At 36.6% G+C, this 1,153,433-nt stretch overlaps 1 protein-coding gene and 1 long non-coding RNA gene across 4 annotated transcripts; one reads left to right on the top strand and one right to left on the bottom strand.

The window, feature by feature from the left end:
* The first annotated feature begins 402,114 nt into the window (after positions 1-402,114).
* Positions 402,115-1,016,771, top strand: LOC116996510 (CUB and sushi domain-containing protein 3-like). 3 transcript variants are annotated; one of them, XM_033060252.2, is made up of 71 exons: positions 402,115-402,487; positions 484,977-485,199; positions 515,379-515,491; positions 562,270-562,464; positions 600,042-600,249; positions 623,056-623,168; positions 649,174-649,482; positions 660,446-660,523; positions 664,982-665,069; positions 674,051-674,175; positions 676,325-676,446; positions 694,070-694,173; positions 700,076-700,188; positions 742,023-742,205; positions 743,362-743,688; positions 750,862-751,056; positions 755,194-755,332; positions 760,248-760,435; positions 762,794-762,982; positions 773,005-773,121; positions 779,984-780,199; positions 780,817-781,005; positions 789,981-790,150; positions 799,531-799,687; positions 804,472-804,663; positions 805,411-805,537; positions 806,168-806,370; positions 825,530-825,721; positions 832,698-832,836; positions 834,909-835,096; positions 847,571-847,765; positions 870,294-870,410; positions 895,797-895,910; positions 896,680-896,775; positions 897,636-897,839; positions 900,719-900,843; positions 902,941-903,037; positions 903,951-904,055; positions 908,918-909,036; positions 911,074-911,143; positions 913,294-913,410; positions 917,688-917,897; positions 919,332-919,520; positions 923,690-923,867; positions 926,723-926,868; positions 929,770-929,850; positions 931,023-931,136; positions 935,381-935,569; positions 935,963-936,109; positions 938,627-938,815; positions 942,512-942,697; positions 943,976-944,170; positions 946,443-946,616; positions 957,644-957,817; positions 959,200-959,373; positions 962,701-962,886; positions 966,501-966,674; positions 972,539-972,721; positions 974,269-974,445; positions 977,759-977,938; positions 982,273-982,446; positions 988,810-988,983; positions 989,237-989,310; positions 997,291-997,402; positions 999,974-1,000,153; positions 1,003,061-1,003,126; positions 1,005,214-1,005,372; positions 1,008,473-1,008,585; positions 1,010,532-1,010,619; positions 1,013,075-1,013,210; positions 1,014,599-1,016,771. In XM_033060252.2, the coding sequence occupies exons 1-71, from the start codon at positions 402,310-402,312 to the stop codon at positions 1,014,756-1,014,758; spliced, it is 11,121 nt and encodes a 3,706-aa protein (XP_032916143.1). In that variant the 5' UTR covers positions 402,115-402,309; the 3' UTR covers positions 1,014,759-1,016,771. The 3 variants fall into 3 exon arrangements, with proteins under 3 accessions (XP_032916143.1, XP_032916153.1, XP_032916162.1); XM_033060262.2 differs by lacking the exon at positions 649,174-649,482; XM_033060271.2 differs by lacking the exons at positions 649,174-649,482; positions 660,446-660,523; positions 895,797-895,910; positions 896,680-896,775.
* A 57,118-nt stretch (positions 1,016,772-1,073,889) lies between these two features.
* On the bottom strand, positions 1,073,890-1,083,147 carry LOC116992406. Its single transcript, XR_004417040.1, has 3 exons — positions 1,083,110-1,083,147; positions 1,074,653-1,074,705; positions 1,073,890-1,073,970 (listed from the first exon to the last, which is right to left on the bottom strand). It is a non-coding gene; the product is annotated as an uncharacterized LOC116992406 (long non-coding RNA).
* Positions 1,083,148-1,153,433: the final 70,286 nt, after the last annotated feature.

Genomic DNA, 1,153,433 nt, shown 5'->3' with positions numbered 1-1,153,433 from the left:
CCAAAGTTGTTTCACAGCCTTAATTTGGAAATACTTTAGCAACCATACAAATTTCTGCCAATTTTTAAAATGTCATACATTGCTAGGAGAGAGGTTTTTTATGTAAAAGAAAATAATTTTCTGAAAAAACCCATCAGAGCTCTTGTGAAGGTGTTGAAAAGCCAGTGTTACCCCTGCTTATATTTGAGACTAGCTCCACAGTTTCTTCAGCCTGATTACATTGATTTATCTGAAGAAAAAAAACCTTTAAAAAAAGAATGGATTTTCTAGGAGCCTTTTCTATTAAAAAAAAAATGTTATTGATTTTAAACACAGACTGGAATAAATTGTATAAATTTATGTGGACAAAGATTTAATAGCAAATCTTACAGAGAATTTGTTAAGGAGTCACTAGTACCTCTGTTGTGTGGTTGCTCCTCAGTATTGGTTCAGGTCTGCATCTTTTGGTGTCTTCAGATATGTGTCCAATAAATATTTATCAATTCTGAAATGCCATCTGATGAAGAAAAATTTTTTTGGGATTTACTTCTGTGATAACTTGCTGCCATAATACTTTTCTGGTTAATATCGCTGGACAAGATGTCTTTGTATCTGTCCAGTTTTAAGATTTATTTGGATTAAAATATATTTTGAAAATAGACTGTCAATATATTTTAATGAATTATTTAAATTCTGAACCATGCCTTCAGAAAATACTACCTTTGAAAGATTAAATTTAAAGAATATCTGGTTTGCTAAAGCTCAGGAAAATGTGTGAGACAGTCTTAAGAAAATGTAAGCAAAGAGGAAAGAATAGCAAAAAAAAAGAAATGAAAATTATAAGAAAAGGACAGTAAATAAAACCAAGATTATATTTTTCTGTTTATCTAGAAACATTTATATTTGTATACACATACACATATGTATAGGTATGTAAATAAAAAATGTTATATATATATAGATATCTCAACAAAGAGTTTGCTTTAAGGTGATAAAAGCAGAAGGCGGAAATGGATTAAAAAAAAACCACACACAACAAATTAAAGGGGAGGAAGAAAATTATTAAAAAGGAGAAAAGATAATGAAAATGAAGTAGCCATCAGAAGGCAATAAAAGACAGACAAAATGTGACTTTACTAGATTCAGTAGGATAGGTAGGGTTTGGAAGCACAGCTGAGTGTCAGGAGAAGTAAGAAATAATGGAAATTTATGCTGTAAGACGCAAAAAGAATAAGCAAGTTTTTATAATAAATCTTGAACTTCTTGGCAATATCTATACTTGGCTAAGGCATCAGAGAAACATTACTTACAAATAACTACAAAGATTTTGAAAGGCTAGCAAATCTTAGCAAAAATTGTTACTGAAACTCAACTAATATATAAATCTATATTATGAATAGAGGCCTTTTTTATTAAAATGGTGTATGTGGTGGTTTCAGTTGTAGCTCTTTGCTTTTGCTGTTCTGCACATGTTCACACTGCTAAAATAGTTTCACTAAATTTTTTGTTTTTAGAAATTGTCCCCTTTGTCTCAAGATTTTCTGTCTTTGCAAAGAAAGCAAGTACCTTTTTAATATATATTTCCTAAAGCTCCTTCTAACCTAACAGAGAAAATGAAGATTCTTCATTTTCCCTTCCCTTTCAAAAGTAATACCAGGCTTCCTCAATATGTTTTCAAAAACTCATTTTAAATGTTTTGCAAATGGCAGTAGAACACAGAAAAAAAATTCTCCTTGGATTTTAACATGTACTGATTATAACCATATTTTATACTGTGAAGCATTTCTTTCCCTTTCCTTGGATGGAAAAGGAAAAGCTAATTTAATGCCTATTTCTAAATTATTCTGTGTGTTTCACTTTCTAAGTGGTTCCTTGAATTTTGTTCAAGCCACTGAGAAATCAAAATACAACTCTAGCTAATCTTTGAAACTCACGTGGAATGGCTGGTAATGACATCTGGATTTATTCTTTTGAATAGTGAGATATTTTAACAAATTACCTTCAAGTTACGTACTTCACAAAGAGACAAACATTTAGAGTCCTATCTCTTTGACAAGCAGAGTGGCTCACTGACAAGATTGTATAAACCCCTCTAAATTAATATCTGCTGTTTCTGAGGCTACTTGGAAGTGCTTAGGAAAGCAAAGCCCACAACCTCGTGCTGTGTGAAACAGCAATTTAATGAAAAAAGTTAGGTGTTTTGAAGGCAGATGAGAGATGTACCACTTAGTTAAGTTTCTTATTAAGTAATTATAGAGAGCTTGAATAAAATAGAAAAATTTTAACTTATTCAAGTTCTATATCTGCAGGATTTCTACAGGGAAGAAGAAAAGGAAAATAAGTTTTGGGGTTTTTAGGAAGGGTTTTTTTGTGCCTTTATATTTTTTATGTTTTCCAATGTGGTTTAAATTAAATATAAGGAAATGGAATATTGCAGAAATTGAATATATTACAGGCTTCTAATGATTTACATTACACAATCATGTGGTCCATATTAGGTTTTCCAAAGGTTTGAATTTACTAGGAAAATATATGTAGGACTATTTTATTTTTTCTTAAATGGAGAATAAATAGAATGATAAATGGATGCTTTGATAATGATGAAGCCATGCATTTAATTTATTTTCAGCTTGGAGATTTCTTTCAACATAAGTGCTTAGGCTTCAAATTCACAAGAATCTTATTGAAGTAATTTGTGCTGGTCCCTGCTTACAGTTATCCACATTGTCAAGTACTTTGGTGAGATCCAAAAGTTTGGGAAAGTCTTGGATCATGACTATAGTTGGTTGTGTAGCTCCATAATGGATGGATCTTCATAGAAACTGAGCTGCTACCCAGCAAATCCCTACCCCACCACCACAGATCTGCACCACAGAATTATATACTGCAAATTGCCAGAGCCAGGTTTCCTGTGTACTACAGGCACAGAAGGAGAGAATCGTGGCTTTTAATTTCTCACATTCCTTTCTCATTTTTTCTTCTAGAACTATGGAAAATGAATAAAATTTTCTATATATTAAAAGCTCTGTCTTCAATCTAGCCTCATTTCCAGCATACCAGTAAGGAACATAATTGCCAAAGGCAGCTTTTATAATATTTGAGGAAGTTTTAATTTATGCAGGGTGGCACAGCTTGCACACTAAGGCTGATCATATTTCTGAAATGGATCCTTGTCTGCAATGGACCATATGATCTAATTTTCAGTCTGAGTGAATTTAAGCTCATTTATAACTTTTAGTTTGATTTTCTGTCTGTCCACAGACCAAGTGTAATTTGATACATTGTTACACAAAACATGATACCAAATTATACTATGTATTATATACTCCATTTAACAGTTTGGTTAATAAATGCTCAGCCTCTCCTACAGTGGTGTGCAGGTGCCTTGTGGTTTTCATTTTAAAAATTTACAAATAAGAGTAAGAGAAAAAATAAAATTGCTACAAAAACCTCAATATACTACTGAATTGTCAAATCCTCCTCTAAAAAAACCCATAAAAAGTAGTCTTGGTATTGTGAGATTTATATAATTTAGAAAAAAAAAGAAACCTAAACCGTATACTATAATGCTCCTATTAAAAAGTTACAAAAGTGTCAATGTTACATTTTGGGGTCAAGATCTATTGGGATCAGATGTCTGGCAGATTGTGGAGTTATAAATTTCCTGTGAACTACCACATAGCTCATGTCTACCCTCCTGATACAAGGGTAAATCCCACAACATACCTCTAGAGTCCATTGAAGAGAGATAAATGTTGCAGAGAATCTTGACACCTAAAATGCAGTCAATAACTAAAAAGGTAATTTAAGAAAATATAAACTAAGTTTGCACCACTTAGTGCTTTATCTGATTACAGTAATTTCACGACGATAAGGTGCACCGGATTATAAGACGCACTTTTTTTTTGCAGCAAGGATCCACCGCCAGCTCCCCCCGCGCAGTTGCTGGCCGAGGCCCCGCTTCCACTTGGCAGCCGCAGCTCTGCGGGCCCCCCTGCACCTGGCAGCCACGGCCCTGCCAGCTCCTGCTGCGGTTTGCGGCTCACACTTCCAGGTTGCCAAATTTCCAAACTTTGTCCATATATAAGGCGCACCGGACTGTAAGGCGCACTTCCAGGTTTCCATCAAAATTTTAGTCAAAAGGGTGCTCCTTATAGTTGTGAAATTACTGTAATTACTACTGATTAATTAACACTGTACTACGGTACAAGACAATAATCAAAATACTGCAGAAAATAACAGTGATTTGTAATTTTATAAATAGTTCTTTTTGAGATTGCTCTAAAATTAGTACACAGTCTATCTCAAAAGTAGTTCAAATGTAGTCCCTTCTACTACAGAAAAAATGTTGTTTAATATGAGCAGAGTTTCAACTGATTACATTTCCAAGAACTTAGAGCAAAATGGAGTAAATTTTGGGCCTTCTCTTTAATGGGTAAAACAAAATGTTGGTTACTTCAGAACAGGCCATGAAAATACCTATAATTTAGTTTACCAATATGCAACATATACCTGTAACAGAAACTTCATTTTGCAGGTGGTTCATAACTTCCAGCCACCATATAGAAAAATCTGATTTGGCATACTTCTCAAAATTGTAATCAAACTTTAAAAAAAAAAAAGAAAAAAAATTTTTTTTTTTCTGGTTAAATTCTAGATATTTTCTGAATGTAGAGACTTAAATTACAGTAGTTTCACGAATACAAGTCGCACGGATTATAAGCCGCACTTCCGGTGCCTCGACAATGTTGCTGTCTTTGTCAATAGATAAGCCGCACCCCGAATATTAGTCGCACTTTCGTTCATCGCGAGAATCCGTGCGCAGCTTTCACAAATTGGCCAATTAGTAACAGGATCGCGGCATAGCGGGCTTTACTGGCTTGGGGCGGGGCCAGGAAGGCTCGGCCCGCTCATGGTTGCCGACGGGGCCGGGTAGCCCAGCTCAGTGCCACGGCTCGGCGGGGCTGGCCGGGTGGTGCTGCCGCCGCCGCCGGGCTCGCTGGCCCCCCTCTCCCGTCAGCACCGCCACGCTGCCGCGTTCCCTAGCCCTGCCGGCGGGCTGCCGCCGCCGCTGCCCGGCTCGCCGGCCGCGCCGCGCCGCGTTCCCTAGCCCTGCCCGCCGCCGCCCGGCTCGCCAGCCACGCCGCGCCGTGTTCCCTAGCCCTGCCGGCGGGCTGCCGCCGCCCGGCTCGCCGGCCGCGCCGCGTTCCCTAGCCCTGCCCGCCGCCGCCCGGCTCGCCGGCCGCGCCGCGTTCCCTAGCCCTGCCCGCCGCCGCCCGGCTCGCCGGCTGCGCCGCGTTCCCTAGCCCTGCCGGCGGGCTGCCGCCGCCGCCGCCCGGCTCGCCGGCCGCGCCGCGTTCCCTAGCCCTGCCAGCGGGCTGCCGCCGCCGCCGCCGGGCTCACCGGCCGCCCCCTCCCGTCTGCACCGCCGCCGCGTTTCCTCGCCCTGGCCGGCACTGCAGGCCCCCGCACCGCCGGGCTCCCCCATGCTGCTGGCCCCGATTCTGCTGGGCTTCCCCCGCTGCCAGGCAGCCCCACCCGCCGGCCTTCCTGCTTCTGCCATGCTCCCCTGCACTGCTAGCCCCAGTTCTCCCGGGCTCCCCCGCCATGCTGGCTCAGGCTCTGCCGCCCTCCCTGCCCCGCCCTGCTGGCTCAGGCTCTGCCGCCCGCCCCCCACACTGCTGGCCCCGCCTCTGCCAGGCTTTCCCACCTCTGCCGGGGCCGGCCGGGCTCCAGCTTGGCTTGGGGCTGCCGCGGGCTCTCACTTCGTGTTGGCAGCTTTTAGAATTTTGTTAATGTATTAGCCGCCCCGGAATATTAGCCGCACTTCCAGGTTTCCACCAAAATTTTGGTCAAATTGGTGCGGCTTGTATTCGTGAAATTTCTGTAGCTCAGTATAGCTATACTCTTAGCAAATAACCCTTATTCTTCTTTGGACAGCTGACTACTACACTAAAAATCCTTCTTTTTTTTCCTCAGAAAGAATTGGTGGCTGAAATGAGATTTAGAAGAATAGAACAACATTTGTGTATAGTCAAAGCATACATTCAGAGTATATACAGAGGACAAGGACCACATTAAAATCAAGACTTCTTGGCTCCTTTGTACTGTGAATTTACAAATTTCTTTTATGCCTTAGGCAATATACATACTTATGTGCCACTGTTCATTCATATTGCATTTCCTTCCTATGAAGTCTTACTTTGTCACTACTTTAGCTATTCATGCTACAAATTCTGCCTCTTAGGTAGTTTTTTGAATATTTATCTGTTTGATATGTTTCTTTATTTTGTTTACAGTGACAGAACAAATTCTTCTCTACCCATTAATTATTAAGAGTAAAGAAACTATAAAAAATGGGGAACTAAATTTTAAAAAGAGTCTGAGCTTTATAGCTTTTCCACTCAGTTTCAGCACTTACTGACATCACTAAAGGGAATGAAGGAATGAACCTAATCTTAGACTAAAACCTAAACAACATAAAAATGTCAAATAATAATAAGGCAGAATAATAATCAAGCTCAATACTACTGAAAACAGTTTCACTTAGCTGAATATAGAAATATTTGTTGCTTTTAAATATGACTTGGTCATCAAAGTATTCCATGGTTGATCAACTGCAAACTGTGCACTGGAACACTGAGTCAGACAAGAAGTTTTTATCCTACATGGGCATAAGTTTTTGTCACTCTTTATTTCTTTATCCTGTTTTTATTCTTCTTGCCTATCTGCTTGATTCAAATTCATGCTGATAACAAACATATAAAACATTGTGGACTTCAAAGGCGCAGAAGTTTAACAGAGGAAATCTATATATAATCAAATGGAAAACAATATGAAAAGCTTTTTTTCACAAATAATTACATTGTGGATTCATTGTATACAGTAAGAGAGGGAATAAAATGTATAAATAGCCTTTATGCAGCGTGCACATACTTCAGTAACAATTGTTATGATTGTTGAATTTTTGGCTTAGGGTGTTCCTAAAACACCAGTCTGTGAGGATTTCACCTGGATCTTCAAATCTATAGTTATTCTGGTGCTCTTTCCTTACATGCCCTTTTCTTCCCTTATGCTGCAGTAAGTTACCTAAGCTTTTTAGTTAAAGTATTGAAAAGATACTCCTGAAGCTTTGGAGTAATTGCTTTTTTTAGCTGAATGGCAACTTATTTTTCTGCCAAATCAAGTTGGCACCTCTGTGACTGTATACATCTCATCTTCTTTGTATCTAGTCTCTGCCTCTTACCCCTAAATCACTGTAATTATTCAGATCTGATTCTTCTGTTCCTAAGCACACAATGTTGACTGTAGTTGGAAATTAAAAATGGGGCCAGGGGACCTTGTTCTGATTTGTTTAGTGTGGCAGTTCTTACATAATCAGAGAAGCAAATTTAAATGAACTTTTGCTAACAATATTTGCATAAAACTAATGTAAGATTGTCCATATTCACTTCCTCTTGAGAAAAGTCTAAGAGTTGTTCTGCTGTATGCAAAATAGGTTCCTTCAAGTAGATTCTCTTCCCTACATGTGCTTCAGATGTGGTTCAGCCATTCTTGTCAAAGGTAAAGATCTGGCCTTTCAGTTAGCTTCAGGTTACGGGCACTGGGGGAATGTATTTTAAAGGAAACCAGAAAAAAAAATCTAGCCTTAAATAAACAAACTGACCTGCACATGCCATTTATGGAGGTGGCTTGCACAAGTACTTTTTGTCTACTTGTATCACAGAATCACAGAATTTGATTTTGTGTATCTCCAGAGGAGACTCAACACCCTCTCTCAGCAATGTTTCAGCCTGACTCCCACCCAGTAAAACAATTCTACTTATGCTTAGGTAAAACTTCCTGTGTTCCAGTCAAACTGTGTATCAAGTCCTACTATTTGGTAATGTATTTCTCGCTGTGAAAGGAGCAGAATATGGGAGAATCCCTCACACCTGAAGGATCCACCTGGCTTCTGGTCGTTGGACGTTAAGGGAATTACAATCTGCATCACTGAGTTCTGCCACTGGGAGTTGCACAGTCAAGCCCCCTATTTCTCATCTATGTTGCTTATAGCTCTTACATTAACCAGACACGTCATGGTGTAACCAATCAAAATATTAAAAGTGGCTTAAATGCCTAAACTATGTGAATTAAAAATTCCAAGAAGGATTTCTCTCATACAAACTCTTCTTGAAATAAGTTGAGGATGATATTTAAAATTGAAAGGTCTCAAGATTTTTTATATTTTAGATTCAGTAGCAAAATATCTTTCTTATTTAAGTTTATAACTTTTTTTTTTTTTTAATTTAAATGAAATACATAATCTTTTCAAACATAAAACACCTTTCTAGGCTGCAGGCATCACATGTGAGCTACTGTGTAAATACTATGAATGGATAAACAGATAGAAGATCTCTCTGGAAAAACATACGGTGAAATCTAAAATGCATATCCTTTCAATTCAGTTTGACATTTAAAATATGAACAGATTTCAAATTACTTGAAAATTATGCTGTGTGTGGCAATTGCTTTAATTTTTTTGATTAATTTGGTGTTTGGTGGTTGTTCACAGGACTACTCATTAGAGACTTTAGCTCCTAGTTAATGCAGCATAGATATTCTAAGTCCATGAGAGTTAGATTTGTGATGTGGGGAGATGAGCTAACCAGGGTTTACAGCTGCAAAGCCAAACACGTATTCATGTCTGTCCCTCAGCTTTAACTAACATACTTTTGCCTCTGGCACTAGAAGTTTTCCTCACGAAGCCAAAATACTTTGGCAGTCAGAAAAGTTCTGAGTGATAGCTGAAGAAAGGTTTGAGCACTTCTTAAATTAGTTTTTTTTTAACTCACAGCCAAAACAGAATTCAGTAACTTTTAAAATAAAACAAAGTGTATTTGATGTCCTCATAGGATGTTATTTTGTAATTTTACTATTCAATTATTTGTCGCCATGACTACCATTATGAAATAGTTTATCACCAAACATATTTGCAATCAAATGGATTTGGCTCTTGTTCTCATTTCAATTCTCTTAAGTGACTAGATTTCTTGTTTCAATTTGTGTTGACTTTTCTATATATTAGAAATACTTTTCTCTTTCATATATTGGGAAAGCTAGAGTTACCTACAGATTCACTTCAGATTTTAAAATAAATTACTTATATTAAAAATTATTGCTCATAGATATAATACTTTTGAGATGAACATGTTAATTTTCTGTTCTTGGGACAGAAAACACATGCCTTTTAAAATTCAAAGCAGCTTGTCAAAGTAATATGAATTACTGAGTGGGATTTAAAGAAAAAAAAGGAATAAACTCAGTGTATGGTTTCAATTTCCAGAGAAAATTAATGGCAATCAGGTGCTTGATTCTTATATGTCATCAAAAAACCCCAACTCATTGACTAAATTTTCATAGAAACGGAGAGAAAAAACCTCCACCCACAAACCAGAGCAAAACTTCATATGAAACACCTGCAAAAAGGTTAATAAAATCAACATTTTAAGAAAACAAAATACATTAGTCTTGCCTTAATTAAATTCCTTTATGTCCACTTAGGTGCAAAGTTGCATTTTCTATCTCTGCCTGAATGTGACTGCCTTCTTTCAGAGGCTAGCCAGTACTGAGGGTCTGAAATTCAGCCCACAGCCAGCTCTCCTACCCACACAAACCCTCACTACTGCAATGGTCTAATGACACTTTCATTCAGTAGCCTTGTTAACATAATAAGCAGTAATTAAGAGCACCTGTGTCTAAACAGATTTTAGCTTGTATTTGCTGCTTCTTGTCAGATTTTGTTCATTTATTTTAAGCTCACAGTTTAGCCTAATAAAAGCTACTACCTCTTCCTACAAAATGTTTGTATGACCTCTACTAGCTTTCTGTTCCACAGGTCAAAGAATCCAGTAGTTCATTTTCCCTTTATGGAATATATTTTCAAAACTTCCAAGGACTCATACTATACTGCTTAAAAAAAAAAAAAAAAAAAAAAAAAAAAAGAAAAAAAAGCTGTCTTTTCTCACATGTCTAAATTTTTTATCCATGTTTTAGAATTTACATGCTGGGAAAACAGGCATGTATTGTCATTATAGTCTATGGTATGTCTATTTTTGTTGGGATAATTTCCAGCATAGCTACAGCAATCAATTTAGCTATGCTTATATAACTTCTCAACACAGACAGTCAATCATTGAGTAAATCCAGCTGCCTTCCAGATTAATTACTTTACTTCTAAATAATAAAAGGACTTTTTTGAAATAATTTTGACAGTGGGGAGTCATATTAGGATGGTTTAAAGTGGACTAATTATTCTGCCAGTTTTATGTCTGAAAATGTCTCCATGTAGACAAACCCTTCAGTTGATGCAAGCTCTTTTGCATATACAGTCCCACAATGGGAGCACAGTTTCTCTCCTTCCACTAGGGAGATCTCTTTCCCATGTGATGGGTGTCTGTGGAGAGCATCTGTAGGAAGAAATACCAGAAAGAATAACTGCAGCATGATTATGAAACCTTGTGTTTTGATTTTTTGGTGCTTATTTTTTACTCTCACTCACAACAGTTTCCCTGACTGATTTTCTTTCCCTTCTTGGTTTTGGGATTTTTTTTTTTTTTTTCCTATTTAATTTCCCAATTTACTTCAATTAATCTCTCTCCAGGATCACACACTTGCAAACTTATTTCTTTATTTTAAAGTGAGCTGATTAACTAGCTAGAAATTTTCCATATCTCTAAGCTCTCATTAAAGTCTTCTGTTCAAAGCCTTTCACTTTATTTTTAGTGGGACCAAGCTAGGCATAAATTGAAGCAAAAGAAGTAGGGGGAGAACAATTTACTCTGTATAAATAGAATAAACCTAATATTACTAAGAAATAGAAATTATAGAATCAGTTGAAAGGTACATACACATTGTTATTTAGATTACAGAAATCAGGAAGTCCCATTCTTCACTAATTACAACTATCAAATCCTTCTTTCTGTTTTCACTTTATCTTCCATAGTCCAGAATTTACACAGATATCTAGTCTCAGTTTTTGCGTAATTTCATAGAATCCTTCTTAACTTATTGAGGTATTGAATATAAATACTGCATTTATCATTTTACTTGGTATGTAGGGAAATCATATGACTTTCTTATTGCAGTAAAAACATTTGAGTGAGTATAAGGTTTAAAGCACAATCTATCTTAGTAAAAAATATTACTCCAATTCAAACCAATAAGAACATTGTTAGAGAAATTTTCTAAGCTCTTCTTCTCTCAACTTTAAATTTTCTTGGAAAAAAGCAGAAAAGTATTCACAGATTCTATCTTCACATTCTCAACCTAACCTCAAGAAAAAGGTACGTACCTAAGAATTTTCATGGAATCACAAAATCAGAATAGTTTGTTTTGGAGGCGTCCTTTAGAGGTCTTCTGGTCCAGTCCCCATGCAATGAGGTGGAACATATTCAAATAAATCGGGTTGCTCAGAACCATATCCAACCTGGCACTGAACGTTTCCAGGGAGGGGGCACCTACCCTCTTTGGGCAACACATTCCAATGCTGCACTGCCCTCACTGGAAAAAAATGTCTTCTATCTAGTCCAAATATACCCTCTTTTTGTTTAAACCATTAGCCCTTGTTCTACCGTAACAGGCCCTGGTAAATCACTGCAAAAAGTTGTTCCAGAGCTTTCTCTTCTCCAGGCTGAACAGCCTTCTCCTCTAGGCTTTCTCTTCTCCCAGCCTGTCCTCACAGGAGAGGTGTTCCATCCTTCCAAATAATGTTTGTGTCTCCTCTGAACTTGCTGCAGCAGGTCCATGTCTTTCCTGTGCTGAGGACCTCAAAACAAGATGCAGGGCTCCAGATGAGGCCTGGAGCCTCACCTGAGTGGGGTACAGGGGCAGAATCCCCTTGCTTGACCTGCTGGTTACACCTCTTTTCAGGCAGCCCAGGATGTGGTTGGCTTTCACCAAAGAAAGTCTGGAGAAAACTTTAACTCTAGAGAAAAGGAGGCTGAAAGGAGGGCCTTATTCCTATCTACAGCTACCTGAAGGAGGATATGGTGAGGTGGGTGTCAATCTCTTCTCACACGTTTCAGGTGATGAAGGGAAATGGCCTTAAGTAGCACCAACAGAGGTTTGCATCAGATATTATGGCAACTTCTTTCACAGAAATGGTTGTCAAGCATTGGAAAGGAGTGCTCAGAGAGTGTTGAGTCACCAGCCCTGAAAGTGTTCAAAAATTGTTATGAATTTGGCACTGAAGATATGGTTTAGTGGCGAACATGGTCACGGTGCTCTCAATCCCTTTACCCCCTGTTAGCCAGTAATTACCATGACCCAGGTGTATTTGGACTTGTTGGACATGACGGGCCTTATGGGCTTCTCAATCTTGTCCAAGTCTGTCTGGATGTTATTTATTCGCTCAACTATGTAAAAAAATTTAAGCATATGTTATTTGTATCATCATGCAATAGGATAAAAGACATGAAAGAAAGAGGGAACTGATCACATCTACCTCAGAAACCTCTCCACAGCAAAACTGAAATTATCATTATGCTTCTTTGTTTATCATTCTACAATGATTTTTGTCAGTCTCTGTGGTAGAGTTCTTATAGGAGACAACTAATTTTTTTTTGGTTTCATAACACAGCACATCAAAAGCTTCAGTAAAATCAAAATATATTGCATCTGCTGTCTTCTCTGAAACTACTAATCCTGTAATTTTGTCAAAAGCAACAGACTGGAATAAAAAGATTTAAACATCTTAATTTGATGCTCCTCATTGCTTGTATTACGGTTGTTTCTGTCTGCAGATACATATTTACAGTTACTTAAGAATATTTTGATGCATTGTAATTTTGTGTGATAGTTCTAGGGTCATTTCTTATCATCACAGGTAATGAAAAGCTAAATCAAGAGTAGTCATAGCTTACATGTAATAATAATAATAATAATAATAGTAATAATAATAGCAGTAGTAGCAGTAGTAGTTTGGTTCAGCTATTTTTTTTTCCATAAAGGATACATCATGCCACTATATTTATCATTTATTTTAGGAGTATAAAGGTAAGCCTTTATGGATTAATTGATAAGGAAAGTATGGAATTCCTTATTACTGAAAACCATGTGTTTGGACAATACTGTGTTCTAATGTCCTAACAAGACCTATCTGTAGACAAAGAACATGTACTAAGTGAAGTGTCTCACCTTTTTTTTTTTTTAATCTAAAATGTCCTACATAGGAAGAAATATATTAAAAATAATAAAATCATGCACATTTTAAAAATAAAATTTATAATGTCAGTTTTTCATGAGACAATCTTAATTAATTGATCATTATTTTTGACTACTTTTTCTGTACCTGGAATTTTCAGATTGAAAAAAAGCTTAAAATGTTTTTGACAAAGTCATCAGGCGATTGATTTTTACATAATGTGAAAGAGCTTAGTTCTGAAATTCTTTCCAGACATATAATAAGAAAAATTGCAAGCAGGAAGTGACATTAGTGATATTTTTAATGACAAGTTTGTTTGTTCCCTGCTCAGAAGTCATGCCTTTTCGTCTGGTTTTTGGCCATTATACATTAGCAGTGCAAAGTGGCAAACCTTGCTATCATTCCATTCCATTGACATATTTCCTTCTTTTTTTTCCAACAGCAAAATGTGGCAATATCAACATGACTGTAAAGGTGTTTAATTCATAACAAGAGAATACCTAGAAATCAGTAGGAATCACTTTGGATGTCCAGAATCATGCCACTGAAACAGATATACAGAGAAAAGGTTAGAAAACATTTGGTTAAGAAAGATAAAAAAGACATTTGAGTGAAATACACTGAAATGTACAGAAACTTTAGGACAAGAATCATGGGAAACATCAGAAAAAATTCCAGGATGATATGAAAGAGTCTCATGGTAATAAAGTAAAAGGAAATGTAGCTGCTGTAAAAGCTACAGAAGGTGCTCTCTCTCAAATCTAATGTCAGGAAATTACAGAGAAAGCCAGCAACCTGAGGCGATCAGAATTTTATCAACAGCTCAGAGAAGAGAACCAGCATGACAAGAATGACCTCTTCTTTCCTTTCATATAATGACATTTTTTGCTAAGATAGTGAAGAATTCTCTCTACTGCCAGTGTATTTCAACAGAGATAACAGAAAGAGTTTTCCTTAGATCTTCTTAAACTCCACCACCTCCATGTTGCAGTAATGAACTCTTGAAACATATGAACAAATACCAACCACTGAAAAACAGACAGTGTGCATCTACGAAAAAATTGCTGACAAAGTGCTGAGCAGCCAAGAGCCTGTTCACCTTCGGAGAATAAATCTCTTAATTTTTATATAAATAGCAACTCCTGAGTCCAAAAATGAAAAATATGAAAAAATTCTCAGTAGATGAAAGAGCAATGCTCAGGGTGCCTGTGTAATACAATGTAGGTATTATTCCCAGCATCACAGCCTTTCTCTGATTTTCCCCTAAGTAGTCTGTTAGAGACATCATGAGGGAAATACAACTTTATCTAAGAAAAGCGCTGGGATTACCTGTAAGTAATGCTATATGTTGAAGATTGAAGATGATGGAATTTTTCAGCATAAGTTTTCTGAGACATTATGAGAAAAAAAAAAGAAAAAAAATAAATAAATTGGAGAGTTAAAGATCCTTGAATATATCTCCATGTACGTGTCTTTGTTCTAAAATAAATATAGCTTATGTTTGTATGATTAATCTTGTGTAATATGTTCATAAGTCTGTCAGAAACTATTAGCAGATTAAGTAGGGTTCCATACACAAGATGAAAATACTTGTATAAGAAACCTTTTGAGTGAGGAACAGAGGACAAAAAATTCCTGAAGAGAAAGATCTGAAGTCAAGAATTATGATAAAGTTCAGGACCCAGACATGGATGGAATATTAAACAAATACATTTTAGAAATGGTACAGATAACTGTTATCGATGTTAATTTGCATTAGAACAACGTTAACAGTGATAATTTGCATGTATTTATAAAAGAGAAGATTGTTATCTTCTAAATGTACTCTGCAACAAAAGCTTTGCTTTTTAAGGTCTTCATACTGTTAATGCTTAGTATGCATTTTAATGTGTCATAGATTTCTGAGTGCATGCAGATTTTCTAGCAAAACAAAAAGTGGGCCTCTGAGTATCTCACACTCCATCCAAACAAAAGTCATACCTTAAAAAAAAATCATTAAGTGATAAGTGTAGCAAATTGAAATACTTTTGTATAATATTTTATCAATATCGTCTGATGTTTTAGGAATTAGGGGGATAAATGTCTACAAGCATATTATGACCTATGGAGATTGATTATTTTGACAATAATTTTAAAGTCTTTAAAATAGTGCCTTAAATTCTTCAGTAGTGATAATTTGTTATTGCTTTAGAAATCTGGCTGCAGGGTATTAGCTGGCTGCAGGGTATTAACTGACTGCAGGGTATTATTTTTTATCTGTTCTGTCTCTGGTCGTGGCCTCTAGCTCCTCCAGGATGAAGTCCCATCAGATTATGCAGAAAGTGCATTTCTACCTACAGAAATTACATACAGGTTCACTAAGTATTCACTAAGGATTCAAGCTAAATTTTAGCATTTCAAAAAGGAAGAGACCAACATCAAATTCTTGAGTCACAGATTAGTGTTGCCACTCTGTAAATGATATTTCATATATAAGGCAGAACTGATGGAATTTGACTTCTGAATTAAGAATCAACTGGCAAAAGAAGGAAGAAACTAATTTCCACATAAATTACTTATGTTTTCATTTCCATAATAAGCAATTTTGTTGGGTTTTTCCCCTCTGTAGTGCATGGTATTTGGAAGTGCTCTGCACAGTTAAAGTTGTCTTCTGGAAGAGCGACAGTGTAAGCAAATTGTGGTTGTTCAAGCAACCGATCAAGCACCTTGATAAGTGCTTATGGCACCTTTTTGGCCTGAATAATGAGTCTAAAATATACCCCGTGCTTTGTCTGACATGATGTGCATGAAAAAGACAGAAAAAATAGATAAGGATATTACACCACTAGTCAGGCAAATTATCCAGACTGTAACTCATCAGTACACATGGTGCTTTTAGAAATAGTGTAAAAAATCCTCTCATAACCCATACAACTTCTGAGTAACTCTACATTGGTGGAATAAGGAAACATAATATTATAATTTAAGGTGTTAAATGCTTTCTTGAAATCAATTATAGTTAAACAGAAAGAAAAATTGTTTATTTAAAATTCCCAAACCATAGCAGAAGACAGAGGCTTGGCAAGTACAGCAAGAGAAAAAAAAATTGTCATTATTAAGCTAATGATAATACATAAGCTATGACAATCTTTTGAAATAGATCTGTACTGGAGAATGAAAATTCCTCTAGTTATTAATATGAAGATGATATTGCTTTTTTTGCATACAGATGAACTAAATTTAGATTAGGAAAAAAAACACTGTATGTAGTCTTGCACTTTTAAATAATGAAATAATACGTTTTATGTGTCTCCATGGTGCCTAATATTGTGCCAAGAATATATTAACTAGCATTAATTAGTGCCAAAATATCATTAGCATCACAGCTCAGATATTGAGAGCCTTTTCACAGCAATTTTATATACTGCATGTATCAATGTATGTAAGCATGAATGCCTGAGAAGTATGTGCAACTCCTGAAAATAAATAAAAGGACTGTACAAAATGCTTTACTTTCAATTAGCTCTGTGAAGATCAGCAACTTTCCTCTCTTCCTCAATAGAATAATGTTACTCTTCCAATTATATATAGAGCTTATCATATCTCTCTTTATTTGCAGGAATAATATTTAGAGAGAAAAGCTGATGTTAGTTTCATCCAGACCTCAGGGAGGTTAAATGAATCACTGTGCATGTTTATCTAACTCTATATGAAATACCTTATCCCTTACTGTAGAAAGATCTAACGCTTAGACTTGATTTTATAGCTTTTGAGGGGATAAAGTTAAAAAAAAAAAAAATTAATCCTACTATAAGTGTATTTTCATTTTAAATAATCTGAGTCTCTAATAATCAACATATCCTTCATTAGGCATTTCTGTTTACTAAATTAAAACTCATTACCCAGTATTAAATTAATTATATAGAAATTTTGCCTACTAAGACCAGATTACAATGCAATATTTTTCACAAATTTCACAAAGCCTTAAAAAATCACAATTGTATTTTGCATACACAGGTAATGTGAATAATGAAGATTATAGTTTTTAAATAGTGGACACAAAAGCAAAAATCAGTAACAGACAATTTGACATCTTTAAATACTGGAAGCACTATTTTGTAATGCTTTCAGAGGAGGTAGTATTTCATAATGCTTTCAAAGAGGACATATTTAGAATCATCTGAAATTATTTTACAAAGTCAATAGAAATTAACATTGCAGAATCAGAGAACCTATCAGAGCAGCACAATGTCAGCAAAATGCCTCAACTGTCCAACACCTCTTAATATCAATTATTTACATGGTTTGAGGTTTTTTTATATGGAGGTGTAAGGTCATGTAAGCATTTGACTTCTTTAAGTACTTACGCTTGTTGTCTTGACTCTAATATCTACTGGTTTTTGTCAGTTTACTTTAGAAAGTGTTTTTACAAAGGACATGTAGAAAAACAGACAGTGCCCAAAGTTACTTTTCTGTGTTGTCTAAAGTTGCAGAATTTACTTTTAAATGTGCACCTTTTCTCAAAGGATTAACAGTTCCCACCAAATGTATCAGGTGAAGGACAGCTGTTCTAGACTATACACATCTGTAACTTCTCCCTTTACCATAACATTGCCTGGGAATAAAAGAATAAATCAGACATTCAGCATTTACAATAAGATTGTCATATTTACCTTTAGGCTTATAAATACACCTAAATACAACTTTAGGTGACTGACTGAATCAAATGTGTTATGGCAACAAAATGTTATCGATCTATCTATCTATCTATCTATCTATCTATCTATCTATCTTTCTATGTATTTTCCTAGGTTACTTCTACCTTTCTTTTTCCAATGTACAATTAAGAAACAAGTACATTTATTGATAATAAAATATAGTAAGAAATTGAGAAAGCTTAGGAAAACATATTAAACTAAATTTTAGCAATGAAATTCATATCTCTGAAATGTAATTGCAGTGTCACATTCTATATTACTGAGATATTTTGAAGTCAACAAAGATATGCCAGCAGAAAATTTGCCACAAATTGGAAATTTGTATCACCTCAAGTCCAACAGTCAAACTGCCTTTGGGTGGACTGCAGGCTCTCTGTATATTAAACTTAACAGGAGGTGTTTTCTGGCCCTGAAATCACCTACCATTGGCCGGGTATAACTGGTAAATTACATTTCAGACTCTAAAACAGACTTTTACCTGCATAGACAATTTCCTAGGCCATGTTGATTCCCCACCTGTTGTAACCCAATACCCTACTGTTTTAAGAATGGTATGTCCCTTTAACCCTGTAACCCCTGCAAGACCAATGGACTGACCCCTCCGATGGGATTGGCAGGAAGCCAAGACTATCCCCTCCCCCTTTCCTGACCCATAGAAAAACCTGTGCCCGGGTTTGGACTCTCTCTTTATCCTCCTCTCCCGCTTTGCCCACATGGAAGCCTAAGAATAAAACAGAATATCAACCCTGGGATAAAGAGCCTCTAATATCTCGTTTGTTCTACATGATACAGCACCCCAGGCCAGCTCTGCAGGATATTTGAGGTACAGGGCCAGGCCCCAAGAGTGCTTTTTCACCCACCCATGCCTGAGTTGTGGTCAACATTTATGTCAATGTATCAATTAACTTTTTTCCTAAGAATTTAATAATAGAGACTATGACTTTCAGGAATGTTCTGAGGTCCTAACCCTACAGAGCTGTTTTATAATCACAGGTTGATCACTTAAGCCTCTTTCCCCCAAGCCTTTGCTTGTGTATCATAATTTTGGTTTCCATTTATTTTGTAATGAAAATTATAACAAAAATAACCTCATATAATTTGATTCTTCTTTTCAGAATATTGTGTTTTTATTCTGTCATCATTTAAGACCTATGCAACAGGAATTCCATCAATTAATGATTGTGTTTTATGTTTTGAGGTTTTTTCCTTTCTTGTTTATTTCTTTGTATTACAATATTAATAGATATTTGAGTAACAACAAAATTAAGATGTATAAGGAAAATTAGGGTTTTAACCCCAAGTGGCAACTGTTAGGGTTTTAACCCCATGCAGCCACTTGTTCACATATTGTCCAAATGGGATGGGGAAAGAATTGAAAGGGTAAAAGTGAAATAAACTCATGGGTTGAGATAAAAACAATTTAATCAGTAAATCAAAAGCCACACATACAAGCAAAGCAAAACAAGGAATTCATTCCCTACTTCCCATGGGCAGGCAGGTGTTCAGCCATCCCAGGAAAGCGGGGCTCCAGCATATAGGACAGTGACTTGTGAATACGAATGCAATCACGCTGAACATCTCCAGCTTCTTCCTCCACATATATATATGCTGAGCATGGCACCATTTTTTCTGGGATATCCCTTGGATAAGTTGGGATCAGCTGTCCTGTCTGTGTCCCCTCCCAATATCTGTATATATATGTGCATCTGTATATAAGCCCTCCTCAGCAATAATGAATATATCCCAATATTGTCAACACTGTGTTTAGCACAAATCCAAAACACAGCCCCACAATAGCTACTATGAAGAAAATTCATGTCAGCCCATCCCAAACCAGCACAGACCTTAATCTTGTAAACTCACCTTAGAATGATGATAGTCAGTAATTATACAGTTTCAGCTACTTTTTTTTGTGCAGTATTTTAAATTTTTTCTCACCTTCTTCTCCCATCACATCAAGTAAATTAGGACTGCAGGTTCATATAGTCTGCAGCATAATTCAGTTTTCATTTGTATGACTTTCTAAGTGACAGCCCTTTAAAAAATGATCTTGACAGCTAAGGAGTGAACAAAGTAACTGATGCATAATATTGTGTGTTATTGATGGACAGATTCTCTTGACAGGTTGCAAGTATTTGGGAATAGCCATCAGAAAAAATAGCAAGTAAGAAGTAGTCAGTGTCTATTCTAAAGAGCATTAAACATTCCTTACAATAATGTTATAGGTGGTATATCTAAGCTCAAAGGTGACACTAAAAATAATGAGATTCTGGGTTCAGGCTCTCAAACTCCAAGAGATTTTACAGACAAATAATTCTCAAAAAGATCTTCTCAGCAGCTGTGTAAGTAGTTGTTGTACATTATTCATCAGAACACTTAATGCTCTTTTAGAACTTTGATTCAAAAAATGTTTAAACTTCTATCATTTTATTCTCAACAGCCAGAAAAGAAATTGTTATGGAGAGCCCTGAATGCTTATAGAAGTTAATGGAAATATCCTGCTGATTTCAGTGTCCTTTGGATCAACCCCTAAGTGTTTTCCAGTCCCCTTACAATTATTTTCAATGACTCTGAGGTAAGCAAAGGTACTACTGAGTTTGTCACCAAAAAATTGAAGCAAACATATTGAGTACAAACTGCTTAAAATACTGTTTTGATGCTAATCTGAGTGTCCAGATGGCAAACAATGTGAACTTTGTGCATCTCCCATTTAAAAAAAAAAAAAAAAATGTACAAAGTGCAGAATTTCAGAAAGGTCACTTCAGCCTGATATGGCAGGTTACATATCCCTGAACAATAACTCAAACTGAATCCTATTAGTTTTAATGACAGCACCACTGACATGTCATATAGAACACATCTGACAGGAACAGCTTCAGAGTGGCTGGCCCATTGATCCGGTGACTTGAAAATACTTTATAACTTCTTCATTTTCTGACTTTTGAAACTTTTGAAAAATAGAAAAAATGTAACTGCAGTTTTAAAAGTATTTACACATTCTTGTAGTTATCAAAAATGCAACCCGGACTACATAATGCCATTCTAAAAAGCCAGGTCCAAACAAGAGAAAGATATCTAATCTTGGCATTTCTCTCCCCCTCACTAAAATATCTAAACAACACAAATTCACTTTCATTAACTATCTGATAAAATGCTCAGAGTCTTGAGGTAACTTTTTGCTTTATTTTTTAAAGATTATGAAGGATTTCTATGATTCAGTTTGATCCTTTCACCGTTTCTGACCTGTGTTAGCAGGTAAACCAGCAGCCTGAGGTTTGAGGCAGCTGAAATCGCCTCCTGCTCCTTCTGTAGAAAGAATTCTACCCATTCACACAAAATATACTTTTCTATCTCAGCAGGAAAAGCCCTGGGCAACAGAAGGGAAGCTGAGAAAAGATAAAATAAACCGTTAAAAACAGTACTTTAGTTTAAATATGCCAAATTCAGCTATTAGTCAATGACAAAAATGAGCAATAACAGAGTGCAGAATTTTTCCCCTTATTGTTTCGTATGTGGGTGGTCTGTTCACCTTCACACACAGCTGCTTTGTAAATAAGTTGGATTTTGGGCTGTGCTGCAGCTGCTGAAACAAACATTTGGTTTTGGAGAAAAAAAAATTGGTAGTTCCAACAGCAGCTTTCAAACAACTTTCTCTGCCATGTGTTCACCAACTCAGTCCTCTTAAATAAGAGGCAGTGAAGCAAGGATAAAACCCAACAAACTGTATTGATACAGGTTATAATTCTGATAAGCTGTTTTAAAAAAAGAGTGAAATATCACACTGCATATTATATAGATGGCACACTGTTTTAACACTCTTGGATCTTCAGATAAGTTTGTATCCAGGAAACACATTTGTTTAGTCATCATTAGATCCAAATTATGTAAATAATTTCAAATAATTATGTCTGCTAACTCTACCTCAAATAGATTTTAAAGCATTATTTGCTGCAAGTCTCACATTTTCTTCCCCCCACCTTTTTGTGATAAGTGGATAATATTCATCTATATGCACTGTAATTTTGTGAGGATATTTGGCTTTCTAATATATGATACACTTTAGCCACTGAGGAAAATACCTTTGCCTCTAAAGAACTGATTTCCCTCAGTTTACATTTTTTTGTTTTCTGATGGTAAAAGCAAAACAACAGATGGTATCTAAAAGCCCTTATAACAAATATCAATATTCTAAGATGAATCTGAAGATAATTTTAAACTATGTAGTCCTGTTGTCAAAGCAAAATCAGTAGTCATCTATTCACACTATCATATATATATATGTATATATATATATATATATGTATATATATACACACACACACAAAAGATACACATACAAAAGATACTCAGAGCTTCAGAAAGTTCATTTCTGTGCCTTTATATGCAAGGAAAAAAAGAAAAAAAAATCCATTACTTCCCATGCACCCTCCCCAAGAAAGGAGATCCAGAAAGTCTATATGAAATGTTTCTGCTCCAGGGAAAGCAATCTGGCTTCATCATGCCTAGTTGGAACAATTTCCTTTTCTTTGAGGCAATTTCCATAATCCAGCTATCAGTTATTCAAAGAAAGAAACAGACATTATGCTACCATTTAAATCACTGCATGTTTACTAATCAAATTGCATTCTTTTAAATGAGCCCTTGCCTATATTTACATTTCCCTGTAGTGTCACAGTACAGTAACACCGGAATCCCTGCAATTGCAGAAAACCACTTGATTTCAGCTTCTTTTTCTCAAACAGAATAAAAGTATGTAATTCACTATAAGTTTTGTTATGATTAAATGCATTTCAGAAGCTAGAGCTCTCCATATGATCCTGCTAGATTAAATAATTTCCCTTTGAGTACCCAAATTTTCACATTAATTACATTACTGAGGTATAACCCTTATCGTCACAGATCTTGGAAATCCCATTAGCTGATTTAGTTGACATGTCAGTAGTATCTCAAAGCAGTTCAATGACTCTATGAATGTCAGTGTTTCTTAAGATAAGTACTGTCTGGATTTCTGTGATAGTAGAGAATCAAAGCCATAATGTCATTTGGGATAAAGCATGTCAATGTGTCTTTACTAAGGTTAATGAATACAAAGATGTGTAGTAAACCCCATAGTTCACTATAGATCAGTATAAGATTTGTTAGAACTGAATGGCTTTCTGTTTAGTTGGATGTTTTACGTGGATGGCAAAAGCAGAAGCACATTCAGATTTAGCTATGCTGTGATTTAAAAAAACCCTTTGCTTTTTTGCACAAAATAGTCAAGAATTTGTAACCAATATATTTCACAAATTGTCCTGAAGATTCCTTGACAATAAACACACGTTCCAGAGTTTTAAAACCTGTCTTTTCTTGTTTTCTAATGTCCTACTTCTTATGGCCATACCTCAGTGTGCTAAGCTGTGTACATACTAACAGTAAAATAATTTTTTCCCACTCCAGAGAATTTCAGATTTAAGTTCATACACTGGACCAGTTTAAAAAAGTGTAGGAAATAATCTGCATTTTGAAATAAAATAGATTTGTTGTTATTAGAATCAAGTCATTTGCTAGGCTAGATGTGACAAATCTGTGCTCAAACATCCTACAATATTCAAAATTTTATAAAATTGAATTAATATCAAAGAAAATATGTACCTTATCTATATGTTAAAAACAAAGGGAATTCATTACAGACAGACAATGTTCTGTTAACCCCTCTCTTTCAAGAGCACTGGTGATACAAATCCTTGCGCTCTTGTGAAGAGATAAATAGAATATTTGTGAGCTCAGGAAGGTAACCATTTTTGATACTTTCTGTGCAATATAAGGAGCTATGTTACTCTCATTCATCACTCTCAAACAAGTAGGCCGTCACAACTTAAAAAAAAAGAAAGATGTGAACAACCTGCCTGCAGACTGTATTTAGTATGATTCTTGGTAATGTGTAAACTTCTGGTAGAACCTCCATTGAAGCCTATGCACTTAACAGTTGTTTGCATGGGCAGTTATTAAGGTAGTTCATTAGTGACTTGCCTCATACCACCAAGTTGGAACTGATTCTCTACAGTGAAAATCCACGTCAAAAATATTAACTTTTTCTTATTACTGCTAGTTTTAATTATATGCTTCTTGCAAGGTCAAATCCTTCTTGTCTGGAAATCAAAATCAGCTACAAACTCTGTCAAAGCCATTTCTACTGCATTGTACAAGCATGCAGCAATTTACAGGATTCAGAGGCCTTTTAGTGAAGAGTAACTCTCAAATTATCAATTAAGCCAGGCTTCTATTTTTTTTTCGTATTACAAACCCTGTGAGATCAATCCTAAGTTAAGTTTCAGATGCCCGAAGTACTAGAACACATTTGGGCTCAAGTCACCTCTTCAGTTAAGTGGGGAAATAACTAATGGATGTAAATATAAGGTCAGACTGTATCTCACCTCAGACTATGGAATAAGATGCTTTAAAGAATTATCACAGTATTGAGGTCTTCTGCTTTAAAGATAATTATCTTGACTACAGTCCTACCTCATCATTCATGTTTGAAAAAGGTCTTCTCCTTAATAATTAGTACGTAATTTCACGATTATAAGCCGCACTGAATATAAGCCGCACTTCTGAGTGTCAGCAACTTTTTGTTCTTTCTCCATATATAAGCCGCAGCTGATTATAAGCTGCACGTTACAATACAGAGTGTGATAAAAGGTATCTATTCTATCACCATCTGTTGAGGGTGGGGGCAGTGATCCTTATCTCAACGGCAGATATTCTGCTAATGGGCCATCCATTGAAACCAGGCGGGGCATTGTTCTTTACCTTTGCACACCCCATCCTTCCTCCAGCGAGTCATTTTCTGCTAATGGTCCATTGAGTCCCACTGTGTGACTGATAAAATTACTTCACCCCATTAGAAATTGCTCCAGCCAGGGGGAAGAGTCCAACATTTCTTACCAAGATAAAAACAGAGGTTTTGGGACACTAAGGGAGCCCCTTTCTCCACTGGACTCCAGAGGAAAACCGGATTTCTCCACATCACCACTGGACCTCCGGAGGGAAACTGCACCTTCTACAGGAGCACTGCTTCAACTGAATCACATCTGTCACTGCAAGAGGACTGCAGCCACCATTTAATGGGACTGCTACCAACACCCTGCCTGACAGGGTGTACTCTGACTTTGTCAGAGTTTGGAGTTTGTTTCTTTATAGTACTGTAATTTTATTTTAATTTCCCTAGAAAAGAATGTTATTCCTATTTCCAATATTTTTACCTGAGAGCTGCTTGATTTCAAAATTATAATAATTTGGAGGGAGGAGGTTTACATTCTCCATTTCAAAGAGAAGCTCCTGCTTTTCTCAGCAGACATATGTCCTCCAAACTAAAACAGCAACATTTCATTCTTTGTCCATATATAAGCCGCACCTGATTATAAGCTGCAACTTGGGGTTCGGACCTAAATTTTAGTCAAAATGGTGTGGCTTATAATCGTGAAATTATCAATCTGATCTTCTCTATTTCCTACATAAAGTCTTTTCTCATTGTTGTTTGGGGATTTTTGGGGGTTTTTTTGTTTGGGTCTTTTTCTTGGTGGTGGTTTTATGTGCGGAATGTTTTGGGGTTTTTTTTGTGGGTTTTTTGTTGCTTTTGTTTTGTTTTGTTTTTGTTTGGTTTTTTTTTTTGTAACAGTGAAAATAATTAAGGACATCTGTCCTTTTTTTTTTAGTGTTTATGACCAAATATGTACCAATTGTTTCAGTCACTTATACTCACAACATGGTTAATGAACATTTTCATTATTGCCTTCACATGCAAAATTCTACCCTGTGGGGTTATTTTACTACCTTTCCTTCCATAATAAGGATGTATTATAGCTTGGGCCAAATTGCCTTCAGATCTGAAGAATCAAAACAAATTATGTCATCATTTTATTCAAACCACAGTATTTTGGAATTCTATATAGTCTTAAAAAAGATACATCATCCGTCAAAAAGAATGATCAAATTATGATTTCATTGAGGTGCTAGGTTTTATGCCCATTATTCTGCACAAAATTCTGTATAGAGATGGCCCTGCTTAAAGAAAAAACAATTTTCTCACCCCCATTCAATTTGTTGTGTAAATGTTTTTGAGTTGATATAGAGGATGTTCTCAGAGTTTTGGCACAGTAGCTGTGTAGCAATTCAGAATAATCTTTTCTGGATTTCAGTAAGTGTTCATGTAAGTAACAATGAACATAATTAACATTCCTTGTAATATTGAGATATTGCCAGAACTTCTCTTTTCTGGATTAGACAACTAATTATTGTTCTTATAGAAAAGAAAACTAAAACAAAAAAGAAAAGTATTACTCAAGAGTGATTTCAAGTGTCTTGTTTAAAATATTAGAAACTGGAAGTTCCAGAAAAGCATTCTTTTTATTTTAAAAAAAATTGAAAGGACAGCTAGTAAAGCATTTAGCCTACATTTGGACAGCAAAGAAGTAAACTTATTTTCTGAAAGTTGAAGTGTTTGCTGAAAAACTTAACAGGTGTGTATTCACACCAGCATCCATTATCTGATTGCTGTGGAAGATTATATATGTTTTCCTTTTTGATTCAAAAGCCAGAGGGTGGTTGAATTATTGCAGGAAGTTTTCTGTATAACATTTCAAAAACTCCATAGCAACAGTATTCAAGTCATGGCACCTGCACAACATGAAACTCTTCAGAGCTTTACTTTGGGTTCAAGGAAGGCATCATATAGAGTCATGATGACATGCAGAGATTGTCAAAGGAAAATGTGTCTATTATTAAAAAAAAAAAGAGAAAGAAAGCGTATATAGAAGTATCTTGCAAACCTACCCATGTGGAAATGGTAAAACCATTCTTCATCTGGAAATAACAATGAGCAGTGGCAATTCCTTTCATTATTTTCCCTGAACTGAAAGCAGCAAAAAAATCTTATTCAGTAGTATGTTATTAGAAAAGAGGTGACATTTATTCTTGTACCCAACAGCATTTCAAAGAGATTTTGTGAAAACTTAAGTCTGTTACTGTTTGCCTCTAAGAAACAACAAAAATAATACTGCTGACATGTTTCTGCAAAACTTTGACATTGTAGTTACATTAACTATAATTTTCCTGACTAACATTGGCTGCAACTACTAATTATTACAAGTGTAGTAAGCATTACTATTTACAATGTTTTACAGCAGCATATGTATTTAAGAGGATCTTCGAAATAATTCTGCACAAATTACTTCAGCCTTCTACTTCTTTCTCATTTTAAAAAGGGGACTAAAATTTTCTTTGCTCATTAAGATTATTTTTCTTGTTTTTAAATTTTACTTTATCTGGAATTAGAAATTTTCCCACATACTCATTAAATCAAAAAGCAAGCAATTATTTTAAAATGCATTGAATAATCTGAATAAATGACATTCTTTCATAACTATTTAAATTTCTCACGTGCAGTGGCATCATACTTTCATTAGTTCTCCAGTTTTTGGCTTTTAAATTATGTAAAATATACAAATTACACAGGAATAATAACAAAAACGGCACAGTTCAGGTCACCATTTTTCTTAACAAAGAAGTCAGCAAATTAAAATCGCTATTACGAGACTTGAAAAAGGGCATAACAATTTTTAAACATACCACTCTTTTCATTACTTTTAGATTTCTGTTATCCAGGGTCCCAACCATGCACAAATCCAATGGCAGCATTCTGAACTGTTATATTTACATAAATCAATCTTCTATATGACCCACTAAGAAGGGGTGTAGAGCATCAAATTTATATGGCACACCTAAAGTGTAGGCAATTTGTAAATACTAGCCAGATAAAAACAAAACCTCACCTTCTCCACGCTGTGCTTTGACTAGGCTGGGTGAACAGGAAAACACAGCAATGCTGGTTTCTGCATTTCTCATTTACTCCCTTGGTCAGTAGCCATGCAAGTGACACCCCATGGAGGCACTGAGCCTCCTTATTCACTGTCCATGACATAGCCCCCAGTACAGCACCCACACTTAAGCAAACTCCATGTAGCTCATGAGGTCTGTCTTGGTTATGTCAGTGTTAAGGTCCATGAAAATATTGGAAAAAAATATCAGAGAAATTGCAGGTATTTATTTATTCAATGTCTATTTTTGGCCATGCCCTAATAATTGAAGACACTTCTTGAAAAAACATGAATTAAATTTAGGGGCCAATGAGTATTACTATTACTAGTATTAACACAAATAATTTTAATATTAATACAAAGAATTTTGTTTCTTGAGTTCTCTGTGATGCTGTGGCACCTTTTTCTTCTCTTAAAATTTGAATGATAAATTTCTTTAGTAAAAGCAGGTTTCAGATTAGCTTCAATGACAATGTACTAATATAAACTGTAAAAACTCAAAACCATTACTTAAAAAATAAGTAAACATGCTATTATTAAGGTGATTTGTATGATTTCCTCTTCTTGATCTTCTTACTACTTAGTTATTGTCAGTGTATGTATGGGAAACAAAATCATTTCATTAACTAGTTAGTCACCACACTTTTACTAATAACCTGGGTTGAAAACATCTACCATTTCAGACTTGGATCTTAATGCCTGAAAGAATCAGACCAACTCTACATGAAAAAATAAGTGATATTTTATTACCACTCATTTGGAGCTGAACAGCACTCCACTCGGTGTACAAGTAGCATTCCTAAAACCTGCTTTTCAGAGAATTTTAACCTTTACAAACTGATGTTGTGTCAAATTCTGTTGCTGCCAAAATTTTCTTTTCTTGCTCTGACAGATCTTACCTGTTTATCCAGAGTACAACTGAATTATAATCAGGAGATATGAGAAAAGAAACTGCAGAAATCATGCTTTCATAGAAAAGGTGATGCTAGGAACTTTGAGGTTTAATTTAATTGCTCAGAGTTAGAGCTTTTACTAAACACTGTTACAGACAATCTAGTATACCACCAAGTAGTGATTCTTTTAGAAAATGAGAAAGTTTGTCATTACAGCACAGTTTAACACTCAGAAATGAAAATACTTTCTTAGGAAAAGGCCCAATAATTCTATTACTTGTTTAGCTTGTTCCAGACACAGAAGTGAGTGTTCTGCTGAATTTCAGTAATTTCTCTTCTCTATCATCTCTCCTTCAGTACAATTCGGGTACTTTTCAGTTCTGATGTTTTAAAGTGCTGAAAGGCCCCTCAAAATCAATCTGTTATAAGGATTAAGCCATATATCTTTGCATCAAGGTTCACATGTGAAAGAACATCAACCAGATAGCAGAAGTATAGAGTCTGTAATACCTGAAGGTAAAGAGTAAGTCCTAGCTTGTTTTGAAGTTCAGTCTGGGGCTAAATAATGGAAACATTTTTTTCTTTCACTGATTATAGGAGGACATCTATTCACTGGATTCCCAAAAAGAAGCCAACATGAAGACTGCCACAGTAACATTAATATTGTCACATAAAAAAGTCTTGTCTGGAGATTTATCTTGTATGTACTTCATAAATAATGCATAATCCATGGATCAGAATTATTCTCACATTCTTATACATTTTCCAAAGGAAGATATTGTCAAGTACTTCCACAAGAGACATAAATCTTTTTAATATTTTAAAACCAAAAATATAGCTTCCTCAATCATTAGTTACCTTTTTTTTAGTCCCTTGATGTCTTAACTCTGTAGTTATCTGAATTTCATAATTGTGTTTTTTAAAATTGCTTTGTTTCACATCCAAAACTGCCTCAGACTTGGCTAGGCTGGGCCTAACTCATACCAAGTCTTTTTAGGTATCTGAAATGTGCAGTTGCTTCACCTCACAACACCAAGAGGAGACAACAACTCCTAAAGTTGCATAGCAGAAATTATTCTGTCTTTTCAGACGTAGTGGTGGCTGAAATGCCTATACTTCCCCATGCAGAGTAAACCTAAGGAGAGGTAGGCTCCCCAGGCAATTAGACATCAAAATGTCACCCAGAGATTAATGCTTACAGAATTTGTTTACTTTGTATTCTGAACAAAGGTGTTAATTTTAAGATTGACCCTCTTTTATGTAAATTGAATTTTTCTTAGAACCCAAGACGCTGCATTTTCTTGGCTCGTTTCCTACACTATGCCAATCTTTGAAAAATAACATTTGTACAAAGAAGGTTTGCTTGAAACTTTTTTTCTTTGACTTGAAATTAATTCAGATAACCTATTGAGTTTTATCTCATGTTGCATTTCTCATAATTTAAGAAATTGTACCAAATGAGGAAAAGTAACTAAATTTTTGGTGTTTCTCTAAGAGAGAATAAAAGTTTCATGTAGGCTTTTCACTCCTTTTTGCCTTCTAAGCATTAAAATGTCACTCATCATAATTTATTTCATATATTTTTCCAATTAAAATGAAAATTGAATTTAAATAATATGAAATTAAAGTTTATTCAAAAATGAAAACATGCTTTTTATTGATATTAGACTTTCATTAAAATTAAGATTCTGACAATGATTCACACATCCTTTTACATTTGGATGTCATTTGGGCGTCTTTGGGAAGATGACACTATAGTGTGAAAAATTAATGTGATGAATTTTTAGCTCAGTTAAATGCAGATAAGCTTTGTGTTTCCTCATGATTTACCACCTTTTTATATAAAGAAAGGCAGTAGAAAAAAATCACCATGGAAATTAAAGAATAATCAAGGGAAGCATAATTTTTGTAATTACAATAGAGAGACTCAAGGCAAAAATTATAATTTTCAGGTATTAAATAGATGGCAGACATGACTTTGGTAACAAACTATATACAATCTTAAATTTAAATGTATACATCAATTGAAAAGGATAAAGAAATACTAAAGAGAGTAAAAACTGATCTAAGTACTTAGGATGTGGTAGAAAATGAACAAAACTTAAATACAGGAGGTGAAGACTGAGAGATGAAAACCAAGAGTTCTTCAGAAGAATAACTTTTGTCCTTGAGGTTTAAAAGAGGTTCTTAGCCCTGCAGGCTGCAGTGATGCTGAAGGCTTCTCCAGATACACTGCACTGGTAGGTAAAACCTATGAACTTCTTGTGCAGATCATCAAACCCAGCTGGTCCCTGTGTGTGTGGGGAGGCTGGAGGGAAGAAAAGGAGAGAGAGAAGGAAATAGTTTATATTACATGTAAAAGCAAAAGGCAAAATGTTAATATACTAATGTTGAAGGCAAATTACTGTGCAAGGGGAACAAATATAAAAAATTAATTATAGAAAAGGGGAAGGATTTGAGGTTCTTATGGTTTTTGCAGGTTTCTACAAAGCTTGTTTAGATCTGGAGCTGAAATTGCATTTTAGTTTATGTTAGCCATATGTCAACTCATAAATTCATTTCAACTTTTAACTGCGAAGATCATTTCCATTTCTTTAGAAAAATAACATGTTTATTAATTGTAATCTAGATCTTTCTGAGGTTAGTTTTTATTTATTGAAAACCATCCTTAAAAAGATTTTGCAACCTACATGTTGGAAGAATATATGTATAAATTAACAGACTTTGTTTCTAGAGACATGAAAAAGACATCACACATAATTGCAAGATTAACTGGATCATTGCATTCAATAATTAGAAGTTACATAGTATTTGACCTACTCTTAAGCAGTAATTTTGATTAAATTTTATGATGAGTTAGTTAGCAAAAAATCAACACAAGCTAAGTAGCAAATAGCAAACATACTCTGTGAGTTTTCAATGAAAAATGATGAGGTGCTCTATGCATGTATTATGATAGTTCAAAGGAATATATCATGCATGTTGTAATACTTCTGACATCCATCGAGCATCATATTCATAACGAAAGCTGAATCAGAGGAGACGAAATCTATATATATATTGCATTTCTTTAGCAGCGTAATAAATTGAAGATTTGACTGTATGACTTGAAGCTTTCATATTCAAATAGAGAAGTATTTCCTATCTCTCCCACTAATTCATGTGAAAAATGTTAAGAGAATAATAAAGTAAAAAATTGAGAACACCAGAAAAAGGAATTTAAATAATTAAGCTACTTCTAGAAATATGGCATATGTTGCATTATTTGTACCAACCTTTTTATGAACACAGCAATCAACTTGAGACCACAGACTGCTGAATGTCTTCAACAAAATCAATCAAGGGATTTGTTAGTCTTCCAGCTTTATGTCTTAAGTACAAGTGACAGTGCACCAGAAGAGCAAGATGGATAAAATAAGTACATAATTAAACCATGTAAATTGTGTCAGTGTGTAAATGCTGTCACAAAAAAGGAATAAATTAAGAGTGTACATGTTTTTCAGAGCAGACAATGAAAGAGATGAAATAGGATAGGAAAATAACCCAGCTCTTTTTCAGAGGTTTTAGAAGCAAGATAATTTTATTAATTTCTGAAATGTTGGAGCTTGGGAAAATCAAAGAAAATATGCAAATTACATTCTTATACTAATTCAACTCTTATTTAACCTGTTTACTTTTTCAATATTTTTGGAAATAAACACTAAAATAAACACTTAAACTCCATAAAAAGCTGTAGAAGTAACTTCTAAAAAAATCTGTCCAGAAAGTTTTAGAAAATTATTGAGATGCCTTGAAAATAATTTGAATTTAGGAAAAAACAAAAAACAAACACAAAAAAATCACAGAAAATGTCTTTTTTTCATTTTTAAAATTTGTTAACGTGATTAACAGTTGCCATGAAAAATATGGACTTTTAACAAAGAATCTTCCAAAAACTGATGGGAATTACCATATTTTCATTTGATATAAAAATCAAATGAAGTTTGCAGTGTTGAACTTGTCTGAAGTAAGTAACTGCAAAGAAAATTGAACTTTAGGTACTTTTTGTCTAGATTTCAGTTCACACTTTACTGACTGTTTCCTCAATCCAAATACATCAAATTATACGGCAAAGTTTCTTAAAGCTATATAAGAATGTGTCTATTGCAAGTACAGGAATAACATAAACACCTCTTGTGGTGCTACTCAGAACACTTTTTGAAGCTTTGACCAGTATTTCAGAAGATGTTTATGACATTTATATATAATACACGTCATTTAATAATATATATAATTTAATAATATATGTAATTTATCTATAATTTCATGATTATAAGCCGCACCTGATTGTAAGCCGCACTTCCAGGTGTCAGCAACGTTTCGTTCTTTGTCCATATATAAGCCACACTTTTGTTCACAGCAAGGTAACCAATTTGTAACAATCACGCGATCGTGGGTTTTATTGGCAGGTGCTCAGTTCGTGAGCTCCACTCCCCCTGCGGTGCTGGAGGGAGCCCCAACTTTTGCCCACGCTGTGCCACCGAGCTTTCCTCTGCACTGCCAGGCTTTTGCCTGAGCCGCACTGCTGGGCTTTCCTCCACGCCAGCGGGCTTTCCTCCACGCCACGCAGCCAGCGGGAGCCCGCCTCCCCCTGTTGTGCAACAGAGTAACCAATTTGTAACTATCACGCGATTCTGGGTTTTACTGGCAGGTGCTCAATTCGTGAGCTCAGCTCAGCCCACAGCTCGCACTTTGAGGTTGGGAAATTTCCGAACTTTGTTCATATATTGGCCGCTCCTGAGTGTAAGCTGCACATCTGGGTTGGGACCAAAATTTTAGTCAAAATGGTGCTGCTTATAATCGTGAAATTACTGTAATTTATGTACTCTAGATCGGTAAGAAGACTGACTGGTTCCCAAAGCTGTTCTTAATGAACAACAGCAATGAAGTCTCTGAAATCTAACCCAGGGGTCTGACAATGATCAGTCCTTTTACACAAAATAATTTGTGCACTTATGTCATTAATCCTTTCAAACTATTTTCCTTCAAAGAACAAACACAACTTTATGAAAACAAACATTGAATTGTTAAATGTCTTGTGTCCTCATTGACTTCTTGCACCTTCTACATATCTACCCAAAATCATCCTAACTTCTTCATCTGGGAAGTTCTATGATGGTCCTGAGATATCATTGTTGTTTCAAAGTGCATAACTTCCATTGTTGGGATTGTTTTGGGTTTAGGTCTCCAAAAGAGTAGAGCAGTTGTTAGTTGCTGTAAAGTTGTTTATTGTAAAGGCACACCAGTCTCAAAAGAGAAAGAGTCCCAAGTGTTAAAGTCCGTGTGAAAAGCTTATAGCATAGAGTCCTGATTAGAAGTAGAGTCCTGATTGTAGAAATCGAAGCAGTTTTCCAGTGCAAGAGGGCCTGAGAGGGCTGAATTTGCAGCTGCAGCTCCTGTCTTCTTCTGGGCTATGACAATGGCAGTGAGGAGACAGGAGAGAGAACAGTGTCTCCCCAGTGCATGGATTCTTATTTACAAATTACCCAATGAGCTAAAAACACACATGTGAAACATTTCTTCCAAATCTATTAGAATTCTGGTTCTATAATATGAAAGATTACATATAATTTGCACATATAGCCTATCTGTTCTATCTGAAGAATGTAGGCAATATTCTTACTATATTTTTATCACGTCTAGAACAATGTTTTTGAGCTCCAACTGAAGCTTGTTTTTGAAACTTGCTTTCTGACGGCGGTGGAAAAGAAGGGACAGGGTCTTCATGATTTGCAAGGAGCTATGAAGCTGTTTATTGATCCACAAAGCAAAGTTTATATACTTTTTCTATTGTTACTAAAAATAGTGCACCAATAATATTCATGTAACTAAGGTATATTGCTTAATTGTAACTAGATAACACTGATCAATCTAGGCCTTGTTTAAGTTAACCAGTTACATACAATATTTCCCGCAAATCCCTATAGAAACTACAGGCTAAGCACTCTGTATCAAGCACTTTCTTATCTCTTACATTCTTTCTCCAAAATCCCGCTTTCTTCTGCCAAGGCTTGGGCTACTCACTCCTGCCAAGGCTTGCAGCCTACTGCGGCCCACAGATCCACATCGGTAGTGACAAGCTGAGCAGTACTGGCAGTTCTGCTCTCCAGTTGTATTCCCACAGTTTTCTACAACAGATTCTAAAGCTTTTACTTTTTAAGGCACTTGAAACATATTCTTACTTACTTAAACTTACTTAGTTACTTAAAACTTAAACTTACACCTCTATTTCATGTATGAATGGCTTAATACACTTTAATCTATCCAAAGGTTTTACTCATGCACTCCTATCTCTCTCTGAGGAACTCAGAGAGGCCTCTATTGCACACACTCCAACATTCCATGATCTTTTATTTGTCCAAATTAGAACTAGAGTAGTGTGAATCTGAAAATCTTGCTTATCTGTCCATATAGTCACTTGTGATGTATCATGAAAATTCAGGGATATAATAAGAATTTAGTTACTTTATTGCAATTTTCCATAATCATACTGGGATGACTTTTGATAAAATTAGTGTAAAAGTGATTTGTTTTTCTTTTAATGCAGTTCATACAATACTATTTTGTTTTATTTTTATTTTTCTCACTTCTGAGGACTTCTAAGAACGAGCTTTGACCTTTTCACAGCTATGTTGATAATAAATGGGTTTTGTAATTTGTAATTCTGCAGAATTTCTTGCTTGGAAGTAGAAGCAGTAAATATTGAATCTTTAGAACTTAGTTGCATGCTTTGAAGTTAAAGGCATCAGTAAATATTTGTGAAAGTAGTCAGGACTTCAGGTTTTCACTTTATCAAGAATTGTCTAGCCAACAAGCTAGGCAGCTCCAAAGGCATTTGACTCTTAGAAATCTATTTCTAATTTTGGAAAGTTAAAGTGAGACTTACTGCTAAGTCAATAATTTTCAGTTGTCTGTAAACCACAAGTGACTCAATTCTCTGTTTCACTCAGAACAGATCACATAATCTAACACCAGACACTTCTCTCATTGCAGGACTGTGGCACACCTTCATAAAATACAGTTTGAACTCTTCTGAGCTTTCCTTTAGATCTTCAAATAAGTCTCAGGGGTTGCAAGAACAATGTGCTGAGTTTTAAGCTTTTAACAGGGTGAGTGTATATGGAATGCCCAGATTACACCACAAGTGGTGGTTTTATGAAGCTATTAGGATTACTGGGGAGTTGCCATCTTGTATAAGCAGGAATGCAGTACACACTGTGAAAAAGAGAAAACAATTGGGCAAGGGCAGAGATACTTTGAAATTACTGGAGGGGAGAAAAAGAAACAAATTTTGTGAAATGCTTCAGAAATCCTCAAGCTCTGATGATCAGAGTACATACTCAAACAGCAGCTTCTTGACAAACTGTGATAAGCACAAAACCTCTATTTACTGTGTATTGAACCTACTCATTTGAGATACTCACCTGTCAGTGTACAATGTGCAAGAAGGCAGAACAGAAAGGAGTTCCAACAAAGAAGATCTAATTTTAATTTTCTGTCAGGGGGATTCTGTAGCCTATTTCTTTTCATGCTTTAGCCTAGCAATAGAATCTTGTACTGCCAGGAGATTCCAGAGAATTTACTTTGATTAATGCAGAATCAAGAAAAAGAACAGAGAAAAGTGCACATTTCTCTCATTTGATAGGATTATAAAAGCAGGTCTACTTGCTTGTTTTCAGTTTTCAAGATCACATTTTCAAGATGGTTTTAATTTTGTCACCTTAAGCTGGGCAAAGTACATGATAAATAACAACAGAAAAGGCCAATTTTGCACTTAGAGGCAAAAATGAAAAGTAAAAATTGATTATCTAAATTAATGAAAGAATAGATGCAACCAATGAAATCCCATTGATTAAAAATGGATTGCACTCAGTCTTCATGTAGCATGACCAGCTCGTAACATATCTAAGTACCTATATATATATATATATATTTATTTGTTAAATAAGATAAGAGAAAAGTTGCAAGAGGACTGAAGAAGAGATGTGGTGAGAAAGAAAAGGTCTTTGGCGATAGATATTTATTGAACAAAATCATTAAAATACTTTTTCATGCCTTCAGTACCAGTGACCTTAGAAGAGACAACTAAAAATAAGAGTGAAATCAGCAAATTTGATATACATCTGCTGAGCAGGTTTGATCTTCCAGAATAAGCTAGATACCTGATACTTTTAACAGCAACACCTTTAAATGATCCTAGAAAACTCAAGATGACTCACCATCTCCTTGGTAACAGCTTGAACAATTTCCAGTCTGTTTGCCTAAAGTATAACTCCTAAATGACCTGAAGTATAGACCTAAATTAGCAATTTATTCCTATTTGCAAACTTGAAGGTCAAGGAAAGATATGTATTTTTTATTATACATTTTTCTGTCTCATGTAATTTGACAACAGCTTACCATTAAAACTGTGTGGAAGTTTTCAAATCAAGTCCAAAGGAGAGGGGAGAGGTGAATCTATCCTCTTCCACTGAGTGTGAAATTTGCTCAGAACTGTTGAAAAAATTAGGATCCTTAAAGACACAGCACTCTGAAGCAGCAATCATCTCATTTCCATTAGGAGGAAAACAAAATCAAAGTCACATCCTTGTTCTGAACCCTAAGAAACTTATGTTTGGCATAACTCAACATTTTCAGGGATAAACTACCAGGGAATATTTTAATAATGAGTTTTAATATTATATCTGGATTTTCTTGACTACCCATTGTAAAATTGCAATATAATTCCAAATGTTATGACAATAAATTACGAGTGAAGAAATATGGTTATTTGCCTAATAAAAAATTGAAATGAAAACAAATCTGTCAAGATAATGTAACTTATATATAATGACAATTAAAAATAAGAAAAAAAATCCCTATTGAGTTCTAATGTCTACTATTAAAATATTCAGCTGAGCTACTTCATTAATTTACCAGATTTTTAAAATATTAGATAAATTGTGTATTTTTTCCTGCAAACTACTATTTAAATGACAACTGAAATTGTAGGTCATTTTCCCAAATGTTAAAAAGTTTTACATATAATTGTAACACCCTCTTTTGAAATAATAAAGTTACTTTAAAAATTATTCTTTTAAAAAAACCTTTCAAAATCATGGAATTAATGTTAAATCTGTTTCCAGTATTGCAATATAAGTTATTATAGGAGTGCTATGTAACATAAGGTACTTTTGCATTCTCAAAATCTTGAATCTGTTTTTCTTTTTCTAAATTACATATTTGGTGAACTTGAGCAGAGTCCCAGTAATTAGGGCATTTATCTGTCAGGTAGGATGCTGAGAGTAAAGACCATGTTCCAATTAGCATACAATTATTTATGCAAAGTAAAACAGGTCTAGCAGGACTAATACTTTAGCAAAAATAGCAAATACACTGGTGGTGACCTGGACACTGAAGAATGATAGAACAAGAAACTAAATAATTTTCTTCTCATCCTAAAATTGTGAAAAAATTGTTTACAGATTTTCAATTCCATAAAAATCTTGAGATTTTTCCCATGCTTTTTTTTTTTTTTTTAAAACTCAAATTCTACCTGTGAGCTTACTAAATACAGTAAGGTATGTTGTTATGAGAAGTTTTAATTCCTAATGTAACATATAATATTATCCTTTGGAAAAAAAACCCCATATAACAGTTCCCAGGATCCAGGAAGTGCTATTTTCCATGACCACCCCTACAGAATTGAGAAAATACGTCTCTCAAATGTAGAACTGTCCTAGACTGGAATTATGGTACTTTGAGGTTTCCCTTCTTTTCAAAAATGTCATGTGGATAGCCTTTCAGGATTCCATGAAACTTATCTAGGATTTGCTAATTTTTGGTTCCTCTTCAGGCTGGTATTAATCTGCTGCAGGTCATTCAATGGCCACAACTTTTCAAATCCCAGAAATTTTCCTAACTTCTTGTCAGGAAGTGGCAATTCTAACATTTCCTGGAAATATCTTTAAACTTAAACTGGATGCATACTCTGTGCACAGCCACCTTTCTACAACTCAATCGCAGTGACTGTGATTGTGTGTACAGTAACTGTGTACATCTGTATGTAACTTATGTACAGCAAATCTTGCCACAGCTCTGACAGAAGTCAAAAAATTAGAATTTCATTCTGACCAAGGTTTATAAGCCAAAGTAACTATCATATGAATTTTTGTCACTGCAACATTGAACATTGCTTTCATTCTTTTAATTATGGTGTAAGAAAATGTTCCTTTTAAGTTGACTTCTTCTGATGACTGAAACATTTTAAGGTGTAGAGCATTCCTGAGTTTTTTAAGAGTATGGAAAATATTTAAATATTAATAAGAGATCTGAAATAGTTAATTTTGGTTGAAAACTGCTGAACCATATTTTATTTTTTAATTGTGGGGAAAAAATATTCCTTTCAAGATTATATTAAGACTGACTTTGAGGTAAGACTTTTTTTTCTGCTTATACCAGATGCCTATTTCCCACACAAAGGAATAAACTTTTTTTTGATAATTATTTTTTATCATGTTTATTGTTTTGCTTTGTTATTCTCATAGCATCCAACTGTGCTCTTCACATACAGAATATTTTTTCTCAAAGCACTCTGCAGGTATAGAGCACAAAGAAATCTGTAGACTAAGGTCTTCCTTTTTCAAACTTTTTATAACTTGTTTTATGGAAAAAATATTCAATGATACAAAGGAGTGCAAGGAAAACTGAGACAACAGTAGTTAATAGAATATGCTGCGGCAAAGGAAAAATTCATAGAAGATTTTGGAACAGAAATATCGATTACTTTGATGGATGACTATCCAAGCCATGACAGAGACCACAAAAATACTGGTTTGAAAATATAATTCTTGAAAAGAATGATTACAGTTTGTATTATAGGTGGCCAGTTAATTAAGATCAGGAAATACCAATGGGTTAGATCAACCTTTCTTCTCAGATTCAAATCTTCTTTGGAGTAAAAGTTACTAGTTTACAGATTATCAGTGCTGAAATACTTATTACAATATGGTGTATGCAATTATTTTGATGGTGTCAGAAACTGAAAGGAATCCCTTTGAATACAACATTTCCTTAATAAAATGTAAATTCCTACCCGTTATTTGATGTAGACTTTCATCAACAGTGTATAGAGTGAGGAATACCTTTCCAAAGGGTTAAGTCAGAAAATATGAGTTAGGAGACAATTTATTTCATTTATTTACATAGAGACCCTAAAATAGGATGTCATATTCATGATGGACATCAGAATGAGTGAAATTTTAAGGGAGATTGAACTTATGCTATGTGAAGAATAAGAAAACTCCTAAATCATTGACCTAGAAGCCATATTTCCTGACATTTTGTCTGGAACTATAAATTCAACTATACCTGATTAAAAAGAAGGAAAGCCCAAATTTACCTCTGGTCAAGGTATTTGCTTTGAGCGGTGGTTTGAAAAGAAAATAATATAAAAAGGAACAAACTGACTTATTTAAGGACTACGTTATTTCATAGTATCTATTTTAATGTTTGGGTATCATTGATTTATTTTTATTCCAAACTTCATGATAATCTTTGAAATTATAAAATACCTGCAATGCACTTTAGAAGTATTCATTATATTTAGACTGCTTCTGTACAAAGGGGTTTGCTAATACAATGGAAAAACAATTAATACAGAGAAGAATTAATAGATCAGTGATTGAGTTTTGTATACATTTGCAGGAGAAATGCAAATCAATGCTTAACAAAGCATTAAGATTCTGATTTAAATAAGCACATGCTGGGCTTCTTTGAGTATCACAAGTTATCGTCCTTAATTCATAAATACATATTTAAATTTTCCTAATCTATATTATAAATTCTGTGTAGGATAATAGATGCTACAGGAAGATGTGGTCTGTCAAATAATTGTAAAATGGAATTAATGAAGTTGGATATTATAGTTGCCATTTGATCTATTTTTATCAAAATGTATATGTGAATAATTTTTAATTTCAGATCCAGACAGTTGTATGAGTTACTGGCAGAATCAGGACGTGAAATGATACAGTTTTTCCTTTGAGGGAGGAATTTTCAGTAGATTTAAGGAAAACAGCCTCTAACTGCATAGAAGGCATCTTTGGTGGAGGAATACAAGCTTAAGCATCCCTGTAAAATGTTGATTGGTTTCAAGAAGGTAAGTGAAGCAAAGTAGTTTCAGTCTAATGAGTAGAAGATAAAAGTATGAACAGCTGTAGAGTCTAAACCAGCATAGGTTATCTTAAAGGGGTAAAGTAACCCATTCTGAAGTCTTATCTATTGAACAAGGCAGCAAAAACGTGTGAAATAACAATTTTTATCACCTTTACACTGGAGAAAGTAAGGAATAATTAGTAATTGCCTGTCCATTACATATGAGGAAGTGCATGACAGAGGATGGAACTAAAGCCAAATTGATTATGTCCCAGTTTTCTGCATTAACCAGAGTAATTTCTACAGCAACCCTTCAAAATAATTTTCTTCCTGAAAGTCTCCCTCATTTTATAAATAGAAATCATAATTTAGGCCAATAAATACTTTCTTATACCACTGAATGCAGTTGAGCAGAGACACAGCAAAGCCATTGAGGAAATAAATGTCGGTACAAAGCAAAATACATAACAGTTCTCAACTCCTAGTGTACTGTTCAGAAAAATTCAAAACTCCAACAGTTGCTGCTAAAAGATCAATTAATGCTTTTCCAACTCAATCATCTGTTCAAAATATCCTTTAAAAATGGATTTCTGTTTGTGTAGTATGAGAATCCACATCTTCTGGAGGGACAGCATAGCAGGGCATAAGCCATCCAAGAGGAAGTGTAAAGTCATGCTCCTGGGCCAGAACATCCCCATTCACCCCATTCATACCAGGGGTGGACCAGGACAAGCAGCTTTTCAGAAAATGTCCTGAGGTCCTGTTGGACACCAAGTTAGCTGTTAGCTGCGAGCAATTTGTCCTTGTAGCAAAGAAGACTAAAACTACCCCAGGATGCACGAGGAGGAGTGTTGTCTGTAGAATAAGGGGTGATCCTTTCCCTTCATTCAGCATTGGTGAGATCTGGAGTACCATGCCCAGTGCTAGGCTCCTCAGAACACAACAGATGAGTACAAACTGAAAAGAGTCCAGCCATGAAGGTCCACAAAGACTGACAAAAATGATAAAGAGTTTGGGACATCCATCATAGAAGAAAAGGCTGAGAACATTAAGCCTGGAGAAAAGAAGGCTCAAAGGGGTAACTCATACCAGTATAAAAATATCTGAACAGAAAATGAAAGGAGACTCTGTCCAGAAATAGGACAACAAGCAATGTGAACAAACTGAAACACAGGACATTCCATCTGAACATCAGGAAACATGTTTTCAGTGAGGGTGACTGAGAATCAGTACAAGTTGTCCTGGTATATCCTTTGTGGGATGTCCTTTGTTAGAGATATTTAGAAGCGATCTGGACATGGTCCTGGGCAGCTTGCTGTATGTAGCCCTGTTGGAGCAGGCATGCTGGCTCAAATAACTTCCAGAAGACTGTTTCAGCCTGACCCAGTCTGTCATTCTTTGTTTCAGATAAACTTATTACTCTTATTGTGACTAAGGTGAAAAAAGCTAAAAACATATCAAAGCCCTATATTTTATTAACATGGTAAAACACAGTTTACAGCAATAAATAGGAATAGGAACATTAATAATCAAATCTACTCCTCAGAACCAGACTAGGCTGGAGCCACATCCTCACAATTTATTTGTGGTTGTGAAGAATGCTGGAACACAAACTGATTTTTTGTATTTTCCAAGATGTTATGGAGCTAAAATTTTATATAAACCCAAGAGAGTGATACAGCAAGGTTATGCTGACACTCCTACCAGCAAGTAGTAGTAAACTACTGTAACCAGCACTCATCAGAAACAGTCTGTGGAAGAGTCTTGTTATGATAGTCTCCATTTTTCCAGGTGCAGGTCTCTGTTATCTGGGAAGAGTTCTGTGCTCAGTTAGGATCATATTTACTTCAGAAATCTAGGTACTAAGTTGGCTTCAGACTCCTGCATATATACAAATTGCATCCCAAATACTCTTTAAAATGAATTAATAACTATTTCCTAGTTTCCTCTACTCTTTTGCCAGAAATTACATGGCAGAAATTCACTGACTGTTCTGAGGAACCATTTTCATCCTTCTTCATTTATGTAAGGTATCCTGTAGTATCCTGTTCCATTTATTTTCAGGAATTACTAACCTTGCCTGAGACTTTAGATGGATTTTTTTTTGCCTATCAGGAAATATCTTTGTTCATTTAATCTGGAATCAGATTTTATCACAATAACTAGAGGAGCAACATCTAAAATAAGCCCTGAACATTGCACTCAATCTGATATTCTCTTATAGCTACTTTCATCTGTGTGTAAGGTTTTTTTGTGTGGAAGAAGGCCAATGCAAAAAGATATGAATGTTAATATGTTTTGAATGAATATATGTGTGCAACTAACTGTAATCTTGAAAATGGTTTTAATCAATCTGAAAAAAAGAAAGGACGTATGCCAAAATCTGGTGGTTCATAATGCTCTATGTACAATTGCTACAGAGAAGTGAAAGGACAATGGAAGATATTCTACCTCCAATCAAACTATGTCTTGTACAGATAGAACATAGCCCTTTATGAAAATCTCATAATTTGAAGAAGCAAGACTGTCACAAGAGGAATAGATTGCTTGACTACCACAAGAGGAACAGATTGCTTTACTGCATATCAGTTCATTTTTAAAGAGAATGCCTCATTAGAAAAATAAGTAAAATTTAAACTTTTTGTTTCTCATTCTGGTATTCATGGTCATAGCTCTTAAGAGACATGGAACACTTTTGCAATTTTTCATTCTTCCCGGTGCTTCAGATCGTAGTTGCATATGAAAAACTGTTTTGTAATCCACCATGGTCATTGAAAACACAAGTTCTAAATAAGGAGTTTAATGTACTGCAAAGAAAAAAGCCTGTATTCAGATACAGTTGGAACTCTCTATACCTCTTTTAGAGGATATTTTTCAGGTTTCCAGTCACATAGGAAGGACATCTCTTTAGGTTAAGCAACTTTTTATTGTGCTCTGTGGACTAACATAGAAGTAAATCTGGCATACAAGCAAATAGGAAAGAAAAGCAGGAAATCCTCTGATGTTATTATCCCTCCATGTACAAAACCCACTATGAAAACCACAAATCACTTAAAATTCATTGCTCACTGAGTGCCTCAGAGAGATTTGATCCTGGCCTTACAAATGCTGTCCTTACAGCTTTGTGCTCCTAATTCCTAAGCTGTCCATATAATGAATGTGAGAGGAAAGGATAGTGTCACACTAAAAGCAGCTTTTCTCTGTTAGACAAGAACAATTTTCTCCTCGCTATACCACACAGGTGATTTTCTTAATGCAATCCATAAGAAATATTTGAACTTTCCAATGAATGTCTGAACTACTGCATTGCTGAAACCTTGGCTTTGTTTGTCAGCTGCTGTTTGGAGTTATAGGGCAGATATTTGTTCATGGACATGCAATGGTAGCAGCTGCCACATATTTTTTCATTGTTGTGAATTATATACAATAATTTACACAGAAATAAAATCACTGCTTATTACTGCCAAACATATGTTCCCATTTCAAGGTCCCTTATCACAGCATAAAAGACAACAAAGCAGTGGAGTAGTAGCAGGATCACTATTCTTTGCATAAAAAGTACATGAGTTTTCAGTTGAGTTCTTTTAAAATTCATGCATATTTTGACCCTGAACCATGGAGTCATTAAAAATGAAAATCTTAAAAGCATGTCAGCTTATCCTAAAAATGAACTTTTTTTTTTTAATTTTATTGGAAGCAGCACTAAGAGAAGACTAAACTCTATGTCTCTCTGATCCCCGCTGACTTACGATTTTTAGAGCTTTACTAATGCAGAAAAATTTCAGACAATTATTCTAATTGTGTGACTGGTAACCACCGTGCAGCTCCTTTGGAAAAAACCTCCTCATTGAATTCTAGTCAGTATTTAACAAAAGCATCTCTTTGTTTTAAAGGGATTCTCCCTGAATATAAACAATGTTTAATTTTCACCTCTAGATAAAATTTAAAATCTCTCTCTTAGACCTTTCAAACTAAGGTATTTTGGTAGTTTACAAAACTAATTAGAATAATAATCCTCTGTATTTATGCAGCATTCTTAATCTCAGAGTGCCCAAGTGTTAAAGAATATTCCTTATATTTTATAAAACACTTGTATGAATGTGATTTCTGGGTCAGCTACACAGCTCCTGTGTATTTCCCAGCAGCTACACAGCTCTTGGGAGTTCATTCATCTTCACAAGCTGTGCAATCACAGAAGCTGCCTGTAACTGGGGAGGCTGTGTCCAACTCACAGAAACAGAAGCCATTTCTAGGCAGCCTCTGTATTTGATAATAATGAAGAAAAATAAGAAATAAAACCAAAAGCCACAAAGCAGTGCATAATTTTAAATTCCCCTGATTCTTAGAGATGGCCCAAGTCTCCCTATATTCCTGTGTCTTGGGTTGCAATACAGGATGTGACCAAAAGTATGTATTCTATCACACTCTGTTAAAACCAGGTGGGGCAGTGTTCTTTACCTTTTCCACAACCCATCCTTCCTTCAGAGAGTTATTTTCTGCTAACGGCCCATAGAGTCCCACTGTGTGATAAAATTACATCATGCCATTGGGAGATGCTCCAACCAAGGGGAGAAGCCAAGCCTTTCCTACCTAGATAAAAACTGAGACTTGGAACAGAGCAGCCTTTTCCCATTGGATTCCAGAGGAAAACCAGACCATTCTACATCATCACTGGACCTTCAGAGGAAAACTCCACCCTTTCTACAGGATCACTGCTTCAACTGAACCACATCTGTCACTGCAAGAGGAACTGCAGCCACCATTTAATCAAACTACTAGCAACACCCTGCCTGATGGGGTGTCAGGTTGTGTTCTGACTCTGTCAGGGTTTGGAGTTTGTTTCTTTGTAAGTACTGTATTTCTATTTTAATTTTCCTAGTAAAGAACTGTCATTCCTATTCCCATATCTTTGCCTGAAAGCTTTTAGTTTCAAAATTATAATAATTTGGAGGGAGGGGGGTTACATTTTCCATTTCAGGAGAGGCTCCTGCCTTCCTTAGCAGGAAAAACCTGTCTTTAAAACCAAGAAATCCTGTTAAAAATTGGGGGGAAAATTCTAGAAAGCATTAGCAGAGTATTCAGTTCAGAAATTACTTGTTTAAGCTACTTTTCCCACCTTAAGCTTACTGAAATGTGCTTAATACAAACAGCTTAAGAAGATGAGGTTTGTGTACAAGGAAAACAGAAAAAAAACCCATTAGGCTTCCTTTTTATCTCATGTCACCTGTTTTCAGCATCCTTCTAGTACTTTTTTTTTCTGTTCATGCAGTATTGATTTTCATTGCTTATTGGCTTATTCAACAAGTGAATCCTGAATCTGCAAAAATATCTGAATATGTAATTACTTTTCTTATGTATTAAATCAGACTTATACTCAAATAATTGCTAGACTGGGAATTAATCTTAGATGAAATATAAGAAGAATGAAAAGTAAAGGTTTTGGAAAATTTTAAGTTCACCAAGTGAACAGATGACATGGAAATAATTTATTTCTATTAGCAGGGAAAAAAAATCCCTCTGTCATATTTAGCAGTTTCAATTTTCCAGATCAGACTGATAAAGCAAATAAGCTGTGCACTCTCAGTGTAAATCTTTATGCTTCTTCAGGTTGTGTTAATATCATGTGCATAGGATGGGTGCAAAGAGTTTAGGAAAAAGGCCTATGCTTGATAATGACTTTTGAAGAGGAATGAAAAGGAATCTTTCAATATATTCTGTAATATGTAACATATTACACATTACATATTTTTATATATACATCTTGTAGAGTCATAAAATACTAGAATCCTTTAGGTTGAAAAATACCTGTATGATCAAGTCCAGCTGCAAATTTAGTTCTGCCAAGTCTACCATCAGACCACATCTACATGTCTTTTAAATTTCTCCAGGGATTGTGACCACCACTTCCCTGGGCAGACTGTTCCAGTGCCTGACAATCCTTTCAAGGAAAAACCTTTTTCCTAATATCCGATTTAATCCTCCCCACAGGCCATTTCATCTTGTCCTATTACTTGTTACTTGGGAGGAGAGAGTAACCCTCACCTGACTACAGCCTCCTTTCAGTTAGCTGTGGAGAGTGGAAAGGTCTCACCTCAGCATCCTTTTCTCCAGACTGCACCACCCCAGCTCCCTCAGCCACTTTGCATAAGCCAGGTACCTGAGCACATGTTGGCTCATGTTCAGCCAGTGGTTGACCAGCATTCCCAGGTCCTTTTCTGCTTGGCAGCTTTCCAGCTACTCTGCTCAAGTCTCAAGATATCTTGGTTTTCCAAATCTTAAATTTGCTTCAGCCCAGTGGAAATTGGAAATAGGCTATACCTAACTCCATAAGCAACTTCCAGTCCTACAGAGCATATTCAGTCACGGAGCAGTTGGAAAGCATTTATTCTGGCAATGTAGACTAAAGACTCAGAGTGGCAAGTGTCAAGTGCCAATGAACAAAAGTAAAAGCAGCAGTACAACAGCCCAGAGCAGTGATTCTGCTTCTGGATGAACTCCAAGTGCCTTACTGTGTGGAGCATCAGAAATGTTTTTCAAAGCTGACTTGCCTTCATGCTGTGGGGAATGCTTTACATTTGCATTCCTTGAAATTAGAGCCTTTAACTTCTCAAAAGTTTTAATACTTTCTCTACCCTCTCTGTTAATTATCAGAGTTTTGTTCTTCCTCACACACCCACATGATCTTCAGCTGTGATTCTACAATGAATTCATCATGTTGACATTTTGACAGTTCACTTATTTCCAAGCAGTAGACTACTATGTCATAAACACAGTGTTTTGATTTTGCTGAAGAATAAAGAATAACATTAAAGTGGAAAGAGAAAGAACATTTTTATTCAAAAGCAAATGTCAACAACTGTGACAGAGGGAAAATAAAACATTTCTGGCACAGAAAATTACTCAAAGAACCACTATCTTTCTTCTTCCTAACTTTTGATATATTTCTCCACAGATACAGATGTACAAACTGAAATTCTTTTATCACCATGTTCTATTTTTCTTGTTATTTTGCTGATTTTACTCAAAAGAAAACAATTTTTCAACAAGTACTTCTTTAAATTCAAAATATTATCAAATTTTATCATTTTTTGACCATTTAGTATAAACTCTAAGACCAAACAGTAAAAAACAATATTCCTTTGCCATCATGACACAGTTTCCAAGTTACTTCCGTGACTATGATGAACTCCATAGGCCTTCATCATTGCAGCCCTAGAAAATTTGTTAATTTTCAAAGCAATTTTGCAGATAACAAGAAAACTAAATTCATATTTCCTGCACAAAATATTTATGAAAAGAATTGTTGACACAATTTGTAACCTTAAAAATTTATATTAGTCAGTTTACTTTTTAAAGAGAAAGAAATGTATGTTGCATCTTTGAATCGTAGAATGGTTTGGGTTGGAAGGGACCTTAAAGATCTTCTAGTTCCAACTCCCTTGACATGGGAAAGGATACTCCACTAAAGCAGGCTCCTCAGAGCCCTACCCAGTCTGGCTGTGAATATTACAGGGATGGAACAAAGACAACCTTTTTGGGAAATATGTGTCTATATGTCACCACAGTAAAGAAGTTCTTCCGAAAATATAATCTAAAACTATCCTTTTCTCAGTTTGGAGCCATTCCCTTCTGTCCCATCACTCCATGTCTTTGTCAAAAGTTCCTCTCTAGCTCTTTCTTGCAGGCCCCCTTTAGGCTCTGAAATGTGATATAAAGTCTCCCCAGAACCTCCTTTTCTCCAGGCTGAAGAACCCAACTGTAAGCTTGTCCTCATAGGAGAGGTGTTCCAGCCCTCTGATCATCTTCATGTCCTTCCTCTGAACTCACTCCAGAAGACTGATGTCCTTCCTAAGTTATGTTTCCCCTTTTCTAATCAGAGGGAACTTCAGTGAACTGCCATGATTTCCAAAAAATGATTGATTGTGGTACAGCCACTTTCTACATCAGTTGCCTCAGGATGCACGGATGCATCTCGTAAGATCCCATGGACCTGTGCACCTTCAGATTCCTTAGATGGCCTGATTGTCTTCTACAGCTGGAGTAGTTTTTTCTTCCCTTCATTACCTTGCCTTCTGTGACTGAGGAAGTATGGCTGGAGTATTTGGAGGTTAAGACAAAGGCAGAAAAGTTGATGAGTACCTCAGAATGCTTGATGTCCCATCCATTCTTTACAGTAATCCAAAAAGAAATTAATTTTTTAGGCCACTGTTACAGGTTATCATTTTCAATAGAAGTGAAAAAAAAATCTTTTTTTTCCCCCTCACTATGTTCATGGGGTTTTTTTATATTTTTATAATGAATATATTTAATCATAATATTATTAATTAATGTCATATAATAGAAATAATTAAAATAATTTACTTCTAGATTCATCAATATTTATATTTAATAATATTAAGTATTTTGTATTTAATATTTTAGAATGTTTTCTTTACTGTTTTGATACTTAGCAGAACCATTTCTTCTTCTAGGTACTTAATGTAAGATATGTGATATCAATATTCATAGATGATTGTAGTGGAATAGGAAATTCACTAGCTGCCAGGGTGCTTTAATCCATCTGGAATATTAACTTTGTAGTTCAACACATATCCTGGACCTCAACTCGAGTCCAGTGTGCGTTTTTGGGCACAGCAATATAAGAAGGTTCTAAAGTTATTACAGGACATTCCAAAGGCGGGCAACAAAGACAGTCAAGGGTCTGGAGAGGAATTGGCTGAGGTTACTCGGTCTGTTCACCCTAGAGAAGAGGAGCCTGAGGGGAGACCTCATTGCAGTTTGGAAGTTTCTCATGAGGGCAAGCAGAGGGACAGACACTGTTCTGTTCAGTGACAGGACCTGAGAGGATGGCTTGAAGTTGTATCAGGAGAGAATAAGTTGGTTATTAGAAAAAGGTACTTCCCCCAGATGGTGGTTGGGCACTGGAACAGGCTCCCCAGGGAACCTGACAGAGCTCAAGAAGTGTTTGGATAACATTGCAGGTACATGGTGTAACTCTTGAGGTGTCCTGCGCAGGACCAGGAGTTGTACCTAGATGATCCTCATGGGTCCCTTCCAACTCAGGATATTCTATGAGTCTTGGACTTTGAATCAGTTTCCCAGAGGGGTGGTGTGTAGAACTCAGTTTAGTATAAACTGTAATTTTAAATAAAGTTTTGTGCATCTTTGGGAATTTTAATGACTTAAAAAAAAAAAAAAATTAAAAAGGATTAGACCCAGACTCATACCAGTTGCTAAAGTTACTGATACAACACTTATAAAATAAAACAACACAAAATTTAAGTCCATTTTTATATTGGAAATAAAAAGGAAGCTGCTTTCCCACTTCAAATCTCTCTTCTGCTTATTTTCAAAGGGTATCTTTCCTGTGTCTAATCAACACTTTTACTTTTGCAGTAGACTGCTCATGCAAGAACTTCTGCCTCTAAACCTATATTTATGACAAAAAAAGGTCATAAAGTATCAAATGTAGATATTCTTTTTAGAACTATAAATGAGATTCTGACTAAAGTATAAATATTTAAAGACAGTTCTACAGAATTTTCAGAGATCAGAATATCTGAGATACTTGGAAAATATTTATCCTCTCATACCTATAAATCCTCACCAGTTTTGCATTCTGACTATCCCATTCTGGGTATTTTAATCATAGGTAAGTATAAAGGAGCGCAGTTGGTTCTGTAAAGCTTATTTCATGTTAAATGACAAGGCTGATTTTATATTTGAGACATCTGACTTGTTGCATTTAAATCAAAGGTTCAGTTTGTTTTGTTCACAGCAAGTCAATCCTAAATTTGAAATGATATGACAATGCATTGTTTTCTTTTATTGTATTTCCTTCAACAAGTAATGTTTTTAGACTCCAAGTCTTTGGATTTAATATGTCATATAAATTTTTTTTTACTTTACTAGAATGTAAGGCACTACCATCATGGTAACTGCAATGCTTAGCTAACGTGTAAAGCATGTTGTATTTTTCTGTTGTAATCCGTACTTCAAAAAAAATCTTACTTATTCAGAGTACCAGATTAAATTGCCAGAGTTTAGTAGACTCTTAATCTGTGTAAACCTGAGAAGATTGCTTACTCTTGCCATTCAAAAAATTATATTTTGGAGGAACTCAATGCATACAAATATTAGGTCCTTAAGGTCTTATGCGTATTATATTTCAGTATTCAGATCAACAAGAATTTTGTCCCCAACTGAGAATGTAGCAGAAAACCATAAAAATGTGCAAAGCCCTCCCTGTATGACAATAATTCAGATCCTTATCAAGAACAGATATATTTTCAACAACCCATTTCCCGAAGCAATGACACACCTCCAAAGTCTTGTGAACTTCCTCTGGAATTAAAAAAAGACAAAAAACCCAATAAGCCAAAACCAGAAATAGCAACAACAGAAATCCCACAACCTTGATCCAATAAACCTTAATTTAAAAGGGGTTTCAGGCTATAATCAGCAGCATGATTCCAGTGAAGAATGTGTGTATCATGTTTGAAGGAAGTATGAGTAGGAATGTCTAGTAGCTTTCTTATGATTGAGCAGCTTAACATGATTATCTCCCTGGCAAGTGCCTTTACAAAAATACACGTAGACTTCACAGTGAAATCAACACAGATACTATATTCAATATCTTTTTAATTTCATGAGACAATTTGGGTTTTGTTTTTGTCAACTAGTCCTCTTAATTTTTTTGGCTTAAATCCCAGTATGTTTCTAGCTTTTAGACCTTCAAAAACCAAACAAAATAAACAAAACCATACAAAATACCCAATTCCAATCCTCTAAGCTACTCTCTCTCAGCTGTTTCTGCCATATGATGCAGCACGGGTCAATAATACAACCCATTCTGAAAAGATTCTTGGAAATAATTGAAACATAAGTTGGAATACCCTATTTTTTTATAGCTTCATACACTACATCAAAAATATTCTATCAATTTTAAAAACAGGACTTTGGGTGAAAATTTATAACTTCTATGATGTCCTGCTGATAACAATCAGTCCCCAAGAATTGTAAAACAAGCTAGGAATCAATGCTGAATGTTCCACTTATATTTCTATATAAGTGTTTTTTGAGTGGCAAGTGTCTTTGAAAAAAGAGAAATATTTTAGAAACTTAACTCACCAAAATCAACAGTTCAGTAAATGGCTTTGGAATTGGATTTATAGTAGCATTCATAGTAAGGTTTTAATCTGTGAATGATGTTCATTGCAATGCCAATAATCCTGTAAAATAACCACTACTTTCCCTTTCAAAATATTAAGGAGGAATACTTTTTCCTTCAGAATTTTCCCCCCAGTTATTAATAGGTTTAATAGTTCATGAAGAACTATAGATTCTCCAAATACCATCAAAATAAATTTCATATGCCTGCAAGTTTTGCAGTATTTTGCATCAAAGCTTTTTTGCTGAACAAATGTACCTATGATAGTTTTAGACTTTAAAAAAAAGAGAAATACATTCTAGTGAAAGTTTGTAAATACAGAGTAGTTGTCTTATCAGCTCATAGGAGAAGTTAAGTTTAAACTATATGAAAAAAATTACTTGAAGTGTTTGCCTAACACCATTAAAAATTGTCACCGTCCTCATATGTCAGTTGCATTTTTCTATTCAGTCTCTTCCAAGATATTAATAAATATCCCAAATAATGTTTTTTCCATTCTTCAGAAAAAGGCTTTGTTAATTCAAAAATAGAAATCATTGAGAAACATGGGATAATGCAATCCGTTTTCTTTATTAAGCCTGATGTGTATGTAAAGCCCTTGCTTCTATCATAGGCAAGCAAATGAAGGAACTGTTCTTGGAGACATAAGACATGGTATAGCGACAAGTAAAGGATTTATTCTCCATTTACCTCAAGAATAAAAATACTGTTGAACAAGGTTAGCCAGGAATTTCACCCATAATGAGGAGTGAAATTCAAATTCAGGGAGAGTTTAATTCAGACATGTCACTGCTTGTCTTGAATACCTTACTAGGGATCAATTACTTTTCCCAGCCTGAAAAGATTTTCTTCAGAAAATTTTTTTATTCCATAAAATGGATTTAGTGGTTATGGCACAGGTGGATTGTTCAGATTTAGACTCTGGTTGTTCACAAGCTCTGTCTCCATACTGTCAATATTTCTCAGGCTGTTAATCAGCAAAAAATTCTCCATCTGCCAGTAAGGCAATTTACATTTTTACTCCAGTTTGGACTTTGTGAGCTAATTCTGGGGTAAGAGACACAGGCCTAAGGATTATGAATCATGGCTGAGTTCTTCTGTTAAATGGGGAACACAAGGAGCTTGAACCACATAACTTTGCTGCCCCGGGCTTTGCAACCCTGTGAACCCTTAGCATTTCCACCTAAAGCCCAGCTACCAGATCATGCACGGATCTGAGGTGAAACAGCTTCTTTGTGTTTCAATTCCCTGTGCTACAGTGCAGAACAACAGCACTTCTGCACTTTACAGGAGTGATGCTAGAATCCCACAGTATCAGAAGTCTTTCTATGCTAAAATATTGTGCTAGAGAGAACCATGCATAAAAATCCCTCAGCAAGAATAAGAACCACAGGAGTCATAGATACTGCTGTGAGAGTGGATATTGGAGACTAGAAATGAGTAATCTCCACTTCTCTGGTTATCCTCAGGGACAGGAATTATTTATGTATTGTGGCGAGGAGCTTTCTCTCACTCAGTAAGTCTGCTTCTTGAGATACAAAAAAAGGCAAAACTGAAAAAGAGACAAATAAGCAAAAATAGCATGTTCAGCCTTCAAAATGTTTGGTTGGTTGCTTTGGTTTTTTTGTTTTTTTTCTTGATTTTGTTCATTATAACTGTCATGTCTGCTCTGCTGGTAAAAGACAAAAGAATGTGGAACAAGTTCAATCCAGAGGTACACAATGTTTTTCTAACAGATCAGCAGTGAACAAAGTGTAATAAAGATGCTTAGCAAAGAAGTATGCATATTCCAATACCATTTTTGAATACCTTGTATTCTTTCATGACCAATACAATTTTGTTTTTAAACTTTCTTACCATCATTACTCCAAATACTTCCCAATAACTAGAACTGAGGTTAAGCGTGTTAATATTTAGCAAATTGATTGTTACTGTTGTCATTTATTTGAAAGCTATGAACTTATTAAACTAATAAAGTTTGCGTGAATCTCTAAGCAAATATATAGGTATATATAGACATAAATATGTATCTATATATCTATCTATATATCTATCTATATCTTTGTCTATATCTTTATCTATATCTTTATCTATATCTATATCTATATCTATATCTATATCATCTATCTATATATATCATCTATATCTATATCTATATCTATCTATATCTATCTATATCTAATCTATATCTGTATCTAATATATATCTATATATCTATATATATATATAGATATATTTAAAATATCCTGTTTGCAAATAACTAATAAAAATTCTAACATCAAATCTTGAATTATTCAAATGCCCCTGAATAAAGAATATATCTGAAATGTGTGTGAACTGTTCTCAGAAAATCAAGGAATATACCATGTTGAGACTTGTTTGCTCAGGTCCACTAAAAAGCTACACGTAATATTTACCTTTTGGACACCTATTCTTCGTTTTTCTGGTTCCCCAGAAAAGTAATAGATAAATCTCCAGAGGAACCAGAGAAAACATTAAAGATTTTATTCTTGAAAAATAGGTCTTAAAGAAGCAAAGTCACAATTTGGCCCCACCCCCTAAAATGCATAAACCAGATAATTTCAAGCATTTCATTTTTTAATTTAAGGGATTTATGACACAAATCACCTGTACTTGGCATTATAACACAATTATCTGTCTTTTTCTTAAACTAAGGGGCAAAGTCCATTGATACCAAAGGCACTGAACATTTATTCACAGATTCTTACATGTGACAGTTGTCTTAATATATCCCAGGAAAAGTTTTTTCCGTAATTAATTCAATTTTAAAGCATATTTAATACCTTTCCCCACTATAGTATAAGTTATTTTTTTCTGAACAGTATCATTATACATTAATTCAATCTGCTTTTCATATTTAATTTTTTTCCACAAAATCTACTCTGAAAGGAAAAAGTCTGGGAGACCACACACTGTTATGTTTTGCAATTTCAGAGAAGTCTGTTACTCATTTTTGAGTAAGTTGTATGAACTGACTTGATGAAATATATCTTTGAAGGTTTTATTTTACTCCACCTTTCAAAATTTTATCTAACAGAAGTGTAATAAAATTAAGATATTTCACTATGGTTTTCTTTCTATCCAGTAAGACATGTAGTTGTCAGTGAAGAAAATTCTATTCAATTAATTTAAATTATCCTCATTGACTAAGAATCTATATAAAAATATAACATTTGAATACATTATAGAACTCTGCTTTTGTTTGTGTATAATCTATTTAATGCAGACCTATAGTCCTTTATCAACTGATATTTTGGAAGTGGGACTCAAAAATATTGTTATAAAACTTGGGTTAATATTAAAAAATTGTTCATAGAAACTTAGTTTTGGCTGAGTTTCTCAGCTAATGCTCAACCTATGCTGTTGCAGCTATTCTTCAAAAAAGTCTTTGTTTTACTACTAATAAAGGTAATGAGTCCATAGAAGTCAACATCATGATAGGGTCGTTATCTTCAGTCTCCTCATTGATTTCTCTACAAAGAGGAAATGAAGCGATCATACAATTTAACTAGTATATATTTTATTTGATCTAATCAGTAGATTCACAACAAATTCCGCCCAGTGGATTGTTAGTTTACATGATTAAATGCTAATTTTGCCCAGAGAAATCTCTTACCCTGAGTCAGAGACTCAAGCCCCTGCTTCCTTGTCCTCTGGGCTATCTCAGGAAAGCATTATGAGCCCCATGGGCTTGGTGAGTCCCAGCATTATGAGTCCACAGGGGTAGCCCCCTGGTCTAGGAGATGGTACTCACTGTGCCAAGAAAGTGTGTTGTGGGACTACACAAGATAATGAAATGTTTAGGAAAGGAGCCAAATGTTTAGGAAAGGAGGAAGGGATCAAGGTGGTTAAAAAAGTAGGAAAATAAAAGGATAAGGAGATAAAATGGGCTGGTCTTTCGTAAGAAGGGGATCTATGCTTGTATAGACCTGGCCTATTTCTGGTCAATAGTCTATTCCAAATAAACTGCCTTTCTATCCACTTTCCTGAGTGAGGACTCTATTGGGTGTGCACAAGCACAAGTGGAAGTCTGAGTGCAGCAGCTGGAGTGGTCAGAGGGTCCTTGTGTCCATGGTGCCAGAAGCAGAAGAGACAGAAACATAAGCACACTGTAATGTGTGGGCATGTTGGTGCCTGCAATTTCCTTGAGAACTTCAGGGTGGACTAGAAAATGTGTGGAATAAAAAGGATGGGAATCAGGTATCAGAGGTGCTGTAAGTTTACTCAAATACAGGAGAGTTCAGAGGCTTTGAGACTGGCTACTGGAGAGACAGTTGGGTGTCAAGAGCTGGAGTGGGGCTGTGAACATTAGGGGTTGATGTATGATGTGCTGGCTGTACACTATCCTAGGATCCAGAGGCAGCTGCCATTTATATATGTGCATAATTTACACTGATGTTTTTTCCTTGATTGCCCAGGAGGGGAACAGGATCAGGCCATTTGTGCTTGTTGTTTTTGAGTTGGTATGCTGTGGTTTGTACCTCTATTGGTCTATATGTATCAAACCATGCAAATATATATAATACAGAGGGAGAGAGAGAGAGAGAGAGTATACCTATTTAAAATACAGGCTCAGCCTCACTGCTGACTGGACATAAGATTATCAAGTTGCAACAGCCTTGTCTCTCTTGGGCTGCAAAATGTGGCAGTTTCTAAAAAAATCACCTTTGGAGACTGAGATAAACAGGTGTTGAAACCTGCATGGACAAAATAGAGCTGATTACTCAGCAGCACAAAATACACTTCAATGGTACAAAAAGCCATCCTCAGCTTGTTTCAGATTTATACCAAAGAGTATGAATAATTTAAAAAAAAGTCTATTTAAGATTTGTAGTCTTGATTGTGTGAGATTCTGAGCTGGACATTTGCCGTAGCAAATGCTGAATGCAGTAAGTCTGAGCTGCACTGAATATAAAGTTTTGGGATATTTTGTCTTTTCTGCTGGGTAGTTGTCTACGTGAACATTGGACAGATATTTTCTGGAATATCTCAGCTTTAAACTGTATAACAGGTTCAATATGAAATGCAAAAAGTAGGAAAGGCTATGTAGAAAATATCATACAAAGATTACTCTAGATGCTCCACAGGAGTAGAAACTAAAACGAAAGAAGGTTGCAAAATACGCGGGTCATAAGTATTAAACCACCCACTCAAAAAATGAAGTATTTAACTCTACCAATATAGAACCAAAACTCAGTCCAGATTTTTTAAAAAGGTCATGAACCATTGAAGTGGACTTTTGACTCAAACTAAGCTTTTGAAAACTCCATTTCTTCCCGGAGGAGTAGTGAATGAGGATTGCATTAGCTTTTGATGTACTTTACTTGCTATCAGCGGGGATTCAGTAATGTCTAAGGAGTTTTTCTTTGAATTTTCTCATTTGTTTACATGCTTCCAAAGGAATTTTTAAAAGCCCATTTTTTCTATTCATAAAAATTTATCATGTTCTCTGGTAAAGCTTGGATAATTGATATCAAAAGGTTTAATCTTCTCTGACAGTTTACCACAGATAAAACTTTGGCACCACAAGCTCCAACATTTGGCTACTTCTTTCTGAAACATCACAATGACAAAGCCAGTGTAATAAAAAATAAAGAAGCAAAAGTCCATATTCTTTAGAAATGCTCCTACCACCACTCTCCATTATGTTATTTAAAAAGAAGCCGGACTGACATGTACCTAAAAAGAATTTTGGAAATCATAGTGAATCTCAAGATATCCCCTTTGCTCAGAATATTAAAACATTCTTATATAGGCAAGGTTGTCTGTCTTCTAGCTTGGGTAAAAGAGTTCTATGTATAACAGGCAATGTGTGCAAATTTTGGCAAGATGGAGACATTATAACAACAAAATTATATAAAAAAATGGCAATTATCTTCAGCTCATATATTTCAACAAAAGCTACAACTGGAGCAACTTTTGAAAGAGTTGTTAACAATGTAATATCAAAGCTGGGAAAAGAGCAAATGGAAGTAGGAAGAGGCAGTTTCAGTAGCCTGTAACAGTGGAGGAAAAAAAATTTAAAGTTCATTAATTATAGAATGCTACAAATAATGTAATATCATTAATACCTTCACATTTCAAATCAAAACTGGAAACTTATTTCAAGTCTGGGAAAAAAATACCAAATATAACAATAATTTAAATTTGAGTTGTGTTTCAGGTATATGTCTGGGAGTCACCTGTGATGAATCAGCCGTCATATAATGGAAAGATCACTTGAAGTAAAGCCAAGAATATACCAATTCCCTCAGTCAAGCATCAGCTGTTTTCCTAAGTGGGAAACATGATAAAATCACTTCAGTACTGCTAGTAACAAATGCTGTGAGTGAGCATATTTGTAGTCCTTGGTGACATTTTATGACTTGCGTTTAATCCACAATGGAGAAATTAAAATCCATTTAGTTATGGTCTTTTTTCACTTAAAACTTAGAGGGCTCAGAAAGTTCCATTCTGACATATCCCAGACATACATGATTATTTGGAAAGTTCCCAGATTTATGTAATAATTTCTTAATTTTGCTTTTTAAAATAATCAAATTAAATATAATTATTTTTGCTGTTTCTATGTTCATAGAGTAGTGGAAAATGAGGAAAAAAGGTAATGACATGAAATGCAAGAAAAAATAAAGGATTCTGTGCAGCCTAGGCCACCAAATGATGAAAACCCAGTCACTACAACACTAAAAAGTGCCACTCCAGCAAATCAAGTCACACCTGTACATGTGAACCAGTGCCCACCTTACACACATGTCATTTTTGGATTGCTGTGATCACTGTACTGAATTCACATACCACAGGAGTCTCTATAAACTTTATGTTGAGAGAGGATTCTTCAGGAAAGCTGCTGAGCTCTCAGACAAGCTAGATATGCTCAGAGCAAATTAATTATGTGAGCAACACCTCTAAACCTGCTTTAGATCCCTTAAGATCTATAAAAGTAAAATTTTACTGCCCTTTAGAATGTAGGGCAAGAAACTGAGCAAAGAAGCCTTCTCATACAGTGAATAACATAGATGTTGATTAAAGGATATCATATGAATCATGTTGGATGTGACTAGACTGAGGTAGTTAAGTCTAGAAAATTTAAAATGTTTTTGTTATTATTTTCTATCTCAAAAATCATTACTTTCAGATATTGGCTTTCAAGGTCACTGTATTTATGTCAACACTGGAGTTAAAACTGCTGGAGTATAAAATAGTCTCACTAATTTGAACACTTACGATCTTCTGGAAAGTTTCAGGCTGGTTCTTTATGGATATTCTGGAATATTCCTTAGAATGAAGTTGAGATTTTTAGTTAGTGGCCTTCTGCATCATATCAAAGGTTGTCAGTGGTGTTTAAACCATTTGTCCATTCACATACACAGTGGGCATGCACACAGTACAAGGCAGGAAACTAATTCCCATTTTTGCTTTTGAAAAAGTCCTGAAAATGTATTAAGTGACAGCTATGTTACCTCATTTCTTATTCAGGAGCATATGTTTTCTCACTTTCCTTCTTCTGTGTCCAGGTTTCTGATTCCACTCCTCAAGGTTTCCTTCACTTATCATGACTTCATATATCACAGAAGTTTCAGCTGTCAAATTGGTCAGGTTTAACTAGTTTAAGACTGAAACTGTTGATATTTGGAACCTTTCATTTTCTCCTGTACACATAGAAAGTACAGAAACAATTTTTTGAGTCAATAACCGACAATACTGCCCAATCCCAAGTTATTAGAGCACTATGTTTGGTTTAGTTTTTAATCTATGTGCTAAATAGCAACACAATTTCAATATTTTAAACAACTTTTGGAGCATACCTTACTTCTTCTCCTGCCTCCTGTAAGTGAACTTCTGATCTTACTGAACTGAATTATTCTTTTTTCTCCTCTTAGAACTTATTATTTTCTAGGTTATTTTACATCTTGTGAATGGGACAAAAGGCAAGACAGTAAGGTCGTATGCTAAAAGTGCATCACAAAATGCAATGGGCCAATTTAAGTGAAATTACCTAATTGGAACATGGAGAATAAAAATAATCAAAATTTGGAAATATAATTTTAAGTTTAATTACAGAATTAAGCATTTTGTTGTTGACTATGAATTTAAACAAAGAAGAGGATTTGCCATAGGAATGAAAGATATTTTGTTCAGCAATCAAGTTCCATAAACCCCAAGTACTTTGTGATAATATTTTAACCTTTAATATGTTTCATTCAAATTTTGAATATGCTTGTACTGAAAATTAATTTCAGACATGTATTTTCTCTGCTATCGCTATTTACTATCTATCTCCAAAAATTCAACAAAAGTAATATTATAATTATTTTTTAATTTTCTACTTATGATTAAACAAAATAGTGCCAGATATGATGCCTAAAAATAGCTTACTTATATAATCAGTATTAATAGCTATTTGCAATCATTTTATACCATTTTATGCAAACTTTCTATTTATTAATTGCTTACAGAATTTTAATAAGTAGACAATAATCTGACGGACATGAGATGGATGTGTTGACAATAATAATTTGACAAATAGGTCTTGGGAAGGAAGCACTTCCTCATGCAATTTTATTGTCAGAATGCTCAAAAATAAAGTGCATCTGAAGAAAACAATTTCTCAGAAAAGACCAGTCACAAAATTGATTTGACAGGCTTGTTTTTGGCTTGTTGCCTTCAGTCTTTTTAACATCTTGAATCAGCCTCCAGTTTTTCCTGACTAAAAGCTTCAGATTGTTCCTCTTTATTTCTTCTTTTTTCTCTCTTTTTTTTCCCCATGTTGGAAATCTTTTGTTTATTTTTTGAGGTTTAATTAAAACATAGGTAGGTATTCTCTTTCTTCACCCTAATTAAGATTAAAAGGTTTGCAATTAATCTCAATTGTAATCTCAATTCCATCAGAAACCTAGAGCTCAATCTGACAGAGGACTTCAGTAACAAAAATAGAATGTAGGTGGAACTGAGTTGCCTATATTTAAACTTGCTATGTTAAAAGCTTTACAACCTGCACCTTAGCCTACTAAAGGTGAAGGAATGAGGTGCACTCTTGTTTAACACCACTGTGGGGGTTGAGCTGCTCCTCGGCTTTTCAGTACTGTGACAGACTCCACATGGAATGACAGCCTATTTTAGCAATATCGTGATGGTGTTATACTCCTCCTTTTGAATAATTGTCTCAGGTCTAAAGCAAGTTTTCAAATCGGGCATTGAGGATCAGCATCTTTCTCAGTTCAATAAATTCTATGAAAATCTCTATAGATTAATTTTATTTTCAGGAAGACTGATCTCTTACGAAGCATATTTTAAATATGTGCAGCACCCAACTCCTGACAAAATTGTACAGGAAAGAAAACATATGAAGTAAAATTGATCATGCCCTCTACATTGTCAGAAGTGTAAATCCTGGGATATTTAACTCTGGAGATAGTGATCCCTGATAAAATCCTGTTTTTATATCTCATCAAATGGATGCATATCACAGAAGAAATTCTAAGGAAGTGCAGGAGCTCAAAATATTTTCCTTCTACTTAAGTGCAGAAGACACTAAGTTAAAAAATCACATACTGTCTGGTCTAGAGAAGAAAATACAAATTATCTAATTTTTTTTTATTCTTTGTTGTATGGGAGCAAAGCTACAAGAAAAGGAATGAAGATTTGTCCGTACTTCTGACACTTAGTGAATTATTGTGATTTTAGTAATTGGTGAGAGTAGATTCGGGTTTCAGTGTTCATTTTAGACATCTCAGTTGCTATTGCCTTCAGTCTAGCTCCATTCTTAGTCTAATTCTTAATCATGCACCTAACTGGATGCAGAAAAGTAATACCATTCAGTCTCAATATGATGCTATCTAGGAAGTACAGTGGAATGAATTACAAGCTATTAACTGGCTTTGGACTTATTGCTTCATGCCCCTGCTCTTTTCTTTTTTCCTCTCCCCAGGTCTTGCAGAATATAGCAGAGGGGTCAAATGAGAAGTAAAAATGTGGCAGAGTTTTCCCACAAGTAAAAGCTATGTATTTATTAAAAAGAATAAAATAATAACAATCAAAAAAGTCTACTAATTTATGGTGTTAAGCTTGGCCATTTGAAATGAGCATACATGAGTAGAATTTTCATCACTATTAACGCAAAAATTTGATAACATTTTATCACTATATACTTCTATCTTTACTAGGAGCACTGTAAGAGTTATTTTATTATAGATTCTTATTTCTTACAGTAATTTCCCTGGCTTACAAAGACACAAAATGGGAATAGCCAACTAATTGTATTTTTTTAGTGAATATCTATTGAAAATGAAATGTTTATTATATGTACTCTTTTTCTCAAAGTGCATGTTTGTACTTGCCGTCATCCATCTTATTTTAAAGAGACATCAATACGTAGGTCATAGATACAAATTTTTTACTAACAAATTTTAAATTACTTAATATAGGATTTGTTTTGTAACAAATAAATTATTTCTGAATGCATTACTGATCATGCTGAAGCACATACAACTTCAGTTATCTTAAGATCTGTCTGTTTACCTTGAGATAGTTCTGAGGAGCTAGAGTTATTCTCTGTGATCTAGTACTGAGAACAAATGAAATTGTAATCTAACAGGAAAGCTCCTCCATTGAGCAGTAAAATGGGGTTGAAAGCTATATTTATTCTCTTGACAGAGAAAGTTAACTTATTAAAAATATCGCCACATTTACTATAAGGTTCATTTAGAAGTGTTTTTCTCTGTGCATATCTCAGTGCACAGAGGTAGGAGCTCTCTATGTGATGGTGTCCTTTGTATTGTTATAACTGCAGTGCACAGCTCTGCTAAGAGAAATGATGCTTTGCTATTTTTTCCTTCTCTGAGTACTACACTCCTAGTTTCACTATTCATTTTTGTTGAAATAGAACTATGGCAGTAGCAATAGTAAGAGAACAAGTGTCCAAGAAGTAAAAGGCTAATAACTAATGCTGTATCACTACCATGATTGCAATTATGAAATCCAAAGCAGTGATCAAAGGACAAGTACTAGGAAAGCAGCACACACAACCTGATATATGTTTAATTTATATGAGACATATTTTGATTATTTTTTCATGACATTCTACTTTCACTTAGTAAATATAGCTATTCTACCTTTACTTAGTAAATACAGTTGTGAAAGAAAAAGGCTTTTCTATCAAAATTCTACTATGCATTTGCAAAATAGTAAATGGTGTGCATGCACTCATGCATGAGAGACAAAGAAGGAGGTGGGTGAGGATATGAACAGTTATCAGCTCTATTGTTTATCAAATGCAATACATGAGATGAGAGAGAAAAATAGTTACCACATTTATTGTTACTGTTTTTTGGTTGGAATTTTAAAAAATTTGACTACAGTAATTCCATTGATTTGAAATTCAACTCTGAGCAGTGAGCTGAGTTTATATTGTTTTATCATAAAGCGAGTTTATATTTCATGGGAGGAAAGACTAATGTTTCTGTTATCAAAACCTGTTCTGACACTCACTGTAATGACCACACCAATGGGATGTTTTACTCTGAAGAAACCTTTTTTTCTCTGTAAATGGAGACAGTGCTCTTAACAATGAACTTCGACCACCAAATAGAGTACTGATAGATATCACAGTGTACTTTAAGACCGCTTTTGGGTTGATTTTTGTGGTTTGTGGTTGTTTTTTTTTCCTCTTGTGCTAAAGAAGCAGGATGTTTTTAAACTACAGCATTTTTTATTGAGAGTTCACTTTTAATACCTGTGTTTCTGTCTGTGTTGGTTGGAGAGATAAGTTACTCTTTGACTATTTCTTTCCTCTCTAGTGATGTTCGTTAAGTTCTCCTGAGTTTGAGCTCTTCTGAAGTTTTCAGTCAGCAATATTTAAGAGTTTCCAGATAAGATTTAAGAATATATTTAATATGATTACATACGAACATATAGCTCTTCATCTTTATTTCCTCAAATAAGTGAAGTATGAATGATAATAATTGAAAATATGCATTTCTGTGTTTTGCATGTAATAACTTTACTTTTAATGTGAAAACTTTGAGACACAGTTAAGTAAAAATCAATTTGCTTGAAATATGCCCTCTAGCTACAGCACTTTCTCATATCAGGTATAGTGCTATTTTATTGTCATTGAAATAAAAGTTCACTTTTCATTGCCCAGACAGCTGAAAAATCTATTGCAACCTCAAGTAGCCAGAGTTACACAAGCTGACATTTACATTTGCCATATCTTGGTTAATAAATTTCAGATTCTGACTTTCCTGACATTTTCTCAAAGTTACTTTCCTTACCTAGAAGTTTAGCAGGTGTGCATTCAAGTCTAAGAAACAGTGGTACCAAGTTTGGGGGGTGAAGTGTAGACAAGAAAGAGTGAAAGACAAGACAAAGAGAAAAAACTTATCTAACATAAATTAATAAATGAGAAGTGGATTGTCAAGGAGTTTATCTTTGAAGAAACATAGTTATACTTTGGGGTTATTTTAAAAAATGGGAAAAAAAGGCAGAAAAAATTTTTTGCAATTGTATTAGTTTTACTAAAATTATAAATCTGCTGATGAGATTTAAAGCTCTTGTGTTGTTTGTATTGATGTAATGAAGAGCAGCCTAAGTCAAATGATGTGCTTTATGGTCTAACAAAGAAAGTTCAAAGACACTTCTGAAGCTGTTGTTAGTAAAGGGTCTAACTTGGGTTGTCATATTGATTATGTCTTTACTATAAAATATACCCACAAGCAATTCTATGTGTTTTAGCTGATGATTCACTTTTCAAACATGTGCTTTGCTGCATAAATATTCACTTTACTGCTTTGATCTCACTTGCCTCATTTTAGGTCTTGTTGAAAACAATCATGCATTTCAAATTCTGAAAACCATCTCTTTTGAGGGTCTTAGAGCAATAAGAAACTCTGTGACCAGATTTAGTTTACCAGCATGAATTTTAAGATGCATAAAACAAATGCAGACAGAATATTTCCAAAATCATTCGAATTCCCATATTAAATAAGTACAGTAGTTTCACGAATACAAGCCGCACGGAGTATAAGCCGCACTTCCGGTGCCTCGACAATGTTGCTGTCTTTGTCAATAGATAAGCCACACCCCGAATATTAGCCGCACTTTCGTTCGTTGCGAGAATCCGTGCGCAGCTTTCACAAATTGGCCAATTAGTAACAGGATCGCGGCATAGCGGGGTTTACTGGCTCGGGGCGGGGCCAGGCAGGCTCGGCCCGCTCATGGTTGCCGACGGGGCCGGGTGGCCCAGCTCAGCGCCACGGCTCGGTGGGGCTGGCCGGGTGGTGCTGCCGCCGCCGCCGGGCTCGCTGACCCCCCTCTCCCGTCAGCACCGCCCCGCTGCCACGTTCGCTCGCCCGGCCGGCAGGGCTGCCGCCGCCAGGCTCACCGGCCGCCCCGCGCCGTGTTCGCTCGCCATGCCGGCAGGGCTGCCGCCGCCGCTGCCAGGCACGCCGGCCGCCCCCTCCCGTCTGCACCGCCGCCGCGTTTCCTCGCCCTGGCCGGCACTGCAGGCCCCCACACCGCCGGGCTCTCCCACGCTGCTGGCCCCGATTCTGCTGGGCTTCCCCCGCTGCCAGGCAGCCCCACCCGTCGGCCTTCCTGCTTCTGCCATGCTCCCCTGCACTGCTAGCCCCAGTTCTCCCGGGCTCCCCCGCCCTGCTGGCCCGGGCTCTGCCGCCCCCCCTGCCCCGCCCTGCTGGCTCAGGCTCTGCCGCCCGCCCCCCACACTGCTGGCCCCGCCTCTGCCAGGCTTTCCCACCTCTGCCGGGGCCGGCCGGGCTCCAGCTTGGCTTGGGGCTGCCGCGGGCTCTCACTTCCGTGTTGGCAGCTTTTAGAATTTTGTTAATGTATTAGCCGCCCCGGAATATTGGCCGCACTTCCGGGTTTCCACCAAAATTTTGGTCAAATTGGTGCGGCTTGTATTCGTGAAATTACTGTACCTGCCAAACTTGTAAGTTCAAAATGTGTCTTTGCTTCTATGTACAAGAGTTTTCTCAATTCCAATTACAATTTCAGGATCCCTTTGTATCTGAATGCTAAAAAGATAAGATCTGATTCTGCTCTGACTTCCATCTCCATGGTTCTTTAACTTAAACATACCTAAGTGTTTATGTCTACAGGTAGCTATGAAAATAAAACCAAGTCTGATATACTGGACTATTTTTCTGATAACATTAGTTACTGTAAAACCAAAGATTTTATTTTTAGCACATTCTTTTATCTCCTTGAAAACATTTTCTAAGTACAATTCTGTAGGCATGCTACTGCTAACAGGCACTTCTAAATCTCATGGTTTCAACATAAGATTTCACTCATCATATTACAAAAATGTATGGTTTACATATTGTGCCACAAACTTTAATTGCTCTTTAAACACCCTCTGGGTGACTTTGGAAACGTCTGTGCAATGTCTGCTTCTCCTGAAGACACTGTCTGCTTTTCATAACAGATTCCCTGCCATCATCATCACCAGTTACCTTTATCTACCTGAGCTTTTTTGACATTTCTATTGTGGCCTGCAATCAATTTTCAAGGTCATGTGGCTCTGTAATGGAATATTAACACCCTGAGAGCAGGCTTGCCAGCAGGAGGTGTGTCAGAGCAATTTGACAGACAGTGCTTTGAAGGACTATGACCTTGGAAGCCTCTAGCAGGACAATCTATGAATTTGGACTAGCTGTCAGATTGAATTGTAAAATGGTGTATATTAACACACAGGATTACAATGAAGACTCATTCATAAAAATTGACATCCTGCCAAAGAATGGATCACACAAAAGTTAAATGGAATATTTATTCCCTAACTATGAACATATAACCCCTGGAATTATCTATCTGCATTCTTGGAACACCACAGTTGTACCATAGTTTTCAAGTCTTCATTTTTTTTATTTAAACATTTTCCTTATAGCATGCCAAATCCCTCCCCAGCTGGGCACTGGGACGGGTCCTGCTGATTTAACAGAAGTAGACCTGCTTTCAAAAGACAGTTGTAATGATGGTTAATACTGAGAGCAGCAACACATTTTTTAGGCCACAGCTAGGCATCTGAAATTAAATTTTTAAATCTGTATCATTACTTCTAGATAAATTTTGCTGGCTTTTCAAAGACTTTCAGTGGTCATGAATGAACGGAAAGACCTAGGGGAATGAAAATTAGGTCACGTTTATCTACGAGCCTTAATAAGGATTTAAAGCTTTAACTGCAGACATCCAGGTTTGGAAATCTTGGCCTATGGTTGCAGTCCAAACATCTCCAGTATTTTCTGAAATTATCAGACAATTATACAGTAAAGACCATGTACAGCACTGTTGACTATGGCATAATTAAAGAGATTGCACTGATTGCTCAACTTAAAAAATATTGTAAAATTATATTTAACCACTGAGCAGATTGTTTTTAGATTCTGTTGGAAAAAAACCTTCTCTGAGAAGTAAAACTACAGAAATAAAATATAAATTATAATTACTCAGCCTAAGTATACATTTGTGGGGAATTATTTTCAGTAATTTTGCATTTATGAACATGGTTTAAAAGGCAGATTCACACAGCAGCAAATTCTCACTTGCAAAAAGAATCTTTCTTTCGCAAATAGAAATGTGCTGCTGTCAGAAATACTTATGTTCTTCATGCTCAACATTAGAGTTTATCTCCCTATTAAATGTACAGAAAATGTGAAAATGGTGATCCTACCAGCTTGCACTACTCCTCAGTGCAGCATAATAGGAACTGAGTTACTCTTTTCCTGTATTGTCACACTCACATCTTGACGTAACTTCATTACTCTAAACCTGCTATTTGAGTTATTGAAAAGTTATTGAAATCTCTCTCTGCTCTAAGTGATATAAAATAGGCACACATTCTTCTTTGATCATGAGTCTATTCGTATGTCTACAGGGGCAGACTAACCTTACGACATATGCTTATTATTAACACCCCTTGAGAAACAACATGTATTATACATTGTCTCCACTTGAAGCCAAAAACATCTGGCAAATGCAATCAGACTTCTTTTCTTTTTCCCTCATTTCTGTCCTTTCTTCAGTATATTTTTGCAATAAGTCACACGTTCCTTAAACAAATCAGGGTGCAGACTTTCTATTTAAACACATCTCCTGTGATCCAGTCAAGGTCAGCCTCACTTTTGTTAGGTACAGCTTATTAGAGATACTGGAGAAGCTCAAGTCCTAGTAATACAAATAATAAACTACCTTCCAGTTATCTAAAATGCAATGATTAATTTGTTGCAAAATGCCAAATACTTATGCGAAGAAACATTCACTTCTGTTATTTAGTACCATGCCACATGTACAGTCCCATGCTTTAAGTAATTCACTGCAACAATTTCCAAGTTCCAGGGTTGTGCCATGGTAGCTTTCACTGATAACTTGTATAAAACAATAAGGTCATGCAGGAACGCTACTGCCACTTTACCATAACTTGTTTGTCATAGGAAATATGCACAAGGCATCAGAACCATAAAACTCTCAGAATGTGCTTATTTGTATGCCCCATGAAGACAAGAAAAGCTTATTTTCTGAACCACAGAAGTGAATTATGAAAATCAGAACATATAAAGAACAAAAAAGCAATTATTTATTTTTAACTAATAACATTAGGTTCTTAAATGAAGCTTATACTGAAAAATCTGTTAAGAAAAATAATTTCTTCATGTATATCAGTGTATTACCTGGTTAATGTTTAGAATTGCTGAAGCACGTCCTATTTCAAAAGCGATTGCAGCAGCACAGCTGTAATAGCAGACATTATAAATTTACTATAACAATTCTATATTCAGCATTTGTAATTGCACACATTACCACAGAAGTATTTATGAGAATCATAGCACTACAAGTTTCCAAAATAATTTTATTTTACAGGTATGAAGACTCAATGTACTTTCATGTTAGATGAAGAGAACTAAACATGTTTTCTCTCTTATTCCTGGTGCACATACAGACACTATTGCAAGTAAGCTGAAGTTGTGTGGAGATTTAGGAAAACATGTCTAGGTGAGTCTCCTTCCCAGTCCTGAGTTTGGGCTAGTTTCTTTTTCTTGTTCAGCATTTTTGCTTCTTTAGTAAAGTGCTCAGCAGTATCACAGGGTTTGGGTTTTTTTATTATCTTATTTCCCATTTGGGGCCACATTGTTCCACAAAACTTGCAGTGGCAAAATGGAAAAGTTTATGTTTAAGCAAACATCCTTTTCCCTTCCGCTACATACTGGAAGATTTCTACATACTTAGGGTTTCTAAAGTGCAGACTGGCCTTTATGAGTAGAACAGAATATATAGTCATTCTTTTAGCTTTTGCCCTTCCTCCTCATCTCTCATGAATCCCTTCTCATGCTTCTGTCTTAGTCCAGCAGGAAGAGATCTTGGGTGTCAATTCTCACAAAAAATTACATATGATCCTGGTGAAGCCAGTAAGAGGAATGAATTCCCTGGTCTCAGCACGTCAATTAATGTCTTGAAGTCATTAAAAAAAACCCCAACCAAACAAAAACCTCCTTGGCTTTTTTCCTTCAGTTTAAGTGGGATAGCCCAGCTCAAAAGGGCATGAAAGAGTAACTAATATTAGAGTTTTCCCCAGTACCCTTGTGGTTGGATGGAAGTATACCATGTATCCGGCAGTTAGGGAAATACACACTCATAAATTTGTACAAGAAATTGATTTTCTGGGAAAGACATCGTGATTGAACCAAAGGCTGGTACATTTTCTGAAATCCTGCATGATAGTGTTTTTCCCTCAGTTTCATTGCTAACATTTCACATTCACTCTTTGGGCTCAGCATATAAACAGTCACTAATTTTGCTGTCAGTCGTCCATCTTTCAAGACCATTTGTGTCAAATGACTGTAGCACCAAGGTACATCATACAAATTCTCTTCCCTTATCTTCGCATTACCATTGACTAGGAGCAAAATAAAAATATTGTGGAACCAGCTCATGTGGTCTCACAGCATGCTACTGAGCTCTCACTGCTCCAAAATTAATGATCGTAAGTTGTCTCTGGTAATTCTCCTTTGCTTTACTCTGAATGATGTCTTTGGCAACAAAAAGCAAACTCAAACTAGATATAAGTGCTTTCTCAGTCCAGTGATAATGCTTTTTGCTTTTGTTAGTTTGTTTTAGAAAGAAACAGGAGAGCTGAACATGGCAGGAGGAAATTTTAATAAGGACCTACAAATAATCTATTCTCTTTTCAGTAAATACCTGGTGATCAGTTTGGAAGCAAAAAGCAGCACAGAATCCAGAAGAATCAAACCTGTTTTCCACTCTTCTAAATTTTATAAAATCTAATATCCAACAGATCATATGTAAGCAAGCTGAAGTCATAGCTCAGATGGCAAAATGGCAATGAGATAACACATTGCAGGCCTCATAATCACCATTAAGTGATGAAATGATGCAAGCTTGGCATGAAGTTTCAAACTCCATAGTGCTTACGGTTGCCTTAGGCTTACAGCATGCTGCCCATTGTCTGAGTTGGATATGAGCAAAGGGACTTTATGGTTACATATTTGAAAGGTTTGATTAACATCCATTTCGCTATTAGAAAAGCAACTAAAAAAGACAAGGAATACTGTGTCTATACAAGTAGATAACACTGTATTAAGCAAAGTGGAGCACTTCATCCTAAATTTCGCCTAAGAAAAATGTACAGTAATTTCACGATTATAAGCCGCACTTCCGGGTGCCAACAACTTTTCCTTCTTTGTCCATATAAAAGCCGCACCTGATTATAAGCCACACGTTACAATGCAGAGTGTGATAAAAGGTATCTATTCTATCACCATCTGTTGAGGGTGGGGGCAGTGATCCTTACCTCAACGACAGATATTTTGCTAATGGGCCATCCATTGAAACCAGGCAGGGCATTGTTCTTTATCTTTTCACACCCCATCCTTCCCCCAGCCAGTCATTTTCTGCTAATGGCCCATTGAGTCCCACTGTGTGACTGATAAAATTACTTCATCCCATTGGAAGTTGCTCCAGCCAGAGGGAAGAGCCCAGCATTTCTTACCAAGATAAAAACAGGTTTTGGGACACTAAGGAAGCCCCTTTCTCCACTGGACTCCAGAGGAAAACTGGATTTCTCCACATCACCACTGGATCTCCGGAGGGAAACTGCACCTTCTGCAGAGCACTGCTCCAACTGAATCACATCTGTCACTGCTGGAGGATGCAGCCACCATTTAATGGGACTGCTACCAACACCCTGCCTGACGGGTGTCAGGTTGTACTCTGACTTTGTCAGGGTTTGGAGTTTGTTTCTTTGTAGTACTGTATTTCTATTTTAATTTCCCTAGTAAAGAACTATTATTCCTAATTCCCATATTTTTGCCTGAAAGCCCCTTAATTTCAAAATTATAATAATTTGGATGGAGGGGGTTTACATTCTCCATTTCAAAGAGAAGCTCCTGCCTTTCTCAGCAGACACCTGTCCTCCAAACTAAAACAACAACTTTTTGTTCTTTGTCCATATATAAGCCGCACCTGATACTAAGCTGCACTTCGGGTTCGGACCAAAATTTTAGTCAAAATGGTGTGGCTTATAATCGTGAAATTACTGTAATTTAATTGTTAGCAGTGCCGCAGTTTGACATAGTTTGTTTTTTAGTTAAGGGAATAATTCATCAGCCACAAAGTGATTTTTCCCTGTAAGAAATGTTTCAGCTTCCTTCGTGCCTGACAGAACCAATAGGTAGCTAGTTCTGAATATTGATACTCCATTAAACCAATTAGAGAAGCTGGACACGCCTCAATAAATCATATTTAAGAGAGGAGAAAACCACAAAAACTTATTTTTTACTTCCTACTTTCTGCAAAAGAGTGGAAGCCTTTCTCTGCTCTTTCCTGGTAAGGCCAGCCTGCATGGCCTGGCTGCCAGGGTGGGGCAGGAGGAAGGGAAGCCCAAGCTGGGCTGCTGAGATCTGGTCAGTGCTGAGCCTTGCTCTGCAGTCAGCAGGCTGGGCCAGGCTGATTCTGCTACACTGCAGGCTGGGCCAGGCCAGCCGGTTCTGCTACCCTCCAGGCTGGGTTGGTTCTGCTACGCTGCAGGCTGGGCCAGGCCCTGTTCCAGCTGCAAGCTGCTGAGCCATCCCACCCAGGGACTATTCCAGTGCTACAAGACACTGGAGGTGGCTGAGACCAAAGGTGGCTCTGCAGTCTGTGCAGGAGGCAGCCATGTGGCTGGAGATGAAGGCAGCCAGGGCCAAAACACAGCCATGCAGTTGGAGTGACCATCACCATACTAGTCCAGTTAGTGGGAGACTGTGTGTGCCTGTCTGTTAAACCTTTCAGCACAGAAACATTCTACTTGAGAACAAAATAAATCTGTAACCAGCAGCCTTCTCCTGAGTCAGAAAAGACAAGGTGAAGGCACATGAGGAGAACATGGAGACACCATGGTCAGTGTAAAAGGAGGAGCCAAAGCCCAGAGGAAAGAGAATGAGGAGATGTCTCTATCTCAGGCTGAAAGTCCTATGTAAGACCATGGTGAGGACATGATGCACCAAACTATTTCCCCATAGTTCATGAAACGCATGGAGGGGATGGAGCATTCAAATCGAGTCTATGAGCAAAGGCAGCCATGCTGAAGCAGCTGTGATCTGATTAGAAGCTTGGAGAGAGAAGAAAACCCCTTCCCCAAGGATAGAAGATAATTTTTACCCCTAGAGATAGGAGAAAAGGCCCTTTGCTTCAATACTAGAACAGCTCATCCTTAAAATTGCATCACATTAAGCTGAGATAGCCCTCACAAAACAGTTGTGGGAAAAACAGTAACTCAATGGGAGGGAATTCCACATAGTAAACTATTTCCCAGGAGAACTGATCTGCTGTGAAATAAAGTCACAAGAGAACAGTTTCTTGCAGAAAAGTCTCCATGACACAGCAGGAGAGACTCCTTTCCTTAAATGAACTGATAAAAATTTTTATGTTGAAGTCATAAATTGACTGAAAATCCCAGGTTTTGTCTCTTTGTGTTGCTAGTGGGAAAGGAAAAAGGAGCTGGGTGGAGGAAAGGTATTCTAAGAAGTTTATTCTGATTCTTATTATTCTTCTTTTATTTCTGTAGATAAAGCTATCTTTGTACACCATAAAGTTCTGAGCCTGCTTTGCTCTTCTCCTAATCCTTAACTCACAGAAGAAAATGAGTACAATAATTTCACAATTATAAGCCACACCATTTTGACTAAAATTTTGGTCCGAACCCAAAGTGCGGCTTCTAATCAGGTGCAGCTTATATATGGACAAAGAACGATAAGTTGCTGTTTTAGTTTGGAGGACAGTTGTCTGCTGAGAAAGGCAAGAATTTCTCTTTGAAATGGAGAATGTAAACCCCCTCCATCCAATTATTAGAATTTTGAAATCATGGGGTTTTCAGGCAAAGATATGGGAATTAAGAATAACAGTTCTTTACTAAGGAAATTAAAATAGAAATACAGTACTACAAAGAAACAAACTCCAAACCCTGACAAAGTCAGAGTACAACCTGACACCCTGTCAGGCAGGGTGTTGGTAGCAGTCCCATTAAATGGTGGCTGCAGTCCTCTTGCAGTGACAGATGTGATTCAGTTGGAGCAGTGCTCCTGCAGAAGGTGCAGTTTCCCTCCAGAGATCCAGTGGTGATGTGGAGAAATCCAGTTTTCCTCTGGAGTCCAGTGGAGAAAGGTGCTCCCTTAGTGTCCCAAAACCTGTTTTTATCTTGGTAAGAAATGTTGGGCTCTTCCCCCTGGCTGGAGCAACTTCCAATGGGATGAAGTAATTTTATCAGTCACACAGTGGGACTCAATGGGCCATTAGCAGAAAATGACTGGCTGGAGGAAGGATGGGTTGTGCAAAGATAAAGAACAATGCCCTGCCTGGTTTCAATGGATGGCCCATTAGCAGAATATCTACTGTTGAGATAAGGATCACTGCCCCCACCCTCAACAGATGGTGATAGAATAGATACCTTTTATCACATTCTGTATTGTAACATACAGCTTACAATCAGGTGCAGCTTATATATGGACAAAGAAGGAAAAGTTGTTGACACCTGGAAGTGTGGCTTATAATTGTGAAATTACTGTAGATAATTTTAGTGGGTGCACTGGCATTTGACCAGCTCTCAACCCACTACACTAATTGGTGCTGAGACTTGGATAGTGAACCAAACCCAGTGTATTAATTGGTCTTTCAGTCCAGTGTTTGAACTGAAACAACTACAGTCAGGAACATTTTATCAGGAGCGAGTAGAGACAGAATACAGCCCACTCACAGCTTGACAATTGAAATATTGCTGGGTAGAAGTCAACAATTAGAAAGTATAATTTTAAGTACAATTGAGAAAATAGTTTGAAGATATGCTTTTGTATTTTGATGAACATAATATCTTCCATCTAAGTAAGTTATGAGTACATTTATGCCAGTTTGTTATTAATCAGTATCTTCTTCTGGTTAGACTAATTAAGCTAAATCCATCTTGTAGACAGCACATGCAAGTGACAGGTGAGTGAAATCAAGCTTTAGTTAACTTTAGCTGTTTCTGGAACTGACATTACCATTCCAAGTGAGAGGAGAGAGACTTACAAGAGTGCAGGATTGAAATATTTTAAATAACTGAATTTTTTGTCATATGAAAATCTTGGAGGAAAGTTGTACTTTAGGCTATTTTCAATTACTCATGATCTTATTATTCCAAAATATAAGAAATGTCCATGTCTAAAACCAAATTTAAAATACAGTGAATGGGTCATCATGTTTCTAGTCGCCTCCAAGTTCCTCATCTCTCTCCACTGCTTGACTGTAAAAAAAAAAAAAAAGCTATCCTTATATTTTCCGATGGCTGCACATGAAAGCCTGAAACCAAATCCATGATTTTTACCTTAGTTCTCAGGGAAAAAAGAATCCACAAGTTCCTGTTGTTTATTTCTTTTTATTTCCCACAAATATTTGGGCCATCAACTTGCAGAAAATCAGAACTCAAAATGGAATTTAAGTCATGGGGGACAGAGGGAAGGAATTATGTAAATATTTCCTTTATTTCCACAATGATGCCTTCTTCTCTAGATCAAACTTGATAACTTCAAAATAGACTTTTAACGAGACTAAGTTGAATACCTATATAAAAGATACATAAAATTAAAAAGGAATTTTTGCTTTGTTTTCAGAAACTGGTCAAAAATCACCAAACAACATCTACCAAATATTAATGTTAAACACAAATCTTTCACTTTATGATTTGATTTTAAAGATGCCTTGCAGAGCTATGTCAAAGAACTATTGACTAGGCTGAGTTGAAAGGGACCCACAAGGATCATTGAGTCCAGCTCCTAGCCCAGTCCAGCACATCCCCTCACCTACCTCATGTGTCTCAGAGTATTGCCCAAACACACCTTGAGCTCTCTCAAACTGGTGCTGTGACCACTTCCCAGGGGACCCTGTTCCAGTGCCAGATCACTCTGTGTGTGAAGAACCTTTATGTTACATCCAGTTTATCCTCCCCAACACAACTTCAGGCCATTCCCTCGGGTCCTGCCACAGACCAGATCAGTGCCCGCCCTTCCCCTCATAAGGAAGTTGTAACAAAAATGAGGGCTGGAAGTACTACAAAACAGGTTCCTTGGCAACAGGTAACACCTCTTTTTAAAAGTCCAGGTATTTCCACAGAAGGTTTAGCTTAGTTTATGATTTTGGGCAACAACAAAGTTTTGCTTATGCTCTCTTTTGAAATATTATCTACAATGCAAAACTATTTAGTCAAGATGCTTACTCATATATGTATATACATACACCCTTATATGCATCCATAAATGCACATGCGCATGGGGGTCTGCTCCACTCCCCACAGAAGGGCATCTATATTGACAGTGGCAGCACAACTGAGGCAGCCCCTTCCTCAATCGCTTCAAAGACTTTTCATAAAAACTCCCCTGATTAAGGGCACACTCAAGAGACCTTCCCAGAAGGCAGGTAAATGTATCAGCAGGTTATTATTTTATGCCAAAGCTCTCCTACCTTCTCTCTGCTGGATCCCGTAGGCAGCACTGCCAGCCAACACTGACTCCTCTCAGCAGCACCCATGACTGACCAATGCACTCTTTTATAACACATCTTTTGTTGGACACAGCTGCGACTCATCAAGGGCAAGGCGGTTTCTACTTTGCTGTGATTAGACACAACTACAGCCATCCAGAGTGAGGCTGCCCACGGCAGCATCTGACACACAGAGGCAGTTTCTTTTATTTCTGTTAGTTTATACTGAAATTTGACACAAAAATAAAATTGTAAAAATTCTGTCAATATGAACAATACTTTTTCTTCCATAAAATCTCAAAGGAAATTTGTATATATATTTATTTTTTTCTTTTTGTTGCGCTTAAACATTGTCTACCAACCAGTACAGAACTCTAGTATCTGTGGCATTCTGGTCCTCTAATAATTTGTTGTGCATTCAGAAACAATTGAAGCTCTTATTTATAACCTTTCTAAAGCATAACCACAGTCCTATTTTCAAGCTGTGTTTTGACTTCCAAGGCTTCCTGCTCACAGATATAATACTTTTCCAGCCCTCTGCTTCTCACTTTGATTTTAGATATTTTTTCTAATGCCTAACACACAAAACAGAAATTTTGGATCCAAACTTTTGGTCAACTTTTTTTTAATGTCCACCTTTAAATAAATAGTAATAATAAATAAGTGCAGCCTAGATCATACAGGTAAGCTCAGATCTGAATGAGTTTAGAATTTTCGATAGGCTATTGTTCCAACAGGCATTAAAGACTATTTTTCTCCAAGAGTATACGGAAAATTTAGCATAATTTCGTATAATAACCTTAGTGGATAAATCATAGTATCTGTTTCTCAAACAAGAGAATCTCATGAAAATCATTGGAAAATGAGAAGAGACTAAGCTTTGAAACAAGTTAAGTTGATTAATGATCTTATCTTCTTCCTGAGGAAGTCACTGTAATCAAATGGTGTTAACCATGGTCAATTTGAAGTACAGTCAAACATTGAAACATTTTAGAGTGGAAAAGCTTAATTCAACCAAAGCTGGTGAATAATATAAAAAAGATTTAGACTTCTTTCTTTAATACTACATTAATTTATTATTTTAAATTATATGGATGGAAATATTCAGTAAACACACTGACTGGATTGTGTGTATATCTTTTAATTCTGTGAAAAATTAGATGATCGGCCTGATGCAGATTGTCACTGAGCTTTGATTTTAGACCTTGTTATTATATTTTTAGAGAATTTATTCAGTAGAATCTTCAGTATCTTTGTTATTACTATATAAGGAGTGATTAGTTTTACAAATGACTGTTTCAACATTATAAATAGCCCCACTGTATTACAGTTTTCCCCCGAGTATCCTGACTATTGAGTAAATTGACCTTATACAGGACAGTAAGTCATTCATGACTGGGAACCTTAAACTACAGAATAAATTTAGAATCACTCAGTTCCCAGCTAGACACTCTGTATTTAGCTTCAACATAACCATAAAAATGCTATATAAAGTATCCAGCTGAGATCCTAATACAATTAGTTTCCTAGTCAAATCTGTATTTCATATATTCTGCTAAACTGCACTTAGATAAAAGAACTCTCAGTGTGGGAAAAAAGTACCGGCAGAAGACATGCTTTGAAGTGTAACCTTTGTTGTGTAGAATCAAGTGTAATTATAAAGGCTTCTTCACAATTTTAATAATGAACCTAAAGTGCACAGAAAGATCTTGTACTTACAGTTTAGTTAACAAATATCTAAAAATGAGCATTATTTACTTCCAAATTCCTTCAGTCATTTGTCTGGTGATATTTCTAGTATGAACAGTAGCTAGAGAACATCTTTATGATATGAGCTTGGCTTTAAAGTCCTGGCCTTGACAAGGAATTAAGTTGCTAACATGCTTTGGATTAGTACCATCCTGAGAAAGGATAACTGTCGTGATGGAAAAGGGTCATTGAACTGTTCCTAGACCTTAGAATATAAAAAAAATCTTGCTGAGTGGTACTTCCTGATAATTCAGATTTAGAATTGATGTTGCCAAATGAGAAAGATGAAAAGATGTGCAAATATTTTCAGTACTATCTTATGCATACTAAGTTCTCACCTCCTCTGTTCCTCTCAGTATAACAACTAAATCACAAGTAAATGACGTTACTGCATATAATCCTGAACACATAATTAATCCTTTGGGCTCTTCTAGGTGATCATCTTTTTTATATATCATCTATATAAAAGCCCTTTTTATAATGTAAAGAAGAGTATAGTCACTGCAGCAAAAGAATTGTAGTCTTTCCCATACTTTAACTTCTCTAATCCCAGGTCTTGTTATGTGTGTGGCCACAGATTGTTCCAAATTCTCTTGCTAACCACGAGAGATCTCTTTCTTTATGAAGCACCAGCTGCAGTGGAGACTAGAAGCAAAAAACAAGAGAGTCTTCAGAAATACACTGGCTCCTACAGAGATCTGACACTGTTACAGGGCTCTGGATTCCTAAACTGGTGATGCTAGTGTTTAGACTTAACAGATTCACCTCATCTCATTTGGGAAAAGCTATTAAATGGAAGCTTCTCCAAACCCGGCTTGTGCAACAGAGTTTCAGATGAATTCTAAGCCTTGGGTCAAGTACATCTCTTTCTGTGGAGGCTGTTAAAACGCTCAAAGCAGGTCCCACTCTCTCCTCCAGTTCACTGAACATCGCCTTAGCAAACAACCCATGCAAACTTAAATTACCACATTTCTAGAAGAGGAAATTAGGAGTAGAAAATAAGAGAAAGAAGAAAAGAAAAGAAAAGAAAAGAAAAGAAAAGAAAAGAAAAGAAAAGAAAAGAAAAGAAAAGAAAAAAAGAAAAGAAAAGAAAAGAAAAGAAAAGAAAAGAAAAGAAAAGAAAAGAAAAGAAAAAGAAAAGAAAGAAAAGAAAAGAAAAGAAAAGAAAAGAAAAGAAAAGAAAAGAAAAAAAGAAAATAAAAGAAAGAAAAGAGAAAAGAAAAGAAAATAAGAAAAGGAGAGAAGCAAGTTATAGCTACTTCCTCTTCAATTGTAATATGATCTCAGCTGCCATACAATCCAAGGGTAATAGCGGTACAGCATGTCCTTGCCTCATGCTTTGGCTTAAGGACCCTTTGGCTTTCCTAAGCCCTTCCTCTAGGTGGAGCTTCCAGTCTGGTAGCCATTGGAGGATTGGGTTAGGGGCTCCAGGGACAGGTATGGAGCATTGCCTGCAGTGTGCCAGGGCTTGGAGGCCACTGAGGGGCTGGGTTCTAGGATGGGATGGGATGGGATGGGATGGGATGGGATTGGGATGGGGCATGTAGAGCAGGGCCCTGCCTTGCTAGGCAAGACTTGACCTGTCCCTTCACCCAAACATGCACCTGAAATATTTTGAGCCAGTAATCTTTCCAGTCTCTTACACTGCCTTCAAAAAAAGGAAAAGAGAGCTAGGATTGCCTGTATACTTCTCATCCCCAAAGGTTCCCATTGTAAAAGGGACCAGAATTTTAACCCTAATACCTGAAATTAACATCCTACTAATGGCTCCAGAGAGAGTATAGTACCTGCATCAGATGAAGTACAAAGTCACTCTGTAAGAAGTAATTTAAATCAATACAAAATACCTCAGAATTCTCAGAGAGACTTTGCCATCCTACTTACTCTCTATTGATGTACTACTAAATGAAACTAAGTAGTACATCAATACACAGTTTTAATTAGGATGCTTGGGCCTGAGGAGATGTCTGAAATTTTTTTGATGGGAGAAGAATGTGTCAAGTCTAGCAAAGGAAAAAACAGACCTAAAGGAAAATTCAGTGTCAAGAGAATAATAAAAAAGTTAACAAAATCACCAGAGCTTGAAAAAAGAAATAGAAGATAGTACAGGTGAAGATCAATGTCTCAAGGCAAACAGAAAGGAGGAAATGGACTGGTGATTTTGACAACAATAAAACTTTGTGCCTCTAGTTATTTTCTAGGGTGGTTATAATTTCTTATAATAAAAATGCAAATATAGATTTAAGAAGAAAATATTGTTAGCTGAAAGTTTTTTCTCTTAAGTCTGTGGAACAAGTTTTCCTTAGGAAATTGTATTTGAAGTGGTTAGATATTTTTGGACTGTAGCTTCTTCTGCACTGGTGAAGATGTCTGAGGTAAAATGATGACAGAAAAAATACCTCAAAGTAGGCAGTTAGCTAACTGTTTAAGCCAAGCTAGTTACTAAACTATCATTAAGACTTCCAAACTACATTTACTGATGATAAGAGTGCCCAAGGTTTATTTGTGTGGGACCAGATAAATGCTATGGATATTATCATTGCGGTGTTGTATTTTGAAACAATATTCCAAGAGAAATAAATATATTTAATTTTTATGAATAAATAGCAGAGAGTTTTAATACACCAATAACCACTGTAAAATTTGTGCATGTATAGATTTCAAAAGAAAGTTTCTTTTCAATAAGAAAATATTGAACATTTTCTGAAATTTGTTTTTAGGTTAGCAGAAACTACTATAGAATAGTGTGCTGGATTTGTATTAATTGAGTTTTTGTGTGGAGGGAATGAAGCAAAACATTAAGTCAAGAGATAGACGGATAAGAATTTACCAATAATGCAGTTTCAGTGACATAAAAGCAATTTTACTTCAATCAGACTGATTGCTACAATTAAGTAGAATTAGAAAAGATTTTCAGTTTTCAGTCTTATGAAATAAAAACTATGGGAGAAGTCCTTTTATGCTGTTTTCTTTTACAACAATTCTGTAACAAAAATAATAATTTCCTTGTGTTCTTTTCTGAGACTGCTAAAGTTCTGGTGACTTCTGCCCTATTATTCATGACTTATTTCACATGACCAAATTCAAAGGAATTTAATTCCTGGAACTAGTATGTAATTAAATATTTTAAAGAAAATGAATTTTCTAGGACTTTTACTTCACGAAAACAATGATAGCAGCAAGAAACAAACAAACAAACAAAATATTGAAATTTAAAAATAATTCATATTTATCAAGATATTAAGTTTTTTTTTAAAGTTGCTTCATAAATCCATTACTTTTAAGATATGCATCTGATGTTTAAATTAGGATTTCAGAATATTTCAGAGAAAATGTGAAATTATTAGACATTTCAGATTCCTGAGCATAGAGAAAAAGGAAAACAAGAAGAAACTATTTTAATTGTGAATCGAATGGAGAAAATTGAGGTTGTGACAGACTGTCAGGCATGAAAGAATTCTACAGTATTCCCCACCACACCCTAGGATAAATAATTTTGCTGAATGATCATCTTGGAATTATAATTTTTCATTCCTTGTTGAACATTAAAGCAAGATATCCCTCAAGGACCATTTCACTTGGAATGGGTGTCTTTCCAAATATTGACAATTTCATTATGTGCAGTGGAACAGTTCTGTAAAATTAATGGTTAATTTATATTATGAAGATCTTGAGATTATGCTCTTTTGGTACTTCTGGGTATTTTGGCAGTGATGCTAGTGTTTATTTTTTGGTTTTTTTTAATCAGCTTTGCTATTTTTCCCACAAGGGTCACTTAATGTATGCACCAGGGTACATTTAATAAAGGATGTGATTGAAAATTTAAAAAGTATTAATCATCTGCCTAGTGATTAATAGCTTTGGCTTTAGGAGGTGCACTGGGATAAGTGTTTATCTATTCTTTTAAAAGAGTTCCTTTTGGTATCTACATTTTCTTTGCCAACAGAAGAAGTAGTAGAAAATACAGTAGGAGTAAAAAAAACAGAATTAGAAACATGAGTAGACTGCAATGTTTTTTTTTAAATCTTGCTCATATTCTTTAATAAATCTACAGTAATTGAAAAGATGAGCAGATTTATTGTTAGACAATGAATCACATATGAAGAATTCTATGCCATCAAGCTTGGGTGGGTTTTCTATGTACAGTAATTTCACAATTATAAGCCGCACCATTTTGACTAAAATTTTGGTCCGAACCCAAAATGCGGCTTATAATCAGGTGCGGCTTATACATGGACAGAGAACGAAAAGTTGCTGTTTTAGTTTCGAGGACAGGTGTCTGCTGAGAAAGGCAGGAACTTCTCTTTGAAATGGAGAATGTAAACCCCCTCCCTCCAAATTATTATAATTTTGAAATCAAGGGGCCTTCAGGCAAAGATATGGGAATTAGGAATAATAGTTCTTTTCTAGGGAAATTAAAATAGAAATACAGTACTACAAAGAAACAAACTCCAAACCCTGACAAAGTCAGAGTACAACCTGACACCCTGTCAGGCAGGGTGTTGGTAGCAGTCCTATTAAATGGTGGTTGCAGTCCTCTTGCAGTGACAGATGTGATTCAGTTGGAGCAGTGCTCCTGTACAAGGTGCAGTTTCCCTCTGGAGGTCCAGTGGTGATGTGGAGAAATCCGGTTTTCCTCTGGAGTCCAATATAGAAAGGGGCTCCCTTAGTGTCCCAAAACCTCTGTTTATATCTTGGTAAGAAATGTTGGGCTCTTCCCCTGGCTGGAGCAACTTCCAATGGGATGAAGTAATTTTATCAGTCACACAGTGGGACTCAATGGGCCATTAGCAGAAAATGACTGGCTGGAGGAAGGATGGGGTGTGAAAAGATAAAGAACAATGCCCTGCCTGGTTTCAATGGATGGCCCATTAGCAGAATATCTGTCGTTGAGGTAAGGATCACTGCCCCCACCCTCAACAGATGGTGATAGAATAGATACAGTAATTTCACGAATACAAGCCGCACCAATTTGACCAAAATTTTGGTGGAAACCCGGACGTGCGGCCAATATTCCGGGGCGGCTAATACATTAACAAAATTCTAAAAGCTGCCAACACGGAAGTGAGAGCCCGCGGCAGCCCCAAGCCAAGCTGGAGCCCGGCCGGCCCCGGCTGAGGTGGGAAAGCCGGGCAGAGGCGGGGCCAGCAGTGTGGGGGGCGGGCGGCAGAGCCTGAGCCAGCAGGGCGGGGCAGGGAGGGCGGCAGAGCCCGGGCCAGCAGGGCGGGGAAGCCCGGGAGAACTGGGGCTAGCAGTGCAGGGGAGCCCGACTGCATAGGGGAAGATAGCAGAAGCAGGAAGCCCGGCGGCGGGGAAAAGCCCCCTAGAAGCAGGGCTGGCAGTGCACGGGAGCCACATTGCATAGGATAGGATAGTAGAAGCAGGAAGCCCGGCGGCGCGGGGCTGCCCGGCGGCAGGGAAAAGCCCCCTAGAAGCAGGGCTGGCAGTGCACGGGAGCCACATTGCATAGGATAGGATAGTAGAAGCAGGAAGCCCGGCGGCGCGGGGCTGCCCGGCGGCAGGGAAAAGCCCCCTAGAAGCAGGGCTGGCAGTGCACGGGAGCCACATTGCATAGGATAGGATAGTAGAAGCAGGAAGCCCGGCGGCGCGGGGCTGCCCGGCGGCAGGGAAAAGCCCCCTAGAAGCAGGGCTGGCAGTGCACGGGAGCCACATTGCATAGGATAGGATAGTAGAAGCAGGAAGCCCGGCGGCGTGGGGCTGCCCGGCGGCAGGGAAAAGCCCCCTAGAAGCAGGGCTGGCAGTGCACGGGAGCCACATTGCATAGGATAGGATAGTAGAAGCAGGAAGCCCGGCGGCGCGGGGCTGCCCGGCGGCAGGGAAAAGCCCCCTAGAAGCAGGGCTGGCAGTGCACGGGAGCCACATTGCATAGGATAGGATAGTAGAAGCAGGAAGCCCGGCGAGCAGGGCTGCCCGGCGGCGGGGAGAAGCCCCTAGAAGCAGGGCTGGCAGTGCACGGGAGCCCAGGGGAACCAGGGCTAGCAGCGTGGGGGAGCCCGGCGGTGCGGCGGCCAGCAGTGCCGGCCAGGGCGAGCCAACATGGCAGCGGCGGTGCAGACGGGAGCGGGGAGCCAGGGAGTCTGGCAGCGGCGGCGGCAGCAGCACCGCCCGCAGGGCAAGCAAACGCAGCAGTGGCAGTGCAGACGGGAGCAGGGAGCCTGGCGGCGGCGGCGGCAGCAACACCGCCCGGCCGGCCCAGCCAAGCCGTAGCGCCGAGCTGGGCCATCCACCCCTATCGGCAACCATGAGCGGGCCGAGCCTGCCTGGCCCCGCCCCGAGCCAGTAAAGCCCGCTATGCCGCGATCCTGTTGCTAATTGGCCAATTTGTGAAAGCTGCGCACGGATTCTCGCTACGAACGAAAGTGCGGCTAATATTCGGGGTGCGGCTTATCTATTGACAAAGACAGCAACATTGTCGAGGCACCGGGGGTGCGGCTTATAATCCGTGCGGCTTGTATTCGTGAAACTACTGTACCTTTTATCACACTCTGTATTGTAATGTGCGGCTTATAATCAGGTGCGGCTTATATATGGACAAAGAAGGAAAGTTCCTGGCACCTGGAAATGCAGCTTATAATCGTGTAATTACTGTAATTTTGAAACGTTTGTTAAACCTTTCTGCCAATATCTCTTAGAAGAGAAAACAAAAATATTTACCTTGCAGACAAGACTATATCCTATATTGCTATGAGACTTCTACTTAGAATAAGATGGAGCAGATGCACAAGCTTGGAGGATAAGAAATGCAGTAGGAAAGCTAGAATAGGGCAAAAAAAGCTCCCAAATAAAGTAAAAAATCTATAGAAGAATAATAGCAATAGCTATGGTTTTACCTTAAGCCGTACATAATAAATATATTGGTTTAGTTGCAATTTGACTAAGGAAAAAATAGCATTAAGTCTTTACTCCCATTGAGTAAAACCTAAAAGCAATTAATCCTCCACTGCACTTACCTAAACTTTAAAGGAATTAATATACAGAAATGTCAAGCAAAATATCAGAAATTTACATTTTCCTTTACATTCACATTTACAGAAATCTGTCTCAAAACCATTCAACAAAGAAAAGCCTAACTTGGCTGTAATCAGATTTTACATACATCTCTCCATGTTTTCCTACATTTTGTTAATTTCCTACATTTTATATATTTGATTCTTACTCCAGGTTTGGGATGGAGAAGCAGAAAATCCTTAGCTTAGTGAAAGAGTTCTTTTTCCTTTACTTTGTGGTCCTTCCTCTTCTGTCTTGTATTACTGAGTGTTCTTTAAGGATGCTTTTTGGATTTTACTTTTAAAAAGCCCCCCTCTCCTTTCAAAACAATAATGATTTCTGCAGAATTACTGTTTGACAGGCTGACTATCCGAGAGAATTAGTTGCAGGTAACTTCAAATGCTTTTCCTGATAGCATGTTTTCCTTCTTAGAATATGAAAAATCAATTATAAATTAATTGGCTGCAATAACACAAGGTCTTCTTAGCTTTGACTTTTGAGGAGATTGGGAGACATCACCCAGTAGCATCTTTCTTAGCACCAAGTTGCCCTTTCTTTTTTGTCATTCTTACTGCAATCCATCATATTTTTTAGGTTTTTGAAACAGGAAAACTCTGTTATTTGCAGCGTGGCTATTACAGGTGGCTATTATACTGACTTGGATTACTAGAATTTTGGTAGCTTGCATACCTACATGCAAGGTTGGAAGGTTGGATAAAATAACAGAGTTGTATTTAATCAAATGATTTTTCAACTATCTAATGTTTTCCTCTTTTGTATGTCTTCTCCAGGTCCATCAGAAACACCAGCAGGTATTTATCACATATATAATAACAATATTTTCATTTTCATCAGTGCTGAAAGTATAGACGTGGAATTTTAACCAAGGAAACACAGTAATTAATTTGAGTTTCCTAAGTAGTAATTTTGACAGATTTTTTTATTTTAAAATACGGGCATATTTATGAAGTGACAAAACTCAAATAATTGCAAAAATTACTTATAAAATTGAGCTATTTTAGCTGGAAAAGATGCTGTTTCTGTGACAAACAAGGTTTACAGTTGTGAATTCTGTTGCTGTGAACAATGAGCAACAGCTGAAACCTGACACAAAATTCATCATAATAGCAACACATAGTTAAGTGGACCGTTGCTGTTTTGGCTGGTTTTCCTTTCAAAAAGTGTCAGAAACAAAGCTTTTTTTTTTTAAATTAAAAATGTGATTTTTGTGGCAAACACAGTGTCGTTTGAAAGATTCAAAGGAGTATTTATGCCCAATGTGAAGGAGTGTGCCTCTGTATTTCAGACAGACCTCAATCATACGAGTGTGATGGAGAACTGACAATGAGTGGGTCAAGCTAAGGGTGACCCCACTCAGCCTTGTGTTCTCACCAGTGATGCTCAGTGTTGTGGGGGATGAGCATGGGGAGGCAGACATTTGGGCTGGTGGCAGCTGGGATCCCTCTGGGAGCCAAGCTGGGGACAAAAGAAGAGCACTGGAGAGGAGCCTACAGTCGATGTTCAAGATGTCCATCCAGGGAATAGGAACAGCCAGAGTGTGGATGGGGCAGTGGGAGGGAAGGCCACAGGTGGGGCTAGGCAGGCCCAGGAAGAGTTGTTAGTATCCTCAGGACGCTGAAAAATTTGAATGTGCATCTGTCGTCACCACATTGCGGGATCAATCTTTTCAGCCTTTCAGGTATAACTTTGAGAAAGATGGTGTTTATGTAGTAGGTCTCTTTTCCTCAAACCCAGACAATTTTTCATTGGAAAATTATAAAACAATGCCTAAGAGATGTTTAAAGTCAGGGCACATTGACTATATTTTGTGTTCTCTATTCCCTTGCTAGCTAATGGATTTGTATTCAATTAAAGATAAACCAGAAAAAAAAAAAAAGAAAAAAAAGAAAAATAAAAAATAAAAAAAAGGCCACAGAACCACAGTATTTCAGTTTTCAATTAACTCTTTACAAATACTGTAACAAAAATCTCAGGTACTTAAGATCATGTGCTTGTTAAAAGAATTAATGATGAGAATTGCTCAGTGTAGTGGCTTGATTGCTCTTCCTCTGAAAACATAGAGCCTCTATGCCTCTATCAGTTGCCTTACTTTTTCATAAATATAAAAGGCTGGCTCCAGTTTGCTGCTCCATGGCATTTAAGGACCAGTTTTCAGGCTTGACTGCATGAGATGCCAGTAAGCAAATAATTAAATTATTGCTTAAAATGGTATTTAGGTGACTAAATAATGGTCTATTTCCAAAATTTTTATACTTGACTGCTTAAAATTAGGAAAGCTAAATAAATCTCTAGTTAAAAGGCAGTTATTTATGCAGAAGTGCATTGATATTCAAAACTGGAAAAAAAACCTAGTGGATATCTGTGGAAGGGTTCAGATATGCACGCACTTTGCAGGATTAGACCTTCAGAAGATCAAAAATGTTTCCTGAATTGTTCATATAATCTTATCTTCATTCAGACATTTTTTGAAAACAGTAATACAAAAGATATAAACGCTGAAATACAGAAGTAATATGAGGTCTCTATAATGCAATTTTTAAAATTACAATAATTTCACGAGTATAAGCCGCACCTAATTATAGGCTGCACTTCCGGGTGTCGGCATCTTTTTGTTCCTTGTCCATATATAAGCTGCACCAGATTATAAACCGCATTTTTGTTCAGAGCGAGGATCCGGGGGCAACAAAGTAATCAATTTGCAACAATCTCACGATTGCGGGTTTTACTGACAGGTGCTCAATTTGCAAACATTTTTCACGGATCGGGGTAGCCTTTAAACACAGCCTGAAAACTAAGAAAAAATACAGAGAAAAAACACTCACTTTTATTAAATCTGCAGGCTCCACTCTCGCCCAGGTGAGGGGACGGTGTGGCCCAGGGGGGCGAGGGCAGCGGGGGCGAGGGCAGCGGGGCCGGGTGGGCTGGGGACCTTCTACCCCGGGCTGTCAGAGGCGGTGGGGGCCACAGGCAGGAAAGTTTCCTGGTGAGTGGTGGAGCCTCCCCGAGAGCCATGCTGACCTGCCCCAGTGCTAGGGTTGGCCCCAGCGCTAGGCAGGTGCTGCTGCTCACGGGCTGGGCCGGTGCCCTGCCCTGAGTGCTGCGCAGCAGCACACGGGAGTGCGGAGCCTGGGCCTGCTGGTGTCGGGGACTGCAAGCCCGGCGGAGCCACCTGGAGGGGCGCTACGGGTGGAGGTGCCGCTGCCTGGCCACTGCCCCAAGTGCTGCACAGCAGTGGGCGAGAGCGTGGAGCTCGGACCCGCCAGTGTCTGGGGCCACGCTGTGTGTGTGGGGTGAGCGCAGCGCCGCAACAGGGGCTGTGAGCCTGGCGGAGCTGCAGTGGACAGGGCTGCAGGGCCTCAGTGTGTCCACAGCACTGCACAGCCCCGGGTGTGGGCTGGGCAGGGATGCGGCGGGTGGTGCGAGGGATGGCGGGGTCGGTGGGGCTCCGCTGTTGCCGCGGCACTGCAGCTCTCATGGCTCGCACTTCCGGGTTGGCAAATTTCTGAACTTCATCCATATATTGGCCACTCCAGAGTATAAGCCTCACTTCTGGGTTGGGACCAAAATTTTAGTCAAAAGGGTGTGGTTTATACTCGTGAACTTACTGTAATCATATGGGAAGATATGCATTTAGATTCACTTGTGTGTAAGGTTCATTTCACTCAAACCTAGGTATCCTAATGTAGGTCCCTCCATTTGGAATTATTTGCTTAGTTCTCCATTATAGATAGTGGAGGTCTAGTCAGCATATTCACTGGAGTTTAGTCTTAAGTTTATTATCCAGATGCAGAAGTTTAATTTAGAAAGAGGTGAATTATACCTTAGCCTCCACACCAATCAATTATTTCCCAACAGTCAGGGACCTTAGGTGATTTTAACATTGCAGTCACCAACATTTAACCAGATTAACCCAATGAAATTATAATACTTATAATTTAATGGAGTTATTCCTCAGTGACAATGACATGAGGAAAGAAATTACAGTTCTTTGTAAGTGTGTAATGTAATACTAGATCTTTTCTCCATTATTTTATAACAGCTTCTTCAAAATTAGATGAAATAAAGTCCTAAAATAATCAACTTAGGTTTTTTTTTTTTTCATTTTTTTTTTTTTTTTACCCAAGTGTACCCTCAACAGCTGCTGAGCATATTTGATTTTAAGAGGAACATGAAAAAAAATCAATATTAATTTGTTCAGATGTTTTTCCGATTTTTAACAGCTTTGTGATGTGGTCAGCATATGAGACAGAGATCATTTTCTGTTAATCAATACACAGTTGTTTGAATGTTTGACCTTGCCATAGCAGGAATTAACTGCTAGATTCAGCCTTGAAAATTGCATTTATTTGTCCTGTATCCAATTATGTAATGGGAAAATGGTGTGATGTAGGGCAGTGATGACTGATATGTCTGAGGACAGAAAAGTTTGTAGTAATTTTTGTCTTGTTTTTTGATATGCAGAGACAAGAACAGGTGACCTCTGGAAAGCATTTATTACATGGGCATTTTTTAACAGGTTAAATAACATAATCTTGTGCAAATTAATGGTTTTCTATGGTCCAGTCTTCATTCTCCTTTGGCTGTTCATGTTGGCACACTTTTTATTTTTATTTTTTTATATATATTTTAAATAAATGTCATTATTTCTTTTTATATCTCAAGGCATGGGATATGGACATACTTCTTATCCCTAGTCTCCATAATACCTCAGAGCTTCCTTTTCTGCTGGCTACAGTGGCAATATTCCAACAGGAAAAATGCTGGTGATTAGGATTTTCTGGTTCAAGAAACATATTTTATTCACCAATTGTCAAAGAACTTTCTGAAGGCAAATACCAGAACAAAGGCACTGTGAAGAGCCTTGATAACAAACCTAGGTCTTTCCAGATCTGTAAAAATGTTTATGATGTCCTATGCAGACAACACTTGCTAGAAGGTTATGTTTTCTCACAATCAGACTTCCAGCCTGCTTACAACAATACATGGAATATTTAGTTGTCAGACAAAGCATTCTCAAGGTTACCAGCCCATGTCATGAGCTGTTAAACACTGAGAGAGAAAAACATACTGAGCATTATTATCTGTCAACAGCAGTGAGTAGCTTGTAAGACCTTAAAATCTCAGTGTAAGAGTAAACAATGACTGTTCATATAGTATTTTAATTTTAGATTAGGACAAATAAAAGATGACACAGGAAAAAAGCTCATTGGATTTGTGGGTGTAAATATTGTACACTTTCCACCTCATTCTTTTGTTACAAGCTGTCTGTAGAAGGTATCCTTTTGGTACTCAGAGGATTAAGTTGCATCCGTACATTACAAAGACTTTTACGTGGAAGAAACAAATACACTTTTGTCCACATCTGTGAGATAAACCAGATGACTGGGCTTATACTTATCTGCAATGATCTTATCATGCCAGGATGAGTTAAATTAGAGTTGCTCATAAGAAACAGGGTGTTTCTGCATTGCACTGCATTCTGCCTCAATTCAGACATCAGCAGCAAGATGAAAAGTATCTGCCTGTAAATAGGCATTTTTCTCTTCATGGGCTAAGAAAAGAGTCTTGAAGACTGATTCAGCTCTAGGTATCTACAATGTAGAGATTGATCATAAAAAATTTCCTAGCAGAAGGTAGTCCAGGCCACAGATCATCTGACATGATGTACCACAAGTCTATTTCCCACAGATGTCCATGTGTGACTATTTTACTCATTTCATGACCATTTTGTTTGCTACTGCCTGTCTTGAATGCAATAATAATATAACAGTAGAAGCAAAAAGATATTTGAAGCAGAGGTCCAGGTTTCATTGTAGCACTATTTGTGTGATTAACCTCTGTAAATGGTGCTACATTTATGTTTATGTTATAAAAACCAGATTTTCACAATTCAAAAATGCATCAAGAAATAGTGCATGACAGTTTTTAGCTCCTCCATTACTATATATATATATATATATATATATATGTTTCTTTTTGAATTTTGACCAAGAACTATCCTGTTAAAGTTATACATTTTTTGAAAAGCCTTATCTTGCTTATAGTTACCTACTATAAGTTACTATTTTTAATCACTTATTTTCTTTTTAAATGTCTAAAAGCTGAGAGCCGGCCAGCATTAATAACCTAGATGAATCTGGATATGTGGAACTGAAACTCAGAGCCCACAAGAGATGGGCCCAGTGACTGCTCTTTGTGTGGATAAAAGTTTACAAAGAATTAGAGTACCCTCTAGGCTTCAAAGTTATGCATTGAATTTTACTTAACTGAAGGCTGGCACAGGTTTGAGGGGAACATGGGAAATGTCTGTGTTCCACCTTTGTAAAACACCATGGTTACAGCAGATGTTCTCTGAAGTGAATGCTTTAGCTCTGTAGTTCAAGGTGGCCATCTGTGGCATCCTCTAAGCTACTGTTCAAGAGGTAGGCAGCAACCCCTCCTCCAGGGTTTTTAATAAAAATAATTATGATTATTTAGGCTTCCAGAGAGTACTGAATACACAAAAATTGTTCATATCAGTTTAGCTCCTTTGGGACCTAAAGCCAGTGACATTGCTTCTGTAAATCCTGAGCAGCTGGAGGCTGGATGAGGCCCTGAGCTGCTTGGTTCAGCCAGGATGACAGATCCTCTGAGTGTATTGTCAAACTTTGGGCATCAGCATTTTTCTGGTACAATTTGTTTGCCTGCAGGATGTTTGGCACCTAAGTAGTTAAGTGGGAATTTCTGGCCAGCTTTTTGGACTTTCACATGGAGATAAACATTTACATTTTGTCATATAATTTCACTTTTTAAAATTTCTCCTGAGCTGTTCAGAAGACAAGAGAATTGGTTCAGTATAACCATTCAATAAAGTGACTTACTGCAAAGAAAAAAAATTGTTAAAAAAGACCCCGTGAGTGAATTGAGTTGCATTTTCTGTGCATTGCAGACATCTGTTTCATATAATTTTCTTTGAATATGTATTAATTATTGCTATCAAATTAAAACCTTCATCCTTTTTTTCCTTTTAATATACAAATATATGCATGTGAACAATATGTACATTTGTGATTTTCAATTTGTGAAACCTGCATTGGAAACTGTTCTCAAACACAAAAGTAATTAATAGAAATCGGCATGCAAACATATTTTTAAATTTTTCATCCCAAGGGAAATCAGACACCTTCTTGAATTTCAAAAGCTTGACAGTGCTAGTGATGGTTAGACAGCTTCAAGGTATCTGACACTCTAAACCAGTTCAATTATTCCATTTCTTTTGGATTATGCATTAAGAATTGCTGTGTAAGTGTTATTGGAAGAACAGCTCTTAGAATTAATAAGATTTAATTCACTGATTCATACCCTCTGCTGTTTTGTGCTGATCATTAACAGGATAACTTATCTTGGCTGAACTGTCTGTCCCAAAAGAAAATTGTGTGATCCTACTGTGCTTTTTAGGGTAAAGAAAAAAGAATGGCTTCATAGAACTGGTTATCATAGAACTGGTTAGATTTTTCAAGAACAAGCAGTGTTGTTTTTAAATTTATAGACTTACAGGAACACTTGATTGCTAATTTTATCTAATAGCCCAAGATTTCCCAAATAAGACACATCATTTCAATATAAAAAAATAACTAAACCGAGATATTGCAAGACGATTTTCTCTTTGCAGATGATACACTAAATTATATCATAGGCATTAAATATGTGCAAACCCATATGAATCGAATTTCCCACAACAGAGGAGCTTGGATTTTCAAATAAATTCATGGGCAGAGAATCTCCCATAAAATTTTTGAGCTGGATGTCTTTTCATGTACAGTATGTACAACTTTCCAATGAACAGAAATGATGAATGCTGAAAAAAAAGCAAGATGGCAACTCGGACAGAAGTATCTGTCTATCTATGTATTTTTAGCATCAGAACCAATTTCCCCATAGAGTCTTAAAAACATGCTGTTGCAGATTGTAGCCTGATGATGAAAGCTTGAGAAAAACAAAAAATAATTGTTTAAGATAACATTGCAATGCTCGTTGGAGGTTTTTGTTTTAAAGCTGAGAGCCCTTTGATGAGCTACTCACTCATTTTTCTGCAATCACTGCTAGAATATCTACCAACATGGTAGATAATACTGTTTTTAAAATCAATATATCCTTGCTAAATATTTATTTATTTATTGACGGTTTATTTCTCTTTATGTGAATCACATTTGAGAAAGTTAAATGATTTCTTTAATTGTTCCACCCCACACACTAATTCAACAATAATGATTGGCTCAATAAACTTTTTGATTCTATAGATTTCTATAATGATTATATTAATTATGTACTATATATTCTGATTTCAGAAATTGCCAATCCATGAATTTCTGTTAGAGACCCATAACAATAGGGTTTTTCATGTTGAAATGTGAAAACTTTGAAACCATTCTGAGTCTAATGGATATTTATTAAACTTGACAGGAAATTATTTTCCCTTTACATGGCAAACTTTGAGACTCTTCATTTAGTCACATTTTTAAATTGAACAAAAAATAAACCAAAAAAGTCTCTTGCATAAATTAAAAAAAGAACAAAAATATATTTATATATTTCATTGTGAATAATGCATAACACATTGGTTAAAATGTTTTGTACAATTATAATCCAAGATAATACTATAATATGTAATAAGTATTACTATAATAAGTAAAAATATAGGTACATTTAGAAATAGAGAAAAATGCTCCAGTTTCCCCACTGCATACCAGGGATAATGGAAACTTGATTTCTCATTTTATCTCTGATATAGACTTATTGCACAGAATTATATGAGCTACATAATCTCTTAGACAACATTTCATTTGCAAGAAATGCAGTGAGGGTAATGAGCTGCTCTTTGCTAGGGCTAGGAGGATGAAAGGCATTTAAAAGCAGGGCCATATTTAGGTTTGGATAAAATCCTAATATATCCTAATTTGTCTACAAAAGCAATTGCCCTAAAGATGTTTTTTGATTTTGTTTACAAGAAGTATATTCTGAGCTCAGCCTGGGAGATTGTAAAATAATCAGAGGTTTATGAAAAGTTCTTGAGAACCAGAGCTGAATTCTGCTCAACTCTCCCCTGTGGACCATTCAAGCCTAAATTAATTCCTTCCTCTGACAAAGCATCACAATTTAATCTGTGTGTTTTTCAGTTCAAGACCTGCTAGGTATTCCTTCCTTCCTTCCTTCCTTCCTTCCTTCCTTCCTTCCTTCCTTCCTTCCTTCCTTCCTTCCTTCCTTCCTTCCTTCCTTCCTTCCTTCCTTCCTTCCTTCCTTCCTTCCTTCCTTCCTTCCTTCCTTCCTTCCTTCCTTCCTTCCTTCCTTCCTTCCTTCCTTCCCTCCTTCCTTCCCTCCTTCCTTCCTTCCTTCCTTCCCTTTCTCAGATTTTCTGAATTATTAGGAGACCATGCGCTTTCAGCATATTAATAATGAGCAAATATTAAATAACTATCAACAAAACATTCAAAGTGTTTGGATTCCTACTGGTGTAAATGAGAACTTTCATCAGTTTTCTGTGATCAGATCTTTGGATACCAAAGGTTTTAATACATGGTACTTTGGTGGAATACTGATAAACTTGGTCAACGGTGAGCTCTCCTCTTATCAAAACTAGATTCAGAGCCAGGATCTAATCTGTTTTCATTTTAGAGTGTATCAATTTTCTTTTTTAAAATATGTTTTATGTCAGAAACTTAAACCTTTTTTCATGACCTGATTTATATGATCTACACCCATTAAAAGCAAATCAAGCCCAGTTTTGAACATAGACATCTTCTGCAGCAAGCTATTTGGATGGAATGTTGGAGCCAATTTGCACAATTTACAATTCAAAACACTCAAAGGAAATTTTGGCAATTGTTAACGGATTTTCATATTGCCTGATTACTTTGTTTTTAAAACTATAATAACTGCATAAATCAAACAATGGAGAAAATATATGCCAAAGATGGTAAGCTGGATTTAACATTTCAGGTATTTGTTAACATTTCAGCATTATTTCTTAATATACAATATGATTTATAGACAAATACAAGAGCAGTGAGGAGAAAAAAAAAAAAGCGAACTGAAGCAGTATACAAAGATAATATTAAGTGAATATAAGCCAGTGTAAAAGTTATCCATCTCTAATGAAAAACATGAGTCTAAACAAGAATTATTGAAGTTAATGTGAGTGGTTTTGTTAGCTACAGAGGTATTTTTAACATACATATATTATGTTATATGTCCTGGCATTGCCTTAGAGCAGTTAGGATCACTGATCTTCATTTTGTTAGATATTTTATGGATAATTGAGAAAACACAGCTCCTCTCTTAAAAACCTGACAAGTCACTTTTTATATTCAGCTAAAATTCTGCACAATTTGCAACGACATTGAATACAACAGGAAACAAATTTAATTTTAAACCTTGGGTTGGATATTCAATCCTACTCTGACAGTAATTAATGGAACTTCTGCAAATTTATCCAGGGTGAAGTATAATGAAAAATGGTTATATAAAGAAAAAGCCACATCTGTTTCTAAGAAAAATAAGACAGGAATAAACACTGACTGCAAAAGATATCCAAAATGCTGCACAGTACTACCCAAATTTAAGCAGTACTAGTCAAAGTCTATTGTGCTCTGGTTTTGCTGGGAGTATGACTCATTCTAAAAGGAAGTTAAGCTGGGAAGTGTCCCAGAGGGAATAAGGAAGGAGAGTCTTTGCAAAGCTGTATTGTTTCATGTACTGGTGGCCACAGTTTCCTCCTGGACACATAAATATAGGGAAAATGCATTGTTGGACTTCAGCTGGAAGGAAATAAATACTTTGTCTGTGGCAAAGAGCAATATCTTTCCTGCTCTGAAAATTCTCATGCCTATGTAGCTCATCAGCTTGTCAAGCTTCTGCATCTCACACTTGGTGCTGAAGAGCTAGAGAAAAATACAGCTTTGTAATGGGAATGTAGGAGCTAGCTGGCACAGCAAAGAGAAAACAGGTTAATGCTTACAGGACACCTTGGCATAACACGGCATCCAAGAACGCTTTCTGCCCTCATACTTCTGTCAATCTCCTAACCATGGAAGTCTGAGAAATCTTGAGGCCAGCAGCCTCTCGGATCACAATTGTTGTGAATGACACTTTCATCATCACAGAACATGCTGGAACCAAAGTTATTCATACTATGATATATTCTTGCCTGTTACATGCAAATTTCTCATGGTAGAAGGCATGCTGTGAAAACATTCCTCAATTTTACCAGGACATCTACTTCTCTCCTGTTTCATTGAACACTGTCCACTTGGTAAGCTTGCCTTTATAAATAAGGAGCAAAAGTGAAAAATACCCGTAGAGCCCATGACAACAGTAATGTCTAACTTCAATTTATTTATTTTTGGAATTTTACTCTCTTCCAACTGAGCAAAAGTGCATAAGTATTTTTTACTTGTTACACAAGATGTAGAAGAAAATTACAAACACCATGGACAAGCACATTAAACCAAAACACCTAAAACATTAGCTTGAGCCCAAGAATCAGTCTCAGAACTACTATGAACTAGAAATACATTTTTGATGTTGGCATGTCAAAGGGCATATGACTGGATTGTAGTGATGCTTAAGAATTATTTTGGATGTTTCAGTCCCCAGAAATTATACTGTTAATACTGCAGCAGGTTTTCCCAGGTCAAATCTGTACTCACACATATGTTTCACTATTTTACAGAAAATTAGCTTAATCTAGGTAAAGCTAGTATTTCAAATCAAGAAAACCAGATAGAACAGAATAGGGAAAAGTTTTCTGTACCTTGGACTAGGAAAGATATAATTTTTCTTTTTAACTAGTTTTTAGTCTTAAGACTTGAATAACACAATGAGCGCAAATTCTCATTTATAATATATATAGCTACAGTCTCTTTCCCCTATCTGACAGAACCTGTCCTTGATTTTCCATTTCCTGAGAAGTAGCACTGTGAATATTTTCATGTCCACTTAGAATTTATGGTTCATGTGAGAGAACATCCGAAGAACTGTTATGCTCTTCCCCTTTAAATCTCTTTGTAAGACACCTGTGGTACAGCCACAAATCAAATGTCCATTGCTATTGATTCAGCAAAACTGAGCATAAAACTTATATTGAAGATCTAATTGTATTATACTGGTTATCCGTCTTAGCGATCCATTCCTTGTTGTCTAAAGACTAGGGAATAAGTTGTGTTCTACAAGGGATGTTTTTCTTTTGGTTTTAGGCAATGTTTTGTCCAAGAGAAAAGCACCAATTTTCCTAGTAAAACAGGATGTTTCACAGTCAGACTTGTATTGTTCCATTCCCAATGATAACCATTATGTCAATGACAATAAGTTCTAATTTTAATCAAAAATCTACATGCATAAAGACAAAAATATATTTGAAATTATTTTTGTTTCACTAGTTCACACAGGCTTTAGCTGCAGACTTCTCAGAAAGACTGGCAAATTAAATCCTGCCATAGCAAAGATGAGAAGGGGAAAAAAAAGATTTTATTCTTCTGGATGGATAGCTCTTGCTTTTGCTGCTCCTGTTACTCTGAATTCGCTTTCCCCATCTGGTCCTAGCTTTCCCTTCAAAATCTATATTCTCTTCACTCCTACAGAATACAGTAATTTCACGATTATAAGCCGCACCTGATTATAAGCCGCACTTCTGGGTTTCAGCAACTTTTTGGTTTTTTGTCCATATATAAGCCGCACCTGATTATAAGCCTCATGTTACAATACAGAATGTGATAAAAGGTATCTGTTCTATCACCGTCTGTTGAGGGTGGGGACAGTGATCCTTATCTCAATGGCAGATAATCTGCTAATGGGCCATCCATTGAAACCAGGTGGGGCATTGTTCTTTATCTTTTCACAACCCATTCTTCCTCCAGCCAGTCATTGTCTGCTAATGGCCCATTGAGTCCCACTGTGGGACTGATAAAATTACTGCATCCCATTGGAAGTTACTCCAGCCAGGGGGAAGAGCCCAACATTTCTTACCAAGATACAAACAGAGGCTTTGGGACACTAAGGGAGCCCCTTTCTCCACTGGACTCCAGTGGAAAACTGGATTTCTCCACATCACCACTGGAACTCCAGAGGGAAACTGCACCTTGTACAGGAGCACTGCTCCAACTGAGTCACATCTGTCACTGCAGGAGGATGCAGCCACCATTTAACGGGACTACTGCCAACACCCTGCCTGACGGGGTGTCAGGTTGTACTCTGACTTTGTCAGGGTTTGTAGTTTGTTTCTTTGTAGTACTGTATTTCTATTCTGATTTTCCTAGAAAAGAACTGTTATTCCTAATTTCCATATTTTTACGTGAAAGCCCCTTGATTTCCAAATTATACTAATTTGGAGGGAGGGGGTTTACATTCACCATTTCAAAGAGAAGCTCCTGCCTTTCTCAGCACACACCTGTCCTCCAAACTAAAACAGCAACTTTTTGTTCTTTGTCCATATATAAGCCGCACCTGATTATAAACCGCACTTTGGTTTCGGACCAAAATTTTAGTCAAAATGGTGCGGCTTATAATCGTGAAATTACTGTAAGACTTCCTTTGCTGTACCATGCTAAAGGGGTTGGAGACTACAACTCTGTAGCCCTGGCTTGGAGGAGAAATACCAGTACTTATACCTGCTTTATAATGAGTGGTGCTGGGACCTTAGCTAATATAAAAAAACTCCAAACCACAGAGCACTAAAATTTATGTCAATTACAAAGGCATCAATCTGGATAGACAAGGATTGTACTCTATACTTTCTTATGTTGAAGTAAATCAACTTTATACTATACGTAAGGTTTAAACTGTAATGGAATAATTACTATGTGCATACATACATGCATATATATATATACACACGTACATGAATATATGTTTATATATATATATGTCAAAATGCAAAGAGCTGTGAGAAAATGCTTTATGTCTACTGTTCCAAGTAAAAGAAGCCAGATTCAATCTTTTTCTTACCTGTTATGGACATTGTAGAATTACATCCCTGGAAAAATAATTTTTCCTAGGTTTATAGAAAGATGAAAGTTTCAGTGATGGTGTAGTACAGAAATTCTACACACAAAACATACATACATACATATAAATATTCACTGTCTCAGGATGGTTGCTTCTACTAAATAATTCTGAAAAAAAAAAAGACATTTTGTCCAAGTGTTTGATCTTATGGTTAAAAGAATATATTAAACATTGGTTTTAGCAAGACTATTTTATGGTAATTGCAGTCAATGTTCAGCAACAGATAGCATCAGACACATATTTCAACTTATGCCTATAGTAAAAAGTTATCAGCTACTTTATACATAAGTAAATTATTCATGTTTCTCTGTTTATAGGAAGCCATTGTACCAAAGTGGATGACCTCAGTAAATACCTGTATCTCAGCATCAGTTCTGCACTAGACTTCTGCATCAATGTGCCCTTGAAGCCTTCATGTTTCAACTCTGTTTTCCAAGTGAGAAGCTTTGGTCTTACATTGGCACAGCCTTTATGTATGTCAGGTGAAAAGTGCAGAAAGGGGAATAATTTTCACAGTACGTAAATAATTATCACAATTTTTTATAAAAGATACTGAGAAAAACTTTAATAGAAAATTGTGTCGAATGTATTACTTTCTCTTCCTTTCTTCTTTAGGTAAATAATAATGAAATTTATTCTGACTGCAGCATCTGGATTATTGGCACAATAAATTGGGAAATTTTGCGTTTTCCACAGGTTATTCATATATTTGTAACCATTCCCGTTTCTATTTGAATTCATTGTGCCAGATCCTTTTCCAGCAAAGAATGTTCCATCAAAAGCCTGTTGAGTTCAGTGAAAAGTGCACCTCTGACTCCTGTGTTGGGATCAAGGCCCATATACCTTTACAAATTGCTCTTGCAGGCACCAGAACAAGCTTCTAATCGAGTATAACCATCAGCTGGTGAGCAGACATCCATTTGCAGATGGAATACACCAGCTGCACCTCACTATAGGGAGCAAGCAGGTAAGACAGGACAGTTTTAGAAAGTTCGGATGGCTGTAGACTGTCTCTACATATGGTATCGATCATCCAAAACTGGTAGAGCAATTCCTTGTTCAGTGTGAGAATATAGCAGTGTGTAAATGTTTTATAAATTCAGAGATATATTTTCAGTGGATTTTACAGCATAAGGTGTTATTTTTTGGATTTGACAGTTTGGGAAGTGCTGGCTGTATGTCTTCCATATTAAATACAGCTGGCTAGACAACAGGACGGCTTACATCATGTAAAAATAATAAACTCAACCCCAAATGTCAGGTGTCACAGAAAATTGTTTATTTGTTTGTTTCAGTCACATCCCCAAAAGCGAGCAATCAAATGAGGCTACTTCCTCCATTCCTTTTCTTCTCAGTCAACAGTTCTATGGTCAATCCATTTTTTTGGCATAGGACAGAGCAAGTTGAAAGTTCCTTCAAAAGGAATACTTCCACTAGAGTTGTCCGCACCTGCAGTGTGGAGGGTTGCACAGCGGTGTGTTCTGGAGTAAGACCCAGGGTGTGAGGAGTAAATTGGCCCTGCATCCCCATCTGGACAATGGGAGAGGGGTGGGAACTCAGTGCTGCAGCTGGAGGACTGAACATGACTCCCATGGCCAGTGGGATGGGAAATTGCTGGGCTGCTGTGAGCTGCCATTGTTAACCAGGGCAGGAGTCCAACACCCACACCCACATGAATTACTCCAGTTTAGCACCAGTCATTAGTGTGCTTCTCGAGTAATGAGTCTTGTCTCCTGTTTCAGACTCCAGACCTGGAAACTAGTGAATTTTTCATGAAAACAGACTTATTACCACTGAAAGTTACAGTTGATATATCATTGCTATTTAATGGGAAAACATTTTTTAAAAATTTCCTTTCTGTTTTCACATCAGAGTATTTAACTGGTAGAGGAAGTGGTGGGTGTATGGGGACAGCGAACTCAGCAAATGCTCAGAGGAAAATCAGAGAAATTAGCTGGGAGCTCAAGAAAATTCATGAGCAAATAAGGGAGGTTTTTCAAAAATAAGCAATAGGAAGTCAGTGTGACTTCTCCTCCTAAATCTTTCACTGTGCTTGATACTGCTATCTTAAATCTTTCTTGTGATCAGCTTTCAGTCATTTGAATGTTTCCACTATTGATGATGATGATTTCACTTCACTGGGAAATATTATTCTGTTGCTAGGAAGTAAATGTGGTAACCAGGATGCTATAAAACAACAAGAAGTTTATAATGGTTTTCTTAAAGTGTGATATTCACATAAGTTAATAGTGTTTGCTCACATGGGAAGTCTGTGATCATTAGGTATATGAACAGCCTGAGACATTTGTCTCCAGAAATGAGAAACTGTAATTCTTGCAAAGCAATTACAAAAGAAGAAACATCTGAGATATTGGCAGGCACATTAATGTGCTGGCTCATACAGTAGGTGAGTCTGAGAATGAAGTGGTAGAGATACATGAGAAACCTTTGGAGATTAAAAAAGAAAACTATGGATATAAACCCTGTTATAGGAATAAGGATTCTAGTTAAGGTACTCCCTTAAAAGTCTCAAAAAGTGATCTGATTAGAAAGTTAGAAAACTTCATGGCAGACACAATCAATCTTTTCACAATTCTCTTTCTTACCCTTTGTCTAGTAGTTATATGAATCAATAATAAAATATCCTTGACTTTGAATGGTAACTTTTTCACAACCACTCTGCAGAAATGTCAGTACCTTCACAGGTACAAGGCAAGAAAACCATCACATGCAATTTCTAAATCTAACTTCTGTGGGAAAATTGCAATTGTTTCTGGCTAGTATCTTGCACAGTCCTAGGGGAGTCCCAAAGCTATTTATGTTTTAGGCTTTATTAGTATAAGATGCAGGATCATTTTTTTCCTGGAAGAATCTTAGGATAGGACTTTGTGGTTGTTTGCTGTTAAGTGGAATGTCTAAATAAAAATATAGTGGTTGGACAGATATAATGGAATATATATCTTGCCATATAAGGATTTCTTCTTTCTCTCTCTTTTTCAATTGTATTGTAGCTAAATTTACAATTCAGTGTTTTCATTTTCAAATCTGCAATTAATTGAGGACTCATTTTATTGTACATTTGAGTCTAATTATTTCTTTGGTGGGCCCAATTTGGTATTTAGACATCTAAGTACTTGAGAAAAAACATCAATTATTTGCAAGTATAATTACTTGCAATTAAAAAGACAAGTGGAAAGGTGACATTTTCTTTGGAAATTACCCCTTCTACAATATCTATTTATTTATATAATACACAAAAGAGACCAATTCACTTTTGGAAAACAAAGTGGAATTCTTGGGAAATCCTAAGTCACTCTTTCTCTTTCCTCATTGATGCTGTAAGAGGTAGTCAAAAGATAATATTAGAGTAGGCAAGCCTTCAAAATATTTATGCATTGCAAAAAAATCACTATACACATCAGTATTGAAGATATTTAAGTAGCTGATTCTTTTTCTGAATGTTTGGCAAATATAAAATTCTCTTAGAGAAATTAATGTGGAGTAAAATCTTACTACAGGGCTTTCCAGAATTAGCTACAAGGAAAAAAAATATGTTTAAGGGTATTCCTTTAACTATGTTATAGGTATAATATATGTATATTTAAATAAAGTGTTTTTTTTCAGATTTCAGCAATTGCCTCTGAAAGTATTTTGTCATGTATTGAATTTTATCTATTTCTTATTGTATTATGGAGCAGATTTCCTATTTTAAATATAATGACCTTCATTTTATCCAATTGTTGGCAATGTCAAGAATTTCAAGAACTATTTTTATCTGTTTTGCTTTAAGCAAATGTATCTAGAAAATTTAAGAAGCAGAAAATGGTTTTAAATCATGATCACCTTTCACTTCTGAAATGCGTTCAATTTGAGTTATATTATTTTTGGCTACTTTGGTTGAATCAGGATATTGACCAAAGCTGGTGTAAAGCTGAGCTTAAAAAGATTTTGGATCACTTCTGTCAGAGAAGAAAAGAAAAACAGGAACTGGATTAGACCACACCAGATTCTGCTTTTAGGTACTAGCATTGTCTAGTTTTGAAACCTTTAACATCTCCCAAAGAATTTTCATGTATAGTCAGGTTTTTTTCCTGTGTGAATCTAAAGTGACAGTATGATGCTGGAGGCTTTGAACTATTTCCTTGACAGTGTTATGCTTCTCACAGGTCAAGAAATGTATTCTTGATGCATCTGATTACCAAGTAAGCATACTACGGGAGATAAAATTTAATATGAAATAATCAAGAATTATCTCTAAGCATGTTAAAAGAAATTATTTTGACAAAAATAGCAATTTTTCAGTCCAACATTTCTCTAATAAATATTTAATGGAAGTTGAAATTAGACTGGGAACATAAAAAAAAATAGTAACATAAATATGTCATTGCCACAATTTTCTTGGGTATGAAAATACTTTTCCCAAACCATTACTGGCCCAAGAGATGTTATCAGCTAGTAAGTATTTGCTCCCTAGAGCTGTGGTAAATAGTGCTGCATGATTTTAAAGGAGCAGAGATATCCAAAACAATCATTAAGAGTTCCTTTTAAGTAAAAAATTAGATACTTGTTTTAAAATAGGTACTCTGGGAATACTTTTGCTTCACTGAAAAATAGGACCAAATGAACTGACAGATATAAGAAGAAATAGTCTTTGTGACTGACTCACAGAGTATTCAGGTTTCATTTGAAATTCATTTTGAGAACACAAAACATTTCAATTTCATCTTCTCTGCCTCCAGACCACACATTATTGTATGATATGAGACATCACCTTCAGATTTACATATTTTTAAAGTATGGGTGGAAATTCTTTAGTATGCCATAACATATAGTTTTAAATTTAATCTGGATAGCAGCAGAAGTGTTAAGATTAGGCACAGCTGTTGTAAGCTTATTTGATAGATTTCCTAGGTTTGAGTGCCTAGCAGTTAACAATACATACTTTCCAATTTCACTGTTCTAGTATGCCGATTTTTTTCTTCCTTCTTCCTTCTTTTCTTCTTAACTTGTTTATTTCCTCTCTGCATCTTTGAGCAGCTCATAATTTAAAATTTCTAAAATAAAAAGGAATGGCTTCATGTCTTGAACAGCTGCTGATATTGATTGTTTTTTCCAGCCCAGGCTTTCTCCTTTGGTGGCCTGACTGCTTTAGTATGGACTTCCTTGAATAATTAGCTAAAGACTGCATTCTTCACACAAATGCACTGGCACACTGGGTGCAATTTGATTGGGTTCAATCAAATCACCTATTAGAATGGTATTGCTTCAAAAAAAAAAAAAAAAAGCATGCTGAACTTCTGAGCTCAGTTCTGCAGCCTTCCTGCAAGCTTAATACACTTTGTAGCCATCCCTCACTGTCACTAACTTCCTACATCTTTTTGGTAATACATCATGTGGGAAAGATGCCTTAAGTGGCAGCCTTATAGGACACAGCCTTTTATGACACAGAAAGGAGGAAGAAAGGAATTCCACAAGTTCTTTTACCTCCAGGAACTCTGCAGCTGGTTCCTTCTCTTCTCCTCTAAGTATGTGGAAAACTATTATTACATCCAATTTTCCTTCTGGTGTTGTGTTAAAAATATATATCACAATTAGGCATTGGTGAGTAAAACACTGATCTAAATGGAATGAAGTCAGTATCAAGTCTTACACAGTTTGCGCAGGGATGCTGGGATGATCTGCTGTCTTTGCCTAGGGTACCTACTGAATTTGGCATGAACAATTTTGTACATGTCTTTGGATGTCTATGTTTTTGTGTTTTTTTTAATTTATGTTGCACCAGTGCACACAATCCCTGGAAGATGGTTGCTATCTTAGAGCCAAGGAGAATGACTGAACGAGGCAGTTAAGACACGTTAGTGGTGGACGTTTTACTAATTTCCCCTAAAAGGGACTGTCCCAAAATTCTCCAACCAGTGGCTGTAATCTATTCAGTATGTAAAGGTGTCTGTGGCTATTTCTCCTCATGAGCAGAACTTTTCATTTCCCCTTGCTGAACTTTATGTGCATTCATCTCTGTGAAACCTAATGAGCAGGTTGCTGCTCTATATGGCAGCACAACAACCTGGTGTACCAGCCAGTTCCCTCAGGTCTGTATTGTTGAAACTGCTGAGGAGAAACTCCATCTCCTCCTCCAGGTATTAACGAAAGGTTGCACTAGTACTGGTCCCAGTATTGACCTCTGGGGTATACCACCAGTGACAGGACTCCAACTGAACCCTTCACTGCTCAGCAAAACTCTCCAGATTTAGCTTTCAGCAGGTTTTCTATTCACCTCACTGTCTCCTTATCTTTGTTAGCTTCTCTATGAGAAGTTTATTAGAAATCATGATGAAAATTTTGCTAAGTTGAGGTTAAATAGTACGAACTGCTCTCCCCTATCAAACCATCACCTTACTAAGGTTGTTTAAGTATGATTTTTCCTTCATATATCTATACTGCCTACTCTTGACCATCTTCTTGTCCTTCATGGTTTGGAATTAGATTCCAGGTAGATTTTTCTCCATCACCTTCCCAAGGGCTAAGCTTAAAATATATCCTTTTAGGATTTAGAACACCATTTCCTGGCTACTGTAGCCAAGGGCTACCCTGAATTTCACATCCCTGAGCAGCTATTTCTTGTTCATAAGTGTCAGATCCAGCAGAGCACCTTCAGTTACCAGACCAGAAAGTTGCCTTCAGCACATCATAAAAGTATTTCAAATTACCTGAGTCCTGCTGTATATCTGTCTAGCATATGTTAGGGTGTTTGAAATCCCCCATAAGAAGCAGAACTTGTGAATGTGAGGCCATATCTACTGCCTGATCAGGCGGTCTATATTGTATTCTGACTACAAAAGCACCTGTACTGGGGTGCCTGCTAATTTTACCCATAAGTTCTTGACCAATTCCTGGACAAATCATAGAGGCAGACCTTCATGTAATTCAGTTGTTTCACATAAAGGACAAATCCCTCTTCTTACCCTCCCAAGCCTTTCCTCCTAGAGAGCCTGTATCCCCCCACTGAAGCACTAAGCAGTGTGTGCTTTTCCACACGTTCATGTAGTCTCAATGTATTGCAATGACAGAGCTGTGAAGAAGAGGAAGATTGGAGGGAAATGGTTGCTTCTATGACATGCAAGAAAATCTGGCTTAAGGCAATCTTTCGCTTTACTTCTTTATGTGATCAAAATAAGATTTAAAAAATGGAAACAGCCAGTGCCTGTTTTGTGTTAGTATGACAGGTTTAAGGTGTAGGCAGTGCAAGACTTTGGCTAAAAACTGACTAGCTGATTAAATTTGATAGCCTTGTAATATAATTTTATAAGACTTTGCAGACGTGTATAGTATAGAAATGTGACTGCATGCTGAATAGACTTTTAGTCTTCATATTTTTATTAATACCAATACTGTCCAACTGTTTTAACTAGAAGATTTGCTATATTTAATTTAGACACAGGGACAAGCCCCTGGGAAATATAATTTTTTTCAGTTATTTAAGCCAAATTAACTATTAAAATGTGCACTTTACAGATTATACTGGTTCTTGCACCTTATCTTAAAAAAAAAAAAAATACTGAACTGCTTTCTGTTTACTTCTTTTTTATCAGCACTACTGTCTTATTCCTGTATTACCAAAACTTAAACCAAGTTAACTTTCATCATTTAAAGTTCATTTAAAGGATATTTCATCTCCAGAACAAAAAGACCAAACTAAGTCTAATCCAATCATTTCTGAAAGTGATACATGACATTTACGTACAAAATTATTTTCCGTATGTATAAGACAACTCTCTCATTTTTTTTTCTGTTTTAAATCTATTATTTCTCCTCCATTTAAAACAGACCACTGTACTAAAAAGAACTCGATATTTTATAATGCTTTTTTTTTGTAGCAACATAGTGTGTTATTATATGAGTTAATTAATTAATATTAGTGTGAAAATTAGAGACAATGAAAAAGATAGTTTGATTGACTTGGGAATATATTAAAATAAAAAAAAATACAAAATACTGTAAAACAGAAACTCTTTGTCTGATCAATATATGCTGTTGTGTGTTTTGCAATAATAAAAAATTTAAGAATAGTAATAGTAATAGTAATAAGTAATATTAATAACAGTAATAGTAAGGAAAAACTAAATACTTTCTATTTAGATAGCTATTCCAACAAGGAAAATATTTTTGAAAAAAACTTGCAAATGAAATTAATCTATCAAAATTACTTATAGGACATATTACTAATATTTCAAACATAATAGAACAGTTCATATTGAAAAATAGACAGAACCCTGACTGTTATGACATTTTTCTTTACATACACATTTGTATAAATGTATTACATGAAGGCACACGTGTGAAGTTTTCTTAATGGACTAGCTAATTAAAACCAGGATATAATTATATAAAATAATATTTAATTAATTACTTTAATAATTTAATTATATTTAATTATTGTTTAATTATTTAATAACTATAATTAAAATAAATAATAATTATGTATATATAGTAACCAAAAACTAATTTTTTCACTTGAGGATTTTGTAACTGCCCACTGTACTATATATATATTTAGCCAAATTTGATGACAATGACAAAACCCCATTAACAAAAATGATGGAATCAAGTGGAAGTAACCTAAATTTACAGAGTATTTAGAGAAGATAGGATGTATATGCACCATGAAGAACCAAAATGCTGTTCCACAGCAGATGTTGTTCTCATGTGTGAAGTAATTTGTAGCTGTACAGGAGCCACAGGTTTCCATTGTCTGTTTTCAGATTCATTGCATAGGAAAAACTGCTGGGGACTGGAAATTGAAGCCATTACTTAGAAATATCATATTGGTAGGAGCTCAGGGATATTACTGTAACTCTGAAAATCAGTACTTTTTGGTAAAAAACAGAGAGAAAGGCATTATGGAAAGGGTTGAATAAACTCAAATGACATTGAAAGCAATTTCTATTATTGAGTTTTCACTATTCGTTGTTTAGATACTTGTATTGCTTGCTCTTGCTAGTGTAGAGGGATACGAGTTTTGCAATGAAAATCCATTTTTAAAGACACTATATGTTTCATGGCCCTCACTAATGTGATGCGTCCCATGCTTATGGAAAAGTTTATCACAAAACTAAGAACGAAATTCTTCTAGATACCCAATCACTAATCTGGAAAGAGTCAAAGTCACAATCAAAAACACGGAATTATAGAGCTGGGATAAAAAATCTGAATCCCCATCAAAATAAAAATCCTGCTGCCTCTTCTTGGCCATCTACAAACAATTAATAATTGAAGTCCAACAGGATACAGAAAATTTCTTGTAAAAATGTGTTTCCACTCCTTCCCGGAGTTTTTGAAATGTGGAACATTTAATGTGAAGCCTGTAAATTTTGTGATGAGTATTTAGCTTTGTATTATATATATATATAAGTCATATTTGTCAGAACTTTTTATAAGTCTTGCTTACAAGGTGCATCAGCTACAAAATCCCCACTCAGCTGCTCTCTCAAGAGGACAAGGGGAGAAAATAAGAATTAAAAGATCATGAGTTTCAAGATAAAGACAGGTAGATCAGTAAGAAAATACTATCCTTGGCAAAACAGACTTGGTGTAAGGGAGTTGGGTAATTAATTGTCAATTAAAATAGATACGTATGGGGAAAATTAGACCCAAATTGAAAGAACATCTTATCCCTGCCTCCACTTTTTTATTACTCTTCACATCACTTTTTCATTCACAACTCATCTATCTTTCTTGTAGCTCAAGCATTACAGGGAGTATGAGGATATAGTTAGTTCAAAACTGTTCCTCTATGCTGCTCCTTCTTCTTCAGACTTTTTCCTGTTGCAATGTGAGTCCTTCCCAGGTCCTTCAGGATAAAGTTGCTCTGGAGTGGGCTTTTCACCAGAGGCAGTTTCTATTGTATCAACATGCTTCCACAGGGCCACCTCTGCTCTGGTGCCTGGACACCTTCTTCCCCTTTTTCCCTGACCTTGGTGTTTCCTCTGCTCTCTCTAACACTTCATTTCCGCTGTACCCTCTGGTGTTTTGGGCATTTCTTAACTGTATTATCATCAGATGAGCCGCTAGCATGGCTTTGGGGCTCAGCCTTGTGCCTGTGTCTGGCATAGGGCAGCTCCTGGGCCACCTCTGCTCTGGTGCCTGGACACCTTCTTCCCCTTTTTCCCTGACCTTGGTGTTTCCTCTGCTCTCTCTAACACTTCATTTCCGCTGTACCCTCTGGTGTTTTGGGCATTTCTTAACTGTATTATCATCAGATGAGGCCGCTAGCATGGCTTTGGGGCTCAGCCTTGTGCCTGTGTCTGGCATAGGGCAGCTCCTGGGCCACCTCTGCTCTGGTGCCTGGACACCTTCTTCCCCTTTTTCCCTGACCTTGGTGTTTCCTCTGCTCTCTCTAACACTTCATTTCCGCTGTACCCTCTGGTGTTTTGGGCATTTCTTAACTGTATTATCATCAGATGAGCCGCTAGCATGGCTTTGGGGCTCAGCCTTGTGCCTGTGTCTGGCATAGGGCAGCTCCTGGGCCACCTCTGCTCTGGTGCCTGGACACCTTCTTCCCCTTTTTCCCTGACCTTGGTGTTTCCTCTGCTCTCTCTAACACTTCATTTCCGCTGTACCCTCTGGTGTTTTGGGCATTTCTTAACTGTATTATCATCAGATGAGCCGCTAGCATGGCTTTGGGGCTCAGCCTTGTGCCTGTGTCTGGCATAGGGCAGCTCCTGGGCCACCTCTGCTCTGGTGCCTGGACACCTTCTTCCCCTTTTTCCCTGACCTTGGTGTTTCCTCTGCTCTCTCTAACACTTCATTTCCGCTGTACCCTCTGGTGTTTTGGGCATTTCTTAACTGTATTATCATCAGATGAGCCGCTAGCATGGCTTTGGGGCTCAGCCTTGTGCCTGTGTCTGGCATAGGGCAGCTCCTGGCCTCTCAGAGAGAGAGCTGCACTCTCCACACAGTCAAAACCTGGACACAAATATCCAACACACACAGCATAAATGTTTGCTAAAAGGACTTTAATCTATAACTTTACACTTGCACTAGACTGGCTTCAATAATATCTTGAACACTGAACAATTGGCAATAAGACTGAAGCCATCTGAGTGGTGTAACCACGTTGTTTAAGACGCTGTGATGGCAGAACATCAACGCACGGAGGTGAGCCAGAATCTCCTGGTGTTATTGCCCCCAGCCTGTGATTGCTGAGCTGTTGGGGTAAGGAAACAAAGACCCCAGAACATCTGAAAACATCTGCCAATAACTCAAAAATGTTGCTCCTGTATACCCACAGATACAACATCTATTACAAAGGGTTGTGTGCATGGCAGAAGATATTTAAACAGTGGCTTTGATTGTTATTTGCTTTTATTTTTTTTTATTTCCTCCCCTGGAACACCAGTTTTTCTGAAACCTTAAGCTAAATTTCATGGGCTTCATAAAACAATTCACTACCCTAACCTGTATCACATTACTGGTTTTCTCTGTGCTGTGGAAGAACTCAGTTTTTCCATGAGGGTCACAGCTAAATAGAAATTAAAGGTAAAACTTGTCAGGCATATTCCATTGATTTCTGGTACATGTGATTAATATCAAAGCAGTTTTTTTTCTAGGTTTTCACAGAGATTTGATTAGGAGACATGGGGCAGTTCCTGAATCATAAGAAGAGAAAAACATGAAAAAAAAATCTAAAAAATTACTAATTTTTTATTGCTAATATCTTCAGGAGAGGAGATGTTTGTTTTTTTCAAGGAAGCAAGCAAAGACACAACAAACAGGTCCAGGACAAATCAAAATATTTTGTGCTTTATGCTCCATCATCAACCTGAAAACTTCAGAACATGACTTGAGACCAGACTTCCAGCTTTCTGACCAATGTCAGATAAAACAAAGTAGTACTTCAGAAATTAAAGCTACAGTAGAGCATTGTTTAACATGGCTTTATAGCATGTAACAAACCCAATAATTGTTTTCACAGTAAATGTTGTAGATGTTCTGCCAAACAGCAGCACTATTAAATATACTCTCCTTCTTTCTGTCTTTCCATTCCTTTTCCATATTTTTTCTTATTTCTACATTTCTTTCTTCCATCCTTCTTTTAAAAGTTTTGGATGGGAATCCTACAAAAAATATCCTGAGTTTATCAAGGAAAATTTCTACATAAGCCCCAACATAATCAAAAAAAAAAAAGAAAACGTGGAATTAATATCTTATAAAACAAAACTTGGAACCTTCCAGTCAAGCTGGTTTATTTTGATTCATTTCTGATTGCTGGGCTAATTTTTCCTTGGGAACAGTAAAATCCATCCCTAGCATGACATTACAACCCTCTATGAAATCTTTCTTAATCTCATTTCCTTCCTGCACTAAGCAGAGAAAACTCAAATGCCAGCATCAATCTTGGCAACACACACCCAAAGAGAAAGTACACACTGAACCAGGAAGGATATTGCCAGCTGAGATTTCCACCAGCTGGAAAGCAGGGAAGCTGCCACAGCACAGTCAGTACTGGAGGTTTAAACAAGTTTATTGATCATTAGAGTAATTTTACTGTTATAGCTCACATAATTTATGAGCAAAATATTGCATGAAAATCTACAAGCCTGAAAATGTGTTGTGTGGATATATACGAATTTATTATGCAAATACCATAAATATTGTTGAAAAATAATATAATAATATATGCAATGTATTATATATAGTATGTGTCATATAGTAATATACCTTATAAAAATATTCACTATATTTTTATACATTTATATTTATGATTTTTATGGATATTATGTATTCATATATTCACTTCTAGAGAAAAATAGAAATCTTCTGAAAGATATGGACTCCATAACAGCTCACCAGAGGTTGGAATGGGTTAGATTTGCAGCAGCTGTAGGTCAGTTCTATTCAACTAGCTCATTTTAGTCTTCATGAACCTCATGGAGAAAGTAAATGCCTGCATTTTCTTTTCTTTGTGCATTCGGGTCAGTGACTGTTACTTTGTTTATTAAATAGATTCTGCTTGTGAGTAAAAAGACCAGACTGTTTTTTGCATTTCCTATTAACTTCCTGGCCTCAGCTCTATTTCACAAGAAATTCTGTTTTTAAAATCCCAAGATCTAATAAAAACTAGGCAAGAACTAACTCTTATAGTTACCATGTATTTAATTTCCTCTTTTTTATTCTGACATAAAGAGATAATGTTGTGGAAATTGGGTCCACTATGCAGCACTCTATGTGCACTGGGGAAAAAAACACTTTCTTTTCCTCTATAAGCCCATAATGTAACAACATGCTAAATAAAAAATGTAATTCTGATTATTCCATCTCCCAAAGTCACCCAAGGACAGAGAGACAATGGAACTGCAAAAGGCCAAGAAGGTAAAGTAGATAACTGGAAGCATAGGATAAGTAAAGATTAAGTTAAGATTAAACAGGGTAGCCTGAAAATCAAAGTGATGAGTAAAAAGGAAATGTCATGCTGGTCTGCCAAATCAAGAACATTTAAAAAAAATTGAATAAACAACGATCAGTATTTTGTCAAATGCAAGAATCAGTACACACACAACAAAATATTTATAGGAAGCCAAATAAAGTAAAAAGTATTTTTTTCACACTGCATGTATTTAATGTGTTTATAGTGTCTTAAGTCTAAAACATATGAATTCAATTAAAAGGGAACTAATTAAGAAAAGGTATCCAGATTTTTAGGCATGGTGATTGTTTCTTTAAAATGATTATAGGATACAGTGGGGTAGATATCTCTCTATATTTTTTTCTTTTAATATCTGCTGGTGATCTTGAAGAAAGAGACAAGGTTAAATCCTTAGCCTGACTTGGTGGTGCTATCCTTTCACATTTTTATGCACAGTCATCACAGATAATTTTCATTAAAGTGTTGATTAATGATGATGTAATTAGATGGCCTGAAAAGCTCTGTAAGTATATTTTTTTAAATGGGGGAATGTAAGCAAAAGATCAGACTGAACTTGTATAATCCTGAATTGTTTGTTTCTTTGTTTGTTTGTTTGTTTGTTTGTTTTATGTGCACATGTTATTCTGTAATGTTATAAGTATGCACAGGTTTAAAATACCAATGGTATTTAGGAAAATGAAAGGAAACTGAGGGAAAAACCCAAACAAACAACCAATTTTTAATGGGATACTGTTGTCAAGCTTGCTTTTCTGGAATACACAGAGTACAAATAGCCACTAACTACTGGTGAATCACTGGGAGAGCTAGACTTTCTAGTCAGAGTTTACTCTCTTCCGGGACTTTCCTGGGTGGTGAACTAGTTCTTGATGCTCCTGTGTCCAAGAGTTACATGCTTTTAAAATGCTTTTATCATTTCCCTGAGGCATGCAAGCAAAAGGAGAAAAGTGTTTTTTAAACAGTTTGTATCTCAGCAAAAGCCATACAATTGGGTGGCAGTACAAGTAATGATATTTATTTTCTTTAAAAGGTTTTAGAATAGGACTGGATTCAGGACTCCGGTGCTTGTGGCAGCTCACTCTGTATTACCTGCCATGTATTTTTTCTGATAAATGGCAGAATCAAGATAATTGGTCTGGTAGACATTAGGTCTGATACCATAGCTCCCAAATCTTTATTTATGTTAGGCTGAGCACATGGGAATTCCAGGCAGTAACAGTGGTGTTATTCATCACTTTCAGTTAAGAAAGGCAGCATGTCTGAGCTTTACGAGGCTCTTCCTGCATTCTCAGCAGAAATCCTGAGATGGAGAAAGAGCTGAGACAGGCCCTGGTCTAAAATAAATTCTTTATGCTTCCCACTAGGCCTATGTGTTCAAGCACATATCTGTTTCCCTTCTAATTAAAATGTAAATAGATTACTAAAAGTACCTGTGATTAAAATTTGATGTTAATCTCTAAGAGGGGATCAATGAAGCTTCGTATGGCTAGTAGCAGTTCTGTGCCTGCCAACCCTTCTTTAAGAAAATGCCCAACTGCCCAAATGCTAATTTAAACACTGCTCTGGTCAAGGCCTAAACCTCATTCATGAGTGACTGTGAATTCACACAAATTACTTTCCCTTTGTCATATCTCATCCTACCAGATCTCTCACTCCTTATTCTGAGTCCTAAATGGTAGATCAGGTTTTTATCACATCCAGGGATGCCTGTTCCTTGGTTAAGCAATTTCTCCTCCATAGCTCAGCATGTTGAGCAAATAGAGTATCTCTGCTCATGCAGAGATATGCAGATCTGTCTTAGGGGAAAGGACAAAGTCACTGGAGAAGTGGTTTTGACCTTAAATCAGAGCAGTATAAGGGCTGATGGAGATGTATTTCTAGGACTTCAAATGATAGAGTCAGATTACTGCATGTGAATTTGCAGTTAAATGTTTGAGGCTGACCTACAGACAGGATGTCTGCTTAAATGAAATTCAGACACCTCATGGAAGAAAAGCTGCTATCAGGATTATACCTATGCACATTACATCATCCTCTGCTCAGAAGTCTTCTTGCAATTATTGAGCACATTTTGAACAATGAGTTTTAGAAACATTCCTGAAATACTCCTGCAACATTTCAAGTATCAGTTCATTCTTCTGGAGATCTAAAAAAGTGAAGTATGACAATTAAGGTGGCATTTATTATCATCCCAACCCTTGTATTGTGTTCACCTATTGAGAGGAAGATCCTGACCTTAAGGAAGTACATTTATGTTTTGCCATTGAATAAAATTTACATAGGGAGGTACTCAGTCTGTGTTCTGAAAAAAATTACAATTGCAGAAGACAAGGAAGATACTCTTCAGAGGGAAGGTGATATTGAAAACACAAGTAACATTTTAAAAGGGATGAGGAGGTCAGCTGCCTCACTCAGGCTAAGCGAAGGGAACTATGAGTGGCTTTGTACATTGTCATATTTTGAAAGAAGGAATTTCATCTTGAAAAAGGAAACAGTAGTTCAAAGCTTAAGCCAAAGAAGAAAGGAATTTTCCCTAAGTGGAATTACTAACACAAGAATATTCCTCACAGTTATTTGCTTTGAAAGAAATAAAATAAAAAAAAGAAAGAGGTAGGAAAGAAAAGTGGTTCCAGAAACAGAGCTCTGCAGGATAACAGGAAAGCTACAAAGCAGATGGGAAGTTGTGAGCCAGGAAACTCTTTTCAACACTACATTATTGCCACTTACAATTATCTCCTTTCACCAGGAAGGACAGTGAAATTCCTAGGTACTGATTACATAAAGCTGAATGTTTATATTTTGATTTTTATACTTAGAGTAACTTTCTGGTACCTCCACCAAACATTCTCTGTATTTGCCTTTTAATGTGTCTGTCTGTGCTTTTACTTTTCTCTTTTATGTAATAGTTGCCAAATACTGAGAAGCAGAGTTCATACTCAAGGTATGACCTTTGCCACCATTACTATGTATTGGGCCACATTCATTCAAGGGCTAGTTGATTCTTTAGTTGCTTGTTCACTCCTTTTCCTAATTATTTGCTTTATAATTAATAACAATCTGCTGGCATCTATCTTGTAGTTTCCTTTTTATTGACTGGACTTAGTCCTCTTATTGTACGCATATATGCTTATATGTTTATACATTACTCACAGTTTTATCTCAGATCAATCATTTACTGAGACAATTTCTAAGGCCAGATTTTGCTTACAGTTCCATTTGATTGCCTCTCTAGTCTCTTTTTTATCTTGATTCTCTAAAACCTTTATACAACTTGTGCTCTACGTGGTTTAGACTTTTCTCATGTGCATAGCTAAACCAATCTTAGGAATACTTTCCTACCCACCCCTCCTTGCTTCTTGAGCTCAGCTTCATTCCTGATTTCTGTATCTCCTCCCACCCAAGTGGTGCACAGAATGGGGATCTTGGTCAGTTTATCAGATGTCTTTGTTATTCCTTCCTCCTCACTCTGTTCTCCAGCTCCAGTGTGGAGTCTCTTCCAGAGGAGACAGTCCTTCCTTAACTTCTCCAGTGTGAGTCTTTCCCATGGGCTCCAGCACAGGTCCCTTCCATGGGTTGCAGTCCCTCAGGAACCAGGTACTCCACAACTGATTCTCCACAAGTCCTTCCAGCAAACCTACTCCATCTCTCCATGAGTCTGCAGGTCCTGCCAGGAGCCTGCTCCAGCACAGGTTTTCCATGGGATCACAGCCTCCTTTGGGCCCCGTTACACCTGTTTTGGTGGAAGTTCCTCCAGGGTCTGCAGGTGTTTCTCTGCTCCCCCATGGATCTCCACAGGCTACAGAGTCACAGGTGCCTCACCATGTTCTATACCACAGGCTGCAGGGAAAGCCTTGTGACAGACCTGGAGCAGCTGCCCCTTCTTAACCCCTGACCTTGGGGGCTGCATTCTCACCCCTGTATTCTGGGTGCACATTGTGAAGAAACTTTTCCCCCTTCTTAAACATATTTTCCTAGAGATGCTACCATAATCTCTGATAAGCTTGTCCTTGGCCAGCATGAGTCTGTCCTGTAGACAGCAGGTATCGACTCTTAGGCACTGGGGAAGCTTCCAGCAACTGCTCACAACAGATAGTCCTGTAGGTACCCCTTTACCAAAACCTTGCCATGAAAACGAATACAGATACAGAGAGATCTTTGTCTCTTAAATTTTGTTCTATGCCACCACTGTGGCACAGTAAACTACATCATTTACAGGTAGTATTATTATGTTGCATGGCTCAGTACGACAGCATCTATAGTAGATCAAAAATATTAAATTTGCAGGAAACAAATGGTATGTTCCTGCTCATAGCTAATGGAGAGCTAAACTATGGTTTCTTTTCAACAGTTTTATTTTAGTAGATCCTCTATAATAATCTTTGTAGGAATTCTTTCCGAATTAATACATCTCTGCATTTTAATAGCTTTACTGACTACAAGGAAGCTTCTATTTCAATTTTTTTTTAAATGTCTTGTTCTCTTTGTAGTTTGCATGCTCTGTGTAGTTCTCCTTCTATTGTGCTGGAGTGGTGTGTAGGTCCAATGTGACTGCATTCTCTCTTTCAAATAATTCCCTTCTCTAACTTGTATGCATCTAATCTTTATTTTTTTTCTTCAAGAAAACAAACAAACAAACAAAATGAAGACATAAGTGTGGACACCCTAAGCTAAACTTTTCAGCTACTGTACAAATACTGGATTCCAACAGTAGTTTTGCTCCAGAATTTTTCTGCTGCAAGATTGATACCAGGGTCTGGCACACATGCAGTGCTTGGCATTAGTTATTCATTCAAACCTTGAATGTTTTTAAATGTCTCTTGACTGAGTGATTAATGACATCAAGTCTGTTCCAGTATGAAGCTTAAACAGTTTATGATTTATTTTCTTTATACTCATCTTTAAGCCTGTCTGCTTTGACATCATATTCTCAACACCTTAGAGTGCACAGCCTGACCTTGGAAACCCAAATTCTCCATTTTCCCACTAGGAGGGTTTTGTGGACAAGAAGAAACTTTAGCAGGCAGAATTATCAGCAAATGAGGGGCAGTCCTCAGTGGGAGCCTTGATATAACACAGTGAATAAATTTCCTATTTATTTCCTATTTCACAATGGATCAAGATGAAAGAGTGATTTCTTCTTTTAAAACTACCAAAATGCATATATTTCTAGGTTACTGGAAGAGCAATACATCAGTCTTGAGACTGAGTTGGAAAACAATGGACTGTTGTGAAATTTGAGTCTTTATTCTGATCTGCAAAGCCCTCTTATTCCAAATCTGCCTATGTGTTACAAACACGCTGATCCTTATCCATTGTAATTACTCCATCAGAGTGAGCATATCAGATTATAAAGTACAAACATTCTAAGACAAAACAAGCACGCAGTCACAAAAATAATTAAAATTTTGGCATAGTTTCCTACACAAGTAGAATATGTTCACCAATCAGTCCTCAAAGTACATTTTTATGAGGTTCAATTTTACACATTAAATTGTGTAAAATTTTATGGAATAAAAGGTTAAGTCTTTTGTGGGAAACAAAAGGCTTGATATGACCAATTTACAGACAAAAAAGGTTAAAGTAACTGAGTGTAATGTGAGGAGAGGAGAGGGAGAGGAGAGGAGAGGAGAGGAGAGGAGAGGAGAGGAGAGGAGAGGAGAGGAGAGGAGAGGAGAGGAGAGGAGAGGAGAGGAGAGGAGAGGAGAGGAGAGGAGAGGAGAGGGAGAGGAGAGGAGAGGAGAGGAGAGGAGAGGAGAGGAGAGGAGAGGAGAGGAGAGGAGAGGAGAGGAGAGGAGAGGAGAGGAGAGGAGAGGAGAGGAGAGGAGAGGAGAGGAGAGGAGAGGAGAGGAGAGGAGAGGAGAGGAGAGGAGAGGAGAGGAGAGGAGAGGAGAGGAGAGGAGAGGAGAGGAGAGGAGAGGAGAGGAGAGGAGAGGAGAGGAGAGGAGGATGAGGCCAAAAATAGGATAAAATAGCAAGGATAAGGTAATTTGGGAAAGAGAAGAAACTTACAGGGATGCTATCTTTTGATTTATTGCCATACACAGTAAAGAACATGTAAGGTTAACTAAGGTTACGTAGCGTTTGAAACCACAATACATCACACTACACCATTGCAAGCATATTTTTCAAACATTAAAAGGCCACAAATCTAAAACACATTGTGTGTGTAAAACTGAAACTGCTTTACAGTTTGCAATACATGAAAAAGTGCATCATTTCAAATGACATTTGGACCAGCTGTCAACCAAAAGACTCCTTATATCAGTTGCAGCATATTGGATCATCCTTTATTGCCTGCATCCAGGATGATAAAGTGTTACAGGCGACAGCATTTAGAATATCTTACTGTATTTCCTGACCAATTTGGTATCAGACAATATCCTGAAGGAGGTGACTAGAAACTACTGGTTTGTATCATGAAATATTTTTCAGAATTCAGCAGCTGCAGCCAAATCTATGCATATATGTAATATAATCAGGTGCTTTAGCTTGCTTAAGCATCTTGGGAGTAAGGAAGCATTTCATGCTCTTTTTTGAGTGCATAGCAACATTACCTATTTAGTCACCCACACAAGTTAAAAATTACACTCAGATGGAAAAGAAATAAACTTAAGTGTCAATATTGCCATAACCACTGCAATCTAGTCTCTAAACATAGAACATTATACAAAACTCAGGTTTGTAGAGTTGTAAATGAAAAATGCTGCTATCATAGAACTTTTCGCAGAAATTTCATCATAAGGTCCCTTTTTACACAACTTAAATTAGTAAAGTTTACAGAACTTAAATTTACTGTTAACTTTTTTTTGACCTGAATTCTGGAAGACCAAAAAGTCAGCTCTTTATCTAAAAGGTGTATCAGATATACTTTAGAAGAGATCACTCTAAAATTCTACATGTAGAAATCTGACTTACATAGAAATATTTAAATAAGTGTTTTTCTTCTACTAAATGCATTCTGTCATCATCATATTTTAAGAAATATTTTCCCTAGCATTCGAATAAGAATCTCTTTTCTATCTATATGTTTTCTGATTTATTTCAGATGTCTCTGCTACACTCAGAACCTGAAGTAGGTCTTGAAGTTTCTTAATATAAATTTTTTAGTATTTTCTGTTCTCTGTTCACCAATGCGTATTCATTAACTTATTAATTTTGTATCTAGCTCTGTAAATGAAATTTCGTTCTGTTCTTACCGTTACTCCTTTGTAACTCAAGCTTTGTAAGATTGAGCTACTAGTGTACATAACTTTTATTAAAGTTCTTTATCCAGCTACTACTTGCCCCAATCCACTTTTATAAAGATAGCTGGTGTTATTATAGTCATGCTGCAATTGTGTGTGTCGTATAATTGATTGATGTATGCTTACCACTTATTGGAAGGAGTGAAGAGTACTTGTAAACAGATGTAAGGAGAAAAAGTAAGGAAGTATACTCCTGTGTGATTAATAGTTGTTCTTCAGTTGCATATAGATTCTCCAAATGTGACCTCTGGGTTGTCCTAAATTTTTTGTTGGTAGTACTGCATGTCAGACAGAATAAATGCTTTATCTCTGTGCCTCATTATTTGTCTTGAACATTTCTGTACCAATAATTTTCTACGGCGTTGAAAAGCTTTTCTTATTTTCAGTAAAATCAATGAACAAACAAAAAAACTTTGATAATTTTTCCTTTATTCATTCTCAGGCAGTATACATATAGGAATTATAAAGTGACTTAAGGTTTATTTAATACATTTTTTTTTTAATAAATAAATCCAAAATGTTGTTTCTTAGTGTGTGGATGATTAAACTGAGTATCTGAACTTTTGAGACAATTTGGATTTAGGATAAAGCACATGAAGTTTATTCAAGCTGGCTGTTACTACAGCCTGGCTGATACTAACACCTAGGGAAAAGAAATGCTCAGAAAATTTGGAAGTGGTGATAGGTTTATGGTCTGTGTCTGAAAGGTTGTCGTGGGAAGAAGCTTTGAGGATCCCTTTGTCATTCCTTTCCTTTCAAGCCAGTTCAGTGTTTAAGCAAGGTCTTACTCAGAGAGATCTTCAGGATTTGATCTTCAATAATAAGAGAATAGTAGTGGCATTTTTTTGTGAGAGGATAGTTTGTAAGGTAAGTGCAGAAGGCAATTTTCCTCAATGAATTACAGCCGTATTGATTACTGAGAAATGGAGGCAGCCTTGCCTGCCCAATGAAGAGGGGTGTTATAAAAGAGTGGACTAGTTGGTTATCAATCAGTTAGAGTTGGAGCTTGAGAACCAGAGTTTGCTGGCTGTGCTGAGAGGAGCAAGGGACATGTGCTTGTGCAAGGGACAGAAGAGGTTGTGTGAGGGTCAGACAGGGTTAGGTGGCTGGGAAAGGGAAAGGTTGGGATTTAGCCACTCATGCAGAGAGAAGGAGGGAAGGAGTCAGTGCTGTGTGGAGCTACCTGAGAGGAGCCTGCAGAAAGAAGGCATGAGAAGTTCTTAATAAAGGACCGGTGATGGTACCTGTTGTATCTGTCTTGACAACTGCAACACTTTTTTTCATGTTTCTTTGGCTGTACCTTAAAATGAATCCCTAGTTGACTTTGAATGTAACTGAATCTTTAAGGTTTCAGTTTCTTTTCTGAGACTGCAAGGTGGATGAAAGCAATTTCTCAGATGTAATGCGAGTCACTGCTGTAGGATTCTTCCACTGACCACCTTTGGCCTGGCAGTTCAGACAGGTTTGTGAATAGTGGCTAAATTTCCTGAGAGCCCAAAGTGATCAGCTCAAAGGTGAAGATAACTATCAGATAGTTTAGACTACTCTGGGTATTATATTGAGACCAGAATTTAAGAGTGTTTGAATTGGAAAAGATATATAGAAGTGGCATGAGATTGTGCAAAATCTGAAGTTGTAAAATTTGTGAGGAAGAGACCTAGAAGCGCAAAGACCAGTTTTCAAAATCCCTTTATGCACTGCTAGAAGTTTCCTAATGACATCAGGACCTGTGCCTTGGCCAGTCAGAGCCAGTGGATGCTGTGGCAGGTGAATCCTGTCACCCGTGGGTAAATAATGCCCTCATTGGGGAACAGCACAGCTACGGAGATAGAGCACCCACATCTCCCGCTGGTGCTGCCAGAGGGATAACCTGTGTGATCAGGAAAGGGGGTGTTTGTGGCTGAAGATCACACTGAGAGAAGCTGCATGCGGTTCTGTATGCGGATGGGTATGAGGCATCATTTTAGAATTGCCTATAAGGAGTGTTTCTTAGCCTCTTTTTAAGATCCTAACATGGAGACTTCTGTAGTGCACTGCTGATATTAATCCTAAACGAATCATTGGTTGACTACTAATTATGAATCATTAATAAATCAATAAATCACTTTGATCTTGATTTAGTTTAAACAGAAATGAACCAAGTGGGCTTCCTTTATGAAAATTTTCATTATGCTGGTTACATCAATATTTCAATAATTTCATTGACTCTTGTAATAATAAAGAAAATGCATATATATTTTTATATATAACATTTTATCAGTTATTTGGATGATCCTTTATGGAAGGATCAGAAGCTGAACAACAGTTACCTCTTTGCTTTGCATCTGCTTTACAAAAGGAATAAATTTCTTAAAAGGAAAAAAGAGGCAAGGTGACAGTTACTTGTGTCCTAGTTTAACTGTTAGAGCTAATGTTGCTCTAAGACCTGCAGGAAATACATTTCCTTATTTAAATTTTCAAACTCCAAGACAGGAGTGTGGTCTTTTTGTTTGACGGATGGCCTTGTTCATTTGGGGTTTTTTTGTTTGTTTTTGAACACTGCCCAATATTCTTAGGGAGATGTTCCATTTTAGTAATTCCTGCATTAAAAATAAGCAGCAATAAAAATATTAATTCTAAAATATATACAGAGTGTGATAAGTTTTAATTCCAGATTTGATAACTTTCAAGTCAAAAGGTTAATTGAAGTCCAAATCTAATCAACATAGGCACTACTGATTTTCATGATCCAAGTGAAAATAAATGCTGATAAGGTTCACTGAGGTCTTAAAATATTCTGAAGGTAGTTCTAAATATGAAGATAGAGCACTTAACACTTTCTCTCAGATCACCAATTACTAGAGTAAGTGTATATATGTTCTGTAGGACCTCTCAGAGTATCTGTTTTATATCTGTGCCAGGAGGGGTAAAATGTGTCCCATCCTTGCCATGGGGAATCACAAAATCATAAAATATCCTGAATTAATAGGCCCTTACAAGGACCAACTGAAGACAGCTCCTGGCCCTGCACAGGACACCTAAAGATTAGCTCCATGTGCCTGAGAACATTCTCAAAGTGCAACCATCAGGCTGGTGATGTGGCCACTTTCTAGGGGAGGCTGTTCCAGTGCTCAACCTCCCCTTGGGATGTAGAACCTTTACCTAACATCATCATATTCTGGACTTATATTATGAAATATGGATATATATTAATATAATATGTAATATAGCATGCAATATGGAAAACTTTCAGAGAACTTTTTTTTTTTTAATAAGGAACTTCAGGTCCACTGCAGTACTCTTTCACACCACACTTGTTTTCTGCATATTGAACACCATACTGGGTAATTCTTCTGGGTCGATGAATGAATTCTGGTGAATACACCAGCATTTAATTCTAAATTTCCTGACAATTACAGGATAGGAAAAACTTTGAAAAAAATAAACCCTAGGAATAATATGTGGGAGGACTGATACACAATAATGAGACCCTAAAATCATGGCTAATAGGGAGAGGTAAGTACTGTATTGTTGTAACCCAATACCCTACTGTTTTGGGGATGGTATGTCCCTTTAGCCCTGTGACCCCTGCAGGACCGGTGGACTGGCCCCTGCGGTGGGATTGGCCAGAGGCCAAGGCTGACCCCTCCCCTTTCCTGACCCATAGAAAAACCCTGAGCCCACGTGTGGACTCTCTCTTTATCCCCATCTCTCGCTCTGATCAGATGGAAGCCTAAGAATAAAGCAGAATACCAACCCTGGGAGAAAGAGCCTCTAATGTCTTACTGTTCTACATGAAACAGCATCCCAGGCCAGCTCTGCAGGTATTTAGGGAGCAGGGCCAGGCCCTAGGGTGCGGTTTCACTGTATTAGCATTAAGTGATTAACTTCCAGAAGATTGAAATGACTAATATGACATTAGCAAAGAAAACATTGTTCTGTCATTTATATTGAGTCAAAATGTGCTTGATTCCTCATAGGTGGTTCTTATAAAGGAGACTTAGTGACCTATGCCAGATATGCTCTTATATATCATTAGGATAGGTAATTATCATAAGTTTCTCTCTAATTCTTTTTGATTGACAAACTGTGGAAAATGTGGAAGATGGTATCTTTCTAACAAGTTAGCTGAATTAAAGTTTTTAATCTTCCATTTTTGGTAGAGTTGTGAAAAGATCAGCTGTAATATTAAGAGATTTTGTAGAATCACTTGATATTTAAGAAAGGTTATGGGATAAAGTTTTGATAACATTAATTCATTGGGAACTTGAGGTGTAATTCAGTGAGATAATGAGGATGACAAGAGGGGAAAGCTGAAGAGATTGCTAATTTTTTTCTAAGGAATGACCTACATTGCCCTTATATTCATTTTGCATCACTGATCTGAAAAGGAGAAAAACCAAATTTCTTGAAGTAAAGTAGAAACCATCTTTTAATCATAAAACTTACTGAATAAGGTTTAGTTTTTATTTCTTGCGGTGAGTTTCATACTGTCTTCTAGTACTGTATTTGAAATTGATATGAAAATATTCTATCAATGAAATGGTGATGCTTTTGAGGGAGAAGACACTAGTCAATACTTACTGTTCTTTCTTCTCATACTTCTTTCATTTAAGTTTCATGTAGCAGTTTCTCATTCATCAGCTCCTCTCTGATTCATCTTTTTAGCAGGACAGGAAATGAAGATAAGATGAAAAAGCTTGTGGGTCCAGATAAAGAGATTCTCTTACCAATTGATGTAGTGGGCAAAAGTGATTCAACTGAAAAAATTATTGTAATTTATTGCAAAATGGAATAGTATGGTGAGAAATAAGAACAAAAAAGTAAAACACCTTTTCCCCACTTCCCTCTTAACTTCATTCTTCTATTTGGACTCCCACCCTGACTGGCACTGAGGAGGTCTGAGGAATGAGCAGTGCAGTTATAAGAAATTGGAAGACCCTGACACACTACCTGTCCCACGATTATTTTTGTGCAGAGAACAATGAGAAGCTGTGGTGTAGTTGTGTTCTGTATTCCATCATGTTAGTGAAGCAGGTTTTCAAGTTGAAATGCAGGTTCAGGAAATATTTTAAAAGTTCCTAAGTATTCATCTATCTGTGAAGATTTTGAAGGCTATCCTTAGACTTACCTGGATAAGCTGTGAAATCTTGTATGGGGCATAAAAAGATTCACATGAGCATGTTACAAGGTATTTTGGAATTATTTTACGGGTTTTTTTTTTCCTTTTCCAGTACATAACTGCAAAATATTCTAAATAAATTCTTAATATAATAACTGTTAGTATTGTCCTGATGCTGAAAAAGTGATAATGATCTTTAAATAGACACTATTAGTCTTTGAAACCTTTGAAACCATCAAACATACCTGTGTGCACTTGCAAGTTCACTGCATGTCATGCTTTGATCCTCCCCAGCTAAACATTCTTAGAGGCACCATCAGAAGCATTAGCAATAGTATTGCCTTTACCTGCTGAGGAAACAAATTTGCATGATACATAAAATTTGATGTTTCATAAATGATGCATAAATACTGTGGTTCACACCAAATGATGACTTTATATTAAAACTAACAAAGGATTGTCAGTACCTTGTATAACCAAAGGAGAAGAAATATAATTTATCATACTTCAGTCTACCATTGTGAAATTCTGCCAAAAGATAAATAATATTTTGTGAGTAGCTGCAGAAACATTCAATATATGTGATAGTAATTAAGAGAATGATTGTGTGACCTGAATTGTCTCTAATACCATTCCACACCTAGTGCTGATATGCATTTGAGAAAGCCTAGGATCAGTGATTAATAATATGAGAGAATTTATTTTAATTTCCTGCTAAGTTCAGGCTCTATAATTTTAACAAGTGATTCTAACAATATTTCTGTGACTCTGGTAGAAAAACACACAGACCTTAAATCTGGATTCAGTAAATACATATTAAGAAAATTCTAGTATATCCCTAGCAAAACTCTTTCATTAGTTAACAGCACTTATGTGAAGAACCCAAATGTCATGGTATCAATTCTCATAAGCGATATGTTTCTGAGTTTTGTTTTGTTTTTTTTTCCCTTTTTTTTCCACCCTAAGCTTCACCTTCCAGCTATTTTTATTTATTTATTTTTTTAAATCAGAATGTTAAAGACTAATTTTTCCTAGTCATCTGTGCTGTATTGACTCCAGCTGGCAGCTAAGCCTTCATCCAGTCTCTTGCTCACTCACTCCCCTGTGAGATAAAGTTGAGATAAGGATAGTGTAATAACTGTAGGGAAAGAAAAAAATGAAAAAAACCCCAGAAGTTATGCAAAGAGAATCATTCACCACCTTTCATGAGAAATTTGATGCCCAGTCAGTCCCAAAGCAACAGCTAATTTGGGAAAAACCCCATCAACCTAAACTTGACACAGTTTTGTTCCTCATCATAGTTATATGTCATGGAATATCTCTGGTTAGTTTGGGTCATCTTCCCTCTCTGTGTCCCCTCCCAGCATCTTGCACATCCCCAGCCTACTCACTGTGGGGGCAGAGTGAGAAGCAGGTCAGAAATCTAAAATACACAGCCCCATATGGGCTGCTATGAAAAAGTAGCTCCATCTGAGCCAGATATAATGCACCCCTCTCAAAATATGTCTTTGCTAAACTGATTGAACTGACCATGAGACTATGAAACACGGCAAGTTGGGCTGCTGAAGCAGGGGTATTGGGGTTCATTCTCCTGTTCCCATCCAGTTTCAGTTTTCCTGAGTAGCCCCACTGGATTAACCATAAAAACCAATCTTTGATGCTTTTTGTAATATCACTAGGAAGAACAATACTTTAAGTTTTCTTGCAGCAGGCTACACTCATTTTCCTGAGTATGAAGAAGCCCATGTATGACTCATTGATTTGGTTTGTTGCTAGAGAAATAAAAACCTCCCCACACTCAAACTGCTTCTTTTTCTATGCTGCTCTAACTTCCCACTGAAGTTGCTCTGTAAGTTGCCTAAATATAACTTATGAATATAACATTTAATAAATTATGCTTATATTTGTACATGTTCTACCTGAAAAATGGTTCATTAAATGAGCATATTGTTCTACATATGCATGAACTTCTAAATTTATGTATACACAAATATATATATAAAATATCATTACAAGATCATTACATGTGCACAGGTATTTTTATGCTTTCCACATCATGTAGTTGACAAATGTTTGCAAATTAAGAGCAGAAAAATCAAAACAATAAAATGAAAGAAATGTAAAAAACAATTTACTAATCAAATCATAAAAGTTAAAATATTTTGTCAGTATATGTGAACAGAAAAATAGTCATTTAAAAATTTCTCTATTAGCGTTCAATGTTTGCAGTGAGTTACTTAGTCTTTAATATTTTTTCTGACTGTGTTCAGATTTATTTCAGTTGTTTCCTGCCTAAGCTCTTCCATGGTTGATAGGTGGTCCTCTGATGAGCAATTTGAGAGTCTGCCAAATAAAGACTTGACTTAGCCAATGTTATCTTTCATAAAATTATTTACCATATCATTGCTTTAATAAGATTAAGAAATTCAATGTAGCTGATTTGCATCTCCATGTCCAGGTTTTATTTTTTTGAGTGCTGTTTGAGAAAGAAGAAACAGATAAGAGAGAAAAAAGAAAATGGAGATTTATCAGTCTGACATTTACCACAGAAACTGGAAAGTCCTTTCAGAAATCAATATTAATGATTATACCTGCATGCCATTGTAGAAAATGGTTTATACAATAAATTAACAATATTTATGCCTTTTAATTATGTGAAAGACCCAAATTCTGGTATGCAGAAAATGTACTCGAGGCTTTCCAGTACTAAGCGGATTTTTAAAAATACTAAGAAAGAAGAAGATTAAACAAGTGGTAATTTATGTTTGTAGTTTTAAGTGCAGTCAAAAACTAAAAAATGTGAACGTATTTGACATTGATGAGGAGTTCTGGTAAACTGAAGTGGCTGATATCCACAATAAACATTTTAACAGATTTTATTTTTGTTTTTGTCAGATAGATATGGTGCATTTTTGTTTGCATGAATACAGTAATTTCATGAATACAAGCCACAGCAATTTGACAAAAATTTTGGTGGAAACCTGGAAGTGCGGCTAATAGTCGGGGCGGCTAATATGTGAATAATTTTCTGACATTTACAACCACAGACGTACCAGCCAGGGCGCCGAGCCAAGCACCTGCCAGTAAAAGCTGGCATTTCGTGATTGGTACAAAGTGTTACTCTGTTGCCCTGGCTCCCTGCAGGCAGAACGGGGGGCGGGGAGAGAGGCGGGAGAGGTCACTCCTTCCCTCCTCTGCCGCAGCCCGGGGGAGAGACGGGGGGGGCCCCGCGCCGCCATTGCCTCGGCTCGGGGAGGAGGGGGGGGGCTCTGCCCCCGCCCTCCGCCGCCGCGGCGTGAGCGGGGCGCGCTCTCTGTACCCGGCCGGCACCGCGGCGGGAGCGGGGATGGGGCGAGCAAACCCAGAGGCGGCGGCCAGCCCCAAGCAGCACCACCGAGCTGGGCCACCTGGCCCCGTCAGCAGCCCCTAGCGGGCCGAGCCTGCACAGCCTTAGTTGAGCCAGTAAACCCCCCGCCATGCCGTGGTTCTGTTAGTATTTGGCAACTTTGTTGCACACGGGTCCTCTCTGCGAACGGCAGAGCGGCTTATATTCAGGTGCGGCTTATTTATGGACAAAGAACGAAATATTTGCCAACACCCAGAGATGTGGCTTATACTCAGTGCGGCTTGTATTCGTGAATTTACTGTAGTTTAAAATAGTACTTTACCTGAGTCAAAACAAGATCCTACACACAGCTCTGTGAGGAAGGTAGAAGGTACTTTTTGTGTAGCCATTAAAAAAATAAAGGCACTCAGGTGGTTGACTAGCATTTAAATATGCCAGCACCTCAGGGAGTTCACAAAAGTCTTATGATGGAGAGATCACACAGAGGAACAGAAACAGGATCACCTCTAATCTCTCTCACAGGCTTCTTTACAATCTTGAATGAGTTGCTCAAGGTACCTGTGCACTAAGCAGTACCAAGTCATAGCAGAACTACCTGGAAAGCAAAATTGAGACAGCTCTTAGGCTCAGGCTGGTAATTATCTGTAATAAATGTTTTGCTGTAAGGTTATCTCTGTACAAAAATACTTTTTTATGGGATTGCATCCACCAATGGATTTACCATGACTAAGGCCATTCTCTGTACGTGTGCTTCTGTGGCACACTTAGAGATGTAGTCACACCACTATATATCTTTCTTGACTTCATTTGTCCTATATTACTCATTTCAGTTTAAATATCTTTTCTCATAAGCTAATTTATCTATATGTTTAGATAACTCATCCCTGACATAGGACTGTGCTGCAAGATGTAGGCAGGATTAGTCACATTGTTCCTTAACATTGGGAGGAGACATTCTTATTCTTCTTTTTTTTTTTTCTGCTTTCTATCCTAATTGTAAATTGATTGAACTGTAATTTCTACAAATTACTTTTTATTATAGAGACATATTTGGATCTAACCTGCAGTGTAGCTTGTCTATTGCATGACAGTGAAGACTAGAAAAGATATGAACAGAAGTGGATGTAAAATGCCTAGTGTGGAAAAAAAAATGACGAGTGTTTTCTAGATGGGAATAGCACTGGCATATTTTTTTCTTGAAAGATTTGGTATTGGATATGTACTCAAATAAAGAATTCAATATTTTTTTTTTTCCCAGAAGGTTTTTGTATTTTTTACAAAACAATTAAATCACCTCAGCATTACAGGTATGACATCATAAAATCTAGATTTTGTCTTAGAATAGGAAAAAATATTTGTTTGTCAGATTTACTCTGAGAGTTATGAAGTATGTCTGAAATCTCTGTGTAAGAAATGGGAGCAATCTTAGCAAAGATTAGCTGAACAAAAGCCTGTTAGATTACTCTTCAACATTTCCCGCACCATCATATAGATAGCACTTGCTTAAACTAGATGTCTACATTTTAGGCAGATAAGATTGGATGAGATTGATTTCATCTTGTGGTACTCTATGTCAGACTATGAATTACTAAGAGCTAAAGGTTAAAGAAAAATTAATCCCTTATTAGTTAAACAGGATGACAAAAAATTTCTTTCATACTCCATCTCCGGAAAACCCATTTCTGTATGGGCATTTTCTATTAATCTCTTTATCTCCTACTTATTCTGTTTCACATGAATTTTCCTTTCAGTCAATTTTTACTGTAATAATTTTTCAAGATTTCTTTTTTTTTTTTTTAAAAAGAGGATTTTTCCACTAGATCATGGTGCACTCACTCCAATTTTGAGTGTACCACTGCCTGATTTTCTCTCTGCATTCTCACTTCAGACAGTAAACACTGGAGGATTCCTTAGACCCCTTCTTATTCTCCCCCTCACCTCCTCTTTTTTCTCTAGCTTCCCTCATTTCTTCTAAATGATTCTTTCATTCTTTCTTTTCTTTTTTCCTGACCATATTCTAGCTTTTCTACAGGGAAAATTCATATCCCTAAACTTTAAGAACTATGGTTGAATTCAACAACTTACCTAAAGCTGTAAGAGTAGTTAAGTTAATAGGTTGCCTAGATAGTTAAAAAAGATAAATAAAATTCTTCAGAAGGCAATTTTTTGCAATATTAATTTTCTCAGTCTATAGCAAACGGGTCAGTTTTATTCAGATTCATTTGTCTGTTAGTAAAAGTCACCTGGGTCCTTAACTTTAAATAGATGCCTTGATTTTAGGCATCTTCTCACATGACTCCCTGTCAGGTCACCCACTATAAGAACTCATAATTTCTTTTGATGTATGCTCAGCTCTTGTTTGGGTTTTCCTGGCTCTGAGAATCCCCATCCACTTGAATCTAGTCCTCAGACAAAGACACTGTTGCCACTGCTTACATTGCAGTACTGAATTTGTGTGTTCAAATAATATTTTAGGTGTGCATGTGTAAACACCTACATTGAAATCCTCAGCCAATAGTATTTAAATTTGATGCAAACTTGCCATATTTACATTTCCAAGTACATTTATCAATATATATAAATACATAAATGTTTGAATTAGCTACAATCAAACTAGCCCAAATTTCAGTTCTTTACAACCTGAATGATATTTCAAATTCCTTGAATATATGGAAATTAATCTTTATAATAATTACTGATAGGAGCATCAACTTAGCAATTCAGAATATCCGTGCCAATTATCTTATTACTATATTATTGTATTACTTTATTGTATTATTGTCAATTACTGAAATTATATTACTGAGTAGAGCTGATATTGTTCAGAGGAATTTAAAATAATTTAGTTTAACATAGCAACAATTATCATTAGCACCTTATCAGGAAGTTTTATTTCATAATTAAAATACACAGCTTTATATATAAGTGTCTGAAGAAAATAAATTTAAAGCACTCTTTTTTGTATGTGTGACATTGTTTTCAGAAATGGTAGGATAGAATGTTGATGGAGGATTTATTGGATTTATTTGTTATTTGTTCTAAACAGTGTCTAGTGTTTATAATTCCTACTAATTTCTGGTAAAATTTAGAGGTTTTGAGGGCTGATTTGTAGATATGCTTGGCACCCACATTCTAATTTTAGTTAACAGTGAAAGTATGTGGGTTTTTTCGGCTCCTGTGAGCTCAGAGTGGATATTTGCCCCTGAATTTAGTATCATCACTTTTGCTGTTCTTGAATGTTTCAGCTTTGCAATGTTTTTGGTCACTGGAACCAAAGGAGGTAAGAGAGACTGGTGTGTCCTCATTCTTTTGTACCAATCAAAGATTAATTCAGGCTGCAGTACAGTAAAAGGAAGGCTACTAGAATGGTCAGTTTGAAGAACACTAAAAGAAATAGATATATCTTAGTTAGGAAAAGAAGATAAAGAGTAAATACAGCTGAATTCTTCATGAGTTCTCCAGGATGATAAACACAAAGACCAAAAAAATCTGAAGAGATAACTATGCATAAAATCATCAGGTCAAAATTAAAGATGGAAAATAACTTACCACCAAGGCGGCAGTCTAGGACAGCATCCTAAAAGGAACAGAAGGAATAAAATTACTCTAGGATCAAGTCTGTTCTGCAAAAGAGATGATAGGTTGGCTGTCACAGCAGACAAATGAGCTTGGTATATACTTCCATCTCTTGAATTAGTTTTCTTCAATTAAACTATTGAGATATTTTCAATTTCAGTGAATTTGCTTCTTACTCATAGCAGTAAAAGTAAATTCATACACAGTATTCTTTAAAGCCTAGAGATATGACATGAAACAGAATCTGTTGGCCTGGTCCAGCATATCATTTAACCAGCTTTATCTGAATTCCTACTGAACTATAAACACCAACCTTTCAAGCAATGCAAATCAAATCAGGTAAATTTATTATAGCCATATTTATTCACAGACCCATCGACTGAATAAATATATCATTTATTTGGTTTAGCTAAATGTAGAATTGGCTCGCAGTTAATGAAGATATATTAGATTCATAATAATTTTCTAAATTTTTATTTTCTTTTTCCTCAAGTTGCAGATTGTCTTGACAAGCTTCTCTAAAACTTCACAAGAAACAAACACCTCCTATTTGAAGTCATCTTATTCTTTTTTCCATTGTCAGTGTTTGGCCTTCTTGCAAAAATCACAGAATCTTAGAATCATTTATGTTGTGAAAGACCCTTAAGAACATTACTCACTCCTGGCAGGATTTCTCTGAGAAGGATAATTCATGACTTATATTTAAGATCAGTAGTTCTCTGGCAATAAGCACAGATTGCTCAGTACTTCTCTACTTCCAGATTCAGGTCTTGAAATCTCTGAGGTCTCCAAGATGTAATGTACCATGTCTCGAGAGTCGAGTAGTGAGGTACTAATATACTACAATACTGAAAAACAGGCTGTAGCACAAAACAAATTAAGCAACTGCAATTTTCAAGGAGATATTGATTTTCCCCTGAACAGTTGATTCACCTCTACATTTTGTTGTATGCTTTCCACTAGTTAGTACATGTGAGTTATAGTCGCTGCTGGGTGAAAGTTCAGAGCAGATTATATTTTTTCCAAATTGTTAATACATCTTTCTCTACTAATAATTTTCAGAAAGGGTGCTGTAAATCCCAATATCCAATAATAGAAATATTTAGTAGAAATTTTGGATTTAGAGACCTCTTAACACATACATTTAAGAACAAAATAATAATATTTTCCTTTAAAACTCAAATTTTAAAACTAAAATTATTTTTTAAAGTATTTGAACACATATCAATCAGGAGGTTAATAAATAGAAACCTTTAAATCCAGCAGAATTTAAGTAATCTTTTGAGGCACATTTTAGACTTAGTAAAGTCTGTGTCCTTCCATTTGGGTTATTTTAGCCATTTGGAAATATTTTACAGGAACAATCAATTTTTCTGTTAGGAAAATCAAAATATAAACTGCTACTCTTTACTATCTTTGCTGAATGAGGACATACTGGCTATAGAATAGTAACACAAGACTGTGCCATAAAGTATATTCTGCCTTATGAATATGAATTGCATGTTACTGAGCTTTTATTCTTTATAACTGTAATGACACAACTTAAGGAAGCCTGTAAAAATCTGGTTTTCTTCTTGATGACTACACAGAGCAAGAAAAACAAAACTCAGCTGGGCATGGCTGATCATAGGCCACAGATACAGCAACAACCTCTAATCACCAAATTCCAATTCATGAAACAAGGACATTTGGAAAGTATTTATTTTTGACATACAAGCAACATTGCTGCTAAATCACAAACAACATTAACTGTGTGGTATTTTCCCATAATTATTTACTTTTTATTTTAAAGTAGGTCTTTGCTCCAGCCACATCAATATTAAAGCAAATACAACATGTCCTTATTCCCGGCTCTGAACTAATTTGGGTGTACAACTCCTGCAGCAGAAGAAACTTTAATTTTCTTTTTGATGAAGAAGCTGTCCATCGAGAAGAGCTGTTTTATCTAAAACTTCCTTTTTTGAGAGAATATGTCAAACTTTGACAACATAGTTTACAGGAGAAAGATTTAATGATATATGGCTCATAGATTAAACAAACAAAATCAAAATATTTTACTCCAATGTTATTAGAACTTTTCACTGCAATTTATTTTCCAATTCTGATGATTTATACTACACTGTAACAAAATAAAGGCATTTGAGATTTCAAAACAACTTTAAAATGTATAATCTCTTCAGAAATAGCTAAAGTTTTATTTCTGTGCTGCTCGTGTAAGCAAAAGATAGAGCATAAAATAATTTTCTGAGATTAAATTTAATGAGAAACTTCTTTCCGAACAAGAATGTTTTCCTCTATTAATCTCCTCTTTCCTAGATTTAACTTTCAGTTGCTCAGCTATGGACCTTCTTTTCATTTGATGGCCCAAAATCAGACAACCATGCAATCCTAGATTCAAAGAATGATTTGTATTGGAGTGTACCTGAAACATCATTTAATTTCAAGCCCCTTGTCATGGGCAGGGATATCTTCCACTAGACAAAGTTTCTCAGAACCCCATCCAACCTGGCCTTGAGCACTTCGAGGGACATGGTCTCCACAATTTCTCTGAAATTGAAGACACTCAGCCTGTCTTCATAGGAAAAATATTCCAGCTCACTGATCATCTTCATGTCCCTCCTCTGAATTCACTCCCGCTGGCTTATGGCATTCTTGTATTGGAGTTCCCAGAGCTGGATGAAGTACCTCAGGTCTCAGGAGAGGAGAATAGAGGGGCACAACCCTTCCTGTACATGCTGCCCATGTTTCTTTAGATTAGCAGCTCAGGACACAGTTGGCTGTCTGGACTGCAAGTGCACAGAGTTGAGTGACACTGAGTTTCTCATCCACCAACAGCTTCAAGTCCCTCTCTTCCCATCTGCTCTCAATCCATTCTTCTCCCAGCCTGTGTTTTGGTTTTGGATTGTCCCAACCAGGCATAGGACCTTACACTTGGCCCTGTTGAACTTCATGAGTTTGCACAGGCCCATCTCTCAAACCTGGAAGATAACATTGTAAGACAAAATATTCCAGATATTCTAGATCTTGAACATAAATTACAGTAATTTCATGATTATAAGCTGCACCATTTTGAATAAAATTTTGCTCCGAACCTGGAAGTGCAGCTTATAATCGGGTGCGGCCAATATATGAATGAAGTTCAGAAATTTGCCAACCCGGAAATGTGAGCCCGCAGCAGCCCCAAGCCGAGCCCGTCCGGTCCTGGCGGCGGGGCAGCGCTGAGCTGGCCCAGTAAACCCTGCGATTCCACGATTCTGTTACGAATTGGCAACTTTGTGAAAGTTGCACACGGATCCTCGCTGCGAACGAAAGTGCGGCTAATAATCAGGTGCAACTTATATATGGACAAAGAACGAAAAGTTACTGACACCCAGAAGTGCGGCTTATAATCAGGTGTGCCTTATAATCGTGACATTACTGTACTCTTCTTTTGCCTTTCGTATTTTGTTTATTCCCCACCTTCCCCACCATTTTCGCACACATGTTGCTTTTTCACTATTTGGTAACCTTCCTCCAGCCCTCTTGTTATAGAAATTGTTAATTTAGACACTAATCTAACCCTGATTCTCACACTTCATCTGGGACATTTTAGTATTTAGTCTTGATTACCGTATGACTCACATATCTTTGATATGAGCTATACTACTGGTTTTGCTATAGGAAACATCAGCATTAAGATAGCTTTCTGAAAGACAGCAGTGTAGATATAAGCAATGTAAGAGTTTATCAGAACCCATGTGATTAGGCTGAAACTAATTGGTTATTTTAAAAATGTTTATGTCTCATAGATGCTGGATGATGGAACTGAAAGGATTTCAGTTTCAGGAATGCAGTCAACAGAGCTTTATATACCTAAAATCATCAGGAAACAAACAAACAAACACAAACAAAAACACAAACCCCACAAAAGTGGGGGGAAAATTATTGAAATAATGATCATTTTAATTTCCATATTTTTTCTTTTTTTCTAAAGTGAATAAGTTCAGTGGAACAATATACAGCAATATAAAACTTATATGAACATTTTAGCTATTCAAGACTAAAAGAATAATTCTATCCATCTTAGAGCTGGGAATATGTATGATAGAAAAAAAATACTAACTCTCTTATCAAAATTCAACTTATTCAGTGACAAAAACTCTATGAATCACAGTAGGATAACAAATAGGCAAGCGCAGTCACAGGTTATGGTGACCTTTGTTCCTCTGCCTTTAAGAGCCAAAACTGATACCACATTTGGGGATTAATTTCTAATAATTCTCCTCATTTTTAATAATGTCTCACTGAAGTGTCTGTGCTCTCCAGGCTCTCTCAGAACACTTATTGTGAAGCAAGGATATGAGAGGGCTGAGCTGCCTTTTGTATTTTATTCATGAAAGTAAAGTTAGGTGGAGATATGCAGAACATGCAGACATAACACTCTGTCAGTATGGACTGTTCTCTACAAGGATGTGGCCAGAGGTAGGAAGGAGTATGGATGTACTGTCAGTCTCTCTGCAGAATGCTGAGAACTGCACACTCCTTGAGAACTCCCTACTGAAGGTACAGTCTGAAGGAGAATGTCTCAGGCAACCCTTGGATTTAATAAATCAAAATGCTGTCATGGTCCTTAGAGAATATAATGCAAGATTACTTTTTTTTACCATGCAGTAACAAACAACCTGACTACCAAATAAAGTAAGAAGGATGTAGTAATCTTCCAGACGTCTCTGCTTCAACCAGACCTTCCCAACTGAGCCTGTGGTTTCTGCAGTCATTCCCCTGTGTTGGTACCTTATTTATGCATCATGTGACTTAACTTTTTATTTAAACTTTGAATTTTAATGGATTTTTTTTCCTTCCTTTACTGTGTTTCCTGAAAGAATATTTTCATATATCTTCTTTGTGATAAACGGATTACAGAAATAAATGTTATATAAATATGACCATGGGTGCTTCTTGTGTCTTGAATTTTAATATATCCTGTTTCTGCAGTTGTTAAAAACTAAGTATCCGTTATTTTGCATATTGCAATATGTCTTCAGTAAGCCTAAGTGAAAATCCTTATTTATAATAGATTATCCTAAGTATTTACAATGGCTGCAAATATAATTAAACTGGAACACCAATATGCATATTATTGAATCCTTGATAGTTTGCAAAATATGTTCACAGTTTCTATAAATATGCAGGCTTAGGACTGCTTTATGGCAGACCCTTGCTACTTTGCTCAAAATATCACAGATTCACAGTTACATGTCTTTATATGAAAGGTATTAAATAAAGTCAAGATATTATCAGTCATAGCGTTATTTTTAGTCTTATTGGTCTCACAGTTTCACAGAGAACAGAATACGCCCAGTGATAGCTGCAGAATACACAAATTAATTATTAGACCTCTACCCCAGACCTATCCTGATGCCTTTACTTAAGAAAGATTTTAATATTTTGGAAATTTCAGGCTTATATTTTGATGTCTGTACAATTAATTTGATCAAGACAGTGTTGTGTTGTTTCTCTGCATGAAATTGGTATATATAACATAATAAATATTGATACTTTCTTGCATGGTGCATTTTTTATAATTTCAAAGCCCAAAATATATGTTTAGGTCAGTTAAGATTAGTAAGTGGTATCTCAAACCTTTCACCTGCAAGAAATGTTGCAGATTATGAGGATAAGTAGATTGAAGAAATAGAAGTAATTTAGACAGGAAGGATTTTTTGTATCTGTGTAAACTAAACTAAGGGGATGTCTGTGGGGCCTTTATACTCACTAATATCACCCTCCAAACTTCTGCAGGGTACATTGGGCTTGAAATGTCTGGATATACGCCAGGTTCAGTCTGGAAGAAATATAGCTTCATTCACACAATTCTGCACCAAAATAATAAATCTTTTCTCTCCAGACTGCAGTGGTTATGCAGCTATACTGGCTCTCATCTTTGCAAGCCTTGGAAACTACATTTCGTTCCATTGTATGGTCTAAATTCACCCTCAGCATTTGACTGCAGGGCCATTGGAGGCATCTTCCTTTTCAGCATACCTCAAAGACAGAAGCTGTCTACACTGCTTATTGAGTCAGGGGCATATACTGCAAATTATAAAATTAGACACCAATACTTTACATATTTCATTGTGTTTGTTTTCAGAAACCCACATTTTAATGAACTGAACTTTTGTGGCACAAACATCATCTAGAAACTGTAATTCTGTGCTAATTCTGTGGTATTTTTCACTTCCAGTTAATTTCTTCAGGGATTTTTGCTTGATTTGGCTTTTATTGAATTGAGACATTTTTCTTGTAGGAGATGTTAGCTGTTTACATAGTTAATGTTATCAACCAGGTTGAAGTTGAGATACAGGTATAACTAGATTGAGCATACAAATGAATCAGTATTTTCCCCTAACCTGAACACATGGGTATAAAAGGCTGTGTTACACTTATGGTAGAAATGAACCAGCAATACACCCTTGCTGCAAAGACAAATGGTTACACCAGACTCAGTGTTGGCAGATGGTTGAGGGAAGGATCACCTCCCCTTCTACTCAGCACTGGTGAGGCCACACTAAAAGGACTTTATCCAGATCTGAGATCCTCGGCACAAGAGACACAAGGCCATGCTGGAGACAGCCCAGAAAAGGGCCACAGGAATGGCCCAGGCAATAACTAACTGTATGAAGTTTAACAAAGAGCTGGATCCTGCACCTGGAAAGGGACAACTCTGGATGTATGTTCAGACTGGGGAATGAGAGTCCGGAAAGCAGAGTTGTGGAAAGGGTCCTGGGGGTCCTGGTCAATGGCAAGTTGAACATGAGCCAGCAGTGCCCTGGCAGCCAGGATGGCCAACCCTGTCCTGGGGCATCAGGAACAGCATCACCAGATGGGCAAGGAAGGGAATTGTCCTGCTCTGCTCTGCTCTGCTCTGCTCTGCTCTGCTCTGCTCTGCTCTGGGGCAGCCTCACCTCGAAAACTATGTGCAGTGCTGGCTACCACAGTGTAAATGACGCATTAAGCTGTTAGAGAGTATCCAAAAGAGGGCAGCAAAGATAGTCTTGAGGGTAAGTGATTGAGGTCACCCAGCCTATTCAGCCTGGAGAAGACGGGACTGAAGGAAGACCTCATGGTGGTGTACTGGTTCCTTGGTCCAGCCACAGATCTCTTCTCTGTGGTGACCAGAGATAGGACCTGAGGGAATGGCCTGAAGTTGTGTCTAGGGAAACTTAGGTTTGATATTATAAAAAGTTCCTCACTCAGGGGGTGGTTTGACATCAGAACAGACTCCTCAGGGAAATGGTCACAGCACCAAGCCTGACATTTTAAGAAGTGCTTAGAGAATGCTCTGAGGTAGATGGTATGAATCTTGGTGTGCTCCTGTGGATGGCCAGGAGTTGGCCTTACATGATCCTTGAGTCCCTCCCAGCTCAGGGTATTCTATGATCAAGGATCTGAAGCATCTCTCTGTTGAGGAAAGGCTGAAAGAGTGGGCACTGTTGAGCATGGGGGAGAGAAGGCTGAGGGGCAAATCTTATTAATGTGTGCAAATACTTGAGGGACGATGCAAAGAGGACAGAGCTTTTCAGTGGTGCCCAGTGACAGGACAAGAGCCAACAGGAACAAGCAGCAACACAGGATGTTACCTCTGAACATGAAACACTTCATCGTCAGGGTGAGTGAACACCAGCACAAGTTGCCCAGGGAGATTGTGGATCTTCCTCTCTGGACATACCCAAAAGTTGTCAGGGCTTGGTCCAGGTTAGCTGGCTCAATGTATTGAGCAGATAACCCTAGAGGTTCTACCCTATCTCAACCATTCTGTGATTGTATGAAATCACTCTTTCTATTTCTATTACCTATTGATAGAGTGCAAAGAGGAAATGATGATGATTATATTTGCTGTGATTCATTATCTCTCCAAGACTTTATTTCCACATTGTGTGTTTAGAAGGAATGGGTCTTGTACCAGGTGGTGATTCTGGGCATGCACAATTTATGCAGGGAACCAATTGCTGTAACTCTTTGGGTCTGCTTTGGCTGGAGGTGCTTTGGAGCTGCACAAATTAGTGACTTTTGTACAGGAAATCAAATGCCTCGCAAGCACTCCTGAGTGTGTACCACAAAGCACTCAAACACACAAATTCACATTCAAAAAATGCATTACACTAATCTGTTTATGTGGAGCACACAGAGAGCCTAATCTGTATCCAAAATCAACAACAAGTGTTACAATAAATTATGAATATGAGTTAAGACAGATCTGTTTATTTCTCTTTCCGTTTGCCTCTTCCTGAAAATCAAACCATATTTGTCAATATTTCCAGTTTATTCTAGTTGAATTGATTCTGATCACCCAGAAAGTCAACATATTAAAAAATCATAGTAGTGTATGAATAGTGTTCTTTGCTGGATGACACCCTTTTTGCTCAATAATTTTGTTAGAAACAGGAGTATGCCACAAGTTAGTATAAGTTTTAGACTCAGTATACCTCAACACTTTCTTTTCTGATCTTAACGTGGCTGGACTTCCTGCTTTTTGTTGCAGCTGGACCTTTCCAGCAAGGCCTAAGTGTTATTCCCTGTGTTGCTCATCTATCTATAACCAGTTCCTCTACTCCTTGTATGAATCATGTCTCAGCTTTGTATTTGAACATTTAGACCTTTCGGATTTCAAATTACTTTGGACCTAGTTACTGCCTTTTCAGAGACAGCCCACTCCAAATGGCAGCCTTTTACAACCCTTGTGTGACTTCAAGAGTTTGGGAAAAGAACGAAAGGCCCATGTCCCTAGAACCCATGAGGATATCCTGCTTGTGTGACACAAGGGAAAAGCAGTTCAGCTGCAGCCAGGAAGCCGATTTTCTCTCACAAACATGGTGGTGCTTATTTATGCATTCTAAATCTTTTCTTCAGTGACATTTTAAAAATTCACCAATGGAAAATTTAATAACCAGAACACACTGAGATAACTGTGTTGTGACAAGGATTTGTGGTCCAGTCAGTGACATGGTCAGAATGTACAACATCAGTCACTGCTGACCTTCAAAAGCACTGTGTATCCCGAGTCCTGTGTCAAATGATCTGTTTGGGATACTTAGTTTTGTCTTACTTATTAAATGCATCAAATTTCAGTGAAATCCAAATAAAACTGGAGATGCACAGTGGAGAACTCAGTAATATTTTCAGCTCAAAATTAAACCTTTCCAGATAGATGAAGACACTCTGAAATCACAGATCTGAAAAATGTGACATAATCTGTACAAGTTCGTACACTCCCTGCGTATTTGAGCACGTGCATCCACTTATCACACAGAAGCACAGGGCTTACAAGGTAGATATAGAAAAAAGATCAAAAACCCACAACACTGAAAAAAATACAGGAAAAAACCCCAAAACTTTGCAGAGGGCATATATACCTTCCAGTCTCCCTTGTCCTGCTTCATTCTTCTCCCACATCTGAAGGAAGAAGCCTGTTCTGGAAGGAAATTGAATTGCAGGAAAAAGGCATTCCTTGAATTCTTGAACAGGGACAGGTTTTATTTACACCGCGCACAGAAAAAGTTACTTCACACCTCCTTGAGATACCTAATATTTTTAAATGCTAGGAGTTTTGGTAGTTAAAATGTATCCCTGCAAATCAATCCCTCCTTGCACAGTGTAATCCATCTGATTTTTAAGACTACATGTGCATGCAGCAAGAGGTGTGCCTTGCTTGTTTAAGGCTGTAATTTTAAATTCCACTTTTTTTTAGAAAAATAGTGCAACCCAAAAGCTACTGGGGTCTGATCTCAAAAAGTGTCAGGCTAAGGTTTGAGGAAGAATCTACTCACCTCTTAAAAAGCTGTTTATTTTTCTCTTTCCAAATGCTTGTATTTCGAGAAACTTTTACCTAGACTTAGCATATTGAATATATGCTCTTAACTTCCAAAAAAATCCAAATTAACATCTGGAATTTTGAGCATAAGACAACCTTCACAATGAAAGTACTGAGCCCTCACTGTGGGAGACTGATAGGCCAGAGAGAGACAGAGAGATGTGGAACTAAGAAAAGCAGCCCTTACATCACAGGTGCGGGGGGCTCTGCTCCTGCTCACCACAGGTGTCCAGGAGTTTTTTCTTTATGAATCCCTGTCAAGCACAGCAAGGCAGCTTCTTGGCAAACCCAGCTCTGTTGCCAGCCTGGGACTTTTTCAGAAGTTTAGGCTCTGGTCAGAAAGTTTAATGATTTTTGGTGGAGCAGAAAAACCTACCTCATTTACTTATAAAAGACACAGATGTAATCTGTATAAAATAGCAAAAGTAACATTTATTTTATGGGAAAACAAAGAAGAATTTCTAGAGAAAGTTTCCAGGAAAACTGTACCTAAAAACTGATGGAGCTGAGTATCACTTACTATGTCTGTAGTCGATGTTGTATTGTCCATCACAAATGTTTTAGACTATAGATGTATTTGCTTAGATTGGGAATTTACTCTACAAGCACAGTGTAAGCAGGAACTGGTCATTGAGTAGAATTAATATACTTCGGATTTTTTTTTTTTTTTCAGCTCAGAAAGCATCAGAAAATTCTAATAGAGTGACATATTTAAGGAACACAGCAGGGTTGTAACTAAGAAATATTGTTGGCATGGGACACATCACATCTGAAAACCCAATGGTATTTTTGTATCATCTACTGATTGTGCTGCTACTTCGGAAAGCAATGCATGATGGCTGGCTAAATTGTTTTTGAAATATCATCTTGAAGACAGTTTTCTTCTCTTAAGACCCCAAGTGACAAAAGCAATTGAAGGGAATATAACACAATCAAATAGATGTAATATAAAGGCAAATAGGCAGGAGAACTGATAGTTTTCTCTCCAAAACAGCAGGAGACAGGAAAAGATTGCAGGAAAGGAAGAAAAGTAGATGAAACAGAGGTGTAATAAAAAGTCCTGGATCCAGTAACATGACTTTTAATTGCAAATCATAGAGCAGTAGGACAAAATCAAAGACCAAGAGATGAAACTGGCTTTTTTTCATAAATATTTTGTAATTTTGCAATATTCTTTTAAATAAGTAAAACATGACAAAAATTAAATGCAGTTATATTTTTTGCAGTTTAAAACGCTTAGGGCCACAGTTTCTGCTGCAAATTACTATGATGCATGCTACTAAACTGGTAAAAGATGTTAGAAATTTAAGTGTTTTTAATACTGAAGCATATGGGACATTTCTTATATATTGTTAATTTCTCCTCATATCTTATTTTCCTTTAACTCTTATAAATTTCTTTTTTCCCCCTTCTATCAGTCTTCTTTTGAAGGTTTTTATTGTTTTTTCTTCATAGAATTTATTTAAAAATATTTAGCAAAATAAATAAGAATATTTCTTTTTTCTTTTGTGAGTTCTTTTTAAGTGTCTGCTGTTCTTTCAGGATAAAATTTTTAATGTACCATGCAGATTTGGACATTCTTTGTGTCATTTTCTTATGAAAGCATTGACTATTATGACTAATAGGCAGTGAGTGGAGGCTACACCCTTTGGAAAAAATACAGGTTTTATACGTAACATGTGGATCATAATTTAAAAAAAATTAAACAAGCTGGATAAAACTCCTACTCTAAAATAAGAATGAGTAGTAAATTTAACAGCCAGAATGGTACAATATTCTGTCCAACTCTTATTTGTGAAACATCATCATAAAGTTGTGAAATTTTATCATAAAAAGCAGTATTTTTCTAAATAAACTTCAACTTCCAACCACACTCATTCTAGCTATTGCATTAAAGAACTAGACCCCTGTTCTCTTTTCTCTGAAATCGGTGGAAAATTGATTTTAATAGGTAATAGAAAACCTCTCAGAATTCAGATGCTGTTCCAGTACTTAAATGAAAACTTTAACTGGTAAACATCTGTTAGAGATAACAAAAATTAAATCAGAAGAAAACTCACACATTACCTTAAATGAATACAAAAAAATAAAATCTTTTATGTTGTAGGTAACAGCTGCTCTTACTCATTTATCTCAGGGCAAAATAGAATATACTTGTATTATCAAGTGGTTTGTATCATACTGATTATTCTTTCCATTTGTAGAGGAAGTGATTATTTGGGAGTTAACTTATTCCACTTTCACCCTAACTTCTTTAGCGTAACAGATATCAGCTCATAAGCAATGAGCATGTTTCCAAATTACATTCCAGATTTCTTTTTTCTGACTGTTCAAAGCACATTCTGGATTTTTAGGGATGGTGCAACCACAAAGCAATAGCATTCTCTGCTTGCAGCGACAAAACTGCAAAGGGTTTGAGGGTAGAATGTTTAAAAATAGTAACATGAAAATCAGCCATTTTCTATTTCTGCCTGCAATGTGAATTCTTAATGACAAAAAGTATGCAGTTACTGTCAATTTTGCTATAAAAAATCAAAAAGAAAATCAGAAAATCAAAAGAAATCAGAGAAGAAGGCAGGCTGTGAATTTAAGAATGCTAGAGACAAATGGTTCAGCTCTGGAGAGCAATGTGACAAACACAAGGTCTGTGGAAAAATGACTTTGCCAGACACTTTGCCAGATCACAACTCCTGCCCAGAGAAGCTTGAAAGTTACATTGCTAACTAGGCAAGAAATTGTACTGACCTTTTCACTGTATTACAAGCATACTGTTATAATGTAATTGCTATTGAAATTGATTTTGGTAGCAGCACAGATGATTCATTTCAGTGTTCATTGTGTATTTGTTTTTTAACACTTTAAACTCATCTTGGTGCTGTGTAACAATATACCTTCACGCAGACTGAATAAATTGCATTGATTAATCATGACCTTAAACCCATGTACAGAAAACAAAAACCAATTCCCTCCTGATAATATTATATAAGGTACATGCCTCAGTCTAAAATTTATAACGTGATTCTTTTAATATGACTATGGAGCAATTAAAAAAAGAAAAAAAACCACAAAAACAAATAAATAGGAAGTATTATGCTCTTAAAGCCTTTTCAAATAGCTCTAAGAATAATGTTAACTGCAAATTATGCAGAAGTAACTTAACATACAAGTAACTATTGAAAGAAGGCAATCTCCCTGTCCTGATGGGAGTTTGGATTATATGAAATGTAATTGTTGTATGTAATTCTCCTGTAGTAAGTGATGTGGTACCCTGGTGTCATACTACTATACTCTATATTTGTTTATTGTAAAGATAGCTAAGAAGAAGAACTTTATCATGTGAGGTGTTTGTAGTTCTACTATGGCAATAAAGTAGGAATAGTGATGGAATTTAATTCAGCATCTGACTACATCCATGTTTTCATATTATGTGTGCAACAGGAAGAATAAAATATATAGTGGTATGACAACTCCTCAAAAGTTTCACATTTTAAAGGCTTCCCATAAGAAAATTCACATCTCCCAGTGTAAAAGACCTCCCAGTCTCATTCATCCAGCCACCCCTACCCTGGTGGACCCTCAAGAATAGAAAAAGGATTTGGTTTTTTTATCCTAAGAGTGCCTACAGAAGCCTGGAGATGAAAACAAAGTAAGTGTTATCCATTTTTTGCATTAGTAAGAGATAAGGTGCAATATGGTTTTGAATGAATATTTCTAAAACTCTTGCTATTCATCTTAAGTTGTGTAATTAACTATACCAGATTATGACGTATTCACTGTGGAGTCATCTGTTATCATATATTTAATTTGTGGTATGACATTCAGGATGAAAAATAATTCAGATTACAAACTTAAATACTGAATCATAACAGTAGCTCAAGATAAAACCTACATATAGATTTTTCCATTAGCACAAGAGATAAATTCTTATGTTATGAGGCTGATGGGTTTGGTTCTAAATTAATAGCAGTACATGATGGCTAATAAGTTTTACAAAGCATTAAACTGTCCTAGGTGTTGCTAAGATATTCACATATCAGGAGATACCTGAAGTACTTCCACAAAGAGAAATGTATCTGCCCATCTAATCACAACGATGTGGAAAAACAAAAGAGGGTATTAGTAGGGAAGAAGAAAGTAAATATTTTGTGATCTTGCAAAAATTACACAATAATATTAGTCTTTATCCTTGGTTTTCACTCAGATCTTGCTTGTTGATGTTCCTATCATTATTTGATTTGACAAAGAAAGTCATCATCCTCCCGAACTGCAATAACAGAATGGGCATATTAGGCATTAGTGACAGAATAATTTATGAATCAAGTAAGAGCTTATAAGCAAGTGCTGCCAACACTATTTAATTTGCAGTGATGGAAACCAAGAGCTGGCAACAGTTGCTATCTCAGCTATAGGGTGAAATTCCCTACAGCCTTGTTTTAGGAAGCATCAGGGGAAAAAATGTATGAAAATGGAAAATAACAAAGAGATTGATCCTCCTCTCCACTGGGGAAAAAAAAAATAAAAAAAAGAAGATCTTCTAATTACTTACAAAAGAAATCATAAATGTGGTCTTCTTATGTTAAAGTTTATTTTATAGTTTTTTAACTTTTTAAAATTATTTGACAAATAGAACATTTTTTTAAGGAAATGAGTAAAAGTACCCAAATCATTCTAATTAATCTGTAATAGACTAAAAGACTCAAATTCTGACAGTTAAATTTCATGCAGCAAAAGCACATGTGATTTAGATTCTGTAAGAAGGTTTGGTATATTATTACCCTTTCAGTTCTGATTTGATTTATATGCATTTCCTGATTACCAGGCTTACTAGAAATTTCTCTATTTCAGTTGTTCTTATAAACTTACTTTTGCTTTATTAAATTGTATGATGGAGTGTAAAGGTGTAAAAAACTCCACCAACATCAACCATATCCACAAATAGTACTGAAAAATTAATTCCATTAATGCATGACTTATGAGATATGTAGGGCTTATTCCACACCTAATGTTAGTCAATCCTCACTAGATTAGAAATTCATGTGACATTTTCTTAACTTCTAATTAATTTGATTCAGTTTAGGAACACTTTTTTTTTTTTTTAATGGATAAATATAATTAGCTATTCCCCCCACCCAAAAAACCCCAAGAAAAACCAGTAGAAAAGTAACTTTCTCAGACTCTTATATTCTCCTATAAATCAAAGCAAAACATATCCACAAAATATGATCATTATAAACCACAATACAAGACAGGAAGCGACAAAAGAAAAAATCTATCTGACGATGCTGAGACTGTTAGCCAAATGTGGCTATTCAAGCTGTTCTTTAACCATTACCCTACAGTAGCGATTAATGATATGCTCTGTTTTGTTTCCAAATTCATGAAGGTCTCAGGTCTACATAAGTAAACTTTCATCTCCAAAAGTTTAGCAGTAGATAGTAAAAGATTAAGTTGTTTCAAATTCTTTTGTTCTTCAGATGTTTATAATTGTGGCTGCTAGGAAAAAAAAATTAAAAAAAAAAAATCTCAACTCTAGATGATTTCTTTTACCTTGTATAAGTTCAGATAAAAATTTTTTTCTTTCTAGGAAAATGGTGGTAGCAGGAAAGTAGTTTCATTAAAAAGCATAGTCAAGAACACCAAGGTTTCCTCTTGATTCGCCAGCTCAATGGTTTGCATCCACATCTAGGTTGCTGAAAACTTTTACTTTTCTCTCGTGTCTGAAGGGATTAGCAGTAATTCATGCCACTTCTTTGAAGAGTGTTGTGCATCTGCATATCACTCTTTTGAGAAGTGATTCTTACAATCCCTCTTGACAAAGAGTTTAATTTAGTCTGCAAAATTTAAATATTCCTGTAGTGAGCAAAAGTAAAGAAACTAAAGACTGCAGTTTGGGGCAGTTACTTGGTGTCAGAGACTGAAATGTTATGGTCAAAGGCTTAAAGATTATTAAGAAGGAGTTTTGCCCATTATAGCAGAACTGTATAAAGCATCTGCGACCACCAAACCCTACCTGCATATGCTTGATTAGAACTTTGGACTGTGAGTTAAGCCACCTATGGGAACTTGAGATAAGATGAAGGCGACACTATTGTCCAATTATCTCAGTTCTATGGAGAAATATAAGAAGCTGAGGGAGAAAAATGAATTCACAGGACAATTATCTCAGATCTAGGGAGAAATATACAAAGCTGAGGGAGAAAAATGCATTCACAGGAAAGCCAAACCCAGTTCTGAAAATCACCTCCAACTGGATTTGGGGTGGGGGAGGCCATAGTCCTCAGATTCATCTGCTGAGGTATGCACACGCTCCCCACCATCCAAGGAGGAAGAAGAAAAGTTTTAGATTGTGTGTCATAACCTCTGGTCAGAGGGAGTGAACACCCATTCTATTTACACAGACTGCCTCAGCTATAAAATCCCCCGCCCCAGGAAGGCCACATGTATGGGACATTCACGTGAGAGGTAGCTTAGGGAGTGTCATAAACCATCAAAGTCCCTCAAATTACTCCCCTGGACTCATTCCTGAGGCTTTGAAGCAGAGCACTGCATATGATATAAAGTGATGCAAAGATCTTGAGTGTGTTAAACACTGCCTGCAGGAGACTGTGTCAAACTTCCCCCACAGTCCCAGGGGAGGTACCTGGGCATTCCCACCTGGCCCAGGAAGACCAGATGGAAATGATCAAAGGGACACCCTTGGCATCCACAGCGTGGTGATATTTTCTACTTAATCTGTCACACTCTCTCTCTCTCATTTCCTGATAGATTGCACCCATGCTATTGACTTTGGTATATGGTATCATTTGCACCTTAATTCAGGCAGAGGCATGTCTCTAAATATTTTAATAGCTGGCTCTTAACACTTGGTCCAGTGGTAAAACTCAAATTGAAACCTTCTAAAATCAGTGATGGAAACATACGATTTCTATAGCTAGGTTAAGACAAACCCTGTGAAACAGATTTAATTTTTAGTAAAATAGAATATTCAGTTCTTTCCTTTTCTTCTTCTTCTTCTTCATCTTCTTCATCTTCTTCTTCTTTTCTTTTCTTTTTTTTTTTTTTTTTTTGAGAAAAAAGTTTTGTTAGATACATAGATACATTAAAAAAGAAAAATGCCTCTGAATAAGTGCCTCTGAATATGGATTAGGACTTCTAACATAGGAAGACACAGAAGACAGTTGGCTGCTAGTTTCCTCTTTTCTTTGGTCTTTTTGAACCAGTAGAAGACATTATATAACTTTCAGTTGAAAAAACACAAGGAGACTAATTATAATTATTAATAGAAAATTATAATTATTAATAACAATACAAAATACAATAATTGATTAAAAGAGCTCTCTGCCTGAGATATATTTACAACATTTATTGATTATGATAATTTCATTATAAGAAGATAATTTCATATTAGAATGTTGTTTGTGAATCCCAGGTCAGCATAAAATTTACATTAACTACTAGCTCAAAATAAACAGTGGTGGAAGTACACAAGCACTTATCCACAAGAACTTTTCCTTCATAAGTACCAAGGGCAGTATTTCGTAAACAAGATCTAGGATCATCTTAGTGGTTAATATAAGGCAACTGTAAGAAAAAGAAAAGGCAAAAGAGATTTTGCTCGAAGACACATGTGGATAGAATGCAGTAGTGGTAGAACCTTGGGAAGAATTAACATACTGGAAAATGAAGTATGCTTGTATCAGTACTTTCTTCTGAAGCTCTGACACAGCATAATACATTTCTTGCTCCTGCTTTGCAAGTACCTGTTGTGTGCAAGATAAATCACATTTCATGATATGGGCCCAAAATACATTCCTAGTATATATTCCCCAGAACATGCTCCAATTACTTACTGACATTTGTCAGCATGGGAGTGTAACATAAAAGTGGTGCAGTAATGAAACAGGAATTTTATTAAACTCACTCAAATATGCATCTTCACTCATTGATGTAAATGAGATTAATAAACCCAGGCAGAAATAATCAGGCTCAGTGTAATGTTAAATATGAACATTAAAATTTTGTCTTTGTTGACATCCATAATTTTCAAACTAATGATGTTTTTTTTAGTCTTTTCCCCATCCTGGTCAGAAAGTCTTCTTTAAACTAGAATTCATTGTAAATACATTTAAATTAATTCAAGGCAGAATTTGAAAGTTAAAAGTATGCAAAAAGTGCCTGAAACTTAGGACATTTGGAAATTCCCATCACTTTTGTTTCTGGTAGACTGCTACAGATGATTAGAAGTAGTCTTACATTTGCAGGCTGTAGTCCTCATAAAACTGGGAAAAAAAACATATGAAAAAGAGATTTATTTTACAAATTAGTTAAACCAGATAAATCAAGGAGATCAGTTAAAGCTCTGCCAATATTTGAATACAGATTTGTGATCTCAGATAAAGTTGATAGTACCCAACTGACTTACAAATTATACAGGTTTTAGGTTCTCCAGGATCCACTCACCCAACAAGACAAGGTTTTTAATCCTCAAGGAATTGCTTTAGGCAATGCCTTGGGTTACCTGAGCCATAGGGAGAGTTCTCAACTGCAGTTCCAGTGCTCCAAGGAGGAACTGACTCAACTGATCCTTCTGCAAGACTTCATTTATAGCCCATTCAAACCTCATCTTTGGTCAAATATGGGCTGGACTATGAGGTCTCCAGAGCTCCCTGCCATATTCAGCTGTTCAATGTTAGGTGACCCATCCTCTGTTGTCCAACTAAACAACCTCTTCTATATTATTAGTAGTTAAAAGTGGACATTGCCATTGACAGAACGTTGATGCCGATAGAATAGTGAAAGATATCCTGTCTCTCCTGAGGAAAAGAAAATTTCTGGTTCACTAGTGTGAGAGACTGGAGAGATTGATGTCTTGAAACATTTTGGGAGGCAGCGATAGGTCTGGCCTTGCCCTTGCAAGGCCATGCCCTGCCCGACATCCCTGCCCCTAGAGCCTGTATCCCAACCTGGCAGTGGACAGTGCTTCACACTCTCCTAATCCAGCTCCTGAGTGGCCAAGTGACCAGAAGTCCCACCAGGGAGAAGGGCCCAGGAAAGCCAAGAGGTGTTTAAGGCCAAACACAAGACCATCACTGTCTGGACCCTATCTCTTCTTGGATTTATTGCTGTTCCCAATCCTGTAAGACCTTGCTTTTCTTTCACTGAGGAAAATATCTATTTTTTCAGCTGAAGAAGAGGATTTAGAGGACAATGTCCAGCCATGGATTATTCACCATTATCTCCATACCCTTTGAAAATCTTCACATTCTGAAATGTGCCATAGAATTCATACTTAAATAAGTGAATTATATGTGCCCACAGTAAAATATGTATCATTTGTTGATTTATAAATCTATGTCTGGCACCATGTTGGTGTCATGTTTACTATTTATCAGTCCCCAGACATTGGACCATCTGTATACTTTACTAGTGATTCTAACATTTATATAAAGAAATAGCTAGAATCAAAGGAAATTCTGGTATTCCATGTTAGGAATAACATTCAGTAAGTGATAATTCCCTATTTAGAAATATTTTAGAGAATCTAAAAGATCTCTCATATTATTTTTGTATTGCTTTAGGGCTTTCTTAAGATAGGAACATACATATTTAATTTGGACATAATCCCATCTCTGCATCAGTGTTGAAATATAAAATCATCTACATCCATTGGACAAACCATTGTTTAGTCAAAGCAACGTGAAGACTTTCTTGTCTACTTTATGACATATGATAAATATTGAAATAAATGGAAATAAATGTGTAACTAGTTTTCTCTATCTCAGCAATGAATAGGCAGAAGAGAATCAGTTTTACCTCTATCCTTGCATCCTTTCTTGTGTAAGCATAACTTGGCTTTCACCCATGTTTATAATATAGGTTGCAGGACCTTGGCACCAATTCTTTCTTCTCATATATGCAGCTTGACTGCACCACAACCTTCAGAAAAAAAAAAAAATCCATTTCTTAATTAAACCAGCAAACAAACAAATATTTCTCCTTTTTCTTCCTAACCTTGTAGTGCCTTCAAGTCTCACTTCCTTCCCTCAATCTGGCAAGTAAAAAGTACTCTCATATAACTATTTAAGAGAGAGAAAGTAACATAATTAGAGTTTGAGGTCATTCATCAGTGTTGGTTTTGAACTTCACAGTGCTTCTCCATCTCTTTTAAAAGGTTCATGAGCTGCTATGTGTTAATCAGTTTATGTGTGGAAGTTTATTAGCAGGCATATTTCAGGTTTCTATACAAGATGCAGTCTGCAGAGCAGATGCTGTGGGCAACCCCTGAGATCTGAAAAGTACAAAGGTAGATTAAACAAAAGCAGAAGACAACATATCCACAGAAGTTAAGTTGCAGTCATTTCATTGTCAGTCCATTTCATCATGAGTCAACATATGTTCTGAAGTACAAGCAATGACCTCAGTTCAGCACAAAACTTAACCATCTGCTTAACTTTCAGCATTAGAATTTAAAGGAAACAGAAACATGCTTAAGCTTAAATAGAGACTTGAATATTTATGTTACAAAGTTAAACATATCTATATGTTTTTATTGGATGCATTTAATAACAGAGGATAAACATACCTTTTTTTTTTTCTCAGATTTCAGAAAATTGAGTTACTAACATTCAGTAGAAAAAATAAGATATGCAGCAAAATTGTAATTCAGGTGCAAATTAAGATACTTGAAACGGGTGAGTACTTGTGCAGTGAAGGTCTAAAACTTGGCTGTTGTCAGTAGGGATATGGACAGTTCAGTCAAAATAGTCAGGAAAACAACTTTGCTCAACCTCTTGTCCATCTAGTGAAAAAGATCTCCAAGGGCTATTGAATTAATTGCCTAAAACAAGGAGTTTTTGGAAATCTGTCTCACTAACAAACTCTGACATATTCACACATAAATTGGAAGTTCTTCACCGACAACTGAGTACCACTGTTAAAATCTCTTTAGATGAATTCCAGTCTAAATCTCTCACTATAAACATAAACTCAGTAATACGCTCTGCCCACAGAAGTTAAAGAATTTACAGTGTCTAAAAACAGCACCAAAGCACTTTCAGGTCAATAATAGGGCTTTTAAATTTAAATTATGAGAAAATTAGCTACCAGACTAGCTTATAGAGGGGTCTAATTGTGCACCAGAGAAAATATTAAAAATTAGATGGGTTGTTTTACTAGTTGACATTATCACTTGAGAATGCTAATCCTAGCTTTTACTGTGGGTCACATTTAGTATCCCTTTTGGCATTATAATCTATGATATTTGATTTATCACAGGACTCACAGATTTACTTCAGCAGAATTTAGAGCCCAGCACTATTTTTTAATACACAATCACAACCTAGTTTGCAAAACAGTGCTGATTGTTTTGATTTGGTTTTATTTTAAAAAAAAATGTTTAAATTTACACTTTAAAATGCAGACTTCTTGTCTTATAAAGAACAACCACAAATGTCTATTTCAAAGCATGCACCAGCTTCTCACTCACAGCATTTGCGACAACAGGATTTTAATTTTAAGCATAGATCAGAGTCAGTGCAGTTCTGAGACAAGACTTAATGCCATTGATTGAGCAATCAGTTTCTAGCATGGAGGGAATTATTATATTAATAAATCTGGGCAACCAAAACCAACTCTTTCCCTACATTTTTTTTGTTTATCTGGGTAGTAGCCTCTCTTTGCTTTATTTTTTTCATTTCTGTTTTTTCAGGGGTGATTGATGCTTTGAAGAAGAATTGAGAAAGGCTATCAGACTGGCTGTCAGTTTTGTCACCTTTACTCTTCTGATTCTTTCCGCGATCCCACTGGGGAGAGTGGGAGAGCAGCTGTGTGGGACTGGGGTTAAACCACAACAGTTGAAAACAACACCTTCCCCAGACACTCAGAATTTATATTTGCAGTGGTGCAGGCTTTGCTCATAATGTGGAGAAGGAGTTACATACCAGAAAATTTAGTTTGCTTTGTATCTCCTTTTTACACCTGAAAACTCTTAGAAGAATATATTTTCTAATACTGACTACTGTTTTTATATTTAATGAACATAATACTTCCCCTTTTCAAGGTGTCTTGAAAACCAAATGTATGGCTTCTGTAATTTGGGTATGTTTAATAACTTTTCTAAAGCAAAGGGGAAGGAAGGGAATTAATTAGACAGAAATGTTTAAGAAATATTAAATTTCAGTAAAAAGTACTCTGTGTTGCCAGTTCTTTGCCTATGCATTATCAATAATCTTTCTATCGTAAACATTGAAAATTTTATTTGTAACGGAATAAAATAAATTTAAAAATTAGCACAATGAAAATAGATTTTAAAATTTGCACATCATTAGAATTTGTCTGTTTAGTTAAAATGTTATCACTTTGTTCATCAAAGTACTAGACTTGGTCCCAGTCTTGGTCTGAATTTTCAAATCTCTTTAACAAAACTTTATAGTCATTTAATTGAATTTGTTCCAAAAGTAAAATTAGGCCAAATGTTGTGTTATTCTCTTATTTAATGTTTTTTTAATCCATTTGAAATTATTATTCAATGTTACCAATGGTTCGGAGGCCATAAATTTGGGAGAGAGGAGTGCCGTGGGGATGGCAGCATGGAGCCCCCCACCTTGCCCCTGGGCTGGGCTGCCTGAAGGAGGGAGCTTCCCTGCCTCTCCCCACCCCGCGCTGCCTGCAGGGAGCCAGCTCCACCGGCGGTGCAACAGAGTAAGCAATTTGTAACAATCGCGAAATGCCGGGTTTTACTGTCAGGTGCTCGACTTGGCACCTCAGTTTCCACTTCCGGGGTTGGAAATGTCAGAAAATTATTCACATATTAGCTGCTCCTGAGTGTAAGCCGCATTTCTGGTGTGGGAGCAAAATTTTAGTCAAAACGGTGCGGCTTATAATCGTGAAATTACTGTAAATTATTAGGGAAAGAAAGCCCAGATTGTACAATTAGCATGCATACTACAGGAAGCAGAACAGATTTTCTTGACAGTTATCAAAAGTTTCAAATATAGCCAAAACTGTGACTCCCATTACTGTACTACCTGTGGAATTAAAAAAAAATGAATTCACTTGCCACCACAGTACTAGTAAAAGCTAACAAAACCATTGCATTTCCACCAAACTGATTTCCACACAAATACATGAAATTTCCAGAAAATAAAATGTAAAGTTGGCCTAGTTCTCCTAATCTTTTCATACAACTTTAGAGGTTATGTGTGTTTCCCTATGTCTATTATGGCATTCACTGACTTGGATGGATAGAGGGACAATTCTGTTCTGGTTCATAGATTTGGTACATTTTTGCTTACATGCGGGTATTTCTAAAATATACTCACAATGCAGTGAGACACCAGATGACGAATAATGTTATGGAAAGTATTTCTCTGGGACAGATTACAATAACAAAAGTAATAAATAAATAAATTTTTTAAAAGTCTCAATATTACTGCTACTTCCTGTTGAAAACATATTTTCTGATACTGGGCACCTACTCTGAAGAACTACTTTCTGGAAAGAAAGTAGTGATATTTAACCCTTCAGGTTTCATAGTCCCTGCTTGTAAACATCTTATTTTTTCCTGTTTTGCCACTCCTTATTTCTTTCTTTCTTTCCATCTATTTTTTCCCTTTATTTTGTTTTTTACTATTATTGTCATATTTTAAGCCTAGATGATCTGCTTCAGCTAAGTAATTTTTTTACTATACAGAAGTTGGCTGCATGAAAAGACAAACAAAACCTCTAAAATTTTTCTGTTATTTCCACTTATCTGAGATGAGGAGGAGAAGCTGGAGACAAATTGTTCCATAACACAATCATAAACACGTGATCCAAAAGAAATTAAAAGCAACTTATCCATTCCTTTATGTAACCATTTTCAGTTGGGAAATAAGGTAATGAATCACTCTTGAGTTAAAATGTCAAGCTGTGGTACTATTTGTGTGTGATGATTGAGGCACAAACTACAGTTTGTTTGGGAAAAGTCCCAAACAGTAAAATAGCAAGGGACTTAAAAATTAATTTCAATGTGGGCCGCTGAGGCCAGAAATGACAACTTTCCTGACATGTTACTTTGCCCCTCATCCTGCGTGGAAGGGGCTTTGAGATTTGATTTCACCCTGCCATGAAGTGGTAGCTAGAACATCCACTTTGAATTTTTCAGAACAAACAGTAAATAACAGGAGGAAACTGTCTGGAGCAATTTACTTAACATTTTAATCTGTTAATTTTCTCACACAATTCATTTCATATTCTAATTCTGAGACAGAATTACTATGTTCTAACTCAGACCTGCCCAGAGAGTTCTGATCTAAGAAATTTTATTTGAATTTTCTAACCAGAAGAAACCCATATATTGAAAATCACAGTATAATGAGAAGGGGTCAGGTGTTCTTGGGTTTTATTTGTTTGTTTTTTCTTTATCCTTTTACCCTCATAAACACTGTGGTCGCAATGCCTGATCCATTCTGTGCTTTTTCCTGCTCTTTTACAGTCTTGGTCAGTGAAATGAAACATCAGATAATTGTAATACCCAGTATAATCTCTGAAAGACAGTAATATACTGTGTAACTCTGACCTTTTCTGTGTTGTGTAATTCAATTGGCAGGAAGCCATTCTATTTCTCTTTTACATTTTTGGCAATCTAAATCTCAAAAGAGAGGCTGCATGACCAACCAGTCAAAATGCAAAATATGTCAGATGCGGTGAGTAAGGTTCAGTAATATAATTTACAGATTGCATTAGAGACCCCTGAGAAATTAGATTCTTGTCACTGGTCAATTATTGTACGATAATAGTATTGATAAACAGTCAAAAATAATTTTAAAAATCGTAAAATGGGGGTCAAAAATCCTTTTTTTTCCTTTGGATACTGGTGAGAAGGGTGGCAGCAAGGAGAGTAGAGAAATGCCAATACAGACAAATGACATATATTCCTTAATATTTTATAAATATTTTCCATAAATCTCTGAGTGCCATTTTGATCCTTCTTGTTCTGGCATAAAAGAAAAATAAGAGCGGGGGCAGGGTGGGAAGGAAAGAGAAAAAAAAAGAAAAAAAGTGTGTGAAAATTAAATGCCCAAGAAAGAAGAGCAACTATTCTCTTGCTAATGATTATTACAGGAAACAAAGCCAGTAAAGTCTAAAATCTAACGACTTTGTATTCTCTGACAGCACATCAGAGCTGCTATCCAGAACTTAAAAGACTGAAGTATAGATAGAAAATAAGATGTCTAAAATCTTGGCATCTAAGCCTGAACTAGTCACTCCCGGGTTTCTTTCTAATCAAGGTAACATCAAGGTAATGTTTGCTTTGGCTCACATTTAGACAGGTCAGATGTGTTTCCTTCTAAAGGTGCCTACTTCCATCCACTGTTTACAGAGTGAAGCGCAGTGAGAGGAGCAAGAGCTCAGAAACTTAACTTTCAGCAAGGTGAGTTGACCTTGTCTTGATGCCAGATGCCCATCCAGCTTCTTTTCTCAGAGGCACATGGGGGGAAAAGGAAAGATCTTGTTGGTCTAGATAAAGATAAGATCATTTGTCAATTACCATCATAAGAAAACCAGACTCGTCTTGGGGAAAATTAATTTCATTCATTGTAAAGTAAAACAAATTTGGATATTGAGAAAAAAAGACAAAAATCAAACTACCTCTGACCCCACTTTTTTTCCCAGTCTCGATGCAATTCCCTCGTGCCTGACTCATCCATCTCCCTGAGCAGTACATTGGGAAGTAGGAGATTGCAATGAGTCCATTAAAACATCCTGAGATTCCTTCCTCCTCAAACTTTTCCCTGCTCCAACATGATTCTTTCCCATGGGCTACATTTAAGAGCTGCTCTGGCCTTAGTCCTCTCCACAGGCTGCAGTCCTCCAGGATAGACCCAATCCAGAGTGTGCTTTCTGCCAGCAGCAGGTCCTCTCATGAGAGTCTGCTCCAGCATAGGCTCTTCCTGACATGCAGATATTTTCAGAACTAGCCACCTACTCTGGCATGGTTGTCTCCACTGTCTGCAGGCAGATACCTGCTCTACTCTGGTCTCCTCCACAAGCTGCAGGGGAATCTGTGCTCTGGCACCTGGACCACCACTGCCTCTCCTTGTACTCTCATCTTGGTGTCTGCAGGGCTGTTTCTCATCCTTTTTCCTCTCCCTCTCACAGTGCTGAACACTGTTTTGGCCTGTATTTATTCGCTGATGTGTTCAGCTTTGTCCTGTGATGGGTCTGCTGCAGAGATGGCTGGAATTGGCTGGAACCAACTGCATGCAACATGTTCAGCCTTGGTCCCACCTCACAGAGGACACCTTTGGAGTGACCCACTGCCAAAATATTAACGTGGATACCCAATGCAAAGCAGAATAGATACACTACCTCAGACTCCAGAAAGAAACAACCCTGAGCTCTGGATACAGAATTTGTATCCCTCCCTGTGATTTAAAGCATATGTTGTGGTTTGTCCATTTACCTGCAGGGTAAATTCAGACTGTGAACATACTATGATACATTATCAAATTAAAATATTGCTTTTCAAGTAAGATTTATTCCTCCACCTTCTAGAATATGTGATTTAAATGTTATTTATCAATACTAATTGTACTTTTCAGGCGTAGAAGAATCACATTAATCTTTTATGCAAATACTTGTAGCTACAGTAAAGACAAAGACCCTTCCAAAATTCTTAGATACAAAAAGCTGGAAGGCAGATTTGCTTTGCTCATGAAGAAATGTTAGAGAACAGCAAATATTCCCTTCCTACTTCTCTTCTTTTCCCATTTCAATTACATTTGTACCATGTTTCACTGGGGAGGGATAGTTCCTGTGTACAGCTACAAGTCACTTGCTCCAAAAGGCAGTGATGAGTAAGGAGCCCAAGGCTCTATCCTTTTGTCTGACAAGCACAGATGCTGTACTTCCTTGAGCAGTATTAACGAGCATAGCCCCAGTGCCTACATGTCAACGTTTTATAGTAGTAGAAACCGACTCTGGTAATAGTGGAGAAAGCTGAAAGCTGCAGGTCCCCTTGCCTTGGTTAAATGAGCAATGACTTATCTCACTGGTATCAGTGAATCTGCTTGTCAGCCTGCTTAAATGGAGGAAGCATTTAGAGTAACATACAAGTGGATAGCAACTGAAAAAAAATTGAAGTCACTATCCTAAACCAGAGTGCAGTAAAACACCTGAGAAATTCAGGATAAATTCCTTGGAGCTGTATAAAATATGTAGAGGCTCTAGCACTTGTACTTTACCTGTGTAATGGTGTGTGCTTGTATGTGAAAGGATGCCAAAGGCAACAGGGAGTGAGAAGAAATGAAAGATTTATGGGAACCAAAACAACTGTGGACTAGTGCTTGTACTAACAGAAAAGGCTGGTTAAAAAAGAGAAAATGTGCAAATTATTTTTCTGGCTTGATAAGGCCATTTGACTTACCTATAAAAATCAACAGAACTGAACTAAGTATCATTAACAATTTTTCTTAACAATGGAAACATCTCAAACTATTGGCTACCTGCCCAAGGGAAAAAATAAAAATTAATTGAACCCTTCCAGAAAAACTGACAAACCAAAACCCCAAATTTTTTTTACGTTATTAAAAGAAGAAAAATTAATATACTATATCCTTCCTCAAAGTTATTTTGAATATGTGTTATACAAATAAACTGTGTACTTCCCTCTAAATGTTGTTTTGTCCGCTGATAAGAATTTCTTGCTTCTGCAGTCACGACTACATATTCCCTATTCTCTCCTCCAGATCCCAAATCTGTCTGTTATAGGCTATGAAAAAACACTTGCAAATATATCTTCAAAGAAAATTTTCCTTGGTGATAGTCTGGTAGGGGAAGAGACTGTTTCTAAACAAAAATAGCTCAAAAATCTAAAATATTATAATTTATCTGACTTCAAAATTAACATTTTAATGAGACTGACATAATCCTGATTTGCATAAATTCCTTTTAACATTTCAGTCAACTAGAAAACACTTCTTGTTTTTTCCAATATTTTAAATAAAAACCAAAAATATTTTTGAGGCATTGTGATTTGCTAGAGAGTCTGATAAAAGTCTCCTGTTGAGTCATAACAACAGCATACCAGTCATAGTCCTTATACAAAAGAAATTTTCTACACCTCTTATATTTGTAAAATATTGTTAAATTGTGCATAATGGGATCTGGATGAAAGACCACATTTCTGCAACTGTGTTTCCTTTACTACATTTTGTAAGCAACAAATGCTTAATGGCTTAAACATTTCTAAAATCGTCAGAGGTCTTTTTACCCACAACAGCAAACTAGAAAGAAGAAGCTGTTCATCTGTGACCACTAAAGTTCACCCCTCCCCAAACAGGCCAATCAACTGGAATTTGGTCTGTGACAAGAATTTGAGATAAGATAAAGAGGATTCTATTGTCCAGTCATTCTAAATCTGGGGAGAAGAATGTATCCAGGTGATCCTGGAAGAGACTTGGAATATGGATAGTTCAAACATTCAGGGGTCAAGCTGCTGATGTGCAAAGCACCCACCTCAGATAACAGCTGGTGTTGACTGAGATAAGAAAAAGGGAAACTCTGTGAGGCCAGTGCTGTCTCTTTGTCCTTACACAGGTGAACTCAGCCTGTTAACTCCCCTGGCAGGGAAGTTCACACATAGCCTGAAGGTTGATACCCCATAGGGCTGTGAACCCTGCAGAAAGACCTTGACAGGTTGGAGAAACAGGCAGAGAAGAATTGTCTGAAATTCAACAAACGCAAATGCAGCATCCTGCACCTGCTGAGGAACAGCCCCAAGGACCAGCACAGGCTGGCAGCTGACCTGCTGGAAAGCAGCTCTATGGAGAAGAACTGGGGGGTTCTGGTGGAAAACAAACTGTGCATGAGCCAGCACTGCCCCTGTAGCCATGAAGATCAGTGTTACCCTGGAGTGCATTAGGAAGAACATCAACAGTAGGTCGAGGGAGGTGATCCTGCCCCTTTACTCAGCCATGGGGAAGCACATCTGGAGTGCTGTACCCAGTTCTGGGCTCCACAGGAAGAGGGTGATATGCAGCTCCTGGAGCAGGCCCAGTGGAGGCTACAATTACAGCACTGGAGAATCTCTCTTACGAGGACAGGCTAAGGGAGCTGGGCCTGTTCAGCCCTGAGAAAGGACAGTTGAGAGGATCTTTCACCAATGTCTGTAAGTACAGTAATTTCACGAATACAAGCCGCACGGACTATAAACCGCATCTCTGGGTGTTGGCAAACATTTCATTCTTTGTCCATAAATAAGCCGCACCTGAGTATAAGCCGCTCTGTCGTTCGCAGTGAGGACCCACGTGCAACAAAGTTGCCAAACAGTAACAGAACCGCGGTATGGTGGGGTTTACTGGCTCGGCTCGGGCTGTGCAGGCTCAGCCCGCTCGGGGCTGCTGACGGGGCCAGGTGACCCAGCTCGGTGGGGCCTCTCGGTGGGGCCACTCGGGGCCAGCCACCGCTGCCACTGGACTCGCTTACCCCGGCCCGGCGCTGCCCCGTGGTGGCAGGCAGGGACGGAGCCCACGGGCCGTGGGGATGGCAGCATGGAGTCCCCCGCCTTCCCCCCAGACCGCAGGGATGGCAGCATGGGGCCCCCCCGCCTTGGCCCCGGGCTGTGAGAGAGGAGGGAAGGAGAGAGCTCTCCCGCCTCTCCCCGCCCCGTGCTGCCTGCAGGGAGCCAGCTCCACCCACGGCGCAACAGAGTAACCAATGTGTAACAATCGCGAAATGCCGGCTTTTACTGTCAGGTTGCTTGACTCGACACCTCGGTTTCCATTTCTGGGGTTGGAAATGTCAGAAAACTATTCACATATTAGCCGCTCCTGAGTGTAAGCCGCATTTCCAGTGTGGGAGCAAAATTTTAGTCAAAATGGTGCGGCTTGTATTCGTGAAATTACTGTATCTGAAGGGAGGATGACAAGAGGATGGATCCAGGCTCTTCTTGGTGGTGCCAAGCTGGCAATGTGCAGAAACTGATGTACAGGAAGTTCCACACAAACATGAGAAATAAATTCTTCACTGTGTGCCCTCACACAGTCACTGCACAGTAGAACAGATTGCCCAGGGAGACTGTAGAGCCTCCTTCCCTGGATATATTCAAAAGCCATCTGGATACATCTGAGTAGTGTACTTTAAGAAGAGTGGGGTTGGACTAGACAGACTCCAGTGGTCCCTTCCAATCTTACCCATTCTGTGACTGTGTTTCTGCAAGTCAGAAAATCAGAGGAGGGGAAAAAAAAATCTCTTTTTTTTAATTCCTTAATAAAGAACAAGGTTTTTGAAACTGAAGCATGGGAAATGTCATATGAGGTTGTTAGATAACACCTTGCATTTATCTGTTGTTATTTAATTAATAATTTCAGACTATTTTCTCTTTTTGTCTTCTATTCCAATTACAGAGAACATTCTTATTAGATTATCACTTAAATAAACTTGTTAACTTTCACCTACAACTGATATAGTTACATTTATGTAAAAGTCCACTACATTTCTTATGTGTTATCTATGTTTCTATTCTGAGAGCAAGAAAATATATCAGAAAACATATCGTGTCAGTTTTTAGAGGGAAAAAGCTGGAAGAACACACTGCTGTAGAATGTAATACATGAACCTGAAAAATCTTTAATAATGGAGGTGTGGTGATATGAATTGAGTTATTGCACATCTTCATGTTAGAACATCTGCACTTTTCACTGACACAAAGACCTTACCATTAGCTGAGGGCCCTTTACCTACCTAATCCATCTGAATTAATTTTTGTATCCTTGAAAAAACTTTGTTTGACATATTAATGCTATTAAGGCTCTAAAAAAAATCACAAACAAAACCTTTTCAAAAAAAATAAAGAACTTATGACACTGAGTCTATGGTGAAAAGTAAACTTACCTATCTTCTTCAATTCTCTACAGATATAATTAAATAGTGAATATATATATTTAAGAGAAAGAGCCATTTGCAAAATTATAAAGGTTTAAGAAAATATCTGTAGTACAGCTACAACTTCTTCTAAGGGGTTCAAATATAACAGTATTTTGTAGGATGATAAATCCCTTAATATGTGCAAATTCCTAATATATATCAAGGGGTGCCAATCAGTAGTTGGTTTGAAAAAGAAAAAGAGGATTGCGAATGTTTCTGGGCTATGTTTCTGGGTCAATTACATTATTTTGGAAAATTTATATCATGGACTTCGTCTCATACCTCATCTTTGAGTATTTTAAGTTTATAAATCTCATCAGTTCATTTAGGAATAAGAAAGTCCATAAAAGTTAGACTTTTATATCTTATCAAGGGTTTTAAAACATATAATGTTAGTAGTGAAATTTAATGTCAATGTAAAGCCAATCAATGTACATCTAAGTGAAGAAACCTAAAAAAAGTCAGAGAGAAAACAAATTTAAAAAACATGCCAAGCAGAGAACATTTTAAACAATTTGCACCTGTGAGGGAGTGCCTCTTCTTCAGACACTTTGACAAATACAGAAAATATTCTAGGAAGTCAGGCTTTTACCTGTAATCACACAGCCCAACATGACTCAAGGGTGTTTGCTTTTGAAGTTATCTTATGATTTCTCAAGGAACTTTATTGTCCCTTTCTATACTTCTCTTTGTCAATTTTGCAATACAAGTTACAACTCAACTATATGGAGAAATCAGTGTAATCAAAAAATAAGTGAGGCACCAAACAAGACTCAGCATGAAAAATTATGGGTGCTCCCTGTGATTCTTATCCTCCACAAAAAAGACTGTGTTGGGCTTGGAGGTCCTGCCAAATAGAATGAAAAAGTCATAATAGTGTGTAGCCAAATACTCTAGCGTTTTACAGTTGTCAGGCTAACATATCCAGTTTTAAAATATGAGGCTTGTTTTATACAGTTTTCCACGTGTTTTGATAAGATTAAATTACCTTTAGTTGTATAACTGGATGGGAGACAGAAAGAATATTTTTAAAAAGCAATAGAAAAAAGAAAGAAAGGGAGAGAGTTAAAAATGGACCAAAAAGCAGGATATAAAATATCAAGGGTAAAAAAATCAGAAAGAGCAATGATTAAAACTTTTTTGGGACTGATATTTATTTTCTTTAAGTCACTCATAAACATGAGAATGAATATGACAGGAAGCAAGTCAGACCCTTAATCTATAATTGACTGGTTCTGAATTCACTGGGATTTTTTACTTCTCTGTAGGCACTAACAGGCTGCCAGTCTTGTGCTGCAGAATTGCTGTAACTCTGCATGTTTCAAGAAAATCCTTTAAAACTATTTGCTACCCTCGGAGGATTTGACCTATTGTTTAGAAATTCCACAGTTACAGAATTAAAGATGATGAAAAAACAAACAGAAAAACCTGAGCCACTCTGAGTTTCCACTATGTCAGTGAACTGTCTCTTTGAAAATCCCAGGCAGAGTGAGACAAACAAGCTCAGTGAGGGATCCCAGCGGTGCACTCTCCCTAGCAACAATAGTCATGTAAAATGAGTCTCTGCATCCTCTTCTTCTTCATGTAGCTATCCCTGGCTCAGAAACATTCAAAAGCTACAGTCAGAGCAACTTTTTGAGTCAACTGGCATCTGTAAAGACATAAATGAGAAAAAAGAATTATACAGTACTGTGTTTTCTGATAGAGCATACTTTAAGAAAAGTGTTCGTGTTACTATGCACACAGGAATTTTCTCTATTTTTAATATTGCCATCATAGTAATTTATATGTTTTATATTCTGGTACAAGTATTAAGGACTAGAAGACAGAAGTATTTTGATATGTTTACCTAGGGCTAGTTTTCAGATCAAGTTTCTGACCAGTTCAAGTCCCACCCATTCTTCTTACACATAGTTTACTTTTTTCATTATCATAAGTTCCTATGGCATTTGTTTCTTTCGTTTTAGCCAACCCTAAGAGAGAAATAAATCTTTCTGATGTACTAAATTCTGGTTATTCTGAAATTCTTAAATCTTGCAGTCAATGCATGTATGGTAAGGAGAAACAGTTGCATCCAAAATGGATGAATATGATTAATGGCAACAGCTGAAAGGAAAAAAAAATCAGAGATGGAAAAAGTATGAAAATGAATCAATCCTGGACTAAAAGCTCCAGAATGTAACTTGGAATTCACTTTCAGTAAAGGCTATTTTTCTTATTCAATTTCTTGATCTATTTGTTATCCAAAACATCCAGGAATATATTCTACAAAATTACATTGCACCACATGTGAAAAAAAAAACCAAAACTTTTTTTTTTTTAATCTATTATTAGATAATTACTTTTTTTAAAGGAAAAAGGATAATTCCCTACATCTGTATATAATTCATTATTTTATATGGAGCACATTTTCCCAAGTGTCTGGGGTTACAATACAGGGTGTGATAAAAGGTCTATTTTATCACCATCTCTTGAGGGTGGGGGCAGTGATCCTTATCTCCATGGCAGATATTCTGCTAATGGGCCATCCATTGAAACCAGGTGGAGCATTGTTCTTTAACTTTTCACAACTCACCCATCCTCCAGGGAGGTATCTTCTGCTAATGGCCCATTGAGTCCCACTGGGTGACTGATAAAATTACTGCATCCCATTGGAAGTTGCTCCAGCCCAACATTTCTTACCAAGATAAAACAGAGGTGTGGGGGACACCAAGGGGGCCCCCTTCTCCACTGGACTCCGGAGGAAACCGGATTTCTCCACATCATCACTGGACCTCCGGAAGGAAACTGCACCTTCTACAGGAGCACTGCTCCAACTGAATCACATCTGTCACTGCAGGAAGATGCAGCCACCATTTAATGGATCTGCTACCAACACCCTGCCTGATGGGGTGTCAGGTTGTATTCTGACTTTGTCAGGGTTTGGGGTCTGTTTCTTTGCAGTATTGTATTTTTATTTTAATTTCCCTAATAAAGAACTGTTATTCCTAATTCCTGTATCTTTGCCTGAGAGCTGTTTGATTTCAAAATTCTAATAATTTGGAGGGAGAGGGTTTTCATCCTCCATTTTCAAAGAGAGGCTCCTGCCTTTCTCAGCAGACACCTGTCCTCCAAACTAGGACACCAAGTTCAAATCTTATTTTGTTTTCTATGCTTTTGATCTCTTGCAGCCTACCCTAGAATATTTTCTACTTCCACTATTGCTTCATCTTCTTGAGAAAGTTCAATCAATAATGTTCAAGGAACACTATGGATTCATGTATCGGCCTAATTACATTTTCTGGAGTGTTTTCATTTCCATTCCTAACATTTCTGAACTTATCTTTTTTTTTGGTTTTTCACATATTGACAGACTTTATCCCCTTTTTGACAGAGCCATGTCATTTCTGGTATATGCAGGAAAGCCTGTATAATATACAGAATAGCTTCCCAGAGTAACACCTTGTTCTCACACCCAAGCACTCAAATCCCAGTAACATCTGTACACACCTGGGTGCACTTTGCTGTGAATGCTTCCTGATGCTTTTTAATGACCTGGAATCTGCCTGCACAAATATTCTGTGTCCAAAGCTGAGGAAAGTAGAATTATTCCATTTTGAAGAACGCAACAAGAATCTACTTTCCTGAATGTTATCTGTACTTGTTCTTATCTTTAAAATGCTATCATATTTATTTTTCTAAATGATTTTCCTCTAAGTTTTTAAAGACCAGCCAAGTCTCATTATATTGACAGCTACTGTACTGAATTATAGTACTTCTGGATCAGTGACCCACATATACATTTCATTACTTCATTAAATACTGATTCCTGATTTCCAGTTATTTCTGTGTTTTACTCTTTTTCTGCTGCTTGAATATTCTCAGGCTTTTGATCAATTTTTGTATAGCAAATTGCTGGCCTCCTCTTTTCTCTCATGGCCTGGATATATTTCTAATGGCCCTGAGCACCTTAAGGGAGTTTTTCAGAATCAAATTATAGCTGAAGAAGGCAGCAGTAGTTCTTTCCAGCTTCAGTTTGACCTAAAATGCTTTCAGAAAAGTTGCTTAATGCAGTTATATTCCCACAACACTGTAAAGGCTTGCCTATTCTTTAACTTTTTTTAGTAAGAATATAATTTGTTATATCTATCTGTATCATCCTTGCACTTCTTTTCAAAGCCTAGTTTACTTTATGCCACTATTGACTTTCAGACTCTGTCCATGCCCAAAGCCCTTTGTTCTCAACAATACTTGTCAAGAGGCATGTGAAACACTGCCAAGCTGTTCCAATGACACTGATACTTTGCATGTAAAAATACACGCAGTCAGCAGTTTAATCTGGTAAATCATCTAGAGTGTCCTCAATAGCTGGCAAAAATTAGTCATTCTTTTTCCTTGCTTTGTTGGGAGGTCTTGTACAAATTAATCTGAATATTTTCTCATGGTACTGAATTTATGGTTTTTCTATGCCAGTTAGGGTTGGGAGAGTTGGCATATTGAAGAGGTTGTGTGAGGTTTTATTTATTTGGTTGTTTTTTTAGAGATTTTTAAGTTCATTCCTTTTACACAACAAAATCTTAATTTTGCATTTTACCATATGTGTGTTGATATTTTATTTTTTGCTATAATTTTATCTATAATCTCTAATGAGCATTTTCCTTCTTTTCCATTCTTAGGATAACTTCAGATTATCTTCTGGTCATATCTATATATGGCATTGTTTTGTTGCCCAGCAACAACGTTCTTGTGTGTGTTTCTTAATGGACATTTTACATTTCAAAGATTTGTCCTCACTATTAGACTCATTATGAGATATCACAAACATTTTGTCCACCATTTGGTTCAAGCTAATATTGCTGGTTTTCAGCATTGATTGGATTAGAAGTATAACTGAATTAGCCACCAATAAAACAGTCTAGTTACAGAAGTGATATTTGAGTGGTTTTTGCAATATGTGTTCACTAAGAATCTCAGGACATGCTCTTTACAGAGCTCCAACAGAGCTCTGAAGCTATTCAACCTGGACTGCAGATGTGACTAAGTGACAGTGGACACAGATGAGACTCAGGTCATTAAATACCTTCTTTGCCCCAGTCTTCACCACTGGGGGTTCTCAGGCCCCTGTGGCCAGTGAAAATGTTCAAGGTTGAGATCTATCAGCTGTGAAAAAGAGCTGAGTCAGGGATTACTGAGAGGTTTGAACCTCTAAAAGTATGTAGAAATAGAAGGCTGTATCCAGTGATGCTGGGAGATCTGGCTGCTTTCACCTTTAGCAGGTCACGAAGAGAGAGGGAGTATTCCCAAAAACAGGAGAAATGCACATATTGTACCCGTCTTCCAAAAAGTCCAAAAGAACAGCCTGGGGAATTACAAATCAGTCATAGTTTGCTCCCTGTGAAAATCATAGAGTAAGGCATGTTGGAACTGCTTTTCCTCAGACTGTTTTATGTACTTTTACACTGTGCAAGAAAGCTCAAGGTCATTGTAATTTCTCTGGTTTTCTTTTGCCTAAAGCTGCACAGAATGCTGCAGTAGTATAAATTGTTTGAGTTAAAGTAACAATTTTCAACACATTAAAGTAATTTAAAAATTTTTACAAATATATTTTAATATTAAAATAATAAAATAATACACAATTCTGCAGTCTTTATAAGGTGAATGACTTTCTATGTCGCCTCATCACATAACCTTTAGAGACTCTATTCTACTTCGTTTATTGCCCACAATCACACCTTCATGTTTAATTCACAGCTGTACCTCTGTGTTCCATTAGCAGGTTTTCCTTTTTTTCCAACTACCTTCTAAAATTATTCTTTTCCTTTCTGTGGATCCTGGTAGTCCCGGTGCTATCACTACTTCACTGCTTCTCATTATTCATAAGAGATTCCATGATACATCTACAAGACATAAGTCAGCTCCAAATATTCAGTTATGTCTGCATGAAGTAACATAGCAGCTGTGGAAGAGCTATTTCAGATTATCACTTATCCCAGCCTGGTTTCTCAGCAAGATTATTGATTACTCAGTTGATCTAAAGCACGGCACTGACTCAGCTGCAGCATATATAGCTATAGGACTAACTCATATACAACAAATTTAAATGTATCTGAAGAGTTTCTATGCTACTTGGAGCAAATACTACCTACATTTCTGAAACAAAATAGGTTTTATATAAAAACAAACTAAACAGGAAAAAACCTAAGGAGAGTGTAAACCATGCAAATAACATCCAAACCAAACATCTATCCAAGTAGATAGTATAGATTGTTTTAGAAAAGTGAGGAAAGAAATAAAATAACTTTACATTTTCACTCATTGTAAAGAAATATCAGCATTTCACTTGGGGCCAATAAAAAGAAATCTGTTTGTCTTTCATTAGAAGTATGATTGGAATTTTAAAAAATAATATTCTTTAAATCACATTAATTAAGATATATTAAAATATACCACTACTAAGTTAGACAAACATTTAAAAATATACTCCATTCTGTTTACTATTCCATACATTCATTCCTATGTTACACCCATTTTACTGTTTCCAGTGAATTCACAAATCTTGAATTGAAACAATAAGCAGAGTCACATATAAAAAATACAGAAATTTTGTAGAGAGTAGCTCAAAATATCAAGCTCACAGTATGGGGCATCTGGTTTTTGTTTCTTCATGGCTACCACCAGTTTTCCCCAATGGAAATTTAAGTAGAATGTAACCAAATAGCAAAAGAGTTTCCAAAATTTGCAGTAATTAACTGAAAGCAGGCAAGTCCTGCAGCATTTTGGGTGGGAGACAAGATGATTCCATGTTCCAGATTCAGCTATGGCAGTGACAAACTCTGGACAACTTTGCTGACTTTTTCTCCTTGTTCCTTATTCAGCTCAGCTGCACAGCTGAGTAAAAAGCAAGTCACAGTGACAACCAGCTGCTGTGCCTAACCCATGCTCTCTGGGGAAATAAATTGGAAAGAAATAGGGAGGGAAGAGAACACACAAAACCACCTAACATCTCAAACCAGATAATTGCAGGAACCAAAAAACTGTCTAAATAATGTCCACGGTCTGAAAGTCATTACTAAGCATCACCAAAACTCTTCTCATTAAATAGGTTTTCAATCTCATGAAAAAATACTTTTGCTGACATTTTATTGTGAAGTGACTAAGCACTGTTTAATATCTGACACTTTCATTCTACCTTCTGTAAGCCCTGGTTTCTGCTTATGATAATAAACACATTTCATTTAAAATTCTATCATGGCACATTCAAAACTGCTAGTGCTTAGTAGCCCACGTGTAGTCGATGAGCTATGAGCAGTAAAAGTTTGTAACAATGTGTAACCTTGCTAAAATCCCGCTGTCCCTAATAAGAATTGATTAAAAAACTGTGAGAGCAGTTTCAGTGCTCCATCACTGAGAAGTCAGGATTGAGACATTGGCACAGCAGTGCGGAAAGCACTGATATCCCTTTTATAGCAGAGACCATTTCAGCTTCAATAACATACTCATCATCAGATTGGCCTTATGAACTGTGGCAGCTTGTGTGTTTACCAATGGGTTAACACCACCTATTTTGGGTTTTGTACAGAATGAGAAGGAAATGCAGTCTGCTGTTCAGAACTTTATAAATATATATATATATTTGATTTCAAACAAATAAATAAATTTAGAAGTAATGGCTAAAGTTTGGTATCAGAATTACTAATTAATAAATGCCTACAGAGTGTGATATAGTTCCCCAGGATAAGGTAAAACTCCTAAATATGTTACACAAAACAAGAATTTTTTTGTTGTTTGCGTTTTTTACTTGGTATAGTGTATTTCTAAGTCCGTGATGAATCTGTTCAGAGAGAGCAACCATAAGGTGCCTGTGAATGAAGGGCAGTAGGCAGCCTCTCTCATAGTGTGCCCTGCAAATGTTCACTGATTTCATGCTCCTCTTAGTCTTTAGCTTAGTTCCCAGTGACAGGTCACAACCATAAGGACATCTGTACTTCAGCTTGGTCCCTACATCAAACCTCATTTTTTTAAATTTTTTTTTTTTGCTACCACACGTGCTAGCAATGCAATTCTGGGGTTATGCCCAACCACAACATATTTATTTACAAAGTAGATTTTGGAGTAACCAAGGTAACACACTTGCCCTTTATCTCAACCTGTGTTGCAACACTATGCATAATAGTGAGCAGTTTATCGCAGAATTATTAGTGCTACTTAAGACAGCAGAAGACAACATACTGCTGTGAGGCATCTTGCCAGAGACTGGTGATTTAAATGCTGTGATGTCAAACCATTTTAAAGTGCACACTTTAAGTGCCATTGTTGTCTAACCTTTATTTATATCTTGTAACTGGCAATTACCAAGGTACAGAACAGAACTCTGCATGATACAGATACAGCTGAAAATATAAGACAGCCCAAGTATTGTCATTTCTGAATGAGCTATAAACCTGATTTATTAAATGTACTCTATCAATGCAACACCAGGAATGGAGTGGTTGCAGAACATTTTACATTGCAAGAATGTATAATTATGATTCTTCCTTAAGAAGAAAGAGGATTTTTTTTACAACATACTTAGTATTTTTCAACATGCTGGGCTGTGTAAAACTGATAATGAGTTGAAAATTAAGACTGTCAGCAGTACATTTTACAAAAGAGTACATAAGCCAGTTAAATCCAGAAGCTGTAATGAACTTTTTGTTTGGGTTCTTCTGGGAGGGAGAAGGGCTGAACTGGGCAATTTGGGTTTGGAGTTTTGTTCCTTTGTTTGGGAGGAGGACCGAAAAAAGGGAAGCTCTTGGGGAAGGGACATTGACCACCTCATTACAGCTTTACAGAGCAACCCTAGAATTTCTATGACAGAAATAAAAATTTGTTTTGTCATTAATTTCCAATTTAAACTACTATAATAAACATCAATATTCAATAAACAATGCTCTAAAGCCCTTCATCACCTCATATTCCCAATTAACTCAGTGGTAATTTTGCATTTGAGGACAGATTATGGCATACACCTCTCTGAAGGAGGCCAACACAAACTTCATATTGAACTAAAATCCATCATATGTTTTGTTTTGAAGGTTTATGTCTGATTTAGATGGTGTGATTATTTTTTTTAATCTCAACCTGAAACCTGCAAGATTTTCTCAGAAGTTATACTTACCTCACTCACTGTAGTACTCATCACCTTTTCATAGGATTTTAGTTAGTATTGAAGTATGGCACGACATTTGTCTCCTTTACTGGGCTAGCAGTCTCCTTAGACATAACTCGCTAATTTAATATTAAATCACCTGGGACTATGTTAATGTAATACAGATACTAATTTTGATAGGATAATTATGTGAATGAACAGCGAAAGTTTTCACCCATTCATTAATTAGTAATAGTAAAATGAAAATCAGTTTTACAGAGATAACTGCAACAAGATAGAGGTAATTGGCATTAAGCACAGATATCCAACTACATTTTAAGAAAAAGACCTTAAGATTTGTTTTTGGATCCATCTGCAAATATAAACTATGTTAACAATCACTTTCATGATTTTCAGTTATTATCTACTCAAATATTTATCAAATATTTTCTTTAGTAATTGACAGCTTGTTCTACTGAAGTTATATTCTGTATCACTTATTCGCAGTTACTGGATACATTCTCTATGCGCATTTTATTTGCACTGAGCTGTACTTCTTGTGGTGTTAGATGCTATTCAATGACATGAATTAGATTTTAGAACATATCTAAAAATACTCAGGTAAATTGGCATTTGGTCACGGTTTAGCAGAAAACATTTTCAGAGAGATTATAAATAAGCATGCAACTTGCATTTTACAATTTTATTTATCTCAGATGCAGAGCATTATTCTGAGTGAGACTGGAGGAATAGTAAGTAAAGAGAACTAAGTATCTGAGGTAAGGAAAAAAATTAGTCCCCTACAAAGGATAAGAGTATTATACCTGGACTTTCGAGTTAGTTACTCGAAATTATTAGTTACTATTATTAGTTACTATCAGGGAGCTAAGTAGAAGCAATGTGGTAACATGAAGAGGAAATCTGAACTGCTCTGAACTGGACAGATGAGTAAACTAAAAGCTTTTGATAGAAGTTGCATGTTAAGATTTTCTGTTTTCAGTGATATGGAAAGAATCATGCAGATTGCTGTGTAAGGGGGACAATTAAAAAAAGAATGTACAAAAGAAGATCGTGGAAACAATTAAAAATTTGGGAATTCAATCAATATGGGAGAGTCACTGTGAAGAGAAATACATGGGAAAACATTGTCAACAAGAAAAATATTTGCACCAAAAAGTCGGGCAAAGTATGTAGCAAGATCTTAACTGATGTATCACCCTAGAATCAGGATATTCATATTTGGGTGGGGAAAAAAGCAAAATTAAGTGAAAAATTTATCTGCGTGAGCACCTGAAAGAAAAAATGCTCACTCATACCTACTTAGTAATTCTAAATGCCCGAACTAGAAAGATCTCCAACTTGAGTACATAACAGAAGTATGAGTGCATGTGGGATTCAACACATTATGTACATGGAATCATTATTTTCCATCTCACAATAACTTTTAAAATCTGTTCTTATTTAGTGCTTCAGCTGCTGTCGTATGTGTCGTAATCATAGTGTGAGAGAGACTCATGTAATAACCAGCAATAAATAAGTTTGTTAAAATACCCAGGTGAGTTTCTTTTATATTTATAGAAAATATGCATATTTATAGAAATGACAAATAAAAAGTTACATTAGAAACAAAGATATTAGGACAAAGAAATCATCCACAGGACAGAAAGAACAAACTGGAGAGAAGTCTAGCGCTTTCAAAATTAAATACTGAAATCCATAAAAGTGATAGTTGAATGTTAGATACTCGTGAGGTTCATATTATTTTCATGAAAATATTATCCCCCTGTCCCTTGCAGCTCTAGCACTGTACAGCTGAGAATGATGTTCATATTTTGGTTTCTAGTCAGCTATAACTGGTTAATCTATGAAAAGTTCTATGACAAGTTGTAAAATAATGAACCAAATTTGAAATAATACTGAACTGATTACTAGGTAAGCACATAAGACAAAGCATATGGTTGGTGCGATATTGGTGTATCACACCAAATTATTACTCCACTGAAATATTAAGACCCATTACATTCAATAACCAAAATAATTTATGGTGTAACTTTCTGGTTTTCATTCAGTCAGAAGAGCATATTCAAATTTTTCTTAGTTAACACATTCTTGAATTTACATTGTAAAAGTATAGAGAATTCATAGAATGGAAATACTTGACAAAATTTGTTACCAACTTCCAAGTGGAGCCTGTAGAAATAAGAGCCATAATGGTATTTGCAAACAATTTGTACATTTATTCTGAGGCAATCCCCACAACAGAGTTAACAGCTGCACAGTGATCACAATTTTCACCTTGGACCTTGCTGCCACTGCTCAAAGTTGTGAGCACTTCATATGACTCTCTTTCTGAAGTCAAAAGGAATTTGTGAACCTGGTACATTTCCAGCTTTTATTTCAATTTACTTAAGATGAGTTCTTTTGAGACTTTGCTTCTGAGTCCCTTAAATATGCATTTACAACATACCATGATTTAGAGGAGCTACAAATATGAAATAAAGCTGCTTATGACATCAGTGTAAGTCAAGCTGTGTGCAGACAAGATACTGGAACTTATATTCTTTGAATCCTTTTTCTATTCAGTAGTTTATATATTTCTTCTGTGTACACTTATTTTTATAACCTTGGATTGAATAAATACATGTGTATACTAGTATGTCTGAAGCTTATTTGAAGATTTTTGGAGCTTATTAATGGGATTTGTAGACAAGCATCTCTGTTGCTTGCTGTTAAAGGACAGATTGTTCAAATTACATATCTTCCAAGAAGAGGATCCACATATAAATCCTTCCTTTTTGCTCATGTGCAGATGTTAGTAGTGGAAGATATTTTCTAGATATGCATCTCATCACTATTAATCTTCTCTGTTACAGTGTAAAATTATAAATAGTTCTATTTATGTTATACAGATAAGAGTGATTTTTTTTTTTTGGAAACCAAGACAGCTGTTGACTCAAGTTTCAAGCCACTTACGCTGAAGAAGAGACTTCTCTTAGGATAGGCTTGTGGCAAAACTTACAGACTTTAAGTCATGGCTGTGGAATAGCATCAGGCTATTGAGATGCCTGTGTATGCATCCACTGCCCTTGGTTATATATTTCCTGTAGGATGAACTAGGAGTTCCCCACTTTGTCTGTGTGGGAGAGCCAACAAAGTGGCCTGAGACAAAGGACTCATCTGCAACAACCTCAGATTTAGGCAGTCATGAAGATTTCCTCAGCAGCTTCTGCTGCATTTGCACTCTGACAGGTATTCTTTGTGTGCTTGATTAACCTCCCAGACGGAGAATGTGGCCAGAGACAGCCATGGGCCATTTGTAACATATAACTGACGGAAATTGTACACAAAAAAGATTTTTACAAATAGCCAGTAGGAACTGTGCTTGCAGATGAAAAATGTTCACATACAACAAACCTCAAATATATGAAACAGTTCAGAGGTTTTTTGCACAAAGCTTAACACAAGTAATAGAAAGGAATTGTGTGTGCTGAAGGGTTGTGTGGGACCACAGCCCAACTGCACATGAGAAAGTGCACATGAGGAGCCCTGCTCAATCCAGCTGGATGTCATTGCAAGGACTCTTGCAACAAAGACTCCCATCACCCTCTGGACTGTGACCAACCATCCTGTCACAGAAATTCAATTCCCATTACAGTATTCAAAAGATCCCAATAAATTAGCTTTTGTTTGTTTGCTGGTTTTTTTGTTTGTTTGTTTAATAGGCATTCTGACCATGACTGTAATTCAATTCAAGTCTGCGAAAAGTATGAAAAAGAGAATTCTGATGTAATGCACATACAAACAGCATAGACATGGAAATTCTTGCACAACCTTTCCTTATGCCAACACATTTTCCACTTTGCTTCCTACCTGTGCTGAAAGGAGTGACTAGTTTTAAAGTAAATGGCACACAGTAGACAACAGATTAAGAAGGGTGTGAAATAAGGACCCACTATCCTTAAAGTAGAAGATTTAACATCATCTTTAGAAAAAGAACTGCACTTCTCTTTTATTTCTTTTATGAGGAAAAGGTAATTATCATCTCTGCATCTGAATTAGCAGATTTTTTGCAGGAAACTATACAAATAGCTAGTACTGCTAGTACTATCACAGGTCTTTGTGATTATTGTTTTAGAAAGATAATTCAGGTGAAAAATTCAGCAGGTGTGAAGGTGAGGTAATTGTGTGTCCTCTCTAGGAGCTATTTCAAACTGAAGATTGGGAAAATAACAAGCAGTAGTCCACAAAAGTAATACATACATTTCTGGAATAAGTTATGATTGTTCTTCAAGATTTAGTCACCCTTCAAGGTAAAGTTGAAAAATCATACCACAGTATTATGCAGGAATAATACCAATCAGACTATAAGAAACTGTATGATAAAATCACTATATCATATAATTACCCACTTGTAAATTCATTGCTTCTATTTCTTACTCTGTTTCTTCTTTTTAAAGCCATAATGGTATATGAAAATGAATGACAAGTACTATTTGAGACTACATATTTTTAATTTAATATTGTGCAATAGATTTTATTTTCTTGTGCTGAAAAACTCCCAGTGAAACCAATGGATTTGAATGGATCCAGTAATCTTATATCATGGCCTTGTCTATTATAAGTTGTAGTTTTAGATATACAGTCTGAACTGAAAAATTTCTCTGCTCTTGTAGAAAATATTCCTTCTGAAGAACAATCCAAAAGAAAGCTTAAACTATTTTACTCTTGTGAAATACCTGGATTTTTTTTTTCCTGGTGCAGCATATCTTGCTGCTGTCAATTTTATCCTAAAATTTCTGAATTTTTAAATTCAGAATTTTAAAACACTTGCCATTTTGTGAGTGCAAATGTGTGCAAAGAGGACCTAAAGCTCTTGTATTTTTTATGGATTTTGTCTTTATACCAAGAAGAGCGAGAGAAATAATGAAATTTATTAAGACTCAGACTGAATTAATGATTTTAAAAAAAGGTGTGGACAGTGAGGGTGTTCCAGTTCAATATACTCATCTTAAAATAAATATAATCTATTTTGCTTTCTAAGCACCTGTGAAAGGTACAAAGTGCTAGTCAAAGGAGTTCATGGTTCCACATATACATAATTTATTGTTCAGATCCTGTTGGCACCTAGGAGGTCATCTACAGGACATCTTTGTATGCAACAGCTTGGTATATTTTTTCATTACTCCATCAATGCAGTATCTTCTAAATTTTTTTTTTCTATATTCTATCTTGTCAATAAATTGATTTATTTTACTGATTGGGTGTAAGGGTTTGGTACAATTTTTGGATTATGTCATTTCTTTGCCATAATTTTTTTGCCTTTTCTGTTGTTTAGCCCAGTTATGCTTTATTTACGTTTTTTATTAAACTTTTCAGTTGTACTAGTGTCAGTGTGTTCCTTTCTTTCAGAATCTTATTTCCTAGTCTACAGGGTCTTTACTTGGACTTCTATTTTCTAAAGCATACAGGCAAATCGTCCTTTGTAATTCAGACTTGCAGACCTGGATCATTTTGTTTGCCTCCTTTCAATCTCAACAATGTATTTCTTATATTGAGAAGAATAAAACTGAATGTGATATAAAAAAAAAATCAATTCCATTTTAAACTATTATCTGGGGAGCAATATAAAGAACATTATTAGCAGTGTATTTTTTCTTTGAATTCAGAATCTGTTGTGAGATGAACTTAGGTCTCCCTTGCTACAATAAAATAAATGGAATATAATGGGCCAAAGTGTTATACAATACAAGCCTTTTCAAGATAAATTTTGTCTCACTGTCAAGTGAGACTGATATGTTGCCACAGACCTTATTACATCTAAATTTATAGTAAATGCAAACTCTAATGGGAATAAGGCGCCAAAAGAAAAGAATCTGTGCAAAACTGGAGTTCATTTTAGGTATCTACTGTAGTCAGCAGCTGGAGCTTTGTGTCATCATTAACAGTAAGTTTTAAAGGTATCACATATGTAAGGTGTTTCACAGAACAAATTAGGTTAGGAAAATCTAAATTTCATGATTATTCTCTGGCTTCAATTATATGGATCCTTGGAGCTAAAATTTATGTTGTGCATTAGAGTAGCAAAGTGACATTCAGAGATGTAGAGAAAGATGCAATGTAAAATAGAAGAAAAAAGGATGATGAAGGAAAAGACAATGAGAGTATCCTACCACTGTTCTCATTTAATTTTCATGTTGTAGCCTTATTGTTTCACTAAAACAGCAGAATTTAAGTTGATGATTAATTCATCCAACGAGAAAACAATATAAAGATTGGATCACTTCATCTCTACCCTGCTCTACTTGTTGAACAAATTGATGGCTGCATTCCAACATGATGATGTAATTAATTTGTATCTCAAATTGAAATCTTCAATATGACCCACACATGGGTTTTTTTCATCTGAGGCAACAGTACCATTAGATGGCACTCTGGGTAAAGTTGAAAAATTACTTTGTAAGGCTTTGTAACTCAAATGTTTAATGAAAGTCCAATAAAAGAGAAAATAGAAAAAATTTCATCAAATGAAAATATATTCATATCCATTATACTTTCAACAGTCTATAATGAATTTCAAATAATTATTTAGATATTATATTTTAAAACAACATCTTTAGCCCCTTTTTCTACTTTTAAATGAGAAGTAGTGCGTGCTTTCTGTAAGGAAGATATACTAACTTGTTCTTTTAAATCTTGTTTTCAGCTTTCTATAGGAGATGTTAAAGGCAAAGGAAAGAATATCAATATCTAATTATGTAAGACAAGTATCTCACAACATGAACATTTCACAGTATTATCACAGTGATTGAAAAAGTAAGTTACCTCTCAGAAATGTGTTACTACCTCATACATATTTATCTGAAAGCCTGAATTTTTTTATTAATATCAAGTTTGGCTTTCCCTTACTTTATATGTATGAGTATCAGAGTACAATAAAAACATGCTTTTGAAGGATGTTCCAAGATTATTTTTTTTTTCTTGACAGAAGTCTCCATGTGAAAAAGGAGCAAGCGAAAACTCTGAAACTCAAAGCAGTCAATTATTTAAGGGAAAAATTATCCTAGAACTTCTAGACTAATCTTTTTTACCTGTGTCTACATGTACAGACATCTTACATCCTGGTAGAAACAAACCCAATAGAATATTCAAGTGATGATACACTAAATTAATATTTTAAATATTATCCATTAACTCCAAAATTGCTGTTACTTAAGCAACCATGAATCCAGTGGAATCCCATGCAATTCCAAAAGTACACTGATGCAGAACTGTGTGAAGGCATTATTAATTAAATTACAGTAATTTCACGATTATAAGTCGCACTGAGTATAAGCCGCACTTCCGGGTGCCAGCAACTTTACGTTCTTTGTCCATCTATAAACCACACCTGATTATAAGCCGCACGTTACAATACAGAGTGTGATAAAAGGTATCTATTCTATCACCATCTGTTGAGGGTGGCGGCAGTGATCCTTATCTCAACAGGAGATATTCTGCTAATGGGCCATCCATTGAAACCAGGCAGGGCATTGTTCTTTATCTTTTCACACCCCATCCTTCCTCCAGCGAGTCATTTTCTGCTAATGGCCCATTGAGTCCCACTGTGTGACTGATAAAATTACTGCATCCCATTGGAAGTTGCTCCAGCCAGGGGGAAGAGCCCAACATTTCTTACCAAGATAAAAACAGAGGTTTTGGGACACTAAGGGAGCCCCTTTCTCCACTGGACTCCAGAGGAAAACCGGATTTCTCCACATCACCACTGGACCTCCGGAGGGAAACTGCACCTTCTACAGGAGCACTGCTTCAACTGAGCCACATCTGTCACTGCAAGAGGACTGCAACCACCATTTAATGGGACTGCTACCAACACCCTGCCTGACGGGGTGTCAGCTTGTACTCTGACTTTGACAGGGTTTGGAGTGTGTTTCCTTGTAGTACTGTATTTCTCTTTTAATTTCCCTAGTAAAGAACTGTTATTCCTAATTCCCATATTTTTACCTGAAAGCTCCTTGATTTCAAAATTCTAATAATTTGGAGGGAGGGGGTTTACATTCTCCATTTCAAAGAGAAGCTTCTGCCTTTCTCAGTAGACACCTGTTCTCCAAACTAAAACAGCAACTTTTCATTCTTTGTCCATATATAAGCCGCAACTGATTTTAAGCCGCACTTCGGGTTTGGACCAAAATTTTAATCAAAATGGTGCGGCTTATAATTGTGAAATTACTGTACTACCTAGGATGTTTCTTATGGAAAGTTGGATTGCCACAGTTGGAAAAACTTAAACTTCAGAGGTTCAATTCTACTTTCAATCTTTTCTTAATAACTTGTTTTCACCCAATATACAAAAAATATTTCAGCAGCTATAGATTTAATCTGAAGACACTACTGTCCCCTAATAAAGCATCACACATGTTTCAAGAAAATGTTGTGAATTCCAAACTAAACTTTTTATCATGAACACTAGCTAATATGCTTCAGTCTGCTCTATATCATGGAAAAGAACAAATGAATGTTAGAGGGCTGGAAATGTCCTTCAACATGCTTTTGGGGAGCAAAACATCCTCAGTAGTCTTCTAGTAATTTAGCCATGCGATTTTACTAGAAAATCACATTCTGGAGACTCTCCAAATTTTTAGGGTCAAATAATTTATGCCATGGGGACTTCTTGGTGATGAGAAGTTCCTTAAGATAATTTGAATAATTGATTATGAGAGAGGGACACTGTCTCCTTAACATAGGATAAGAAAAAATTTAGAGTGTATTAGTATCCACTAATAGCATGTATTTGGTATAAGTATCCACTCACAATATGACATGTAACAACACCATCTAGTAGTACAGGAAAATTGACTGATATTACAAAACTGATCCCTGCATTTTATACCTTCTTTCTATCCCCAGTTTTTCTCAACAATAATTTCCTCTCCTTCCCATCCACTAGTTCATTTCCACAAGAAGTCCCATTCTCCAGGGATGATGGTCTTACTTGATATTCAGACACAGGTGTGAAGCTGCGTTTCTTTCTGTGTGCAGCCTTCACGAATTAAGTTCTGCTCAGTTACCTCTTCATGGGGAAATTCCACAATTCTTACACCAGTAGGGTACTGTAGGCTGACCTAAGTCTTCAGTCATTCCCAGATGAGCTCTGATAGCATTGTTATTCACTTTGCAAGTCTGTATTAAGAAAGTTAGGTAGTATGGAATTTAAAATAAAAAAATAAACTAAGGGAAAAAATATTTCAAGAGGAAAGCTTTTAAAATTGGGGATTTTTTATTCACCACACAGAATTGTTTTCTACACTTTGTGGTCTAGTAAAATATAACTTCTCAGAGACTTATTCTTTCTTCTTCCTTTGCAATAGTCTGTTTGATGTATTTTCTGTAGAACACTTCTTTCCTTGCCCTTGACTATTCTCGGCACTGAAATGGTTGCTTATAGGTAGTGTTTCTCCAGCTATATGTTTCTTTTTCATTTTTTTTATTCAACCAGTCAATTAAGCTAAACAAATTTAGTCAATTCAGTAGATATTTCAGCAACTGGATGCATAAAGATATTTTGATTACAGTAATTTCACGAATACAAGCCGCACCAATTTGACCAAAATTCTGGTGGAAACCCGGAAGTGCGGCTAATATTCCGGGGCGGCTAATCTATTAACAAAATTCTAAAAGCTGCCAACACGGAAGTGAGAGCCCGCGGCAGCCCCAAGCCAAGCTGGAGCCCGGCCGGCCCCGGCAGAGGTGGGAAAGCCTGGCAGAGGCGGGGCCAGCAGTGTGGGGGCGGGCGGCAGAGCCTGAGCCAGCAGGGCGGGGCAGGGGGGGCGGCAGAGCCTGAGCCAGCATGGCGGGGGAGCCCGGGAGAACTGGGGCTAGCAGTGCAGGGGAGCATGGCAGAAGCAGGAAGGCCGGCGGGTGGGGCTGCCTGGCAGCGGGGGAAGCCCAGCAGAATCGGGGCCAGCAGCGTGGGGGAGCCCAGCGGTGCGGGGGCCTGCAGTGCCGGCCAGGGCGAGGAAACGCGGCGGCGGTGCAGACGGGAGGGGGCGGCCGGCGAGCCTGGTGGCGGCGGCGGCAGCCCTGCCGGCGGGGCGAGCGAAAGCGGCGCTCGCGAAGCGCCGCCGCCGCTCGCGGAAGCGCCGCCGCCGCGAGCGAACCGCCGCCGCCGCTCGCGGAAGCGCCGCCGCCGCGAGCGAACCGCCGCCGCCGCGAGCGAACCGCCGCCGCCGCTCGCGGAAGCGCCGCCGCCGCGAGCGAAGCGCCGCCGCCGCGAGCGAACCGCCGCCGCCGCGAGCGGAACCGCCGCCGCCGCGAGCGAAGCGCCGCCGCCGCGAGCGAACCGCCGCCGCCGCTCGCGGAAGCGCCGCCGCCGCGAGCGAACCGCCGCCGCCGCGAGCGAAGCGAACCGCCGCCGCCGCGAGCGGAAGCGCCGCCGCCGCGAGCGAACCGCCGCCGCCGCGAGCGGAACCGCCGCCGCCGCGAGCGAACCGCCGCCGCCGCGAGCGAAAGCGCCGCCGCCGCGAGCGAAAGCGCCGCCGCGAGCGAAAGCGCGGCGCTCGCGAGGCGCGGCGCAGGGCGAGCGAGAGCGGCAGCGGGGCGGGCGGCGAGCCCGGCGGCGGCAGCCCTGCCAGCCGGGCGAGCGAACGCGGCAGCGGGGCGGTGCTGACGGGAGAGGGGGGCCAGCGAGCCCGGCGGCGGCGGCAGCACCACCCGGCCAGCCCCGCCGAGCCGTGGCGCTGAGCTGGGCCACCCGGCCCCGTCGGCAACCATGAGCGGGCCGAGCCTTCCTGGCCCCGCCCCGAGCCAGTAAAGCCCGCTATGCCGCGATCCTGTTACTAATTGGCCAATTTGTGAAAGCTGCGCACGGATTCTCGTGACGAACGAAAGTGCGGCTAATATTCGGGGTGCGGCTTATCTATTGACAAAGACAGCAACATTGTCGAGGCACCGGGGGTGCGGCTTATAATCCGTGCGGCTTGTATTCGTGAAACTACTGTAAAATTTCAGAGCTCCCTTTACAATGAAAACTCTAGTCTCCAAATACATAGTTATTTTCTTGATGCCTCATGATTCCATCAATTCATGAATGAGCTAATAGAGCCATTATCAGTATAAATCCGTCTGTGCTATTTGGATGAAAAACTTCAACCTTGTGGAATATCAGCATTTTTGGAAGACAAAATAAAAAATAGCAGCACAACAGATTTCTCTTGTTTGGTTAACTGGTTTATTTCCAAGCCCTCTTTTTTTTAGTGCAGGAGAAATGTGAATACAAACGGCTATAGAGAAAATGGTGCAAAGAGTTTTTGATCTATGTATTAGGACACAAAATATCATGTATGCCTAGTTTGAGATAGAAAATGTACAGTTATTTTCTGCTGCAGTTCACCTAGAGGGATAAACACTGCTACTCTGCAGACTAAAGAGGAAAGACCCACCACATCAGGAATAATGCTGGAGCTAGGGCAGCCTCATCTGCTCCCTGTATAGCAGCCATGGTAACTTAGTAGAGCCAAGGTGATAGCAGAGGGGACTTTTGTGAGAAGGATGGAGGCACCCAAGTGCTGGCCTGCTGCACTCTTCTCTGGAGGTGAGCTCCTGCCCAGGGCTTTCTACCAGGGCTGCTGCCTCATACAGCCCACTGCTGTTTCATGTCAGGGTCGGTGATACAGACAGGAGCAGCATCAAGAATTACAGAGTCCTGGGAGCAGTGATATGGGACTCAGAAACACAGGTAAGTTTTTTCATCAGTACTCCTGCTCTAAAGGAAGAGGTTGAAAGGGACAGTCGTGTTTGGAGAATAAACAATGGTTATAGGACTGATGGTGCAGCCAGGGGTTAAGTACTTATACCATGGGGCTTGCTTTGAAAAACTTGCTCTGCTGAGGCTAGATGGGACCCATCTGTCACAGAAGGGGTAAAACATCTTTGGTAACAGACTTGACAAACTGGTCAAGAGGGCTTTATGAAATAATTGGTTGATAAAGGGAATTTTAATCCATCCCACTCCCATCAGTTTTATGCCAGTGACAGAATGAGATGCCCAGAGGCTAGAGCAGGGTGTTAGATCATCAGAAGAGCACCCAAAGAGAATCACAAAGGAATTCCAGACACTTCAGACAATAAGGCAGTTTATGGGGGTCCAATTTAAATGTCTCTATGTAAATAAACACAGCATAAAGAATAAACAAGAGGAGCTTGTGACATACACACATCTGCAGCACTTCCATCTTACTGGAATAATGGAGATGTGGTGGTATGACTCCAATGCCTGGAGTGTCAGAATGGAAGGATACAGGCTCTTTAGGAAGGACAGCTAGGAAGGAGTGCTACCTGGCATTATGGAGACCATGGCAGGAAGGTTGGAATTAGATGATTTTTAATGTGTTTTCCAACCCAAATTATTGTATGGTAACACAGAAAGCTAGAACTATGACCCAAATGTCTGCTAATGATTCTAGAAGAAAGTTATCAGTAGGAAGACAGATACACCACACATTTGCATGAAAATATAACAGACAGTGACACTAACACAGAGAAAAACCTCCACAACTATGAAATTCTCCAAAAGTCTTTTATCTGGCCTACTTCTTCTATCGATCTTGTACAACTGCAGATCCCTCTGTCAACCAAATAATACTGTGATGTCTTTATGCTCATCTCTTTGCCCTATCCTTGTCCTTTCACTCATAGCAGATCAACAAGGCTATGCAGGAAGATCTGAGACACATGTAACAAAAAATCTCCTTGTACCCTCAGCCATCTGCATCATCTCCAGCAACCCACTGAGCAGAGCAGCAACCAAATCAGGAATGCTTTTTTACGAAACCACAAAACCCTTCACACATATTCATCAGAAGGTCAATTAGAAGCTTTTATTACTTTGCATAAACAAAAATGCAGAGATACTAGCTAACCCCGGATTAAGTAGAGTTTAAAATGGCCAGCAGGAACCTGATGGCATCCTGTCTTTTTGTTCTGGATGGAATTTGTTTATATTTTACAATGTACAGCAGTGTAGTTTGTATTATATACATTTCTAATTCCCAAGCAATGCTTAAAAAAACCAAAATTCTGTCTTTTTTCCTCTGTCTTTAGTTCAAACATCTTTACCCCTTTTTATTTTTATTTTCCTGTGGCTCATAGATATATTAAAGGAAGTAATCAATATGCTAAATAATACCTTCTGGTATCTTCAAAGAAAAGGGACAACATTTCATTGTGTCTAATCATATGGAATGAATGGCAAACTGACAAATTGTCTGGGGTTGTCACAAATCTTTACACCTACACTGCACAGGAATTCAAATACTGTAACTTCTTTAGAGTGAATTGCTAAAGTAAATGTATTTAATTGACTTTCCCATAATCTTCAATGAAACTATAAGTCAATTGTCAAGTTTTGATGGACATTTACTGTCCACCACCATTTACCACCACTTAGGTAGGTGGCAAAATCATAAACATTATTATTAAATACTGAGGAGTAGTAGTAGTAGTAGAAGTAGTAGTAGTAGTAGTGTATGGACATTGGTATTTTTATTTAGCATTTCTGTAGTACCTATGACTAGACTTCCTCAAAAGCAAGAACTTTATTTCCTACAAAAAGTTAAGGATTGAAATTAATTTTCGTTTTTCATCAGGAGGGAAAAAAGCCCATATGCAAACAACAGCAACAAAACCACATAAATTAAAAACAGCCAAACAAAAATACCTGTAGAGAAAAAAAAAAAAAAAAAAGACAGAAATGCGAAAAGAGTCCAAAATAACAAAAAGACTAAGGAATTATTACATAGCCAAACAAGCAGCTGGACTACTACTGGTGTTGCTTACTGTGTGAGACAGCTTCCCACCTAATTCCTGCAATGCACATTGTCCCTTTCTTTTTCTACATTGCCACAAATGGAAAAAGCTGTTGAGACAGCAATGATTATAAAATCATGGTAATAGTGCCATGATTTCATACTTGGGAAAAAGTACAGATGCTGCTTTCTACGGCTGCTACCTCTTCTCAAAATAGTTTCAATATGTTGATTAACCAACCAGCTGGGAAGGATATTGATGATGTTTGGTTAGTCAAAGACTTATGTAATCCCTGGTTGAAGGACCAGCAGGAATACATGGGTGGATGGACTAGCTTAGAGGTCTGAGCTGCATCCAAGCTGCTAAACAGCTGAACAGCACATACAATCTCCGAGCCACTGGTGGGCCCAGAAATAACTAACAAGCTGTATCCATGCATACTCTGTTATGTAACAAAAGAGACTGCTCCTCTATCTAATATATAAAATGATGGAGAGATGACAAAAGTAAAAAGAGAGGGAGAAGAAAACAAAAACCTTATGATATGTCTACATCAGAATTTAGTCTGGCTCTTGAGTAAAAGATCTGTACACCAAAACAGATGATGCTGAAGAACCAATATTCAACATACGCTTTTCAGTGCTGTTGTCTGGTCTTAAAACACTCATTCATTAATGCCAAGAATGTGTTAAGTGTTCTCCTGGGATGCATTATCTTGTTTAGTTTCATCTAGAGGAATCTAGTTGGTGAGCTCCAAGCCTGCACTGTGATGCAATCAGAAATCCAATGGCTGAGAACAGTAAATATATTTATTTCTCACTCTTAATCTAAAAAAATTGTATACACACCCCTAGGCACTACGAATTACTTAATTTCTCTGGGTTTTGTCCAGTGTTTGTAGACTGTATATAAACAGTGCTTTGATTGTCAGTGAGTATTTAGGATATTAGCAGTGACTAATAGAAATATTTTAATTAAAGGTAAATCCATTAAGAATTAGCTTAGTAATTGATTTTTCATCCTATGACTAAGAACCCTGTAAGTGATAACACCCTATTTCTTGCTTCAAAGATCCAGGTTGTAAAAAAGTGACTGAAACGCTCCTTGAGCATCATCACCATTTGTTTCTTCATGAGGCAAAGAGAAATGTGAAGAATGTGTCCATGTTCTCTAAACTTGCTGCATTTTTTTAGTGTGCTCATTCCCACTCAGACAGAGTAACTATTGCTGGCTAGGTCTAAAATTCACAAAACGTGGTCAGCTTGTTGACATTGTCTGAAATGATCTGAGGAGTGTTCAACCACAAATTTCTTGAAATATTATAACAATTCAGAACTAAGCAAGTGACTGTGGTGACAATTTGCAATCAACTTTATTCTGTAGCTACAGAAACATGATTTTATTTTATCTAATTAACAGAAAACAAGTTTATGTCAGCATGTTTGAAACTTTCACTGAATTGCCCCTGACATGACTGTCAGAGGCCATTGCTGTGGGACTGCAACTCCTTGCAATATTTTACAAGAGTGATAGAAAGCTCCAAGAGGATCTTTAAGTTCTCAAGCACAGGATTCGCTACCAACCCCAGAGATTTAGAAGATGAGCAGTGAATTCTTCTCAAGTGTTTGTGAAAAAAAATTTCACTTAACAACATGAGAGTATGCAGCTTCAGAAATTTTAACCAAACAATATCGAAAGCTGTTTAAAGTTGATTGGCAAAGAGATTTTAAAATAAGCAATGTGATATTTTTCAATGTTCAAAAAATCTTTTCGATTTAATAAGATGCAGATCACCACTAATAGAGAATATACTCCCCTGAGCATTTTACTGCACAATAAAAAGGGAGCATCATTCACATGTTAATAGGGCAGGAATATGTGCAAAGTAGTGACTTCTCTGTGAGCAGAATGACAAGATAGAAGCAGATAGATCATATTTAAGTGTATTCTTACTCTGATAGTTACATTATAACTTTTGGAATTAGAAGGCTGAATTGTACAAAATTAACAGTCACCAAAGCACCACCTAAGATTTGAAGCTTAACAAATGCAACATATGAAGAGTTTGAATTAGCTCTATGTTGGAAAATTATCTTTTCCTCAACATAAAAAAAAAAAAAAAAAAAAAAAAACCATTAAAAGAGAATACAAGTTGACCAAATTGCAATCTGATGTTTCCTACATTTATTCATTTTTGGTTTTAAAATTATCTTGGAGGTTTAATTGAAAAATATGTTTTCAAAATACCATGTAAATCATTCTGATTAATCTATCCCATCCAATGTTTAGAAAAGTCTTCTCCTGCAAAGATAGTGAAATAACTAAGTGAGGAATTTTTCTCAGGAACTTGACAAAGTTCCTGAGAAGGGAACGGAAACAATCTAAAAGGGTGTAGAAAAAATGAGTCAATGAGAGTGTTATATCTCCAACCTGAAAATATTTGCATTCTCTATTCAATATTTCAGTTTAAAAAATACAGTTCTCTACTCAAGACACATATAAGCAAAATGTGTCACAGACAATAGCTTACAGCTATTTGCAGTGCAGAATATTATATTCAAATAAGAAAGATAACTCTTTTAATGCAACCACAGTGATCTGCTTTTCTACCACATCAGAATGGAAGCTGGAATTTTGCCAAAAGAAACATATTTAGCTAATAATATTTTCAGGAGTGAATGGAGCAGAATAGAGAATAAAAAGTATCAAAGGTAAACAGAGGATACTATGCTGAGGTTGCAAATCGATTGCACCTGAAGATCTTTGAAAGCTGTACCTCATATTTCCTCTTCTCCAAATTTTTTCAGGCAGATGTGAGCTCCTAAATTTCCTTATGAGTTTCAGTCTCCAGCACCGGCTCTACACACTCATTAAGGATGTTAACTTAATGAGATTAGTATAAGCAAAATTATGCATGTAAAGTTAAATACACTTGAAATAACTGTAAACAAATTAACTTGGTATAAGAATTACCCTGGATGTATCAGTGAAATAGGTGGAAATGGAGAAGAGTAGCACAACCAAATTGGACTATTTTTGTTTTGTTTTATTTTGTTTTGCTTTGTTTTGCTTTGTTTTTAACTCTAGGTTGACTGTTTTTTCTGTAACCGTGGGATTTCTATATTACACTGCAGATTCCAAATGAATGCAACACTGAGGTCCTGGACCCAGAGACACAACCCCTTTTTTCTTCCAAAGATATCCAAGATCACTCACAGGCAAGATCTAACTATTGATATATATCTGGTAGTATCTGGTAGTACACACCTTCAATTCTGGTTATACAAAATTAGCAATCCACACATATATTGTAGACAAGACGTGTTTTAAGTTTCAGTTTTAAAAATAACTTAAAATTCCAGTGAAACAATAAGGAGGAATCTTTTCTAGGTAGTCACACAGAGATAAGTGGTGCTAAAACTCACCTGAATAGTTTAATTTTCCCTAATAATTTTCGTGAACAGTACAATACTCACATACACAGTTATGACAGTTTCCCTCTTCACACATGGTATTAAAATCAACTTTCATTCAATATTCAGAGTAACTTGAATAAACATTGAAAGATACAAAAAAATTGTTTTGACTTTTGTGTATTACATTATATTTGGGAAATAAAAGATCCAGAGAGTGGAGATACGCTGGATTCTGCACTTGGAATGAGGAAACCCTGATTGTGTGTATAGCCTGGGGAATGAAAGTTTGGAAGGCAGCACCACAGAAAGGAACCTGTGGGTTGATGTCAAGTTGAACGGCAGGAGGCAGCCAGGAGGGCCAACCCTGTCCTGGGGGCATCAGACACAGCATGGCCAGATGGGTAAGGGAGGGGATTGTCCTGTTCTGCTCTGCACTGGGGCAGCCTCACCTCGAGTGCTGGGGCAGTTTTGGGTGACACAATATAGAAGGCATTAAACTATTAGAGACTTCCAAAGGAGGGCAACAAGGACGGTGAAGGAGGGGAAACCCAATGAGGAACAGCTGACATCACTTGGTCTATTCAGCTTAGAGAAGAGGAGACTGCGGGAAGACCTCATTGTAGACTTCAACATCCTCACGAGGAGGGGCAGGTACAGATCTCGTCACTCGTGACCAGTGACAGGACTTGAGGAAATGGCATGATGCTGAATCAGGGAAGGTTTGGGCCGGATATCAGGAAAATGTTTTTAACCCAGAGGGTGGCTGAGCACTGGAATAAGCTCAGCAGGGAAGTGGTCACAGCATCAAGACTGTCTGAGTACAGAAGTGTTTGGACAATAATCTCTGTCACATTATGTGATTCTTGGGGCATCCTGTTCAGGGCCTGGAGATGGAATCGATGATCCTGAAGAGTCCCTTCCAACTCAGCATATTCTATGTTTTTGCATGGACTATTTCCTAAGCTCATATTTTTAGATTTAAGCAATCAAAGGTCATGAGTCAGCTCTTTTAGATCATTTCAGAATTTCCAATACATTCATCAAGGAAAACCTTGTATGTACAGTAAGATCTTCACTACCACAAGGCTGTATTATCTCATTTATAATTGTTAGGTAACAATATCTAAGACTGATATAATATGTCTGCTTCTATCTGGTAGATAACTAAGCAAAGTAATGTTTAATTAATTTTTTTTTTTATCAATAAGTTTACTATTTATATTGTTAATTATTTCTTCAGTACTATTCGGCAAAGATTTTCATTTAGGATACAATGCCTATATTATTAATAATACTAGAAATCTCTATATTAAATAATTTATTTACTGTTAGTCAGGCTATTTTATATTGTATTGTTTTTAAATTTAAATTTTTTAATTTATATTTGTGCGCTAATTTTAATTAGCAAAAAATAATTTAGTAGAAATACATGAGGGTCCTTTTCCAAGGTCATTTGTGTTCAACGTATATAGATTTAGTGTGAACAAAACTACCTTGAACTTGAGTGGGAGTTTAGAAAGCAGAAATCTTGTTTTAGAAGGCTTATTTGTCTGTTGTTTATATTTTGTTATTTAATAGCAGTAGTCGCTGCAAAGGTTGCTGTCATGAGCAAAGTGAATTTGATTCAGCTGCTGCTAATCTTGTACAAACACAAACCTGCTAATTGAAAAGCTAATTATGATGATGGAGTGATGAGAAGCACATTGGGCAGGATGACATAAAACCCATGAAACATCTATTATAAACCAGCTGGTATCCTTTGAAGCTGGAAGCATTATAGATTGCCTTCTTGTGTTAAAGCAAGGATATTAATGTTATTCCTTGCACAGTTAGCCATTTTTTAAAAATCTGGAACCCTCAATAACCACAGACTTTAAGCAGTCAGAATAGTACATAATAATAAGATGTGAATCAGTTCTATCACTGCTTTCCATTTTAATGGAAATATTTAATAAACAGGAAAATGGGGTGTATATGAAGTGTTGATAAATAGTCCATAATAATAATAACAATAATAACGTATAGGTCACTTCTATCAGTGTTGACTTCAATGGAAATGTTGACTAGACAGGAAAATGGGAGTCGTATGAAGAGCTGATAAATATGAAAAATGAGAGGTCATCAAGCAAGAACTCTATTTTTGTTTCAGTCATTGAATTTTTGGCAAGATACTCATCTGTATTTGAACATTATTGAAGAGGAAGGTCAGATGAACAAGGATTTGAATCCTTTTCCATTCAGACATTTGAGAAAGTTTTTTATTAGGTTACAGCGGAAGTTTGTGCCAAAGAATCATCTAGCTGCAAATTCTCTTATTTGGTGCGGTAATTATTGGACCAGCCTTTTCCCCACAACGTGCCACCAAGCTGTCTAACTCCACAGCACTATAAATCAGGAAAGCAGAAATGGAGATCAGATTCTTTTCCTTTAAATATTTTACAGACAATAAAAGAGATGTTATAAATAAACCACTGTAAAAATGTATTTCATTATGGTTCAATTGATTAAAAAATCTTTTAACTCCAAAATTAGATTTAAAAAAAATAAAGAGTTAAAAAAATAAAGCTGCAAGAAGTAGCCATGTCAGAGATTGACTTTCAGACGCTGGAGAGTAATACTTCTTGTCCCATCTCTGTTGAATTTTCACCTGAAAGATCTTTGTACTGTCACATCAGGGGAAAAAAAATCTTGTTAAATCTTTTAACAATATCAAATAAGTCTTTCTTTTTGAAGGGTCAGGAAGGTTACTTACACATACTCCACCACAAGGAGAAACATATGACTATTGTGGATATTCTCATAAAGCCACAAATATTCTCCTTTTTCAATATATTCTAAGCATTTTTTTATTGAAAAAAATTGCCTTATGAATTGGACGTGAAAATATTGACCAGAAATTATTGTAATGTCACACAAAAAAGTTGTGACTAATTAACATCTGGACAGAAGTGATAAAATGCAATCAAACCAGGTGGGGGAGAATTTTAGACTGGATACCAAAGCATATCTCATTTTCCTATGCAGACATAGATCCCACTTAAATCAGTATAACCTGGTTGTGATTGAGTAGCTAGTAATAGGAACAAGCTTAATGGAAATAAGAAATATGTAATAGAAAGCATAAGCTAAACCATAATCAAGCCTGAAATTCAGTGTCTTCTTTAGCTTCATACAATTTTCTAATGCTTTATTTGTAATAATATCAATTAGTCTATCAGAACTGTGAATTATGGAGTTAGAGAACATATATCTGAGTGCACTGCAAATTTCTTCAATCCCTTCCTTCATCTCTGTGATTTTATATTTAAAACATAAATATATTTTATTATTTAAATTTGTATTTCCTGTATTTTTAAATCACTGTGCAAACAATCCTGTACAATACTACCCATTAAATATAATTTATAAAAACTTGTGTGAATATACCCTTGCTTCTGTCCACAGATTTTTGTGAGAAGGAACTCAAATTCAGATTTACAACTTGAATTCTTCCAATCTTCTTCATGTAGCTTTCCCTTGTTATCCTGGTTTGAAGGAGTTAGCTCAGATTAAGGAGGTCAGAATCACCAAGAGTTGTCTCCCTCACCCAGCTTCCATGAAGAGGGAAGGCTTCCAAGCACGAAAGAAAACTCCAGGGATGATAGATAATTTCCTACATCTGTTCTGTACACATACAGAAAATATTTTTAAGAGAATACAAGTAAAACTGATCAGACCTACAAGCTAACTTCAGGACCTGAAACCAACTCTCAAGAAAATAGAAAGTTAGATGGACAGCTTTTGCTGGGAATAGTTCACTTAGTCCTTTTGAAAGAACCAATCTCCTTAATTTACACACCAAAAATTTTTAACAGTTTTAATTGCATGTATCATATTTTGTTTCTCTGAATTTTCTTTGATTGACCGAGAAGAGACAGAGGTACAGAGTTAAGAAAGTAAATTGTGGATGTACATTTGTAACAGAAATCAATTATTTCCTTACTGATAAGACTATCTCATTTTTAAAGAAAGATTTGTTCTAGCATATCAGATTTCATGAAATTGAGTGGGGCATACTGATATATTTAAAGTTAGACCTCTTGATCAGACTTTTTCTGAGTATATCTGTTGCTCCGTCCTTGATGCAGGAACAAGAGTGTCAGAGTCTAATGAAATTTGATTGAACTTTGATTAAGGTAATTGCACAGGGCTTTGAAATGCTAGCCTGATAGAACTACTGGATCTATTATCTTCAGCAGTGTCTAGACTAATAAATATTTGTTCAAAGTAGTCCAAATAAGAAAGCAGAAAAGCAAAACTGTAGTCTCATCCTCTGGGAAAACAAAAAAAAAGAAAAAAAAAAAAAAGAAAAAGTTCAGTTCATGAATTAAATACAATTAAATGAAATTTCTTTGAAAGCATTAATTTGGTAAGAGATCTGCCAAACTCTGCCCAGTGACACCGTAAATCAAGAAGACTGGTGAGAAAATGGGTTTATGGAATTTATACCTTATATTTAAAAATATTCTGCTATTTCTACAGACATCACTGAATTATTAGTGCTATGCTAATAAAGTCAGTTGGGTCACCTGACAAGTCTCCTTGATATGTAATAAATCTTGTAATAAATAAGTGAATTCCATAGCAGGTTTGTGATATCTAGGAAGGTAATAAAGACTGTGTTGCACAGACAAAAATGCATGCAAACCAGCAAATGTATCTTTAGGCAGAAAATAAGGACAAGAGATTTCTAATCAGAGAATTTTGAAATAACCTTTCAAAATAAAAAGACTGAAAAAAGCCTGACTACTTTTACTATAGATTTTACTATATAGATTTACCAACCTGCATGAGGAAATACTGGACTATCCAAAGTCCCCCTCGTTCTAGGTTTTATGGTTTTGTTCAATATATTCTTAAAAATCAAAGAAGTCAACATATTCCTGGTAGTTACTGAATAAAATTGGACTGTCCTCTGTTAGAGGCTGTTACGAAATAGAAGAAAATTCTTTTTTAATAGTGGCACCTCTACAAACAGACATTTTCCCTGAAATTGCAAAGACATAAACTACAGGTAAAATAAAAGGTGACCCATGATACTATGTTAGTCAAAAGAATTGTCACTTTTCCAGTGCTTTTGTACAAAACATCCAGATTTTTACAGTTACCTGAACCATCTCCCCTCCTACCTTAAATTAGTATTTAAATTCTGTTATTAGCCAAGTGCTAATAACAAATACAAATATAATACAATACTGTAACTTCCAAGTTAAAACTGGGTGGTGGATGCCACATTAAATTTCCTTTGGAGGTTTTCTTTTATAGAATGATTTATTTCGTGTATGTAGCATTCTCCAACCCTGCTTAGGCTTCATTGCAGGGACTGGAGAACTGCAATATATTACTATAGCAAAGGAGGTCTTCTTCAACTCCAAAGTAGGTCAATAATTGAGTAAGGCAGCACTTACACTGGAGGTTTCAAGCTGCCCTGCCACTTCTGAGGATGTATTTGCTGTAAGCAATTACAGTCATCACAGATTACAATTTTCACTTTGCTTTTCACAGGTAGGTACAATATTGGTGTTTTGAGAGGGTGGTTTCTGAATATTGAATGAATATTGAATATTCTTTCACTGAGCCAGAAGTAAGCTGAAAGAAATACATATCCAATATCCAAGGCTTTGTTTTTACAACTTGACAGGAGTATATAATCCTTACAACAATTCCTCCAATGAACAAAAAACAGAAAATGATGTATAATACAGCCTATGATATGAGTTTTGCTACTCTCAGTGCACGTTCTTCTGTTTCTGTGGCAGTGACAATAATATTATTGACAAAGCAAAAGTGGAAATTCAATTATAAATAAGATTACAAAATATTCACAGAATTTAAAAAATCACTAGGTTGGAAGAGACCTTCAAGATCATCAAGTCCAACCCATGCCCCAACACCTCAACTAGACCATGGCACCAAGTGCCACATCCAGTCTTTTCTTAAACACATCCAGGGATGGGGAATCCACCACCTCCCTGGGTAGACCATTCCAGTACTTTATCACTCTTTCCATGAAAAACTTTTTCCTAATATCCAACCTGTATCTCCCCTGGCTCAGCTTGAGACTGTGTCCTCTGGTTCCATCAGTTGCTGCCTGGAGAAAGAGACCAACCCCCACCTGACCACAGCCAACTTTCAGGGAGTTGGAGAGAGTGATAAGGTCACTCCTGAGTCTCCTTTTCTCCAGGCTGAACAAGCCCAGCTCCCTCAGCCGTTCCTCACAGGGTTTGTGTTCCCAGCCCCTCCCCAGCCTCGTTGCCTCCTCTGGATGCGCTCGAGCATCTCCACATCCTCCCTGAACTGAGGGGCCAGAACTGGACACAGCACTCAAGGTGTGGCCTCACCAGTGCTGAGTACAGGGGAAGAATGACCTCCCTGCTCCTGCTGGCCACACTATTCCTGACACAGACCAGGGGTCATTGGCCTTCTTGGCCACCAGGGCACACTGCTGGCTCATGTTCAGTCAGCTGTTTACCAGCACCCCCACGTCTCTTTCTGCCTGGGCACTCTCCAGCCACACTGTCCCCAGCCCATAACACTGCAGGCGGTTATTGTGGCCAAAATGTAGGACTTGGCACTTGGACTTGTTAAACTTCATCTTATTGGACTCTGCCCATCCATCCAAATTTTCCAGGTATCTCTGCAGAGCCCTCCTACCTTCCAACAGATCGACACATGCTCCAAGCTTGGTGTCTTCTGCAAATTTACTAATGAAAGCCTCAAGACCCTCATCCATGCCATCAATGAAAATATTGAACAGAACTGGCCCCAGCACAGACCCCTGAGGAACACCACTGGTGACTGATCCCCAGCTGGATGCAGCTCCATTCACCACCACTCTCTGGACCCGGCCATCCAGTCAGTTCTTAACCCAGCACAGAGTGCTCCTCTCCAAACCATGGGCTGCCAGCTTTTCCAGGAATGTACTCTGGGAGACAGTGTCAAAGGCCTTGCTGGTGTCCAGGTACAACAACATCCACAGCCTTTCCCACATCCACCAGGTGGATCACTTGGTCATAAAAGGAGATCAGGTCGGTCAAACATGACCTACCCCTCCTAAACCCGTGCTGGCTGGGTCTGATATCCTGACCATCCTCTAAGTGCTGCATGATGACACTCAATATAAAATGCTCCATTATCTTACTAGGTACTGATATATCTCACTTTTTTTCCCTTTCATTTCTATTTTTCAGGATGAGTATTTTTTAGTTGTCATTATATTTGCACATTCCTATATGTATCATTTTATAAGCCTTAAAAACATATAGTAACATCATTATATGTTGCTATATTTTGTAAGAGTAACTGAATTTGGGAAAAAAAAACCCAAACAAGTTCTTTAAGAGATAAAGAGGCAATTCCAGTGTGTAACAAATGGGAGATAATCAGTATTACAGGCAAAGGTTTATTATGTAATTAGTCCAAAATAGAAATGTGTTCCACAAGAAAAATTTTCCTGATATATTTGTGGCAAGAAACTTGAGCAAGAATCAGCTGAAGTCACACAATCCATACAGCTTCCATTCCCCTTATGCTGAAGCTCAATTTTTACTTTTTTTTTTAGACTTGAAAGCCCCCTGATACATCATACCTTCCAGGAAAAAAAAAACCAACAAAACACATTATTTCAAGTTCAGGTGGAACCTGTGGAATAATGCTGTGCTCATCTCAAGGCCCTACCAGGAGTAATGTCTAGAGGAAATAGTCTTTTTGTAACATATATATAATATTTTTGAATCTGCCTTGCACTTCATAGGTCACCTAGAAAGGGCTGTGTGAATTAGCAGGGGGTTTCGGAAGACTTCAACCTGTGTCATAGAATAAAACTAGAATCTGGAGGGCACAAGAGTAAAGGAACCCTTACAAATGATCCTTTAGAAATTATTTATTTTTAAATTTTTCTTTTAAATATTGCAGAATTTTAAACCTCTTCATATTTTTTAATCTTTTTTTTAAACTTCCTAGTAATGATTTCTCTCTGTAGATTTTTCTCACTGACACTTTCTATTTTGGTATAATAAAAGACTTGCAGTACATCAGTCTTTAGGAGAAAGTGCATATATGTTCAAATTCTCTTGGTTTCCTTAACAACTGCAAGTGGTCTGTGCAAAAAGGGGATTTCTAGTCTATTGCTGCAACATCATGTTCCACTGCAAGAAAGTCTGGAAAAGGTGATTTGCAAAGTTTAATATTTTTTGTCTGCATTTTCATTTCTGTGATGTTTTCAATGTTCATGATGATTCAGTTTGCAAAGTGCACTTGAGAAGCATTCAGTTCCAGTTAGATTTGCATGTATCAACTACACAATACTATCTCAACCCACAAAGACAAATGAGAGAATTCTGTTGCTGCCTTCTTCTTTTGTCTGCTGAAAGCTGCCAAGGTGAGGTCCCACACCCACACTGAGATTCATTAGACATGTTGCCTTTGCTAACTATGGCACCAGCAACTAATTATCCTTTGTTTTGCCCCCGACTTCACCCTTCTGAATCTTAAATTTGCATCTAGGCCAGCTTGAACACATCTTTTCACTAAAAATGCAGAGTGAGCAGTTGCTGCCTGTTGATGTTAACAGGTTATTGCCCTCAAATCTGCAACAAGTACTGCCCTGTTTCCCTTCTTTTCTTTCTTATCTTTCCAAGTGGTTAATATCCACTCAGACAATTTATTCAAAGTGCAAAAGGGTATAAATTTCCATTGTGCTCAATATGAAAGTCTATAAGTGAGTGCAACGCATTAAAGCTAAATTTCAAGGACTGTAAAATGGCATAAATCAAATACTAGGAAGATTGCAAATTTTCAAATGTGTCATGTGATGTGCAACATTTTTAGCATTTTCAAAGGTGAATGATTACATTAGTTGAATTTATAATGGAAAGTACTATTGGATCAGATGTTACTAATTAGGAAGAAGTCAAGATGAACCAGACTGAAAACAAGCTTTAAGATCAGATAATTAGTATACAGCTATGATTATTATGATAAAAGATGACAGAATCTGCTCTCTCATGCTATGTAAATCTAGAATCATTGTATTTTTGATAATGCAGACCTTTATTTTCTCATCAAATGGCTGAAAGGAGGAAACTGGCAGAGAAAAAATAACAAAGAAGGAAATAAATATGCCTCAAAGTGGGAATACACAGTGAAATAGTAACTGAGCAAGGAAACAGAAAAAATGATTCTTCAGATTCAATATCCAGAAAATAAAATAGACTATGGGGACCAACAAAATGAAAAGGCACAATTTAATAATCAGATGTTTTAAATATTCACCAGAACAAAATGATACAAGGTGGAAACACTTAAAATCTTTCACATAATAAATAAAAACAATATAGATAATACAGGATGAAAATTATCAAAACTATTATACTGTCCAAGTGGTGCTTCAAATGATGATGAAGTGCATCAGAACATGCCCTAAAAAGTTCTAATCATTTCTTCTCAAAGGGATATCACAGAAATAGGGAAACCACAAGAAGGAAGAGTGTGAAATACACTGGAAACTCAAAATATTTAAGAATACTGGGAAAAACAGGTTTGGCTCTTAACTTTAAGAAAGCAGCTAAGGTGGAATATTACTGCAGACAGTACCTAATACTGGCTGTACTGGGCATATTATAGAGTCATGGAATGGTTTGAACCTTTAAATATCACCTTATTCAATTCCCCATGTTGTGGGCAGGGGTAACGTCCCTTTGTTGCTCAAGTCCTCATCTGAATTTACTTTGAATGCTTCCAATGATTAAGGGGTATCCATAACTTCTCCAGGCAACCTGTTTCAGTGTCTCACCAGTCTTATCATAAAAGATTTCTTCCTTATATCCAACTAAAAGCCTTTTTAAATCTAAATCCACTTGCTCCTTGTCTTGTCACTATGGGCCCTGATAGATGTGATAGATGTCTTACTCCATATTTCTCTAAGTCCCTCTCAGTTACTGAAAGGCCACATTGAAGTCTCCCTGGAGCCTTCTCCTCTCCAGTCTGAGCAATCTCAGGTCTCTGAACGTTCTCTCATAGAATAGGTGTCCCTCTGATCATTCTCATGGCCCACTTCCGAGCCCACTGTAACAGTACCTTCATGGATCTATACTATGAAAGGACAAAACCCAAAACAAAAGCTACTAAAACACATATTCAGTTGGGGAAAAATTTTCACTGTGAAGTTTGTCAAAGTCTGTAGCAGGTTGTGCAGTGAGACTGTGGAACCCCTTTATCTGAAGATACTCAAAATTGACTTCCCAAGGCCATGTGCAACCTCCTCTGATTGGACCCTGATGTGGGCAGAGGTGTGGATTAGATAATTTTCAGAGATCTGATTCAACCTGCCTTTTTCTAAAGTAGAAAATACAACTGAGAAAAGGGTTTTTTAAAAGAAAGGTTCAGTATCTTCTACAACAGCATTTCCTCATTTAATGGCCACCCAAAAGTGAGAAGAAACTTGGTAGCATTCAAAGTTTTCCAGTGCTAAACTCTGAAATCCTTAATTGCTTTTGAAACTAGAAATCAGAATCAAAGACCTTACTGCATATGTTTCTCATGATGACTTAAAAATATCTGTATTAATCTTTTGAATCTGAGTGCTATTTTCTTAAAGATATTCACAAAATTAGCCAAGTTCAAGTTTCTTACTTCAATAATATTTAGTTATTTGAATGTAATTTCCTAAAGTAAAAGAAAAGTATCAGAGTAACTTAAGAATTATTATTGTTTTGCTGAAACTTTACAAAAAGAAATTCCATGGTTTCCATCACTAGTTTCAAGATAATAGAAGTTTGTAATAGCATACTTAATATCAATAGTACTTGACTTGTAAACAAAAACAGTAAATGAGATGGAGTATGTTCTGGTGGATAGAGCTTTATTCGTGGCTTTCACATTACCCTGATGTGTAAATTGTCTTGCTTGCGTTTTTCTGTATGTGCTTGATTTTTCACCTTTTGTTCATCTTATCTTAGACAACTATGCACTGCTCTGAGCAGTAACACTGCATTTTTGCTTGTTTGTTCAGTTGCCAGTATAATAGAGCTTCTGTGGTCAGAACATCTAAATAATTGAAAATTAACAAATAATGGTAATGTCACAGACTCAGATGTTTTACAAGACTTACACAGACTCAGGCCATCAGGTAGATGTAGCACAACAAAATCATGTCCTGTGACAAGAGCTGCTGATTTATGTCATTGAACTGAACTTCTGAACTTCTGATTTATTAATGTCACTATCACCTGAGCCCTTCAGCCAGACAAAGTAACTTTTTAAAATTTTCTCTTGCAACAGTTGTTAGACATCTCAATTTGTTGTTTTGGATACTATACAGACAGAGAACAAGACTATATGTCTTACTAACAAGATCTCTATACAGTTAGATGTCTAAGTGAATAAGGCAGATATTTTTTGAAAGAAGGTAAATACAAAATTACTAGATAATAAGTGGAAAAACAACAACAAAAAAGGTCAGATCTAAAGGACACTCAATTCAGTGATCCAATATCCAATGCAAAATAGATCTTGGATTAGATTTTTAATCAACAGAGAAGAAAATCTGTCTCTCCCACATCCGATTTTTTAACAAGTCTGTCTCCCTTGGAAACAAAAATAACCTGATAGGATGCAACAGTAGTGAAATAATACTGTTTGATTAAGAAATAGAAAATACAAGGAAAAATGCATATTTCTTAGAAGATTAAATAATGCATGAATTTATGAGCAGGCATTCCTAAGTAAGCAGGAGACCAAGTTGCTGGGGGGAGAGTGTTAAAAGTGGAAGAAAGGCCAGAAGGATGGTAGGTTCACATAAGTGTCCTTGTAGATGGGATTGCTGAGATCTGAAAAATAGTAGTGTGAGAAACCTCATTATATTATGCCTACAGCTATTTATCCTCCCTCAGTTTTGAGATGTAAAATCTCTGTTTAGAGATAACATAGGTGATTACAGAGACTTGGAGGTATCCTCATGGACATGCTTAAACTCCCTGTCTTGGGAGAGAGATCAAAGCTCAGAGATCACAAAGAGCACTGAGGAGATCATATTATAGGAGGAAACACTGCATGCTATGGCCCTTGCTAAATTGGTGCAAACAGCAACCTTGACTTGCTCTGACTGAGCTGAACACTGCCAGAGTTCCCACTTGTGTGTCTCTGCCCGGGTGTTGCTTCAAGATCCTCCAGTTAGCAAGGTAAAGAAATAAATTTACTCTGCATTTCAGACATGGTTTTGTGGTTGTGCTGATCACATGACTGTGTTGACACACACAAGTCCTCTGCAATGTCCCCTTCCACATCCCCAGTTTCCTCTATCCAGTCCTGAAAAAAGCTGTCAGTCAAAGACTTTCATGTTTCTGTGGTTTGGTCACCAGTTTGTCAGTATATAATATTTCTGCAATGATCTATATCTGCCAGCCAATGCAAGAAACAACAATTGCTCTAGAAGTCTGCATCTAAATGTTTTGAAATATTTACATGTCAGCATCAGTCTCTTTTTTTTAGCTTGACTGAATTTTATAAAAGGATTTCTACAGCTTACAAGTTCTTTTGAAATCTCTCTTTACTGTGCATGGCATTATTTCCCCCCAGTGTTTAGGTGAATTTATGTCGTCACTTTGAAAAGCAGTATATTGGCTTAAGATGTAACCTCATTCTCACTGTTTGTTACCACACCCACAACTCTGTTGTGGTAACCGATTTTAATGTCACACTTAATCCCTTGGTACAAAGCATGTTTTTGCAGCTCTAGGATACAGTTCTTGTACATTTTCTTTGATGGATAAGTTCATGTTTGAATTTCTAGATCCCTCTTCTCCCAGCTTTCCTTTCTAGTTTCATTCTGTACTTCCTTATTTCTTCAGATAGCCAGACTAAATTTGTGAAGTGCTTCTGAAAACCTCATTGGTGATATATTTTGGGAAAATTTTTCATAATGTTTGTGTGATTCACATTTGGAATATTGTAATCTTTATGTCATTATTTTTTTTCATTTATAGCTAAAATTGCTTTGTAGCTTTTCTAAGCACTACCTTATATTGTACTTTTGCTCTGAAAGTATATCTGCAAAAAGATGTATTGGGAATTGAAAAGAGGAAATATGAACAGATAGCTTAAAATGTTCAGTAAAACTATTAAAATACCAATTTTTGCTAATAATATGGCCAACTAATTTAGTTGATCGCTCTAAAAGGACATCTGAATGGGTAGAAGTGGTTTTCTGAAAAGTGTTGCTTTAGAGAAGCTCTCCTGTCACTCTCAACATGCTCTAAGAGGTGGCTCTTAGAGTATGTAGTAAATAAAGGGTGTCACTAATTCATGTGTCTCTGTAGAAACAGTCATATTTTTCTACCTCATAGGCTTACCCAATTAGAAATTTTTATTTGAATGATTGTGATTGTGTGTTAAGACTTTAATTTTATTTTATAATTTTATTATTTTATCCTTATTATATAAAACAATTATGTGGTTTGCAGGGAACACATGTAAGATTGAGGTATGGGACCAGATATGGCAAAGGAGGAAAGCAGATAGCAGGAGGCTAAGAGCTGATGGTGTGAAAGGAGCAAAGATGACAAGACCTGCAGCAAGTGGTGGAAGGACTGAGGTGTTAAGGGCCCAAGAGTCTTAAGGAGACTGAAGGCCTGAAAGAGTGTGAGGAATTTTATGAAGTAGTTGTGAGGTATTTGCAAACCTGGACTAAAACGGACTCAAAAAATTCTGGGGTATGAAGGAGCAACATGCCACCATGATCCTCTACCTTTCCCTTCCCTGGGCATTTCTAACAGCTTAGTTTGGGACACATATGTAAGTCACTGTTGCCATCATTCTCTGTCACTCTGATCCTCATTCAGGTATAAATATGATAAATAAAAAGACATAGCTGTTGTAATTTTTTACAAATTTATCTTCTATGGTGCCTAGAGATCTGCTATATATTTCAAAGGAGAGGCTAAGAACATAGGTTTTTAAAACTAAACTTTATATGAAATTATAGTGGATTGTCTTACGCCACTACAAATTTACAAACACACCGTATACATGGCAGGTCTCTACATGCTAAAGTGGAGCTCATTCTTTGCTCCTTCTTCAGGAAGGGGAACCCAGCCCTGAAAAAGGAGTAACCATAATTTTATGTACAGATGAAAATGAATACATGCTTCATCCTATAATTTTTATGCTATGCAAGAGATTAGTAATTTGTTTGCCACCTTGGTCAGTTTTGTTGTAGTATTATACAAAGAACTCTTCCCATTTAGCATGTACCAGAACGATAGTAAAACATGTTCACTTATCTACCAGGTAATTGAAATCTTCTGTATACTGTAGTGGTCTCACTGACATAACTCCATCTTAAAATGTGTTGGAACTTTGCACATATTCAGATTCTTATCTTGCAAAGATCCTTATCTTTTACACAGAAAGGTATTAAAGATTCAATATGATTTTCAATATAAATGCTCTAAATCCACTTAAAACATTTTCATCTAAATGCATGTACACATTTATCCATGCAATTGAACACTTAGAATAAGTTCATAATGCTGTAAACAGTTTCCTTTTCCTAAAAAAGAGTTCCATATTTCAATTTTTTAAAAAAGAAAGTTAAAAATTGAATTAACTTCGCTTCCTATAGGCCTAAACATTTCAAGCTTTGATGATTTTTAAAATATTTTTTCTCTTTTTTTCTGTAAAATGAAAGAAGAGGTTATTGAGGTTGTCAAGTTTTGCATAAATTTTGTTGTTCTGTACATATTGTATCCAGAAGTATCCCAGTATTTTTAATTTCCATAGTCACGCTTTGATACTGTTTCCCAGAAACTGTCACAGATTTTAAACCTAAACCAAAAACCTTAAGAAACACAAAATACTAGAGGAAAAATCTAGAATGCATGTTTACAGCTCCAGTGTCCTTGCAGTAGCTGAGCATATTTCAGGTAAGAAGACCAACAGACCTGGAAGAAATACGCTTTGGAGGAAGAGAATAAATTTACCAATAAATTTACCTTGGAACCCAGGAAAAGGTAGAGAAACTTTATATTCTTATTCCAAATTAGATCATGTGAGCAACACGCAATTAATCATAGGAATGATTTCTCAATAGTGTTCATGGTGCATGACAAGTTTTTCTACTTCATCTCTTACCTGCAACTATCGAACATAAAATGTATGTGGCCTTGAAAAATAATTTAATATATTTTCAACTCAGTTTTCTATTAGGAATTAATTAGGAATCAAAATACTTCAGCAAAATCTCTCATGTTCCCAAGACAGATTAAATGAAATCCCCAAGGCTTTTTTCCTCTTTCCAATAAAAACATCCTCCTGGGGACTGCACATAATTGGAACAAGTAGGGAAGCACTGACTCAGAAACTGAACTATATGTTGACATATAATTCCAAAATGTCATTCATAAACTTTATAGATATAATATCTATGATTTTATTTATTTATTCTAATTAACCATTGTTAAATATAAGTTTGTTTATATTGGCTTGTTAAATCTGCTAACTTACTGTGCATTTCACAGCATTTCTGACATGAGCAAAAAGACAATTCATCATTCAGTTAAAATAAATAAATATTCATTCAACAAAGGATATTCAGCAATCTGGCTATCTAAATCCACTACCTATGTGGGTGATTAAATTAAGTAAACAGTATGAATGATAAACTTGATTTCACACGTGTGGTTAACTCTAGTAATATACAATTGAACTCAGATCACAGAATCACCAAATAGGTAAGGTTGGAAGGCACCACAGTGGGTCATCTCATCCAAATTCCCTGCATGGGATTGCCTCCAGGCAGTTCCTGACTGTCTCCAGTGAGGGAGACTCCACACCCTCTCTGGGCCATCTGTTCCAATTCCCAGCCACCCGCACAGTAAAGACGTTCTTCTTCAGGTTCTCCATCAGTTTTGGCCTCTTGTTCTGTTGCTTGATGCACCCAGAAGAGTTTGGCTCCATCCTCTGGCACCCTTCCTTCAGATTGTGATACACATGCATGAGATCCTCTCTCATTCAACTCTTCTCAAGACAGGCCCAGCTCCCTCAACCTGTCCTTGTAAGAGAAGCTCCTTCCAGTCCCTTAACCATCTTCCTCTCTCTCTCCACTGGATTCACTCCAGGAACTCAGATACTGAAGATTTTCACTATTTGCTTTAATTCATCATAATTTAATCCAATAAATAATTGCAATCGAGTAAGTCAATAAAATATTTATTTGCTTTATAATGCCTTCATGAAGTAATCAACTGAATCTTGATTCAGAACAGAAGGATATGTATGTTAATTTGAGAAAACAATTAATGAAAATGTAAGGAAATAAACCCCCTTCTGATGGCAAGATATTTAAATAGCAGGATATTTAGATAGCAAGACTGATACATACATGAGTTTCTTTCCTTGTTGCAATCTGACATATTGCCTATTAGCATAATACCTAATTCTAATGATTTTAGTAGGAGGTAGCGTATTTTTAAAGATGTCAGGAGGTGCTAATCTATTATTATGCACAATTAAAAACCTTAAGTTAAATCTGTAAGCATATTTTAAAAGGTAGTATTAAAAATTATCTTCTTTTTTAGTTCTTTGGCTTAGGAATTAAGTACGATGTATTTTGGATTCTGACCAAAGAAATTCAGAGACCAGCTTTTTGGTGAGCTCTCCATCCTCAGTCACTTTCAACCTACCAAGAGAATGTTGGCAGTAGCTAGTTTCTGAAAAGTGACTTTTTTTAGCTTGCTCATCAGTCTACATAAACAAGTTTCTGTAACTAACTTATTTTAGTGAGAGACAATTGCCATTTTAATTAGTAAGCCTCTGTAACACTTAAATTAAAAAAAAAAAACAAAAAACAACAGAAAACCATTTTTTTCACTTTGCGTATGCATGTACCTCAAAGGGATAAGGCTGCTATAAAAGTCTATCATAAACACAACATTTGGGAAATAAAAGCAATTTTATTGTTAATCTTTCCTTCTTCTCTCTTTTCCATTATGAAATATACACACAGAAAACAAGTTTTCTTCTACATATTGGATACACATGCAACTACCTGCTAATGACAGCAGAAAGAGTTGCACTCTAGAGCATATGATAGAAGTCTGACAGTCAACACTTTTATTTGAATCACAAAAATAAAATATAATTCGAGTTGCACTTAATTTGCTTCATTCTTTCTTGCATTTGAGAAGATTTAGGAAAAAATGATTTAGAAATATTTTGGGAAATGGGAATAAAACAAAAAGAATGTGATAATTATTCACATATATTCACATGCTCTGCAATAAAAATAAATATCAAGCAATATATAAACAGCCACAGTAATTTTTTCCCTCAACTATCACTCAAGAAATCTCCACCAATTTGCAGTTTCTGTTTCAAATACATAGACACAGCAAGAGTTTCTGCACAGCTCTCTGCAGTCTCTTTGAACCCATCTGGTGATGTCTGAGCAGCCAGAAGACATGGCTCTACAGGAGTATCAGACAAGGCCAGCTCTACAACTACATATGCTATATATTTACTAATGGTGTTAGATAAGCTGGAAATAACCTTTTATTTTTTTCTGAGAAACATTTTTCTTACATACTGGCTCATGGCAGAAACTATGAAAGAAGTATGCTTTTTTATGAATAGTTGATGACTGAAATATTTGGTGTACATGCTATTCTTTGTTTAAATGTATATAAGTAAATTATGAGGCTTCAATTAAAAAGTGAAATATAGCTATCAAGATAAGAAAGTGAAGAGGAGGAGAAAGAGGAAAAGAGGAGAGAAAGAAAGAGGAGAGGGAGAGGGAGAGGGAGAGGGAGAGGGAGAGGGAGAGGGAGAGGGAGAGGGAGAGGGAGAGGGAGAGGGAGAGGGAGAGGGAGAGGGAGAGGGAGAGGGAGAGGGAGAGGGAGAGGAGAGGAGAGGAGCTTTCCTGAGCTTTCTCTTCCCTAGACTGAACAATCCCAGTGCTCTTGGCCTTTCCTTACAGGACACAAGCTCCAGTTCCTCAATCATTTTAGTAGACCTTCACTCCATGCACTCCTGTATGTCCATGTCTCTCATGTTGGGCAGCTCAGCCCTGGTTGCACACATCTGTATGACAAACCTTGACACAGCATCCAGTTTGTGTGTGACAAGGGCTGAGCAGAGAGGAGGCATCTCCTCAGCCAACCTGCTGGCCGTGCTCTGCCTGATGCAGCCCAGAAGGTTGCTGGCTGATTAGCGGGGAACTTTTTGTCCACCCATACCCCAACTTCAAGTTACATTCCAGATGATTAGACACAATGTGTATGACAGCACAGGGTTATACTTCCCAATTTCATGAGGTTCTTGTTGGCTCCCTATGCCAGCCCTTCTAGGGTTTAGGCTTGTGCTGCCATTTAGAGGAACCTAGACGAGTAACTTTAGCTCATTTAGGGATCAAGGCAGAAAAACGTCTTTAAATTTAGCAGCACAAATCAAAACAAATAATATTGAGTTTAAAATAAATTTCTTTATTAATTTTAGTGTGTTCATTATATGATAGCTTCTATTAGTGCCAAAATATTAAAATTTTCATAGAAGCAAATACTTATTTTTCCTTTAAAGACAGAAAATGGTGGTTTTGAAGCATTCTTACTTCCTTTCTTACTGGTATCTATCTTATAATAAAGATTTATAAAGAGAGATGATTTAGGAACTGAGATAATCTTCCTCTATAAAGTTTATCTTTTAAAATAATAATATACTGGCCTTACAGTGACACATGCAGTTCTTGTTAAAACTTGGAACTGAAAACAAGCACTCTGCAGAATGAGACCTTTTTAAAGTAAACAACTGAAACCAGGGAGCTTCATTACATTTAAATCCTGTTTTCTCATTAGGACTACGACTCCTTGCCAGCTGGAAGTGACAAGTGTTTAAGAAGGGAATTTGCTCTGCTACTACTTTAATTTTTATTTGTCAGTTTGCCAAGGCTTACCTCTTGGTTAGAGCATGGTGCTAATAGTGCCAAGGTTGTGGGTTTGATCCCTGTACAGGCCAGTCACTTAAGAGTTGGACTCGATGATCCTTGTGGGTCTTTTCCAACTCAGAATATTCTGTGATCAGCATCAGCATCTTGTTGCAGCCACAGACCTGAGAATAGATAGGACTTGGCACTGTTTACTGTGGTAAAGAAGGCCTCTTGTCAAGACTTCTTGAAAAAATGTAGTGCCAGAACAATTTGCCAGAGAGAAATCCATGCCCTATTCTTGATTTTCTTTGTTTAAATTTCCTATTATTTTCCTCCTAAGAAAATAATGAAGAAAATAAACCTTTCCAAAATATGATGAGAGACCAAGATCAAACACAACAACCAACTTGAGAAACCTATCCAGTTGATCTGAGGATAAGAATCCTATTTCATAAACAATCCTGAAGCATTGCAATGTGTTTTTGCAATGGAATAAAGCATAGACTTTTTTTCTTTTTTTTTTAATTTTCTTTTTTTTACCGGGAAGGAAGAAACAAAAATAAGGACCAAAGAGCACACAACAGAAGAGCAAACCTCAAACTGATATGCCAAGAAGTCCAGTTGTTTCTGCAAATACATTTTGATGTATGAATTGAAGTGTGATAGAGATTGGAATTTCTATCTCTCACCTCTTAGAGAAGTGCTTTTTGTTGGCCTTTTGTGAGAAGGAATATTGAGGAATCGAAACACTGCTATAAGCTACCTATGTCTCTCCCTGTAGAAGGGGAATTAAGCCACAATCTCTGTGCTAGATTCAGTTTCCTAATATAATTGATCTGTCTCTTTCAGCTATATAAAAAGAGACACTGGCTCTGCTTTAGTTTTAGCTGCTTTAACAGTTCCTTCTGCCAAGACACAGGATGCATGAAAACAGATAAAAATGCATGGCAAACACTCTGTCAAATGAGGTCACACCCTACTGCCAGAATAGCCATTTGGTTTGGGAACACTTAGACACAGGACAGTACACCAGGAACCCAGTACCCATCTCTAAGCCAGGCAGTTCAGAAGCATGAAAAAACTAAACCTATTTTTGTAAACTGTTTGTCTGGCACATAGATTAGCCAGCACTGAGAAACTAGCTTTTTTCTCCATGGGAAATTTATTTGTCCCAGCTTTGCTGGCAGTTTTTTTTCTATTCCCTTGGCATGAACTTGCTGCTCACAATTTTATTCAGATCTTAAGGAACACATTATATGGAACACATTATTGTTCTTGTTGGTTAACATGCTATGACACATAATATCTGTGGAGTCCTAGCAGCTGTAGTGAATAACAGCCTGAAATTTTACAATCTTTTAGGATACTGCTACACGTAAGTGATTGACCTCTCACATTCTTTCCACTTTCCACTTCTTAGGATTTGCTGGTACTGTGACTGTGTTCATTGCTGGTCCAGAAAAATGTGCACTGCAGAAGTGTGAGTTAACCAAAATGGCGTTAGCATGAAGTGGATACATGATTTTTACTCATACATATCACCTAATTAATGATAAATGAATAATAATGACAATATTTTCAATAATGATAATAATGATAATGATAATAATGATAATAATGATAATAATGATAATAATGATGACAATGATGATGATGATGATGATGATGATGATGATAATAATAATAATAATAATAATAATAATAATAATTTAAAACACTCTCTCTAACCAGGTCATATATATATAAATTAATGTTCTTTGTAAGATCAGCTGACATAGGTAAAACATACAAAATTTAAAGCAGAAAAGACCTTTCGTTTTTAAAACATTTGTGAAATTGTGTCATTAGCACTTACAAAAGTGATTATACTAGAGTAAGACCAAAGACAAGCTATCCCAAAATACAAAACTTCTCAGTTTTCCTGCGTGACTGTCTCATCATTTCAATCTTTAGTTGGCATGCCCTGTGTATTACAGATCCATACATCTCAGAGATGAGCTCTGACAACTTTGATGGAAATATAACGTACATCTTATTCCAGACATCTAGTATGTCATATATCAAATCCCTGTAAACAGGCAGTCAGCCAAACTGCTGTACAAAGTCCAGCTCCGTGAGTTCTAAACTTCAAGGCAGAAGTCATTGGAGGCAGAGGGTGATGAAAAGAGAAAGAAATTTGCCTAAGTATGTGCTGAGAACAGAATAGATTGTCCAGCCAGTTTTGAAAATTAACTTTTTAAAAACTTTCAGTCTTCACTGTGGTTAAGGCAACTAGGTGACATTTTCTACAAAGTAGATGTACCAACTGGGAGGACACACTTGAGAATTTCAGAGTGAAGGTTTACTTGGATAAGGGTGACAAAATGTGCCCTTACATGGGATTTAATAAATATAGAATTACATTAAAACAATAATTTTTAAAAGTCAGGTTATATACTTCAATAAACTTATTGCATTTATTTGAAAATTTTTATAATGGAACAGTCTAAGAAACAAATCTGGAATAAATTGTGAAAGTATAATAAAAGAGCATTCAAACAAAAGATGCATTCAGTATACAACTCACAAAAATTAAAAATATGATTGCAAATGTTTATTAAAAGCTTGAGAGAAAAAATCAAATGAGGCACAAAGATGCAACAGTAACCAGAAGCCAGTTGCAGGAGGGAAAGCTAGAAGTGGGCTCATGTGCCACTCAGTGGAGAAGGAAAGCTATTGATAGTTAATACTAAATATATGAATTATTTTTTCCCATTATTTTTTATTCAAAAGCTAACTGAACTCAGTTAGTAAGATAAATTCCGTTTATGCAAGTTGACTAGCCATTTCATTGCAGGACATTTAGGCATCTGGCTGATGAAATCTAGAGAAAGGCATGGCTAGACTAAAGGATGTCCAAAGAAGGACCACAAAGATAGTTGAACATCTGGACAACATGCTCAGTGAGGAATAACTAAAACTGTCAGGTCTTTTTTTTCCTGAAAAAGGGAAGCCTCAGGACAGGCCTACTTAGAGCATTCCAGTTCTCAAAGAGCAGCTCCCTCTTCCCCGGGAGGCACATGGAGACAACTGAGGACAATAGTTGACATTTGCCATGGGAGCAGCTGCATCCCTACATGAAGAAAACTTATTTTCTACAATAGAAACAATGATTTGATGAAAGGGTGGAGAGTACTTGTCACTGGAGGGTTCCAAGATGTGATTGAATAGGATGTTGGATAATCTCATTTGGGCTTCCATTCCCATGAAAGGTTTTACCAGATAATATTTTGAGGTTTCTTCCAACCTGGTCTGTTCTGTAATGCTAAAATTCTATGATTCTATGATGTTGTGATCTCAGTTTTCCAGAGATTTTCTTTACAAACTTTTGAAGGAGAGGTGAATTTCCAGAGGACTTGGGAAAAAGCCATAAATTATGTCTTTAAAAAAAGAATATATGAGATATTTAAAGGACTCCTGATATTAATTTAAATTTTGAAAGAAACACTAGGTAGCATTTTAGATTAGAAACAAACAGATAACCAACAACAAAAAAATTCACCCCACATTTAAATATTTCAAATGTGACTAGGAACTAAGAAAAAGAAAATAGAGAACAAGAACAATTAAGAACAAGGCTGGACAAATCCTAATTTTTTACATGAGAAAGTAACAGCATTAGATGGGAGGAGGCATGCAGAAGGGAAGAAAAAAATAAAACCAAGACCAAACACAAGGATGCATGTATTAGATTATGTTATCCAATAGAAAGAATAATGAAACATACCACATGTAGGAAGGAAGACTCTGAACAAACACAAGATGGTGAAAAATTAGCTAAGTAGAATCCAATGCTTAGAGCAGATCAAATCTGTAAACAAGCTGACAAATGAAATGATGCTGTTGAAAAGCTATGCTGGGCTTTGTAAACAACAGTACAGTATGCAGTAACAAAAATTAATCTTTCTGCTTTGTTCAACATTGGTAAGACACAAATAAAATAATATAGAAAGATGAGGATTTACTAAGAAAATTGCACAAGAGATTGATAAAAATGATCAAAACATTCTATCTGAAAACTGTTATCCTAAAGAAGATTGAGGAGAGATATGATAACTGCTCCAAATCATGCAAGAGTCTCCTGTGAATCATTCATTTTTTTTCATATTTATAGAGGAAAACACAAAAAACATAGATTTAAATTACAGAAAAGATACCTATAAATAAAACATCAGGGGAAAAAAGCCTTCTATTGCTAATGCTGGGATTGCCTGAGAAGTTGTAGAGTACTCATTATGGGAGATCTTTAAGAAATCATTAAACAAACATTAGTCAGAAACAGCAGAGCCATATTTGATCCTTTTCTGTGCTGGAGGCAAAGACTTTTTTGATGTCTTGAGTGACACTGAAACTCAAGAAGTTATCCTAATCCTTCAGTTTAAGTACACCTATAAATGGTGCTGAAATTGGAAAAGAACTGCACATTAATGTAATATTCTGATAACTTCAAAGGATGATGTTCTTTGCTATACTGCATGTACATACTTTGTTGCTAGTTTGATAGATCTTTATAGGGACAGAAAAATACTAACATAAAAGTGTAGTGTAAGACTGAACTGTTCATTTGGGATTGAAAAAGTTCCTTCTTTAATTCATTGGAGTATACTGCATTTAGCTTTCACAGAGCTACTGGAAATTATGGTCATGTGTTATGCTAATACGAGTGTCTGGCTTCACTTCCTAAATTTGTAAAGGTAGAAAGAGTAAGGGAACTTCATTAGGTGACCAAGTGTTCAGGGAATGGGTATAACTCCCAGCTCCAGAGAAAACCCAGTTACTTATGCACATTCAACAGACGTGAAGGAACTCTTCCTATCAGCAAAAGAGCTAGTCATTGTGGTAAGATTGATTCTCTTCTGAGAAAGGGGAAAAAAACATTTGAAAGGACTTAGGTGTGACCCTTTGGGGAATATTCTTTCATCTGGGTGCCTTAGTATTTTTTTTTGTTCTTAATTGTACTCAATTTATTTTCTACTTTTATTTTATTTTCTTCTCCCCACTCCCCAGAATGATAAGTCTTAGCTTCATGTGTATGAAGGGCAGGAAAGAGTTCAAAATCTCAAAAGGTTTTGAAGTACTCCTCACATTAACTTCTCCACATGTCAAAAGTTTCTTTAGTACTGTAAATGGGTTTACCTCAATGTGGTTTTCCATTATGTGACAACATATATAGGCTTCTCTGCTTTATTTTTTAAATATACCTTCCTCCACTTGCTAACATTAATAGTTGTTCACACATATATAATATGTAAACAAATAATTTTGTGTACGGAATGGAATATTTTGTGCACAGGAAAAACTTTCGGATGGAGTTTCAGAAAGGATTAACTGCCAAGGTTCAGCCTTCTGTAATTGAAGCCAATGGAAAAAAATAATCTTATTTACTTCACTCAACACAGTAAGAATGGTATGAAGCTTGAAACAGGAAGAACTAAAAACCTACATTCCTCAAAGATCACACATCCTAATTGCAGGAATGAAGATAAAGTGACACACATTAACTCTAATATTAATCTCTAGAAGAATATCAGGGCAATGACTCCACATATTAATAAACTACTGATTAAAAATTTTCATCACATCAAAACATAGAACAAGTCAAGCAGTTTAAAGTTCTACGTTAAACTTCTCTCAGCGCTCTAACTAAATAGCTTCCCTGCTGCCAAGGTAATTATGTGGAAAAAAAAATACTTCTGAACATTGTTTTCGCTATTGAGTAATTTGAAGTCTGAACTATTCAGAAACACTGTACTTTATTAGATGAGTTGGATGGTTGGGATTTGAGTCTGTGTGGGTTTTAGTTGCGTACTTTATCTTTTTGGTACTGCTTTCCAAGGCCTTCTACAAGTACTGCTCCTCCCACTACCCAAGCTTCAATTTTACCTTCTCTTTCCTTTTCTATCTGAAATACTGTTAAAAATACTGAAAACAAAAAAAATCAAAGAAACGAAAACAAAACACACCCTAAAAGCAACCGCCCTTACACATTAGTTTTTGAACAAATAATCTTATTCTGTCTGTTTTCAGTAGAATCTCAGGAAAGCTGGAAGATCCTTGAATTGGATTTTTTTAATGTCATTGTTTAGGAATGACATTCTCTAATTTAATACTCCAACTAAAAAGACCACATTACATTCCCCTCCCTGCTCCAATGGGAGCCAGAAAAGCTGAAGATGACTGGTAGAGATACAGACAATTTACAGAAACACCAATGAGATGAGAAAATGAACAGTAATGACAACAATATTAAAACAAAATGTATAAACAAACCTACTGAACTTTCCACCTTCTCCACTGGAAGGGAAGGTCCGATCCATGTGCCCAGCCTGTGGCACTGACCTGAGGTCAGATACAGTCCTGGCCACACGCTCTCAGCCACCCCCCTTCCCAAAACCAGGACAATGAGGTATCGGTTGCAGCTGCACTGAACGTGCATTTTATGAAAATGTACAATAAAATTATATTCAGTAAAATCTCATCTACCATAAGGTTTTTAATAAGATGCTCTCAATCTGCGTGTGATTAAATTGCTACTGTAGATCTGAAGCTACGGTCACTGATCTCTGCCTTCAGATATTTACAAAGGATAACGTGAACAATTTGATAATAAAGCCATGCACATAAATAAGTCTTCCCCCCAGTTAAAAAATTGTTATCTAGCCAAAGTATATAATATCAAGACTTGTCTTTCTGAAGCTGGATTAAAAGTGATGATCACAAACACGCACATTATTTCAAACACTTGTGTCACATCGCTAGGTTTTTTGGTATGTCAACTGGATAATATTGCTATAAAATGTGAAATTGTACTTGCTTCTTACATTTATAAATTGAAAATTCATAAAAAATTTCAAAGCTTTATTGAATAATATGAAAATTCAGTCCAAAACTGAATTCCTTGCTGCAAAAATATATTTCTCAAGTAAACATTTAAATATGCATATTCCTCTGATATCATTTTGTTACTTTTTTCTAGGAAGTTGAAAATGCTTTCCCCTTTAATCCAAGAAAGTGTGTGATGCAAAATTCAATATTGTGCTAATCCTTACATATAGGTAATACTGACTGAAGGCTATAAAATAAGGTTTATATCTATGTGATTTTCTGCACTAAGCTAAACCTCTGGTGCTTCAAAAGGAATGTTTTCAGTAAATTATTTCTCCGAGTGTCAAAGGTTGGAAGATGAGTATTGGAATATACTGATGATGATGGAAGTTTAATCAATAATTCATACTTTTGTTGATATTAAGAACATTCTCAACATCAAGAAATCACAAACTGAATTTGTTTTAAGGGAATAAGTCTTCCAAGGCTTTCTATACTCCTTAGAGAGAGATTCCCTCAGAGAAAAACTCAAAGCCCCCACATCAGTTTTGCATTATGAATCACTCTTTTAAATAAGAGATTATTTCTATCTGTATTGTCTAGCACCTCAGCTCTTAGACTGAAAACATTTTCTGGGAACACCATGATCCCAGATCTAGAAGAAAATTACTAAATTTTGCATTTGCTGCCATAATTTTGCAAGGATTTTTTTTCCTGCTGAGTTTTTATGAGATTTTAGATCAAAAGCAATAAAATAATTTCATATTTTTCTCCTTATCATCTACAGCTTCACAAAGTGCTTAGGAGGGAAAAACTGGTGCTTCTGTAAACTAATCTCTTCTTTCACATCTTTATTCTCCCCATGTCATGTGGCTTAAGCTTGGACTCTAAGAGTCCAGACTGCATTATGTGAACAGTTTACAGTGCATTAAAATATTGCTGAATAGAAATGGCAATGGTAAAGCTCTCCACGCAGTGTGACTAAATATGCACTTTGAACGTTAATTTACCATCTAGTTTGCATTATACTTTTTCTACTTTTAGTGTACTTTTTGTCTTGACCTCCTTTTACTTTTTATTCTATGTGTTAAACTGTTGATTTCCCCACATAATCCTAAGACTTCTTTTTCTCACTTGTTCTTTTCACACTAAAATTAATTCTAACTCTTTTAAACTAGCATCCTGAGAATTTATTAGCAAATTTAAAGGCTCCGATTTGAAGCTCTGAAGCTTTCTCTTGACCTTCAGAGAAAGATTGCTCAGCAATTCCTGAAAAATAAGATAGCAAAAAAAATTTTAAAAAACAAAAACAGGGTATGCGCGGTTTTACCATGGGTTCATCCAAGATAATTAATCACTTTTAAAGAGCTTTATATAAGAATCTTATCTGAGTTACCCAGATGATTGAGTCTACTCCTATGTGAGAGATGCTAAGCAAGATAAACATCTTCCATTCTAAATACCTTGGCTATCAGCAGAATCACCAGTAGTTGCAAATCTGTTCTCAGAATGTATAAAACCTCTATTGAATGAATGTTTAGCTGCCAGGCAATGACTATAGATATAAAAATTCTGTGTTCATGAAATAATTGATGAACACAAGGAAATTATATATCGTTATATTTTAATTTGCTACACCAGATAAATGGCCAGATGCATTACAGCCAATTTCAACTCAAAATACTTGTCTTCAGAAGGCTTGCCCTTGAAAAGACAACAGTTCAAGATCACAGTACTATTTGATAATTGTAGTGTGCAAATCATTTGGTTCCTGCCGTTAGCTTTCAGAAGCCATTTAGAATCATGAAGTTTTTGATATGGAAATTTCTCCATTTTCTACCAACTTAGTAACACAGTCAGAAACAAAACAAAAAATCCTCTGAGAAATGTTGAGGTCAACTGTCGTGAGCAACAGTTCCAGTTCAGTTAATTCAAGCTGTTATCAAAAACACTTAAGACTGACCCCTGAGTAAATAAGGCATAAAAATAACATAGGTTCTTTTATGAAATATGAGAAACTTCATCTGGAATTTTAGTAGGAAATCATTATTTTGTGGAACAATATTTTGAAATTAGAAAAATAACTGTAAATTTTCACAAAATTCAACAAGAAGGGAAGATCAGAAGGACATCATATAACAAAGCAAAGTACTAGCAACCCTGGTTTTGATATTAGTATGGTCAGAAATTAAATTTTAAAAAGATATGGTCACCTAAGTAAAATAATAATGAAATGCAGAGAGGAAATTACTATTTCTTATCATTTCTAATATGCATATAAAAGCATATGAATGAGCTCACATTTACATAGCTCTTTTCATTCAAAAGATTCCTGAGGCTTTTATCCAATATAGCTAAAAACTGAGATTCTTGACTGAATGCAGGTTGAAAGCTCAAAACATCTCACTCATAGTAACAACAATTCATGGATAAAGAAGAAATCAGCAACATATAAAATGTCATCATACAAGAATAAAGGTCTATTTGCACAGTAAATGTATAATAAGATTTGAAGGGGAGCAACTCCCTGAGAGTCTTTTTTTTCAATCTACTGAAAAACCTAAGGGTTTTCTGAGCCATCTTATCAGTAAACAAAAGCTTTTCCTGTAATTATGGTGTCGTTCAGTGTTACAGCATCGTGCATATCAGACTGCGTGCACACAGTGCATTGCATTCCCTAGGTGGTTTAGACACTTCTCATCCTGTTTCTGAACAGACGAGACATTGAACTGATTTGGGACAAGGGTCTCACCTGGGGCAGGTAAAGACCTGAACTCCCAGCTACCCTCTCAGCAAAGCATTTGGCTACGTAATGGGCACTGTATGTACATTTGAAGAGTTGATTAATCTTCTGCGTGAAGAATTTATCACTGCAAGGAATTTACTGCTTGTGTAGACTCTTGCTGATGAAAATTTTCTTTGTTTCTTCTTTTGATATTTCTCTTTTTTTCCAAACTTTGACTAAAAGACTTACGAGACCTATATCTCACAAATTTCAGAGGCTTCTTAAAATACCTGTAAATATCTCTCAGTATCAAAACCAGTTTATAGTAATATTCATATTAATAAACCGAAACACTTGTACTCTAATACTAATAAAATAATATTACAAAAGTTAAAATTCAATAGCAATTATATTTATAATATGTAGCAGTATAATATTTATAATGACTAATACTGAAAAGTAATATTAATCCACAAAAACATTGAGATATAGAGAATGGGATATAGAGTATCTAAATTTACAATCCATTCTCTGTGTGGTATGACTATAATTAATTAGCATTTTAGGTGATACTTAAGTTTGAAATATGAACTAAGAAAAATTCTCTTTTGCTAGCATTCTAAAATGTACAGACACATGAGGATTAAGAATCTTTTATTTCAATTGAATATGCAAAATGCTATTTTTATGTTCCTTTCAGGTCATAGATATGCTTTTTAAATTATGCTGAGGGGTTCCATAAAATGTTTTTGGTAAAGTACTTTTAAACTTTTTTGCATGGAGTGGATTTTTTTTTTTTTAATCAAGTACCTTATACAGTAATTTCATTACTATAAAGTGCATCCTTTTGACTAAAATTTTGGCCCAAAGTGCGCTTTATAGTCTGGTGCACCTTATATAATGTACAAAGTTCGGAAATTTGCCAACACGGAAGTGTGAGCCGCAAGCCGTGGGGTGAGCCAGCATGACCATGGCAGCCAGGTGAAGGCAAGCCCGCAGGGCCGTGGTTCCATGGCAACCAGGTGGAGGTGGACCCGGGGGCCCACGGTGTCCCAGCTTCTGGGTACATGTGGGCCCAGGGCCCCATGGCAGCCGGGTGGAGGGGGGCCCGGGGGCCCATGGCTGCCGGGTTGAGGCGGGGCCTCGGCCAGTAGCTGCACGGGGAGAGCTGGGCGCTGATCCTCGCTGCAAAAAGAAAGTGCGCCTTATAGTCCAGTGCACCTTATATAATGTACAAAGTTGCCAAATTTACCGGCTCCTAGAAGTGCGCCTTATAGTCCAGTGCACCTTATGGTCATGAAATTACTGTACTGTCTTGAATTCACATTTTCTAGGCAAGGAAATTTCCCTGTACGAGATTACTGACTATAATAGAGATTATAAAGGAATATGAGAAGAGTATTTTCTGGTTATTCAATGGAAACTACTGTAATGTGTAATTGGGGTTGATATACGTAATGTGCATCAATTTTTCTGCCCTTCTAGCAAATTATGTCCCCAGGACTGATCAAGTGGTTTTGATTCTCTGATGAGACAACTGCCTGAATGGAAGAGGAAGATACTGTGGGTATTATTTATCCTGATGTCAGAAAGACTTTCCATTTAGTATCAGGGTATCCTTGCAATCAATGTGTAGAGCTGTGATTTTGATAGTAAAACAAAGAATGGTGTGTGGGAGACTCACGGTACATCTTAACCAATAAGATTGTGACCAGCAGCAGGAAGATGAGCTGATGTCCCGTTACCACTGGCACTGCTCAGGGTGCTGGTGTTGTTAAACACCTTCAGTAGTGACCAGAGTGATGTGACAGAAGGGACCTTTTAAAAGCTCATAGATGATACCAAACTGGGAAACATTTGATTTGCTGGAGGGTAAGGCTGTGATCTTAACAGGTTGGAGAAGTTTCTGGCAAACTATTAATGAATTCCTGCGAAGACAAATGCTAAGAACTGGGACAAAACAATCCCATGTGACAACACCTGCTGAGAAACAACTGGTTAGGAAGAACTTTTGCATAAAGCAGGTCTGAGGGTCCTGGTATACAACATATTAAGCATGAGTAGACAGTAACCCTTGTGGCAAAGGGAGAGTGCGAGTATTTTTCTTAGATGTGCCATACAGGACAAATATATAATCAGAAATATTGTTCCTCAAATATTTGTTGTGTTTCATGTATTTAATTATAGGTAAAGGTTCCTGAAAAATAGATTCTATTCTCAGATATAGATATCCAAGTATGCATTTTGTCCTGGAAGAAATGCTGACAAAACTTCAATAATTCTATTCTTTCCAAATTATTTAACTAAACAGGGAAGGGAAGGGAAGGGAAGGGAAGGGAAGGGAAGGGAAGGGAAGGGAAGGGAAGGGAAGGGAAGGGAAGGGAAGGGAAGGGAAGGGAAGGGAAGGGAAGGGAAGGGAAGGGAAGGGAAGGGAAGGGAAGGGAAGGGAAGGGAAGGTTAGATTAGGTTAGGTTTTTTGGAGTTTACTGGTTTTTATGAAGTGATTATATCACTTTGCATCATCAATCTGTTTCCTTGGTATTTCATTTAAAAAAAACCAACTAAGTAAAATAGTGTTTCATAACTGTGGATGGAATTATCTGAATTGTTGATATTTCTAATCCAGAAATGAGAGACAAGTAACCAGAACTTTCTCTTATGAATATGTATGGGCAAAGCAAAATAAGTTTTGCTAGCCCTTACTGGAAACAGCTGAGCTATTTTATCTGAAATATCTTTAGAAATAATTAGCCTGAGGGAAGCACACTCCATGTAAATCATCAGCCAAATGGTTAGAGATTGGCAAAGCTACAAGCAGATGTATGAATGGTCATGGTTTTAAAATAGACTATTAAATATAATAGAATGGAAAAAATTATCTGTTTTTTAGAAGGGCTTGATATATGTGCTATTATTGAGTTATGATACAGTTTCTTGGAAAAGCAAAGCCCTGGTTCGGAAAAGCATTAAGGTTTGGTCAGCTATTAAGTCACATTTCACAGCACAGTTATAGAAAATATTTGAAATCAATAGACACATATAATAAACACAAGTAGCAGTTTATATTAGCAGTATAGAATATCTGTTTTCTTCTTTGAATATATAGAGCTCTCAGGGGTACTTAGAGGAAATTTGGAGAAAACCCCAAGCAAATCAAAACACACACACACACACACACACACAAAACCAAAACAAAATCAAGTTATGTCTTGTGACTTAGAAATTAGGAGGTTGTCACAACTAGGGTTCTGGCCTTCCACTTGATTATGGAAACATCAACCAGTAGCTAGAACTTTGTGTATTTTCCATTGTTTTATAGATTTTGAAAAGTGATCAGTCTGTGGGCCAGGTAAAAAAAAAACACTAAACACTTCAAGCATCATAGCAACTGTTTGGGTTTTTTTTTTTTTTATTAGAAAAGTCAAGATTCTTAAAGTTTTATCTAGAATGGCAATAAAAGTTTTTTCTAAATCCTTCTGCACCACGACAAAGTGTCTAGGGGATTCATTGAAAATGCGAGAATTTTGTTCATTTTTTCATCTCTCTACCTTTAGCCTGGTTCTGAAGGAAATAAATACAAAATATATAATATAAATTCTGACATATTTCTACCCATGAAATAAAAGCAAGATTTAAAAATACAGTAATTTCACGATTATAAGCCGCACTGAATATAAGCCGCACTTCTGGGTTTCAGTAACTTTTTGGTTTTTTGTCCATATATAAGCCGCACCTGATTATAAGCCGCATGTTACAATACAGAGTGTGATAAAAGGTATCTGTTCTATCACCATCTGTTGAGGGTGGGGACAGTGATCCTTATCTCAATGGCAGATAATCTGCTAATGGGCCATCCATTGAAACCAGGCAGGGCATTGTTCTTTATCTTTTCACAACCCATCCTTCTTCCAGGGAGTCATTGTCTGCTAATGGCCCATTGAGTCCCACTGTGTGACTGATAAAATTACTTCATCCCATTGGAAGTTGCTCCAGCCCGGGGGAAGAGCCCAGTATTTCTTACCAAGATAAAAACAGAGGTTTTGGGACACTAAGGGAGCCCCTTTCTCCACTGGACTCCAGAGGAAAACCGGATTTCTCCACATCACCACTGGACCTCCAGAGGGAAACTGCACCTTGTACAGGAGCACTGCTTCAACTGAATCACATCTGTCACTGCAGGAGGATGCAGCCACCATTTAATGGGACTGCTACCAACACCCTGCCTGACAGGGTGTCAGGTTGTACTCTGACTTTGTCAGGGTTTGGAGTTTGTTTCTTTGTAGTACTGTATTTCTATTTTGATTTCCCTAGAAAAGAACTGTTATTCCTAATTTCCATATTTTTGCCTGAAAGCCGCTTGATTTCAAAATTATAATAATTTGGAGGGAGGGGGTTTACATTCTCCATTTCAAAGAGAAGTTCCTGCCTTTCTCAGTAGACACCTGTCCTCCAAACTAAAACAGCAACTTTTTGTTCTTTGTCCATATATAAGCCGCACCTGATTATAAGCCGCACTGCCGGGTTTGGACCAAAATTTTAGTCAAAATGGTGCGGCTTATAATCGTGAAATTACTGTAAATGCAAATTGAGTATATATTCAGACTAGATTCTAAACCAAAAGTTATGAAAATATTACTTTTTCTTTCCCCAAAGGAAAAAAAAATAAATCCTTTAGCTAAATGCTTAGGAATTGTAAGTAAATAATATTGTCTAATTTTTATTATTTCTTTTGGTTTATTAACCTGAGACATAATTAAAAAGAGTAGATGAAAAGTTGGCACCATTGATCTTGTAAGGAACACATTAGCAATATTACTTCCCTCATACAATTAGCCCAATTGCCATTGTATGTTGTCACAACACTTTTAAGATATTTCCTTCCATTCTCCAAAAATACTTAGGAAGAATTTATTTTTTGTTGCATAATAGCTTTTCCTTTTTGTCTTTGTCAACAGATGGTGTTCTTTTAAGACTAGGCCTAAGAATAAACTACAAGTGTTTCAGAGAGCACCAACTAATCGAGAACAAGATGGTTTTACCTGATAACACTGCAATTATTAACCTGTAACAGTCCCGGCCAGCATATAAGCACCATCAATGTACAAGTCACTAAACTAGTCTTTAGAATCCAGTGCTAATTATAATTTGCTACTATACACATAATAAATAAATAAATAACAAAAATAAAATATTCCCTTGTCCTTTTCAGCTAATAAGATCACACATATAATCTTATTACAAATTATTTATCTGTTTTCTGTTTTATCTGGTTTTTTTATCATTTGCTTAATAAGGCATTTGAAATGTGATGGTTTTTTATGGGCTCTAGGACAACTTATTTGCAAAAATTAACAAGTAAATAAATTATTACACTAGCAGAAGCTGGGTGCAGCTTTACAATGAAGATAATGTTTAAAGCACGCTAGTTTTCATCCCTTACCCTTTTCCTCCCCATAAAAAAAAATTAAAGCTGCCAAAAGTACTTGTCTAACATCTAGTAGAATCATTTCTCCTAAGGCACTTTGAAAAGGATCTAATATTTCTATACTGATATTTTCCATTATAATTCTTCTTGTGCTTTGCTACTATTGGTCCTTGTAATATATCATTCTTGCAATTAGCATTGTCCAGTAGTTCTGATTGAAATTCCTTCCTTCCTTCCTATTTAATAATATTTAGTTTTATATAACCAGATATTAAATCAAGTATTCCCTTGACAAAGGCAAATGCATCTTTGTAATTTATGGATTGATCAGCCTTTTGAAAAGTAAAATTAAATTTGGCGTTTGGAATTTCTCTTCTATTTTAGAGAAAACTAATGAATCAAAGATGATATTCTGGAAAAGGATCTTAGGCAATGGTGAAAAACTAGCTACTCCAAGGTTTGGTTTTCAAACTACTTAGCAGAAGCTGATGGTCTCCTACATGTTCTTTTTGTGTATGCAGTGTTTTCAATGTAGTAGCCAAAGCCCTGAAGAGCTCTTAAGGCTTAAAAAAGCCACAGAAGAAAATCTCGGCTTTGAATCAAGGGCTGTTTTACCAACAAAGTAAAAATCCTAGACAAATATGTTATGCATTGAAAGACTGACAGTTTTCCAAGACTGAGTTTACACCAAAATTTAGATATACTTCATTAAAAGAATATTATATACAAAGCCAAACTGAAACCATGAGATATTTGATGCTACAGGATAGTGACAACTTTCTATAGAACTTGAATATTTCAAATACAAGTGAAAAATCTTCAAAGAGAGTTCAGAAAAGTGGAATTGCAGATACTTACAAAAAATCATCAGCTACTTTAATGTTTAGTCAGAATCAGGTGGAAGTATGTTTTGTATGCTGATCTACAGCCTAAAACAGACAAAATATTAACATTCATTAATTCTTGCACTGTGACCCTGATTTCTGATACAGATATAGTATGTTACTTAAGAACATAACTAATCTTCAAGCAATTTCACTTTTAAAATTTCACTTGATGTAAAGCCCTCTAGCTCTCAAGATATACTTCCCAAAGGTTAATTATACTCCTTGTTAAAGTATACACTGTGTTTCTCAACTAAATTAGTTTTTCTTCCATTTCTACTCACTCATCCTATTGTGGTTGTACTTACTCAAAAATACATTAATATTCAGTTTACTTTAAAAAAAAATGTTTTTTTAAAATTATACATAGGTACTCATGACTATATTCATGGAATCATCTGAAATACCAGGTGAAGAACATCTGGTTGGTTACAGTAGTCAAGATAGCATATTTTAAATTAAGAACTAGTCTACAAACCTGGAGTAAAAAGAATCATATTTTCTTATCCTAACAATCACAAAGTTAGAATGTAAGAAGATGAAATTATTCCCTCATTCATCCTTTTATGCACTTCTGAAATAGGATGTATTTATGACAACAAATATTTCCGCCCTAGTCTCTTCATTAGCATATTTGCATATTAGCTGGCCAGTGTGACGCCCATTCACAAAAAGGGTAGAGAGGAGGATCCTGGTAATTACAGGTCAGTCAGCCTGTCCTCAGCACCTGATAAGGTAATGGAACATTTTATATTGAGTGTCATCATGCAGCACTTAGAGGACGGCCAGGATATCAGACCCAGCCCGCACGGGTTTAGGAGGGGTAGGTCATGTTTGATCGACCTGATCTGCTTTTATGACCAGGTGACTCACCTGGCAGATGTGGGAAAGGCTGTGGATGTTGTGTACCTGGACACCAGCAAGGCCTTTGACACTGTCTCCCAGAGTACACTCCTGGAAAAGCTGGCAGCCCATGGCTTGGAGAGGAGTACTCTGTGCTGGGTTAAGAACTGACTGGATGGCCGGGCCCAGAGAGTGGTGGTGAATGGAGCTGCATCCAGCTGGGGATCAGTCACCAGTGGTGTTCCTCAGGGGTCTGTGCTGGGGCCAGTTCTGTTCAATATTTTCATTGATGGCATGGATGAGGGTCTTGAGGCTTTCATTAGTAAATTTGCAGATGACACCAAACTTGGAGCATGTGTCGATCTGTTGGAAGGTAGGAGGGCTCTGCAGAGATACCTGGAAAATTTGGATGGATGGGCAGAGTCCAATAAGATGAAGTTTAACAAGTCCAAGTGCCAAGTCCTGCATTTTGGCCACAATAACCGCCTGCAGTGTTATGGGCTGGGGACAGTGTGGCTGGACAGTGTCCAGGCAGAAAGGGACCTGGGGGTGCTGGTAAACAGCTGATTGAACATGAGCCAGCAGTGTGCCCTGGTGGCCAAGAAGGGCAATGACCCCTGGTCTGTGTCAGGAATAGTGCGACCAGCAGGAGCAGGGAGGTCATTCTTCCCCTGTACTCAGCACTGGTGAGGCCACACCTCGAGTGCTGTGTCCAGTTCTGGCCCCTCAGTTCAGGGAGGATGTGGAGATGCTTGAGCGCGTCCAGAGCAGGCAACGAGGCTGGGGAGGGGCTGGGAACACAAACCCTGTGAGGAACAGCTGAGGGAGCTGGGGTTGCTTAGCCTAGAGAAAAGGAGACTCAGGGGTGACCTTATCACCCTCTACCTCTCGCTGAAAGGTGTCTGTGGTCAGGTGGGGGTTGGTCTCTTTCTCCAGGCAGCACTGACAGAACCAGAGGACACAGTCTCAAACTGTGCCAAGGGAAATATAGGTTGGATATTAGGAGAAGGTTTTTAACAGAAAGAGTGATAAAATACTGGAATGGTCCGCCCAGGGAGGTGGTGGAGCCACCATCCCTGGATTTGTTTAAAAAAAGACTGGATGTAGAAATCACTGCCATGGTCCAGTTGAGGTGTTAGGGCATGGGTTGGACTCGATGATCTTGAAGGTCGCTTCCAACCTTTTCTTTAAAAGATTTTTTGTCCTTTGTTTTTTTATTGAAATGTCTAAAAATAAATATTTCAAAATAAATTTGACTCCATCTCAATCTGAGACAAAACCAAGTATTATGCAGCCTGTCAAATTCACATCAGAAAAAATATTCAGATGCGTGTAACTCCTTGCTCTATAAACAGAAGTCTCATTTTAAAAGTAAGTTCTACACTTGTATTCCTAGAACACAGATAATACAAAAAATTAGACATTTTAGTCAGCAGTATTTCTTCTGAGTTTGAACTGTTTAAATGAAAAAAAGGAAAATTAAATTTTTATAAATTATCCATACTTAATTTCTTTTTAAATGCTACGATTTCAATTTAAATTTAGCTGAGATAATCTTATTTTTGCAATCTACACATCAATCACATAACATTTGTAACAGTGATGCTCTGAAGCATACATTTCTAAAGTAATAAATGGAAGCCACAACAACTGAAAACACCACAGAACTTCCAGTTCTATTCATATAATAAAGGCAATTTAAACCCACAGCTTTCACACATCTTAAATTAATTTCCACTTTCATGGTAATGAGGCTTGACATAAACAATTACTAAAGATGTAATTATTACCTACTACACAATGAATTATTTCTATATATTAACTGTGGGTTGGGAGTTTTCAGAGAACCTCTCAAAATCTCAGTTTTTAATTTAAACAGTTTTAGGTCTTTCCCCTGGAGTACAATTCAGTAAGAGCACCTAAACCCTTTCCCCTGCACACCACTGGCTGGGGCTCTGGGAGGTTCTGCCTTTATGTCTCTATGGCAGAAAGGAAGGGTACACCATAACATATAGCATAACATACTCATTCTGGATTCTACTGCAAAATTGCATCATCTTTCCACAGTTTACTTCCTGCTAACATCTAAATTGCAAACAGTAAACACCTTATATCTTCCCAGTTTCAAGAGAGAAACCAGACAACTTTCAAAGGAGGTAGGCTGGATACCATTACAATAAAGTTATTTTTAAAAATATATAATAAGGATTTGTCCCAATGTATGCACCTTCCTCATATTTCTTTTTTTCTTCCTTTTCCAGGAATTTATTTTGTTCTGTTTTTTAGGTTACTGAAACTGAAATTCTAAATTTAGTGCAAAGGTTGTATTTGGTTTAATTTTTATGAAAATAAATGAGACTGAAACTATTTTTGGGAACAAAATAAAGGAAACTTTAATTAAAATTAATGATCTTAATCATAATCGAGATGTTTAAAATATTTTAAAAATAGTATATTTAAATGACACTTCATAGAACAAAACGAAATTCTAGACTGCCATGTGACGACATTGTTCTATATAGAAGTCTCACACTTAGCTAAACTCAAATTTCAGTTAAAATCATTAGAGCTAGAAAAATTATCCTCAAAGAATGATAAGTCTCACATACTCCCACTCAGAATTATAACCAGAGCAACAAAATAAAGGTAAATATTCTGGTGGGAAATTGAAGGTAGAAGTCTTCAGTTTATTCTCTCTTCACTAATATTTTCTTCAGTCTTAGACCAAAAGAAGCTGTCTTCAGATTTTATACACAGAAGTAAAATATGGAGGACAAGGATTGATTGCATTGAAGTGAAAAAAATAGCCTGTTTTGTTTCCCTCGACCTTATAGAGGCACATTCAAAGCCATGCTAAAAACTGAGTCCAGTCTGGCAGGCAGACCTTGCAGCACCATCCAGTACCTAAAAGAGAGCTAGAAGAGAGCTGGAGAGGGAGTGTTTACAAGGGTATGTAGTGGTAAGACAATGGGTAATGGTTTAGATCAGATATTAGGAAGAAATTTTTCACTGTGAGGGTGGTGAGGCACTGGCACAGGTTACCTGGGGAAATTGTGGATGCCCCATCCCTGGATGTGCTCAAGGCCAAATTGGATGGCACCCTGAGCAACCTGGTATAGTGGAAATTGTCCTTGCCCATTGCAGGGAGGTTGGAACTAGAAGATCTTTGAGGTTATCCAAGCTAAGCCATTATTTGAGTCTATGTACAGTAATTTCACGAATACAAGCCGCACTGTTTTGACCAAAATTTTGCTCCCATACCGGGAATGCGGCTAATATTCAGGTGCGGCCAATATGTGAATAATTTTCTGACATTTTCAACCCTTGGAGTGCAAACCAAGTCAGTGCAAACTGCAAAGTCAAGCTCCTGCCAGTAAAACCGTGCATTTACGTGGTTGTTACAAGTTGGTTACTCTGTTGCGCGGCGGGTGGAGCTGCTCTGTGCAGGCAGCACAGGGGGTGTGGAAGGCGGGGCAGCTCTCTCCTGCTGGCCCCGCAGCTCGGGGGAAGCAGGGGCTCTCTCCTGCTGGCCCCATGGCTCGGAGGAGGCAGGGGCAACTCTCTCCTGCTGGCCCCGTGGCTCAGGGGAAGGCAGGGCAGCTCTCTCCTGTTTGGCCCTGCGGCTCGGTGGGCTCCCGTCCCAGCATGCCGCTGCCGCAGGAGCAGGCAGGCTACATCCCCGCCTCCCATCGCCACCGCAGGTGCCGGTGGGCTCTGTGCCCCCCCCGCCACCATGGGGCAGTGCCGGGCCGGGGTGACTGAGCCCAGAGGTGGCGGCAGCCGGCCCTGAGCGGTCCTGCCGAGTGGCAGTGCCAAACTGGGCCACCCAGCCCTGTCAGCAGCCCCGAGCCCTCATGGCCCGAGCCGAGCCAGTAAACCCCCTCCCTGCTGTGGTTCTGTTACTATTTGGCAACTTTGTTGCAAGTGGATCCTCGCTGTGAACGACAGAGCAGCTGATACTCAGGTGCGGCTTATTTATGGACAAAAACCAAAATGTTTGCCAACGCCCAGCGATGCGGTTTATGCTCAGTGCAGCTTGTATTCGTGAATTTACTGTACTCTTAGGTACCTTACCAACTACAATGAGTATCTTATTGCCTTGAATTCACAGTACTGGCCACTGTTGGACCAGAAGCCTTGGCTGATGTGAGTTTTCTCTCTACAGTGAGCATGACTGTGTGACACATGTATGGACCAGAAGTCAAAACCCACTTACTATATCTGTACCATTCAGAAAGAAAATTTTGAGGAATTTTTTTGCTAATGGTTACCGTGTTTCTGTTTTTGAGATTTCCTGACTCCTAAACTGGAAACACAAAGTATGAGTTATTTGCACCATTCAGTCAACAAATCAAAACAAAGTTTCTGAAGCAATTGCAGAAAGGGGAATCTACATGCACACATTTTGGAACCTCTTGAGAATGTACAAGAGAATATACACAGTTTTCTTTAGCAAAACTGTCCCAATGACTGCTCCATTCAGGCTTGTGATAAGTTATAAGCTAATATGCTACTTTAAACTTATAATGATTACTTTAGGATTGTTATCTACATAATTTTAAGAAATGTACCAGTTGAATTAGAATTTATTGGCTGTGTCAAATGTAGAGTAGCAGGAACACAGCAGGACGCTTCAAGAACACAGGAAAAAGAATTAAATTGAAATACCTGAGACACAATCAAATGATAAAATCTCCTCATCTAGTGGCAATGAAAGAGAGAGATTACTTCTCATTTTAAAGGTCAGCCTATTTTTTAGGGAAATAAAAAACATTACTTTTCATTGGGATGTTTGTCTAAACTATTGTCAAAACTATTAAATACTTGGTTAAATTGGAAAAAAATGTGTTTACTCTCAAATTAAAACAGTATTCCTATAAATAGTTCTTACTTTGACACATAGCAATGTGACTCTTCTAAGGATGCCCTAGCACTTGAATGATTAATGTGCCTTTTGCATATTAAAAATGTAGTTATCCTTTGTGTAAATTATAAGCTCCCATTCAAGTGCAAGTATGCCAAGGAAATTTTTCATAGTTTCAAATTATTTATTTTCAATATACAGCTCACAGGGTTCAAATATCTCTTCAGAATTATACAAATATCTGTTCTGAACTAGCAAAGTTGTTTGTGTCCTAAACTAAACAAACTTTTTGTAGTGTTACATATTTCCTACCATAATTCTCTTCACACATTATTCATTTGAATTTTAAAGTTCTCATTACCTTCTAAATGATAAATCACATTGTGTTCTTGGCCTTTCAAACAGATCTGCATTGGCATATATTGTTTCTCTTCTTCTCTTTATTTAGATTTGATTAAAGACAGTTTTGCATGAATAAGTTCATAGAGAAAGTGAGTACTCTCATGTGTATTTATGACTTTGAGGTATTGATCCCTCATATTAAAACTGATGAAAAGAAGTGCAGAATTATGACTTACTATTTTCCCATGTCAGTAGAAATCACACCAATATCAAGACAAGATTTAAGGTTCTTTAGAAATATAAATACCTTAAGAGCACAAGCAAATAAGTCAAAAGAAAAACAAACCAAAACCACCAAGTCCACTAAAATCCCCCCCAAAACCCCCAGACCAAATATTTATTTAAAGGAGGATGATTTTAAGGGAGTCAATGATTATTGCTTTGAAAGTTAATTTAGTCAGTAATTTACTTATTTTCCATCTTTTTTTTAGCAGTGTCTTGATAACTTTCCTACTTCTTTACCAGATAAATGAATACTTGAAGAAAAGTTACATTTTATCACCTAATTGCCTTAATACAACAGGCTAGGCACATTCTGCAAGTAACATTCTACTTTGGGTATCTCTCATATTGGCATAAATCACCATAAAGATTATCATTACCTCAGCACAGAGTTAATTTAGGCTCAATCAGTTCCTTCTGTGTTCAAGACATATGTACTCAGATGTTTCTGAGTGCTGTTGAATAATAGGAGTAAAAAAAAGAAACAAGATCCAAAAGAAATTCTGCTATTTCTTGTCCTTTGTGTTACAAAAATATTATCAAATTGTAGGGAATATTAATATCAAAACACATGTTCTGCTACATGCATTATTAAGCAAAAAATTCTACTGCACAAATGTTTATTATATAATACTGAAGAAAAACTACTTAAAACCATAAAAAACGATCTTATATTTCTAATATAATATTTAGAAATTTTATTCACAAGGTATACTAGAGATGTTAATAGAAATGTTTTATTTGAGGCTTCAGAGGGAAAAGACTGCAAAAGACAAATTTAAAATGTATTTCTTCACCACTGAAAGAATATTAAAAATATTTAATGCATGACTGAGTACTCTAATAGTAAAAAATATTCATGCATGTGAAAGTATATGTACATGTGCTTCACTGTATCAGCATTTACCACTTGAAGTAGGAGTTTTAATAGTGTGGAATATAAAAGTATGAATCAGAAAGATATGCAATAAAAATAATTTGTTCAGCCCATTAGTCATCAAAACTGCTTCAGGACAAGTGAAATCTCATAGCTAAAATATTAAGAGCAAAAAGTGGCATAAATTGGCTTAGCTGAATGATTGAATTCAGCAAATATTTACTGATGAAATACTGATGAAATATTTACTGATTTCCTTTACTGACATGTTCTGTCAGTGAAGGAAAGTCTTGTGAAGTCCAGTAGAATGTTTCAAAGAGGTAATTTCTATAACAGAAGTAAATAGAGCCATCTTAAATATTTTGTTCTTTCCAATCACTAGTCAGAAAATACTTGTACAGATAGTTTTGAAAATGGCAAAGAGTAGGATTTAATACAATGAAATGCTTTCCCTCTATTGTTCTAAAGAAAAACTTTTCTACAGGAATGCTTTCTGTAAGCAATTGAGGCACAGAGGAGGGAAAGACACTTCACAGGATTTTGCAGCAACACAAAGGCAAACAAAGATAATAATTCACATTTTCTGGATTCCAGACTAACATTTATAAAAGTAGAAACTCATACTGCAACTAGAGTACACATAATTAAAAAAACTTTGTCCATTTCAAAAACATCTTCCTGTAAAAGTATTTCTTTAAACCAGAATAAATTAGCCTATGTGATATTTCATAGACTGAGGCATTTCCTTTGCCTCAGTCTTCACTCTCAAGACTATCCCCAGGATATCCAGCCCTCAGAGCTGGAATTTAGGGACAAGGAGCTTAGTGAAGCCCCTGTAATCCCAGAGGAGATGGTCAGTGACCTACTATGCCAATCAGACACCCATAAGTTATGGGTCCTCACAGAAGCCACCCCAGAGTAATGAGGGAAGTGCCAAAAGAACTTGTCAAACCACTCTCAATCAACTACCAGCAGTCCTGGTTAACTGGAGAAGTTTCTAAGTGACTGGAAATTAGCAAGTGTAACACTCATCTATAAGAAGGATTGGAAGGGTGATCCAGGGAAATACAAGCCTGTCAGCCTGACCTCAGTTCTGGGCAAGGCTATGGAAAAGATCATCCTGAGTGCGATTAAACAGCATGTGCAGAACAATCAGGGAATCAAGTCTAGCCAACATGGATTTATGAAAGGCAAGTCCTGCTTGACTAATCTGGTCTTCTGTGACAAAGCAACCTGTTTAGTAGATGAGGGAAAGGCTGTGGATATGGCCCATCTAGACTCCAGTAAAGCATTTGACATCATCTCCCACAGCATCTTCCTAGAAAAACTGGTTGCTCACAATCTGGATAGATGGACTCTTTGCTGGGTGAGAAACTGGATGGCTGGCCAGGCCCAGAGAGTTGTTAATGGAGCCAAATCCAGTTGGTCAGGTCACTAGAGGTGCTCCCCAGGGCTGGTTTTGGGGCCAGTATAACATCTTTATTGATGATCTGGACGTGGGGATTGGGACCACCCTCAGTAAATTTGCACATGACACCAAGTTGGGTGGGAGTGTTGATCTGTTGGAGGGGAGGAAGGATCTACAGAGACCTGGAAAGACTTGAGCAGTGGACTGAGGACAGTGGCAGGAAGTTCAATAAGGTGAAGTGCTGAGTTCTGCACTTGGGTTACAGCAACCCATGAAACGCCACCAGCTGGGGAGGAGTGGCTTGAGAGCTGTTTGGCAGAAAGTGATTTGGGGGAGCTGTTTGGCAGCTAGCTCAAAAAGAGCCAGCAGTGCTCAGGTGGTCAAGCAGGCCAATGGCACCTTGGGCTCTATCAGGAATAGTGCACCCTGCAGCACCAGGGAAGTGACTGTGCCCTGTACTCACCACTGGCAAGGACACACCTGGAGTGCTGCCTTCAGTTCTGGGCCCCTCAACTTAAAAGGGACATTGAGGTGCTGGAGTATTCCAGAGAAGGGTGACTCACAAATGGATTAGAAAACATGTCACATGAGAATGACTGAGGGAGCTGGGTTTGATTAGTCTCAAGATGAGGAGGCTCAGGAAGGACCTCATTGCTCTCTAAAAGTACCTGAAAAGAGGTAGTAGTGAGGTGGGGGCCAGTCTCTTCTGCCATGTCTGCAGTGACAGACCAGAGGAACTAGTCTTAAAGTGAGACAGGGAAGATTCAGATTAGATATCAGATGAAAATGAAAAAGATACTGTTAATGTGGTCAGGCACTGGTATAGATTGCCCAGAGAGGTGCTGGAGCCACTATCCTTGGAGGTGTAAATGAGGTGCCTGGATCTGATGTTGGATGATTTTAAAGGTCTCTTCAAACCTTGATGATTCTGTGATTCTATATCTACAGACTAGTGTAAGGTCTCAAGTGTAAATTACATGCTCATACTTTGTTTCCCAGACAAATAAACTTCATTTTTAAATTTTTTTTTTCTTTACTACATTCTGATTTTCCCTCTTTGCCCCCTTATTCCTGCATACTTTAGGTAAACTTATAAAGAATAACATTAAGGATAGGGTCCTGAAGTTGAATTTGCTCTGCAGCTGATGGAAACCCATAACATTCTGTATTGGAGTGGGACATACAAAAGAAACAACTAAACAGAAGAGTTTCAAACATAAAGCATCAAGTTCTGCTTTGAGAAACATGTCCTTTGCCATAGGGATGTCAGTACTTGTATTGATAGATTTCATTGCCATCTCTTCTTTTTCCCACTTTCTCCTTCTTTTTCAGGTTGTTGTGATCCTTCTACACTAGTTTGGGGAGTTACAGTAATTTCACAAATACAAGCCGCACCAATTTGACTAAGATTTTGCTCCTAAACAGGAAATGCGGCTAATAATCAGGAGTGGCTAATATGTGAGTAATTTTCTGACATTTACAACCTCAGAAGTGCCGGCCCCAGTGCTGAGCCGAGCAGCTGCAAAGTCGGCATTTTGCTATTGTTACAAATCGCTACTCTGTTGCACCGCGGGTGGAGCCTGGCTGCCTGCAGGCAGCACGGGGGGTGGGGAGAGAGGAGGGAGAGGTCTTCCCTTCCCTTCTCTGCCACAGCCCGGGGAAGAGACGGGGAGGGCCCTGTGCCGCCATTACCGCGGCTCGGGGAGGAGGGGAGGGACCTGGGCCGCCACTGCAGCAGCTCTGGGAGGCGGTGGGGGACCCGGGTTGCCCCTGCTGCGGCTCGAGGAGGCGGCAGGGGGCTCCGTCCCTGCCTGCCACCATGGGGCAGCGCCGGGCCGTGGTGACCGAGCCCAGTGGCAGCGGTGGCTGGCCCCCAGTGGCCCCGCCGAGCGGCAGCGCCGGGCTGGGCTACCTGGCCCTGTCAGCAGCCCCTAGCGGGCCGAGCCTGCACAGCCTTAGCTGAGCCAGTAAACCGCGCCCTGCCGCCGTTCTGTTACTATTTGGCAACTTTGTTGCACGCGGTTCCTCGCTGCGAACGACAGAGCGGTTTATACTCGGGTGCGGCTTATTTATGGACAAAAAATGAAATATTTACCAGCACCCAGAGATGCGGCTTATACTCAATGCGGCTTGTATTCGTGAATTTACTGTAGATTTCTTGTGAAACCTAATTTAATTATTTACTTATTTTCCATTTTTTTCTTATTAATTTCTTCTTAATTTTTATACTTCCCTGCCAAATAAATGAGACATGAAGAAGGACTCTTATCATATAATTGACTTAATATAAAAGGTTAGGCACATTCTGCAAGTAACTTTCTACTTTGGGCATCTCTCATATTGACATATTCTTCACTGTGGACTAATGAAAAACAAAAAGGATAAGCAGCGAGTAGTACTGTGTTTACAGATATATTTTTTTCTCTCTTATCTCAAAAATGTTCTTTGATATCTTTGTACAAATAGCCACAAGAAGTAAAAATACTATCTTATAGCCTTCAAAAACTGAAAACATTTTTTTTTCTATTGTCCAGTGAAGAATTTTTTGCCCAGAACAATGATTTTTATTTTTCTTTGTCCTAACATTTAACTGTTTCATTGGTTGTAACAGTCCAAGAAGGTATTTCTTATATGTAGATGGAATGAGCAGCTACAGGAAACAAAACCCATAATAAAATGCAATTCCTTCACATTTCTGTAGTAGTTGCAGAATATTCATAATTATTGTATAGTTGCAAGTTATGCCATTATTTTACCAAGATGTTTGTTGCTAGGCTTGGTCTTTATGGTCTGAAGCTTACTTTCAGCTGATGCTGTAAGTACTTCTAAGCTTCTTGATGTGCCATGATTCACCCCAAGACACAAAGAGATGTGTTCACTTGAATATTGGTGAGAAGACTTTAATTTGACAGCAGACCCTATGGCAGAAACCTCACAATCTGCACTTCCATGTAGATGCAGCTGCTAAAGTTTCCTCTTTTTATTTTTTTTTCTTCTTATAAGTTTAACACCTTCTATAAAATACAAAAGGTATAAAAATGCTTTCTTAGGAAGGGTTTTTAGAGAGCACATAAAAATTAGCTATCCCTGTAGATGGAATGCCACTATGGCAAAGCACTATGTCAAAGACTTTTATTTGCCCAATTCAGACTGATCTGGGATGAGAAGAGCCCGTGGCAGCCCCAAGCCAAGCTGGAGCCCGGCCGGCCCCGGCAGAGGTGGGAAAGCCTGGCAGAGGGGGGGCCAGCAGTGTGGGGGGCGGGTGGCAGAGCCTGAGCCAGCAGGGCGGGGCAGGGGGGGGCGGCAGAGCCGGGTCAGTAGGGCGGGGGAGCCTGGGAGAACTGGGGCTAGCAGTGCAGGGGAGCATGGCAGAAGTAGGAAGGCCGGCGGGTGGGGCTGCCTGGCAGCGGGGGAAGCCCAGCAGAATCGGGGCCAGCAGCGTGGGGGAGCCCGGCAGTGCGGGGGCCTGCAGTGCCGGCCAGGGCGAGGAAACGCCGCGGTGGTGCAGACGGGAGGGGGCGGCCGGCGAGCCCGGCGGCGGCGGCGGCAGCCCGGCGGCGGGGCTAGGGAACGCGGCGTGGCGCGGCCGGCGAGCCCGGCGGCGGGGCTAGGGAATGCGGCGCGGCGCGGCCGGCGAGCCCGGCGGCGGGGCTAGGGAACGCGGCGCAATGAGAGTCTGCCCTAGATAAGTCAGGAAAGATACTGAAATTGGAGTATACAGTTTACAATTCTGGACCAGGAAGAGTGTCCCCTGGCCTGAAGCTAAACACCAGACCACTTAAAATTTTCAAATACAACAGCTTATGGTTCAGTCAATATTTTTCACAAAATTTCATTTTTCTGAGAACACTGTTTTCAGGAAGGTTTTCTCATTGTTCTACTGTGTAAAAAAAAAATAAAATCAGTGTATTTCAAAGCCTAAAAACTTTTTTCAGAATGACATTGATTTTTCAGTCAATTCTGGCATCACTAGACCTTCAGTAGCAGAAGATTTGAGGGAACTTATAACTATTGCAATGCCAAATATAAGACTTCAAAAATTGTAAATCAAGTCTCTAGAACCCACTGAATGTTTACATGTCATATATTATTTCCTTAGCTGTGATTTTTCTGTTTTCTGGTTATTTTGTATATTGCATCATGTTGTTGAATCATAATTACTATAAACTGATGGGAAGATTTTAGTCTTTAAAGGGAGATTTCTTAAAGAGATGATATTATAATTTGGAAATGGTGCCTTACAGATTTACAGATATTTTGGTAAAATCCTAAGTCCCATTTAGCTGCAAAAAGGCATCTCCAGAACAAGGAATGACCAAAAGTAAATTACTTACTCTTTTAAATTGTGTATTAAAATTTTGCCACAAAAGTTTGTCACATACTGTGGCCTATTTCGATTCACTGAAGTTGAAGTTCAAGGCACAGTTGTTCATGTCTAACTCTGATCATGTAAGGTTGTATTTGATTTTAGATCCCAAGAAAAGGAATTGATAAGAAATCTTAAAACTCCTCCCCCATTTAGAAGTGTCAATAAACATAACACAGAGTAGAAGTTATTTTGCACATAAGTAACCTCATAATTTTCTTTGGAGAAGTTTAATAGGGTTTGCTGTAGAAACATAAATCAAAGCAATGAATGCGAAACAAGGCAACCAAATTTTAAAAACTGCAAATGCTGATGAAAAAAGCTGGTTATGAAAACTTCATCTTTCATTTTTTAATTGACTATATCTTACTATGTTTTCATGATAAAATGATGTAATGACTGGCATGTGAACCAGTTTCAATACAGTGTTGCATTTTTAAGAGTCATCTCTATGATGTGATTTGTTTAAAAAGTAAGGCTTATTTTTCAATGATTAAGCAGGTAGCCACATTAAGCCACATTTTGAGTTATCATGACATTTTTATTTAATTTATAAGAACATAGAGATGCACTCTTTAGTTAGATTGAATTTTAAAAAAAAAAGGAAAATAAGAAATGTAGATAATCAATTTCACAGATAGTGACAGGCAGTAGAGATTAGATCATTTGGCTCAACTGATAATACACAACTACAATAATTCTATAAAGTGTTCTTTTTCCTAGCTGACAGCCATGTAAATTAAAATAAACACATGGAACATAATTATAGATATAAACCAGCTGAGAGACTGTGGTTTGATTCATGAGTCTTGTCACACACATAATCAAGGCAAGGCCAGATGCAGTTGCAGTAACCACATAGAGACTATACAAGGACAATATCATTGATCCAAGCAAGTGGAAGCACTGGGAGCTGGTGCTAATTGGAAGACCTCCTGACAATCCAGGTAAATCACTTCCTGTTGTACAAAAATTGAATGTCCCACGAGCATATTTAAACTATCACAACCTCCTGAGGATCAGTCAGGCAAATGGTCATTCTACAATACACCTTCAAGTATGAGAAAGGGCATAATCCCTGATATCCATAGTGCCACCCCCAGAACTAGCTCTGCTGCACACATGGAGGAAGCAAAAAACATTCATTGCCTCCTCATCTGTGATGATAGACATAAACCCAACACATTTCCTAAATTTGTCACCCATCTGTACACTGGGGTCCCATGCATGTATTCTTGTTCTATGAAAAGTAACTTATCTCTCTTTGCCCACCTACCTCTACATAGTGTACCAAAGCTCCTGTTTATCTTTGCTCACTAAGAGCATATCTGTTAACTTAATTTGCCTTAGATGTATTGGTGCATTCTTACTGGGGGAAGCAACATGTACAACATCAAATCAGTGGATCTGCATGGGGAGACAGAAGGAAAATTATGTCCAGAGCCTACTCCAGCAAGATGAATCAGATCCTTTCCTACAGCAATCATATGCATGTTCTTAATTCTTAAAACTCTGGATTTAAATTTACTGATGCCTCTGCAATTGCCTTAGATCTCTTAGATCTCTCTGTCCTTACAACTACAGATATGAGATTCAGTCAGCTAAATTCACAGACTGGCTCACAAAAGATTTGAAAAAGTCTGGATTCCTGCAGTTGAAGCACCAGGGAATGTGAGTGAGATTAAATTTGTGGCATGTCCATATGAGTGTGAGAATGAGTTATGAAAGAGTTTGAAAGGTCCTTTGCATTTCTCTATCCTCTTGTACAGAGCAGAAAAACATTCTTTCCTTGGCACATGTTTTGTAATGCAAAATTCAAACTTGTCAAATACAAGCTTCTGTGGAGTCACAAGCAATCCCCTTGAAATATTAAGCGCTAAATAACTATTTTTATTTCCAGAGCAAGAGTTTTTGTTATTTTCTTATCTTTTATTTCCATGCGGTGGACAATGTAGAGTTCCCTTTAGAAGAGATAGTGAGAATGGAGATAAATACAATGAATACAGATATTAATTTTAGAACAGGGAAGATATTGTACGTGTGAGTCCTAGGGTATTTTTCCATTCTAAAAGGGGGGGTTGGAGAAAGTGAAGAAAAGTGATTTAGTGTACTATAAATCATATTAAACAACAATAATTTAAAAAGAACAGCTTTCATCTCTGCTTTAGATAACTGCAAAAATAAAAATTAGAAAATATTAATAAAAATCATATTTCTACTGTTAGAGGAGAAACTTATCACATAATTGTTTCACATACAAACTGTAAAAGATACTACCAGCACAAAACAGAGGAGCTCAGAAAGTCAAGACAGATAACACTTGCACATATTCTATGTTACCATGTGTGAGAGAAAAGTCCAGTCTTTCCATTTCAAGGACTATGTCAGAAAGATGTTACCTTAATGTGTTGGCTTTTGTCAACACACCTATCTATCCTGTCTTTAAACTAGGAATTTGATTACCAAGAACAATGTAACCAAGCTATGAGCTGACAAAGCTTGTATGGGAAACTGAACAAATAGCTGTGACTATACCTACTGCTGTTACTGCTGTATTCTTCAGTTCTCCGGGTTAACACTGACTTCATACACTCCCTAACAGTCTGTCACTTCTATGTAATCCAGTGGTTATTTCACATCCAACTACAATCACAGCTCATGTTAGAACCCTGAAGCCTGGGAGTTTCAAACTTTCTGCTCTTTCTGACACTGATCCTCAGAAGAACACTGCTTTTTGACTTGAGACCTTGGAGAAGGCTTCCAAATTTGAGTTATCGAGTTAGAATCACTGGTGTGTAGTTTGAATAGAAATGTGTAATTTCACATGGTAAAGGGTTTTGAATTTGGGGTTGTAGAATATAGTAGTAAGTAAGGGACAAGATGGAGGTTCTTGGGAGTTGTCTCTTCCTTCTTCCTCCTTCTTCATGATTTCAGCTAGTAGCTTCTGTTTGGACAGTTAGTGCTGCACTGCAGGTCACAGGTGTTTGGTTATTGGGTCAAACGTATAAATAATATAGATATTAGCTCTTAATTGGATAGTTAGGCTCTAAAAAAACCTTGTAACTAGCTAGGTTCATCTCCACTTTCTCTCTTTTGTCTTGATAGCTAGAAGTGCTGAAGAACTCTCTGTACTCGAGATAAGATTTAATAAATAACCAGGTCCAAATGAGAAAACTTGTCTCTTGAGCGTTCTATCCTGAGTGAAGGCAAAAGAAAAAGAAGACAAGCCACTAATAAAGTGGTGCAAGAGCAAACAGGTGCAGCTAACCACTGACAAGTTCATGAGTTCATTGTGTTTCTTTTCCTTTTATGTACCCTTGATCCTAACTTGGTGAATATATCACTGCAAGGCTTCAATGGATTTCCAGTGACTACATTCTGATCAAGTGACTTAAACCCATCCAAAGAGCTATGGTAAACCAATCAGTTGAACATGGGGTTGCCACAACCTGCACCACACAAAGCCTAGGAGAATTCCTTACTGAAAGCCTCTTAAAAGAGCAACCTACCAAGGTGAGACCTGTACATATTTGCGCTTCAGGGGGAAAAGAAAATGTAAGGAGAAAGAGGTGATGAGAAAAAGGGGAAGAGAAAAGGAGCAGAAAGAAACCAAGGGAAGGTGAGAAGGGAAAAAAAAAAGCAAAAAGCAGAGATGGAAAGAGGGATGAAAAATAATGGAGTGGGGCTTTTACATAAAATTACAGACAAGAAAAAGGAAATAGGTACCAACATGATACAGGGTATTGTTTAATGTGGGGATTTGAGATGAGTGATATAACATCTAGCAAGTCTGTTTATGTCTAATTTATGATCAGGATGGTACTTTAACTAATCAGTTAGCCATGCTCACAGGCATTAAATTCTATCTACATAGGACTGATTTTAACCTATGGAAACTTTAAAACATGAAGCATTTTCCAAAAAGACGGAAAGAAGACAGCAGCAGAGAAAGAATCTGGAGACAAAATGTGAGAGATCTTAAGCCTCAGTCTCAAAGCAAGAGCAGATTTAGCCCAATAGACATCAGAGAAAAGAGATTTGAGCATTTCAGAATTGTGGTTTCTGGAGGAAAGAATGTCCTTTTGATCAACAGTGTCTTATAGAAGGTTTTCCGATTCTCTCTTTAAAGTCACTAGCAAAGGAACTTTCCTATTTTAAACAGGTGGATATGAATGGTATTTCTTTTTCATATTTTCGTTTCCTGGTATGGTTCTTGATCAGGAGCTACAGTGATGAAGGCAAAAAATCCAGGCATGCTTTTGAAGAAACTGCCATCAAGGGAAACTCCATAAGGATTCCTGCTCACAGCAAATGTGAAGGTTACTTGGAAATATTTCACTATAGCACCACAGAATCATTGTTTGGGAGGACCTTAAAGACCACCTAATACCAACCCCTCCTTCCATGGACAGAGAAAAATGTCATGAAGTTGGATCCCCACAAGGACCATGTAGGCACAAGAGCTGCAGGAATCTTCAGATTATTTTCTTCTGTTTTTGGAAAAAAAATCATAGAATCACCAAATCACTTCGGTTGGAAAAGACCTTCAAGATCATTGAGTCTAACTGTTGATGCAAAACTGCCAAGTCCATCACTAAACCATGCCCATAAGTGACACATCCACACAACTTTTAAATTCCCCCAGGGATGCTGACTCCAAAACTTCCCTGGACCGTCTGTTACAATGCTTGACAACCCTTTCAAGGAGGATTTTTTCCCCCAATATACAATTTAAGCCTCTCCTGGCACAGCCTGAGACCATTTCCTCTCATCCTGTCACTAGCTACATGGGAGAAAAGACTGACCCCCCCACCAGGCTCCAGCCTCCTTTCAGGGAGCTGTAGAGAGTGACAAGGTCTCCCCTGAGCCTCCTTTTCTCCAGCTCCCTCCGCTGCTCCTCATCAGACTTGTGCTCCAGACCCTTCCCCAGCTCTGCTGCCCTTCTCCAGACTCGTTCCAGCCCCTCCAACCCCTTGTAGAGAGGGGCCCAAAACTGAGCATAAAGTTTAAGTTGCAGCCTCAGCAGTGCTGAGTACAGGGGAGTGATCACTACCTTAGTCCTGCTGGACACACTAATAACTATTGATGAACAAATAATAGCTTCCTGGCTGTACTTATCACCCACTTGAGAGCAAATTTTAAACAAAATCTGTGATTTTTTTCATCCTTACTCATATAAAAAATGGACTGGGGGGATACTAAATTTTCCAATAAGAGAAGGAAAAAGTAATTTTTCAGAGTAGTATTCAAAAGAACATATTCTTTTAGCAAAATAAAGTTGAGGTAGTTTCCCATTTGAGAGAAAATTATATACCAGTCTTCTCCCAAATGTGTAATTGGTGGAAAAAAGAAAGAAAGAAAGTGATACTTGCCATCTCTCTTCTTTTTACCCCTTTAATAAATTACTTTTCTCTCTGTACTTTTCCTCATGCCAGGTAGGCAAACATAATTTTTGCAAAATTAAGTTTCAAAACCAGTAGAATAATAACTAGACGCATCATTTTGCAAACTTCCTCTAAAACTTTGCATTGAAAGATAAAGGAAGATGACACAATGGAATTTTAAAAGCAAACCTATTAGGCTACCTGTAGTGCAGGATTTCTGGGCTTGTGACCTCTATTTAAATATAATTCCAACTTGTTTTGCCACTCTGTGAACATATGCTATTGTTTATGCTGCTCGCAGACAGATGGACTGTACATTTGGCTACAGAAACGGATATGTAATAAGAAATCAGCTCCTGAAACTTGTACAGATTCACAATTTCTTTTCAGAACTTTTTCTTACAAGACCATCCAGAACTACTAATGAGGGCTGAATTATGTCCATATGACAAAATGTGGACAGAATATATTCTATGAACTGATCTATCTCTTAATTTACACTACATTATGATGGGGTTTTTAATATATATATTTGCAAATCTATCTATATAAATTTAGGAGCTGAAGAGAGTTCATAATATGTATGATGTAGCTAACTTCCTACATTGTGAACATAAGAGCTCACATTTTCATGAAAATAATGGACATGAAATTCAAACTTTCAGAATCTAATCCAAAATTCTCTAATATTCTGCAATACTCGATTTATATGGCTATCACCACAAAGTAATCAAATAAAACAGTCCAGCAGACCAATTAACATTAAACAACTAAAGTATGCAAATCTGTTTTGAATGAAACAGTACAAACAGGATATGAAGTTCTGTTTAAGTGTCTTTTGTTTCCTGACTATGGATAACCACATCTCTGGCAATGCGTCCTCCAGATCCAAGTGCTGACAAGGCAGGAACCTGTCACTGTGTCCAGCCAATTCAGCAAGCCAGAATCACTAATGGTGGATGAATGCTTATGTTACACTCTTCTTAAAGCCAAGATTTCCAAAGCTGGCTGTCTAAGGTTTTAGTTATAGATCTGTTTTCACCTTCTATTGGACTCCATTCACAGTAGGCAATTAGAAACTTAATTTTATGTATACTGTTTTTAAAATTTGAGTCTCTTTTTTTTGTTCCTTTGGTTGGGTGTTAATAAAGGAAAAATGTATAGTTTTCTTATAAAGAAATTGAAAGTTTACTTCTTGTGTAAAATGAGAATATTTTGGAAGTTTACAGCTGTGTTTTCTTCTACTCATTTAGATAATTTACCTTCACAGCTATGTAAAAATTATTGTATTTTATTCAACTAAAAGTAATAAAGCACATAAAAGACAACAACAATGCATACATATGAAATAGCTGTAAAGACAAGATTAGTTAGGAAAATTGGGTGAACTGCAATTCTGTTTGCTGTTCTGTATCCAGACTGGACTTGACAAATTCCCTGCTTTTGGCTGGAGGGTCCAGATTTCCATCCCCACCTTCAGGCTTGCCAAGCCTCATTCATCTGCATCCTTGTGCCCAGCCGAGGTTCAGGTCCTGCTGACAAAACAGCCATTGCAACCCTTGCTTGCCAAGGGCCTCGGTGACACCTGCTCAGCCTGTAGCCATCTGACCTCCTTTCCCTCCATCCCCCAATCCCCTCCTGCAACCCCACGCAGCCGCAGAGTGGGTTTAAATTGTCCAAGCATCTGATCCCACTGATGCCACCCTGTTCCCAGGCAGCAGGTTATATATCAGCTAACCAGCCTCCCAGCAGCCCTGTCAACCCCTTTTTTGTCTCACCAGCCCTGTGTTTTGCCCACAGCTTCCAGTTCACCTGATCCAAAGAGTGTGCCTGCTGAAATAGCACTGCATGCAGAAGTTGCTCAGCCCTGTTGTCAGGTTCACATTGGTCACAAGTTTAATTCTTTGAAATCAGCTATACAACAGCTTCAGTTCCTAGTGTGTTGTCATTAGCAATTTGCCAGTCTGTTATTTTCCATTTGGATTGTAATACTTCCAAACACAGAGTTTTTGCATTTACTTGACTTCTGATTTCTAGACCTCTAACCATGATTTCTTTGTTCTTATTTTAATTGGGATTTTTATTCAAATCCAAGCTACTTCATATTTAATATCAGGAGAAATATTTTTTTCAAAGGGAATTACATTTAAACTGTTTTCCATCATTTCTCCATGATGATAGAGAATTAAGAAGAAAAACTTATTCCTGGTGAAAAAAATATCACGTAACCGACCCAGAGCTTCAAGTTTTCTATTCCTGTGAAAGAGGAGATTGATTAGAGACACACAGACAACAACCACTTGCCTGCAGCTGTGTCATATGATGCAGAAAGACATGTATTATCCTGGTTGAAGGATGGGGAATCCCTCTTGATAAATCTGAGTTTGATTGATGGTACCTTGAAGCATTCTGCATGCAATCTGATGCTAGTGTACTGATCACTGCTACAAGGAGCTGTTATTATCAACCAGAGGAAGCGCTAAAATCCTTGATTCAGCAACAGCTTCATTTACAGGTTTTCATTTGGTTTACAGTAAATGAAAAACAGGAGAGGGTTAAGGACTATTTTGAACTACTTTAATATTTCATGTGTAAATCACTGTTAATTAACTAAAACTCCATTAGGAAGCTAACAGTGGACAATTATTTTTAATGAAAATGTTCTTACTACTTTGCAGTTTTGTCAAGGCATTCAATACAGGCAACATGTTAAATCACCACATTTTTCCAACAAGCTGTTTGTAATCTGTGGCAGCCAGATTTGATTGATGCAGTGTACCAGAGAGCATAAGTATTGCAGAAAATGCCATTTCAGAGTTCAAAGCAGTAGAAAATTTGCTGCTTAATAATTCAGCAGTGAAATGAAAATAATGTAAAGAAGATTAGCCATGGGTGGTAATTTATTGGGTGGTATTCATAGGAATGTTCTAATTTCTAGGCCTGTTTTATCCAAGTTATATTTTTAATCAAATGCTATGAAGGAAAGCTTTGTTCTTCTTATTTGAGTGAGGCCACTGTGGCGGGTATCTTCTAAAAGAACAAACTACCTTTTATTCAGCAATATGGCAGAAATAAAATTTAATCTATGCATTATACATTTCTTTTGTTTCTGTCATAATGATACACAATAAATTCAGTCAAAGTCTATGTCCCTCTAGAAGCTATTGTTTTCATTGTGTGAACTCTTCCTAGGCACTTGTAAACATTCAGGGTGTAAGCACCCTGTTTTAATGTAGCCTAGATCAGAAATAGAGCACTAGGATAAATGCTCCATTTCAGTGTGTGTCCTGTGTCCAGGGCTTCCTTTACTCTCAAGATGAGCTTCTTGGCCAGCAAACACAGTGTCTCCTACACATGCCCATTTCTACCAGTCACACTTCTCCCAGAAATCCTGAAAAGCAGGAATCCCTGATCAATGTACTAAATTCATGTTCTGCAGACTATTTTTCTTTTTTTTTTTTTTTGACACCTAAAGTAATAGGTTCCTGTGTCAATAACACTTCGCACATTTCCAGGAATATCTAAAAATTATGTAAATGTATTCACTTGAGAAAGCAAAACAAAGTATTATCTCTTTGCAGATATTTTCTCTACAACTCCATCCAGCAAAATAAATATTCAAAGTCAATTGAGCTTGCTTATCAGGAAGTTGGACATTCTGGTGAATTCTCAATTCTAAGAACTGAATTTCCACAATTGTTCTGCAAATTGTTCAGCTTCAAATATTCATAGATCTGGTTGAATATTCTGGCTGTTGGAAATCCAGTTTTCAGTTGAATTTATTTGCTAAATCCTCTCTATGTTTGAGAATAAAAACACAGGGTGCAAATATATTTTGGGGAATTGTCTCATCCTATACGTTTTCCAGCATATCTTACCTGAGTCTTTTCCTATCAAAAATACATAAGAACAATTTCCATAAGAGTAATAATTCATTTCAGTGTGTTTCTAAATTTCAACTGGTAAAAGCATCCAGTAAATTAATTCAGCAATTATTTTACTTGACAACAGGTTTATTAATGGAACTGATATGAACTGGAATTCCAAACACAGCTGTAACAATGGAGATTTTTCACTGCACTGTATATCCCCTACTGCGCAAAACCATCCCTGAAGATATTATATGATTAAGCCAGCCTAGAAATGTTGTTTAAAGAAAACTGTCAGCAGTCACTGCTCTATTTACCAGACTGGACCAGCAGTATCTAGAAACTTCTATTCTAGTACTTTGGTGATGCTCAGAGATTGAAAGGCACCATTCATTACATCAGTCACCCTGGATACATCTTTTGGCTCATTGTGATCTCTGATTACAAGATCATCCAATTTCTAAAAATCTTCCAATTTATAAATACATTTTCAGTAGGTTTTCAATAAAGCTGGAAAAAGTAAGAAAAAAAAGAACCATCCCCAAACATAAACTAGCAATGTCTGTAATTTACTCTCTTTAAAGTATTTGGAAGAATGCAGATTTAGAGCTTTTTCCCCCTGACTTTCCATTCCTTTATCTTTCTACATTCTGCACACTTACGTAAGAAAAAAATTAGGAATACAATTTTACATGTATTGTTTACAGATTGAAGGGTATAATTGAGGAAGACTATTTTGTTTTCTGTTTTGTAAGGAAATGAAAGAATAAATATTCCTTCCAGTCAAAATTCAAGACATTTAACATATAAATTATAAAGCTATTTTCTCAGTTCTACAGGCAGCCGTGTATACAGGTAAAGCAATGTATGTGCAACAGTCTGAAAACATCTAGCAGCAGGGTACCTCATAGGTTACAGTAATTTCATGACTATAAGCCACACCATTTTAACTAAAATTTTGGTCCAAACCCAAAGTGCAGCTTATAATCAGATGCAGCTTATATATGGACAAAGAACAAAAAGTTACTGTTTTAGTTTGGAGGACAGGTGTCTGCTGAGAAAGGCAGGAGCTTCTCTTTGAAATGGAGAATGTAAACCCCCTCCCTCCAAATTATTATAATTTTGAAATCAAGGGGCTTTCAGCCAAAGATATGGGAATTAGGAATAACAGTTCTTGGGAAATTAAAACAGAAATACAGTACTACAAAGAAACAAACTCCAAACCCTGACAAAGTCAGAGTACAACCTGACACCCCGTCAGGCAGGGTGTTGGTAGCAGTTCCATTAAATGGTGGTTGCATCCTCCTGCAGTGGCAGATGTGATTCAGTTGGAGCAGTGCTCCTGCAGAAGGTGCAGTTTCCCTCTAAAGGTCCAGTGGTGATGTGGAAAAATCCAGTTTTCCTCTAGAGTCCAGTGGAAAAAGGGGGTCCCTTACTGTCCCAAAACCTCTGTTTTTTTCTTGATAAGAAATGTTGGGCTCTTCCCCCTGGCTGGAGCAACTTCCAATGGGATGAAGTAATTTTATCAGTCACCCAGTGGGACTCAATGGCCATTAGCAGAAAATGACTCTCTGGAGCAAGGATGGGTTGTGAAAAGATAAAGAACACTGCCCTGCCTGGTTTCAATGGATGGCCCATTAGCAGAATATCTCCCATTGAGATAAGGATCACTGCCCCCACCCTCAACAGATGGTGATAGAATAGATACCTTTTATCACACTCTGTATTGTAATGTGCGGCTTATAATCAGATGCGGCTTATGTATGGACAAAGAATGAAAAGTTGCCGACACCCAGAAGTGCAGCTTATAATTGGTGCGGCTTATAATCGTGAAATTACTGTAATCCGACATAAAGAGAAGTGAAGCAGCACATAGCAAATACTTGTTCATAACACAGATGCTATACCATAACTTGCAGTTTGCAACAAATAACTTACATTTTGTTTAAAAGAAATCAGTAGAAAACATGCTGATGTTTTTTAAATAGATAATATAATCACTTTCTGCTGGGAATATTCACACATTTAAATTTACCCAGGTGCTTAGTTGTTGTCCTGAAACCATGCCAGCATGTCCAGCTTCTTTCATTATCAGGTACATTGGAAACACTGCCACAGCAATTATTTAAGTTTTCAACAGAGATGGAAAACCAACTCAAGGAATACTAAATAGCTCTTGTCAAAGAACATGTTTCTTAGTCATGTATGACAAAACACTGAGAAACAAGAAGCAGGGATCAGAAATTACTTTGAAAGAATCATTGATTCAAATTAACAATACTCTCCACAGTATTAGCCACCTGTTATGATCCAGTTTTTAAAATTACTAGTGATGCCTCTGTCCAAATTAAGGTGTAAACAAAACCATATGCCAAAGTCAATAGTATGGATTTTATTTAGCAATAAATGGGAGGTAGAGAACAACAGGAAAAAAATAATGGAACAAGAGGTGAGGGGGGATAGAAAGACAGTGGCAAAGACAGACTAAGTAGAAAATATCACCAGTCTGTGGATCCAAACAGCATCCTGTTGATTTTCTTTTTCTGGTCATCCTGGTGGTGAGGGTCCCGCAAAACACAGAATTCAATGGATTAACTCATCTGGGCCAGGGGGAATGCCCAGGTGCCTCCCCTGGCAGGAGGGAAGTTTGACACTGCCTATCACAACAGGCTCTGCATCTGATGCATCTCTGCTTCGCTGCAGTGTGCTGGTGCAAGGCTTTGGGAATCAGTCTGGAGAGCACTTTGGGGGATCTTTGGGGAGTTATGGATGGATTGTGACACCTCCTCAGCTGCTTCCCACATGAATGTCATGTGTGCCTGCCTTCCTGGGGTTGGGATGGGTTACAGGTGAGCCAGTTTGTGTAAGGGAGGATGGGTGCTCAGTGTCTCACACCCCAGAACTCTTCTCCTTCGCCCTTGATTGCAGGAAAGTGTGTGCAAGCCTGGCCTCTGCAGATGAGTCTCTGGCTTCCCTGCCCTGAGGCCAACTGGGGATGATTTTTAGGACAGCTGCTGGATTTCGCTTCCTTGTAGATACATTTTTCTCCCTCAGCCTTGCTTACTTCTCCCTAGACCTGAGATAATTGGACAATAGTGTCACTTTTCAAGTCACTTTTCCTCAAGTTCCCTGGAGCAGCTTAATTCACAGTCCAGAGTTCTGGTGAGGTGGCATATTCAGGGAGAGGTGGGTTTTGGTGCTTATAAATTCTTTAAACGCTTTTGCCATAGTGGGCAAACTGTCCTTCATAACAATGTTTAGGCAATTAACCATAACATTTCAGTTTCTTACACCACCAAACAAAATTTTTCAAGATTTTATTAAGAGTAAATCTTACAAGAAATTAATCAGAGATCATAAAACCAGCTGTGCATAGATCATAATTTTTTTCATTTAATTTGTTAAAGAACTACATATTGAATTTTTAACACCAATTCTTGGAATCCCAAAGTAGTAATAAAGTTCATTTTTGAAGAATTCCATTAATCATTTTCCTTATGTAAACTTTATAAAATATTCCCATAATGTGAACTGCTTCCTATTTAATGAATGTCTGTTTAAATCAAAAGGAATTGCTGCTTTGGGATTTCAGAAGAAATAGAAGAAAATATTTATCTAGACAAATATTCAGAAAGCAGATGCAAAGGTTTTTATTCTGTTTTTTATTAAGATAATGCATCAAGATTTTGTAAACCTGTGTTTACTGAATGGACATTCTGCAGCTAAGACTAGGTAATGCAGCTGTACTGTGAATCAGCATGTGAATTTCATCTGTGCTGTGGTATACATGGGTGCACATTCTTCAGAAAGCTATATGAAATGCTCGGCTTTTACATCTACAGAAATAAGTGCTGATTTACTAAATTACTGATAGTTATGAAATACTCAGTTAATGGAAAAGGCAATAGAATTATAAAATAATTTTGAGATTACAGTGTCATTTTTGTTGAAAGTGAGAGCAGCTAAACAGCCAGCCTGCTCAGGAGGGGTCAGCTATAATAGGTTCCCTCAGACCATGTTTCAACAGGCTTTGAATGTATCCATAACAGAGTCTCCTCAATTCTAGTCAACCTGCACCAGTATTTTACCAATCTCGCAGTAATAAAAAAAAAAAAATTAAAAAAAGAGCTTTCTCAGATGAAGATTGAATCTGCCTATTTTTAAATTTGTGGCCATTGCCTCTCCTATCACTATCTACTACTGAGAGCAGTTTACCTATCCCATCCCCAGTTCTCCCCTCAGGTGGCTATACAGCTGGTGATGATAACCATTCAGAGCCCATCCTCTCTCAATCTGCTCACTCCAGTGCCTCAGTCATGTCTGTAGCACTCCACTGCAAGAGCTCCATAAAAGTCCCTATCTTTCTTGTGCTGGGAAGTCCAGAAATGGCACAGCACTCCAGATGTGTTTCATCAGAGCTGAACAGAGAAGAAGGATGGCTATCCTCAATTGCTGGCAGCAATGCCCCTCATGGGGCACTTCTGGATCAAGGTCACCTTGTTGTCCACCAGGACCCCAAGTCTTATCTCTACAGATCTGCTTTATGGGTAATCCAATGCGTCTATTGGTGCACAGGGATATTGCTTCACAGGTGCAAGATTCTTCTTTTCCTTTTGTTGAATTTCATTAAATTCCTGTTGGTCCATTTCAAGCCTGTCTAGGCTTCTGTGAATAGCAGCACAACTCTGATGTCACCATTCAAACAACTTATCTCACTTTTTAGATCTCTGGAATTTAAAGGAAACATCTCTAACTTGGCAAGTTTTTTGGACACTGAATCCAAGGCAATAATCCACATTACAGTGGTTAAACTTATATTGCTTTCACCTTATTTAGTGCCCTTGTCTGTGTGCAGAAATGAGTTGCCCCTAATTTAAACCAACCAAACTGAACCTGCCGTGAGGGTGTGTTCAACAACATAATGGGGGGCAAGAACAAGCTTGACAAAAAAGAGCTGACTTCGGTATTAGTCTGGGAATTAGAGTCATCACCTAGAAAATGGGGAGCTCTTGTCTCTTGACCTTTTCAAACCAAAGTGATTTATACCAGCATTTCTCCTTCTTCTTACAATCTCTTTTTTTTCAAAAAAAACCCTGACCAAATAAAAAACTAAAAATCAAGAAAGAAACTTGGAAACAGAACTTAGGTTTGTCCTTTCTTGTTTTTTTTTAAACAGATTTCAGCCTCTGCCTGGATATTTCTCTTCTGTTTCCATGATAAATGAACTCTCAATGGTTACTTGATAACCTATTATTTAGGGAACCTTCTAGAAAAATGGTTTGGTTCCTTTTAAAAGGAGACAGGCCTATAACTAGTCTTCATTAAATGACATTTGAGTACTACAGAAGTGATACCTCCTGGAAACCTTAAAATCCTACTCAATATATGCACTTACAGGGAATTACTTCAGCAGTATGTTCCAAGAGGATGAGCATATTCATCCTGAAAGTGGCATAAACTTTCAAAGAAGCCAGCCTTTAAGTTCCAAAATTGCATTCAACAGTATTGATATAGATAGCCCTGCACTTGGCCTTTCCTATTGATTAATGCTAGGTCAGCCCTTTCACAGTATATTCATCTTTTTGGATTGCACTTCGGAAGCGACAGATGCTTCTAAATGATTGTGTGGGGAGCACAGAGGTCTAACCCTGCCTTTCTTGGAGCATTACTCAATGAGAATGTTGAATTAGTCTCTATGGATCTCACCTGAAGGTTGCATTTATCAGATGCTGCTCTTTACTTTCCTGCCTTTGGATATAGTCCATTGTCAATATTTAACATCACTTTTAAAAGGAAAGGAGAAAATAACGTAATCATTATATATATAAGAAGCCAAGCAGGTGAGAAATGATCACAATGCTAAAGTATTTTTTTCTGATTCAGAACAACCCTGTAATATTTACATGATAGTTATAATCTTTCTTATGTTACTATCATCACTCCTATTTTTATAACCAGAACTTTCACAGTGCAAATTTCATAATGTTTTTTCCCATGACGGATTTATTTTAAGTTCACTATTCGGTCAAAGCAACCAAAATGGAAAGGCATACCAATGAACATTGAGGGAAATAATAGAAAGGTTATATGATAGGCAGTAAAATCTATAGATCTGTGACACGAATATGCCTAAGAAGCCAGATTTTCTCTTCATAAACCTGCACACTTAGGATTAAGTCCTGCAGCAGTAACAATGAAGTATATTAAAAATTAAATTCAATCTGAGCTGTTCAGAAATGTTTTGTATCTCTGGTTTGTCCTCATGATAAGGCTTTGAGTATTTATACTCAAATGTATTTATACTTTGAGGTATTTATATGCATTCATACTTCTTGAAGAGGTACATGAAAATTGGGGGAAGACATATTCTTGCCTTGGAAAGCTACCAAGGACTGAGAAAGCTCTGGGGAATGTGGTTAGGTGAAGGAGCATCCTAGCATAGTCCTGAAGCCAGCCTCTGAGATAATAGAAGATCTTCTTACCAGCCTGTGGGGCCTGAACAGAACGTGCTGCTGCTCAGAAAGATTATTAAAGCTGAAATTATTTGGGGATAGCATACCCACCTGTAATGGTATAGGCAGGGAGGAGACATTGTGTGTTAACCCTTTGTTAAGTTACAGCAGGAAAGTTGATAATTTATAAGTGCAAGCTTTAGCTATCAATTGTATTTCAGTCAATGTTCTTTGTTATCATCCATTTCTGATGGTTTGCATTTTTTTTCCCCCAAAGACACCCTTGTTGTAACCAGTCCCAGAAGATTAGGATAACTTAACATCTTCTTAATACATCCCTTGGGGCAGGTTAAAGTGAAGCAACACCAAATTATCAAATGTTTGCAAATATATATATATGTACATATATATAGGGTTTGTTTTAGAATTGGTCGCAATGGAGATACGTAACCATTTTGTGGTTTATTTTCTATAGTAATATAGGAAAACATATAAGGGAAAGACAGAGAAAAAATAAACATTCAAAGTCATACAGTCACCACCCCTAGCATCCAGTGGCAAGTCTTGGTTGTAGCAATTTCAATTTTCGCCGGCCGAAGTGACAATCTTGATCCGTCAGTAGTAGAAAAATTCAACAATTTCATGAATTATGTACACTCAGGTTCAGGTGGAAACACCCAGTATTCCCCCTGAGGCAGGGAGTTTTACTCTGGGTGATGTAATGCTGTGAGGCACAGGATACTTTTAGGAGTCCTTGATGGTCTAAGTCCATACAGCTGCCTATTAGGTCCGTGCAGTTGAGTTTATTATGGTCTGTCAGCAGACATTAATATCGCCAGCTACCTGTGAATGTCCCAGTATGTCCCAGCAGGAGAGTTACCACAGCTGAGTGTAAAGATAAAAAGACAGTACCAGCCTCACAGGATTTGCCTCTCTTTTTATCTCAGTCAACACCAGCTGTAGCCTGAGGTGGGGCTGTGCTCACCCTCTGCACCTGTGCAGTTTCTTTGCACATCAGCAGCTTGACCCCTGAATATTTAGGCCATCAGCATTCCAAGCTCTCTTCCAGGATCACCCATGGATACGTTCTTCTCCCCAGACCTGCGATGACTGGACAATAGTGCCTGTTTTATCTCAAGTTCCTGTCAGAGTCCAAATTCCAGTTAGTTGGCCTGTTTCAGGAGGGGTGGACTTCAGTGGTCATAGGTGAACAGCTGCTTCTTCGCAGTTTGCTATAGTGGGCAAAAGTCCATGATTTTACCAATATTTAAGCAGCTCACCATTTCAGTTTCTCACAACCCAGATACATGAAATGACTTACCACAACTAGGTTTGCCTGTGCCAAGAATCCTCACATCTTTACCTGTGCTCCTTCCACTGCAATGCTCACATAAAAGCTATCAACTTTTAATAATAAAACCAGCTGTGTTGGGCTTATGATTTTAATTATTTATAAATTATTTTTTTAAACTAAATTTTGCACGTAACTAATCAGTATAACTAAATACTAGTGCTATAGCCACTATCATCTACTCTTTTTCCTTCTTGTGTTCAAAGAGCACATTTAAAATAAGATGTCAATTCCTAATGGAAGCTTTCCTTTATATGCAAAGGACTACACTCTAAAAAAGGGATTTTATAATGCGCTTATTAAATACATTTATTTGAGGTCACAGATTTGCCAGTGAAGTAAATAGCTAAATGACATTAATATCCTAGTGCTTCATGAGTTCACAGTTTCTAGTTCTATACAATTTCCCTCTATTTCCCCAGGACTGGGAAGGCAAAAAAAGAACTGATGTAGGATAAATCAGGAGATTTTATAAGGAAATTAGCATTAAAACAGCTTAGAGTTCCAAATTTCAGCAGAGGTAAACAAAGAACAAGAGAAATAGCTCATTATAATGAAAATATTTTGCAGCTTACACTGCATCATAATACTCACTTCCACCTACATGGCTGCAAGAGAAGTCTTCATCTTCAAAAGGTGCTGTATAAACATAAGCTATATTTTTTAAAATGCAGAAGCAAGTCTCTCAGAATCAAAGAGTAAAAAAAGATTTATGAACATATTTTTTGTGTAATGCTCATTCATTTCTAATTCCAGAAAAAATATTCTAGATGTATTTACAGATAGTCTCCACACTGCCTATTAGCAAGGTTTTGCTTTGGCTTTAAAATTTAAAATTTTCATAAATATTTTTGTACTATATTTATTCATGTTTTGTCAGTGCTAAAACTATTCATATAGTAAAGATAATTTTCATGACAGGGACTTATGACTCACTTTGGTTAAAGTCTCAAAAGTACATCTATAAACCCTCAACTTATAGGAGCCTCGCTTTCTGTTCCTTTTATCCTTCACAGGATGACACCACTTAAGACAATTTCCTAATAACTTTGTATGTATTCTCCTCGAAGAGGCCAACCACTCTTGCCAAAAATTCTGCTCACCTTTATCTATTTTCAAGTAGTCCTTCCCGTGAGATGAAAGTATTGTTTACTTCCATGGTAAAACAATGTATTTACAGCACTTTGTACACTACATTTCTAGTAATTTAGTTGACCTATAAACTCTTTTTTCTAAACCTTCCTGGATTTTTATGACTATATAAATATATTCATGCCCTAGCATCTATATAAAGAAGCACTGCAGACAGGGATAAATCTTAAATTCTGATTCTGTCTGTGTTTTGGTGTCTAACTCAGCAGCTCTTGAAGGCAGTTTCCTGAGTGAGAGATCAGGCTTTTCCCTGAAAGTGGCTACTCTTGCTCAAGTCTAACTCGTGTAGGATGCATTACATTCACTGTTGATATGAAAATCAATTGCTGCTTGGACCCACTGCTCTTGTGCATAGCTCTTGTGCATGCATAGGACAGCCATTTACTCATCAGTTCCAGAAATCAATGGTTGTTACCTGAAAATAATAATTTAAAAACACATCAGATTGCCAGTACAAGGAGAAAGGTTCTCAAATCTGTTTTTGAAAATGGGGAAGATGCTTTCATCTTTACCCCCCTCTCACTCCTTCTCTAATCTAGCGGGTCCAAACACAGAGCAGGCAATTAGTTTGAACATAGTTGGATCAACATTTTCTGCGCCTAACAGCAATCAAAATAAATTCTTCTCTACAGAAATGTTCAAATCATGTTGTTCTAACTGACCAACAGAAAACTTCAATGATAATAAAAAGTTTGCCACATACACTGATGTAATTATAAGATATAAACAAGTACATTTACTAAATAACAATGAAATGAGAGAAAACCTGATTTTCTTCCATTTTAAGGACATAATTGAAAGAAATAAGTATCTTATATGCCACATAGGGGCAGCTGTCTTTGATATGACCATATCCTGTTAAATCTTTGAATCTTCATATTTAATGGTGTCATTCAGACACAAGACATGCTACCGAAAGGCTGAATGCTCACAAGGAATCTTGGAAACAATTAGGTCTTGATTCATTAAGGTAGAAATTAAGTAAAGTGACAGTAAGAATCATATTTTATGCTAAAATCTTTGGCTAGACTTTTCAGTACATGTTACAGAGAAAAGAAGTGTCTTGAAAATAAGTGTAGTAAAGCTTTACATGGCTTGTAATGTTCATCATAGCTGGAAGCCAAATACAGTAAATTCATGAATACAAGCCGCACTGAGTATAAGCCGCATCGCCAGGTGTTGGCAAACATTTTGTTCTTTGTCCATAAATAAGCCGCGCCTGAGTATAAGCCACTCTGTCGTTCGCAGCAAGGACTTGCGTGCAACAAAATTGCCAAATAGTAACAGAACCGTGGCAGGGCAGGGTTTACTGGCTTGGCTAAGGCTGTGCAGGCTCGGCCCGCTCAGGGCTGCTGACGAGACCAGGAGGCCCAGCTCGGCACTGCCGCTCGGCGGGGCCGCTCGGGGCCAGCCACCACCTCTGGGCTCACTCGCCCTGGCCTGGCGCTGCCCCGTGGTGGCAGGCAGGGACGGAGCCCCCCAGCTCCCGCGGCGGCGGAGGCGGGCGGGGACGGAGCCCCCCGCCTCCTCCCCGAGCCATGGGGCCATGGCGGCATGGGGGCCCCACCGTGAAACTACTGTAACTTCTTGTGTCTTATCTACAGTAATTTCACGAATACAAGCCGCACCATTTTGACTAAAATTTTGCCCCCACACAGGAAATGCAGCTTATACTCAGGAGCGGTTAATACGTGAATAATTTTCTGACATTTACAACCTCAGAAGTGCCAGCCAGGGTGCCGAGCCGAGCACCTGCCAGTAAAAGCCAACATTTCACGATTGTTACAAATTGTTACTCTGTTACGCCTCGGGTGGAGCCTGGCTCACTGCAGGTAGCACTGGGGCGGGGAGAGAGGCAGGAGAGCTCTCTCCTTCCCTCCTCTGCCGCAGCCCGGGGGAGAGACGGGGGGGCCCCGTGCCGCCATGGCCGCGGCTCGGGGAGGAGGTGGGGTGCTCCGTCGCCGCCCGCCTCCGCGGGACCTGGAGGGGGCTCCGTCCCTGCCTGCCACCACGGGGCAGCACTGGGCCAGGGCGAGCGAGCCCAGAGGTGGCGGCCGGCCCCAAGCAGCCCCACCGAGCGGCAGCGCTGGGCTGGGCCACCTGGCCCCATCAGCAGCCCTGAGCGGGCCGAGCCTGCACAGCCCGAGCCGAGCCAGTAAACCCCGCCCTGCCGTGGTTCTGTTACTAATTGGCAACTTTGTTGCATGTGGGTCCTCGCTGCGAACGACAGAGCGGCTTATACTCAGGTGCGGCTTATTTATGGACAAAGAACAAAATGTTTGTCAACACCCGGTGATGCGGTTTATACTCAGTGCAGCTCGTATTCGTGAATTTACTGTACTTCCTAGTATATGCATTTATTTATACACTTGTACATGGACACATTTATGCATACAGATGTTTTTGTGTTTTTCTAAGGTCTAAACACAGACAACACCTTTTTAGAGGTCTGCTTTCCACCAAATAAAGTTACAGAAATGTGTCAACAGAACAGATTTTAGTCTTATGGTCAAATTCTTTGATGACTACCAAACTGGTGCCTAATTAATTTGGGAGCATAGATCCCTTTTGTTTAACCCAAAATTTATAGAATTTCACAAAGAAACCACTGTCAGAAAGAAAGGATGTGACTCAAGCTTAACTATCAACAGGAAAAATAATTAGTGAAAAGGATGGCTGTCTGGGGGGGAAAAAAAAAGATTTAGAAAAGTTCAAAAAAAGTCAAATGAACAGGAAACTTGTAGACAAATGCTTCAAAAGGTCATTGAAGAGAAAAAAAACAAACCTTCCCAAAATACTTGTAAGACTTCTTGTAATAACATCAATTGAAAATTTCAGAAAGGACAAATTTGAACATTTGAATAGTTTGATTCTCTGAGTTGGCATGTATCTATTAATGATTCCTTTCCTCCTCACGCCCCCCCCAAAAAAATCTCTTGAGGTACCTCAAAAAATATAAAAAATTCAAATTAGTCTAGGTACTCATGAAGGTCTTTGTCATACTTTTGCATTTTCTAGGTGAGTTACAGTATCAGACCTCTAAATACCATGTTTTAAATTGATTACTGTTACTGTAAGTTCAATATTGACAGATAACAGATAAAAGAAACGTCACCTATATCTCCAGTATAAAGGATGGAATATTTTTACATAGTGTGCCTAATATTCCAAATTTATGTATCTTCTGATGCATGGACTGGCCAAATGTTGCAGTGAGCATCAAAGTTATTTTCTAAAGTTTTATCTGATATTACAGTAAAGTCTTAGAAATACACGCAAATAGAGAGATGAAAATAATTCATTGCAAACACAAAAATTGTCCCTCTCTTTAAAGAAATATTGCTGAAATCAATATCTCTTTTGTTCCTGTACTTCTCCATAGGTGAGCTCATTATAATACATGACTTTGGTTCAGATAAAGGGCAGATTGAGGTGTGTGATGGGTAACAATGTGTGACATAAGAGCACAGTGAACAGAGGTCAATAATTCATCTGTGGAACACTTACATTTGCAAATCAAAATATCTCATGGACTTCTTTTAAAAGTGGAAAATAGAAGTAAGATAGAAAAGTGTTTCAAATCAGACTTCCTGATGAATTCTTATTCAAAAAAGCTTATTTTTAAAACTCCTCCTAGTAATACATGAGAAGGATTGATGTTCTGAGCTTGAGATGCACTGCTTGTAAATATCTCCACCAATTCTATAAATTTGGTCTGGAAACTCTCTGTTCACCCTTAGTTTGAGAAGAGTGGGATTTTGCATACTGACAATACAATCTTAATGCTTTTCATGTGCTTGTGAAAAATTTTCAGTTTATTCACAATTTTGTGTACTACTATTGTTTATTTTTTCAATTAAAAAAATCATAAAGTTGTAGAATACATATTTGGACAATTTTTTTTTAATTTCCCTAAACCTACATAGAAGACAGAGATTTCTCTAAAATAAAAACCATAGACTAAACTTTTTTCACTGTTCTTTTGAAATATTTGGGAGAAGTATTATCTCTAGTAACAACTGTATTGATCAAAAATATAAGGAAGTTCTTAGATGTCCATTTCTAGTTTTTGGTCCTAGTTGCCTTTATAAACTTTGAGGTATTCAGTCTTTCTCAGCTTCAAAGTAGAAAGAAAAACTACAGTCAAAGACACTATCTGGAAAGCCATTCCATTTCCTGCTAACACAGATAAAAGAAGTACTTCTGAAATATATTGGAATAAAAGATAAAGTCTCCAGTAGTCACTCTACTGCTAAGGGTCAAGTCATGGCAGTTGGAATGCATGTATAGACCAACATAATTATCATAATGAAAAACATGTGGATACATGCATGTATATATATATGCACATTTTTGGTCTCTATTTCAAACTTAATAAAATGACATGTTGCAAAATGACAATAATTAGGTTAGGGAGAAATGGCATAAACCCACCAACCATTAAGAAGAAAGACAGAGAATACAATGCTGCTTCAGTTCTGATTTTTCTTATCAGAGACTTGACACACACGACCACCTTGACTGGAGACTCAGACCCAACAAGGACTGCAGTCAAAAATGCTCAATAAATGGCATCAGCTGTGGGGTGTTTTGTTATTACATCTAGACTAGCATGTGATTCCTGAAGTGTAAATTTTTTTTTTCCTACCGGTAGTGAGGTTGTTCAATAGAAGCATGAACTACGAAAGTAAAAGTGTGTTGCTTAGGAATTAATTCAATCAAGTTTAGATATCAAATGGTCTGATTTTTCAGTCTTCTAAACATTCCCATTCAAATTACCTCTATTTTCTTAACTGGCATATTAATAAATATGTATGGATGAAAACATGCATTTACTTGCAATAATAGGGAGGTAAATATTAATACAAAGGAGCTTGATTAGTGAAAAACAGACAGACTCAATGTGTAAATTTTTTTTTTTCTTTTTATCATTTTTCTGTGGTTGTTTATATTCTTGGAACAGGTTCCTAAACTAATACATACCTAACTCCCTTCCTGCATCCTGTCAAAAATTATTAAATAACACAAGCCTAATTCACCTGAATTAACCTCTGTGACATTTAATTTCTGTGGTCAAAAATCAACGAAAGTTATACATGAAGGAAAAACAAAGAAACAATCTGAAATCAGATTATTTTGTGTAGATTCTCATTCACTGTAATTGATGAGTTCATAAACCTTCATGTCTTGCTTTCTCACATTCTACACTAAATGTCTTGCTTGCAAATCCTCTACAATTTTGTGTAAATGACTGTTGATTCTGCCGCAGTATCTACTCCACTGGGAAAAAATATAAATCCATTCTGATTTATTTTCTGGTCCTTTTCACCTGAGTTAGCTTTATGTGTTCTATTACAGATAGCTGTGATCTTTTCTTATACCTATGTGCTGCAAAACTAAAAAATTCCTGAATCTAAGTGATTGCCCATCATTTTCTAGATTGATACAGATATTAGATTAGCATAAAAATATTAATTCTATAAAATGGTGAGGCTGAAAACTAAATTACTATATGCAAAGAGTTTGTTTTTACAGATCCTTTAGATTTACAATCTATTGTACAGAAATTCAGAAAGTGTTTTTTTACTGTAGATTAAAATGTTCTGTTATCACTTTATCCTGAGTTCCCATTTTCTGTTCTTCTGATAAATTTTTATTTCTTCCTTGATTAAATTGGTATTTTTAGTAGAAATATTCTCATCCAAAGCCAAAATCTGCAGTATCACATGGCCTTTGCAACCTTATTAAATATGACCTCAGTAAAACTAAATCAAGGCCAGCTCAAAAATATTCTTTACTTTTTGATTAAATTATCAGTTCATCCCTCTTACTGAAGAAATAAAATAAAAAAAAAAAAAGAGATAAAAAGAAAAACCTGAACCATTTCACTATTTCATTGAAGGATGATGTCAAAAGCTGAACAAATAATTATAACACATTACTAACTTAGGAAAAAATGTTATATATATTGTCTGTGCGTGGCAAGGTTTAGGTAGCAGGGGCACTAAAAGGGTGAATTCTGTGAGAAGTTGCTAGAAGCCTGCCCTGTTTCCAGTAGAGCCAATACCAGCCAGCTCCAAGCAGCACTGACCACTGGCCTAGGCTGAGTCCATCAGCCACTGTGGTAGTAGAACTTCTGAGAACTTCCTAAGAAGGAGCGGGGAAACACCACAACAAAAACAAGCTTGCACAAAAGCTCTTGCAGCCCCATAGAGGAGTGAGGATATGTGAGGGAGACAATTCTGCAGACATCAATACCAGGGAAGAAGGAAGGGGCTCCAGGTCTCCAAGCAGACAATCCCCTGCAGGCCATCATGAAGACTATGGGCTTGGAGCTTAACAATGGAGCAGATACCCATAGAGGAGGCCACAGTGGAGTAGATGGATATGTCCAAAAGAGACTGTGACCCTCAGAGGTTCCTGACAAGGTCTGTAGGCCCATGGAGAGAGCAGCTCACACTGCAGTAAGCTCCTGGCAGGACTTGTCGGGGAACCACATCGGATCAGCATGTTCCTGAAGAACTGCACCCCATAGAGGGAACCCATGCTGAAGCAGCTTGTGAAGAACTGCAGCCTGTGGCAAGGACTCATGCTGGACAAGTTTGTAGAAGACTCTCTCCCATGGGAAGGACCCCATGCTGGAGGAATAGTGAGAAGAATCCTCCTGCTAAGGACACAAAATGTGATGAACTGACTGCAGCCCCAGTTGCTTTTCTCATGTGCTGCTGGGACAGTGTTGTAGGGAATTTGAAAGTAAAGCCCAAAAAGAAGGGAGAGGTCAGAGGAACGTGTTTGATAACAAATGAAATTAATTTTCCCAAACAGAGTCTGGTGGATACTTGGCATTCAGCCAGTGTCAATTCTCCACACCAAAATTTCTGATTGCAAGCACAGTAAACTAGTGAGGAGCTGATCTCTCATATTTTAGCTTCTCTGTCATTTCCAGTATAGAGTTAAAATTTAAAGCTAACTGTGAAAAGGTATTTTGGATTCTGGAAAGAGATAAAAATACACCTTGCATTTAGATACTTGCCTCCTAAATGTAATTCACATTCAAATGTAATACGTCTATTATACATGCTAAATCCACATTTAAAGCCCAGAAGCATGTAAATGCATTAGGAAAATTTAATTACCAGAAAGGCCATATTGAATGGAAGATGCCTGAAGTAGCCAGAAAAATTTCTGAGGACCAAAGCAGAGTTTATGCTACAGAAATACATCTTTTCTTGTTTTATTTTGTGGCTTTTTGGAACCACGCGCAGAGGACTTTATTTTACAACAGGCAGATGGCAAAATTGGCACTATTTCCATTGCTGTGCCCTTTTATTCAGTATCTGAACATTCACTCAAGACCTGGTTTCAGGTGCTAACAACACCCTGATGAAAGAAAAGTCATATCCACTATTCAACAGAAGTCTGACTTAACTTCAGGGTGTAGAGAACCCCAGACTGCTTAAGAAGATGATTCATCTTCTGTAATATTACTAAATAGCTACAAGAAAGTGGAGATACTCGCTACTCAATGAGTAATTGGTGGAGTTACCATCCCTAGAGATCTTTAAGGAAATTTACTGCCGTGAGTTGTGGTGTAAATTAATTTAGTGCATTTAGTTGACATGGAGGTACTTGGTTGGTCACAAGTTGGACTCGATGATCTTGGGGTTTTTTCCACCTTGATTCTGTGATTCAGTGGCTTGGCCCCCAAATGGGCCATGGAATCACTAACGATCTTTACGTCAATTTTTTATGATGAGAGTGAAAATAAATGTTAAACATCCTTTGAAAGAAGAGATAGTTTGTTTGTCAAATAAGGAGTTCAAATAGACCCTGGGCAGTGATTGACAGGTAGATTTTGTAAATGGTAGAACATATATAAAACTATAGATAAGTTAAACTTGAGGAGGTATTATGAATATGAATGCAATGAGAAAGGTGGATAAGATCCATCTCTTTAATGAAGAAAGTCTGAGGGAGCTAGGCCTGTTTACCCTGCAGAAGATATTAGTTTGAAGGGATCTTATCAATGCATACAAATATTTTAAGGTAAGATGTAAAAAGGATGGGGCCTGTTTTCATTGATGCATAGCAACAGGGCAAGAGTTATCATGCTCAAATTGAACACAGGAAATTCTGTCTGAATGAGATGGAAAACTTGTTTGTTTTGAGGGTGACTGAACATCAGAAAAGGCTGTCTAGAGAGATGATAATGTCTCCTTCTCTGCCAATACCCAAACCTGGACACAATCCTGTGCAACCTGCTCTTGTGGACCCTGCTCTAACAGCAGGGTTGGTCTAGATGATCAGGTCCCTGCCAAACCCAACCATTCTGTAATTCTGTGACTAGCAGAAAGGAAAGAAAGTAAAATATTTACTGTCCAGTAACTAATTACTTGGGTGAGGGAGGCAAGCATGTAGCAGATCCATACTTCATGCTACCTAGGTTATTTATGACAAATGAAAAATTCTTTCTTTAAATCTTTAGAGGAGTAAGATGGACGTATTTCCTCTAGTTTCAGTAGAAAGCTTCCAGCACTGTGCTTTTTTTTTCTATTAGATAAAGTGCATTGTATGCTTAGAAGAATTCCACAGAACTTTGTTCTTGATGTTATAAATTACACCCAGAATTACCCCTCAAAAGCTGATGATAATTGGCATCTCTGACTTACCAGACAAGTGGAGCAAGCCACAGTTTTATGAATATAAGTAGTTAGTGGAACTTGGTATCAATATCATAGGAAGAAAGTGCAGTGCAAATCTTTTCACAAAACTGTCTTCAGTTGTAGAAAGAAAATTGCTGACTAATTTTAACCACATTTTTAATATAGTTATTAAATTGGGAAAAAAAGTTAGAAGTCAGAATTAAAACACCATGAAGGAATTTATGCACGGAAGAAAAGTGGTTTTTTTTTTTTAAAGATGGACTTGAATAAGCAGTGGAATGAATTCAGGCTGTAATAATAAGAATAAACATGTAGAAAAATAGATGTCACAGTTATAACAACTAGATTTTTGCAGTGTAAATGTCTAAAAGTTACTTATGCTAATCATCTGGTTAAATGCAGGGCTTAATAACCAAAGTTTTCCAATTTTATATTGCTGGCATGATTGTTTTTTTTGCCCTTCAGGTGAAAATTTGGAAAGGTACAAAACCGATAGAGTCAAGACCTCTAATTTCCTAAATATGTTCCTAAAATATATCTTTCCTTGTTTCTCCTCCCAAACCCGTCATGTAATATCAACTGTTCAACTTGATCTCATAGAACTGATTGGATTTTATGATTTTGCCATGTTTTAAACTTGCTACAATTAAAAAAAAGTGTGTGGTTTTGGTTTTGTATGTGTGAAATTCAAACAGCAGTAAGTGATGCAGGATTTTATATTCCTTGAGTTTTCTGATTTCATAATTATGATTATTACACATTATTGCTATGAGCTGAGTGAGCAATTGCAGCATATGGTCAGCCCTTGATGCAGATCTGCTCTAGTTAACGTTCATGTTTTACAATTTCTGAATCAATGAAAGTAAAAAAAGGAAATGCAAAACCACAAAACTATAAAGTGCCTTCTATTTTATTATTTTTACATTCATTCTCTGAAACTTCTCTAAAAAGTGAACTTTTTCAATCATTCAGTCCCAAATGTAAAGTAAAAGCAATGAGTACACCCACATCAAGTGAGCATTTAATCTCTCAGAATTGTGGTGGACTGGTTTGCAAATGTGAAGGCTTAGCAAGCTCACCTGGCAAATGTGTTCTTCTTCAGGTAGTTAGAACAGCTTAAGCTATCCAAAATCACACACCAATGGAGAGATTAGCAATGTTTGTGTCTGTCATTTTCAAATATTCATTAAATATATTAAAAGCTTTTCAGTGTTATTCACTGTGGGAATGTTGTTTGTTTTCCTCTAGATTATGTAAACAATGTTCTGCCATACTAATTGGGACAAACTATTTGCTGTGAGTCACCTTCTACTGAAAAATTTCAGAGACTCCTGATATTTCTCGAGTGCCAAAATGTTGATAGAAAATGCCTGATGCACATCTATCATTCATTCTGAAGTAGATGGACTGACTGATAATCAATTTTTAACCAATGTAACATTTTGAGATGTGAGAGTTCAATAGGATTTGGAAATATATTAAAACAGTCACATTCCAAGGAATTTTGAGGCAAAATCCTGTTTTAATAAAAGTTATATTACTGTGTCTGAATTTTGTTGATCCTTATTTTCGTCTTCCAAAATAATATAAAGGATAAGAATTATAAATTTAGGGACCAGTGAAATAGGTGTCAGATCAATATTGTGGATAAAGTATTTGTCAGAGAATACAGTTTTGAAAAAGACATAATAGTTGGTGATGGCCGTGTAAAATTTATGGAAGATAATATTTTTCTTCTTCATTATCTTGAGGTAATTACCAAACGACAATGAACTTAGTTAATATAAACAATTGAACATTAGCGTAGAGGTTGACTGCATAAAATTGAGTGTCTTGAGAAATAAGACACCTCTTCATGCAAGTCCACCTAAGTTACAAATCATTAGATACTTCAATCTTTCTCTGTAGGTGGAATTCAGCTTGGGTATTCAAGGTACACTAATTTCACGACTATAAGGCGCACCCTTTTGACTAAAATTTTGGTCCGAACACTGAAGTGCACCTTATAATCTGGATGCACCTTATATACGGACAAAGTTCGGAAATTTGCCAACCCAGAAATGTGAGCTGTGAGCTGAGCCAGGACCCATGGGAGCTGCGGCCGCGCAGGGGGAGCCGGGAACCACAGAACTGTGGCCGCTGGATTGGGGAAGCCGGGACCCAGCATGGCCACCGACCAGAGCGATGCTGGGACCTGCCATGGGCGCCAGGTACGGGGACACTGGGATTTGCCGCGGCCACCAGGCGGGGGACCGCCGGGCATGGTGCAGCTGCCAGCCAGGGGGACGTGGCACAGCCGTCGACTGGGGGAAGCTGGGACACGGCACAGTCGCCAGCCAGGAGGATGCCGGGATGCGGCGTGGCCGTGTAGTGGGAGCTGGGAGCTGCGAGCTGTGCCAGCTGGCACCAGGGGCGAACGGGAATGTTGGGGCCTGCGGCACCGGAAGGGCAGCTGGGGCTGCATTTCAAGGCTGTGAAAAATGTTTGCAAATTGAGCACCTACCAGTAATTCGTTACTTTGTTGCGTGTGGCACAGCTCCTCGCTGCAAAAAATAAGTGCACCTTATAGTCCAGTGTGCTGTATATAATGTACAAAGTTGCAAAAATTGCTGACTCCTGGAGGTGCACCTTATAATCTGGTGTGCCTCATAGTCTTGAAATTACTGTAATTTCGAAACATTGTTATGTTCCTACCACACCACACAGAATAATGAAATCTCCTTCGAAGGTAATCTATTGCCCGTCATGTCTATCTAGTGTCACAGTCTGAAGCAGAGGACTAACAGCTGCTCATACAGTCAGTGCTTCACTCAGTGCTTCACTCACCAATTCTCTTGAGTGCCAAAGGTCAGGAAATGACCTGAGATAACAAATGTGATGATGCTATGAGGGTGGTGAGGCATTGATACAGGTTCCCCAGAAAAGCAGTGTTTGTCCCATCCTTGTAAATCTTCAAAGGCCAGGATGAAGGGAGCTTTGTGAATGTTGGTCTAGTGAAAGTTGTCCTTGACCATGACAGGAGGATTGGAGTTATAATTTCATGGCATGATCTTTAAGGTCCTTTCCAACACAAATCATTCTTGGGTTTGTTCAGCCTAGAAAAGAAAAGCCTTAAGGATCACTAGTTGTGGCCTTCCAGTACCTGAAGGGAGCCTAGAAAAAAGGTGAAAAGCTTTTTAGAAGAGTTTGTAGGAATAGGACAAGGGGGAAATGTCCTCAAACTGATAAAGAGTGGGTTTAGATTAAATACTAGTTAGAAATTCTTTGCTCTGAGGGTGGTGAGGCACTGATAGGTTGCCAAGAGAAGTTGTGGATGCTCCATCCTTGGAAGTATTTAATGCCAGAGTGGATGGAGACCTGAGCAATCTGGTCTAGTGAAAAGTGTCTCTGTCCACATCAGGGGGGTTGGAACTAGATGGTCTGTAAGATCCTTTCCAACTCAAACCATTCTCTGATTCTCTGATTCTATGCTGCGAAACTATCTAGAATTCTGTGAAAAATGGTAGCTAAAAGAAAAAAATGCAGTCCCTACCTTTTGTTCTTTTAATTTACACTACTTTAGAAAGTTCATTTGTTAATGACATGAAACAAAGAATTCAACAATGAAGATCATCCTGAGTTATTTGAATCAAACTAGTTTTCTACAAAAGCATATTAATGACTTAGTATATTTTGTCTCTTCTAAAAAAGAAGTCACAGTTTTCTGTGACTACCTAGGTTTGTTATGTTGCTCCTGAATATGTTCCTCAATCAAAGCATTCACCAGCTTATGTCATGGAATGTTTACTAAACCATACCTTGTTCTTACCCAGTAAGTTCACGGATAAGCATTGGCTTTCCTAAGTTCATAGCCATCTCCTGCCGTCTAAATCAATTATACAGTATCACATTAACTGGACCTTAATTCTTACTATTGAATAACATGTCAAAAGTAGGAAAAAAGCAATAACCCTTGAATACAACAGCCCAAAAGAGGTGTTGTTTGCCTCCTCTCCACCACTCCTGGTTTGGTGTGTGATGAGGCTGAAGCTGTGTTTCCAGAAGTCCTGTGCACACAGCACGTGCACACACAACATACACACCTACACACATGGCCACACTGATGACCAGCACACACACAGAGCATTGGCATTAACGTCCACAGCAGTGCTGACCTCACAACTCTTCCCTCTCTTGCTGAGGAGGTGGAGGTCCTCCAGTGAGAATACTTAGAGTTATGCAGAATTTGGACTCTTCCCTTCCCAGCTGCAGACACCCAGGCCTCCCTTGCTGCAGCTCCTGACACCTTAGCCACATGGGCCCCTACGCCACATTGTACACTACAATTCTGCTGCTTACAATCACTCACTTCAGTCTCTCCCCTGGTTGGCACTGCAAGCACAGAGACCCTCTGGCCCATGGCCTGATTCCAGTTGCCACACTCATGCCCCCATGCACACACATGCACACAGAATAGAAAGTCCTTCATCCAGGAAGGAGTTAGAAAATAATTCAATTGGAAGATGGGGCATGTATGGCTCATGGTCAGAGAAGTGTATTGACCACCAAATTCTTTATGTATGTCTGGGTCTTTTTACCCCCTTATCCTCTCTTTTCCCATACTTGTTCCTCCCCAAATCATCCGAATATATACCTTCACCCTCCATAAACATCCCCATAACAGCACTTCAAAAGTGCTCTTCCCCTGCGTTCTGCAACATGTCTGGCATTGACTCATCAGGATGGATTTCATACCCAGTCACTGGGGCTGAGGTAGTCCTGGGAGGCACACAAACACGGCATTCCTTTCTCTGAGTCCTTAGAGAATTCAAAGAGGGTGTCCCTTTCTCTGAGTCCTGAGTCCTCTGAGACCCAGAGTCCTGTCTGCTATAGTGCCCTTGTGGCACTATGAATTTAAGATGATAAGCCTTATTACCTTATGGGCTTGTGGTTCCTGTTTTGGGCCTGGTAATAGTCTGCCAGGGTGTTATTTGGGTTTCCCTGCTCCTCTGTGAATTTATAGGTGAGCTTTTAGCACACAGCCTAACATAATCAAAGTACTAGATGCAAGTAAAATATTTTTAAAAGCAAAGCCCAGGAAATAATCAATTTGGAGTCCTTATTTACTGGTATTGATCATCTTCGCTTTGTTATTCAACAACTGTTTTAATTGAATAATCCCTGCGAGGGAGCAATCATCCTCTTACAAAGAAATAGAGATATTTAGAAGAACTCCATATTAAGTTAGTCTGAAATGCCTTACTGTCTTATAAGTCAAATATGATGATAATCTAGCTCTGCTTGAGTGTTTTCAGGAATAGATGGGCATCTCTAAAGAGCAGATCTTTCTGTAATTAGTGGAAGTTTTATGGGATGAATCTGTTTATAAAATTCTGCCTCTTTGTAAGAGCTGCTGCTGAGGGAACCTGAGCAGGTAATTTAGGCTTGTGTCCTGGTTTCATCTGGGATGGAGTTAAGTTTCTTCCTGGTAGCTGATACAGTCCTGATCCTTGGATTTAGGGTAAAAAATAATGTTGATGACACGCTGCTGTTTCAGTTGTTGCTAAGCAGTGCTTACACTGTCAAGGTCTTTCCAACACTGTCAAGGTCTTTCCAACTGGAAAGGAAGCTGGGAGAGCACAAGCATCTTGGAGAGGACACAGCCAGGACAGGTGACCACAACTGACCAGAGGGCCATATCTCTACTATATTCATCATGCTCAGCTTGTGAGCTCTGGAAAAAGTTGGGCAGGAACCATTGCTCAGAAAATGTCTGTGCATCAGTCAGTGAGTGGTGAGCAGTTGAATTTGGGCAGCACTTGTTTTGTATATTCTATTATTATTATTATTATTATTATTATTATTATTATTATTATTATTATTGTTGTTGTTGTTGTTGTTGTTGTTGTTGTTGTTGTTGTTGTTATTTACATTCCCCTTCCTTTTCTGTCCAATTCAAATGTCTATTTCAATTCAGAAATCTGAGAATTTTTTCCCAATTTTCTCCCCATCCTATTGCAGGAGGGAGAGAGGGCATAGCTTAGCTACGTGGTATTTAGCTGCCTGACAGATTACACCACACACCTGAAAACCTACCTTTTGGAAACTGGGGGTTGGGGAGTTTGTTTGCATCACAAATGCTATTCCTATTATATGTGGAGTTCTTTAGAGGTACCTCCATGGCTTTCTGAGAATTCCTGTTCCAATGTATGTGCCATCTCCGGCTCAGCTCAGGGCGTGGGTGAGGTAAATAGACACTACTTTGGGGAAAAAATAACAGTAAATTTCACACCTAATGATATTTGGAGGTTGCAAAATAAAACACCATCACTGTCTGTAGGGAGAACACAGTATGTGATTCTGGTCTAATCAAATGGGTTCCATTGAACAATGTTGGACATTAAAGCTTCTATTTTTCCAGTGATTTACAGAAAAGGTATGGTTCACAAAAACTTTTTAAGCAAAACATGCAAATTTGGCATCCTGCAGATTCCGGCTGGCTTCTCTTCTACTTGTAATCAATGACATTTCAATTCATGTCCTGCATTAATATCCATAACAGTGTTACCACTTTTGTGTAGACTGTGCTTTTAGAGAACACCTCTCAGATGTGACTGCTCTCAGTAAGAAGGGGCAGTGATGCACATGATGAAAAAAATGTAGTATATTCAATTAACCTTCTTTTCTGCTTTCTTGGCAAAACTATGGGAACAGTAAATAATAACATTAAAACTTGTTTTCCTGACTATAGTCAGTAATTATGATTCTGAATAAACCATAGGGCCAGTCCTCTGATATAAGAAGGTGTCACTTTAGGGGATTTTAAAGAAGAAAAAAATTTATTTTTTAGATCTAGAGGTACAATTTTAATATTTAAATTCTAGAAGTGGTTATTTTAGGAATAATTACTCACAATTAAGGACAAATATATATGGCATACGGCATGGATTATTTTATTTTTCAACTAATCTAGTAAACTGATTAATTCTAACTATTTGGTAAATATTCAAAGAGTTGGCCAATGCTAAAAATTTCACACTTGCTTAAACGTTTAATTAAGGTCTTTACTCTTTATTGTGATAAAATATATCACAACATTATCTTTTAAGTATAAATATGGGTTCAAATTAAGCAACTACTGTTATGCAATATCATCATCTCCTAGACTACAGTCATCAATAACTGATGTTGCCAGATATACAGTAATTTCACGCCCATAAGCCGCACCATTTTGACTAAAATTTAGTCCGAACCCGGAAGTGTGGCCTATAATCAGGTGTGGCTTATATATGGACAAAGAACAAAAAGTTGCTGTTTCAGTTTGGAGGACATGTGCCTGCTGAGAAAGGCAGGAGCTTCTCTTTGAAATGGAGAATGTAAATCCCTTCCCTCCAAATTATTATAATTTTGTAATCAAGGAGCTTTCAGGCAAAGATATGGGAATTAGGAATAACAGTTCTTTTCTAGGGAAATTAAAATAGAAATACAGTACTGCAAAGAAACAAACTCCAAACCCTGACAAAGTCAGAGTACAACCTGACACCCTGTCAGGCAGGGTGTTGGTAGCAGTCCCATTCAATGGTGGCTGCATCCTCCTGCAGTGACAGATGTGATTCAGTTGGAGCAGTGCTCCTGTAGAAGGTGCAGTTTCCCTCTAAAGGTCCAGTGGTGATGTGGAGAAATCCGGTTTTCCTCTGGAGTCCAGTGGAGAAGGGGGTTCCCTTAGTGTCCCAAAACCTCTGTTTTTATTTTGGTAAGAAATGTTGGGCTCTTCCCCCTGGCTGGAGCAACTTCCAATGGGATGCAGTAATTTTATCAGTCCCACAGTGGGACTCAATGGGCCATTAGCAGAAAATGACTCCCTGGAGGAAGGATGGGTTGTGAAAAGATAAAGAACAATGTCCCGCCTGGTTTCAGTGGATGGCCCATTAGCAGAATTTCTCCTGTGGAGATAAGGATCACTGCCCCCACCCTCAACAGATGGTGATAGAATAGATACCTTTTATCACACTCTGTATTGTAACCCAAGACAGTTGCTGACACCTGGATTTGCAGCTAATAATCAGGTGCGACTTATAATCGTGAAATTACTTACCGGTCTCATACCAGATCCATACCAGTTAGGCAGGATTAGGATGAGATTTTTGCTGTTGTCACAATGCACACTACAAAAATATCGCAAAATAGCAAAGAATGGTTTTCGCATTTTTTCTCTCACACTAAGCTCTGTCACCTCTATCTAAATGAGATAGGATTTTCATCTGACACAAACATTTGAGCTCAAGCCAAAATGCTTTTAATTTCAATTCTAGTTAGGATCTATTAATAGAGAAAGAGTTTGGTCATATATCAGATATCTTCATATATATTTTACTTAAAGCTTAAAAATAGTTTGTTCTTATTTGGCACCAAAGGCATGTTTCTTCAACATAAATATGTCTGAGTATGAACTACCATATTTTAATTGTACACTTTAAGTCATAGCATTACCTATGTTGCAAAACTCAGTTCTCCATATAACAGGTTCAACTGAATGATCGATTAAGAGAGAATAAAGCTGTTGATTTACCAATACAATGAAAGGCAGTGTTGAGACCTTAAAAATGGGGAAAAAAGTTATTGAGCATGATTATGTGGCTGAGACATGCAGTGACCCAGTGCAAGAGTACTTTGAAGGAATTAGTCTGATCCACTGTGGAAATCTACAGCATCACCTTCTCTACTTAGCAATTATCATAGCAACATTTCATAGTCAAAGAGGAAGAATAGGCATTCACTGAAAAATAAGTCTTATCCTAAAATGACCATATAAAACCTTATGTAAGGATTCTTCATTTGACTGTAAATGTAACCTAGTGACTTTCTGATCTCTTGCTGTCTACACAGCAAATATCTAAAATTGTGTGACAAATTTAAAATTTAGAGTTGGATTGATTTTTCCTAAATGGAGGTAACAGGTGACATTGGAGATGTTCAAATCTTCTTTGTGAGCTTGGGAGGCATCACAAAAACCCTACCAACCTTGAGGGTCTTGGTGTCAGAATGCATGAGGTCAGGCCGTGTACATTACATACCTAGTGTTAAAAACATCTGTGTGTCTCTTTGCAGACAATAAAACCTCATCCTTGTTATCTTTCCATCTTCTATGATTTAAAATAGAACACGTGGGATTTATTTCTCATATCTTTTCAAGCAAGTATATATAGTACATATTTGCAATTAACATTAGAGAATCTGGAGATGCTAATATTGTAATAAAAAATTATTTGGGAGACCTTATAAATAGTTTAATACTTTCTCAAGTATTGTTAGCACTAAATGGCAAAAATCAATGAGTAAGACCCAAAATGAAATAGTTTAACTTAATAGATGTTCTCACACCAACAAGTATTGATGTGCTTACTTTAGGTGGTAGAAGCTGTTACATTTTGTCTTTTTGCCAGAAGTAGTTTGAATACATTCATAAAACAAGTCTAAATTACCTTTCAAGTCTGAAAACTCAGCCAGCTACTGATGTATCATTACAGATAAAATCATAAGATTACTGATATTGATACTGATACACTCATATTCAATAAATACATTCTTCTTTCCTGTCCATTTACTGCCTGTGAGTGTGCTCTGGAATACTTCTGAGGACAAATTATCCCAGACTCTGACACCTGACTTCTTGTGTCCATATATTACCTAAGAAAATGATGACTATTTAATGTTGCAGATGAAGTCGAGCCTTAAATAAAAGGCAAAATTCTTTAAGGCACACAGACGTGTGTATGATGATAGAATAAAATTTTGTTTTATATTAAGGCAAATAAAAAAGGGGTAGTAATCTCACTGCAAAGGACATGTACATGGCAAATTAGAAACTTCAAATTTAAACCTAAACTTCCATTATTTCAATATCTTGTTCTGCCTTCTATTTAGAATTAGGCTTGCATCCAAATACAATTTGTGTTTTAAACATGAGATGTGAATTAGTTCTGGAACTTGGGGGTGTAGGGCTGGGGGGATGCTCTGGCTGTCAGACCCAGCTCTGCTGCCCCAGGGGAGCCCCTCCACCCCCAGGTGCTGAGGACACCCCAGCCCATGTGTCCTGACACACCTGTACCCTGACATCTGCCTTGACTAAAGGCAGTATTTCACAGTTCAAATACCTAAACGCATATCAGTAGAGTATAAAATGTTTATTATTATTATTAATTTACATTGATCCCATAAATGTCATGTAAGCTTTATGGAACAGATAAAAAGACATGGTCCATGAAATGAAAAGCTCACCATCTAATTTCAGAGAAGAGAGAGCCAGAGTAAGCAAATAAGTCATACTGCTGAAGAGAGTCATCAGGAAAGGTTTCCAGCTGCAAAAAAGGGTAAGCTGGTGTGGAGCACCACATGTAGGCTAGGAAAATGACAATGTGAATCTCCTTAAGCTGAAAAGGTACGCTGCCTAAGGCTCAATAGGAATAAAAAAACCACATATTTTCATGTGTTAGCAGTGAAATCAAGCAAATGACTCTTTGTATGAGAATATCATGCATAAAAATAGGATTAAAAGAATACTGATTGTATCATTCTGACTTCATAAATGTGCAAATCAAATAATGAAACACAGCAATTTTATTTTAATAGAAAACACACTGGGAGAATACACAGAGTTCATTTCAGAGAAATCCAATGGAGGAAATATGAAAATCTTACACTACTGGCTCTCGCTAGGCACCTACATAATGCCAGATTTTTCATATCACACATTAAATAGTTTCTGGCAGCTCATACTAGGCAGTATTATTAATGAAAAACTGTTTTAAAAAATTGGCAGCACTAGTGTGAAAGTGAAACTAATCATAATGGTGTGCTGTGGGAATTATTTCAAGACTGACAGAATTACATTTGTTTCATTAACAGAGAGTAATTTTAAAAGGTAAAAATACACAAGAAACATTTCTTGAAATAAACTGATCCAGTAACCAATTAGATGTGACAGCTTCCTGTAAATTTGTAGTATTATAGATACTACATATTGAGCAACCTATAAAAATATGACATGGACCAAAGCAGTTGGATGATTTCCAGTTACTGTTCCAATTTTCCAAACACTTTTCTTAATGCAGACAGTCCCTTTACCTTGTGCAGACTGTCTTTGGTTTCTTTTGCACATCATATAAGCATCAAGCTCAGATCATACTTCAGGTTAGAGATCAAATTTCTAATTCTTTGGAAAAATCTATGGACTTGCTTATATTTATGTACTGAGTGTAGTATGTCTATGCTTTATAGTACTCAGTGCATGAGGAGCAGATTTTATGTTTACAGCAATGGTGCAAACTGAAGCAAAAACACCACCAAGGAGTACTGAAAGCAGAGATGTTAAAGACAGGAAGGGTCATCCAACCTGCTAAGTTTTCATTGTATACTGCCCACTCTTGCCATTTCTTATAGGTTTTCTGTTTTAACAGATAACTGTAGTTTTTCTTTCAGATTTTTATCAGACCAGATCATTTTCCAGTAAAAGAAATCAGGATATTCTTGAATCTTTGCCGCTATTAACTTTGGCATTTATACCTCCATAAAGTACTCATTGCATCTTAAGAAAATACTTTTCAGAGGATTCCTGATTATTGTGCAGAATATGATCCAAATCATGGATCCTTTCAGCCACATCTCAGCTATGAAGTTCCGATTTGCCATAGGCCCCAGACTAGACAGTAGTCTTTTTCAAATTTTGGGCAGCTATAGACATTGAAAGCAGTGTTTCCCATGTCCTTTTGTTATGGGAACGTGTTGCAGTGGAATATCTTCTGCAGTCTTCTTCTTGGGGGGAGAAACCTGAAGTTAATAATGTGCTTCAAATGAAACTTTGTGCACTTGAAGTTGCTCAGTTCCTCACTACCACATCCCTGTTGCCACATTGCTGCCAGCCTGCCCACAGCTGCAAGGGGAGCATAGCAGCTGATGCAGATACTGCAGGAAACAACCTTCATTTAACATCTACTTGCTGTTCTGCCTGGCAAACTGCAGCCACAGCACTTCCCCAGTCCTGCAATGCTGAGCTGCATGGAAGGCTTTGCTCAGTGTTGGATGCGTGAAGATGATATATGTTTAACACACGTTTTCTCCTGTGTCTGAGGAGACTTTATTATGTCTTTGGCTGCACCTCATGGTTTTTTGTGTTCCTTATGATATTTTGCACTGCCCAGATGCCTTGAATCCAGCACAGTTCTCATATGCAGCGCTGAAGATCTACAGGATAAATCATGACTCCTGGAGGTTTCCAGAAGATACTAAGTCCTGGAAAGTCTATAAAGTGTTATTTCAGGGTATATCCCTTTGGCCATCTGATTTTTCACTGAAATAATGAAAATATAACTCAGGTTTTACAGATGAAGACTGTAAAAACAGAGCAAGTTTGTAAAAGGAGTTTTGTCCCTCTCTAATATGACAATATTTTAATCTGAAAAGGTATGAACTCCTGAAAAGCAGGCAGGTATAAAAAAATGGGGTTTTTACATACTCTGAGCACATTAGTGTTTTCCTTCAAAAAGACATGCATCAACTTCTCAAACAACATTTTTCCATTATGGTCTAGGTCTCTGGAAAGACAAGGACTTACAGCGAAATTTCTGACAAATTAGCTCTAACTGTATTGGCATAACAACAAGATGTCTTTTTAAATACCTTTTTAGCTATAGTGAATTCTGAGAAGTTTCAGATTTTCACATTTCCAATAACACCTGAAGTGGATATATTAAATACCTAAATATTTTCCATTAGAGAAGCTCATACTGTTTATTCATGAACACTTTTGTTGATTTATTACATGATGCACTGAGCTTATATTTTTCTGGTAGTTTCACATGAAAATTAGAAGCAAAAGGATTTTACAGCATACCTTGAAAATGTGCATAAGCTTAATGAGCAGAAACTAAACGTTATCTCAATTACAACCTGAAGAAGGCTGAGATGCTGGTATCATATGCAATATACACTAATATATTTGGTAGCCCTCCCTTATATTTTTAAGAACCGGTATTGTGACAGTACCCTTTTATCTTAACTTTTGTGGAGACAGACTCTCAAATAACATCATTCTAACCTTATAAAATGTAGGAAGATAGTTTGTAAGGATAGTGCAGAAGGCAATTTTCCTCAATGAATTACAGCTGTGCTGATTACGGAGCAGTAGAAACAGCCTTGCTTGTTCAATGAGGATTAAAGAGTAATAAAAGAGTGGGTTAGATAGTCACAAGTTGGAGTCTGTTGGAGTTCAGGATGGAGTCTGCTGGCTGTGAGGAGGAAGGGACAGATAAGGTAAGAAGATGCTGTCTAAAAGACAAGTTTAGGTAGCTGGTAAGGGACAGGCTGGGGTTAGTCAGTCATGCAGAAGGAAACTTGTGGAGAGGAGTCAGAGCTGTGTGGAGCTGCCTGAGAGAAGGCATGAAAAGCTTTTAATAAAAGACTGGTGATGGTGCAATTGTGTTCGTCTTGACACAATAAACCATACTAGAAAGTGGAACCACTCTGCCTACTACCCACCAACATGTAGGATTTCAAAGGTTATTAGGTGACACTTATAGTTTCTCTCAGAGATTTTAATAAGGGCAGTTAAATTCTGGTTAGTTTTGGCTTCTCAGTGGTCTCACAGGGATTGCAGAAATGAAATTTCAGGTGAAAAAAAGCATGGTGAGAGGTATCAAAGTTCATACGTGAAATACAATTCTGCATTATGTGTATAAAAGAAAGATGGGAAAAATAAATAAAAAGCAATCTGCTCTGTACCTACCACTGCCCAAGAGTAGCTGAGCATCTATTGACACCTCCCTACAGGAGAACATCCTATAGAAGCCCAAATGCAGAGAACATAGCATCATGTCCTTTTCTAGCATACCAATAGCATTGCCAATTTATTGAGAACCAATTATGGTCTTGGAATCTAAAAGCATGAGACATGCTTTAAAATCAAGGAATTAACTCATTAGCTTAAAAGTTGACTCGGTCAGGTCTCATTTTTCATAATGCAGAGTCACAGAATTAAGTTGGAAAAGACCTCTGAGACCATTGAGTCAGAACTTTGACTTGATCGTCACCTTGTCAACTTGGCACTAAGTGTCACATCCAGCTATTTTTTTAAGACTTCTGGGGGTGGTGACTCCATCTCCCTCGGAATCCTGTTCCAATGTTTAGAAACCCTTTCCATGAAGAAATTTTTGCTAATATCCAATCAAAACCTCCCCTGGCACAGCTTGAGACCATTTCCTCTTGTTCTATCACTTGTTATATGGGAGAAGAAACCAGCCCTCACCTGGCTACAGCCTCCTGTCAGGGAACTACTGAGACCAATAAGGTGACCCATGAGCCTCCTTTTCTCCAAAATAAACAAACTCACCTCACCCAGCTGCTCCTCATAGGACTTACTGTTATGATCTGTGGGCATGATGTTCATTGCGAATTCTTATCAGGCTGAACAAAGACACCAGACCACATATGAGAGAGCTCTTGTGCTTTTATTGTACAGTCACTTGAACTCTGGCAACTAGCCCACTATGTAACCTCAGAGGTATTGGCTAACAAGCCCTTGAATTCTCAAAATCCTTTGTAAAAAGTGGAGGCTAACAAGCCATCAGATTTTGTATAGCACATTTCTGTAAGTTCTCAACTCCCACAACAGCCCTTCTCAAAGGTGCTGGCTAAAAAACTACAACACACCAATGCTCAAAGGTGTCAGCTAACAAGTCACAATACACTTCCACAAGCTCCCCACTCCCAGAAGAAAGTTCAGTGCAAAGTATGGGGTAAAAATACAGCAGTTGTGTTTTGAACAGTCAAAGCAGCAGAGGAGAAAAATAAAGACAGACAAAGGAGAGAGCAAACAAAGAATGTCACCAGTCCTTAGATCCCACATTCATCCTGCTATGAGTATGGTCCAGCAGGGGGGTCCTAATCTTCTTCCTTTTATAGTTAAACCAATGCATACCTATTATGTAAACTAGATTTTTTCTGCTTTTTGCTCATATATGCACAAGTCCTCCTCCAGCCAGTGAGTTGGGGCAGTGGGACATGATTGAGCACAAGTCTCAAGGCAGAGCAGGAAGCTGGTTCAAAATAGCACTTCTCCACTTCCAGGGGATCCTCTTCTCTGATTACATTTTTGTCGTTATAACAGACAAAATATTTGAAACAAAACATGGTTAGGTCTGGTCCTTCCCACATACCTTCTAGACCATTCATCACCTCCATTGCACTTCTCTGGACATGCTCCAGCCCTTCAATGTCTTCTTTGAAGTGAGAGTCCCAAAAGTGGATGCAGTACTGAAGGTTGGCCTCACCAGTGACAGGTATGGGGGAGCAATTCCTGCCCTGGTCCTACTGGCCACACTGTTTCTGATACAGGCCAGGACAGCATTGGCTTTCTTGGCCACCTGGGTACACTGCTGGGTCATGTTCAGCCGCTGTGATCCAGCACCCCAGGTCCTTTTCTGCTGAGAAGCTTTCCAGTTAGTCTCCATGCAGCCTGCAGTTCTTCATGGTGGTGTTGTGGCCCAAGTGCAGGACCCAGCACTTTGCTCTGTGGAACCTCATCCTGCTGGCCTCAGTCAATTGATCCCAAACACTAAAGAGAGACACAGATGCACTGTGTATTGGAACAGGTTGGCCATTCCACACAGATTAATTCACTCTTCTTCACTACCTTTAGCATTCCAGATATTAACTATTACCAGGGTTAAAAAAATGTCTGTATATCTATTTTTCATTTTTCGAGTTTTTACCTTTTAACTTGGGCTCTTTCACTAGATTAAACTGACAATTGACAATAAGGTGTTTCCTTGCTACATATGTATTAGCTGCTTAGGCTACTGAATAAATTTCTGTTCAATAAAATAAATTGATTGATTTCTTATATTTGTGTTAGAAAATATGTTTCCACAACTAAATACTTGATGTTGCAGTTTTCTGCATCTATAAGATTATTAAAAACGTTGCCAAGTATGGACATTAGAACAAGACTGTTCCAGTATATTGTTTTACCTATAACAGTTTTTAGCTATAGTATTTAGCTATTTAAAGAAGAAGATATGGAGAGTTTCCTTAGACTGTATTTTTCATGAGTTGAACATCGGTATTAGAAATGATAAATCATCCAGTTCCCTTATTGAGTACCAGGTAGCTTCTGTCTGCTTCTTTTTGAATTATTTTAAGGTTGCTTATGTCATGGTCATTTCTGAGAGAAAAATAGGCTTGTCTTTGCAGAGTAACCTGAAAGAAGGAAGAACTTACCCCTTGGAATTTCACTTTGAACTGAAATAGGTTAAAGAGAAAGTAGATTTCAGTTCAATTTTTGTCATGAGGGAGTTTTTTGAGAATTCTTAAGTCATATTCAAAGCATTTCTTTTGTCATAATATGTAACTAAACTTGTAAGCCTACATTCCATTCTATCTTATTTCTTTTTTACTTATTCTATGCTCTAAATGTCATTCATCTAAGTGGAAGCTTCAGAAGAAGCTTATTAAAAAACTTTATCAAAATGTAATACACATTTCAGAAAAGAGATGGACTACATCTCTCAAGGAAGAACATTCATCAGAAAGTTTTAAAATGAAAGGCAGGTTTCTAATATCTTTCAAATGTATAAAACAAAGGACTTTGTAAAAGGAAGTGTGTGCATATGAACGCTTTCCTTTTAAAAATATGGTCAAATTTTGAATATTTGCAATAAATATATAACATGATACATAATATGATAGAATTTTTCCCTTTAAAAAAGCAAATATTTTTCACTTCACTGCAATGTTTTGCACCAAAGAGCAAACTCAAATTATGCCATAAAGGCATACCATGGAATACAGTTTGCGTGAGAAAACAAGTAACAGGTAGTATGAAAAATAATTAATGTAATAAAGTCTCATACCATACTTCTCCAATAATTTTGCCAACACCACACATGTATTTTAAAGCTAACTGTAAGTGGCACAAACAAGTTATGTTCAGTGTTAAAATATTGCATAAATCTATAGATTTGTCTTTATCCTTCCACACCTATACCTAAAGGTATCCCTGTCTGACTAGCCATTTAGTGATGGTTTGTGGTAAGTTCACTCTAATGCAGATCTAGCACAGCAAGTTTTTTGTGGTACTCCCCTCCTAAACCTCATCATCAAACTACCTGTGGGTATCTGACGATGGAAAGTACAACAAGGCATACAAACACAGTGTGAAAAACATTTAATTACTTCTGATTTCACCTTTATGGACTGAAATACAAAGTAGAGGGTGATTTATAGAACAGAAATAATCAACAGCAAAGGAACTTCCATGATGTTTCTCTTATTTATTATTTATTTTAATAAAGATGAGTATGTGATTCAGCTACGTGTTAGACAACATGAGGTAAGAAATAAAAATTATGTAATAAAAGCCAAGGAGAACACGAAGAAGAAAGAAGATGTTCAATTTCAGAAGGAAAATAATTTCCTTTTGATGTGAAGATATTCTGTAAGAGTTGGTGATCATGGACTATATTCACTACATTCATAAAATTGTAGAGTCATTGCCTTTGAATAAAATGCAAATCTAATAAAAATTATTGACAGTGATAATTTAAATGAAGGAGATGAAATTTTTTTTAAAATGTAGTTCCAAGTAACACTCTGACTGCTTTAATTTAGACCAGTGAAAATATCATCCCCTAATTTCATTTTGAATTTTAAGGAGGAGGAAAAAAGAAAGGACAAGACTGGGCAAGAGAGAAAAAGGGGAAAGAATGGGTAAGAGAGAATATAAAATCACAGAATTGTGAGTCTGGCTCAGCATTCAAGACCTGTTTAGTTGTTGGTAGAATCTATCTCTGAATTTGGTATATTTAAAAGATATGAGTTTTGGTTCAAGGAAAGGTAAATGCAAAAACTGCATGCAGAAATACTGAAAAATCATCAGCAATTCCAGTGCAAAGCAAGAACTGAAAACATTTTATTTCTCTGTAATATGTTTTAGGTTTCAGTAGGAGTATCATATAAATGTATGAGCTACAGGCTGTTTTACCATTTTGAAATATAAGTCTGATTATAAATAGTGGAAAATCTCATAACAGTAACTTGCAACATTCTTTAAAAATGGATGTAAAGGTATCAAATGCCACTGCACCTTGCTAATAAGTCATTCATACTCTAAGGGTAAGTGCAGGTAGAGAATTCAAGCTCTTTGCCTGAATATTAAATAGTTGTTAAACAGACATTTACAGACAAAGGAAATTCACCATGTGTTTCTGAATTGCCAAGCATTATATTAATATTCAATTGGTGAACTGCTGTGTAGAAAGAAAGACTTGCTAGAGGCTTAAAATGCTAAATGCATGTCTCAATTTACTGTAACTGCATACTAAAAGCATTGCTCTTCATACATTAGAAAGAGAAGTTCAACAGCTGTTGTAATGTAGGAGAAGTCCAAATGCAAGGTACTTGGTGTGACTTCTTAAAATTAATTGAAGTCATAAGCACACTGAAGGAGGGGGGGAAATCCTTTGCCTACATGAATATATAGTACTTTTCTTCTTAAAATTATATCTCTTCTAGGTTTTTGTATTAACCAGTACTTTAAAGGATGTCTCTTAGGGTTGAGTGAACTGGTCAGGTTGAATTAAAGCTAATTCAAACATTTTTCCATAGCTTGCACCTTTTGAACCATACATGATAAAACTGAAATATGCTTGGCCACAGATTTCTTTCTGTTCTACGTAGGGAAAACAGAAGAAAACTAGAGTCTTCTTACTATGCTGAGTCCATCCAGGCGAATTCAATGAGATCATGTGATCTCAAAAGACGCTTAGGGCAACCATAAGCAAAGATATCCCCTGTGATGTCAAAAGAGCACAGCTATGACTGGGAGGCATCCCCAAATTTCATGCCGGTCATGTGCAAATCATAAGCAAAGTCTGATTACAGTAATTTCACGAATACAAGCCGCAGCAAGAAGACTAAAATTTTGGTGGAAACCCGGAAATGCGGCCAATATTCAGGTGCGGCTAATCTATGGACAAAAATGTGATATCTGCCCTTACCTAGTATCATGCTGGTCCAGTCCCGAGCCAAAACAGTCTGAAATCCATGGTTTCCCGTTGTTCCGACGATGAACCAATCGGAGAACAGCTTATTGCCTGCCTGTGGATGGCGGCGTTACTGAGGGGCGGGGGTTGTTATCGGGGTGAGTTACCTCAGCAGTTCGATAAAAGTGTGTGATATTTCTCTGTACTTTTTAAAGTGTTTTCAGTCTTGTGCGGCTACGGGGCTGGCTGGGCTCGCAGGGAGAGGGCTGGGGGAGCCTCTCTCCCCGCAGGGAGAGGGATGAAGTGGGCAATCGGCTCGCAGGGAGAGGGCTACAACGGCCACTCACCCCGCCGGGCTGCGAGGGCTACAACGGCCGCTCCCCCCGCGGGGTTGCGAGGGCTACCCCTGCGGGCTGCGAGGGCTACAACGGCCGCTCGGCCGCGGGGCTGCGAGGGCTACAACGGCCGCTCCCCCCGCCAGGCTGCGAGGGCTACAACGGCCGCTCCTGTGCCAGCACGGAGATGTGGCTCCGCTCGGAGCTCAGCTGCCTGCCCGCACGGCTGAGCGGCTGTTTAAAGGCAACGCGGATCCATTGGGAATGCTCGCAAAATGACCACACTATTGTTCCTGTCTTTTTCGGCTTGTAAATAAAGGGTGTGTCTTTTTTCACTTGGAAACAATGTTTCCGAGGTCGGCAGTAAGCCAGTAAGCCCCGGCGATCCCGCGATTGTGTTACTAAATGACGACTTTGTGAAAGTTCGCTGCGAACTATAGTGCGGCTAATATTCTGGGTGCGGCTTATCTATTGACAAAGACATCAATGTTGCCAACACACTGGATATGCGGCTTATACTCCGTGCGGCTTGTATTCGTGAATTTACTGTAGTCTACTTAATAATCAATATTATCCCTGCAGGTTGTCATCCTGTAAGGGTTTAGTGTCATAGTAATGTTAGTTACAATGTCATTACCATCCATGCCAGTCTAATTGATTCTGCAGTTTACAGCACACTCATCAGTGTATTTCACAATTCTATTCAAGTATTAAGGAAGGCTTTAACAAATTTATTTTCTTCGAAGAAAAAAATAATGCAAAAGCTTAAACAAACCTAGCATTTTATTTCTTTGGAGGTAGCTTGTCTCTTTCTTTGCAGTTCCATTTAAAACGAAGCCTATAGCTGTATTGCCTCAGGAAGCATCAAGAAAAGATATTATTCTCTCACAAAGGCATGATTTCCTCCCTATTCTATCATTGCTCCCAGAGGTTAGCAATTTGTTACCAGTTCTGAACAATGCCAAATGCTGTCTCAGCAACACTGAACACCACATGGGACTTGGAGGGAAGGAGAGAGGAAAAATGGTTCCAGTTTTCTCTTTGTCCAGTTTCCTTACAGATACAGAGATTAAGCAAATTCTAACTCTGCCCCTACTCTGCTCAGATTAGTTGTTGCAGCAAAGACACTGGGAAGATAGTTTGAAGTTTTATTTCTCAACATAAATTAGGATAATAGTATGAGATTCAGAATTATTATGTTTGTAGATGCTAAATTAATAATTCTCTATAAATGTGGGATAAAGACTATAGTAGAGAATCCTTCTACCTTCATTCATATTACTTCTATATTTATTGAAATTTCTCTAATTTAGAAAAAAAATTATTTGTAGTCACTTCTTTGGGGTATATGAGTGATTCATCTCCTCCCCTCCCTTCCCTTCTCTTTCTTTTATTTGAAATTGGGTGGTTTCTTGTGTTTGTTTGCTTTGTCCTATGGTAGATGTGTGACTTGGTCACTTTTGGAAGTAATATTTCAAAGAAATATTAGCAGTGGTATATAACTGTATTTTAAACTCTATGGACAATTATTTATTTTTATCTGAAAGAGAGACCAAGAGTTTCAATAAAAGTAATGGTAAGTACAGAAAACTTCTTATGAATAGTTTATTGAATTCCTTTGGGGAAAAAAAATGTGATACATGCATTCATGTTTATAGTCTTCACTAAATAATAAAAATGGGAGGAGTGACCAGTTCCCCAGAGTGCTCTGCTGCCATGCAGGAGGATCTCAACAGAGGGGAGAGATGGGCTGAGGGTAACAGTTTGAAGCTCAACGAAGGCAATTGCAGGGTCCTGCACCAGGTGACAATAGCTCCATGCACCAGTACAGGCTGGGGACTGACCCACTTGTGACCACCTCTGTGAAAAAAACTCAGGGTCCTGGTGGATAACACACTATCCATGAGCCAGCAGTGACCTTGTAGCCAAGAAGGAAAGGGTATCCTGAGCTGCATTAGGAAGAGCATTCCAGCAGGTTGATCCTGCACCTCTTCTTAGCGCTGGTTTGCCATCCAAGGACTGGCTGAGGTCACTTGGCTTGTTCAGCCTGGAGGAGACTGAGTGGAAAACTCATTGCAGTCACATCTTCCTCATGAAGGGGCAGGCATTGATCTCTTCTGTGTGGTGACCAGTAACTGGACCTGAGGGAACACCCTGAAGCACAGTGAGGAAATGTTTAGGTTAGATGTTCTGAAAAGGGTTTTCATCCAGAGGGTGGCTGGGCACTGGAACCGACTCCGCAGCAAAGTGGTCACAGCACCAGCCTGACAGAGCTCAAGAAACATTTGAACAATGCTCTCTGGCACATGGTGTGATTCTTGATGTGGTACTGTGGAGGGCCAGAAGATGGTCTTTGTGGGTCCCTTACAACTCAGGTTATTCTATAATTCTATGGTAAAATGGAGTGAACCACAAATCATATGGAAAGGCTGTGCAAGCAGCAAGAGACTTGGCCTGTGCAAAGCAATGCATCTATCTAATACCTTTCAAAGATCTGACCGATGAGTGTAAACTGGAGTCTGAAAGTCAAGATTAATTTTGTTCAATGATTCTACCAACAATAAATACAGCAGTAAATATTTAGTTGAGTCCTGCTGTTTATATGACCAGAATGGAATATAGTTCATTTTCCTACACATATATTGGCACCACAGTACTGTCACAACAAGAAGGATGTTGATGTTGATCACTAAGCCAGTCGATATGAACCTGAACACCTGAGATTCAGACCATAGGGGAAGCTTTGCCATTTGTTTTTCTAATCAGCCTAGTTAATCCACTTCCTTCTTGTTTATGAACAAATCCAAATATTTACCACAGTAAGTTTAGAAAGCATGACTTTTAAGCACAATCTTATCTTTTTACAAAAAGTGTGTGAGATCCTGAGACTATTCTGAGAGCATATAAGAATAAGGCTGTGCTCTAGGCCTTAGACTTGTTTCAGTGGAATAACTGTCAATTTTCAGTCCAGGTTTTAGTGACAAGTGATTAAACCATGAAAAAATAGCCTTCTTCTAAAGCAGCACTGCCTGGAAATATATTATTTTTTATGATTAATGCAGTGAAGTGTATGCTGTAAGATGGCCAATTCAGTTGTGTGCATTCAGAGAACCATCATTACTGCAGTATATTAAAAGATTTAAACTGTGACAGAAGAATGGCTGTGAGTTACAGAGGAAAGGAGGTCTGAGAAGTAATTGATACAAACAGGAGAACTAAATGTTTTTTTCTGAAAAATGTTCCTTTGAGCCATACTAAACATACCCTGTGCACCTGGGTATATTGCACAGAAGTTCCACAGACAAGCAGACTTCAGAGGAATTCAGTTTCCTTTTTCTCTTCAGCTGTAATGTCAGAGTTGTCAGCTTAAAAACTTTTTGGGTGCTACGAAACAACATAATGCCAGTAATTAAAGAACATTTAGAGGTTCTATTTTTGTCCATTTGCTGTTCATATACTATCATGGAGATAGGCTAATCAATCAGGTTTTGAACAGAATTATTTTAAAATAAGGAATTACAAACATTAATAATATTTTTTAGAATTCTATTATATGAACCAGAGTATTTAATTCCCAATTTTACAGTCGTAGGGGGAAACACATAAATCACAATTTATGTTGACAGCCAGACAACAGCCTTTGAACAGCCTTTAGTTTTATAAAACCCTCATAACATTGCTGAACTTCATTGTACATAGGTCTCAACACATCCATTTCCTAAAGGCTCAATTTTCTCCTAAGTCTAGTTTTTCTACAAGCAATTTTAGAAAGGCCTAAAAAATGAAACAAAACTTAATTTTTTTAATTTATCCTGTGCTCTCAATGGCCTCTGTAGCTTTCATTATGTCTAAATACTCTTTAAACAACAATATAGTGTCTGGGATGGAACAATTTTTCTTTATAGCAGTCTGTATGGTGCAGTGTTTTGGATTTGTCACTAAAACAGTGTTGCAAACACATCTATTTGGTCACTGTTACTGATCATTATAATGTCAAGGTTTTCTCTGCTTCTCACTCTGCCTCTCTACCAAGTGAATAGGCCAGGAGTGGACAAGGAGTGGGAAGGGACACAGGAGAGACATCTCATCCTAAACAGCCAAAGGGATATTCCAGACCACGTGATGTCAGCAAGCAGGGGTCATTCAATGTAGTTACTTTTCAGAGACTGAGTGTACATCAATCTGCTAATGGCAGATAGTTATTGCCTTTGCATCACTTGCTCACTTGTGTGTTTTGGTTTTGTTTCGTTGGTGGGTTTGGTTGCTTACTTTTGTTTTTTGGTTTTGTTTTTTTCCAGGGGGCTGGGGAAGATGTGTCTCTCTCTTTCTTTTGCTTACAAAGCTGTCTTTGTGTGAACCAATGAGTTTTCTTGGTTTAATCTTCCCATTCACTCCTCAATCCAGAAGTGGGGAAAATTGAATGAATGGCTGTGTGGATGTTTGTTGTTCAGAGTCAGCCCACTGTAACTCTTGAAGTGTTTGTCAGGGTTGCAAGTATGAGACTGGACTGCTGGCCTGACCTTGGGCTGAAATTAACTGATCAGGATGTGATAAAGTATCAGAGAAATCACCAGACATGACAAATAGCAGTCTGAGAAGCAACCAGGTGTTAAAGACAGTGCCATGAAGCAGCTCAAGAGTGTTTAAAGACAGAAACAGGAAAGTCTGAGCCTCACAGATCCTTTCAAGGAGCACTGAGTCCTTTTGGGATTGTGTTTGCCCAAGGCCAGCACTGCCAGGATAACTGTGCCAGTAATGCTTTGCACCGCTGCCACCCATGTGGTGATAGCAAAAATACTAAACTGAGTATAGATATAGTGGTGCCAGGATTGAAGGAGAAAAAATAAATAAGGGCATGTTTTTTTGTATAAGGGTGTATAAGTGGTAAAAAATGGGTTAAGAACCAGAAAAAATTATAACAATTCATGGAAATCATGTCATCGGTGCTGTACAGAGATACTTGACAGGTAACCCTGTGTTTGATGGCACAGGCTGTGATGGACTAAACCCTGAGGAACATAATGTGACCCCAGTAATGGAAGAAGGCCCAGTGGAGCTGTGCAAGGGTGGTATGCCCACTAAGCTTAGAGAATAACTCAGAGAAGTTAACTTTATCACAAAACAAAGAGGGAGGTTGTTTTAGTAAACAGCTATCAAGGTGGGTATTATTTCAGCTGGTGTAAATGGTTCTCCTTGAGTTCATCAAATGAGTGTGAAGTGTGATGCTCCCTCACTAATATTATGTAGAAAACTCCATGTCTCCTGACAGCAAAATCAAGTCAGACACCCATGTTATCATCAGAGCGGGTTTGTTGCTCTGCTCCAAACATTGCTGGTCAGATCAGTGCTGTTCACCAGGGTCCTCCAAACAGCCCCACTCACAGGCTTTACTTTGCCTTACAGTTAGGGTTTTTTCCCCTTATTTCCTCCTCATTGATAAACAATTCTCCTCCATTAAACTTTTTTTGCGTTATTCCAGTTTCACTGATTTTACATACTTGGTTTTATTTTGGCATTAGATACCAAACCCTTGGTGTGCCAGCAGCTTTCCATTCCACTATTTGTTTGGTTTCTTTGGCTTATATACAGCTCCTGATACTAGCACAACTTCTACAGTTTCTACCTTTCCTTAGTACAGTAAATTCACGAATACAAGCCGCACTGAGTATAAGCCGCATCTCTGGGTGTTGGCAAATATTTCGTTTTTTGTCCATAAATAAGCCGCACCTGAATATAAGCTGCTCTGTCGTTCACAGCGAGGACCCACGTGCAACAACGTTGCCAAATAGTAACAGAACGGCGGCAGGGCGGGGTTTACTGGCTCAGCTAAGGCTGTGCAGGCTCGGCCCGCTAGGGGCTGCTGACGGGGCCAGGTAGCCCAGCCCGGCGCTGCCGCTCGGCGGGGCCACTGGGGGCCAGCCGCCGCTGCCACTGGGCTCGGTCACCACGGCCCGGCGCTGCCCTGTGGTGGCAGGCAGGGACAGAGCCCCCCCCACTCCTATGGGCGGGGACGGAGCCCCCTACCTCCTCCCCGAGCCACGGCAGGGGTGTCCTGGGTCCCCCGCCGCCTCCCAGAGCCGCGGCAGTGGTGGCCCAGGTCCCCCGCCACCTCCCCGGGCTGCCGCAGTGGCGGCGTGGGGCCCCCCTGTCTCTCCCCCGGGCTGCGGCAGAGGAGGGAAGAGAGCTCTCCCGCCTCTCTCCCCACCTCCTGTACTGTCTGCAGGCAGCCAGGCTCCACCCACAGTGCAACAGAGTAGCAATTTGTAACAATCGCAAAATGCCGACTTTGCATCAGCTCGGCTCTGCACTCTGGCTGGAACTTCTGAGGTTGTAAATGTCAGAAAATTATTCACATATTAGCCGCTCCTGAGTATTAGCCGCATTTCCGGTTTAGGAGCAAAATCTTAGTCAAATTGGTGCGGCTTGTATTCGTGAAATTACTGTAGCTTAGGCCCTGGTCAGATGGGGAAGTTACTTTTCCCCTTATGTTTTCTGCAGGATCCAGAAAATTCTCATCCTGAAACCCTAAGATGGAACTCTATGGAGCTCTACTAATGACATGTCACCAGTCTAATGTCACCCCATTCACTGTAACCTGTTGTGCCCAAACCATGAGCCAATTTCCCACCCATCACATGATGCATTTACGCAACTGTGTGCTGCTTGACATTTGAATATAAAGAAAAGTGAACTTCTAAGTGTGCTTTGCATGATGCTGGCAGGCACAATCAGACAACATTTTCCATAGTTCTAGTGCACTCCAAGAGTCCTCCATATCTAGCTCCTTAGTGATTTTTATTTTGACTAGATGATCTATTAAAGAGAAAATGCCTGCTATCACATTGAAGTTGAAGAAAAAAGAGTTGAAAACTTTATATTGTGCAAGTTTAAATTAAAAATTCTGTTTATTTGTATTTGCAGGAGTTACTAATTAAAACTTCAGATCAAAATTCCATTGTTCAATAAATAACTATAAATAAGACTTCCTTACTCTTTCTGGAATATGTTCCCCTTCAACAATGACAAAAATATCATCTGTCATTCACAAGCATACTGGTTGGAAGGTGAAAAATTACTTGTTTAGTTTCTTTCTCTGCTATTTATATTCTGCTTTTTATAAGTTTTTTTGCTTCTTTACATAAATTTGCAAGGTTGATGAAGCAATTTACTAGATAGGACAGAGGGTAATTTCTCTAAATTACTCCTGAGAGACCCCAGAACGCTGTAAAATCAGCAAAAAACTGAAAAATCAGCTTTCATGAGTTGCAAGTGAGTTCTGAAAAATCACTGGAAATTTATCCTGAAATAATATTAGCATAGTAGGATAACCAAAAAAAAAAAGCTGAGAAATAAACTGAAGTAAAGAAGTAGACCTCCAGGGAGAAGAATATAGTTTTTTCTTTTGTGGAGGTTACTTATGTGGGATATTATCAACTTTTTGTTATGAGGAATTGTGACAATAGACACACAACCAACACCAAGAACAGTTTCAAGCATCAGCACTTCATTGTCCCCCAGCACAACCTTTTATACCCTTCTCCCTCACATCCACAACACCTGTGTGCCCTTTTACTCTTTTGTAATTGGTCAATGCACATCACTGTTCCCTACTTCTTTTCCTTCAATGCTGGTCACCTGTCTTACACAGCTGTACCCCATTAGGGGTGAGGCTTGACCACGGCCCCATTGCCTGTGTCTCAATCTGTTCTCCTACAGAATTACAACTATAAGAAAAAACTGAGCTATTGCTCAGACAGTGCAGTGATAGTGATGACAGAGTATAATTTTTTTCCTGAAGAAATAGCTACAGAGAAGATTTTGTGTAAAGCATAAATAGCAACTTCTCTCCATACCCACTGAAATCAAAAAGGTAAGTAAAAGAATCTTAGTAGAGCAAAGGATATATGAGTTTTCTGTTAAACAACTCATTTGCACAGATCAAATACATCAAAGAGCTTATAAAATATTACTTAAGAAGTCATATTAATAAACATAAATATTATACTAATATATTTTTGGAACTGGATGGAATTTTACATTCTCTGTATAACAAATTGGAGCAAAAATGTGAAATTTCAATATTTTTTGAAAAAAATTATTGTATATTACATTTTGTCTTGACAGGACACTTCTGTTTGGTAAGGTCAAAAAGTCTTGTATAGGTAAGATTAAAAAGTTCAGTTTCAGTGGTATCATTTATACTATATTATGCAGTAGCCTAAATACCAAAATGAATAATATTGAGTCATAGATTCATAGATGTTAAAAGATGTCCAGCATCAGTCCTGATACTGATTCTTGCTAAAAGACATCACTCATCACTACTATGCACTTGGACATCAAGCCATTGACTGCAATTCTGAGTGCAGTCAATCCCATTCCTTATCCATTGAGCTGTCCATTTGTTAATCACAGACTCACCGAATTACTAGGTTCAAGATCATAGAGTCCAACCCATGCCCTAACATTTCAACTAAACCATGGCACTGAGTGCCACATCCAGGCTTTTTTTTAAACACATCCAGGGATGGTGAATCCACCACCTCCCTGGGCAGACCATTCCAGTACTTTATTATTCTTTCCATGAAAAACTTTTTCCTAATACCCAACCCTTGGCAGAGCTTAAGACTGTGTCCTCTGGTTCTGTCAGTGATGCCTGGTGAAAGAGATCAACCCCCACCTGACCACAGACACCTTTCAGGGAGCTGTAGAGAGTGATAAGGTCACCCCTGAGGTTCCTTTTCTCCAGGCCAAGAAACCCCAGCTCCCTCAGCCATTCCTCACAGGGTTTGTGTTCCCAGCCCCTCCCCAGCCTCGTTGCCTTCTCTGGACACGCTCGAGCATCTCCACATCCTTCCTAAACTGAGGGGCCAGAACTGGACACAGCACTCAAGGTATGACCTCACCTGTGCTGAGTAGAGGGGAAGAATGACCTCCCTGCTCCTGCTGGCCACACTATTCCTGACACAGGTCAGGGGTCATTGGCCTTCTTGGCCACCAGGGCACACTGCTGGCTCATGTTCAGTCAGCTATTGACCAGTGCCCCCAGGTTCCTTTCTGCCTGGGCACTGTCCAGCCACGCTGTCCCCAGCCCATAGCACTGCAGGCGGTTATTGTGGCCAAAATGCAGGACTTGGCACTTGGATTTATTAAACTTCATCCTGTTGGATTCTGCCCATCCATCCAACCAGTCCAGGTCCCTCTGGAGAGCCCTCCTGCCTTCCAGCTGATCGACACATGCTCTAAGCTTGGTGTTGTCTGCAAATTTACTAATGAAAGACTCAAGACCCTCATCCATGTCTTCAATAATAATATTGAACAGAACTGGCCCCAGCAGTGACCCCTGAAGGACACCACTGGTGACTTGATGCCAGCTGCATGCAGCACTGTTCACCACCACGTCTGTCCAATTTAGAGGAAACACAGGACAGTGCCAAATGCTCTGCACAAGTCCATGGAGATGACATCATTGCTCTTCCATTATCCACCAATGTCCTAATCCCATCATAGGAGGGTCCAAATTTATCAGGCAAGATTTGCCCTGAATGTACCCATTCTCAGCTGTCAACAATCCACTTCCAGATTTTTATGTGCCTTAGCATAATTTCAAAGAGGATGTGCTCCATGACCTTCCCAGACACAGAGGTGAGACTGTAGTTCCCCAAATCTCACTTTTTAAAGATAGTGTTTAGTTTTATAGTGTTTATAACTTCCCCTTTTCCAATTTGAAGTGTTTTGACACTAGTGAGGCTGTAACAAAAATTCTACCTATTTATTTCTGTGGTATGGAGATGTGGGAGAGAATCTATCAGCATATAAGATAATAGTGAGAAAATAACTGTCCTAAAAAAGGATCAGCTAACAAATACTTTTGTCAAAAGTATTAAACTGTTGCACGACAACTTCTGTCAAAGTTATCAAAATAGAAGTACTGGAGTTTAGCATTATCAAGTATTGATATTAATAGCTAGAATTGATCTTTTAGGTATTTATGTAACACTTATGATATAATTAAGGAGAGGGAAATTGAGTAAATTTGGGAAAGTAAAGGTGTATGATGATACAGTAGGAAATGTCACCACTTAAATAAAAGTTTTTTCTCTATCTAGACAATAAAATTTACTAATGAAACTTCACAGAAAGAAGCAAAAAATTTAACTGCTATTTCAACAATTATGTTATCCAAACCACTGCAGATGAGCTATGGATCATCAATTTACTTTAATTTTTTTAGCTTAACTATGACAGTTCATGTGAGGAGAGTGTCTAGTGCAGTGGAGTGGGAAAATTTCTTGTTTTAGTCATATCTGAAGAGCCAAATCAAACATAAAAATCTTAATCAGTGAAATCATTCAGTCTCTCTTAAAAACTTGAGTCACCAGTTCTTAGCTGAGTCATTGTTTGTGATATTAATATAACCTCATAGATGTGCGTATGACTTACAGTGCTCATTTAGAAAAATATTTTTCATCATCATCATTCTCCTAGTTTCCAAAGTGTCTGCATTCTAATCATCCTTGACCACATACAGTAATTTCATGAATACAAGCCGCACCAATTTGACCAAAATTTTGGTGGAAACCCGGAAGTGCGGCCAATATTCCGGGGCGGCTAATACATTAACAAAATTCTAAAAGCTGCCAACACGGAAGTGAGAGCCCGCGGCAGCCCCAAGCCAAGCTGGAGCCCGGCCGGCCCCGGCTGAGGTGGGAAAGCCTGGCAGAGGCGGGGCCAGCAGTGTGGGGGCGGGCGGCAGAGCCTGAGCCAGCAGGGCGGGGCAGGGGGGGCGGCAGAGCCCGGGCCAGCAGGGCGGGGGAGCCCGGGAGAACTGGGGCTAGCAGTGCAGGGGAGCATGGCAGAAGCAGGAAGGCCGGCGGGTGGGGCTGCCTGGCAGCGGGGGAAGCCCAGCAGAATCGGGGCCAGCAGCGTGGGGGAGCCCGGCGGTGCGGGGGCCTGCAGTGCCGGCCAGGGCGAGGAAACGCGGCGGCGGTGCAGATGGGAGGGGGCGGCCGGCGAGCCTGGCAGCGGCTGGCCCACCGGCAGGGTGAGTACGTGAACGCAGCGGCGACGCGGCCGGCATGCCTGCCAGCGGCGGCAGTGCCTGGCCCGCCGGCAGGGCGAGTACGTAAACGCAGCGGCGGGGCGGTGCTGACGGGAGAGGGGGGCCAGTGAGCCCGGCGGCAGCTGCAACACCACCCGGCCGGCCCCGTCAGCAACCATGAGCGGGCCGAGCCTGCCTGGCCCCGCCCCGAGCCAGTAAAGCCCGCTATGCCGCGATCCTGTTACTAATTGGCCAATTTGTGAAAGCAGCGCACGGATTCTCGCGACGAACGAAAGTGCGGCTAATATTCGGGGTGCGGCTTATCTATTGACAAAGACAGCAACATTGTCGAGGCACCGGGGGTGCGGCTTATAATCCGTGCGGCTTGTATTCGTGAAACTACTGTAAATTAATAGAATGTTTCTCAGAAGTGTTGAGAGAACATAATTCTTTTTGGTGGTTAATAAAACTTCTAGGAAAGCAGAAGTGACTTTGGTATCACCAAAATATTTCTGGAAAGTAAAAAAAAGCCAACAAAACCCAACTTCAAAATCCATTTACAGAACAGTAGTGTCATTCTAACAGAAGAGAGAAAATTTGTTATTATCAACTGTGATCCATGTCTGCATGTGATTCTTTCCATATGTATTTTTGAAATGCATATACTGAACACAAGTGAAAAAAATATTTTCAATTAAAAATACAGATAAGAAACTTGTTTGAGCACAGATGGTTGAAATTTTAAATTATATATTGTGTGAAAGGAATGGGAAATATAAAAATGGAGGTGTACCTATTGTTAATGCACTCTACTACTAGAAAGTCCACCTGACTCTATAGGGGGCTGGTCACAAAGTAACTACGATGTCTCTCTGTTTAGTGGGTAGATAACTTTCCTCCAGAAAGAAGTAATATCAATCTTAAAGTATTCTTAGTGAAGGGTATTACACATTCTGTAAAATGTATTCTGTAAAAAGCGCTGAATTAAAAACTACAGAAATTTCATTAAGACATGGCAATATCAATTGCAAAAGTAAAAACAGTGTGTCACATCAAAAACATGGACAGATAAAAGAAATTCACTTTACAAAAATGCAAATTGATATAGTTTATTGAAAAAAAAAATGAAACCAAAAATAATAACCATCGCAACATACAACCCCGTAAGAATTTTTTTCCTTCAAAAAATAAGAATTTTTTCCATTAAAGATGTCTTGAATTGGTATTCCAGAGGAGCATTGAGACTAGCTGTGCTTTCAGTTCTGCTGACTGACACACATATGTTTGACAAGGCATTGATTCTTGTAATTTCTTTTCACACCAGAGACAGTCATAGACTGATATCCATGTGCTTGGGAATGATGTTCCAGTCTAGGAATTCACCAGAAGATGTTGATCTGACAGTGAGACCTGAGGCACATATTTTGTGAACAAAGGGAGAGACACTTACAACATAGTTTATTCTCACTGAGTTTCTAAAACATAGTCTTTAAAAATTTAAAATCTGGAAAAATTTAGAATTCTTCACTGTTTTAGAAGAAAAACTCCTCCAGTGTTAAAGAGGTGGTGACAGAAGTTTTGGTTAAAAACGTTGACTTACTTGGAACCCAGTTACAGATGTAGTAAAAGATCCTCTGTACTCTCTGTACAGTAACTCCTTTTCTTTCTTGAACTGGACAACCCAAAACTGGAAACAGTACTTGTGATGCAGTCTCACCAGGGCAGAATAGAGGGGCAGTGTAACCTCCTCAGCCTGTGACCACACTCTTCCTAATGCACGCCAGCACTCAGCCACAGAACTTCTTGCTGTTGCTGCTACCATCTGCCTCACTGACTGAATTTGTTCCACTGAAGTGCTTTTTTCTGTAATCATAAATGTCAGCTAGATTACTCTTCCTGTTCATATTGTTGATATGCTTGAGTTTTGAAAGGTTGATGCTTTAAAAATTCTTTGATTGATTATCTTTAATTTGAAAGACAATAGATGATATACCAGACTTCCAGTACCTAAAGGAAGTCTACTAGAAAGATGGAGAGGGACTTTTGACAATGGAATATAGAGACTGGGCAAGGGAGAACATTTCAAACTGAAAGAAAGTAAGTTTTGATTAGATGTTAGGAAGAAATTCTTTACTGTGAGAGTAGCAAGGCACTGGAAGATGTTTCCCAGACAGGTTGTGGAGGCTCCTTTCCTAGAGACATCAAAAGTCCTCTGGACAAAATCCAGCAATGCACTCCAAGGGGCCCTACCTGAGCAGGTTCTGTGGCCCTATGACCATGATTTTCAAATAGCAAACTACTCCATCAATTTGCATGTAAAAGTGTTGTTACTGTCTGTTTATACATGTATTTTGGGAAATTTTTGTTTGAGTTTGTAATCAACCATTCATTCTGCAGAAAGATGGGCAATTCACATATATGTCGAGTCTTACTCAATACATTTATGACATTGATTGTAAATTTTCAGATTTTATGGGGGTTTATTTCTGTTTCGGTAGGTGAATTTAATTTCCACTAGTAAGAATAACTAGGATTAAGAAAATCTTGTAGGTAGTTTGTGTCCAGCTCAGTATGGTGACACAGAAAATACAAACTTCTAACTCTTTCAATCACTTCAAAACAAATCCATCTGCAGGGAGCAAGTACCACGTTTATATTAACTTCAGAACACATTCACATACTTTTTCCTTTGGCCGTGTAAGCTACATCTCTTGTAAACTCAAGCAATTTTCTTAAAGACTCTATGAGCTACCAATTAAAGCAAAAGACTTCTGTTGATACAGTATTCCAAACAGCAATTCATCTCTCTTTACAAGCAGTAGCAACAAGCTCCCTCTCTTTGTTGTCTTTTCAGCTACAATTGCACTTGAAAAGTGCCCCTAACTTACTGTGAATGGCAGTAATATTTTGAGACAGATATTTGTGGATGGCAAAGAAAGGGCAGCAGCCTTCTGCTTTTTGTCAGTGTGATTCAACCTGGAGGCCTAAGTGAAATGTTTAGCTCTATTTGTATAGGAACATAGTCAAATTACAGAAATCTCAAAAAAAAAAAAGTGTGTCATGAGTACAGCAAAACACATTTTGGCAGATTGAATCTCTTTTTCTATTTCTATTCATTCGCTATATCCTGTGTATGGGTGGATTTGCCTTTCATCACACATGATTTTCAGATAGACCTTTGGATTTTATCACTGTTGTCACATAAAAAAGTATTTGTTCCCAAGAAAACCACCTAGAAGTAAACTTCAGATTTATGTATCTTATGTTCTTGGCTGCATTCTGCGCTATTGCATAGCTCAAAAAAGAGAAAAAAGAGTGTATACATGTCACAACCTGAGTCTGAGACCAGGCTCTGGAGAGCTTTCTTAGCTCTTCAAGTTTAGACATAGTGAAAGTGGTTAGAGAACAAAACAGCTATGTTTATTCAACATCACTGGGTTGTTTTATATCTGGAAGAGCTACATTTGGCCAAAATATGTTCAGAGTCTCCATTTTCGAGTATGGGGTAACTGGGTAACAGAAGACTGACGTATTACTTCACCAAAATCAGTACAGAAATGTAAACTCTTCAGGAACTGACCAAACACAGATTTGGGGTAGGAAAAGCAGAAAAGGGAAGCTTAATCATCCCATGACCCTGCAAAAAGTATAGAAAGATGGAGATAAAAAAAGAGAATAAATGAAATAAAGGGGAGAAAAAAGGAAAAGGGAGTAAACTAGATAATGAAAAATAACAAACTTGTAGTCCCTAAATTTTGTTTCACTGCACGTGATGCGGATTCATTTTTTTTTAAGGCAGAAATATCTATGGACTATAAATTTAACTAACTCATTTTATAGTGGGTTGTTTGTTATCTGACCAGATGCAGATGTTAACTGAGAGTAAAAGACTCAATGAATTTGCATGACTCTGTGCAAAAATGAGTTTTCTCTTTGACCCAGTGCTTCAGAAACAAACACATATTATGCTTTTATCCCTTTAGCACTGAGAAATAAATACTACATTGAACATTCCTATTATATCCAAAGTAGTTAAAATAAATTCCACCTTTCAGGAAAACTTTTAATTGAAGAAATTGAGAGTATAATGATTTTTCTTTAATTTAGAAAAGCTAGTACTGGAATTCTCTCTGTACGCTTTACAAAAAAAAAAAAAAAATGTTGTGGGAAAGTCACACTGCAAAGAAATATATTTAAACTCAAGTAGTTAAATTCCTGTGAGCTACTTATAAAAGGAATATCCAGAAAATTTCCCCTCATAATTAATATTTTTACATGCAAATAGAATAGTAAGATATGTTTAGAATATCTGGAAGTATTAGGCAGAGGGAGTTTTTTCTGACCAGTAATTTCTCAAGGGTTCAGTGTCAGCCTTATTTTCTTTGTTAAAATTGTTAAGTTCTGGTTAAACTACTTTAAATTACCTTTCTTAAAAGCCTCCCAATTTTTTTTCGGAATTCTGGAAAGCAAATACCATGTTTATGCTAAAAGATAATCTTGATAGGTTATTTAAATTTTACCCCCAAAAATGTACCTCTTTACAAAAAATGTTCAGTTATTATACCAGATGTTATATTCTACATGATTTAGAAAATAGTTTATGTTGTGTTTTCTATGATTTACTAACTCAGAGTTTGAAATTCCTGCAGGCCACAAAAACATATTATGTTTATAAATTAAATTAATATAACATTCCCCAGGACTATAATGAGAATCTCTTAATAGCTTATTGTATTATAATTAGCTGTTTTGTAATGAATCTGGAGAAAAGGCACACATTTAAATGAACCTAATCTGACCTATAAATGAATTAGAAATCATGAAGTAACCATAAACAGCCATAACCAGTTGTTTTTTCATCAGTTATGTGAATAAATAATTTAAAAATTTAAAATCTATCACCCATTAAATAATTAATTCTCATTGTCCAAAAATTTTAGCTCAGTTTTTACTTTAAATTCTTCTTTTAGCATGTTAATGAGTTTAATTAAAAACTCATATTTACAAATGCAAATATATCAACCAGTATAAAAACCCATCATCTCTACCTGTTAATCATATTTCTCTTATTTGTTTCCATATGAATAATTCATTAAATGTAGCACACATTCCTGTTACAGTTTTGGTTTCAATGGATTCTCATCTTTACAAAGTTTTTAGAAATTTTCAACCTATTTTATCTCAATAGCACCATACAAATTTACTGATATCAAATCATATTACATCACGGTAGGCAAAGTCGTAAGCATATTATGTCATCAGCTAATGTGTTTAATTTAAAATTGCTTCATTTTGCAATTTTTCAGTTGAGGGTTTACATGTCTTCTCTGTGGAGCAGGAGTTTGACATTGAGTTAAGCTTTTACATTGTGCAGTAATGTAAAATGTTCAGAGCATTTTTCTCCATTTCAGACAACGTCCCATGATGTATCTATTGACACTGATGTTCTAACATAGCTCATTCCTGCCAGACATTTTAATCCTATCTGCCTGAATTGAAAAAAAAAACCATTTAAGAAAAAGTATTCATCTTTAGGTTGGCTCATACTACAATTATTATAAGGGTGAGAACTTGTAACAATGTGCTGCAGTCTGAGCATTATGTGTTAGTCATCAGCTTTGATCAATATTTTGGAGCTTCACTTCTGTCGAAAGGGATAGAAAGCAATTATACAACATTGCCACTGAGGTGCTATTCCAACTTGATAATGGTTTTCATTCTTTTTCTTCTTTTGCTCTAGAAACGAGTAAGTTTTATGATATTTAAAGTCCTTCTACATTTTCTCATTTGCTCTGTTCTCCTTCAGTTATGAACTATCAATAACAGTGCCTTAGTTACTTCATGCATTATGTGAAATATATGTATAAGATATAGAAGGCAGGTAAATGCTTCAAAATGGTGAGGACATTTTTACTTCTGTGTAAGAACACCCATATCTTTCTCCTCAGAGCTGCTCTCAACCCATTCTCTGTCCCACCTGTATTTGTGTTTTGGATTGTCCCAGCTCAGCTGCAGGATCTTGCACTCAACCTTGTTGAACATCATGAGATGTGTCCTGGCCCCTCTGGATGGCATTCCTTCCCTCCAGAGCGCTGACTGCACCCCACAGCTTGGTGTTGTCAGCAAACTGAGGGTACACTGGGTGCCACTGTCCATGTCACTGACAAAGATGTCCAACAGCATTGGTCCAATATCCTTGAGGAATGCCCTCAGAACACGCTAAAGTGTTCATTGTTCTGCAGTTTTAGGATGTGACCATCTTGTCCTTATTGTTTTGGTTACTGTTTTGTATGGCATGTATCAATCATGGGGAGTTTTAAGTTTTCTTTTAAGTGTATTCTGCAATCTGACCTAGTTTCAAACATCCTTTTCCCTTTTAAATGATTTAGTTTTCCAGAAAAATGCTGATAATCACCCCATGGAGTTCCTGTCAAGCACTGCAGGATTTGATACTGTGAAATCCCTCCTTCCCATCCCATGCCTGCCCATATGAGTGAGTGAAAAGACAGGCATGACTTCTGTGTTGAATTTCACCTTGCCAAGAGAAGAAATGGGATTTATAAATGCACTACAACAGATATACAATTGTTAGGTATATAAGGTCAAGGGTAACCATTACTGAAGACTCAACTCTCAGCATTGCTAAAAAGTAATTTCAATTTGGAGTACCCCATTATCCTGACCATATCTGAATCAATAGATTTGTTCAGACCAATTCAGTACAGCATGACAAATCACTCCAACTGTGTGTCAAAAATTAGTCCATGTTTCTAAGAGACTTGAGATTTTGTTTCCATTCAGAATTAGATGTAGAGGTTTTCCTTGTAACCTAGATTCTCTGGATGTTCTCTGTGCTATGTCCCTCAGAGCTGAGAGATGTCTAATGGGAGACAATCATAAAGAGACTTTGGGAGAAATTTCCATTTCCAATATCCAAGCAGTCTTTATGACTCTACTATAGCATCATATATTTTATACCTTGCTTTCTGTCCCCTAAGGCGTAAGGAAGGTGAATCTATTGTGAAAAGAAAAATCTCAAGTATTAGATTAGATCTAGTTTCTTTGGAAAGATTAACATGATTTACACATATGCATCTCTTGGGTTCCAGGCTTTCTTTATGAAGGAATGAATATAGGATTCAGAATCAAGATTTAGAGGAAGTAATCTTCCTCAAAGTATATGTACATTTCTAGTAAATCCAAGAGAAGAAAACAAATTGAAAAAGGGATTTTCTAAAGCATTACTTGATATAAATACTTTGGAAAAAATGTAAAGAAAATCAATCTCAAAAATGGAATGCACTATTTTTAAAATTAAGCCACCCTGAATTGAAACCCATTATTTGCATAATTTCATACAGATTTCCTGGATTTGAATGTTGTAAGACTGAGGAATTTCTGTTCTGTTTAAAAGGGATTTAGTTACTGACAGGATTCACGTACAAAAATGCAAGAATGCACAGATCATGGAAATGATGAAACAGAAAAATTAAAGTGTTAAGAAAAGTGTGTCCAGGACTTAGAACTAATTTTTAAAGAAACGGTTAAGCAATAAGATAATCAATGAGAAAAAGATCAGGTAGAACATCCTTTAAAACTGTAAAATTTTACTGCTTACATGTGCCATGTTAAAAACAACTGAGAGTAATGAAATCTCAAAAAAAAAAAAAAAAGTCAATTTGAAATAACAATAGATACAGTATTAAGACTATTACATCATTATATTAAAAAAATTTCTGGGATGGATTGCAAAAGAGTACATTTGTTTCTGAATTTGAACAATTACTGAAAATATCACAAAAAACCAGTAGGTATACATGCGTGTTTAAAAAGTAGAACTTCACTTCAAAGATTCAATTTAAGCAGTGAAATTCAGTAGAGGATAATTGGAAAGAGTTAAGAAGATGAATTAAATTTCCAAAGTTCATGTGTGTAAACAAACAATATAAGAAAGATTTAATTAGCATCCTTAAGGTTTTTCTAGTATATACAAAATCTCCTCATGACAGTTATGTTTTGTTAAAATTTTCATAGAGGTGTCAAATAAGCTTAATAAATTTGTGTGAGCATAAGAATAGTTCTTAAGTTCCTATTTTATTTACATTAAAATGTAAGTTGAATACACCTTTCTTTGTATCCCTAAGTGTTGGATAATTTTAAACATTAATTTAAATTACATTTCATTATTGGTACAACAAACAAAGACTTTCCATCAAAAGTGTGTTTTTAATGCATATCTATATTTCTCATTTTACTTTCTGATAGCTATCATACATTTGCTAACCTTAGTGAGTGAAAATTTCATCAATTTAAACAATTTTGTTCAAATTATGAATGGTAACTAGTATCTGCTGGATGAAATCAACTATTTTAAAACTTGGGGTTTATTTTGAGGTATGATAATATTAAATAATATTTACATAAAGTAAGTTTGAATAAGCATCACTACTCTTTTAAAACAAATGGATTACAGTAGTTTCACGAATACAAGCCGCACGGATTATAAGCCGCACTTCCGGTGCCTCGACAATGTTGCTGTCTTTGTCAATAGATAAGCCGCACCCCGAATATTAGCCGCACTTTCGTTCGTCGCGAGAATCCGTGCGCAGCTTTCACAAATTGGCCAATTAGTAACAGGATCGCGGCATAGCGGGCTTTACTGGCTCGGGGTGGGGTCAGGAAGGCTCGGCCCGCTCATGGTTGCCGACGGGGCCGGGTGGCCCAGCTCAGCGCCACGGCTCGGCGGGGCTGGCCGGGTGGTGCTGCCGCCGCCGCCGGGCTCGCTGGCCCCCCTCTCCCGTCAGCACCGCCCCGCGCCACGTTCGCTCGCCCTGCCGGCAGGGCTGCCGCCGCCGGGCTCGCCGGCCACCCCACGCCGCGTTTGCTAGCCCTGCCAGCAGGGCTGCCGCCGCCGCCGCCGGGCTCGCCAGCCGCCCCCTCCCGTCTGCACCGCCGCCGCGTTTCCTCGCCCTGGCCGGCACTGCAGGCCCCCGCACCGCCGGGCTCCCCCACGCTGCTGGCCCCGATTCTGTTGGGCTTCCCGCGCTGCCAGGCAGCCCCACCCGCCGGCCTTCCTGCTTCTGCCATGCTCGCCTGCACTGCTAGCCCCAGTTCTCCCGGGCTCCCCCGCCCTGCTGGCCCAGGCTCTGCCGCCCCCCTGCCCCGTCCTGCTGGCTCAGGCTCTGCCGCCCGCCCCCCACACTGCTGGCCCCGCCTCTGCCAGGCTTTCCCACCTCAGCCGGGGCCGGCCGGGCTCCAGCTTGGCTTGGGGCTGCCGCGGGCTCTCACTTCCGTGTTGGCAGCTTTTAGAATTTTGTTAATGTATTAGCCACCCCGGAATATTGGCCGCACTTCCGGGTTTCCACCAAAATTTTGGTCAAATTGGTGCAGCTTGTATTCGTAAAATTACTGTAAGTTTTTAGGTTTTTCATGTTATGAAGTATATTTTTAAACTGTATAGATACAAACCACAATTTTTATTTTATTCTTAAAGTCATGTCCTTTTACTACTTACTCTATAATGTCTATCCAAGTGAAGAATGGGAGGTTAAGAACTTGGAAAAAAGGCAACTGGATGCATCTTGCAGGAAAATGCCAAATTATAATAAACCTCTCCAAGTTCCACCAGCTGCTTCTGCTTCATTATGGGAATGCTCTTGTTCTAGGGAAGAGGTGTTGCCAGCCATATGAAAAGGCTGAAGGAATAGAGACTACCCTGTCAAACAATATTTTGTAGCAATTCTTTGTTGCTCACCAATATGTCTTAATTTTATAATGTCTACTATTTTAAATTCAAATAATAAAAGAAATAAATCTGTCATCCATGTACGCCAATACAATACATCAATGAAAACCTCCATTTTGTTACAATACATTGGGAAGATGTTGTCACACAAGACCAACTACATAGTCTCCTAAGAGTAATTTCCCATCAGAGTATAGATGAGTCATTGGGGATGATAAATTGCAGTCTACTCCCTTAAACCAAACTGAAATTCTTATTCTATGGATAAATACCCAACCTTTGAGTTTATTATCTGACACTGCATATAGGAACAAGTCAGACCACACTACCAACATATTTTTAATTGAAAGACCTCAGAGGAATGAAATAAACTTATACAGGGAAACAATATAGTGGAAATCTACTCATTTCTTATTTCAGATCTCTTGACTGTTGAATCTTAATGCTTCATATTCCACAGCTGTTGGCAGAATTATAAGAATATCAGTAGTCTAGACAAATCAGAATATTAATGAAGAGGTATAAGAGATATATCCTATGAAAGAAACAGTTTCTATATATTTGTCTAAACATTATTTTTAGACTCCAAATGTATCTACTGCAAATGCAAACTTCTGCAGATTATACAGTGAATATTAATAAAACTGAATACTCATATGTTTTTGCACTGGATTTCTTGTGCAGGGGAGTTTTCATTTTGGTCTAAAAGTCTTTAGACAGCAGTATCATCTTTTAATAGCTTATATTTCCATTGTTTGAATGGTATTTAAAAAGAATGTAAAGGTCCTTGAACAAGTCCAGAGAAAGAACAAGCTAGTGAAAGATCTGGTAGGCATGTCCTGCCAGGAGCAACTGAGGACTTTGGGCTTGTCAATTCAAAGAAAAGGAAGGTGAAGGATGGACTTATCATCTGTTCTTTAGCTTCCTGAGGAGGAAAATGGAGAGGCTGAAATCTTTTCCCTGATATCCAGAGACAGGTATGTGGGAATGGTTCAAAGCTGCATCAGAGAAGGCTTAGACTTGATGTGAGGAAACTTTCCTTATGGAAATGATTATCAAATACTGGGAAGGGCATCACAGAGAGGTGATCAGTGCCTTTTAGTGCTCAAAAATCATTTGCACAATGTCCATAATAATGTCCTCTAACTTTTGGTCAGTACTGAAGTGGTCAGGGAGAAGGACTAGAAAATCATTGTGGTCACTTCCAACTGAAACGATTCTGTTCTACTTTTAAGATAAATATGCAGTTTTCTTATAAAAAGAAAAATTCAGACTTTCAGAAAAAGTATTAAATGAATACTCACATGTAAGCTCAAAGGTTCAAACCTGGAGTAAAAAAAAATCTGTTATCAATTCTTTCATTCAGGTACTCATTAAGACTTTTTATAAACTTAGAGGTTGGACTAAAAATGTTTTAAATTTTGACCTTGGAAAGAGTACTAAACTTCCCTTTTAGAAGAGTGTATACCTTATTTTCCTGAATTTTAGTTGAAGATTTTGGGCTGGGTCACAAAGTTCTGTCACAAGTTTTGGAACAACCTCAGTTTGTAAGTTAGGCATCTTCTGATATATGGTAGGATCCACAAGGAGAGAAATGGGTTCTTGTGGCAGTTACAGGTTACCATATAATCTTCCCAGACAATGCAAATTTTCTTTTTACAGTCAGATTATACAGTCCATTATGTGGTCAAATATCCTGCAAACCCATGTTGTTCTCTGGAATATTATGGATCAAGGTTAGTTAGATTACAATGGCCTTCCCTCCTGGAATTTGATCACTGGGCTTCATCACAGTGACTGTATTAATGCTTCCTCTTAAAATGACTGTTTGCGTTTTGTGAGATGTTAAGAAATTCTTCTTGGTGATAGTCCTTTATTCTTGATACAGCTGTTGCAATAGGAATTATCTAAAGTAGATTAGCTGGTTGATAAAACTTTATACTGTCCTAGAAGCATTTATTGTTATTAGTTTGATTTTCTTCTTTTTATTAAAGAAAAAAACTTAAAGATTTAGAAAAATGCTTTAGTGAAAGGTCCTGTATAATCATGTGTTATTCACCTACTCTGAACTAAGATTTTAAATAAAGGACAATGTTTTGTTTATGATTTGTATAGTGCTTTCATTTGTTTTTCTGCCTCCCTATGTTTCTGCAGACTTACAACCTTAATTTACAGCTGGTTTGCCTTGATTAAGTCTTTTTAATATTCTAGAATGTGTGGTCCCAGAACTGAGACATTTTTTTCTGGTAGTGAAATTTGCCAGCTGAAATTCTCCTTTTTATTGCATTCTGCTTTTAAACACTTGCTTCTGGGAAATGCTTGGATGCTTTTAAGCAAACTTCATCACATAAAAGACATTTGTAGTAAAAAGAGTGACTTGTCTCAGCAGGAAATGCAATTTTCAAAGACATCAACCATAGGAGATGTCTACATTCAGCTATGTATTATGACAAAGAATTTGGTTGCTAGCAGCAGGAATATCTCTGAGCTGTAAGAAATCACAATGCTCTTTGAAACTGGAGAATATGCAATCCATCCTATGCTGGAGATATATTTAAGAAGTGATTAGGCTTCTTTGTATAAACGGGTAACTGAAACAATGGCTGCCATCACGTAAAAAGTGAAGAGTGTGAAGGTGGTCAAAAACTAAGTATATGGAATAAAAACTAGTTTCAGTAGAATGTAATAAAAATAATGGATGTGGTTATGGATATGTCTGAATGTGGGAGCAATGCTAACAGCAGTAAGAGAAGAAAAATAAGATGAAAACATGCACAGTGTTCTGGGGGGAAAAACATTTGGGTTGCAATCCAGGAAGTTGATTTTGACTTCCTTTATATTAGTATTGAGAAGAACTGAATTTTGTACCATTTTATGCATATAACAAGAACTGTGCCAAACATATTTCATCACTAATTTCTTCCTATACTCAAAGGGGCTTTAGAGCTGGCATTCATAGTAAATAGTTTAGTTGATTAGGGCGTGATGCTAATAAACCCAAGGCTTTCAGTTCAATCCCTGTGTAGGCCATTCTCTTAAGAGTTGTACTCGATATTCTTGTGGGTTCCTTCCATCTCAAAATATTCCCTAATTTTAATGAATTAAGCTGATGTGCTGTACTACCTCACTGCGAAACAACTGCTCCTATGGTTTAATTGTTAGGCCTGCCACTTGGATGTTTTATCCCACACCAAACTTCAACCTTCCAGACAGTACCCTGAGTGTGCCTCAGAAGAATATTGAGCCAAAGCATAGGCAGCATGAATGAAGATACCTGTATTTTACCCTGGAAGAGAATATAACCATATGGAGATGGAATTATATTAGATCATTTTTTTCTCTGTCAAGCAACAGAGTCTTTTACTTACTGGAAATATAACCTATGAGTCTTCATATGATTCACCAGAAATCTAAAATTATGTTAGGTGCAAGGTTGATGTGGCACAATGCCATCTAGTTATAGCTTTAACACGTTGTCTTTTTCAAAACTGTTAATACTGCAGATTTAATGTACATAAACATTTTTTAAAGTTTCAAATAATAATTAGCTAATTACAGAATATACAAGTTGGAATGGATGGAAGGTACCAAAAGGACCCTCCCCAAGAGTTAAACCATATGCTTGGGAGCACTGTCCAAATATCTCTTGAACTCTGTCAGGCTTCATGGTCACTGTGGACGAGACAGCTGCCAATCTCCACTTGCTCACAAGATCCCCTCTGTTGACCAGCAGCAGATCAAGGAGCACATATGTCCAACCAGGATTCTTTAGGACCTTTAGGTTCCTTAAAGCTGTCATCCAGGTTCTTTAGGAGTCTTCTGGCACAGATTGTACCAGCTGTGTGATGCTCCCAGTTTATTTCTGGCAAGTTAAAGCCCTCCATAAGGACAAGAGCAGATGACTGATAAGCGTCCCTTAGTTCCTCAAAAAATAAATTCATCAGCATCATCATCCTGGTTGAGAGGTCTACAACAGACTCCTACAATGATATCTGCATTATTCGTTTGCCCTTTGCTTCTCACACAGACTCTCAGCTGTGCCATTGCCAACTGTGAGCTCCATACATTCCAGCACTTGTATTACATACAATGACAACTCCCAGCATCTTCCGCCCTGCCTGTCCCTCCTGAAGAGCCTGTAAACATCCAACAGGGCACTCCAGACACAGGACTCGTCCCACCAGGTTTTGTTTGTAACAGTAATGTCAAATCTCTGGGATGGGGCAAAGCCTGAAGCTCCTCTTGTTTGTTCATTGAACAAACATGAAACATTTCAAGTGTGCTACATTGCAGCTAACACCTCATGAAGCAGACTGAGAGATCCCATTAGTGCTCATTTCCTCAAGTTCTGGCACACCATCCCATCACTCATCATTGGCGACCCTGAGTTTGTCCCTTTCCCCCTTTTACAACAACTTTTAAATGAGTACTTCTGATGATGACTGTGTTATTCATCCACTTTTTTGCAAGATATATTGAACCAGCATTTCAGTTCAAGGTTTACAGAAGCTTAAAAGAAACACATACACACACCCCAAAAAAAAAAAAAAAAATAGCAAGCAAGCTATTTTCTTTCTTTTCGTGTGTTTAGTTGTCCTCAAAATAGTTTCATATTTAGTTTATGGTTGTTTTATGCTGTTGTATTCCTGAAATAAATCAGTCTTCATTTACAGCAATCAATGCATGTGACTTAAACTTTTATGCAGAATGAAGCACTCCTTGTTCCAAAGAGATCCCAAACAAATGATAGTCATTGCTATGACTGTGGAGATGTCATGCAGAAAGTCCTTAGTCCCACCTTACAGTATTAATTCAATCATCTTTCTTGGTTTTGTCCTGACATGAGAGTCTAAAGATTACACTCACATTTTAGTCTAACCTGTCACTACCAATTTTTATCCTGACATAAATGTTAAATACTTTGGCACCTAAAACTCTTTCGACTGACCATTTTCCAATGGGAAAAAAGTATAGATCCCAACCTGAAGAATGCAGAGAAAAGAATGATATCCCAGAAGAGCAAACTAAAAAAATGCAATAACTGTTAAATGCAATAACTAATAAAATTACCTAACTAGATAAATGCTTTTCATAATTTAAGTTTTTTTGGAAGTCCCTTGCTACATTCATCACTCTGTTATATATAGCGCTGCCTTGCGATGAGGTTTTCTTAGCTGGATGACCAGAAGGTTACAACCATCCCCAGTAAAGTTTCATATATCAAAAATTCTGGTGATGACTGCAGTAAAACATGGAAATCCAGCTGAATATATTTTACGTGTATATCATACGACCACAACCAAAATTCTTTTAAGGCATTGACATAAAAGCAAAGAACAAAAAAATTGTTAATCTTCAAACCAAGCAGTCAGTGCCTGACATCACAGTAAATCCATTCTTTTCCAGAAATGCTCATTTCTACATGCACGTTTGTCCTGTGGTTTGCAAATTAAACCTCAGCCAGTTCTACTGATGACACGGAGAACAAACATAAAGTACATTCAAATGTATTCCCACCAGAAGCAGAGGAGCCCTAGTCAGCCTCTCGTCCAACCAGTTATGCTCATTATCAGTTCACTTTTGTGTACAACTCTCTAAGTATTATATCCTGCTAATCTGCCTTGATGGGTATGCAAATTTTAAGTCAGATCCATGAAGTTGATGTAGTTGATGAAAACAGTTAGAAATTACTAGAAGGCAAATGAGATAGTGGTATTGATCTTTCTTTCACATTCTTCATTAGATTACTACACAGCACCAAATAACAAAGAAAGGATAGAGTTATGATGAAGTTCCATCCAAGGTTTAAAATATATCATATGTAATGGTGTTTCTTTCTCTCTCTCTTTTTTTTCTGTGATAATGAAATGACACATTTCTGACCCTGCAGGAATCCAGGAGATCAGGGAGGCAACTGACAGCAACCTATGACATTGGCAAGATGAACTCTTTAGACAGGAACTCTGTTAAATTGGAAGACAGTACTATTTCTATTAAGCATACTCTTAATTTAAACAGATGTCCTTTAAATAATTGACAAACAACGTTTGAATTTGTATAATAAGGGAATGCATACAAGCAGAAGGTATTGTGTTGGAAATTAATAGAAAATGTCATGTGGTTTAGCATCTTACACAGCACAAGTTTTGACAAGCTGAAAACTCTTGCAGCCTGCCACACAAACCAGGCAATAAAGAGAGATTTGAAATAATTACACTTATTTGATATTAAATGTGACATCACATTCTGTGTCTTGTCTGACAGCTAAGGTTTTGAGCATCTGATTAAGGTCTCTGAAACAAGTCCATGTAATGTAGATCCCTGGAAAAGATAATTCCAAATTTAAATTAATGTGTTAGCCAGGGTGATCTGCAGTTCAGTCAGCATTATCATTCCAGACCACCAAGAATTGCAAGTACCTTGGCTATTTTTATTTTTACATGGGGCTTTTTATTTAATTAATAGAATCACTAAACATTTATGTGTTTCACTTCTGCTGTTACCTTCTGACAGCCTAGAGAGAGTTTAAAATTCCCAAGAGGGCTTTGATATTGTCTGGACCTACTTAAAATATATTGAATTTAACAAAAAAAAAAGCATATTAGGTATTGTTTCTTTCATTAACAAAACAGGCTAGAGAAGTTCTATAGGCTGCCTATATACAGCCTTTGAAACACTGCAAAAATTTTGGAGACTAGACTTCAAATGTCATACCTTTGTTAAAGTGTCCCCCTTCCTTAATAGTTAGCAAGCCCATAGTTTTCACTTCTTGCATGAATTTTCTAAGTATGTAAGTCTTCTAAGCATATAAGCTTTCCTATTTCTTCTTCTAGGAAAGGAATAATGAAGAAATAAGCAAAATAAAGACTAACTCCTTAGCTCAATGGCTACTCCTCAATTCCTTGTGATTTAGTATATAATTGGTTTCATTTCTGACATTCACTGACTAAAATGGATGCTTAGTTCTGGATTCAGGACCAGAATGTAAATACACATTTCTAGAAAAATGTCATAAATATTATTATATATCCCTGGGTTGCTACTTCTTTGCTCTTCTATTAGATTTATTGCCTCTGACTATCACATCTTTAGGTATTAACTGTCCCAAGCAAAATCCAACAGAGTTTTTCGTCTTTCTTATTCTTTTCTTTGCCACAGCCTCTTGGAAAAACATTTTTTTGAGGGGCAAGGATTTCTGGTGAATAGCAAATGATACTTATAGGTAGCATTTCTGATGAGTAAGTGGTGCAGTGTCACTAATCAGATTGCTAGAACACTGAATCACCTTTCTCTGCACCTCTCTCCATCCTTCACCTGCTTTAATTATCTAAACAGCAAACACTCTGAATCATTCAGTCATAGGCAAATAGGTATTTGAGGAATGCCCACCCATGTTAGTATTCTTTATGTAGTGATTGCATTGACTATAGATTAATTTCATTCACAATCAAATATGTAAAAAAACTGTATACATATAGCTGCAAATAACATTCCAAGAAAATGCAGACAGTATCAAAGATCAAGACATTATCAAAATCAGAACTGATATTTGAAGGCTAAACTGAAGTTTTCAGACAAAGCAGTGACAGACGTCTTTAAAAGACCTGTGTTTAGGTGATAAGAATTCTGATCAGTTAGAAGAATTTCCTGAATTGTTCCTGATACAGAGACTCCAAGAAAAAAAAACCCACTAGAGTTGGAAGAGGTTACAAAGGAATAATAAAGAGACATCATGTGAAGGAATTGCACTAAAAAATAGGTGGAGATATGTAAAGCCACACACACACGTTAATGTGCTCATTAATATTTGTGAAGTCTTAGTATAACATCAAATAGAATGCATGTAATGCATGAAGTACAGAGGAATTTCCAGGTCCAGTTATCAAATTCAGATTTTTAAATATAATTTCTTTATTGTATATTTAGGCATCAACCACATATGTTGTTCACAAATCAGTACTGACTAGCTAAAACCTATATTTGGACACCTAAAAAAAGAACCCCAACACCTCTTCCCCCCTTCCCAAGGACTATTTGAAAATCAACAATAGAGAATTATAGGAATTCAATTTCATTTAAAATGCAAACAAAGTATGATCTGGATGTTATTAAATTATGCTTAAAATAAAACAGAGCTATTTGGAGCTTACATTAGAAGGTGTCAGTAAAAGCATTGGTTGAGAATATCTCACTCATCCTCATTCCTTCTAATTATCTTAAGGTCAATTAAAAAAGAAAATAAAGAAAAAAATTAACATGAAGGAACACTATAAATTTTAGATTTTGATAGAGTGTTTTGTATAACAAGTATTTGTAACAATGTATTAAAAGGTTTATATGTCATAATAAGATTTTTTTTTTAGTGACCCTAAGGCAAAACTAAATATGATTGCTGATCTGGCTTAAAACTGAGCAGAAAAACTGATCTCACTCAGGCTGCGCATCTTCACCTGCCCCTTTCCAATACCAGAGGAAATACTAGGACAGATCTCAAGCTGGAATCAAAATTTTGCTGAAAAACGGACAATAACCACAGCAATATTAATAAAAGAGGGCACAAAATAGACAGTGCTCTACCCACAAGAGAGTATTCATCACCCAGCAAACGGAGAGAGGGGGAGGAGAGAGAACGAGCTTCATTGTTTTCTAGACAAAAGCAAAATGCCACACTGCCCATCACACAGTACCAGGGAGATCAAAGGCAGCATGGACGGCCTCTTCCCACTCACCTTCCTCTCCCCAGCCCACAAAGAGTGGAAACCAGGGGCAGAACAAAAGCTGGACAGTTACTTCTAGGTAGTGCTAAAAATGCCACCCCTCTTTCCCTCTGTACCCAGGAGAGCTGCATTAGCCCTACAAGTTTTGATGTTATCAGAATGGTTTTCTGCACTGGTTTTATTTTTATTTTTCTCAAAATCATAAATAACATGAAAGCCCTCTATTATGTCATCTTTGAAGAGCTTCACTTGGTGGAGAAAATTTTTTTTCCAGTGCAAAGGTTTCATCTTTGCATCTCTGCAAAAGTTTTTGAATTTATCCAGTGCATGATCAATAAGACAAGAATTAGAAGACACTACCGTTTCTAAACTGAATCAATTGTGTACTATTGCATTAAAGATTAGTCCCAATCTCATCTTAAAGTGGTCCAGATATATCAATTTACGGTATACTTAATTTTATAAATGTTACTCTAATTATGTATATTAATTCCAGTGAAGCAGAATTGTAAGCGCCTAGAAAGCTGTGTCAGCAAGGACATCATGCTCAATGTGTTTGAAAAAACAATATGTGACACATCTGGCTGAGTTACAATACCAATATCACTTAAAAGATCTTGAAGCAGTGGAGAATCCATAGCATCTTGTCACAGCCCCAAAGGCATTAACAGCTTCACCTGGGGCCCCCAGCTACTCTTGCACACAGCCCTAGGCATTGTTGCATCTCAGCTTTGGGGCTATCACAGCTCCCCAAACAATACTGGCAGAAGCACCAGTCTGCAGCCCAGTCCTGGTCCCTGGATACACCCCCCAGTAGTATGACTTGACTTACCTTGATTTCTTCTCCTTCTGCTCCCAGGTGAGAGCTTGGAGGGACTCTGAACCTGGTTCATCACTTTTCCTGCTGATGGACCATGTCACCTGTACTCAACTCTACCCCTGTGTTTGGTCCTTGCAGAATTTTCCCCCACCACCAGCACAGAAATGTCCTGCACAGAGGTAGCCTTGCTTCCCAAATTCCCATCCCTTCAGGGGTAGCTGTCCTTCACTGCTCCCTGGCATTCCACTCTTAAAAATTATTTACCTTCATCTAGTCTGAATTCCTCTAGTTTCAGGTTTTTGGTAACAGTTTTCATTGTGCTTGAGCCAGCTAAGCTATCTTGTTTTTCTCTTACAAGCAACAACAGATCCAATGTTTGTTTTTACTACTTCGCTTAAGTAATAATGCAGAGGTAGATAAATAAAAATAGGTCAGTTTTGTTGCCCTTATGTGCCTGCTTTTATTGAAAAAACATGCCATGCTACAGATTTTGTGGTACAACCTGAAACAAAATACTAGGAATGTTACTAAGAATTGAATTCTGCTTATGGCTATAGATGAGTGAGCAGGATTGTTTGAGGACTTTCCTACAAAAACTTCTGAAAACTATTATTTTCCAATGACACTGTGAGGATGAAAAACGCTGTTGGTTCTGCTACTGCTATAGACAAAGGAAGTTAGTCACACACAATTGCTACTAACATTTTTGAGTCAGTACTAAGATAGAAACCTAAGTATGGTGCTAGAGGGCACAGACTTGCTAGAAACATCACATTTTTGCATGAGGCATAGCAACATTAAATCAATGATTGTGAAAGTCTCAGCCTTGTGCAAACATGAAGAGCATGAAAAAACCCTTTGGAAAACATTTTACCTTCTGATATTGGAAATATAAATTTCCATCTTTTTGCTAGTTTTCTGAAATCCTGGAATATTTAGATGACGTCTTTATTAACTGAATTCTAATCTTACTTAAGTCCATCAATTACAAATACAACTTTCTCTCTACTACTGAACCAAAAATAAGTCATATATGTTCAGTACAGAGATAAGGGGCCTCTCATAAGTGAGCCATGCAGGTGTTGTGTTCAAGAGTATTTTCTCTGCAATGCAACACTACAAGCATGTTCCTCATGCAAGTGAGGCCCCAAGACCATATGTAGGTACTTTATTTAATCAAATTGTAATTTTATTCTATAGAAAATATACTATTCCCCTGAAGGGACTGTGGACTCCCAAATGTGGGACTGTGGGGACACAGTGCAGACCAAAGCATGGAGAACCTTGGCAGACCACGGCACTACACCTGGCAGAAATAGCACTTGAGTTTTTACAACAGAGGTGAACACTGAAATGGGCCAATTTTTCATACTACAAATCATCTTAGGTGACCAATTTAAGAGGGAAGGAAGAGCATGTTAGGAAAAGCTATGATGGAGACTTGTCTACAGCTCAGACAGCACAGAAATGGTGATAGAATTTAAAAAAAAAAAGAAAAAAGTGTTGAGAAATACAGATTAAGATTAAATTAAATAAATTGAAAAGAGACAAAATCAACAAGCTTCATTGTCATGATCTGTAACTTTATCTGTTAGCTTTCTGCTATGTATAATTATCAACAACACGAAGGTCATTATGGAAAAAAGGCAGGAGTAAGGGATCAGTGACCTAATGGCAAAAAGTTATTGTAATAGCATGCTAACAAGTGGTCATCAGCCTTTCTGATACTTTATATTGCATTATTAACATAATTTAAGATAGTAATCTGGGGAAATAATTTTACAAAATAATTTCTAAATATTTGGTTCACTTTGTCCAGAAAGGACAGAACTCTTCTCTTTTTGAAGTCACTCATGGTACGAATAGGAAATGTTCTGTTTATTTTAACCAGACTCATACCTTCGTAAAGTCAATAGAAACACTTGTTATTTGGCGTTATTTCTGCTAAATCATCTGGCTACATTGCTTAGAAGTTGTCAGGAAAGCCCTTTTGGTATATTTTGAAAACATAAGTTTCAACAGACAGTTGATATTAGTTTACATATAGCTATTATTTTTTTTCCTCTGAAAAATTGTGCATAGCCTCACAAATATAGAGAAAATTCATCCCTTTCTTCCCTTCCTAATACTCCCCTTTATGCTGAAGTTGCCAGTCGTCTTTATCTTTACATTATTTAATCCAGTAATGTAATTATAGTAATTTCATGATTATAAGCCGCAACATTTTGACTAAAATTTTGGTCTGAACTTGAAGTGCAGCTTATAATCAGGTGTGGCTTATATGTGGACAAAGAACGAAAAGTTACTGTTTTAGTTTGGACGACATGTGCCTGCTGAGAAAGGCAGGAGCTTCTCTTTGAAATGGAGAATGTAAACCCCCTCCCTCCAAATTATTATCATTTTGAAACCAAGGGGCTCTCAGGCAAAAATATGGGAATTAGGAATAACAGTTCTTTTCTAGGGAAATTAAAATAGAAATACAGTACTACAAAGAAACAAACTCCAAACCCTGACAAAGTCAGAGTACAAGCTGACACCCTGTCAGGTAGGGTGTTGGTAGCAGTCCCATTAAATGGTGGCTGCATCCTCCTACAGTGACAGATGGGATTCAGTTGAAGCAGTGCTCCTGTAGAAGGTGCAGTTTCCCTCCAGAAGTCCAGTGGTGACATGGAGAAATCTGGTTTTCCTCTGGAGTCCAGTGGAGAAAGGGGCTCCCTTAGTGTCCCAAAACCTCTGTTTTTATCTTGGTGAGAAATGTTGGGCTCTTCCCCCTGGCTGGAGCAACTTCCAATGGGATGCAGTAATTTTATCAGTCACACAGTGGGACTCAATGGGCCATTAGCAGAAAATGACTCGCTGGAGGAAGGATGGGTTGTGAAAAGATAAAGAACAATGCCCCGCCTGGTTTCAGTGGATGGCCCATTAGCAGAATATCTGCCGTTGAGATAAGGATCACTGCCCCCACCCTCAACAGATGGTGATAGAATAGATACCTTTTATCACACTCTGTATTGTAACGTGCAGCTTATAATCAGGTGCGGCTTCTGTATGGACAAAGAATGAAAAATTGCCGACACCCGGAAGTGCGGCTTATAATCAGGTGCGGCTTATAATCGTGACATTACTGTAAATTAAATTTACAATATTTTTGGCTTGAGATTTCCTCTTCTTGAGAAGTGGAAAGATTTGCTTGTTCAACCTTTATTTTTCTTCTCTCTTCCCCCTGCAAGTTATTTTATTAATATAAAGTTACTACCTTCTACAAACCCTGTCTCACTTCTATCTTTTATCCATATATCTATTGGCTTTTACAAAAGCAGTATCTAAAATTAGAACACTTGGTTACATGACTACCTTCTGCAGACCAGATGAAAAAGCAGAGTATATTTGTCGGTGATCATTAGTACTGTCTTGCTGACCAAATCATTGCATATTTTTGCCTGCATTCCTTTAAAAAAAAGAAAAGTTAAAGAAGTAATATACTAAAGGTTTTGGGGTTTCAATTAGATTTTTTTTTGTTGATTATTTCCATAGAGAAAGAAAATATTTTAAGTGATGAAAAGATAGTGACTAATATGTATTAAAAATGTAAGTCAGAGATCCATTCTCCAATAAGCTCTCATATTATTTCTTTAGAAATAATGTAAGAATTCTTGCTAAATTTTAGATATTGTGAATGCTATACATTTCTTGTAAATAATGTAGTTATAAGTAAGAAATCATTAGGCCTACTAACACGGCTTTACTTCTTTTTCTTTTATTATATACATGATATACCTGTAATTATAGAAAAAAGCCAAAATTGCTAGTGTAAATAAATAGGAAAATTTATATAAAGATTCAGAATTATTATAGGAATTATTATTTTTGTACAATTTTTTAAAAATACAGCAGATTTCACGTGTTTAAAAGGAAAAAATAAACAAGTACAACATTTTATTTAGACAAAAATTTTCAAAGGATTGTCACACTAACAGTGTGGAACTTTCCATTAAACATATACAAACAATTTGATTTCAAAAACAAAATGCAAAGTTATTTAGATGGGAGGACTGTCCTCTTTTAGTGCCCTCAGTAATGAACAGACTTCTTCAGATGAAATTTTTTGCTGTATTTAAAAGAAACAATAAGTTATTAGTTAGTGCCATTTTGTGAAGTTGCATCATAATGTACAGTTTTTTTGAGGATGGGGCTTCACACATAGAAATGTTTAACCATGGAGAACATTTATGTCAATGTCACTTATGTTAGTTGAGATTGCGGTATAGATGCACAGTCTGTATTTTAACATGAGAAAAAAATCCTTTATCTGGGTGCTTATGCTGCTGCTCAACTTTTGATGACAGGTTTATTGACGAATTTTTTCTTTTTTTTTTCCTTTTTTTAATTTTTTTTTTTTTTTTTTTTTTTTTTTTTTTTTTTTTTTTTTAGAAATGATACACACAACATCTACTTCAATGAAAACGGAAGCCAAGGTTTATGTTCCAAAAGATGAAACAGTTCCCTTGGCGGCCAGTGCTATGAACCTTGATGTCACAGTTTGCATCTTGGGATTTGGCTTTGGTTTTAAGTGTCTTGACATTTCTGACACCCAGTGACATTCAGCACAACTTCACTAAATTCTGACAGAAACTAAACTGTAGCTGAAAGAAAGAGCCAATCATTTACTGCATTTTTACCTTTACATGGATCTTGGCAATAAAACAGCATTAGTTGACTATGGCCACTGGTACAAACACTGTTCCATTAGGTTTGAATGGCAAAGTTTTGTTCATGGAGTGGCTTCTGTGATGGCTGCTGGAAGTTTCCCCCAGGTCTGGCAGGGTTGATGCCAGCTCTGCTGGCCAAGGCTGAGCCTCTCAGTGACAATGTTAGCATCTCAGGAACACGGCATTTAAGAAGGGAAGGAAAAAACTGTGGGATCACAGGAGTGAGAATATGTTACATATTCTCTACACCCACCGAGGTCTGTGACAAAGGAGAGGAAGGACGTACTCCAGGTGCCAGAGCATAGATTCCCCTGCAGCCCCTGAAGGAAGAGCTAGATGTGCCCAAAGGGTGCTGTGACCCTGCGGGAACCCCAAGCTGGGCAGGCTCCTGGAAGGGATCTGCAGAATCCTGGACAGAGGAGCCCATGCTGGAGAAGGTTTGCTGGCAGGAATTACGATCCCATGAGGGACCCAGGCTGTTTCTGAAGGAATACACCCTATGGAGGGGGATCATGCCGGAACATTTTGTGAAGAAGTGTTTCCCATGAGAGCAACACCACGCTGGAGTGGGAGAAGAGCATGAGGAGTCCTCTCCTCGAGGAAGAAGGAGCAGCAGAAAAAATGACTGATGACCTCAGCCCCTTGTTAGAGCCTCATCCAGCCTGACCTCAGATGTTTCCAAGGATGGGCAATCCTCAGTTTCCCTGGGCAACTTGGTCCAGTGTCCCACCAGCCTCGCCATAAAACACCTGCTTTTATCCAATGTAGATCTACCCTTTCTCTTTAAACCTATTGTCCTCTATAATGTTATAAAGGTCTTGGTAAGAAGACCTACCTTGCTTGTGCTCTTCTTTTATATATTAAAGTCCGCTTTATTCAGACAATAAATAAATGAAAATAATAGTTTGCTGTTTAGTCTAATGTTCAGTCCAGTTCATAAAGATTCCACATCAAAATTTTACAGAGATTTGGTTCCAGGCATATGGTTTTGATTCTTACTGTCTTCCATTATCCTCCACTTCCACATATAGAACAGAAGATTTATGTATCAGAAATTATTAGGTAAATAATTACCAAGAGAGAAAAAATGCCAGATTAGTGTAAGAAATTTGGTCTTTAAGTTTTAAATTAAGAATGATTGGTTTAGAATTCTCCACAATGAACAGAAGCTGGGTAGCTAAAAAACTCAGTTAAACAAAAGACAAAATACAGATTTTTAATTTTTTTTTTTTTTCCAGGAGAAAAGATGAGTGAGAAATGACAAAAAGAAACAGAACATAATAAAAAAAACATCCTTAAGCTTAGCACAGAATGTTTCCATGCTCACACTTTGTTTTAAGCTGATAGAATTAATGGATGATAAGCTTGATTCCCAAGGACTGTGTTTATAGAAGTAGTCTACATGTTGAGTTTCAAGAAGTCCCTGACCTTGTTTATTCTGAACATCAAAAACTATATAAGAAGTATTCAAATATAACTGTTTAGACCATATACACAGCACTTATAAATAAATAAGAGGCTTAGAAAAATTATATCTTGCACCTAAAATTACTTGCATTTTAATTTATCTTGATAAATTAAATGATGAATACCCAAAATAGCAAAACCAAAAGAAAGAGTCTACAGTAAAAATTCAGGAGGAATTGCACCTATAAAAGAGCAAATAAATTATTAGAAACAGTATCTCTGTTATTTCTCAGAATACAGCATTATTAATATCTGCATTGTCCATGTCCCTCAACAATTCATTAAAATTTAAATTTCCTAGCTTATATTATTGTACTTATACAGAAATTGAGTAGGCTGACAAGTGTTACATCGTAGTGATAAGCATTTTAGAGATTCAGGGTAAGCATTGGTTTCAGCAGTCAGATATCAAAATTAGAGCCTACAGAAGAGAGCTAATCCATCTTCTCGCACTAGCTGAATCCCACCGTTACTTCATTGCTCTCAGTGCAATGATTAATGCCTCTCCTGTTCATCACATGCATCCAAATAATGATACAGACCTATAAACAAGTTATATGAGGGGACCTAGAGATGTCCTCTGCTCCATATAAATGTCTGTCTGTTTAGCTAATACGTAATGGAGGGCAGTTTACTCCTGAATTGAAACTGCTACTGAGAGCTTACAAATAATAATGCAGAAATCTGATGTATATTTATCATATATGCATTATTAAGTATGTGTATTTTCATATTTGCTAACTGAGCTCATGTCCACAGTGCCATATTCTTCTAATTTAACACGGATTTTCTTAAGTGTTCTATGCTACTGTGTAATACAATTATGACTGCACAGAAATTACAGCAAAGTAATTTGCATCTAGAAAAATAAGAATTGATATTTAGTAAAAAATTCTCACAATATAATCTGACTTGTGCAAGTCCTACAACAAGGCAGGTGGTATTTTTATTTCTTTTGTTTATCAATAAAATGATCTCATTTATGGTTCATTACATTAATACTTACCATCTAATTTAAATTAATATATTTAAATACTCTTTTTACAGATTTTGTTCTCATTGGTCTCTGCATTTGTTTGGGATTTTTGATCTGTAGTGATTCTCTTTTTGGTATTGGACAAGACATTGTGGTATCTTTTTCATCTCAGAAATGTGTTTGATTAATATCCAATTCAGCATCCAGGATGATAGACTTATACATAATATTCAAAATATAACAAATAGTTTACATACCAGAGATTATCTCCTTGACCATGGAAAAAAAGGCTTACTTAAAAGTATTGTAAAATACACGTGCATAACCTCGTGTAATCTTTAAATGCTGTCAAATGTTTGTCAGTGATCTGATGAGTAATTGGAGTACTACATCATATCTGTACATAGATATATAGATATATAGGCATAAATATTGATATAGGCATAGATATAGATAGATGATATAGATATAGATGATAACGATATATATAGATATAGATATAGATGATATAGATATAGATATAGATATAGATATAGATATAGATATAGATATAGATATAGATATAGATATATAGATATAGATATAGGTATAGATATATACAGATAGATATAGATATAGATAGATATAGATGAAAATATAGATAAAAATATAGATAGAGATAGAGATAGATGGAGATGATAGAGATAGATAGAGATAGATAGAGATAGAGATAGAGATAGAGATAGAGATAGAGATAGAGATAGAGATAGAGATAGAGATAGAGATAGAGATAGATAGAGATAGAGATAGATAGAGATAGAGATAGAGATAGAGATAGATAGAGATAGAGATATAGAGATAGAGACAGAGATAGAGACAGAGACAGATAGAGATGATAGAGATAGAGATAGAGATAGATAGTGATATAGATAGATATAGATATAGATATAGATGATATAGATATAGATATATATAGATATAGATTAGAAATAGATATATTGCAATTCTTAATTGTTGAACAAAGGAATACTAATACATGGGAACATGAGGAGAGGAAAAAATCACTTAGATATTAATCGAGAGAACAGATAAAGAAAAGAAAGAGAGAAGAAAACGTAATAAATGTTGCTGCCCTTTTAAATCTAACCAACACCTGTGGTTTCAACAGCTTCCATTACTATTTCTTTAAAATGCATTAATCAACATGCATATGCTCCTCTGCCCTTTGTAAGCACCCTGCCACAATAAACAAGACTTCCATGACAAAATTTCCCTGTGAACAAAGTGACACTATTGTAGTAAAAAAATGGTTGAGTCTGGTCTCGGACAAAACTGTTAGACATCATTTATTCTCACAAGTATATTTACCATTTTGCATAAGATATTAAACTTTCATAGCATCTGGTGATAACACTTTAACAGAACCAGACTGCATAATTTACATCAGTTAACTACAGAATTTAATAATTTTTTTTCACTTTTATTTTCATTATACTTCCTTCTTTCATATTTTATCCTGAAATTGTTGACTTGGGTTGTATGGTACTGGGGAATAATATTCATCTTTATTTTCTTTCTTCCCATCCTTTTCTTTCTTACATTTATTTCTTCACCTTCCAAATTTACCTCCTACTTTTCTGTTCACGTTGTATGTGTCATTTATCAATTGCAAAATAATAACAAATGAATTATTGTGTAAATATAGAGATTTGTGTCTCTGACTTGCTGTTGCACAGGTTTATGTTTCCAGTTCCATCACAAAATAATATTCCTGAAGATTTATATCTCTTACATAATTGCAAAAGAAGTTTGAATTGGCTTACTAGTCATGTCAAGCTCAGTTACTAATGTCCTCTCACATAGCTTCTTCTTCATAGACATTATGCATGTCTAATGATGCCTGCACTGTCATGAATAATATGCTTAATCTCAATTTAAAGGATATTTGACCTCAACTTTGCTTTAATTATAATTATATTACATTACATTTTATTCATTTACACAGGACTTTTAGTATCAAACACTGAGAATGTGTTTCATTTTCAAAGACTGTCCTTCCAGCATCAAGTTTCATTACTTTTTACCTTGCCAATGGCTAATAATTGCTTGATTAGGGATACTTTCTAACTGAGCTATGAACTTTTCTCTTCAATTATTAAATATGCTATCACAAACCCTCTTCTAGGACCACAGGTATAAATTACTTTAATAAATACATGGAAATGGATGAATTCTCATGTATAAATATAAATATAAACATAAATTTAAATATAAATAAATATAAATATTTAAATTTATTTGGTGAAATTCTCTTAACAAGTGCTTGTATATATGTATAGACTTGTGTTCTGGTTTTGGCTGAGACAGAGTTAGTTTCTTCTCAGTACAGTGTACTGTGCTTTGGGCTCAGTATGAGAATGATGTTGGCAACATGCTGATCTTTTGGTTGTATGAATCCTAAATCAAGGACTTTTTGATGACTCATACTCTGCCAGGGAGGAGGTATACAAAAAAAGCTGTGAGGGAGCATGGCTGGGATAGATGCCTGAAACTGAGGGATATTCCATACCATAGAACAACATGCCCAAGTATATAAACAGGGCAAGTTATCTGGAAGTGGGGCGGATCAGGGTTTGGGACAGGGTCTGACATTGTTCAGTGGGTGGTGAGCAATTTTATTTTCCATCACTTGTTTTTCCTTGGTTTGTTTTTGGTTTTCTATTATTATTATTCAATTAATTCATTAATTAATTTTAAAAATGTTCTTATCACAATCTACAAGTTTTGCTTTTGATACCCCTCCCCATTCCATGGGCAAGCAGCTGCATGGTGATTAGTTGCCAGCTGGCTTTCAGATACAACAGTCCTTTTTGGTGCCCAATTTGAGGCACAACGGGTTGACATGACAGATCTGACCATAGTGTATTAAATGAAAGTTGTTATAAGCATTCATTGTATTGGTTCAGTCGTTGCTGGTTATAATGGAGATTTATTTGCTCTCATAGTTGTGTTTTAGCCCAGGGTTTTGTACTGTACTAGCAGTAGTATCTTACTTATACTATGTGTTTCCTGTGGCAATGTTTATTGTTCTTGGGGCCTGGACTAAGATTATAATTAAGGGGTATTTTGTAGTATTGGCTATGATATGCTAGTACTGCTGGTCAGTAAACCATTCTGGCCAGAATGTATTCACTATTGCAAATACCTCAGTATTTTGGGACTCATCTACTGAATGATCCACTGGGAATGATTAATAATCATACTTGTGGCCTTTTCTCCTCAGAAAGACATCCTGAGAGGGAGATCTATTTCTACATCTTCCTTCCTTCTTTCCTTGTTGCTCCTCCAGGCTGATTACCATACTGCTTGAAAATTTTTGAATATCCTTTGAATACCCTTGAAACTCACCTGGTCTTTTTGCTAGGAACCAACATTGGTGCAAATGTTTCAGGTCTCGTTTAAGGTCAGATAGTTAACTAAGAATATCACCCAGAGATCTGCCCAAAGGATGGGTAGCTCTGAGTGTTGGGGTGTGTGGGATGGTGTGGGCAAGTACCTAGGGCAGTGGGCACCTCCAATGTGTTTGCACCTTACCTCTGGAAAAGTGCAGAATCAAAAACACTTGTAAAATATTTGAAAAAGGTGTGCTGTCAACCTGGCTCCTCAGAGAGGACTCAAACCACTACAATGTGTTAGGGCCTGACCCAGGCCCATCAAGTGATGTTCAATGCTGTTCAGTACCCCTGGGGGAGAAGAAGGTCTCTGGATAAGACAACACAGACTGCAGCTACTCTAACCACTGGGACAGACAGCGTGGCTGCTCTGAACCCCAGTGACTGATGTCGCCACTGAACCAGAGAACCAACATGTGCCAGTGTCAGTCATCCCTGTACAAAAGCAGAAAAAATGCACTCAAAAGTCATACTGTAAAAAAGCATTAGCTAAAGCAGTCAAGGAGGACAAGAAGGTTAGAGAGGGAAAAGAGGATGAAGAAGCAGGGCCATCAAAAGGGCCATTTTCGATGCCATTACCAAGACCATTACAAGGACCATCATAGGAATAGGAAGAAGAGACAGAAGAGTCAACCACACCTCAATCCCTAACTTGAGTAAGATGCAGGAGATACAAAATGATTTCATGACTGGTCTAGAGGCTCTGTGCATCCTTGGCATGGACTATCTCACAGTATTTCAAAGACCCAAAAGCGTATTGTGACATTTTGGTGTAGCTGCCTCAGAGACAGAGGAAATTAAACAGTTGTCTATCTTGCCTGGTGTCTTAGACAGCTCTTCTGTTGCAGGGTTGCTGAAGGCTGAAGAACAGCAGGTGCCAGTCACAATGCTGTAGTGGAAGTTATATCACACCAAACAAAACTCCCTAACTCCCATCCATAAAATAATTAATTGACTGGAAAACCAAAGTGTGATCAGTAGGACCTACTCACACCCTTTAGCAGCTCTATATGACAGTGTGAAAGTCTGATGGGGAATGGAGGCTGACAGTAAACTATTGTGACCTCAATGAAGTCACACTGCCTCTGAATGGTGCTGCTTCAGACATGCTAGAAATTCAATACGGACTGGAGTCAAAGGCAGCCAAGTGGTGCTACAACTAATATTGCTAAAGAGTTTTTCTCAGTACATTTTGCACCAGTTCAGGCACAGTTTGCTTTCACTTGGAGGGGAGATCATTATACCTGACATCACCTCACCCAGGGGTGGAAACACAGCCTGGCCATCTACCACGGACTGCTTCAGACTGAAAGAGTGAAGCTTTGGATCCCCTGAAACACTCTTATGATGTTATTGTGTGGAGGTATACAGCAGCAGAAGTTTTTGAGAAGGGGAAGAAAATAGTCCAAATCCTTCTGAAAGACAGTTCTGCCATAAAGAAAAGGGTCCTGCAGAGGACATACAATTTTTTGTAACAAAATGGCAAGATGGAGGTCATCGATCATTGGATGCTATTACTAAAATAACAGCAATGTCTTCATGAACTAACGAGAAACACAAGCTGTTTAGATGTTTTGTTTTGAGTTTTTAGAGAATACACATTCCAAATTACAGTCTGATTGTAAGCCCTCCCTATCAAGTGACCCAGAAGAAGAGTGATTTCATATGAGGCCTAGAGCAATGACAATCCTGTAACAAATCAGCAGGAAATAGTTCATGTAGCTAAGCCCTTGGGAGGCTTAACCCAGGTCCCACCCAGAGAGCAGGGAGCATCAGTTCCAACACCACGGAGTGTGGTGGACAGCAGGAGGAATTGGTGAGCAGCAGCACAACCCCAAGTATGCTGACAAGTCTTCATCTGCTACTAGAACTTCTCCATAAGTTCTTACATTTGAGGAAGAGTTTGCCACCATCTTGTCCCTTTGTTTCTCAGTCGCCCATGTGTGTCAGGGACCAAAGACGGTCCGCAGCTGTGCACGTGGATAAGATAATGTACAAGAAGAACTTACTGTTAGCTGGTGGGACTAACCTTCAGAAATGAAACTATGTATCTGTCACATGGTGGGATTTATCCTGTGAAAGGGAAAAAATATACAAAAAAGCCTTTGTGATCATGGGCCATTGTGACTTCATTTCATGTGTTGGCCCTGCATGAGATGGTGTTGAAACTGGACACTCCTGAGGAGAAGATTTAAGGTGTGGTCCCTGGGTGGAGGGGCAATGATGACATAAAGAACCCCATTTTCATCCAGGTGATGCCCTGAAGGTACGTTTCCCTCCTGCCCCTCCTGCCCCTTCTGCCCAGGCTCTATCTCCCCCTCCTGCTTGGCAGCTTCTCCAACATCCTGTGGTCAATGTGTATTTATTGCTTTGCTATTCTGACTGCATCTTGGATTTTTTGTGCACAGGCATCTTCCCAAACCCACCGTGGCAGGCTCCATCTTGGAAAGGGTCTGATGCCATTTTCCCTTTGTCTCTGTACACACAGTCAACAGATGGGGGCATCTTGGAGGAGGGTGGTGTAACACCATTTTGGGACCAAGGAATTCGTAAGATTTAGCACTTTTGTATCTAGTGATTACTCACTGTTATTTTATGCCTGTTGTTGTTTCACTTATCAGTAAAGTGTCATTTTTTCACTTAAATATTCTTGTAGTAGTTGCTTATTGGTGGAAAGGGATTGGTCGAAACTAAAGGGAGGTAACTCATTTTAGAGTGTCCACATCTTTAAATTGTCTTAAACCAAGGAAATGGTAAAAGAGATCCTTTAATACTTATGTTATTGCTTTATTGAAACATATTAAAAAAAGGATATATGAAAATGGAGCAAAACTTAAAACTTTAAAATTTAACTTATTGTAAGAGGCTGGACAATAATGTAACACATAAAATGGAACAAGACTACCTAGACAGACTAATAAAAATAATCTTCTCTTTTGAAATTGTGCAGCCCAATATAAATTATTTTTTAAATTAATTTATGAAATTTTTCTTTAGTTCTCTGTTGATAGCTCCAGAAAGGATCTTCTCAACTAATTACTTCTAACTAATTTTCATGAGTCCTCAAACAAAATCACACTCAGCAACTCAATATCCTTCACAAAGCATTTCTCTTTTCTTTTCCTGAAAGCTATTTTAAAAAATAATAACAGAAGTTTCCTTCCTTGAGCTGTCAGGGAAATGTTCATGGTAATTGAAATCCTATTTTGAAGGAAATAATAGTGCTTCTTATCATAATTCTTACATGAAGCTCACAGTAGGAATTATATATAGGTCAATGTTTTATCTTTACAAATTTAAAGACAGAAAACAGAGAAACTGAAAAATTAGTCACAGTACAATGAAAGTAGTCACTAACCAAAAAGATATAAAAGTCAAAATTTGAATGGGTATTAAAATGCAGTAAAACATAGTTTTCAAAAAAGATTTTTGTGCAGGTTCATATATACGCAATTTTATCCAATATGTTGGATAGTACAATGTGTATGTCATTATTTGCATAACTGGAAAATTTAGTGTTATTTAAACATTCTCAAAAACACTGATAATTTACAAAATAGGTAAGTCCCAGTTCTGTACCAATAGATAAACCTTTCTGTGTTCAGATAAATCATAAATCCTGTGTAAGAAGTATTCTCGATCAACTTTCTCGTAAACATTGTTCATTCATTTTTGAATACAGTCTGCTCTGTACAATTAGATAAGAGACATTCTGATATGTTTATTTGTACAATATAGTTCACTGATTGGCTAATCTTATAGACAACAAGTGAACTAATTTGGAAAGTAATCTGGGTATCTTTGTTTTTAGACTAATTAATACTGTGATCTTTTGTTGGACCCCACTAAAATCCTTGAAAGGATTGAATTCACAGGGTATGGTAATCACCATGACAGCTACTAATTTCGGTCACCTTAAAACTTGTTTTAATTCCCACTGTTCTCATTATTTTTTTACTAAGACTAGTAAGAAAAAACTCCAAGAATGTGATTAACAAAAACCAGAACACTAAGAACATCAGTACCTACAGCTTAAATATTTTGATATAAAAGAATATAGTTAAACCTCTCACTCCTCAGAACTTCATAAGCACACCCATTTTATCACTATTAGCCATTTCTTATCCTCATATTTTCTCCATGGTACCTTTGTACTACACCCACATGAGCGTGTGAACAAATTTCACAAAATGACTGGAACAAGGAGTTGACTTGAAAAATTATACAGCAAAATACAATTAGTCTCCACAGAATTTATCCAGATTTTTAGTTTCTGAAATTTATAGTTAGTTCCATGCTATGAAGCCTGAGAAATCCCAAAATACTGTATAATAAGGGCATTAGAGAACTTTTATGTGTAACATGAGCCCATGTTTCCTCAGATGAATAAAGGATTTGAGTTTATATCCTCTGTGTCCCATCTAAATATTCTTTTCTTCCCTAGAGTAGGTGATTGGTAAAAATTCTTCTCAGAAAAATTTTCCTAAATAATTTTTCTCTATCTGTTTACTTTGGTTTTTTACTAAACCCGTGACTCTTTAAAGGAGTCTACCTCGTGAGAAAAGACATTAGGCCAACCCCAAAACAATCTCTTTTCCTAATAAAAAAACAATGAAGACAACAGCATTCACAATCTATTTAGTTCTCCTGAAAGCAATAAGTTTTCTTTTTTGTTTGTTTTGTTTTGGCAATTGTTATGCATGTATAATATGCAGTCACATCAGAGAATTTTTTTGTCATAGTCTGGCCACCAAAAATTGCTCTCTGTGATAAATGTAAAGATGTGTAGTACTTTTTCCAATAGTTATCTTTACTGTTTAATTATTCAGAGTATTTTAGGGAAAGTATTGATTGCCAGAAATCTATACTGCAGTTAAGAGACCGCAGTGAAAACTGAAACTTCTTACGTTGAAATATTTATTCTACTGAAGTGATGTCTGTATGAAGTAAACAAGTTTTGATCCCCACATTATTTTAAATAGTTTTATCTCCATTGTAAGATAAACCAGTCCAATCAGCTGAGTGAATTAAAATAGCAATTAGGTAAAAAAACAAACAGGATCTAAAATCAGAAAGATCACTATTTTCTTCCTCAAGGACACATATGCCCCTGAGTCATATCAGGTTCACATGCAGTAGAAAAACCCCCTTTTTCTTACCAGTATTATATGAGATCGATTTGAAGGTTCTTATTCCCATGTTAGAGGTTGCTGGATTGGGTAGCCTGATGGAGATGGGGCTGCTGTGCTCCTGTGTCCAGTCAGGAAAAAGGCTCATCACACAATCCCCAACAGGAACACACACTCACACCGTACTCACAGCCTGCTGCATGAACAGCCTGTCACATACACACATCCAGCATGCACACAGCTGGCTGCACAGACAACACAGAGAGAAAAGAGTGCCTTACCAGCACCTGTGCAAATGTACAGCATTCACATGAATATGAACAGCACAGATGGCTTGATCCTTTTCCTCCACAGGAGCAGGGTTTAGGAAAGTCTGTTGTTAGGATGATAGAAACCCAGCTGACTGGGAAAAGGCAATATGCCTTTGCTAATGCCAGACTCACCTAATCACCTTCTACAGCAAAATAACATATTCTGCCAACGTGAGTGGAACACTTGCTTAGTTGGACTTTAGCAAATTATTCAACACCATTTCCCACAGCCTTTTCCTGGTCAAACTGTCAAGGTACATTTTGGATATGTGGTCTGTGATTTGGGTATGGAAATGGCTAACAGGTTGAACTCACTGGGTGATGGATGATCAATGATTTTCACTGGCAGCCTGTCACCAGTGTGGTCCCCCAGGGATCAATGCTGTGCCCCATATGTTAAGGTATCTTCAAAAATTATCTGGATGATGGGATTGAAAGCAGTCTCACCAAGTTTGCTGATGACACCAGACTGGTGGTGAGGCAGACATGTGAGAAGAAAGAGACATCTTACAGAGAGACCTGGCCAGTCTGGAGGAGCAAGTCAGAAAGAAATGTATGAAATTAGAAAAAACACACCTGCAAGGTTCTGCCCCTGGCATGACAGAACCAAGGAGCCCAGAAAAAGCCACAATCTGTGTGGCTGGGGAGCAGTGTCACTGAAAGACACCTGGGGGTCTTGGAGGACAAGAAGCTGACTGTGAGTCAGCAGTGTGTGGCGGCAACAGTGAAAGCAAAATGGACCCTGGGCTGCATTTGCAGAAACATAATTAGCAGTGGTAGAGATGTGATCATCCCACTTCACCCAGAATATGTAAGGTCACATTTGAAGTACTCTGTCCATTTCTGGCACCCAAAATTTAAAAGAAGATATGGACAGACTAAGGAGAGTCCAATGGAGTATCACCATGAAGATCAAAGGGGCTGGAGAACCAGCCCTAAAAGGAGCAAGTTGGGTCTTTTGTCCCTGGAAAGAGAAGGCTTGTGGGAACCTCATAACACTATCCTTTTACTTAAAGGACAGTTACACAGAGAGATGCCTCTCTTCATGACAGAAGTCTCATGAAAAAGTCCATGTCCAGTGGGTACAAGTTGCAGACCAGGAACAATTAAATCTTGATACAAGAAATAAATTTTTGCAGTGAGAACAGGCAATAACTAGAACAACATCCCCAGAGACATGGCAGAATCCCCATCACTGGAGTTTTTACAAGATGTGATTAATCACATGCTAGACAATCTCATCTAGGCTGAGGAAATGTCATATAATTATGTCAAAAATTTCACTATGAATATCCTGAAAAGCAATACTTACAAGTGTATGAAACAGAAAACACTTGCATTGTTATAATTTTTGTATGAAATATACCTTGAAGTAAAAGTTAGTTGCATTATATATTTGTTTTACATTACAGTAATTTCACGATTATAAGCCGCACTGAGTATAAGCCGCACTTCTGGGTTTCAGCAACTTTTGTTTTTTTGTCCATATATAAGCCGCACCTGATTATAAGCCGCAGGTTACAATACAGAGTGTGATAAAAGGTATCTGTTCTATCACCATCTGTTGAGGGTGGGGACAGTGATCCTTATCTCAATGGCAGATAATCTGCTAATGGGCCATCCATTGAAACCAGGCAGGGCATTGTTCTTTATCTTTTCACACCCCATCCTTCCTCCAGGGAGTCATTGTCTGCTAATGGCCATTGAGTCCCACTGTGGGACTGATAAAATTACTGCATCCCATTGGGAGTTGCTCCAGCCAGGGGGAAGAGCCCAACATTTCTTACCAATATAAAAACAGAGGGTTTGGGACAATAAGGTAGCCCCTTTCTCCACTGGACTCCAGAGGAAAACTGGATTTCTCCACATCACCACTGGACCTCCAGAGGGAAACTGCACCTTGTACAGGAGCACTGCTCCAACTGAGCCACATCTGTCACTGCAGGAGGATGCAGCCACCATTTAATGGGACTGCTGCCAACACCCTGCCTGATGGGGTGTCAGGTTGTACTCTGACTTTGTCAGGGTTTGGAGTTTGTTTCTTTGTAGTACTGTATTTCTATTTTGATTTCCCTAGAAAAGAACTGTTATTCCTAATTTCCATATTTTTGCCTGAAAGCCCCTTGATTTCCAAATTATAAAAATTTGGAGAGAGGGGGTTTACATTCTCCATTTCAAAGAGAAGTTCCTGCCTTTCTCAGCAGACACCTGTCCTCCAAACTAAAACAGCAACTTTTCATTCTTTGTCCATATATAAGCCGCACCTGATTATAAGTCGCACTTTGGGTTCGGACCAAAATTTTAGTCAAAATGGTGCGGCTTATAATCGTGAAATTACTGTATTTTTCATATTATTTGAAATTTGATCATGTTTATACATTAGTATATATCACATCATGCTAGATTATATTTTTAATAAGTTTATAAATATTCTGATTTTAATTTGTAACATGAAAAAAATGCTGTGTATTAAAATTATTGTAGACTTCAGTTTAAAGTTTTGCTTGCAAATTAAAATTTAGACATGACTCTTCTAAGCAGTTTGAATGGTACCATATAAGTTGACATGGGAAATAAATACTATATCAACTTCTTGCTGAAATCACTGACTGCACAGGATTAATGAGTCATTTCTTTATAAAACTACTTTCTGAGAAATAACAAAAGCTACTTAATATGAAGGTACTTCAAAAACATGAGAATCTTCCAGATAATCTTTCCAAGCCATCCAAAGCTTCATTTGCTACTAATAAAATGAATGACAAATACAATGTTTCCCAGATCTATAAAGAACTTTTAGTGAAATTAAAATTGAAACAGAACTGAGTGCTTGATATCTTGATAAACCTATTTTTCTCAATGCTTCAGCCCAGTGGATTGTTAGGAAATTACAGATTGGGAAATATATTTAAGATGCAGGGGAAAAAAAAGAAAGCATACAATAACCAAAAGAATTTTTATATAATTAGCTTTCTAATTTAAGTCAAGGCACTAGAAAGAACTGGGAACATACAGAGACCAGCTTAGTATAGCCCCCCAAGTATGCCTCAGTTTTATTGAATAGTGTTTCCTTAGAATGTCTCTGCTGCCTAGCCATGCCAGGGTCAGTCTAGGTTGTCCTCCTCCTGGAAATTTAAAAATATGTATCCAGATATGGGGACAGTAAAGGAGCCAGGACATACCCTAAGGGGAGTGGCAGGGAACCAACACAGCCAGGCACACTGGGGAGTACCCAGTCAGTATTGACTCAGCTCTAGACGCCCACTGGAGGAAAAGGTTATGTCCCCAATGGCAGCTCTCCTTCCAACAATCAAAGCCCAATGGTTTCATTAGATATGAAATTTTTAGATAATCTAATTTTTAGGCAAGCTGAATATCACCTTTATGCTAAGTCACTCTAAATATTTGAGACAAGCTTTACTAAGAAACTGAGCTTTATGTAGAACATTCTTGAGATGTTAGCTGTCTTCTGCAGTTGGCTGTCCCAAGTTTCTGGATCGATATGCTATCATACCAGCAATAGTCATCAAAAGAGCCTCTGAGGAAAGAAATTACCACATTTTACAGTGTTAACAGCTATTGCATATATATAATGTAATAGATGAGTATTCTGGATTGATATACAGTAATGCACAAAACTAGACTACCCAGCAAAAAGAAATAACAACAGATGCAGAGAATGAATTTAGTCATGAACTGCAGAACATGGGAATTTAAATCCAGCTTCAGCTGAAAGATCTCAAAAAACCTTAAGGACCTATTAACTATGGATTTAATACTTATGCCTACATATTTTTCTTTCTAAGTAGGACATTTTTTTCTCTCTGTAAAGCATAACTTGATACTCATGGAATACTGTGGCTTTACACAACATGTGAAATTTTAATGACAAAAACATGATTCACAAATTAGACATCTATGCAGATGTACATGATTTATGCATTGAATTATTTTTGTGTTACACAGAAAGGACAAGTAGGTCCTTTTGACCCAAATTTGACTTTGATTTTGCTGTTTTAGCCATGACCTAATTTAGAGCTGTCTCAAGCATGTTTATAAAATACTCATCATTTAGACCATATGGTGTAGTTAGAGGCACAGAGCATCATTTGAACCTTGCCTAGAATTAGGCATCAAACTCTTTGTAGTGTTAACATTAAAACCTAACTTTTTAATTTAGTAAATACTATACAACATAGATGTAATCCTAAAAGCACAGAAATCCACCCTTAAATCTTCAAATTCTCTGAAAAAAAGTCCATCTCTTTCTGATGTCTATAAATAGTATTGTTCATGAAAACAGAAGACTGATGCTTCTTAATTCATGTCTGAGTAATTAAATATACACATAACTCAATATCTGCTTCTGCCTTTGACCTAGGAATTGCCTGCAAGCACTAAATCACACATTGTCTTTAGCCAACAGTTAGACATATTTACAAAAACTCCAGAAATGAATGCTTTTAACTGCAAATATTCCCATTGATGCTAAAACTGTTATTGGCATAAGCAAATAGACAAATAAAACCTGTAGGCTAAAACATTGCCACCTATTCTCACATCAATTTATATGTGCTAAGGAAAGAAGATGCACAGGCAGGCATCTCAAGAGACTATCCAATCTTTCCAGCTCCCTCTGGCAGGACATTCTGTTCCATTATGTATAGACTATATAGATTTAAATTTGCGAGATGCTTTTTACTCCACTGTTGAAGATCCAACTCACTCCTAAGCAGGATTTTTAGTGCTTTGTTTTACTTACTGATTCCTGCAAACCCCCATCTTTTTGGCAGTGAACTCAAGACTACAACACAGACAAAATTTCCTTGCCAGATTTGCTAGAATTCCACCCTCAAGCTTTTTCATTCAAACATATTTTTTTCTCAGCTTTCTTAGTATTATCATGAGGCACAATGTTTAAAGACTTAAAAGCCAAATTATAGGAATTTACTATTTCTGTTCTTTCTACAAGGGCAATTATCTTATTGGAGAAGTAAATTAGAGTGTTTTGAGGTGGCTTGTTACTGATAAACCTTTTTTGGCTATTGCTCTGCTTTTTCTTATTTCCAGGTTTTCTAGATTATTTTTCCAGTTACTATTTAGAAATTAATATTAAAAGATGCACAGTTCCACAGCTCTTTCTTCTCTACATTTTCTTTAAATATGGCATGGCAACGGTCCTTTTGATCTGTAAATTCTCAAAATAACTAGTATTTGTGTTCTGATTTCACCAGTCAATTCTTTAAATAAAAGACTAATAGACTACAAAACCATCACTCTTACCATATGAAAACCTGACTTGTCTAAGTAGTGTCTAGCCTATTCTTGATTTATTTAAGGCTGAAATCTTTCTTTGTTGGTTTTAACTATACTTCTAGGCTACAGCTGATATTTTAGCCAAGAATTCTAAAAAATAATAACATAACATGTTGACCTTGTTATCATCAACAGTTTCCTACTCTCTTAATAGTGGATCCAGTATCAGTAAATCAACTTTTTCATTCTCTTCATTCCTTCTTGTTATTGCAGTCAGTTAACAGTCAACTCAGTGATCTATTACTACATTATTGGGAGGATTTAATTAATTTGATGACATATAAATGTCTGTTATGACTTCACTTTGCTGTGTAGGTAATATAATGAATCAGATACTCTTAGAATGCAATTCAGCATATGCTAACTAGAGCAGACAGTGAGAAACAGTTTTCTTCTATTGCCAGGAACAGTGCTTAGAATTACCAGCTCCCATGCAATAGTCTTTATTGTATATATCTCTAGTCATGTGAGATTGCTCACCAAAAGCCTGACTCATGTGATCACTCAGGTTTACTGATCTATGGGGACTCCTATAAATTAATGTTCCTTTTTTCCTGAATTACCTGGAACATTACCAAAAGCTCCATTTAAAGTTTCAGTATAAGAATTTACTATCTATGTTAGCATGCTGAGTTAGTCCCTCTTCTCTTGCCTTTCTTTTCTAGCAAACTGTACCCCTCTTTTGGGCAGAAGGGCACACTGCTGGCTCATGGACAACCTGTTGTCCACCAGAATCCCCAGGCCCTTCACAAAGCTGCTTTCCAGCAAGTCTTTCTTGCAGTCCCCAAGCATCCCTCCTGATCACCATGACTCTTCCAAAATTATCATGAGTGGCACAGGTACAGTGTCTGCCAGCTTTTGCAACATTCATGGATCCATCCTGCCGGGGCCCATGAACCCAGGGCCCAAAGAAAGCAACAAAATACAAGAATATAAAATTATATCAGTAAGTTAACCCAGTAAAAACTTTAACTCAAGTCTGTATTGATAATAATAATTAGCAAATGCTCTACATCATCCTTTGTAGGTTTTGTACTTTCGATTCTTCACTAATAAATGTTTTCTAAACAAGTATCCCTCCCACATTTTATTCACCTTAACATTTGCCCTCTGATTTTTCATTCATGATTAATGAATGAATGGTTACTGAATGTTCAGTGTCATGAAATAGTTGTTGGTGGCTAGTTGCCATAGAAATGACAAATACATTTACTCAGGTTTATCCCCAAACTCAGCAAACCTTGGGGGCTTCTTAGAAAAGCAATATTTTTAATGACTTTTCAGCATCTGCACAAAATCTTACTAGTTTTCTTCCTAGAGCTGCTTAGAAAAACTGATTTTTAAAAATTTATTAGAATCTATTTCTGTTACTTATGACATTGGTGATACCTTATTTGGATAATGGATACAAAATATTAATTTCTTTTTTCCACTGGAAAGAACCCCACAACCAGATGGAGTCCTAAGAAAAATATTGGTAAAAATCAGCCTGAGGTACCAAGAAAGTAAGAGTTTTAGATTCCTCGCAGCAGCCCATATAGTTCCTTTCATATGCATTCAAGTAGCAAAGGATGCATGACTGAAGTTTTGGTTCTAATGAATTCATTAGCCATGGTACATTAGGTACCACATTTTCCTTTATTCAAATTACACAGATAATTTTATATGTTCCATACCTAAACCCTGTGAATTCTAACCAGCATAGATAATGTTTGCACTGGCACAAATGGATTCTAACTACAGATCTTGTCCTTTTCCAGTCAACCCCAATTCCCACAGATTTCTTCCCCTTCACTAATGTGCTAGAATTAAATATAGACTAAAGTTACATGAAATATCTGACATGACACATCTGAAAAGTAATTGATTGCAGAGTTCAAAATTCTGCAAAACAATAGAAAACCTTTTTGTTTGTTTGTTTGATCCTGAACCCTCTTTAAAATGTAACTTCAAAATACATTTGCAGGTTCAACTTTTCCTTTTGAAATGATCTGTTGCTTACAACTCCCAATGAAAATCCTGATTGTGTACATAACTTCAGTTTGCTGCCAGATACATGAACATGTGCTTTTTTCTCTTTGTGTACTGTACTTGATATATTGTGTTGGATTTCTATAGGGAGATAAATACTCTTGACTTGCTTCCAAAAGTCTTTTAACACACTTTGGGAAATCTGCTAGTAATGTAAACCTAACAGGGCTCACGAGACCATGGCTGAAAATGTTCTTAAATTTCAACCTGAAATGGTCATTTGGCACACATTTATTATGTTTATATGACAAACTTATGCATGAACCTTTACACAAAGACTTTACACAAAAATGTTTCAACTTCGGCAGCAGATTAATTTTTCTGATGAGAGCTCAGAGATTTCTCACTGTATTTTTTGACACTTTTGTATTATTTCAACATCTTAGTAGAAATGTGTCACGTGACTCAGTAGCTAAGGGTCTTGATGCACTTTAAATGTCAATGCTTATTAAATTCTTTTGATAAATTTACTCTTCTCTGATGTGTAGAGCAGGTATATATATACAGAGACTAAAAAATATAAAAATATTTAAATTATGCTGCAATTTACATAGACTTTCAAAATTTTGAACACTTAAAATTTTTTATTCACCTTGGTAACTGAGGTTACTCTCATATTTTTTGGTCTTCCCTCAAAAAATGTGGCATATGTTGTAGTAATGCGTTTCCAGGGGGAGAGCAGGAAAAACTGAACCAAGCAAAAATATAATATTTCTCTTCTTGAAAGAAAGAAAAATAAATCAAGGTGCTGAGTAGAATAATATGGACAGAGTGATAGTGGAAAATTATATAAATGCTTCTTCCTTGTCTCCCTCATTTGCCTTATCTTTGGCATCTTCTGCAAAGGAATGTTATAAAGCTGAGGAATCCTTTGCATTCTTATTAAACTGCCAGTCATTAAAGTAAGGTAGTTTCATGTGTGCTTCCAGCCAGGACAAGGTAAATTTTTCAGTAGCTAGGAGGGGGTATGACCAGGACCCAGGAGTTATTCTGTACCACCTCATGCCATTGCCAAGGGCAGAGGGAAGGAAGTCTCTTACAAGGAAAAGGGATTCCTTCTGGTCCAGTAAGACTGGTAGAGGGAGAGGTGGGTTTGTGGCCCTGGTTTCAGGCTAGAGGGAGCAGCTGGGTAATGCTGGTTTCAAGCTGGAGTGAGTGTTGGAGTGTTGTCTATTGTCAGGGCCTTGTATGGTGAGCAATAACATATTTTTCCTTGTATTCTCTGCCATTAATATTGTTGCTGTCACTGTTCAGTTTTATTTCATTGCTGTTTCCAGGAAATTTTTCTTGTCTCAATTTGTGATCTTTCCTTTTTGTGCCTCCAATTCTCCTCTCCAGCCCACCTCAGGAGGGAAGGCATTAGGGGGACCAAGTGAGTAGTGTGAAGTTCGGAAAGTTACTGTGGGAGTACTAACCTGGGGAGCATCATTCTTAAACCATGACACCTTACCAGATAAACGCAATCAACAAAACTCTGGAGCAAATACTAAGCTACAGTTCCATGTAATGGCAATGTTTACTCAGGCAGCAGTGCAATATGAGACAGGAGTAATCAACCTGCAGATGAGTTTCTCAAGTATATTGCAAATCATCCATCTATTTTCTGCTGGAGTCTTTTGTAGCCTTCTGGAGAACTTACAGACAGCTCTACCCACAATGTCATGTATAGGTTCCTTATCAGGTTATGATGCAATTTTATATCTGTAAAAAGTCATTTGCAAAGATAGCTAAGAGCCTCCTGAAACTGGATTTGGGATCAGAGATGTCCAAGCAAGGTCAGATGTGAGTTCTACAGTCTTTATATAATTTGGTCACATGCATCTTGTTCCAAATATATTAATAATTTTCTCTGACAATAACAGAGTACATATAATTTATATAATAGCATATATAGTATAACACTATAATAAAATACAATAGTACAATGATGTGTATAGCAATCTCTTGATATTGCTGTGATGTTGATATCGACAGTAATTTCACAACCATAAGGCGCACCAGACTATAAAGCGCACCCCCTGGGAGCTGGCACATTTTGCAACTGTGTAGATCAGATAAGGCGCACCGGACTATAAGGTGCACCTTTATTTTGCCGCAAAGATCTGTGCTGCGAGCAACAAAGTAACAAATTAGTAACGGAAACCCGCGATCGTGGAGTTTACTGGCAGGGGCTCAATTTGGAAACATTTTTCACAGATCGGCGTAAGCTTTCAAAGGCAGCCCCAGGCGCCCTCCCTGTGCAGTGGGCCCTGGCACTCCCGCCCACCCCCAGTGCCGGCTGGCATGGCTCGGCACAGCCGCGGGGCCACCTCCCCCTTGCGGCTCCGTGTTGCCGTGGTGCTGTTCCCCCTCGCGGCTCTGCGGAACCACCGTGCCGTTCCCTCGCTCGGCTCAGCGCTGTTTCTATGCCGCCTGTCCCTCACTGGGCTGGGCGGTGCCGCCGCCATGCCGCCTGTCCCTCGCTTGGATCGGCGCTCCTGCTGTGCCGTTCCACCTCGTGGCTCCCTTGTGGCACCATGCTGTTCCCCCTCGCGGCTCTGCGGAGCAGCCCTGCTGCCCGCCCCTCGCTCGGCTCGGTGGTGCCACTGTCCTGCCTCCCGTCCCTCGCTTGGTTCAGCAGCCCAGCCGCCCTGCCGCCCATCTCTCGCTTGGCTCGGCACACCACGGCCCCGCCTGCCCCTATCAGGTGTGGCCCTGTTGCCCCTAGCATTGCGGCCTCGCCAGCACCTATCGGCTACGGCCCCTCGGTTCAGGCCACCGCGCACAACAAAGTAACGAAGTAGTAACACCTCCCTGTCCACGCTGCTCCCAGTGCCTGGGGCCGCCCGGGGCTGCCCCCTGCCTTCCTGCCCGTGCTGCTCCCGGTGCCTGGGGCCGCCCGGGGCTGCCCCCTGCCTTCCTGCCCACACTGCTCCCGGTGCCTGGGGCTACCCCCGCCTTCCTACCCGCGCTGCTCCCTGTGCCTGGGGCAGCCAGCGGCTGCCCCCCTATTGCTACTCGGTGCTCCCGTGGCGCCGCCCCTCCTCACGGCTCTCACTTCCGGGGTGGCAAATGTCGCAACTTTGTAGATCATATAAGGTGCACCAGACTATAAGGCGCACTTCCGGGTTTGCGGGGAAAATTTTAGTCAAAAGGGTGCGCCTTATAGTCGTGCAATTACTGTATTTAGTTTATGACCCTGTATTGATATGAGTGACAACTTAGCTGTTTTCTGGATGTAACATTGTTGCATGTATCTTGCCAAAATGAAATCTTGTTCCATTAAGACTTAGCTGTAGTAAAACACACTGATTTTAAAAGAAAAACGTACCATATGTAGTTACAGTGTCATATGTGCAATTACTGGACACTCTGTTAAACAGGATTTTTCATTACTTATTTACTATTAGTCTCGTGGATCCTCAGAGATGAAACTAGATAGTTCTGTTTCCTTGGTACAAAAACATATCTGTTCTTCTTTCAGGACTAGAGAAAAGCTTCCCAGATAAAATGTCCAACATTCTTGGAATAACATATATTCAAAAATTTTCTACCTCAATCATAAATGTCTATTCCAAACAGGCACTGCTAGACTCCTCCTGAAGGATCTACCCAGGAACAAAGAGTACAGAAGTGCTTTTCTTAGCTATTTTTCAAACCTTTTAAAGTCAAAGACCGAAACAAACATTAACATGCTAATGTAGCTGCTAGTTTGGCAGTTAATTTTCAGCTCCATCTTTCTACTCTTATTTCATTATCCCAGCTGACATTTTATTCACTTAGTCACAATTACACTGCAGGAAAACTGTAACTGTGCTAACATAACTTGGAATAGAAAGACATAGAGCGACATACATTTCCACCTATTAAAAAACAACAGTTGTTGACTTTTTCCACTATGTTAAATGCAAAATCTTTATTTCCTAAATTGTATAACATGCTTCATTTTTGGAACACAGTGCATTTGCATATTGAAATGGATGGAAAGTAAGAATAATAAGACATGCTGGGAAATCTGAATATAAAGAATAAGGAAAAAAAGTTTAAAGTCCTTTATTCTGTTAATCCTTTCAGGATGCAGCTTCTGTAAAAAATGTTTTGCTAGTGACAACCTATTTAATTATGTAGGCTTCAGTAGACATTTAGACATGTCCAGATTAGACTCCAAAAATTTCCCATTAGAATACAAAACCTTAATTCATTCCATGATTATAGTTTTTAGTCACTTTTTGGAAATACGTTTCCATTTAGCCCTTTCTCAGGTTTTTCAAGGTTCCTTTCTGTATAGTCCAAATATAATTTTCAGTTTTTAATTTCTAAATTTTTCTGCATATTAATACCCAGTTTTCATCCAAACTTTTCTTTAGAGGACATAGAGTACTATTTCTCTCCTATTGATCCAAAACTACAACTAAAGCAAACATAATGCCAGAAAGAAGAAAATGAATGAAGAAACAAAACACAACCAAAACCAAAACAACCTCCCCACAACATGAAGAGGGTTTTTTCACATTCAGTCAGTTCCTCCCATTTCGTTCAGATTGCTATTGCCTAAACCTTCTAGCAATGTGAAACTACGTCAACTATTGCATATTTTCTGTGCAAACCTTTAGATGACCTAATCCCAATCCATAAAATGATAATGACTCTAAAGAACATGGATTCTTTTCTCCTCCTCATTGCATTAGATATGTAATTCTTAGAACCAAAACTTTATTTTCAACACTTCAGTAAATGACCTGTTTGCTGGGCTCCCACAGCTTCTACTGATGTCAAGGTTAGTTACCTTTTACATTGTCCTATTTCTTTCTCCAATACATTTACATGGCAAAGCTACAACTTTATGATCATTAATAACAGTTACAACTACGCAAGCTAACATAATTACTATAAAATTGTATGCTTCAGGGCATAAATTGATAATCTGTGGGAGTCAGGAAAGCGCTTTTCTTCTCTCATTATGACATTTAACAATGGACAACTGCTTTATGGTGGCTTTTGCTGTTATTTGAAGCATCAAGTACAGGCAGCTTCTTATGGAATCAGAATGCCAGAGTAGGTTTAATAATGTCAGTAATCCAACATTACCTCTTTTATAGTCTGATAAAGTATCACCCATTATGTCTCTTACTGTAAGAAATAGTATTGATATTAGAATAAATACAGAGATAATTTTTATTCTGTCATTCCTATGTTTAAAAAGTATTCCTCAGTGTTTCAGTTTGGCAAGGTTGGTTTTTTTAGATTTTTTTCTTTTTGTAAGTTTATGGTTTTTGTTTTTTCTTTTTTAAATAAGTAAATTCCAAGTAAATAGATTTGGAAGGAAATCTTAAAATGAAAAGTGAGAAGTTGCTGGGAGGTAATGACACTAAGAATGTTAAACAGTTGCATATGATAAGTCTGTCAAATGTGCTCCAAAACCATGTCTTCCTTTATTCCATTTCCATGCCATAGAGGAAGAGAGGGAGCAAGAAAATAAGGAAAGCAAACCTTAAAAAACAAAAAAATTCTAGAAACCATGATAAAAGGAGAGTGGAATACAATAAACAAACCCTTGATGAACTTCTCCAACTTTTTGGGGGATCTATTTCCAGTGAAAATTGGTGATTTTGGATAACTGGGAAAATAAAACTAAAAATTTTATCAATTTTAAAATGATTGATTTTTATTCCTTCTGAATTATTACCCTACAATATTCCTTCACAACTTTGATCCAATGGTCAGTGAAATAAAAAATCAAGTTACAATCAGTAGATTTTCTTCTTAGAACTACTGTTATTGACTTGATATCAAGACAGAATTTTTCAAATCTTTGACTACATCTTCCTGGTATCCTCAGTAGTGTACTGTCCCTAAGGATAAATACCTAATTGCCTTTATTAATGACAGAGGAATCAGAGAGAGATTAAAATTACTGGGCTGCAGTTAACATTTGGGGATATTTCCATAGATTCTTAATTTTGTTGTTGAAATTGGGTGAAGTAAATTCTGATTCTGTATATGAAAGATGGAAAAATTTATTATTAGAAAATAAAGCACATTATTACTGTATGTGGATCCATAATAAAACAGTTCTAGTATCTTAGAGGAGGAGGTGAGCAGGAAACTGTTACCTTGCTTCTCCAGCAGCTTTATCTAGTAGAGAAATCATCCAGTACCAGACCATTTACCTCGCTCTCATCCAGAAAATTGTTCTCATATCACAGTTTGATGTTTAGTTCCCAAATGAGGAATATATTCAGTCAACTTGTCTCAGGTATCTTGAGAGTGCCATCATCATTCTCTGTCTTCAACATGTTATAATTTCAATTTCAGGTAATGCTTGAAAGAGAAGATAAAATGAGAATTTGCTTAATTTCACTGACCTATCTAAGCACCCAGATCTCAAATTTCTGTGATACATTAGCTGTATTATTGCTATCAAGGTTATCTCTAACAGCCCTTTCCATTCCCCTTTTTTTTTCCACATCAGGCTACCTGCAAGAAAAAAATCAAGCTCGCAAAATGTATTAGTGCTTTTTAAAAATGAGAAATATTCCTGGTTAAAAACCTGCACAAATGAAATGCTCTTGATAGCCCTACTTCATGCTTCTCTAACATCTAGAGAAGACAGGGGTTTCTTTCTCTCTGAAGCTCTCTACATCCGTGTTTTCACTAAATTATTTGTGCAAACAAAACCCTCATTTTTTCCAGTGGACCTACCAATGGGAATAGTCATTCTTAAAAACTTGTGAACTCTAATATATGTACTTTAAATAGTCTAATCAAGAAATAGCTATAATGTGTCTATAATTGGTTATACCAAATTCACAGAACCTAAATCTGAAACATTGCATACGTATAAAATCCTGTTTGCCATTATTTATGAAAATAAAATCTACTTTTTTTTATAGCCAGGCTTGAGAAAAATCACAATGTACTCACTAGTACTGAACAAAAGAGAAAGATTATTTTACCAAAACATTTAAATAAATATCCAAATTCTGGCCAGGGTGAAGGCATTTACTTTTGGTAGGGTCTTACACAGGTATTTTCAGGCTGCAATCTTCATGAAGAGTGTGCGTATCTATACATAAAAGAATAATATGCAGATTAATTTGGGGGTGTAGAATTTTTACTGCTTCTAAATCTATTCACCTAATCATAATTTACTCAGCTTGAAGTTGAAGAAGGATCCTGATTCAGTTTTCACAACTAAACTACAAACATAAATCTGAACGGATCCTAAATTCAGGACCAGACTTTGTGGCTTACGTACAGTAAATTCACGAATACAAGCCGCACTGAGTATAAGCCGCATCTCTGGGTCTTGGCAAACATTTCGGTTTTTGTCCATAGATAAGCCGCACCCGAATATAAGCCGCTTTGTCGTTCGCAGCGAGGACCTGCGTGCAATTAGTAACAGAACCGCGGGAGGGCGGGGTTTACTGGCTGAGCTAAGGCTGTGCAGGCTCGGCCCGCTAGGGGCCGCTGACAGGGCCAGATGGCCCAGCCCGGCGCTGCCGCTCGGGGCCCGCCGCCGCTGCCACTGGGCTCGGTCACCCCGGGTCGGCGCTGCCCTGCGGCGGCAGGCAGGGACGGAGCTTCCCCTGCTCCTACGGCAGCGGCGGCGGGCGGGGACGGAGCTTCCCCGCGCCCGTGGCGCCGGCGGCGGGTAGGGACGGAGTTTCCCCGCTCCTGCCGCGGCGGCGGCGGGCGGGGACAAAGCACCCCGTCGGCTCCCTGAGCCACGGCAATGGCCGCGCGGGGCTCCCGTCGGCTCCCCGGGCCACAGCAATGGCGGCGCGTGCTTCCCCCCCGCCTCCTTGGGCCGCAGCAATGGCAGCGCGGGGCTCCCGTCGGCTCCCCGAGCCGCAGCAATGGCGGCGCGGGCTTCCCCCCCCTCCCCGGGCCACGGCAATGGCTGCGCGGGGCTCCCGTCGGCTCCCCGGGCCACAGCAATGGCTTCCGTGGGGCTCCCGTCGGCTCCCCGAGCCGCAGCAATGGCGGTGCCGGCTTCCCCCCCCTCCCCGGGCCGCAGCAATGGCGGCGCCGGCTTCCTCCCCCCTCCCCGGGCCGCAGCAATGGCGGCGCCGGCTTCCTCCCCCTTCCCCGGGCCGCAGCAATGGCGGCGCCGGCTTCCTCCCCCCTCCCCGGGCCACAGCAATGGCGGCCCGGGTCTCCCCCCCCTCCCCGGGCCGCAGCAATGGCGGCGCAGGCTTCCCCCCCCCTCCCCGGGCCGCAGCAATGGCGGCGCGGGCTTCCCCCCCCCTCCCCGGGCCGTGGTAGGGGCGGCCCGGGTCCCCCCTCTCCTCCCCGGGCTGCGGCAATGGCGGCGCCGGGCCCCCCCCGTCTCTCCCCTGGGCTGTGGCAGAGGAGGAAAGAGAGCTCTCCCGCCTCTCTCCCCGCCCCCCGTGCTGCCTGCAGGCAGCCAGGCTCCACCCGCGGTGCAACAGAGTAGCGATTTGTAACAATCGCAAAATGCCGACTTTGCAGCTGCTCGGCTCAGCACTCTGGCTGGCACTTCTGAGGTTGTATTAGCCACTCCTGATTATTAGCCGCATTTCCGGTTTAGGAGCAAAATCTTAGTCAAATTGGTGCGGCTTGTATTCGTGAAATTACTGTATATTATTGCTCTAAAAAACAGCAGAAATCATTCTCAGGAAACAGAATATAGAAACACATTATCTATCTGAGTTGGTTATTCCTTGAAGGAATATTTTATATTAAAAAATCCCTTCAGAATAATATCTGAGAGATCAGATGGAAGAAAACATAAGGATTCTCTTTTGCATTTTGCTTAATTACCCCTGCTTCATGCTAGAAAATATAACTATTCCCTTTAGGATGTGATCTGCAATGCGAGCTATGCTAATCATGAAGGCTACTGGTGCTGGTCTTTAAGGCACGACTGCAAAATTTCTCTTGAATTCAAAAAAGCTGAAATTCAAATCATATGTATCTTGGATCACTAGAGGTTTAATGATGAGTTTATTTGGTTAGAAGGCATTGCTGCCCACTTTATATTTTTGCTTATCTTTTTTTTTAAGTGAAAATATGTGTACCTTGCAAGTCCTCCTTGAGAAGACTATACAACTGCTTTATCTATAAATTCATAAAGATTTATAGATTTGTCATTATATATATATTTTTACAGCATTCATTGTTGCACAGGTGTCCTGACTATTTTCAGTCCCAGTGAACACTAACAGCACCCAAATTTAGAGAACAAATAGTTCCCCAGAAAGGTTCTACCATTGCAAAGAAAACCGAGAAAAGGAGCAATGCTGCAAGTAGCTGAGCTGTAGCTCAGGCAGGAACTACTGTCAATCTTCTTTGGATTAAAAAGCATTTTCTTTGCCAAAGACAAGAGCTGGAAAACAGTAATTGTTAGAGAAATTAAAATACATATTATACATTGGTGCTTTGATATGAATACTTCAAGAAGAACTAAAAACTGACTCTAAAGTACTCAAATCTTTGTGGTAAGAAATCGCATTTTCCCGGAGAGTTTCTGGAGTCTCCCTCACTGGATATAATCAAGAACCATTCAGACACAATCCTGTGCAGTGTGATCTGGAATGAGCCTGTTTGTGCAGGGAGGTTGGACCAGATTGCCCATCGTGGACCCTTCCAGCCTTACTCACTCTGTGATTCTGTGATTTTAGCAGGAAGTTACTAATGCACAGATGCAAAGGTTTTTGAAATTTCGTGAGAGAAACAATAAATAGAGTAGAGAAAGTTTTAAGACACTGGCAAAATCATGGATGTATAAATAAAAACTATTCAGAAGAAAAATTATCCCATCCAGTTGAAGTAAAAAATGACAAATGTCATTTCCAACATTAGATACAATAAAATATACAGAAAATATTTTATTGCAAAATATTTTAAATTCTTCACAGTTTTTCATTTGCATATTGCAATCCATTGCTAGTTGAAATTACCATGGCTGGGAGCTGGCCCACTGAGTTTCCAGGCATTACTACAGTAAAAGCAGTACAACCAAGTCATGAAATGGAGTCTTCTGGAATCCACATAACAGGCGGGGGAACTGTGGAGGGATCCAGCTGCCAGTGTAATATTATTCATCAACATTTTTCCTTCATTTTTACCCTGGTGTATCCTATAAAATAAAAACCAGTAAACAATTGTAATTTTTAAAATCTCCTCCTTTCTACTTCATTGAAGCCTTGTGGTCACATAATAGGCATCAGATGTAAATTTAATAGGAAATAAGCTAGACTTATTCAGTTAATCTGATTTTACTGTTGCTATTCTCAATCTTTTCTCTGTGCGTCACAGAAAGAAATAATAGAAGAAAGGGTACAGTAAATTCACGAATACAAGCCGCACTGAGTATAAGCCGCATCTCTGGGTGTTGGCAAATATTTCGGTTTTTGTCCATAGATAAGCCGCACCTGAATATAAGCCGCTTTGTCGTTCGCAGCGAGGACCTGCGTGCAATTAGTAACAGAACCGCGGGAGGGCGGGGTTTACTGGCTGAGCTAAGGCTGTGCAGGCTCGGCCCGCTAGGGGCCGCTGACGGGGCCAGGTGGCCCAGCACGGTGCTGCAGCTCGGGGCCCGCCGCCGCTGCCCCTGGGCTCGGTCACCCCGGGTCGGCGCTGCCCCGCGGTGGCAGGCAGGGACGGAGCTTCCCCTGCTCCTACGGCAGTGGCGGCGGGCGGGGACGGAGCTTTCCTGCGCCCGTGGCGCCGGTGGCGGGCAGGGACGGAGTTTCCCCGCTCCTGCCACGGCGGCGGCGGGCGGGGACAAAGCACCCCGTCGGCTCCCCGAGCCGCGGCAATGGCTGCGCGGGGCTCCCGTCGGCTCCCCGGGCCACAGCAATGGCGGCGCACGCTTCCCCCCCCTCCCCGGGCCGCAGCAATGGCAGCGCGCGCTTCCCCCCCCTCCCTGGGCCGCAGCAATGGCTGCGCGGGGCTCCCGTCGGCTCCCCAAGCCGCAGCAATGGCGGCGCGTGCTTCCCCCCCTCCCCGGGCCACGGCAATGGCTGCGCGGGGCTCCCGTCGGCTCCCCGGGCCACAGCAATGGCGGCGCGCGCTTCCCCCCCCCTCCCCGGGCCGCAGCAATGGCGGCGCGCGCTTCCCCCCCCCTCCCCGGGCCGTGGTAGGGGCAGCCCGGGTCCCCCCTCTCCTCCCCGGGCTGCGGCAATGGCGGCGCCGGGCCCCCCCCGTCTCTCCCCTGGGCTGTGGCAGAGGAGGAAAGAGAGCTCTCCCGCCTCTCTCCCCGCCCCCCCCTGCTGCCTGCAGGCAGCCAGGCTCCACCCGCGGTGCAACAGAGTAGCGATTTGTAACAATCGCAAAATGCCGACTTTGCAGCTGCTCGGCTCAGCACTCTGGCTGGCACTTCTGAGGTTGTATTAGCCGCTCCTGATTATTAGCCGCATTTCCGGTTTAGGAGCAAAATCTTAGTCAAATTGGTGCGGCTTGTATTCGTGAAATTACTGTAATTCTTGTTCAGTGTAGTATCCTCTAAAATAGAAATCAATTCCTCAATGTTGCCTCATTGCAAATGATTATTGTTCTCAAACAGTAAATGAAATTGACATCAGATCTCTTTTTAAATTTGTATCTTATAAATGCAAAATATAATTATAGAGATTTTAAGGTCTTTTAGCATCTGTCATGTAAATGTAATATAGATAGTTGCATTTAAATGTAATATAATTCCAGTATTTTTGTTATGTTTGAAAGGAAACCACCCACAAAATCTTCAAATATGCACATTTTTACTTGATTTTCTCTGGGTTTGGGCTGATACATTTTTGTGTCTTTATTCAAATACTTGTATGTCTTCTGCACTAAAGGTTGATTCTATATTAACTAGAAAAAGTACAGACCTTTTACTAAGGCAATAAGTCCTATGGCAAATTATCAAATCTCAACATTATGGTTTTTCATTTTTTATTTTAAAGAAATATTGTATTCATATTGTATTTTAAATAAAAAGTACAATAATCTTCATACCAAAAAAAGGTTTATTTTTCATACAAAAATCAGCACAATGTGAAAGTAAGAGGAAACTAACACCCTACTCTCTTCTACTATCAGAAGTATATTCTAAAATTAAATTTTCTACCTCTTGCACTATACCATCACATTTCTGTAAGAGGGTATATTTAATATAATCATAGTCTATTTCATACACTTCAAATTATTTAAACAATTTGAAGTCTGTCAAAGTATTCTTTTTTTCTTTAGTCACTTTGCATAAGGCTCAAAATCATTTGTTTCTACCATTCCACTTTTTTGTACATTTAACACATCCAGTTTACCTTCAAACATAATTGATTGTAACTAGTATTAACATTTTACAGTGTTAGGTACTTAGGATGCCTCTGTGGTCAATTGAGACATCTGTCTGGGATATACATTGCAGAGAGGTTAGATGTGCTTGTCTCTTGCTCCTAAATACCACTAAAACCTAAATGGATATTTGTCACTAGATTTGTGGCATGTAAAAACTTATTAAAAGGATCTCAGTCTGTTGATTTAGGATCTTCTGCATATGTAGAAATTACATATCCAGACCCCCCAAACACACAACTCAAATTTCATATCTCCTTAGTAAATTGTACGCTGATGACGGACTAAACTATTGAATGGGTAATCTCCTGTACATGCTAAAAAAAGTATCTTATTATTCCTAAAGATGGTCTTTTGATTAACATGCTAGACAGAGACTCCAGCTATCCTTACATTCACAGACAGCTTCACTGAACAGGAAGAGCCTTTTGTTGGTCTTTAAAGCAGTGTCTTAAAAGAATCTGCCTTCCCTCTTTCCATTTCTTTTAACACAGAGCTCCTTACAAATTCAAATCCTTTGGCTTATGGCATTTTTATTAGTGCCTATTAAATTAGAACAAATCACACTTGCTAATATATCATCATGCACAGTTATATTGACACGTTCTCTGCTTCTTCAGATATAATATCAAAATGATGTTAAAATATCTACATTTATTCATTAAAATTAGGATAGAAATAATCTTTTATGCAACATATTGTAACTTTCTTTTTGGTCCCTGGTGGTAGTTTTACCAGGACCTGAGAGTGCTAATATCGATTAGCCATCTCTCAGAAGCTCACATTTAGCCTGCAGAGAAAGACTGGAGGCCTTACTTGACGAGTTCCATAAGAACTTTTATTTCATGCAAAGGGTGGTCGAGTAGCTTCTCTCAGAACAAAGGAGAGACAATCATATTTATAAGTTCAGGGAGGATTCAAACTACAACCAATAAAAGTTTATACAAAGAACAGCATCCAATCTAAGTGAGAAGTTCAAAAGGTGAACTGACCAATTAAACATCCTAATTTCTAACCAATTATCTTCTGAAGTGTTAGGAGAGTGACCAAATTCTTAAGGAATTTGGCTCAGCCTTGGTATCTAGGAAACCTTATCTATTAAAGCAAGTTCCAGGGGCCAGGGGAAGATGGCTTTTGTAGAATTGTATCATCCGCAACATATGATCTGTTATTAAACCGCACAGCTAATGTACCTCAATCCCATAAAAATACATGTTGTTTTTTGGTTGTTTTTTTTGCTTTATTTTGTCTTGGGTGCTGTGGGGTTTTTTTTGTTTTTTTGTTTTTGTCTCCAGAGTGCTAAAGTAAAGAAAAGGTAAAACCCTTTTTTTCCTGGAATCACAGTAGTAAGTGCAAATGATATATGAAATGAAAAAATTCCAGTCCAGTTTGCAGACAGAATATAGACAATGTTAGGCATTCTTAAATCTTCTTAGGCATCCACAAGAAAAAAAGAATATAAGTGTGGAGAAAAAAAAAAAAAAGAATGGAATAAGCCATAACACTTAAAGATACAACCAAAGCCCGTTGTAGTCACAGAAAAGACTCTTATTAACCTCTGTAGACTTTGGATGTAGTGATTCTAGATGGCTTCTTTGAAGTGGTGCCTTATTTTTATCCTTTCTGTCAGACTTCTTTCTTTGAATCTTTAAAGCTTCTTGCAGTCATACAATTCTAATACCAATGTTCCTTTAGACCCTGTATTTCAAGTCACATTCAAGTGGAATATATATACAATAAATTTCATAGCAAAATGACATAATCATAGAAAAGTCCAGGTTAGAAGGGAGCTCTGGGATCAGATGTTCACCTTTCTGTTGAAAAGAGGTATTAAATTAGATATGGCTCTGTCAAAACTGTCTTGAGTATTTCCAGCAAAGAAATTGAACCACTCCTCTGGGCAACTTACTGCAAAATTTTGTTATTCCCACAAATATTTATGGTTTGATTATGTTTCTTATATCCAAATGGGATTTCCCCCTGAAGAAACTCATTCATGTAGTCCTGCCACCATATATTTTGCAAAGGAAATGTCCCCATTGTTACAGTAACGATATTCTAGGTGTTAGAAGATAGTGATAAGTCTCACAAGTTTGTCAGTAACCTCCTCTCATACTGAATGAAGCCGAGTTCTTCAGTATCTTCAGGTATCAAGGTCTCCAGTCCTTTAATCATCAGAGTGGTGGGCGTCCACTGGGCCCTTTTCAATATTACAATTTTTATCCTTATGTGAACTGGGGAAATCTCCAGCTAGACACATTTTTCCAGGTGTTACCTATGATGTACCAAATATAGTGGACTAATCACACACCTTTATTTGCTGGATTTTATCTTACAGGTGCAGCACAGGTTTGCCTTCCTTGCTGCTCTTCGACGCTGCTACTCAATGTTCTTTTTCCTGTCCACAGAGGCACTTCTGCAGAACTATACCGTAACATGTATTTATTTTGTGGATCATTCTCCTGTACAGTACTTTTCATTTTCCGTTGTTAAACCTCATAAAATTGTTTCTATCCCAATCTTCCAGCCCATTGCAGTGTCTCCATGCAGTGGTTTGTCTTTACAGTGTATCTACCTCTACTCCCAGTCTGATGCTGCCTACAGTCTTTTTTAGGAGGTATACAGTCCTGTAATTTACAGACTTCACAGAATGACTAGGTTGGAAGAGACCTTCAAGATCATTGAGTCCAACCCATGCCCTAACACCTCAACTAAACTATGTGCCACATCCAGGCTTTTTTAAACACATTCAGGGACGGTGAATCCACCACCTCCCTGGGCAGACCATTCCACTACTCCATCACTCTTTCTGTGAAAAACTTTTTCTCAATAACCAACCTAATTTTCCCTTGGTGCAGCTTGAGACTGTGTCCTCTGGTTCCATCAGTTGCTGCCTGGTGAAGGAGACCAACCCCACCTGACCACAGCCACCTTTCAGGGAGCTGTAGAGAGTGAAAAGGTTTCTCCTGAGTCTCCTTTTCTCCAGGTTGAACAGCCCCAGGTCCCTCAGCCATTCCTCACAGGGTTTGTGTTCCCAGCCCCTCCCCAGCCTCGTTGACTCCTCTGGATGTGCTCAAGCATCTCAATGTCCTTCCTAATCCAGATATTTTACAGGGATTTTGAATATTATTTGACCCAGTATTGATCCTTTTGTGGGGAAAAAGCTTTTCTGCAAATGCTGGCTCTCTCACAGCATGAGGACCAAAGAAAGACGAAACCATTTTATTTTGATAGAACAATGGCCAAACCCAAATTCCAGAGGCACAAATGGGTACATTTACATTATAAATCTGGTGTTAGGCAGGGGTTTTTGGTGGCAATATGCTTGTATCCATGCTGACAGGCCTGCACCTTGCACCCGAGGGCACCACTGATGTGCTCAGAACAGTTTCACTGCCAGTGGAACCAGCACTGAAGCCACAGAGCAGGGAGTCTCTTAACGCCCTCACTTGGATGCAAGGTCCTCCAGCTGCTCTTTCCACACGTTCATGGTTTGTACTAGGACAAGATCTTATGCAAAATTTGTTGCTAATAACTATATGGTGGGCCTGGAGCCATAGCAGACCATGTGAAATAAAATGTTTGACCTTCCTTCCTTGCACTGCACCTAACAATATTGTATATGTATCCAGTAAGAACTATTGGATTAACTGTAGTTTGATTGGGCTGAGAACACCTAGAATAATCCTGACCAAAATTCAGGAAAACTTAATTTCTTCCAGACTCTCTCAGATTCTTCTGCACAAAACACCTACTGTTTGCTCAAGTAGATTAATTGTAAACCATTTAGAACTAATGTAGCCCTGAAAATACAGTATTGCTGTCCACAGTGCCTAACTCTTCAGGACCTTAGGAGTAAAAATTGCCCAGACTGATCTTGGCCTGCCTAGAGGTAAAACTGCAACAACTAGATTGAATATTACAGGAATTTCATGATTATAAGCCGCACCTGATTATAAGCCGCACTTTCGTTCGCAGTGAGGATGCTTGCACAACTTTCACAGTTGCCAATTAGTAACAGAATCGCAGGATAGCGGAGTTTACTGGTTTTGATCGGGGCTGTGTGGACTTGGATTGGCCCTGCTTTTCCCCCGTCGGGCTGTGTGGGCTCAGATCAGCCCTGTTTTTCCCCCGCCGGGGCCGTGCAGGTTCGGATCAGCCCCTCAGCCTCCCCGCCGGGGCCATGCAGGTTCGAATCTGGGCTGTGTTGGGCTTGGATTAGCCCCGCTTTTTCCCTGCCGGGGCCATGCAGGCTCAGATCGAGGCCGGACGGGCTGGGATCGGCCCCCTCACCCCCCCGCCATGGCAGTGTGGGCTCGGAGCAGCTCCTCCGCCTCCCCACCAGGGCCGTGTGGGCTCGGATCGAGGCCATGCGGGCTCAGATCAGCCCCGCCCCCCCCCCCCCCCCCACTAGGGCTGTGTGGGCTCAGATCAACCCCCGCTGCCCGCCCACTGGGGTCGTGTGGGCTCGGATTAGCCCCGTTTTTCCCCGGCCGGGGCCATGAAGACTTGGATCAGCCCCGTTTTTTCCCCGCCGGGGCTGTGTGGCCTCAGATTGGGGCTGTGTGGGCTCAGATCAGCCCCACTTTCCCCCCACCAGGGTCGTGCAGGTTCGGATCAGCCCCAACTTTCCCCCACTGGGGTCACGCGCGCTCCGGCTCGGCTCGGGGCCGTGTGGGCTTGCGCTTCTGGGTTGGAAAATTTCTGAACCTCATCAATATATTGGCTGCACTTGATTATAAGCTGCACTTCCAGGTTCAGACCAAAATTTTAGTCAAAATGGTGCGGCTTTGAATCATGAAATTACCTAACTCAATCAAGCTCTAACTGAATTTTCTGCTATTATTACACCACTTGTTTTTTTTTTTATAAATTTCTGTAACAAATAGATCTTCACATCAAGTAGGTGTTTTTTAGATAACCTTAAAATAAAAATGAAATGCAGAAAATGACAAGTGTAAGATATTAGCAGAAGCTTTGAAAACATGGGCACTACCTGAGCCTTCAAACATCTAACATCTATAAAGTTATCAAATCTTGATCAGCAATGGAGTACAGTCCTTGAATAATTTCCTTCAAGAAAGAGCTAAAAGTCTTTTACCCCGTGTGAAGATACCTCACTATACTCATTAAATGAGCTCATATCTCATATCCTTGATTTCTTAGGTTTGCTCTGTGGTAGAGTACACTAGAGGTCCCAAAAGCGCTTTAAGGCTGTGGATCTGAGTAGTTTGAATCATAAAGTAGTTTGAGTTGGGAAAGATTTTTGATGGTCATTTAATCCAATTCCTATGCAATAACAAGGAACATCTCCCACTAGATCAGATTGCAAGAGCCCCATCCACCCTGATATTGAATGTTGCTATGCATGGCCATCTGCAACATCTCTGGGAAACTCTTCTGGTTTTACTGTACACATTATAAAAAATTTCTTTTTTTCTATCTAATCTGAATCTACCCTCTTTCAGTTTAAAACCATTATCCCCTGTCATGCTAAAAATTCTGTCCCCATCTTTCTTAGACCCTCCCCTTTAGGAACTGAAAAGATAAAATATGGTTTCCTCCCCTCCTGTCCCCCTCCCCTCCTGTCCCCCTCCCTTCCTTCCCCTGTTCTGCTGTCTCAACCTTTTGTCACAGGAGAGCTGATCAGAATCCTCCTCATGGGCCTCCTCTGGACCCACTCCAACAGATCCATTCTTTCCTGTACCGATGAGTCCAGAGTTGGATGCAGCGTTCATCTGGTGGGGGGTCTCAGCACAGCAGAGTAGAAGGGACAGAATCACCTGCTTGATCTGCTGCCCACTCTGCTTTTGATGCAGCCCAGGGCATGTTTGGCTTTCTGGCCTGTGAGTGCAAACTGCCAGCCCATGTCCAGCCTCACATCCAGCAGCAGCCCCAAGTCCTTCTGGGCAGGAATGCTCTCTACCAGTATTGATACCTGGAGTTGCCCTGATCCAGGTGCAGCACCTCGGACTTGGCCTTGTTGACATTCATGATTCACATGGATCCACTTCTCCAGCTTGTAACAACACAAAGATATCATGAGGTTATAGGAACTAAAAAACTAAAAAAATTACATTATCCTGCTCCCACTTTTTTTTTTTTCCTGTAATATATTCCAGCTAAAATATTGGTAAACTGTAGATCTGTGGCTAAAAGCTTAAAGATGTAGGAGCTGAAGGGGTTTCACAGGGAGACATCAAAACTACCCTCTGTTTCACTTGGAAAAGCATAATTTCATTTCGCATCAACATTTGGAATGTTTGTAACATTATTTCATGGCATTCAGTAAAATTGGTTAAAAAAAAGTGATTTGATAACTAATGTCAAAAAGTTTTGCAGACTACACAACAGCTAGCGTAAAATACGAAAACTTCACTCTCAAAATGAAAATATTAATCTCCTCCTTGAGGTTGTAATGATGTAGCTAAAAGATTCATGTGGTTATACCAATATCATTCTTTTTTTCAAGATAGCAATATTTCTCTTTAGAAAAATTTATTTCACTGTAGATTTTAACATCATACATGTATATGAGGATATACTTCTCTCGTGAGTTTTTCAGCTGTCATTTAATGTCGGATCAAATGAAATCCAGTTCCAAATTAAGTCATTTATTCTTTTGCTCTCTAAGTGTAGATTGGTTTGTATCACAAATGACAGACAATATTATATTATTATACTATATATAGCCAATATTAATATTTTATATTATGAAAGTTTAAGATGTTACTGTTTTTTTATTAGTTACTTCATAACCCAGACAGGTATTTTATGAATACCTTCTAACTGAATGATGCAATAATAAGAGGGAACTAGGTAATTGGAATATTTTTTTCCATATGATTACAAGTTAGAAGCAACATGCCTCTTGACAATAAACTGAATCATTCAAAGGAATGATTGTTTATTGCATAAAACATTGTTTGCTTTATCTCTAATTATATTTTGGATATTTTAATGTTTACAATACAAATTTAACAACTTCTAGGCCATTGTGAATTCAAAATTATGCTATGTAAAATAAAGATGTGGATCTGCTCTGTATCACTGAGCACTTTAGGCTGACTTATTTTTCTGTCAGGTTGAATTGTAATTTAAGAACTTTTATTTTATTAAGTACACTTACTTGACAAAGGTACACAATAAACTTAGAATTCTGGGATTATAGTTTTAAAAGAACAATTGCATCAAATTTTATTGATGTATATTATGGCTTGCAATATTCCAATATATGAAATATATAGAAAGTCTACCTTCTAATTCTTATTACAGTCAGGGCTTTTATGTCCAGACTTCTACATAGGGTACTGTACCTTTCTATGATTATACTGTGAAAGAACAAAATTGAAAAGTTTGAAAAGAGAACTAAATCAATACATGTTAAAAATGATAATGCGAATTTTTAAGGCACAAGTCGTATTTTTCAAAAAGGGATGATTAAAGTCAAGTTCCTAAGTTTTTGTTTAAAGGCAATTAAATCACACAAACTTTTTAAGAGTTTTATTTTCAGGAGCCTTTGTTACTTCAATTGGTGTAAAAAAAATTAATTTATATAGATTTTAAGATTCTTGTTTTAATTTGGTGAACATGCTAAAAGAACAATATGTAAAATGTGTACAAATTGATTTTTTCCCCTGTACATCTTATGTTCAAGGTGTTTCATTTTTCAAAGATAGAGGGTTAGTTTAATTAACTCAGAAATGTATTACTTTGTTATTATTTTTAAATTTTATTTTATTTATTATTTATAGATACTTTTCCTATCTTGGTTATAGATAAGGCTGTGACTTCACATGTATTTCTCCTGGGTGTATTTCAAGTGGCAAGGAGCCTCCAAACCTGGCACGTCATCTTCCCTTTGTAGTACCAGCTGTGTTGGTAGGAATTTTGGGGAGCTCCAGAAAAGCCAGATGAAAGAAATGATCTGCATAAAAATAATTTGGAGAGAAAGAAAAAGGTGAAACAAAAAGTATTTTTCCCCCAAATCCTTCTCGCCAGATAATTGTGTCAGTGGAAACAATTGGGGCAGGGCAGTTGTAAACGGCAGCAATGTAACCAGGTAAAGAATCCTGTGTTAAACCGTATCTCGACTGTAAAAGGTTCAGCCCTTTGTGGCAGCCAGTTGATTGCTTTTTTCCCTTGATATTTCAATCTTCCAACAGAGGACTGTATACTATAAGCTTTACGTGGGCTAAGTAATAGCTATTAATTCAACCTTTTATACTGGAGTGCCATTCAAGTGGGTTCCAGTAAATGCCGCACGAGTGTGTTAAGGATTATGGCGTTGGCCTGTCTTCCATCTGTTCAGAAACTGTTGTCAGCTGACTTTTCAGACATATAAGTTACTCTGAATCTCGGGGGTTTGTTTGGTTTTCATTTACCAAACACATTCAAGTAGATACAACCAAGGCAAACAAAATTAAAAGATAATGTGAAAACATCAGTGAGTCATTCACTTTACTGACTCAGCAGCACTTGAAATAGCAAACATTAGTATTAAAAGGGAATAATAGCACTAGTAGTCCTCAAGCAGGATAAGACATCTATCTACTTACTTCAAATAATGCATTACTTTACCATGCTTCGTCCAAATAAAGGGGAATGCTTAGAAAGGACTCTTCCAGAATCACAGGAAAAAGGAGACAACATAGGGTTTACTCTGAAAAAGAGTTTTGAAGAGTGAGACTTATTAAGATATGGATAGTAGAATCTTAACAAATTCAAAAGTTTTTCTCATAGGAAAAGGAAACATTTCAAATTTTCCTAATGCTTTTGATTATTTTGGTTCCATGGAAAGAGGACATATGAATTTAAACAGATAACTAACTTTTATTGACCTAACATTGACAGGAAATACTGAATGCTTACCTCTTGCAGTTACTGGTGATTTAATAATAGCTTGGTGGAAGATTTTCATAACCAATAGCTTAGCTTTACTCTGCTGCCTCATATATAACGTTATATAGTTTTATCCCATAACAGGCAACAAGGAGAACATTATTTTTTTAATGATTCTTTATTTTTCTCACAAGTTTAAAAAAAAAAAAATCCTTACCCCGCCCTTAAGGGCTGGGCCATTCAGATTTACCTCTGCTGGATATTATTGACAATTTATGGTGAATGAACCATCATTAGAGATGGATTCCTGTTGGTTTAACCTGAATTGTGTTTCTTGTAATCCTGATCAGTTATTAATCAGATTCATGTAAACTTGAAAAATCAGTTTGTATGCATCAGAGCCACAAGGAAAGGAGGGTGAGAAGGACAAAAAAAGCAATTTGGCAAGCAAAAAAGGGCAAAGAAGAAGGAAGATGAAGGGCTGTAATCATCTGGGAAATCAACACTAGCAACAAATGGAAAATGCTGCTAGAAGAAAAATATTATTAGAAATTTGCTATCAAATAAATTAATTTTATTAATTTATTAAGATTATTATTTACCCCAGAAATTAAAAATTAGTGAAAATATCCCAGAAGTATCTCAGTGACAATGATGTAGTGAAAGAATATAAATCAGAAGGAAGCAAGGAAGGATGAAAGGGATGCAAAAATTACTTTAATGATAAACTTCAATTTGTTGGTGAAATAACTTATATGACTGGGTTATCTGTCACAGCAGATGACTCAAGAAGTAGAAGGGTTTTCACAGGTAAATGTTCTGATTTGATGAATACAGAAGAGAGAGGACATGAAAAGAAAAACGTAGCTTTTTGACAGAGAGCATTGTAGATTCTTTTCCTAAAATGACAGAAAAAAAATCTAAATTACAATTCAAGTTGGAAATGAGGAGAATTTATGTCTTTGGATAGGTTGAAATAGCTGAACATATAAATTAATGAAGTTCCAAAATATTAAAAGTATATATTACACTGAATTTTATAAGCTTTTTAGTAAGAAGTTGAAAAATATTAGTTTTTTCTGGCACACTTGGCATAAGATTTATCATTTTATTTTTATATCATCACAGGATGCATAATAATCTTATACCATTATTAAACAGCATGGATTTCTAGATCACTTGCAGAGTCCATATTTGTGGGCCTGGATCAAATGTACTTGCCGTTTAAAACCTGACTTGATGAGTTTGGGGACAAGGACACACCCTTATGTGCCAGCAAACCCTGTTGCACATTTTCTTATATTTCTTTTGTTTTGTTTCAATTTAGAACTACTTTACTTTGAAAATTAAAAGGATTTTAATTTTTTTTATTATTTGAAGGTAGTAAGAAAAGAGTCTGCTTAAGATAAGTTACATCTTTCTCATAGAAGCAGGACCAACAGAACAAATTAAAATGCTGCGTTCAATTTATTTGTACAATTTGTTTTCTTTTTTTAAGCAACAGATGCAAGGACCCTTGAGTTTAAAAAGGATCACTCACAATTTCTCTTTGTCCTGGAAGGAGCACAATGAGGCTGATGTAGCTTGAGTTAGAACATCTAACTTCCAGCTTCTCTTGAGAAGTGCACTGTTGCAGAAGTGAGCTAAACCATAGACATGAAAAACTCAGCAAAGGAATCATCCAGGACAGGCAGAAGGGACCAGAGTTTCTATGTTCTCTAGTCTTGTATGTACTGCCCATCGTGTGTCATGAAGTCCTCTCAGCCATGCTCCTACTTCATTCTTCACTCATATGATATCTCTATCCATTCTTCATTAGGAGATGAAAAGCATAGTCATTTATAATTCACTTACTTCCCTTTTATCACCTGCAGCCTTCTAATTTCTCAGGGAGTTTGCTACAGTGCCAGAAGAAAATCACTCCAAATCCAATGCAGGTCCTTCCTACTTACACATTAGTCCTTATTCTGGATGAACATTAGTAAAAGCAGTAAAACATTTGCAAAAGCAAAACTCATCATATTCCAAAGAAAGTTATGATTAATTGCATTTTTATCTCTTCAGAAATTACCTCATAGAAGAAATTAAAAGACACACAAAATCAAAAAACAAAGAAGATCAATACAGGAAACCTTTCTCTCTCTAAAGCACCATAGAAAAACTGACAGCTGAAGAGAAATACATTCTTATCAGTGGTCACCAGGGAAGTCAAGACAAGGCTTCAGAAAATGAAACAATATGTTTTTAGCAACTATAAATAAACTTCATTAGAAAGAGTTTAAAATAGAGAAGTCAAATGACTTTAAGAAATATTTTACTCTGCTTATGGGCAGCAAGAGATGAAATAGAAAATTATTATTACTGCATCACTGGAAAAGAGAAGTCTGTGGTGACAGATATCTGTTCTGGTCTTTAAAGAGTTCTGCAGTAAAATTATGGAATTCATAAAATGAGTTGTTTTATCCAAATGACTTATCACTTCACATTTTTTCTGTTTTTTAAGATTTTTTCCTTTGTTATTTAAGATGGACAACCTATTAAATTATTGATATATTTATTCCTATTAATGTATATAAATTTAATAGCAAAGACTGTGTGAATTGGTTAAGAAGCAATGCCATTCTCAGTATAGATTTTCTTGGTGTTTAACGCCAGCAAACCATGCTGTGCTGGGAACAGAAGATAGGAAGCTTCTGGTGAGCTGCAATACAATGATTGATTATACTTTTCTAAAGTGAACACAATTTACCTGCCATGCTAAGATTATTTACTTTGTTATTTACTTCGGTTGTTTTGTTGATCAAAACTGCTGGCAGTAATTGCTGTCAATATACAAACCCATTGCTTAAATCTTGAAACTTAAACACTGTATTTCTGATCACTGTTTTATCACCAGTGTGAGCTTTCCTGTACTGAGTTTATGCTTACATCTCTACATTAATTTCTTTTTTGAAGAATGAAGTTAATTTCTGTGTGGATTTCAGAAATTCAAAATTAGAAAAGGTACTTCCTTAGATTTATAATTGGTACAATTGAGTAAATGAGTAAGATGGATTGATTCAGTATTGATCTTCATCTTCATGATCACATGCAAAAAAACCTCCTATACATCAACATAGGGCCTAAAGCTTTTATTTTGCTACTTGTGTATGTCAGAAGTAATTAGTTACACAGCCCTGCAGTGTTTTTTGCATCCTAAGACTATTCAATTATTAAGGAACATGCTAGTGCTGTGTTTTAAAAAGTCATTGAAGTCTTAAAAACAAAAATACATTCATTCAAGATTCACCAGTGAGAAGAGATAAATCTGATAAATAAAGAGAAATTTCATTATAGAGAAAATTCCAATGATCTTCCTTTCTATATTTTTTATTCCCAAATAGACAATTTCACATACTTTATTTAATGGAATCAGGGACTCATTAAGGTTGGAAAAGACTACTAAGATCATCAAATGAGATCTTTGACTGAACACCACCATGCCAAGTATTCCTTTAAATGCAGCTAACCAAAAAGTTATTTAATCTTCCACAATATTCCATGTATCATCACAGCAGTACTGTGTAGTGGGCAGTGTCATGATATTCTGTTTGCGGACAAAGAGATTGTTGTGGTTTTAACCCGGGTGGCAGCTCAGCTCCCCTGATGGAATGTGAGAAAAGACATCATTTGAGGTATAGACAGTTTCATCGGCAAACCAAAAGGTGGAAGTGTGAGCAAAGCAAAACAGGGAATTAATTCAACACTTCCAATGGACAAGGAAGTGCTGAGGAAAGCAGGGCTCCAACATGCATTAAGGTGGCTTGAAAGACAAACACCATCACCCCAAAAGCACCCCCCTCACTCTTTACTCCCCAGTTTTATGTGCTGAGCACAATACCACGTGGTCTGGAATATCTTTTGAGTCAGCAGAGGTCAGCTATTCTGGCTGTGTCCCTTCCCAGCTTCTTGCGAACCCCCAGCACCCTCGCTGGTGAGTGGCTGAGAAGCAGAAAAGACCTCAGTTCTGTGTAAGCACTGATCAGGAATAATGAAAAAAAATCCCTTCGTTATCAACACAAATCCAAAACACAGCCCCATACCAGGTACTGTGAAGAAAATTAGCTCTATCCCAAAAGAGAGATAAAAAGATAAATGTCAGAAAAGACACCTGTGATAATTAAGATTTTGAAATTTGCTATTCCAAATGCTACATTTCTTCTAGGTAAGACTGTAAATTGAAAGGCAACCTTTCATCTAGTTGTCTAAAATGAAAATGTTTTTCAATTCAGTATTGTGCCAGAAAAATAGAAATTATACCAAATTTGCTTATAAACCAATGCATAAAGACTAGTAATTTAATTTTAAAGGAAGAACTATGTCTTCTTTCCATTCTCTTCAGTAATAATCATCATCATCGTCATTATCACCTCCATCATAGCATTTTGTTCTGTTTCTGTTTGTAGAGTTTTACTGTTTGTATAGTTAATGGCTGCTTGAGGAATTCCCCTGTAAATATTCCCCAATATTTCATGCCCTGTGAAATACATAAAAAACTGTTCACTCAAAACTAGAAAAAAAGAATTCAACCTGCATTGTTGAAAAGGAAAGAAATATATGCTGTATAAAATTAAACAAAATGAAGAAAAGATAAATTTTAAATTACAAAACACCTATCAAAAAGAAGAAAACCCTTCAATAAAAGTAGACTGAGATGTTTTAAAAGAATTTCACGTGGTTTGTTATCATGAAAATAAATATAAGATACAAAATTAGTTTTATTTGCATTTAATTTTATTTGCATTTTTTTAACATTGAATCATCATTGAAAAGCAGATTTGAAAATGCAATCTGAAAACCAAGTTATACACTAAACATCAAATAAAAACCTCAGAGCCATCATCAAAAACTGTAAAATCCCTGCAGACAAAAGGAAAAGAAACATAAAGGTGTTAAGAGATAGGAATGAGAGATAAGGTAGTCTGGAGATTTTGATAACAGAGTAAACACTACAGAACACAGAAAGCCAGTGCACTGTTCCAGGAACAAGGTTCAAAGAAATAAAGAAGTATTACCAAAAGGAAAGAGGGAAAATTTGTATGTTTTGCACTACAACATGGATTATAAAATATATCAACAATAGCAATAGATAGTTGTATCAACAAGACTTAGTCCAGTTCCTTTTTGTCCTTTTTTCTTTCCTTGTAAAAATAATAATTATTCAAAATCCAAGTTTTGAATGCTTGGCTGTTATAGATAAGTCATAGCTAAACTCAGACATGCAGATAGAACACCTTAATCAGCATTCAGACTGTTGCACATTCTGTAACCTCTTTGAAGATAAGCAAACGTGGTATTTGAGAGCAGTCTGTCTGAAACTCAGCATGAAATCTGCACAGAGGGAAAAAAATCACTAAAAAAGAACATGCAATAAAAAACAACTCCCACACCCCAGCAAAAAAAAAAAATTAGAAAAAAAAAAATAAAATTCTGGGCAGACAAAACACTGTAATTTATCCTGCTCCTATTAAAACTCTCTGGTTACATAATTTTTTTATAGTTTTGTCTTAGCATGATGTCGAAATTCTTTTTTGATTTTGGTATGACTGACCTTTTGGAATCTTCAAAACTGGTATACTTGACTCCTACTCCTTACAATTCCCATAGAGGAAATAGACACTTGAAAAGCTTGGATTTACCTCTTACTTAAATGCCTAAACTGGACATGTAATCAATTAATTAATAGTCATTTAAATTATACTAAATACTCCTCACTGCATTAATCATATTGCTCACAATAGTCCTTACAGATTAGACAACCAAACTAGGAGGTATATAAATGTGAGCAAGTTTCAAATCTCTCACAAAGTGAATTTAGATATCAAGGACAGGTTAAATGAGAGCCCCTAAGTATACATTAAAAAAAAAAAAAAAAAGGCATTAAACTAGTCCAGATTTTGACTTTTTTGCCTCTAGGAAAATTTTTCATCAGTGTTCTTTGTTTTCTCCATATTATTCCTGCACCAGGTCTCAGCTGAGGAGCTAAGTCAACTTTTGGAAGGATACTTTTAGAAATTCTGTAGTATTACTTGAGTCTTTTCCCCACTAGTTTTCTGATTTTGTTCCTACTTACAAAGACAAATATGACAAACTCAGTTGATACAAATGCTTTAAAAAGGTGTGATTTATGACTTTCATAACTTTCACAACAATGCAACAACAGTCCAGTTTTAGAATGGGGCAGAGCAAAAACATAAAGTGAAACGTGGAGATGAGTTTAGTTCTCTAGATGTTTGAAATCAAAGTACAGTAATTTCACGATTACAAGCCACACCATTTTGACTAAAATTTTGCTCCCAAACTGGAAATGCGGCTTACATTCAGTGGTGGCTAATATGTGAATAGTTTTCTGACATTTCCAACCCCAGGAGTGCAAACCGAGGTGCTGAGCCGAGCATCGGCCACTAAAAACCTGGTTTACACAATCATTACACATCGGTTACTCTGTTGTGCAGCGGGTGGAGCCGGATGCCTGCTGGCAGTGCGGCAGGGGGAGGGAGGCAGGGGAGCTCCCTCCTTCCCTCCTCTCTCACAGCCCGGGGGAGGCAGGGGCTCCATGCTCCCATCCCCGCGGCTCGGGAGGGAGGTAGGGGGCTCCCTCCTGACGGCCCTGTGGCTCGGGGGCAGGCAGAGGGCTCCCGTCCCTACCTACCGCCGCCGCTGTGGGTACCAGCGGGCTCCCCTCCCCTCCTGCTGCCGTGGGACTCCTTCCCCTCCTGCCACTGTGGGAGCAGGGGGGCTCCATCTCCACCTCCCACCACTGCCGCGGGTGCCAGCAGGCTCCATGCCCCGCTGCCGCCGCGGGGCAGCACCAGGCCGGGGTGAGTGAGCCCGGCGGTAGCGGCGGCCGGCCCCAAGCAGCCCCACCAAGCGGCAGCGCCGAGCTGGGCCGCCCAGCCCCGTTGGCAGCCCCAAGCAGGCTGAGCCCTCACGGCCCGAGCCGAGCCAATAAACCCCCTCCATGCCGCGATTCTGTTACTATTTGGCAACTTTGTTGCACATGGGTCTGTGGATGATACAATTCCTCCAAAGCCATCTTCCCCTGGCCCCTGGAACTTACTATAATAGATAAGGTATCCTAGATACCAAGGTTGAGCCAAATTCCTTAAGAATTTGGTCACTCTCCTAACACTTCGGAAGATAATTGGTTAGAAATTAGGATGTTTATTTGGTCAGTTTACCTTTAGAACTTCTCACTTAGATTGTATGCTGTTCCTTGTATAAACTTTTATTGGTTGTAGCATGAATCCTCCCTGAACCTATAAATATAGCTGCCTGCCCTTTGTTCACTGAGAGAATCCTGCTTGACCACCCTTTGCATGAAATAAAGGTTCTTATGGAACTCGTTAAGTAAGGCCTCCTATCTTTCTCGGCTGATGAAATGTGGGTTTTCTGAGAGTTAGCTACATGTTAGCACTCTCTGATCCTGGCAAATACCATCAGGGACAGAAAGAGAAAACTACACGGGTCCTCTCTGCGAACACAGAGTGGCTTATAATTGGGTGCGGCTTGTGTATGGACAAAGAACAAAATGTTTACCAACACCCAGCGATGCGGCTTATAGTCAGTGCGGCTTGTAATCATGAAATTACTGTATATAAAACTAGATCCCAAAAACTAATGAGTTTTGATTTCTTCGTTGGAAAGTAGCAAATTAGGACTAAATCTTTGTCCTTTTAGTAGATTTTAGAGAGACACTGATAAATCATCTTGAGATATTAAGCACTAATAAACCCAGAATAATCACTTAAAAGTTCTAGTCTAATTATTGATCAATGTTTTCTTTTCCTTGTTTGAAAAATAAGTGTTACATTAAAAATCTTGTCCTGGGCTTGAAAAATACACATTTTTATCTGAGAAACCGAGAACTTAGTCAATTAAAATAATTTTACCAGTCTAATCAAAATATGACAGATATAAAAATAAAATACATCATCATAGCAAGCCTGCAGAGTGCAAAGCTTGGCTCTGTTAGTTGGGGTACTCTTGGTTGTCTATGTGTCCTTGTGTTCAGTAATTCCTGGTTATTCAGGCTTCCTGTGCCCCTTGTTAACTTTAAAACAGATTTTATCTTGAACAACACCTGATATGATTTCTGTTTTTAAACTAAGACTTTCTAGCTCTGTAGCTCAGCAAATATATGGCTGACATTTTTAATAACAGGCTGAGTAATGATTTAATTGGGACCTCCAGACTGATGCTTACAAAGTTTACTTTGTCTGAATTTGCTTCATCCTACCTGGAACTTTGCTTTTATTTGAATTGTCTGTAATAGCAGCTCTTCCAATGACTGGGGCTATACCAAATTTGGTTTATTTTCACTTATATTTGTATAGTGTAGCTGCAGTTTTTGTACAGATAGAAGTACAAGCATGGGGGTGGCAAAGCGACAGAACACAGGCTCCAGACCTCCTCAGGGCTATAAACAACTCAAATAAAGGCAGAGTTGGGTTTGGGATTTATTCATAAAGAGAAGAAAGAAAAACTAAACTACATATATATATATATTTATGTATATATATATATATATAAAATGCACCATATGTGTGAAATGGTTACAAACCATGGGAAACAGATCAAACTGCAAAGTGGGTTTAACAAAGGCATAAAAATAGCCCTAAGTAAATTCATGAGAGAGAAGCAGGAAGAAACCATCATAATGAACATCATACTTCTCCATATGAAAGGACTTAGGATGTTGATGACTTACAATATCCCAATTAGATTGAACCCATTTACCTCAGGATACGGAGAAACAGAGAAAAGATGTTCAAAACTCAGAAAAAATGGTTTAGGTACCAGGATGCGTGCATAATAACTTCAACTGTATTCTAAAAATAAAATAAAATAAAATAAAATAAAATAAAATAAAATAAAATAAAATAAAATAAAATAAAATAAAATAAAATAAAATAAAATAAAATAAAAGTATTTTAACAGACTGTGAAGATTTCAACTGTATGAACAGTAAATTTTTGGCTATGTATACTAAGTATTTATCCATAATTAGATTTCAGTACTAAGAAGTAGCCTCTGGTATCATTCTGTGTTCACCCATACATACTATGTTTTATTCAGAGACAATTTAATCTGCACAGAAGAACTTCTCACTATAAGCTAAAGCAAAATTCTCAAGTTACCTAATAATTAAACAACTGCTAATATATCTAAAAGAAGATAAGTACAAATGTTGTAACCCACTACCCTACTGTTTTAAGAATGGTATGTCCCTTTAACCCTGTAACCCCCGCAAGACCAATGGACTGACCCCTGCGATGGGATTGGCCTGAAGCCAAGGCTGACCCCTCCCCTTTCCTGACCCTTAAAAACCTGAGCCCTCCACTGGAACTTCCTCTCTTTATCCTGCTCTCCCGCTTGGACCACATGGAAGCCTAAGAATAAAACAGGATACCAACCCTGGGATAAAGAGCCTCTAATATCTTTCTGTTCTACATGAAACAGCATCCCAGGCCAGCTCTGCAAGGTAATTGGGGAGCAGGCAAGGCACAGGGTGGTGTTTCATACAAACACATCCTGAGTCCCCAAAACCTGTGGCTCTTCTACCTTATTTACAGAAGATGATGGATAAAACGAAAAAACATGGGGGAGATGGATTAGAAAAGTAATTGAAGCAATGAAGACTCTTGTCTAGCTCTGATACTGAAAGAGACCGATGTTAGTGCACAACACCCCAGCACCATGTCAAGTACTACTGCAAAAATCAGGGAAGAAAAGGGCATCATTCTTCATTTTGAATTTGCTATCATCGCATGGGCTGTCACCAAGTGCTATATTCATAATTGCCATCTTTGCCACTTTAGGAAAACTTAGCATTTATTTGCCTACTTATCATAGTTAAAATATCTACTTGTCAAAATAAGAGCTAGTCACAACTAAAATTAGATTGAGACTTTAATTCTTCCATCCCCAAGTGTGTAAGGTTTCTTAGACCAAAGTTTAGGTTAAAGTGTATTCATTCCTTGCCTCTCTCCAGAAGAATTGGACTCAAGATAAGTGAACTGAAATAATTAAATGGCAAGGTGAACAGTTATTCTTTAGTTGTAGGAAGCAAGCTGATTCTCCAAAGGCTATAGAAAATGTGTAGATTTATTCTAATATATGTATATATAAAGGATAAAATAAATCTAAATAAATTCTAGTAATTCCTGCACTGTTTATATGTAGCACAATATACAGAAGAGCTCTTAGTTAACAGTGGGAGCTGAGCCCCCCTGGAATTTTTTTCAATTCCACTGAAGAGACATATAATTCTTGGTAGTGATAAATCATTTCATATCTACCCGGAAGAACTCCACAACCTTTTTAAAATTAATTTTAAAAATCAATATAAAAAGCCAGTTGTAGATCCAAATACTGGAATTGATGTGTCACCAGAAAAGAAAGTTAATGAAGACAAGAGACCACTAAAAGGATTCAAGGTGTTACCAATGAATATTAAAGGCTCAGGCCTGACATCATCCAGACTTACATCAGCTTTTATCAGCTGAGGTTCTGACCATGAAACTTAAAAGCAACCCAGGGCCAGATGCAGCCTACCTACCACATGAAAGTGCTTTTCTGGCTCCAGCAGGACCACCTAATGAGACAGTCAGACTCCTTCCACAGCTCCCCCAAACATATTTTCTGGAGAAGTTACTTTTCTTCACCAACTTACTTCTCCACCTGCATTTCCAAAGGCTATACCAACTAACAGAACCAGGCAGCAGAAAACATGAGTCACATCAAAATACTCTTTTAAGGATATTTTGTCAAACTTTTTTGATCAAACAGGACCAGTGGAACAAACATAACAATTCTTTCACAGAGCAGTCTTGTAGTAATAGCACCTTAGGTACTGAAAGTAACAGAATTGAGATATTAAGTCTTGCCTGCCCTGAGAAGCCTTTAACCCATAGCTGTGCTTTCTGAGAAAGTGTCTGAACTTACAAACTGCAGAGCCTGGGGCTGAGCAGTTAGCCTTCCTGATAAAAAGGGAATACTTTTATTTACCAGGAAAGTCATACAGAGAATAAGCAAAAAGAAGCCTGATGGCTTCCATATGACAAGGCCTCTTCTGAGATTTAAGACTTTTTTTTGGAGCAACGCTGCCAAGGGTAATCATGCATTTTGTCTAATTAACTTTAAACATGAAGTTCATAAACAATCTTTGACATATATTCATAGGCTCTCATCCCCTCCCACCTCCACATCCACCTTGCTGAGTGACACAGTAAAAAATCCATGTTGGGAAGTATAAAATCAAACAGAATAGCATGATCAAGGGCAAATTAAGAGTTTGTCATTACAGAATTTTCTCCCAGGTGATGCTGTTCATTGGATTTGTCCCAAATTCACAAATTTCACTGCTTAGCACATTTTTAAAATATTGATCATATTGGTAAAGCCCTTTTTTTTCGTCTTGACAGTAATAATAATAGTAATAATAATAAATCTGATTACAAATAAAATTCTATAGACATTATGTCTTTATTTGGATTTTAACTTTTGTGAGATTTAGGGGTTTTTTGGTGGTTTTGGTTGTTCATCTGGACTTTTATTTTTGAAGCATTCCCTATAAATTTAAGAACTTATTTTGGCATATGTAAGTATGTTCATATAATGTATATTTTGTATACAGAAACATTGTATTAAACATTAGATGTTTAATAGATACATTTAGAAGGAAATGTTAGATAACATTTCTTCATTATAATTATCAGTTAAAGGAGCTGTATTATGCTATGTATTAGGTGTATTTCAATGGGTAACATGCTTAGATTCCAATAGTCTTCTCACAGTGTAAGATTTTAGACAAACTTTTCCATATTATACCATGCAGTGCTAAATTATATACAATATATTTTCTTATATGTCTGTTTTTTCACATAACTGGAATATGCACAATGGAATATATTTTTTTTTATTCTTTGAACTTTTTTGGGATTAAGGCTGTGAATTTAATTTTCTTCTATCCCAGATATGAAAACTGATTGGACAGCCCAAACTTATAGCACAGTTTTGGTGGAGGTTTTTGAGTCTGGTTTTGCATTTTTGAGGTGGGTTCTTGGTTACATCAAGGTAATTTAGTTCCTATTAGAACTGGCTATATTTCTGAATCAGCACTATCCTATAAAGCTGCAAACAGTCAGTTTGCAACTATGACTACCTTCACAACCCTGGCTCACCTAGTTTGAATAAGGATACTCTCCAACCCATGCAGGAAATAGCTGGCATAACTTCAGATACTTGCTTTGCCCCATTCAGTTGAATAGGATATTCCTAAACTCCATAACCCAGCCACGTGTCATATCCTGTGAGCTATGGGTTTCTCTCCTTCATCGAGTGATCCCATTCTATCAATCAGGAAAAAAGACTGAGAAAAGCAAGACAAACCAGTATCCAAAGGGTCAAAGCAAACAAAAGGTATTTAATGAATAAGATTCCTTTAATGTGAGAAGGCAAGATAATGGGAAGATTTCATCTGAATGTTTTCAGTTATGAAAATATATGAAAATATATTCCAAGGTTTCTTCAGCTTCACTGTTTCATGACCTTGGATTTTTTTTTCTGAAATTAAATATTTTTCTTAGTTACATTTTACATAAAATGAGTCTGCTTCTCTGGAGATCTCTTGTCTTGGCAAACTTGTATTGTCTAATAGAGTACATTTGGTTAGTATACTAGTGTCTGTTTATAATACTTGTGTATACCAACTCTAATGATAAATACATGCCTGCAAGCTTCTCAGAATGATGGGTTTGAAGGGTCCTGAAGAAACAGAGCTGAAAAACCCCCCATTGTGAGAGCTAGAAACATAAATTAAGAATCCCTAATAAACATTAAAATATTAATTTTTCAGATAACAGAAAAGACTTCAAGAGGAAAATAAAAAATACCTGAACTAATAGTTAATCTAAATTATTATCTTATATGCAGTGTGACAGTTATTCTTGGAACGCTGGTGTAATAGTCTTCAGCATTTCGAAACAATCTTATTTGACTGTATGATGGAATTCTGTGTGCAAATAGACTAAACTCTGATAATCTAAGATGAATTCCCCATTTCAATGAAGTAGATTTTAACACATGCAAGAAAATGAAATATTTATTTTTGTAAAGGCCCTAACAGCAAAAAATTATTTTGATTCCAGTTATATTCAGCCCCAAATCCAATTCTTAAATTCAGTCCATAGATTGAATATTTTAAGATTATATCCTAAATACTCAATTACTTTTACTTACTCCAGTATCTTTTTGCAAGCTAATGTATTTTATCAAACTATATGTAACGCTGAGCAGCTCTTCTCATGGGGGTCTGCTAAACCAGATTTTTTCCTCTTCTAATTAGAGTTCCATTTGCATGAAGAGTATCTTTAATTAGAAGCATTTAGGTCTTATTTTTTACCACAGTCTTCTGTGAAATTATAATCATTTTCATAGCAATAATATGAGATATCACAAACACAAACTTATTAACAATAAGACAATAAGCAGATAAGATCCTCTTTTCATTCAAGTTTTTCAACCATATGGAAAATAAGAAAATGGGTTACATAAAACTGCACAGCTTCAGCCAATACTTCAGTGAGTGTTGTGAAGACTGATGTTTATCTGCAGAGCAGGTGTCACTAATTTTAGCCTCTTACACAGACAAACTGGTAGGAGTTTCAGCCTTGTTTTTGGAAGAAGCATATCTAAGAGAGAGTAGGAAGGGTGTTGACTTACTTTGTTCAAAAAGAAAGGGTGACACAGAAGCCAGTTATGAGAATAATAACTTCTGAAAAGCTTTGATGAATCACTGTATAGCTTGAGAAAAGTAGAGATAATATAATTTATTTCTTGATTTTAAAATTCTAATTTACAGGAACAAGTGTACAGACACACTCTGTAGCACTCTTCAGTCAATATTTTGTTTATGAACAATGTAAACATTCTTTAATTTCTTTTTTAAAAATCTTGCTACTTCATGCAGTGTTATCAACCACTGTAAATAGGATCTTTATTTTCTAACAGGTCATCTGTTCAGCCTGAATTTGTCTGTGGTAATATAAATAGTTGGTTTAGCTCATAGTTTTCAACTCTTAAACATTTTTCACTGTTGGAAAATATTTTCATTTTAGTGCCTTGTAGTATTCTTGAATTTTAAGGCCTTTCTGATCAAACTTTTTCATTAATTTTGGTTATCCTTGAAGGAATCTTGTAAGAGAAATATTGTTTTCTAGAAGTTCACAAGGAGTAGACAGTGGACTTAAAATATAAATTATTTTATCAAAGGTATTAAAGTATCAAATCGTATCAAATGTATAGCATTATTACCATCTATGAATCATACGATTTTCACAAAAACTAATCCTGTAACTAATTTAATACACTTTCATTTGCACTTAAAATTACAAAATCATAGAATTGCTTAGGTTGGAAAAGACCTCTAATTGAGGTCCAACCATTTATGTAGACAAGTACTTCAAGTCCACCTCTAAATCATGTCCTTACACACCTTACACACCTGCACATCTTTAAATATTTCTGGGGTGGTGGCTCAACCACTTCCCTGGGCTGCCTCTTCCGATGTTTGACAATCCTTTCAGTAGAGAATTTTTTCCTGCTATTAAAATCAACCCTCTCCTGGTCTAACTTGACTTACTGCTTATTATTTGGGAGAAGAGACTGATCCCCACCTGCCTACAACCTTCTTTCAGAGAGTTGTAGAGTTAAGATCGCCCCTGTGTCTTCTTATCTCCAGACTAAACAATCCCAGCTCCATCAGCAGCTCCTCATCAGACTGTTCCAGACCCTTCCCCAGCTTTTTTGTCCTTCTTTGGATATACTTCAGCCCCTCAATGTCTTTCTTGTAGTGAGGGGCTCAAAACTGATTTGTGCTCCTATTTTAAAAAGTACTTACTCCCATCAGAATTACAGATCCATCACATCTCATAAAAATGCTACTACCCAGGGAGGGCCAATCTGGAAAAGCTTTTAAGTATGGAGTATTTCCTGTTGGTGGAAGCATGGGGGCACAGAATCAAAAGCTAACGATTTAAAGCAGCTTTACAAGTCAGTGTTCATGAGGTGAGTTACAATAGCCCATATGTGCACACTTAGCTCACCCTATCTTCTGAGGTAAAATGCATTCGTTTAAAGTAATTTCATGAGGGTGTAAATTTTACCTTATCTTTTGGCAAGGTTAAGATGACACGTAGCCCATTGCAGTGATATAGCATCTGTCTGCTGAGTTGTTGGAAGGTTGTAACTCAGTCTGGGTTGATCCAGATAAAGCTCTTAGACTATCAGCTTGACTTCTGAAAAAGGTAATTTTTATTGATCTCAGTGATTGCATAATGATAAATCATCTCTTAAAAAAAAAAAATCAAGTCTTTATTCAAAGAGTCAGAAAGAGGAAGATTTACCGTTTGTGAGAGACTGGAGAAAATTATTCCTGTCTCTAAATAACTGAAGTGGGTGGAAGGAAGCAGTGCAAATTCTCTGGAATAGGACATGCACTGCTGCATACCCCATTCCCCTGGAGCCTCTGGTCCAGCCCAGAATGGTTGTCAGCCACTGGCAGATCTGGCACAAGGGAAGCAATGCCCCAACCAATCCCTGCAGCCCCAGCTGAGCCCCAGAGTGGCCACGTGTCTGGGTCGGGGTGGCAACAAGAGGCCAGAGAAGATAAAACTCATTGCCCTGAGACACAGATGGTTGCATGCCTATTGTCTTTGGATTTTATGGCTGCTGAAACCACACCAAGACACTAGTTGTATGTTGCTTTTCCCTTTTTCTCTCATTCTCTTCTTTCTTATTCCTAATTCTGTCTTCTTGATATATGGGAAATTTCATGTTGGATGAGTAGAGTTTGCTAAGTCTATTCTCAATGAAATACTTTATTTTGATTGAATGAGGTTTTTTAAGTTTTGCCAAATTCCTGATCTTCTGAAGTTTTCCAGTAAAGTTTAGGTTTTTAACCCCCTGAGAATGTTGTTGCATATCTCCATGTACCCACCTCAGGGACCACAAGACCCTTTTAAATAAACTTTCTGAGTGAGGACTGGGGCTCCACACCATTCTTTATGTGATTTAATTGCATCTTCCCTTAGCCAAAATATGTACCTTTTATTTCTAATTTCTAGATTTTCTAAATTCAAGCTATGATTCCTTTTATACCTGTCTCTAGCAGATAAAAAAAAACAACACAAAAACAAAAACTCATCAGAACTTTATGTACATTGAGATATTTATACATTATTTGCAGTTTTTTTGCCTTGTGATATTTTTAATTTCTACAATAGCATCAGCTTCAGTGAAGGAAATCACTTTCAGAAACATTTTTAAACTCGTTCTTCAAACCTGCTTTAATGATATACATCTTCAGTTCTCTTCATCATTGCCCAGAGGGATAGCAGGCAAAGTTAGCACTGTGTTGGGTGGCGAAACTGAGTATTCCACACCCATCCACGTCACCTTAATGGACTGGCTCTTTGGGGCAGCAGGCGGAAGCAGAAGGGTGGCCATTCTTTGCTGGCTGGGTTGAGCAGAGGTGGCTGTTACTGGAGTCAACATGGTATTGGGAGAGCCCTGCCCACACCAACACCACCACTGCTGCCCTGGTCCTTACTCCAGCACCTGGTAGAGAAAAATCCCTTCAGAGGGAGCAACCTCCTTACATCTCCCAGCCATATGGTAACCTGGTTTTGCTGAGAGGTGGGGGGCCAGGTGGTATTTGGCCTTTGCTGATTTTGTAGGTAAACCATTTTTCTCTGTATTGTTTGTGAGTTTTGCTTCAGTAAAACTGTGACTCTAACATTTTTAAACTCTCACAGTCCTGTTTCCTTTGGTTTCCCCCCAGGGGTGGGGCTCAAGCAGTCTTAACTTTTCTCCAGTGAGTTTTTAAAACCAGTAGAATCACCAATACATACTTTTGAGTAGTTACTTAATGCTGACTATGGACATCAGTTTAAACACAGCTTCCCAGTTCAATAGCAGAGGTGGTCACCTATGAATAGTTTTTCCAATATATTTGCAAAATGCAAGATTTCCAACAAATTCAGGAATATGATTTTCAACAAATTCAGGAATATGAACACACAATTTCCTTTTTTTCCTGTCCTCATTCTTTCCTGGTTTCCTACTTCTGGAATTAACCTAATCTTGTTATATTATGCAATAAAAGCAGATTATGAATGCAGTTAGTGGTGAAACTATATGGAAATATGTCTTCCATCACTTTTTTCAGTTGCATCTGGTAAATCCAATATAAATTTTCAGATTCCATAATAATAAAAATAGCCCAGATATTAATCAGTCTAGGCACACCAATTAACTTTTCATTTTGCCATGTTTCTCTTAAAACATTAAAATTATCTAGTCTAATATTATTTTTAGTGCAGGCTCTTGCAATCATCAGAATAATCATATTTTTATTCCTAAATTCTCTATATAGACAAAGGAGTCAGAATATGGACTTGTAAGCAATATTACATTGTTCCTGAATGAAGTACCATGAAATTCCTTCAACTTCAATATCTTCATTTCTTTGTAAGATTCCATAGGCTTAGATAGGAGTGTCTACAGTACAGTAATTTCAGGTTTATAAGCTGCACCACTTTGACTAAAGTTTTGGTCCAAACCCGGAGGGTGGCTTGTAATCCAGAGGGGCTAATATGTGATAAAAATTCTGAAATTTGCCAACCGGAAATGTGAGCCGGCAGCAGCCCCGAGCTGTGCTCACCCAGCCCTGGCGGGGCAGTGCTGGGCCGGGGGGAGCGAACATGGCGGGGGCTGGGCGGGCAGCACCGGGCCGGGGCCAGCCCGCCCAGTGGGGGCAGGGCCAACAGTGCCAGGCCCCAGGTTGGGGGAACCGAACACAGAGCAGCAATGGGACTGGCAGCGCCAGGCCAGGGCCGGCCCAGGGCCAGCCTGCCCGACGCTGGCAGTGCAGGCAGGGGTGAGTGAGCCCGGCAGCGGCGGCCGGCCCCGAACGGCCCCTCTGAGTGGCAGCGCCGAGCTGGCTCACTCGGCCCCGTTGACAGCCCTGAGCGGGTCGAGCCTGCATGGCCCCAAGCCGAGCCAGTAAACCCCACGATCCTGCGATTTTGTTACTACTTGGCAACTTTGTGAAAGTTGCATGCGGGTCCTCGCCGCGAACAAAAGGGCAGCTAATAATCCGGTGCGGCTTATTTATGGACAGAAAATGAAATGTTGCCGACACCCGGACATGCGGCTTATATTCAGTGCGGCTTGTAATTGTGAAATTACTGTAAATTGAAGATTATAAGAATCCACATAGCACATAAAAGTATGGTTCTAATGCTAATCAAGACATGTCTGTGTTCAGAGAACTGCTTGTCTGAAAACTATAATCAAAGAACAACTGCTATTCTCTCCTACAGCCAGCTTTTCCAAGCAGTTAAAGGTCTTGTTAATCCTCACTTAACATCTTATTTTTACCATGACTCTGTCTCCTCTCAGGATGATAGCAAAGGGCTGAGAATGCATTCATGCCATGTTGTTTTTTTCCCCATTGTACAATGAATACTTACATACAGCTCAATGTTCATCTACTTAATAATGTATACCATGGCACATGTTGAAGAAAGCATGGTGTGAGACATTAAACCTATGTTCCTAGATATGCAAATAACAAGTTTTCTTGCTGTGGTGACATGCGAAATCTAACATCAATATTTTCAAGACAAAGAGTTAGTTAAATATAAGTTATGTTTTTCCATTGCTCTGTACAATGACTAATTAAAAACTCTGTAGCATTAGAGCGCCATTTTATCAGCTTGAGAGCTTTCAGAGTTCTATTGAATATTTTAAATTTAGATTATTTTATACTTTAGATACTGGATGTAGCATGTACATTATTTGTTTTATAATAAACAAAGTAAATTATTTAAAAGAAAGTCTAGAGTTTTGAAAACAAATTGATGTTTTGGAAAACTGCCTTGCCTTCCAGCGTCAAGAGACTTACGTAAGACAAGTGTCACTAGAGAAAGAATCTTGGAAATCACTGGGGTTTTAAAAATTTTAAGCTGAATTGCTGAATAAAGCAATCAAAAATATTAGCTGTCCCCCCTTATAAAATCCTGCAATATTTTCAAGAACTGTGGCAAAATAAATGTGTGACTATATAAAACACCTGCACACCTAAATATTGTCATCACATATCTTTGCATTAAATACTAAGATCACAGAACTCTAAAGATTCTACAAAGAGATTGATGACCCACAAGTAAGGCACAAACTGCATGATATTCAAGGGATGTATTTTTTCAGAAATTGGGAATAATGGGTTGAAAATATTTCCAAATAATTGGAAAGTAGTGAATTGTCTATCCCTAATGCCATTCAAATAAATTGATTTCATTTACATTCATGATATACACTAGTTTCAGCAGAAAGCTGAGCACATACTTACATGTCCTATTGAATTGAACAAGATTACTCAGTACAACACAAATGCTACTTAGCAGGTGACAGAATTCACCATTTTGTAAAACAAAGAACAACTCCAATAATATTGGAACATTTGTTGTCCTGTTAAATGAAAACAATTTACAGGTACTCTGAAGAACAGGTTATGAAAGAGATTTTACTTTAGGTTTCTCCAAAACACAGATGCTTCAGGAAAAAAAAAAAAGCATCGTCAGGTGTAAATAGACTCTTTAGTACAATATATCTTGCACAAATATCAAGTTTTATGCTTGGAAGAAATTATTCAATAATAAATTTAAATTAAACAAAAAAGATAATGTTTTCTAAACAACAAAAAAAAACTCCAATATTTTATTATTTTCTGTGTATTTAGAAATCCTGTAATTTTTTAGCATTTCAAAAATTTATCAGTTGAGAGGCTGTAGTAAAGAAAAAATCATAATATTAATGTCCATAGGAATATGGTATTTAGTTCTTCTGCATTTTTATATGCTACATGATTTCTAAAAATTAATAACCTTTATTAAAAGTTTCAGTTATTCACACAGTCCTTATACACATAACAAATTGATTAGCCAAAATACCCAAAGATGAAGCAATAACAATAATCAGGGACTAATCAATCAATAGCACATGGAGTATGAATTTGTTCATCTGAACTTTCAGCAAAAAGATGAAACACATTCAATGAAATCAAGCTATTTAAGCAAATAATCCTCAAGCACAGATTACAGGAGTGTTTTGGTTTTTTTCTCTGCACATCACAATTTATTCTCTGCAGCTTAGTAAATGTTTTTTTTAATAGAACTATTAAACTTGATAAAAATAAAATTATAGGCATACTTAAAAGTCTTTATACTGAGTCTGTATATTGATTCAAATCACAGATAAGCTCCTAGCAAACAGACACTGCAAAGGTAGCTGATTGCATGGTTAAACATGGTTTTAATATCTGTAGAACTTTTGGATCTCTAATTACAGTATTGCTGCGTGGAGTTCTGAAAAAGATATTACTTATTTAAAGGTTGTCCCTGAAATTATACTCTGTTGCACCGGACTTATTAGCTGTACGGATCATATCCTCACGGACTAGATCTTCTTTTATTTTAAAAACTATTGGCTAGTTTTAAAGTCCTTTAAACAAATAATAATTTATTATACTGGTTTTAATGTAGGTTGGTCTACTGATTTCATAAACTACTCTCTAAGATCTGGCTAAGCAAGGCTTTAAGATAACAGAAATGAGGTATATTTCCACAGTCTTTAAGAGTGCTTTTGAATTAAACATGTTCCAGAAGAAAAGAAATAGATAATATAATGGTTGAAGAGATCCCTATTCAGGGAGTTTTGTGGTTCTCCAGAAAGAAAAGTAATGCTCCTCTTGATTTTTTATGAAGTAGATGTCTCCTTTTGCTAAAATGTATGTATGCATATATTTGTGTACAATTTAGTGTACCCAATATCAAACAACACTTGACCTAGACAAGTTACAGATGCAAGAAGAAAAGTAAGCAATCAGTTGATTAGTTTCACATGTTGAATGTGTGCAAGGAAATCAGATATATCTCAGTTTCATCTAAAGACTGAAAATATTTCAGTGAAATTTGTATCATATTCGGTAACTTTTGAAAAAAAATGCAAGGTATTAGGAGGTAAACTTTTTTAGTTAAACAAACCTTAAAAAAAGAAACAGCCATTTGATAAAAAGTTGTATTAGTGGCTCTATGATTTATGCCTGATAACATTTAAGAATGTAATCTATGCACTCCTTACAAGCATTCTGTCATGCTTCAGCTAACAGTACTATGAGCCCAGAGGGTAACTTCATTAGGTGTCCACCTAGAATTATTTCCAGATAAAACATATTGATCCATTGAAGATGCAGTCCTTGAACTACACATTTGGCTGGGCTGCCCGTATTCAGTATGCTAATTAATATTTTCTTTCCTCTAACTTTGTCAGTCTCTGCTTTTGTACTCTCCAGAGAAAGAAGTCACTTGGAAGTTTATCTCAGTCAGAAAAATAAATCAAGTGGATGTAAAAAAAATTCAAAAAGCATCTTCAAACTATTTTAAAGGACCACTTTATATTCCAAATTTTTGATGAGTGATTCATATTTTTAAGTTGAGCAACAACATCATCTTTGCAACAGGAAATCTCTGAGCACCTAGATGAAATTTCTCATTGAAGAAATACTTTGCACTTAAAGGCCTTGGGAACTTAGATGTTACATCTTTTTAAACACTTTCCAAAGATGAAAGTAAAGGCTTTGTAGCACCTAGTTATGTAGAAAAAAAAAAAGGAAAAAAAAAGAAAAAATCACATGAGAAATATATCAAATCAAAGCAAGTATGTCATCTGCCCAAAAAAAATATTCTACATCTCCTGCATTTGTAAAGTCACAGGGTGTTACTGAAGATACAAGAGAAATACAATATTTTAGGGTTTAAATAAGATCCTAAAAACTGTAAGCTTAATTGGAGATAGTAATGTTTTTATTAGCTCAGAACTGGCAATTTACTTACCAGACTTGGACCTGAAATTAATTTATTTCATGTCTAAAACATGGGAAAATCCATTCTAAAAAGGAGAGGGAATGTCAGGATCATTCTGTAGTGTGCAATGCTTTTTATATTTCTGTTTTCCGCTTTTTTGTGGTCTTTGCTATTTTCACCCTCCAAATGATTTTCTTTTGGCTTTTCTTATGATCCTGTTAACTAACCCCGAACAGCTCTATGACATCCTTACCTCTCTACTGAACTCTAAAAGCTAAACAAAGTCTTTATTGACCTACAAATTGATTAAGTTCTGAGTTTCCTAAAGTTTAGCAACCATTTCTTTGATTTATATTCTCCAATTGCACCTAACAGGGAGTTTTCCCACTCTGTTTTAAGACAAAGAACATTTCTATGATTTTGATGAGGGCTTTAGGTACAATCATTAGATGAACAACATAATTCACAATAACTGAAAGATATTAAGCATATGACTTTAAATAATGCTTGTGTATTTTTCTCTGCTTTCAGTTTATGGACTTCATATATTGTGTCAGGCAAAATTCACTCTGTATTCTGCAAGACAAAGATAATTTATTTACTCATAAGAGAAAGATGATAACAAAGTAAACTACTCAAGTCATAACAATAGGTGATTGGAAAGAAGCTATTGCTCTGCATTTTAGATGGCATGCTATACTATGGGGTACTGTGCATTTTTTTAAAAAAGGGTACATCTTGCACTCTTGTTGCAGTGTGCTAAAATGAAGTAGGTGTAAATAAATAAACTAAATAAAATCCTTGGACCTAAGTAGTAATTTATGATGAATGATCACATGTATCTTGCAGAAATGTCTTCTCTCAAGGATATGTAATACCTACAGCTATTTATTTATGAGTGTATGCACAGAAAACTTAATAAGTTGACCTACACACCTGCTTGTGGAAGCAGCCCTTATTGCCATTACAGACCATAAAGTTTTGTAGGCATATTTCAATGAATTCATGTAATTAGCTGTTAAGTCTCATTTTAAAGCCCACATTGTTATTCTGAAGGCTTCAGAATGGAATTCTGGTTGCGTTCTAGCAGTAACTCTGGTCTGTTTAGTAAGTGATATTTTTAGGAAAGGAGTGAGGATGATTCTTCCCTCAGGGTATTAATGATGAAAAAGCCCTAAAATGCCTAGTTACTACAAACACTTTAGCATCAGCAGGTAGAATCCATCCCACATATGGAAAAAAAACCAAAACGTATTAATTTGATTATGTGGCTCTCAGATTCTCTGGGAGAGTTTTTCAACATTGTTCCATCTCCTTCAAGAAATTCACACATTTTATTAGATCACTGCTGTAACTGGAACCCATCTAAAAAGCTTAGCTATTGTAAAGGACAGACATTTTAACTTTAGCTCAGTAATATTTTACCCTTAACCCCAGTAATAATCCTTTATTTTGTGACAGGTGTCAGAACAAGTATGTCTGTATTCTACTACATTGTTCCTTAGTTTAACCTTACAAAGACAATTATACAATTCCAATGAATAGTGAATAGGAGCCTCTTTAATATTTTAGATGTTGTTCCTTAAACTCTGCAAAAGCTCACACTCTGCTGGCATTCATTACCTAATATAATATTATGTTTATTTTTAATTAAAAGTCAATGGAACCACAAACTACTCTGCCTCCGAAAACCAGTAGATTTCTCAGTCATTACTTCTGTTAAAGGAACATATGAACCACTTTCTGGACAAGAATAGAGCAAAGAAGTATCATTAAATATATACTTTAATAAAACTCTATTGAACTCACTTTGCTTTTTACCACAAAGGTATGCTCTTCTGAAACACATTTGTTTGTGCTCAATTAGAAACCTTACTCACATTTACTACTCTTACATAAGACAACATCTGAATCCTAAACTGTGATCTTAGCTTATTGAGTAAGATCAACCAGGTTGTGTTGCAGCAGATAAATTGTTCCAAAAATTATTGATTGTAGTAAAACTCCAATATTTTCAGGCACATACTGAAACATAAAAATCTATATAGCTAACACTGTTATGTGAAAATTTAAGAGCAATTTAAGAATTTAAAATATGTCTTATTGAAAACTTTGATAGGTATTGTGGTTTAACCACAAATGGCAATTTAGCCCCACACAACTGCTCCCTCCATGGTGGGGTGGGGGTGATAATTGGAAGGATAAAAGTGAGAAAGCTCATAGACTAAGATAAAGACAGTTTAAGAGGTAAAGCAAAAGCCATACACAAAAGCCAAGGAAAACAAGGAATAATTCACCACTTCCCATGGGTGAGCAGATGTTCAGCCATCCCCAGGAAAGCAGGGCTCTATTGGTAAGACAAATGCCATCACTCTGAATGCCTCACCCCTCCTTCTTCTTCCCTGAGTTTCATATGCTAAGCATAATGCTGTATGTTATGAAATACCCTTTTGGTCATTTGGGGTCAGCTGTCCTGGCTGTTTCTCCTCCCATCTTCTTGTGCATCCCCAGCCTCCTTGCTGTTGAGGTGCAGTAAGAAGCAGAAAAGGCTTTGGTGCTGTGTAAGCACTGCTCAGTGATAATGAAGACATTCCTGAATTATTAACACTGTTTCATCGGAACCTGTCCTGGAGTTCCTTTGAAATATTCCCAGGTGTCCTGTCACTGGGTGCCAAAGGGAAGACTCAGCATCTCACTCTCTCCTTTCTATGAAAGCTGTAGAGAGCAGCAAGGTCGCCTTTCAGCCCTGTCCTCTACAAGCCGGGCAAACCCAGTGTCCTCAGTCTCCTCCCAGAGGGCATGCTTTCTGGCCCCTCCACAAGCTTAGTAACCCTCATTTGGATGTGTTCAAGTACCTTAACGTCCTTTTTTATTTTGAGGTGCAATGTATGGGATTGTACTCCCTATAGTATGGGAATGCAATTAGTAGTGATGCAACTGTTTCAGGTTGCGCTATGTCAGAATTACAGTAATTTCACGACCATAAGGCGCACTGGACTATAAGGTGCACTCCCCCGGAGTCGGCAAAATTCGCAACTTTGTAGATCAGATAAGGTGCATCGGACTATAAGGCGCACTTTTTTTTTGCAGCGAGGCTCCGTCCCCAGCTCACCCCGTGCAGTTGCTGGCCAAGGCCCCGCCTCAACCCGGCAGCCATGGGCCCCTGGGCCCGCCTCCACCCGGTAGGGGCAGTGCTGCGAGCCACCAGGCCCCCCTGGACCTGGCAGCCATGGGCCCCCGGGACTGCCTGGACCAGGGAACGGGGGTGCCGCAGGCCCCCTGGCCTGCCTTCATCCGGCAACCATGGGCCCCCGGCACTGCCTGGACCCGGGAGGGCGGTGCTGCGGGCCCCTGGGCCCGCCCCCAGCCGGCTGCTGTGGCACTTCCGGCTCCCCCCACGGCTCACAGCTCACACTTCCGGTTTGGCAAATTTTGCAACTTTGTACATCAGATAAGGCGCACCGGACTATAAGGCGCACTTCTGGGTTCGAGGGAAAATTTAAGTCAAAAGGGTGTGCCTTATAGTCGTGAAATTACTGTAATTTGCTTTATATGGCCCTCTGCAGAGAGCAAAGCATGGTCCTAAAATATGCTGGATAGGACTTCATCTTTAAAGCATATGTTTTAGTTCATAAATTCCAAGTTATTTGACATCCTTGCTGCTTAAAGAACGTCTTTTTTCTCAAAGTCCTCTGATAGTGGTCACTCGTAGCAAGGGAATGAATCTCTAGCCTCACTGTACCTGCTAATGTATCAGATCTGTGTTTGGACACATGCAAGGGCCCATCTTGTCACACTCAGCTTGCATCAAAATGTTGAGATTTTTTTAACTTAATAGACATAGTTTGATTGCTTTCTCCACTTATTGAACCTGTTTCAAAAACCATGTATATGCTAGAAGATTGTTTCATTTACTTTTATTAACTGGAAGAAAAATAAACAAAAAATTTTCATTTTGAATCTGAAAAATATCATCAGCAAATTTCATCACATCAAGATTCTCAAGTGATTCCAGGGGGACATACAAAAACCAAAATCTTCTGTCCTATTTTGAAGATATCTTAAAGGCCCACAGGGACTCTTACAGAGAAGCAGATGCCTTTCATGTCAGGTGATCATCTTGCCAGCCACCTCCTCACCCACCTTGGTATTATCAATGAGAACCTTACTCTTCACTAAATGCCTGTAGAATTTCTTTAAAATTTAGCAACCTTTATGCAGACTTCTGGAGAATAAAGAACATTCTCACTAACTGTATCACACTGACCACCACTGCTAATTTGTTGCAGATTTTTCAGTGTCTGGGCTGATTTGGCACGTTTCCCAATTAAACTTCCAAATGGAAGTTCACTAATGTCAGCTGTGGTTATTTTCTTTCCTAGAGGGAAACACCCATTGTTAAAGTGACTAGAATGACATCAGCACTGGCATGTTCCGAGTCCAGCCACACAGTGGGTGCTCACCCAGCCAGGGGAGAGCTGGATCCATGGGTCATGGCCACGTGGAACTGGACTCTGGCAGACTACTTATGGGTGATAATATCCTTAACACATCTCAGGCTCCACCCTTCATAATGTGATGTTGTCAAATATAGGTAAAAATGAAGTTCTTGCTCAAGCCTTCTGAATTTACATTGCAGAAAGCTATAGTTCAAGAAATAGGTTTCCTTGTCGACTTCATAACCTGGATTTCATGGAATTCATGAGACCAAAAGTATCTCAGCCTTTTGTAGTAGGAGCAAGCTCTGTACTTCCTTTGACTCCATTTCCCAGGTGTTCTTATGCAAAACAATCTGTGCTTGGATGGGCTCCAGGCTTGCTGCACCATCAGGAGCTGCCACTCTTCAGCTCTCTCTGCATGCAGTACAAGCACGGGGCACGCATGACAGCACTTCTCATGCATCACTGCCTGAGACACACAGCGGAGCAAGTTTTGAAGGCAAAAGGTAGGCTTGTCACCAGTATGTGTCATACTTTCAAAAACACCCTAAAGAACCACACATCTCTTCAGTCTCACTGTGGTCAGTCCTGGCCATCATTCTTCAAATTTCCACTTTTTGGGACCTATTATTCTTGTCTTGCTCCTGCTGCATTTTGTCGCTCTGTGACTTGCCTTTGTCAGACTGCAAGAATATTTTATCCCAAGCAAAACTGAAGAATGGATCAGCCTGCTCTTGGCTACATCACCTTGTGTTAATGCTAATGAGCATTGGCTCTGAAACAGATTCAGAAAAATAAGATAAAAATAAAATAAATAAAATTAAATTAAATTAAATTTTAAAAAATAAAATAGAATAAATAAAACAAAGTAAAAATTTCCACTTTTAATCTTTGTGATATGTGTCCTTGAAAGTGCTTTTGGAGCTGAAAAAACCCTGGTATTCCATACAATTAATAGTCTCTTCATCATTTGACTCACGGTGAGCTCATGGCATGGCACAGAATATGCTATATAATGCATGACAATCTCAGACCTAGGTATGAGGGGTCCTCCCAGGAGCAAAAGTATTTGCAGTGCAGATCCCACCCAGAAGATATGATCAATGGGCACACATACAACATAATTCCAGCAGGGACTGAGACATTCCTGTATTGTCAACACTGGTTTTAGCATGAACCCAAAACACAACCCCACACAAGCTGCCATGAATTAAATTAACTCCATCCCAGCCAAAAACCAGCACAATAGGGAATGATTGCTAGTTTATAATATCTGTTTGAAAATATATCTTAATGCTATTTTCACATTGTACTGAAAGTGTTCAGAATACTTTTGCTAATTTCATTTATAGTAAGAACACTATATGAACACAAATTGTATTTGTACTTGCATTTCCTTCATCAATTTTTCAGTGTTTCGTCAAGCCATAATAAATCATGCTGAAATTCTTCTTTTCTGTGACAGTCTCTGAGGACAAAACTAGTGAGAAACATACCTATCATCAAGCCAGAGGCAGCAGGTGAAACACACTTTTGACCATTTTATTTGAGTTCTAGTTCTGTCTTAGTGTTTTTGTGGAAGGAAAAATGCACATTCACTGTCCCCTGTGGAGTTCAATATACAGAAAAAGATTCAGCAACACTTGCTCTTTTTTTTGGCACATACTGTCTTTGTACTAGATAGATGAGTTAGACAGGAGATTTAAAGAAAAAAAATCACACTCCCCACCACAGTGAAACAAAACTTTTATAATTCAAAAATGTCTAGGGTAATAAGAAATTGCAGTATGACATGAACTTTGTGGCTTCCAGCATTCCAGAGTTTAAAAGTTGGGATACACACAGGTTCAGAAGTCAACGCAGCATGAAAGAAAGTTGCATAAACTTTGGTATGCTTGATGCCGTGACCTGGGGAGCTTGTTCCAGTGCCCAACCACCCCCTTGGGTGACAAACCCTTTTTCTAATATCCAACCTAATCTCTCCAGACACAGCATCATGCCATTTCCTTGGGTACTATCACTGCTCACCAGAGAGAAGAGATTGATGCTTGCTCCTTTTCTTCCCCTTGTGAGGAAGCTGCTGAATCCTCTGAGGTCTTGGTCTCCTCCAGGCTAACAGACCAAGAGACCTCAGCCAGTCCTCATGTGGCTCCCCCTCAAGACTCCATCATCTTTGCTGCCGTCCTTTGGGTGCTCTATAACAGCTTAATATCTTTATTACATACCCAAAGCTGCCCCAGCACTTGAGGTAAGGCTGTCCCAGCTCAGAGCAGAGCAGGACAATTCCCTCCCTTGCCCAGCTGGCCATGCTGATGCCTTGCAGGACAAGGCTGGCCCTGCTGGCTGCCAGGGCACTGCTGACTCAGGTTCAACTTGCCACTGACCAGGTCCCCCAGGCCCCTTTCCATGGCACTGCTCTCCAGCCTCTCATTCCCCAGTCTGCCTGTGCATCCAGGGTTGCCCCATCACAGGTGCAGAATCCAGCACTTGCCCTTAAACTTCTCATGGGTGGTGATTGCCCAGTCCTCTATTTTGTTGAGGTCTCTTTGAGAGAGTCAACAACTCCTCCAAGTTTTGTATCATCAGGATACTTACTTAAGACAGAGTATGATTTATTTTGATTGTTCTTCAAAATGCCTACTACAAAAATACTTTTTTTTTAACATGATTGAATATATTATGAAAAAGACCAGCCTAGTTAGGATCTACCTTCTTTGACGCAGCTGAGTGCATATTGATTTATGCTAATTATCTAGCAAACTATTTTAACTAAATTAGTATGATACTATCTTAAGGATGTGCGTTTCTTTGTATGCTTTGAAACCTTGCACTAAGTAGCAACTGCCAGTTGAATATGGAGCATCGAGATTTTTATAATCTCAATATGTGAATACAACAGGAAAACACGTTTGTATGTCAAAAGAAAGCTTATGAGTATCAACTCATGCTGAAAAGTCTGTCAACTATGAGAGAAAATTAAAAACCCCAGAGTACTCACAGTTTCTATTAATTACTGAATAATAGCTTTGTATAGAATAGTAACAGAACCCTTTATATAAAATATACTAGTTATGCAACACACAGTGTAGAAATTCTGTGATATCAAAGAAGGTTTGAGCACAATTTACTAGTCCATTTTTAATTTCTGCATACATTTTGCCCAGTTGACTTTTTTTCTGAAAATTTCTCATTTAAAAAAGAAAAAATCCTTTCATTTTTGGCTATGGTACATGGAACTCTGGTACACAAAACTGTGTGAAAATTTCAACTCTGTTTTAACACCACTGAACATCATAACTTACTTCAGAACACTTGGCTAAAATCTGAGTCTGTGCCTATAATACATTTGAGCAGACACTACTCATGTCATGGAAATAATTGTTTCTGTGGCTTTTATTTCTTAGACATGTGCTCAGGTAAATTATTCCATAGTTACCATCTCCTATAAGAATCTACACTTAGGGATTGCAAATACTAGATGATTTGACTTTTATTACTTATAAATGTTTTTTATTATTTTGCTGATTTAGGAAACTCTCCCTAATGATCACCAGTCTCATCCTAGAGGAAAAAAGATGCGTAACTCTAAGGTTACAATGTTGGCTTCAGGCTTTTAAAGTAGAATACTTTTTTAAAGTCCCTTGTGAAAGTCTTTTTCTTTTTTTCCTTCTTTAAACCATTTGATGAAAACATGCTTTGTGATAGGAATGGAAAGTGGATTTCTTCTATGCTTAGACCAAGCATACAAATGAAACAGCACCCTAGGGCCTGGCCTGCTCCCCAATTACCTGCAGAGCTGGCCTGGGATGCTGTTTCATGTAAAACAGAAAGATATTAGAGGCTCTTTCTCCCAGGGTTGGTATTCTGCTTTATTCTTAGGCTTCCATGTGGTCAGAGCGGGAGATGGGGATAAAGAGAGCGAGTCCACACGTGGGCTCAGGGTTTTCTATGGGTCAGGAAAGGGGAGGGGTCAGCCTTGGCTTCAGGCCAATCCCATCGCAGGGGTCAATCCATTGGTCTTGTAGGGGTTATAGGGTTAAAGGGATGTACCATTCTTAAAGCAGTAGGGTATTGGGTTACAACATACAAAGACACTAAAAATAAAGTACAATTTAAGGCAATTAATTTACCCAATTAACTCATTTCATATGTCAGCATTTAATGATTTAAATGATACTCATTTAAAGTTTCCCCTTTCTTCTTACTTTTTTTCCCAAGCATGGAAGTAAAAAGATCTGTTGATAATTAGACTCCACAGGTCCTAGTATTTATGCATCTAAAATCATCTACTTCAAACCCATTGAGGTGCTTATGATCCATTTCAATTTGACTTTATCTTTCAATTTCCTAAACTGACCATCAGAATTGCTAGATTCATACCAGTAGAACCTTCAGAAACATATTGCTGATAATGTTTGCAACCAATCCAAAACTAACTGAAAATATATGTCTCTGGTTCTTCATTCCTCTGCTAACAACAAATTCTGCATTTTTCCTTCTGTGGTTTTCCTACTTTTCACTGAGCTTCACTATCAGACACAAGGGGCTTTGCAGGGATTCATTAGTGGGCTAAAAGCTGTTCCAGCTCCAAACGGGATGGCAAGAAATCATTGTGGAAAGATACAACAGCATTCTAAATAATATATTGAAAAACAAACAAAAAAACCCCCAAAACCTCTAAATAATCATTCTTCGATATAGAAAGTGATACAGAGCCATTCAATGATTACTATGTGTTGACCTAAACTTGAAACAGAGAATAGATACACCCTACACAGCATCCCTAATAGAACATCTTCAATGCCATTGCCATAATGATAGCAAAGTTAATTAATTCCTTGCTCAAAGGCAAAAAGGGGTCAAAATAAGAGAGGAAATAATTAACAAACCAAAACTCTCCACTGGAATTAAATCTCACCTTCAGTCTTTTCTAGAAAAAATATATATTAGCAGAAGACTGTGTACTCTTTGGTGAGGACTGTAACAACTTTTTCTGCTATTCAGATCCCTTATTTTCCTCACATGAATGTATTAATTTTTATTCTTATCTTGTTTGTTGGTGTTCTCTCATTCTCTCTCCTATGAATCAGTGCTGCACACCACAGGAGTGGCAGCAAATGGAGAACAGCCTGTAGGTCACAATGTCCACAGATAAATATCCCAGCAGCTAGGGAGACCTAACTGAGTTTATCTTCCCCCAGTGAATTTAATCCTGAATGTGTGTGTGTGTGATCTCTTAGCAAATGTTTGAGTCCTTTGTGTGTGTGAGAGTGAGTGTGTGTGTGAGCCTGTGCTCACATGTGGACTCTCTGGGACACAGGCTCAGCCTCACTAGCTGCCAGACCTGCAGACAGAACAGTAGCAGCAGCCATGGAAGTAGGATGGAGAGACCCCTAGGTTCCTAGGCTGCATCTGAGAGGGCTTCAGCAACTGCAGAGAAGAAACCCTGGCCCTGGAATCCACAGATTTCAACAACTCAAAACTTGCAAAACATTTTCACTTTCACTACCTTTGCATTAGACATGATAGTTTTGATTTGATGTGCTTTAGACAGCTTTTACACAGATCCATTAAAAATACAAAACAACATTATTTTCACCTGTTTGACTCATACCTTTTTCACAGGAACACAGCATCTGATGTAGAAGATCACAGGTCCATTTAATCTAATTTTCAAACACTTTGTGCAGTGAGATGCTATGAAAGCTGTCATGTTCAATGGTTCTGTTAATAAACCCCTCATTTTAGAAATTATTAAATTATGGATCTTGGATTCTCTGAACACTGATAAGAATAGAAAACTCAGCACTAAGCATGGGAAAAGAAGAGTGTCCTTCTGAGTAAGCAAGTATCCACAAGCTGAACAGCTGCTGCTTCAATGAATGTTACCAGCAAAAAAAAAGAATTTCCGGGTCCTTAGATGGAGAAGAGGTGACAGCTGCAATGAAGAGTCTGGGTGAGAAAGCAAGAGAGGGTACCAACTGAGACCTGGGGGATCCAGAGGTGGACACAGTATCTGGAGAAGGTGAGTTGGTTGAAAGAAAAAACACAATGCTCCTTCTCCAGTGTTCAATTTTTAGGTCATTGCAATTGAATAACTGTCTATATATGCATGTGCACATATAAAAAATGTGTATCTAATTTTTAGTTAATTAAAAGAATACTACATAGGTTTAGAAGACTGACAAACCTGGGCAGTTTTAAGTTTTAATGATACTAAATTCATTCATTAACAACATATTTTATGCTAATAATTAGTTTTTCCATATTACCAATCACCACAATGTACACAAAATTGTCAGTCAGTATGGTACTCATTCATATATCATTTATTATGAGTATACGACATCCATGATTTCAGGATGACACTGTTGGCTATGGTAGTTATTGCTTATCAGTTGCTGAGATTAAGATTATTAAAATCAAGAGACTTTGAGGAGAGAATTTATAACTGAAGGACATTAATTTTATTTCTTCTTTATATTTTCACTGCTTCTAATGTTTCTAGGCTATTTGGTTCTCCCAGGGGAAGCAGGCTCTCAACTGCTTCTAAAACTGTTTATATTGGGGTTTTTTTCTCATTTTGCAAGTCATTGTGATAGTAATGGAAATGGTTTCTTGAGTATTCCCCAAATCATTCTGTATGCAACAACACACATCTTTGTCCCTTTGATGATCACAGTCCTCACATACTTTGTGGTTATGCACAATTCTGCCATCACAGCACTAACCAATACATAATATTAATACCTTATTTTAGCACCCTTACACTTGAGTTCAAGGCAAATTAATACAGATTACAGCATTTACAGTTTCTCATTGACATCAGCCTCTGCTTTGGCTACAAGGTATCTGGCACCAAGATAAGTTATTTAAACCCTAAGCTCAAAGTCTTTGCTCCAGGCAAAATGCACAAAGAGACCTGGGTATTCAATAATCAGATGCACAATAGCCAGTCCTTGACTAGAGAGTTTCCAGAATTAGCAATTATAGAACGATGAAAAAATGCATCCAGAGTTTACACACCTGATTCTCATCCAAAGGGAAATTATTTTATTACAAGGATTATCAGCCTACAATTTTCTCACGGACTTCGGTTCTTAAACAATTTCTTTAAGAAACATAGATGAGTCATTTATTCCAAAGGATGCCTGGAAGGAATTCTGCTTAGCAAAAATCTCAGGAGTAGACAGTTTGCCAGGATTTGGGAGTCAGACTGGATGATCAGCATGGGAGACAGACTACCTAGAAAGTATGGACACTGATCAAAGGAGAAAAACATGCTTTGCCCCCTTCAGAAAGGCTCATGAATAAATATTAGATGATTAATTCACTTAAGAGAATAGAAACATGTGTCTAGTCCTAGTAAGTATGACATAAAAATCTTACTAAACAGTCATTACAGAAAGTAAAATTTAGCGAGTTCCAACTTTTTCACTGTATTCAGAAATATCTTCTCATCTCTTATATTCTTTCCATTCTATATTCACTCTATATCCCATAAATTCTATATGTACTGATGTGGGTCTCACATGAGTCAATGGCACATCAAGGAAGACAGTGGCAACTCCCAGTTTGGTATCGTCACAAACTTACTAAGGGTGTATTCAACTGCACTCAGATCACTGATAAAAATATGGAACAGAACTGGCCCTAGATTTGAAGTCTGAGGGACATTTGGAAGAGCCAGATGTAGCCCCACTCACTGCAACCTGTTCAGCCAATTCTTCATTCAGTTCACTGCTGAAGTTGCTCATCCTAGAGGAGCACAAGTGTTTGAGAAAGATGTTGTGAGGGACAGTATCAAAAAACCTCACTGAAATGCAGAAAAACTACTTCCACTGCTTTCCCTTAACCCACTGTGTGGGTGACCTTAATCAGAAAGATACTACAGTAATTTCACGATTATAAGCCACACCATTTTGACTAAAATTTTGATCCCACCCCAGAAATGCGCCTTACACTCAGGTGCGGCTAATATATGAAAAAAAATCTGAAATTTCCAAACCCAGAAGTGCAAACCAAGGTGCTGAGCCGAGCACCTGCCAATAAAACTCAGGATTGTATGATTGTTACAAATTGGTTACTCTGTTGCGCGGCTGATGGAGGAGGGCTCCGTCCCCACCTGCCGCCACGGGGCAGTGCCAGGCCAGGGCAAGTGAGCCTGACTGCGATGGCAGCGGCAGCCGGCCCTGCCGAGTGGCAGCGCCGATTTGGGCCACCTGGCCCCATCAGCAGCCCCAAGTAGGCCGAGCCCGCTTGGCCCCGAGCTGAGCCAGTAAACCCCGCGATCCCATTACGAATTGGCAACTTTGTTGCACGCGGGTCCTCGCTGCGAACAACAGTGCAGCTTATAATCAGGTGCAGCTTATATACGGACAAAAACCTAAAGGTTGCTGACACCCAGAGGTGCGGCTTATAATCAGGTGCGGCTTGTAATCATGAAATTACTGTAAATAAGGTAGGACTTCGCCTTTGTAAACCCAAGTTTACTGTCCCTTATGATTGCATTGTTCTTTAAATGACCTTCAATACCACCAGTATAATCTTCTCCATATTTCCAGCACCTGAGGTTAGACTTTGATGTCTGCAGTTCCCTGAGTCTTCCCAGAGGACCAAGTAGCCCAAGAGCTTACCAGTATTATTAAAGCAAAAACCTCCCAACACTGAATGCCTCCTTTTCTTCATCCTTATTTGTCAAGTATCAATCAAACATTTTCCTTAGACCTATCTTGCTATTAGTATATTTCAAAATGTCTCTTGTTTTCAGATATAATACTGGCCAGTTTCAAATGTAACTGAGCTTTGCCCTTTTTTCTCCCTGGGTCTGTGAACTACATCTCTAAAATCTCCTTGTGAAGCCTAACCTTGTTTACAGAGATCATACAATTTATTTTTCCTCTTGATCTCCAAGAGTTCTCTGTTCAGGCAAGTTGTTCCTCTACACCACCTGCTTGCTTTATTATACTATCTATTAATGATACTCAAAAATTATGAAGTTCTTATGGTATATTTTGTACTTTGCTATTTATTTTCCATTTGATTCTAGGCAAATGCCAACATTTAATGTGATGAAACCAAATTAATTAAGCAATCTTTCAAATATTTCAACATTATTTTCAATATACTTTCTTGAAATAATACTGAAATATTTACATTAAAATTTAACTTTCTCCATTCAATGATTGTAGAAGTACTAAAGATTCTTTTACAGTCACCTGAGTTAATTGTCAATTTTTCAATATATTCAATATTTAAGGATTGCATTATTTTCTTTACTTGTACACTTCAATGTTTCTAGTGCAAATCTTTCTTCTCATTTAGTATAAAATATTTGTATATCATTTATTGGATCCCTATAATACTCCTGCCAAAGACTTTTGGGATTTCAGACAAAAATCCACTTGCTTATAAATGAAACTCTTTTCTTAAAAAGATGAATAGACTGAGATGCATATAGTCATACATTCAGCAAGACAATACCCTTTGTTTTTCTTTGTTTTTACAATAATGAAAAACACATACATGGAGAGACAATATGCCAGAAATAAAAAATATAACTGATTACTCTTTCAGAACTGCAGCTAACACTTCAGTGGGAAACTGGAAATCCTAAAACAGTAAAAAAAATCAGTATGGAAAATAAAAAATTAGTGCCTCTGTGTATTAATACTGTATTTTATTGAAGTATTTTATTTTTAATAACTAAATTTGAGGACTTAAAACAATAGTTCATTCATGAGAATGGGTAATGTAATATAATACACTCTATATTTTTATGTAAAAAGCAGTAATTACAAATAAGTTATAGAATCAAAACTAGTCCAGATCTCATGTCAACAAATTTTGCTACTAATGAAACCAATAAATAGGTAAGAAGCAGCATATTCAAGTGCATCAAATTACATAAACCATAGATGTATAGGACTGAAAAGTGTAGCCCATCACCTGAAACACAGACTATGGTACCAACCAGCGAACTGTTGGTATCTTCTCTCTCCATTTTTTGCATATTTGTTCCCACCCAAACTGGCTTGATGCCTTCATCTGCCCACCTTTGGTTCCTCTCCTAAATGTTCCGTAGCAAGACTTTCACCATCCCAGCATGCTCTTTCCCAATAAAATGATAATGTATAATGTATTATGAGCCCTGTCCCCCAGGGCAGGGACCCCTCAACAGTCCCAGAGGATGACCCCCAGGGACTTGTGGTGCTGTGTCTCACTGGGGCTGATGCTCTCCCAGGACAGCCCTGAGGAGCTCAGGGCAAGGGCTCGTGTATTCTTGCTCCTCTGTGTGGGGGAAGGTGAGCTTTTCATCGCATCCCATAACACAGATCAGCTCAGATCTCCATTTCAAGCTACACAAAAAATTATAGCATCACCACATCCACACTCATTACTTTTAGCTCATCATTCCTCAAGTGACACGATGCCCATACAGAGAGTGAAGCAAGAGACAGAGCTGGTTGTAAAATGTTATTTAAAATCAGCACCAATATACTCTTTGCTGTAATACTGCACTCAGCTAAAAAGGGGAAGGGATTCAAACATTATAAATCATTTTAGAATGGAGTACAGAGAGAAATAGATAGCAAAAGGGTCTAGCTATGTTCATGCATACCAAGTATCTAGCTGAAACAAAATAGCTTGATGCTTGTCCAATATTCTTTCCCCCACACTTTCTTTGACCCTACCTCAGCTTCTGATCAATTTCTAACATTAAATAACATGAAAAAAGTCTGAAATTGTTTTACTAGGCTACCTTGAACACTGCGACAAGTTAATAATGCAGTTGTGAATCAAAATTACATCTTAGCTGTTTATCAGATACCCTTAAATTCTAGTTTTGCCTGTCTTTCCTTCAAGATTAGTAATTGCAAACACTTGCTACCAAAATTTCCTACACTATCTGTAACTTTGTAATCTCAGCATATGCCATCTAAAAGCCATCAGTATATGTTAGTCGAGTGTCTCTAAATCAGGTTATCAATTGTCCGTAATGTAAACAGTCTTTATATTCGTAAGTGTTTATTAAAAAACATATGGCAGGTACACAGAATGCCCATCTTCTTTTCAGCTACAAATTACTTATAGATGTTCTTTATGTAATTTTTAGTCTGAAATTAGAGTCAGGGTTACCGATATTTTATGGGCTTAGTTTATGTACAGCTCCATGCACAGAATTCTGGTTCAAGGCAAGGAGAATTCTTCACGAAGAATAACAGAGAAACAGAGGCCTACTAGAGTTGTTCTAGATTTGTTTCTCTTCTCTGGCATATGCCAGAATATTTATATTTGTAACTTCTGCAAGTATTGTCAAGAATAATGAATAATTTTATAACTACAGTGCTTATCTTCCCTGAAACTTTAAGAACCATACAAAGACCTTGAAAGCATTGCAACAGATAATACAGGGGAAAAAAATAAACAAAAAAAATCAGTCACAGAAATAATGAAAACAAAACCTGAGATACAAGAAAACTTTTTTGTATAAACAATTCTTTTCATCCAGTCAGCTAATAAATAGAAGTTTACTGAGAAAATCTCCACACCAGTGGAATGAATTTCAGATTTGATCAATGAAGAATGATTGCACATATACTGCATTTCATTATTACTGAATTACAGTAAATAACTGACATGTTTAATATACCTTAACTATATCTCAATCCAACACAAACAGAAAACTGGAATTTGGAAGGACAGTTTAACATCCTTCCACCAGCTCACCAACTTTATTACCTACAAAATCTACTAAATAAACAATTTTTTTTCTTCCTGTTTCAGCACCTCACTAACCTTTCCTGATTTCTTTTCCTCTACATACTGCAGTAGCACTATTTTGACAGAAGGATAATACTTAATGCAATTCTAGATAATTCCCTTTTGTTTATCACATTGGTGACAAAGCACAGCAATTTCCCACACACTTTTTTCCCTGCAATATTTACCTTTTCTTCTCTTTTGTTCTACTAACACTCTGTGCAGTAATTTCCTATTATGGAAATTCCCTTTTTTATGCCCATTGTATACAGAACCTAAGGTGATAATCTGTCTTGAAGTATATACGAAATAATTTTATTTGGTGCAATAATCATATTAAATGTATTTTCTAAACTTTCACCATTCAAGCGTCCCTTGGAAAGCTTCCACTGCACAATGCTGTACTGTATCACATTCATGTGGGAGCTATCACATTGCTATACTATCTTTTACTTTGTATCTCCACAAAAGCAGTGCATTGGGCAGAATAAACATCGGTATTTTTGGTCACGGACTGAAAGCCCTAAATTACTGGAGCTAAGGGGTAAGACAGTTAGTGTTCAAATAGGTATCTGAACAGAAGCCACTCTATTAGTAAAGACAGGGGGATCGAACTATAAATTCTGCCAAAGCTAATTGCACTGCATATACTATGTAAAAAGTCATTCTGCCTGTGTAAAGAACTCGGACACTTCTGCTTTTACATACCCTATAGGGTTCCCAAATCATCAAACTCTGCTGACAAGAGATGACAGAACATCACAGTAGTGACAGTTTTTGCTGAGAATGCCAATTGCCTAAATCTCAGACAAACACAATACACACCAACATCATCTTAACTGATCATGACTGATACAATAAATTTAGTCACTAAGATAAGAAAAACCTTGTAGCAGTAGAACAAAACTAATTCCTTAGTATCCACTTGAGGACTAAGTGTTATATGGTACAACATCTAAATCAAAAGAGAATTGCATTGTCTCTCTCATCTCCAAACAAATTTCACACCTGGCCTAGAGGCCATTTCATGTAGCCTCTAGCAGAATACAATGTACATTTAACATGGAGTTAACAAAATTACAGCTAATTGTGATACTGAAACACATGAACCCCACCTGCCTTTGCACAGTACATCTGAAGGAAATATTCCTTCTTTTTCAGGACTGTAGTGGGTACTCTTGAATATTGCTATTATTTTGTTTTCTTGAACAGAAATATTTTGTGTTGGAGGCAGCTTAGAACCTTACTTGTGAAAGCTTAAGCAGTGAAGAGGAGTAATACGGCACTTTCCCCTCCAGCTGTCACCACCACTATATTTGCTGTAATCTGTCTTTTCATTGTTTGGGTTGTACTATCCTTAACCTTCACACTATGACTGTATCTTGTACATGAATACGAAGCAGTAACAACAACACATGGTAGTGTCCCAATATTTGTGGAATGGTCTCCACACATTCTTTTCTATCAAAAATTCATTATCTGTTTCATGCAGCAAAATTATTCTAGTCTGAGTGAAGCGGGGGTGGCACAATGGTCTCCTCCTCTTTGTGACCTCCTCTGAAGGACTTGAACACATTTTTAAAAGCCTAAGTGAGGAAATGGAAGATTACAGTGTATTTGTAATACTCTCCTACTATTTTGAAGAATGTTAGGTCTCACTGATAAATATGCAGCCTGGGTTCTGGGTCAGAGTTCAGACCAACAATCATACAGACATTTATAACCACATGGAATAAGTTATGGGAATACACAATATTCTGCATTCGGTCAGGACTTTCAAAAAAATTATATGACATGAGTGAATGAGTTTTGTATCCCAAGTCAAATACTCATTTTTAAATATCACTGCCTATGTGCTTTACACATGCCTACACATGCCTACCTATGCTGTCTGTGCTTGCAAGCAATGTGCACCGTATTATTCATAGCATTATTTGTCACAGAAGACCCCACTGCATTTTTTTAAGCAAAGCAATCAGTCTATCTACACTTAGAGTGAAGTTATCTGGAAGCAAAATATAGGAGCTACTTAACAAAATACAGCTACCTTACACAAAAGTATATGACAGTGAATGAATAATAACAAATGCAGCTGAAAATGTAGGAGGAATTAGTAATGTAATTATCAAACTTAAATTTGATCTGCCTTGGCAAAGTGAACAGGGAACTGTGAACAGGGAAAATGTGACTACCAATAGTAACACATTGTTCTGTAGAAGGTGTATTTATTTCTTGGAGATTCAAAGGCAAGAGTGCCTGTTTACAGATAGTGTAACTAAGGCATCACAGCCTGTCAGGTCTGTGATACAAGTTTTACACCAGCAGTGCTGATACTCATGTGCCTGACAGGTCCGACAGTTAAGTATCTGCCCATTTCTGATTTCAGCACATTTTAAAATTCTTGGGAGTCTTTAATCATAGTGATTGACTTAATGGTCCTTGCCAAGTCACTTTCATCCTTGACTGATACCCAAATGATCAATAAGCTTGACCATGCCAAAAGTGAGAGAGAATAGAAAGGGGAAATAAAAAAAAAAAATAGAGTGAGAAAGAAAAAATAAAATATAAAGGAAGGAAGAAAAATTAAAAGAGCACAAGAAGGAAAGAGAAAGAAGAGAAGAAAGGGAAGGAAAGAAGTGGAGGGGAGAAAAGAGAGAAGGAGGGGACAGAGAGAGGGAAGGAAGACAGGAAGGAAAACTAAGATGGAGGAGGAGGACACATTATGAATATGAAACGTACAGTATAATCTACAACTTGAACCCAGAATCACACAAAACATTATGGGACACCAGTATTGAACAACAAATCAAACAGAAGAAAAATGCAACATCACGGTGTTGGAGGGCTGGGATGGGGAGAGAACTATAAAGAAATTCCAGTCCATCTCTAGCATTAATACTACCAAATGTACCTAACGTTTGCCTTAGTAGCTGAAGTGCTATTTTTAAAATGTATCTAAATTACTTGGAAACCTAAGGATCATTGAAAATTAGTAGGAATTTCACCACAAAAAAATCTTTGGTCCCTTTTTTAACTGGAAGCATTTCTATGTTCATTTGGTTCATCTAATGGATGAACCAAAATTTCATTTTCAGAAACAATACAGAATAACTTGCAGCATGTCAAACAGATGTGACTTCTAATGACAGCAAAGTAAGACCTCTGAATAAGTTAGGTATTGAAGTACTGAGCAATGCAATGCATGAACTAGAAATAACAAGTCTGTATCTTCAGTATCTATTTCTTATCCTTTATAACCAATAAAGTATTTACCCCAAGGAATTTTGAATTTCAGAACCAGAAAGTGTTCTTGGGGGAATAAAGACAGAGTTTTACTCCAAGGACACACACCATAAAATATGAATTGTCAAGGTATGGCCATCTATTCTGTTCTGAAAGCAAAGGTCTCCAGTTTTGGAGTTTGTAGCTAGTCTGAATTTCCCTTGAAAAAATGGATTCGAGTTGCATGCATAAATATAAATACATGTATATAGTAAAGAGAGAGATTCTGTAACTAATAAATACAATTGACAGGTTTAGGACAGTGTGATTTTCACCTATCTCACTTTAGCTAAAATAAGGACCACTTGTTTTAAAAATGCTAAAATTTTTAAATGAAATTTTGTCATAACGCTGATCCTAACATGACACTGCCCTTAACACCAACACAAGGCTCACATCACTTGTGCGATCGCATTCTGGTGTCACTGCAGAGGAAGCAAACAAGCCCACCAAGTTTCAATTACAGCAGTTGCACTTCAAGAGTTATGTGTCTGCAAGAGAAGGCTGTGGATGGTACACAAGGCTGTGAAATATGTACCTTTGTTTCCCCCCAGTCAACAAACATGTAGGGATCCAGCGGGGCTGGTTAGTGTCAGCACTTGCAGCTGAAGGTATTCTTTCCTCATGCATTAGAGCTGCAGAGGCAAGTTCAGCCAGCCATATGCAGAGCCACCCTCTGAATCACTGCTGGCCTCACTGAAAGATGGTTTGGCTTCAAAGCACAGGTGGAAGAAAGGTATATACTGCTCACCCTGATACCCACATGGGAGCAGAATTACAGCCATGCAAACTCCTCTTTCACACCGTGCTTTTCTTCAACACCTATATTGTGTATATATAAAAATATGGGGCCACAGAAATTCATGCATGCACCTACACCTATATAGAAAGCCTCAATTCACAAAGTTCCTAACCAGGATACAACTTTCCACAAATGCACTCGGTGCATGTAAGACACGCCCACACACACTTCAACACAGAGAAATGCAAACCCCTCTCTGGACGCACTTATAAAGATCCATGCTTTGTGACTGGCTGCCAAAATTTCCCTGCTCACACACCCATGTCCATCGGCACTTCCGATTATGCATTTACACAGCTCATGCACCATATGCGCATCTATGCAAAAACTGACACAAACCTGTATGAATGAACAGTTGTGGGGACAACCCCATGTACCCATACATGCAAGACAAAAGCACATCAGAGTCACACATACTGACGAGTAAGAACACATTCACACAAATACTCATGCACAAAATACGCAGGTGCGCAGAGGCACCGAAAAGAATCCCAGCACACATACAACACAGAAGTGTGCACACGTGCACAAAACACGCGTGCACACACCCACACTGAACCACAGAGTCAATTGCACACGTGGGCACACACACCATCACACACCACCCGTGTGCACAGCACGCTCACACCCAACACGGCAGCACATGTGAGCACACACAGACACTCACATCTAACACAGCAGCTCATACAAGCAAACACACTCACATGCGAGCGCACAGACACACGTGCGCTCACACCCAACACGGCAGCACATGCGAGCACACACAGACACTCACACCAACACGGCAGCACATGTGAGCACACAGAGACACTCACACCCAACACGGCAGCACACGCGAGCACACACAGACACTCACACCCAACACGGCAGCACATGTGAGCACACACAGACACTCACACCCAACACGGCAGCACATGCGAGCACACACAGACACTCACACCCAACACGGCAGCACATGTGAGCACACACAGACACTCACACCCAACACGGCAGCACATGTGAGCACACACAGACACTCACACCCAACACGGCAGCACATGTGAGCACACACAGACACTCACACCCAACACGGCAGCACATGCGAGCACACACAGACACTCACACCCAACACGGCAGCACATGTGAGCACACACAGACACTCACACCCAACACGGCAGCACACGCGAGCACACAGAGACACTCACACCCAACACGGCAGCACATGTGAGCACACACACAGACACTCACACCAACACGGCAGCACATGCGAGCACACACAGACACTCACACCCAACACGGCAGCACACGCGAGCACACACAGACACTCACACGTGCGCTCACACCCAACACGGCAGCTCATGCGAGCACATACAGACACTCACACGTGCAAGCGCGCTCACAGGCACAGCGCACCCAAACACGCACTCCGCCCCCAAGAGAAACCTCCCACGCACGCACTGCGGGGTCCAACATACGCGCCTCTTACGAGCAGAAATGCATCACCCCCCCACACCTGGGACAACACCCCCGCACCCACCCACGTGCGCGCCTCCGCACCGCGGGCGGTGCCCTCTCCACGGAGGAAACCGCCGCCCCGCGCACCTTGCGCGGTGGTTGGGCGGGCAGGAGGACAGCCCCAAGCGCGGTTCGAGTCCCGCAAGCCCCGGGCAGTGCCGGTCTCGCAGTCCCCCCCGCTCCCCCAGCCGGACCCCCCCCAGCTCCTCCGCCCCCGCGGAGCGGCGCGGCCCCGGCGGCGTGGCGGCGCGGCCGGCAGGTGGCGCTAGCGCTCTTCCTGGCGGAGCCGCGGCCGCGCCGCCCCCGCTCCACTCCTGGCCCGGCCCGGCCCGGCCCGGCCCGCTGGGAGCCGCCGCCCGCCCGCGGCACCTCCGGGCCCCGGCCCCGGCCCCCGCCCGCCGCGGCGAGGAGCCCCCTCGGCTGCGCTCACGGGGAGCAGTGCTGTGCCCGCCGCTCCCCCGCGCCCGGCCTGTAATTAATGTCCCCGCACAGAACAATCAGGCTGCGCATCCCCGGGGATGCTGCCGTGGCGTGTGCCCGAGGGCGCGGGCCGGCCGGGCTGTGCGGGCCAGCCGGGCTCTGCGGCCGGGGCGGCGCTGGCAGCCCCGGGCACCGCACGTGCTGTTAATAACGAGGCTGTGATTGCTGCCGCGAGCGGAGGGATGGGCGAGCCCCAGCCTCCTCCGGGCGGCGGGGGGACCCCGCCACGCCGGCATCTCCCGAGCCGCTCTCCCAGGCTGAACTGATCCTCTTGAGGGAACGAGGGGGTGGGAGGAGAGTCTCAATTGCAAATACTGTTTGGAGTTTATTGGAGAGAGCGTCTGAGCGTTGAGGTGCTCTCCCGTGGCTCCCGGTGGATGCAGTGAGGAGGCAGGATTGTGGTGGGTTTCGGCTGTGCAGGGAGTTGGGGTAGCGGGGGGGTGGGGGGAGGAAAAGACACGATCGAGAGTAGCTGAGACTTTGTGCCCCCGTTGGAGAGATGGTTGAGTCCTCGTCAAGGTTGCTGTGGTATCCCAGAAACACCATTCACTCCGAGCTGTGACCGCGCACCATCAACAGCAACAACTCCGCTGCGCCTGGCCGAGGAATAGGAATTAGGAGCTCTCAAGAATAATATGAAAGGGATCTGCAGAGGGGAAATCCGTGCAAAGGAATCGAAATTAGCAGACTTTTGGGAAAGGGGATGTACTAAATGTGGCCGGCTGGACTTCATCCTGGTGAAGAAAATGGAGATTAAAAGTGGATTTACATTTTGGAACCTCGTCTTTTTATTGATGGTTTCGTGTGTGAAAGGTAGGGTAGTATTTGAGTGGTATATTTTTAGGGGTCCATTTGCTTTCGGTCAGGGCGTTGCAAGCTCTTGCCTTGTACCAAGGTGTATTTCAAAATATGTTTATCTCTTATTTTATATTTTTGCCCTTGGTACTCTGCAGTGGAAATATATAAATGATCGCTAAAGCGGGGAGGAAAGAAGGAGTTGATTCAGAGCTCTCTTCGGAGATAGGAAATGTATTTGCTTGCCAGAGCTGGCGTTCAATGCAGTGACTGAGCTGGGGCTCAATAAATATTCTTGCAGTATGCTCAAACGGAGACGTGAGTTGGTTCATATAGCCTCTAACTAGTGTATATTCAAGCAAATCCCACTGGTTCACTTTTTTAAGGTGACGATGATGTTAATGCGGGGTGTGTGGGGGGATTACCTACAATTCTGGTTTTCAGTCGAGCAGCGGGATCTTTGCGGGAATGCCTGTATCGATGCACTTATTAGTTTAACCCGTTGCGTGGGGAAAGTTACGGAGGAGCCCAGCGTACGCATAGCCGTCTCACAGCCCGAAATGCGCTTCACGCTCAGCTGTCTGTACGCATGCAGGGCTCCCAGGCTGTCGGAAAGGTGCGTTGGTAATTCAGCCTTGGAGGCATGGTCTGTCGCTGGGTGCAAAGATCGACACCTTTTCTCTTCCCTCCCTTGGTCCCTTTTCTCTGATTTATGTGAGGGAGTTTGAGTGCTGGTTTTTGTCTCTATTTTTTTTTTCCCGAGGCAGAGGCTATTTTGCTTTCTTCTTGCTTCTGTGTTCGTGAAAGGGGAGCAAAAAGGAAATGTCTAGTTAGCGGCATAAATATCTTCACTAAGTCTGCGCTTGCAGACAGTTAAGGGAAATGCTACACACAGAGAAAAGAAGAAATATGTGGCTTGAATAATGTGCACCTGCCGAATTGCACAGGCATCGCTAAACAGTGAAGTGCCGATCCCATCACGCGTGCCTTCAGTAAAAGGATCTATTCTGCTACTCCCCACAGTCGGCTGCCTACCCGAAATAATCTCCCCTTGTTTGTGGCCAGTGATTAATATCCGATTAATCACCCTTTTATCCCCCTCCTCATCCTCATCCCTCCTCCCCGCCACACTCATACACTCTCAGAATATTTAGTAGACATTATCGATCCTCTCCGAGTTTTTAGACTTGGTTATCGCCTACAGAGGTTGCCTGCACGGGTGGGAAGGAGGTGTCTTGTGGGGGTGGCATTCAAAGGCGTGCCTTCCTGAGCTGGCGCTGGCTTGGATGAAACAGTTTATTGTAAAGCTTTGCAGCTGCTTTTCCCCCCATTTGCATCGCGTTGAAAAAGACAATTCGCGTTTCACGGGGAGGGTCTGGAGGGCTTTTACCTCACCCCGCGTTATCCTGACGCGGGGTATCCATGGGGAAGGGGCTTGCCTACGACGTTTATGCACACTGTAATTAAAGGCAGCCTTTCTCTGTTTGCATCTATTGAAGGGAGCCGCTCCCGACGCTCTGCCCCGATCTGGAGACGGTTTGCTATCAGCACCGACCCGCGGCTTTGGGGGCATTTCTTTTGCCCGGTCCAGCCTTCTGCCCATTAGCGCGTTCTCGGTGCTGGGTGTTCGGGCTGGACGCCGGCCCCGGGCTGGATGCCGGCCAGGCGCGCCGTGCGCTGCGCGGGGCCCCGCGGGCGCGGTGCGGGGGCGAGCGGGGCTCCGGCGCGGCTCCGCGGCGGCTGCTTGGTGAGCGCGAGTCGCGGGGCGGCAGCATCCGACCGAGGGACGAGCGGAGCGGCTTCCCCGGCACCTGTTGAGAGCCGCCGCTTGCCCTTGGGCGTGGGGGGAGGAAAAAACGCTGGGACAAAGCACCAGAAACGGCCCAAGAAAAGAAAGAGGAAAAATGGGCTTTGCAAAACTGGCTGTTTCTCCATCTTCCCATTGTCAGGGCCTAAGCTTCCCCGGTGCCAACCCTGGCAGTTCCATAGACTTCCTTCGGGCTGGGGCGGTTCTCCCAGAAACTGCCGACCCAGGAGATGAGATTTTACATTCTGGATTAGGCTCCTTTAGGCAGCCAAGCCTTACAGAGCTGGTTTACACTCACTGCAGCACTGCATCTATTCAGAGCGTTTATATTAATTCTCCCTCCACTCCCAAATAGAAGCGTTTTACTTCGATTTACATTCCCATTGTGTCAACAGTTCTTGCCTCCAGAAAGCAGAGGCAAACGATGAATGAATACCTGCCCATGTAAAACATTCCAGATGTTGGGAGCAAGATGACTCCCCAGATCCTGCATCTGCTCTACCACTACCTGGCAAGGCCTTTTCATCACACTCCATCTCCACAAGCTCTAGCCCATACCCTTCCTTGCTTAAACACTTCTGCTGTGTCCAGCATCACATCATAACACCCAAACTGTTGCTGTCATTCCTGACATCCAGACCACTTCCACAGCTTTGCTTGGTATCTGTCTCTCAGGCTTTCCCTATTTTTGTCATTGTCCTGTCACCATTTCCCCAGTCTTGAGCCACAGCTCTCCCATCATTACAGGTGTCAAACTGTCAAACTATCCCAGGATGCTTAAGGAACCATGTTCATATCTGGATAATTAGGCTTGTATATTAATATAGACAAATCCTTCACGTTTATCTATAAATTCATGCCTCTTTGGAACCTTTAACAATACTTTCAACAAAAGGAGTTAGAAAAGGGAGAGAAAGCAGAAGGCAGAAGAAATTGTCAGAACTACTGAGGAAGGGGTGATAGGAAAAGTGAAGTGAAGATTAATTGATCCTTTTTCAATTAAAATCTTGCTTACGCAATGTCCATTATGCCATGTAACCATGTCCAACAAAATCTTGCTTCAATAGGCATGGAGTAAAAAATAAAGAGATGACACCATTGAAAACTGAGAGGCATGAAAGGCATTAAAACAAACAAACACATCCATGATCCAGCCTTTAGAGAAGGCCAAGCAGAGTGATTCCTGATCAGCTACAGGGGGTGATGAATCTTATGCTTTTCCCTTTAGATGAACAAGACATCCAGGAAAGCTCCCTCCCCTCACACCATGGGAGAAATAGGAAGCACCCTTGAGGCAAGGGAGATACAAACACAGTTTAGAGGAGTAGAGAGTGGAAAACTCCACTGTCCAACTCCCTTACATGAGGTGGGGGAGAGGGCATAAAATAGGGGGGAAAAATTAGGCAGCATGAGTGAGCTTTGCTTCCGGGGATTTAGGAGAGAAGTCACAGATACTTGTATGCCTTCGGTTTGGCACCTCCCTCCACCAAGGAAAAAAAAAACCAAAAAAAACCCCCAGTATGCTAGTGATCTGTTAGTGGAGGCAAATCAGAGAGCAAATCAAGTTAAATGACCATATTCTATAAGATTCCTCCATCGCCTCTATTTGGCTGTCGCTCCAAGAGATAGAGCACCAAGGTCGACTTTTGTCTGCCTGGCTAAAATGAAGCTTTGCCGCTGCTGTTGTTCCTCTGTTCCCCTCTTGCAGTTGTGACAAGCGGAACAAGGGCAGCTTTTAAAATAAAAGGGAGATGAAGCACTGAGATTTTGAACGGCTCATTGACAGGAAAAGTGATGTGAAAATGAAAACCATTTCCATTTCCAGTGATGGGTACCTGGCATGTGGAGTATTTATCAGGGACAAAGCGTGCCCTGCTTCTTTTAGCCACCTCTGCAATCTCCTTTTTCTCTCATTCCAACCTCAATCTCGCTCCCTTCATGCTCTACCAGCCCCTCCCCATCGCTTCCTTCCCAGTCACTTGATTTATGGTGTTACTGACGATGGATATGGGATTACTGGCTGATGGCTTTCCTCAATGGGGCACGGGTGGGCGCAGTGAGGTGCTGGCTCTATCCCCGAGGTGGAAATGGTCGGCAGAGCAACAGCAGGATCAGGTTTCCTCATACCCAGATGGTCGATGCCGATGCTGCATCTTGGTGTGTGTGTGTGTGTGCGTCGTGTTAGTTCGTGTGTTTGTATGTATGTACCCATGCAGGGGGGTAGGGACACACTGACGGGAGCAGGGCCAGCGTCGTCCTTTCTTTCCAACTCGTCCACACCCGCTCACCTCCTCTAGGGTGTCTATTTGCCGTAAGCCCCCGCAGGTGACACAGGGCTGGCTGTGCTCAGCGGGCTGCGCACCGCCACTCACCGGTTTCTCGAGCTACGCATTTCTTAAGGTTTGCAGGCAAAGTGACCCTCTGTCCCCCCGCCTCTCAGGGCTGAAACACGGCACGGCTGTGCTCCCCTTAGCGCTCGGCTCCTCCGCCTCGTCTCCTGCAGGGCAGCGGTGAAGGAGCACAGACCCCTCCCAGCAGCGCCAATCGGGACCATTTCTCCTTTCCCCGCCGGTGTCCCTCGGCGGAACTCGCAAAGGGCACGGGAGATCCCTACCTTCGCTTTGCTCTTTTTCATTGAGAGAGGCAGCACTCTCAAATTGGAGCCGGCTCGGAGCGGCGGCTGCCCGGCGGCAGCCTCCACCCGCGCCCGGCACCGGCACCGGCACCGGCACCGACACCGGCACCGACACCGGCACCGGCCCCCGCAGCCGCCTGGGGTGACCGCACCTCCGGGCAGTCCTGACACAGTCAGAGTCCTTTGGCTTTGTTTACTTTATCCCGGTCACTCCTGCACGTCTCCGGCTGACAAGTCCGAGGCAGCGCTGGGGTCGGTTGATTGGTTTGTTTGGCTGACACACAGAAATTGCCCCTCACTCCCTAAGCACAACCAGCCCGCTCCTCTACGAGAGGCTCGGCATTTCAGGCAGCCATACGGGTTGGAGAGGGGCACGCTGTAGCTTCAACTCCATTATCAGCATCTCAATTTGCAAGCACCAGTGCATGAGACCTAAAGAATTCTGTGGATGTGCTTTAAAATTCCTCCTTTTCCAATACTCCTGTGCAGAAACATAGCAGAAACCTATAGGTTTTTGCTTGCTTGTTTATATTAGGGAGGATGTTTTTGAGCAACAGGTCTAGCAGGAAAATTGCACATCTAGCTTGGTGCCCTTTATCTCCAACCATCACAGTTAGCAGCAGTCTAGTGAAAGATTGGAGAAACACAGCAAGTGGATTGACTAGCACATCCTAGATTTCAGCAACCAGCAGCTTTGGGTCCCCTAAGATATAGGCTGCTTTTGAAAAATCACATTTGGAAAGACATGGACTGTCCTCTGTTCCTCTCATTTGTCTGTTCTCTTTCATTCTGCTGCCTTTTTGCCTTGCCTTGTCTTGCCTTGCCTTCCTTCCCTGTTCCATACTATGGCATTCATATAAATCCTGCATTCTTTGCACTCTTCATCTGGCTGAAAGTACTGGCTTCTATGAACATTTGTGATAAAATTGGTTGTTGTTGACGTGCTGTGAAGGTCTACCTGCAAAAAAAAGAGATTTGAAACCATTGAATGCACATGTAACAAGAAAGAAAAGCACATACTTGTTCAGAAAAATTAGAAAAAGTTTTAAAATATCCTGTGGGGATGGGTCAATTTGCCTGTAACAATTTTTCAGAGAAAATTTTATGAAGAGTAAGATATTCTTGTATTGTAGCTTTTAAAAAATAGTGTCTAAGACATTGATTTTCAGAGGTATTGAGCAGGTGGCTCTAGTAAGTCTGGGGGACATGTTAGCACCTCTGAAGAAAGGCCAAGTGAATCCATCGTTATGATATTGAGACAGCAAGAGACAGTATAAGTAAAAGGAAAGCATCTATAAAATAAACTAAAATCATATGTAAAATTTTAATTCTACAGAATCTGATAAATTGGAATGGTAGGAATAAGAAAGGCTTTATGATCTGCTGTAAAATTAGTTAGTTAGTTTTTTTTTTTTTTTTTTTTCCCTTTTCCACTAAGAGTAAACTTCAATTTTAATTCTATGGGGTTGTGACATCTCAGCTTCAACTACTTGCTGATGCAGATCATTCAGCTTGTGTTTCTGACCATAATGGTTAAGGTTGAAAGGATAGAACAAAGCCTTTGAGGGAAATTAGCTTACCAGTTACTATAAGGTAATTTCCAGGAAAGAGCAGTCAGAGAGCAGACAACTTGGTCTAAGCTGTTGGGTTTTTTCCTTAAATCCCCAAAATTTTAAGACAACACTTACTATGCGAGATATTTGAAGAAGCAATATTTAAGTCACAAATCAGAGACATGTCTGATAAAACTAATTATTGTGAGGTTATTAACCTTACCTCATAATTTCATTTATGTAATTTCCTTGATAGAGTTTATTGCGAAAATCCAGAACTCCTACAAGATTTGGACCCATGCCTTTCAATCAACTTTACAGAAGAATGTTTCCTTGTCAATGAAATGGAAAAAATTCTCCTCCAAAGAAAGAGATAATATTTTTTTAAATCTAAAATGCAAGGAACAATATTTGGCAATTATCTTAGACCTGAATAGAGCAGAGACCTAAATAGAACAGACATATGATGCACCAGTTTTCACGCTCCTTTATTTAAAAAAAAGCCTAGTAATATTAGAAAAAGTTGAAGATCTCCTTTCCAATATCCAGCTTTTCTTCTGGGAAGTAGAATGGAGAAGGATATTGGACTATAAGGAAGAATTTTTAATACACACAGACACACCATTTACATTTGTACTTGTTTACATTCCGTTGTTTACCTTTCCTGGGCAGATTTACAATCATTGTTGCATTGCTTTGTTCTCACAGAATGTATAAGATTTACTATGGCTTCATAATTTCAGCATTACAGATGCTGAGTACTGTTGTAAATGTCAAAGAAGGAAATAGTGGGAATTCATCATGTCCTTCCTAGGGTCTGAAATCTTAGTTGGGTAAGTTTATGGGTTTAGGAATAGTGTTACTCATAAAGGGTGAGCCCTGGGATATTGAAAAATGGCAAACAGGGGATTTCAGCAGGGCTTGGTCCTCTCATAGAACGCTGTTGTTGAAAATCAAGATGGGATGCAGCCAGCACAGACATAGAGAGATGGACTCCCCATTTTCCCTTGGAGTCTACAAAATGTATCATAGTGTCATGTGTCATATTTGCATTGTATCATAGAAATAAGGAAAATAACTGTAAGTAACTTAACCACAGAAGCATTCCTGGGGTGATGAATTCTCATCCCCCAAGGCCTGTAAATAACACAGTCTTCACAATAGAACTGAAAGAATTTGGAGGCTCGAGGCAGAAATGACTGAGCTGATTACTTGGATTATACAGCAATTGAATCTCTGTTTCTGACCTTGAATTCTGTTCTGTCTGTTTCACCTATTTATGTATCTTATTAGCCTTATATATATTTATGTATGTAACTTGTCTGATTTAATTTTCATGGAAATATGTATACCTATACATTTACACATGCATATCTAATATGCATATGTAGAAATTATATCCACATATTTGATTATGTTATGAAGAAATTCAACTGCATTGTTACCTTGCAAAGTCACAGGTAACAACTTGAAACTTATGTGCTTCCTAAGTTATCTATTACCTCTTAATTTATTGTGTATTCCCAATCTCAGAAGGAAGTTCTGCCATAATACATAATTGATTTCACTAACAAAAGAAGAGTGATAGTAGTGATAGCTATGAATACTTGTTAGGAGAAAAGCTTGATGAAAAGAAAAAAACACTAGTTACTAAAACCAGTAATTAAAAACTGATCCTAGCACATTGAAAGTTGACTGGTGTATTTATTCCTACTGATTTAGGAAAGTTTTTTCCAAATATAGTTTCTATAAACTGTTTTTAGCAGATTGAAAACCTCTAATCACCTTTCAAGTGCAGAAAAATGAATATTTCTGTGCTATTTTCTGGTTTATTTTAATACTGGTATTATCATTTGAAGAGGCTGACATATCATACATCAGAGGTGGCTGTATTTCAGTAGCAGTTAAAATGAACCCTCTACCATCATTATCTCCTCATAGAGCTGTTTTCAAAGCCAGCAAGCGGATACCTGCAAGTGTAGTTTGAAGTCCTTAGTGAAATTGAACCACATAAATGCAAAGTACAGATACTCTCATTGAACATAGTGTTGAGCTACTTGAATTGTAAAACCTTTCCTCCACTATTTAATCTGACCCAGTACTAAAACTACAGTTAGCTTTCTTGATTGCTGTGCAGTTTTATTTGGGAATTGAAGCTTAATCTAATTAAAAGTATTCTTTTAAAAGCCTATACTAAAAGTTGCATTTTTGCTTCTGTATATGAGCTTTGATCCAAAGGTAAATAGAAGCTATAAAACAAAATATAAAAAGCACCTCAAAATTGTCTGTTGTTTGAGCCCATTGAAGGCAAAAGATGAGTCCAGAATAAGATCTCTGAGAGTATATTTTCCTGTTTCTTTTTGTACTGAGTTTCGAATTGCTATTTTCTGTACATATACTTTGTTTGACTCATAAATATTAATTATAAGAGAAGCAATCTATTTCATAATATACGCTAGATGTTTTAATTAGAAGTGGTCTTTGGAAACCTCTTATTATGTTGTAAACCTAAGGATTACACAAGTACAGTAATTTCATGATTACAAGCTGCACTGACTCTAAGCCGCATCTCCGGGTGTCGGCAAACATTTCGTTCCATACATAAGCCGCACCTGATTATAAGCCACTCTGTCGTTTGCAGCGAGGACCCACATGCAACAAAGTTGCCAATTAGTAACAGAATCGCGAGATCGGGGGGTTTACTGGCTTAGCTCGGGCCGTGCGGGCTCGGCCTGCTTGGGGCTGCCGATGGGGCCAGGTGACCCAGCTCGGCGCTGCCGCTCGGCGGGGCCACTCGGGGGCGGGAGCCCCCTGCCTTCCCCCCAGGCCATGGGGATGGCAGCACAGAGCCTCCGTCTCTGCCCCAGGCCGCGGGGGTGACAGCATGGAGCTCCCGCCTCCCTGCCCCCGCTGCACTGCCGGCACGGAGCCCGCCTGCACCTGCCGCGCAACAGAGTAACCAATTTGTAACAATCACGTAATCCCGGGTTTTACTGGCAGGTGCTTGGCTCTGCACCTCGGCTGCACTCCTGGGGTTGGAAATTTCAGAAAGTTTTTCACATATTAGCCGTTCCTGAGTGTAAGCCGCATTTCTGGGGTGGGAGCAAAATTTTAGTCAAAATGGTGCGGCTTATAATCGTGAAATTACTGTAAATTGTTTATGATTAAGAGAAAATAAATTATATATTTGGATAGGAAAATGCTCTTTTCACATTTCATTGGTGGTCACATCAGCAGTTCTCAGGATGAGTCTACTGGATTAATTGTTAATGATAGTATGCTAATACAATATCAGGTGTAGTCCTTAGAACCCCAGAATAGTCCTGTTTTTGTCAGGACATATGGTGAATTACAATTTTTTAACCCAGTTTCAAGATTTCGTATTATTATTTTTTTTTTTTTTGCCACTGCCTTAGTTTAAAGACATCTAATATGATGAGTCAAAATCACAAGAACTGAAATATAACGGAAAACAAAAGTCCGAATCCTGACTTTTGGGAAGCCTACATGGTTAAACAAAGATTGGGGGAAGAAAAGGTCTTTGGTCCCCTCACACAATCATATCCATTGGCTATGGATATGATTCTTTTTCCTTGCATCTCCAAGGGCATGCAGGAGCACAGACACATCAGTACTTCTGGTAGCAGGTGTCTGTAATTGTGTCCTCTATCAAGAAGAATTATGCCTGATTCATGAATATGCTCTCATCTTCTGTGATTTCCCTTGAATATGTCTGTGCTGACACTTCAGTTATATGACTCCTGCTGACTTGAGTAATGCTTGTTGCATAGAATGGAAGAATTGAGTGGGTTGGCAAAGACCTCACAGACCATCAAGCCCGACTGTTAACCCAGCAGTGCTGAGTGATGAGTGCCATGCATGACATGGAAGTTCAAATGTCCACAAGTGAAGAAATACTTAATAACTCATAATAAAAGGGCAATCTTTGCATCAGTATAGTGCTCACAAAAGTTCTCACCTGGTTAGAGTTTTTATCAATATAATATATTGAAGTATATTGGCATTTGCACTGTCAGCAGTGGAAAGTTGCACCAATCATATAAGACACAGTCTTTTTGAAAACAAGCTTATGATTCACAAATCTCTTTATCTGATATAGAAACGAGCAACAGAATCAATGTTTAATATAGAACAAGTTCAATGGCATTGCTGACTCCTGCATGCCTACCTCCATAACTTTCCTAAGGATATGCTTCAAAATTCCTAAATCTTTCTAGTACTACAATTGCAGTCCATTGAAACATGTATGAGTTTCTACACTATTTTCAGCTACTTTTAAATTACACTACCCATAAAAAAACCCCACCATTCTCCTAAGCTCTATCCATATATTTTTACTACACTCAAATCTAGCTCATCAACTAGCTCTGTAATTTTTCTGAATTTATTCAGCCTCCTCTGCACTTCTGGGCTCCCTTCCCAAATTCTCTTCCCACTCCACAAGTACCACTGGAGAAGTCCCAATAACATAAAGCCTGCAGTAAAATATAGAACGTTCTCGTCAGTTTCTGTGTAATTTTTAAAGTCCTTTTTTGGCCCAGAGTAATAATCATGTAAGGGTAATATGCTCAGAAATGAAATATCCTCCCAGCCTTACAGTCATAGATTAGACTTACGAACTTTTTCAGGAAGTTCTTTGGATTTTATATCATCTCCAAGAAAGCAAGATTAGAAGAGTAATTTTTCAGTTGTATTTCTTTTCATTCTTTAGTATATTGTGCCTGTTTACCTGATTATTGTTTGGTAACCAAAATAATACCCATTCACCCCATAGAGGAAAACTTCAAAACACATTTTTTAAAAAGTTTAAACTTGTTAATGAGATATTTTTACACTTACTTGTGTATAAATGAACAGTATAGAATCAGATAGTTAAAATTGGAACACTTGATATATTTTGGAAATACAAGATATATCTTCTTGGTTTTTCAAGCTCTAATGCATACAGTTAAACTGTCCATGTGGCATGGTAACAGAAATTTTACAGATTTAATATTACTCCTGTATCCTTTACTAATACCATCATCCTGTGATGACCACAAATGACTTGCTGGGACTCAGGATTCTACATAATATTGTAGAAAAACAAAATAATTAAATACAAAAGGAAAAAAAAATCACATACAATAAAGCAGCTAGATTTGTAGGGGTACTGTTATGCACTTGTTCCCATTGACTTTGTGTATTCCAATGAAGTCAGGAGAGTTTGCTGTGTATCTGACTTGTGAAAAGGACTGTTCCAAATTGCTCCCTTTGGGACCTCCTGTATTCGTCACCTCTTTGAAATCCATTGATAGCTGAGTTATCACAAATCTGAGTCAGAGTGTGCCACAGATACCAACTAAGGAGAGAAACTACTCATCAGAACCACTGTAATTATTAAGAAAACATGAATTACGTCCTGGAATTTACGATAAATCTGAGGTAACTATACGGAAAATGGATAGTTTATTTTAGAATATTGTATACAATGCAATAAGCATTGAATCATCACTTCTGAAAACATAACTGCATTGCAATGTTGAGGTGTTTTCTGAGGAAGGTTTTCTTTATTCTTACAAGTTTTAATATTGTGCATTATTAAGCTAACTGTAGGTAAACATCCTCTGGCCAAACTGATATGGATATATTTATTTGATCAACTGTTCCTCCTCATCTGCTTCCTCCATGCTTCCCGTGTACAAAATTTACTTCCATTATCTCTTTTCTATCATACCTTTTTTGTGCTTTTAATTCACAGATTGCTCTGGGCAAGGTTCATATTCTTTGTCTGGCACACTTGGATGATTGTGCACTTTTTAGAAGTTGTATCTTTGATTTTTCCTCTTTTCCTGTTCACTTATCAGTATTACAAATATGTCCATTATCTACTTGAATATCTGTATTTTAGAATCTTAATCTCTTTTTTTTCCCTACCTGACAATACTATTTTTAAATTTCATTTCTATTGATGGTTCAATTAATGTTCTTAACACTGTTTCTATTTCACACTGCTTGGTGCCCCTAAGTCTTTCCATTCAAAGCTTCTTACTTTTCGAGTGAGAAGTGTACTTTTGAAAAAGATTGATCATCCATTCAATTATAACCTTCTTGAAATATTTACTAGTAGATTATTTTAGAGCTTCTCCCCACTGAACTGAAGATTTGTCATTGACTTTTAGCAGAACAGAGCAGATTGATACTAAGAAGCAAAATAGTCATTTCAATGTAGAGGAGTTTATTTAGGATGTGACAGCTCTGCAAAACTGTTTATACCTTGCATGGGACTGAACTGATGAAAATGAAAAGCTCTAACAGTTGAGCTCCACCAGATTCCTTTTGCCAGTACCCTAAAACTGTATTAGAGCTAGGTGGCTAGATTATTGACATGATGAGATTAATATCAGGTTTTATTATAATTTATTATAATTTTCAAATCCCATTCTAATTCATCATCCATTTATAAAGATGGCAGGAGGGAGACTACAATTGCAAGATGACCAAAAATCTAAAATATTTTTAAAATCTTATAGAAAATAATATCAAAATTTTAGAAGACAATGAGTCAAGAGTTTATTAACCATTTCTTTTTTTTTTTTTAAACTGATTTGGTCTAGAATTTGGCAGAAGCACATGAGAAGCCCTGAGAGTTTAAAGTTTCTGGCTGATCTCTGAATCTAAAACAGCTGAGCAGATTTAAATATTTTGTGTAAACAAATTTGCATCCAGGCTGCTAATCTGCATGCCAGCTTTCAGCTTGACATTTTCTGAAATGATGGAAAAATGCTAAGCCCTTAATACTAAATGGAGTTCATAATGGAAATGCTGACAGACCCTTAATTACCTGTATTGTGATTCTGTTGAAAGCTTCTTTATCTGTCTAATCTATCACAATGCAGTTAAATGTATAAAGTCTTGAAAGGAGGAAAAAAAGAAAATTTGTGTTGGAAATGCTGAACTGTAGTAATGCTATATTTTCTTCCAGACATCCACTTATGGAGGCAGCAGTGACCAAAAAATATTTGAAGAAAAATGTGGCATTATCCGTGCAAATGTAAAGGCAGCCAATGATGCTTAAAAGTTTAACTTAACCTCCATTTTCCAATCTTTTTTGAGATCTTCTTTACTCTTCTGGCAAAGTATGACTGAACAGATACAATCAACAATTTTTAATATGATAATGAGGTATTATAATAGAAAAAATTTCTTTTTGACTTGATAAGGCAAAAAAAAAAAAATCACAAGCAACAAGAAATACCCAAATTGTCCTTCCATTGCCCTACTATTGTATGTTTGTGTTTAATTATTCTGCATTGAATGGAGGGGGAGGTAGAGTATAATATGAGAGATAGGTCATTGTCTGGACTCTAATTGACAAAATCTGTAATGTAGAAACTCCACTATCTGCCAACTTTAGAATAGAGTCCTTAAGATTCTCTGGAAGACATTTCCACTCCTCACACTCCACCAATAAAAATCTTCCCCTGTTTGTCCAGGCTATAACCACCTGAAAAACTAGACAGTATTTGCTCTGTAGAAATTGCTTAGGTTGGATGACTCAGACATACCAGCCTTACTCCAGCTCCACACAATCTCTGTGCCCCAGCCAGGGCACACAGCTGTGCTGTAGAACAGCTTTCACACATGACACTGGTCCTTCAAGGAAATAGAATATCCTCTAGCATTTTTGCCTTTGTGGTTTGCTGGGTGAAGGAAAACTATTTCTCCAAGTTACCCACAGCAACGACTGACAAAGCTCAAAAAAATATCCTGAATGAAAACGAGAAACATACTACTCTGATACCTTCTTTCCAGAACGCTGCCTTCTCCAAAAAGAGACCTGGGATTTAATTTTTTTCTTATGAAGAAACTACTTTAATTCCAAGATCAGCTATTTGCCCATCTCTGTATCTTCTTTAATATCATTCTGACTTTCTTGGGATAGGAGGTTAGAACTCTGGGCAGTGCTTGAGATAGGGGTGCATCAATGTTTTCTGTAGGGGATAGGTTTTACTCTCTTTGTTTTACTCTTCCTGATTGTGGCAGTGCTTTGGAACATGAAGTCAATAATTACAAAGAAATTTCAGTGGTGTGTCTGAGGTCAAGTCTCTGAGTTCCAAGTTCAGCATCATGCAGGTATAATTTAGTTATATTTTCCTATATGCATATAAATATTAATATAAATCTCTAAAACTTGCCTACTCCTGCATTTGCACACGTATTGATTTTGTGAAGATGTTCTGGAGTACCTTGACATTGGTGCATCATTTGATTACCCAAAAGATCTTAACATATCCGTTCTTCCAAATTTCCTTACATACTCTTTCCTCTGTTGAGGATAGAGATGTGAGGAAAACTGACCCCATCACTAATCCGAAAGTGGTAACCCCACTTTTGATTCATCATCTATGCAAGTGATCATCATCTAGTCTGTGGCTTATATATTAACAACTTTAATTTCCTGAAAGGATCTTTCATCTGTCTTGTGGTGAACTATTTTTAATAGCTTTTGGTGGTGAACCTTGTCCAGAGATTTTTTGCATGTTGACATTGACTGAACTTAAAAAAATTAGTTTTTCTGATTAATGGACTTATATCCAGAATTCTGTTCTCTGGTGTGACAGCTTTAACCAGGAGAAGAGCTGCCCATATATGTTGCCTTCTCTGCTACGCAGAATACCCATAAATGTTTTCAAAATCTGGGAACTTTTCATAGTACTTTTTGGTGTACAATAAGACTGTTTTGTACTTTAAACGCTCACTTTTAGATATATTACTGGAGGTGCAGGAAATGGTGCTGTTTCTGTTGGAAGCACTTTCTAGAATTTGGACTAAACTACTATTCCAAGCAAAATGTTAGAGACACTGAGCTCTTGCAGTTTTCATGTTCCAGATGAGATGTTTCTGGCATGTCTGGTCCTGCAAGATTGCATGGCATTTTTCACAGAAGATTATTATTAGCCTTCATCTGCTGGCTGAATTCCAATTTGGATAATTACAGTCTGCTATCTAAATTCTCTACACAGAGTGTGTCAAATAACCTTCTACACTTCCTTTTCTAATCTTCTGAGGGGCATTTCTGAGAATTATTAAATAATAGATCTATTTAATCTAAAAGGCAGCTGCTTCTAAATGCTAGGGGAAAGTAACTGTTTTAGAAGGTGTGTTGACTACTCAGTGCTCAGTGATAAATTACAGAGCAGCATTGGTGTAGGAAATGGTCCTTAGCACTGTACAAAAGACTAAGTAAACTACCTCCTTAACAAGATTGCTGAAATTTAATTAAGAGTTCATGGAAACATTTTAGATAAACAATACAATATGCTCTTCCAAGATGAGGAGTATGAGCCTGGAGAAATCTACATGGAACGTTTTGGAAAAGTTACAAGTTATTGAAGGTTGAAAGAGAGATTTCTTATTCAAGATGAAGGATTAATACACACAACTGTGGTACACAGGAGAATATAGAAAAGTGCAAAGCTGTGCAAAGCTTTTAATTTCCCCAGTTATGAAAAAAATCAAAGGGAGAAAATGGGCCAGTTGGACCAGTCATGAAGTCAAGTCCCACATTTGAAATAAATGGATGAAAAGGAAACACTTCAGATGTAGTTGAGTATAGCATTTTGCTAAGCACATACTAGCTCCGTTGTTTGTTTCAATGTGTGAAAAGAAGGGAAGGAAATTCAATATATCACAATTACTCGACATGTTTTTGAACATGTGTAATTATTGGATTAGTTTAAGGATAATTTGTTAAACTTCAGCCTATTGGTCAATCAAAAGTGGTATTTGCTGCTCCCTCTTGGCCTCATGGTAAATAGCATCATTCAGCAAAATAAGAAAGAGATAGGAAGCAAAGAGATCCACAGAAATGTCTTGATTCAGAAGGTGTTCTCATTTTCAGTATCTCCATATTTTCTCTGGGCAGATGTGTTAAACTAGCAGAAACCCTCTCCTGTACCATTTCTTCCAACCTTATTTACCCCTCACAGAATGCCCTCTATCAAGCCCAAAGATTTTTGCTCTCCATGAAGAAAAGATGACAGTGTCAACATTTTTGCTCGTGATTGTTCCACCCTGCATTTTGAAAACTCTGTACATGTTCATGGCAAAACTTTTTTTGGGGGGGTTTACGGAGAACAATATAGCATAGTTAGTGCAACCACATAATAATTCCATGACTCCTGGTATTGTTTGGCATTATTTTAGTACAAGAAAAAAAAAAGTCATACCCACTTATGTGTGCTTAAACTATGTCTAAGCTCAGTCCAAACTGTTTAAAAAAGTACAATAACAAGATATTTTACATAAGATAATGTGCAAATTAGGTATTCAGTGGGTTGATGCATGTCTCGATTGAAAGGAAGCAGGGGTGGTTTATAGCCCTTTGAGAAACCATTTAAATCTGGTTCTAAGAAAATTCTGTTATTACTATGCAGGTGGTTGAGTTGATTGCAATCTTGAAGATTAAGGATATCTCTACTTCTCTGATATTACAGAAACACAGAGAACTTTTTGGCCTGATTGTCCCTATGACTTACCGTTGCCAAAAACTGCATTAACTGCTATTTTGGAGCCTCCTCAGTACAGAATTTTCATTAGCTAAGTTTCTTGTATGAATACAAAATTAGTAAATATGAGTGAAATACAATATGCACAGTTCCAAACCAAGTAGGAGCATTCTTAAGATAATGATCAGGAGGAAAATGGAATGAGTTAATTTCTCTGTTAAAAAGCTTCATTATCTGTTGGTTAGTCAAAATTCAGGTACTTAGGTACTTTGGTGTGCAATTTAACACTACATTGCCAAAAAGATTCAGTATATATATTGCAGTTTGAAATGCACTTTGAAGTCTTCTGTTCTTTATAGTTGTGTAAGAAATTGGCTTCAAGGGAATTGCTACTATCCTTTGCTAGAGGAAAAACAAAAATAAAATCTTGAAGTTAGTGGGTCAAATATTTTCTGCTTTAATTACTTTAAAATGAATAATTATTATTCATAAAAGCCTTTTTATATGCTTTTTCAAGGGGTATTATTGCAAGATTTTTATCGGTTACATAAATAGCAAAGTGAAAAAGAACAAGTAATATCACTTCATATCTTCACATTAAGAAACAGCAATAAATGATTTATTTTATAAGTGCTCTGAGAAGCTGCATGGGTCCAAATCCAGTGCAGACAGCAAAAAAAATTTCTAATGTTTGAGATCAAACTTGATTGAAGGATTATTTCCAATATTTAATTATTTCTTCATTTTTGTCATTGGGTTTCACTAATGTGTGCTGCTAAGAGGGCAACTGGGAATTAGATTTTTCACTAGGAGAAGAAAATATACCTCTTTTCAGATAAACTTTCAGATGTTTGATTTTTACCAGCTGCAATGAGATTTAAATGTGCATTTTACTAGTGTTTCGGTATTTGGCTTATGAATCTGTTACTGGACAGTATGAGAATGCAACTGTGCAACATTTTCAAAATTGATAGAGTAGGAGTTCAATTTACATTCCAATTTGCATTTGTATGTGGGTTATCTCTGATTTTGTGCTCACTAACATACCATAGTTTTGTATCTAAAAATCAAACATTTTCCTGCTGACTAGTGGAGTGAATATTCTTATATAAAATGCTGAAACATATACAAAATTAAAACCACAGCCAAACAACTGTATCACCATGGCTATTTATACCCATGCATCTGTTCGGTGTCCCACCCTTCTGAGCTTGCTGACTATCTAAACTTCTGAAAATTTCTCCATGTCCATTCTTGCAATTCAGGGTATACCATAGTATAAGCAAACTTACACAGTTACAAGTGCTGAAATAATTTAGTTTCTACAGTCCATCAGCACATTTCAGCTAAGAGGCAGCAGGTTCTTGAATTGCTGTTACACAACTACAAAATAGACATATAAGAATGTCTGCTTCGTCTTGTACTCACTTGTGGTTGTGGACTCAGTTGTCTGTAATAGCATACCTTTCTTCTTCTTTTTTTTTTTTTTTAATTGTTTCTAGTAGTTCCTAAAAAAAACAAAAAAAGAGTTTGAATTTCAGAAAATGGGAGGAAAAAAGGGAGGATTCCTCAAGTGACTCTCATTCTTCAGATTTCAAAGACTAAAATAAAAATCTGAGAAAATAAGTTCTATATTTGCAAAAATAATAAGCAAAAGTACTTGTTGCTTGTTTCTGCACTTTCATAAGAATGCACTGTACATTGCTAGTTAACTGCAACTAAATTATGAATTACAGTTTTGCCTTTGATATATTACTTTTCCTTCCCAAGACAATACAACACCTGTTTGTCAAAACTGCTTAGGCAAACTCACCAAAATTGATTTTTTGTTACTTTTTACATTATAAATATTGTGGCAGGTTTTTGTTTGGTTGTTTGGTTGTTTGGTTGTTTGGTTGTTTGGTTGGTTGTTCTACTCTTATTTGAGAAGTGGTCTAGGAGGTTTTTTTGTCTTATCATAATTACAAGATTTCATAAACAATGGATGAGTTTCCCAGTTGGGAGTGAGAAAGAAGGAAAAAAGAGCCAAATAATCCTTGTGAGAACATTTAGAGCAACATGTTCTGGTCTGAATCCAGAGATGCTGCTCGATAGAGATGGTTAAAGGGCAATTTGAATTTCACTTTGTTGAACGCTTTGTGGTCCTTTGGGTTAAAAGTTGCTACTTCCATGTAAGCATTACTTCAAAAAGAAGTAGTACAATTCTTTTAGATATCTTCCTATTGTTTCCTCTGCTCAGCTGGGAGGTTCAACTGCCAGTGAGGCAGCCTAGCTGCTCACCTGTACAGAGCGGGTGGACCTGCAGGGAGCACTGGATGTTCCTCCACAGAGCACCAAGCAGCCATGCAGAGTGGAACATCCTCTGTGCTAACTAGGCTGTTTCCCAAAGTATTATAATAATTTCACACCACATTATACTGTGAGTCTTAAATGATTGAATGTCTCCTTTGAACATTCAGAGGTTCCCTACTCTACTAGCTCACTATTATCGCTTTTTACATTGCCTCATGGCAAATTAGTTGAATATACTGTAAGAAAAGGGAGATCATCAGTATCTTATTTGCATATAAACATCACATTATTTTCAAATTATCTTCTTTAAGGTTTCTCATTTTCCTAGGATGTTTTCTTCTGTCTGTATGAAGTTTTCTCATTCCATATGCATTCTTCTATTAGTGTTTTGTTGCATAACAGATTTTCCTTTCCACCTTTATTCTCTCCCTGGATATAAGTGCTAAATTACACAATGGTGAGAACATCAGCAATACTTCACAATTAAGTTTTACTGACTTATACCAAGCTAGTCAGAAAAGACAAAAGTGATACAGAATTAAAAACACTTTCTCACTGCATAGGAAATGCTTGGATGGCTTGAATATTCCTATCATTGTCACTTTGCCTAAAACTTACAGTAAATTTCTCAGGCTCATAATGCCTTAGGCAGCAGCCCCTATGCTTTCCCCTCCCACAGAAAAGAAGAAGAAAAGGCTTCCTTACCCTACAGTCTTCATGGGTATCTTTGGCTCATGCCAGTAATTATATTTTTTCTGTGTTGTATGAAAAATTTGTACTTTGAGGGACACATACTTTGAGGGATAGGGGAATGGGAGGTGATTTTTTTAAGACAAGCATAATGAAAGCAAGTTAATCTCTGTATTGCTACAAATGTTTTCACTGCTGACAATGTCTGAACAGCAGACATGCTGAGATGTAATGGGGAATCACAGCTTCAGGGAGCCATCTGTAGATCTCAATGCAAAATCATTCAACCCAGCGAAGTTAAAGCAGAAACAGATCTATTTGATTTTTCTTTTTTTTTTTCCTTCAGCTGAGACAAGACTTTCTAAGGAAGATTACAGGAGAATTAATAGATTTCAACTCTACCTTATTTGTTCTTTATATTGTCCAAACTCCTTTAGGCAATGATCTGGTTTTCATGTGGTACATAACATTAACATTGTACCTCTCATTGTGAAAATGTTAATGTTATTCCTGAAAGGACATTTTCATTGCAGCTTTGGAAACACAGGGAAATATGTAATTATGAAATTCCTTAACTTATATATTCTGGAGTTCACTGTCTGAAAAATATCTCAGGTGATAGTTCTTTCAAGTTTCTAAAAGGAAGTGTCAGAACCTTACTGCGTTGGGACTGAGAAAAAGTTAAAATGTTCTTTGAAGCAAAATTCTGTTCATTGCTTCTTTTCTTTACATGATAGATTAGCATGGACCTAAAGTATGTACAGAATTAAATGAAATACTTATTTGCCTTATTGAATACTTATTGAAACTGTTATTTACCTCATATATTCTACATGTGGTAGCAATTTTAAGTGGAAAAAATAAAATGAAATAAAAGATCCCATGGCAAGTCTTTAAAACAAAATGTCTCACAAAGAATGCCATACATACCACACTGTTTATGGATTTCATGTAGTTCCTTTCACTGTCAAGTACTGAACCAAATATCACTATACTTAGCATTGCTAAGTTCATTCGGCCTGTCACTGATGTCCCAGGCTTTCAGGTCCATAGCAAAACAGACATCACAGATACAAACAGTGAAATGTATGTAAATCCATCACTAATTTCTTAGAACTATAAAAGACAAAGATATTTCCTTGTCATTGCTAAAAATTACAATGTATGAACATATGATCATAGTTTGATGTTCAAAATAAACCACAAATGTTCTATGCTTGAAGTCATGGAAAGGGAAATAGATGTGCAGGGGAGAAAGTGGCACCCCAGTAGATTATCTGCCCAGTGATTTGGTTATTTTTATTGCAAAATACAAGTTCTCTCTACCTCTGATTAGGAACAGCATGTTTAAAAGCTGCAGTTCATGTGGTGTCAGCTAAATATTGTCACTGTTTTGAGATGTGAGTAAAGAAACATTATCTTTCACTGAATACTGGTTTTCTAATAATATCTAGCAGTTAGCTTTTTTGTCAAGGATTTTAATAATGCTGCATATAATAAAAAATGTGATAGTAATTTCTAGTTAGTGTATGTTGAAGTATATTTTAAAGACTTTCAAGCTGATTATGAGGATTTTAATTGCTCTTGTTTTCCCAGTCTCTGTCAATGCATTAACTGTCACATAAATTTATACTATTAGTGGGATATAACATATTTGGTGGTAATTAAGATTCAGGTCAAATTTTCTTAGTGATCTTTCCTCATTGCATTCTCCATTTCAAAGTTATTTATTAAAACTGAGATTATTTGTTAGATTCAGTCTCTTTCCTAATAAGAGTTGCCTTACATTACCCATTTCTAATGGAATTGTTTTATTCACATGCCAAAAGTGGAGTTCTCCATTCCAGGACAACAGCCTTACTTTCAAATACTGACAAAGCATCAGTGACACAAAGATGCTGTTGTGAGAAATACTGGTCCAAAATACCTCTAAGATAATATGAAGTGTTAGTAAAATACAAATGCTATATATGTGGAGCACAACTGGTAAGAAGAAAAAAATAATAGGAAAAATACTTCCAGAAAAGATTCTGAAGATAGCTAATCCAAAAGAGATTGGTTAGATGTAGTCTGTCATGTTCTAAAAGTAATTATGACTTTTTAAACTCTCTCATGAATTGTATTTTTTATTATCGTCTATCATAAAGTTTATTAATAATTGTTGTTTAATCAGCACAGTTAAGTCCATGCACAATCTTCAGTCATCAGCAGTGCCATGCATTAAATTCACACCTGTTTCAATGCACATTTGAAGTGTTCTTCAGATCTGATCAGTAGTTACAGAGAAAAGAGGGTGGCCAACTCAGGACAAATGAACAAACAGTAGAGACAAAGATATGCTTTGAAATTTAGCATATACATATATTTAACATAAAATACCTGTGTTACTACAGAATATCTGATAGATAAATAGTGCATCAAAGCAAAAGGAGAAAAGTAAAATACCTAGAGCTGAAGTGTTAGTCTAATGTGCAGATGAAAGTAAATTGGTACAAAGTACAGGTGATTAGAACAGCAAGCATACCAGATCATTTAAGATCTTGATTGCAAGTTTGGTTTCCTTTTTGTTTATCAGTCTGTGAGATTCTTTTAATTCTTCTTAAGTTCTGTTTGCACCTTTTTTCCAGTGCACTTAATCCTTTTTGTCGCAGTCTGTAAAGCACCTTTAATTCTGCAGTATCGTCTCTGGTACAGGCTGGGCATTACTGTCTGCAGTTTTCTAGATACTACTGCACCATCAATATTATGAAATGACATTTTTTAATGATCTGTGTTGCATATTGATATACCATCCCATGCTTCAATATCTAGCAGTGCTATAATCTTTAATGCATGTTTCCGTATACCAATGTCGTAAGGGAATACTATTACTTGTTACCTTTCTAGCAGATAGAAAATCATCCTGCAAGTCAGTTATGGGCCAGATTTGTTCAGGGTATTTAGGTACCTAATGATCCAGGAAAGTTCCTAGCGGAACAGACAGAGGCCTGAATGTGTAAGACCCATTATTTCAATAGGTATTAGGTACTACATTTTTCAAAGTCATGCTGTGCCCTAGCTGGAAAATACCTTTTAAAAATCTTAAACAATTTTTAAAATGTCCCAAGTGACTTCCCAAAGTTACAGAAGTCTTTTGTCAAGTCGAAAGCTGGAGCCATGTCTCCTGATTCCAAGACACCTCTGTTTAACAGTGGTCCATGATAAATCCTCTCCTTTTCTATGGGTAAACATAAAATACTAACCATGTTGTTACCAGGTATAAAGGAACAATGTCCAAGGTGGGGGTTTATATTATTGTAAATTGATTTTTTCCTAATAAGAGGTCAGATTTTATGCCACTTTTCAGTACTGATCTGCCTTCCATACTAAATAATCAGCCTAGCGCAATAATTCATAAAATGGAAGTGACACAAGTCTTTAATTACTAGGTGTTACTTTCTCTGACAAACTTTAAAGTTTGAGTGGACATATAAACTTATATACAGTCAAAGCCATAGGAAAAGGACACATATACAATGAATGCATATGAGAATTATTAGCGTTGACTAAAATACACAAATAACTGTACTATCAGAACATATGTGCAGGATCTGGTAAATGAGACTACTAAAAAAGAAATTAATATAGAGGATTTTGACATACACTAAGAATGATTGCTTTTTGAGATGTTTCTTTGCTACAATTTCTCAAAACCTGGTACATGTCTGGCAGCTGGTGAACTGAAAGCACTGCACTTGATGGTGATTAGAACCATCTCATTGTTTCCTTGTGTTCCCCAGTCTGCATGGTCTTGTGCTGTCTAGTCTGCATGCACTTGCACTATCCTGCATTCTATTTTCTCTGCAGTGTTCTCAAACTGAAATTGGTGCCTTTCCCATCTCAGTGCAGTGTGTAGCACATGCACCTTGTATATGTCAATATTTTGGAAATGTTGTCACAAAATAATAGCTGAAACTATGCATGTTTATTCAGTGGGTCTAATTATTGATTGCTTATTACTTTTGAAAGGCAGAGTTGTTATAAAATACAACCAAATAACAATTTTGCATACAATAGCAATTAATGTCCATTTTTCAAAGGCATTTATGGCAAAAGGACATTCACAGAGATGAAAGATCAAACCCCATCTCTTTGGGATTCTTGGCCTGTAAATAAACTGGGCTTCAAAAGTTTTTAATCTCTTAAGCATGTTTCAGTAGACTGATTAATGATTAATCAAAATGCATGTAACAATGACCTAATTATCTTCAAAGTTAGTTTGGTTGGTTTTGGGGATTTATTAATTATATTAAAGTCCAAAATGGAAAATATTTCTCTTGAATATCACAAACAACTTCATATTTTAACTGCAACTTTTTAATAATCAATTATTTCATAATAATTTAATAAATAAATTATCAGCTTGAAATGAAGAAAAATTTGGTGGTTTCTTGAAGATTTTTATTTTTAGGCATGAATTTAGAACAACAAATTGTCACATTATATGCTTGATATGCAGTAAAAATATACTTACCAGTCTGCAAATATTGTGATTTTCTCAAATATGCATTGTGAAGGTCTGCATTCTTGTCCACATTCCATTTAATAAAAGTGGAACACATCTTTGCCAAACATTAATGATAATTTTGACGTATACATACTGAACTTCCATCCCTGAATTGCAGAAAAATGCAACTAGCTATACAATGCACTGAAACATGCAGAAATCTCAGGAAAAAAATGGGCCAAACTTTCTTTACCCCCTTGGTATCCATTCTAATATGTGTGCAAAGAGGCCAAGCAAACAGCCAGTATGGAATTCACTCTTGTAATACAGTACATACTAAAGTATTTATTATTAATTAATTCCATTGGTATTATTTAGTCATATCTCTAAGATGCTTATTATTTTTTTAGCTACATTCTTACATTGTTCTTATAAAAATTTTACAGTGATAAAAGGGGTTGTAGAAAATAAGACCAGATTCAAAGTAATGAAGACTTAGATTCTGGTATTTATCCTGCACTTTTGCATAGTGTGTCTTGTGTATGTTAATATTCTATCTTGATATATGTTTGCTATATCCATTACAAGTTCAAATTACTGTAAACTTTAAATTATCTCTCTTTTTCCTGAAATTTGGATGATTTTGTCCATGTTTGCTATAGTTGTATTGGCCAACAGCTATTGTTAATACTCAAGGCAGGAAATTCTACTTATGAATTTATAGCCATCTTTTGGTTTGGTATATAATTCATGAGACACAGAAAGAAAATTTATTTAACCATAGGAAAAAAAATCATTTAGTGCTTGAACGAAGGCTTGTATTCTTGATCTTCCTTTTATGTCCAAAAGTATATTTCTTTTTTTTTTTTTTACTCTGTACTTTTTTTGTCAAATCACAATAGCAAATAGTAACTACAAGTGAAGGACTGGAGAATGTCCAAAAATCATAGTTGGGTGTTTAGGAAAATATAGAAAGCAAGTGAATCACTTCATGAAGAATCAACAGCTTCTGAATCAGGAGGAATACTATAGTTATAATCTTAACCTTAGTGTTTCTACTTATTATTTTTTTCTCTTTGGGAGGTTTTTGAGACTAGAAAAAGGAACAGGGCATTACATTCAATTGATGTATTTTGAGAAAAGTTGTGAGTCTCATAACATTTTCTAAAAATTACTGAATCACAGAGTCACCAAGGTTGTAAAAGACCTTCAAGATCATCTAGTCCATCTGTCCAGCACTATGACAATAACCCCTAAGCCACGTCCACAACTGACACATCCAGATCCCTCTTGAAGACTTCCAGAAACTGTGACTCCACACCAGCTCCCTGGACAACTTCTTCCAGTGCCTAACTACTAATTCAGTGAATTTTTCTTTTTATGAGAACTAATCTGAACATCCCCTGGCACAACTTAAGGCCCTTACCTCTTTAACTTGAGACATGTCAGAAAAGAACCAATGAGGTGTCCCAAACATCCTACTCTTCAGACAAATCTATTCCAATTCCCTCATCCACTCCTATTAAGATGTTTTCTAGATCATTCATCATATTTTTTACCCTTTTTTGGACACAAAAGGTCAATACAGACTAGAGACCTAGCCTATTAGTTTTTTGAGAATGCCTACTAGGTATTCCAAAGACAGGATAAAAAGGATGGTCTTAGTCCAGGCTAAGTGTCAGAGAACTTCTCAGTGTCTGAAGTCCATCATACCAAACCCTAAGCTTTTAAGTTTACTGTGTCCTTGTTGTTCTGGGTTTTTTTAATGGTGGCCAAGCAGACTTTGAATGTTTCACATTCAAAATGCTCGAATTTTCACAGGTACTTAGACTCCAGTTCCACTTCCTTCAGTAGCTTTGAAGTAACTTATTTAATCTCCAACTTAACACAGAACTACTGCATGCCCAATACTTTCGAAAAATTCTGTATACAGAAGGCATATTTGGATAACATCACTTATCCAGTAGACAGAACAAATTATGAAAATGATTTGCTATATGTCTTTATGTATGGATCCATCACTATATGTTTGGGAGATCTGTCGGTGAAAAAATTGGAAAATGTTTTATTAAGGTTTTTTACTAAGTCCAAATAGCATGTATCTTTTAAGATGTACGAAAAGTATATGAAAATACCTCGGCTTAAATTTTTTTCTCTAGAATAGTTTTTTAATTTTTTTTTTAATTTTTAATTACAAGGATTAAAAATTATTACCGAATAATATATGGTTTGTTGAAAGAATTGCATGTACTTACGAATTTTGTCTGTTTGCTGGATGAGTATTTAAAGAAGTGTGTGTATCTTGTCTTCCTGTGGATGTTTATTCTTTCCTTTCCTCTGGTTTTGTAAATTCCCAAAATATGAATGCATCAGAAGTAATTCACTGGCCGTGCATGAAACAGCTACGTGCGAAAACACAGTGACTGCTCTGTTTCTCATAGCTGAGTTCAAGCCAATGCAACTCTTTGTGCTATTAGGGATTAAACCTTCTCTATTTTGTGCTACAACGTCTGCAGAAAAACTTGGCATGCACATGGACCTTGTTTGTCATCTATATTGCTGGGAAAGAGAACTGCTTTCATTTACTGTACATGGCTGCTGAAACTAAACCAGCTGGACCTCAGTTTTGGTGTGACTTTGTTGTTTGGACTTTTTTGGTTTGATTGTCTGCTTTTAAGAGGAAATCTTCACAGCAATAATACTAAAATATTTCAGTATTCAAGAAATAGTGGATATGGTTACTCGTCTGTTGTTCAGTGCATTTTGATAATGGGAAGTCAGGTTCTCATCTCTTTAGTCTGCTGCTCTTGGCAGGCTTCTGACATTATTTATCCTGCTTTTGATAATTCATCCTCATAAAGTTGACTTTTCTAAAAATCTTTGTTTGTGAGTCTAGAATGTGTGAGATGAATTCAGTATGTGAATTCTGAAATGCATCAATTTCATCACATATAAAACATTCTTTTTACTAGTGACACATAGATTTTCTTGTTTAAAAATTCTAATGCATAGTTTATAATAAAATAAACACTCAAAACTTTATGTAAATTTTGATAATGCATTGATGCAGCTTAACTTTTATAGAAAAATTTGTAAGCAGAGAAAATTCCTTTTCATTTTCTAAAAGCATATCATAGGGACCAAATAATATTTGCAAAGGATTCTATGATTACAAGTCAAAAATATTAGAAAAAAGATTAAATATCCATTATACATAGCTGTATGTTCTTACTTCTATGTCTGATCCTGCACACAAAAGTCTAATTTAATTTACAGTGAAATAATCCTACTAACTCTTTCCTGTTCTCTTCCTGTTGATCTAAATGGCAAAATTCCCACAGGACTTGAAGAACCAGACAAATTTCTTAATATGTAAAGTTAATTGTGTGGCTAGATTCAATTACACGGATATCAGAACAAACAGCATTTACTTGCTCCCTTAATACTGTTGCCTTCCCTTCCAGAGGCCATCTGAAAAAAGCATGCTGTAAGCTAGAACAGAGCTGTTCTACTCCTGTCTGTGTGTGACTTGTGTTTAACTTAGGTAAAAGCTTAGATTGCCTCAAGCTTTTTTTTTTTCCTCAAAAATTCAATAGTCCTTTCATCCAGATTTTGTAGATTTCACAGACATCACCTGGCAGTCTGTACATCTACTTTTACCAAGCACTTCAAAAGTAGTAAAATGGACATGCAATGTGTGCCTATGTACAGGACTGGTTTTTTCTTCAGAAATTAACCAACATAAAAAACAAAAGTGATGACCAAAAAAAAAAAAACAACCACATTGAATAAGAATATTTTTCATATACCATCAATTATGCAATTATAAATCTGTAGTAATGTTTTAATTATTATATCATAGACCATTTAAGTATTGCATGCAAGAATGTATTTCTTAGAGACTATTTCCCAGAATATTTAAGAGGAAAAGCAATTCCATCTGAAAAAAAAATTCAATTTCTTTTCTTCTTATTTTTTTAGAAGATGATTTTCAAAGCTTATTAGGTAAAGCGGGGATATAAAAAGCCACTTGAAAGTACAAAGAAATGAACAGGGAGGAGAAAAGCAAAGGAAAGCAAGGGAAATCAGAGTAAGCAATCATTAACCCTTTATAGCAATATCTTGCTTCAATTTGGAACCTGAAAATGTCTACTTCAACCCTATGTATAAAGCTGAAGTTTCATTAAAACACATAACAGCTCAGCACATATTTAAAATAAGGCAATTGAATTTATATACTTTCTTAAATTACAGGCATTTTTTCTACTTTTTCCAGAAGTTTCTCAGTTATTATCATATGAAATATCTCTGTGGAACAGACAGCTTTTTTACTCATGCAGTATTAAAAAAAAGCCCATGGTGGGTTCACCCCTGGTTAGACACCAGGAGCTCATTAAAGCTGCTCTATCACTCCCCTCTTCAACTGGGCGGGGGGAGAAAATATAAAAAAAGGCTCATGGGTTGAGATCAAGGCAGGGAGAGATCACTCACTAGTTGCCATCATAGGCAAAACAGATTTGACTTAGGGAAAATAATTTAATCAACAATCAAATCAGAGTAGCATAATGAGAAATAAAACCAAATCTTAAAACACATTCTCTCCACCCATTTCTTCTTCCTGGGATCAATTTCACACCCAGGTTCCCTTCCTGCTTTTCCTCAGTGGTGAAGGGGGATGAGGAATGGAGCCTGTGGTCAGTTCCTCATGTCTTTGCCAATCCTTCATCCTCAGGAGGAGGACTCCTCACACTCTCGCCCTGCTTTAGTGTGGAATCCCTTCCATGGGAGACACACCTGGAAAACTCCTCTGATGTGTGTCACTTCCATGGGATGAAGCTCTTCACAAACTGCTTCAGTGTGGGTTCCCTCCAGGGTCACAAGACCTGCCAGGAAACCTTCTCCAGGATGAGCTCCTCTCTCCATGAGACCACGGGTCCTGCCTGGAGCCTGCTCAAGCAGTCTTCCCAGAGTCACAGCATCCTTCAGGCACATCCACCCACTCCAGCATCGGGTCTTCCATGGGCTGCAGGTGATTATTTTCTCCACAGTGGCCTTCCATGATCTGCAGGGGAGCAGCTTGTCTTATACAATCTAAGAATCATAAAATAGTTTGAGTTGTAACATCACCCGTTTCCAAACTCCCTCTCTTATGGACAAGGACACTTTCCCTTAGACCAGGCTGCTTAGAGCCCCCTACAGTCTGGCCTTGAACACCACCATGTATGGGGTATCCACAATTTCTCTGGGAGGTGTGTTCCAGTGTCTTATCACTCTTACAGTGAAGAAACATTTAATCTAAACCTATCCTCTTTCTGTTTAAAGCCATATGGCCTTATCCTATCCCCACATGTCCTTGCAAAAAGTCCCTGTTCAGGCTTCTTGTAGGCCCCCTGATGGTACTGGAAGACTAATTTAATGTTAACTCAAGGCCATGGAATCCCAAATCTCTCAGCCTCTCTTCATAGGAGAGTCATTCCAGCCCTCTGAATCATCTCAGTGGCCATCCTCTGGACTCTCTCTTTTTATGTTAGGGACTCCAGTTAGATGCAGTACTCCAGGTGAAGTCTCTAAAGAGCAGAGCAGAGGAGGAGAATTACCTCTCTGGATCTGCTGGTCATGATCCTTTTGATGCAGGACACAGTTGACTTTCTGGGTTGCAGGTGCACACTGCCATCTCATGTTGAGCTTTTCAAGACCCCACCCTAACCGCACCAAATGTGTGATTTCTTCTCAGGGCTGCTCTTAATACATTCTCTGCCCAGTCTGTATTTGTGCTTGGGATTTTGTCTTGATCCAGGGGCAAGATTTTGCATATGGTGTTGCTGAACTTCAGGAAGTTCATAAGGACTCACCTCTCAAGCCTGTCCAGGTTCCTCTGGATGGCATCCCTTCCCTCCAGAGTGTTGACCGCACCGCACCACCCCACACCACACCATACCACACCCCACCACACCCCACCACATCACACCACACCCCATCACACCACACTACACCCCACCCCACACCACCACACCCCACCCCACCCCACCCCATCCCACCCCACCCCACCCCACCCCACCACACCACATCCCACCCCACCCCACCACACCACACCACACCACACCACACCACACCACACCACACCACATCACATCCCACCCCACCACACCACACCACACCACACCCCACCACACCCCACCACACCACACCACACCACACCACACCACACCACACCACACCACACCACATCACACCACATCACACTGCTTGGTGCTGTCAGCAAACTTGCTGAGACTGTACTGGATCTTATGCCCCTGTCACTGACAAAGATGTTGAAGAGCACCAGTCCCAATACTGACCCCAGAGGATAACACTCATTACAGGTCTCCGCTTGGACCACTGACAAAAGCTCTTTCAGCGTGGCCATCTTGCCAATTCCTTATACACTGAGTGGTCCACCCACCAAATCCCTGCCTCTCCAATTCAGAGACAAGGAAATTGTACAGGACAGTGTTAAATACTGTTCAAGTACAGGTAAATTATGGCACTTATTCATGCCTTACCCACCAACACTCTAGTCATGTCATAGAAAGCAATCAAATCTTTTGGCACAATTTGCCCTTAGTGAAGCCATGTTGGATGTTGGTGGTCACCAATAATCTATTTATTTACCTTAGCATAGCTTCCAGCAGGTTCTGTGATCCAGCTCTGTGATCTTGTCAAGCACAGGAGTGAGATTGACCAGCCTATAGTTTCCAGGGTGTTCCGTATTGCCTTTTTTGAAAATGGGAGTTTTGTCTCCATTTCTCCAGTTAGTGGGAACCTCACTTTTCCACTATGCTGGATAGTGGTTTAGCAATTTTGTCTGCCCATTCCCACAGGACCTTCAGATGCATTTCATCATGTCCCACGGACTTGTGCACCTTCAGGTTCCTTGGGTGGTTTTGAACTTGGTCTTCTCATACACTGGGCATTTATTTGTTTCCCAGTCACTTTCTTTGCCTTTTGTGACTTGGGTGGTGTGATTGGAGCACTTGACACTGAAGACTGATACAAAAAAGTTGTTGAGTACTTTAACCTTCTCCATATTCTGGGTAAACAAGTCTGCATTGTCCTCCCATAGAGGGCCTACATTTTCCCCATGCTTTCTTTCATTGTTGACATACCTGTAGAAGCTTTTCTTATAATTCTTGACATCCCTGGCCAGATTTCTGTCAAGGCTGTAGCTTTCTTAACATGATCATTTGCTACTGAGAAAATTTCTCTGTATTCTTTCCAGGCTACCTGTCCTTGCTTCCATTCTGCATCTTTTTGCATTTCTTTTTGTCTGGAACCTCCTTTTCAGTCCATGCAGGCCTCTGACTTCCTCTTTGTTGGAACACATGATTCATGAACTTGGAGGAGGTGATCCTTGAACATTAACCAATCTCCTTGGGCCATCTTGCCTCCAGGGCTTTGTCCCAGAGTACCCTAAGAAGCAGATCCCTGAAGAAGCCAAGATTTTCCTCCTCAAGTCCAGGGGTGAGCTTGCTGCACATCCTCCTCACTGCCCTAAGGATCTGAAACTCTACCAATTCATGGTCAGTGCAACCAAGGCTTCACATTCCTTCACAACCTGGAGCTTCACATTGTTCACCAGACCCTCCTTTTTGGTAAGAAGGTCAAGCATAGCACCTCTCCTTGCTGGTTCCTCTATCCCTTGGAGAAAGTAGCTGCCATCAATGCATTCCAGGAACCTCCTGAATTGCTTATGCTCTGCTGTGTCATTCCCTTAGCAGGTATTTGGTGATTAAAGTCCTCCATGACAACCAGGACTTGTGAATGTGAGGCTGCTCCCTTTTGTCTCTAGAGGGCCTCATACCCTTGTTCTTCCCGTCTGTGTGACCTATAGCAGAGCCCCATGACTGTGACACCTACCCTTGCCCTTCCTTTAACTCTGATGGTCCACAGACTCTTAGTCTGCTCCTCAATCATTCTCACACATTCTCCATGAACCCCAGCTGGTCTGTGACAAAAATGACCCCATCCTTGTCTCCTCTGCCTTTCCTTCTGGAAGACCTTGTATCTTTTCATTTCAAAACTCCATTCATCCCACCAGGTCTGCATGTCATGCCTGATCACGTCTCTGTAGGCTTGTGCACATCTCTAACTCCCCTTGTTTATTCCCCATGCTGCTTGTGCTTGCATAGAGGCATTTGAGATGGAGCCCCAGTGAAGCTGCGCTGCAGTCTGGGGTGGCTGGAATTCCTTTGTGCAGTTCTTCAGGTGTTCCCCTGCTGACCTGCAGTCCCTCTACAGGCTCTGGGCATCTCTTGCTGGTACTGGCATCAAACTGGTAGAAGTGGGATGGACTGAGGTTCCCTTTCCCCTGACAACTTCCATTGTTCCAACTTCCACAGTCCAACTGACTAATTAGAGGAAAAACTAACAATTAATTTCACTGAAAACAGCCAAAAAGTGTGTCTGAAGAATGCAGGTTACTTGCTTATGTAAACAAGCTAGTTTATAGTCTGCAGAGTTAGGGGTTTTTTTTCTTTTAAGAGGAAGAATTATTTTCTTTGTGGACGCAATATCAAAATGTGGATATTGTTGCCTTTTTAAGGTGTATACATTTTAGCTTGGCATAAATATAGTGTGTAAGATTTTGAAAGCCCATAGTATTGACCTAGTCTTGTTCTCATTTGTTGTCATGGAAAAATTAATGACTTGTGAGTTAGACATTTCATTAATACCAACAGTGTGAGACAAGAAACCGCATCTTTAGACAAACTCTTCAGTACTGAAAGTGCCACCTATCCATTTCAGTTAAAATTGCCTATACTGAATGAGGATGAATAAGCTGACATGGTTTCGAGAGACTGACAGGAAAGATGCTTGATGCTTGACTGTCACAAAATATTGGCTTACTCTGATAAATTTTTAATAATCAGTAACTTATGCAGATACATATTTTAGTTTAATATAATTTATTTTAATTTAATTTAATTTTTAATTAAAATTTTACAGTTAAATTAAATGCTTTATAGTATAATTTAAATGAGTAAGAAATTTTCAAGTAAAGGTATAGAACTTTTAAATCTCTCAATCAGGCCACCATATTTCCTTCGTGAATTCTTGAGCTGTATCCTCTGATCTGCATTTGGAATGAGTTCATTAAAAACTATATTATGCAATTTGAATTGGAAGACTCTTCAACTGCATAAAAATATAACTGCTGTACCTATCAGAGGTTTTCTGGATTTATCTCTCTAATTTAAATTTCATTCCACTGTCCACTGATCTGTCAGTCAGATTTCATTCTCTTCCTACTCTCAGTGAAAGTACTCGAACAATATGAATGACAGGTAGCATGGTCTTTCATAAAAAAGAATATTTAGATTATTACAGAAATCTGGGCATGGAGGAGCTCTAGACAAAATTTCTTTAGCATTTTCAACATTTTGAAATTCAAATATTCAGAGAGCCTGAAAGTCTTGAGTGTTCAAGTATACTGAGAATGACAACAGTGCAGGGAGGGAGTAAAGATGGTAAGCTGTCTGTATGTTCTGCTACATTTGCACTTTTCCTGAAAATTGTAAGTAGGATTCTTAATGAAAAAGGCCCTTTTTGGAATTAATTCCATCTTAGTGCTTTTCTTGTGCTTTTTGGTAGTGAATACCTACTTTGTTTCAGGTTTTTTTTCCCATTTGTGTCATACTTTGGATAATGTAATAAAACATTGAGGGTATCCACTGTACTAAATTAATTCACACAGCCAATGTTGGTCGTGCTGGCAGGTGGATAGGATTGAGAAGTTTAAATTGCTGCTTTTGTGTAGAAAAAGAGAAGCATGCAGTTTCCAGAAAAGTCAGTCTCTTTTAAGTTGTAGAACTCACTTTTAAATTATTCCTGGTTTTGTTTAATTCTCTGTTTCTGTGTTGCTTTCTGTTTCTGCTTCTCCTTATCCCCTTTTCCCAAGAGGTAGTTAGAACTCTTCTCAGCTTTCTTAGACATGTTCCATACATAGCAGACTGATTTACTTCAGAGTGTTTATACAGTTTTCCAAAGGTGAAGATACTTGGCTTTGGCTTAAATCTGTGTTGTAGAAGTGACCCTGCCAAAAACTGCTGTGTAGCAACTGCAAGCAGAATTGCTTGTGTGTGTGTGTGTGTGTGCCAGGGCAACTGTCAAGGAAAGAAAGGGAAAGCTGCAGGAATGAGTAGAGAAGTAAAATTGAGCTTTCAGATTTGCTCTAGATGAGAAATTCTTATCAACTCAATTTTTAAAAAATATTTATATATTTATTCTTTTTTGGAAATGGAATAAATAAGAAGAGAATACACTGTCATTTGGGTGGAATAATACAAAAGTCATTCTAATCACCGATATCAGCTTAGATAAAAAGAATGAAAGGCTAGAATTTTTCAAAATAAAAGGTAACATTTTTATTAGATGGAAATCAAAATTAAAAAAAAAAAAAGCGCAAAATCCAGGTCAGTTGTGGTGTGATAACAAGGAAAGTTGAAATTTGAGGTAAGAAAAGGGAAACCAAGCATAGTGGAACCTGCATTAAATTCATACTTTCCCCCAGTGGAAATGGTTATTAATCTTTCTGTCTTGGAAATATAAACGTTCTTCACATTTCACCAATCCACCAGCACTGCTTTATGACCCAGATATTTGTCCTATTAGTTTGTCAGGTATGTAATGGTGCTGCAAGCAGCACACGTATTACTTGCTAAGGTCAATGGCATTGTTAATTTATTCTTACTTAGAAATCCATCAATGACCAGCTTAATTTAGTGCAGGTTGGTTTCTGCTACTGAAATATACTAATTTGCAGGATGGAATTGTAGCGTTGTTTCCAGCACCCATCAAATTTGCTATTAAAAATCTCTTACAATTTAAGGGGCATTGATTTAAGCACTTTAATTTAGCTGTCCCACATGAAAATATTACCTATGTCTAATTTTAATTTTAAAATTTTCAACGGTTTTACTGAGTAACATGTTAAGAACTAATTTTTTTTTTAAATGGATGGTGTCTACATCTATAAAATTTACTTGCATTTATAATAATCTTCAGTGATATTTATTTGACAATAAGGCTTCAAATATAAGCTAAAAATAGCTACTCATGTCTAGTCTTTGCCGTCTTTTTGGTTATTTATTCACTGTGATTTATTTCCATGAAACTTCCTAGGATTTTTAAGTCTTGAAAGGGAACAAAGGGTCCTTTCAGTGTTGGAATGACTTCATATTCATGCAGGTAGTGTTTATGTGTCTGATTGGCAATGTATACTGTATCACCACTACAGCTTGTCACTGCTTCTTCAACTTATTTCACCTCCATTATGGAAATTTATTAATGCCATTAAGAGAACATTGCTCTGGATTCAGTTAATCTTCAGCCTGGAAAAAATGCTGCAACTTTACACATGGTGGTATCCTTGACATAGCTGCAGAGCTGATATAGGTTAATGTAATTGTTTGTGTGCAAGACCCTTGGTATTGACCTGAGAAACATCAAATTCTCCCTTCAGTAACACTCATATAAATCAGGAGTAGGTCCATTGATTTCAATTACTCAGTATTTACAGTGAGATGAAACCGAGAACTTAATCTATCCTATACATCTAAATTTAACCTTGACACAAACATGCACAGTTCCTATTTACTTGAATGAAGAAGTTAGAGAATTCCGGAACTGTATTGTAAGTGGAAAACAAAGATATCCCAAATAGATAAAATATCAGAAAAAGTATCTGAACAGCCATTAAAATTTAGTGAAATCACAATTTTATCTTTCCTTCTGCCCACAAAAATATCATCTGCTTTTAATTTCATAATTTCTTACCAGTTGTAGCTGTATTTAGAGTCACCGTTTCGGGTGACTGTGGTACAGCCTGGATTAGACTTAATTTTGTCTTCATGAAGAACTATTCTCAATTATGTACTTTTGTGTCCAGTTTCTGCTACTTAACCCCATAAAATCAGAAGAGATAACCTGGTAGTCTCTTAGGAGAGATTGAAAATTCATATAAACCAGAAAGCAATTATTGTTAACATACAGTTTTAGTATTTCTAGCGAGCAGTGGTTAATCTAAGCATTTAAAAATATATAGAAAAACTGAGATGAGGAAGATACATTAAAATGCAGCTTCAGGTTTATACATGATGTGTAGGAAACACAACTGATATCTGTCTTTCACCTTATTTTGGAGACTAAAAATAAATATTTATCAGTTCTTTTATATCTAATAAGGCTATAATTATTAGTCTTGTATAATATTAAGGTTTTTCCAAGAAAAGAATCCACATTTTTGCTTATGCCTGCAAAGAACCATGTAGATCACATTGCTCTATAAATTATGACACTGGATGTTTCTTGTGCCTCAACTTTGACTGTTTCAGCGGACTAAAACTGAAAGTTTATTTTAAAGTCTGCAGTGTTCTCTATAGAAATTATTTTTATATCTTTTGCTTTCAAAATGTATTTTATTCTCTGTTCCATAAATAAAAATTCCTCTTGATATGGATATAATGATGTTTGCTAACATTAGGTATATGTGCTTAATATTTCCCCATTTTCTGTAGCTGTCATTAAACTGTATTCCCTGTCCAGAATATAATAAAAGATGATAGCATGAAGTACCTATCTGGGTCATCACAATTAAATTTTATAGAAATAGATAAAAGAAAACTTTAAAGAAAATTGGCTCCTTTTCTCTGCAGAGATTTGTTCCTCCAGGGTTTCCTAAGGATGGGCATCTTTAATCTTTAAAACCAGACACTATGCTCAAACTATGTTTCAGTGTAAAACTATTTTTGTACAGTAAATACATTTTGCAAAACTGAGTATTGTAGCTGTCATATTCATCAGGAAAATCTCAGCATAGAAAACTGTTTCTCTGACTTTGAGCCTACAGTTACATTCACACACATCCTTCTGGTTGAGAGATACAAACTACAAACTTGTGCTGTTCAAGCTGGGTCAGGTTGTGGGGCTTTTTAGCCTCTCCCTCATAGGAATAAATATTTATTTTTTCATAACAACTAGTACATGTTTTTCTATAATAATCCTTTTTAAAGTAAAAAACTGTAAAAAAAGATAGAGGTGATAGAAAATACAGATGCGCATCTAGTAATAATATCAGTAGTGCTTAAATAATTAATTTACGGCTCTTTCTGCATCAGCAGATGCCTAATCCTCAATTCAAAGGTTAATAAATTTTATGTAGACATAAGAAACAAGAGATAAAAACTCATATTTAATTCTTAGTTGAAGGCTGAATGATTTGTTCTTTAATTCAGACATCATGATATCAAAAATAACTGAGCTCTTTCTCTGATTTTTATGTGGTACTGATAAGCATTTCCACTGGTATTAACATTGCAGCCTTTTTTACATGGCCAGAGAAATGCTTCCTCTTTAAGAGTCAGGTATTTAATCTTGAAGAAATATATTCTGTATATCCCGATGTTGTGAATTTGACCTTTATATGCCATGTAAAATTAAGATTAATTAAATTTTTACATTTATATCTACTCATTCCCTTAGAAGTTTAAAATAATCCCTTCTGCCTGCCTCAGATTTTACCATCTCTTCCTGTGGTGAGCAAGCTGAACAGCATTCCTAACATTTTGCAAGGCTTCTTGAATAAGGAGGGGATGAAAAATCCGAACAAGAAATTGGTACAGGACTTCAGAGGATGCTAGATTACTTTCTCATATGGATAATCCTACTAGTAGGATGCTGTTTTCAGAACTGAATCAAGATAACAGAAGTACTTAATTGCCCTTCTAGTTTATAGGTGATTTGCAGATAACAGCTAATCTCTACCACATACATATGTATACTAATTTCATAATAATTTACTTTTAAATTTTTTTCTAGCTAAACTTGAGGCTGAAATATGGCACTATTTTATAGTGCATGGTTTCCACCCTCTGTGAAGTAATGCAGTATCAAAAATCTAATGCCATCAATCCCTCCCAATGCAAATTACCAAGGAAATTAATTCTGGATGTGCTCACTCCTCCAAACTAGCTGAATTTTGATGGGAAATGAAAATGAGCATATTAGATTTGAGTAGATTTTTGATCCACCACAAAACTTGGAAAATAACAAAACCTTGAGGAAAACTGAGAAACAACAGTGGGGGAATGTATGATTACAGTGGAAAAGTTTTCAGGGTTTCACAGCAAGGTTATAAGCTAAGGAGCATTTTCATTATTCATCCACAAAGCTAATGATTAAGAATAAGTAGCCTTCACACTACTGCTCAGCCTGAAGATAATGTTGCAAAGAATTTTCTCATGAGTATCTTCTATATGTATGATGGAAAGATCTATTGCTCAAAAAGTCTTGAAGCACTCTGCAAATAAGCTTTTAATTACTAGTTAAAATAGATGGATGTGAATGGAGAAGGAATAAATGGTTCATAAAGCTACACTGAGAGATACTTTTGCTTCTCTTTCATAACCATAGAATTTGTTTTTCATCTACAGCAATTTGTCTCAGTGTGATAACCGCTCAGAACAACAATCCACTGCTTAGGTATTTCCCTCACTGGTTGTAATGCCCACCCTCATCAAGCACTTACTGTCATCACATGGAAGAATGAACTGGTTTATAAACTATGGAAAATAGTGTGTCTCTAATGTATGCAGTGAGGGCTTGTGGGATACAGATGTTCTGCTGCTTAAACTACAGTGTCCTAACAGCATATGTTGGGTGTAGGCAAGGAAAATTAATCTTAATTAGAGTTTAAAAAATTGCTATATACTTACTGTCACCAGCTTGATTCAAAATCATTCAAGTGTTTAAAAAGCAAAATTAGGAAATAAAAATAAAATATCATGGCAGCATTTATTAAGGAAGTAGAGAGGAAAATATCTATGTAGGTCATGTATCCATGAGCCCTCTTGATGTTTTTAGTATTTCTTCCTTGACCTAGGCTCCATTACATTTTTTTTTTGTATTTCTTCTCGATTAGTTTCAATGAAACAGATGTTTTCAATGCAAAGCAACACTTTCATGCAAAATAATTTGGAATATTAGAGAGAGTAAACCAGAATAAAGATAACAAGAGCAAATTAGCACTTTTAAATAGTTTTAGTGTGTCATGGGTATAATTAAAAGAAATCTTATCAATTCAGCAGAAGCAAGCAACAGAATTTTTTATTGTGGTGGTTTGAATCTGGCTGGATGCCAGGTGCCCACCAAGACCACTCTTATTACACCTCTTGCAACTGGACAGGGGTGAAAAAATACAACAAAAGGCTGGTGCATTGAGATAAGGGCTGGAAAGGTCACTCATTGATTAGCATCATGGGCAAAACAGACTGGAATTAGGCAGAATAACTGAATTTATTACTAAGAAAAATCAGAGCAGGATGATGAGAAGTAAAGCAAATCTTAAAAAAACCTTCTTTCCAACCCTCCCTATTTCCCAGTTCTATCTCCCCCTGCTCAGCTGCACAGACAAGGGATGGGGGTTACAGTCAGCTCATCACAGGTTGTTTCTCCTCAGGGAGGGTCCTTCCCTGCTCCAGCCTGAGGTCCCTCCCACGGGAGACACTTCATGCACTTGTCAAAATGGTCCTTCCCATGGGATGCAGTTTTCCATGAACTGCTCCGTGGGGTGCAGCCTTTCAGGAACAGGCTGCTTCAACATCAGTCCCCCACAGGGTCACCATTCCTGCCAGCAGTCCTGCCCCACGTGGGCTCTTCTCTTCACGATTCTGCAGAGCCCTGCCAGGAGCCTGCTCCAGCATGGGCTGCCCACGGGGTCACATCCTTTCTTGGGTGCATCCACCTGCTCCAGCGTAGGCTCCTCCAGGGGCTGCAGGTGGATCTCTGCTGCCCTGTGCCCTCCAAGGGCTGCAGGGACACAGCAGTCTCACCACAGTCTGTAGGGGAATCTCAACTCTGCAGCCTGAATCTCCTCCTCCTCGTCCTTTATCACTGACCCTGTTCCTCTCATATATATATATATGTGTGTGTGAGTGTGTGTGTGTGTATCACTCTTTTATTTCTATGCAATAACGTTTTTTTTCCTCTTCTTAAATATGCTGCCACGGAGACATTACTACCATCTGTGATGGGCTCAGCCTTGGCCGGTGCTGGGCTGTTCTTGGAGCTGGCTGGCATTGGCTGTCAGACACAGAAGGAGCTTCCAGCAGCTCCCACTAAAGTCAGCCCTGTGGGCCCCCAGCCTCCACCAAAACCTTCCTATGCAACCCAATTTACTTATTAGGAAAAGGGATTATGGTGATCCATGAGAAGAACAGAAAGTATTTATTTATATAAGTATGTATAGAGAGAGAGAGCAAGCTATTACTGTGTTTTTCACTTTTATTTTCCCAACCTACACCGATACATTCTGTTGAGATATTTTTAAAACCTACTTTTCATAGTATTAAAATCAGTGAGTTCATATGCATCACATCTTTACTGAATGCCTGTCTTATGTTTAAATTTGGTGTTCTCTTCTGCCCTCTAAAATATATTGGGAAATAAAATCCTTGAGAAATATTAAGAATAAAGGAGCATGCCTTAAATTCATAAATTTCCAAGGAATTTGACTGCAGAATATGCCAGGGAAGTTTTACTGCATGCTACCTTGTTTCATACTCTTCTCCAAGAATTTATTTTATGACTAATATATCATGTATCTAGACCAGTCTAAGTTTTACTGTGCTTCATTTTTAGGGATGTAATAGCAGTGTGAGGAAAATTACAGTTTTTAACAAATGTATGATTTCCAAATGCAAAAAACATAAGTGTAATATTACTCATGCCCCAGGCTATATTCATGGTGGAAAGAAAATTTGTATTATTTTCCCATGATAAAAAAGATAAGAACATAAATTACCACTTCCTAAGAAAATACTTACTATAAAAACATAAATTGCTGTAAAGGAATATATGCAAGGCCCATTAAAGGAATTGACTTTGTTGCCTTTGACTGTTGACTTGTGTACATCTGAGATGATGAATACATTTATGGAACTTGTTACGCAAAATGTTTACTTTTGAGCCACTTGTTGTCATTAAGTCACTAGTAGCAGAGGATTCATAAACCTAGGAAGGGTAGCTGGTAGCCATTTTTTTCTTCTGTACTTAAGCTGGTGAGAGTCTAATATTACTGCTTTTAGTTGGTCTTAGGTTACTTCCTTCAGTTTTTCAGGAAAGATTGTGATGTACAAGCACCCTCATAAATGAAAACCCTGTGTTTTCTTCTGTTTCTTTGTGAGAAAAGGTCAACATGAACTGATGTGCCGATTTTTCTCTTGTGTTCTTTGGTACTATAATCTGCCAGAGCTAATGGATGCATGGTTTCATTCAACAGCTCTGCATGTGTTGGAGATTTTCTATCTCCTCCTGGTCTTGTTTTGAATTTTGATGCCTATGGAAATGCCACATACATAGTGTTATGTTCGGTATTCTATTCACAATGTTCCAATTTCTTCCTACCCTGACCTCTTCACAATTTTGGTATGTTATATAGGAAGAAAGGTAACAAGTACCACTGCTGCTAGCATTTCATCTGCAAATATGGCGAGGGTATGATCTAGACAATCATCCAGGTAATTAATGAGGATGTTAAAGAGAATTGGGCTCAGAACTGACCTCTGGGGTGCATCACCAATTACTGTACAGTTCATGATCACCACCCTCTGGGTCCAGCCATCTAATTTGCCTCATTTCTGCTCATCTTACCCATAATTCATCAACATCTCTGTGAGGACTGGAAAGGATCCTTCTGGGAAAAGTAAGTATTTCAGGAGTACCTTGTGATGGAAAGATTATCCTGCAGAAAATGCAGTCACTATATTGTAATTCTTTTCATGTTGAATGAAGTACAAAATAAAGAGAAATTACTCTTATCACCTATCAACTGAAAAATAGAAAAACATTAGAAATGTTATTTTATCTCTACTGGAGGTTTGTTTGAGAACTATAGTGGGAACTTTCTACATTCCAGTAATCTCCAGACACACAGTTTTTTTTACTAGTTTCTTTTTGAAAATTGTTGCTAACCATAGTCAAATTACAGCAAATTCACGAATACAAGCCGCACTGAGTATAAGCCGCATCTCTGGGTGTTGGCAAATATTTCGGTTTTTGTCCATAAATAAGCCGCACCTGAATATAAGCCGCTCTGTCGTTCACAGTGAGGACCCGCATGCAACAAAGTTGCCAAATACTAACAGAACCGCGGCATGGCGGGGGCTTTACTGGCTCAACTAAGGCTGTGCAGGCTTGGCCCGCTAGGGGCTGCTGACGGGGCCAGGTGGCCCAGCCCGGTGCTACCGCTCGGGGCTGGCCGCCGCCTCTGGGTTCGCTCCCCCCGGCCCCGCTCCCACTGCGGCACCAGCCAGGCATGGAGAGCACGCCCCACTCACGCCATGGTAGCGGAGGGCGGGGGCAGAGCACCCCGCCTCCTCCCCGAGCCTCGGCAATGGCGGTGCAGGGCCCTCGTCGGCTCCCCGAGCCGCGGCAATGGCGGCGCGCCCCTCCCCCATCCTCCCCTGGGCTGTGGTAGAGGAGGGAAGAAGAGAGCTCTCCCGCCTCTCTCCCCGCCCCCCGTGCTGCCTGCAGGGAGCCAGGGCAACACGGTAACACTGTAACAATCGTGGAATGCCGGCTTTTACTGGCAGGTGCTTGGCTCGGCGCCCTGGCTGGCACGTCTGGGGTTGTAAATGTCAGAAAATTATTCACATATTAGCCGCCCCCGACTATTAGCCGCACCTCCGGGTTTCCACCAAAATTTTTGTCAAATTGCTGCGGCTTGTATTCGTGAAATTACTGTATTCAAATTCCACAGGCTTTCAGGAAAGAATTTAAAAAATTACTATTCAATGTATCAAATAATAAACCCCTCTAAATTAAATTTAAAGTTTTAGAATCTAAATTTCTAAATTGCTAAACAAAATTTTAAATCTAAATCATAATGTATTTGTGCAATAACCATAAGATAGTGAATGGCATCTTGTTTTTTGAGGGAAATATTTTTGACATTGCTTGTTCTTTCTTTGCACATTTATATTTCTTTCTAATGTTTCTGGAATTCATCAATGAGTGGATAATAGATGATAAAAGAATTTTAAGGTTTAATAGAAACATAGTAAACACTTTGTAGTAAATATTAGCATCTTAAAACAAGTTGTGTGTGAGTATCTTTTTGCACTCTATCACAATCCAGAAGTAAGAGCATGTTCTGTATTTTTTGGACTCCCTCTGCTAGTTTTATACCAAGAAGCTAAACACGACAGATGCAAAACAGAGAAAAGATACCCAAGTCTGTATGAATGCAGTTAAAAATATCCAGACATCTTTAATTTATGGAATCCCAAGCAGATGGTAAAATATGTTTACTGAACTCTTGTTTCTTTTTCTCTAAAGAACCAGAAGCTTTAAATATCACAGCATATTTCAGAATTTGGCAGTAAGGACATGAGTTTTCTCTATTTTCTTATTTTCTTATTTTTTTCCTTTTTTTTTTTTTTTTTTAGTTCTAATAAGATGTTCTTAAATTTGGAACACTGTTAAGATTTTTGATAGCTACAAATCTGACTCAAATTATTTCTTTAAGGCCTCTATGTGAAAAATTTACTTTTAAATATTATAGAGAAGAAAAAAATGTTGTCTTAGTATTTTCAGTGTCTGCACTACAATTTGATTTAGGCATTATAATTTAACACTGTCAGAATTAGGCTGCTTAGAAGGCCATAGTTACAATTAAATTATATCATTTTTATTCTTGCATAACTGGATTAGAATAAGATGATTTCATTATTTTTGCACATAAGGGCAATGTGGTGTTTTTCTGAAACACATCTTCCAGATAGCCATTCATTCCTACACTGAGACAACAAAAGACTTGAATCTTGCAGTTACCAATGATTTGTTTCAGTCACTTACTGAGGATCATCTTAGAATACTCCTTTCTTTTTATTTCCTTCAGTTCAGTTCAGTTTAGTCAAGATGGTTTATTTTTCCTTTGATTTTATCGTTATTATTTATTTTCTTGCATAGATTCTTGATCATAATTCAGTTTCAGAAATTGAATTATATTCATTGAAGTGATTGAAGGAAGAGTAGCAGGAGAGAATCAGAACTATTGTTACCTCATATCAGCAGGTGACATCAGATGCCACATATTGGATGCCTTTTGTACATCCATGTGGGTCCATATTCATTTTATTGTTTCAGAAATGTTTGCTAAGATTCCTCTCTGAGGACCATACAATAGTAGCGTGGTACATATCTAGATAATTATTAATAATTATACTCTGCTTTTGTGTCCTCTCAGTCATGTACTTGTTTCGAATTATTCTGAGAACTTATTTGATATTCACAAGCTCCAAATTATTCAAATTTTTTGTTTCCACCATCTTCAAGATAATGGAGAATGTACTGTTGGACTTCCACATGAGGTTTTTGGTGCTTGCAAAGTGATTAGATGCAATATGTGTGAAAGGCTGTGTGTAAAATCTGTGTGAAACTATCTAAAAAGATAAAGTCACAGTCTAGATCTTCTGAATACTTCTTCACAAAAGTGACTGTGAGAGCTTCCTTAGAAACCTGTCTAAACCAGAACAGAAAAGACCAAGCTCTGTGGCTGGGCAATGTGCAGGAAGGAAACATCAGGCAGTTTTTCAGGAGACCATTCTTCAGGATTATTTCTCTGAATAAATTCCTGAAGCTGAGTTTTCAGATGAAAGAAGGAAAATGGAATTCCATGCTACAAGTTTATGAGATTTTTAATGGATTCTAAAGGAACAGGCAACCTGTATGTGAAGCAGAAGCAGAGTACTGCTGTCATTACCTATGTTTCCAAGACTCAAAGTGAAACTCCTGTCCTTTATAGCTCACATTTCAAAACTTTTGTGGGTATTACTGAATTTAGATTTTTTTTCTTCCATCTCTGAAGATAGATATTATCATGAGAACCAACAAGAGAAAGTATTCTCATGCAAACAACTCTGTATTCTGAGTGTTCTGAATGAGAGCTACAGTAGGAATTCAGGGATGACTAAGCCTTAAAGTTTGAGTAAGAAATGTGTGTGCATGTGCATACATGTGTACATATCCCATTTCACAAATTGAAAAATATAGGGAACCGTATGAAAGCTGAATTTGATCTACCTCAATCTGTAGGTTTTCCATTCAGCAAGTATAATCGTAATAAAGAGGAAGAATATATTTAAATATGTAGCACTGTACAATCGAATTTGGCAGCAGAGAAGAAAATTCTGTGGTTTGGGGGATCAGGTTACAATAATACATAGAAGTAGGAATATGCACTTTTTTGATGGAAACACAGGCATTTCAATATATGCTTTAATATATACATTATTGTGATCTATTTAAAGACTTCATTTTTTTTTCTTATCCCTTCCTAAAATTTACATTTCTTCAATTCTGCAATTTTTAATAGTAATTTATTTATTAATCATTATATCGATTCTTTAGAAAGTTTTCTGACCTGCTAGCTGCCTACAGTAACATCAGATATGTGTAAACATAGGGTTATAAATAACATTTGACATTACTGACGTGTAATTTAATTTATTCCTTTAAACAATGCCCTCTGAAATACTGACTTTCTAAGCTTTTGAAACATAAATGCTGCTCTGTAAAAACTTCTACAGAATGGTTTTGGGAAAGTGAAGGTGTGAAGAACATACATTTAAAAGGAAATTTGGAAATGGTTTTCCTGAAAAATCAGGTTGTGCTTGTGATATTAAATGATCTCTTGAACGTTCCATTAAGCATAAGGGTGAGAATTCACATCTTTTATTTGCATTAAGCGCTTTTACCACCCTTTTGTGATTTCTACTTATAAACATCTGAACTGCACACACAATTATTTTTAAAGGTAGCTGTTCTGGAGCTCCAGTCTTTATTCTCAAAAATGTCTTGAACTAAATGTCAAGAACTTGACCAAAAATAAAGGTGGGGATATGAGAACAGGAGTTATGAAAAGCATACCTTTAACTGTGTCCACTTGTAACAAAGTAACTTGCCATTGTCTCTTCTTTCATTTCATCCACGGAATTATAAGAGAAGTGAGCCTTTTTATTAAGTGACCTTATTAAGTGACCTTAATAAAAAAGGTAAACAAATACTTTACAGCCCAACAGGTGCCACTGGCTTGGTGATTTTAGGATATAAAAATGTTTTGGTTAAGCAACTTGCATCTTAGTGTTTCTAGAGGAACCAAAACACTTATGTGTGGTTATGAATTACTTCTATAAAGGCTTTGTTTTAGCATAATCATAGTGGGGAAGCAAGCTGGTCAGAGGCATTTAATGCCTAGTCCCTGGTTTGCCTATATCTTGCAGACAGGTTTTGACAAGAACTGCTGGAATTCCTATCAAATAAGTTAAAATTATAATAATTTTACTTATGAGTAGTTTATTCGTACAGTCAGAAAAGGATGGATTCTCTTACTTGATTTTGAATGCATCAGTTTGTAAATCTGAAGTTTCTATACACATTGTCTTTCTGCTGCTGAGAGTATGGAAGGTGGACTTGTAGTAGCTATCAGAATACATTTTCTAAAGCTTTTCTTTTCCTTCTTTAACCTTGTTTCTTAATGCAAAAGTCTTCAATAAGCCAAAAAAAGAGATCTAATCAGCTACTTATCTTCCTTACCTAAAGGTACCTGGTTGTTGCTGAAAATAGCCACATAAGGGAAAAGGAAGGAAGGAATCTCTGCAACCTGATGGTCTGAGAGATAACAAAATTTCACTTAAACATTTTCTGAGTTTCCCATGAAAAGAAGCACTACCAAAATGGGAAAAAATGTCAAAGCAGTGGAAGAAAAACAAAGTGCAATGATAAAAATAGAACTCAACCCTTTCGTGACTAGAATGTCTAAGTATATATGTGGGCAGTGATTTAAACTTGTACACTTGTAAACCTGTACAGTAAACTTCAAGATTAAGAGAGTAGATATTCTAAATCTCATCTGTGTAGGACAAAGTTCTTCCCAAATGCTGATTTTGTCTTTAAAACCTTATTTCTGTAAGAGTTCCTAAATAATAATCCTAATTAAATGTGTTCCTTTTCCTTCTCTGACGATTGTCAGGAAAAAAACTCATTGCAAGTCTACCTTGTAAACAGTGCATTAAGCAATTTTATACAGTATTAGAGGAATTGCAGTTTGCTGGTTCCTAATTTATTTCTTGAAATTGTGATTGTATCAAAGCCTGCAATAAAGTGTTTCTTCTTTCTGTGGAAAATTCTCTAGATATAAACATATATTTATGTTTATGAGAGTATATAGCCATAGCCTTCAGTGCAGATGTAGTTTGGACAGCCAGGGATGCAACATCAAATAATAGTTTCTGTTACATTAATGTGAATTCAGCAACTATACATCAAATTCTGTGCTTAAATTATCTGAGAAACTTTTGAGGGAAAGATGAAAAAAACAGGTGATCAGGACTGCTAATTCAAAGAGGCAATACATGATGTGCAGCTCAGCAGAGAAACTGGGCCATAATTACCACGGGTAAATCACTCCTGATTGATCTGACTTTCTTCTATGATAAAATGACTGGGTATGCAAATGGGGAGAGAGCAGTGGATGTCATTTACACTGACTTTAGCAAAACCTGTAATACGCTTACCCACATTAAACATTACAATCTGGCTCAGGGGAAAATCAGATGGGTAAAAACTGTTTGGATGACTAGACTCAGAATAGTGGTTAATGGGTCAAACACTGCAGAAGCAGATAACAAGGGCAGGGTCTTGGGCCTGTCTTTTTTGCCATATTTATCTATGACTGGAAGAAAGTTGTGGGGTCACCTAGAAAGGTGAGACCAAAGAAGGTGGAAAATAAATGTAAAAATCAATACTTAGTAAAACCTCTTTTAAAATGCTGTAATTCGCCACAAAAACTAAATAACTTAGGATCGATTAGAAAGAATGGAGTTAATTAGTCTGGATATAAGTTTACTTCATTAATCTATTATAAAATACAACAAATTGTGTATTCAGAAAGAAAGAGAATGTAAAAAAGATAAGCATAGTACAGCTACAACTCATAGGTCATTCTTTGTGTTACTTCATTTAACAAGAATGTAAGAGAAATATCCTTCTAGAACTCAATTTCATATGATCAGTTTTGGAAATGTAAATAAGAACTAAATAAAACTGTTCCAAATATGTAAGTAATGATCTGAATATATGACTTAAATTTCCAGTTTGGGAACACTCAGAATTTCACACTGAATTTGTAGATAAACTTCTATAAATGGCTCCTTTTTCACTACTTTAAAAAAAATATTACAGTAGTTTCACGAATACAAGCCGCACGGATTATAAGCCGCACCCCCGGTGCCTCGACAATGTTGCTGTCTTTGTCAATAGATAAGCCGCACCCCGAATATTAGCCGCACTTTCGTTCGTCGCGAGAATCCGTGCGCAGCTTTCACAAATTGGCCAATTAGTAACAGGATCGCGGCATAGCGGGCTTTACTGGCTCGGGGCGGGGCCAGGCAGGCTCGGCCCGCTCATGGTTGCCGACGGGGCCGGGTGGCCCAGCTCAGCGCCACGGCTCGGCGGGGCTGGCCGGGTGGTGCTGCCGCCGCCGCCGGGCTCGCTGGCCCCCCTCTCCCGTCAGCACCGCCCCGCTGCCGCGTTCGCTCGCCCGGCTGGCAGGGCTGCCGCCGCCGCCGCCGGGCTCGCCGTCCGCCCCGCTGCCGCTTTCGCTCGCCCCGCGCCGCGCCTCGCGAGCGCCGCGCCCGCCCCGCGCCGCGCCCGACCCGCGGCGCTTTCGCGGCTCGCGGTTCGCGGCTCGCGGTTCGCGGCTCGCGGTTCGCGGCTCGCGGTTCGCGGCTCGCGGCTCGCGGCTCGCGGCTCGCGGCTCGCGGCTCGCGGTTCGCGGCTCGCGGCTCGCGGTTCGCGGCTCCCGGCGGCGCTTTCGCGGCTCGCGGTTCGCGGCTCCCGGCGGCGCTTTCGCGGCTCGCGGTTCGCGGCTCCCGGCGGCGCTTTCGCGGCTCGCGGTTCGCGGCTCCCGGCGGCGCTTTCGCGGCTCGCGGTTCGCGGCTCCCGGCGGCGCTTTCGCGGCTCGCGGTTCGCGGCTCCCGGCGGCGCTTTCGCGGCTCGCGGTTCGCGGCTCCCGGCGGCGCTTTCGCGGCTCGCGGTTCGCGGCTCCCGGCGGCGCTTTCGCGGCTCGCGGTTCGCGGCTCCCGGCGGCGCTTTCGCGGCTCGCGGTTCGCGGCTCCCGGCGGCGCTTTCGCGGCTCGCGGTTCGCGGCTCCCGGCGGCGCTTTCGCGGCTCGCGGCTCGCGGCTCGCGGTTCGCGGCTCGCGGCTCGCGGTTCGCGGCTCGCGGCGGCGCTTTCGCGAGCGCCGCTTTCGCTCGCCCCGCCGGCAGGGCTGCCGCCGCCGCCACCACGCTCGCCGGCCGCCCCCTCCCGTCTGCACCGCCGCCGCGTTTCCTCGCCCTGGCCGGCACTGCAGGCCCCCGCACCGCCGGGCTCCCCCACGCTGCTGGCCCCGATTATGCTGGGCTTCCCCCGCTGCCAGGCAGCCCCACCCGCCGGCCTTCCTGCTTCTGCCATGCTCCCCTGCACTGCTAGCCCCAGTTCTCCCGGGCTCCTCCGCCCTGCTGGCTCAGGCTCTGCCGCCCGCCCCCGACACTGCTGGCCCCGCCTCTGCCAGGCTTTCCCACCTCTGCCGGGGCCGGCCGGGCTCCAGCTTGGCTTGGGGCTGCCGCGGGCTCTCACTTCCGTGTTGGCAGCTTTTAGAATTTTGTTAATAGATTAGCCGCCCCGGAATATTAGCCGCACTTCCGGGTTTCCACCAAAATTTTGGTCAAATTGGTGCGGCTTGTATTCGTGAAATTACTGTACTTTGGTATTTACCATGTGAAATGCATGTCTGTCTTTTACACCTTTGACAGCACTGCTGATGTTAATACAAATCTTGTCTTAAAAACCTTTTAAACTCTCATGAACCAAACCTGCTTCTAATTGGTCTCAGTGCATAGTCTTTCAGTGGAACATTTTCAGTATGAAAGCTTTTTTAATGGAGGAGAAAACCAAAGCAAGGTGTGATATTAAAGCAGATATCACACAATTAGTGATTATACAGACTGCTAGATTTGGGGCTTAATCTAATATGCTGTTATAACTAGGGTAACACAAAGTTAAATAGCTTTTTCTTTTCCTTGAATGTCAATGTTATGCATAAAAAGTTAATTTTGGAATTTTTTGGTAAGTTTTGTGAATAATATGAGCACAAAACTAGATTTCTCAACTATCATTTGGGTTTCGTTGCCATAAAATACTCAGGTTTAACTACACATGGAGTTAGTAACTTTGGTACCAGTCCTTGATAAAATTAGATGGTAGCATATACAGTAATTTCACAATTATAAGCCACACCATTTTGATTAAATTTTGGTCCAAACCCAAAGTGTGGCTTATAATCAGGTGTGGCTTATATATGGACAAAGAACGAAAAGTTGCTGGCACCCGGAAGTGCGGCTTATACTCAGTGCAGCTTATATTCAGTGTGGCTTATAATCATGAAATTACTGTAATTTCCCATAAAGTATTTTGTTTCCAAGTGGGTTATATTATCATTATGAATGCAGGTGAGCTGAAGTAGCTTAGAGACTGCATGCATTACTGTAAAGTTAAGCTACTTGTAAAATTGTCTGAAAAAACACTGAAAGAAGCAGGAATAAAGACCTGCAAGTAGACTTCCCCAGACATAATAGAAAGAAAAAAAACCTTTCCGTTCATAAATCTGCACTTTTTTTTAATAGAAAAAGTGTGCTTTATTTCTATTTTAATTAGAAACATGACAGTCAATGAAATGGAGATCAGGGTGCAGGAGAAATAAATGAAAGTTCCCATTTTTATTTTTCTTATTTTTCTATCTTATTCTTGCTCTTATGTTATTATTTTCAGCTCAGCTTCTTTTTCTCCAAACGGGAATATTGTTGAAAATGTGGATTTTACAGGATGTTCAGAAAAAAATAAATTTAAATCCCTATCCAGTTTTGTTACAAGTCATTAAAAAACTCAGTAAGGATTCAAGTGAACAAAGTGCTATTTGGCTATTCCTATAAATTACTGATAAAGATTATTTTTAAGATGATATTTCCCATGGTTAAAGTTTCTTTCTGTCTTTCACTTTTCTAGATCTTTCTACACAAATTCCCTTGACTGAACAGTAAGCTGAAAATACTGATAAAACCCCCAAAGCTGACAGCTCTTCTCCCCATTTTGTGCATGAAGTATAGGACAGAGACATTTGAGCTCCTGGGATGCCACAGAGGTTGCATAGCAACGGATGCATGAAGCAGCTCATCTCTGCAGACTGTCACACTCCCAGGACAGCAGAGAAAGTATTTCAGGGATTGCAACCTCAGATCTTTTAGACTCTTTAGCCTTTTGTGTTTAAAAGAAAGAACTATTTTTAAACAGAACTGGATAAGCATATATAGCTTTTTAGGTTCCAGCAAGACAAGGAGAGTTAAACAGGAATATTTATACTTTTTTTAAAAAAAACTTTTCTAAAAAGCTTTTTCTTCTTCCTTGTACTTTCAGAGGATAAAGCTACAGATGGGACAAAAATGTGAAAGGAAAATAACATACTCTATCGTCCATTTGCAAAATGGTACCACAATTAATTTTTGTCAATGATAGAAAAACAATAATTTTTTATATTTTTCTGCATCAATGGACCTTTTGTTGTGCAGTGAGAGCAGTAAGAGATGCATGATATGCATAGAATAATGAATGGGTTGGAAAGAAAGATTGACACTTAAACATGACAATGAAACGGTTGCATTTGGGACAAATAACACTGGTCTCTAGGTAGGCAGCACTTAGAATTCTTAATACTTCTAATATTTTAGTTTCAAGATTTTAATGTTTTACAAAGCAGAAGTGAGACTTTGCAAATTACTTTCATTTCTTTGCAAAGAAAATGTGAATCCCAGTAACATTTCACACATCTATAACAGTTCTTTTAGAAGATTATTAAGACCCTTAACAACATGAAGCAACAAAGCTTTGTGACAAATTACTCCCAGATACAAACAGAAAACAAGTATGGCTCCACAGAGAAATAATTAGGACAAACTGGCACACTATTTAGATTGGAAATCATCATAGGATAAGATTGCCTTTTTAAGCCTCTGAAGAGTTTGAAGTGATAAATTAATTTGTCAATGAAATGTAGACACCTCCTGTGTTAAGCTGAGTGAGGATTTTCAGGATCAGAAGTCTGGAGTTAGGTGCCTAAAATTCCCAGACATTTCCTGTGATCCAGAATCCTTAATGATAAGTGATTTAAAACAAACTTTAAAGGGAGTCAATTGCTGTTTTTGTCAGTAACTGATCTGAGGTCCCAGAGGCTGAGTTTTCAGGAGCACTAAGACTTACAGTTCCAATGGAGGCTGGCAGTACAGGGCTTTTGAGCTTGTATGAACTCATGAAACATTACAGACTGCTAAGCAGTGTGAGAAATGAGATGACTATAAATGCAAACTTTGCAATCATGTTTGGATTTGAAGGCTATGTGATTCAACTCTTCTGTAAATTTTATTAACTAATCTAGCATGGATATTTTTTGGTGAAGCCATGTTTACAGTTTTGGTAGCTGATACTTGTAGAAGGGTTGCTCTATCTGAGGCACAGGCACTGTATTTCAGTAGTGAAATTGCCTCTGCCATTTAATATACAGACTTTTCTCTAATTTTTCATATTGTTTTACCATAGGAGTTTAAAAAAATACCAATTCTGGATGTTCATGCCTGATCTTTGCTTAAGAAGAATGGCATGCAATTCAAGAGGTGGCCAATTTGTTATAATCCCTGTCAATCAAAGGCTGGCCAAGGGGGAATGGTTATCTCTATGGCTGAAAATGACAGGTTTTGAACTGCTGCTGAGCAGGCACAATTAGGGTCCTCATATCCCAAGATGAGAAAATTAATTTCCATGCCTGTAAGCAATAGTGCCAAGGTGCAAGGTGCAGACTCCAAGGCATCCTTACACGGGTAAACAAAGTCTGGAATGTATCACATTAATTGTTAAATAGATGGAGTGCAACACATTAGTAACATTGTTGCCCACACAGTGATGCTGTATATTTTCAAGGAACTATATTAAATAACATACATAAATAACTAATTAAGAGAAGTGTCATTCATAAATGATTTTGAAGTAAATATTGTGATTTCAGAACCTGTTTCCATTTTGGAAAGGTACAAAACATTGGAACCTTCAGTTTTCATAAAATTAACTGAAAAAACTAACATTACTAAATAATTTCACTGGTTTAAAAAATGTGAAGTACAGTTCATATTCACCTATGGTATTGAATGTAAAACTAGTTATACTATTTTAAAAATAAAACTATTCGGAAAAGCTGAGCATTTGATCTTTTTTGGATATTGCCAATATGACGTACCACATTTAAAAAAAAAAAGCAAACTGACAAAAACAAAAACACCCCCACAAACAAACAAACAAATAAAAAAAGCAACCAAACAAAACCCATCTGAACCAAACAAAAACCACACCTTGGTTCACATAAAATAGTAGTTAAGGTTTCTTAATCTTTAGTGTCAGTCTTGAAGATTATTGAGTTTTTAAAATGAAAGTTGAGCTCACAAAAAATTATCAATAAAAATTAAGCTACATACATGTTTATGGACACAGATTTTGAAAGTTTACAATAGTGCCTTTCCTAGTATCAGATAATTTAGCAGCGGTGACCTTTAATATTTGGCAGTAGTTCCTTTTCCCAAACAATACTGGAGGAAATGAAAGACATGAAAAAATACTTAGCCTCTGCTTTGTGGAACTAAAAATTTAAATGTCTAAGCCTGAGGGACAGATTTTTTTTTACTAATCTATTTCTGTAAATCGGATGCAGAGTCACAAAAATTTATTTAAGACCACAACATAGTATAACAAGTAATAGAATAAGAACTGAGAGTACATCTTAAAGAAATCCCAGTGATTTACTTGTTACTAAATTCTTCCAGTCACAGAAATTTTCTGCTATACTCAGTGCTCTTCTTCTCTAATCCTTGTTTCTATTCATAGCACTTACCTTATTCTTGCCTTTCTTAACTCGTTTTCATACTTATGCTTTCTCTGCACTTCTGCAATTGCTGAGAATTTTATAAAAACACGTCAGAGACAGAAGTATGTACTTGGCATAGTTAAGTATAGTTAAGTATACTAGCATGTGCTGTAAAATTACTCAAAATTTCTAGTATTTAATGACTAGAATAATTTTTAAAATAATACAGTGATTTTTCTTCATCTGTCAGTAATATTTCAAGTAGAAAGAAGAGTTAAAATACAGCTTTGTTTTTCTTTTGATTTTTCTCTTAAATTTGTTTTTCAAATATATGTAAGAAATATGAATTGTTCTTAAAAAGTCTTGAAGTATTTGCAGTCTGCCCATGTAAAGTCAAACCTGCAATAACTTTGGTGGAAATACTCAATATGTTTAGGAAGAGGAGAATTACAGATCCTTACTGAACTCCCTTTGCATACAGTCCTTGTTTATTATTTTCTAGCGTTTTCCGTATACAAATAATATGAATAGCTAAGTTTATATTATTTCAACATATCTAAGCTTGCAAATGAAAGAACCTATAGTATCAGAGCAGTTCTGAAACTTCTATGTGCATTTCCAGCTAAAGTTTGGTTTTCAGTTCAAAAATATACTGGAGAAAGTAATATGTAGTACAGGATAGCTGCCACACAATTTTCATAAACGGTTTTTCAATAAATATTTGAATTAAGTTCATGGTACTCTGTCTTCAAAGAAAAATCAGAAGAAAAACACTGATGCGTTTGCTCTTATGGGGTACTAAAATTCAAACTCATTATAGGCTTCTAGTCGAAATTGCACAGGCATCTTTCTCAGAATCTTTCTGTAAAATTAAGGCAAGCATCCAGTGTAGATAGATCGTGATGCTTGTAAGTGTGCAGTAACAACATCCTCTTCTGGTATTTAGCTGCTTCCTACCTCTGAAGTGCTCTTTTCCTCTTGTCCCTTGCTACATGACACAAAAGTTTGTCATCTGCACTTGTCTAGAACTGAAAAGTAGAATCTACATATGAAAACTTCTGTCTGGAGATATTTTGACCTTTGATGTAATGATGCAGATTTTTTCTTGGTTGACTAATGCAGATCTTTATCATTACCAACTCTATTTATTCCCAGAGCTGGGTTTGAGGTCCTTCAATAGCATTCTTTTTCTTAGCAGACATAAAAAAGAGAAGGAATGAGATGAGGGTTCTTATTGGGAGAAGGCTACAAGGAATACATCTGTTCCCAAACAATTTATATTATACAGTGTGGGTTATTGAAGTTTTACAGCCATAACCATTTATGAAAGTAAATTCTGATAAGATACTGTGATAGGAATTGAACAGCAGGGGAACTAAAAATAGTTCTGGTACTTTTGACCCTGTTTACTTTTCTACACTACTGATTCAGATTTTTTGGCATTTCCATAATTCTGTAACATAGAAATCCATAGTATCCTAACTTCTGGAACACTTAGAGATGTGCAAATGATGAATGGCTGAATGTGCATCATTTGGCTAATATAGGATCCTATGGATGCTGTAAGTTACAGATAGAAGCCCGGTGGTGTGCTGGTGACAACTATTGCTGATGCTGCTGCGCAGAGTGGGTTTGCAGAGGGAAGTGAGAGCATCCTTCGCTGAGAGCCAGCGCTGTTGTGCATCTGAGCACCCGAGAGCCACCAGATGGAGCGTGTCAGTCACTGCTGGATGCGGCTCCTCGCAGCTCCAGCAGCACAGCTGGCACCGGGCCCTCCAGCTCAGCACTTCACCTCACCTTCTAAGCAGGAAAGGCTTAAAAGCTTTCAAATGCGAAGTGACTGTGATGTAAAACATCTTATATTTCCAAATATTATTTCTATAATATTATTACTAAATGTGGATGCATCAAGTATACTTTCTGTATCTTTCCCAAATTTAAGCTGGTTTATGTAAATGTTATGCAAGTAATGTAGTCCCTTGCAAAAATCTGTCTTTCTGTCTTTCAATTATGCTGCCTCTTTTCTGGAAAGGACTTTTTTTTTAGTGTGGGTTTTTTTGTTGGTTTGTTTGTTTTGTTTTGTTTTATTTTTCCAGTTTACATAATATTCACTGTGTTCTAGTCATAGCCTTTGGACTCTTGATTGTTTTAGGATAGATCTTCCATGTGCAATCTAGAAGAAATTTTGATTTATCTAGTTTCTAGAGCCTAAAATAGGCTTTACCTTTAATACAGAGCTAGGGTAAAACAGAATGATGTGTAAAATTTAATCTTCATTTCTCTATTGGCCCCACATATAATTTTAAAATTAATTTGTACATTAAAACATGAATCACACTGTGAATCCCCTCCATAGCTAGTCTAAGAAACTCAGACATCAAGGATCCAGCCACCTCTTGCCACCCCTACCTTCCCTCCCCACTGCAGAGCAATCTCTCAGTGCAGAGGAGCTGACTGGGACCTCTAACACGTTAGTCATAAATTCATATAAAATAAAGTTGTGATGCTACTCTATCTTGATATATGTTTGAATTCTGATGAAGAAGCATCAGTTGTAATCATTGTATTAAAATAAATTCCTTCAGAAATGCAAAGGCTACCTTCTATTTTTAAATTGAAGGTCAGCTTAAAAATGTATTATTCAGGTGCAGGGTTTTTTGGTTTAGTTTGAGAGGTGGTTTATTTCATTTGGGAGAAAAATTTAGGTTTTTTATTTGGATTTATGGTTCCTGGAGTCCATAAACTTATGGACTTATCAGAAAACATACAAGTGCTTGCTGGCCTTAACCCCATAACACTCCACAAAGAAAACAAACCCTTTCCAAACAAATTCTGGATCTTTTTAGAGTAGTCAGTTTACAAAGGCAAAGGTACCTTTCATTCTGAAAGTTTACAATGATAGAAGGAATCATGTTAATGAATATCTTTCTTTATCTGACTAATATTGATTTCATCTGAAGGAATGCTTCTGTGAGTAAATCTTGTATCAAGGCTGAACAGAAGTATTTTTGCAATATGACTTTTATCATGTTAGATAATTTTGTATCTCTAGTAAATAATTTTCTACTGACATTTTTGTATAACTTACTGCATTTCCTGTTCTCACAATTTGAAATAATAAAACAGAAACTCAGATGGTTTAGCTCAAAAATATTTTTATAATTAACAGTGATAACCAAACAATGTTAACAAAATGTCAAGCTTAACACCATTCAGTTCTCTGAAAAGATTTGCACAATCATTTTCAAATTAAAATGCTGCATCTTCTCTTGACTAACAAAAAGTCAGAAGAGTAATAGCATAAGAAAAAAATATGATGAAGAACAATGATGATATCTATTGTTTTTGTGTAGGAAGATATGAGATCATATATTTGTCATGGTTCATTGGTGGAATCATTACTTGGAGAAAAACCAAAACAAATGTTCCCATTCTGCAGGAGTTGCTATACAATTGTTTTTTCTCTCTCTTTCAAACCGGAGAAGGAATTGTAAAAAGGCAATGCTGACAGCAGATTCACAAATCAGTTAAAAGTTATTCATACTGAAAAGATCAAATCTTACCTGATTTCAAGATAAGTGTTTTTGAAAAACAAAAGCTTATTAGAACTCTTCAAGATTTTATAGAGAGGGATAAACTTGTTAAAGCTTTTTATTTTCTCCCATATGTTTATGAGAATCTGGATGAGGTCAGAAACACAAGTTTTCCTGATATTTCACCTGATACAAGAAGTTTTTCCCCAATTCTTTATTTCCTCTGATGTCTTGGAGGCCACCAGTGAGAACTTCTATTGTTTGGCTAGGAGGATTGTGTGCAATAGTAAGGAAAAGAGAAGGCAGCTCTTTGGGTATAGAATAAAGTACAGTAATTTCACGAATACAAGCCGCAGCAATTTGACAAAAATTTTGGTGGAAACCCGGAAGTGCGGCTAATAGTTGGGGGCGGTTAATATGTGAATAATTTTCTGACATTTACAACCCCAGACGTGCCAGCCAGAGTGCCGAGCCAAGCACCTGCCAGTAAAAGCCGGCATTCCGCGATTGTTACAGTGTTACTGTGTTGCCCTGGCTCCCTGCAGGCAGCACAGGGGGTGGGGAGAGAGGCGGGAGAGCTCTCTTCTTCCATCCTCTGCCGCAGCCCAGGGGAGGAGGGGGGGGGGGGGGGCGCGCCGCCATTGCCGCGGTTCGGGGAGCCGACGGGGGCCCTGCACCGCCATTGCTGCGTCTCGGGGAGCCGACGGGAGCCCCGCGCAGCCATTGCCGCGGCTCAGGGAGGAGGCGGGGTGCTTTGTCCGCGCCCGCCGCCGGCGCCACGGGCACGGGAAAGCTCCGTCCCCGCCCGCCGCCGCTGCCGTAGCAGTGGGGGAAGCTCCGTCCCTGCCTGCCACCGCGGGGCAGCGCCGACCCGGGGTGACCGAGCCCAGTGGCAGCGGCGGCCGGCCCCGAGCGGCAGCACCAGGCTGGGCCACCTGGCCCCGTCAGCAGCCCCTAGTGGGCCGAGCCTGCACAGCCTTAGCTCAGCCAGTAAACCCCGCCCTCCCGCGGTTCTGTTACTAATTGCACGCGGGTCCTCGCTGCGAACGACAGAGCGGCTTATATTCGGGTGCGGCTTATTTATGGACAAAAACCGAAATATTTGCCAACACCCAGAAATGCGGCTTATACTCAGTGCGGCTTGTATTCGTGAATTTACTGTAATCTAAAAAAATATATAGCAGAATATGTATTAAGGAAAAAAATCTGAAAGAAGGTATGCAGATCTTAAAATGACAAGGGCAGCCATCAAAATGAGTCTGTAATCTAGTACAACGGAGTGATATCATATTAATGTAAAGAAGAAATATAGGATAAACATGTATAAATTGGTACTTTATTCCATTATCTTTCGTTGAATTGATTAACGATATACAGTGATTCGGAGACTTTGACATAGTCACAATAGTTGCATTTCATTAATTATTTGGACTGCATAATTTCATACTCATTATCACTGTGTAGTTGGGAAAGGAAAGAATAATTCATAGAAAGGTTTACTCTAGAGTGCTTTGTGATAAAGCTACATCTGCCAGTCTGAACAGCAGCTTCAGTTAGTAGTTAATCCAAAAGGTTTTTGCAGTATGTTCCAGGTTTAGGAAAGGAAGAGATTTCTGAAGAAAGGCCTTTGGTATCTTTTTAAATCTTAGATATTATAAAACTGGAGAAATTATACCAGAAAATTCATTGGCTGTAATTTTCTAATCTCATAATGTAGTGATAGGTATTAGCATCTGGACCATGACGGCTGGTATGCCTATGTAATGTAATTGTGGGAATTATTTTCTTTCCATTGAGATAGCTTATCTTGCATTTTTACTAGATTCATGTGCTAAGTCTTTTCTTGCATGAACAACTTCTACAGAACACTGCTTAAACAGACCTTTTCAATGTATAATTATCCTCTTTTAATACTTAAGAACTAGGCAAAATAACAATTTCAGAGCATCTTATCTGAACTGCCTGACCTATCATTTAATCACTCCATCATTTTATATACTCCAATCTTATTTATCTCTTTTAAATTGCCTCCTTTCATTCATTCTCACAGTCTCTGCACATGTTTTTTCCCCTTGTCATTGCTGCATTATTTCTAAAGAAAAATGAATGTAGTTGATCTGTTACCAACTGTCTTATATCAGTGTAATGTTTTGGACTTCCCTGGATTTATTCCAATATGTATCAGAAGAGGATGTGATCTACTACTTCAGAGGAAGAATTTTAAGGTGCATTAACTCAAAATAAAAGAATTAATAGAATTTTATGTGTTCACATGCAAATTTTCAATGTAAAAAAATTTAGATCATTATTTCAGTGTAAGATTTTATTCAGATAAACAAAATTATGTCCAGTAAAGCCACTTAATTTTCATTCAGAAGTGTGTTAAATAATATCAAGCTACATTCCTTTTCATCCACTTTCATTTTCTCAAATACATTTTTGTGGTACATACAAATATATACCTGATTTTTTTCCATCTTTCACCTCTTAAATGATTTAATCTCTGTAAAATTCTGATATCTCTTCCTTTGCCCTTTTCAAAAATCAGTACCCATATCATGAAGCATCCATTTAAAGAAAAAAGAGCTGCAGTACAGTATTCTTTCTCTCTATTTGCACTCCACACAAGTTACAGCCTGATACAAGTAGGTATTATGTACACTAACTTTAGAAAGTATCTGCATTCATACAAATTTAGAACAATGCAATTAAATTTTTGATTTGTTTATAGATGGTATAAACTCTTAAGAAGACATAGGCAAGGAAAGAAAGGTAGTGATGTAGCCTCATATGTTAAGAAGAGTTTTCTAGAGTTTGATGCTGCTGATGATAGATTTGAGTGCTTCTAGGTAGGAATCAGGAGAAGACCAAGAAAGCAGGTGTCATGGTGGGAGACTGTCACAGACCACACATCAGGGGGAAGGGATGGCTGAAATACTCTATAAGCAGATGGAAGAACTATCATGATTAGTAGTTCATGTGGGGGACTTCCACTTTCCAGAAGTCTGCTGGAAATAAAATACAGTAGAAAGGAAGCAGCCTAGGAGATTCCTCATATCTGTTGAAGATAATTTCCTGACACAGCTGATGAGGGAGACAGCTAGGGAAGGAACCTGTCTGAGAATGCAGAGTTTGTGGGAGGTGTGATGGTTGCGGACCAACTCGGACATAGCGATCATGAAATTTTCCGTTCCCAGAGAAGTAAGGAGTGGGCCTGATGGCGCTGTCACCTTGGACCTCAGAAAGGCATTCTGGCCTGCTTGGGAGACCTCCTTTGGGGGTTTGTCCTGAAGGGCAAAGGAGTCCAGGAAGACTTGACATTCTTCAATCAGAAAATCCTAATTAGAGGTGCAGGCTGTCCCCATTCACTGAAAGGCAAGCAGCGGGGGGAGACCATTCTAGATGAACAAAGAGCTATGTTTGGAATTCGGGAATCAAAGGAGAGTTTATGACCTTTGGAAGAAGGGGCAGACAACTCAGAAGGACCAAAAGGATGTTGTGAGTTTACGCAGGGAGAAAATTAGAATGGCCAAAGCCCAACTGAAACTCAACCTGGCTACTGCTGTAAAAGATGATAAATATGCTCCTAAAAAAACACAGTAGCAAAAAAAGGAGGGCTAAGGAGAACCTCCATCATTTCCTGGATCTGCAGAAAAGCCTAGTGACAAAAGATGAGGAGAAGACTGAGGTAATTAATGACCTCTTTGCCACAGTTTTTAACAGTAGGACCAGCTCTTCTCTGGTTCCTCAGACCCTGGAGCTGGAAGAGAATGAAGCCCTGTAATCCAAGAGGAAATTATCTACATGGATCATACTACACCACAGGAAAATATGAAATCGATATACAAGAGGGGTCAAAGGGAGGATCCAGAAAAGAATAGGCCTGTCAGCCTGACCTCTGAGACAGGGAAGGTCCTGGAGCAGATCATGTTCAGCATCATGACACAGCATGTCAGGGGATAAGGCCAAGTCGCTGGGGATTTATGAAAGGCAAGTCCTGCTTAGACAAACCTGATCTCCTTCTGTGACAGGGTGACCTGCTCTGTGAATGAGGGAAAAGTTGTATAGTTTCCCATGTCATTCTCCTGGAGAAACTGTTCATGGCTTGGATAGATGCACTCTAAACAACTGTCTCTATGTCTGGGTCCAGAGGGTGGTGGTGAATGGAGTTAAATCTAGCTGACAGACAGTTTTAAGTGGTGTTCCTCAGGGCTCAGTATTGGGGCCAGTTCTGTTTAATATCTTAATGATTTGTCAAGTGGATTGAGTGATCTTTCAGTCAGTTTGAAAGTGACACCGTGTTCGTGGTAGTGTTGGTGTCATGGAGGGTAGGAAGGCTCTGCATGAGATCTGTACAAGCTGGGTCAAGGTCAACATCAGTTATATCACATTCATCATGGCCAAGTGTCATATCCTGCACTTTGGTCACAACAAACCTGTCAAGTGCTACAGGTTTGGAACAAAGCACCTTGAAAGCTGACCAGCAGTAAAGAATCTGGGACTGGACATGATCCAGCATGTACACAGGTGGCCAAGAAGGCCAACAGCATCCTGGCTTGTATCAGCAATAGAGTGGCCATTGGTACTAAGACAGTGATGATGCTCCTGTACTCAGCACTGGTGAGGCTGCACCTCCAATCCTGTGTCCAGTTATGGTCCTCTCACTACAAGAATGACATTGAGGTGCTAGAGTCTGTCCAAAGAAGGGGAATAGAGCTGCTGAGGGAAGTGGGAGTATTTAGTCAGGACAAAAGGAGGGTCAGGGATCACCTCATGACTTTACAGCTACCTGAAAGGAGGGTGTACTGAGGTGGGTGTTTCTTCTTCCAAGCAACGATTGATAGGGCAATACAAAATAGCTTTATGTCAGGGGATGTTTAGATGGAGTATAGGGGAAATTTTTTTCCCCAAAAATGTTGTCAAGCATTGGAAGAGGCTGCTGAGAGAATTTGTGGAGTCAACATCCCAGGATATACATAAAAGATGCAGGTGTGATGGTAGATATGGTGTTTAAGGACATGGTTTAGTGGTGGACTTGGCAGTGCTGTTTTGGACTCAATGATTGTACAGGTCTTTTCCTATCTAAATGATTCTCTGATTGTAGATGCCACCATAATAAATGTGATCAAACAAGTACTTCTTTTCACCTCCTTGTTACCATCCTTATCAATGTACTGTCTGTCACCGTTATGTGCCAAGTAATTTACGGTCTTGCAAGGCTTTTGTAAAGGACTTTACCTAAGCTTTTCAGGCATTCAGATAAGCCATACCTGCTCTTTCTCCACTGTGACACTTTTTTGAAGACTGGCATCCTCAAACACAATTTTTCTCTCTTCTTCTTTTTTCTTTTTGTTTTTTTTTTATTACTGTCCAGATTGTGCTCTTCTGAATGTCATGAGTTTAATTGTTGTTTTTATGAGTTTTCCAAACCCCAGTGTATGAATGGCCCTTTAGTTACCTGTTTTTCTTAGTAGTCTTGTTAAAAATATAGTGCTATCTAATTCATTGCATCTTACATGTATTTTGAAAGTCATTAAAAAAAAAAATTAACAGAGGATTTTATACCAATCTTACTGCAAAAGAAACAAGCTGAATAACATTGTTTTATTTTCATGAAGGCAGAAGAGTGGAATGAGGGGAATGAAAGTTACCCATTGAGCATTTTTTGAGAAGAGATCTTCCAAGTCTAATGTAAATTTTCTACTTGCTAATCAAGTCTCTACACAGCCAGACTGTGTAGGATTGCAACACAGGCAGTTCTGCTGCTGTCTTGTTCTAAATGTATTTTAGTTTCAATAACAGAACTAATATAACGAATTTTGCTGAGTAATAAAGGAAGAAAATAGAAAAGAAAAGCACATCTGGTTTGGTTTGGAAGTGCTTTGTGATTTTGCAGGTAGGAATTATCTCCTTTCCTTTCTCTTGGAGAATTTTTTCTAATGAGTCATTTACAGCTGTTTGAAGGGCAGCAAACTTTATAGATCTCATTGTGTATAGCTGTAGTATATTTTCTTCTCTGATTTTTATTTTTTTTCCTAAGGCAAGGCTGCAATAGTTATCTTAGTTCAATGTTGCTATGCCATACTGTTATCAGTTACGTCTGATCCTTATGAATTAATGATAATGATCTATGAACTCCTATGTCTTAACTTTTTATATAAATGTTTTGCCATATAGAATCACAAGGAACATTAAGTTAGAGAAAATTAAAGAGAAAAGTGACCAGGAATGTCATAATTTGTGAACTCAGTAACAGCTCAGTGTAAATCTTTTAGAGTTCTTTCATCTCTCTTGAGCTCATTAGCTGTAATAATCTTCCTGATTCTGGGTCAGTCATTGAAGTGTAAAACTCTCAGGGATATGATTATATTTACCTGTTGTTCAGACAATTTTTTTTCGACATCCACGGACTGACGAGAAGGGTAACTGTAGCTAATGCTTCTGCCTTATTCCTTAGGCATTTCGGAAATCTTTTAACTCAGCCAGATGGAATATTCCAGTATGTTTCTCAACATTATCTCATCTTCCCCTGTAGCAGGTAATGTGAGCCAAAGAAAGGTTACTAGCTTAAGTAGGCAATAAACTCCCATAAAATGAAGTTTGAAAAGCAGATAAAGGGATGTTTTCTCTCATTATATATTTTAAAAGTATTGCTGTCGATAATCATTAATGGTTTTTATCTCATTCCTAACACTACTTATGTCTACTTTTTTTCCTTAATTTTAACAGTAATATGAAGATTAGAGAAATATTATTTAAACAATTTCTCCAAAAATGCAGCATACAATTTATTGCAATGAAGACTTGTTTAAGTAAAGAATTCATGCAGAAGCTAGAAGAAAATACTGAAAAAGGATTGAGTAGTTCATTGCAACAAATATGTGAAACAAAATAAAGTAGTAAATATAAAAACATAGTGTTACCAAGATGCTAAAATATTGTCCATCATACACTGATACAAATATAGCAATCTTTACAATTTTTCCCTGTAAGGGAATTTTAGTATTTGGTGTCCTAAATTAAATTAATTATAAAACAAAAGGATTTATATAAACAGTCTGTAAGTAATATAATTTTTTTTTCTGGTCTTGTTCATAGTATATTAAGGTAACTGGAAGAGAATATTTGTACTTAAATGGTCATTAAAGAAATGCATTTCATGGATGACACAAATTGGGTGCTGTTTTATTTCAAAAATTAAGATGTATTTAGTACAGGGCTTAACACTTAGAAGGAAATCAGTTAAGCAGGCTAGAATTACCTGGTATTTTTTCCAAAGCATGGGTTTAGTATAATATTAGACCTGTCAATATTTATGGATTTAAAATTAAAATAAAATCCATATCTTGTCTCTTTATAAATCCAGAATCTTTAATTGTTTGTGAATTGTGAGAAACAAGTTGTTTTGATTTTTTCCTGCTCACCTGAAAAAAAAATCAATTCAGAATTTCATAGAGGCATGAACAATTTAAAATATATTATTTCAATTATTCTTGATGTTTATTAGTCTGTGTGGGGTCATTAACCCTATGAACATTTAGGATTTCAGATTTACACAAGGAAAATAGTAATCAAATCTAGAGGCAAAGCAGACTAGAATGTTTCATGTTGAGAGTTTGCACAGGACCACCTAGTGAGGTGTTATCCATAATTATTGATATATTGTTTTTGACAAAGCATTGCTAATAAGAATAAATACAGATTTTTTTCCTGTGGTGTTGATAAAGTACAAAGAAAGACAAAAAGTTAAATCTTCAGATTTTCTCCATGTTGAATATAATTTTGAAATATACCTCAGTGTTGTTAAACTGTATGTTTTCTTACATGGATAGGGTTGGAGTTCACTGTTTTAAAATTCCCACTGGACAACTGAGGATTTTGAAGCAGGTGAAGAATTTTTGTGAGGTTGTTTTGTGAACAGAATCACAAAGTACAAAAAGGATCTAGACAACATGTCCCACACTTACTAAATGAAACATAAGAATATATTGACTTTTTCATGCAAATAAATATTCTTACCAGGAACAGTCTTATTCCCAGAATTTCTGAGTATTTGGTAAACACATTTTTGGTATCTAATCTTCTATTTCAAATTAAAGCTAATGTGTTAGTTTCATTCGGTGGCTAATATGTTGTCCAGTGGCACTTAAAAAAATTAAATCACAATTAAAATTGATTTTGTTCCCTCTTTTTGTGCTTATAACATTTATCAGGCAAAGACAGATGCAATACATTCTAGCATTATTGTTTTCAAAGGTAACAACTTGGAGTGGTGATTTTTTTTGCCTTTGAAGTATTGAGAAGTCCTCTCTGAAGTTTCTTACTGCACATATGATCAATTTTCAGAGAGCTGTAATGAACTTCTACATTTTTAAAAAAGTTGCAGAATCTGTGCGTGGAGATATCTATTCTGTAAATGGAGACCCTTTCAGCTTTCTGGTGAGTTGTAAGAGTTACTCTATTAATCAACTCAATCAGAGTTTAACCTTCATATAGAAGTTCATATTACATATTCAAAAAGCCTTCCCAGTATTAATGATCACACTCTCTTAGTAGGACACAATTTTTTTTATAGCCTAGCAATCTGGCTTTTTGAATGCACTGAGCAGCAGTTGTATTCCCATCCCTGCAGCATCAATCATATGCAGTTTGCCACCATAATTCAATAAAGTCAATATATCCTTTACACCTAAGAGGTAAGTGCTGTTTCTTAGAAGTTGTTGGGTTCACTGTGCACTGACTTCAGCTTGTTACAGTGTGTTAATACCCTAGTCACATCCCTCAAATTACAACAAAGTAATTAAGAGAAACATAAAAATATAATTATATTTTGTTTGAAAATTCTGTAATTTCCATGCAGACTGGGTAAATTATTCATACTGGATGTGGATTTCATTTTCACTTTATTGCACTGATAGCATAATCACATGGTCCTAATTATAGAGATAGTAAATAAGAGAGAAAAGAATATACCACCTCCTACTCCTAAAAAATTTTCCACTGGCACACTAAGGACTAATTAAAATTTATTATTGCATCATATTCTGCACCAACACAGAAGTTTTGTAACAAAAGCCTGTGTAGGAAGGAAGGAATCAGAGGGTTACTGCTAGGACATTTTTCAGTGAGTACTTTCTTTCTCTCTAGCATTTGTTCAAATGCTTCAGATTGTTCCCAAAAAGCTGTTGCTGTTGGTCACTGATGTAATGTGAGCTGGGAAACTCTCGAAAACTGGTGTGGAGCATTCATTTGCAACAGCTGAAGAGCTAATACAATTTTCAGTTTCTCTTGAAGAACTGGTTAAGCTGTAATGCTATTACGCACTATTTCCTTCACTGCCGTGTCTCCATCAACTCCACCTTGCACACAGAAAAATGTGATTTAGGATTTGAGACAGATGCAGAGAGTAGTCGAGCAGCCTACTTACCTTCTGCACTTCTTGGATCTGGGGGAGAAACTGTTACATAGAGTTGAAACAAACAGCTTGATGGTCCTGCCATTTCTGAGATGATGTGATGGCTTCAGTCATTACTGTTGGAACATGCGGACAGACTTCACCTTGCTGTGCTGGTCACATTGCATTCTTCTGCACACACTACAGTGACGGCATCAACGATGGCAGCTCTGTGTTGTAATGTGCAGGTAGGAAATGAAGACCACACATTGAGTATGCACTGCTCAGGTGCCTGGCCCTCATCTCTTTCAGAAAAGGCAGAGGAAAAGAAAACACTGTGAAGCTTACAAGTAAAATTACAAGTAAATACTGAGGTTTATAAACAGTTGTCCACTTTTCCATTAATTTGCTCCTGTCCTGGTCTTGCTTGAGAATAAAAAAGGAAATAATAATTGGAAAGGACTAAGCTGTAGATGTATCTTTGGCAAAATTCTTCCCCTTGATCTTAGGCACCTGTGGAACAAGTGTCTAAGTTGACCTAGATATTTAAATTTCTCTTATAGCCAACAGGATGGAATCACTTTATTTGATTGCAGTCTGATAGACAGGACTAAGCATCACTGAATCTATTGTCCAGGACTTGACTGATAATAACAGGAGCCTTGCTGTTAGGACATTGTAAACACCCACATTTAATCAAATTGTGCTCTTTATATCTCATTTGTAAGCAGATGAGAGAAGAATAAATGTCAGTAGTGGAACATAAAGATGACTTAAGCCCCTGGACTGCATTCAGCAGCTAGAGGACTCTGGATACACCGGTAGAAAAGTTACTGGACGTGCAATTAAGGCTGAAAAATAAATCTGCTTTTACAGAAACACAATTTGCAAATTTGGATTTGATCCTAAGAAACAAATTTAATGAAAACTAAGACACTCTGGAAGATATGAGTATGAATCTGACTTGCAATTAACCTGTGTCAAATACTCTGTGGGACACATAAATTGGGAGAACACAGAGATCGAGGACTTGAAATTGAGTTTAGTATACCCCAATAATTACTGTGAACAGATAGCTATTACATGGGATGTCACTCTTAGCTAGACCAGAAGTTCATGTTGGCACTAAGAAACCCTAATAAAAATGCATTTGGATATAGATTCAAAGAGGATTTGATTTATCATTTTTTTATCATATGGAAGGAAAAAAAAAAGAGATAAATAGTTTTACTCAGACATTCCAATCAATTCTGCTTCCAACTGCAGCAACTATCACAGAAGAGAGTGCCACACCAGGTGGCCACTCTCCTCTCACACAGGTACTTTGATACAATCAAAGCTTTTTCAATGTTGGAGAGTTTTTTACCATGCCCCACTTTTCTGGTATTATTTTTTACCAAAACTCAATCGAAATTCCACTCCCACACCACACACAGGGTGAGACTGAGCATTTCCTCATCACAAGGATCATTGTGGGCTATTAAAAAGAATATTTAATTCCCTAGGGAAGTATCATTATATGTGTTTCCTGTCTGTCTGTTTGTCTATCTTCACACGCATGCATATATACAGAAATCAAATATTAAAAAAATCCTTCCCATGAGAAAGGCTGTCTCTGTATTCAGATTTGCTCTCTTATAAGCAGACATTTGCTTTTGCTGCAAAGAAGTAGAGAATCAATAACTAACAATAACATATTTTTGTGTTAGGGAAAGAAAACAGCATAAAAAAGAGGTGAGGTCCAAATATCTATACCAAGAAGATCCAACGCTTATTTTTTTTAATGCCAAAATATAAATCAAAGTAAAAAAAAGTGTCTTCCTCCTGAAATTTTTGTTAGGTAAGACACTGCTATCATCTGATATTTAATAAAAAGAATATGATCTGAGAACGACACAAAGGTTTCTCTCCTCCTTGTTTCCAATTGAACAAGCTTTAATACTCCATTGAGATTCTTTACTACTGGGGATATTTCAATGCAGTACAATTTGTTTCAAAGTAATAGCTTTCCTGTTAGAGCTAGTTTGTCATGTCAGAGGGGATGATTATTCATGATAAGCCACTGGCAATATTACCAGCAATTTTTTAAAAATGTAGGGTACTGATTAATTTCAGAAATATTAGCTACTGAAAGCAGACATCAGTACTGCAGAATGGATGAGACACTTGGAGTAACAGTTGCCAAAAGGTGAAATAAGCTAAAACCTGGGAACACATCAATTACAGATATAAAGTCACCCAATTTAATAGAAAATTACGTGTTTTGCTTACTTGATCAGAAATAACACTGGACCCTGCTGAGTATTAATGATTCCGTGGGAGGAACTGGATGTCCGAGACTATTATGTAACAAATTAAGTCTCAAGAAATAATCAGTACTTTCTTTTTTTTTCCTTTTTTTTCTTTCTTTTTTTTTTTCTTTCTTTTTTTTTTTTTTTTTTTTTTTGTGCTGATACAAGCTGAAACCCAAGAAGAAAGACTCAGTCTAGACATCTGCATTTTTCCCATGCATAAATTGCTGGGAGTAGTTATGTTATAATAGTATGTAAGAGGCATTAGTGAATATGCAATACATAGTACATTAGTAAAGTACGTCCAAATTCCAATCAGCAGATATGGCAGAAAGTAAGTAACATGCCAGATTCCTTTTACCCACACAAATGAATATGAAGACATTTTGCTAGCAATATCTCGATATTTACAAGAATACTTTTTTAAAGTAAAATGGTATAACTGTCCTAAAACAGTTTTACAATCCAAGTATGCTATCCAAGTCAGAACTACTTACCTAAATATTTTTTCTTCTTGTTTCTGTTACTTCAGTGCTGCACTGTTTCACCGTATTCTTTTGAGGTTTTTTTTAATCCATTCTTAAACATTTTCTTATGACTTTTCACATAATTTTTTTTCTCTTTGTTGTGCATCCCCACTTCAGGTGATCCAGTATTTTTGGCCAGAAGATGTTGTTGGCTGGAGTATGGAAAAGGGTAATTGGTCAGCTCTGGAGACCAAATGAGTTTAGTTGGTGTGGTTGGGTTTTAGTTTCTTTCTCTGTTTGCTATTTTCAATGGAACAGGGAAAGGAAGACACCAATGATGCCATTAAATATTTATCCCTCTTTCCCCTTTCTGCAAATGGTCACACTGTAGCTTAAAGTTTTATTTAAAACAGGTAGAGAGATAATTCTTGATGGTGATGACCATACATGGGGAGGTTTATCTCACATGGTAGACTGGAAACATCAGCTAGGGTGGATGAATTAGTTCATATTGTCTCTGTACCTCAGAGTCATAGTAAGAGCAGCTGGCCAGGGGTACTTCTCATCAGCTGTACAGCTCATCTCATCGGTTCACATCAGCTCCTTACATTTTGCTATAACATGCAGATTTCCTCCTTAGCAACTCGGGGTATGAAGTTCACCTATCTGCTTTCACAGCGAAGCAGGTTTTCTCTTGAAAGGACCAGAGTAAATATAGAGAGTAATAGTAACAGCTTCAAAAGAGTCCTGTGACTATTGGGACCAAAACAAAATCTGAAACAACCCTTGATTATTTTGCTCGAGTCTATAACATTTTTGCATTCTTATCTCTACTAAATAGTGTAAATAAATCAAGAAGCTACCAGTGCCACAGAGTTGAACACATTTGTACACCTTTTGTTGAACAGTTTTAATACCTTTTCTAGAAATTTTTTCATGACTTTGAAGTGCTTTCCATGGTATGGAGAAATAAATCTCTGATTTACTTTTTAGAAAATTGTTTTATTTGTTAAATACTTCATATTTTAAAGTCAAACTCTCCAGTGATGACATTTGCTTTCTAAATGGAAATAACTGGAATTTATATATACATATAAATAATATATTATAGATAATTAGATAACATAGGTAATTACATAATATAGATTATATAAACTGTATCAATAATGCTAAATTTATTGTTTTCATTATATCAATAAATTAGGTACCATTAAAAAAAAATCTTACAAGCTCAGATATTGCAGTAAGTAACAACAGTCTTTATCTTTTGATATTTCCTTAGCCTAAACTGCCTCAACAGACTACTGAAATTTAGATTCTGGCTTATGATAAAAAAAAAAACAAACATATTTATGACACATAAAAGTACATGGTAAAGATATTTATCCTTTGACCTTCTGCAAATTCAGAAATGTACAATGTGAATAAAGTCAAAGTCAAAAATTGAGCAGAACTGACAATATCTGAAAAATTACTTTTGGATTCAGACACCTGAAGCCATTGAAGAAAATCATAGCAGTCTGTAGATTTTTAGATGAGAAGAATTAATTTTAATATATTTAAAGGCTGCTTCAATAAAAAGTTACCTTTTGTAGAAATTTTAAGTGTAAAAGACAGAATTAATTTCTGTATATAAAAGGTGTTTAAATTTTTCCAAGATGTTTAAATTGTGCTCCTTTCACTTTTAAAAACTGACAGAAATTTTCCCATAATGGCAAATTCTTCATGGGAAGTTCAGGAGAACTCCCTGCATTCAGTTGACCCTTATGTAGTCTGTGTCTCTTTGAAGTGTGTTGGATTTTTTTTGGGTTTTTGTTTGTTTGTTTGGGTTTTTTTTTTTTTTTGTTTTCTTTTTTCTTCATTATTATGTGATCTAGAAAATGAAAAGCAGAAAACCCCCTGGAGTCTGGAGTATATCAAAGACTATAGCTGGATTTTCCTGATGCTGCTTTCTTTAATCCTCAACAAAACTTTAATTCTGCTATCTTCAGATAGTTTAGGTTATTGTACAGTACATGGAGTGCATTTGATACAACAATCCAAATCCTACAATAATGGTAGAGTAGCATACAGTAGGTACAGTAATAAGAGAGTAGCTATTGACATCAAGTTCTCTATGTCTCTCTGTGAAAGCTGATGTTTTACTGGAGAAGGTAGAGTTTCAGAAGCATGAAACATTAGTTAAGTAATTATTTCTCAAGTCTATAGAAGGGTCTCAAAGGTCTGAATTTCCATATGATCTAAAGTAGGAATGTTTTTATTTTAATTTTTTAAAATTAAATTTTTTTTAAGATCAACCCTGTGAGTGAATGAGGAGAACTTCTAGGCTGTTTATGTCTGAAGTCATCTGAGCTGCCATAGAAGTCTGTTTTTTACTTTTTGGAAGAAGGAAATAGAATATAGGGAGACTGTCTGTGGTGGTGCTCAGTAAATACTGTTTAATTTCTATTGGCAGAAACTGTAAACAAAGCCTTCATTTTGTCCTGATTTTCCAAGCACTGAGTCTTCAAAATCTCTCCTAGTCTTGCTGAAGTCACTTCAAACCAACACTGAATTTATTTCATAGTGCTTCTTTCCTATCTGAATGCTTGATAAAAATTTTATCCTTATTCTTACTTTTTTACTCCTTCTCCCCCCTCTTTGATTAAATCTATGATGTTTCAGAAGGTTTATGGGTACTGTTTCTTTATTTCTCTAAAGCTATATATGAATTTTAGCAGATTACTTATATTTACAATAATATTTTCTGTCACCTACCTGAAACTGCTGCAAGATGTTCAACACCAGAGGAAATACAGTATATTTCCTCTCCTCTCCTCTCCTCTCCTCTCCTCTCCTCTCCTCTCCTCTCCTCTCCTCTCCTCTCCTCTCCTCTCCTCTCCTCTCCTCTCCTCTCCTCTCCTCTCCCCTCCCCTCCCCTCCCCTCCCCTCCCCTCCCCTCCCCTCCCCTCCCCTCCCCTCCCCTTCCCTTCCCTTCCCTTCCCTTCCCTTCCCTTCCCTTCCCTTCCCTTCCCTTCCCTTCCCTTCCCTTCCCTTCCCTTCCCTTCCCTTCCCTTCCCTTCCCTTCCCTTCCCTTCCCTTCCCAGAACTTCCCTTCCCAGAACTTCCCTTCCCAGAACTTCCCTTCCCTTCCCAGAACTTCCCTTCCCAGAACTTCCCTTCCCTTCCCAGAACTTCCCTTCCCTTCCCTTCCCAGAACTTCCCTTCCCTTCCCAGAACTTCCCTTCCCAGAACTTCCCTTCCCTTCCCAGAACTTCCCTTCCCTTCCCAGAACTTCCCTTCCCTTCCCTTTACAGTGGTCCATACACTAGATCTGAGATTTTAATGAACCAAGTATATAATGACAGAGTTTTACTGTGTATGCCAATGGGCTTCAAATTTAGTGAATTCAGCTCAGCATTATATTGTCTGTTTCCTTGTCACATTATAATTAATTTGAAAGCTAATTAATGTTACAGGATATTTGAACTTTAAGAGTGTAGTACTATATCTATCTTAATTTCCTCAGAAGTTATTTTTGTTTCAAACATTATTTTGTTGAGGGTATTTCCTTGTATACCACTACTGCCAAGAGCAAAGACTCCTCAAACACCTTATTAAGTGACTGTTTCCCTTAAGAATTTTCTTATTTACCAATTTTACAGTATTGTTAATCAATTATTCTGATATGGAAAAACTCAACTTACTCTTTATATTTTTGCAAATAAAATTTCTTCAAGCCCTGTTATCTACTTATATCTTAGAGACCCAAAGACCTGTGCTTTAAAGCAAAGTAAACTATAAACTGTTTTAGAAGCTATTGTTTGACCTGATACTGCAGTGCTTGTATCTTACAACTGTCTTCTTGAAGTTCCCATGAAAAGAACTGGCTACTTGTCAGCATGTTTTAATAAAATGAAAATTTTACTCTAAGATATTTTATTTAAATGTAAGTTAGGAAATCTCTGCAATATTTTATTTCTAAAAAAACATAATAATTCAAAATACTGTTGCCAGTATATAGTATTCTGAGTGGTCTTCCCTGTCATTTTGACTTGCTGGGAGATGGTTCTAAGCTAACTTTACAAATATCACAATTTAATTATGAAATCATCAGTTTCTCAGACCACACATTTGAATTTAAAAAAAAACCCAGCAAATAAAGAACAATAAAAATCTTTATATATGTGGTTACCTTTGCAGAGAAAAGGAAATGTAAAATAAATATAGTTCTTTCAACAACTTATCTTTGCAATGGAATTTCTGTTCCTGTCTTCTCCACACAATAAATTTCCTATGTTATCAAACACAAAACTTGCATTAATTCATTTTCAGACATGCCTTTGACATGGTGTTCTCTTTAGGGTTGCTGGAAAGATTCCTGAAACAATTTCTCATTGTATGATGTTACTTTCCACTTTTGAAGTGGAAGAATTGCAGGAAGAGCAGGTAGATGAAGAAAGAGTGCAAGCTCAGAATACTAATGAAGACACTTTTCACAATTAATTCTCGTAAAATGAGGAAGTCATGGCTCAAAAGGTTTATTCTCACAGGAGTGAGAAGTATGCCATTGAGACAAGAAATTTGATTATTTGAAATCAAAATTAAAGAAGGAAACCCTTCAAAACTCTTTAATATCAATCTAAACCCTCCTCAAGCATAAAAAAATGTGATTGCCCTGCAATTCTGTAGTGCTCACATGTATGAGGGGTATTAAATATGGCCGGATTTCAATCCCATAGAGTATTTTTAATTTGTTCTGTGATGAGATTCCAAATGTCCTCTCTTGTTTTTATGTCTAGTTCTATTGCCCAGATGCTTGTCACATCTGAGAGATTACCCTTATCTGGCTGCATGAGCAAGGAGGCAGTTGTTTTGGAACACATGATCCCTTGTCTACAAGGCATTGAGATATTATGTGAGGAATAGCAGAGAAGTATTGAAATCTCCTTAGAAGGAAAGTTAATTACATACTGGGGAAAAATCCTGGGCATATTTCAACTGACTCTGTTGAAATCAGACTTTCATCTGTGGTGGTGCTTGTAATGCTTTTAAAATAGAAGCAGGAGACAATTCTGTGTCAGACAGTTATGTATAAACCAAAGTAATTACATGCCTAAAGGTGAGTTAAACCCCCTCTATTTTCCTGTGAAGTGACTTAGAGGTTTCTAGATTTATGTTTCATCTTTTTAAAAAATTCCTCAAAGATTGACAACACTATTGAAGTTAAACCCTCTTTGTTTTGAGTTATACAAAATGACAAACAGTTTTCTGTTGTAGAACAAGAAATACAAACAATGGCAATAAATATTTACTTCAATACATGCAATAAAAATTATATGGTTACATTTGTTACATAAGATCCAGTTTCTTATTTTGTTGCCTTTCCAGTTTAAGACTCCTGATGCTCCGAATGTATTCCATATGAATATGAGTAGTTCTTGGTTTTTTTCATTGTTTTAATTGTTTTTTAGACCTTATGTTTTTTCAAAGAAGCAACACACTCAAGGGAGACAGGAAAGAACATAAACATTTGTCCTTCTAGTAGTTTTCACAACTAGGACAAGTGGAAGACAAGACTAAAAAATATTTCTAAACCTCTTTCAGAAAATGTGTCTGTAACAGAGATAAGAAATTAGTCTCTGGAGGAAAAGCAGGAAGTGTTTCAAATGTGGTGATAATATACAATGACTGTTTATTTTTGACTGGTATTCTGTACCATTTCTATTGATTATGTTATAGAGTTTCCAGACAACCCTACCGAAATATTGGAAAAGTCATTTTGGTACCTTGTTAGAGCTTATGCAAGGGCAAGACAATCTGTCTTACTCAGTTATTTACCAAAAAGTATAACCATCTTTTCTCATAGCCTTAAAAAGATGTGAAAAACACTTAAACTTCTTTCAAAAACTTAATGGTGTCTAAACTTCATAATGTCCCAATTTCCAGTAAGTTGTGCAGAGAATAAGCATCAGAATATATTGTTTGAGAAAGCAAATGCTTTCAATAGCAAATTGAAATAAAATGGTAATTTACTTAAGAATTCCCTTGTGACTTGGAACTCCTAAGAGTTGATTTTCAGAGAGGTTCTTCAATGTTCTTTGTGCACTTCACAAAGACAACTTTTTTGGGGTTTTTTGTTTGTTTTTTTAATAAGGCTTTACTAAGCAGGTCTGAGATTTCTTTGGGCTAAAGAAGAGTCCTAAATCAAGGAAATTTGCATTACACATCAAAACCTCCAAGAATTATTTACAAAAACAGAAACTAAAAAAATCCCCAAAAAAATACATATTACTAAGACAGAAAAAGTTGTATCTGTGAGATTTGGAGTAGCTTAGGTTCCAGGGACATCTTACAGAAATCTTCCAGTACTTAAAGGAAGTCTACAAGAAAGCTGGAGCAGGATTTTTTTAGTAGGATGTGTGTGGAGAGCTAGGCTGAAAGCATAGTGCAGGAAGGAATCTCCCCCAATGACTCGCAGCTGTACTGATTACCAAGGAGTGGAAACACCTGAGTCTGCCCAAGCAGTTTGGAGGATATGAAAGAGTGGGTTAGCTGGTTGCTAGTTGCAGTTGCAGGTGCTTTGCAGTTAGAGTATGAGCCTGGAATCTGCTGGAGTAAGAGAAGGTGTCTGCTGGCTGTGCTGTGAGGAGGTAAGGGACATGTGGTCGTGCAAAGGACAGAGAAGATTTGAGTAAGGGTCAGTCAGGGATAGGTAACTTGGAGAGGGACGGTTTGGGGTTAGCCAGTCATGCAGAGTGAAAGGAGTTAGAGGTGTGTGGGACTGCCTGTAACACAAGGAGTCAGTACTGGGTGGAGCTGCCTGTAAGAAAAGGAGTTGGTTACATGTTTGAGAGGTCTGTAAGAGAAGGAGTAAGAGTTGCTTGAAAGAAGTTCATTAAGAGAAGAAGGTATGTAGACTTTGCACCTAAAGGACCGGTGGGGATACCAGCTGTGTCTGTCATGATGTATTACTTATGACACATATCTAGTAATAGGACAAAGGGAAATGGCTTTAAACTGATGAAGGATTAGATTTTAGGAAGAAATTCTTTACTCTGAGGGTGGCAAGATATTGCAACAGGGTCCCCCCAACTCATGGATTTTCCATCACTGTAGAGTTAGGCCAGGTTGGGAAAGCTGGTCTAAAGGAAGTTGTCCCTGCCCATGGCAAGGGTTTGGAAATATAGCATTTTTAGGGTCCCTTCCAACCCAGTCTATTTTTTGATTCCAAGGTGTTGTTTTTTTTGTTTTTTGTTTTTTTTTTTTTGTTTTTTTGTTGGTTTGTTTTTTTTTTTTTTTTTTTTTTTATTTTGGGAAATTAAAACATAAGACAGTAACTATTATATGTGGTCAGGCAAAATAGTAAATGTAGACTTTATCAGCTGGTAGAAAATTCATTATAAAAACTGCTATTGGAGCTGAGATAGAAGTGAGAATTATTTGAAGTACAGAATATCGAATTAAACAGATAGAGATCTATAGGATAGTGTTTTCTGAAATAGCGGAATCTGTAAGGCCTTGTGGATGGCATGGATTCGTGGATGGCATGGATTCCTGCTCCACTGTGAACTGCTACCCAGTTGCAGTGTCCTTCTGTCCTGGTGTGCTGTGGTGCAGGGCTGCTGCTTACATGTACACCTCCCATGCCAGCTGCTGAAGAGAGAGTGGGCTATAATGTCCTGGTAGGAAAGGGGCACCAGTGAGTGTCCTTAGTGTAACAGTGTCCTAGCATGTCTCAAACAGGGACAGTCAACTGTTTTTTCATATGAAAACACAGTAGAATAAGAAAGAAGCTTGCAAGCTGCTGGACACTTGGGGTAGGATGACAAGTATTGGAGAGTAAGAAGGAACTTAGTCCATTACATTGAAGGAGATGATTACCTTTCATATTTGTACTCGCATGGAAAAATTTAAAACTTTGTTTTATTGGACAGTAAAGTTAGTGAAAGAAAGCTCATTTTACACAGAAAAGCGGTATAGTGGGAATGGAAAAGTGTAAGTTAAAGAGAATGAGAAGTGATAAAAAGGTAAATTTCAAACACACTTCAAAGTAAAATGTAGTCATTACATCTGATGAGAGCAGCCTGTTTTCAGTTTTATAAGTGGGCTTAAAGATCTGGGGGTGAGACATGTCAGGACAATTAAAGATAGAAATAAATATATACTCAATATTTATTTCTAACATTCTAATATTTTCCAAAACTGGATAAGATTGATAACAGAAAAATGATAACAAGATTGATAGCATAGGGATAGGTTCACATCACTATGAACTCTATCTCTGTTGAGCTCCAGTAGGTTCTTTGAAGTGCTACTAAAAGGATGATCATAGAGGAGCCATGAAAACTAAGGTGATGATAATACAAATGAACAGAGAGGATCCAGCAGAACAGTCTGTACTGATTTATGGTCAGCGTAAAAAGATAACTACTCTTCGCTGCCAAATAGTGTCAGGTGATCAAAGACCACAAACAGAAAAAGGTGTTGCAGAAACATGCACTGTAAAGCAACAAATGAGTAAAGTAGATGTATTCCAAATGGAAGAGAACTACCATTTAGAGAGACAAGAATAATTTTGCAAATAAGTATGTTGCACAAAATAAGTGGATGTGAACATGGATGACATGATTAAGGAATACTTTAAGATAGGATTGACTATGTTTAAAGATGGGTCCAAGTGAAAGAAATTAAAAGAGATCGTATTATAAGAAAAGATATTGAAGAAAAATGCAACATATGAACAAATGATCTTCCACTTCCTTGGTTTTCTCTTAAAGTATGAAAAAACTTTAATTGAAAGGAAATACACAAGCAACTTAGAAATGTACAAGCATGTTAATCAGTGCAGACTCAGTATAATTATCTTATGGTAATGGCTGCTAATAAAGAACACTCTAAACAAGGGAGATAAAGATTAAATGAAAGGTGTGCAGTACTTGGGAGGTGAAAGGTGGGGAAATATGTTATTAAACAGTATAATTGAATGGTCAGGAGGAAGAGAAAAAACCAAAGATAGTCTTGTTGAGCATTGAATGAGTGTAATTATGGGACATTCAAGGGCAAAGGGTATGGACATGATGTAAGATCTACTTGCTTTGTTAGAAGGCAATGAAAGTTGAATAAATGGATTAAGAACTGCTGTTACTGATGCTCACAATAATTCCACAATGAATCAAAGGATGACTGAATTCAGGAAGAGGAGCTGTGTTTTCTGATTTCAAGTAGTATTTATCCATGTAAAATTGATGAGAATTAAACACCTGAATTTTAAAATCTGGTAGAAAACAATGCGACAGAAACCTTGAATCTTACCAGCTATTAAGAGAGTCTCATGAGTGGTGTTGTTCATCTTCATACTTATTTCAACAAGAGTTTTTCTACTCTAACTTCAAGCTTTTCAAAATTCTTTATTGTATACTTTGAATAAAATTTTCCCTTTAATGAAAAGCAGTTTGCAAGGAAATTCTGCTTGGAATGCTGGTTCTGAAATCTAAATGAAAAAGATCACAGTATATGCTACTAGTTATTTCAGCATGAATTTTACCTCTTGAAAATAAATGTCATGTTTTCCACATTTGATCAGACCAGTCAGTTAATGCACAATGTCTATTTTGATCATACCCAAGTTGGACTGCCAAGGTGAAGAGCATCACAGAATGTATTAACATATGAAAGCAGAGATTAAAGTGCATGTTGTGCACATGAATTCTGTTGGCGTGATTTTTTTTTTATTTTACAGACTAAAAGAGTAGACCTATCAAACTCAAGCTTCACTGTTGGTTCTTTTGGGTTTTTTTCCATTCTTGGAATTAAAAGTGTATCTTCTGACACGTGCATAGCTGTGCTACATTCTGCTAGTCTCTGAAAAACATCCAAGTTATATCATCTTGAGTGTATGAATAATTCTCTTTTGTTATAGTTTGAATATGGAATAAGAGAAGTAATTGGAACTTTTACATGTCATGGATACTTACATTTCATATCTAGGTATGAATAGGACTAATTATTTGATTCAGTATGAAGTATTATACTCCTCAATAAGTTGCATGTTATCGCACAAGGCTCTGTTCCCTCATAGTTGTGGCTCTGGGGTTTTTTTGGTTAGTGGGTTTTTGTTTTGCTTTTAGTTTTTTAATATCATTTTATAGCAGACCTATTATAGATGAGTTTTTCTTTGTAGTTTGTATTGGATTGACAGAATAGTCCATGTGCAATTGAAAGCTTTCATGAAGTATAGAAAAAAAGATTCTGAATTATGGGGCTGTATTATGATCTTGAATCAAAGTTTGGTCTGGAGAGATGGATGAAAATTAACAGTGCGTGCTATTTAATTTTCAAGTCTCTAAGTTTTATCTCTAATTCTATTGATGTAGGCATCAGCAAGAGATTTCTAGGAAGAACTGGATTGATAAATATGTTCTCACAGCAATTTAAAAAGACTTATTACAGAGATTGTATTTGGTAGGAAGTGTTGAAGTTCTAGGATGTAGATCTTGTAAGTAGTTTGATTTTTCTAAAGTGTCTTGTGCACAAACTGTATTCCAAAACACTTTTAAAGTGCTAAATAAAACAGCTGAGCTTAAATAATAAATAATAACACATAAAGAGGATTTAAAAATAGTTCAAGTATGTGAGAGACATGTAGAAAGAGATAGCTAAAACAGGCTGATAACAATGAAGGTTGGGTAGGCACTGATATGAGAATGAATTCTGAGGCAACTTGCAGTAGAAGGTAAAATTTGCTATGTGTCAGAGGAGGTAGAAAAAATCCTAATTACTTTCTAAGAGTATCTTCCCTTTTTTGTCCTATATATCTATGGTACACTGATAATTGTATTAGAAAAGCAGTCATACTTCATAAGAGGCATCTTTTTTCACCATTGTAAATATGTATGAAAAAGCTGAGGGAAAAAAAGTACATTCCACTCTTCTGTTGTCAAGAAAAGTTACTTTACAGCATAGCAATACAAAGTGTAAAATCTCAAGAGATTTATGCTTAGTTCTCCAGGGAAAGGGGTCTCTGTACGTTTAAATGCTCAATGTGAAGGCAAGCTTGTGAATGTGCCATGAAGATGATTTAATGAGCTCAAATTTATACATGTGTGTATAATTTAAGAGTTGGCACCTGGTTTGTTTGTTTGTAGTTTGTTATGAAGTGTGTGTCATCTTTCTGTGAAAGAGCAACTCAGCACTTTGTGCTTTCTCTCAGATGCAATCCCTCTACTAGAAGAGGGCTTGCTCTGAGCATTCTTGGGGAAGAGAAGCTTCAGTGGTGCAAAAGGCAAAGCAGGAAAGCTGATCTAATATTTAAGTGATAAGAGAGCAGAAAGCCTGGAGAGACGATACAGACCTACATTCAGACTACAAAACTGGTGGAAAATAAAAAATATCCTGAAGTCCCAAGAGTTAAGAACTGCCATAACTGAGCACTAAAACTTGAAACAAAAGTATAGAAAAGACCTGCCCTGCCAGTACCCAGTGACTTGGGAGAGATCTTTTTGTAATTATTCTTGTGCTCTTATTTTTTTCCTCAGGAAATTTATTTTCTATTAAAAAAATTAAAATTGTTATAGCTCAAGAAAAATTAGGGTTTGAATATAGGGGAATTTCTGACATTTGAGGATGTTGATGTAAAAAAGGATCTATCAGCAGAGCAACTTTTCAGCTTTCACCCAATGTACTGAATTTGGCTGGGACAGGCTTAATTTTCTTCATGATAGATCCTATGGTCCTTATGTTTTAGATTTGTGACCAAAACAATACGGAACATTTTATCAGTGCCTACACATCATCCAGGCTTCCACTGCTTCTCATACTTCTGGGAATGGGCAAGAAGATGGGAGGGGACACAGATGGGATGTAGATGACCCCAACCAATAAAAGGGATATTCTAGAACATACGGCTGCATGCTCAGTGATAAAAGCTGATGGAACAAAGGAGGAAGGGACCACATTCAGGGTTATGGTGTTTGTCTTCCGTGTAACCATTAGGCCTGATGTAGGCCAGCTTTCCTGGAGGTGGCTGAACACCTGCCTGCCAAAACAGCCAATGAATTCCTTCATTTGCTTTGCCGGCATGTGTGGCTTGTGCTGTACCTATTACACTGTCTTTGCCTCAATCCCCAAGTTTTCTCACTGTTACTTTTCTTTCTCCCCTCCATCCCACTGTGAGGGAAGGGAGGGGGGTGTGGATGGGATATGTGTGAGGGAGCAGCTCTGGGGCCCTGCCTGATCACTGCAGATAAACAACATCCACATGGGGTCAGTCAAAACATGTCAACTGTTAATAATTGCATGAAATAATATAATGATGCAACAGATGGCCATTTTGGATTGAGCCCTTAAGTACAGAGCTTTCATAATCCAGAATTATTTATTATGAGCAAGCTCTTCCCAATCAATTGACTTTCAGTCTTTTCCAGAGCCAAAATACATGGAGGAAAAGCACAAGGCAATAGGTTTAACCTGTATCAAAAGAGCCTTGTATTGAAAGAGACTTACTGTTCCCTTTGACCCAAAAAAGGGAACTGATGGGAATACTTTGCTTCATAGGCAAACAAGTTTATAGATGTTGTTATATATATATTTTTTCAAAGGTGCTACCATATGTCTGTAGATAAACAGTATGGAAAACACATTTGTTAGGTAGGTGGGATTGCGTGGCATTAAGTGGCCAGCATTTGCATAAAAAAATGGGCTTTACCTTTCTAAATGCAGTAGTTGCTCAGAAAGCTTTTGATATATTTTCAGAAATTGTTAATTCTAGTGATGTTTCTATCAAAGGTTGATATAAAAATGGATCACTAACTTTTGTTTCTTTGGTATTTTTTAGGATTTATTTATACCTGTGGTGGAACTTTAAAAGGACTTAACGGCACTATAGAAAGCCCTGGCTTCCCATATGGATATCCAAATGGTGCAAACTGTACCTGGGTTATAATAGCAGAAGAAAGAAACAGAATACAGATCGTCTTTCAGTCTTTTGCTCTAGAAGAGGAGTATGATTATTTGTCATTATACGATGGGCATCCTCACCCTGCAAACTTTAGGACAAGGTAAAGAATAAATATTATTAGAATCTCACAGTAGTAATAAATTAAAAATGTGATAAAACAGTTAAAGCTAATTTTTTTAAATTATGGATTTTCTTTAGTCTTCAAGGTGTGCTTCCTCTAATTAATCATAGGTGTCAAAATGTATATTGTGCTTTAATTTTAGTTAAAGCAACTGCTGAAATTAATCTAGCCCTCACAAAATTGGTTTCAATGAAGTGTTATTAAAAAACATATGAGCATGGATAAATTAATGCAAAGTGACTATGAGGTTGTGGACATATCAGTTTGCATGAGGTAGTAGCATGGAGCTTTTGTAATCTTTGCAACAGGGGGCTTTTTATAGAGATCAGGAAGATTTAATTAAGGTAGACTAGGTAGATTTAATTAGGTAGACTAATTTTTTTGAGTGTGTGTTTGTATATGAGCACCCTCTAACATAAAGGATTTACAAAAGTGAAAAAACGAGTTTGAGATATCAAGAGTGTGATGTGCCACAGAACATTTTCTATAAGAGCCTACCAGATGTTCAGTTTTGGAAGACTGTAGCTTATGGAATACCTAATAATTCTACAATACCAGTAGATATTAGTCATACATTTGCTGGTAATCTTAACTGTCATCTACCTTGACTTCTGTAAGTCAATTTGTCATCTACCTCGACTTCGGTAAGGCCTTTGGCATGGCCACACAACGCCTTTGTTGTTAAATGGGACAAATTATTATTTGATTGGGTGGACTGTTTGAATGTGGCCATGTAGCCACACCCAACTGACATCAGCAACAAGTGATGTCCCTCAGGGGTCTGTATTTAAACAGATATTATTCAATGTCTCTGTTAATGATGTGGACAGTGGAACTGAGTGCACCTTCAGTGAGTTTGTAGATGCACTGAGGTGAGTGGTGCAGCTGATTCACTTGAGAGGAGAGATGCTGTCAGAAAGATACCAACAGGCTGTAGGAGTGGGCCAATGAGATGAGGCCAAGTGTAACATCCTGGTCAGTTCTCAGTATCCATACTGACTAGTGGATCAATGAATTTAAAACAGTCCTGCGGAGAAAGACTTGGGGATATTGGTAGATGCAAAACTGGACATGAACAAGTAACATAGGTGAGGACTGGAGCACCTCCCCTGTGAAGCAGGCTGAGAAAGGCAGAGGCTGTTCACTCTGGAGAAGGGAAGGTTTTTTGGAGGCTTGCAACCTCCCAGTATCTGAAGGGGACCTACAGCAAAGTTGGAGAGGGACATTTCATCAGGAACTGTAGTGACAGGTCAAGGGGGAGTGAGTACAAACTGAAAGAGGGGAAATTCAGGTTAGATGTTAAGAAGAAATTTTTTTACTCTGAGGATGGTTAGACACTGGAACAGGCTGTGGAAACTCCAACCCTGACAGAGTTCAAAGACAGTTGGATAAGACCTTGAGCAACCTGGTCTACTGGGGGGAGGGGGGTGGGACTAAATCATCCTAAAGGTCATTCCAACCTCTTAAAATTCTATGGATCTGTGATTAAGGTTGGGTATGAGAAAGAAATTCTGTATAAAGAATGCACTAAGATACTGGAACAAGTTGCCCAGAAAAGCCTTGGCTTTGTGTCATCTGAAAATGTCCCTTACCATGAGAGTGGGATTGGAACTAGGTGATCTACCAAACCAAACCATTCCATGACTTTATCCTGTGATAAAGAATGTAATACCTGTTCCTAATTAGAGTACACCCCGTTTCATTTTACTTTGTATAACCATGGTCAAAGGGATATGTTTTCGTAATATTTTATGGTGTTGATAACTGATAATGATTTTTTTTAACTATTGTATAAAAAATCAGGTATCTGATTGCTAGAAGGAATGTGTAAAGGAATGTGTGTTTCTTTGGTACAACAAGGAAACTAGAAGAGTAAAATTCTACATCTCAAATTTGTGCAGTATATAAATTTTCTTAAATAGTTAACAATCAGCAGGTACAGAGAAATGCATCTCTAATGAAATTGTTTTTCTTTGTACTTCTGTGTTTTCATTTTTATTTCCTGTTTCCTGAGTGCTTGAATGCAATTCTGATGTCAGCTGCAGGAAAAAAAGAACACACAGATAAAATATTTGAGTTGTTTTCCACAACAAGTTTTTATCCTTTTTATTTAGTCCTCAAAAGATAAAACTGCAATTTTTCTCAAATGTAGGAGCCTGAAAAGGTCCTCCCTGTCAGTCAAAACTTTGGTTGGTGAAGCTACTCTAAACTGCAATCTCAAGGAGTATGTGAACAACGTTCTGCACAAATGCAAAGACTAAAACCATGATTCCCATTAGGAAACAATGGTCAGTACTGAGTTACAGGTTATGCATGAGGGAAAAACAGGTGAAGATAGTTAGCAGGCTAAAAAGATGAAAGTATCTTGTAAAGGCAGAATTATTTTTCTTTGTCTTGTTCAAGCTGCTGAAAATATTTATATATATTTGTGTGCACATGTACATTCATATATATGTTTATGTATCTGGATACATATATAGGTAACCATATATGCATTTATAGATATGTGTGCAATATTCTTTTAAAATTACACTAATTCTTCAATGCTGGAGATTTAGAATGTTTTTTTCAATAGGTCAGTATCTTAGAAGAACGTCAAGGAAACCTGTTTTGGTATTGTGCATTTAGGATGCCATTAGATTCTGGTGAAGAGCAGTGTAAGAAGCCATGTGGAAGAGACAATAATCAGTCAGCACTTAAAAAGGAAAAGATGATTAAGCCTCAATATAGGGCTTGAAATAGACTACTTTTGCAAGACTTACAAGATCTTTCCAGAGTGTGGGTGCACAAGAATAGTACACATTTGTGTGAGTGGAGAATTGGCTTTAAAATTAAGAAAGCATGATAGTGAAATTATGCAAGCCTTGCTAAATCCTTCATGGTGAAATTTATTTTCTCAAATTGCTGTAGTAATTAGTGAGGTGATGTTTCCTTGAGTTTTCTTTCTTACAAATAAGCAAAGTTTTACTGAGGTACAGTTGTTTGGATACTATCTTAGCATGATGATGTATTTTGACATTTTACTTAATGACATTACTGAAAGTGTAATCAGATTACACTCTTCACCCTCCCTTCAATTTTGTAACAGGCAAAAATATTTTCAGCTGACTACACATGTATTTGAAAAAGTACATAACTGGACAGCTAAAAAAATTGTCTTGTATAGACAAGGCCACTACATCTAATTTTTAACTTGAATAATGTGGATTAACTGTCTAGATGAATTAAATGGTTTTGTAGTTCAACTATTTGTGAAGCTCATCACCTTTGACTCCCTCCTCATCCAGTTTTGTACTTCATAATTGGTGTCCTCAGAATCAAATCTTATTGAAGTTAGTCATTTAATGTCTTCATTAGCAGCTTTTAACTGGTTTACCTGGCACTTAAATGTTGGCTAAACAACAATAAATGGAAAAGAAGCATTCAGATACGATCGGTACGGAAAGTGTAGTCAATGTTCACTTGCATCTTTATCTTACTGTGTATGCTTGCCTTAGTACGTTTTACATTATAATCTTTGCTTCAAGCTATAAATAATTTATTTTTAAAGAATAACTTAAAACTGTGAACTTCATGCAAAAATTTGTTTTTTCATAAATCATATTCGTAACCACCTACAAAAAAATCTTTATTTGCAAAAAGACAGTGTTGCTTCCTGTACTTGAACCAAGATTTTGCAATATTGCGTAGTTGGGAGTATTTTCATGTCACTGCCTATTTTCAGAGCTTTCTTGTTGCCCCTCCAATGCATATTTTGATTTTTGTATACCCTTTCTTTCACATTTATACAACTAATTCCCTCAAGAAAAAAACTAAACAAAAACCCAAACCAAAAAAAAACTTCACAAAACTTGATTTTTTTTTTTTTTTTTCCTATGATTGCTTTTAAAACCATTGTCTAGACCTTATTTTGGTAAGTAGCTAATGTAACTTCTCTGGATAAGTGTTGCATTTCCAGATTAAACCTCCCGTTCAATTTTTTTCCAAATTTGTCTTTCTCATTATTTTTGTGTGGTACAAGATGAATCATTTCAGCTAAGCTTATAATATGTTTTCAATTTTCTGAGTGCCCAGCTTGAGAAAAAAGGGTTTTGTTTGCACTAGAGATAAGAAATCCCATGACTTAATGAAGTTAGCAGAAGGTATGCTTGAACCAATAAAACATCACATAAATCAACTTCTTTGCCAAGCCAGTTGGAGTCATCTGATGATACGTTTTGCATATTATTAAATAGTTTTTAGTGCAGCTTGTAAATAATTCACTGGACTAGCCTTATCTTAGGGAGTGTCTGGAAAAGATCTGCTCCATGCAGGGACAGGGCAGGAGCCAATGAGAGCCAGCTCAGGCTGTGCTCTTGGGCAGGGCTGAGCACAGAGAGCAGAGCTGGGGCTCTCCAGGATCCAACACTGCTGCTCCACTGCCCGAAGCAGGGGCAGGCTCTCTGTGGGCAGCACACCTGGGAGGAGGGGGAACAGCCAGCTGAGCTCTGCACAGAGCAGGGCTGAGAGGCTCCTGCAGGGCAGGGACAGGCACAGAGCTGCAGCTGAGGATGCCTCAGGGTGGTTCAAAGAGCCCCAGGAACGATGGACAGTGGTGGGCAGCAGGGCCACCACCTGAGGCTTCCCTGGGCTGGGAAGGGTTAATGGTTTCCTCAGAGTCCTGACTCTGCATAGACGAGCCCGGAGAAAATAATACTTGCCTGTAAAGCAAAGGTATGCACCTAAGTATATGAATTTTTCACTTTGTACTTTTCTTGTCAGTCCTTGGAAAGTCACATGGAAACCATAATTAGTTTTTAAACCACACACTTTGTGGCAGTGATATGGTGCATATGTAGGTGGATGACTGCATGGCAATATGAACCCTGACATTCCCTTGCAATTGTTTTACTTTGCATCTTGGATAATATCTTGTTTTCTTCTTTCTTCTTAAAAGAAATTACTGAGCATAAGACATAATATACTGTCAGTAAATAACAAAAAGCGTGTTGGTAATTTTCCTTTTTCTAAAAAAATTAAGGAGTTAGGTGCTTAGAATTGAATACTAATTTGAAAAGAGGTGTTATAATCAGTAGTTGTCTAAAACGTTTTTCTGTAATTAGCTACCCCAGCTTGCAGTGTAGTATTCAAAATAGCTTTAAATATTTGAATAATAATGTGACTATATACTCAAACTCTGTTCACAGTTCCAAGGAAATATATTTCCAAATTTACTAGTACTTAACCAGTTAATTAATTTAACCAGTAAATTTAATTGCCAGTTAAATATTCATGACAAAATTAACATTGAAATCAATGAAATAAATTCAGATCTATTTCAAAGAAATAAAATGCATCCCTTCTGCAATTGTACTTGGCTAAATTGAAGCATTTAATCCAGTATATTTGTCTCTTTATGTTGACTAAAATAATCATATATTTATGCTCAGAAAACAACTTTTTAGCAGCCAAAACTATGTATTTTACCAAGCTAAAAATAAACATTTAGAAAACTATTAGCCTACCATAATGTAGAAATCACCATAAAATTTCATCCTGTGGTTCTTCATAAGGACAGACATGGCATCGAAGTTTGGAAAGCTCCACTGTTACAAATATAGTATAATCATTTGTGACAGTTATTAATTTTTTTGAGTAAGTGAAAAAACTAAATGTTTATTTTAAAAAATATGAAGTTGTGAGAAACTGTCACAAAATGGAATTTTTGATCATTGAATAAATACATATATTTTTTCCATATATTCAGAGCCTGCAAGATCAGCAGAGATATTTTTAAGTGTTGATAACATCACCATGTCCAAAGATTTAATTATATTAAAGTCCTTTCTCTTGTGACTTGTAGTTAATTTTCTCTCAGGAACTTTAATAGAAGGAAGCTTTAAACATAGTGTTTAAAAGGGGAGTTAATACTCATAGTTTTTAATCTCTTGTATTTAAGCAAGATAAATCATCCTTTCATCTACACTCCCTGCTGAGACCACCAAGGATTAAATGTACAGGTTACCTGATCAGTGCTGCTGAGCTGAATAGGAGAAATTAACTGAAATTACAGGAGACATCTGCTATCTTTTCTGTTGGTGAATTGCTCTCCTAAAACATCTGACTCCATGATTATGCCTACATTTTTAACATTTACTCCCCTTACACAGGAAAAAAAAATCAGTAGATTAATAAGTAGATCTTTAACATTTTAGCATGCTCTTAGTGTTAAATATAGTTTGGTATTGGGTCCTTAATCAAGTGCTTCCAAAGGTTTGAATTTGGTACTTAACCAACAGACTAATACTGACTATAAAATTGAAATTAATTTATTTGATCCAACTTTGATAAAAGCAGAGAAAAAAATGACCAAAATATGCAAAATTGCAATTAATTCTTAATATTAATTCATATCAAAAACTGTTACAATTGCAGGTAGTGATTTGTCTCTCTATGTGGTTCTGGGGCAAGGCTATGGTAACTAAGAAGGGCATGGAAAACCATCAAACCTGCCAGAACAAGGACCAAACTGGCTTGTCTGACCATGCATAGGAGTTAGACCTGTCCCTGTGGTCTGCAGGACCACACAAGGAGCAGAACCAGTGCTTTCCCAGGTGGTGAGGGAACACCCATAGGGGTGAGCTGGGCACTCCACCAGTGCCTGCTCCTGGCCTGAAACCTTTCTCAGGTCTATGTCTCTCCATAACAAATGTGCCAGGTATTACTGACAGCATAAGCAAACACTGCTTTTTAGCTCAAAGCCAACCACAAATCTGAGGTATGCTTTCTCTGAATAATTTACTTTTTTGATTTTTATTACTTTAGAGCTTTGAAGTAATAGAATTATCCCTATTTTTCTCTGCATCTTAATTTTTATGGAAAACCATTCAGGATATTGGATAAACAAAACCAACAACAAAATCCAAAGCAAAATCAAGAATACTGTACTAATTTTATGTTCTTACTTAAAATAAATAATATTAAGTAAAATTCTACCAATGCCCAATTTTAAAAGGGAAAAAATATATTTCTGGAAAGCTAGACTTTGCCTCTAAAACTTTCTATTTTAAAAGTGAAATCCTTATAATTTGCATCTTTCATGTGCTAAATTGTCAAATTTATCTTACAAAACTTCTATAAAAGAAAGGCTAGCAAAAAAATAAGTGTTGGAACTAGCAGAAACTTCCAGTGCTCTCATTTAATAATTCTGCTTGCTTTTGCATTTCTTGTTCTGATGCATGTGTGTTTCTCCTTCTGACAGATATCAGTCTGTGTCAAACAGGCAGCTATTAGGCTTTTCTGTTCTGTTCTGTCAACTAATACCACCCCGGTAGCTCCACTAAGCTTTTTGTTCTGACTCAGACCCTTTCCTTCTCCTGGCCCATAGAAATTTATTCATATTTATGAACACTTTATATGCATATTAAATCCTTTACTATCTCCCAGCCAAACTCCTTACCTTATGTTTTTTTGGGAAACTATTATGCATAATTATTACATAATAATGCTATTATGTATTTTTATATGTTCACTATTTATTATTATCTGAGCAAGTGCTCCACTCTTTCTCATATTGATTCTCATTAAAACCAGAAGTTAAAAAAAAGCCCCAAATTTTTTACTTGCTTTTTGCCTCCTTCTTCCTCCATTTCTGCTATGTCAAGGTTTCCACTTAGAGAACTTCCTTACTTTAAGACTTGTTTTACTTGTTCTGTGTTTTCCCACTTCCTCTCCCTTTAGGTGATCTACAAGGTGCGGTGCAGGGTGCCCAGAGCTAGTGCCAATGTCATATCTGGGCAAAATACCATGAGGGTGTGTTGATTCTTCTTCCTGAATCCAGATTTTGTTTTTCGTAGATTTAATTTACTTCATATATGTGTATTATTTTATTTCTAAGTTGTTTGTCATGCGAACAATTTCTTAAATCATATAAAGACCCTTTCAGCGTATTTTATCAGTTTATTTAGATTATTGCCATTTCAAACAGTACTTAGAGTATCTAACTCCAAGTGAATTCTGTACCTTTCATCTACTAGTGTAGCAGTTGCTCAAGCTAGCAGACTACCAATAAAATAAAGAAAAATTATCAGCTCTGTGAGGTTCTAGGTGAAATCTGGCAGAGACAAGCTCTCTGACTGTTTGGTTATTAGGGCTTTAAGACAGAGTGGAATAGTTGCAGTCTTCATTCACAACTAACCTTGACAATTGAAAATCAAAAAGTTGTCTTTTTCACTCTCCTGTTTGTCTTTTTAGACATTGATGTAGACCAGAACTTGTTGATAGGCAGCCCATGAATCATTTACTGTATCTCAAAATTTTTCATCATCCAGTGTAGCTCTGAATTTTTTTGGCTCAGGCTGTTTGTTATGCCTTAAGAATACACATTTTTCTTCTTTCATCACTGTTCACTTCCTGTCCAAATTTTCAACCAGAGTAGGTATTGTGAGCTGATTAGGATCAAATTAGGGATTTTCCACTTTGGAAAGAACTTCAAATCTCTTATCATGGAGATTTTTATTTTAGCTGATCCATGGTTCTTTAGACTTCAGTGTTATTTGCCTGGAAAGAGAAGAAAGGAATTTAATTTGAGAATTTAGGGACTAGTAAAAAAAACCCAACTGGATTATACTCTCCTTTCACAAAGAAAGAGAAAATAAAAAAGATATAAGTCCTAGACAAAGACCAATGAGGAGATAAGGATACAGAAAGCAACAGGAATGTGTACCAAAGTAGAAGAAAGAGAGAACAAAGGCAATTAAAAAAAGGGGGAACCAGAAACCAAAGTGAAAAACTATGAGATAGGTAACAGAACTGAATAATTCTTACTAGGAAAATTTTCACTGCACAACCAAAATAAATACTGCAAAGGTGTGAACAGAAGATATGTAGAATCTTGAACTGAAAATAGGTAGGGACATAACAATAAATACAGCAAAACTTGTACATAAGAGAAACTGATAATTGAAAGAAATGTAGCAGAATGAAATGTATTGGTAAACAGACATGCAGATCTAAGATGTATTCTGGGTAGAAAAAACATTTAAACGATTTTTTTTTATTCTGAAAAGTAAAGTTTGCTTTATGAAAAAATGCATTGAGGCAATAAAATATTTGACATTGTGCTTATAAATACAAAGCTGAAGAACATACCAATTTTTCTACACTCTTAGGAATATTTTTATATGATGCTAAAAGTCTAAATACTGATAAAGGTAGATAATTCAAACTGATAAGGGAATGTGTTTGCCTGGACAAGGTGCCACTTGTTTCTTGCATTTATGCTTATGTCCCTGCAAGGAAACCAAGTTTTTTTTTGTAGGTTTAGAAAGATTAGTTAGCTTGAAAGGAAATCTAAAGTTAAGTGGTAAGGATTTAAAAACCAAACCCAAACAAAGGCAAACTAAATGAAACCCAAGCAACCAACTGAAATTTTGGCTATAGTTGAAGGTGGAGGTAACTTTCTAGTAACTGACCTTAGGAAGACACTTTTCCCATTATCAGCTTTCCATAGGATATCTTTCTCTGAACTGGATGCCCAGTTCAGCTAATCTGAATTAGCTGATAGATATTGGACTAGCTTGTTTACTACTCTTGTAATGCAAGAAAAACCTCTTTGTATGGACTCTGAGATTTATTATTTATCTTTGGATAAACTGGTATCTAGTTTAAACTGGTAACCACCATATAAGATGAGTGCACTTGCCAGTTTGATAGTGAGATGAGTATGGTCATTTCTGAGAAACAAAACATTTTACTTATTCATTTTCTTTGTGGTGCTGAATTGCTTAATGGCACTTGAAACAACCTAGGAAGAAAAGCTGATTTTTGTTGTGGAGGTCATTTATAACACAGCATGCAGTGCTATGTTTCCATTAGTTTTCCATCTATGTTTCAGTTATAAAAAGGAAAAGAATGATCACAATAATAGTCTTGTCCCAGAAAGTTATAATCTTTGGGAAAGTATCATCCTATAACAGGGTTTGCTAACTGTTAGACCTGTTTACATGGGAGAAAGTTAACTCTTAAACCTGCAGTTAACTTCACCTTGTATTGTTGCAGTTAACTGCATCAATAAAAATACTTTATAAAGTTGATAATTAAATCAGAATATATCTGGAGAATATAGCTATTGTTACTAAACTAAACCCTGAATGATTGGTTCCTGTAGGAGTAGACCATTTATATTATTTTTGAAGAAAGGCATGATCTTTCTTTTTTAACTAGTATGCCTGCAGAGAACCAAAAGAATCCTTTGAGGTTTTGTGCAAATATGTTTGTGTGCATATATTGACATATGCGTTAATTAGAACACTCCTGTAGATTGTTACATTGCACAGTTGGAAGTGAATATTTTATTGTTCAAATTGTTTTGATGTTTGGAACTTAAGAAAAAATTAATGTCAATAATATACTGAAAATCCCTGAATAGGTTGATATGGACAAGAGACTTTGCCTACCAATAAAACCCAAAATAAAAGCAGACAAAAAATCCCCAAAAATACACACACACACAACAAACAAAAAAAACCAGCACCAAAACAAACAAAACCCACAACAAACTCCCCCAAAAAAACCCACAGAGATCCTTTCTAAGGGTTAACAACATCAAAAAATTATCTACAAATCTGATGTCAGTTCTTCTGTAGTCAAAGCAACTCTTCAGTACCTAAAGGTAGCAACACTGAGAGTTATGCAGAATTGTCTTTTTCATTAGGATTTACAAATTCAGCCATGAAATTATAAACTTTTCTTATATGGTTCAATATGCATCTATTTTACATTGTAAAACATACATCCTATACATCTAATTTTCAAGTTGTATAAAAAATTTAGCTTCTATATGTTTGTAATATATCTACAAAGGACTGAGATAATCTTCATTAAATGATGCTGTCTTATAATATGAAATGAGCTGTGCACAGAAATGAACGTGTATTTTATCTAGTTTTAAACAATATTAGTTCTTTTCAGGTAAAGTAGATTTGCTTTTCTTGCTGACACCGTCTCTATATCTGCCATGCCAAAATTATGTTAGTAGACAAAGTTTAACTGAGATTTCTCTAATACTATAAAAGAGGAATCTTTTCTTGGACAAATGCTGTTCATTCTTAAGTGTGGTTTGAAAGAAACCAATAAAGGCTTTTATTGCTCAAATCTGCAGGTGGACAATTCCTTAACAATTTTTTACAAGGTGATTAAAGTGGTTGATGAGAAAGCTGCTCCAAAGTACAGTAGTTTCACGAATACAAGCCGCACGGATTATAAGCCGCACCCCCGGTGCCTCGACAATGTTGCTGTCTTTGTCAATAGATAAGCCGCACCCCGAATATTAGCCGCACTTTCGTTCGTCGCGAGAATCCGTGCGCAGCTTTCACAAATTGGCCAATTAGTAACAGGATCGCGGCATAGCGGGCTTTACTGGCTCGGGGCGGGGCCAGGCAGGCTCGGCCCGCTCATGGTTGCCAACGGGGCCGGGTGGCCCAGCTCAGCGCCACAGCTCGGCGGGGCTGGCCGGGTGGTACTGCCGCCGCCGCCGGGCTCGCTGGCCCCCCTCTCCCGTCAGCACCGCCCCGCTGCCGCGTTCCCTAGCTCCGCCGCCGGGCTCGCCGGCCGCGCCGCGTTCGCTAGCCCCGCCGCCGGGCTCGCCGGCCGCGCCACGCCGCGTTCCCTAGCCCCGCCGCCGGGCTCGCCGGCCGCGCCGCGTTCGCTAGCCCCGCCGCCGGGCTCGCCGGCCGCGCCGCGTTCGCTAACCCCGCCGCCGGGCTCGCCGGCCGCGCCGCGTTCGCTAGCCCCGCCACCGGGCTGCCGCCGCCAGGCTCGCCGGCCGCCCCCTCCCGTCTGCACCGCCGCCGCGTTTCCTCGCCCTGGCCGGCACTGCAGGCCCCCGCACTGCCGGGCTCCCCCACGCTGCTGGCCCCGATTCTGCTGGGCTTCCCCCGCTGCCAGGCAGCCCCACCCGCTGGCCTTCCTGCTTCTGCCATGCTCCCCTGCACTGCTAGCCCCAGTTCTCCCGGGCTCCCCCGCCCTGCTGGCCCGGGCTCTGCTGCCCCCCTGCCCCGCCCTGCTGGCTCAGGCTCTGCCACCCGCCCCCCACACTGCTGGCCCCACCTCTGCCAGGCTTTCCCACCTCTGCCGGGGCCGGCCGGGCTCCAGCTTGGCTTGGGGCTACCGCGGGCTCTCACTTCCATGTTGGCAGCTTTTAGAATTTTGTTAATGTATTAGCCGCCCCACCAGCATCTATATAGAATAGAGTTCATGCATTTGGGTGGAATATTGGGTACTGGAAAAAGTGAAATGAAGAGGGCGTAGTGTGGTAGTCTAACTAGCAAATGATACGTACAAAATTGAGGAATGTTTTGAAGAGATGGTATGTAAGTAAGAATGGGAGGAATGAGAAGAGATGCTGTAAAGGGCATAGCAGACCTATGTGCTCGTAAAGGTAACTGTACACACACCAAAATGTCAACATCATGAGTGGCGATAACAACTGTATTTTTAGGCTATTTCTGTGCTGTAAATTTTCATATATTGCACTATTTCTGTTGTCATTTAGAAAGTTGTTATCTATAATTCCAAAAAGATTCATAGAGTTTGAAGGAAACAGTAAATGCTAAAGGACATAATTTTCAAATAGAAACAACTGACACATGTTTCCTGTCATGGCAGAATCTAGAATTAAGTCAAAGTAAAGTTTGGGTTTTTTCTCATTTGAAGCTAAGTAATTTCTTAGGTTACTGCCTTCATTACATACTGCTTCATAATCCACTTCTGTAAATATAATCTGGATAAAAAAAACCCACAGTGATATGCTAATCAAGGTATTTTATTTCATAGAAAGTTGAATATTGCCAATAGTAAAAATATTTTTTTACGTAGTTGCATTGTAAGCCTATTATATCAGACCATGTGAAAAAAAAATCATGGCTGTAAATTATTTTCATTTCCTCTGTTATTTCAAATTAATATTGGAAGTGAAAATATATTTAAATACAGAATTGCAAAAATACTTTAAAAGACCTTGATACCCACAAACACACACACACACAAAATCAATTGAGTACCTTGACTGCCCAAAATACAAAGAAATATGAAAAATAATATTATCCACTATGTAAATCAGTTAAAAGTTTTTTCCCTAAATGAAGGACTATAGTAAATATTATAAAAAAGTACTATGTTTCCACATATAAATACTATGGACAAGTCTCATTATCTTGATGTATGTTAAAAATTATTCAACTGTTGTTGTAGGGAAGGAAAAAAAAATAACATGGAGATATCTTTTCTGATGTTAAAATGAAAAACTATGGATTTGACTATGGTTTTGCATGAAAAAGAAGTACTGAATGTGTTTTTGACTTCATCTTTTCGTAATGTTACTTTCAGTATTAAACTATTTTCTGCAATTTATTTCTTCTTTCATTCCATTGCATGCTCCTCTGTTAAATTGTTTTATACATATCTCTCCAACCTAAGACCGCCCTAATTATCATTGACGCAGGATTTTCTTTTTTGACAACCATTTCCATTTACAGTTTTATCTGTGAGTAATTTTTTTTTACCATCTTTTTTTTTTTCCAGGATTTCAACTAAACTATTAAAACTACAAAATTACAAAAATCCCTCAAGTGAAAAAAACTCTAGACCAGTTTTTCTTTCTTTCATAGTATTTGGGCCTGTAATTAACAATATCCTGATAGGCTTCCAGCTTTGGTTATAGGGAAATTTGGAATTGAATTTGACATGATTTGGCAGTTTTATGTATAGGTTTTAAACCTTTTCTCTTGCCCTATGTTTTGGGTGAAGCACGCTGAATCTTTCTGTATCTAAGGTTTTCTTGATGGTTGCCTAGGGAAATTAAGTCTTGTTTGTTTGGAATTTTTCCCAGTCTATTATTTGACATAGGTTTTTTGTTTAAACATTTTGTTATATAGAGCTGCACTAAGTTATTGATCAATATGCTTTAACACCAGGTTTCATTATTATGCTAATGTGTTCCAGATATATATGGAAGTGGCTCTTAACACTGTTTTATGAGGTGCAGCTGTAAAAATTTTTTTAACTGATAGTAAGCAATGAAGAAGTCAAATCAAAAACATGAATGATTAAAAAAATAAATTATAACCTTCAGCACACAAACAATTTTTTTTTTTGCTGTATGTTTGGTTGGGGTTTTTTAGTAAAAAAATGTGTTTTCTTAAAGTGTTTTTTTTTGCATTGGTATTTAGAGTAGTGGCCAGTTATTCTTGATATTGAATTAAAGGTAAAATTTCAAGAAATATTCAAAACAAGATCAACATTGAATGTCCTAAAATGCCCTATTCACTTTATGTCTTGTAAAAATGGCTTGTGTTTGAAGAATAATTTTGAACTGATATCTCACTTTGTATTATGTGATGCAGTGATTTGAAGAACTTAATATTTAACATTTTTATAAAGCATATATGCAAAAAATGCAAAGAAAATGGAAAAGTTTTAAACTCTCTACTTAGGCTTTTCTTTGTCAGTTACAGTACTAAAAAATAACTGTAGCTCTTAATTTTGGTATGAAATGTGGGTAGTCAATTCATTTTCTTTATGATATATCCTGTTTGAAGTAACAATTGTTTCCTTTTAATAGTTTTGTGTGCTCCACTCTCTGATTCTGTTAATGTTAGTTAACGTGGCTCTGACAAACAATCAACACAGATGACCTGTCCTTTGATGGCTGCAAAGTGGATCAGCCAAGTGGACTCATATTTATGTCATAATTTTATTTTAATTTAAACCCATTAATTAAAAAATAAATGCTAGTTGCAGACCTGTCATTCCCTTAACTATTTACAGATACGAATTTTATGTGCCCATAGCTATCATTCAATCCTAAATTCAACCACTAGTTGCATTTTCTTATCAGAATTCAGCAAAAGTAACAGAATATTTTAAAATATCTTTTCTGAAATTGTTGTGGTATTTCTTAGTTCATTTTGGAAGTATTTCATTTTTGTTCAATCAGTTATTGGAAGATTATGGAAAAGTTGGTTAGAATAAGGTACTTGACACACTTTGGTTATATTATCTATGTTTTCCAAGTCCAAATATTTAATTTAGATTTTTCTCCCTTGGAAATGGGACCTTATATTCTATTTTAAACTCAGGTATCATTTTGTTAAAAAATACTTTCATTTTCCTGCTAGAAGTTTTTTTACAATGTTTCACATGTAATAATCAATATATAATTAATAATTTACTTTCCAAGAGACTGAAAATTATGTGTTTTTATTATTTGTATAGAATTATATTGTTTATATAGAATATTAATTGTACTTATGCAATAGATACATTAATTTAGAATCCTTTATTTCACTGCATTTGTGAAGATCATTATAGGTCACATTTCTGGTTCGATGGGATAGAAAATACCACAAGTGCCACAACCATTTTTCCTAGATCTGTCTTTTCCCAAATGTTAGATGTGTAAATGCAAAATATTTTCCATTATAACCTAGCTTTCCTATCTACTACTTTGTATTTAATTTGATTGTCTGTTTTGTTGCTTTTTTACCTCTCCCAACTCCAAAGGCATTTCAGAGAAATTCAGAGTTTAATTTCTCACTGGAGTGGTCAAAAATAAAGACTGTATTCATACATATTTCTTCACTGCAGTGGGTTCAGGTTCTGCCTTGAAACACCATATGCTCCAGACCTCTAAGTATAAAGATAGACAAACCCAGTGTTGGAGGAGAGACACCTTTACTCTAGCATCCTCTCTTCCTTCTCTTGCTCTTTCTGGCATACTCTGCTTATATGTTCTCCTTTAAAGTGAACAGGGGCCTGTGAGAAAATTAAGTTTTTTCTGACTCAGTGAAAGTTTTCTGGAAGAAAATGAATGAAATTAAATCCATAGAATTTTTTTTTTGCTTGGGATTTTTAGGTATTGCAGCTAATTCATCTGATGAATCAGTTGGTTTTATTCTATTTGTTGCCATTACTTGGATTTGAAAGACTGATTTTTTTCATATTTAAAGCATAGATTCTGAAATTTATGCATATAGTTTGTTCTCTTTTACATGGCCTGCTACTACATATTTATCTATACCAGAACCAGGAATAAAGAGTGTGGTGATAATGTCACAAGCCTTTTGCTCATGGATGAATCCCAAAATGATACAGAATATTTAGTATAAGTTGAAGCTGTTCTGGAAGTTCCTGGCACCTAAAACAGTGAGAAACAAAATATGGCATCTCTCCTTTCCATATTTGCTATTTTCACACATTAAGGCAAAGTTACAAAAGATAGTCCAACTCATCTAAAAGCTTGTTGTCACTCACAGAAGCAAACCCGTCTCCCGTGTTCCTCTGACTTTGGCTTCTCTTTTTTCCATTGGCTCTGGCACTTACCAGGCATACCACTTTGAGGATATGCTTCCCTTTGCTAACTGCATTGACACAGGTTTATTTTTAAAGCAATAGTTCTTCATCGGAGTGGTTAAATAAATTCAGAGAGAAGGGTGCAAATGACTAGAACCAGTGTGAAGTCAGTGTTAGAACTCTGGGAAAATTGGAAGGAGCAAGTTCCTCTCCTTTGGTGCTTTGAAAGCTCCAAGATGTGCTAAAATGTACTGTAGATCTTTAGACAGCTTTAAGATGAGGGAAATAAACTATATTGTTACAGTGTTCCAGCTGCTCAAGTTTAAAAATATGTACTACTTGCTTAATTTTTTTTGTTTTTGTTTTTTTTTTTTAATTCTAGTTACTTTAAGGACCTAGGATACCTTCAAATTCTCTAAAGATTATTGTTTTGATATGTTTTGTTCTTATCAGTTTTCCTCTCCAAGAGGCAGGCAAATCACATCCTAAAGATTTTTAAAACCTATTTGTACAGTAGTGCAATATCTGGTTCTTCTAACTTGTCTGAAGTTCTTGATAGTTTTATGTCTTAAAACAAATTGACTGCTTTAGACAAGATAATAATTTATAAAATCTGTTTCATTTCTGATTATAGAAAAAAGTGGAGAGTTGTATAATAAAAGCTTTGCACTGATAATGGATTTTGGCAGTTTTTAGAAACATGTTTTGTACAGAATATAATGATCATACCAGAACCTCATGAGTACTGTATTGTTTAGTTCAAAGCAGCTGCTCAATTAACAGTGTTCAGCCTTGACCTATGACCATTATTTTAAAATAATAGATTGCATGAGCAGTTTTGCATTTTGACAAGGAAAAATTATAATTTGACAAAAAATAAATTAGTTCATAAATCATATGTCAATTCGTTAATGACTTGTTGAACAAAGTATATTTTTAATACTATTTTCAGCACGAGTAAAACTTGAATCTAGTTGACCACTTCTGCTCAAGTTTGCTGTTTCATAGATTATTACAGTAATTTCACGAATACAAGCCGCACCATTTTGACTAAGATTTTGCTCCCACACCGGAAATGCAGCTTGTACTCAGGAGTGGCTAATATGTGAATAATTTTCTGACATTTACAACCCCAGAAGTGCCAGCCAGGGTGCCGAGCCGAGCACCTGCCAGTAAAACCCAGGATTTCGCGATTGTTACAAATTGGTGGGGCCAGCTCAGTGCCGGCAGCCCAGTGGGAGGGAGGGAGGCAGGGGAGTTCCCTCCTTCAGGCGGGGGAGAGGCAGGGGGCTCTGTTCTGACATCACCATGGTTTGGGGAGGAGGTGGGGGCTCCGTGCTGCCATCCCCGCGGCCCGTGGGGTAAGCGGGGAGCTCCTGCCCCTACCTGCCGTGGCAGGAGCAGGCAGGCTCCGTCCCCGCCCTCCGCCACCGCAGCGGGAGCGGGGGTGCTCCATCCCTACCCGCCGCGGGAGCGGGGGTACTCCATCTCCGCCTGCCACCACGACGCAGTACCGGGCCAGGGCGAGCGAGCGCAGTGGCAGCTGGCCCCGAGCGCCCCCGCTGAGTGGCCCCACCGAGCTGGGCCACCTGGCCCCATCAGCAGCCCCGAGCGGGCTGAGCCTGCACAGCCTTAGCTGAACCAGTAAACCCCCCACCATGCCACGGTTCTGTTAGTATTTGGCAACTTTATTGCACGCGGGTCCTCGCTGTGAACGACAGAGCGGCTTATACTCAGGTGCGGCTTATTTATGGACAAAGAACGAAATGAACAAAATGTTTGCTGACACCCAGAGATGCGGCTTATAGTCCGTGCGGCTTGTATTCGTGAAATTACTGTAAATTCTGTTTATTTTAAAGCAATTGGATAGACATATAAAAAAATTCTAGGAGTTACTCTTATTCATATTTTAATTGGAATACTCTTAAGGAAGCCTTTACATTTCTTATTTTCTTCCTGATTCAATGGGTAAGTAACTGTTTCTTTAGAAAGAAATTTGAAAGGTCAGAGATAAGCTGAATTTTACCAGGATGTTGAAGTTCAACCTTGCAATACTGTCAACTGCAATTCAACACCTTTATTAACTTCTCAACATGTACAAATGAACGTACACAAACACATTCAAAAACATAAACCCTAAAGAGAATTGAACTTAATTGTCTATTACTCAGTAGATAAGTGTAATCCTTTTCTAACACACACCTGAGGTTTAAAAGATGTTTGTTCTGAATTGGTGTGTAAGAAAAAACATTGGAGGTTGTGCTGGATAGACTTTGGCTGGCTGCCAGATGCCCACCAGCCATTCTATCACTCTCTCTCAACAGCAGGACAGCAAGAGAAAATAAGATGAAAAAACTCCTGGGTCAAGACAAAGATGAGATCTTACCTATACACCAGAATCCAGTATATTGATGAAATTTGCACATTACAGAGCCTTAGTTTAATTCACTGCCTAAAAATTGATTGATTTCCTGAATCATGGGATTTTCATATCCTGTGAATTGCTTTAGCAATTCTATCAGTGATATATTGCTGAACTCTGAAATTACTTAAATGTCCAGTACATTCCTGAATACTTTTAAACCTTTGGGTTAGTTGAGCAACTTGTTCAACAAGGTAATTGAACTTCATCTTACCAGTAAACTTTTCAGTTTAATTAAGTGTGAGTATATAACAGGTGAGAGACTGATCACCACCATGAGTGATTGTGTGATCCAAATAATCAGAATTCTTTTGGAGTTTATTTGATCTTCACTTGGATTAGCTACTAATGTTTGCTGTATTTTTAACCCTTGTGATTCTTTGAACTTGCTATTAGGATATAGTCTTTTCTGCTCAAAGCTCAAGAAGGTACAGTTGCATAGGTGGGGGCATAAAACATGGATGTGAGAAAAGGCCAAGGCATGGAAGAGTAAGTGGGAGGTTAGTTTTACTCTGGCGGTTGGAAGAGCCATCAGAAAGATATAATGGAAATATTGTTGATGTCATCCATTAGATTAGATACAGAATTCTCAAATCTTCAGAAACTTAAATTCATATATAAGATGTAGGCAGTGTTATTTTGCTCTAAGAAATGTTGTGGTGTACTAATATTGAAATATTGTCTTTTTTTAAAAAAAATGTAGAACTTGCTTTCTTTTTATTGTTCTAGCTAGATAAGGAAAATGAAAAGTAACTCAGAAAACCCACCCCAAACATATACTATAAACTAAGGAAAGTAGGATGCTTTTGTGTGCAAGTAGAATCATAGAATCATTGTTCCCTTGAGTCCTGTCTCTGGTCACCCCAGAGCAGGGATCAGTGCCTGCCCCTCCTCTTCCCATCCTGAGGAAGGTGTAACTGCAGTGATGTCTCTCCTCAGTCTCCTCTTCTCCAGGCTGAACCAACCAAGTGACCTCAGCTGCTCCCTATATGGCTTCCCTCAAGGTCCTTCAATATCTTTACTTCCCTCCCTTAGATGCTCTCTCTAATAGCTTAATATCCTTCTTATACTGTGGTCCCCAAAACTGCACATGGTACTCAAGTTGAGGCCACACCAGTGAAGAATAATATGGGACAATCTACTCCCTCAACTGGCAATTAATACAGTACTTGATATATTTTGTACACCTCCTTGGTGTAGAAATACTCTTGTAAAATTTATGTAATAAATAAACAGTGGGAATACTATCAAAGATTTGGGTTTTTTCCTCTCCCCTCAGTTAGAGGTTTCAGGGACACCTTATTGTGGTCTTTCAGTGCTTAAGGGGGACTTTTAAGAAAGACTGGAACAGGGTCTCAGTAGGACCTGTAGTGATAGGACAAAGCTTAATGGTTTTAAAGGAAAAGAAGTTATATTCAGATTAGATATAATGAAGAAATATTTTATGGTAAGAGTGGTGAAACAGTGGGCCAGATTGCCTAGAGAAGTGGTAGATATCATGTCCCTGGAAATGTTCAAGGTAAGGTTGAATGAGGCTCTGAGCAGCATCCTCTAGTTGAATGTCTCCACTTATCACAAAGGACTTGGACTAGATGACCCTTGAAAGTGTCTTACAACCCAGAGATTTCTGTGCTTCTATGACTTAATTTATCATAAAGGCTGTGAAAAAGAATTCTTTACAGAGATTTTACAGGGCTTTTAAAACAAGCCTGAATCCTGTTATCCAATTCTTTGTACCTGTACAATCACTGGAGGAACAACAATTTCTGACTTGGTATGTGTTATGAGACTAAGCATGTTAGAATGGCAAGGCTCTCTCTCCTGTGGTATTTGTGGTCACTTAGATCAGGTCAAAGTAGCTGTTATCAGACAGAATAATTTGAATCTGATGTAGTGTGTCTCTTGAACAGTTAAGGACTGGATCTGACTGCCCAGAAAGCTGCAACACCTCCTTCCTTACAGATTGTCAGGACTTAACTGCACAAAGCCCTGAACAACCTGTTTTGACCTCAGACCTGCCCCTACTTTGTTTGATATTCTGTTATCTAGTGTTGTGAAATGAATATTTTTTGTATCCAAATAGTCTTTTTACAGTAAGTTCTGCATATATTTTTCATATTTTCAATATAAGAACTTTTTTATTTATATAAAAGATATGTCTTTATTTATATGACATATATATTTATATAAAATCTATATAAAATATATATTGGGATGATTTGGTAACCTGCAAAGGAAAACCCTAATGAAGTGAAAAAAATCTCCTTTCTTTTGTGGCATTCATGCTACTTTACAGTGGATATGGAGACAGTAAAAAAAAAATCCTAAAATCATTAGAGCTGCATCTCAAGTACCAGGCAGCAGAATTTGATATAGGAATCCAATAGCATGAGATGTACTTCAAACTGAATGATCTGTATGCCTTTGTGTATGGAATATGGATTCAGTTCCTGAGAAGGAGGAGAGGCATAGGTTAATATGTTCTGGACCACTTTAAAAGCTGTATTCTAAAGCAAAGATATTTGCAGTTATCAATTGAGGTGACTTTACTTTTGAAAGTAATTTATTTGGTTAATCTTTCATATACTTAAAAACATTGTTGATATTTAAATAATATATTTAAAGTTATAGAAGATATTTTGTGAATATGCAGTGAATGTAGTGAAATGCAAAATTTAGTTTTTAACAGCATATTACGTTGCTTTTCCTAGCTTTTCTACTGACTACCATTTATGGCTGACTGCTATTGCTCCTTAAATAGTTTTCAGAGCTTTTTAAACTTTCTACTGGTAAACTCTCATTTTGCTGTTTAGAGATCAGAGAGGCTGTAGTGGTTTAACCCCAGCAGGCAGCTAAGCACCACACAGCCACTCTCTCACTCCCTCACTAGTGGGAAGAGGAAGAGAAATGGAAAAGTGATAAAACTTGTAGACTGAGACAAAGACAGTTTAATAGGTAAAGCCAAAGCCATCCACACAAGCAAAGCAAAACAAGGAATTAATTCACCACTTCCCACAGGCAGGCAGACATTCAGCCACCTCCAGGAGAGCAGGGTCCTATGAGGAGTAATGGTGACTTGGGAAGACAAACTCCATCATTCCAAACATCTTCCTTCTTCCCCAGCTTCATATAATGAGCAAGACACCATGTAGTATGGGATGTCCCTTGGATTGTTTGGAGTCAACTATTCTGCTGTGTTTGCTCCCAGCTTCCCATTCACCCTCAGCCTACTCCTCAGCAGGGAAACAGCAAAGGCACTGTCCAGCAAGATCAAGAACATCCCTGCATTCCCACACTGTTTTCAGCACAAATATGAAACATAGCCCTTATTAATCAGCGTGAAGAGAATTAACTCTACCCCAGTCAAAATCGGCACAGATGCTTACTTACATGTCTGATGAATTCTTATGGAAGGGACAAAGAAAAAAAAAATGTCACGGAACAGACTGAAAGATGCGAGATTTTGTGTTCTCATGAAAGACGGCAGCCAAAAAAATTAAATCCCAAAATATGGGTTATCAAATTGGATACGATCAACATTTAAAATCCATGCTTTATTAAGAAACAATATATTTTCTTTAATATCTTGACATGCAAAATAAGAAAATGCCATGACACACAGAAATAAGGGGGATATGGTCATCAGAACCAAAGGTTTGATTAGTATTCAATGAAAACAAAATTGCATCTAGGAAAAAATACTGAAGACTATTGTTATTTTAGTTGAGTAGACGCTGGCCACAGAAAATGCAGCAGCAAATTGGGTGAGACGATCATGGTTTTATCTTAGAAAATGCAAATAAGCAAACCCTTCTGTTGAGGACTTTTTTTTTTTTAATAATAATTAGAGCTAGTGGGAAAATGTTAAACAAGTATCTGGCAGGCAAAAGATCTCACTAAATTTGAAATTGAATCAGTGTAGCATCAGGCTAGTCAGATGTTAAATCTAATCATCTGCTACTTAGAAAATTAATAGAAGTGTGTATGAATACAAAACCACACAGACAGGACTCCAGCAGCTAATAATGGATTCATCAGCATGTGGTCCAACAAAACCAAGCCCCAACAGTACCTTACTAAATTCAAGATGAATTTATTTGCTAAGTATTGACTGGTACTGTCTGCATAAATAACAGATAACAAGCTACTGGGCATACCAGCAAATAAAATGACTGATAGAAGGATTATAGCTAGCTTAATGGGAAAAAAATCCACTGGTGATGAAGCTTCATTTGTATATTTGCTATGGATTTTAAGAATAATATTATCTGAAGATTATCAACTTAATGTACCATAGGACAAAAATTTCATAGTGGAAGGAATAGTGTTTTTAAAAGAAAAGTGGACATGAGAAAAACCCATTAGAATATTTTATCTCTTATTTGAAAATATTGGATATCTCAGTTTCCTGTAAAGTGCTAAATATGGAATAAAATTCCATTTCTGTTGTCTTCAGAAAGTTTCCTTTACTTATGGGGAAGATTCTCAATGAAGTTATGTAAAAGTTTGTTTTACCTACTTTTCTTTTATACTTGGTATTTTGCTTATTATGCCTATTCTTTTTCAGAATCTATCTTCTTTTACTAGAATAAAGAGTTATTTGGAGATCAAACTAAAAGTGAGACTGTCTAGGCTTTGACACTTTTTAATTTTACAGTCAAAGTTACAATAACTTTGTGTGTTAACATGTTTTATGTTTCTGCATCATTTTACACAAATAGGGACAAACATTTCTTGCACCTTTCAGATTAAACTAAAACTCTTCCTGCTCTAAAATTTCTGTGACCTAATGAAAAATTTAAGTGAGACTGCTATTCACTTAAAGTAACTTTTTTAGTGAATTTCTTCAGATACAATCCAATCTAAGCTGAAACATTCTTGAACTGTATTTTCTTTGGAAATAACTCATATGGTAGAAAAACTAGAATCTTGTGAACCTCAAAAGAAAACAAAACAATACAAAGAGCTATTAAAATACGTTTTTAAAAATTACCTATTTAAAAGCATAAACAATGTCAAATAGCAAGTATCTAAGACACGCAGGCAAAGAGGAAATAGAGTCATTTATCACATCACAGTCTTAAGTAAACAGTTTATCTAGTAGCACTTTTGCATGACTAATCAAGATTTCTTTCCATAATTTTAACTTTGCAATTATGAAATGATTGCTCTATTTAGATCCTGAAGCTGGGAGCTGGTCTTCCTTGAGGGTTGATGAGTTTAAAGTTCAGTATGCAGCTTAAAGTGAAAAAGTAAAAAATAAAAGCAGAAAACAAATGATTGAACAAACTGCAAAAATTTCCAATCAGAGCTCTAAAATCTTGGAAACCACACATCTGAGATAATTTGTCATTTTAAACTTGTCATATGTGATTGAAAAAAGACTGTGGGAGAGATTAAAATATGTTATAATTAATCTTGGAGTAGCAGTCTTTTAAAATATACTTAGAAAACGAAAACAGACATTCAACTGTTTAATATAGGTGCCTTCTTATTTTGAATCTTTAGCATGGGAATACAGGATAGTAACCTGCAGGAGGAGAAGACATGGGGACACAGACTGTAACTGACATGTTTGAAAGAAAATAATTATATTATTTTCAATCATTTACAATGCCAAAAATATTGCTACAAATTTTCATATAGGTTCAAACATTATCACTACTACTTAGAATTTATTATATTTTAATTAATGGTGAAAGAATATTTAGAAATTCCTGTGAATGCAAGACAATGTTTTGTTTCAGACTCCATTTGACTTTTTCCATTACTGAAAAAATAAGTAAGGATGGAGTGAGAAGACACATAAGACACACATTCCTTCAAAGCTAGTCTCTTACCTGGAAAAAGGCATCCTTTAGTTACTTTATTTTTACATAAAGACATTTTATGCACTTGCACCTTGAATACTTAGAGACATCTGAGGACTCAAAATCTGTCTTATTTCACCAAGAAGTCTTAATAAATGAAAAGATAGCAGTGAATGTAACAACTACTGCTACTAATTTGCCTACAATTTTTCTAACACTCGTACTCAAAGTAACTACTCATGTGAAATATAAAGTTAAAATTATACGGAATCCTCTTAGAATCTACCTCTTTTCTCTGGTGGTGTTCTGTGGTTTCTTTTGATGACCATTTGGATCCTTAGCCGCTTTGATTTTCCTTGGGAGGATAAAGATGGTACCATGGGGTAGTTATGGCAAACAACCAGCAAGATTAATTCTTTGTCAAAGAGTATGACGGTGATGATTTTCTTCTCCTCAGTCTTGGGTCTACATGGAGTAATTTAAGCATGTAACTCTCATATGTCCTTTTCTCTGGTTCCAAGGCAATGGGTGTTTCAGTTTTCCATTCTTATACTCTGAGACGATTGTAAAGACATTTCCAGAGTCATGTTACTGAAACTGCATAGCATTGTAGTTTTGCATGCAAGTAATATATAGATACTGAATGCATATTGTGTCTCCAAATGATATATTTAATTTCACCATATTTTCTACTGGAGTTTTAGAATTTCAGGATGGCATCTGGTCTTTCTGACATAGAAAAGTTGAATAAATAAAAATAACACATAACCTTTTCCTACGCTCTCAGAAACATCTGGAGCTTTGCACTACATACAAAATGTGTCCATTCCCTGTGGGTGTTAGGTGCCTGGCAAGCTGGTTAGACACACCACAAAGAAAAAACCAAATATATTCATTCATATGAAGTGTATTCAATTACAAATTTGTATCACTGTTCTCTGTTTGATAACATTCTGTAGCTAAACAGCATCATCAAAATCAAATACTGAAGTAGAATGTCACAATTTAAAATTTGGGTTTTTAAATTGTTGAAAGAGAAAACCTCTGTCTTTTAATTCCCATGGATTCCCACAGCTACCCAAGGCAATATCAGGTACTTATGGCATCTCTTAATGAGATCAGAGAACACTACCAAAATTAAAAAGGGAAAAAAGAAAAGGAAAAGATAAACCCACAAAAAAAGAAAAAGAAAAAGAAAAAAGTGCATTTGTAATGTTTTTTTTTTTTTCTGTCAAAGTGGTAGACTATTAAAGGACTGATTGAAGAGCCTAGCAAAAGATGCAGGCGTGTCCTGCCTGGTTTCCATCTCTCCAGAAGCACGAGGATCTTGTGCTGGTACAATGTCAGACCTACCAACTCTATGCTGATGTTTCAAATATCTCATCATGTCTAAAACAGCAATAGAGAGTTACCTGAACAACTCCATTAGATATTTTAAATTTGAAAAAAGTTGATATAAATGGAATGAGATATGCAAATGGAATGTAAGATGCAAAATTGCTGTAGATAAGAAAACCTCAGCTACTAGAGTAAATTTAAATTTTAAATGTGTTTAATATGCATATGATATCTGCTTAATGAGATGACTGCTTATTTTGCATAATTTTTCCACCTTAACTTTCACTTTTACCAGTGTACTCAGTTAGACATTTAGTTGCCTAACATTTAGTTGGACATTTAGACTGATCTGAATAAGTAACAGTCTGATCTGCGCGCACACATTATCTTATAGGTATTTTGCTGCTTACCTGCCATCTCTCTCCTGCAGTTTTGATGTGCTTGCTATGTTTCATTTTAAATGGGAATGAAAACTATTCTGGCTAATGCTTATGACAGCTTGTACAGTTTAACATAAAAATAAGACTTAAGCTCTAAGGTCTATATCCTTTCGTACCTAATGAATAATACTCAAATATATAGGTTATTTCAATAGTCAGAATGAATTAAATTACAGTTCTTTCTAAAAACCTGTAGTATTTTACAGAGTCATATTTGCATGTTGAGTTTTTACTTATTAAAATTTTTGACTAATTTTGCATCCACCAAACCAAAAATATTACCTCCTATTTTCTTCATATCAATTGAAGTGTAGAAACCAAATTAGAGAAACAAGCTTATCCTTTTTGACTAAATGCAAAGTAATGATGGTTATAAAAGGCCCACTGCTGAAAGTTAAATGGCATCCAACGGCTCTTATAATGATCTGTTTTGCATCAGGAGCTGTAATGTTTACTATGCTAGTAACACATGTGTTCATTTAAAAAATCCACTACCGATCTAAGCTGTGTCTATGTACCGCTCATAAAATTAAATATTTTGGGATAACTGTGCATTTCTTTTCTGATGGATATATGTTTCTACCCAGAATTCTTTAAAATCATTGAGTGCATAAAGTGATACAGCTAAACCTATTGGTTTGGTTTAACATTAGGCCAGTTTATTTTAAAATGTTGATCCTTACCAATGCACTGATATTAACTTATTAAAAATTATTCATATGCCTGTTAGGGAGATGTAAGCATTTTATTACAGTAATTTCAAGACCATAAGACACACCAAACTATAAGGCGCACCCCCCAGGAGTCCGCAAATTTTGCAACTTTGTAGATCATATAAGGCGCACCGGACTATAAGGCATGCTTTTTTTTTGCAGTGAGGAGCCGCGCAAAGTAACGAATAAGTAAGGAATTCCTGGCAGGTGCTCAATTTGCAAACATTTTTCAAAGATCGTGTAGCGTTTAAATGCAGCCCCAGGTGCCCTCCCCGTGCAGCAGGCCGCGGCACTCCCGCCCACCCCTGGCACCGGCTGGCACAGCTCCTGGCTCCCACTGCGTGGCCGCGCTGCGTCCCAGCTTCCCCCCGGCCGGCAGCTGCACTGCTTCTCGCCTCTTCTCCGCGACTGCACCGCTTGTTGCTGCTTTGCCGCGGCCACAGGGGCTTGGCCAGCGCCACTTTTCAGCAGCCGCAGGGGCTTCGCTGCCTCCGCTTTGCCATGGCTGCCTGGGCCGCACCACCACTGCTCCAATGCTGCTGCCGCGCAGGCTCTGCTCGGGGCTGTTGCGGGCTCACACTTCTCGTTCCCACCGCGCCCGGGCCAGGGCCACCCGGGTTCTCACTTCCCCCGGGCCGGGGCCAGCACCGCCCGGCTTCTCGTTGCCCCCGCGCCCGGGGTGGCGCCGCCCAGCTTCTTGTTCCGCCGGGGCCGACGGCAGCTCCCTCCCTCCCCTTGCAACTTCTGCCAGCCGTGGCCACCCGCTCCCGCCCCCTCCTCATGACTCAGCATTCCTGTGGCACCGCCCCCCCATTGCGATTCACACTTCCGAGGTGGCAAATGTCGCAACTTTGTACATCATATAAGGCGCACCGGACTATAAGGCGCACTTCCGGGTTCGGAGGAAAAATTTAGTCAATAGGGTGCACCTTATAGTTGTGAAATTACTGTACTTTTTTATTAATATAACAAAAATATTCCTTCCTAATCAAATATAAAATGCATTTCCTGAATTACAAATATTCTGTACATAATCCTCCATCTTTTCATATTTACGTAAGGTCCTTAGTCTTGTTTTAATGATATTATTCATAAACATACCAATGACAAAACAAAGAAGAGCTTTGTAAACATGCCCTCTGAGGACTTGCTGCATATAAATATGTGAATATATATCTCTTCCAGGGTCTTTGCTTCTTTCGTTCATGTTTTTCATTTTTCTGGTTATGTGATGTGAGTAATATTATCATTTGGCTTTCATATCTGTCATGACTGTAATCAATGGCATAAATTGGCTATTGTATTGAGGAAGTTATTATTTTTTTTATTTTCCTTTTTTTTGGTTTTAATTTTGTTTTGTTTTCCAAAGATTTCCAAAAGCATCTATATAATACCCATTAATTTACAGTATCTGTTAAGGACACGAAGTGTGTGGAGATCAAAGCAAAATATAAAACATTTTATTATTCCCATGAAGCAAATAAGCTTCATGGTAAATTACTGATACACTATATAGAATGCATCTATATAAGGTATCTTACAGCTAAAAATAAGTAAAACATTAAATAAATGCCAATATTGCAATTAAAGTATTTTTTAGCAAATAATTTCCTGACCTTTTGAATTCTGGGCTTCTCATCACTCTATATCCTTCCCTCTGATGAGACTAGAAATGCTGATAGTGGCAGGACATAACTTATCAGTTGATTTCAGAAGAGGACTGAGACAGAATTTCAGAATAAGCAGCAGTAAATGTATTAAAACAGCAGTAAACACCATTTTTTTACTACATCAATCAAAATTAAAAATATATATAATCTCTTCCAGTAAAATTATCAGAGTTTATGGATTTCTTAAAGTGTGCTAAAGACCAGCCTACGTAGCTGTATATTTATTTGTATTAAAAAATCCAAACCAAAATTAAAAACTAAACCGAACTCAAAAATCTCCTAGCAAACAAAAACTCACAGTGAATTTGTTCTAACAATGAAAAAAGAAAATTTAAGTCTTCAGCAACCTAGACTAACTCTGACTTTTACCCCACTTTGAACAGTAGGTTGGGCTATGTGGCCTCTACAGGTCCCTTTTGACCTAAATTTTTCTGTCATTCTAAGTTCAAAGGAAAATGTGAAAAAGGGCTTATCTATAAACAAATGAAATTAATCTCAATCAGTAATAAAATATATCTGCTACACAATTCACCATAGGTGGCTAACTGGGTTCCAAAGGTATGCCTGACTTCACTGGCGTGTGTACATAGCTAAATTCTTTAACCGGTTCTTTACGCATTTTTGACAGTTAAATATTATGGGCTTTGTTGGTCTGATATGAACACTGATGAGGTTATTCTCCTAAAACTGAGGAAAATAAGTGTTGTCATATGTACATCAAATGAATATGTAGAAGTGGGTATCAGCAGAGCTTATCAGCAGTGGTGAGTACGCAAATTTTTTTCTTTCATTTGTGTCTCAAACACAGAGGTTTTAATAAAACAAAAAAAAAAAGCAAGTATAAAAACAGCAAAAAGGAAAACCTTAATGACTCTGTAATTCCTTTCAAGAGACCATTTTGTATGGATTTATTATTTCACAGTGATGCTGCTCTTCAAGTTGAAATCAGAAATTTCTTCTTTGAGGCTAAAGTGCACAGTTTAAATAATACTAAATTCCCTTATTAAAGTGAATCATGGTCCTTTTCTTTCATTATATTCCTGTGGAAAAATTCAGCTACTACAAATTTTAGCAGAAGCCTGTGTAAGATATATAGTGCAATACATTTTTGAATGTGACTCTAAAGAGTATAAATTGTCCGGTGTGTTGTGATTTCTTTGATTGTTTTATTCTTTCAGCTACTGGTGGTCTGAACTGTTTTTAAGACCAGTTTCTATGTCTTACTATCATCTATACTAAATATAGTGTCCTTCAAAGACAGATTCTCTATTAATTCCTCTTTTACTAAATAATTTTTTTTTTTCAAGTAATGCAAGCTACATAATTTTAAGGCAGTTATCGTTTCCATGTTTAAATATTATTTGGAACAGCCATCTGTCACACACAGTTTTATTTACCGAACAATTAAACATGAATTGTGCTTTTTTGTTTCTTAGGTTAACAGGATTTCATCTTCCTCCACCTGTGACAAGTACAAAATCTGTATTTTCACTGCGCTTGACAAGTGACTTTGCAGTTAGTGCTCATGGGTTTAAAGTTTACTATGAAGGTAAGACATTTTTAACAATATATTCGGGTTTTATTCTCTCTGGTCTCTCTACATAAAAAAAATAAACCTTAAACATCCCACAGAAATAAGCAAAAAATACGCATATATAACCTTATCCAAGTTACAATATTTGCTTTTCATGTAATCACTCATAGATGCATAGAGCCATATCTCAAGCCAAAATATTTAAAACTACAATCTGTAGTCCCATCCAGACAAAAGTATTTTATGAACTCTAATAATGGCAAGTTCTTTTAATTCTGAAAAACTTAATTGTTATTGTTCTGGTCCTTCTGACGCATGCTTATTCAAATTAATGTCAAGACATTACTAGTTAGTCTTGAATTTCACTGGATAGTGGCATCTGCAAGTTTTATGGATGGATTCCTTCTTATATGTTTGCATAGGAGAAACGCTGACTACATTCTCTGAATTGACATAAAGCTATTTCTCAATTGCAATTTTCACAATGGTCTATAGTTTTCACAAAGGCACTGAAGTTAATGAGCTGGAATATATATTCCTGAAGTACAGAAGTTCATATTATTGTATATGTATGTTCCAGGAAGGATCTTGTTCATGACCAAGTTCAGTACTGTAGTATTTGAAGAGTAGGTTTATATCATGCATTCATTTTTTAAACCCATTTCTTGGTCCAGGGACTATGAAGTCTAACAAGTTTTTATAGGACATAAACAGAAAATGTTTGCCTCATTCTCTTTGCTATAGTGTTTTGTGGTTTGTTTTTTTTCCTTTTTGTATTCCACTCCCTGCCCCCACCCCCCTTTTTAAAAAAAAAAACCACTTGGTTAAGACACTAGATTTTTCTGTTTCCATTAAGTGTTTCTGTCAGCAAAGCTGGAGCTATAGTAAACTGCCTGGAGAAGTTCTGAGGCCATTGTTTTATCCTACTTGGTCCCATCTGCAATAGACATTAATCTGAAAAATTAACTAGATGAGTTACATTTTGATAGCTAGGAAACTATCAAAAAATGGATAATGAAATGAGGAGTTGCTGTAGAAATACAGCCCAGAATCACTCTGTAATAAAATGTCTTCAGCCATTGATAATAGTTTACCTTCAGGTATGATGCATTAGAATTCTACTTCATGTAGAAATTCCCTCCTATATATAAAAACATGAAATGAAAAACATAAAACAATTTTTAAGCCTTCTTGTTCGTTGAGTTATAGAGAAAATAGATGAAATGATGATACATTATCTTTTTTTCTTGGTGGGGGGGAGGTTGCACATAAAAAAGAGGTAATTTAGAAAAGAGAAATTCAGGCTATGTGTAACTGGTTTTGTCTAGATTATAGCTACTCTGCAATCTGTTAATTTTTCAAGCATTTGGTAACTGTTCAGCAGCATTATTAAAAATGTTATATTAAAATGCACTATGCAAATTCCTATGGATTTTTAACTATGCAAAATATAAAAATGCTTCTCATGCATGAATTGAATTGATTATATATGGTATCTACAGAAAGATTTTGCACTGCTAATGCTAACAGACGGCATACTATGAGTTTTAGTTATGATCAAGAATGATTAAACTAAAATGGAAGATCAGCTGTAGACTTCAGCTTGCACATGTAACTGACTCCTCACATAGTTCCTTTCTAGGTGCAAATAGAGCTCAAGGTCCTAGCTTAGTACAAAGTGTGGGGAAATTTTACCTTCAACCACAGAAATCAGCCTTTTAGAGCAAAACAGAAACTTGTTACCTTGAACTCATCTTTTTTGACTAAAACTACTGTTTTATTTTATGAAATTCGGAATATTCAATAAGTTAGGCTAGATATCAGAGTTTTAGTTCAATGGGGTTTCCCTTACCACAGCCAGATCTACTGTTTTAAGACCTGAATCAAGGTAACTTCATTTCATCAGAAAATTTTTCTTTCAATACCTGTTTTTTTCTGACTTCATATGAAGCTATCCTCTTTATACCCAGATAGCAAAGAAATGAAAACTCATTACATTACATTACATTCATTTAATATCTCTTTCCTTGATGGGAGAGAATAGATGTATTTAAATGCTAATCAGATCAGGGCAATTTCCATTTCTGTTCTTTTTCTACTCTTTGTGAACATGTATAACCCTGCAATCAACATTTTAAGATCTGGTTCTGCCAGTTTTCAAAAATTTTGATTGCCCAGTAGCTCCTTCTTAGCTTCTTGATGAAGTATCTGCATATTTAGTACCCTTAAATATCAACCCTCATAATTTAAAGCTTCATTATGGATATGTAATTTGAAATTTAAGATAGAAATGATTAGCAACCTGTCATTGCAATAAAGCAAAATGATAGAGGTGGCATGAGAGGATAGGGTGAGAAGTAGTGACATATATCTGCAGGGATTAGATCCAGTTGTAATCTGAAAAAACAGGAACATACCTTTCATAATCAGAGGAAATTTAAAACACTTTCTTCTGAAATGCTTTGAAATAGATTATAGAGGTAGGTGGTAACATGGAATCCATTACTGTTCACTATTAAAAAAAAAAAACCCAAACAACGACAACAACAACAAAAACCCCAACAACAAAGCCTCCAAACATCTATTTTTCTGACTTCTCATCCTCTTGACAAATTTGCAGTTGAGCTGAAAGTTGACAAGAAACTCCAGAGTACCCAAGAGAATCTATGGGAGATACAAATCTACAGTGGACTTTCTTGATCATAACATACAGGAACACACTCATTTTCTGATCTTCTCAGAATAAAAATGTTTATGAAAAGATATAAAATTGTATCTTTAATAGAAAGACTATACTGAACGCCATATGTACGCCACTGCAATTGCATTCAGTCAAACCAAGTCCACTATAGACCACAACATATTGACTCTGGCTTGCTAAACATCAATATCGTAAGCCTGCAATCTGTGTCCCTACATTCTTCTCTTCTTTCCTTCTTTCTCTTCTTCTCACCCCTTCTTTCTTTCTTCTATATCAAGTAGCATATTTGGGTTATATTTGGTACCGTTATGCACAAACTTCATGTTCAGATTCTGTATTATTCAGAAAAGAACACACCTGATAAACATACCTCTCTATATAGCACAATACCCCTGAAAAAAATTGATTTCATGAGAGAAAACTGGAATAGATTACTCAAAAGTCACAGACTTCACTTACAGTGACAACTAAAAATGGTGACGCGCACTAAAAATTAAGGAGGGATTTTAAAAATACCCTGAAGCTAATTTTATCACTGTCTAGTGACACAGTATTGCTGATTGGAGTGAGAAATGGGGAAGTTCTAAGTCTGTTGATTCTGTGCCTGGTTTTTTTGTTGGTTTTTTTTTTTGTTGCTGTTGTTTTTTGGTTTTTTGGGGTTTTTTTTTGTTTTTTTGGGGTTTTTTTTGTTTTTGTTGTTGTTGTTTTTCTGAAGAGGTTTCTTAGTAGCTTTCAGGCTCTCTACAACATGTGTCAGTATTAATATCTGGAGAAGGATTGCTATACTTAATCTCCTTTTGATAATTTAGACTAAGTACAGTGTAACTGTGCCCTTTTATTTTTTTTCTGATGGGATAATTTGGTTTTGGAATAGAAGAGTTCGATGCACTTTTCCATTTCCTGTTGTCCTAAGATGCATAAGGAGCTTTATTCATTGAGAGTGCAGGCAGGGAAATACAGCTGCTGAGAAAGAAAGCAACGTAACAGCTTGGCTGCACAGCAAAGGGGATTCAGTGGACATAGCCCTGCTTTGAACAGTGCTTCCTTCTGTTCTCACTGTGCTATTTTACAGCTGTTGAACAGGTAGCTGACATTTCTGAAATCATTGACTTCGTTAAAAAATTTACTGCTAAAATTTATGCCAATCTTTATTCATGTTAAATATTATAGACAATTTTGTGTTATCCTATTGGCCATAGCAAAGAATAGAAAAGTTTAATATGTAGATTACCCTTACAGTGAAAACTCTGAATGCTCAGGAGGTGAAATGTAAATATTTATAATAGTGGTATAAAATATAACTTTGTCTGGTTTGTACTGCTGCACTTAATTTTAAAACTGAGTTATAAAAATGAATTATTAGACACTGTATAAGTAATGAAATGGTCTTAATGTTTGTACTAGAGTACTGCTATGGAGTTCAGCAATTCTGCTGAAATATTTTTGAGAGCAATGTTAAAAATTTCAAGAATGATCACAGCTTTATGAATAATGGGAGGTGGAGAAGCAAAGGGAGCAGGTGGTGTTTGTTAACAGAATAGGATTTCCATCTAGTGACTTCTGTGGACTCATCATGCATTTCTTTCAGCAGTATTAAGAAAAACTGGTAGCTGATTGTACAGCATTATTGAAGCATGTAGATAAAAAATGCTGGTAGGACTTAAATATGCCAGGATGGGTGCTAAAAATTATTTTGGCAGTTAGTATAAAGTTGCGAATAAGATAAACTACTTTTAGTTCTGTGCCTATCAGAATTCAGAAATGTGGCTACACATAATCTAAATCTTGGATTCAGGTAAGGTTCATGAAGTCCTAGCCGTATAAAGCTAATAATATCACTGCTAGTTTAATACAAAATTTAAAGGAGTTCTAATGAATTATTGTTTAATATTGGAGTGCTCTCAACAAGAAATACACTGAAAAATTGTTTGCCAGGTAGGAGTTGTAAAAGCCGCAGAATTTAAGTTGTGAATTTGTCACCAAGCTTACTATCCGATGGATACTTTAGGCTTTTTATTGTTGCTGTTCACATCTTTCCATAACTACTGTGGATATGGCTGGTCTCTCATTACATTGCTTCAACCACCCCTTAATAGAAATTGAATTAAATTGAAGAAAGGCAAGGCAAGGATTAAATTTATATATATAAATATATAAAAAATACTAAATCTAACAAAGCAACATGCTAGACATAAGTCAATATATATTATTTTAACTTCTATTCAACATGTTGGATAACAAGAAGAAAAAAAAAAGTGCTAGAGTTTCTCTATTTTGTCTAAATGTATGAATATCTGCCAAATTGTCTAGGAAGTACCAGAAAATTGTCTAATGAATCTTTTTTGTCCTGGAATACTAGCTTGGATGGAAAAAATCCCACTAATGCCTTGTCATAGACTTGTATCTACTAAAGACTTTTATACCATTCCTAATGTCAGATGCATAGTAAAGCTGTAGCACAGCAGACAGTTAATTCCTTATGAAATCAATACCAGGTTGCCATGGTGCTGCTACATATTTTACCTATATGTTGTGCTGGTTGCGCTATTCCTGTATAAACCCAGAGGAAGTAGAGAAAAATAGCTATGTGGACTTAATCTGGTTGATTTTTATAGCATTTCCCACTATTTTTGTGATGCCACAACCACTGCTTTGGCTAAAGAATAACTTCTGGAAACAAAGTTAACTCTAGAAGACATGAAGCTTTAAGAAACTTTCTTTGATCTCACTGATCACTCTGCCTCACTTAGAAGTAAGACTTTTTAATTTTGATTTTTGAACTTCCAGCCACTAGCTTTTGTTCTGCTTTTATCTGCTAAATTGTAGAGCCCTTATTATTAGCATCTGTGAGTTCTTATGGAGGTTCTTAAGAACTGCAATGAAATCATAGGCTTTAGAGTAGTCTTTCTCTTTAATAGGGGCTTTTGAAGCATTAACATAAACTAATTTTCCATATAATGAATTATTTTCTGTCATTTTTCTGCATTTTCATAATTTTGTGACAGCTGTGTGAAAAAAGGCTCTGATCAGTACACTTGTCTGGCTGAGGCCTGCACCTGATCACCACAACCTGTTATATCTTATTAAATCTATTTAGCTTTCAGAGCAATCTCTCTCTGTCCTGAATGTGTGAGGGTTTAAAGGGCTGAGTGCCAGCAGCTGAAGCCAGGCTGGGGGTGTTGGTAACCCTGGACTGGCGTCAGCTACTGGAGAGCCTGGGGTCTCTGTGGAGTGGGTGGGGGTCTCAGCTGCTGCTCATTGGGGTGGGAATGTTTTGTGTCCCAGAAAACAGCTCTCGGGAGGAACCTGTGTGAGTGAAGCAAGTGAGGAGCTCAGTGGTAGCACTTGGAGGAAGCCGTGTAGCAGGTGCTGAGGCACTGTGATGGCAGCTTCAGCTTCTCCCCACTCGGGTGCTTGGGTCGTACACCTGCACACTTCCATCTGGACTAATCTGCAGGAAGGAGGTTCTGGGTCTAGGGTGAGGCATCAGAAGGAAGGGGAGTCCATGCTGGACAAGTAGGCCAGTACTGCATGTTTGCTAGAAGCATCAAGCTGGAGCAGCCAGGGATGAGGGGAACCCTGGGGCTAGTAAGAGGGCCTGGAATCTGGGTGGGATTGCCAGGCAGGCAGAGGGGTCATGCTGGTGCTTGTGGGACCTGTGAATGTACGTGTGCTCATGCAGCCAGGTAATTCTGTGTGTGCACCTGCATGGATAACCTGTGTCTGCCAGACAAAGGGAGGGTTTGGCCACTGGTGCTGGTGTTCAGGGGGTGCTGTCAAAGCAGTGTCCTGCCTTGGCAGTCTATAGCCCATCCTGTCAGTGTCTTGTGTGTGTCGGTGTGTTTCTCTTGGATACTTGCTCAGCTGTGAAACTGGTAAAATCTACAAATGGGAAAGCAGCAAGAAAGTCCATTGGCTGGAGTCACATTCCAAGGCTGCAAGCTGCCCCAGGTCTGGGGTCCTGTGGCCAGGCAAAGAAATGTCCAGGTTTCAGAGCTGTTGGAAGCAGTGGCCAGTTGCTGCTGAAAGCAGTGGCAACTTACTACATCCCTTTAGATGCTTAAATGTCTTTTGGGCTCACCAAGCATAACTTGGCCTTGGTAAGTCTGTGCTAACTGCTCCCAATTATCATCAACCTTCAGATGATAGAAAATGGATTACAAAAATGTGCTCTTTAGGCTACTAACTGGAAAATAAGGGAAGGATTATTAGTTTATAGTGCCTGTAGTAATCCCTCTTGCTTTTATTAGGACAAGTGTATCACTAATCTGTTTAATCATGAAGGACTATGGCTGATTGTTAAATTTTCCATGGATTATGGACAGTAGCTTTTCAGTCAGGGTGGGACTCCTCTTCTGGTACCCTTGGGTGAATCTGTGAATTGAATATATCCCACTTTCCGAAGTAAACCCAGAACCAATTACCTCTTTCCTTGGACTGATACGTGAACAGGTTACTCCTTATGAAAAATGATGCACACAAGGCGTATTCTTTGGTCTTTTCCATATTGAATATTATTGTCTTTGTCACTTGGTGAGTCTGCAATCTTCCCCATCCTTTTTTTGCCACTAGCATATTTTTAGAATCCTTTTGTACAATCCATAAAACACCTCCTTGGCCTTTGACCTTCTTGATTTTTGTTCCTAAGCACCATTTCTGTACACCTTTCTTCTTGTCCATCCTTTTCCCCTTTTTTTTGTCGTCTGTACTTCTTTGCATTTTAGTTCACTAAGAAGCTCCCTTGTTAGCCTCATGAGTCATTTGCTAAAGTTCACTTCCCCTTAAAATAGTTGGGATGTCATTTAAAACAATCAGCCATCTCTCTGACTGCACTTCCTCCCCATAATTGCTTCCCAGGAGATTCTGCCTATAACAATTCCCCAAATAAATTAAAATACAATGTCTTAAAGTCTAGTGTTCTGATTTTAGTACTTACTTCTCATACTTCTTTCTAAATCTGGGCTCAATTTTCTCTTACTCTGTAGCTAGGTCCCTGTTCCCTGAAAAGAGTATTTTTAAAGATCCTCCTTCTGAGTTTAAAATGTCTACATACAATTATATTTTTATTTGTGTTGATCAGGTAGTTTCATTTCTTCCCAGCAGTTCTACTTGTCTTCTGATGAAGTACTATGATTATGAAGCTCAAACCCTAAGAGACAACTGTGCAACTAGGCATTGGTCTGCTGAATGCACTTGCAGCCAGAGTTTTTCTCCTAGTCAGAAGGATTAGAGATACCAGCACCTCAAGGGACCACATGCTCCTCATTCTTCCCCTCAGAATCCCATATCAGCCTTAGATCAGCTTAAGGTTTCCCTTGGCCGTTTTGTTACCACTCAGATGACTGAATAGCCTGAAATAGCAGTTGTGAGGCTTAAAAAAGAGCAATTGCTCTGTAAAATTGTGTGCCTGAGCTCCAGGCAAGAAGTACAAAGTCCAAGACTAGAGGCCTGTCTTACAGGCAGGGGACTGTGCCATGCAGGAGGGAGTATCTGAACACAGAACCTCTCAAAACCTCATTATGGATGGCTGTGTCACTTTAACTGTAGTTTTGCGTACTGATAATAAAGATTGTTTCTGCTGCCAAATATTTGTCATCCTATTTTTAGGAGAATATGTGATAAATTCATCTAAATAGACTTGTCATTCTCTTCTTTTTCTTTCATTTGAAAAATAACATGTAATTTTTAGGAAAAAAGCTCATGCACTTGTGCTTGATTATAGATCTAGTGTTTTATTCTACCATAATTAGCAGTTAGACTTTAGTGGTTGTTGAGTGCTAAACTTTCTTTGATAAATCTTAAAAAAAAAAAATAAATTGATTGATTAGAGTCACAGAACGTGCATAATTTTGTTCCAGACAAAATGAATGGAAATATATTTATTTGCTTTAACATTTGCAAAAAAAGTCATTCTTTGAAAGTTAAAAACCAATGAATGGCTTATCATTTCTTCTGCCTTGAGAAAAACTTAATTATTGGGGGAAAAAAGATGTCTCTCCCTTAGTCTGGTAAAAATCCACTTACTATCTCAATGTTCTGTTTAATTTATTTCTTTTAGAATAATGCTGTTAAATAAGCCATATTTGTCAACTTATGGTACTGCAATTTATCATTTTGATACATGCCTCATATTGTAGCTTAACAAAGACAGTGATTAATTTGAAATCTTAATTATATGTCAACCTTACTTTAGATTTTTTTTTCTTATATTTTCAATGTCATTTTTCATTTAAATAATAATTGAACATATACTGCAAGTCTTGAAAGAAATTTCCCAAGAGATTCTAAGGTTTTCTTGGTGAACTTACATTCTTCAGCTGCTGGACTGTCATATTGTTTAGTACAGTACACTAACTGTAAAAAAAATCTTAAGGCAATCTAATTTAAGATTCACATTTTGATCCCATGTCTAGACAACCAGTGAAAACTGTAATCCAATATAGCTGAAACAGTATTCTACAAGAGCCAGTATATACTGCTCATTAAAATACCTAATTAAATGCAGCTCCAAGTTTAGAAGCAGGTGCTTTCTTCCAGTTCTAAGTTACAGTTCAATGAAATTTTGAAATAGTAATTGACAATAGCAGACTTTGAAATATCCATACGTTTCATAAAAATGAAACTGATAAGTACCACTTACACATGTAGAACTCCATGACTTAATCCTTCAATCTGCATTTGGGTTTTTGATAGCATTTTGGCATTGATTTGTGATAGCTTTGACAGAACTTCTGTAGCAATAATATCAAAACATAGAGATCTGGAAGAACAGGTTCAGGATGCCAGCATGTAATCTTAAAAACTCTTCAAAGACAGGAACTCTGCAGATGGAGAAATTTATTTATGAAGAGAACATAATACAGAATAATACAGAACTGTAACTTAAAAGGCTCATTTTGTCATCTTAACAGATTTTCAAAATTTGCAAGTTTTTCACATTAGTTACATTTATAGTTTGTATTTGACACTTAGACCTATAAAATGTAGTCATACTGTTGAGCAAAAATTATATGACACATAAAATGCTTGGAAATAGGTGAGCATCCAGTTATGTCAGTCACTAACATCATCCTGAACAGTACCAGTGGAATCATTTAGTGGTGATTATGACAACAGTTTTACATAAAGAGAAAATCAATTGCTTACTCTGGACTGGAATTCTCTGGCTATTAAAATAAAACGAAACTTGTCAGAAGTGTATTTTGAAAGATATTTATTTTTTTTATTAGCTCTTACCAGAGAATTTCTCAATAGCCTATGAGGCCATACAAGCAAAACTCAGCGCAAGTGTAGGGAGCTTTGAGAAGGACGGATAATAATACTGTGGAACTAGATGGTTAGTCAAATGCCTTAAAATTTGAAAAAAAAATAGTTTAAACAATTGAAAGTAATTTATAATTAAATTATATTTATATGTATATGAAATAATTAAATAAAAGACAATATTAATCTTCTTTCTGGAAGAGCCATTCTCCTTTGAATCCCTAAACACCATAAAGAAAAATTAATTCTTTCACCAGCCGACAATAGGCCACTAACATTTCAAGGACCACCATGGCATGTTATAGCTAAAAATTATTTAGTTAAGCTGCTTATCCAAGATAAATACTATAGATGTATTTGGAAAGGTCATGAACCATTGACAAAATTTTAAAACTTATTTTTAAAATTTCTGAGCTAATTTTTTTTAAGCAGATATTTATTCTGAGAAAAATCATAAGGATTTTTTTTTTTATAAATTGATGAATTAGTGATTAATTCTTGATAATTTTTTAAATTTAAAATCCTAGAAGATTACATACTAAAAAACTATCAGTTCCTTTACCTGTAGAATGTAACATTTAAAAAGAATTTTCTGAAAGTAATACCAGTGGACTAATTAAAGAAAACCCATTAAAATATCAGCTGAAGTTTTGGTACAGAATTCTTATACCTTCTTTTCTTTTGTTTTTAATTTTACATTCTGAAGTTTTCCTGCTATAAAATAGCATCTGAAGTCTGTATTGAGAAAATGAAGAAAGCTGACATCAGAAAGCAATCTGCTTTCATATAAAAAGAAAAAAATAGAAAACTAATAGAAATCCTTATATATTTATTGCATGGTTAAAGAAGAAATAAAAATACTAGGATTGCAAAAGATTTATTTTTTAAGTGAATTTAGCATAATGTTCTTACTCTTCTGTCAGTGTGCTTCTAAGCATCGTGTTCTTAGTTCTTTTAGGACCAGATACTGTTGCCACTTGCAGAATTCAATTCCCAGTTTCTCTAAAGATATAATCAACATTGATGCGCTTTGTGCCAGTTGTAGGGCTGATTTTGTGATGAAATATGAACCCTATGGGAAATAATTTGAAATCACAGGGTAAGAAAATGCTCCTAAATGATGGCTTCTCAACATGAAGTCCAGGTCTGAACTGATGATGTAGATATAAAAGTCTGTGCTAAATGCTTATTCTTCTCAGCACCCTGTCACTCCAGGTTACTAGTTAATAGTAAGCAGACAGATGACAAGAATAAGATGTTTATAGGCAAATATTTTTGTTAAATAACAATGTGCTGTGTCATCTTTAATTACAGCATAGCATTGCTCAGTTCTGTACTTGTCACAAGAGCTCATACTGCGAGCAATAAGAATGTGTTATTCTGGGTATGAAGCATCTTCCTTTGGAAAAACTTTCTTCTTCCACCCACAATTCTGGTACTGTCACAGCTAAAATACATTACAGCTTCACATATTGTTGAGATGCAATGAAATACAGATTCCTCATCTGGCTCCAATCCCCAGCCATGGACAGGGGCACCTTCTACTAGACTAGGCTTGTCAGAGCTCCATCCAACCATACTAGACTAGGCTTGTCAGAGCTCCATCCAGCCTTACTAGACTAGGCTTGTCAGAGCTCCATCCAACCTTACTAGACTAGGCTTGTCAGAACTCCATCCAGCCTGAACCTGAACACTTCCAGGGATGTGGTATTCACTTCTCTAGTCAGCCTGTTCCAGTGCCTCACCACCCTCACAGCAAAGAGTTTTTCACAGAATCACAAACTGCTCTGAGTTGGAAAGGACCCACAAGGACTATTGAGTCCAAATGTTAAGTGAATGGCCCACACCAAGATCAAGCTTGAGACCTTGGCATTATTAGCATCATGCTCTTTTTCATAAAATCTAATCTAAACCCACCATTTGGGTTACTTCTTCTTTATCATTTAAATACATTTTATGTATTTGCTAATCATAGGGTATCTCATAAGTGCAGCAGAAAATAACATTTAATAAAATCAGGAAAAATTGCTCAAAACCAAGGAGTTAATTGGAAAAGAAATCAAGACAATAAGTTCTTGAAAGATTAAAATGCAAAATGAGACAGAACCTAAGCATTGATGAAACAAATTTAGTTGTAATGCAAAGTGATAGGAAGGCTCTTACAACTTCTTCACATTAGAGTTGGTGGGCAGCACATTTCAATTTTGGCCAATGGACCAAGACAAATAAGCACAGTACTAGAGAAGTTTTCAGGGAGTTACCATTGACTTGGTGTGATTAAATCAGAAAGAGATCAGGAAAAGGAATTGAAAAAGCAGTGAAGATAAAATTATTTCACTTTGATTATTTAATATCACTATTACTTTTGGGGTCTTACAGACTTCATCTGATTCCTATTGTCATGTTCCTTTCTTCCTCTCTGTTCAGCACTCACCAGGCTGTGCAGGGAGCAATATCATGGAAATAATACAGACGAAAACAAATTTTGTTGCATCTGTGTTATTCCCTCATCCTTTTCTCTGGTCTAGCCTGCTATATGGCTCAAAAACACCAACAGGAACCCAAGCAACCAAAGTCAGAAATGAGATACACACAACGGATGGTGTGAGGAAACATAGCTCCATTGCCAACAGCACATTTATTTTCATTTAAAACATTTATCAAACTACATCTTGATGCACCACATGTAATGCAGAGTGACAATAGGAGGTTATAACAGTCTTAGAGTTGTAAATCGACTCGCTAATTATCTGCATTTCAATGCTCAAAACCCGCTGACAGATTTACTCACACAAAACTGATGCTTGGTGCTTAGAACAAAATGCATCACAGTGTTTTAGATTCCCAAGATTGTTTTGTGTTGCAAAGGGTCCAAGAAGCAAGTGTGTCATGTTTGGTTTTGGGTCTTTCATGACAGGATTACACAACATGTCTGTTATATTCACTTGAATCAGTTTAAGCACTATACAGACTTGAAATGATAGATTAAAAATGAAAAAAAATAAAGATTAAATTTGTACTACAGAGTGAAAATAGTTACAAAAGAGAAACTTAAGATTTTGAAATCTTAAAACTGATTTTCCTTCTGAACCCTTTCAATTTCCCTTGAGATGGAGATCTCCTTTTTCCAACTTCTCATCTGGAACCCCTTTGGTTTTAACTTTGGCCTTTCTGTGTGAGTATTTCAGAGTATGCTTTCACTGCTCACTTCTAAGGGATGGAGTTCTTTTGTCTCTATATTTTAGAACTTAAATCAAGTTTATTTATTCGATAGAAAGTTCTGAGCTGTCCATGGAAATCATGATATGCATCAGTCTTCACGCCAGTACTACCTATGGCAAAAATACAAAAGAAGGCAAAAAGGCTTTTTTCCTTCACAATTTTCTGGGATTGGTTTCCTTTCTTAGGAGCTTTTTTTTTAAACTTTAATTTTAATGGCATTATTTCTATAGCTCTCTCCTTTAATCCCAGTATATTTTCTTGTAAGTGGAATTTTTAGACTCCTACATCTATTTATAACTCCTATCATGTGTGAGGGATTAGGTGGTCAGGATTCACTACACAAGTCTTCCAATACACATTGCAGTGCTGATGTCAATGTCCTGTATTGTTGTTGCAGACATTCTGTACAGCAGAGGGTAGAGGTAAACAATTCCAGAGTACTATGCCATTTTTTGTCCTTACTACTAGCAATAAAATAAGCACAAAAGCTAGGACTTGCAGGTATATAGGTAGGTCATACCTGGCCACACTGCAACACACAGTTTTTCTCTTCATTGCCATGATTGTACATATCTGAGTATTAATGTTATTCACCCACTCCCCAGAAATCTTAATCAGTTTTGAGCTACTCTTACATAAGTGTATATGACATGGTGAAAAACATAAGTACAGTAATTTCACGATTACAAGCCGCACCATTTTGACTAAAATTTTGCTCCCACACCGGAAATGCGGCTTACACTCAGGGGCGGCTAATATGTGAATAATTTTCTGACATTTCCAACCCCAGAAGTGCAAACCGAGGTGCTGAGCCAAGCACCGGCCAGTAAAACCCGGGTTTACACGATCGTTACACATTGGTTACTCTGTTGCGCAGCGGGTGGAGCCGGGATCCCTGCTGGCAGCGCAGGAGGGGGAGGGAGGCAGGGGAGCTCCCTCCTTCCTTCCTCTCCCGCAGCCCAGGGGAGGCAGGGGCTCCGTGCTGCCATCCCCGTGGCTCGGGGGCAGGCGGAGGGCTCCCGTCCCTGCCTGCCACCACGGGAGTGGGGGGGCTCCTTCCCCTCCTGACACTGCCGCCATGGGTGCCAGCGGGCTCCGTGCCCTCCTGCCACTGTGGGGCACCGCCGGGCCAGGGTGAGCAAGCCCAGAGGCGGCGGCCAGCACTGAGCGGCCCCACCGAGCAGCAGCACCGAGCTGGGCCACCCGGCCCCGTCAGCAGCCCCAAACAGGCCGAGCCCTCATGGCCCGAGTTGAGCCAGTAAACCGCCCCCCGATCCCACGATTCTGTTACTGTTTGGCAACTTTGTTGCACGCGGGTCCTCACTGCGAACGACAGAGCGGCTTATAATCGGGTGTGGCTTGTGTATGGACAAAGAACGAAATGTTTGCCAACACCCGGCAATGTGGCTTATAGTCAGTGCGGCTTGTAATCATGAAATTACTGTACTTGTGGCATTACTGCTGTTCCTGCCTTTGGGGCACAGATGAGCGTTGCACTGACTCCTGGGGCAGTTGGGACTTTCAACTCATGGGAGTACTGAAAGACCACAGCAGAATTTCAATTAAATTAATCCTCTCCTCATCAGAGCACGACAGAGTCAAAAACTCTTCCATGGTGTTACTCTCAACCAGCTTGTCTGATCATTTCCCCTATTATTTGCTGGTAGATTTATTTTATGTTTTTTGCCTGTACGCAACAAAGGCAAGAGTAGCTTTCAGTCTCTTTCGGAATTTGTCCTCTTTGACAGTCTGAAGCTAGGAAACTTACTTGGATTTGCTCTACATTTAATTATATTGTCTATAGATCTGGCCTAAATGTGTATGTTTCCATTACTGATCAAAATTAGAACTTCACTACAGTTCATCTGATCTGTTGACTTTTTTGTCTTTGAGACTAACTAAATTAATTAATAATTACAGTAATTTCACAATTATAAGCCGCACTGAGTATAAGCCACACTTCTGGGTGTCAGCAACTTTTTGTTCTTTGTCCATACATAAGCCGCACCTGATTATAAGCCACATTTTGCAATACAGAGTGTAATAAAAGGTATCTATTCTATCTCCATCTGTTGAGGGTGGGGGCAGTGATCCTTATCTCAATGGTAGATATTCTGCTAATGGGCCATCCATTGAAACCAGGCAGGGCATTGTTCTTTATCTTTTCACAACCCATCCTTCCTCCAGAGAGTCATTTTCTGCTAATGGCCCATTGAGTCCCACTTTGGGACTGATAAAATTACTTCATCCCATTGGAAGATGCTCCAACCAGGGGGAAGAGCCCAACATTTCTTACCAAGATAAAAACAGAGGTTTTGGGACACTAAGAGAATCCCTTTCTCCACTGGACTCCAGAGGAAAACCGGATTTCTCCACATCACCACTGGACCTCCAGAGGGAAACTGCACCTTCTGCAGGAGCACTGCTTCAACTGAACCACATCTGTCACTGCAGAAGGACTGCAACCACCATTTAATGGGACTGCTACCAACACCCTGCCTGACGGGGTGTCAGGTTGTACTCTGACTTTGACAGGGTTTGGAGTTTCTTTCTTTGTAGTACTGTATTTCTATTTTTATTTCCCTAGAAAAGAACTGTTATTCCTAATTCCCATATTTTTGCTTGAAAGCCCCTTGATTTCAAAATTATAATAATTTGGAGGGAGGGGGTTTACATTCTCCATTTCAAAGAGAAGCTCCTGCCTTTCTTAGCAGACACCTGTCCTCCAAACTAAAACAGCAACTTTTTGTTCTTTGTCCATATATAAGCCGCACCTGATTATAAGCCGCACTTCCGGGTTCGGGCCAAAATTTTAGTCAAAATGGTGTGGCTTATAATCGTGAAATTACTTTTGTAATTTTGAAATTAATTTTGTTCATAGATCTTCTGTGAGCAGGAAGAACTGAAAAATTCAATACACTGGTGCAAAGTCAAATTGAATTTCCAGTTTACTTTTCTTTTTTGGTAATGAGTATTGCTAATTGTGCTCACACCATTTGAAGAATAAAAATTTAAGATTTACATGTACATCATATTTTAGTTTTAATCTGTGTAAGTTTAACATAGGAAAACATAAACATTTCATTTACCTACACAGAATTCTAAGGAGACTTATCAACTGATTTTACTTTAGGAATAAAATAAAGGAACTAATTAGTTGTAACAGACAGGGCATCAATTGAAAGTCGCCTGTTCTTTATTCTGCAGCAATAATTCAGTCTGTTTGTTTGGTATACAAAACATCCTTATGTATCCACATGTTAAAGTAGTAGATTTGTTAAAGGGCAATACCATTGCACTTTTGAAAAAAATGAAAAGCTTTATTTCAAGGCTTGAGCTACAGACCTTTGTCTTTCCAGTAAATATTGTAAGATTCATCTAGTGTTGATTTTCACATTACAGAGAAGGTCACCTTCAGGGAAAAAAAATAAACCAATAGCCTTTCTGTGATTTCAGTCAGATTCCTTTGAATATTTTTCTTTCTTTAGACCCTAATAGATATGCTATACTCCTTTTTAAAGGAAAATTAATATATCAGGAACTCCTGTTCATACCATTCATTTGGGCCTAAAATCATCATGTCTGTTACTGGGTTGTTTTGGGAAAACACTAATAGAGTATTCTTTTCTAGTAACAGGATAAAGATAAGCTTCAACTACTTGTTACATGATTCAACAGTACACCCAGGAAGCAATGGAAGTTGCATGCTGGGCTGCATCAATGCAAGTGAAGTCAGTAAACTAGGAAAGCAAATTTTTCTACAGCTTTTAAATCTGAAATATGACATTCATTGTTGTATCCTTGATGCAAGAAAGATGCTGATACAATGCAGCAAGTTCAGGGAAGAGTCACTATGGAGCACTCCCCCTCCAAGGGGAGGTGAAAGGAAATGGGCTTCTTCAGCCTGGAGAGGAGTTTCTGGGGACAGGGAGCATCCTTCAAATCCTTGTATGGAGCTTAGAGAGAAGGGTCTTCATTTAAGTGAATAGAAAGACAGACATACTTACCAAAATGATCTAGAGTGATTGTGGAATCTCCCCTTTGAGATCTATTCTTCTAGTTGATGCTGTTATGAGCAGGAGGTTGGACTGGAGCTCTCCTGAAATTTCTACAACCTGAATTATTTTATGACTCTATAATAAGTTACCCATAGAAAGTAACCAAGATCAATAACTATAACTTCCTAGTTTAATATGAAAGTCAAATGTGCATTCCTGAAAGGATTATTTCCCTGCAAATACAGACAGATTTTGAAGTTGGTTTGACGCAGATACAATTAAATAAAATTTTGTTGTCAGAGAAAAGTAAAAGCTGGAGTAAGAACCTGGAACTGAGGGTCACTAACAGGATGAGGGCCAGGCTGGAGATAAAGTACCAACATAGTGCTGAAAGTCCTTACAGAACTAAGCCCACTACATCACAGGGCCAAAGCATCTGTGCAGCACAAATCTGAAGACTGGCTGAAGGGAACTGACTGGCTGGAGCACACTGGTGGATCCAGACTGGGATGAAGTTGGACTCCTGGGTCCATGGGTAGAAATGCAGATCCTAGTTTATGCTGATCAAGTTCTATGGCTGCCTTCAGTGCCTTGGCATTTAATCAGTCTCAGGTTATTCAAGATATTTTTACTTTGAGTCTATATGTTGTACTTTTTTTTTTTTGGAGTTTGATAGCTGCAAGTTTGCAGATTCTGCAGTTTTACTACATATCTTGAAATCTGTAAATAAGCAGACATGCCCTGCTAATCTTTACTACATTATTGATTCTTTATATTTCTGAATTGACAAGTCAGAAATACCATCATGTCAAGTTCCAGAGGACAATAATTTTTACATTTGTAACCAGGTCACTTCTACCTTCAAAATAGCTCAGAAGGGATGATGAAAGTGTTTAAAATGCTAAATTAAGTTTATCTCAGAAAAAAATCTTTGGACTTTAAATCATCCTTTGAAAAAAGGAGTTTTTTCCCATTGATTTTAAATCATCCTTTGAAAAAAGGTTTTTTTTCCCATTGATTTTCTGGAAAGCATTGTCTCTTAATTCTGAGAACCAAAATAGGAACCTGACACCATAAAGATCTTGATAGTAAGAAGGCTCCACAGAGGGATCTGGGCAGGCTGGATTGATGGACTGACACCACTTATATGGGGGTCTAAACTGGGTTCCTGCCTTTGGCTCACAACAACCCCCTGCACCACTACAGGTTTGGGGCAAAATGCCCAAAAAAGCTACTGGATGGAAAAGGACTTGGGAGTGCTGGTCAACAGCCAGCTCAGCATGAGCCAGCACTTGCCCAGGTGGCCCAAGAGTCCAGTGACTTCCTGGCTTGTGTCAGGAGTATCACGGACAGCAGGATGGGGCAGTGAATGTCTGATACTAAGCACAAACAAAACTACCATTGATATTGATAGTGACTTTATTTTCAAAACATACCACTTGGTTATCTGGTGAAATGCACTTAAGTGAATTATATTTTGGATATTTTAAAACTGCCAGAATTTGCATGTTGTATTTGAAAGTTGTGTAAAACACATTTCCTACCCCTGAAAGGTTTGAAAGTTGAATGTTACAGACCATGCAATACGATACACAAGACAAGGGGCTGAGAGAGCATATTTCTACTATAAGTTTATAAACTTAGATTAAAGGTCTAAATCACATTGCCAATACAGAATATCTTTTGAATGTTCATTCCTCCTGGACCATTATTAGAAAGTAAATTAATTAAATTCCATTAATTGAAGCTGCATAAACTCAATGCAGCAAATTATTTTTGAGTGATTTTTCTGGCCAACTCCCACCTCTGAAAAAAAAATTAAATGTTGTTAAGTGGTTATTAGTATCAATAAAGACTTGTGCCTTTTTCTATTTAAGCATTATTATCTCTACCCTTTGGCACAGCAGCTCTTTAAATACACAGCTCATTCTTTTAACTTTTCTAAAAGCATTCATCTATTTCCACAAACCGTTGAGAGCTTATTAGCAGAACTTATTTGTCTGTGACTTGTTTTGTAAACTGAAGTGATTTTAAAAGTAAAAGGAAAAAAAGCAATAGTAATATATATTATTAAATATAGTACTAAAATTAAGGATTTTTTATATTAACTTTTTTTATTTTCTCTTCTTTCTTGTTTGCTTGCTTCCTTTAGTAATGGTCAAGCATTCTGTTATTTGGTAGGAGGTATGTTCTCATTGATTTATTTCAAGTCAAAACATTTCTCTAACTCATAGTACTATCATTAGAAATTCCACTATAATATTAGACAGACCTAATTTATAAGAGCATAGCTTCACAGCCTGAACCGGAAAAGAGGTTGTCAGAAAGACTGAAATATGACAAAAGGAAACAATCAATATCTGACCTTATCAAAGAGCCTCAGCTAGGGAGACAATGGATTGTCATTGAACTGAGACTTCATGGAAAAACTGAACAGTTTGAGAAAGATACCTGGATTATCATGAACCTGAAAGTGTGTTGAAAAGATAACAGGAATGGAAGAAGTCTACAACTTGTAGGGGAAAAAATCTCCAGTTGATTTGTTAAAATTTTAAAACAGAAAAAAAGGAATTTAAATCTTAGATGAATAACTCATCTTCCTAATAAGGCTCAATCTTACAGTAACATATTTAAAAGTCAAAATAATTTTTCATACAGTAGAACAGATGCAGTCAATGAATAGCTTTGCAATATGAAAAAGATACCTCTCAGCAAGTTGAGAATTCCTTGTATTGATTAGAAAACCTCTTTTGCTACCCTGCTTGCAAATTTAGCTAAATTTGAAACGGTCACTTATTCATGGTCTAGACTCCATAAACCTGTTAATTAACAGATAATCTGCAGTGGTTGTCTCTCAGTCTAGATGGTTGCAGCTGTTCCACTTAAATGGACAATTAGGTATTTATTTCATCAGGGATTTCAATCTCTTTTATTCCAGGTGATTATTCAAAGCAGCTGACTTTCTTTCTCAGCAAACTTGCATAACTCAGTAAGATATTAGTTTTCATATCTTCCTATTCAGCTTTATATAAAATAAGGAAAGTTTTTTCTCATTCAAAAATTTAGTATTAATAATATTATTTTTTGCACAATTTTTTGAGTCTGTTCTTCGGAGTTTGTTGTGAAGAGCGCTAATAATTTAAAAAATATGAAGAGAGAAAAGCATTATTTCGTATAATCTGAATAGTATTAAAACAGAAAAATTAAATACCTCATATATTTCAAACATTTAGATAATCTTAGTAAAAAAACCCTCTTTGTTACATGAAAACCTTTTTTGTAGTGCAGTGAAAAAACACAATTACATTGTAAAAAAATCTTCTTACCCAACTTAAATATAATTCCTTAAAACAGAAACATTTAGAATGTGGTCCTATTGAAGAGTGTATTAACAAAGGAAAATAAGAGATTATGTACAACATGCTAAATCATAGTAAGAGAGAGATGAAGATAAAATTATAAAATTAAATATTTGCATTTATAACTTAATTCTGTTGTATTATTGTCTATTGAGTATGATTCTCTCCTGTATGGTTCACATTACTGAAATACAAGTTTTATACTATTATATATTTATATTAATGTATTTTTCCTTCATTCAAAGAAGTCAAGTACCACTTTAAATACCCTGTGTTCTCTTAGCCAAGGCAAGGCAAGTTTTAGAGTTTGTGTGGAGTCCCAGGCCTCATACTCATAATGCAAAAAAAAAAAAAAAAAAAAAAAAAAAAAAAAAAAAAAAAAGATCTGGGTTAGTAGACTTGTTCTCATTTTTGTTCTTTTGTTCTCATTTCCCATAAAGCCTTACTGGTATGATTTTTGATTAGGGGGAGGCCTGATGGTGTTTTCCAGTTTTGCAGTTACTGGTCTATTAAGGAGCAACAAAACAGTAACGAATTAGAAGGCTTTTCTCATCCCCAGAACTCTACCAGAAGCTTGCTAAAGAACTCTTCATCAATACAAATGGCTTTCTGATGGTTTTTTATTCTTTCCATAAAGGAGCTTTATATAATTTTATTGAAAAATAAAAAAAAAAAAAAAAAGAAAAGGAGATGTTTAATTAGCCATCATAAGATATTATTTGCAGTTTGGAAGCAACATTAAACTAAACCAACCTTAGTGTCTGACCAGTCCAGGGGCTCAGAAAATGTTAGTGGAGACTGTGATTCAATACCAGCATGACGTGGGTTGGATGAGTGCTCATCACTGTTCAGGATTTAACTTTATCTTAACTTTAAACTGCTGTAGACAAGGTAACAACTGCCAAAAATTCTACCCAGTGCACTGTAACTTTCTCTCCTTTTGTTATGAACATAACGTTGTTATGATGTCTTTAGCCAGCAAACTGGGAAAAAAGTCCTAAATGATACTATATGTTATTTCAAGAATATAAGCAATGTTGCATTTTAATTCTGCTATAAATGCAGTATTTAATTTTTTTTTAATCAAGAGCATAGTATTCTATTCAAGTAATTAAAAGACCCGTATTTGTATATGTTTTAGTTTAAATAAAATAATTGGATTTTTTCAGATAATGTCATTGTGGTGATAGAAATTGCTGTTTCGTTGTCTTTGCAGGCATTCAATTAAGCTTTCAATGTTGAAGTAGTTTTTTATCAGCTAATGAAAGTAAACTTTATTAAAGCACCTTTTTTCAAATTAAGTTCTTACTGCATTCTATGTTTATTATATTCAATTATTGCAGAATTCAATTAACCCTTCATATGTTCTCTTAAATGTATTTATCTATTTTATTTGAATTTTCATCTCTTGGAATTTAGTGAATAAATAGGAAAAGCAAAAGTGAACAAATAGTATTTGACTGAACTGGCAAATGAAATGCTAAAAATAAGAAAATTAGATAATCACTAAAGCCCATGTGAAAAGATCATTATTGAGGCAAAAAAACTGATATGATTAGGAAAGAAAAAGGACTAAATATCTGTACAGTCACCCTCACCCCATCCCAAGTCTGTAAAAGATCAGGAGAGATCCAGAACACCATAGGATTTCATTTTAGAAACAATGTTATTTTAAAAATAATCTCTGCAGGGTCCATAACTGCACATGTCTGTCATAGAAAATCCAGAGGATTCTAGGTCACTTTTCTGCTGTGAACTGTTGAACAAAAACTTTGAATTAAAAATGCTTTTGGTCAGCATTTCTACTGTCTGCAACATAATAAGAGCAGCAAAATTTATAAAATACTTTCTAAATTGTGAAGGAGAAACCATTCAGGCCCTTTCAAGTTTCAAGTACCAAGAATCCCAGGCTTTCAGCTCCAGGGCAGAACATTGTATTTTTAATTCTACAATCTACTGGTGTGGATGGCAGATGATCTGTGATATCTGGGAGCATTTGCTCAAGATTGCAAACACCAAAATAAATGATCTTGTAAAAGAGACAGGAGAGTGAGCTAGGAGTAGTCTTTAAAATCTTAGTTTTACCAACTTCTTTTTTAATTGCCATTTTTTCTCCAGCTTGTATTTGACACACGTACAAAAATGAAAAAGCAAATACTAACATATAAAGTTAATGACAGCACTCACACCTCTTGCTGGTTTGTTCTTGCCCAGCTCCTATTTCTGTGAAAAGCAGGCTTTGAGCTGTGTCTGCCCTTCCTATTGTTAACACTGGCAATCAGCTTTATATCACATGAAGGACTTGCAGTAATAAATGAGATGCATCAACTAAAGCTCTAGTACTGTAGCAAGGTAGAAATGTAACTATGGTCTGTGTACAAAGCAAACTCCTTTTCCAGATGACTGGTTTATTTTGACTATGTATAGCTGGAATAGTCTCTTTTTGAAGTGACTAGGAAGGAATTCTGCTTATACTAGTGACAAAGGTGGACACTTTGATAGGACAATATTAGTACAGTGCATCTTAGCCGAGATGAGGAAGTGATATTTGATATTCCAATAGAAAAACATGTCGGATAAAGCTGAAAGAAAAGTAGACAAAATGAAGAGTAAATAAACTGATATGCTGCTTATATTTTGTTTACCCTGCTTCTGGATTGCAGGATTTTTTTGTTGTGTCCAGACAGCATTAAATTTTGGACTGTGGGTTCCAGCAGTTTCCCACACAGTCTACCTGAAGAGCAAAGATAAAATCGAGCATTTAATTTGGAATAAATGACTGAAAGTCAAGATTACCAAATTATACTCTTTTTTTTGGACAGAAAATTATGCCAGAATATTCAGCACTCAGTATAATTTGCTTCTATAATTCAAAATTTCAGTGCTTTCACAGAATAGCAAAAGCAAGAGAATATCCCCTAATAAAAATTTGCAGTTTCACAGTGCTCCAAAGGGCCACAGGACTTCTTGCCCTTGGTTTATTTGTACAGCTCCCTAATACATTAATGTGAATTGTACGGGTGCATTAAAGGCATGGTTATAACATAATTATCCCGAAATTTGCACTGTGTATGACTTCTGCTACACAGAAACCACACCAATAGAGTTAGTTAAATGTGTGTTAAAAATAATAAATGCATACATAAAGTAGAAAGAGGTATTTTGGATGTAACTCAGCTCTTTACAGGAAAGGGGATGAAAAACAAGCTAGATCACATTTCCTTATTCTTGAATTCAGCTTGAATTTTTGTTCTTTAAATGGAGAAGAAATGCAGAATACTACAAGACAAACATTGCATTTGTGTTTCCACAGAAGTTTTCATTATTAGTTTTATTTTATTTTCATATTTTTTTTCTCACAGCGAATCAATAATTTCTTATTTTGTATTTGTTTAAAATTCATTGCTTGTGCACTGAAAACAAAAGGTTTTTTTCAGCTTTATTAAGAAGCAGTTATGTCAAAGACCTGTATTTATTTTGGCCTTTGAAGTCTCTCTTCATGTCATGATTCTTCATGTGTCTTTTGGTGTTTACAAATCCATTAAATATATTCTTCCTTCAGGACATCCAGCCCTGACCTCTCTGCCAAAAATTATAACGTACAAAATGAACTTTTTATACATGGCAAATAAAATCAACTTCTAAAAGGTGTATCTGGTGAAGACAGAGACTGTATCTCTAGTTCTACAGGCCACAGTACAGATGTTTTTAATTTATTGTAGATTAAACAAAAGAAAATCCTATCTGCACTATCTGTGGTAGTTAGTAGTAGTAGACGTAGTAGTAGTAGTAGTAGTAGTAGTAGTAGTAGTAGTAGTTACAGTATATCTGTACTTGTTATTCTCACAGGTGGAATAATTTTGAGTGGAGGATATTGAATCTATTCTACTGTGTGTGCAGCTAGAACAGTTTCTTTGACTTCACCTGTAAGCAATTTAAAACCTGCAATATACACAGAAAAAACTTACTGTGTAACTAAAAGTTTTGCATGTGGGAATAACAAAGAAATAACATGGAAAATACTTTTTATATTGTAGTTTAGGTAAGTGATGTACAGAATTGCTTACCAGTTGGGTTAAACTTATTTATTCACAGTAATTAAAAATATTGATGTCTGGAGGTAAGCTAATTACAGTTCGTTTTCTTTAAGTGATAGGAAGTAAAACATGAGCCACCCAACTTGGTATAATACCATTCATTAAGCTGATTAACTATTCTTTAAAGATGCTGCTTACAACTAATTATAAATGGAATACAGATGGAACAGTTCATAAGTAACTACACTATATATGTCTGCATTTATTATCATCATCTCTTGTCCTGGATAGTCTGTTTCTGTATCCCATTGCTGTATTTTGTTAGTTTTTTTTTGTTTTCACACAAAAGCAACATTTAGGCACTTCCTATCACAAAAAAAATGCTGACTGATATATAGGACTATGGAGTAGGGAAGCTTTTTCATTTGTTGTGCTGTGCTTGTCTGTTGAGCAGGACTACTATCAGCTTTATTAATCATGACTTGGAAACAAACTTGAATTAAAGAGAAGTCTTGTTCATGGTCACCTTTGACTATGCTAAAAGAATTATATTTACCAACCTTTCTAAAGGGTTCTTCAGGGTGAGCCATGTTCCTCAAGTGGCTTGTTTGTCTTTTCTGTAATTCCAGTCATGCTGGCACTGTCAAGGTCCAGAAGTGTAGCTGAACAAAAAATTTCACAGTGAAAGAAATAAAAATTCTGAGCAGGGATTTTGCCTAAAACTCCGTTAACATTTAAAGCAGGGAATATCTGTTTGGGTTACCATAACCATAGATAATAATTATGAATGGTTTCAACTTCTTCTGCAAATAATATGCATGTGTTAATGTTCACTGTACTGTGGATTTTTTCCAAACCTGATGCATTCTTTAGTGTTTCTCCTCTCTGCTACTTTGTGAGACTTGAAAGGATGTGTAGTTTGGTACTTGCAGGAAAGAAATAACAATTTGTTTATTTTAAACAAGTTGGTTTTTGGTCATGGGGAATCTTATTGTTTAACAGCCATGTTGTTTTTATTTCTTAGTCCAATAAAAGTGGTTCTGGAAGCATTCTGTATAGACTTAAACTTTTAAAGTTCTGAATTTCTATGTCGAGGGTACAAGATTAAAAGAAATTTTAGTTTTATACTTTTGATTGGTACAACTCTTTTTTGGTAATGTCTTTTTTGTAATTTTTTATTAAATAGAGGATCTGGATATAAATGTTGATGTAATTTAGAAAATTCAAATTCAACAGAACATCTGAAATTTATATGCAGAATAAATATTTGGGAAAGAGCAATCAATGTTTTAATCCAAATTTAAAAAAAAAAAACAAAACCAACAAAACAAGTACTAAGTAGGAAAATGTTATGTTTACTTAATCTGAGGAAGACGATGACCGACTCCATACTTTTTTTTCCATTTCAGTTGTCTGTAAAATTGTGTGGAAACTTAAATGGTCTGATTAGATTCTAATGAAACATAAATACATAAATGTCACCTAACTTGAGGCATCTATGGTGTGTACACATGACCTAGACACTGTATGCTTCTTTTTGAGTTTGAAGAAAAAGAGGTGTGCTATAAGAATGCAATTTATCTGGTCTTTGTACATTTGTCTTACATTAGGAAGGAAAGTCCTCCCCAGCATCTTTCATCAGCCCTAGCAGCAGTCTTGCTGCCACACAGATTTTATTTCCCATCCAAATAATGTCAAAACAAATAAATACAAATATGTCTTCTGTCCTTATGGAGCGCTTGCCCTCCAAAATTTCCATTACTCTGGAAATTTAATTTCAAATTTTTGCTATAGGGGCCTGCCTTCTGCTTAATAATGCTATCAACAGTGATTCCCAGAGCCTCCTACATAGAGCTCTTGCTCAGGGAATGCATTTTCTTCATCCACATCACGTCTGCCACTTGCAACTGCATCAGAGTTAAAGATAAAACAATGATCCCAGCTTGAGCTTTGTAAGAATACTTCCACGGTTTTAATTAACAAGGAACCTGATTAGAGCAGATGGAAAGACATTTATGCAGCACTGACAGAATCACTGCAGTTGTAAATATGCTAGTAAACCAAATGTCTGTAGAATCAGTCTTGACCAACCCTAGTAGGTGATCATCTCTGCTATTAAATTGTAAAAAACATTAATTCCCTAGCAATTTTTCCATTTCTATAAATTAACACCCTGATACAATTCCCAGGCATGATTTAGGAGATTGCATGTGTGGATGAGGCTATCATGGTTTGGGAAAATATGAGAACCATGGCTTTGCACTGGCTCTCAGGGGCTAAGAATGGTTGCTGACCTATTTCTTTACTAGCATGCATGAAGTCTCAACCTCCTACTTGACAAATGTATAAAAAGCACTTAGCTTTGCATAGTTTTGCCAGCTGCCAAATTCTGTGTATTTCCATGGTCAATTCCCATATCTAAGAACTTTCTTTCCTTGGTATTCAGTTTTTCATTGTGTAAGACATGGAACTAAGATATGGAATGCAGCTTTTTAGATTTTTTCCTTGAAAGATGGATATTTTAAATCTAGATGAAGCAACAGAGGATTTGGCAACTTTTTTATTATTAGATCATAATTGCTTTTATTCTCAAAACAATTTAAAAAATAATTGGTTGATGATTTCAAAATTACGGCAAGAAAAAGGAATAGTCACTTTTATCATGGTTTGGTTGCATTGGAATAAACAATCAGTCCAAGGCACATATTCTTAGTGATGAAATAAAGTATCATTTATTTTAAGATGAAGGGCTTTTATAAATTACTTTCATTATTTAGGAACAGTCCTTAAGCATCTAGGAAACGTGTATCTTTATGCTGGAAAAAGGGAGCAGGTACACGTCCAGCTGTGAAACAGTCATATTAAAAAAAAAAAAAAAAAAAAAGGTGTATAGTACTCTGTTATCCTGATTGATTGGTGGTTTAAGTTAATTAATATGCTTCTAGGTCATTAGGAAACTTTACTTTGTCTGTAAAGTTTCACATGCTATACGTCAAATGAGAGAATAAACAATTGCTGGTATAGTATCACAAATCAATTGAATGCTACTTAACAATTTTCATTTCATGTAAATCACCACTACTAGTAAATGAATTGTGTTAAGATAACCATCATTGTTTAATAAATAAATGCTTTAATTTAAAATTTTGTGTTGTTATATATAAAACTACCAGATGGCATCTTAAAATATATATAACTCTGTTGATCTGAGGTTTAAAAACCCCAAGTTTTAAGATGTTCGTGACATGTCACTTCTAACCTTAGACTCTGATTTCTCAAGTCATTCAAGAGATGACTGTTCTGGCATATAAAAAGAAACAAACTTAAAAACATAAAGAGGTAAATGAGTGAGATGAGGCAAATTGTATGCTAACTGCAGAGAAATAACTCGATATTATATTAAGTTACTAGCTTATTTTAGTCTATAAAATATATCAGGCTAAATCTGGTTTAATTTGAAATTGATATAAATGCAAAATACTTTACAAGATGGTGATGCTGTTGATACTAATTTAACTTATGCCTTGGGGCAGTTGCCCCAGTTTGAAGTCAATACATCTGCATAATTTCAAATTTATGGAAGCATTGATGAGATCTTTGCTTTGCTGTTCAACATTATGAATAATATGAATATTATGAAGCATATAGCAATCAATATCCTGAAATATATAATAATCTGCATGATCACTAATATTGCAAATCTCTGGCATTGCAGAAAATGAAAGAGAATAAAAAGAAGGAAGTTTGCACATTAGGGCACCATGGCTTCATTACCAAAGTTATATTTCATCATGACAACATCACAAAATACCAACAAATATAAGCAATTTATTATCCTTTCTCTGCTTCTTGTGGTAAAGAGGACGTTGTCACTCCTTTCATGTCTATATTTAGAGAAACTAAACCTGACTGCCACTTTCCTGCCCATGACAGTATTTTACCAACTTTCTCTGCAATAGAACTAACTGATAGTTAAAAACAAAGAATGGTGCTAATTAGCATTAAAGAAAAAATACAGGAAGACAGATATACAGGTTATAGTGAGAAATAAATTTTCAGTTCTGCTGCTGCTATAACAGACACTCTTCTGTTTTGATTGTATTTGACGTCCAATTTACCATTCTTGGAACATGGAAGTATGTGCATTTTGTAATTGAAATAGTCCTTACATTAAGAATAAAACCATTTTGCCCCCTCAAAATCTCTTGCTGTATCCTGTAGAAGCTTCATTTCTGTGGCAGCAAGGGTAGTAAGTTGCAGTGAATAGCATGGCCTGATGATAATGAGAGAGCTACAGCAAGCCTTTGGATGTCTCAATTTATATGCAAAATCTCTATATTCTCTAGATTGCTGCTCAAAAACCCATTTGCAATAGTTCTCCTCAGCTGTAATTTTTCCTTAGAGATAGCACTAAATTATGGGATTGCTAAATTAGTGTTATAATGAGAAAAATAGAAGTAGAATACAGATTCCAAGGGAACCTTTAAAAATGTCATGATACCTTCATGCCAATGCCAATATTAAATCCTTTATCCCTGCCAATTACAGTATGAGTAATTCATTCTGCCGAACTGTTTTGAAATCAAAGATATTTTCAAATCCAAGACACGATGCCCTGAAAATGTTCTTAATTTTGAATACAATGTTTTTTCTATGATTTCAAGATATTACCCTAAGTAAAAATATTTTGGAAACAGACAAGTGAGGAAAAAATGGGATTTATCAACTTCATAAAAATTCATTTAGGTAATTACTTAATCCAAAACAATGTATAAGTAGTGTGCCATATGCTATAATGTGTTTTCAAATGAGAAATTGAATTATATTTCAGAATTACAAGGTAGTAGGTTTTGACCAGGAAAGACTGCTGAAAGCAAGACTGTTGAAAGCCAAAATGCAATTAGGCTAAACCCCAACTAAACTCTGAATTGAGGAAAAAGTACAGTAATTTCACAAACACAAACCACACCGTTTTGACCAAAATTTTGGTGGAAACCTGGAAGTGTGGCTAGTACTCCGGGGTGGCTAATTTATTAACAAAAATGTGATATCTGCCCTTACCTGGTACCGTGCCAGTCCTGTCCCGAGCAAAAATGGTTTGAAATCCATGGTTTCCCGTTGTTCCGACAATGAACCAATCAGAGAACAGCTTATTGCCTGCCTGTGGATGACGGCGTTACTGAGGGGCGGGGTTTGTTATCGGGGTGAGTTACCTCGGCAGTTCGATAAAAGTGTGTGATATTTCTCTGTACTTTTTTTAGTGTTTTCAGTCTTGTGCGGCTGTGCGGCTGGCCATGCTTGCGTGGATGAGGGGAGGGGAGGGGAGGGGAGGGGCTGGGCCGGGCCGGACTGTGCTGTGCTGTGCTCTCACGGATCAGGGGTGGGGAGGGGAGGGGCCGGGCCGGGCCGTGCCCGCGCGGCTGAGCTGCTGTTTAAAGGCAACGCGGATCCGTTGGGAATGCTTGCAAAATGACCACATTATTGTTCGTGTCTTTTTCGGCTTGTAAATAAAGGGTACGCTGCCGCAGCTATTGTCTGTGTCTTTTTTCACTTGGAAATAATATTTCCAAGGTCGGCAGTAAACCAGTAAGCCCCGGTGATCCATGATTCTGTTGCTAAATGACAAATTTGTGAAAGTTCGCCACGAACGAAAGTGCAGCTAATATTTGGGTGTGGCTTTTTTTATTGACAAAGACATCAATGTTGCCAACACACCGGAAATGCGGCTTATACTCTGTGCGGCTTGTATTCGTGAAGTTACTGAATTCTAGGAAGACATAATATTAATACAAATACACCTTTATCAAACTAAAAGCTAATTAATTTCACCAGATAAACATTATTCAAATTAAAACCATCTCAAAATAGTGTGACTTCAGTCAAAATAGTAATCTCTTTAAGAAATGGTCGAGGACATTTAAGTAATGCAATGAAAATGTTTGAGGTAATGATGAGGTTATTTAACAATACAGCTGTTATCTATATATGTTTTATGCATATGATATATTTAAATGATTAAGTGAATCTACTTGCCATAGTGTGCCATGTTTATAACACAACTTAATGGAATGCTTCTTCAGAATTGACTTTTGAAGTGAGTCTTTTAAAAATTGTGTCCATGTTATTTCTAGTATCTATATGTAACATTTAGCTTAAGAAACAGCTTTCCTTTGAAATATTGCAGAGTGGATTACTTATCATTATGTAGATATATTTAATAAAGGGTGTCACGTTTTCTGTTGCTTATAATGTTAAACTTTATGTTTAAAGTGAATTTTTCTCATTTTCCAAATTTTAATTTCTTTGAGGAAGCTTTTTCTTCCTGTCTGAAAACCTTGAAATGTTTTGTAAGTTTTCTACTTTCAAGAGGATCTTGAAGCTTTAACAAGGTAAACTTTGTGTGTTTTATTACCTTACCTAATTATGGCTATCACACAGAAAAACTGTAGAGGCCAGGTTCAGTGGGAATGTCTGGGCAACCTCTCAGAGAACGTGGTTCTGAAAAGGCAGTTACCAGAAAGGACTATGTCTTTTCAATCCTTTGGAATGAAATTTCTGTACTTTAATGATAAAGGCTTTTCACTGCTTCCTCAGGCCTAGTTAGACCAAACACTGAGAGTGAGATGAGGGATCTTCCTCTCCTCTGGTCCCACGAATTCTGTTGCTGACACCAAGGACACGTGAGACACTGCAGGGCCTGTGCCTGTTCTAAATGTTCGGAGATGTTTCTAGATTAAAGGAGGATCCAACTGAAGAAACTCCTTGTTCTCTTACTAAAACTGGAAGATGATCTCCATAATGAGAAGGAATGAAATAATAAGTTTCTTTTGACAATTTTTTTTAAAGTGTATTTTTTCCTAGGCAATCACACCCTCTTTGTGCTTCACATATAAAAATAATTTCTCTTTTCACAACTTTTTTCCTTGAAAATTATGAAATTCATGCCTAATGTCTAACATTTATAACAGAATAAAAATTGCACTTTTCTTCCAGTAATTTTGCTTTTCAGCTATAAGATCATTAGATTTTATAGCAGAGTTTCAAAAGTGAATGGTAACGTCTGTTATCTACTTATAGTACAATTAGCACTACAGATCTTAACTAGTTGCAAAGTAAGCATCGTTCTTGAGCAACTAAAATATGAAGGGTCTTATAGGAAAAAATCCACTATGTGAGCCCTCTACACATTCTGGTAATTGTGCCACCATCTTCTACTGTTTATCTTGGAAACTGTCAACTCAGATGGTTTAAAATCTAAAATGACCTGAGGCCGGAGTGGTTTTGACACAGAAAACAGATAACCAAAAAGAATAATATGAGAAAGAGCTGAAATGAGCATATAGATATATGGATTTAGTTCATAAATTAGGGGACATTTTATTGTTTTTCTCACAGAGGTTATCTTTTCAGAAAAAAAATTCTAGATGGTTCATGTTCAAAAGGAAAGCTTGTGTTGTGAAGTATGTCTTACATATTCCACATACCTGGTACATGCTTGTTAAGGGTAGGGAGATATTTAAATGAGAACAGTACTTCTTAAACAGGAAGCAAGCAGGATCACCTAAATTAAAGAATTTTAATGTGTAGAAATTTGAAAAATATATCAATTGCCCTGTCGTGTGAAGATTATGTAATTATTATAGGTCATCAAAAGGATCCAGGATTAGTTAGGCCTAAAATATGTAGAATGGATCCATTATTGATCAGAAAGGGAGGGCACTTAGCACCAGAAACTCAAGTGATGTATTTTGATTTTCTGAATTCAATATATGGATTGATATGTATTTGAGGTTACCTTGACATCTGTTTCTAAACTCTTGTAAAAAATTACCCTTTATTCCAATCTGTGGTGAAAAAGACCACTTGAGTGTTGTGTGATATTCCGGCAGGTACAAATTGAAAATAGTTGTAGTCATAAACAATAATTGACATTTCCGAACACTGCTGATACCTGGAATTTGAGTTTTGGCTATAAGCCAAAGGACTGCAATGCTGAAAACAGCACTGATTTTTGAAGAGCAAGCAAGAATATTTGATGTTGCAGTTAAACTCTTGGGGTGTTCTGGGAATTATTTTCCTTTTATACCACCATGACCAGACTGATCTCAGTAAAGACTGAAGTAGAAAGTAGTGCAGAGAGATGAATGTACTTTTCCAAGGAAAGACATTATACTAGTTTGGATTTAAATCACTCAAAGTACACTTGACCTATCTATTTTCAGGAACAAACTATGTCTGAAACCTTTTCTCTGATCTTTAATATTAAATAAGTTTCTAAATACAACCCCTGTAAATATATACATAGAAATATAGAAAATAATAAAAAAGTTTATTTCTTTATTCAGCCATCATAACTTTCATCACCAAGCACAGTAAATCCTTTTTCATTTGGAGCTTGACATCTAATCCCATATTTAAGCTTTTGTTCAAACACAACTAAATAACAGTTTTAATTGCTAAATAATTCCATAAATTGTAATTTTGTTGAAAAATTGCTTATATCAGCAGTGTAGCAATGCAATGAAACAGCTGCTTAAAGAAAGTTTGTAATTCCTGATTTTTTTACATCACTTTGTTTCCAAATATCTTTTATTTCACGAACACAAATGAAAAATTTTTAACAAATAAGAATTTTTATTCTTTGCTCTCACTCTAATTTTTGATGTTACAGAATGTACCAGTTACCAGTAAAGCTTTCTCAACTTTATTTTAAAAAATGCTCCTTAAAACTGTGAAATAGGGTGGATCACAGTATAAATTTGACATGCTAATCTACAATTTATGTCCTGTTTGTAGATCTGATTAATTTAGATATTGTTAAATTTTTAAAACAAGACTGTTGACTACAGCAGTAGTCAACTCTACCAAAACTGTAGACTTTATACTTCAATCCCCTTGTAAATATGACATAGGAAAGCAGAAATGCTCAAACTCGCTGCAGTTGAGATTATACATTTTTGTTTATGTCTCAGCATATTCCCATATCTTTTTTGCAAAAGTAGCTAATGTAAGAGAAGAAAGAGCATTACATTAAAGAAGTGAGAGATTTTAAATGGAACAAAATACTGGGGAAAAAAATAGAGACATAAAAGTATAATCTAAAGTTTCAGCTTATATATACATACAGATCTCTTATTATGAGTTAATAACTCAAAATATGTTATAATGAAACCTTGTTTGAATTTCCTTGAAATAAGGTAGATACTCCAGAAATCATATCAACACTGTAGTCCTGTCTGTGTGGTGTCATATGTCTTTTAATAAATATTTGATTATGTAATTTATAAAGAATAAATGTTTTCCCCCAGATAGCAAACTTATTACAGCAAAACTTATTGGAGCAGGATGTTGGACTGAGCATTCAGGGTGCTGAGACACAAATAAGAAGTCTGGACATCTGTAAACTTCTCTGCTCCGGACTTAATCTATTTTTCTTTTTTAAATTTTCCATATAGCCTTCTGTTACATTTGGCCAATACATTAATACAGATAACATCTGATAACCAAGTCAATGTTAATTGCAAAAGTGCTTCAATTGTTACAAATGTGTGTCATGAAAATAGATTTTTATTTCCTGAATGAAAACACATCTTTCTAAACTTGCTGAGAAAAAAATTTAAAACTGATTTTTTTTTCCTCATTTTTTTTGTTCACCTTTTGTTATTTTGCAGGGGAAAAAAGAGGAAAAACCTGAAATGTTCATTAGTTTGGTAGTATGTGTCTAACAAAAATGGAAAATTAACCTGAAAATAGGGGGTATTTGTCTGTCAGTTGAAACTGGCAACTGTTTCACTCCTTATAAATGAATGTAGAGCTCTATATCACATGATTAAGCATGTCAGATGTAGACCAGAGGATAGATTTCTGCGTATTCCCTGCCATTTCACACTGTGTTAACAGCCTACTTGTATAACATATATTTCTTTGACGCTGTTTAGCTCTTCTAACGCACCAATCTGTCACTCTTTAAGAAGTTTTGCAAAGATCTCTATAAGATATATGATCTTTCAGTGAGTTAGCACCACAGCGAACACTTCATAAGCTCTGTCAAACAGTGATTTGTGCAGTACTGCATCAGGCTTTTCCTAGAACATTTTTCTTTTTCTCAATAAAAGCAGAGAGTATTGAAAGTATTTAAAAGTAGAAGCTGACAGGGCATTGTTCAAGCCATTTTTCAATACAGAAATACCAGTAAGTTCAGAGACATGATTGTCACAGTTGTTTCAATATTAACCTGCCATGTAGAGATAGCCAGAGAAATGGTGGCCTACACAGATGTTTAATGTGAAGTTAAGGCAAATCTTGAGTTATTTTACTGATAATCCTTTCTCTCCTCTCAAATTATGACCACTTCTTATCATTCCAATAACAAATTAGTCAAGAGAGTAATGATCCACAGGAGGTAATATAAAGGGAGAATAATGAAAGCAATTCTTATCCTGTCTGCCAATATGAAGGCTGTCTATGTTAATTCTACCTTATATTAGTTAAAAAAAAGGAGACTTTGAAGAAAGAAAGTTTATATGTTTACATCATGAATTACTTGGCTGTTGCGCTCCATCATTGCATCTATAAAATATGATTAAATGCCTTTAGTTACATCTCAAACCAGTTATTTTAAAACAGGAAAAGCACAGCAAGTTATTTGATCTCTGATCCTACAAGACTCAGACCAGAAACTGCAAATAGCATTTTTAGATATTAAAATGTCTGGGGGGAAAAGAAAATTATACCCATAATAGTCCATAGCCTAACATCAATAGTGTCCTGAATCATTCGCATTGATATGTTATTTACTTTTTCACTATTAAAAAGAGAAAAAAAGTGTTGATTAACCACTTTTCCTTGAGATCCACAAAGGATAGCTTATATAAATCAGTGCCTACTATGCTAAGTGCTTGTGAAAGAATGTTGGTACATCAATCAGCTCAAAAGTTCATTCTTTTTTCAGACATTTGAAATCATTTCAGCATAACAAAATCATTTTTCATCAAACAATACACTACTTTCATTCTCCCATGCTTCAGAATTCTGAAAATGTTTTTCTAAATGTGCCAGGGAACTTGGGAACTTGCCTCCAGCATAAGGCAAAGCACACAAATTTTGGGACTCGAGAGATGTTCTCGAAGAACTGCACAAGCCCATGCAATGAAGGTGATAATAGAATGCTGAACACCAAGACAAGGAAGAAATTATTTTCTGTAAGGGTGGTGAGACACTGGAACAGGTTACCCAGAGAACCTATGAATGACCCAATCTTGGCAGAGCTCAGAGCCAAGATTGGATGGGATTTTGAGCAACCTGGCCTACTGGAAGGTGTCCCTCCCCATGTTAGGGGTGTTGGAACTCAGTGAACTTTAAGGTCCGGTCAAATCAGTTTCTGACTCTGTGATTCTAATGCTAATTCTTGCAATAGGAAAATGATAGTATAATGCTGAAATAAAATAACAATTACAGTTGATTTTTTCTCAAGTGAAGGACATCTGGACGTTCTTACTAAACATGAAAAGGAAATTTGGAATAGGTAGGAAAAGCAGATTTCAATTTTTCATGTTTGCCCAATAAAGTACCTTTTCACCTGTGGGAAAGGATGACTTTTGGAAGGTACAATTTTGTGGGTGCACACCTCAGCAGTGAGTCATAAAAAAAAAATATGGAATATAAATTATTCAAAGGTTTTGTGTTTGGTCTTGATGAGTGGCCTGTGGCAGATGTTTATTCACATTACTATTCATTAATTTGATCACACTGTCTTTCTTGGTTAATGAATCCTCATGTAAGTAATTTGGACAAGATCAGTAAAGTTCTATTATTTCACCTTATGAATGGAGTCAATAAAACATAATGCATTTTAGCTCTGTGAAATTATCAGGGTAATTACCATGCAGAATAATGCAAATATCCTTGATCTAGTATTTTTAAATGCTCTCTCATCTGAACATTTGTAATGAAAAATTCATATTGTACTTGAGATGAGCATTAACCAGAGAGACCTTTTCTCTTAAATAGGACTTTATTAGGTGGCCATCTGCTTCAGACCTTGTGTTGGTTCTGGGATATTTTTATCTTATATTTACATATATACATATATATATATATATATATATATATATATAATGGGACAAGTCTGCTGGAACAGCTATCTCAAAGCCTTTATTCCATCACAGCCATCAGCCTCATTTTACAGAACCAAGCAAAGGAGATGGAAACAGTTTCACCCGCTTATAAGAGCAGACAAGTTGTTCTTAGCCAATAAGATTATATTAAAAGTTGAAAAGCTTTTGCTTTAGCCAATTAGTATACTTACATGTACCTCTTGTTTCTAACAATGCTTACTTGTAATGGTTTAAAACAATGGATAAAGCTTCATTATTAAGCTTACATAATTCTATTGTCTTGCTTAACGTATTTTTTCCTAAGCCTATCTCTACATAGCACATAACTCTATTATTTCCTGACCTTGTATCTCCAACTTTCTTGCACTTCCTCACTCTGAGATTTGCTTTCCCACGACTTCCCGAGAGTCTTGTACCTTTTCTATTTCCCACAACCTTGAATGTATGACTGTGTTTAGAAAAATGACTCAGAGAATAGCACTTTATTTTGCAAGGTTTTGGATGTATTTCTGAGTTTTATCATAAACATTTTAGAAAATGATCAAAATAAAGGTGCTTTACTGCTATTAGTTGTACACTTTTAACCATAAATTTTCTCTTGCTTAATGCACCAACACTTTTTTCAGATATATTCTGAATGCACAATCTTTGATACAGTCTGATGTAAGCAAAAGAGATTACACTTCCATCCTAATCTAGAGTGGAAATTTTATTTCAATATTTGGATAAAAATATTTTGATAAACAGTAAAACATGTATTTTAGAATGAAAAGCTTTTAGCTCACATTTTTTTCTATATTACTGCAAATTTGCATTCTTCAGAGTATGAATAAATATATGGCAGATATACAATGTAATAAAACATGTCTAACTGAATAAACTGTATGACAACCACATATAGCCTGAAAGATATGCTGGGGCATGAAGCATTCACAAAAATACTTTAAATTGAAGCTTGGAGTAATGGTTTTAAATTTTATTTGATGTTCTGAGACCTCAACACGTAAAAGGATAAAAAGCTGGTGTCTTCTAAAAAGATACAGTAAATTCACTAATACAAGCCGCACTTAGTATAAGCCGCATCTCTGGGTGTTGGCAAATATTTCGGTTTTTGTCCATAAATAAGCCGCACCCGAATATAAGCCGCTCTGTCGTTCGCAGCGAGGACCCGCGTGTAATTAGTAACAGAACGGCAGCAGGGCGGGGTTTACTGGCTGAGCTAAGGCTGTACAGGCTCGGCCCGCTAGGGGCTGCTGATGGGGCCAGATGGCCCAGCCCGGTGCTGCCGCTCGGGGCCACCCGCCGCTGCCACTGGGCTCGGTCACCCCGGGTCGGCGCTGCCCCGTGGTGGCAGGCAGGGATGGAGCTTCCCCCACTCCTACGGCAGTGGCGGCGGGCGGGGATGGAGCTTTCCCGCGCCTGTGGCGCCGGCGGCGGGCGCGGACAAAGCACCTCGCCTCCTCCCCGAGCCACGGCAGTGGCTGCGCGGGGCTCCCGTCGGCTCCCCGAGACGCGGCAATGGCGGCGCGCGCTTCCACCCGCCTCCCCGGGCCACAGCAATGGCGGCGCAGGGCCCCCGTCGGCTCCCTGAGCCGCGGCAATGATGGCGCGCCCCCCCCACCCGTCCTTCCCTGGGCTGCGGCAGAGGAGGGAAGAAGAGAGCTCTCCCACCTCTCTCCCCGCCCCCCGTACTGCCTGCAGGGAGCCAGGGCAACACAGTAGCACTGTAACAATTGCGAAATGCCGGCTTTTACTGGCAGGTGCTTGGCTCGGCGCCCTGGCTGGCACGTCTGGGGTTGTAAATGTCAGAAAATTATTCACATATTAGCCGCCCCCGACTATTAGCCGCACTCCCGGGTTTCCACCAAAATTTTTGTCAAATTGCTGCGGCTTGTATTCGTGAAATTACTGTAATTTGTTATGAAAATAAAAACATTCAGAAAATTTATCTAATATTGGTTCTACAAAGGCACTGCCCAACCAGCATGTATCCTACCTACTGAGCAATATTCCCAACTCACCAACTGAGATGCACTATGGCATATAAAAAAGACTTCTGAAGAGTTGGGTAATGTCCTCATGACATCCCAGAAACCTAATTACTATGCTTTGCCATGAAATACAATAAGAGCATTAATTCTATCAAGAAATTATGTGCTGCAAAAAATGACTCTGATACAGATTTTGAAGAGAACAATGATTAAATCTTCTAAAGGAAAACTCTAAACCATAAGACTTTCTAAATGAAAACTAAATTACAGGAAGGCATCTTTCTTTTCTCAAATTTTTTTATTCTTCTAAGAAACCAGAAGCATTTAGAACATAGGAACAGGAGTATTGGTCTAAATTTGTTAACATGTCTCTTGTAATCAATGTTGTTACATGTTTTTCATACCAACAGTTATAGTGGAAGCTGGACTGAAATTTCACTGTAAGAGACAAAATGGCCTTTGAGGAGCAAAGAAGCAGGTAGTCAATGAAGTGATCCAATTGCCCCAAATGTTTGGACTTCTAATAGGGTATTACAATGTCTCCTAATAGTAATTCTACACATAAGTATATCTACAACAACAGATATATACAAAGTATATGGAATAGATATGAAAAATTGAAATATTCTTACCTCTGAGATATATACAGAAGGAAATGTTTGTTTCTCTACCAGGTCATAAAATAGCTCTGAATGTTTCAGGTGCCACCTAGTGCCCAGTTCTCATGTGTCAAAGTTCCCTTTAGGAGAAAACTGGTTTTCTCTGTACCTTTTTATGCCACTGTCCAACAAAATGTCTACAATATGCCCTATCCACATCTTATGCTTTAAATTCCACTTTTAAACTATGAGTGATTCACAGTAGTAGAAATAACTTTCATTTTTTTCTATCTTTTTTTAAAACAAGTTGAAAAGTTCAACATAAGATGAGTTCTGCCTTTGTGACACGCAATTCACACAGTTTGTGAAGAAGGCTTGTAGCAGGGAAACCTTGGCTAATAAGTCAGACATGAAGCATGATTGGTTAGCCATGTGGTTGTATCCTCAGACTACACACTGATCAGTTCAGATCACCTTGGACAACAGGAAAGTCGAAGAGAAGTTACATTCTTTTTAAGGCTAGCCAGTCCCTATAATTTAAAATAATTTAAAACATAAATCTTTCAAATTATCCTTTGTAATAGCAGAACAGTCAATGCATTAAATAGCAATACCTATTAGTGCTCACTGAAACATCTTCTTTTTTCTTTTAGAAGTCCCAGTACTTTTACATTAAATGTGCTATTTTATTCTGTTCTCTAATTTCAGGTATTCTATCATCTTGTAAAAACTATGCATCTCCCTAATATTTTTGTTACACCTTGGAACAAAAAATGGAACCCTAATGTCAGTAGGAAATTAGATATGCTAGTAGTACATCCAATATATAAAATTCATGAAATTTATTTGACATATGTATCTACTATTGGTTGTAAAATTTGTGTGGAGATGCTGTCTATATAATATCACACAATTTTTTGTGCTATGACATCCTCCTTCAATGACTAAACTGATTTATCTTAAATTCGTTAGCTTTTTGCATATTTGGTTACTGCAAATTCTCCAGGTAAGAACAGCCAGTGAGTAACAATGCAACATTTATATTACCTAGCATATGGTAAAATGGGATGAAGCATTGAGTCTAAGGTGGAATGAAAAGAGTAATGCAATGAAATAGCTGTTGCTGTAATATTACAGAAATTGAAAATGAAATTCTTTTAGATAACTCTAAAAGACCTAGTAAGAAATATATATTGCAGAAGGATTATCTATAAAGTATAAATTCTAGGATTATTTCTTACTTTAGATTGTCCTGGATTCTGAAATAAACTTTTCCTGGTAATTTCAACAGCCTCTGCCTTCAGAATACAGACGTATTAAAAAAGTACTCAGAAAACACTGCAGTCTAAATGGAACAATCCCATTTTGACACATACATAGGCATGACTTTACAGCCTTTGCATGGCAGGCAGGGTGCATCTGTCTCGACTTCATCCACTTGAGAAGCTGAACAACCATCACATGTGGCAGATACAGCATCTCAGGCTTCAAATTAAACTGATTTGGTTGAATAATTTCATAACAGCGCGGGTGCAGCATTCTCTGGGGATACTTGCAACTCTACATCCAGGCCAAAACTTCACGTTGTTTCCAATGGTCATCCTCGGTCCATGCACTATGTTCATCTACCTTCCAGCCATACTCAGGATTTAATTGGTGCCCTCAATAGCTGTGCAGGAATTTACTGCAGCTAAAGCTCTGTTGAAGTAGAATTTGGTAAAGGCAAGTAGGCGTGGCTGGTGCTGTTAACTATATAGCTTTGCTGACTATCTGGTATTTGCCTGCCTGTCACTCCCTTCAGGTAGCACTTTCAGAAGTGTGTCTAATGAGGAAATAGCAGATTGGACCATATCTACTGAAACAGGTAGCCATCTTCCTGTTGGTTCCACTTGGTTCCAGGTTATGCTGCCCTGTGGTTAAATTAGTGGCTGCCATTTTCTTTTTGCGCAGTCCTTCAGCTCTAGTGCTTTAGTGCTGCTCTGCACCTGCAGCTGATTTAAACAGGTATCCTGAATACTGACTGTACTGCATGTGAAGGGAATGCATTCCAAATCCTGGATATTTTTCATCCTCACTGTATTAATGTGACTACAGTATTGTAATTATCCCTTGTTTCCCTCACACACCCCGGAGGTTTTTTTCTGTACTACTTCTCACTGCTCTCTTGCTTGTAGAAGAATTATGTTAATGCAGTGCTAACTTAATGCTGAAACAAGTTAGTTCTTATTAAAATAGCATATGACTTTATGCTATAAATAGAAACATTCTTGTCTTACTGGCAAGGAAGACAAATCCAGTGATTGTTTCAATGTATTTAGAAACAAAATCAAATTCAGTAAAAAAAATCTACATTGAAAGTTGCTTCAAGACAGGGTCTGCTACCATTTTTTGATGTGAAACATAATCTCAAAAGGGAAAAAAAAAAGCAAAATTATGTCATTCATTAAAAAATAGATAGGAAATTGCCATGTAATTAGCTGTATTATCTTTAGTGAACAATAGAGACCCTCAGTGAGGTTACCATTGCAAATATATTAATCAAGAAAAAGCAATTAGAACAGGAAAAGAAAAAACATTCTTTTTCTTCAGGGGAAAAAATCCCTAAACTTCTCACACTTTCGCTTACTTGACTATTTATAGTTAGACACCAGAATATGACAGTCTCTTTTGACTGATCCACAAAAATGCAGAAATTAATAGAAAATCTTCAGAGAAGTTTAGATTGCTAGACAAACAGCTTCTGTCACTGTTGTAAACAAAAGTGAATTTCAGAATAGTTACTCTTCATTCTCCACTTGCATCTTAAGGGGACTGATTTGTTGTAATCAAGGGATAATGGTTTGTGTTGTTGAACTTCTACAAAGGAAAGACCTGGATTTTGGGGGAGAGAATTTTTAAAATTCAATAACTCTCTTAAAATATCTGTGCTATTTATGATAGATTTTTCAAAGCATTCATTTATAATGTCTTTACTCACTGAATCTTACATTTTTTGAACCATTAAATTGACATTTCGATATTTTTTCATTTTTTTCTTTCACTGCACTTATATTGCTTACTCCAAATTTTTATTGCAGTTTCCTTCACTCTGTAATCTCGAGTGAAACGTGCATTTATGTGTATATTTCAATATGTGTGTAGAAAGATGACAGTATTCCTATACTCATCGGTCAATTCTTCTAGTCCCTACTAGATTCGAATCTAGACCGTGCTTACTCACGTATTCAGAACAATGTGAATAAGGACAAAATAGATAATAAACAAAATATAAGTTTTAGGGAAAAAAGGCAAAATATTATGAATAAGAAGATATGTATCTAAGTTACTTCTTTAGTTTATAAAACCTTTGGAAAACAATGGACAACTAAAATAAACTATTATAAGGTCATATATAGATGAATTTTGGACGATAGAATTTCAGGCTACTTCTTATTTTTACAAAGACATCCCCTGTCCTAGTATTTGGGACCTTTAGAATGTACAGCTCTCCCTAAAGCTACACACACACTACATGCAGCACGTCTGAAATCAACCTTGAGTCTTCAGTACCAAAGCTTTCTTGCTTGTATGTAAGTCAAAGCACATATGCATGGCTTCCAAGTGATCTCCATGTACAGACATGTTCTAATATATCCAGTACACCACGTCCTGTCCCAAATGACAACTCCAGTGGTCCCTGGAATCACATATTCATGTTTGCAAGGCAGAGGAATTGCTGTTTGGAATCACAGTTAAAAGTGAACAGTCTAGGATAGGTACCATACAATAACAGGGGGAGATATCCAACCCAGGAATGTAGGGATACCAGGAGAATGAAACAAGTATTAGCCTGTATTGGAATATTACATAGGTCTTTCAATAAGTGAGTACTCATGAATATGTACGTATTGACAGTATTTCTCACTTTATTGTGGGATAAATGGGATCATAATGATTTGCAATAGCTTCAACAAAAACTATGAAAATATATGGATCAACCCTTTAAAAAAGAAAAATTATTTTTATTCCAAATTTATAATAAAATAATGTGTGAAGGACATTAGTATTCATAACTAAACTTAATGGAACACAATGCTATGACAAATGCCTTTATTACTGGAATGTGTGAAAATAATTGTTTTGTATATTTAGACATCAGATTATACATTTTACATTTAAACATTTTAGGGATGATAGTGCTACTCTTGATTTCATAAATATCATAATAGAAAAAAAAATCCCAAACATTCCTGACTTAAAATCTGAATAGAAAGCAAGTAAATTTGAAATTTCCATATCTGGTTCTGATTTGTTTCCCCCTGAGTGAATGCTGACAAAGAGAGCCTAAATTTCTGCTAGCCTTGTTTTTTGGAAAAAAAAAAAAAAGTCAGAAATGAATTAATGTTATTTAATTTGAATATCCTATTAATTAGTAGCTATAAGGAGCTGAATTTCTGCTAATTATAGTCTTTTAAGGACTGGGTCCACTTCTGCTAAGCAGGATTCTCCTAGATACATTTTACCCATAGCTTTTAACAAAGTTTACATTGGCATTAAAAAGAATTAATTCAATAGAAACTTATTGAACAGAATTGAAGGATATTTTAAGCTTAATGATTTAACATTATGTATTTATGTGAAATAACAAAGAGGAAAAATATGTTCATACATACCTTGTTTACAAAATTAAATCTAGGACAAAGAAAATTCCTGTTTGGAGAGAGATTGAAACAATTGGGACAGCTTGCTTTGAAAAGGAGACGAGAAATAATACACAAAAATGAAAAATATTGGGAAGGTGTAAAATCTCAATTATACTTATTTTCAGACTTCATGAGCTAGGAGAAGTTCATCCAAACTACAAGATGGAAAATGTAAAAGAAAATATCATTAGTGATTGTCGAACTGTCACTGAAGTCAAGAATCTGTGCAGAGCTGAATAAAAATTACAAGCTAGTTTGGCAATTCCTATGTTCCCTGACAGATGACAATCTTAGGGTAACAATCCACAGCTTTAAATGTCAGGGAGTTGGTAGTACAGTGTCACATTAAGTTTGAAAAAAATACTACCTATCAAAGAAGACAAATGCAGTTACTTGGTAAATTATCTCCCTCTCATCCCCAAATAAGGCACTTACAGATGTTCAAAATGAAAATACTCACAGAATAAATTAATATACTTTAAAGAGTACAATTTATTTTTTCTCCTTTCTTATCTAGAATCAGGAACAAAATGACTTGAAGGGTTAGAAGTAGTACCACACTCCCAGACCACTTTCATAAAGTTAGAAAGTTAATGAAAAATGCCAAGAATTCATTTTAGATGAGTCATATAGTATTGCAAATGGAAAATTAGTTTTATTTTAGAAGGAGGGTGATTTTTAATTAGTGCTTTAAAATATAATGTAATTTCACAAGAATAAATTGCCTTCTGTGGGTAATTCTTGGTGAGACAGCAGTAAAAGTAAAGGAAGCAATTTTAGGTAGTGACATTGCTAATCTTTATATTTTTTATTTCAAAGGACAGGGAAGCTTTCTGCAACCTTTTTACCAACCCCTAAGAGATACAGGCTTCTGAAAGACTTCTTCTGGTGGAAGCTGAAAATGAAAACACTGTGTACAGGCTGAGTTTTCAAGTTAATATAATATGATTCATATGATAACCAAAATCCACAGGATGATATTCTTACCTTCATTTTGACATGCTGTGATGGTAAATAACAAATTGAATAGCCTTGACAACTGTTAGAGGATTTAAAAGAAATTATTTTGCACAAAAAAGCAGGAGTAGCTGTAGCATTGCCTTCTTTTAGAGCTTGCAAGCAGATTTGAGGACAGGGATGTCTTGTTTCAGCAGAGAACACTTGAGTAAAGCAATGGTAAAAATATCAGTTCTTTAGGTGAGTTTGAAGTGACCGAGATGAGATAGGCTACTTTCTTACTTCTGTGTTGTGCCATAGTGCAAGGTAATAAATCCATACCCTCAGTTTATTATGTAAGAGAAAGCAGGAAAGAGCAGCAATGACATCAGCAACAAATATGCATATTTAACGTATTCGCATAAAAGCATGATTGCTAAATAAGATCTTGCAAATTAACTCATTGTTAGTATACATTTTATATATAGTGTTTATATATGTATGGACTTATAGGGAATGTATTTATTATTTTAGTGGATTCTACCTTTTAATAACTGCTACACAGTTGTGTTTCACGGCTGGAATCAGAAATCTAGTAGTATTCTAGAAAGATTCTTGGTAGTTCTGGACATTGAAGTTTGAGAATGTAAGGAAGGTTGGGAGAACATACTGATTGTTTTAATAAGTGTTTATATGTTTTTTAATTGAAACCTATAACAGCTTAGACATCTAAATACGTTGTGCGCACACTCATGAGCAAATCAGGGCTACTGAAGAATATTTTGGTCACAGGGAATTCAGGAAAATAAATTAAAACAATACATACATAACCCTCTTTTCTTCCATGATTTTCCTTTTTAGTTTAGGGGAATTTGAAACGAATCCAAATACAGGTTTACCTGATTTGCCTCTTCCCCATTAGCATTAGGTTGATAAGTATACTTGGTACAGGCTTTGAAGAGCTCAGAATGAGATTATGAAACATACTTTGTTCACACTTGCACAAAATCTGTTTTAAAGTCCATTAACTAAAGGACTTAGGTAGTAAATGACTGAAAATGTTGTAATCAAGCTATTTGTGATGCTGAAACACCAGTCAAAAGGGTACATAGTTGAAGTGTGAGTGCCAACTACAGAAACTGAACTTTAATTAATGTCCCGAGACATCAAACTAAGAGTGGTCATGAGCCATTTTGGATTCTCAGTGTTGTAAAGATCTGTATTATGGAAGAAGTTACCTGACCTGTGGTATTTATATACGTAATGATATATATGATTAAATTAACTAATTCTTTGCTCAGAAACCAGTTATCCACAGTATCTCATCCATTTTCCTCATTGTCTAAAATCTAAACAGCTTTCTGATCATTCTCAGGCTTATGCTTGTTAAAATTATCTCTTGCCTTGATTAATTTTTTTTTCTTCCAAATTCTGTTCAATTTGAATCTGATTGTATTACAATTGTTGCAATTACAATTATTGTATTACAATTTTGTTTATTGTTTTGCATTTGTATAACTTGAAAGTCAGAAGTATATCAAGTTGCTTTGTTTCCTGTTTGTATGTAATGATTTCTTTTGTACCAATTTAATTTAAAAATTATATGAATATATCAATAACTGGAGCTTAAGGAAAAACTCATCCTTTATTTTATCTGTTTTTGAATATGTGGATACTTAAGCTTAGTAAATATACTAAATCAATAATGGATTTTCAGTGTTGAGAGTTCTATAACATCCATGAGAGTTCTATAATATACATGAAAACACACTATCTGTCCAAAACTGCCTTAATTTGTGTTCTATATTCTTAAGCAAAATGAAACATTTATTTATAACAACATTTTAAGTATAAGAACACTTTAAGTCATAAATACTTTTCTTTTCCAGAATTACAGAGTAGTTCCTGTGGCAATCCAGGAGTTCCACCAAAGGGTGTTTTATATGGTACAAGATTTGATGTTGGTGACAAAATTCGATACAGCTGTGTAACTGGATATATTTTGGATGGACACCCACAGCTCACTTGCATAGCCAACTCTGTCAGTACAGCATCGTGGGACTTCCCTGTTCCTATCTGTAGAGGTAAGAAAAATCCTACAGTAATGTTCTTGAATATATGCATTGGTATTAACAATTTTTAATCTCTGTATTAATAATTAAATTTTAAGCTATGATTAAAGAACCCCTCTTTTGAATATTTTGATCTCTTGCTTGCATATATGATGTATCTCAGCATATGTACCTACTAATTTTTAGGTCAATAGTCTGCTAAAATTATAGTTATCATTTATTTTAAAATATATATTATGTAATAAGAACTAGAAGTCTAGTAATAAGTAGAATATAAATGTCTGTGTACAACATACTTGCATCTGTGGGAATGCATATTTGGGATCTATTTGTGCTTCTTAAGAACTGACTTTTTGTCTGGTAGTAACTTGTCTGTTGAGCAAACAGATATATGAAACTACCAAAACAATTGACTTAACACGGTCTTGCCTCATTGATAGTCAGGTTTGATTATCTTAAAATTTCTATATAGAATATTCCTTGTATTCTAAAAATATTGTAATTCAAATCCTTTTCCCTTGCTCATATTAGAGATATAGGGAACCCAGTATTACAGGCCAATCTTATTTCCTGAGAGAAATATTGTTAAACATGAATAATGTTTGCAGAGCAGCAAACTGAGGTCATGCTGATAAAATGAAGGCACTGTCACTGCTATACAAAACCAAAGACAATATGTCAGGTAACCTTGCGACCAGTTTCTAGATTCACAGATTAATTTTACAAAATGCAACCTTTATATTTGTCTAAAAAATTGATGAAAATTGCAGAGGCTACAAAAACATTTCAGCTGAAATTACCATTCTAATAAATACAGATTGGGTAACACATGGTTAACCAGCACTGCTAAAAATTGATCATATATGAGAAAAGTATGCCATTGGAAATACCATACTTTTATTTCCTATTCCTGGATTAGAACTGTTTAATATGTTTATCCACGGTCTTGAAAACAATGACAAACTTATTTTTAATAATACTATTTTCCAGTAAAAATATTTATAACTTCTGAATCTTCCACTCCTACTTCCCAGAAAAATGCTAGCTAATAATGATGGAGATATAAAATCAAGGCACATATCCAGATTTTGTTTCTGGAGATGAGAATGCAAAAGATATGATGAGAATATGTCAACTTACGATTGTAACTCAATCACAGTCTAATGGGCTCCATTGCTCAAATTCTCAATCTGTCAATTTTGAAATGAATGGCATAAAAAATTGCATTCTTGAATGAGTTACACATTCATTTTTGGATACAACATTTTTCAGGAGATCTTTGGATATATTTTTTGTTTTTCTCCATGGGGACATGAAAATATACTGTGTAAATTTGAACTGGAGTCATAAACTCCCAAAGTATCCATGTGGTTAGACATTACTTGTTTGTAAAAAGACTGTTATATCAGAATATGAAAACTATTTTTTAACCTTGTAATTGGAGAGGTCATTATTTGCACAGTGTAATTTCTTAAGGCAAAATAAAGTTTAAAAATAGGAAAGGATTCAGAAAAACAGGAAACAAGTTCTGTTAGGTTTCAAAATTGTCATTTTGTCTAGACAATGAAGGACCCAAACTTTTCTGTATATGTGAAAGAAGATTAAGACAACAGTTTGATTTACTGCAGAAGAAAAACTTTTTTTTTTTTTTGAGAAGACAATTCTTTAATCAATAGCAGGGAGGAATTTAAGGGGTAAAAGTTTGATGAACAAAAATAAAAAAGACAAACCCCAAGGTACATGTTTTAGTAGTGGTGGTTTCCAAATTACTGAAACCTAACCTAAGAATGTCACAGATTCTTGATTTACGTTTTGACATAATGGCTTAAAGTCTTAATGCACAAATTACTGGTAAGGTATTTCTAGGCCATGTGCAATGAAAGAAAAATACCAATTATTTTCAATAATTCCTTCTGTGAGTCAATGTTTTGTACAAGAAACATCTAACTTTACATATACAATGGACCCTTGTGATTCCATTCAAATTAATCTCTCCTAATTTTGCCTTATACAATTATCCAACACAGAATTCTGCAAAAGGTTGCTAAAGATGATTATGGACTAATGAGCTTCTTATCTCTTTCTCACTGTTTGCCATGGACACTCTTTGATTCAACACTCATCCTTAAAGGTTTCCTATGATAAATGTCTTATTCCCTATCAATGGTCATTATACCTAACACAGAGGATTCTGACACAAGCAATAAAAATGCCAAGAGCAGAACAAAAGTATATTTTATTCAGTATTAATCTGAGGGTTGTTTGTTTGCTTGTTTTTTTTTACATTTCAGAAAAAAAATTGAATTTGAGGCACACTTAGAAGTCAGCAGACTTAAGAACATAGATGTCTGTAGATCAGCTGTGCATAAATATTATTTTCATCTGCCTCTTGTAATTCAGAAAAAAAAAGTTGAGGAGTTTTTCCTTATTATTTTAGATCATTTCTCTTATATTGCCTTCACTTTAAATGAAGAGATGAGGAAGAGGTAATGCTTGTGCTTTAGCAATGTGATTATTACGAATTGATGTTTCAAAATGCAGAATTTCATTGGAAACAACAGAGTTTTATAAAGTCACAAGCATATGTATTTTGTAATGTCACAGGACACCCTACCAAATGCTTTAATTTTTAATTTGCTAAATTTTACCAATATCTGCATATTTTTTAAAGTTATATATTTTTGGGACAGATTTTATTAATGAAGAAAAGAGTTATTCCTTAAATAGGTTCTCATTCCTTTAATTTTCTCCATAGGATTTTAATTGAAAAATCAGCAGGCGTATTCAACAATTGCTTTATTTCATATCATCTTTCTAACTGAACATTGTTTGAATGCACAAAGATTTTCACCTGCAAAGATTTTAACCATTAAAATATGGTTACCTTATTGGATTTATTAGATGTGTAAAAATATAAATTATATTTTTTTTTTTTTTTTTTTTGTGGTGGTGGAGTTGCTCTCTATATGAAACAGCACTTGAAACATCTACCTTGTGGTGGATAACGAGCAAGTTGAGAGTTTATGGGCTCAGATCGGAGAAAGAGCAGATTAATAAAGGTGACACTGCTGTGGGTGCTTACTACAGGCTGCATGATCAGGGAAGGAGGAGGATGAGGATTTCTCCAGGCAGCTTGAAGCAGCCTCAAAGTCACAGGCACTCGTTCTTTTGAGGGACTTTATCTACCCTGCCATCTGCTGGAGAAGCAGCACAGCAAAGCACAAATAGTCTGCGGGGTTCCTTTGAAAACACTGATGACAATTTTCTGTCACAGGTAGTAGAGGATCCCACAAGGAATGTGAACTGCTCAACTTCATATTAACATCATCTCCTTTTTGGAGATGTGAAGGTTGGGAGGTAGCCTTGGCTGCAGTGACCATGAAAATTTGTAACTACAAATCAGGGAAGGAGAAAGCAGGGCAGCAACTAGGACTACAACCATGAACTTCAGGAGAGCTGATGTTGGGCACTTCAGGGATGTTCTTGGAAGAATCCCATGAAAACATGCCCTGCAAGGAAGGGAGGTCCAAGAGAGCTAGTTTGATATCCAAATATGCCTTTCTCCAGAACCAATAATGGTGCATATCAGTGAGCAAAAATCAGGCAAAGAGGGAGAAAAACCTGCATGGGTGAGCAAAGAGCTGTCATTACTCAAGCATTAGCAGGAAATGCACAGGAGTTAGAAGCAGCATCAAGCCGGATGGAGATTACATGGAGAGATTGTCAGAGTTAGCAGAAATGAGATCAGGAAGGCCAAAGCCCATCCACAATTAAATCTGGCCAAAGTATATCCAGGATAACAAGAAGGGCTTCTTAAAATACATCAGTAACAGAAGAAAAACAAAAGGATAATGTGTGCCCATTTGTAAATGGAGGGGGACCCTGGTAACAGGGGACACTGAGCAGGCAGAGTTATCAAATTCCTTCCTTGCATCAATCTTCACTGACTTGGTCATCCCTCAGAGTTCTCTGACACAGACCAGGGTAAAAGAATCTTGGAAGGAAGACTTTCCCTTGGTGAAGGAGGATTGGGTTAGATAACACCTAAGTAAACTTGACATCCACAAGACCATGGGCTCTGGCAGGATGCAAACCTGAGAGAGCTTCTGGACACCGTAGCAAGGTCACTCACAATCATCTTTGCAAGGTTGTGGTCATCAGGAGAGGTGCCAGGGGACTGGAAAAAAGCAAATTTCACCCTGGTCTTCAAAAAGGGCAAGAAGGAGGACATGGGGAGCTATTGGCCAGACAGCCTCACTTGAATCCCTGGAAAGGTGATAGAGCACCTCGTTCTGAAGGCCACCTGTATCCATATCGATTACAAGAAGAATTAGATTAGGAGTATTCAGCATGGATCCACTAAAGGTAAATTGTGTTTGACCAAACAGAGTGCATTCTACAATTAAACAACTACCTGGATCAATGGGGGAAAGAGCAGTAGATATTGTCTGCCTTGGCTTCAGCAAGGCTTTTGATGCTGTCTCTCACAAAATCCTGATAAACAAAATAAGGAGGTGTTGACTGGATGAGTGGACAGAGGTCTATTAAAATCTGGCTGAATAGCAGGGGTGTAATCAGTGACATGGGGTCTGGTTGGAAGTTTGTCACCAGCAGTGTCCTCCAAGGCTCCATATTGGCCCCGTATTTAACTTATTCATCAATGGCTTGAACGAAAGGGCAGATGCCTCCTCAACAAATTCACTGATGACACAAAGTTGGGAGGAGCAGCCAATACCTGAGTGCTGTGAGATCTTCAGAAAGACTTTGATAGGCTGGAAAGATGGACAGGGAAGAACTGTTTGAAATTCAACAAAGGCAGTGCGGAGTCCTTCACCTGGGGAAGAATAACCCCAAGGACCAGCACAGTCTGGGGCCTGGTCTGGGAAGCAGCTTTGTGGAGAAAGACCAGGGGCTCCTGATGGATGCAATCCTGTGCTGTGTACTCTAGCTGACCCTGCTTAAGCAGCAAGTTTGGAGCAGATCACCCACTGTGTTGCCTTCAAAACTCATCGGTTCTATGATTCTTTGAATTATACTGTGCACAATCCATGACTAGTTTTTAAATGAAGCCTTCTCCCCTGAAAAATTAATTTTGATAAGGTTGTTTTTAATCATGAAATGTGACAGAAGCCTAATTATATCATCTGAGCTAATGTTGCAGCTTGCAGTTTCTCCATAATGCAGTGAACTGGAAAAAATTTACTTAGGGTAATAAATAATGCTACATTTATATATAATATTTTCATTATATAAAGGTTATAAGAATTAGACACTTTCATAATCAAGGAAGTGTTCTGACTTTTATGTTTTCTAAACATTTATTATTACATGCTAAAATGGGTGCTGAAAAAATCACCATTCTAAATTTTTTTTTTTTTAGAATGCAGAAATTTCAAGTGCAGTATAGAGCTGTATTTGTATTCCTAAATGTTACTAATGAAATATGTTACTAATGAAATATTTTCCCTATTGTCCGTACATACAGTTACAAAATATTTGTCAATATAAAAATTCTATCTGTATTTTCAACAAGAGACTTTGTTCTTCTACTTGTCTAAATGAACATGTATTTCTATCAGAGAAGTGCATGACCCACTGACTAGCTTCCTTTTTTTCCATTGAAAAAATGCATTTCTGCTTTTTTTACTGTTTATCTGGGTAGACATTGAGTTATTTCTTGCATATATTGTCATGACAGGCAAAAGGCTGAAGAGGTGCATACTAAATTTCAAGTCTGGGAATTCTGTAATTCCCCTGCAATATATACGTGTGTATGTACCTATAAAGATATATTTATTTTTACCTGTCTTTATAGATGTATACTTAGTTCCTTTTTCTTCTTCAATGGATTTATTCCAAATAAACTGAATTGAGATACTTATGAGCTCTTATTTTTAAAAATTACCTAACAAGTGTCAAATTGAATTAGAATATTCAACTCACTATTTAAATATTTTACCATTTCCTCTACGCAGAACCCACTGGACTGAAAAATTTGTTAATTGCAAGTCACTGGTATAATTGTGTAAGTACACAGATACATGACTATACATATTTCAACTCCATGAGGTTAGTTTTAGGTCAGATAAAACAGAGAGTAGCTTCAAATTAAATGAAAGTGTTTTGTGGACCTTCCAATACACTGTTCTTTAATGGCTGTATTTGTTTATATGTGGAATAGAATAGTATGATTTAAAAAAACAAAAAAAAAACCCAAAAAACCCACAAAAAACAACTAAAATTAGACTTCACATAATTAACAAGAAATAATCGTATAGCAGTGTAAACATTTCACAGACAGATATATTTGGTTGCAGATGGATTTATGATTTTACAAAATCATGTCAAGTAGAACCTAGTAATATAAGCAGTAAAATAAGATGACTGCCTTTGCATCTTTGTTATAAGCTGATCTTTGTAGGCTGTGTAAAGAACAAAGCAAGATATAAAGTCAAAGTACTTCACTTGATGCCATGTAATGCATTAACTACTGGAACTGACAATATACACAGAAGAAAATAGAGTGCACTAACTTAAAAGCAGGAATAAATTACATCTCCTGGGGAACGAGCAGTTTTCTGCCTGAAGCTAGCTCTTATATACAAATAGATATTCTTGCTTATTTTTTGGAAAAGCCCCAGTAGAGCTATGTGAGTCTGGATAAGAAACATGTTAGATTATTTGAGAAAATTGAAAAGAAAGCAAAAAAATATATATATTTTCTGGAATGATGTATTTATGTATATGAAATTATATATGAGCAATTTTTCAGAGCTTGTTCTGCAGATCCTTTTTGGGACATAACTAATCAGTGGCTTAGAATGGCTAACACTCTTACAGTTGGCATTTAAAAATATATTAATGCTTGACACATGCCAATGCTGCTCCCTAGAATTAGAGGCATTAACTAAGATTCCTTTGGGGGTGGAAATGATGGAAAAGATCTACTATTTTATTGAAATAGTAAAATAATGGTTGGGTGTTTTCAAGTACCATGCTTTGTGCTTTCACGCAGGGCAGAGGAAGATCTGCAAAATAATACCCAGAATGAATTTTTGAATCATGAAATATACAATACCTTTTGTTCCTTTGAATTTTTAGAATAAAAAAGCTTTGTGAGTTCTTTATTTCAGCCATCTTTAAAATGTGCAATTTTTTATACCAATAGAATCAAAATTTTCCATCTGTGAGAAGCATTGGAATTGCTCACTACTGTACCCTACCACACTTGTATTTTCTTTTATATGAGTGTTATTCTCAGGATTTTACATGATACTCACTATCAGGGACATAAATGCACATGCAAATGCTGTGTGAAAAAAAAAATACCTGAACCTGAAAAATAGTCAATGCTCAGGTGAATTTTAATATGTGACCAAAACCACAGATTTCTTATCATTGTAAATGGTGGTAAAACGTTGCTGAATTATGTGAAGCTATTTTAAGTCATTATTGATGTGTAATAAATCAGGAAATTGGTAGAGAAATATAAATGTTTACTATATTAGAATTACCATATATTCCTAACACTAGAGCTAGAATGTACTAGTTTTACTGCATTAATAATAAAAACAATATTAGCATTACTGGTATATATAGTGTCTGTTAAATGCATTCCTAACTCACTGAAACTATACCAGGAATAATAATGATCAATCACTGTGCATGCTCCTTAAGAAGGCAACACTATTCATAAGAGAGCCAATAGGGTTTTATACAATCAATTCATGTCTAGAACCTATGCTTCTTCATTTGTGATAACAGTGGTCAAATAATGAAGTTCTTAGGATGGATGGAGAACTGGTCCCATGGGAAAATTTATGGCATACATTGATGTGCTACTGTAGTAGCTATGATACTTGAAAAAATTACAAGTTTTTAGAAAGCAATCTAACTATGGAAACCTTTCCAAGTATATATATATAAAATAATTTATTTTTATTAGCTTAATTTTAAATCGAGATTTACCTTTTCAAAACTTTGGATATATAAAAATGTTGTTCTTACTTGTCCTTTCTTTAAAAATGTATATGTCCACATCAGAATATTAATCAGAATATCAGTCATACTTCCATTTGGTTTACATAGTTTGTCTTTGCACAACTTTTATGTGATTTCATTAATTCCTATCAGTAGTGGAGGGAGTTCTTCAAAGATCCATTAGGAGCTTACATTAGCAGTGGCCTAACCCTCAGGTGGTGTGATATAGTACAGAATGAAAAGTTATATGCATCAAAGTAATTTAAACTCATCGGTGCAGTAACCATGTCAATTTGGAAAACAGGCCTCTTACACTACATCTCCAAACAGTATGCAGAGGACTGGGGAAAGAAACAGAAATTAACTCTTTCTAAATTAAGTTCTGCTTAAAGAGAAAGAAAATATATGTAATTGTTCCAGGAAGAGAATGTTTGGGAAAAGTTTTAGTTCACACTGAAGCAAGGAAATGACAGACATAGCAATGTCTTATCTTGGTACTTTCCATAGAAAAAGTATCAATAAGATCAAATTTAATTACAAAAGATTGTTATAGCAATTGATAAAGGCAATGAAGAGGAAAAAAGAAAGATCAGATTTTAAATTCAAGGAATCTAACTCAATAACAAACACAATAAAATTTCTTGAATACCAAAAGCTTTTATCCCAACATTTTAAAGGTGGGAATTAGGACTTAAATAAGTGGGTGGAAGTCAGTTGGGTGGTTCATGAAAATCTTGAAACACTGCTTTTATCTCCTGTTTTCTTAAAATATTTCTTAATGAAAGACAAAGGACATAGTAGTTGTACTAGTTGTTAATGTTAACATATGCTTTTGAAATTGTGTTGTGAAATTTTCACCGAGGACAACATAACAGTGAGAATTATACCTGAAACTGAAAGGGGTAAAGATTGTTCAGAGCAATTAAGATGAGTGAATGAGATGAAAGAACCTGGAAAAGTAAAATATTGGTTTAGCATAATGCTCATATCATTAAAGCACATTACTAGAATTGTCAGTTACAACAAAGACTCAGTCTTTCACATCTGATTTAAAACTGATTTCTTTCTTTGTTAGAAACACCTAAAGACTGTTCTAAAGAGGACAGATGTTACATGTATAACTAGCTTAATCCCAGTTTGGGCTAGTAAATTCTGCTTTTGCAGGGTAATTTTTTCCCTTTAACATCCTTCTGTTCTTCTAAGGTTCATTATCTATATGGCATTCTTGGATAAATCCTTTGTAGTTATCAATTAGCAGAAATAATATTTGTCAAATAATTTAAGATACTTTGAAGGTAATTACTGGCAAATCCCAGGTTCATTAACTCAATTTACTAAACTGCTTAATCTAAAACCTTTGGCTGCCATGGGCTTCTAAACAGACTAGTATGATTTCCTAACATTATTGAAAGTATGGCTTGATAAACCTTTCAATATCTTTCAGTTTCTGCCTAAAATGAGAATTTACCTGGATGTAAATGGAAATTGTGAAAGTACTGTTCAGTATTTTGGTATCACTTTGCAAATCATAATTTATAACTCAGTTGTAATTACATCTGGAAGTCAGAAGCCATAGAAAATTAGTTTTCTGTGGAGTATTTAAAGCCCTTCAAATATTTTCTCGAGTAACTGCCAGTAGTGGTTTTTGCAGGTGAAAGATTTCATTGCTAAAATTCTAGCATGAATTTCAGCATTCGTCGAGAATACATCTGTCTAAGACTGCATCTTTCTTAGCCTAAAGATTGATTCACCTATGGAACATGAATCTTCCTCCTAAGCATTAATTAACCTTCTTGTTCACATAATTAGCAGAAGTGTTGCTGATTTATTTAAATATTAAGACATCATTTTTTGGTGTCTTGTGGGATGGTTTTCCGAATCATAGCTTTTTTTAAGTTCCAGTATTTACAATTGTACACTGATGAAGAAGTCTGAAGATGATGCAGTTGTGTTACTAAAATAAATTTGTAACTCCACAAAATTTATCCATCTTTTTATTCCGCTCTGCAAATTCAGAGGCTAAAACCAATTTGCCTTAAATTATCTTGACTCTGGAAGGGCATTTAAATGTAACAAAATTGTAGCAATTTTGCTACATGTGTATGAAAGGTTCCATCAGAAAAGATTTAATTTCTCACAGAACTGACTGTAACAAACAGTAGTACTAAACAGTCTGCTATGTTCATTCATCTTGTATGATGGCCTTCTGAGTTCATGGCGAAAAGTTCTCTTTGCACTACATCATCAAGTTAATTCTAGGTTCTTTTGAGTCAAACTGTGAGGAGGTCAGAAACCTTAATTGTTAGAGTTTAGGATCACTAGCTGCTTAATCAGTTTAACCTTCCTAATCCAAATGCTCTTAACGTTGTCTGGAATTTTACATTTCAGAGAAAGAAGCTTAGTGGTGTGCAATTATGCATCAATTCTCTCCATGTCACAGTTCCCTCTTGTTTTTGATTTTGAAGATTTTATATAATATCAAACATTATATAATTCATATAACCACAGCATCATCAAGATTGGAAGAGACCTTCAAGATTACCTAGTCCAACAATCAACCAAGCACCACCATAGTCACCCATAAGCCATATCCCCAGGCACCACATCCAGATGCTTCTTGAACACTTCCTGAGATGGTGACTCCATCACCTCCCTGGGAAATTTGTTCAAATGCCTTACCGCTCTTTCAGCAAAGTTTTTTCTCCTAATATCTAATCTGCACCTCCTCTGGGACAACTTGATACCATTTCCTCTTGAGATATGACAGAATAGACAGAGCTCCATATTTCAGTCTTTTCTGATATAATTCTAAGTATACATATTTAAAATTTTTGCATACATCTTAGAATCTGCAAGAACTGTGAGCTAACAATGAAAAAAAAATTTGATTTTAATGCCTGCTAGTTCCCAGTTTTGTCTTCTTTAGAGAACCATGATGAAAACAGGTATTTTTCAGTCAATACTTATCAATACTTACACAATCAAGTTGAAAAGAAAATAATTTTAAACTAAGATCCATATGAAACAGGTATTTTGACCCACATTTAGGGCAGGTAGCAGTGAACATGGATCACAAACAAAGGATGCAGAATGTTGGGCACATGGATGACACCAGAAATGATAAGACAAGGTGAAAGCAAAGCTGCCTCAGGTCAGCCTGGGACACAAGCAGGAGTCACAGAAGACTGACATTGTTGGAAAAACAGAGATAGTAGGACAGCTCACATGGCTGGAGTGTAACAAAGGATGTGTGCAAACTTCTCAGAAGAGAGATGCAGAATGGGCTGGTTGAGGGATTGTGGATCAAGACCAGAGAACACTGGAACAATCAGGGAACTCATATTGTCAGTCTGTTCCACACTGGTGGATAAGGGTGGGGAAGGGTCTGAAGTGTTCTTTAAAGGGCTCAAGGAAGTCTCTAATTCACACACTTAAGTTCTCATACACTTTAACCTTCCTGTTTCTTGTTGAAAAGGCAATAGGGTAGGATAAAAATTGTAAAGCTTTCAGAAGATCTTAAAGAATCCATAACTGCATTCCACTGCAAGATTTATTCCCACTATGTAATTGTCCAGATAGTTTTTAAAAACCTTCCCATCTTCCAAAGGCAGTAGTTTTCTATATTTTGTATGCAAAATTATTAGAAAGAACTTTTATAATTTACTCCACATTTATTTCTCCCACTAAAATTTAAAAATTCATTTATCTTCCACCTCCACCTCCCCCCACCCCCCTGTATATGCTTTTGCACCTATGCAAATTAGAAACTAATTATTTTCTTCCTCTTTGAAATTTCCTTTTACATATTTAGTTTTGGTTTCTTTAACTATTATAACACTAATGCTATCTTACTTCACGACTCATGAGAACACTAGTAATGTTTGCTAATTTCCTCTTGATTTTTTTCACTTTATTCATGCTTTCTTTTGAACTATTTGGCCCTGGTCAACAAAGGCTATTTAAGAATTTTTGTGCTTCATGGATCACAGCTCATAGTTACAGCGTGCTTTTTCTGGTCTCTGGATGTGTCCATTTATTCACCCAGTTAATCTATGAGGGTTATTTTAATTCTTGTCCCAGTTTTTAAATAATGTTCTGGTTTTTAAATAACATTTTTAATGAAAAGTATTTTGATTTTAGTTTTCTTGTTGATTGGTTGGTTGGTTGATTGATTTGGCTTGTTTGGTTTTATTTTTTCAAAACATTAATTGTTGAATTCCAGGTAGATAGGCAAGGCTTTTATCCTTCAGTATTGTCCATGGGATAAAGCATTTTTGGCAGAAATTAAAGGCTTCAGTAGACAAATTTGGCCTAAGTCCCAGAATAATATGGTGTTTATTTACTGCAATCTATAAATCTGTAGGCTGGCCAAAAATGTGGCATCAAATTCCAATTTTCTAACTATCTGAAGTAAAAAGCAAAGTGCATGCTTCTATAGGAAAAATGCTGTGGTTTAACTCTTCATTTACTCTTATTTCATTTAATATAAATACTGAAAAAACCAGTATTTGGAGATTTAGTCCTTCTGCATCTTTGAGCACCAAATGAAAATGCTGAGGTAGTGGTTACTTCATGTCAAAATGGAAGAATTATGAAAATTATTTCTACTTTTGTTTAACTGAAAATTATTTTAAATGCAGCTGTTTTTTAGTAACAATAACGATTGTATCTTCATGAGCAAACATCCAGGAATTTTATTCTAATTGGCGATGAGAGCTCAAAGGGTTTCTGTCATTTATCCAAGTCATGTGGGTATTATCCATACACCAAGGATTTATAAAGTGTTCAGTTTCCACGGAACACCAAAGACCGAAGTCAAATTTTGTAATCATTAACAAACACTAGGCTTCCATCACCTGAGTAAATCAAATTAAAATGACTGAGCTAGGTTTTATCACCTATAATGGTACAGCAAATGGACTAAGAGCACTCCTTCACTCCTAAAGGGAGAAAGCAGAAGAATGGACAGCACAATAATCAATAGCTGGACCTCTGGATTCTCAAGTACAATAATGAAAGTGTTTCTCTCTTTCCCAGTTTCCTGAGAGGGAAGTCAGTTCTTTCCAGATAATATGCACTTATGCGTTAGTCACAGTATAAGATTAATAACTCCAGGGTGCTGTCATCTTCCTTGTTTAATTGCAAAGCTGCATTTCAAATACAGCTAAGTCAGCAAAGTGACTTGCCAACCATTTGCGCTTTCTAAATGTTCCAGGCAGCCACAGTAGGTCCAGTTATTCTCTGTGTCTAGGTGCATGGTGACTCCATTATCCTCTTTTAAAAGTAACTGTAGCTGCTCAAGTAAGCCTGAATTGTGCAAGAAAAAGAAGTATATATACCATCTATATGTGTGCCTGTAGAAAAATCCCTACTATTTAAAGAGATCTCTTAAAAGAGATGTTGATCTCCCATTTTTAAATTTATGACTTGCTTTCTGAGTCTGTAAACTCTTGCCTTAAATTAAAGGCAGCATCATATGTCTCATACTCAGCCACAGTTTAATGGCACTTTTGGGAACTATTTTTCATGTTATTACAGGTTTAACATTTGATCACGGCCTTGGGCAGATTTTTGCTGGTTTGTCTTTTTTTTTTAAATGAATAGAAATATACCCAACTATAATCAGAAAATAAATATAGATTCAACATATGATAAACATGTTAATGGTTCCTTTCACTTATTTTTTCTTCTGGCAATCCTATATCAGTAGAACGAAGTCTTCCCTTTTTGATCCTGTTTCATCTGTAGTTGTCTTGAACAGTGGCTGGATATTCCAGTCATGTATAGTTGACACACTAAGACATGTTTCATTTCACTTTATAACAGCCTTATAATTATCAGATTAAAGATATAATAAATTAGATATTTTCATTAAATATATGGGACACAACCTGATTATGGTAATTCTGTTCATTTTACTTCTGTAGGTACCAATTAAAATGCATTTCTTTGTGCTAAGGATAATTCTCTTTAATTTAAACCAAAAAGAAGTCCCTCCCAAATTCCTTTACTGATGCAGTATACTCAGTTCATTGCCAAAATAGAGATAAACCACCAACCATCTTAATGATTTTTACATTATTTTTCTCCACTTCATTCCCAATAGTGACACATTTTTCTGTTTCTCCAAAATGCTTTGGTAAACCAGGCATTTCGTTTATTTTCACATATGTAGTAATTTCCCACTATTATTTTAAGAACTATAGTTATTAAAGAGACCAGAGTACTCTCCGTGCTTCTTGGACTGAATTTCAAACATTTCAGGATGACAATTTTAACCATTCATTTTGTATAAGAATAAAGAAACTGCATCTAAGACTGAGATCTACACTCTGAAAAGCCTATTATAATTTTCAATGGCTTTTCTGTGGTGAACCTATCCATTCAAAATTTCCTAAAAGTAAAGGTTCTTAAGACATTTGTAGACAAGTTATTTCTGTTCATCAGTAAGAATTTTTTTGCTACACCCCCAGTTACTAGTATCTGGAAATTAAACTACAATATTACATTTAAACAATGTAGTGGGCAAGTGTAGGAATTTAGGTTTCCACAAAGTTTAACTGTGCAAGTAGTTTCCTTGGACAGACATTGAGTTTAGTATCTATTCTAGTAGCATTAAACAGTTAAGAAGAAACTAAGGAAATACGTTTCATAGATCTTAGAGTCTAAGAACCATTGCAGGAATGTATTTTTTCACCAAATATTTTCTACATTTCTGTGAGGGTTTTTTTGATTTTTTTAAAGGAAGGTGATATTAAAAACCTTGAGCACTCGATGAATTTATTTTCCTCTCATTTCTCAAACAAGATAAAATTAGTTTAGTGATGTTTAATGAATTTACATTTTTAAAATATGTTAATGGACTTTTAGATTATAACTGCTGTATTTTGGAGCATTTGTTGAAGCACATGAATTTTTTCAGGGGGTTTGGAGGTTTCCATATTAGTTAGGCTATCCACTGACTATGCTGCTTAATAAGTTATATTTAGCTGGTCTTTCAGCGTTCTGTTACTGTTAAAACAGCATTAGCATGTTTCAAACATGATATCTGACTTTTCCTCTGAATTGTGACTTTCCTTGAAGCAATCATATACCTATGTAATGGAACATTCCTGTTCTTGCCATGTCAAGCTTCCTGCTGATTGAATTTAGTTTTGACTGTTAATTCTTTCTGCATCATTATTTACCAAACGTATTTTAAATATACATAAGCTACCAAGACATCATGTTAAAAACCTGCAGTTACATATTTGTTAAAAACAGCATAAGGTGAAGTTTCCCTGTAACACAGGTGTGCTGAGAGGGTAAAGGAGATAATTCAGAATGTCATTTTCTTTGCCTCAATGCATTGACACAGTATTTGGAGCAGAGATTTATCCTTCTGACCTATCCTGAAAGAAACTTCTATCAGTCCCTAGGTATTATAAAACCTTGCTGTCCGGACCCCTCTACCACCTTCCTGGGAAGCTTACTCCAAAGCTTGACAACCTCTCACATGAAGAAATTTTTCCTAATAGCCAATCTAAACCTCCTCTGGTGCAACTTTACACAGTTTCCCCTTGTCCTATCTCTTGTTACCTGGGAGAAGAGACTAACAACCACCCCTCCACAACTTCATTTCAGGCAGCTGCAGAGAGTGATGTCTCTCTTGAGCCTGCTTTTCTCCAGGCTTAACATCTCCAGCTCTCTCAGCTGCTCCTCATCACACTTGTGCTCCAGTCCCTTCACAGCCCTTCTCTGGACACACTTCAACCCCTCAATGTCTTTATTGTAGTGAGAGCCCCAGAACTCAATACAGGATTCAAGGTGTGGTCTCACCAGAACTGAGTGCAGAGGTACAAGCACTGCCCTGGTCCTGCTGACCACACAGTCTCTGGCACAGGTCAGAATGTCATTGACCTTCTTGGCCACCTGAATTCACTGCTAGATCATGTCCAACCAGTGCCCAGGTCCTTTTCCACCAGGAACCTTTACAGCCATTTCACAGGTTCCAGTGAACTAAATGATGATGGTAAGAGGCAAAAAACCCCCAAAAAACAGAGGAAGTGGATAAGAAAAAGGGACTCGAAGGATTATGTTACAACAGAAATACTGTGCTACTGGGGAAGGGTGATATATATGTTATTTTGGTAAACAAAGACTTTATCTAGGAAACTCACTACCTGCCTTTCCTTTTAGTACAAATCTATATTAAATTTGTATGTTGGATCCATGGTCCCTTTTTCCATCCTACCTTTTACAGAACTCCTACGATGATTCTGGAAAAGTGTATGTAGATCCAGGATGATATGCATCTGCACACAAAATCTGTCAGGCAGAAGTCTACTTTTCAAGCATTCATTCTATCAAATTTCTACCTCTGGACTCAGGAGGTATCCACAGGGAATGCAAAAAATTCATAAACTAATGTTGCTTTGCAAACAATATTTCTTCAACAGCAGTAATCTAGTTCTTAACCTGACATATATAATTTCTAAGTTTGGTCATTGAAGGAAATTATTTTGCAGTTTTTTCCAGGCTCTGTTTACTTGAAAAGCTACACAGTAATCTGGTTTTGCAGTCCCTTCTTCAGTTCTATGGTAGCACCTTGTTGTTTCCATACCTTGTTTTCCATTATGAATACTACCTCTGCTCACCACCTAGAACCTTAGATAAACTGCTTGACCAAAGGTTCATGTGGGCATGGAAGAGCCAGACAAATGTGTCACATATTATGAACTGCTTAGTCTGACAGTGCATGTTAATTCTGTTTGTTTTGTGCTGTTGCATATAGCCTTACAACCATTTTAATTTCAATTATCTTTGGATTACATTTGTTTGTGTCTCACGCCTACCCTGCTATTTGTAAGACTACCTGCCATTTTGAACAAGGGTGTTATAATGATTTTGCTATTAGCCAAATAATTTCCTCTCAGACATGAATTTCAATTCCGCATATTATCCACCTTGTGCCAACATTCTGGAAGTGGTTTACAGACAATAGTGATTTTGTAGCCCTCTAGTCCTAGAATAAATTAATGCATAATCTGCCCAATGTCAGCACAGGAGTTGGCAGGCTTAGATTATGTTGCATTTCAGCCATTTTCTGGCTAGGGTAGTACATAGAAGGTCCAATTAAGAGATTTTCTAAATGTGTACAAACAATTACACTAACAGCTCCCTTTTCCATTATCCCCAGTATTTTACTCTTCCAATCTTTCTAAAGATCCAAATTTTATTCTTAATTTTTGTACAATCCTTTGCGTAACAGTCTGAAAGATTTATGGTACACATCAGGAAACTGCTAGCAAAGAACTTTACCATCAATGTTTAGATACACTTAAAGAATAGCTTGAAATTTATAAGCAACTCTATCGTGCTAAGAGAACACACTTATTTCTGGACACTGATCAGATATCTCTGTTTGGTAAAAGTTTTCAGTTTGCGGATAAATTTTACATACTTAAAAAAATATGTAAAAAAGTGAAGATATTAATATAATCATTAAGATCCTACAAACAAACTTCATGAAGCTAATGATGTCTGTCGTATAACTTGTACATTCAGGAAAGAATATGGAATTCTACGATAAAAATGCATTTGTTCCTCTCCCTGTCATCTATTTATTTAGGGAGTTCTGAAGATAAACTGTTCATGTCTAATTATAACATTTGTCATGGCTTCTTCCAAAGATTTCATGTTGTTAAATGAGCATTTCATCTTTGTATCAAAATCTAAAGCAAACCCAAATATCAAATGAAGATAAATGAATTGATTAACTCACAGACACTTCCAGTAGGTATGTAAACAGTCAACACATAATTTAAAAGTCTCATAACAGCCCCTGCCCAGTGGCTGCAAACCTTGGTGAAATTTATTTTGTAACTTGATTAGAAACTCTGAAAACAATTGACAGTATTTAATGTGAACAAATATTTGACAAGTGAAGTAGGCCTATGCAAACTGAATCCTTATGGAGAATCTGAAAATGAGGAGCCTGTAGTGACTGTTTTGCAGAACTGGCTAATGAGGACAAGTATGAAGTTCATGTAAGAGTAAGACTGATGCACAGCCTACCTCAAAGAAAGAAAGGAACCAGGAAAGCCCTGTCTCAAGTCATAGGCTTCAGTCATCTATTTGTAAGTGCATGGAGAAGTGATGTGTGCTGTATTTCAGACTCAAATCCACTGACAGTGATTTTAGGTTCAGTGTGTTGCGTTTTCATGCAGGAAGCAAATCTAAAATTTTGTACATACATATGTGTATATGCAGATTATTTCTTCTACCAAATATTCAGACAGATGAATGGGAGTATTCTCACTGAGATTTTTAAAAAAGTTGCAGTGCTTGTATAGATTGTCTTGATACCAAATGTGTCAGATGGCTGGGTACAATTCATCTTGAATAGATTTAGAAGGTTTTTTTCAGGGTCACTTGGAACACTTTATATTCTATTGCTTCTTAAAAAGTGGGTTGTTTTCTATCTATATTACTTAATTTCTTAATATACTTAAATATATTTTTATGCATTTAAAATGTGAAACAATAGAGTTGGTGCTAGACAACCAAAAACATTATCTTCTGTGTAGGGTACTTTAATGGTTCACTGTTTTCTTTTTATGAAATTGATCCTGTGTCTTTCTTTGACAATATACGTATGGTATTAAATGAAGATATACACTTGAAAAATAAAAGAGGTTGATACTAAACAATTAGGAAGCACTATGTGATCACCAGTTCCCTAGAGAATTCTATCAAGCACACTGGCAGGGTTTCCATGGAAACAAGAACATTATTAAAGATTCCAAAAACTCCTGTCTTTCTCAGGTTTGTCCCTTTTCCTCTTTTTTTTAGTAGTTTGTGTTGTGCATAAGCATCTCATTTGAAATCTTGCAATAAATGAAAGGATTTAATCCCCTCATTAAATGGAATATATTCCTTTCTATAACAAGCACTAAATTTCTGTGGATCTTGAGCTGCTGTCCTAATTTTAGGCAGTTTTACATTAAGAGGATATGACTGTTCGTTTACTGAGAGTGAATAAGAAATGTGACCTAGACTGCTACTTTTCTGTCATGCTTTTTTTTTTCTAGTAGCTTTAAGAAAAAAGAGAAAAAGAGAAAAGAAAAGAAAGAAGAATGTGGTATGGGCATGTGAGTTACATCAGCCTACTAACTTTCTTCCTCCATGTCTGAATTTCCATAGTTCTTAAAGAATAGCAAAACTTAGAGTGTGGGGTTTCTTTCTTGGACTGAAATGTTTGCGGTTAAACATTGCCTCTGGGCCCTGAACTGTGCATGCAATTGAGATGTTTGTTGAAAACTGCAGAGAAATCGTACTTGTAGAAATGCAATGTTTAACTGAGAAAACATTTTTATGAAAGAGTAATTCAACAGGACAGCAGTAAATACATTGTTAAATCTATCTTTGTAATGGAAATGAAATTGTGTTATCTTACTAATAGAAGTATCATGTTCTGTTCTGGAATCTTTGAAAAATAGAGCTTAAGTAAGACGGTTTGGGGTTTTTTTTCCATTTCTCCAATGTCCCTTCCTTCTCATGATAATTCATTTTCATATTATATGTCTAATTCACATTAAAGCCACATAACATTTTTAATTCATTTTATTGCAGTTATCAAAATTTTTAGTAATTAGGAATCCTGTTAGATGACCAAAGAGTTAAACTGCCTCCTGTACTATCAACTTAAGTTACGAAGCAGAGCAGTGTTTAGCTGGATTTGGAATAGACAGGATGAGAAGGATTCCTTCAAGCATCTTCAATATAGAAGTCTACATGTTCACTGCATTTCTATATTTTTAAGGCCACAACAGAGAATAAAACAGTTATGGTCCATCTTATGTTGTCTACTAAAAGAAATCATAGATTTCTGATATCATATAGGTCAGAGGGGGCCTTCTGTCCGCAGCAAGGTCAAACACACTAATTTCCTTGGGCCCATATCTACTTTCAACATTTTCAAAGATGGAGATACTTTCTCTAGAGACCTTCTCTGGGCCCTTGTTCCAGTGCCTGACCTCAATCATTGAAAATTTCTTTTTCCTTACATTGAATCTGAATTTTATATGTTTCAGTTTATCTTCATTCTTTCTTGCACTTTCACTATTTACCTTTTAGAAGAAACTGGCTCCACGTTCTCAATACTTTCCCATCAGGTAGTTGAAGAGAATAGTAAAGTTCCCCATAGATCTTTTCTCGAACCTAAATATACCCATTTTCTTCAGCTTCTCCTCAGTCATATGCTCCAGTTCCCAAATCACCGTGTCAGCCTTCAACTTGACTCAGTCCAGTATACTTTTTTCTTTTTTGTTGTGGTGGGCTGACCTTGGCTGGATGCCAGGTGCTCACCAAGCTGCTCTATCACTCTCCCTTCTCAGCTGGGCAGGTGAGTGGAAATCTAAGAAAAAGCTTATGTATCCAGATAAGAAAAGGGAGAGATCACTCAGGATTTCTGTCACTGGCAAAATAGACTCAGCTTGGGAAAATTAGTTTATTACAAATGAAATCTGAATAGAATAATGAGAAATAAAATTAAATATTAAAACACCCGTCTCTTCTTCCTGGACCTTACTTTACTCATTACTTTCTCTACCTCCTCCACCAAAACAGTGCAGGTATGACACAAAATGGGGATTGATGCCAGTTCATTGTCTCTGGTATTCCTTCCTCCTTATGGGCAGGACTCCTCAGATTCTTCCTCTGCTCCAGGGTGAGGTCCCTCCCATGGGAGAGAGTGCTCATAAAACTTCTCAAGACTGAATCTTTCACACATGCTGAAGTTTTTCATGAACTGCTCCATCACAGGTGTTTTCCATGGGGTGCAGTTTTCAGGAACAGACTGCTCCAGTGGGGTATATCCCATGGGGTCACGAGTCCTAACAGCAAATCTGCTTCAACATCAGTTTCTCTCTCTAAGAGGCCACAGTTTCTGCCAGGAGCCTGCTTCAGTACAGGGCTCCCATGGGGCCAAATTTCCTTCAGGTGCATCCACCTGCTCCAGTGTGTTGTCCTCCAGGGGCTGCAGGTGAATATCTGCTCTATTGTGGACCTCCATGAGGTCTAGCCTGCCTGATCATGGTCTCACCACAAATTGCAGGGGAGAGCTGCTGTGGTGTCTGAAGCACTTTCTCCCCATCCTTTTTCACTGACCTTGGTAAGTGCAGGGCCTTTTCCCTCACGGGGAATATAAATATAATAATATATTCAAAAATATATTGAATATAAACTAGTCTGCATTTTATTTTCTCTTTTTTCTTTCCTTGTCAAGCAACATATGATCATATTTAGAGGCTGCTGCTCTTCATTTATCAATAACTTCTACCAATTATCAGAACACAGTACTGTATACTGCTAAAAATGGTACATTTACAGTAATTTCACGAATACAAGCCACACTGTTTTGGCCAAAATTTTGCTCCCACACTGGAAATGCGGCTTATACTCAGGAGTGGCCAATATGTGAATAATTTTCTGACATTTTCAACCCCGGGAGTGCAAACCGAGTCAGTGCAAACTGCAAAGTCGAGCACCTGCCAGTAAAACCCCGCAATTACGTGGTTGCTACAAATTGGTTACGCTGTTGCGCGGTGGGTGGAGCTGCTCCGTGCAGGAAGCACAGGGGGTGGGGAAGGTGGGGCAGCTCCCTCCTGCTGGCCCCGCAGCTCGGGGGGAGGCAGGGACTCTGTGCTGCTGGCCCTGCGGCTCGGGGGGCTCCCGTCCCCATGTGCCGCCGCCGCAGGAGCAGGCAGGCTACATCCCCGCCTCCCATCACCGCTGCAGGTGCTGGCGGACTCTGTGCCTCCCCTGCCACAGCGGGGCAGCGCCGGGCCGGGGTGACCGAGCCCAGCGGTGGCGGCAGCCAACCCTGAGTGACCCCGCCAAGCGGCAGCGCCGAGCTGGGCCACCCAGCCCTGTTGGCAGCCCCAAGCCCTCATGGCCCAAGCCGAGCTAGTAAACGCTGCCCTGCCACGATTCTGTTACTATTTGGCAACTTTGTTGCACGCAGGTCCTCCCTGCAAACGACAGAGTGGCTTATACTCAGGTGCGGCTTATTTATGGACAAAGAACAAAATGTTTGCCAACACCTGGCGATGCGGCTTATACTCAGTGCGGCTTGTATTCGTGAAATTACAGTACTTTTGCTGAACTGAGATAAAAATTTGTACTATGTCAGGAAGACAAACATGAACATTATCTTGACCACAAATTAACAGACAGAATGGCAAGTAATCTAATTGCATCAAAGAGGTAAGGGAAAAATTCATTCACTATAGCATAGCATTTTCTCAAAAATAAACTAAAAAATTTCCAAAAATATAAACTTTGTAAATCTGCAGCATTTGTAATGAATGTTATGTATTTGATAAAATATCAACAATAGTCTTATATATTTTTCATATGTGTACTTCAAATAATATTAATAAAGACATTAGTTCTGAATACATTACTTATACATATCATAAAAACACATTTATTAATAAATTACATAAAAATATAAAAATATATTTAGATAAAATATTATATATATAAATATATAAATATATGAATATCTAATAATTATATAAACATTATCATGAAGTGACCTGCTATATGTATCTATGGTTCTGTGATATTATTTTTGAGGTAATTTACTTTAGTCATATTTTTGAAATTGTACACCACAGGCTGATAACTTTACTTTTGATTTTCTACAAGTTTTAATATTTTAAAAGTGTAACTTTCTGATCTTAATTTTTAATAATTTCTGCAGAAATGTAGGGAATTTCTGCATTAGAGAGTAGAGTAGGAAGTAAATAGAACACAGCTTCAAAAATAGCAGCAATTTTTGTAGACCCTCAGTACCTAGAAGGAGAGTACTAAAAGAAAACTTGAAAGGGACTTTCCACAAGGGAGTGTAGTGGTAGGACAATAGGGGACGGCATTAAGCTGTAGGAGGATAGGCTTAGATGAGATGTTAGGAACAAATTCATTACTATGGGCCTGGTGAGACACTGCAACAGATTGCCCAGAGAAGCTGTGGATATCCCATCCCTGGAGGTGTACAAGCCCAGGCTGGATGGGGCCCTGAGTAACCCGGTCTAGTGGAAGGTGTCCCTGCTCATGGCAAAGGAGTTGGAGGTAGATTATCTTTAAGATCGCTTCAAAACCAACCACTCTATGATTCTATGCTTGATCCTCATTTAGCTGAGGTTATTGTAGATGCAGAGAAATATAATCACTTGTAGAATATACTTCAGTCTAGAATATATGAAAGAAAATTACTTAGCTATCTTCAGATTCTTCATCTAGTCCTTCAAAAACAAGCAAAGAAAAAAAAAAAAACAAGGTCAAAGTACTTATTTTCTGTGGTGGTCTGCTGTAAGAAAAATATTGGCTTTCTATGCTTTCCCTCCTGTGAATTTTCATTGTCTAATAGTATGATTGTATTTACTCTCCAGTGTATGAATTCTGTAATGGGATTAGTAATTTGCATCTATCTAGTTGCCTAATTTCATGAAAATTTTAGCAGTGCTTTTCAGAATGTGTCATTGCTGCTAAATTTGCTAAAAGCTGAGCTATGGATTCAAGAGGTGCTAGAGAAAGACAAATTCTTAGTGATTGTATAGTCAATTCAGCATCAAATTTCAACAGCACAGTTTGGGGCTTCTTTTGCATTTTGCTACACAAGTAATCATATTCTCTGTGTTCTCCTAAGCATAATGTTTAATTTATGCGACAATAATTTATGCTGTTGCTGAATTATTTAACTTTCAGGTAGTCTATGCTATAATGTAAGGATTGTGTTTTTCTTTGATTCTAACTGTTTCACTGTCATCATGATGAAAATGGCACGTTATGCATTTTATTGCTGTATTATTACATTGTGTGCTTTGAGAATTGTCACTTGATGCAAATACTTTGGCAGCCAATTAATTGTATGAGGTTCCTCAGCCAATTTGTATTTTCTTGTTGATTATCTTTGCTGTTTCTTCACTGAAAGTGCCCAGACACATAAATGGTACTTGCATTATGCCAGAATGACATTAAAAGCCAACTCATTTTAGAATTAATATTTTAAAATTATTTTGATAGAAATTTAGTCTGCTGAACTCAGGTTTTTCCACATGTCTCTAAATACCTTCCTTTACTGAGTAAAAATATTGCTTTAATAAATCCTGTGTAATGCCATCGGTTGAGATGAAATTGCAAATCTATCCATCAGTACACATACCATCGCACTATCTTCATAAACAATGTGATCTACCAAGTATTGGATGAGAAGTGTTACAATAATATATATAAATATGTCCACATGCATTTATCAGGGTGTTGGGTCTTGAAAACATATCCTTGACAGCCATTCTTATATAATGGGTAGGGCAGTAGTTAGTAGTTGATGGTGTTATCTTACCTTGCATGTTTTTTACGTGGATGTCTCCTATGAGCACCTACAAACATCCTTGTCCCTTTGGTGAATCACTCACATACTTCTCAAAGCCCCTTGTGTATTGTGTCTCTCTGTGGCAATACAACATCACAAAAATGCTTAGCTACTACTGGTTATGCTGTTATGTTGGCTACACAGTTCCAGTGTATTTATTTTGGGAGGCAAGGTAAGCAAATATTAATTGTATCTTGATTAATTCACTTTAATTTATGCATGTAATAGACTTCAGCTCAAGCTACAGGAGTCAGAGTATGAAGATTTTTATATTGAGATAAGATGTTCATGCTGATTCCCTTTTGATATTTATTTCATCTAGGCACTTTGATATCATGATTCCATTGTAATATGATATTTCATTTTCAACATGCTACCATAAATACTCATCACAAATAATATCACGATACTGATTTTAATTGCTTTTATCAGGAGAGTCTTTTGACAGCAACCATACATATTCAGCTTTTTTAATACCCTGGAAAGGTTTTAAACTTATTAAGTTGCAGTGTGCTTCTCAAGAATTTATAAAAACCATGTCTTGTATTTTGAAGGTGTCCCTGCCAGTGTTAGAGGGGTTGCAACTAGATGATGAGTAAGGCCTCTACCAACTTAAACAATTGCTTGGTTCTATATCCTGCTAGAGGGTTAATAGGGGAACAAAGGAGGAATATGAAAATAAAGAGAACCTTTTTCAGAATTCAGAATTCTGATTTCAGCAAGGTGGTCTACTACAAGACAAGAGGTTTGTCATCAGGGACCTCTGAGTTTTAATTGCAAGATTGTTGCCTCTCTTCAACTCAGCTCTGTTTCATTTTGGGAGGTGTCTGTAACAGCTATAGTCATACAGAGTGCTGTGACTCTTAATATCAACAAACATTGCAACATCCTTTTTTGAAAACAGCACTAGAAAGATTTTGTTTTTTAAAAAATTTATTTATGATTAGCTCAGTTCTGCTAACATTGCTTTTTTCTAAAGGTCATTATTACAAGTTTTGGCATATGTTTAAGCCATGGCAATTGAATCTTTAAAATTTTCAATAGGTGAGAGCAAGCTAATGAAAATAAAAGATGAACATTTGGACCATGATTCCAATCATTTTTTAAATTTGAAGTAATAAAATGGACACCAATTTGAGATATTGACTATTAGACATGCATTGTGATTTTCCAGGAAAAAAATCTGTAATGACTCCTGGCACACATCTTTAATGCTTTGGATTTCTATCATAAACCAGAATGGCTCTGAAGATGCCATGACTATCGTTTGACTCAATGATATGTGAAATAAGAAGGATGTATATTTTAGGCCTCAGTGGCTCTAAAGGCAAGGCTTTTGAAAAGAACCGTTCTGTATAACTTTTTGACTCATGTTGAAAGGGCAAAAAGCACAGATGTAAAAAAATATGAATGTGTATGTGGATGTGGATGTGAAATTTGTCATGGGGGGAAAGGAATACCAAAAAATGTACTTGCCAGAACTCAATATTTTAAGTAGAAGATCAGAGGAAACAGATGTGTCAGGATAAAGCTTTTACCTTACTCACACTGATGTACACTGTGATCCCCACTCCAGGGTAGATGTTGGTTTCATCCACTGAAGTCAATGCTCATTCCAGCTACTCTCAGTGCTGGTGTTCACGCAGTGGCTGGGCTTCAACACACAGCAGTTCCACAGTTCCACTTTGCTTCTATGTGATTTCTTATGGCTGTATTAGAAGATCTCTACAGGCAGATCTCTACAGGCAAGGGTCTTTGTAGGAAATCAGAACAGTTCACAACAACCCACGCTGTGCACCTTTCCGCTATTTTCTGGTATTGTTCTGACAGTTGTTGATCTATGGCTAGTGTCAAGACTCGTGACACTCAATTTGTGTTTAGAGTATCCTGGTTTCCATGGCTTTCCACAGTCTGCACTGTATTCAGTTCTTAACCTAGGGGAGGGCACAATATTCCCAGAATCACAGAAACAGAGAGTATCTGAGTCTGGAAGGCACCTCTGAATATAATCTAGTTCAAGTCCCTCCACCCGGAGAGCAAGGACACCTGGTGTGGGGTGATCAGACCCATGACCAGTTGAGTTTTGAGTATCTGCAGGGTAGAGACCCCCATAGCCTCCCTGAACAACCAGTTTGAATGTTCAATCAACCTTATAATAAGGAAAAATATGTCTGAACAGTGTTCTATTTCCATTTGTGCCAAATTTTCTCATTATTGCTCTTGGTACCATTGAGAAGAGTCGGTCTCCATCTTCTTTACTTCTCTGTCAAGTATTTATAAGCACTGATGATTCCCCTTGAATTTTCTCTACCCCAGGCTGAACATGCACCCTTCCAGACTCCCTGGTATGTCTGCAGCTCCAGTCCCTGAATAATTTGTGACTTTCTGTTGGATTCTCTCTGTCCATGTCTCTCATACTGGGGAGCCATCACTGGACACAGTACTCCAGGTGTGAGGGAACTGGTCTCTGTCTGGACTTCGTGCTGCTTCTTGCATTTCACCACCCTTCATGCATTTCACCTCCCAGCTCTTCAGTCACTTTTCAACATACATCACAGACTCATCATCTACCCCATACTTTATCAGTTTGTCTGTGAGTGTTGCTGGCTAAAGTGAAAAAGATATTCAACTTCTACTTGAAAAACTTTGTTCGTCACTCAAGCAGAACACCGAAACTCCTATTTCTAAATTCTTCTGTGGTATAAAAATCTTTTCCTTCTAGTTCTGATTTTAGTTTTCCAAATTTGAATGTCTCTGTGAACTTTTCAAATGCAGGCAGACTTAATTTAAGTTTGATAAATTTTGGCAAATAAGGTAACAGAGCTGCCAAAGCAGTCATAAATTGGCTGAGAAAATGTCTTCAGAAGAGGTTAAGTCCTGCTGCTCTCTTCTGGTGAAGCAGTAGTCACATTTCACATCCAGGAGTACTGAATTCTAAAGTCTCTGCATAGTTAAGCAACTACAGAAATCTTGACTCTGAGATCTTGAAAACATTTTGTCATCATTTAGGCATTTTGTGCTGCAATAAGACAGAAATTCTTGTAGAAATGTAACATTACAGAAGTAAAGAGATCAAAAATATGCCACAGAAATTGTGCTGCTTCTTTTTCACAATGCTTGGTAAGAATACACCCTGTTGTTTAGAGGTTTTACAAAAATAAGCATATGGAATTGCACATTTTAGGAAGAAATTTTGATGAACATTGCATTTTTCTTCAGTTCATAAAAGTAAATTATTTTAAACTGCATGGTCCTTTTAATCCAGTTTTCACTAGGACAGAAGGTTTAAAGTACTAGACAATGAAAGTTATGATACCCTCTTACGCCTCTAAAGTCCTATACTGAATGTAATATAGAAAATTAATATGAGATTTTGCTTGATGGTTTAGACACCGAAGTGGTCTCATTCGAACAGTTTGAAAGCTAAGATAAAAATAACTGAAGATGTACGCATTGAAATCCATTCTTCATTGAATGGTTCAAAACTTAAAATAGTGCAACTGTTCTGAGAAAAAAAAACAATCAAAACTTTTATTAGGTAAAGAGAGTTGAAATTGAAATCCATTCTTCATTGACTGGTTCAAAACTTAAAATAGTGCAACTGTTCTGAGAAAAAAAAATGAACAATCAAAACTTTTAATAGGTCAAGAGAGTTGAAAATAAACCAAAGGAAGTATTCTTTTTTCCCCTGATCTTGCTCTGCGTGTTCTACTAGATCATGTGCAGGAAAATAAAAAAAAAAATAGTAAGTGAATTCAAACAATATGAGTTCTTCACTGTTTTTGTTTTTCAATTTGCTTGGATGTTATTTTTCTTTTCCATCTCTAAGCTATCATAGGGGAACTATATTGAATGATAGGATAACTTATTTGGGGACCACAAGAGTCTATCAAATCCAACACACCTCTCAGTCTTACTTTAAAGGTAGTTATATTTTTTCTGGGTCTTATGCAGCTCAGTTTTTGAAAATTTCCAGGGGTGTAAGTTCCACAGCCTCTCCAGGCAAACATAAGCTCCCAGGACATAACCTGCATCACCATGCTCTTCTTCACCAGCTACAGGAGAACTTTTACACCTGTAGCCTATAATACCATCTTCTTCACTGGACTTGGTGCCTTCAGGTTTGCAGGTCTCATTTTTCTTACACCTCCCTCTCTCTCCCTCCCCCCCTCTTTCTGCTGTTGCACAGCATTTTTCCCTCTTCTTAAATATGTTACCACAGAGGCACCACCAATATTGCTAATTACCTCAGCTTTAGTCACTGGTAAAGCTCCATCTTGGAGCATCCTGTAGCTAGCTCCATGGGGCAGCCCCTGACATCTACAGAGGCCACTCTTGCAGCCCCCAATACCAAAACCTTGCCACACTAATCCAGTACAATCTTCATTTGTGTAAGCCTTTTTCTTGGTGGCTTTCACATACTTCCTGCTACACTCTTCTCCTGAGAAGGTCCTTCAAACTAAGAGGTGTAAATTGATCCCAAAATAAGTGCTGACTCCTCCTCTCTGCAGATGACACTGGGTGTTCTGGTTAGGATTCAGCCTTCTTCCTGACTCTACCACCAAGTGATTTACACAGAACAGAAACAAACTTCTTTTATACAGTAAAATAACAACAGATTAAAAAAACAAGTGCCACTTTTAATACTTAGTTACTTGTTCGGAATGAGAGGATGTGTGGTGTTTTGTTGCCAACTGTGTTAGAACAAAAAATTTTCATTATTTTATAAATTTTCATAAATACTCGTTATTAATAGAACAGGGTCTCCCTTACAGTTTATTAATTATAATTTCTTTGTGGTTCGGAGGCAAAACAGTAAAACAAGTGTAAAAATCAACCACTACCAAGTTCATACTTTGATGTAATTTCTCTCTTGAAAAGTAAAAAAAATCCAACAAAATCTATGAGATCTCTAGTAATTTCTAAAATCTCAAGTATTATGTTATTTATCATCTTTCACATTTTTCATGCTTAGTTTAAAGACAAGACAAATTTTAAAGACAAAATTGCATTTATAAATCACAGTAAAAACCATTCTTCCTTGTAGGTATTAAAAATAATGAGATAAAAAAAATAGTTGAATTTCAAGTTGATTAATTGATATATTTACTTCTAGGGGTTCTTTCCCCCTTTTCTTTGTTGAAGGAATCAATTTAAGTAGTTTTTGCTTTCCCCTGTATTCCTTTTGTAATGAATTTACTCATGCCTTCTACCCCTCAGCAAGTCAAACAGTATATATCAGGGTTGAGAACCATGAAATCTAAATGAGTGTCTTAACATTGCAGAACTTCTAAGCTTTATTGTTTCACAAAGTAATAGGAAACAGTTTGATCATCAAGAAATCTTTATATATTATTCTGTTGTAACTATATTCATACAAGACCCATCTAAATATTTTAATTTATATTATCTCAGTTTGTAGCAATAAAAGCAACAATCCTTTCCTAAAGTTCATTTTTCTGTGAGAAAAAGATGCAATTTTTTTTTTTTTTTTTTTTGGAAGACAGCAGTAAAGGCATTGTTGACTGATATATAGAATGGTTGTGAGTTAACGCATCAATTTCAAGTCCTGGTCTACTAAAACAGAAAATTAAAAAATAAACAAACAAACAAACAAACAAATCTATGTACATTTTTAACTAAACATATAGGTAAGAATTCAGGACGCTGCACCCTTTTTTTTTTCTTCTTCTTCTTTTTAATTTTTTTGATAAAAAAGAAGTATTGGCTTCATGTGCCAAGATTTTAGTAGTGTTTAAATGTTACCTTCCTTCTTTATGGAATAAAGAACAATAAATGAGACCTCTGTGCACCATTTACTAGAAAACAGTTACTTTTCTTATCAGTACAGGAGAGTCTAACTCTCCTAAATCGCATCCACAACATGACATTTCCTTGGAGAAAAAAGGGGATATCTGAGGATATCAGTGAATTTTAATTTATTACCAGGTAACATAAACGTTTAGTTACTGATTCAGGATTTGCAGAAAAAAAAAGAAGACAAAATCTTAAAACACTTAGCAAACTGAGATTTCGACCTGGGCTCCATCTCCCCTTTCCCCTCGCTCCTGCCGCACTTCACCTTCAGCCGGACATCGACTGGTGGTGAGGGGACATTGCCCACAACTACCCTTTGTCCCTCATCTTTGGCTGTGCCCTCACCTATTCATGTCCTCCCCCACTGCCCTTCAGGACCATCCAGCCCCTCTGAACCTTCCCTGCTGCCCTTTGTGCCCGTCCAGCCCCTCTGAGCCTCTCCCACTGCTCTTGGTGCCCGTCCTGCCCCAGTGAGCCTCTCCCACTGCTCTTGGTGCCCATCCTGCCCCACTGAGCCTCTCCCACTGCTCTTGGTGCCCGTCCTGCCCCTCTGAGCCTCTCCCACTGATCTTGGTGCCCATCCTGCCCCACTGAGCCTCTCCCACTGCCCTGGGTGCCCATCCTGCCCCACTGAGCCTCAGCTCTGGCCCGGCTGTGCCAGGCACGGGCAGTGCAGGGCCGCTGCCTTCCTCACGGGTCACCCCGTGCTACCCAAAATAGGTCTCCAGGCAGGCGCAGGCTGAAGGTATTGTAGTGTTTTCCCCTGGCATAGGTAGTTTTTGTGGTTCTATCTCAAAGGCAGTGGGTGGGAAGGCAATTTGTTCAGTTTAACTTACGTTCAAGCATCATTTAATCTCCTCACCTCTTCAGCTACAGAGGCATTACTTGATTTTTAAACTTTTTGCTGGCTGTGAAATCTGTATAAATTTAACTAATGCACAGTACAAAAGTGCAAAGTGAGAGATTTGAGGATGTGGATCATGTCAATTTATAGTCATCACTGGGTTTATTTGGATTTTAAAATCTCTGAGTTTTACAAATCAATACAGAAAATAAGACTTCAATTTGTCCTCAAAAACAGTTTTATGTTCCTCTGCTCAAAAGCTGGATGAACTTTATGTAAGTCAAAGAAGAAAAATCTTCTGCAAAACTATCAGTTGATAGGTGTTTGGCAATCTTTATATTTCAATTTCTGAAATCTGTAAGGTTATTCTTATGCATAAATTGTGAGGAAAGGTTGACATTTTTTCATTGGTATAGATTTGTAAAAAAAGTCAACATATGAATGTTTTTCAGATATTATATATTTCTATATCTATCTTGCATTATATTTAGAGTTTTTAGAATGTATCAGAATATAATACAAAATATAATATGCATTATGCTACAGACCCTGTTCTCTATACTGTACAAACCCATCCTTTTATTCTCTGACTCTAAACAGTGTATTATCGAGACTAAATCAAAGAGCTAGTTTTTATTTATCAGAGCAAGATCTTGCAAACCTAATGAGAAAGTCTTTGACCCAGGCCCACTGGGTTTTTGTGGTTGGTTACCAAAGCTTGAAGGTTTATTGAGGAACAGAAAATCAGGCTGAGTACACACAGAATAAATTGATAAGGGATTTTCTTGCACTCTTTTTGATGAAGTGGGGTGACCAGAAACATCTCTCAAGTGTCAATATGCAAGCAAATGGGGCATGGGAAGCCCAAGAATTGCAGCTTCACATGTGATCTGAGATCAATGACATTATTAAAATCACAGAGCCATAGCAAAACAGTTGGGCCTGCTCGAGTTCTGTGATAGACATGTACAGACTGCAAGAAAAGTGGTCAGGAAACAAAAGGAGTGTCTTGGTTTTAAAGACAGATGTCTGCTAGGGAAGGCAGGAGCCTCCCTTGGATTGGTAAGCCCCCTCCCTCCAAATTATTATAATATTGAAATTATGGGGCTCTCAAGCAAAAATATGAGGATAGGAATAACAGTTCTTTGCTAGTATGTATAACAAGGCAAACAAAAACAACAACAACAATAGAAGTAATAACAAACAGATCCAGGGACCCCGTGACAGCCTTCTTGGCTGAGATGGGAAAGGAGGGAGCAGAAGCTTTTCTTCACGAAGCCCTGGGGCAGTTAATCACGGTGCCCCTGCAGGACTCTGAAAAGCACTGAGCTGGAAGGGCAGGAATGAGCAAATGATCTCAGGCTGGTGGGCAAGATGTATCAGAGAACTCCGTGGCAGTAGCTGGAACTGCTGGATGTCCCGACAGGACAGGGTGTGGGGGGCTACAGCGCAGAGAAACCCAGAGCAGCACCGAAGGAGCGGCAGGGGTCAGGCAGCGATGGGTGGAAGAAGAAGAAGAAAGAAGAAAAGAAGAAGAAAATAAGGAGGAAGAAAAGAGAAAGAGAAAGAGAAAGAGAAAGAGAAAGAGAAAGAGAAAGAGAAAGAGAAAGAGAGAGAAAGAGAAAGAGAAAGAGAAAGAGAAAGAGAAAGAGAAAGAGAAAGAGAAAGAGAAAGAGAAAGAGAAAGAGAAAGAGAAAGAGAAAGAGAAAGAGAAAGAGAAAGAGAAAGAGAAAGAGAAAGAGAAAGAGAAAGAGAAAGAGAAAGAGAAAGAGAAAGAGGAAAAAAAATGGGGGAAAAAAAAAAAAAAAGAAGGAAAAAAAAAGAAGCTCCGGGCTGGGTTATGGTGAATTCTTTTCCCAAGCAGCAGCAGTGCTGAGGGTCCTTCCCTGAAGCCACAGATCGAGCAAGGTAGCAGCTGCTCCAGCCATCCTTTTACCTGGCCCCAGCCAACCCTTGGTTTTGTCAAGTACCCGTAAGTATCAGCAGTCAGCGTTTCCCAGCAACTCATGGGAAAAATTCTATGGGTAAGAAGGAACAAAAAAAATGAACTCAACTCCCAACAAGTAGTAAATGTTGTTTGTGCAAAGGAGGAAGCAGAGGGAACTGGCATTGCCTTTGGAGCTTCCTAAAGATATTTTTGTGCCTATGTAATCTACTACTGTGCTCATTACCAAGTTTCATAATCAGACTGTAATACTACAGACTGAGTTTAATTTTTTGAGGTGCTTTTCACTTCACCTGTGTAGTTTCTATTCTGCTGATCGTTGCACAGCCAATGAGAAAACAGAATAAGAGACTAAATTGAAACTGGGTTTGTTTTGTTTTTTTTTTTTGTGAAGGCAGTATAGGATATGCAGAAAATGTAATTGTTTAGTTCTATAAATATCTGGATAGTTCTATAAATATCTAGATAGATAAGATAAAAAGATACATTGTGGACCAGATTAAAGCTTGATCTACCATGCAATCTCATTGAATTCTCAACAAAATCCACAAATTTGCATGTCCTATAAATCACTGATGACATTGCCTGTCTTTGATCACCGATTTTATTGAAATTTATGGTTCAATATTTATGTAACATCTTTGTGAATATCACTTAAAAATACAAGAATAAGCAGAAAATTAAATAAGACATAACTAGAGAAATATATTTTCAAAATTTATTATGAAAAATTAGCAGTGAACAACAAACCAGGAAGAAAAAAAAAAAAAGATACAATTTTATGAAATCAGATTTCACTGGAGATTATTTGAACATGTACACATTTCACTTTTTTTTTTAATGTTCATTTACTTATAAGATTGTAAATGGAAAAGAGAGAAAAACTGCAGGTATCTATGAACATAAATAGAAACAACCTGTGCCCACAAAAAGAAAAAAAAATCAAACCCCCAAAACATTGCTTTCATAATCATCACTCCTCATAATATCAGTGATACTCCCTCTGCACAAGAGCTGCTTTGCATATTCAATCAGAGATCTTAATTTGAATTCATAATACCTTGAAAAGCTTTTTAATGCCAAGTCTCCTCTTGCATATCACTTTGAAAAATCTTCCCCTTTCAGCATATGGTTGAGATCAGAAAAATATGTTAAGAAAAATGACATCTTGGGAGTAAGTGTATTTTTTGCATTTATGCCTTCATACCACATTTGCAAGATTGTTATTGGATAAAATTTCCCAGTACATGACAAAATCAATTTAATTTGAATGGAGTATGAATCTTAAAAGTAGCTTTTAAAATATATCAGTATTAGCTATGTATTTGTAATTGAACAATGTCAGATTCTATCAAGTCTTAACTGAAGTGTTGTCTTCTTACAATTTCTTTGAATGTTTTTCTTCATATTTGATAACTGGAAATTGAGAGGATAGAGATACACACAATTCTTTCAAGGAATCTAGGTGCTTAACCTCTATTTAGCTACTACATTTTGATTGCAGTGATTACAGTGTGTACTGTGTGTGGGAACATGCAGCATGCACACATACAACATAAACTACATCCTTAAACCCCCTTGATAACCAACAAACAGATAAATACAGTTCTCATTAACTGCTATTCTCTATCCTTTCACAGACAGATATTTTCCCATTCCATGGACTTCATCCACCCCTCCAGATGTTCAAAAATAGGCTGCGATTTGGGATCCATTTGTCAGAATGGGTGCCTATGGCAGGAGAAGAAGCACATTTGATGATTGGGCACCCACAGCAACCAGACCCCAGTCACTGCCACACTGTCCTTGCTCCTCACAAAATTCACTCTTCATTGGTTCATGTTATTCCTGCTGTTTTGCTCCCTGCAACATAAAACTTGCAGTATAGTTTATTTTTTCCCCAAGATTAAATGTCCTTGAGGTACACACTGGGTTTCCCATCCTGCTGCTTTAGCCCCCAAGTTATACTGTGGTCCTTAAGCAAAGACAATCCTATGAATGGGCTTGTCTTTTCCCATGGGAAAAGAGTGTTAAACGCTTAAATGTCTTTGAGGACTCCTACCTTGGTAGTTTGTTAAAATAAATTCAGAAAGTTCCAGAACAGCAGGGAAAGAGATAATCATGGATCTGTACCAAAATCACAGAAAATCTATTTTTCCTCTCTTCCTTGTTCGCATCTCCTTACTGAGCTTGTTGCACATTGATGAAGATCAACCACTGTTACTGTTCCTGCACCAGTTATTCTTTTATTTCCAACATTTCATAGCTGACATCTAAGAAATTATGCTGCTTCAATTGTGACAGAAATAGGGGTGCTAAGAGCTGGTTGCGAAAGAGACAATTACTACATTTTCTTTTATTTGTCAGGGTCTTGTGCACTATGAAGTTATTGGTGGAACTCTGTCAACAATGTTTGTCAATTTACTTGAAGATTAAATCTTTTTTTACACTGTCTTCACAATGTAACACACCAAACATTTGCATAGGCATAATGCTTTACAGTCTTCTCACAGATGGGAGCTTTTACCTATGGGGATCTGATTGCAAAACTTGAACCAAGCAAATGATATTGTAGGTGGAGGAAAATAAGATCAGAGTACAGTAATTCTGTTATTTATTGTTCTAATGCTTACAGTACACTTAGATGATATCCAGTGTGCTTTTGGTGATATATGCAACACTCAAATGCAGATAATATTGATTGTAACAAATTCACTACATGAATCAGAATAAAAACCGTGATAATTTTTTGGGCCATTTCACTGATGGTAGCAAAATCACACTTTGAAAAAGTCTCTAATCAACTGTGGCTCAGAATAAAGGGCACATTTAGTAACACTGTTTATATTTTTAGACAGTGCCACACTAATTTTTAAAGTTTTTGTATATTATAACAGCATTGTTAGTAAACAGTTTGTTATATTTCTAGGAACTAACATACATTTCTCTGCAATTCATTTGTGAGGAGCAAAGCATGAGTTCTGCAATACAGTAGGAAAGTTTGCTACTTTAAAATTATTTTTCTGAATGTCTGTAATGCATGAAAACAATATATTCATATTATATTTACTTATCTATTTATTATTCCTTTCATATTATGGGGCCAGAACTGTGATGTGAAAAGGCATCTTAGTTTTATTATATTTAGTGGATGCAAAGTACTCTGGCTAATTAATAAGAATAAATTTAAGATACGCTTTTACTTTGGGGTGGGCTTTTTGTTTGTTTGAGTGTTTTTAATCTGGCCATGGCATAATTTAGTAGAATTTTTAAGAGACAAAACCTGGTATTTTAAACTCCTAAACCACTGTAATAAAGATTCATGAATTTTTTCTTTCTGTTAGAAGTGAGCAATTATGTGTGTCAGAATTCTTTAAACTTTTTGTTCGGTGATCCTATTCTCCTTAAAGTTGCTTTTTTTCTACCCTTATCATTAATTTTTCATCAGTATTGACTGGGTTTTCAGACTCTGGGGCAAGTTTTATTCATGCTAGCACTCTAATTGAGCAGAAACAAAAATTGCTTTTCAAATATGCTTCAAACATTTGGGTAATAAACTGAATAAGTAATGCATTATGTTATTTCCATTCAAACTATTTGAAAGGTATTTCCATTTTTGAAAGAAAAAGCACTAAATTTCCAAATAATTTTATGGGCTCACAGAAATAATTTTAACATAAAATCCTCAAAACAATTTTTGAGTTAGTAGAGATACTATTAATAAACAGTAACAACATCAGTCATTTGAGAATTATTTCATAATAGAAAAAGGTCTTTTAGAACTGATATTGTGAATATCCTATGCTTACCTGATATATCCAGCAAAAGATCACATGCTAAAAAAATAGAGTAATTTTGGTTTCAGAGTCACCATCAAAAAAGAAAAAAATCATTGTGATAATTGGTCAAACAGTTTCACAGTTATTCATATGGCATGAAAAATGTTTTCCTGCGGTAAAATTGTAAATATTTGATCTATTAAAACTCATTACTCTGATGTAAACATCTTAAGTGAGAAAGCATCTTGCATGTGACATTAAGAAATCACTCATTAATGACTTTGGTTTGAAAACTGATCACCTGTTTGAAAATGGGTTCTCAAAAATAAATGTAATGACCAGATACTCACAAAAATAAAATATGACAATACAATTAGTATACAATGGGTAAGATTCTCATGCTTCTTTTCTCACTGTAATGTGGCTGCTGCACATCACATGTCAGACTGTTTGTGGTAGGGATTACAATCGATTTATTAAAAAAAAAATTAGTTAAAGCAAAAGAGGAGATAGTGACATTTTTGTATGCTATTGTAAAGTGACTGAAACAATGCTAATCCAGATTTATAATTATTAATAAATATTATATTATAAAAATACATACTGGCACAAATATAATAATCCTTAAGTAATTGTTACTTGAAACAATTACTGCTTTTAAAACCTTAATTTTGGAGCAACGTTCCAAGTCAAATATGTTAAAAAGTCTTAAGCAATTGTCCACCTAAACAGTAATGAATTTCTGTTCTCAGCAAGAAAGTATACATTTTTAAAGTGGGATTTTAATTTGGGTTTTTTTTACAGCTGAGGATGCTTGTGGAGGAACGATGAGAGGATCAAGTGGAATCATCTCGAGCCCCAACTTTCCTAATGAATATCATAATAATGCAGATTGCACATGGACAATTGTGGCAGAGCCTGGTGATACTATCTCACTCATATTTACAGATTTCCAAATGGAAGAAAAATATGATTATTTGGAAATAGAAGGTTCTGAACCACCTACAATAGGGTAAGTCAAATATTCAATTTTAATGTGATTAAAAAAAAAGGATGATAAAATGTGAAAATACAACATTTTGTTACCTTTCCTTTTGTGACTATGTAATCTTGCTATAGAAAGAACCCTCACAGTAATAATTGCGACCATGGCATAAATGTTGACATTCCAATTGCAACTGTAAAATGGTTTTTAGATATATTCTGAAGATGTGGTGTCAAGATGAAGGGGATTGTAGACTTATTTGCTTCATTGTCTATGTGTCTGTTTGTTTGTTTGTTAACTTAGCAGTAGTAACAATATTTTTGCTAGTCTGACTTCTGCAATTCTTAATCTCAGTGTAGATGTGTTATGTAGATGTTGCAACACAAACATAAGAAATAAATTAGTAAATAACCTCTTTCTTTGATCTTTCAAGATCAAATTCAGTTAAATAGGAAAAATAAATTACACATTCTGTGGCTTCTCATCTGGTAGTTTTATGGTAATGCAGCATCACACTACTCAAGAAATATGTCAATGTGACAAATCCTTGTGTTTGTTTTATTGGTTCAAATATGCAATTGATTCACAGAAAAGAAGATGTATACAAACCCATACATCTCAATTATGGTCTCCAGTAAAATCTCAGTCTCTTAACTCTCTCATAAAGCTTTATGGAGGTTCTGTATGACAGACAGGGGCATGTGAACAACATGTGATAGAAATGGTTGGCTAGAATCATTAAGGTCAGAAGAGTCTTGTTTTCTTCACACCAGTATAAACCCTCTTCAAATGCAACATAGACCAAATAAAAATACTTTGATTTTATAATAAGTTCTAAAATTAAATAATTATATTGTTTTAAAAGCATCAGATTAGGTCGCTATAAGTGTTGCTTGTAAGTAATACATTTTTACTGCTTCAGGGTGTAATAAAAATCTATACTCTAAGTCTAAGCTTTAGCAAACAGTGTTTTATAATTTGAGTTAATTTATACTGCCACCTACATAGTTAATTACCTGTATAAGAATATTACTTAATTGCCATTGAGTTTTTCAGGATCTTAAATTGAAATCTTTTGAACTAGCTGTCAGCTAAAATAAATTTTAAATAATAATTTATAATAATTAGTGGGGTAACACCAAAGATATACAGATGTTATGAATCACTTGAATAACTAAATGTGCATTTGATTTTTCTTGAATGGGTTTCATTTATGAGCTTCAAACAATGATTTCATTTTTTGTTCTACAAATACAAGGCTGTATTCAAATGATATAATAAGATTAATTTATATATGGAAATTCCCATTATCTGTTTATAAAACATAAAAATTTACAATGCTGATTTAATAATTGCTCGTGTAGAGAAACAGACTGAGAGCATATTCTTTTTTAGCTTGTCATTTATATTCCCTAAATTGGAATGATGTGTTCAATTATAGAAAAGTATCCCCCATCTATTGGGAAAAACAGATTTGCAAAGCTTAATTAACAACAATTTGTTGATTAGATTTAGAGTAGTAATGCTATATATGTCCTTAGACTATAGCAAATTTAAACCTAAAGCCAGGTTTTTTATCTTTCATTTAGGAAAAAAAAAAACTTACCTAATTTTCACAATTACTGGTAGATCTGGATAATAAGTATTATTATAAAATAATTTCTTAGAAAATTTGGTGCTTTGTATGACTATTACACCTATTGATTTAAAAAAAAAACCTAAAATTTTTCTTTTGTGCATCTACTGAATGTAAATAAGATCTAGTGAAATGTTCCTTTTTGTCTACCAAAAAACAGGCCATCCAAACCAATACACAAGTTGACAGCTGTTCTTCCTTCATATTTGGAGAGCTTGGTTGTTAATTAGCATTTCCTGGCTCTTAATTCTATTTTACTAGTGCTATAAAAGAACCAAATGATAGACAGAACCTATAAGAAATATTAGTGAAGAATATATTAACTAGCGGTAATTAAAGTGAGGATGAGCAGGCAGATAATATGTATTATGGAAAAGGATATTATCTGGGGTTGGGGTCTTTTTTGTGAGGAAAATGCAGTTATCCATGTTAGATATGTACATGGTCACTTTTATTGCCAGTTCAGTTACAATAAAAATTAGCCTTTAGGAGGCATTTAAAAATTAAGCATACTGTTATGACAATTAACCTTCAGACACATGCATTAATAAAACAGATTCTCAATCAGTCTTTTTAACAAAGTGGTTACTTTATTTATCCAGTGCCTGAACAGGTTAGATTTATTTTCAGTCAATGCACTTGATTAAATTACAGTAATTTCACGATTATAAGCCACACCATTTTGACTAAAATTTTGGTCCAAACCCGAAGTGCGGCTTATAATCAGGTGCGGTTTATATATGGACAAAGAATGAAAAGTTGCTGTTTTTGTTTGGAGGACAGGTGTCTGCTGAGAAAGGCAGGAACTTCTCTTTGAAATGGAAAATGTAAACCCCCTCCCTCCGAATTATTATAATTTTGAAATCAAGGGACTTTCAGGCAAAAATATGGGAATTAGGAATAACAGTTATTTTCTAGGGAAATTAAAATAGAAATACAGTACTACAAAGAAACAAACTCCAAACCCTGACAGAGTACAACCTGACACCCCATCAGGCAGGGTGTTGGTAGCAGTTTGATTAAATGGTGGTTGCATCCTCCTGCAGTGACAGATGTGGCTCAGTTGGAGCAGTGCTCCTGTAGAAGGTGCAGTTTCCCTCTAAAGGTCCAGTGGTGATGTGGAGAAATCCGGTTTTCCTCTGGAGTCCAGTGGAGAAAGGGGCTCCCTTAGTTTTTCAAAACCTCTGTTTTTATCTTGATAAGAAATGTTGGGCTCTTCCCCCTGGTTGGAGCAACTTCCAATGGGATGGAGTAATTTTATCAGTCACACAGTGGGACTCAATGGGCCATTAGCAGAAAATGACTCTCTGGAGGAAGGATGGGGTGTGAAAAGATAAAGAACAATGCCCTGCCTGGTTTCAGTGGATGGCCCATTAGCAGAATATCTCCTGTGGAGATAAGGATCACTGCCCCCACCCTCAACAGATGGTGATAGAATAGATACCTTTTATCACACTCTGTATTGTAACGTGTGGCTTATAATCAGGTGCGGCTTATAATCAGGTGCGCCTTATATATGGACAAAGAACGAAAAGTTGCTGGCACTCAGAGATGTGGCTTATACTCAGTGCGGCTTATAATCATGACATTAATGTACACTCATATCAAAGGATGCAGAGTAAAACCTCTGCCTGATGTCAATTGGCAGCACAGGGATAGAAAATCACACCTCAATAGTACAAGTACTAATGAAAGTAATAGTATGTCTAAGGAAAAAAACCAAAGCAGACAAAACAAGAAACTGAGGTTCTCATAAAAAGAGATTAAAATAGGAGGAATAAATTCCTACCTCAGGGCCAGCATTTATTTTCTTGAAAAATCACTTCAAACTAGAAATTGACAAGTGTAATAGTCTCTTTTTCAGTAATGAAGACTATTGAAACTACTTTAGATAATTATTACCATTTTCTCACAGTTTTTAAATCTGAGTTTAATGCTCAGAGGAAGGACTCAGAAAGGTAAGGTTTATGAGCAACATGATTTTAATAATTATGCTAAGAGCCCCAGTTGAGAAAGTTTGTAATGTGATAACAGTTGAATTTAAATTTAAATAATAGTAGCAAAATTGATACTGCTTATCATAGGAAAAATATTTTCAGAGGAATGTTGTGGTTGTAGCCAAATAGCTAGAAAATTTTATTCAATTAATAGACCAAACATAGTGCAGTCACAAAAACCTCCTGCAATTATCACAGTATTTGTTTACTGATAGTGGACAGAATTAATCTTTGTTGGATTTAATTGCCAAAAATGTCAAACAAAGCAAAACAAACAAAAAAATCAAACCAAAAGAAAACCAAAACAAGACAAAAACAACAACAAAAACCCCAAACCAATGAACAAAAAGGAAGTCACTGCAAACAGCCACCAAGTTTTGGAGTGCCTAAATCCTTTTCTTCTAAAACAGGGAGCAGAAGGTAACAGAGATAATGCTTAACTGTGGAACAGGGAGAAGAGAAAATCAGGAATAGGACAAATACCAATGCTAAAAATATGATTTGAGCCTTTGATAATCCATTCATTGTGTGTTATCATTTTTATCTTTTTCTGAAGAACTGAGAACAAAAATGAAGTTCTTTGCTTTCCTGGAAACAAAAGCTTTCCATAGAAAGGTATTTCTGTCTTTTAGTGTTTGCTTCTGTGATTTAATTTTTTGCTTGGTGATTCAGCATTTCACCTGTGTCATTTCTATGAGGTCGTTTGGAACCCTGCAAGAAGAACAGTACATTCTGTAATGAGTAGGGCTCAGGAACAACGATAGTGTTTAGGAAGTGAATTTGTTACAGCGACTGTGGAGGTTAATGACATGTTTTCCATTGTTCTATTGTGTGATTCTATCTGGAAATCATCATCTGAAAAGGACTTTGAAGCTGGCTTTACATCTGGTACTCTCAAAATTCTTACTGAAATATGAGAAAGATCTGAATCTGAGAGGAATAAGATATCAAAACATATGTTTAACAGTAGAGGCAGAGGCTTCTCTTATGTTATCTTACACTATTTGTTCTGATATGTTTCTGAAGAAATAGATGGCCTTTCCCTAGTGAGAACCCTATTTTGATGAGGTTTTCTGCATTCGTTTCACAGGTTGTACTTCAAAGTGCAATCACAAACTTTACAGGCAGAATAGACACATATAAACATGAGTTACATGATGAAAATCTGTCACTTAGGGGTAGAGACCTTGAAGTGCTTCCTATAAGAGTTACTTTGTGACATTTGGACTCAGTGCTTAGTAAAAGGAGAATGTGACCTCAAGAAATTGTCATATCCATGGCAATACAAGTCAGCCACAGCTGTAAATCCAGAATTTAATCCTGGAATTCAAGTTGTTATGTATGTGTCCACATAGCCAGGTTGTAAGGAAACAAGACAGAATGACAAAATGTTTAAAGCAGGATAATTCAGCATGGAAGAGAACTTGGGAGCTGAAAAGCAGAAAAGCTGCTGAAAGCAGACTCAGCTGTCAGGTGAGGCAAGGTTGCTCAGGTGTTTATCCAAACATGGAGTCTAAACAACCTGTGTGGACAACCTTCTTTATGTCTTGACTGTCCTCATGGGAGGAAAGGCTTTTCCATTTTTTCCTAATTTAGAACTCATTGTTCTCAGTCAGAATGAACACACAAGACTTTATTATTACCAATTATCTGTTGGAGGTCCAAACATTCCCTGTGTTCCCTTTCTTCCTTCTGGGTAGGCAGTGGTATCACCTTTCTCCAGAGCAGGTTGACTCATGAGTTGAAGATACACCTACCTTAGGCTCAAGCTGTCCCATTCATCCTACTGGGATATGTCCATGACCAGCGACATGATTTGTCTTGTCTTCCTCTAGAATACTAAATGCTGAAGCTTATCTGGCACATGTGATTCATAACTATATAATGGAGTCAAGGCTCAATGAGATAACTATCTGTTAAATCCCAGCATGTACTTGCATCAGACAGGGAGTCAGATGCAGGCACAGAATCCTCTTGGCTCATTGTAGTACAAATGAAGACTTTACATTGCCACTGTTATGCTGCTTTTAAAAAAACAAACATGTTCCCAGTTCTATTTCTGACTCATCCGCTACCTTGTGTTGGCTCAAGCATTTACCCAGTCACAAAAGAGCTGCACCAGCAAGTGATACAAGCAAAAACCAAGCTTTTTTTTTCTTCCAGTGTTAGAGAGCAGAAAACACAAGAATTGAAGAGCACAGTGAGACAGATAGGGAGGGGAATATTGTTTCTTCAAGGCATAGAACAACTTTATTGTCAAAATAAAGCCTGATCTGTTGTCTTCTCAGGTACTTGTATGCTGAATAACAGTACCTATGTAAAGAGCTATTTTTTTCCCTTTTACAGTAGGCAAACTGAAAGGCAGAAACTTCACAGTTATTTGATCTCCTTTATATTTTTTATACTGCATCCTTAATTTAATGCATTCTCGTGATGGTATGAGTTATTTTAATTTTATTAATGTACACAATGTCAGGAACACAGTATTTGGTTGTTGTTGTTGCAAAAGGTGGTTAAAAGCACTTCTTTTGAGGAAACTTTTCTGAAGGTACTCCTTATCTCTTGCCTTTCCTGTGTTTAGGAGTATACTGCAAAAGGAAACATTTGTAAGCCTTTTTCTGATAGTACTTTTTAATATACATGAAGTTATTCCCATCTGGAGTCAGATATTCACCAGCAGTTATCAAATGAGCATTACATTGGATGACCTTTTTATGTATATTTTTCTCAACGGAGATAGGATTATATTATTTCACAAAGTCTTATCAACATTCAGAAACAAACTGAAAAACAGTTCTCTTGAATCTTGATATGCGAAACTCTGGTTTTCCCACATCCCTCTTAGACAAAGATTTACTGACTGCTGCTTTTGTGCTTCCATGGGTCCCTTGAATCCTCCTTTTATGAAACAGCTCAGAGAGCTTCCAGTGTGGCTTATTTGTAACTCTGCTTTGTATAAACTTTAACTAAACTTTGTAGAAAATTTAGGTAAATAATAGTCTAAACCTGGAGGATTTTTGTTAATGAATACTTAAACAGTGTACCAAAAAGAAATAGAAGTAGCAAAGAAAATCGGAAGTCTCTTACAGCAGATTTGGGGAATCAAATAGAGGTAGGAAGATGGCTTGATGACTTAACAGGGAGCACTTTCAGTGTGCTTACTCCAGCAGAATACTGCACTTGTTTTGATGTGGTCATTCAATATAGTCTCAGGGTGGCAATTGTTGAAATAGTAAGGGAGACATTGCTTTTGACTGAAACACCAGTGACTGAACTTGTAAGTTTTATGCTGTGTGAGCTGTATGGTGGGGGAAAGTGTATTAGGATATCATAAATCTCAAAACAAGGCAGGGAAGAAACATCAGAACCAACCCAAACCCCAAAGAATAACTAAACTGCAAAACATAATTTTTCATTTGTCATTCCAGAGTAATTAAAACTTCACATTTTCTTCTCATATGTTCTGAGTCCTTGCTGTGTTTACTTTATTCAGCAAAGTAAGTGGTATGTTTTGGGAGAACACTGATCCCTAAAGAGATAATCCTGAATCACTCTCATTTCTAGATGCTGAATTAAAATTCTGAATTACATTTTAGTATATTTTGTACATTGTGTAAACTACATGCATTCATAATTCCATCTTTTATGTTTCAGGCTACAACAGCTAAAAGTGTAATATTTCAAACACATTAATGAAGTCCTTTGCATTCATTAATAAATTCTGACAAGATAAAACATTATTTATATGGGACTTGCAGACTAATCATAACTTCACAAACAGGTGCTTCTTTTTGTGACTTTCCATCTGCTTTATGTGTGGATATCCTATCTGGATATTTAGAGTATAAATTCCCTTGTTAAATGAACCAGTGACTAAAACAAAATAATTAAGCATCCTTTTAATCTGTTAATGCAATTCTATTATATTATCAACACAATATCCAACTAGTGCCAGAACAATTTTTTATAAGTACATGCCATCCAATATGGAGGTGACTTGTGACAATCCACAACTTTCTGGCCATGACCTAACAGTCAGTAAAAAATGAAACTAAACCACTCAGGTACATTTACTGTATGTTTATTTCTTCTGCATACAGTAGGTCATGCAAATTTGCACTGCTAGGGTGATCATGCATTGAAAAGGTTGTCCTGGGAGGTGGTGGAGTCCCCATACCAGCTGGTGTTTAAGAAATATCTGATCTGGCTCTGGGTGATATAATTTAGTGGTTTAGGGGTTGGAGTGGTAGTGCTGGGTAGATGGTTGAACTTGATGCCCTTAAAGGTTTCCCAACCTTGATCATTCTCTGATTAAGTGATTTCACCTGACATTATCTATGTTTAATCATAATGAATGATAAGATGCAAACCATACTTTCAATTGCAGCTTTATTTAGTTGTTTTATTAAGCTTTTTTGTAGTCAACTACTTTTCTATCCTCTATAGAAAGCTTATTAATGAAGATATATCTTAATTAAGTGAACTCCATTCTTCTTTCTTTGCTAAGTGGACTTTTTGGTTATTTCTGTGAGTCCATAAGTAAGTTTTTGGCAGCTTCACATTTCTCCATCAGCCTTTTCAGTATCCAGACTAGTGTCTTTGAATCTGCAGAAAAATTACCTACTGCCATAGTACATACTCTTTCTTCATGAAGCATATAACACAGGTTTTGACATCTTTCATGTGGGTATATTGCACTGCTATTAAAATTCTTTTCCCCATTTTCTTTTTATGTCAGAGAAAAAACTTAAACCATCATCTCTATTTTCTGAGCAAGAATGTGCCGTCCTGAATGTCCTTAGGGAAGTTAAGGGTAAGGTGAAGGACTGTTTGAATAAGGTTCATTTTCTGTTTAGTAACTGACACCATGCCTTTCAAGTAAAAGCATCAAAACAATTCTGAACTGAAGCTTCCAACCTTTTAACTAAAATTTCCAATCCTGTATAATTTATGTAATCTGAGATCCAATCCCAATATGCATGCATCCTTGCCTGTCTGTGTATTGGTTATTTTTTGGTATGTTTCCAGAGAGTTAATTATAAAAGGGGAATTCTGTAATGAGGTGGAATTAAGGAAGTACTACAGTGTTGAATGCAATTTAAAGCAGAGTTCAGCACCTATGGGAGAGCAATGAGAGATGATTATGACAGAAGCAAAGGCTAACAGTCCTTAGAGTGTTATTTTTTCATTTAGCTTTGAATTACAATTAATCTACAAGCCAGACCTTCCACCAACTGTTAATAGATTTAAACTAGGTAGCTGAAAGTTAAGTTTATACTGAAAATTTCACTACCTAAGAAGCTCTGCTAGATGTGCTGGAAATTATTTTTATTACTGTACTTTGTGCATCAGACATATACAGACATAAATTGGAGTGTTACAGAACTGTTGCCATTCCATCTGGTTTTGGTGATTTTGAACACAGGTTCCCCAGAACTGTGAAGTAGAGCAGCACATTTTATTATTCTGTTCTATAAAGATTCCTTGAAATTAAGCTTAAATTGTTAAACTTGTGATTTCAAATATGTGTTGCTGTTTAAAAGTGATGCAACTTGATTTAAATAAAAGTCTGATCTATGTTTTTTTTCCTCTTAGTTTATGCAAAGCTTGCTATTGATGCAGGAAAAAGGTAAAAAATGAACCTGGTGGTTTCAATAGCCTAGTTCACTTTGCACAGTGAAGTCCAGATTACTTAGTAACATATCCTGTATTACTGATCTCTGATTTTCCTTTGGGTTCACCTGGAAACATGGGACATAGATTTAAGCTTTAGTGTCTCAAAATTCATGGTAGGAGTATCTGTTGTGATGCTCAGATTGAAAATCATTTGATGTAGCTAACTGGGTCATTCAAGAGAATATATATCTGTTTTCCAATGAAAAAAAATCTAGGAGAAACACTGCGAACTGAAGTTTACAACTAAACCTGAGAGAAATCAGAGTTCAGATTAAGATGCCATTGGGGAGAACAGTATTCAGCCAGCTAAATAATTGGTATTTTCTTTGGGTACTAAATCAAATAAACAAAATGGAAAGTACTGTATAAAATATCAGGTATATATATTTGTTTTCATTGAGCTAAGCAAAACTAAAAATTATCTAATTATATTTTAATATAATATCTGAATTTAGAAAGAAAAAAGAAAGAAAAAAAAACTAGTGCTGCCAACATTGAATGTTGAAGTAGAAGAGCAAGGCATTCTTTAGATTCTGAAAAAACTGGAAAATAGATACATGTGAAAGATGATTTGGTGAAAAGGAGGATTTGATTTATGTGGAAATTGGTCAAAAGAGCAGAATGGCATTAAAAGGCACAGTAAGATGTTTCTTTTTTATGCAAAAAAAAAAAAAGTATTTGTCTAAAAAGATGAAAGATTAAGGCAGTTTGACTGGAATTTTATTACTGTTTATGGATAAATGGATATCAATAATAAGGAAAAGGACATCAGGCATTAAAAAACATACCAAAACAACTTTAAAGAAGAAGGGGCTAATATAATCTGCAGGAGATCTGGCAGTAAGTGGAAGTGAATATATCAAGTACATAATAACAGGCTATTCTATTTCAAAAGAAAGATATAGATCATAGTATGAGACCTTTAAAGCTCCCGGTGCAGTCATAAAGATATACAGAGCAGAAAGAAATTTTGCAAAAGGTGAGAAAAGAACCACATGACTAATGAATAAAAGCATAAAATACTAAGAAGCTTTTAGAATACAGTAAGAAAGGCTATGACAGTTGCTGAATTACAATTACCAAAGGTTATAAAAGACAATGATGGAGAGAGGTTGTAACTACATTAAAGGGAAAGAGAAAACAAGAAAAACTGCTTCCTCAGTGGAAAAAAATAACAGAGGGCAAAAAAAAGGGACCACTTGGGAAGTTGTAATAGAGGCAGTTAGCTCTGAACCATGCATAAATAATGGAGTAAGTGATGAAAAAATATTGAATGAAAAAATTTAATTCTTTTTACTAACCAATTTTTTAAAATTACAAACTAACAGAAAAATGACTCAATGTTGTCTGTAATTATGTAGTATACTTAATTGAGAAAAGGCACACAAAGTATAGTTACTTGTTAGTCTTTGTATGTCATGTTGTGTTGCATCATAAATGGATGAGATCTAGACGCTGTAATGTTAAATACTTCCCAATATCTCTGAGAGTGGAAGAAGAATTATACATAAATATAATAATGACAATTTGAAGGCTTTTCAAAGGACAGCAATAGGCTTCAAAATAATGCTGATAAAGTGAACTTGAAATTGTGAAATTTACATCAGAGAAGTACAAAATACTGTAGGTTAAATAAAGAAGGCATAGGAGAAAATATCAACTAAGTAATAAAGACCCAGTTAGAGGACTGATTAAATACATCAAGGAAACACAAAACAAATAAATATTCATAAAAAAAAAAATTGAACAGTGTGTCCTTGTGTGCACATGCTTCTATGTGTGCAAAACTAAATTGTTTTTATGGTATATGTCCTGCATTCATAAAGTCACACAACTTTCAAAAGTTGAAGATAGGATTAATAAAGATGCTGAAAAGGGTTGAATTCCTATTTAGCTGAAAAAAAAATTTGTACTGACATTCATTTACAAATATAAATGATATTTGTCATTTATATAGCCCTTAAAACTGCATTAGCAGTTAACACAAATCTTTCCATGTTTCCTAATGAGGTATTTCCTAGTATATCTTGATAAAATAAATTTAAACAATATTAAATCATCATGTGGTGTTGTACCTCAGTAGGCCCAACGTTTGTTTGGTGTGTCATGCTAGGATGAGTACTAAGGGCTGGGACTGAAGAATACTGGCAGACTTGTGAAGCCTAAGTTTGCTTTCACCTGCCCATGCCTGGTTAACTTTCTAATAATTATTATAAGCCAATCTTTGAAGGTCAGTTTTAATTTATAACATGTGAATTAGTGACCTACTATCTTTTATTTGATATTAGATCTGAGGTTTTTGCAAACTTTTGAACTCATGTTTTTCAGGAGAGTTGCTCAGGGTGCTCAGATAACATTATCTCATTATCACTAATATCAATAAATGCATCATATAAGAATTTAATAGATTATAGACTCTGATACAAGATATTTTAAAACTGATATTGTCTTTTTACTGCATAATTTAGAATATATCACTTTCCAGTCAAATGTCATCAAAAGAGTTTTATTATGATAACTTCAATTTTTACAGTAATACTTTATTTATGTGGTAAAGTAAATAAAAATCATTATTGTAAGGCACACTTACGTAAAATCTGCTCCAGTCTGCAAAATCTGCATAACAAGCTGGCTGTTCAACTAGGATACCAGAATTTCCTAGAGTAGTAAGATATTTCATTCTAAAACCACAGAATATTGGTAAATTTTATAAACATTGTTTATCATTGTTTTTTATCTCTACCAAAGATTTCATGTGTATTAGTCAATATATTAAGCAATTCAATTAATTTATATTGTATATTAATTGATATTGACTAATAGTGAAATAAAATAATTTAAATATTACAATAAATATTTTTTGTTCCATGTAAAAGCCAACATTATCAGGCTGGTCTACTTGGTTCATTTTTTGAGGCAGAGGGAGAGGCAAAGACGTGAGGATTAAGAAGTTATATTTGTTCATAGAATAATGAAAATATTACTTTTATTTTCTAGGGAAGAAACATTTATTTAAAATGTCTTTTATGTCTCCTTCAGCTGTAAATGGAAGACTTTTGAATCCAAGGAGTTTTTCAAGTAGTGCAGATTGATATAGCAAAATCAATTTGAAGTATTTCCAATTATCAATCCCCTTTTTTTTTTTAATAATATTAATTACCCTCAATTAAAAAGTAGATTATGGGATTCCATAGTCTACTTTTTAATTGAGAGTAATTAATATTAGAAGGTGGAAGCTAAGGTGAATGATTCTGTGAGTAATCTGCATGTATTCCTTGACTACTATTATATTTAAATTATGCAGTAAAATTAGCCTTTCCTGGCAGATTTTGGTAAATACCTTGATACATTTTCAAAAGGGAAGAAACAGGAGGAAGTTAGGTCTCAGAAAAAGATCACCTGTACTTTGAATTGAAATGTGTAATGTTTATCCTCTTACTTTGTATTGATGAGTTATTCTTTAAAGGCATTTGAGGACTGTCTTATTATTACCCTTAAAAGATGAAATACCACAACTGACTCAGAGTTAAAATGATAACATTTAAAATTTTTATTCTGTTCTTAAGGAACAAATCTTTTAAGATATATTTGCATTTCAATGTAATATCGAAATATGAGCAACTAGAGTGGCAAATACTCAGGAAAACTCAGAGTCTAGAAGCACAATAATTTCACTAATATAAGCCGCACCCTTTTGACTAAAACTTTCGTCCAAACCTGATAGTGCGGCTTACACTCAGGAGCGACCCATATATTGACGAAGTTATGAATTTTGTCAGCCCGGAAGTGCGAGCCCGCCTGCCCACCCCCGGCAGTGGGGCAGTGGCGGCGCTCCCTGGCCCTGCAGGGCCCCTCCGAGCGGCTCTGCCGGGCTCCCAGCCCTCAACACCGGCGGGCCCGGGCTCCACACTCCCGCCTGCTGCCGCACAGCACCCGGGGCAGGGCACCAGCCCAACCGGCAAGCAGCGGGGCCCACCCAGTGCCGGGGCCACCCCGGCACCGGTGTGGGTCAACACGGCACTCAGGTGGGCACGCTGTTCGCTAGAAACTTTCCCGCCTGCGGTCCCTGCCACCTCCAACAGCCTGGGGCGGCAGGTCCCCAGCCTGCCCGGTCCCGCTGCCCTCAACCCCTGGGCTGCACTCTCCCCTCACCTGGGTGAGAGCGGGGCCAGCAGGTTTAATAAAAGCGAGTGAATTTTCTGTGTATTTTTTTAGTTTTTAGGTTGCGTTTGAAGGCTACCCTGATCCATGAAAAAAATGTTTGCAAATTGAGCACCTGCCAGTAAACCCTGTGATCGTGCAACTGTTACTAATTCGTTACTTTGTTGCACTCAGATCCTCGCTGCAAATGAAAGTGCAGTTTATAATCCAGTGCGGTTTATATATGGCCAAAGAACCCAGAAGTGTAGCTTATAATCATGAAATTACTGTACTTTCTCTTGTAAGACCTATGAGGTTGTTAATTTTGCTGCAAAGTGGGAGTAATTTCACTTATATTTTAAACTTTGTCTCCATACAGAGCTTCACGCTAATTTCCCTTCATGCACTACAGAAAATACAATTAGAGTCTTCTACCAGTTTGACCACTGCAAACATATCTGAGGTTTTCATTTTAACTACTTTAGTTACATGAAATACTAAGGATTGTGGGAAGAAGTTAAATGAGAATTGGCTTCATGAATAAATGAACTCTTTGCTTCCTATTTCTAGTTCCTCCAAATTTCTTTAGTGTGCATCTGGCTATATTGATAGCAACTGATAAGTCAGTAAATACAACTTTGCCTTATTACTGGGAAGTGGCCACAGGTTTTGTATGGCCATTGATCTGACAGCTGGATTCTCTTAGAAGTCTTCTGAAATGTCGTAACCTGAGCTTTTTTTATCTTTTCTTTGTCTACTGGTCAAGTGACTATATGACTATCATGTATATCAAAGGTTTGAGAACTCTAAGCAGTTGCTGTGCAACACATGTTGGACCTCTATGACAACTCGGTCTTGAGAAGGCTGGGAACTAATGAGGAAGAACAAAGATTCTGCTTAGGAAGCATCAGATAGGATGACTCAAGACTGAGGAAGGAGAATTGTATCATGATGATCTCAGGATACTGGTCATACAATCATAGTGGTGTGGGTTGGAAGGACCCTAAAGATGATCTAGTTCCAGCCTCTCTGCTGTGGGCAGGGACATCATCCACTAGGCAAGGTTACTTGCATCCCCATCCAGCCTGGCCATGAGCACTCCCAGGGATGAGGTGCTCACAGCTTCTGGTAACATGGTGTGGTGCTTCACCATCCTTACAGTAAAAAAATTCTTTCTAATATCTTATCTAAACCCACTCTCCTTTACTAATACCATTTTCCTTGTCCTATCACTACATGAGCTTGTCAAAATTCCTTTCAAGCTTTCTTGTAGGCTCCCCTCATATGCTGAAATACAGCAGTTAAATCTTCCTGGAGTTTTTCCTCCTCTAGGCTGAGGAATACCAATTCTCTCAGCCATTCTTCATCCCTCTAATCATTTTCATGGACCCCCTCTGTACTTCAGTTTATGTCCTTCTTGTGCTGGGCAATCCAGAGCTGTATGCAATATTTCAGGTGGGGCATCACCAGAGCAGATGAAGAAAGGCAGAATGATTCACAATAAAAATTTGAGAAAGAATGAAATGCTGATCTCAGGATGCAGGGGGACGCTGAAAATTTGAACAAAACACATGAGAAAAGAGATAGATACTAGAATTTTTTTTTTAATATATAAAGAAGTTATTGTTAGTAATAATGAGACTTTTCAATATTTAGACTGTTAGTCTGTTAAAGCCTTGATTGGACTAATACTAATTTTGACATGGGGCTGGCTGTTCTTTTCCATCCCAACAAGATTTTGTGTGTAACAAATACTGTTGCAGAACATCGAAGGGCAAGTGTAATATTTTTGAGTTTTTAGTTTGGTTCATTTATTGACACTTAACAGAAAGAATCAAGGACAAGCCTTCTTCCCCGTTCAGGCAATACTTGCAAGAATAAGAATCTGTTCTACAGAATTGAAAAGACAACAGCAAGTTCAGACATTTTAAGAGAGGTAAATTATATAAACCTCTCACAGATAATGGTTCCAGTTATTCAGTTTGACTCTTACCCAAAGAAGTATTGGTCACATACAGATTATATTCAATTTAGTTTTATTTAGATTAGCTGTGAAATTAGGTGGAAGAAATGTGCAAGACTCCATGGAAAACACTCAGTCACATTTATCTTTATACCTGTCCAGGGTCCTCCACTGTCCAGCCAAGGCCCTCAGATTTGGGATTCTTGAGAGACATTTTGATTTAGCATGAGCAGGAAAAAAAAAATCCAGTGACAGTTCTTGGTGTTCACCTTATCATAGCTTCTGGGCCAACAGGATCAGTGCCTTTGTGGGAGGCCTAAGCTGGACAGCCTGCACCAGGTGCAGGTGTATCGTGTCAGTGGTGCATCCAGACTCATCTGCCTCTGCTCTTTGTTGGCTGCCCTGAGTTTGGTCTCACCAATTAGCACACCAAGGAGCTGCTTGTGCAACTCATCACAGCTTGTGTGGTAGAAAGATCCATGCATTAACCACGTGCAGCCCAAGTGAAGTTAATGTGTATTTATGTTGTGTCTATGATCTGCTCAGGGAAATTGAGTTGTAAGTGCAAGGTCACTTTGTGTATAAGGTATTTGCATCACATTTATGAAAAATGACTCCTTCTAAGACCCTGACATCTATATGAAAATCAGCAGCTTATACTAGGCCTATAGGCAGTCAGGACACACCCCTGACCTTAAGTGTTATTTACTTATGTCACAAATACAAGATTACATGTATCATGAGCTAACATTTGTGTATTTAGAAAACTCCTTTCCTCATACTTTATTGTTCTGCCAAGAGATTAATTGGAAAACTTTGGCATAGGAACATATGGCTATATAGGAAGCAATCAACTTCTGAATTTACTAACTCTTTCTTAATCTTGGCACTTTTCAACATTTCATATCCACAGTACTATAAACTTTCATCAATCATCACTTGGACCTTTATTAATGTCCTTAATGATCATATGCAGGCTTCTCATGGAGTTGCTTTATATTACAGTAACTCTAGTCTAAAATTCAACTTTTGTCCAGCATTTCAAAGGCAAGCTTCCATATATTTCAACACTGACGTTTTTAAAACAAAGTCCTTTTTTCTTTGGTCTTTCAGACATCATAATATACTTGACAAAAAGAGTCAAAGGGTGAATTATTTTTATCTATCTAGATTAATAACTCTAAAATTAATCAATAGATTATTAAAATACTTTACAGAACACGTATTTTTTTCTCAAGGTTAAATAATGTAGAACTTTTCTTCTTCTCTTCCCAAACACTTACTTATCTGTTTATCTGTTTCGGTTTTTTGGTTTTTTTTTTTTGGTTTTTTTTTAATAAATCAGAAATAAGTGATTGCAGTGAAGTTTCAATCTAAACTCTTAGTTTATTTCTAAATAGCTCATGAGTCTAAATTTGAAGTGTGGTGATTTACCGATCTAAAAATAAAAACCTGCTTTTTTTCATTAATTCATTAATTTGTCTGCAGTTCTGAGATATGGAAACAGAAATTAATATAATATCAAACTTGTGAGTGTCCTCATTCTCAGATACACAAAATGCTCCGTCCTGCTATAAATATTTCAGGGACTCACCATAAGAATTAGGTCTTTTAATAGCTTCACAACCACTTAAAAATTGGGTTATATATGACCCTCACAATTCTAATAGAGTGTTAGCATTTTTCCTTTACTTTTCTAATGAATATTTACTGTTGAGAAGGAGCTTGCTTTAGGAAGAGACTTCTTTCCTCTTTAAAGATTGAATTATGACCATTTAATTTCTCATTGGAATGATATGTTCTGTCATTCCTTGTGACTGGACATTGTATTATGGCAATGCAGAAGAATAACTCAATACTCGTCTTCTTCTCTTTATTTATACGCTTTTTTTATTTCCAAATCAATCTTTTGCTTCCTGTGTTATTTTTGTTTTCATCATTTAAAGTCTCATCTGGGAAACTGCTTATTTTGATATTGTAATTACCTTTCAAATTACTCTCTTTTCTGAAGCCGGTCCATTTCACAAGATGGACAATTCCTTAATCATACAGGGAATTAATGACTTGGGTGTACTGACTTGGGTGTACACAAGAGCAACTCCAATGCAACCCACCAGCAGTTTGAGTTTCACACATACAATTAAATGAAAAACTGAGATGTCATATTTAGTCTTTTTCTGAAATGCAGACATACAAATATTATAAATGTTAGTACTGCATAAATTTAAACTACTATTAAAATTCTAGGGAAATCACGGCTCTTAAAATACTTGTTTTATGTTGGAAATACTTCAAGAAGCAAAATTTACAGGCAATTATCCTTTTTGTTGACCTTTGTTGTTATCCAAAGATAACTGAAAATGCCTATTAACATTTAATATTTATGTGATATCTTAAAAAAAATTTAAATCCTGAGTTATCAGTTCCAGACAGCAATAGATTTTGTAAGAACTGTAAGAAGTTGGTGAAGTTTTTTTTGATATTTGACAATATAGGTCAGAGCAGTGTCCTTGCTCTGAAATGATTTAATATAATTTCGATAGAACATTTCCAGGAAAAAAAAAAAAGCCAGTAACAAAATCTGTCATGCAACAGCCACTCACATCTATAATGAATGCCATTAAGACCCATTAAACTCATCAGTGAAATTGGAAACATAAAAAAATATTGATATGCCTAGTCCTACAAAATACTTACTCTTTAGTGCTTGACCAAAGAAGTAAGTTAGGTTAGTGTCTGAACTTCAGTGTAAAAATCATACAATCTGAGTTGATGGAACAGGAGGGATATGTTAACTTAATAATGAAGTCCTTCAGGATCTTTCAAATCAAGTAAAATATTAAGTATTGAGTTGGCATCAGCTTTGCTCCTCTAGTGTACAACCGGATGTTTCTATACAGATCTGGATTTATTAAATGAGAGATCTGAGTTTTAATCTTTTTGCCTTTAAATCTGCATTATGGGGGAGATCCTTTGCAAAAGATATTTATTATGAAGCTTACTACCTGAGGTGTTACTTTATGGGATCAAGGCAGTCCTGAACAAAGGAAAGGATCCCGGAAATCTTTGCTAGTGAGCATATGTTGTATGCAAATACAGGAGACGCAATTGGCTGTAAGTGGTTGCTGCTTCAAGTTTGTGTTTAATACAAGTACTGCCTAATTTAAGCATAATTCAACCAAACCAGATAGGTCATTGATCAGGTTCTGTTGGGTATGTCTTTCCTGTCCTTTCAAGGTACAGGTGGTTGCTCTCTTTTTTAGGGTATTATGCTGCGTAAGTATTAAGCCCCAGTAGCTCATATATGAACATGCATAGGCCTTATTAAAATGTGTGATAATTTGCCCTTTTTAAATCAAAACTTTTAATACAGTAGTTTTATTTCAACATATAAAAAAAACTAATGAGAAAGAATCCAAACAGCTGCAGTTTGCATCAGAACAAGCACTTAGGATTTTGTAGTTCATATATATATATGAAATTTATCTATGCCCTTAGCCATGCTTAGATGCTTAATTAAGAAGTTTTGGGGAAACTTTGCTGTATATTTTTTTAAAAGCAAAACTTTTTTCTCTTTGGAATATTTTGGACATATTGACTGCCTAAATTAAGGCCTGCATTGCATCATAACAATCAGTGCATTGACAGTTGTTTGTCAATGTTTGTAAGAACTGTAGTTTTAGATGACTTTTAGAAATTAAAACTAGTCTGGTACATGAACAAGACAGGAATGTTTAAATTATTTGTCAAGATTATAGCTATCTGAGAGTGTGCATTTCAAATGTTAAAGTAAATGTATATTGTTCCTTTTCTGGAATTAAAAAGCATGTGCACTGTGCTCTTAAAAAAAGAAGACATACCAACCCTGAATTCTACTTAGCAACATAAGGTGGGAATTATGTGTTAGAATTTTGAGGGCAAATAAAATACCGGTTGACTTCACTGGATCAGAATTAGCTTAAAGCAGGTGATTTTTTTTTTTTAATTACTACTGAAATAGTGTGTATAAGAAGGGAATGGAGGCATGTTGTGATGAAGTGCAAGAAGAATGAAATTTTGATTCTCAAAAATGTTAGTCCCTTATTTCTTTTGTAAACTGTGGTTTACACACAAATTAAGTGCATTGATGGAACTTCACTGACATATCTTCATGCACAGTTTTACACTACTACTAATCCCTTAGCAACAAAGGTGCACTGTTTCAATAAGCACTTCTTTTTTCAAATACATTTTGCAGTAGATAACAGCCAATGCTGTTGACTACACGTAGTAGTAAGGTACTTTAAATCTCTGGTTCACAGCCAAGATTCTCCATGAACATTTCTAAGAGTTGATGAAAGACAGCTGCAGAAGGGAAGCCTACTCTCTGTTGACTGAAATTTACTATGTGGAATTCTGTGCAGCTTGAGAGGGAGCTACATCTTTTGAATTATAAAAGAACATGAGACAGCTGTGTTTCCTTTATGGAAGACATGGTGTTTTACTTTGAATTTTAGGAAAATATTGTAGATGATGCAGCATAGCTATGTTTGGAATAGTAGCTGACACAGAAGTAGGTTGGGCTGCCAATGTATTATTGTATTGGTGAACAGCTTTATAATTTGCTGTGAAGATAAATTCACATGAGAAAAGGGACAGTTATATCAACAGAATACATTTTGTCAGTTTGCAAATCTACTTTCTGGGAAGACTCCCATAGAACCTATGAACTGTAAAAGTCAGATTGTAGGAGCTGTGGATTCAATTAGAAGTCAGCATAGATGTAAGGATAGATGTATAAAGTACACCTATATTAATAAATACCTGATTTGATAGGTAAACTCGATTTTTAACTATTTTACAAACAAAATTAGTCTTTCACTGTGAACATATTTAAAGTTCTAGGGCAATATTTTATCATCCCTTGGACAATAAATTTGGAATTTATTTTTCACAAGGTTTTGCGATTATTGAAGAGAAACCCTCTCATAGGCAGAATACATATGAGTCAAAATGTGTGTTAGGAAATGTGTTTTACAGCCTTATTTTATTTCAATTTTTTAGAAAGATGTTCTCCAATAATAGGCTTATTCTAAAATATGCAAGCAGTGAAAGGTTGTTTCCTCAATTTCTATACTGCCTAATAATTATTTATAGAGTGAGAATTTCAATAAAAATAACTATTTCCTCTTGCATCGTTGGGTAATATCATTATAGAGAGAAATAACTGTACCAAAAAGGATAACTAACCTCCACCTTCCAAAATATAAGTCTCAAAGTGTACTTCTTACATCTGTAGCAAGAAATTTGTAACAACTAAAACCACTTTATGGCTGTTAGAAAGTGTGTTTCATTATAAAAGTCACAATGAAAATGCAGAAATATTTGGTGTTTTCTAATTGAAAGGTGTGGGATTCTACCTCTTACACTTTATACATATTCTAGTACAGTTCTGACTCTAATTGGTACAGATTAATGTGCATTCACCACATCCTGTTGCAATCTAATAGCACTATATTTTTCTTTGTTCAGTTGGGTTTTTGGTTAACTTCATCATCTGAATTTCTTCGAATCTAGAATTTGAAGTAAATTTTATAGGCTTAAAAACTTAGATTCTCTGTGTTGTTCAACTGAAATGAATTGTGGGAGCTGGTGTGTTTCCACAGTATAAAAACATTCTTTTGCAAGTATGTGAAAGAGTTTTAATAGCCTGTGGTGTTAGTCAAGCATTTTGTCATTTATGAGTCCCAGAGGGAACAAGGGTGCTGGTAAAGTTTTAGTAATTTGGAAAGTTATCTTAAACCTGTTTTGTTTAGAGGTAGAGTGGGTGGGAAAAGATGAAAAGAATGCTACCTCTAAACTGTTATTATTTCAAAAGTCTTCCTTATAAAATAGTACTTATACAACTTATTAGTTATTTATTTAAGTAAGGTTTGGGATTTTATTTCACTTAAAAAATTGGTCCGAATAGGAATCCTTGATGTCTGAACATAAAATGGCATACTTGTTGCCTAGTATTTTATTTTAACTACAGGAAGAATTCTGTTTATAAATGGAAGGGCATTGGTTAATATTGTGATATTCTGAAGAAGTGACTTATTTTTCTGTTTTTTGGTAAGAAATATGTATTGAATTACTGGCTTGATAGAAGAATTTTCTATCTAAACTTTATTCTCCTTCTTTATAACATGACATCTCATTTGAAAATAAAAATAACAAAAGAAAAACCCCACAAAAACCCCCAAACAAAAAAGAGCTTAAATTCAGAGTTTCCTAATGAACCAGGCAAGCTGAAAGACTACTATAATTGGAGCAATGTCATTATGCTAAAAAACAAACAGAAAACAAAAGAATAAAAAATCCAGGTAATTTTGTGTGCTGGGTCAAATGGCTCATAGTTAATTTTTTTTCCTTGAAGCCCATAAGTTATTGTAGTTTGGATTTGTGACTAAACCACAGTTGATAGCATAACAATGTTCTGGCTACTTCTGAGGTGTGCCTGCATCATGACTTTCTTTCCCCCCTCCTCAGTCCCCATAGTGCGTAGACCTGGCATAGGCAGGATACTGGGAAGGTAAAAAAAACCAAAACAACAGAACCAAATTGAATAAAAGAATATTTCATAACATATAACTTCATGGTCAGCAATAAAAAAAAGTAGAGTGACAGCTGCTAATCATTGGAGACTATTTTGATTGATCTGCTTGTAGAATGTGGTAAATGATTGCTTTTCTATCACTACTTTTTTTTTCAACTCTTCACTTACTAAACTATCTTTTAAAGAGTCCTTCTTGCTTTTACTCTTCCAGTTCTCTCCCCTTACCATTGTTTGGGACAGGGAAGGGAGAGAGTGAGCAGCTATGTGGTGCTTGACTGCTAGCTGGGATCAATTCACTAGAATTCCCTACTTTTCTTGTACATCTAATAGCTAATTTTCAAATCCACACAAGTAATGGAATATTTCTTTTATCTTTATACCCTAAATAGGGTAAATTACTTACTTTTGAAAAGTAGATGTCTGTTTTATCATTTTCAATAGTGATTTGCATAACTTAAGTTCTCTTCTTCCATCCCTTGAATGTAAAAATCACAAGGTATGAACCTTTCCCTGGTGCCCAGAGCAATGCTCTGTCTAGCCCATTATCTGACCTGTGTAGACACAAGTTCTTTCTAGTCTGAGTGCCATGTACTTCCATCTTTACAGTGCTGTGCCTGACCAATAACATGGTTGTGTAGTGTCTGGCTTAGCACTGATTTGTATCCCATCACTTGACTGGGTATAGTGTACAATTTTGTTTGTTCATGCTTGTTAAAATGGTACTAACCAATAAATAAAAAGTTCCACAGAGGGCATGTCAATGAATACTAGTTTGACTAGAAAAGTTTTCCTGATAATTTTGAAATATTTTATTAATATTTTTTATTTATTTGTTTTAATCCAGGCTCTCTGGAATGAATATACCTCCTCCAGTTATAAGCAACAAAAACTGGCTCAGACTACATTTTGTAACAGACAGCAATCACCGATATCGTGGATTTAGTGCCCACTACCAAGGTACATTTAAAGAAATAAATTTTAATTGTGGCTATATTTATTAGAAAAAAAAGTGCCTGAAGTTGTAAGAAATGGGAAGGGCCACTTAAAAAAACCAAAAATACCTCATAAGAGTATAGTTTGTTTTTATTTTTCTGCCTACTATATCAAATTACAGTCTGTTACAATATGGGCAGTATTATCTAGTATATCTAAATTCAGTTACCAAAAAAAATTACAGGAGATACCTGCTTCACTCTAACCTGTGCAAGTACTTAACTTTTAAAATGGTCCTAATGTTCTGAAAAATACTGTGAAACAGTAGCAGAGAGAATGTCTTTATCATTAAAGTATGGAATTTACTCCATAGTTGTATAAGTCATATTTGTAAAGCAGTGAGTAAGTTTGTATTTACTAAAGTAGCATTTAATCACTATTACTTTTTGTTATGTTTTGGAATGCTTTGCATTATTAGGGGTTTAATTAACCAGAAAGATTCTTACTCACTGTTTTTATGAACAAGCATTTATTTTGAGTAAGAGTGAAAGTGTCTGAAGCATAATTTTGAGAATGTCACTGTTTGAAACAAGGTCATTCTAATGATGAAGTGCTAATGAAAGCTAAATGTCAGTAGTGTATGGTAATACTGCAAATAATCGTTTTTAATATCCACAGTGGATCAATGGATCTTCAGGGAACAGTAACCCCTTTTTTGTGTTTTTGTTCTTTTTCCATTTATCTGATGAAAAAAAAATCATGGCATTCCTATTAAAATCTAGTTCAGGAATTTCTTTTACAGTTTCTTCTAGAAAATCTAACATAGGAAGAGAATAGTTAGATAAAGTTTTGCAGAATCTGATCAAATAAGTCAAGTAATGCAAAAACTGCAATTAGCAAAAGCCTATGACCAATGTTTTAATTTGAACTTTGAACATATCAAATTTTACGACTCTATGTGATTGCCTCAGATAGTATATTCTATACAAGAACAGAAAAAAACTGATTACTATTTTCAGCAGGTATTGTATATCCTTATTTGGACTTCCTGAGTTCATAGATGTTCTGGAATGTGTATTCTGAATGAATTTATATGAAAGAAGCTTTCTTAATTAGCTTCAGGGCTGCTATAATGGTTTATGAAAAACGCTGACTCTTTTTTTGCATGGTATCTTTCATACCACATATGATAAACCACACTCTTGATGGAGAAGTTACTAGCTTATGGGACTGTAAAAAGATAGAAAGTTAGCATTGTCTCTAATAAATCTACCCCACAACAGAGAAACCATGTGATAAGTATTTTGGTGATTTAGGTGAAGTGTTTTGGATTGCTGTTTCTTCTGAACTAGTGAGAAAAAAAGAACAAACCATGTCTCAAGGTTAACATACATACATTCCTGCCAAAAATGTGAGGTAGTAGCTAATGAAAGAGAACAGGCTTATGTTTATTTTTAAAAATGTGTTTTATCCAAGACCCATAAAACATATGAGTTGGTAGGTGTGGGAGATTTGAATATGTTGTGTGTCTTCTATTTCTCTTTACTGTCTAAGAATGTAGTGATTAAATAATGGTGTTTTTACTATTTTGGTTTGCTCATTTAATTTTTAATGTTGTATTGCTGAAAGTTTGTTAAAGTGGACTAAATGCTAAGTTGTCAGATGCTGCAGCATCCCACCGTCCTTAAAAAGAAGAAAATATCTTTTGTAACTCTAAAATAAAATGTAGGCAGTAAAAAAATAATTCAGTATATAAAGGACTTAAATGTGCATACTCAAGCCTATATGATCAATAAATATAACCTTGATAGTAGAAAATAGAAAAACGCATGATCAGATAATAGAGGATGTGTAGTTTCTGAAGTGTAAGGAAATCAGATAACTATAATGGAATCATAGAATGGTTTAGGTTGGATGGGACCTTAAAGATCATCTAGTTGCAACCCCTGTGCCATGTACAGGGAAAGTTTCACTAGACCAGTTTGCTCAAACTCTGCCATGAACACTTCTAGAGATGGGATATATTAAGAAAAACCTTCCTACATTTAGAAAATGCACATTAAATGCATAGCACAAAATATTTCAGTTTTTTGAGAACCGTAACTTTAAATTTTTCAGTTAGAGATAAATGTAAGCCTTTTTGTAATGAAAATTTTCAAACTTTAACCTCAGTTATTTTCTGACTTGAGTGATCCAAAAACCAGAAAACTAATAAATTTTTTTGATGTATTGCAAAGCACCATGTAGTACAAGTGTTGGGCTTTTTTTATTTTATTTTTTTTTATATTCAAGATTTTATTTTTACATTACTTTGGAGAGGCAATCTGTTAATTCTTTAAATAGCTTGTTTTGTCAGAGTACTACACAGTAGTAACTGACAAAATGTCATTCCTTCCCCTGCTTAATTGACTTCTTTCTGAGTTCCCTTCCTGAAACGTGGTATTTACTACATAGTACCACTATAACCAGAACTACTAATTTCTTAGTACTTCCTCTGGTTTAATTTTCTTTAGCCAATTACATATCTTAAAGGACCTGGACTTCATTCAAATTCTGAACTTCAGAACATTGCATAATTTTAGACTGTCACTGCGTGGCACTGCAGTACCCTTTTCAGCTAATCACTCCCTTGGTTTACTGCTTTTGTTTGAACTAGTGCACATTTTGTTAGTGCATTTGGGTTGTGGTTTAACCCTAAGTAGCAATGAAGCCCTCTCACCACCACTCACTCACTCCATCCTCAGCATACAATAGGGCAGAAAATAGGAAGAACAAGAGTCAAAAGTTTCATGGTTGACATGAAGATGTGGAAAATCACTCATTAACTACTGTACTGGACAAAATAACCTTATTACAAAACCTTTCATAATTATGTTGAAAAACAAAGACAAGTAGTAAAGAAATTATGAAGACCCTTATTCTCCTTCTTGAAAGCTTAACTTCATTCCAAACACTCCCCTTTCCTCCGTTCCACCACAGATTGCTCTTTTTCTCTTTGGTGATGTGATACCCAGTGCAGGCAGTTCAGGTCAAAGTGTAGGAATTGATTTCTGCTATTCCTCATTTCTCATTCCTTTCTTCTGCCATTTCTTCCCTCTTGCTCATTAATTCTGCCTTGATGTGCATTGACCATGGGCCATAGTCTCTTAGGGGAAGAATCTGCTCCAGTGTGGGTTATCCATGGGCTGCAATCCCTTTAAGGGTATTACTAGCTCTGGAATGGAGCATGCATTCTCTGACCTTGTTCCTTTTCCTCAGTGTTTATTGTCTTATCTTAAATACATCTTCATAAAAATGTCACAAATTATACTGATGGACTCAGTTGTGTCCTATGGTTGGTCTTTTGTGGAGCCAGATGTGACCAGTTGTGACCAGCATGGGACAGCTCTGCCTGCTGAAAAGAGAGGTGATATGTTCACCCTATAGCCCTCTTCTACCAAATCCCTGGCATTTATACTAATTGCAGTCTATTCTCTTCTGTTCTCTTATGTTTATGAAAACTGTTTTTTTAAGATTCTCTTTTATAAGGCAGCCTCACATGGCTGAGCTTCAGTGTAATATCTAAAGCTATTGTGGCCTAGACATTTGGAAAGAAGACCAAAAGTGATGCACTGCAAAGTCAAAATAGAGTTACCTATGGGAATAAAACAATCCCACAGCAACAAAAAAAAAAAAAAAGAAAAAAAAAAAAAGAAAAAAAAAAGAGAAAGAAAACCTAGGGTATTACATAATTTTTTGTAAAGACACTTTTAATGTAATTAAATGTATTTTCCTAATTTTCTGTTTAAGATCTTGTAAATAAGTATGGGCCTTTAAGGTCTTTAAATTTTTTTTTAAACTGACTTATACAGAAAAAATGAAATCTGATGAGTTACATGAAACTGTGGGAAGATCTCAGCTACACTGAAGTACAGTTGCAAATTATGTGTATTATGTTCTTTTGATAGGCAATTTTACTCATGAAAGATATTAATTTATACAATACTTAAAAGACATTGTAAACAACAACCAACGTGATTAGAAGAGAAATATCAATTAAAGGAGAATCAAAATGTTTCCCTACCTAGATTGTGTGTCATAACCCCCTTACTCTTGCTTCTCTGGTCATCTGTGTTTCAGCACTTCTTTCTATTCACTGAGAGTTCCTTTCCTTGATGCTTTCTCTTCTTGTTGCTTTGTTAAAAGTCCCTTTGAGTCAGAAACTGTTGGCTGAAGTAGAACAAAAGCTGCTTTGGATCTTCTTGAAACAGCTGCTTCACTGTTTCTTGGCACCGATAATCCTCTTTTGCTGTTTCTAAAATTAGTTGCGCTTTTTTACTCCTTCCATTTGCAGTTCCTTTTGGTTGCTGCTTTCTTTTGGTTACTTTTTGCACTCTATTATTTATGTATGAATCCATAATATTATCTAAGTGGACAGAAGGGATTAAGTTAGCTTCATGGTATCTGGTCTTACTGGCTGATATACACAAACTTCAATCTTCTTTATATCAAGTATACTCAGATTCAGAAAAGGCTTTCAGAAAAAAAAAATAAAAATCATTTTTTCATAGTTAGACATTACTTTAAGCATCTATAACTTTGCTATCCTTTTAGATCCAGCATCCTTTTCCTCTCACTCTCTACCTTTGTCCTCTCTTAAAACTCTGGAAGGATTCAGCAGCAGCCCTACAATTGTTAATAATTTCACTTGTGAAATCCATTTTTTAACTGATTTTGTTTACTTCCCTTGTTTGTTTATCTCTGTTTAAGCCGTGTGCAAACTCAGGCTTCCAATTTGAGCAAAATAGTATCAAATATGTAAATTGAGTGCACAAACACATTTGCCATCCATTAAAAATCTTTGCTTATAGGAAAATACAAAGGAAGCTATGAAATATATATGTAGCATTTCAGAATAGAATAAAATTTAGTTGTCCTGCTCATATTTAGAAGCATGTAAATGGTTACTCCCCTTCATACTTGACAGCCAACTATGTGGAGCTGAGGTTGGAAAAATGTGAGCACCTTGAATATGGGATTAAATATGGATAAAAAGATGTTGAAAAAGATATCTTCTTGCTCTGCTTGATTTTCTATTGTTACTTTCTTTTTCTGTCATTTTGTTTATGAATAGAAATGTATCTTCATTCATAAATTATTTATGGAGTTAGCTTTTTTAAATTTTTTTTTCTTGGTTTTGCTTTCAGAAAGAATATAAAGCAATTGCCAATCAGGTAAAGAACAATAGTACTAAGCTGCCTTACAACATCATGGCTAGAGTTGCCAGAAGGGGAAAACTGTCTTTATCACTTTTTAACCAACATTAGGCAATTTAGTCAGATTTTGTCATTCCTTTCTTATCTCAAAAGCTATTGCAACAAACAGTACACTGTACTACTGCTGAAAGACTAGCAGCTGTAGCAGAGACATAGGTAAGATTTTTGCTTAGACACCTATAGGTATCTGCATACCCATTAAAGTTGGAGAGCTGTGAAGGACTGTACCTGTATACATATGTGCACTGATGCATCACCTAAATCACCCAAGATACCCAATGTATTTATGTGACAGAAGTGCAGAAGTTCTTTGGGCAGACAAATCAAGGTGTATGTTAATGTAGTTACAAAATTTCTCCAATTCAAATTATGTGTGGGTAACTGAGCTTTCCCCATACCTTGTAATCCTGCCAGTGTGGGCTGCAGAGTGATTCAGCTGACCTCAAGGTACATACTGGGTAGAGGTGCTCTAGAGTAGAACAGACATTTGCATGGTTCTGCAAAGTTAGAACTTACAGGAGATCACATGGTGTGCTTAGCATGTCAGACACCTAAACACTAAGCAGACTTTGCTCCCAGTAAAACAGCGGAGAGTCAGAAAAAAGGTAAAATCCATGGATTGAGATAAAGCCAATTTAACACCACGGAAAAGGATGGGAAAGTAGTAATAATGATAAAAGAATATACAAAACTAGTGATGCACAAAGCAACTCACCACCTGCCAACCAATTTCCTTCCAGTCCCTGAGCAGCAGTTGCTACCTCCCAGAGAAGTTGCCCCATCCCCTGCTCAGCATGATACTGTATTGTATGGAATATTCCTTTGGTCAGTTGGGGTCAGCTCTCCCAGCTATGTTCCTTTTCAGCTCCTTGTGCACCCTCAGCCTCCTTGCTGGTAGAGCAGCATGAGAAGCTGAAAACTCCTTCACTCATGGTTAACGCTGCTCAGCAAGAACTAAAACATCAGTGTGCTATTCTCATCCTAAATCCAAAACATGGCACTGTAACAGCAACTAGGATGAAAATTCATTTTATCCTAGCGAGAACCAGGACACTATGCCATTCTGGCATAGAAAATAGGAAATGGGAAGGAAGAAACAGCACCTGTTACATCCTATCTTAGATGTGTGCTTTAAAACTAAAACACTACATTCCTCTGACTACAATGACTAGATTTCCATTTAGTCTAGTAGTCTGTATGCCTAGTGCAACTACAGACACACTGATGTAGGTTTTTGAGTTTGCATTTATAAATCACTTATGAAAATATTTATTTTTTAATATCAGAACATTCAAGACTTTGAGATTTCCTAGGAGAAAGAAAGGTACTGCATCACCTTTTTCTTTTTTTTAAGACACATACTTAGTTATCAGAATTGTGAAACTGTGACTTTTAAGACCTTTTAACTTCTTTTGTCAAAGCATCACATTGGCTACCTGATTTTGCAATGGATGGAGGAGAAAGGGATCCTTTCTTCATAGCGTGAAATTACCAGAGCTTCTCAAATTGCATACATCGTCATATAAGTAAATGTTTTCAGTGGATTTTCATACTCCCAGGTCTTTCAGCTCCAATTCATCTCATACTGACATAAATTTTCAAAACAGAGTATTTTTCACCTTTGCACACTTGAGATGTCTTTTATTCACAGTTATACACCCACACAATTACAGTGCATGAAATGACATTGACTTCATTGAAGATAAGTTGTAGGAGAGAAAAAATGCTGCATTTTGTTGACTGTCTCCAAATTTAAAGAACTTACTTTTAGAATTTCCCCAGTGGTAGGTTTTAATATCACCACTATTAGCAGTTAATTCTGATACTTTGTATGGATCCAGAGAGATTTAATTTTAACATTTCAAGTCAATTTTTTTACTTCAAGATTGCATTTCATTTTTAAAAAATCAATAGAACTAACATTAAATATTAAGTCATGGTAATCTGTGCTAATATTTAATTTTATAGATTATAATTTACTTCTGGAATAAGCATTAAATGATGCAGTAAAGAGCTGTCCTTTCCATTTTTAATGATTAATGGATGCATCTTCTAATTTTGTACTTACCATACAGAAAATATGATATTTTAGGAGCATTCTAAAATTTTAATATCTTTCTGTTTCATTTACTATTTCAAACAAATAGAAAAACCTAGGAAAATGTCTTATTGAAACTATAAAATCGAGTGTATAGGACCTTCTAAATACTTCATTTTGATTAGGTCAAAACATTAATATTTTTGGCCTATACATCTGTATGCTTCTTAGCCAGGAAACAGTGTAATATATTGCACTGATAATCTGTTAATGTCAGGATGCTAAAACTACTGAAAGAAAAACCTGGAATAAAACACTTGTTTACATTCAGAATATTTAATGGTGAGATTAAATGTGGGAAAATTTTATTTCCTCTTAGAAAATTTTTGACATGCAAATGTTCTCATAATATGCTTGGGTTTTTTACTAAATCATTTATATTTTTCAGCTGTGAAAATTATTTCTTATTAATTAGTGTAATTAATTAGTAGTAATTGAATGCAATAAACCATTCAAGTTAGTTTATAAATGGTTTTGACTACCATAAAGGTTACTGTACATTAAAGAAAACAAACCTGATATTTTCTAACTTTAGAAAGTAGATTTTAAATGCTAAAATTAATAGTGTTACTGACTTCAGACGCATTGGATTTATTTCTACTGGAAGATTTACTCCCATTTCTTTCTCTTTCTCTTCCCTCACTCATCTTTTTCAACATTTTTTGTTTTTTTTGTTCTCGGAGGTAATTTTACATTTCGGAGGAGTGGTTTTTTAATATTAAGGGATATGTACACAAGAAAAGAAATAATTTTGATAAGAAAACAACAGGCAGATGAAAAGAACTAGATAAGGAAGTAACTGAATTCTGGCTGGTGGTGTCTCTGTTGAATCTGAGCCAACCACCTGTGTATGTTTTAGAGTCTCTGTGTCTCAGCCCGAGCACCGGAGAAAGAATCAGGGACGTCTTCTGTTGTTTCCAGAGGTGGTTTATTTTATCTAATCTGAAAGTTCCTTCCCTGACTACCCGCAGTCCTTCCACCTAGTTCAGCCCAGGCACACTGCATGCCCCTGGGATGGCACTATTTTTATACTAAAAACTACATAAATATTATTTACAATTATCTTCCAATGCCTATCACTTATATTGTACAGTCTAGTTCTACTCTAAACCTATGTAAAAGTGCCACCGTCACCTAAAAGATGGGTACTAGGAAGAAGGAGGAAGAAGGACAGAACACGCCCAGATTCCTCCATCTTGACCGCAGACTCTTATAATAAGCAATCTTAAAAACCTACTTTTTCACTTTATAATAATCTAACTTACACTCTACTTATTTTTTGTGACTTGTAATTCTTCATGTAAGGGTAGTAATTTTTCCCAGGGAGAGAACTCCAAGGCACAGGGGTTTTGGGCACTGTGCCAAGGCTTTGAGCCCCCTGCCAGGGTCTCAAACCATCCATGGCACCCAGAGGGATGTCCTGGATTCCCACACCGAATGTGATTTTTTTTTGTCTACCCTCACACTCAAATTTTCCCATGTACTTTCTAATTAAATGGCATGAATAATTATGCAGAAATATCTTTTCTTTCTGTTTCTCTTTCTTCTCTTTAACCTAAACTGGGTATTGTTTGTTATATAGTTACTGACAGTACTTGCATTTGTAAGTGAAAGTATATCATCATGTCCTTGAGGTTTTAAAGATGAAGCAGTTACGTAGTTTTAATTTTAATTTTAAAGTAAAGAATTGCATAGATTTATGATGAGGCATAAAATACGTGAAATATAGCTATTTTGCTGTTTAAATGTTTCCCCCTGGTCTATTATTTGTAAAAACTAATCACACCATGTTCATGAAGACTAAATAGTATGCTGGATTGGATAACCTCCTACCTAAAGATAGGAAAGTTATTCTTTTCCAATAAAAAAAAATAAATCCAAAATTCTGCTTTGGAATATGAATATGGAAGTGATCTGTGCAAGATGTTATACCAGAAGTTATTTCATAGTGTAAAATGAGGTGCTACATTTTTTACTCATTCCCAGCGTAGATAAGCTTGAGGACCTTATTCATATTACTCTTCAGAATTAAATCTAAGACTATCTAATTTCAGGAGTAAAAGTACCTTTTTCAAATATCCCCCAGTAAATAAGGAGTCAAGTCTATTTAATGAAAAGTTAATCTTTTAATGAATGCTATTTCAAGTAAGCAATGAAATTTTCTGAACTACCTTTTTAATTCCCAGTTACACTTTCTCCACTTTAGTTCTAGTCAATGGATCTCTTTATACTTTAAAACATTGACTGCTTTATTTGTGTACTGTATCAGAAGCAGTATGAGAAAGCTGAAAGAATTTCATTTCTTTTTCCCCATTCACAAGCACCTGGAAATTATTAAACATACATGTCTGTTCAACAAAGTGTTTTCACTTAAATGCAGCTGAGGCAATAAACCTTGCATGCTAGTGAATATTATTCTATGGAATTTGTTAATGTGCGAAATTGCTAACTACTACCAAAGAGATTCTCAGTTATTAATTTCTTAGATTTTCATTATGTGAAATTTCAGTACCATTCATATTAAAAAAAAAAAAAACAAACAGTAAAAGTCCCCTGACAACCATGGTGGTCAAACCTTCTAAGTCTATCAGAACAAACATCGTGAATACTAAAGTGTTTCTAGCATTGATGTTTGTTGTATTGTGTGTTTCCTTCTAATGTTCTTACTTGCTTTGTGTCATAGATACCAAAATGTATACTATTTTTGGTCTGGATCCTGGGTCAGTATAGACATTTTTAATACCTTTTCAGAAAATGAAATTTTCTGAAAACATAAAAGAAAGACAGAGAACCATGTAAAGTGGTTAGAGAGGAGAGTGAGGGATTATGAAAGAAAGATTTAGGTGACAAGATGGGTAGTAATAAGGAGATTGAACTTGAAGGGATTCTGTTGAATAGTTATGACTTTTTGTATGAGATATATCCTGGTTGGAATATAGTCTGTGCTAGCTGGATTGAACAGTCAGCCAGGACAAATCTCTTTTCCATGCTGAACCAGCTGAATTCTCTCAGCTTTTGTTTCATAGGAGAGGTGCTCCATCTATCTAATCGTCTTCATGGGCTCTCCTCTGGACTTTCTGTAACAGGTCTATGTTCTTCCTGTGCTGGGCCCCCCAGATCTGGATGCAGCACTCCTTATGGGATCTCACAAGGGCAGAGCAGAGGGACAAAATCCCTTCCCTAGCCCTACTGACTACATTACTTTGGATATAGCCCTGGAAACAACTGGCCTTCAGGGCTGCAAGTGCACATTGCTGGGTCATGTCCAGCCTCTCATCCAGCAGCATGTTCAGGTCCTTGGCAGGTCTGCTCTTGATCCATTCATCTTCCAGGCTCTATTGATCCCAGGGGTTGCCCTGAGCCAGGTACAGCACCTTGTACTTGGCCTTGTTCAATTTAATGAGGTTCTTATAGGCCATTTCTGAGGTTTTTCCAGGTCTCTATGAATGACATCCCATCTCTCTGGAGTGTCAATACAGCACTTGGCTTCTTGTAGTCTTCAAAGTGGCTGAACGTGCACTCAATGCCTCAGTTTATACTGTTGATAAAAACACTAAATAATACTGCTCCCAATATGGACACCCCAGGGAAACCACTTTTCCATCATGTCTGTCAGAACACTGAACTGTCCAGAACATTACCCTCTGCACACAAATGTCCAATTCATCATCTATGGAACTGTTCACCCATAGAATCCATTTTTGTTCGCTTTAGACAGAAGGATGTTATGGGGGACCATACCCAAGGCTTTGCTGAAGTCCAAAGAGATGACCCTTTGTTGATTGATGTATCTATTCCATCGTAGCAGGGCACTAGTTTGATTAGAGGACTTGCCCATGGTGAAGCTACGCTGCCTCCCTGTCCTCCATGTGCCTCAAAACAGCTTCTAGGAGGATTCTGTTCCATTGTTTTCCCAGGCACAGAGGTGACACTGACAACTTATTTGTTCCAAAGATCCTCCTTTCTACCCTTTTTAAACATAGGTAAAATGTTTCCCCTTTTCCAGTCACCTGGGACTTTACCAGGATGCCATGACTTTTCAACTATCATGGACAGTGGCTTGGCAACAATATCAGCAAATTCCCTCAGGACCCTGGGGTGCAGCTCAGCAGGTCCCATAAATTTATATATGTGTTCAGGTGGTCATGAGCCTGAATTTCTCTGACAGTGTAAAGGACTTTGGTCTTGAAGCCCATCCACTTTGAGAGGTTTGGGAAGAGGATTTGCCAGTGAAGACTGAGGCAAAAAAGTTTGGAAATAAAATTGTGAGATCTGTTGATCATTATTTTTGTCAGTAATATCAGCAAGCTCCTATGCTCTAATTTAGTCAGTATACTAAGAACACTTCATAGCCCCCAGCTCCTTACTTAGAATGCTTAAAAAAACACACCTTAGTGCTCATAAATACTAGAGAATGAGTAGAGGACAGAAAATCAACCTTCACCTTGACTTCAGTTGTTTCTCTGGTCTCTGCATTTCCAAAGAATATAACAAAGTTGAAGAAAGTTCAGAGAAAACAAAGGTATCAAACATATAGGTAAGTTTCTGATTGAAAAGTAATTCATCTACGTAGGACCCTGCAGCTTGGAAAATGAATATATCTGTGGGAGAAGGGGAGAGACACAGATCATAAAGCTATGAATCACAGGGATATTGGAAGTATTTATTAGATCTCTTTTGGATGTCAGAATTGAGGCGCATATTCCATAGTGATTTATACAAAATCACCAGAAGTTACCAGTGGAATAGGGCACCAAGTCTTTTGAGCCCTAATCCAGGGCAGCTGGAAGCTAGGTAGCACCATTCCATTTTTCACAAAGCTGGCAGAATTGCTTAGATAATGCTGGTTTAGTTATACTACTGTCTTGGTAGACTCTGATATATAAAAATATTTGTGAAGAGAATCCTTGACTTGAAGGACACATGTTCAAATTAAATCAGGCTGATTCAAATTTGAAAGGGAAGAGGTCTATTGACTTTGTGAAACTAAAATGAACTGCTGATTTTTCTATTTTTCTTCACCTGAGGAAACTTTTCGTTCTCTTCTCAGTTAATAGCAAATTTGGGATTAAAACTTTAATTTTTAATTCCTAATATATATGTCTAGTGTATTAGTGTAACAGGCAGATAGTGTACACAGTTTTTTAAATTGGAGATATAAAAAGAAAGGATATTTAATTTGGATACAGTATCATGTTGGGTAGTTTGGCTTTTCATGAAAGATAAGCAAAACTTACATGTTTAAATTATATTTTTCCCTAGAAAGACCTCAAACCCACGATTTAAACAAATTAGTGATTAAAATATTATAGTTTTAACATAAATTTCAATTAGAATAAATTGACCTACTGTTTGTTGAAGACATTTGAGCACATTCCTTTGACAGAGCATACCAGTCAGTAGTGCTTAAATGAAGAATCATTCAAATTCCCAATGACTGTAGTGGGAAATTATGAATATTAATGAACCTTAAAGAAACTGACAGAACCATAGAATGGATATCATAGAATCATGGAATCATAGAATGTTTTGGGTTTGAAGGGACCTTAATGCTCCTATTTTTCCAAACCCCTGACGTGGGCAAGGACACATTTCACCTGACCAGGTTGCTCAGAGCCGCATCCAGGTTGGCCTTGTAATATTTGAAGGGACCCCAGTGGAGTCATCTGGCCCAACTCCCTGCACAAACATGATCATCCTAGAGCATAATGCAGAGATCTGTGCCCAGATAGATCTTGGGTATTATGTATTTATCCTTATACTGTTTTTGGAGGCTATCACAGTGATTTTTAAATGAATACAGTAATTTCACGAATACAAGCCGCAGCAATTTGACAAAAATTTTGGTGGAAACCCGGAAGTGCGGCTAATAGTCAGGGGCGGCTAATATGTGAATAATTTTCTGACATTTACAACCCCAGACGTGCCAGCCAGGGCGCCGAGCCAAGCACCGGCCAGTAAAAGCCGGCATTCCGCAATTGTTACGGTGTTACCGTGTTGCCCTGGCTCCCTGCAGGCAGCACGGGGGGCGGGGAGAGAGGCGGGAGAGCTCTCTTCTTCCCTCCTCTGCTGCAGCCCAGGGGAGGAGGGGGGGGGGGGCGCCACCATTGCCGTGGCCCGGGGAGCCGACGGGGGGGGGGGTGCCGCCATTGCCGCGGCTCGGGGAGGACGCGGGGGGGCCGCGCCGCCATTGCCGCGGCCCGGGGGGGCCGCGCCGCCATTGCCGTGACCCGGGGAGCCGACGGGGGGGGGCGCCGCCATTGCCGCGGCTCCGGGAGCCAACGGGAGCCCTGCGCAGCCATTGCCGCGGCCCGGGGAGGGGGGGGGAAGTGCGCGCCGCCATTGCCGCGTCTCGGGGAGCCGGCGGGAGCCCCGCACCGCCATTGCCGCGGCCCGGGGGGGGCGGGAAGTGCGCACCGCCATTGCCGCGGCTCGGGGAGGAGGCGGGGTGCTTTGTCCGCGCCCGCCGCCGACGCCACGGGCGCGGGAAAGCTCCGTCCCCGCCCGCCGCCGCTGCCGTAGGAGCGGGGGAAACTCCGTCCCTACCTGCCACCACGGGGCAGCGCCGACCCGGGGTGACCGAGCCCAGTGGCAGCGGCGGCCGGCCCTGAGCGGCAGCACCGGGCTGGGCCACCTGGCCCCGTCAGCGGCCCCTAGCGGGCCGAGCCTGCACAGCCTTAGCTCAGCCAGTAAACCCCGCCCTCCCGCGGTTCTGTTACTAATTGCACGCGGGTCCTCGCTGCGAACGACAGAGCGGCTTATATTCGTGTGCGGCTTATCTATGGACAAAAACCGAAATATTTGCCAACACCCAGAGATGCGGCTTATACTCAGTGCGGCTTGTATTCGTGAATTTACTGTAATTAATATTTGAGTATCCCATGGTCTTTGCACAGAGGCAAAATACCTCTTTTTTATACTCAATTTGTCTAGAATTAATGTGAACTTTGGGGTTTTTTTGGGTTTTTTTTGGGGGGGGTTATTTTGGTGGGTTTTTTTGGCGGGGTTGGTTTTTTTTTTTTCTGGTTGGTTTTATGGTTGGTTGGTTGGTTTGGTTTGGTTTGAAGGTTTTTTGGGGGTTTTTTTGGGGTTTCTTCTCTATGTTTGGTTGAGTTTTTTGTTTTGTTATTTGGTGTGTGGGGTTTTTTTTAATTTTTTTTGTTTAGTTGTCATTGGGGTTTTTAATTTATTATTTCCTGGGGAAAAAAGTTACTGCTAGAAGCTCTCATTCACTACTGTCCAGCAACTTTTTCTTACATGCGAAAAAAGTTGCTTTAGAACTGTGTGGAATCTCTCAGGAACTCTTGCCTATGTAGAGTTGGTCATACCATTTAGTTTAAGTAAAGTAAATATTGAGGAATGACTGTAAAACTGTTAACAGTTCTGAAAGTGTCAGACTTCGGAGATGCCTTTCAAGTTCAATCATTCTGATGAATTCTGAAATGTTCAGAAACAGTGGGCAACCAACCATCTCAAAATTTGACATTTCTACCAGTTCTACCAGTCAAGAAGTGTAAGAAGTATCTAAAAATTGCGGCCATTTCTGAAATAAACACAGAATCACAGAATTGTTAGGGTTGGAAGGAACCTCTGGAGATCATCCAGTCCAACTCTTCTGCCAAAGCAGAATCACTTAGAGCAGGTTACACAGGCGCACGTCCAGGTGGGTTTTGTGTGTCTCCAGTGAGGGAGACTCTACAACTCCTTGGGCAGCACATCCCAGTGGTCTTCCACCCTCAACATAAAGTTCTTCCTCATATTGATGTGAAATTTCTTGTGTTTAAGTTTGAGGCCATTGGCCCTTGTGCCATCACTGGGCATCACCAAAAATAGTCTGGTACCTTCCTCTTGACACCCACCTTTGAGATGTTCATACGTACTGGTGATATTCCCTCTCAGTCTTCTCTAAACTAAGCAGTTCCAGCTCCTGAAGTGTCTCCTCATAAGAGAAACGCTCCAGATCCCTCATCATCCTTTTTGCCCTCCACTACACCCTCTTCAGTAACTCCTTGTCGTTCTTGTTCTGAGGAGCCCAGAACTGGGCACTCCAGGTGTAGCTGCACTAGGGCAAAGTAGAGAGGGGGAGGATCACTTCTCTGGATCTGCTGATCACACTCTTCCTGTTGAATGACAGCACAGCCTTCAGGTGTATCAGTCACTCCCCCCAGTTTCACATCATCAGCAAACTTGCTGAGGGTACATACAATCCCTTCATCTAGGTCATTGAAAAAAAAGTTGACTAAGATTGGACCCCGTATTGATCCCTGGGAATCATCACTGAGTACAGGCCTACAAATGGATTCTACTCAGCTGATCACAACCCTGAGCTCTGCCATTCAGCCTGCTCTTGATCCATCTCACTATCCATTCACCTAACACACAAATGTGTGTTACCTGAGTTTAGTGTTGTTATGTAAGATAGTGTCAAATTACCATGGTTTTAGACGTGCCAATATCCTTTTTCCTTTAGAAGTCGTCATTGTGAGCATTTCTCTGTGCAACATAAAAGTGAGGGAAGATACTTGCCATAACCAAGCTTTTATGGATATTAGGAACAATTTTGGCCATTGAACAAGAACACTATCATTTTTATCATTGTATTGCGGTGCAAAATTGCCTGAAATACTCACTAAGGCAATGCATATGTAATTCTTCTTAAAATGATTTTGAAATTTTAGTGTGTAAGCATTTACCTTAGGACATCTTGAAATCGTTGTCTAATGGATCACTGGGGTCCTCTCACAGGGAAGATTTTCCTCAGGCAAAGCTCTTGTTTTGCACTGAATGGCACTTCATAGCTTAAAAGTTCACCTACTGGCCACTTGATGCTGACAGCACAAAATGTTCTGCAGGAATAGCTTTATCTCTGTAAACTCTAAGTGGATTTTGAATCAGTTTTTATACTGAAGAAACCTTTTCCCTTGCCAGAGAATTGTTTTCATCTCACTTAGGACCTGACCTTTCTTTAAAAGTATTATTTTTTAGTCTGTCCTGACCTTTTAGACAAAACCAAAACATAAAAGATGGTACAGTTTCATTTATAAATCATTCAATTTTGCGTTGTTTTATAATTAAGATTTATTCTATTTAGATATTAACTTTATTTGGAGTGAGAAATAAGGGAAAAATAAAATTTCTTTTAAATTTAATGTATTGCTTTGTTCATAGATATTGTATTTTGTTGCAGACAGATAAAAGATGTTATAAAACAAAGGTCTTATAAAATAAGACCTTGCTCTGCTGAATTAGCAAGTTAGCCTGTCACTTCTAAGTGCAACTTTAAGTTCCCATGTGAAACAATCCTAGGTATAACAACAACCTATAATACAACAGCCTATTCTTGGGGAGAAAAACAAGTGCACCTGTGTAAACAATAGATATATCCCATGAGAATACACAAAGGAAAAATGTAAACACCTGAATCTTAGCACGTACACACAAATCACCTGATCAATAGATGAAGTTGTAAGAAAAGTACTTGTCAATTGGTGTTGCACACAAGGTCTGTGAAAACTGTATTAAATGAGCTATGTGAATAAAGAATATGCTTTTCCTACATGAAGAAAATAGAGTCTCAACTGATTTATTACAACAGAATTTTTCACAGTGAATAAGAGACAAGCCCAGGCCAACAGCTCCCTGATGGCTGGCCAGCTCAGGGATCAGGGATGTGGCTAGGTAGAGCAGGAATAGGGGAAGAGAGGGACAAGCACTTCGGCGGCATTGCTGGGACAGGAACTCATGGCTTCAGCCCTGGGGATCTGGGCCCATAGACATGGGTGGGGAGAAGCCCCAGGAAGGCTGGCCAGTCCTGTTTAGGCCCATTAGAGCCCTCAGTGTGCTGACAGTCATTGGAAGGTACTTCAGAAAAATAGCACATGTTTGTATACAAAACTTCAGATCAAAAGTTAGTTGGACTGTAATGCACTGATGTAATATTATGCTAGCCAGAAAATCTTGTTATAGCCAAAGCAAACACAGTTTATCATTATTCTAATTAATATTTTAATGATCTGATAGTCTGAATTATCAAATATATAAAAGCATCAATGATAATAATACACTTATAAAAGTTCAGAACTGCCTTTCTACTCTCCTCTGTGTTTCTTTTGGCTTTTTACCCTTTTCTCTGTGCCCCTGGGTGGGGATTACAATGAATTGAACACATCCAAGGATCTGTTAGGAGAAGTTTGACGCTACTGGAGATGAAGAAGTGAGTTTTCAGTTTTGGAGTTCAATTATTCATTTTTTGTACATTTTCTTAACATAGTCTGCTTCTTTTTCATTGTTCTTTACTAAAATCTGAAAGTTGCACATTAGCCTCCCTCAGCCTAAGTACATTGCTTGCTATGCAAGACCTGTGTAACTTTATCAGATCATTATTGTACGCAGTATTATCAGAGCTCAACATTCCTGAAATGCTGTCAGTTCAAGAAACATTAACTTGACACCTATGAATTATCAAAAAATGTTGAAAATAAACTCAGACCTAGGCAAGCTTACATCATGTCAACATAAATTATGTGGCCTTGAATTTCTAATGGCAAAATTGTACTTCCTAGGTTGCAGTGTCTGTTAATTTTGTGTGACATAGGTAAGGTAAACAATGAAAAAGATATGCTTAAGTACCAAGATTGACATACAAGATACCTTTTCTGCAACCTTGCCTTTATCATTTGCAAAATAAATAAACTTACTTTTTAAGAACTTTACATCATTTCTAACAAATATGAATCTATTTAAAAACATATAGTAATTTAAAAATGTATTAAATATATTAACTATTAAAATAATCTTCGCTGTAGTGAAGATCACTATATCAGATAATTTATTATCTTAAATTAGTTTAGCAACCTTTAGTTGCTAAGTTTAAGTCAAATAACTTCTTGATGCCTAATATTGGATTTAGAATAGAAAATTTGGGCATTTAGCCTGCTTAGGGCAAATATTAGGCACTCAAGAGCAAAGGTACAAAGACTTTTGCTATTAAGGATAAGGGAAAGAGATTATTACTGGGTTTAAGATTTATTATTTTCCCACATATCTGAACTTCATGGAAAATATTTTAAAAAAAGGAATATCAAAGTCACATTGATACATAGTTCAAGCTTTAAGAAGTATTGTTCTATCTGAAACTATATATTTGATTATACATGGCGCTTTGCTTGCTTATAACACTGAATGTTTATTAGGCAACTAATATTAATATTAAAACGAAAGTGAGAATTTAATTTTGTTGTAAGGAAATGAAAGTACAGCAATTTCTCGAATACAAGCCGCACTATTTTGATCAAAATTTTGGTGGAAACCCGGAAGTGCGGCTAGTACTCTGGGGCGGCTAATATATTAAGAATATTCTAAAAGCTGCCAACACGGAAGTGAGAGCCCGCGGAAGCCCCAAGCCAAGCTGGAGCCTGGCCAGCCCCGGCAGAGGTGGGAAAGCCTGGCAGAGGCGGGGTCAGCGGTACGGGGGGCAGGCGGCAGAGCCAGAGCCAGCAGCGCGGGGAAGCCCAGCAGAACTGGGGCTAGCAGTGCGGGGGAGCTCAGCAGAACCGGGGCCAGCAGCGTGGGGGAACCTGGCGGCGCGGGGGCCTGCTGTGCCGGCCAGGATGAGCCAACGCGGCAGCGGCGGTGCAGACAGGAGGAGGGAACGAGCGAGCCTGGCGGCGGCAGCGGCAGCACCGCCCGGCCGGCCCCGAGCGGCCCAGCTGAGCGTGGCGCCGAGCTAGGTCACCCGGCGCCGTCGGCAACCATGAGCAGGCCGAGCCTGCCTGGCCCCGCCCCAAGCCAGTAAACCCTGCTATGCTGCGATTCTGTTACTAATTGGCAAATTTGTGAAAGTTGCACACGGATCCTCACTACGAACGAAAGTGAGGCTAATATTCGGGTGCGGCTTTTTTATTGGCAAAGACATCAACGTTGTTGACACACCGGGAGTGCGGCTTATACTCTGTGCGGCTTGTTTTCGTGAAATTACTGTACTACAATATGATGGCATATCCATGATGATGCAAAAAACAGAATTAGAAGTCAGAACCTTTACATTTAAAATTTATCTTTTTGTTAAATGGTTGCTAGATACATTTTAATGCACATAGTCTGCATAGCAATTATTCATTCAGATTTGCTTATTTGATGTTATCCTATCCATAAAAAAGGGAAATAACTTTCTTGCACTATGATTCACAAAATCAAATTAGAAAGACGATAAATATGTAAGACAATATTCTCAAGGCTTTTTACTTGACAAATACAATAAAGCTACTCTTTTTAAGGTCAATAGATGTGAATACTTTTCATTCCCAGCATTATATTGTTGTTTTCTTAGATTCCTATGATAATATTGAGTCTTGAAGAATTTTTAAGTTTGTTTGTATTTAAGTTTGTATTGTTTGGGGATTTTTTTGTATGATTATGTTTGATTTTACAGATATGATACATTGATGCAGATCTCTTTTGAAAAGAAAGCAAAGTATGACTCTATGAAAGTAATTATTTTGTATTTCAAATCACTGGTTTCTCATTTACTAACATTCATTTGTGTTGAGATTTGGTTTTGTTTTTTCTTTTTTTTAAAAGTAACAGGCTTTCAAAAAGTACTTTCTCACTTAACCAACTGATAGAACATTATCCATATGTAGGCCTATGTTGGTCATTTTCATATTTTTTTATATTAATCAAATATATATTGCTGCAATAAAATATATTATTTGGAGCGATACATATGCTTAAAAAATAGTAACTGTCTATGTCCTGACTTTAGTAGAAAGGAAATAAATCATGTTAGAGCTGTTTGGCATTTTGTCTGAATTTTCAAATTTCCAAATGTAATCAGTTTCATAAAATTAAGATGCATAAATTTACTATACTTACAGTATCTACTTAAAAAATGTAAAGTGATCTTAAATTCACTGAGACAGGCATATGGAAAATCACTGAGACATGCATTTGTGTCTACTGAGGTATGATATATCTCCTGCACCTCTGAAAATTTCTGATTGATGCTTAATTGCCACTTTCAGACTGCTTTGGTATATGTCTTACTGCAGCAATTGATTAAATGTACAACTTTGCATAAAAAATAGAGAAAAAGAGAAGAAAGAGATAACAACAAGGAGATTGAATGAAGAGAGAAGAAAAAAGACAAGCTTAAAAAAATTGTAAGAGAATGCAGTAATGCAAAAAGGTAAATTCTGGTACCAAAAGGAAATAAAAATTAAATTCTGAGTCAAGTCTCACAAATGTGGACAACATGAAAAGGAAAGGAACTTTTTGAAACTTCTGACTAGACAGCTTTTGTAGTTTTTTGGTATAAGTCCGGGGATCATTGCCTGTTTGAATTGAAGTATAGACATTTGTTTTGAATCCTATCTTTTTCAGTCTTGTATTTTTTTACAACCACAATTTTATTGTATTTCCTTAAAGTCAAGGTTTTATTTCTTTTTCTAAATAGCTGGAAGCAGAAAATAGTTTTTGTCAGAAGAATATTTTATAGTAGCCATTAATACTAGCCACTAATACTGATTCTATGTTCTAAAATCTATGTTTATGCATGTTTCCTTTATTTTCTATTGCAATTTGATCGTAAGAATAGGTAAAGATACTAGAAATTTATGAAGAATAAAATAAGTGATTTTAAAAATTAATATGTCTGGAATAACACATTAAAAGAGTCAAATAAGCTGGTATGTCTACACAAACTTAAAATTCCTTTAACAGATTCAGAATATATTCTTCTAACTAGGTTTCTAATTTTATTGGAAATTTTTTGCAAGCATCAGATATTTAATGACAGAGAACATCAAAGAGAACAGTTAATTAAGATAGAGGAGGAAAAAAGCATCTTCTTAATAGAATGCATGGGTCACTCCAAAATTAGTTATGTATAGAAAGGTTTTAAGTAAGGAAGCTAAATAATCCTTCACTAAAAGTCCTTGAACAATTGAAAGAAGAATGAAGATGGAATATAGTTATTACTCTTTCTAAAAATTCTATTTATAACTGTAACTCACTCTTTTTTTTTCTTTAATGAAGTATTAATATTTTTTTTTTGCTTAAAAATGTTTACACTTCCTTCTCAATTACCCATTGTGAAATTTTAGACAGGCCTCTTGCTAATAAGATACACAGGAAAAGTCCCAGGCTGACCTCATGTAAATCTCCTCATTAACACCTTCCTGTAATCTGAGTCCCATTTAGGGTCATCTGCATTAATGACCTTTAGCCTTATTTGGGAAGTCTGTGGCTGGATCAGATGTGTCACAAGAACTAATAAAGTCCTGTACCTTTATTCATCCTGAATAAATAAGATAGTGAATATTCTGATTTGCTTTCACATTTTGAACTCAACATGGTTTTAGCAATTAATCTGCAAAATGAATTCTAATTAATTAGAATAGCTGTTGGATGGTAGCCTTAGATCCCATTTGGTCTTATGAACAATTTGCATGTTTTTATCTGTTATTCAACCACTGAAGTTAAAAAATCAAATTTTAAAAATTGTTATAATTGGGACAGACTTTCTACCTAGAGTCCAGTAACAAGTGGACCACTACAAGTGTCTGTTCTGGTAGTTCTCTTCAACATATTTATCAATGAGCTTCAATAAATGACAGAGTACTGTCTCATTGGATTTTCAGATGACACCAAAATGTCATTCATTATAGTCAAGGACCAACAGTCAATATAGCCAAGGATGGGATTGCCATAGGGACACAGACAAGCTGGAGTCCTGTAGGTGGGTAGGAAGAACGCCTGGCAGCAGGAGTGTCTGGTAGCAAACAGCTCTGCTGAACAGACCCTGTGTGTTGCTGCAGACAGCAAGCTGAGCATGGCAGCGGTGTGCCCTGGGAAGAAAGAAGGCCAACAACATCCTGAGTTATATTGAGTATGTGGTTAGTAGATTAAAAGGCAAAGATTTTTGTTCTTGTCTCAGCACTTCTGTGACCATAGCTGGAATAGTGCCTCAAGATTTGGGCTTCATGACAGGGAAGATGAGTCTCTCACTGAAGCAAATTCAGTGGAGGGTCACCAAGATGCTTGGGGGCTGGAGTACTTACCCTGTGAGGGGAGGATGAGCAACCTGAGCTTTTCAACCTGGAGAAGAGGGGACAACTTACAGGAAAACTTTCCGAAGTCAGAGTCCTCTAAAAGGAAAAATAAAAAGATCATTTTCAACCGGTTTCTTCACTCTGTTAGATACCATTTTCTGCCTTATTTTTGTTTCTGGTAAATGCTTCTCAGAATGGGCAAAGGTATTTATTATTTCCCTGGATTATTCCCTCAGGAATTACTCATAAAAAGTGAGTCCATTTGATTAATTGTTAGTTGAACTTCCACTATGAGTTTATCTGGGGTAAATTTCCTTTGGTACCATGTTTACAACAGAACCCTGTGTATACTTGTAGCATATTGCATATGCAAAGTGTGTGCATCTAGCACAGATTCATAATCTATTTTTGGAGCTTTGTTTCAGGCAAATGTCAAAGGCTCTTGCCTCTTTTCTTTACTAAAAATGATCCTGGAATCAAGAAAAACTTCCACTCCTATATAAATAGAAAGGCTTATGGGTCTCCCATATGTTTGCATTATCCTAAGTTTTAGCAGTTGCAACACTTTTGAGTGGTGTCTTGTTAAGACTAGTTTTCTGAACTGAATTTCTCTGTAGATCATCAGCTTGATCTTTTTTCACTTCTACATAGCTACAGGTTTTAAGTGTAAACCTTGAATCTTTCCTTGTTTAAGCTGGCTAATTTGATACATGAATGGTCCTCAGTTTTACTGACTTTCATTTGTTCTCCTTCCACAGAGATGTGCTTAGAGAAATGCTGGTCGAGTCTCGTAGGTCTCAGAATGTTTCAGTGTGGGTTGGTCAGATTCTCTTTCTTTGTGAACCTATGCTCTAAACAGCAATTATACTTTCTTAACCCCATGTCCTTATTGCTTCTTCATATGATTCATCCTGGCAGTTCCTCAAACTTCACATCTTCTCAGTGGCTGATTGTGAATTCAAAGTGATACTCTGTCTCTGATTGACTACAGTTGACTGCAAAGTTTTGGTTTAAGCCTTTCCCAAAAAACAGAGATCAGTATTCTTCTCTTCCTTTTTATACCATTTATCATTAAAAGTTGGGGTTCTTTTTCTTTTTTTCCCTTTCTTTATTATTATTTTTTTAAACTACAGTATTAAAGTAAAATAAGAGTATTCTTTATCACATAGAAAAATGCAATTTTTAAAATAATCTCTTTGACAGACTGAAATGTCAGATGTGATTGCAGAAGACTTAAGTATGTTGAAATGCCCATGTAACAAATTGGTTTAAGACTGTTTCCGTAAAAACAGACAGCAAAATTCATACTTTTGCAGATAACAAATCATATTTATGGAAACATTGATGGATCTATTCTGTGCAGTAGCAGATACTTAAAAGATTGTTTACACCGAACACTAATTTTCTATCAAAATCCTCCATGTATATCAAGCCATATTGTTTAACTTTACTAATCTTCTGCTTGAGTTCTTCAGTGTAAATGGATGTGGAAGCCTATCAGCTTAGTTGTTCTGCTTGAAAATTGCCTCTGTATCAAAGCAGTACTTTTCAGTGTGTAAGCTTTAAATAAGTTTAATTTTTCTTGCTTTTTTCTTTTGAGATGAAGTTTCTTTTAAGTTGTTCTCCTTTAAAGTTCTGTACCTATTTAAATAAATAGAATAGACCATGCCATTTGATGGTGATTTTGAATATAGTTTTACTTTGACCTTGGTACTGAAAGCAGGTGAATGCCTGTTCTTGTAAATTTGCATGCATTATAAAGATATGTTCACATAGATTTTTTTTAATAGCTGTGGTTATGTAACATACATTAAGTTTTCTTTGTTTTAAACAACATTTTTCTGTTCCAAAATTTCTCTTAGTCATGCATTTGTATTTTCTGTGTTTTAAGCTTGGTACCAATCTGTCGAAATTTATTGTATACTGAATCATAAGTACGTAGTCTATAGTTTTGATACTATGCATATTGTGGCAAATTTTTATTTTATTATGAAATAAAGAATAAAACATGTCTAGATCTATTTTAGTTACTTATGCTGCTGCCATCATAGGACAGCAAATAGTTTTTGGTTTGATCCCTGACATAAACCTGGAGTCTTACATGGCGCTTCTAAGGTTTTCTAGTTTTCCAGGGGAAACCACCACTGCAATTTAGAAGTGCTGTACTGCACAGCAGATGTCAAGACATTAAATTTCAGATAGCAAAAATAACATGTACCCACATCAACTTTACTTGTTGTCTTTATAAAGCTAACATATTGTCTTAATATTTTTAATAACATGGTAAAATAAACCATTTTTAGCCTAAAATTTCTGCAGTAAACAAAAGAGATTCTATTAGCAAGACTGAGTATTTTTGATATCTTCCATTATTTTATGCAGAATATTTGAGAATTCTGTCAAGGGATCTGATATACTTTGTGCCTTAAATATACTAAATAGTGCTTTGTTCCTCTGGGAATCTTATTTCCATTTTCTAGTGGACAGATTTTTCTAAAAGTATGAAAATTCTTGTTGCTTTCCATCCTAACATCACCCACTACATTTAAAAGACAAGTCTCAAAGTATGAGAGGACAGCTCAGAACCAAAAAGAGAAGTGTTCGAGGGCCCCTAATCATTATGATGGAATAAAAAAGCCGTGTTTTATGCTAGTAAAACATAGTATAGTTCATTAAACATAAACTTTGTTTATGCTATTTTTTATGGTGAATTTTGTTATTCATTGCCCAGTCATTTATTTGTTCCAGTCAAGATGGAGTTTCTACTGTGTTAAGATATTCTAAATGCTCAAACATTTGCAGCCAAATATGGGGAATGGGGAAGGATATAAATGCTAATAAAATATTGAAAAATTTGCTATATATTTTAAACACTAGAGAACTTAAAATTGCTAGCAATATTGTCACAACCAGGACATGGACAATTTTTTAGCTTGTCAAACATTTTGTGTGTGAGGGTTTTTAGTAAAATAATCTGGTCTATTACAGAAATCAAAGAGCAAAAAGAGAATTACATATGATGCCTTTTTACAATCTTAAGTATAACTAATAATGCTGACAAGTTTGTTTAAATGTGTACCTTTTATTATTCATCTACACTTGGCCTCATGTCAAGTCTAAATGGGTTTTTAGAGTCCTGTCAAGCTTTGATGAAAAGAATGAGCATATCTGGCAGCCTTATTAGCAGCTGGAATATGTCAGCTTTTCCTGCTACTTAGGTTGCTATATAATGCTGCCGTTTCACTCCTCAACAGGATGGTAACCACATTTCTAAGTGTGGGAACCCTATTAACGGTATAGTTGTATATTTTGGTCTAGCTATGCTGATTTCAGGACTGAATGAGCAGGGGTGGAAATTATGTGTTGTCATTATGACTGATAAAAAAAAAAATGTTTTGAGGACATTTTAAACTTAACATGTATTATCACTATTTTTACAAAATGTTCACTAGCATTAAACAATGTTCTGATTGCTTCAATTTTTTTAAATAAAGCCTATTGACTTTCCTCTTTTCATGTCAGTTGTCTTTATGTTAAACAGAGGGAAATTTGATTTTTTTAGATTGATCAAGAAAACACAATTCAAAAGAAAAAGTTAGCATCCAGTACTACTGTGTGTCCCACAGGTTCTTCTACTTTCATCAAAACTGCCTCCACTGGTGAGTTAGAGGAGCATATTGCAGCCACTACTGATGCCATTACTGTTGCTAGCACATCTGCTGATGTTGCTGTATCCAGTGCAGTGACCACCTGTAGACAATCTGCTGAAGAACAACGAGTACAAGCTATGAACATAAGAAAATCAGTTGTGGAGTCGGCCACTAACAAGGAAACACTCTCTCTTCATCAAGCAAATTTACAAAGCACAAGAAGACGACCAAGAAATGCTGAACAGATAGAGAGAACTAAAGATCTTGCAGTTGTTACTCATAGAGGTATTGGATATTATTTTACTTGTGCCCATGTAGTGATGAAAAAATATTTTGTATAAATTAAAAATGAAAGTTCAGGTATCCATTTAGGAAATGCAATTGAACCAAATGGGAAAGGGATTAAATCTGTCTAAATTTGAGTTCTAGTAGGACAGTTAGATAAAAAAAAATGAAATTAGTGATAATATTGCCTTGGTTATTTAAATTGACTTGATTTATATAAAGACAGAATGTACATATAAGGAATTTTCTTTTGATGTGACTTTATAGTTTGCATCATTATATTACACAATAAAGCCTAGTTTAAGAGACATCTGATGAAAATTTAGAGAATTGAGATTAGAATATTAATCTATTCTGCATATGTGATTAGATATAATTAAGCATATCATTAAAATGTACTTTATAAATAGCTGCTGTTCTAAACTAGTAGGTGATGCAGTTGTATTCCTCTCCCATCAGTTTAAACCCTCAGCAAAATTTTGGTTTTTAAAACACCTGTACATATTCATTCTATCAAACATGAAATCAATGATCAAAGCAACATTTAGAACACTAGGCAATTCAGCAAGTATTAAAGTATTAAAGCTAAAGTTCTTGTATATTTCTATATCGAGATGATGTATGTTAAAAAGTAAAAGTAAATGAAAAATGGAGCTGACAAAAAGTAATGCTGGAATGAATGTCTTAATTTAACCAGCAGATATTCAGAAAAAAAATTGCATGTGGTGTGTTTTTAAACATACACAATTTCAGAAAAGTACCAGCTTAATTTTGCAGGCTAATGTTGTTTAAAACCATTTATTTGACATTTTAATTTTTATTATGTGTTTCATACTAATTAATTGGACATGAAAAATTTATGAACACAAAAGTATTGATGAGAAGCACCTTTTATAGCCCAAGGAATTTGTAGAAGTCTCACTATATGTTGATCTTTTGTAAAGAAATGTTATTAGGAATCTGTTGTTTTACCAGATAGTCACTTAGTATAAGTCGTTGTAGCTTAATTTACTAACACCTTAGGAAAAGGAGAGCTGCAATTCATCAGAATTTAAAAATATATAATCAAATAGAATAAATGAAAAACAAACATTTTCTTTGGTTTGCACATAAAATAGAATCCTTATATAGATGTTTATGTTTCATTTGTATTAATTTCAATGGAGATCTGAAGTATTTTCTGGTTATTGACTGCTATAAATTATTCAACATTTTGGTCTGTACTAGTTGTGTGGCTGTGCACTCACTCCAGAACTTCTTTGGTCAAGTTATGAGGGAGCATATGAGGATCTGTAATAATATCTTATAATTTAAAGATATAAGAATGTACTACACTGGCAGTTAAATATGGCAGAGGTTGTGATACACAAAAAGTTTTTTCCCATTTGCTGTGTGGAATCATTACAGTACAGTGTCCTCTCCACTGTTTTCTCAGTGTTCCTTTCTTCTCTGACCTATTCTTTAATACGAGATGTAGGTACGGCACATACTTCTAAATTATTTTATTACAATAAAGTGCTAAACATTGGATTATGAAAAAAAGGAGAATAATTTAGACACAAAGATAGTGCTAAAACAATGTTATGGTGCTAATTTTTCACATATTAAAATAGTACTACAGGTAGCAAAAGGTATGACAACCCACATACAAATGAAATCAGACTTGTATACCCCTTAGTGGAGAAGAAGGGTCACACCTAGTTCTGTGTGCATTTTATTCCCTCATGTAATATTGAAAGTCTTGATTTTGCTAGCATTCATTATACAAAAACTTTCAAATTTTTTACTGTGTCTGATACTCATGGAACAGTATATGTGTGCATGTTATGAAAGGGATAGTCTTATAATGAGTAAAAATTTACCTTTTCTGCTCAGCAAACACCAATATTTGATAACGGCCATTAAAACATCGAACAACCTTAAACAATAAACCTATAATTTTCTTCCATGTAATATTCCCTACTAAAAAGATACAGACTTATTCTGAAAGAATTTTTGTGAATGTGAGGTAGTTGCTGATTGACTTGAAGGAATTTTTACCATGGAGGGATGTTCCAGAGGAATTTCTGTAGAGTTTTCTGTAGGTTATTATTGAAGTATTTTAACCTCTCTTTGACAATATATTATGCACAGAAATTTAAAACCTCTGCATATTAAATAACTATGGAATTATATAAGACCTACTTAAGAATTTTATATTAATTTCTTTTAAAATTATTTCTCTATTTAATAACTATTAAAAATTAGGTTTTACTTCAGAAATGTTTTTTTACTGTGCTTTAGATTGTAATTTAAGAATTGCATTCCCAAATTATGCAAATTAATTCATAATTGAGAAGACAAAATTTAATATACTGAATATAATTACTAAAACTTAATATATGTATATGTGAATATTTTAAATTGCAAAAATTTATTGTACATATAGACCTAACTATAGATTTTTTGAGAATATTACTAGTAAGACTTGAATAGTGCAGTTTTATGATACATTAGCAAAATCAACACTTCAGGAAAAGAGTGGTACTGTTGGCCTTCCATGGGATTGTTCTGTGAATAAGGTGCTTCAGAATGAGTAGGCAATAACAATACTGTTTTGTTTTGTAAACATTTTTTTGAAGTTTATGCATGAGTGAGGTATATAGATAGTACTAAGAGGTTTGCATACACCTAAAATTCAACTGCTAGGTATAAATTACTGTACTGTATACACTCAACAATAATTTAAATTGTGCCAGAGGCTGACTGATTAATGTCTTCTCTTAGCTTATTAACTGAAAAAAAGGAACCTTAGGTGCATTTGGTGAAATACTTTTCTTAAATGTAGGGAAGTACAAGTACTATTTTATAAGGCAGTAGTGAGATCTCTTGAGGAACGCTATACATGATTATAGTTTCTTCATCAATAAGAATTCAGACTGAATCAGATAAATAAAGGTACTATAATGGTGTTAGATTTTTCTGATCGTTCCACCTTACCAAATAAAATGTAAGGCAGGATGAAACCTTAAATTTTGAAGTGAATGCCAGTATATAGAAAAGTAAGGACAAGTTAGTATATAATATGTAAATATTTTTGCTAGGGAGATGAGCAAGAAGAGTTCTTGCTATTGGAATGATGAAACCTTGAAGGAGGAGGGAATAGATGAAGGATGAGAAGCTTACTTCTCATCAGACTAATGAAAAATATATTTAGATAGGATAGCTGGTAGTGAAAAACAGCTCCTTTTGGGTCCTTAGCTCTAATGAAACCAAATGGTTAAATTCAGGAAAGTTTATCTCCTCAATTCAGAAGAGGAGGTGAAAAAAGGAGATCCCTAACCCCTTTCATTCCAACTTAGGAACTTCAAACACTGAGATTTTAGTCGAAATTCCTTTTGATGCTACAATCACAGTTTCTCATATTATCTTTATTTTTTAACTGTGAAAACAAGAAGACAATTACACATGATCGAAACATGGTATTTCCAACTGGGTGGTTTTGGGGATTTTTCCTATTTAAATGTTCAAGAATTATTGGCTTCATCATGACTAAAGTAATAGGGTTTTCTACTGGTTTTATATCATACAATGAATTTGGAGTTTAGTAATGCTTTTAGTCATTTGAGTTCTCTGGTTTATATTAACTACATACGTCCCTTATTAAGTCTTTAGATTTTTTTATTTGTGTATATGCATACATCATGAGAGATACTTTAGAGCATTTTCTTTTGAGGGTTTATATAGCTACTTTTACTATCTGAAGATACATTAAGAGGCATATGGCCAAATGTTAAAAGGCAGTACAGTGTGCTGAATAGTATGACTTAAATTTTGGCCACTCTTGAAGTGGTCAGGCAGTTGAGTATCCATTGTTGTTGGTCCCTTCCAACTATCCTGTTACTTCTATTCTATTCTATTCTATTCTATTCTATTCTATTCTATTCTATTCTATTCTATTCTATTCTATTCTATTCTCTACATTCCTTTTAGTATGGAAATAAATGTACATTGTAATTAAATGCTCTGAGAAACAAATGAGTACCAGGTGCAAACAATGAAAAAGGCCTTTAGTACAGTTTTTAAGTCATAAGTTTAGAAAAAATAAACTGTCTGAAAAAGAAAGACAGTAGTTGGAGGAAAAAAATTGCTTAGCAGACTCTGGCTCAAATAATGCCAGGAGATTTAATGGGTGAGTCTAGACTTTATCTAGCAGTTCACAAGTGTCTCAATGTTTTCCTTAGGAAAATAATTTCAAGAGAATTCTGAATTCCAAAAAAAAATTAATGCTCCAATTTTCTCTTTTTAAAGAGTAGAAATGTCACTAAGCATTTCCAAATTTTGAACCATATATTCTCAGTTTGAGGAAATGTGTATGTTTTGGCAATTTTACTTAACTATTTTTTAACAAAATTTTATTAATTATATGGATATCTCAATTCTCTATATTTTTCAATTTTTTTTACTACTTTTTTGAAAACCTTTAAATTTTTTTTAAAAAAAGGTTATGATAAAAGTCTATGATAGATCTTTACTTTGGGATTATTCAATATAAAACTTCTAAAGATTTGTTAGAAAATATGTATTCACATTTCTTCTCTTTTTTGAGGTTTACTTGGAAGCAGGAAGAAAGCAGGAGCAAAGATGGGGAGTGTTTTTGAAGAGTTGTTAATTATTTTTAAGTCTAGTAGGTAATCAATGTGCACAGGTCCTCAGGGCTTTTTTGTTTCTCTGGTTTTGTTAGTGAAATCCAGAGCTACAAAGATGGGAGTCTGAAGAAAGTAAATGCATTTGGCAGTAAGCTTTCTAAAATTATTTTTCTATAAGAAGATTTGTATAAGAAGTTTCTTAGAAAATTTTAAAAGTTTCAAGAAATAAACATTACACAAATGTAATCTAACATTCAAACATTTAATCAATGAATTACATTTGTTTAATATTTCATTATACTTTAGCAATACCTATTTAATATATGCAGCAAATCACATGGATATGTTCTGTTTGGTGGATGAACTCTATAATGGATGATTCGTTAGTGTCAAGATTTTTATTAGACAAAAAGTGATAATAATGTCTTAAACTTCTTGGAGTCTTCCTATGTGGAAGGAGGAAAGGAGATAATTTTTCATCCAACAGTCAAGGTTGGAGTGATTAGAAGGAAGAAAGGGAAAAAGAAAATCAATCATACTTATTTAAATAAATGAGTTGTGTTAATGTTTTAATTGAATTATTGCCTTTTATACTTCCCTTTCAATTTTCTTCTCACAAATTCTTTTTCCTATTCATATTTTTATTCAGTTCCTGCAGTTTTTAATTGTTTTTCATTATACTATCAGTTTTTACTTCTATAACTGATATTTGTCTGATGTGTTGTGTCATTACTTTCCATTGATATTTCAGGTTTTTTTTCTTTTCACCACAAATTGTTGGTATCAATCAGATGTATTTTAGTTGGAATATTAAAAAAAGTAGTGGAATTATAATTTATTATTAAAATACACATATCAAATGTACATCCTTCCTTTTAAACGATTTTTTTTTCAAATTAGAGAAATTTGGTATACATGTAATATAGAACATAGTAGAAAAACTGGAATTTTGTTAATTTTAAATTACTAATACAGTGCAATAATTCAATGTTGCATTCAGTAATGCAGTAGAATTTGAAATATAAATCTTCTATACAATTTGATTTGACCAGGGTACTGTGGAGTTTAAAGGGGAGTGGCATGTGGGGAAACAGGTGGAGGGGGTGGGTAATGAATAAAAAACTAAGATCAGCTCATGTAGAAAGGGAAAAATTTATTAGTATGAAAAGTGGGTGTTTCACCACTTTTTAGTGTCTTCATCTTCTGTATGGCTCTTCATATTTAAGAAATTGTTAAGCTATGCAGTTCATGCTGTACTACAATAACTGATGAAAATTCATGTTCTCTAATGCTGGCTTTTAAGGTGCAGGAATGTTCTAGAAGATAGTGCTACATTAGTTGGTATGTTGGGTTATAGTGAAATTTATTTAGGTTATCACTAGATTTATAGATTTTTTTTAGTGGTGATCTCTAAGATACCTGGATATTTAACAGTTGCATTGTTAGAATTTGGGAATTCTGGATAACTAGTTTTATCACATGCTTAGTGAATATGATGTAAATGCAAATAAAATGTAGCTGACCTGTATGTAAGTAGTGAATAGTAAGTTCAGTGCATTTGGGCAGCAGATGTATTTCTAGAGGAAATACAATGAATTAGACACGTGCCAAAGATGAACTGGAAGTATCATGCATCATGTATTTGGCATATCTGCACACACGCAGCCCATGCTGGAATTCCAAAGTATACAATACTCTTGTTTCTGTCACTAGAAATTGCATTGTTGTAAAATCTGCGATCATCATATATTGAAGATGTGAAATAATCAGTGGATTACTGGTTCTGCGTAAGTCAAAATTACCCTGTATTCCAAACGAACGGTTTTTCTGCCTTTTCAGAAGGCAGTTGAAAATTCAATTCCTCTTTATTTTTCAGATAACTTTTACAGATGTAATTTAAGTAGGGCTGTATATACAATCTTGAAATAATGGCTTTGATGTTATCATATTGTTGTCCATGTCTGTTAGCTGATTAATAGTGGATATAAAGTAAGAGTAGCTCTGGAGAAGGGAACGGCTGTTTCCATTTTCCTGTATAGTTACTTGAAGTAGTGCAACCTGAGTGCCTGCTTTGCATAGAACAGAGGTGTTTTTTGTCCTCAGCATTTTAAATATTATTTATATTTGATTTGAAAATTTACAAAATATAGAAAGGACAAGCTGTATGTTTCTGTTATGTAAATGCTGTTGCATAACCAAAACAAAGATGTGCATTTATGGGTTGACAGTGTTAAATAAATATCCTTCACGTGGCTATATACCCCAATGTTTCCATATTGTAGAAGCAAATTTTCCTTCTTGAATTGTTTTTCTCATTTGGCCCTCCAGACATAGGTTTTCAGTGAAACCGGAAATGTGTCAACTGAACAATCTTCATTCAAAATGATTTTTGTTTCTAGTGTTTGAGAGCTTGCTGTACTTTGGGCTATTATTCAGATCTTACATGTAAGTGGGTTTTTTAATGTCTATGCTTAAAACTTCTTTGCTTGAGGCCCTTTTTTAATGCAGTGCTTATCCTGAAGTTTAAAATGCTGGAGTTGTTGGACTAAGTCCTCTTTTACAAGTGCTTGTATGCAGCATGTCTGCATATATTGCATATATACATAATTACATGGACTTTTTCTCAAAGAAAAAAAGACAATAAAAAAGCCCCAATATTTTAATCTTTATGTGTGCCTAAAGTTTTGCCTGTAAGTATTAGAATCTTCATTATCTTACATGAGAGACCATGTTGTTCAAAAACTTCAAGGAAAGAATTCTCAACACATTTCACTTTAAATTGGGTGCTTGAAAAGTGTACATGTCTATTGGATAAATATTAGCTCACACATCTGTAATGCAAAAGTTCTTACATAGACTTCCTTTATTACTGGGACTGTTCATATTCTTCCCTCCTTAATAAAGCATTCGGTTTTATTTTCCTTCTTTACAGAAAATATTGGGCCTTCTAACATTAGAAAAAATTACAGAGTAAGAGTGAGAGGGAGAGAAAGGTGGAACTTTTCAGCCTGAAACAGTGAAGGCTTTGTGGAGACTTTGGAGCACCTTCAATTACCTAAAGAGGACCTACAAGAGAGCTGTAGAGGAACTTTTTACATGGGCTTGCAGTGATAGGACAAGGGGGATGGCTTTAAGGTCAGGGTGGGTAGGTTTAGATTAGATATTAAGAAGTTCTTTATCATTAAGTTGGTGAGGTACTTGAACAGGTAGTTGGCACTAGATGATCCATATGTCCCTTCCAACCCAAACCATTCTATAATTCTATAATAATATTTGTGTATTTGTATCAAAATGACTTGAACTAGGAAAAATGCATGAATAGTGTCAAGCAGAAATCCCAAGGTGGATGCCTAAATTATTTTCAGGGTTTTGACATAATCTCTGATTTGGTTTCACAGAGTTCTGATGCTACTCTTTATGCTTCATCCAGTCATGTGTTCAAAATTTGATTCAGGATTGTCAGAGATTTATTCACAAAGGAGATGTGCACCAGTGTTCCTTCTGCTCCAAAAATAAACAGTACAAATAAACAAACCTGCTGTCTTTATCTATAATTTTAAAACCAACCAACCAACCAACCTAGAAGCCATCTGTATTTAAAGTAGTGTTAAAAGAAAATATTTAAGCCTCTCCTTGCATTATAACACTGGAAAGATGGTTATGTCATATACGTTTTTATAAATTTAGATTATTTTTACAATATACTTTTGTCTTATCACTACCTTCCTTTTATATTTGTATATGTCCGCAGGAATATCCTACTTCATTGGTGTAATCTATTTTCTTGGCTCTTGGCTGTTCAAATATATGAGAAGATACTGATCTGACAGTATTTAAGTATTTGTGCTATTGTTACATCCGAACACTTTTTCTTGAGACAAATGGGCATATAAACTCATCTCATGCAAAAATAACTATCTTAAAACCAGATTAACTGATCTCTTGAAGTGTTTTATTTTGTGGATGGGCTTAGATGTGCACAGCTACACAGTTAGCTGCCATGAATCCATCCTCTGAAACTTCTGAAAAGTGAAATCCACTTTCAATACTTACTGACGTGTGTTTGACATGCAAAATAATCCTTATTTTGACAAGGCTAAAACAATCTAATTATTTGGTAGGATATTTTTTTTGTGGGATTATTTTTATGTATATTCATGCATTTGCAGCCCAGCACATAGTTTAGTGTTGGCATGTTTGCCATATAAATTTCTGTAATTACTCCTTCGCAGTGTATTCAGAAACGACTGTTCAGTAAATCAACACACAAACTCCAGTTAAGAGTAAAATTCTTCTCTTGTAAATTCTTTAGAGAGCTGGAATTGCTTGCTTTCCTAGTGGTATTTAATATTTTTGGCAAAGTGATGCAAAAATCTTTGGCTGATTTCACTGTGGTCACCAAGACACTCTTAACTACTTTCAGTTCCACCTTAGATCTTGTGAATTCTTCTTGTGTACGTGAACCAGGGAACGTGTCATTTACATGTTTTGGATGACTTCTGAAAATAAAGGACAGGCATGTCTCTAATGAGAGCATTTAAACCCATTCCAGCACCCAAGATCATATATTCAAGACCACTCTCATCTTGTTTAGATGCTGGAAGAATAACTAAACCTGCCTTCTGATTCATGAGGAGTTGTTTTAGACTGATCATCAATGAAAGCCAGAAGAGGGTTAGAGCTATAGTCCAACATTCCTCTTTACATAGAAATAACATTTTAGAAAGCTCAGAAAATGACAAGAGAATATCACTGTTATTCCAGTATTGCTCTGCTGTATGAAGGTAGTGTTCTTGGGTCTATTATTTCCACTGAGGATAGAATTGCTTATGGACTTAAATTAATTTGGAGAGGGGGAGGTTCTTCTCCTATTAAAAGTAAAAAACCCCAAAATCTAGTACTTTGTGGTGACATATATGTTTCACTTCTGCAAATAATGTATTTCCCAGAACCATTATCAGTGTTTATACATTACATTATAATAACATACAGATAAATTTACGTGTTGTCTTTTGAGATAACAATGTTATAAGAAAATATGGTCTCTTCAATCAGAAGTGTAAAAATATTTATTAACACATCCTGTATCTATCCTATAAATTGTCTTTCTTAGTAGTATACTCTTTCTTCTGAATCTGATTCTGCTCTTGTGCTTAGTAATGATATTTTTGTCTATAAAAGAATATCAATAGTATTTTGCTACTGTGATATTTATACCTAATGTAAAAGGTTCTTTGAATATCCATTGTTCTTCTGGAAGAAGTCATGGGTATGAAAAATTATTTGATGAGGTACAGTGTATCTACTTATGTTAAGTTCTCCTAGACATAGCTCCTTTAGTCTGTGCTGTCTTCATCAGCAGTATTTGCTTGCAGCAAAGATAAAAACATCTTCTTCCGTAAGTTTTCCAAAAATATATAGTGGCTGTAGTAGCTATAAAGCCACTTAAGTATATTGTACCTAAAGTCAACTTATACTTAAAATTTAGAATTTTTTAAGCAGATCCATTTTAATGTATAATTCATTGCTCACAAGCCAAGCATATTAGAGATGAGACACTTAGTTTAATGACTGAAAAGGAAAGTGTCTTGTAGTATGTTGCTTATCTTTGCTTACATTTTTTATATATATTAAGTTTTGGGTTTATTCTCATTTTGTTAGCTGTTTTCTTTCAAAGATACATTGAGGCCACAAATTTTGCTTGTGTTAACTGTCTATATCATAAAGCCAGACCACAAGAATGACTTTTACAGAAACAGATGCTCTAAGCTCTGAGCTTAATGGAGAGGGGGGGACAGCTATCTTCCATAACACATTCTGCAAATAACATTATTAAAGTTAGAAAGAAGACCAAATGCAGAAACAAAAGCAGAACAACATACTGTATTTTATTTTCTATATTCAAATAATTTTTTTCTTTTTTTTTTCTCCTCAAAACAGAAGAAACAGCTATTTTAGAGCAAATATATTTATAATTGTTTTCATTTTCCAAGTTCCATGAATGTGTGACAATGTTTTACACAATTATGTGGTGCATGGAGATAAACATTTTTGGCCTTTTTTTTTTTTTTTTCTTTTTTTATTAGTTATACAGGAGAAAAATTAAGTTGCAAACATTGCAAATGCCATTTCTTTCCTTTGTCAGGTATACTAATTGGTCTCAATATTTATTTTTGTGAATTGTTTCACACCAAAGGTACAAAATCTGAACTTGTAAGATAGCCAGTATTCAAATTTGTGTATGCTTCCATGATAAAATTTGTCAAATGAAATATTTCAGATTGTATTGCCTGATACATGTGTTTGTTTTTGTTTTGTTTTGTTTTTTTAACTAGTGAAAAAGGCCATAGATTTTAAATCTAGAGGATTTAAATTGTTTCCAGGGAAAGACAACAGCAACAAGTTTTCTATCTGTGAGTGTACTCCTTTTTTGTTACCTTTATCTAGTGCAAGAGTGAAGTTTGTGGTGTGCTGTTTGTGTGTAATTATTTATGTATTCTGATAATAGAACTGATTTCTCCAGTCTGCATGGTGAATTTTCAAGTATGGTTCTACTCTAAAGACAGCCTTTCTATAAATCTGGCATTGTAGAAGGACATGTTATTTTGTCAGTAATTTCACAATAAATTTACAGTATTTGCAGGGAAACAAATATTCAGCCTTTTAGGCGTCAGCTGTAAATTTTGGTGTGAGTAAGAGATCAATTTTTTTTATCTGAACATTAGTAGTTGCATCAAATGCTGTGCAAAATAAAGCCTATCCTCACTTGCCCCTGCACAACCATATATGAGACCACTTTTTGAAATTTTTTAGATTCATTAAGTTTGACATTTTAACTGATTAACTAGGAGTAGATTTAAAAATTCTGGAGATGCTTGGTGTTTTCAATTTTAGTTACAGAAATTAGAAACTCAAAGTGCTTGACATGTCAGTCAACCAATTCCTTATTAAATCATGAGGAGTCAGGCAACTTTCTAGCAAAAATTAAATAGGTGTGTCTCTAAATATATTAAAAGGATATTTTTGAAAAAAAAATGTGCCATTTTTAGACAGGCCTTTTTGGAATAGAACCACATTTAAAATACTTAGAAGTAAATAAAATGGACTAAATGTTTAGCATATGTTGGATTATACTACATTTCATTATTCTTCACAGGACTGAAAGGACTTGCTTTTGAAGCTCCCTAGGTTGGACATGTTTGCACTAATTATTCGTTTAAAGTATCAGTGATGGACTCTGTTTCCAGAATTTAGCAGGACATGCTAGCATACATTTTAATTTTTGTTGCTAGATTTTAATCAAGGTATTATTTTTTTAGACAAAGTTGGCTTCAAGCAGCACAACCTTTTTGCATTCAACAAGTCAGGAAAATAAAGCAAAACACACTTCTGTTCAATTTTTGTTACGTCATGTATTGCCATATTCAACTTCTGTGTAAACTGCATCACCTAAATAGTTTTGTACGACATTTCTGGTTTACTTGAAAACTTTATATCAAGATATTTAAAAAATACATTCTTTTTATACCTATTGGGTGAATGGAAAACTGACTGATTATGTAGAAGAAGTAACAGTAGGATAGTTACAGTAATGTTTATAAAGTACATCACTGAAGTCTCTAACAGAGCATATGTGATTCTCTAGTTACAAATAATAATACAATAATAACACAATAAATGATAAAAGACATTATTTTTCTCTAATCATTACATTTTCTGCTATACTAACTTTAATAGGAATTCCATATTTATAATGAAGTGCTGGATATTCATGATATCCAAAGCAGATTGCTATGAAATTAGTGATGACATTTATCAATATATTTTAGAAGGTCTTTAGGTAATTTCATATGTTAAGATATTCTATGTGAAGCTGGAAACTTCTTTATCTTTTTTATTGATTATGCAGAATAGATTACATATATGAGTCTATAATAACTGAAAGTGAAAACCTTGGTGATTTGTACCTTTAGTGATCATAATCTTGTCATAAATAGATAACTAAGGTTTTATATTGTCTAGCAATTGATTCTCCACTTGGGTAGCTGAGAATGTTGAAGAGACAGTATTTCATAAGAAACTTATTTATTTGGCTGTTAACAAGATAATTTTCTCAGTATGGCTTCAGCTGGTGAGTCTCATGTCATTCATTGCATTACAATCACAAAAAGGGTCCTTTAAGAAAAACAGTGACCAGATGTTAGTGCAAATAAGGATAAGTGAATATCTATTTCACTTTATGCCCTTTATTAGCAATGCCTTAGGAAATTTTTCTCTAGCATTCTCATCTGTAAGTCCTTTCATTATTTTATGTCTTTTTTTTAATGTATCAGTTGCATAACATTCAATACTAATGAACAAGTGATTTACACAGAATAAAGCCAGAAGATATTTGATATGATACATTTTGAAACAAGCATACAACAGCTTCAGTTTAGAAATGTTTATACTAACAAATGAATTAATTGGCGGATATAATTCAATCTGGATTAGGACTGTGGAGTTTCTTGATACCAGTTTCATGACCAGATCATGACTGAATCCTTTCCCAAGATGCATATAATTTACTACAGGAAACCCTTTAACTGCTTATTGTGTGTAAGCATCTGGGGTGTAAAAAACTCCTAAACTATGAAATTACTTTTCACTAGTTACTTAACAGAAAACAAAATGTTTTTAAGATTGTGTAAATGTATTTTGGAATTGGGATCAAATCAGAAATCAGTATCTACCTATAACACTTTCATTTTTACTGCAGTATATGTCTTAATTTTTTAAAAAAATCAATTATCTCACTGATTTTCTTTAACATAAGTCTTTGTATTTTTGTTTATGAGTATTTATAATTCCATATATTACAATTTAAAATTATATCCTGCAAGAGTATTTCTAGGAATGGAACCTTACACAGAAGGTGTCAAAAACCAATAGGATTTTCAAGCTTCCTTTGCCGGTAGAAAAGTGTATAATGGTTCTTGTGTCTTGCAATCTGTTAGAATATTCTTTTTATATGAATATTTACTCTATTACCTGTGTATGGGGAAAAATAATGTACGAAAATAAAATAATTATTTCAAGTATTAAAACATGAGCTATAATAAATAGAAATAATATTGGTTAACCACTATTTTAATTTTTTTCAGTAAAAATTTCTTCTCTGTGCATTGGTATACAATGCATGACCAAATTGCACTATTGTAATTTCTATAATATTATTATCAGACATCATGAATAATTTTATAACTATGGTTTTAACATATGTTTAATGTCAGAAAAGTTTTAATGTCTTTTATATATATGCAGGCTACTTTTGATGATACTGAGTTTCTCATGTCTTGTAATGAAACACCTGATATTTCAGGGAGAATTAATTCTACATGCTTATCCAACAAGCTGGCCTTTTAAACGTAGTCTGTAGAATTGTAGTTGTCAAAGAAATATATATATTTCAACACTAGCATGAACATGGGTTTCTGTAGCTAGTATGATTTCATCACATGCACATCTATTGGAGGAGGATGAAATCTGAAACCAGGAGGAAGACTCAGGGCCCAAAAGTGCCCTGAACATAGAAACCCTGATGAACAGAGATTGCCTTGGTGTGGTTTTAGAGCAACTTTTGACATGTTACAGGTATCTTGGGACAGAGGAGAGTAAATAGTGGTCCCAGCTGACAAGCACTGAGCTTGAGAGGTTTTATGAGCAGTGTGCTATGCTGAGACGTTTTCTGCTTAAGCCTGTACAACATTTGCATTTGGCCTTTGGCTTCCTCAGGGGTAGAAAACCAATTCTTCCCTTTCTGTGTGTGTAAGGAGACAAATTAAAAGCAAGAGAAACCCCCAAGGATTCTGAATTATATTCCTCTTCTTTCAAAGCTGAAAGTTAATGAAAACCCTTTAAAAGTGTAGTTAGAATCTACTTTTTCTTTTAATCCTTTAGTGTGGTTACCCTAACTGTATGCAAACCTTTTCCATAAAGGGAAGTAAATCCTTATACTGCAAATCCATTGGTCTAGTTCATCAGTAATAAAGATGAATAAAGGTTAAAATAATTTTCTGCTTAATACAAATTATTTGGCCTCATGTCAGGTTTTTTTTTTTTTAAATATTTTTCTGTCAAGTCGTTAATTTATCAAGTAATAGCAGATTAACACCTTTTGCTAATATTCCAGTTTTATTAATAGGTGGTTCAATATGCTGAGATATGGTTAGATTTTTACATACAAATTTCTGGAAAAATACAGGAAATGGTTCACAGAAAGTTTCTCTCTGAAGATCCATTTTAGTTTATTGCAAGATAAATGTATGCAAATCAAACTGGCATTTTGAGTTTACCTTCAGATCACCATATTTTGGATATACATGCAGTTTCAATACTGATTAAGGATAATTCTCTCAGCAGAAACTTATGCATTCAGGTTTTATTACAAATAAAGGAGAAAAGGTCAGCTCTTAGTGGAGATGACATTTATTAGTGTATGTTCAGAAAAAAATCTTAGAACCCTAAACCCGATGAACAATGTTTCTAAAGAAATAATAATGACATTTCCGTATGTATTCAATAATATTGCAAGAAAGCAAAATAACTGATTAATACATTGATAAAAAAAAACTTGTGTTATTAAAAAAAAAATCAGAAAATATATGCTTTGTTTGTTACAGGGAGGACAAACTTGTATATTGAAACTGGAGTTTATATGGGTGATCACAATATGTAGAAAATCTGTTTTAAAAGACCTAAAATAAAAAGAATATACTCTCATATTTATTAATTGCTTGCCTCTGTGTTTTCTAAAAGCATTGTTATTTTATCTCTTTTTTTTTGTTTATTTTATTTTGTTGTTGTTGTTTTTGTTTTTGTTTTTTTTTCAGTAAATGAGGGAGGTATTAAACAGGCGTCCAATTTGTGTCCGGATCCTGGAGAACCAGAAAATGGAAAACGGATAGGCTCAGATTTTAGGTAAAACATAAATTATACCATTGTATCATTTCTCTAATACTGAACTTGAAAATGAATATGTTGAAAATTCATTACTCTTGCTGTGTACTTGCTGAGCACAAAACTGCCCTTCTTAGAAGAAACTGGACTATAATTCTGTATAAAATTATGTGATGCAATGTAGCATGTACTTAGCGTGCAAAAAGATAAAATACATACGTAAAAGAGATCCTATATCTGAAAATCTGACAAAAATAGGATTGAAGGTAAGTTTACATTATTTGAACATTTAAATACTGTGTTAGATTTATGAATATTGAGCATACATGTTGTACTGGAGGTTTTTGCAAAGGACAAAGCTAAACTGAATATAACACAAGAAGAACAATATAATTTCATAGAAGAAATTTCAGATCTTGCAGAAATATTAATTCACTCTAATAAAGAAATTACATTCCATAGGGTATGTTTTTCAGGAATCCAGAAGTTTGATACATGCAGAGGTATATTTCCCTAGCAATCCCCACATAGGCCTAACACTCTTAATTCAGACTATTTTTTAAATCAATTTTTATGTATACTCTTTATTCAAAGTTGTCTTTCAAATTGCTTATCTTGTAGGATAAAAAAGACTCTAAATATTTATTCTATGTTATTTTCCAGTGAACTTGACTCCTAATTCCGGTAGCACCAGTGGTTGATGCGTAGAGATATACATAATGAATTTTTGAGAATGTTTGGGATTAATTTTAATATCTTTTCTGAGTTTCTGTTTTTTTTTCCTTTTCAATTGTTGAACATTTATTTAAAAGGGTTAAAATGCATAGTATTTTATATTGGATTTTATATGTGATATATAGACTATAGACGGTCTAAAAAACCCTAAAGCTATGTTCTTGTTTCACATAATATACTAATTTCACATTATGTTTACAAAACATAAAGCACCTTAATAATGAAAGGAAAAAAGACAGTAAGAAGGGTGATAATTTTAAAATTAATTGGTTTTATTACACTCACGTTTGTGTTCTACATATTTTGTATTGTACATATCACACAGCACACTTCTAAGCATTTGAGGGTAACACTTGGAGTAATGTGGATGTACAAAGATTTTACAAAATTATGATACTTCATTGTTTTACATAACTTCTTTTATATTTTTGTGTGTGTGTTGTCTTTTCTCCTTGTAATCAAGCAGTGGAAAGGATTTAAAATTACATCCTAAGTAGATGTGCTAGCTAGCCAACAGTTATTAGAATTTCTCAATTTGTCATAATAGTCTCCCCATTTTCTCTGGTTTTGAGAAAAGAAAAAAATCGACTTGCTTCCAAAAAAGCTTTTTAACTAATTTTATAAAAATGTAATTTCTAATATTAGCTTGCGAACAATCAAAAAAACCCAAAATATTTTCAGAGAAATAAAAAAACTATATTTAACTGTCATGCTTTATGCAATCATTACTTTGGCTGGTGTTTTGTATTTTAACTTCAAAAATATTGCTTGAGAGCAACTGCTTTTGACAGACAACCTTTCAGTTCTTTCCCAATGTTCTGTGCAATTGATCATGGAAAGACCTACTTACAAAAATTATTCTAGTTAAACTTATGTGAGGGCAGTACCTCAAAAAAGATGATGATGATGATCAGGCCCTCATCTTTCTTTTTAGACCAAAATGTTAATATTTCAGTTAGCATTTTTTACCTGTACACTGTATCAGGCTTTCCTATCTCAAACACAATTAGGAGAAAATGAAAGGCATTCAAATTTCTGAACAATAGTATAAAAAGGTATACAAGATATAAAATATATTTTCCAGTGTTTCTTTACCCTAATTTCTCGCTAATCTTGGTGACATTTTTTTCTCTAAGAAAAACAAAAAGAAAAAATCCCCAAATTATCTGTTTGGATTTATAGTTGCAAAGTACAGCACTAGTGCACATTAGCAAAGCACGCACGTTTAGCTCAAATTGAACACTTCATACATTGATAAAGGTCTTACACAGAACAAAAGCAGACTAAAAATTCTCAGCAGACCTAATGAAATTCCTTTTTAGGTTAACCTGGTTTCAATTCTTGTCATTATGGTAATGGTTTTTCAATTGCTTCATAAGCTTCTAAAGTAAGAATGCTACATACTATTGCTATGTTACATTTAATTAAATACATCTAGTACTGTGAAAAATCCTTTCCAGGCTGGTCTCTACCTGGCAGACAGAAAAATAGCACATGTTCACCTTTTCCTTCTTGAAATCACTCTCTCTGTAATGCAAGAAATGGCTTTACTTTAAGTTTTCCTCTTTTTTTTTCTTTTCTGAAAAGAAAGTGACAATTCCAATTACGAAGTTTTCATTTGAAAACATAGTATTTTGAAGAAGGATTTAGTTCCATCTGTACTAAGATCAATCAAAATTTGATTTCTGTAAAATTTAATATATTTCAGAGAAGAGCATGCTCTTGTCACATCTCCTTAGCTTTCTTCAAATGTGAAGGTGTAGGTTTAGAAACATTGTCTTGCAGTTTTATTTCTGATTACAAACAGTACCTGCTCTCAGCACATTCATTTCCTCTTGTATGGCTCTTACACAGGTTTACAAAATCTGTAATTCAAGCTCTCAGACAAACTGGAGCATTCCATGATATTATTTGGGGCCTGTAATTCCGTATTTACACTTTTGGTTTTCTAATATGTAAATTCCCCATAGCTGTATTTTGGAGTATTAAAGGTTGTTTCTGATGCTAGATGCATATTTGAGCATAAAAAGTTTTGCGTGTTGAAATTAAGTCAAGAAGACTTACTTATAGCTACCAGCTTTTCCCGTACTGAGAAAAACATTCTATTTCAGAAAGAAAAGTTCCCTTCCCTAGGAGTTTCTTAAAATTTTGGACACACTAGTGATTATTTCACTGGAATTGGCATTTTATTTTACTTCTCATCCACTCAAATAAACATCTTTTCCGTGTGTCCAGTTTTAGAATCAATGCCACTATGTAAAATTATAAGATGCAATAGATAAAGCTTTCATATGGTCGTTTCTTTTTTTTTTTTTTTTGGTTTTTTTTTTTTTTTTTTTGTTTTTTTTGCTTCTTATGGAATAAACACATCCAGACTGTATTATCCTCGAGCAGGTGTTTTATTATGAGGCAACCATGTTCTTCCACCACCTTCTCAAAGTTCTGTCTTCATGACATGAATAAATGAGCCCATCTCTATCCCTGTACCTCTACAGTCTGGATTCAAAGTCTGGATTTTTAATCTAGGATTTTAAATTAGATTGTGATCAAACCTGTATTGCAAAAAAGCAGTGAATACTGTTGGACAAAAATGCTGGTGTAGTCTTAAAAATGCATATTCTCCTGACAGAAGGAAGAGTATGAAGTTTATGATAAGGACAGTTTCATTTACCAACAGGTTGATTTACAGTATAACTAATGATATTATCTTCTTTCACTTTATATTATAAATCAATGTATGGTTATTTTCTTTGGAAGAATGAAGTTCAGCATTAATTAACGAAATTGACTAGAAGTTTCACACTTGATTTTCCGTAAATCTTCTCTGAATAACCTATCCTTCTCTGCAGATATGCAATGTGAGTTTCTAGGCTTGGAAACTTGAAGACAAACACCCTGAAAAATAACAAAATTTGGCTTGCAGCAAGTGATATGAGGCTAGTTTATAGGGGATCTGTGCACCTACCACTTTTTAACAGTTAATTGGTTCCTTTTTCAAGGACAAGTGTCTACCAGTACACTTTGTGTCTGACAAGCTTTGTGAGAAAAGATGACACTTATAAAAAAAAAAAAAAGCTGAATTACTAATTACCTCCATAGTGTCAAGAAATTCTCTGAAACTGAAATTTACTCATCAGTTTAGTTTTTTTCAGCACACAGTAAGGATTTTCCTTGATTTGAAGTTTGGAAGAATTAGATATTCTAACATCATATCATGGAATCCTAGCATTTTGCAGTAATATTTCCAAGTAGCGTATAAACTGATCTGTGAAAATGTTCCTGTGGATGTTCTTTACTTCAGAGAGATGCTGTGACTTAGCTCAGTTCTCATACTGACTCAAAGACAACAGTAGAACCTATCTGTAGCTTGCACATAAAATTTGTGCATCAGTAGTGTGTAGAAAGTTGCTAGGTTAAAAAAAATCACTGTTCATAATCTTGAAAACTTGCATGCCTTTAGTTTCTTTTGTTGCAGGTGGAAGAAATATGTGCTGTAATACTGATTGCTTCTTTATGCTACCATTAAAATATATGATATTGCTAAATTTATAATTTGATAGAGATGGACTTTAAGAATTGGTTGTTTCTAGCTGTACATTTTCTTCTATGGCTAAAAATGGTGTCCTCTCTCAAATTTGTTCAGTTGCAGGCATGAACCAAATAGGTTAGTATATCAGAAAGATGGTTTTGATTCCTTGCATAATTGATTATTTTTCAACAAGAATTTAGAAAACATATCAAATAATGGAGGAAAATAATCTAAAATGAGGTTGTTTGCTACACAAAAGTCAACAATTAAAATAATATCATTCAGCATAAAATCCATGTGCAGTTAAAAATTTTAAACTTGCTTCTTCTCATCCTTTAGAGGTTCTATATTTAATTTTGGACTTCTTACTGATTTAAAAGTGGAATCCCAAATTTGAGGCAAATGATCAAAAATTTTAAAATAGATATGAAATTAAATATGTATCAGATCTGTATACTAACATTTAATATTTATTAATACATTTTTCTTAATAAAAATATATCCAAAATTTGGGATTTTTTATGAAAATGCAAACCTAATGGCAATCATCATTTGCAAATTTCTGTTTCTAATTGGACAAAAGAAGTTACTGAGGGACACTCACATTAAGCATTCATTTTTGGAGTTATGAACTGTCTTAGCACATTATGTTATATATGCAAAAGCTTAGCATTAATTCAGGACAAATTAAGAGGTTTATATGAGTCATAGAAATATTGATTGGAAGAGTCCTTCAGAGGGCATCCAGTCCATCCTCCTGACCAAAGCAGGACTAGTCAGATCAGCTGTGGCTTTGTTTAGAAAATCCTGAAAACTCCCAAGATTAAAGATTTCACAAGAGTTTGATTATGCTATTCCAGCTCTGCCCTCCTATATTGAAGGAATTTCTTGTAAAGTAAAATCTGAATCTGAATTGTCCCTTGCATATTATCTGGCATATTTAGAAATGTTTGGTTTCATTATCTTTGTAATGGCTCCTGAAATCATTATGGTCTGCTATTAGATGGTACCTAAGCTTTCTCTTTTTCAGTCTAATTAAGCCTAGCTGCCTTAACTTTTTACTGTAGGTCATATGCTTTAAACCTCTGACTGATCTCTGAACTCTTGAGTTTTTACCAATTTCTCTCTTGAAGTGGGAGACAAAATATTTGGCTTAATATTGCAGACACAGCTTCACCAACTGATTCACAATTTCACTTGATCTGCTGCCACCACTTCTACTATTGTTAAGTATATAGTTTGTTTTATTCAGGATGAAAATATGTTACTGGTCAATAGTGCAGAACATTGTACCTATAGTTATTGAGTTTTGTGAGGTTTCTCTTTGCCCAGTGCTGGACTTTCTCAGGCTTCTGGATTGAAGCTCTGCTCTTCGGTGTGTCGGCTACTTTTTCTACTTTAATTTGATCCATAGATATATGGATCCATAAATTCTGTCTCCCCATCAAGGCTGAGGATGAAAATATTACACAGCATCAGACCCTACATTGATTTCCTAATTCTCGATTATTACTGTCCACCAGCTGAATATAAAGCGATTAACTCCTACTCTTTAAGCACAGCTGCCAGCTGACTTTGAATATGTATCTATTCAGTGTGTATTTTGTCAGCTCCATAGCACCTTGCTCTCAGAAACATTGCAGACGTTGAGCACTGTTACCCTGAGCTCTGCTGCATCTACCACAGGGCTGTGTAGCCAGTCACTGAAGAGTTGGAGTCCATGATCCTTGTGGGTACCTTCCAACTAAGAATATTCTATGATTCTGTGAGTCTCTGATACTAGAACATTTGGAAAGAATTGAAATAATTTCTATTTTTAAGAGTGTATAGATAATGACAAAAATACTAAAAAATGGCAAGCTTGACTATGCTTTTAAGTTCCTGAGAGACATATTTTCTTAACATTTTCTTGACAAGCTCTCTATTATTGTCTTTTTTTAGCTGTTCTTCCATAGGAACTGATCTCCTACTATTCTATTTTCTCTCTTAGACTGGTACTTTATCATCTGCTTATCTAATTGCCCTTAGTAGGTCTCCCTCACACAGCATATATGTCACAGATTTTGTAAATTATCCAGTCTGTTTGTGAGCCCAGTCTTATGCTTGTAGTCATATACTATTAAATACCAGTTTGATATCAAAACTCATTTGGACAAGTGGAATTCATAATGTGAGTGTTATTTATACTTTTGTAGGTGTTAGAAATAATTATCATGCTCGTGCAGTCCTCATAATCATTCAGACTTCTGTGATTTTTGCTGTTACAATTTTTTTACCAGGAGTTTAATTTAAAAAATTATTTACTTGTTGATGGTGTACTTCCTGCTTGGCATTTCCTCTTTAAATCAGTCCATGCCTAGTTATAGGATATATATTTCTGTGTTATTTTCCTTAAAGTGTTCCTTTCTTTTCCTAGTAATAAAGACACTCAGATTTTCTCAACATGACCTTCTGAAGCTGATAATTATGAAAATATAATCTTGAGAAAGATACTCTTATCTTCCCAATTGCCACCTTTTGAACTTTCCTAACCATATAGCACCTGTGCATATTTTTTTTTGCATTAGTTACAGATAATCCTTGTGTTTCACAGTTTTGAAATATCCTCCAACTCTATGATCTCCCTGATGGCTCTTTTTCTTCAGTCACCTATGAAAACCTTTTATCCTTACATAGCAAGGGCCTTTACTTTGTTGTTTTTTTGGTTTTTTTTTTCAGTCACTCACTTTTAGATCTCCTTTTTTGGTGGATTCTGCATCTATTCTTTGTCCCATTCTTTCATAAACATCCTTACACAAACAGGAACTGTTTTGGAATAGTTTATACGACTATTACTCACTGTCAAATCCTCCTTTTCTGAGATGTCTATTCAGGTGACTATCATCTTTCATGCCCTCATTTTTTTACTGTCTATGTCTCCATAAGGCCCAGGTACTTTCCAGATTTCACCAGCTATTTTGTGCTGACACCATTCTTTTTCAAATACCTAACATCTCTAATTCCCTTAAGTTAATTCTTCTTCTGATAAATGTCAATCTTTTTAAATAGCTTTTTTCATCATAGATGCATTTGAATAGATTACTAACAAAAGTTATTCTCTGGAATGTGTGCTCAGCCTTTTTATTTTTCTCTCTGCCTTTATGAATTGAAGAATTTCAGCATTAAAATGGCCATCTACAAGGAAAGAAAAGCATGCCTTGCTCTTTGCAAGCCAAACCCTTCAGAGAAAAATTAATTCTAGTATATCTTTTGGAAAAAAATTAATGTCATACCTTGTGGGATCAAATACAGTTTTGAAGATTTCAGCCAAGTAAATATTGACACTTTGTTTAGAGAGATTTATGAACCATATGTTTCTACCAGTATGTAATATATCAAAGACAGGAAAATGTCATCCATCTGAGGAGGGCCAGACAACTACATGGCTCAGAGTATTATACAGGAAGGCTACTATAACAAACTCTTGGGGAGTTACTGCACATTTAATCTTAAAATACACAGAGAGCTGCATTCACAGTGTAGCCAAGACCTTGTAAGTCATGTGTATATAAAAACGTTTGCACTTTGCAGCTCTGGAAGACAAGCCTTTATAAACAGCAGGCTGAAATTATGAAGTGTAAGATACTGATGACAGAGAAAGGCCTGATGTATTGGCTATTTTCAACTGTAATCAGGATTTGAAACCATAATGATATTAAAGGAAAATAATTATCTCAAGATATACTTTTATGTGTTGATTTATTCAACTTTTTCTAACAGAACTCCCCCTTTTCCCCCTTCCCCCATCCCAATTCTCCTCTCAGAAAAACTTAACAAACAACAAAAAAACTGAAAACAACAACAACAACAAAAGCAACCAAACAACCAAAAGAAAACATCAAACAAACAGAAAAGAAAAGAAAACAAACAAACCAAATTTTTTTTCTGGACTTACTTACTTACTTTCTGCAGCACCAGATATCATATGAAAAAGTACAGAATCACGTTACTGGCAAGAGTACAGAGGCTACTTCTATGAAGTTAACACTTCACTGCAAGTTTAATTAAAATCTTAATCTACTAAGCAAAATATATATAACTAGTATTTTTAAAGTAATCCAAATTAATATAGGATACTCTTATTAATAATATACTATTTTAAATACAAGAAACATTATTAATATCCAGCCCTTTTCTCTGGTATTTTGCTCCCCCTTCCAACGTCCCCCCCCCGTTCTAAAGTTAAAAGCATCAGATTTCCTCAAGAAGAATCAGGACTCGGAAATATTCACAGCATATTATTTATATCCGGAGGTCTTTACTGGGAGAAATAAAATGTTTATAATGGGAATTTCTTTTCCAGTCGTAGTTGACCTTTTGACTTTTCTTATTGTATCACTTTCACATTCTTTCCTAGCTTCAATTAATGTAAATAACTACTTTTAGTTGCACAATGACTAGGTTGGTCAAATTTTTGCTATATGGAGGTCTGAAGTTAGGTCAGTAAATAGTCACTTGACCTCCAAATGACTGTTAAAAGAGGTAAAACAGATCCAGACAAAGTAGGGCCAGAGAGGGCTGAACATTGTGCATTACCATGCTAGTACATAGCCTTCAGCATTTTACTCTTGAGAGCAGAAATTTCTGGATTACATATTTGTATTGTTTGTCAAGACTGTCATATCTAAAAGGATGGGAAAAATGGACTGCTATCTATTTGTTAAAAAATGCTTCTTTTTATGTAATTGTTTGATTTTAGCTTGGGAGCAACAGTACAGTTCTCCTGTGATGAAGATTATGTGCTACAAGGTTCCAAAACTATCACCTGTCAGAGGATAGCTGAAGTTTTTGCGGCATGGAGTGATCATAGACCTGTGTGTAAAGGTAAACAGAAATTCTTACCCTCACAGTGATTATTCTATTTGGCATCTATGCATTGTTTGAAAGCCAGTCCTATTAATTTTTTTGTAAGTACCTAAAATTTTAATCCTAGTGTCCCCACTTTCTTAGTAAAAAAGGATTCACTTCTGCTGTTTTGTTTAACATGAGCATTGTATTTCAGTATGCTTGTTCAACTAGGATCCTTACATTATGAATTTTGCTTAATAACAAGCAAAATAACATACGTTTTATAAACAGATAAATTCTTGAATTTAGAAGAGATAAGTAGTGGAGAAGTAAGTCTGCACTTGATTTTGACCCTGAGCAAAAGGATAAAGGGCAAAATATTCAGTAAAATAAGAAAAGCACAAATGAATGTTGCTGAAATTATTTGTTGACTTAATACAGTGGCAAGTAGTATGATGAATACTTGAATCAAGGAATTAGAGCATTAGTGTTTCAGTATATATCAGATATTAATATATAATGAAAATATAAGTGTACACAAATACACAGAAATTGTCCTAACTGCAACAGGCTTTTTTTTCTGGATTTCAAACTAAAATACTGAAAGTAAATGTCTGTTAGGAATACTTTGAATCAGTATAAATAATAGACATTGGGGGTCAAAGACTTAGATTCCATTCTACTATAGAGCAACAGGGTTCCTTTGGGACCTTCACTGTGTGGCTACACCAAGAAAAGGCAGCAGAGGTCATAACTCTTCTGCAGCACACAGCAAAGAGTTGTGCTTTACGTCCCAACTCTGCCCCAAAGGATGGACTCACATGTTCAGATGGAGCAGCAAATTGTCTAGAACATTCACAGATTTTTCCCTTCTGACTTACTTCCCACATACAGATACAAGCTGCAATTTCTTATTAAATATATAGACAAATGCCAAGCTTGACATTAGTCTCACTCATGACCCTAATGTCTGATCCTAAATGAGGAGCCTTCCTCTCACCTCTCTAACCTCTACTTCTTTCCAGGCATCTGGTGTCACTTTGAACACACTCATCACCACAGTATTGTTACTCTGAGGGTGGTGCAAAAGTGACATTTTTTCTAGAGGCTAATGTGAGGGAAGGAACAAGTCTTCATCCAGCAGCAGCTGAATCTTCCTGTGCTCAGTATCAATCAAATGAACATGCTTTGTGAAAGTGCAATGCAACTCCAGGATTATTTCACATATCTGAGGGCCAGTATTTTATTCAATTATTCAAGATGTCAGAATGCAGTGAAATAAATAGTTCTTTACCTTTTGCAGTTTATGTGGTGTCATAATAATCACTGGAGAAATTGGATAGGCTCATGTTTCCTTGAGGTTGCTTGTCAGTTTTATATCTTCATGAAGGAAAATTTAACCATTAGAGCATTCAGCAAAGATCTGAATATCAAGGAAATACAATAAAACTATTATTGTCTTCAACAGACAAGGAATTTAGTGCCTTAAAAGTGTCATTTGAAAGCACACAGGACACAGTTTATATCCTTTGTATTATTTGTGACAGACATGCGAGCTACATAAATAATGTTGTTTGGTTTTTTTTTTACCTGACATGCTATTATAAATAACCATACAGACTTTGATTTGAAAATAAACTCCCTTTGTAATCTTTAGAGATAGATAACACTGTTTTGTGTTAGTCTAACTTTTATAAGCTTCCTTTAATCTTTTCAGTGCTTTGGCCATCGATTCAATGGGCTGTACAGGGGTTACAGAAGAAAAAAAATGCTGACATGCCATACACCAACACATGCAAAAAAAAGCACATATGCACAGTGTTAAAAGTGATCTTTTTTTAACATTCTATTTAAATTTGTCTTTCAAGACATTAGTGAAGGTGTCATAAGTTAGTCCTTGAAGAATTTTAAAAATAAGTAGGGCAGTTTCTGTTACTGTAGTTACTGTTTTTCCTCCAAATACTTTTTTTTTAAAATAAGATTATATGCTCAGACACAAGAGGTCTATTTTATTTGGTCAAAATAATTAAATATGAATGTTCTATTCTCTAGTAAGACGTGGCTCAGTTTTTGTTCAGTAGTATTTTAATTCTTCACATAATGACTAGAGTAAGTTAGAGATAGGTTTATGAATCTGCTGCATGCATTTTCTGTGTGAATTAAAAGATGAACTTTCTTTTTGCAGTCAAAACTTGTGGATCCAATCTTCAGGGGCCCGGAGGCACTTTTGCATCACCCAATTTTCCATTTCAGTATGACAGCAATGCTCAGTGTGTATGGGTCATCACAGCTATCAATACTAATAAGGTAAGTTAAATCTTCTGACTTTTCTTAAAAAAAAAACTCAAAAGAAACAAATCCCCTGTCCCCCACCAGCCCTAAACCAACCAAAAAAAAAAAAAGCACACATAGACCATAACATTTTCACTTATAAAATTAATCTCTGCAGTCCAGGTTTTGTACTAGGTGCATTTCAGATATTTTAGAGAAATGTCTGATACTAGATGAGTACGGACAGATGTTAAAACCTCATTTCCCCTAGGATTTTTTTACTTTTTGTATACCAAGTAGATGCTATCATGTTTTTATGTGGTTCTCTAACTTAGTTCCCTGTAGCAACTATCCAATGGTATGAGGCAATTTCATGGGCCCACTAATACTGTGTTATAAGCAGAAGAGCTACTTTGTGTATAAGACTGTTTATATCATGTTTGGCCTTAGACTGTGCGAGAAATCACTGAAATTCTTAAATTCATTTTCCCTTCATGAGGAAACACTCTGAAGATATTTATTTCATTGTCTCAACCACTGTATTAAAATCCCATGTACTTTATAGCTACCTTTAAAACAAAAGTACTGAAAGTTCTGATAATGTCAGATGAGTCAAAGCAGAGCAATAAAGCTAAGTTATGACACCAGTTGTCTTTAATTTCAAAAACTAGACACCTGGCATCAATGGCTATGTTCTATTTCCAGATGTATCATTTGAGGTGTATCAACTGAGTATAATGGACTTGTTTAGAGTAATAAAACATAAATTAGCTGTGCAGCTCTGGAATATTTTGTAAAAGACTATTATGGCCTGTGTTTACTGGTACAGGGATATATTCTACCTCTAAATTTTGTTTTATATTGCCATCTGCATCACATTCCATTAACTGATCAGACAGGCCTATAAAGCCCACTCTTTGCACCTGAATTCATCAGAGGACTCAGTGAAAACTCGAATATTTTCAAAATTTTAAAAATCATTTCACTACCCTGGTGTATTTCTCACCCTAACTTTACAAAGTCCTGTCTGGAAGCCATCCTTATGCTCCACTTTGGTAGAAGAAAAAAAGAATATTTATACAACTGATTAGAATTTGATAATGAAAATTGTAAATGTGTTTGGGAGGGATGTTGTTTGTTTGTTTGATCCTTGTTCCAAGGACTGTTTATCAAATGCATGCAATTTATAGGTCATTAAAAAAGTGTCAAGAGTCCTTGAAAAATTATTCTGCTTCTGTTTCACAGATGGGCAAAAAGTTAAGATCCATTTCTAATTCCAAAGAATTTTCATATTTTTATTTCCTTAATTAAAAAATATTTGTGAGCAAGATGAAATCTGTATACACATCTTGAATTTCTGAAAGTTTTGTCAAATGTGCCAGCTGAGAGAATTTAGTATCATGCTATTTGAGGAAATTAAACACAGCTACTACACTTTGTGCAAGTTCTTTAAATGGCCTGAAAATCCCCAGTAAGCAGTTGAATTAATTTAAGACCCATAAGGCCATAATTTGCATAAAATGTTTTCCTTTCTTAAATGGACCAAGGGCATGTCTACATAACAAAAACAGCCAGATAAGGTTTTAGACATTCTACCACTGGTAGAAGCAAACCCTTGAGCTCACAAACTGGTATGTATTTACTGGCAAGTCACAGGTGACTGCCAGTTTAAGATATTAATGACTTGTAGATTAAAGGATTACATTCTGCTGGTATTCATGTGTTGATGCTGCCTTCCTCCTCCCTTCCTGCCAATTCACAGGATGGTGATGCAGTGTTAGCTTCAAAACCTCAGAATTTCATTTTTACCAAAAATATTTTTATGGAAATATTCAAAAACACTATTCCACAGTATTATTTTCCTTTAAAATATCCAGTTTATGCATTTCTAGAACTGCAGAAATTTAATTGAACAAATGCTTTTTCTCTGTTTGTCAGTTTGGTTGACAGAGTTACAGAATGGTCGAGGTTGGAATGAACCTCCAGAAATTCTGTAGTTGAACTCACTGCTCAAGCAGAGCCACCTAGAGGCTCAGACAATCCTGAATATCTCAAAGGATGGTGACTCCACAACCTCTCTAGGCAACCAGAGTTAATGTTCACTCACCCCCACAGGGAAAAACTGCTTCCTGATGTTCAGAAAGAACCTCCTGTGTTTTAGTCTGTGCTCATTGTCTCCAGTCCTGTCACCGGGCACCACTGGAAAGAGTTTGGTTTCATCTTCTTTACATCCTCCCATCGGGAGATTATAGACTTTGAGATTCAGTGATCCTCTTCTTCTTTACTGTAAGCAAGCCCAGCTGTCTCAACCTTATATGAAAGAAGTTACAATCAATCCCTTAATCTTCTTAGTGCCCCTTCGTGCACTGTCTCCAGTAGCTGCCTATTTTGCTTGTACTGGGCAGGTGCAGTTGCTTTCCTTCCTCTCAAACCACTTGAAAGAAAAGGTTGTTCCATATATAAAAAATTCTAATTCTAATGAAAATAAAATTGACCCTCTCTTTAATCAGAGATCATGCCTGCTATAGTTCAAATAAAATGTACTAAAGTGTAATTCTACACCGATTTTTTTTTCCCCTTAAACTCTAAATACCACAAAATAGCATATGACCATATGAAAACTGTCCTATTACCTGAATGATAACAACATATAAGAATACATAGTTTTAATACTTGGGGATGGATCAGATTTCATAGGTTTAACCTCTGCTGGTTCAGTAAAATACTTCAGTATATGCATGCTTCAGTTTGATTAGATTAGTATACATGCATTTTGATTTTATTTACAAAGCAAAGTTTCAGTAGCAGGATGGCTGTAGGGGTGACTTCTCTAGGAAGACATCAGAAGTTGCCCCCATATTAGACTGAGACAGTTCTAGCTGGCTCCAAGACAGACGCACTACAGGACACAGCTGAGCAAATCAGGCAAGCTGGTGGTGCCTCTGTGATAACTTATTTGAGTAAGGGTAAAAAGCTGTACGACAGTAGCTGAAGGAGATGAATGAGAATACCCAAGAGAAATAACCCCACAGACACTACGGGCAGAGCAGAAGTGGAAGAAAGCACTCCATGCTGGAGCACAGATTCCCCTGGAGCCTCTGGAGAGTGCCATTGGTGCAGATTGTCCCCTACAACTCATTGAAGTCCGTGGTGGAGCAGAGATCCACCTGTGGTCTGTGCAGAACCTGTGCCTGGAGAGGTAGGTGTGCCTGAAGGAAACTGTGACCCCATGAAGAACCCAAGGGTGAGCAGGTTTCTGGTAGGACCTGTGATCCCATGGAAGGAGCATAATAAAACCGATTTTGAAGAACTGCAGCCTGTGCAAGAGACCCGTGTTGGAGAAGGGTGTGAAGAAGCCCTCCTGTGGGAGGGCCCTAACTTTGGAGCAGGAAAAGAGCATGAGGAGGAAGGAGCAGCACAGATGAAGTGTTACAAACTGATGCAGCCCCCCTTTCATGTTCCCCTTTGCCAGTTTGGGAGAGAGGAGGGGGAAGAGGAGTCAGGAACAAAAAAAAGTGAATTTGAGCCCATGGAGAAGGAGACTGGGATGATGGTGGGTTTAGTTTTGTTCTTATTTGTCACTTTCCTACTCTATTTTTAATTGTCAGTAAATAAAACTAATTTTCCCTAGATTGAGTTTGTTTTGCCCATGACAGTAATTAGCGAGCAATCTCCCTGTCCTTACTTTGACCCACAGATTTTTTCTGGATTTCTCATTCTGTGCTGCTGAGGGGTAGTGATGAAGTGGCTTGGTGAGCATCTGACAGCCTTACTGCACCTTGAATATTTATCTGTCTTTTCAAATATTTAAATACTCTGAAGATATATTGTGAAAACAGGTCACTTACTTAAAATTAAATATAAAATTTTATATAAAGCCATAACCAGGAATACCTGTTTGTTGGTGGTACATTAGTATTATACCAGTAGTAAGAATGCAAAGAATTAATGTTAAGTTAAGCAAGTAATTTTATTTCAAAGTATAAGTTGGACACTGTTTCTGAACTTCTGTAATATAGCACTGAAAATACTATACTCCTAGTTAGATTCATCACAGGCAGATTGTAGTACTAGGAGCTACCTTAATAGCTTCAGCATTACCCAGAAAATACTGTTCTTTGTATGGTATTGGTTGGAATAATTATAACTCTTTGATATTGCAGTGAAATGCAGATACACAGGAATTATGGAGTTTTTAAACTAAGGAATAGATAAAAGGTTTGCAATGTTATCTGGAACAACATTCATATATGTTTATAGTTTTCAGAAAAGGTGTCTAGCACTGATTAGAAGAACATTAACTTGTGGAAGTTAAAAGAAAAGGAGCTCTTTATACAAGTTAGAACAACTTTTTATGATGTATTGAGGAACTTGCGTGCATAAAGCCTTTGCTTAAATAATCAAAATAATAAATGTGTTTAGTTTCGATTTATGCTAGCATTACCTTCCTGTTCTGAACACAATACTGCTGGCCTTATATGGCTGCTAGAGGACATACTAATTGGGGAAAATAATAGGCAAAATAAGTATTAAACCGTGCTATGAAGTAGGATGATAATAGATAATTTGTATAATGGTAGTGAAGGGTCCAGGGGTGGATTTTTTTGTAATTTGTCCTTTTGTTCTATATTGTGAAAATGTTATTTTTTGATTTGATGCAGGAAACTTTTTTCTTCTATTTAGTTCAGTTGGGGGGTTTTGTTGTTCTGAGTGAAGATTGTATGTTGAATGTGGATGTTAATGATAGTTTGTGCCTTGAAGTCAAAAAATATCAATGATGTATAAATGAAGATTTGTCATTAAAAGTTTTTTATAATGACTACATGAAATAATGTGATGGTATTCATTATAACATGACGATAGAGAACCGCAATGGCTTAGTGATCTTGGTACTTCAGAACTGCTACTTGTTGCATCATTTGCAACAAAATAACTTGGAAACTGAGACTCTTTTAAGGGAAAGTGCAGTAGATGAAAGACCCTGAAAGGCTCTTTAACTGTAGTGTAAATGGATTTATCCAGGGCTGAATCTAGCTAATTTTCTCCCTAACTGATTTCAGAAATACGTTTGATAACAGCACCATACAGATGAAAGCAATGTTTCCCCAGTCAATTATCTGCCTCTTTAGTTTTGTACTGCACTATGGTTGGTCCCTTGCCTCATGCAGTTAATCAGACACACTTTTCATGCCCAAGCCTTGTTGACAGTGGAGTAGGGCCATAACTAAAAACCTCAAACATGGCCAGAGAGGGCAGTAAGTTTGCTATGAAAAGTAGAATAAAAATTGTTTGTGAAAGGAAAGTCATGTGGACAGAGTAAAAAATAAAACTCATTGCTGAAGGTATACTGATGTATCTGATGTTATCGGTGAGATCCCCATATTTTCATTGTTCTTATGCATGTTTTTTTGAATTCTTATTCTTATATCAGGATCCTGTTCTCTGGAGTTGATCTGTTTGAGAGAAAGCAACTAATTTTTCAATAATTAATATTATGATTAGAATAATTATAAACTATGATGTACAAAGCTCTGAGTAGTGATTCAGTGCAGAAAGTAATATAGGCAATTGATGCATAACTTTGCAACAGTGTAATATCTATAGTATCACACCAACACATTCTTTAAACCTTCTGTATGCCTTGTATCTTGCTTTGTTGCCCTCTTGTGAGGGGTGGTTGAAATTCTCTGTGAAGAGTCAGTACCTATACATGTAAAGCTTCTCCAACATCATATGATGGAGGAATTTTATGGACAGTTTTCCCATTTCTGGGTTGTCATAACATGGTTTCCATATAGTTTTGTTGTTTTTTGTTTTTTGGTTTTTTTAAAATGCACTAATGAAGTGATTGTTGCCACGTTTATCCATGGCTACTCTGGAATCAACAAAAGCTTTGTTGATGAAAAATAGCAGAGCTATTCATGAAATAGCAGAACATTCATGAAAATCATACCTTTCTGTGGAATTCTGAAGAAGCAACAAAATTTAAATTACTTTATTTGTCCTCCAGTGTGATGCACATATTATTAATCTTTGAGTCCCTTGAAAAAGTTCTTATGAATATCTGAACAGAAATGAGAACAAGAATTTCTCAGTTTGGGCTCCATTTCATTACATCTCTCGCATCTAGTAAGGGAAATGATAACTGAATATCATGTGGGATATTGCATAAACTCATCAATTAGGGTCCAGATCATGCTATGTATTGCCAGTAATTTGTTCTAATATAAGGAATGGGATAATTTTATGTTTACATTTTGAGTAGAAAATATTTGTATTTTCAAGATTTAATTTGCATTTCCTCCCTAGCACAATTTTTGTATTTCTTTTCTCCTATGAAATTAAACCCTATTTTCCTTTCATTGTTTTATTTAAAAAAACAAAAACAAAACAAAAACAACAACAACAACAAAAAAAAAAACCAAAACAAAACAAAAAACCAAAACCAAAACCAAAACAAAACCAAAACAAACAAAAAACTACAAAATTATGAATTTTAAATTTCTGCCAGGCTAAAATACCAGTGAAATCTGAATTAGGGCTAAAGGTAACCAGAGTTCAAGTCTTATGAATTATACTTGCTGATTTTTTTCTAATCTGCAGTGACAGAAACACTGTGGAAAATGTCAGTGTTAGAATGACAGACTTTCTGACAGATCTCAACCACATTCACACCACATATCATTCATCACCAAGCATGAAGAAGGAGAAAAATAAGCAAAAGGGTTCCTTTAAAAAAAGAAAAAAAAATTCAAGCTGGTTTGGTTTTAGAATTGTAAGAAGAAATAAAACATGTGAGCTAACTGCTAAATTTAGATAGAACAGAAAACTAGGTCCTGTTTTTGTTAATTTTATATGACAGAATTTAAAAAAAAAAAAATTGTATATTATCTTTTGATTGTCACAACCATACTCTACATTTTGAGCATATTTCAGTAATAGAAGTCTCCTTACTGCTTGTATAAATACATTACTTTAAATGTATTCTTTAGAATATAGGCTTTTGAAAGTTTGACACATTCTTATAGTGTTCACATTCTTATCCTTTTATCTACTGAATTTTGAAGAAATTTGGAAATCAGGAATGACATGCTTGAGAGTTGGGAAATAGCTGACTTTTGATTTTAGCTTTAGGGTTTTTTTAGTTATTATTTTTGATAAGGTTTTTTGTTTCTGGAGGTTTTTGTTCATTTGGTTTGTTTGGTTTTTATGTGGATATCAATTGTCTGTTAGGAAATCTATAATCTGAATTTTGTTGAAATGGCAGAACTTACTGAAAATGTATAACATCTGTTTCCAGTTGCTGTAGACCTTTACTTTCTAAGAGACTTTAAATAATTCAAAGTATCTGAGAAACTCCTAACATGATATTTTCTGAAAGTCTGGAGAATTATACTGAGGGAAAAACTTGCAACTATTACTGAAATAATATTAAATATGGTTGTCATTTAATCATTTTATATTAAAATAGACCTTTTTAAAAATATATATTAACATTCAATTCTTCCTTTCCTCCTTCCTCATGTCACTAAGTTGCTGTTTTCTTCCTGCAAAAAAATTTATCTTTAAATTTCTGAGGCCTTTTGCTTTTTGACCAAGCCAAAAATAAGCAAAGAATATTCAGCAAAGTGCTGAGCATTTATGTTTAATTTTTCTCAGCTGCGTTATGTTGTTAACCATGTCAAAACTGTCAGTGGAACATTTCCTAAGCTTGCTGTTAAGCCTAAACCCAGTTGCCATCCATATTTAATCAGGTTAGCAGTATAAATCTCAAGCAGGCAGGATGCTCCAGCATGAATTCAAAGATTCATTTCATGAAGTTTCTTTTGGTCAGGTCTGTTGGAACAAACCATAGTGCGGCTTTTTTTGAAAGTAAATGCCTCAAAAACTTGACTTTTCCTAAGCCTAGTGTGAAGCTGTATTATGGGTGTTAAAGTGAAATGATTAAAAAGTATGAGCATACTTAAGCTCACTCTAAACTATCTATTTTACCCATAATTTTGCTCTTCATCCATGCAGATTAAAAAGGTTGCTCTTGTGTTTATCAATAGTAGATGCTGCATTTTTATCTTACATGAAACTATAAAGTGTAAATATATTTCAGTTCTGGTCAGAACACAATATATTGCTTTGTAGTGTTGGCTACACTATTCTTCCATGTTACTCATGTATATTTTGATCCAGTTAGAAAATAACTGGATCACATATATAGTACAGTTAAAAAATCTTAGAAATATATGTGGACAGAGGGGAGATTCGCTCAACAGAATAAGAGCTAGTAGGGAATCCAGCTATTCCCATGCCAGGAAGTTAGCAGGTTTGCCTGTGAGGGAACAGACTAAATTGTTGCATGAGAGACTTTGGAGTCAGGAGGCATGTGCAGTTGTAGAGGGATAAATGAATTGTCATTCCATACTGAAATTTTGCTATAAGTCTTCATTATGAAAGGAGGACAGGCTCATTATCCTAATTATTGTAAACTTTTTCCCCTGCCATGTCTGTGACCATAGAAGTAGTGTTTCACGCTCTGAAAATATAAGCAACCCATAGGGAATGAGTGAGATTGTGCTTATTGCAATAGCTACAACAGAAGCACTTATTTCTCTTTGAGCTATATACAATATTTGATTCTAGCTGTTCCCTGTATTTACTATATCTGGAGCTATTAACTCCACCTTTTGATGAAACTTTATGTAAAATTAAATATCAAATTTGAATTTTAGTTCTGTTTGACTTTCTATAAGCTCCTAAATTGGGACCAATTCTAAATGCAAACATTTTTCTTACTTTTACTTATCATGAATATCCACACCCAAGCTAGAGCTTTTAAAAAGATAAATGTATATGACCAAGAGACTTTGATAACAAATTTCCAGTGCTTGCACTGTGAGCATTTGAGATGTTTCAGCCTTTTTGTTTGATGAATTTTTTGGCACAGGGATTTGTCGGTTGTCTCCATGGTTGAGTTCACTTGGTTGCTCTTGTGAGTGATCTTTACAGGAAATTGTTCTTCTCAATATATACCTTTTTTTGTGTTATTAGGCTGGGAAATAGAGCTGATAGTAGTTTGCTGTTTCCCTGTTTTCTGTGAAGAGACTCCTTCAAAGGCTCTTGGTATCATTCTATAGTGTGCTAGTCTTGGCTGCCGATGCCCACCAGGCTGATCTCACTTCCTGGGAGGAAATACGGGGCAGAAAATAAAAAGAAAAAGCTCACAGATAAAGACATGGAAATCACTGCCTAATTACTCTCATATGTAAAGCAGACTCACTTGGAGAAATTAATAAAATTAACTACCAAATCAGAATAGAATAGAAGAGCTAAAGTAAGAACAAATCTAAATCAGCACCTTCCCCTCACCCTGCAGCACCTCTGCTCCCGAAACTTACCTTATACACATTCAGAGTCCAAACTGAAGTTTGCACTGAGACTTAAGTCACAATATGATTCCCACGTTTTCATCCCTGTCAGGATTTGTGGCTGCCCATCAGGTTAGGCTGACATCAATTAGTGACCTCTGCTTTCTTTGGAACAGATGGCTTGCCCCCTGTGGGATTAAAAAGGGCAGATTTCTATGCTAGGTGCAAGGATATCCTTTCTGAGTAACTACTGTAAGGAGGAACCAAAGCAGGGCAGGACAATTTGAAGTCCTTAGTCCCTTCCTATGATTGCAATAATTTTGCTATTTGAGAATAATATTTTTTAAAAATTTTTTTGTAAACTCTGACTGGGCTTAGTTTTGTGAGGGAAAGATGAATGTGATTTTTTCATTGTGGTTTCATAAATTAGTTGATTTTTTTTCCTGCTTATACCTATTACTATCTCTTTATAATGGTCATGGCCAGTCATACTTCCTTTCAGGCTGTCTAGAGCATCTTCTTCTCCATATCTGGGAAAGTGGAGGAAAAAAATAAAAGAATTCTGCAATTTTTGCTATTCTGCAAAGCAGCTTTCCAGCTGGATGGCCCCCAATATGTATGTGGGGTAGCTCCTCCCTGGGGATTTGACTCTGCACTTCCCTTTGTTGAACTTCATGAGGTTTTTAATGATCCATTTATCCAGCCTGTTGATGCCCCTCTTCTGGCAGCATGATCCTCTGGCCTATTAACCACTAATCCCTTCTTACTGTTGTGTCAGAGAGTAAAGTCTGCCTCATCATCCAGATAGCCTATAAAGATGTTAAAGGAGACTTGTCCCAATATTGACCCCTGAGATACAGCATGAGTTACTGGCCCCAAACCAGAGTTTGTCTCACTGATAACCATCCTCTCAGTGCAGACTTTCTTGTCCTGTTTTCAATCCACCTCGTTGTCAGCAGAGCCCACACATCAGCAGCCTGTCTGTTAATATCTTGACAATACCAAAGGTCCACCTGGAGCCCAGGTAGACAATATCCACCGTTTTTTTCTTGGCCACCAGGCAAGTCATTTAATTATAGAAGTCTATCAAGTTTGTCAAGCATGACTTTCCCTTGGTAAGGCCATGCTGACTACTCCTGATGATTTTCTTGTCCTTAATTTTCCAGGATTAGCTGCTCCATGATAGCAGTAATATAAAATAAAATTATACATATTATAAATAATTTAAACAAAATGATAGCTACATTTTATATTATTTTTTTCAATATATTTTTCTTCTGAACCTATTCTTCTATAATCAAATGTATGATAACACAATTATTTTGATGGAGGGACCTGTGATTTTATGGAAAATTATGACGATAAAGCTGATCAATCAGACAGTGGCATTGCCTTAGCTTGTACCATCAGATTTAAATGCCCATCATTTACTTACTGGGAATTATTCAGACATCCTCAGCACAAAAGCAATTAATTATGTCTCGAGGGCATATGAGGACAATCAGATACAAACAGGATATATTTTCTTCTTCTTGCCTAATTTCACTTCTACAAGTGACAAAGGCAACCAGATATGATTAGGAGTTTTTAGGTAGATTTTTCTTGCTAGAGTAAACAGTGAAAAATGGAGAAAATAGGTATTTTGTGAATATTTTTCAGCAAGGTGGATTTCTTCCAGTTGCTACTATGCAAGTATCATTCATACAATGGGTTTTTGCAAGATGTCTGCATTAATAGATATTTCCTAGACCAATAACCAATATCCTGGCACTAGAGGTTGCCAGAATGTTCAAATTTTACCATTTCTTCTCTTGCTACCTTCTAGGTGCAAATGCTATTCCTACACCATGTTAAAGTTAATTACTAATGACCTGTTTCCTTCAATGCCTAAATCAAAATTTTTACCTTCTTTTCTCATAGTTTAACAAAAATAAGTGAAATTAACTTAAAGTACAACTACTTGTGATTTTTACAAGTAGAATAAAACAGCATTTGCAAATAGTATGGTATTTAATGTGAGAAAAAAATGCTAAATCCAAACTGAAATAATTGCCTAGAGTTTAATAATGTCTCCCAAGATGAAAGTTATCTAACAGTTTTTATTGCTGAGAACATGATAAACAGAAACTTCAGTAAAAGAAAATGTGTTTGCTTAATGATTTATTTGTACTCATTCATTTTCTTTTGTGGAAATATTAAAAGTATTGTAGAATGCTGTATTGCTCTGAATAATCAATCTCAGAAACTCCTATTGTGAATCCAAGCCAGCAAAATACGTCGTACTTCTATGAAAACAAAAAACTATAACATGAAAAATAAAAATATAATCTCTTTATGCTGTAAATTTAATGAATTTGTTTTCAGAACAAGGTAGGAATATCCATTTTTTTTAAACTACTGTTCCTCCAAAGTATTCTAAATGATATAATAATAATAATATTTTATGTGATTTTAGTACATTTCAATTGTCCTTAGCATAGACATCCACATATAAATGCCTAAACTCACTTTCTAGACAAGAGTAATGGATACTTCTAAGATGTGGTTGATCTAGTCTGAATTTTTACCTTTTGATGAAATAGATTACACTCTAGGCAGGTTTTTAAACTTTTTTTGAAGAAGCCTACATCAAATATAGTTGTTTGCACTGCAGATGCCTACTATTAAATATGATGAATCCTATTTCCAAGAAAGGAACTCAATAATAAAGTTCAATAATAAATTTCATTTCAACTGGTGAGAATTTATCCTCTGTAATAATAATGAACATTTATCTTCTAGCTTTGATTTCTCTAATGTTCTGTGAATCTCCAAGTTTTCTCCTACCTTCCCCCACCCTCACTTTTCTCATCCTCTTTGATACTCAAAGTTTATTTAAATTTGAAGAGACACAGGTTCCCTAAAATTTAGGCCGTTTCATTTTGGATTATGTTTCTTTCATATAATATATAACTGCAAAATAACCAATTAAACTATTCTTATGTTACACAGCAGTTCTTAAATATTTTACATTCTTGCAAGGATATTTTAATTCATATTTATTCCTTAATATTACCTAATATATAGCTCATTTAAGCTGTATCTTAGCTTAATACTTAACTACTTATATAAGGAGAAAATATTCATTGCATCTTTAGAAATATCACTATTATTTTACTGGTAGAATGTCTCATTTTATGGAGTGAAAATGTTGCTATACATCTGAAAATATTTTTGGAGCTACATTTGCATGGGAAGACTCAGGTTAACAGATGCACATGTAGAAGTTCGTGCAGCTTTGTATCTTTACCCTTCCCCTTCAGAAGCAGTTCTGAGGAACATACACTTGCCTCTGTTACACACCATTCTGCTTTGTATGTTCTGAAACTTCTAAAAGTTGAGTACTTCATCTAGAACACTATTTGCTCGAAAAATCTTCAGGGAGCCAATTTCATCAGGAACTGCATACACGTATTGAACAACTGTCTGGAAAATCTGTTGTCTGGAATACATCCTTCTGAGCATGCTTTCTCTGAAAAACTGTAGGAACTTCTCGAGGTACTCATTAACTATTCAATAAAATCTTTTCCCATTTTACTTCTGAGCTGGTGTTCTGCCCAAGGAGTGGGTTGTAAAGAATATATTCCAAAGCACAGAAAGAAGGCACACCTACCAAAATTTGTTAGAAATTGGATCTCTGCTCCCAATTATTCTTTTGAAAAACTTCTTACAATATAATTGGAGACCAAAGTAAATAATTATAATTTTCAGAAAATTACTTTTCAAATAGGCCTTTTTTCCCCCTCAAGAGACTCACAAAACATTTGGAGACCAAAGTAAATAATTGCAATTTTCAGAAAAATTATTCTTCAAATAGGATTTTTTTTCCATGTAGAGACTGTACTTATTAGTGTTACTGCCTCTTATTACTATTTGTGTCTGGGTTTATAACTGGGTTTTTAAATCAGGCACTCAAACTTGTTCATTGCTTAATCTTGCTAAATAGCAAGAGCAGCCCAGGATGTAGAGAGACTGTTGCCTTCTGTTTAGGTACTTTTTAATTTTTGTGGGGTTTTTTTAGGGAATGAAGGGTCAGCATATTGTATTTTGAATAATTTGGTTTTTTGTAAAGTGTTTACATGGAGGAAGAGAAAATGCAAGATTCCTGTTTCCTCATAGTAGTGTATAGGGATGTATTTAATAACATTCTCTGGAACAAAATTCAAGTTATTAGTGGCCTATATTAGAACAATTGTAGCAGTCTGATACCTGCTGGTTTATCAGAAATGCTACTATAAAACCACAAAATTATAGGGTCAACTGAGTATCTCTTTCTAAAAAAACACAGCATAGTAATCATTATATTGCCTAATTTGAAGATATTCTCAGTTCTGAGGCCATGCAGATGCATATCTGACATCATTAGTTGACTCATTATGTGCAAAATGATAGCTCAAGACTGGTGGCAAACTGTCTGAGATGGAATCTTCTACTTCTACAAAGATGAAATCTTTCTACTTCTGAAGAAATTTTCTTCCTTATTCCAGAACCATCTTTTGACAGGATAATCCTTTTATCAAGAATCTTATGGCTCAGGCATATACTTGATGAAATATTTTTGTTCATAATATTGTTCCTTGATGTTATACCTTATTATTTGAAAATATTTTGTGGCCCCTCATTTTTTTCTGTTCAGCTTTGAAAGGGATTGTGGGCAGTGGATAAATGCAATAAATGCAAAAATGCATTATAACATGATCAATGGTTGTATACATCAATAATATATCTTATTTCATTTATAGTAATGCTTTAATGTTGTTCTGGGAAACTGAAAAATAGACTTTACTGGAATGTATGGATAAAGAAAAATACTTGCCATTGTGCTTATGATTGTTATGCATCTACTAACCAGATCAATAGCACACTTTAGTAATGCTAGTCTGATTTAAAAATATGTAGAATATAGCAATCAATAATTTCAGTTTTCCCTCAAGTATGTATTCTCATAAGCAACAGACTAAAAAATAGAATTACTCTAAGGTTTTACTCTAATATTTAACTGATTCAAAGATGGCACCCAACTTCGGTTTGCCATTTAAAGATTTTTCAGAAAAATGAACAAAGACACTGTCAGAAGCAGAAATTTTTAAAAGCTTATTAAAAAGTTTTAAATTATATTCTCATCTTACCCAAATTTCAATTTTTATTTTGAAATATTACATCAATATCAACATTAAATGCTGATATCATCAAAATCTTTTTCAGTATACTAAAGGAAATAGTCAGTATAAAAAGTATTACTTATTATAACAAAAAAAAGTCCGACTGACTTTGAGTTCTATCAAACTAAAGCTGATGTTGTAAAACAAGAACTCTGAAGACATAGCCTTAAGACTACTTATTTTCTTGCTTGTTGGCATATTTGGAAGGATTTGATATGTGTGGGCTTTGCATGTCAAAGGATGAGTTTGCAAGAAGTACACAGAGTTTATTTTTACAGTAGGAACATGTAAAGGCTTGTACAATACATGTGTAGCAAATTAGTTTCCTGTGGGATATTGACAGCTCTGGCTTTATAGAGCCACAGTTTTTAGCCATACCTATCCCATTATCATAATTTTAGGTGAGTTACAAAGAGAGTGAGATAAAAATACTGTAATTAAACATTCTGCTCTGAAAAAAAAAATGGAGAAAAAAGAAATTACAGCCTTTTTAAATGTGCATCTCTTTTGTTTATTTTTTTTAAAGCTCTCTTTATCACAGAAAATAATTTCAGATTGCAGAAAAGTGAGAGATTGCATCAGAGCAGCAAGATTAGAACAGAATCATCAGTAATTTGGAGATTCACTGTCAAAGGTGGAAAGACTGAAGCTGAAACCTAGATCAAAGGTTGAAGCTGAAACCTATGTTTTGAATAAAAAAATCAATTTTTGATTATTTTTTTCATTTTCCACAATATTCCTTAATGAGACAGATATTTTTCAAGGAGTTCTCTTAGTTTTTTATTTGTGAGCATTGTTAAAAAAGAATGACAAAGATCTTACTTTTCTGCAGTGAAATAAAGAAAACCTTTTTTTTTTGTCATTCCTAATTTAAAAAAACATACCTTGAAACTTGTATTTCCCTTAACATCTACCTTCTCCTCTGACTAAATGCACATCGCATGGGATAATGTTGATTGCACTGAAGAAAATCTGGTTTACTTTTTTGACACAACTTGTGAAGACAAGTACTTTAACTACAAAGAGGCAGATGCCTTTTATCAATTCCATGGTACTCAAATAATATAAAGGATCTAGAAGGCTATTGATTTTAAAAATATTACCATTGCATTTTCCAAAAAAAAAAAAAATCAGATAATGAGATTAGATTTCTTCATGTGTTTAATGAAAAACAAATGACTAAGATGTAATCGAGAAATGGGTTAAGATTTCTGATTATGAATTAGTTATACAATTTTTATACTTTCTTCCTTTTCTTATCATTATGCATATAGTATTGACGGTTTTGTTGCAATATTATTTCAAAATGTATTTTACTGTTAATAAGTGAAATATATTTTCAAGTTGAATTCAATATTGACATTATTTGTCCATTTTTTTTTGTGGAACCTTCTTTTTTGATGCACATCTGGTTGCACAGAATTTAAAAATGGACCAAAAATAACTGCTTTTTTGTTTGGTTGGTTTAGGGGGGGTTTGGTTTTTGTTTTTCATTGGTTCTTCTTCTAAGTACTGAGTGAAATATGTAACCTTAAACGCAGTTATGGATTCCAGTTTAAATTCTTATGTCTAGTGTTACAAATTTTGTGGCTAGAACAGCACAAGATATGCAGATTTTTTTTTTTTTTGAACTAAGAAGATTAAGAAGATTTATGTGTGGTTTTCTCCTCTTTACTCAATTAGAGCAAATCAGCTGCTTCCTACACAGTTTTCCATGTCCTTTCCATCTGTGCTCTCTTAGCTCTCTGTACTTGCCTGCAGTTCCTGGGATATGGCAGATATACATGGACACACATATGCATGTACACACAGGTGTTTAGATATGTGAATAGGCCCAACTGGCTCTTTTTCAGTGTACTTATATCACCACTTACACCTGTAAAGGAAAGTGTTTTTCCTCGCTTTGGAACAAACTGCAATCCTTGGAACATTCGTCAGTTTTCCAACTTGCTTGTACTGGCGTTTGCTCATACAAACACGTCCTTCTTCAACTACCAGAACCTCAGTGTAACAAAGGGATATGGGCTTTCAAGGACATGATAATAATCCATCAGAATGGCATCCACATCTTTAGACATAAATACTCTCAGTTCTCAATTATAACTGTAATAAAAGATTATTTATTACAGTATTAAAATTCCTATGTAAAAGTATTCTGTTATTTTTATCCATATGAAATTCTGAGGGACTAAAGATAGAGTTACCATGATTAATGCATGGGTGGAAACAGTGTGTCATTCTTTTCTTTTCTTTTCTTTTCTTTTCTTTTCTTTTCTTTTCTTTTCTTTTCTTTTCTTTTCTTTTCTTTTCTTTTCTTTTCTTTTCTTTTCTTTTCTTTTCTTTTCTTTTCTTTTCTTTTCTTTTCTTTTCTTTTTTCTTTTCTTCTCTTCTCTTCTCTTCTCTTCTCTTCTCTTCTCTTCTCTTCTCTTCTCTTCCTCTTTCCTTCTTTTCTTGTACAAAATGCATTATTTGCTTAAAATGGTGCTGAAATTTTTATCCTTCAGCAGAAATATTCATAGACCAATTTAATTTACAGGGTATTAGAAATGCTAATGATTCTGATAGTTGTATTTCACACAACTTCATTAATTAAGAAAATTACTTTTACCTTTTATGCTTCTTTATCCTACTTGAGCCAGATTATAGATGTCAGGAGTAAATTATATTCTTCACCTTCCCTGCATTTACTCAGTGATGTACAATTATTTAGCTGGTATTTTAAGACAGTGGTATTATACAAAATGCAATGTTATCTTACCCTTTGAGTATATAGTAATCAAAATGTAATGTGATTAATCATAACTGTAATAAACATGTAACAACTACTTAAACAAGTAAAATCATGGTCCTTTGAGGAGGTCATCAGAGTGATGATACCTAAAAGTTATTATAATTCACATGTCATGAACCAAAACCTTGGGGTCAATTACATTAATTTATTGTGAAATATGCTAAACTTACATGCAAATATTAATTGGAAGATCCCTTTTACTTACACTGTTGAAAAGCTTAATTTACAGACTCATCTCTCAAATACATTTATTTATTTCTAAATTATATTTAATATGTTATATATTTATTATTATTATTATTTTGCAGGTTATTCAGATAAATTTTGAAGAATTTGATCTGGAGATTGGCTATGACACACTGACAATTGGTGATGGAGGAGAAGTGGGTGATCCTAAAACTGTACTTCAAGTGTAAGTCTTTTGCATTTACAGTTTGTGTGCATTGAAGAATGTTATTAACGTGTTTTGATGAGACTAAGTAATTATTAGAATCAGGTAAATCTAAACAAAAAATTAACTGATGTTCTAAAATTACTAGAGATGACAGTTTCAATGTATTGCTATATTTTTACTGTTCTGAAGACAGAAAGAGAAGACCTAGATGTCACAAAAGAAAAAGGTGACCTGAAGTCAGAAGTTTGAAAGGCATAGTGTGGACACTTATATGTAGACATGTAAATACTAGGAACTACTGCACTCCCTTTGTGTGTTCTCAAAAGTACATAAGAACATACTTGAAAATAGATATATGGACAAATTGTGCAAAAATTTTGCAGTATCCTGCCAAGGTTAGCATGAAAAAAGATGTACTATAGCATCTTGACCTTAATTTACTTATTGACTATTATAGATAACTGAGAAGAGAAAGTTAACATAGTGAAGAAAATCACAGAGAAAAGCTGAACAGGGTGTTACATAAACCACATATTACAAACCAGCATTGAGTATTGAATAGATTTTTATCATTCATGGACATTTTTCTAGAATGTGTGAGCCCATATATATAGAAATGTAATATTCTTAAAAAAAATTTATTACTTCAAAATCCATATTTCTCAAATACTTACTTTGTGGCAACAATACTAACAATTGTCTCAAGAAGACAAATTCAGAATTTAATTATTTTTTAGAATTTTCAAGACAGTTTTATAAGACAGTGATTGTGTTTGTTCCACAGTCACTTAAAATATGCAGAACACTGTAATTAGGCCTTATAATTTATCATTTTGTGTAATTCTAGTTCCAGTCTGAATAAATCAGTATCATGTAGGAGAAATGAATATCTTTTAAAGTACATTAAATTTGCTTTTTAAATCTGAGTCAAGTTTATTAAAAAAACAAGAAAAGTGATCTGATGGTTAAAAACTATAATTTACACATAAGGGATTATCTGCTATATAGAAAATATTTTTTAAGACCAAATAACATTTAGCTACTATTTTTAAGTAAACTGACCTTTCAGCAAATACCTGATGTTATAATTAGTTTGAACGAGTTAATAATTGATGCACAGATAAGAATGGGATTCAAGTTTAGTACAAGATATATTTAATCATAAAACAAATGAATAACAAAATTAGGTTTCTTTAGAATTATATTCCTTGCAGTATATTTATAGGAAATGTATTAAAACAATTTTACTATTGTAGTTTTCCATTATTTGCCTTAAGAATGATATTAATAATTAGTTATGTTTGATTATGCTAAACTCAAGTTTTGCCTCTTTTTCTGTCCTGATTTTGCCTCATCAATATTAGCAATTGCAAAACTTTGAACAGAACATACATTTTTCCCAAGATTTACAGATTTTTCTAAGAAATTCCCCTTTAGATTTATCTTTCAGGGGATAGATTATCTGACCTTCTATGTTAATTGGTTTTTTTACTCATTCTATCCTTTCTGTTTTGTTCTATTTTGTTTAATATCTTTATCAATAGTCTGGACAAGGGCTTTGGGTGTGCCCTCAGTCAGTTTGCAGATGACACCAAGCTGGACAGGAGTGTCGATCTGCTGGAGGGTAAACACAGAGCTGAAACCCATGGGTCTGTAGTTCCCTGGACCTTCCTTCCTCTCAGGAGTGGTATTTTCCTCCTTCCTGTAGGAAGGACATTTTGAGTGATGGAGAATGACCTGGCAACAACATCAGCTACTCTCCTTATGATCCTGGGGTCATTTGGCCTCATAGACTTGTGGCTTTTCAGTTTCATCAAGTGGTCTTGAACCTGCTCTTTAGTTATAGTGTGAATGACATCTGTCCCCCAAATCTCATGTGGAGGATCAAGGACTTGAGAGAAATGGGAAGGCTGACAGCCAGTGAAGGCTGAGGCACAGAACTCACTGAAGTACCTCAGCCTTGTCCATATCTGATGTCACCAGTTCTCCCCTCTAGCTTATCAGGGGGAAACACTCTCTTTGGCTTTTTTTGTCTGACTAGTGCCAGCAGGATTGGACTTTGTTCCGGTGTCAAACACTGGAAGGCACTGCCCAGGGTGGTGTTGGAGTCAGCATCCCCAGACGTGTTCACATGTGTAGATGTTTAAGGACATGGTTTAGTGGTGGACTCAACAATGTTGGCTTAACTGTTGTACTTGATGATCTTAAAGGTCTTTTCCAACCTAAATATTTAATTCTACAATTATTATCCATGAAAAGACCAGTACTTGGCCAGGTGTTTTTGGTGCAATTGCTTTAGGATTATGCAGTCTCTTAGTGGATTGCAGATGAGTTAAATGCTGCCACTAATAAATTTGAGATGCGTGGAAGTACTGTAATTTTTACTTTTTAAGCAGCACTAATAATTCAAAAATTATTGTTGATAATGCTAGAATTCAGTTTCATCTATTCTTAGATTTCTAAACTATATGGAATGTTCTCTCATGTGGAAAGAGCCTTTATTAAGTGCCAATTCATAGGTTCTTATTAAAGTTTAACTAAAGTATCATTACTGAATTACAGTAATGCATTAAGGCAAAGTGCAATAATATTTTAAAATTTGAATAATGTGGTAGAACAGTCTGCTCAGATTGTATTTCATTGAGGATATTAACATTTCATAAAATTATTTCTGATGATGTACCTTATGTCGGGGAGAAATGACAGAATTACAATATTAAAATTGTCACAAATATAAAGGATTCTGAGGTTTGGGGTTTTTTAATTTAAAAAGTTATTTGGAATTTTCTTACAATAACATACAGTAAGATAATCTGTTCTGTAAATAAATAGGTAAGCAATTTTAAATAATTATTACTATGAAGATTCTGGGAAAGCAAAAAAAAATATCCCATTAATTTATGGGGGTTAAAATTAAGGAATATTATACAATAAGATATATTTTTGTTTTTTACAGTAGAATCAGAATTCTGTGACCAAAAGCATCAATGGTGAAGTTATTAGGATTAAAATGCATTAGAAAATTACATGGAAGACGGAAGATAATTGAGTACTGTAAAAAACATGTGAATCTTTTCTCCTGTGAGCCATATAGACTTTGTCTGAGATATGATGCATAACAAATAAATCAGCTGTTGTAGCATTTAATTTTTGTATTTTAAATTTTAAAATAATTATCTTTCCATTAGAAAATTAGTGAAGAACATTGGTTTAAATATGTCTGGTTTACATGTTAATAATGTGAAAACATTTATCTTCCAGTTTATCAGAGTTAATCAGGAAACTTATCCAAGTGCTAGTGTTACTGGGCACTGCTTGATAGGAAGGTTCAGAAGCAAAAACTGAAGTTAAGTGACATTTCAATAGAATTATACTTCCTAAATTGGTAATTGCAGTCCTGATCATTCCTATTCTGCTCATGTTAATCGCAGAAGTAGCTAAAGCTTTTCAGTACTTGCCATTAAGTTTCCCTGGGTGTTTGTAATTTTGAACCTGTATATCTGTGCACCATAATATTTTTAGTCTTAAAAGATGACTAACATGAAGGCATTCTTAGTGCTTTCTTGTGGAACTAAAATGCAAGATGGAGCAGTGTTATTACCAAGGGATAAAGGGGAAGAAGGAAAAAAAATAATGAGTTCTCCTCCCATTAGTCACATTAGTCACAGCACTTTTCCAAGATGTTTGGAAGTTTGCTTTCAATAGCTTGATCTGACAATTGCTGCAGGTGATTTTTAATGTAATATCCATCTAGGCACTGACTCCTATAACACGCCTTTTGAAAATCCAGTATACAAATAATGAAATTCAATCTTTTTGTGTGCTTGCTGTGTTGGGTGTGCATGTGCCCAAACTCATATTATAGGTTGTCTTCAGCAAAAGGAGAGTCTTACAATCTTCTGAATATCCTCAAACCCAGTCTTCAGAATATATGAGAGAATATACTCTCTCAGGGGGAGAATACATGTCACTAATATGTGGGAGGAATAGTTCTGGAGTTGAGGAGGAAGAAGAGGAAAACACCCTGCTGAGTGTTGTAACTGTTAAGCTATTTAATAAAAAGAGAGACATCATAATCACATCCTTCCATTCCCACTGCTGTCAGTGTTCACTATTCAGCTCTTAAAAGGGAACATGTACTTCCAGGAGAGGAATCTAGGTACTGAATCCAGGGTGGAGGAAACAACTAACCCCCAGAAGGTGAGAAAGAATAATTCTCCACTACAGACTTTCATCATTCTCTTAAATAGCTTCCTTCCTATAAAAAATAATGTTTTTTCTGGATCTTATTGCTCTGTGGCCTGTTCCTAAATGTTTTACAGGGATTCCTAAGGACTTAAAAAAATAGAGCAACAAGTGATTTTTGTGTTATCTTAATTTTTTAAAAAAATGTATTTTCGAATGTTTTCTCCTGTACTATTTAATTGAAAAATATTTCTTGTTAAAACTATGGATAAAAATGTATTTATAATTAATTTCAGAAAATGAAAATTCTGAACACTTTGATGGATGTTTATCATAGAGATTATTCTGTCTGACACAACAGAGATTAATATTCTCAATGCCCTTAATATTCAAAATGCATACTGTCAGTCACCAGTGACAATTACAAAACTCTGTTAGCCATTACATCAACGTTGTTTCTCAGAAACATCCTGTTAATCTACTAATTTGGCAAAGACTGAACTCACTGAAGACACTTTCCCTTAGTGCAGAAATGAGCAGTTAATATGTTCTTTTGGCCAGGCATTTACTTGTTCAGTTCTGGCAAGAGTCTTTCTGGTTGCTCCATCTGTGAACACAGATGTGGGAAACAGACATGATTTTTTTCCCACAGCAGACTATTTAATACAGAAGGAAGCTAAAAAAGACCAGAGGGAAGAACTAAAATTAACCGTAAATTACATTTAGAATAGTCCATTTTAAGTTCCAGCTAGCTTTAAAGAATGGTTAGAATTTCAAAACATGAACAGCTTTCATGGCTATACAGTATTGTGCTGATGAGTCGCTTTACAAGAAGGAAAAATACCTGGAAATTTTTCGGCATTATGCTTCAGATAATAAACTATAACCAAATTTGAGACAAAATTTTGGGAAGAAAATGCAATATAGCATAAAAGTGCAGCTTTCACAACATTTCCTCATTGCTATCACACTTTTCGTTCAGCAAATAGAATCAACATTTAGAGTTGCACTGATTTGCATACTTTTGCAAACAATATTAAAATTTTTTAAAAATTTAGAAAAGAAAATCAAGTTTAATTATTTCCATTAATCATCACCCTGTAAAACTAGAAGGTTTTGAAGTTATGACCTTTGTTAATCTTCTTAATGAAGGAATAGACAACAGCTGAGTCTTGTCAGGTTGCTCTTCCTTTGTTGTAGAAGAGGTGATGAGAGGTGAGAGAGTGCAGGGAACATAACAGGCTTTCATAATAATGTTGCTACTTAAAAATAACCACTTTCTTTTAATTATGTATTATGCATATATTTCAAAGTGGGTAGTTGCATATCTGAAAAATCAAAGAATCACTGTAATACCTCATTATGGGCTTCTAGTGCCATTGATGTGCCTTCATGTACCTGAGTAATGGACACTGTATCGTCAGATAAGGTTAAGGATTAGGGAAGTTTCATGTCTTCCTGGAGCAACAGCTGAAAGTGAGATGAAATATTTCAATACAACATAAGCAGTAGTTGCATGTGTTTATAGACTACTATCAAATTTCCGGTCACTGGAAATTTTACAGTTGTCTTGACTGGCCAGCCAGTAAATAACTAACTTAGTGTGGGCTGAATTAAATGAATTTAAAAGCAAACATTAAAAAAATGTGTGATAGTTATTTAGATTTCTTACAAAATAGAAAAAAAAATCATCTTAATGCTTAATGGCTTTACAGAAATTTTATTCTATCTCTAGGTTAACCGGGAGCTTTGTACCAGACTTAATTGTGAGTATGAGCAATCAGATGTGGTTGCACCTCCAAACGGATGAAAGTGTGGGCTCAATTGGTTTCAAGGTCAACTACAAAGGTAATGATACATCACTGGAAGCAAATGTAATGGTGTGCCAAAAATTAGACTGATATTAGGAAATGTTTTTCTTTCATGTTAGTGGAAGCATTCTATTTCCAGTTCTCTCAGTTTTAAAAAGAGGAAAATATAAGCTGAATTGTACAAAAAAGTAAAAGAAAGTTCTCTTAAAGGTCTTATGTTACATGAAACTGTATGATTTTGTTTGATGTGTTACAGTGATTGAGTTTTACCATATAACTTTACTCTTATTTTCTGTTATTTAATATTGACAACTAAAATGAAATAGTTCTGTGATTATTTAAAGATGAATGAGGAAAAAAAATACTTCTTACAGTATTTTGAAAATTAATGCCTATCATGACATTAAAAAAAACAACACTGCAAGTGAACAACTTGAATTACTGCTACGTTTTGAGCCAAGACAAAGAAAAACCTAATTATTTTGTTGTTTATGGTCTCAAAGTACATGATGGGCTATATAAACCATCTGTTGCTATTTGATACTTTTGGAAGTACATACAGTTTTTATAGAAGATGAGCAGCAAAATCAAAAAAAGCTAAAGTACAGCACAGACATACATATATATGCATTTCTGTATTATTGCAGAATTAGTTATGTTATTTTTATATTAATTTTAACATAGATGCATGTCTTTCTTACAAGAACTTTATTAATTGAATGATTTCTGTCTAGAACCAAAACCAGATAATAGAAGGTATAATTATTCATCAGAAAATGAGAGGAGAGGCAGAAGTTAAACCAGTGACTGTGTGTATTAGAAATGGAGCTGATGTTGCTGAGAATTGGCAGATGGAGGGAATGAGCATAATTTGAATAAACCTGCACAATGTGACTTATTGTTGGTTTGTTTTTTTTTTTCCTGTCCATAACTTTCCTGTAGTGTAAAGTAAAGCTCCATCATGTGTGCTTGTGCACTCTTGATATTCCCATTTAGTGGACAAAGATAGGAAGATCTTAGCACTTTGCTGCATGATACTCATTAAGACCTGGGATTTCTATATTCAGACTATTGAAAGGGGCAAGAGAATGATTAGTATAAGCAAGTTTAATAATTCGCTAATTGGTAAACTGGAACTATTTTGAGTCAAAAAGGATGAGTTTTAGAACTGAATTCCAACTTGCAGAGCTCAGGTTGTCAATTCTTTTATTTACATGATTCTTTCCTGATAAAATTAATTTTACTTGCAGCAGTTTTGGTTTGCAGAAGGCAGAGGATTATTCTCCATTATATGCCATGTCTTCTTTTATTCATGAGTTACATTTATTCTTAGAAGCTGTAGTTCTGCAAGAATAAAATTAATTGAATATGAATAGGTAGAAGGGTACAGAAAGGGTGAACATTCACAACAGCATCTCCATATAATCAACTTTGTGATTGTGTGCCTAGATATTGAATCTATTTCTCTCTTGCCCTACAATGGTACTTTACATGATTCACTGAGTAGCACTTGAATGCAGCAAGCACTCAATGGATAGGTGGTTGTGGCTGTGGAATGGGATTGCCTTTTTTTTCTCCTTTAGATTTGGGTTTATTTTGTGGCATTCCCCACCACCACCTCACTATTATTTTCACATCATAATTTTAAGGATTATTTGAAAACCATTAGCCTTTCTTTAGATATGAGATCAGACTTTGGTGCTTGTGTAATTACCAAGTAAAGCAAATTAAAAATTGAGTCTTTTCAGACTTCCCATATCAGCACTATAAAAATAAGCCAAAAATTGATAGTGTAAACTGTTGGTGTGTTGCATGAATATTTAAGATTCTTCAGTATTCCAGGAAATGGTGCCATATTGTCACAGTAGCACTTCTATTCTCAAAGCCATGATGAAGAGGAAAGAAGTATCCAGCTAAAGAGTAGCAGAGAAACAATCTTCAACATATTGAAACACTGGAACGGAATGGTCTTCATCTATAACTGTAAAAAACATATGAACAAAATATGAGACAAACTTACGGCAGAGCCTTTAAGGAAATCCATTTTTCTGAGATAAGATTTTGCAGAATTTTGAATTTATTTTGATTCACAAAAAAAAAAATTTATAATCAATTAGTAGAATATTATAGCTCCTGGAAAAGTATATATTAGAATTTTAACTATAGTATCTTTCATATGCACTTGTCTCTTTTTGTAACTTTGGATGTGTATGGAAGATTAAATTAAAGATATTCCTTATACACTCTATCAACATGAACTATATGACAAAATTTGTGGAATTAACAAATAATATAAATAGTCATGGTGTAAATTAATAGGAAAAAATGCTGTAGGGAATGAAATCAGTAACGTAAACATAGTACAAAACAATCCTCTATCATGTGGGTAAGCTGAACTTCGGTTTAGGTCAGATTTGAGTCTTCTGAAACAGACAAAACTAACCTCAGGGCAGTCTTGTTCTGTTAGGTCCTGATATCACACCCTCAGTTTCTGTGCTATGGCCAAATCTGAGGGAAAATTTTCTCTTTTGGTGTATCTGATTTGTTTTTCTCTGTTCTTTGAAATCTCTTAAATCAGTAGGTTCTCCTGATACTTCTACCTCCTATTTGGACAAAATCTGTTTATTAATACATCAGACATACTCCAACCTAATTACATAAGAAAATAAAGTTGAAGAAGGTTGCATTGACTGAAGTGCAATGATAGGTTTTAGTAGAGGATTATTTAAGATGCCAAGCTAGATAGCAGGGTAGGTAAAAGTGAATTTGAAGCAAAGTAGACTTGCTTATTCAATTTTCCACCTTGATGATCTAATTTTAGGATATGGGATTTACATTCTGACACTCAGTATTTCAGAAGATTTCTTTTGACTTAAAGCGTAATGTTCATCTTGCTTCAAATACTATGGCTTGTTTTCCTGAGTGCTTGGGATGGTAGTGCAGCCTGGGGTAACTGTCTGGAGTTTGTGATCCACATTTCCTCCTATTTTCCTACCAGAAAGCACTGAGTTTCAGACACATCCGAGGTTGTTTTGTCACAGATGGCACAGAGATATTTTTCCATTAGTAACTGCACAACAGCAATTGCTTTTCTATTGGTGACAGAGCACTGAATTATCTGAATCCATTGTTAGTCCTCTAACTATGTCTAGAAACATGAATTTCAAATGTGTGAATTAAGATACATTTACCATAACACTGACTTCAGGAAGGTCTCATTTTGGCAAACTGTGGAAGTAGCTTATCTATGAAACCTATGCCGTCATATTCATCCTACCAAGAAAAATATAGCTTTAATTCTTACTGTTCTTAATATTAGCTACAGTAATTTCACGACTATAAGGCGCACCCTTTTGACTAAAATCTCCCCCCAAAACCGGAAGTGCGCCTTATAGTCCGGTGCGCCTTATCTGATCTACAAAGTTGCAACATTTGCCACCCCGGAAGTGAGAGCCCGCCGGCATCGGGGCCGCCCCCGCGCGGGCCGTCCCGCCGGCATCGGGGCCGCCCCCGCGCGGGGCGGACCCGCCGGTATCGGGGCCGCCCCCGCCGGCATCGGGGCCGCCCCCGCGCGGGGCGGACCCGCCGGTATCGGGGCCTCCCCGCCGGCTTCGGGGCCGCCCCGCGCGGGGCGGACCCGCCGGTATCGGGGCCTCCCCGCCGGCTTCGGGGCCGCCCCCGCGCGGGGCGGACCCGCCGGTATCGGGGCCGCCCCCGCGCGGGGCGGACCCGCCGGTATCGGGGCCGCCCCCGCCGGCATCGGGGCCGCCCCCGCGCGGGGCGGACCCGCCGGTATCGGGGCCGCCCCCGCCGGCATCGGGGCCGCCCCCGCGCGGGGCGGACCCGCCGGTATCGGGGCCTCCCCGCCGGCTTCGGGGCCGCCCCCGCGCGGGGCGGACCCGCCGGTATCGGGGCCTCCCCCGCCGGCATCGGGGCCGCCCCCGCGCGGGGCGGACCCGCCGGTATCGGGGCCTCCCCGCCGGCTTCGGGGCCGCCCCCGCGCGGGGCGGACCCGCCGGTATCGGGGCCGCCCCCGCCGGCATCGGGGCCGCCCCCGCGCGGGGCGGACCCGCCGGTATCGGGGCCGCCCCCGCCGGCATCGGGGCCGCCCCCGCGCGGGGCGGACCCGCCGGTATCGGGGCCTCCCCGCCGGCTTCGGGGCCGCCCCCGCGCGGGGCGGACCCGCCGGTATCGGGGCCTCCCCGCCGGCTTCGGGGCCGCCCCCGCGCGGGGCGGACCCGCCGGCTTCGGGGCCGCCCCTGCGCGGGGCAGACCCGCCGGTATCGGGGCCTCCCCGCCGGCTTCGGGGCCGCCCCCGCGCGGGGCGGACCCGCCGATATCGGGGCCTCCCCGCCGGCTTCGGGGCCGCCCCCGCGCGGGGCGGACCCGCCGGCTTCGGGGCCTCCCCCGCCGGCATCGGGGCCGCCCCCGCGCGGGGCGGACCCGCCGGTATCGGGGCCGCCCCCGCCGGCATCGGGGCCGCCCCCGCGCGGGGCGGACCCGCCGGTATCGGGGCCGCCCCCGCCGGCATCGGGGCCGCCCCCGCGCGGGGCGGACCCGCCGGTATCGGGGCCTCCCCGCCGGCTTCGGGGCCGCCCCCGCGCGGGGCGGACCCGCCGGTATCGGGGCCTCCCCCGCCGGCATCGGGGCCGCCCCGCGCGGGGCGGACCCGCCGGCTTCGGGGCCGCCCCTGCGCGGGGCAGACCCGCCGGCTTCGGGGCCGCCCCCGCGCGGGGCGGACCCGCCGATATCGGGGCCTCCCCGCCGGCTTCGGGGCCGCCCCCGCGCGGGGCGGACCCGCCGGCTTCGGGGCCACCCCCGCGCGGGGCCGGCCCGCCGACATTGGGACGGCTCCCTTGCGGGGGGTGTTAAAGCCGCAGGAATCGGATCGGCTGCTGCGCGGGGGGGGCGAAAGCCGCAGGGATCGGATCGGCTGCTGCGCGGGGGGGGCGAAAGCCGCAGGGATCGGATCGGCTGCTGCGCGGGGGGGGCGAAAGCCGCAGGGATCGGATCGGCTGCTGCGCGGGCGGGGCGAAAGCCCCCGGAAACACGGCGGTCGCCGCGCGGGTGGGGCGAAAGCCCCCGGAATCACGGCGGCCGCCGCGCGGGGTGGGCGAAAGCCCCCGGAAACACGGCGGTCGCCGCGCGGGTGGGGCGAAAACCCCCGGAATCACGGCGGCCGCTGCGCGGGGGGGGCGAAAGCCCCCGGAATCACGGCGGTCGCCGCGCGGGGGGGGCGAAAGCCCCCGGAATCACGGCGGCCGCTGCGCGGGGGGGGCGAAAGCCCCCGGAATCACGGCGGCCGCTGCGCGGGGGGGGCGAAAGCCCCCGGAAACACGGCGGCCGCCGCGCGGGGGGGGTGAAAGCCCCCGGAATCACGGCGGTCGCCGCGCGGGTGGGGCGAAAACCCCCAGAAGCACGGCGGCCGCCATGCGGAGAGGGGGAAAACCGCCAGAATCGGAGCGGCTGCCACGCGGGGAGGGGGCAAGCAGCTGGAATCGGGGCAGCGGCGGCACGGGGCAAGCCTGCCGGCATTGGGTCACCCGGAGCGCCAGGGAACTCCCGGAACAGCGGGGCCCTGGTGATGCTGCACGGAGCGGCGGTGGGCATAGCCCGGCCCTGCCGGGTACAGGCAGGCCCGGGAGCCAATGGCTGCCGGATTGAGGCGGGGCCTCGGCCAGCAAGCGTGCGGGAGGAGCTGGGGGCGGAGCCTCGCTGCAAAAAAAAACCCGGTGCGCCTTATAGACCGGTGCGCCTTATCTGATCTACAAAGTTGCAAAATGTGCCGGCTCCCGGGGGGTGCGCCTTATAGTCCGGTGCGCCTTATGGTCGTGAAATTACTGTAATTAAAAAAAGATCAGCTACATTTCAGTGAGACTGTGGACAGTTTCATTGTGTAATTTGGGGTTTCACAAGACAGTTTATGTGTTACATACTATGTAATTCCTGTTCTGTGAGGATGGGGGAAGTGAAGCTTTTCTGTTTTCTGCACATCAAAATCAGTAATTCAATCTGACATATTTGTACTGTCTGAACTGTGCAGTTTTATAAATGTAAGTGTATATACTTTTGTGGTATTTTCACTGTTCTGCTGATTTCTGTTGCCTTTCTATCCACTCTTCTCCGTGTTTCTCATCATGCGCTTTTTCTCTTTACGTGCTTTGTGGTGCATTAACTAGACAGGATCACATAAATTGCTCAATTGGATTCTAACCCCAATTCTATACCTTGTGTATCCTGACTTAATTTTGCAGAAAGAATGACATGCACAGATTCACACTGATGGGGAAAATCCATGCAAATTATTTTAATCTGCGTACGCCTCATGGTTAGTTCATATTCTTAAATGCAAATACTGCTTTGTATTTTTTAAAAAATCAAACATTTTTGTGCAACACCGATAACCAACAGTTAATTAATACAACATAAATTTCTCTGTACTGATTCTATGTCTGATGAAAGTTATTTTAAGTTTTATAATTCAAGATAATTTCTCTTTCAGATATCTCTTGAACATATTGAGCAAAAGTGCATCCATTTCAGAAACAAGTTAACTTACCTTAAGTTAACAGGTTCCCTTGTTAACTTAATACCAAGATATTGTTTTTATTTTTCACTCTTGTGTTCTTCCTGCTTTGCTGGCCACAATTCCCTATTGTCTTTTTCTGACCCTACTGAGTCAGTGTTATCCAAATATGTTAATAATATTTTTATCTAATTTTCGAACAATGCATTCAACACAATATTTCCTATTTGTTGTCCCTAGATTATAAGAATATGGGAACAGTCATAGAGAGGCATAATAAAGATTCATGTAACTGGGTACAACATAGGGAAAAGAGAGCAAGCAATTATATAGTGATATTTCTACAAAATGATTTATTACTTCCTAACAGTTTGTGGCATAGACACTTCCTAAATGCAGTGTATCTAGTGATGAATTTTTCATCCATGATTTCATCTATTTTTCTTCAAACCTGTAATTTTAGTATTCTAAATGTTGTAAGGCAAGGACATTTCAGTGAAGAACTATTTCCTTTTGTTCACTGTAGTTTTGCTAGCTTCATCTGATGCCTTTTCATTTTTTTTTCTGGAAAATGCAATGTATTTAATCTTCCATTTTACTGCTTGCTCAGTTTTGCAGGACCTTTCTTTATTTCTTCACAGGTAATTTTCCTCATTACCGTTTCGTGTAATCAAATCAAACTTGCTATCATCAGCAAGCTTTGTCATTTCACTGCTTGCCTTGTTTTCCATCTTCCAATATATTGTCAGACAATAACTTTAACTACCCTGACATCTGCTGGACAAGTGACATGGTAAAGCAGAAACAGTCCAGGATGGTCCTGGAGGGCACTGATGGCAGCGACACAGGTGCTGGAGGACCCCACAAGTCCTTCAAGTGTACTGCTCAGCCTCCTAGTAATGAACTGGGAAGGCCTTTTTGGTGATACAAAGGTTGGGAGCAGCATTGGTTCTAGTGACCACGAGATTGTGAAGTTCAGTCTTGGGTGAGGAGGAAACAGGTCAGCAAATAAAATTACAGCCATTGACTTCAGGAGAGATGACCAGTCTTTTCGGGAATGTTTTTGAAAGAATCCCATGGAAAAAGGCATCAAAGGGAAATGGGGTCCAAGAGAGTTGGTTGATATCCAAGGATCACTTCCAACCCTGCACAGGAGCGATGCATCCTAACAAATAAGAAATCAGACGAAGGGGACAAGAGACGTGAAAAAATAGAGTTCCACCATTACTCAAGCATAAGCAGGAAATACACAGTAGCCTCTTGGAATAAATATACAGAGATTATCAGAGTAAGTAGAAATGAGACCAGGAGGGCCAAGGCCATCTGGAATTAAATCTGGCCAAGGATTTCCAGGACAACAAGAAGGGCTTCTTAAAATACATCAGTAACAGAAGGAAAACAAAAGAATAAGGTGTGCCCGTTAGTAAATGGAGGGGGACCCTGGTAACAGGGAACACTGAGCAGGCAGAGTTACCAAATTTCTTCCTTGCATCAATCTTCACTGACATGATCAGCCCTCAGGGCTCTCCAACACAGACGAGGGTAAAGGAATCTTGGAAGGAAGACTTTCCCTTGGTGAAGGAGGATTGGGCTAGATAACACCTAAGTAAACTTGACATCCACAAGACCATGGGCTCTGGCAGGATGCAAACCTGAGAGAGCTTCTGGACACCGTAGCAAGGTCACTCACAATCATCTTTGCAAGGTTGTGGTCATCAGGAGCGGTACCAGGAGACTGGAAAAAAGCAAATTTCACCCTGGTCTTCAAAAAGGGCAAGAAGGAGGACTTGGGGAGCTATTGGCCAGTCAGCCTCACTTGAATCCCTGGAAAGGTGATAGAGCACCTCGTTCTGAAGGCCACCTGTATCCATATCGATTACAAGAAGGATTAGATTAGGAGTATTCAGCATGGATCCACTAAAGGTAAATTGTGTTTGACCAAACAGATTACCTTCTACAATGAAACAACTACCTGTATCAATGGGGGAAGAGCAGTGGATATTGTCTACCTTGGCTTCAACAAGGCTTTTGATGCTGTCTCTCACAAAATCCTGATAGACAAAATAGGGAAGTGTTGACTGGATGAGTAGGCAGTGAGGTGAATTGAGAACTGGCTGAATGGCAAATCCCAGAGGTTCATAATCAGTGACACGGGGTCTGGTTGAATGTTCTTCACTAGTGTTGTCCTCCGAGGTTCAGTACTGAGCCCAGTATTGTTTAACTTATTCATCAAAGGTTTGGATAAAAGGCAGATGCTCACTGATGGCACAAAGCCGGGTAGAGTGGCTGACACCCCAGATCTTCAGAAAGACCTTAAGAGTTTGAAGAGATGGACAGAGAACAGTTTGAAATTCAACAAAGGCAAGTGCAGGGTCCTGTACCTGGGGAAGAATTACCCCGTGGACCAGTGCAGCCTGACAACTGACTTCCTGGGAAACAACTCTGTGGAGGAGAACCTGGGGGTCCTGGTGGGAAACAGACTGTCTATGAACCCAGCAGTGTGCCTGTGTGGCCAAGAGGGCCAATGGTGTCCTGGAGCGCATTAGGAAGAACAGTGCCACCAGGTCAAGGGCAGTGGTCCTACCTCTATTCAACCATGGTGAGGCAAATCTGGAGCCCTGTGTCCAATTCTGGACTTCTCAGGGAAAAAGAGATGACATGGAACTCCTGGAGTGAGTCCATTGGAAGACAAAAAAGATGATTAAGGGACTAGAGCATCTCTCTTATGAGGAAAGACTGAGAGAACTGGGCCTGCTCAATCTTGAGAAAAGATCTTGGAGAGGGAATCTCATCAATTCTATAAGTATATGAAGGGAGGGTGTTGGAGGATGGATCCAGGCTCTTCTTGGTAGTGCCAAGCAATAGGACAAGAGGCAATGGGCAAGAACTGATGCACAGGAAGTTCCACCTGAACATAAGGAAGAATTTCCTTCTGTGCAGTAACCATTTATTGGAACAGATTTTCCAGAGAGTTTTTTGAATCTCCCTCAATGGAAATATTAAAGAGCTGTAAATGTTGAATATCTGGACACTTTCCTGGGCAATGTGCTCTGAGATGACCCTGCTTGAGCAGGGAGGTTGGACCGGATGACTCAATGTGCTCCCTTCCAACCTTTCCTATTCTGTGATTCTGTGAAACAGATTACATACTGAAGAAGTCCATTAGTGACTTCTCTGCTCTGGCAAAACTGACCAATTACTTTTACCATCAACTAACTATATTTTAAGCAAACATGCAGAAAAAGCTTGTCATTTTATGAAAGAGTTCCTAATCTCTATAAGAACCTTCCATTTGGGCTTCCTCAAATGCCCTTTTAGAACTGCAAATAGTATACCTAAACTGGATTTCTCTCATCTCTATACCAGCTAATCTTGCTGGAAAGCATTAGTGGATTTATAATGCAGGACTTTGCTTTAAAAAAGCCATGATGCTTTGTGGATGTCAGTTCTATCCACAGTGGTGTCAGCTGAATTTAAGCTTAATTATAGTTTCTACAGTCTTGTTACATCTCAGGTTTACATCTCTGTACTTTTCAGATGTCCTTTGGAATTCCTTCTGAAAATAGAAATAGTATTTGCATCTCTGTCCTACACTGCTAAAATCACCTTAAGAAATTGGATATTTCTTAAGCTTTTCAACCTGCACTTTGAGTCACAATCCAAATTCTTTTCATAGAAACATGGGTACAGAAAAATTACTTAGGTTTTCTGCTGTTGCTATATGGCAGCTAGGCAAATTGGAATTTTTTATTCTTTCTGATGGAGTACCTATTTTTGATTACTAGTTATTGGTAGTTTTGGGGGATTATGAGAGGGTTGTTTACAAATGATCATGTGTTGTTCCCTAGAAACTAAGTTCTTCCAAAACTTCTATGCATAATGTCAGAACAGGTTTTGTGGTGTATTTTTTTTCTTTGTTTTTTGTTTGTTTTTGTTGTTGTTGTTATTGGGATACTAGATTTCAATTACTAATTTCTTCCAGCAGGTTTTGTAACATTTTTGTCTTCAACATTCATCATCATTATTAGAAAAGTTCATGTTTGTTGTACTTCTGAAACAAGGAATTTCCTATCTTTATCAGGATATAAGTTTTGCCTTTGGGTTTGAATAAAAAGACTACTGCTACTCTACTAGTAATTTTCTACACAAAATCAAGAGATTGTGTCCAATTTATTTGTGTACATGTGTATTTAAACAATAAAATTGTGCTCTTAATCCAACAAATAGTTACTATATAATTTGTAATTTCTAAATATTCAAAATTATACACCTCATTCACAAAATTTATAGGGTTAAATAAAAATCAATGTTGAATCAGATTTGATCTTTCAAATAATATCGCTTTATAACCAATGACACCTTAAGTTCTATTGCTGAGTACTTAAAAGATTATGCAGGTTACAATATAAAGAAGGTCTTAAAAATATGATGTAGTAGAGGGTTAAAAAATTGCATTATTTTATGCAGCCACTGGAATTTAACTTTTCAATGTATTTTTACCAATATTTCTTGCAACTCTGTAATCTTTCAAAGCCAATATAGTGATCTCAGGTCATTTACAGTCAACAACAAGCGGTGTCTCTAAAAGCAGTTTCATCAGAACATATTTTAGTATGGGTTTTTTGGATGTCTTTGAAAACAATTTCTCAAAGGTGCATATTTTTGGTATTGAAAACTTTCCCTTTTCTGTTAACTTTACCAAATTGGTGAGAAAATGTCTTCAGTCTAAAAGCAAGTTCTTAGAAATTGTATTCTTTTTCTCCATTTCACCTCTTTATGTCCCAAAATATTTATTTACTGGTGTTTATTGCATATAAGCTTCTTTTTGAATACTGTGTTTTTAATCTGATTTGGCTACTGGACCCGATGATCTCAGGTTGGACTAGGCCATCTTCAGAGGTGTCTTCCTACCCTAACTATTCTGATTCTCCACATGTTAGTGCTGTTTAATATTATTTTCTCCAAGTAGATTTTAAAATGAGGTTATTTGTATTCAACAAGTCAATTTAATATTCATAATTCTACTTAATTGTTTTGTTTGGTTTAAAGGAAGGTGTCATATGACTTATGATCCATTTCTACAATTCCCCTTTTGTCAGTGGAGAGCTGGTCAGGCAAGTTTTTATTTGAAGGTGACTCCCATGACTTTTTAATTTTGTTCAATAAAATTGTAGGTCATTCTTTCTATTGCTTTACAATATTTAATTAAAAGCATTTAGCAATCCAACCTTTTGTGATAGTGTTATCCATAAGGAAGCAGGATTTTCACTGCTCTGACCTTAGTCTTTGGGCAATATGAATACATTACATGTGGAAAGGTCATCTTTTGCTATGTCCCTAAGTATTAGCTACTGCTTAAACCAGGACATCTGGGTTGTTACTCTGATTTGTCCTTTGCAGTATTTCAATGTGTATTTAACTGCAATTGGTTTTGTTGTCTTCTTCATTAAGCATGTATATTACAAGAGAGTAACTGTTTATCTTTGATTTATGGATTAAAATGTACTCAAAACAGCCTGTTTAAGTTAGAATTTTTTAACAAGCATTTTTTAACTTTATCTCTGTAACTAAAAGCAAAAAAATATACACAAATAATAAAGCAATTCATGCTCTTGGAAGATTCTCCTAGGCAAGGAGTAGAATTAAAAAACCCAGTAATAGAATAACAGAATATCTTGATGTGAAGAGCTCTAAAAAGTGGCAGGAATATAGAGTTCTCTGTCCATACTTTATACCTTTCTTATCTCTGAATGAATCTACCTCCTTATTTACAGTCCATGATTTTTGTGTTCTTCACCAACTGGCTGTGATTCCTGACTTCAAACCTGTCTGTTTTCTCCACGCATTTTACAACACTGAGAATTTACCATGCCTGATTAGTCTCCATTTACTACACATGAATCTGAGTTGGTGGAGGCTCCCCTCCTGGCTGCACCACATCAATTTTCTTGTGGTGGTGAAGGTCTGTGTGTGGCAGTCTCTAGAGATGTCAGCTTTCAAAACACTAAGATGCATTTCCTGCTATATCAGCCTGTGAAAGGGTGACAGAAGTAAGATTTCCATCTGTTTGTCTACTGAAGTAACATCATGGCATAGTAGTTCCTTAATTTCTTCATCTGTTGGCATTGCATGGAACAGAGGACTAAAAATGTATCTTGCTTGGATGAAGAGTGAAGCTAGCTGTTTTCTTTTGTGTATTTCATATGTCGGGTAACTGTAAGCAGGGCAGCACTATATTTAAAATATAGTCAGAACTTAAAGTGTATGTATGTATGTATAGAGATTTTTCAAAATGTTTCCAGATGAAATATTCAAAACAATAAGCATAACTGATTGAGATGTTGCACTTCTCTAACTTGAACTTCTGGGTTTTCCATATTGCGAAGCATATACCCTGAGAATATTCTTTTACACTCTTCTTTTTCCTCCAAGTCAATAATTAATTTCTGTGAGTGCTATTATGCTAGAAAACAACTACAGTAATTTCATGAATACAAGCCACACTGAGTATAAGCCACATCTCTGGGTGTTGGTAAATATTTCGTTCTTTGTCCATAAATAAGCCGCACCCGAGTATAAGCCGCTCTGTCGTTCGCAGCGAGGACCCGCGTGCAACAAAGTTGCTAATTAGTAACAGAACCGTGGCAGGGTGGGGTTTACTGGCTCGGCTTGGGCTGTGTGGGCTCGGCCTGCTCGGGGCTGCTGACGGGGCCAGGTGGCCCAGCTCGGTGGGGCCGCTCAGGGCTGGCCACTGCCTCTGGGCTCGCTCGCCCTGGCCTGGCGCTGCCCCGTGGTGGTAGGCAGGGATGGAGCCCCCCCTACTCCCACGGTGGTGGAGGCGGGCGGGGACGGAGCACTCCGCCTCCTCCCCGAGCTGCAGCAATGGCGGCACGGAGCCCCCCCATCTCTCCCCCGGGCTGCGGCAGAGGAGGGAAGGAGAGAGCTCTCCCTCCTCTCTCCCTGCCCTCCGTGCTGCCTGCAGGGAGCCAGACTCCACCCGCGGCACAACAGAGTAACAATTTGTAACAATCACGAAATACCAGCTTTTACTGGCAGGTGCTCGGCTCGGCACCCTGGCTGGCACTTCTGAGGTTGTAAATGTCAGAAAATTATTCTCATATTAGCCGCTCCTGAGTATAAGCCACATTTCCGGTTTGGGAGCAAAATCTTAGTCAAAATGGTGCTGCTTGTATTCGTGAAATTACTGTACATCAACGGGCCTTTTCATCATATATTTTCATATTCTGAGAAATTTGTGTTAATTATTTATATTGTATTAGAGTAGAGTATATCTTGCATTTATTGCTGGCTTTTTATTTCAGTTTGCTGTTGATTGGAATTTTCTGTAACATATTTCCAGAGAAAATGCCTAAAAGCTATAATGCTTTAGATTTTCCTGACTGATGCAGTTAATCCCAGCAGGCAGCTGAATCCTGCATGGCCATGTGCTCACACCCCTTGCAGCAGGGTGGGGGAGAGAATCCAGAGGAAAAAAGTGAGAAAAGTCATGGACTGATATAGAGTTAAGTGAATCAAAAACTGCACATGCAAGCAAAACAAAGCAAGGCACTCATTTTCTTTTTCTGGCTGTCAAGCAGATGTTTTGCTACTTCCAGGAAACAAGGGCAACATTATTCACAATGGTTACTTGGGAATGCAAACTCAGTTTCTCTGAAAGTCCCCAAGTCCCTCCTTCTCCCAGCTCTTATTGCTGAGCATGACCTATAATAGTATGGGCTGTCCCTTCGGTCACTTGGGATCAACTGTCCCCGCTGTGTCCCCTCCTGCTTGTGCTACCCCAGCCTCTTCTCTGTTAGGGTGGTGAGGAACCCCAAAGGCAGATTCTGTGCAGACACTGATCAGCAGTAGGTAAAACATCAGTGTCTTATCAATGCTATTTTCATTGCTAATCCAAAACAGCACCATGAGCCTCTGGGAAGAAATTACCCCTTACCTAAGGCATTATTACACCAGATTGCTGTGTGATGCTTACTTCCAAAGATGGTGCACAGATAGTGCGCTAATCATTACATTACCTTGCATTACATTAATTAATTATATTTTTTCTGCACTGAAGAGCTTGTAATTTCACAGTAATTGGTGTTACTGCCAAACTTTTGGTAAGTTTTCATCATATTTTTTGGCGCTGAAGTAACAGGTTACTAAAATTTAATTTCTTTGCCGCAGAGAACAATATGTGAATTTCTGCCGACGTTTTTTTGTTTGCTATTATAGGTTTTTTTAATTTTTATTTTTTAAAATTGAAAATTGTCTTAAAGATTATACAAAGAGAATTTTAACTTAAAACACGACTTATTTATGCTGATAATTAATGTTGGACATCTGAAATATATATTGACTGTCACATTTCATCATTATATTTAATGTAAGAAATGGAAATGAAATATAAATTTGTATTTTTTAATTAAAAATCCATAATAACACTTTTATCCCCCTTTTCCCTTTCTTTTAGCCCTGTGTGGTGTATTTCTATGCATAAAGTATTTAATTACATATGAAAAATGCTAGAATAACACATTATTGTGTTATTGATCCCTATGGTGGCAATCTGTTATTAAAGTGAGATGTATAGTGTGAACTTGCATTCCTTAAAACTAAACCAAAATTCCAATCTCTAATCTAGAGAGATTTTTTTTTTGTGTTGTCACATCAGAAAATAGACAATGATCTTTATCCTTGAATTCTAAATTTAGGCTTTTAAATTTTTTTTCTTTAATAAAAGAAAGAGGGTGGCATCTGTCTTTGCCTTTAGCTTTAGCTTTTTGTTCTTTTTATTTAATCACTAGCAGCATGTGCAAAATGCCGAAACATTCAATTTTATCAGAAAACAAAATATTGCACTGACTGACTAGTGCTCCAAGAAGGTGCTAAGGTGTCTAAACACCGAGTCTTTATTTTCTCTAAGTATCAGCTCAAAATAAATTTGTTGTTTTTATTATTGTTATGACATTTCTCTCTTTTAGTATCTGGCCATATCTTTTCTCATTTGCAATTAATGGATTCTCCAGATATTGTGGAAAAGTCCTTCCATTTACACAAAAAGGTCTATTTGCCAGGGCCAATCTCTTCTCTCCTTTAATCTTCCCCTTCTCTCTTCTACTCCCTCTCCCTTTCCATCTCATTCTTCTTTCCTTTTCTTTTCTTTTTTCCTCTCCCCTTCCTCTAGGCTGAAAAATTTTGCATATTGATACTCTTACAAATCATGTAAAAAGTGAACTGCTAAGCTAACTGCTAAGTAACACAAGATGAGAGTAGCTGATCTGAAATTCCTTCAGGGATATTCATGAAGTCTGATTGAACACCTGAGGAAGTGGGTGATAAAGAAACCCTAGAGAACTCCAGGGTGATATGACCAGGCAAATGTTATGGTTTTCAAGACAACAGTGCTTCTGATGCAGTCTCTGGTTCCATTCACTCTAAAAATACAGTGAATAATCAGGATTTGTTTTATTATCTAGAATCTGCAAGTTAAAGTGAAAGAAAAAGTAATGGGAGGGTAAAAAACTTTTTCCTTATGCTCTCCATGATAGTTTCCTTCTATTACTCTGTTTATAACTTTGGGTATCACTAAACACCTCAGGTTGCAATAGAATTGTCAACATTTATATACTATGTAATTCTGGAAAAAATCTGGGAAACAATTTTTTTCTTTTTTTTAAGCAGAAAAAAAATGAAGATTTTGAAATATAATCTTGCACTTTTTTATGGCATTCCTCTAAAAATTATTGTCAGTATTTTCCTACATGAAAGTACAACTGCATTGTGAAAATCAAAGTTGTATTTCTGTGGTGAAAATTTTATTAATGCAGATTGACAGGTGATGTAGACAGCTAATGAAATGAAATGAGAGAAGCCACCACAGTGGCTTCTCAGCTAAGCTGAGTGTTGGGATGCTGTTGTCAACTACTTATAACTGGGACTTAGGAGAGAAGCACCTGAAATTACTGTGTCTTAGAAATTTGAAATTGTTTCAAGAAACTTTGGTGATTCAGAAAGGCATTTAAAGTCTTTGTTTCAAATTCTGCAGATAATAGGGTTTTTTTTTTCTTTTAAATGGAAAGGTAGCAGGTTTGGGGTTTTTTTTAAATTATTAACAAATATGGAAAACCATATAAAACCATCAGTATGATATCAGTTAAATCTACATTTTAAATTACTTGGAAAAATACAGAGATATGAGGATATGCCTCCAAACTCACAATTCTTGATTATTGCTTTTGTTAGTCACTTTAACTTTTAAGTTGAATTATTTGGATTGTTTGGATTATTTGGATTGTTACAGAGACCCATATGAAGAAAATCAACTTTTATTAAATAGGTGTCATGACCAATATTTCAAATGAATGTTAATTAAAGAGATATTATGACAACTTTCTCTGAGTATTAATGTAAATTACTAAACAAATACAGAAGTTAACCTGATGAAAATAATTAGATGACATGAAACAAGAGAGCTCACGAGTCAGCCTTAGAAGGTGATTTTAGCAGGCATTCAGTAATAATGGAAATTAGAAGATCTGTTGATGATGTTATTTAAAGATCATATGAGTTCTTGGAAATAATCAGGGAAACAATTCGATATTATTCCTAGTTTAAAGAAGGAATTTCAAAATTCTTTTCTTGGTGAAATTTTGAACACCTTGTTCCTAAAATCATGAAGCTTGAAATTCTTCCCCTTTGAGGACACATTTCAGAGAGGTGGTCTGAAAAAACTAAGATGATAGGATATGTGTCATCCAGACAAAGGAAGAGATAGTCAGCAACTTGCACTTCAGTGGAGTGATAGATTCAATCTAAGCATTAGCCAAAGGGAACACAATGTAAAAAGAGCTAAGAATTTCTTCTTTGTCTAATTTACATTTTAACTCTTGCATTCAGACTAATTAGCCCAAAGGAACTTTATTAACAATACAGAGAAGATGCACATAATTTCGCTAGTATTTGCTCCTTTTCCCTGGATTTAAGTTCACTTTTCCAATGGTTTTTTTTTTTTGGTGTCCTCACATAAACATTTGCCTTCCACTTGCAGAGGGCAGTGAGGAGGAATGTACTACAATTTATCAGCATCCTGAGTTCTGTGCTTGGAGGAGTAGGATGATCCTGGTGGGATTCCCTTCTCCTTTGGATCTCTTTTGGCAGTCATCCTTACATACTTGTTTAAACAACCAGCTTGTTTATGTTTTGGGGTTTTTGTGTTTTTGGCTTCTTTTTCTTGTCTTTTAAAATTCCCGTTTACTGTTTTGAATTTGCAGAATAAACTCCCTTCCTTGCAACCCACCAAGGGGTGTTGAATGTTATACAGTGTCTACCCCCATTAGTCAGAGCTTTCCTGCACATGACTGGCACAAAAGCTCAGACAAGATAGGTAGTAGCACCATTACCAAAAAACTTCTGTTTTGGCTCAAAGCAGGTTAAGGCAGCTCTGGCCAAGGCTAACACCTCTGAACACGGAACCCTGCCATGGCAGGTCAATGCTGGGCTTGTGGCTTGTAATGTTAATGGGGTAGGAACTGCACTACATAGCCTTCCTAAAAAGGAACTTTTAAAGTAGGCCACCAGAAACCAGAGTTCTCTCCAGGCTATTGCCTATATGTTGCTAACAATTACATTACGTATATATATATATAAAATAGCTATATATTAAAAATTGTGAAACATAGGTATCTGAATTAGTTCTATGGAGAAAAATTACGTTTACTCCCTTCTTTCTTCAGCCTAAGGGGATAAAAAAAGTAATCAAAACCTCACATATGATGAGGTAGGAATAAGGGAAAAACCAGACAAGTGGTAAAGGTCACTATAATTAAAGAAATTACTGATTTACTGTTTTTATAGAACAGATTGCAGTAAAGACATACAGATGTATAGAGAAAATGGTTGCCTTAACAACTAGGAATTTCTAAAGAGGGAAGAAGTTTGGCTTGACCTCCTAAAAATAGTGAATTGTATTAAAAAATAAATTTTTTGGTTGTAACATTGTCAGTAGTAATGATGAAAAGAAAAAGAACTTTCAGTTTAAAATTTTTGCTAAATCGAGGGGAAAACAAAATGTGGTGGCCTTAACAAAAATGGAGTATACTCTTGAATACAGTCACTTTTTTGTTGGTAAGATCTAGAGGCTGTCATCAATTTATTATTTATTCTATAGTACCAAGCATTTTTTAGAATTCTGTTTAGAATTCTTTGCAATTACTTAGAACAGATATGAATGTAATAGCAGTAGGTTATGCACATAGCTGCAATAAGAAATCTTATTATAAAGCCTAACTGTGAGAAGTATTAAAAAAAAAAAAGCAAAACTGCCCTAGAGCATAAGTGTTATGGTTGCTTTTTACATGACTTCTGTAGATCATATTTAGGTTAAAAAATAACTTCATATCAGATAATAGAAACCATTGAGCACTATAGCTATCTTAAGATACTGTGTTTCAATTTGCTTATTTGAGCAAAATGTGTTAATATTATTTTCTCCTCAAATTGGTTATTTTTCTCCATATGCTTAACCACTTAAATGCCTAGTAAGAAATAGATAAATTAAAAAAAAAATAATCCTGAAATACACATTATGTTAGGCTATTTCTAATCTGTGAAAATGTCTTATACTTGGGCAGTAGGAAGATACTATGTGTTCAGTTAATATGGCAATTACTGCTGTTAAATTTTTATTTCAACCTAAAGGACACCTGTAATCTGACAGTCCAGCCACAGGCTTCATAAAATGAAAGCACAGACATAGTATAATAAATAACATTTGGCAAATCAGTATGGTGCATTAATTCCTACTTTAGCATTGCATTAAAAAAGACTAAAAGCTGCACATGACAGAATTTAAGCCCTGGGCATAGTTTTTTCTCAAAATAAAAAAGTATCTCTAAATATTACAACCAAGAAATAAGAATAATCTAAAAGCTTCAAGGCACCTTTTCTATAACTTTTTAGAAACCAAATCACTTCATCTACTGTGACATATGTACTGTAATATATGTTGTGCCAAGTCAATTAAACTGTTAATTGTCTGTTTTTAAGAAAAACAGATGGTGGGTCAAATTTTTTTCACTTTCAACAATTTTAGGCCCCAGACCTCTTGGTGATATGCTCATATTACCCAGCAGGGAGTTGAAAAAAGATTGTCAGTGCCTTTTTCAAACTGTTTGCTTTTCCTCCTCCTTTCCATCCTTGTTTTAATGAGTATTTAAAGCTGGTTTTGTTTCATGTTTTTTTCTACAAGTATTATGGGGTTTTTTTCTTGTTTATCTATCCAAAATGTAGCTGTAGGTTAGAAATAGTCATAGAAAAATGTGGAACAGTGATTGGAAGTTTTCTAGTTTTGATCTCTTCAACTTCAATTAAGGATTATAAAATTAATTGGCTTTAACATGGCCTTATTACCCAGCTGACTAGTCCTGGAAATATTTCCCCCATGATGTCTATATTTTATTTAGGTTTTTTAAGTGCCTTTTGCAAAAATTTTACAATGACTATATTTAGGATATCTGGCTAGACATGTGAACCATAATTAAAATCATTACATTTGTGGCGTGTTCTCAGTTTTTAAGAGTTTTGTTCTTTATGTTCTCTAAATAATAACTAGTTATTACCTTCCATGCCAAGACAACATTTTCTTAGAATAGAATCATCAAGGTTGGAAGAGACATACCAGATCATCCAATCCAACTGCTCACTCAGCACTAGCATTGCAAACACCAAACCAGATCATCCAGTACCAGATCCAGACTCCTCTTAACTATGGTGACTCCAGCAACTCCCTGGGCAACCTATTGCAATACCTGACAACCTTAACAGTGGGGTTTTTTTTATTCTAATAGCTAATCTGAATCTCCCCTGCCACAGCTTAAGACCATTACCTCTGGTCCTGTCACTGCACAGCAGAAGAGACTGGGTCCCACCTCACCCTCCTTTCAGGTACTTGGAGGGAGCAATGAGATCCCCTCTGAGCATCCTCTTCTTGAGATTAAACAAAATCAGCTCCCTCAGCCACTCCTGCTAAGACATATCTCCTAGACCTTACACAAGCGCTGTTGCCTTTTTCTGGACACACTTCAGCACCTCACTGTCATTTTTAAAGTGAGTGGCCCAGAACTGAATGAAGTACTTTAAGTGAGGCATCACCAATGCTGAGTACAGTTCTTCCTGAAAATGCCCTCTTTTTTCATAGGGGTGTCTACTAAAGCAGAACTCTCCATTAGCTAAATTCTGGACTAAATACTTCCATTTATATACTAGCCTAAAAAGACTTGAAAGTGGTGAAATATTATTTTCTGTTAGTGTGAGGTTTTTGTGCAGCTAATGTATGGACAGCCAGCACAAAACTAGTTTATTCCTTTTGTCTCTGTGGTTAGCAAGCCAAAAGTAACCTGACCAAAGAGATCATCATCATCAGTGACTGTGAGCTTCCTGTTTCCAGTGAGACCAATACTACTGAAAAATACATAACACCTCACCTTTATTTTAAACTATGGTGGTTTAGCTATACTTTTCATTCAGCAGGTGGAGGAGGGGATGGGGGAGGGAAGCACAGATTTCAATAGTAATTTAAGAGGAAAAGAAACCTAAAAATTTCGGTTTTGCCTAAACTGAGCTATTCCTAAGACATTTGGAGAGACACAATTTAATGTTACCTAAGATACTTTAGTTCCAATCGAATTCTGGTTAGCTTTACACCTATGGATGATTTGGTCATAAAGTCAACAGTGCTATCGCTAGTTTTTAACCTTTAATGCAGTCAAAATTAATGTATTTAAATCTGCTATTTCTGTGCTAAAGGATGTACTTATTGTCATCTATGATGTGCATCCATTTACAAAATCTTTATTTTTTGCACTTTTTCTATTAGTTATGATATTTCTGAAAAGCCCCATTTATTGTAAATAGGGAAAATTTCTTGTTCTTTACTGACACAGTGGTTCTATTGTTTTATTTTTCTGGAGCATTTCATATAACATTCTTGACAGACTTAAATGCTCCCATTATAAAATTGTCATCATTCTAAGGTATGGTTGAACCCTAGACTAATTTATTGGGGGGAAGTAAAGAAGATTGTGGAGATTTGTGATCCAGGCCCAGTGCAGCTGTAATTTCATGTTACTCCTGTCCCTCTTCCACCATTACTGAACTACCAGAAATATACTTGAAGTACTTAAAAAATGAATATGATTCAATAATGGTAGGGTTTGTTGCCACAGAAACCTCTTTTTAATGACCAGATCACTTTGTGTATTTCAAGTATAAATTTACTTGGTATCCAAGTTTTTTTGTTCAGTGAAATGAATGTATACAGACAGTTTCCATATGAAAGGGCTTCAGTCACTTGACTAAAGGATAAAATGAGGTAGCTGTTTTGTTGGGTTTTTCTTAGCTCATTTACAACTTTTTATGGCAACTTGTATTCAGAATTTTTCTGTGAAAGTTTTAGTGGCAGATATTAAGTTTTAGAGAAATAATGAACATTTCATTTAAATTTAAATTCATTTAAATTTCAAATTTCTGTAATTTCATTAAAACAGATGGTAGAATGTGAGGGTCAGTGTAAAAGAAAGTTAACTCCTCCTAAAGTAATAGAGTTGGTGTGGACAGTCAAATTTAGATCTTGAGCATTTTCACAGAACTATTGAGAAGCTTGGGTGGCACCCAACAGTAAAGCACAACCTCTCAAAATCATAATGTGGATATGGAATGGAAAATGCAAGAGACAAGGTGAAATATCAGTAAAAGGCACATCAAAAAGCATTTTGTGCAGAGAAGTGTTCCATGTCCAACAATCTTGCAGAACTGAAATTATTGGATATTTTGTAATAATTAAGTGTGGGTAACATCCCATTAGATCTCTTCTGAAAGGATCCAAGAATAAATGTCACTCCTTAAACTTCTAATTTTTCATGATTTCTAGTGTTATATAATTTTTCCTACTTTCCTACTTTTAAGTACCACTTACACCACTACTTTCAGTAGTAGAAGTGGGCTAATTAATGATGAACATTTATTTTTCTTGCTAAGGGCTTCCAAATCTTGTTGGAGATTCCATTGTCACTGTCAGACCTTTCAAGTGAAAATTTGGCCTGTTCAATGCTGCCATCATGAGTTTGCATTTAATACTTGCATTTATGAAATTAAATAAATGTGTAGGAATATGTTTATTTCACCTAGACTCGCTGAACCTGCTTTTCAGTAATTGGCATCTGCTAGAATGTATCTGACTTGTACTTTTTCTCTAATACCTGTCAGTCATCAAATAGGCAAAACAGTTTCCAGCTGTAAAGCACAGAGTCCCAGATTTGATTCCTTTCTCTCTCCTTTTTTGTTCCCTGCAACAAAGGATATTTCTTATTTCTTTTACCAGCTTCATTAAAACACGTCTTCACAAAGGGAATGGAATTATGTCTTGCAGAATTTGTGAGTGACATTGAGAACTAACTTATGATAATATTACGTCTTTCCTTCTCTCTTTCATTTCCTATTTTGTTAGTTCATTTTCAGGCTTTCATTAGATGACAGTGGACATATACATGGTTTATTCTTAGTCTCTAAATCTATAGCAAACCTAGTTTACACTCTGCCTCTTGAATCAGCCAATGCAATTCAATGAGACTTACGAATCCCCATTTAACTGATATGTCTAGAAATTACAGGGAGCTGTCACTAATAAAACTAATTTAAATAGAATGTTATGAAGTGTAACTTCATAAATACAATACTCAGTGCTTGATATTTTTTGGCTGTCTTTGAATCTGTTATTTTGGTTGTGTGCATGCATTTCAAATCACTAGAAACAGTAAAGGCACTTACAGAAATTCCAAGTGTTGCAAGGCAGTCTAAATTATCTGACTTTAAATACCTTCCTTGGTGATCATGAGGGAAGTAGTTTAGCTTGTAAGTTGAAGAGGAACACATGCTATTTGTTGGAATTCATTATTTTATATGCTTTTCCCTACTTTGTCTTTGAGGTCATCGTCTGCTTTTAAGTTCCTTGTCATGACTCCAGGACTGTCACCATCTCTATAATGATCTGACCTTGAAATTGCAGGCATGATGTAGAGATGATTATGTCACACATTGGTGTTTTTCTCTGATCCTTACTGCAGGTCCAAATGATTTTCTGTTCTGTGGTAGCTCAAAAATTAGGTACACAATTTTCATTTAGTTTCTGTTTTGAAAAATGCATGTTCCATGATTTTGCAGTTCTAGCAAATTAAGAAGATTTGCAGGCTGCGTAATTTCCAAAGTAACTCACATTTCCTTCTTGAAAAGTGAACTAATTAATCTACTTAAATTCCATGGAAATATGGAAAAGTTAAAAATGTGGCAGCTCTCTGACAGGTCTTAGTCGTGGTAAGAGCCTTCCCTGCCAACCTTTATGGCAAAACTGGGATTCTCTGAAATACAATTAATAACTGGATTCTGCCTATCATCGAAAAGCAACAATTACTTTATTTTTAGTCAGTCTGTCTTCAAATGGTGGTTTATGAGGGAGATTCTGTCCTATTGTAGTTAACTTTTTATACATGACTGAAGAGGTGGAATATGCTACATTATGCACAACAATAAATATCACATTCCTTTAAAAAATCCTGACAACACAAGTTAAAGTCACAATAAATATTCTGGCAGTAGTTTTGGTATCTACTTTCTCCCCATAAACTATTGTTATGATCCAATTAGTGAGAGATGCCTCTGTCCAAATTAAAGTGCAAATGAAGCCAAATGACAAAGCCAAAAATACAGAAAATAATCCAGCAGCATCCTTTCTTCACTCTGGTCTTCTCTGTGGTGGGGTTCCCAGAGTTGTTCTTCTGGGGGTATCACCTCCATACACTCCAAGTTCCAGGTATCCGTGGGGTGCAGATGCTGTTCCCTAACTTAGGGCAGTACATGTACCTTGAGATTAGCTCACTTGGTGCTGATAATGCCAAGACTGTGGATTCAATCCCTGTACCTGCCCTTCCCTTTAGAGCTCGAGTCAATGATCCTCTTCCCACCTTGATATTCTGTGATTCTCTGGATGAGCAGTTACTTTGTTTCCCACCGTTTGCCACAGTGGGATTTTTTCCTGGATACATTAACCAGGATGTACTAACCAGATTGTAACTCCCTTTGGCCTGGAATTAGCATCTTCCTTTTGCAAATTTGTCTCTTCTCTGCTCGTTGCAAGTTCCTGCTGTGATGGTTTATTTTATGGCAAGTTCCTTCTGCGGGCTTCACAGTGTTTTGAGAGAGGCAGCTCTGCTCCTTAAGTCCTTAGAACCACTAAAAAGAGCAATAACTTACTTGGTGATATCCTGCCACATAACAAAAACGTGACTACAAAATCTAAGCAGACCTTATCTGGTAACTTCTCATGTTTTTCTGATCTTTATAATCTTTAATGCTTAGTTTCGATAAAAGTATTTGAATAGTCTTGACCATAAGAAAAGCGTATGGAAACCCCAAAACTGATTCTATATGCAGACCTTAACTAGATGAGTGACTAATACCTAAATGAGCATATACAAACCTAATTGAATAACAATGTTTTGAAAGCAAGATAATTTCTTAAAAAAAATAAATAAATAAATAAATAAATTAACAAAAAATCTATTTTCAAACCTGAGTGAGATTAGCTCTGTGCTCCTCCGAACATTTACACATTTTAGATTTTTTCGTATATAGAAATGAGAATTTCTTTCATGATTTAAAAAACCCTATTTCTGTTTAGAAACTTAAGCTCAAATGTAATTAATATTTTAAATTCTGACTGAGTCCCTAATTACAGCTTTGATGTATTTAAATTGACCTCTTAATTTTAGTAAAGAGATAACTCATATACCCAGTACTATTTTATAAATCAGAGTTGTTTCTGTAGGAAGAGAAAGAATGAATCTGAAACCTGTGTATTCTTTTGAGACATCTATGTTATTTTGGCATCTGAATGGGTGATGTTTGAGAGATGCATAGGTCACAGTGATACTTTTCCACTGTGCTGGAATCGGGATTTCTCCACAACCTATTTATCATTAGACCTCTGATTCAGTCTGTGCTGCAGTAGTTAATTTTCAAAAACTACTGATGAAACATAGTATAGTAGAAGTGAAAAGTTTATTTAAACAATATATGCTGTTTCTGTCTTTAGCTTAACCTACTTAGGGAGTGCATTGATTTAAAAAAATAAAAAGCAAAAAAAAAAAAAAAAAGAAGACAAAAACTGTGGGATGGATTTTACAGAGGATAGTCTTTTTGCAAAGTCACTTTTTCAAAAATTAATAAGTATCAATATGTATGTTACTTATGAAAGCATAATTCAGTCTCTGTGCACAAATTCATTAGCATAGTCTTTAATTACAGAATCACACAGTATTTCCCTTAGGCTCCTTGCCTCCTTCATTACATTGGATGAATGGTGTCTTGAGTATGTGGCAGCTGTTTAATATTTTTAAGTTCATCATTCAAGTGTTGGTCTTTGCCTTATTTACTGCACATTCTTTGAAGCCTGAAATTAATACACAATTAATCTCTATAGTTTTAAAAGAAATATAATCTTATATTCTAATTATAGCAAAGATCATAACAATTGTAGTTGTAAAACTAGTAATGCTTTCTTCTCCACTTCAAGAGAAAAAAAAAATCATTATTAACCTAGTGTTATATGTGCAGAAAATGGGATAAGAATTAATCAGAATTAGTGGCAAAACTACTGTTATAACTTTTTATTGTATGATGCGCTACTCAGGCTTTATTGGTGCTAACCAAACTACAATATTAGGTGACGCCTCCTGTCTTTCATGTACTTTCCAGATTTTTTTTTTATTGCTCAGGCTCAACTTAGACATTCCAAAAATTAAATTCACATGAGAAATGGCCAAATGTTAAGATTGTGGTTTTTCATTCTCTCCAGGCTTATACATTAATTGTTATCATCCATTTAATGGTGTTAATATTTGTATCACATCACAGCCTCCAACTTAGATTCTTCTCATCACATTTTTAACTACAACAGTGTGCTCTTGTCTCCAGGTGCCTAGAAGGACATTTTACTAGTTATTTTCTCTTCTCTGTAGACAATATCTCAAAAATTTTCATCTCAAGCTGATTTAAAAGCATAGTCTAATGTTTTGAACAAGAGTAACTTACCTAAATAAAACTGTGTTCATCCATAGAGGTAGTATTTAAGCAACTGCTATAAATAAATTTATTCCATCCACATTTTGCCTACAATAATCCTTTAAGTCTTTTTTTTTTTTTTTTTTTTTAAATGCAGATTTAATACCTAACTGTCAATATACTGATCTGCCTGTCTAGCAGTAACTCTTAGGGTGAAAGGAATTCTGCTTTCTTTATATTGTAAAGAAACGAACAGGTATCTGTTAGTTTGCCCATATGCTTATTTCTCACACTAAGCTTATAGGTACATAATCAAGGAGTAACACACTGTCCTAAAAGCTTCTGATAGCTCCTCCCAATTTAGTTGCCCTTCAGGTGTTTTTCAGGAACTCCCAGAAAAATCTTCTGCATAGTTTTACCAAGTGTTGAAATGAGACTGACAGTAGCTTTCAGGGTCTTCCTTCTTGATTTTCTTGAAAATTGGAATGCATTATCCAGCTCCCAGTCAACTGGTACCTCTCCAGATTCCTAAGAAGATTCAAAAATCGCTTAGAGAGGTTTCCCCATGATATCTGTCAGTGCTTTAAGTGTTTTGAGATGAATCCTACCAGGCCCCAGAGACTGACAGGGAGCAGCAGATCCCACACAAGTTTGGAGTTTTCCATACTCACAAACAAGTTCCTCTACCTCAGAGCAATAGGAAACCCATAGTCCATAATCAGTGTTTAAGGATGAAGCAAAGAAAGCATTGACTATCCCTGCCTTGTCTATGTCCCTGTTTTTCAGTTGAACATCCTCATACTGCAACAGGATGATGTTATTTTGCACTGTCTTTTGCTATTGGTGCATTTTAACAAGCTCTTTTAACTATCCCACGTAGTTCTGGCCAGATTCAACTCTAATTGAGCTCTGGCAACATGAATTTTCTCCCTACAGTGGCAAGTATTCCTCTATTTCTGTATTCCTCCTATGTCACCTGACCTTGCTTTCAGTGGCAATACACTTTATTTTTTTCACCTTAACCCCAGAAGATTCTCTGTTTAATCAAGTCAGCCCTCTGCCTTGCCTGCTTGACATGTTGGAATTGCCTGCTCCTGTGCACTATGGAGGTGGCATTTAAAAAGTGACCAGCACTGATGAATCCCAGCAGCTTCAAACATGTCTGCTCTTCTTATGGCCAGAGGTGAAATTTTCCTGACAGTTTTCTTCCTGTCACTAGAGAATATAAACCCAGCTTATTACTTTATTGTTCCTATAACCAATATGTTCATCAATCACAACTTCACCCATGAGCCTGTTATGATCCCACTCGTGACTCCAAAATAATGTTAAGATAAGATTATTAAGACATGCGTCTGTCTGAATTAAGGTGTGGACAAGACCATATGCCAATGTCAGTACAGATTTTATTTAACAGTAAATGTGAGGAAGTGAGATAGATAGGAAAAGAAGAAAGGAAGGGAGAAGTGGGGGAAAGGGAGGGGGAAGGGAGGGGGCTTGGAGGACAGGGGGAGGGAGGGGAGGAGGAGGCAAATATGAGAGGAGAAGGGGAGAAGAGAGGTAGAGAGTGAGTTTACAGTAGATACCACCACGTGGGTTCCTGCAGCATCTCATCAGCCCCTCTTCTGGTCTTCTCAGTGGGGAGGGGGGAAGGAGGAGAGACACTTTTATACAGTCCATGTCCCAGGTATTCACAGATTGTAAATGCAGTTCCCACAGCTTGGGCTGGCATGTGTATAAGGGTTTGCTTCCTTTCCCACAGTTTGCCATGGTGGGAATTTTTGTCCAGACAGGCTACTCAGATCTGCCTCACCAGGCCTGGCATCTTCCTGTTGCCATCTGTGCTTTTTCCATAGTCTGCACAGTAGAACTTTGTTCCTTGTGCTAATTCAAAAACATTAATCTGTTAGGTCTGGTATTAAGACCTTCCTGTTTGCCATCTGTTCTTAAGTTCCTGTATGGTGGCTTATCTTATGGAAACATTCTTCTTTGACAGCACCTGAGACACTTCATTGTGCTCTTTAAATCATTACAGACCCCCTCTCTATTAACAAACAACAAATCAAACACCTTTCTTAGTCATCTCCTTTAGTACCTGTATCAAGAAGTTATTAACCAGGTGTTCTAGGAATCTTCTAGACCTGTTTCTGTGTAGTGTTCACAGTTAACATCTGGCAAGTTGAAGTCCCCAACTTCAGTGTGGTTGGAGGGACAGTCTTAATGCTGTATCAGGACCTCTTAGCTGTAGCTAAAACACTGGTGTGTCATCAACATGTTCTAGCTAACAATGCAAAGCACAGCCCTGTGAGACTGCTGTGGGGAAAGGTGACTCCACTCCAGCCCTACCCAATGCACTTTACACTGCTTACTGTTGGTGTAGACAGTCTGTCTGCACTGTTTCCTCCTGAGGTTTTTCCATGTCAAAACTGGGATTAGTTTATTCTGCTGCACTAGAAAATAGCTTGTCCTCAAGTTACGTTCTTAGACAATTCTCTTTGGAGTATGTGCACCAAAGTGATAGCTAAAACAGAATTTAATTCCTTCCTAGAAGAGAAATATACAGGAAAAAGTTTCATGGTTTGAAAAGTATGAGCTCATAGGAGAAGGAAATAATTTTCTGATGCTTATCTTACATAATAAAAACCAAACCATGCTGCTGCTGAATATTAATCACTGCAGATGAAATCACGTAACGCCTTTATTTTTTTTATTATTCTGGAAAAAAGTGTTTTAAAATTCTCTGCAGTTTTGTAGCATTTAGCAGATATTACAGAAGCCCAGCCTAATACTTGCTTGACCACCTTTGTATTACTTTAGGATAATGTATGGCTATGTTTATTTTACTTTGTGATATGGGCATCTGCATAAATATTTTGTCATGACATGCACACCTTTAGCTAAGTATTAGCATTCTTTTGCTATTTTATATAAGGTCACTATGCTAACCTTCAGCAGCCTAACTCCACTGTAAGTTTTAAGGTTAGAAATAAATATTAATCACCTTTATTAATTATTAAGTACATTTTTAAAAAAATAATTTCTAACTTAAGAATATTTCTTAATTTACTTATTTTCTGTAGTGGAGGAAGAAATCCCTATGTGTAATTCAACAAGAAGCCTATGGCACTACAGAACACCAAGTTGTAGGGAATGTCTTTCAAGACATTTTCTCTGAGTTTTTATTTTGAAAGCTTTCTTTCACATGTGTGTCTTTCACTTGTGTGGTTTTCCATGTCTGCATTAACTTAAGAGTAGCATAGTCACATTTTTGCAGGAACAACTCTTATTTTCAGGAAATTGTCCAGTACTAATGAGGTGATCTTTGAATCATTGTAACTATCAGCTCTTTTGAATATAATACTTGGAAGAGTGGAACTATGATGTATTGACAGAAATATTACTTCTGACCATTTATGACAGGACAATAATCAAGTGCTTCATGATAAAATTTTCCTACAATACCAGCTAAAAGCTTTCCCTAAATATGATAGTGTAAAGGAGCAGACTGTAAAAGCACTGCTGGCTCTACCTGTCACATGATATTGGAAAGTAAACAGCAACTTTTACCAGCTTCAGGTTGAACATTGAGTTCTGACAATGAGAGTAATTGCTGCATAATTGCTGTTTTGTTCTAAGAGTTTGTTGATTTGCCAAGGCCCAGGTGTGTTTTATTTGCTTGCATATCACTTGGAATAATGAATCTATAATTATTTCCATCTACTTTGTGGGGAAAACTCATGCTGTACTCATAATCTTACAGCAGAAGTGTTTGAGATTGTTAGGCTACCTTGCCAGGAAATCATGCTCTTTGTCTTAAGTCAGAAACAGCAAACAAGAAGCTATAGTTGCTCTCTTGACTCATATTATTTTTCACTACTTCAAAATGAATGAAGCTTCTGAGAAAGATGACAGATTTCTAAGTGCTTAACTTCACTTTGTTCACTTCATCATCTGTATTATATTTTCATAAGTAAATGAAAATGGTAATAGGTTTATGGCCATCAGGCTATTCACATTGACGTTTACTTGAATCCTTTCAACTCATCTATCAAGTTATGTATGCACAATTCAAAGAAACATTATTGTATCTTCAAGTGCTTTGACATAACTCCTTTAAATACAAGTTTTTTATATTATCATAGAATGATTTGGCTTGGAAGAGACCTTAAAGATCATTTAGTTCTTTCTTCCACTGTAAGCACGAATGCCACCCACCAGATCAGCTTTCTCAGGGCACCATTCAACATGTTCTTGAACCCTTCCAGGGACTGGGCATCCACAACTTCTCTGGGCAATCTGTTCCAGTGACTCACAGTAAAAAATTTCTTCCTAATATCTGCTCCAGATCTCTCCTGTTGCAATCCAAGGCTATTTCTCCTTGTCCTTTCAGTAGTATATGCCCTTGTAAAAAGTCCCTCTTCAACTTCCATGTAGCCCTTGTAGATACTGGAAGGCTGCTATGAGGTCTCCCTTCTCTAGGAAAAACAACCCTAACTTTTTCATCCTGTCTTCATAGAAGAGGTGCTCCAGCTCTCTCATTACCTTAATGGCCCTCCTCTGGACTTGCTCCAACAGGTTCATTCCTTTGCTGTGTACTCCAGTGGGGCTCTTACCAGAGCAGAGTCGAGGGGCAGAATCACCTTTCTTGACCTGCTGATCACATTCCTTTTGATGCAGCCCTGGATAGAGTTGGTTTTCTGGATTGTGTTGAGCTTTCTGTCAACCAACTGCCCCAAGTCTTCCTCAGACCTGCTCCTAATCCATTCTCTACCCAGCTTGCTGGTTGCCTTGGCCCAGATGCAAGACCTTTCACTTGACCTTATTGAACTCCGTGAGGTTTACACAGGCCCCACTCTCATGACTGCTAAGTGCCACTGAATGACATTTCCCCAGCATGTCAACTGCACCACACAGCTTGGTGGTGTTGGTAAACTTGCTACAGATGCCCTCATTCCTGCTGTCCATGTCATGTTAAACAGTGCTGGCCTCAATAGCCGACCCTGAGGAGCACCACTCACACCTGATCATCAGCACTGCTGTGCAACACTAGGGCAGATAAAAAGCTGTATCTAGTAAGCCTTATGAAGTAGCATGTGCAGGGATTTGTACCACAGGACAGTAAGCCATTATTTGAATCTGTCTTGTAATTTTTATGTGATACTGTACTTTATAATAAGTATACATCGATAAGATTCCTGAAAAATATTTCCTAAATTGAAAAAACTGAATTTTCCCTTTCTCATCAGATTTATTGGAAATGCCTTTAAAAAAGACTATGAAAAATTAGTTCGTTAGACCTAAAACAAAGAAATTGTGTTGTGTATCAAGGAAAATAAAATGTTAGTGAACTATTGTAATTTAATATGTTTTAAATGTCTGAATCAGTCCTTTAGTTTTCTGTGATCCTAATTTCTCTTATATTTCTGTTTCAATAAATAGCATTACTATTTATATTCCAAGTTGTGTAAGCTGTCAGTAAAGTTCAGTACAGCAAGGGGGTGGACACAAGAAGGAAAAAACAACAGGAAGAAGAAATGGATGCTTCTATATTTTTTACATGGTTATGTTCAGTGTCCTGTGCTTGGTCTAAAACTTATAGTTTAGAAAAACATTAAACCATCCATTAAGTATCTTTATAATTTAGAGACCACACTTTTATTTTCAATCATTATTGATTTTTATCTTTAAAAATTTGATATTAAATTGGATGTACATGCAATTTGGAATGTAACACTTTCCTCTCATGCAGTTTACATATTTCTTAGTCTTTTTTTGCATGTGCAAATATGCACATAAAGTAGATCACATGCAACTTGTAGATAAATTTATTTCAATACACGGACTAAAAAATTTACTCTCGTCATCATATTGACATTTTTCCAATATTTTAATATTACACATTGGACATACAGTCACAGTAGTAATCTTCCTGGTGTAGTGATGAAATTCCTGTCTAAATTTTGGTCATTCTTCTCCCATCCATATGCAAATAAACTCCTTTTTCTAATTTGTATATTTTAACCGTAATAGAGAGTGAAACAATAAAACATATTGGCAAAACCAATTCATTACTTTGAGGTTGAATCATCAGTTCCTAAGATAAAAACTGGTTTAATTATTCTTTACTGTTTAGAAATTCTGAAGTTTAACTGATTTTTTGGGCTGAAATTATCTGTGCAGTGGCTATCTCACTTAAAGTGCTTATGTACAAATTAATATGAAACACTTAGTAGCTTTAAAGAACATGATTTCAGGAAAATGAATTCCATTGTGACCAGTAAAAAACAAAACAAAACAAAAACAAACAAGCTCTTTGATAAGTTTTAACTTTCTTGAACGTTGAATCGGTGACCTGAAATTTGGCAAGGGATATCTAACCAGATTCAGTTTGTAAAATTCTGATTTGTATAGGCTTACTCACTTGTTTAAGAGGATTTAGCACACAAAAACTGAAATCCACAAGAGCTTAGTCCGAGCTGCGGTCTTATCAGAACTTCTAGCAAGGTTTCTCTCTCTTATTTTTTTTTTTTTTCAGGGTAGGGGGTGTGAGAGCACTTTATTTCTAACTTGGAAAAAGTCTACATTTGACAGCCAGGTTTACATGAAATTTGTACGCATCTCTGTACTGGATAATCTTGGCTGACTGCAGCATGTCCCTGAAGCTGCTCCCACTCCTCCTCAGCAAAACAGGGAGGAAAATAAGAGGAAAAAACTCGTGGGTTGAGATGGCAATGGGAGATTATTTACCAGTTATTGTCAAAGACAAACAGATTCAACTAAAGGAAGTTTCATTTGATTTATTGCCAAATAAAAACAAAGTAGGATAGTGCAAAGTGAAAACAAAACTAAAAAATTTCCTCCGCCTCCTCTTTTTCCCAGACTCTACTCCTTTATTCCCATATCTTCTACATTTTCCTTCACCCAGGCGGTAAGGGTGGATTGAAAATGGGGAATGGGATTTGTGGTCAGTTCATAACACTTGGTCTTTGCTACTTCTTCCTCCTCATGCTCTCCCCTGATTCAGTGTGGGGTCCTTTGCATCGTCTGTAGTTATTTTGCAACTGCTCTAGCATGCATCCTTTCCATGGGGTGTGCTTTTTCAGGAGTGGACTACTCCACTAGTTGCAGATCCCTTCAGGGGTTATCCATGTGCTGCGTGTGGGACCATCCACAGGCTCCAGCAGAGACCTCCATGTGCTGCAGACAGCCTGCTTCCCTGTGGTCTTCGCCGTGGGCTGCAGGGGAATGTCTGCTCTGACATCTGGAGCACTTCTCCTTCCTTCTCTGACCTTCACATTTGCAGGGCTGTTTCTCACGTATTTTTATTGATCTTCTGTCACAGTTGCTTTGCAGCTTTTTTTTTACTCTTTCTCAAATACATTATCACAAGGGCACACCATTGTTTCCGATGGGTTCAAACTTTGACCAGAAGTAGGTCCTTTTTGGAGCTGGCTCTGTCCAATATGGGAGCAGCCTCTTGAAGCCTCTTCTCACAGAGGTCACTTCTGCAGACCCCTGACTACCAAAACCTTGTTGTCTAAGCCCAGTACAAATGCATTAAATGACTTTTGGAGCAAGCCCTGCTTTGCGTTCATAGAGCTGGTCTGGGAACTGTTTCGTATATGTGTGTGTATGTGTGTGTGTGTTTGGCAGAGAACAGTATTTGTTCTGCGTTTTGGGATTGGGATTTTTTTGATGTTTGGTTTTAGTTTGTTGTAACTTCCTTTTGGATAGATACAGTTGTCTTGTCTCAGAAGGGAATTAGTGATCAAACTAGGAAAAAGCTGGTTGAAGGATTATGGCCAGAAGCTTGGGAAAGAAAACAAGCCACATAAATAAGTCTTGGTAACTGTTTCTCTAGAGATTTTTCTTTTTTACACTGTTCTGTGAACTTCTGAGAAAGGCAAAAGCAAGGTGGAAGTAACAGTCTTACATCCTGACTAGATGTTTAGCTCAGCAAAACTGAAAAAGTTTAAGTGACAATAAAGTTGATAAAGTTGCTACCAAATTAAAACCTTGGTGGTTTTGCATAGTCACATGTATATTCATCATGTGATGCAAGGAATATTTATTAAAGTTATCGGAGGAAAAATTACTGATTACCATTAAAGGAAAGTTGCAGAGCAGGTGCAGGTTGCCTTGATCAATAGATTTCAAAGGCTCAACAGATAATATACTAGCTGCAAATAGATTAAATGTTTTTACAGGCCAACTCTCTATGTATCAAGAAATAAATTCTTGATGATAGCTTCACCAGTCTTGGGTTTGGACTTCTATCTGTACACATTTACCATTAAAGATGAAAAAGAACAACACTATGTATAACAAAAGGATCAAAATTATCTGTACAATGCTGACTCCCATAGTGCCAGAAAAACATCCCTTGAATGAGTTCATTTTCATTTATATGTTCTTCAAAAGCATAATGACATGTGGAGATGAAGCTATGAAACATTTTATTTTCCTAAAGATTTTCTAAAGTGGAGTGAAAGGCCTTAGACAAATCATCAATGACACAAATGAGATTCCTGTTGGTCATATTATTAAAATAGGGTATTGCATGTTCTAATCATGACCTAGATTACTTTGTACACATCAAAGGACCACATTCTCAACAGCTCCATTTCTTTATGATGATTAACAACATGCTTAGATTTTATTTAGTCATTGGAAGAAAACCAGTCAGTCTTATTTTAAAATGAGAAAGGCCCCACCACTTAAATATAGATGATTCATGCACAGAAATTATAGAATTTGTGTAACTGCTAATAAATGAATTTTAGTCTTAATGCTACCTTGAAAATTATTTCAGACATTTCTGCATATGGTGACTAGCCATCTACATTGTTTTTCCCTTTAGACAGGTCAAGCAGTAACCGTTGGTCTAAGGGATATTCTGTGTATTTGCATTGAAATTGTCCAAGTTGCATGAAATTTTTCTTCAAATTATTCAGTGATCCATTCTTGGTCCAGCTGAAATCAGATACATTAAGGAAAAGTCATCCTGAATTAGCTAACTATGCCCCAAAGTAGTTGCTCCAGATTGAAGCAGCTGCATAAGGAAAGCAAATGTAACATGTTTCTTTCCAACCCATTGTCCAAATTCTTGATAGAGCTAAGAAAGGTGTGATTGATTAAAAGCCATAGTGTTTGGGAAGCAAAGGGAATTGAATAGGCAAACAAGAATTTAAAGATACAGATAAACACTGCAGTTTCAGAAGAACACAATGTCACTCTTGACATGCATTTTCACATCAAAATTATACTGAAACAAAGCAAGTATTACTTCAATATGACTGAAGGAGAAAGACCATACTGACAGGGTTTGGGACAGTAGAGGTATGAAGGCAAGAGAAATCTCTTGAGGCAGCATAGGTGAAATATAAACATTGTTGCTAGTTCTCACAACTTTAACTGAAATTCTTTAAGTGATAAAATACCAGCTGTTTTTTCAAGGAAATCTGGAATTAACAAAATACTGTGATATTTCAATAGAAATCTAGGAAAGACCCAAGTTTTTGTTAATTTTTATATGAATGCGAAGTCTCGTGGTGAGATTAAATTGTTTGTGTGGATAGAATGCTACATAACAGTTCATGTTCTAGACCTCAATTAAGAGAGCAACTTATTTTATTGAAGGTGTGGTTATTATTTAAAGCCCCACAGGGCTCATTCAGACCAGACCAGCTTATTTCTGGCTGAATAGTAAAAAACTCAACCTTAAATATGTAACGCAGTTCTGAATAGGAAGAGAAAGAATGTCTACCCAGAAAGTCTTTAAATACCTAAAATATATAATGGAACATATGTATGAAATATTTTATGCTAGTAGTGGAAAACTTCAGATAAATTATGCAATAAAAATCATGCTGATATATCTGCTGTCCCTCTGAAATGTCTGTTGTCATGGAGAATGGCTGTAACTAGTTTTCTTTATGCTAGAGGTGTTGAACACTTGTGATATACATAAAATATTACTTTTAATGCTGTCTACCATTGTTTTCTTACTTCATTCTCAGAAGAACTCCATCTGACTTTCCTATGTGTATCCTCATTTAATTAATTACCTCCTTTTTTCATTTGTGAAATGTTCAAATTCTGGCTCATCAAATTATATGATCAGGAAATGAGAAATACCCTGACAATTGGCAAAATTCAGCAAGGACAGAGAAGGTTATCACCACACACATAGTAGGGAAAGAAAAACTCTTTTTTATAGATTTTCTTTTCTCCCCGTAGAATTTGGGGAGAATAGAACTGACTCTATACCCTTGAATGACTGTTCTGTATGACACATTATAGACTAAACATCCCATTAATTCATATAGGGAAAGACTGTATGCTTAAATCCTCCTCCTCATCTCCTTTCCTCCTTCTGTATACCTATTTCTTGGGTAGTAGGACCCAGGAGCCCAGAGAAGGTGCTGGAACACTGTAATGGGTGTCTCACCTGAGGCAGTCAGGCACAGGTGGAGTTTTCTTATAGTTTGGCTACAGGCATCATTCCATTCTGTTTGTATTTAGAAGCAATGCAAGATTCATTCCCTGTCTTCACACTTGCCAATTACTAAAAAAATAACCACAATACACATTAGACGAGATTCTTCTTTCATATCTTTTAGGCAAACAAGGAAGCAAAAAAAGAAAATAAATATAAAATCTATTATGGCCATAATTGAGAATGAGAAAATTACACTAGTTTTTCTGGGTAAAAATAGTGGTTAAGTTGATTTTTTTAAATTTATTTTTAATATATCTGGATTTTCTGAGATATGAATTCTGTGGATAAAAATTTAATCATTAGAAGGAAATAAGGGTATTGATTACCTTTAAAATATAACTAGAAATCATATGGCAATAGACATTTTCTTCTCTCACAAATGAACTTCCATCCTTTGATTATAAAAATACTCACACTGTAACAATAATAGGTAATAGACAAAATAATCTCTTTTACTTGAATATTTAGGAGAAGGTATCATCTGTTAGGTGATTCAAATTTCTGTTTGTTTACTGATATATAAACCCTATTACAAATAAATGTAACCAATCTCCAATCTATTACCATGTAAATTGGTAAGCACATTCTAAGACTGCTGAAATTGGTCCAAAACTCTTTGTCTGCTATGTATCTTTAAGATGATGTTTTTTAATATATATATACTATGAAGACACATGCTATAATTTACATTATTTATCATCCTGGTTTACACTGAGAAATATATATGTTCTTGATTCATAGGTTATTAGTTTTTATTTTCCCAATTTCTACTTTTTCTGTGCCTTTTCTCCTTAATATTTAAGTTTGAATTTTCAGGATAAGATAGATGATGTGGTGGATTGATTCTGGCTGAATGTCAGGTGCCCAGCAAAGAGGCTCTATCACTCCACTCATCAGCAGGACAGAGGAGATTAAATATAACAAAAAGTTTATGAGTCAAGATAAGGGCAGAGTTACCAGTCACCATCAGATGCAAAACAGTCTTGACTTGGAGAAATTACTTTAATTTACTACCAATCAAATTCTGAGAAAGATAATGGGAAATAAAGAACTAAATCTTTAAACACTTTTCCCCCCACTCCTCCCTTCTTCTTGGGCTTAACTTTATTCCAGAATTCTCTGCCTCCTTCCTCTCCGTGGCACGGGAGGACAGGGAATAGGGACTGGTCAGTTAATCACACGCTGTCCTTGCTGTTGCTTCCTTCGCATGGGGTCCCTCCCATGGGAGACAGTCTTCCACAATCTTCTTCAATATGGGTTCTTCCCACAGGCTGCAGTTCTTCTAATGTGCTTCTTAATGGGCATAGGTTCCTTTCATGGGCATAGTCCTTCCACTATCAAAACCTCAGCATGCAAACCGAAAGATGATTATAATGACACTGGTTCCTTGGTCTTTGCAAGCAAACGTTACACAAATTGCCTCCCTTATTTGAGACATTCAAGAGCTGTCTGGACACAATCCTGTGCAATGTGCTCTGGGATAACCCTGCTTGAGTAGGGAGGTTGAACCATATGACTCACTGTGCTCCCTTCTAGCCTTACCTATTCTGTGATTCTGTGAAATATTTGATGCTATATTTTTCTCAGTTTTCGAATAAGAATATCCTGCATTGGGAACATAAGCACAACAATTTCACAAGTTGGATATGTGTATTCAGTATATAAATTGTACATACAATGATATTTCAAAGTGGGATTACAAAGATTTTTATGCATTACCTTGCAAAATGTCAGTGTATTGATATATGGTGGTGAATGCTTATAGCTTTTTCATAAAGAATTCAAATATCAAACAGAAAGTTTTATCCTTTTGAATCACATACTTGAATTTCCTTTTCACATACTAGTATTTATTTCATCTCTACTTTTTGTTTTAAAAATACAGTATGTAATGAATTCAAATGCTCTTTTGCTAATGACTAAACAAATCTAGTTGTGTGTCATATTTACTTTGATTCAATCAGTAAAACAAATAATGAGCATTATTCTGAGATGTTAAAGTAAAGAATGATTGGTCTTGCTTGGTGTTTCCCTTAACGACTACAGATTTGGAATCTCTGCTGAAGTGATAACAAGTTTTCAGTATTGCACTTTTCCAGTGTGCACCTGGGATCTCTTTTCTTTCAAAATTGACTTCCTTATAGAAATGACATTCTTATATTTTATTTACTCTTGAGTTATAGGAATGGAAAAATAGACAAGTTACTTCTTCAAACCCTAACTCCAGTGCATTTCTGTCAAAATGTATTTGTTTTTACGTGACCATTTCTTTTCCCCAAGGCCCCTTTTAGTCACCTCCAAAATGGGCCTGTCCTTCACAAAGAGAAAGGGTAAGAGAAAAAAAACACATTCTTGTCTTGCCATATTGGGGGCTACTGTAGCTTGTGGCTCTCCCTTCGGTATATCATTGGTTAGAAATCTGCAAAATCTTTCAGTGAGACATACCAAAGTAGTGTAAGGATAATTTAAAATGAAAGGAGATGGTTATATTAATTTTCTTTACATTATCCTTTTACTTTTCGCTTAAACGGATATTTTTTCTAGATATTTCTTGTTAGAAAATATTTTGGTAATTTTTAACTTAGTTCAGTGCTGTCAAACTGCTAACTGTACAGATTTATTTAGGCTAATTGCTTTTTTCAAACTTAGTATGAAATCCTAAGTTTATCTTTTTTATCTTTCAAAAAAAGATGGCTTTCTAACATCACCAGAAAACATCCTTCCTTTTACTGTTAATATCATTCTTTTGTGAAACAATTTTTGAAAACAGATTTTCTTTTCTGTCTCAAAAACCTTAAAATGCAAAAGAACGTTCCTGATTCATTGTTAACAAATTTAACAAATTTTATGGGTAGAGGTTATTTTTTCCTTTTTATAAGACTACAAAGGAAACAAGGACTAATTACTAGAAATAATATTAGCATAAGGTACTGCTTTTCCCCTTAGGCACAAATAGCAATATTTTTGTATCACAGTGGTAGAGATCACAGGAAAACAAATATCCATTCTAGCCATCTCATTGCAGCTAACATGAAGTGCAAATCTCAAAAAGCAGAATGAATCATAAAAGGGAATAAAAAGAAGCCCCAAAAGAGAGTAAATTGAAGTAGGTATAAATACATTTACTGCCTAATCTATTTTGTTTGAGAAAACTGCAGTAAACTACATGATATGGTCACTTGCTGGAGAACTAGTTTATAGAATACATGTGTTTATAGAATACATTTGTTTTCCCAAACAAAATATGAAATTACTTAGACACTTAGAATAGCATTAATCTACCAGGACAGCCTAGGAGAACTTTGTATTTTTTTTTTTTTGGTAGTTAAAAATTGAACAGTTCTGTAGGTTTGACGTTAACAGCCCCACAAAAAATTGAAGACAAGAGAGTGAGTGTGTATTTTCTTTGGGATAACTTATGTTGTTTTTCAGGAGAGCTGTAACCTTTTTTTGAGGTCTATGATCTCAAGATAAATTGAACTTGGTTTTATCCTTTTATAATAATGAATTATATCAATCCTTTGCTAGAAGTGTTTGGAAAAAAAATACAAATAAACCAATAAGAAGTGTTCATGGCTTTTTGTGCTTTTTATTTTGTTCTTTTTGAGTTTTCCTTATCCAAATAGAATAATAAAGCCTTTCAAAACTCTGTGGAATACTTTTTAAAATAATCTTCAACTCTTTTTCTGTTTCTCATTGATATGGAGTGTTCTTTATTTGCTTCTTGTCACAAATTTAATTGTATGTAGAACCTTAATAACTGAAACCTTTGAGAAATCAAGTGTATGCTGCTGAAAATATTACCCTAGAAAAATTATTTAAAATCAAAGCACTTGCTATGTTTTTTTCCTTGTACTTAAACTATCATATATGGAAATGTGAAAAAAAAAAAAAAAACAACACAAAAAAAAATGTTGCAAGACCTTTAAAGAGAAAACCTCAAACTATGGTACAAGGATGTTTGTTTCAGTCATTACATGTAAATTTTTAAAAGATTCTTCCATGCCTGTAACTACTGAAAGTCCAAAACAGGATGTAGCTTGAGAGAGTATTATAACTCTAATATTTGTAGAAATAGTAGCTATTCAGGTACCTTGCAGTTAAGGCTACTGGGGTGAAATATTCTTTGACTATAGAGAAATTACTTTTACATATGTTTACATAATGTATGTGCATCTAAATTTGTATCTACATTTATGTCTAGCCTCCTTTTTGCTGTGATGAATTATTTTAGTGCCACCACTCCCTTATTGCCATGTCATTGGTATCTCAATTTGAGCTGTATTGCAACATGGACAGTGTTTGCACATTGGAGAGCTGATCTCTGTTTCTACTTTTAAGAATTTATTTTCTAGAAGTATTTTACTTAGTTATATTATTGTTTAAAATTTTATTAAATAAAATAGGGTAGAAATACTTTTCCTCATATCCTTTAATTTTCTATTATTTTATAAACACAAAGAGTTTTGATTTTTCTAATCCCTTGTAATGGTTTAGCTGTAGACAACGATTAAGCCCAACACAACCATTCACTCATTCCCCCTGGTGGGATTCCTCATGCAGAATTTCCCCCCTAAGAAGCTGGGGTACAGAATCAGATTCAGCGGTGCATCTTGACAACTGTTTTTACATAGATTATTTCAATTTGCTTAGAATTTTCTATGTGTCAGTATATGCATGCAGCGAGTTTGTTTTATTCTTCTATAAATAAATTCCTTATTTATTTCAACAGAAATTGAAAAGGAAAGCTGTGGGGATCCTGGAACACCATTGTATGGTATTAGAGAAGGGGACGGATTTTCTAATCGTGATGTTTTAAGGTTTGAGTGTCAGTTTGGATTTGAATTAATTGGAGAGAAATCTATCATTTGCCAAGAAAACAACCAGTGGTCTGCAAACATACCAATCTGTATTTGTATGTACCAAATATTTTCTTCTTATTATTTTTAAGGCATTGTGATAAACTTTACTTATAGGTTATTATTTGTGTGATTGATTTCAGAGTTAGTAAAAAGTAATTAACATTCCTGACAGGACAGATTTACTTTTTCTTGGCAGATTTGCCTAATGTACTTGCCCAAGGGACAGGTTCTAAAACTGTTGAAACACATTTTTTCTCATATACCAACTCTTAAAGCAATTCTCCTTATGTGCTTTGATATAGTGAATTATTATTGGTTTGGTTTTGGTAGGATTCTCTGGATGTAATTATGTAAATTATGTATGGTACAATTTTGATAGCTAGTCTTATAAATTAATATATTTTCTCAGATAAGAAATCACTGAATTGAAATCAAGAGTTTAAATTATTTGCATTTTCCCCATGTATTTTATATAAATACCTATTAACACTTTAAGTATTATAAGTACTTATAGCTCTCTTCCAGTTGCATTATATAGCATAACTAAAATATTTGCATTATATAGCATAAATTGCATTATATAGCATTGGTATATACAACGTTGTGATAGTTTTTTTGTGGCAGCAACTTTGTTAACTTTTCCACTAAAATAGTATGGATCAAATATATTCAGAGTGCAATCAGTTCCTTTCCTCTCTACAACTCAATTTAATATGGTTTAACTGAATTTATTGAACATAATATGTTATCCTGATAACAACAAAACATCTCCTGTCTCTTTGAGGCTTCTTAATTTCTCGTGCCTCTGTGTCAACAACAAATGAGAAGGGCACTATTGACTTTCTGCCCTTTTAATGCGCTCAGTGGGAGGTCTGCTCATCTAAATAGTTCTCTACAAGAGAAAATAAGTGGTGTCAAGTAATTGTTATCAAGGGTAAATTGTAAAGACTGCTGTGGATTTCTAATGCAACACATATATTCTTTATTTCTTGTGGGGTCTGTTTGGGAAGTAGTTTTATTGAGAGGAAGGAAATAGGAAAATTGAAAAAAACAATCTTCTTTCCAGATTCACGTATCACCACAAATAGCAAATTATTCTGTTGAGATACTCAGCAGGTTTTAAGATTTCTTACAAAAACTTAGCACAAAACCAGTCCTTGTTGAAGTGTTTTATTCTGTTATCTAATTTATCTGTCCCTTTTTTGGCAGTTCCTTGTCTTTCCAATTTCACTGCACCGATGGGAACAGTTCTTTCACCTGATTATCCAGAGGGATATGGGAATAATTTAAACTGTATCTGGACAATAATTTCAGACCCTGGGAGCCGAATTCATCTCTCCTTTAATGACTTTGACTTGGAATCTCAGTTTGACTTCCTTGCAGTTAAAGATGGCAACTCTGTAGATTCCCCCATAATTGGAACATTTACTGGTGCTGAAGTTCCTTCCCATCTTACCAGTAATGGTCATATTTTGCGTCTGGAATTTCAAGCTGATCATTCAATGTCAGGACGTGGATTTAACATCACTTATAACAGTGAGTAATTGTATTTTGTGTGTGTGTGTGTGGTTTTGTTTTCAACATACAGTCTAGGAGATAGGCATAACTATTTAAAAATGATGGTGTGGTAATACACATTAAAGTAAATCCTGTGTGCCTAAAAATTCCTAATATAGGTGTTTGCATTATTGCTCCAATACTGTGCAGGGGCTGAAAACACATGTATTATTCTCAGTTATGGCTTTAGAGATCATTGTGGTAGAAGTGTTTGGCAGACGGACATATCAGGCCAGTTCCAAATTGTGTAATAGGACTTTACTATATTTGCTGACTACGCAATTTGTAACACATAATATTAATCACCACCTCTGCCTGTACAAAACTTTTGTTCTTGAAAACTCATATGTTCAGCAGTGAATATATGTAATATCCTGGAGCTGATGGCTACAATCTGTGCTAGCTCCTTGTCACTGCATTTAAGGGAGCAACCATAAGAGCTCTTTGATCAGTCAAACCACAGTGGACTTGCCCTTTTTTTCCCCTGTTTTACCTTCCTTACTTACTGACCACACAATAATAATTGAAGGTGATATCAAATATCTCCTCCAATACTAAATACTATTAGCATTTATTCACATTTTTGCTGCCAAAACAGTTATATTTCTTCTCAAACACATATGAAGAGCTGCCTACCTTACATTGGTAGCAAGTGATTTGGTATTTATTCCACACTAGAATCCAGACAGGATATATTCCCAGCTAGTGCAGACATGGTGATACAAGGCCACAGCATGAATAATTGCAAAATACACTGTGAAACTTTCCTGGGAGCATGCACAAAATTAAATTTTGCCACTCCAGCAGTATTCTGAAGTATTAGACTTGCTGCTATGTGTAGAGAGTGGTATTAAGTGAGCATCTAGTAGGGGGGTCATTGTACCCTTCAACCAGAGCTTCTCCACCTCATCAATCCCCCCACATCTGGATATTTGGATTTCTTTCTTTTTCTTTCTTTCTGATGGCAGGGGTACAAGAGTCTTCCATGTCAACAGATAGAAAAAATAAGGAAAGTACAATAAATATTTTGATATTTCCAAAATGTGATATCATGTGCAATTAGTCCCATTCCTGTCTTTCTCCCTAACATCTGAGAGTCTATATAATTCCAACAGCTTGCTTGTGATGTAAGAGACTATAACAGCATGATTTTGAGGAGACCACATATCTCCCTGACTATGTTACCTGCTGGACTGTATGAGAAATGTGAAATCTGCTGTATGACAAAAAAATACTGTGTTGTTAAGGTTTTTTTTTTTTACTCTAAAAACATAAACTAACCCTCAAATGGAAAAGGAAATGAGATAGGCTGGTAATTCAGAGACCCAGACTTCACATTTTTCTCAAATGAATGTTAGCAGTTAATAATATTTTCATAAAATTTCAAGGACTGAATTCCCCTGTAGCTGTTTGCTTTTCTCACATCATCTTTCACCTCTCCATCTTTATTTATTCTCTTTTTATTTTTGTTTTGGTTTAGGTTGTCACTCTTTCAGAGAATTATTTATTAAGATCTACAATAAACATTGCTATCTGAATAGGAAAGAGATAAACTGACACTAGATTATTCTGTAAACATTATTTTTCTGATATTGTCTTAAATTTTAACTGTCAGGTGTCCGATTCATCCTCAGATTTTTTGTCACAAATGTAGAATGTAAACCTGAAGAACATGTGGTATCTTTGTACTGGTTTTTATAGGTTCCAGTCATCATTGCCAACTAACCTTTGACTGGTACCTACATACCTCTGTACCATAACTAAATATTAGAAAGCCAGAGGTTATTCAGAGCTACTGAAATATGAAATGAGTTATAATGAAAATTAGATATTGAATCCATGTTTCGTTACAGAAGTTTTAAGATTTACTCTTTTTTTTTTCTTTTGTCTCATGTCCTTTTAACATTTTTAACAGTTCTCTTTAAAGTTTCATTGCCCTGTGCTCAGTGCTGTCAAGCCTAAATCTAGTAATGAAAAAACCAAAATCGATTATTGGAGGATCTAAGGTAGTCTTGTAGGATAAAAATTAGGGCTGTGTATAATTGGATTTTCTTCAAGTCATCCCATTTTGTGCAACTAGATCTAAATAAAAGTCAGTTAATGTAGAATTTATAATAAAAAATGAGAGATAGAAAAGATTAGCATGGAATGCTTGTTATATTTAGTTCACATTTTGAAATTAACTAATTCTTTAAACACTGTCAATACTAGAGATTTAACTTTTCAGTGACATAGAAATTTACTTATCAGAAAAATTCTGCTTCTTTAAAAAATTTGCAGACATCTTTGGGCATGTAGTAATTTGATCATGTCATTTACATTATGCACCAATAGTATCAAGTGATAAAATTTAAATTTTAAAAAGAAACAACAATCCAATATTAACTTTTACCAGTTGTATAATTAAACCAATAACTCTGAAAAGAATTTAAAGCATTTTACACATTTGAGCAGTTTGAACCATTTATTTATTTTTTTTTTCTTTTCATGGGAGTGTTTGTGCATGGGTTTTTTAAACTCTTTGTTAAACTGTAGATAAAATCTACTTACAAAAACAGCAATATCTCCAAATTATCTCTACTATTTCTTCAGTAAAAACAGCTGCAATCTGATAAATTACAAAGTGATCTTTCCATATTAAATAAAAGCCAAAAGAGATGTTAAAAAAAGGAGTGAATAGAATTTCATTCCATCTTAGCCTTTGTAAACCCAAAGTTAATTAAAAATATCTGCTTTCTGCTAACACTCCAGTTGATATATTCCAAAGCTATCAGTCTCTCCCCTTTCAAGAACAGAAACAGTACCTCACAGAAACAGTATGTCTTGATCAATCTTTTCTGATAAGAATGTAGGCTAGTAATGTAAATAACTTCATTGATGTTTTTGAGGTGAAATATGTAGAAGAATAAAACTGAGTTACTATTACATAATCTGATTATTTAATGGTATTTCTAAGGAAGTATGTATGCCCTATTTATTTTTATTACAAAAACATGTGTTGTCTCCGATAATTACTCTCCTTCCATTAAAATTGAACATAAATCTAACTTTTGTTGAAATTAAGCAAAAATGAGATTTCAAATGTGTCATCTTTGAGTTATTACACTAAGTCTAACAAAGATTTCCTATTTAGTTAGATTTTGGGACTAGATCATAGAAATATGTGACTTGAAAATGGATGATACAGAGAATGTTCCAGTAAGCAAATTTCTAGGAACTCAAAAGGCTGTGATTTTCTCCTTGGAACAGGAGGCAGAAGAATGTTTCACTCGGTGCAGCAGAACACAGGGATGTAGCAACCTAAAACTGCATTGGTTTAAGTTGCTGTGGAAATGAATATTTACACCTGATTTCTTGTTTCTCCTTTATATCCCAAACCCAAGAACTGTTGATATTTCTAGTGCCTGTGAAGATATTTATAAAGTCAATCATCCACTAATCTTGCCTGTAATAAGCTATAAGCATTGAACTACTCAGTTCAAGGGAAAGTGTGAGCCTTTTATCATATTTGTGACTCCTGTATGAATGCTTCCCACTTTGTATCTTTGTTTAATTATGGAGAACAGGGCTAGACATAGTATTGAATACAGTCTCATGAATTACAAGCAATAAATTTATATAGTCCCTTTGCTTCGGTATAGATTTCCTAGCTTAGGTTAGAACAGACAAAATGTACCCTTAAGTGCAGTGTGACAACTGAAGCCGTGTGACAGAGAATGCATATCTACTTCCCATGACAAAGGAGTTAATGCAGAGGAAACTCAATTGTTGCTAGGTCCTCCATGCTAACCTTCCTTTGGGCTGAGGTGGATGGGTATTTTGAAGTGGATGAGTATTTTGAGGTGGAGAACATTGTCCAGATTTCTTGATTTATGCTCCCTGTGGACTTTGAACTGTTCCTCATTGATTAGGGTATAGAAGTGCTGGGGAAATATCTCGGAATAATCTTAGATCTACTGCATCTTGTTATGTAGATATTTTTTGTTACTGTTTTCATTATAACTGTTTTATTGTGCTAGCAAAAACCTTATAAATTACACAGCAGCCTGGCAAAGGTCAAACAGGGCCTCTAACGTCAGGCTAATTACTCAAGTCATTTCAGCTCAGTGGACCAAGACATGGTCAATCCCAGATGATGAGTTTATATCTAAAAACTGATTTAGTGTGGTTTATTGCTGTGTAAGAGTGTCACAGCACGTTTTTCCTGCCGGTCTCTCCTGTTTAGACTTTTTTAGCCTCAGTACTTCCCAAGCTAGAATTCTTCAGTGTAGTATACTAGAAAGAAGTGTGAGTTTACATGTGATGGCACTGAATAAACTGCCACTTGTTTACATAGCTCTAAACAGCTTTTCACAGTAGTTTTTAGTATGAAATATATTGCTATTTTATATTCCCATAACTTTTGGTTTTACTTTGATATTTTCTTCTGAAAGTGCTACCTTTATTTCAAAGTTATTGCTATATTACCAGCTAAAACTCTTGGCAGGGCAATCCACCAAAACAATTACAGTAATTTCACGACCATGAGGTGCACCAGACTATAAGGTGTACCTCCGGGAGTCGGCAAATTTCGCAACTTTGTACATTATATAAGGCGTACCAGACTATAAGGCACACATTTTTTTGGCAGTGAGGAGCTGCGCCGCGTGCAACAAAGTAACGAATTACTGGCAGGTGCTCAATTTGCAAACATTTTTCAAATATCAGTGTAGCCTTTAAATGCAGCCCCAGGTGCCCTCCCCGTGCAGTGGGGCCCCAGCACTCCCGCCCACCCCCGGCGCCGGCTGGCATGGTTCGTGGCTCGCAGTTCCCACCGAGTGGCCGCGCTGCATCCCAGTGTCTCCCCACCTGGCGGCCGTGCCACGTCCCAGTTTCCCCCGCCAGGCAACCGTGGCTCCCGCAGTTCCCAGCTTCCTCCGTGCGGCCGCAGCTCCCACGGGTCCCAGCTCGGCTCGCAGCTTGCGTTTCCGGGTTGGCAAATTTCTGAACTTTGTCCATATATAAGGTGCATCTGGACTATAAGGCGCACTTCCAGGTTCGGACCAAAATTTTAGTCAAAAGGATGCACCTTATAGTCGTGAAATTACTGTAAATGTGCCAGTGGACCACTCCTTTCTGCCCCTATTTGAAAGGGCATTTCAGAACTGGCTTTAGATGAGATGAGTTGGGATTCACTACATGCCTACCTTCCCATCTCACAAGATCTCTTCAGCTCCTTCCCTTTTGTTGTTTTTTTGTTAGCTTGTTTTTAATTCAAAATGCATATTTTAAAATCCTTCTGAGTTAATAGCAGAATATCACCATTGCCCTGATCCATGATATTATTTCCTGGCATGTTTCCAGATATTGCTAATATGCCTGTACAGTCATGGTAGTTGATGAGGATAAATGCCAGGACAACTGGATCCCCCTTTATGTGTAATAGTTCATAAGAAACTTTTCTATGGTTTCTTGAATGGTTGATGATTAGTAAAATATTAATTAATGTTATAACCACGTGTTCTTTTTCTTTTCAGTCTTAGGCTAGTATTTAATATTACAGCTCCACCATAAAGCTTTTCAGAAGTCTGAAGAGATGGAATTTTCCTCATTTAGTAATGTAAATATAGCCAGGCTAAGCTAAGAGTGCTGTTGGTGGGACAAATTGTCTTTCACTATCTTGCCTCTCAAAGTCAATCTCTGCAGTAAAATTGATCACATAGGAGCAGCAGTGGCAGCAGTTCCTGAGCTGAAATATAGAGCAATGAATTGATTTTTCAACCTTAATAAACTGGTGTCACACACAAGCAAGCTAAACCTGGAGTCAACATTTATCTATATTTATAGATAACGATATTGAAAATCTATCTCTGGGTTGTCGGAAAGTAGTAAGAAAAACAGACAATCAATGCCTTCCCTAAAAGTAATGACTGTGAACAAAGAATTGGAAAAGTTTTTGTAACTCCTCTGAAAAAAGTATGGGATTGCATCACTTTTAATACCATCTTTGAATGGTAAACAATTATTCAATGAAAGTACTATTTTCATTCCCAATATCTATGGCATTGCCCAAGTCAAAATGTCAATAAATATATGCTTGCTCTTCTCTGCTATTTATTTATTATCATAAAAATAATATTTTTATGATTTAAAATACCTCTGTAATGGAACATATGAGAAATCTTTCTACTGAGTTATTGAGATATTATTTTATAAAACAATTCATTAAGGGATTTGTATACGTTTTGTCTAGCAGACACATCAGTAAAACTGCAGGGGAAAAAAGTGAACACCATCTTTTTAGGGCTTAGTCCTTTCTGAAGTGTCCACATGTAAACATATTTATAAAGATACAATTTGCAGCCATCATACGTGAGGAAGGTGGATATTTTTTCTCACTGAAAAATCAACATTTTAAAAATATAAGATGTATGTGCCGTATTCTTCATCAATTAAACAGCAAAATGCCATAATTTCTACATATAATTTAATGATAATGCTTTAAATATTATTTTGCTAATTTCTGTCAGGAAGATGGTATTTCTTCTCCAAAAGTAAGGTATATTCTGCAGTAAAAAGATATGAACAGTTTTTGTCATAGGATCTACATATATACAGGGAAATTAATATTTTTCAATTTATCCAGACCTAAACTTGAAATGTTAAAAATGTCAAGTCTTCTTTCTTTGGCCAGCATAACACTTTTTGTCACTGTTCACCAGGTCTCAATATATGAAACAAAATTAACTATGGTAGGATCAAGCCCATGAAGGTCAGTATGACTGAAATGGTGTGATGATGAATTACTTCCGCAAAAGATGGATAAAGTTTTTGTATCATACATAGGTCCTTGACCTACCCTTCTGAAGGAACATTCTGTCCCATTTTATCATTAAATAGGATGAGTGTTGTTGGAAAAGGAGAATTTAACCATCGCTGAAATCTGCCAGCAACAAACTATCCAAGCTGAGATCCATGCTGGTATAGCTTCATATTTTAAGCAATTATTTATACTGTTTTGCATTTTCTACTGCTGAGCAAGTTTTTGATTCTTGTTTTTTCCTTCAGTTTCCTAATATAGTTTTTTCTTACTAGTGAACAAAATCTTAAAAATGTCATCTTCCTTGAAGAGTTCTATGTCCTCTGCCACTTTTCCTTTTTTCTCTTATAAAGCATTTGGACATAACGAGTGCCCAGATCCTGGAGTGCCAATCAATGCTCGGCGTTTTGGTGACAACTTTCAGCTGGGGAGCTCAATTTCAGTTATATGTGAAGAAGGATTTATTAAAACACAAGGAACTGAAACAATTACTTGTATGCTAATGGATGGAAAAGTAATGTGGAGTGGACCTATTCCTAAGTGTGGAGGTATGTATAATATTTCTTCCTAAATCAGGAGAGCTTGATATAATGTATTTCAAATGAAACTGAGAATTTTGCAAATGAATAGCACAAAGCTGATACGGTATTAGAGTAGAATGAAGATGCTGATCTCTTCTGGGTCTTTGGCTATGGTATTTAAACTGGTTTAAATATTTTAGTTCTCTGTTGAAGTACTTGTGTTTCTTCTATCCACAGTGACTCTAGGCTGATGAAGGCTCTCTCAGTAATTGATTTTTCTTTTTTATAGAAATTAAATACCTCCATAGATTACAAGCTAAAACTACAGTGTTGTGCATATTTCCTTGGACTTGTTTATACTAATTGACACAAAAATATAATATTTCCTTCATTACCTGTCTATATTCTAGGATCTTTGTATCTAAAGGGGGAAAAATTAATTAATCTGTTTGCAATGATTTAAAAAAATCAATGACAATATCATCTCTGATTTGTTAGCTTTTACTTTAAACAACAGTTTAGTTCTTATTTTCACTGTATAACTGCCTTCCTGACAAAATTTGAACATTTTAAATAGATTAGTATGACTGCTTATCATACGCTTTGCATCCATGTTTACTTTCTGTGATGAATGATTATTGTTCCATAGATGTAAGGTGTGTCAGTTTGACTAGACAAGATAGGCTATAATACCTTTTCTTTACTGTAAGGTGCATGGATCTTTACAACATTGCTAATAAAATATAAGGTTGCATTTCCAATGCCACATTAAAATTTTAAATTACTGGGAATACCGGTAAGTATCAGTGCCAGTTTAAGTGTCAGTCCACGCACAATCTGATCCATAGGTGATCTGAGACTCTAAGTGGAAAATATATTGGAATCTTAAAGTTTGAGACACAGGTATATTTGAATTAGATTGTTTTTTATCAGCTGTAGAATTAGATATATTTTTAAAATTTATTGTAACATTGGAAGGCTAATGAAAATATTTTAAAATTAACAATTTAAATTGGTCTGTTAAGGTGTTCAGAAGTTTTACTGACTGTGTACACATTTGTCTGTAAAACGAAGTTGTCTGATATAAGCTACATATACCTCATAATTTCATTCATATGTATCAAGTCAAAGACATAAGCTCCACATACTGACTAGGAATGTGACTACTGTGCAGTTTTCTTCAGAAATATCAGAATTACAGTATACAGGTGGGAGCTATTTAATAATCAGGTGGAGATGAACAGGGTCAATATGTTCATTTATCAGGGCAGTCCTGGTTAGTTTTTACCGGGACTTCCTCCCAACCCTGCTCACAGCCCAGGATTCTATTTCAGCTCAGACAGTCACTTCACTGTCACCAAACACCTTTCCTGTAACCAATCCAATCCTGTTCAGCTGTCTCAGGTGGAGTTAGGTATGTCTGTGAAGGCACTTACTCAGTTTGTGTGTGTATGTGCATGTGCACAAGTGACCATCCCTGGTTCCTGGCTCCTTTTCTTTAGGGAAGGGAAGCTTTTAGCAGCTTTTGCTGCTCCCTGATAATTATGAGTTTGGGATTCATACCTTTCACCTCTCCTGTGTGAGGATTGTATGGAGGATTTTCCCATAATCTTTTCTAATGTTGTGCTGTTGTACCCATGCTGAAGATCTAACCTTGGTTTTCCTGCATAACTCTTTAGGCTTAATATCCTGCCATTCTGTAGCATTAGTGACAAGCTCTTAAAAAAAATTTCTAAAACTATGAATCTACAAAATATTTAGTGATTCTGTGTACAGCCTTTTATCCTAAAGGTTTTTTTCATGCTCACATACAAAAATTTCCTGTTTCAACCCCTGCAACTTGCTATACAAAGAAATAAATACAAATGACTTTGTAAGAATTCTTAGATCAGACTAAGATCGTCTTTTACTATTTGATATAGGCCCGTGTTTGATAAAGAAATTCTGGTTGATGACCACCTCTAGTTGTGTTATATTTCTAAAGTTTAATTTTGAACACATGGGTATTGGATATGGATCTGTCAGAAAAACATCAAATAGGACTATAAGAATTAAGAGAGGATTAAAATCAGTGTTAAAAAGGTTGGGGAAACAATCCTTTGGCATGATGACTGGAGAGTTTTATTTTCTAAAAAACAAGACTCTCTAAGATAAGCCCAGTAGCTCAGCTATTCTGAAGGGTTTAGGAAACCAGCATGTAATGGTGAAAGTCAAACAAAAAAAATCCATTAAATATTTATCTCCAAGAGCCATAATCAGAGGACAGATAAGAAACATTTCTTTAAGTAAAACTGTCAGCAAAACACTCCTAAATAAAATAAAGAAACTATTCCAAATTTAGGCAATCTGGAGTGTGCATTATTTTTAATGCACTATTCATAGAATTTTTTTTTTAATAGAAGTTTAGAGCTTTTTGTAATTTAAATCCAATCTGTGTCATGAAAATTTGGTGAGAATATGGAAATTTATACAAGTTTAGTAATACTGTATTGTAATTGGCTCAGAATAAGGCCATCTGGTTTCTATTCTTGTCAATATAATTTGTAGTTTATAGGATCCATATGTATTATGAAAAATTTAAAAGTGCTTATATACAATAAAATATAGAGATTATGCTCTCGAGTTAACTTTCTGGTTGTTGAGGTAAATATGAGTTTAAATAACTTATTTTTTTGACTGGTACTGTTTACTGAAGGTAGTATTAAAAAAGACTAAGATAAAAGGTGACAAACGCCTACTTTAAATCCACCAGTGTGTAAAAAAAGAAGTATACATCTGCATATTTAGAAGTGTCTGCAACATATTGATTCTGAACTCCATAACTTCTTTGTTTTCCCTACAAAATAGGGGAAGATGGAGCATTATGTCCTAAAAAAAACCCAAAGTAAAACAAACCTATTTACAGCAATTCATCATTTTAATATAGAACTTTGGTATTCTCCAGAGAAAAATGAAGATCAGACAAACCTGTAATAACTCATAGTCTTTAACTTCAAGTGGTGTCAAAAGAACAAAATTAATATTTTTTTTTTTTTGCAATGGAGAAGTTCAGAATAATATAGACAATGATATGTACTGTTCTACTTTGTCAAAATGAACAACCAAAACGTTTTGCAGGCTCTGCTAAGTTAAATAACCACAAAAAGAAATGTAATGAATAGCAATTTTTTTTTCAGAAAATGGTGTATATTTTAAACTATTTTTAGTAGAGACACTAGCTTGTCAACAATACAGTAAGACCTTTCCAACGTCTTTGCAAGTCGTGCATAGCATAGTTAACTGTGACACTAACTGTGACATAACTTTTTTTTTTTTTTTTTTTTTTTTTTTTTTTTTTTTTGAGTAGCCTTGAATGCATAAAGGCCACTGGAACCATGGTGTTATGAAACACTGTAGTCCAGCCTTCCTGAAAAGGAACATGTTTCTGCTCTCAGTCTAAATGCAAAAGACCCTGGGTGTCCTGGTGGACACCAGGTTAAACAAATGTCCATATGTCCTTGGTGCTAAGGGCAGTGGTATCCTGGGATGGATAAGGCAAACTGTTGAGCAGGCTAAGGCAGGTGATCTTTCCCCTCTGCATGAGTACTGCTTGCAGAAGTATATATTGCAATATTTATATATGTTTTCCAATTAAAAAATACCAACTAATCTTGTGAGAATGGTAAGTATGTCTTTCTCATGAATGAGGAATTTGAACTTCCAATACGCCAGTCAAAATGTATGTGGTATGACTGTGGATTCAGTGATGTCAAAAGTAAAATAACAGTTTGCTAATTTCTAGCTTTAAACTCATCTGAAACTTTAGTTTTTCAAATCTCCCTGCCCACAATTAAAAGCGAAAATAATGGTACTTTGTAGACACTATGTTTTATTTATATTCTTTAATGCAGAAAATGTATTATACACATAAGTAGGAATACAGTAGGAAAAAAAAATATTTTTCAGAAATATTGAACAGTTTATTTCATCTTTTTAAGGTCTTAACTTCGTTATCTCCATCTAATTCTGAATACCCCAGAGCCAGTCAGGTTTGAAACGATTGCATCTTCCTGCAACTGGATTTTCAATATTTGTTCATTCTACTTGTCTTATATTGTAAGTGATAAATATGAACTGCATCCAATAAATCTGAATTATTTACCTTTCTCTTTGTTTCATTTTTAGCTCCATGTGGTGGGCATTTTTCATCTCCCAGTGGAGTAATCCTCTCTCCAGGCTGGCCAGGGTATTATAAAGATTCCTTGAATTGTGAGTGGGTGATAGAAGCTGAACCTGGACACTCTATCAAAATTACATTTGAAAGGTCTTGGCTAATATTTTTTCTTATTTAATGTTTTCCAGTTTTTACCAAGAAGCAGGAGTTATTAACTTTATCATAACATTAGTTTGCATTGTATCTAAATTCAAGCAATTGTTTTATCGCATAGGACTTTTGGAAACTCCTTCAGAGCACAGATTATCTTCAATGAAATTACTACTTTGATGTGCTGAAAAGCTTTTGAAATTTCTACCCTCTTGCCTGTATTTAAGCTTGTCTAGCCCGGTAAAAAAAATTATGTCTGTTTTTAAATATTAGCATGTTTCATTTGCTTGTAACTGTACTGCTATGATGAATCATAATTGCAAGTTCTTTTTTTCCTCTCAAAATCACATAATATTAAACTCTGAAAATCTGAATCAACTATGAAAACTAAATTAAATGCAGTCATAATTTTCCTCATTCTGAATATTTATCATATTAGCTGAGCTATTGTTGTGAAAGGACTGTGGGCTCTCATGATGGAGCTCCAGTGTACCTAAATTACTGCAGCATTCTACTGTTCCTAGAGTGATGTCTGTTACTAAGGTCCCTTTTTTATTCAAAGGATTGAAATGTGCTGAGCGCCTTACATTTCTCAATGTAGCAAGATGTCAGCATTTAATTTGAATTCTTTATCAGAAAACAAGACAAAAATGCAATGAAGAATGCTACACTTCTTATGGCTTAGATGATTTTTAATTGTAAACATTAAAAAAAGGATGACAATCCAGTAAAAAAGTGACATTGGTCAAAATTACAGTGTACAAATATCATGCAAGTAATTTTCAGCTGATATTTATGCAGCATGTTTTGACTAGGCTTGACTTAAGGTGAAAAGGTCAAAAGAAGGAAGGTCAAATTAAAGCAATTAAAAAGTTGGTTTTAGCAAGGGATGAAATTCATATTCTCTTAGCAAAATTAGTCATTGTGATAAGATTTTTAAACTTCTTTTTAGTACTATAGCTTACACTATAATGAAGTTTTGATGGGAAAATATAAACAATCAAAGGACAGGTAATATGTGCATTTCATTTATTTTCTGTCCTTATCATTACATGAAAACTAGTCTTCCAAAATCACTAATATATCACTTAAAATAATGATTTACCAAATTTTTGCCAATTAGAATACAATAAAAAATGTAATGACTCCCTCCTGCTGAAACATCTGTTAAGGTTTTGAAAAGAAAATTATAATTTCTAATAGTTGATTTTTAATACAGCAATTCATTTAAACTGCACGTTTGATGTGGACAATCATTTCAAAGTAAAAAGCATTTACCTTTATATTTGCAAAATACAATGCCAGCTGCATTTTCTTTCTTTGCACCTGCATCTGACACTCTCTTGCATACAATTTTTGCTTTTAATACATTAATTCCTTGTCATAAAATTGCACAACCTCTATTACTCTTGTAAGTAAGATCAAAAAGGATCACAGAGAAAGCTTCTATCTTCTTTATGACACTTTTTTCCCCCATTGCTGCTCATTTTTGTCACTCTTGTCACTTGTCAGAAATTGGTCTGGTACGCATATTGCTCACATGGCAATCCAGAGAGGCCCTACCCACAGATAAATTTGTACTCTTATGGATCTCTGTGCAGAAGGACACTTAAAAATACATCTATGTATGCTCACACAGATACACTTAGATATATATAGTTACATGTCTGGATGCAAAGAAAAAGTTGTTCTATAAATCAAATGATTAAATAAAACTTTATAATGCAATAAAAGAACACATTTTATAAACTACTGTTATGTTTTTTATTTAGACTCTTATTTTTCATATAGTTTAAATTTGCCTTCTGAGTCATTTATGCATTAGCTTTTAAAAGACTCATTCTAGTCTTGACTACCCTTGTTCTACTGCTTCTGCTTGCAAATTTTCAGCTGCACTTTCTTAAGAGAAAAGTAAATTTTGTATAAATGCAGTTTTAAAACTATAGTCAAATTGCTTTCCTATACAATTTAAAAAAACTCTCATATTTTGCCCAGGTCTTTGACTTTCAGCTTTGTCCTGAGAAACACAAACACTTTTTCTAGCCTTTATTGGTGCAAATACCAAAACTTCCACAATATGTGTGGTTATTTGAAAGATTTTGAATTTCTTTGTCAGGCAAAAATATTCATAGTACAAGTCTATAACTTCTAAATAATTTTAGTATTTTCTAAGTTTCCTACTTGCAGAGCAGTTTCCTTTTAATCTTCCTGTCTTCCTGTAGCTCCTCTCTTACAACATTGGGTAGGCACTAGGTACTGCGTTCCATGACCGTATGCTAAAGTGTTCCTGTGCAAGGAGAGGGAGACATGAGAAAAGAAGATCCACAGGCAAAGCAAATAAAAATAGCTATTAACTTCTTTTGACATGCAGAAAATAACTTTTTAATATATAGTTATATGATTGTGCATGTATTTTTAAAAAATTTTATTCCTGTTTTACAAGCTGGAAAATCTGTTGATGTTTTGTTATAAATCAGTATTTTTTACACTCAATTGAAATGACAGAAGTGAGAAATGGCAATGCCATTCTTGATTGTAATGAAGTGTTTATCATGAAGCCTAATTATGAGTATTTAAATGTGAGAGATAATGATAGCAAACTACTGATTGGAGTACTACTCATGTTTGTCTATTGAGCATATACTGTGCAGCAGGAAATCCTGACACTGCATTGAGTTGATAAGAGTGTCTCCTAGAAACAAAGATGTGTGTTATAAATATTCAGACACCTTTATCTAGTAAAATAAGGCTTCCTTAAAAATTGTATGTGGCGCATCCTGTGTAAAAACTTGTTTCACGCCTGTCTGCTTGTGAGTCCTCCATAAGTTTAGGTGTCACGCAGCAATGAAGCCATCCAGGTTAATTTAAAAATAGTGAACAATTAAGTAGGAAGGAACACTGCGAGTGTCTTACATGAGCGCAGGGTATTTCTTACTCAGTTTCCTAAAAGTCCCTACTGTTTTGTCACACCAGAGGGAAAACAATATATAAATTTAGCAGATATGTTGAGCATCAAGAGAAAATATATTGAAGGAAAAACTGATATGATATTTATAAATTTAATTTAATTTTGAGCCAAATGACCAAGCAAAGCACTGAATTTCTTTGTCAGGCAAAAATACTCATAGTACATGTCTATAACTTCTAAATAATTTTAGTATTTTCTAAGTTTCCTACTTGAAGATCAGTTTCCTTTTAATCTTCCTGTCTTCCTATAGCTTCTTTCTTACAACATTGGATAGGTGCCAGGTACTGCATTTCATGACTGTATGCTAAAGTGCTCCTGTCCCACTTCAAATTTGTTTCAGTTCTTCTGACTTAAAAATGCTTCTTACATTTTCTTTCGTGCATGATTATCAATTTTTTCATCTTCATATTTTTCTGCTGTTTGTGGTGGTATATACTGTCTAAGTAGTTTTGAGAGGATTTCTTTTATATGTTTGGAAATTCAACTTAATTTCAACTTCACTTAAGTGGCCTGGTAGTTGCATTACATTTATAAGATCCATGGATTTTTATACCTTCCGTCTCAAGTATGCTTCTAATATAGGTGCTGAGTAAGCTGAGGAAGACTAAATGATCTGTTTCCAAGATTTTTCGTGTGTTGTATGGATTGCTGGGAAAAAAAAAAAAAAAAAAAAAAAAAAAAAAAGTATTGGAAAGAGCAAGTTATTGCCTATTAGCTTTTCAGCAGGATTTTATTGTGAGTTACTGTGGGAACTAACAAAACCCAAAATTTTCATTTTTTCTGCTATTAAGATTATCCCACTTCATTTCTGTAACTTGCTATTACTTTAGTTCTGTGCTCTTTTATACATTATTTAGTGGGAACAGAACATCAATAAAAGAAAACACATGTTTTCTGGGTTTAATTTGTCTTCTTGTCTTTTGCCAGACTCCTTTAGATCTTTAGGCTCAGACTCATGGGACATAAATACTGAAATATCGAGTTCCTCAGTACATTGGTTTTACTCACACAGTTCTTTGAATGGATTTCACAAAGCTGAATTAGGCATCTGAGTAAATCAGAGAAAGAATTAAGACTATCTAAGGGTCCTTGTAAGATCCTGCTGTTAATTGTTACTTTTTAATTCTGAGAAGGTTTTTCAGTAATCCATCAGAGTCCATTATAAAGCAGTATGATTGATCTAAAGTCTGTCATAGCAAGAAAGAGATATGCTACTGTCAAAATACCAAACAGGTGTTTGGAATTGCTGATACCATCTAAAACATGACAAGCAAGGAGATATCTAGCGGCGCTATCACACTCAGCTTTTCCTTACCAGGGAGAGCACACATGCAGTATTTAAATAGGCTTTTTGTTTTCTAGTGCTTTCTAAAAAGGATTTTTGGTTGTGGGGTTTCTTTCAAATAACTTCTGTCACTGCTTTGAACTGAGTCTCAGATGGCAAAAAGCCACTGGAGTCAAATAATTCTGTTCCTTCTTATAGATGGTTGTAAGATAGGAACTCAAGAGTATGAGCCTCTGATGATACAAAGCACCTTGATGATATTTTTGCCAGATGCGTCAACATACCCTCATATAATTTAATTAATTATTCAAGAAAGAAAAATAATATTCTTACAAAAGAGCATATGCAATTAATATTAATCTTTATTAACAAATTGTTTCTAGCTTTTGTTTCTTACCATATAAATCAGTTCAAGCAGTTTAAATTTATTTCCTGCCATGCAAACCAGTTCAAGGAGTCTAAGGATCTTTAAGGTTTCTAAGGAGCTAACTTGGACTTGTATTATTGCATAAATTTTATAGGATAATTAATATTATTGCAATAGTTTTGAAAAATGTATATGTGGAGAAAAAAATGTTATCAGGAAAGGTGCAAAGTTTCAAAATACGGGTTTATTGAATTTGTTGTAACTGACTCTTAAATTTGTGCCTCTTTGTTTCCAGATTTCAGACTGAACTCAATTATGATGTTTTGGAAGTTCATGATGGACCAAACCTATTATCTCCACTTCTGGGTTCTTACAATGGTACACAGGTCCCACAATTTCTGTTCAGCAGTAGCAATTTCATGTATCTTCTCTTTACAACTGATAACAGTCGCTCTAACAATGGCTTCAAAATTCACTATGAAAGTAAGTAATTCTCTGTTGTATTATTTTATTTCCCCTCCCCCTCAATGCTTACCCTAGCCATGTACAGATATCATCTTGAGTAAATTCCTGTTATTTCCCATTCTAAGAAAGATTTAGTAATGGTTAACTTCAAGAGGGATGACCATTAATTTTATTTATATTTAATGTCATTGATGTACTGCTCTGTGCTTTAAGAATCAAAAGATGAGAAGAAGAAAATGCCTTTCTTCTGGAGGATGCTTTTTTGTGTTAATATTCTTCTATTTTATACAATGCATTTTTGTGGGTGTAAAATGGCATGGGATCAGGAAGATTATTAAAGCTAAGAAAATAACTGAATAAGTGTTCTGATTGATGTATCTGCGGCTCTAACTGGGAGTAGGGGAAAATGCAGTTTACATGACTTGAAAATCAAGAAATGGAATTGGTTGACTATGGATTTTTAGAGTTCTAAACACCCACCTATATGATTTTTTTTCTGACAGAGAAATACTCTTTTGTCCTTATTGTAGTCATATAAACTATGCCGCAGAAAGTTATTAATACTTTTTGAATTATTTAAATTCCTATGTTGAAATATGTAATTCAACTTAAATTTTGTCTTTCTAAATATAATTTCTGTTGTAATAATTCCTACCTATATGAGAAATAATATAGCCACGTTGTTTGTACTTCTACTTGTTTGAATTACTGCCAAAAGTTTTCCAGATGTTCTTAGTTTTTAGCATTACTTTTTTTAATTTTCACTATTCCTGGCCACTGTAAGGATACTAAAACTGATATGCATGGGGATATTGGGATATTGCCAATAAAATTGTTAATAAAATTTTGATTGATTTGAAATGTACTGAATGTTAAATTCAGGATATTTATTGAAAAAAAACCCAAAAATCGCTTATTATACCAAAATTATTACCTGTCCTAGCATTCACCCACAAACTTCTATTTATATCATCTGCATTATGAACATGCGATAATTTTTTTAAGTTTTCATTCATTCTGATGTTTGAAGGAAGGCTATCTTAACACATCAGGAAAACTAGATTAAGATTGTCAACCAAGACCACTAAATTAATAGAAAGACCAAATTATGTTAAATGGCAGAAATTATACTTTGGGAATATGAACAGCAAAAAAAAGGAAATCTGCAAATTGATTTCAAATAATAAACAGTTTTAATTAAATACGTTTGGAAAGGAAATCTGAAATTTCTTTATAAATAAATTCTTGAATTTCCTTATAAAATCCTATTTTTTGTAAAACTGATCCACACAGTTTTCTCTTCTAGTGGAGAATAAAATCTAAAGTTATATTATCAGGGAGCATGGAAAATATATATTCTTTCCATTTTTACACAAAATAAACAATTTTCAGTGTTTTCTGTTTAATAGCCTCTATTTATACAGAGAAGTCTAGTATTCATTTTATTTTTGCTTAATTCTTACTGGTTTCTCATCTTGTATTATCCAGTACGACCCAATTCTGTTTTCCTTTTTGGGAACACAAACAATAAGGATCAGTGGTCTCCTATTTATCACTTCTTCTCCCTTCAAATATTGTATTGAAAGCAATGATCATTTATATGTTCCTAATTTTTATGCTAATTATATCTTTCCACAATTAATTTCTTTGAAAGGAAGGATTTTTATTATTTCTGTGTAGGAATAAAAGGAACAACACCCATAAAAAATCTTGCACTGAATACTTCTACTAATTTACTAACTTCAGTATTATTTGTAGAGGGTTGGGCTTCTTTATATGAGCTTTGTATATGAACAACTCAATGGGAAGTAATCTAAAAGGTTTAATTTTTTAGTACACTTTGAAATTCCCTTTATCAAGTCAACTTCACTCTCTCCTGGTGTTCTTTATCTTCTTGAATAACACTAGGTATGATCTATGTAAATATTTGAAATATAAATATCAAAAGTAATGTAAACAATTTCTGCTACACTAGCAAATTTTGATCAGGAAAAAAGTCTGAAAAATCTGAAAAGTCTGAAGTCTGAAAATCAGAATTTTGATGATCATCAAAGCTTTTTAATATCAGCATCAGGTACAAAAACATTTGATGTTACTGAGACAGGATCAAAGAAAATATCCTGAAAATTATTGGGTATTTTTCTTCTTTTTCTCTGTAACAGTGGCAGGATTCAAACTGAGATTCATAGTATCTTTTAATGGTGACACGGAGAATAGCAGAAAGATAATTCACTGTAAATGTGCGATAATGAAGCCATCACCTCACAACCATCACAACCAATTACTTACATGAATTTTTAAAAATCTACAGGTTCCTTATTTAACTGATTTGTTTTTTGTTTTCACCTTTTTTTTTTTTTTTTTTTTCCAATCTAGGTGTAACTGTTAATACTTACTCTTGCCTGGATCCTGGCATACCAGTGCATGGACGTCGTTATGGGCATGACTTCTCTATAGGTTCCACTGTCTCATTTAGTTGTGATCCAGGTTATAGGCTGAGTCATGAGGAGCCTTTACTATGTGAAAAAAATCACTGGTGGAGTCACCCACTCCCAACTTGTGATGGTAAGGAGCAACAGATTTAATACAGAGTATTTCAAAATATGCAAGTTTTGCCAAACTATTATCAGTTACAATGAGTTAAATGCCAGAGCCTGTAAAACCTATATTTTTAGTAAAGGAATAGTAAGAAGAAGTAAATGTCATATATTTCTGTGACAAGACATATGATCATGAAAGCAGAGAATGATATAGTTATTTAGTCCTACAGATTACTGAAGGTATGTCTATCTGAATTTATGTAACTGTGAGCTAACTGATTGCAACATTTATGTATATCTGGTTGTAAAGCACTTATTACAGCTTAAAAATTTGTGTTTGGGTATCCATTTATGGAAAGACACTGCTGTCATACAAAACATGAAATGAGGTTTATTTGCACCTGACTCAAAAACTTCATTTTCTCCTGTTTCATGATGATCAATCTGTTTCTAGCTTGTTAACAGAACTTCAATCACTGTGGAGATTTATTAGGACTGCAATATATCTGGCGATCATTAAACCAGAATGGGATCGAATAACAGGTCTCCACCAGAACACTAAATCTGAAAAATTATCTAACATTTTCAATCATCTCTTGTAATCTGAATTGTCCATTTTAATGCTTTCCCAGTTGGGGTAATATCAATTATATGTACCATTAAAAAATTAGATTGTAATGTTCATTCAGTTACATTAATTGAGATGTTTGCTTCCTAAAATACTTTCCCTCCTTGGAGCATGATACATGTTTAAACATGTTTAACCATGTTAAAAATGTTTCCAGAAATAATTTAACAATTTAATTCTAGGGTTTTATTTAGCCAGAGTAAATCTCCTGAGCTTTTATGTACATTATACTGTATTTTTCTAATACAGTTCTTAGTGTCTCAGGACACTCATTTTGAAGAAAAAATCTAAATGAAGACTGATGAAGAAGCTCACTGAATCACATGTGATTTGCCATATGGAAGACTATTCTTTCCCACTGCATTATTTTCTTTAGAAAATGGTAGGGACTTCCTTGGCCTTCAGATTGTTTAGTTAGGAAATGCTTTGGGTTTTTATAATTCAGAAAGTTGAAGGTGTCAGTGTATGACTCCTGTGGTGGTAGAAAGGGATGTGAATAATCACTGCTGAAATGGGCCTCTGTAGTTCTACAAGCCCATTTTCTAAAAGATTCGACATCTCAGTCAAGTTTTGCAATGAAGAATTGCAGGGTTCCCACAGTTTGCAGTCAAGGGAACTATATTTTGCTGAATAGACCACAAAACTAGGATGTGTTTTCTAATGGTGATAGGCACTAGATGGTAACCATGCAAAACAAACAGTATAAGCACACTCCATGTGAATACCGTGCTGTGTTGTGAAATAAACTTACATATTGGTATCAATTTCTTCCTAAAGATGCTGAACAAGCATGCAATTCATTAGGTAAATGAGGTTTCTTTTTCTCCAGAACACATTGCTAAATGGCAATTGTCCATTCAATAAATATGTTGTAAAGGTAGGATCGAGTACATTTTTTCTGCTAAATTTAATCAGTTTATGGTGGTTGTAATTTTTATTTCATTGCTGAATTTCCTCTCTGTGGAATATTTTTCGAAACAATCCAGTCTTTGCACCCCAGGCAAAAAAGGGCATTTGCTAAATGGGCTGTTCTTTGCATAAACTACAAGTATGGGTTTGTATTAATCATACCACTAATAAGCACATCAGTCACTATTACTGCGCATTCAGAATGTTACTCTGCTGGTTTCTGAGGAGACAAGTTCTTTTTTATAATTGCATCTCTTTTTTTTATAATTGAATCGTGTAGAGATGTGGAGACAGACCATGGTAATTGTGCAGATAGGTCATGGCAACACATGAGTAGGTGTAGTTTGGAGAAGTGACTACAAAAGGAAAAATTTTAGACTTAAAGCAAGTTCCTCCTCCAAGCAGAACACGGTGTTGTCTGAAATTCTATTCTTTGAAGGAGTGCAAACTAAATTTTTCATGATATGTTTAATGTTGCACAGATAAACACCACAAAAAAGAGCTAAAATAGATGGTTATGAGCTTTGATGAGAAAACACTGCTTATATTGCATCGATATCATTCCCATGTATTAACTACATATGATTGACTTTTTACCTGTGTATCTGGAAAGCCCTGGATTTCTTATCTGTAATCATCACCCAGTGCTTAACTAAAAAGACCAAGTTATATTTTATAATGCCCTTTCTATATGAATTCTGTAAGATAATTTTACTTTTGAGCTTTAAAAATATTTTAGGAATCCTATTTTACCCAGTATATGAATTATTGTAGTAATCCCATCAAAAATTACAAGACAATGAATGTAAAAGTTAGATATCTACTTGAGTGTAAAGTGCTCTTTATTCCCTTCATCATGACATAAAATGGAATGCTAATGGATAATTCTTACTCATTACTTGAATTAAAAATAAATATTGTCATTCTCCCTGATCCTAATTTACTTAAGAAAATTAATAAATAGAATGAAAATAATTCAAACAAGATAAAAAACCTTTAATGTTTATATTGGAAACCCCTAGATGTCCAAATGAATTAGCAAATATGACTTATGCAGTACCTGAGGAACGTATTCAGGGAATAATGCAGCAGTGTTATGCCCTTTCTGTTGAAATCTCTCAAATAAAAATAATAATTCCATTAAAACAGAGTTGTTAAAAAACCTGCTTCTAATAGTCAGCATAGTAGAGGCCAGAAATGGAAATGGAGAGCATGTCTGGTCTATTTTAGATTTAAATGAGAAGGTCAACATGCAAGTTTATATTGTGAGTAATCTAGGCTACACTAGTTTATATTAAATTAATCTCTTGTGTAATATAACTCAAGTCCAGGGTGTCTTTCTTGAAGCCGAGTATGTTAATTTGATGTCCACATCCATATTTATTTACCCCTAGTGAACTACATCCCATTTTAAGATACATTACATTTTCTATAATTAGGGAAGACAAATGCTGAAGTTTCTTGGTCTATGAAGCACAGTTTATAAGATTCAAACTCTAATTCGCTGTTTCAATAATTTTAAAGTCTATTTTATATGCCACTTTTATTATCCAATTGCACAATAAATGAAAACCATCTCAGAATTACATTTTTAGTTGGAAGTTAGAGTCAATTAAACAAATTAATGTAATGAGGCCTCTGTTTGTGCACATATATATTTGTATTTAGGCATATATACACAAGCATATTTCCATATAAATAGATTTTTCTCTTTTTTTTCCTCTGCAGTTCTTTCTAAACTAGCATATGTTATTAGCCTTCTTTGATGATGCTTGAAATCTTAAGCTAATTGTTATTACTTATCAATTATAATTGTGTGGTTTTTCTTCCCATTACCTCTAAAAACCAAATAGTTTTCAATTATGTGTACTTAAAACAAACTGAACTTATGGAAAAAAGTTGTTCATTTTTGTTTGTTTGTTTGTTGGGTTTTTTTTCTGAAAGCTATTCTTCTTCTTAAAAGTATTTTACCTTTCCTGAAAAAATTGCGATACATCATTGTATGTTAGTGTCTGAATTGTGATTGGTGATCTATGGTAGCCTCTTGAAAAATCTATACACAATAATAGGTGATACCATTTGAAAATATAAAAAAATACTTATTTCACAGACAACACCATTGTGAATCAGGCTAAAAAAGTAAAACACTTTGGGGTTTTTTCTAAGTGAATTACTAGTGAACACAGTTGAAATTCACAGAAAAATGCATTTATATAGCTCTGCATCTATTTTCTTATATATATGTATTATTTTCTCTTGATTTACTAAATAACTCATACATTTTCTTCATGTTTTCTTTATTGGGTATGGGGACTGCTGCAATCTGATTTAAACCCAGAGAAGCAAAAACAGCTAAGTTTCTGTGTATAAACTGCAAAGAATTTTGAAGGTTCAAAATACACCCAAAAACGAGACTAAAACCAAAGGATGTTAGATGTTTGTGCCAAAAAATTGATGCATTTTATTTAATAGTCAAAGAGGAGGGAAGGAAGGAAGGAAGGAAGGAAGGAAGGAAGGAAGGAAGGAAGGAAGGAAGGAAGGAAGGAAGGAAGGAAGGAAGGAAGGAAGGAAGGAAGGAAGGAAGGAAGGAAGGAAGGAAGGAAGGAAGGAAGGAAGGAAGGAAGGAAGGAAGGAAGGAAGGAAGGAAGGAAGGAAGGAAGGAAGGAAGGAAGGAAGGAAGGAAGGAAGGAAGGAAGGAAGGAAGGAAGGAAGGAAGGAAGGAAGGAAGGAAGGAAGGGCATGGGGTTGAGGGGACAGGGCTTAGGTGGACTATTCCCCATCTGAGGGTACCCACGATGTCTTCTTGCTCCCCTCCATCTGGTCTGGGAGGTGCTGCCACTCTGCCTGCCACACTGAAGAATACAGAATTCCATGGATTATAATGTGCTTTGGGCAGGTGGGAATGACCAGGTGCCTCCCTTGCTGGGGTCAGTGTGACGCTGTCCCTTGTGCCTCCCTTGCTGGGGTCACTGTGACACTGTCCCTTGTGCCTCCCTTGCTGGGGTCAGTGTGACACTGTCCCTTGTGCCTCCCTTGCTGGGGTCACTGTGACACTGTCCCTCACAGCACTGAGGGTCTGTTGCATTGTGCTGCAGAGCTCTGGTGCAGGTCTGGGGACCCTTTGGGGCCCTTTATGGGCCGTGTCACACCCTGTGCTGTGGATAAGCTGTGAAGGGCCCCTCAGCTGAGCTCACTGCCTCTGAGCAGAGCCTTTCCAACATCCAAACCCTCTCTCCCCAACCTGTGGTTCGAGCCTGGCAGCTGATAGCCCTGGGGCTGTGATCGCCATGCTGAAGGTGTTGGGCTTGTGCTTTGTGTGTCCCCAGCCAGCCCTGAGCTGCCTCTTTACCTTATCTTCATCAGGGAATGGTGTAGGGCCTCCCAGAGCCCCATTCAGGGTGTGGTGATCTTCTCTGCAGCTTTTGAAATGCAGTTTAAAAGTCCTTCATGAAAATATTTAAGTCATAAACTATAATATTTCAGTCTCTGACAGGGACCTCCTTCCTCTCATATCCAGATTTCTTGACATTGCATATCATTATACTCTACATAAGTCTGAGACTGGCTTGTGTCACATCAAAGCAAACTAGTTTTAAATAGATAGTAAATTGTATTTGTAGACCTCAGAAGACAGCAAATGAAATTAGTGGTTGTTGAGTTTTCCTGCATGGTATAAAAGGCGAAATTTAAGAGGGTTTCTATGAATAAGTGTTAAGCTAGCTATACAGGATGACCCTGTGCAGGTAGAGAATATACAAAATTACTTCTACAGTAAAATATAAACATGCTAAAACCAGAACAGAGGGCACGTAAGAATAAAAAGAAACAAACAAACAAAAAAAAAAAACAAAAAAAAACAAAAAAAGAAAAAACATCGTAATCTAATGAGAAGTGTCCTAGAAATCTGCTTCTGTATCACAGCCACTGTGACAAGACAGCTAAGTACGTGCAATTGTTAATGCAGGGGTCGTAGAGATGGAAAACATATCTAATTGAAGTAGGTTTAAAAAAACCTATCTCATTACTGATCCAAAATCATAGATTCTTATGCAGGTTGCCAGCCTCCCCAAGTGAGACCCCAAGAGGGAATAGAATGTAATGACAGTTTAGCAGAAGATCAAATGGGTAAAGATAGACTATGAATAAATTTCGGCTGGAAATTATAAGGCTGTTTCTAGTATTACAAGATTGATTTCCTATAACCGCTTTATAGTGGCATGAAATATGGTCTGAAGTGGAACTTTGCTATGAATTACAAAAGTCAAGTGTTTTTATTACAATTATTTATGTATTTTAGGGATGAAGCATGATCTGTCTCCCACTGAGACATGAGTAGCCTGACTAAAGGTTCTGGAATTGTTTGAAATTGTTTGTTTTGAAAAATTATTTTCAAAATATGTATTGGACCATTTTCTAAGTGAGGCTTGCTTGCTGTCATTTTTTTTTTGCAATTGATCTTGTTACTGAGCAGAATGAATGCAGGTGCAAAAAAGAGAGTGCAAGTAATGAACCCGATATTGTAAGAATTTATTTCAACTGAACATCTGAACGAAACTCCACTATTAAATTGGACTCTTCATGCATAGTTATCCAACACTTGTTTTTTAAATTGTTACATCATGTCTCATAGCCACAATGGATACTTCCAGGCACTTATTTGTATTTCATACAGTCATTTTTATATTTCGTTCTTTTTTTTTGTTTTGTTTTGTTTTTGTTTTTGTTGTATTTTCATTGTTATTGTTGTTTTATATTTTGGGGTTTTAAAATTTTATTTTGATTTTGATTTTCAGTATTTGGAAAACAGTAATGCAGGCATGTCTTGATTCAACTTCTCTGCATAAAAAAAGAAAATTTTAATTAGTGTGTCAAAATTATGTTCCATTTTCCACATTAGAAATCAAAAGAAGTGTTTCAGTTATACCCTTAAGTATTAGTTCTACTTGTACTTTTTTTATTAGCTTCCATCTCTATATAATCAGATTAAGTGAAAAAAGGTAGAATTTGGAAATGTGTGTTTATCCTTTGCTGTTCTTGTTTTTATGTGCTCTTGTTTTCCTTTGCACTTTAAAAAACAGTCAGATACTAGTAGTGATATTACATACTTGGGCTGTTAGCCATCTTATCAGGGCCAGTTGCACATCTACTATTTCAGATTTGTCAGCTTGGCTGTATTTTCTGAAAGGCTGCTCCCTTGATGCCCTTTTATGCCATCTGCTAGCCTTCATAGAGTTACACTGAAGGCGTGATGACGTTCCACAGACGTTTTGTCACTATTTGCATTCCTGAAAGGTACTCCAAACATCCCCTGTAAAATACATTATTTGTTTGGTCTATATCTCATTATTATATTTTTATTTTTTTATTTAATGGATGAAGTAGATAGTTACCTTCAGAAGCTCCAATAACATGCTGTCACAGCCCTGGCTGATTTTGCTAATGTCTAAATATAGCAAGATCAGATGATAAGGTGGCAGTATTTGCCTTCACTGTGTCTTCATCAGAGAAGTGAGGAGGAAAATTAATATGGAAGGAGGTTATTTGCCTGTGGCAACAAGGAAGAGATTGGGCAAATATAGTCCTAGAATGTCCTATTTCAGCCTGTGGTACTGGATTTGCAGATTTCCGTCTTACAACTAGGCCAACAAAGGCTAGAAAGTTGGCAGGAGAAATAGCACATACAAAGCAATCGTAAGGTTATCCAGACAAGTAAGCATGTTTAAAGCAGAAATATAGCTAGTTAGAATGATCAAACAAATTTTAACTAGGCAAGATAGGGCAATCTTCGTCATAGGATATAGGATGACATTCCATTTCTGATTTTTTAAAAAAGTGTTAATAAATGTACATTTCTTTTAATGCCCTGAACACCGTGATGATATGCAGTACCATCACCTCATTATGAAAAATAATTGATCTCTATGAGAACATTCCACAGTGCTACTGAAATATCTGGAAAATGCATGTATTTCATTGGCACAAATGTCTACTTAGGTACAGGGTCAGATTGAAAGTACATTCTGGATATTCTCTTGATTCCCTGTCTGCTGTGTCCTCAAAGCAGTTATGAATTTACATCTATAAGCAGAAAATTATGACATGTCCATATATTCATTCCAAAATATATGACATCAATAGCAAAGGCATAATGGGTATAACTTCCATCATTTACTCCATCAATCTATAGCAGGAATTGCCATAAGCAGCATAAATATCAAGATATAGCAGAAGAAACAGCATGATGGAGCAAATAACTCCCAGCACCTTTCTGCTGCAGTGTGTAGATGTTAGAGCACATACTGAAAGGTCAAACTTCTCCCCCCTTTACAAGTCATACTGTTGAGTGCTGCATGTTATTGGAGGGGTAGGAGCAGGTTAAACCAGCTAGTGCAGGTGGGGCAGCATCTCTTAAAAAGTGGCATTGCTCCTCCAGCCTTTGACAGGCTCCTTCCCTCTCCCTCATTGCTGTGGCAGCAGGGTGGGAAGCACAGACATGAGCAAGAAATAAGTGAGTGACCACTTACAGAACATGAGGAAGGTTTGATGTTTGTGTGGAGTGGAGTTTCAGACAAGTAGCTGCTGTTTACATCTCCAAAAGTGCCTTTGAAGGCTTTTAACATCTCCCAAAGATAAGAGAAGAATTTGTGTCAATTACTTTGGAAGGACTCCTTGTATCAACCAACTTTCTTGAACAGTCCAAATTATTTGACCTGAAACTGGTGACAGTAGTTCACTGTTTTTATTCTAAAATATTTCTGCAAAATTATTTTGGTAATGCGTATAATTAGGCTAAGGAAAATAAAAAGAGTAGATGCTTTTAACCTTAAAAAGAAATAGAATTACTCATGTGTTTTATAATGTATCCCCCTCTGAGATAATCTATATTCTATAACTCTGATGCAATAACTTTGTACTGAATTTTAGTAACTGTTATTGATACATGATAATTCTAAAATGCAAGACTCTTCCTTACTAAAAATTACAGTAATTTCACGAATACAAGCCGCAGCAATTTGACAAAAATTTTGGTGGAAACCCGGAAGTGCGGCTAATAGTCGGGGGTGGCTAATATGTGAATAATTTTCTGACATTTACAACCCCAGACCTGCAAGCCAGAGTGCCGAGCCAAGCAGCTGCCAGTAAAAGCCGGCATTTCACAATTGTTACAGTGTTACCGTGTTGCCCTGGCTCCCTGCAGGCAGCTTGGGGGGCGGGGAGAGAGGCGGGAGAGCTCTCTTCTTCCCTCCTCTGCTGCAGCCCAGGGGAGGAGGGGGGGGGGGCGCCGCCATTGCCACTGTTCGGGGAGGACGGGGAGGGGGGGGGGACAGGGGGCACCGCCGTTGCCGCAGCCCGGGGAGCCGACGGGAGCCCTGCGCAGCCATTGCCGCGACCCGGGGAGGAGGCGGGGTGCTTTGTCCGCGCCGCCGGCACCACGGGCGCGGGAAAGCTCCGTCCCCGCCCGCCGCCGCTGCCGTAGGAGCGGGGGAAGCTCCGTCCCTGCCTGCCACCGCGGGGCAGCGCCGACCCGGGGTGACCGAGCCCAGTGGCAGCGGCGGCCGGCCCCGAGCGGCAGCACCGGACTGGGCCACCTGGCCCCGTCAGCGGCCCCTAGCGGGCCGAGCCTGCACAGCCTTAGCTCAGCCAGTAAACCCCGCCCTCCCGCTGTTCTGTTACTAATTGCATGCGGGTCCTCGCTGCGAACGACAGAGCGGCTTATATTCGTGTGCGGCTTATCTATGGACAAAAACCGAAATATTTGCCAACACCCAGAGATGCGGCTTATACTCAGTGCGGCTTGTATTCGTGAATTTACTGTACTTGATTAATGTTGTATTTTAAAAACCCTGGAATATAAAATCATTAAGCTATACATTTTTGCCAGTGTTGTAATTACTAAATTTCATATTTTGTATTAATTCAAGCTGTAATTTAATTTTTGTGTTACTCAATTACCAATTTTATAAAGTTCCTAATGAAACTATAGAAATTCTTATTCTTATATTGGAACCTGTCGTTAGCAGTAACATCATTGATATAAATACATAACCAAGAATTATAATTGTATTCATGAAACCATGTCAACCTTCTCTGTACAAATATTTTAAGTAAATAATTCTTCAATGGCCAAGATCCACTACTTTAACTCTCCAACCTTGGCTTCTGCTTAAGTGATATTGTTTGACTCTGTATCATCTGCCTTCATCTCTTTGCTGAACTTAATGATTTTACAGACACTCCAGAAAACCTGAAAATGCAGCTAACAAAACTTGATTTTGATCTTGTTATGCATGTTAAACACAAATAATTAACGATTGATTGCATTTATTTTTCTATTGGATGAAAATGGTGAGTAGTCATATCTGAAATTGCTAAATCATTTGGGTAACTACTTTTAAGTAATTTTAAAGGCAGAAATTTTTAGATTTGTTTTCTCACATTTTCTCTTATCTGTATGTTTTTTCTATTCTTTATATTATTATTATCATTATTATTATTTTCTTTGTTTCTAGCTTTATGTGGTGGAGATGTTAGAGGACCTAGTGGAACAATTTTATCCCCAGGTTATCCTGATCTATATCCAAATTCTCTGAATTGCACATGGACTGTGGATGTTACCCATGGAAAAGGTAAATAAATCCTTTTATCTTTTTCCACTTTTAAAATATGTAAGTCCAGTGTTGTCTGCTCTAGAAACAGACCTAGGTTAGCACCAAAGCACTGGGATTTGCATTGCTGATTTTTGGGTTTGTTTAATTTTCTTGTAGTAACACCTAGAATTCCAGAAGTGGACCAGACCCTTATACTTCCCACAGAATAAAAAGTCAGTGAGAAAGAATTATGTAATGACTGATCAGCGAAGCTGAAGGAAGGATGAGGTGTTTTTTTCTTGAAGGTAGATTTCAGTAAAAAGATGTAATACTGACTTTAACTCTTCTCTGAGAGATTAAATAATGCTTGGGACACAAATGGAAGCTGGTAGCAAGGTTTCCTAGAAAGAAAGTGTCCTAGTTTTTTTTCAAATGAAAGGTTTTGGTACTAGATGAGATGGATTATACTTTTAGATTTCTGTTTGTACTTTATATTAAATATGGAAGTGACTCCATAGTACTCTTGTGCTATGGGTGGAAAGAGCTAGAGAGATTTAATGTTAGGGGAAGGAGACAGATAGATGTTATAAGAGAGATTGAATACAAAGAGTAAGCTGGTAAGAACACAAAAGGGAGAATTATATTGTAACACTGGAAGGAATACAGAAAAAGAAATGTCAGGGAGAAGAAGGAAGGCAGATTTAATTCTAAATTTCATCAATGTTCTCAGTGAGGGAATGAAAAATGTTACAAAGTATGCTGATAATGTATTCCTCTAAGGAAGAGCTGTTGATAACATAAAAATAAGACTTCAGATACAGAGACTTGTGCTGATCTGTGTTCCCCTTATTCTATTTTGTACAAATAGTGTGATAGTTTCTCATCTAGATGTTAAATTACTCTGACTGGTTGTCCCATTTAAAACTCCTTAAAGCGTTCAAGTGGCAAAGTGTATCTCTCAAAATTATTGCTCCAACTGTTCCATAGTCTCTCTTATTACCAAGTGATGCCTTTGTGTCAATGTAATTTGATTCTAAATATCCACAGTGAAAAAACCTCCTGACCTTACTGATGCTACATCACATGCTACATTTGCCTTTGTTACCTCTAGGTATGATACGTGGCTTTTAGAGGTGGGGGAATATAAGGGACTGTCCATCTTTTGTTCTGGATAACCAAGAAAGACTAATAGAAGGTGTAAGGAAACTGTTAGACCTGTAGTCATTTATCTTGCACTCTGTCTGAGAAGTCATTGGATTTCAGTGCAAGTTTTATAATTTGAGAATTGAAGGCAAGTAGCAGAGATGGGTAAGAGTTTAGCTTCATAGAATAATACATGACAGAAAATTATGTGAATTCTACAGTAAAAATAAGGTCAGATGAAGCCATATTTTTCAGGATTCTTGAAAGATATTTTATTAACACTTCTATTTCTCTTAAATTAAAAATGGAATTATGAAGGAAAGTACTTGGGAAGTTTTGATAGTTTTTTCATTCTTATCTTTTTTAGAAAATGAAGTAGCTTTTTTGTGATTTATCTTTTTTCTTAAAACCTCAGCTAGAGAAGTCCTTAAAAGTTGGGATAAATAAAAACTGAATTTCTCAATGTTGTAACATTTTATGTAAGGCTATTGAGAAAGCTCACCATATATAATGAGACTCCTGCAAAATAAAAAAATTACAGAAATAAAATATACAGGGTAAGACATAATAGTACAAATATGGATATTTATATATGCATATATGATATGATGCATATATGCACACATATTTATAGACTCACATTCTTGTATGATTCAATGTCATGCAGTGTTACAGTCTCGGGGCAGAGTAGCTGGAAAGCTGCTCAGTGGAAAAAGACCTGAGGGTGCTGGTTGACAGCAACTGAACATGATCCAGCAGTGAGCCCAGGTGGCCAAGAAAGCCAGTGGCATCCTGGCCTGTGTCAGAATAGCGTGGCCAACAGGAGTAGGGCAGTGATTGTATCTCTGTACTCAGCTCTGGTGGTCCTGTGTCCAGTTCTTCAGTGCAAAAATGACATTGAAGTGTTGGAGCATGTCCAAAGACTGGACATTAGGAGAAAATTTCAGTCATTGAAACAGGCTGCCCGGGGAAGTGTCATTACTTAAGCTATTTGAAAAACACGTTGATGTGGCACTTAAGGACATGGTTTAGTGGTGGACTTGGCAGTGCTGGATGTGGTTGGACTCAATGATCTAAGTGGTCTTTTCCAACCTAAATGACCTATGATTCTGTAAGTTTTACGTTATTGTATGGAAATGTTATTAAGGAAAAACACGAAGTATGAATGCAGTATCGCAATTTGACTTGGACATTTTGATTCATGCTGCTCAAAGAGCTGCTGGAAAAAAATGTAGAGTGGGTATTTGCTCTGAGTAGGAAATAGTGTGTGAAATCCTCATACTTTGTACTTGTTGGCAAAAGGCTATTAATTCTTTAAGCTCTTCCTGTTGTACTGCATGAGGAAGATAGCTGTCCTTTTATGATAATAAGTCACAGGCTTACTCAATTTAAATTTCTAGCAGTTAAATACTATGTCGCAGTGAGCTAGTCAATTAGGACACTTCTGTATTTAATGGAAAAATGCATACATCTTCAGGATATGAGTCATTGCACCCTGAAAAGGTATCTAAAGCGGGTGGAATGAACTATCCTCTGAAGGTACCTGTTTATCATGTAATGACCAGCAGGTTAATATAGTCCCCAGATAAAGTGTCTATGGGGAGACTGAATGACTGAGGTTGACATAGTTACCATTTAGACAAATTAATCCCATACACATAAATGGGTTATTTTAATGAGAGGAAGAAATAAACTTTCTTCTGGATATCTCATTTTCTGCTCTATTTCATGGCTAGTGTAATTTCAACTTCAGAAACTCAAGGAGTATCTTCTATTGGCTACTAACAGATGATTTTACTTTCGACTATTTTGGGGTTTTTTTCCAAAAAGTTTTGTAATTTCATGTCAGACTGCCAAGAAAAAGTATATAATTTGTAGCTCCAGGTTGCTGTGAGGTACTTTCTTATACACACACCTTTATGATACAACTTCACATTGTTATTACATAATAACAGGTAATTAAATGCATAGATGTAGTTATGATGTATATTTTATGTCTGTATATGTTGAATTTCTAGTAAAAACAGTTTCTGTGTTTGTATATACTGTTTTAAATAACAATATTGCAATATAAATATATGGGTTTTAATTTTACTCTTCAAGTAAAATTCTAAAGTTTTAGAATTAATTTTTCATTTGTGTTCTTGTGGACAAGCATTAAGATCCTTGAATGTCTATTAAAATTTCATATAATTGTCTTTCATTTAAAAAATTTGTGTTCACTAGAGAATTGAACCTTTATTTTAAAAATAGTTAACGTGTTAATATGTCTATTAATTACTTTTATAAAGGGAAAAGGAAACACCTATTGACAATAATTATTGCAATTTCTGTAATTAAAATGCAGTTTAAATATATGATGAAATGAAATTTATGGAGTATCATACCACATACTTATGGGGTATGTTTTGAAGGATCTATTGTGAGGTTAGTTAATTAACCCATCCCCCAACAGTCTGAATTGGAACATAGAGAAATGACATTTTACAGTTTTATGTCTTCCTATCTTCATTTCAGATTTTAAATATTCCCCTTATAAAGAAAGGCACATATGAGGCAGAATGAAAAGGAATCTACCTGAACATATCTTTTAAAATTCTTCCCCGGAGAAGACACAATCTGTCACACAGCATATATTAATGTGATTAGAATATTTTCTGAAGAAAACCAAATTGTACAGCTAGTGCTATAATATACCTTGGGGTTTTGCTAAGAAATGTCATGGCAATCTGGAAAATTGATTGAAACATTCCCTAGAGTTAAACCTTGAGTCTGATGTTTGAACAATACTCAGTGAAGCTCAACTGTGATTCATAGGAATTTCATTATTTTGGGTTACTATCATAAAATTTTCTTTGGCATTTCTGATTTTGTTGATTCAGTATACATGCATACATTAAAAGGGAGAAAATTAATTTGGAGTGCAGTAGAGGCAAGAAATATGAACTGAATTTTGGTCTTATTCTGCATATATATGTCACATGGGTTTTTAAACAGATCTTTTTATGTGAAATCAACACTACATCCTATATTAACTAAGTTAAAAAAACAAACAATCAAACAGATATTTAAGAATTTATTAATTCCAAAGCTAAATTTATATACATTAGTTCAAAAGATATGCAACCCAATCTCAATTCCAGAATTCTGTGTGTGATTTTTTGCCAATTTTTTTTTACACAAGCTGGGAGAATGAAAAGGATGATAAAAATAGATGAATGGCTTTCCTCATGTAATTAGTAAATTAGGAATTTTTAAAAGCCAGAATTAATCCTTTGGATTTTTTTTTTTTACCATAAACATAAAATAAAATCTCATCCAGTAATTTTTATCAGTGCTATTAAGTATTAATGTGTTTTTCTGGATCCAGAGGGATTATGTGATGTGGGTGGAGTTTAAAGAAGAGAAGGAGGTATCTACTTGAAAAAGCTGAATGGTTCTCCAGTCTCTTTAAAGGGAAGTAAAAGATAGAGGTCTCCAAGATCCAAGGTTTTTCTCTGATTGCTCCCATCTGTATGTCCGGCTGATGGCAAGACGAAACATGTGTTCCAAAGATGCCAATGTATACAACTGGTCACACAGTCTAACAAGGACATAAAAACACTGCAGCACTGAAACAGACATGCACACCACAGGCAACCAAATCCTGTTTCTCCACCCAGGCTGAGGGGAAAAGGAGTCTGTTAGAAGTGACACTCACATACGTACATGCATGTGCTCCTTCAACCTTCCATATTGTGATCCAGGAGCTGTGCACCAAATTCTACTCCTACCAGGTTCTGCCTGGTCTGTGAACAGTGGCCCTTTTTCCAGTTGTTTCCTGATCTCATCCTGTTCCCCAGACAATCCATGCTATTGTTCACTGGAGGTCACCCATGTGCTCACACTCTGGGCAGAAGTTACATTTGCACACTAGTCTGGAGCAGAGTTTAAAATAATAGAAGATAGGCTGTACTGGTTAGGTGCAGGAACTAGAGAGCCTTAACCTTCTCTCTTTTCCCACACTTTTTTTCACTCTTACCTAGCATGATCCCTTCCTTTATCTTCCTCTGGTCCAAAACATCTCACAAAACATTTTAAGGTTTCCAATTACCATTTAAAAAAAGAAAATCTCATCTTCAGTTTTACTTAATCTCACAAATTTCATCAAGTACTCCATGGTAAATTTCTAATTTACATGAGACCCAAGATAAAATTCTATTCCCATTATCATAAGTTACTAAGATTTAACTGCTTTAAGATTATAGGGATACATTTAATTTACCATCAGACGGAAACATAAGAATTCTGGTCTTTGTTAGTACTGCCACTTAACCGTGCTCATTCAATCTTATGCATGTGTGTATACCATTCATTACTTCTCTCATTTTCTGTCTTTCCTTCCTGTACTGAAAAGTCCTTTACCATGTTCGTAAACCAAGTGTCCTTGCATTCCAGATACCCATACAAGCTGTATTTCTTTGGTGTGATTGAGTTGCAATAACATAAATATTCAATGCTATTCAGACAACCTCGGGAATATTATTAAAAAAAAAAAAAAAAAAAAGAAAATAAATCACCACCCAAAGCAAACAACAACAAAAAACCCCCCAGAAACAGTAACAGGCTTACTGAGTAACAGTATTGGGGGCTTCTAATGCTGCACGTGAGGTCTATAAAAGATAACCTACAACAACTGAAGGGGCATGATGTTTCTATATTTAGGCAGCTGAGTCAAGCAGAGTATATCCAGCTTGCATTTTATTTCCCAGTTTGGGAAATTTGGGGCTAGTGTTGGCAGGGGTAGGGGGAGTGGTACAGTGTTGGGTCAGTAGGAAGGGGAACTATTTCTTTGGTTTTTGATTAAGTTATGTTTACTATTAAAAATTTGTTGACCATGAGGGTACCCAAAGGTCATTAATCTTCATCTGTTAATTTGCAACTACATTAATGGGTCATCCTAAGTATTACATCATCAGATATATTTGAAGAGACTGAATCATAACTTACATGAAAAAACTGAAAATGGTATTACACTAGAGGTATCCATAATAATTTAAACTACATAATGGATTTTTCTGTTTACTTTTCTTGGCATTTCAGTGCATTCTACCAAAATACCATGCTTTAACCCTTAGTTAAAAATGCAGGAGTGATTTAATTGTCTATCTTGGTCTTTAAGTCTTTTTATTGTTGCTATGTTCCAGGACATATCTTCCTTTCTAGATGTGAGATTTATATATGATGATATCATGAAATTATATTGACAAAAAGATGGTACTGTTGCCATATGTCACATCTTATTAAGAGACCACTCCTTTTTTTGGGAGGAATTGGTGCTGCTACTATATGTGTCATTAGAATTTAATATCATATATTTCATGATCTTTCACTGGTGTATTCAGGATATAAGGATACAGATGATAGTAAGAAATAAGGTTTATCTCTTTTATTCTGCCATTACCAGTTTGTATTTTTGAATATATGTAATTGTATCATTGTATTTTGCACAAAAATGGAAGCATATATCTTTGAATTCCGTTGATCAGATGTCCATATTTTTCAGCTAAAGGCAAGAGTTAAAGATGTTGTCAAAATAAAACCTGGTGCAAACATATTTTATTTCCAAAATCAGGACAGATGCTAATTTTTAATAAAATGGGGCTATCTTCATTTTCCAAAAGATGATTCATAATGCGATGCATGAATTTTAACCTTGGCTTGGTTACATGGATATTAAAAGGGTAAAATGTAAATATAATTCTACTTTTTCTAACAGGTGTGCAATTCACCTTCTACACGTTTCACTTGGAGGATCATCATGACTACTTACTAATAACAGAGAATGGCAGTTTCACACAACCATTGGCACGCCTGACGGGCTCAGAGCTTCCTTCACCAATCAATGCTGGTCTCTATGGAAATTTCAGAGCTCAGTTGCGGTTTATTTCAGATTTTTCAATATCCTATGAAGGATTTAATATTTCATTCTCAGGTAAGGAAATATCTGTAATACCTGGCTCCTGAAAAGTTTTGGGTTTTTTTTCTGTATGTTATATAGAGAAAAAAAGAACTGAAATTATTTTGATGAATATACATACTGAAAAAGTATATAAATTTTTTCCTAAGCACAATAATTTCAAAGCAAGTGAGCCTCTGTGCCTCTATAGAGGCAAAGGACACATTTATGCCATATCATAAATAAGATGGCACTTAACTGAAAGACATGTTACAGTATGGGGAGGAAACAGAACTAGTCTAATTTCAGTTACTGAAATTCCAGGTGAACTGAAGTGTCAATTATTTAGTTCTTGTTGTTAATTTTTAATTTTTTTTTTTTTATTTACTAGAGTTATTTATGGCTCTTACAATAATGACAAATCATGTTGTGTCATGCATCTTTAAAACATTGTGAATGTATTAATTTGCCTTACCTTTTAACATAATCTATCAATTTAACATTGACACAGTAATTCCATTTTTAAATCCATTACCTGTATTGATATTCAGGTGGAAATATACAGAAATTACTAGACTGCAACATTGCAGTCTGATTGCAGATGACTGGTAGAGAACGTGTTCTCACAGAAGCCGACTTGCTCTTGTTTTCAGAGTATAATCTTGAACCTTGTGAAGATCCTGGGATCCCACAATTTGGTAACAGAATAGGATTTAATTTTGGTGTTGGAGATATTCTGACATTCTCCTGTTCATCTGGATATCGTTTAGAAGGAGCTTCAGAGGTTATTTGTCTTGGCGGTGGACGACGAGTATGGAGTGCACCTCTGCCAAGGTGTGTGGGTACGTGGTCAGCTGCTTTCATTTGCTTGTATGTGTAGTCATTGTCCATGGACTTGCAGATTTAGAGCATGAAAAGCATGGTAATGCACCCCTTTTATATGTACTCTCATATTCTCCATATCTCCTTAGTTGATTTTCTTAACCTTTTAAAAATATATTTAGTATTATAAGTGGACTTCATAGTCTACACTTGAAAGTAATTCAAATTGAGGGCACAGTACTTACTCTACTAGTTCAGGTGTAAGGTATTTGAATTTTTGTCAATGCAAGCTTCCAAGAGGTACTTGTATTATAAAATTGTAGTTAGAGCACTTAGACCAGATTTATTTCATAAAACTAGGACCATATACAGGAGTACAGTCAACCTGGACATCCTATATAAGAACCATATCCTCAGAATATCCTTAAAACAGTTATTCTGGTTTTTAAATGGTAACCAAGATAATTGAGAAGAAACACTTTCTGATGATTCCTACTTAACACTCTCCACTCACTGTAGAGGTCGCTTATATATGTAACTTTGACTAGAAATTTAGCTTTAAATGGCTAATGAATGTTGATTGAACTGAATTCTTCCTAAATTATTTGAGTTTCAGTCCTGTTGAGAACTGTTAAAACAATAAGATCTCTAAAAGTAGGATAGTTACTTAAGTGTCTGCATTATTTTTATTTAAGAGTATATACTGCTGAAATTTATTAAAACCTATGTACTATATGAAAAAGTTTATACATAAAACATCTGTATCAGTGTGCGTTTAAAATATTTTTTCATATTAAATTGTTAGTAAAACATAAATGTCTTTCAGATGATTGCATAGTAACTATGGATTGATTATATGTTTCCTCTTATTTGTTGTGAGTTACAGTATCAACATTTTTAGGTTCAAACCACTCCTGTGCTTACTTCAGTATAAGGAAAATTATGAATTTAGCTTATGCAATATTTATGTATGTAGCTATAGAAGAGATGATTTAGAAACTGAGTCAGAGCAATGGATGAATAAAAGTTCATTTTCTGTTGGGATTGATGAATTTTTAACCATGAGAATAATAATGAATGTGTGCACAGTCAAGAAGACAGGTTAAATTTCAGTAATAAATTTCAGGAAGCATTAATATGAAATGAATCAGTAAATTACCAGCAAAAAGAAACTTCCACAACAGCATAAATGTAAAAAAAAAAAAAAAAAAAAAAAATCCTATATAGCTTTCATGACATAGAAAAATAATGTTTATATTTGTTTGTTTGTTGGGGGAGAAAGAGAAAAGTTGTAGCACAAGGTATAAGATGCAACACAAGAAATAAATTATTTTCTAGTCAACATGTTTTCTCCTTGCTTTTGAAAATAAAAGATAGTCTCAACTAGACTAATAAGCAACTTAATAAGCAATTTTCTCCTCATAAGTATCCAACCTTTTTCAATCTTGTGCTTAATTTATGTGTCATAATAATGAAATTCAAACACAACAGGACTCAAAAATTCCAGTTGATCACTTATATTAGACTCAAAATTTATGTATTGTTGCTGTTGTTCATGTTTGGCATTTTTTGTCAAAATGATTAATGATATGTAATCCTTCTGATATAATGTGCGCTTTCACATACATACAACATCAATTGAGAAACAACCACTGCTCATAGCATTTGTGTTCAGATTGTCAACACAAGAGCAAAATGCAAGGAAGACAGATAAAGCAGAAGTTTGGTGGAATGCCAAGCATCCCTGTCTAGATACAACAAAGGCCAATGTGTTGGGTTTTGAAACAGAGTAGTCAATCGTAATCAATTCTAAACCAAATAATTTGCCAGAAAATTAGAAACTGTCTTTCCTTTTCTTATTTAGAAAATGGATAAATACTTGTTATTTATTAATTAATGTTATTATTCAATATATAAAGATAGTATTTTTAAAAAGAAATTTACTTAAGAAATAAAAATTTGAAAATAGGAATTATTAAATGGAAAACTAGTGTTCAAATAGCAAACAATTATATTTTTATTGAATTTTTAAAGATGAATTTCTCAAATTATGGTATTATCTCAAATCAGTAGGGATTGACGTTGTGCTGAAGCAAATTTTATAATAAAATTTTTCTAAAAACATATGAAGATTTTCCATTTTTCTGTTCACCATATGATGCAGCACTTCTTGGGGATATCTGTAGTCATGGGTCAAGAATATTTTAATGGTAGCTGAAACTTTGGTGTGTTATCCACTCTGTGTTGACTAACAAATCTAAAACACACTCTTTATGAGTTACTACAAATTAACTACAACACAGTCAATAGAACAAGCTGTTAATAAATGGGTGTATCTAATGATGACAGAAAAAAAGTCCGTAATCTTTAAATTGCTTACTTTGGACTTTTCCATGGACAGTGAAAAGGAAGTCTTGTTTTGACTCTAAGTAGTAGATTCAAAAATACACACAAGTGAGTGTGAATTCGTGCTCACTTTTGACTTTATTAAAAGCAAACTAAGCTCTGGGTGGTTCTATGGAATCAACATTTCCTTCAATATGCTGGGGGTTTGTCTCCAGCTTGTAATACAGAGCAGAGAAATCGTCTTAAATTTGTAAATATGGAGCTGTTTTCATGGGGTTGTAGTACCTCTGAAATGTTCTGATGTGTTTGGAGTTCAGATGTCTTTGCCTAGTTGTCTTTATAATTTTCAATGCCATAGATAGCTTGCAAGAATTTCCCTGTAACTGTGTTGCAGATAGGAACAAACAAGAGCAATTATTATTGCTTCAAAGGGAAAAACAGTGACATAGATAAAATTAAACTTTTCTTATAATCAATAATGGAATGAAGATGATTAAAGATCTGTTAAAACACTACCATTCCTTAGTTTCATGATTTATTTTAATGCTATACTCAAGTGATAACCAAATGGAGTGTTCATATTCTGCACACCTTTCTTGGAATTGCTTTTCTTTTCAGTGAAGTTGTCCCTATTATGCCAGGATTTCTTATCTATTTTTTTTCTCTCTCTCTTGCCCTTTTCCAGTTTGTTTTTTCATTGTTTATAAGGCTGTCCAATAGCCAAATTGTATTACCTTTCACTATAACTGTCATGTTTGAATTTATAGACCCTAATTGTTTCTATGTCTGTGTAAAATAGTCTGTATAGTTTCCCAACCATGTCAAGTCTTTTCTTTTGGCTTTCTTAGTGCCATATGGTTTCTTTCCAGACTGTTGAACCTTCACTAGAAGACAATGACTTTAAAACTTCTTTCTTCTGTGCTACTTTCACTTTTTCTGTTCATTCTTCTCAGCAGGTCCTAAACAGTCTCCAATTCTGGATTCACAGATTTCTAAGGAACTATGCCCCTTGAAATTATAAAAATCAGGCAAAAATACATAAAATATCTACAGGCAAATTCATTAATTTCTGTAATGTTACATACTTTTTAGTACATGAATTTTTGCTGGTAGAGTTTTTTTGCCAAGATGTTCGCTGATATATTTTCTTTGCCAAGCTTTAGCTAAGGTGTGCTTTTCAAGGAACACTAAGAAATTTCAGAAATGTCTGAAAGGTTATATTGTATGAGAGAAAAAATTAATTCAGCATTGACTGGATATGCATAAATATAAAACCAAGGAAAGGAAGGTTCTACCACAGATACATCTGTAGTAAGTTCCCTGATTAGCAGGAGAACCATTAGCTACCCTCTGCACATCTTATTCTATATCCCATTAGTCTTGCTCCATCTGCATAGCTCTGTCCATTTCTGTGCATACAAAACATTAAAGATAAAGATTGCTTTTAATATATTTTGCTTTAAAAAATGTCCTTTTACTAGTTTTGAGATCTCTTTTAATATGTGGAATGTTTGGGCAGCATGAATTCTGAGTTTAAGGATTGTGATATAAATGTCATTGATTCATCTCAGAACAAATAAATCCTAAACTTTCTTCTGTTCATCAAAAGTAAATTTATTCCCTTAAATATTTCTTCCATCATTTGTGAGTATGTTATATGTCTGTTATTTTCTTCAGGGATAGAATTCCTGAAGAAAAACATAATACAGTCATTGAGATCTCACCATATGTTAGTATAATAGCATTATTGTGTGGTAAGATATTTTTAAATATTTGTTATGTATTTTAAGATTTTGCATCAAGCTTTAACTGTTCCCATTCCCCATGTGGAAATTTTTACTAAGTTCCAACACTTCCAAAAGTTCCTGAGTTACTTTGTGGAGGGGTTTCTTTGTTCATGTTTTGGGATATTTTAGTTGGTGTTGGGTTTTTTTTATAAGAATATTAAATTACTTTAAAGGAAAATCATGCACATTGGTAGTTTGAATTCTTCTAATATAGAATGTGAGTTTTTAAATACAATTTGCCTTGTTAATGTTAATGCAGAAGCTCATTTGCCATGTTATTTCTTCATCCTCCTTTGATTGGTTGCAATGCAGGAGCACATTGTTTAAAGTATATGGGACTCCTACCCATTCTTGTCAACTGGAGCAATCAGTTATGAAAAATAACATTAATAATGCAAGTAATTCTTTCTAAGAAAAAATTCTTTTGTATCTGGCCATTGGCCAATTGGCCATTGATGTAAAAATACGATCTTTTTGTAAAATTATTTTTAGGTCATAAATACAGGATCTTCCCAGATCTGGAAATACTGTCTTTCATTATAACATAAACAATGTAGTCATAGAACAGACAAAGTATATTGAAAATAAGTTTAATACACAGATAACCACAGGAATCTTTTGATGTTCAGACCAACTAGGATGTAGTTACCTGTATTGCAGATACATCATACTAAATTCTGTCAATCATTTGTGTCTATATGAAAGGAAGTCTTGTATTTTGGAACAACATAATATAAAAGGAAACCCCACTATTCTTACTGACTGAAGAAGACAATGTTCTTTTCACTTTTTTCATCAGCATAGAATTCCCTGTATTTAACCTGTCAGAATGTAAAAACTGCCTGGAAAACTTGTGATAACCTTATGACTCATGCTAGTCACAGAAAGAAAGCTTTAGTAGCAACTTAATCCTTTCAGAATTTCTGACTATCGTGTTTTACTGCCTTGTTTTGACAAGAGTCTATTTTCTGGTTTCTGCCAGCCTCCAGCTGAAGAGCTAGAAAGTCTGAAGACAAATGACTTAAGAAGGAACTCTTTGTTGAGCACTGAATTTAGATACAGTTTCTGAAGTAACTGTTTATTTACAATCTAGTACAGAGTGGTTTAAAGATAAAATCCTGTTTGGAATGCTTCTGCCTACTTGCCCAGTCAAGCTGTTGCATTGCCTAGTCTCCTAACCAAGAGATACCATCTTTTCAAAACACAGAATGCTAGATGTAACTCTTATCTTTTGATTCTAAAGGATTGCATTGAAGAAAACAATTTCACTCTGCCTGAATTTTGATCTGTAGGAGCACAATGGGGTTTTTGGATTGATATCTATTTATGGCAAGAATTTAATCAACTAAATTGTGATAAATATTGCAATGTTCTTTTTTTTTTTCCCTTCCTTTTTTTAATTTATGAGCAATTCAATTCATTGAAGAATTGGGTTCAAGTGGTTAAGTTACCTGAATAGATGCATTCCATTCCCTGGCTACAATCTCAATAACATTTCACTTGCTTACAGAATTTTAATACACTAATAAACAGCAGTTAAAATTCATCTGTTTTATTATGGTAAGGTGCAATGAACACACATTCGTGGCCAAAAGCATAACAGTCTTTTATTGTAGTTATCTTCCTATAGAAGTTTTTGCTTTTCATTATTTTTCCTTTGAGGTTTTTGATTATTTTCATTTCTAATACTGAAATGAATCTATTATTTCTGCCAGTCTGGAAACAGTAATTCACTTCTGTAATCCACTCACTGTTGCATCCTTCTACTTTATATTAGACTGAATTAAAGTCTTTGTGAAAATATATGTGGATGTGGAATATTTTTTCTTTCTTTTTTTTTTTTTTTTATACAAGAAATGTGTGTAGGACAGGTTCTAGGTTTCAGCTGAAACAAATAGAATTTTTTTAAAACCCCAAGACTTTATTAATAAAGCAGCCTGATTCTTATCCCAGTTGAACTGGGAATATTACTAAAATGAAACATTAATTCAATATTTGTAAGTTTTGATAACAGCTCTACATATGATTTAAAGAAGGTTACAGACTCTCTGATCCACTGTAATTTTTCCTTTACTTGTGAAGTACTGTTTTGTCATCTCTTTTCTCTCTTCTGTTTCCCTATTTACACATATTATCTTAATTTTATCCTGGTTTTCCTCTGAAGTGTGTATTTATCTCTCACTGACTGTAATGCCTGTTAAAATTATTTCCAAACACTTTGAAAAAATTGCATATATTTAATACTTGGGTTTATTTTAAACTTTAGAACTCCATCTACATTACTTTTTCCAGACACATTTTTGCTCAGCACTTAAATTCAAATAGAATGATTATGGTCTTTTTTAATCTTTGCTCTGCTATTACCATGAGAGAATAGAAAGAAACTCTAATTCCCATGAAGTTCCATGTAACTTTAAACAATATAACCCACCTGTTTGTGTTCATAGATAGGAGTGGAGATTCTCAGACAGAAATATCTATGCTGTATTTTGGAATGCCATCCAATATTAACTGTAGACCTTCCCAGTCTGATTTAGCACCTGTTCCAAAATATAATCCTAACTCCCCATTTTTGTCTGACCATGTGTTTGACGCTTTGGGGTTAGTTGTTCAGTTGTGATTTTTTAAGCCATAATTTGCACTGACAGAAGGCAAGGAGAGAAGACAGGAACTAACTGTTGATTTTTGAGAAGTGTACAAAAGAAGCAACTGTTGTAGGCTGGACTGTGTGCCTCCATGGAACTGTGATGATGCTATGGGAGAAATTCTATTATACTGTGGTTTTTGAGACTGCTTTTACTAAACTAGCTTTGTCTGCTAACACAAGATACAAAGAATCACAGAATGGTTTGGTTTGGAAAGAACCTTTGAAGATAGTGTGGTACGTCTGTTTGCCACAGGCAGGAACATTTTTTAATCAATCATGTTGCTCAAGCCCCATTCAACCTGATTTTGGACACTTCCAGGGATGGGACATCCACAACTTGGAACACAATATTCTCTCTCTAAATTCAGAAAATCATACTGATGAATATTATGACATGAAACATGATAAGATGATATCCTTTTTCTTAACAGAAAACTTAACGTGATTTAAAACACTAGTTAAAATGTCCTAACAGCTTACTGCTGTGTTCAGATTTTAAAAAATTGTTTTGAATTGTAGTTCTGACATTGCCCAGAGTTGTTGGATCCACTTAATACCATAATTACCTGGTGCCTTTTGGCTTTTATATCCCTCTGGAATGGGAAAAGAGTTCTCACAATCCTGAAATTACAATCATCTTACTCCTTTCTGTTGTAATTTGAAGTGACCTATGCATCTTTGAAATAGCAAATACCCGTTTATTTGAGAGTGCAATAAAAGGATAGATGTGATCATGTGGAATGGAAGGTTTTGCACTTCTTCTAGATTGTGTGTATCCAGCTGTTCCAGGACAAAATAATGCCACCTGAACTATTTGGGTACTTGCTCTATATTGCTGAATTAGATGTAGTCATCAAACATTTGTTCTTTGATCTGTGCCTGATTTGGCTTTCTGTGCAATATTTGCTTTAGCTGCATATAGAAAAGGTAGTTTATCAAGTTGGGGTGTTTTTGTCGCTGCTGATTTAATTTCATATACAAAGTATATATTTCAATGTGCTGAATGTTGCACAAACAAGTCTGGGGTGGAAATTATAATAATGTTAATAAAAAATAAAAACTTTTAGAATAGACACCATAGTTTACCTAAACATCTTTTCAAACCATTATGTTTACAATATACTTCTCTGTTTGCAGAACAACATTATTTATTCTGTAAAATTATGAATCAGTTAACTTCGCAGGTTAAAATAAATGAGATTCATTCTAACGAGAGTAGGTAAAATAAGTGGCAGGAATATTGAAATAAACCTGAAAATAAACATAAACCCAGAAAATTTAGTGTTAAATTTAAAATTAATCTAAATCCGTTAAAAAGAGAGGAAATACTCTTGTACTTGCACTATAATGACCACATATCAAGATTAAATAAAAAGGAGAGCAAAGAATTGGAGTAGTTTCTCAGTGTCTATTTAAAATATATGATAACTACATGCTAAAATAACTTGTTTATATAGTCCAATACATGATAGGAAGTGAGTTTGTTAATAATGCCTAATGAAGCCATTGCCACAAGTGTTTATGTTTGGGTGATTAAATGAATTACCAGAGTCTTGAATTATAAGGTTTACTTCTTGAAACAACTGTATTACTTGAAAATAATTAAATTTGGTTTCCTTCCTCCCTGAGAGTTATGGTTTTCTTTTATTTTTGTGTTTGAATTTTTTTCTCTGTTCATCTGTTATAACATATTATTTTCCAATTGTAATTTATGCCATTGACTATATTGGTTATCTTGGTTAAATAATACCAGAGGAAAAAATATCTTTTTTTTTTTTCATGAATCTATGTGAAAATGTATGTATCTTCACATGTATGTGTATTTGTTCATGTGCATGTATATATAAATAAATACTCATATAAATTTATAGAATTCTTCTAATTTAATTTAATTTGCATGTGTATGAATTTCAATGTTGGATAAATTAAAACAAAAGTCAAGGAAGATCCTATAAAACAATATGATTATGAAATGTGTCATTAATATGATTTTAACTCACAGTGGGTTTTGACATATTTTTATTAAAGCGTTGCAATTAAAAAATATTCTTGTAGCCTCCAATCACTGTCATGATCATGTACTTCAAAATAGATTTTGGTATTAACAAACATAGGTAATATTGAGCAAGGTTACATTAACATTACCATCATCATCATTACTAAAAATATGTATGTGTTCTATTAACATTTTATTTTTTATTTTTTTTAATTTCAGCTGAATGTGGAGCCTCCACGACAAATAATGAAGGAATCTTATTGTCCCCCAATTATCCTCTTAACTATGAAAACAACCATGAATGTATTTATAGCATTCAGGTACAAGCAGGGAAAGGAATCAATATTTCAGCCAGAACATTTCACTTAGCCCAAGGAGATGTGCTTAAGGTATGTAATCATGCGATTCATTTGTTATTTCTGAACTTCTAGTACCTCCCCTCATTGGGGTTTATCTATCTGCAATAGTACAGAACTAGGTAAGTGGATATAAAGCATCTGTTACAAAATATCTTTATAAACCATTTCCATTTTTAAGTTAAAAATTAGACATCCTCAGGTGCCTCCGTAATCTGTTTCATAAAACATGTTTTTCTGATCAGAGATAATTTAAAAAGAGGTCCAAATAATGAAACAAATATTGCCTTAATAGTTATTTGTATTTCAGTTTTTGTTAAATATTCGTCAATTACATCTTTTGATTTTTTAACTTTCTCAGTATCTTCATAACTTGAACTATGATCTAAATATAATAAAACATAACACCCATAACTTTAATTTAGCACAGTCTACATACTGCCTTTTGTCCATGAGTTTTACACTTTAAATTACTTTAACCTGGTGTACATTGAAAAAAGAAACAATAAAGAGGAAAGAAGGATACTAGAACCTACCACAGTTTTGTATAATTATTTCCCCCAATCTTTGATATGTTCATAGATTTTGTTACTGTATTCCAAAAAGTATAATTCCAGATGCATGTATTATTCAGCCAAATAAACATTTAAAGCTGATGTTGATCAGGGTGTATTTTCTCAAATACCATCCTCATAGCACACCACTGCAATAAGGTAGCTGTGATTAAATAATTGTCAAATTGTTCAGAACACATAATATACAGTAATTTCACGATTATAAGCTGCACCATTTTGACTAAAATTTTGCTCCCACTCTGGAAACACAACATAAACTCAGGAGCGGCTAATATGTGAAAAATTTTCTGAAATTTTCAACCCCAGAAGTGCCAGCCAGGGTGCCGAGCTGAGCATCTGCCAGTAAAACCCGGCATTTTGCGATTGTTACAAATTGGTTACTGTGTTGCACGGCAGATGCAGGCAGGCTCTGTGCTGGCAGCACAGGGGGAGGGAGGCGGGGGCTCCATGCTGCCATCCCCACGGCCCGGGGGGGGCTCCAGTCCCCGCCTGCCGCCGCTGCCGCAGGAGCAGGCAGGCTCCGCCCCCGCCTGCTGCCACAGGAGCAGGGGGACTCCTTCCCCTCCTGCCGCCGCAGGTGCAGGCGGGCTCTGTCCCTGCCTGCCACCGTGGGGCAGCGCCAGGCCTGGGCGAGCGAGCCCGGTACAGCAGTGGCTGGCCCCGAACGGCCCCACCAAACTGGGCCACCCGACCCCGTCGGCAACCCCGTGCCCACACGGCCCAAGCCGAGCCAGTATACCCCGCAATCCCGTGATTCTGTTGCTACTTGGCAGGTCCTCACTGTGAACGACAGAGCGGCTTATAATCAGGTGCGGCTTATTTATGGACAAAGAATGAAATCTTGCCAACACCCAGAGATGCGGCTTATAGTCAGTGTGGCTTGTAATCGTGAAATTACTGTAATTACATTTGCTTCTGTGAAATCAAAGGAAGAAGAGGTACCATGGCAAACATGTTTGATTTTAAAATCTTTTTCTGCCATATTCTTCCATGTACTTATTAAATGAGAAGGCTTATGAAAATATGTATTCCTAAGGAAAAACTGTGATTCATACTGGGGTTTATCCCATCAACTGTGCATTAGGAAAGGTTTTCTCTCATTACTTGTCAGATATAAGCATTTCCAAATGGGACTAATTATACCTGAAGTATAAGCAGACCTAAAAAAGTAATGTAAATTGAAATCAGGCATCAAAAAGAAAATCAACTGCTTTTAGATAAAAAAAAAGAAATTATGCTCTTCTTAAAGCAAAACAGAAGCAAAGAAAAATGAACTAAAGGCTGCTAGATACCCAGAATGCTCGTGTGTGTTTATTTTATATTGAAATTGTTGCTTATTTGAGAGCCAAGTGGATGCCCTTTAATTGTTACAATTATTAATTTTGAAATATTTAGTCTGAAATCTGTTTAGTATTTATTAAAATGTAAGTAGTATGAAAAAAACCTCAAACCAACAAATGAACCAACCAAATCAGTTGTTCAAGTAACTGTTAGCCAGTAAAAGAACATACATGAATTTTTTCTCAAGATTTTTTTTGATTGAAACCATTCAATTCTATTATCTTAATTTAAAAGACCACTGTGGGAAGGGAGCTACAGTTATCTACAGTTGGATACATATAAAGGAATATGAAAATAAAAAAAAAAAGTCAAGTTTTTTCTCCTTTTACTTTCTTAATCATTTACTGTACATATTTGAAAAGATCTAATAATTTATGACTTTTCAAGTGACATTTGAACCATATAAATTTCAGATGTTTAACTAGATAATCTTAACTCAAAGACTTAGAGAAGAAAATTCTGCTTTAATACTACTACTCAATTAATGTGAAATTAAGAGTAATGTAAAATCAATTATAAATTGAGGAAGGCCACCTCTCAACTGTAAATGCCAGTGGCAGAAATATTTGCTGTATATTGTAGAAGTGTTTTTTAAAAGAAACTAGTGTTACGTAATTAGTGTGTTTTTCAAGTCAGCAACCTTGAATTATAAGGAGCCAAAGTTCCTCCCTAGTAAAAAAAATCCAAAACAAACTATAAGGAGCATTCTTGATTATGATTGTCACTTTTTTCAGTCTATCTAACATCAGAGAAAAACAGAGACACTCACCCTTTGCAATTGTGGGACGAAATATCTGTGGAACCCACCGTGTTTTTCCTACCTTCTATCTTAGATGAAATTCCCACAAACTTTCTTAATTCTACCACACTCTCTTTTCATGTGCTCATTTGATAAAGAAAAATTCTTCAGGAATTCTTCAGTCACACATTCCGAAACTTTTCTCTCAGAATCAGTTCTGGTTTTTGTCAATCCCTTTCTATGATCCTATTCTACTTTGAAAAGGGGAATAGACTGCCTACTTTGCCTGTTTTGCTGATTGTGGAGAACAACCTTTCGGCTACAGGAATAGAGTATTAGGGTTATATTTTGGTTTTAAATTAATCATTAATAGTCAACAAATGCTTTTAACCTAATATGTATCACTACTTTGTTACTGGAAGTTAAACTTAATTTTAAAAAAATAAAATTCATCCTGTCTTCAAAACAGCCAAGTGACATATAGTTCCCAGTCAGGTATGAATGGGGGATCAAGATACTTAAAACACCAGCTTCTAGAGGGTTCTTCCTTCCCCAAACACAAACTAAGCAACTTCATAGTATTTCATGGTTAAAGCTCAGGTTTTTAGTGACAAACTTTGCTTGGATAAGCTATTTCTTTTCCTCAGAAGCTAGAGATGAAAATGCTGGCAAAGAAGTTAGTAATGTACTTGGTGTTACTTTTTCTTGCAGCTAGAATTTTTAGATCACTAGAGGTGTGCAGCTAAAATTCCATTCAAAGTCTGAATAGTCTGAATATTCTAATAAAATTTTGACAAGTTCTTTAATGAAGCCATGAGGTTTGCTGCTTGCCATGTGGATTAACTGAGCATGGATGACGTTTATATCTGACAAGCACTGTGATTCAAACAATGAAACAGCTGCCCTGGGAGTGCAGCATTAGAGAGAAACAGCATATTTAACACCAGTAAATCACCACCCTTACTATTACTCCAGGGGCAGAGAAGGAGGAGTTCCCTTTTATCAATTCTGAGCTGGTACAGAAAAGAGGTTTCAGAGCATATAATTTGTTTTTAATTTGTTTCATTTAGTACGCAGTTCTCTTGTTCTTCTTTCAATGTTACTGCTCAGATTACTTACATTAATGGTGTAGTTATTTTTGAGTTTTATCAGAAGCTGTAAGAAATACATAGATATCTCTACTTTTTTGTGTGTGTATGTGTGTGTAAGAATCTGTCTTGAAAGTATCATATCTTGATGTAATATTTATGAAAGTTAAGACATATGAAGAATTTAAGATTTGAGCAATCACTACATGCCAATCCATTTAATATTAATCTCAGAAACACTGTAACTTTTCTTTACAATTTTACTGATAATTGTGTTTGTACACTATATTTCAATACTTTTAGAGTAAAATATCTATGTGGGAGGCAAAGATAAATAATGCATTTTTACCAAAGTATGAAAATATTTCTATCTGGTTTTTTTTCCCTGATTTTATCTCCATCCAGCAATTTTTCTCATTAGCTCTCTAGTCTCTGCTAGCTGCAAGCAAGTCCTTGAGATATATACAGAAAGAACAGAGTTATCATTGTTCTGCTTGCCTGAATAGTCCATTGATAGTGGTGAACGTGTTATTTGTTGAAATTTGTTGAATGTTGAAAATATTCTTTTATATCAAGGATATTTTAACATACTTTTTAATTTACAGGGAAAAAGGCATTTTTGTTAAAATTGAAACTTGGGCATGGCTAATATGATTGGTATCTTTATTTTCAGTAGATTCCAGCATAAATGAAAATGTACCTATACATGGTACTAATTAATGGGTAATGTTTAAATAAAAAAATTAAACCACCTCCAAAAATTCTGTGGACAGGTTTAATTGAGTAAACCAAAAATGAAAGAGACAGGAACACTGAATATGAAAAGGTTCTTTTTTTCTCTTTTGTAGTACATTATATACAGTAATTTCACGAATACAAGCCGCACCATTTTGACTAAAATTTTGCTCCCACACTGGAAATGCGGCTTACACTCAGGGGCGGCTAATATGTGAATAATTTTCTGGCATTTCCAACCCCAAAAGTGCAAACCGAGGTGCTGAGCCGAACACCGACCAGTAAAACCTGGGTTTACGTGATTGTTACAAATTGGTTACTCTGTTGCGCAGCAGGTGGAGCTGGGATGCCTGCTGGCAGCGCAGGAGGGGGAGGGAGGCAGGGGAACTCCCTCCTTCCCTCCTCTCCCGCAGCCTGGGGGAGGCAGGGGGCTCCCTTCTGCCTGCCACCGCGGGAGTGGGGGCGTTCCTTCCGCTCCTGCTGCCGCCACCGTGGGTGCCAGTGGGCTCTGTGCCCCTCCTGCCACCGTGGGGCAGCGCCGGACCAGGGTGAGCGAGCTCAGAGGCAGTGACCGGCCCCGATCAGCCCCGCCAAGCGGCAGCGCCGAGCTGGGCCACCCCAAGTGGGCCAAGCCCTCACGGCCCGAGCCGAGCCAGTAAACCTCCGACCCCACGATTCTGTTACTATTTGGCAACTTTGTTGCATGCAGGTCCTTGCTGCAAACGACAGAGTGGCTTATAATTGGGTGCGGCTTGTGTATGGACAAAGAACGAAATGTTTGCCAACACCTGGCGATGCGGCTTATAGTCAGTGCGGCTTGTAATCATGAAATTACTGTACTTGGCTGTATGTAGCATGAGAACATGAGATGTGGTAGGTGGTATTGCACCTATGTGGAAAAATTGACATAAGAATTATTTTTAATAATGTTATAAAACAATCTTTTTCCTTCTACTAAAGCACTCACTGCAGCAACAGGCAGGTAACAGCGTGTCAACAAACAGAACTGGCACTCAGGGCTCTCTTTGGCTGTGCTAGGCTCAGCACTTTATGCTCCTGGCAAATACGGAGGATTCAGTCTTACTGTGTTTGTTCATTGTCTCCTCTGTGGGCCAGATTTTAAAGGTGTGCACATGATTCTGTTTTTGAGGGTTTTAGGCAAAGACTTTGAAGGGATGTGATGCTTGGACCTTTTTGCTTGTTTCTTAAGAATCTTCATGTTTATAATAATAATACATTAAGCAATATCATCCTGAATATAGGACTGAGAAAAAGGTAATAAATGTAAGGGACAACCATCCCCCCTCACCCCCCCAAACATATGGACCCTTTTCTGTCTTTATATTAGTGCTTCTATTCACATATGATATACATTTGACAGGGTGTTGACAGCCTCAGTTCTGAGCTGCTGATTTTATGTTATCTCTTCTCTTTATGAAGGAACAGATCTTCATATCCATATGCCTTTTATATTTCAATGGAAAATCTCAAAAAGAGCTTGATTAAAATGCACAAATTTTATACATTCACTTATGATACTCCCTTGCTAAAATTTTGTTAAGTTAAATAAATTAGCAGAAAAAAGGGCACTAATTTCCATTTAAAATTTGTTGATAATGGAGCCATTTAAGAGGTTAGCAAGTTTTATTTGCCCTCTAATTGTACATGCAAACAGCACTTCCTTCAAAAATTGAATATAACATCTATTAGTTCAAATATTTAGGTAGAGTGTTCACTATTAGCGTTCTTCGCTATAACATTTCAACATATTATTGTGGTATGAAGGACATTTAAAAAAAATTCTGTGCCTTTGCTTTTTCTCTATGAATTAATCACTTAAAATTTGGGCCATTAAATACCTAATAAAGGCGGACCTCTGTTTTACAAATAGTTTGTTACTGGCATATCCTGGCATTATCCAGTCATGAATCATTTATATTTGAATTAATGTTACAGGATGACTTTAAGAAAAATATATTCAACCAAATAGTATTTTTATAATGATTATTCTTGGATTTATCTTTAGCACCCAAGTGACATAAATCCAGATGTGCTGGAAAGTCCTATAAGAAAGTAAATTTATGTGTTAAAAGTAAGATAATCATGCTACCTTAATTAGCATATAATATTGCCTTCCAAAAATAAGAAGCTGAATTACTAACTCATTCAAAATATTTAGCACCCACCTAGTTTAACAAGGTTAGACAGAAAATGTTGGTTCTGCAAATCTCATAAGAGTCTGCTACCACTCTATTGGGAAGCTAAATTGCATCATATAAATGATTCTATAAATTTCCATTTTTTCCTATTAACTCAACTGCAGCAGAAAAATGAAAATGTGATCTAAATTGAGAGTTTCACTAGAAAACATGCATTCATTTATTGTCCTAAGGGAGACCCCAGTGTCTTAAGAAGGGTACTTTGAATGCCTGAAAGACAGCAATCAAAAGAAAAAATAATTCAATTTAGTGTTCAGATGAATCAAAATCCTGCCTCAGCCAAATGCACTTCTCCTACTCAAATGAATCAGTTTCAGAAGTGTTAGATGTTTTAAATTCTATTCCTTCATAGAAATTATATAGGTTTAAAAATATTATACAGTGTGACACCTAGTTAGCCCATGAAATAGCATGAATATTAACTAATGAGAGATGTCAGTAGACTAATGTGAAAGATTTAATATGGTAGAACATCTGAAAAAATTGGCAATAAATTATATGTGTGGGGAAATTCTAATGTGAAGAAAATCAGTATCATGGCACAGCTTATTTGAAGTTTTGGTGAGACATTGAAATGGTTGGTATATTGGTAGAGTTGGTTATTACCATCTTCTTTTGGTTAAGTATTAGCTATACACAGATAGCAGGAAATGGTTTCCTCTTGTATAGTTTTTAAAAATAAAATTCATCTAGATGCTTTGTAATATTAATTATAAGTGGATTCAAGCTGGGTTTTGTTTAAGAGTGTCATGATGTAAATATTTCTGCTGGATAGCAGTAGTTCCCTGAAATGGATATTTTCCTTTCAGTTTCTAAAACAAAACTAAGTGCATTTCAGAATTAATTTTCTGGATTGGGTGGGGTTTTTGCTTGGTTTTGGTTTGCTGTTTCTTGTTTTGGGGTTAGTTTTCAGATTATTTTTTTTTTCTGGCTTGATTACTGATCTCACTATAGTTTAAAGGAGTTTATATTGACATTATTTTTTAGTTGATATGGATTAATTGCACTTTTTATTATTTTCTGATTTCTTACTTCCAGATGAGGATATTAGCTTTTAAATTTAAGTTTGCTTGGAATTTATTTACAGTAATTTCATGATTATAAGCCGCACTTCTGGGTGTTGGCAACTTTTCATTTTTTGTCCATATATAAACCGCACCGGATTATAAACCACACTTTCTTTTGCAGCGAGGATGCGCGTGCAACTTTCACAAAGTTACCAGTTAGTAACAGAATTGCAGGATTGCGGGGTTTACTGGCTCAGCTCAGGACTGGGCAGGCTCCGGCTCAGCTCGGGGCTGCTGCGGGCTCGCACTTCTGGGTTGGCAAATTTCTGAACTTCGTTCATATATTGGCCTCACCTGATTATAAGCCGCACTTCTGGGTTCGGACCAAAATTTTAGTCAAAATGGTGCAGCTTATAATCGTGAAATTACTGTACTTGTGTCAGTAAAAACCAAGGAATTATGTCATCTTGTTTGGCATTTTAAACTCCTGTATAATTATTTGCTCATTACAGATAGCTAGAAGTCACTTATTTGTTTTATTTCAGCATATTGTTAAATTTAAACTATTAGTTATTAACAGAGACATAAGGATTTCTAGGAAATGGGAATTAGATGTGCAACTCATTCTTACAGATAGGGATCAGGCACAATACTTCACATTTACTATGCTACCTTACTGCTTTTGCTGGTGTATTTGTTTTGATTTCTTTCTGATGAAGATTCCTGCCTAAAAATGCAAACTTTAATTACATTTGTAATTAATAGGATTAAAATAGAATTTAGAACTGCAGACAATTCAGTATATTTTAATAAGTCTTTACCATTTATGATTTATTGCAACTTTAGAATTATTCACAGGTAAATTTACTGATTTGCAAGTGAATTTTTTTCAATAAACCACAAATCAATCAAAGTTTTACTTATTATAGAAATCACTAAATAAATCCTGCATGAAATAATGTTTGGGTGAGCAATTGTAGCTAAATTATAGGAAGTTTTTTTAGGAATTACAAGAATACAAAAATCTGTGATGTTTTAAAACAATCAGATTTGTAGGAAAAATTCCCGAGAATTATTAGAGTATTGTTCTACATATTTAGTATTCTGATAGATGGAAAAAAACAACACTTGAAGAAAAATAAATAATAAAAAAGTGGTACTATAATTTACATATAGATTACAATACTCTTTCAACTTACAGAAGGAGCTGTAAATTTATTTCCTAGTCTCCTTTTACTTCACAGTTATATTTTAACCTGTCTTCACAGGATGAAAAGCCACCCTGAGTTTATTTAAGAGGCCGAAGTTGGGGATATATGAGATTTTTTGTTGTGCCACCTCAGACTTGAGGCAGATACACATTATAGGTGTTTGCTGATAGGTTGTGATAAGCATTACAATACTGACAGTGAAAGGGAAAACACAGAGATCTAAAAAACCTGAGCTGATACGGCACCTCTGCCCCCTTCTGCTGTTATATAAAAAAGGAATTGACATATTTTGAACTGCATTTGAGAATTCACCACCCCTGAGTCAGCTTAAGTCAAGAGAGGCAAATAGTATATCTAAATAGTGCTTCAGGTTGACTGGCAATAGATCTCCCTTGACAGAGCTGTTCTTCCTCTTAAGGTAAATGTACAGAATTGTTTTGTGAGTAAAAGATATCTTCTTTTCTTTCTTCATAACTGTAAAACGCACATTTTTTACAGATCTATGATGGCAAAGACAACACTGCTCACCTGCTGGGAGCATACACTGGGGCATCATTAAGAGGCCTGACACTAAGTAGCACTTCAAATCATTTATGGTTGGAATTTAACTCGGACATAGAGGGCACTGATGAAGGTTTTCAACTTGTGTATACCAGTAAGTATTTGTGAAAACAGTAGGAATAGATTTACGCTTTTAAAGAAATGAAAATCTTTCACTCATAAGATGAAAATGCAGTTAAATGATAATTATGGAAGAAATGGACAGCAAATCACTCATCAAAATAATATACATTCATTGCTGTACCTCAAAAAACCCAAAACATATAGCATGCTGAAACTTGGCTTTGATGTTTGATCTATTACATAAATCACTGTCGTTTTTCTAGAGGGGTATTTTTCAGTTTTGGAATGCATAAATAAAAAGAGGGTACATTTCGGATAAATTTTAGCACATAAAAATATTTAAGTATGTGAATAGTTAAAAAAATTCAACCAAAAAGCATTGCTTCATGAAGGTAAGTCATAAGTGAAGAAAATTCTCCTTTTTAAGACACATCTCTGATAGTTACTTTGCTTTTGTTTCTGAGCTTGTATTATTGTTTAGAATAATCCAATTCAGAACCGAAATGATAAAGAAAGGTTCCTAACAAAGCCTATATATGGACTTACACTATAAAGATGAGTGAAAAATGTTCTTGCTCTCTGGCTTAGAGGGTATATAGAAGAAGCTATATACATCTGAAAATTGTAACACATGACTATTGACATGTAGTGTTATATGACTTTTTTAGTGTATAATTTTTTCACCATCACTGAATTATTGTGTAGAATTAATTTTTATCAATCAGGACAGTGTTATAAGGTAATTCTGCAACATAGCTATCAACATCGTTTTTTAGTCCTTGTGCTCAAATCATTCATTTTTCACCTGTTCAGAAATTGTTCATTTAAAAGTTCGACATAATGTTTTTAAAAAGTAATTCTAATAAAAAATTGCATAATTATTTCCAAATGAAAGAAAAATATTTCAAAATAATGTAAGAATATGTAATTATTTTTCAGATGAAAGTTACATAATTATATTCTGTAATAGCAAGTGTTACAATAGGACTGTACCCTATGATTAAAGATAGGACTTTCTGTGCTGTGTTACTGTGTAAGTGTCAAGGAATTTAATTTTTATTATTTATACAGGTACAACCAAACCAAGCACTTGAACCTGATCAGTAACATTTTCTGTCTTCTGAGACATTCATGTAAGAGTACAATTTCCTAGCCTGAAGAATTCTTAGCCTGAACAGTGATGAATCTTCTTTTGTTGATAGTGGTAGAATTGGAAGAAAAAAATTACAGTAATTTCACGATTATAAGCTGCACCATTTTGACTAAAATTCTGGTCCAAACCCAAAGCGCGGCTTATAATCAGGTGTGTCTTATATACGGACAAAGAATGAAAAGTTGCTGTTTTAGTTTGGAGGACAGGTGTCTGCTGAGAAAGGCAGGAGCTTCTCTTTGAAATGTAGAATGTAAACCCCCTCCCTCCAAATTATTAGAATTTTGAAATCAAGGGGCTTTCAGGTAAAAATATGGGAATTAGGAATAACAGTTCTTTTCTAGGGAAATTAAAATAGAAATACAGTACTACAAAGAAACAAACTGCAAACCTTGACAAAGTCAGAGTGCAACCTGACACTCGATCAGGCAGGGTGTTGGTAGCAGTCCTATTAAATGGTGGCTGGATCCTCCTGCAGTGACAGATGTGGCTCAGTTGGAGCAGTGCTCCTGTACAAGGTGCAGTTTCCCTCTAAAGGTCCAGTGGTGATGTGGAGAAATCCAGTTTTCCTCTGGAGTCCAGTGGAGAAAGGGGCTCCCTTAGTGTCCCAAAACCTCTGTTTTTATTTTGGTAAGAAACGTTGGGCTCTTCCCCCTGGCTGGAGCAACTTCCAATGGGATGAAGTAATTTTATCAGTCACACAGTGGGACTCAATGGACCATTAGCAGAAAATGGCTCGCTGGAGGAAGGATGAGTTGTGAAAAGATAAAGAACAATGCCCTGCCTGGTTTCAATGGATGGCCCATTAGCATAATATCTCCCATTGAGATAAGGATCACTGCCCTCACCCTCAAGAGATGGTGATAGAACAGATACCTTTTATCACACTCTGTATTGTAACGGCTTATAATCAGGTGCGGCTTATGTATGGACAAAGAATGAAAAGTTGCCGATACCCAGAAGTGCGGCTTATACTCAGTGCGGCTTATAATAGTGAAATTACTGTAAGTCCAGAAGAAGGGCACAAAGATGATCAGAGGCCTGGAGCACCTCTCCTATGAAGAAAGGCTGAGAGATTTGGGGCTGTTCATCCTGGAATAAAGAAGGCTCTTATAGGACCTTCCAGTGCATAAAGAGAGCCTACAAGAAAGGTGGAGAGAGACTCTTTGCAAGAACGTGTGATAATAGGACAAGGGGTACTGGGCTTAAACTGAAGAGGGCACATTTAGGCTGGATACAAGGAAGAGCTGGGTCTGAGCTCTGTCTGGGTGGATCCATAACCAGGAGAGGTGGTGCAGGCCTCCCAGTCAGAGCTGCAGCCTTTGCTCAGAGGAGTGCCCACCATTCTGCCTTGAGGGTCAGGTTGTATGATGAGCTGTGCAGATGGTCATTAACCAGTGCCCCTTTGAGTTACGAGGATTTCAAGTCTCTCTACTGGCCAGTGGAAGCTTCGAGGTGTTCTTTTGAAGAGGTGTTCTCGCTGTGTGCTGTCCTGCACAAACTGCCCCACCATGCCCTGGCTGAGGCACCACAACCTCTGCTGCTCAGGTCACACACAGTTAGGGCAGCAAAAATGCTGCTAGTTCCCATGGCTAGGCAATGGAGTTACATGTTCATGCTCTAAAGGAAGGTGATTAATTAAAAAGTTCAATTTTTGTCTGTGTCTGTAAGGAGGCTATCCAGAAATGAGGACATGTCAGTGATCAAGGTAGATTTGAACTTCTTTTCACAGTATGGTCAGAAGTCTTCTTAGAAGACAGGAAATTCTAGCTGGTCAATAAGTGTCCACACCAGCATAATCAAAAATGGTTCTTCATTTGGGACTCACTTTCATGTCTTTCAGAGCTTCTGCAGCATATACTATACTAAGAAACAATAGTTTAGGAATGAGAAAAGTTCTGCTCAGGGGTTATGGAGGCTGAGATATACTTGGTCACACATGAAATGAGCTGAAGGAAGATCCAGAAAGATACAGCATTTGATATACTTTTTTTTTTTCAATCTAGCTGAGCAGCTTTATCCAACATTTACAATGCATTTACGAGTATTTTGCCTGTAAAAATAAAATAAAAAACTTTTTTTTTAAATCAAGGATAGTAATGTAGCATCTGAGGAGAGATTGTGAAAGGCTACCAACTGTTGACCAGATGGACAGATACTGTGTGAATGATTTGTTGAACAAAGCAGACTTGAAAACCCCTCAATTTCTTCCCGTATTACCTATGTATAGGAATAACAAGCTGATACAAAGGCTCTTTTTTTTGCCTACACACATTCTAAGCCACATTATATTGGTTAAATTATTTGCTTTTGAACAAAGTGACATTTGAAGTTACTTCTCAGAAAGTATCAGAAAATTTGATTTGGAATAGAAATTTTTTCTCCCAAATTGTGGTTTATACAGTTTTCCCATAACTTAGTATATCTTCCCGCTTCTATGTAATTGTTGTGGGTTGGCAAGGTTTAGAAATTTTTCCTATTATTATGTTAAGCTAGCCGGGATGGCTCTCCTATTAGCCGTTAAGAGCTGGAGACAAAGGACTAGCTGAAGCAAGCTGATGGCCCCATTAGGGAAAGGTGGAGTCCTGCTTTTGTTTTCGGCAAGTAAGAGGACACTGGGGGTAGGAGAACTCTTACAGCTCGCCGGCCGAACTCGAGGAGAGAGGTTCCTTTTCTCCTGTTGGGATCAGGCTTCTTGGATTTGGACTGCTAAAGCTTCCTGCTTCCTCTGAACAACTGGGAACTGGGACGCCCACGGTGAGCAGAGCTCCTTCCTCACCCTTTTCTTCCACCTGGGACGGTGAGGCCATCTGGCCCCCTCCCCTGCCCCTGCAGCAGCCGCGACTGGGAAACCGCCCGCCCTGGTCCATCGGAGAGCCATCGGTGACTGAAAAAGGGACTGGGACTGAATTCTGTTCTATTCTGTCAATGTTTTTTTTTTCTTTCGTATAGCTGATGCTGTTTTTGTTTGTCTTATAAATATATCAGTAAAGAACTGTTATTCCCAACCTATACCCTTTTTTTGTGCCTGCGAGTTCCTGAATTTCCTTTTCCTGGTAATACCATCCCTTTAAACTGGGACAGTAATGCACTGTAATTTTGTTTTCTTCTTACTTCACGTCTCTTTGGTCTCAAAATGTCCAAATTGTTTGGCTGAAATTCTCTATGTAATCATTATCATTGATTCCTGCATGTGATTCTTAAATTTATGAACTACTGAACAGAAAATTAGGGTAGGGATTGATGAAAATAGCAGTTTTTCTTTGGTGTCACAGGTGCTATTGTGTTGCTGTTGTTACTGTACAAAATAATGAGAAATCTACTGTTAAGTTTTGTTTATGAGCCTTTAAATGTCTATTCACGAGTAAATGGACAGTCCCTTTAGCTACCAGATTATAATTCATCATAACATTTTAAAACTTATTGATAATGATAATGGATGTTTTCTGTCCTTAATTGAACTCTTAGGAAAATTGAATTTATTACACAGCTTGGTCATGCTCTAAGAAAGGTTATAGGCAATTATCCTACTTAGAAGAAATCCTAAAGATGCTATTATATGTAGTTTGAAAAAAATTGATTTCCACTGAAAACCAGAAAATCTGAATTTCATTAATGTATTATCTGTTTGATTCTTTAAATACAACATTTTATTCCTTGCACAGGTTTTGAGCTGTCACATTGTGAGGACCCTGGTGTGCCACAGTTTGGATATAAAATCAGTGACCAAGGTCATTTTGCTGGAAGTACTATAATTTATGGATGCAATCCAGGTTACACACTGCATGGAAGCAGCCTTCTAAAGTGTATGACTGGGGAAAGAAGGGCATGGGACTATCCTCTACCATCATGCATTGGTATATCACTCTTCCATTTTTTTATTTCTTTACTTATTTTTTTAAATGCAAGAAAGAAAAAAAGTTTGTAATGATTGTTAGATCCATGTAAAATCTGATCTGTATGATCTGATATGTGTACAGATATATTTACACAGGCATTTGTAGTTTTCTCTGCATATATATTATCTAAGCAGTATTGCCTTTTTAGGTTAAAAAAAGATAGTGATTCTTCAACACTTGTGCATACTGAAAGTCCTAATTCACGCAAATATAGTTAATGTCAGCAAATAATTAATAGAAAAAGTTTAATCAGAAAGTCATTGTAAAATATGTATATTTTTTGCTTATATATGTATAAATATCAGTAAGCTAGAAAAATCTCATATATTTATATGAAATAGATAAAACAAGATATGAAGAGATATAAAGTTCTTTTGTACTTTTGTCACTCTTGTTTCTTTACAATATTACTGTAACTTTATAGGTTTTGCAGCTACCTACAGGATAAATTATTCCCACAGGAGAGAGAAAAGAAGACAAGACTTAAATATTATAGTAGCTTCCTTTTTCATCTCCATTTAGAGGAAATTGGAATTGAGTTAGTAAGTGAAGAAAGGGGTGAAATGCAGTCCTTATATGCTATTTTACATTATTACAGCATGTGGTCAGTATAATTGTGTAACCCATTCAACAAAAGAGTAAATGTATAAGTTGATTGCTGGGATGATTAGCTGTAAGATCATTCATAATGTTGTTTTTTATTAGCTGAATGTGGAGGACGGTTTAAAGGAGAGTCATCAGGAAGGATCTTGTCTCCTGGCTATCCTTTTCCCTATGACAACAATCTGCGTTGCATGTGGGTGATTGAAGTTGACCCAGGAAATATTGTCAGGTACTGAAAATGGATCTTAAAATTAAAAAAAAAATTACTATAATAACCAAATGTTACCTCTAAAGCGTAGGGAATAAAAAGGGATTTTGGGCTTCAAACTTAAGATGCATTTTACTGGTTTTGGCATTTGAGGTTTGGATTGAAATTGTTGATTTCTCAATAAGCATTACCCAACGACAGAACTTTAACATTGGTTGTAATTTTGTGAAATGATGGAGGCAGCAGAACTCTCTAGTAAAAGACTACATTAAAAAAAACCTGCAAAACAACCAAACAACACAACTGCATTTTCACAGTTCTTTTTAATTATTTTTTTTAATGGGAATGTCATAAAAAGAAAAAATGAAACTCTTTTCTGAAGGGATTGTGTAGGTACTTATAGATTATTTGAATGGTTTAAGCAATATATTAATTTATAGCGGACAAATTCAAATATTTTAAGGTGTTTTTCTTTCAAATTCATTTTAGTGTTGGGATTTCATGCATTCAAAGATAAATATGTGAAACATTAAAAAAAATACCCTTTGAAATTAAATTTTATCTACTTTTTTCTATTATTTGTTTAGTTTTGTTGTTAAAGTTATGCTCTTGAGAAATATTAAAGCTGACAATAAAATGGTGTTCTTTCAGCCTCCAATTTCTTGCTTTTGATACTGAGGCATCCCATGACATTCTTCGAGTTTGGGATGGTCCACCTGAGAATGAGATGTTGCTCAAAGAAATTAGTGGCTCCCTTATTCCTGAAGGCATTCACAGCACACTCAACATAGTAACTATCCAGTTTGACACAGATTTTTATATCAGTAAATCTGGATTCGCCATACAGTTCTCAAGTAAGTTGATTAATTTAATTTTAAACTTATTTTATAAGATAATTCACTCACTCATAATTGTGTTGGAAACACTTGAAATCAGTGACAACATTCCTGATTTAAGGGAAAGAATTGGCACAGACTTTGTTGCAAAGCTATATTTTTATCTTAAAGAAACAAATAAACAAAACTAATAAAATATCATGTTCTTTGCTAGTTTTGATTTTTAAAGGCAGCTGGGGCAGTGCCAGAATGCTTATAGTTATGATTAGTGTTTTTCACAAAGGAGGTGATATAGCCATGTTAAAATCTCTATCCTTTTCTAATCAGTAAGTGTTTCTGATTTCAGAGACATCTGTGGGAAATTTTCATTTCTGTTGTGACTGTATGGGATGAAATAGAAAAGAGCTCCACAGGAACAGCAATGTCCTTCTCCTTTTTGCCTTCTAGTGCTATATCATCTTATTGCAGGCAGAAGGATGACAAATCTAAACAGTTGCCTAACTGTTATTAAATCCCTTTAGACATTTTATTGCTGAAATAGAGTAAATCATTGAGCCAGGTCATTATTGACCTTCTTTTTCCTCTGGTCAGTGAAATTTATATATATATGTATGTATTTTTCAGGATTAGCGAGATCTAGTCTAACATTTTGTGTAGCAGCAGCAACATTTCTAACATGGGTTGACACGACACTCTTAATGTTACCACTATTTATCTCATTGTATTCCCTGTGCTTTGTAGTTGCATTAGCCCTTGTTTTCTCCTCCTCTCTTTCTTTCTATGTGTATAACAAATACATATATGTGTATACAGTAATTTAAAGGAAGAATGAATTATGTAAATGGGAGTACAAAGTGAAAAATATTTTATTTGTAGTGAAAGAGTGCTTCTGCTCCATATTTTTGAAGCCATGAATAAAGGTTTTAATCGCTTTGCTCCAAGGTACTTCTGCCATTTTATGACCTTTCCCCCTTCCAGAGCCTGTTTGAGAGACTGTCATATATGTATTTCCATTCTCAGACATGGTCTTAAATTTAATGTTAAAGCCAGAGAGGGAGACCATTATACACTGAACTTATTTAGGCAGTCATTTAAGGTGAGTGGAAAAATAGATTGATGCAGAATAAGAATGGAGTTACAAGGAAAAATGGATACTACATGAGAGTAAAGTTATAAAACAGCTACTGATGTGCTTGCAGTGATTTTCGTGAAAAGCGGGTTTATAAATTTATCTGAGAGGCTTATTTGTTTCTTCATGCTTTTGCAGCCTATGGAGTTCTAATGACACTTTAAAGAATCCATGAAATTTTACTGCCTCAGCATTTCTCCTTCTCTTTAGTCCAGATTCTCAAAATCAGAATGATCCTTCTCAAATAGTTGATGTGGCACAGTTTGGGTGTATATTCTCAATAGACTAACAGGGTTTTTTTGTTTTGTTTTGTTTTGTTTTTTCCTAAGTTAAGATTTTGAAAGTAATGTGCAAATAGCTACACAACCTGAATAACACTATTGCTCTATGGACATATTATTTCACTAACCAATAAAGAAAAATATTCAAGGAGATGAAGGAAAGAGAAGGACAATTCTTTGCAATTTTTTTTCAAGTATCCCTATGCTTTCTTTGAGTAGCTGATGTTGTCTGAGTGAAACAGATGGTGTCTTCATACTCTAGCTACACTGTAATTAACAAACAGAAAGCTTACACAAGGGAGGTATCTGCTTTTACTTTCCTCTTGCCATTTCATTAAATTGGGTAAGAGTATTTAACTGGATTATCGGCCCTTTTACCTCAAGAGGAATGTTATTCAATGACCACAGACACTTTACAATGAAACCCTTTTAAGATTCTGAAGTCTTTACTTTCTTCTCTATTATATTCTTATCCTTTAAACAAAAAATAAGTTTCTAAAAGTGGGTTAACCTTCCTATTAGTTCCTTTCAGTTTTTTGTTTCCTGTTATCAATTGTTCTTACGCAATTTGCATCTGTCATTTAATGAGTGAAAATTTTCACCACTGATAATGTGGTGTAATTTATATTTGACTCCTCCATAAGCCATCCAGTATAATCAGAAAAACAAGATTTAGCTGGCGATGCAAAAGGCAGATGAGATAGCATCCTTCACCAATTTAAAAGGGGAGGGGTGGAAGGGAAAATCTAAAGAAGCTGAAATGTTTTATAAAATTTAGAAAGAAATTTATTATTTAATTAGTGTTATGTATAGTAGCACGTAATATTAGAATTGTTTCTACTAGGGCTGCCCAAAACAATCCCTTAAATGACATGAAAGTTGTTATTAGTTATGTAAAATTTAGAGGATCTGAAGGGAAAGCGTTTGACAATGAGATTTTTCTTGCCCATTGTGTCAGTTAATCTATTTTGTTGCTTTTTGTTACTTTGTCTTTTTTTGTGGAGAAAAAAAAAAGGACCTAAAAAGTTATTTCTATCTGAAATAGTAGAACTATTTTGATGATTTAAGCATTTATAATCTCTTTTTGTAAGAAAATAATCACAGAATCATAGAATGATCTGGGCTGGAAGAGACCTTAAAGACTATCTAGTTCCAACCCTTCAACCTTCTTGCCATGGGCAGGGACACCTCTCCCTAGAGCAGATTGCTCAGAGCTCCATCCCTCCTGGCCTTGAACACTGCCAGCTGTGGGTCACCCACAATTTCTCTGGCCAGCCTGTTCCAGTGCCTCACCATGCTCATAGTAAAGAATTTCTTCCTAATATGTAAAGTAAACCTACTTGGTTTCAGTTTGACCCCTGTCCTGCCACTCCACGCCCTTGTAAAAAGTCTCTCTTAGCGTTTCATGAAGGCTTTCTTCATGTACTGGATGTGTACAACTAGGACTCCCTGTAGCTTTCTCTTTTCCAGACAGAACAATCCCAGTTCTCCCAGCCTTTCCTCACAGGGGAGGTGTCTTATCCCTCTAATTATCTTGGTGACCACCTCTGGACTCCCTCCAACACGCTGATGTCCTTTCTGTGCAGGGGACCATGGAGCTGGATGCAATACTCCAGCTGAGGTCTCACAAGACCAGAGTAGAAGGGCAAGAAATTATTTATTTTATGCTGAACTAAGGAACACTGGGGACTTTTTTATGGCTGACAAAGATAATTTTTTGACATTTAACACAATTGTACATTACTCTGAGAGGAAGACTTAAAAGTGATGAATTTCAGATGAAATAAGGGATTGTTTTTCAGTACTTTCTACCAACTATGCAGGGCTAGTGAAAGTACAGCTTCTTTTATAAATAAATTACTTCACATGTCATTAGAGCAGAAGTTTGGGCTAATATGTCTTTTGTCATTTATGTGTTTTTATGTCTTTCATTTTTTGTTGGATCTCTGCAAATGACCATGACAGTATCTCTTATTTTAGACATTACAACTTTTAAGTTTCTGCAGTCTTGTTTGAGACTACAGTGAAGTAACATGATCGAAAACAGAGCCCACAGATCCTGAAAAACAAAGCAGCAAAAGATGTATAATAAAGTAGAATATTTCAAAACTTTTTTACATATGTGTAAAACCAAAATAAGAACCCCTGGTGATTCAAAAGTACAATAAAAATATGAGGATTTTGGAACACATCTAAATGGAATGTGACTAATGTAGCTATAGAACAGATGCCAGAGGTCTATCCTTAAAGAAATCTGAAAAGTTGACAGCAGGCCAGAAGCAATATGAAAACAGGAAATACCTGTTACAGCATATTTTCTCTCAACTGTCAGAGACAGAGCATGAAGACCCCAATACATAGTGGAAAAACACCAATAAAATCATCAGTAATTTTTTTTTTTGAACAGCGAATTCTGCACAGAATAGAAAACTAAACCTTCAAGAAAAGTGAAGGAGAAAGAGAAGGGAACAATAATTTATTTTCCAGATACATGAGCTGCATTTCTCAGGGTCAGAGCAAAATATTAGGCACAATGAAACTTTTTCATCAGTTGACATCACTTCATGTTGCCAAGATGAAAGTAGTAGCTGTGAAAAAAAGAGAACTGAAAGTAGTTAAGAACACTAAAATGTAAAATATTGGCTGATAATAATTGTGTGCTTAAAATAATATTTTTTGTCACTTTCATATATCTGAAGTGTGTACAGTAATTTCATGACTATAAGGCGCACCCTTTTGACTAAAATTTTCCCCCGAACCCAGAAATGAACCTTATAGTCTGGTGCGCCTTATCTGACATACAAAGTTGCGACATTTGCCACCCTGGAAGTGTGAACCTGCAACAGTCCCCAGCCGAGCAGAGCCTGCCCAGCGGCGGCATCAGGCCAGCACTGGACCAGGGCGAGCCCGGCGGCATCGGGACAGTGGCAGCGTGGGGGAGGGAAAGGGCGGCAGCGCAGCCTGGGTAGAGGGGCAAAGCCACTGGCATCGGGGTGTTCCCCATGTGGGGCGGGCCCACTGGCATCGAGGCGGCCGCTGCGCGGAGGGGAGGAAAGCTGCCGGCATCGGGGCAGCGGCGGCGCAGGGCAAGCCTACCGGCATTGAGTCACCCGGAGCGCCAGGGAACTCCTGGAGCAGCAGGGCCCCAGGGACGCTCCATGGAGCAGCGGCGGGCATGCTCCAGCCCCGGGGATGCTTCATGGAGCGGCGGCCGACATAGTCCAACCCCAGGGACGCTGCACGGAGTGGTAGCGGGCACAGCCCGGCCCTGCCGGGTACAGGTGGGCCCGGGGCCAATGGCTGCCGAGTTGAAGCGGGGCCTCGGCCAGCAACCGCGCAGGGGGAGCTGGGGGCGGAGCCTTGCTGCAAAAAAATAGTGCGCTTTATAGTCCGGTGTGCCTTATATGAACTACAAAGTTGCGAATTTTGCCGACTCCCAGAGGGTACGCCTTATAGTCCGGTGCGCCTTATGGTCGTGAAATTACTGTAATATCATATCAGATCCCACTGAAGTTAATCAGATCCTTTCCACAGATTTCAATGGCCTTTGAATCTGTTATTACAGGAAAGTTTTCTCTCTGCTAACTTTAACGTTTCAGGTGCCATTTATCTTTAATGCAGGAAGGAAGGATCTGTATTCATCTTTGGTAGACCATTATTTCACCACTAATATCTGCACTTACTGAGTCACTCAGCATTACAGAATGCATTCTGCTCAGATCTCAGAGCGCAGTCACATTTCTGACTAATTAAACATCACACAGGATAGAACAATTTTCAGAGCATTATAAGGCAACTAGTGCAAAAATAAACTGGAATTATCTTTTTAGTATTGGGAAGGTTTTGTAAATAGATGTTGTAGCAGTATTTTATACCATGCGACAGAAATTTCTTATATAACAGGATATGCCTTAAAATGCTTGGATTTACTGTCAAACTGCAGCTGTTCATCCTTATTTTAAGACTGGGTGAATAGCCCTTTGGAATTACTTGCCTCTATGCTCTATAGAAAAAGCCTAGAACACTTGAGGCAGATATCTGCTTGCGCGGCCTAAGTCTGACAATATTAATTTCCAGTCTAGCATTATAATGCATCGTATTTCTTATATTGATTACTATGATGATTAAATGCTTACAAGTCAGCATTCTATATTTATGATTTACAGCGACAGTGTCTTCTAAATGTTTTGTGTTCAATGTTTTTCTTTTTTTTTCCCCCTTTCTTTTGGTCTTGCTATCTTCTTCTTGTTGATTGGTGGAATTTCTTTTGTTCAAAGACAGAACTATTAGCCACAATTACATTTAGGAAGATTCTTTTGATGCTGAACATCCTCCTGTATTTTTGTTTTTTTTTTTTCTTTTCTTCAGCTTTCTAGTAATAAAGATCTCCACTTTTTATATATTTACCCTGAAGGTGATTTGCAAATGCATATGGGGGATTTTACTAGTTTCTTTCTCAGAATGTTGTTTCCTACCGCTGCTGGTATAGAGATCACTTCCTAACATAACTTTTTCACTTTTCTGAAGTCTCTAACATAGGATTTATTCTTCCTCTTGTCTATTCCATAGCAGGAAGTACTTTTAATCTAAAATATTTTTCACACTCTGGTTTGCTGATTTCTTTCAACTTCGAGTCGAATCCTTTGAATTTAGAGATTTCAGGAGGACTACTTTCCTGTCAGAAATATCTGTGGATGTCCACACTTGTAAATTCAGCTTAGTGGTTTTGTTTTAGATTTGCAGAGGGTGGTTTTTGTATACATTTTCTTTGGTTTTGTGGGTTTTTTTTTGTTTTTGTTTTGTTTTGTTCTTTTTTTTTTTTTTTTGGTTGAATTTTGGGAGTGAGGGTGGGTGTGCTTTGTTTTTAGCATCAAGAGGCTTAAAAGAAAGAAACCATTTAATAGGTTTGTTTCCTTCTATCTGTTGTTGCCTTCCTTTTAAGAAGCAAATATTAGTAAAAGGGATGACCATTTATGTCCTTCTATGACAAAAATGTCATTCCTGTCACAAGTTTGTAAATGACAATAACTTCTTAGTAGATGTCATCTCTTAGTTCAGCTGCATAGAGGGCATGTGAATTTTATGCAAGCAAACACTATGAGTTAAAACTTCCCTGCAAAATACCTTGGTAATGACTTGTAGCTAGAGAGACCTAGAGTTATAGCATTAAAAAATGAAAGCTGAAAGGAAGTATCAAAAGAAATTTGTGTAATTTTAAAATTATAGATTAAAAAATCCTTCTCTCTGCCATGTCACCATAAAAGTAACTTAATTATATTTATGATTGAAATTCCTGATTTTAAACCCCATGCAATATAGTTTGTCCAAAGCTTTTTGATTTGTATGAATAGAAAGTCTTTTCACCTGTCCTAAATTTATGGATGTAAAGTTGACTTTGCCTGACTTGTGACATGGCATTTCAGAGAAATTAAGCTGATATGGTTCCAAATTTTGAATGTTGTGTGTCTCAATATTTTACTTTTATATTTAAATTCTATATGTGGGAAAGCTATTCTTTGAATCTGAAAAATCTGATACTATGCTTTCTTTTACAGAATAATAAAATTGAACACTCTGTTTTAAGTTTTGCATATAAAACTTTCAGTTCTGATGAATTATTTTACTTGCAGAAGAAGTCCATTACAGATATTTATAATTGTGTATACAGAAAAGTAGTTTGCAAGTGTGAAAATATACTTGTGTCGTTCTTAATATTATAAATAAAATTACTTTTTTATTTCAGAGAAAGTTCTCTAACTTCTTTTTTTCCCCCTTTGGTTAATCCAATTTCTTTCATTTAATTCTTTCAAGTCAACTAATGATCAAAATACAGCACCAGCCTGCAAAATATTTATGCAATAATAGAAATCCTTGAAATTTTTTCAACTAAGATGCTTTGAAGATTAATTAATAGTATGTATTTTATTTTCCGTTTTGTATTAGTCACTAAAAATTTGTCAAAAGTGTACAGATCATACTATTTTTTGTACCAGGTACCTTCCTAATACTTAGGTGTGACACCAACAGAGAAGCATTACAATTTGGTCTATATCCACATACACAATTGCATGATTTTATTCAAAGTATCAAATCATAGAATGAGGATATGAGGAAGCCTGATGATCAAATAACCTATACTTAATAATATAGTTTGCTTCTTTATGCTGTTTTGGGTCCAAAATGATGTGACTCCATTTACTGGATAAGGAGTATAATCTCAATTAAGCTTTCCTTCCTTTGTATTTCTTTTGCAACCAATAAGTGAACAAAACTGCACAGGACCAAGACTTACCATGTTTTGTCTTCTATGTACAAAGAAACTAAACCCAAACCACTTGTCTTGTGAAGATTTCACCATGAAAATTAGTCTCTGAATTCATATACTAGATTGATTATTCAGAGGTCCTTACTTGCAACCTTATACAGAAAATTAAATTAAATACTGTTGGACAGACAAATTCATCATTTGAAGTTTATGAGATTTATTTTTGCCAAACCGCATACAGGTGATGTTGCACATCTTTAAATGTACATGGAGTTCATCTTTTTACAATAAGTTCTGTACAGAGGAGAATAGTATATCGAACTGTTTTTGCAGAAGTCTTGAAAATGGTAAATTGCTAATTATTTTATATAGATGACAGAAGTGTGGAATTGACATTCAATCACATGAGTGGCGAAGCCATTTTTCAATGGTAGATAAATTAGATGCCACAGTTATTCTGCTCTCTGTTGTCACTGAGAAATTCTGGTTTTGTTTAATGCTACTTTGGAGATAGATTTTCTCTTCATCATTTTCAGTATCATTAGTTTCATTTGTTTATCAGTCATGTGCCATCCTTTATAGATATATGCACATGCACATATGTGATGGGATCTTTCCTTCAAGTACAGGTACGTCTTCAGGACAGTTACCTTTTTCCTACATTCGGATTACAGTAGAGTTCACAAATGTACAGGATAGACAAATATTTTGAGAATTATCTTCTGTTTCTCCAAGGTCTTATCCTCCTCTCAGTTGAACATCTCTCTTTTTTAGTCATTGAGTGTAAAATAAGTGCATATCTTAATGTATGTGATCCATAACAAAGGAAAGGAAAATGCTAGGAGTTTTTATTGTAAGCTTGTGATTGACTGTGACACACAGAAATCTATATAGAGAGAAGTAATTTTTAGAGGGACTGGCATAAATATATATCTATATCATCTATATCATCTATATCATCTATATCATCTAATCTATATCTATATCATCTAGATCTAGATCTAGATCTAATCTACATCTATCTATATCTATATCTATCTATATCTATATCTATCTATATCTATATCTATCTATATCTATCTATATCTATATCTATATCTATATCTATATCTATATCTATATCTATATCTATATCTATATCTATATCTATATATCTATATCTATATCTATATCTATATCATCTATATCTATAATCTATATCTATATATCTATCTATATCTATCTATCTATATCTATACCTATACCTATACCTATATCTATATCTATCTATATCTATATCTATATCTATATCTATATCTATATCTATATCTATATCTATATCTATATCATCTATCTATATCTGTATATCTATCTATCTATCTATCTATATCTATATCATCTATCTGTAATAGAATCATTATTGTTGGAAAAGACTTCTAAGATCATCAATTCCAACCATCAATGTAGTGCAAACACCGTGCTACAATGGAGTTGACTCCAAATTTTTCAGCTCATTGTCTGTTCTACTTTCTCTCTTACCCCATTTCTGTCCAGGGATAGCCATTTTGTAACATAGTAATGTAAAAGGGAAACTTTGCTGCTATTATTTTGTCAAGGAAATTTTATTTTTTTCTTTCCAACATTCCAATAATCTGCCTGATGATATGATTGACAGATATAGAAAAGACTCTTGGCTGATGAATGCTCATCTTTTGGTCCCATGTGTATGAATGTGGAAGATGTGGAAGAAATTATTTTTGGGCTGGTGTCTTCAATTATGAGCTGGACATATTCTGACATGCAGTCCGAGATAAAATTCATCTACACCAGATGAATTTTAAAAGCTCACAAAATTTTTAAAAATCTTTATTTTCATATATATTCTGTTGTTATTTTGATAAGATGTAATCTGTATAATGCTGAAGAAAACAGAAGCTATTCTTTGGCAGTGTTCTTTTTTTTTTTTCAAGTGACTATAGTATAATACTGCAACAGAAAAAAATCATTGCCTTAGCAAAGATCAGGGTAATGACATTCAAGTGTATGGATAGAATATTACGAAATAATGAGGCAAATCTGTATCGACGTCAAACTTATCCATTATAGTACACTACTCCAACCCAAGCCATGCCAACCCAACCCAACCCAACCCAACCCAACCCAACCCAAACAAACAAATAAAAAGAATTAATGGAAAAATTTTTAAAAAGTAAAAAATTCAGATACATTAAAGATTTGGCCATATCTTTAAGAACTATCAAAATATTCTTGGTGTTTTGAAACTATAGAGCTATAATGCATATATATAAATTTTGAAATTAAAAAATTTAGGAAAAATCTCCCCCTCTTTTCAGGAGATTTCAGTTAAAATACAAGGTAAAACAGAAGTGCTGTTCTCTGTTGTACGACCATATCCTTAACAGTTGCAACAAAACAGGTTGCAAAATATTCTGCAACCAAGCAAATGAAACAAACATATTTTACCTCTGATCATCTTAATAATCTTTTTAATGTAAATGCTACTAAGAACTGAATTACCATTGGTAAGATTTTTCACTGCATGAGCAGCCCTTGTATGTAGACCAAGGTTCTCATAATTTCTCCTTTTTGAGAAGTTATTTCTATCTCACTGTATGCACACGTAAATGCAAAGGATATGTGGTTTGACACAGGGATGGACCTTGTATAAAAGCTTTAAAGAACCAAAAGGTTCCAAAAACTCCAAGCCCTGAACATGCAATCTAAATGAAATTAAGATTTTCAAAATACTTCTTCCCAGATGGAATGTGTTGTTGGTATGATTAAATAGACACAGTATCCATTTTCTACTGAGTTTCAGAAATTATCTGAAACCATATGTCAGATTATTTATTTGGGCCTGAGTTTTATACTCAGTGCCAAAGCTCAGAGAAATTCTTAAGAAATTATACCTGTTCTGAGGAGTTCATACTAATGGAAAAAAAAGATTATTGCTTATGAACTGAAAATAAAATAGCTCTTGAGCTTTCCAATAAGACATGGTAAGAGAAGTGGAGCCCTTTGGATGGTTTTAACAACTAGTATAAATTGACATAACCAAAAACAATAAGAAAAAGTAATGTATCTAGTAGTAAGATCCATAACCTATCCTTTCTGATAACCTATCTATAATCCTAACCTACCTGATAGTAAAATTAGATAAGGACCCTTAAGAAAATATTTGATGTCCACTGTTACCCTCTTCCCCCATTCATCCCCCCAAAAAGAGACTATACCAGGTTGCAGAGTAAACAGGAATTTTAAACCAAGTTCAGTTGATGTCTGAGACAGGGTCAAGCTGGTAAGGAAACTTGTTCTGACTGTGTGAGTGTGGGGTGTGTAGCTATGAAGAAGCCTTGGACCAAGCTTTGGCTGTGCAAGTGTGACTACAAGAGTTGGTCCAGGATGGTTGGATGGGGAAGTTTCCTTAACACAGAGAGCTGCCTATGCAACATAGGAAACCCTGGTTGTGCAAGATGTTTAACTTCGTCAAAAGGATGCATTGTCCCAAATGAAATTCTGTGATTTATTCCTAATATTTTCCCATTTTAATCTTTAAACAATAACTGACAAACTTAGATAGAATCCATGAAGTTATGCAAAATCAACAAATGGAGTCTGTGGTTAGAATTTACTTAAGAATTACAATGACTATGCTACTAAATCTCTGTTAGATCTACAGCAGCAAGGAAAGTTAAAAATAGATTAAAGAAATGCTATCAGCAGTGCCTCTGTTGGTAGAAGACAATGAAAACACTGTGGATAATTTATTCTTTCTTTTTCAGGAAAAGTTCTATAGAAGGTTGGATTTGAGATAGCAAATACCAGGCTTACCTGGTTCTCAAACAGCATTAGAAATTCAGGGAGACTGCAGTGTCCATATGGGTAAAGGTATTATGTGGGTTCTGAGACAGCTTGAATTTTGAAGGTGCAGTCACGATTGGTTCAGGCTGATGTGAGTTTGAAAAAACAGCAATACCAGAAAGCCTTTATTTAAAGTGATAGGAGTTTAAAAGAATATGTTGGTTTAAATAAGCATATAATATTTTTTTTGACATGATATGTGTTATGAAGAGTTTGCAATTTGGAAGGTTTGAAGCTGCTGACATGATTGTGGGCTCTGAAGGAAGAAAAAAAAGGAAAAAAAGAAAAGAAAAGGTATTCCTTTTTTCCCTTAATTCTCCAGGTTTAAGATTCAGACTCTTTAATTATATTTGACTCAGCATGCACTAGAACATCAAATTGAGAAATCACTGTTAACGCCAAGAAATCCCAAGACATTTATTATATTGTTTCCAGCATCAGTGGAGTCTATTATAGCCTTGTCCCACTTTTAATGCTATGTTTCTAGGTATCTTTCCTGCATGAAAATAGAGCTGTCCTTTTAGAATATTTCAGTCACTTATTAAATTGGCTAGGCTTATAAAGTTTTAGAAACTTTTTGATCCTGGCAGTAACTTACCCCTTTTGAAGCAGAAATAATAAATTTAGAATATTTAATTTTCTGATTTATGGATTAAATATACTTTTTTGCCTCATTATTATTAAAAAGTTGTATCAAAATTCTTTTATACCACATGTAAAGGACACTTGTAGATCTGTGTTTACATATTTTCTGAATATGAATGCAAGTTTAATGGTTTCTGTGGCTCCGTAGTAGCATTTGCATAGTATTGTACAGCTCATAAAGAGATGATTTGGGATATTCCCTCATCTCCACTGCTCAAAACATATGAATCTGTCTATATGAATGCTCTTAGTAAAAAACAAGTCCGGGGAGGAAGGGAACTGAATTTTTTGCGTGGTTTGGCTGTGAAGATTCTAAACAAGATTCTGCTCTACTTCATTCAAGTCACCTAGCAGGAACTATGTAAGATAAACAACTTCCCAGAGTAAATATTTCTGCCTGTGCAATGGCACTTGTTTTCTGGAGGATTGATGATCTCATGATCAAAGCCTAAATTAGAGAATATGTCTATATGGCTATCTGAGATATTAAGTCTCACTTGTGGGTCCTTCAGTTATTTCTGTGTCAGCACATCACACAGAAGAACTAAGAGGAGCTGATACACAGATGGAAACAGCTGGTACTGAACCACTGCTGGCAACACTGTTCAGAGATATTCTTAGTTCAGAGTCATTCCGGCATAGTTCAGTAATGTATCTTCAAATTTAGCCTCATCCAAATGAAAGCTATTCATCTGCTCCAAAGCCATGCACCATTGCAAACCAAAACACAATCTGGAGTTTTATTTTACAAATATACTCAGCTCAGAAGTGTGTCATAACACTATGCTGAAACACTTTCTGTCACTCTGATCATGGAGAGAGACATACAAGCTCTGTATATCTAATATGTTCACTAATCTCTCACCTACTTAATAGCTTGAGCATGAGCTGCATTCATCCCCATCCTGGAATTTTTGATCAAGAATTGTCTCTTAATTCTTTATCTAACCCAAATGATTTGACTGATTGCAGTGTGATTATTCTAAACTAGCAGGGCCTAGAGAAAAAATAAAATAGGTTTCTGCATTTCTCTATCTTCATTAGGGAGAAAAGGCTCTCAGATGATCACTCATAGGTTTGTGCTACACAGTCACTCTCACACCTATTATGCTGCATATATTAGGTAATAACACATCTGAAGTTTGTCTATTTCCCATAAAAATGTTTTTAATGGGACTTTAATGGATTGCATTCTCAAGTCACAGCTTATTAGTTATTCAAGACAGTACTTTCTAAACCCTAAGTTTCCAATTATTGTAATATAATAAAATATGAGGAATTGTTTTCTTTCTTTATCAGCTCTAATATGTCACAAAGAACTTTAGTGCTTTATACATAAATTTATGGGGAATTGTGATAGCCTGCTTGTTTGTTGGTTTTTTTTTCCAGAAAGCTTTCAAGATTGCATTGCAGGTAAACTATCAAAGACATCAGAAATTTTATTATTCCCAGAATTTTTGTTTACTCCATAAATTTTCATGGGAATGCTGAAGGCGGTGATTGAGGTTCCTGAATTAAAAAAAAAAAACCAAAACCTGCAAACATACACAGCTTTTAACAGTAGTAATGATGGGCTAGAGTCAGGCACATGAAAAAAAGCCTTATGACTACAGCAGACATGACAGAAAGCTGTGATTAAGAAATTCAGTTTGAATATATGGGTAATATATGCTAACTCTCCAGCGATGTATTAATTCTATAATTACATACAGTACTGAGATAATCTTTCTCCAGTCTCCTTCTTACATAACTATTTTTTAAGTTTTCCCTCAAAAAATAAAGTGTTTGAGGATTCTTATTCTGACAAATTTATGTATCAAAAGAAAATTCCACCTCCTTTTCGAGGTACAGTAAATTCACGAATACAAGCCGCACTGAGTATAAGCCGCATCTCTGGGTGTTGGCAAATATTTCGGTTTTTGCCCATAGATAAGCCACACTGGAATATAAGCCGCTCTGTCGTTCGCAGCGAGGACCCGCGTGCAATTAGTAACAGAACCGCGGGAGGGCGGGGTTTACTGGCTGAGCTAAGGCTGTGCAGGCTCGGCCCGCTAGGGGCCGCTGACGGGGCCAGGTGGCCCAGCCTGGTGCTGCCGCTCGGGGCCACCCACCGCTGCCACTGGGCTCGGTCACCCCGGGTCGACGCTGCCCCGCGGTGGCAGGCAGGGACGGAGCTTCCCCCGCTCCTACGGCAGCGGCGGCGGGCACGGACAAAGCACCCCGCCTCCTCCCCGGGCTGCGGCAATGGCGGCGCGCACTTCCCCCCCCCTCCCCGGGCCGCGGCAATGGCTGTGCAAGGCTCCCATCGGCTCCCCGGGCCGCGGCAATGACGGCGCGGCTCCCCCCTCTCCTCCCCGGGCCGCGGCAATGGCGGCGCCCCCCCCCCCCCTCCTCCCCGGGCCGCGGCAATGGTGGCGCCCCCCGTCCCCCGCCCCCCCGTCCTCCCCTGGGCTGCGGCAGAGGAGGGAAGAAGAGAACTCTCCCGCCTCTCTCCCCGCCCCCCAAGCTGCCTGCAGGGAGCCAGGGCAACACGGTAACACTGTAACAAGCGCAGAATGCCGGCTTTTACTGGCAGGTGCTTGGCTCGGCACTCTGGCTTGCAGGTCTGGGGTTGTAAATGTCAGAAAATTATTAACATATTAGCCACACCCGACTATTAGCCGCACTTCCGGGTTTCCACCAAAATTTTTGTCAAATTGCTGCGGCTTGTGTTCGTGAAATTACTGTAAATATATGACAACAAGCAATAAAAAAAATTACCAACAGATTTATTATTGAAATATTGATTACACATTTAATATATTATCAATACAGGATATCTGTCTCAATGGAAAAAAAAATCATGTGTTTCCTTCTGTTCCAGTGCATTTGATTGTTAAGTGCCAAGCTTAAGTAAAAGTTTCTCCCTTGTGCTACTGATTGCAGAGGGAATCTGGGGGAAAAGCTTATTAATAAGATATCTAGCTTTGCATGGCCAAGATTAAGTTAAATTAATCCCATTCCTAATTAAACAAGTTGCATTTAGACTTATGTGCTTACAAAACAAGATATATGATTTTCAGAAATGCCATGAAGGAATTATTTATTTATGTTTTAATTTCATAATTTCATTGCAGTTGTGGAACTCTGGATACCTTCTCTGCATTTCTTCTTTTTAAAATGAATTAGTTAAAATAAGAAGATTAAAGTAGCAGTCATTTTTAGGAATTCTGTAATGCTCACTTATTTCCATTATAAAGTATAATATTCTTCCATAATTTATTTGCATAGGCCTTTACCAGCATTTAAAATTACCAGTAAAGTAAAATAACAGCTGAAATTTGCAATCTAAATCTGTCAGTTCTAGTTGTTGAAATGCTCTGCATGGATATGTGTATATGTTGACATGGAGGTGAAAGACATGAAACACTGGAGTTCTTGCTTTCAACAACAGCAAGAAAAAGAAAAAAAAAGATTGTTATATAGCTATAACTTAAAAATTTAGAGCAAAAGATGTTTCTAAACCTTGTATATATATTTGAATTGTCCAGTATGCATAACTATCTAAGGCTATTTTCTATTTTTACCCTACCACATCTCCAAAGGCTGTGAAAAATTGTACTAAGTGCTCCAAGTTAGCAGCGTTGTAGATCTAAAGTTTGCTTTCACTAAGAACTCATCCCTGTTTTATTATCTTGATGATGATATTGAGGATAATGTCATGCAATACATAAATAAATAAATCACATATCATATAGTACCAGTAGTGTTATGCAGATTTTTTTTCTCTCTTCCTTTAAGTAGCACTTTAAGGAAAACATAGAAGCAAAAATTCCTACAGATTTTAGGCAAATCTAACCTAATAAATTATTATTTATTTATGATAAAGCAAAGTGTATTAATTACTTTTAATGGCATTCCTTTCTTACATCTTGTTCATTCAGAATAAATTAGTGTATTTTTTTTTCAGCCTGTTGAGCTCACATGGTCTGTCAAACCAGTTCATAGATCCTTCAGTTAGATTTCATACTTTTAATGGAGGCTTGCAAAATGCTGAACAAACACTGAAAAGAATGAGAGTTAGACTTCTAGAAATCATCTACCTAAAAGTCTTAAACTCAGATGATGGCATAGGAGCAGAGAAGTTTTCTTTTGCATTCTAGTATTATAGTGCAAAAACCAGTCTTAAAGAAGTGGTTTTATTTTTAAATTAGATCCTGTACATTTAGTGTGAATTTGCAAAGTTTAAAAATATTAATGGAATAGTTAAAGTTGAAAAGTACCTCTGGAGACTTCTAGACCAATTGCTTGGTCACAAAACAGTCAAACACGTAACAACACCTCTGAAAAAAAAAGAAAATAAATGTTTGACCACACTTGAAGTGAGACAGTGTTTTCTTTTATACAGCTGGAGTTTAGCTTGTTGCGTCTTCTGATTAGTATGTTTGTGCTTTTGCTACACACATGGTTCCTAGAAGAGCTTTTGTCTTCTACATCCCTTTTCTGTAAAGCTGCTCTCTGTTAAATTGTTTCTAGGGATTAATTTGTCCTGGATAAATTTCATTTTTAGAACCTCATGAAGATGTTCTCGGGCTTTTTCTCCAGCCTACTGAGACCTCCCTAAATAGCATCCCTGCACTAAAGCATATCAACTGATCTTCCAGTGTCTGTAAACTTGCCAAAAGCTAACTTTGTTTCGTTGTCCCCATCTTTAATGAATTTTGAAGTCAACAACCACCCCTGAGGGACACTGCTGCTAATCAGCTCCTGCCTAGGTTTTGGATCATGGACACTCTTTGAATCTGGCACACCAAACTGTTTTCCACCCATTTCATACTCCACTTATCCAATCCATGCTTCATCAATTTGGCTACAAAGCCAAAAGACCAGGAGGTGGATTGAGCAAGCGTGCAAGCATGCAAGATGACTACTATACAGGGCAAATAAGGGTAAGGTTATAAGTTTGGCACACAGACCTCATATTATAATTTGCATAAATATTACTAAGTGATTAAAAAATCCAAACAGATTGTATCAGAAATTCCTGTGTGGCCCCTTCATGTCTTTTTCAGTCATATCCAATTTTTTTGCAGAATGATGCAATTTAGTAAGAGCAATATGATGTATAGACAATAACAAGTTTAATACCATCATCTTTCTCTCTTTTGGCCTTCAAGATTGATTGCAAATTCTGAGTAAGAATCAGCTCCCATTCTTCTGGAATTGCATGTTTTAGATAAAGCAGAGAAGTGTTTTTCTTGTTTATGGTAAAATTCAAGGCAGACAACATTAAAGTGGGCAGAACACAGTTTCTGTCCAATATGGACTGTTCTGACTGGCCAGCACCAATCAAAAGATAGAGTGTGTCCTGTGTTCTCAGCAGGGAGGGATACACATTAATATATGACTAGATTTACTACTTGGTTCAATCTGTGTTTACCCTTAAGGATTTTTTTCTTTTACTTCTGACCTGCATTAAGAACTTTTTGAACCTTTTCATATTTGATTATATTTTATTCTAGTGTAATCTAGCTTTTATCTTATTGTCTTGCATGAAACATTTGCAAGATCTGCTAGTACAGTCCAGTGAATTTAGTAATTTCGTATTTTAGTACTATTTTTTCTAAATTTAAACCCCGCAGCATATTTAAAGATACAAACAGGAGTCATGGTAGTGTCTAATGCAGAAGTTTTTAAAAATTGCATGAAAATATAAAAAAACCTTGTCTTTCATTTATTATGAAACATTTGAAATAAATATGTATTTAATATTTGAGGACTAAGAAGGAAAATTTTCTCTTTGCTTCTGTTCATACTAAATTTTTTTTGTGTGGATTTATTTGTGGGGAGTTTTTCCCTATAGTCAGTATTTCCTATGTGTAAAAACAACCCCATAAAAATCCCAATCGAGTAAATTATTTTTTTATTAAGTACATCTTGGAAAGAAAGGTACTTGCAGGGCTTTTTTTTTGTTTTCTTTTTAGAAAAATAAACTATTTAGACCAAAATTTGCTCTTCAAAAACAATGTAAATACAAAGCCCACACACATTTTGGATGAAAAGATTGCTGTCTGATGGTATTACCTACCCAGAAAGAGACCATCTGAATTAAATCTCAGTACTGCCACTTTGTGTTTATGTTACACAGATTGCTGAGCTCAGTGGGACTAGTTCCACAGGCAAGTCTGACATTTGGTATTTATTTGTAATATGTATAACATATTTCAGTTCTATAATGTTAGTAGGCAATAATATTTACTGAAATAAATGTTGATGTACTTACTTTTTACTTAAGCTTGCGTATTATTGTGTATATTTCTTACGTTGATCATGAGGAAAATATCTTTTTTAAAAATATTTTTGTAGTCATTTTGATTGTATTTTATATTAATAATAATACGTAGTTATGGATTCCATATAGCTGTACATTCTCTCAGACTAGATCCGTGTGTGTTTTCTGTAGTGATTTCTTTATTATTACTACAAAAGTCTAGCATTGTAGATAGGTCATTTGCAAGTGTATAGACATGAGTGATCAATGAAATTCACTTCCAAGGTCACAGCTAAATATTACACCATAGATATATCTATGAACGATAGAATTGTGGAGAATTGAAAACATGTACAAGCATACCTTTATTGGAAAACCTGAAGCCATTATTCTGCTTTTAATTTTATTCATATTAAAAACTGCTTTAAGTTAAAAGTGCTAAATGCCCAGGGTGATAGGAAATCTCCTCGTTTCCTTTTTATATACTGCAGTGCTTCACAGAATTAAAAAAAAAAAAAGCAAAAGAAAAATTAGGCACTTTATTTTAATAACTAAGGGAGGTAGCAAAAATTAGTATAAATGTAGCAGATTGTTGGATGATTTCTCAACATTTTTAGATGATTAAGAAAATTTTGAGTTTGCAGAGCTTCCTGATTAGAAAAATTTAACAAAAATGGGGGAAAAAAAGTTTGAAAAGCTGGGGTTTTCTTCAAAAATAATTTTTTTTTTTTAAATTTTTCTGCTAGGTTCTGTTGCCACTGCCTGTCGCGACCCTGGTGTCCCCATGAATGGAACTAGAAATGGTGATGGAAGAGAACCTGGAGACACTGTCATTTTTCAGTGTGACCCTGGCTATGAACTTCAAGGAGATGAGAGAATAACCTGCATTCAGGTAGAAAACCGGTACTTCTGGCAGCCAAACCCACCAGTTTGTATAGGTATGCAGAAAAAATTAAATACTGCTTTCCTAAAAATAGAAATCATTATATAATGAATCACACTGTTCTAGGAACTTGTTTAAAGAAAATATATGTACCACACAAAAATTATTTTACATCAACCTCTGATAGTTATAATCAAAACCTTTCCTCTGTAGCTGTTAGTATAATAGTTCTCATGCTCTCCCCCTCAGGGCCATCTAATTTATAATTTGATGATCTGGGACAGGGAAAGCAAGTAAGTCAGTACCAATGACTATTATCCTTGGCAGTCTATTCTTGGACAAACGTTGTGGGGAGGAACTTGCCAGAGATTACAGCTGCAAGGAACACTGTACAGCTTTCAAACACTCTTTCCCTAAATAAACTTAATTTGACCTTAGCTGTTGCAAATAAGGTCTGCATTCTATTTGCATATCCTCTGCATGCACACCATCTACCCCGTTCATGCATATCTGCAGACAGGTGTTTGCAAACACTACAGTGCTGACTTGGTGTCTTGGTTATTCTACTTAGTGTGTTAAAGTATTATTTTCTCTGTTCTTACTTTCCTTACTATGCCTTCCTGTGTAGTGTGAGTTTATGGGCTTGAAGACAAGAACTGTCTTTAGACTATTTTCTGGGAGACTGCAGTAAAATAATATTTTATTTCTCATCTCTTACAATACTTAAGTGGGAAAATATGCATTTTATAGTAATGGTAACAGAAACTGAGCATCTATAGATATCTAAATGAAAAAATAAAAGGAATTCTTGGGCTCCGGGCCCTAAAGTTAAAATATTATTCTATCATGCTGTCTTTATTTGATATTGCTGTTTTTAAAAATATGTCTCAACTGATAAATAATTACCATATTATAAAGCAATAGTAGCACTTTTAATCACTATCAATATTGAGTTGATGATATTACAAAATAGATTAAATGTAGGTGTAGGCACTCGACTGACATTCTGTCTGTAGCACATATTAAATATGCATACACTTGATTTTTAGCTGCATGCATCCATTTATCTAATACTGGTAAGTTCCTCACTTCATGCAAGAACACCTGCTGTACACAGGGTAACAAGAATGCTTATTATGATGATTTATTTGTCCAAATATCAAGCATGAAGTTATCCTCTATTGATTTCCTATAATGATACATTCTTGGGGAATATGAACTGCTAATAGACTAGAGTGTGCAAACCTTGCCTTAGAGCTAAGTGATTTCAAAATTGTGTCTTATAGCTCAGTGCACCCTGAAGTTCATTGATTTTTTCCCTCATAACCTGTTATATATTCATTAACGTTGCTTCCATCCCTGTCAGCTGTGCAATACTTATGCTACACATAACTTCAACATCATCATAATTTCTCAAAGTTTTAGAAAAAAACCCCATAATTTTGATGAAAGAGTAAGAGGCAGGAATAATTCCTAAGGTATGTAGTTCTAGGTCTATTTTATTAGCTCTTTACACACCAAAGTGTCTTTTCAAACCTCCTAATTATTAATGCTCAAAACTAGGAAAATGTACGTTTTAATTGTTCTTATCTGTGGGAGTGCCTTGTTTTTTTAAAATTACCTTAGTCTTGCCTTGCAAAATTTTAAGAATATCTTCATTTCAAAGGTAGTAGCAATGGCAAAATAACCAAGAATTAAATAATGATTTACGTATTTAAATGAAAAATAGTAATTAGAAATTCTTCTATACTAAAGATATTCTGAGAAACTATAAATTGGAGTCCTTTGGCTTATGCCTGTGCTGTAAAAATAGCTACATGTTTTCCATTCCAAAGATTTTCTGTATTCAATCTTGTTCAGATATCAGAATCTTAAGTGATTATGTTTGCTTAATTTTCTCGGGGATTAAATTAAAAGTTCTGGTATGCAAAAAACATTTTAAGATTCAGGTTAACTATACATTTAGGGGAAGTATAGGCGGTCACCCAGAGGTTTCAGACTTTGTTCAGAAATGCATACTTTTTTTTTTATTATTATTGTGGCTTATTTTTGTTTATTTTTACTGTTTAGTTTCAGGCAAGGTCTTGTTTTTCATATTTATAAGAAAGGTTTTATTGTAAGCACTTAATTCCAGTGGTATTTTCCTCAAAATCATCTATATGAAACTAATAGGCAGTAGTATTTCAGAAGTCTTTTCATAATTCTTTATGATTATTTTAATTTATCTTCAGACTAGATATATGGAAGAAATATTTTACAGTTAGGGTGGTGAAGCACTGAAGCAGGTTGCCTGGAGAGGTGTCCACTGGAAACACTCTAGGTCAGATTGGACAGAGTTGTCAGAAACCTGATCTAGTTGAAGAGGTCCCTGGTCATCACCAGAGGGGTTGAGCTAGATAATATTCGAAGTTCCATTCAAACTCAAACCATACTATGATTCTTTATTTAATATGTTAATATGTCTTTAAAAAAAAAAAGGAAAAAAAAAAAAGGAAAAAAAAAAAGGAAGAAAAAAAAAACGTAATTGAGACCTGAAACCATATATTCTATTTCTTTCTTAAGAAGCAATTCGATAAATAAATAAAGAAAGAAAGAAAGAAAGAAAAACCAGAAAGCTGTGGAATAAGATTTTGTTGCCTCCTAGAGATATTAAATAGATTTTAAATAAAAACCACCCCAACCTATACTTTATTCATTTAGAAAAAATGAATGCTGAGATCATCACAGAGACAGCAAGGCTCAGTGGTTGCTTTCCACTGTGTCTACACAGCGGTTTATAAAGATAGGCTCACCTAACCTACATCTGGTTTTTACCGCATAACACATAAAAATATATTTTTCATAGTGTTTTGACATTTGCCTTTCTTTCTAGATGAGCTGTTATATTTGTTCAGTCTTACCTCTTATGTCTAATACAATAAAAGGTGTTCTTTAAACTTTGTTTTTAGAGATGGTCTGTCCTCAGTTAGAAATAAGGTTATGGCAATAATAACTTTCTACATATTAAATTCAGAAAATTATGGATTCTGAAACATGTAAGAATTTAAGAAAGTCTATGACTAAGTTTAGAGAAGATAGTAAACTGGAAAAGGAAATATAATCTACTAACATTTTTTTTCATTTGATGATGAATTTTATGGCAAATTCTCAATTTGCTGTCTTATGGACTGAAAATTAAAATAATCTGAAATCATTCTATCTGAAGAAAACTATCTGGGAGATATTTTGCGAAGGTGAAGATTATGTTTTTTATCATTATTTTTTACTACTGTAAATGGCATACCTTGAAATTAAAAATATTGTGGCTGTCTGTCTAGCTTAGTGTACTTTCCATTTATTCCCTTTTTGATTATCAACAGACCTTGGGAAGAATTAAATGGAGACACTGTAAACAGCAAAGGTAACTGCTGTTGTGTGTAAAGAAAGAATAAGTATGTAAGAAAGAAGTTGCTAATATGATAATATTCTATCAGTGAACTAACAGGAAACTAAAGTAAATCAAGACCTCAGGAAAGTATCATGAATTCAGATATGGGCAGAATTTACTCTGGAACAAGGACATAGCATTTAACTTCCTTGTATTATTATATGCTAGTTCAGGGTACTTCAAAAATATCATCAGACTCATACAGTTTTGTGCTCATTTCAGTGAAGCCCAGTTACAGTGAACAACCTAAATATCCTCTTTGGTATTCTTCACATTTTCATTCCTAGAATATGCAGAGAGTGCAACCTGAGCCATTAAAGTACCTGAAAAAGAGGAATGTACAGGCTTATACTGAAGAACATTAGTTCTAGCTGATAAGCAGCCTTTGCATTCTATACAACCTCACAGTTCCTTGTTTACGTGAACTTTTACTTTAACAAGGTTACAGAAAATTACAGTGAACTCTTTTACAATCAATTGACATATCTTGTTTTGTAATAATTTAGTATTACTCATTTTGAAATTCTGACAAAGGAACATTCAACAGCAGATGCATTTAATTAGAAGCAATACAAATTTTAATTTTTTGAAGATAGAAAAAGTGCAATTATTATCCTTATTGTAAAACTAAGTAAATGTTTCACACTAAATGAAATTTCTCTCATCTGTTCAGTTGTAGCTAATGGAACTTTATCTATTGACTGTAAACATCTGGGAAAATGTTATTGTTATAAAAATTGTATTCAGTGGTTGTCAAAAAAAAAAAAAAAGAAAAACAAATTGTACTAGGCCTGGAATATATATTTTATGCATTTGCTAGTAGTATTAATTTGTGATATTATTGTGTTCCTAAATCCAGGCATTGTTTCAGCTTCTAACTGCTTTTACACAAAATGATGATTTTATGATTCATCACCAATTTTAATACCAAAATGTAAATTAAGATTCTAATATTTTTGTGTTTTGTTTTGAGTTAATTTTGCTATTCATTACTCCCTTTTAATATAAATAGATATGTAAAACGTCGAAAGATTATACTCATATGTACTGTGGATATGTTAATCTACTTGAGTATTTTACTTGGATTCATAAATGACCTCTGATTTAGTTCATAGAATCATAGATTCACTGAGTGCTTTGGGTTGGACCATCTAATTCCCACCCTCCTACCATGTCAGGGACACTTTTCATTAGACCAAATTGCTCAAAGCTCCATCCAGCCTGACCTTGAACAGTTTTAGGGTTAGGTATCCAAAAATTCCATGGAAAACTTACTACAAGTCTCACCACTCTTCCAGAAAATAATTCTTCCTAAAACCTGATCTAAACCTACCTTTAAGTCTAAAACACTTCCCCCTTGTCTTGTTACTGAATGACCTTGTGAAAAATCCCACTCCAGCTCTCTGGTAGCCCTCTTTAGGCACTGAAAGGCACCATAAGGTTTTTATTTGCCAGCAGGTTGAATTATACCTGCACATATCATCTTGTACAAATCCTCTTGAGTGCTATCACACCACACATACAGAACAACCAGAGGATCAGGCCCAGAGAGCATTGGTTTATGAAAGGCAAGGTCTGCATGAGCAACCTGATCTCCTTGTATGACAAGGACACCTGCTCAGGGGATGTTAACTATCCAGAGTTTAGTAAAGTGTTTGACATTATTTCCCACATGATTCTCATGGAGAAACTGACTATTCATAACTTGGACAGGTGAACTCTTCAGAGGTTAGCTGCTGAAACTGGATGGCTGGGCCCAGAGAGTCAGGGTGAACTTCCAGTTGGTGGCCAGTCACTAGTGGTGTTCCCCAGGGCTCAGTACTGGGGCCAGTTCTGTTTCACATCCTTACTATCTGAGTGAGGTGACTGAGCATGCTCTCAGTTTTCAGGTGTCACTAAGTTGTGCTGGAGTACTGATCTCTTAGAGGGTATGAAGGGTCTGGAGAGGGATCTGAGGAGGCTGGATCAGTGGGCCAAGGCCACTGCTGTAAGGTTAAATAAGGTGAAGTGATGAGTCCTGCACTACACTATATAGCACTCCAGGCTTGGGGAAAAGGACCAGTGAGAAAGGACCTGGGGTTGTTGGTTGACAAGTTGCCAGATATGAGCCAGTGTGTGCCCAGAGGCCAAGAAATCCAATGGCATCCCAGCTTGTATCAGCAAGGTATGGCCAGCACAACCAGGGCAGCGATTGTCCCCCTGTACTCGGTGCTGGTGAGACCACACGTCACATCCTCTGTTAAGTTCTGGTATGAAAGACATTGTGGTAATAGAGCAAGTCCAGAGAAGGGCAACAAAGCTGGTAAAGGGTCCAGAGAACAGCATAATGAAGATCACCTGATGGTGATCTGAGGAAGCTGATGTTGTGTAACTTAGAGGAAAGGAGACTCAGGGAAGACATTCTTATTCTCTACAACTAGCTGAAAGGAGGTTGCATTGAGGGTAGTGCTCATTTCTTCACCCAAGTAACAAATGCCAGGATGAGAGGAAATGGCCTCAAATTGCACCATGGGAGATTTAGATTGGATATAAGGGCAGATTTCTTAACCACCAGTAAGGTTACCAAGCATTGGAACAGGCTGATAAGGGAAGTGGCTGGAACTATTTAAAATACATATGTGTTTTAAATATGTACCATAGATGGAGAGGCATTTGGGGACATGGTTTGATGGTGGACTTGGTAGTATTATGTTTATGGTTGATTCATTGACCTACATGATTCTAAAATAGATTAAAATAACCTGAAACCTCTCAGAATCTCTGTTACAGAAGACCTGAGTAATCAATTACTTTCCTAGGCCCAGATGATCATTCAGCAGAATTAAAGCTTCCAAAATTATAAATCTTTATAAATCTTATCTGGAATATTTTGAATAACATTTTAAGAAGTTCTTTCAAAAAAGATCTTTAGGAAACCTGATTATTCTCTTGTTTCTGCATGAAGTCTCAGATAAGGAATGCTGAAGAACAAAATTTCACTGTGTGTTCCTTCTTTTTTACTATTTGTTTATCTGGACCAAAACCCCACAGCATTTGGGAACCTCAAAGCCATATAGAAAAATGTGGTTGTTTTATTCTCATTGTTCTTAAAGCTATTTTATTTAACTCTGAGTTTGATGACTGCAATTACTTGAATATTTTAAAATTTAATTTATATTATATCCATCTTGGTCTGAATTAATCACTGTTATCTGGTGAAAAAGCAGATAATTGCATTATCAATGTAAGCATCATGTTTCATAGCCTAAGGAGGTTCTTTTAGAATGTCTTTAACAAGAAGTAGGAAGAGGAAATCTTATCCAGTCAAGTCTTTTTATGCATGCAGCCAGAGCATTTTTCAAGTTCACAGTATATTTAGAAAAGCCTTGAAATAATGTTATGCAACCAGAAAGACAGATTTCAAAACAAAGTGTTTCACATAGTAATATTAGTATATGTCTAAGGCAAAATGTGAATATAATTTTTGTTTGTTTCTATTAAAGCTTTGTAAATACCTCACTTGTTTAACTTTTGGAGAACACTAAATGTCAGTGAACAGATTGCTGCTACTTGCTTCTTTGTCTCTTACTTTCCTTCCTCAAGTCCAATCTATTTTTATTCACAGCTCCCTGTGGAGGAAACCTGACTGGCTCATCAGGTTTTATACTTTCACCAAACTTCCCTCATCCTTATCCCCACAGCAGAGATTGTGACTGGACTATCAATGTTAATAGTGACTATGTTATATCATTAGCATTTATCAGGTAAGCTGCTACTTATAATTTTTAAGTCATGTTTACAACTTTATTATTGGCTGTATTATTACAACTTTATTATTGTTCAGATCTCTATAGGGTAATACATGTATACTTGATATGAATATCAAAGGAATTAGTAATGCTTACATTTGTTAAAAGTTACAATAAATATGTCAGGCTCATCAGTACACATACAGGTGAAACTTGGAAACTCATTGCTGCTTGCTTAAAACTAATGCTGAGGTAGATGGTGCTCAATTTAACTAAGATTCAGTTCCTGACAAGGCAGCATGGAGTAACTGACTGAAATGAGTGTAAACAGGATGGTCTTTAATGATGAAAACTATTGATTCATCTATTTGCGTGTGACACCTGCTGTTTAGGCAAAATTTCAAAAGTTGTCTTTTAATTTAGTTTTATTAGTCCATATAATTTAAAGATACTCAAGATACTTCCTGATGTTGTGGCTACAGAATGGAATTATTCTAGAATTTTCTTTTATCGCAATGCAAGACTAAATTGAGCTTAATAGAATTCACAAAGAAATTCTTGCTGTCTGCACTGTATGCAATACATGATGTAAATTAATATATATATTATGTGTGAAAATTATGCACCCCAACTAGGAAAAGGTTAAAATGGTAGTTGTGATTTAAGTTCTTCTTATGCTGGGTGCTCTATAATGGTGTCTGCATGGTTCTGACCAGTGCTAACATGATGACTTCTTTAGAGAGGTGGGTCATGTAGTGTTCTCTTCTTGGTGCTCAGTAACATAATGTGTGTTTTCATGAGTTCATCCTAAGCAAATTAGTCATGTAGTTATATTTACATAATTAACAGCATAATTATTTTGTTGATGATTTCAGAATGTTGTAAGTTGGTAAGGAAACTTTCTATTGTGTACTAGCACTTCTTTTGCTGATTTGGTTTAATATCATGATCTCAATATATTTAAGAATATTCTGCTTTTTATATTCTATATTTAGATTTGAGACCTTCCATCTTAGAGTAAACAAAAATCCAACATTTTTCAGTGTGACTCCAGATACTACGAGCAGTTTATAGATCCCAAATAATGCCAAGTTTAAAAAATCTCAAAATATGGTTAGTTGCTATGAATCTTTGATAGATGCTCAGAAGCTTAGTCGTGGTCAAAGTAGATTGCATCTTTACTGAGAATTGCCTCTTTTATGACACACAGACTGATCTAGAGTGAGAAACACTGAAAATTCCACTAAGTATTGTTAAATAGTCTTTTGCGTGGAACTTACTCCAGCTAATCCTTTTAAACTCAAGATGAACTATGGCACTTTAATAATCAAAGCTGTTGATTTTTCACATTTGCATTTCTTTTACAAGAAAATATTTTTGAAGGAAACCAGAAGTTAGAAAATGAGCTCTATCAGGTCTTCAATGCCTACATTTATTTCAGTCAGGGGCTACTGCCAAGTTGAGACATAATAGTTTGGATTTTCATTCTTTTACTACTTACCTTTCTAGAAAACTTTCTTTTTTTATGGGGACAATCTTACACATTAACTCTCTGCCCTTAACTAAAATTATGTTTTAATTTAACTGAGTTAGTTAACAAACTATAATGCAATTCAGAAGAAAATGTGAAATTTGAATTCTTCATATTTTTGTTTAAACTGATCATAGGCAAAATGCTTCTTGCTCCCAGAGATTCCTGAAGATCATCTTCTGAAAGTGTTTAGTCTGGCTGAGAGCTGAGTACATTATATCATGAAGCATTTCTGCTAAGGGTTCCAATAGGTCTGGGTTGTTTGTTTTTCTAAACCTTTAGAAATAAGTTACTAATTTTTTTTCTCTGTTTAAAAAGCTTTCCTTTTTTCTCTGACTAGCAGGAAGTTATTGTTTCTATGGTGTGAACCAAAAGATATAGTATTTCTGTGTTTGGTAATAAAACACTTCAAGAAAACATTTTTTTTTCCTAACAGTGGAGGGATTTTTTTTCCTTTTATTGAAACAGCGGTAGTAAATTTCAAATTTAAGCTAATAAGAGTGAAAATGTTAGGCAAAACTTATTCCATCTGATATTTCTCTTTTTTGTTCTCTAGCTTCAGTATAGAACCAAATTATGATTTTCTTTATATCTATGATGGGCCAGACAGTAATAGCCCACTGATTGGGAGCTTTCAAGATAGCAAACTGCCAGAGAGGATAGAGAGCAGTTCAAATACCATGCATCTGGCTTTTCGGAGTGATGGATCTGTTAGTTTTACTGGATTCCACCTGGAGTACAAAGGTAAAAAAGAATGTTTTTCTTATATATTTACCAAGTTCAGTGCATGAGTGCAAATTTTGGTTTAATTTCTCATAATTTTTCTGCCTGGTAATGTTTTTGTTTTGCCTGAGAATATGATAATCTGAATAATCTATTCATAGGAGTATAATGTTAAAAGATTGCTAACTTAAAGTTTTTAGTATGGTTTTGTTTATCTGTAATGTTGAATGTATGATTCCTTTCTGTGTTTGAAACAGGCTTACAAGGAGACTGGGCAGGCATTTTTCATGAGGGTATATTGTGATAGGACAAGGAGGAATGGCCTTTAGCTGAAGGAAAACAAATTTAGATTAGATATTAAGAAGAAATTCTTTGTTCTGAGGGTGGTGAGGCACTGGAGCAAGGTAGCCAGAGAGGCTGTTGACTCCCCATCCTTGCTGGTGTTCAGAACCAGGATGGATGAAGCTCTGAGCAGCCTGGTCTAGTGGAAGGTTTGCTGCTCATGGCAGGAATATTTGGAGCTAGATGATCTTTAAGGACCCTTCCAACCCAAACTACTCTGTGAATCTATGATTCTATGAAAAATAGGAGACAGCAGTTTACAGGTTTCAAAAATAATGGTGCACTGGCATAAATATATATATGTTTTATCCAGAATTTATTAATTTTTTATTTTACATAGCAGGTCATGTTGATTTAGGTGCATTTAAGATCCTGTAAAATGAAATTACAGTAATTTCATGATTACAAACCGCACCTGATTATAAGCAGCACTTCCAGGTGTCGGCAACGTTTAGTTCTTTGTCCATATATAAACCGCACCGGATTATAAGCCACCCTTTCATTAGCAGCGAGGATGCTTGTGAAACTTTCACAAAGTTGCCAATTAGTAACAGAATCGTGGGATCACGGGGTTTACTGGCTCAGCTTGGGGCTGTGTGGGCTCGAATCGGCTCCACCTTTCCCCCGCCGGGACCACGCGGACTCGGATCGGCCCCCAGCTCAGGGTTGCTGCAGGCTCGCACTTTTGGGTTGGCAAATTTCCGAACCTCATCCATATATTGGCCGCTCCTGAGTGTAAGCTGCACTTCCAGGTTGGGACCAATATTTTAGTCAAAATAGTGTGGCTTATAATTGTGAAATTACTGTACATGCTAGAATCTAGGAGTCCAATATGGAAAATTAAAAAATATTTTGTCTAGACCTTTATATGTTAGACCACAGTAGAGTTGCTCACCTGTCTCAGATCTGTCTGAGTCATAGCACAGTAAACAGGAAAATTAAACTTACAAAATATATAAACAATAGGAACTTTCATAACTGCCTCTGCATGGCTTCAGAAACAGAAATATTCGTTATTAAATGAATATGAAAGTATTCTGTAAACACAACCAGAAAGAAAATACAGGTTTTATAAACCTCCTTGATGTTGTTTCCTTCTCCATTTATTCTGGGAGAAATTCGTAAGCGCAAAGGTATAGAAGAGAAATAATTTATGTATTGTTTTGTAAAGCCTGTGAAGCCTCCTTATACTTTCCTACAGTCATTATGTCCTTTAGATGTCAAGGAAGTTGTCTCCACAGTATGAGCTAGTCCTGAAAAATTAAAAGTAGTCTCAAAAGTAGTTAGTGATGAGCCCAAATTTATGAAATGTTTCAGTTCACTTAAATATATTTCTTCTTTTCAATACCATTGAAAAATAATAAATGCAGGTGGAAGTTCGGTAGGAAGTGATTCAGGATTGCAGAACTCCTGAAGAACAAGAAAAAAATTATTTTTAAAGAGGCCAATTTTTTTCTTCTGTGATGTTGAATGAAGTCTTGTGTCATGGAATCAAAGTGTTCCTCCTTTCCACCAATCCAAATGTAAAGGATATTTATTAGGGAGACAGTGTCTTTGAATTCTTGATCCAGATTTAAGCAAAGAAGTGCTGCTGCTCTACTTTGTAAAAGGGACCAGTGTGTTTTTTATATATGCCTCACCACGTGTTATACACGAGGTGAAAAGTTACAGTAATTTCACAACTATCAGGTGCAACCTTTTGACTAAAATTTTCCCCCGAACCCGGAAGTGAGCCTTATAGTCCGGTGCACCTTATTTATGTACAAATTTTGGAAATTAGCGAACATGGAAGTGCAAGCTGTGAGCTGAGCTGGGACCCGCAGGAGCTGCAGCCATGCGGGGCGAGTCGGGAACCGCGGGAGCCGTGGCCGCTGGCCAGGGGAAACTGGAAACCAGTGAGGCTACCGGCCGAGGAGAAGTGGGGGAAAGCGGCGCGGCTGCGGGGAAGCACCAAGAAGCGCCACGGGAAAGCTCCGAGAAGTGGCGAGAAAGTGCCCTGGGAAAGCACCGAGAAGAGGTGAAAAAACACCGCGGAGAAGTGGCGCAAAAGTGACAAAAAAGCACCACAGGAAAGCGCCGAAAAGCAGCGAAAAAACGCTGTGGGAAAGCACCGAAAAGCGGCAAAAAAGTGCCATGGGAAAGCGCCGAAAAGTGGTGAAAAAGCAGCAAAAAAACGCCACGGAAAAGTGGCGAAGAAGCAGCGAAAAAGTGCTGCAGGAAAGCGGTGAAAAAGTGGCCCGGAAAAGTGGCGAAAAAGCAGCGTGGGAAAGCACTGAAAAGTGGCGAAACAGCAGTGAAAAACATCGCAGAAAAGCGGTGAAAAAGCGCCATGGGAAAGCACGGAAAAGCAACGAAAAAGCAGTGAGAAAGCGCCACAGGAAAGCGCCAAAAAGCGGTGAAAAAAAGGTGAAAAACACTGTGGGAAAGTGGCAAAAAAGTGCTGCGGAAAAGTGGCCAAAAAGTGGCTGAAAAGCGGCAAAAAGGTGCCACAGGAAAGCACAGAAAAGCAGCGAGAAAGCGCCACGGGAAAGCACCGAAAAGCGGCAAAAAAACCAGCGAAAAAGCGCCGCATGAAAGCACTGCGGAATAGAGGCGAAAAAGCAGCGAAAAAGCACCTCAGATAAGCTCTGAGAAGCGGCACCACTGCCGGTCGAGGGGAAACCAGGACACAGTGTGGCTACACGGTGGGAGCCAGGAGCCGTGAGCCGTGCCAGCCGGGGACGGGCGGGAGTGCCAGGGCCCGCTGCACAGGGAGGGCGCCTGGGGTTGCGTTTAAAGGCTACACCGATCTTTGAAAAATGTTTGCAAATTGAGCACCTGCCAGTAATTCATTACTTTGTTGCGTGCCGCACGGCTCCTCGCCGCAAAAAAAAAGTGCGCCTTGTAGTCCGGTGTGCCTTATATGATCTACAAAGTTGTGAAAGTTGCCAACTCCCAGGGGGTGCGTCTTATAGTCCAGTGTGCCTTATGGTCACGAAATTACTGTACTCTGCAAGCTGTACACGTGCTGGGAGCCCTGCACTGGAGAGGCTTCTGGCAGCCTAGCAGGGCAGAGGAAGTGTCACAATCAGGCTGGAATCGCCTCCTCCTGCCGGGGGGCAGATCCTTGCATGCCTGGGAAAAAATGCCCAGGAAATCAGGCTACAGGAGGAACCGTAGCACATAAAAGCACATTGGGGGCCACTTTTTCTGGGCTTCTTGGAGGGAGCGGGGCTCACCTGCAGGTTCATCTTGGCCCCTCTCCCTCCCTGTTCCTCCCTGCCTTTTTCTCCCTGCGGTCCTGTGTCTTTGCTGGCTGGCTGTGCTGTCCGCACCACTCCTGCCATGCTTTGCCTCTTCCTCGAGTCAGCTGGACCCCAGGGCATGCCGGTGCTCCGTTGTTCCCCCATGGAGCAGCTGCCTCCGCCAGCCTGCATCCGGTCTCTGAACCACGGCTGCTCCGGGAGAGCACCCGGGGCTCCGGCAGCATGTTCATCACCTCCAGACAGACCCTCTGAGTGTTCATCACCTCCAGATAGACCCTCAGCGTGTTCATCACCTCTGGGACAGACCCTCTGTGTGTTCCTCACCTCTGGACAGACCCTCTGTGTGTTCCTCACCTCTGGACAGACCCTCAGTGTGTTCCTCACTGCCGGGATAGACCCGCAGCGTGTTCCTCACTGCCGGACAGACCCTCTGTGTGTTCCTCACCGCCGGGACAGACCCTCTGTGTGCTCATCACCTCCGGGACAAACCCTCTGTGTGTTCCTCAACGCTGGACAGACCCTCCGCCTGTTCCTCCTGCCGCACAGACCCACAGACCTGCTGCAGTCTGTGGACCGCGCCTGGCCTGGCTGGTCGCCGCTTGCAGCTCACGCTCCATCTGCTGCACACCCTGACAGGCACCAGCGGTACCAGGGGTACAACGGTGACGATCTGCCCCGGTGTTCTGTTTCTCTCTCAATCTCTCTTTTCCCCTCTTTGCTCCCTTTTCTATTCTACTTCGATGGAACGCTTACCTTTCTTTATCAATAAACAGTTCTCAGATATAATATTACTGCGCTTGCATTTTTTTTTCATATGAGAAATCTATCAAAAAGAATCCTACCCAAATCCCCTTTTAACAGAAGGATGGGACTTTGTAATCAAGGCAGAATACTATTTCTAACATTACTGGTAGCCCATGTGTGCCACTACGATGTCTTTCTCTACTTCAAAGAATCACAATGCCAGAATGATGCTGTAGCTATCAGCACATTTTTAAAGGGACTGAAAGTCTAAGTAATGGGAGGATGCAAGTATGTGTTTATGTGTGTATATGTAAGTGAGGGAAGTTGGAAAATGGAATCAACCTAATCCTAAAATTCCCTGATCTCCTGAGAGGGTTCTTTTATCAGAATAACTGGAATGTGCATTTCAACATCTTCTTGAAAAAAGAAGAAACATAAACCGAGGAACTATTTCAATTCACATAAAAATTTCAAGAATTATTAAATCTAGACAGCTCAAAATCCCCTAAGCAGATGGTCAGTTTGCTTAGTGAATTATCTCATTTTTACTGGGAATATCTGATGAATGTTCCTCTGCACTGCTTAATTTAGGTGCATCATAAATGTTTTATTCTATGGGTACTCCTTGAATCCTGTGTTCAGTTGTGGGCCCCTCACTACAGAAAAGATGTTGAGGTGCTGTAGCATGGACAAAGGACAATGGAGCTGGTTCGGGGTCTAGAATACAAGTTTTATGAGGAGCTGCTGAGGGAGCTCAGCTGTTTAATCTGGAGAAAAGGAAGGAGACCTTACATTCTATGCAATCACCTGAGAGGAAATTGTAGTGTTTGGGGAGTTAGCCTCTTCTCACAAGTAACAAGCAACAGAACAAGATAAAATGAGCTTAAGTTACACCAGAGAGGGTTTAGATTGAATTTTAGGAAAGGAAGTCTTTGTGAGAGGGGTTGTCAATCATGGAAGAGGCTGGCAGGGAAGTGGTTGAATCCCCATCCCTGGAAGTTTTTAAAAGTTGTGTAGATGTGGCACTGAGGGACATGGTTTGATGGTGGATTTGGCTGTGCTGGGCTTACAGGTAGGCTTAATGATCTTAGAGGTCTTTTCCAGACTAAATGATTCTGAGATTCTATGGTTTGGTTCTATTATTCTATAAAAAAAACATGGATGGAAAATCAGCTGGACTGCTGAGTGGAGACTCTTGGCAAGTATTAATTGGGATTAGAAATGCAACCAGTATTCTCTTTGTTAACAACCTGTCTGATGGGACAGACCAAATTTGTGGACAACAAACTGGGGGGGATATTTCAGTGCTACTCAAAGGAGGTTATAGAATCAGACTGTCAGGAGCCCTGAACAAAGCATTCTGATTTCAGCTGAGTTAAAGTCATTTTTCTTCCTAGCAGCTGGTATAGTGCTGTATTTTGAATTTAGGATGAGAATAATGTGGAGAACACGCTGTGTTGGTTGCCACAGGCCAGTACTTAGTCAATGACTTAGCTTCTCATGCTGCTTTGCTGGTGAGGAGTATGGGAAGCAAAAGCTGGGAGGGAACACAGCTGCAACAGCTGACCCCAAATTTCCAGCATGATATTCTGGCCTGGGGGAGCTTACTTAGGTGCTGGCTGGGCATCAGTCAGCTGGTCATGAACAATTGTTTTTCATTTACATAACTGTTTTTTTCTGGTTTTATGTCTGTCTCTTTTTAAAAAATTTCCTTTCCATTAAAATTTATTATTATTATTATTATTATTATTTATTATTATTATTATTATTTATTATTATTATTATTACATTTTATTTAAGTTATTTAATAATTTTTATTTCAATCTACAGGTTATCTCAATTTAACATTTCCAGTTCTCTCCCCATACCACTGTGTATCCTTAGTTGCATGGTCCTTAGTTGCTGACAGGGGCTAAAACTCAACAGTCCTTTTTGGCAAGTTGACTGAAGGTCTGACCAGAGTGTGTTAAATCAAATTTGTTTTAATCATCCATTATGTTAATTTCATAGTCACTGGTTACAATGTTGGAGTCAGAGTTGTGCTTGTTCTGAGAACTGGGTTATGTAAGAATTTACTTTCTGTATATGTTCTTCTTTTGTTACCTCTGGAGACTGGATTAAGGATATAATTTTGATGGTCTGTGTAATGCTGGCTCAAGATATGAGAAAATAATTCGTGTTAGTGAGACTGATCTGGTATTTTTGCTCAGTATTTTTGTTATATCTGAACTTTTAGGGAACCACCTCTTGAAAACTATCAACAATTACAACCTTTATCTTTTTTCCTCAGAGAGGCAATCTATGGGGCAGATAAGGAGGAATGGCTTGTCCCACTCCTTCACCTTTCCTTTCACCTTTGCCTTTACATTCTCCTCCAGGTTAATTTCGACAGATCTTGAGAATTTTGAGTATCCTTGAGATGTTCAAACCAGCACGTTCATATCGCTATGTCTCCTGCATGTGTTTCAGTTCTTATTTGAGGTTAAAATTTATTTAGGAATACTGCCCAGAAATTTACCCTAAAGCTGGATCGTTACAAGTTACAGGATGTATGGGAAAGTGTGGGCAAGTAGCAAGGACAGTGGGCACCTCCAATGTTTTGGTAGTTCAACCCTGAACAAGTGTAGAATGCTGAAAAAGTACCAAAATATAAGCAGGAAGTATCTTGTCACACTAGTAATTCCAGAGAGACACAAACCCTTGCAATGTGCTGGGACCTGGCCCAGGCCTAACAAGCCCTATTCAACATAATTCACTATCCTCTAGTGGAAGAGGTCCTCAAAACAAAACCAACTGAAAACTCTGGCTACTCCAACTGCTGTGATATGCCTTGCAACTGAGCCAGAGGAACAGCCTGTGCTTTATCAGTCACAGAAAATGGGCACAAGTCCTCAGCATCTGAAGGCGACTCCCTCCGGCATGAGAAAAAGGTATCCCTTCTAAGAAGATGCTATAATCCATTGAGGCAAGTGTGCCACCATGAGGAGACATATCCAGTACCTGAAGGAATTAGCCATGCTACAGGTGATTTATGATGACATTGTTACTGAGCAGTTATCCAGAGATACAGAAGTCCAGTGCAAATGATCCACATGCTGTAAGTTTTTACAGAGCACATCAAATGTCACCTCATTGGCAGTAGAGGCTTAGGAAGACAGGGAGGGACAATTAGTGGATAAACTGGACATGGAGAGAATATGACAAAGTGAGATAGAATATCAACCTCAATCCTAGAGACATGGGAATTTGAGTTGCAAGGAAAAAAATCGCAAGTGTTTTGTCCAGGAAAATGGCCACTCCAGTTTCCAGCAAAATGGGGGAAAGAATAAGATTAAAATTGAGAGAACTCATGGGTTGAGATAAAGGCAGTTTTATATAGAAAGCAAGAGCCATGCATGCATGCAGACTGAAATAAGGAGTTCATTCCCATGGCAGGCAGATGTTCAGCCATCTCCAATAAAGCAGGGCTGCATCACATGTAATGATGACTAGGGGAGACAAATACATAACTCCAAATGTCCCTCGCTTTCTTCTTCCCCAATATTTATATGCTGGGCATGTCATCGTATGATGTGGACCCCATACCATGTGGAATGGTCCAACTTCAGTCATTTGGTGTCAGCTATCCCAAATGAGTTTGCTCCAACTACCTAAGGAGGGAGTATTGCAAGGGCGTGTTGAAAAGACAGAGCCAAAGTCTTGTCAGGTGCTCTGATAAGCTGAGAGCTAACGGACACAAGTTGAAATAGTAGAAATTTCAATTACATATTAAGAAAAAATAAATCACTCTGAAGTTAGTCAAATATTGGAACTGACTACCTTTAGATGATGTCATTGGAATCCTTCAAAATCATAACTGGACTGTACAAAGTAAGCTAATCAAATTGGCCCTGATTTACATGGGAGTTGTACTATATCTCTTTCAAACCAATTTTTCCTAATTTGGTGAACTTAAAATTTTCATACAAATTATAACTGATGCAGTTGTGCCCTTTACGTACACTAATCCTAATTTAAATGACAATGTACTCAAATTATACTTCATTGGTGGGCCATATTTTTCAGATCCAAATTTCAGACTGACCCGTGTCCTAGGTCTGATCTATAACCATGTCTCTGGTTGAGTTTTATTCCCATTCTCTCTCCCTCACTTCATTTCTATGTTATAATGGAGGAAAAGCTTATTAGTTCTGTTAAGTACTCTGGAGAATAATTATGCAATGCTCGTTATAATTTGGTATGTCTGTAATATTATCTACAAGAAGTTTATTATAGCTTTATTCTCTTTGAAGCTTAGGGCTGGAGTAGTAAGTCATCACATCCTGGACAAATCACTTGCTTCTTTTGGCTTTCAATACCGTTTCCATGCACTGAGATACTAGTTTTCAGGAGGATTCTAGCTTCATTATTCTGTTATTCAACAGAAACTTCCTTGTTGCACTTGAGATTGAAACAGCATGTGTCAGTTTTCAGCCTGTAGTTCAGAGCCTTACTTGATCCGGTGGTGTGACAATGTTATCAGAGAAGTAAATGCTTTTTTCTTTGAAGCTTGCTGCAAGATTTTATTATGTACAGAAGGAATTGACACCTGGTATGGAAGCCAAGAATGTAATGTTACTGTAACCCAAATCTGAACTGCCTAATGAAAAAAATTCCTTCCTACTTATTACAGAAAATAATTTTTATATGTTCCTACTGAAAAATAATCTTTGCAATAATAAGGCATTTTCTCTGATGTTCTGCTAAATCTGTCACAGTCCTTACATGTCTTTAGCTTAATGATACTAATATTCTTAGGAAAAAAAGGGGGAAGGGCTACAGGGGTAATCAATGTCTTGTGTTCCTTGGTTGTAACAACATGAAGTTAATGGTGAAGAACTTCCTCTCCTGTCTCCTGGGAACACTTACAAATTTGCTGAAACAATCTTCTTACTTGTTCTTTTTTTCACTGGTTCCCAGCCAGACTGAAGAATCGTTTGATTCTTGTACCTTCACACATTGTAGCGTATTCTACTAACTTTTTATATTGCAAAAGTAGTTTTAAGATCCATAGTATTTCAGGCTTTATTTTTCAGAATTGGTATTAAGAAACTGTATTTCTATGGTGACATTGCCACTGTTTAGTCAGCAATTTTAGGAGCCTGTCACAACTATAATTTTGGGGATAAGAAAATTACAGGGCTGTATTTTTTCCCTAGAGATAATTTGTGCTGTGACAGATCATTCTTTTATCAATTTTTGATTTATGCACCAGACGTAATATATTACTTCATTTTTTCTCTCTTTATTTTTTCATCTAATACTAATATCTGCTTTATCTGTGTACCTTCTAGAGTACCTTTGAAACATTTTGAATAATTTTTGTCATAAACTCAAGAATGATGCTTTCACAATAGCAATTATGAACCAATATCAATATTGGTTCAATAAGAGGGAAAAATGATATTGTCTTGATTTTCTAAAATACTGTTATAATCCTAAATTAAATTATCCTTTTTTCCTTTTTCCCCCTAAGTTTGATAATTTAACCTTGAAAGAATTTGAAATTTGCCTTAAGACCTGCCAGACTTCTCAAATGAAAGTGTGGTTGGGTTACATAATAATTAAGTAATTTCACGATTATAAGCCGCACCGTTTTGACTAAAATTTTGGTCTGAACCCAAAGTGCGGCTTATAATCAGGTGCGGCTTATATACGGACAAAGAATGAAAAGTTACTGTTTTAGTTTGCAGGACAGGTGTCTGCTGAGAAAGGCAGGAACTTCTCTTTGAAATGGAGAATGCAAACCCCCTCTCTCCAAATTATTATAATTTGGAAATCAAGGGGCTTTCAGGCACAAATATGGAAATTAGGAATAACAGTTCTTTTCTAGAGAAATCAAAATAGAAATAGAGTACAACAAAGAAACAAACTCCAAACCCTGACAAAGTCAGAGCACAACCTGACACCCCGTCAGGCAGGGTGTTGGTAGCAGTCCCGTTAAATGGTGGTTGCATCCTCCTGCAGTGACAGATGTGATTCAGTTGGAGCAGTGCTCCTGTAGAAGGTGCAGTTTCCCTCTGAAGGTCCAGTGGTGATGTGGAGAAATCCGGTTTTCCTCTGGAGTCCAGTGGAGAAGGGGGTTCCCTTAGTGTCCCAAAACCTCTGTTTTTATCTTGGTGAGAAATGTTGGGCTCTTCCCCCTGGCTGGAGCAACTTTCAATGGGATGCAGTAATTTTATCAGTCACACAGTGGGACTCAATGGGCCATTAGCAGACAATGACTCCCTGGAGGAAGGAGGGGGTGTGAAAAGATAAAGAACAATGCCCTGCCTGGTTTCAATGGATGGCCCATTAGCAGATTATCTGCCATTGAGATAAGGATCACTGTCCCCACCCTCAGCAGATGGTGATAGACCAGATACCTTTTATCACACTCTGTATTGTAACATGCGGCTTATAATCAGGTGCGGCTTATATATGGACAAAAAACCAAAAAGCTGCTGAAACCCAGAAGTGCGGCTTATACTCAGTGCGACTTATAATCGTGAAATTACTGTAATATCTGTGTTATATCTTATAGACTTTCTAGTAAATTGAATCTTATGACTTTTCATTTTCCAAATTTTAAATAGGTTTTAGACAACACACTACAACTACCTATATAAATCAGTGTAAATACCGAATACCTGTTCTTAATGATTAAACATGTATTGTAATTATTATTTGTTATTGTGTTATTTTTCATATCAGAACCATACTCTGTAGATTATATATATAAATCATAATAATTATTAAACATTTTAGGAGACTTTGACATTCTTTTGGAAGATGTGAAATTTAAAATTAAAAAGTAAATATAAGCACAATGTAATTATTTATCTCCTCTCAGAAATACTGCAAAATAAAAGTGACCTTAAGGGATGTACTTAGTTCATTAGCTTGGCTCTAGTAGTGACCAATAGTTTATGTGTGGCCAAACTATATAAAAGCCAAATAAATAATAACTGTTCCTGCTTATCTGTAATTTTTCAGAAACTTCAGTTTAGGTACTGACAGGATCAGATAAAGTGTCTTTTATGTAAAACTCTTAAAAAACCTTTCAGGAAGTTCAAAGCCCACATAGTCTTTTGGCGACCATACTTTCCTGTAGCAGAAAATTCCACAGTGCAAATATGCTGGGTAAATAATTTTTTTTTTAATGTGTTTGAAAGCTGGTGCTGGTCTTGTAGAAAATGAAGTGTTCCCTATTGATTTTCTCCACAACACCCTTAAATGTTAAAGATAGTCTGAAATTTCAATCCTCTGCCTGATAAAGTATATATTGCAAACTCCATCCTGCACAGCACAAAATAATCTGCTTTACTCCAGCTTCTACATAATGCATTTACTCTTATTTCCTTAGGGAAAATTACATTTTTTCCTAAATGTTTTGCTTTTCTTACCTTGTGCATAATTACGCTGTTAATTAGAAGTTTTGAGTATTTCTTTTTGTTCATTGTGATCCTGGACACTGGTATTCATATTATAGAAGTTAAAGGGAAACAAATATAAAAGCGTATGTGTATGTTTGAATTTATCTCAATAATTTAAAACAAATAGCTATAAATGATAAAAAAATGACATACATTTAGGGAATATTTTTATATTTTTCCTCCACTGAGGGATATATATGTGTATGAAAATATTCCATCCTATCATATACATATAGAAACTCATTTCAGTTTTAGTAATTTTGAAAACATTCCTGTTTGCATACTTCTTATTTTGCAGCAAATTGTTCATATTGATTTCCTCCATTTACAAATTTTCACTCCACTGATTTTAAAACTAGAATGTGCCTTATCTATTGGAAAAATGCCCATATATCTAATTTAATCTAAGTACATAATTTATCATTAATCAGAATAATTCTGGGGTGAAAAAAATGGAGCACTATAAGAATTTTCATTAAAAAAAGGACAGAAGAGATGGTTTCTGTCATTATATGATAATTTGTGCAGTTGCTAAACTGAACGAGAGAAAACTTTGATGCAAACTCATCTTAAAAATTCCCAGGTTCTGGGAAAGAAGGCCTCAGGAGAAGTCCAGGAAATATTTAGATTATATTTATTTTTATTTGTAGTTATTATTTAGTCGTTTCTGATTATATTTAGAATTGCATTCACACTTGTTTCCTCTACAGCAAAACTTCGTGAGTCTTGTTTTGATCCTGGAAATATAATGAATGGAACAAGACTTGGAATGGATTATAAACTGGGTTCCACTGTCACATATTACTGCGACGCAGGATATGTTCTTCAAGGATACTCCACACTAACATGTATCATGGGAGATGATGGAAGACCTGGATGGAACAGAGCCCTACCCAGTTGTCATGGTAAGAACAGGTTTTCATTTATTTTAATTGTTGTTGTCATTACTCTTGCTTTGTAATAGGGAAGAAACAAGTGAAAATTTTGAAGTGATTTTAATAATATTCTTTTTCAGAAAAAAAACACTTTTCAGTGATATATGCAATAAAATACATCTGTGGCAACTCAGGAAACTGTTTATTCCAACTTTTATTAGCATGGGATAAATTTGCTATTATTGTGAATAGAGCCTAGTAATAATGTCATTGTCCATGTCACCATGTGTTCTTGAATTAACTTACAGCAGAACATAGAGATATATTCATATATATGCATTTAAATACAACAGTAAGTATATTTTGGATGTCATAATATATGTTTGCTTCTTTTTGTTACTACTGGTTTTGAAAACATGCAGATGAAATATTTTATGTATATATATCACATTAGAAGATTTAAATTCTTGGGTGCGTGGTCTTGGAAAAATTAAGCCTTGAAATGCAGAAAAGATACAATTATTCAAACTTTTACAGATATAAAGTCTGTTCATTTTAAGTAGTTGTATGACCGTTGGTGGTGTCAAGAATCAGCACTTTTTAGATTTAAACTCTAAGAAACTATTCCAGTTTTATTTTACTGATTTCTTAACAGAAATTTATAACCACTAGCAATTTTAACTTTGTGAAAAATCATATATTCTGTAAGATTGAGCACAAAGCCTCTCATGTATGCAGATACTAATATGAGAAAACTAACATTTGCTTCATAGATTAAAACCTAATTATTATGTTACTTTCCCTTCCTTCTCACAATTTGAAGACAAATACCTGTTAAATTAATTTCCAATTTGAACAAATGTATATTTTAAATAGAATATGGATTTTCTTTGTTGTGTACTCACATTTCTGTTGCAAAGTGGATGGTAGAGTACCAGCAAAACCAACAAAGAAAATTCTCAAACCTAAAGAATGTCCAATATTATAAGCATTTTAAGAAGTTCAGTATTTTCATTATCTACCAAAACCAACATAGTACTGAATTCCAAAACTCAGCGGCATTAAATCGGGGCACTGGCCCTTGCATATGTTTGTGAGTGTGTTCAAACTTCCAAACTCTCTGCATTAGAAGTCAATTTTTTTTTCCTCATTTTAAAATGAAGGATGAATGTTGTTCTTGAGAGAGGAGTTGGTGAGGAAGGTTGCTGCATACAATAGGGGAAAGACTCCCTTTTTTTTGGAAGGTCTTTGTGATAGGCAATGAAAGATAAAAAAAATAGTTTATTGATGCAATATTTGTGTCTATTAGTGCTGTCTATTGAAACTTTCAGTAAAGGGACAGTGTTTTGCTTGGAAGTACTGCCATTGTGATAAATGGGGGAAATAAAATTTATTGTAAATGAAGTAGTGAATGTCCATCACTGATTCCATCTGGACCATTCTATTTCCTGGATGAACAAGGCCTTATTTCAAAGATGACAAACTCCATACTTCTTTAGGATATGATATGATGGTGCAGAATAAAAATTTTCACTTGTTTTTCTTATATTGCTTTTTCCTCCAGTTAAGAGTAAATGAAACTTTGTAGTTATATTGCTGTGATACATTATGGTATATTTTGACCACATTACCAATGCTTTCCACTTTTGTGTGATTTACCTCAAGAAAAATAGAACTTTTATACAGATAGAAGAAAGATGATATCAGTTAATTAGCTATCAGTTACAGAACTGGCAGAAACAGTTTGAGAACTGAATTTAGCTCCTGAAAACCAGTCTCACCTACACAATAAAATTTGCATGGCAGGAATCAGATTCCTTCATTCTGCAGTTTGTATTTTTGCAGCTGCACTGAAACTGGGAGAGTTACAATGAAATATGGTATAAAACACCACCTCAGTGTACATGGGGAGTTTATTTAGTTAGTTAATGAGTTACAAGAAAAAAAATGAACAGATGCTAAGATTATCTAGGCTAATATGCTAAGGTATTTGATATTTCACTATGGGCGTTAAGAACAGGATGTAATGAACATATGTGGATGCATTATTAGTACGACAGAGATAATGATTAATGATTTCTCTCTGCTTCAGCAACTATAGAAATTTTAAATTTTTGGTAGCAAACAACAAATGTTTACAGAATAGCAAAAAGCCGAGTAATGGGAAATCATATTCATAACTGAATGTTCAAAACTTGTTCCTACCAGAAGTAATTTATTGATCACTGAAACATTTTACTACATTTTATTACAATATGTTGTTGAATCCTTGGAAATATTTGAAGCCAAACTTCAAAATAACTCCATCTGTAAGATGTATCTAAAAATATCCACTGCTTTCATAACTGTATATGAGAATATGCCTATGATTTATTCACTTCTTTATTTGGTACAGAACCAATTCAGAGCATTATTTTCGTTTCTTTTGATCTGTATTAACTTATTATGGTTATTTGAGGCAGTTCAGATCTAGTTTATAGATGAAAACTTTTAGGATAAATGACAGATATGCATAGAATAGCGTAATCTTGCTGCTTTTTGTTTCGTAATGTAGGTAATGCTGAAAAATTTTTCATAAATCATTTAACGTTGCTTACTTAATCAGAGACTTTATAACTTACACTTTTATGCCCTTTTACATATGAAGAACTATTATTTAAATCTATTTCAAAATAGATATACTGGCTGCAAAAGCCAGTATATTCGTGCAGTTAATGAAGCTGAATGTTACTGTTAATAAGATGCTCTGTGTGTCTGTGTTTTATAGTTCCAAAGTAATGGTCAGTTTAACCACTTAAACAGCATACTTAAAATTGTCTTATGTTGACTACTTACAAAGCATTTCTCACTTTCTTTTTACCTGGAAAAGCATGCTTGTTTTGGAGAATCACACAGACAATGACCGGAATACTTAGAAGTAGAATTGAAATCAATTAGGATTTTGTTTTGAATACAAAAATGCTATTTAAATTGTGAATAATCTGAAAGGTTGATTCTTAATAGCCAAGCTTGAAAAATCGATTGACATAATTTTGAAAAAAAATTAAAGGATTTTATTTGTTATTGAACTATTTTCTGAATACTTAATTTTGTTCCGAAGCTTCCATTTCCCACTTTTCACAAATTTATGTCCATTGCATTACCATTCCAAGATTTCCTTCCAAATAGTCAGTGGAGAGAGACAGGCTTATTAAAAGGTCGTCAAGGGGGATTCAAAGAGCTTGTTAAGAAGGTATATTTCCCCATTTGCATCTGGACTGCTGAATTTAACCTGCTTGCATACTCGGCAGGATATGAACTTAGAGCAGCAACACAGGAACTATTAGATCTGGTGAAATATCTGAATATACTCTGTGGAAGCAGTACTGCTTGCACTAAAAGCATACAACAAACTATTTTGGAGGGATGTGTGTGTTAAAATTTAGCAGTTGGATTTCTGAGTAAAGTAAATGAGTAGGAAACTGAGTATGCCTTAACCTATAAACCACACACTACAGACCTTTATCAGTATGAGCACACTCATTATTCCTCATCTATGCCAAGGAGACCATTGTACACCAAGTACTATCAAGTCAAAAAGCCAGAATGAGAAAATCTAGCTTCCACACCATGGATTTTGCAGTAACTGACTAGAGATTTAATTACCAGTATATGCTTCTGGGGGACAGCAGTCTAATATTTCTGAAGATGTGTGACTGAATTTTTTAATGAAAAATACACAAATAGTTCTGTAAATAGAAAACAAAATCAACATCTTTCTTTATGGCTAGGTAGACAGCCGGTATTTTGAGGAAAACCCCACCTTTTATTTTAAAATGTGATTGAGTTCAAAGCTCACCTTTTCTTGAAGATGTTCTCTTCATATCAGAAAAAACTTGAAAATTTTACTGCAATTCTAGATATAAATAATTCTAGAAATTATTTAAATAATTCTAGAAAGACTGGAAAACAAAATAAATACAGACACATGCTTATATCCACAGCAAGCATTACTCTGTCTCACTTTTTGCATATACATTTGGAATTCATAATATGGCTTTACAAAGTCCATTGAATAATACATGTTGTGTGTAATTATTCCAGGCTTTCATTTAAGAAGGAATAATATAATATAATAAGTAAAGTATTAGAAATAAAGAAAGTTGTTACTTACAATGATCTTATTAAAATCAACTGCCAGAGAATCCTAATTCCTAATGAATTTAAGGGATTAGTTAAATAGAGTGCATCATAAAACCAGGCACTTCCTCTTCTGTTGGACTAAATCTGCAACCAAATTTTGGGAACGGAGTTTAGGAAGGGAGCACTAAAGGAAGGACAAATACTTTAAGGTATATAAAATTGGGGTTTTTTACAGCTTTAATTTTTTTTCCTTTCTTTGCTATAAAATAAATGCTTTCAAATCAAGCATGTCTATTCAAGCCTTAATTTTAAATAAAGTAATTTCACGCGTATAAGGTGCACCCTTTTGACTAAAAATTTGGTCTGAACCTGGAAGTGTGCTTTATACTCCGGAGCACCTTATATATGGACAAAGTTTGGAAATTTGCCAACCCGGAAGTGCGAGCTGCAAGCTGCACCGCGCGAGGCTCAGCGGGGATGGGGCGTGGAGCTGCAGGGCTCAGTGGAGCTCAGCACTTGTCTTGGTTTGGAGAACAGGTGTCTGCTAAGAAAGGCAGGAGCCTCTCTTTGAAGTGGAGAGTGTAAACCCCCTCCCTCCAAATTATTATAATTTTGAAATTAAGGGGCTCTCAGGCAAAGATATGGGAATTAGGAATAACAGTTCTTTACTAGGAAAATTAAAATAGAAATACAATACTACAAAGAAACAAACCCCGAACACTGACAAAGTGTGTTTGGTTACAATACAAGATGTGATCAAAGTATCTGTTCTATCACTATCTTTTGTGACTAGGTGGGGCAGTGATCTTTATATCTGTGGGAGATACACTGCTAATGGTCCATCCATTGAAACCAGTAGGGCATTGTTCTTGGTCTTTGCACCCCCCATCCTTCCTCCAGGGAGTTATCTTCTGCTAATGGCCCATTGAGTCCCACTGTGTGACTGATAAAATTACTGCATCCCATTGAGAGTTGCTCCAGCCAGGGGGGAGAGCCCAGCCTTTCTTACCAAGATAAAAACTCAAATTCTAGGACACCGAGTAGCCCTTTCCCTACTGGACTCTAGAAAAAAATGAGATTTCTCCACATCACTACTAGACATCTGGAAGGAAACTGCACCTTCTACAGGAGCATTGCTTCAACTAAACCACATCTGTCACTGCAAGAAGACTGCAGCCACCATTTAATCAAACTGCTACCAACACCCTGCCTGTTGGGGTGTCAGGTTGTACTCTGACTTTGTCAGGATTTGGAGTTTATTTCTTTGTAGTACTGTATTTGTATTTTAATTTCCCTAGTAAAGAACTGTTATTCCTAATTCCCATATCTTTGCCTGAGAGCCCCTTGATTTCAAAATTATAATAATTTGGAGGGAGGGGGTTTACATTCTCCATTTCAAAGAGAGGGTCTTGCCTTTCTCAGCAGACACCAGTCCTCCAAACTAAGACACAAAGTCAGAGTACAACTCAACACCCTGTCAGGGTGACACCCATCAGTCAGGGTATTGGTAGCAGTCCCATTAAATGATGGCTACAGTCCTCCTGCGGTGACAGATGTGGTTTAGTTGAAGCAGTGGTCTTGCAGAAAGGTGCAGCCTCCCTCCAAAGGTCTAGCAATGATATGGAAAAAAAGTCCGGTTTTCCTCTGGAGTCCAGGGAAAAGAGGGCAACTTGATGTCCCAAAATTTCAGTTTTTTTCTAGGTAGGAAAGACCGGGCTCTCCCCCCTGGCTGGAGCAACTCTCAATGGGATGAAGTAATTTTATCAGTAACACAGTGGGACTCAATGGGCCATTAGCAGAAGATAACTCCCCTGAGGAAGGATGGGGGGTGCAAAGATCAAGAACAATGCCCTACTATTTCATAGTTTCAATGGATGACCCATTAGCAGAGTATCTCCCACAGATATAAGGATCACTGCCCCACCTGGTTACAACAAATAGTGATAGAATAGATACAGTAATTTCACGAATACAAGCTGCACCAATTTGACTAAGATTTTGCTCCTAAACCGGAAATGCGGCTAATACTCAGGAGCGGCTAATATGTGAATAAATTTCTGACATTTACAACGTCAGAAGTGCCAACCAGAGTGCCGAGCCGAGCTGCTGCAAAGTCGGCATTTTGCGATTGTTACAAATCGTTACTCTGTTGCACCGCGGGTGGAGCCTGGCTGCCTGCAGGCAGCATGGGGGGCAGGGAGAGAGGCGGGAGAGCTCCCTCCTTCCCTCCTCTGCCGCAGCCTGGGGGAGAGACGGGGGGGGCCCTGCGCCGCCATTGCCGCAGCTCGGAGAGGAGAGCGGGGACCCGGGCCGCCACTGCCGCGGCTCTGGGAGGCGGCGGGGGACCCGGGCCGCCACTGCCGCAGCTCTGGGAGGCAACCGGGGGCTCCGTCCCCACCCGCCGCTGTGGGAGCGGATGGGGCTCTGTTCCTGCCTGCCACCACAGGACAGCGCCGGGCCGTGGTGACCGAGCCCAGTGGCAGCGGCGGCTGGCCCCCAGTGGCCCCGCCGAGCGGCAGCACCGGGCTGGGCTACCTGGCCCCGTCGGCAGCCCCTAGCGGGCCGAGCCTGCACAGCCCGAGCTGAGCCAGTAAACCCCGCCCTGCTGCCGTTCTGTTACTATTTGGCAACTTTGTTGCACGCGGGTCCTCGCTGTGAATGACAGAGCAGCTTATACTCGGGTGCAGCTTATTTATGGACAAAAACCAAAATATTTGCCAACACCCAGGGATGCGGCTTATACTCAGTGCGGCTTGTATTCGTGAATTTACTGTACTTTGATCACATCCTGTATTGTAACCCAAGACAGCACGGCTGGCGCGATTGTTACTAATTGGTTGCTTTGTTGCGCGTGGATCCTCGCAGAAAAAAAAAAGTGCACCTTATACTACGGTGCACCTTATATATGGACAAATTTCGAAAATTTACCGACACCCAGAAGTGCACTTTATACTCTGGTATGCCTTATACTTGTGAAATTACTATATGTTTGCTTATATGCAACTGTTAGTTTTGAAACAACATCATGAATTAGCAGGGAAAATGTAACAGCAACTTTAATATTTTTGAAAGTAATGCATAAATTATAAAATGTGTAAATTAACTGGCAGAGTTTTTAATTTGTTTGGCAATAAAAGTATACAAAAAGTATCAATGAAAATACATAATAAATTATGTGATTTTTTTCTACTTTAAAATATTAAAAACTGACACTTTTCTTTGGTTTGAATATGTAAATTTCCTAGTAGAAGATCGAAAAAACATTACCTTAAAAAAATTCTTTCCTTATGTGTTGTGAGGTAGAGAGAAAAACAGTTTTTAGCAGTAGGTAACATAAATATATGCTTATTCCTGTATTTAGTATTAGCACCATAGGTACATATTTTTCTTTGAAGACTTTTTGTCAGACAAAGGTAACGTCAGGGTATTCTGTTCTTAGAAGGAAAAGTATATCTCTCCCCTTTAGTCTTACAGAGAAGCAAATATTTATTTTCCAGTCTGCAAGACACTGAATTGGGACAGGATTATGTAGTATCAATTAATAATCATGATAAATCAATTAATTAGTAACTGGAATTAAAGAAAATTATCCAATCATCTGCACTGGCTCTAGCTGACAAATAGGCATATTTCTAACTTAACCTCAGGCAGCAGTTGAAACGTCCTCACTCTTGTCTAACAAACCTCAGTAATGAACTGGAAGAAGATTCAGTATGTGAAATATGGTGGTCGTTTACATCCATAAGACCCATATTTCATTGTTTGTACAAGTTTTATCATCTCCTCTTTGTCTGTCACAGTGGAGACTGGGGCATGGATGGTTCTGGGCAATAGAAGAAACCTGCAATTAAGAGACTGCATTGTTTTAAAGCTGAATTCATTTTGTTTTCCTTCTTGACTGGGCTACGTATAGCATTTTGCATACTACAGAAATGGTAGGCAAGGACATAGTCCAGCTTAAAGAGGATATCTCCCTCTAACAGATCCCATGTTTCTTGATATTCAACTCAGAAGCTGCTTGTGTTACAACTTTTTTTTCTGATGTTGCACTCTTTTAAAGGAACAGTGTCTTCTACAACAATACTTATAGTTTTGAGGTTTTTGCTGGACCTTTTTCATGATGTATTTCTCTTTTTGTACCATAAAGAGTAGCTGTGTGTTAAGAAGTTAATATAAAGCAACACAACACCATGCAATACACAGTTGTTTATTCTATCTATTGCAGAAATAGTTTTGTTGCTCTAAATTTAAAAGGTTACATTTTCTTTCCTATTGCACTACACATTTTATATGTTTCTACTATTTTGTTAATGTTACTGACTTAGATGGTAGTTTAAAACTTTACTTAGGTGACGTGCTAGGAAATACACTGCTTGTTTGTGGCTGAATTTTTAATAAAATATGGTTTTAGACAGTAAGCTATGTTTATATTTACAATTGAGAGCAAAGATTAGTAACAGAAGGCCAGATAACATTAACCCCAGTGATATTGTAGTTATTTTCAATTCAAATGCTGGTGATTCAGTTAGCACCTTCTATTTGTTTAAGGTAAGAGTACGGAATGAATAAACAGCTGGCCTAAAGCAGAACAGATTTTCTCAATGAACGTAAATGTGACAATATTATACTCAATATGTATCTGAAGTGTCTACAATGCACTCAAATTGGACACTCTGGGAGGAAAGGAAGCAGAAAATTATTTTTTTTCCTCTGCATGGAGAATAATATCAAACTAAGGAAGGTCTTTGAGATAGATTTGAAGACAACAGCAAAAACATACAGTAATTTCACGACTATAAGGCGCACCCTTTTGACTAAAATTTTTCCCCACACCCGGAAGTGCGCCTTATTGTCCGGTGCGCCTTATATGATCTACAAAGTTGCGATATTTGCCACCCCGGAAGTGAGAGCCGCGAGGGGGAGCGGCACCACGGGAGCACTGAGTAGCGATGCGGGGGCAACCCCAGGCAGCCCCAGGCACCGGGAGCAGCGCGGGCAGGGAGGCAGGGGGCGGCCCCCGGCACCGGGAGCAGCGCAGGGCCATGGTGCACCGAGCCGAGTGAGGGACGGGCGGCAGGGCGGCTGGGCTGCTGAGCCGAGCGAGGGACGGGCAGCATGGCAGGAGCGCCGAGCCGAGCGAGGGAATGGCACAGCGGTTCAGCAGAGCCGCGAGGGGGAGCAACACCGCAGCAGCATGGAGATGCAAGGGGGAGACGGTCCCGTGGCTGCGCCGAGCCGTGCCAGCCGGCACCAGGGGCGGGCGGGAGTGCCAGGGCCCACTGCACGGGGAGGGCGTCTGGGGCTACCTTTGAAAGCCTACGCCGATCTATGAAAAATGTTTCCAAATTGAGCCCCTGCCAGTAAACTCCACAATCGCAGGTTTCCGTTACTAATTTGTTACTTTGTTGCGTGCAGCACGGATCTTCGCGGCAAAAAAAAGATGCGCCTTATAGTCCGGTGCGCCTTATCTGATCTACAAAGTTGTGAAATGTGCTGGCTCCTGGGGGGTGCGCCTTATAATCCGGTGCGCCTTATGGTCGTGAAATTACTGTAATTATTTATGGTTGACCTGGAATAATTTAAAAATACCATCTTAGAGTATTACCAATCAGAATTGAAATCTAAATGGATCACCAAAAGAGGCAATGAAAAAATACAGCCAAGGAATCTAATAGATATTAGGATATGTATTTCAGGAAAATGAAATCCTGTTCAAAAGAAGGTAGTATAAAGTGTGGCCAACAGAGTTTTGAGAAAAAAAAACACTTTAAAACATTATTTAAGCAGTAATACAGTGTAGCAAAGATTTAAAAAGTAGAAACTTAGTAGAGTCAACAGCAGATCAAGACCAAAAATATATTAAAGGACAATGTTATTGAAGGAAAAGTAAAAGAAATTCTTTATATATTATTTTTTATTTCTTATATTACCTTCGTGAGGTAGTGCTTTGGAACCCTCTTTTGGCTTGAAGGAACAGTGTCAAAATAAGCAAAATCAATAAACAGAACCATAGCAAGTTGCTAGGATAAGCAGTCTTTTCTGTGTACTTCTAAAAGAGATAGATATGAAGCATTTGAAGTACAAATGTTGACCTTGAGGTTAAATTAGCCTTTCTGTTGAAGCAGTGGAAGGTGATGAACTTGTCAGGAATCGTCCTTGATGAGCAGTTGGGAATTTCCACAGTTAAAAAATTGGTAGAGATTATTAAAACCAAAAAAACCCCACAATAAAAACCAAAACAAAAAAAACCAAACCAAACCAAAAACACAAGAAAAGTAGGAGACACATTATTCAACAACCTGAAGAAAAATCAATATAACTTTTGAAGAAGAATGTGGGTCTTTTTAGGGTGTCTTAGATCTCAACAAGCATATGGATGAAATTAAAAACAGTTGATACTACATGATTGAATTTATAAAGATGTTTGACAGTTTTCCATGAAAAATATTATCTTTTAGGGGAAAAGCAATCAATGCATTAGGATAATATTTGATTACAAGGTAAGAATTGAAAGTTGTTGATGTGATGGCCATTTTTACATTATCCAGAAAAAAAAATCAGTGAAGGAAGGTTTCCACAAAGATCTCATACATATTTTTCCTATGAATTGTGCTGTCCAATACAAATTCACATAAAATTGAGGTAACAAAGTTCACATTATCACAAAATTTTATGGTAAAATCATATCTAGAGTCAAATGCACAGAGTAAAAGGTACATCAATTTCACATCTGTTAAGTGAAGACAAAATGTTTTTAGAAGAAATAACCCTAAGAATAGGCATGTGGTGATAATTAGATATTGGTTGTGAAGTATCACAAAATCACAGAATGGGTAAGGTTGGAGGGGACCACAATCCAACCTCCCTGCTTAAGAAGGTTTATCTCAGACCACATGGCACAGAACTGTGTCTAGATGGTTCTTGAATATCTCCAAGGAACAAGACTCTGCAAGCTCTCTGGGCAATCTGTTACAGTGTGTGATGACCTGAAAGTCAGAAGTTCTTCCTCATGTTCAGGTGGAACTTCCTGTACATCAGTTCCAGCCCTTTTTCTCTTATCCTGTTGTTTGGCACCACCAAGAAGAGCCTGGATCCATCCTCTGTCACCCTCCCTTCAGGTACTGATAGATGTGGTCCTGTCTCAGTCACCTCTTGAATAAACCAAATTCCCTCAGACTGTCCTTGTAAGAGAGCCGGTCCTGTCCAAGATAAATTATCTTGAAATCATTATTACTAGTCTTTTGCAGATTAGCAAAATTCTGTCAGAATTATATTTAAGGATTTTTTTTCCCTCAAGGAGCATCCTAACTCATGAGATATACTCTGATGAGGCAGTGTTAAAAAAAACCTGAACAAATATAACATGAAAGTCATATTTGTTTCTTGCCTGCAGATGTAAGAGTCTATTTCTCAGCACTTATAGTTCAAAGAAAAATAGAATTAAAGTTTTTAAATGTAGTCCTTATTAAAAGGAAATAAAACAGTCCTAATTTTTCAGAAATTTAATTTAAAATCTTTCTTTCTAGTATTGGGAAATAGATCTATACATTATGCAGTCTTCAGCTTGGTGATTTGAAATGTAATAAATAAGATTCCCTGGGTTGCTGATCACTAGGGGTCCCAGCAACATGTGTGAGTTTTCCAGACACAAAATTTTAATGGATATTTTTCTTTCTTTGTCTTCTGCATGCTTTAAATATCAATTCTGTATTATTTTATTTTATATTTCAATTGGTATTTGTGCTCATAAGTGTTCATTGACCATTATTTTGACTATTGATTGCTTTTATAGTTCTTTCCTGTTTCTGAAGTCCCTGTTCCTAAATTTCTTGATTAATTTTATTTACTTCTAATCTGAATGCATCTTTAATTATGGTTAATGTATTATTTCAGTTTTTTTTTTCCCTTCCTTCTTCCTTCATTTTCTTTAGTTCATTTTTCTTTAGTGAGTTTAAAAAGTGGGAATTTCTATCTTTTTAAAGTTAAAGTCTGTGTTGCAAACCTAAACAGCAGTGATAGAAAAGAAAGCTGAGATAGAAAGGATTACAATGATCTCAGTGAATTTATCATTAACTATCAGATCTAAAATTTAAAATTACAATCACTAACTGTTCCTGCAACTTCCTTTTAAACTGCTGATGCACACACACTCAAAATATTTAAAATCACTTGGAAAAAAAGTTATCATCATATGGAAAACTAAAACTTTGTTCTAGTATTGTAATAACCTTTGCAGATTCAAGAAAAAGCTTGTTCTCTGTTCCATCTGTGATTCACTGCTAGTGCTTAAAAACTCATTTTGGTACAAGAACATTCTGGAGACATGCAAATAGGCAGTATACAACAACATAAAGAGGTTTTGAATGGGGAATACACTCATTACAGCTTCCCCAGCCCTGAAATTACCAAAACAGGATTCAGGAGCTGATATCACTTATGAGCTCTATAGTAGTAAGTAGATTCTTTGTTCTGTGAAGTTTGAAATTAAATAATAAAATTACTGAGTTCTAAGAAATCTCATTAAACTTTCATCCTCTCATGTTTTTTACACTTCTTCTGCTTAAAAACCGTCATCATGCTCTTCATTACATAACAGAAATTTTTCTTAAACCAAATAAGTAGTGAAATATCGTTCAGATATGAAGGGTGCACAGATGAATAAATAAATAAATAAATAAATAAATAGGTTATATGACCTTCAAAAAGAAAAAGAAAAAAGAAAGTTTCTCATTGGAAGGGATGATAATTTCTTGTGAAGATACTTTAAATCATTACACATTTTTGATTCATACTTTCTGATGCATCAACCTCTTAATTCTGCTATTGTAACTAAAATGTGTTGTGCTTTGTTAATCTCTGATTTATTTTTACTTCTACACATCTGTCATATAATGCTCTTTTCCTCTTGCTATCTTAATATACTTGAAAGACTCTGAAATGGTCTTCCCCAGAAGACTGCCAATTTTCTTTTCTTTTTTATTCATTTAGTATGTTGGCAGTTAAATTGTTTTAAAATGATTGTTCGTTTTCCCTCAGAAGTTCCTTAAATATCATGTCAAGTCTGCTGCAGACAGTTGACTTGAAAAGCATCTTCAAACTTTTATTTAGTTACTCTTTTTCATCTGTGGAAACTTTAACACTGGAGTGCTCTTTCAAAGGAATGAAACTGTGCCGAATAAGGCTGACTGCAGAGACCTGTTCCACCTCCCTTTATTATAAGTAGAGACTATTTCACCACAAAGATCTTTATTCTAGCACAAAAGATGTTAGAAAATCTTTTCTCCTATTTGATAGCTCTATTCTCTGAGCCTGCTACTTTAATTCCATTTTGCTGACAAAAGAAAACAAAACATTACTTAAATGAAAGAACATGACATTAAGTGTTTCTGCAGTGAGAGACTCCTGGAAATGGTTTTATCAACTGGAGCAGTGGGAAACATCAACAAGAGGATAAACCTCACCATCCTCCAGATCACATGGCAGCACCAAGACAGGGAGAACTCAGATACCACCCCTTGTTCTAGAAGCAAGCAACATAAGAAGTTTTCATTAGCTGCACAGAATTCCTTCAAAAGTTAAGAAAAATATTAATGAATTAAACATCACTTAAGATTCCAGAAGACTATACTATGCTGGAAATTAATTTAATCCTCAGCTCTCTTTTCAAGAAAGCTTTCTTTCAGAAAGCTATTGCTTGCAGTACTAGCAGAAAAATTAAGAATTAAGAATAATAATTGTCTTCAATTTAGCTATTTTAAATTCAAAATTTACTAATTCATCTTTTAAACATGGATTTAAAATTTCCTATAATTTAGGATTGATTTTAATCTGGTTATTTTTAGTTTTATCTAATAGTTATTAATATATTAACCATACTTATTTAGTTATTTACATAGTATCTCATATATACTATGGAATATTTTGACATTTACATGCCACAGGCCTTGATAATAAATAATTCATGATATGTGTAGCTCTATCCTGACATTTAAAAATTGGATCATTATATAGAATTAGATTTTGGGTTATAAAATTGGAAATCAGACTCTTCAAATTTCCTTTATTATTCTCTCTAGGGCTTTGACAATTCAAATAGGAGCACAGGATTTTGTGTTTATGCTTGTTCACTTTACTGCTCAACTAAAATGGGCTTGAATTTACTCAGGGTAGAAACAGATATATGTCTAATTTCCAGCTAGTTGCATTTGTTCAGAAAAATATTGGAAAAATAAATAAGAAGGAAATAATTTTGCAAGCTGATAATATTTTGGATATTTGAATAACAGTCAATAATATGAAAAAATTGTCAGATGTGAACCCATTCTACACAACAAAAAATGTAGGATTTTCACCTTCTGCCACATCTCGTTTCTACTGAAAAAATTATTTCACACTCTTCTTGCACTTGACTGAAAAGAGTAAATTCAGTAAACTAATTTTAAGCAACAGGATTTCAGCCCTTGAGAAAACTATATGGAATTTTTGAAAACTCTGTGCACCACAGTTCATTAAGGAATAATTGAATAGAATTAATATTTATAATTAATCACTAAATTGAGAGCAAACATTGTTTCTAAAGTTAGGTTCCCCCTGAATATAGAAGTATAATTCATAATCAACTGTATAAAATCTGCTTTTGGGATCTACATAAAAACATCTAGTTTTGTTTAAAAGATTTCAAGAAACAGAAACTGGATATAAAAAGGTATTTGGCTTATTTGACTTTGTTGGTAAAAGTTGAACTGTTATATAAATTTACATAGAAATGATAGTGTTTAATTGCATTTTATGTATTTATAAACTTTATTTATTAATACCAAAAACAATACTAAATTTTCTGCTGCTTCTCTTTGTTTAAAAGAAAGAGGTACTTTCCTCTTGAAATGTACTTCTTAGAATGTATCTAAATACATTCCTCTGCTAATTATCTGCTATACAGAGTCTAATCTCTTTGATTTTCTCCTTACAAGATATATTTTATTGATTATGCATCTTTTAGAAAACTTTGAGAATAGGTTTAGGTTAGGAGATTTTTGTTGTTTTGCTTTTTTTTAAGAATTGCCTTTAGGTAGTCTCCCATTTTGTACTTTTCTATTAGTAATACTTTTTTCTTTATTAATTCCTCTTCTAGAAAATATTAAATAACCTATCAGGCTATAGCAGCTCATTTTTGGGTTAAGCACTGCCAGCACCAAGAATATTGAACAAACTTCCTTGTCTGCATGGAATCAATTAATAGGACTAGATCCATAGCCACTTATAATAATTACTGTCTCTTGTCTACTTTGATATCCTTAAACAATTGTGACAGATATTTATATCTCCCTTTCTTTCAGGAATCATAAAAAAATTCAATAACTTCCCAAAAGTATTTATGAGAATATCTAAAATGAATTTATTATACTAGAATTGCTGGCAATTATTCCTCTAATGTTTATCTCATCTATCACATATTCAAAATGTGACCAGACTGCCCATGTCCTCATTCTTCACTTTTGGAGACTAAATCCCCCCTAGTATTTGAAAACATTGTGCTAATATGAAAATAGATTATTTTTTTTTTTAATGGTAAAAACTTGATGTGCTGTTCTTACTGAGACTTTACTGCTCTAAAATGGAACAAAAATGTTACATTCTATGTCTATTTTAAAGACTAGTTTAGATATATCTTTCTCTACAGCAATGTTTCATTGAAACTCAAAATCTATCTTGGATGTTTTAAGTTTTTCTACAACAGTTGCTAGCTGCTTTTGATCTTGCGTTTCTACATTTGCTAATACCTTTTTAAAGTTGCTACTTAAAAATTTGTTTGGAGTGTTTTTGTTCATTATTGCTTTGTTTTGGGTGTTTGGGGTGTTTTTGTTATTGTTTCAATTTGTGGGTTTGGGGTGTTTTTGTTTGTTATTGTTTTGTTTTGCAGGGTTGTTTGTTTTTAATAATGCCGTCATTTCCCCATTTTCTGTAATGATTCAGGGCCTGCTTTAGAAAATTTTTAAATTGCCAGCTTCTGCCAGCCTTTTTTTAACTAACCACATTCAAATACTTTTACATATATTGGCCTGAGTTTCTCTCTCTTTTTTTATGTCAGTTTTAATTATGTAGTTAAACTCTGTTGTGAAGACTGAAGAGACTACAGTATGGAAACCTTCTATATTCTTCATTATTTTTCTTTCATACTGCTTTTCAGCATTATTATGTTTCTCTGTCTCTCTCTCTCTATTTTTTGGTATCTTTTTATTTCTGTATTTCTGCTTTTCCAAGTAACAACTAAAACATACATTTCTATATCAGATAGTCCTTTACATATTCATTGTAATATTCATTGTATTGTAAGCAGCTTTAGGTTCTTCATCAACTTCACATTTACAGACTGATATCCACAATAAATATATCTGTAATTTAGAACTTTAGAATAAATATCTACCATTTATATATGTTACAATGTCCTTTGCATTAAAATTATTTTATATATAGAATTTGATATATCAGTCACCGTATTTGTTTTCTTTTTACTTATAGCCACTACAAGAAATCATTGCAACTAAAAATCTCATAATTGTACTACAAAGGATAAATAGAATGGTTTTGTATTACATGGGACTAGTAAAAAGAACATCCAATAATTTAATATATGTGGGAGTTTGGGCTGGTATTCAGTTCATTTTCTTCACAGAAGCTAGTAGGGTCAGTTTTGGATTTTTGCTGGTTTTCATAATACCAGGGCGGTTTCATTACTGCTGAGCAGTGTTTACACAGTCAAGGCCTTTGCTGCCCCTCATGCCATCCCACCAGTGAACAGCTGGAGGGGCACGGGAAGCTGGGAGTCAACATAGCTGGGATAGCTGATCCTGAATGGCCAAAGGGACATTCCTTGCCTTATGGCTTCATGTTCAGCAATAACATAGGGGGAAGATTGGCCTGGGGCTATGATCAGTAACTAGCAAGGTTGCTTGATGGTGAGTAAATGTTTTCATTTGCATTACTTGTCTTTCATGGGTTACATTCCTCTTATATTTTCCTTTTCTTTAAAATTTCCACTTTTACCCTTTCAATTCTCTCACTCCCCCACAAGGAGAGATGAGCAATCAGGACTGTGTGGTATTTACTTTCCAACTGGAGTTACACCACAATAATATATTCAATTTTATAAACATAAATCATGATTATTTTCCTGAACCTACTTATTTAGATGAATTGAAGAGCAGATATCTTAGACTGGATTTTGAAACAGTGACCCATCGCATAAAAAGTCAGTATCCCATTACCAGTTCTTCAAGGCATTTTTCCCTCCTTTTCCAGACTGAATGCACAGTTGTTCTTATTTTTTGATTGTATTTGTAGCTGTGTAATCAAATTTATCTACATGACATAAACCCATATTGTGCCATTAATTTTTAAGCAGTGTTTCCCATTGATTCCATTGAGAACTGCTGCTTAAAAATGGATGGTGCAATATGGCACTTAAATCTGCAAATGCAATTAAATTATATTGGATCTTAGCTGTAGGAGCTAGTAAGTAGGTGATCTGAAAGCAAGAGTAGGAATTAAAAACTTTAAGCTACATTAAAAAAAAAGCTTGATAGCAAAAAAAAATAAAAATTAAAGGTGAGGAGATTTAAAATTGATTCTCATACAGGTAGTCCATTCTTCACTTTTTTCTTACTAAACTTTAACCTTGTGCATTCTTTCTTTTGGTTAAACTGCAAAGGCCTGATGAAAAACATATGAGCAGTAGGCACATGACTGGGGCTTTTAACACTGTATTGTTCAGCTGGAGGCACAGAAAATTTGACTTTATAGCAGTAGTTAGACAACCTATTATTCTGCTGGGTGATTTTCCCTCAGTGGTTTTCAGCTACATTTCTTTTACAACTACTGAAATTTGAGAAAAGATGTCACTCTGATGGTAATGCATTTTATATTGCATTCTCTATTTACAAATACACTACCATAATGAGGTAGAATGTAGTTCTTTGACAAAGGTAAATGAATACTAATGATCAAGGTGGGTACTTTCCCAGATAAAATGTCTGCCAATTCACATACAGAATGGGTGATACTCTGTGGTTTTTATGATAGGGTTTGTCAACGGCTACAGGGGATGCTATTTTACAAGGTAAGATACCATTAGGCTCAGCACACACAGGAACTTTTTCCCAATAATGCTAAAAATGTTTCAAGGAAATAGTGAGCAATGCATCAACACACTGACCTTTATCACATTCTTACCACAGTCAAGTCCCTTGCTCTCCCACTAGTGCTAACCCTGGAAAGCAGGACAAGGACAGCAGACTGCATAATATTTTGGTGAATAAACTAGAATAACCTAGAGAATAAATAAATACATAAGGGAACACAGTATTTCAGAGTCTAAGCAAACATTATTAAAAATAATAAAATATTATTGGAGAGTTGCATTAAAAAATATCAGTTGCCTCCTGAAGGTTTTATTTGTTTGTTTGTTTGTTTGTGTGGGGTTTTTTTGGGTTTTTTTTAGTTTTTTTTTTTGCTGGTTAGTTGGTAGATTGGGTTATCTTATTCTGCAGGATATTTAGTTTTACATTTAGCATATATAGTTTTATATCCCCAGGGCAATGGTTCTCAGCATTTGTTGAAATTTTTTTTAACAATTTATATTTGTGGGTGTGATGAGTTTGCTAGATTTTTGCTGTATAAGTCTTTAACTTTCTATTAATTCGGAAGCTAAATAAATCCTTACACTATAAAGCTGAAACAAAGGCAATGAGATTTAGCTGAATTAAGCAGAAGTGAAAATCAATGGCTACCATGGTAGTAGTGGAACTTCTGCATCTATCCAAACAACTTGATGCTAGCTGTTTTCTGGAGGCAAAAATATATGTTTGGATCAAGTTGATGTTTTCAATTCACTGTAGCTATGAGTCCATCCTTGATTTCTGAGCGTTAATGTTTAGGCACAGTTGGCAAAATCTCTTCTTGAAACTTTTTGCCATTTTAAATTAAACATTTCCCAAAGTGTAAGGAAGGAAATATAGTCAATGAACTCTCTAAGTTTGCTACAAGCAAACTTCTTCCTCCTCCTAAACACATTCAGAAATGTCTTGGAGGACCATCCAGCTGCTATAAGAGTTAAATGATTCATTACCTAATGATTTACAAAATTTAACATTTTTTCAGCTTTTAAAAGTCAGCTGGATGCTTGTATCTTGAACCAACTTCCCTTTATACTAGCTGTTTTTGAGACACAGGAATGTGAGTTCTTGTGAGGATAAGAGAGTCATTTCACAAACAGTTGAAAAATAAGAGGCATAATAAGGGAAAAAGTAAATTCAGAAAGGGCCAAGTGAAAAAATCCAGAATGAGAAGACCAAGGAAAGAACTTCAAAGAAAGAAATACTTAACAAAGGTATTAAATTCTTGATGCTGATTATATGTTGCATGTACCAGAGTGACAGATAATTAATGTCTAACTCCAGTCTGTAGTGAGCACATCATAGCAAAGGCTGTGGACAGTTCTTGTTGAAAGACTTTGTACCTAAGAGATCCTCGCTGGAAATCCTGCTCCAGGCTCTTACTATGTCTCTTCTCCCCTTGTGTGAACAGATACATGCCAACTTCTCTAATGTGAGCATATATATCCCCATTAATCCAGTAACAGATGTAAGTCCAGTCAGTTGTATGTTACTTTCATAGAATTCAATATATGGGAAAAATGTTTAATGTTTCAAACAAAATGCCATATAAACATTTTAATTATCAGCTGTAAAAGAAAATGGTATTATCTTTACCTTTTAGAGACTTGGAAGTTATTTTAACCATACTTCAGTATTAATGAAAACTCTCAGATTATTGAGGGTGCTAGACATTTTTTTAATTTGCAAAAATTGTTGGGTTTAATGACTTTTAGAGATCCATAAGCATTTTTCAATTAAATTACTCTGTGACCTTTTTTTGTACCAGCTGTCATAATACTACCTTGCAAGTGTCATGACATATTTTGTTTAGATCTGTACATAGGTAAAAATATTTTGCTCTGGTTTAAGCATACTAGTGTAAGAATCCTTTTTTACAATTAAGATAATGCCTTTACTAATTGCATAACCTGTAGGAATAAAAAGAACCAAGGTATAAAAATATTTATTTTTCTTTATAAGTAAAGGTTCACTACATGCTGAGGACTGTATTTAGCTCTTAAATTATTTTTAAGTATTGCTTTTGAGTACTAAGACTTCAAATTTCATTAAGGGTTTTTGTGTCAATGTCTTGACTTTAGTGGACTTGTAGTTTTACCTTAAATTTGCACATTATTTATATCTGCTGATTAGGAAGGTGTAATAAAGATATGAGTGCTAGAGTGGGACAGTGGTATTGGTGATTTTAGCTTAATTATTCAACTCACATAGAGTAAAGAGGGAAAAGGAGTTAGGATTTTTTTTTTTTTTTTAGGATCTTATTTCTCTTATTTTAATGTTTTTGTTGCTTATATTCTTCCATATTCACTTCTGTTTTACCCAATATCTGCAATAAAAAAATATTGAGTACTTACAAGCTGGTAAGCAGATCTGTTTTTATCTCAAATATTTGCCACATTTAAATAGTGAAGGTTTTTTACTTTCTGTTTTTCCAGTAACTCATGGCAAATAAGGCTCTGCAAATGAGGCTCAGCCAAGACACTTACTGTTTCTTGGAAAAAGTCCCAGTAGTTCTATTATCTAAATATGTTTTCACAGGAAATCATGAATTTCTAATATTTCACATGGTGGGTGGATTGAGGGAAGGCACTGATATTACTCTTTTAGCCAGAGAGGGCAATATTCCATGTACATGTGGCAGTCAGTGCTTTCTCCATGTGTCAGGGCATGTGCCCATCCGCTGAACTGAGCATCATCTAGACCTCCTCCTGATCTGGGTCCTGACAGATTTGCTTAGCTCCAATATAAGTGCCACATCTGCATACACATGTGCACAAGTGAAGGTCAAGACCCTTCTGTTGACATATTTCAAATACCCTGACTTTCACATCAATTCATTAAATAATTTCCAAATTGTGTATGCAAACAGGAGCAAGTGGTGCAATCTGCTCCTGTTTCAGGTACACAGTCTGTCATACTCTGAAGTTACACCATACTGAAAAGAATCCATGCCAACGCAAATTGAATAAATCTGTTCTCAAAGGGTTGGGGCCTTAAATTGCTACATTTTAAAGATGTGTATTTTTCACGATATACTCCACCAAACATTTTGCATGAATTAGCTAAAATTGTGTTAAAATATATGATTTGTAGCTACACCAATAAGTATCTTGTATTTAGTATGACAAGTACTGAGATAAAGTCTTCTGGAAGAGTAGTAAGAAAACCATCTTTTTCTTCATTAGTATAATGCATGAGGTATTAATATTTTGAGAGAATACCACAAAAAGAAAACAACCCAGATGTGTTTAGCAAATGAAACATTGAGTACTACTTCATTTATAAAATTATGTCTTAACAGGAAATAAATTTTTTAAATAGATTAACATTAAACTCATTAAAAATGTTTTATAGTCCAAAAGAGAAAAATTCTTCTAAAGAGGTGCCATAGCCTTTAAAATAGACTAGGGTTAAATCTAAATTAAAGCTCTAAATTGCTAAGTCTGTGTGACAAGCAGTAATAGACATAGGAAACTACTAACATCGAATAATGTTTCATATATATGCACCTGTACGTCTGATGAAAAAAAAGAAGAAATAGCGCTGTTTCTTGCTTGACATTTTGAATAATGCCAAATACTAAGTTTTGTTATAAACCTTAGAAAAATACATTATTGTGGTAAAAAGCATTTGTATCTATCTTCCATTTTATCAAGTATTATGGCTGTGGTAGCATAAACATGATGTTTCTGTGATAAAGAAAAGTATGTGCTCATAACTTTATATATATGAAGTTATAAATAATTGAGATATAAGTAAGTGATACATCGTGTTCAGTCAAGAAATCCTGACTTTCTTATATCAGTAGCTGTAGACATTATTTTGCATGATGAGTGTATTGGCGTAAGAACTTACTAATGTGCAGAAAGGCTGCATAATCTATGCTCTTGTCATAGTATAAAGCATCATATGAATGAATAATAGTTTCGTATGCTGTAAATAATAACATACTGCATATAAACTATATCATTACTTTTATTAAGATGGTTTATAAATGGTAAAGAAAAAATAATTGATCTGGAAAACTGCACAGTGCTATCAATTTTCATTTGATATATGAGAAAATTACACATACTCGATATGTCACAGGATGTACAAGTTTAATCCAGTGTAGAAGTGTAATAAAATTTCCTGTAATATCATATGCTGACGTAAAACAAATGCACCTGCCTGGGGATTCAACATCGCTCTGCTTTGTAACACAATTTGAACTGATTTTTAAAATTATATTACGTTTTTAAAATCTAATTATCTTCACTTTCTAGCACCCTGTGGAAGCCGATCAACAGGTTCTGAAGGGACTGTATTATCACCAAACTACCCCAAGAATTATAGTGTTGGTCACAACTGTATTTACTCTATCACTGTTCCTAAGGAATTTGGTAAGTAGGTCTGGTCTCATTCATATCTTTTTGTTGCTTGGATACTTTCAACAATTCTAGATGATTTTCATGGTTGCTTTTACATAAAATTATTAATATGAACAAGCTGTTTTAAGCTGATACTTCTATTAACACCTTCATCATTTTATACTGCATTATTTACTCAGAACACTTATATTTGCCTTTATCTTTTGAAATTAGCGTTCAGTATTTTTGTCTCACTATGATAATTAGCATGGAACTTATGCTATGGTGATGCTAACCAAATATGTTGGTGGTACCACTTAAGGTTTCCTTTCACTCAAGGTCATGTGCCTATGCTCTACAAAGTGAAGCATAGTTTGCATAAGTTCAGGTAAGCAGGGGAAGCAATGTTTATCTTAAATATTTGGTACTGTTGCACTTTTAACCCTTGGCTTCTCTGCATCATAAGGCAATGGCATAGTCTTTATTGACAAACGAAATTAGAGCAGCATGTGTCTGCTTGGGTTTTGTAGAATCTCTGAACCTCCATCAAACCTCACTTCCATACTAAAATTTTTTGTGTTGACTAGACAAATATTTTAATGGTGTCTTCTGTCCCATACAAAGACAGCTTTATCTCCCTGTATTTATGAATCATTTTATCTCACTTTATTGTTAAACATATATGGTAACAGCTGATGGTTTTTTGTTCACTTTGACTTCTTGGTAAGCAGTATGGCACGTATTGAGTATCATTTAGACTTTAAATATCCATGCTTTAGATTTATGCTTGGATAAGCAGGACTTCATTCTGACCCACAGCTCACATTTCAGTTAGTCAAATAATAGGTGGAGCATGGGGATGGGTGGGTATTTCTTAACCTTCCTTCATGTTGAGTCTGTAAATATCTTTGCCAAATTAAAGGCAGTGCTTCAGCTGCTGTGTGTTCGTCTGCCATACTCATGATATCTGAACTCCCTTAGTATCCAATTAGATTGTTCTTTTGTATAGTGTAGAGGTGCATAGACTACTACAAAATAAATAGAATTTTAGAAGTATCATCTCCTAAGTCATGCCAATCTCTCCTTATTCCAAAAATATTAAGAAAAAATGAAACACATGCACAAGTTTTGATTTATTTCTAGCTATTATAAGCATGTGATTTGGACACAACTAATTATTTTTAGATAAATTGTAAAGTTTATATCCTGCGATTTTTATCAAATCTGAAGTTACTGATTTAATATAAGTATAGTAATACTTCTTAGTTTATAAAACAGATGTCAACATGTAAGGCCTTAAAATTACTACAATAAAGGACTCAAAATGTTAAGTTCTTTGTACTTCATATTTTTGACATTCTGGATTGAAATGTAGTTTTGTAATTTCCAGAAATAAGGCCAGATTTCCCTAAACAATCCATGGAAATGGGGAAAAATCCCACTGCTCTGTATAGTTCTTTGGAATAATTTGAGATACACTGGTTTTCTTACACCCTAAGCACGGTAGTAACAGAATTAACGAATTCTGTTTGATCATTTCACAGCAATTAGACAAAAAATGCTGATGAAAAAAAATGGTTTAGTATGCTTAACCTTAGCATATAAAGATTCAGTGACATATCATGTAAATATGATAGACTATCTAACGTTTTGTCTGTCCTACCTTGAGGTAAACCTTTTCTTTATTTCTTGTATTTAAATAATGTATTTTGACAACTAGTTCAGGTACCTGTATAATATATCATGTATCATATTTATCCTCTTTTGTTCATAGGGGAAAAAAAAGTGTGTTGAAAGACAAAGATAAAAAAAAAATCTAGTAGTAACCACTCAAAATGAGGATGTCATGACACAATGAAACAAGTGCCAAAACAGATATTTGCATTTTAGCTGCTTTTTTCCAATGATAGTCATACAGTAAGGAGGAAGCAGATTTCCTCTCACCCAGAAGCTCACATTTTAAAATCTGAATTTTCTTTGAATTGTACGTTGGTGTAAAATTTTTTGGTAAGTTATTAATATAGATTTTTTCCATTACCTGGGCTCTTTCTGTAATCTATCATTATTAAAATTATTCCAGTAAAAACCATTAAGAAAGGCAAGGTAATTTTGACAATTGATTTAACTGAAGTTTTTTACATTTGATGCAATTATTTGTCTCCGTCTGAAATTTTACAGTGTGAGTAATGAATGTGTTTTATTTAATAACTTTTATCTCTCACTCTTCAAAATATATTTAATTACGGTTTCAGAGAAGAATAGCCATAAAATTGCTATGCTGAGGACTTTCAGCTCAATTTTAGTAAGTAGGAATTTTGTTCCTGTAACTCTGTTGTCTTGGATCCTAATAGAAGATACTGCATTGAGAGTCTTCACTTGCAATTCTTTTTATGTAGGGATCACTCACTGACAAGATGGTCACAAAAAAAATCTGGCCTTTGTGGAAGAAAACACCATATTTCATATTCAATTCACTTGGAAGTGTGTATCACATCATTTGACAGAGATTATTCACAACGGAAAAGCATCAAAATAACATTTTTGTGAATGAAGGGATACTCCAACAAAGCTGCTGACACAAGATAATTTAATTTTTCTAAAGAAAACAGCAACAAATCTGTCCTTTTCAATATGAAATACAACAATCAAATATTTGCTGAATGGAAACGCTTCAATAACTGTTTTTGGCATCCAGTACAGTATATGAGAACTTATAACAAAGAACAGTTAGGGAAAAAAAAGTAAAAACGTTGTCAATATAGACAAAACCCACAAACAATGTAATAACATATTCAGTGTGTAGAAGGTAACTCATTGGCCTGGATTAGTTTTTGATGGACTGAAAAGAAACCTATTTCATCTGCAGCTTCTCAGGTTCTCAAGTCAAAAATTCTGTGGAAAAGTCATTTCAATGTGGTCTTTTTCTCAGTGTTTCATTATTCTGTCATGCAGAATCATAGCTGCAATATTTCATACCATGACAGGTTTAAGCTACAAGATAAATGATTCACAAAAGCACACAGTGTGCCACAGGCAAACTCTTTTGTAAACATGGAAGACTCAGCTTCTTTGACATTCTCCCACTGATATTTTAAAGTGGTGTAATGATTGTTAATTGTTCAATCCTGAAATGCAGCCTTGGTTACAATTAAAATGCAGATGTTTGAGATTTTATTTTTTTCTCTGATGGACATGACCTAATTTTTATGCTGTACTCCGTATAATGGTGTCATCTACACTTCTTTTTTAAATTAATATTTTTAACAGTAAAATAGATTTTATATTAGCTGCCCCCAGAAAATGGCTTTCCTTTTTGTTAGAGCAAAAATATAGATTTAGCATACACAGTAATGTATGTTAGTGTGGCTTTCAACTATGGTATCAGAAAATAAATGTATTTTCCCAGTTGCCATCAAAAATTATGAAATTTAAATCAGAAAGATCTCTTCCTACCTGGAAGCTAAACATTAATTGGGAAAATGTATGGTTTCCATGGAAATGTTTGCTTTTCATGTTCTGGAAAATATAATATTTTTAAAATTGCAATAATTTTATTGATAAGAATGATGATTTGGGACAAGACTTCTTAGATCCAGTTTGCTTACTGTAGACAGGGAAATTTAATTCCACTATTCTCTTCAATTCCTAAATAATTAGCTTATATTCACAGACATATGTATGCCATTTTTTACTTTTTCTTGTGAAGTGAAAATACACACTGAACCAACAATGGTGTCAACATGTGTTTTCTTCTAGGCAGCTCTCTGCATCTACAATTGTTAGACACCTTTTCAGTCGTGTCACAGTAAAGTTACTTCAGTACTGCTTGATTTGATTACAAACTTAGTTTACATTTAGAAAGAAAAATACAGGCAAGGACAGATCCTAAGGAGCAGAATGTGCCAAATGACAACCTCACATCTAGAGGGAATGCAAACCAAATTGTATTTATGGTAATACTTAGCTGAATTACAGTAAAACATTTGTTTTAATAACTTGAATCCATCATCACTGATGTGTGCATCTTAATATGATTTAAGAAAGGTGGCAGATCCATATGGACTGACATTTTTAAAATGTGAAGGGTGTAGCTCTCCATCTTAAGTACAAATGGGTGGAAATGTCTTGCTAAATAGCTAGTGTCAATATTTTTCAACATAAACTAAACAATTATTGAATTAAGCAATACTTTGCTGAAAGGGAGGTAGAAATGACAGAATATGATCTAAGATACCAAAATGCCACTATAGGCAGGAATCTGATTCTACTCCTACCCTCTTTTTATACAAGCAACCACTTCAAACTCTGTGAGACTGCACTGTTCAAACAATGATTACTTGTCAACAAGATGGAGCAGAACCACCAAGACTGCTCCAAATACTAGAGTGTCCAACTGTATAAAGATTCAAGACACTAATTTCAGAAGAAAGAGACAGCGATCCAGCATGTTCCCTGTATTTTATCAAATGTAAATCAGGTCATCTTTCCTTCCCCCCCAAAAAAATGATTTCAAATCAAAATGAATTCCAAGAAAAAGGACCATTTATTTATCTGCACTTCTTAATGTAACCATAAAACTTTTTTTTTTTAAGAAAAAAAGTCTCTATTTTTATATTTACTCATAAAATTTTTGCATAAAGGCATAAAAACTGACAATCACAGGGCACTTCATATAAAAACTGAAAATATTTTAAAATCTTGTATCGGTCAAGAAATTTAATGACATCCAATTTGGTTGAGTAATGGTGTTTTCTGGTTTGTTTTCTCAAGTTTTCTAAAGTACAGAGTGAACATCATGGAATAGTGAGGATGTGCATACAAATATTTGTTGTGAACAATAGGAAGAAGTACCTCCTGTATAAGTAATACCAATAGCTTATAGAAAATTCACACTTCTTCCTTTTTTCTTGGTATTCTTTTAACTCTGTTGCCATTTTGTCATTTCTCTTAACACCATTCTTTTGCTGCAATATTTTCAAAGGATCTTGTACTGGTTAGATTAACATGATTCTTAGTAGATTCTTGAAACTAAATTTCAAGAACTCAGCATTAAAAAGTTTATGGCAGTCCTTGTCTTCAATTTTCTCCAGTCAACCAATTAAGTTAAGCTTCATTCAAAAATACATAAGCAGGAGTTTCATCTATGATAGATGTTCAAAAGTTTGGCCAGAACAGAAAGATCATTGTGCAAAGGATATCAGGCAGACACAAGTATAATTTCACAATTATAAACCACACCATTTTGACTAAAGTTTTGGTTCGAACCCGGAAGTGCGGCTTGTAACCCGGAGCAGCCCCAAGCTGAGCCGAGCCCACCCAGCCCTGGCAGGTCAGTGCCGGGCTGGGGGGAGTGAACACGGTGGCGGCAGTGCAGGTGGAGGCGAGCGAGCCCAGCAGTGGTGGCAGCGACCGCCAGCCGGGCCCGAGCGACCCTGCTGAGCAGCAGCACCAAGCTGGCTCACTCAGCCTCCTCGGCAGCCCTGAGCAGGCTGAACCTGCATGGCCCCGAGCTGAGCCAGTAAACTCCGCGATCCTGTGATTCTGTTACTAGTTGGCAACTTTGTGAAAGTTGCACGCGGATCCTCGCTGCGAACGAAAGTGCGACTTACAATGAGGTGTGGCTTATAATTGTGAAATTACTGTACTTTTCATCTCAGAGATAATAAGCTTAAAAAAAAAGTAATATTTATATGTAATATTTAATTACAATTGCTGAAGTAATTCCTTTTAATAAATGAATGAAAATGAGTCTTTCAGTATGGAAACATTCACAACATTAGTGTAAATGCTGCTTTGTGTTAATTTAGGTCATTGCCAGAATATTGTTTTAATTTGAAAATTCTCTGAGTGTACTTAACATGATAGGTATATGTCCTTTCATTTGACTCTTTTTTAAATTTAATTTTGAGAGTTAATGGAGGGCACTGAAGAGGGTTAAGCATGGAGTCAGGTTGCTTAGAGCCAGAAGAATATGTAGTTTATGTGCATTGTGCTTGGAACAAATTAATGCACCCTTCTACCACAATAGAAATTGAATATTCTCAATGTTCATTCAGTGTGCATTGAATGACTGAGTATGAATTTATTTTCCACTATTATTTTGATTAAATATGATAAACGAACATTTTTTCTGGAATTTATAATGCATAAAATTAACTATACAAAGACATGGTTCATTTCTTCCTTAAAGTAAGATTGTATAGCTATATAATGAATACAATAAAAATTGGTAGTATCTGACTCATTGTATTCTGCACAATTTAGCAAGAAAATAATGTACTGGTGTTAAGCCAGAAATAAAAAGCTTAGTAGTCCATCTTATTTGTACTAAATGGACATGAAAATCTTAATGAAAAAAAAAATGTCTTTATCCATAAATGTAAATTCTGGACTTTTGGAGTCAGATACAGTGACAGGATTTGTGGTTTAATCTGTATAATCCAAGTGGGGATGATCTAAATCTGCAAATGTACTTAGTCTTGATGTGCTACCCTTAAACACTGCAGATTTATGTGCACGTAAATTTTCGGCTTGTATGCAAAGCAATTAGGAGTGTATATATGTAATTGAATCCTATGCTAGAATACATCTCCTCTTGTTTTAATTGTACACCTAATTAAATAGAAATTTAATCTAAGCCATTCAGATCCTTCCTCTAATCAACGAATAAAAATACATATTGCCATGGAGTGATTCAACCCATCTAAAACATCTATCTGCAATTTTTGAAAAAACATAATTTATTTACAATGTAAAAGAAACAGCACAGCCTTATTTTATCATATTTGTTCCGGCAGCTGTGAAGGGTTAAATGAATTAGTGAACATTCCTGCATGTGTGGTCTCCATCCATCCTGTAATCACATTGCATACACATAACTTCATGATTTTCTCTTATGCATATGTGCTAAAGCTGCCAATTTCAGATATGTTTCAGTGAGCAAACATTTAGTGGTTTGAGACTGGGTGATTCAAATTCATGCTATTCTTAGTGATTCCTCACCCTCAAATGTTTTAAACCTAATGGTGGAGGTGAAAAAATGTGTGTCTTATTATAAAGTGTATATTTGACAATAATATCTCTCCTTCTTAAAATGCTGTTGGACACATACTTAAGAATAATTTCAGGTGATGGACTGCATGATAGTAGTTTTTCTACAGGTACAGGAAGCCATGGCCTGTAGCCTGTCTTCAGAATGAATGCCTAATGGATTTATGTTTTCACCTGAAAAAGGAAAATGAAAAGCAGGATTGATTATATGATGGAAATAACTTGTTGTGGTTTTGGGAGGGACTTTAGTGAGTATTAAGTATTCTCTTCTCCAGAATATACCTAAAAGTGCTATTTAAATTATAAATATTTTCAGAATTTGGTATAAAAAATAGTTATAGTACAAGAATTTAAGTAACATATACAAACTATGAAAATATTTATACTTTAATGTAAGAATGTATTCCTTTGAATAACAATTTGCTACTTTTAACAAGGTTGTGCCAAAAAATTTTATTTTTCATTGTATTTCAAGCACAAAACAATAATACTAACTACTTTTATTTAAATATGAATAGTCTGGTGGCAAAATATTGTATATCAAACATACCTGATAGATAGTGAATATGTTTTTTATGATAATTTCAATTATACATGGATTACTGTGCTACAAGCTTTCCATAGAATACCTGGAACTCGCAGACTAAGATTTTTTAAGAATAGAGGTGAGCATTAGTTGTATAACTATTAACTTCTAGTTTGCTTTTCTAATTCAAGGACAAGTTTGCCAACAATGTCAATTACAGAAGGAGCAGAAGGTCATTTTACAACACTTTCCACTTAACTCTGAATCTCCTAGGTTCTGAGAGGAAGAACTGGGTGGTTTTATGTACTCAAACTCACAGCTGAGGAGTACTTCATTCATTGGTTCAGTGCTTAACATGCTTGCCAAGTGAGCAGATGCCAGTAAAAAGTCACCATAGGGTGACATTTAAAGGACCTCAGACTTTTCAATGTATTTTTGAAATGAAATTTAAAGAGTTTAGTTGCTTCATATGATTTGAAGTCACTTTTTCAGTTCTGTTTTTAGATTTTTTCAATAAAAATTATTAGTTTCGGCTCAAATGTTAATAATGTGCTTGAATATAATAATGATCAATTAAATACAGACTACAAAATAGCTTGGGCTATTGAGTTTCACTATAAACATATGGGACCAGTAGAGCTGTCATTTTAATGGCTTAAACCCAAAGTCGAATGATAAGACCACATCTGTGGTCTTCAAAGATATTCACAGTTCCCCAATAAGTAAAATAATTTGACTTTAAAGTGATTGAATTGATGAAAGATTTCTAGAGTTTTTCTATTTTAAGGGTTTTTTTTGCTTTATTTTATTTTCTGAGCACTGTGACTCCAGCTGCTCCAAATATTTAATCATCAAATCTTGTTCACAGAAAAGGCTGTTGTTAAAATAGCTGCAATTAGTCTGGGTTTCTGGTTATTCCAAATATTGGAGGAAAGACTACATTATAATCACTGCTTAGAAGCTTTTCAGCACATGTTACTGTCCCAAGAAGGAGACTGAATAGTGGGATATTTTCTGGACAATTCTGTTTTCTGATAGGTTTACTTCTTAGGATAAGATTGCAGTACTTTGGAAGGATGATAGCAAAATCTTGTATCCCCATTTGTTAGGACATCTTATCATAAAGATATATTAATAATGAAAGTGTCATTTTTACTGTTAATCTCTGCATGAGGAAAAAAGCTGCTTTCTCAGTCTTCAAGCCTAGCCAGTTACAAGGACCTTTCTTTCTCTTGGGGTTTGTGATTTTTTGGTTTTAGTAGTTTGGGGGTTTTTGCTATGTTTCTCTCCCTCCACTGCACTTTCCTATTTTGTAGCTTCTAAAGTCAATACAAAAATCATACTAACATAACAACTGTAGAAATGCCTCCTCCCTGATACATGTTTCACATGTTGGAAGTAAGAGAAAGAGAGACCTGGACAGGAAAAGTTGGTGTGCCCATGGCCAAGTTTTCATCCTGAAATATTTTGATGTATTTCAGGGAAATATCTAATTAGGATCAGACTAGGATTAAGGAACTACAAAAATTTATTTTACAAAACATCTTCTGCTTATAAAACACTGTGAGGCCCTGTTTACATACTTGTAATACAAATTTCTTACATTTCCTCTTCATTACATTCCTTTGGATATAAGCCAATTCTCTCTCAGGTAAGATTACCTGTATTGACTCAAATATTTGTGTTCACCACTGTGTACACAGATACAAACTTCAAAGATACTGGATTTATCTCAGTGATTTCTATTTTATTTCCTTTATTTAGAAAACAAATAAAAGGGTCTTTGCAATCCCCACTATATTTCGCTTTGTTTCTTCCATCTGTATTCCTGACTGCAGAATTGACTTATTATTCCACATACTTGAAAACAGAATCCTTGAATAATCTGCTTTAATGAAAAAAAGGGGAGAGGGCTTTTAGCCATTTGCTGTTTGTATCCAGTTGTTTATCTATACTAATTTAAAAAGGAATTTTCTAGTCGAGTTTTAGATAGAGATGAATTGTATCTGCTCTGATAACATGAGTAAATTCTGGGAAAATGTGAATAAATTCTCTAAGGAGGGAAAAAAAACCAACTTGAAGTCTCTAGTTGCCATATTTTGGGGCAAAAAATAATCCCATCACTTTATAAGAGTTTAGAACTTGAATTATATTTTGGGAAGTCACTAAAAGACTGTTAAAGCATGGCTATTTGCTGAGACAAAATTTCTTTGAGTTGTTACTTTGCGAAGATGTTGGCTTTCTGGTTTTGGAGGCCATCATGGAAGCAATTGAAGGATGACAGTCCTATTGTTTCTGAGAGGTAGCACCTAGGGTATGTAAGTAAGGCAGGAAACTGGAGGAGGACCATATGATTTGATGATTACAAGGGATGAATAGATAATAAACGAATGGGAAGAGTAGGAAAAGTAGTGTATATATATATGTGTGTGTATGTGGATACATATACATATATGTCTTCATATACATATACCTATATTTTCTGAAAGGGTAAAGCCACCCTGAAACCAACACTTGGCTAATGAGACTTGCCCAACTCTTACTAATATGGGACTTGCATGAAAAGAAAAAGGCAAAAACAAACTTTGTTACTGACATGAGGTGAGATTTATGCAAGAGCATTGCTCTGATAAAGCACCTGTACCACATCTGTCCAAGTTTTGTAAATGTTTGGATGATGTCAGAGTGATGTGGTTCTCTTCTCGTGACTCTCACACCTCAAATTCCTCTCTAACAGTGTATGTATTAAATGTAACATTGGATGGAAGACTCTGCATTTTGCTTTAATACTTGAGGCCTGGAGAGACTTGTCATTTTAGAATACATGTAATGGTAAATACCCACTTGCACTGTTTAGAAGGCATAATAGACAATCAAAAATAGGCTTCTAAAAAGCCTGTGTTATTGTAAGGTTTCTCACTATTGAATCACCAAGTCAAACTTTTATTTCTCCAAGCCATCTGCTCCTCCTGCTCTCATCCTCCTTTCTCCCATTCCCATTTTCTATAAAGGACTGTAGATCCAGAAATGACAAGATGATTGTTATGCGATATTTGCTTTCTTCAAAAACAAAAAGTTTCTCATTTAGGTCCTGAAAGTCTCCCTAGGTTTTGACTTTTCATTTCAGTTACAGACTCAGGCAGACTGGCAACACATCTGTTACCAGACTGGCAACTGATAAGTGGTTCTATTTAGTACAAGGATCATACTGATTAAGTCCTGTTTCTTGTATTTACTGCTCTCAAATGGCTGGAATATTTTCACTTTTTCCTTTCACAGATTTCCTTTATAAATTTTTTTATGATTTTGATTATGAGGAATTATTTCAATTTTTTTTTTCTTAAGTGTTCCACTGGGAGTTCTTTTGGGTTTGCGTACTAATGAAAAGAAAAATAATTACTCAATTATTGATTTCATCCATATGATTCAGTAAACTGAAGTGATAATTTGTTTCAGATAAATGAAGTGATTTATCATCTGATCTAAAATTAAAATTTACTAGTAGGATGATAAAAGATAACTATTATATGCAGTAAACTGTTGTACTTTTAATTAGTAACTCTAAATTAGCTGAGAGGTGATTGAAGAAACAGAGTTTTTCCAAAGTGACTTTGCCATCAAATCTAGTACCTTTATTACATAATTAATAATATGGTTTAAACTAAACCTTCTGTCTTAATAAAATTCTTTTTTATTTTGGCCTAATACTGTATTATTCTTACTGTTACTGTATTGTTCTGTTGTTACTCCAGATTTTAAATTGTTTATCCTTCTACTGTGTATATTACTTAAGAGTAATATATGCTCCCTGTGGTCTACCCATAAGCATTAGAGAGAGACTTACAAATTTATCAAGGCAAGACCATCCTTCAAATTTTGGCACCTTATTTAAATACCTTATTAGCCAATTTCACATTCCCATGCTACATTTTTTTTTTGTAATTTTCTTGAATTAAAAAGTCAGTTCTCCCCAGAACTATAATGAAGGGATTTGAAAAATACAGTTCATTTGAATTTCATGTAATTTGTGTCTTTATAGATAACAGTTTTATGAATGATATTGTTATTACCACCACAAGAGTCATCAACAAAAACAACTTTTCTAGATATTTTATCTGTTTGGATATCCCTTCTCTTATATACAGGCTATTGTTAAAATCTACATGAAAACAACAAAAAATTTCAGGTGTTTTTTTTCTCCTTCATTTCAGAGACTGCAATAGAAAAACTAGCAGTAAACAAAATTTGGATGTTTACTTCTACCATTTCTTTCCTTTCAGAAAATCTTGCTTAGACAGTCAGATGCTATGAAAGTGTGATTCAGATTTGTTTTCTCAAGGCATACAAGCAATTGTGTAAGAACACAATGAAGCAGAATTGGAAAATTCTGCCCATGTTCAAGATTACCAAGATCTTCACATTTCTGTGGTTCAGAACACTTTTGTAGTAGCAAGCCAGTGGCCTCCTGCTAACTCTCTGCCTCGTCTAACCTCTTTCACTCACTTTTCTCCATAAAATGGACCATTGAAGTGGTGGATTATATACAATGTGCACAACTGGTCTCAGAATATTATGTTAATGAGCAGTAGCTTCTGCAGCTTAAAGTAAATGTCAGTAGTTGTTAGCTGTACAGTCTTGGATTCTTTTCCTTTTCTCACACTATTTTGTAAGAGACTTTAGGTCAAAATTACTGGGCCCAAGTGAAAAACATTCCACCTAATTGTCTTGGCCATTTTAGAGAATACTGAGTACTTGCACATCATGTCTTATATTTAGAAGAAGAAAAATAATATCATTCATTATACTTTAAATTTCTTTATTCTCACTACTGCATTGCTTACTGATGGACTTCTATAGAAGTGAACACATAAATTTGTTTTCCTTGCTGTTCCACTCAGAGCAGATTTGAAGCCAGAAGTTTAAACTCTACAAAACAGTTAATTTCAAATTAGCAGCTAGGTCTGACTAGTTTGACTACTGCCTTGGTAAAATAATTTCAGAAAGCACAGCCTGTGCAAAGTGGATGTGAAACATAGTTCTCTCATGTTGCTTTTATTTAGGTTTATAGCATTAACCACTGATGGATCTGTTGGGTATTATCATAGATTTAAAATGTGTTGTGTTATAAACCACAAAAATACCTAATTAAAAACATTACTAGTTACCAAAGACCTACTTTAGTTTTTAAGGCTACATGTAGGACTGATATAATACAAGAAAATGTCTGCATACCTTCATTAAAATGTTTCAGTAGGATTTTTGAAACTAGTGTACTTTTATATCAAACAATATATTGCCTAATTTGTCAGTAGGCTTTCTCCGTGCAACTTTTATCCAAAATAAAATTCTAATTCTCACTGTAGTCAGTGCTCCAGGTCTGTTAACTCACTCTCATTCTATTAAATAAAATATAATTACTGCTTAGGGCCATCTATATTTTTTTGTCAAACTGTTGTACTTCAGTTGTATTATCACTCCAATCTTCTTTGCCTGGTTTAGAAATGATATTGGCAAGTTGTGAGATGCACATTGTTCATGCAAGACATTGAGATTGACATTCTTTCAAAAAAAAAAAAAAAAAAGGAAATAGTAACAAAGAAAATTTCACAGTGTCATGATTTGGGAAATTAGTCAAATTTAGTTCTTCCACTAAAATCATAGTGCCACTTGCTATCCCATCCCCCTTCCCCAGAAAAGATCTGGAGGCTCAGATCATGGTTTGAGATAAGAACAATTTACTGTAAACAGCAATGAGATAAGATCAGTATCAGAAGCAGTATTAATGACAGAAGGCATAGGAAAAGAAACAATTCACATGGAAAAAATAGCAGATGATAATAGACAGTACCAGATGGCTCTCTCTGCCAGGCTTGCTGGACCTGAAGGAACCCCTTCTTCTCCAAGAGCCTTCCTTCCCCCAACTCCTGACAAGGACATGAGGTGGTAAAGAAAAACCTCCTGGGTTCCCATGTCCTGGCCATGCCCCCTCCTGGCTATTGCAAAATGTAACCCTGTCCTGACTGAAACCAGAACACACAGGAACAGAGGCCTTCTTCTTTTAAATGTGGTGCTATATTTCCTTCCACTCAGCAAAAATATTGAATAATAAGGCACAAAAAAGCATCTATTTTTTAGGTAGGTTAGGCAAAATGAGATAAAATCAATATCTCAGATTTAAAATAATAAGTCTGAGGAACATTAAAGGAGTTAAAATTATAATATACTTTTTCTTTTTGTCCAAAGGGATAAATAAATCTAGGTTACCTGTTTAAACAAGTGATAATGGATGTTTGAATTTCAGTTGAGTAAAACCAAAACAAATCAATATAGAGAAAAGAAAGCTGTATGGTTTGATGCTTCCTTCAGGTTTCTGTAATAGATAGCAGATGTAAACACTAGTAATTTTTAAATTATTCCAAATAATATACCCTGTAATTAATAATATAATGTAAAATAACATGTTATAACTAGCAATAAATAAAAATACAGTTTTAACTGTTTTCCCTGTACTGTTGTGCTGTTGCAGGTTCTGAAAGAGCTTTACATGTATGCATGATGATTCAGGAGAGAGGAATGTGAGCTGCAGAAAGGGAGAAGAAAGGGAAGCAGAGGTTTTAAACCAGAGGAGAATGATAGTTTATGTAGTGTAATAAGCTCTACTTATTTTAGAAGAAAGCAGGAAATGTGTTAATTAGGAGAGTTCAGTCCTCTTCCAAATCCAGGAAAAGTCCTAAATCTCCCATTTTACATGGAATTATGCCCATTTGTGGGGAAATAAGCATGTAAGCTTTTTTTTCTGTGCAGTTTAACATCACCTCCTAATGTTGAGCTTTTTGTGTTATCTTCCACCCAAATATATTCTTATTGTCTTTTCATACATTGAGATAAATATTTCCTTTTCTCAAACATGAAATACATCAGATCCCATCTTCTTCTTCCTCTCTGAGTCTGAGAATGCAGGAATAAAGTAATAGGAGAGAGGACAAATCATCATGTTTCTGTACAACACTTCCATTGTGGAATTTAAACAAAGGAAGACCAGCAGAGGATGGCTTGCAGCTCAGTCTAGATCTGTGTGCTCTGGGTTTTTTTTAAATCACAGAATGGAACAGCTATTTTCTTCACCTTCTTCTGTGGAAGGAAAATGGCACATGAGAGCTTAAAGTACCAGAATTCTTTCTTGCCCATGTTTACCCCTTCCTTGTTTTCAGAGAGAATAATTTATTTTGCCTTTTCCTCCCTAATCATCTGGATGTCATGCCAGAAAATGCAGGATTCTATTTGACACCTCCAGCTAAGACCAAAGGAACACCACCAACTCTTGACAAAAAGCAGATAATTCAATAAAGGCTTTTCCCATAGACTTTAAGGAGAGTCTCTGCAGAGATTAAGGACTAGACAGTAGTGTAAGTCACATCCATTGGGAAGAACTAGTATATATTCAAATTAATTCTCCCTATTCAAGTACAGTTAATTGGCACATCTATGTGCGGCTCCATAACTCCATGTGGCTCCAACCTCCATGATTTTTATGATGATCACTCATATTAATTTGCTAAAAACAGTAAGTTTGTGCTATACTCATTTTATTGAAATAGAATTCTGTTATATTTGAGGACTTTTGTAGGTTTGTCTTGAATAGTCATCCTTCTTTACACTGGAAAACTTTACTTGTAAAGTTTCTCTAACTAATCTATAGGACAGTTGCTATAGAAGATGCTATATAAATATTTATGTGTTTTATATATATCTATCTATGGCGGGGAGGGGGAATTTCCTTTTAACTATTGGCAGCTTTAGCAACTTTGTAGTTAAATAATTATTCTCATAATTTTTATATCTAACTATTTTTTGTAACATTAATATATAAGCTCCATTTACTTTCACTGCTCAGTCAGTCAGCGCCTCTCTGTGCTTAACTCATGCCAGTAAGAATATCCCTTCCAATGGCTTACACACAAACCCCTCTCTAGCCTTATTTTGCCATCTAGTCTGTAGTGCACCCAAGAGGCTCATACAGGTAGAATGAATTTTTACTTCTTGCAAGGTCAGGAGCACTAGAAAACTCTTTTATTCTGTTGCTTTGGAATGAATCAGAATTTACGCAACAGGATACTGTTAGCAGATACTCTACTTTGTATTCACAAACAGTTAATAATTTTCCTGTTACAGCATATGATAAGAAGTGTCAGCCATTACTGAGAAATGTAACTGATATCACTGAAGATCATTGTTACAGACACAGACTAGACTGAATGTATTAACTAACTGGCAGACAACCAAGTGTTTGGAAATGTAAGAGGAGCAACATTTTTTATAAATGACACCTCTGCTACTATTTTCATTTAGAAGTGATAGTAGCAGTGCTAACTCAGACATAATCAGTGTTATACCAAGCTGAAGTATTACACTGAACAGTAAAAGATCAGATCTTCTAATACCTTATGTGAGCTGGTCAAAATTAATTTAGGTTTCCTTACTGAGAGCAATATTCCTATCCATGAATTCTCTAAGATCTTCTCTTTAGGGTGTCATTTTTCAATCTTTTCTTTCAAAAAACCTTCTCAGAGATTATTGAACTGATCTCTTTAAAAAGCCCAACAAACACTCAAATTATCTTGCAGTTTTACTGGACATTTTTCTCAGCAGAAGGGGGCAAATATCTCTTTATTTGGTGTCTGTATAAGCTACTTTTAAAATACTGAGTCAGTCAACCATTTGTATTTCTAGTTCAATGCATCACAGTATATTGCTGGTTCATCCTAAATACAAAGGAAAAATTCGTAATTTTTTTCTTATCTGCTGTTTGTTATGAAGCTAAATACTTAAATGAAGGGTGCCATTTAAAGAGAAAGGCTATGCTCCAGTAGGAGGGCAGATATGAAATTGCAATGGTAGGCAGACCGACTTTTTAACATTATAGTAAAAGTATTTTTTCTGCTTTTTTAATAGATTAATACAGCAAAAGGTCATAATAAGCCTTTGTACTAGATCATCTCTGATAAATCAAATATAATTTCCATGATTCAACTATGTTATGCAAAACTCTTGGCTTGAAGTCAATGAATGCAGAGCTACTTCATATAAATAATTGAAGGACCTTAATTTAAAATACAGTAATTTCACGATTATAAGCCGCACCATTTTGACTAAAATTTTGGTCCGAACCCAAAGTGCGGCTTATAATCAGGTGCGGCTTATATATGGACAAAGAACGAAAAGTTGCTGTTTTAGTTTGGAGGACAGGTGTCTGCTGAGAAAGGCAGGAGTTTCTCTTTGAAATGGAGAATGCAAACCCCCTCTCTCCAAATTATTAGAATTTTGAAATCAAGGGGCTTTCAGGCAAAAACGTGGGAATTAGGAATAACAGTTCTTTTCTAGGGAAATTTAAACAGAAATACAGTACTACAAAGAAACAAACTCCAAACCCTGACAAAGTCAGAGTACAACCTGACACCGTCAGGCAGGGTGTTGGCAGCAGTCCCATTCCATGGTGGCTGCATCCTCCTGCAGTGACAGATGTGATTCAGTTGGAGCAGTGCTCCTGTACAAGGTGCAGTTTCCCTCTGGAGGTCCAGTGGTGATGTGCAGAAATCTGGTTTTCCACTGGAGTCCAGTGGAGAAAGGGGCTCCCTTAGTGTCCCAAAGCCTCTGTTTTTATCTTGGTAAGAAATGCTGGGCTCTTCCCCCTGGCTGGAGCAACTCCCAATGGGATGCAGTAATTTTATCAGTCACGCAGTGGGACTCAATGGGCCATTAGCAGAAAATGACTGGCTGGAGGAAGGATGGGGTGTGAAAAGATAAAGAACAATGCCCAACCTGGTTTCAATGGATGCCCATTAGCAGATTATCTGCCATTGAGATAAGGATCACTGCCCCCAGCCTCAACAGATGGTGATAGAACAGATACCTTTGATCACACTCTGTATTGTAACATGCGGCTTATAATCAGGTGCGGCTTATGTATGGACAAAAACAAAAAAGTTGTTGAAACCCAGAAGTGCGGCTTATAATCAGTGCGGCTTATAATCGTGAAATTACTGTATTTCTAGATGCAGATAGTCTGCTATTCATTTATGCATTTTATTTTTTTCAAGGCTATTCCATGGCTGGTTTGAGATGTCTTGAAAGTGACATCCAAAGGAAATTGTGGAATTGAAAAAGAAAACTGGTTGAAAGTGGTTGTCATCATACTAGTGCAGTCAAATCTTAATGCAGGTGTCTATTTAGTGAAGAATTCTTCTCTTTCTTATGAGAATGGGCAAAACCAAATGTTTTTCCTATCAGTTGATCATTTCATTGATGACACAAATATGGTCAACGGTAAAGACTTGCTAAATCTTTCTCATTGAGAGAAAACACCACACTAGTTTCCTGCTTCCTGGAGTTATGCTTGAATCCTGTTTATTTAAAACATGGATTTTCTCCATTGTCATTTATCATTTGGCTGACTGTCCATTAACACCACTTAGCACAGTGAATAGGGTCTCCAGATTTGGGAGTTAAGATGCATGAGAAATTTGCATTTCTTCTTTCTGTGCACACTTGTTATTCTTAATCACCATGGAGACTATTTCTCTAGAGAGAGATTTCTCTGTTTTTTAAAGAAGTGTCTCAAAAATGTGGACTTCTTTTTTATTTTCTTTCTCAAAAAAAATTAAATATGGTATTGTAATTTCTTCATAGGAGATCATAGGAAAAAAAATTAAAGGTAAATCATAAGCAAAGAGAGCATATAATCAGTGGACCAGACACCGAAACAGATTTTTATGGGTTTTTTTCACAGTGAAATAAAATTTTCATATTTTATTTGTTCATGTTGTGAAAAAAACTCTCTTTTGGAAATATTATTTAGACTGGTGACAGAAATTATTTTTGAAACTAGGAGAAGTTAACTTCTACAGAGTAACCTCAAATTCTGAGAAAGACCTCTAGCTCTAAAATCAGACCTATTTTAAACCACAACTGTTAGACACCTGAACACCTTAATTTTTCATTCACAGTTAGAAGAAATCTGTTTTAAAAATATTAGAGGAAATTATCTAATCTACCATTTTTAAGCACAATTTTAAATTATCATTCTTAACAAATCCGTTGATTTATCTTTTATTTGTTGGGATTTTGTTCTGTTATTCCAACTAATTTGGTGCAAGAGAAACAGTGAAGTTATTGTAGAAGATAATGATCATGATGTAGCTCATGTATGTCTTTTCCAGACTGAAATAGATCCTGCGTAGAGACATATATATGTATTAAGAACTGTAAAGGTAAATTAATTCCTATTGTATTTAATAGGGCTAATTTTCATATTCCTTTATCAGTTACTAAGACCTATCATTATAAATGCTGATTCAGCCTTAAAACAAATACCTAAAGCCTCACCAGCAGGGCTTATATGAATTGCATATTTCAGTTTGTGTAATAACAATGCTTAAACTGTGTTATGCCTTCTGGTATTGTCTTAGCAGCACGTGAATTACAACAGTAGTGGACTTGATTTTACACAAAAGCTTACTAATTACCATAAATCATTAGGCACACAAAATATCCCTAAGAAGGGAAAAACCAGGGTGCAGTACTATATTATCATCTTATCCCATTGTTATCTATGTAAGATATTAAGAGTATTTCTTTAGATCCAATATATAAAATAGATCCACAATATATAAAATAAATATATTTTATCCAGGCAAATACTACTTGATTAGCATTAATGACAATTACATGCTATGTGTTTGAATTTTGAGTTAGGCTTAACACTTTACTGGGTCAGTGTAGTGGGTTGACCTTGGCTGGATGCCAGGTGCCCACCAGGCCTCTCTATAAATCCCCTTCCCAGTGGAACAAGGGAGAGAAAATAACGTGGAAAACAACTAGCAGGTTCAAAGCAAAAAAAGACACGCAAAATTTTGTGTGTGCATAAGCAAAGGGAAGAGTCAATCCCTACTTCCCATCAGAGAGCAATGTTTGGACACTGTGGGAAGCAGGGCCTCAGCACACATTGCAGTTGCTCCAGAAGGCAAACACCGTAGGATGAAAAATACCCCCTCATTCCTAAGCTTTTATATCTGTGCTGCCATCATATGGTATGCAATGTCTCTAGTTAATTTGGGTCAGCTGGTCTGGTTGTGTCCCCTCTCCCGGGATCTTGCCCCTTGTTAACCCTGGTGTGTTATTATCACCCTTCCAGCTACCAATGCAAAGCACAAAACTGTGAGGCCTTCCAAAAAAGAATTAACTATCTCAGTCAGACCCAATACAGTAAAAAATGTGAGCACTTCAGGGGTCTCTTTTGGGAGACTCTGAATGTACATGCCCCTGGAGAGATGAGAAATCCAGAAAGTATATTTTATTTTCAGGGATCACCCCTTCAAGAAAGTAATGGTGTATGTCAATGATCGGAATATCAAACAAAGGTGGCAAAGACCCTGCACAGATGAACAAGGAGTTGCTGATAAAACTTGAACACAAAAAAAATAAAATTAAAATGAAAGAGGTTGAAGCAAGGTGAGATGTTTGAGGAGGAATACAAACTCTGGAAAAACACTGAAAACGTTGGGTTAGGAAAGTCAAAATGCACGTAGAACTGAATCTGGAGTGAAGTCTCTGAAGAAAAATCACGTGGAGAAACATGAATTAATAAACTTCTTTTTAACTACAGTCTTTACCAGTAGACCAATCTTGAACAATCCTAGAACCCTGAGACCAGCAGAAAAGTCTAGAGAAAGGGTGACTTAGAGAGGATAAGGTGATGGAGCATTTAGATACACTGGGCAATTGCAAACCTGTGGGACATGGGAGGTCAGGTACCCTTGGAATGTTGTGGCAGCTGTGGGAGGTTCCCAAGGGCTGGAAAAAGACAACAACATACCTATGTTCAAGAAAAGTAAGAAGAACTGGGGGAAGTATATGCCAATTGGTCTCACCTCTGTACCTGGGGAGGTGATAGAGCAAATAGTCCTGGTCAGCTTCTGCAAATATTGGAGTTGATAACGATGATTAAAAGTAGAGAGTTAGCACTGTTCAGCCAAGGGAAAGAAAGGCAAAGACAAGTCCAGTCAAGACTGTAAGGAAGGCAGGATACTGGTTCATGTTGCTCAGAGGTGGTGGGATCTCCATCACCATAGAAATTAAAAACCTGATTATACATGGGCCAGAGCAAACTGCTTTAAATGGCCATCCTACCTGCAAATGGACTGTACTAGATAATTGGTGAAAACTTCTAGTTTGCTATTTTCTGGTTTTGTGATAATAATTATACTGAGAATACTGCTCATAATCTAATACTATTTAAATTACAGTAGTTTCACGAATACAAGCCGCACGGATTATAAGCCGCACCCCCGATGCCTCGACAATGTTGCTGTCTTTGTCAATAGATAAGCCGCACCCCGAATATTAGCCGCACTTTCGTTCGTCGCGAGAATCCGTGCGCAGCTTTCACAAATTGGCCAATTAGTAACAGGATCGCGGCATAGCGGGCTTTACTGGCTCGGGGCGGGGCCAGGAAGGCTCGGCCCGCTCATGGTGGCCGACGGGGCCGGGTGGCCCAGCTCAGCGCCACGGCTCGGCGGGGCTGGCCGGGTGGTACTGCCGCCGCCGCCGGGCTCGCTGGCCCCCCTCTCCCGTCAGCACCGCCCCGCTGCCGCGTTCCCTAGCCCCGCCGCCGGGCTCGCCGGCCCCCCTCTCCCGTCAGCACCACCCCGCTGCCGCGTTCGCTCGCCCAGCTGGCAGGGCTGCCGCCGCCGGGCTCGCCGCCCGCCCCGCTGCCGCTTTCGCTCGCCCTGCGCCGCGCCTCGCGAGCGCCGCGCCCGCCCCGCGCCGCGCCCGCCCCGCCCCGCGCCGCTTTCGTGAGCGGCGCTTTCGCGAGCGGCGCTTTCGCTCGCCGAGCGGCGCTTTCGCGAGCGCCGCTTTCGCTCGCCCCGCCAGCAGGGCTGCCGCCGCCGCCACCAGGCTCGCTGGCCGCCCCCTCCCGTCTGCACCGCCGCCGCGTTTCCTCGCCCTGGCCGGCACTGCAGGCCCCCGCACCGCCGGGCTCCCCCACGCTGCTGGCCCCGATTCTGCTGGGCTTCCCCTGCTGCCAGGCAGCCCCACCCGCCGGCCTTCCTGCTTCTGCCATGCTCCCCTGCACTGCTAGCCCCAGTTCTCCCGGGCTCCCACGCCATGCTGGCTCAGGCTCTGCCGCCCTCCCTGCCCCGCCCTGCTGGCTCAGGCTCTGCCGCCCGCCCCCCACACTGCTGGCCCCGCCTCTGCCAGGCTTTCCCACCTCTGCCGGGGCCGGCCGGGCTCCAGCTTGGCTTGGGGCTGCCGCGGGCTCTCACTTCCGTGTTGGCAGCTTTTAGAATTTTGTTAATAGATTAGCCGCCCCGGAATATTAGCCGCACTTCCGGGTTTCCACCAAAATTTTGGTCAAATTGGTGCGGCTTGTATTCGTGAAATTACTGTATACAAGTGGTTTTTTTTTTTTTTTTTTTTTTTTTTTTAAACAACCAGATGTAAACTCTATACATGTTTACTTCTTTTAAAATGAAAATAAAATTTCTTTGATGAAATTTTTAAATAGCGAACTATTTTTGGTCAATTCCGTCTGTTGTTGGATGCTTTCCAAACTCATTGAAAGTATCCAGATGTTACAGTGATGAAGGCTATAGAAACATCTAGATATTTAGAGGCATGGAAAGTCTGGTCATCTAACTCTTGCCTGTTGCAAAAGGGAGCTGACTTGTGCTGATATAATTTGAATAAATGGATTCGCTCACTGTTCTAAATTATTGGCAGTATTAACATTACAGTTTACCTGGAATTTTGAAATTTTAAAAAAAAGTCACACAAATTGAAATGTATTAAAAAAAACTTAAAATGTAGTTTGTCTATTTTTTTAAGGAGGGAATAAATTAGTAACTATCAAAATTTCAAGAGAAACTGTTTTTTGAACAACCTTGTCTTGTTTATCTTGTAAAATAAAAGACAAATAAATGTATAAGTAGAATGCTAAACCACAAAACACGGGGAAAAATATATTTTATTTTAAATAGCATTGCTGCAAAGCATTGAAGGCCAAGATGACCATAAATTCAGAAATAATTTGCAGCCCAACATTAGATGTCAAGTTTGGACAGGAGACTTCCAGTATTTCATGGTAGTTGACTCTGGATAGCAGATGATTAAGAATGAGTTATTATTCAGAGAATGCTGATCCATCCATCATTAAAGAAAAAAAAAAAATCACATCCAAACTCTTCAGATGTAGTGATTTGATCTTTATTTGAACTGGATAACAGTTTTCAATTATTTGTTTCCCAAGGGCCGACTATACTGGATCCCTACATTATATTTTATCAACTTTTTAAAATTGGAAGGTATTTTTGCACTGATTTAAAATATGTTGGGTATTATTTAATTAAATAAAATTATTTTTAAACACTGGAAAATAAAAAATGAACACATTTCAAATGGAGTAGACAACGATGAGCATGAGAAAACACAGGAATAATGAACTCTTCTTTTTCTAATAATCAGAATTTCCTTTCTTGTGGCATTATGTCAGCTGGTTGGGTATCAGTTACTATACATTTCAACTGTTTTCAGTTTAATTAATACAAAGAAGGTATCCTGGCAAAGAAAAATGAAAGGAACAGGATCTAAATTATTTCTTCCCTAGTAGCTGCAGCATATTCCTGCTAAATTTGTGAAAACAACTTGACTCATAAATGGATTATAAAGGGCTCAAAGCCCCTTACTTGAGCTTTCTGCTCTTCCATGTCTACCCCTTTCTGGCAGTAATTCCTCTTTGTCACTTTGGATGTCTCAGCCACCTCAAATCTCCTCTATTTTGCCACAAGTGAATGAAAACTTCGGGTTATGTTCTTATATTTTTGTCTGTATTTTATTAAGAGCTAAACAAATTATAATGAAAAAAAACCCAAGTAACCAAAAATGATATGTGGACCTTTCTCTTTCCAAAGTGATTAATTTTAGATATTATTCATGTTTTAGTTCACTTTCTTCAGTGTTATAGTTTTAGTTTGAAGGGTTCACAGGACAAAGCTAGAGGCAAAACCAATATTGAAATACTTGCAAAACCTACAAAGACCTTTGAATTTGACTCACTATGTGGTAAAACTGTGGCTAAATATTTTATAATAACTCCTTAAAATATAAATATAGCTTAGCAATTCCATTTTTACCATTTTCTCAGGATACAGCTCTTGATAACAGGTATGTATGCTTGTTATGGGAGCCTCAGCTCTTGCCTTGATTTTCCATACATAGTTTGAAACTTAATTCAAAGTGGGAAATAGCAGTGGAAGTCACAAGGAACTTTTCTTGTCTCAATGGCAAAATGAAATTCATTGAGTATAAAAAAATATTTGATAAAAGTAAAAAATGTGACATAAACAATTAGCTGGATTAAAAGGTTGCTGGTTGTCATTAGCAACAGCAAGGAGAAGACTTGAATCCAGAAGACTTGAATTATTTTGAAAATAAGCAGAACTATTAAAAACATAAATGATTAATTTTCTGGAAACTCAAGGAGAAATTATGAAGATAATTCAGCATCTCACTTATAGTTCTTCTTAAAAAATTGATAAAAATGTTTGGAAGTGTCTCATAAAAAAATTTGTTTCAAATTTTATGTAAATATAACATCCAGTCTTTTCCTTCAGAAAGAGGCTTTTAAAAACTGAAACGAGTATATGATAAGATCATGAGTAAGGAACATGCCTTTTTTAGAAAAATCAGTCAAAAAACCATCAATTTGAAGACAATCCAGTTTTAATGTACAAGTTTTAAAGCTTTACGGGTGTATAATTAATTGAAAGAATTGGAGATGGAGCTTAATCTTCTATAACTAAAATTAAAAGGACTGTAGAACTTTTGGCAAACAAATAGAACATAGTAGCAGCACATTAGAATATTTATTCCAAAATGTCTAACCTGGATAATGAACAAGAACTATTTCAGTTTCTCTTTTTAGAGGTTCCAGTACCTAAAAATATCTGACTGCTTCCACCTTTATACATGTATAGTTCCTAAGTAATTTTCCCCTCCATAGCTTGTAGTGCTGGATAGAAATGTTTTCTAGGTACTAGTGTCAGAAGTAACCCAAAAATTTGGGTTTTTTCCACTGTTTACTTGTATTGAAAGTGAAAACACTTTTAAATGGGCAGTGCAAGCCTTTGAATTTAAGTGCAAAAATAAGTCTTGATTGAGTTGCTCTACTAGAATGATGTTAAAAATAATGATTTTTGTGATTCAATAAATGTATTCTGAGCAGAGTTTGTTGCCTTCAATCAGTTGCATATGTATTTCACAAAGGTGATGATATATGTTAATATTGATAGATGATAGAACGCTAATATTCTTTAAAAAAAAGGAAAAATTCTAAGGTAAGTAAAAGCTGCAGAGGGTTATCAACAAAATTAATTAATAAAACACAGTCTATAATCATATGCCTGAAATTTTAAAGGAGAAAATTGCACTGAGAACTTAGATTTATGGGGGAGGGCACAGAATTTGAAAGTAGAAAAAAATCAATAACAGAAATTTGTTTTTGCACCATAATTACTAGAATCTTTTAATGATTATATGTATATGTATGGGTTCTGTGCCTTCATTGTCTCCTTTAGATGTATTTTCATCCTTTTACTGCTGTAATGGTATGAAAAATAACCTACATCCAGCACCACGACAGCTGATTAAGTTATTTTTAACATCATAGATTAATACATATTTTGTTCTCTCTCTTTTCCCCCCCTTTCTTATTCTATCCCCCGTGTTTGCCTTTGGTTTTGTTTTTTGTCTCGGCTACTGGTGCCTCTTCCTTCTTTTGCTTTGTTCAGTTGTTTTTGGCCAGTTTGTGTTTTTCCAGACATCACTCCATGATGTCGTTGAAGTATATGATGGCCCAGCTCTACAGTCATCTTTGTTATCCTCTCTCTCAGGATCTCATTCAGGTATCGTTTAATAGAACTGTCAGTATACCATTATTTACTAGAAATTAAATGTAGTCCAAAAACAAAAAAAAGGATTTTCATATTTGCCTGAATTCATCTCAGGCAAATAAATGAATAAATACTTCAAAATCTTTGCATTGATGAATGAAGAAAAATTTGTTGGTTTTTTTTTTTTTTTTAGTTTATTAGTTTTTTCATTTTGATATTTAGATAACATTGTGAGCATTTGAGACTTCTTACTCAGTGCCTTTATGGCTTTATCTAGTGAATAATTTGAAATAGGTAGTAGATATTTTAAAGGGAAAGCAAGGCATATTTGTACAAAAGTAAAATCAAATAGTTTAGTTACATGTTGAGGGTATTCAAATAAAGATGGGGATTGGGATTTTTCTTGGGTTTGGGGTTTTTTCCATTTTGATTTAGGTTTTCTGTGTTATTTTGGAGGGGGTGTGTGTTGTGATGTGGGTATTTGTTGTTTTCATTGTCATCATTGGTTTGGTTTGGGTTTTTTTGGGGAAGGTTGTTTGGTTGGTTTTGGTAAAGGAAAAAACCAACAAATATTCCTAGTAAATAAGATGAGTTTAAACTCCCCTTTTCTAGAATGATGTAATACTGTCAATATAAAATTCTAAAAGTGCATATATCTTACAAAGTTTATTGAAGCAGAGCAGGGTTTGAGGAGTATTGTTTCTAGCTGCAAAGATGCTGACAGGTGCTTTCTTCAGTAAACAATGTCTACAATAGCTTTGTATTTTTGTTGTTTGAGTAGGTGAATCTCTTCCATTGAGTTTGGGAAACCAGATCACAGTCAGATTTACCTCAGTTGGACCAATAACAGCTAAAGGATTTCACTTTGTTTATCAAGGTGAGACAACGTAGGAAAATGTGTATATTTACTCTGTTCATCATAGTTTATAAATCATCAGAGAGAAGTAGACTGAGAATGAAGAGGAAAGTAACAGCCTTTTAGCTAAAGAACAAGTGTCACTATTTCTGTTTTAAAAAAATGTTTGAAACTATTTTATCTGTATTTTAAAGTTGAGATCAAATATTTAAGAAGCATAAGAGATGTTCCAAATTTAAGAAGACAGTTATACAAAACTGCTGTTTTTGTTTGCTAATCTGATTGACAAATGTTAGATCCATCTGGGTGCTCTAACTGGTTTATTTCTCAATTTAAATGTGAATAGCTGTAAATGTTATTACCTGTGGGTTAAAAATGATCTTACTAAGATATTTTTCTTGATTTTCATTATTTGCCTTTTTAAGGGTCAAATGGGAAATGTTTATATACCAGCACTTGGAACTGCAATTCATTCTTTCATTACATATAAATCCTCATCTGACAGCCAGAACACACATTTAGAAATCCACATGAATAAATGTAAATATCTGACAAAAAATGTTATTTTTAAACCCTGTATTAGTTGAGTATCTCATGGTAATATTTCTTATATGTGTCATTTTAGAAAGGTTTTCGTGTGGATTTTATGCATTACTTCCAATCTTGGCAAGGATATCAGTGCTATGCTCTCCTAAATAGTAACTCAGACATCAAAAGTGAGCCATCTCTATTGTGAAGATTCATGTGGGGATTATGGAAATGTTCTCATCTGGGAAATAACTGAAAGTTTCTTCCAGACATTTTAAATATTTGTGGTTCAATACCTGTATTCCCTCACCAAATCTAAAATGTAGAATCCACAATTGTTTGCATGTTCACAGCTGTTCCAAGAACAAGTGCAACACAGTGTAGCTCTGTGCCTGAACCAAGATTTGGAAAAAGGATTGGAAATGAATTTGCAGTTGGTTCACTGGTTCTTTTTGAGTGCAATCCAGGCTATATCCTCCATGGGTCAACAGCAATTAGATGTGATACAGTACCAAATGCATTGGCACAGTGGAATGATTCACTCCCTACATGTATTGGTGAGTTCCTAAGGCCTTTTAATATAACTAATTACAGCTTAAAGTGCAGACTATTTTCTAGTCATATGTGTTTATTCTTTGTCACCGCTATAGTATTTTATTTTTGCTTACTCTAGTTTATTTTCTTTTTTATTCAAGGTTAAGTTTTCATTCTCCTTGCTATTCAAACCTTTCTTTCTATTTCTATATTAACCTTGCTGTGAACTTCCACAAGTTTCACGAACATGCTCTGCTGACATAATTTATGTGATAACTTCTCTTACATTAACATCCCTGGAAGTTCCTGGCTGTCCCTCTTTAATCAAGGATCAGAAATAATAGTTTGTGGCCTGACTTCTCGCAACACTAGGGTCTAACAAGACTATCTTTAAAAAGATATCGCAAGCTATTAGGAAGAATACTACCACATTAAAGATTTGGAAATAGTTAGATAAATATCTTTTTAGTTGCCCAGGAAAAGGCCAGTAGCTTTTTAGATCAGAAAACATACTTTTTCTACTTCTAGTCACTTCGAGATTAAATTCTCTAAATTCTTAATGTGCATCCATTGATATTTGTAAACTAACTTAGACCGATTGGAAATCTAGAAATTGTAATGAAATTTCCCTGTTTATTTTTCCTGATAGAGAACAGTATTTTTTATAAAAAAAATCATAATCCATTGCAAAAATACCATTGTGATACTGACACCACCAGAGTGCATAAATAGAGGTTTAGATTAGTAGATGAAAAGAGAACCAAGAACATATTTTCATTAGGATGATGTTTTATCTGCCATGTTAACCAGCTGATGGTGCCTGGTAGAATATGAGTGGTTTTCAGTAAATTAAAAGATTATCCCCAAAATACCAAAATCCAGCTAGAGATCAAGGCTAAGTATGAGTGGGGTAATATCGATAAAATATGATCAACCAAGTTTTAAACACACTATGTTGATTTACACTGTTTCAGGTATAGCAATAGAACCACAATTTCTGTATCAATAAGAAGGTAAAATATATAGCTGTATCTCATTTAGTCTCCTGGATTACAGTTTAATCAGTAGAATTGTATACTACTTTTCCCCTTGAATTATATTCCTTTTTTTTTTTTTCAGATAGAACAACTTGACAAAGTGTTGAAGTCATTCTTTGGGACACTGATCACAATAAATTATTGATACTTTAGTACTAGATTTAGTCTATGAAGGAAAAGCTATCTGTCTCTAGACAAGCTAAATCGAAGAAGGGTTACAGGCCACCTTTTGTGGGAAAATTCCTGTGTCAGTAAAGGTGCTAAAATACCTATGAGGTGAAAATTGCATTAAACTAAAACAGTTTAATAATTGAAGTGGTAGATGTGACCATATTAAATTGCCTTAATTCTAGTGAGTGTTTTAATATTACATATTCTCATGATGGAGATAGAATCATTGAATCTAGAATAATTAAAGTCAGAAAAGACATCCAAGATCATGGAGTTTGACTTTGATCAAACACCACCAGGTCATCTACAGCACTGAGTGCCACATCCAGTCTTCTCTTGGATTTACAGGGATAGCGGCTCCACCACTTCTCTGGTCAGCACATTTGAGTACTTGACCACAGTGAAGAACTCCCCCTGATGTCCAACCTGAACCTCCCCTGGCACAGCCCGAGGCAATGTCCTCTTGCCTTATGCTCCTTGCATCGGAGAAGAGCCCAACCCTCAGTGGCTTCAACCTCCTTTCAGATTGTAGAGTGATAATGTCACCCTGAGCCTTCTTTACTCTAGGCTGAACAGCCCCAGCTCCCCCAGCCACTCTGATGATGTACTCTCTAGAGCCCTCTGGGAGGCCCAAAAATTAACACAACACTCCGGGTGCAGCCTGGCATCAACCATTCCATCTGTTCATCCTTTTATGAGCAATTGTTTAAACACTTTTAGTGGCACGAGCATTTAATTTATCCATGTAGTTCTAAACAGATTGCATTAATTTTTTGCCACACAATATGTAGCTACAATATTTATTATTAAGATAAGTTGCATCCTATCTATTTTCTAAATCCTCATATTTGCATCTCCTGAAATCTCTTCAGAACTTGCATAGAAGTGATACATTAGCTTTTAATGGACTTGATAAACTATCTCATCCATCTTTTCTTTCAACTTCAAAATACCAACAGAATATCTGTATGTAGATTAAGATGAAATATTCTTTGTCTCTGTTAGAGCCTCTAATGATATAGAAAAGATGTATTCAAATTGAACATTCAAGAGAAGCTTGATGGTACTTAATGTGTCTGTCCTGTTTCATGCATAACAATTTTATTAATCTGTGGACACAGATGTGATGAATGTAGTCTTGCAAAGATCTTGCAAATTCTTTACTGATGCAGTAGATCCACAGACTATGAAGGAATAAGTCACACAAGCAGAGAACAATCAAGGAGGTGAGACTGGAGTTATTAATTATTTAGAGCAGTAATATTAGAAAGAATGAATGAAAGAATATTAGAAAGAAAGATGAATGTTACCCTTTTTTGTGACACATTTATCTTTCATAGTAATACAATATATAGCTTTTCAAACTTCAATCTAAGACTTAAAAAATGCTTTATTTTTGTAAGACTACCAGGAGACAATAGAATAGATTTCCCTCTGTAAAGGTCAAATAAATAAGGGGAATATTAACATCATTCTGCCAGGTAGGAAACTGACATAATTCTCATTTTATTCTATTCCTTTTTTGGTCAGTTAAAAGAAGAGTTTTGAGATACAAAATTTTATTTTCCTGAAGCATATATATGTTTTTTAATGTAACATCAATTTTGAAAGTTTTCATTCATAGTACAAGTTTTTATAATGAGTCTTCTCACTTCTGAAGCTTCATACTTCTTTTCTTGCCTTATGCATTTCAGTGCCCTGTGGTGGTATTTTAACAAAGCGCAAAGGGACCATTTTATCTCCTGGTTATCCTGAGCCTTATGACAACAATCTGAATTGTGTGTGGAAGATCACAGTACCAGAGGGAGCTGGGATTCAAGTAAGTGCACTTGCTGTTTGCTTGCTATCATCATATTTAGAAGTGTTTTTCCTGATGCAAAAGTTGAAAAGATCATTTATCTGTACAGTTTTTCTGTCTCATTAATGATTCTGAAAATTGACTTTATTGCACAGCTTTTTAATTATGCAGTGATTGAAAGTTATAAGACTTTAAAAGATGTACTTGTTGCCTTTTACTTAGAAGAATATCACCATAACTTCCAAATGTATTTCAATAGATCCGTGACCCTTTAAAAGCTAAGGGAAATAGAGAGCCTTCCTAGGAATTCTGTTTTGCTCTCCTCAAATTCATATATCTACTTTATCATAGTGAAAATAAGTGGGTTGCTTTCAAGGATAAGTTGTGTATGTTCTCCTAGAAAATTTGCTATTTACTCTATGTTTAAGGATGTTCACTGTGAAGTAAAGATGCTTCATTATGTTTCAACATGAGACGAGAATTTATTTTAAAAATAGTTTCAGAGTACTCATTTAACTTTGTAGAACACACAGTAGGAAAGCATCCATTGAGCTTAATCATGCATATCTCTAGACGTCACTAAAGAAACTGACAGAAATCTGGTTATTGCACAGGCAGTTGAATTTAATAAATTAAGACTTCTAAGCATCATCTGAACAAATTCCTAGCAAAACACACATCAAGAAATCATGACAAAAAGTTTTTTATGTCTATACTAGTTCAAAATATAATTGCTGTAGAAAATTAATAAATAAAGAGTTTATTTTATGTAGGTAAAAGCTTAATAAAGAAAATCAGAACAAATGCTGTCAGTTTGTTAAAGCTTTTTATTAAATTTAATTACAGAGATTTCAATAATATTTAATAGCCTAAATCAGTTTTGACATTGATTTTGAGAAACACTACTTGATTTAAACAGCTGACTAGGACAGCTGACAGAGTACTTTGTTTCATATATTTCTTATACTAGGAAGATAGTTCAGAGGATTTAAATTAGTTAATAACTGTCCTCTCCACTTAGGCCGTAAACTTTGCTTTTTGGAAGTGCTTATCTTTTATCACAGGCTGCATTTTTCAGAATCATTAATGAAGTGAATAAATTACTAACTATGATTTCAATTTAGGTGTTTAATCTTTGTGTTATTCTTTTGCTCCAGAGTTGTAATAAAAAGAAAATATTTTTATTGTCTCCAAGTATCTGAAGCATGGTAATAGTCAGGGCCTCTTCACTACTTCATTTAAGAAAAAGAAATCCTTTAGTTATAGTACCTAACCAATTCCTACAAAAATAAGTACAATATTTGAGGCTCCCATTATTCTCTAACTTAATGACTAAGGCATCCCTTTCTGAGAGTGGTTAGGTTTCATCATGCCTCTATCTCTTAAAACTTTTCAGTAAACAGTTAAAACAAAAAAAGCTAACACCAGAAACTCTCCCCTGCTAAACAGGAACAAGAATCTGTTATTTCTCTACTTTGTAAGGTGTGATTTCACTATATGAGAACAGGTTTATTTTTCATTTATCTTCTTACCACTTTGCATCTCCCCATGAGTGGAAGAATGTTGTCACCTCTGGAAGAAATGAGGTGACTCTTCTGCCTTTTTGTTTGGAGCGTGCTGGTGACTGCTCCTCCTCAGGAGATGAGTTGGTGGTGAAGGTAACCAAACACAGCAGTTTTCTCTTACCTGGAGGCAGAATTTAAAACGGCAAAATAGATGAGACATCATGCATCCCTCTGGGACTAGTTTAGTCCTTGAGAAACTATAGAGGGAAAAACTGCAGTAATTGAAAATACCATGTTTCATCTTCTCCTCAATGTCCTCCAAACAAGAGAATCATATTCTATACCAATCTGATTTTCATGGCTGTGTGACTCTTGGCAGAGGTAATATGTGGTTGTCACTAAGGATTACAGGATTTATAGTTTGAATTGGCAATCAAATAGAAAAGAATTGCCATTTTGTTTACTTAGGGTTGATTTTCCTTTCTCTTTGACAAGAAGAGCAAGACAACTTCTCATGACTGAAAGCAACAGAGGCTACAATTTAGAGTCATCTTTGAGCTTGAATAAAGACAGGAAGAAGTTTATGTTCTTTACCTCACATTTTTCTTCATAGGTGCAAGTGGTGAGTTTTGCCACAGAACACAACTGGGATTCCTTAGACTTTTATGATGGTGCTGACAACAATGCTCCAAGGCTTGGAAGTTATTCAGGTGACTGAGAAGATTTTACAATAAATGATTCACAGATTAATCTCTTTACTGTAAACACACAGCTGTTTCCATGTGTGTAAGCATACTTGAGCATGGTATGTGTGTTTGTTTCTCCTATAATTAGCAACAGGTAATATTATTTCTGTTCATTCAGTCATCACTTAGCAGATTTTCATAAACCTGTATCTTTTAAAATGTTGGAAATGAAATAATACCCAGAGGCTTCCAAACTAGACCTCTCTTAATCTAATTTTTTGTCACCATTGTAACAGGGTCCAGAAATACAGACCTCAAAAATAGATATCTCTTGATACTGTACATGACAAAACAATGCATTCTTTATCCTTATTTTAAACAGACAGTTCCTTTTGCCTTACTTTTTCTTGTTTTCTTTTGTTTTCTTTCATTATGCTAAATACATGTGTGTGCTAAGAAATCAGTGGAAATCATATTATCTTGTCTTGTGCTGAAATACAGATAAATAGCCCATCACATTGCTAAGAACAGTCCTGAAACATATATTCAGAGCTGCTTAATATATGTGACTTATGTTTAGAATCATTTTGGTGACAAGATTTGCCCTCGCTTTAAAAATATTCCAGTGAATATTTCTCCTTCTGTGAGTAAAAGTAAATAATATAAATTTATATTAGCCTTTACTTGTCTATTGTTCATGTCTCTGATATTGCAGTGCACTGAAAATGTAATAAAACTTTCATAGGGACAGGTATTTGATAGCATCTATGATGACAGAATATTGTGGAACTGGTTATGTGACCTATCACCTGTTCCCACTCTCTCTCCCCCACTTCTCTTTTTCTCTCCTTAACCCTCTTTATACACAAACACATCCTTACATCTGTATTTATTTCACTTTCTGTGCATTTAATAGTATTTTAAATTCTCTTTTCAGGAACAACCATACCTCCACTTCTAAACAGCACATCAAACAATCTGTACCTCAATTTTCAGTCTGATATCAGTGTTTCAGCTGCTGGATTTCACCTTGAGTACACAGGTAATTCAGAAATATTCAATTAATAAAGACCACTTGCTGGTTCCAGACATCACTTCTACCTAAACTATACAATAGAGGAATATTTAGTCCTATTGCACAAAATGAGCTGCGTGCTGTAAACTCAAAGTCATTAGTACAATCCTCATTTAAATCCAAGTTAGCAAACTCAGGTCTGAAAACTGTACTATAAGGACTGTGACATTTATTTTGTCTTGCTTTCATCTTCAAGGTGCTTTTGCTCTCTGGAAAAATTTTCAGACCTACAGCAGAGAGAAACAAATGTAGATATGCTCCTGTGACAATCCCAATCCATTGTATCCAGTGCAGCCCTGGTCTCTTCCTACAGATGCCACCCCTGCAGCTCCACATCCTGGCACTCCTTGCCAAAATCTACAAATTATGCTCAATGCAATTACATATGTACTTTACAGTATGTATGTGTAGGACACAAATATTAGTCACCCTTGGCAAAGAGAAGGAATAGTCTGAAAATAGCAGTTGTGCATCTGAACTGAGAAATGCCTGCAGGTTGCTGAGAACACTGAATTATTTCAAATGGTTTTTATTATTGCTGAGTACCTCACCAGTGGAAAAGGTTGTAATTATAAACATGCTTTCTGTCTGAATGACTTTGTCTCAGATGACTGACAGGAATTCTGGCAATCACCAGCTGTGTGGTTCCCTCTGCTTATAGTGGTTCTGGTGTCTGATCTGCATAATTGTGTCGCTGCTATTTCTTGTCAGTTTTACCATATGCAAATCCCATGCTCTGGTTGTCTGATTAGCCAGTTGGAGAACACAGTCTTGCAAAATTACTGCCTGATCGCTTGTCTATAACTAAACATTAATTATAGATAGAATTATTCTGCCATTTCCTTGAAATGCAGATAGTCTCTCAGCTGCTTACAACTTCAGATGAGAAAAAATGTCAGGAAGTTATGAAAATGAAATAAAATGAGACTGAATCCAGTGAAAGTTAAAATGCACTTTCAAAACCTTTGTATTCCCACATGTTCAAATAATATGTGTGATATACTGCCCGTATACAACCTCCACCTTTAAAAAAAAGACTCACTTTACACTATTTAAAATATTGGTCCATGTCAAGAATCAAATATGTGTATGGATTTATATAGGGATGTATGTGTGAATCTGCACAAAAGTAATGTTTTCTGTGTGAGTGTATAAACCTGAAGTATATGTTAAAAATTTATGATTCAGCAAATAATTATAACGTCTCTCAGCAGATATCCAATTAACCAGTAGCTCAGTGAAATACGCTGTTTTACAAGATAAATGATTAATTAAATTTTCCTGTTCAATTGATAGAGATGTGTGATTAAAACATCACACAGTCTGTGGTGATTTAATCCAGACAGCAACTAAACACCATAAAGCTGCTCTCTCGCTTCCCTCCCCCTACTCCCGAGTAGGATGGGAAACAATTTGGAAAAAAAGTAAAATTTTAGGTTGAGATAAAAACAGTTCAATAGAACAGAAAGTAAAGGGAAAATAATAATAATATTTAAATAAACAAAAATAATCAAATTAAAATACACAAATTATGCACAATGCAGTTGTTCACCACCCATTGACTGATACCCAGCCAGTTCACAAGCAGCAGTCCCCAGCCAGTTTTCCGCTCAGTTTATATGCTGAGCATGGTGTCATACTGTATGGAATTTATTCAGTTAGGGTCAGCTGTCCTGAAACCTTATAGTTAATTGCTTAGTTTGGATTTCAAGTCCTAGGAACAAGCTCTTTCGCTCCTTGAATCCATGACTTTTACTTCTCCACTATTCTCTAAGCAAGACATAGTCTCTACTACCTGTGAAAGTTTTATGATGGTTTTTTTTTCCCATCTGTCATTCAATTGCTTTTGAAGAAGAGACTATGGAAAATTCTGCACTGAGCTGAATCACGAATTTGATATGGGAGTTTAGCTAAGGGACAACACTTTGTTGTTGTTACTAGGAAGGAAGAAGAGAAACTGTACTTTGTGTATCTTTTGCATTTTTGTCTCATGCATTGTTCTACAACTAAGAGGATACTTTCTTGCAATTCCAGAAGGCAAAAAACTGCTGTATTTGTGAAGAAATTTTTCCAGAAAGAAAGATATGCAGAGTTGCTCTCTTCAGTTGTCTTGGTAATATCTGACTCTCAGACAGCAGTTCCTGCTCTAAAAACTGTGATTATGTTTATAAAGAGAGTTAGTAGATGGAAAGTAAGGGCCAGATTTTAATGTTAATGTTTCATAAATTTATTTCATTCAATTGGAGCACATATTGGACAAGGACATAATGAGGAGTCAGCTAAATTAAAGTCTTGGACTTTGAAGTATTGGTGCAGGGTTCTCATCCAAAATCACATCAGAGTTAAAGACTTCTATTAAGCATTTTTCAAGTGAACTTATCATAAAGATTGTTTTAGTTCAATTTGTAGTGCATCTTCCAAGTCTATTTCATCTGTTCTTGGAGACACAAGTCTGAGGGGAAGTGCACCCAATTTGCCAAAATGTTGACTTTTTCATTTTAGCAACAGTTTTCTCTAAGAATGTTTCATTCTGTTTTGTTTCCAATATCTCTTTTCATCCCTCGGGAACAGTTTTTTGTCCTGTCTACTAGGGATTATCTTTTCAACTTCTAAAAATCCAAATGTCAATATAAAAGTGAAAGAAAACAAAAGGAACTTTATTTATTGAAGAAATACACCAAGTAAATGATACTTTGACATAAAGAATTAAGTGTTCATTTCTGAAACTGAATAGTATTCTTATCTATCTTTTTTCTATTGTATTTTTACTTCTCTGTTGAATCCATAAATTTTTATTTTATCCATAAGATTAATTTTCTCTATTCCATTGTATATAAATTCCATTGTATGTAAATACAAAAATATATTTCATTGAAAATACATTTTATCACCTGAGATTTGTCAACAAAGGACTCCACAGAATGGTTTGTTAAACACTTGCATAATGTTTATATGTTTGACACCACTATAAAAATTTTGATTTTTTGCTCATTTTGTCTAACTAAAGTTTTGTATTATCAAAAATTTTATTGGTAGGTTTTTGTGTTGAGCATAGCAAGAGCTGCTGGAGAAGGACTAGATATAGCATCAAATATCTTCTTTTTCTTTACATGCAATTCTTCTTATCTGAAAAGCAGAAGATACTGAAAGTATGTTTTCGTTGAATGCATATGTTCAAACCTCTTTTTATTGACATTGACCATGAAAGTTCAAGAGTCTTAACACATTTTTACCATGAGAGTAGTATAATGTAGTTCAAGAAAGTATTCATGCACCACAAATAATGAACAGACGGTGGTTTGTTAATACATTTATGAGTACATTTATGACCTGAATAAATATCATTACACTCCAGGGACACAAGTTCTGAACTCATCCTCAGTTGGGAAGATGTCAAAATTTGTTTCAGTTTCTCGAAAAGTATGGTAGACGTTCAGACTGGTTTTTTTTACCAAATATTCTTTCATTAATTGAAGTGAGAGACAATAGGATGAATACCTGTGAATGTGGTTTGGGCTGCTAAGGTAGCCTGAGAAAGGCATTTAGATGAAGTCATTTCACTGTGCACGGCCTAAGCATTCACGTAGGTTATGCATTTTGACTGAAGGTTCAGCAATTGGAAACTGAAACCTGCTAATTCTTTGTCTAACTGTTCAAAACAGATTTTAATCAATCATTTCTGTAAGCACACTTGTTATTTTGCATTTGTACTTTGTACATTAACTGGATCACACTCTAGATGTCTGAAATGCCAAAAGTGGATTTAGGTCCATCAGTCATTTTCAAAACAGGTTCTTTGCTCTTCTCTAGTTTGAGAACAGAAAAGAGAATTTGAAAGCCAAAAATATTCTTTAGCTTTCATCTTTCATATTGTATAACAATGCACTATTTTAACTCTTCAAATGGTCATTTTTACTTAGTGAGGATCTTACATTAAGTGATCACTTACTTTAGTAAGTTTTAAAACATGCAGATGTGGATAATGTTCTGAAGTGGTAGATGGCCATAATCAAATCCAATGTTTCTCTATTATCCTGTGTACTAATGCCCAGTTGTGTAATAGTCCTGACTTCACAACTTGGGTTTAATTCTTACAGTAGGCAAAGAAAGTAACTCAGTTGATTGTATTTCTTACATTCCTGGACCTTCCTGGGTAGATGCAATGAAAAAAAATTATTTTTCTCTTTGATAACTATGGTAAAAAGCATATAGTCTCTTGGCAAACTAGCTTCTATAGCAATCAGAAATTCAAAATATTGGTGTTATAACTCTATAGATACTTTTTGAAACATAACAGATTAGATGAAGCCTGAGGCAAATATTTATTCTGTGTGTATATGTGTGTGTAAATGAATGAAGGATTTGAGTCAGAACTGTAGAGGATGAAATGCAGGAGAGCTCTTCTACTTTTCACGGTTTTCCCTGTGTTTTGCAGTTGGTTTAGTGTAGGCTAGCCTCCCCTGGAACACATGCTGGTAAAAGATAGTGGAGGTGATCCCATCTGAATTAGGAAGGCTGTAATTAGGAGTGAGGTAGAAATTAATGAGTCTGTGCCAGGAGATAGTGGAATTTTAGAACTGAGCATGGAAGTTGGGAAGTGTTTGTTGCCACACTGATCCTTTTCCTTTAATAAGGAAAGAAGATTTTTTTTCTCCTTCTATACAGTTGTTCTGAAATACCATACTACTTGTCTACAGGCAACTGCTGATTCCCAATAGCAGCCTAAAGCTTATCAACACAGTGTACCTATGTGCACTGTACACAGTCGTGCAAATCTGAAAACCAATTTTATGTTCATTAGAATGACTAAACTTCTCTATTTTTCTCAGCTATAGGTTTGGACTCTTGTCCTGAACCGCAGACCCCAAGTAATGGGGTCAAAATTGGAGACAGATACATGGTTGGAGATGTGGTGTCTTTCCAGTGTGACCAGGGTTATTCTCTTCAGGTATGCCAAGTTTCCTGTTTTCAAATAGTGCCTTTCAGTTCTTTAACATGGTTATGTTTGGGACTGTCAGTGCAAAATTAATGCTGAACTCTTCAGAAATTTTGTACACATAAGTTTACAGGACTGTTTACTTTTCTACCAGATAGTAAATTAGGAGATATCCAAATATTCCATCAAAATGTATGGCTAGGTGCTTCTTCTGCAGTAGTGATCATTGGTAGCAGATATAACTGATAGCATCTTTGATAATTATAGCTGAACCATGAACTGACAGCAAAATTAAATTAAAATCACTTGATGAGCAATTAACAGTGGTTCTCTATGCACAGGAGTAAAAAGAAAGTCAGTAAAGAGGGGGACTAAGAATAAACAAAGAGAAATAAATACTTGCGCTTTTTTTAGTAAATCAGATAGTGTCAGTTATTTTCTTTCAGCAGTTTCTTGGGTGTTTTTCTCCAAAATGTTTATCAAATAGGGGTGTATTTTTACCAAGTAAATTTGCAATGTCCTTGCACAAGCAAACGGCATATCCTGGGGAAATGCAGTGATTGTAAATCATCAGTAGGAACCTGTCTGCTTATAGGGAAGAAGTTGAAAATATTTTTAAAAACTTGTGCAGCTATGCCATAGAATCAGATCTAAAACTGAGTATTGTTTTTCCTGAGACTCCTCAAACAGAGTCTTCAGATTCTACCGTCTTCCATTTATCTAGCTCTGAGAGCCAAAAGAAAATTATCACATTATCCAAGCAATGCAAAAAGAAAAGTCTTAAAGGGAGAAAATAATTTCTATATAACAGCACGTGATTAACTGCTAATGGAATTATGTATACTTTTGGAGCTAAATAACAAAATATGCCTGAATGAGCAAAATTCCATTCATATCAGTCTTACCTATAACATGTGTTGATGTCATGCTAACTAAATGAAGTTTTAAAAAATACTAAGAATTTCAAATATTTATTTTACATAATTCTGTGAATATCTAGATACTGGGTTTATATGTGCTGCATCAAAAATTTTATTATTTGACAAAAAAAAAAAAAAAGAGGAAAAAAAAGACTAGTTTATGTATAGTGCTAGAACAAAATAGTCTTGTCTGCTTCCAGATTTCCACTGCTGTTTGGATTTGGGACTTGTATCCCAATTTCCCCTTCAAGACAGAATTCCTAGTCACGCCTGCAGATTTCTAGCGTTTCAAGAATAGATGAAATGCATGTTCTGTGATTGCAACTCTGAGAATGACTATTGAAGTTTTCTTTTTATATGCCTGGTTTTAATCAGGCGCTCTCAGAAACAACTTGAGAAATATTTTTGCTTCTTTGCTTTAATTCTCACCTTAAATACAAGTGTGTGTGAACAAATAGGCCACAGAATATGGCTGAAGTATAGAAAGTATAAAATATAGAAAGTAAAGAATTTAGGAGCATAGACTATGCAAACACACATGTAAAGTTTCTTCATACGTTTTTTCTGACTTACACCATCTGACTAGATGGTTTTATGAGATATCCCAAGTACAGTTTTGTCTTAAGATTTTCCATTTTTGTTTGCTTTCTCTGAAAGACAATTAGAATTACATGAGGTTTATGAATAAAAGAGGGTGTGTCTATGACGGATTTAAGATGTAAAGTCAGCATTTACATAATTTACATAATTTACATAATTTATAGAGTAGATACAGTTTTATAATGTTCAACAAATGATGCAAATCCATATTAGGCAAACATTGCTTCAGTCAGACATGTAGTTTCCAGACCCTTGGTTTATACTGAAACATGCACAGAATTCAGCTGGATTCTGTTATACTATAAGAAATAATATTTATGGCATAGACACCATCATGTAGTGTGAGCTAACAGTCACTTCTGCTGTATTGAAGGTATGATATAATTCACAGTGAACTATGTCATTACTATACATTTTCGGTTTTTTGTATTTTGATGATGCTTTAAATTATACGATCTTTTTGTTGAAATACTAATGTGCTGTATACTGTATATTTTTATATGAATTAGCAAATATTGTGTCATTTTAGGGACATTCACATATCACTTGTATGCCTGGACCAGTAAGAAGATGGAATTACCCCATTCCAATATGTTTAGGTATGTTCACCATACATAATTTTTCTTAAATATGCCAGAAGGATAAAACCAGAAAACTCAAAAGTAATACACATGTAGTGGAAAGAACTGGGAGAATTGGAGAAAATTAATTAAATGTGAAAATGGTCAAATTAAATTAGAGATTTTCAAAGGCTTCTCCACACTTACGCTGGCAAATATTTTCTGAAATGTCCTAGCAGTGAAAGAAATACACATGTTGTTCCTTTCAACCCAAACTGTTCAATGATATGATTCCATGTGTTCTAGTCAGATATATCATCAATTCAATATCAGGAATGACACATCCAGAGACCCTTGCAACACAGCTAATTTATTTAGAACTCATTTCCCCAGAAGAGTAATGGCAATTGTAAAAGATACTAAAAATGAAATAACATTTTCATCTCTAATGAGCTCCACATAAGCATGTCCACCCAATTTCAGAAGATGCATTATTTTTCAAGTTAAATTATGCACATGCCCATATTATTATTGGAAAAAGTACTGAAAACCAGTCAGAAACCAAAATAAAACCTCAAAAGTGCATTTAAATATACTTTTTTTTAATATGATGAATAAATGTGAGGAATGTAAAACTCCTAGTTGTAATCTCTTTCACTGCATAGAAATGCCTTTTTGTTTGGGTTCTCTAACACTAAAAGTTATCAGGATTTGTAATCTTGAATATATGGAAAGCAGGATGCTGCAGATCTCATTAAAGATTTTTTTGCTTTCCTTTTCTTCAAGACAGTTAATATATATCCTCTTGAGCTGCCTCTCATAATCCTGTTCTTAATCCTGTAGGGTGTTAAAAACCTCCTATGAGTTACTGGGCTCCCTCAGCTTAGAATTTATAAATATTCAACAAGGTTGAGATATTTGTAAGAATTTTTTCAGGAGTTAGTCTTCAGTGTTTGTCATTATGCATTAACATATGGTTAGGAAGTCTGATATTATAATTGCACTGGTCTTGGTAAATTCTGTGATGCTGCACTGAAATTTTAGAGGGTTTTTTTTCTTATATTATTTCCTTTTCTTTGCAAGTGATGTTTTTTACTTGTGTTTCAAATGCTGTAGCAAATTTTGCTTGGACAAAACTGCTAAACAAAATTCCTTTAATCATAATTACCATCTTTAAATGTAATATGGATGTCTAAGTAATTTTATTCATTGATGTCATACTTGAAAACAAAAATTAAATTAAGATACAAATTTAGCTTAATTTCTGGAAGAATGTGTATGTGTAGTTTTCTAAATTGGTTTTTTTTTTATTTCATTTTTACAACAACAGGATAAAAATGCAGTTTTTAAAAGGCCTCTTGAAACACTTTGTCTTTTTATAATAGATTATCCTATATTATTCAGATGCTGCTTTACAAACATGCACAATTATCCCAGTGTTGTGTAAGCTGATGAGTGCTGCTTGCCTGTCACAAGGATAGTTCTTGTAGACAGATTGCAGAGTAAACATTGGGACAATGATGCTGGTAGAAGCACAAGTCTTATGAGGAGAAGCTGATGGAGCTGGGTGTGTCTAGCCTGGAGAAAAAGAGATTCAGGGAGACCTCGTCCCTCTCTACAATTGTCTGAGAGGAGGCTGGAGCCAGGTAGGGTTGGTCTCTTCCCCCAGGAAACAGTGACAGGGTGAGGGGACAGAGTCTCAAGATGCACCTGGGGAGCTTCAGGTTGGGCATCTGGAAGAATCCCTTTAGGGGAATAGTAGTCAGAAATTTCAGATAATTTCTTCACAGAATGGGCTGCCCAGGAATATGGTGGAGTCACCATCTCTGGGTCTTCAGGAAGTGGCTGAATGTGGAATTTAGTGCCATAGTCTAGTTAGCAAGGTTGTGATTGGTCAGAGGTTGAACTCGATTACATTGGAGGCCTTTACCAACCTAAATGATTCTGCTGTTCTGTAATCTGTTCTATTTTGAGTTCATGCATACCACAAGTTGAAATATACCCAATTCAGAGTTGATACAAATTTGCAAAGTACCTGTTTGTAAATTACCTTCTTAAGATATGCTTGTGTATTTGTTTAAATATAGGTATTTTTATATTATTAGTGCTCTAAGAATCTTCGACGTTATGGATTAATTTTTAGCTTATTTCACTGCACTGATTTTTTTTTTTTTTTTTTTTTTTTTTAGCACAATGTGGTGGTGGCATGTCAGACTTCAGTGGAGTGATTCTCAGTCCAGGGTTTCCTGGCAACTATCCTAGCAGTTTGGATTGCACATGGACAATAAAACTGCCTATTGGGTTTGGTATGTGTTGTTTTATGTTTTTTGATTTTTTTGGTTTTTTTTTTTAATGAATGCAAAATACCAAATACAGATTTTAAAATCTTTAATCTTTACCCTAGCAAAAAACTAAAAATAACTGTAATTCATTTGAAGAAGTTAACAAAATCTTAAAAGAAAGATTTAAAATAGAAGAGCTACAAGGTTCTTGCTTCTTCATTTAATATATATCAACAAACATTTCCTGATAAAGACAAAATTGTTTAATCAGAATTGAGCACAATTTTCTAACTTTACAGAATTATCTTTTTGTGAAGTCATAAACCCAACAAAAAATCCAAAAAATTATCACGAATATTTTACACAAAAGTAAATTTAGAAGTTAAAGATACATTGTAATTAATTATTTTATCATTAAGCTTCTCTGTATATCCTAGGTGAAACTCACAGCAGCATATAAGTGTTCTTTTAAAGGAAATATAGGACCCTCACACTTAAAGCTGTCAAACTTCCCACTCTAAGTAGGATTGTCAGGCACACTGGATCAAGCCCACAACTGTTGGAAGCATCTCACTGGGGCTGCTACTCACCTAATCAATCCCCAGCCTGTAACAGATGTTTTACTCCAGATGTAAAATTTTGCACCTTTCCTTGCGCAAATCTTTAAGAAACATTTATTTACTCAGTCCTGAAGCTTTTTAGTGTTCTTCATACAAAAATTGTGACATTTAGTATATCATCCATAAGGCCTAATTTAGTATCCTCCACACATTTCTTGAGGATGCATTCTCATTTTCCAAGTCTTTCCTGAAGACATAGATCAGTGTAAGCTTCCATAGCAACCCACAGAATATTGTGCTTGCTACTGGCTGCCAGATATTGAATGGCTGATTATCACCCTTGGAGCCTCAAAGTTATGTTAATTTTTAACTGACTTCCTTTCCATTCATTGAGCTCATGTATGTTCAGCTTTCAGATGAGAATGTTATAGACCGAGTCAAAAGCCATAGCAGAGTGAAAGTATAATATATCCACTTTTCTCCCTTTGTCAGTTTAATAATAGAAGGATATAATGGTTGATTAGCTGTTTTCTTCTGTTAGAAAATCCATGTTGACTGCTCTTTAGTGTCTATTTGTCTTTTATATGTTTGGAAATTGCCTCCAAATAAACAAGTTCCTTAATTTCTCCAAGGAGTTCAGTAAACCTGTAGTTGCCATTTCCCAGGTTCTTTTTGTTGTCTAAAAGGTGAATATATATTCAGACTTTTTCAAGTACCTAGAACTTCTCTTATTTCACCATGATTTTGTAGAGGTATTATCAGCATTTTAGTTACATTGGCTAACTTCTTGAGTAGTTTTGGTGGATTCTAAGCATATTTTATTGTAAAAGCTTTATTTGAAGCTAGCCATTAGAGTTCTACTATCTAATTTTTTAACACATGGCACTTTTTAAGAAGGATGAGCACTTGGATTTTTTTTTTTATATGTTAGTTGAATGGTGTGCTGGTTTTCTTGGACAGGCCTCATTGTTTTCTGTTTTGTACTTGCCTTCTGTCATATCCTTTACTTGATGATACAGAATTTCTGGATCTTCCAGAGTGAGTGTGACATCCCAAATAGCATTCTCTTCTGCATATGTTCAAATACTTTCCCTCCTCTTTTTAAAATCAAATCTGTGGGGTTTTTTTATTAGAAATCCCATGAACCTAATTCACTTACAATTTAAATGAAAGCAAATTGTTCTGCATGGATTGTTTATATTGTAAAATATTAAAGGTTCTGCAACGTTGACTTAACCAAATCTGTCTGGAGGAAATACATTAGATTAGGGATTTCTATATAGAACCCAATTTGTTTGCATTTTGTTCAATACTCACAAGATTACAGTCAATAATTGATTTTTTTTTTGTCTTAGTATTTTATAGAAATAACATTGACACTTTGAGTCATAATGCTGTCTAGAATCATAAAATAGACTTCTGCTTGTTAAGTTATTTTAAAAAAATATAGCAGTAGTAGGTGCATTATTCCTGTATCAAATACACAGGAGAAAAGGATATTTGGAGCTATAAGGGAGCAGGATATTTTGATAGATGATTCCAAAGACATTTGCTAATAAAGAAGAAATAATAAAAATCTACAATATTGGTTAAATTTCAAATTTAATAAAATGGTATGTTCAACTGTATCCAGAACCTGCTCTCTTTTTATCCCAAATATATTGCCATTTGCCTCTTCCCTCATTTTACTGCTACCCTATTTCTCTTCCCATACTAATTCCTTACTCTGTTTTCTTCGCTTGCACTCTGCCAGGGCTTATGTGTCCAGTAATTCTAATTTAACTCTTCAGATTGCTATTTACACTCTACATTATTAACATACTATTTAGTTTGACTTCCACTAGGCATGAGACTCAACTATTGATGTTTTGGAATCAGTTTCTTGGATAACTAAGTTTAACCACCAAAATCAATAGTTCTGAACTGCTTTGTACTAACTGAAGTTTATTTGCTGGATTTATGAACTGTTTTCCAGTTCATGTATAGAAAAAACAAAATGCTTCATTTTCTAGAAGAAAACTAAAGCTGCACAGATTTGAAACATGCTTGATGCTTTTTTATCTTTTTAAAGTGAGATATGTTTGAAATTAAATTAAATATTAAAATGAAATTTCACTGTTGAAAACTATGACATTTGAAGGAGTGATGGCTAACACTGCTTTTAGCGATGCTGTGCCTCTGATCTAGCGGAGACACTTATGTTCAACTCTTCTGTGTAGTGGCATTCAAAACCTTCACCATGGGAACCTTCTGTAGACTTTTACTTGTTTAACTCATTTTGGGAAGACTTCCTCCCAACTGCAAGTTGTTATAAGATCATAAGCTTCTCCACTCTATATTAGCTAATGGTGTAATGCTTTTACCAATGACACTGTGTTTATTTGCCTACACAAATATATTAACTACTCTTTCAAGTAGGGTGTCCATACTGCAAAAAGGCATAGGAAAAAGTTAGTCTAATAAGCTGAAATCTCAGACAAATAGAGGCAGGTGCTACTGGCAGAGCGAGGGATGAATCTTTTGAAGATTGATATTGTTTAGAAACTTGAAGAGAAAGTACAATATAGAGAGCAGGATGATTTGCGAAAATGTATTTCTACTTTTGTGTCAAAGAAAATTGGTGAAAGAGGAAGAAAACTGACAGCAAGGTCACGTGGGCTGGCAGTTATTAAAGGCAGCTTAAATTTGGACAAGTGTATGGTTCACAGGTTCAAATGCAAAGCCAAAATATCATGATAGAGAAAGAGCAAAGGTTGAATATAGCTTTATTCACTGTGTAGGAAATATTTGGAAGGCTGACAAAGTCAAAGAATGACACTTAAAAGAGAAGGCTTTCTTATCACTTATAGACTGTCTTCAGATAAAGCAAGACAGAAATTATCAGGGTAATAGTAATTTAATTATACACCTAACTTGCATATAAAATGTTTCATGCTTCAGAAAATCATTCATGAGCTTTACATGGTATCTGGGGAGAAAGTTCTAAAAGACAGTGAGAAACACTATCGTGTTACAGTTCAGGAGTTACAAAACTATTCATGACTTTCAATAATTTATCTGATATTATATCTTTTACTTTCAGTTTTATATGAAATTGTGTTGATTGTCTTTGCCAGAAACACCAGTAGGACTCAATCATCTTTTTAATGAAACTACTGCATTATCATGCCATTGTTGCAATAGATCCAGAAAAAATACAGATTTTACTTTGTTTTAACTTATATAGAAATATCTTCTAAACATGAAAATGTTTAAAAGCCCTATAACTATTCAATGCATAGAATTTTGTTCTCATGCTACATAATTTTTGTAATACATCACCTGGTTAGGAGAGATAACTTGCTAATGGATAGTAAGCTGCCTTCCTATTCCTTACTGAACCAAATAATCAGAAATTTCTGTCACCAAAACCACCCTATGTGCAGCACTCATGTATTCCCCATGTACTCTGCTTTCACAAGTCCTTGGTGCACCAACAGAGGCTCTGCCTGCCTGATACCCTGAACTAGACCTGAGGTCTTTCTGCTCACCATCTAGTCCAATTTAAACTTTGCTGGCAGGGGATAGATGTGCCGCCCCACACACATCAGGACTGGGAAGCATAGAGACACTTGCCAGGCAGCACACGGATTTCCATTCCTCATGGTTATGTTCTACTATTATCAATGTAAGATGTATACACTTTATTTTCCCTCCTGATTTTGGTACTAGTGGTGTTTATTTACTTAAAATGTTTTTCAGGTGTCCATTTGCAATTTTTGAATTTCTCAACGGAGACCATACACGATTACTTAGAAGTTAGGAGTGGATCTACAGAAACTAGCACTGTTATTGGGAGACTCAGTGGCCCTCAGCTGCCAGCCTCTCTGTTCAGCACAACTCATGAAACCAGCTTATACTTTCATAGTGATTACTCACAGAACAAACAAGGATTTCATATTGTATATCAAGGTGAGATTTGGACATTCTTATGAGACAACAAGGTGGCTATTAAAGATTTTTTGGGGGTTTTGGGGTTTCCTGAAAATAAATATGAAAGATTTTATGTGTTTCAGACCTAAGCTTTAGACATTGAGATAAAAGAGAAGAATGAAGAAAGTTAAGATGTAAAAAGCAAATTAATTGCATATTTTCTTTAAAATCAGGTCAAATGTCAAAACAGGTAATTGCCAATATCTGAAGCTGATTGGCATATTAATTTACACTGCATGCCTTTACAAAAGAAACATCTTTATTCAATATTTGGAAGCATAATGGAATTTAAATTTTATGTAATGGGTTCTGGAAGGTATAGATCTAAATACTGTTTTGTATTACTGGTTTGATGTAGGATTGTGTAAATTAATGCCAACCCAAAAATCTCAAAATCCACTTTATTTCCCAGCTCACCATTTCCCTGAAGGTTCTTGTTCTTTTGTCCCCAAGTAGGTCATGCTGAGCTGGTGAAGATCACGAGATCATAGCTCTATTTATAGAATTGCATTTTCATTTAAAAGGGATTAGATCACCACTGTTCATGAAAAAAGGTCAAATGTGTATTTTAAAGTAGACCTGTTTTCATTATATGGATAACACCTAAGAGTGATTTAAAGAGCTTTTACTTTAGAGCAGACTCCAATTACTCTTTTAATAGTAACAAGTCCAAATTTATTTGAACTCTATGTAACATTCTGGAAGTGAGCCACTGTAAAAAAAATTACGTTTTAAAAGTCAATTTGTAGCCTAAACAGAAAAGGACAAGAAAAACATAAGACCACATACTGTTAATAGTAACAGTAATAATTTGGGAGAGGCCATCATTTGTCAAAACACTGGAAAGTTCTTTTCTGTTTTAACCACATAAGACAGAAGTGATTCTTTCAAACATGATGTACTTCAGACTGTACACACCTTACTTGTTCTCCATTGGTAATAAGAAGACAATGCTTCAAATCTTCTTGGAAAAAATCACCAAGGTGTGTGATAAAAGCTTGTTTTCAAATTTTACTTGTTCACTAAAAAGTGTTTGATATTCCAGTTCACTATAGAGCCTTTTAATTCTTCTGGGAAAAACAAACAAACAAAAAAAAGTGTAGACATCTTTATTTTTCCTCCTTAAACATAAGACTGTAAAACCTGACAACTCCTATTCAATCAGAAAAGCACTTCATCTATCTCGGTATAATATCTTCAAACAACAAAAAGAAGTGTTATTTATCAGTGCAGAAGCATAACTGGTTTACTGTACTTCTCCAGGTGTAAAATCAATTATTTGATCATCACCATTATAGAACTTTGGTTCCTAAAATATGGCTGACCATGAATTTGAATTTTATTCTAATTAAAACTCTTGTTTTTGAGATAATTAGAATTTTTATTTTCCACCATTATTATTATTTATTTCAGCATACCAGCTACAAAGCTGTCCTGATCCTCGACCATTTCGTAATGGTTTTGTTATTGGAAATGACTTTACTGTGGGACAGACTATTTCATTTGAGTGTTTTCCTGGCTACACGTTGATTGGGAATTCAGCTCTGACTTGTCTTCATGGCATCAGCCGCAATTGGAATCATCCTCTCCCCAGATGTGAAGGTATGCTCCAGGTGACCTATAAACCTTTCATCATTTAAAAGCCTTTCTAAGACTGTTTACTGAAGTAATTTCAGATTTTTGATTTATGGAGGCCTGTATTTTTATAGTGTGGTCTTTGCAAAGGAAATACTCCATTTTGTGCATTAAAATTTTAGCAGAGAACCTGAAATGTTTTGTAATATGAAATCGCTGAATATTTATCTGAGATGATAAATTTACTTTTGGAAGGTTAGGCTTAAAGTCTGGAATGTGGAGACCCACATTGCTTTTAATCTAGGTGAGGTAATGCAGTAAAAACTCTGGACTAAATAAAGAAAAAAGGCTTCAAAAATTGAATTTTCTAATTCTGACCACTTACATTCTTTCTTATCAGTTCGAAAAAAATGTTAAAGGTTGTTTAGAGTGAAATTGCCCTCCAGCCAGTGCTCTGCGAAATTGCTTGTACATTTGCTTCTTCTGAATGGGATTTTTTTTAGAATTACATGTTTTTAGACTTTCACATTTGTTTGTTTCTTTCACTTATGCTTGAGACAAATAAGGTTCAAGAAACTGTGACTTGCACACAGCTTTAATTTTAAGGAGACAGAATGACTGTGATGATTCTGTAGAAGTGTTTATCTCTTCCCTGGCAATGCTGAAAGGAACCTGACTCAAAGCAGCAAGGCAAAGGTCACTTCTCCTCTTAAAGGCTTAGCTTCCCTTTATATTGAATGGTAAAACTCAGCATTGAGAATGGGATCCTCACCATCACGTAGGAGAGAAATGCTCAAATAAAAACCCCCAACAACAACACAACAACATCTCACCCCCAAAAATACTCCAAAGCAAAATGCAACCACCCAAATGGAAAATAAAAAGCTTCTCTGTTTTCTGGATTTTTTCATTATATTTTGCACCAGATACCTAAATTTGGGTGCTTAAGTGAGAAACCTCATTATTCAAAATTCCTACTGGAGTCAGTGAGCCTTAGGAATTTCTGGAGGATGTGGTAGCCAAATTAGGACCTAACTGGTGCTGAAATCAGAAGGGGAAACCCCATCATATAAAAGAGAGATGACACCTACACTGTCTTTTTTTTTTTTGAAAGGGGAAGAAGTTAATTCATTATAATTAAGTTTCACCACGCATTTTCTGCATCCTATGGAATAATAATGCCTTCATAGTTTATGTCTTAACTGCTAAACACTTAGCTTTTCCTGTTAGTTAGTCTAGATGTATTTTCTGTGCCTCACAATCAAAACAATTTATTGAATGGAGTGATTCTCTTTCTTTGAAGTACCTTGTAGGAAACAATAATTTAATTAATAAATTCTAAGATGTCCAAAGCATGTTGTTTCTCCGAGTATCAATTTTGATTGTGCTCCTGAATAGTAGCCGAATATTCTTTGTTTCTACTTACAGTAAATTCACGAATACAAGCCGCACTGAGTATAAGCCGCATCTCTGGGTGTTGGCAAATATTTTGGTTTTTGTCCATAAATAAGCCGCACCCGAATATAAGCCGCTCTGTCGTTCGCAGCGAGGACCCGCGTGCAATTAGTAACAGAACCACGGGAGGGCGGGGTTTACTGGCTGAGCTAAGGCTGTGCAGGCTCGGCCCGCTAGGGGCCGCTGACGGGGCCAGGTGGCCCAGCCTGGTGCTGCCACTCGGGGCCGGCCGCCGCTGCCACTGGGCTCGGGGCCACCCACCGCTGCCACTGGGCTCGGTCACCCCGGGTCGGCGCTGCCCCGCGGTGGCAGGCAGAGACGAAGCTTCCCCCGCTCCTATGGCAGCGGCGGTGGGTGGGGACGGAGCTTTCCCGCACCCGTGGCACCGGCGGCGGGCAGGGACGGAGCTTTCCCGCGCCTGTGGCGCCAGCGGCGGGCGCGGACAAAGCACCCCGCCTCCTCCCCGAGCCGCGGCAATGGCTGCGCGGGGCTCCTGTCGGCTCCCCGAGACGCGGCAATGGCGGCACGCACTTCCCCCCCCCTCCCCGGGCCGCGGCAATGGCTGCGCGGGGCTCCCGTCGGCTCCCCCAGCCGCGACAATGGCGGCGTCCCCCCACCCGTCCTCCCCTGGGCTGCGGCAGAGGAGGGAAGAAGAGAGCTCTCCCACCTCTCTCCCCGCCCCCCGTGCTGCCTGCAGGGAGCCAGGGCAACACAGTAACACTGTAACAATCGCGGAATGCCGGCTTTTACTGGCAGGTGCTTGGCTCGGCACCCTGGCTGGCACGTCTGGGGTTGTAAATGTCAGAAAATTATTCACATATTAGCCGCCCCCGACTATTAGCCGCACTTCCGGGTTTCCACCAAAATTTTTGTCAAATTGCTGCGGCTTGTATTCGTGAAATTACTGTAATTTGATATGAAAAATGAAGATACAAAAAATCCACCAACTTGATAATAGAGATCTAAGATGCATGTTTGCTGCATGATTACAGACTGTCCACATTACTCAGCTCCTAGATAAATTTCTTAATATACGTGGGGGTTTGTGCAGATACTTACTCTGGTATTTTTCATAAAGGACTTGTGACATTTTTATATGCTATAGATATTTTCGTGTTTTGGTTTTTGGGGTTTTTTTTCTTTATTGTTGCAGGAAAAGGATAAGGATTTATCTTCTAGTTCTACTTGGTTTGATTTGAGATAAAGGGTTTGTGTTCAAAAGCACTGAAATGAAGTTGACTTTTTTGTGTATACCTAGTACCAGAAATACACAGCATGTCTTAAATATGTATTTGCTTTAATGTCTGTATTGTAAGACAAGATATACCAAGGCTTGTTTAATTCCTCAGATTTCTTGAAGTAGAAAATCTGAATTAAATATGACTAAATTTGCTTTCTGTTTTGTTCTGGTTTTGTTCAGTTTTGTTCTCTTGCATCCTTATACACCTAATATTCCTTTAACCTGTGCTCAGCATCATCTAACACTCTTACCCTTCTAAACTCATCTCCTTTGCTTTAATATCTTTGGATTCTGTTCCCTTTCCTTTTCCAAGAAATCTTGTTGCCTGACAGTCATCAGACTATGTTTTCATTCCCCTAAGACCTGGTTGCAAAACCATTTCTGTCTGTACTGCTCCAACTCCTCTGAGCCTTTAAGTTTAAAGCTGAAGAAAAGCAGTGTCCAAGCAGTTGAGTCTGAACAGTTGAAGTATCACTGTGGAGGTGTCCTTACAGTTCATCACCAAAGTGTATAAAATAAACCATAACACATGCTTTTGGTAAATACAAATGATGCATAATTCCTTTATGTCAAACCTGTACTTTCCCACAAGCTCTGGTTAGAGATTTTAAAACATACTTTAGAAACTCTATCTTACCATATATATCTTGAACATTGCAGAGTGGAGCGGGCAAAATAAATGTATGCAAAATAAAGCAAATTATACAATTTTAAGCTTTGTTCACTTTTCCAGAACTAGGCTTGTATAACATTTATCTTCTGTAATAACTGGGTGGTGTTTTATTCAACATACATCGGAAATCCGTATGGATAAAATCATCTAATTTGGACTAATAGTCTGCCAGAAATACGTAGCTATGAAAGTACAGAATCTGTATAGTCACTCTTGAACTGTATGATGTTAAAATTAGTACTCTACTGCTCTTCAACGTAAATTACAGAGATGATTCTTACTTTATCTACCAGAATTTATATCCATAAATTCAAAATTACTATTCAAGCTGTTAGACACAATGCTTTAATTTTGAAGTTCCCCTCTAATCTTCTCCCATTCCTCAACCTTTTATGTGTCTTCTTTCATGTGTTAATTTTGGTTAGCTATCTTCTTGTGACCACACATGAAAACAATATCATGTGATTGTTGATAATTTGCAGCTGGAATTTACAGAAAGCCCTAACAAAGTAATTTTCAGTTGTGCAGGGAATTTCATCTTATATGTAGATATATTTCTTTAATTCCAGTTCTGATAGCATTTGTGACATCAGAATTTTTAAATTTTTAAATTTTTAATTTATTTTACTTTTATATTTGACTAATACTGTCGATATAGACTTCTGGCTCTGCAGAAAGGTGAATAAAATCTGTTTTCTTTGCACAGGAACAGTCATATGCCACGAAGTTGTAGTGTACCAAATCTGTTCAAAGCTAGGGCTTTTATATAGTCTAAGTAGAATGAGAAAAGCATTTACTGTCTATTTTTAAAAAGTGTCTTTCTTACAGCTTTGTGTGGAGGAAACATAACTGCCATGAATGGCACCATATACTCTCCAGGATACCCTGACGAGTATCCAAACTTTCAAGACTGCTTCTGGCTTGTAAGAGTACCACCTGGGAATGGAATCTACATCAATTTCACAGTTCTCCAAACAGAGCCAATATATGATTTCATAACTGTCTGGTAAGAAAATACTTTTGGCATTTATTTAATCTTCATGTGACAGTATGTAACGAAATATGAATGTAAAAGAACATATTTGTGATCTTCTCCTTCAAACTGATAGTCCCTCTAAGGAGAAATTACTGAGTTGCAACAGTCTATGTTTTCCAATGGTCAAGTCTCTCTAGATAACACTGGACAAGAAATCAAAAACAATAATAGTGTTTGTCAGTTTGTATGCTAAAATAGCTCATCAAGAGAAATAATACTCAAGAAAGGAGTGATAAGAAGTTTCAGATATGTGTATTAGTGTTTTAGAAAAGGAGCACAGTAATTTCACGACTACAAGCCGCACTGAGTATAAGCCGCATCTCCGGGTGTTGGCAACATTTCGTTCTTTGTCCATACATAAACTGCACCTGATTATAAGCCGCTCTGTTGTTCTCAGGGAGGACCCCCATGCAACAAAATTGCCACTTAGTAACAGAATGGCGGGATCACGGGCTTTACTGGCCCGGTTTGGGCAATGTGGGCTCGGCCTGCTTGGGGCTGCCGATGGGGTCAGGTGGCCCAACTCGGTGCTGCTGCTCGGCGGGGCCGCTCAGGGCCAGCTGCCGCTGCTGCTGGGCTTGCTCGCCCTGGCCCGGCGCTGCCCCGCGGTGGCAGGTGGGGACGGAGCCTGCTGGCACCCGTGGCGGTGGTGGCAGGCGGGGATGGAGCCTACCTGCTCCGGTGGCGGCGGTGGCAGGCGGGGGCGGGACAACCCCGCCTCCCCCCGAGCCGCGGGGATGGCAGCACGGAGCCCCCCACCTCTCCCTTGGGCCACGGGGCCAGCAGAAGGGAACCCCTGCCTCTCCCTCAAGCCACGGGGATGGCAGCACGGAGCCTCCCGCCTCTCCCCCGGGCTGCGATACCTGAAGGAGGGAACCCCCCACCTTCCCCCCACTGTGCTGCCTGCACAGAACCCACCTCCACTCGCTGCAGAACAGAGTAACCCATTTGTAACAATCGCACAATTACGGGTTTTACTGTCAGGTGCTGGGCTTGGCACCTCGGCTGCACTTCCAGGGTTGGAAATTTCATAAAATTTTTGACGTATTAGCCGCTCATGAGTGTAAGCTGCATTTCTGGGGTGGGAGCAAAATTTTAGTCAAAATGGTGTGGCTTATAATCGTGAAATTGCTGTACTTGAAGCTGAAGTAGGGTAACATGTCATTCATTTCCTCCAAGCTGGCATCTTTTGTTCTTGGGTACATAAAATCAGAGTCTCTATTTGCATTTGGTTATGCCAAAAAAGCATTGAACTAATAATGGCTATAAACTAATTATATTCTCTGTACTTGAATCCATGTCTGCCATGGCTCTGCATGATGATCCTCAACAGCAGCCTATCACATTAATCCCTCCACCACATATTTGAGTACATTTGGTGACTTTAGTCCTCATTTGTACACGTGTGTAAAAATTGTATTATATACATGATGACTATTTAACTATGTAGATTATACCACTTCTACCACTATTTATTTATAGCATAGATCAAAAATTTTATAGCAGTTTCCAATGCAAAAAACCACATTTTATTCACAATTCAAATGCTTCAAAGCTTATTGATTTGCTACAATTTCCCTGCTAAAACAGAAGGGAAAGGATCAATGTGCCATAATTTGGACAAACTTATTACGACAATATTAAAAAAAACAATATTTTTTATTTTGAAATTATTTTCTTTAAAAATATATTATACTAATAACTATTAAAAAAATAACTTTAGATTTATATTTCTATGGCTCAATATTTTCGAATTCTAATTAAGAAGGAAACAAGGATGAATATTAAATACTCTTGTATCATGATGCTGTCCTTTGTACAGTTCCACTGCTGTTAAGTACTAACTTTGATTTAATTTTTATATTGAAATGAGTTTCATTTTTCCATAAGACAGCAATGATATTACCAGAATTATACATATTGTCTGAATCATAATAAATAGTACAAAATAGTATCGATACATTCATATGAAGAAAGATTCAAGAAATTAATCAGCTGCAGATCAGCTTTGGTTAAAGCTACCATTAGTTATATTAATACTTACCTGAGTCAATAAGGCATGACCATTTATATAAAATTAATCACACAGCAGTTGATTGAGAAAACTCTGAATCACTCATAAAAATAATCTTTAAATCAATTTTTATCTATCCATACATACTGTAAACTATAAATGATAGCATTAAAACAATTAATAATGGGGAAAGCTAGATTAAAAAATGCTGACATTAGAGTATATCTAAAAGTAACTTAGAATAGCATTGCAAATGAAATGTGCATTTATTAATGTCAGCATGCAATTTTCAAGGGGAATCTTGTATTCAGTAGTCTATAAGCATTTTGGGTTTATTTTTGCTAAAGCAAATATTCATTCTTGTGTTTTCAAATTATTCTATTAATTAATTCTAACAACACTATTTATCTCTTAATTTTCCTAGAAATTATCAGATTCCAAAGACTGGAGGACATGAACAGAATTAGCTTTATTTATTTTCTGATAGCCACATTTGAAAGTATAGATATGATCAGAGGTTGTGGCAAGTAGATGAAGTAAAATAACAAACTCAGTAATTTTGATTTGGCTGCAATTTTTATTAGAAAATAAGGATGTGACTTTCAAAAAGTGGTTGAAGTATTCATTAGTATTCAGTCTACATACAGGATATGAAAAGATATTCAGTTCTTGATGTCTGTTTTATTTTAAAAATCTCATACCTTTTAGTATGATCTAGGGAAAATTTACTGTATTAACTTCAAATTTGGAGAAATCATTACTTTTTTGGACCAAAAAACAACAAAAAAGTTATTCTCTTTGTTTCGCTTAGGGATGGACCAGACCAAACTTCCCCTCAAATTGGACAATTTAGTGGCAACACTGCATTAGAATCAGTCTATAGCACTTCCAACCAGATTCTGATAAAGTTCCACAGTGACTTTACTACCAGTGGCTTCTTTGTACTTAGTTATCATGGTAAGTGTGACAAATTAAACTTTTTCCCTGTTTAAACTGGTCATTGGAGGAAGACAAGGCATTAAAAAAATAATTTGCTTTTCCTAAGAAAAGTTGCTATTATTAATGATTGACCACTACTAGGGTAATCCAAACATATGAAAGACTAACAAGGATGATGAAAATAAGTTATTTTCTTGACCAGATATTAAGTTCACTATTAGTCAAACAAAAATAAAAAGACTGCACTATGATGGGACATGAACAAAGAAGGCAGCATCAAGACCCTAAATTTCAAGGTGCACATACTTTTATTTTTTACAGTGCTTCTAAACTTCCTTTGAAGCCTAAATGTTCTTGGAGGACATTAAAATTTTCTTTGACATTTGGACATTTTGAAGTGTTGTTTTTGTGGAGGTACCAATGATAGTGAACTGTACCTATTATTTACTACGCTATATAGTTCAATGATAGTGAACTACATAGTGTAGTTAACATTAATCTACCCTTGAATTAAATACTGACTGAATGAAAGTGAGTTTGAATTAATGTGGTGAATTCTTCTTTTTGTAGTCATCCAGACCCTTTGTGGCCAAGTGTCCTTTGCATTGCTATAATTACAAGGAAATGTTGAGAAGTAAGGGTGGGTTTAGGTGCTTTGTGAATGCCCATTGGATTGAACATTCTAGGAAACACTGACAGACTACATCCTGTTTTCTGGATCCTGCTCAGATTTTGTGACTAGAAGACTTTCTTTTTGACTTATTAAAGACAGTGGTAAATATAGTTAGACAGAATTGATGGGATGAAAGGAACTTTAAGCTAAGCAAAACAAAACAGAAAAATACATAAAGCGTACAATGAAGAAAAAATATCATCAATTGATTATGGAGTAGAGACTCCAGCAGGGTTAGGCAGAGAGGGATCAGAATTTCCATTCCAGATCTTGGCATCTAAATTGCATGCATAAACTTGCAAAGGATGAAATGACATTTTGTATCCATTAATGAGTCATATGTATTGATATCTGCTAATACATCAGTATATGACCAAACATATGCTAAAATGCTCATGGAATTATAGAATTATTCAGATTGGAAAAGACCTTAGTCCAGCTATAAACCCAACACTGCCAATTCTACCACTAAACCATGCTGATAAATAGCACTTTACCTGTCGTATAAATACCTCCAGGAATGGTGACTCCACCACCTCCCTGGGCAGCCAGTTCCAATGCTTGCCAACCCTTTTGGTTAACACATTTTTACTAATATCCTATCTCATGTGGAATAGCTTGAGGCTATTTCTTCTGCTCTGGTAATTTGTTAGTATTAAAGTGTCTCTAAAGATCTCCTTTTACTTGTTTCTTTTGTTGTGAAAATTGTCATACCACAGGTGTGGGCCCTAATATGCAAAAAATATGCAAACTAAGCAGCACAAAGATCACTTACAAAGAAACTTAAAATGATTTTTGTACAAGTTTGTCAAGATAAATAAATCTTTCTGTATCTTTGAGTCTATGATCACATCAGTTGAACTAAAATTATAATAAGGGAAAGGCAGTCAAGGAGTCAAATAAAGGCAAGAAGTCAAATTTATTTAAAATAAATATTTTGAGATTAAAATTAATGATACTCCTGTTACCCTAAATGAGAGACATTTGAGATAAATTGTATGACTTCTTTATTGAATCAATTTTTAATTATGTTCATGATTTTTATTATTATTTTTCTTAAGATGCAAACAGCATAGCTGTTTCATGTTTAGTGTTTTATTTTAAATTGCATTATTCTAAGGCTTTCTGACTCACTGATTTAAGTAGATCTTCATTACATGATTGAAGCAAAGAATTGCAATAGAAAGATATCAAATAAATGTGATTCATTAGTAACAAAGGGTCTATCTTACTGTATAAACTTGGATTTTCAAAATTTTCACCAGTTAGAGTACTAAAGGATCTAATCATACAAAACAACCAAGAATGTGTATTACTGAAACTTATCTGCCACAAGTAGATGATATTTTGTGCTAAAGGGAAATGCTATAAACCAATGCTGTATGAAAATGTAACATTAATGAAAACCGAACATACTTCATCCTGAACGTACATTTTAAGACAGGGAAGACTCAACTGTAGATAAAAATATGTCAAAGTGATTTCTTTTGCCAGATTTCTGTCCTAATTGTATTAAGATCAAATTGTATTTTGTCTGTCTCCAAACATGGGCCCATTTTCATTGGATCTCTGGGGAAAAAAATCAGTCTGTTCATCTTCTGCATGCACTTCCTACTTATCTTTTTATTTATTTCACATGGTTATCTTGCCTGGTTGTTGCATCATGTGCTAAATCTCAGAAAGTTATTTTGTGTGAAACTTCAAACGTCAATTCTAAAAGGAGAGTTATTCTCTGACACTATCTGCAGGTGATGTGTGCTCCACAACTGTTTATTTATTAGGAAACTTCACATTCAAAATGCTTCTGTCCATTACCTATGCTGCCTCTGTGTAGAATCTTTGGGATTCCAAAACTTGTACTCATTACAAGGTTTCAGAAGCAGAAGAGATCAACAGTAAAATTGTATTATAAAAAAACCTCAAAACAAAAACCAAAAGAAAAAATGATTGAAAACTACAAAAAATATTTGCTTTTTGACTGGGATTGCACAAGTGAGAAAATTGGCAAAACACATCTAAATGTCTTGTTATTAATGAAGAGAGTTTCGCCACTAAGACTGAATAAATAATTGAGAATGCAGACACAACTTCCAATGTTTTAATTTCCTTTCTTTGGATTATTTTGAAAGTTTCAAAATAAATTGAGTTTTTATGTTTATCCTGCTAATGTGGATATTAAATCAGTTATTTCATAGCTATGATAACTATATTTTAGAATGTCAACTGTGCTTTGTTCCTGTTTATAGCCTATCAGCTCCGTGTCTGCCAGCCTCCAGCAAATATACCAAATGCTGAAATTCTAGCTGAGGATGACGAATTTGAAATAGGTAATATTAAAACAAACAAAATTTGCCTATGAAATAAACTTGCTGTGCACAAGGTGTTTTTCAGAATGGAAAGCATATTTGTAATATTTTAGATTTTTATTTGAAAATGTATTTTTTAAGAAATCATTCCTTTTTGCTATGTATCCTGAATCCCATCTATGTTTCAGAGATTACATATAAGTAATACAATAACTCTTTGTAATTTACTTAATTTAAAAATCCATTTTTCATACCATTTAATATAAAACATTGTATTACACTGAAATAAACAAATAAAATCCGTAAGAAAACATGTAGACATTTTATATTCTATATAGATTTCTATCTAAATAGAATTCTATACCAAAATTGAGGTTCTGTGACCTAAAAAGTAAAATCAAATATGTAAAATTTATGAAGATCAGAGAAGGGGATAATGTTCTAACTTTTTGTGACATGTCAATAATATTACTTAGCCACCTATATTTCAAAGAAATATGATTTATATAATCTGATTTCATATGTCTGGTCAACTAGTTTTGCTTATGTGATGGCAAAGAAATTAATTTCTTTTAGTATATGCACCAGTATATGATTAGTTACATAGGTCACAAAGAGAAATTACTTTCTTTAGGTTTGTTTTTATATATAATATGAACCAAAGAGAACTTTTGGGATATGCAAGTTTTTACTTTTATTGGTCTATAAAAATATATTAATTTTTGGTTTCTTAATTAAAAAATGGCAATTCCTTAATCTCAGAGTGTCAAATCTAGATAGCATTAACAAATCCATTTTCTATTTAATGTTTTTTCCCCTCAGGATTGTATGAATTACTGACTTGATCTTAGGCCTTTATTTAGTTCCATTATGGTTATCCTATAAATTGCTTAAAGCTTTGTGGGCATTTGGTTCACATAGCATCAGTCAAACCCAGACAACTTAGCAAACTATCTAACAAATAATGTGGTGGAAAGAAGTGATAGATGCATCGCAGTGTGCAACACAAAGCTCATTTACCACATTTCTTAGACTAATCAAAGTTGTTTATGCCAGAGGTCATTTAGCCCATTGTATATTATGGTGGTAAGAAACTTCATTAATCAATAATGTTTTCAAAGCTAAAAGTCGCAGTTAATTGCTGTTTAATGCTTCTTTGTTTATGTTTTGCTTTGTGTTGTTTTTCCGAGCAGGAGACATAATAAGGTACCAGTGTCAACCAGGCTTTACGCTGGTTGGTAATGAGATTCTGACATGCCGACTAGGGGAAAGACTTCAGATGGATGGAGCACCACCTACTTGTCAAGGTTTTTTTTTGCTTTTTTTTGCTTTCCTGCTGCCAGATCAGTTCATTGGTGATTTCTTAGATAACTACTACATCTTTTTACATAGGACAGCATAATGAAACTATTTCAGACTTTTGGCAATTTATTCCAATATATCACTCTTTGTTTTGTTTCACATATGTCAGATATTAATGCAAAATAATCAATAATATTTTACTTTAATGTTTGTTTGTTTGTTTGTTTGTTTGTTTGTTTGTTTGTTTGTTTGTTTGTTTGTTTGTGGGGAGTCTGGTAAATAATGAGACTCATTTTCTCAACACCGTAATAATATGAAAATTTATATGGGAATTTTCAAAACCACTAAATTAACATAGCATGGATTTGGGTGAACAAGCTCACAAAATAATTTTTCATTGCAGTTTTAAGTACTTCCATTTTTATTCAATGTATTCCAAAAAACGGTTTTCTCTATGTGTGTGTGTGTGTGTGAGAATGTGTTTGTTCACTTTTCCTCTTATTGAGAACTGCTAACAGATAGATAATGCCATCTCATTTTTAAGGTTAAAATTATTACAGTCCTTCCAGCCCCTAACATCACACTTTAAACCAGTCTTTCTTAAACTGAAATTTAGTGTGTTATGCTAAATACAATTTTTCCATAATAATAATAATAATAATAATAATAATAATAATAATAATAATAATAAAAAAGTGAGATTTTTCTTTCATACCAAACTGATTAGGGAACAAATGAAGATAGGCCATGCACATGTTTCATTAAAAACATGGAATCTCTTTGAAGTTCCAGTAATGGGAATGAGTTTATGTTTTCCTACTAGTTCTTCCATTTATGTCTGGAAGGATAAATAAGGATCTACATTTATAGACATGTATGATGAAGCCTTTTCAAGATAAAAAAGACCAAACCAAAACACCACAACCTCATAAAAGTATAAGTTTTGTAAACATAAGCCATTTTGAATTCTGTTAGTTTCTCTGATATTCCTTTGTTTCCATCTGTTCCTGAGTTTAGTATTCTAACATCTACAGCAGGATTAAAATCCTTTCCAAAATCAGTCATCAAAAGTGAGTTTGATTTACATTTGTATTATATGAAAAATACTGCCATCTGTTTTTTCTACCAATCTGATGTTTTGGTGCGTCCTTCTCCAGTAATTTTAATTCATTACCATATCTATAAAACACTAAAGATGAAAGATTTATTTGGCAATAGTAAATTAATTGTGATTACTACATTTACAAGTACTTTAATATATACAAAACTTTAATATTTTACTGTTCCTTAGAAATGTCTAGAAAAAGTTATAAAATGGCACGCAATATACATGTTAAGAAGTTAAACATCAGAATACTAATTTTTAGGAATTTATTATTACTAAAATATTCACCTAAGCTTTCATCTGAGAGTTAAAAAAACATCTTTTATAATATCTTATATTTAATATATTTCTTGTATAAATATATTTTCCTTCTTTCCTGGAAAGCTGGAAGGGTCTCCTCTTACAACTGAATAAGCTGTTTCCCCCTGATTTTATGGACAAAATTATGCAGAAGTCAAAATCACGTACAGCAATGAGTCTGGTTTTTAAAAATGCAAAGTGAAATTGAAATGGGAGCTTCATAAGAACTTTTACACTGTTAATTTTTGAAAATCCAGGCATTTAGTTTGATACAAATGTGTCTAGAAATAGCTTCCAACACCCCAATTTTAATTTAAATCCTTACTTGGCAGATCTATTGCATTTAATAGATGGAAAACCATAGTAACCTCCAGGCATCGCTTTAAATGTTAAAATGATGTAATATTCGATAGGGAAAATAGAGACTTATGTGCTGATCCTGAGGCATTCTCTCAGTGTGTGCTGCTGAAGGCATATTTGTATTCAGTGCAAGACCCAAGACAAAAACTCAGGAATGATGACTTCAGCTAGCCATAGTTAATCTGCTATGTCAGATACAAATGCCAAACTTTGGTTCCAATGATAAATATTAAATCAATGATCTTATAATTTCTGTTTAAAGCAGAATGAAATTAACATGAGTGGTATTTAGAGGTAGTTAGCCTTAGAAAATTAAAAATAAAATCGGAAAGGAATTTCTCAAATTGTGTTAAAAATGACCAGTCCAACTAGCAACCTAGAATAAGCAGCAGCATACTTTCTTTTATATTTATTTATATAATGTCTAGCTTTGAAGATCACAGTATATAAGTTAAATTTCAATAATGAAAGATAATAGAGAGCTTTGTGGAATCTAAAGGCAGCAAAAACACATGCAAAAAAATTCAGTCTTTCATGATTTTGCTTTATGATATTGGCTTATGGATCAGCTACCATATTTCATTGTGCAAAGTATAACACACATGTAAGAGTCACTTTCAAGAAAAAGACTCAATTCTTCTGTTGGCCTATATTTATTCTAGATGTTAATTCTTTTCACTGTGTAGAGTTTTTTGGTTTTTTTTTAAGTTAATGCTGTTAATTCCTAATGCTTCAGCCCTGTGCATATGTTATATGCTTTAGCCAGTGTAAATTCACCTTTGATTGAATTTTTTTTAATTTTTGACTTGCAATAAATTGATACCAACATTCAAAATTAACCCATAAGTAAATCCGAAGAATGCTGCTGAGAAGAATTTAAGTAACAATACATTAATCTTGATTCTAATGTATTGCAGTAAAGATAAAGTAGACAAATGACGAATTCCTAAAAAGAAAAAAACTGAAAGCAAACTATATTTAATATTTATTCAGGAATTTTAATTATTAAAAGATTTTTACATCACATTTAGTACTGTTTAAAACTATGCCACTTTTTTTTTTCTCTGTTTTTCTCTGGTGTGTGTAGGTTGGATGAGCATTTCTTAAAATTCTTCCAGATTTCCTTTAGATGTGAAGATAGTCACTAAATTCCACAAGTTTAGCCTATTTCCATTCTCTTGTTTAGTTTAAAAAAGAGTATTGTCCAAACAATGCATGTAGGTTTGCCCTTAATTTTCCTTTAAATTAGCTTCTACATGCAGGATGAAATGAAAATTTCAGAGTAAAAAGATTCAAACTCTATTTTACATCATAATCAAGGGACCCTGAGAAAATTCTTTAATAGTGACTCTTAAATATATCTCAGATACATTTTCTCTGATTCACATTAAACTTAGCTACTCAATTCTCAAGGGAGTCTGTTTAACAGAAATAAGTCTTTAAGATCTCTATAAAATTCCTGAGAGATGTTTAGCTGAAAATCCTGAAATTAAGGACAGTTTGCAAGGCAAAATAAATGAGTGCAGCCAGATTACTCTTATGCTCTTCCTGCCGCACATTTTAATGTAAATATATGCCTGTGTAACCATATAAAGCTGAGAGGATTACTTTGTTTATTTTCTTGAAATATGTGTCACAACTGGCACAGCACTGTAGTTTGACAGCCAGATTCCAGCCTTACGGTTTTGTTAAGTGGGGTAGAGGGGCTGTATTCCAACTCTTCTTGAGTTATTGAAACAAACACAGGACATGAGAAACAACTTTTGAAGTTTAGCAACTAGATGGTAATTTGCAATTGAGATACAAATATTTTTTAAATATATGGGAACATAAATATTTCAAGTTGTTTGGATGCGTTTGCAGAGGTTTGGACTAGATGACCTTCAAAGGTCGTTTCCAACCCAAATATTTTATAATTCTTACAAAGTTTTTTATGAAGATAAGTACTCTTTTCCTCTCCCTTTCTCTGCTTTTCTGTGTTCTTTTTCTCTCTTTGTAGTCCAATAACTTTTTCAACATAAAACCTGATTTTTGTAATTAATGAGACAATATTATTTCCAGTGTTCTTGAGAAAACTAAGATCCTATTCTTTTTCTTGTGTAATTCAGGACTAACTCATTTTCATGTAGGAGTTAGTTGTCAATATAAAAATATTTCCAGGCTCCTGTTTAGCAGTGTGAGACTCTAAATATACTGAAAGCATTTGTTCATATATCATGAAGCAAACACATTTTTTGAAAAAAACTTCCAATGGCGTGGTAATGTCAACTATTTCTATTTAATGAGATTATTATTCTTGTAGACCTAGTGAATCCAGATAAATTCAAAATTAAAACCCTTCATCATATTTTAAATCCCGATGTTGATCAAGTTAAGGAAATAGAATGAGTAATGGAGTTCTTTTAAACGCAGGATAATCTTGTCAATCACATGAAATAGAAATAATGGACTTTAGATTTTTTTGGCAATTTTTCTATTTCACAGTGCTCTGTCCAGCCAATGAAATGCGTCTGGATTCAACAGGTGTAATACTGAGCCCTGGATATCCTGACAGCTACCCAAACCTCCAGATGTGTGCGTGGACCATTACTGTGGAAAAGGGTTATAATATCAGCATGTTCTTTGAATTCTTCCAGACAGAAAAGGAATTTGATATACTTGAGGTTTTTGATGGTAACTATAGGATTAATAACTTTGGATGATGCTTTGTCTTTATCATTGTTTTTTATATTGCTTCTAATTACTATTGTTTAGGCATATGATAATTTTTCAGTATTAAAAAAATCTTAATCTTAAGCAATTAATTTGATTTTTTATGATAGAAAGAACTGCTGGATTACTTTATTTTAAAATTTTACTGCATGCTATACTTAGACATAATTTTTGTTTTGAGCAGATATATAGCTTCCAGTTATAACATATTCCAATTTTAAAATTCAAATTAATTTGCCATTTTCTTGAAGGATGTTTTGCATGTATAGTAATTGTGTGCATATGGTTTATTACATGCTATTTTAAACTTTGTAACTCTTTTTTTTCCTTCTTTTTATCTTCCTTTGTACCAAGGACCAAATAGTCACAGCCCATTGCTCATATCTCTCAGCGGGGACTATTCATCTTCTCTAAATATAACCAGCAATGGCCATGAAGTATTTCTCCGGTGGTCAGCAGATCATGGCACCAATAAAAAAGGGTTCAGGATAAGATATATAGGTATGCAAACATGACTTTCTGTAATGTGCATAAAATTTTAATGTGGAATATTTGTTTATGTGAAAAGGATAATATAAGCTATGTTTGGTATCCTTAATTAACCAAACTGAAAGGAAATCCAATGTATTCTATATATATGAACCTAATGATCCTCATCTTGTGAGGTGAAAACCCCCCTCACATGTACTCTGTATAGAATTAATAAAAGACCGGTCTTTAAAATGGCAGAAGCCAGTACTAAAAATAAAAGAAGCAGCTTCCCCCTTCTCTCTCCCATTTATTTGCACTTGTGTACCTCTTCATACTGTGGTGTTTTTCTAACTAGATCTTTGTGCAATTCACCATTAAGAATTTTGGTGGGACAAGGATAAGCATTGCAACAAGGCAGGAGTTAATAGCTATGAAGTGGAAAATCCTGAAGGGTTGAACTCTTTAATTTAAGGTTCAACTGAAGCAGCAATCAACTTTAAAAGAGACAAATTTGTATGTGAAAAAGCCAGTATTTTATGTGCTATTAATTCAAATTAACATATTTATGAATAGTACCTGACAAAGTTAGATTTTAGTAAAATTGCTTTTACAGAATTATTATCTAATATTTATTTTGCTGGAAAATTATTTCAATTAGTCAAGCTAAAGTAGACTTGTAGCAATTTACAGCAGTTGCACAAGATCTATATTTATGGGTTTTTTTAATGATGACTAAAGATCTGAAATACACACAAGGAAAAGTACTGAGGATAGTATCTGTAGATATTAGAGAAGTTATTGGCATAAAACTGTTTCATTTCACAAGGTGGACAAAGAAATAATTAATAAGTAAAACATTCTTTCTGCTGGGCTTTTTTTTTGGTTTTCCTCACTTAATTTTTGGCTACTTCACAATTGAGAAAAATAATTAGGATCATATATACTGTGAAACCATATCAGTATCATATTTCTCTTTAGGAAAGGACAGTTTTCTCAGACTTAAAATGTTTGTTGTCAATTAGGTAAAACTCACTGTTTACTGGAAATAATATATGGTACCGATTTTCATTTCCCGTAGTCTCATTTGGATCTGTTAAAAGAGAAAGAAGAGAAAATTCTTCAAAGTGTTTCCTTACAGGCAGTGAGAGAATTGTTGAGAGGCAGACAGGAAATATTTTCTAATGATCTGTTTCACACAGAAAATACTGGCATGTTTTCTTATACACTAAAGTAGGGGTCTCTCTATGTTTGTTTTTTTCAGGAAAGTGTAAGTCAAGAGACATTTAGTGTAAGGAAGAAGATACTTCCATAGTATGTGGTCTGAAAGATATAGCAGTGGTTCTGATTCTGCTCTTTGCTTTAATATGTCTAATAATTATTTGTTGTAAACAAACAGCCATATGACTCCATTCTGGTCATAGGAAGCTTTCATGTGAGAGAAACACTGACTTGAAATAAGTTACGAGACTTGGAAAGGTTTAAAGAGTGAGTGAAGCAGCAGTTCTCCATTTGCTTGAGAAAATACATATCAAATCATCAACATTTCTTCAAAGCATAAAGGAAGTACTTTTAAAGGAAAACTTCTAGCACAGTTTTCTTTCCTACAAAAAGGGAAAACAGCCTTTATGGCTAGCAGCCATTAATCAAACTAATCAGAGACCAAGTTAAACTTTTACGCAAGCAAAATTCATCTTAAAGTGGTTACCAGGTTATAAGATCCTTCCACTCCTGTGACAAGATAGCCAAAACTAAATTAGTTGGTAGTCAATGACCAAAGGAGATAAAGGAAACATAGTAAATAACCAGTATTTAATGTCAGAGTTGTTAAGTACATAAATAATTTCAGATTATAAAATCTGTAACTCTTAGACATATTTTTTTGTCTCATAATGAGTTATGATTTTTTCTTCATAGTCTCTAGATAAGACTTCTGAAAGACTTAATGTATTCTAAATAAATCAACAACTGAAAGCAGATTTAGTAATCTGCCACGGATTTATGGTGATAGTCATAAATATAATAAAAATCTGTTTTAAATGGTTTACTTTGCTTTAATTCAATGTATCAGAGAACTTAAATGGAAGAACTTATTTAGGACCAGGAAGAAAGGACTATTTAGTTAAGTTCAGGATCTACTAGTTGTTTTCTTCTTTCAAAAATTTTTGCACCACTGAAATGTATACAATTGCAATAAATTTCCTCATAAACTAAAGCTCAGTAGTCTATTTGACTTAAGATGGTAAATAAAAAGCAAAACAATACAACCAAACCCCAAAGCTATTGCCAATCATAAAAGGGAGCTATTACTCTATTTTTTGGAGACTCCTGAAACCTGAATCTTTTAAAGACCTTATAAAGCTTTTTTAAATCACCTTTATATTTTGTGGAATTTATCAATTGATCAAATTGCCAGTACATAAAATACAAATTTTAGTAATGACTTTACAGTGTCCAATCAGATGCCCATTGAGTTCCACAGGAATTTCTCAAGACTTGTTTTCTGAATTCTAACCAGGTATTTTATTCATTTATTGTTTGTGTTCAAAGCTCTCTACTGTAGCACCCCGGAGTCGCCTCCGCACGGTTTCATTGTCAGTCAGACAGGTGGACAGCTCAACAGCATGGTTCGCTGGGCTTGCGACCGAGGCTTTCGGCTCATTGGGAAAAGCACTGCTGTATGCAGGAAGTCTCCATACGGCTATTACTCATGGGATGTTCCAGTCCCTGCTTGTCAAGGTAAATTCTTTTATGTAAAAAAAATACATATCTCTAAGAAACTTTCTTTTTTCTAATGTAAGCCATCAGTTTTCTAATTTAAAATGAACAACCGGGAAATATTTCATGGTCATACTTCCATGCCAAAATTTTTCAACCACATAAAAACAAATGTAGTTTTAAGAAACAGTATTTCAAGAGGAATTAATAAGACTGACATACACAAAACAGTTCTTTACCATTTAGTGAAGAATATTTAAGCACTTCATTTTAGTCTAATAATAATTTCTGAAATGCTGAAGTTCTTTGAAAACTAATATAACTAAGGTTTTCCAAGGACTGTGTGTATTTTTTCTGTATGTCTTTGGAACTGGGACTATGTTGTGAAGTTTGTGAAGAAAGAATAGATTTTAATGTTTCGGTTTGATCAACAATATTGCCCAAGCTGACATACAGTGACCAAACATTTCTGTGATAGATTTATTTTTAGAGAATTTTGGATAGTTCCTATTGTCATTTTTTCCTGTCAAAGTATCTAATGTGGCAATAACTTTTCCTGATATTTTCATGTTTTCCCCTAACTAAAATGTAATTTTCATAGAATCATTCAAGCGTTTACTTGGAAGGGGCCTTAAAGATGTAATTCCAATCCCACTGGGAGGGGCAGGAATGCTCTTCAGTTGACCAAGTTGCTTAAAGCCAGTCCAACCTGGTCTTGAACACTTCCAGGGATGGGGTATCCACAGCTTCTCTGGACAACTTTTCTGTGCAAGTTTCCACTAATGTGAAATTCGGCTCAAAACTGCTGTAAACAAAAATGTTATTGGGTGACCCTAGGGAGATCTGTTGTTTATATGAAAGTCTGTTATCAAGCATTGCTGTTTGGCATCTTGTTTTTTAAAAATTTAAGGTTAAGGGAGGGATCTATTTTTCTTATGCCACAAGATTGACTGTTAATATGGATAATATGACTCAAAATTTATCAAGTCACTAATGGAGATTGTTGAATACTGCAGGAGTAATTAATCTCAATGTTTGATATAGAAAATCTCAAGTTGCAGCTAGAATGTATTTGTTATATATTTTACTGATTGGTAAAAGAGACAGAATATGAATTATGTGTGTTATGTAAATAAGCAATATTGTAGAATTTGTTGGTACTTAGGATTGTAATCAATGCTGTTTACATGTTACAAATATGTTGCAAGTGGATATTAATTTTATGCACTGCTGAATGCTGACCCTGATGTAACACAGTCTTGAGGTTCTAATTATCATTAACATGCATTTGAGGGAAGAGGTTAAGCTAGGCCAATTATGCAGTAAAGAGTGTTATTTGGTTATAATTGGTTATACTAGTTATCATCTTGGAATGGATAGATTTACCTAATCTGCAATCCAAGCTATTGAGGAATTTAAGAAGTAATAAACATGGTCACATGTTTTCATTTTAGTGTTATAGTTGTTCCTTTCTTTGGTGATGGAAAGTGAAATAGTAGTTTTATCAGACGTTCAGTAAAAGGTAAAAGATGGACATTATTGTTTCATTAACTTGTCACTTTTTATCTCACTGGGGTCATATCCACATGCCCTCTAGATCTTTGAATTAAATTATAATTTCTTGGGGTCTTCAATTTCTTAATCCCAGTTTTCTTATTTTTTTTCTAAATGTGTGTTTTTCTCTAGTTCCCAATACCTACTGTGACAGTCATTAGGTATCTGTTCTTATGGTTGCCAAGACTGTGATAGAAAATTAAAAATAGTTTTCTGTGATCTTTTGAGCAGAGTGTGTCTGTACTGTGCTGTACTTTGGCTTTTCTTTTTCTTCAATTTCCATGTCATATGCAAGGAGTTTTTTTGGCAATATAAGAATATTTTAACATTGATTCTTACACCTCTGTTCTGCAAGTTGTTATAGGATTGGTGCTTTACCTGTGTCTTAGCTGTGATTATTAGCTTTGGTACTGTGGCACATAGTTGTTATATTGCTTATGAAGCAAATCAGTTTTATGTCAGATCAGCTCCCAGTAGGAGTAAAAATAGATTGCATTCTTTTTTTTTTTTTTTTACAAGTATTTATACATAGTCTGAGAGGATTAACCTTCCTGTGTGGGCATGATAGGTACTTTCTTCTTTCTTAGGGCTCAAGATTTGACTTCAAAGTAAGGTACTTCAGACATAAATGACTAAGCCTTTTTTTTTTTTTTTTTTTTTTTTATCTGACCTACATTAGATATATGGATTTAGAATGTGGAAAAGGGTTAGGTTTTATTCTTATTCCCAAAACAGAGTATTATTTAGAGCCATATCTTCTCTTGGTACATTATTTTTGTTAAAGAAAAGAAATAAAGTAGTAGCTTATACTTTTATTTGCAGTTTTCAACTTTCTTCTCTAAGAGATAGAGGGACCAGCAAGGAGAGGTGCAATGCTGGATCATTTCTTAGCAGCAAGCAGAGGCTGATGAGGAATGTAAAGCTGAAGGGTGCAGTGACTGTGAAATTATAGAGTACAAAATCCTTAGAGCAGTGAGAAAACTGGATGCTAGCTAGCCTTGACTTCAGAAGAGCAGAATTTGGTCATTTCAGGGATTTGCTTGGTGGAGTACCATGGAATAAAGCCTGAGATTTAAGAGCAGACCAAGATAACTGGTTAATTGTCAAAGGATCACCTCTTCCAAGCTCAGAAATGTAGCATCCTCAGAAATGTTATCAGAGAGAAAGTCAAGAAGAAACTTCAGGATACCTGCCTGGATGAGCAAGGAGCTCCTGGACAAAACAAAATAAAAACAAAGCCTAGAGAGAGTGGAAGTGAGGACAGATATATTGGTGATAAAATGACAACTAAGCAAATTGTGGGCCCTCTCCAGAAGGGTACAGGACACCTAGTTACCTGGGACATGGACAGCTGAAGTACTCAGCAGTGGTTTTGACTCCATTTTCACTGGCAAGTGCTTCAGTCTCGCTTCAAAAGTCACGGATGACAAAGACGAGGGCCAAAAAAGGCCTACAGGAAACCTGGAGTGGGACAGGATCAGCTCAAATTACACATCAGGAGGGAATTCCTTACTGTGAAGGTGGAGAGGCACTGGAACAGGTTGCCCAGAGGAGCTGTAGATGCCCCATCCTGGGAAGTGTTCAGGTCCTGGCTGGACTGGGCTTTAAGCAGCCTGATCTAGTAAATGATGTTCCTGCCCATTGCAGAGGGATTGGAACTAGATCTTTAAGGTCCCTTTCACCCCAGGCTATTTTATGATTCTATGATTCAATATTTTCAAAAGGGCATTTTTTTCCTCTTTCTGGGTGGTAAAAATAGAATGTTGGAAGGTAATTTTAGTGATTTGCTAGAGGTCACAAAGGACAGCTGATCAAAGAAAACTGAATACAAACCACATTAATTCTCTCAGACTGGTGCTTTACTAATTTTCAACCATGCTGGTCATATTTTTTCCCAGATATTGTCCATTCTCTTTATTTATTATCATCTGTAGTTTGAATTGTTAGCTGAAGAGTTATGAACCATTGTCCTTATTTTTTACTTCCTCCATCAAAATGCAAAAGCTTCATTGGATTCGATTCCGTAACATTTTAAGAGAATTTATTTACATGCTTAAAACACATATGAATGTAAGACTAGTGATTTTGCAATGCTTAAGCTCTCTGAGGTCAGTTGAAACTTATACTGAAGACATAAAAAACTTTGTCTTTCTCTTTACTCAGCAATATCATGTGGAATTCCTAAAGCTCCACTAAATGGGGGGATATTAACTACGGATTACTTAGTTGGCACCCGCGTTACTTATTTTTGCAATGATGGATACAGGCTATCAGCTAAAGAGCTTACTACTGCAGTCTGCCAGCCGGATGGTACCTGGAGCAATCACAATAAAACACCTCGCTGCGTAGGTGAGTAACATGTAAAAAGTCTCTGGTGAGTAAAAACCTGTCTGTACATTTTTGTTTATTTATCCAGTGCACAAATCTTAACATGAGTTAAACTTTCATCTTCAGGTTACTTTAATCTATGAATTATTGCTGGTATTAAATTATTATGAAATACATATATGAAGTGTATGTAGCTAAGATATGCCTAATCTTAACAGCATAATCAGAATAAACATGCTAGAGCTTATAGAATACAATCAAACTAATAATTACAGTTAAATCAAAGTTAACGTTTGCAGAGGTTGTCTGCCAAAGTCATGTCTTCAGAGAGAGCTGCATAATATACTGTTAACAAAGCCTATTTATTATCCAGAATTGCAAAACCTGTGATAATTGTTTGAAACTGATACTTATTATTGTTTATTATCCCATCATTAGAGTACTACACTATCTAAACTTGGAGAGAAAAGTGCACTTAGGTCCCAAAATGAAGTGGATATCAGAAGTTACAAATGGGATATGAAAACCCAGGTGACTTTAAGAGTGATACAGGGATGTCAGTGTCTCATGCACATTAGTATTTGGATTATCTCACCTAATTAATTCTGGAAATGAAAGCAAATAAATAGTGGAGTATTTTTCAAGGATTTCCACTTTCTCTTTTTTTTTTTCTTCTTGTTCTTGAAAATTTCATTTGGTCATGAATTTTCCTCTTTCAAAAGAACCAATGAAAATAGAGAAAAAATAAAGTGGGAAAAATCATTATGCTTCTTATACTATTTTTTATTCTGTTAGTGTTGTGGAATGTTTTTGTTCCATGTCTGGAGGAAGAATGCTTAGAATTAATAAATGAGACAGAAATATATAGCTGTTGAAATAATAACATGGATATGGATAATATTTTTTCTGTCATGAATATGCAGCCTCTCAAAATCTTTAATATCTCATAGTTTACCTAGGAAGAAAAATAATTTCTCCATTTAAATGTGCTTAAAATTTTAGTAAAGATTCTGATACTTGACGTAAAATGTCACAGAAGCTCCATCTATAGTGTATTCCACACAGTATATCTCCTATCTACACCAACTGCATCACTCTGAATACACAAGCCCTTCTCTTTCTGGATGATCATTAATTAAATGAGACAGCTAATACCCACAGGCAATTTCACATACAGCCTTAGTTTCAAACATTATGTCACTGTGTTTAAAATATTTTCTTTTGTTAGAAATGGCACAGATTTTCCCAATTTGCTTGTACCAAGTCACCAATAACTATGTCTTCTTATTATTTTGAAAGTTGTTACATGTCCAAGCATCAATTCTTTTACCCTGGAGCATGGAAGATGGAGAATAGTGAATGGTTCACACTATGAGTATAAAACAAAAGTAGTTTTCAGCTGTGATCCTGGGTATTATGGTTTGGGACCAGCATCTATCGAGTGTCTTGCTAATGGCACCTGGAGTTGGAGAAATGAGCGGCCTTACTGCCAAAGTGAGTACATGTTGTATCTGCATCAGCTGAACAGATTTCAGGAAAAAATATTTTATTGGGTGAATTAGAAATGTATTAATTTAGTTTTCAAAACAGAAAATTAGAAAAAGTGTTTCTTGGCTGGAATTCCTGTGTATCCTAAAGGTTGTTAGGTTGTTATTTACAAATAGAATACAATATATATACAATACAATAGAATTAGATTTAGGGACAAGGAAATATCTGTAGGCACACTTCTGGATTTTAAAGGTTTTTAAATTTATAAAGGTACAAAGGGAATATTTTTCTATATGTTTACTTTAGATCAGAGATGCTGTAAAATCTGAAAAATGCAAAACCTTTGTATCCTGTCTGCACACTTGATAAACAAAGTAATTTATCCTTTCAGGTAGTTACCATGTAGTGTGCATTTGCACATATCCACATCATTCCTAGGATCATCTGGTATGCTGATAACCTGACATAGTTAATTAAAAAAATTGATATTCAGATATTTATGCCTACTAAAGATGTAGCTATAATTGTGTTTTCCTCTCGTATGGCTGTGTAAAGCACATTTCTTTATAAATTTACATTTGGACATCTCTTTTTAAAAACTGTTGTTTGGTTAGACTTTGAAGCAGAAAAACTCTTTCTGTTTATGGGACACAGTGTGATGCACCCTCTGACAGAGAGGAATACAACTGTGATTTTGGCTTCTGTATCAGAAATGTGTTTATCTGCATGTTTATGTATAAATACAAGAATATCTAAAAATTCTGTAGATAAGCCAGATAACTATGGATTAAAATGCATTTATAATTTATTGACAATATATATTTTAAAAAAGAGGTTTAAAAATACAATTTCAAAGACATATTATTTATACTGGAATTTAACCTTAATTTTTGAGTTCTTTATAACCAGAAATCTAAAATATAATTTAGACAATTTTTAAAAGTCAATTGCAATATTGAATCTCTGCTAGTGTTAAAAATACTGCGTATATGTCTGTATCTATATCTCTCTGTATATATATTTTACATACTAAATTTATATTTACATCTCTTTTTGCTTTAATACACAAATTACTTTTAACTATGTTTTGAGGAGCTTTGTTTGAAATATTATTACAGTAATTTCATGACCATAAGGTGCACCGGACTATAAGGTGCACCCCCAGGAGTCGGTAACATTTCACAACTTTGTAGATCATATAAGGTGCACCGGACTATAAGGCACACTTTTTTTTTGCAGCGAGGATCTGCCTCCGGCACCCCCTGCGCGGTTGCTGGCCGAGGCTCCACCTCCACCCCATTGCCGCGGCCCCGCGGGTCCCCGGGCTCGCCTGCACCCGGCAGCTGCGGCGCCATGGGGCCATTCCCCCTCACAGCCCAGCGCGCCTGCGGGGCAACTCCCTCCTCACAGCCCAGTGCAACCATGTGGCAACTCCCCACTCACAGCCAGGCACAGCTCCGCTGCTGCTCCCCCTCACAGTGAGCACAGCCCTATGGGGCTACTCCCCGCTCACAGCCCAGCACAGCCCCGCGGGGCCACTCCCCCTCGCAGCTCGCACTTCCGTGTTGGAAAATTTTGCAACTTTGTCCATTATATAAGGCGCACTGGACTATAAGGCGCACTTCCGGGTTCGGGGGAAAATTTTAGTCAAAAGGGTGCGCCTTATAGTTGTGAAATTACTGTACTTATTTTCTTCTAGGTATAAAGTGTGCTACCTAATTTACTACTCATAGATTGTTTCTGTTAATTTTAACAGAAAATTGACAAATAAAAATATTATTTTGATTGAAAAGATGCTTTCAATTATACATAAATAGCAAAAAATTCATCAATATCATTCACTCTTTATAAAAATGTGATGTGTAAATGCTAGGGTAAGGATTTAATTATGACCTAGAAGATCAAAATGACCTCTTCCTAAAGAAGAATAGCTAAATCTGATAGCAATTGGGATGTTCAAATAAAAAGAAAGTACTTTATAAAACAAAGGTAATTAAAAAGCATTTAATAATATTCTGAGTACCTTTTTTAATTTTATAGAAATTGTTTAATTGCTCTTCCACCTCTCTTAAGTATATTTTTTGCGGAAGGAATAGTTTTTGCTTGCAGGTTTTTAATCTATGATTTCTACAGATTTCTCAAAAATACTTCAAGGTATGAAAGTTATTTATCTGATTGACTGGTTGCTACGTCTTGTTGGTTGATAGACATTATTGTATATGTGTTTGTGACTCTCAGCTGCACACTTGTGTTTTGTTTTTGTTTTGCCATGAAGTTATTTCCTGTGGAGAACTTCCTACACCTCCAAATGGGAATAAGATTGGAACTCAAATCACATATGGATCTACAGCTATATTTACCTGTGACTCAGGATACATGCTAGTTGGCTCTGCAGTGAGGGAATGTCTGTCATCTGGACTCTGGAGAGGAATTGAGACCAGATGTTTAGGTATGGATGCTACTGGCACGACTTGCCCATTTTCTTTCTCTCTAGGAGACCAAAGTAAGCCTCTTTTGCAGACAAGCAGATGAGATCTGCTTGTCTTTCTATCAGCAGATACACTGAAGAAAGCTCTGCGTGTGTGTGTTGGACTTAATTGTTTTTCTCATCAAATTAGAACCATGTTTATATTTTCAAAAATTTTAATATCTTCACAACTTGCAATATCCGTGTTACTGTATTTTTGTATATATATTTAAAGTAGAACTATACATAAACTGCAAGACAGATTTATTCCATATGTATCAACTCTAATATATATCCTCAGAGAAATATCTGCATAGTAGATCTGAACTAAGTGGTTGTGTCATAGAATTAATCTTTATTCATGAAAAAGTACAGAAGGAGGGGGAAAAAAAGTTTGTGGAAACTTTAACAGGACCACTGCAGTCTTATTTCTGAAAGAAAGCCACTATCCAGACACTTTTTATAGAATTTGAGACCCTTTACTTGTACAAGGTTAAGTATCTTCTCTTATTTAATATACTCAGACATCGTTGCCTGAATTATTTATGAATAAAATGAATACATGAAACAGTTTCAGGGCTTCTTTCTGATTCATTATCGTGTGTACCTTGACCTGCATCACTGTGTTTCCTGTAGAGATATAGGTTTTAACTAAATTTCAGTTGAAATCACAAGTATGTTAGCATTCTGATTTAGAATGAAATATATAAGTCATATTGTATCTTGTTTGTAGAGGCATTAATAGATAACAGAATATTCATAAACTGATACTTTCAGAAAACTGAACTGGTATATGCATTAAGTGTAGGGGTTTGTTGCAATATGTCTTTGTACAGATTGCCATTCACCTTTTTAAACTACTTTTCATCCCAAATAATTTTTCTTCTGTAAAACATCATTATTTGCTAATGTTCACTTAAGTGAATGACTCACGAAAGAGCAAAAGTGTTGCTTATCAAGCTACAAGTCTGCAGCTGGAATGTTCCCTGGCATACAGCAGAGAGGGATGGAGGCTTTGGTTTTGTTTCATTTTCACAGTGGAAACCTTTTAACAGAGGAGGAAGAAAAAAAAAGACCTTCATTATAAATATTTTTCATCTTCTAAATCACCAGCAATTACATGATGTTCTACATCTAAAATTTTGAAGCACCATAATATGTGCATAATCAAAATGTTCTGCTTTTTTTCTAGTTTGCCTGTTTGTCTGCATTTTTACTGATTTTTCTGCAGAAGTTACAGCTATTGAAATTTGGTAAAATGTGAAAATTTTCTTCAAAGAAATATTAATCTAAAACCAGATAAATTGCTTGCTATTTGTCAATAACACAGTTGAAAAATACTTGCATTTAAGAATTTTGCGAAAAGAACTTTATGCCAAGTGAAGATCAGCACAGAATGAATTGAATTTCTTCTACATTTGCCTGTAGAAATCAAATTGTAATATAATTTAATAATAGTAACAGGTTACATAATCTTTACTTGTAACTTAAAAGTGGACCCCTACTTCTCACAAGAGATTCATTATTATTCAATTCATACACTATAATGTCCAGCAATAATAAACAGTTAAGGAAACAACTATATAACTAGAGGAGAAAAACAGTAATCTAAAACACATCTATTGTATCAGATTAATAGCACTACAGTAAATCTTATAATGCATATCTTTAAAGGTTTATTATGGCAAATCGTCGAAGACAGCATGAAAACACGTATTACTCAGAAAAATTAGAATATACATCATATAAATAATGCAAAATAGTGTATATGGTACTGTAAAAAAAAAAAATAAAAAGAAAATCAAGTTAATGACAGAGCAAATTTATGAAAGGGAGAGAGGAATGGCTGCCATAATTTCCCTTGCAACCATGCTGTCTACTGTGTTACATCACTGTGCAGGAAAGAACTCCCTGCAGACTCAGAATAACCCAGTTCAATTCTTGTTTCTTCCATAAGTAATTTGAGACTTAAGATAGAGGGATGAGCTCAACTAGTGACAAATCAGAAATTAGAAATATTTCTAAGAAGGTTAGCAGAGGAAAGTGGAGGAAATGGAGGACATTAAAGAGGTATTAGAATGTGGGACAAAGAAGATCAAATACAGCAGGAAGACCTAGAGAGTGGGTATTTTAACAGGTCAATAAATAAATTTTTATGCAATTTATCAGTAAATTTCACTATCTGCTTTTGATGGTTTTGTGCTTTCTGTTGTAAACATTTTTTAATCATTTATCTTACTTCCTTTCCACTTTTACTTTCTGAAAAATTTAGTTATTCTTAGACTGAAGAGATTACCAATGCATTTCTGTTTTAAGTTTTGAAGATGCCCTTAGGAGTACACTTAGATTACATACATGAAATCCTACAGGATAACATAATACCTTTTTCAAGTTCTTTGTTTAAAAATCTAATTAATTTGTTTCTGAAAGTGCTATTGAAATAATTACATTTAATTATTGTATTAGATAGCCTGATTTTAATACCATGTATGTGTCATTTAAAAAATTTATGAAAAGTGGAATAAGCAAGAATCTAAGCACCTGTAGTGGAACCTTAAACTAGTTTGTGGTGAACCTAATCAGATATAGATAAGCATTAGAACTGAGGTAAGCTTTAAATCAAAAATATTGACTAAAATCCAGGTTGTGTTATTGCATGACACTCAACAGTAGTGCATGATTTTGTGGACAGCCATGATAGTGTGAGAATATGATGACAGGCTTCACAGGTCTTTTTTGCCTTTCCTTTCTCATTCTTTCTTCTTTTACTAAAAGATGGATAATGAATCTCTGGCAAAAATTAGAACACTTAACACAGCTGCTTTTATTTCTCAATCTCACTTTCTTTTTTTTTTTTTCCTTTAAATAATACCTAAATGGCAAAGTAATGCTTCATGAGTAATCACATTATTGTAATAGTAGGATATTGACTTCTTGGTCCTTATTTTCCATAGCTGATGAGAAGAAACAATGTTTAAATTGGAAAAAACAAATGAAACAAAATAGAATAGAGCTTCTGAAGTAATTCTATTGTCAAAGTTCAAAAAGATAAATGTTTTGGGACATTTTAGTGTGAAAAAAATCACGTTAGTCTTTTTGAATAAAATAACAAGCAAAGACTAAAATCATGACTGTTGTGTCTCCTAGGTTACAAGCTGCCTCTCAATTTATTATGCTTGATCTTTTTCTGTACTGGTAACACTGAAACTGTCTATGTAATAAATTCTGAGAAACATTTGGAAACATGGAATAGATTTTTACTGAATATCCTACATTTTCCTCTTGGAAAAGTACTTAAATATTCAATAAGGACTTTACTATTCTTTTGTCTGTTCACATGAAAACTTAGCATATTTACAGTATTTACAGTTTACATATTTATTATTCTATATTTTGCATTATTTATTTTATTTATGGTTTTTTGGTTTTTTTTTTTTTTTTTGCTTTAAAGTCAGGAATAACATTGATCATAAAAATGTATAGTATCCTACTTTTTAAAAATTTTGGGTTTTTTTTAGTATATTTATTTTAATGCCTGTAATCAGATGTTTAGTAAACTGGACATTTCCTAGAGAAGAAGCAAATAAGATCTGCTTTAACAACTCTATAGTACTTTCAGATGAACTTTACAATTAACTAGTACATGAATGGTAAAAAACATTTACTAAGATTTCTCTAACACAGATTTTTTTTTTTTCCCCTTTTCTCATTAGCACTATTTTAAATTTTTTTTTATTAGGTCAACTAGAAGCACTATCAGAACATTACTTTTACACAGGATCAGGACTATTTTTTCCTTTTTAAAAATATTTTATGTATTTTTTGGTTAACATTTTAGACAGCTTAGTACAAAACAGCTCTTTTCTTAGATTATTACAAAGCATTCTGATTTCTTTCTAGGACCTCACTAATTGTTAATGCCATGTACAAAGTTCCATGCTTCTCTTTGGGCCATATCTAACTGAGTTTCTCTCACTTGTGCTAGTTGCATGACTGATAGTAATTTTAAGAGTTGTTTAGATATCTCATCAATGAAAACTACATGAAAGAACGGGAAAAATATGATTTTCAATCAATGTTTAAAACTCAGAGAAAAGACATCTTATGCACACTTAACTTTTTTGTTCATTGGTGAGTTAAGTCCATGTTTTCACATCTCTTGAACCTGTGACTCTATCCTCCTCATCTCACTGTTCAACACCTAACACCTAATTCCTTCTTCTTTCTCAGTTCCTCACTGTTCTACACCTAACACTTTATTCCTTCTTTCTCAGTTCTTCATGGCATCTAAACATCCTGATGAAACGGATCTGTTGATATTCTCTCCCTTATTTCCCAAAAGCAATTTCTGTTATTTCGTATGGGATAGACTCAGCAACTTCTGGAACAATAGTTTTGTTTCAGTTCTGCATATTAGTATTAAATAGCAAATAAAGATAAATGGTGAAATATGATTAAACTTTTAAAGGTCTGTAAGATCTCATATTTTGTTGTTAATTGTGACATGATTAAATGATGTTAATTCAGTTGGAGAACGCTTTTATGAAGTGAGTCTATGAATTAAAATGCAAAAATGAAGACTGAAGTTTACTTGCTTAACAAGGCATAAGGAAGTATGGTTCCCATACATGGGTAATACTAGAGAAGCTTTCAGTAAAGGCAATGGATAGAAGAAAAAAGCTGTTTAAGTTAGTGTGTAAATTAAATGCCAACATTTGCACTTCCCAAACAATAACATCAGGAATAGCTTTCATCTCTTCCCCTAAGAGAAAGGCTACACTCTATGTACTGTGTCTTTGTCTGAATTAAAAAAAAATCCATCAGACTGAGCAGATTATGAAACAAATAATTGATTCTGAGTTATCTGCATTTGCATTATATATGATTCAGAGAATTTTCCTTGGACTCTATCTGGTCTAGTCCTCTGGCCTAAATGCCATTGTTTCTCATATGATTTTGAGTTGTCAAAAAGATCTGTCAATAATTTAGACTAATTTTTCTTCAAAAGGAGATGGAACATGTTTTGTGCACCTAGTTGAACTTCTCAGTGTTCTTCCTTCGAATGAAAGCTAATTTGTTTGTAGCAAAACCACTCAGCACATTTAAGAGTTAGAAGAAAGATCTGAACCAAAATTCTAATGTGAACACAACCTTTGATGTGTTAGCTGGGGAATATTTATCCCAGTTTTACTCTTTCTTTCATAAAAAAATGCTGGTTCAAAATGCTAATGAGTCACTGTTGGCAGCTTGTTACTTATAAAGGAAAAAACAGTTATCCATCAGCTCTGTAGAGAACAATGCTGTCCATGGAGTTAAAAGAATAGCAGACATACCATCTAGGCAAAACAACCATGTAAGCTAACAGCAAAGAATGTTCAGTGCATTAATCTATCAGTGGTATTTGTTATATTTTCTCAATCAGCTTTCAGTCACTGAAAGGCTTCTGTGTCTATGTAAACTCTGAAGTGTAACCTCTCTGCCACTATTTTCATACTTGAAACTTCTAAAAAAATATATAAGCAACTAACTTCTTCATCTTCACTCTTTTTAAATATCTTTTTTAAACTCTTGGTGTTTTAATTGAGGGATATTCTGTGTCTCCAGTGTTACTGAATTAATATATCTGGAGTCAGCCATATGCTTCTCTTTGTTCTTCAGTCCCACTGTATAATAATAACTAGACTTTCAAATTAGGTATATGATGTTTCATCTGTAAGGAATTATTCAGCTCTTTCAAGGAATTCAGCAGAGAACTTCCCTCTGTGGGCCATGGATTAAAAAAGATTTAAAATAACTTTGCCATTTATCCTGAACAGTTTTAGTACAGCTTGAGCAGCTGTCAAGATGAGGCTCTTCTGAAAATAGCAATAGAAATGCCCCAAGCCCTGTTTTGTCCAGGGCTGTGCCTTCTTATATCTTTTTATGAAATGTAAGCCCTGTAAAGAAGAAAAAAAATGCCAAGAAATAATTCTTCCTTTTCAACTGAGGTCATCTTGACAGGTTAATTAACTTCGTTGAATAATAAATAACATAAATCTCTGTTTTCAATAATACATTGGTATGTAAATTTGTTTCACTACTGTGCTCATGTTTGACACTACTGACAACTAAAATAAGCATAGGTATGTTTTTTGCCATTTAATGTAAAGATTCTGTATTCATTTATTCCTGTTCTTTTCATCTCATAGAACAACCTGCAGAAATCTCATTTACAGCTATGGTTTCAAAGGGTCTGACACTAAGTTATTATGCTCATTCTTCATTGCTAAAGCAGGATTTCATGTCAAATTAGGTAATTTATTTGGTCCTCACAGGTTATTAATATCCTTCATTCCCAATCTTTGACTAATTTTGTTTTATAATAATATTTCATGCAATTATTCTTCTCAAGTTTTGCTAGACTGGAAATTGGAATGTTATGTTTCTTATTTCTCATCTCAAATCTACTACCAGTAAAACCTTCACATTTAGTCTCTTTAATACTTTTTTTTTTTTTGTAATTTTCACTTGTCTTTGCAAAAGTGGTATCTTTTGATTCATTATTACAAGTTAGAAGTTACATGAAGATCCATGGGTCTCATCTGGATTCATAGAACTACTACAAATGTCTTTTACATCCACATCATAGAAAAAATGGAACTACAACTGGTTTTATGGTACAGCACAAAAGTAGAGATATTGACAATGGACAAAGATGCCATGAAAACATTCATGAAACATAGCCAAAAGTAGTCTAGAATCCTAACTTAGTGTGAAGTCAGCTATTAACTAGTAGGATATTAGAATATATGTATTTCACAAAAAAATCCTTATAATAAAAGTTTAAATGAAAGTCCTGAAAACCAATTTCAAAGCAAATAATAAAAGTTGTGGAAAATATTAATGAATCTCTAACTGTTTTGGATCTTAGGGAATTTACTCATCTGCATGAATCACGGAAACTCCAGTATAGTCCTCCTGTGTTCTCTTAACAGGAACTGTGTACACCATTACATGTACTTTTCATAGCAACTGTCTACCACATGCACCTACATGACAGTTGTCAATTACTTTATTTGAAAATAAAACAAATAATGCTGAACCCATAATTTTGGGGTGTTGGATTGTTTTGGTATTGGATTTTTCCCCTCTTTTTTTGTTTGGTTTGATTTTAACATTTTTTTTTTTTCGATCTCTCAGTCACACTAAACTTCCTCTGGAAAGCAGAGTAAAAACTGGCAAAAAATCCTGCAAATCCCCACGGGGTTTTTTTTGTTTGTTTTGTTTATTTGTCTTGGGATTTTTAGATGGGTTTTTTGTTTTTGTTTTTTTTTTTTGCAGGGGGGGGGATTGTTTGTGGTTTTTTGTTTGTTTCTTAGGGTTTTTTTGGGTTTTTTTGTTTTTTTTTTTAAATCTCTTTTAAAAATTTGAGATAAAAAATGTGTCAGAAGTCTGGTATATCCTGTTTTTAAATTATATTTACTTCCTTTTTACTGTCACTGATTGATTTAGAATTCTGTCATGGCCAAACAGTTTTATAATACCTTTATAATTTATAGTATAATTTACAGTATTTATAATTCTTCATTAATTCAGTTTTATCTTTCAGTTTAGAAATCTTACATAGGGATAGAAGAGTCTTTACTGCTTTAAAAATATCTTTCATTACTAGTAGTGGGAATTTCACAATTGGTCATGCAATACAGTTAGTTCTCCAAAGACATAACTGTTATACAGAGTGGGAGGAAATAATCAAGACAGAGGGATTTGAAGTAACAAAATCATAGAACAGCCCGAGTTGGAAGGGAATTGAAAACTCATCTGATCCAACATTTCATGGCAAAGGCAGCTGAGATGGGATTATCTAGCAACCTGTTTAATCACATTTTGAAAACATCCAGGGATGTAGACTCCCATCACATCCCTGAATAGATTGTTCCAGGGAATGATTGTTCTTACTCTCAAAACAATTCTTTGTTATGTCGTGATGAAACTTTTCCCAGTGCAGCTCACATCCATTGTCCTTCGTCCTCTCCACGTGACTCCATGAGAAGAGAGGTTTTTTTGTAGCCACCCCTCAAAGTACTGGAACACTGTGATGAGCCTCCCCCCTGCCTGAGACCTCTTTTCTTGAGGATCTAATGCCTTCAGCCTTTCCTCGTAGAAGAGGTTTATTCAACCCTTTGATTATTTTCATGACTTGCATTTGCAAGTCTGTCTGAATCTTTCTGCATCTTTCATGTGCAGCCTGGCAAGCACTGAGTAGAGTGGGATGATCACATCTCTACCACTGCTAATTATATTTCTGCAGATGCAGCCCAGGGTCCATTTTGCTTTCACTGTTGCCGCCACACACTGCTGACTCACAGTCAGCTTCTTGTCCTCCAAGACCCCCAGGTGCCTTTCAGTGACACTGGTCCCCAGCCATACAGATCATGGCTAGTTCTGGGCTCCTTGGTTCTGTCATGCCAGGGGCAGAACCTTGCAGGTGTTTTTGTTAACATCATGCAGTTCTTTCTGGCTTGCTCCTCCAGTCTGCCCAGGTCTCTCTAAGATGTCTCTTTCTTCTCACATGTCTGCCTCCCCCCCAGTCTGGTGTCATCAGCAAACTTGGTGAGACTGGTTTCAATCCCATCATCCAGATAATTTATTAAGATATTCAACATCATTACCGATCCTTAGGGATTCCTGTTGTGATATGCTTCCAGCCTGAGTGAAAACCATTGATACCCACCCTTTCAGTGCAGCCTGTTGACCCAGTTCCTACCCATCTTGAAGACCATCCATCCAATCTGTATCTTACCCTTTTGTTCAGGAAAAGGCTGTGGGAAATGGTATTGAATACTTTTCTGAATTTGAGGTAAGCAAATACACTACCTCTCTCCTTGTATGTAGTAGAGGTTGAAGAAAGTAAAATGCAAAGAAGAAAAAAAAGTCAAAAGAATTCAAAACTAGGGTATGAGAGGTTTATGAAAATGAAAGGAAGTAGGGTAAGAGGATGGGATTTTAAAATAATTTTTAAATTTCAGGAGCAACACTGGAAAAGACATAGATTTGTAATGAATTTTCACCTTTAGAAATTGTATGGGTTTTGTAAAGTCCACACACAGTTGGAGAAACTGCGCTGTGATCTTAGTTACCTCACATGTTGAATTGCTTCAACTTTATTATCTCTGCACAGGAAACAGAGATTGACCTTTCTGGTGAAGTATTCTGCTTTACTCTGCCATAAAGCAACATTAAATTTTTAATTAAGAACCAATGCATATACTTTAATTAAAAGCAACTACAAAAATATTTCTTTGAGCATGATCTGAATCACTGCAGACTGACTGGTTCCATTTTTGATAGAATCTGATCTTCTACAGCTCAGTTTTTATTCCTCATCTGGCTAGTCCTGTTTATACTCAGAAATTTTATAAGACAGGGAAATTAGTTCCTTTGGACCATGTTCAAAAAAGTCTGCTACATGCTGAATGGCCCATGAATTTCTGGGAAAATCAAGAAATACTCTGACAAATTTTTTTAAGATGTGTTATGCCATTTTGTCCTAGAACATGAATTTCATTTATGCCTGTTTTTCACATAAGACTGAGGGAAACAGGGAGGGAACAAACAAAGGATAATATAGCCTTGAATAGTACCAGATTTAGACTCCTCCTCCTTCTGTGACTAAACAGAAGTCAAACTGCAGTCATCAATCTAATATATGTGGAGGTTCATATACTACCAATACTGTAAATTCTGGTTGTTTTATCATGATTCATACAATGAAATACAATACAAAGCTCAGGATGTAAGAAAATGTAAGATTTTTTTTTTTTTCTTTTTTAGGAAATTTCTTGCCCCAAATGAAAGAGGCAAAATGCAGAAAAATACATCAGGGTATTAGAAACATTTAAAATTTCAAAGGAAAAACCAGTCCAAACCATATTGGTTTTAAATGTCTTTTCTTATTAGCAATCTCAAGCTTTGGAGATTTGTTTGCGGGGGCTATTTGAGGAAAATTAGAAGAGAAAAGGAGAGCAGAGGAGTTTGGGTGGTTGGTATTTTTTTCCCCAAAAAAGATCTAGCTGAAACACTGCTCATGGTTTTTTTGCTTGTCTTAATCTTGTTGCAGTGAATTCTCTACCATATGTCACAGTCTTTATGAAGTCAACCATTCTTAGAAGGCTTTCCCATTACCACATTTTTTGCTGAATCACAGTGCCCATTTTCCAGAATTCATTATGAAAACAGTAACTTCACAGAGTTTGTTTTTCTCCCCAGCCTCTCTATAGACTAAATGTCTCTTTTTGACTTTCATAGTGAGAATACAATATTTCTCATATTTTGAGAATACAGAGTAAAATATTAGGCCTCGGCATAGTAAGATTTTTGGTTGCTACATGATTGCTGAAAGATTTGGTGGCCGTTGCGATGACTACCTTCAGCCAAAGGATGTTAATCTCTTTAGGATTCCACTGGGAAGGAAAGAAAGAATGGAAAACGTTACAGAGAGTCAAATTCCAGGAATGAATTTTTCAAGTTTTTTTTTTTTTATTGTACAAAGGCTATATTTAAATCTCTCCATGGATTGATACCGATAATATTTGTATTACTTTTATGTGGAATTTTTCTATTTAGTTAAATGTATGATGTTTTAATGTTGCCTTGTTAATTTAATCATAGCCAAAATAAAACTAAGATAAATAATATATTTTTACATGTTACAATAAAAATGAATTATTCATATTTTTAAAGGAAATTTGATTATATATATGACGTTTAATCTCTTTGCTAAATAATAATTTTGTAATTTTTATAGGCATATAGTTATACCAAAACAAGTGCATGACTGCAGTATTCACCAAGCTAATAAAAGTAAAGCTAAAGGTCAATAAAACACCTGGAAAGATATTCAGCATTTCTTTGTTTTAGTTAAGAAAGCTTATTTTAAATTTCTATGGCATATTTACTGATTTTTTCTTTCTTTTTTTTTTCTTCTTCTTTTTTTTTTCTTTTCTTTCCTTTACTATAAATCAATCTAGCTGGTCACTGTGGTATCCCAGATCTTATAGTCAATGGACAAGTAATAGGAGAAAATTATGGCTATAGAGACACAGTTGTTTACCAGTGCAGTCCTGGTTTTCGGCTGATTGGCTCTTCTGTAAGAATATGTCAACAGGATCACAACTGGTCTGGCCAGCTTCCATCCTGTGTGCGTAAGTAAGCATGGCAATGCATACTGATTTATGGCACAGGAATATCTGTGTCAAACCAGATGAGGATTGAATGATCCTCTAAAGTATGGGGCCACATGAAATCTATGGTACATCTATCAGGTGGAGTTAAGTGTTGTCACCTTAAATTTCTACATCCTTTGGCTACTGAATACCTGCTGTTATGGATGTGAAAATTCTTCAGAAAGTGATAGGACTTATGAATGCCACTACTCAAGTTTAAAAATGTCTTTATGACCAGTAGTGGCTTTCAGAAATATTTAATGTATATTTACTTTTGGTTACAATTAGATAGTTTAAATATTAGTTAGATAAATAAACACTGTTGATGTAAACTGTCAACACTGCAGGTTAAAATGCTTTCTTTACCAAATTATATTTTCTTTTATTATTCTTCTTCCTCTGCTGTTACTTTGATTTGTGGTTTTGGGGATCATTTGCCTGAATATTGTGCTTTGTTAATGAGGTTTCTTTTGCATGATAAGTGTGTCAAGCTATCACATGAAAGATGTTTAAGCAATAACAAAAAAATCATGTATTTAATTTAGAAAATATGAGATTTAAAGTAAATTATCACAATTTTCAGGTTTAGTAATAGTGTGTTGAAAGTATTAATTGGCTTCCAAATATCCTACAGCTGTATCTTTGTAGCAGAAATTCTCTTAATGCCAAGTCAAAGCACACAATGTTCATTCATTTATTATATGATGTTTTAATTTTTATTTTTAATTACTGATTAACATTTTTATTACCAATAATTTGTTAAAAAATAGAAGAAAGTGTTTTAAAAGTGGTTTTGGATAACTCTGTAAATATTAACCTGTGTCAAATTTTCCTTACTTTTTTTGACTGGTTTTTGTGCAAAAAATAAACTTTACCTTCCGTCGACAATTTTTGTATAAACATAAGAAAAATCTCACTGTGCCAAGAGTTCTGGGATTTTTTTAAAAAATAGCCATAAATTTATAGCTCCACTAAGGCTGCTATTTAGGCCACAAAGATAAAATATTGAGTTGACACTAAGATAAATTTGTAAGAAATAATACCTGAGGAACTAAGGTAGTGAAATATTTCATTTCAATTTCAGGCTGTACGTAATGAAACTCTAGTGCTTGCTTTTCTCCTGCTTTGTCAGAACTTTTTTCGTTATTTACTTTCATTACTGCATGTCAATTTCTATTCAGTTTATTTAAAAATTAAACTAAGTTCTTGAACATGAATACATCATGGAAAGTACGTAGTATCTTATGATATCAAAACCTGAAAATACTATTATATAATTATTATCTATTGCATAATAAGTAATGAAAAGTGATAACATCTTGTTCTGTTTTTTGGGGGCTTTTTGACTGGTTCTATGCTAGCTGTCAGCTGTGGTCACCCTGGTAGTCCCATTTATGGACGAACAAGTGGAAATGGTTTCAACTTCAATGATGTTGTGACATTTTCATGCAATACTGGGTATGTTATGCAAGGACCTACCAAAGCTCAGTGCCAAGCTAACAGGCAATGGAGCCACTCACCTCCAATATGCAAAGGTAAGAATGCAGCCTTTACAGGTTTCTAACTAAATGTTGTAAAATTAAGGCTGAAATATAAACAGATGTTAAAGGAACACAAGATAAAGTGATTCCTCTTTCATCAACAGAGATTTTAAAAAAAAAAATGTTTCTGCAAGTTACTTAAGCAAAATAATGGAGAGATAATTAAGAGCTTAAATCCAGAAATAATTTTCTTTGCATTTTCAGCCAACATAGTTCTAACAGAAACATAAGAAAACCTAATTTTTTTTCCTTTTACATTTCCATTGGTGCTCCACTGAGCATCTTCACTTTTACAATTGTTATTCTGTTAACATTGTCCATTTGTGTTGGTTCTCAATCCTTCTAGATGTTATATGTACAATTCTTTCATTTAGAAAAATAACACTATGAAATTAGTTCTGTTTGAGTCTTCATAAGGAGTTTTAGGAAGGTTTTGTCACCCCTGTCTTTTTAAAATCGCTATGTGCTTTTTAAATAATTAGTTTTATTTAGAAAAGTGTACTTTTTGCTGTAACTTGCATGTACATATGCAGAAATTCTAATGATCGTTTTTCAGCATCTTCTCTGCAGCTTCTATTGATTTTTATCAGTGCGTAAACTAAAGAATGTGTTTTTATAAAAGTTTTATTGACTTTATTTTCTTTTCAGTAAGTGTTCTCCACTTTTATTTGATCATTTTCCCCTAAGAAATACTGCCAAGTAGTTTACAGAACTTAAATTTAATTGATGATGAAGATAATATTTTCTAAATTTACAATACTAAACATGTACTGTATATTTAGGGAACCTACTTAATCTCATTTTCAATCCAGTTGCTTTCAGTCACTTTGGTATTCTTGTATTGCCAGGTAATATGCCAAAGTGCTGACAACTTACTGGCATGTAGGGATTAGTAAATAAGTTGATCAGGTTACTCTGAAATTTTACACATTGCTGAAATTGTATATTGGCTTTAGAAGAGAGTTTAGAAACAAAAATATCTAATCTTGTGTTGAGCATCATTAATCATATCTGTAATAAGCAGTAAAATCCATTCTAATGAATATGATTTTGTTTGTTTTAAAGTTAAATAATAATAGTAATAAAACTGTTACCTTGCATATTTGTGAACTACCAAAAGTGCAATATTACAGAAAAGGCTGCACACCATTGTGAAGACTTTGCTTTTGTCTCATAAATTTTTCATGTAAATTCAGCAGTGCACTTGCTGTTATATTATTTACAACCTTGTTAAATATGTAATTTCTTAGCCAACAATACTCCTATATGATAATGAATAAATATACGAATAAGAAATATAATAATAAATAAATTCTTTTCACTACTTTAAATATATCCTTAGTAACATGAACATGGACAACATTCTCAGGGACATGATGTGATTCTTAGGGCTGTCCTGTGCAGGGTCATGAGATGACCTTCAATGATTCTTGCTGGGGGAAAAAAAAAAGAAAAAAAGACAGAAATGTAGGCTAGACTTTCCTCCAGGAAGGAAAAAAAAAAAAAATCAATATTGACCATCAATGTAGCTAACAAACTGTTCTCTCCTTTACTGTTAAAGAAGTCAAATACAAGCAAAAAGCTATTTCTGTCCTAGGAGAGACATACCTGGTATGTTTTCTAGGCTTGTGGTACCAATATTTGAGACCTGCTAGAAGAAGCACACAAGCAGACTTCAACATTTAGAATAGTTGCTAGAGAGGACATGAGCCATAAAATGACTATATTAAGTGATTTAGGTAGGGGAAATTCAAATCTTGAATTGCATCTGGCAATACTGTTTTACCTTTGCAAATGACAGAGCTTTTCAGCATATTTTGATAATTTCATAAACAGACATGCATGCACATTTACCTCTGAAATTCAACAGACATTAATGCAGGGTCCTGTCCCTGGGGAAGAGTGACCCCAGTAATCCCATGCACCAAGACAGGCTGCGGGAGGATGTGCTGGAAAGTAGCTCAGCAGAGAAGGACCTGGGAGTCCTGGGGGATACCAAACTGACCACGAGCCCAGCAGTGTGCCTATGTGGCCAAGAAGGTCAATGGTGTCCTGGGGTGCATTAGGAAGAGCAGTGCCAGCAGCTCAAGGGAGGTGATCCTGCCCTTTACTTAGCCCTAGTGAGGCACACCTGGAGAGCCTGGAATGTGTCCAGTGGAGCTCTACAAAGGTAGTTAAGGGACTGGAGCTTCTGTCTTACAAGGACAGGCTGAGGGAACTGTGCGTGTTCACTCTTGAGAAGAGGTGACTGAGAGAGGTCTTCATCACTATCAGTAACTGAAGGGAGGGTGTCAAGAGAATGGAGCCAGGCTCTTCATGGTAAAAGGATGAGAGGCGATGGGTAGGAACTGATGCACAGCAAAATTCCACCTGAATACACATGCAGATATATAGATTTGCACACAGGTAAAAATATGTTTGTCTATCTACTATTACTATCCTTATATCCTTATAATCAACTGCATGTTTATATACATGTAATTTACATGCACATATATAAATATTCAATTGATTATAAGGATATAGGGATAGTAGTTTTTATGGGAACTTTGAATTTCTTGAGTAACTAAATAAGAGATGATGTGTTTTCTTGAAAGAGGAAACCACATAAAAACTGTTAAAATAATCTTCATGACCCCCAAACTAAGTATTACACTGAACTCAGATAGCTGTAAGACAAAAAAAGGGGGGAAAATCCATATACAGGAATTTTCAAAAATATAAATTTTAAAGTGCTGAGGACTCAAAAAATGCATCAGTATTCTTAACCATTTAAGTTAGCCACTGTTTTAAAAAGGACCTACCTACTCATTTGTTGGGACATGTTCTTATTCTGTCAAGCTCATCACAGTCTTACCTAACTGACCTTGTGCCCTTTAGCTCAAAACCTCTGTCCTAAAGGTGATCCATTATCAAAATGTTGGTATGGGAACATAAGTATGTTTGCATTTCTGTGTGTGTTAGACCAAAGTCACATCTAGCCCCAAAATACGTTTCTATTTGTGGACAATAGTCTGTGTCAAGGCAGGAACATAAATTCTCTTTATTGGTATGTTCAGAAACTTTTACTGGCCAATAATTTTACAGTATCATCACACTGTAAAGAAGTATTTTCTTTTATTTGCTCTGGGTTTGACATCTTCTGGCTTTAGTGTCTTGTCATTTCAGTTCTTCTTCCTAATTCACTACCATTATATAAAAAAGTTAGGGTATATAAAACAGGATAGCAACACATTGTATATTTCTTATACAAAGAATAGGACACCATTTTAGGAGACTGTATTAATATGGCTTTCAAGTCTGTGCTCTTTTTCTTTTTAGTGGTCAATTGTTCTGATCCTGGAATTCCTGCAAATTCTATAAGAGAAAGTAAAATTGAACATGGAAATTTCACATATGGCACAGTGGTATTTTATGACTGCAATCCTGGATATTTTTTATTTGGCTCTTCAGTTTTAATTTGTCAACCAAATGGCCACTGGGACAAACCTCTACCTGAATGCATTAGTAAGTAGATAATGAGTTTGCTTCTACAAAGGCTGTGGAACAGACGTGGTATTATTTTACACAACATTTTCATCAGTCTCATGACAGCAATTGCAATAATCATATTTATATATACATTTGTGTGTGTGCAGTACTGATGGAGAGTCTCAGTAGCTGCTTAAGCAGCAGTTATATTGTTCTTGTATGCAGTGAATAACATATAATACTGGTGAAATACAACAGCCAAACAAACATCTCTGAATGCTCCAGTGTAATAATCCCTGATAGCAGGGATATAAGGTCAAAACCTGTCCATTGAATTTCCCAGAACACCTAAGATGTCCTCTGGACAATGTCCCCAGTTTACCACATTAATACATGTATCTGAACATCATGTTCATATGCAACCTATTTACTAAGGCAAGTGGATCAACACAAATAGGTTATTTTTATTCTGGTTTGTCATTAACAACTTTCTAACTGTGATGCAGATACAACCAGAGATGTTTCTTAGACTTTTAATTGACTGGGAAAGTTGATTTACCTGTTTCTCTATTAGTCCATGAAAAGGATTTCATTTAAGATCAACATTTTTCACTGAGAAAGGCTTCTTTTCAAGGGATTAAAGGGAAAATAGGCTAAAGGTTCCTTATTCATGAATCATGGACTGATATTTCCAATACTGCAGCTATCTGTTCTTAAGTGGCTTCACTAGTTCTACTATTATCTCTCTAAAAATAAGACAAATTAAACATTTTCATTTAAAAAAAGCTAAATTATTTTCAGCTAAAAATTTCAGTTATGGAACTTGTCCCTTTCTTTGATGGGATAAGTAGCTTGATTGCAAGTCACAGTTAAAGTGTCTGTTGGTTTCACATTGAATTTAAAGGCAACATTACCATTTCAAAAAGACAAATATTGCTTAACAGCAAAATATCTCCAAAGAGAAATTAATTTAAAGATAAAGTTGCAAAGATTTCTTCTTTTTGCATTTGTACTTTAATCTCTCAGTCATTTTTATCTGAATTGTCACAAGTAATTTAATAATACAGCCTTTATTCTTCTTTTAAAAGAGCTTTGGGAGTAAAAGTCATATATGTACTTTTGAAAGGATATCTCCTGCTTTATTTGTGTCATTTTTATAGAGAGGTCAGTGAATTCTACCTAAGTGGTGTCCAGGATATTTTGTAATTGTAATCTGACCAAAACTTTTAAGAGCCTTTTTTAACAGCTTCTGGAGTGTTTTGCAAATTATTACTAGAATGGGACTTTTTACAATGGCATGTACTGATAGCACAAGGAGTAATTGTTTAAACTGAGAAGATTCATTTAGATTAGGTATAGAGAAGGGGTATTTTTAAATGAGTGTGGTAAAAAAAGAAAAGAAATTATTAGAGTTTAAAAAAAAAAAGAAACTCAATAAACTTTTCATATGAAATCTCAGCCTGAAAACATTAATATGAAATTAAATTTTGTAGCATACATAATCAAATTAGGGTACTATTAAGGGTACTATAATTTTTAAAGTCAGTTATTAGGGATCCAAGACTTCTAGACATAAATGTAAACAAAAAGCATATATAGGAAAGCCCAAAGGTGGAAATTGTAAGGTACCAGTATGAAATTAACTGTGTCCTGGATGACATCTGAATAGGGCAAAAGCATCAATCAAGAACACTACAGATAATAAAATATTCTGAAATACTGTGAATGTTCTTCACAAGAAAAAGGTCTCATTTTGTTGAAGCCTGCATCACCAACATGCTTTTTTATTGACAACGTTCTACTTTTCCATGCTCAACAGTCATCCATAAGTGATAGTAGATTTTAGTTAGAAGTAATTACAGTAATTTCACGATTACAACCCACACCGTTTTGACTAAAATTTTGCTCCCACACCGGAAATGCGGCTTACACTCAGGAGCGGCTAATATGTGAATAATTTTCTGACATTTCCAACCCCAGAAGTGCAAACCGAGGTGCCGAGTCAAGCAACCTGCCAGTAAAACACAGCTTTACTCGATTGTTACACATTAGTTACTCTGTTGCACGGCGAGTGGAGCCAGGCTCTGTGCAGGCAGCGCAGGGTGGGGGGAAGTCGGGGGCATCCCTCCTGCTGGCTCCGCGGCCTGGGGAGAGGCGGGGGACTCCCATCCCCTCCTGCCGCTGCCGCCGTGGGTGCCAGTGGGCTCCATCCCTGCCTCCCACCCCTGCCGCGGGTGCCGGCGGGCTCTGTGCCTGCCCCTGCCACCGCGGAGCAGTGCCGGGCCGGCCCCGAGCGGCCTGGCCGAGCGGCAGCGCCAAGCTTGGCCACCTGGCCATGTCAGTAGCCGCGAGCCCTCATGGTCCAAGCCAAGCCAGTAAACCCCGCCATCCCGTGATTCTGTTACTATTTGGCAACTTTGTTGCACGCAGCTCCTTGCTGCGAACGACAGAGCAGCTTATAATTGGGTGCGGCTTGTGTATGGACAAAGAACAAAATGTTTGCCAACACCCGGAGATGCAGCTCATAGTCAGTGCGGCTTGTAATCATGAAATTACTGTAATTAAAAACATAACATGCTGAAAACAAGTTCTTGTTATGTTGATTATTCTAGCCATTTTACTTAAAGTCCTCAAAGCCTCCAGAATGGTCACAGGGCTCAGCGACACTAGGTAGAAATCAAAGTCAGTCAATAGCTTACCACATTCCTAAATCCTTTGTGGTCCTGTTAGAAAGGTTCTGCACCATGAAAGTTGGACCTTTGGGAGAACATGAAATTAAATCTAAATCAGTATACACATAAATTAAAGCTCTAAGATGAAATTAATTGTTTAAGAAAGACAAATTGCCACGTATGATTTTGATTTACACTATATTGTACAATCATTGTACTCTTGCATGTATCTGAAATGCCATGGAATTGAGCACACCCTGATTAGGCTTACTGATCTGGATTTTTCTTTAATAAAAAAGTTCCTGTAGAAAACAGTATTTAATTCAATGAAGTTTTGATAACTACAGTTGTATGATTCAGCAGTCTACTACACTGATATTTGCAGCTCTTGTGAGTTTCTTGGTACATAAATACAAATATTTCTGCCAAAAATAAACTACATACCATGGACAGATGTAAGATACAAAGAAATCAAGCATCAGGTATAGATTCAGTTTGTGTACATAGTGGATTTGGCTTATGAATTTCAACTGTACATTTCCCAAACTTGATTTATTTAGCTTGTTCTCAAATTAACTCCTTGCTCTGAAATATTAAAAGAGAAATGAAGTTCTGCATATCCTCTACCACAGTAGTGCCTTTGGCAGATACTGTCTTCCTGTAATTTTTCTCTGAAGAGTACAAGGTGTGTGCATGTGTTCGTGCCATAAAGATCTTAGAACTTAGGGAATTAGTAGTTTTGAACATCAATGTATGTATCTAAAATATCTTTTTTTTGACATGTCTAGGTGTTTATTTCACAGCTTTTGGTCTGAAGCATATTTTGCATTCTAATCCCATAATCTTCCCCCTTTCCCCAAATCCTTAAAATGCTAACCCCTTCACAAGGTTTATGTGTGCAGTTATGAAAATGAAAACTGAGAGTTGTTCGATCAGTGATAATAACCTTCTTTTATCTCCAATAATTATGCATTGTAGTGATTGACTGTGGACATCCTGGAGTTCCTCCGAACGCAGTCCTGTCTGGAGATAAGTACACCTTTGGTTCTACTGTTCATTACACCTGCACAGGCAGACGCTCGCTGTTAGGGCAGTCATCTCGCACGTGTCAGTTAAATGGACACTGGAGTGGATCTCTTCCTCACTGCTCAGGTAATATATATGAATTAATTACTATATCCTGAAGTTGGTTTAAATAGATTTTTTTTTCAGAAGGTCATTTAAAAATCTGTAAAATCATGTATAAAACAGAATTACCATCATACTAGAAGTGAAAAAAAAGTAAAACCAAAATGAGCGTAAAGTATTAGCAAGAAAATAATCTGGAAGAAGGAGACTTTCTTGGTGGCACTTAATATGAACAAGAAATTTCTCATTCAGTTGAGTGTTGACGCTTGACTGCTAACAAAACCAGGTTTTTTTGAAAATATTTTTTATGCTATTTCTAGTAAGAGTGTTACTTTCCACAGTGAAATCTTGCAACAAGGTCTCTTCAAGATGATGGGTTAATTTTCTTATATTTTTTCTTTTAACTTGCAAAATGTCTACTGGTTTGATGACACCTCAGATATAACTTGATTGTGTAATATATTCATATTACATTATAATAAGACCAGGTCATCTCCACACGATTTCAAGGCAGGATGCTCAATTTTTGAGGGGATGCCATCTAGTCCTTGTAATAGTTTAGCCCTCACTGAAGTCAAAATATGATTTCTGAAAAATGTATTGCTTAGGAATATTGTGCTTCACAACTTCAGTTTGATTATCTTTAAGAGAAGTGATCAAGTGAAAAACAGAAATCCAAGTCACACACTAATTTGGGATTTGATTAAATCCCTTTTGTTATTGCAGACTATGTAAACAAATATTGTGATAAAGGTTAACCATGTTATCATTCTCAGTAAATACTGGTGAAGTTCTTTCTTGTCCAGCTTATGTTTCATTATTTAATTGGAGAAATCAGAGAGGTTTTGAATCTTATTTAAACTGATATAATTCAGAGAATTTAGACATGTTTAATGGCAGAAAATTAGAAGAAAATAAATGACATTTTTTTCTTGGATTAGATCTATGCCAAAACCAGAAGTGAAGAATAACTGATAGGGAAAACTGACTATTCTATACTAGTTTCACATTTAAAATCCAAGGTTCTTTACAGTATTAGTAAATAATAGAATAGCATGGTGGAAGTCAGAAGGATCTTTAAAAATAATATAGCCCAACCCCCAGTTATAGGTAGGGATATCTTTCACTAGCATCATAGGATGGTTGGTGGTGGAAGGGACCTCCAAAGACCATGTAGTCCTCCCTCTAATGAAATGAGAAGGGATCATATGCAACGAGATCAGGTTACTCAAAGTCCTGTTCAACCTGACCTTGAGCACTTCCAGGGGTGTTGTATCCACAAGTTCTCTGTGCAGCCTGTTTCAGTGACTCACTGCACACATCGTAAGAAATGTCTGCTTTATGCCCAGTCTAAACTTAGCCTCTTTCAGTTTAAAATTGTCCCCTCTTCACCTGTCACTACAGACCTTGATAAAAAGTCACTCTACATCTTTCTTCTGTATTTTATGTATTGAAAGGCCACAATAAGGTCTTCTGGAAGCCTTCATTTATTCAGGTTGAACAGCCTAAATTCTCTCAGCCTTTTGGCACAGCAGAGGTGTTCCAGCCCTCTGATCATATTTATAATTTCCTCTGGACCTGCTCTAAAAGGTCTTTTTTCCTGTTGTATTGGGAACCTCAGACATGGATACAGTAGTCCAGGTGGAGGTCTCACATATTGGAAACCTTCTTGGTTGGTTTTTTTCTTCTCCTGCCCTCATCTCTTCAGTGTATTCAGTTATAAACTGATTATCAGCTACAGCTTCAGAATATAAAACTTTACAACCCATTGCACAGAAGTAGTCGAAAATTAATATGAAATACTAAAATAGAGCTGCTTGGTTAAAATATTGCATTAAATTCTAAGCTGTTGGAAGAGTTTTTCAGTATCTGAACCTTCTGCAAAGTCAGGAACCTAGAATGTGACAGAACCCAGAATGTGACAAAACCTAGAAAAATATACATCTAATTTAATCCTTAAACTTTCTATTAATAAAGCGGAAGGAAATTTGCCACAATTAGAGCAAAGATCAAGTTATTATAATCTTTAATTTTTAAAGATATGTACTGGAAATCAAACTTTAATGTAAAATAATCTTATTTGATAAATAATGATATATTCATGTATTTGCAAATTTGAACAGGTTGTGTTTTTTTCAGATTTTAATTTAGAAAGTGTTTTTAAAGCTAGCATTAAGGCTACTTATTGTAGCTTTTCATAGTACTAATAAGAAAAAAAAATCTAAATTATGTATTTCAAAAATAATTTAAGAAATAGATAAAAAATATAAAGGAATAGAGCCAAAAAACACACATGAAAAATCAAAGCACCCCTACTGAAAATAGGATTATTCTATAGCGTTTCTCCTATTAAATTAAATGTGTTGAAATATCTTGGGATATTATGACTGAGGCTTTTTTTTTTCTAATTATTGTTTTTCTACCTGGACAAAGGAATGTGGTGAGTTTAATCAGATCTAATGGTGTCTCTAATCAGATCTAATTAATTTTTCTTAATACATGATGAAAAATTTCCTTGAATAGGCACCTTTAAATGTCAATCATAAAGAATCAAATTGTATAGAATACAAACTCTTATTTTATTTAACTGTACTGTACCAAACTATAATTCTTAGTAAAATTTTGAGATTTTGTTTTCAAAGTTTGTATCTGAAATTCTTTTTCATTATAAAATAATTTGAAGTCCATGACACAGAATTTCTATATTTTACACCTAAAATATGTAAAATCATCAGCTTTCATAATTAGCCTTTAAACTTATTTCTTCATTGTAATGCATATTAAAGCATTAAAAATTGCATGTTTTTAAATATTATTTATAATATATAATATAGAATATATAACTGAGAAAAGACATAGCATGTTTGACCTTTTAGTACACGAAAAAAAAATAAAAAGGAAATGCTAGATCAGTGAACATAAGGTAACTACATTCTAAATTTTGTAACATAACTCTTATGACAGTTTCTTGTCACATGACATTGAGCTAGAAGGAATTGTCATGTCCCATTGACGTATACTGGCATTCAGAAACAGTTTTCAATCATCATATGTATATCAGATGGAGTCAGAAATTTTTTGCAATGTAGAATTCCTCATATGTGTGGCAATAGTTGGAAATAGTCTAAATATCCTCCATTTCATCAAGATTAAATGTCAACTGAGAATTTGTTACACATGTGAGTGAAGGAAGGCTTATAACTAACTGTAAAAATAATTTAGTTGAGTCTGCATGAGGTGATAAAAATATGTTCTCTTAGACTTCATCACAATCTGAAATTTCCTCATGAGTGGAGAAGGGGCAAGGCACTGATCCCTGCTCTGTGGTGACAGAATGGCCTGAAGCTGTGTCAGGGGAGGTTTAGGGTGGATATCAGGAAAAGGCTCTTCACCCAGAGGGTGTTTGGGCACTGGAACAGCTCCCCAGGGCAGTGGTCACAGTACCAGCCTGACAGAGCTCGAGAAGAGTTTGGACAATGCTCTCAGACACAGGGTGTGACTCTTGGGGATGGTGCTGGGCAGGGCTGGGAGCTGGACTCGATGGTCCCTGTGGGTCACTTCCAACTCAGCTTCACTCACTCACATCCGAGGTGATTAGCCATTTAGAAAAAAATATTTCTGTAACCTTCAATCAAAAGAGCTGGTGGTTAACCTTCCTACAATAAAAAGTCTAATAATTCACAGTAATAAGTAGGCATTAGAAATGAACACATGATTTCACTTAGGAGTACGTGATTTCTATTTGATACAGCAAATAACCTGTTTTCATTTTTTCATTGTATAATACTTTTAGGCATAATGTTAAGTAACTTGCCAAAAACCAAGCTGTTATTGTGGAGATTTTACAAGTGTAGAATAATGAGTAGGTCCTGTTCCAATTTTATCATAGTATAACTAAATATTCCTGGAAAATGTAAGATACAGATTCCCAAAATGAAAAAAAGTACCATTTATCTAGGATTTTTTTTGTTATTTCAGAAAAATGAAGCAGACTATTCTCAAACTAGAGTGTTGTTAAGTCACCTAAATACCTTCGTCATAAATTATTTTGAAATCTTATAGAACGTTTTTGCTCTAATTTGGAAATATTAGCAATTTCTTTTTAAACAGGGTTGGCAATCTGATTTACTGATCTGTGTCACATAATGAAATGAGTAAACAGAGAACAGCCTAACTTCTCAGTCTGTGATTCTGAATCAGACAGTTAGCCCTTTTGCTTCCTTGAGTATATTTGTTATTTCTGAAATCATTTAAATATATAGTACCACATACTTCTTAGACATAATGAAGTAAGCCAAGTATTTGCTCATGCACCATAATTTTCAAAGCAAAGCAAGCTAAGTCTGCTCTTCTTCCTTCACTGTTCAGTTCTGTATGTACTTTTGTCAGTAAAGAGTTGTGTCCAACCCTTCAGTCCCAACAGCATTTTTTAGACATATGCACTGCCAACTGAGGCAGCAGAACACTTGTTTTTCACTACATGTAAGACTTCAAGGTCCTAACTTCTCAGAATCCCTCTGTAGCGAGTCTGCCACTTTTGGTCTTTTGCATATTTAGAGTTTGAAAATTTCTTTACTATTTCTATGTAAAAATTGCTCTTATTACTTCTTTTTAAACAAAAAGAAGTTTGTCTTTTAGACAAACCTCCGAAAAGCATGGCTATTCTGCATAACATATTATTATTATTATTATTATTAATAATAATAATAATAGTAGTAGTAGTAAAGATTATTTTTTCTAGCTAATTCTTGAAATATTTAATCTTTATTTAAAATAGTGTAATTGACTACCAAGTATTGCAGACATTCTCTCAAAAATATCTATATATTTGACATATTTTTTGTCTAGAAGACATTAATTTTATTTGCAAGTTGTTAGAAAAAAAATGGTCTATGAGGGAAAAGTAGAACAGTGGAGCTCCAAGAGTTCTAGAATTCAACTCTTCAGTATTGAAACTCAGTAATGTAATATACCTAATATAATATACCTTCATCTTTTTATGCATAGAAAACTATCTTAAAGTTATCTAAAAGAATAAAGTAGATGATCCTAAGTAAATATTAAAAGATTCAATCAAATGAGCTGAAGTTCATATAGTATGTTACCTAGAACTTCCTAAAAGTTCTTACCACAGTTGAAGATTTAGATTTATAATCTTAGATGCTATTATTACTTTTTATTGTTATCATTATTGCTGTGTGACTATTCTAACATTTTTATACAGCAGATAGCATTTTAAATTATTTGAAATATATACATATAAAAACATATTAACCATTAACCCTCTATCTTAGAATTTTCTGAAATATTTATGTCTGAGGGGGATTTTAGCTATCAGGCAGTTTTGAAGTGATGTTTCAACATTTCTAGAATTCAAGAAAATGCTTCATGTCTAGTGCATATAACATTGTTGACTAGAAATTTCATTCAATGGTAAAACTGTTCCAGCTCTAGTGATACCATAAAACTAACAAATATTTTATGAATGCTAGTTATACACAAACAGGAAAATTGTCTCTGCAATCGGGACCTTGGTTTTTCTCAGAATTCCTTTTTTTAAAACTAAAAATCCCCAAGAATTTTTTGTGGTTTTTTTCCCCTCTATTTCATTTGATAACTCTGCTATCAAAATTTTAGCATGGTATTAGAGGAATTTGACAAAATTATAATTCTTTTTCTGCATTGTTATAAAATAAGTGCAAAAAATTAGTGGAGGATCAAATAATTTTGCAATTATAGGGACTCACCCCCAAGGATACATATAGGGATTTTTTTAAAATTATATATATATATATAACTTATTTATAAATACACAGAGACATGCATTATAAGTGCAGAATGATAATAATATTTCATACTTATTCTAATCTTTGTACTCTAAAATCTAGGCGATACAGCTGGTTCTTGCGGTGATCCAGGTATCCCAGGCCATGGGTCCAGGGAAGAGAACAATTTTAAAATTAAAAGCACGATACATTTTAGCTGTGATATTGGATATATCCTCCATGGCTCAGAGGAAAGAACATGTTTGGCAAATGGAAGCTGGACAGGAAAACAACCTGAGTGCAAAGGTAAATCAAGGATCCACTCAATTTTTAAACTGTGTTTTTAATACTATTGATCAGAAAACCAATTTTGCATTGCCAGCTTTGTGTTGTGAATGGGATGCAGTAATTTTAGATTGACAAATTTTCTCAAATCAGTTTTTGCACAATAGTTTTTGCTTGGCATTAGGTGACAAACCTGAAACCAGTCCCTGGCACTCCTGAAACCGCATATTTACAGGTATTGAGAAAAAAAATAGGTAAGACTCCAGAACACAAGTTTCTTATTAATATTGTTTGACTTAAAAATCTCGGCATAACCTCACCTTTAATTACAACTATTAATACACCTGAATTTCAGGCAAAAGACTCCAGCTTTAGGAAAATTTCAGTGTCAGGATTTCTTTAGATTTATATATCTATGTATAAATGGTTGATCTAAATTTCATTTAATAATACTGTTGACATTATTATTTTTCAATAGAAATAAAAATGATGAAAGAAGTTCTTTTGTAAGAAATAATTCTGGAAATATCAAGGTAGACAAATTATCATAAAAGGAAACTATAACAGGATATTTCTGAAGAATCATTTATTGCCTAAATTACCTTGCTTCAGAATAGGAAATAATACCCAACAGGTTCTTTTGTGAAACAAAGTGTCTTGAAAAAAAGAAAATAATTTGAGAACCTGTACTCTTATTTTCTATTTTATTGCTGTTGACTGTGTTATCCGTATGAAAGTGTAATTACATTTAAAAAAAATTGTTTCAGAAACTGGTTTTGTAATATCCTTTCTGCTGAATGACTGTCAACTTTACATTAAAAAAAACGTGTGTGTGTGTGCATAGAAATGTTTTTATGGTGGTATCAAAAGGGATATGCTTTGCCCAACTATAACACCTGCTGTTTTTTTTCTTTGACCTCATCTATTACAGAAACAAATTAGCTCTTATACATTTTAAGATGGTTTTCATGATATTTCTTTCTTGAAATGATAAACGTGTTTCACAGATACATGTACGTGTAGGTAGTTCATGCACAGGTATATTGTTCTAGTTTAGGTCATAGAGATTAGATGTAATCACATAAGAAGGATGCATTTAAATTCCAAAGTAGAACATTGAAAAACTGGGAAACATCAGGATGCCATCTGCCTGTGAAGTAACAGTTGACTCCATTCAGTGCTTTTAATTAGGAAGAATATTTCAGTGATGCTAGAAACGCATGATTCAAATTAAATCTACAATTATAATTGTAGATCGGACTTTTTCTTATAATTGGAAGTTTGTTTTTGCCTCTAAACTAGCTTTTCACTGATGCAGATTATAAAGCTAAATTTGTAGGTTTTGTTTCTCTACAAACCAAATGGGGAAAAATAGTAATTCATGCACACAATTTTTTACTGTACAATTTGTCTCATCAGTAGGTGGCAAAACTTACATTTTTAAGGACAACAGAATGGATTTCTACCAAATAACACTGCTGGCAGAAGGATTGTTCCTGCTTCAATTTTTCCTATTTCAGAAATCATCTTTACTGTGTTTTGAAATTATTTCACATTTTCCTTTATAGCTGTACAGTGTGGTAATCCAGGAACAACTGCTAATGGAAAAGTACTTCGTATTGATGGAACTACATTCTCTAATTCAGTAATTTATTCATGCATGGAAGGATACATACTTTCTGGATCATCTGTAAGACAATGCACTGCCAATGGAACATGGTCTGGATCCTTGCCAAACTGCACAAGTAAGACACATTTCTAATGAATAGTTTTTGTTTTTCCTCTCCTCTGAAAGTAACAAATAAATAAAATACAGGAATCTCATGCCAATAAATTTTTGGCTTTTTGTAGCACTACTTCCTATGCAATTTCGTATGCTAAATACTTTTTTCAAATATAATGCTATGCAAATATGAAGAATAAAGGCAGAGCGTAGTAAAATGTATAGACTGCTGTTTCAGTTTAAGGGAGTTGTATGGTTACATGATCGACCTACTTTAATTCTTTACCAGTATATATATTCAATCTTGTTTATGTTTTGTGATATGACGTATCCATTCATTTTAATTTTAATTGCTTTACTTGATCTTGAAAAACTAGCAGTATAATATTCTATTCTTCTAGAGAGTATAAAATAAAAACCTTGTAATGAACCTTTGAGGATTCTTATAGTAGTGACTCCAAGGTCAAAACTGTTGTCCTGTTTTAACATATCATCTTCTGTTTGGCCTCTTCATTAACCTTAATACTCCTTTGGCTACCCCACTTAACAGAAGCTATTTCAGCATCTCTAACATTTGTAATGAGCATTTTGCAACACTTTATTTTCAAGCCCATCTGTTCCTTCTTTATTACATGTCCTAGTTCATTTTTTAGTAGCAATTATGAAAATTTTACATTTATGTGTTGCATGAGACTGCCTATCATTTTGAAGAAACATATCCTCATCAGAGGTATAGAAAACTGGTTTTTAAATTTTGAACACACTTACAGCAACCCAAACAGAAGCCAAAAGCTAGGTGATAAAATTTCTGGTGTTTTAAAATCCATCTTTAATGGATTTTTGTAGTCATAAAGCCTGAGAGAGTGCCCAGTGTTTTTGTTTATTTATTATTTTACAAATTAGAATGAGAAGCAGATTAATTGTTCCAAAGATAAAGGTGGTTTGTGATGTCAACTGAATCTATATTTTTTCTTGTATTTTAGAATAAAATTTTGCTGAAATATATGCCAAAACAATCTTCTCAAGACACATTACTCAGGTAGAAACATGAGATTTAAACTTGAAATATGTTGACAGAGGAAGTATCATAGTAAAACAAAGAGAGGGAGATTCAGGATATACCACTTTTATTTACTCAAGGTGTTATCAAAATTTACAGCCAATCCATACTTATGACAGGTCCTTCTTTCACATCATTGAAAGTGCTGGGGTTTAGAGCTGACACTGTAAGAAGAGAACAGCATAGATCATTTTATGCCTCTTTACAGGCTGGGAGCCCTGGGCAGTGTACCATCAAACAGGACTGGCCCCTGTGCAATGTCACATAGACTAGATCATTGCAAGCTATTATAGGATTTTTTTAGAAAGAAGTAACACTAATATTTCTGCAGTCAAACAGAAACAATGTTCTCAAGAGGGCCTCTTGTACTGGTAAATAAAAAACAGGTCTGTGTCATCAGCAAGGTGTAATCGCTGAGTGGGATCTGCCTGCAGCAACCCAGTGACATGTGCCAGAGCAAGAGATCTGTGTGGCACAGCACAGGTCTGTCTGAAGGCCACCCTGGCTGTGCAGCACAGGCCTGGGGCTCCCCAGGGTCACCCTGTTGGCATTCACTGGCTCATCAACAGGAAATGCTCTTCTGGTCAGTATCACTGCAACAATTTAAGATGTTTTTGTCTAAAATAGTGACTTGAGTGGAGGTGGTCCAACTGAAATGAAACAAAGATTAGAGGAAAAAAGGAAAAAGGCAATAGTATATCTGTAAAAATATTGAGGAATATTTTAGTAGAATTTATACTTTAAGGATAGTAAATGAAATATTTCAAATAAACAAAATTTCAAAGTATTTGAAAGTACTTGTGTAAATATCTATCTTTCCCAGTTCTATGTTTTTTGAAACGTGACCAAGAAAAATTTATGGGTTTTGAAATAATTTGAATTTACTTTATTACTAGGTAAATTAAAATAGGCTGATCTCCAGTTTTCTTTGCTAGTATATTAGCTACCTGTTTTCTTTATCATACATTAGCTACCTTTACACTAATGCAGATAACCTTGTGGTTCTAATCTCTTCTGTATCCACACAGTGATTGCATGGGACATTGTAAGATTTGATATATGCTGTGTAATTAGTATGTGCTCACTCAGACCATGGTAAACTGTAGAGAAGGTATACTGTATATATATATATATATATATATATATATCTTGGATTCTCAGGTCCTGAGTTATTAATCAAGGGGGCTATGCCAAAAATATGTAGTCATGGATTTTGTGATTTTGGAGATCCAGATCCAGAAAGGAGAAAGGGTGACTTGACATCAGCCACGCTTTGGCACTGAGTTAGAAGTGGCCAGGATGTGTACGCTGCCCAGGAAACTGCTTCTCACACTTTTCCAGAGGAATAGCAATGCTGTAGGGTGGTTTTCAAGTTTACTATAAAATAAACCGTAAAACACATGGGATGCTATATTATTTTTACCTTTTTTTTTTCCCTGAAAACAACCACTTTTTAGCATTGCCACTAGTGTTCTCTGGATTTCTTGTTCTAAAAACTGTTCCAGAAATTGATAGATCCATTTGACCAGGTCTGAAGGAAACGTACCTGTTTTAACACTATTCTCAGATTACAATGATATAAAACTTTTTATTAACTCCTTACAAGTACATACTTTATTTCATTAGGAAATTAAATTATCTGTGATACTAGAAGTCATAAAAGGTTTTACAACCACTCCCACACATTGAAGTACTATAGACCTAGTTTTTATGTAAGCTATAGCCCATAGTTTTGGCCCATATTCTCACCTGTTTATGTACAGGTACAAATATGAAATAATTTATAAAGTGGGAGGCTTTTGCACTCACATATTTTAAATTCTACAGATTTTGTTTCCTTTCAGAATACCCTAGAAAAGTAAAGTAAGTAATAGGCATCTACTTTTTTCATAATGAAACTGAATAGATAGGAAAATTTTAGCATATCAAAGGCTGGTAGTGGCAAATGGATTATTTCTTCCCTTTGTTCTAGTTTTGTTTTGTTTTGTTTTGTAATCTTGAAATTTTATCACTCAAAATTGAACAGTCCTTCACTACTACTGTTGAACGAAAGCATTTATGTTCTCCAAATACAACTATTATACAGCTATACATATGTTTGGCAGCTAATTAGGACAGCATATTTTTATTTTCTCTTGGTGGAGATGAGGTTTATGTTAATTTTTCCTTCTTTTTTCCCCCAATCAATGCTTAATTTTGTCATGTTTTCTTCCCCTCACATATAGATAAATCTCAATTAGATTTTAAAATATGTTCCTCAACTCTTTGCTTGCAGTTATCAGTTGTGGAGATCCAGGAGTCCCAGCCAATGGCATGAGATATGGTGATGATTATGTTGTTGGACAAAATGTTACTTATATGTGCCAACCTGGTTACACAATGGAAGCAAATAGCTCCTTAATTCGCACTTGTACTAGCAATGGTACATGGAGTGGAGTAATCCCAACATGCAAAGGTACAACATTTATTTTGTCAGCTATTTCTTCTATGACATTTACCTACACTGTTTATTGTAAATTGTATTGTTAATTTATTGTGTATTTCTCCAAAAATCAAAACTTACTTTTAGTATGAATACATTGAATTGATATATTTGGTTGCAGAGACAATGACTTCATCTTTTGCCTCTTTTTCCCTTTTATATTCCTGCAAGCACAATATATTGAACAGTTTTTTACAGTTCTCTAGAATACTTTATTACTTTGTTCTTAAACTGAACTACCCAATATGAAATTATGGTTTAGATTTGTTAATTGCAGTTAGCATGTCATAAGAAAGTACAGTAATTTCACGACTATAAGGCGCACCCTTTTGACTAAAATTTTCCCTCGAACCCGGAAGTGCGCCTTATAGTCCAGTGCACCTTATATGATGTACAAAGTTGCAAAATTTGTCAAACTGGAAGTGTGAACTGTGAGCCGTGGCGGGAGCCAGCAGTGCCACGGCAGCTGGCTGGAGGCGGGCCCAGGGGTCCATGGTATCACCCCTGCTGGGTGGAGGCGGGCCAGGGGGCCCATGGCTACCGGGTGAAGGTGGGCCAGGGGGCCTGCGGCACCGCCCCTCCCGTGTCCAGGCATCCCCGGGGGCCCATGGCTGCTGGGTTGAGGCGGGGCCTTGGCCAGCAACCGCGTGGGGGGAGCTGGGGCGGAGCCTCGCTGCAAAAGAAATGTGCGCCTTATAGTCCAGTGCCCCTTATATGATCTACAAAGTTGCAAATTTTGCTGACTCCCGGGGGGTGCGCCTTATAGTCCAGTGCACCTTATGGTCATGAAATTACTGTAACCATATATATGTTCCTGTTTTTACAAACAGAACACTCAAACATGTAAAAGAAACATCTAGGAAAGATATAAATATATACAAACTGAACTTTGTCAAAGGCAAATTCATCTGAATTACACTGTCTATGATATTAAGATTTTTCCTGATCCCTTCTTTATTAGACAGGCACCTTTAAACATCACCTTACTACAAAAAGATTAAATCTTTTGTGCAAATTTCCCAATAAAGGTTTTTCTGCTTCATGTTATTTTTTCTACTGTGGGGACTGAAAGGATTAATCTCAAGGTACTTCTTCTTTCTCTTCTTCAAATTGCATATCTGATTTTCATGGGGTTTTTTGTTTGTTGGGTTTTTATTTGTTGTTGGGTTTAGGTTTTTTAATGTACCCTGTTGAAATTTTAACAGCAAAAAATCTGAACATAGTGGAAAGACAAACTTATCTGTCTCATCATAAATATTTTCTCTGAGAGACTCACTTGCTAAATCCTAAAACAGCTTCTCTCTAGAATAATTTTTCTCCCTGATACTACATTTGTAGAAAAACAGCATTATCATTTGGTGATTTCTTTCTGGGATCACACTAAGTATTTCTGATCTCTATTCTTTCAAAACTTAGTTAGCTACATTTGGACATTATTCTTATCCATCTTGCTTCTGTTTCGTTTTAAGAAACAAAAGTAACATACCTACTAAGCAGACTAATTTTCCCCCCATGAATTCATTTGTCAAACTAAATCTCAAAATTTGTCAAAATTTCAAATCTCAACCATATTTGCAATTATTTTTCTTGCTGAACACAGTTCCCCTAATATTTTACCAAGTCCAGTTTGATTTTAATTTACATTTGACAAAGTCAATTTTAAAGTTATTTTCCTGACACATTCTTAAGAACACATTGAAATCCTCTTGACATTTCACTTTTTCCCCACTACTTACACTGTGCTCATAGTTAGTCCAAGTTTCAATTAAAAATTTATTTTAAGAAATGAAGAATGGACATAGTGGTCATATTGACCAAGACTCTGTCGGTCTCCAAGAGTGGCTGTAAGTCAACAGCTAGAAGATCATAAGACAAAACACATATTTATGATGAAGTGTCTCAGCCTGAAATTCTTATGGTCTACAGGATACCTGATACCTAACTGTGGCCAGGAGATCTAACTCTTGATCTGATTCAAGCAGAATCATACAAAGAAAGAATTTTACTGTCAATTTTAACTTTGAGTGTTTGAGTCTTTCTGGTTTTTGGGTCATACACATTTGTGCAAATGCTAATTAATAATCCTATGTATTATCTATAGTGTTCTCAGAATTTCATTCTACTTTAGTTTGCATATGTACATTAGAAAAGTTAATACTCTAATTAAAATAATTAATAATCAGTAATTAATAATCTATAATTAATATAATGTAAAATATATAATATATAATATATAATATATAATATATAATATATAATATATAATATATAATATATGATATATGATATATATTATATATTATATATTATATATTATATATTATATATTATATATTATATATTATATATTATATATTATATACAGTAGTATAAAATGTGCAACAAGTAGCTTTTACTTTCAGAATGAAGTCCCAGGGTCCTTTGGTACTGTTTAGTTAAAAACAATTGGAAAATGAACTGGGCAGAAAACAAATGCATAATTGTCAGCATGCCATTGAAAGAGAAGATATAAATACTGCTCTGCTATGCCAAGTTGGAAAAGGATGCATGTTCATCTGCAACTAAATATTCAAATAGTCCAACATTGTCTTTTTTGCAGACTTGCATTTGTAATATACTAGCAGTTCTTAAACTGAGAATGTTGTGGTACATATTTATGCCTAACTCTCTGACCAAAATAGAAAAGCATTCTGGCTTGTTGCTGGGTGTTGCTTTGTTTTGCTTTTCACACCTTAAAATTCTGACGTTACATCTATTTTCTTCTACTTCTTCTTTCTCAATTATTTGCCAGTATTTCTTCCCTTATTAGTCAATTTAGAAGTTAAAATATACAGACCCTTTAAAAAGGACTATTTGTGAAGCTCTTCGAGAATGAAGACAGAATTCTGCTGCTTAGAGCACTTATTTTGAATTACTTTTATTGAAACATCATAGAAATGTGGCATGAGTTATCATGTCCTTTTATGGAGCAAAATCAAGGCCCCAAAATCTAGATTTGCTTTACTGGCTGGCAAAGGGTTATTTGATACTAGTATTCTTAAGCAGCCATGAATGGTACTGTCAAGTATCTTTATGGTCTACATAACTGAGATTCTCTCACTGAAGAGAATAATAAGAATAGAGAAATGATACATAGTGAGCCCCCTGCAGGTTGCATTCAAATACATATTACTCATCACCTAGTACCACTGAATTCTTTTAAGCCTACAAGATGACAGCTGTTCTAAACATTAGTTTAAAGGTTATGAGTGCAGCATTTAATTTCCTCTGTTGTTGTGACCTGTGTGTTTTCTGCTCAATTTTTAATCACCACATCTCTCATTTATCCCAACTGGCTTTACTAGATTAAATAGTATTAGATCTTTTTGCTTTCTTTCTCTTTTGTTAGCACAGTTTGCCCTCTTGTCTGTCTCATTCATTCTATCAACTTGGTCTAAATTTCATCCTTTCTCTTTTTGGTTCAGGTTTTATTTAATTTAATTTCTTTAATACCTTTTCCCCTTAAGCTTTCGATTAGCAATTGTCTGTTACTGCACCACTATCCAGTGAATAACACTTTCATCTTCATCACATCAGTTGCATCTCTATTTCTACTGCCCTCCTGTACTGTTTTTCAGTCCTCTTGCCTACAACCAAATAGAAGATGTTTCTATTTTCTCTTAGGAGGCTTGCAAATTACAAAATATACTGAAATACTTCTTAGAGGTAGCAATACTAACAGTTTCAAGGAATTGCAAATCCTTGTATTTTTTCCCTCTTGCTCGCAACCAGATGCTTGGTGATGAACTACTAAAAAAGCAAAGAGTAATCAAACTGTAGTACTTAGACTTTCAAGTAATATTTTGCAACAGTTGTACTGGAAATTCATCTCTAGCATTACCATCTCACAAATGCCTAAGCAGGTCAACAGGAAGAAAATATTTGATTATTGCCACACTAAAAAAATATGGTTATATGTTCTCATAACAGACAAAAAAAGAAATTGTAGTAGATTACCAGACATATCTTAAATGTCATACACATCATAGTTTCCATACTGATTTTTAGGTAGTCTTCCTAGTTGGTTTGATGCAGCATCCTGGTTTATTTAAGACACTTCATCAATCACCAACTGCCTCCTAAATGAAGGAAGCCAGACATACTAACTTCAGGAAATATGGCAAGAATACAGTGAGAAAGATAGCATGTCCTGACTGTATTGTCCTCTAAAAAAAAAGGTGAAATTAGCCCATATGGTTCTTCTAGTAATTGTGTACACCGGGGATATTTGCAGCAGCTGTGCCTAATTATTTTTAATATTATTGCAGCTGTTACCTGCCCAACTCCTCCGCAGATCTCTAATGGAAGGTTGGAAGGAACAAACTTGGACTGGGGATTTAGCATTAGCTATGTCTGCTCTCCAGGATATGAACTCTCTTTTCCTGCTGTTTTGACTTGTGTTGGGAATGGAACATGGAGTGGTGAAGTACCTCAGTGTTTACGTACGTATTCACCTTACTGCCTGTATTTTGCTGTTCAACGATAATGTTTTTTTCCTCTTTAAAGGTTTCACTTTTTTTCTACCTTCCTCCCACAGTGGCTCAATTAATTTCAAACCCGGGATAATTACAATCCTTCTAAAAATTTCTAAAATTTTCCAAAATTTTAATGTTAGTAGCAGTTTGAGAAGGTCATAGGAATATCTGTATGTGAGCATACAAGAGTCCTTAGATGCAGATGCAAAAAAAAAATATTACAGGCAATGTGTACAACATAATCCAAGGCAATTCAAGATTAAGGGTGCTGTCTTGGTTTTCAGATCGAGCTACACACGTGATAGGGTAACTTGCATTATAATAACTTTTATTTCCTTTTTTTTTTCTGGCTGTAATGTTGACTAGAACCTAGGTAATTCTGTGAAAGTTAAATATTTTTCACCCTGCAGTAAATTAACCTATATATTTTATGCAGTAAATTTTATTAATCTGAAAGCTATAAATAAAATTGATGGATTTTTGCTACAAGTTTCATTACAGTATCCAATCCCATTCATTAAAAGTGATTGCCATTCTTCTGAGAGATATTCAATTGATTGCAGTGAAGAAGGAGGTTTTGTAGTTATTTGTAGAATAATTATACCACTCTGCAATGGTCTTCATAAAGGAGTCTAACTGGAAGAGGATGATATCTTATTCCTGGCTTTACAGTCTCTGAAATTTAATTTGAACTTGCCAAGTAACTGCACTTGCCAGGTAGCTTGCTAAATTTTTCAAAATGCACTTCTCTGTTCATTTACTTTTTTTTTTTTCATTTTTCATCTCACTGTGTCAAAAATTTTCTGTATTTGGCTATATCCCAGTACTAGGAAAGCATATAATATAGATCATCTTTTCTTTTCCTTTTTGCCCCAATTACATTCTCATATCATCAACAAGTTTCTGACTGCCGCTGAAATTCTGTGTAGCAGAGGTAGAACATGAAGAAATTATCTAGGTAGAACTCTTCTAGAGTCCACTATACTGTGAATATCAGAGGCTATGAAAAAATATTTCATTATTCTTTATTGAAATATGGTGTCCTTCATTAATTTTTTATATATCACAAGCTATTCATGATTTTGAAGTATGAATACTCAATATTGCAGTATACACTAAAAAACTGGGTTCTACTTTTAAACTTCTTAAACAGTGTATTTAGCACAGAATGCAGTTGCCTGGGAATTTCAGGCTATTTCATGCCTATTACCTTAACTGAATGGTGTTGATGTGCAATGGTTACCCATTGGCTTGCATGAGAAAACATTTGGCAGCCAGTGCTTGTCAAAGAGCTTAAGCTAGTTGCCATCTGGCAGAAATGAGGGGGAGCTGATGAAAGTCATTCTCAATAAGCAGTTCTTGACATCAGAAATTTAGTTCCTAGCTTGGTTCTGTAGAGAGAGCCTGTAGCTGAATATATGCAAGATATAGTTATGACATAGAATAATTATTCAGAATGGAATATGACCATGTCCTTTGTGGAGTATTTGTCATCTGTGACCCAGTAAATTTGTTTGCTTAATTACTCATGCAGTAATTTCAGTACAGGACTGCTAGTTTCATAAGCTTGGCAATAGATGACAAAAATGTAGACGTATGCCAAAAATTCCTAACTGCAGATGTAACTTAGAATTGAAGAATTATCACAGGATATAATGAATTGGAAGAGACATATGAAGATCATCGAAGTCTGACTGCTGGCCCAGCACAGAACAACCCAAAGAGCTGTACCCATGTACCTGAGAACATTGTCCAAAGGTTTCTCAAACCTTGACAGGCTTGGTGCTGTGACCACTTCCCTGAGCTTGTTCCAGTGCGCAACAACCCTCTGGGTGAAAGACCTTTTCTTGATATACAACCTAAATCTCCCTGACACATTTTTATATCATTCCCTTGAGTTTTGTCCCTGGTTACCACACAGAAGAGATCACTGCATGTTGTTTTACCTCACTTCGTGAAGAAGCTGAAGACCACAATGAGATCTTGCTGCAGTCTCTTCTCCTCTAGGCTGAACAAACCAAGTGGCCTCAGACAATCCCTTATGAGGCTTCCTCTCCAGGGCTTTCACTGTCTTTGTTGCCCTCTTTTTCATACTCTCTAATAGCTTTATATCCTTATATTGTGGTGCCCAAAGCTGCCCCCAGCACTGGAGGTGAGGCTGCCCCAGCTCAGAGCAGAGAGGACAATCCCCTGTCCTGCCTTGCCTGACTGTGCCTGATGCACTCCAGGACAGGGCTGGCCCTCCTGGCTGCCAGAGCACTGCTGACTCCTGTGGAACTTGACATCGACCAGGACCCCCAAATCCCTTTCTGCAGTGCTGCTCTCCAGCAGTGTTTTCCCATTCTGGATGTACATCCAGGGTTGTCCCAGCCTAGGTGCAGAATCAGCACTTGTTCTTGTTAAAGCTCATATTGCTGGCAATTGCCCAGTCCTCTGATCTGTCTGGGTGTTTCCAAAGAGCACAGATGCCTTTAAGTGAGTCAACAGGTCCTCCCAATTTAGTGTTATCAGCAAACACACTTTTGAGTCCAGGTGGTTTAAGAATCTTCTGGACCTGTTTGTTCCAGCTGTGTGGTATTCACAGTTAGCATCTGGCAAGCTGAAGTCCCCCAAAAAGACAACAGAAGTTGATTTAGGGGTCTGCCTTAGTTTATTGAAGAATAACTTACCAGTGTTAAAATTCTGACTTTGTGCCCTCTAGTAGACTCCACTTTGTTTGTGTGTCCCTTAATCCTTACCAAAGGATCTTAATGCGCCAAAATGTCCTGGTTTTGGCCAGGACAGGGTTAATTAATAAATCCCAGCAGTATCTGGGAGGGGGCAGGGCTAAGTCCCAGGTGTTACTCTATAAAACCTCACATCACTGCCAGGAGTGGGAGAAAGGATTCTTGGTTCTTCCAGTCAGAAAAACATGTCTGTGGTAGGTTGGAATGGGCTCTGCAGTAAATATTTTGCAAGTGAATCACCCTCTCTTTTTTACATTTTTGTAATTAATGTTGTTGTTGTTACTGTTTGTTTTCTTATCTCATTGCTGTTGCCAGTAAATTGGTCTTTTTTCAACCCATGATCCCTACCTTTTGTTCCTGCAATTCCAGCCCCAGCCCCAGGAAAGGGGAGGGGAGTACATAGGGGAGTGAAAGAGAACAGAAGGGTGCTTTTGGGGAGTCTCAGTGGGGGGCCCTGAATTGGGCAGTACCATTCCTAAGCCAAGTCACAGCAAACAGCAAACCCCTCTGCCCTGCCTCATCACCCCCTGCCTCACTTGCCCTGCCTATCCCTCCTGAAAAGTGTGTCACCCTTCATACTGCCCAACAGTCACAGGACTGATCCCACCAGCTTTTCCTTGTGCCAAGGATGTCATATTTCAAGGGCTGAGTCAAGCCTTCTAGGTCCTTAAGGAGAAGACTGAAGGATCTCACTAATACTCAAACTCTGGCAAGCCTTCCCATTGCTTATCACAGATAAACCTGTTTTTGTCCCTTTCCCTCTTCCAGTGTGGTTTAAAACTGATCAGCCCTTCTAATTTCTGCACAAAAATATTTTTTCTTTTCTGAGAAGAGACAGTTTCTGACTGCCATTGAATAGCAGTTGATCTGGTGTTGTATAGACCATAATGTGATCAAAAACCCCAAAGTTCCTCTGATGACGCTATCATCACAGCCATCTGTTGATCAGTTGGGTCTGCCTGTTCCTTTCAGTATTCTTCCCTGATACTGAAAGGATTGAAGAAAATTCAAGATGTCCTCCTGATCCTTCAAACAATTGTGCTAAGGCCTGAAATCTCTTCTGGTTACTCTTGGATTTCTCTTTGCTGCCTCACTGCTGTGGACATAAAGAACTGCAGATAATAAAAAGAGGATTGTACTAGTAATGTCCCAGGCTCCAGAGAGGCAGCAGGCTTCCCTATGAGTAAGGTCCAGTTGGTATATTGGGTTCTTGGATTCCCTTACAGGGATTCACCTATGAAAACCACTGCTCTTTTTGTTTGACAGAGGTGGTCATGGTGCTGTGGGTTGGTTATTCCCTCCAGTTCTAGAACAACTTTCATCTGCATCTTAAGTTGTTAGTCCATCTAGTTCCAGGGCCTCGTACCCATTGTATTTGGGCACCAGGGAAGATGAGGCAGGCTGGGAAGGGATTTGACTGTCCCCACAAGCTGTAACCTGCTTCCATTTCCCCTCCTCTCTTAGATCCCCTCCTTCTGCCTGGTGGTGAGAGGGTAGGGGATCTTTTGTTTCTTGTGTCATGGTTGGCTGGTATATTCATCCCAAGGATGGTAGAATGCGATGCCACAAGTCAATCTCCTTGTCTGATGCTCTTCAGCCCAAATGCCTCCTCAAGAATCTCAGCCACTAGGCTGAGCATCTCCTCTACCTGGGCACTTCTCGGACAGGTGTGCTCACTTCTGCCATCATACATTTACAAGAAATGTGCTGTTAATCAGTTAAATTTCGTTTAAGAATGAAACAAGCCTCAGTCTCAGTGCCAGAGCTCCATGGTCCTGCTCTGTTAAAGGCTCCCAGAGTCCTTAGGAAAATATTTTCATTGAGAGTGGAAGCACTTATAAAACTTCCAGCTCACTGCAACTTTTGTTCTGTAGTCACCTGTTCTAGAATCACAGGGAAACTGCTTTGTTTTGCCATGATGCCAGGTTTCCATATTTGCTGATATAAGAGGAAGATATTCAGTAGATATTAAATGACTAGGTCAGCTTGACTGACAACTAAGTGGCGGAATTTACTTAGTTTTAGAAATAAATTAATAAATTTACCAAAACCTCATTTTTGGATGTGAGAATTGTTTTTCCCTTCAGAGTTGTTGTTACTTTGTCGGTGCAAAGAACTGTTAGGAGAAAATTTCATGTCCCTGTGTTAAAAATTTATGTTTCAGGTATTCTCAAATTAAGACACAGAATGTTCTAGTGAAAGCATAACAACCATGATCTGTCATGCACAAATTAAGTGCACTGTGTGTACACTATGTATCACTGTCTCCAATCCATAGATCTTTTCAGAATGCAGAATTCTGCACACAGTTCCCTGCCACCAAAGTGATGAAATTGCATACATTTCTGGTATGTTACAGATTAAGCCCTTTTTCTTTACCAGTGTGGGTGTGCATGGATTTCCCATCCAGTCAGTGTCTGTTGAAAGAAGCAAAGAGCAGCAACATTTCATGTGAGCAGGTCCTTTGGAAAGCTTAAAATGTGGGTGACAAAGACAGAAACATTACAAACGCATTTTGAAAACTGTAGTTTGAGAGATGTAATTTAAATTATGTTTGTAGATGAGAAAGATGGAGCACAAAATTCCACTGTCTATACAACATGACTATTTGGAAACATTATTGAATATGTACAGGTTAGGGGTTGTTATTATTGTTATTATTATTACTGCACTGTTTTCTGTCTGATCTAAAATTAGACTACACAGTGTTGGAATTCATGGTGTGTCAAGGAATAATATAGTCTGATGACACAAGGTTTGACATAGCTGATTTAATTTCCTGGGTCAATTATTCAAAATCCAGCTTCTGACAATATTCAATACTTCATACTGCAGAAGAAGGCCATTAAATTTACTAGCAGTGCATTTACTCATTCACTTTATGACATGCTAGAGACATAAGGAATCTTTAGGTGATAATAAGTAAAAATATCCATTTAAGAACAGATTTTTATGAGTGAAATTTATCCTGTTTAAATACAGTTTATTAGTATCTGACTTTTAGATTGTGACAGAAGTTTCTTTATTATGTTTTCTTTTTTGTGTGTTTCTTTATTGTTAACTGTTCTAAATTTCAAGTAGTGTACTTACATACATACCAAATCTTACCTTTCAGTGAAGGATGAAGAAACAGGACTCCGTGACTCCTAAAATCTATCTGCTAAATCCTTTAATCATACAAAAATATTGAGCACTGGGTCGGTGGCAAGAAAGTAGGAGAGGAGAGAAGGTCAACAAGAAAGTTTGATGCACTCTTTGATTGGTCTCTAAAGATTTGCAGATTGATGTAGTTTGGGGCCTGGGTGAATCGTGGATATTTGGACTTTAATAAAATAAGTTGTCAACTTGATTTATTAAGAGTCAGGTACTGACCAAGCACACTATGCAGTCATTTTGAACAACCATCAGAACTACTACAATCTGGCAAACTAAATATTTTATGTCTAGTCTCTCTGAATTCCTATTAAATGTTTCCCTATTTGATCTGTTTTTAATAAAATAAATACAATATTTGCAGTAATTTCTTCACTTAGTTCAGCTAAGAGTTGGTTTAGGTTTTTTTAATAAATACCATATTCAATTTCTATAATGTCTTTTTTCACAGCAAAGTTTTGTGGTGATCCTGGAGTACCTGCTCAAGGGAAAAGAGAAGGCAAAAGCTTCATCTATCAATCAGAAGTCTCTTTCAGCTGCAACCCTCCTTTTATTTTGGTTGGCTCTAGCACCAGAATTTGCCAAGCAGATGGAACATGGAGTGGTTCTTCTCCTCGATGCATAGGTATGACCATGCACATGTGTTGAAATTTCTTCCAATTTTTATTATTCCTCTTCTTGCTAAGTCAATCTAGGATTTTATTATTTTGAATTATCTTCGTGTTCTTCTATACTCTTTAAGAATCAAATAACCTAATTTTTGTCTTTGTGATTGGCTTATTGCATGTTGCTGAACAAAGTTAATTTTGTCATACATTCATGTATTTAATTAAAATACTGTAATTTGTTTTGTCTTTAATTTATTGCAATTTTTTTAGAACCTACTCGCACAGCATGTGAAAATCCAGGAGTCCCAAGGCACGGGTCACAAAATAACACATTTGGCTATCAGGTAGAGTATGCTTTTTTTAATCAACTTGCATATGTAAATATTTTATACTACTTCAAAGTCTAGAAACATCTGATTAGAGGTTCAGAGATGCTTCTGTAAGAGTTGTTTGCTACTGTGTTTCCTTATCCTTATCCTTATCCTTATAGGGACACACTAATCCCATGTCCCTGTCAGCAATGCACTACATGAAAAACTTGTGATCAGGTTCTGCTTGATTTCACCTTGAAGGCTTTCAATATCTCCCTCAATATATAAGTGCTCCCTACAATTTATTAAATAGGCCTTTTCTCCTCAAAAATGTGTGCCAAATTGCTAGTGTATACAAACTCTAAAACCAGGACTTTTTTCCTGAGAGAAGATCTGTTTGGAACCACAAATGAATTACAGAGTCACAGACCAGTTAGGAGAATTTCTAGTCCACTCCCCCTTCTCAAAACAGGGTCAGCTACGTTTATGAGGGCTGTCTCCAGGTGGTTTTGAATATTTGCAGGGATGGAGACTCAACAGTGCTTCTGGGCATCCTGTTCCATTTGATCACCCACACAGTGAAAATGATCACTTTTTTCTTAGTTTTAAAGAGAATTTTTAATGTTTCGGTTTATACCTATTTCTTCTCCTTGTGTCTGGGCACCACTGAAGGAAAGTCTGCTTCTGTTCCTTGTCCTACCCCCAGGGTGTTTTTCTGCAAGCTGGATAACCCCAGGTCTTTCAACTACTCCTTGTATTTCAGATGCTATAGTCCCTTAATCAATTTTGTGGCCCATCACTGGACTCAATGAAGCATTGTCTTTATCTCTCTTGCACTTGTCAGCCCATCACTGGACACAACACTCGCTTATGACTCACTGGAGCTAGCAGAGGGGAAGAAACACCTCCCTTGACCTGTTTTCAGTGTTCTGCCTGATGCCTCCCAGGAGACTGTTGATCACATTTTATACAAGGCTGTCTTGTGCCTAATAGTGCTTACATATGTTTTTGTTGGAAAAAGAATTGTGAAACTGAAAATTATTTTGAGCTACTGATTCACACAAAACACTGATGTCAGGGAGATGTTTTCATGAGTGAATGGTTTGGAGATGCAAGAATGTACCTTACAATTTGCTAGGAATCTTGTGAACAATGAAAGAGCCTAATCTCTCCTGTGGCATCTGTGTTAGATGTCAGGGCTGAAAGCTTCAGGCACATGAAGAGGAATGAGCAGAAGAGTACCTAGCAACTCCACAGTTGTATGAGGTCTCTATCTAGTAGCAAGGGAATAAAAACTGCAGTTTGCCGGGGATGCAAGAAGGGGCTGAGTGAAATTTAACAAAATTTAAAAATGAAATTAGTATTCAAAAGCAAATTGTAGATAAAGGCATTTTCAGTTTCATGGCCAAAAATTTCTTTGGTTTATCTGTTTGGTGGCCTTTAAGCAGTACTACTCAGGCTTGGTTTTTAGCAATTTGAGTTCTCAGATTGCGCAAGATCACAATCATATGCAAGTGATAATAAAATTGTCTAAGTTTTCTCTAGAGACTAAAAGTGCTGCTTTGTGCCAAGATAGGATAAGCAGGGGCAGACCTTAGGCTACCTTGCTTTGGTTATAATACCTTATGCTAGAGGACAACTCTTTATTCAACTATGTAACAAATAAATAATTTATTAAACATTTTCTATAATTTTATTGTCACAGTTTCACATATTAATGAGCTTTCATTGAAGGAGCTAATTCAGTCTCTCATTTGTGCTGTAGTTGTTGTAAGTAAAATATCACTCACAGCTAGCATGGAACTGTAAAAATATCAAGCAAAATGTCAATTGGCAAATCATTTGTAAAATAAGTGTAAGTGCTGGCAGAGTTAACAACCGTGTAAACTCAAGAAAAAAAAATTGTAAAAGGTTATATGGTTAGAGCCCAGTATTTAAGATGTATATGCTATAGACTCCTTACTCAGCCAGCAACTTATTCTCATGTTCACACGATGAATTTGATTTTATGTAGTAACTAAATGTGCAATTTCTGGTTACTCTAAGTATGATTGCTTAGTTGATACATGACAGGGTAGATGTATCAGTAATACAGATGAAACTGAGCTAAGCTCTTGATTGGGTGGAAACAATTGTGAAAACGATTGGTTTTAGACAAGTTATTGTTTGTAGATCCCAGAAAGAAATACTGCATTATCATACATTGTATAATGTTATGGCTCCTTTAAAACCACAAAAATATTGTAAGTTAATGTATATTATGCTATAATTAACTTCCTGTGTGAATGGGATAATAGTGATTTTTGCTTCTATCTGTAGCAGGAAGGTAAAGAATCATTCTAAATTGGTCTAAAAATTCAGATGTGGGTTTCTGTGTTTTGTCTGGATTGTGGTTTTGTTTGTTTTCTTTTAACTCTCTTAAATACTTCAGATTTAAACTAATAGGGTAACTTAATTGGCTTCTACAGGTTTAGATTTATTTCTCTGTCTCATAAAAAAATACCAAGCTGTAGCTTTACACTTAGAATTCATGTATTCATATGTGGAATCTTGTTTTAAATACTTTTCATCAAATGGTACTACCTTCTTTTTTATTGAACAAAAATCACTGACTGACACTTGCTTTTCATAATACTAATGTCAAGTTATGAGCTTCCACAGCACCATCATTTCATTCAGTTTTTTTCCTCTACTCTTGATTATCTGTTTTCCTATCTCGTTGATTGCACTGAAAGTTCAGGCAAACACAAGATAATTCTAGGCTTGACTGAAAAGCATAGCTTAACTTGACCTCCTGGAATCTACACTAACAAAAGCACAAATATCATCAAGTCACATTTGAATGATGTTTCAACTATTAAATAAGAGCTTTGTAGAAAAAGAGGTAACAGAATTTTGCATGGATTTTATTGTTCAGTAGTAAATTCTTCAGGCAGAAGCAGATCAGTTACTTATGTGTTCAAATAACATCAAAATACCAGTTTAGTGCTACTTGGATATCTGGCATGACATGGAAACAAGTACTATCATCTGCTTTAATTGTTAAGAGTACATACTTCTAGGATGTTTACCTTTCATCTGAGCCATTTTTATTTGACAGATCTACCTTAGAAGTGTGTTACAATGGAAACAAAATAACTTTAGAACTTAGTGAATACTGCCTTCATCTGTAATCTGGAAAATAAATCGCTCCTTGGAAAGAAACTGTAGGGTTTGAAATACTTCTTCAGCTATATTGCTAGAAACATAGAAAAGTGCTTATAGCACTTTCACAATAAACTATTTCAACACAAGGTACTACTGAATTGAAGAAACAGTTTAGAACTGCTTAGACCAGTCAGTCATATATATACAATTTATTACTTCTCATACTTTTCCAACATGTTTTGTAGAAATTCAGCTATCTTCCCTTATATTGAGACTTAAATTGAGCCAAAGAGTAGTCTTAATTTAAAAAGGAAAATAGACACAATGTAGTAGTGGTAGCCCTCTGATAGCTCTTGGGTTCTATTTTATGAAATTCTATACAAAACTTGATCTACAGATGTTGCACAGCCGTTCAGTTAATCTTCTTCTGTGAATGTAATGCTTATAAAAATTTCAGTGCTGATTGAATTGTAGGATGAAGTTCCAAGAGAAGTAGTCTACTACCACAATATAGCTGTCTCTATTAGCACAGTTGGCACCACCATTGCATCAATGAAAAATGAATTTAAGCCTTATCAGACACTATGTACTTTCCTGCTTCTCATTGTCCTGAAGTCTCTGGTGTCAGTGTGTTAGTGTCACAATCTGGAGTGCTTCACTCGCACGAATATGACTTTTTTATTTTTTAGTCTCTGTCATTCGTGTTTCATCTGGGGTTATGTGTAATGTTTCTAACACACTTTTACACCTCTTACACCACAGATCATTATTATACACATTATATTTCAAACTATACTATAAGGTACATTGCACCTATGTTAGACAGTTCTTTTTTTCCTCTGAAACCTGATTCTGACCAGGCCTGTATGTCATTAAGGGTCAGTTTTTCACAGCAGCAGGATCTCCAGTGCTAAGACTGTGTTGCATCTTTTATCATAGTCACACTGTAGTCTTATTCACAGCATCCTGTTGTCTGCATTTGTCAAGGGCTTTGCTGTCATTCCACACCAGACCTGTATTTCTCTGTACTGCATCACATTAGTGGGAAATATCTCATTCTGCACATACTAGATTTTTTTTATTCTGATATGGATATAAATCCATGTTACCCTATCTTTATATGGTACTATACAAAGATAAAGAAAGGTATAAAAACTGGTCATAGCTACTTGAACACAGGAAGCTGAAATTTTACAACTAAAGCAAGTTTAGAAACAAAACAAAAGAAAACTGAAACAAACACAAAACTCCAGGCAGCTCAAGACTATTTCAGACAAAGGAAACCTGCCAAACTTCTGCCCAGAAGTCTTGAAAACTCAAAACACCATTACAAGGGCAATAATGTATTATTGGGCTACCAAACTACAGCTATAGTGAATGAGTTATGTATTCATTCACTTACAGTGTGATGTTAAAAGTTACTAAAGATAAATAACTGGCATTCCCTTGGTTTCTCAATTCTCTAGCACAAATTGCTGGGGATGGAGAAATTTATTCAAGTATCTTCAAGTTCTTTGGTGAATTGAAATGTAAGAAAAAAATTGATTGTGGAGTAACTCATAAGAGTTAGAAGTATCTTGTATTCCTATAAGGGATGTAAGAAATAAGAAGGATAATAAATTATTATTGTGATAATTATTATACATTACTATGTTATTTTTTTGAATATCCAACCTGCAGCTGACACTTACAGAAAGGCAGGTATTGAACAGACATGATGAAACTTTTTTTTTTTTTTTTTTTTTTTAATTGGGATGCAAGCACTGTTACTCAGAGTACTACTGCTTCTACTTCAGCTGTAGAATAAAAATGAGAAGAAATCTGAACATCTTAGCCCTGGGAATTTTTGGAGCATAGAACGCTGCATTTTAGCGCCACCTGGTGCCTCTGACAAAAGAATACTGCTAAGTAGACCACAAAACTTTTAAAAATTACATTTGTTTGTTTAATGTTTACTATACAGATCCTATGTAATTAATTAATATAATATATTGTTATTAAATATTACTTGAATTTTTTTTTCATTTATTTATATTCTTGAACAGCATGGCAGCACTTCTTAAACATCTTAATCTCTTGGGCAAGTGTTGCATTTTTGATGCTGCTTTGGTGCTTACATATATAGTGGTTGTGTTTCTTGTGAAACCATAAAATCATGGAATGGTTTGGGTTGAAAGAGACCTTCAAGATAATATCGTTTCAGCCCCCCTCTATGGTTAGGGATACCTTCTGGTAGACCAGGTTGCTTAGAACCCTCTCCAGCCTGGCCTTGAACAGAGCCAGGAATGAGGCATCAACAGCTTCTCTGGACAATTTCTCCTAGTCTCTCACCACCCTTACAAAAGAACCTCCTCCTAGTATCTAGTCTAAGCCTACTGTCTTTTGAATCTATTCCCCCTTGTCCTATGTACTGGTTTAGAGCCCCAATCCCCAACATCCTATCATCCTATCACTACATGTGTCTGTAAATTGTTCCTCTCCATGTCTCTTATAGGCTTCCTTCAGTTACTGGAAGGCCACAGTTAGGTCAGAATGAGGCCTTCTTTCTCCCAGGCTTAACAAACACAGTTCTCTCAGCCTTTCTTCATAGGAGAATTCCTCATAACATTTTGGTGGCCCTCTTCTGGATTTCTTCCAATAAGTCTGTGGTTTTGTTGTGGTGAGACACCCAAAGTGGGACACAGGACTCTGGGTGAGGTTTCACCAGAACAGAGTAGAGGGTCAGAATCACTTCCCTTGCCCTGCTTCCACTCACTGCTTTTGATTAATTCCTGGATATAATTGGCTTTTTGGGCTGCAAGTGCACATTACTGTCTCATGTCCACCCTCTCATCCACCAACATCCCCAAGTCCTTCTCAGCAGGGCTGCTCTTGATCTGTTCATATGCCAGCCCACCCCTACTATAATGCGTAGTGCAGCACCTTGAACTTGGTCTTACTAAACCTCAGGATGATCTCAATCTTGTCCAGGTTCCTCTAGATGGATCCCATCCTTCAGATGTGTCACCCACACCATTCAGTTTGGTGTCATCTACAAGTTTGCTGAGGATGCACTCAATACCTTCACCTGTGTCATTAAGGAAGATATTAAATAACACTGACTCCAATACTGAAGCCTGTGGGGCACCAAAGATCATTGATGTCTACTGGGATTCTGAGACATTGACCACTGCCCTCTGGATATGACTGTCCAATCACTTTCCTATCCGACTAACAGTCTGCTACCCAGTCTAACAGTCCACTGATTGAATCCATCTTTGTCCAATTTAGAGAGAAAGATGTTGCGGGGGACTCTTGTGAACGGCTTTACAGAAGTCCAGAAAAATGATATCTGTAGTGCTTCCCTAGTCCACTGATGTAGTCATATGAGCACATCTCTTTTAAGGCTTGTACTTTCCTAAAGTAATATATTGATGTTGATTGTTTTAACTAAGATCTTCACCACAAAAAGAAAAAAAACTTCTATGGCTACTTAGTGCAATTTTTGAAACTTGTAGTATTTTACTACTTTGTGCTTAATCATGCAAGTGATTTAGTATATTTCCTTCAAAATCTTTTAAAAGTAATTACATACTCCAGTGAGCACAGAAAAGAGCAAAATAAAGGGAGACGAATTTTAAATCACATCCTGTGCTGATGAGCTACTATCTGTAGTTCATGTGTTATTATTAAATTTCATTCTGATGAGAAACTTGAACTGAAATAGAATAGTACTATAAAGTTTGAAATGAATACTTGTAGAAGTGAAATGCTGTTTCTCAGTAATAAACTATCAGGAAAGAATCCACTTTTTACCTTTAAGCATCAGTCTGAATCAAGTGTTATGCATTTAAACAAAATAATTAAAAAATCAAACCCAAACCAGAACTATAAATGTGCTGTCACAGATAGCTTAAAGTTTTCAACTTCTTGTTTAAACATGAGTTAATAAATATATTAATGCAGGTCACTGCAGAACAGTAGATACAATATATGCACCTTAATATTTGAATTAACCACTCACACTATGTAATGCAATACTCTCTGAATGATGTACTTCTAATCTAATTTCCTCGCTTTTGGTGGAAACTATGAATTATTTGCATTTTCATCAATTTCACCATGACTGGACATGCTGAACAAGTTATTCCATTTTATGTTTGTGCAGAAACTGTAAGAATTCTATTTTCCTTTTTATGCAACACATACCCATAATAAGGGTAATAATTAAGAGCTAATCTCAGATGAATTGCTGTTGTAAATTGTAATGTACTTGTGCTCCAGTTTCTATTATCAAAGTGGTATAAAGGGCTGTTATTCTTTACCTCCTCTCATCGAAAAACAAAATTAAAATATCATAGGAACCTTCTGAAGCATAAGACGGTATTGTTGACCAGCTCTGTCTATTCTAATCAAATATTTCTTATTATAACCTATGAATATATCCAGCATTCCCCAAAGGGGGATCTAGTTCAGCAAAAGTCCAGCATAATCTAATATGCATTTCAGTTTTATGACTTCCCTTGTTTCTGGCAATTTTGCCCAACTGGGTCTTCTTTGTTCCAAAGTGGAGAAGGCACCATAAGCTTTGTTTCCAAGCATCAACTGTCCCAGGCCCAGACAACACACTAGAGAGACCATGGAAGATGAGGATTTGATTTTCTTCCATGGAGTATCTAATTTTGGGGGGAGAGTAATTCTACAGAGAACGAAGCTATGTTTTATTTCATATCAAATTTTTCTGTGAAATTAATTTACTTTCCACAGAAAGAGAATCACAACTTATCAAGTCTGTATTATGTGAAGGAGTGATCAAATTTAGGAAAAAAAAAATCCTAGCTGATAGTTGCTCATAACAATATTACTGTGTTTTCTACTTTTCAACAGGTAGGAAATGTTGTTCAATTTCAGTGTAAAAAAGGACACCTGCTCCATGGTTCAACAACAAGAACTTGCCTTCCTGATCTTACGTGGAGTGGAATCCAGCCAGAATGTATCCGTAAGAATTTTTTTTTTTGTCTTCTCAATTTTTTAATCTATATTATTTAGCTGCAGTAACATAGTCATGAAGTTAATCTATACAACTTTATTAACTGAAAGTTACAGAAATTTGCATTACTAGTTTACAGGAGCTAGAAATATAATGTTGAGTGAATTTTTCTATAATAAACAATGAAATTAAAAAAACAAACAAAGAGAGAGAAAAAAAATATGCAGACCTTTATCCAAAGTCAATTTCTATCTAAGAGAGTGCAGCCTTTCTAATTCAGAGAGGAGGTGGTGAGAATAGGACATATCAGAAGTCCTGTTCTATAATATGCAGGAAAGCATATAATTAAAATCAATTCTAGTAAAGAGTTTGAACTGTTTCCCAGCCAAGGAGTCACGGTATTTTAAGATGTGGAAAAAAGTGTTTGCAATTGGAAATTTTCTAATCTGAAATAGAGAGAATCTTAGAATATAGACAACAGCAGTTCATTTCATAGATCTTTTACACTTTGGTAAATAATGATAATTTACTGAAGATTTAAGATCATGGTTAATCTTATTAGTTCAACTAATCAGCTATATTTTTCTGGAAATAGTCTTACCTTGTAAGGTCTGACCCTATAGAATCACTTCAGTGAATGGAGAACATATCCACAGAAGGAAACAGCATTACTATTATTTCAGCTGGTGCTAGAGTTAATCTTAGGCAAACAGCAGATCGGTAGCTCAGTGTGTTGAAAGCTGAACTCTGCTCTTGGAGGTATGCTGTCTTTGAGATAACACATAAATCCCACATTCTGGTGATTGTCAAATATATAAGACTCTTCATATGACATTAGAAATGGTAATTTAATTTTTCTGATATTTGCAACTTGCCTTCAATTTCTCCTTGACCTTTCATAGTGTTTTCCAACTGATCATTTACTTACTGTTGTACAATGCTACATAGATATCATATGTGATATAAGTAATATTTGCTTTTAAGTCTGGTATGATGTGTGCTGTTTCTGTTCTCATATGCAGACAATTAATTTTGTTCATGCAAGTGCATTTAAGTGTGTTCTTGGTCCCTTGGAATTGAAAGGTCCATGTTTAAGAGTGTATTTACAGACTCATGGTGATATTTTATAGACTGTATAGTACAGTAGTTTCACGAATACAAGCCGCACGGATTATAAGCCGCACCCCCGGTGCCTCGACAATGTTGCTGTCTTTGTCAATAGATAAGCCGCACCCCGAATATTAGCCGCACTTTCGTTCGTCGCGAGAATCCGTGCGCAGCTTTCACAAATTGGCCAATTAGTAACAGGATCGCGGCATAGCGGGCTTTACTGGCTCGGGGCGGGGCCAGGAAGGCTCGGCCCGCTCATGGTTGCCGACGGGGCCGGGTGGCCCAGCTCAGCGCCACGGCTCGGCGGGGCTGGCCGGCTGGTGCTGCCGCCGCCGCCGGGCTCGCTGGCCCCCCTCTCCCGTCAGCACCGCCCCGCTGCCGCGTTCGCTCGCCCAGCTGGCAGGGCTGCCGCCGCCGGGCTCGCCGCCCGCCCCGCTGCCGCTTTCGCTCGCCCTGCGCCGCGCCTCGCGAGCGCCGCGCCTCGCGAGCGCCGCGCCCGCCCCGCGGCGCTTTCGCTCGCGGCGGCGCTTTCGCTCGCGGCGGCGGCGCTTCGCTCACGGCGGCGGCGCTTCGCGAGTGGCGGCGGCGCTTCCGCGAGCGGCGGCGCTTCGCTCGCGGCGGCGGCGCTTCCGCGAGCGGCGGCGGCGCTTCGCTCGCGGCGGCGGCGCTTCCGCGAGCGGCGGCGCTTCGCGAGTGGCGGCGGCGCTTCCGCGAGCGGCGGCGCTTCGCGAGCGGCGGCGGCGCTTCCGCGAGCGGCGGCGGCGCTTCGCTCGCGGCGGCGGCGCTTCGCGAGCGCCGCTTTCGCTCGCCCCGCCGGCAGGGCTGCCGCCGCCGCCACCAGGCTCGCCGGCCGCCCCCTCCCGTCTGCACCGCCGCCGCGTTTCCTCGCCCTGGCCGGCACTGCAGGCCCCCGCACCGCCGGGCTCCCCCACGCTGCTGGCCCCGATTCTGCTGGGCTTCCCCCGCTGCCAGGCAGCCCCACCCGCCGGCCTTCCTGCTTCTGCCATGCTCCCCTGCACTGCTAGCCCCAGTTCTCCCGGGCTCCCCCGCCATGCTGGCTCAGGCTCTGCCGCCCTCCCTGCCCCGCCCTGCTGGCTCAGGCTCTGCCGCCCGCCCCCACACTGCTGGCCCCGCCTCTGCCAGGCTTTCCCACCTCTGCCGGGGCCGGCCGGGCTCCAGCTTGGCTTGGGGCTGCCGCGGGCTCTCACTTCCGTGTTGGCAGCTTTTAGAATTTTGTTAATAGATTAGCCGCCCCGGAATATTAGCCGCACTTCCGGGTTTCCACCAAAATTTTGGTCAAATTGGTGCGGCTTGTATTCGTGAAATTACTGTAATTTATAATGTGAATTCAATATATAATTTCTATTGATTTTTTTACTTTGTTAGTGAACTGTCAGAATGGGCATATATAATCTTTGCAGAAATATTTTTGCCATTTCGACAGAAGGATATGTTCTCTTTTCTTTGTAGCTCACAACTGTAAACAACCAGAAACACCAAGTCATGCTAATGTTGCAGGAATGGATCTTCCATCACTTGGTTATACATTGATTTACACTTGTCAGCCTGGCTTCTTCTTGGCAGGAGGATCAGAGCACAGAGCCTGTAGGTCTGATGGCACATGGACTGGGAAGGTTCCAGTTTGTGAAGGTAAGCTCTTCTGTTTCCCACTGCATCTGCCATCTGTCATATTTCAGTGCTTTTCTTTACTTGCAGTTGGCACATGCATGCCAACGTTTTAATTGGACCCTGTCAGCATGTTTCTATGAAAGGCAGGTCCTGCTTGATGAACCAAATCTCCTCCTATAACAAAGTGACCTGCTTAGTGGTCATTCAGTGTGTACAGTTTTGAAACCCTCACTCCAAAAAGATATTGAGATACTGGACTGATCCCAAAGAAAATAAATGAACCTGGTGAAAGATTTTCAACACAAGGCTTATGAGGAGAGGCTAACAAAGCTGGGGGTCTTTATCCTGGAGAAAAGAATGCTGAGGGGAAACCTGATTGCTCTCTATATAACTACCTGAAAACAAGTTGCAGCAGGGTGAGTCTTGGTCTTTTCTTCAAATTAAGTGCTGAGAGGAAATGGCCTAAAGCTGCGCCAGGCAAGCCTTAGGTTGGACTTTGCAAAAATTTTTAGGAAAAATTAGGAAGAATTGTCAAGCATTGGAACAGGCTGTCCAGGGAAGTAATGGAGGTAGATGTGTAGATGTGGGATTTAGAACTATAATGTAGTGGAGGACTTGATAGTGTTAGGTTAGCTTTTGGACTCTAAGATCGTAGAGGTCTTTTCCAACCTAAATGATTGAATGATTCTGTAATAATATTTGAGAAAGATGACTAAAGTCCAAGAAGATGTCTGATTCATTGTGTGAAATTAATCCATACGGTTTGTTATTATTTTATATTTTTTATGTAAGGAACTGTATACTACTAGAAAGCAAAAAGTATCTACTTTGTCCTTGCTGTTTCAACCTTTAATTTTGTGTCTAATTTTTACTACACTGTCGAGGTAGGACATGAAAAATATCATAGCCAAGTCATGGTGAGAAAGGTGGTTTTCATGTGAGATAAGGAATGTACTCAAGTGTAGGAACTGTGTGGAATTTTATTTCCTGAATAATTAAAGGCCTTTTCAGATTACTGTTACCTAATGTTTCAGATGTGGTTATCCCCAGGGCTCTTACAGAGGCATTCAAAGGCTTTGTAGCCAAACACTGCTACTTGGAAGGGAAATAGGAAATGAATAGTTTGTATTACTAAAAAACAGGTGTCCTGGAATTGCATGCCAGGCAAGTGCTGGGGGAAAAGAAAGAAGTGCTTTGGGAATGTGCTAGAAAGCTAGCAACCAAGAAGCTTAGGACTTGTTAAGTAGTTGAAAAGTATTGTGGCAGGCCAAATGTGATTCATAGGTTGTATTTTCACTCAAGAATTTTCTGCTGCTGCTGCTGTTTAAAGAAGTTGTTCACCTCTTATTGTGAACTTCACAAAAATAACTTGGAAATAGATGAAAAGGAATGAAATGTTTGAAGCTGAGAACTCTAAAGGGATGTGTAGGGGAATTAAACTAGAATTTGATCCTTTAAATACAAAATGGAAATCTCAAAAGTCCTACTTAAATATCTGGACCTAGAAACTTAAACTTCATAGTTAACTAGCTTTAGTTTTGGATTTGTACCTCATATTTGTATTTAAATTTTATTTTGTATTTCAAGTTCCAGTTGTGGACTTGACTAGAAATTTATTCAACGTGACAAGGCAAATTAACTCATCGTCTTTTTGTGCTAAAGCGCAATGGAAAATGTGATCCAGATATTTCTAACCTGAACTTAATGTAGTCAGAAAGCACATGCTGTTGAACCATGGCCTCCAGGTCAGCAATGTACAGTGAAGTTCAGTGAGTTTCTTTCAAAACAGAGAGGAAATGGGGGTTAATCAATCAGTAGTAATAGTCCGTTAGGACCTTAGGTTGCATTTCAACCCCCGCCCTTGCTTCTTTACAGTTTTAACATACATGACAAGGAAAGACCTTTTCAAAAAGCTAAAATTTATTCTCAATAAAAATATTTTCAGTCCTTGCAAAAATTTCCTTTCTAGGCAGAAAAATACTCAGCACAGGGGGAAGGTAGTTTCTTTTCTTGTGTAATTTTTTAGGACATAGATTGGAGAGAAAAGACCTGTGTTCAAAGCCAAGACCCAAAATGCAAAATACTGAAATCACAGTTGGAACAAGGAGTTGAGTCTGGTGCTACATGAGAGTATTTTATATTAGGAGACAGAATTATTTGCCTTCGTTATGTTCCAGTGTATCCAAATCAGTCTCTTCAAAATAAAACAGCTTCATCTCCAGGAAATTATAATGTCCTAGTGCACTTAGTTTATGATCTTCAGTGGTGGGAGAGTTCCTGCACTGAGCACAGAAGAAATTACATTATCCAACTTCCAGTTCTCATATCACCTGAACAATTGGAGATACTGTGGACAACCTCTTTTGTTTGTTTCTTTCTCTTACTTTCCTTTAAACAATCAGGGACCTTCTCCTTCAATGTTAAGAGATTAAGGCAGCACCTATGGGTTTTCCTCTTGAACACAAGATGTCTCACTCAGTACTGTTGAAGATAGTTAAGTTCTGGAGAGAAATTATAACTCCTTTTGTTATATGTGTCTTCATTTTTTGGTCTTATTGTAGTCAATGCACTGTTCACTGCTCCTAATCCAAGTGACATAGCCAGGATTAGATGCTTTATGAGAAGGTGTCTTACATATTAGGTGCGTGGTCCAGAACTGTAAATTCAGAAACGTGGATTCTGAAGTAAAACTCTGCACTGTTTGCTAAAAATGGCTCAATAGCATCCAGGTGCCTGATTTAAGAGAATATGGAGGAACGTTCAAGCGTTCCTGTGATACTAAGGTTTGATGCCAACTGAAATATAATTTGTATTTGAGTTTTAAACGTCATCCTATATGCTTTTTAACAAATAAATTCCATGATGGAAATTATTTTCTTTGTTTCTTTTGCTATTGATTTATCTTTATATCTTTTATTCTTTCAACAGCTGGTTCTAAAATATTAGTGAAGGATCCCAGACCAGCATTGGGAACACCAAGTCCCAAATTAAGTGGTAAGTACTCCAAGGTTTATGTCATTATAAACCATTTCTGTAAAAAAAAATGAAGATCAGTTTAGTGAGATTGCACTAAGTGGTTTAGAATGTATAAGGGATATTAGGCACTAGATTAACAAAGGAGAAAAGATAATTAAATTATTCCCTAATTTTGAAGTCCATCAACCATATGGTATAATTTATATCTATATACAATTTCTGTTTTGTAATGAGTTTTATTCGTTTCACTGAAATCACTGTGTTCCTTACACATAAGCTACTATGCAATTTACCTATTTAGAAACTGTATTACTCACCTTGAAATAATTTAAAGATGTTTTCCAGTTTTCTTTAGTCCTGCACTTTTTTATGTATCGCTAATTTAGATTGCTATACCTAAATACTTAGTATCAGCCTTGCGTTTGGCCTTTAGAAGAAAAAGCTGATTTTAGCTGACACAAGATAATCTCTTGAATTCTGACTAAAGTCTCCAGTTTTAACAGATTTGCTGAAGACCATATTTGGATGTCCTGACAAGAGAAGCTCTCTGTCCACTTAAGAGATTTTTTGAAAAGAGCAGTCTCCTTAACTAAAATTAACCTTTGGCTGTAATAAATCTATTTAATTTCTACTGATAATGAATAAAATTTAAAGGTAGTACTTTAGCATATGGGGATTTGGGCGCTTTTTTTTTCACATTTTGTATACTAGTTCAAAGCAGTATTTTTCAATGATATGCTGCTGAGTGGTGACATCAAGTTAACAATTCAGAAAATTTTCATTTATTTTGTGCAATCCCAATTAACTGCCAATATAGCACATAAAGATCAGTTGTCCTAAAAGTAGGAAAATATATTTCAGGCAGATTACAAATCAACATCAGAACATTTCCACCATGCAATTTCCTTACTTGCATGTCCTGTATTTACATGTTTTTTCAAGAAACATGCACAAATATACATACAGTACAGAGACAGAAAAACTGGGAAAGCTCCTTCACCATTCATGGCAAAGACCTGTCTTTGTGTTGCATAAAATAAATGATGAAGGAAAACTGTGGTTATTCCAGTGTACCCAGTCTTGGGTTTAGGGGTATCTTGAGAGAGAAAAGAGCAAACATTCATCTCTGCTTATCTGACATGAGATGCCAATGCACACATGAACACAGAGCTCTAAGTTCAGTGTGAATTACTTCAAATAATGTGAAAGTTCTGATTTTAAATAGTGATTCTCTTATAGGGATAGCTCTGATACATTGCTTTGGAAGTGTAACAAGCGCATCCTAAATCACTTTTAATTTAATTATTTGAAAGGTATTTCATGTTAAGGTTTTAAAGATTTGCATGTATTCGATTTTACGTCAAAGGTAGCTTTTTGTTGTTTTGGTGGGAGTTTTTTGTTGCTGAAATAACATTACTTAAATTAAGAGTTTTTCAGTTTGCTAATAATAAGTATTAAATGTGAGTGTGTAAATCTAGTGCATTTATTCCCCAGCAGACTATAATCTGTTTTAAATTTTAAATTAGAGACTTAATTTGTTTTTCTCCTGGTGAAGCCCAGAATGCTTTTCAGCATTTGAAGACAAGACAAAATTTCTTATATATTTTTTTATTAGAAAAATTGACTAATTTTAAAGTTAATAAAGAAAAGTTAATAAAGAAAATGCTTATAATATTTCATGTCATTTGAATAAAATTATTATTAAAATTTGATATCTAAATATATACTAATTTCTGCAAAATTCAATGCTAGCAATATGTCCCTAGCTGTCTGTGCTAGCATAGAAAGTATTCTACAGTGAGTGGAATATGATCTTCTGTCTAAATCGTTTAGAATTTGTGAAACTGGTTAACTCTGGGACAAATCCATATTTTAGGAAAAAAGCAAGTGAAGATGTGGTTGAGGTTGTGGTTTTCAGTGCAAATACATTTTTCACAAAAGTTCATGCCAGGTTTCTATATTTTATATCTGAAAATTATGCCTAGTAGATTTATAAAGAGTAAAGGAAAGAAAATGCTAATATTTATCGTACATTTTGTTGGTTATTTGACTTTTTAAGCACTGAATATCGCAAAATGTATTGAAACATGTTTCTGTCTGTATAGTTCCTGATGATGTATTTGCCCAAAATTATATATGGAAAGGATCTTACAATTACAAAAGCAAGAAGCAACCCATGACTTTGACAGTCACCAGTTTCAATGCAACTTCAGGAAGAGTAAATGCAACACTTACAAACAGCAATATGGAATTGCTGTTATCAGGTATGGGCTAAGGAAAGCAAATTTCCTTTTTTCTTTCAGTTTTCTGTCTTAAATTGGTTTTCTGTAACTTTCTACATAACTTAAATTTTATTATCTTATCAAAAAACTTTTCATTGCATTTCAGTTCCTTTACAAACGTAAGGATTTTTCCACTTCTTTCCTTCCTTTTTTTTTTTTTTTTTTTTTGTACTTTTCCAGGTTTTACTTTATTTGGAGTTAATAGACATTAAGGAGTGGAAGAATCATATTAATTATCATGTTTCTCTCCTAAATATTTTAAATAAATTTCAAGTACTGTTCCTGAGATTTTCTGAATTATAAAATTTCCCCACAGTTGCCTAATGACTGATAATAAATATGATGAGATTAATAAATTTTGACGTAGAAAGTCAGAGATACCTAATGAACATGGAAAGAAATTAGAACTGACACTTGTTAGATTTTCTAAGTAAGAAAAGAGAAAAAGTTGGAATCATAGAATTTTTTAGGTCTAAAAAGACTTCTAAGATAATCAAGTTAACCTAATACTGTCAAATCCACCACTGAACCATGTCTCTGGAAGTGCCAGATATACGCGTCTTTTAAATACCTTCAGAGATGGTGACTCTGTCACTTGCCTGGACAGCCTGCTCCGATGTCAGACAGCCCTTTCAGTCATGAATTTTTTCATAAGATCTAATCTAAACTTCTCCTGGCACAACCTGAAGCCATTTTCTTTCATTTGAGCACGTGCTGCTTGAGAAAAGAACTGAAAAGCACGTTGCTTCAACTTCTTTTCAGGTGGTTGAAGAGAGGATGTAGTTTATCTTCAGTCTCCTTTATTCCAGACTAAACAACTCAAGTTTTCTCAGACTCTCGTCATAAGATTTGTGCTCCAGATTCTTCTCTAGCTCCATTGCCCTTCTCTGGACATGCTCCAGCATTTCCATGTCACCCTTGTAATGAGAGGCCCAAAATTGGATGCAGGATTCAAGATGTGGCTTCACCAGTGCCAAATATGGGAGATGATCACTGCCCTAAAGCTGCTGACCACCCTAGTTATTATACAAACCAGGATGCCATTGGCCTTCTTGGCCACCTGAGTGCCCTGAAGGACCATGTTCAGTCATGACTAGCACCCCCAGGGCCTCCCAAGCCCAAGTGCAGCCCATTGATCCAAACTGTCCAGATCCCTCTGCAGAGCCTTCGTACCCTCCAGCACAGGAACACTCCTGCCCAATTTGGTGTCATCTGCCAACTGACTGAGGGTACCTTATCCAGATTGTTGATAAAGATACAAAACAGGGCTGGACACAGTGTGAGCTCTGGGGAACACCAGTTGTGACTGGCCACCAACTGAATGTAACACTAATCAACACAAATTTCTGAGCTCATCCAGCCTGTCAGTTTTTCACTCAGTGAAGAGTCCACCTGTCCAAACCATGAACAGTCAGTTTCTCTAGCAGGATTCTGTTAGAAATGGCTTCAAAGGCTTTACTAAAGAACAGTGAGACCACATCCACAGCTTTTCTTTCATCCACTAAATCATCTTACCAAAGAAGGGGCCCAGAGTAGTCAAACAAGATCTGCCTTTCATAAACCTATTTGACTGGGCCTGATCTGATTGCCGAGAGGGGTGTTCAGGAGGGATGCAATGAGCCACAGAATCCATGTTTCTGCTGAGATTTTATTTCCCAGTATTGAGTCATGCTTGAGAGTGGACTAAATGTTTTCTGACTGATAACCATGTTTTTCTTGGCTGTGTGTTAATTTTTTTTCTGTTAATTTCATCCATATGATTTCTGTTATTACATTATTATATTAAGAACAGATGTAGTATTTTGTATTTTTAGAATTAGAAAAGTAAACAGCTGTATTTTCTCACTCAAAACACTCCTCCAAATAAAAGGTTCCTTCTATTAGACAAATGTGCTTCCAAATGCCCTTTTCCACTCTAAATACAGGCATTACACATGCCATCAAGTTTGGGTTTTTTTTGTTTTAATTTCCCTGTTCTACAGATAGAACACTGAGATCTTATACACTGAAAGGGTGCCTTAGGGCCAGGCGAGTAGGGATGGATTAAAAATACATTTACATGCTAGAAAGCTGAATTCACCTATGCTCAGTTTGTAGTTTTCTCAAATGAAAAGTAGTTCCCTTCTCCTACATAATTTACTGTTTTGCATTCCATCACTTGATGCATGTATTTGACTTCTTTTTATTTTGACACCTGTGCTTGCTGTAATTATAGACAGAATAAACAAATCTTGACAAGGCTCATTCATTTCAGTTCAGTGCACTGCTAACACAAAAGTAAGTCTTCTCATTAGCTCAGAGATAATTTATATGTAATGATACCTCCTATAGGGCAGTCACCAATCCTTAATGTGGAGAAGACTTTTGATTTTTTTCAATTTAGGCATGTACACAATAAACAGGAATTCGAGATAATTGCCAATGGAAGATGAAATCACTAAACATTGTGGTATTTTATTTTCATTTCCAAATTAAAAAATAATCATATTTGGGTTCCAAGTAATTATTCTGCAGGAACATGAATGAGTCAATAATTATGTCTACAAATTAAGTAAGGTTGCATACAAGTCTTCTCATTATATGGAAGAAACTGTTTCATAACTGACCATACTAACTATGGAAGAACAATCCAATAATAAAAATATATTTTCAATTTTTTTTTTTTTTTTAATTTTGCAGCAGCTTTTGGAGTAGAATTTGTGTGTGGATGTTCCTATTGTCACGTTTTCTATGCAATGGCTAAATTATATATATTGAAAGTAAATACACTCTTCCTGATTCAGAACACTATTTTCCATTTCAAATCAGATTGCTATCAATGTTCTAAGTAAGGCTTGAAGTAACTGCTGTGTATATGGGGTTTCCCTTCTCTCTACAGGCTAAGCTAAAAGCTGTTTCTCTTGATACCTTATGATTATTGAAATAATTTCAAAATAGAGTGCATTTTCTAAACAGTGTTGACAATTGGTATCTATTCTTCCTGCTTTTCCTCTTTAAGAAAAGAGATGATGTATTTATTCTCAAAGATGACATTATTTTTCTAGTGAACATAAATATGAATTTTTAAAACTATATTCTACAGGAGTGTATAAAAGCCAGGAAGCTCGGCTAATGCTCCACATATATCTCATTAAAGCACCCTCCCATACATCTGCAAGCAAGTTGAAAGAGGAAAAATGGGCTATGGATGGTTTTGTGAGTATACTTCTGCTACAAAAGGATTTTTTGGATGTGAAAACCTGCATGAATTCAATCATACAAAAAAAAAAAATAATTCCCTCTCTGAGACATATCAAATGGAATCTTTTTAGCAAGGCTGATTTATTAAATTACATGCAAATTTTCTTGTAAAATGCAGGAGACTAGTCTGAGGGAAAATATGGGAACAGACATAGAGTGTAGGCAAAATTGTAATGTGTGTTAGTACAGAAGCCTTTCTCTTAGGTCACTATTCCAATATATTTAGAAATTTTATCATAATTAAATAGAAAACCATTTTGTAGATATATTATATTCTATTCTATTAATACAATAACAATTTTGATCATTATATTAGCATATGTGTTTTAATTTTGGTCATTTTTTAGAAATACCTTGAAAAGGATGAACTGTCACGTGTGTGGAAATCAAAATAGATAACTCCAATTTAGAATTAGGCCCTTTGGAGTTCTGGGTCTGAGTTTATTCAAAGAGGAAGAGAGTACATAACTGAGATGAGAAGAGGTAAAGGAGAGGGTTAAATAACTCAGGTTTCTGGGAGTGTGATTAAACCATGAAAAGGAGATGCCTTCCAAGAATAGACAGAGAAAAAAAGTAGAGTTTTTAGAAAATAAAGAACCTAAAATTATTTGGATGAGGATAAACACTCCTACATCCTTACTACACCATCTGATTTTTTAAGGAATTTGCCTGTTTTCTTACATCTCACCTATCAGTTAAGCACTACAGGGACACCACTATGTGTTCACATGCCATGTGTACATTGAACTGTTCACAAAAATTTATATTTTTATAACAAGTGGCACTGGGCACTGGTTGAACAATATTTTTTTTTAAAGATGTAGAATTAAAACCTTAAACCAAACTCATTAATCAATAAATGTATTAGTAAAAAGGCTAAACTCTCTTGTCTTGTACAAATTTTAGGCTTCACTAACATGCTCCCGAGGTAGCAAAAGCAAAGAATTTACCTTCAGATTTCTAAATATACAAAAGTAGACAGCATACTTCCTAAATTCCATATGCTATTTACATACTGGTCTTATTTGATCTTTTTTTTTTTTTTTCTCTGAGTCTTGGAATAGCAAAAAGAGGCTGCTTTAGCCCGAAGAAAAAAATTCACATAAGAAAGGCACCCGGTCTTCAGTGAAAACATAGCTTCAGGTCATTGCTGAAGATATACTGTGTCTTAAGAAAGGGAAGCTTAAGGGAAAAGCTTGAAGGAACCTACGTAGAAAACACTGAGTTTGAACCTAATAACTATTCTTAGAAGCAAGTATCTGTCAAGTTGTGTACAGTACTTTACTTTAGACTGTACTTAATGCAATGAGAGCGATAATCATAGGGTCACAACCATCCCCTCCCTCCCACAAGCCTTTTATTTTATACTTACATATTTTGCTCTTGTACCAAAGCCTTAGTCAATATTCTTCTGGTCCACGGCTGCATAATTAAGTGCTTATTGACATAGGCACTGAGAAAACTCAAAAAGCTTTCAATCAATTTGAAGTAATTTTTATTTTGTTTAAAACTAGTTATTAAAACCTCAATACTTTCATCCTTAGGATTATTTGCAATATAACTTTTTCAATCTACTTCCTAAAAGAAACAGAAAATTATGAAGTATATAAGAGCTTAGAAATACTGACATTTGAACTACCAGAAACTCTAGGTCTTAGTGTTTTTAAAAAATACAGTTAAAGGTAGCATAAGGTGTTACATGTGACCATAAAACATCATGTCTTAAGTTGTGTCTATAACAGTCCTGTCTTTTCCTTGAAAAAGAGGGTGTTTATAATGGGAAATAACAGCTACCAGTCAAGTGTATTAGGATATAGAATAGAATAACTCCCTTTCAAATAGATACATGTGACTTGCAACAACCTTTTCCCCATTTAATTCAAAGTACTTTTTGTTTACAGGTTTCTGCTGAACCTGATGGAGCAACATATGTTTTTCAAGGATTCATCCAGGGTAAAGATTATGGACAATTTGGGCTTCAAAGAATAGGTATTCAATAAATTCTAATTATTTGCTAGTTCATTGTTCCATATTCAGTTTTATTATATCCAGTAGTATGAGGGTATCTGCAGGATGTTAACAGAATTTACATTTTATAGAATATTGAGATATTAATATCTTTAAACTGTCATGTCATTTAAGTGGTAGTTACAAACAAGTTGTATGGAGCTATAGATGACTTGCAATCTACTGCTTAAAATACATATTCATCTGTAATATTTTGAGCAATTTGTTTATCCAATTATGTATAAAATGTGTTTAGTTTCATATATTAATAGCTATCTAGAAAACCCATGTTGTAGAATGCTCTGATAAACTAATTTTTTGCTTATGCTGCTGAAACACTATTTTACCTAAACATTTGTTAGAAGAGGGAAACTGCTAAATATTTGCAGGTAAATACTTATATTACTTTTAAGAAGAAAAAAGTCTTACTTGATTAGTGTTTATTTCCTAAAAATTAACTTCTTGTTTCTATACTAAGAAAATTTTGGTAACGGAACTCTGGTGAAAACATTCTGTTGTGCTATTTAAGAAAAAGAATTTCATTTTCTTTTCTAATGTTGTCTTAAGAACTGTGATATTTCTCCTTCCATGAGCATTTGAAATATACTGAATTTTAAATGATAAAATACTGTTGGGAATACCTTAGAAGAGGACTTAGTTTTCACTAATATAATGGCTACTTATATTGAGTTCTTACCTTCAGATAAAATTCCTGTATGTGGATGGAGAATTATGTTCTTTCAGCAAAAATATATTGCCCATTCTAATTTTTTTTTCTGTAAAATCAGGAGATTCTTTAATTCTTGGAAGGAAGGAAGGAATATAAAGTCAAATCTTTCTCTTTTCACAGTTCTAAGTCACATTAAAATATACTGATCTTGCTTTTCACTGTAATTTCATATGCAAATTATGTACTTTGCAAGAATTTTTTAAAATTATCTTTATCAAAACTTTTTAAATGAATATACGAAGTTATTTCCTTTTATTAACTTTGTAAAAATATTTAAAAGTCATCTAGGAAAAATTAAAACAGAAGACTTCCTTGGAAAATTGTTTTGACAGATTATTGCAAAGAAAAAATATTTCTTCATTTGATTTTTGGATGATATGTTTAAGTTTCTCTTCTGTAACATATTGAAGGTATTTTTTATTGGGGTATAATTTCGAGGAAAATAATGATTCAGAGTTAAATCCTGTAAGATTTAATTGTAGCTAATGTTGTCAATAATATCACTACAAAGAGATTCACAATCTTTGAACAGATTTTGTTTAGGACACTTACTACTTTGTTATTTCATGCACACAACCTCAAAATTAGCTTCTCTGAAATGAAATATTTTGATTGTTATTCCCACACAATTTTCTTCATATGGTTGGTTGGTTGAGTCTCAACCTTGGATGGTTGTTTGTGGTCTATTTTCTGTTAGGTTTTCTTTTTATTTTTTTGGTTGTTTTTTTTTTTTTTTTTAAATTTTCTGTATATTGTCTTATATGATCAAGAAAGTCAGAAAACATTATGACCTAAGCAATTTATAAAAGAGCCAGTTGAAATCTTGAAAATAATGTAACTTTGAAGATGCATTAGAGAATCACAGAATCAACTCATTTGGAAAAGACCTGAGAGATCATCAAGTCCAACCAATGACCTAACATCACTTTATCAACTAAGCCATGGCACTGAGTGCCACATGCCATCTTTCTTTAAGGACTTCTAGGGTCAGTGACTCCACCACTTCCTTGGGCAGCCCATTCCAATCCTAAACACACTTTCTATAAAGAATTTATTTTATAATGTCTGGGTCATTGTTATAATCTTGCATCACATTTAAAAGGGCTACAACTTTTCTGTGTAGATAATGTAGATAATGTATTCTTCAACCATACAGGAGGTCATATTTCTATTTTTTCATCAATATCTGGCTTTAGCTATTCAAAATTGTTCCTGTCTTTTTCATTCTGTGTATCAATAGCAGGACCTGTGGAAGCAATGAGTTTTCAATTAGCCTTTTCAATTGATTGACCTTTTCCTTGACAGTATGATTGGATTTTATATATGTAGTATTTATTAATTACTCAAATATACAAATAAAACCAGTAATATCATCAATCTGAAATATGCATTATTATAAATTTGACATTTCATATCACAGTACAGTAATGTGTTTCCATTGCGTTCAAAAGTTTAATCCCATGCAGAATTATGCTGTAAGATATTTACTGCACCAGCGTATGTGTGGTGTTCTGCCAACATGTGGCATCCACATATTAATCAGATATGGTATATATTAAAATTCCGGGTGGCTTCAGCATACAGCTGTATGTATGCAGAAGAACATATGATGTTGACCCAGTAACAAGGGGTTATTGAATTCCAAAGGTTATGGAGTGCTGCTGCTAACAGAATAGTATATTACTTGCTTTTTCTTATTTTTTTTAGGTCTTAATATGTCTGAGGGTTCAAATTCTTCTAATCAACCACATGGTACAAATAGTAGTTCAGTGGCCATTGCTATCCTTGTGCCTTTCTTTGCCCTTATATTTGCTGGTTTTGGCTTTTATCTTTATAAACAAAGGTAAGTACAAATTATGCATACAGAATTCCTCTATTTCTCTAAGTGTTAGTTATTATTTTTGTCTTCAGTTTTTACTAGTGTAAATAAAGTTTTCTGTAAGACAACAGAGACTTTGCAAAATATGCATGTAGACAGTTCTTCCTAGATCTAGTATAATAAATAAGATCTGGTACAATAAATAAGGAACGAGTTTATAATATGGCATTGTACTTTCATTCCTACCTATTTAAAATTTATAAATTTATCTCTTCATGATAAAATAGATGCTGTAAATTATTGGCATATGCTGAATAATATAATTAGTAGATTTTGTGTGTATTTACAATTAATTGCTTTATTTTTTTCCCATGTAACAGAATCGAGTAACACCCGGAGTAATTTTTTCTTAATGCCTCACCAGTTTATTTGCATTAAAGTATATGCAAACATTATGTCATCAAGACACTTCATTGTGAAACTGTTTCTGCATCCGAAATTATTAGTTCATATGCAATCACATTAAATAGCCACCAGTCTTTTCAGTTTTATCAGTCTAAGTGCAACAGTTTTCATTGAGACTAGTATTAATTCTTTGGATACAGTTAGCTTCTCCTGCAGCTTTAAAGCATTTGATAACTCAAGAAACCTTAATCACTTTAATGCCAAGACAATTAATTGAATACTAACTACCAAAATGGTGATTTACATCTGATAGTCTGGCAATAATACTAGTAATATATGCTACAGGATAACATTAGTTTAAAACATGCACCATCATTTTTAATTAGTACTACTTGTTTTTAACTGCTCCAGCATATGAAAAATTGCCCATGTAATTTTTTATGTATTTGCTATTAACTGTATGGTGTAAGCACTTGTCTTGGCTTTCTATATTGATGACTTACAATATAGTATGCATTTTGTATAGCAGTATAGATCAAAAGCTTTTAAGGATTTGAACTCTGATATTTTGAGTTATTTAGTGAAAAAGAGGGCATTTCAGCTATAAACTTATTCTTGGTAAAATTGTTGAGTCTCCAAAGCGGGGGGGGGAAACCCTCAGTCATCCAACTGGGCAATTACTGTGTCTTTACAAGATGTTGTTGTACTCTTTATAATGTGATTATCCAAGTGGAATGGATAACAATTTGGATAATGGATACAATAACAACGGATAGCCTTTTCTAAGGTTTTTAATTAAGTTTTAAAGTGAATACAATTTTCAGGGATTCATAAAGTCGTTAAACTCCAATAAAGACAGTGCTAATTCTTAGCATAAATGTTGTAAAAAAATCAAGATGTCATATTTAGATCCTCGAATTGGAATTGGAAGCTAAATTCTGATTCCTAAACCATATTAAGTCAGTGAGGAAAACTGCAGTTGGTAATGCTCTGTCTTTCTTCTACAGGACTGCACCTAAAACACAGTACACAGGATGCTCTGTACATGAAAATAATAATGGACAAGCTGCTTTTGAAAACCCCATGTATGACACAAATGCAAAGTCAGTGGAAGGGAAAGCAGTACGATTTGACCCCAACTTGAACACTGTTTGCACAATGGTATAATGTGGTAATGATTTGTCTTCAGTATGGAAATTGACACACAACACAGTGCACACACAGTTCACTGATTTAAAAAAAAAAAAAAAAAGAAAAGAAAAAAAAAATTAAAGCACACTTTTCAGGACTTAGTGGGTCACCTTTTCCTGAGGATGATAGGAAAGTCTGGGTTGTAGTTATTTTTTTTTTTTATTTTGTTTTTCATAAACTGGATCAGAATTCTTCTTTGTGTATGCCACGGAGAGTTTTAAAAAATTTTGCTGCACTCCATGAGTGCTACTCACAGTTTATTTGCTTTTTTAAAAAAGGAGGTTATTCTAAAACATAAAACATATTTGCATATATTGGAGGAGCATCCACTATCAGTATTCTGTGCTTTATAAAAACTATAATAGAGGGACTGGGTTTAAAAAAAAAAAAAGATATAGGTAGAAAATAAAAGCTATACTTACAGGAGACAATAGGTCACTGATTTCTCTTTAACAGTCATGTGCTACATCTTTCTCATGAGTTTTTATCAATTTTATTTCCTTTTTCAGTCCTTTAAGTATTTTATTTTTCTCAGAACACTTGAATTTCTGAGTCCAGAATGTAGTATTTAGAAATCAGAAAGTATAAGTTAGTCTTTTCATATCACAGAAAAAAAATAATAAATTTAATGTCCTTATAAAATGAGATTTATTCCCTGCTTTACGTCTTGCTTCATTTTCGTGTTCCAAGTCAATTTTGTTTTCTCTGTTTCTATTAACAATATCCACAAATTGTAATGTTTATATATTTGTTTTGTCAATCATACATCTAGACAAATTTTACTATGAAGAATCTAATATGAATTGAAATTTGTATGTGATTATGTTCCTTTAGTGTTGAAGAACATTCAGAAGTGACCATCTTACATTTGTTTCAAAAATTAAAACATAATTTCTTATTTCCTATTAAAAATATTTCCTATTAAAAAGTGCAGTTTACAGTAATATTAGTAATGAAATCCCTATATCAAAAGTAGGAGTCCATTTTTCAGTTCATGTTACTTAAAACTAGGCCATACCCCACCTGTTTATTCCTTCAACATTTCAACAATATGCATGCACAAAGCATGATACTATCCCATTGAAATTGATGGATTCTAAGAGACTTCAATGAACTTTGGATCAGATCTACAAGGCAATAGGAAGGTATAATTTGGAAATACTGTGTTTTCACATCTATTTTATCTATATATTCCGTACTCTATGGAAACAAAACCTTACAGCTCATTTAAAATTGAATATATTACCATAGTGCAATGAAAAAAAAATCAATATATATATATATATAAAGCCATGATTTTATTAGGGACAATCCATTCATTTTAGGGACAATTCAGATTCCACAGCCCTCAAATACAAGTTTTAGACATTCCAGAATCAATTCTAAGGACATGCAATTTTTATTTTTACAGTTATTTCATATCACAATTATTCAGTGGGAACTCAGTAATTTATTTGGTGTAGGTCATTGTCTTCCATTCATAGCATGACTCACAAATGCTGTGTGTTAGCCAGTGTGAATTATCTGTTATTGTCCCTTTCAGACATTAATAATTCTGTGAAAATAACCTTTTATTACCGTAATAGAGAGTGCCTACCAAAAATCATTGTACCCAGGATTGCTGCTTGGATTTCTATAATGTTTGATGAATTTCTTATAAATCATTTTACAACACTTTGTTTTGACTATTCATACAACTCTGTCAAACTGTATTCTACTAAAAGGATGCTGTTTTATATTTTATATCATTGGTTGTTATTTATTCTTGTTTATTCAAATGACTGCAATAACTATTATTCATTCATTAATGTTAAGGTTAATACATTTGAGATCGTTAAAAATGTTTCTTCTGCAACTGGCTACTCCTCTTATATTAATGCATACACTTTTGTAAAGAAGTATATTTTTATGAAAAAGGATTTGTAAAAGTATGATGTAAATTTTCAGTGCAATGTAAACAAAATAAAACTGGACAATTGCTTTTTTTAACCACGTCTCTTCTTTGGAAGATGAGCTTTAAACTTATTAAAGTTGGGAAGATGAGAAAATAACCAAATTAAGAATTCAAATTTGTTATTCTTATGGGTTCTTAAAATCACAATAATTTTTCTGAATCTTTCTGCAAATTTCAGGTGAAGTAAGATTTACATTACTTTCAGAAGTAATCCATGAGCACAGTGTTTAAAGCTATTTATTTGCTAAAATTAATGTTTGGTTTTACTTGAAGAAGCAGTTTTACAGAAAAATAGGCCTACCATTGTCTACCCAGTGGAAAACACAGGCAAAAAAAATTAAAAGAAAAAAGTAATGTAGAAAACTTTATAATTCCTCAAGATTGTAGACAGACTTTGTATATTATTTTGCTAGATATGTGCAGGACATATTAGCAGGTAGTAGCATTGCATACAATATTTTCTGGCATTAAAAACCCCCAGTGATTTTTTTAATGGCATTGAACTGGAAGGAGGGATGGTAATTATATTACTATAATATTGAAACTCTCTTTATTAGACCCCTTTCACTTACAAGCATGGAAAGTGGATGGCAAATCCTGGTCTGAAATGCTTGCCGTAGAATAACAGGGCATGGCGGAATACTCTAAAATTGATTTATGAATTTGATGCTCTATATAAATTAAAAATACCAATTCAGGTCCATGTTGAATTTTCTGAAAATTGTGTTGTTAAATACATTAGAGAAAGAAGCATGGATTCAGTGGAAAACATGAAGATTATGTTTTTGAGGAGGAGGAGGAGGTGGTCCAGAGCAAATTGGTTCACTCTGCAAAACAAAAAAAAGTCCTATTTCACATTAGCCAAACTGGAATATGAAGTTAAGCTCTTCATTTTTTTAATAGATTATAGGTTTCAACATATAAAAGTAAATAAAACTTATATCAAATTAGTTCCACAATAATGTTAATTAGCTTTGCTAATATACCCAGTTTGCACTTTTCAAGGATTATACTGACTTCGTTGTTATAGAAAATGCCCTATTCATGATAGAATGGATTTGGGATTTGGTTAGTTTGTTTGCTCTTGTTTTGTCTCTCTTTGTTTGTTTGTTTGTGGATTTTTCTTTTTTTTTTGGTGGGGGGATGGATTTTTGGGGTGGTTTTTTGGTGTCTTTTTTCTTTTTTTTGCTGTAGTTCTTGACATGTTTGACTTATAAATTATTTGTGAACTGCTTGATTTTCTAGTAACAGTGTGGTCAGTTTTCACTGTGGCAGATAGAATTCCAAGTTTTGGTTGCTTCACTGGAGGTTGTTAGCACAGTCTACTCATTATCTTGTTTTTCTTTTGGAAGGTAGTTGAATAGAAGATACCGCTTTGGCTACATTATTCATGCAAATAGAGTACACAGAGAAAATGTGCATAAATAGAAATTGTCATGCAACTCTGAGTCTTCTCAAGATTAGGACAGCTTCTGAAATATTATGGACTGAGATTTTAAATTTCCTTGAAGATTCTCTAATACTGATCCCTTCTATTGTACTTAATCTGCATGTCATGGCCCATCTTGTCCAGTACATGCCATTAGATTCCACTATTATGTGGTTTGTTTCACTAATCCAGAAACCACATTTCAACTACACTCAGTAAAATAGCAGTTCTGGTAGAATTTCTCAGAAGCATGATAAAAATTAAGCTTAAATTCTCATATTTTACTTTCTTTTGTGAAACAACTGCCATTGATATGAAGACATCTTAATCAGGAGGAATTCTTTGACAAAAGAAGAACAAGCTGTTCTTGTCAAGGAAATGGTTTAATGGCTACAAATGGAGAGCTAATGGGAAGTAAAGTGAGCCTGTAGCCAAGTCATTAAGCTATTAAGTCCATATTTGTTGCAGCATCTTTACTTATAGGATGATCAGAGTTTTGGAGAAAAATATGCCTTATATAATTTCTTATATTAAAGCCCCACAGTCTTTGTTAGATTATCACTTCAGGTTTTCAATGGGGATTGATATATGAAGAGCCTGGATGACTACTTAAGCAATGGTAAATTCAGACACCAGGTTCCAGAGCTCTTCTAATATACATTGCTTTTAGTCTTCCTAGCCTTTCATGGTACATCAGAAAATCTACATAACATCTCTCAAAATCCCCAACTTTCCTTTCATTTCTATGTGTTTCTGTGCTTTAATTTTGATTTGATTACCAAAAGTTCAGTTAAGCATGATGGAGAAAGATGCACTAGGTTGGTTTTCTAGTAATCCCTATTACTGGTTAGCAAACAAATGTATTCACTTCCTTTCCCATCTTTCTCTATGAAATAATTTATTCTTACCTAAGAGAGTATTCACATGAGGCAAGCATAATACAATGTTTAGGAATGTAATTAAGTTTTAAAATTCATGTTCTATATATTTATTTTCCAAAATCTTTTCATGATCCCAGTTGTTAAACAAATAGAACATTTGTCATTTCTGAACTTAGCAGATGATGAAGAAAATGGTCACACAGTGAGACACAGTCTGAAACAATGTACTGATGTCCTAAGAGACAGTTAGGACAATCAAAAAACTATTCATCTTTTGGTGTCCTTATGTAGTAAAATATATACAATAACTAATAGCTCAGGAAAATATTTTTTAATAATTTTCATGTTGTATATTATGCAGAACCTACATTAAATTAACATTTGATTACACAAAAAATATTTCAGCTGTGTTCCCATTAATTATGTTCTTGTTTCTGAAATTATGACAACATAATATCCTGATTTGCTGAACTAGGAGTAAGTGTAGTAATAGTTCTGAAATGTAGGTCTCATCATTCTATGAAAAATTGTTGTTTGAGACATATATCACAGTAATTATCCAGTGAATATTTGTCAGTGTTCCATACTTTGCTGAATACCAATTCATGCTAAAGCAGTCAGACTAAGCTGATCATGTCAAAATGCATTTTGTCTAAAGTATTCTGATAACACAATAACAGCAATAGCAAAATAATAATAGCAAAACAGGCTGAAGAGAAGGTAACTTCCACCAAAGGAATTATACATGCATTGTAAGGTAAAAACCACATTAACTAGAATTTTAGTTAATTCCAGAATTCTATGCTCTAGTTGCATTGTTGCATAGAAATGTTCACATTTCTAAGTGTATAATTATATGTCTTCTCTACATGCTGAACCCATGTCAATATGATATATGTTATCTCTAACCATATCTAAATAAGGCTAGTTGTACCACATCCATCATGCCTGTAATTTAAAATAAAGTTATGGTGGATTTTGTCATTAGTAAAAAACAAAATTAATATAATTGGCCTGGTGTATAGAGCTTTCTAATCAATAAAGAAATTGATACCACATGTGAATGAACTAAGATAAATTGTTAATTTCTCTCTGGTAAAGAGATTAAATACCGCAAGTAAAATTCATGAGAACAAGCAACTGTCCTCACCACAACCATGGCATCAGAGAATCATGTAAAGTGACAAAAGCAATTAAGGAAAATTAAGAGCTGATATTTAGGAGCCAGTTAAGGTGAATGTCTCATATCATTCCTAAGGATTCAGAAGAGACTGACAAGTATATATTTATATACACTGATGTATATTTATGTGTACACAGGGTATATAAGTGCTATACAGAACATAATAAACCAGATATATCCATGCACACATCTAATTTAAAATCAAACCAGATGTGGTGAGATTTTCTTTCTTCTTTTTAATGGAAAACCAAAATACAGTAGTGAATATATATTATATAAATATATGATTTATAACTAGTATGCTACTCTACACAGCATAGGAAGCATATGCAATATGTAGGTTATATATATATTGCATATAGCCTAAAATATATAAACAATATGTAAATTTTTATACATACTCATATTTTTTGTTATGTGGCTAAGTTAATTTTGCAAGTGGAAGATCTTCATAAAGTATTTATTGCTCCAAATTACAGTATATTTCTCATATATTGATCCATAACAGTAATAAGAGTATCCAATGCCTGAAGTAACATTTCATGTTAAAATAATAGAAAAAAAGCACTGTAACAAATGCCATAATATTAATAGACATCTACAGAAATTTGAATAATTAGTAGCCTCATATTTTAAAAAATCTTTAAAAATGTCCCTTTTAGTGTAGTAGCATAATTCTAGTCTTCATGCTTTAACTCCATTCTTCCATTCTAAAAATTTTAATAGTTTCATTATACCACAATAAAAATAGCCAGCTACATGATACTCTGTCCTTTGTCATAGTTCTTGTTACCTCTAAGGATAAGACTTGGATACCTGCCTATATGGGATATTATGACCCTGACATAGCTTTATTTTCCCCACTAAACTTAGATTTTAGAAAGATACAAGAGATATGAACCCTACTCTTATGAAGTGCAGAAATATTATGCAACAGAAAGTAATATGCTGCATGCCTTCTATTATCTATACTCTTCCACTTTTTAACATACCAGGATTAGGTTATAAGAAAAAAACCCAAAATTATCTTCTTTTCCATATATGAAATTTGCAGAATATGATGCTTAATGATAAAGCATTTTCTTCTTTCCAGAGTTTTTAACTATTGCTTTCTTAGTAAGCACAAAAGGTGAAAAGCTAAAAGGAAAGATTAAAAAAAGAGTACTATCAGACAAATCTTTCCCTAGCTGAGATACTAGAGTGAAGAGATAATATATCTATTGTTAGATTTGATGACCTTAAGGGTTTTTCCAACCTAAATGATTCTATGATTCAATGCTGTTGTGCAACGTGAACAATATCAAAGAATTCTAGGATGTCCATGCAGCAGTTTTAAGTGATGCAGTAATGTCAATCATAAAGGAGAGCAGATTTTCAGTTCTGCTTCCTAGTCATAAAAAGGTCCATGAAAGTCAGTAAGAAAACAATTCCATTCTGTGGCAGGTTTTGAAATTTCAGAGGCTTTTTTAGAGTTTAAAAGGAGATATATGTCCAGCTAGTATCACAGTCTTTGTATCACTCTCCTGATAACACTTGCTGTCTGTCCACAAATACCTTTAGACCTTGACTTCAAGAGTCTGGATGCTGAGATTCTCTGAGTAGTAAATAAACCTAACAGGTTTCTGGCAGCATTGTGCTGGTATTTAAATTGCCTTTGTGAAATACTTGTGTTTGGACAGAACAACAAATTCCGGGGGGAAGAAACTGGCTTTGTGAAAATAGTCTGTCTTCAGAAGATCAGTCTATACAACTCATGTTAGATATAGAAGCAAAACTGTAAGTTCTCAGAACTTAAAATATACATATAAAACTCAGTACTTCTTTCTAGTCAATTTTTAAAACTTAAAGCTAAGTCTTTTCTTAACTGTTGTACAATAATGGAAAATTGCAGTTATCACAGTCAGGAATATTACGATTGGGTAGGAAAAAAAATCAGACTACTGAAATAGTTAATTCTCCATCATAGAATCACAAGATTTAATTATCACAGAGTACTTGAGGCTGGAAGGAACACCAGAAGCTTTAGATAAAGTTTCTCAGGTAACCATAGAGTTGGGTCTTACAAATCTTAAGGAATGGAAACTGCATAACTTTTCTTTTAACCTCTTTTACTACTTAACTGTCCTCATTGGGGAAAAGTTTCTTTGTCTGTAAAGGTGGAGCAACTCATGAATTTTGGCTGTTGTTTCTTGACTTCCTGACATATATTGCTACAAAATTTTTGACTCTGTCTTGTTGAGGCCATTTTTGCAGATGTTTGTATGACTGGCATTATATCCTCCCTGCAAAGTTTTCTTTTTCTCTAAGATAAATGACCTCAGGTCTCTCAATCATAAAAAAAATAATAAATAAAAAAAAAATTTTGTACCTCCCAAACTTCTTGGTGGTCAAGGCAATTAATCAACATCTTTCTTGCCGTGGAAGTCTCTAAACTGGCTGCAGCATTCTACATAATGTCTAACAGCTGTTGAGTAAAAAGGAAACCCCTCATTTTGCTGCCTGGATTAACTCAAGCCAGGATTCCTTTGGCCCACTGCTGTGGGGTGCACTGATGACTCAAAATAAGCTTGCTGCATGCTGAAACTCCCAGGGGTTTTTCAAGAGAACTTTCTTCCCCTGATGCAAGCTCCAGCTTGTACTGTAGCCAGAGGAATGCCTTTCCAGGTGCAAGGTATCCTATTTGTTCTTGATTAATTTCATAAAGTTACTGTAATTGTGTTTCACATCCTTTTGGATGGCAGCACTACCCTCAACAGTATTGGCTGCTCTTTCATTCGCACATTGTCATTTGCATGTTTCCTGAGAATTCAGTCTGTCAGCTACTCCAGAACACTGATATGGATATTAAACTGGAGAGGTTCTTAACTGGACCTTTAAGGAACACCACCAGACCTCTTGGCTAGGGTAAACACTCTCCTTTGATCCTGACCTCCCAAACAATTTTTTCATTCATGTAGTTATCCACCCACTCAAACTATAACGTCTTAACTTGGATATAGGAATATTTTGGGATACTTTAAAGACTTACTAAAATTAAGATAAATTACATTATCTTTCCTCATCCACTACAAATATAGTAATTTTTTTATTTAAAAAGGCAATCAGTTTATTTGGGCAATATTTTTACTACAGGGATGATCAAATACACTTAAAGGCTGCCCACAGAGGTTGTAGAATCTCCATCCATCTCTGGACATAATTTAGAAATCAACTGGACACATCCATAAGCATCTTGGTTTAACTGGTCTTAGTTTATATATGTTAGTCTAGGTGACATCCAAATAATCCTTCAAATTATTTTTCCTTATGTTTCAATAGAAGTCACAAGGGTATGATAGGGCATTCAGGTAGAGAAGAAGTCAGGGAAAAGGTTGCTGAGTGCAGTCACATAGTTTGTGTACTAGAAAGGAGGAAACAAGTCTTTTATACTGGATTAGATGAGCTCTGTTCATTCTTTCTCATTCACTCTTCATTATTAAAATGACAAGTGAATAGTTGGCTCCCTTGTCATGCCATTTTAAGTTACTTCTTCATCTGTAAATGTGCTTCTCTCTTTCTACCTTGAAAAAGTGGAGCAATGTGGTAAGGGTAAAAGAGTAAATTAAGGGCTAAAGGCTTTTAAGTTGCTGTCTACTTTGACCATTTCCTGGGAAGAACCTAAGGAAAGTCAGTAATAGAAAGTTGTCATAAGATTATGCAGGTATAAAATTAGAAACGCCTAAGATTTAGAATTTAATCTGACTACTATTGTAAAAATTAAAAAAAAATAAAAATCTGTAAATAAATTAACAAGAAGAGAGCTGAGGAGAATATCTATCCTTTATTAGATGTACGGGGAAACCCAGTGAAAAAAACTGAGGAAAATACTGAGGTATTTGATGCCATGTTTGACTCAGTCTCTTATAGTAAGACCAGCTATTCTTGGAGTGCCTGGCCTCCTGACCTGGAAGACAGAGACGGAGAGCCAAATGAAGGCCCCATAATCCAAGGGGAAATGGTCACTGGTGGTCAGTGGACTACTTAGGCACACACAAGGCTCTGGGGCTGAATAAAATTCACACAGAGGTACTGAGAGAGCTAGCAGAAGTGATCAGTGAGCACTTTCAATAATTTGCCAGCAGTCCTGTCCGACTGAAGAGGTCCCAGTTAGCTGAAGGTTAACAAATGCAGCAGCCATCTGTTACAAACCAGTTTAAACACAGAAGAGCAAAGAAAACGAAGTCTCTTTGAATAAAATGGAAAGAGCTTTCCATTCATATGGAAAAAAACCTTTTTTCCATAAAAAGATGAGACAAAAAACCAAACAAGATTAAATGCTGATGCCAAAAAAATATATATTTTTTATATAATAGTAAAAGAGGGAAAGAGAAAGAAATAGAGAAAAGTTAGAAAATGATAGGGTTACTTTAAAAAGCACTGGAGAGGTCACAATCACAGTGTGCTACCTTTGCTTCTGCTGAGACGGGTAGTGCACCATCATATGGCATGTACAAGAAAATCATGTGTGGTTGACCTTGGATGGATGTCAGGTGCCCACCAAAGCCACTGTACTGCTCCACTCCTCACCTGGGCAGGGGAGACAAGATAAAACAAAAAGCTTGTGAGTTGAAATCAGGACAGGGAGAGATCATCCCCCAAATACCAAGAACGAGAAATGAAGAAAATAGACTTTATTCAGAGAAAATTAATTTAGTGTATTAAGAATTATTAAGAGTTGAATAATGAGAAATAAAAACTAAATCTTAAAGCCTAAGCATTTGTTTCCTCCTACTTTCCCACCTTGTTATTCCGAACTGTCACTAGTAAATATACTTGGAAATTATAAAAAATATTTAGAGTTGTTTGTTCAACCTCTCAAAATAATAGCCTTCAGTGTTATACCATCTAGGCAGCATACTTGCTTGTTTATTTGAGGCATGCGACATTAAGCTTTAGGGGAATCTGCAGAAGTAGGAAGAGAAAAAAACTGAAGTAAAAAAGAAAAAAACACAAACAAAATAAACAAACTAAACCCAAAAACAATACCAAAAACAAAACTGAACCAAAGACAAAAAAAAAGGAGACAAAACCAAACCATGGCAGACTGAAAATTGTTTTCCATAATTTTACTGTTGTGACTATTATGTACCTCCGTCTATTTCCATCACCCAGGTTCTTATTTCACTGCTGAGTTGGTAGCCGGTGAAAACTGGATAACATTGTATAAAATCAAGCAATTTCACGATTATAAGCCGCACCATTTTGATGAAAATTTTGGTCCGAACCCGAAGTGCGGCTGGTAACCAGGTGCGGCTTATACATGGACAAAGAACAAAAAGTTACTGTTTTAGTTTGGAGGACAGGTGTCTGCTGAGAAAGGCAGGAGCTTCTTTTTGAAGTGGAGAATGTAAACCCCCTCCCTCCAAATTATTATAATTTTGAAATCAAGGGGCTCTCAGGCAAAGATATGGGAATTAGGAATAGCAGTTCTTTACTAGGGAAATTTAAACAGAAATACAGTACTACAAAGATACAAACTCCAAACCCTGACAAAGTCAGAGTACAACCTGACACCCCGTCAGGCAGGGTGTTGGTAGCAGTCCCATTAAATGGTGGCTGCATCCTCCTGCAGTGACAGATGTGATTCAGTTGGAGCAGTGCTCCTGTAGAAGGTGCAGTTTCCCTCTAAAGGTCTAGTGGTGATGTGGAGAAATCCGGTTTTCCTCTGGAGTCCAGTGGAGAAAGGGGCTCCCTTAGTGTCCCAAAACCTCTGTTTTTATCTTGGTAAGAAATGTTGGGGTCTTCCCCCTGGCTGGAGCAACTTCCAATGGGATGCAGTAATTTTATCAGTCCCACAGTGGGACTCAATGGGCCATGAGCAGAAAATGACTCGCTGGAGGAAGGATGGGTTGTGAAAAGATAAAGAACAATGCCCTGCCTGGTTTCAATGGATGGCCCATTAGCAGAATATCTGTCGTTGAGATAAGGATCACTGCCCCCACCCTCAACAGATGGTGATAGAACAGATACCTTTTATCACACTCTGTATAGTAACGTGCGGCTTATAATCAGGTGCGCCTTATATATGGACAAAGAATGAAAAGTTGCTGACATGCGGAAGTGCGGCTTATACTCAGTGCGGCTTATAATCGTGAAATTACATACATTTGACATAGTCCTAGGGAGAGAGAGAGAGGCTTCCACACATTATACATAGAATGTTTTTCTAAATAATTTACATAATTTTCTTTTATGAAAAGTTAGCAAACCTTAAAACCATTAGAAGTTCATTTAAAAAGATTTAGATGAATACCAAGTTACTAAATCCAATGTGGCAGAGTATGGAGCTAAATTTACAAGCCCTATTACAAGGATTTTTATTAATTTCTGAAAGTCTTCCTCAGATTTTCTAGGTGGAATGTATTATTCAGGTAAGATACCACGTTTATGTAATATATTAGACCAATATATGAATAAATCTTGGTGTACAGCAAAAATGCCAGAATAAAACCACCACTAGGGAATCTTCTACAAGGCTTGTGAGATTAAAGAAGAGATGTATTTTCTTGTTTCTTTAAGCTGTTAAAACTTTGAGTCCTCTTTTTCTAGTAACAACAGAGAGTCTCAGAGTATAAAATGTATGTCAGTTATGTTGGAGGGACCTGAAGTTATTTTATAGGAGTTTTGTCTGAAACAAAATGGTTATTTGATTATTTTTCTCTTTGAATAACCTTCATTCGTTCTCTACACTTAGTCTAATGCCTTAGTGAAGGACTTTTGTAATCTCCAAACATGTTATTGTGAGTAGAATAATTTAAAAAATCAAAGGACCTGTTCTTCACAGGAAGAGATTGCCCAGAAAAGTTATGGATACCTCATCCCTGGAAGAGTTCAGGACCAGGTTGGATGGAGCTCTGAGCAACCTGGTCTAGTGAAAGGTGTCACTGCCCATGGCAGAAAGGATAGAACTAGATGATCTTTAATGTTCCTTCTAATCATAACCATTCTATAACTCTCTGTCTCTATAATTTTGTCAAGACAGTAAACTGACACAGTAAAATCAGTCTGAAGAAGATGTTCTTGTCTTGCTTAACTTTGGCACTGTATGTAGGCAATGTCTTATTATCACATCTTGTTTAACTAGGGAATTACATTTAGGGCAACACAGAATTGTACGTTTGATGTGAGTGAAGGTGCAAAATAAATTTCCTTGCTACTGTCATGAGGGAGATAAATCAGCCACAATCACTTTACCACATTTTACAGCCTATAAATTAGCAAAGAGTGTTGAGAAATTATATTTAAACTGTAAGATTTTTTACCAGAAGTAATTGCATCACATCAAATTGAAAACAAAATAGGTGCAGTTAAGCTACCTCATGCAGCATTTATAGGTCTAAGAGTCAAAATCCCCCACATATAATTGACTGGAGATGTAACTTTTTCCTGTTTTCTCTTTGGATTTTCTTGAAGTTGAGTTCCTTAAAAAAAAGTAAAGATATTTCATCAATTGCTGTTAAACTAGCAGCCTACACATGCATCACTTTAGAAAACACACAGGCTGGTTTGGACGGCTGTTTCAGTTTAATTTTCCCCAAGCCAAATGCACCTCTTGGCAAGATCTCATTACTGAAGAGTCATCAGGTCGAAATCATGAGTCACTGACATTCCTCAGTGGGGAAATCCCACGTGAGCCATACTTGCAATGTGTATGGGATACATCTATCCCGTCTTGACATTAAATCCCATGGCCCACTCAGCAGTTGGTAGGATGGCAAAGCCTTTCCTAGAAAGGCTCCACATGTGTACAGCAAAGGCTGGTGTGGTACACAGAATTGTAGAAGTGTGTGCATTGCTCTTTGCTAATGGTCTCTAAGTAGTGAATTGACCAAAGGACACACAGGTCAAAGCATACACTGACTTTTGTCCAATATTCTACATCCAGTTTTTTATTTAACGGGAGGATTGCAGTATTTTAAAACCAACAAACTCTGCTTCCAGAAAAGGGAAACAATAGTGAAAGTATGCTTTTTTTAGCTTAGAAAACATTAAAATATTCATGTAAACCATTACCATGGTTTAGTTTATGAGACAGAAGGCTGTGGAGTTTTCGTGAGTTTTGTTTCATCTTTTTTTTGACATTCCTTCACTGAATAACCTTTTCTGAGAAGACAGATCTTTTGTTTTGCCTTAGGTAGGTGTGTTCCTGCAAACTCTGAACTTTGAGGACAGTATCTCCATTCCTTTTGACTTCTTCCATAGTGGCTACTGAAGAATGATGCTGAACACCCACAGTGTTTTATAAGATTAGAGGAAAAATTTAAAAGTACAGAGACCATAGATGCATTTTATTGCCTGTGCTAAGAAAGAAAATGAACAAAAGAGATGTCCACTGCGGAAAATCACAGAGAAAAAATTTCTAGTTGCATGAACAAATGTCCCACCCTGGTTAACAGAACTGCATTTCCTCATTGATTTGGCACATTCTGCATTCATTTCTGGATGACATGTGAAAACTAGCCACTGGAGACAACTAGAGGAAAAGCAAAGAAGGGAATTCTTTGAACAGGGAAGGTACTTCAGGCAAAAAGTTGGGCATTATGGGATAACAAAACATGTCCACTAAATTCTGTCCAAGAGCAAGATTAATTTACTACTTATAGAAAAAAGTACCATAAGAAAAATATCTGTCTTGACAGATCTACAGATGTGATTTTTTTCAAACTCTGAAATATGAAACTTTATAATTTAATTCATGTCCTCATAGCAAAACAGTTGCTTTATAAAATAGTGGATAAAATTGTACATTTGTACTGAATATATCAAGAAATTTTAATTTCAATAAATATGAACATTTATAACAAACAGTTTAACATTGATCTGGAGAACAATATTTTAGACAACTATATAATCAGAGAAAAATTAATTACAAGCAGCTGATGGCTTTGCTGATCAAAAGGTTTGGCATCGCTTACAGAGAGGTATCTACACAATTTTGTAATTTAAGATATCAGGAAAACTTTCGCTTTCTGTGACTGTGAAAAATGAATTAATCATATCAGATCAACTTCATCCTTTTGATTGAGAACATTGAAAGAGAGTAAAGAGATTAGAAGATTTACTGCAAAATTTTTGAGCATTTGTGAAACCGAAGAATGTATTAAGCAGGAGTTCTTAAAATACAGTAAAGATTTGCATTGAGATATCTAGGCAATATTTCTTCATTAATTATCAATCACGTTGATTAGAAAGTAGCATGCTTCTAAGTATTCTTTCTATAGCAAAGGACCCAAATACTTGTGTCTTCAAGGAAATTTTTTTCCTGTTCCATATGTATTAGAATGCCTATGGTGTCACATTAAATAAATTTTCCGATCAGATATAGATCTTTGGAAATTTCCCTTCCTCCTTTTCCCATTCCCCAAAAATTTGAGCAGTGGATCAGGAAAATAACAGAGAACAACAACATTCTTTTTTTTCCTCCACTATTTTTCACACCAAACTGACTGACTATCATCAGGAATGGTTAGAGTGCTAAGTAAAAGAAATAGTTTGTAGACTGTTTGGGGTAATTTTGTCTGGAGAAATTTAGAATGCTCAGTTATAATGATAAATCACTTCAAAATTACTTCATTATTATTGTTATTGTAATTATTATTGTTATTACTATTATTATTTCTGCATTTCCTTAACAGGTGGGGAAGTTATCAATCAGTTTTATGTAAATGGACCTTTTAGAATGGGTAATTATGTCAAGCAAAGCACACAATTTCATATGAAATAGCTATCAAAATACCACAACGCTGGATTACCTAGTGTCTATAGAGACATTGTAAGATTTTTAAAATAGCATATCTTTAAAAAATCTTTTACGTATCTATTATAATGTTAGTGTTATTCTTACTATAATTTCTGGTTGTTTTTTTTCTGGCCTTCATATGCAAGTTGTGAAATCAATGTGAACACATTTGTCTTTCATCATAAAGAATCTTCCTAATATTATGGAGAATTAAGGCTCTGTAATTTTTGAGATTTATCCATATGATTCTTTGCTTTACTGAACTAACCTGCAGAAGCAGAGAATTAAAAATCCAAACAAAAATTGTTTTTGATCATGCACTGTGTAATATTTAATTTGATAATTAAATATGTTAGACATTAATATGTTAAATATCCAACAAAGGCCCCATATTTCACACAAATTGCTTTGGTAATAAATGTGACAGGTTGCTAACACAGTTATACACACTTATTATTTGCTTATTATTTTTAAAAAGGCTATCTCTGGAGAGTGGAAAACCTTATTTTGCAGAGTGGTGAGTTGGAATGAGATGAAACAGTAATATGCAGTTTTCTAGGGACTTAAAACTGAATAAGAAAAAGTGATTTTTTAATGTACTCCACCTATACAAGTCTTGTTTGAACAAATTACTTAATGAGTGGAAAACTGCAAAGCTCACAAAAGCTTCATGTATGACTAAGGCATAAAATTCTATTAAATAGCATTGTTCTTTATAAATAGTCTCAGTATAACTTGTTCAGTAAATAAATGGATCTGTATGACTGAGGGCATCAAACCAATACATCAGAAACTTGTTTCAAATTGTCATGTCATTAAAATAACCAAAATAAATTTCTCTACCATAACACAAAAATTCTGCATTTTTGAGAGCAGATAGATATGCTTGTTTAGGTACACTTTGTACCTGTGTGTTTTATGGGAAAACATAGCTTGAGTGTTTTAACAAATAAATTATAAGGAAAATAATTTACCCTGCAGTAACATGACCAGTAATTAGCCTTGTTTTGCTTTGTGTACTAATGCACAATGGTCTTGGAATATTACTCTTCTCTATTCACTTATAATGAATAAATCAATTAGTAATAGCTCTACTGATTATTACATACTTCACTAAAAACACAGATTTGTGAGACAAAAAAATTATTAACAATAAAATAAAGCAAACTACTTCTAGAAGAATTAACAAAACAAAAATAGCAATTTAAAAATCCCAGATGGATGTTAATTTCAAAAATTTTTAGGAAAATTGTATACAATTATTGCATGCCTAATTTTTCTAAGACACAAGGATACACTTATCCTAGAAAGTACTTATTCTGTTAGATAAATAAAATTAAACAGGTCTTTCTGAAATGTAAAATTTTCATCAACTTTTGAAGATGGCTAATGAAAAGGATTAATGCAAAGGCTGTATAGATTATATTATGCTGTACCACAAGACCTGTGGTATATTCTCCTGTGATGGAGCTAAATTCAAAACTTGCATTCAAAATACTGAGCATTCTTTATTCAGACTTCTCATATTCATTGCATAACCAAATTACCTTTGATGAAACTTTTACATAGAGTATTTGTATAATCAAGTTTTTTCACCCTGGGCTAGATTTTGTTATTCAAAGCTCAAAATGCCTGAAAAATTTCTGATAAAGGTCTGATAAATTTCTCAGAATGTCACTCTTCTGCGTGCTACCGAACAGTCTTTACATTTGTTAATCTTTATTTTGCATGCAGGAGAACCTAACTTTGCTTATAAATACATCTTGATTTAAAAGGTGTAATTGTCTTGACTTCAGTTAAGTTTTTTCAGTGGGGATATATACTGCTCTGTGGAAGAGGTGACCTTGTCCCTAAATATAATTCAACAGCTTGAGTCATATAGACAAAAAAGAGCAAGATGTTATAAGTTTCCATTATTACAGTCTTCGATTTACAACTTTGTTTCATTTTAGAGAACTCCTGTAAGATTCTAATTGCAGAAGGAAAAGGTAAAATATACTGTCCATGAGGATGGGCAATAAGAGCCCTAAGGTCCATGCTCTATGCTGATATTCTCCAAGCAGTGGACTTTTCCAAAGGTCTGAATAGAAATGCAATAAAGCCATTTTAGGTGAGAATACATTATTGGGAAACTTCAGAAATATATCATGTTAGCATTTATCAAGGTCTTTAAGAAAGTGTACTCTAATTTCAAACTTATAACAGAAAAAGAAATAGGAAAAAAGAGAAAATAGAACTTGTCCTCACTATTGAAAATCAGTGTTTCTGCAAATATGGAAAAAGATCCTAAGAGGTGGTATTCTAATAGCAATTTCCTGTTGTTTGGCTAGAAGCTATGCTAAGGCACATGGAGGACAGGGAGGTGATTTGAGACAGCCAGCAGGGATTCACCAAGGGCAAGTCCTGACTGCCCAACCTAATGGCTTCCTATGCTGGAATGATTGCATCAGTGGACAAGGGAAGCACTGCAGGTGTCACTTTTCTGGACTTCTGTAAAACCTTAACCATGATCTCCCACAAAAATATTCTCTCTGACCAGGAGAAAGATGGATTTAATGAGAGGACTGTTGGATGGATAAGAAACTGATTGGACAGTTGCACCCGTGGTCAATAGCTCTGGTTCCCATGGACATCAGTGACAACTGGTGTCCCTCAGGGGTTTCTACGGCAGTGTTATTTAATATCTTCATTAGTTACATGGACAAAGGGATCAAGTGCACCCTCAGCAAATGCGCAGAAGACACCAAGCTGAGTGATGCAGTTAGCACACCTGAAGGATGACATCCATCCAGAGGGACCTGGACAAGCTCAAGAAGTGGGCCCTTGGGAATCTCATGAATTTTAAGAAAACCAAGTACAAGGTGCTCTATGAGTGTCAAGGAAACCCTGAGTATCAATCCAGGCTGAGGGATGAGTAGATCAACAACAGCCCTGACAAGAAGGACTTGGAAGTGCTGCTGGATGAGAACCTGGACATGAGATATCAATGGGCACTTGCAGCCTAGAAAGTCAAACATGGCCTGTACTGCATCAAAAAGCAGCATGGCCAGGAGGTGGAGGAAGGTGAATCTTCCCCTCTAGTCCATTCTGGAGTAGTCTCTACCTCAAGTACCATGTCCAGCTCTGGAATCCTCTGTAGAAGAAAGACATGGACCTGTTGGAACAAGTCCAGAAGAAACCACCAAGATGGTTAGAAGGCTGGAATAACTCTCATACAAGGAAAGGCTGAGAGAATTGGGTTTTTTCAGTCTCTGGAAAAGAGAGCACTTCAGGGTTGATCTAACTGGAGCTTTCCAGTACCTTAAGGGATCCTACAAAAAAGATGCAGACTATTTATAAGGACATGTAGGACAAAAGGGAATGGTTTAAAACTAAAAGAGGGTAGGTTTACAGTAGATATTAGGAAAAAATTCTTTACTATTGAGGGTATTGAGACACTGGAACTGGTTGTCCAGAGAAGCTGTGGATGCCCCATCTCTGGAAGTGTTCAAGATCAGGCTGAATGGAACTGTAAGCACCCATGGATAGTGACGGCTGTCCCTATCCATGGGAAGGATGATCTTAAAGATCCCATTCTACGATTCTGTGATTCTGCATCCATAGTTTGCATAGAAAATTGCATATGCGCACATAAAACTAACACTGTATTTCAGATGACTTTTACTAGATATTTGATTAGGCCATTGTACTTCAGAAAGATGAAGATTTTAGGAGACACTGCAGTGAATGTAATACTATTTCTTTCCCAGACAACAGATACTGAGTTTAAAAGCAGTTATCTAAAGAGTATGAAAATTTACACAAAACCTGAAAAAAACATTAAGCCTTTTAGTTGGCTGAAAGTAGGGAAAAATGAATGAAAGTCTATATAAATGAGAAATAATACTAAAACGTTTAGGAAAACTTTCAAAGCTTTCCTTTAATGACACATTTTCACCTCCATTGCCTCTCACTGTATTCTTTTCATCAACCCTAATATTAACTTTTCTGCTAAGCTTCAAAAAATACCTAACTATTTCCCAGAGGAAAATGCTGTTGAAGAGTATTTCTGCTACACAAAGGAGACTGTAAGAATCTTGTGCACAGAAGTATGTTAATGGAGACTATAGTGACAGCATACATCCACTTGATGATGAAAATTACTCCAACACCAAAAAAAAAACCCCTAAAGTTCACAAAATTAACAGAGAGAACAGGAGAGAGACTGGGAGACAGAAAAAGGCTAACTCTTACCAGGTGCCCTTTTTGGGATGGGTGAAACATGGTCCCACTTCAGCATTCACCATTACAAGCTCTCACCAGTGCCGCAAGTGACAATGAAGAAGATTATGAGGAACTTTCGTAGATGATGAAGATCTTTCGTAGATGTTGTGTTTTACCTCAAGCTCAATAGCCTTTCCATATAGAGCATCATAAATGGGCTATTGGTTGTGATTCTTCATGATTTTGTTAGCATTTATTGAAGTATGTTAATCAGAATTAACACTGATCAGCTCTTAAGCTTCTGTTCACAATATAATTAGATAACATTTGTCAAGTGTTGAAATTACTGTTGTTCTCTCAGTTGAGAATTGTGTTTTAGTTTCTTTAAAATAAGCCAAAAACCACAAACAAGACATGTAAAGGAAACAGGGACTAGGTGACTCAATGATTACAGTTATGTACTTCCCATGCTTCACGTTAAACAACAAAATATAAATGCGTGGGTGCATGAGAATGAGGAAAGACATATGAGACTAACAGCTTAGGCATGCTAAAGTAAAAGTGTTGCCATGCTGCAAAATGCTATCCAAATAAATTTAAAAAGTCACAGAATTGCAATTAGTAGACCAGCATTAATAAGGATAAGTCAAAAAGTTCTCAAGAGAACATGCAGCAAGATAAAGAGAGACTTTTCTTTTTCCCTAAACCCCAACTCAAACCCTGATTCGTCCCTTGTGCTTTAGCCAAAGCCCCAGCCCTGGTTCCAGGGAAGCAAGTCACATGCCCAGGGCTCCTTGGAAGCCTGTTGTTCCCTTTCATAGTGCCATGCCAGCTCTGTTTTGCAAAAGTAGCTCTGTTTTTCCCTGACCCCAGACCCTAACCCTAAGTTCAGGCTGAACCTGAGGCACTGCTTCTGTTGTGGTAGGGCTAGTTCTAACAGAATTTTCCCAGTACTTGTACTGTATGTCTTCTAGAAATACTTTTTAAAGATTAAAAACAAAACAAAACAAAAAACCAGCAGACACTCTATATGTAATATATGTAATGCATATTTTTTCCTCAAGATATTTAACTTTGTAAATGTTTGTATTACTGTGTTTCCATTTTTTAAATCCATGGACCTGAAGTGGCAGATGGCTAAGTGGTTTGCAGATGGTTGAAAATGATAAATGGTGATGACAAGGTTAGTAATAGTACTTTTGTTCACTGTATTCATGCAATCTGTTTCTGCCTAGGAAAAAACCTGAACTATTAAGTGGACTTAAATTAACAAAGTATTTTCCTCTGCTTTTTGCTCTGATATTTTGTGGGTTTGTTTTCAGTATAATTCATGTTTATCTGTACTGAGTGCCATTTTAATACAGTTGTAGTTTTACAGCTAGTAGCTGTGTCTTGGGTGACACCTGCTATTTTATGTGTATATTATCTAAACTTTTTTCAGACATATTTACAGGTTTTTGAGTTCATGGCATGTAACTAATGAAGAAAGAGAATCCATATGGTCTCACAGATGCATTCTGTAACTATCCTGTAAAACTGGTAGAGGAAAGTGCCTTGTATTTGGTTTTGTTTTATTCCCTTGAATTAATATGTCAGCTGTGATAATTGGGAATTGCAGGATTACCAGTAAAAAGAAAAAGTATTATGTATTCTTTTTCCTGTGTGTGTTTATCAATCATTTTCCCTCTCCCAATTTACTAGACTGAGAGTGAAGAAAGTAGCAGGAGATAATAAAAGATAAGTAGGTAGCCAAAACATTGGTAAAAGGTAGGGACAAGACTATTATATGAATATGAGAATGGAGGCTTATTTTGCATCAAACCAATGGCATGTCTGGTGAGGCCTCTTTTACATGACAGTATACAGCACCATTTTTTTTTTAAATTAAGGTAGAGGAAAAATAGTGACATTCCCACTAATTCAGTGTGGTCTTAATTTCATCTCCATTCAGTTCCTAGGCAATGGAATTTTTTACTGGAATAACTTCTCAATAATCTCTACATTAAAACAAAGCAAAAAAAAAAAATTATGAGCTTACAATAAAGAGATTTGTGTAGTATTAATTTAAGTTTTATATCTGTTAGTTTTATGTCTATTAAAGCAATAATTAATTCTACAATAAACAGAATCACCCATTATTAAAAAACTTGTTAGTGAAATGGGTTTTGGGGTGCTGGCCACCTCAATAAAGCTACTGCCTGCTCCAGAGGCCTGGGCAAAAGGCAAGGACTTATCTAAACCCCTACATCTGTTTGTAATACCGTACCAGAAGTTTTATTAAATTCTTCAAAGTTCTTGACTGTCTTCTCAGGTTTTGTCAAGAATTTTTATGTGCAAATATTTCTAACATCAATTCTACTCTGGATCCACCATTATAAACATATCATACTGGTGCAGTTAAACAATTACTTTGATTAATATTCTTCCTCCTCTTTTCTAGTTTCAATAAAATACTCTAACTTCTATGTTCTTTACAATAAAAAGGTGTTCATCAGAGTTTATGAATAATGTTTTAGGTATCTTAATGTGCTGCTCTTAGATATTTATGTGACTTCTTTTGACAAATTTATGGCTTTCTCATTTGCTAGTCTATGATCAGTGATGTCCTCCTCAGCATATAGTTACCAGGTTCATTCCCTCATCTCTTTTTGAATATAATCTTAATTTTTCAGTCATCTGGTACTTTCATGCATTCTTAAAATAATTTCCCATGAATAAAATATATTGCCAGAAAGTTCTTAAAATACTGAATACAGTTCTGCCAACCCTCCAGAGATTAAATATTTCTCCCATATTCACAAAACATACTCTTTGCTTACTGAAACTAGAAAAGTCTCTCAAAGCCATGCAAACATAGCCTCTTTCTGTCTTAATACAGAATAGAAAGAGTTAGCAGATAGTTCCATCTTTCAGCAATGCATCTGAGCAACCCTATGACATTTGGCTAAATTTAGATATACTGGAATTTGGTAGCTTATTCATAATCTCAGTTTCATCTACCATAATAGTCTCATTTGGTACTGGGATATGGCCACATTTATAAAATAGTCTTAAACAGATTATCCCACAGCAATGACACAGTTTAGCACATCCCTTTAAAGCCAGATATTTTCAGAATACAGCTAAGTGAAGGAAGGACAGGAAGGATTGACTGAAGACCAGAAACTGGTTTTTGTGAAAAGTTAGATAGTGCTGCCCTAAGGAAGAACTGAGTCTTCCAAAGAACAATAAGATTTCAAAAGTTCAAACAAAGTATCAATGGATTATTTAAACACAAATAACATAGAGTTGCAATTCTACTTTAGAAAAAGAGGAGAGCTAATTCAAGCTACAATGTCAGAGTCAAAATCTGAGGACCTGTAATTCCAAGAGATTCAGCATGTCGAAATTGAAAGTGATAGTATTTAGTTCCTAAATGCAACAGTTTAATTTACATTAATCACTTTTAATAATTTTAATTTGAGTTTCTAGTGATCATATCGTCTAGAGACAACTAATCAAAAAAAAAAAAAAAAAAAAAAAAGCAATCGCCCTTCCAGGGACAGCTTTTCTCTTGTAGACTTACACTCCCCTTATTTACACATACACAAATACATTCAGAGCATCTCAGTAATATATATATTTGGACTTACTTATGCATCATCCACCCTATTCTTCAAAAAAAAAAGTGACAAGAAGTAAAAATTCAAATTGAATCTGTGAAGTTTATAGAAATGTAGACTTATCAATGCAAAATCCACCTCAATTTTCAGCAGATCCCACCACCCAAACTTCCAGTCTGTGGGAATATTTCCATTAACATAGCCAAGAGCTGACTGCTGCCCCGAAACACTGAAGGTAATTACTTTTAAAAGCCTTTGACCCCAGGATATTATTCATAAACAGATAGTTTGCATTCCCTTGTTCATCGTTGTTCCACACATTTTCTCCACAGAGAGCAGTCTATTTACATAGAAATTGCAAAAATAACCTTTTTTGAATTTAACACTTACTGTGTACTTTATTTGTACCATTTTCCCTCTCAAGCCCAGTGAAGGATGAATATTACAATAACGCATACATATTCATAGGCAATATTGCAGACTAATTCTCACAGGACTGTTATTATTCACAACTTATAAATTAGTCCTTGATAGCCATTTAAATATATAAATAACCATCATATAGTTGGTCAAATTTTCATTTAATTGCAGAACAATGACAAAAAAATCTGAAGAATTTACTATGAAGGGCTTTCTTTTGACATGTAATGGGAAAAAATATGAACACAGCCAAAAGTACATATTTGATGTGGAGCCATCAAACAGAATCTTATGCATTGACTTTTACTGCTGTGTTGCATCCTACTACCACATTGCAATGGATGTACATTGCCATAGACCAATCAAGAATGCAGCTGACCAAATCCAGAGGTCAGGCTCAAAATTATTGCAATGTACCAATGTTAGTGTTCATCATGACCTCGGTAGGAAAGGCATTTAGACTCCGTATTCATTTAAACACCATTTATTAAACCAAATGCTATAAAGAAAAAGAGGATAGATAATCATAGGTAACATCATAGAATGTTTAGGGTCAGAAGGGATATTCATTCCACCCCCTGTGCCATTGAATTACCACTAGATCAAGTTGCTCAAAGGTCCATCCAATCTGGCCTTGACATGTTCTGGGGTGGTGTCAGGGGTCAGCAAAGTGGTTAAATAAATAAATAAATGATAAAGGGATGACTAAAGGGCTAAAAATTGTAAGCTTTAACATAAGGAGAAATAAAAAAGGGTGCACGAGGGCACGACATAAAAAATAACCCGAAACGGCTGTTCACAGCTACCTCTAAAAAATAAAGTCCTTTCTTCCTAGAAGTCCAATGCTCACAGGTCTGTGTAGCTCCTTTAGAAGACCCTGAAATGGGGTTGATGACACACTTGCATAGACTATGAGGGAATAGTCTAGAAAGCTTCCAACCAATCACAGACTGCTATGTAATCTCTATTTGCATGGTCACTCCCAGTCATTCCCATAATCCTTTTCTTCTTCTCATCATAGCTTGACTGAATGTAATCTAGCTAGGCTTCTCAGTGTCCAACGACATTACCTGCTGTGTGGCGGGTTAACACCTTGTCCCTTCCAGGACAGGCTACTGCAGGGTGGGGCACCCACAATTTCTCTGGGCAACCTGTTCCAGTGGCCCAACCTCACAGTAAAGAATTTTTTAAAATATCTGGTCTAAACCTACCCTCAGTTTAAAGCCACTACCCCTTGTCCTATCATTACTTGCCCTTGTAAGAGACCCTCTGCACCTCTCCTGTTGGCCCCTTTTATGTACTGGAAAGCTATTACAAAGTCTTCTTTCAGATTAAACTGTCTCAACTCGTTCAACATATTTTTATAGGACAGATATTCCAGCCCTTTGATCATCTTCATCTTCCTCCTCAGGACTTGCTCCAACGTGTCCAATTCCTTCATATGTTAGTAGGTCCCAGAGCTGGACACAGAATTCCAGGATCAGTCTCACAAGAGTAGAGCGGAGGAGAAGAATCGCGTTCGCTGACCTACTGGACACACCGTTTTTGCTGGAGCTGCTGTCAATCCCACTGTCCATCAGCAACAAAGATTTTAAATAACACCAGATCCTAAGGAATAACACTCATCACTGGTCTCCACTTGGACATTGATCCACTGAGTAACACTATCCAGACAATTCTTTTTACCATCAAGCGATCTGTTTGTCAAACCCATGTGTCTCCAGCTTAGAGACAAGAATGTCATTTGGAAAAGTGCAAAATGCTTTTCACAGGACTGAGTAGATGACCTCTGCTGCTCTTCTCTTATCTACTATCATTATAAGGATTTACCCATCACAGAAGCTTCCCAAATTTGTCAGGCATGATTTTCTCTTGAAGCCATGATGGTTGTCACCTCCTAATTTTCTATGTACCTTTGCATGGAGGATGCAGGAGGATCTGCTCCATGATATGCATAGAAGCAGTGCTGATTGACCTGTAGTTCCCTGTATCTTCCTTCTTTCCTTTTTAAAAACAAGTGTTATATTTCTCCTTTTCCAACCAGTCGTAAAACTGCCAAAATGCCATGACTTCTCCAATAAGATGGGCAATAGCTTATTGATCCATTTATTTTAAAATATTTCAATTATCAATGATATTTTGGAGTTTATTTCTTTACATATTATGGCTATGAATTTCAATAAGATAGCACGCTCTCTAGAAGCTCACAAATAAAACTTCATGTGTGTGGAGGCTTTTCCAGCGAACAAAATTATAGCCTACACAGTTTTATCATCAAAATGCTGTAAGTAATTAACAGAGATAAGAGTGCCTAGAAACAGTGAAAAATTCCAGTCTGCTGCCTCACTTGTACATACTAATCACAATCATATATATTTTTCCTTGAATTCACAGTCAAATCTTTTTTATCAGCAGTATTAAGTGCCCAAGATACAAAAATTTTAAGCTGTATCTAACAAGTTGAGGTTTCAGTAGACTCTTCTGAGAATGAGAGGTAAACTAAGATTTCTACTCATTTGGATGTCTTTGTATCCTTCTCACGGGTTAAAAAGAGAATCAAGCAGAAATCCTAATCACTTCATCATTCTAAGATGATGAAGGGACTAGAGGATGTCTCATATGCTGAAAGGCTGAGAAAACCAGTACTGTTCAGCCTGGAGAAGAGAAGTCTCTGGGGAACTTATCTATGTACATAAATTCCTTCAGGGATTTTGCAAAGACAATAGAACAAGGCTCTTCTCTGTAGTGTTTAATGAAAGGCAAGAGGCACAAACTGAAACAAAGAGGTTCCCTTTGACCATTAAAATTGAAAGATTTTGAGAGTGACTGAGAAGGTAGCTCAGTGAGGCTGTAGTATTGCCATGAAGATACTCCAAAGCTATTTTGATGGGCAGCCTGCTTTAGAGGCATCTGCTTGAGCAGAGAGACTGAACAAAATGCCCTCTTGAAGTGCCTTCCAACCTCAGCCGTTCTTTAATTCTATGAAAAAGAGGTATTATAGCTACATTGCACATGTCTTGGAAAAAATAATAGGTGTGATCCTGCTGTACTCTGATGCTAGAGGCAAACCTTCACCTTAATGAGGAACAAGCTATATTTTCTAAGACTCATATATCTACCTTTGCAGTATGGCTTGAGGTACCAATTTATTTTTGTTTGCAAACTCTACAGAATTGGCTGAACATTTGGCATTTTCTTGAGATCACTTTAAATACTTAGACAGTCTTCAAATAATAAGCTGCATTCTGACAAAATAGAGGATTATGGTCTCCCTTACAGAATAAGAAGCACAAACACTCTTATTCTTCCACCTTGTCTACTTCCCAATGAAGAAAACATTAAATAAGACTAAACCTAATTCCTTATTTTGTGTTTAGTTGGAATTTCTCAAAACTTTCTCTTAGCAGTGGTAGATAATGGTCATCATTCATATAAATTGTCAAAGCAGGACTCTGCCACGCATTTCCTTATAATCTGAAATTATTCTGCAAATTACTTACTACTGTTTAACTTTCCTCTGCCTAATCAGTTTGAAGAGATAAATTTTATTAGATTATTTTATTGACATGTCTTCAGAATAAAAGTAAAGCACAGCTCAGGCTTATATAGGTTTGGAATTTATACAACTACTTTAACAATGGTGATTTCCTGTCTAGAAAACGTATTGCAATCCCTTACCTCTTATTATTAAAAACTTAGATTTGCACTATTTTTGCAATCAAGTGTGCAGTGCATAGATTAGATATAAAATCTTGTGGATAATAACCATAGTTCATATTTATACAGTTATATGCCAAATCTTTTTGGTGTAAGGGAAGAATGAAAATCTTTAGGAAAGGCAAAATATCCCTTCAATGAACCCAGAAACTTCTGCGGTGGCTGTGAGCTGCGCTGCTTTGCAGTGTAAGCTCAAAATGATGCATGTTCTGGCTTTCATTCCCTGGTCTCTTAGTCCTGGTTATACAGTACAACTATATTAAATACTTTTAATATTTTTTACTAAGTGCTGTAGTTCTACTGTGGGATCTTTCTGGCATTGCAGGGAACATAGTACAGGTTGCTGTGGGGTGAGGCTATATAAGCAGAGAGGCAGGATACCTGAAAGGTTTGACCAGCAGAATGACCTTAAGGCTGGAAAGAAGGAAATGGAGAATATTAAAAATCTGAGAAGATTATATCATGAAGCCAAGACAATGAAAGAAACATAATGGAAGTACCTCTCTACTCTAGTAATGGAAGTCAAAATAACTTACTTTCTGCTTTCATTACTCTAGAGTTTGTTGCTTCCCCCCACCCCTGCCATGTACATTTTGAAGATTTTATTGATTTTGCAATGAAATTGAGAAGAACAAAATTATACTACTTTGATTATATCACCCTGGCTTACGAAACTTTGCGCTTCTATCTTTTATCTATGACTTAATGTGCAATCATAAAAAAGAACAACCTGGTGCAAGGAAAGGTGGGCTGACCTTTCACTGTATTTGTATCTGACATCCAAGCCAGGGGGATTATAAGATAGAAGTTGGCCACCGTTTCAAATATACAGCTCTGTCAGAATCGGACGGATTTTATATTAAACTAATAGTTGCTTTAACTTTCCACTTAAAATAATTCTGTGCCCTTCTATATTTTTACTAGGTGGCGTCTCATGGTGTATCAAATCACAATATAATTACATATTTCAAAATAATTAAATTCAATTAAATTATCTTAAATTAATTAAATAATTAAATTAACTCCCTAATGAAAATTGGAAAGTATTTATTAGCAATAAATCTTTTTTGATAATAATATTCCTACTCTGAGAATTCAGGTAAAGGGTCTTTTTAAGACACTGCCTAAGGTCTTATCCATCTTGGACAGTGGCTGTGCAGCCCAAATATTGCATAGCGCCTCTATTTCATGTTAACAAAAATTTATTTCCTATATGACGTATTTTAGTCCTTGGTTCTTATGTTCTACTTGGAGTGATCAAAAATGAAACTTCTTTAGCTGCTTGGCTATGACTCTGTATTGGAAGCTGCCCAGTTCTTGACTCTGCCATACAAAAAGAGCATACAAGAACATCCTTCAAACAAAATAGCCATCTTATCTAAAAATAGTCTTCAAAGCTTCAATGCTTTGAAAGAGTAGAAGGAAGTAATTACGGCAACATCTGTTAGACAAGAATGTATCTTCTGTCTCTACGGAGTAGTTTATCCTCCAGCCTTGCCTAGTTAGTCACATTGAGTAAGATGTAGAAAGCAGTAGATTTTTTGGAAACAGAGTAAACAGCAAAAATTGAAACATATAATATAAGATTTATTTTGTTAGCAATTTTACATTTTATTTTATTGAGAAAAAAGGTATAAGCAGACAAAAAAATCAGTAAAAGTATATAAAAGGGTCAGGATCATCCCTTCTTTAAGGTACCATGTGATTTGTGCATGAAAAGAAGGTTTGTATGCAAAGATAAAGGAAAGAGGGGAAACCCAAAAACTAATCACTGATTTTAACAAAAAACATCTGTGATGATAACTTGGAAACAGGTACAACAGGATTCAGATTATTATAATGTCACATGTTGACCAGACTGAAATAATACCTGCATTTGTGATCAAGGAGTGAAGACATTGCCCATACTTGAATAGGATGCCAATCCTCCCTGAGCAGAAGCACTAAAAAGCCAGCTAAAAAAGAGTGCCTTGCTGGCTTTAAGCATAATAGGAAATTTAACTAGATCTTTCCAGCTAGAAGTCAATGTTTTGTACTTTGTATGCATTGCATTTGGTGTTTTTTATACTCAGATGAGAACTACCCTGCCAATAATTTTAAACAGCTAGTTTTAAATACACATAATACAATTGTGAAGCATTTTCTATGTAACTTTGCAATGTTCTCCTGTCAACTGATGTACCATTAACAGAGAATAAAATTTTTTTGAGTCTTGGTTTACTGTCATACTCGTAATAGAAATACCAGAGGAGAGTTCAGTGTGGTTTTATATGACTTTTCTGAAAAATGTTTTCTCTAGACAAAGTCCTCTTTACTCTGCCTCCAAAAGTGTCAAAGATGTAGGCCTATCCCTACATCTTTCTTGAGACATTGAATGTGTTCCTTTGTTCTGGGTGGTAACATCACTTGTTGACAGAAAGAAACATTTCTCCAAAGTTCTGAAGAAATGTGTTTTTGTTTTTTGTTTTTTTTCTGTATGCACAGAGACTATTTCTGGATGCTGAGGTCTTTGTTGGTCAGATTTAAAAGGATTTCAAACTATTTAACACTATGGATTTTGGAATAAAAAACGTAAAGGTTTCTGGGTTTTTTTTCTCCTTTGCTTCAGGCATTTTTTCCTTGAAGAAAGCAAATCACAGTGAAGAGAGATTAAGATAATAAATGCAAATGTCATTCTTTGCTTCTCTTCACATAGATACCATGCTAAATATCAGACCATTAAGTGACTCTTTTCTTACTAGGAAATGAAAGACCCATTTTCCTGAAAATGTTTGGTCCTCTTCAGTGTCATTCCAAACCACACGGAGAGCTAAAAAAAACTTCATTGTTTTAAAAACATGTATATAAATGGGTGAATGAATTCTTAATTTGCTATCCTTATCTATACCACTGAACCCTGTTTAAAAAGTTCAAATATATTTCACTGAGAGCTTAATTATTTAATATGGTGTGCTCAAAGCCAATCTCAAATTACTGTCTTTGACACATCCAAGTGCAGCAGATGTGGAGCAGAACCATGCTATCACAGGCACACTACAAGGAAGCCTACACTTACTGTGTCTTTTTCTTACATTCTATCTTACTATTTGGACCCCCATGTGAGTACTGTATACTGGTTTCCTTGCTGCCATAGAATTTTGAGCTATTTATTTCAGTTATTGTCCTTTGGTTTTCTTCTGATTGAAATATAAGCCACTTGATATTCAAAGAAAATATGCTTCAAATTCATCAAGAATCTTTCAATCAAAGCATTAACAGCTGGGTATGATAAATAAAGAATGATAGTAGAGCTTAAACACTGAATTTCTTACTAGGTCATTAGAAAATTATAATGCATATTTGATGGAAGATTTTTAAATGTGCAAAAGAGCAATCTCATTAATTCTGCTTTTTTCTTTGTATACCTAGCAAGGTAAGAGAGGTAATTATGCAAAGGAAAGTGAAGGTAGCTATTCATATAACATGAGCTATTTGAATTAGCTAAACCTTATCTCTGTTCTGCACTACTTATGAAGCTGCTCTGAATTTGAAGTGAGAGTTCTTCATATCCACAGAAAAAGGCAGAAATCACTGGTAAAGTATTTGAAATTATACTTTGCTACTGCTGTTCTGTAGCCCATGGAAATCATGTTAAAAGGTAATATATAAGGAAACTGTACATTTTATCTACAAAATAATTCAGGTTAGGATTAAAGGCCCTGGTCTGAGTTTACACAAGGGAGTTTTGTGTGAGGCTATTTCATGGCAGTTAAGGGTTCACACTTAAATGTTTTGAGAGTACTTTTATGTAGTACTAGAAGTGAAGGACAGTATTCATTCCTGACAGTAAAAGTAGTATTACAGCATTTCTTTAATCTTATCTATGGAAATATAGAGAAGCAAGCAATAATTTGGACTGACATAGACCATGGGAGGCTGTTAATCCCAACTCTAGCTCAAAGCAGGGTCAGCCATAAAGTCAAACTAGGATACTCTGGACTGGAAACTGGACAGACTCTCTAGACAAGCTGTATTAATTCGTCACTGTGCTCATTACTTGCCTGTGATCATTACTTAGAAGTTTTTATATAAAGTCTGAACCTTTTCATCTTTTAACTTATGGCTATCATCTGTGTTCTCTTAGGACCCCCTGGAAAGATACTTTCCTATCTTGGTGACCTCCCTATAGATGTTTAATGATGTCTGTGAGGTTTCCCCATAGTCATCCCTTCTCCACACTGAATCAGCCTCTCCTCACGAGGAAAGTGCCTTGATCAGCATAGTGGCTTTCCACTATACTTTCCCTAGACTATTCATTTTTTTCTGTTTGCAGTGAAAAATTAGACATAGGATTCTAGATGCAGTCTAATGAGAGCTGACTAAAGAAAAACAGTAATTTCTCTTGATGTACTGGCTTCACTTCTGTTAACACAGCACAGGAGGCTCTTGGCTCTCTTTGCTGCCAGTGTTCACTGCTGGGTGATGATCAGCCTGCTGTCTGGCAGGATGCCCAGGACCTTTTGAGTAGAGCTGCTTTCCAGGCTATCAGACCCTACCCTGTAATGCTGTCAGGGATTCTTTCTTGCCAGGTACAGGGTGTCCCATTGAGGACAGCCCATGGCTCCTGTTGATCCCCTCATCCAGCCTTTCTAGGTCTCCTTGATGGCACTCCGATCCTCAAGCCCAGTGACTAGTCCACCTGCCAGTTTGGTGCCATCTGCAAACTTGATAAGAGCACCACACTGACACTGCTCAGTCTTTTATAGAGACATTAAATGAGATCAGTCCCAGGACAGATCTCTGAGGCACTACTCTTGTTATCAGCATCCAGGTAGCATATCACTCATTAAACATTGCCCTGAGTCCAATAGTTCCAATATTTTTGTTTTTTTTCCTTTTCCTAACTGGTTGTCCATGCATCCAAACAACATCCTTACCTGGACACAAGAATACTGTTGGGACAGAGTGACAATAGGCATGCTAAAGACTAAAATAATGGCATCCAGCACCCTCCTCTTATCTAAAAATCCAGGCATACCACAGAAAGCAATTGAGTTGGTCAGGAATGATTTGTTCTTGATGAGTTCATGATGGCTATTCCTAACCATTTTTCTTTTCCAAGTGCCCAGAAATTTCAGAGGGATCCATTCCTTAATTTTCTCAGGGACTGTGGTGAGGCTGACCAGCCTGTAGCTCTCTAAACTGTTTCCAAGGTTTTTAGTAGATGGGTGAAACATTTGCGTTCTCCCACTAATTGGAGAATCCTCTCCCAAAAATAACTTGCCAAAAAGCTAGTTGCCTTGCAATGACACAGGTCAGCTCTCACTACCCTTGGATACAAGGAGTCCATCCCATAGACTTACCTGGCTCAAGTTCTCTGAAGTAACCTTGACTCATACCTCATTCACTGATAGCAGATCTCTTCCTTGAACTTCCTCTTCACTCCTGTCTTTTAACAAGGGCCAAGGACACCTTGTAGGAGGAAGTTTGACCTTTGCATCCCTTTGCTGAGCCAAAGAAGACATAAAGTACTTCAAACCTTATCTGTCCCCAGTTTTAATCAATTCCTTCAATACAGTCCAGAAAATTCCTTCTTCAACACTGTGGGTTTTCAGCAAAGTATCAAACCCTTAACAAAATAAAAAAATATATATATATAATTTTAAAGTGTAAGGGGTTTACTCTAAGTTTTCTGTAATACTCTAGTGGCATACTAATTTTAAAAACTGGGGGCATTACACAGATGTAGAAATGTACAAACTATGAAACTTAGGAAGCCTTCCAAAAGTGTTGGTGCTCATAAATCATACTTGAAGTAAAACATCATTGTGGTTTTGGAAAGCCTACACTTAATAAATCATTGCTTAGCAAAAGATTTTTTCCTTGCATGAAAGAGAGGATGGTGCGTACACTTCATATACAGTAATTTCACCCTTATAAGCCGCATCATTTTTACTAAAAATTAGCTCCCAACCCGAAAGTGCGGCATACACTCAGGAGTGGCTTATATATGAACAAATTTAGGAAATTTCCAAAGCCAGAAGTGGGAGCCTGCAAGCGCGGCGGAGTCGCCCACCCCTGACAAGCGAAGTAGCAGCGGCTCTGCCCAGCCCCAGCAAGCGCAGCAGTGCTGCCCATCCCCCGCAAGCGCAGTGGCGCTGCCCAACCATGACAAGCGCAGCGGCACTGTCCACCCCGGCAAGCGCGGCGGCAGTGGCAGCCAGGCATGCCACTCTCCCGCTTCCTGGCAGCTGCGGCGAGCGGGGCCAGGGCGGCTCCATGGCGACCACCCCAAGCAGGGCCGAGCCAGTAAACTTCGCGATCCTGTGATTCTGTTACTAATTCACAACTTTGTGAAAGTTGCACGTGGATCCTCACTGCGAACGAAAGTGCGGCTTACAATCCAGTGCAGCTTATTTATGGAGAAAAAACTAAATGTTGCTGACACCCTGGAAGTACAGCTTATAATCGGTGTGGCTTTGTAATCGTGAAATTATTGTCATTATAGTTTTTCCTTCAGAGGGGAGAGGGGAACAGAAAGGTTGCAAACCATGCCCCTTTTTAAAGGATATGCATTTAAAAGAATACTGAAAATAATGGACCTATTTCATGATGATTGGACAAAGTTACTCCACTATAAAAATGTGTCAGTTGTTATTGCTGTTGGTAAAAATATATAATACACATCTTGATTTAATGATCACTTCAGTGATCACTCTTCCAGTTCTGTTAACTTTAAAAGCATGCTTACTCACATGGGAAGTACATGACTGGATGCATTCAAAGTTTTCCTCTTAGCAAATTTCTGTTCTGTTATTTTGTAAATATAATAAACTAAAAATCTTTTTCTATAGATTTATTAAATATTTAGTTGCATAGAAGTTCTTTTATCTGTCTTATGAATACTTATACTCAAGATCGATTTCTTCTGCCATTTACAACTTATTAACTGGTCATGCGGCAAAACGTGATTCCTTTAACACATCCTAGTACTGTTGCTCATGGACTCAACAGAATGGTGCTTCTAGAAAATTACTTCAGAACTGAAGTGATGTAATTGAGGCAGGCAGCTATTAGGGCTTAGCTGATGCATAATAATTCATTAACCCATAGAAATTCAATAGCTTTTGCTCATATGATAATAAAGTATATGTAACCCTTCATTTTGTTAATGCAAATTAAAAATCAGTGAGTAATTCTTTAAATTTCAACAAAATCTTGTTCAGTATTGTTTCTGTGATAGTAAGAAGCATTTTTTTTTCTTTTTTTTTTCTTTTTTTAAATTAAGGAATCCAAATCTTAGTGTTAGATAGAAATATATTCAAAGTTTGGTGAAAATCAACCTCATTACATCTTTATAATAATTCTAGGCGTGTAAATGGAAATGTTTCAGTAACTGTTGTAGGTTAATTCTTCTGCTAGAGTTATGGTGTCATATACCTTAGAATAACTGTTTCACCAGCTTTTTTTTTTCACTAGTAGCAGAGTGAAATTATTGGCATGCACTACTCTCTCCATTATTTCTTTCCTTAAGAAAAAAAGAAAGATCTAGCTAATGAAATGTCCGTAACTGGCAGTAATAAGTTGAATTCAATACTATTTGAGGTACATTTGATGGTATATTAATGTGATGTCTCAGGAGGAAAGACATTAACATTTTTTAACACTTTCTTTAGTTTTTTAACATTTCCTTCCAAAAAATGCTTATAAGAACAGCTTATGATTTCAATGTTCTTTCAAAGATGGATAAATACGTAACCTAATAAAAATTCTCCAATAAAAGCTATAGTAGGATAGAACATTCTTATGTGTTAGATCTTTATAATTTCAATAGCAATGCATCAAAACTATAAAGATGTTATTATCATGTTATTAAATATTTTTTCCACTGAATTACCATTGTACAAGGGAAAAGACAACGTACTCTACTAAATTGTCTATTCATTAGCAACAACTCCCCAGCCATTTATAGTAGAAGTGTAGCTGGCTGCTACATAGAATACTTAAAAGGGTTGTGCAAAAAAAAAAATTTATTTCATCTTTTCAATATCCTTTCCCTTCATATTTTTGCTTAATCTATCCGTTGCTGTCACTTATTAATTAAGACTCACAGAATTATAGAATTAACTAGATTGGAAGATTATGGAGCCCATCAAATGACCTCCTGCAATTGCTAGTGAGCAGAGTTTAAATTCTGTTCTCCTTCAATAATATTAGCACCACTAAATGACAGGAAATCACTTTGTAAGACAGGGTTCACAGTAGGTAGATCATTAAAGATTTGCATTTTTTCTGCCTGAAAGACCACTGGACTTGAGAGACGGGTTATCTTCCTAATTAATTTGTTTCCAGATGTTATATCAAAACAAGTTTGAACAACTTGCTTATTTCTGTTGTTGTTGTTACTGCTGCTGCTGTTGCTGCTGTTTTTGTTGTTGACACTGACACAGGCTACCCAGAGAACTTGTGGCTGTTCCATCACAGGAATTGTTTAAGTGCAGGCTGGATGGTGCCTTGAGTAAACTCATCTAGTAGTGGTATCCCCTGCCCATGGTGGAGGCCTTGGAGCTATATGATCTTTAATGTCCCTTCCTACCCAAGCTCTTCTATGATTCCAGTATAAGGACTGGAAGTAGCACTGGTAGTAGTTGGAATAAAGAATACATCATAAAAACAAGGTTTTAACAAGCGAAGAATTTTGTGTTTGATTCTTTGCAGCTGGTATAAAGTAGTTCAGAAGAAACCAAGCAAAGTGAGGATAAAAATGTTTACCTTTAAATGGAAATTTTCCAATTTTTTCTCATTTAACATCAGTTATTATTAGTCTTCTTTTAGAAAATTGCTTTCTTCTTTCTAAAATTCAGCTACAGACTATCTGTCTATTGTACCATTTTCTGAACAAACTGCTAACATTCCTGTAATTGCTTCTAAAATACATCAATTCAGCAGAGCAATGCTGCTGCTACTACCATCCAAATATCAGTCTAAGTGTAATGTGGACCATATTAACCATGGGACAGGGAACAGAGAGCAAATAAAGGAAGAGTTTGATATATTATCTCTAGTAGGTAATCAATGAAAAGTAATTTGTGAAAATAATGAGGGAAAGTGATAGTAAATTACATTAAATTGTTCTTATATACACACACTGTGGGCCTAAACTTGAAAATGTTAGTTGTTTGTAAAATTTAATATCTTCTATGGGAATTTTGCACCTCTAGGAATTACAAGTTCATGTGCTGCTTTCTAAATTTATGAAAAGGAAGATGAATATGCTCAGAAATAGCAGAAAAAACATTTATGGGAATTTGCAGTGAATAATGTTTACTGTTAATAACACATCAACATAATAACTTACAGGTTAAAAGTTGGGGGTTGGAATAAATTTTGAAGAAACGTTAAAAGTGAAAATCATGAGAAAGACAGTAGAAGTGACAATGGAAGAGTTGATATATAAGGGAAACTTATGGAAAAAACCCACTTGGACAGTGACAACAGTAGAGAACAAAAGAAATTATTTACTTTGCTAAATTCACGTATTTATCTTGTCCAATTACATCAATTCACAGTAATACAATCAACATATTTCAGAAATATTTAATGATCCATTTCTTTTTTCACATATGCACCAATCTCTACTGTCAAAAATTCATTTATTATACTATTATATAATACTATTATTACACAATATCAAGTCATAAATCCTTGATATCTACCCACAAGATATGTGCATTTATATGTAAAAGAAAGGACTCTCTCAAAGCAAAATTATGCATTTCAGCACAAATATACAGACCAGGCACAAAGTAATAACCAAAAGTATTTAAAAATGTTATTTCTATTATTTACTAAAAAAAAAAATAAAGAAGATCCTGTCTGTCTTCAAGAATAGATTATGCAAATTGATGAAACAAATGTGCATTAAGGTGTTTTACCAAAACAAAAAACCTAAGGAAGATAGGTGGCTTCCAGTTTAGGCTGCTTACCATTATTTTTTAAATCTAAATATTTCTATATTTCATATTTCCCCCTCTATTCTACATTGTTGCAGTCCCACCTTGTGTCCTGTGTGCAGTTTTGGGCACCACAGTATAAGATAGATATAAAACCATTAGAGAACATCCCAAGGTGAGGGTCTGTGAAGATGGTGAAGGGCCTTGAGGGGCATAAAGAATGACTGAGGTCAGATGTTTTTTTCAGCCTGAAGAAGAGGAGACTGAGTGAAGACCTCATTGGAGTCTGCAGTTTCCTTGTAAAGGGAAGTGGAGGGGCAGGAACTGACCCTTTCTGTCTAGTGACCTGTGGTAGGACTCAAGGGAATGGCAAGAAACTGTATCAGGGGAGGTTTATGTTGGACATTAGAAAAGGTTCTTCACCCTGGAACAGCTCCTCAGGGAAGTGGTCACAGCACCAGTCTGACAGAGTACAAAAAGAGTTTGGAAAATGCCCTCGGGCACATGGTGTGACTCTTGGGGATGGTGCTGTGCAGGACAGAAGATGCATTTTGGTGATCCTTGTGGTGCCTTCCAGCTTCAGAGTGGTCTATGATTTCATAGTTCTGTGATTAATCGTGTATTCCAAAGTATGATTTTACTCAACTTTAACTCATTCTTAAATAGGTAGGAATAAATTTCAAGTGTGCAAATATTTTTAGTAAGAGTGGGTTTTGGACGTAGATTATGATGATCTTTTTAGTGGATTACTGTATCAACAGATTGCTAGTTAGACTGCATGTTATTTTCATTTCTTCTCTAACTTCCCAAATGCCTGCACATTTTGAGAAGCTATTATTATATCACTTTTTTTTTCCTTCTTGTATACCTGAATTTTAGAATCACGTCAGAAAATGTGTTACATAGTCTTTGCTGTAGCTGCTATAAATGTTTCGAATCAGATCATATTTGCAAATCATTGATGTTCAAATACAAAAAAGATTTCAAATTATCTGTGAAGTAAAAATTTGTTGTGAACTGTTGACTACTCGGAAATATTGTAAAATTTCAGAAATTCCTGAGCAATTTAGGATGTGGCTGTGGGAGATTCGTGGAGTATATAATTCCTATTGTCCAGGCATCTATTTTTATGCTGCTTCTAAAGACAGGACACAAAGTATGGTGGACATTTGATTTAAATCCAAAAGTTCTGATTATGATAGTTTTACTTATTTCTGATTCCTTCTAGTCGTTTTGTTTTGTTTTGTTTTGTTTTGTTTGTTTTCATTTATTGGTTGCTGTCAGTACTACAGGCATTCAGTGCTGTAATCACAAACACCTGTAGTGATAACTATATTTTGTTGTAATCTTATCCTTAAAGGATAATCCATTTAAGGAGATAGTTTTCCTGTGACATGTACTTACTTACACTTGAGTTATCGTTTAAAGATGAAAAAGCATTTGTGCTTGTTGGTAGTAGAATTATTAAGACTATTACAAAAAAAATGTGCACATACCAGAAAAAATTGGTATTTTAACTTCTTTTAAAATTCACCCCTCTTAAAGAATTGATTGAGACTTCTGTTCTTGTGCCAATTCACAGAAGAATCAAACTAGACTTGCAGCTGATTAATAAATTAATATATTGAACAAATTAAGGTTTTAACAGAAAGGCACAGTAACCCAGACAAATTTATAACATAATGATATGAGAGATGTACAGGCAGTACAGAAGATGTGAATGCAACTGCCTGAAGAGTCTGCCAATAAACCAGATGCTGCTGTGGAGAAAATATGTTTCTCAGATGGCATCGGGGTAGTGTTTGTCATCTGAAAGTGAAAATTACTTCTGTTTGTAATGTGATAGGGCAAATAACACTGGTCTATCACCATACAGTCATCTTTATTAAGTATCTTTGGAAATCCATTATTTATGTGGATTTTACATTTCATATTTCACTAATGGCAGGAGTACCTCAAGTAAGTAATAATGGGAAAAGTATTTGATTGAGTGATAGGTAAATGATAGCACAGACAAATGCATTTTATATTTTATCCCAGGGAAAAACTGGACTCTTCCTTTACTCTCTGCATTTCAACAAATGCTTTTTCAGACTTAAGACTGGACAAAGATGAAGTTAAAGAGGTGTCAATGACATTGAGATTCAAGGACATTTTTCTTAGTTGAAAAATTCAGAAACCGAAACTTTAGGTTTTTTTCTTCTCTCTCTGTATATATCTATCTAGATCTAGACAAATACAGATATATGGATTTATATAAAAACACAGAGAATCCTAATTCCTTCCTTAGTCTGTATGAAAGAAAAATTAGACTTCATCTTTCCACCTTTCTCCAACTTAAAGGCCTTCAAAACAGAATTGTCAACGACCAAGTGGCACTCTACTTCTGAAATTATGAAAGATCTGGAATTCTTTGGACTTCAGCAGAGTCTTTATGGCTTGGCAGGGAATAATGAACATAAAACATACCAAAATTGTGTCCTAATGATATAAATGATAATAAAAAATTCTGCAAAGTTGTATATTTTTAATATCATCACAGGCAAGTATAAGGTGACACTCTGTGTTCCTTCACTGTAAAGAGATTCTATGATAAATTGCAGCCAAAAAAAAAAATGCAATGCATAAAATAAAATAGCTCTTTTTCTACTGGATTAAGTGTGACAATTGAAGGCACAGCATAGAGTTAATTTCAAAAAACACTAACGCTAACGCTTTTATATATTATATATATAATATAATAATATCTTGTATATATATATATATATATATATATATATATATACACAAGATATTATATAAGAAATTCACTACATAGTGCAAAATTGACCATGGATTTGTTTGCAATACCTCTCATCCTTAGGCAAGTTGCATCACCTCTGTGTGAGCATGTTTGAATGTTTTAGCTGTACAGTAAGTGAACATTTATATTTCCCTAACAATGAGTTTCTGTGGAGTCCTAATAAAATTAAAGTATTCTGTTTAGCAACAGAAAGTCTAGAATTGAAATAAACTATTTAACTGATTGACATTGCCAATACCTTGACCAAATCACTGGTCACAGCAAGACCTTTTATGTTAGATACTGAAACAGAGAAGAAAGTAGGAGACATAGAGACATGGAAGTCTGAACTGCACTGGGACTACCCATTATTTTGAAAAACTTCCATTGGTTTTAGGGATTTTCTGATGCTGAAAATTACTACAGGATAGAACCAAACCCACAACATAGGAGTCCAAATGTAAATTCATTGAGGTAACTATGATACAATATTTTTTTTCCATTTTGAAAACATATAGACAATAATTTTGCCATCTGAGAGATTCATCAAAGTAGATCTGTTTTACCATGCTAAAAATAAGTTCAATAAAAATGTATCTTCCAGAATTACATGCAGTAGGTATGAAGCACAATTACTTTTGTACTAGATCACAGAATCATAAAATATTCCTTGAATGATCAACTGCTCCAACATGTCAAAGGAAAGGGAGTCTAGATGAGAGTATCTGACACTGTTCAGTCACCTCATGAACTGTGGTTCAATACATGATGACTTCACCACATCCCTAGAGAAGTTCTTCCACTGATTAATTGCTCTCTCTGTAAAAAAATCCCTTTTTTATCACTATGAATTTGTGTAGTACAGCTTTCACTCATTGTCACTTTTCCTATCCAAATACCAATCAGCTGTACCAGATTAGCACAAGTTTGTTGAAGTAATTGGAACTGCGCTATTTGAAGTTTTCCAGCAGCCCTGTTAACCTGAATACTGATGTAACATTTAATAGTTACATCAGGATCAGGATCTGTTCTTTAAAGTCCTAAAAATATTTCTTTTACCTTAGTGACAAAATCCAAATAATAGAATCATTTTTAAATCAGAAGTTGGCTCCAGTGAGGATTTCTACTTAAAAGCTGGTGCTGTGATATATTCTAAAATTATTTGGTAGAGTTCAGTCTGTTGACAAGAAACCATCCATGGATTAGAGCTTGTATGGCTCTGGGGCTGTAAATAATGTCCTGATTCAGTGCTTTCTCATGGAGATCTCAAAATCATTTGTAAACATAGGATTTTATGTTAAAATTTAAGGAAAAACAAAATACAGGAGCCAATGAATGTTTAAAGAAAAATAATATTGTCATTTACTTGTTATGTGTTTTGCTGTTGTGCTTGTCCCTCACACAGCCTAGTTACAATAGATGGGGGAAAAAAAAGAGATAAAATCAGTAATTGTGATTTAGAGAGTGAATTTTTATATTCATCAGGAATAAAACATTTCCAAGGCTATCTATTCCACCCATTATTCCATTTTCTATATGAAAAAATGAATTCTTTCATTGTTCTACTGTGTTAATCCATTCTTGCAGAGCATTGGCTTTACATAAGCAAGAATATTGTTTGCATATTGGAAAACTTCTTCCCACTTATACTCTAATATGAAAATAATGAATTCTATTTTTTACAACAGTCACAAATGTTGGCAATGTTTGTGTTACAAGCATTTTTTGATAAATTAAATGGTTATTTAGCATAACTATTACCAGTGGCACCAGGAGATTTCAAGGATAAAACAGGATAATTTAAGTTTAACCACCTGGAATAATTTAATAAATTTAAAACTATTTCAGCAAACTTGTGTTTTTCAAGTTTGATGAGAGCAGCACTCCACTTAGAGTACTACTTTAGGAATTTGTCAGCTGTGTTCAATGCCTGGTAAAATATGGGTTCATTGAGAACTTTCCAAATGACAAGGATACTACTTTAAAAAATGCATGTGGATCAGTTCCATTAGAACATTTGATTGATCTAGAGTGCTATCAAAAAAAAAAAAAAAAAAAAACCCCAGAAATTTCCAGACTAGACTGCTCAGAATAATGGAAGCTCATAAACGGTTAATCTTGTAAATCATTTAAGAATAATAACTAATTGTTCATGCAGTATTTCCAGAAGTATAATACAGTGTCTTCCAACTGGTTTGCATCAGGAATCCACTTATTTGTCAATAAAATCTGCTTTAATAATTATCTCTAGAGACTTTAAAAAAAAAATCAAACAAACGTTTACATTTTTCTAAATGAAATTTAAATCCCATTAATTAAAATTGATAATGATAAATTTCCTTTTTTTTTTTTTCATGAAATGAAAGTGCATAATCAGAGAAATATAAAGTCAGACAAATTAATTTGTTTTAAAAATTGGGAGATGCTGGGTATGTCAAACAGATGCAGGTAAACAAGTTGTTGAATGAATAGTATCTTATCAATTCATATGAAGGCTCATCTGCAACAGGAACAACCATCTCTTTCAGTTCCATAGGGAATAAATTAAAAATTTAAACGAAGTATTAAATTAATGTGGGTTTTTTAAGGAAAAATGAATATGCAAATGAACCTGACAGAACATTTGATATGTAAAATCTTATTCAGCCTTACCATTTCAACTATATTTATTAGAGTCTTGAGAAAACAAATGAAAATGAGAAAAATATTGATCAAATGTTTCCCTTTTTTCCGGTGTTCCTTTAACAGAAGGTAGTAAAATTTCAAAAATCTGGGGTACTTTTTTCTGGAAAGCCATGCACTATTATTTCACAAAAAAGTTGTAATGCAGACTCTGAAACGCCTGCTGTGTGTTTCTATGTACTTCTGTTCTCTGATGAGCTGACTTAATAACTAATGAACTCAGTGGGAAATGTGATTATCATAATCAAAACACAACATTCCAAATTATTTTCCGCAAATACCGGGCACAAGAGTTTAAAATGCCCATGAACACTCTTTCTAATAATGGCTGCTATACCTAGCAAGTCATAATTTGTGAAAATAACAATATTTTCTCACTGCATAGCCTCATTATCCTTTTGCTTTGTATATTTTTCTTCCACTTATTCTGAATCCTCCAAAAACTTTATCAAGTCCAGCACTGCATGTTATTTTCAGAATGCCCGACACTTCGTATTGCATGAGGGATACTCTTTGCTGCTGCCATAACATAAACAAATAATGATTTTTAAATTCTATTCAGTTGCTAGGAATACTTGACACAGTGATAAATATGAGAGAATATGATTTTATTTATTTATTTACATGTGATTGAGAATGGGGCTCCACTGCCCTAGGCACTATTCAAATAAGTGAAATCTGAATGAAGCAGTGGTGTGGATGGAGGCGTGCGGCCACCTTTCTGTCATAAGCAAGACGAAATTACATGTCAGGAATGACAGTAAGAAGAAGCAGGACTGTTGACTGCTCTCTGGCCGAGAATGCACTGCAAAAGCAAAGGAAAATCTTTATCAGTCTAGTGACTTGAGCCATTGGTATAAATTGCCCTCTGTGAGTTTCTGTGCTACTGGCACAACCTAGGTTGTGATTTGACTACCTCCACATCTGTACTTTATGTTCCCAAAGACACAATAATGCTCAAAGCACATTTGCAAATACTGACTATGTTTATGGGATGGAGAACTGAAAGGTCACTTTGAGGCCTGTTTTCAGGAACTTCTCAGTCTTTGATTCATTAGCTCCCTGTAAGGAAACAATCTAGATATATTTTCAAAATAAGTGAGTGGAAACAAACATCTACATGACTAGGTTCTTACAGAAAGAAGTCAGCTCAGATTATGCATTCGTTCAATGTAGTAGGATTTTGTAACAAGTGTGCCAGGACATTTTTCTCAATGTATTTATACCCACGGATGATTTTAATGAAATTGTTCATGTATCTTTAAGTAAAACATGATTTTCTGCAAAAAACAACTGAATTAAAACTGTGGATCTCCTTTTAAAACTTATTGTCTAACACATTATTTTTCTGAATAAAGTTCATTGCAATATAGAAGTTCATTGCGATAGTGAAATCTTATAGTTATGAAAATTTAAAAAGCAAACCACAAAACTGGCATGGTTTAACCTAACCAAGTAACTCAGCATCATACAAATGCTTGGAAGGTAAAAGTGCAGTCAGAAAGACTTTTGTAGCTTATTTCTCAAATGACAATATTTATTAGAATTAAATTTATTAATGAATTTTTCTTACTCAAGCATGAGTGGTTTGATTTGGTAGAAAATCAAGCATTTTCAAAGAAAAGATAATGAGTCACACTGTTCAGATATAAATTGAATTTCATGTATTTAAAGCATATGTTTAGCACACAGATATAAATCACAAGGAAAGCATTTAAGTTATAACCAAAAAAATCCTTGATATGGTGCTTTGAATCCTAGTTCCTCCTATCTGCTGTTTGCAAAAGTAGGAAAAATTACTTAAGCAAGAAATACTTTGTGGGGAAAAAAAACATTTAACTGGGATCAATAGTGGCCCAATAGAGTCAATACAGGCTGACTGAGCAGCTATCTGAGCTGGGGCTCTTTGCTACAACACAGGGAAAAAAAAGAATAGATATGTTTCTAGTCCTGGCAAGCAAGTAGAAAAACCCCAGAGCATGAATAAAAATTACAATAATGTAATCATTTATATGAGAAAAAGTCATAGAAAATATATTGTATTTACTTAATCCTGTCACCCCGGGCTTGCAAATGTAAAGAAGGTGACTTAGTGTTAAATGATTTGTGTTGTTCAGTGCTGTACTGTAGTCAAATGGTTGATATTTGACAGACGTTGAAAGACAGCAGCATTAACCTTGTCCCTTCATCCCAGATTATGCAAAATAATTAGTCTTTCTGCTTCATTAGATGCCTAAATCTACTACTTTGGCACCTGTGATATCTTTCAAGATATATGTTATCACTAACTTGACATGTACTTGCCTGTTTGGTGAATATGTACCAAATTATTTAAGGTAACAAGATTAGAGAAATTTCAGATGAGACCTCTTTGGAGAGAAAATCTCAAGTTAAGTGCTCCCCAGGTGTTAGCCTCAGAAAAGATTCTTTCATCTGTAACTGTACAGAACGTGTTTGGCTGTTTGAGGAGAGATTACAAATCTACATTTCTCTGTGAGCTGAAGCCTAACACAGATTTCCAGGATGACTATCAGGCTGTCTGTTCTGAGATATCTTGGTCTATGCCTCTGGCAGGTATATTCTGCTCTATAATCAAAGGACTAAAGGAATTTTGAGAATAAAGGAATTGTTCATATTTTTTTTCTAAAAATGTTTTGAAACTTGGTCTTTCATATCCCTTTGGGAAGATCCTATCTCAAGGTAATAGGTATTTAGGGGTAAGGTGTTGACTGTTCTTTCAAAGATATGACAGATAGGGACTCAAAAACTGTATAGTAACAGCTTAGGAGTAGAGGACCATCATCATCTTTGGCTTTTCAAAGCAGTTTCAAATTTTCTAGGCACATTTGGGCCAGGATCCATTATCAAAAAACAATTTTCTTATGCGAAAAATGTTGTTACGTAAAAAAACCCAAAACCAACACCTTATGCATAAACACTGGAATTTAGCAATACTATCATTAAAATTGTAGCAGCTTGATCTTTCTAGTCTTGCACTTGCCCTTACATTGCATTTCTCCGTGGTCCTCCTGCTATGGCCTGGAAAAGCTTATACATCATGGAATTACAACTTGCTAATAAAGTATTTCTTTCATTACTTCAGTGAAATTCTTTTAAGAACAGAGCCTATGTGACTTGCCTGTTTGTTAGCTTCCTTTAAAGCTTGAGATGAAAGTTTTTGTCATCTCAGGCTTTGTTTAAATTATTCAGCCTCGTGCAAGCTTAGTCATCAGCTGTGCCATGTTCTCAATACATGGGCAGAGCTGGAGCACTATGGAGGTGAGGCTGGCAGCCAGGAGATGCCAGGAGAATCTGAAGCTGTTGACATGCACTCACTAGTCTGGCTCTACCTTCTGTAATACTCGCAGGTTGCACACAGTGGAAATGATGTGATACTCACATAGCATGATCATGAACTCAGTCCAAAAACTACAGAGCATGGAAGGCAGAGAAGTGTTATACAACGCAAGGCAATAACACCAGTCTCAGCAGTGGCAGAGACAGGAGCCAAGCTCACAGTGAGCTCTGCACATTCTCAGCCTTTCTATGAATGTGGGTTTTTGTTTGTTTCTCATGTTTCTACATTTCTGTAGAAAGCTATTGATGCACACTACATGTGTGCATCACTTTAGATTATCTAAAACCTCATTATTGGTCATCCAGACCCCGAAATAAAATATTTCCAGTACCTAAATTACTATCTGTGTGAACAGATTTAAATATTACAACGTAGGAAATAACATGTTGTGTTTATTTTGAGACCATAAGAGTTCAATTTTTAGCTTCAGGGAAGCTTGAATTATAAAGATTCCACAGGGAAACAACATTAAACTTTAGTTTGATTTCTGGTACACTCTGGATTGCAATCCTTTGTGGACTTGAACAATCATCATTTCTGTGCATGAGTTCTGCTCAGCTTCCATTTCCTGTGCCCTGCAGATGCCTTCATTTGCGGGCTTCTTTATTCTGCTTCAGTAACTGGAGTGTGGGATTATATGCTACACCTACTGGGCTACTGCTGAGATTTTATTTATTCACGGAATTTTGCTTTCTGACAGGTCTTGTTATTACCTGGCATGCACTCTTTATGGTGATACACAGGGTGTCCTTCTACAAAAATCATATGACCATGCACAGTCTTCCTTCAGAAGAGAGATACGTCCTTGTGAATACTTTATGTGCACTTACCTAAATGACTTACTAGTTTGGATTTCCTTCACCAAAGACAAAGAAAGGAAGCAAGAAACATCCTTTTCACTTTCTAGTACGCAGGAAAAGATGCTAGATACTTCTTAAAACTCTGCCAAAAGAAAACACAACTGTTTGTATGCTTCTTCTGTCTAGCCCTGGCTTTTCTACATGACAGAAAATGTAGTCTTATGAGAATGATAGGTATTACAGTTGAATTTGTCATACTAATGTAAGATGTAATCTTTCAAGATACTGCAGGCCTTTTGCTAGCAGTAATGAATTTCCAATAACATTTAACAACCTAAAGATCAAGTTCTAGTAATGAATATGATAGCCATGAATACTAATACAGTTTCAACTATATTCATATTCCAAAACAATACTGAAATGTGGAGAAATGAGACATTAAGGCACATTGAAGAAGTTTCAATAAATCAATACCTAAAGAAGAAATTTTTCAAGTCCAATTATATTGGAAGTTTGAAACAGAACACAGATAGGAAAGTATCACCACTTCCTATAGTTTACAAGTCTACCTTCCATCTTTCACACCAGACACTAGAATAAAATATGAAAATAAGAGGACAAGAGTAAGTACCCTGGGTTATTTCCTATTAAAATCAGATTATGAAATGTGTCAGGAGAACTGTTCAAATATCCCAATTTGTTAGTCATCAAATCTGCAAATGCGGGTTAAAATGCTACATGTAGAAATGTGCTGACATTTGTATACAAGCATAATTATGTTTTTTTTTAAAACATATTTTATATAATTCTTGTTCAACATGCCACACAACAGACCCTTCAAGAATCAACTCCTCTTAAAGTGAGAAAGAGAGAATTTTTTTTCATGTATGTTTCTGTAGCATTTGAGACATAACTGAATGGTGCTATAATTTTTTAGATTTTCTAATCTGTGAATAGTGATAAATTTATACAGAACATCTGAGACTCCAGACATTTGGAGGAGTCTAAAATGTCAGTTAGATCTTTATTTACTATCATTATCTTATAATCCAGTAAGCCTTCATCAGAGACACTTTTTTTGGGTTTTTTTTCCCCCTACAGCTACAACACCTGGTCTCTCTTGGCAATAAGTTCTATGTGTTATACAGCAATTACCTCTGAGATATAAAAATCTTCCTTGAGATCTGGAGTGGCAAGCTAACTCATGGAGTCTTTTCACAGTCACCAGAATTATATATGTATTTCATAGACTATTTTGCATAATCTCAAAAAAATTTTGATGAATTCAGCACCTTTAAATTGTAACTTCCAATCTATTTGGAGTTCTTGACAGGTTATTGAGGTAATCAAGCACACCTAGATAGGAGAAGAAAAACTCAAGTCTGGGATTTTATACATTTAACTCACTATTAGAATTCATGTCACTAAAATAAGCTGGAAAAAAAATGTTCATGTAGTATATTTTTGTGTGTTTTGTATTTTTGGTTGGTTGTTTTGTATTTTCGGCATGTTTTCAGAAGAATGGAAGAGAAAGTTCCTGAAAATACAGAAGGAGATACTTGTCACCAGAACAAAAATCACTAACTTTTCAGAAGTAGCCTTCTTTTACCAGAAATATATATTAAAACATTATTGGGATTCTATGTGCCTACCCTTTATGTATTGTATTATTAGGTACTGACAGTAGGATGATGATGTGGTGCTTAATGTGTCAGTTCCTCCACTACTTTCATGAAGAATCCCTTTTAATTGTGAAGACGTGCAGTTTTGGTGAGCTGTCAGGGAATGAGATATAGGGCTAGAGGGCAGGAACAGTATCACAGAGGATCTCGATGAACTCAGGGAGGAGTATAGCAGAGTTAGAAATGACACAGTGTGCATCAGCCTGAATAGAAAATAGGCAGAAGAATAGGGAATAAGTGCAAAAAGCCAAGGGGATATAAAATCAAAGTAAAGTCTAAATATACCTCTTGGTCAGGGATGAACCTCGGGGCAGCTTGCACGACCTTTTAAGGAAAAAATTCAAACTATTTTGCTGATGTACTAGAATATCATAATTTATTTGCTTTGTTTATGTCCTAATGTTATTAATTAACAACAGAGGTAAAATCTGGACTGTATCTTAAAATGATTGGAACATATAAACCACTGTGTCAGACCTGGAATTCCAGGATTCTCAGGATTTCTCCCTTCTTTTGCAATGGTGTCCTAGCACTAGGCAATTTGTTATTTCTTGCTTTCTGGTCAATGCCTAAATTGTGGAATCAGAAAACCTCTCCTCAACCTTTTACAGATGTGAAGGGCATATGGCATATGCACTGCACAGGTGCTGTTAATTTGCTGATCTCCTGTCATCGCATAAGACTGTGTGGTGATGTAACAGGGCTATCTTCTTGGAATTTAGATGTTGCAAACAGCACTTTAATGTTTTAAATTTGGCAAGGTTTATTTTTTAAATGGATTGACACTTTTGTCTCTAGGCATAGACAAAACTGGCAAAATAACACCCTGTGACAAGAGATGGACTGATTTTTGAGTTATTTAAGCTAGACTGTGTTTTTCTACTTGATGGGAAAATTCAAATTGTAACTTCTCAGCAGCGGTAATTTGTAACACTACAATAATCTGGAATGGAGGGGGAGAAGACCCACATACAGAAGTGTTTAAATTGGCTGGAAGCAGGAATTCTATAGCCAGAGGGATGAACTCGGTTGAAGAGACAAGAAACAGACAGCGTTTGCCTCTCCTGTAGCCATCCTAGAATGTGAGCATGCAGGAGATACATTTGGGCAGCAGAGCAACCCCAAGTTTGGACTAAAGGCTGGACGAGATGCCCCACATCAGCTTTCACAGGACTGGTGTTAATATAAGCAGGTATAAGGAGTCAGCTTAGCGTAGGACTCAACTGAGTTAGAAATAGTGTAAATTTTTTTGCATAGGAGTGACTTGAGGGCATTAGGGCTTGCCTGTTGCTTTCCTAAGAATGCATCGATAGTAAAATATTTATTAACCATGCTAAAATGACCTTTAACTGTGCAGCAGAAAATATGTAATTATGCCATAGTTTCAAGAAGAAATATGAGGTCTCCCAAAGCAATGAACGCTAAATATTTTTGAAGTTACGTGCAGGTTTTTGTGACAAGGATAGCTACAGAGTAGAAGTCCAAAAATAATGTGCCATAAGAACTTGAATCTTGTCCTCATTTTTCACATATTGATGGCAAAGCAGTTCATAATTTAAAATGGGTCTCAAGAGAGGTACATATTCTGGAGTGCAACTTAAACTGAGTCTATCTTACATCAAAGAAATTGAAATATCATTAACACACAGAAACCATCTCTCCAAGGTATAATAATGTATTCTATATGTCAGCCTGCTGCCCACAACGAATGCATATTGTCCCATTTATCACTTGTATTATTAGGGTCTTGAAATCAAGTGAAAATAAATATACTACTCCTTCTCTTGTTTCTCAGTAAAATTATTGAAGAATTGCATTCTATTTAAAACAGATAAAACCAACCCACATACCCAGCTACTGGGAGAGCTTATATTAACATCTTGGAAAAAAACGACTAAACTATAAATTAAATGTGTATATATTTTATTAAAAATAATAATCTATTTTTATCACAATTGCAATTGGTCATTTTCACCAGTGCAGACAAACTGATCTTGTTTTAGGGTTATGAAAGACAAGGACAAAGTATTGATACTTTTACCACTATGGTAGACAGTTTCCAATAGACTTGTCTGACTTTCTAAAAGATTTATCAATTTGCATCATGGACATATTGTATCAATTGAACAGTATTAAAGGCTTGAAAGCAGAAGTCACCTGAATACACTTCCCTCACAAGGAAAAAAATCTCACAATTATGTCCAACAACACTCTGTCTGCTTTGAGCTGTTGAATAGTGAACTAAAACTAGCAGAGATAGTGAGTTCTAAACTAGCATTATATCTCAAACGGATAATGTATTGTTTTTATTTTGTGGGACTGTTGTAATGTGGTCATACCACAGAATCATCGAATTACATAATGGTTAAGATGGAAAGTATCCACAGTGGATCGTCTGGTCCAACCTCCGTTCTCAAGCAGGGTAATCCCAGAGCACATGGTGCAGGATTGCATCCAGATGATTCTTAAATATCTCCAGTGAGAGATACTCCACAACCTCTCTGGGCAACCTGTTCCAGTGCATGGTCACTGCACATTAAAGAAGTTCCTCCTCATGTTCAGGTGGAACTTGCTGCGCATCAGTTCTTGTCCATTGCCCATTTGGAGGCAGGATCACCTCCCTTGAGCTACTGGCACTGCTCTTCCTAATGCACCCCAGGACACCACTGCCCTTCTTGGCCACACAGGCACACTACTGGGCTCATGGTCAGTTTGTTGCCAAACAGGACCCCAAATTCCTTCTCTACAGAGCTGCTCTCCAGCAGGTCCCCCCCAGCCTGTACTGGTGCATATGTATTGCAACTCTAAAATACTTACATTACTTCCAAGTCTTAGAATGACTATAGGCTATTTTTGGATGGGAAAGAGGAGAAATTAAATTATAAGGATATGAGAAAATAAAAAGTAATGCAAATGTATAAAAGCTGGTTAGAAATGAGATAATAAATTTAGATTTGGATGAAAATTGGTAATTGCATTTATTCATATGCAAAATAGATTTTCATATGCCAATCTGCCAGCTGAATAACTAGCTTTAGTATGTCCACTAATCTGAAATTCAAATAAATCAGTCTTTGAATAAGACAAAGTAAGCAAACAGATAATTTTAAAATGTAGTACAAATTTATAGGAAACATTAATCTGATGTCGTGGATCCCTTATATTTTTTAAATAAACTGAATTTTTGACAACCTCAGTAAAAATACTTGTTCCAGATTCCTAACACTGTTTTATCAAAAATTATGGTGTAATCCCATATATTGCAAAATAAATGGAAAAATATGTTACACAAATGGATCTACAAATATTATTAATATGGCATGCAAACCATTCTATTATTCTGTAGTAGATAACAGAAAAAATCTGAACATTCTAGAAATTATCAGGAACATGTATTACAGATGTCAGATCAGATTTTTCATTCTCTATTGCTTCAAAGGATGCTATAACAATTTTTAAATTAGCCATATAATGCTAAATAGTGTCAGTTTTCTGGGATGCATGAAGCAATGAATGTGCCAGCCATTTGAGAAACTCAACAATGTTAAATTGAAGATGGATTCAGTCATCATTGAAGATGTATGTGTGCTTTTTTTAATCAAGTGGGGTGGGTATCTACTAAACTTGCAGTCAGATTTTCCAAAAACTAGTGCAATATTCAGCCCTGGTAAATTTCTCTGTTCTTTATACAGAATAGAGAGAACAGTTAAGGCAACAGAATCTCATCTGGAATTTTTTATAGACATCAGTCTTATCAATTAAATGCAGACAACCTGAACTATCTAAGAACATTCATCTGCTTCTAGACATATATTAAAAACAGTTGTTCCTTTATAGTTAGATAGGAAGATGGGTTACAATTTAAATTGCACTTGAAATTCGAAAGGTCATTTTATAGTTGACTTTGCTGCACATGCTTTCTATGGTGATTTTTGTCATTTCCATATATGAGAAACAATCCTACTTCTGACTGCAGATACCTTCGATGCAGCTGAAATGTTTTTGTAATTTGCAATTTTCTACTCCTAAAATATTTTTGTGACTTTTAATAATTTGACATATTTTTCATACACCTGACTTGTTTTGAAGGCTTTATGTCTAAACTAAAGCTTTTCTTCCAGGATCTGTGCCTTAAAAATTATTAAACTTTCATGTTAAGTAATTCAGTTGCTTCTTCTAGTTCTAGAAAGTTTTGCCTATTTTTATGCTTCAATTGCAGCAGCATAGCTGCATGGTTCGATAGAAATTTAGAATGCCTTTATCCAAAATACACCTTTTGAGATGTTCTTGGAATCTGCTATCGTCTTATAGAACTCACTAGCAGTTTAGAAATGTAAATCTTTTCCTCAGCAGAACAGCTCAGGGTTTTGTGGCCATTTCTAAGTATTCTTAGAACTGTTCTGCCCCCCAAAGCTCTATAAATACCATTCCTTGTTCCAGCATCACACAGCTCCTTCAAAAGTGTCAGTTCACTAAGAGTGTGCCAAGACATAGGGACAGTGATCAGATATGGAAGCTGGAAACTCAGCTAAAGGCAACTGTGGGAGTTCCTGTAACCCTATGAGAGTAAAAAATGAGAAACATGACCTAGTTGTGGATGTTTGTCTCATCTCTTTCACTAGATTCTAAAAAATTTGCACCTCACTCTTACATAGGAGTGAAGGAAAGGAAAAAATAAGGTCCCTGTCTCCTGACCTTGAGGAATAAAAGTTTTTCCTCCTAGAGAAAAGTAGAGACTTCTCAGGATGTATAGTTTGGATGAGCAAGATGATGAATATGAGCAAAGGTGAAGTTAAGGTGCTTTAGCATTTAAAAAAACCCCAAAAATTGGCTATTCTCTGTTGGTTATCCTTGACTATTTTAATTTATGTTGGATACCTCAGAGCCATTTGTCCATAAGGAATTCCTCAAACACATGCCCCAGCAATTTGTATATACCCAGTAGTTTAGACAAAGGTAAGAAATGGTTGTTATAATTCTTACTCTTGAAATCATAAGAGTTTTAGCCTACTAGTTCATACCAAATTGTTACAGAAAAAGAAAGAATAATAACATTATTCCAATTATTACATAGACCCTCTCTACCCCTTTCCTTTTACTCTGGATTCTGGGATTGGTGGTTTCAATCTGACCTTGGTGGTGTTGGAGTATTGCAGTGAGTTGTCAGCTCCTGGACAATTTCACCACTAAGTGGAATATAATGTGCAAGTTAATGGTTTCTACTTCCTCACTGTAGGATCTACTTGAAATAACATTTTTTTGTATATTTTCTAACACAATTTTACACCTACACTCTTTTTTCATTGGTCTGCATTTCTATATTCTGTTCAGATTTACTAATAATAATGGCTTTTACCTATGGATTAATTGTTCTCCTTGTTCCCCTTCAGAGGATAACCTTTTTTTCCCATATTTTTCATCTGGCTTACTATGAATACAATTTGATACTAACAAACAAATGTGCATCCATTTTAGCACTATCCACCTGTGCAATGAGATCATGCAGTCAGTTTCATTTCTCTTCTTCGTATTCCAAGTTACTTACAGACATTTGAGAAGGACCATCCATGCTTCTTAACACAGCTTTTGCTCTGTATTAGTATCACATTATCTGTTAGATTGCTTTTGGCCCACTAGCTGAAGAAATCTGTTTCAATTTTATTTTCAATATTTGAGTACCTGATACTGTGGGGATAATGACATATTTTAAGCCTAATAACGCTAATGTTGAGTGTTATATCCAGCTGAATAAGGATTATATAAAATACCTGTCAGGTACTTACTTGCATCCTTTTATTGGATAGAAATGGAGCACTGTTACGCCAACAAAATAGTATCTACCTTTTCTCCTCTTTTCTGTGTTCTCCCTTGCCTGCAAGAGTTTTTTATTTTTATCTTATTTAAAGCATTTATTATTTGACAAATTGATTTTACCTTTTTTGTTTAAAATAAACATTTCATACACAAATAGCATTTTAAAAAATCTGTGGAAATTCCAAAATCTACTAACTAAAATTCGTGTTAGAACCTGACTATTAGTCATGATCCTTTTCTTTTATCTACATACTTTTACATACTTTTTTTCCTTGTGGGAAAGAGCACCTCTTTCTTCAAAATATCTGAAAAAAAAAAAATGACCATTGCGTACTGGGAGATGACAACATTTCAAGCAAGCACCCTCTTGGCAAGCAATTAGGATGGGTCAGGATTAAAAAAAATGTAACATATTTGAAGTGAACCTTTCCTCAGAGATCCATCTGCTCCCTGACGGTGGGAAAGTCAGATTTCAAAGAGGTTCCACCTGTACAGCTGCTGCAGAAGAGCTCCCTCTGGCAGCTCTGGATACAAAACTCATCTAACAGAGGCTAGCACCTGAAAATCTGCTAGCATCCACTCCAATGTAAACAAAACTTCTATTTATTTCCACTCCAGTTGGAGTTTTTTTTTCCTTATTCTTAATTTTAATTAATATTTATTTCTGTATCTCTGTGCACTCCCACAAAAAAACCCCTTTGAATGCAGATAAAAAGTGCATTAAATATTCATTTCAATGTTTATACTAGGGTTTGTTTTCCAAATATTCAGGCGTGGAATACTATAATATGCTATTAATAATATTCTAAAAAAAACAAACCACCAGGAGATAAATAAAAATAAAGATGTGGTATAATGGGAAAAGGAAATTCCCAGAAGAGGGGAAAAAAAAAGTAGATAAAAAGAAAATAGCTGAAGGTACAGAGCAATTAAAGTATTAAAGCAAATCAGTACCTCATGCATTGTTATAGGAATAAATTAAATAACAACAGTGAACTCTATATCTTTTCAGTGTGAAAATTCAAGCTTCCTTTTTTTTTTAATATTGCATTTCACTTCTCTCTTTGATATTACATAGCTGGGTTTCAGAGAGAATTAGAGATTGAAGCATAGCCCATAGACTGAGAAAAACTATTGTCCTCCATTATTCAGCACGTATTTGACCACATCTAGAATACTGTGTCCTTTTTTGGTCTCCCGATATAGAATAGACATGCATAAACTGTAATGAATTTGTTGTGAGGTCACTGGGCTGACTGAGACTGGAGCATCTGACCTGTGAGCAGGGTCTAGTGGGCTTGATTGGCCTGCAGAAGGACCAGTTTCGAGCGGGTGGAGGACTTGTTGAAGATGGGACTTGACAAGACAGTGCTTGGTGGGTGGATGAGCAATCATCATAAGTTGAATTTTTTCCCCACAACTGGAAGAGGTTTCTGGGAAAATCTGTGTAGTCCCCACCCCTGGAGGTTTTTCCAGATCTGATTAAACCTGAGCAATGTAAACTGATTTCACATTTGACCCTGACGAAATGAAGACCTCCTGATTTCTCTTCCAGTCTAAATTATTCTATCTATGCTATCTTTATCTGCTGAAACACCAGCCAGGTTTTTTCTGCTTATTCTAATATCACCTTCCAGTTGTTAATTTTGTACTCAGCATTTTTCCTTTTAATGTATATTAACAGGTGCAAAGTCAGTGTCATCTTTTCCATGACCCAGAAACCCTTCTGTGCAGCAAGAAATCTCTGGCTTCCAGCAATTGGCTACAATGAATGGCCAAACAAAAACAAAAGGAAGCAGTAATAAGCTATGACTTCCAACTTTTTCCATACTATTTTCATTAAAAATACATAAACTATAGAACTAAAAGACACACCACTGGAGTGGCACATAATGTTTCATCCTCAGCCTCTACTGTGCATGTTAATTTAGACTATCGTTCTTAAATATTTAACCTATTTTGTTTAAAGTGTATGAGAATGAATAATCTACTGGTATCATGAGGTAAAGATAGATATAATAATTTCTGAAAAAATTCTGCTTAATTTCTTAATTTATTCCAGAGACTTAAAAATGTAGTCATCAATTTGAAATCAAAATTTATTAAAACACCAAAGAAAAAAATTAGTTACAGTTAAATATCATTAAGTTGCTTTAAACACAACAATGTACTGAATGATGCGGTGTCCAAATCTTAAGGGAAAAAGAGTGATTTTCTTGGGGAAACCCAAGATTCATAAATAGATGTAGTTGACAGATACAAGTCATAGGGCCCACAAAACTTCACGGTTTTATTAGTAAATTATACACATGGCATGGAAATTGGTATGTTAGTCCCTGACATACTGTATGAGGGCATGACAGTGGGTTTGAAAAAAAAAAGTAAAGTGAAAAAGAAGAGAAAGAGAAGGAGATTAATGGAAGGAGAAGGGGAAGGGGAAAGAGAAAGAGAGAAAGAGAAAGAGAAGAGAAAGAGAAAGAGAAAGAGAAAGAGAAAGAGAAAGAGAAAGAGAAAGAGAAAGAGAAAGAGAAAGAGAAAGAGAAAGAGAAAGAGAAAGAGAAAGAGAAAGAGAAAGAGAAAGAGAAAGAGAAAGAGAAAGAGAAAGAGAAAGAAGGAAGGAAGGCTTGGAGAGACTCCCTTCCTCCACACCTTGCCTTCGCACTGCCCCTATGAATTACGTGAGGTTGTGCAGAATAACCTCTAGGTCCCAGCCATGCTTCCACCTACTGTAATACTTTGATGCCATTCTTGTATTATGGTTCTCAAAATGTGCACAGGACAAAAGATGGGGCTACCCCAGTGCAGAGCAGGTTGGGTAATGCTCTCCCTTGCCCAACTGGTGATTCTGTGCCTCATGTCCCCTAGGACACCATTGACCCTTCTGGCTCCCAGGGCATTTCTCACTTATAATTAACTTGCCATCAACTCAAAACACCAGACCCCTTTCTGTTAGGCTGTCCTGAAGCCTCACATTCCTCAGTTTGTACATATAACAGGATAACTCCATCACAGGCAGAAAATCTGGCATTTGTTCTCATTACATTTCATATGGTTGGTGATTGTGGAGCTCTCTAGTTTGTCCAGAACGCTCTGTAAAGACTCTTTCCCCTTGAGAAATTCCACAGCTCCTTCTAGTTCGGTATTGCTGGCAAACTTACTTAATATACATTCAAGTCCTGTGTGAAAACCATTTATAGCAATGTTGAGCAGTGGACCTAAAATTGAGCCTTGAGGAACCCCATTAGAGAGTGATCAGGAGACTGATGTAACTGTAGCACTTTTTGCCTATCCTGTCAGCCAGTGTTCACCTAAAATTTTAAGGATTTGTCTGGCTCTGTGCTGGCCATTTTGTCTAGAAGGGTAATATCAGAGGCAATGTCAAAAGTCAAAAAAACCCCACATCTACCAGCTTGATTTGGTCAGTTAGATATGTGTGCTTGTCATTGTAGAAAATTATGTGGTTAACCAGGAGATTTCCCTTATGTACCTATGCTGGCTGTGACCAACAGCTGCATTGTCTCTCAAGTGGTTTTCAGTAGCTGCTAGAATAAACTTTTCCCTTTCCCCATTGCAGTCTAATGTAAAGCTCTTCTAATGATCCCTGCTAACTCTTGAACAAAAAATCCTTTTCCCCCTTTGAAAACAGCGTGCCTTCTGTATCAACCACAGACCTAGTGTCATGTAAACTGGGCCAGGTTCAAAAATACCAAAACTCTGCCAATGATAATCAGTCACATAGCCAGATAAGCTGTTTCTTCTTGTTTCTTTCCTTTCCGTTCTCTGCAACTAAAAGGATGGAGAAAAACACAAATTGTGCTCCCGATCCCTTAATTAGTTGTCATAAGGCCCTGAAGTCTATTTTGACCATCTGTAGGTTTCTCCCTTAGCTATCTGTTAAGGAACCATTCCATATGGTAAATCACCTTTACAAATTAAATATTTTCTTAAATCAACTAACTTATCATCTAAGCATTTCTTTTATCTACACATGTATTATTTAATCATTGTGCATGCCACTTTTGATACTTGTGTATAATTTTCTACATTTACTACATTGGTTGTTATAATGTGATGAAGCTCCTGAAAGCATGAAAAATTTCTAGGATCATACATGAGTCTCTCTTGGTTTTAGGGTGAAGATATCTCCATTGCTGGATGGACAGGGGAATATTAGAGTAGTCCTGCCAACAGGTTGAGTATGCATGCTGTTATGTATTCAGGAGCTTTCACCATGTCAGACCAAAAAGAAAGTCATTACAGGTTGTTTATAATGCTTCTGATAACAAGTCTGAAGACTCAAGTATTTCTAAGAAATTAAAATGTGGCCATAATTTGAGGAATACACCCTGATGTTTGAAGCAAAACTTAGGACAAGACTATATGTAAATTAAGCAGAAGTGTGGGGTGTTTTCTAGTACTGTTTAATTTAGTAGTGTAGAAATAGCCTTAATTGGCTGAATGATTGGGGTTGTACTTTCCAAAGCTTTTCCTCCAACGTAACTATGCATTTGACACGCAACTGTATTCAGGTTTAGTGAATTCAGGTGGAATATGTAAGGTAAATGAAGATACTGGAGATGAAAATACAATGTCATTACAGAGAAAGTAGGAGAATGTGCCTATCAGGGTGTTCATCAGATGAAGAAAAATAAAAGCAGATACTATTGCTCTTCATGTGAAACTCAACACCTCAGTTGTCATGTCAGCTGAAGGGTAAAATGAGACATTTTTTAAAAATATTATGGGTTTCTTACAAGATAAAGTTAATTTTCTTCTGCTTATACTTAGTTTTAAAATACTTTGAGAACTTAAGTTCAGCTTTTCTCTCTTCAAGCAGCTTCCTACTCACCTCTTGAAAGGACTTTTTTTTTTAATGGGTAGAGTGTCCTGGAGAACAATTATGTGAATTATGCACAGTTTCTGAAGCTAGTTAATGGGTCCCATTGTACTGCCAAAGCTTTGGAAATACATCTGTAAAATACCAATTTAAAAAAAAAAATATAATTACACTGGTATGAATTAATACATTATGACACAATTCTGTGGAATGAAAAAGAGAATAATGAAAAACGTGCAGAGGGCATATTTGTTTCTGTCTATGAGAATCACATAGAAATGAAATAATATGGTGTTCTACCCTTACTAGCTATATGTCATCTACCTCAAGGCAAAACAAAGTACTAAAATCTGTAATAATCTGTTAAACAGATCATATCAGAAAAAAGTTTCATATTAGCAATGTGGGCTGATTTTATTTGCCCCAAGTATTTGACATATTATGGTATGGAATTTTGGGTTTAACTCTTGGGCACTATTTAACTCCTTTACAAAAGTTTTCCAAAAATATTGTTCAATTTCTCCATATTTTAATGTTTTTGAAAGCATTTTCTACCTTCTTTTGTATACATAGAATGTTACTGACTGCAGTTTTTAAGGACAGTAATGTTTCAAAAATGAAGCTCTGTATCTCTGTATTTGCTAGTGATCAGATATGCACTCAATGATTTTTTTATCTTCAACCCGATGAGTGATTAATGTGTACGTGAAGTATTTGAAAATGGATACTATAGCAGAGCATGAGTGAAGCTGTGATACATTTTCTATGATTATCCAGAGATTCCAGATGTCTCTCTCAATCTTCAGGTAGTCATACCTCTATTCTTACACCAGTGGTGTATGTCAGTGGCATCAAATGCTCTTCTGCTTCTGAAATGGGAAAGCACACATATTAACACTAACCAATAAATTTTTTAGGTTTTGTTTTTATTGGTGGTTTTTTTGTTTGTTTGGTTTGTTTTGTTGGGTGTTTTTTTGTTTTGTTTTGGGTTTTTTTGTTTGTTTTGTTTTGTTGTTGTGTTTTGTTTTGCTTTGCTTTGGTTTTTTTGGATTTTTTTGGCTGGTGGTGTTTGGTTTGTTTTATTGTTTTCTTCTTCACCAGCTTGACACAAGTATTAAAAAACCATCTGGTGTTAATTTCCACCTTGACTGATAAAATAATGCATCTAGGCAAACCTACTACTAAAATGAATACAAGCAAACCAACAGAGATGAACCTGGCATGCCATAATGCACACACAAGTACTTCAAATGTAGGTGCTTATTTTTTGTATGAAATGAATGAAAGTTATGTGTGCTCTGATCTAAAGTGAATTAGGATTTTAATAAAATTTCAGGATCAAACTCCCCTCCTAGAGTCACCAGAATAATTCAGGAGTGATTGAACACATTACAACAGAAACAGTATCATTATTTGGCCTTAAGGAAAGTGTCAGCAAGATGCTGGACTGAGAAATGTGAATTTATTTCTAATTCTGCTTCTTCAAGTAGTATTAAAAGGGTAGAATCAACGACTAGATTATGCTATTTTGCATTTAAAATACAGAACCAGTATTTCACAAATATGCAATTTCCATCTATATTTAATGTTTCCCTCAGTCTTAGCAAAAACTTGTTCTAAATCTCTTGTGTTAATTTGATATGTCAAACTAATTTTACAGTAATAAAAGTAGTTTTAAGACAAACATTGAAATTATTATTCTAAAGGGTTAAAATTAATTAATCAGCTCTTCTTGTAAAAATGCTGAGATTTAAAGATAACAAAATATAACATAATTTTATTATTTTTAGTATGTGGGGTTTTTATTAATTGCTTTTTTGTTTATGTTTGTCTTTTATATTTTGATTTGTAAGTTGTCTGGTTAAACAAACAAGGTCATATTTTCAAAACTGTAAAATATGTATTTAGAAAATATTTCTGAAGTATTTGTAGTGAATGTTGAAAGAGCAAGCAAAAAAGTTATTGAAAAGAGTGCAATCAAGAAAATACAGAGGAGGGAAAAAATTGGCATTGTACAGTAATTTCACTATTATAAGCCGCACCATTTTGGCTGAAATTTTGGTCCGAACCTGGAAGTGCAGCTTATAATCAGGTGCGGCTTATATACAGACAAAGAATGAAAAGTTACTGTTTTAGTTTGGAGGACAGGTGTCTGCTGAGAAAGGCAGGAGCTTCTCTTTGAAATGGAGAATGTAAACCCCCTCCCTCCAGATTATTATAATTTTGAAATCAAGGGGCTTTCAGGCAAAGATATGGGAATTAGGAATAACAGTTCTTTTCTAGGGAAATTAAAATAGAAATACAGTACTACAAAGAAACAAACTCCAAACCCTGACAAAGTCAGAGTACAACCTGACATCCCATCAGCAGGAGTGCTGGCAACAGTCCCATTAAATGGTGTCTGCATCTTCCTGCAGTGACAGATGTGATTCAGTTGGAGCAGTGGTCCTGTAGAAGGTGCAGTTTTCTTTCTGGAGGTGATGTGGAGAAATCCGGTTTTCCTCTGGAGTCCAGTGGAGAAAGGGGTTGCCTTAGTGTCCGAAAACCTCTGTTTTTATCTTGGTAAGAAATGTTGGGGTCTTCCCCCTGGCTGGAGCCACTTCCAATGGGATGCAGTAATTTTATCAGTCCCACAGTGGGACTCAGTGGGCCATTAGCAGAAAATGACTCTCTGCAGGAAGGATGGGTTGTGAAAAGATAAAGAACAATGCCCTGCCTGGTTTCAATGGATGACCCATTAGCAGAATATCTGCCGTGGAGATAAGGATCACTGCCTCACCTGGTCTCAACAGATGGTGATAGAATAGATACCTTTTATCACACACTGTATTGTAACCCAAGACAGTTGCCGACACCCAGACATGCGGCTTATAATCAGGTGTGTCTTATAATCGTGAAATTAATTAAATGAATTTAATTGTGTGAATATCATGAAGGATTAGCTAGTGAATTCACTTCAGAAATACTAAATATATATATGCATATAAATATATGCTGGTGTTGAAAATCCAGTTTAATTATTAGCTACACAAAATAGATAGGCTACATTTTTGCTGTATTTTGCCTCCCAAGGATGTATATTTTTGGTTTATTTTTCTGGAACTAAATATGCAGCACTTTTACTAAATGCACAAAGGGTTTTTAGGTTTGGGGGTATTTTAGAGATAAGATGCATCTGTGTAATGTCACCTGTAATGATGATGCCTGAACTCACACAGTCTGAATCAATCTATAGATGCATCTTCATAAATCTAATTTTAACATATGCATAAGTCAAATTGATTCTGATGAAACTGAAATATACACGTTATTAACTGTTTTTCTGAATTATCTCATAAAGAGGAACATCTTTTTCTTTCCCTGAAATTTTGCTTATTTCAACATTCACCTCTTCAATTTTCTCTGTTTGGTCTGGATGAAATTGCTTATTATCCATCATTGATTACAGACATATCTTAGAGACATGTCTTAAACATGTATTATCAGGTGAATTTGATGACTATAAAATTTCAAGTGTTTATATAAATTCAGAGGATAGTGAAATAAGCTTTATTTTTTTGTTTTTTGGTTTTTTTTTTCTCTACTCTTTCTGGAGTCTAGCCCAGAATTCTTCAAAGGGCATGTATTTTATCTGGAAAACATTCACAACATCTTGAAAGTCACTGAGGTACACCACTGGAAAAAAGGCAAAGTACGTGGTAGTGGTGCTCAGGCACTGTGTAGTATGTCAGAATCCAAAATCCCTAGATAGATATGATGGTATTTACTGTGAAATAGTGGACTTTGGATCATTCACTGAACTTGAGGGTAGAAACCTTGTAGTCATTTAGCTAAACTCTCACCCTGCTTCAGCCAGGCATCTGTCACTCATCCTGCCTGAGAGGAACAAGCCCTGGAGTAAAAAGTCCCCAGATATCATCTGGAACAGTACTTGTTGATAAAGGCCTAAGACATTTCTTGAAGCATTTTGAAGTGGTGTTTAAAACATGCATCCCTGTCTATTAGCTTAGAAATAGACCCTTTATACAGTATGCTGAGAATGGATCTGTGAAAGCCACACAATAAATTGAGCACTGCTTAATTGAGCATTCCTAGTCAAGAGGAAACACCAAGGAAAAGGGTACTGTGGCTAACTGTTGTTAATCAGACTCTACTATCACAGTGCATGCTTAATCTGAAATAAAAGAAGCATCTTCCTGGAATGAAAGCCAAGAGATGCACAAGCCTACTAGTGCATGGACCTTGTTACTACAAAGTGCAATGGTACTTACTCGAGAGGCAATATTCTACTGCCACTTTTCTGTATGTGTGAAAGAAATTAACAATTGGGTACAACAAGTTAAGAAATATACACTAGAGTATGTTTCTTTATTTTTGTCATACTGTGAGTATTTAAATAGTTGAAAATTAATTATTTCTGTAAAGAGCGTTAACAAACAATTGCAGGGTGACTGGAGTGACCAAGAATAATACCTGGTTTTTTTAAATACAAAAAATAGATGGCTTAAGAGTAGCTTTTTCATAGTATTTAGAACCCATGTAGAAGAGGGACAATGAAAAAGAAGATAGGTAATGCACATCAATAACATATTGTGCAATCACTTCAAACCTCTTTTAATATATATTTCTTCATTAAGAATTTCCCAGCTACAAAGTAGGATTCAGTTCTTGTGATGTAGACGATGAATCAAAAAAAAAGAAGAAAAATAATTAAAAGTTCTGAGTACAGTAATTTCACAACCATAAGGTGCACCAGACTATAATGCGCACCCCCCGGGAGTCGGCAACTTTCGCAACTTTGCTGATCATATAAGGTGCACCGGACTATAAGGAGCACTATTTTTTTGCAGTGAGGAGCCGCACGGTGTGCAACAAAGTAACAAATTACTGGCAGGTGCTCAATTTGCAAACATTTTTCAAAGATTGGTGTAACCTTGAAACACAGCCCCAGGCGCCCTCCCCATGCAGTGGGCCCTGGCACTCCCACCTGCCCCTGGCGCCGGCTGGCACGGCTCGTGGCTCCTGGCTTCCACCGTATGGCCGCGCTGCCTCCCGGCTTCCCCACAGCTGGCGGCGGCGCCACTTCTGAGCACTTTCCCGCCGTGCTTTTTCACTGCTTTTCCACCGCTTTTCAGCGTTTTCCCGTGGCACTTTTTCGCGGTGCTTTTTCACCACATTTTCGCCGCTTTTCCATGCTTTTTTTTGGCGCTTTTTTGCCACTTTTTCGCCACTTTTCAGCATTTTCCAGCGGTGCTTCTTGGCGCTACCCCGCGGCCGCGCCGTTTCCCCCTGCTTTTCTCCGGCCGGCAGCTGCACAGGTTCCCGGTTTCCCCCACCCAGCAGCTGCAGCTCCCGCAGTTCCCGACTCCTCCCGCACAGCTGCAGCTCCTGCAGGTCCCAGCTCAGCTCGCAGATCGCACTTCCGGGTTCGCAAATTTCCGAACTTTGCACATCAGATAAGGTGCACCGGGCTATAAGGCGCACTTCTGGGTTCAGGGGAATATTTTAGTCAAAAGGGTGCGCCTTATAGTCGTGAAATTACTGTAAGTTGTGATCCAATATTTTGGAAGAAATTAAAGTGAATTCACGAATACAAGCCGCACTGCGTATAAGCCGCATCTCTGGGTGTTGGCAAATATTTCGGTTTTTGTCCATAAATAAGCGCACCTGAATATAAGCTGCTCTGTCATTCGCAGCGAGGACCCGCATGCAACAAAGTTGCCAAATACTAACAGAACCGCGGCATGGCGGGGGGTTTACTGGCTCAACTAAGGCTATGCAGGCTCGGCCCGCTAGGGGCTGCTGGTGGGGCCAGGTGGCCCAGCCCGGCGCTGCCACTCGGGGCTGGTCGCCGCCTCTGGGTTCGCTTGCCCCCGCCCCGCTCACACCACGGCGCCGGCCGGGCACGGAGAGCACGCCCCGCTCACGCCGCAGCGTTGGCCGGGCACAGAGCACCCCCTGCTCTCGCCACGGCGGCGGAGGGTGGGGGCAGAGCACCCCCCCTCCTCCTCGGACTGCAGCAATGGTGGCGCGCCCTCCTCCCCGTCCTCCCCGAACCGCGGCAATGGCGGCGCGGCCCCCCCCTCCTCCCCGAGCTGCGGCAATGGCGGCACGGGGCCCCCCCGTCTCTCCCCTGGGCTGTGGCAGAGGAGGGAAGAAGAGAGCTCTCCCGCCTCTCTCCCCGCCCCCCGTGCTGCCTGCAGGGAGCCAGGGCAACACAGTAACACTGTAACAATCGCGGAATGCCGGCTTTTACTGGTAGGTGCTTGACTCAGCACTCTGGCTGGCATTTCTGGGGTTGTAAATGTCAGAAAATTATTCACAGATTAGCCGCCCCCGACTATTAGCCACACTTCCGGGTTTCCACCAAAATTTTTGTCAAATTGCTGCGGCTTGTATTCATGAAATTACTGTACTTAATTAGGAATTTGTTTTGTGTTCACACAAAATTTTCATTGAACTCTCAAGTATCAAACCACAGTCACAATCAGTTGATACATTTTAACAGGCCACCTGAATTTGAAATTTGACAAAGTCGAAGATCATGGTCTTTGCTTGTAAACCCTTGTTTTAACTTATTCCAAGATATCAAGGTTTGCAGCCTTACACAGCTCTCTATGGTTCTGAATCTTAAAGCCATTTTGTCCTTGAATATCATCTTTTGAGGGTTGATGGCTATCCCTATCCCTACTGGTTTTAAGCCGTGCTTCATCTGGACTATTAAGTGGCTCTGTCCACACTCAGTTTGTGTTACTCTTCTACTTTTCTAACAGTGATTTTGTCCTGAATATACTGTAAAAGATATTTTGCTATCCAGTACTGTCTATTCTACCCTCTGGTAACAACTCTCCTCCCTCACTATTCACAACAAAGGCTCAGTGTGTCTCCATTCTGGTTTTAATCGCTATCCTGTTTTATTCCTCTGCTCCAAATTATTTCATTTCTTCCCCTTTTATCCTTGTCATCTCTTCTTTTCATCTTGAGCTGTTTCACCGAGCTCTTATGTTCATTGTTCGTTTCCCTTTGACTCAGTATGGAATAAAGTTCCACCCATTGTCCAGTGGTGAGCTGGGATTGCACCATGAGGCTAACATATCTCTGCTAGTCTGACACTGAAGTATATGTCCGGATATTTCTATAGTGGACCACACATTGGATCTTTAACTATTAGTATCTTCCAGCAGGTGACTGCTAATGATTTCGTTGGTTGGCTGGTTTGTTGGTTAAGGAATTTTTTTTTTTTTTTAACTTCCTGTGGAAGTCTTCAGTTCTTAGATTTCTTACTGGGAAACAGTCATCAGGACAACAGTTTTGTAAGACATTGTAAGACATCTTCATAAAGACTAATCTGAGTTACATGAATTAAGTTTTACCTTTTGTTTTAAAAATACCACAGAAATATCTACCTCATTTTGAATAGGCTCTTGTTAATATTTTGTTTAGGTAGCTCTTTTTCGATTTATAAGACTTGAAATAGTACACATGGTATATTTCAAAACAAAATTCAAAAATAATGAAACTCCAAGAAAACATTTTCTCACTTGAAGGACAGTTACACATAATAGTCTGTCCTGAAACCTCAACAATTAAGGAATTACAGTAATTTCACGAATACAAGCCGCACGGACTATAAGCCGCATCTCTGGGTATTGGCAAACATTTTGTTCTTTGTCCATAAATAAGCTGCACCTGAGTGTAAGCCACTCTGTCGTTCGCAGGGAGGACCCGCGTGCAACAAAGTTGCCAAATAGTAACAGAACCGCGGCATGGCGGGGGGTTTACTGGTTCGGCTCAGGTTGTGCAGGCTCGACCCGCTCAGGGCTGCCGATGGGGCCAGGTGGCCCAGCCTGGCGCTGCCACTCGGTGGGGCCACTCGGGGCTGGCCACCACCTCTGGGCTCCCTCGCCCTGGCAGTTAGGGACGGAGCCCTCCCAGCTCCTGCGGAGGCGGGTGGGGACAGTTCCCCCTGCCTCCTCCCTGAGCCGCGGCGATGGTGGCATGGGGCCCCCCCGTCTCTCCCCCGGGCTGTGGCAGAGGAGGGAAGGAGAGAGCTCTTCCGCCTCTCTCCCTGCCCCCCATGCTGCCTGCAGGGAGCCAGGCTCCACCCGCAGTGCAACAGAGTAACAATTTTTAATAATTGCAAAATGCTGGCTTTTACTGGCAGGTACTCAGCTCGGCACCCTGGTTGGCACTTCTGAGGCTGTAAATGTAAGAAAATTATTCACATATTAGCCGCTCCTGAGTATAAACCGCATTTCTGGTGTGGGAGCAAAATTTTAGCCAAAATGGTGCGGCTTATATTCGTGAAATTACTGTACTTTAAGGAATGCTTTGGTTAAGAGAGGGTAGTACCATCAGCATGGTCACTGAAAACTTCACATGGTTAAAAAAGTAACGTTTTTATCATGGGCATTCTGTAAGAATTGGGGTTTGAGAAAAGAGCAAGAAGAAGATGAACAGAGAGATAATAAGAAAATAATTAGAAAAAATCAGAGACATGGCAGATATGTGTTTAAGAGCATATCTCAGTTGTCAGGTCAGTTATTTTCGTCACAGCTTATAGACACCTGAAATGGAATTTTCAGAAGAGTGTTAACCTGGACACAGTACCATGCTCAGAAGGTTATCGGGTATTTGGATCAGAGCTCGTTCTGTTTTGTCAATCTAGATCACAGTCAGGCTAAATTCAACTGAGGTGCATGTACAAATAGTTATGACTTTGAGAGATTTCGATGAGTCAGACTTATCAACCGGGCAGTCCATGGGCTAGTTAATTGTATGTTTTGATTGAAATTGCATTTTATCTCAGTAGTTACTATTAAGCTGTTAAAACATTCTAAAATAGCTACCTTAATACACAGTAATTTAGAAAATAAATATCACTGTCTTTGGAAACTTGCAGACAATAGTAATGCATTATCTGTATGTCTTCATCCTAGAATGACCCTTCCCCATGGTTGGCTTTGATACGAAAAGAACTTGGGTTATGTGCACTGTATCTTCCTTAGGCCTTAAATATGAACGTTGTATTCAGATAAAAGAAAGGGAGGAATGAAGTTTAAATTGATATTTTTTTTAAGATGTGCGAAACAGATGTGAATGCTTTTTTTTTATTTCTCCAGAAGTAGTTATTATCACAGTTTTTCATCTCCAAAAATGTTGCATGTCCGTGTTCTTTAATGTACTCATTAATTCATAGCTTAATTTTTGTTAAGAAATTGTTGTTTGCATGTATAGAAAAGAAAGGTATTCAGTGTAAAACACAAAGCTTACCTTATTTATCCATTGAGTTATCACAACATCTGGCAGACCTGTTAAAGGTAAAATTACAGGTTGAGAGATCTACATTTGTAAATCAGCGTATGAAAGGGGTTGGAAGTTAAGTAGCAAATTCAGAGAGAACAGATTTGGCACTAGTGATTAGAAGTGAATAGGTCACTGTGCATGGGGGCTGTTGTTACCTCAGGCATTTTAAGGTCACAAGAATCATACCGGTCTTCTTACTGAGCTGTTACATTAACTCTGTTGTACAGTCTTTTTTGGTAATTTCAACAATAAGATGAAATGTGGATTACACTAAAGTTTTTTGCTTGCTTGAGGGGTGGGAACATAAGTTGTGATTTAGCCATTCATGATTAATACAGTGTTTAAAACCTGAAGCTTATATCAAGTCAGAATTCTCTAATTCTTAGTAATTGGATTTTGTTTTGCTTTTGTCTACTAAATGAAATAACTCAATTGTTCAACAGTATGTCACAGGATTGTGATAAAGTTGCTTCTGTCTTTATTGCAAAATATTATATAGTGATTTCCTTCCATTTCTTATTAAGAGGTGCTTAATCAGTCCAAAAAATGCTCTAGAGACAGTTTTTAGATACTTATTAAACATTTTCTTATCCCTTTTGTAATGTTGCTTTTGATCTCTCCTGCTCCCTCTCTCCAGCGCTTCACAGTATCACAAGTAGAAAAGGTTTTAGCGTTGTAAAGGACTGGAGAGCACTTTATATTTCATACCGTGTGAACATAGTTTAACCGTGATAGTCTGTCTTCTCTAAATTTCAGTTACACATACAAAATCCTTGCCTCAGTGACTCTGGTTGTTCCCTAAGTTTTTGAATGCCTAATTCTATCCACTTTTCAAGTACTTGTCAATGCCATGTAGGTGGATATTATCCTTCTTCATTGCTGAATATTGTCCTATTTTTTTTCTTTTTAAAATTCTCACCTTCATATAGAAAGATGTAGCTCTACAGTCAAGTATACAGTGACACCTCTTACCACAAAAATTTTGAGCTCATTTTTGAACTTATAACTTTTGCTCCAATATCATGGCTATTTATAATTTCTTTCCCACTTATGTGTAGAGTGGTAGCTGGAAAGTCAGTAGAAATAAGAGCAAAGGATTTTGGAAAGTGTCCTTTGATTTCTGACCCTCTGAAATTTCTTTCTAAGCATTATTTTCATGTGTTTTGGCCAATTAACAGAGAAATAGTAACAAGACTTTTTTCAGCTGGATTCAAAGGCAAGTCTGAATTAAAAGGATTTCAATAGGGGAAATAAAGTACTATAGCATAACTCAGATGATCTTTCCAGAAATGTCTCTGATAAACGTAAGCCTTTTCCTGGGCTTTAATGTCTTGCAATCAAGCTTTAGTCCGGGAATATCCTCAAATGGGAAGAAATTAAAAGAATATTTAATGCTCCCTTCTCAGATACGCTTAGCTTTCTTATTTCCTTACTGGATTTGCCCAACTAGACAACTTTGTTTTTCCTTTCTTCCCTTCCCCAGAGCTAGAAAGTTTAACAGGTGTACTAGAGTCCGTGTACATCTAATCTTATTCTGTATTTATCTCTCTGAATCTAGAAGAAAAGAAAAATACAACCTTTCTTTACATACACATAGGAAAAAACCCAGATCTGGAGCTTAGGTTGAAGAATTTGTCTTCCTTTAAAATATAGAACAGATTTGATTATGCCTTGTAATTCCTCTACTTATTTGATTTTCACTTAATGTGAGTAATGTAATCATATTTTGACAATGAAATACATTAAAATGTACTGTTATGTTCAAATTCTGATCTTTTTTTTAGTAAAAGTTTTCTCATCCAGAAAATATTATTACACAAAATCTAGGATTGATTTATTTCTATATGGAGTTACCTGTATTATTTATTGTGAATGAAAATTGTGACAATTTTTATTGTGACAATGACACTGGTGACAGCTTCGACAGGAGATCACTCTTCAGTGTAAACCTCTGATAAAGAAAAAAACATCAAATTCTGGTACGCCATATACTCCCTTACTCACCAATGAAGAGTTGTTGGATACTTTATATTGTCAAACATTTTGACTAGCCCAATTTTAATTTGGCTGAGTGTTTGACTACCCAATATTCTCTTTGCTAGACACATAGTTGAGCAGTATTTCCAGGCATGGTTTTATTTCTTTCTTTGTATTTCTGTCATTGTTCCTTGTTATAGCTCTCTGAAACAATCATTAGACTCTTATGATCTGTTTCAACTACTTTATATTTGCCTGGTTTTTTGCATGAGGTACATATCCTTCTACCTTGAATTCATCAGGTAAACAGAATAAAACAGTCATTTCAGCACAGCAAGAGTAGAGAGAAATCCGACTTCCACGCATTCAGAGTGATGAAAAGTATTAACTATTTTGGGTATATGGCTGTGGTGATTTTTCATGGTCAATTTTTGGTAATTGGATAGAGGGGTGGCTTCAGGGAGAAGCTGCTGGAAGCTTCTCCTACGTCTGACAGAGCCAGTGCCAGCTGACTCTGAGATGGACTCATTGTGGGCCAAGGATGAGCCTCCAAGAGGACAGCTGAACCTCTGACATGATTGTATTTAAGAGGCAGAAAAGAAGCTGTGCAGCAGCAAACACAGCTGAAGAGACGAGCTAGACTATGCGATAGAAGCAACTGCAGATTCCAAGGTCAGTGAGAATGGAGGGGTAGAATATGATATAGGCCCCAGAGAAGAGATTCTTTTGCAGCCTGTGGTGAAGATCATGGTGAAGCAGCTGTGCCCCTGCAGCCCATGAAGGTTTACAGGCATTCAGAGATCCACCTGCAGCCCCTGGAGAAGCCCCACTCAAACAGCTGGATGCACCAAGAGTCCTGTGAAAACATGGGAAGCCTGTGCAGGAGTAGAGTGCTGGCAGGACCCATGGAAGGGTCGTACATTGGAGCACCCTGCTGCTGAAGAGCTGCACATCAACACTCTGTGAAGAACTGCAACACACATGAAGGATTCACACTGGAGAAGTTAATGGAGAACTCTCTCTTATGGGATGAACTCCACAATGGAAAAGGGAAAGAGTATGAGGAGTCGTCCCCCTCAGAAGGGTGAACAGAAGAAACAAAATAAGACCACAACCCACATTTTCCTGTTCCCATGTGCCACTGTGGGGGAGGAGATAAAGAAAATTGAGTGTGAAGAGGATCCAAGAAAGAAGGGATGAGTGGGGTAAAATTGTTATATATTTATTTTATTTCCCGTTACCTTACTTTGATTTGGTTGTCAGTAGATTAAATTAATTTCCTTGAGTGTGTTTTGCCCATGATAGTAATTGGTGAGGGAGATGTCCCTGTCCTGTATTTTTCCATAAACCTTCCATTGTATTTTTCTCCCCCTGTCCAGCTGAGGAGAAGTGATAGAGCACATGTGGGTACCTGGTGTCTCCAGGCAAGGTCAAGTCCACAACAATCACCATTCAGATCTTCGTAAGTGTTAACAGTTGACTTATATACCCAGATCACTTAATGGCATTCACATTTCTTGCTAACCAAACTACCAAAACTTAATTCCAATACTACATCAATATATACTATTTATTCTGAAAATTATCATTATCCTGCTTGGAGCAGGGACTTGGACTCAATGATCCTTAAGGGCACCTGAGATGTCTTCTCAAGTGTTCACATGATACTTTTATATAACTATGCTATTATATGTATTTATTTGTTTTTGTTAAGAAACTACTTTAAACATAATTTAATTTTATTTAATTAAATTTTAAAATAAGCATAAATATGAGTGAAAATTTTTCTGTAAGTGCTATTGTGCTCTAAAGAGTTAGAATGAAAGTTGTAAAAGGGAGATCAAAAGTAGTTCACATGAATAACGTGTAGCTACAAAATAATAAACAAGTAATACTCATAAGAAAGCCTGGAACTTTTGAGAAAACAATTGACATAAGACAGGCAAATATGGTAGTTAATTTTATTAAAATAGAAAACCAAATTTGAGGTGCCAGGAACTCACGAAAACTTGATGACCTGGACATCATTTTGTATGTTCTGGCTTTAGTAAAACAAAGTATTGAAAGAGGAAATAAGGCTTGAATGTTAAAAAGAGCAGGAACATGATGCCTAAATTTACAGAAAACATTTTTTTAAACCCAGTTCTTTTTTTTTTGCCCCAAGTTTTAAATGAACAGCTTATAGCTAATTTGCTTTAATTTCAGTAATATTTGTGATAATGCTGGAAGATATGGGAGAAAAGAACCCCTCTGAATAGTGAAAATTATTTTTTATTTGGTCCAGTAAAGAAACAGACACTGAGGAAGAGAAATAACAATCAAGAATTTTATGGCTAATGATGGCCATATTGCACAACTCTTGTGCTTCACAGAATAATGATCTGGAAGGAGGGAGCAGACAGTCTGCAATTGAAAATCACTGATTATTTCAGAAGGAAAAAAAAAGAGTAAATACAAAGAGCATCAAGAATGTTAAAAACTGGATAGGAAAAAAAGTAATATGTCTCCTTGTATGTGTTTATATGAGGATATACAGAAATACTTGCAATTTCTCTCATAATTTCACTGGCTTTGGTTTTTCATAATATAAAATGGAATAATGAAATTTCAGTCTCAGTGTAGGGAGATGAAACAAACTATGTGTTCTCCTGACCTTGAACTTGCTGACAGTTCCCCTTACTCTCACTAACTCTGTTTTTAAACCCATCAGTAATTGTTCTAATGAACTCAAGTCTCTCAGGAACAGGAAGTTTTTCTGGAACTTCGAGACTTGAGAGGAAATAGAAAATAGAGTACCAGAGAGAGGACAAAATTGGAGGGGGTGTACACGTAGTGGGGCACTTTCATGCCTGGTAAATTCTTTTGAAACCACATCACAAAGTATGAAGATGCAGTACCAAGAGAGTAAAGGAGTGGAAATGAGTGTCACACAGTCAGCTGGCAATACCAAATAAAATAAAACTGCTAAACTGTTGTTTGACTAAAACAGTTCAAAGTCATTTAGGAGCAGAAGCACAAACACTAGTCTGAAGCTGCACAATGGTACTGTATTGAACAATGGGGTAGCACTGAAAATTGGATGACTTTGACAGAAGTTTGCCTTTCTCTTAGTGCCATATGCTTTCACTTTCTGTAAAGATGGTCTGATAAATGCGCTATGTCATCAAGAACAGAACATTCCTTATCATCATAAGGGAAAGACCAATTCCTGAGTACTTTCCTTCCTCTGACATATTGGAAAGGTGACATACTGAATATTCCGTGGTGGGCTTTACTTGCCGTCCTTTACATTTCTTCTATTTATTTTTTGTCTCACTCATAGAACGCATTGGTTAATTGAGCTACTTTACCAAAGGGTTTTTCCCTGAAACACTATAAGCATAACACTCAATTACAACATAATGAGTCTCAGTTTGAAAATATTGGAAGAAGAAATCTGAATTACCCATGGACAAGAACTGTCCTTCACCATGGCTGATTAGGATATAACTATGATTTACTGTGTTTGGCAGTAGGATTTATATGCCAAGTTGCCATTAAAATCTTATGATGGGAGATCTCAAGAGTCAGCACATTAGTCTTACTAATGTTATAACTTTGATAAGCATCAAATGAAAGCAAGGCTTTGAAGTTCAAGTAAAAGTGTGTTCCAAGGTATTTAAAACTAAAACTTATAAAAAAAAAAAAAAAAGACACAGACTAATATTTTCTGAAAGTTTCCTTTATAATTAGAAAAAGGCTGATTATCTTCACATATATAACCTTTTGGCCTTAACCAGGTTTTATGAACTACAGATTAACTACAAACTAATCTAGAAAGTACTTTTGAGTTTCCTGGATAATTCAGTGTTAAAATGCATTCTTTAAACATTTATTTGAGGATTTTTCTGCATTCTAGAATGGTTTTCCTTTGGTCCTTGCTGCAGTCCTTGGAAGACAATCAAAACTACTCAGTAAGCAGAAAAACAGACATTAAAAAGCAGGAGAAGAATTGCAACACATTCTTTATTGTGTTTTGTATATGCGGCAGGTACAGGTGAGGAGAATAGAAAACAAGATAGAAAAAGACTAAGAACCAGAATGAAAACAAGCCCCCTACGCTGACACTATGGATGGAGTCCCCAGAAAAAATACTCGTCTACCTTCCTTATGACCCAAAAAAAAAAAAAAAAGACAACATTTATTGCTTATAGAGACAAAGCCGACTGACAAAACTGAGACAATTTTGAAGCAGTAAAGTTCAAAATCCAGTCACTTCAGTGTGACTCATGGAGTACAGCAGCAGCACAGAAACAAAAGCTAACTGTGGCATGGCTCCTTCACTTAGCCTGAAGGATTTTTTTGCCTGGATTAATTTTTCACTTGTTTAAAAAAACACCCCATAATTTTTAAAACCCTAGGCACAACTCTGAAAGAAGTCTCACGTATACATTGTCAATGGAAATATTCACCCAGCTAGTGAATTATAGCTTATAACTAGTTTCAAGTATTTGCTCACATTTGGTTGTATTTGGTTCATATGAAATAATAGAAAGGCAGTCAGAGAGAAAGAAAGATCTTTGAAAAGGTCATGAGACCTCAAGCAAAAGAGATGTTAAGCTCTGTCCTGAAAAATATTAAGTTATCAAAAGATCAAGCGGTCTTTAGAGTTTCCAAGAAAATTCCAGATTTTGGTAAATGTATGACCAATACTGAACATTGAAAATGAAGCTGTAGCATGCAAAGGACTGTCTCAAAATCTGTAGTGAAAATATAGTTCAAACACCAACTGTACTGAGTTATTGAATGAAAAACAGAATCTCGTAGATATATTTAATATAAATTCTGTGTGAGTACTGTTTCTTCATTTAAACAGTGCAATGTCATCATTAGTCATTAATAGCATAAACAATCTTCTAGAATAAATTCAATCCCAAATTTGAAATGCCCTTTATCCCATAATCAATAATCAACATCAGGCTATTTAACCATAACAAGGCTGGCACAATAAAATTTCAGGAGGCAGAACAGGTTTCACCATAGTCTGGTTTATGGATCTTCAAAACCATCAGTAAATCATATTAATAGGGCTGAGACGCCCTTCTTCAAATGTGTCAACAACCTTTCTCCTGATGATACTTATAATTAATTTCTGTGTTACCTGACAATTGTATGCCATAATAACAAGAATAGCAAGAACTGTAGCCTATAGGCTATGTTTTCAAATTAAAAGGGTTCCTGCTAACATTAGTGCTGTTCTTTTTAACTATTAATGCATTATCTACCCTGACAAACCTTTGTGTATAGTGTATTTAACCTAAGAATCATGAATATATTAACATTTTTTGTTTACATAATAAAAATTAAAATATTTTTCTCAAGTGTCTTTTTTCTGGCCTATTTTTTGCAAAATTATTTTATTTCTCATTTATTTCTTTCCAAAGGAATCTAACATTTGGTAGAATCAGTATTTGGCCACCAAAACAAGAGTCTTACTCATGAATCCAAAACATTTCAGTTAATATTTCTCTGATGTATATAGTGAAGTATAAGATAGAATCCTTTTCTCTCTCAGGTCTGGTGCATTATTTTCACTGTGACTAAGAATCTACAGATACTTGCGTTGAATTAAATGAGACATAAAAACATATCCAAAAGAACCCTTGATTTCTTTGTACACAGGAAATAATCAGGCCTGTAAGGCACCTCCAAAGATGTGCATGTGCTTCAATAAGAAATAAGAGGATGGGCATCTTTGGCAAAGTGTAAAGATGTCACATGTTATTTAAATGTTATGATGAGCAAAGACACAGTATCACCCAGGAGGTGCTCAGATGTAATATGGGATTCATAGGCTTTAGCCATCTAACTTTATTGTCACATTGCATTATTTAGAATTACATGTTCTGCTTTGGGTTGGTTTCTTGGTTTGTGGAGTTTGTGGTTTTTATGTTGAAGAGTCAGAAATTAAATTAATTTTACTTGTGGAAAAAAAGCTTTGAAAAAGCATCTCTATGAAATAAAGAATTATATAAAAATGTTTTCATGTGTATGATACTTCTGTCCTTCCACACCTTGGTGTATGTCCTACGTTTCAGCGTTGTATGATGTGGTATTTTTTTCCCATCTCATACTTCTCATAAAAGCCAGATATAACACACAGTTGTAACATGACACTATCTCTGGGCAGAAGAAACAATCAGTTTGGTCTGAGTTTCAATTCCTTGTTTCCCACTGCCTCTTGGAAATACTCTGGATTTTTAAATTTCAAATTATCTATATTTCAGGGCAGCCTATACAACAATAAAGAAAACCCCAACAAAATAAGCCCAAATTTTACTAGATAATCAGCAAAATGTAAAACATTCCTTTAGGCTGTTAGTTTTTGAAAACATGCAGAAGAATTGGAAAAAAAAATTGACTGAAAAAAGTACTGTAGAGTCACTGCTTTCTGAAAACTGGCTTCTTACACAGCTGTAACCTAGCCTGGTGCTCATAGAGAGCCTGCTGTCTTTTGCTGTTCATTAATAAATGTATTTCTATTTCTATTTCTTTGTTTAACTCTGAATATCTGTCTTCAAACAGTGCTATATTTTGTCTCTTGTTTATCCTCAAAAAAAGCAGAGGACAACAATAGAGACTGAATTTTTTATTTTATTTTTAGGTTTTCTCAGGAATAAATAATAAAAGCAGAATATTCACAAATTTTTATCTTTATTTTTCTTGTACTTTATGTTTATATAATTACATAATCCTTACCAGCTTAGTTTTTCACACAAAACCAACACAATATAATAAATTAGATTTTCAAATGTAGATCGGGTGAATTTTTTGCATCCTTATTCTCAGAAATATGTTCTTAATTTCTGACACAACAGATATACATAAACTGATATTTTGGAAACAGGACTAATGGGGTCAGAACAGTTGCAGGGTGCAGGGCTTCCTAAGGCAGCCCCAGTCAAAGGGTAAAGCACCTGCCTGGAGGCAAGGCAGGTTGAGGCCAGTGCTGTGGTCCTGATCAGGTCCAGTGAGAGAGGAATTGGGGTCAGACATAAACCTGGGACAACTGGGCAGCTGAGGGGATGGGCTGAAACCCAGGATGGCAGTGTGAGGGTGAGGACCAAGATCAGACAGTCCCATGGCTGGGACTGCAACAAGACAGGACCTGTGTTTCAGTTCCGTGCACCTGGAGTCATGGCCAGGACCCTGGCAGGACATTGTGGAAGGCAAAGCCCTCCACCTACTGAAGCCAGGCTAGTGACAAACGTCTTCCACTTTCTAAAGCTTTGCTAAACAAGTACTAAATGCTTCTCCTAATGCCTGAGGCACGGCCCACACCCGGTCATGCCGTGACCTGGATTAGAGTAACCTGACAGAAAAAGCTGAGGAAAACAGATGCCAAAATCAGGACACATAATTATCTTCTTATCCAGTTAGCTATAGCAGCTTGGGGGGGATTCTGCATGAACCCTTTGAATGACTGCCTTTGCCATCTGCTATTCTCTTGCAAGACATTGTGCTTCTGCTTAGCGCTCCTCAATGCACGCAAGCAGCATCCTGCTGCCTTCAGTCATGCACAGAAATAGTGTGGGTTATTCCTCTATAAAAGTAGCACTCTCTAGAAATATGGCATGAGATAGTCATGAGCAGTTATTATTAATATTGGTAAAAAAGATCTATTCTGACTGTAGTTTTCCGTGTACAGAAATCACTGGTGTTTTGTGCTTGTTTGTACATTTAAACCGGCAAGGGAAATGAAATTCATCAATTATCATAATTCTAGCTGTTCTTTGGAATATTATTTGTTGTACTTTTCAAATAGGTGTTAGTCTGCTTAAGGTTTCTGATCTGTCAGTCTTTATTAATGAAGAAACCTAAAGTTTGAAGATTCTGTGTTGATCTGAAGACTGAAAAAGGAAAAATAAGCCTCTCTGCTCCCTTGACAAGACACACTCGGATGGGATTGGTTTATTGAAGCACAGATCAACATTCTGACTTTTCAGAATATATTAAAAAGGAATATAACCTCAAGGCAATTATAAGCATGCAACAGTAGTTCCCTGCTGCATTTCCAACTATATTTTCTCCCTGTCAAGAAAAAAAGAAAAACACAAATAACCTACATAGAAAATATTTTTGGTACTTTAAAAGATGGTTTGTATTATGGAGAATTGTTTTTTAAACAAAAATTATTCAACAGCTTGCTAACACTCTTCTTTTACACTATCCAGGCTTCTTGTAATATATATCATAATGTATGATTTCAATATAAAGTTTATATTTGAAATCATAAAACATGTTTTTATGTAATTTTTTTTCCCTAGGGCTGATTACTTAATCTGCTTTTTCTCCTCCTAGAAGCATTGCTTGCATATTCAGATGTTAAAAATAACTTCATAGCAACTGACTTGTCTTCACATCCTGTGCAGGACCACTCTGGAAACCATTACTGTCAGCATTCCTGCAGTCTTGTCAACAACTGCCTGCTCTCAGTTGCTGATGAACCCATCTAGTGCAGCTCAGTTATTAGAGTATGCATGTAATGATGTTAACATTGTGGATTTTTATAAATTGAAATAGAAGTCTACAAGGTAGAAGCCAAATAGTGTTTTCATGATATGGCTACATCTAATGCAAAAGAAAAACCAGCTAGCTCTAAAATATTACTTTGAAAAAATATGTTTTTCGGAGTAGAATGATACCATAAGTTATTACTTAATTTTGAAATACAAGAAATAAACTTTTGGAGTAGATTAAGCAAAATTTTCCTGATTGTTTTTGAGTCAAACAGCAAAAACATATAAGCTTCCAAATGTTTTGTAATAGAGCTATTCTGTGAACATAAATATATTTGCACTACTATTCTTTACTGTTAATAATAATGACAACAATAGCAAGAAAAATAAACATGACTTAGGATATAATTTTGAAATTAGTTCTTTGGCTTTTTAAGGCAAGATGAAATATGACTTAAGTAGGTTTTTCTCTAAAGTTCAGGATCCCCACTTTAGGAAAGTTAATCATACAATACTCTTTTTAAGACAATTGCCATCATGACTCTATGCTGTAATAACATTATTCACTTCTTCTGATTTACTACTAGATTTTAATAGAAGCTTCTAGATATCAATAGGAATATAATAGCATTAAATTATTATTAAATAAATGCCGCAAATATACCCTTAATTAAAACAGAATAAAATTAACAATGTTTTTCTCAACTGCTGATGACATGTCACTGATATAATTTTTGAGCGAGTTTCATATTCGTGTTATTAAAACAAAAAAGTTATCTTCTGTCATAAAAGTTGCAAATCACCTTGAGTTGAGTTGTTTCACTTGTTTTTCTGAGGTCTGCACTATGAATAGTAGGAGAAATAAGATTTGTGCATATAGGGTATTTGTTACAAACTAAATTTACCTTCAAAACGAGATGTACAATTTTATAGGAAAGGTGGATGCATGAATAGGAATGAGAATCTTTAAAATTCTGGTAGTTTGGCCAGATCAAAATTCACTAACTACTTTTTACTAATCTAGAAGTGAATTGTAAACTCATTCTGTCCCTCCCATTGCAAAATGTTTGCACTACTTCCATATCTTTTCACACATTAAAAAAAAAAACAGAAAAAGCCACTTTTTTTTTTTTTCACTTACATTCTTCCTGGGGTAGAATTCCATAGAGATTATGGGAAACTAAGCTCTGAGTCTGCTGAATTACTGAGCACATAGTCAGCAAAAAAAGTGAGTTTTGTGACTTTGGTTATGCAGACTATGCAGCTTTCAATGGAAGATGAAATATGATTCAAAATAATCTTCCCACCTTGCACCGTTTCACTTTAAATAGTGACTGCTGTAAATTTCTACTTGCATAATGGAATGGGAAATTTAATTTTCCTACTAATTGTTGATACTGAAGTTAGCACTTAACAGAAGTTTTCCTGAATGAACAATTCAGTCGCTAGAGGACAGGTTTTATTATTAAAAATATATATTTACAATTAAACCCATCGTTCTGAATATTTTCATATCACCTTTGTTTCTTTGAGTTATTATTTGAATCTGGCATTGATTCAAGTAATTTTTAATATAGCTGTAGGTAATATCAGATCTAATGATGCTTGTGGTTAATTTGTCATGGATAAACTGGGAGAGTTGCGCAGCTATTATATAATCAAGAAAAAAAAATATGCTTAGAATAGGATGTGTGCCATCCACAGCAATACTAAATTAACAAAATGGGATATGAAAACCATTCTGCATTGAGCTATGTGACTGTATTGTTTCCAGTGGGAGATAACAAACCAAAGCAGAAGTCTAATGATGCTTTAGGATTGAGCACAATACCAGCCTGATTTAAAATGAATGTATGTTTGAAATGTAGGTGTACATTAATAATGTCACGTGGTAAATCTGAACTAATAAACCTAGTTCCTCAGTTGGGGGAGGATTTTGTGCAAAAAGAACACTCTAGCAATTAATCTACTGCCTCTTCTAGTGGCAGCAGTTGAGTCAGTTTTGAGAAGGCAGTACAAGTAGTCTATAAATAGACTCAGTTGATTCAATATTTTGATTTGCAGTGATACTGAATTTTCAGCATGCTACTGGGTCTATTCCTAATATAATTTTGGAGTACTTTCCTACACATGAGTAATGCAGGGCATTGCAGTCCTTTTACTATGAAAATCCAGGTTTTCATGTCTATTTTGAGTCCATAACAAAAACAAGAAACCTTGTACGTTTTATTTTGACCAAATTATCATAAGGAATATCCAAAGTTCAATTTATTTCTAGGTAAAAGGAGTGACAGCTTATCTGTGGAGAAAATAATGTATTATTTGTATACTTAAAGTGTAAAGAGTTTAATAAAAAAAAAAACAACAAACTAATAGTAAGAGCAATACAGGTGATTTCCAGTTATAATGCTCAGTTTGAATGAACTAAGGAAAAATCTCCTCAATAATAGAGCTAAAACTGTAGAAAAACAAACTAACAAAAAAAGCAAACATAAAAAACAAGACCAAATAAATGATAATAATCAATTTAGTATAAACTCGTTTTCCCTTGTGCAACTTTCACATATCCAGTGTCCTTCTGAATGTACATGTCAACATGTTTTAAAAAAAAGAAAGAGGAGGGGTTAAAACCAGGTTAAAATATCTGAGGACAAGAAAAATCAAGAGAGTTCATGCAACCCCCAGTATGGGCAGGTTAGTACAATGTCTAGGCATTTTCTTAGGGGTGGGACACACTTAGTGCCTATGTTGGGAAGGATCAGTGGAGTCTTTTCTTGTCAACATAATAACTAAACTGATGATAAAGTGAGATTTCAGATGAGATTCAAAGAGAAATCAGGGAAGTGTATTAGTCTTTGAGTAGGAATGTGGCATACCAGTGGTCATTTCACAATTCAGTTAAAATGTAAATATAAATTTAGTCTTGAAGGCTTTATTTCACTCTTTTATACAGTTTTAGTCAGGACTGGTCAAATATGCATCCTTCTCCAAGCTTCAAATCATTAATTCGTACACATTATCTCAATAACTTGAGTCTTAAGATCTACATCTTTCACAAAAATATAAAAGTGCTTCTGGATATATTTTTATGAGTTTGAACTGATATCACGTAAGTCAGGTAAATGTTTATGTGTGCATATGTGTCTTCTAGTTCTTGAGGTACCAATTGGCATTGATATCACTGTTTGCCAACTGCAAATCTAAGATGACTGCAGTTTTAAGCTGAATGTATTTTGACATCATAACTGTTCTTAATGGGTTTTCCATGTGCCCAATAGAATATATTCTGCCTCACTGAAAACTGCATGCATATGTAAAATCTATTTTCTCGCATTTTATCTATTCAGATAATTTTTTTTGGCTTATGCAAATCAACTATTGTCCAGAAGTGATGTACCTGAAATAATGTGGCAATGAAGTCTCAAAGGAGAGAGCTTCTTCAGAAAAGGGGGAAGGTTTTAAAATAATTTGCCCACTAACCATCTACATGCATATTCTCTTGGCAGATATCATGCACTGAAATGAAAAAAGAAAAAATCTGTTACAGGCACCGTGCCTCTGGAAAGATGGACAAAAATGTAAACAGACAAAAGATAAAACTTAGGTTTTCTAAAGGTAGGATAGTCTTGCCAGACCTTCACTCTCCACCCTGAGAATGTTGCTTTTACAAAGGACAATATGCTATGTCTAATCAAGCTTCTGAATTTATCACTCACTGTATTTATTATTGCCAAATAAAAATTGACACCAGTGTTGCACACCATATTTCTGGCTCTGTCAAGATGTATTTGTTTCTGAGTCAGGGTTATATGCTGTGGTGTAAAGCTGTCATTTAAGAGATTTTACTTTAGTGTGATATAAATAGCCATGGAGTTCCTTGAGATTAATAACTCCTTCTCATATCTATTACAGCGCAGTGTATAAAATAATTATTATAAAATGATAAAAATGATAAACTTTTTCTATCCTTATCCACCTCGAGGAGTTAAAACACTTAGCACATGAAAAAAATCAGCTAATGACAATGTCTGTGACAAAACATCTTATTGTCAAAGTGTAGTTAGCCAAGGATAGTTACACAGTTTGCAGGAATAGCATAGTGTGAGCACAGAAAGATCATGTGGTAAATGGCATACTCACAGTTCAACTTTGAAGAGCAGAGATTCTTCCCCAGGATATGATTTGAAATGACACTGAAAACTGATGAAGAAAGAATGAAGGAAAAAGCATTTTTTGACTATGAACCAAATGCTTGTATTAAATTAATCTTAACCATTTGTTTTAGTGAGTTTAAAGGTCTCTGTTAAATGAGTTGCTGTGCTCCATTTTAATTATTAAGCATGGTGCTAAACAGATGACTGGAAACTTCAATTACACTTCTTTTTTCATTAGATCTGTGTGTGATACGTTAGGGGTTAGAGGGGGGGAAATTTTCATGTCAAGATCTAAAGATCACGTCCTGATCTAAAGATCGTGAGTCCTTCATCATTTAGGATTGTAGAGAAACACAAGGTATTAAGTTTATGTACAATTTCATTCTTTGCATTATGCCTTTGATCAAAATTAAGTAAAGTCAATTACAAAACATTTCTGTGGGCAAGACATTTCCTAGTAGTTGCTTAGTAAAACTGACCTTATTGTCAATGATTTTTGCTACTAGGAGTATTTGGGGATCTGAAGAGAATGCTGACTTTATTTAGTTTTTTAGAAAGTTCTAACATGGATGGCTAATTCTGTGAATTTAAAGGAAGTCGCAGAGTTTGATCTGAAGTGAGAGGCTTAGTAAATTTGGCAGTGGTAGATCCAGATGGGTTTTTTCTCAGAGATTTAAAGATGAGCTAAGTTCCAAATAGAACATGAATTCTCAGGGCTTTCAGATGTCAAACATCAAAGAAAACAGCTTAGGTTACAGATATCCAGGCTTACAAGTAACCAGTGGTGCAGAAGTTCAGGAAAGTTGGTGCAACGTTTTGATATATTAAAAAAAAATGCATTTCCCTAAATTCCAGAGGAATATAACCTTTAAATATGAAAAACTGCTTTTGATGAGATAATATTCTGACTACAGACAGGCATTTTCTTGGTTATAGATCCAAAGTCACTAAAAGCCTTGATGATAAAACAGATCTGTTAAACTCTATTGGATTTAATTTTTATTACAGACCTAACATAGTGATCACCATTTTAGCATACTTCAGGATTTGAAAGAGGATTCTGGGTTTTGCTGTAGGACCGATCCAAAATGTGGCACAAAGAAACTAATTGATGTAACATGTTAGGTTTCAAAGCAGTTATTTTAAGATGTTTGAGATTTAGATCCAATGTATTCTCTTAGAAGGCGAACTAGAAAGAACAGAAAGTTTTTACTTACCTCAGAGGCAAAATGCCCACTGATGTCTTCTTTAATCTGAGGGTTTTCCAAGAACTTGAAAGTCTGCAGAAAAATAGATACATAGCTCTTGATATGCGGTATTATGACCTGAACTCAGTTCTTGATTTGTCTAATCACTTTTTTCTTATTTCTGAGATGTGACTAATCCACAAAGCATATTCAAAGCATACATGGAAAGAGTTAGATCTCCAAATACTTATTCTGTGCAATTATTGTCTGATAAAGCCATTGAAACAACGCTGGAACCATGACCACCAAAAACGCCCCTGTGCTGTTCAGTGTCACACACCCTGCTGGAAAGGCACCTACTCACAGAAGATGTGTCAGGACAGCCTAGGGACTCCCTGCAGCACTTGGATGGAGCCTGCAGTGTCACAAAGGTTCAGACCAGCAGGGTTTGCCCTTGTGCACAGCACTTGGTCAGAGCTTGGCAGCTTATCAAGGCTTGGGACAGTAGAGAGCCTTGTGTGTTAGACAGTAGGGGTTATAGCAGGTGAGAATTTCTGAGAAGAAATAAATTACATCGAGAATGGTAGTAATAACCTACATTTATTTTCAGTGTTGGTTTGGAGATTGTCTGGGGGTTTTGTGTTTTGTTTTGGTTTTGTTTTGGGGGGTTTTGGGTAGATTGGGTTTTGTTGTGGGTTTTTTTTCATTCTCTCTCACTTTAAATGATTGTGGAATTCTTCTAAAATTTCAAACTTCATAGAATCTTCTAGCAGAACTCTATTTTAAATACTTTGGAAAATTATTTCCTTTTTCTGTCATAGGAAAATTCACTACACTAAATGCTTTATTTAAATCTGTATTTATCTAATAACAATTTACTTTAAAAAACCCCAAATCTATAACTGAGAAAATATCATTACTTTTTTTCCTTATAGGTGAAATATGCTAAATGACACAGAAAAAAGAAATCCAGACAAAATTTAGCAATTCCCAGTTGAATCTGTATTTAATTTACAGTGGCACACAAGCAATGTCTTTTGAAGGAAAAAAGAAGAGGAAAATTTATTTTCACCTAATTAGCCCACCTAAAAGTTATTTGTCAAAATTAACCCCTTTCAAATTAGTTTCAAGCTTTTATGGAGGCATTTCAAGTTAAAATTTATCAACAAGCAAAATGAATTAAATACCCAGGACCACAGACAAGGTAAATCCTGATGTCTTTATCAGCTTGCTAGTAAACAATAGAATCTTAGTAAATCAGCACAACTTCTCGTGGACCGATTATGTACCATTACATTTAAATTTGCTATACTTCAATAGTCTCTCTACATTCTGCAGTTCCCCCTTCATTTATCAAACATGGCATATATCCAGCACCTTAAATTAAGAATTAAACTAAATTACCTGTATTCTAGAGACTCTTCTTTGTCAAGACACTAAATTATTTGTATGGAATAAAACATGTTTAGCAAGTAAGAAACTATTTGGAGATTCTAAAAATCGTATTAATGACACTGCTATAGATAAGCAATAAATATACTATTTTATAGAATCCTAAAATTTTTATTGTCTTTTTTTCAGTGATTCAGAAAAATGAGGAGCAAAATAATTTTAAACTACCTTTGTAGACTTTTTTTTCTGCAGCAAATTGTTAAGCATATAAATAATTTTTAAACATTTTCTCATTTGTTTTGACAATTGTATTTCAGGAAAGAGTTCATTAAGGTGATTTTAAATATTTTCATAGTGGCAAAATAACAAATGTGAATTTTTTTTTCCTGAAAATTCACCATCACTCTCAACAGACATTCATTTTGTTTTGTTTGTTTTAAGACATTGTTAATTTTCAAAGAATGTGAAAGGCTTTTATTGAAAATAGAAATACATTTTTTAATGTCAAAGACAGGTAATAATATTTTAGAATTGATTTTACATATTTTCATAGTGGTAAAATAACAAATACAAAAATTTTATAGAGATTTTATAGAGTGCAGAGACAGTGATAAAAATCCTACTGTAGAAAACTTCACAATCAAAGTATGGATGGAAATGTTCCTTGAAATATCTGCCAATGGCACTTCAGAGAATGCCCCATACACTCCATATTTAATAAAGCTTTTGTAGTTCATTGACATTTAAGCACAATGGTGCAGGGCACTTCCATACCTGAAATAAAGAGAAACTTTGTTCATTGAAGTTCATTTCACATTGAGAAAAGATCTATCTGTATTTCTTCTGTAAGATATTCCAGTAAGAAATTAGTGGAAAAAAAGTGCTAGTCTTACTTCCCTTTTATGTTTGAAGGCAAAGTATCTACAACTTCAAAAATAAATAATTTTTGAAGTCTCTCTTCCCAAAAATGAAGTGGAATTGGAGATAGATTTTGCTAATATCCATGCCAAACATTATAACAGAAAAAGCTGAATAATCAGTGCTACATTTGTGGTTGCATGGGTCATTGGTTTTTTCATGGATGATTAATGATTATGGTGGAAGAAAAAAAGGTGGTTCAATTTTCAGGTAACTGAAAAGCATAGACAGCCTGGCGGTCTGAAGACTTTTAAAGAAAATATTTTCTTGCCTTGTTTTCCTTACAAAAATTGCAAAGAAATGTGAAAACCACTCTTTTTATCTATGAGTTTTACCAATTGCATTAATTATGGTATCACATTTTGCAAGAATAGATAACATTGTGTGTTATAGAGTGTATTAAAAATTAACAGAAAAAATTGTCTTCTGATGACTACTGCTCAGTGATTCCTGCTAAGACAAATTTGATAGTTGTTATCAAGATTTTTTAAGCATTTACAGTAACCAGAAATTTAAAATGCCTTCAGACACATTTCATCAGCATTAGGCATTTCCAAATTATTTAAATGGTATACTTAAAAAAGATGAACAATTTACTTATTGGGTCTTACATATCCATATGTAAGGATGTTATGCAGGATGTTGAAATATTTAGAGTATGTTTTATACAACAGTATCTTATCCATTTGTTAAAGTAAATCCCTGTAAGTTTAGTTTCATAATATGACAAATGGGTGGGGTCTTGTTTGCCCCTTCTTTTTTGTCAGTGAAACAAATCATGAATAAATAGAAAGCAAGTTATTGTATTAGAATTTCCTTTGATGATACAGGACCCTACTGGGAATTTCTCAGCACTTGTCAGTCTCTCACAAGTCATGACTTATTTTCAGTGTCTGAGTGAAAGTACCTGAGTAGCTGACTGAAAGTCTGATTACTTTATCTATTTATTTTAATACATGAACCAAAATAGCAAAGGGAAAATACAGTGGAATATTATTATTGCAAATACATTTCAAACCCAGGCTGCAACTATCTGCTACTAGGATAAAAGAGTTTTCCTAACTGCATGACACTGAGTCATTTAATGCTTTGTTTATGTTGGCAGTAAAAGGGGAAAGTGTGATTAAGTTCATGGTTTTATTTTCAAATCTACTCTGGGAACTGGATTATGATGAATCAACTCCTTTTGTGTGGGTCAGGACATAGCTATCAGTCATAATTTTACGGGTTTAAAGGAAAATGCTGTCAATTTTTAGAAGTCCAACCCTACTCATAACACAAATGTGTCCAATTTGAGACAGAGAGCATCTATGGTTGTTTAATCTCCTATGGCATTTCTGGTCTTCTGCAGCAGATGCAAATTCTGGCAAGAAGTATGGCCAATTCCCTGTCTTGCTACAGTAGTCATATTCAATGCTGTTTCTCATAATTCTGTGCTTCATTTCTTAATTTTATTTTCTTAGCAACAACCCAGAGTTTATCCACTGTCATTTTTATTATTTTGTTGTCTTCATTTTCCTCTAGCTTTTTCTATTTGCATCACAAGTTTAATTATAGAAAGAAACCTACATTTCTTTTCACCTTTACATAAGGAATAATTTTTAGACTTATTTTTCTTCTTCTAAGAAAACTTTTCTTTACTCTGCACTTTTTAACAGGCTTTTTTTTGCATTTGTTCTGGCTCAAATGTATGCTTCTTAAATATTGGTGAAAGAGCAGTACATACTACGTAGATGAGTTGCAATTAATGCTTTGTACATTGACAGTTATATTACCTCGCATCTCTGGTATGTTTACTACATCCAGACATTACATTTGTTTACTTTCATAGCTTCATCAGGTCGGTAGTTTGCAACCACCTAATTATCAGTTCATAAATCCTGGTCTTATTTCTCATCTGTTTCAATCCAAAGAGTTCCCTGTTCTTATTAGCATCAATAAAAGAACTAGGCATTGTTCCACTGAATTTAATTCTTCTTTTTCTATCACTAAAGATTATCCATCCCTTCATGAATAATATTCCATTTCTCTCACATCTTCTTCATTCCTTTTCATTTATGTTATAAATTAAATACGTTATCATTCTTCTTCCATCAAGAATGCTAACAGAATTTTTATGGTAATATCAGCAATCCCAAGACAGATTCTTTAGGAGGTCACCATGTTGGTAATTCCATAGGTTTACAACACCATGCCTAAATAAATAGATTTATTATTATCTCCTTCTAAAAGTCTCAGTAGCTTTGTAATAGCTTTATTGTAGTGTTATGGGAGGGAGGTTACGCTACTTTCTCTGAAATACAGTCACACATAGCAGAGTTCCATAAGTATGCTTCCATTTCCATTAGCTTTTCTACTTTTGCTCTGTGTTTGAAATTGTCTTCTTTTCTGATACCTGAATGAAGAGTTTATGTAATTTTTAGGCAATACCTAGATTATGTGCAATCTCAGTGCTTTCTATCTGACATACATCCCTCATTGCATTTAAGGTTTGAAAAATCATATTCCTCTTGCTTTAATTAAACTCTGTAAGATGTATTTTGAAAGACTTTTTGAAACTCTTAAATGATAGTCTCATTTTCTACATTGTTTGATAAAATGTGAAGTCAATAGTTTCTATAAGTAAAGAAACTGGCTAGATTAAACCACAGAGAAATTCTATATCAGCTCAAGCTGACTCTGCTAGGTCTGTTTCCTTGATCCTTGTTTGTTACATACATATTGCAAGACCCCTGTATGCCTTCTAAGGATATGAAAATGAAAAGGAATTCATTGGGCTGTAGAACAGAGAAATGTTATGTCCTCTGTGTGGAGCTTTGACATTTGAAGTGGGATATGTTAAATTCTATCATAAACACATTAATTTTCTCAATTCCATGAATTTAAAATAATGTTCCAAGATATTAACAGTTCATTAACAATTTTTGTAGTCTTTTAATATAGGAAAAACTGAAATACAGTGTTAAAAACCCAATTTAAGTACAACTCAGTCTCCATTAATAAACTCATGTCTGACTATATTTTAAAAAATTAGTTTAAACCCATAAGAAATAAGTAAAGTTAAATAAACCTTTTTTGGAAAATGAACAGACAAAAGTCAAACCTCCAGAATTTCATTAGTTATACAAAGAATAATAAAAAAAAAACTTATACATATTATTATTATACATTAGCCAGTAAATTACAGTAAATTCACGAATACAAGCCGCACTGAGTATAAGCCGCATCTCTGGGTGTTGGCAAATATTTCGGTTTTTGTCCATAAATAAGCCACACCCGAATATAAGCTGCTCTGTCGTTCGCAGCGAGGACCCGCGTGCAATCAGTAACAGAACCGCGGGAGGGCGGGGTTTACTGGCTGAGCTAAGGCTGTGCAGGCTCGGCCCGCTGGGGGCCGCTGACGGGGCCAGGTGGTCCAGCCCGGTGCTGCCGCTCGGGGCTGGCCGCCACTACCACTGGGCTCGGTCACCCCGGGTCGGCACTGCCCCACGGTGGCAGGGCAGCGACGGAGCTTCCCCCGCTCCTACAGCGGCGGTAGCGGGCGGGGACGGAGTTTTCCTGCGCCCGTGGCGCCGGCAGAGGACAAAGCACCCCGCCTCCTCCCCGAGCTGCGGCAATGGCTGCGCGGGGCTCCCGTCGGCTCCCCGAGACGCGGCAATGGCGGCGCGCGCTTCCACCCGGCTCCCCGGGCCACAGCAATGGCTGCGCAGGGCTCCCGTTGGCTCCCCGGGCCGCGGCAATGGCAGCGCGGCCCCCTCCCCCTCCCCGAGCCGTGGCAATGGCGGCGCGCCCCCCCTTTTTCCCCCCCCCCCCGTTCTCCCCGAACCGCGGCAATGGCGGCGCGGGGCCCCCCCCGTCCTCCCCTAGGCTGCGGCAGAGGAGGGAAGAACAGAGCTCTCCCGCCTCTCTCCCCGCCCCCCGTGCTGCCTGCAGGGAGCCAGGGCAACACAGTAACACTGTAACAATCGTGGAATGCCGGCTTTTACTGGCAGGTGCTTGGCTCGGCACCCTGGCTGACACATCTGGGGTTGTAAATGTCAGAAAATTATTCACATATTAGCCGCCCCCGACTATTAGCCGCACTTCCGGGTTTCCACCAAAATTTTTGTCAAATTGCTGCGGCTTGTATTCGTGAAATTACTGTAATTGTCATGGTAATACATAAAATTATCAGGTTTTACTATTTTTTTCCACTTTGTATTCTAATATTTCATTTTGAGGTTACCTGAGTCAGAAAACTGTCAGCCAAGTTGTTGTTATTGTCTCTGTGTGTGATTGATGGCTCATTTTAAATAAGACAGCAGCATGATTCCACTAGCAGTGACACAAGATATATCAGAATATTTTAATAACATACACTCTGGGTTTTTTGCTGCTTTGAAAAAAGAGATTTTGGTAATTTGATTTTTAGCATAGAACTGAACAGAATAAGGATTTCTTAATTAGGCTATGCTATTAGTATCTTTAATTTACTAAAATGTTAGTAAATAGCAATGTATATAAACAAACAAATGAACCCCATACATGAAGCATGCGATTTAAACTTGAAATGAGAAAACCTTTTCCTGCCAATTAAACAAATACTGATGATTGACCAAAGTTAAATTCCTCAGAAAAAAAAGAAGAGAAGACCTAGGACTATTTATTTAATCTTATTATATCATTACAGATTATATTATAATTAAATTTTGAATAATTTAATATATTATTTATTATTTATTTCAAAGTCTTAAACATTTAAAACCCATTAAACACATATGAATTAGATATGGAAAAAAAAATCTACAGTAATTTCACGAATACAAACCGCACTGTTTTGACCAAAATTTTGCTCCCATACCGGGAATGCGGCTAATATTCAGGTGCGACCAATATGTGAATAATTTTCTGACATTTTCAACCCTGGGAGTGCAAACCAAGTCAGTGCAAACTGCAAAGTCGAGCTCCTGCCAGTAAAACCCTGCATTTACACGGTTGTTACAAATTGATACTCTGTTGCACGGCAGGTGGAGCTGCTCTGTGCAGGCAGCACAGGGGGTGGGGAAGGCGGGGTAGCTCTCTCCTGCTTGGCCCGAGGCTCGGGGGAAGGCGGGTAGCTCTCTCCTGCTTGACCCGAGGCTCGGGGGAAGGCGGGCAGTTCTCTCCTACTTGGCCCGAGGCTTGGGGGAAGGCGGGGCAGCTCTCTCTGGCTGGTGCCGCGGCTCGGAGGAGGCAGGGACAGCTCTTTTCTGCTGGCCCCGCGGCTCAGGGGGTTCCCGTCCCCGCGTGCCGCCGCCGCAGGAGCAGGCAGGCTCCATCCCCATCTCCCATGGCCGCCGCAGGTGCCGGCGGGCTCCGTGCCCCACCTGCCGCCGTGGGGCAGTGCCGGGCCGGGGTGACTGAGCCCAGCGGTGGCGGCGGCCGGCCCTGAGCATCCCCGCCGAGCGGCAGCACCGAACTGGGCCACCCAGCCCTGTCAGCAGCCCCGAGCCCTCATGGCCCGAGCCAAGTCAGTAAACCCTGCCTTGCCGCGATTCTGTTACTAATTGGCAACTTTGTTGCATGCGGGTCCTCGCTGCGAACACAGAGCGGCTTATACTCGGGTGTGGTTTATTTATGGACAAAAAATGAAATGTTTGCCAACACCCGGCGATGCGGCTTATACTCAGTGCGGCTTGTATTCGTGAATTTACTGTAACTTTTTAGTCCATCTGAATGAAATTTCTGTATCATTTATATTGTTAATTATTCAGCAGTACTGCTTTGTAATCCAGCTGCTTTCTGAAACCCTTTCAAATACTTGAAGCAAAAGGGCTTTCTTATGTATGTGTGTGTTGTTTTTTTTTTTTATGCTTGACTGTAGTATAATTTTAAAATATTAGTTATGGAGCATTATGTAGCATTCAGCTAGAAATTTCAAGGAGGAGATTTCACCCATTTCTTTCAGTTCTCCAGGAAGGTAGTCAAAGATATAGAGAACCTGAAGCCTTGTTGGTTGTCTACTGAAGGCTTTTGAAGTACTTTTCATGTTTCAAATGGTGATAAACACCCCTTCATGAAGATTTAAACTTCCTGGTCCTGTTTATTTAGCTTAATTACAAGACTACTTCTTCTCTTTAGTTTATAATTAACTCCTTCCTACATATTTCACTGCATATTTCACTAAGATAGGAGAAGTCTTGGAAACAATGCTTTTCATAGAAACTCAGCTGTAAAATGCTCAAAGTCATGAGTCTTGAACCATGAAGACAATGAAATTTATATTGTGGCTTTCTTCATCATCAGACTTGGACCACTTGGGTCCATTTTTGTTCTTGCTGAATGCAGCCTGTTTGAGTTGTCTCTCTTGTCTTTGTTTCCTAAATATTGAATTTTTCTGTTCTTTTTGTTATTAATGAAACTGGTTTTATCTGATTCACACAATTGCACTGCTATAGTGACCAGAAACTGAGCATAGTATGTGGGACCATCTAAGACCTGTGGTATAATCTCATTTTTCTGTTGTTTTGTTTTGGTTTGGTTTTTTGTTTTTTTTTTTTTTTTGTTTTTGTGTTTTTCTTTTTTTGGGGGAGGGGTTGGGGGTTAGTTTTTTTCCCCAGCTAGTTCATTCTACAGAGAATAACTACTCTTCCTACAAACTCAACTAAACTAAAAACAGTTAAGGCAGAAATTTCCTATTTGCAACACAGTTTTTAACACAGATAAAATAATTCCTGATTGGTTAAGTTCACAACAATCCTATACCCCGTATTGTCAATAAAATCTGCGTCCCTAAACCAGCAAAAAACACTGGGCTGCAACTGAGTTTTTGAGTCAATTTGAAAAGTAGAGTGTCCTATAGGCTATTTTATGTACATTTTAATGACCTTCTCAGGAGAAATTTTGGAATATTTTGGTACACCAGCCATCTGCCACTTCATTTAATGGAGTAAATGAGATCGAATGCTCCTCTTTAAGTTGAATTATATCAAAAAGGTTATTTTGCCTGTTTCTCAATTGCTATCTGAAAATGGAATAATACTGAGGCCCAAGGTTTTTGGAAGGCACATAAAAATTTAGTCTTTGGATACTGTTGCTGCATCATTCTTTTCATAATCAACATAACAATTTATTTCCCTGTCCTCCTTCTTCATGACCGCTGTTCAAAATCCTTTATCAATACCTGTTCAGATCGTCTTGTCTTTCTTACCTCTTAATCTAATGTTATGATCTAGCCATGCAAAATGTCAGCCCTGATAAGGTAGAGGGAAAACCCATAAATATTACTACAGTGACTGCTAATGTCTGACTTCTGCCCAAGGGTTTTTATTCATTGGCCACAGGTAAGTCTTCATCTGTATATCCAGAGATTCATAATTACACTTTTGATGGTCAAGGTATCTATATGCTTCTTTTATACACTTTTATAACCTAAAGATTCACTGTCTAGTGTTGTCTAAAGATTCACTTTGTCTAGTGCTTACCCGATTACTTGTTTTATGCATGAGTCGCATCCTTTATTATGTCCATATTTGACAGCAATGTGTAAGGAATTCCATTAAGAAAGGGATTTACAGAATGAAAGACTTAAGTACAAATGTGAAAATATTGGAATCCTAATCTGTGTTTTCTGTGACAATAATTTCTTATAAAATTTGCAGAATGTCTTCAGAACTTGTAATTTTGATGGAAACTTCAGCTACTGAAAATTTTACTGTGGGAAAGTTGGAAGGAGAAGACTTGGTCTTGGAGACATACTGAGATGTGTAAGCTGCAATTTTATATGAATTTTGGTAAAAGCACATAAACCGAGTAACAAATACCCTCGATAGAACACCAAATATCTCAATCTGCAGCTAGATGAAAACATGCAAATCTACATTGAAGCTTTCTGGGCAATTAGATTTTGTTTTTACAGAAATATTAATTTAGGAAAGTCCTGAGCTTCTACTGCCTGTGTTATTTCTCACCTCTGCAACATAGGTTGAAACTGTCCTGCTTTGCCAATACTGTTTTTGCATGGGAAAAAATAAAAGAGAAACCATTACCTCTCAAAAAATGGTTAATAATTTTTTTCCCTAGATTTTGGTGTGTATGTACATTTACATGCATATGTCATTCATTAATATAACCCATGACCTTAAGGAGTTATTAACACCAGAGTCTTAATACCAAAAAGTGTTCCTCCTTTGCACATACTTTGTATTGCTGCTGTCATCATAGCTATTTATGTTATAATAATTCACAACAGTTGTACACTTCATAAGTGTATATAAAAATTAAATTCTAATTAATACTATAAAAAGAAAGACAAAACCATGCACAGAAGTATGCTAGCAAGAATGCCACAATGATATTTAATATAAAGCATTAATAATTGTCTTTAGGTTTTTTGATTAAAATTCATGATTGCTTCTCAAACAATTTAAGAAGACTGTATCCTTTATCGGGAATTTCAGGAGACATGACTTGTTATTTAAATGATTGAAGTAAAGAAAGACCTTTCATACTGACTTCAGATGAACAGAAACTAGGATCCTTAATAAAGGTATTTTTGATATTAAGAGCTAACAGTCCTTAGTCATAGGCTATTAATGAGATACCTTAAAATTATTCTCTTTACTTAGAGAACATTTTCTCAATGTTCAAAGGGACTTAATATTTTTCAGGCATTCGTAAGAAATACAGTAATTTCACGATTATAAGCCACACTGAGTATTAGCCGCATTTCCAGGTGCCAGCAACTTTTCATTCTTTGTCCATATATAAGCCCCACCTGATTATAAGCCGCATGTTACAATACAGAGTGTGATAAAAGGTATCTATTCTATCACCATCTGTTGAGGGTGGGGACAGTGATCCTTATCTCCACGGCAGATATTCTGCTAATGGACCATCCATTGAAACCAGGCAGGGCATTGTTCTTTATCTTTTCACCACCCATCCTTCCTCCAGAGAGTCATTTTCTGCTAATGGCCCATTGAGTCCCACTGTGGGACTGATAAAATTACTTCATCCCATTGGAAGTTGCTCCAACCAGGGGGAAGAGCCCAACATTTCTTACCAAGATAAAAACAGATGTTTTGGGACACTAAGGAAGCCCCTTTCTCCACTGGACTCCAGAGGAAAACCGGATTTCTCCACATCACCACTGGACATCCGGAGGGAAACTGCACCTTCTACAGGAGCACTGCTCCAACTGAATCACATCTGTCACTGCAAGAGGACTGCAACCACCATTTAATGGGACTGCTACCAACACCCTGCCTGACAAGGTGTCAGGTTGTACTCTGACTTTGTCAGGGTTTGGAGTTTGTTTCTCTGTAGTACTGTATTTCTGTTTTAATTTCCTTACAAAAGAACTGTTATTCCTAATTCCCATATTTTTGCTTGAAAACCCCTTGATTTCAAAATTATAATAATTTGGAGGGAGGGGGTTTACATTCTCCATTTCAAAGAGAAGTTCCTGCCTTTCTCAGCAGACACCTGTCCTCCAAACTAAAACAGCGGCGTTTCGTTCTTTGTCCGTATATAAGCCGCACCTGATTATAAGCCACACTTTGGGTTTGGACCAAAATTTTAGTCAAAATGGTGCGGCTTATAATCGTGAAATTACTCCTAGAAGTTAGAAGGGGATTTTGAGAAAAAATCCCTGAAAGGCAAATGAACTGCAGCAGAATTATTCATGTAAGAAAGGATGCTGGGTTTGGGCTACTATGTTTTTCAATATCAAGACCAGATATATTTGCCAGGACGTTGTTCCTTCAGTATTCATTTGGTTGTATTCGTTCTGCTGTGCTAGTGATTAGGAATTCTTCTTTGGTTCTGTAAGGCAATGTTTATGATTTGGTCTTTACATCTAAATTGCCCTTGCTACTTTCACTCAATTCTAAATTTTAATGTACTGTCACTTCTCTGATCTTGAAGTAATTAAATAGATAATAGTATTTTCCCATGCCAGATATCTGCAATATAAAATTAATAGAATATTTAGAATGAACTATGTACAACAACCAATAATTTTCCTTTGATTCATTATATCCTAAACACCACTTCTGACTTTTAAATAATCTTGAAGAATATCATCACCTTGGTAGTAACCACTATTTGCACTAGATTATAATATGTATCAAAAATTTGACTTCTCCTCTGACTTTTACTGAAATATTGTCTAATACTTTATTGGCCAAATACCAAGTTACAAAATTTTTTGATAACACTTAATGGAAAACTCAGAATGAATAATTTATCCATATCATCCAGGCCTTTAATATGGATCAAGTATAAGCAAAGGCTTTGGTATTTGTCTGTTTAATCATCTTACCAGTTTTTCAGGAAATATTCAACCTATACAAGTTTTAGCAAATGGACTGCTGAATAAGTATTTTTGATGGTTCTAATGTGAGAACATAAATTTCGCATAATTTAATTGGAATTGTGATATTAGTAACTTTATCTACAGGATATTATTTCTTTTGTTATGCATAATCCTTATGGAAATGATTGTGAAAACATCCCTTGTTATCAGAGAAAAAGTTTTTAATGCAAGACACCTGTAATGTGAGATAAGACAGCTGGAGTATTCAAAATGAGCATTTCGTAATGAGAGTGCACTATTTCGCTTTAATTTTTCTTTATTCAATCTTGACATAAAATTTTAGTTTCTGGATGCCGTTTGAGGAATTTCAGATATTAGAAGAAATCTCTCACTGGAGACAGATGGACTTGTTCAGACTTTATTCTTGCTAATACACATGCTTCAATTTTTAATGTCCTAGCATAAATAATATTTCTTTAATTTGTTCTATTTTTTCAGTACTCATGATAAATGCTGCTGTGTTTCTGGTATTTTCTGAAGCTTAGTAGGGTGATCCTTCCTATGAAGGGTTGATTTAAATGTGTAAGTCAGGAAAAAAAACTAAAAGAAAACATTGAAACAAATGTCAGAGAAAGAGATTGAAAGATGAAATTTCCAGAAGGGGTGATGAATCAGGGACTAGACTACATGATATGGTGTCCTCTTTTATGGAAAACAAACTAACATGAAATTAACAGTCATGTTTAATAGGCTATGGGTTGAATTCACTAAGGTTAATATAGACAATTTAGTCTATTTTGTATAGCACTATATATTTAACTGTGATTCCTCATGCCCCAGCTGGGAAACATGGAAGATAGGACTGGTTTCTTTTTCCTTCCACCCATTTGCTGCTGACTGGTTTCATTTTCCTTCTACTGGTAGAGAAGCTTTTGCAGTTAGCCTACAAGACTCTTGAAACAGCCCTTACTGTAGAAACAATTAAATGAGGCTCTTTGGAGAGCAGCAAATACCGCCCACAGATTTCAGTGGGAGTTTTTCAGTATTTCTAAAATTCCAAAATTCCATGTAGTAAACAAACAAACACAGAAATAAAAAAAAACTCTCATAAGATAGAAACAGTGACTAAAGAAATCACCTGAAGTAAATATATCATTTCAAAATATTGAAATGAAAGACTTAAGCTATCAAAATTTCTAGGTATTGCAAAGAAAGAGCAGAAACTTAAGAGGAGAAAAATATATAACAGGCACAAATCTATCCAAGGTTGCCCCAGGAGCATGGCATCTTGCTGTGTAACATACTGAAAAGACCAAAAAGGTTCACATACTTCTGCAATGTTAATTTTACCTGAGGTTACAACTACATTCAGAGATCGGTTAGGGCTTTCTTTCTCAAAAAAATCCCAAACTCTTTAAATGATACCATAAGCAATGAAATCACTAAAATATCAGGAGACATAACAAATACAGCAATTTCACAACTATAAGGCACACCCTTTTGACTGAAATTCTCTCCCAAACCCAGAAGTGCGCTTTATAGTCCAGTGCGCCTTATATAATGGACAAAGTTGCGAAATTTGCCAACCCAGAAATGTGAACCTCAATGGGGGGGCGGTGCCATGGGAGCACCAAGTCGCGAGGGGGGTGGGAGCAGGCAGCCCGCAGCCGGCAGGAGCTGCACAGGGAGGGAGGGAGCCGGCGCCGGCCCTGGCCTTTGCCACCACATGGGGAGGGAGGGGGCTGCTCCCAGTCTCGGTCTGGGTGCGGGAGGAACAAGAAGTTGAGCTGCGCCAGCCAGCACCAGTTGGGAGGACCTGGGCCCGGGGCCTGGGAAGGGCACCTGGGGCTGCATTTAAAGGCTACACCAATCTGTGGAAAATGTTTGCAAATTGAGCACCTACCAGTAAACTCCATGATTGTGGGATTCCATTACTAATTAGTTACTTTGTTGTCCGCAGCACGGATCTTCGCGGCAAAAAAAAGTACGCCTTATAGTCCGGTGCACCTTATATAATGTACAAAGTTGCAAAATTTGCCGACTCCCGGAGGTACGCCTTATAGTCCGGTGCGCCTTATGGTCGTGAAATTACTGTAATTGAATGTGTGAAATGACTGAAAAATTTCTCAATATATTTGCTACATATTGAGATGAAAATACTGCAGCTTATTAGTTACTGTAGTACAGGAAGGATACTTTTGCAATAATTATATATGAAATATGACATCAATTAACCAATCCTAAGAAGATATTATTTCATTCTTACATATGATAGCAGGACTGGATCTGCCTCTTGTGACTAATTATCACAAATACTTTAGGGCGTCTCTTTTACCATTCTTGTTTACAATTTCAGTACTTTGCCCTCATCTCATTAAAATCATCCCTTTTTCATGTAGTCATTTGCTATTTCAAAACATTTCAAATAAAGCAATTGAAAGTATTATAATGCAGTGCTATGTGTCTTCAGTAAAACATCAAATCTTCTACACAATTTATCCAGATGATTAAAGTTTTAGGTATAAGCTTAGCCTTTCAGAGATAGTAACATTGTTACAGATCTATACTAACTGCATTTTTCTACCAGCAGGATCAAGAAGACAGTCTGCTTTGGGGTTTTACAATGCTGCTATGGCTCTGAATGTGCAATTAAGTAACTATCTGTCCATAAAGATCCCTTAAACCTGAGAAGCAAAGATTTTTGCTGCAAGGACAAACAACTTTTTATTAAAATGTATATATATTACTTAGAAAACAGGAAAACATACAGTCTGAAAGGAAAAGATCAAATCTGAATCTGTTGTAAATAAACCTAACTGAACATTCTAAGTGTGATTTGTGACAGCAAAGGGCATAGACAGGTCAGGCGTTTTTCTTCTCAATCCTGTTGACAAGGGGAAATATCTTGCGATGCGACAGGGTTCTGCAGGTGAACAGCTGCATACTTGGTGCTGACCAGAGTGTAAGGATATAAGAAATATCAAAATATCTGGTTCTTTCAGTTATCTGCTTAAGGGCTATTCAGTAGAAAATAAAAGCAAATAAAAAGGAAACTGTTTAAATAGGCCCACAGACTCACAGACTCAGAGTCCCAAAAACATTATTCTCTGGAAACAGGGACATCAGAAGAAGATCAGAACCTATCAGCCACTGAGGGGATAAGCTCAGGCACATCTTGAAGAGGGCTGACCTAAATTCATCACTCATACAGAGAGGGAAACAGTTACATGAGTATTTTGGTTTATTTTCTGCGACTTCTGGAACTGCATAAAACTTACTGTTGGATACTTGAGGGAATTTGTGGAATATTCAGGTGAACAAGAGGAACAAGGACCCTAAAAAGGGTTACTTTTTTGTAAGCCTGCAGTCAGCCAGTCAACCTGACAGACCCCTACAGCTGAGGGTAGCAGTCTGTCCTATTTTCTGAACTATTTCTTCATTTTTTTCTTAGTAATCCCATTCTACCCTACAAGTAAGAACTGCAAAGTGTGTGAATGGTAGGAACTGGAAGAAAGGTCTCAAGTTAGATGTCTTGTTGATCTATCTAATATTTCTCTTAGAAGACAGCAGTTAGTGATCCATGGGTAATCCAGTCATATATCTGTGTGATGGATAGCGTCTGACCACTACTTAATCAAGGTATATTCAATCAATAGTATAAGTAACTTTTGTCAATGTGCATTTAATGGAACTGTATGCATAGATATTGTATTTTCCTCTTGAAATATTGTAAGAATTTGTTCATCATCTCAATATTTTATAAGAACATTTGAGAAAATTGTCTAATGGAATGTTCAAAATTATGCCCACATTCCAGATTTGACTGATGTCTGTGATTGATGGATCTATTTTGAGAGCAAGGACCCATCAGAATACCAGTGAGTTTAATAAACAAACCACATCACAGATAGAATCCGTGCAGCATTCTGTGCCCTGATCAGAGGTACACTCAAGATTTTATCATCTTGGGGTTTCAAGGATCAGAATCTTTGCTCAAAGGTTTATCATTCATGTTCCCAACATCAGAAGTGAAGTAAGATTTTATACCTTCCTGTCATCCTTTCTGAGTTACTGATAAATATCAATATTTATATGCAAAGAATATCCGTAAATATTTATCTCACAAGTGGTTATTTGCTTTGCAAGATGTTATGTCTTTTTTATTGACATCCAAAAAGAATCAGCACTTTCCCAGTGTGAAATAGTCTTGGTGTTAACAAACGAAGGAACTGGGGTGTCAATATATATGCAATATAAAATGTGTTAACAGGTATGAGTGCAGGCAGTTGGAAACACCATGAGCCACAGAACTCACAGGTTTTTATGCCAGCACTAAAGGTCAGGGTGTATGTGCAAGTATGAGAGGTCTAAATGGCAAGAGCTAGGATTTTCTGGAAGTATGTGTGTTTCCTCAGTGAATTGAACCCTGCACACATGTCAGTGTGTTTAATCCACTACCAAATGTCAACAAGGACTAACTGAAGAGCAAGACCTGTACCTGGAAAGATGCAATTCCTGAGCCCAATGTTGGGTGAGCTCAGTCTCTGAGAATGGATACTAGGCTGACCAAGAGTCTGTACAAATATGTGATTACAGAAGTGCTTCTGAGATGACTGTGCAGCATCAAACTAGACTGTTGAGAGAGTAGAAGACGTGTGTATTGGGTAAGGAAGCCCAGCATCTGGGCATGGATATTAGCTGAAATTCAGTGACATATGAGCAAGGTCCTTACCCTGTCCTAAGAAAGTAGTAAATTTATTCAGTCTTTAAAGCAAAAACATGTGACAATAAGTCCACTAATAACAAAAAAATTTTCTAGTTAAAACAGAGAAGTAAACTGATAATTTAAAAATTGACCTAAAGCAAATAAAGGATTGTTCTTCCCTGTATTTCTTGAGAAGTACAGTAATTTCACGAATACAAGCCGCAGCAATTTGACAAAAATTTTGGTGGAAACCCGGAAGTGTGGCTAATACTCGGGGGCGGCTAATATGTGAATAATTTTCTGACATTTACAACCCCAGATGTGCCAGCCAGGGCGCCAAGCCAAGCACCTGCCAGTAAAAGCCAGTATTTCGTGATTGTTACAAATTGTTACTCTGTTGCACCACGGGTGGAGTGTGGCTCCCTGCAGGCAGCACAGGGGGTGGGGAGAGAGGCAGGAGAGCTCTCTTCTTCCCTCCTCTGCTGCAACTCGGGGGAGAGACGGGGGGGGCCCGCACCGCATGGCCGCGGCTCGGGGAGGGGGGGGGGGGGCCCGCGCCGCCATTGCCGCGGCTCGGAGAGGCGGCGGGGGCCCTGTGCCACCATTGCCGTGGTTTGGGGAGCCGGCGAGGGCCCCGTGCCACCATTGCCGCGGCTCAGGGAGGAGGGGGGGCCCGCGCTGCCATTGCCGTGGCTCGGGGAGGAGAGGGGGGGGGGTTTGCCCCTGCCCTCCGCTGCTGTGGCGGGAGCAGGGGGTGCTCCGTGCCCGGCCGGCGCTGCGGTGGGAGCGGGGCCGGGGCGAGCAAACCCAGAGGTGGCGGCCAGCCCCGAGTGGCCCTACCAAGCTGGGCCACCTGGCCCCGTCAGCAGCCCCTAGCGGGCCGAGCCTGCACAGCCCGAGCCGAGCCAGTAAACCCCACCCTGCTGCGGTTCTGTTACTAATTGGCAACTTTGTTGCATGCGGGTTCTCGCTGCGAACGACAGAGCGGCTTATATTCTGGTGCGGCTTATTTATGGACAAAAAACGAAATATTTTCCAACACCCAGAGATGCGGCTTATACTCAGTGCAGCTTGTATTCGTGAATTTACTGTATATTTCTAGGGCTATGTCTGAGTAATTCTTAAATTGTTTATTAGAACAGGAGTAAATATTTGATGTAGACTATTTTTATGCTTAATAGAGTTATCAACACTATGGGCACACAAATGTTTTTAGGCTGCACATACAACAGAAAGTAGGCCAGCTATTTTAAAATAAGATGTTTCTTTAAGATTAGTAACTGAACTTTTGCTTAAATATAAAGTTACTATTCTACATATTCTAATTTAATTGCAAGTACTTGTAGCAGTTTGATGTTTTTATGTCTATGTTTTTGTAACTAGGTTTCAAAATAAATATTTTCTACTAATCTGAGACAGTAAAAATAGATGTGTTGAAGTCTCATGTTCTTCGCAATATCTACTGTGGGGCTGTGAGCTAGGGTTTGGATTTGGGCTTATTACTGAGTGGTGTTTGCACATTACCAAGACCTTTTCTGCTTCTCAGCCCACCCCACCAGTGGGGGCTCTGGGGATGCACAAGAAGTTGTGAGGGGACAGTCAGGAGAGTTGACCCCAACTGGTCACAGGGATACCCCATAACACATGGCATTATGCTCAGGGCATATATCTGGGGTAAGAAGGCAGAAAAGGAGGGACATTTGAAGTGACGGCATTTGTCTTCCCAAGTGACTGCTCTGTGTGATGAGAGCTTTCCTGGAAATGTCTTTCCTGAATACCTGCCTTCCCCAAGGGAAGCAATGAATTAATTCCTTGCTTTGTTTTGCTTATGTGCACACCTTTTACGTTGTTTATTAAACTTCATCTCAGTCCATGGTTTTCTCACTTCTATCCTTCTAATTTTCTCCTAACCAGAAATTTCTATAGTACCAAACATATTAAATGCCAGAAAATTCCTGTTGTCATACAGATGCTCAGAAACATAGCAATATTGACTCTGATAAATAGTTGCTTGTTCTTTTTAAAGCTGTTTTTACTATTATTTATACTTTTATTATTTTACTATTATTTTACTATTATTCATACTTTATGTAAACTGAATGGAGACATGAATATACAGTGTGTACTTATTTCTAGTGATTCTACACTAATTTAAATGGCAATAATATCACCTGTTAAACATTTAAGTTATGAGCTCTAATCTCTCTCAGTCATCAGAGATTTTTTGAAAAGAATCATTTATATTAAGTCCTTTCATATTCACAAGAACAACTATTGAATTGTTCTTGACATTATAATGAAAATTGTATCCTGATCATCTTCGGAATAGTACTATCTTTTATCCTGACAATAATTATCTGTATTATCAAGTTCCAAAGATATTGATTTTAAAATATAGTTTTTACAAAATTAAACCACTTGTTCCCTTTCTTTCCTTTGGTTATATTTGAAGCATGATGTAATTCATCAGTCTTTACTGTAATTTCTTCAGGGTTAAGTAGCACTAACTGTAAAGACTACAGAAGATCAAGAAAAAGACAAAAATCTGAAATCACAAACTAAATATGTAATTCCGTTTGTGTAAAATAAAACACAAGGTATTATTGCATAGTAAATTTTTACAATTTATTTTCATTCTACATAATATCTCAACAGTTTAATCAAAACTCATCAAAACAGTTATGATGATGCTAGCACTGACAGTCTGAATTACTTGATTACTATGAAATGTCTCTCTTAAACATTGTTTATTGAAAAGTTTACTGTCCTAGTATCTCTTATGTTTCCTTTCTGCTGCATTCACCATTGGACTGTTCCTGTGTACTGACAGAAGATTGTGGACTATGGCAAGTTGTGAGCCTCCTGATGTAATCATTGTCATGGTAAGAATTTCTTCTTTCTCTTTTCTGATGTCAATGATGATAATTTGCCCTTTTCCCACTTAAGTCCATTGTTAACCTCTCTTCATGAATGTTGTTTTTTGTCTATTAGTTTGCAGCTGTCTGTTATTTTCAACTTTACTGTATACATGGTTTGTAATGTGTGTTCAATACTTATCTTTTTTTCTTATTACCCCTAAAAATGAAGTTTTCCCACCTTCTGAGTTTACATTGTTACCAGTAATTTACCATGCAGGAGCTCTTGGTAAATCCAGAGCCTTTTTTCATCTCTGGTATCATCTGGCCCATAGCTTCCAGGTCTCTATTGTCACTCCAGTCTTGTATTCCTTCACATACATCATAACCTGTGTAGACAATAAGGGAAAGGCTGTGGATGTTGTTTGCTTGAGCTTTAGTTAAGCTTTTGACACTGCTTCCCACAATATTATCCCAGAGAAATTGGCTGCTCATGATTTACACAGATGTATTGTTTGCTGGGTAAAAAACTGGATGAATGGTCAAACCTAGACAGTGAGAGGGAATGGGCATATATTCAGTTGGCTGGTCAATGATGATGAGCTCTCAAGGTCTCTTTGCTGTCACCAGTTCTCTAATGCCTTTATCAATGATCTGGATGAGGGAATTGGGCACACCCTCAGTTTATTTGAAGATCAAAGGAAGTTATGTGGGAGTGTTGATGTGCTGGAGGGTAGAAGAGCTCTGCAGAAGATTATGGAGAGGCTGGATTGATGGCCAGAGGCCAACTGTAAGGCACTCATCAAGACCAAGTGCCAGATCCTGCACTTGGGTCGCAGCAAACCCAATCTGTGCTACAGGCTGGGGACAGAGTACAGTAACTTCACTATTATAAGCCGCACCATTTTGACTAAAGTTTTGGTCTGAACCTGGAAGTGCGGCTTGTATTCCAGGGCAGCCAATATATGTAAAAAAGTTCAGAAATTTGCCAACAAGAAGTGCAAGCATGCAGCAGCCCCGAGCCGAGCCGAGCCGAACCGAGTCCACCCTGCCCCAAGCAGGGCCAAGGCTGCTCCCGGTGGCTGCAGAGGAGTGGGGTCGGGGCCGGCAGCGGCAGTGAGGGGGGCTGTGCTGGGCTGGGGCATCTCTCCAGCGGCAGTGGGGGAGGGGGGAGCCAAGTTGGGCCGGGGTTGTTCCCTGGCGGGAGAGGAGGGGCCAAGCCAGGCTGGGACAGCTCCCCGGTGGGGGACGGGGGAGACCTGGCAGGCCAGGGCAGCTCCTCCCTGAGTGGGGGAGTGGGGCCGGTGCTGGGGCCAGCGACAGCAGGGGAGTTGGGCCAGAGCCGCTTCCCCGTGGTGGCGGGGGAGGCAGGAGCCAAGCTGGGCTGGGTCAGCTTCCCGGTGGCGGCGGGGGGGCCAGGCCGAGCCTGCATGGCCCCGAGCCAGTAAACCCCGCGTTCCTGCAATTCTGTTAGCAATTGGCAACTTTGTGAAAGTTGCACGCGGATCCTCACTGCAAACGAAAGTGCTGCTTACAATCCGGCGTGGCTTACATAGGGAGGAAAAACGAAACGTTGCCGACACCCCGGAAGGTGTGGCTTGTAATAGTGAAATTACTGTAATTGGAAAGTGGTCCAGTGGGAAACGATCTAGGAGTGTTGGACAACTGGTTAAACGTGAGCCAGTTTCTGCCCAGAGGCCACGGAGGTCGATAACATCCTGGCCTGCATCACTGAAAGTGTGGCCAGCAGGACCAGAGTAGTGTTGTTTCCCTGTACTCTCCACTGATGAGGCAGAACCTCTAATACTTTGTTCAATTTTGGGTCTTTTTCTTCAAGAACCATGTGGAGGTGCTGGAGCAGGTCCAGAGAAGAAAAAGAAGCTGATTGAATGGTCTGAAACACAAGTCTTAAGAGGAACAACAAAGGGAACTGGGGCTGTTTAGCCTGGAGAAAAGGAGGTTCAGGAGACATCAACCTGCTATCTTAACTACCTGAAAGAAGGTTGTAGTGAAGTGGATGTTCGTCTCTACCTCAAATTAACATGTGATAGGACAAGAGGAAATAGCCTAAAGTTGCACCAGGGGAGGTTTAGGCTGGATGTTAGGAGTTATCAAAGAGTTATCAAGCTCATTAGAATGAGGTGCTCAGGAAACTGATGAGTCTCCATCCTTGGACATATTTAGAGGAAATGTAGATGTGGCACATGGAATGGGGTTTAGTGGTGGACTTGGCAGTACTAGGTTAACAGTTGTACCCTGATGCTAAGAGTCTTTTCATACCTTAATGATTCCATGACCCTATAATTTTGTTACTCTAGTACCTTAGACAGTTCTTTCAACATAGTGCAAGCAATTTGATATATATATCACAGATAAAAATAAGACATAAAATACACAATTACCCAAAGGCATAAAAAACATTGTTTTCATGAAAAAATGCAGACTTGAGCCTCTGTTGAAATTCTTGGCCTTTTATTCTTACCTTCTATTTTTCTCTTTTCCCATCAACCACCATACTAAGGCATTTTTCACCAAATGCATTGGCAAAATTAACTTGTCAGTACAGCCACCTGAAAGAAATGAAGGCTCATTAATACCCTGTTTAACCTCAAGGATTTGCAGCAGAATACATTACAGGACAATTTGGCTCTCTCTGATTGATTTTGTCTGACCTTGTGTAAATAACAAGAAATTAAAATACTAAAAAAACCCACACAAATGAAAACACCCCACAGTGGAATTCTTTCACTACTTTGTACATCATGTGTCAGGTTAAGTCAAAACTTTTTGTCTGTAATGCAAGTTAACAGCAAGTTTTTTAAAACTGACCTATGAAACTTTTAATATGGCAGTTGAATCCTACAGAGACAAGCACTGAAAAATGTCTGAACATGGTTTAGATTCAAAGAGAAAAAATTATATAATTTTACTGGAGACGGGAAAGTAGAATAGATATAAACCAGTACCGGAAACTGTCTTGAAAAACACCATGCAGGAACTCTGCAGAAAGAAATCAGGCAAGATATATTGTGAATAATAATCCTACAGCCATCATTCCTTTCTTGCTGTCTGTTCTGTGTACTTTTATTTTGTTTGCATTGACACCAAACGTGTCCATCATAGCTTAGAATCACCAAATTCTATTCCTAATTTCTGTATGAAGAAAAGATTTTCTGATATTAATTTCACAATAACATAGTTCCTTCACCTACAGTTTAATTATATCAATGTCATTCTCTGTTTCTATTTTTAAAAAATCTTCCATCTCAGCAATTGAATTGTGCTACATTCCTGTCTGCATATTAAATCTTAAAAAAAAGAAACAAAATAAACAAAAAACCAAACCAACCAAACAAACAAACAAAAAAAACCAACACACAAAAAAAAAAACCCCACATATTTTCCTCACTCTTTTCTGTAGATATAATGAAAAAACACTTAAGGTGACAATCACCTTTGTGTCAGGCTTAGTTGCAGAGAAACTGTTACTTCTATAGCTTCTTAAAATATTTGAGGACTTAAGTGTTTATCCCTGAAACTTTTCATAAAATTAGGCTGTTAATTTTCTTTAATATTTAAAGTTTTCAGCCATTCTGTGGTCAGGATATTTATTGTAAAATCTGTTAATGTCAAAGAAGACGTGTATTGGGTTTGCATGTCTGTTTTTTGGCAGCATGGGGAGGCTACAGGGTTGGGTCTTGTTAGAATCTGCTAGAAGCTTTCTTAGTGTCCAGGGGAGACAATCCCTGGTGTCTCCAAAGATGGATATACCACTGGCCAAAGCTGGGTCAATTTAAAATGATGGCAATACCTCTGTGATAAAAGATTTAAGAAGAAATAAAAAAATAGTGGCACAGTTTTAATTTCAGCAAAGAGTAGAGTGAGATGATGTGAGAAGAACAACTCTGCAGATGCCAAGGTCAGTGCAGAAGGAGGGGGAGGAGGGACTCTAGGCAGTGGAGCTGAGATTTCCTTGCAACCTATGGAACAGACCATGGAGAGACAACTGTGCCCTTGCAGCCCAAGGAGGACCACAGAGATCTACCTGCACCCCTTGGATGAGCTCCACACCAGAGCAGGTAGAACAAATGTACAGGACAATGTAATTCAGCTGATGAAAATAAAAAAGAGGAAGAACTGGAAAATAAAAAAATTATGTTCTGATAAATAAATGATGGATTTAAAAATGGACAAAACAGTTAAACAGTTAAAAAGTCATGGTTAGAGTATTAATAAGAAGGAAATTAGCAGGAATGTATGAACAGAATGAGTTGTTGATCAAAGAAAATCACCTTCTTAATAGAAAAACTTGAGGATGAAATGTTGATAAGTGGAATAGAAAAGTATGAATAAGAATCACACAAGAAAATAAGGATCCGGAAAAATGGACTAAAGGGACATTTGTGACATGAATATGAATGTGAAAATCACCATCAATAAGGATGGAAGATTAGATTCTTCACTCTCATGCTTTCTCTCAAAGTCCTACCATATCCCAGAGTGATTGGATGAACCAAGTGCTTCTTGCAAAACTTCAGCAACCTAAGCAAGCAACTTTGTATTTGTAGGATTTTGAAGGTAACTAGGAGGTAAATGTACACTCAGAGTCCAAAAATTAAGCTGATTTAGTAGAATTAGTTAAAAATGTGCCTGCATTTAATGTCTCTAAGTTCAAGGGTCGTAAACAAGAATTCAAGGTATGAATACACAATAAAACACACATATGCAGATACCTATATTAATGAACTCAGAGATATGCTTCACAAAGAGGAAATTCAGGAACATGGATATATAGGAATATATTTTTTTGTTATAGAGTTTCTTGAAATATTGCTGATAAACTGGTGTTTCAGGTGAGAACAAAAATAAACTAACCCAAATATTTTGTCAGTCCTTTGTAAACATGGCAACTATTAATTTCATCAGAGATGAAATAATCCCGAAATTTCACTGACAAATGGGTCTCCTAGGTCTGGAAGATTATCTAATTACAATTTAAAGAAATTTATAGCAAAGATGTTTGACTAAAAGTCTCTAAAATTATCAGGAAAAGAGAAGGAAAGAGCGCTTCACATTCTGATATGAGTAAAATGAGGAGAATTGTATCTGTCCCTCAGTTTTATGTTAAGTGGGTAAAGTTCCCTTCTCTCTCTCTCTGCTCCTTGACTTCTTTCTCTCCCCTCCCCACTCTTCAAGTGCCAATCCTGTATATTTAGGCATTAAACAAAATGTGTTCTTAATGTAGACACTCTATTTTGAGTGTTATCAACAGAAAATTTAAAAAAAGGTTTTAACCCTGGCCTGAGTCAAGGGAGTGGCAAACAGTTTCTTTTTCTGGGAACAAAGAAGGATTTCCAGCGAATGACATCTTTGAAAATCTCATCCGTGGCAGGATTAACAGAAGATAGCAGCTCCTTATGAGCTAACAGCTGTTTCTAACTCTGTCTAGGCATGGGGATTTGTCCACATAAGGAAACTCTGTTATCATGGCTGAATGGAAAACTGCTTGATCATGCGTTCCCATCCGATGTCCAGTAAAGCTATTGTGAACTCTGAAATAGCTGAGGAGAGTGACAATTGATTGAGAAGCATTTGAGATTTACTGCTGATTAAACCCATTTATTTTTCTGTTACAAATAGCTCCCATGCAACTCATCCTTAAACATGGATGGAATAAATTTGCTTTTTGACACTTACAGCTTCAGATCTGAACTTCTATTTCAGACACTGTCTCTGTGAGTCAGTGGATTTCCTGGGCACAAGAGGGGAACTCAACAAACTAGTTATGACTCAACTGTTGAACGTAAATATTGTTTTCATTCAAAAAGCTATAGAATCAATGTAAGAAAGAATGTACCAGTGGCCTTTGAAAGCAAGATCCATATTTTACATAACTTTCCTATAACAGATTTTCTAGAGCTAATAGAAAGTGTCAATTGCTGCAGTATCTGACATATTGCCCATACCTGGTTTGAACCTCAAGATCCAGTCATTAAGCTAAGTGCACTGTTCAAACAAATATTATGTAGAATAGAGAAACAGAAACACTGCCATGTTGAGATATGGGAAAGAAGAAAAGCCAAGATTTTGCTTTTCTACACACTCAAGAAAAAAAAGTTAATGTTTTATAATCCTCTTCCTAATGTATACTTTTTGATTCTTGTTAAGTTTCTGAATGCTGTTCTCAGCAAAATGAATGTAATTTTCTTTCAAAGCAATTTAGTGTCATATTTAATGGTTGAAATATATTTTGGCACTTCTTGAGAAAAAGAGGAACCCAGAAACTTTTAGAAGGTTACTATTTTTTCTTTAAGATTATATTATTTGAAGTTGTGTTTGGTTTTGACACAATTTGATTTTGTTCCTTAAGAAAATTTTTTTTTTCTTTTTACTTTTCTTCCAATCATTTGGAGAGAAAGGCAGGCAGAAAATTTTATAGTTTTACTTGTTGCACCAATAAAACCAAAAGAAAATCATTCCTTACCATAAAATGCAGCATGTTTAACAGTAGATCAAATGAAGTATCTCACCTTCAAGATATTTAAGCCCTTTGAGTTGGTAGAGAGTGCATCACCACTCGGAAGTACAAAGTGCAAAAAGACTGCCACCCTACTTAAAATAATGACAATGTCAGTAATTTCCATAGAAATGCAAGCACTGCACTCTGTTTCAATAATTTAAATAACTGAAAAAATAGTCATTTGCCTATTAACGATTCTAACATTCAGCTGGCATTTGCTGTTTAAGCTGCTTACCAGTTTTCTACTAAATATGCTTCAATGACTTATTTACTACCTTATTCAAATCATAATGTACAGATGCACAAGGATTATTCTTTTCACCTACTGAGATATAACAACTTTGGCTTGGAATTTACTGTCTATTCTAAGCATTCTGTCAAGAAACTAGATTAACCCAGGGACATGAAGATGTTTAATTAATTATAAGGAAGTTCGGGGGAAAAAAAGTTATGTCATCTCTAAAGTTTAAATAAAAGGTATATTAAGATATTTCTTTTGTCAGGATCTGATCAGAAGAAGTAACTAGAATGCAATATGAAACCTTCTTCAGTAAATTTGAAACTGACATCCCAAGAGGGAATGACAGTTATGAAAAATCTTCCCTTATGTGGCATATTTCAGGTGTCAGTATGAGATGTAACTATGCACAAACTTAATCTTACAGACCAGACCTCTCTGTCATTAGCAGCACATGGAGAAGAAGTGTAGAAGCTCACTTTAATCTCTCACTGTCAAATAGGTTTTGCTACTTCCATGTTCTTTTGCAGTCTTTCAAGTTAATAATCTTGATTATTTTACCAATTTCAAAAAGGTCTGCACTGACTCTTCCTATTACATAAAATAATCACAAACATGAATATTATTCTAGAGGAGTCTTTCAAATGGTTGAAGAGGGTATAGCATACTTAATATACCCAAACAAACTTGTTTCCTTTTAAAAAGATCAATAGCTATAAAAAAGAATGCAGAACAAATAGTCAGCTATTGTCATAATGTTATCATTCTTTTTCACGCTAATAAAATATACAGTAATTTCACGAGTATAAGGCACATCCTTTTGACTAAAATTTTGGTCCGAACCCAGAAGTGCGTCTTATAGCCCGGAGCACCTTATATATGGACAAAGTTCGGAATTATGCCAACCTGGCAGTGCGAGCCTGCAGCAGTCTGGAGCCGAGCTGAGCCTGCTCGGTCCCGGCGGCAGTGCTGAGCTGGGCCGATCCCTGGCGGCAGCAATGAGTTGGGCCAGGGTCGATCCCCGGCGGCCGCCCCTAGCGGGGCCGGGACCACCTGGCCCCAGGCAGGGCCGAGCCAGTAAACCCCGCGATCGTGTGATTCCGTTACTAATTTGTTACTTTGTTGCACGCAGATCCTCACTGCAAAAAAAAAGTGCACCTTATATGCCGGTGCGCCTTATATATAGACAACGTTTGGAAATTTGCCGACACCCAGAACTGTGCCTTATACTCCGGTGCGCCTTATACTTGTGAAATTACTGTACTTAAAAAGTATTAATTAAGAAATTCTTTTCCCCCAGGCAGTTGACAATTCTTACCTGCACTTTCATTTATAGAAAGTATTATTCATGTTAAAAGGGAAACTGTGGTTATAGTAGTCTGAGTAAACATGAACATTAAATTATTTTTAGCCTTCTTTGTCAGTCATACCTCTAAATAGCTTGCACACATTTTTTAATACATTTAATATTTTGGGTACTCACATTGATATTAAAAAAATTAACGGGAAGGAAAGGGAAGAACAGGCTTTTAATTTTCACATAATTGAACTGCAAAGGAAGTTTAATGTAGAAATATGAGATCTACAGCTTTTCACTGGAGAAATCAATGTGCAAGCATTTTCTCACTGATTTTAGTATCTCATGTGAGTGTCAATCTAGCAAGAAAATCTTTCGTTTCTGAATTATTGTTCTTCCAAAAAGCCTCTGATCTGGAGAGAAGTCATCTGAATCAGCACAAATCTTAAACCCTTGTGGAATTTCACTCCCTGAAGTAGATAAATAAAAATTTAATGTGTTTCAGAATCAATATTGTTGCAAACTACAAGCCACCTAGAAGATGTGTTCAGGAAAAGTTTTTTTCTTTTTAGTCCTTTGTGATTGAAATTCCCAAGATATGGTTAGCAATTTAATTCCCAATCTCCTAGCAGGTCCTATGTGAAACACATGCTGCATTCCAGCTTAAAATCAGAGTTTCCCCAAGACTGCTGACCTTTTTCATATATCACAGAAGAAAAAGTCAAAACTTCAAAACAGCAGTAGGTGTTTAGAGTAGTTTCCTTTACTTTCATGACTTAGCTGGCTGCAATAAATTGCTTCCAAATATTTCTTAACAAATGTAATGTTGCCTGGTGTTTCAAGAATAAAGCTGTGTTTCCATTTTTGACATAGGATAATTAATTAAACCATTAGTAAAGGTAAGCTTAAATATTTTCTTTTTGAAATGATTAGTGAGATTGAGTATTCTTTCTACCAACAGACAGTAATAGCTTACTTCAGAGTTTCCAGTAGTTGTAGCAAAGCTGAAGACTTTATGCCTCTTACTTTCACCCCAAATAAGTTTTAAATTAACCTTTTTTTCTTCTTTTAGGATAAGAAGGGAATTTCAATAAATTCCTTTCTATTATGTCAGCCTCACAGACCTGTGTTTATGCATTACATGTAGCATATATATGTAGATCCAGCCTCTGACCTGGAGTTTCATTTCTTTTCTTTAAGACAATAACAATTACCTTAAGTGCCATGGTACATTTGAAAATCAGTACATTTCCAATACAAACCATACAAGTCATAAACCCAAAACCTGACACAACTTTCATATTGCATAATTTTTAACATATTATAGCTTCAGTGCCAGTGAATCACATATGTATAACAATATGGAGTATACCATGTCCTAGCTTTTAGGAAGTTTTGAAGGAAATTTTGATAAATTCAATAGGTACTAGAAATGGTACCTAATGGTACCTGTGTTTAAACAACACCTTAGGTGTTGTTTGTGCAGCTATGGTTATTGACTGACTACAGTTGCATATATGGATAATCCACTTGTATCATTTAAATACAGCTGTAATTAAAGATTATACAAGTGTGGGAAAGTGATAAATAATGATATATCTGATGGTGTTCATTGAAATTCTGACTGGAGGAAATTAAAAGGCAAATTAAGGACATCTGGTGCTATATAATGAACCTAGCAGAGAAGTATTTGTAAAAGCAAATTAATTTCAATTACACTCTTTATTGGTTTTTCATTATAAATGAACGATTTTTTCCCCAAAAACACTTAGAAAGTGAAAATCTTAAGAAACTCCATAAGAATGTGAGCAAATGGAGAGAAACTTGATTACCGAATATTTGGTGGGCCACATGTGAGTGTAGGAAGGTATTTATTTTTCTTGTAGACTTAGGAAATTCAATATCCTCCCAACTTTAAAAGCAGTGGAACTATTCAAAACTAAGACAATGAACATCAGGGGAGTCAAAAGCAATGTCGAGATAATGGACAACTAATGAAATAAGGGCACTTTCCTACAGAAAATGAACTCCCAATAAGATTTGGGAGAATGAGGGCTTCCAGTTAACGTATTTCAAAGATTTAAAAGCAACAATTGTAAAGACAGAAAGAATGTATTATTTTCTTAGAAGTTTTTAAATACAAGTTTTAGAAAATTTTATATATTTCTTATAAATTGTTTTAAAGGAGTAGTATTTCAATTGTAAATATATATATATGATTGCTATTAAAAATATAGACAACTATACTAGCATTGCTCACTGTTGAGCAGAAAGTCTGTAGCTGGAAATGTTAGTTTTATTAGATTAGATTTATTTTTTAGTTAGATTTATTTTTGCAGAATCAGATACTACCATATTTGCAGCCTTTTCCATACTTAAAACTTTTTTATATTTTAAATTAATTTGGAAATGTAAGTTCAACTATATGTTTATTTTGAAAGAACTTAATTTCTTAACTTCAAAGAAAAAGAGAAAACCAAATTGTAACTATGCCGACTATATGAGACAACTGAAAATTTTAAAAAGCACTGAATGTGCAATCAGTATCAAATTCAAAATGCCTGGCTGACTTGAGATTAAATGAACAAAAAAGGGAAACTAAAATAAAAGCCCTTTGTGTTCAATGCGGTAAACATAAGGGTTAAATTAAATAAACAAATGTCTCAGGACTATATATTCCACTAATGAAATTGAACTAGAATTCAGAATTTTAAAAAGGAGGATGCTAGATTCATCTGCCAGGAGAGACTTGACAGATGAACAGTCAAAAGCAAAATAAAGAGAAAACAAGATGCAGGGGAGTCAGGATATACATAAGACATGCCAGCAGGGAAAATTCACAAGAATTGTAAATAGACCTTAGATGGCACTTGAGGGCTATGAGATTACAACTGACTGCAAGAGGATAGCTACTCTTGTTAATAAAAAAGCATCAAAAAGACTTTTTAAATTTTCAAAAAGTCAGGAAAAAAAGCATCCATATAAAATAACTTGTCCTTTGTGTTTATTGTCTTTAAAATCAGACTTATATTATGAAAAAAAAATCTATCCTCCTCCAAATCATAAACAAACCCCTCCCTCTTGTGTATGGAAGACAAAACATATTATTAGCAGCATAAATCCTTTTAAATTCTTTCATGCTTTAATGCTGGACTTGCATCAAAACAGATTGTCAAAAAAAACACTATTCTTTTTCATGTACTGTAGATGAATGAATCCTGGAAAAATATAAAACAGAGCCGTGACAAAATAAGCAAAGTTGATTGACTAAAAAGGAGATGCAGAGGAATCAAAGAAAAAAAATTAAAAATAAATAATATTTAAAAGCTCCAACTTTTCTTCTGTCTCAGATCAGGTATCATTTAAACAACTTATAAAGATGGGAGCAGCTTTGAATGGTATAATAACAAGAGAAAATCAGACAGAGGCAAATAAAGTCAGTGCTGCTAGTGCCAGCAAAACTGAGATCATAAGTACTACTGCTAAAAACAATTGCAGCCATAAGTGATGACAACAGTAGAAATTGCTGACCATTCTTTTTTTCTAACCATTCATCTGAAGTTTCAGTGTTACAGTCTCTACTTTGAATTCAGTCTGCCATATTACCACATCTATCATTTTCAAGCAAAGCTAGAGCTCTCATCAGAGGCCTAATTATTTTGAAACATCTGATCCAAAGCAACACGTCATCTTACACCTGCCCTGAAGTCCAAAAGTGAATGAGGTTTCATCCAATGGTCATCTCGGAAGTTCTTAGAATTTTGGATATTAAGGATACTGCTTCCTATCCAGACACATCCTGCATATCTTCACCTTTTCTCTTCTTACTGTTTGTTCAGATGCTGCAGTGACTGACTCTCAGTGACAAACCCTAAAACCCTGAAAGGAGATGTCTCAGTTCACCTTCTGGTGAAATAAGAATCTTAAGACAGGACTATTTCAGTGAACAGTTAGGTGGTGACGCCAAATAAATATAAAATGATTGTGAAAAAGGTTTTACTGAAATTGCCCCAAAAATAGAAAAGGAAGCACACATACAGAAAAGCAGGAAGGAAAAATTTTGCACAGCAGACATAAATATAAATCATTGTTCTGAAGTGAAATTACACATATCCAAACTTCAGATTATGAAACAGGAGAAAATTGACCTGTAAAGGTATTAACTGTGAACTTAATCCTGCAGTCCTAAAATAAAAATCAAAATTACTTCATCACTAAGTGAAAATCTTGACAAAGAAATGTTCTTTGCAGTGCTGGGCAAAATTATTTCTAAGTTTTAGAACATCTGCATGAAGTTAATAGGCCATATTATGGCCTCAAAAGTTAAATATTAATTACTCCAGGACAAAAAAATTTCTGGGAAACCCAAAATAATGTGGAGAAATTATGCTTTCTTTTGCCTCCTCCTTCACAACTGATAAAAAACTTCTGGTGTACAAATCAAAAAAGGAGAAAGCAGGTTAGGAAAAAATTGTTGTGTCTTGAGCCCCCATTTTGTGCCTTTGGTAAAGTTAATTCCATTGTGTCCTAATTAAAATTGGTGTCCTGATAAGAAGTGCTGTGATTTTAGTTAATTTTCTTACAATCTTGAAGTAAATCATACTTATATAAGATTCTACTTCTTACATATGTCATTTTACATCTAATACAAATAAAACACAAAATGGTTGTGATTGCATATAACATTTAGCTCCTCAGTAGAAAGTAATTTGCATTGAAATGTTTGTCTTTCATAAACACCTAAAAATAGTCACATTCTTAATTTATATGATTAATACTAATAAAAAGATAACTTGTCATTTAAAATGTCAATAATCTTTTTCACGGAGTATTAATGTTTCCTGCAGTTATATTGTTAGTGAAATCTAATAGATCAATAGAAGTAGCTAATGCAAAATTTTCTGAGTGCAAGTTTTACTCCATTCTTCCATTATACATAACTCTTATGAAAAGTCATTTGAGAAGACAAATTGTGTGGGGGTTTTCTTCCCCCACATACGTATCATAACCTGCTTGAATATATGACCAAGATCTCAGTGCAACTCTTAAACAATTTATATGAGATAAGATTACCTCACAGTCTGTTCCAAATCATCTAAATATATTAACATGTATCTATATATTCAAACATACACACAGAATTCAGTGGGGTTTAAGTCTTGTATTCTTTTAAACAGATTATTTCACAGAACCACAGAAAGGCTAAGGGACCTTAAAGATCATGGAGCTCTTTACCTTCCTGCCATGGGCAGGAATCCTTTCACTGTGTGCAGCCCATCAGGGACCATGGACTAAGTGCATACCCATTTTGCATAAGTGTTTCCTGATCTGGTGCTCTTCCCCCAGCGTATACTTTCTTTACTCCAGCCTTTTCCCTTGTCTCTGGAATCTTGGTTTCTTGAAGGACAGTCTTGTTAGCAAAGACTGAGGCAAAGGAGGTCTTTTATTCCAGAGCCTTTTCCAGGTGCGCATCTCGCTGAGTAGTGGGCTCACATTTCCCCCAGTCTATCTTTAGTCACCTATGTTCTTATACAAGTTCTTCTTTGCTTTGACATCTCTGGGCAGATGCAATTCCATTTGGCATTTAGATTTCCTAATGCCATCTCTGGGTGCTCTGACAATCTTTCTGCATTCCTCCCATGTTATCCTACTCCTGTATGATTTACTTTACCTGCTTGTGTCTGATGAGGAGCTCCTTTTTCATCCACACAGGCCACTTGCTAGTCTTACCTAACTTCATGTTTATTAGAATTGTTAGACACAATGAAGTATCAGTTAGTATAAGCATGTAAGCTGAATGTGTGTTTTTTCTTTTATTCCTTCTGGAGAACATTTTGTTCATCTGGAACAATTACAGACCTCTTTTCCAAAATTCAAATTTATAAAGGTGAGTGCCTTTTTTTTTTTTTTTTTTTTTTTAATATAAGATTTTTCTGGCACAAGAAGAAGACTGCTCTCAGTAGTTTATTCATACTTGCTTCAGGTGTGATTCATCTGTTTTATTATGAGGTGTTACGGAATTAAATGCAGTTTGTGCTAGGTGTATAATGACTCAGAATGCTGCATAAATTAAAGTCTATTGTTCTGTGTGTTGTCACAGGGAGGAAAAGCAGCAGTGAGCTTTCAGGTGCTTTTAAACATTGTTCAGCATGAAAGAAGTGATCTAAAATGCAGTGGTTACAGTGTTGCTTGTATATTTTTGTCTTTTAAAAAAGATAATTTTATGCAATTATTGCATTGTCATTATGTTCATCTTCACATAAGGCATGAAACCATGTTGCCACAGCAGCATCAGTGGCAGAGTGAGTAGTTCAACCTTGCTATGTGTTCTACCCCCACATCTCAGAACAAACTGCTGGATATGAGATATCTTAATCACCTGTAGTCACACTATAGATATAATGCAGAAGAGCTTTCAGCAACAGCATCTTCAGTAAAAAAAACTCTCAGGACTTTTGACATCTCTCCATTTAAGGCAAAATACTACAAGGAGATTTGGAAGAGACAGCCTCTTTTTTCCCCTCGTGTTAATAAGGCTTGTGAAAAAAAGTAATTCCAATTCAGGACATGTTTTTTTCCTTTTTCCTTTCTGCTGTCTACATTGTGCTTACATCTCTTGTAGGAAGAAAAGAAGCGTGAACCGTTAAACTATTAAAAGGGGTTTTTTTTGTTTGGTTTTTTGTTTAGGTTTTTTTTTTGAGATATTGTTTTACCTATTGCTAGAATCCTCCATATAATTTGTTTGGAAATCCTTAACAGGAAAAAATGAGCTGTTTGAACACACATTTAACTACGTATGCGTGACAGTAGTTTTGGTCAGAATCCAAATCTGAAGTAAATGTTCCACATTCCCTTTTGAAAATGTATGTCCTAATGACATCAGCGATGAGATATTACATAAAGTTAACATTCTTTAGAAGAGCTACTTTTGTCTGGGCTACAACACAGAGTCAACACGGGCAATAAAAAATTACATCACCTCAACTAATTTTTATATCAATATCTTCACTAATAAGATCCTGTCCTGGGAGTTAGAAAACATTCATTAGCATCAGTTGATAGGATCAGCCCCTTTTCTCTCCTTAAAAATTTTTGATAGAGACACAACTCCTGTTTTGAAGGAAGGGACAGTCCTAAAGTTTGTGTTAGAGAGAGCCTAACTATATGATTCAATGCCTATGGCTATTTTCCAGCATGGGAAAAGTACTCTGGGGGAAAGAGCAGCGTATCCAGCCAGCTGTAGAAATATTTCCCTTCTAGCTCTTTCAGAAGTGGATTGATCACTAATACAGAGCCAGTGGCATTTGAATTGTGTTTTCCTGAGGCATGCTTTTCATGTCCATTTTACAGTTCAAAGCACTTAATGAAAGAGCCTCTAATGAGAGGGCAATAGCAGCATGTGTTGCCTTAGGGCACCAAGTGAGGGTAACGGGGATGTGATTGAAGTTCTGTTCAGACCTCGGTAGAGGACCATGGCAGGTGGAAGGAATCATGCACGACACATTCACATTATGTGTTTGAGACAGAAGTTATTCTGCCAATTCTGCCATTATTTTGTTTAGGAAGGAAATTTTTTTGGTTGATCCAGGGGGGAACCAAGGGCAAACAAGCAGGTACACCTGGGGGTAGTAAAGGGGCCCGGGGCCTAAAGAGAAAAGGGGATCAAGGCAAGCAGACAGTGAGAAAATGTAGATCATACCTGTACCACTAAGTTAAACATACTAGCTCTGTGTACCATTACTTCATATTATCAAGCTCTCTGAAAACAAATGTCCTGCTTAAGTAGATTATACTACAAAGAAAACTAACTCCATCCAGGGCAAAAACAGCCCTGAGAGAATGTGAGACAAATTTATTTTATATAAATAAGAAAAACAAACAAACAAACAAAATGAAAACAACTGAGAACCCCCTCTCTACATCATAAAGTGTTCTCAAATATGAGTGAAAAATAAGTTAAATAGTTGGCTTGTTTTTATACTACAGTGATAAAATGTACTTCAAAGAGTGATCTCCTCTAACTACATTTGAATTGAAAATTTTCTGCTCTATAGGCAATTATGGTTTCTCTGTTGGCATTGTGCATCTTAAGCAAATGAAAGAATCCATTTTGTTTTCTAACAAGTCTACTAATTGAAAACCTTTTCCTACATGAACAGATGTACCAGTAGTATTTGTGTTTTCTAAAAGAGTTAGAAAGATAAAGGTAACTGATTACAGATGTTATAGTAATTTAAAAACAATGACTGTCTGAGACAGTGTTTACTGTATCTGAAATTTTCAGTGTTTGAGGGTTGTTAAAAAGAGATGTTATAGGCTAAATTTTCACCTAAATACAGGGTCCCCAGGTGGTAGTCCAAGGAAAGAAACATGCTTCAGTTTTTGTCCAGTATAATTGCAAGTAAAATATTTTTGTAGTTGTCTTCCATAAAAGCAAATTACTGACTTTTCCCCAGGTTTAGTAGTCAAGCATTGATAAAGATTAAAATATTGGTTCCTTTCTTGCTACTGGTCACTTTACCTATGGTGTGAATGTTCACAGGATATGTACAAATACAAAAACAAAACAAACAAGCCAAACAAATACAAACAAACAAACAAACAAAATCTAAATCCCTCTTATTTGAACAATTTACCTAAAGGCATATAAAATTTAATTCACCATAATTCAGAAAATGACCAAACAAGAAAACAGAAAACCAGGACAACAACATTTTGACATTTCAAAGGTCATTGTAGATCATCTGTAAGTCTCCTAAATGTAGGCCAATGTCTCTCTGAACCTGGCTGAACTTTGATGAAGTTTGTAGAGCTGTCAGTAAGTAATTGTGCATAAAGATATACTTGATATAAAATTAATCACTTTAGGAATAATTAGGTTAAAATCCTGTCTTAGAAGTGCTCTGTTTATTAGAAAAAGATTAATAAATTTAATTATAAAACTAATAGAAAAGACATCTTCAGAACTGATTCTTTTCATTATAAAGAAGGGCAGGTAGTATTGCCACATGTGGTAGTGATTTTCATGAATAATTATTGCATACTTCAGGATTTGGATTGTTTGTTTAGTCCCACATTCCTTTACAAATACATATGTTTGTTACTAAGTACTTTTAATAATGTATTTTTTTTTCATAATGTCTTGAAATCATATTCTCAAATATAAACTTTTTATGTGAAAAATTTTAATATTTTAAATTCCATTTACCATTTGCAAATACTTTAATTTCTCTGAAACTTGCTTTAAGTACTTAGAGTTGACGTGGAATGCCCTGCCTCCTTTCTTTTGTTACTTATTTTTATTGCATGCATTTCCTAATGTCTATGGAAAATTATACATGAGCAAAAATGTATAAACTATAGTAAAAAAAATATGAAAGGGATGACAAGAATATAGTTCATGTCTGAAGAACAAAAAATAACCTGTTATCATGATAACAGGGTTGTTTCTCTCTACATAGAGAGGGTAACGTCTACATCTTGCATCCATCCCTCCATGTGTGAGGGTTCAAAAAAGTCACACTAAATGCAAAATACTGTTAAGCAACAGTTGCTATAATTTACAACATTTTTAAGATTTAAACAAAAATGAGCAGGCCGGAATTTAGTTCCTTTCACCTTCTTGCTTTTATTTTCTCTGAGATTATGTCAGAAGACAGGACAACCAAGAGTTGCCTTCTCAAAATGTATCATCACCATTTTTTTGTACTTTTTAAATGTTATTTTCCTTTTGTTTGCCTTCTTAAAATTACAGTAGTTTCACGAATACAAGCCGCACGGATTATAAGCCGCACACCCGGTGCCTCGACAATGTTGCTGTCTTTGTCAATAGATAAGCCGCACCCCGAATATTAGCCGCACTTTCGTTCGTCGCGAGAATCCGTGCGCAGCTTTCACAAATTGGCCAATTAGTAACAGGATCGCGGCATAGCAGGCTTTACTGGCTCGGGGCGGGGCCAGGAAGGCTCGGCCCGCTCATGGTTGCCGACGGGGCCAGGTGGCCCAGCTCAGCGCCACGGCTCGGCGGGGCTGGCCGGGTGGTACTGCCGCCGCTGCCGGGCTCGCTGGCCCCCCTCTCCCGTCAGCACCGCCCCGCTGCCGCGTTCCCTAGCTCCGCTGCCGGGCTCGCCGGCCGCGCCGCGTTCCCTAGCCCCGCCGCCGGGCTCGCCGGCCGCGGCGCGCCGCGTTCCCTAGCTCCGCCGCCGGGCTCGCCGGCTGCGCCGCGTTCCCTAGCCCCGCCGCCGGGCTCGCCGGCCGCGGCGTGCCGCGTTCCCTAGCCCCGCCACCGGGCTCGCCGGCCGCGGCGCGCCGCGTTCCCTAGCTCCGCCGCCGGGCTCGCCGGCTGCGCCGCGTTCCCTAGCCCCGCCGCCGGGCTCGCCGGCCGCGGCGTGCCGCGTTCCCTAGCCCCGCCACCGGGCTCGCCGGCCGCGGCGCACCGCGTTCCCTAGCTCCGCCGCCGGGCTCGCCGGCTGCGCCGCGTTCCCTAGCCCCGCCGCCGGGCTCGCCGGCCGCGGCGCACCGCGTTCCCTAGCTCCGCCGCCAGGCTCGCCGGCTGCGCCGCGTTCCCTAGCCCCGCCGCCGGGCTCGCCGGCCGCGGCGCGCCGCGTTCCCTAGCCCCGCCGCCGGGCTCGCCGGCCGCGCCGCGCCGCGTTCGCTAGCCCCGCCGCCGGGCTGCCGCCGCCGCCGCCGGGCTCGCCGGCCGCCCCCTCCCGTCTGCACCACCGCCGCGTTTCCTCGCCCTGGCCGGCACTGCAGGCCCCCGCACCGCCGGGCTCCCCCACGCTGCTGGCCCCGATTCTGCTGGGCTTCCCCCGCTGCCAGGCAGCCCCACCCGCTAGCCTTCCTGCTTCTGCCATGCTCCCCTGCACTGCTAGCCCCAGTTCTCCCGGGCTGCCCCGCCCTGCTGGCCCGGGCTCTGCCTCCCCCCTGCCCCGCCCTGCTGGCTCAGGCTCTGCCGCCCGCCCCCCACACTGCTGGCCCCGCCTCTGCCAGGCTTTCCCACCTCTGCCGGGGCCGGCCGGGCTCCAGCTTGGCTTGGGGCTGCCGCGGGCTCTCACTTCCGTGTTGGCAGCTTTTAGAATTTTGTTAATGTATTAGCCGCCCCGGAATATTGGCCGCACTTCCGGGTTTCCACCAAAATTTTGGTCAAATTGGTGCGGCTTGTATTCGTGAAATTACTGTATACATTGTTTGGGTTGGAAGGTACCTTTGAACATCATCTAGCTCAAACCCCTGCAATGAAGAGCGGCTTCTCCAACTAAATCTGGAGACTCTTGTAGAAAGACCTAAAATTCTCTCACTGCAGAACTGAAGTTTAGACTTCATGGTGGTAGTTTCATATAACTCAATTAGTTTTCTTAACTAGCATACTGATTCAGCGGCTGTGCAAACAGAATACTTATAAGAATTTTTTTCTTTTTATACTTTTCTTAATTTTCATAATGGACAATTTTCGTTGCCCTTTCATCCCCGTTTCAGCAGACTGTTCATTTCATCTACTTCTTCATTGACTGCTTTCTGGAATGTTTCCATTGCTTGGGATATTGGCCTACATGTCCAATATTTTAATGGTCATGATTTGGTGGAATAGTATGACAGCTCCTTTTATCTTTCTAAATTATGTCTGACATCCTGTAGATCTTGCTTCCTGAAGCCCATTGCTTGTTCCTACTATTGTTGAGCAGAAATTTCAAAGAAAATTTTATTAACTTCTGCAGTTCTAAATCCACCATTTTGTTTCAGCCTCACATTTGCCATTGCTACTGGTAATAATAGTAAATCAGCATTTTCCCTGTGATTTACATTCATACTATGAAGTCCAGGAGTTAGACTCTTTTTAACATCCTCCACTCTGTCAGATGATGTGGGACAAAAGGTAAAGATAATTAATATAATTAGAAAAGTTCAAGTATGAGATTTGTGTTAAATATCACAGAAAATCCCAGTCTGCAGTAGGATATTGATATGTTAATTAGCTCATACTTTCACTAAAAAAAAATGTTAAATAAGGTCTCCACACACATTATAAGCAGAACAGCTTGAACAATGCTTATCCTTAATCTTAGAAATACTTCCATGAAATAACTCTTTAGGTTTATTACCTCATTTTCATAACAATATAGTCTTATATTTGACAAAGGTAAGTAAAATTGTTATTAAATTTAATATTTGAAGAGAAATATTTCTTTTTAGTTTTATAGAGTGTTCATCATAGTGCTTTGGTTGAAAAGAGAGATTGGAATTTGAAAATAATTTAGACATGAGGCTGGTAATGTCACAACATTGCTTATTAAATTTTAGATACAAACCAAGTTTCAAAGACTACATTCTGACCTGTCACTTTGTGCTGATTTGCCATATTAGACATTTGTCTACAGCTGAGATAGGAGAAATTTATAATGCAATCACTTTTGTTATTGTAAAGTTCATTCTAATTCATTAAAAGAGGAATTTGCCATGTCTATTTTTCTGAAACTTCAGAAGGAGACAGTGCTAACGTCTATGTACACTGCTCCGTTTCCATTTAGGAAACAAAGTTACAAAATTATCCCACGTTTAGGTACATTTCTCTTATTTATTTTGCATCTTTAATGTCTCTGCTTCTGCTTGTTCCCATTCAACTTAGTCCTTTGGCTCATTGATGTATAAAAAAATTTTGTCAAAAAATACCCAATAAAATACCTATGACTAAATATGGTTTGTGGATTAATCTTGTTTATTGATTTAAGATATGCTTGAAGATTCACTTTATTATCAATTGCCTCTGTAGCATGTTAACTGATACGTAAAAAATCAGATATGTTTTTACAATGAATTAAATAAAAGGGTGCTTAATTATCCCACACCCACACCAGCTCTTATTTATTAGAAAATGTGATCTGCATCTTAGATTGCACAGGACCATGTGAATGGAGCCTTACAGCCTCGGGAGGCATTTGGCTGGGAGAAGAGGTTCCTACACCATTGCAGCAGCTGCCAGCATGTGTACAGCAACCAGCACGCTCACATCCTTGAACATACACTTGTATGCCTTTACTCTGCGACTATGCCACATTCCTCAAAGAAAAATACATAATTTCTGTCTGAAAATCTCCCCTGTGTGCATTCAAGTTGGTAGGGAGGTGACAAAGCCAAACAAATTCCAACAGTTTTGATTTAGTTTTGGTTGTATGTTTACAAATAATCCACAGAGAACTGCAATGTCTGTAGATTCATGCAGCTCTGAAGCAAAGTAGCAGCTGCACTTGATTCTAGGAATAAATACAGTAAATTCACGAATACAAGCCGCACTGAGCATAAGCCGCATCTCTGGGTGTTGGCAAATATTTTGTTTTTTGTCCATAAATAAGCCGCACCCGAGTATAAGCCGCTCTGTCATTCGCAGCGAGGACCCGCGTGCAACAAAGTCGCCAAACAGTAACAGAACCGTGGCATGGCGGGGTTTACTGTCTCGGCTCGGGCTGTGCAGGCTCGGCCCGCTCGGGGTTGCCGACGGGGCCAGGTGGCCCAGCCCGGCGCTGCCGCTCAGCGGGGCTGCTGGGGGCCAGCCACCGCTGCCACTGGGCTCGGTCATCACGGCCCGGCGCTGCCCCGTGGTGGCAGGCAGGGACGGAGCCCCCCTCGCTCCCGCGGCGGCGGGCGGGGACGGAGAACCCCACCTCCTCCCTGAGCTGCGGCAATGGCGGTGCGGGGTCCCCCCGTCTCTCCCCTGGGCTGCAGCAGAGGAGGGAAGGAGAGAGCTCTCCCTCCTCTCTCCCCGCCCCCCGTGCTGCCTGCAGGGAGCCAGGCTCCACCTGTGGTGCAACAGAGTAACAATTTGTAACAATCGCGAAATGCTGGCTTTGCAGCTGCTCGGCTCAGCACTCTGGCTGGCACTTCTGAGGTTGTAAATGTCAGAAAATTATTCACATATTAGCTGCTCCTGAGTATTAGCCGCATTTCTGGTTTGGGAGGAAAATCTTAGTCAAAATGGTGCGGCTTGTATTCGTGAAATTACTGTATGTTTTGAAATATTTCAATATTATAATATCCAAATATCTCAATAATTTTGTCCAAAGGTAGGCTGGACCTCATCGAGAAAGCTTTTTTCTTTTAACATGGTTGTTACCATATCTTTTTCAAAAAATAACACCAGGTTTTCTGTGACTGTGAAGTTCTTCAGGTCAAATCGTTACACATAATAAAAAAAGACACTTGAACAATTCAATAAATGACAGAAGAGAGCAAAATTTTATTTTGTTCTGAGAGTTCACTTACACCAAATTTCACACTTCTTTCTTTTAAAATAAGTATGCTTTTATAAAGATATGATAAATACTTAAATTTCAAATTTCAAAAATTTCAGTAAATTTCATAAAATCTGAAACTCAATTAACATCATTGGCTGATCTAGATCAAATAACAAACACTGGAATATAACTTGGTTGTGTCGCATTGCATCCACTTTCCCCCGCTCCCAGCCTTTTTATCATATCTGGGACAGGTTTTGCCTTATTTGATTAATTTTTAAGAACCCTGAGGGTTTGGTTTTTTTTGACTCTTTCTGTCTCAAGTCACTCAAAATAGTAACTGACGTGTGTGATTCACTTAAAGATTGATTGACAGATTTTTCTGAAATGTTACAGGGTGCTAGATTGTGAAATAGAAACACCTAAAAGTAAAAGCCCAATATGACAGCAACTTCCTTGAAAGTATTATCACACAATAATAGAGAGTCCAAGGTGAAAAATAGTTATGGTCAATTATGATCACTAAAAGAATACAAGCCTGGGAGATGGACACACCTGCTCTCAGGGATAGCAGCAAGGAGCAAGCCTTTAACGTATACAAAACATTCTCTGGGTAACAAAGGTCAGATACAGTCGAATTTGTTGAGCAGTGTTGACAGGGAAAGTAATTTGACAATGAAACAAACACATAAAGAAAACCTCTAAATAATTTAATGGGTATCCTGCTCTTGACTATCTTTGGCTAAAATTGAGAAAAGCTTATTCTACTCATAAATTATTTTTGCTTAAATAAGGACCCAACTGTCTGCACACCCATATTCTTTGGAGAATAAAATGCTTCAGAAGTGTTCCTCTCAGCTTTGTATTACTTAAAGAAAGTCAGTAATTTCCCAGACAATCTCATGTGAGACTCAGAGGTGAGGGAAATTTTGTACAGTCTGGGAGAGCAGCAGCACAGCTGAACTTACTTTTATAAGTTTTGTGAACTGCCAAATTAAAACCTACTGCTTTGGGGGAATCATGTGTTATGTCCCACCTTTAAAGGGATGGAAGTACTCAAGATTTGTAAATGCTCATGGTTGAAATGAATGACAAAATTCAGAAGGCCCACAAAACTATCAGAAAGTTTTATCACAGTAATTTATACACTTGGCTTGGAAATTGTTGTGATTGATCTGTTCGTCCCTGATGTATTATATAAGTACATGGCAGAGGGTGAAAGGGAAGAGAAAAAGGAAGAAATTAATTCAAAGGGGGAGGAAAGAAAGGGAAGGAGACACACACACACCCCCCACACACGAGGAAGAGGAAGAAGGGAAGGGAAGTTCCGGAAAGGGAAGTTCCAGGAAGGGAAGTTCCAGGAAGATAAGATAAGATAAGATAAGATAAGATAAGATAAGATAAGAGAAGAGAAGAGAAGAGAAGAGAAGAGAAGAGAAGAGAAGAGAAGAGAAGAGAAGAGAAGAGAAGAGAAGAGAAGAGAAGAGAAGAGAAGAGAAGAGAAGAGAAGAGAAGAGAAGAGAAGAGAAGAGAAGAGAAGAGAAGAGAAGAGAAGAGAAGAGAAGAGAAGAGAAGAGAAGAGAAGAGAGAAGAGAGCTGCCTCGTGGTCCTGGAGGTCCCATCTGGGCTTGGGAAGGGTTTCTTTTTATGGATAGAATTTCTCCAGTTGAAAGATAGGTTTCTCAGGTTTTATGCAAATTAGCTATCATGCACAGTCTGTTTTTCAGGTCACTTTGGAAATGGGTAGAAGGCTTCAGGGTCCTTGGCAGTCTTTATCCACCCCTACAGTCCATGCCCACTTCTTGCCTCATTCTTGGGCTTGCTCTGTACTGCATTGTGTTTTTCCCAGAAAAGTGTTGCTTGGCCTCTGTCCACTTGGACCCCCTTTTCCTTTCTTATGACATGTTAATACCAACAGTCCTTGGTTGACTCCACAGCCATCCAGTTATTAGTGTTTGAGACATACACATTATCTTCTGGGAACTGAGAGCTCAAAGGGTCTCCCTTTGGACCAGTGTTTACTACATACCAAGGGTGGGCTTTAGTCTTAGTAATTTTCCATCCTGGCCTCAATTTGATTCCGTAACTTTCTTTGCAGGTTCAATAACAAAAACATTATCCCACTTGGGTTTTTATTCAACAAGAAAAAGTAAGTTTTCAAGGCTGTTCCTTAAAAAGCAGGTGCTCAGTAAGGCAACTCTTCTGGGCTACACACAGACACTGTGTTAAGTTCAAGAGCGGCTTAGCCCAGAGGCCTGGCAGGGGGAACACACCGCCATAATCCACCCTATGAATAAAGTCAGCTTCTCTGGACCTCTGCATGAATTGATGCTTTGAGAGCAGGGGCTGAGATATAAAATAAAAGCCTATTTTGTTGCATTTTATAGAACAAGACGGGAATTAGTTCTTTTATGGAAGAGATCCTGTTTGCTTCCAGATGCTCATGGGTTAGAATGGAAATTCATGATTATCTAAGCAGAGCACTATGAATAAATTACAGCAACACTTCATGACACTAAACCATTTTCCACAATTTTCATACAGTCAAAAAGCTGTAAAATAAATTTCATACAGATCAAAGGTCTGAAAAGAAGGGAAAAGAGTTCACAGGCAGAAGAGAAAAGTATCCTTTGTAAGATCTTAAATGACTGTTGTAGTTTCTGGGTACACAACTAATTATCAGATAAATGTGGCCTCTATGGCCTCTGCTGACTGATTTTCTTTTACAGCAGGGGGTTCAGATTAGTTATCCATCAGTACCCTGCAGTTCAGTCTGATCACATAATGTATCCCAACCAGAAGCTGACTTGTTAGTCTTAGAATGTAATCTTTTTCACAGATTTTGTCACATGTAACAAAACAAAATGGAAATAAATCCAGTTTAAAACACCCTTACAAATGTATGAGAATTTGAAAGACCTAGGTTCTTATAATTCTCTCATCTCCCTCTAAACGTTAATTATAGATCTGAATGCATTGTTTCCTTTAGATTTTATACTTTTATTAATCTACCCTTTTATTAGGATTTGCAGGCAAGTAACTAAAAATAATATTTATCTATACCATAATTTTGCACTATCATAATTACTAATGTTTCTTTTACAATGAACATCTCTTAAACACCTCCAGGCAGGGTGACTCCAGAGAGGTGACAACCTCCCAGAGCCTATTACAATGCCTGACCACCCAACAGCGACAACACCTAAACTGAATTTCCCCTTTCTAACATTAAGGCCATTTTTCCTGGTCCCCTCGCTGGAGGCACAGCAGAAGAGACGAGCTACAAACCTTGCTACAAACTCCTTTCAAGTACTCACAGAGAGCAGTGAGATTCCTCCTGAGCCTCCTCTTCTCAAGACCAAGAAACCCAACACCCTCAGCCATTCCTCATATGACGTGTTTCCTAGACCCTTCATGAGGTGCCCTTCTCTGGACACGCTCAGCACTTCAATGTCCTTTTCAAAGTGAGAAATTACTGCAGCACGCCAGGTGTGGCCTCACCACTGCTGAATACAGGGAGATGATCCTTTCCTAATCCTGTTGGCTGCATTGTTCTTGATAAGCTGTGTACAGCACACATTGTTCATTCATATATCTTTAGGGAATTGCTTAAATTGCTCATCAGGAGCTCACTATATCATTACCTTGCAGTCCTGCTAGCATTAGGTTTATTGTCACACTTCATTTCCTACTTGGAAGGACAAATTGTGAGGATTCATCTTATGGAATGGGACTGCAGGCTGATTTTCACAGGTGGCATCAAAGTATCTTTCTTTAGTAGTATGAGGTACTAGACTGAAGAGTTTAAAAATTTTAGAAATCAGTCCTAGGCCCCCATTTATTTGTCATTGAGCTGCAAGACTTTTACAAGCTGAACTTTCCTATTTTAGTTCACGTACCAGTCCACCTGAAGTTTTTGCAAAAGATAGAATTAACCCAAAATAATGTTAATAGTTCCTTCAATTATTGCTCAATTTGGTTTAAGTTTTTTAAAATCTTCTGGAATGCTTACCTGAAGATTTTAAAATAACACGTGTTTTTATAGTCTTTGCCTGTGAGGTTACTATATTTAAAATATATAAATTAAAAACAAATTCAGGAATATGAAGAATCCCTTTACTGTTCCCATTTATTTTAGTTGGTTGGTTGGCTGCTGGGTGGATGAGTTTGGCTGTTTTGGTTCGGTTTTGGTTTTCTTTGAGGATGTTTTGGGGGGTGTTGTTTCTTTGGTATGGTTTGTGTTTTGTTGGGGATTTTCAAATTTGTTTTTTGGTTAGTTTTTTTATTTGTTTCTATTTTTTCATTTTTCTCTGAAATACATTTAGGTATCTGAGTCTTGTGCTGGATGTGGTTTTCTGTTTATTATAAGGTTTGGTCAAATCCAAGACTTTTTTAAGAAAAAAATAAATAGCTAAATAGTTGTGGTTTTTTTTTTTTTTTTTTCTCTCTCTCTTTATCACTGAGAGAGACACATCTGAATGTGCATGCCTCTGCCAATCTCTTGTGGTTTTGGGTTTTTTCAAAATAGCTCCTATTTTGAAAACTGTTCTATAAATCAGATTGCAATAGAGTGCATTGTGATAAATAAAAAAAAAATGCTTCAACAGTAGTAATATAGAGTTTAAAGCAAAATAAATCATTACTTGTACAGTGAAATAAATGTTAACTTTCAAAGCTCAGTTTTAAAATCAAAACCTTGCTTATTTGCATTGCACCCAGAAATGCTGTTTTTTGAAAAAAAGTTGGTTGTTACTGTAACAGTATCAGTAAACTGGTTTTCAGAAGAGTGAAAAAAAACCCAGAAACCCACACTGTACTATAAACTGCACTTCTAAGAGACTATTTTCTTCAGACTTTATTTCTTAACACAACATTTCTTCATGTTGGTCTTTGAAAGCATCTTAAATTCTTTCATTCCTTTAAAATATAACACAAAATTCAGATGAGTAAGTATACATACCCACACACAAACACACAGAAATAAAATACTGTTATCTGTTTTTAAAATTTGTTATTAATATCTGGTAGCTCATTACTATCAGAAGGGCAGCTGCTGGTAATTAACTCATTCTGAAAATAAACAAAGATGGGATACACTCCTCTAATATGTTAAGAGGACCTTTAGGTGTCATTCTAATTCTTGTGATCTGTAAAATCTGCCATATGAGAATACCATAGATATTTTTTGGCTATGAAGAACTATCAGTCACACTAATAACTGCAGTAATATTTCATATTATTTGCAATCTTAGTGTATAAAAGTGCTTTCAATTTTATCCAAATTGACACTTAGAAATAGTGATTGAACAATATTGCATGTGTGAACATCTTGGATCAGTCTCAAAAGCATTGGGCAAGACATCGTATTGGGACTATTTTAAATTGTTTGTTATTCTAATGAAAGCAAAATTTAAAAATCCTTGTCCAATCCAACAAGTTTCAAAATAGACCATGAAAACTTCATAAAACAGCCACTGTGTATGTGGCATCATAATTTATATTCCTTTAAAGTCACAATTTTTGATTGAGTGACAGTTAATTTCACAATTGCATTCACTTTTTCTTATTATAAACCAAGTCCTGCAAAGAAGTGTCTTCAATTTACATTGACCTCAAGGGAATAATTCCTTACAGATTGCTATGGTTTCTTAGAAACACAAAGATGATTACTACTTTTTGCTTTGTTTTCCAAACACAATGCTGGCTTTAGGACCTAGAATCTTCTGGTAGAATGGTAGAATTTTGTGTCTAGGACTTAATGAATCCGATCCTATTTATTTATTTATTTATTTATTTATTTATTTATTTAACGTTTACTATTCCAAAACTGAGGCTGAGACATATTTGAGGGAGGAGAAACCAATATTTAGTGATGCACACAAGTGGATGTCTTGAGGAATTATGTTCAGGATCACATAAGACAATAATTTCTGTGTTGCCATGTTTAAATAAATTCTGTGGGCATGCAAGGCTGGCATTACATTAGGAGAAGGACAATGGTAAACTGGGATAAATTTAGATTAAGTGGAGAAGATAACTATTGAAAAGATTTTTTAGAGAGACACAAGTGAAGACAGATTGTTCAGTGCTGTAGGAAAAGTTGCAAAGTTTTCTGTGAAAGAATAGAATAGAAAAACATCAATTTTAGACTAAGCATTAAGCTTTTCATAATGGTCTTAAAAGAATGGAGGTTTTATATTAAGTTGCTTTAGTAGAACTCATTAAAAACAGCCCAGAATCTGGTGTAAATATATGCTTTCTGTCTAGTAAATCTATCAGTTGAGTGGATTCTATATAGAGAGCTTTATTATTATTTTGCAATTATACGTTTATAAAAAAATACCTTTAAAGTACCTTTTCATTTGTATTTCTGGAATAAAAATAAAAGGTTAATGTTGTTCAGCATTGTGAACGAAAAGGAAAACTTAGAGGAAAACTTTATGAAAATATAATTGTTCTAAAATCTAAACATGTAGAACAGGTGACAATTTTAGAGTGAGGTCCTATTAACAGAGACAGTAAATAACCTTTCCTAAAATGCAGAAATCTTACTCGACTTCTTAATCACATCATAATTAGTTCACTTACCTTTACTTGCTTTCACTTAACTTATAACTTCATATGGGTGAGTCTTCTATCCGCAAATCTTTTGCTTTAAACCTTTAGATGCTAAGAGGATGTTGCTTAGTTTCCTTTAAGGTAGATTTTTTAAAGTCCAAAAGCTCTCAGGGGTGTTAGGGCTTCTAATTACAGGATATAAAGAAATTACAATTTTCCCCTTGATCGTGCTAGCTACGTGCAATATTCAGGTTGGATGCAGTTTGCTCATTTCTAAACATGGAGTAATCTGGATTACATTCCCGAATGAGAGAACTGAGAGTGGATCTGTTTGTGGACCCCATAGAGGGTGAACAGATTGGTAACTGTAGGTCTGTCTGAGGTGTGAATCAAACCAGACTTCTCTGCAGACTATGTGACACCATTTTATCAGCACAGCATATTGATCTGTAAAACACAGAATTGGTTCCAATAAAGGGGAATACTGTGCTGTGACCAAAGGTATGTGAGAAAGACTAAATAATTTGCATGTTTCAAATTCCATCTATTCATTGACACTGATAAAGTCTGTGTCATATTTATTTTTTTAAAGAGAATAAAAAAATACCATAGCAGGCATAATGAATTGAATCTTACAAGTTTGTAATTAGTTTCAAGATATTTTCTGTTGCAATAACTCTGATAAAACCATTCTTAGTAGTCATAGTAATATTTTAGTAAATGGCAGGGGTACTTCCTGGGGTATTCATGTGATGTTATCCCCTTTGTATGTGTTATCCCTGAAATTAAAACAACAAAAAACAAAACAAAATTGGAAGAAAAAATGAATTAAATTAAAAGAATTGAATAAACAGACTAAAAACCATATAGAATTGAAGATAAAAGGGGAAATTAATATTTCTTGGGCATTCTGTGTAAAGATTTTTTGATTGCTGAGGGTCCTGTTCTATCATAGTCTCTGAATATAGCATTTATGTACAGTGCACTGGTAAGTCTACTAAGACAGTTCTCATTTAGAGAAGCATAAAAACTATAACATAAAAACGTCTCAAGTTTTTCCATACAACTTTTATATCTGGCCTTGCAGCCCGTTTCCAGCATTGGCTATGTAACTCACTTCCCAGGGAAATATATCACTTTAGAATAACAGAACAGTTGGAAGGGACATCTTCCACAAGACCAGATTGGTCAGAGCCCCATCCAATCAGACCTTGAATACTTCCAGGGATGCAAGCCACTTCTGGATGAGTTTCCCTTCTGAAGGATTTCTTCCTAATATTTAATCTAAACCTACTCCCTTTCAGTTTAAAGCCATTCTATCTTGCCCTATCATAATATAAACTACATGATATATGATTTACTCTAACCCCTTTCAGGTATTGGAGAGCTTCTGTAAGGTGTCCCTGGACTTTTCTCCAGGCTGAACAATTCCACCTCTCTCAGCCTCTCTTCAGAGATTTGCTTGCTCCAGACTCTGGTCATATCATGGCCCTCCTCTGGACATACTTCAAGAGGTCCATGTTTCTTATGTTGGGGGCTCTAGAGCTGGATGCGGAACTCCAGGTGGGGGTATCATGAGAGGAGCAGAGGGGGAGAGTTACTCCTCCCTGCCTATTGGTCAAGTTGCTTTTGATGCAACCCAGGATGTGGTTGGCTTTTTGGGTTGCAAGTGCGCATTGCAGGCTCACATTCAGTTTTTCATTCAACAATATCCTTCTGCTCGAAGACTGCTCTCAATCTACTTTTTGCCCAGTGTGAATCCATATTTGGGATTTTCCAGTGTCAGATACTAGAATCGGCCTTCTTGCCTTTAGAAACTTTCTGAGCTTCACATAGGCCCACCTCTCAAGCCTGTCAAAGTCACTCAGGATGGTATCCCTTCCATCTAGAGTATAACCACGGCACACAGCTTGGTGTCATCCCCCTTTCTAGTCAATGGAAACTTCACCAGTCTGTCATAACTGTCCAAACATGAAGGACAGCTGCTAAGCATTTGCCTGTTTCCTCAGAACCCCTGGACATATCTTACCACATCCCATGGACTTGTGCTGCTCCCGGTTCCTTAGGCATTCTCGCACTTGGTCTTCTACTGTGGAGAGTACTTTATTCTCGCAGTCCTTGCCTATTCTGTGAATTGAGTAGTGTGGTTGGAGCACTTGCTGGTGAAGACTGAGGCAAAAGAGTTATGGAATATCAAAATTCAACAGACATTTGAACTAAAATATGCAGTCTTACTGCTAAATCTCGATTGATTTTTTTTTTTTTTTTTTTTTTTTTGGCCATGTTAGGTGATTTTTTAAATGACTACAACCTTTTAGAAAATACAATGTCAATCATGTGATCATCAAAACTCCAACTTAGAAGAATACCAGTTATAATTTTTTCCCATACCTTAAAGACAAACCGTTTCTTTATAAGAAACTTGTGCCTATTATGTAACAACTACCCCAACCAAAATATTGAAAATAAGTGAAAAAATAGTTTTACATTGTTATACTGTCTGAATGCATCCATTAGAGATCCATTAAACTCCACAGCTATTTTACATGTCATGACTGTGACCTGCTGTTACCAGACAAGTACAACACTCATATGGAAGAGATGAACTGTTTAATGATTTATCTGACTTTTTGCTGGTTATCTTGTTTGAACTCAGTGAGACAAAATGACAGCTATGACCCTGGTGTGATACAGACCCTACATGGCATCAAAGTTCATCAAACAATGAAAAACAGGCAAATTTGTAACAAAAGACTTGATGCTGAGGAATATATTAGACATTCAGAATCTAAAGAAATGCAAACACTCACGTGTTTAGTCTGCTGAAAATTATGGTAATATGAAACACCAGCAAGTATTCTTCATGAGTATTGACTATATGCAATTCTCAGAAATATATCAAAAAGATTAACATAGAAAAATGAAATTCCTAAAGAAAGCCCTTCAAAATTAATTATTTAATTTTAATTAACTGACCAATTCTTTCAAATTCTTAAAAACAAATTTGTCATAATAGAATTTCAGAGAGAAAAAGACATGCCTTTGCAAAAGAAAAATATAAGTGAAAGATGCATCAAAAAATAGCAGCACCACCAGAGTAATTCATTAAATAAGTGGTGTTGCCAAGTTTGCAGCTAAAGATAATTACACATAGACTTGTGCATTCAGCTATGAAGTCATTAAAATTGACTCTATTCCCACCCTGCTGCACCAGTTATCACCTTAGCCACACTACCATAAGATGACATTAATCCCTTTGAGGAGCTCTGAACTCTCAGCAGATAGCAATCTTCCTCTGAAAATAGAACACTTGGATGCAAACCATGTTTCTCCTCTCCCATGAGAGCTACTTTAAACCTCAGGTCATAGCAGAGATTGGTCTGGAAACTCTAAAACCCTCTTATTTACCTTCTGACATTGTCTGGAAAGAAATATCTATTCATGGATTCAAGTTGTGATAGAAAATTGTTATACTGACTTTGTAAAGAAATTTGTTTGGGAAGGTGAATGTCTTGACCCTGACCTGAAAGACATTTCTGAATTTTATCATTAACTCTTACAGAAAAAGGGTCATCACAATGTTCATAAATTCAAAATGCAAAATGCCAGATTCACTGTGGAAAGAGCTGATCCTGTACATAATTCTGGTAGATAATTTAGTGATACACTACTGAATTTGGGTTCTGAGGGTTCTTAAGTTCCATTGTGTCAATCTTCCTGAGCCTAAGTGAATTAGATAGAAGTCAGATATCAAGTTGGTGAGATTGTGGAGGTGGTCAAAAATGTAGAGATAAAACCACTGAGGATTCTGAAGTCAAACTGGAAGATGTCTTTTAGGCTTTGGAATATTACGACTAGGTGTCAGTCATCTTTTTGAGGTTTTTTTATTGATACACTAATACAGTTTTTGAAACTGTGATTCTTCTATGAAAAATACACAATGTAAAGAGATTGATTTGGATGAAACATAAAGTAGAATTAATGACCAAATACACGAATGTATATATTTTCTAGAATCAAATGAAATATGCAGGTTCTGAGCGTTAACTCTGTGTTTTAACAGAAATCTGTTACAAGTAAAACAACAAAATCTGAACAATAATGATAAATACTATGTGTGATATTGTAAAAATGGGAAAGAATAAATTAATGCAGTTAATTTCATAAAGTACGAGATGGACATGTATATATGTGAATGAAGTAGATGCAGCTATCGTGGATGGATCCAAACAGCCTAGTTGTTGCTGTGATAAACTATTGTATCTAAACTACAAGACAGAACAAAGCTACAAGATGAAAGGTATAAATAATTGTTCTGCAAAGAAATCAAGATGTGAAAAAGAAGGCGTGGATTCATTCCAGGGTAGGACAAAGATTTATTATACACTTTTTTTTTGAGTATGTTCATTTGTAATTGCAAAACACAAGTATTTGAAAAAAGATACTATAAAATGTATAAATATTGATTTTAAAAGAAACATTAAATTAGGTTTGCTTTATATTCTGACAGTTTGGGTTCAGCTGTTTTGATAGTAGAAGATGAAAAGAGGATATAATTTTTTCAAAATGCAGTTTGATTCAAAGCATTTAGGGACAAATATGTTCTTTCTAATTTATCACTAACTTCAATTAATTGTTTTTGTTTGGTTTTTTTTATTTCCATCTCTATATTTTTATCTCAATGGTCTTTAATTATATGGAAAATTGTGATCAGGATTTACAGAAAGATAACAGACAATCACACTGCAATCAACATCAACTCCCACTTCATGACGGAAGCTTCTCCACCTTTGATGAGGATTCTCTACTGCTTTCAGAATATAAGTTTAAAAACAGATTTCTTAACTCCTTATTTGATTTTCATTTTGTGAACACTGCACAATAGCAGTAGGATACCAATATCAAAGTGATTAAAATTAGCCATTATTTCACACTTTTAGTGTTAGCAAAGAGAGACACGCAGTGGTGTGATAAAGATATAGACTCTGTGGTTTCAACAATTATATTATTTTGTCTTCGGGAGAAAAATTAACAACATAAAATGACATCCTATTAGAAGAATTTAATGCTGTAGTAACTTGATTGTACAATTAATCACTTCCATATAAGTGTTGGGAAAAAAAATCGACTGAAGTAGAATTCGTAGGGTAAGTTAGTGTATAACCATGTCTTCAAGGCATTAAATTTATTTTCTCTTAGTAGTTTAGTTTCACTTTCACCGAAGCTATTGGAAAGAATATATGATATACCACGGTGGTCAACTTTTCATAAATGTAAGGTCTGCCATACCCATTACCTTGCTATCTAAGCATGTACAATATTAAGGACATATTTTTGCCAACATTTTACAGCTTACTTTAAAAACACATCCTTAACTACAGCAAGTAGTATGGTACTTCTCAAATTTACTTCAGTTGTTCCAAAGCAGTCATGGGTAGATGGTTTTGTTCTATAGAATGTGTACCACAGAAGGTATGTCTTAAAAAAG

Source organism: Catharus ustulatus, chromosome 1, assembly GCF_009819885.2.
Source record: "Catharus ustulatus isolate bCatUst1 chromosome 1, bCatUst1.pri.v2, whole genome shotgun sequence".
Taxonomy (NCBI): Eukaryota; Metazoa; Chordata; class Aves; order Passeriformes; family Turdidae; genus Catharus; species Catharus ustulatus.
This window is presented reverse-complemented; position numbering and strand designations above follow the sequence as displayed.

What these genes read in the sequence shown, in the direction of transcription:
- LOC116996510 (XM_033060252.2), top strand. Translation starts at nt 402,310, where the DNA reads ATGAAAGGGATCTGCAGAGGGGAAATCCGTGCAAAGGAATCGAAATTA. An exon ending in TGCAGTTGTTACTCATAGAG is followed by an intron (nt 649,483 to 660,445) that starts GTATTGGATATT and finishes TTTTTTAACTAG; the next exon opens with TGAAAAAGGCCATAGATTTT. An exon ending in CCCAAGGAGATGTGCTTAAG is followed by an intron (nt 790,151 to 799,530) that starts GTATGTAATCAT and finishes CATTTTTTACAG; the next exon opens with ATCTATGATGGCAAAGACAA.